This window comes from Hypanus sabinus, chromosome 12, assembly GCF_030144855.1.
Source record: "Hypanus sabinus isolate sHypSab1 chromosome 12, sHypSab1.hap1, whole genome shotgun sequence".
In the NCBI taxonomy this organism is placed as follows: Eukaryota; Metazoa; Chordata; class Chondrichthyes; order Myliobatiformes; family Dasyatidae; genus Hypanus; species Hypanus sabinus.
This window is the reverse complement of record NC_082717.1, coordinates 45325744-46479176: the sequence shown is the minus strand read 5'-3', so window position 1 is coordinate 46479176 and position 1153433 is coordinate 45325744. Positions and strand designations below refer to the sequence as shown.

Genomic DNA, 1153433 nt, shown 5'->3' with positions numbered 1-1153433 from the left:
CATAACAAGCCAATTTATGCTCTGTCCCTTTAATAGTAATTCCCCTGATATCTTCATTTTGTCTGATGTATTGAGCTAATGGTTCCAGATATAATGCGAAGTGTAGTTGTGAAATCCATTCTCAAGTCAGTAATAGGAGGATATATACAATATATTGTTTCCTAAATATAAGGCCACATTATCTGTATAAGTTGCTTATAAAACATGATTTAGGGAATACGAGGGGTGATTCGTAAGTTTGTGGCCTAAGGTAGAAGGAGTCAATTTTAGAAAACTAGCACATTTATTTTTCAACATAGTCCCCTCCTACATTTACACACTTAGTTCAGCGGTCGTGGAGCATACAGATCCCTTCTTTGTAGAAGTCGGAGTCTTGGACCTCCAGAAGTGGTCCACAGCAGAGGTGATCGATAAGTTCATGGCCTAAGGTAGAAGGAGATGAGTTATACAGCTCTCATTATGTTCAACTCTTTGAGTGATTATGCAGTAAGTTTGAAGTTAATAACTCATCGCCTTCTACCTTAGGCCACAAATTTATCAATGTTTGAATTGAATTGACTTTATTTCTTACATCCTTCACATACATAAGGAGTAAAAATCTTTACGTTAGGTATCCGTCTAAATGTGCAATGTGCAATCATAATAATTTATAATAAATAGAACAGTCAATGTAACATAGAAATACTCTCAAATCAGCGTGAGTTAATCAGTCTGATGGTCTGGTGGAAGAAGCTGTCCTGGAGCCTGTTTGTCCTGGCTTTTATGCTGCGATACCGTTTCCCAGATGGTAGCAGCTGGATTAGATTGTGGTTGGGATGGCTTGGGTTCCCAATGATCCTTTGGGCCCTTTTTACACACCTGTCTTTGTAAATGTCCCTTTTCTTGGTATAATAAATTGGCATAATTTGATTAAAATTTGGCTCTGAGCCTTCCATGTGCTTTTGGTGTTTTTTTATTGGATCAATCCAATCTGACCTTACCTCTAGTTATTTAGTTTGTAGCTTATCTTAATTTATGTCCTTGAACTGTGCTGCTGCAATAAATTTCTTGACTTCTCAGTCGGTGATGATAAACCTGCTTCTAATTCTGATTGTCTTGAGGCTTGCTAGTGACACATGATGATGCTGGGCAGTGCGTGCAGATCTAAATAGGGTGCTGGGCCAGGCCCAATTAGAACTGAATGTAAATGTTTGGTTGGAGAAAACATCTGATCTGGCCTTATCCTGTCACAAGTGGACTAAAAATATTGCTATTTGTAGTCGTTGAGAGGCTGTATTCTACTAGGCCTTATTTACGCTCTCAAGATCTGTACTCATTGGCAGGGCAAAGATTCTAATTTTAAATTTCATTAACAATGAAGGCTCTTTGGCCTGACCATAAATTTCAAACCACTGTTCAGGTCCAAGTGAGGTCTACAGGAACTGTAGCATGTTGTGAGCATGGCACCTTGTTGAAGGAGATACTGTTTAAGCTTTGTTGCTTCAGGCTGGTAGGGGTCAATGCGTTACAATGGCTTTGGAAAAGTGGATGGCTGCTTAGAGGATACTGAAGTTTTCTGAGGTAAAAAGTAAAAAACTCAGCTGTTGCTGCTGAGGGCCCAACAAGAGAAATAGAAAACTTTGTTTGTTCACTTAACCTGATTATTCAGAGATTAAGGGATCTAGGGCTTTACTCTTTGGAGAGAAGGAGGATGAGAAGAGACATGATTGAAATGTACAAGATATTAAGAGGAATAGATAGAGTGGACAGTCAGTGCCTCTTCCCCAGGGCACCGCTGCTCAGTACAAGAGGACATAGCTTTAAGGTAAGGGGAGGGAAGTTCAAGGGGGATATTAGAGGAAGGTTTTTCACTCAGAGAGTGGTTGGTGCGTGGAATGCATTGCCTGAGTCGGTGGTGGAGGCAGATACACTAGTGAAATTTAAAAGACTACTAGACAGGTATATGGAGGAATTTAAAGTGGGGGGATATATGGAGGCAGGGTTTAAGGGTCGGCACAATATTGTGGGCTGAAGGGCCTGTACTGTGCTGTACTATTCTATGTTCTATATTCTATGTTCTATATGATGCTCATAGGGTGAACATGAAAACTTCACATGGACTGCAACCAATGTCAGAACACTGGAGGTATACGACTGCAGCTCTTGTTGCAGCACCACTGTTCTATACTGCTATATGCCATCCATTGACAATTCCAGACATTGAAAACATGTAATGAGATCTAATACCACCTCATATAAAAATGATCTTTACCACTCCATCTGCTTATATATTGATAGACTACCTGTTTGACATAAGGGAAGCAGAAATTTCTTCTGGTTGAATATGATTTATTTATTTACTGAGCTACAGTGCAGAGTAGGCTCATCTGGAGTTTGGAGCCGGGCTGCCCAGCAACCCTTGATTTAACCATAGCTTTAATCATAGGACAATTTACACTGACCAATTAACCTACTAACACATATGTCTTTGGACTGAAACCAGAGCACCCAGAGGAAATCCACACAGATGCAGGGAGAACATAGAAACTTCTCACAGAGAAGGGTGTATCCCTGGCCCTTGTGTCAATGAAACCCGATTGTTCATAACCTCGTGGCTTTCAGATGAGCATTGATCCATCTATTTGTGGTATCAATAAGACCACCCGTATCCTCTTCTTTAATATTGGTTGTTACAAGATTAGGGATGGCTATGGATGTTCCATGGTTTAAATGTTTTAAAAAGGACATAGTGTGAGGTAAAACAGGTGGGGGAGAGACATTGCTAATCATGGATAGTATCACAGCTGCAGAAAGGGAGCACGCCATGGAAGGATAGTCAATTTAGTAAATGTGGGCAGAAATCAGAAACATGAAGAGAGAAATCTCTCTATTGTGAGTATTTTATAGGCCTCCAATAGCAACAGGGTCACTGAGGAACAGATTGGTTGGCAGATTTTGAAAAGGTGCAAAGATAGGAGGGTCATTGTCATGGGTGACTTGAACTTCCCTAATATTGACTGGCACTTTCTTAGTGCAAGAGGTTTATATGGGGCAGTATTTATTATGTGTGACTAGAAAGGCCTCCTGACACAATTTGAAGACAGACCATCAAGAGGACAGGCCATATTGGATCTACAAAGTAGTACTAGGGAATGAACCAGATCAGGTTGAGACAAAACAAAACGATAAAGGTTGGAAGGTGGATATGGTTTTTATGGATTTTAGTAAGACTCCCCATAGTAGGCTTATTCAGAAAATTAAGAGAAATGGGAAGTCTACCTGCATGGATTCGGAACTGACTTGCCCTCAGAAGGCAGAGAGTGACAGTAGATGGGTTGTATTCTGCCTGGAGGTCTGTGGTTAGTGGTGTTTTTATAAGGTTTTATTCTGGAACCTCTGCTCTTCATGATTTTTATAAATGACTTAGTTGAGGAAGTAGAAGTGGTGCATTATTAAGTTTTCAGATGATTGGTGATGTTCTGTATTGTGTAGAAGGTTTTCATAGATTACAATGGGATATAGAGAGATTCAGAGTTGTGCTGCGAGGTGGCTGCTGGAGTTCAATTTGGAGAAGTGTGAACTTTGGAATGTTGAACTTGTAGGTAGGATTCTGAGCAGAATGGAGGAATCTTGAGTCCCACTTCCATAGATCCACCAAAGTTGCTGGATTTCAGGAAGGGGAAGTCAAGAGGAAATGCACAGCAGTCCTCATTGAAATATCAGCAGTGGCAAGGGTGAACAGTTTCAAGTTCTTGGGTGTCAACATCTCTGAAGATCTGTCCTTGGCTCAATATATTGATGCAATTACTTGAGTTGGACAAGACTTAGTATGACACCAATGACTCTCTCAAATTTTTACAGATGTACCATGGAGATCATTCTAATCGGTTGCATTATCATCTGGTATTGGGGGATACTGCACAGGATTGGAAAAAGCTGAAGTAAATTGTAAACTCAGCCAGCTCCGTTATGGGCACTAGCCTCCCTCGCATCGAGGACACCCTCAAAAGGCAATACATCAAAAAGGTGGCATCCATCGTTAAGGACCTCCATCATCCAGGATATGCTCCTTTCATTGCAATCATCAACGAGGTGCTATTGGAGCCTGAAGGTACTCAACATTTCATAAACAGCTTTTTCCTTTCCACTGTCTGATTTCTGAATCGATTATATACTTCTGTACACCACCACACTATTTCTTTCCCTTTGTTGCTCTCTTTTTGCATGACTTATTTAGTTTATTTTTTATATTTATTTCTTATTTTTAAAAATATTTTGATTTACAATGTACAGTTGCTGTACAACAACACATTTCACAGCATATGCCAATGATATTAAACCTGATTCTGATTCAAGTTGATAGGGTATTTAAGAAGGCATAAGGTGTGTTGGCCTTCATTTGTTGGGGAAGCAAGTTCAAGAAACATGAGGCCATGGTGCAGTTCTATTAAACTTTGATTGGATCACACTTGGAGTATTGTGTTTGAATTTTGGTTGCCTGATCATACTGGACAACAAAGATTTTACTTCATGAATACTTTTGGGTGTATCTTTTGGATTTTTGATCATGAAAATCATCATGAAATTTCCCTATCATATATCCCATTCCCTATTTTATATCTGTTATTTCAATACATAGTTCATCAATTAAGATGTTGCCCACAATGTAAACTGAAAAGTTTTCTGTCTTGACCAGGCATACACAGGCAAGGTGGATGCTGCACAGCAGAACAGGTTTTAGAAAGATTATACATTTCCAAGGAGGATTTCAATATTTGAGATAGATGTTTCCCAAAATAACTGATGCCAAGATTAAAGAAGGCATTTTTATTGGTCCACAAATTAAGCAGTTCATCAATGACAGCCAATTTGAAAAACATCTAGTGGGATGGAGAAAAGTGCATGGAAGACATTCAAGGATATTGTTGAAAATTTTCTTGACAATTACAGAGCACTAGACTATGTGCCTCTGGCTGACAACATGCTTTGAGCATACAAAACCATGAAGTGCAACGTGTCACTAAAGACTCATTTATCTGCATTTCCATTTAGACTTCTTCCCTGCAAACCTTGGTGCTATCAGTGATGAGCAAGGTGAAAGGTTTCACCAAGTCATTGTCATTGCGGTGATGGGGAAATGGTATCAGGACAACTGGAATCCACAAATCCTAGCTGATTATTGTTGGACACTTAAGCTAGAAGCCTCAGACACTGAGTACAGATGGAAATCATCTACAAAACATTTTTAGCTTTATTGAACTACTGCAAAATGTCAGCACTGTTATGTAATTAAATGCATCATATTCAATAAAAGTTAATTTCTTGTTTCTCCAATTTCCTATGTGATGCAAATAGTCTGAAATTATATTTGTGTTCAGCTTCAAGTAGTCTATCATAAACTAGAAAAAAATCTTCTAAGGAAGCAACACTTTCGACACTTTCGAATAAATTTCTTGACAAGTGAGGATGTTTTTAATTTTAGAGACGGTGCTAAGGAAATTTATGAAGGTGCTGTCTTGATTAGAGAGCATCTTTTATGAGGCAAGTTTGAGCAAGCTAAGGCTTTTCTCTTTGTAGTGAAGGACGATGAGTGGTGACTTGATAGAGGTGTATGAGATGATAAGAGGCATAGTTAGGGTGCCAGATCATAAACACGAGATATTCTGCAGATGCTGGAAATTCAGAGTAACATGCATGAAATGCTGGAGGAACTCAGCAGGTCAGACAGTGTCTATGGGAAGGAATAAGGAGTCGATGTTTTGAACTGATTCTTCATCAGGACAGAGTGAACTGCCAGCACCATCTTTCCAGGGCAGCAGTGGCATAATTTTAAGGTGAATGGCAGAAAGTGGAGGGGAATATCAGAGGTAGCTTTATAATACAGAGAGTGGCAAGTGCATGGAACACTGCTGGGGGTGATGATAGAGCCAGATGTATTAGGGACATTTAAGAGCTGTTAGCTATACACATGGATAAAATAAAAATGGAGGGCTATCTGGGAGAGGAGAGCTAGATTGACCTGTGGGCCAAAGGGCCTGTATATTGCTGAACTGGTCAATGTTATACTGTATATTCTATGCTCCTACCCATTGCCCCTGCCTCAGCTCTCTCAATCATGCCTTTTGACTTGACACATCCATTGCTCTCCAGAGCAGCCTCCCTTATTTTAATTTCTGTAAACTTGGTCAAGTCCCAAAGATGTCTATTATCTACCTTGTTCTAAGTTGCATTCTCCTAATGCTCGTATGCTAGCTGGCTTAAAATTTTAAATTTTAACCTTTGGCAATATCCTCCAATCCCCTCTTTCTGTACTTTCCTTTGGCCCTGAAACCCTTTGTAATGTCAATGCTCTTCAACTCTGGCCTCTTTATGCTGAATTATTCTACTGTCTTCTTGATTGCCAATGCATTAAGCTCTATTAATCTTTCCATCTTTTTATCATTCTTTCCTTTGTTAAGAATTTCTATAAACCAGCTCTAATACCTTGTTTGATTTGGTGTTAAATTTTTTTTCCATGGCTGCTTCGTGTTGCCATTCTAAAGATGTTATATTAATGTAAGTTGTTTTTTCCTATTGCCAGATCAGTCAGACATTGCAAATACTTATTGTATTTCCATCTTAATGCAAACTTCTGAAAAATTGTTGTCAAAGATTTAGCACTTTGGAGATGTTGTGAAGATCTGAAATTATATTTCAGCTTATGCCTATTTTGTCCACTGATTCTCCATTTAGAACTTACTCTATAACACAAAAATTTTAATTTTACATTGGTTATTGATTTTTTTTCTAACCACTGGGACAAAACGATGATTATACATTGTTCAATGCGAAATGCTACTTACCTTTTACTATAAAGAAATAGATTTCCTAAAATTGCTTTTCATACTGTTGCACATCATTTAAAGGAAGTAACTGGCAGTGATGTGAATTTCTTGGGTACCTCAGTCATGATTGTCCCTAAGTGCTCATTTATTATTAGTAGTAATGGACACCATTTAGCCATTAACAGCTATTATACCATCCAGCGTGATGCTTTTGCTACATTATAGCCATTTGTGCCCTTTTGTAAACAAAAACCTGAAGAGTGAAAGACAGATATGATGCTGATGATGAATAAAACGAAAGCTTGGAGTGTCCAGTTCATTTTGACACCAAGTTTCTTAATCTGACACAGAGCGACACCAATTTCCACAGAAGTGGGTCCCTTTTTCCTGAACAGCTTTGAGTTTTTGGAATAATTTGCCTTTCTACAACTCATCCTGACACTTTACCAGTTTTGAGTATGTACTGACAGGTTAATAACTCCCAATTTTGACACACTTCACATCCATTAGTCATAATTACTTCTTTTCTCTTGTATTTTCAATAGTTTTAATATGACAGTCTTTTTATAAGAGGTAATTATAGTGATAATACATTTATCCAATGTTTAAGTCTTTTTCAGGCTCAGTGACTACTCACATTGCAATTCTGATTTTTTAAGTATTGTAACTTTCCTCAGTTTTGACTTCTATATTTCACAATAGTCCTTTCTCACACATACAGAAAGAATGCATTAATATATCTTATTATGCAAAGTACATACAGGGAATACTTAAGATATGCAAATAGCTATTAATCACAGACCACAGAAAAACAACCGATGGACATTGTTTTTATTTATTTAGTTTCCCCCTTTAATAAAAGAAAATTGGTTACTGCTGAGAGATTAACTTACTATAAAATGTAAATAGCTCGAGTCTACTCTCAGGGGATTTTCATTATTAATGAAGCAATTTTTTTATTCAGTAATCTAAATGGTTGCCAAATATTTAATGCACTGCCAAAAACTGTGAATAGCAACAGGACCTAATTGATTATTAATAAATTATTTAACCCTATTAGTGTCAGGGCCTATAGAACCCAGCGTTGATTGACATTAAAGAAGCTAAATAATCCGTGTGTAGCTAATTACACATATCTCTTATTTTACTGATAATGATTTGGGCAATAATTTAAAGTACTGCTTCTTTCACGCTTTAATATCCTTCAAATATAATTCTGTAAGATTTTGAAGAATTATTGAAAGGCTTAGCCTTGATAATTTATGTTATAATGCTCATTGATCAAAGACCAAATATGTTGAGTTGTAAATAGATCTAGTGGATAATTTAAAATAAACAGAATTGGTCAAAAGTAAATGAGACTAGAGGGTTAAACAAGACCATAAATTGGGTAGTCTGGCGATGTAAAAAGAGAAATTATTGGAAAATGTTTAAATTAACAAGCAAAATTGAAAGTTTTTTCTGGGAAGAAATGAATCATGTTTAATATTTACAAATATAATTCAAAAACAGAATAGACTGCATTGGAAGTCTAATGTCTTTCAGAAAATGAATCTATTTCCTCCCTCTCTAAATCAGTAGGATTTTTAAAAATCACTTACTCCTTTTTTTTTGTAGACAGTCAGACATGATGTCCATGGCTACATTTCAACACAGCGGGGGTTGTTCTTGAATTATTTCCCTCCCCACAGATGCTACCTAACATGCTTTCTGCTTCTGGAAATTTCTGCTTTTGTATTAGACTTCTAACATCTGTAGCTTTTTTTTTAGCTCCAGTTATACCAAAATTCATTTTTTCATCTTAAGCTATAAACAGTAACCAGCTATAAACTAGGGAGGATCTTTAGATTGTTTTGAGAATCAATCAACTATACTATTCTGAGGGTCTGTGATTCTTTGTGAAGAAAGTTTAATCCTCAGTCAAATTTTCCCTACACCCTATGACATGTTAAATACGATGATGCTCAGCAACAATGCTATCATTTCAATAATGCAGCTTTGTTTTCATCTGTACACATTAATTTCTCTTATAGGAACAATATAGATTATAAGTATGCACACTGTAGTTTGGACTAACCAAGGGTCTTTAGTATAGAAGCTATAACACTTAAGAAAATGGTGAGAGGTGGTCACATTTCTTGACAAAACGGAGGAAATGCTTCATCAATAGATGAAAGTATTTGCTTATTTATAAAAGTAGTATGTTATAAAAATTATTTTCAGATGCACAGTATTTAGGTGAGTTATAAAAATAACAGATATATGAAACACTGTATTGTCTGTTTTTTTTCATACATTATTTTAACAATGTTATGTTGCATATATGTAGTCTTAATTTAACAAACTAAATTTGTTTTTGTTTTCCTGATTATATTGGTAGAAATCTGAGATAACCTTCATGAAAATATCTTTCTTTATTACACCAAAAGCCACTCATCTCATACGACTTCCTCTGCTGCATTCAAATATCAAGAAATATTTCAGAACATCAAATCAACAAATCACTCTATCCTTCTATTTGTATTGGCACTTGCCATTATTTCCTACCAATCTTCTCCTTCTCTTTCATTCGTATATTCTGCAGTTCTGGGCATGTCCCTGTAGTACGGACTGCACAACTTTACAGAGACTTTACATTAGAGGCACATTACACAGACAGAAAAGCATAACTGTTCCTGAGTGACTGCACTATTCCACAGTATCACAGAAATGACTTTTGTTCTACCTCTTCTCCAGTCAAACTTGATTTCTCTCTTCCTCGGTTCTGATGTGGGGTCTTTGTATAGTATTTTCTATTTTTAATTAAGAAATATATCTGGACTTCTGGATCCTAAATTAGTTTCTGTCTGTCCTTTATGTCCATTCTATACATATGTCTCTAAAACTTTTGACAGTTCGTCACACCTTTTTCAATATTGCAAACTAAGCATTTAAGTCCATTGCAGGTTTAACCCTTGGGAATAAACATTACCCAAAATAAATTTTAGAGTACCATAGCACAACTACTGATAGTGAAATTAATTCTTCAGTTACAGTTTTTCAAATGGTGAAGTCCATTTCATTGTTGTTATTAATAACCACATAGTTGGTGGGAAGATATATTTAGGGACTGATATATTCTCAGAGATTCTAAGAGTGATTGCTAGTTTACAGTTAAAATGTGGATTTTCTTAATGCATGATCTCTGGACAAAAGTATGTTCTGATGATGATTTCTTAATCAAAATTAGAATCAGATTCAGAATCAGGTTTATTATCACCAGCATGAGTCATGAAATTTGTTAACTTAGCAGCAGCAGTTCAATGCAATTCATAATCTAAAAGAAACAAAATAAAATAATAATAATAATAAATAAGTAAATAAATTACAGCTTACTTATCTTGAATAGATTAAAAACTGTGCAAAAACAGAAATAATATATATTAAAAAGGTGTGGTAGTGTTTAAGGGTTCAATGTCCATTTAGGAATCAGTTGGCAGAGGGGAAGAAACTGTTTCTGAATCACTGAGTGTGTGCCTTCAGGCTTCTGTACCTCCTACCTGATGGTAACAGTGAGAAAAGGGCATGCCTTGGGTGCTGAAGGTCCTTAATAATGGACGCTGCCTTTCTGAGGCACTGCTCCTTGAAGAAGTCCTGGGTACTTTGTATGCTAGTATCCAGGATGGAGCCAATTAAATTTACAACCTTCTGCAGCTTCGATAATTTATATTAAAAAAAGAGTCAAAGTTTCATTTTCACTTTTATCAAGAAAGATATTTCAAAGTTGTTCTTCTGCTCTTGATATTCAAATGACTTAAATATAATGGAGTCAAAGAATAATTTTATTGTTGTCTATAATACAAACCTTGTCCAAACCAGTTTCCAGGTGTTTGCTGGTTAAATTCCTGCTGGTCTAGGGCAGGACAACAGCATTTAATGGAGATTTAGTGGTAAAAATCAACAGTTATAAGCAATGATTTACCCACTGCAGTGTGTTCCTGTGCCTGATCTATTAATAGAACAGCCGCATTATTGAAAAAGCCTAATAGAGCTTAATGGTGTTGGTGTTCATTGCTGAAGAGTAACAATGTCGTTAATGTGAAAAATAAACTTAATGGTTCCAGTCAGTTGAATTCTGTTCTATTCATTTCATGATATTGTGCTTATTAACTACTATCTGATAATAGGATGTGATTTTAATAAGACAGCTGTTGATTTGTGATTCTCTTATAGAGTATAATGATGACAATTAAACTTAGTATGATTTCTAGGTTGTAAAAGGGAAACCTGCGGTATGGTTGGTAAACAGAATGCACCAATTAGTTTTAATTCACTCCTTTACATAATGAGACAAGTTTTAAGAAATGTGCTTCAGTTTAATTCAAAAATAAGAAATTCATAATCATTACTGACCACTTGTAAAGTCGAACAATTATTAGCATGAGGGTAAATAAACAATATAAGATCATTTTGACAAAGACAGCATTTGGCTCCTTTGTGAAAAGGTAAATAGCATGTTCCTTTACATTACCAAATGATAATGCAACCCAGACCGTGGCTGGCAGACTTGACCTGTTTCCAGGGTGTTGTTCTGCATCACCCCAATTTAGAGTGATCAAAATGGTAGAAATTTGGATCTGAGTAATCTTCCTTAAACTCTTTCACTGCCAAAACAATGTCTGCAGCATGGAGGTAAAGTTTTAATGTAAATTGTACCACCAAATACCACTCCTGGAAGGCCATTAGCAAGAACAACGCTAATGGTATGCAGAATAGACAGATGATGGTGGTAATGACATACTGAGCTGACTTGACATGTGCAACAAAGTTAACTCCCTTAACTTTACAAGGCTAAACATTCATTAAGCAGCAGAAAGAACAACCTCACAGATCTGCTTAAGCTTTTCACCCACCAACAGGCTTATTCCTGATTTATTTCTATTAGTTACAGATAAAACAATATCTTTGTTGCTGATTTTAAAAGCTGTTGTAGAAGCCAACCTGTCCTACTGTGGTACTGAGCGGTGCTCTCACAGTACTTCTGTAAAGTTGATGACTTTCAGTGTCGGAAGCTACCAACTGGGCCACCCTGGCTCTATGAGATCCAGTAACCAAATGCTGTGTGTCAGCTTGATTGAACATCATTTGTGAAAATGCGGGTCGATAGGAATGGAACTCAGGCTGTTGTCATCAGAAGAGAGGGCAGCACATTGTGCTCCACCTGGGGGAAGCTACAGAAACCCTGGTAATCTCATTAGTCTGAAATATTCGTGCTGTTCTCTCCCCCATGGACACTGCCTGGCCTGCTGAGTGTTTCCATTTTAACTTCAGCTCTTCGGAATTTGTGGTATTTTGCTTTAGGCTCCGAGCACCCTCCTGGATGTTAGACTATAATCTATAGCCAGGACAAGGGAAGTTTGAGTTGCGCATCTTCAGCCAAAGCTTTCAAGTTCATGTTCAACTTTAATTGTCATTGAACCAAACATGAAATAGTGCTCCTCAGGAGCTAAGGCGCAAAACACAGTACCAACAGTCATGCACTGCACAAGGCACATTTAGCACACATAAGGTAGCAAAGAGACATATAGCTGCACACAAAGGAGTATACATTCAGGCCCTGCTGCGGTATAGGGCAGCTGATACTCATGCTGCAGTGGACAGACAGAAACTGCCACGTCAGCCATCCAACGTCGCATCACATCTGTGCCATATGTTGAAGGGAGTTCCAAGATCTACACAAAAGTTCCAGCAATATTCATACTCAACTCCACTGTGCTCGTTAAATTGAGCACAGACTTGCCAATGCTCCTGACATTTTGTTGAGCTTCTTCTGCTTGCTCCTTCTTAAGCCTACTCCATTGAAATCCTCATCTGATCCTGCCGCTGAATTTGTCTGTATCCTTACCTTCTGTAAAGCTGACCATGCTGCTATTTGGTGATGCTGCCCATGGACAGGCCATTTGAGTTTCATCACGTGTAATTTTCAGTCCCACGCCATCCTTTGTGTCTGAGAGTGTGTCACCGAGTGACGGCACATTCTCATTGCTGCCACCACATGTTCTTACTGCACTAGACTGCCAAGTTTGGTTATCTGATTTAATAAAGGGACCCAGTCATGCGGGGACGTGAGAGGTGCACACTTATATCATCTGGAGCTAATGAAATCAAAACTATTGTGGCTAGAAGTTCAGTGGGACGTGAGAGAAAGGATTACCTGCAAGATTAGCATTATCCTCAATGTGTCAGAAGCATCATTGGGCAGGGCCTTAGCAACAAGCATTTCAAGAAATGCTTCCTCAAAGGGGATCGGAAAATTAAAGCCTCCTTCTGTGTTTTTCTGTCCTTTAAGGCAGAGTCTGTTAATGAGTATTGTGAAAAATATTTGGGTGATTGGCTGTCATGGTGGAGTTGTTAGTATTCCACACTGTCTGTGAAATATTGGTGTGGGCATTCTAGTCTAGTGAAATAGGATGATGTGCAGTGTTTGTATAATAGCAATGAGCCCTGATTGATAGAGATTGCTGGAAGGTAAGTGTTTGGTGGATTGGGTATTGAACTTGTTATTGATTTCACAGATAGAACTGTTTATGCAAAGCCAGTAATCCTCCTACTCACTGCCTCCATATGAAGGATCTCAGCCTGAAGTGTCGACTGTCCACTTCCCTCCTCAGATGCTGCCTCACCCAATGAGTTCCTCCAGCACCTTGTTTTTCACTGGGGCTAACAGCTGAAGATATATTTCCTGGCTGCAGATGAGTCCAGTCAATGAATGTTGTCATTGATGCAGACTGGATGCTATAATGGAAATGCAGAGGCAACTAAAGTTTAGCGGCTTGTCTACCACTTATTCCACTCAACAAGTGCAGGCTAATCATACATTGTAATCTACCATCCACTTCTGGGGTTATTTAATTTAGGCTCCTACACATTTGAAAATGTCAATGGCTTCTAATAGCAAAGAGAGAAAGTTGTCCAATAAACTTTCAAATGCAGCTAATTTCAAGACCCATTTGATTTAAAATATGTTGAAATTTACTTTTTAGATAATAAAAATCATGCTGTTGTTTTGATATTTAGTAGTTTCATGTACTTTTTTCAACACTTAACAACAAATGTAACTCCTAAAGTTTAATTCTGAATGGCAGAAGTATATCACAAATAAAGATCGCATGCAAAAAATGTTTAATTGGTTGTGTATTTGATGTTAGCAAAATGAGCCCTGACACAGAAACCACTAAGTTATGATTCTTTTTACTGATCTTAATATACAGTGTAATACAGCTAACAAAATGTTCTGTGCAACGTGAGATACCAATCAAACTACATCCTCCTTTTCAGTGGGGTAGCTGAAAGGAATTGGATGGTTACATCAAACCAGCTATATTTTATAAAATACAAAATAATAAAATCTAAAAAAAATTCTGTATGGATTTGTTTCTGTGTGAAGCATAAGCCTGACCTTTGGGAGAGGAAACAACTGGCATTGTCACACATAATGAACACTAACAAAAACCGTGCCGTCTTCAGCACAAACTTGTAATGAGGATTTGTATTTCTTCCTATTTTGAATAAAGATGTTCACAGAGTAGCAAAATTTAAAAAAAATGACTGACATATTGAAGCAATATGCTCATCATTGCATATAAAACTGAGGGGTCAGGGTACTGTTACGTCTTGTTCCTAATCAAACATACTGTTCACCTGCTTCTATATTATCACCAAATTACTCTACACTTCTTGCACATAAGGGCTATTGGCCTCTCAACAGTGTCCCTTCATCAAACCTTTAATTCCACTGCTGCAGACAATCCTGATACTCAGTAAATTAATAATGTTTATCACTCAGGTATATTTATCATGATGAGGAATATGGATAATTTATACACAGCGTTGATTGCAAATTGCACTTACAAAAACACTTATCACACATTCAATTAATGGTATCATTTCAAGCTCTGTGCATTGTTAGGACACAGTTTTTGTAATTAAATTCAATACACCACTTTTAAGACTCGTGGTAAAACAGAATATTAATAAATGTTGGCCTTGTTTTCAATTTGTGAAAAGAAGCAAACAAACAAAATGTTTGATGATGCATGCAGCTCAAAGCTGCTTTTTACACATTTCGCTACACTGAACATACCTGTTTGATTATTAACAGTGTTAAAACAAAATATGATTCTAAGAACTGCTACCAAAAAGGCAATTAAGATTCAAATTTATGTACAATTAAAGAAAAGCTTATAAATCTTGCTGCAACAAAACTCAGTTATAAACTAAGTCAATAAACTGCTTTCTTGTATGCATTTTTGAAAAGGGAGAGCTGAATCTTCTATGATGAAGACATAATGTGTCATAATAATTAGGACAAGAGCTGGGCTTCAGACAAAAGACAGTCCTTTAATATGCAAATTTATGCAGTTGGGGCCATTCAGATGAGGCAGATTTCTACCTCTTCTGGTAGACTCGTCTTCACTGCTAATCATCTGAAGGCTGCCAAATGTTCCCTGACACTAATGTATTACAGGTCAACAGAGGCAGGTCTTCACCTATTACCCCACAACAATGTGCTCCCCTCCCCATTCCCTCTTCATCATTTGGAGCAATTACTGGCAGATGCAATCAGATGCCTTGAATAGAAGCAATTGGTGCTTGTTTGTGGCTTGGATTCATTAGTAAGGAGGAGAAAGAAAGGAATAAATTACATAATTGCAAAGAAACTGTGGCCGAAGCCATTTGATGCAAAGCTGATTGTGCATATGTGCATTTGGTCAGTCATGGAATGGAGGATGTTAGGATAGCTGAAGTATGCCTCTACAGCATAAGTTTTGGGTGTTCTCCAAAACAGATGGCTTTATATAACGCCCATTCTTCTCCTTGTCAACTGTTCTGTTCATTCATTCTTGTGTTTGATGTTTGCTTTTGTTACTTCCACACAGGGACCCTATCATTGCTTTCCTGCAACATTTTATGATCTAAAATTTTAATCATGCTTTTGATGGCTTTCCATCAGGGTTGATAGTACAGAAAATACAGTTTCTTTGATTTTTGTATCGGCTGGAATGAGTACAAAGCAACATGAAATTAGGAGAGATAATTTAGTTTTCCCACAAGCTAGTGTGTTGTTCTGAAAGTCTAATTTATGTATTTTACTTCATCTTATTACAGAGGTTTAACACCACTGCTTTAGGATTAAAAAACATCATAGGATAACATTACTATTGTAGACATAGAAATGCCAAAAGTAACTGATAATATAATTCATTTTCATTAGGACAATTGCTAGGAGTATTAGCTTTTAAGGTTTAGTACAAAGTAATTTATTATACCTTAAAGAAAATGTTTAAAAAGATGTAACAGAATTGATTAGGACCATTTAAACAAGTACTGCATATATTCATTTTGTATTTGGGATTGGCTTTCACTGCTGATTTTAGCAATTAGTGCAACTGAAAAGTTAAATTCCATTTACTATACCGAGTTAAAGGATCTTACAAGACCTTTCCTGGTGTGTGTGTTTTTTTTTGAACAGTAATCCATAATCTGTAACTTTTCTGTGCAACTCTTGAGTCAATGGCTCAGTGAGTAAATTGTTTGTAAGAACTGGAACAAGGCGATGCAAATACAAGGGGAATATCTGACTCAAATACTCGGAAGTGCAATTATTTGAAAGATTTTTCCAGTATTTCAGATCTCAAACTTAGGGAAGTTTTAGGTTTTCTTGGCAATTTTACTTCTTGTGGACATCTTTATTATATGGTTACATTTATCACTCCAACATTAGCCTGTGATTTTTTCCGATATTTCCTGTGTTAGTCCTATAGTTTCTAGCAGGAATCTAAAATTCAAGAGGATAGTTAGCATTCCAATTTGAGTCTTCAGTATGTTCCAAATGCTGTTGTATTTATTATAAGGGTGGTATGTAGATAATGTGTTAAATATTTGCTTGCTACACTTGATTTACTAGAATGTTCCACAAAGATTTCCTCGTGTTTTGTTCCTCAATCAGATGGTTGGAAGGATGATATGCTGAGTATCGATTAAGAGGACAATGAAGAATGGTCAATTATTCCTCTGCATTTGAATGTTCTTGTGGAGGCAAATGGGATTATTAATATTTTTTAATTTACATAGTTTACAGCAAGGGCAAATTTACCACATTGAAGTTGGAAGATTTCCTGCATGATTCCGGCATTGTTGTAAAAATCTATTATTATTCATATGTCTATAAAGGAAAATATTATCCACATTTCAGTTCATCCACATTGATATTCATTGCACGTGAGTATTGTTTCTTGATCATTAGAGGTAACAATTGAACAGTATTTTTTAATCTCCAGATTCTACTGTTCTTACTGGCTATTTTATCTGGACAGGAATATTCTGGAATAAAATGTGAAAGCATTTCCATAGCAACTGACTGGCCTGGATTATGCTGGTAAAGCTTGGCATCTCTAAATGAAATCATCACCCTTTTTAAATTGAAGCAAATCAGGGACTTCTGCATGTGCATGGTTAAACACGGAAATCCCAAGTCTACTGAATAAAATTGGGTATGAAGATGATCCACTGTTAAGCTCTCTTTGGAGTATCAGGACAGGCCTGTGACCTCATTGATATGAATGGGGATTATATGCTTGCAAACAAGATATTAAAGAGGAAGGTAAGTTCTGCCTTTACAGTTTTGTTTAATATTTTGAATTCTTTATGTTTTTATATTTTAGCTAATGATATTTTTACATGTTATTGTCTTTAATAGTGCAGACTTTCAACTATTATTTACTTCATTTTCAGCTCTATCAAATCTTAGAGTCATTCAATACCATCACAGCAAAGGGTGAGACCTTTTCAGATTGCAATGGAGTACCAGCTGTAGCTCAGGCCAGTGTGCTAAGAGTCAAGATGATTTTAAACTGGCACATTGGGCCCACTGACTCCAAATCAAATAACTACAGGTGTGGGGTGACGAGGGGTGGCAACTGCAGATAGAGGATCTATGCCTCTGTGATTTGGCGTGGACTTTAACACAGATGAGAATGGGGAATACTGAAGACTCTAGCATCCTATTAGGGAACCAGTTCCACTCCCCTCCCCATTTCCTCAGACCCACCACCAATTATATTTCTTGAAATATGAATGGATATTATTAACTTATAACTAGAAATATACATCAGTAAACAAATCTGCATTGCTAAATGGATATCAACTCATAGGACAGATCAGACTTATTTAGTAGCGTTTCATGTGACACCAACAAATTTATTGATCATTCAAGGGTTCTCTAATCAGAACAATTGTACTGCACCATCTAATTGTATTATTTTCTCAAAGCATATGTTTGGGCAATGCAAATAGGAGCACACAGAAGTCCTGAGGTAATGTAAATTTATATAAAAAAATGTCTTACAGTATAACACCCAGAATTATGCCTCAGCCAGACATTGGCTGTGAAGTTCCATTTTTGTTGATCTGGTGTAGCAGAAAGGCTCTTTGAGATATTAAGTATAGCTAGCAGTGGAAGTACATTTGGTGATTACAAGGACCTGGTAGTAAAATGGTCATTAACAGGTGTGGTGTCATCAAGATTAAAACAATTATGCAAAAAGCCTAGGCTCACTGCTGGGCCTCGTTTGATTTAGAGCAAAGTTACCATCCTGTTCAATTCAAGACAATCAACATCATTCAAATATAAGTGCATGTTAACGTTAGCAAACTTCAGAAGATTTTAGTCCTCATGGTAAGCATTTTACGTATTTTTGAAGAAAGCAGCAAAGAGACGGTAGGTGATGGTTTAGAAAAAACACAAAAGTAGGTGATGGTTTAGAAAACCCACTGTTTTTGGACATTGAACAGGCAGCACCAATGAAAGCTGTAGGCACACAAGCATTCTTGCTACTGGTGAACAAATTGGATAAATACCTACATAGCCAGTTTTTCTTGTCAGCCTTAAGAAGGTAATCTTAAAATAAGCAAACCTGACAAGTAACTAGCACAGACTATCATAATTCATAAATAATCAACAGAAGCCAACCAGAAAGCATGTCAAATACAACTGTAATAGTATTTTGTACATATTTTCTGAGTTTGATACTTGGATCCACCACTTGTGGTCCCAGCAATTAACTATTAACTGAATTAATCATTATTGAAGATTGCAAACATTATCGATAATGTAAAAACACAAGTTAATTGAAAGGTTGTATATTAGGAAGTTCTAAATTCTTGTTGTTGCAGGTTGATGGTTTTGCAGGAAATGACTAAACTACATTTCTCAGGTGGCAGAGCTCAGGACAATAGGAAAGATCATTCACATTTTCTGTTGCTCTTTCGCACTATTTTATACTGGTTTGAAATTGGAATGATGGACCTATACTGATCTCTTCAGAATTTTCATCAAAAGGCACCTCTGGTGTTGAATTCATTATAATTATTACAGATTCAAAGATATCCTGTCTGTTTGGAGGGCTGGTGGAGACAAAATCTTGTGAAGGTATTGGGTTTCTTGTTCTCAAAGCCCTAACTTCAAAAGAAGATTTTGAGCCCTATCCAATATAGAGATCTAAGGGTACCTTCAGTAAAGTGAGGTTGTACTCAATCCACCTACTCTTCAAGAACTAATTTACTTCCCTGTCTAGTTTCTATGGTGAGGTTTAGCAGCCAACAGCAATTGCTTGCGTGGTGAGCCCCCCTCCCTTCGAAGGAGGAGATACTTCCAGCTAATGAAGTAGTTTAAACACAGTTTATTTTATTTTTAATAATGCACGTTTTATAGTTCTTAACACACATTTAACACTCACAGGTAATTTCTAATTTATAAAAGATTTCTGAATTAAAAATAATTAATAAACTACAAAGGATTTCCAAACACAGATACAATTTTTACAAACTAAAAGAACATACCTACAAGTTGCAGATGAATGAGTTGTCCATCACAGAGATTGAAGGTTAAGGAATGAATTCTAGTTCTTCTTTCTGAAACTCCAACTTTCTGTCATTCAGCTTATCATTCCTAACAATCCCCAATGCTTTTCTTATTGATACTATTTTCTACTAGATGACAACATCTGCATGTAATGTTTTCCAGATAGCTTTGCTGGGACAAAGTAACTCGCACAGATATTCTTAAAAGCTTCTGGTGACAGAGATCTCAAACATCCACAACTAATACTGTGAGGGCTGACCCTCTGAGTACATAAACCTCCCATCTTGCTACGATGTGCTAAGTGACACAACCCCATTGTCTTGTATTTGGCTAATGCAGACAAGGAAACTCCTCATCACTTCACTTTTCAAAGCTGTGCCTCTAACTTCAAGCCGATTGCTACCTGTAATTACTTTAAAAACCGGAGACTGCTTCTTGTTCAAAATACAAAGCTGAGCAAAGAATATTATGTTAAAAGTTTAACCGTCACCAACAACTCTGACTCTTCGGAAAGGTCATGCCACTGTGCTAGAAAGCTGTTCAGCAATAAGTCTCTTGGGCTCAGGGAAGTGAATAAGGCTTTTTTTCTTCCAGAGGATCTGTTAAAAAATGAGTACTCCCCCTCCCACAATGAAATGAAGGCATTGGCTAATTGTGCCCACCAGAATACTCTGAAAATGCTGGTGTAGTATTTTAGAAGTTATGCTGTGTGGCTACCACAGCATTTTTGTGGGATATAATTCCTCTAATTTACATAAGCCTTTTACTTCTTTGAGCGTACTATAGGGCACCGCCTCCCTGTTTATTAACACCTCCATTTGTTTTAATCTTCGGTTGTGTGTGATGATAGAGACCACCAGTGAGAAATTAAATTTGGTAACAATCCAATTTTAAGCCATTTCTTGAGTCTGTTAATGTGCACACTGTGTACTGAAAGTATGGAGAGTAGGGAGCTGATGACACCAATCATCATTAGTTAATTTCCTGAAGTGTACTTTCTCTCTCAACTGAATGATAAGCCTAGAGGTTTTTACACAGTTCCAGCCCCACACGAAGGATGGACCCTAAACATTGGTTACCCTTATCAGGAGTTTATAGTAGTTGCATGAAGCCTCAGCATGTCACCCAGCCTATGCTCCTACATCTTGGAATGTACCAATCTGCAACATTCATGAAGTGTTCCTTGGTTTGGAAGGCCAGCAAATCTTGGGCAAAACAAAGGGTACCTTTCACTGTGTTGATAATCTTCCAGCAGCAGTTGACATTTGTCTCGGCTTGCATCTGTGTGAACAGTCCGTAGAGCACAGAGGCCTGTGTTACTCAGTTGGATGTGATGAACTCTGGCAAAGATGGCAGAATTTCTTTCCAGGGCTTCGTGGAAAATGTGCATTCCAGAAGGAGGTGAATGATGGTCCCTTCTCCAACACAGCTGCCTTAGGGATAGTAAATGCTGGTGCAGAAACTCTGGCTGTGAGAGAACTATCAGACAGGCAAGGTTATGATGCATGTTTGAAAGTTTCAGTGATGTGGCATGCTGCCAGTAACAATTCAATACTCCAGCTAAGATTTCCCTTAATCTTACTCAGCTACAGGTGTAGGGATTCATTTACATACTGCATTGATTTTTGTGTGCCATGCAGGTGAATTGGGATGTATTTTGTATGTGCAAACATGGTAAAACTAAGTAGTTAATGGTGATTTCTAGGTTCCTCTCTGATGCTATCAATGTGTATATAAACCATTCCCATCTGAAACAGGGTCACCCTTTTTTGTTTATTAAAGTTGTAATATCACACAGAAGAGAAAATGGCCATTCAGCCCAACTGGTCGATGCCAAGCAAAGTGTTCATCTAAGGTAGTCGCATTATTGTGGAGAACTCCTAGGACGTCAGCTTATCAATCAGAATCAGGTTTATTATCACTGGCATGTGATGTGAAATTTGTTAACTTAGCAGCAGCCCTTCAGTGCAATACATAAACTAACAGAGAGAAAAAATAATAAATAAAACAATAATAATAATAATAATAATAATAAATAAACAAGTAAATCAATTACATATATTGAATAGATAAAAAACGTGCAAAAACAGAAATCTGTATATTAAGAAAGATTCAATGTCCATTTAGGAATCGAATGGCAGAGGGGAAGAAGCTGTTCCTGAATCACTGAGTGTGTGTCTTCTGGCTTCTGTACCTCCTACCAGACAGTAACAGTGAGAAAAAGGCATGCCCTGGGTGCTGGAGGACCTTCGTAATGGACACTGCCTTTCTGAAGCAACACTCCCTAAAGATGTCCTAGGTACTTTGTAGGCTAGTACCCAAGATGGAGCTGACTAGATTTACAACCTTCTGCAGCTTCTTTTGGTCCTGAGCAGTAGCCCCTCCATACCAGACAGTGATGCAGCCTGTCAGAATGCTCTCCACGGTACAACTATAGAAGTTTTTGAGTGTATTTGTTGTCATGCCAAATCTCTTCAAACTCCTAAAAAAGTATAGCCACTGTCTTGCCTTGTTTATAACGACATCAATGTGTTGGGACCAGGTTAGATCCTCAGAGATGTTGACACCCAGGAACATGAAGGTGCTCACTCTCTCTACTTCAGATCAGATCAGATCAGATCAGATTCAGTTTATTGTCATTTAGAAACCACAAATGTCAGTTAAAAAATGAGACAACGTTCCTCCAGAATGATATCACAGAAACACATGACAAAACAGACTACTCCAGAAAATCCACATAACGTTTGGCAATCCCCAATCCAGAGTCCGGAGAGGCTGCTGCGTATTAATATTGCACTACCGTCTTAGAGCGTTCGCCGGAAAGGATCTCCAATCTCACCAGACAAACAAGACCAAAAACTAAAGCTACAAGACCTGCACAAAACCACATAGTTACAACAGTGCAAACAATACCATAATTTGATAAAAAACCAGACCATGGGCATAGTAAAAATAGTCCAAAGATGTTAAAAGACTGTAAGTTCGAAAGAAACCACGACACAGTTTCCACAAGTCCTCAGGGTCCCGATTGACTCGTCATCCCATGCGTGATCCGTCTATAAGGATTGGTATGTGTTCCTTCATCTAACCCCTCCTGAAGTCCACAATCAGTTCTTTCGTCTTACTGACATTGAGTGCCAGGTTGTTGCTGCGGCACCCCTCCGGTAGTTGGCATATCTCACTCCTGTACACCCTCCCGTCACCACCTGAGATTCTACTAACAGTGGTGGTATCGTCAGCAAATTTATAGATCGTATATGAGCTATGCCTAGACACACAGTCATGGGTATATAGAGAGTAGGGCAGTGGGCTAAGCACACACCATGAGGTGCGCCAGTGTTGATTGTCATCGAGGAGGATGTGTTATTATGAATTCTCAAAGATTGTGGTCTTCCGGTTAGGAAGTTGAGGATCCAATTGCAGAGGGAGGTTCAGAAACCCAGGTTCTGAAACTTCTCAATCAGGATTGTGGGAATGATGGTATTAAATGCTGAGCTATAGTGGATGAACAGCATCCTGATGTAGGTGTTTGTGTTGTCTAGGTGGTCTAAAGCCATGTGAAGAGCCATCGAGATTGCATCTGCCGTTGACCTATGTGGTGATAGGCAAATTGCAGTGGGTCCAGGTCCTTGCTGAGGCAGAAGTTCAGTCTAGTCATGACCAACCTCTCAAAGCATTTCATCACTGTAGATATGAGTGCTACTGGGCAATAGTCATTAAGTCACCCCACATTATTCTTCTTGGGCACTGGTATAATCGTTGTCTTTTTGAAGCAAGTGGGAACTTCTGCCCGTAGCAGTGAGAAGTTGAAAATCACCCTGTACACAGCAGCAGCGTTACCCAAGAGACCAATCAGCCTCTTTGCATGCAGTTGTACTGACCATTGAACTGCAGTTTGGATGTAGTCAGGGAACAAGAAAGTGAAGTCTGTGATGCTTCTGTAACATTGGATGAGGTTGCATCATTTCTCCGGTTACTGTCCCTTTTTGTGAGTTTCTGAGTGATGATCCTGAAGTCAAAGAGCAAATAGAACCAGTGAGTCATCAAGAGATTAAAGAATAGAAGTTGACTGTTTGGTCCACCGAGTCCATATGAAACAACAAACATCCATTTTTACATTAACCCTATCCTATCTCATTTTATTTTCCCCACATCCCATCAACACCTTCCACCTCCCTCCAACAGTCAATTTTATACAGACAAATGAACTTGCCAGTCTCCAAGTATCGGAGCCAGATAGCTCAAGATCAGAAACATTTTCTCACAAGAATGTACAAGAGACACATTCCTATTTCCTTGCACTCTAATTTGCAAAGTATTCTATCTGGAAGTTAAAGTTTTCTCAGTTGGAAGTGTTGGAGTCTGTAATTTTTTGCAGGCAGAGCTTGAACCATCCATTGTGCCTGTCTTATTCTATGTTTAGTGATGAAGATTACATTCATGAAGAAATTCCCAGTCTCCAGAGTCCTCCAAGCATTAATGGTTGATCCAAGTGTTATTTCCCAATCTATAGCATGTCACTGCCCAGGAAGGTCACTGACACTCACTACACAAGGAAAAGTTTTATCTGAAGTAGACTCTATCGATGAGAGAAACCACTTGGATTTGCGAGGACTGTACCTTTGTGAAGATTCAGTGAGAATCCAGGAGTAAATCAGAAAGAATTTCACTCCCTGAACACCCAACTCATCTCACAGTCAATGTCTCAATTCCAGGAGTTTGCGGGACTTGTATCCCAGTCAACAAATAACCTGCCTGAGGAACTCAGTGGGTTATGCAGCACCTGATATGGGTTAAGATCCAAAACATTAGTAATTCTTTTCCTCCGGCATCCGACAGATGCTGCCGGACCCCGTGAGTTCAGATGGCAGATTATTGCTCCAAATTCTAGCATCTGCAGTCCCTTGAATTTCCATTATATCTGGAAGGCTTCTGGCTTTCAGAGTAGGAAACAGAAGATGGCCTCAAACAAGCCTGGGCCTAAATGTTCTAACTGTCTGCAACATCATCTCAACATGACAAAACCCCAGCCTTCTGTTTAACAGACAATGGCAAAAGCATTGGAGCCCTTGAAGCACAGCGGCAGTGTTTTAAGGACAAAGTTGGTGTTTCTTGCAGCCACAACCATGTAGTCACATTGATACAATGGAGCTAGAAAGTATGTGAATCCTGTAGAATTTTCTCTATTTCTGCATAAATATGATCTAAAGTGTGATCAGATCTTCACATAAATCCTAAAACTAGATAAAGTGAACCCAATTAAATAAATAGCACAAAAACATTGACTTGTTCATCTATTTATTGAGAAAAATGATCCAATATTTCATGTATTTGTTGGAAAAAATATGTGACCCTCTAGGGTAACACCTTCTACAAATTTATTTGGAGTCAGATGGGATTGGAGGTGTGATTTGTAGTGGTGCCCTGTCCTATCCAAAAGTCACACAAAGTCAGGTTACTAACAGAGCCTGCTTTTCTCAAGAGAGATCTGTTTATGTGCACCATACCTCAACCAAAACAACTTTCAGAGGACATTAGAAGAATAATTGTAGAGATGTCTAGAAATTGCAAAAGGCTACAAAAGCAGTTCTAAAGACCTGAATGTTCATCAGTTCACAGTAAGAGAAATTGTCTACAAATGGAGGAAATTCAGTACTGTTGCTACTGTCGCTCAGAGTGGGCGCCCTGCAAGGATCACATCAAGAGCTCAATGTGCAATGCTGGACGAGGTGAAAAAGAACCCTAGGGTAACAGCAAAAGACTTGCAGAAATCTGTATAACTTGCTAAGGTTTCTGTTCATGTGTCCACTTTTAAAAAAAACACCGAACAAGAATGATGTTCATGGAAAGACACCATGGAGGAAACCACTGTTCTCCAAAAAAATACATTGCTGCACATCTCAAGTTTGCAAAAGACTACCTGGGTGATCTACAACAGTTATGGGACAACATTCTGTGGACAGGTTCAAAGGTCCAATTTAATGTTGGAGAAATGTATACAATATACATCCTGAAATGCTTTTTCTTCACAAACATCCATGAAAACAGAGTAGTGCTCCAAAGAATGAACAACAGTTAAACGTGAGAACCTCAAAGTACCCCCCCAGCTCCCCTCCTTCCCTCGCAAATCGGCAGTGAACAACAATCCCCTCTCTCCCCACCAGCAATAAAAAGCAAGCATCGACACCGCCACCGAGCACTCAGCATGAGCAAAGCAACAGCAAAGACACAGACTTGCAGTTACCCCAAAGACTTGGTGTTTCACCCAGTATACAACATACCACAGGTTCTCTCTTTCCCTAGTAAGGGAGAAGGAGGTGTCTCCGTTTTTCACCAGTGAGCGGGGAGACATAACAAACAACTCGCTGGTTTATGATGTTAAAAGTCCATTTCGTCACTTTTTTGAGCTCTGTTCCCAAAGGTCGCAATAATCCCGGGTCTTTGGACACATAGCAATAGATTTCCTGACTCCCCTGATGACACACGGGTCTCCTGCCATGACACCCACCCTCAATCCGCCCATCTCCAGAGCCCCGAGATCCAAATTCGAGCCAGGTTCTCAGGCCGAACCCTTGGCAAGCCGAGCAATGGCCAGTCCTGAAACTCTGAGTATGGGTCCCATTTCCACAATGAACCGAAGTCAATGTGTAACTCCAGGTCAGGGTCTTCAAAAGAACCCTGAAAGGGAAAAATAAAGATATTAAAGATGGAAATAGAGCTGTTTCTGAAGATGCAAGCAAAGGAGACACTGTTTAGCACCATTTTAACTTCACTCCACCTCCGGAGTTCAAATGAGACAAATGTTGGACTTTTTTGCAGAAATGCACATTGAGGTGTTGGAGGAATGTCAACACAAAAACTCATCCCAGCTGTGAAATATGGTGGCTGCAGCATCATGGTTTGGGGCTGCTTTGCTGCCTCAGAGCCTGGACAGCCTGCAATCATTGAGGGAACAATGAATTCAAAATTGTATCAAAACATTTCACAGAGGAATGTCAGGGTAGCAGTCCGTCACCTGAAGTTTAATAGAAGTGGGATAATGCAGCAAGACAGTGATCTGAAAGACAAGTGTAAATGTACATCAGAATTGTTTAAAAAAAGAAAATTTGTGGTTTGGAGTGGCTGAGTCAAAGTCCTAACCTTAATCCTATAGAGGTGTTTTGGAAGGACCTGAAGCAAGCAGTTCATGCAAGAAAGCCCACCAACATTACAGATTTGAAGCAGTTTTGTCAGGAGGAATGGGCTAAGATTCCTCCAAGGTGAAGTGCAGGACTTATTAACAGTTATCAGAAATGTCTGGTTGAAGTTATCGCTGTATGAATGGGTCACACCAGTTACTGAAGGCAAATGTTCACATACTTTTACCAACAGATACATCTAATATTGGATCATTTTTATCAATAGATAAATGAACAAGTATAATATTTTTGAGTTATTTATTTAATTGAATTCTCTTTGTCTAGTTTTAGGACTTACATGAAGATCTGGTCACAATTTAGGTCATATTTGTGCAGAAATAGAGACAATTGTACAGAGTTCACAAACTTTCTAGTGCCACTGTAAGCCTTATAATCTGCTGAAAGTCTGGTTGTCAGACTGCTGAGAAAATCAGGTATTGTGGCTGCAGTCAGTCCTTACATGTCAATATGGCAATCAGATGTAGGGTGGATGGGTGCTGCTTGTACTGGGATGAGCCATTGACTACCCATGATTATGCAAACAGAGTAGGTCACCACTATCAAGTTGTAAAGAATGATTACCAAGTTCTGAGCAAAACTCCTATGACAAAATGTGTTGAAGTGACTAAGTGCCTATGAGCTTTCAGAAGATCAGGCTTAGCTTTAACTGGAGCTGGCTACAGAATATTGGCCTCCTGCTGACGTGTCCTGCCAACCAGTAGAGTGGTTAGTGCTGGCTGGATACAGAAATCATTTTAATGAGCAGCAATATAAAGGTAGGATGCAATCACTGAGCACAGATTAATTACACAAGCAACCCTGCATCCATTTCCAAGGCACTAATCTCCAACCGTGCTCACCCCCCACCACTACCCCTGCTATCTCTCAGTAGGCTCACCCCATTTAGTGATTATACTGTGGCCAATTTAAACTTGATTAAAGAATCTATATGATTGGTTGAAAAGGAAACAAAAACCAAGCAGATTTGACTTTGGTTTTCCATTTAAGGTATTTCCTCTGTTCTTGCCAGTGGTAAACTTTCTTGTTCTTCCTAGTGACTCATGCTGGGGTACACTCTGAGTACCTCAGCCAAGTGGTCATTCTTCATGAATGAGCTTAGACAGTATGTTGGCAGGCTAGTTAACTGCGCAGGGCTTCACAGCTGAGCCCAGTACTGTCCTTGTGCAAATCCACAGCCACGTACATTCCAAGGTCACCATCTCTATATTCATCCTTAAACTGTCAACACCTGGAGTCAAAAGACTTCCAGGAGCTGGTAGTATTTTAAAGGGATTATAACATTGTGATGTTGAGGAAGACTGTATTATCAATAAGATAAAAGACTTAAGTTGGGCACAGCTATATCCCTATAATATTAATACTAACTAGCCATTTCTTACTACCTGAATGTTTAGATAGTCTTGATCAGGTTGCAGGTTCAATTAAGATCAACTATGTTGATTAAATACAAAATTGTCTGCTTAAAATTAGAATTGAAAGATAATCCATAAACATGTAAATGGAATTTGACAACACTTAGATAATTGTTGAAACAAAGTATATGCTTGTCAGGCCTGCACATACAGGCTCCTCCTAATCTCCACCCACCTGTTCCTTGTTTCCAGCTTATTACCTGCAGCCAATTTAAACCCAGACCTCATGCACAATCTTTGTTCACTCATACGACCCAGACAGCCTCAACCAGTTGCTCCTCACCTTCAGATACCTTGTTGCTTGTTGTGTTAAATATCTGTCCTCTTTGGTTTTGTGGCTTCTTGTGTCTTGCTATCTTGCAGCTTATTATTAAAGCTATGGCTCATTGTTGAATCATTTCTGCTGCTCTGGATCTTCCTCTGCATTTCCTGATAGGATGAGTGAAACAACGATTGGCTGGTGGAGATTTCTTGCCTCAAGGAAGTCGCCCATTGACATGACCACATGATCTAGGAGCAGCAGGAAACCATGGACCATCTGCTCACCCTTCTCTTCCAAATCTTTGTCTTAATAGAGCAACACTGCGACAATCAGCTTCCTCCCTTCTGGTGCCTGAATGCTTCAATAGATCCCCAAACCAATGCCTCAACTTCCTGTCCCAGTGTGTCCATCCATCCCTGTATGCTACTGAGTGAGGCTGGATTGCCTTCATTGCCTCTCTCTTGACTGGGTTACTAACTGGGACAACAAAGGCACTAGTTGCAATAAATATGAGGAATTCACTGCTGAGATGCGGTGGGTTCTGGCAATTTGGAAAGTGGAGTGGGGACGTGTGGACCAGATACTTTGCCTGGATCAAGGCTCACACTCGCTGCTGGATTATGGGACCCTCGTGGCTGAGTGCAGTTGGAATGTCAAAACACTGCTGGCCCATTAGCATCACAGCCTTTTGGAGTGCTTGAAAGATGGGTTGTCTAACTGGGTGATGCCCACCAACCTTGGATGCCTCATCACTCTGGCCCTCTGATTTGCTCACTTATGGAATGAAAATCCGGACCATCAGCCGGAATCCCAGATCTGTCCCACAACCATTTCAGGCTAGAGGTCCCTCATCATCAATGCCGTCAGGACCTTTGCAGTTAGGGAGAACTTCATTAACTCCACAAGAGCATGAGCACCTGTGCAGAAATGCGATTACTGTGGAGCCGTTGATCTTTGTATGGCCTCTGTCAGTCGTGGTCGACCATGGGTACTGCGCCTCTGGTAGTCTCTGGTTTGTCGAGCAGTGTCGACTGTGGCCATTGAGGCTGATCCTAGAATGGTAGGCTCTGCCACAGTTGCTGAGTGTGTAGGACGTCGTGGAATTGTTGTCCACTGTGCTCTCCGTTTAGCTCTCCGCTCCTCAAACTGACTCAGGATCACCCTTTCGCCTTGCTCTAGGTGTTGCTGAAAAGTACCTCACCATTTGTTGTGGTCATCTGCTGTATCCTCCCAGCAGTCTGTGTTGATTTTTAAGGCTTTCATGTCGCGCTTGCAGAGGTCCTTGAAGCAAAGCTGGGGTCTACCAACATTCCTCTTGCCTGTTGCTTGTTCTCCATAGAGGATGTCCTTCATACGACGGACGTGGCCCAGCCAACGCAATCTGCATTGTCTTAAAAGCATGAACATCGTGGCAAGTCCAGCACGGGAGAGGATCTCAGAGTTTGGGACTTTGTCTCTCCAGCTGATGCCGAGGATACGGCGAAGGCTGTTCAGGTGAAAACTACTGAGTTTCCTCTCCTGTTTGGAGTAGATGATCCAAGTCTCGCTACCATACAGGAGGGTGCTGATAACGTGTGCATTGTACAAGGCAGTCTTGGTCTTTGTAGCAAGTTTTGGATTCACCCAGACCCGCAAGGAGAGTCGAACAAGGATCGATGTTGCTTTGCTGATACGCCTATTGATTTCAGCATCGAGGGAGAGAGTGTCGCTAATGGTCGACCCCAAGTATGTGAACTCGTGGACCACTTCTAGTTCATAATTGTCGATGGTAATGACTGGTGTCTCCACTACGTTCTGGGTAAGGACAATTGTTTTCTTTAGGCTGATGTTAAGCCCGAAGTCCTTGCATGCCTTAGAGAAGTGGTCCATGAGAGTTTGTAGTTGCTGTTTGGTGTGCGAGGTTATAACAGTGTCATTGGCAAAGAGCATGTCACGTATTAAGATCTTTCACACCTTTGTTCTTGCTCTCAGGCGCGCAGGGTTGAACAGCTGCCCATCAGACCTGGTGTGCATGTAGATGCCTTCTGTCAACATCCCAAATGTGTGCTTCAATAACATAGAGAAGAAGATGCTGAATAATGTTGGGGCCAACACACATCCTTGTTTGACTCCACTATGAATAGTGAAGGGTTCTGATGAGCTGCCATCGTACTGAACAGTAGCCCTCATGTCATCATGGAATGACTTGATGATACTTTGGAGTTTCAGGAGACAGTGGATCTTGAGGAGAACCTGAAAGAGCCCATCCCTGCTGACAAGGTCGAATGCCTTGGTCAAATTGATGAAAGCGACATAGAGGGGTTTCTGCTGTTCCCCGCACTTCTCCTGGAGTTGACGGAGTCAAAAAAATCATTTCCACAGTTGACCTCTTGCGTGAAAACCACATTGGGACTCGGTAGATTCGTTCTGCCAGAGTTTGTAGACATTTCAGAGATACACGAGCAAAGACTTTGCCGACAATAATCAGGAGGGAGATACCACTGCAGTTGTTGCAGTTGCTCCTATCACCCTTGTTCTTGTACAAAGTGACGATTTTGGGGTCATGCATATCCTGTGGTACGGCTCTTTCCTTCCAGCACTGACGGAGGACCTTGTGTAAATCAGAATCAGAATCAGAATCAGACCTTAATCGCCAAGTACCTGTGCACATACAAGGAATTTACTTCCGGCAGATGTTGTCTCTCTGCTCATAACAATAATAATGATAAATATAAATGAAAATATAGATTATACATACAAGTAGTGCAATCCAAGTAATAGTTAGTCGACAGTTAACCGGCAGTTAACTGTTCAGCAAAGTGACTGCCGTAGGGAAAAAACTTCTCCAGTGCCTATTAGTCTTAGTCTGGAGGGATCTGAAGCGCCTACCAGACGGAAGCAGTTCAAACAGTCCATGCGCAGGATGGGAGGAGTCCTTTATGATGTTCCCCGCCATCTTCTTCAACCTGGAAGAGTACAGGTCCACAATAGAGGGCAGGGAGGTTGGAGGAATGAGCTCTTGCAGTGTTTGATCAGGTCTGGAGGAATCCCATCATTGCCAGGAGCTTTCCCTGGGGCCAGACTGTCAATTGCCTTGCTGAAATCCTCAATGGTTGGTTCGGAGTCGAGTTCATCCATGACTGGTAGACAATCGATGGCATCAATGACTGAGCTAGCAACAACATTTTCCCTCGAGTAGAGCTCAGAGTAGTGTTCTACCCAGCATTCCATCTGCTTGCTTTTATCGGTGATTATTTCACCGCTGGATGACATCAGGGGTACTGTCTTGCTCTGCGATGGGCCAAGGGCCTTCTTGATACCATCATACAACAACCTGATTTTGCCTGTCACAGCTGCTGTCTGAATGTCCTCACTGAGCTGGAGCCAGTACTCATTTGCACACTGCCTTGCAATCTGTTGCACTTTGCTGCTAGCAGCTTGAAATACCTGGTGTGTTTGGTCGGATGGTGAGCGCCTGTACTCTGTGAGAGCTGCACGCTTGGCTTCGATGACAGGAGACACGATGTTGGACTTTGCCTCAAACCAGTCACTGCTCTTTGTGGTCTTTCTTCCAAAGATAGAGAGTGCTGATTCGTGGATGGTGTCGCGAAGGTATGACCATTGTTCTGTTGCAGTATCTCCTCGTGAGGAGGTAGTCATGGCACCCTGTACTGACTTGGCAAACTGGTCAACCTTTTATAACTGTTTCATCTCTGTTGTGTTGATGTGAGGTTTTCCAGTTTGTTTGGAGTGGTGGATTTTCTTTGGATGTAATTTGATCTTGCAGCGTACTAAAGCATGATCCGTATCGCAGTCTGCACTGCGGTATGAGCGGGTGATTATTACAGAGTTGATGAAAGAGCGCCTGGTGATGATCATGTCTAGTTGGTGCCAGTGTTCAGACCGTGGATGTCGCCATGAGACCTTGTACTGCGACTTCACCTGAAAGTAGGAATTAGTTACACACAGGCCATGATATAGCAGAACTCCAGGAGACGTTGTCCATTGTCATTTATTTTGCTAATTCCAAAATGGCCAAGACAAGACGGCCAGGAATCGTTATCAGCTCCCACTCTGGCGTTGAAGTCACCAAGGAGTACGAGGTGCTCATCACTGGGAATATTCCTGACAGCAGCTTCTAATTCCTAAGGTAGTCATAGCCGAAGGGTGGTAGCGGGGACGAGCTCCCACTGCTAAACAAGTGCTCTTTATGGCGTGCGTCTCAAACAGCCTCTGACTACCAAGTCCAATCCCTGGCCTTCATGTGTGGCATAGTTCTTATGCCCATTGGAGCTGTTCTCACTGACAGGAGAAGGGGCAAAAGCAGGTCACTGGCGCCATAAAACCAGTTGCTCCGGGCAGATGGGCTCATTAACCACGGATGGTAGCTCATCTAGGAAAGGGAAACTCCGATTTCAAACCTCTGCTGCCTTGCAGCTATACCGGCTCACAGGAAAGGCTTTGGGGGTAAACCCCGAGGAAAAATCCGGAGTCGGAGTCCCGAAGGTGGCTGACTGCTGTACCCAGCACCGGCACGGCAACTCCTGCGACGCTGCTGGCACCAAACTGTACTGACTTCCGTCGTTCCTTTGGACCCGTCATCAGCATGAAGTGGGGGGGGGGTCCCACTGTATGAGAAACAGACAGATCTCCATTTCAACTCTGACCTGGCTTGCACCCTGGAGAGGCCACTCCAAATTCGCTTTATAGCAGCAGATAAACATGGGAAGCAGCAGTTACCGGTTATAAGTCATAATGCTTGATTGGTGTAGAGCATGTCGCCAGGGGTTGCTGCTGACGGTGGGAGAGACCATCGCGTTTCACTGGACAGCTGCTGCCCACCTCAAGCTGGGCAGCCCCCAGCCAATAAGATGCTGTCCCACCACAGTCAGTCTTCCTCATTGGGTGCATGGGGATAATGGATTATTCTATGAAGAGCTGACTGTAACTACTGCACCAGACAAGAAAGAAAACAAATTGAATAAGTGAACTCCCCTCAAGTTGGGATGTTGGAATGTCCGCACAATGATGACTGGACTTGACCGAAACCTCAAGGATATCGAAGATGCACGAAAAATGGCGGCCATTAAAGATGAGCTACTAAGGCTCAAGGTAGATACAGCTGTCCTACAAGAAACACGTTTGGAGGATTCAGGTACACTGAAGGAAAGGGACTACACATTTTTCTGGCAGGAAAAGAACCAAGATGAGCCCTGCGAGCATGGAGTGGGTTTTGCCATTAGGAACTCATTGTTGCAAATGGTGGAGCCACCAGAAAATGGATCAGAACGACTTATGACTCTTTGCCTACACACCAGTCATGGCTCAGTATCTCTCGTCACCAGTATGCCCCTACCTTGAACTCTACCTCTGAGCCGTTGATCACCCATGCATCAAATGCCCACCTCGTCTGGGAAAACAGAATCATCAGGGGGAGACGAGGGGCCTTCTATCTGATAAGCTCCTTTTGGCCTCGAATCCCAGCACCATAGCCTTCTCTCTGTCCTCCTCCACATTCTCACAGCTCTATGCACACAGGAGGCTCTAGTGGATTCCAGCAAGGCCAGCAATGATCTGGGCCAGACTCTGTGTGCAGCGTGGTCTCCCCACTGAGCCTACTCTCACCCCCTCTGCATCACGGCCATTGATAGATATTCCTTGGGGTCTGGGACGGTCAAAGTGCACACAAGCTTCAGAGAGCACTGTGAGTCCATCCAATTCCACCTTATCGACTTACCCAGTAGATCTTTCCTTGTGGCTTACCCCCGGCTCTCCACTCAAAACCCTCAGTTCAGCTGGTCCTCCGGTTCCCTGCTGAGTTGGAGGCCCACCTGCCTGCAAGGTCAACTGACTTCACTCTGTAAATCATTGGAGACAGAGGAAAGTCTCAACCTCACCAAACTCCCACAAGAGTACCACGACTTAGCCATCAGTAAAAGGGAAGCCAGCTCCTTGCCACCTCACAGACCAATCGACCTCCTCATGGGAACCTCTCTTCCCCGAGACTGTCTGTTCTCCCGCTCCCATCCTGAGACTCAGGCCATGAATGACTACATCGATGAAGTGCTACAGCATGGCTTCATTTGACCATCCCAGTATCCGGCTGGTGCAGGATTTTTCTTTGTTGAAAAGAAAGTTGGGGGGGGGGGTGGTGTGGTATTCATCCTTGCTTTGACTACCTTGGACTCACAAAATGACTATTAAGAACTTTTATCCTCTCCCCCTTATGGATGGTGCATTTAAAGCACTCTGCGGGGCCCAGATCTTAACCAAACTGGATTTACAGTGTGCATCCAACTTGATCTGCATCCGCCAGGGGGATAAGTGGAAGGCGACTTTCATAACGCTCACTGGCCACTACCAAAACCTGGTGATTCTTCTGGACTTTCCAATAGTCCAGCCGTTTTCCAAGCCTTCAACAATGGGATCCTCTGAGGCAGGCTACACAGGTATGTGTTGGTCTACCTCGACAACATCCTCATAAGACCAAAAGCTATAGGAGCTATTAGGACATTTGACCCATCAAGCCTGCTCTGTCATTTCATCATGACTGATCCAATTCTCCTCTCAGCCTCAATCTCCTGCCTTCACCCCGTATCCCTTCATGCCCTGACCATTCTAGAATCTATCAACCTCTGCTCTAAATATACATGAAGACTTGGCCATCTTTGCTGCCTGTGGCAAAGAATTCTACAGATTCACCACATTCTGGCTAAAGAAATTCCTCCTCTACTCCATTCTAAAAGGACACCCTCTATTCTGAGGCTGTGTCCTCTGGACTTAGACAGTCCCACCCTAGGAAGCACCCTCTCCACATTACTCTATTGGGGCCTTTTACCGTTCGATAGGTTTCAATGAAGTCACCCCTTATTCTTCTGAATTCTAGAGAATACAGGCCCAGAGCCATCAAATGCTCTTCATATGACAAGTCATCCAATCCTGGAATAATTTTCCTGAACCCACTTCGAACCATCTACAGTTTCAGCACATCCTTTCTAAGATAAGGGACCCAAAACTGTTCACAATACTCCAAGTGAGGATGCACCAGTGCTTTATGAAGTTTCAACGTTGCAACCATTACTTCTCTTCCATCATCCCTAACAGTTTTCTTTTCCCAGAGCACTAAGGTGTTCTGTCACCATAGTTCGACCCTGTTGAAACAGAAATTGACCCTCAGCCCACCATTTCATCCTCATAGATTTACACCCCGATCATCCAAGATCTTGAGAACCAAATCTGGCAGGCCCTATAGCACAAACCTGCTCCGGCCGCCATACCAGACAACTGTATGTACGTGCTGGCAGCTGTGTGCACTGAGGCACTCCAGTGTGCCCACTCCTTCCCCCTCTTTGGCCATCCACCTGCACGACGGACTCTGGAATTGCTGCAACACCAGTTCTTGTGGTTGCGGTTGTACATCAGTTCGTTGTTGCCTGCCCACAATGTGCCTGGTCCAATTCCTGCAACCAGCAGCCCTGTGACTTTCTGTGGCCCCTGATAGTCTCTTGCCAACTATGGTCCCATGTTGCCATGGATTTCATCATGGTTTGTCATCTTCCAATGTGGTCACAGTGATTGTGACAGTGGTGGACTAGTTTTCCAAGGCAGGCCATTTCATCTGTCAACCACTGAGATGGTGGATCTGGTTCTCCAACGTGTAGTTCACTTCCAGGGCTTGCCCTGGACCAATGCTCACAATTCATTGCCCATTTCTGGCAAGTCTTCTGCTCCCTCCTCCACACCTCAGTGAGTTCATCCTCTAACAAACTGACAGGCAGAAAAAGCCAACGAGTAAGTGGAGAGGTTTCTGCAATGCCTCACCACCTCTCTTCCAGGGCCCTGGTTTGCCACCACTAGAATGGTTGAAAGAGGGCATGCAAGGCCATTGTATTTGCCAACTGTGCCTTTTGCCGCCAAGCTAACCACTGTCAGCAGCCAGTCAGAGTACTTCAGCCTGGGGACATGCCTGGCAGTCCATCCAAGATCTGCTCCTGCACATTGACCCCTGCAACCTCTTGCCCTGGTTTATTGGTCTCTTTATGATTACCCATCACATCAATACATTCACTTACCATCTCCAGCTGCCACCACCCCTCACAATCGCACTTACATTCCACGTGTCCTGTCTCAAGCCTATTGTCCATGGATCACTCAACCCACCTGAGCCTACACCTCTGCAACCGAGGTTGGGAGAAGGTACATGGTTCACTGGTTGATCGATTCAAGTCATTGTTAATGGGGTGTGCAGTACCTGGTCAACAGGGACATCTACGTTCAGGAGTAGAGATTTTGGCAGCCATCCAGTTATATCTTCAATCCATTGCTTATCAAGGAATTCTACCAGACCTATTCAGATTGTGCTAGGCAATTGGAGGCCAGCTCAGGAGTCATCTGCCAGTCATTTCCAACTCATCACTTGCAATTTATTTAAATACAGCTCCCATCCACAAACATGAGAACTTCTGCAGAAGCTGGAAATCCAAAGCAAAACATACAGAATCCTGGAGGATCTCAACAGGCCAGGCAGCATCTATGGAAAAGAGCAAACAGTCGATGTTTCAGGCTGAGACCCTTCATTAGGACTGATAATACTCATCCACAATTGATGTTCACTTATACAAACCAGTTTGCCTCAACTAGTTGTTCCTAGCCTTCAGTTATCTTGTTGCCTTGTTGTGCTCAGTATCTATTCTCTCTTGTTTTGTATCTGGCTTGTTATTTCGCGGTTTATTAGAAAAGCTATTGCCTGCTGCTGAAGGGTCTTTGCTGCTCTGCATTTGAGCAAAGCCCCCTCTACGTCTCCTATCAATGCTATTGAGAGCAGGAGGAAGAATGAGGCGAGACCAGCTGGCTAAAGGTTTGGGTACAGATTTGATGGCATGAATGGCTGGTTTATTTATTACTATTTTCCAGGCATTGATGCTGGCATGATCTTATCAATAGGTCACTAGGTCCTTAGTTGGAAGTATTGATAAATGTAGACTGTTTGTAATGGAAGTTCTAGATTTAACCATGCAAAAGCATTGGATCTCAAATAGTTCAGCACATATGCTTTTTGTTCCAAGTATGATGCAATGGAACAATTTAGTTATTTAAAGCAATCTAATCATTTAATTTCAACTCATCATCAATTGTAAATAGCAAATTAGCTTCTGCATACAAATATACCCAAAGAATTGTTTGCTGCTGAGCATTTGTATAAAACGTCTAATTCAAAAGAAATTTATTCTTCTTTGTGTTAGTTTGTAGAAAATAAAGACTTGAGCAAGCAGGGAAATGACCTCTAACATTGGCAAGTAACTATTTATATCATGGCAGTTTATGAAAATCAATTCCTAAAATGAAATTCTTCCCAAACACTCCACCTGCCTCAGTAGGTGATCATAAGGTGATCTCCTTTGAGCTCTCACGTCACACCAGCACCACCAGCAATCACCTTCTCCTGAACCTCCTGAAACTGTTCCTTCCCCTCCCCCCCCTGCAGTTTGTGGCCAGCCTCTGCTCCTCTACTGGACTTATCGTGGTAGAGCTAATGGAGGAAGGGACTTGCTGTTCAGTGTTGTGAGACAGGAAGAAACCAAATGAAAAGGAAAAATTTATTTGCATGTACTATTTAAGAACAAAATGCAAATGAAATCTGGGAAAGTGAAACTAAGGTGGGGTGCTTATTTGCATTCATTAGATTTCTCAGGTTGGGTAATTAATGGAATAAAATCTTTGGCCTGTGTGCCTGCCACTGTGCATCCAAAATAACACCAGGTACCACCTCTTTGTGCCTGTGCTAGACTGGAAAATGCAGGGGTAAAGTTGTTGGTTATATTTTTTAAAACAAGTTGCCTCTACAAGGTGATGTTTTGTGCAGGATTTGTCATTGTGGATGCTTGGGAGGCCTTTATGTTCATTGTGCCTGACTACCTTAATCTAGCATCTAGAGAGAGAGAGAGACAGAGAGAGACCTCAGTTTCAGAAGTAAGCTCTCAACAGAATGCAGTCAGGTTCAACAATTACTAAGAATATCTTCTCACCTGACATCATTTTGGAGGGATTTAAAAGCCTGCCGCACCTTCTAAGTACACCAGTGTAGTGATTGCTGACTTTACCTGTGATTTCCAGATAATGAATAACAATGAAGAATAACTGGTGTTATCAGATAAAGTGGGGAATAATAGATAAAATCATTCAGCTTGTCATCCTGATGGAAGGTACTGAGATATCACACGAGTCATTGGAGCTCTCTGGATGCCATGCTTAGCTCAGTAACACAAGGTAACACACAATATTCAATTACTAAATCGTGTGTGTATGTCAGTGTGACTTATGATGTTCTGTATCTTTGGGAATCTGCTAGGACAAAGACTTCTTGCAAGTTGTGGCCATCACTCAGTTCCATTCATATCTATTGTGATGAAATGCTTTAAGAGGTTGGCCATGGCCAGAATCAACACCTGTCTAAGCAGGATCCTGGACCCACTGCAATTTGCCTATTACCACAGTGGATCTCACTGGCTGTCCACCCAGCCTTTGATCGCCTGTGCAGGAACAATACCTATGTCAGCATTCTGTTTGTTGATTACAACTCAGTGTTCAACACAATCATACCCTCAGTTCTAATCAACAAGCTCCAAAGCCTGGGCCTCTGTATCTTCCTCTTCTTCTGGATGCATGACGTCCTCATCAGGAGACCTCAGTCAGTGTGTATCGAAAATATCATCTCCTCCTCGCTGATAATCAACACTGGTGCATCTCAAGGCTGTGTGCTTAGCCCACTGCTCTACTTTCTCAACACCCACGGCTGTGTGGCTAGGCACAGCTCAAACGCCATCTATAAATTTGTTAATGACGCGACAATTGTTGCCAGAATTTCAGATGGAGACGAGGAGGCATACAGAAGTGAGACAGTTCAGCTGGTTGAGTAGTGTTGTGACAACAACTTGCACTTAGTAAGCCCAAGGAATTGATTATGGACTTCAGGAAGGGGAAGTCAAGGGAACACACACCAGTTCCCATCAAGGGATCAGCAGTGGAAAGGGTGAGCAGTGTCAAGTTTCGAAGCCCTATCCTGTGCCTAACGTATTGATGCAATTACAAAGAAGGCAAGATAGCCACTATATTTCATTTAGGAGTTTGAGGGGACTTAGTGGTGTCACCAAAGAATCTCACAAATGTATTGTGGAAAGCTTTCTAACTGACTGCATCACCATCTAGTATAGAGGGGCCACCGCACAGGATCAGAAAAAGCTTCAGAAAGAGGCAAACTCAGCCTGCTTCACCATAGGCACTAGCCTCCCCAGCATTGAGGACTTCTTCAAAAGGTGATGCCTCAAAAAGGCGGCATCCATCATTAAGGATCCCATTACCCATGACGTGCCCTCTTTCCATTTCTGCTATCAATGGGGAGATACAGGAGCCCGAAGAGACACACTCAATGCTTTGGGAATATTTTCTTCCCCTCCGCCGTTAGGTTTCTGAATGGACAATAAACCCATGGACACTACTTCAATATTTTTTCTATTTTTTTGCTCTTTTTTTGCACTACCTTACTTTGGTGTTTAAAATTATTATTTATCGCAACGTACTGCTGTCGCAAAACAACAAATTTCATGATATATGCCGGTGATATTAAACCTGCTTCTGATTCTGATTCCGAAGTTGGATCTTTGCTGCAGCGAATGGATGCCAAAATGCGCATTGGGAGGCCTTTGTTTTTGCCACTGCACACCCTCAGTGACCTTGTGGATGCATTGGAGCACAATAGACCAGCTAATTTGTGTCAAATTCCCCCGGCAGCTTTGAAGGAGCCAGAAGCATACAAAAAATAAGCCTGTGTTCACTTTGAGAGGCACAGAGTTGTGCTCACTGTGGACTGCTCCTGCAGTTCAGATGCTAACAGATGACAGGACTTAGTAAGCATCTCTCTGCATGCACTGGTTGACAGTTATGACCAGGTAATTGGTCCTGAGGCAGTAGTTGTGTTACCAAGGATGTCTAATGCCAGGATTGTGAGGGTTCTGTGCCTTCTATGTTTCCTTTCAGGTTTCTGTGATTACTCGCTGGAAACAATCAAACAACAGCAAAGCCACTCATGCTGAGAATTTGCCATACTCCCATTATTTTAACTGTTTCACAGACTGAGTGTCATACTTAAGTAGAAATTAGCAGAGGGTAATGGTGAGGAGAAAATGCTATTTGCATTGTAACTGCTATTAGCTTGCTTATAAAGTTATGTCTTTACATTTCCTTTGTTGTTGGTTTTAAGTTTTCCTGACCTCTCATGGATTTGGTGCCCACGGCACTGGGTGCTAATCAAAAAGTACAGTGATATTTTAGCTCTTTGGGCATCTGAGCACATTAAATCAGTGTGATAAGGAATAATCTGAAAAAAAAATCTGGTAAATTGCACATGGCAAAGTAGATTTTATTTTAGGTACAATATATGTGTGCTTACTACTTAACAGGATTGAGATATGTCTGAATAGTATAAGGTCAAAAGATTGTTATTTATTTGATCGACAGGACTATATCTCCATCTCAAAGACTTAGAACCTTTTAGCATTAACTATAATGTATTAAAGACTGAATTTGACATCAAAATCCGCTTTAAGTCCTTCAGCATTCAATAAATAAACCATTCTGTTGGATTTTAAATTACAACTTGTGATGAAACCAACACTTTGAAATTATTCTCATTTCTTGAATAAACAAGGCAGTTAGATATACTTTCTTTGAGCATTTACACTGGATCATGTTAACTACACATATCTGAATATTTATTATCATGGGGAAAATGGACAGTGATTTGAATAATGGGTTCAAAAGATTGAAAATAACAACTTAAAATGAATACTGAACAAATAGGATTCCAACATCTAAAGAGCGATGCATAGCAGTCAAATAAGGGTTGGTAAGTAGGTCCATTTCAAGAGTTTGATGAGCGCTGTTGGAGAGTGGGTAACAATGTATCAAATTTGTTTTCTGGAGAGGAACGAAAAGCTGTGGCCGCATTGTACCAGATGGTTCCCTCTCTGGAGCAGTATCATCATTTGTTTCGTACGGGAACAAGTTCAAGTAGGATATCTCTGCCATTCTGAAAGTTGGCTTTCCTGTGGATTTTGCTATTTCTAAAATGGAGTCCTTATGTCTGGAGTGGCTCTGTTAAAAGGTCATCAATCTGACCTTTATAGAGATGTTAACTCTCTCTATAAATGCTGCCTGACCTATTGAGTATTTACATTTCCGGATTTTATTTCAGAAAACTCCTGTTGCCCAAGAGACCATAGATTTCTGAGGCAAAAATTCTAAACATTTACTATCTTTTGTGCAAAAACTATTTTCTGTTTTATATTCAAATAGTCTGTGTTTAACCTGCACATTACTTTTTCTCATTCTCATTTCTTCTGTTAACGAAAATATAGTTTGTGTCAGTTTGTAACAATGTATTTTTGTCTAATATATCAGCTAAAAATTTATGAAATTATACAATTTAACATTTAAGCATGATTTTTCCTTCAAAAGCTTATTTGCTGTTTCTCATCTGGGTTAACAGGAGAGCAAGCTGCTTAATTTGGGTTCCTATTTTAAAAATAAATTGCAAGGAAGCACAAGAGTGACTGTAAGAGTGTTTAATAAGACATGTGCACAAAAGGAGTGGCATTAATGCATAATTAAGCAAATCTTGTATAAAGATGCAGCATAATTATATATTTGAAATAGTTAATTAGTAAGCTACTTTGCAATTTCAATGAATATGAAAGTAATTATAGATAAATACTGTAACCACTAGAAAAGTGACTATTATAAATCCAATAACTAATTACAAAACACCACACACATATTTTGCAGGACAAATGCCACAAACTTGTTTTTCTTTTATTGTAATGCTAACAACATGCTCTCCAGCATTTTAAATTCAATAATATACCTAAAATTGAAAAAAAATGCTGCTTCATTTCGTATGAAAAATACTTCATGTGTAAGATTTAACATCATTCATCTTTGCATCTGTAGCTTAAACTATTAAATCTATGTGAACAAAGTCCATAATTTACTCCACTAAGACCTTCTCCGAAGAGCTCTTCGAGTTTTCTGGCAGAAGTACTCTCGTCATACCTCAGACTTCCCTGGGTTGAATGTAAAGCTAGTATCAGAGATCAAAATATTCAACCTAACTTTAAAGAAATAAAAGTGTTGTGAGTACTCAGCAGGCCGAGCAGCACCAGTGGAGTGAGAAATAAATGATTCTTCACCTTTCAAATTGATTAGCGATTTGCCTTTTGGTTTGGATGAAATGCTATGTTTTTAAAAGTTGCACGGAAGTTCTGCGTCAAATACAAGGAATTACTTTATATATAAAATCTATATTTAATATAAGCCACAATAAAGATATTCCAGCAGCTATGCAACCAATTGCTACGTGCTGCAAATTCTCTGTACTGTAAATACTACACTACATTCTGCATTCATTTATTAGTTTTCTCTTCTACTATCATGACATCTTATGTTTTGAAATGATCTGTATGGATGGCTTTCAAAATTAAGATGTTCACTGTAACTTGATACATGTGACAATAATAAGCCAATTTTCCCATTTCAGTTCCAATTCCAATTCAATTCCAGTTCCATATATATGGTTGTCACCTTGGGAACTAGGCATTGCACAATTTTAGGAATGTGCCATTAGCCAGATCTAAGATCATGTTCTTGGGTAAAAGTAGAAATTCTGGAAGAACTCACTCAAGCAACATGCGTGAAGGGAAGCTAGCTAATGTTTCAGGTTAAAGACTCTTCATCAGTTCTGGCATTTTGATTCTAGTGTTACTTGTTTTTCATATTCCGGGACTGAGATGGCTGGTGAATGTCGGCCCAGGCAGAGCCTATGGATTATACCATCGGAGAGGGGGAAGAGGAAGAAGAACCATGCCATTAAGGACATGTCATGGTTAAGGACTCAATGGAACAGGGTCACAGAGGCAATGACATGATAATATTGGTGAGCTGGTTTGAGACCAAGATTGAAGGTGGTGGGCTTCAAGGTCAGATGGTAGGAGGCCAGAACCAACACAGACAGACAATTGGGGTCTGTGTTGTGATGGGAGGAGTTTTGTGGCAGAGTAGTTAAAGGTAAGCAAATGACTTAGTTGAAATAAGGTTAAAATGGATAATTGTCCTGCTCCATGAACAGAAAGTTTCTTTAGAAAATGATTGGTTTCACTGGATTTTGCCAGAGTGCCGTACATTATCCCTTCATTATGGAGCACAAGTTTTCATGATGTACTGCAATATAAATCTGTAGTCTTGCTCTCAGGAACTTTTGGCATTAGTCACGCCTTTATTTCCAGCCACTTATATCGCCATGATAATGGCAGATGATCTCATTCATAAACACTCTTTACACATCTTTAGGCCAACATTACCTGTATGAACTCAAACACACAAGCAACAGAATTCTTCAAAGAGTGGTTCTTTTCCAGCCATTTGTTCAACTGATCAAAATATCTAAGCCCTTTCAATCTGAGCATTCCCCAGGGTACCTTGCAATGGGAATCAGGGAACACTTAAAAGAAACTGTTAAAAGAACTAAATAAATTGTTCCCCCAGCTTTATGGGTCTATGGAGGCACTCAGGCCTGAGTGGTCGGTGACACATGGTCAGCCCAGGCAACACTACCCTTCTAGCCAATATTTCCAGTTATCCATCCGGCCACAGTAGCACATTACCTGGGTTCTATCCAATCTTTTCTTTGATCAATGGCCTTTGCTTTCTAGACAGATAATCGTGAATATAACCCCTTCACCGTTGATGATGACATCTTCACTGCCAAAACCATAAGTGTGAAATTCCTGTCCAAAACCATTACCTGAAAATCTTCATCTTGTTTCCCCTCTTTAAGACACACCTTAAAACCTACCCCTGTGATCAATCTTTTGATCATTCACCTTATTTAACATTAGTTTTTTTGTTCAATACATGCAGGACAAGCTTGAGAATATTTCGCAAAGATTTTGTAAAATTGGAGACTCAAGAGATTCCTCAAATGAAGAGTCTGAAATGCCAACTGTTTGTTTCCCACTATGACTGCAACCTGACCTATTGACTTCCTCCAGCATTTTGTGTATTGTTATTAAATTTTAAATTTTTATTGCAGAAACAGATTTGAAATTCAGGCACATGTATTTTGCTAGGTGTTAATTTAAGTGAAACATAGAAACATAGAAAACCTACGGCACAATACAGGCCCTTTGGACCACAAATTTGTGCCGAACATGTCCCCACCTAAGAAATTACTAGGGTTACCCAAGATGGGAAAATTTATTTATCCTGTTCCTCCCCAGCTTGAAATATTTATATATGAATGAACATTCAGTTGGATTTTCTGGCTGCTGAGGGTCACAAGCATCTTTTACCAAGTGGAAACTCAGTTTCTAGCTGCATCTCTGACTTGCAAACTTTTGGGTTACTAAAAGTTCACATGAATAGCACCTGTCATAACTTGTAATCTCTGCATGCTCAAGCTTTAGCTGAAGACTAACCAGAAACAATACTCATGACTGGTATTCTGAAAATTACCTTTACTATCTGATGTTGAAATGAGAGAATAGTTCTGGAATTGCAACAGAGTTTAATAGTATCATGGCAAATGGAAAGCACAGCTTTATTGAGGTAATACTTCACCTGCGAATCTGATGCAGCTGTCCATTGAGTCCGGTGCAGCTAATGTGGCTCCCTCTACATTTGTGAGACCCGTTGTAAATTGGGGAACCACTTCTTCAAGCACCTCTGCTTCACTCGTCAAAAAGCAGAATTTCCTGGTGGCCAAACATTTTAATTCCAATTACCATTCCCGTTCTGATATGTCAGTCCATGATCTCCTCTTATGCCAAGATGAGGCCACCCCCAGGGTGGAGGAGCAACATCTTATATTCTGACTGTCTACCCTCCAATCTGATGGCATGAAAATCGATTTCTCCTTCCAGCAAAAAATACTTTCCCTTCCCTTCTCCTCTTCTTCTATTTCCTATTTAGGCCTCTTACCTGTTCCCGCTGGCCAATCACCTCCCCTCCTCCTTTCCTTTCTCCTATGGTTCACTCTCCTCTCCTAGCAGATCCCTTCCTCTCCAGCCCTTTATCTTTCCTATTCACCTGGCTTCACCTTTCATCTTCTAGCTATCCTCCATTCTCCCTCATCTTCCTTTCCAGTCCTGAAGAAGGTTCTCAGCCAGAAACATTGACAGTTTATTAACTTCCGTAGATGCTGCACAGGTGCCATGCCTGCCCAGTCATTTCCTCTGTTACTACCATTCAGGGCCCCAAATAGTCCTCCCAGGTGAGGCGACACTTCACCTGTGAGTCTGCAGGGGTCATTATTGTAATTGATGCTCCATTTACGGCCTTCAGTATATCAGTGAGACCTGACACTATTGAGAGACTGCTTCATCAAGCACCTTCACTCTGTGCTCCACAAAAAGCAGGATCTCCTGGTGGCCACCCATTTCAATTCCAACATGACAGTCCATGGCCTCCTCTACTGCCAAGATGAGGTCACACTCACATTGGAGGAGCAACACCTTATATTCCATTCCAGCCTGATGGCATGAACATTGTTTTCTCTGACTTCTGGTAACTGCCCCCCCCCCACCCCACTTCACCACTCACCTTATCTCCTTACCTGCCCATTACCTGCTTCGGGTGCTCCTCCCTCTTCCCTTTCTTCCATGGTCTTCTGTCCTCTCCTGTCAGATTCCCCCACTCCAGCCCTTTCACCTACCACCTACCACCTTGTACTTCTTCCTCCCCTCCCCCATCCACCTTTTTACCCTTTCTCTCCAGTCCTGGTGAAATGGTCTTGGCCCATCAACTGTTTGCTCTTTTCCACAGGTGCTGCCTGGCCTGCTGAATCCCTCCGACTTTTTATGTGTGTTGCTCAGATTTCCAGCACCTGCAGACGTTCTCTTGTCGATGCTGTAACGTTCTCTGTTCTCTGATACAGGGAGAAGTGTTAACCAGGACGTTGAAGGACTTTATCATTTCTCCAGGGTCTTCAATGTAGATCAGAGCGGTTTATTCCTCCTGTGAACAGTGTCGAGAAATTTTCATCTTTTCTTCAACTGAAATTTGCAGAATTCATAGAATTACAATTTGACAACCACAAAATTGTTATAGCCTCTACTGTTTTGAAGAGATTAGGGTCCAGCTGTCACCAGTTTTAAAGCAGTCACTGTCTACCAATTTAATAAGGTCTTCTGTCAAACACCAGTGCTTGTTGAATGAGAACAATCTAAATTGTGTTTTTAGCATAGGTGCAATATGCCTAATATTCTTAATGAAAGTTAATCTGTAGAGCTATTTTCAAAGATTAACTGTTGATAGAGTCACATATACCAGAAGCTAAAAATGGCTATGGTAAGTATTCTATATTATAAAATTAAATAAATGAACCTGAAGTAATGACACACCAAGTGCTACATTGTGGCACACTTGCAGTTATATCCCAAAACTTGGTGTCAAACAAAAAAGATAAATTTAATTTCACATTTTATTTTAAAGGTTTGTAGGAAGATGAAATTGTGAGTCAATTAATGCTCACCGGAATCATGGAATAAATTGGACAGTAACAGCTGGTACCTGCAGAAATACTCATAACTCAGGAACTTACGCTGTGAATTTGCCTGTTTTTTTTTCACCTGCTTCCCATTACAGTGCAGGCCAAGTGATAACTTGTAATACATTGAGCTATGAGAAACTTATGAAGAGCTCTGGGAAAAGTTAGGGCATCCATTCAAATGGAAGTGAATTTTTAATAGTCTGATAAGCCTTAATTGCAGCCAAAAAAACCTCTTAGCTCTGACAAATACATCAAGTGCAGAGCTTCATTCCAACAAATTTAATTATTACTGGTGATTTTAATAATATACTTTTTTTCTCTCCCTTTTTAACAAGTGGTAGATGCCATGAATGCAAGCGGAGTTAGTAGCAGATTATTCATAGGTATGTGGCCACTCCAGCTTCCTTACACATCTGAAGTGGTTCCCAGTTCCTAGCTCCCCAGCCTATTCTCACCCACCAGAACCACATGGTCTTGCCCTTCTACAGTCACCACATACACTGCGCCCAAGCCCTTTACGCATTATCATTGTAGACTCTAAAGATCAAGATACATCTTTTATCGAATGATCACCCCCACAGAGGATGAAGAGGAAGAGTGTTTACCTGCTTTAATGGTAGGAGGAGAGTGAAGGAGGTGCTATTGCTTCATTTGCTACTGTTGTCATATGCATTAACTCAGAGATTAGTTAGCACCACCCTGAACCTACAGGCAGAGAGACTCCTAATGGAAGCCTGTAGAGGGCACCAAGCCCTAGTTCCTCCAATCCTTTCCTCACTCAAGTACACCATACTGCCTCGCCTATTGTAGTTGCCAAAAGACTTTTCCTGGGGGAAGAGTCACCATGAATGTCATTCTGCAAAGGGCAATAATTAAATGAAGGGAATACATGGGCACATTGCACCAAATAATGATTCTTGGACGAAGGGGAATTCCACTATTTTATCACATCCTAGAGCATTCTGCTTTAGGTCTTCTTTACATGAGAAGATGATGATTGATCTTTTCTCAGAGAGCACAGAGATTCAGCAATTTTACCTACATAGAGGATTTTGAATTGATTGCTAAAGCTGGTGGCAACTGTAAGGTTCCAGAAGCAAAAAAAAAGATTTAGAATTGCTGTGGCTTTAACTGTCACAGGTAGTGCTGTGATAGCTTTAAGTCTTTCACCCACAAGGTCACAGGTCTCGATGGTGACGTCTTTACACAGTGGCCTTGGGTGCGTGTGTTCTGAGATGAACCATCCTCACTTTTGGCTTCAGGAACCAGTGTGAATAGGATCTCCTGCTAGCTTTCTCTCCTGCTGCAAGTAACTGGTGCTTCTCTGCTGAAGCTCGTTGTCTGTTCTAGATCCCAACAGATTCAAGTTGCATCCCTGTGACAAAGTTTTTGTCTGCTTCTTTAAGGGTGTTTTGTAAGATGGAGTAGTGTAGCAACTCCAGCTTTCTTCCATTCTTTTAGGTAAAACACTCAGAGATTCCCCGATAAAAAATGTTCTAGTGAATTTTTTTATCGGAGAATTAGAAATGCTCCAAAGATGTCTCAAAATCATCTCTAAACACCTCCAAATCATCCAGTTTGAAACTTCTGATTGGTTGGAATAAATGATAGCTGCAAACTCCTTATTGAAGTAAAATCTTAAAGATGGCTGAAACACTCAGCAGATGAAGCAGCTTTTGTGGAAAAAGAAATTTCATGTTGAATAAACTCCTTACTGAATGCTAACAGCCCATTTAATTGTCAATGAAACTTAGTTTGCTGCATTTCTTGTGCCTGCTTTCGATGTTATTGTGATGTATGAATGGAAAATTCTGGAAACACTCACTAGCTTAGATGGCAACTTCGGAAAGAGAAGCACATTTAATATTTCAAATTGAAAAGTGTCTAATTCAGGGCTGGATTTTGAGAGAGAAAAAAATAAATTTAAGTTGCAGAGATGTGGGAGAGAATTGGTAAGGACAAAAATATATGATTAGTTCTTTAGAACTAAGTGTGGACTAAACCATCACTGGCTGATCCACGTACTAGACATCTTAAAGGAGTAGCCAGGAGAAGGGGAAGACTTAGCCATGGGGATTTTGCACTGACATCTTGTGGTCTGGAGGAGGAAATGAGCCTAAGCAGAATATGCATCTGGGAAATGTTGACCCCTGTACTTCTCAATCACGCTTCCTCAATGTGATTGGCTGAGAAGACATGTGATTATCTGACCGATTTGTTGTGGTTCCAAATTACCTGTAGAGGGCACTGTGCTGTATATTTCTTCCAACTCCCACCATTAGTCATCCAAAGCCCATAGAGCACGTTTAGGAATGTACAGTTGTGTTGACCATTTACCATAACAAAACTCTTAATTCTTGTCACATTTACTTATGAACAAAATATTGCTTTTGCCTTTTCAGTCAGCCAAATTCATCACTCACTAGTGGAGGGAAAGAAATAGGATCAATATTACAATAGCAGTAAAGGAAAAGTAAAATCATTGCAAAACAAGTCATGTTTGAGTTTGTAAGTTCAGTATGGTGAACTTCTCATGTGTAAGGATCTACATCTTGGTGCAACAAATGGCTGCTTCCTTTTTAACTTTTTAAAATAATCAGTGTTTATGCTATTCACATCCATTCTATTCTTCAATCTTAATGAACTGCTTGTAGGGCTGAGAATCTATGGCTGCCTAACAATCTCTCCCAAGCAGTCATCCACTATGATAGAAATAAGAAGCATTGGCAGGCTACAAAAAATGTGTGATAGTGCTGTAGGAATTATGTGATAGCATTGGTAAGGGTATGGCAGAGATTTACCAGGATGTTGCTTGGGGTAGGGAGGTTCAGGTCTAACAAGAGACTGAAGAGGATAGATCTGTTTTTCCTCAAGAGGAGAAGATTAAGAGGGGATATGAAAGAATTATATTTCAATTCTGCTCGTGAACCTATACCAAGAATCAGCAGTTCTAGGAGAGGGAAGGGAAATTTATATATAGAGAGGATTCTGTCTTCACAATCCTGCTCCATTAATAAAAAATAAAATTCCTTAAATCCCCTTTTGTGACAGAGACCAATTGATACCATGCACTCCTTACACATGCACGTTCACTCACCTCACACATACATTGTCTGGTCATTCTGTGGCGTGTCTATGCACTTCAATGTCTTCCCCAGTATAGTCTCATAATTTACCCATCGTCTCCCCTCCACATTGCTACATACATTCAGAGTCAGATGCCAGCATTTAGTTTAATTCCATTCTACATTTGTTGTTAATTGTATGCCAGTGTTGATCGTTCTGCTGTTTCACACTGTTATCCTCTAGCAGTCCCATGGCATCCGCCGGTAGCTAAACTAAGCTGATGCACTTGGGTTGGCTTTATGTGGCTTTCCCACCATACCTGATGAAATATTCCATTTCTTTAGCAATGGGGATATGTAAATGTGTATTTGTTGATTGTATGCTCTAGTTAAGGTAGAGACTGTACTTCTGTTTATTTTGTAGCATGGTTGTAATTGCCAGGAGTTCACAGTGGACAAGAATAAATACATAGCTATCATTGGGTTTTCTTGTAGATATCATTTTGTGAATATTGGCATTTTTCTTTTCACTATTTTCACAAATTTTCTCAAGTTTGTTTTTGACGTACAGATGTCCTCACCCCCCCCCTTACAAAGATAGAGCGTTCCTATGTAACCTTTCTTAACCGAAATGGCGTAAAGTGAAGCACCATTAAGTTATATGGGAAAAATTTCCGTAAAAGCAGAAATCTTCTTTGTAATGTGAAAACAGGTTACTAATGTAGGTCTTTTGTAAAAGTGAGGCGGTGTAAAGCGAACATTCGTAAAGCGGGGGGCACCTTACTAATAAACATCCTTGTACTAGAGTGCAAGCAACACCAGCCATTTTTTTCTCTGGTCACAACGTTTGTCCTTAACACCTGTGGAATCGGGTGGTCAAGTTCACATATCTAGTCACGAGAAATATGCAGCAGAAGACTGCAAGAAATTGTGAGAAAAGCGAAATAAAGCTTCATTGTAGGTGAATGTATAATTGAGGGTGAGTCACCATAGATAAGTAAATGATTTTCTGAGCACAATGTTCTTTGCATGTTTTGAAGTTACCCAGGGCATTTGATGTTGGTTTGACTCCATGGAACAAGTCATATTGTTATGCAGTACAGTAATGTAGTTTCTTTTAGACTGCATATACTAATGAAAATGTCATTTTGTCTTAAATAGATTGTTGCTGTCTTTGCTTTTCCTTTTAGCTTATCCCATTACTCACACTGATAACCTTATAGAAATCTGTGACAGATTAGTAATGACAAATGACCACATGCACAGGATTCCAGATGAAAGGTGGCGAAATTCAGAAAGTCTTTTAATTTATTTTGGGGAGGCAATAACTTGCGTTTATAAATGCTCTTCATGTCATTAAACATCCCAATCACTTCAGAATCAATATCAAGCAACTATTGGGACCAGGTCAAGGAATTATGGAGCATAGCTGTCTCTACAAACACTTTCTTGTTTTTTACACTCATGTATTTAGTTCAAAAGAGAAACTTACATTTATATCGAGCTTTTCGTGCACATTGCATAATGTCTCAAAACACTTTATAACCAATCAGCTGCTTTTGAAGAACAGACACTGGTGTAATCCACTACACGCAAAGCCATAATGACAAACTCACTTTAGTAACATTATAAGAGGAATAAATATTGTTAGAAATCATGGATACTTCCCCTGATTATTTTATGGTCATTCTATAGGACCTCTTATATCTACTTGACAGAACAGGTTGGGCCTTCACTTATCGACCCACTTCAGAGGAGGCACAGCAAAGATTGTAGAGCTCCCTTATACGACATGGTAATATTGACTTAGATTTTAATCTCTGAAGCAGGACTCCGAAATAGGACTAGGAGTAGGCTATCGGAATCAAAATCAAAATCAGTTTATTATCACTCTTTTATGTGACATGAACTTTCTTGTTTTGAGGCAGCATTCCAGTGCAAATACATAAAATTACTATCAATAGTGGGGAGAAAAGCATGATGGGGTAATGTTGACAGGTTAATGGATCATTCAGAAATTTGATGACAGAGTGGAAGAAGCTTTCCCTAAATCATAAAGTGTGTGTCTTCAGGCTTCTGTATCCTTGCCTTGCTGATGGCAATGACAAGAAGGCAGCAAGTCCCAGATAGCAGGGTCCTTCGAGTTAGATGGGAATTTCTTGAGGCACTGCCACTTGAAGATGTCCTCAATGGCGGGGCAGGATGTGCCATGATGGTACTGGCTGAATGTACATCCTGGTGATCCTGGTGCATTGGAGTTTCCATAACACAAGCAGTCAGAATGCTCTCCACCAGAGTCAAACTCCTAATGGAGTAGAACCATAGGCATGCCTTCTTCATCATTGTATCAATGTGTAGGACCCAAGACAGGTGACACCACTGTTGATGGTAAGATCTTAGATGCCAATGAGAAGGTGTATAGGAGAGAGATAAGCTAGATTGTTGAGTGGTATCACAACAAACTCACACTCAGCATCAGCAAGACCAAGGAACTAATTGTGGACAAACTCATGAAAATCTGCTCCAGGCATTATGGGGGATTTGTGGGGAAGGAGGGTTCTGCTGTTGAAACGGTGAGCGGTTTTAAACTCCTGGACGTCAATATCTTAGAGGATCTGTCCCGGGCAGTACTTCTACCCTGATTTACTATTCAACATGATCTAGCCCGTTTCATTGTAGAAGGACGTGTTTGCTCTTCTATTTAAACCCTCTTGCTATGGGGGGGGGGGGGGCAACATATATTTTGCCTTTTTAACTGCTTGTTTGTTTTCAGTGACCTGTGCATAAGAATATCCAAGTCTCCTTTTTCATCAATTTTATCAATCTGACACTATTTGAATAATGTAGAGCTTTTCCATTTACCCTGTCAAAGTCGACATCTTTACACTTGACCACAATATACTCAATTGCTTTTTTCTTCACCCTCTTCCAACAAACTCTTAGCCTTCAGAATCAAAAGTGAGAGTTGCACTCGGTGGCAGCAACCACTACATCAGCATCCAACCCACAAGCTGAACAGAAAATCACTGCTCCAGGCGCCTTCATAGCTAATGTAGCCTAATGGAAACAGGAATCTGAGATTAAATTGCAATCAAACTCCATTCTATGCTAAACTATTTTGATAATACTATTATGTGGAATAACTCTAATTCAGATTAATTGCATTTAATATTGTGTGAAAGGAAATTAATTATCATATTGTTCCTCTTCTTCGAACTGCATATATTTGTAACTGCATTTTTAAGTAGTGCTTATGTATTTCCCATAAATAAAGAGAAAATGAATCTCACACCACACTTAATACAATAAATTTTCTATACAAAGTTTTGTTGAAGTATTACTTTTAGAGTTATGTATCTCTAGTGAAATCAGGCACTGGGTGAAGCAAAGATCTAGACTGGAATATGTTTCATTGTATGCAACAGTTATCCAGCAGTTACCCCTTCGCCATCTGCCTTTTCCCTCTATCTAGTCAACGAGCTATAAAGCAGAAACTTTAATTTGCACCACAAATGTTAAATCCAGCAGGATACATTCCTTCAAGTGTCACACTGTAAAACTGTAACATTATCTGAAATGTTATTGATCTGAGGGGTTTTGCACTTCACATAGTTCAGGTGTTTCTGTGGCTGCATTCTCCATAGATGGAAACAGATGGAAGTAATAAGTGAGACAGATGTTAAATTTCTTAGAACATGTTAAAAAATCTATTTAAAGCAGGTCAGTGATGCTGTAGTTCAGATAATTCACCTTGGTTACCTACACTGCGGGGTCCCTCTTATTTGCAGTGTGGATTTGATCAGCATACTGTATTTGCATGTGAACAGGAAATCCTTTTGCATGCTTTATGTAACAACGTTGCAAGTTGGTTTATGAAAATTTCCATTTAGGCATTCCTTGAAAAACCATGCAACCCATTTTTTATATAATGGAACTACAATAAACATGGAAATCATTGTGCAAACTGTTGTATCAGTGATAGCCGGGAAGAAACAGCAGTAACAACAACAGAGCAGCAGGATTTTAAAAGGGAGATATTTGCAAATAGTTATGAAGCTCCGATTTTCTATTCCCAAAGAAAGACCATAGGATCATAAAACAGAATTAGGCCATTCAGCCCATGAAGTCTGCTCTGCATTTAGTATCACTCTCAACCCCATTCTTCTGCTTTATCCCTGTAACCTTTGATGACTTGACTGACCAAGAACTAACAAACTCTGCTTTAAATGTACTCAATGACTTAGCCTCCACAGCTGCCTATGGAGACGAATTCCATAGATTCTCTACCACTTTGTTAAAGGAATTACTCTTCATCTCTGTACTAAATCAACGTCCCCCTGGTCTGAAGCTGTGTCCTCTGGTCCTTGACTCACCCATTATGGGAAACATCCATCCTAATTCCATTCTATCCAGACCTTTCAGTATTCAATAGGCTTCAATGAGATCCCCATTCATTCATCTAAACTTCAGTGAGTACAAGCGCAATGACATCAAGCACTCCTCATATATTAACCCTTTCATTCCTCTCCTCTGAACCCACTCCAATGCCAGTGTATCGTTTCTCAGATAAGGGCTCAAAACTGCTCACAATTCTCTGTCAACATGAGTGAATCTGCAGACGCTGGAAATAAATAAAAACACAAAATGCTGGCAGAACTCAGCAGGCCAGACAGCATCTATGGGAGGAGGTAGTGACGATGTTTCGGGCCGAAACCCTTCAACAGCTGTCTGACAATTGCCTTTATAAAGCCTCAGCATTAAACCCTTGTTCTTATATTCTAATCCGCTCAAAATGAAAGCGAAAATTGCATTTGCCTTCCTTACTACTGACTCAACCTGCAAGTTAACCTTTAGGAAATTCTACACAAGAACTTCCCAACGCTGTACTCCATCTGCTACTTCTTTGCCCTTTATCCCAATTTGTCTAAGTCCTTCTGCAGACTTCATGCTTCCTCATCATGACCTACCCCTCTGCCAATTTTCATATGATCACAAACCTGGCCACAAAGCCATCAATTCCAACATCCAGATTATTCACATATAACGAGAAAAGACGCAGTCCCAATACTGACCCCTGTGAAATACTGCTAGTAACTGACAGCCAACCAGAATAGGCCCCCTTTATTTCCATCTTTGCTTTTATGTCAGTCAGCCAATCTTCTATCCAGGCTAGTATCTATCCTGTAATACCATCAGCTCTTATTTTGTTAAGCAATTTCATGAGTGGCACCTTGTCAAATGCTTTCTGAAAATTCAAGTAAACAACATCCACTGACTCTCCTTTGTCCATTCTGCCTGTTATTTCTTCAAAGAATTCAAACAGATTTGTCAAGCATGATTTCCCATTAAGGAAACCATGCTGACTTTGGCCTATTTTATCATGAGCTTCCAAGTACCCTGAAAGCTCACCTTTAATAATAGAGTCCAATATCTTCCCAACCACTGAGGTCCGGCTAACTGGCCTATAATTTCCTTTCTTCTGCCTCACTCTCTTCTTAAAGTTTGGAGTGACTTTTACAATTTTCCAGTCATCTACCACCCCTGAATCTTGTGATTCTTGAAAGATCATTACTAACGCCTCCATAATCTCTTCAGCCACCTCTTTCAGAACCCTGGGGTGTAGTCAATCTGGTCAAAGTGAGTTACCTAACTTCAGAACTTACAGCTTCTCAAGTGTCTTCTCCTTAGTAATAGCAACAGTACTCACTTTTGCCAATCATACTCTCGAATTTTGAAAACCAACGCAAAATACTTATTAAGTTTCTCTGCTAATTCTTTGTTCCCCGTTAATACCTCTCCACCGTCATGTCCCGCAGTCTGATATCCACTCTTGCCTCTCTTTTAACCTTTCTGTATTTGAAAAAAATCTTTTGATATCTATTTTTATACTATTGGCTAGCTTCCCTGCATATTTCATCTTTTCTCTTCTTCTGGCTTTCAGTTGCCTTCTGCTGGTTTTTGAAAGCTTCCCTATCATCTACCTTCCCATTAATGGTTGCTATATTATGTGCCCTCTCTTTTGCTTTTATGCTGTCTTTGACTTCCTTGTCAGCTGCGTTTGCCTCATCCTCCCTTTAGAATACTTCTTCAAGCTGAGTCTGCAATGCACCTGTGCATCAGCGAGAGAGAATGAGGCAGCCTGGTCCAATGAACTGGTTTAAGATTCCCTCATTAATTAATGGAGATGGAAAATGTATGCATGGAGTGAAGCCTGAAGGCTGCTTGGCTGCATTGAAAAATTGGGTTCGCCAGCTGCTGTAGGAGGGCTGCTGCACAATCGAATAAGGAAACAGAAATGAACGTTTCAGATTTGTGCAGTGATGGGATGGGCAGAAAAAAGAACTCACAGTGTTCAAGGCTTGAAGGCTCTGTTACACAGTGCAGAGAGAAGGAGACTCTTTGATTGCCTCCTCAAATTGATCACTAAGCTGTCTCGATCTTGCCAAGTCTGGGTGCAAATAAAGAAGTAATTTAAAATAGTCAAAAAAATGTTAGTAGGCTTTTATCAGCAGAACATGTCCCATTGTAAAGGTCCATGAGCTGCATCGTTGGGCAGACTACTCTCTTTTTGTAACACACCTTGGTTCCATAGAAGTTGTATAGCACTGGCAGTGAGGATAGCTAATCCAGATACAGTACTACTGGAAAGCAGATCACAGTAGAGTCATGCCTGGAAAACTTCTAAGTGAACCTATAGTAAGGCATCAGAGCCAAGGAAAGAAGTAATCAGGACTCAACAGTGCCACTCCTTCTGTCTCTGTTTAAAATCTTCAGAAATGTCTTAAGGCTCTCTGCTTCTTTCTCACCAAAAGACTCAGCCATTTCCCCTCCACTACCACCCTCCTCCATCTGGCAAAACTAGTCCTCACTCTCAACAATTTCTCCTTCGGCTGCTGCCACTTTCTTCAAACTCAAGGGGTGTCCATGGCACCCACATGGGTCCCTGCTTTGCCTGCCTTTGGCTGCGTAGAACAGTTCCAAGATTTCTCGGGTAATGTTTCCCAACTCTTCCAGCGTTACATTAATGACTGCATTGGTGCTGCTTCATGCAACCATGTTGAGCTTATCAATGTCATAGACTTTGCTCCAATTTGCACCCTGCCCTTAAATGATCTATTTCTGACACCTCCTTCCCCTTTCTCAATCTCTCTGTCTCCATCCCTGGAGGCAAACTGTTTGCCAACATCATTTATAACCCTACCAATTCCCATGATTATCTTGACTATACCTCTTCCCACCCTTTCTCCTGTAAAAATACTATTCCCTTTTCTCAGTTCCTTCATCTCCACTGCTTCTATCTCCGGATGAGGCTTTCCTTTCCAGGACATCAGAGATGTCCTACTTCTTCAAAGAACAGGGTTTCCTTTTTCCACCTTTGATGCTGCCCTCACCCACGTCTCTCCATTTCCTGACATTTGTGTTCACCCCATCTTTTTGCTTTCTTAACAAGAATAGAGTTCCTCTTGTCCTCACTACCACTTACTACTCCCATGATCCTCTCCAGCCATTCTCTGCAACTTCTGCCATATTCAATGGGATCCTACCACCAAACACATCTTTACCTCCCCCCCCCCAACTGTCAGCTTTTCGCTGGGATCGCTCCCCACATGATTCCCTTGTCCATTTGTCCCTCCCCACGAATCTTTCATCTGGCACCTATCTCTGCAAGCAACAAAAATGCTACATCTGCCATTCTCCTCCTCCCTTACCTCCATTCAGGGTCCCAAACAATCCTTAAAGGAGAGGCAACATTTTACCAGTGATCAGTTGGGGTTGTCTGTAGTATCCAGTGCTTCAAATGTGTCCTTCTCTACATTGGTGAGACCCAGGATAAATTGGGGGGGGGCACTTTGTTGAGCATCTCTGCACCATCTGTCATCAGCAGAAGTTCCTATCCCCATTCCTGTTCTGACATGTTGGTCCATGGCCTCCTTTTTTACCACGATGATGCCCAACTCAGGGTGAAGGAGCAACAGGACAAAGTAGAGACTGGAAGAAGCTACTCATCCTGGTATCGGTGGTAAGGAGTAAACTCTAACGTACCTGGCTGGAGAGACTAGTGAACACTGGAGGAGTTAGAAAAAGTAAATAAAATTAAATTCATGGTGGAGTCGGTCATTTAAGCTTGAAATTGCTCTGAGGCCCTGGGACATAAATACAGTTGACATATTCCTTGTTTAGTAGTCCATCCACCCTTTAAATGAGATCCAAGCGTCAAGGTTTGAGCCCCGCACTCAAATCCATCTTGACCTGCTCAGGTTGTAACGTGGAAAGGAAGTCTACAGGTTATATAAACTGTCCTGAACCTGGATTCCTGGATTTACCTGACCATTGCTACTTGGATCAATGGGTGTGCCACTAAACCTTAGATTGTTGAGAGATCCATAGATGTATGAAGCTACATATGGTTTTATTATGTAACACATAAGCTATGTGATTATCAGAAAATGTTTTAATAGTTCATTGTATTGTGGTATCATTGGTGTGTGTGTTTGGAAAAAAGGGAATGAAAGTACAGACATCAAAATAGGACATACTTGGTAAATGGTAGGGCATTGAGGAATGCAGTAGAACAGAGTGATCTTGGAATAATGGTGCATAGTTCCCTGAAGGTGGAATCTCATATGGATAGGATGGTGAAGAAAGATTTTGGTATGCTGGCCTTTATAAATCAGAGCATTGAATATAGGAGTTGGGATGTAATGTTAAAATTGTACAAGGCATTGGTAAGGCCAAATTTGGAGTATTGTGTATAGTTCTGGTCACCGAATTATAGGAAAGATGTCAACAAAATAGAGAGTGTACAGAGGAGATTTGCTAGAATGTTACCAGGGTTTCAGCAACTAAGTTACAGAGAAAGGTTGAACAAGTTAGGTCTTTATTCTTTGGAGCATAGAAGGTTGAGGGGGGGACTTGATAGAGGTATTTAAAATTATGAGGGAGATAGATAGAGTTGAAGTTGATAGGCTTTTTCCATTGAGAGTAGGGGAGATTCAAACAAGAGGACATGAGTTGAGAGTTAAGGGGCAAAAGTTTAGGGGTAACACGAGGGGGAACTACTTTACTCAGAGAGTGGTAGCTGTGTGGAACATGCTTCCAGTAGAAGTGGTAGAGGCAGGTTCGATATTGTCATTTAAAAAAAAATTGGATAGGTATATGGACAGGAAAGGAATGGAGGGTTATGGGCTGAGTGCAGATCGGTGGGACTAGGTGAGAGTAAACATTCAGCATGGACTAGAAGGGCCGAGATGGCCTGTTTCCATGCTGTAATTGTTATATGTTTATATGATTACAGACAAGTTGACTCCTGCCAGTTCATTAGACGTTGGTGCTGATGGGTTGACTAGAAACTCAGCTCTCAGCAAAGGTCAGCAGTGTTCTGTAAAAACTTCCAGTGATCCAGCAGTTTCTGATGCATATTATAGCTGGTGCTGATTACTGAAAAAGAGATTTTAGGCATTGGCATTGCAAGACAATTAAAATGGGGTGCAATGGGTGTCCTGCACAATTGGACACATAAATTAAGCATACTGTCGAAAAGGTCTTGATAAAAATCTGGAGACGTTTTGTAACTGGATTCAAAGTTCGAGAGAGAAGAAATAAAATTAAAGTGTACCTGGCAACATTCTGAAATGAATTGTTTGAACATTTTTACAGAAGTTGAATTAGAAAGCAGGAACAGAAAACGTGGTGGTTATTAACTGCCCAGTTTCAGTGCATTTTGTGGACACTGTTTCACTGAAACAGAAGCTTCACTGGTACATGATGAAAATCATCCAATTACTATGGAAACAGTTATGGATAAAGTTTCCAAGCAAAATGAGTTAGAATTCAAAATCTTATTCCCAATGGTATTTTCAATTGGGATCCAACACAACTAAGATTCAGAATCAGGATCATGTTTATTATTTTTGACATATGTTGTGACATTTGTTGTTTTGCAGCAGCAGTATTAAAATTACTATAAATTACTATGAGAATATCTATATTAAAAAACTACATAAATCATGCAAAAAGAGAGCAAAATAGTGAAGTAGTGTTTGTGGATTCATGGACTGTTCTGAAACCAGATTGCAGAGGGGAAGAAGCTTTCCTAAACCATTGAGAGTGCATCCTTAGGCTCTTGTACCTTCTCCTTGGTGGTAGTAATGAGATGAGGTCATGTCCTGGACAGTGAGAGCCCTTCATGATAGGTGCTGCCTTCTTGAGGCATTGCCTTTTGAGGATGCTCTTGATGGTGGAGAGACTAGTTGCTATGATGGACCAGGCTGAGTCTGTGACCCTTTTAGCTTTTTCCAATCCTGTGCATTGGCACACCCATACCAGATGATGATACAACCAGTCAGTAGACAAGTCCAAGAAACTGATTGTGGACTTCAGGAAGGGGAAGTCTGAGAACACACACCAATCCTCATTGAGGCGAAAAGAGAGAGCACTTTCAACTTTTTCAGAGGGTCTGTCCTGGGTCCACCATATTACTGCAATCATGAGGAAGGCATGCCAAAGACTATACTTCATTAGGAGATTGAGGTGAGTTGGTGTATCATCAAAGACTCTTGCAAACACTGTACTGTGGAAAGCATACTGATTGGTTGCATCACAGTCTGGTATGGAGGATTATTAGAGGGCTCAGAGGGCTGTAATCTCAGCCAGCTTCATTACATCCAAAGATGATGCCTCAGGAAGGTGGCATTCATCATTAAGGACCCTCATCATTGCAGGATATGCCCTTTTGTCACTACTTCCATCAGGGAGGAGGGACAAGAGCCTGAACATTTAGGAACAGCTTTTTTCACCTCTACCGTCAGACTTCTGAATGGTCCAGACCATGAACACTATCTCATTATTCCCCTTTTGCACAATTTATTTATTTTCTATTGTAACACAGTAATTCAATCTGTTTGTGACAATAGCCATGATTCCGATTCTGATTCCAAATTCAGAATCTGGGTGCTGGTTAAATTGCAGTCATTGAAGAAAGGAAAGGTAGTAGGGATGGAGGCATGAATGAATACGTTTCTTGGGAAGGGGTCATGCTTGGTGTTTGCCTCAACACTAGGGTGTTATTGACTGCAATTGAATTAGATGTGCCAGGAGATTGCAATCACTCTACTGTCTCATTACCTTATAATAAATAACAGAAAATAATATGTGAAAATGTTTATTAATTTTACAGATTTCATGTTAATTAATATCTAACAACATGTACATGTGTCAAATGGATTGCAAGTATTTTTCCATATGGAATTATGTTGGAAGTGGGCTGTTGTTAATTTCAGTAAAAGAAGATCAGAAAATTATTCAACCTTTATGTAAAATCGACAAATGAGCTAACTTCAAAAAAGAACAAATCAGCAGATCTAGTTCCCAGTTAAATGTGGCCATTTTATGTGCATATGAAAAAAGTTGTTGTCTCAAGCCGTCTGTCACATGACAGATTTCCAGCCTGCCCATAACCTGAAGATCATAAGAATCCTCCAGAGAATAGTGTCCAGTGACACTTTAATCTGACATTGAGACATTGATTGTTTTATGAAAGACCATTGATTCCCAGAGTTAATTAAATGTTCACACCCCTATAACCACTGGATTATATTGACTTCTACGTGATATGATTGGTTGCCCATCGTACCTGACAACGACGGATAGATTTGTGCAGTTCTGTTGCGTACTTGTGAGTGGCTGCTGAGCCCAAGTTGTGAGCGATGTAGACGTCCCACAATAAGGACGTGAAAACTGTGCTGCATCTGGAAGTGGACCCACTGCTATTGCTTTCCTTCTTTGTCAGGCAGTGATTAGTACTGCCCGGTGTCTCTCCTCCAGGTTGTTCTGTAGATGCTGCAAAGCCAAGCAGCTCATACAAAATGCTGGAGGAACTCAGCAGGCCAGGCAGCATCTATGGAAAAGAGAAAGCAGTCAACATTTCAGGGTGAGATCCTTCATCAGGACCAAGTCAGGCCATCTAACCAATGCTTGCCAGTCACTCCTGCTTTGTGCACTCTGTGCCAGCCGTTTTGTTACTAGCCCAGTGTGTGCAATGTTAGTGTAATGCCCTGGTTCATATTTTTACTGTTATGCTGTATGTTTTTCATTTTGGCAGTTCTGTAAGACCAGTCTGTTCTGGTTTCATGCCTGTTTGGGTTACTGCGGAAGATAAGAGGTAAGGAGGAATGTGTGCCATCCAGTTAGGATGGTCGGATTAAGGGGAGGTTTCTCAGGTGAGGGAGGCTAAGGTTGGTCTTGGGGCTTTTGTGCGAGAGGAGATGAAGAGAGAAGTTTCAGGGGAGAACTGGTCATAGCATACGATCTAGTGAGAGACCCATTTGTTCGAGATAGATTGTGAGCGATGTTCAAAGGGAAGTGTGTGCTTTTACGTTGACCGAGGGCCCGATACGTGAGTGACAGAGATGTTCAAGGTGAGGTCCGACGTGTGCACATTTGACTGTTTAATTAGAAACACCCTTTTCTTTTTGTTATTCTTTACCAACCTTTAAGATTCGTAAATATAATTCCTTTAATTGTATGCAGTGTACTGTCCGTTATTTTGTGGCATTAATTTGTGACAGGGTAGCAAATGACACAGCATCCACACAAACCGGGGTTTGGGGTGGGATCAAGCACGTCTCAATCTCACGAGTTTGGCGGGGCCGGAGGGCGTCTTCCCTAGACTTATGCAGCCAAGGAAACCAGGGTGTTTCATTAGTTTTCACACAGTCTTTGAATCTCTTACAGGACCCTCCTCGATCACTCTTGCCTAGTGAAAGCTCACCATAACTTAACTGCTTGGCGATTCGTGTGTATGACATGCCATCTCCACCAAAGCTGTGGTTTTACAATTATGGCCTCAACTCTTATGGTCCCTGCCCTGTTGAGGACTCTAGGTTTGTGACTCAGTCCTGCCAAGTATCGACCTCAGACTACACATATGGAATCTTTCTAGACATTTACACTGACGACTGTGCTGTGATAGCTCACACTGAGTCTGACCTTCAGCTAATTGTCAATAAATCTGACGAAGCCTAGTGTCTCATTGGTCTTACCATCAACCTAAGGAAGACAGAAGTCCTATTTCAATGTACTCTTAAATCAGCTACATGATATACAACAAAACACAGTAGCACAGTGGTTAGTACGCTTTGCAGTACAGGTGACCAGGATTCAATTCCCGCTTCATCCCGTAAGGAGTTTATATGTTCTCCCCATGAGTGAGTGGGTTTCCTCGGGGTGCTCGGGCTTTCCCCACAGTCCAAAGACCTACCGATTGGTAGGATAGATGATCTTTGTAAATTGTATGGTGATTAAGCTAGGGTTTAATTGGGGGATTGCTGGGCAGCAGGGCTCAAAGGGCTGGTAGAGCCTATTCTCTGTATCTCAATAAAAATAAATAAACAAACAAACGGACAAACAACCAAAAATAACTTGGTCCATTCAAGACTTCCACATCCTGTTCTTCATTCTAGTTTCATTTCAGTAATAGCAGGCTGTGTAATATTCATGTATAGACTATTTTAACATTTAAAGTATACTCATTGGCTGCTTTATTATGTAAATCTGTGCACCAGCTCATTAATGTAAATACCTAATCAGCTAATCATTTGGCAGCAAATCAATGCATAAAAGTATGCAGACATGATCGAGAGGTTCAGTTGTTGATCAGATCAAGTGTCAGAATGGGGAGGACATGCGATCTCAGTGAATTTCACCACTGAATGATTGTTGGTGCCAGACAGGATGGGCTGAGTTTCTCAGAAACTGCTGATCTCCTGGGATTTTCTGCACAACAGTCTCGAGAGTTTACAGGGAATATTATGAGTAACTATCCAGTGAGTGACAGTTCTGTGGGTGAAAACGCCTTGTTAACGAGAGAGCTTAGAGGAGGATGGCCAGATTGGTTCAAGCTGACAGGAAGGTGACAGTAACTCAAGTAACCACATGTTACAACAGTGGTGTGCTGAAGAGCATCTCTGAATGCACAACACTTTGAACTTTGAAGTGTATGGGTTACAGTAGCAGAATGCCACGCTGGGTTCCACTCCTATACCAAATAAAGTGGGCACTTGAGTATAGATGGGCAGAGAAAGTCTGTGATAATTTTAGCTGACCAATAATCACAAGCACAACTTCATTCAGCATTCAGGATACTGAGTCTAACGTAAAATCTTCTGAATTCCATTGGGAGATACTGTATATTGGTGTCAAATTTACCTCCAAACCGCTAACAGCAGTAATCCTACCAACAGGATGACTATCATGGAGAAAGTTCAAATCAGATGTGAACACCATACAGCATTTTAGAAAATAACATAGAAACATAGAAAACCCACAGCACAATGCAGGCCCTTCAGCCCACAAAGTTGTATCGAACACGTCCCTGCCTTAGAAATTACTAGGCTTACCCATAGCCCTCTATTTTTCTAAGCTCCATGTACCTATCCAAAAGTTTCTTAAAAGACCCTATCGTATCCGCTTCCACCACCGTTGCCGGCAGCTCATTCCATGCACTCAACACTCTCTGAGTAAAAAACTTACACCTGACATCTCCTCTGTATCTACTCCCCAACACCTTAAATCTGTTCCCTCTTGTGGCAGCCATTTCAGCCCTGAGAAAAAGCCTCTGACTATCCACACGATCAATGCCTCTCACCATCTTATACACTTCTATCAGGTCACCTCTCATCCTCAGTTGCTCCAAGGAGAAAAGGCTGAGTTCACTCAACCTGTCTTCTTAAGGCATGCTCCCCAATCCAGGAAACATCCTTGTAAATCTCCTTTGCACCCTTTCTATGGTTTCCACATCCCTCCTGTAGTGAGGCGACCAGAACTGAGAACAACTTTACCTGGCAGTGCTGGTTATGGGTCAAATATGGACCCATTTTCCATATTTGGAAACAAGTAGGACATCTTAAGCTGACTGACTGAGAAGTTTCCAGTAAATAGTGGATTATGGGTAAGATATTAATGGGGGAAAAGAAAGCTAAATTTTAAGTGATTAGTAGTTCTGGGTGCTGCAGATTAAATCTATTCAATTATTTCTTTTTTAAACTTTATTTTATCTGGCCTTGCTGAATTTGCTCTTCACCTGTGCATCAATAACGACAAGTGCCATCAGTCTTACAGTTATTTTGGTAAGCACCCATCCTTGAGGGGTGTCAGCATTGATCATCAGAAAGGTGGAGGTGTTATTACCAATCCGCACAGATTGCGGTGTTCTTCCGCTGAGGTAGGAAGTTGAGAATCCAGTTGCAGGGGGAGGTTCAGAGGCCTAGGTTCCATAGCTTTTCAACCAGGACAGTGGGAATGATGGTGTTAAACTCAAGCTGTAGTCAAGGAGCTGCATCTCGACATAGGTATTTGTATTGATCCATCTCATAGTGATCAACAAACGGCAGAGTGCTCATGAATCACATTGATCATGTGTGTGGGAGTTGCATTCATTCACATGACCCAAGCACAGATATGTACCACAGGGCACTAAACAATGGCTCAGCTAAGTCATTTGATCTGGTGCAAAGAAGCTCTCAATCTGACAGGTATCATGCAATTGTACTGTGGACAAGTAGCGACAATTTATTTATCTACAGGAACTTCTCTTTCTTCCAATTAAATCTAATTATTCTCTTACAATTAAAACTGATAAACAATGCACATGCAAGTGGAGGTTAACAGAAATCAGAAAGCGTAGCTACGAAGGAACCCATGACAGGAAGGGATGTTGTGCTCATTTTGTGCTTTTCCTCTGCCTTGCACTGATAATCCACAGTTTCAGTTTTGACAAAAAATACAAGATTTTGCTTTACATCACTGACACAGCTCACCACTCTTAAACCAACCAAAAATATAAGGCAGAATCTTAGAACATGTGATCCTACATCAGGTACAAATGCTGTGTGTTCGTATACCAACTTCAAGTTTTCTTTAATAGATTCAAGGTATTAATGTTTGGCCGATTTCTCCTCTCCTCTATTGGTGATGTTAGCAGTTGCTGCAAAAGTTGGTTTCCTTGGTGCTTTCTTCCGCCTGACATTTCTAATAAGTTGTCATTTTTTATGCAAGAGGCTGAATAATGCAATTCAACAGTTTATTCAACTGTGGGGGCATTGCAGCCAACTTAACCTTGTCCTGATGTGACATTTCATCAACTTAAAAGTTGGAAAGTGACAATTACAATGAACAATGTATAATTTCTTCAAATTGTGTGACACCCTTATTTCTGTGAGTAATGTGACAGAGTCAGCATGTTTTAAAAATTCATGTGCATTTTTCATCTGGTGTCATTGAATTGCAGCCTGTAACAAGGACATTGCTCATTTTTCCTCCTTATAATGCAGAGTGCTAAGAACGATTGCGGTGCACATACTTGTAACCTAGCTGAGACTGGAGAATAGAGTACAGCCCAGGAATTAAATCTGGGGCCATCACTGTCCACCGGGCTGACCTACAAGTTGCTTTTACTCCCTCAGCCACTCAAGCAGTTCATTAAGGAAATTTCAAGCCATTTTTCAGAACTGCTGTTGAAAGGCCATTGACCTGAATTGTCAACTCTCTTTCTCTCTCCGCACGTACTGTCCAAGCTGCTGAGCACTTCCAGTGCCAATGGCACACCCCCAGTGGCAGGTTCCGCACCTTGGAATTATCAATTCACATGATTTAAAGGAATCATTTTTTTTTCTTTTTGATCACATCGTCAAATATCATTTACCTATGAACTTGCAAAAAAACTCTATCATTTTAATTCAAATAGCAAAAGGCAATGCACACCAGGCAGACATTCATTAGGTGATTTCTCCTTGGTTAGAAATTATGCTGTTGCATTAAATAAACGAACCACTGTCAACGTTGCTGATGATGTGGAATCTATTTCCCACATCCATGCCGTTCAGAGAAAGTCATAGTAACTATCGCTGATAGAATCTATAGAATGGCACGAGTTCACGTGAAAATGCAAAAATGCACTGACTTCATACTACTTGCTACATCTCAGTGGTGAGGCAGTGCGATGCCACTTTCGTTATGCTAATTTTGGGTATTGGAGCCTGACCTCAGGTCTGGCCTTGCCTGAATTTGCTCTTCATTTGTGCATCAATAACAACAAGTGCCATCAGTCTCACAGTTATTTTGACAGGGAAATCTGGACCCATCCATGAATTATGAAAGTTGCTCTTCTATTTATTTTTTTTTACCAGTCTCCTATCAGTTTGTATTGGAGAAGGAGGACAGAATCCTTCATTTCCCTCTGACAGCTGCACTGAGATCTAATGTGAATTAAGGTAAAGAATGTCACAGCAGGCTCAGAGGTCATCCCCTATCAGATGAGGTGCCATCAGCATTAGGAGTTGACTTTGTATTTTTCAGAACATGTAAACTCCTTTGTCTGGCTTGGGAGATCACCTCAGATTTCTTTCTTATTTCCATACTCTATGCAAATTTCATCTGCATTCAGTATTGACGTTTGTCAGGTCTGAAGGGCTGCTTAGTTTCCTTGGTTTCTGAGGTGGCCAGCTCTTTTCCATTGGTCAGTTCTGATGGAAGTTTGCTGACCTGAGGAATCAGTTCCAATTCTCCCTCCATAGATTCTGCCTTACCAGTAGTATTTTCTATTTTTACTTCAGCTGTATAGCTTTTGCAGTGTTTTGCTTCTGTATTTGTTTCCCCAGTCCAGGAATTGTGAACTATTGCCATTTATCAATGTGGGGGAATGTTACGTGGAAAAAGTAAGAAGAAGGGAGGCATAAAAGGAGAATAATCCAGGAGGAAATGGGAGAAGTTACAGTGGAGAAAGAAGAGAATGGGTATTTTGAAACTTGGGCAAACAGTCTTGCGTTTTGTCAGCACATGGGGCTTGTATTTTGGGGTTCCACTTTGTGAGTTAAATTTTTCTGGGAGGGGCTTTGAGACCTTGTTTTATTGTGTATAAAGGCTTTCTCTTTTCATAAAGTTATCTCTTTGAACAGGAACTTGATAGCCTAAATGTGGCTTATCAGTTACCCATTGACTTCAGTGGCACTGAGTTTCAGAAGCAGTATAAGACTCGCCACTATAAAAGGTGTTCAACATAAGTGAAGGAAGATAAAACTCTTCCCTTGCCTCTGAGTCTGACATTGTGCAAGGTTTGCCAGGGGTTCTGTAGTGGTTTACACAGGCCTTCATGAGTTAAAGGAAATATCCAGCAACATCAGTCCACTTCTCAGACAACACACCTTAAAACTCACTATTGTCTGTTTTCTTTATTTCATGTCTGAAGCATCGCAAAAAAAAATTAACTCAATGAAAATCCTTTCTGGTTTAAAAAAATCTATCTTCTGCAGTGTGCTTCACTGTTCAGCCTTGTATTGTTCACGGGCTTGCAATCTGTCTCACTGTTTGTGCTCATAAAATCTCACTCTTGGTAAGAGCTGAGCCCTGATGCCTCTCATTATAGCACAGAAGTGTTACTGATACAACACTGTCAACAGTTAAGGCCCTATTAGATTTCAACACATGCAATAGTTGTTCTCAAAAGGGTAGAATTTAATATTTCACAAATATACAAAGATCATTTAAATTGTCTTATTTGGAAATGAAAGCTAGAAATATGAGTTTGGTGCACCAATCATTTCCAGTGCTCCAACGGTGCTTTGCCAAAATCCTCATACATAAAAGAGAGATTTGGTTGTGCTCTTGCCAGCAGGATTTTAAACAGGCTGTGCCATCTGGGAGGGGAGTTTATGAGTAAACACAGCTTCTGGAACAGCCAGGAACATCCTGTGCCTGGGGAAAGGTTTGTGCAGCAGCAGACTGGATCTGAAGCTCTGGGACCCTACTCTCACTGCAGACTTCCCAACATCTTGGCATTTAAAAGCTTCACTCTTTTTCATGGTGAATGGTGATATGCTCCATGTTTGTGTTATCCTGTACATCTGGTCTTCAAACAGTGCTTGCAGGATAACTTGATGATTGGTGCAATTTGGGCACACGACCTTAGATACCTGAAAGGTATTTTGAATTGGGGGTGGGGGGGAAGAGTGGCTGAAATGGATGTGTTCAAGCTCAACCTTCAATGAAAACTTGGCGGGGGGGGTAGACATGTAAAACCACACTTGTTTTGCAGAGCCTGAAGGTATTGACTGAGATAATGGTGTAGAAATAGGAAGAAACAATTTAGCCCTCTAAACTTATCTGCTCTTCCAACATGTCACAGCTAATTTGTACCCTAGTTCCAAAAAAAATCATTTGCTCCTTATGCCCTAACATCCACAACAAAGTCTCTCAGTTTTGTTATTGAAGTAAGCAACAAACTCAGCTTTTTCAGCCTTTTTGTCGTGGTTGTTTTCATATTTCCAGATACCTTTATGACATAGAAAAAAGGCTATTCAGCCCATTATATCAATGCTGGCTCTCAGAGCATTCACCCACTTATTTCCCTATGCCTCACTCTCTCTCATGTGTCCATTAACTCCCCTCCTATTCACCTATAATCCGCCTATGCTAAGGGGATCTTATAGTAGCCAATCAAACTATCTATCTTGGTGGTGGGGCAAGTGCTAGGGTGGGAGATGGCTTGTTCCACCTATCCATGACTATTTACATTAAAATGTGCCTTTTTGGTTTTAGCACTAAATGACCTAATTCTAATGTTAACATCACATTCCCTTAGCCATCAGTTCCTTAATCTCCCCGACTTGTTGCAGTGTGATTTTCAGTGAAGAGGTATTAAACCCAACATTCCTCACTCCGTATCATCACACCGGACTGCAGCTGCTTTACTCAGTTAACATCTGTTCACACTGTACCAACATGATTTCAGCTGTTTACAGGCCTATTAATTGCAGGCCACAGCTGATTTTGAGGATTATGTCTGCTTCATTTTCACAAGCTGACCCACTGTATAGAGGTAAAACCCACACTGTAGCCCACAAATTGACAGTAGTAAAATTATTTGTTAGAATTAGAATTCACTGTCCTCAAAATCTAAACTTAACCACTTAATGGCCCAAACGTATCGATATTTTTATTTCATTGTTTATGGGAAAAAAAGTAGAGATGTTAAGGGAAACTGTCTACAGTGAGGTAGACTTCTGAGTGTGGATTCTGGCACCCTGAAACACACATATTTTCAGTTGCTCTTAGTTAGTGTTCATATTCTGTACCTGCAAAAATAAAAACTTATTTCAAAGGCTATTTTGGTCATTTAAAACCTAGCTGACCTTCTGCAATCACTTCAGTTCCCTTACTCCTGATTATCACATTCAGCATCCCTCAGAATGACAGAGAGTTCTATGATACAAGTGACAATATGTCTGCTTCAAGTGCATGTGCTGAAGAATTAGATGTCTAGACAATATGGTATCCAACACAGTTCCAATAAGAGCAACATGTCATCACAAAAGAACAAAGGAATAATGTTGAGTTGATGCCTGGAAAAGAGGGCAAGCTCTGAATTAAATTTCTTTCTGGCATTTTGAGAGGAACATCTTTAGGTGTTTGTATTAATAGCTCTTTGAATGGTGTAAGATTGGAAAAAAAATAGAAGAGCAGAAATCTTAGCCATGAAAATTATTTGAAAAATTAGATTGTGTAAGTGGAGTAATTCCAATTTCAAATGGGGAAACTGAAAGGCAATTGAACTCCTGAAAACTAGTGACTGAATTGAGGGAATTATTGCTGGATAAGATTTCAGAGATTATCACAACCAAATAAGCTTCTGGCAGGGTGGAAGGACACTGTACTGATGTTGTTTCTGGATGAGTGAAGTGGCATTTAAATAGTGTAGCTTCACTCACAGTGTATTTTGTTTATACTTTGCTAGCTTTGCCTGAAATGTGAAATTATTTCTGCATGGATCTAGAAGAAGCAAAATTAATATCAATTCCATGCAAATGAATATAACCTTATCACTGTATTATTTGAGCAATTTTCCACATTTGCAATAAAACCAAATGAATTCAACATTAGGCTGGCTTTGTAGTTACTGCATAAGAAATAGAATAGCTCAGAAACAACATAAAATTAATGACATTGTTGGGGGAAAAAAATCAAAGTATCAAGATAATTGAAGAAAGATAAAGAAATACAACCTCAATAAAATGAGGTAAAGTGCGTAAAAGAAATATGAAGGACATAAAATATTCTATTATTTGAAGAGAGTAATTTACAGGAGAGTAGGGAAAGGGTAACGGAATGGGACTAAACGGACAGCCCCACCAGCTAACACTACAGACACAATGGGCTGAAAGACGTGTTTCTATATTTTATATCTCTGTGATACCTTAGGCCTTAATAAATGCTGTGGCCTCAGGAACTTTTTTAAGCAGTGATTTGGAAAGCGATGAACAGTTAGGATGTTTGTACAAAAACAGGAAAAGTAAGAGTCTCACATGTGTGTTCAGTTGAGCCACATTATAGGAAAAATGGTTGGAATAGTCAGCATTTTCAGATACTTTTCTATAAATTTTCATTGTTTGATTGCATGCTGATCATTGAAGATGTACAATGTACAATACATTGCAGTTCCAAATTTAAATGTACAGCATTACAAATAACCAGTAAAGCCTGAAAGGAAATGTAGTGAGAAATCATGTTTGAGGATTGTTGCGTGATTAACAGAACAAGTATGCTGAGTACAAACTGCTGGTAGTTGGGGCATAAACATAACCAGATCAGAGTCACAAGAATTAACTTCAAGTATGAATACTATAAGCATTTACATCAATAATCTTCAAATATTTGTGCTTAGAAGATGGATAAAAAATATTTACTGATTGACTTATAAATACACTTGACGGGTTGCATCCATATTACTGAAGGTGTATTAGTGTTCAGCTATAATTTTGGAAGCTCCACTGTTGTGCATGTATTTCCACTTTAGCTTCCCAGTCCTGATTACCTTGCTGGCTAATGTACAGTCTCTATACTCTATAAAAGCAACAAAGATGGCATAAAGTGGAGCAAAAATTAGTAGAAGTTTGAGGACTGGGAAACTTTTAAAAAACAACTGAAGGCAACTAGAAAAACCATATGAAGATAAGCTAGACAATAATGCCAAAGAAAATTTATAAGTTTTTTCAGATATATAAAGAGTAAAAGAGAGGAGACAGTGGATATTGGACCACTGGAAAATTACATTGGAGAGGTAGTATGGACGAGGAAATGGCAGACGAACTGAATAAGTATTTTGCCTCAACACTAGGGTGTTATAAACTGCAATTGAATTAGATGTGCCAGAAGATTGCTATCACTCTACTGTCTCATTACCTTATAATAAATAAAAGAAATATGTGAAAATGTTTATTAATTTTACAGATTTCATGTTAATTAATATCTAACAACATGTACATGTGTCAAATGGATTGCAAGTATTTTTCCATATGGAATTATGTTGGAAGTGGGTTGTTGTTAATTTCAGTAAAAGAAGATCAGAAAATTATTCAACCTTTATGTAAAATCGACAAATGAGCTAACTTCAAAAAAGAACAAATCAGCAGATCTAGTTCCCAGTTAAATGTGGCTATTTTATGTGCATATGTAAAAGTTGTTGTCTCAAGCCCTCTGTCACATGACAGATTTCCAGCCTGCCCATAACCTGAAGATCATAAGAATCCTCCAGAGAATAGTGTCCAGTGACACTTTGGCGGACGAACTGAATAAGTATTTTGCACCAGTCTTTACTGTGGAAGACTTTAAAAGTATGCTGGAAGTTTGAGAGTGTCAGAGGGCAGAAGTGAGTGCAGTTGCTATAACTTGGTAAAAGGTGCTTGGGAAGCTGAAAGTTCTGAAGGTAGATAGATGACCTGGACCAGATGGACTACACCTAAGGGTACTGAAAGAGGCAGCTTAAGGGATTGTAGAGACATTAATAATGATACATCAAGAATCACTAGGTTCTAGGAAGAGTGGAAAATTGCAAATGTCACTCCACTTTTCAAGAAGAGAGTGAGGCAGAAGAAAGGAAATTATAGGCCGGTTAGCCTGACCTCAGTGGTTGGGAAGAAGTTGGAGTCGATTGTTAAAGATGAGATTTTGGGGTACTTGGAGGCACATGATAAAATGGGCAAAAGTCAGCATGGTTTCTTTAAGGAAAAATCTTGCCTGACAAATCTGTTGGAATTCTTTGAAGAAATAACCAGCAGGATAGACAAAGGAGAATCAGTGGATGTTGTATACTTGGATTTTCAAAAGGCCTTTGACAAGATGCCACATATGAGGCTGCTTAGCAGACAAGAACCCTTGGTATTATAGGAAGACTCTAGCATAGTTAGAGGATTGACTGATTGCAGGAGGCGAAGTGTGGGAATAAGGTGAGCCTTTTCTGATTGGCTGCTGGTGACTAGTGGTGTTTGGACCGCTTCTTTTTCCATTGTATGTCACTGATTTGGGTGATGGAACTGAGTGCTTTGTGGCCAAGTTTTCAGACGAAATGAAGACAGGTGGAGGGGTAAATAGTGTTGAAGAAGCAGGGAGCCTGCAGAGGACATAGACAGATTGGGAGACTGGGTAAAGTGGCAGATAGAATACAGTGTTGGGAAGTGAATGCTTATGCACTTTGGTAGAAGGCATAAAGGTGTAAACTATTTTCTAAACGGGGAGAAAGTTTCAAAAATTGGAGGTGCAAAGGGGCTTAGGTGTCCTCATGTAGGATTTCCTCAAAGGTTAGTTTGCAGGTTGAGTCTGTGGTGAGGAAGGGAAATGTAATGTTAGCATTCATTTCAAGAGGAGTTGAATATAAAAGCAAGGATGTAATGCTGAAGATTTATAAGGCACTGGTGAGGCCTCACTTGGAGTATTGAGAGCAGTTTGGGCTCCTTATCTGAGAAATGACATGCAGACATGGAGAGTATTCAGAGAAGGTTCACAAAAATGATTCCGGGATTGAAAGGCTTATATGAGGAGCGTTTGATGGTTCTGGGCCTGTACTCGCTAGAATTTAGAAAAATGAGTAGGAATCTCATTGAAACATTTCGAGTGTTAAAAGACCTAGATAGAGTTGACGTTGAAGGATGTTTCCAATAGTGGGGAAATCTAGAACCTGAGGGCACAACCTCAGTACAGAGGTATATCCATTTAGGATGGAGATGAGGAGGAAATTGTGGAATTCATTGCCACAGTCTGCTTTGGAGGTCAGGTTATTCAGTGTATTTAAGGCAGAGGGCGATAGATTCTTGATACGTCAGGGTGTGAAAGGTTACATGGAGAAGGCAGGAGAATGGGGTTGAGTGGGAAATGGATCAGCCATGATGAAATGGGTGGGATGGCCTAATTCTGCTCCAATGTCTTATGGTCTTATAGTGCATGCAACGAATTTCATGACATATGCCTGTGATATTAAACCTGATTCTGATTCCATGAATCTGGCCTAATTGTGTACCAAAGATGCTAAATGATGCTGTCAGCACATTAACATTAGTGATAACATGGGACAGTTTTTTTTCTCAAGTGAATTATTTTTATTAACTCTAGTAAAGATTAAAATACAAAAATGCAAATAAAAATGAAGTTTTTCCCCATAACAGGCACAAGAAATCCAATGCAAACATTGTATAGCAAGGTTTTCTAGGTGTCGTTGATGTTCTAAAGCAGAGGTTCTCAGCCTGAGGTCCAGAGATCCCTTGGTTAATGTAGGGGTCCATGACATTGAAAAGGTTAGAACTCCTGTTCTAATGTGTCATTTAAATGGGAAAAATATACTGCACATGTACATGTGAATGAGAAGGTTCTCCATACATTCTCTAACACTGACATAGGGTGTCACTGTGTATTAATTAACAAGCACAGGCAAAGCAAATGAATTTAGTGAGAATTTTGTTACTTTGTCCCAATATAACAAAACTGGATTGTTGTGAAATAGCTCTGAAGTAGATATTTTTAAGTGCATTGACCCTTTATAAACTAAATATTATTATATCAGCATTGTTTTGAATAATGAAGAGTTCAGTTACCACCATATTTTATCCAAAGCTAACGGTATAAGTTGTTTATTCACAGATTGACTGATCGGAGGAAAGGTAAGATGTCTTTGAGTACATCCTATAATGTGAGCAGACATCTGTTTATCCATCATTGTATCCTCTGGTGCCAATGCTGTTTGACGAGTGGCTGATTTCTAAAATACTGCAGCAAATTTTGGCATGTTTCTATTCTGTGTAAACTTGTATTCAAGAAATGGGGGTAGGGCGGAAAAAAATTCCACTAAACTACAGGAAATGGTGTCTGAGGTCAGTGGATTCTGAAAATTGACTTGTTCAATTGTGCACAAATGTGAGTTATCTGTTAAAATTTGAAGATTGGTAATTGCAATTCATCTTAAACTTAGGGAGATAAAATCAATAATCTCTTGTAATCTCCAAAATACCAAAAATCCAGTGACATTTTGGATAATTTAAGTAGAGCTAAAATGATTTTAAAGGTGCTTGAAACATTGCAATATGCAAACTTACTTTGGAGTGTAACACATACTGCATGAATCCATTAGCATATACAAAATAGAATGCACATAGTCTTCCTGAATACAACCACTCAGTTCCAGAAGCATAGCTCGAAGTGAGGACTTATACTACTGAAAGGACTTCAGAGACTTTGTTCTCTTTACTTTAAATTTTGCAAGCAGTGACAGGACAGTAGACTGATTCACTAATGTAACACTAATTGGTATAGATGCAGTATTGCATTGAAAATGCACTACAAGTGGCAGTAATATTCTAGCTCCATTGCTGGTACTTGAAACAAAAGAGCAGAGACCAAATGCAATGAAAATTTAACTTTTTTTCTGTGGGACTTAGATCCCACTAAATCTGTAATGGGATTTAGAGCCGCACCTCGGCATTAGGGGAAACTCGAGGTTCAGTTGCTGTTCAGCCCAAATATCAGAATGGGAAGAAAGGTGATCTAAGTGACTTTTACTGTGAAATGATAGTTGGTGCCAGATGGGGTAGTTTGAGTATCTCAGAAACTGATGATTTCCTGTGATTTTCATGAAGATTAATCTCTAGAATTTACAGAGAATTTACATTATATACTTTACATTTACATTTATACTTTTCCATAAACTTTTTCTTAACTTATAACCTTTTATATTCTGTTTTGTAGTCATCATTCTTTTCATATTCTTGCCAAGCCACAATTTCCAGATCTTCCTCTGATCAAGGTTTTACAGTATGTGTCACCTTGTCAAAGGACTTCTGAAAGGGCAAGTTGAAACATAAAAGCTTCTGGTGATGCTGGAAATCCAGAACAAAGCAAACAAAATGCTGGAGGAACTCAGCAGGTCAGGGAGCTCGGCAGAAACACTGACTATTTATTAATTTCCATAGATGTTACCTGACCTGCTGAGTTCCTTTGGCATCCTGTGCAAGTTTAAAGATAAGTTTTGTAGAGCTGCTTATGCCAGTTGCATAGCTTTACTTCAAGCAGCAAAATCTAATTGAATTGATGTGTGGTAATGTTCATGTAGTTTTCTGTCTCTGCAGACTTCTACATTTTGTTTTTCGCATTTAATTATTCATGAAATTATCATACTTTAAACATCCATACATAATCAGCGTCCAACTAGTTAGAGTGTAAAGCCTCAATCAAACTACGAGAAGAATGATGAAATTGCTTAATGAAGGTATTTTCACTGACAAATGACTCTTATCTGCTTTTCTTGCACCTTACTGTGGGACTTCTGGTAAGACAGCACATAATTTTAACCAGTTCAAACTATAGCATTAAAATAATCTCTGTTCATCCGCAGCTATTTTATTAATGCACAAATCATTAAACAATACAATGGAAGCATGCAGTAATACTCTCAAAGCTCTCGGAAGCCTGAGGCCAGTGCGGATACTATCACATACTTTTCACTTTGCAAGACTGCATATTTATGGCAAACAAGTCAAGTAACAGCAATATGAAAGGAAATAGCAACAACATTCATTGCACTCCCATAAAGAAGAATGCAATTTGAAAAAATTACATTGTCCTTGATTAGTTTCCATGCATTTTGCTGTAATTGGTGTTGTAGGTTGACATATTATACATTGGATATTCTTGCCAGTCCTCCTCTCTTTTGTTTGAGTCCTATTTGCATTTTCGTGCTTTTGGTAATGAAGATTTAGCACTTTTATCCATTAGAAACCACAATAATCTCCTGCATCTCGGCACTTGTTTAAGGATCCTGACCCTTGAAATGCCACTTTGCTTCACACATTAGCTGCTTACAAAGAAAGAGCTAATGTATCATATAATTGGACAAACCACTGCATCTGATTTCTCTCAATCAGGCTATTAGCTTTGTAATTACACAGCTGCCTCCCATGGAAAATGGCAGGCGAACACCCAGCTAATAACATTCTCAAGGGCTCTCCAACACAAGATGAGTATGATGTTTGGGAAAAAAAAATACAGATTTAACTCTTTTGTTGCCAAACCACTAAGACTTTAAGTGATAGTAATAGAGTCTACCACATGAGCTGCTCTTCTTTTATATGTATTCTCATATACTTTTTACATATTGTATATTCCTATGTAAGTACTGCAACCTCATTTATCTTTATGTATATTACCAATGCAAAATCCATCAATAAGAGCTTCCAGTGTAATATAATGGGTTAAGTTGATGTTATTTCACCTCTGGGAGATTGGCTTACATTCCAGCTAAAACAGATGGGGTGATACTTTCCTCTCTTTGGTAGTTGCTAAGGCACCCATATGTCTTTTCCATTTCCCATGATGTCCACTATCCTAGCCTCTGTCTTAAAATGTTCATATAATGCCAATTGTGACAATTCATGAACATATGAAAATAGAGCTGTGGTTATAGAGTTCCACTTCTCAGATTAAGCTCAGTATCTCAATAATGGAGTGTAGCTTCTTGTTGCAGCTGACTGACAACTTGCCACAATATCACACGTATTGCTTGTGTCAGATGAAATTACCCACAATGTGTTATCCTGTACTACTCTTATATTGTATCACCCTGCCTGAAGGAAGCAGGTATCTATTAATACAGTTATCACATACAAGGAACTCTGTATCACTGGTTAATTTAACTAGAAGGAAATTAATTTGTATTATGGTGGTTATGAAACTGCTGCATCCTGTGTCTGGATTTCAACTCAAGCTGATAGAGGTATTGGCATTATTTTCCAAGGGATTTGTTCAATTACATCAATCTTGACTCAGCAATAATGGTTTTATTTTGGGTTTGTTAAACTTTGGAGAGTTAGGGACATATTCTAAGCGGTACTTGAGTGTAGTACTGAGGAGGTGCTGCTATTATGCAGATGTTACCTTCAGTCATAATGTTCATTTGAAGCCTGGTACATTTTCTCAAGGGCATGAAAACTCCCATGACACCATTAAAAAAAAATCAGTAAATGAGCTTTACTTTGTGTCACTTATCCTTCAATCGATATTGTTTACATAGACTGTCTGGTCAGAATTTCAATGGTGGGACATCACTGGCTACAAGTTGGTGTGATGTATTCTTCAGAAAACAACTATAATTCAACAGCACTGCCTTGACTGTAGTCTATGGTAGAACTTCTGAAGGCATAAAATGCACATCCTGTTTAAATACGTTCATTCTTTGAAATAAAGAGTGCTTCTAGATCAAATGGCAATGGACAGGATATTACTTAATGGAAAATGTTGGGTATAAGCTGGGTTGTGTTTGGTATGTTGGGTTGATTGGTTGGAAAATAACTTTTGCAGGATGTGAAAACCATAGCAAGTCCAAAGCAAGATAGAAGCTCAGTTTCAGGCCAAACAGCAAGCAAAATTTGAGAAGGTCAGGTTCATCCTGAGACATTTGCTGAATGTGAACAATTTAAATGCAAAATTAGCAATTTCTCTCAAAAAGAAATTATTTTATAGCATTTATTTATAAAGCTTTAGTAGGAGAGGGTTTTACATTTTATTATAGACAGTCATATGCTGACAATGCTCTTTTTGGTCAGTCTTCCTGCATTGAGTATGACTTGCTTCCACTGCTGTTCTGTGCATTCTGAGGTAACTAATGAATCCTGCGCATTCACCACACTGTCAAAAGCGGGGTAGGTGCTGATTGATGGGACCGGTAAATAGCTTGACTGGAAAGTTGTACATCCATACTGTTGATTGCACTTGGTGCCAATCAGAGCGACACAAAGTGCTCAGTGCTTTCCTGATTCTATTCCATGGGTTGAGCAATCTCAGGCTAGGGAACCCCAGTGGTGAGTGAGGATGTGGCAATTTTTAAAGGAAGTTTAAATACGTCCAAGAAGCAGTTTCTCTGTCCATCTGGCACTTTTGCCTTGATAATATTTGGAGTAGAGTGCTTGCTTGGATGTCTGGTATCAGGCACATGGATAATGTGGCTGAATAACCCAGAGGCCTGGTTGAGGACCATCAGAGCTTTGATGATGGCAATGTTGGTCTGGGAGGAGATGCTAAAGTTAGTTCATTTATTGATTTGGAAGACTTTGTAGAGACAGCACTGGTGCTACCTCCCTGCTGCTTTAAAGTACCTTCTGTAGATTGCCCACACTCTGATGCATCTGATGAGTATGGGCCAACACTGTTACTTGGTTTCAGATCTTGTGCTTCAAGTTCTCCTTTCCTTATTTGGTGAAGTCAATGTTGGCATGTTGGAGGTGGAGATGCACTTTGTCTTTATTGTCTGCCCTCGCTGAGGATGACTCCTGAGGTATGGGAGGCAATTTGCATTAATTGAAGTAAATTAAATTTAATGTGAAAAAGTATTCACCGATCTGCCTCTCCTCCATACAACCACACTCTGACAGTCAGGACCCATGAAGAGACCATGGTAATGTGACATATGCTGAACATAAGCTACTGCAGTGTTCATGGTGCAGCAGTTCATTTTTGTGAAACACAGCTCTATATAGATCCCAAACTTACTTCAATGCTTAACGGCACACATAAAATGCTGGAGGTACTCAACAGGTTAGTCAGCATCTATGGAGAAAAATGTACATTTGGCATTTCTATCTGAAACCCTTCATCCTGATAAGCTGCCATACCTGCTGAGTTTCTCTCGTGTTTTGTGTGTGTTGCTTGAGATTTGCAGTTTCTGCTGAAACTTTTGTATCCCAATAACATTTAATCCATCTCACAAGGAAATCTTATACTTCAACATGATATATTTATCAGCAGGAATTGCAGTGGGATAGTTGCAATAAAGTTAGGTGAGTTTGAGTTTGGTTGACTACTGTAAGAGAAATGGTATGCCACAGATGCAGCTACAGTGAATACCTTTCCAGTTCATTCACATCTGGATGAAACAAAAAAAAACACTGTTAGTGCCATCAATGATGTTGCATATTACCTATTTTGGGCTATTGTTCATGGGCCAATTGCCTTACCATGCTTGAAAAACAAGAAAAAAAATCATGAAATGAATTGCTTTTCTACATAGGGTAATTGCCATCTAATTTTATTAAATAACAAATTACTTGCAAAAGTAAGAATTTAAAGTAAAATGTAAAATGTTGAGACTTTTATAGAATATATTTTGCGGTATTGTTACAGATGTAATTTATCTTTTTTTTTATCAGTATGAACATTGTTGAAAAGGATGGCCAATTGTATTATTTTGCGATATTTCTGAGAGTGAGTTATTTATCATTCCCTTTTCTCCTCACTGTTGGGATATACTTGATCTCTATTAGGCACTTGTACTATCTTACTGCATTGGGATCTGCAAGTTTGTGATGTCTCTGATATAAGATATTAGATTCAAGATATTGCTATATTTTTATTACTGCAAATTTCATCTTCTGAATACAATGCTCTTTTTAAAAAATCATATTTAGAATTCATTTATATTATTTTGAATGTAACTTTCTCTGACAACACAATGAAATTTAGTAATTAAGTAACTGATTTTCTGGATACAAAACATAATTTTAAACTGAAGCAAAGAAGTCGCGTTTAATTTTGTATAATATTTTATTAACTGTTTAAGACAAAAGATGCCAACAACTTTCAAGATATAGCTGGGTCCTTGCAAGGCGCTGGCACCTAAAGTACATCCTGCAAATACTGTGAAATGGTTGAGGCCACACATGCAAAGCTTCTGTAATGGTCTGTCTCAGGAGGGTCTCTTCAATCACACTGAGATACTCAGCTGAGTGTGAAAGAATAGCATCAAATAATCAGGATGCAACATTTCATGGAGATGTGGCCACATTAAATGATAACAAGGACACAGGGGACTACTATAAGTTGTAAGTGAGAACCTATAGTTTCATTGAAGGAGGAGAACATAGACCTCATCCTTTTACAAACAGAAGTCAGTGAAGAGCCACAATCATTCATTACTGCCATTTGATTATGCATTTGGTCTGTTCAAAATGCTTAAGTAATTGTTTTGTAAACACCTGTGGTCTTCTTTGGGTGTCTCAGGAAGCATTGTGAAATGATGGTTTTATACATTTTAAAATTAAAGTGGATAATTGATTAATCATTTTCACCTGAAATATGAGTACTTCAGTTAAAGAATGAAATAGCTGAGGACTACTATTGTATTAATCATGATAGGAAGAGGACACTTGTCAAGATTCTCATGCCACAGAAGAGCAAGTAAAAGCAGGCAAAATTAATAAAGAATGCTGATTAGTCCAAGTAGTATATTGAGTTAATTTTATCACGATGTTAGTTTAAATGAGCTGGTTACATTGTCATTTCAAAGTTACAGCTTCTGATCGTTCAGCTCTTTCTGCTTGCTCCGAATGGTGGAGTTATTCAGATAAACTATTAAAACAGTGAAATAATCATGCATTTGGGTATGATGCAAAGAAACTATCTGGATTAGATGTTGACACCTGTTTTTGTTTAAAAAAGCAGATTTGCATATGCAGATTTACAGTCAGCCGAAGGAGGGGAGAGACCTGACATAGGATCTGCTAATACAATGGACGGATTACAAGTTTGAAAATTCAAATTTACTGAACTAGCAATTATGAAATAAGGTCATAATTATGAAAAATGTAAATAACAAAATTATGATAATAATAAATATACAGTATGGTGCAAAAGCCTTAGGCATGTGTGTGTGTGTATGTATGTGTGTATATGTGTGTGTGTATATATATATCTAGGGAGCCTAAGACTTTTGCATGGTACTGTAGTAATTTTATGCACTGTACTGCTGCCACACACACAAAAAAAATCACATTTCATAATATATTTGAGTGATGATAAATCTGATTCTGATATGGGTCTGTATTGTGGACTAAGAGGGGAACCATGTTTAGGAAAAGGGGAAGGGAAAGGGGAGGGAGCAGAAAGCACCAGTGGGACATTCTGTAATGATCAATCAACTAATTGTTTGGAATCAAGTGACTTTGCCTAGTGTATCAGGGCTGAGTGTGAATGCCCCCAAGCCAACTCCCCATACCCAAGGCACTCCTTCTCTGCCCCCTGTCCCACACCCATCCCATGGCACTTCACCCTCACCATTCCCAAAATCTTTTGCTGCCTCCAGATTTACAAACTCTCTCTGCCCCATGTTGACAAATATAGTACTGTGCCAAAGTCTTAGCCACTCTAGCTAATTATGCGTCCAACAATGCTAATTTAAAAGTTACAACATTTTCATGGTGAGGCGCTCTGGAACTATAAAGGCCTGCATTTGCACACCATAGTGACGGACAATCATGTCTGTTTCAACTATTTATAAAAGTAAGCCAAATTTCTTCTCAAAGTCCTCCCCTCTTAGTTCTACATCTCTTTTGCTTTAAATAGCTGTCTTTTAAAAGATGCAGCGGTCTTTATTACCACAACTCTCTAGCCAAGTGGTGAAAAGGAGTTCCAGTGTACAGTACTCAAAATACATCGCTAGTTTTACACCAACAATATTTACATTTCCTCTTCATGTACTTATGTCCCTCTTCCTCAACCCCCAAAATATAAGTGTAAGGATATTATTTGTACATCCTATTTAATTTTAAAGGCTGCTTAACTGCTTATTTTCAAATGCCACAGGCATAACCAAGAGGGTTCATGAGGAGTCAGCTAATTGTGGTTTTTTAGTAGCCTTTTGAAAGATGATAACTAACTTTTTTTTCCCTTACAATGGTGTGTCTAAAAACCGAACTAGTAGTTAACTGAAAGGCGGAAGAGTTTCATGAGTTACAAGGCCCCGGAGTGGCATTCAAAGTTCAAAGTAAATTTGTTATCAAAGTACACATATGTCACAATATACAACCCTGAGATTCATTTTCTTGTGGACATTCACAGTAAATACAAAGAAACAAACAAAAAAGCAAAATAATAATAATATATTAGTAAGAAATAAATATCAAGAGCATGAGATGAAGACTCCTGAGAGTGTATCCATAGGCTGTGGGAGCAATTCTGTAATGGGGCGAATTAAGCTATTCCCTCTGGTTCAAGAGCCTGATGGTTGAGGGGCAGTAACTGTTCCTGAACCTGGCTGTGCAGTCCTGAGGCTCCTGTACCTTCTTCCTGATGGGAGGAGTGAGAAGAGAGCACGGTCGAGAAGGTGGGGTTCTCTGATGATGGATGCTGCTTTCCTGTGACAGAACTTCTTGTAGATATGCTGAATGGTGGGAAGGGCTTTATTCGTGAGGGACTGGGCTGTATCCACTAGACTGGTCAGCCCAAAGTCCCTATATATTACTAAGCATCCTCTTAATATGAAAATAAATTAAAATCTTCTGTTTGCAGTAATATGTATTTTTTACACTTGGGAGAAAAGTTGTTTTGAAGTACAACAAATGTAATTCATTCCCAAATGGCAAATCTGAGAAAAAAAAGAGAAAGAATTAGGAAAAATAAACAGTTAATTGAACATTCTAAAATTGAAACTACATCAAATGAAATGTGAAAATTACAGCTCTCATGACAAGGATGCCTAACATTTGATTGCCCCATTTTGGGTTGTTTTAACATGGCTGTGGTTAGCACAAATATACCTGAACAACTAATGCTGAGATTCAGAGTTAGGGTGGATTACACGCAGAAGCAAGTTCTATGTGAAACTGGTATGACTACCAAAGGGAGCTCACCCAGTTTCTCCTTATTCTTAACTATACAACGTTTCAAGATAGCAGCCCTTAAAGGCACACTCCACTTGACAGCCACACTTGTTTGCCATGAAGGACATAGAGACTGCAGAGGAGAGGGAGACAACTCTTATATTAACATGAAAGGATAAAGCAAATCCTGGTCAGTGAGGACTATATCTGGTAAGAGGTTCTGTTTGGAAGTGGATGAATGAGAGCTGTCAGGAAAACAGTAAGAAGAACCTGGTCTGATGTGGTTACTATAGTCTCCTCAGGAGGGACAACCCCCACATATGTTCAGCACAATAGTGCAGCGGATTGTCTTACTACCTTATAGCCCTTGCAGCTTCGGCTCAATCCTGGCCTCTGGTGCTCTCTGCACAGAGTTTGCACGTTTTCTGTAGCCATATGAATTCCTGTTGAGTGCTCCTATTTCTTCCCATCTGTGCTGGTAGCTAGATTGCTGGTAGCAAAATAAAGGTGGGAGGTGAAGCAGAGGGAATTTGAGAGAGAATAAGCTGCAAGGAAATAGTGCAGGACTGGGATTGTTTTCATTCACTTGAGGAGTTATTTCCTTATGAAACCAATGTTTGCTGACTATCAAAGTTTAGGACAAACTGTGCCTGCTGGAGACACAGGAAAAAAGCTTGTGGCGAGGAAGTTTGGAGTCAGTGTGACCTTGATGTACATGGGGAGAACAAGGATATGTCCTATAGTGTTGAATAGAATAGCATGTCTTGCACATATCTTCAGAAAACTCCATCCCCTGAACATGTGCAGTTCACATATGCAGCATGTATTTTTGTGATTTTTTTTTACAAAGCAGATTGACTTGTTGATATCTTATAGAAGGTTTATCATCTGGGATGAGACTAACACCATCAGAGAGCTACAGGTAAGATGCAAAGACTCTGTGAGAGTTGAATCTTTTCTAGGCATCATGCCTTTGTCTTCTACTCAAGGTCTCTGAGCTAGTCTCTGTGGCCTGCCATGTCCCTAACAGTACTTCTTGTGAGAGGGTGCTGCTCCAAAGCAACTCTGATCTCAGCCTCTAGCTGCTGGAAAACAAAAAAACCTTCCCTGTTGGTTTACCACACCTTCTGGAGTTTGGCAGCAATCTAACAAGCCAGCAATGCATTCAGATGCCAAGGTCAAAGAACATATATATCACCACATACAACCCTGTTTTTCATTTTCTTGTAGGCATACCCAATAATAATAGAATAATAACCATAATAGAATCAATGAAAGACTGCACCAACTTGAGCATTCAATCAGTGTGGAAAAGACATAAGCTGTGCAAAGAAATAATAATATTAAATAAATAAACAAGAGCATGTGATGAAGAGTCCTTGGAAGTGAGCCCATTGGTTGTGGGAAGTGAAGTTATTCACTTTGGTTCAGGAGCCTGATGATTGAGGAGTAATAATGATTCTTGATCTTGGTGGTGTGACCCCTGAGGCTTCTGTACCACCTTCCTGGTGGCAGCAGTGAAAAGAGAACATGTCCTGGGTAGGAGGGGTCCCTGATGATGGATTCTGCTTTCCAGCGACAATGTTTTGTGTAGATGCGCTCAATAGTGGAGAAGGTGTTACCTGTGGTGGACTGAGCAGTATCCATTACTTTTTGTAGGATTTTCTATTCAAGTGCATTGGTGTTTCCATACCAAGCTGTGATGTAGTCAGTCAATATACTCTCCTCTACACATCTTTCGACATTTATCAAAGTTTTAGATGTTCTGCCAAATCTTTGCAAACTCCTAAGGAAGTAGAGGTGCTGCTGTGCTTTTTCATAATTGCACTTATGCGCTGGGCCCAGGACACATCCTCTGAAATGATAACACTTAAAGTTAGTGACCCTCTCCATCTCTAATCCTATGAAGAGGACTGGCTCATGGACTTCTGATTTCCTCCTCCTGAAGTCAATGATCAGCTCTTTGGTCTTGCTGACATTGACTACCACTCAAGAAGATTTTCTATTTCCCTTCGATATGCTGACTTGTCATCACTCTTAATTCAGCCTAAGATGGTGGTGTCGTCAGCAAATTTGAATATGGCATTGGAGCTGTGCTCAGCCACCCAGTCGTAAGTGTAAAGCAACTAGAGCAGGGAATTAGCATACAACTTTGTGGTATACCTGTGCTTATGGAGATGGTGGAGAGGTTGATGTTGCCAATCCAAACTAACTGGGGACTGCAAATGATAATCCAATTGCACTTAGAGGTATTGAGGTGAAGGTCCTGAAGATTTTTGTTTAGGTTTGAGGGAATGATGACATTGAATGCTGAGCTGTAGTTGATAGAGAGCATCTGAATGGAAGCATCTTTGCTGTCCAGATGTTCCAGGGCTGAGTGAAGAGCCAGTGAGATGGCATCTGCTGTAGATCTGTTGCTCCAGTAGGCAAATTGGAGTGGATCCAAGTGGCTTCTCAGGCAGGGGCTGATACGTTTCATCAACAACCTCTCAAAACACTTTATCACTGTGGATGTGAGTGCTACTAGACTGAGGCAGGTTACCATATTCTTCTTAGGCACTGGTATAATAGAAGCCTGCTTGAAGCAGTTGGGTACCTCAGACTGCTGAAGCGAGAGGTTAAAGATCTCAGTGAGCACTCCAGGCAGTTGATCAGCACAGGTCTTCAGTACTCAATCAGGAAATTGGTCTGGGCTGGATGAAGATGCCCATTCAGGGCTTTCTTTATCAGCTGTGTCTCCTCTTTGGTGGAAGGAATGACAAATTAGTGTAATGCAATTCTGTTCTACAATGATTGTATGCTTTATGTTCCAGTTAATGTTGCTACTGGTGGGAATGGGTGTCATGAATAATAACATAAGGGAAAACTTGTGTACATTAACATGGAAGTGCTCAGTCTAATTTAATTTCTGATGTAGTTTTAGCTGTAAATGATCTTTGAGTGCTCTACTCAAGGTGAAGTTGAAAATAGAACAAGCTATATCCTAGAAAACTGTTTTAAGCAATTGAGTTTCAGGAAAAGACAAATGCCTTGAGAACTTCCCTCCCAATCCATCCCATAAACCAGTCATTTATTCTATTGCCTTCACATAGTACTTAACAAATTTAGATAATTTATTTGAGGAAAGATGAAATGAGGCTGTAGTGGAACATAAATGCTGGCTTGGACTGACTGGGTTAAGTAGACTGTTCCTCTTTTCCACATTATCTTTGATAATATGTGATAAATTTATCTGCAGCATAAGTTACAAGCCTGAGGCCCACAGCATATTCAGGGCAATCTATGGTTTAGGACTTGATATATAACTGTATTCAGGACTGTTCTCAGTTGCTGGATCTATAACTTTCAATACTCTTTCTCACATTTTGTTAATTTCCTTTGCTTGTCAGATGTGGAAATGTTCAAAATTGTTGTTCAAGAGAAACCACAGGTCCAAATTCCACTCTCAATGTCCTTTAACATTAAAACTATGACTCCATATGTGGGTAAGTGGTACAAAATATGCTTGGAGGCAATGTAAACACTGTTTATTGCTGTTGGAATGTTATGGAGATTAATGTATGATTGTCTCTTCTTTCCCACCTGAGAAACATTTCAAGTTATTTCACATTCCAAAATGATAGGAAAGAAGCGGACATGTCTGTGTGATTTTTAAAGAGCAGATTGTTTAATTTGTTGATATCATACAAAATATAATATCTGATATGTGACTAGTATTTTCAGCTATCTATTTCAGCTTTGAATATATTCATCCATTCAGCAGTCACATATTTTTGTGGCAAGTAATTCTAAAGACCCACAACCTCTACGAGAAGAAATTCTTCCCCATCTTAATCTTAGAAACATAGAAAACCTACAGCACAATACAGGCCCTTTGGCCCACAAAGTTGTGCCGAACATGTCCCTACCTTAGAAATTACTAGGCTTACCTATAGCCCTCTATCTTACTAAGCTCCATGTACCTATCTAAAAGCCTTTTAAAAGACCCTATCGTATCTGCCTCCAGCACCGTTGCCGGCAGCCCATTTCACGCACTCACCACTCTCTGAGTAAAAAAAACTTAACCCTGACATCTCCTCTGTACCTACTCCCCAGCACCTTAAACCTGTGTCCTCTTGTGGCAACCACTTCAGCCCTGGGGAAAAGCCTCTGACTATCCACATGATCAATGCCTCTCATCATCTTATACACCTCTGTCAGGTCACCTCTCATCCTCTGTCGCTCTAAAGAGAAAAGGCTGAGTTCACTCAACCTATTCTCATAAGACATGCTCCTCAATCCAGGCAACATCCTTGTAAATCTCCTCTGCACCCTTTCTATGGCTTCCACATCCTTCCTGTAGTGAGGCGACCAGAACTGAGCACAGTACTCCAAGTGGGGTCTGACAAGAGTCTTATATAGCTGCAACATTACCTCTCAGTTCCTAAATTCAATTCCATGATTGATGAAGGCAAATACACCATATGTCTTCTTAACCACAGAGTCAACTGTGCAGCTGCTTTGAGCGTCCTATTGACTCAGACTCCAAGATCCCTCTGATTATCCGCACTGCTAAGAGTCTTGCCATTAATACTATATTCTGCCATCATATTTGACCTACCAAAATGAACCACCCCACACTTATCTGGGTTGAACTCCATCTACCACTTCTCAGCCCAGTTTTACATCCTATCAAAGTCCTGTTGTAATCTTAAATTGTTGTTGTTCCTTTCCACACCTAGTGGTGCATTGGGCAGCAACCTTGCCATTTCTTTAGCATTTGTCTGTTGCCTTTAAACGAGGCCGAATTGCTGCTCAACATTCAACCTAGCATGGATGGAAAACATGCAAGGAGCCAGCTGGATTCGAACCCAGGGCCAGTCATCTTGAAGTTTAGTGCAGATGCCACTACTCCACCGGCCAGCACGTTAACCTAGATAGGCTTCCCGAACTGAGTGAATTTTCTGGTTTTAGACTCACTCACAAAGGAAAACATCTTCCCAGCACTTATCCTGTCCAGCCCTCTTGTTGGACAAACTTTATCCAGAATATATTACATCCAACAACATGATCACTTATTTTCCATTTGTGCGATACCTGGTTGAATGCCCTTTGAAAGTCTTAATGTATTTTTCCTATTGGTTTTCCTCTACTGACTTTATTTGATTCTTCCCCAAATAAATTTGTCAGATTTTGTTTTGCCTCATAATGCCATGCTGAAACTGCTTGATTATGTTATATAACTTTTGCTGTTGCCTCCCTAATATGTTTTCAGTAATGAAGTTAAGTTAACTGAGCTGCCTGTTTTTGCCTCCTCTTCTCATTAATTTTTTCATGATAATTATGTGGGGATGCTGATGATATTTAATTCCTTTTTTTTTGAAGTATGTTCAAAGTAATTTCCACCCGAATTACTAATACAAAGTATCTGTTCACTCATCTGTCATTTCCAAGCCTCTTTATCTAAAGTGTTCACGTTGACCTCTCTTTTTTCCTTGTTGAGTAATTAAAGAAGCCCATGTTTGGTTAGCTTGATTAGTTCATCCTCCATGAGACGTAATACTGAATAGAACTGCCTCTAAATTTGAGGGCTAAAAATGTGGGATAAAGAGAAAAAAACTGTTAAAAGCAACTCTTATCCTCTCCCTAGAAACATGTCAGTTTATCATCTCATGTACCTCATGGTACAATAAAGACAACCATGATTGTTAGCTCCTCAAAGGATCTTTAAGGACCTTTAATTTTCATCCTTATTTTCAAAGTTGCCGCTGGCCTCCTCCCTTTATGTCGCTGCAACCTCTTGCTGTCCTATAAGCCTCCCAGATATTTGCATACCTCTAATGTTCATCCTCAAATTAAATTCTGCTTTCCCTAGCAATATCTTCAACTCACAATGCCTTAGGCCAGACCATCCCCTCTCCCAGTACCCCTCATTTTTCCTCCTTAAAGCTTCTGCTTCAGTTCCTCTTTCCTCTTGAATACAGTCCTTAAAAGCTACCTCTCTACCAAACTTTTAGGCACCTGGCTTAATATCTTCTTAAGTGGATTGGTGTTAATTTTTCTTTTGCAAATGCATTTTGAATAACTATTATTTGTTAAATATGCTATAAAAATACAGATGTTTGTTTTCAGTGATGCTGATTACTCTTTCTGTAATCTCTGCCTGTATCAGCTAACAATACAAACTTCACCTGAAGGCTGTGAGTTCTAATCCGAGCTATTTATTACAATAATACAAAAGATGTGTCCATCCGAATTGTCTGCTTTGCGCCTGCTCACTCAGTGAAGTAGGTTCAACATTAAGGATAATATAGAAATTCCATCAATATGGGAACTGCTTAGGCTACTCTAAAGCATTTCATAAATCATCCTGTCACACTCTATCCCACCCTCCCCAAACCACCACCCCCGCCTGTGAGATTACACTGGGCCTGTAAAAGTCACTGATTCAGGTTCATAAATTACAGGCACTTCACTTTATAATGGAGTCATCTACCAATCAAATCTTCTACTTGAGCTTTAAGTATGAAAAATATGGGTCACACTCGATACCATTTGCAACTATTCATGCATAAAACTATAAAAGAGAGGACATTCGACATTGTGCTTATTTACAAAACATCGTAATTAATCCAATTATGCAAGTTGAGAAGACACAAATTTGTGCCCCTGAGTGCATAATTTTCTTTGGAGCTTGAAATGCTGTTTCTAGCATATAATAACTTTGAAGCTGCATTTGCTAATTTATTAATATGAATAATCTAAATGAAGAAAAGTTGACTTGAACATTTTGGTTTCAATGTCTGCTTTCTGCCGATGCTTGACTTCGCTGTTAAAGCATGATTTCCGAAAGAAGGCCTCATTGCCATGTATGGGTTGTTTTCAGTTCTTGATCCAGCATGAACAGAAGTCTTTATAATTAGACTGGCAGGCAACAGTATCGTAAAAACTTCTGTCCAATTTCACAGTGGGAACTCTTTGTGACAATTAGTGGAGCTAGTTTTTATTTTTTCAGAAGATAGGAAAGCAGGGGAATAAAGTTATCTTAAATTCAAAATTATGATGGATTTATACCTGCCAATTACTTTCATGGTTAAATTAATATTGCACAATGTAAATTTTTATTGCTTCTTTTAATTGCACTGCTAAATTTGAATTGCCTCTCACATCTATGCTGCAATTTGTGTTTCACAATGTGGCAGTCAAAGCTTCATCCAGATCTCTATTTGTTTGAGGATCTTTGATTTATGATGAGGTTATTCAGCGACGAACTTTGAAGATGCTTTTCATTCCAGCCTTTTGATTTTTTAAATGCACTGAAAATAAATATTTACTGTTTTCAGTGAGTTGCAGCACGACAGTGTAACTACAATCTTATAGGCCTGTGGTTCCATCACATTTGTGAAGTTGTGCATTATGTAGCAGGACTCACAAATCCTGACCTTGACAGATCAGATGCTGCCATGCTCTTTCAGGATGGTTCAGTCGTGGAAGTTTAGCTTCACAGATTATGTAATAGCATGGCTTTTGTTATATGTGCATGGAGTGTGTATGAGGCTGAATCATTAGCCATATTTTAACTAGATTGCTCTTGTTCACCAGAAGCCACATCTGATTTGTTTGTTCTGTCCAAATGTTGGTGGTACATGTGGTTATATAGAGTGACGTCAGCACATGCATAAAAAGCCATTGGTAGCCATGGCAATACAGTTCTTGCTTGTTCTACGGTTGAACATGTAGCTGCAGCTATCTTCATTCATGATATGCTTGGTAAAATGCAGATGTTTTACATGTTACTGTTTGTTCAGAATCACAAAAAAGAATTATGCTCTGGAAATCAATTTTTATCGGTGGGTTCCTGTGGACAGCTCTGCTCCCACTATCCTCTGGAGTTCAGAACATGTCAAGCTCCTTCTTCCAGTCATGTTGTAATTACCTTTGTAGGCTTCCCTATCTGGGAGTAACTGGTTTATACAGAAGCCCTAACATCAGTGAAAAAAAAGCCCCTGCCAAGCCTGCCAAGTACCTGCCAAGCCTCTTATTATTTTGTGACAATAACATTCTACATGAAATACCAAACTCTTGTAGAATTGCGCCAATAGTGGAAACCAAGCAACAGTGAAACTAACAGGATGTAATGGCCCATTTAAATAGTCCTGTTGGAGATATTTCCCAATGATGAATGTTTAAAAGAATATTTACAGGATCAGGTAAGAATACTAGTCTAAGATGCATGTGGAGGTCCTTCCAGTGAATGTACTCCCTCAATGCTGTTGGATGGGGAGTTTTTCCAGTCAATGTACTCCCTCAATGCTGTTGGATGGGGAGTTTTTCCAGTCAATGTACTCCCTCAATGCTGTTGGATGGGGAGTTTTTCCAGTGAATGTACTCCCTCAATGCTGTTGGATGGGGAGTTCCAGTATTTTTATCTAACAACAGTGAAAAAACAAGTTTGTCTTGAAGGAGAATATGCATGAGAAAGCATTTCCATATACTCGCTGACTGTGACTTCTGACGCTGAAGGTTGTGGGTTTGGGAAGTGTTTTTGGAGTAACCTTGATGAATCGTCACTCCAAAGACATCTGCCAAAACCAGAGCCACTAACATCATAGTATACCCTGCCGCTATAGATACCCTGCCTCCAGATATTCAATTTGGAGGTGTAGATATTGAATATTTAGAGTGGTAGATGAGTAGGTATTCAAATGGGGACATGTAATCCAAATTGTCTGAAAAACCAACATCATAATTTAATTTCCTGTTACAAACAGCCACATAGGATTTGCTCCTAGTAATGCCACCATGAACAATGTAGGTTGGGAAAAGATTACAAATTTTTCAACATTAATCAACATTTATATCAATATCCACACAACACTTTCTGCAGTGAGCTGGAAGGTTATGCTATGTCAGGAAAACTGGACGACCCCTGACCTCCTTCTGTTAGGATGAGAGGTTTTCCTGGTTGGAGGGGGGAAGAGTGGTGCAGGGAGAGATGGATATGGATAGAAAGTGACTTCTGGCCCTAGCAGGGAACATCAAGTTTTATCTCTACTCCCTGGCATCTTATGATTTCCATTTTTCAGGTTGCTGAGCAAACTTTTCGAGTCTGAGCTATTGTGTTATTTGCACCTTAATCTGCACTTTAAGGACACCCCACCACCATTTTTAACAATGATACTTCATCACATATCAACATTTCTGAGTAAAAGTCATGGTCATGAGATCTGGGCTGCTCTCTAGCCTTGCAGTTTTATCTGTCTACCCAAATGGCTTCCAATGGGTAGGGCTCATATTGCCTCCAATGTGTAGTTGCAGTTTCAGCTCAATAGGTGATGCCATGGAGTAAGTTTACAGTCTCTTTCTCTCCCAAAGCTAAGATAATCTTGTATGTAAAATATTCATACCCTGAACTGACCATGGGCATTGCTACTGGCACTTTTCTAGGAATATAATAAATGGTAAAAGTAAAGCCCTAGTGATTCATCAACATCATCTTAAATACAAGATGTCAAAGCTCAACTCTCTACACCCACTGAGTCAGAGGTCAGGGTTTACCCTTATTTAGCTGGTTTGAACCATTTTTTGCTTATAGTGTTTGTCAGGCCAAAGCACAGAACTCAATAACTGGCTCTCCCATGTCCCACATTAATGGCTTATTGCACGAGCAAATTTTGAGTCATAGCGACATGATGTTTTATTCCTAAATATTTTAGAATGGCAAAGCGACTGATATAACTCAAAACATAATATTCTTGCAAACAATGTGATCAGTCAGTACAAAGGAAGTCTCAGAAAAGTCTTATGGACATTAGTGTAATGCACACACATACAGTACATGTTTCTGCAATCAGAAAGAAAATGCAGAAGTGTATCTTCCTGCAACGTTTAATATAATAAATTATATTTTTCCATATTACTTACATTGCTGTTTCTAGAATGTCCTGTAGGAGATAACAATGTTTTTTTATCATCTTGATTGAATACCTGTAGGTAGCCTTTTTTTGTTAACACTACCAAAAACAGAATATTTATATCTTCCCATCAATGTTGAACTTGCATCCACGTCTTACATATGCAATCTGATTAATGTAATGTACATAGACATCCACTGTACATATATAATGAGTGAATGTGGGTGGAGCTAATCAGTATGAGAGCATCATACCTTCACATATATCAGATTAGGCCTTATACTTATTCTCATGGATACATTCTGAAAGATAATAAATAACGTGCTTAGACATATTGAACTTCATTTGCTGGAGCAGATTAAATCTCGTACAGAGGATTCAACTAATTTACTAAAATTATGTTTTGCTAAATTTTCACATACACTATTTGACCTAGGTTTAATACTTAAATAAACCATTTGTCAAATAACATGCCATAAAAAAGACAACTATTTGTGAAATTCTCATACCAGTGTTGTTTTGTTTTAGAGTTATAATCAATTCTGTAGTCAACCTAGGAGGCAAATTTATCATCTACCTATGAGGGGTGATTGATAAGTTCATGGCCTAACATAGACGGAGTCAATTTTAGAAAACCTAGCACAACATAATGCATTTACACACTTTGTCCAGTGGTTGTGGAGCATATGGATCTTGGACCTCCAGAAAGTGTCCACAGAATGCATGATTGATAAATTCGTGGCCTAAGGTAGGCGATGAGCTATACAGCTTTCGTTACATGCACATGCAGGTAAACTCTTTGAGTGATTATGCAGAAAATTTGAAGTTCATAACTCATCTTCTGCCTTAGGCCATGAACTTATCAATCACCCTGATGAGTTATTAACTTCAAACTTTCTGTATAATCACTCAAAGAGTTCAACTGCATGTGCATGTAATGAGAGCGGTATAACTCATCTCCTATCTTAGGTCACAGACTTATCAATCACTCATGCTGTGGACATTCTGGAGGTCCAAGATCCGTATGCTCCACGACCACTGGACTAAGTGAGTAAATGTAGGAGGGGACTATGTTGAAAAATAAGTGTGCTGGGTTTTCTAAAATTGACTCCTTCTACCTTAGGCCATGAACTTATCAATCACCGCTTGTAGATGTCAATTTTGGAAAGCATTATAAAGAAAGCAAAAAAGAAATTATCTATTAATATCTTTCTTTTATTAAAAAGTCTTACTGTAATAACTTGAATATGGTGTAAGAGGGGCATTTTGGTTCAACCACATATTGCACAATGCCCCTTATTTTTAGTTATTTTATTTCAGTGAAATGAAAATCAAGAGATTACAGGCAATTGAATTGTTAGTACACATTTCCCTATAATTGAAATTGATACCAGTATCAGAGATTTAGCTGGTATTGTTTTAATTGAAAATTGCTCTTCAAAATTCTCTATGCTACCTACGATACATTTAAGAAGTAAAGAATTATTTTCATGAATATTGCTATATGTTAATAAAATATTGACCTGCTCAAAGTACCAAAAACGGGTGAATGGTCAATTCTGAAATATCTTTGGAAGAGCACCATTCAGAAAAGTGATACTGATGTTGAACACTTCGGAAACTCCCATCAGGATTAGAGACACATGGTTTTGTAAAAGGCGGATTGCATTTGTTCATACACCATTGAGTTCTTTAAGGAAATGACATTAAGCTTAAATAGGTAGGTGCAGCTTATTATTAAGCTTCTCTGTCACTGTAAAAACACGTGGTTAGGTACTGCATCAAAGGCACAGGGAAAAGTTCTGACGCAATGAATTAAGGGGGAAGTAGCTGTATAGCTGCAGGAACAGACATGGATAATTAAAGTCAATAATGGGCAGAAAGAGCAACTAGCTCTTTTAAAAGGAGAATAAAGGTCCAAAGGTGCTACTGTTAGGAGTTACACTTATTTACCATACACAATTCTCTAACTTAGAGAATTCTAATTCCCTAACTCTAGTCATTAGAACTTCCCAATAAAAATCAAACTGATATGTTTAGTAAATTCTGGGAAGAATGTACAGACTGTGGCAAAAAATTTGTTGACTGTCAAGTTGAGGAGAGAGCAGCTGGAGTTAAGTGTCAACTAATAATTTAACAATTGTGAATAGAATTAAAAATGGAGAAAGCAAATGCCATAAATAACATAATTAATAAAAAATCTAAAGAAGCCTTGATGTACAAACATATTGATTCTGAAGTTAGCTGAATAAATATACATAAAAATGTAAAAAAGACATACAGAGTTCTTGATTTATTACCACTTTCCCATTAGTGTAGATGACATGCCTCTAACTCGTATCAACCGTACAGTCTGCATCAATAATAATCATTTCATTTGTATCAGTCTGAAGTTTGTACATGTTGCCTGCTGTGACAATCTAACTTGATGTGTTTTAGATTAAAAAAGAGCTTGTTGCTCTTTCCCTGAAAAATAATATAAGAGTACACTCTTGAGATTAAATGGATTGTGTATAAAGTGTATTCTTCTGAGATTAACACTTGTGACTGATATAATGAGGTGGGACTAGCTCCTCCATTGTGCTGTTGCCCAATTATATCATCTTTAGAATAGTATTTGGAGTGAATTAGAAGCAGACTGTTTATGTAAATAGTATTCCATAGGCCTGGGCTAATGATGATGAAGCAGTGAGATCAAACACCATTGTGCTAGCTAAGGCACTAAATTAGCTAAGTTAATTACATAACCTGCAATAAAGTGTTACTGTCAGTTATGGTGAAACATGTAAGTATATAAACTATACGAGTTAGGAATGGGAATAGGCCACTTGTCCCTTGAGTCTACTCTGCCATTTATTAAACAAGACTAATCTAATAGTCATCTCAACTCTCCATTCCTGATAACCCATGGTGCTCTTTTATTTGTTTGGTTATCAAGAACTGTTGTCCCTCCAACTTAAAAAATATTCCAATACTCTTCTTCCACTATATGCTGTAGATGAGATCTGCAAAAACATGCCTTTTTACTGGGAAAAAAATAATTCCATACTTTGTTTAAATGTGTATTCCCTTATTTTTAAACAATGATCTCTTATTCTAAATTTTCCCACAAAAGGAAACATTCTCTCTGTGTACAGACTGCCAAGACCACTTAGGATCTTGTATATGTTTTAATCAAGTCCCTTCTCACTAATACCTAGCATCTCCAAACTTTTCCTCATTTTTATCCTATTCATTCCCACTGTTAATCCAGTAAACCAGCTCTGAACTGCTTCCAATTCATTAGCATCCTTCATTAAATGAGGAGACTAATCAAGAAGTAAAAGAAGAAGGAAAAATATGCAAAGCTTAGGAAGCTGGAATCAAACATAGTTCTTGAGTAATATAAAGAAGGCAGAAAGGAACTCAAGAGGAAAATTCGGAAAGGCGGGAGGGGCCATGGCTAGTAGGATTAAAGAGAATTCCAAGGCATTCCATGCATACATCAAAAGCAAAAGGTTAACTACAAAGACAGTAGGGGGAAATACTTGCTTGCGCGAGGTCCTTGAGTAAGGCAAGTTGTGTCTTACTAACTTGATTTTTTTTTTGACACAGTGATGAGGGTGATTGTTGAAAGTAGAGTTATAGAGCATGAAAGCATTCTGTTAGCTCTCTTCATTATGTGCTCTATCTGTATGTTGGCCTTTTGTGATAATAGATCCTTCTGTCTCACACCATTTAGGTAATTTATTTATTTTTCTTGGTAAAAAGGTCAGTTTCTCATTTTCCCATATTATACTCAATTTGCCATATTTTTACCACTCATTTAATCTAACCAAATCCCTCTTCATAACTTACTTTCTCACCTCACTTTGTGTTAAGAACGCTTCATTATTTACATAAATTCTAAAAAGCTGAGTCTCTAACATCATTTCATGTGGCATACTACTCTTTACAGCTTGTCTACCAAAATGAATCTTGCCCAAAAATATCCATTTATGCCTCATCTTTGGTTCATATTCAGGAGCCAATCCTTTATCAATGCCAATATCTTATCTTCTGCACCTTGAACTTTTATGTTCTAAACATCCAGATTGTCATGAAAAGACATATAGTGCCTATTAAAAATATTCACTCCCCCCCCCTCTGAAGTTTTCATGCTTTATTGTTTTATAGCATTGAATCAGTGTGGATTTAATTTGGCTTTCTTGACACTGATCGACAGAAAAGACTGTGAAGACAAATTTCTACAAATTGGTCTAAACTTAGTACAATTATTAAACACAAAATAATTGATTGCATAATTACTCACCTTCTTTCAATCAGAGTTTAGTAGCTGCACCTTTGGCAGCAATTACAACCTTGAGTCTGTGTGGATAGGTCTCTATCAGTTTTGCAAATCAGGACCCTACAATTTTTCCTCATTTTTATTTAGAAAATGTCTCAAGCTCTGTCAGATTGCATGGGGATTATGAGAGTACAGCCCTTTTCAAGTCCAGTCACAAATTCTCAATTGGATTGAGGTCTGAAGTCTGACTTGGCCACTCAAGGACGTCAACTCAGTTGTTTCTAAGCTATGCCTGTGTAGCCTTGGCTTTATGCTTGGAGTCATTGTCATGCTGGAAAACAATTCTTCTTCCAAGTTGCAGTACTCTTCTAGAGTGTGTCAGGTTTTCCTCCAGGATTTTCCTGTGTTTTGCTGCATTCATTTTACGCTCTACGTCACAGCCTTCCAGGGCCAGCTGCAGTGCAGCATCCCCACAAAATGATGCAGCCATCGTCATGCTTCACAGTGGGGATGGTGTATTTTTGATGATGGGCAGTGTTTGGCTTCCACTAAACATAGCAGTTCGTCTGATGGTCAAAAAGTTAAATTTTGGTTTCATCAGACCATAGAACCTTCTTCCAGTAGACTTCAGAGTTTCTCACATGCCTTCTGGTAAACTCTAGCTGAGATTGCATGTGAATTTTTTTCAAAAGTGACGTTCTCTTTGCTACTCTCCCATAAATCTGTGACTGGTGAAGCACCCAGGCAACAGTTGTATGTATAGTCTCTCCCATCTCAGCCACTGAAGCTTGTATCTCCTCCAGAGTTGTCACAGGTCTCTTGGTGCCCTCCCTCATTAGTCCCCTTCTTCCTTTGTCATTCATTTTTTGAGGATGGCCTGCTCTAGGCAGATTTATAGCATATTCTTCTAATTTCTTGATAATTGACAACTGTATTCCAAGGGATATTCAGTGATTTGGAAATTTTCTTGCATCCATCTCCTGACGTGCTTTTCAATAACCTTTTCACGGAGTTGCTTGGAGTGTTCTTTTGTCTTCATAGTGTAGTTTTTGCCAGGATACTGAATCACCAGCATTTGGACCTTCGAGATACAGGTGTATTTTTACTACAATCAATTGAAACGCCTTGGCTGCACATGGTGATCTCCATTTAATTAAATTTGTGATTTCTAAAACCAATTGGCTACATCAGTAATGAATGATTTGGTGTGTCATTTTAAAGGGAGTGAATGCACATGCAATCAATTATGTTGTGTTTCATATTTGTAGTTAATTGGGATCACTTTGTAGAGATCTGTTTTCACATTGACACGCAAAAGTCTTTTTCTGTTGATCGGTGTGCAAAAAAACCCAAATTAAATCCATTGTGATTCAATACTGTAAAACAATAAAACATGAGAACTTCCAGGGGGTGGTAAATACTTCTTATAGGCAGTGTATCTGTTTAATTGTTGCCTTTAGGGAAGGAAATTGCTTTGTTAGCTGATCTGGTCGATATATTACACCAGATCAAAACAAATGTAGACTCTGAAATGTCCTAGGAAGTTGCAAATTTGCCAAGAATAATGGTTGAATAGATGAAGCATAAAACTGGACAAAATACTTACAGCAACCAAAGTAATGGATCTAGTGGTGATAGAGACTACTTCGTTCAGATATTACTCCTATTGAATATTCTAGGACATGCCTAAATTAGGAGAGCTATCCCATAGACCCACTGAGCTGCAGGCCAGTAAAGATATATATGTTAAAGGAGTCTTATATAGGACCATTAATGATTCTGGAATAGTGGCATATAATCAAAAGCAGTACACTAGTTATCATAAATATTTACTTTGGACCCCACAATGTCCTCAGATCTAAGGTCAACCACAATTAAAATTACATCTTACTAAACCATGGGAGGAACTCATTGAATGTTTCAGGTCACAGATCCTTCATCAGATGAAGAGATTTCCATATGAATGTCTTTTGATTATCGTTTAGCCATGGAAGAACCTTCACTACATGTATTTGATTGTCCTTATCTGTACAATCAACAACTCATTACCTGATCCATGGAGCAGATCGACCTCAACCATAAGGGACTCCTGATGATGACAAACTCTGTCAGACATTCTGTAATATTCAAAAAGCAGCTTGCAAAATTTTTTCAAGGAAACTAAGGGCAGCCAGCAGCAGCACCCATAGTCCTTGAATGAAAGGTAGAAAATCGCCTTCTTTGTAATGTTATTGCCACAGATCTGTATTTTTTAATAAATTAAGCTCAGCTATGACATTCCTTTAAATATTCAATATGTGGAAATATAAGAAAGCAGAACAGTGCTTGGAACTGGGCCAAAGTCTTCTCTCAGTTGATTTTGCTGATTTGGGAATCATACACCTCATGACTGATATACTGAGTGATGACTGTCAGTACTGGGTTGATTTAATGAAAATAATACAATAGACAGGTATATATACTATAAATAAAACAAAACAAGTTGAAAATGTCCTAAAACTATGATAAAAAATATTGTTATTTGTGTTATGAGACAAAGAAGGTTATGACATTTTGGATACATTCTGATGCACAAATAAAAGTGTCACAATGGTTCCCTACACATGTTAAATGACCCATTGTGCATTTCTCTTTTAAACTCATATTGCTGTGTTCAAATATGGGTACTTTCCCACACCTACCTGTTGCAACAATTCAAGTTGAGGTAATTTGCCCTAACATAATTCATAAATCACTACCAAAAATCTGAAATACAGAATTTAAAAATCACCCACAAAATTTATGGGAAAAATAGCTACATTTTTTTATTTTTATGATGCTTGTTCAGATGATGTAGATGCACTTTATGGAAAATAGTGATATGGACATTTTTCTAGGATTACAATGCAACAACCTAATTTTTAAAAATTGAATAAATAAACCAAACAGTTATCCAGATAACTCACTTTTTCTCTTTGTATGATTACCGGTGAGTTTTGTTCTATGGTGATCCACCTATAACTCTTTTCCCACTGATTCTTCCTGATCTTCTGAGTATTTTCAGCATACTTTGGAGTCATAAAGTCAAAGAGTACTACAGCACAGAAAATGGCCTATTGGCCTAGTCTGTGCTGTCCTATTACTCTGTCTAATCCCATTGAAATATATCCGAACCATAGCCCTCCATATCCCTTCCATCCATGTATCCATGTACTTAACTGAATATCTTTTTAAATATTGAAATATAACCCATTTCCATCACTTCTGCTGGCAGCTTGTTCGACATTCTCGCTACCTTCTGATTGAAAAAGTTCCTCCTCATGTTAAACATTTCACGTTTCATCCTGAACTCATGATTTCTCACCCAACCTCAGTGGAAAAAGCCTACTTGCATGTACTTTATCGCTTCCCCTTACTACTTTGATTGCTTCTATCAAATCTTTCCTCATTCTCCTACACTGAAGGGAATGAAGTCCTAGCATATTGTACCTTTTCCTATAACCGGGTTCCTCAAGTCCTGGCAAAATCCTTGTAAATTTTCTCCGCACTGATTGATATTGTTCCTGTAGATAGGTGACCAGAGCCGGACACAATGCTCCAAATTAAGCCACACCAACATCTTATACAACTTCAACATAACATCCCAAATCCTGTACTCAATACTTTGATTAGTGAAGGTCAATTTGCCAAACACTCTTTTTATGACCCTATGTTCCTGTGATGCCACTTTCACAGACTTATGGACCTGCATTCCCAGATCCCTCTATTTTTTTTGCACTCCTCAGTGCCCTATCATTCACTGTGTAAGTTCTACCCTTGGGCTTCAGGTTTCAGCAATAGCTGTGATCTGAATTTCACAGCTTTAACACATCTTTTATTAGCGTTTCTTCTATCTATCTGCCCTCATTAATGTAGGCACCGTAAATATTAGAATTACCTGGGCATCTCGAGCTTCATTTTTACGGAAATATTTTCTTTGGTCTATTGCTCCCTTCTTTGCCTTTAGTGCAACTAAAGCCAACTTATTTTCTCATTATCCAGTTCTGATAAAAAGTCTTAAACTTGAAATGTTATCTTCATTTCTTGTACCATAGTTGTTGTTTGGAAGGCATTTTCTGTTTTCATTTCAAAAATTTATATTAATGGAAAAAGCAAAATTAGGATTTTAGAAATTCTTATCATTGACTTTTAATAAATATTCTGTATGATACAATATTTCAGTGAATTATTATGCTTGCTCTTTGATTATTGCATTCGCTGTTTATATATCAGCTGCAACAATGCCCATTACATTAAATTATGTTGTTCTGCAATGTTATTTATTCCAGAACATACTTGATAAAAATAGGAATTTTGTGTTTTCAACATATGAAATGATATTTGGAAAATTGTCCTTTATTTACATGAGATGCACAAGGGAAAACATGCATCTATTTAGTGCCTTTCACCACCTAGACATCCTTGAGCATTTACAGGAAAATTGAAGTGTTTTTTAAGCAGTCATGGCTGTTCAGAAGGAAGCTACTTTGCACATAACAGTATCCCAAAATAGTACATTGATAATGACTAGATAATCCATTGTTAGTGATGCTGAGTAAGGAATAAATATGGCCAGATCATCAGGGTACTCCCTTCTCTTCTCTTAAAAATACTGCTGTGGTATCCTCATGAGTGTACAGGCAGTTTACTGTCTGATCCAGAAGACATTATCAACATCTGCTGAAGTACAGAACTCGAATGAAGGGACAACATAATTTTTGTGTTTCAAGAGTCTGGAATGGGGTTCCAGTATTTTAATGACTTTTTCTTTAAAGGAAGGGTGTAGCAAACAAAACCACAACTGCTAGGTTATAGAAGTGCAAATATGTTTCATGTGGAATAAAAAAATAGGGGAGGACGTTTGTTGACTCTGTTGAAGGCTTGATATTATGACAGGTTCTTTTATTGCTCGATTATTGCTGGTTTACTTATTCAGTTCCTATTTAGCTGGTTTTAACCTGGAGGGAACGCCATTTTGCAGAGATTGTCATATACTTACATAGCAGACTCTTCAATGTATGTACAAATAATTGCAGTCATATCAGATTGTGCATTATTTTAACAGTTAAAATAAATTCATATTGCTGTTATTTTTTCAATAGTAATATACGGAAGCATTATAGAATAAGAACAGATACAAAGAAACCATTTTAATTGTATTTCATTTAACTATTAGTAAAAATAGTTCAACAAAATACATTTAAGAAGGATTTCTTTTTTTAAACTTTTTTTATTGAGTTTTCAAATAATTACAGAAAGAAAAAATAAGTAAAAAAATATATACCCTTCCCCTCCCCCTAACATCCCTGCAGAAAAGAAAGAAAGAAAAAAAAAGAATTTATATTTAATCCTGTCTTTTGTAAATAAGGGCGCCAAATTTTCAAAAATGTTTCATATTTATCTCTTAAATTATAAGTAATTTTTTCAAGTGGAATACAGCTGTAAATTTCATTCTTCCAACGATCTATACTTAAGTATGAATCTGATTTCCAAGTAACTGCAATAGCCTTTTTGGCTACTGCCAGTGCAATTTTTATAAATTCTTTCTGATATTTATTCAATTTGGGTTTCGATTTTATCCCTTCAATGTCACCTAATAAAAATAATATTGGATTATGTGGAAGTTGTGTCCCAATAATTTGTTCCTATAAAACTCTTAAATTTGTCCAAAAAGGTTGAATTTTAGAACAAGACCAAGTAGAATGTAAAAAAGTACCAATTTCTTGTTTACATCGGAAACACTGATTGGATAAATTTGGGTTTAATTAATTTATTTTTTGTGATGTAATATATAATTGATGTAAAAAATTATATTACACTAATCTTAACTGAACATTTATTGTATTTGTCATACTATCAAGACATAGTCTTGACCAATTTGTTTCTTCAATTTTAATATTCAAATCACTTTCCCATTTTTGTCTTGACTTATGGACTCCTTGTTTAATTGCCTGTTTTTGAATCAAACTATACATACAAGAAATAAATTTTTTAGTCTTTCCTTTTTGAATTAAAGTTTCTATTTCATTAGATTTCGGCAATAACATTTGCTTGACCTAATTTTTCTCTTAAATAAGCCCTTAATTGGAAGTAACAAAAAAGAGTGTTGTTTGATTAAGGATTTCTTAATCAGTTGCTTTGTTAAAGTTTGTCCTGTGGAGACTGTGTCGTTCAAGGGGCAATGCACGGAGAAAAAGTAGAGAGCAAACATAACTTACTTAAGGACAGAAGGAGGCTTCAGATAGAGATGGAGATCTGAATGAACTGATGGGCAGGCTTCAGTTAGACCTTAAAAATGACAATAGCTTCAATTGTATGGAGGGGTGAAGTCCTGTGACTTTCTCTCTAGATTATGTGCAAAGGTGAAGAGAATATACAAGAAGCTAAAAGATAAGATTTATAGAAAAATAGCCATTAATGTTTAACCATGTTAGGATATTCCACTACATTAAATGGACTTTACAAATATTGTTGACATTTATTTAAAAAATAGTCTTCCTATTAGCATGCACTGAAGCTAACAAGAAAATGAAGAAACTTGTAAGAAAGGATGAAAGACACTACGTCGAAGACCTTGCAGTGAAGGCTGAAGTAGAAACCAGTTGAGGTGATCAGGGAAATATGTACAAAATTTCAAAATTGGTATGTGGAAAGTTCCAGGCCAGATCCAGTGGTGCCGTGAAAGATAAGAGAGGTCTATTTCTGACAACTGAGAAAGAACAAGAAGCTCGATAGTCAGGGTATTCCAGAGAATTACTGATTAGACCACCACCAGAGGAAGAGACTGACAAACAAGGGGCAGCAAAGGACCGCGGCATCAGCAGAGATCTATGCAAGAAAGAAGAGTTTGTTGCTGCGATTAAAGCGTTAAAGAACAGCAAAGCTCCAGGACATGACAATTTGAACGCCAAACAGTTCAAAGCTTTACCAAAAGTTGCAGTAGCCATCCTGAAACCACTGTTTACTATAATCTTGGAATGGGGACAAGTACCAAAGAACTGGACAAAGGGAGTTATTGTTAGGATCCGTATGAAAGCAGTGCTAAGTGATTGCAACAACTGGCGTGGCCTCACACTTTAGTCGGTGCCCAGCAAGATTCTCGCCAAAGTCATTGTCCAATGGATTACAGATGCTGTCGATGTGTGCTTGAGGAAGGAGCAAGCTGGCTTCAGGAAGAACAGAGGCTGTGTCGACCAGATCTTCACGCTGCATAACATCACAGAGCAGTGTGAAGAGTGGCAGAGACAACTGTATGTAAATTTCATGGACTTTGAAAAGGCTTTTGATAGCATCCACAGGGAGAGCCTCTGGCAAATTCTCAGATCATACAGGATCCCTTCCAAAATTGTCCAGTTTATCCAGAGTTTCTGTGTTAATTTCATCTGCACAGTTGGGGACTGCAATTTGAGCTTTGAAGTCAAGACATAAGTCTGGCAAGGCTGTGTGATGTCAGCAATATTGTTTAACCTAATGGTTGACTGGGTTATGAGGCAAACAATGAAACATAGGCAGTGAGGCATGAGGTGGACTCTATTCTCTACTTTAGAAGAACTTGAATTTGTGGATGATCTTGCATTATGATCATATACCTATGTACTTTGATGGACAGGTTGAACTCAGAGTCAGCTAGAGAAAGACTGAGATAATGTCCCTGAATGTAGTGTCTCTCCCTCCTGTCAAGGCATATGGCATTGCCTTCCAGGTGCCAAGGTCTGGGATGTTTCTGATCCCGTCCACGATATCTTGAAGTGGGAAGATGAACACCCAGAGGTCATGGTATATATTGGTACCAACGACATAGGTTGGAAAAGGGAGGAGGTCCTGAAAGCAGACTACAGGGGTTAGGAAAGAAGCTGAAGAGCAGGACCTGAAAGGTAGTAATCTTGGGATTACGGCCTGTGCCAAGCGACACTGAGAATAGGAACAGAGTGAAGTGGATGACAAATGCACGGCTGAGGGGGCAGGGATTCAGATTTTTAAATCATTGGGTCCTCTTTTGGGGCAGATGTGACCAGTACAGAAAGAACTGGTTGTACTTGAATCCGAGGAGAACCAATATCCTGGCAGGAAGTTTTACTAAGGCTATTGGGGAGAGGTTAAACCAGAATTGCTTGTGGATGGAAACCAAACTGAAGAGATGGCTCACAAATAGAGGAAATTGTAGGCAGTGTGAGGGAGGATAGGCAGGTGATAGAGAAGGGATGCACTCAGACTGATGGTTTGGGATTTGTCTATTTTAATGCAACAAGTATCATGAGCAAAGCGGATGGGCTTAGAGCGTGGTTCAGCACTTGGAGCTATGATGTGGCCATTACAGAGACTTGGATGGCTCAAGGGCAGGAATGGTTACTTAGAATGCCAGATTTAGATTTCAGAAAGTACAGAGAGGTGGGGGCTTGGCACTGTTGATCGGAGATAGTGTCACGGCTGCAGAAAAGGAGGAAATCATGGAGGGATTGGCCACTGAGTCTCTGTGGGTGGAAGTTAGGAACAAGAAAGGGTCAATAACTCTACTGGGTGTTTTTTATAGACTTCCCAATAGTAACAGGGACATTGAGGAGCAGGTAGGGAGACAGATTCTGGAAAGGTGTAATAATAACAGGGTCGTGGTAGTGGGAGATTTTAATTTCTCAAATATTGATTGGTATCTTCCCAGAGCAAGGGGTTTAGATGTGGTGGAGTTTGTTAGGTGTGTTCAAGAAGGTTACCTGACACAATATGTAGATAAGCCTACAAGGGGAGAGGCTGTACTTAATCTGGTATTGGAAAATTAACCTGGTCAGGTGTCGGGTCTCTCAGTGGGAGCCCATTTTGGAGATAATGATCATAATTCTATCTCCTTTACCATAGCATTGGAGAGGAATAGGAACAGACAAGTTAGGAAAGCTTTTAACTGGAGTAAAGGGAAATATGAAGCTATCAGGCAGGAACTCGGAAGCATAAATTGGGAACTGATGTGCTCAAGGAAATGTACAGCAGAAATGTGACAAATGTTCAGGGGATATTTGTTTGACATTCTGCAAAGGTACGTTCCAAAGAGATAGGGAAAGGATGGTAGGGAACAGGAACCGTGATGTAAAAAAGGCTGTTGAAAATCTATTCAAGAAGATCAGAAAAGCTTATGGAGGTTCAAAAAACTAGGTAATGATAGAGATCTAGAAAATTATAAGGCTTGCAGGAAGGAGCTTAAGAATGAAATTAAGTGAGCTAGAAGGGGCCATGAGAAGGCCTTGGCAAGCAGGATTAAAGAAAACCCCAAGGCATTCTACCAGTTTGTGAAGAGCAAAAGATGTGAGAAAATAGGACCAATCAAGTGTGACAGTGGAAAAGTGTGTATGAAACCAGAGGAGATAGCGCAGGTACTTAATGAATACTTTCATTCAGTATTCACTATGGTAAAGGACCTTGGTGATGGTAGGAATGACTTACAGCGGACAGAAAAGCTTGAGCATTTAGGCATTAAGAAAGAGGATATGCTGAAGCTTTTGGAAAGCATCAAGTTGAATAAATTACCGGGCTGGATGATATATACCCCAGGCTACTGTAGGGAGGAGATTGTTGATCCTCTGGCAATGAACTTCGCATCATCAATGGGGATGGGAGAGGTTCTGGAGGAATAGAGGATTGCAGATGTTGTTCCCTTATTCAAGAAAGGGAGTAGAGGTAGCTCAGGAAATTATAGACCAGTGAGTCTTACTTCAGTGGTTGGTAAGTTGATGGAGAAGACCCTGAGAGGCAGGATTTATGAACATTTGGAGAGGCATAATATGATTAGGAATAGTCAACTTGGTTTTGTCAAAGGCAGGTCATCCCTTACAAGCCTGATTGAATTTTTTCAGGATATAACCAAACACATTGATGAAGGTAGAGCAGTAGATGTAGTGTATATGGATTTCAGCAAGGCATTTGATAAAGTACTCCAGGCAAGGCTTATTGAGAAAGTAAGGAGACATGGGATCCAAGGGGACCTTGCTTTGTGAATCCAGAGCTGCCTTGCCCACAGAAGGCAAAGAGTGGTTGTAGATGGGTCATATTCTGCATTGAGGTCGGCGACCAGTTGTGTGCCTCAGGGATCTGTTCTGGGACCCCTTCTCTTTGTGATTTTTATAAATGACTTGGATGAGGAAGTGGAGGGATGGGTTAGTAAATTTGCTGATGACACAAAGGTTGGAGGTGTTGTGGATAGTGTGGAGGACTGTCAGAGGTTACAGCTGGACATTGGTAGGATGTAAAACTGGGCTGAGAAGCGGCAGATGGAGTTCAACCCAGATAAGTGTGAGGTGGTTCACTTTGGTAAGTCAAATATGATGGTAGAATATAGTATTAATGGTAAGACTCTTGGCAGTGTGGAGGGTCAGAGGGATCTTGGGGTCCAAGTCCATAGGACACTCAAAGCTGCTGTGCAGTTTGACTCTGTGGTTAAGAAAGCATATGGTGCATTGGCCTTCATCAATTGAGGATTGAGTTTAAGAGCTGAGGAATAATGTTACAGCTATATAGGGCCTTGGTCAGACCCCACTTGGAGTACTGTGCTCAGTTCTGGTCATCTCACTACAGGAAGGATGTAGAAACTATAGAAAGGGTGCAGAGGGGATTTACAAGGACGTTGCCTGGATTGGGGAGCATGCCTTATGAGAATAGGTTGTGTGAACTCAGCCTTTTCTCCTTGGAGTGAAGGAGGATGAGAGGTGACCTGATAGAGGTGTATAAGATGATGAGAGGCATTGATCGTGTGGATAGTCAGAGGCTTTATTCCAGGGTTGAATTGGCTAACATGAGAGGACACAGGTTTAAGGTGCTTGGAAGTAGGAACAGAGGAAATGCCAGGGCAAGTTTTTAATGCAGACGGTGGTGAGTGGTAGAGGCGGATATGATAGGGTCTTTTAAGAGACTCCTGGATGGGTACATGGAGCTTAGAAAGTTAGAGGGCTATGGGTAATCCTAGGTAATTTTTAAAGCAAGTACATGTTCAGCACAGCATCCTGGGCCGGAAGGCTTGTATTGTGCTGTAAGTTTTCTATGTTTCTATTACTATGATTTTCCCAGCATCAGCAGATTCATCTACCAGGGCAGCATTGTGGGACTAAGGACATTCAGTGCACACTCAGTAAAGATGGAAACATCTTACTATCAATGAGCAATGTGTGGGGATCAGCCAAGTACAGCGTCCACAGCAAGGTGAAGCTGTACCAGAGCAGTGTCCTGTCCACACTCTTGTATGAGTCAGAATGCTGGTGCATGACAGCCATGATCTTGCCAAGCTGTCATCATTCCACACTATAAGCCTCTGGAAGACAATCCATATTTTCTGGCCAACAGATTTCTCTAGCCACGCCTTGCTCCTTCAGGACATGGCCACAATCATCATGAGGAAATGTTCACTGGACCCCTGAAAGGCTGAGGAAACAGGGGAGACCAAAGACATTTTTTGACATGGGTGGCATACCACAGAGGCAGAAATGAGGACCCTGAACCACCCCAGGGGTAGAATAGAGAAGATGGTCAAGGAAAAAGACATGGAGGGCCTTCATTGCTGCCCTAAACTCTAGTGGCATAATGGGCAGTAAGAAAGCCTTCCTACTCTTTTTCTCTTTGAGAAGGGAAGGCATGTTGCCATTCAAAATATAATAAGGTTCTAGAATCAGTGGTGGTTTGTTTATTCTGACGAGGCTGGTGCATTAAGTCCACTTCTATCCCAGAAACAAGACACCTGGGTCAAGTCAGAAGAGCATAGCATCAGAGCAGATAGTGCAGCCGTAGTGACTTGGGTTTGAGTCAGACCTTGGGTCTTGTCCATGCAGAGTTTGCATGGTCTGCCTTTGACCACATGATTTTCCCTTGTGCTTCAGCCTTTGCTCCCTCCTACTATGATGGAGATGAATATGAGAATGAGCGGTTCCTGGCACTCAGACCTTCCGTCAGGCCTCTGTTTCAGGATGCCCTCTCTAGACTGCATATCAACGAACTGGATATGAAAACAAGAAGTAATTTCAGAATACACTCAGCCACTTTACAGTGGGAAAAGCTGAAGCCAATCTGTGTATGAAAGATTCCCATTAATATCAAAGAAATAATGACAAAATAATTTTATAATTCATGGATCGTTACAGCCCTCTGGCTGACCTAATCTGATCTGGCCTGGTTTTCTGCCTAGTTCCTTTTATGTGCATCCTGACCATAGTCCTCCATACCTCTCTCATCCATGTAAATGTCCAAATTTCTCTTCAGTGTTACAATTGAATCCATGTCTACTATTTCCACTGGCAGCTCATTCCATTTTTGCACTGCCCTCTCAGTGAAGTAGTTCTCACTCATATTCCCCTTAAGTGTTTCAGCTTTCACCATAAACTTTTGGCCTCACATTCTAGTCTTACCCAACCTAAGGGGAAAAGCAAATTTTCTTTCTATTTTTAACCCTCATAATGTTTTTTAACCCTCATTCTCCTACACTGCTCTGAATAAAGTCCTAACCTATTCAACCTACCCCTGTAACTCAGATCTTCAGGTCCCGGCAAATCTTGTAAATTTTATTGATATCTTTCCTGTAGGTACAGTAGGTAACCAGAACTGCACACAATACTTCAAATTTGGCTTCACTAATGTCTTATACAACTTCAACATAACATCCTGTACTCAATGCTTAGAGTTATAAAGGTCAATGTGCCAAAAACTCACTATAGAACTCTACCTACCTTGCCACTTTCAAGAAATTATGGATCTGTATTCAACCACACTCCTCAGTACCTTTCACTGTATAGCTCCTAGCCTGGTTTGTCCTTCCAAAGTACAACACCTCACACTTCTGTGCATTAAGTTCCATCTGCCATTTTTCAGCCCATTTTCTCAGCTGGTTCGCATCACATTGCAAGCGTTGATAGCCTTTCTCACTGTCCTTGTTTTGGTGACATCCACAAATTTGCTGTCCTCATTTAGCACAGTATCATCTAAGTCATTAGTACTGATAATAAACAACAATGGACCTAGCACCAGTCCCTAAATCACTCCACTAGTCACAGACCTCATTTCAAAGAGACAACTATCTACTACTACTTTCTGGATTCTCCTACTAAGCCAGTGTTGGATTCAATTGAGTACTTCATCCTGAAAAAAGCAACTGGAGCTTCTCGACCAGCCTCCCACGTGGGACTTTATCAATGGCCTTGTTTAAGTCCATACAGGCAACATCCTCTGCCTTCCCTTCATTAACCTCTTGGTAACCTCCAAGAAAAACTCTATAAAAATGGTTAGACATGACCTGCCATGCATAAATCCATGTTGACTATCCTTAATCAGACCCTGTCTATCCGAACACTTGTATATCCTGTCCTTTATAATACCTTCCAATAGTTTAACCGCGACTGACATTAGGTTCACCAGCCTACAATTTCCTGTCTTAATCTTCGATACTTCTTAAACAATGGAAATCTATCCAACTGTCCACTGGCATCTCACCCATGGCTAAGGGCATTTTAAATATCCCTTTCAGGGCCTCTGCAGTATCTTCACTAGCCTCCCGCAAGGTCTGAAGAAAATCTCATCAAGGCTGCAAGCACCCCCTCTTCCATTATCTGGATATGGTCTATGAACATATAATTCTTTTTCCTAAGTTCTATTATCTCTGTGTCTGTCTCTCAAATAAATACAGATGCTAAAGATTAATTCAAGATCTTCCCCATCTCTTTTAGCTCCATGCGTTGATGACCATGCTGATCAAGAAGACTAATTTTGTCCCTTGCTATCTTTTTGGACTTAATGTAGCTCAAGAAGCCCTTGGGATTCTCCTTCATCTTGTTTTATAGAGCAATCTATATGCCCTCTTTTAGTACGTACTCCTGACTTCTCTCTTAAGTGTTCTCTTGCATTTCTTATACCCCTCAGCCCCTCATTTGATCCCAACAGCCTGTACCTGATATGCACCTTCTTTTTTTTCTTTACCAGTGCCTCAATAACAGTTGATAATCAATGTTCTCTAAACCTGTTAACCTTGCCTTTTATTGTAACAGGAACTTGAAAATTCTGTATTCTCAGTAGTTCGCTTTATAAATGTTGATTGAGTGTTCAAAAGGATAGTTAATTCCCAACTCCTCTCTAGAGTAGTCTATTGAGGTGTTTTTCATTATTGTGAACAAAAACAGATTATTCTGATTTTCATAGGCAGTCCCTCAGCAATAAAAGTGATTTGTTACCATTCCAGTTTCTTGGATTTTGAGATCTCTGAGATTGCCAATGAAACAAGTGTGGGAACAACCAGCTCTTCCACAGGTGCACCCTGACTTCTGTGGAGTGGAGTGCCCCCTGACCCCCAGTCCCTTATGCAGGGCTTCCGTTTGCTCTGAATTCGTGGATTGGAGGTCCTCAATACTATCCCAAGTTCTCCTACTCAGCGTTGAACAGTCAAGAGCCAGAGATTCAGAAAGCAGTGGAGATATTGCAATCCTTCAAAAAGGGAATCTAGCACATGCTTGAATTCTCTTCTCTTTCTGTCTGGTAATCTCCTCCCAGATCAGAACTTAGTAAAGAGGGTTCGTTTTAGGTGCTTGGCTTGGAATGTTGCGGAGTTTCCAACGGATCTGACTGTGTGTAATTAGGATCTCGATGCTAGGGATGGTGGAGATCACTGCTGGCCAGGAGACCATGAGCAGGCTGGGCCACATTTTAACCTTGTCATCCAAAAACAGCACCTACAACGCTGCAAGACACTATCAGAACTACACTGGTGTATCAAATAGACTTTTTAAAAGCTCACATTGCCAGAGTCAGGGATTTCTGCCTCACTTGTCAAGAGTACTGTATCTGAGTTCATAGACTTAATGTGTAATAGACCAGAGGAAAGGCTATCGACTGAAATTATTGAAGTAGGTATTGGAAACGATTCCAAAGAGTAGCTCAAATGAATATTAGGTAAATGAAATGTATCTGCCTTTTACTGCTCTGCTTCGTCTACTTGGAAAGTGACTGGAGATTTGTTTCAGAGGAACTGTGAGCTCCTCTTTTGTTCCACCATATTCTCTGCTCTTTCCTTGGCTGTCCCCCAGTCATGCAGCATTTTTAAGACTGTTACTTGGCGAATAAGGAAGGCATCAGAGCCATTACTCCAGGGACTGCTGCTCTCAGCTGTGAAGCTGCCACAATCAGAAGGCATTATATTGACAGCATTCTCCATCATCAGGTTTTCTATTGTATCATGTCGGAATATATTTCCGAAACATTAAGTTGCACTTTGAAAGTGACATGCCAGAATAGAATTTTACTCAATATAAATGTGTCTGATAATGTTGGTAAATTGCTTTAAACTAAATTTCAATTACATTTCTATTGTTTCACTAGTATTTAACCAGGTTTATTATTCAAATCAAAACAAAATATGCTTCTGTTATATAAACAGTGATTACAAGGCACATCTCTTTTAGATATACTTGCAAGTACTTATAACGTATCCACTTATATGTGAGTATGATAGGAATACAATACCCCAGGGAGAATTGTCACACTGCTTCTAGTGTTTCTCTGCAGTCCCTTTTCACTAAAGGAAAACCCTATTAATTTTCCTATTTATTCTCATTTATGTAGTTTTAACTAACGTGTCACCACTGCTTTTATGCACAAATACAGCGGTGCTCGCTTTTGTAAATGAAATGGACACATCCAGCTATTCTCTTAAAAATAGACGACATGCTTGCATTATTCACACTAATCAGATGTACTCTATCACAAAATATTCAGTACTGTTAACAATAAAAAATGTTTCATATATAACAAAAGACTTATTTATTTGGTTGGATGTAGCAGTAATGAAAAAAATTATCTCATTCTTCTTGTGTGTAATGATTCGTTGCTGTTCATTGAACAGTAGCAAATGGCCAAAAATCTGGTCAAGACTTCAGCTGCATAGCACACACTGGCCAAGTAACATTACACAACAAACCCAAAACTGGACACAACCTCTTAATAAAAATATTGCAGAATGTTATTGAAAAATTGAACAGATCTTTCAGGTGCCTGGGCACATGGGGCATTCAATTGTGTTGCCTTAACAATAAAATCATCGAGATGACAGAAACTCTACAGAATACAATGCCACACATACTTTTTATTCAATGTCTTTGAAACAATTTTGAGACTTAAAAAAACCCGAAGAAATAAATAACAATAAAAAGGACAGTACAATGTGACCGGAATATACTGGTGTTGTTCAATGAGGAAAGCATCTTCTGAAACCCAACCTTTATTGTAATTGTAGGGAACTGAAGGACCACCTGTGATAGCAGCCAATTTTTGTGTGTGTCTGTTTACTCAGTGCTGTAGTGTCAGAAATTGCCAGTTGGATAGAAACCATCTTTTTAACCACAAAGCCTTTTAAGTGTGTGTGTCTAAATTAACATGCATGTTGGTGGAAGTATATATGAGTGTAGAAGTAAATGTGTTTGAGGTGTGTGTAAAAGAGTGAGCGCAAATATGACTGAATTAGAAAGCCATCGTCGGTTTTGTAACTGGCAACTTCATCAGCATTTTCTGCTGTTCTGGGTAAGATTATCATCCCTTATTTTTGATTAAATCAGCCTTAGTTAAATAGTTGTAGTAATTTTAAAATGTGAAAAATCAATGAATAATAAAAAGGTGCAGCTGGATGAAATAAGAACTATAAAATGAAGCTTAATATTTGTTGAGAAAACAAAATCTCCAAATAATGTGACCAGTGACTACATTCATGACTGGATGATGTTAGTTCGGTAGGTCGTATTCGTTGATCGCCATTTGATCTATGCACTGTACCAGTTGCATAGGTAGAGACATTTTGGCCTCTGAGTCAGAGGCTGTGGGTTCATCTCAACCACTCAAGTGCAGTACTGCAGCTGTCCTACATGGCCAGTAGTGCTGTCTGTCATTAACCCCAGGCTCACTCCACACTCAAGTGAATGTAAAAAATTTTGTGCTATTATTTTAGATAATAGTAACAGAATTGTCTCCAGCATCCTGGTCACTATTGACATGTTTTTACTGGGACTGAAGGGATTGAGTTATGAGGATATACTAGATAGATTGGGCTATTTTTCCTGGAGTCTAAAGGCTGATCTTATAGAGGCTTATAAAGTGACAAGGAGTGTAGATAAGGTGGATGGTCACAGTTATTTTCCCAAGGTAGGGAAGTCTTGGTCTTCTTCCCAGGGTAGAGAATTCTAAACCTATGCCTTCAGTTGAAGTCTAAGGGCACCAATTTTAAAGTGAAAGGGGAAAGATTGAAGGGGCATCAGAGAGGCATTTTACCGTCAGAGGGTGGTGCATATATGGACTGAACTGCGAGAGGAAATGGAAGTAGTAGGTAGAATTTCAATGAATAAAAGCCATTTGGATAGACAGGCTTTGAGGGAAGGGCCTTTTTCCATGCCATCTATAACTTCATCAGTGTGATGCAACTGGCTGTTGCTCATGAAAGTGTTTTGTGTGCAAAGTTCTGCTGTGTCTCTTTCACCACTATGCTTACAGAGCAACATACACAAACTGCTGGAGTAACCCAGCAGATAAGGCAGCAGCTATAGAAGGAACAAAACAGTTGTCCTTTCGGGCCAGAACCCTACATCAGGATTAGAAAGAAATGGGAAAGAAGCCAGACTAAGAAGGGGAGGAGTGCAAGCTGGCAGACGATAGGTGAGACCAGACCAGGGTCTCACATAAAACACCGGCTATAGATATTAGCTCTGAGATTGTGAAAGGTGGTATATAAATTCATGTCTGTGTTTCCTTCTCAAATTCCAAGCAGCAGTGTTGTTTGGGAAAGATTTCAATCGGCTAGGAGCAATGGTGTGTGAAGCTTTGTTGTTGGCTTTCTATATTGGCTTTGAGACGGGAACAGAATGTTGTGCTGCAGCTGCAGTTCGCTGCTCTGTTCCTGGCACAACCCTGGATGCTGCTCTCAGAACTCAGAAATTCTCATTATTCGGGTGCAATCAGGATTCTGAAGAAGGTAGATAGGTTGGTCAACTCATCCCTGAGATACTGGGGGGGACTGCTCCCAGGCATTTTCTCTAGCTATGTAGCTTTAGTTTTTAGTAACAAAAGTATCATAGTGTTGTTTCACTGAGCAAACATCTTGCACAAAAGGTCCTTGGCTCTGATCTTCTGTGATGGGAAAATCTAATTTATATGTGCACAAACCAGGGAAGATGAGGAGAGTTGATGTGCCAGTGAGTAATTAAGTAGTTTCAACTGTGGTCACTCAGAACAAAGCAAACTCTTTTCACAGCTATGAAAGATATTTCAGCGATATAGAGTCAGATAAACTATTCCACTGTAAAGGCTGTTCTACACCTATATCAGCCATATGAATGAAGGAAACCAAGCAAGTATGTGTATCATGCAATACTAATGTCGGTGCTTATTAGAGCTGTGAAGCCTGTAAACATTTGCCGATCTGTCCATTAAGTATCTCTTGCTTGTTTAGATGTGTCTGCAGAGATGTTATTTTAAAAACCTTTATGTATTCTGTCCTTTTGACAAAGCTTCTCACCAAATGTTTTGAAATTTGTTAACACAACCCCATTCATCAGAATTAATTCATCCTTACCATTCATTGTGACAGATATTCACTTTGAAGCCTGGGCCTCTTTCTCATATTTGCCCAGCTCACTTTCTAAACACAACAGCTACCACTTGTAAGATAAAGCAGATGTAAGTAAACTTCCAATTAATGTTTCTTTGTTTAACTTCTAGTTGTAAAGATGGGAGCCAGTCTTCAGTTCTTAAAATGGAAATGGAAAGCAGTAATCAGCTTCAAGCTAAAAACACAGCTTTGTTAACAAGCACCGTATATAACCGATGCTCTATTTGTGGAAAGTAAGATGTTAGCTTACTGAACCTGGTTTATTGGTGCTCAAGAGTGCAATATAAGTCAATGGATTATTTAACTTGGCTTGCTTCAAACCAGACAAGCTGACTAAGTTGCTTAGTTCAAGGAAGCTTGCATTTAGATAGATAATATCACTTAATGTATAGAATAACTGATGTGTTTAGAGTTGCAAATTTTTTGTATTCAAGGAAGTTTGCTTTACAGCATTAGCTAAAAACCTTTGTCTCCAAGAGGATCTTAGACCACTTGTGTAAAAAGAGCATCTGAGGAAATATCAAATGCCTATTAATTCACCCGAGTGGCAAGGAATGTGTATAAATATAAAGATCAGTTCAGGCTTATTAGAAATGGTTAAAGAATATCAAGAATCATGGAAGAAACATGGGGTGGACTAAAATCCATTCCTTTGCTTCGATTTTTGCGATGGACAATCCGGTCGTCTGCATTGTTGGTAAGTATTTTTAGTTAATAGGAATTGCTCCTGTGCTTTGGAAGTCCCTTGTCATTTGTGCCTTGTAATTTAGAAGTGGTTTGTAATTTGGCAATGTTTAACTTTGAAATCATCTGCTAGTTTCAAGTGTACTTTGAGAATGCTGTTTAATTCTCATTAATATTTCTCAGTGAGAAAAGGCATGCCTGAAGGGACACACTCAGTGATTCAGGAACAGCTTCTTCCCCTCTGCTATCCGTACATATCACTGAAAATGAATGTACTGTGTTTTAAACTATATTGTTAGCTGGAAGTACATATCTTCTCTTTAATGGGGAAAGGGGACCAGATTTTTTTGTAACTCAAATTAAAAGAAAATGATGGGATTCCAGAATGCATGTACTTTAGTTATATTTTTACTTTAAGCAAGGCACATATTATGATGTGGCAGCATAATGACGTATGCCATTTACATACTTTTACAGATAGCCAGCAATGCATTATGTAAACAATAAAGAATGCTTAATCAAGCAAAATATTTAAAATATTATTCAAATATTACTGAAATATTAAATATGCAACACTCCTCCCTGCTTAGCTATAAACTCCAACTCAATATAGAATGCATCTCAACTTATATACAGTATACTATATAATGCATCTACCATACTATACACAGCATAGTAAATTTTAAATTTTCCCATTCAGTCTTAAAGATTTAATCACTGTGGAGGGTTTCTTACTCTTGCGGGATATCACCTTTCCTGACAAGGAGGGTCATCCTGCTTGGCAGGAGAGATTTGTGGCTGTGAAAGAGTCTCAGGTTCCGGGGCTTCTTCCGATATAGTTGTAAGAATTGACTCTGGCACTGCAGGTAGTGGTTCTGACATCTCTGGGCATCTTTCTTCTGGACGTTGGCATCCCAAACAGTGCACGGCAAGCTTTAGTGGATGATGTGGATCATAATGCGTGAGTACAGTGTCTGATGTCACCATCTCCTTTGCCTTTTGGTAAGCCACCTCACATTGCTTTGTCCATTGCTATTTCTTCCCAACCTGTAGTAATGAGTTCAAGGGGTGGAGCACAGTAGCCAGGTTTGGTAGCAACCTTTTACAGAATTGACAAATCCGGAAAGGGACTGTAACTATAACATGTTCTTTGGCCTTGGGGCATCTACCTTTGCTTGAATTTTCTCAGAACACTTGTGCAATCATTCTGTGCTGATGCTGTGATTACAGTAAGTTATGGTTTAAAGAATCACACTTGTTGCATCATGTTCTGAGCCTACAATCTATATTGTCAATACTGTCCTGGGATTTTGGAGATGTTCCTTGCCCAGTATCAATGATGTCATCCAGGTAACACTGGGTGCCTAGACAGCCTTGTAGCACCTGTCAAAAGCTTTCTGCCAGAGTACAGGTGCAGATGCTGCTCCAAAAATAAGTCTATTATAGCAATAAAGCCCTTTGTGAGTGTTGATGTTGAGAAAAACTTGGGACTCCTCTCATCCTTGGAAAAATTCCTTCAGCTTTCATGAGATCTCGCTCACTGGCTGCTTTATCAGAAATGGTACAAGGAGCCAAATGGCCTTTGTAAACCTTGGGTGTGGCATTTCATTTAAAAATATTTTACCCTTGATATGTTTGAGTCTTCTAATGCAATCCTTGAGTACTACCATGGCATCATCCAGTACCTTTCTTAATTTGAATGCAGTTGACTCTATTGCAGTGGATGCAGCATGCAAATGGTGGATGGATCCCAAATCAAGTTTTAGTTGTCACAGCCACTCATGTATGCATAATGCTGGACTTCTAGCACATACAAGGCCAATGTGGCTTGTTGGTTGTTGTATTTCACTGTTACAAATATCATTCCCACAGGAGTTATCCTTTCTCCAGTATAAGTTCTTAGCTGGATATCTGGAGGCTTCTGTTCAGTATCTTTGAAATAACATCAAAACTTATTTTATGGAATGACCGAAACAGCCAAGTCAGTGTCCAATTGTACTTTAATTAATTTGACCTTCATTTCTGGTGTAAGCCATAGTGCTTGTCTATCATTAGTTTTCACATTGTAAATCTTAAGCTGCTTAGTCCCGTGACACTCATCATTATCAGACTTTTCATCAACAACAGGGAGATTAATGCCCTTTATGATATTGTAACTTCTTATCTTTTTCTCTTCCTGTGCAGTCAATTTATTTTTGTCTGCCTGAAATGCTCTTTGTATATGTCTTACTTTTTTCCATTTTCTGCAAGTTTCTCCTTTAAATCTACATTGTTCTAGTCTATGTGAGCCTCTGCCAGAATGGTAACACAGTTTGTAAGGCCAGACTAGCCTCTGTTTAGATGTTGCAATTTTGTTCAACTCACTTTCATTCATGACTGCAATACAATTGTGTCTCTGTCTGTTGTTTCAATTAATACAGCTAATTCAACTGTTCTTTTAAATGTGTTGTGCTTCAGTTAGGAGTCATTTTTGAATGCTTTCATATAAGACTCCACAAACTAAACAATTTCTCAGTGTATCATTAAGCCAATTACTGAACTAACAATGCTAAGAAAACTTCTTTAATTCAGCCATGTATAAAGAAATGGACTCCTCTTCCTTTTGATTCTGCTTATGCAACCTAAAGAATTCTATAATCGACAATGATTTTGGTTCTAAATGTTTCTGCATTACTTTCATCCCATCAGTAAAGCTCATTTTGGCTGGTTTGGTTGGTGCCTTCAAACTTCTTAGCAAACTATATACCTTTAAACCTTTGCACTCAGCAAAAATGGTACTCATTTCTCGTTAGCTAAATAATTTGCTTCAAAACACTGCTCAATTTGTTCTGTATATAGCAGCCCATTATCATTTGTGCAAACAAACACATCTATCTTACTGGTGTTGTCAACCATTTCAGTTCTATAAAATTTATAATAATTATCACCCAGTACTCTCTGTTTATGAGCCTGTGAATCTGTTCACTTTCTGCCTTTTTTCTAAAACTCAAACACCTTGCTGCTTTTTTTTAAAACTTGGAACATTTTGCTACGTTTCAACAGGTAGGCAGTCATCTTGGGTTTGTTTAAAACTTTCTCATTGCTCCTGTTATATTTTGTACTCCAGAACTTAAAGGCAGTTAAAAATATAAGGCAGGAGTCTGGAATGTGTGTACATTAGTTTTGCAGTTACTTTAAGTGAGGCACGCTTGTATGAGATGGCGGCGTAATGTTGTATGCCATTTATGTACTTTCCTCAAACTGAACATGATGAGTATTTTATTCTTCAAGTAAAAGACTTGAAGGTATAGAAGATAGAGTATGATGCAGATTAGACAGACCAAACCCTGCAGAATGACCTGCTGGACTCGGACCATCACCATTTGTACCAGAGCTCAACAATGTAGGAATAATTCATGTCTAGAGGCAAATAATTGGCCCTTTTTTAGATAGAAACCAAACACCTGGGTGGGCACCACATGCTTATGTGATAGAACCTGGTGACCCTTATCTTAATCCCGATGCATGGAGATATTAGGTATTCCTTCCAGGCACACACAAGGTATTACACACACCAGTAAACCCAAGGGGTACTAATGAAGCCTGTAGAACAGATGCTTGAGAACATGCACTAGAGTTATGACCAAGAATAATACGGGGACAGATTCCTGTACAGGGAGCTGCTGCAGTTTCCCCCGTACAAAGGATTTTGAACCTTTGGCTATTCAGAATTTGCAAGCAGCATGCATTCGCTTCCAGCTGATGCTGAAGGAATTCTGAAGTGGTCCTTCTGATTCCTGGAAGGTTACTTGTCTTCTGGGCCAGTTATGCTCCCTAATGTATTCAGCAGTTCTTATTAACATGATTTCCCATAGCCTTGACATCACTTGCACATGACGTAGAAATCTATATCAAATATATGCGTGGATTTATAAACAAATTAATGTTGGAGGATTTAGTACTATATTGAGTAAAATATTTGAAAGCCAAGAACTGATAACAGTTTATAAGATCGGAGAACAAGCTGCAAGGGCATATCGAGACCTAGTTCATTCTATGATGTGACCCCTTTACCCTTGTGAAAACCTCTGCTACAAGGTCCTGACATGGGATCCTCTCCTTGTACTTCTAAAAGGAATGTGGGATCAAATCAACAAATCAAACCAGCCCTACTTCTCAGGTCAATTGCATTCACGGTGTTCTCCTGCACCAGCCCCTAGCAAGGAAAACAAAATCAATAAACCAAATAAGTTCCCTGGAGAATGCCTGCCTTCAGAAGGAATATCCATCCACAACCTTGAGGCAAAGTAGGCTACACTTGTCACTGAAGTGCCTCTGTCTGTAAACGAAGAGCCAATTGTGAAAATAGGAGTAAGCAAGAACATTACACCATTTTTCTTAGTGTTCAATGTCCAATTAAGTACACCCTTGATTGCTAACTTTGGGCCAACCATCACCTACACCTGTTACAATTCTCCTCAAAGAATTAAGAGGAAGCAAAAGAACCAGACAAAACAGTTTGTAGACAACAAAAGGGGAGTGGGTCCAAAAGTAGAAATTACATAAAAATGATTTCAATCCTAGTTTCTGCCCTAAATAGAAACTTCCTTGTCACGTTATGCAAGTTTTCAATGATAGGACTGTGGTAATCAAGACTGAGAGAGGAAACAAGACCAAGTACAAAAGTCTCCATTGATAACATCAAACCTGCCCCATCCAAGCAGGATTTATCCCCCCAGAATTAGTGGAATCCTTAAATTTAACCAGTACATGAGTCCAGCATGGAATCCCAACAACCCAATGGGTGGAGGTCAGGTGAGATGTATTGAAAAGATAAAACACGTGTTTCTGTTCACTTGAGCAAGATCCTATAGATTCATTGCCTAAGGATAATATATCCAGAATGTGTTGTTGCTTTCAGAGTAAGACAGAGGAGACTCAAACTCCAGGAAGAAATGTTGTTTTTGCTGTAGTTTACTTTTAATATTTGTGCTTATAATAATATTGTTCAGTGCTACCTTGTGTACCATTTGCTTTATTGCAGACAAAGTCGAATTTACTACAGAAATTGTCTCATCTGACTCAGACACCCCTAAAACTTAATGACTCAGAGAATATTAGATTAAGGGGATCTGCGAGTTATGATGATTCTAATTTAAATATCACTAAATGGCCCTTACCTCTTCATCATATGTGAACTAATACACTGGAACCCTTAAATCTTGCCCCTGGCAAAGTGATTGTTCCTATCCATTTAGACATTCACTCTGACCGCATTGCAGACAAAATGAACATAGATACATGGGAAGGCAAAGAATCCTTTGCAAAAATGATTAATAACACCTTAACAAAACTGAAAAAGTCCAGCCTAGATATTGAAGGTAAACTAATGGAGGAATCCCTTGACATGGATCACCCTATATTTGAAGAAAAATATTTATTTTGTATAATGTCATTGAATGGTCCCAGTGATTAGAACATGACATTGAAATCAATACACTAGAACATAGTGAAAAGCTATTTTTAATGAAAGCATCTACATTAGACAGATGTCTCAATGCATTTTTCCTTTATGACCAACACGTATATGAATGCAATTGCTACAAATATTTTAGATGCTTCGATTTCTCCAATTGTGTTCACTATTCCACTCCATTATTAAATGTCATGGTGACAGGACAGTTTTCTGCATTTCTGGGCAACAAAGCCCTTTATTCAGGTTTTGCATAGGAAAATGCTCTGATGTTGAAGCTAAGATAAAATGAAAATGTTTTCCTCCCTGGTCAAATGAAATTTATAAATCCAAGAAGCTTTTTAGAAATTTTGTCCCCGTAGTCTCTTGCATCTACCCAGATTTCATATTGTCATTAATCAAAAAGTTGTGAATAGTTCCTACTCTAGTGCAAATAACACCTTACAACGAGAATTCTTTTAGAATTATTGGTGTCCTTATAAATTCAATTATATTTCAGATAGGCTTCAACTACTAGTTGAACAACAAGGAAACAAACCTATGAGAATCCTTCTGATGGGGACCAATTGACAATGCAAAATTTGGGGTTATGTGATAAGATTACTCCACAAATAGACTATGTTACGTACACAGACAAACCTTCAATTATTGTTGTGTATTCAGTCACATAGTGTTATCATCAACAGCAAAGAAAAATAAAATGATTTGGCTCTAAACAGTGTTCGTGATTAAAAAAAATTAGAGTAAAACTACCTCTATGTATCATGGCTCGACAGTGCTCACTGTTATAACAGCAATGATGTGATCCTTTGGTTCACTCAGAAGGTAGAACTTCCTGATGACAAGGATTCTGCTATCAGAAGATCACCCACACTGTAACATTAACTTAATGATTTAATCTATGTTGTGTATCTCATGACAGAAATACGCTCAGTTTTAAGGAATGATTTATGATAGATTCAACAAAGAATGTTCTAGAAGGACTTGATATTCATCAACAATGGCTAGGAGAAATTCAGCTGAATTGAAGGAATATTTCTCTATACATTATGGGAGGTACTCATTGAACTGAGACCATCAAGTAAGCGAGGCACCTCATTCTGTAACACACACAAAATGCTGGAGGAACTCAGCTGGTCATGTAATTTTCCTTTGCATACTCATACTATTTCCCTATCTGGCTCTAGCTGAAACTTCAAACTCAGCTTCCACAGCCGTGAATATAGTTTCTGGATGGACTGGCGCCACTTTAAATTGGGTTACAAATTTTTATTTTGCAGTTTTCCAATAGATAATTCTCAGAACTGTCGGAATTATTCCTTTTGTAATGCTCTTTCTGTTGAGATGTTGAAGTCTGCAAAGATGGAAGTTTGGTGACATACATTTTTGTATAACGAGCCTCTGTTAACTCCCATATCTAACCTGCACTAATATGGATTATTACTCATATGACTACTTTGCTACACTGCCTTCTTGGCTCTTTACCCATTTCTCTGGCTTGTCTTCTACCCCAGAAGAGTGAAGAGCAGGGAATGCGCTCAAAATGTTATCCTTGTTCCTCTCCTTCTAGTCCTAATCACTAACAATACATATGGGCATGTGTATTTCTCACCTCATCTTGAGCAGGTTAGGATGTGTCGGTTGTGAATAATTGGTCTAATAACACAGTCCTGTGGAAAGATGAGTTGACAAACATCATTTTTCACTTACCTACTTGAATATTACATAATTTTTTAATATGTGTAACTTTTTATATGTGGTTCTTAAGACTTTATACTGTATAATATATTTTGTAAACATGTCAGTTATTATTAATGATATAATATGATCAGAATTTAAAACTTTGACTTTTATATGATAATAAAGGACTTACCAGGAGGAGAAAGATGGCTACTTGCCCCTGAGGAATGCTATGCACTTGATAACCCTTTTAGCTCTTTTGTTGCGATTTCCTCTGAAACAGAGTTATAGTCCTAGAGCCTTCAAAGTCTCAAAGCATTATAGTGTCACAAGGTAGAACTATTTCAATGTGCTTTACTTACTATTTTGGTATAAGCATATAATGAGTATGTGGCACTCCTACAATTTAACAAGTGGGACAACTAGGCCTATTAATTTTGCTATTTATGTTATATTTAATGTTACTAGAACAAATTGTATATTTGGTTGACAGATTCCCATGGTTTGATAGAGCAGACTGAGTAGACAAGTTCAGTTAAAGTTTTCTGGGAAGACACAAAAATTGGGAAGATGCGTGAATTCTTCTCGGTCAGATCCACTCCTTAACAAAGGGGGAAGACTTGAAAAAATATACCCGGAATCCAAAATCACCAAAATGGGAAGGAACTTATGCAGATGGCATGGCAGATGTCAGAACGTTAAGTTACAGCATTCCAATGAGTATTCCCATGACAAGGTTATAAACAGTTCCTATGTTCTGACATCTTTTTCTGGGAGGCAAGAATTAAAGGTACAGACAGAATCCTCAACAGGAGAACTGTACTCTTCCTTACTTTTGTAGATGTTTCATTTTTATGTATATTGTGAAATCATGTAGCTGACAGATACTTTTCTGAAACAAAAATATGAAATTCCTAATCCTTAAGCACAAGAAGCCAGCAATACCAAATTTGAAACTTGTTTACAAGACTTGTTTTCAGAAAACCTGAGTAAAGTTGTGCATTGCATTGAAAACAATGTGAAAACCCCTGTTACAGAGATGAACTATCAGCTTAGTGAGAGTCATTGTGACAAACTAATGGCAACAGAGACAGTGATTCAAACCTGCTTCAAGAAAATGGCAAGACCTGTTTGTGGGGAAGACGGTTTTCAAGATTGACTAATATGGACTTATTGTAGGACATTGATGCATCATTATTGTGTGTTTATGGAAAATTATAATGATGACATTCCTTTGAGGTTTGGGAAATGTGTGCAGCTGATGTTGAGGAACTGAATACTCTAAGGTGAAAAACACACAGAAGCTCATGCATGGGGAAGTACTCAATGAGTTATTTGAGGATTGAATTAAACAAAACCTTTCTAGCATTGGTAACTTACTGGAATGGATGGCAAACCAATAGTCTGTTACCAAGAGTGGGCTTGGTAGGAGTACTGATCTTGAAATTGATGTCCATATGAAGAAGGTGGGTTAGAATTCTTCGCTTTGCAAGAGGGTGTTGTGATGAATATTTACTTCGAAGGTCTAGGCCTTTTCCTCATGTTTGCTAAGCTCACTTTCTAAATGCAGCTGCTGCCACTTGTAAGGAAAAACAGGTGTAAGTAAACTTCCAACTAATGTTAAAGCAGTAATCAGCTTGAAGTTAAAAACACAGCTTTGCAAACACACTCTGTATATAACTGATGTTCTGTTTGTAGAAAGTAAGATACTCACTCACTGCACCTAGTTTATGCTGCTTGAGAGTACAGCATGATATTATGAATTATTTTGCTTTCTTGGCATGTTTGTAGAAAGTAAGATACTCACTCACTGCACCTAGTTTATGCTGCTTGAGAGTACAGCATGATATTATGAATTATTTTGCTTTCTTGGCATGTTTGTAGAAAGTAAGATACTCACTCACTGCACCTAGTTTATGCTGCTTGAGAGTACAGCATGATATTATGAATTATTTTGCTTTCTTGGCATGTTTGTAGAAAGTAAGATACTCACTCACTGCACCTAGTTTATGCTGCTTGAGAGTACAGCATGATATTATGAATTATTTTGCTTTCTTGGCATGTTTGTAGAAAGTAAGATACTCACTCACTGCACCTAGTTTATGCTGCTTGAGAGTACAGCATGATATTATGAATTATTTTGCTTTCTTGGCATGTTTGTAGAAAGTAAGATACTCACTCACTGCACCTAGTTTATGCTGCTTGAGAGTACAGCATGATATTATGAATTATTTTGCTTTCTTGGCATGTTTGTAGAAAGTAAGATACTCACTCACTGCACCTAGTTTATGCTGCTTGAGAGTACAGCATGATATTATGAATTATTTTGCTTTCTTGGCATGTTTGTAGAAAGTAAGATACTCACTCACTGCACCTAGTTTATGCTGCTTGAGAGTACAGCATGATATTATGAATTATTTTGCTTTCTTGGCATGTTTGTAGAAAGTAAGATACTCACTCACTGCACCTAGTTTATGCTGCTTGAGAGTACAGCATGATATTATGAATTATTTTGCTTTCTTGGCAGGAGGAGGAGCTAAGATGGCAGCAGAGGGTGACTTCGTCGAGCTCATCAGTAAAACAGCTTAAATTCTTCTTTATAATATCTTGCTTTATTTTCCTTTTCAAGGTGGCTGGGATCCTGTCAGAGTCCATGACCTACAGCTGCACTCAGACTGTGGATTGATGTGGCGGAGGGTTCCCACTTCCAGAGCTCGTTGACTGGCTGTTTTTCTCTATCTCCAGGAGTGCAGCCAGGAAGATTGTAGCTTTGGGGTGTAGCCTCAGCAACTCTTGTGGATGACTCGATTCTTCATCAGTATCGCTAACTGAAATGGTGTGGAGATTGGAACCTCGAGACAGCAGGTGTGGCTGTTGGAGCCCTTTGTACTCAAGCAATTGCTCTCTCTCTCTCTCTCCCTTTCTGGGGGTGCGGGGGAGGGGGTGAAGATTCTGCTGGTTCTCAGTTCAGGTGAGCCTGAATAAGTGTTGCTTCAGATTGTAACATTGAAACAGCAAACTATTGTTCATCCTCTTGCTGTTAAAAGAACAGTTCTTTGTTCCTTGTTAGTGAGAGAGGGATCCTGTAGCACGTTGAAGTGCTGGGTTATGAACGGAATTTGTTTGTAGTTCAGCAGATCATGCCCTCTCTGGGAGCTTTGCTATTGTTTGCTTGGTGTGTGGTGGGCGCTGATCCTTCCTGCTGGAACAAGTGGGGGCAGGGGGAGGAGGGAGGATTGATGCCTTGCTGCTGCTTGTGGGCGGGTTTGGGGTTCTAACATTTTTCTGTCATTCATTCTTTGGGGCTTTCTTCTGTTTCATGGATGTTGGCAGAGAGTAACCATTTCAGGTTGTTTTCTGTATACATTCTCTGATATTAGATGGAACCATTGAACCATTGATTTTGGCTTGCTTCAAAGTCACCAAACTGATTAAGTTGCATAGTTCAAGGAAACTTGCAGACTAGATTTAGCATAGCAGGTAACTAAAGTGTTTATAGTTGTGAGTTTTATGTACTCAAAGAAATTAGCTTTACAGCATTAGCTAAGAATTATGCGTCCAAGAGGCTTTTAGGCCATTTGTGTAAAAAGTCTATCTGAGGAAATATCCAATGCGTGTGAAGTCACTTGAATGGCAAAGAAAGGGAATTAGTGTAGAGAGGAGTTCAGGCCTATTAGGAGTGGTTAACGAACATCCAGAAGCAAGGAAGGACCATGGGATGAACAAAAATCCATTCCTCTGGCTACAATTTCTACATCGTTGGTATGCCTGTTTAGTTTATAGGAATTGTACTTGTGTTTTGACAATTCTTTGTCCTTTGTGTTTTTGGAATGCTTTGATTAGAAATGCTTAGTATTTTAGAAATGGTTTGTAATTGGACACATTTAAGATTAAAATCATCTGTGAGTTTTTAATGTTTATTGAGAATGTTGTTTGGATCTAAATGTGTATCACTGAAAAGAAATGAGCTGTGTTTTAAGCTTCTGGTAATGGGAAGTACCTTGTCCTTTGTAGAGAGAGGGGATCCATCACTCGAATAGTGGATATTGGCAGCTAAACTCACTGTGGAGAATAAAGAGGGGGAAAAACTAGTTATTGAAGAATGGGTAGTTAAAGTATAATCTCCCTTTAATGAGAGTATTCTTGGCTATTTACTATATCGGATAGGGCTTAAGGTCTTCGCTTGAGTTTAGAACTTTGCGGACAGCAAGCCTAATACCATCACAACATCACCTGATAAAAAATGACCAGACACTAATAAAAATGGTCAAGTAGACTAAGTGCTAATATGATTGACATTCATGAGGATCAAAATTTTCACAGACTCTCATTCTAACTTTGTTTTACACTGCCAAAGGAACACACCTATTCTGTTACTGTTCTGTTATTAACAGTTACTGTTTGCATCCTGCAGTGACGGCGTTAGAGTTTAGTTTGAGAGTTCTCATTAGTGGCCCTGCTGATCTAGCATTTAATATTTTGCCATGGTTTCGGCACAGATCTTATTAAAACTCAGTGAACTTTTCATCCAATGGCTGTCTCTCCCCCTCTGCACTTGACTATCACCAAACACTGTGTCAGCAAGACTCAATCACTGAAATGGACCTAGTGGAGAGAGAACCATTGATCTTGTCCCTGAACTTCATTGGCCAGGTAGGAGAGAAGTTAAAGCTAGTGGATGTTGGTTTGGCTGAAGTGCCTGATGCAATATGACAACCCTCAGAGTGGCAGGCCCAGAGCAAGCTGAAATTTGTTTGTCAGGTGGAGGAGAAGTTAAAATCCTTGGAGGCTAGGTGGACAGAAGTGGCTCATGCAATGCGACAATTACCTGCGGAGTGGCAAGCACAGCCCCAACCAAAGATCATTTGTCAGATAGAGGAGAAATTAAAATCAGTGGAATCTGGGTTGGCAGAAATAGCTCACACAGTGCAGCAATTACTTTCAAAGTGGCATGCACAGTCCAAGCAGGAAGAAAAGGTGTCAATGCTCACAGTGACAGTTCAGCAACATCCCGCAGACAGCCAGAATCATGTGGCAGCCATTACTGCTCTGACTGCCACAATTCAGCATCCTTCAGCCAGTTCATTCCCACTCCCAGCATCAGCACCTCGCACATCCTCCTCTATAACAGTCTCATCTGCCTCAGCCACTAATGCCTGACTCCCGTGACAGCATCTGGACCAGAACTGAGTATTTGTCTATCAGGCAGATATTCTGGTGACCCTAACAATTGCAGGAATTTTATTACCCAATGTAAGTTGACTTTCCAAGTTCAGCCGAGTTGGTTTAGTGGTGATGTGGCTAAACTGACTTACATGGCGAACCTCTTAGATGGACTCCCACTTAACCTGTTCAACACTCTACAAGAACAAGGATCCCCTGCATCCCAATCTTTCCAGCAACTTGTAGTCAAGGATGTGGAAACCATAAAAAGAGGGCAGAGGAAATTTACAAGGGTGTTGCCTGGATTGGGGAGCATGCCTTATGAGAATAGGTTGAGTGAACTTGGCCTTTTCTCCTTGGAGCGACGGAGGATGAGAGGTGACCTGTTAGAGATGTATAAGATGATAAGAGGCATTGATCATGTGGATAGTCAGATGCTTTTTCCCAGAGCCGAAATGGCTAGCATGAGAGGGCACAGTTTTAAGGTGCTTGGAATTAGGTACAAAGGGGCTGTCAGGGTAAGTTTTTTACGCAGAAAGTGGTCAGTGCGTGGAATGGGCTGCCAGCGATGGTGGTGGAGGAGGATACGATAGGGTCTTTTAAGAGACTTCTGGACTGGTACATGGAGCTCAGAAAGATATGGGTAACCCTAGGAAATTTCTAAGGTAAGGACATGTTCGGTACAGCTTTGTGGGTCGAAGGCCCTGTATTGTGCTGTAGGTTTTCTATGTTCCTATGTTTCTAAATTCAAGGGAGTGATGGATCTTCCAGTATGGCGTCAGGAGGCTGCCCACAGATTCCTGGACCTGCACCATGGAAAAGGGACTGTGAGGGATTATGCACCAAATTTCTACACGCTTGTGGTCGTGATGGTGTGGAATGAGAGGTCTGTCATCACTGCTTTTCAGCATGGGCTGAGCGCAGAGGTCCAGCATGAGATTGTAGTGTGTAATGAGCAGGACAGCCTGGATGAGATGATAAATCTGGTCATTCAAATTGACAACTGGACAATGGAGTGGAACAGACAGAGAAAGCTCTGAGCTTCTTATTCTTCAGATCACTGTCTGTCTTCACCTCTCTCTCATCACCCAGTACACAGTCTGTAGAAGGGCCTATGTAGGTGGACACATGAACCTGTCTCAGGAGGAATGAGATCTGTGAAAGAGAGCACGTTCCTGCCTCTACTCTGGTCCTCCAGGTCACTTCTTGGCATCATGACCTAAGCAGACAGTAAGAAAGGGAATTCTGTTGGGTCAATTCTCCCTGCAAGTATCTTCCCCTCAGCACATAATGCTTCCTGCTTCCTTGTCATGGGGTCCCAGACCCACGAGCTTCAGGCATTTATTGTCTCCATGGCAGCTGAGATCTGACCATCATCCCTGTCAGCAGTGGTGGGCTGCTTTTTTGTGACCAATAGGGATGGCGTGCTCCATCGCTGCATTGATTATCAGCCCAGTGATGAAATGCTACCCTCTTCCCTTGCTTGCCTCTGTGTTTGAACATCTTCAGGGAGCAACCATATTCTCCAAGATAGATAGATAGATCTGCGCAATACGTACAACCTGATCCGCATCTGAGGAGAGGACAAGAGGAAAACAGCTTTCAATGTCTCCACTGACCACCTCGTGATGCCTTTTTGTCAGGCCAACTCCCCTGCTGATTTTCAGACTTTGGTCAATGATGTGCTCAGGGGCATGTTGAATCAGTTTTGTTTTTATCTATTGGATGACATTCTTATCTGTTGCCAGGAGCACGTCTGGCATGTCCGGAGGGTTCTGAGATGGCTCCTTGAGAACAACCTTTATGCCAAGCCAGAGAAGTGTGATTTCCACAAAGAGAAGTGTTGTTCTTGGGCTGTATCCTCACTCTTCCAATGTTCAAATGGACTCATGTAAACCAGAAAAGGATTCTTTTATTCCCACTCACTGTCTCCTCCCCATCAGCCACTGCTCTAGCCATGCCAGTAATTTTCCTGTAACACCATGGACTCTTAACTTGGTAAGCAGCCTTGTTTGGCACCTTATCAAAGACCTTCTGAAAATCCAAATATACAACATCCACTGCATCCCCTTTATTTATCCTATTTGTAATCTCCTCAAAAAACTCCAGCAGGTTCGTCAGGCAAGATTTTCTCTTAAGGAAATCATACTGACTTTGTCCTATCTTGTCCTGTGTCACCATAACCTCATCTTTAACAATTGACTCCAACATCTTCCCAACCACTGAGGTCAGGCTAACTGGTCTGTAATTTCCTTTCTGCTGCCTTCCTCCATTATTGAAGAGTGGATTAACATTTGCAATTTTCCAGTCCTCTGGCATCATGCCAGTGTGCAATGATTTTTGTAAGATCAATACTAATGCCTCCACAATCTCTACTGCTACCTCTTTCAGAACCCTAGGGTGCAGTTCACCTGGCCCAGGTAACTAAGGTCTTTCAGCTTTTGAGCACCTTCTCCCTTGTAATAGTAACTGAACTCACTTCTCTTCCCTCGCACCCTTCAACACCTGGCACACTGCTAGTGTCTTCCACAGTGAAGACTAATGCAAAATATTCATATAGTTAATCTGCCATCTTCTTATTCCCTGTTATTATTTCTCCGGCCTCATCTTCTTGCGGTCCTATATCCACTCACATCTCTCCTTTATTTTTACATATTTGAAAGAAAAAGCTTTTATTATCCATTTTGATATTGTTTGCTAGCTTGCTTTCATATTCATGACTCTTCTAGTTGCTCTCTGTAGGTTTTTAAAAGCTTCCCACACCACTGTCTTCCCACGAATTTTTGCTTTGTTGTATGCCCTCTCAGTTGCTTTTACATTAGCTTTGACTTCCATTGTCAGCCACGGTTGTACTTCCTGCCATTTGAGTATTTCTTTGATTTTGGAATACAACTATCCTGCACCTTTCTCATTTTCCCAGAAACCCATGCCATTGCTGCTCTGTTGTCATCCCTGCTAGCATCTTCTTCCAATTTACTTTGGCCAACTCTTCTCTCATACCACAGTAATTTCCTTTACTCCACTGATATACTTTCTCCTATCAAATTTCAAGTTGAACTTAGTAATATTGTGATCACTGCCTCCTAAGGGTTCTTATACCTGAAGCTCCCTAATCACCTCTGGTTTTTTACATAACACCTAATCCAGCCGGGCTGATCCCCTAGTAGCTTCAATGACAAACTGCTCCAAAAAACTATCTCATAGGCATTCAACAAACTCTTTCTCTTGAGATTTATTACCAAACTGGTTTTCCCAATCAACCTGCATGTTGAAATCTCCCATGGCAATCATAACATTGCCTTTTGACATGCTTTCTCTATTTCCTGTTGTAATCTGTGGTCCACATCCCAGCTACTGTTGGGAGGCCTGTTTCATAGCTGCTGTCAGGGTCCTTTTACCCTTGCACTTTCTTAACTCAACCCACAAGGATTCAACATCTTCCGATCCATCTTTCTACTGATTTGATGCCATTCTTTACCAGCAGAGCCACGCCACCCCCTCTGCTTATTTTCCTATCCTTCCAATTTAATGTGTAGCCTTGGACCTTCAGATCCCAATTACAACCGTCCTTTTGCCATGATTCAGTGATGGCCACAGCATCATACCTGACAATCTGTAATAAGTGCAACAAAATCATCCACCTTATTTCCTATACTTCATGCATAAAATATAACACCTTGAGTACTGTATTTGCTACCCTTGTTGATTCTACATCCTTATTGCCTTGATACTCACCTGGTTGGCTGAAATTTTGTCTGATCATTTGTCTGCCCTTCCTGGCAGTCTGACTGATTATTAAAACTCAATGAACTTTTCATCCTCCAGCTGTGTCTCTCCCTCTGCACTTGGGCCATCACTAAACACCGTGTCACCTGGAATATCTGAGATGTTTGCAGCAGATGTTGAAGCTGAATGCTCAGATTCCTGCTCAGAATGCAGAAATGCTCCTTGTCAACTTTCACTGTGTTTTAGGCACCATGAGAGTTCCACCAATATTATCCCTTTCATGTCAGCTTCCTCTACATGTCATTGCTGGTGAAGAGCTGGTGAACTCTTTCTCATTAATCAATGCATTACAAAGCGATTCAGACTGTGGTTTCATAGTCTTAGTCTTTGGAAAAGCCCGAAAGTACTTGAGTGATTGTCATGTTTGCTGCTTTTGACGGGTTCCTCCTTGACAAATGCATTCATTCAAAGTATAGTACTTCAATATTAGCATTACTTGAAGCGGATTTCTCCAATGTTGTGTCTACCAGTACCTCGCTTAGAATTTGCTGCTCTTCCCAGTGCAATCTGTTTTCTGATGTCCTTTGTGGTTTCACTTTCATTTCCACAGAAGCTGGACAGTTCTATGCCTTCTGATAGTGTATCTCCATGGCTGGTCCTTTCTCCAGTAACTGCTATTGCTTTCTTGTGATATCTGACTCACCATGTGATGTTTCTGTCTCTGGACCCACCAGGTGTATCATATCCATGAGGTCTATGGTGGTACAGTTCAGAATGAGTAAATTCATGAAGAAAGAGTTCAAATTTTCTGTCTCCTGCGAGATATGTTGATGTTGCAGTAAATATTAAAATCTTGCATTGGAGTTGTCTAAACTTACGGTGGAATGTTTTAAGTCAGTGTTACACACGTGATTACATTTCACTCACACTTAAGCACATGTAAGGCACAAGGGCTGTGGGTCTGGTTGGCAGATGAGTCTTATTTCCATTGCAATGACCAAGGTCGCTGTGTATTTCCAGATCTCCGTCTATCACATGTCTTAACGTGATGTGGCTGAAGGGTGGGCTTTGGTTCTTGGCCTCTCTCCGTGTTCCTCTGCACTTTTATCCTGCAAGGTAGGAAATATATGACCCATGTGGTGAGTAATGGCATTAACTGAACAGATGGATATTTAGCCTTTCAACCCTTTAATTAATGGAGACTGGGTGAAACTGATGGCCTAGAAATATTTTGGCATTCTGCCTGTTTTACTGGCCTAAAACATATCCTCAATATACAGTGGGTTTCATCCAAAATCCCCACAGCCTTGAGTTTAATTAGTAATGATTTTTGAAGAGCAATTAGATAGAGTTTACCATACTTCAGCAAGGTTGTTATTTCCTCAAAGTTTTCGAGGAGTTGGGAGTGTACAAGGTACTTTCAGTCTGAAACCAAATTGATGCTTGCTATGTAGGTACTCCTCAGTTTTATTTCTGCAAGTTCATTATTTTAAGTGGAACTGCTGAAGGACTGAAGGATCTGTTATTGCCATGTCTATTTCAATGTTTGTAACTGAGTAGTTTCACCATAGTGCTCATTTATACTTTTATGATATTACTGGTTCACAAATCTTCATTCGTCTTTCTCAACACTTCAGTACCCTGTGAATTTATGTATTCATCCCTTTTTACCTTGACTAGGACTTCAATCTTAGTTGTACTGGAAGGTAGCTGAGTATATTTTAGACAAGAAAGCAATTAACATGTTCTTTGTTGAACACCACAAGAAGTTTTTCAGTTCACAATACTTAGTTGTACTTGTGCTCACCCTCACTTTACAGCCCATAGGTATCTTTTAATCATTTTACCCTTTCTTTTGCTCTAGTGGCAGCACAGATTTTGTGGTATTTTGCTTCTGAGGCAAGACACTTTCCAGGTCTCAGTTCTTCTCTGATCGACTTCTCAAGTGTGCCGTAGAGCACAGAAACAAGCCCTTCAGCCTTCTGAGTCCACGTCAATCATCAGCCTCCTAGTTATATTGATCTTATGTTATTCTCATTTTACTTCCATATTTCCCGATCATCTTCCCTCACACCAGGGACAACTTACAGTTCTGAAGTAACCTACAAACTACATATATTTATGATACAGGAGGCAGCCAGAGCCACTGAGGAAACCCATGCCGTCACAGGAAGAACATGCAAACTGATGTTATTCTCTTGCACTTTGAGTTAGAGCACTAGAGGTGGAGCAGTGTAACGATGGCACTAAACAGTGACTCCTTAGCTTGCACCTTCGGAAACAGCTCTATTTCTATCTTTAATATCTCTATTTTTTTCCCTTTCAGGGTTCTTTTGAAGACCCTGATCTGGAGTTACATGCTGACTTCGGTTCTTTGCAGGAATGGGACCAGCTCTCGGGTTTCATGACTGGCTGTTGTTGTTCGGCATGCCAAGACCTCGGCCTAAAGTCTGGCTCAGATTCAGAAGCCCAAGATCTCAGGGCTCTAGAGACAGGCAGATCGAGGTTCGGAGTCATGGCCGGAGACCCGTGTGTCATCAGAGGAGTCAAAATATCTACAGCTTTGTGCCCAGAGACATGAGATCTTTTAGATCGTCAGGCACAGAGCTTGAAAAAAGCAATGTAACGGTCTTTTAACTTCATAAACTAGCGAGCTGTTTGTTATGTCTCCCCACTCGTTGGGAAAATGGTGACATCTCCTTCTCCCTTATTAGGGAGAGAGAGAGCCTGTGGTATATTGTATACCGGGTGAAACGTGAAGCCTTTGGGGTAACAGCAAGTCTGTGTCTTTGCTATTGCTTTGCTCACGCTTGAATGCTCAGTGGCGGGTGCTGATGCTTTTTTTGCTGGTGCGGGGAGAGGGGACTGTTGCTTGCTGCCACTTATGTGCGGGAGGGAGGGAAGCTGGGGGCAACTTTGGGGTTCTAACATTTAACTGTTGTTCATTCTTTGGGGCACTCCTCTGTTTTCGTGGATGGTTGCTAAGAAAAAGCATTGGACCTTTGAACCTTTGAGATTTAATAACTGCAACATGGGCCTGATCATCCAGTCCAGTGAGCCCCTCCTCCTCACAGGTTTCATTTGAGTTTGTCAATCTTTGCCTATTTTTTCCTGCATGTCTAGTATTCATTTGGAGTTGTTCCATTTCTCATTTATAGGAATATTGACAAACATATTATTTCAATTTATTTTCCTTTTCCCTTTCAATTATTACTTAGATGACTGAGATCAGATGAACCCAGGGGTTTGATCGTTTATGACCAATTAAAGACTAGGCCAAGCTACCGACACAGTTTTTCAGCAATTCAGACGACATCATGTCAGTTGAATCCAGCCAAGGTTGAACTGACATAATGAACATGGGATTAAATGGTTCCTGGACTGCAAAAGCCTAGAATGAATTTGCTAAGCCCGCAAAAAATGTCTGAAGGCCTCCAGCACTACAGGGTTATGGTCATCCTTAAAGACATTCTGATGGGCTGAAAGGAGAATATTGCTTTGTTGTCTGAAGATCTGTGTGCTTCCTATAGGACTGTCTGATGTTGTTGCCCACCATAGTGTAAGTATAGGTCTAAGAATTGAATGTACTATGTGATGTAACTTTTAGTACAGCCTCTTCACTAGAATTTCTAAGATGGTGCCTCTTCCTCTGATCTAGGTCAAACTCCTTTTCAAGATATTGTATGAACTTCAGAATGTGAAGTCACCACTGCTGGTCTGATATGTGATTCATTCTCATGGTATCTCCAGTTGTTTGTGATGTCAGGTCTTTGTAGCATCAATGAGCCTACTTTCTTTCAGCCACCTTTAACTGTTTCCCCTCACTTCTTTCTCCATGTTTACTTCTGTCAACCTTTCTGTTGTTAGCAGTAAAAGTTCATTTATGTCTATTCTCTATGCAGGGCCATTCACAATTCCTTGAGTTTGGCTGCTAAAGGAGCCTAGAATAAACAAGTACAGTCTGACCGTGGCAATTTGTCCTTCTTCAAAGGTTATTTGGCTACGCATGTCTTGACATTTGCTGTTCAATGACTATGGAAAGTTGAGTGATGTCCTCTGCTAATTCTTTGAGAACATCATCTGTTTGCTGTGAATTATATCTGTGATCAGCCCTTGTTTTTCTTCTTCCTGAACTGTAGCTGTTCTTTCAACCACAAAGAAATGGGTAATGTCAGGCTGCTGTTTATTGATAAAGCTCAGTGTTCAATATTATCATATCTTCAGTGCTAATCATCAAGCTCCAAAACTTGGGCCTCTGTAACTGAATCCTTGACTTCCTTATCAGGAGACCATAGTCAGTGATTGGAAATAACACCTCTTCACTGACAATCAACACTTGCGCACCTTAAGGAATTTTGCTTAGCCAACTGCTCTACTCTCTCTTCACCCACAACTATGTAGCTAGGCACAGCTCAAACGTTATCTATAAATTTGCCAATGACAAAAATATTACTGGCAGAATTTCAGATGGTGACAAGAATGCATACAGGAGTGAAATAGATCAACTGGGTGGGGGGTGTCTCAGCAACAATCTTGCACTTAAGACCAAGCAATTGATTGTGGATTTCAGAAGGGAAAGTCCAACGAACGCACACCAGTCCTCATCAAGGGATTTTTTTTGCTCTAATTTTGCACTACTTATTTAATTTTTAATAAATATTTCTTATTGTAATTTATAGTTTCATTATTATTATGTATTGCAATCTACTGCTGTCACAAAACAACACATTTCACAACATATTCCAGTGATATAAACCTGATTCTGATTCTGAATCACCACCTCTATTTCCCAGACATTTGCTCTCACCCCAGTTCTCTCAACAGATCAAGGGCAGATTTACACTCCTCCTCACTGTCCTTCCCATTAGATTTCATATCAATCATTATTCCATGCAATTTCCATCTGCTTCATCAAAATCCCACCACACTCAGCTTTCAGCATTTCAGAGAGATCAATTTCTTTGCAGTTCACTGGTGTACACTTCCATTCCTACTTATCACACACCTTCCCATGCAACCAGAGGAAACATCACACCTGCTTTTTATTTCTTCTCTTGGCTTGGATTTCTTCTTCCTGGCAAGACACCATTGTCTCATCCAATCCTGCTTACCGTGTTTGGTTTCACAATGTGGTCTTCCCTACGTTGGAAAATCAGATGCAGATTGTGTGACTGCTTTGAGGAGTGCCTGTGTCCAATTCACAGGAATAACCTCATGAGCGAATGTGTGATGCTTGATTTTCTATCAGGGAATGAGGCAGGGCAGGTGACAGAAGTTAGTGTAGGGGAACAATTTAATCTGGTGATCATAATGCCATTAGTTTCAAAGTAAATATGGAAAAATATAGGAACGGTCTGTGGGATGAGGATCTAAATTCAGTCATGGCTGATTTAGTTTCCCTCTCAACCTCATTCTCCTGCCTTCACCCCATAACCATTGACATACTTACTAATCAAGAACAATCAATGTCTGCTTTCAATATACCAAATAACTTGGCCTCCACAGCCATCTGTGATAATGAATTCCACCATGATCTGGCTAAAGATATTCCTCCTAATCTCATTGTAGATGGATGTCCCTCTATTTTGAGGTTGTGCCCTCTGGTCCTAGACTCTTGCACTATTGGAAGCATCCTTTCTACATCCACTCTATCTAGGTCTCTCATATTTGATAGGCTACCATGTACACTCTATCCAGAGGTTGCCAGATTTGTTCGTTTTCAAAGAGATTACCACCCCCCCCCCATTCTACTAAACTGCAGTGAGTACAGGCCCAGAGCAGGCAAACACTCTCCATAAGTTAACCTCGTTATTCCTGGAATGATTGTCGCAAACCTCCCTTGGACCATTTCCAATGTCAACAATCCTTTCTTAGAAATTGGGACCCAGAAAGAGTCTATGCCTTTGTTCCTGCTGCCAATGTACATGACCACATACCTTCCTACACTGTACCTTCACCCATTGTCGTATCACCCACAGTCTTGGCCTCTAAGCCATCAATTCTGTCATCCAGATCATTAAAATATAACATTAAAATTAGCAGACCCAACACTAACCCCTGAGGAATGTCAGCAGTCACTGGCAGCCAACTGGAAAAGGCACTCTTTATTCCCACTCTTTTCCTTCTGCCAGTCAGCCAAACTTCTGTCCATGCTAGTTTCTTTCCTGTAATACCATATGCTTTTAGCTTGTTTAGTAGCCCCATGTGCAGCAGCATGATAAAAGTGGTGAAGACTGACACAAAATACTTAATCGGTACAGCTATAAGGAAGGTACAACACAGGCTGTATTTCATTAGGTGTTTTGGGAGATTTAGTATGTCACCAAAGGCAATCGGAAATTTCTACAGATATACTATAGAGGGCATTCTAACTGGCTGCATCACTGTCTGGGGCAGCTGGGTCAGGGCAGGGCTAGTCACAGGATGAAAATAAGTTGCAGAGTCTTGAAATCTTAGTCAGCTCCATCATGGCCTCATGGTAGTCAGGAAGTCTTCAAGGAATGATGCCTCAGAAAGGACCCCCATCACCCAGGTCATGGCTTGTTCTCATTGCTACCATCAGGAAGGAGGTACAAAAGCCTGCAGACACACGCTCAACCATCCAGTTTCTGAATGGACATTGAACCCATGAATACTACCTCACTACTTTTTCATTTCTATTTTCGCACAACTTATTTAATTTAATTATTTAATATATACTGCTTTAATTCATGTTTTTTGCCAATTATTGTGTATTGCCTTGTACTGGCACTGCAAAGACAACAAAGTTCATGGCATATACCGGTGATATTAAACCCAATTCTTATTTTGATTCAATTCAGCTGCTATTTCTTTGTTCCATATTACTATCTTTCCCGTATCATTTTTCAGCAGTTTGATATCCACTGTCACCTCTCCTTTTATTTTTTTATATCTCTGAAAAAACTTTTGGTATACTCTATAATATTTTTGGTTAGCTTACCTTTATATTTCATCTTTTTTCTCCTTATTGATTTTTTTCTTACTGTCTGTTTTTTAAAGCTTACCACTAATGTTTGCTATATTGTATACCACCTCATTTGCTTTTCTGCTGTCTTTCACTTCCCTAGTTAGCAAAGGTTAACTCATCCTCCCTTTAGAATACTTTTTCTACTTTGGAGTGAACCAATCCTGCATCTTTCAAATTGCTCCCAGAATCTCCACCAATTGCTGCTCTACCATCATTCCTTCTAGTGTCCCATTCACACAGGTAATTCTCTTCATTCTACTGTAATACTGCTGCATCTGATTTTACCTTCTCCCTCTCAAACTGCAGGGTGGATTTGATCATAGTATAACTGCTGTTTCCAGAGGATTCCTTTACCTTGGGCTCCCAAATCAAATCTGGTTCATTACTCACCACTCAGTCCAGAATTGCCTTTCATTAAGTGGGCTTGACCACAAGCTATTCTTTTCTTGGGATGCAGCACCAACCTGGTTTTCCCAGTCTACCTGCATACTGAAATCTCCTATGGCCATTGTAACATTTCTGTTTTTACACACCTTTTCTATTTCCCATTTTATAATTTGTAGCCCACATCCTGGCTACTGTTCAGAGGCCTGTATATAACTCTCATCAGGGTCTTTTTACCCTTTTTTACCCTTATTAACTCTACCCACAAGGATTCTACATCTTCTGATCCTACACATGTCATCTCTTTCTAATGGTTTTGTTACAAACGCAACTCTGAGGGGCCGAAGGGTACAAAGTCACCCCCTCCTTTTTGAGAATCGCAAAATCGCTATTAATTCGGGTCTGGGACCCAGGAAATGAGAGAGAGATGTCCAGAATACACAAGGTTTGGAATGTGTCCTGACCTCAGCGAAACGGAACCCTTGATAATGGCCAATGTCTCTTGGAGACAGAATTGTGTATTGAGTACTGTACTATTCATTGAAACCCCTCAGGGGACAACCAGGGTGGGCTGGTTGAGGGATTGCATCATCCCAACCTGATTGACATCTGAGACCCCGTGAGTAAGGATAAAAGAGGGTTTGGGGAACAACCCCTTCAGACGCACCAGGAGAAACACGAGAGACCCCGTGACAGCGTTTTATAGTGAAAGCCGGTGGGGGACTCGTGTGCGTCCTCCCTTGCCTGGGTGGCGGGCTCACCATGGAAGAACAGTTTAGCTAAAGGAGAGGTCACAATTGAACGGCCACGACAAAAGAGACACCTGATGGATCGAAATCATAAAAGGAAAAGCCGGCAAGTTTTTCTCCAAATCTCACTCTCTCTCCAACCATTGCCACACAGCGGTCCCCAAAGGCTGCAGCCTGCATGAACTGAGTGAACTTTATATTTCCATCGGACAATATATTATCCCCTAGACAACGATAGAGCTTATTTCTTATTGATTATTATTATACCTGCACTTTTAGATTTAGTATTGACGACATATGTTATCTGTATATTTGCATTGATATTATTTTTGTGTATTTTTACTAATAAATACTGTTAAAAATAGTATCATCAGACTTCAACGGACGTCTCTGTCTTTGCTGGTAAGTGACCCAGTTACGGGGTTCGTAACAATTTAATTTCACTTTTAACAATAAAGCCACCGCAGCCCCTCTGCTTACCTGCCTGTCCTTTTGATATGATGTGTATCCTTGGATGTCAAAATCCCAGTTTACAGCCACAACTCAGTGATGCGCACAACATCATACCTGCCAATTTCTAACTGTGCTCCAAGATCATCCACCTTATCACATATACTGCATGCATTGAAATATGATACCTTTGGTCCTGCATTCACCATTTTGTCTCCACGTTAGTGGAAGTTAAATTCTTATCCCTTTCTAAATTTTTTGTCTTAATGTTTCATCCTATTACCACAGTGGATCATGCCTTAGCTTGTAATATCTCCTTGACACACCACGGTTACTCATGAGGTATAACAGAAGTACGCTGTGATAAAGACAAGGGGAAGCAGAAACATGGGAACACATTCACTTCAAATACTCCTTCTTATGTTATGCATATCCTAACGTAAAATATATTATTGTTCATTCTGCATCATGTGTCCTATGTAATATAGATTTGTGGATGATAATTATTTAAAGGATTGTTTAAAGTATGTGCAGAAAGGAGGTAATTTGTGTAGAAAATATTCACATTAGGAATGCAGCCGTCTTTATCTTCTTATTAATGCAGTAAAATTGATGGGTTGATCGTTTGAATTTCTAACTATTTTCATTGGAACAGCCAGACAGAGATATGAAATCAGAAATGTCAATTGATGAAGCAATGAAAGTTAAGTGCCGTTGTTAAATTACAATACAGGATGCTGGGCACAATCCCACCCAGCTGAGGTAAGGCATGGGTGTGATCAAGAGATACTGAACTGCATGTTTCAAATCAGTAGGCATAGATGGATCAAATAAAGCCACTCAAGCTGCTGGAATTTCAGGCAATTGACCTGTCAAAAGAACGGAGTGCATAGTAAGAAGAGCTTGCAACATGTATTGAGATGTTTGTGGCAAGTAACCAGAGCAAATGAAAGTGAAAGTTGTGATTATATCTCACTGAACACAGTGGTAGTGAATTTTACTATATCATAAAGCTTTCAAATGGAGAATTCATTAAATGCTTTGCAAGCTCATTAGAACTGTCTAAATATGAAATGGTTGACCAGTCTTCAACCAAAATCATTTAATGCTTTCATTTTAGAGATAATATTGTTAGCAGATAATCATAGTTTTGCTGATATGAAGGACTCAATAATTAAGAATTGGATTATTTGTGGAGTTTGGAAGGGCAACTGAAGGAAACATGATAAAACCCTAGAAACTTGTATCCTAACATAGTTAACTTTATTGCTAGCTGATGTCAGGCGAGAAACATAGGGTGGTCCACAGAATGATATACATACAGAGAAGTATGAGATAAAAGGCAGGAAAGGATAAGTATTGGCAAGGCAGCTTAGATGTGTCAAGTTTGGAGCTGCTGAAAAATCAATGCTCTGCAATTGGGAAGAGCATTTCATTTTTGCGTGTCATAATTCCTGAGAAGACATTGGATTGCGTAGAGGGAGAGAGATTTTAAAAGAAGTGAACGGGGGCAGTCAGCACCACACCACCGTTTCCAAGGAGACATTGGATTGTGCATAATGAGGCATAGGCAAGTGTGGTGTTTGTTATTAGGGGAAAGTACAGAGCACACCAGAATGGCAGCATGCAGGATACTCAATTCAACTTTACTGACAACCCTGCTTGTGCAGGACGTGAACTCCTCCCATGTGGGATGGGATAGCTAAGGGGCATAGGAATACTATTATTAACTTCCAAAACATCTCCTTTCTTGGGAAAAAAGAAAAACTAGGTTTGTACTTCTTGTCCATAGAGAAGCACTGGAAATTATATTCACTGACATTGAGTATTTCAGTTCCCCTTACCCATAGCACGTAACTTATGTTCCTTACATAAACATAAAAAAGAACTGCGAAAATTATAACTGCTTTTCTCTTTGTTTTTAATTATCTCTATCTTTGTTTTCCTCCTTTCTCACCAATTCCTTTTTTTAAGAACAGTCGTATTTTGTGAACTGTTTTCAACTAGAATTCTTTTTAAAAAATCACTATGTCTAATTGAGGTCAGGGTCTGGTGAAGTGAGAGCGTTATTCCGTCTCTTTAGTCACTTTCCCTAAGCTGTTCGGCTATGGGGTATATCGTTGTGGTGGGACAGATAAGCGACCATATCAGGTTTAGGTTCCTGGAAGTGTTGGAGTAGATGGAGATTCTTGAGCAGGTGCATCCACCTCAGGTAAGTGGTCCTCATCATAAGGATCAGGCCACTCTATTTATTTCTCTGTCTCCTGTGGAATTTGAAGGTGCATGAGCACACACCTGTTCCGCTGATTTCACTTTGTGATGCTCTGACCATGGTGCATGCTGCTGGACTACTATTCCTTTGTGAATTGATCTGAAACCCAAACAGCTTCACCAGCTGTGACAAAGATTTTGTTCTGTGTCTGAGATCATGCATGCTCTTCATTTTCTCAAGCTTGTCTCAACATTTCGCGCTTTGTCTAGGTCTGGTATGTGAGGTTGGAGAAGGGAAAGAAGAACGGGCTTGCTTGTTCTCAGTATTCAGCCTATTGACAGGTCTGACAGGCTTCAGCCATTCACACGAGGGGTGGAGCGATAAGCTAGCAGTGCTTTGTAGGGGTCTTTTGCCTTCAGTATGAGACTCTTAACAGTTTGCACTGCTCTTTCCACTTCTCCAGTTGCCTATGGGTGCTGTGGACAGCTTGTCGGGTGTTTGAACTCATAGTCCCTGGCAAAGGCTTTGAATGCTGAGCAACAGAATTGTGGATTGCTGTCTGACACACGTGTCTTTGGCGAGTGAATACAGCTTTCAGGCGCTGTATAATATGTCGAGGACAGAATGGACACCTCAACGTTCCATGAGTAGTAATCCACAGTGAGAAGATACTTGTCTTTTTTTCAGTTCAAAAATATCTGTGCCTGCAATTTGCCGTGGAAAGTCTGGAAATTCTGTGGAACAGAGAGGACAGCATGATATTTGTGCAGGTTTCCAAATGCTTCACATTGATGTACATGATCTCCCAGCTATGTGCTCAGACCAGGGCAACACACAGATTGTCTTGCACTTAGGTAAAATTTTTCGATGTCTTGATGTCCTTAGTCCATTTGGCTAATGATTTTTGGCATGCATAGACAGAGAAATGAAGAGTCTTGAGCTTGTTAGCAGCAAACCATTAAGAACGGTGAGTGTGTCCCTTTCAAGCCAGTAAGGGTTGAGTTCATGAACTCCTTTTGAAACAGCTGGCCATCTACGCTCACAGTATTGCATGACCTTATTGCAGATTTGGTCTGTTTCAACTCAGTGCAAATTTCATCCAGTTTACTCTGTGATGCAGGAAAACTTTCATGTATCTGGGCCAAGTAAATGTTATCTCCCATGAGGGCAGGGTTAACTTCCAGACACTCACTTTTGCATGGCATCCTGGACAGAGTGTTTGGAGTTGTAAAAGATTTTCCAGAACATGTTCAATGTCATAACAGTATCACATGACTCTCATTCTGGATCTTTGCAGACATGGAGATAAGTCATCCCAGTGTTTCGCGCTGAGGAGGCTGACAGGTGGCTTGTGGTCTGTTTCAAGTAGGAATTTAGTGCCTGTCAAGCAGCAGCTGAAGCTTTCAGCAGCCCACACGAGAACCAATATCTCCTTTTCAATTTGGGTGTAATGCGGTTCAGTAGGAGTCAGTGCTCATGATGCATATGCCACTGGTTTCCATTTACCACTGCAGTATTGCATGAACACTCTCCCTAGGCCAAAAGAAGAGATATCTGCTGAGACCTCAGTTGTTTTGTTTGGATCAAAGAACGCCAACGTTGGCGGAGAGATAAGCTCTGCCTTAATTGATGAGAATGACTTCTCCTGTGGTGTGTCCCAGGTCCAAATGTTTCTCTGAGAGAGGAGGTCATGTAGTGGCTTTGTTTTCTCTGCCAAATCTAGAATAAACTTTTCCAGCTGGCTTACCATGCCAAGGAAGCTGCGTATCTCTGATATATTCATAGGTTGTTCCATGTTCTGAACGCCTGCCTGTTTGTTTGGATCTGGTTGCACTCCCTCTGAGGACAGTCTGTGGCCTAAGAACTTCACCTCCAACCTTGCAAATTTGAATTTGTTTTTGTTCAGCGAGACTCCAGTCTCTTTCAGTTTCTGCAAAGCAGCTTCCACTCTTTGTCATGTTTTACACTTGAGCCTCCGAAGATGTGTATATCGTCCATGTGGCAGACTACTCCTTCCAGTCCTCCAAAATTTGGTTCATCCTCATCTGAAAGAGTTCAGGGGCTGATGGGATGCCAAAAGGAAGAATCCTGGAGGTATCACCTCCATAAGGTGTGATGAAGGTTGTGAAATCCTGTGACTCAGGAGCTAAACAGATCTGCTAGAACAATGGGTTTGCTTCTAGTTAGGTGAAGAACTTTGCTCCACCCAGCAGACACAATGTGTGTTCAACAAAGGACAGAATAAACTTCTCCCACCTCATTGCATTATTCAATTAGATCAACACAAATCTTCTCTGTGCAACTGGCTTGGGAGCAGCAACAATGCCTGCACACCAGTCAGTTGGTCCATTCACTCTAGTTATGTTGTCAAGTGCCTCCATCCTTTCAAGTTCAGTTTTGACTCTGTTCATTAATAATATAAGCCTCGCTATGGTCAGAGAATAGTGTATCACTCCTGGTCTCAGCTGGATAAGGTACTCCTCTTTCAGTAACCCCAGGCCTGTGAACAACTCCAGGTCCTTATCCTGCCACTGAATGTTGTTCAGTGAATCCAACCTTGCAATGATGTTCAGCTTCTCGATGACATGTCGTCCCAGTAGAGGTGAGGAGAGATTCTGAACAACATAGGCATCCTCTTTTAACTGTTCCTCATTTTTGTGGATGGAAGTAGTAAACATTTCTTTCACACTGAGCTCACATTTCCCTGGCCGCATGACCACTTTCTTTGTTGGGTTTGGCATACTGCCTGTTTTCTTTGCCAGTTTGGTGAACAGACATTTGAAGATGGTTGTGACATCTGCCCCAGAGTCCACTTTGAAGATCACTGCCTCAGTCTGCAACTGGACCCTAGTTCACCAGCCTTGTCCATTATAATCTAGAGCCCCAAGGAGAGCTCTCTTCACCTGAGTCATGGTCTTCTTTGATCTCCTGAGGAACTGTTTTTGAGTGACACTGGCTTTTATAAGGCCAACTCTCTTGCACTGGTGGTATTTCATTTCGTTTACTGGCCAGAGCTCTTTGATGTGGAAAGGAGACTAGCCATATCTCTTACAGTCGGACATTTTTACATACTCTTTGTTCTGCTTGAGCTGAGTTCTACTGTCATCTCTTTCTGTAGTTTTCCTGACTGCACGTCGTTTGTACCCTTCCTTTTGTACAGCTTCTAGCTTTGCCTCAGCATCATTTTGTGCCCGCGTTCTGCCTGTTGCTGATAAAAATTCCCTCTCTGCCTGAAGTGAAGTCTGACTGAAGTCTGTCTGACAATTTGATGTCTAGTAGCCTGTCAACAATCCTGTCTCTAATGAGCTCATCTCTCAGATTTCCATATACACAGTTGCCTGACAGGGCATACATTGCTGTGACAAAGTCATTTACATTTTCACCTGGCTCTTGTTTTCTGGAGTTGAACTTTGCTTTCTCATTTATCACATTTTGGGTTCCTATGAAATACTCTTTGAATTTGTCCTGCACTGTTTGTACTTCTGGTCAAGACGGCAGCCCTGAACATCTATTCCTCGGGTGACACCTTCCAGATAGTCAATTATTTCACCTTTTCTACACCTTTTACTTTTTGTTTTTATTGTAATTGTAATTGTAATTTGGAAACTGTTGGAGCCTGTGACTTACAGTTTGGTGTTCGGTCAAGTGATCTAAAGCTCTGCTGTTCCCAAGAAAATTCCAGCAGAGGACCACGACTGCAAGCCGTCCTGAATAGGAGACTAGAGTCAGGCTGCAGGGCCATGATTGAACACGTCTCACCAATCGAAGCAAAGCAAGATTGAAACATTGAGGCGAATGAGGAGGACAACAAGTCAGCAGTCATTCTTAAAAGCTTATGCTGAAGGTTAAAAGGCTATGTTGCACTGGAGATCACTCCCTGCAGGAAGCCGTGTTGGGCTAGAGGTCACACTCCACAGGAAGCCGTGTTGGGCTGGAGGTCACACTCCACAGGAAGCCGTGTTGGGCTGGAGGTCACACTCCACAGTAGGCCGTGTTGGGCTGGAGGTCACACTCCACAGTAGGCCGTGTTGGGCTGGAGATCGCTCCCCACAGTAGGCCGTGTTGGGCTGGAGGCCACACTCCACAGTAGGCCGTGTTGGGCTGGAGATCGCTCCCCACAGTAGGCCGTGTTGGGCTGGAGGTCACACTCCACAGTAGGCCGCGTTGGGCTGGAGATCACTCCCCACAGTAGGCCGTGTTGAGCTGGAGATCGCTCCCCACAGTAGGCCATGTTGGGCTGTAAGTCACACCACACAGGAGGTCATGTGGGGCTGCAGGTTGGGAGACTGCTTCTCTGCAGGTGAAGGCCCCATGGAAGGATTGAGTTTGAGCTGTTGCTCTCCTCGATAATTAAGGAAGATGCGTTCAGACTTTCGAGACATATGTGAATATTGTTGTGGATTGTAGTCTATATTGGTCTCCACCATTTTCTGCATTTTCTTTCATGTTGCCGATTTATGGGTGGACGATATGTAGCTATTTTGGGTGAGGGAGGAGTTGGGTTTTTGATGTTATTCTCGTTTTTTTTTGTGTGGGAGGAACTTGGAGGTTAGGGGTTTGATGTTTTAGCTGTCATATCCGGGTGGGTGATCTGTTAGTTTTTGTGCAAGGGAGAAGTAGGAGATATTTGGGGTTTGCGAGTTTTGTTTCCTTTTCTTTTTCATGTGGAAGGGGTCGTTGTTTTCTTTTGTATTTTATGGCTATCTGGAGAAGGTGAATCTTAGAGTTTTATTTTGCATACATATTTTGATAATAAAATTGAACCTATGAATCTTCTTCAGAGCATCTGTCCATCTTAATCCACCCATGATGTCATCTGCTTTGTCACCCGTGCAGTACATCTATGTGCTCACTTGAAGTGAGATTACTTGCAAGCCTAAATCTCTCAAAGCGTCTGAGCAGTCTCTCAAAGTCCCCTGGTTTAGAGAAGCCAAACATCCCAGGGGGCTTTATTAGGTAAGTAGATGTAGGTACTGCATTTCTTTGCTTCATTTTCCTGTTTTTTTTTGTTTATTTTATTATTTTATGTGTTTGGACTATAAAAGTCTCCTTTTCTCTCTCTGAGAGTCTGACTGACTTCTCCGTTGTATCTGTGTCTCTGTGCACTTTCCCTGGCTAGTAGCCCACAGATTATTACAATATATCCACTTCTGGGTGCAGCTTTGAAGGCATTGCCTAGCAACCATGGCCCATTCTCAGCTCGTCCCTCATGCTGCATACAACTAGCAAACTAGCATAGGTAGTTTAGGTTGTTAAGTCTCTGGTTATTTTTCATAGATATGTGAGAACAAGAACAGTCTTTCTGTAGTTTTGTTGGAGATCTCACTTGGTCTGTAGCACCAATTCATTGATGGTCCATCATTTCTGACACTATGTTGGGTGCATTACAGAGGGATAGTGCAGACAACATCAGGCAGCCAGCATGCAGGATACTCAACCGAACTTTATCGACAACTCTGCTTGCACTTCATGTGAACTCCTCCCATGTGGGATAACTGAATAACACTATTAAGTACCACCACAGCAAGACCCAACAAAAAGAATTTAGGTTTAAATGGGGTGGTCATTGTGTGAGTGGGCCACTGTTAGAATGGTGAGTTAAGGCTTTGGTTCACTGAAGCTTCAGTGAGGAGAGGAGTAGGCTGAAGGTAGATCATTTTCATTATTTATTCTTTCTTTCTTTTTATTGCACATTCAGAGCAGTGGGGATGTCAGGCAGGATAATATAATGGAATGGTGCCCTTGTGGGATGTGAAAAGGCAGGGAGACCTCCAATGTCCCTGACGACTACACATGCAGGAAGAGCATTCGGTTGTAGCTTCTAACAGACTGTGTTCATGTGTTCGAGCTGGAAATGGGCAAATTCTGGATCAGTCCAGAGGCTGAGGGGTTGATAGACAGGACATACAGGGAGGTACTTACACCCAAGGTACAAGACACAGGTAACTGGGTGACCATCAGGAGGGGGAAAGGGGAAAGGCAGCCAGTGCAGAGTACCCCTGTGGCCATTCCCCTCAACAACAGGCATATCGTTTCGAATACCGTTGCGGGCAGGGAAGATCTAGCAGAGGAAAGCCACAGTGGTCACATCACTGACACTGAGTCTGGCTCTGTGGCTCAGAAGGAAAGTGGGAAGCGGGAAAGGAGGTGAGCTGTAGTGACAGGGGATTCATTGGTTTGGGGAACAGAAAGGAGGTCATGCGGATGAGAACAAGATTCCTGGATGTATGTTGCCTCCCAATTACCAGGATCAGGTCGAGTCCATGGCATTTTTAAGTAAGGGTCAGTAGCCAGAGGCTGTGGTCCACATTGGTAGCAAGGACATGGGTAGGAGGGGTGCCGAGGTCCTGCAAAGTGAGCTCAGGGTGTTAGAGGCTAAGTTAAAGGACATGATTACCAGGGTTATGATCTCAAGATTGTTACTTATGGCACATTCTAGTGAGGACAGAAATACTGTAGAGGATACCAGAGTTTAATATGTGGCTAAGGAGATGGTACAGGAGGGAGTGCTTCAGACTTTTGAATCATTAGGCTCTCTTCCAAAGTTCAAAGTAAATTTATTATCAAAGAACATCTATGTCACCATATGTAACCCTGAGATTTGTTTTTGTGTGAGAATACACAGTAAATCCCAGAAATATAATAGAATCAATGAAAAACTGCACCCAACAAGATGAAAAACAACCGATGTACAAAAGACAACAAACTTGTGCAAATACAAAAGAAAAAAAGAAATAATAAAAAATAAACAATTTATATAAAGAAAGTAATATGAAGAGTCATTGAAAGTGAGTATATAGATTGTGGGAACAGTTCAATGCTGGGCAAGTGAAGTTGAGTGAAGTTATCCCCTCTGACTCTAGAGCCTGTAAGTTGAGGAGTACTAACTGTTCCTGAACCGGGTGGTGTGGGTACTGAGGCTTCTATTCCTTCTTCCTAATGCCACCAGTGAGAAGAAAACATGGCTTGGATGGTGGGGGATATTGATGATGGATGGTGCCTTCCTGTGATGGTGCTTTATGTAGATGTGCTCAGTTGTGGGGAAGGTTTTACCTATTATAGATTGAACCATCTCCATAACTTTTTGTAAGATTTTCATTCAAGGGCTTTTGGTGTTTGCATACCAGGTTGTGATGCAACCAGCCAATGTAATCTTCATCACACATCTATAGAAGTTTGTCAGAATTTTAGATGTCAAACTTCTAAGGAAGTAGAGGAACTGCTGTACCTTCTTCATGATTGCACTTATGTTCTGAGCCCAGGATGAATCCTCTGAAATGATAACACCGAGGAATTTAATTTGCTGACCCTCTCCACCTCTGATGAGGACTAGGTCATGAACCTCTTGTTTTCTCCTCCTGATGTCAATAATCAGCTTCATTGTCTTGATGACATTGAGTGAGAGGTTGTTGTTGTGGCACAACTCAACCAGTTTTTCAATCTCCCTCCTATGTGCTGATTTATCTCCACAGTATTAGTGTCATCAGTAAACTTAACTATGGCATTGGAGCTGTGCTTAGCCTCTGTCGCAAGTATAAAGTGCATAGAGCAGGAGGCTAAGCACATAACATCGTGGTGCACTTGTGCTGATGGAGATTCTGGAGGAGATGTTGTTGCCAGTCTGATCTGACTGGGGTCTGCAAATGAGGAAATCATGAATCCAATTGCTCAAGGAGGTATTGAGGCCAAGGTCTTGAAGCTTACTGATTAGTTTTGAGGGGATGATGGTATTAAAAGCTGTAGTTGATAAAGAGCATCCTGATATATCCAGCTTTGTTGTCCTGATGTTCTAGGTTTGAGTGAAGACCCAATGAAATTACATCTGCTGTTGTGATGGTAGGCAAATTGAAACAGAAACAAGTCAATTCTCAGGCAGGAGTTGATATGTTTCATCACCAACCTCTAAAAACACATCATCGTAGTGGATGTAAGTTCAATTGGACAATAGTCATTGAGGCAGGTTACCACATCCTTCCTAGGCACTGGTATAATTGAAACAGGTGGGTACCTCAGACTACTGAAGCAGGAGGTTAAAGATATCAGTGAACACTGCAGTCAGTTCAACAACACAGGTCTTTAGTACCTAGCTAGGTACCTCATCTGGGCTGGATGCTTTCCATGGGTTCACCTTCCTGAAATATGCTCATTCATTGGCCTCAGACTGAAATAACAGGATCATTGGGGGCTATGGGAGTCTGTGATGGTTCCTCCATTTTTTTGACAGTCAAAGCAAGCATAAAAGGCATTTTATCTAGGGGCAAAGCCTTGGTTTCAGCTCTATCGCTTGGTTTCACTTTGTAACAGGTAATACTATTCTGTCCTTCTACAGCTGTCTAGTATCCTTCAGAGATTAGGTTTCGTCCATAATTGCCATTTCACGCATAAGATTTCTGGGGATTGTACCTGGAGCTCTTCTACCTTACTTGTTCGCCAGACCTAAATGCCACTGATCTGGCCCTCAGGGGGTTGTGGATCTCATGGTTCATCCAGGGCTTCTGATTGGTGAAGACGCTGAATGATTTTGTGGGGACACACTCATCTACAGCTGGTTTTATAAAGTCGATGTCAACCGTAGCGTTTTCATTTAGATCTTCTGATGAGTCCTTGAACATGGTCCAATCCATCGACTTGAAGCAAACCTGTAGTTGTTCCTGTGCCATCCTTGAATACCTCTTTGTTGTCCTAATCACTGGAGCCTTGCTCTTTATCCTCTGCCTGTATGTAGTTGAGGAGAAAGACAGGCAAGTGATCAGATATAGTCAGCTCTCCTGAAATCCAGTCTAGGCATGAAATGGTAAGCATTCCTTATTGTAGTATAGCAGTGGTTGAATGTGTCTGGACCTCTGGTGCTGCAGGTCATATTCGGATGATAATTGGGCAGAGATTTCTTCAAACAAACCTGAATGAAGTCATCAACTATGATTTGAAATGCATCAGGGTGGGCTGTTTATTGTTTGGTGATGTGAGCATTGAATGTCTTGAGTGCCTGAATAACAGTTTTTGTCAGTCTGTAAACTCTGGTCAGGATCATGGAAGAGAACTCTTTCGGTAAGTAGAAAAGTCAGCATTTAAAATTTAGATTTTCCAGGGCAGGGAACAAGAGTATGACAAAACTGCCATGTCCGAGCACCACAAAGAGCTTATCATGAAACACAGATCCCCACCTTTTGCTTTCTCCGAATCTGCAGTTCGGTCAATTCTGTGTATGGAGAACTCGGGTCTTAGCAATGCATCTGGCATGTCCAGAGTGAACATCTCCATGAAACAATTCCCTCCGGTACAGCAATCTTGCCTGTAGGGTCTCAATCTTGTTCTCCAGTGACTGTACATTTGCACACAAATGCTGTGTAGAGGGACTTTCATTCCTTTGTGTCTCAGTCTGATTGGAGGGCAGGGAAGGTGGGACCTGTACAGAAAGGATGGTTTGCACCTGAACTGGAGGGGGACTAACATCCTAGCAGGAAGGTTTGCTTGTGCTGCACGGGAGGGTGTAAACTAGAGTTGCAGGGGGATGGGAACCAGAGCACCAGATAAGATAGTAGAGTGGTTGTGGAGTAAGATGTTAAGCCTACATGCAAAGTAAGGAATCAAAACTTTGAGTATGGTGGGACTAATGTTCTGGGTTGCATATATTTCAGTTCAGCTTAGTGCATGGATCAGCATGTGAAATTATGACATGTGAAATAATGAGACTTGGTTGAAGGAGGGTCAGGACTGGCAGCTCAGTGTTCTGGGGTTCCATTGTTTTAGACGAGATAGAGTTGGGGAATTAAAGGAGGAAGGGTAGCAATACTAGTCAGGGGAAATGTCATGGCAGTACTCAGACAGAACAGACAGGAGAGCTCGTCTAGTGAAGTTTTATGGGTAGAACTGAGGAAGAAGAAAGGTATGACCACGGTATTGAGATTATATTATATATTATCCAGCAATCAACAGGATTTAGAGGAGCAAGTCTGTAGGGAGATCAGACTGTTGCAAGAAACATAAGGTTGTGATAGTAGATGATTTTAACTGTCCATAGATTGACTGGGACTCCCATGCTGTAAAAGAGCTGGATGGGAAAGAGGTGTTCAGGAAAGTTTATTTAATCAGTACATGAAAGTCCCAACTAGAGGGAGTGAGATACTAGATCTCCTATTAGGGAATGAGACAGGGCAGGAGACAAAAGTTTGAGTTGAGGAACACTCTGCATCAAGTGATTATAGTGCCATCAGTTTCAAAGTAAATATGGAAAAAGATAGGTCCAGTCCTCAGGTTGAGATTCTAAGTTAGAGAAAGGCCTCCTTTGATGTATCAGAAAGGATCTGGCAAGTGTGGATTGGGACATGTAGTTTTTTGGCAAAGGTGTAATTGGTAAGTACGAGACCTTCAAAAGTGAAATTTTGAAAGAACAGAATTTGTGTGTTCCTGTCAGAATTAAATGCAAGGATAACAGGTTTAGGGGACTTTGATTTTCTAGAGATACTGAGGCCCTGGTGAAGAAAACGAAGAAGGTGAGGAGCAAGTGAGGAACAAATGAGACAGCTGAGGACTATGTTCTGGGAGTAGGTCACTGGAACCGAAGAGCCTGGTTCTTTTGCTGTAGTATTCTATGACTGTATGTGGATTGAAAACACATTTTTACAGAAAGTGTAGATAAGGGAATACAGAAATTCTATTCTGCGGACAAGATGAAACAAAGAGAACATAGACAAGATCACAATCACAATACCAGTGAACAGGAAGTACATGATGCCAAATAAGATCAATTCAATGAAAGAAACACCTCTTAGATTTATCTATGTACCTATGCCAAGATGCAACTGTGACATTTCAGCTTGATTCTGGAGAAACGTATAATGTTCTCCTGCAGCAAACTATTCGCCTCACAATGGTAGACTTTAAACTTACTAGTCATGTACTTCTGTGGAGGAGGACTAAACTTGCTGGAAGATGCTCTTTGAGAGTGTTGAACTCAAAATGGCAAGAGAGATATGTGAATTTCATTGTAGTAGACTGGAAAGATATCATGCACATACTTGGACACAATGCAATAGGCCACATAATACATGTAACTAACCCCAATAATGTCATGTGTAAGTTAATTCAGCACGTATTCAATTCAACAGATGGATGAATATCCAGAGAAAGGAAACAAAATGTCAATTTGTATTTATTCCTAGGTCAGGGAACGCACTCCAAGGTATGTTCCAATGGCTCTGAAGGAGAAGCTAGAAGTTGAACCGGGGAGACTGCCTCAGATGATGATTGTAGATCTGGAGTTAGGTGGGATTCTGACATAATCCAATGAATGGTAGTGATTGGCTATTCAGTCAAGTACAAACTGCAAACATCTAAGCCTACTCTTCCTCTCTGACTATTGCAATGGCACATTTTGGTAGAGTAAAACTTATCCATCTCTCAGTAGACTTACCCAGCTCACAAACAAGTGAATATCTGCTGGAATTTCAAGCAACTCACAGAAAATGCTGGAGGAACTCAGCAGGCCAGGCATCATCTATGGAAAAGAGTACAATTGAAGTTTCAGGCCGAGACCCTTTGGTGGGTATCTAGCTTGATGTGTATTGAGAATTCAAATGGAAAGCTAAAAATTAGTCTGACCTAGGAGGTTTAAGTAGATCATTAAAGAGGAGTAAGTAGGCTATAAAAATAATAGGACATGGTTTATCAAAGGAAGACCAAGTACTTTCAGTGTGCTGAATGCTAAGAATGACTTTTGGGATCAATAGTTTGATGAGGAGAGCTCATATTGAGCCTTTTTTTTAAACACACCATGTAATGGATAATACTGGAGAATGGCACTATTTGCAATCAATGCAGCAGCAGGAGAATTTATTGACAGTAGGATGCTGCACTTGGAGATTACAACAGTGTGACATTTTCCAAAACTTCCATCCTTGAAAATGAAGATTCAGGTTTGTTTAATTGTCATTCAACAGTACATGAACACACATGTGTATAAGATGATGAGAGGCTTTGATCACGTGGTTAGTCAGAGGCTTTTTCCCAGATCTGAAATGGCTAGCACGAGAGGGAACAGTTTTAAGGTGCTTGGAAGTAGGTACAAAGGAGATGTCAGAGCTAAGTTTTTTTACACAGAGAGTGGTGAATGCGTGGAATGGGCTGCTGGCAACAGGTACATGGAGCTTAGAAAAATAGAGGGCTATGGGTAACCCTAGGTAATTTCTAAGGTAAGGACACGTTCGGCACAGCTTTGTGGGCTGAAGGGCCTGTATTGTGCTGTAGGTTTTCTATGTTTCTATATTTCTATGAATATCCATAAATATAATCAAACAAAATGTTACTCTGGGGACAAGGTGCAAAAAACACAGTACCAAAATCATACACAACAGAAGACACATATGGCACATATAAGATAGCAGTAAAATAGAGTCACACAAAAAGTGATAGTCCAAGTTCCGGAGGCCATGAATATTGCAACAGTTTACACTCAAACTCATTCCAGCTTGTCTTCCGCTGAGTGAACACTGGGGGCAGCACTGCCGTGCCATATCACCTCCAGCACTCCAGTGGAGTGACTGATTTATCGTCTGCCCTGGCACGGCTGCAGACAGATGACACCATGGTTTGAGGACTAGTCCTTGCTATGACACAGGCCACTCAGCTGCCCTGCTATCCATCCCAGATGTTTGTCAATAAACCAATGTATTGATTTGCAACACTCCACACTGCCAATATCCAACAGGGTCTTGCAATCACAAGAAAAACAATTAAGGCATTCAGTCACTGTTAGACTGCACACTTCCTTTGCACGCTGACACCTCTCTGACAGGGTAGTAACATAGTCTGCACCAAGTCCAGCTCCTTCACTTTCTCTGCCAACGAGCAACTCACTGATGGGGTAGACCTGCAGTACTTTAAGTTCTTATTGTCCAGCAGAGCCTTGCGATTGTAAAAAAAAATGCTTAAAAAGGACAATAACAAGGATGCTGCCATCGTACTGGAAGGTAACAAACAAGGCACTATACCCTTTGAGACAGGAATGAGACGCAGCTTGAGGCTGACCTTGATCTCCCACTGTAATTCTATTTGACAGACAAAATAGAGGCTCAAGGTAACTGATCTTCAGAGGTAAGTAAGTTATTGTTCCTAAGTTAGGAAGGAAGAACAGGTTAAAAAGCATTTGTTCTTCACACATCTTGGAGTGAATGGTTGTCATTGTGGAGAAAGTGAAACTATTTACTGGCCAGGGATGAATAGGGAGAACAGAGGTGATGTGCAGAACTGTGAGACCTACAGATGTACAGAGCGGGAACAATCAAAGGCTAACGGGCCATTCCCAGACACAGCTTGGGCCATAGTTGGATCAGACCTGTTACATTCAGATGGCAAAATATATCTGGTGATGGCTGAATATTTTCCAAAATGTTGAGAGATTGACACAGAAAACACACACTCATCAACTGTAATTCACCCTCCCTGAGGTGCAGATGATAAATATCAGGCCATTTTACATGTCAGACAACTTTTGATGTTCTCAGTGGACTGCCAGATTGATCATTGGACAACATCACTTAACTTTACACAAAATAATGGGTAGGCAAAGAACACTGTAAACATGGCCAAGGAACCACTCCTGAAACATAAATCATCACAGACCTGCTGTGTGTTCTTGTTTCCACACTACTCAATTCAAAAGATGCCAAGCTGTTCACCAGAGTGTTGTGCAGTTGACCTAGAACTTTACACTAACAACAGAAAGGCTGATAGAACTAGAGAAGTAGTAAGACAGATGATGGCAGCTAAAATAAGAAAAGTGCACCATCATCACTGGAGATGTAATGAGGATGAAGTCTCATCAGACCAGCTCCAGATGCGGCCGAAGTCAGTGCTCACTTGTGTTGGATAAGGCATTAATGTTGTCCTGAAGGTTCTTCGAAAGTCAAGAATGAAGCACAAATCTTCTTGTTACTTTTTCATTAGATGTTCAAAATAAAGAAATAACAATAAAGCTCTGTAAGCAAGTAACACAGCACCAGGCTACGAACTCCAACTGCAACCCACTCATTCTAACAAAAAACCTGCCTTGCAGCCTTCCTTTGCATTGAAAACTAGTTCAAACTGGGCAGATAAGGGTATCTTCTCTAATGAACAGCCTATGAGACAAGAACAGCCTTGATTCACACAACTGCCATGAGTTCTCAAGCTTACAGACAAAGAAATGACAGAACCAGCTATACTACAAATTATTGAAAATCCACTGAACATTTACAAACAGATGATCATACAAACATATGAGAAAGCATAAAGAAAGTTAAACTACAAGCAAAGTAACAATTTAGATCCTAGTCCAACTCTCGACACATACCACAGTCCGAATCATGCATTCATGATGGACGAGGGCAACTCATTCAGACTTTTTGGGAAGCCTACTGAAGAGGGACCCTTGATGCAAATACTGGAAGAAGTATTACTATCCTTTCAGAAAACACGATAATTCAGCAATAGGAACCAGAATATCTGCAGCCAGTTAGTAACAGATTTGGGAAGAGAGTCTGTAGACTCAGCATCTGGTGTTTTTTGTCATAGTTTAGTTGAATGTTTTTTGTTGTACTTCCAGCTTTAAAGAGAGGATATAACAAATATGTGGTCATTTGTTCTGTAGCCTGCTACTTTAATCGACTAAAGTGACCTTAATCATGGAACATAAAATACAAAATGTGTTAATAGCCTGTGAATAAAGTGTGCCGTTTTACTTCACTGGCACACATAGGCCTAGTGTCATATAAACCATTCAGTTTTAAAACAAATTTGATATTGTTCTATCTAATAGCCCAGTTAGGCTAGGTTAAAGTCACTTTTATTTTGTAGCACATTGATGGGCAGTGCTACTTTAGGCTTAAGTCACAGGTCAGTTATCAGTAACCCCTTAAAACCTGGCCTATGAAACGCAGGTTAATTTTGTTTGTACCTACAAGGCAAATACATCAGTGGAGTTACAAGGAAATACATTCTTGGATTTACAATTAACAAGGAGTCAAGTCCTCATAGTGCACAGTGGAGTCCAAAAATTGTCACTCTACAAGTGACCTTTGTATTTAGAAACAAGTGATATAGGTAGGTAGGATCAGATTGATTTTGACTCCAAGGCAATTTGTCCAATCAGTTGTCATAGTGACAGCATAATGAGATCATATAAAGGTGAAGCCAGGTTGCTACTTCCATTCATTTACATTTAATAAGATAATATTTGGTACCGCTGTACAGGGGAATAGTTGATGGAACCAAGTACTCAATTGTTGCCAGGCTCAGCTTATATTTCTGTCTATGCAATCCAAATATTGTGTTAGTCTTCTGAGGTAAAAATAGAATATAATCATCCAATCTATGCATCATAAATTTTAAGCATTTCAGCTATGTGGGGCATGATAATATTTTATTAGTATATGCTAGGAAATTAGCCATGACAGTGGTTATGCTATGAGTTTGCTAGTACTCACCAATGGAGCATAAATCTCATCGCTCAGTTTGATATCATATGATTTAATAAGGTGAGCGTTTAAGGAACTGCAGCAGCAGAAATTTGCCGAGGATACAGATGCAATAAACCAAAGTCAGTGGTCATTGAAACCAGAGCCTCCCTCAATGCCATATCTTCACATACTAGTTAAATCCTCAGAACGGATTTGGTTTTGCACAAGCAATATGGCCAGTGTGAGGTTTCTGTTCAGCTGTCAGTTGTACTGAAACTGTCCCGTGCTTTTCTCCACTAAATGAATACATCCATATTCTACCATCGCTGCAACAAATGCAGCACAGGCCAAGCAGCGTTTCTTGTATTTAGTGCATAAGTGCAGAGGCAGATTTCAGAAAGAGTGCACAGCTTGCAAAGCAACTAGATGGCCTTCATAAATGTTCCGTGCTCAATGGAACAGCAGTGCCTAAATTCATGATCAATGGGCAATATTCCAGGTAGATTCCATGCACACATTTGCAAGTGTGTTCAGCCTACTGTAAAATTGCCTTTAAGTATGGGTTGGAGTACCAATTTTTATAGGGTAGCATTCCAGAATATCCCTGTCAGAAGTGCAACAGAAAAACTGTTTCTATCTTCATATTTATATTTAACATGAACTCGGCTTCATTGAAGTTTTGGCTGAACTAAAGGAAATAGGAGAGACAATTAGAGAGCAGATTTAGAGAGCAGATCTACAGACAAATTTCTGAATAGGGTGAAAACACAAGCACAAGGATTGCAATGGCAGGGATTTTAATTACTCAATTATTAATTAGTATGCAGTCAATGTAAAAGACAGGTCATAGAATTGCTAAGCTGCACTAAAAATGCGGAACTTTTTTTTTAAGCCAATCTGCAGCAAGCTTATCAAGATTTAGTTTCAGAGACATGAGCAAGTCTGCAAATGCTGGAAATCCAAAGCAACGCACACACAAAATGCTGGAGGAACTCATCAGGTCAGGCAGCATCTATGGAAATGAAAGGGTAATCGATGCTTTGGGCCGAGGTCCTCCTTCAGGACTGAGAAGGAAGGGGAAAGATGCCAGAATAAAAAGGTTGGGGGAAAGGGAAGGAGGCTAGCTGGAAGATGAGAGGTGAAGCCAGGTGGGTGGGAAAGGTCAAGGGCTGGAGAAGTTTCAGGGTTAAGTAAAAAGAGTATCAGTAAGAGAGCACTTTGGTGGTAGTGATCATCGTTCAGTTAGATTTAGCAATGTTATTGAAACGAACAAACATAAACTGGAATTAAGAGCTCTGGATTCAGATTTTTTGTTAAGTGGACTGGAACTAGCTGCTTGACAGTAAGTCAGTCTCAGAGCCGTTGGCTGTCAAGAAGGAAATTCCAGGTGTTATGCGTAATTGTGTTCTCACGAGAGAAAGGATGGGTCTGCAAAACCTAGTCCCTCTGGATGATCAAGGAGTAGGCAGAAAAGGAAAGTTTATGTAAGCTACTGAAAAGTAAACTCTCTAGAAATTGTGGGAGATTATAGAAAACATTAGAGTGAAATTAAAAGGGAAATCAGGAAAACAAACAGAGGGCATAAAAATATAGTGGCAGGTAAAATCTAAAGATTTTTTAAAGTACAGTACATAAAATCCATAACGATATCTAGGGAAATTATAGAGTCTACTAGAACTGAATTTGTGAACTGAGTGTGGACTTACAGGATGTGGGTACACAGTAGAATATTTTGTGTCTCCCTTTACAAAAGGTGAGGATGTTGTCATTAAATTGGAAGTGGAATTACGGCATGGAACAAACATAGTTACAGAGGAACTATTAAGGCATTCAGCATCTTTGCAAAATGGTCACATTGCCAAGCCCAAATTAAATATACCTAAAACTAATAATTTAAAGAACAAAGATGACGACTGTTAATTTTGTACTTTTTAGAAAGGGAGGAAGGAATAATCTGAGTAATTATAAGTAAGCTGGTTTAGAGCAGGGGCTCCCAACCTTTTATGCCATGGACTAATATAATTAACCAAGGGTTTTGTGGACTCCAGTTTGGGAACCACTGGGTATTTTAGGGATCATTCTAGAATTACGAAATTTTCGGATAGCATAATTATGAAATAATTGTGATAATTCAATAATAATAATAAAAATGAGAATTGGACTTCAGGAAGTAAAGCCCACACACAATATAACTTCCAACTGATACTTTGAGACCAGTGAAACCAATCATTGGATGTGGGGCATTTCTGGATTCTGTCCCATTGAAGCTACATGGGGGTAGAAAATTGATGAATTTTCCTGCTATTAGGACCTTGTTAAAGGTGTATCCCTGCCACTTAAAGCATTGTTTAGGACAGACCTGTTTTGTCACTTAACCTTTACAGTTAGTTGCATATTCATGGCCACATCCTTTAATAATGAAACTAAAGGTATATTTTGGGTAACCGGTATTTGTACTGAGGCTTTTAGAACAGAATTGTTCAAAGGAGTCCTGCTAGTTGGGATGTGCTGCCACTGTAAATATGCAATTCTGTAAATTTACCCAACTATATTCCAAATAGTAAAGGAGAGTAGGTGATTGTAGCAATTGAAAATGTAGATAATCAGTTATTATCTTTGTTTTGTAGTATAAGATATTGTGTAAAGAGATTGAGATTCTCTTGGATTCTCCTGGTCTCTCTCTCTCTCTGTACCAGGAAAATTATTGGAATCCAATCTACTGAACAGCTTAAACCTCTATTTGGAATGATAAAGATTAATCAAGGCAGGCAGCATGGATTTATTAAAAGGTCACGTTTAACTGACTTGATTGAATATTTTTTGTGCAAGTAGCAAGGAACACTGATGAGATCAGTGCATTAAAAGTTGTCTACTTGGGATTCTAGAAAGATCTTAGACGAGATACTGTCCCAGCATGCTATTCAGAAAAGAAAATCTTCATGGACTCCATGACAAGAATTAGCAATTACTTACTGAGAATTGAAAAGTTGCTACTATTCCATTCCCAAAACAGAAAACTGGGCTGAAAAAATGACCGATGGAATGTAATGCAGGCAAATGCACCATGGGAGGACAAACCTGGGTTCGACTGACGCACTAAATGGAGGGCTCCCAGCTGTGCTGCCTAACAAAGGCACCTGGGAAGTTGTACAAGATGTTGGTGCGGCCACATTTAAAGTATTGTGTGCAATTCTGCTCACCTACTCACAGGAAAGATATCCATAAGGTTGAAAGAATGCTCCCAGGACTTGAGGGCCTGAGTTATAGGGAAAGGTGGAATACATTAGGACTTTTCTCTCTGTAATGCAGTAGAACGAAGGAAGATCTCATAGAGATGTACAACATTTTGAGGGATATAGATAGTCTGCATGCTAGCCAATTTTTTCTCCTCAGGTTCCCTTTATGTGAAGGGTTTAGAGGGATTAGAATCAGTATCAGGTATTTTATCATTACTATATTTCATGGAATATTTGATGGATGGGTTCCTTAAGGCTGTTGTAGCCGGGGATAGTAATGGGGACAAGCTCCCTCTACCTATTAAATGCTCCCAACTGTGTGCGTCTCAAATACCCTCTGACAATCACGACCAGCACATGTGGCTTAGCTTCTAAGCCTGACAGAACAGTTTCTACTGACAGGAGAAGGGGCAAAGGCGGGTTACTGGCACCTTAAAACCGGTTGCTTTAGGCAGATGGGGCTCATCAGCCATGGTTGTCAGCTCATCTAGGAGAAGGAAAACACTGATCCCAAATCTTCGCTGTCTTGCAGCTATTCCCAGTCATGGTGAAGGCCTCAGTAGTAAACCCTGAGGGAAAAATCCAGAGCTGGAGTCCTTAAGCCAGTCCTATGTTGAGTTCAAAGCTGACTGGCAAGTCTGCTGGTACCAAGCTGTGTCGGTCTCTGCCGTTCCTTTGGATTCATCAGATGCATGGAGAGGAGGAGCTTTCTACATGGGCAACAGTTTGCTGTCCATATCGTACTGCCCAGGCTTGCGTATCTAGACAGCTAGGACCCAGCATCCATGGTCGGCCCTGACTGGAAGAGGCCTCACTCACTCAAACTCACTTTATAGATGAGCATATGTAAACAGGAGCAACTGCTTTGGACCACATGTGGTGGCGGTCTTTCAACTTGAAGGGCCAAATAACCTGCATGGTTGTAAATTTCTAGTTGAACATTTCTCTGGTGTATTGTCATCAGTCCTTTGTTAGCTAATTCAATCAATTAAAATGCTTAGGCAATTATTGTCTGTTAGTTGAATAGAACACTGTAGCTACATTTTCCCACAAATCATCACAACATTCCAACACATTGTTCACAGGATTCTAACATACTTTGCAAATATTATAAGTGAAGTTTTGTTCAAAAGTTGTACCAATTTTTACAGGAGCACTGTCAAGGATGTCTTGACTGCCTGCATCATTGTCTGGTACAGGAATTTCAAGGCTTTTGATCACAAGTCCCTACAGTGCTGAAAGGGATTCCACCCATCAGAGATATTTATCAGGAGCACTGCATACACAGGACCCTTAGCATTGTCAATGATTCCTTACATTTGTCTGAGCCCCTACTATCAGGCAGAAGGTACCAATGCATTAAGAGAGGAACTGTTAGGATGGGAAACAGCTTGTTTCCCCAGGCTGTAAGACTACTGAACTTCCTTCCACCAGCCCTGTTCCATCATGTACAAAGTGCCAGTGGCATTTCATTGTTTACTTTTTAACTTGTATATGCACCTCATTTTTAAAAAATTTATTTGCAGTAATATTACTTTATGTATTACGTGTGTGAATTATATGTGCTGTGTTGTGCACCTCGGTCCGGAGGAACATGGTTTCGTTTGGCGGTGTACATGTGAACAGTTGAACAGCAACAAATAGAACTTAATCTTGAACTTGAAAACAGTAATATTTTACGTGAAAGCTTTTACAATACAAAATTGTATTCACAAACACAAGAGGTTCTGCAGTTGATGAAAATCCATAGTAACACACACAAAATGCTGGAGGAACTCTGCAGACCTGGGAGTGTTTATGGGCAGGAATGAACAGGCAACATTTCAGGCCAAGACCAGTACAAATGAAGGGTCTTGGCTCGAAATGATGACTGTTGAATAATTCTGCCCGCTGATTGATGAAAATCCATTAAGGATACTAGCACATCATCAAAAAGAACAAAAACAAAAGTCCTGTGAGTATTTAAGTATTTATGTTTACTTAGGATGTAAGAATCATGCTTCTGGGGACTAGAAGATCGGAGAATTCTAAACTAGTAGCAAGCTATTTTCACTCCTGTGTCAGCTGTGAGTCCAGCTCTGGACACGGTGTCATGAACAGAGCTGTGCTCCCGCTCTTTCCTCAGGTGCTATCTTCAAATTCGAAATTTCTAAAAGCCCATTTAGGAAATTCTAGTTCATGCACACATTTAAATAGAAGTAAATGGGTGACTGTTGGAAAAACAGAGTTTGAGGAACAAGGCGGAGGACACCGTTACTCAGAGCTAATCAACAGTTTTACAAAAAGTAAGACAATTGCTAACATTACTTGTAGTAATGTCAGAACACAATACTGCTACAATATCTTGTGTAAATCAAAATGGGAAACAGATGCTTCTTCAAGCATGAATTTTAGTGATGACAAGACGGCAGTGGTGCATCACACATCTTGTTAGTCACATAGCAGCTGTTTCCTGATTCCTGTGCTGTACGGAATTGTAAATGAAATAAAATGAGATAAATTAAAACTCCAGCACAGAGGGACTAAATAGCTACATTAAAGGTCAAAATTGAGGCCTCTTGCACGTGCAGAGTAGAGTTTAAATCAGCAATGAAGCAGATATTATGTTCACTTTCACCAAACAGTATATAAAAAAATCACAAGGGAGCAAGTAACTTAGTTGATGTAGTCTTTTCTTTTAGCCCTGAGTAAATATGTGTCCACAGTATAGGATTGGCCCAATCAATCAGTTGCAATGTTGTGTGGTCCAACTGGAATATGTAGGAAATAAAACTGTCAGAATGTGTGCAGTAGAAGATACTTATCTGAGGTAACAGGGAAGGCCACACTCAGACATTTATCATAGGACAGAACACAGATAATACTAAAGAAAAAGAGCCTTAAAATTATGCGGATACCCACTCCAGACAAAACGTCAAAGAAAAGTGAAGATGTTGTGTGGTCATGCTGAAAATTTGTTCCAGATATGTTTAGTATTTTGTTTGAAATTTTGCTTGAGGACAATAATTGATGGAAAGCATTACCCCCCATTCCTCTTTTCAAGTACTCTTATCAATAGTAGACTATAAATGTTATATCTACACTCACTTCCTGTCTGCATCATCTGTCTTCCTGTTGTCACATTTTAGCACCATTTCCCCTTCATTGTAGACTGCAAGAATGCCCATTTCCACATGAATGTGAATGCCATGCTGCAGAATTGAAGGTGCCCATGACATTTCACAGATGTCTGTGGCAGCTGACATTCAAGTTGGAATTCCTTGAGACATTTGTCTCATTAAGAGGCTATTTTTGTCATTGTCTTATTTTGAAGTTAAATTTTGTGCACACTTTTCTACCCATTTTTGTGCTTGTAAACCAATGACCATCATTTGTTGACGGACCTCCAGCTCTGGTATGCACTCTGTCCATTTAATTGAGTACAATGCCCATTCTGTGCCTCTTTTGGTTTCTAATGGACACTTGGACATTCAGCGTAGGTGCTCTCTTTTACACCTCTTGTTGGGCTTTGCACATCATAGTGCACAACCTGTCACTGCAGTACCCAGTGAGTGTGTTTTCCTCCTTCCCTTTCCAACTGAGGCATTACGTGGGCTCCTAAAAGAATGACCAAGGACTCAATTCCACGAATCTATTGTGTTCACACTTCCTTTCTGCTTCTGCCTGTGAAATAAATAACATTATGCAGTTCAAATCTCCTTTGTTCTGTTGAACTCTTTAAACTTTCCTCCCTTTCTTTCCATCATCATTTTTCTCCCTGTTTTCCATCCTCACCTTGTTCACTTGTCTGGCATCCACCTTTGGGTACCAATTCTTCTTTGACCTTTTTACTGTGAATAAGCGTCATCTCTTCTGTCCTCTCCTAATGTTATTGTTATATCTATCCACCTCGTCTCCAACACAATTTTGTTTTCCTCCTCCATGTTCCTACTCTTAACCTTCCTTTCCTCTCAGCTTCTCACCCTTGTCTGTCTTCCCCACTCATGTTCACTATCTTCCCCATTACTCTATTTAGAATCAGAAATATAATCAAGCTTATTCTTACTGGCTTGAAATATTAACCATGAACATTTCTATTTAAAACCTGTCATGTCACTTCTATCAATTAGAAACAGGTTTGCTTGGGCAAAGTTATCTCCTCAAGGCAAGAGAGATTGTTCTCAGTTTGAATAGTCATAGCTCCAACAACATTAAGTAGCACCATTAAGGACAATATAGCCAGCTTGGTCAGCATCCCATCTGTCATATCATATCTCTCCAACAATGGCACACCAGGGCTGCAGTTAGCATCATTTACAAAAAACACTGCTTTTACTTGCTCTTGTTGCTCTGACAGAACCTCCAAAACTAACTTCTTCTACCGCCTTAGCTTCCCCTCCAAGTTACACACCAAACAGCTTTGGAAATATATTGCTGGCCCTTTTTCATTACTGGGTTAAATCCTGGAAATCATGCTCAGCAAAACTGTAGACTCCCTTCACCTGAAGGACTACAGGGAATCAATAATGCAGCTCACTACCATTTTCTCAAGGGCAGGTAGGAAAGGACAGTAAATAGTGACCTTGCCATACATATGCACATCCATCCCCCCCAGCCCGTAAAACACACTCTCTAGCATAGCTGCTTGAGTTTACACTGCAAAGAAGAGCCACTGTGTTGGCCACAAAACAACACACTAAATCAAATTATCTGAGTATCAGCTTTATGCTGTTTTGGGGATCATGCTAAATACAAAATGGCTGCTGCATCTTCTGGTATGGTGACTACATTTCCAAGTACACTACTGTATGTAAAGCACCTTAGGGCATTCTGAGATCGTGATAAATTCTTCCACAGCTCAGCATGCATTTCAAATGCAGCAGGAATTTTAGGAAGTATATTTTCTGTTTTGTACTGAATGTATTTGTCTAGCTATGTATCTTTAAGAAGTCCAGTCAAAGAGATTCATTTAAAAATTGGAAAGGGAGCCCAGTTTGATTTTCCAGTAACTTGGAAAAGTGGCCTGTGTCACTCTGCACATTCAGTTTGCGTAGGTCTACGATAGGTTTAATGAGTGATTCTATTCTTAAAGTATAAGAGCCAATGAAGGTAATATTATATTTTACAAGACTGTGCCACTAATATAATTTGACTAGTCTCTCTCAAAGTGAAATCACAGACGTGCTAACTGTAATAGTTGGAATTTATATTGCGGGTATGAATCTTCACTCACTGGTTGGATGCATGTGGATTCTGTAAACACTGTACTCAGTCTACGAAGTATTTCCCTTATTGTCATTGAGCAAACTAAAATATCACAGGATTAAATGAAAATCCTATAAAATAGTAACCAGGGTAATAAGATCCCATAAGATGAATTCAGTGATCTATGGAATTGCTGATAACTGTTTAAACTTACACTGCTTTGAACCTATCAAGTTTCCTATAGCCCACATTAAAAGATATCCCCACAGTGTGTCCTTCTCTCAAAATACTTATCCCCTTTGTATTAAAATGACCTTGGCATGCCTAAACTCAGCTTGACAGTAGTCAAAGTCAAATCACTGCACCTCAGAAGCATCTGACATTGCATTACAAAGGAAACTAAACCTCACAGATGACAAATGCCTCTGTTTTGAGCATGTGCTCTAACAATGGACTAAAATGGGATTCAAATTAGCAACACATAGATTAGAGGAACTTGTTCAAACGTAGCCACAGCCACACAAGGACTCTAGGAATATCAGTCACATGAAAGCAGTTAAGTATCAGACTGAAATAAATCAAAAGCCTTATAAGAAAAAAAACTGTCAGCAGGTGGGGAAGTTTATGAACTCATTTACCATCATGCTATAAATCATTTGAATAAGAACCAAATGCGGAAATAGACCTTCCTTTTTACATATTTCACTGTTGGGATTGTGGAACAAAATTGAGATGCAGGCTTAATTTCTTTATATTGGAACAATGACTTCTCATAAATGAGAATGAAGTGTGACTTATGCTGCCTTTAGCTAGTGTTGTCTATTGTCCTATTAAACTTGAATAGAGAGAGTGCAGAAATAGGTTGTTTTATTTGCTTGCCTCCAAGCTCTGTGTGATCTTAATATGGACTAGAATTTGCTCACAGATTCAGGCAGAGATACTAATCCAAGGAATACAATATGTCATGAAAGCTGCACGCAGAGAATTGATATTAATAAATAACTCAGTGCTTTAAGGTCATGTCATATATCCAAGTGGCTTCAGTATTCTTGTTTAGATCTTTCAGAATTGAAAAACAACACATAAAATTATTTTCATTTTGTCTGTGATTTTAATTGTAGCTCAAAATTAAAAAGTAAATTTAAATTTATTCCAGATCTTGTGATAATGAACGACACCATGATTAGTGAAATATTCTGACAATTGTTTAGTTTCATTAGCACACAGCTGGACGGGCAAGAGACTGTCTCATGTGGATCCTGAATCTTAACAGGAAAAGACTGCAGTAATAAGAGAAGCCAGAAGGGTGGAGTGTCCTCGAGTTTTAGTGTCTGTGCTGGGCTTTGAGAATCACTATTTCCTGTGCCAAGTCATTAATGGGTCTTTAGGGTCCACCTGGTTGAGCAGCTCCTGCTCCCTGCTTCCATCCTCTGAGAAGGCCTGGAAATTCTGGAGAAACAATAAGGGCTCCGTTAAAGAAAACTTGTTCCCTGACAACTTCTGCCTGATGTTTACATAAAGGAAAAAGACGTTTCCTCCGGAAAGAAAAATTAAGAAAACTGCATAGTGCACTTGAATTTCAATACCAAGTTTTAAAAGGTGTGTAAAGATTAATCTTTTAGTATCCTGATACATAAATTGTGTTTTCCTGTTTGACGTTAATGAGGCATGATCTCTTATTGTTTAAGCAAGATTTAGGTTTGGCAGCTCTAATTGGAGGGTTTCCTGGAATCTTTATCAAGTGATATCAAGCTGAATGACATCTGGACATGTAAATCTGATCAGATCTTCACAAATATTCTCTTATCTTACAAATATTCAGTTACTGATGGAACCAGGAAGTCCCTCTCTAGTACCCCTCGCTGCTCACACTATTGTCCCTCTCCTATCAAACAAAGGATGAGAAAGGACAAAAGAAGATATAAAAGAAAGATTGGGCTGTTATGGAGATAGGGAATCTGGGGATCAGAGGAAAACCGACTTATGTTCCCTACTTTTCTCAAACTAGCTTTATCCCCACGTTTCAAGCTAAGCAAAAAGAAGAAGGTGTTCAATAAAACTGTATTATATAAGCATACATAACTAAGATTTAAACCACAATGGTAGAGGTTATACCCAACACCCCCTTCTCTGACATTTACTCTTGCCCCCCGCCCAGACTCAATTAGCATTTAATAAACACAAGAAATTCTGCAGATGCTGAAAATCTAAAGCAACACACATAAAATGCTGGAAGAACTCAGCAGGTCAGGCAGCATCCAGGGAAATGAATAAACAGTCGATCCTTCTTCACGACTGAAAAGGTGGGGGATAGGACGCCAGAATGAAATGGTGGGGATGAGGGGAAGATGGATAGCAAGAAGGTGATAGGTGAAGCCAGGTGGGTGGGAAAGGTGAAGTGCTGGAGTGGAAGGAATCTGATAGGAAAGGAGAGTAGACCATGAGGGAAAGGGAAGGAGGAGCCAAGGCAGGGGGAGGCGAGAGCCAGGGGAGAAGAGGTAAGATGCCAGTGTGTAGAATAGAAGAAGGGGGAAGGGAAGGGAAAACACTTTTTATGACAAGGAGAAACCAATGTTCATACCATCACGTTGGAAGCTACCCAGACAGAGTACGGGGTGTTACCCCTTCACCCTGAGAGTGGGATCATCATGACTTAGCAGGAAGCCATGGACCTACATGTTGAAATGAGAATGGGAATTGGAATTCAAACATTTGGCCACCGGGAAATTCTGGGAAATTGGTGCATGGAGCGGAAGTGCTCGACAAAGCAGTCCCCAATTTATGATGGGTCTGACCAATGTAGAGGAGGCCACATTGCAAGCACCGGATAAAATAGAATTGCATTAAAGTGTTGCCTCACCTGGAAGGGCTACCTGCGGCCCTGAATGGAGGTGAAGGATGAGGTGAGTGGGCAGATGTAGCACTTTGGCCACTTGTAGGGGTAAGTGCCAGGAGGGAGATTAGTGGTGAAGGATGAATGAACAAGGAACATGGAGGGAACAATCCTTTCAGAAAGCAGAGCATGGGTGGAGGTAAAGATGCTTTTGGTGGTAAGATCCCTAATGAAATGATGGAGAATGATATATTGAATCTGGCGGTTCATGGGGTGGTAGGTTAGGGCAAGAATAACACTATCCCTATTAAGGAGGCAGTAAGATGAGGAGAGTGGTAGGCTGTTTGTTTCCAGAGATGGAGATAGAAAGATCAAAAAAAGGGGAGGGAGGTGTCAAGTGAATTTAAGGACAGGGTGGAAGTTGGAGGCAAAGTTGATTAAGTTGACGAGCTCAGCATCAGTGTATAAAGCAGCAGCAATGCAATTGTCAATGTAGTGAATGAAGAGTTGGGGAGCATCACCAAGGAAGGCTTGGAACATGGTCTGTTCTACATAGTCAAGGAATAGGCAAGCATAGCTGGGTCCCATGTGGATGCTTATGGCTACCCCTCAATTCTGGAGAAAGTGGGAGGAGCTGAAGGAGAAATTGTGGACCAGTTTTGCCAGGCAAAAGGGAGTGATGGTGAAAGGGAACTGGTTGGTTCTTCTGTTAAGAAAGAAGAGGAGAGCTTTGATGGGGGATATAAATGTATATGGACTAGAAATCAAAGGTGAACACGAGGCAGTCAAGGCTAGGGAATTAAAGGTTGTTGGGAAGATCGAGAGCATGAGAAATGTTGCAGATGTAGGTGGGAAGGAACTGAACAAAGGGGGATGGAATAGAATCAAGGTATGAAGACATGAGTTCAGAGCAGCAAGAGCAGGCAGAGACAATGTGCCTACCAGGAGAGTTAGGCTTGGGCATCTTGGGTAGGAGGTAGGTGAGCAGTGTGCAGTAAGTGAACTATGAGTTTTGGTGGCAGTGGGTGGGAGTTTTTCTAGAGTTGAAGAGGTGAGTGATGGTCTCAGAGACAGTTTTCTGATGGTCTGGAGTGAGGTCCTCTTCAAGGTGTAGGTAGGAAGAAGTGTCTGACAGTTGTTGCCTGCCCTCAACAAGGTAGAGGTCAGTCTGCCACGCTACAACAGCCTTCTATTAGCACTTGTTGTAACTTTAACAGGATGCATAAAAAAGCCTTCTGCTATAGTCACATTTATGGAGTGAGAAAAAGATTTCAAGATGTTTTTGAATAACATTAGTCATAATTCTAGATAATTTGTTAGAAATTGTTGATTCTTTGAATTATTAGCAAATGACAGGAAGGAAGGATAGGGCTCTTACTTAACAATGAAGTTCTTGTTGCAGTTTCATGATCAGATATAGGCAGCAGTATTAATGCAACAATGCGAGTAATTATTGTTGCTCTTGCCCATGTCAACTGAAGACATGGGGCAATAGATGTATTAGAAATATATAATTACATAATTACATCATGTGGCGAAGAGTATATACAGCATCTCTGGATGGAGTATAACAATATTCCATCACCTGTCTCATGATCTCTTAATATCAAAAGAACAATAACAGGACCTTTGGCACTTGCCCTTTCAAAGTATACAGGAAATCTCAGTTATTGTGGCCAAAGCTTTTAAACCAACAGAACCACGTACAAGTTATGTGCCATATGAAGTAGGCTGAAAGATATGTTAGCTGTTAGCCAACCTGGAGAGAAAGTGCCAGGGATTTCTCAAACTAACATTTATCTGTGCAATTACCCTCCATTTTTATAATGGGATAAAATAAAATCAGATTAAAGTATGTTTAAAGTTAGGAAATCCTGTTTAGAGTTTCCAGGTAAGGTCCACACAAAGCAGTAAATTTGTACTTGTTATTCCACTCAGCATAATAGCCAAGGCCACAGAGCAGGAAATGATTGACTTGAACTGGTACTGATACTGCAGATCAATGAAGGGTAGGTATATATAGGAGGGACTGAGTCACAATCACACTACAGTAATAGTTGCCTTATGTGCAGGACAGACTGGCCTCTTGGACTTGGGTGTATAAAGTGTAATTTTCAAAGTTGCTGATGACAATACTTTGAGGACAACTAAAAGAAGGCTAACAATAAACTTCACTAGGATATAGATAAGCTGATGGAATGGGTGCATGAAAAACATGATCCAGAAGAAAGAGTAAGGAAATGCAATACAAACTAGTGGGTACAATCCAAAAGCAGATACAAGAATAGACAGAGGGTGTTATACGTATGAATCATTGAAAATGACAGGCCAGTTTGTGCAGCACAGTGCACAGCTAATAGACCTGTTTCTTCACAGCTCCAGTGTTGCCAGTTCAATCCTCACTCTGCTGCTGTCTGTATGGACTTTGTTCTTGCTGCAACTGTATGTGTTTCTACCAGGTTGTCTGGTTTCAGACTAAGTCCCAGAGGGGTATGAGTTGGTAAGTTAATCACTTGCTATGAATTACTCCTTGTGTGCAGTGGTAGAACCTGTGGGTGGAGCTTTGATGGAAACATAGGGAGAATAAAATAAGATTAGTGTAGATTTAGTGCAAGTGGGTGATTGATAATCAGTGCAGACATGATAGGACAAACGTAATATTTCCATGCTGTATGATTATATGAATTTGGGATCCTAGGTCTTCTTTTAAAGGTAAATTCATAGAAAGCAAGAACAAGAAAATTATGACAAAAGCTTATAAAATAATGATAGGCAAACACGAGGAAATCTACAGATGCTGGAAATTCCAGCAAAACACACAAAATGCTGGTGGAACGCAGCTGGCCAGGCAGCAACTATAGGGAGAAGCACTGTCGATGTTTCGGACTGAGACCCTTCATCAGGACGGAGAGTCTCAGCCCGATACGTCGACAGTGCTTCTTCCTATAGATGCTGCCTGGCCTGCTGCGTTCCACCAAAATAATGATAGGGCATGTTTGGAGAATTGTTTTCAGTTCTGGGCAACAAATATTATAAATATGTTAAAACCTAAGACAGAGAGCAGGATTTCCAGGAATTTCCAGGGATCAAAGACTTTGATTATCTGAGTACTATAGCAAAACATATCAAGGAAGTGCAGATGCTGGAAATCCAGAGCAACACTTAAAATGCTGGAGCAACTCATTGGGTTAGACAACGTCCACCGAAGGAAATGAAGAGTTGAAGTTTTGGGTTGAGATCCTTCATCCGGACTGGAAAGAAAAGAGAGGAGCAGTAGTTTAAAAGGGAGTGGACCAAGAACTGGCAGGTGATTGGTGGATCTGGGTGAGAGAGGGAAGAAATGCAAACCAGAGAGTGGAAGAGTAAGAATGAGGAAAGAAGCTGAGAGGTGGCACATGGAAGTGACAGAGGCTACAGAAGATGTAATCCAATAGAATCAAAAAGATGTATCCAATGGAATAAAGGAAAGAATGGGAAGAGGGGAACAAGTGGGAGGAATATCTGGTTGATGGGCATAATGCGATGGTAAAGGAAGGAAAACAGAAGGGTTGATGGGGCTAGTGCAATAAGGGACAACAAGGGGAGGGTTATCAGAAGTTAGAGATTTTGAATTTTGCGAGAAATAACTTTTATTGACTTGCATTAGAGTGAAACTGCATGGACATCTGCCAAAAATATTTCACATCATGGAAGGATAAGAGAAAACTGTTCTAATTAATGGAGTCAAGTAGACGATGCAGAATAAAGATGCTTTGCCCAAGAGCCAAAAGTGATGAGAGGAAAAACATCTTAAACAACGTGTGGTTAGAACCTGAAATGAACTTCCAGGGACAGCAGTAAAGGCTTTTTTATGATGGCTTCCATAAGGGAAATGAAAGAAAAGTGGCGAGGGTAGAAGGCAGTACATGGGACTGGTTGGATCGCTGTTATAGAGAGCCAGCAGGAACTGATATAAAAAAGTATACCTAATTTCTGAAAGAAATGGAATTAGAATCAGAATCACGTTTATTATCACTGACACATGTCAGGAAATATATTGTGGCAGTAGTACAAGCACAAGATATTAAAATGATTATAAGTTAAATATAAATAAATAGTGCAAAAGACAGACAGGGAGGTAGTGTTCGTGGACCATTCAAAAATCGATGGTGAAGAGAGCACTTTTAGGTCAGGCAGCATTCTGAGTGGTAATGGACATCTTATCTTCCGTCCACCTGGTAATTTCATGCCGTGATGGACATTGGGATTGTTTACCGTTTTGGAAATCTGGTGTTGGGTTTGTGAGTAATGTAATTTGCCCAACTTAGCTGGCTGTGTGTAATTAGATTTCACTTCTGAGACAGCTGGTCTGGAAGAGGATGACAATCCGCTTTCTTGCCAGTCAGTTTGGACGTTTTTTTCAATGAGGAACCATTTTTATGTGATCTGTGTCTCAGAGGGCAGGGATTCCTGTTGCCCAATAAACCATGAGCTTTGTGCTGGGTTAAACTCCTGATCTTTTAAACAATACTTTTCTCAGATGGCCAAATACCGTGATGAGTCACTGAATTTAATGATATTGTCTATCTCCACAAGTTTGCTTTTGAGGTAAGGGAAGAGTTTTACACTTTCCAAAATCTTCTTGTAGATCTTTACTGTTGGAGGGCAATGGCAGTGAACCTTGGACTAGCACATATTGAGTGTAAGGCCCATCCTTTCTTTTGCCTCAATGAGTCAGTCCATAATCAATTGGCACTTGACCTCCAAATATATGGGCCACAAATGTCTGTGCACTGCAATTCCATGGCTGGCATTGGAGTGATCTTGGTTTTGGAGTGAAGGCAAAGGCATTTGGGCAATTTCTCAATACTCCTGTAGGAAGCTTGTTGGAGATGGTGGGCAGCACTGCTGTACGAAAGATTGCAAGAAGGGTTGGGGTGATGGCATAGTCTTGCTTGACAATGGTCAGCACTGGGATTGAATCATTTTGGATTTAGAGGCTAAGATTACAGATTGCATGCTTTTATGAAGCAGTCAGGGGATGGAGATGTATTTTGTACATACAGTGAGTTTGAGGAATAGATTCCACCCTTCCTTTCAGTTGATAGATTCAAAAGATTTTGAATGGTCAAAAATGTTCCCCTTTCTTGGTTGAATCAATTCTCTTCATCTCTTTTAGAGATGTTACACAGTAAATATCATGTTTGTTGCATTTCAGATAGATGATTTAGGTCACAGATCTTCAGCCACTGAGAGGAGGTAGTGAGGAGGATCCTGGCAATGATTTTTCCTGTGATGGCTGCAGGGAGACCCCTTGTTTGTTTGCTTCAACTGATTTGTTTCTTTCTTGATGGCATGATTATTGTGTTCGTGATTTGCCCCAGCACACCTGATGTTTCCCTGCAACAGGAGATGACTTCACAAATTTGTGATGGAATTCCCTCTCTACCAGGTTTCAGTTGAGCAGTGATACAGTCTGCTCCTGAGGTGCTTCAGTTGGTAACGAGGTCATTTCAACATTTTGATATTGCAGTCCAGAGACTGAGAATACATAGTTTTTCCTGTTGGTTGGTAGGTCAGAAGGATCATTACCTGGTCTTTTCCTTGCCTCAAAAGTAAACACACTCAGGTAGACAATATAGAGATGAACAACCATCTTTGCAGGGTTCATGATTCCTTTAACATTGTTTTTCTTTACACAAGAAAGAATGGGAGAATTAATAATGAGATTAGATCCCACAGCCTGATCTGAAAAATAGTCAACTTCCTGGAGAATATTTGATAGTTTCTTTTCTGTGCAAACACATATGATATCACTATAATTTGAATTTGGAATGGCATTAAATCACAAGTGTGATTCAAAAATGAACTATTGTCTGCAGTTTCTTTGATTCTTCGTGCCACCAAAACTGTTTGGAAAAGGATTTTTTTAAACAAAGACTGAGTCCCTCTAACTGAAGCACTACCTTATACACATTTGGAGTTCTGGACTTGTAGAACAGACTGCCACCTAGTGCAGTAACCACTGACTCTTGTGAAGCATTGAAAGAGAGTTTAATCAATTTGTACAATAGCATTGTAATTATAGATTTTGGGAAAAATTACTTCAAAAATATGAATAGATGCAGTGCTAAAAAGGGATTGTAGTGATAGGCCAGAAGGCCATTTCATGTGCATGCATAATTCTGAGGAGTTGTGCAAACCCAACTTTATGTCTAACCTCATGAAAAGCCCTGTAATTCTTCCTGGCTTTCAGATAATTAATTAAATACAACTGAAATCTAGACTTAATTCTTAGATATCGGCAGATCTAATTAATACGTGTTATTTAACAGTACTTATAAGGACAATATTCAGAAAGTGCAGCCAAATATCAAATAAACTATTGGTTTTGCATGTTTGACATTGCCTTTAGTTAAGTGCCTGCAGGAATCACTAAAGATATTTGGAAAAGGAACCTGAGCAGTAGTACAATATGTGATTGTGAACCAGGAAGCCATTTTACACTTACCTATTTTCCTTTCCCTGACCTGAAAAGAAAGGTGTGCTAAACAAAATTTTAATTCACTTTTGCTTGTTTTGCTTTATAGCTCTGTGCCAATATTGTCCCATTCTTGTTGAAGACCTTTGCAGGGAAGATTTTATCAAAGGCTCTGAATCTGGTTTCTGGAAAAGAATCTCACCAATCTGCTTAAATAATCTTAAAGTGGTTAATGAAAGTGCAGGCACAATAAAATGGTTGACATCGTGCATTGACATTTTCAGTGTTTAGGGCAAGGTATTGCTTTGATTTCAAACCCTCATAATTTCCTTTATTTAATTTTAAAATATTAATCTTGACTCCAGGTTTTTCTCTTTCAGATGGCATCAATGTGTACTTGAACTTTTAGAAGGCCTTTGACAAAGTGCCGCATATGAGACTGCTTAATAAGGTATTACAGGAAAGATTCGAGCATAGCTAAAGCATTGGCTGATTGGCAGGAGGCAAAGAGTGGGAATAAAGGGAGCCTTTTTTGGTTGGCTGCCTGTGACGTGGTGTTCCACAGGGGTCTGTGTTGGAACTGATTCTTTTTACGTTATATGTTAATGATTTGGATGATGGAATCAATGGCTTTGATGCAAAGTTCACGGATGATATGAAGATAGGTGAAGCAGCAGGTAGTGTTGAGGAAGTAGAGGGGTGAAAGAAGGACTTAGACAGATTAGGAGAATGAGCAAATAAATGACAGATGGAATGCAATGTAGGGAAGTGTTTGGTGATGCTCTTCAGTAGAAGAAGTGAACGGTTGACTATTTCCTAAGTGGGAGAAAATACACAAAAACTGAGGTGCAAAGGGACTTGTGAGTTCTTGTACAGGATTTCCTCAAGGTTAATTTGCATGCCGAGTCTGTGGTGAGGAAGGGAAATGCAATGTTAGCATTCATTTCAAGAGGGTTAGAATATAAAACAAGGATGTAATGTGGAGACTCTGTAAAGTACTGGTGTGGCCTCATTTGGAGTAGTGTGAGCAGTTTTAGGCCCCCTAACTTAGAAAGGATGAGCTTAAACTAACAAGGATTCAAAGGAGGTTCACGAAAATGATTCAGGATTGAATGACATGCCATCTGAAGAGTGTTTGATGGCTTTGGGCCTGTATTCACTAGAATTCAGAAGAATGAGGGGTGACCTCATTGAAACCTATCAAATGGTGAAAGGCCTTGACAGAGTGGATATGGAGAAGATGTTTCCTGTGGTGCTAGAGTCTAAGACCAGAGTACACTGTCTCAGAAAAGAGGGACATCCTTTTAGAATGGAGATGAGGAGGAATTTCTTTAGCCAGAGAGTGGTGAATCTGTGGAGTTCTTTGCCACATACAGCTGTGGAGGCCAAGTCTTTATGTACTTTTAAGGCAGAAGTTGACAGATTCTTTATTGGTCAGGGCATGAAGGAATATGGCGAGATGGCACGAGAATAGGACTGAGAGTAAAATTGGATCAACCATGGTGAAATGGTGGAACAGCCAAAAGACAATCTTAGCTACTTGTGGGGCACCTTCACTATAAGATATTTAATTAACAGGAGGGCTACTTGCAAGTTCATCGATGATGCAAAAAACTGAGCCATTGCTGGAATCTTAGCTGAGAAAAAAAAGTAGCAAGCATGTTAAAGTATGTCTGAGGCTTGTGCTCTGTTTTTTACATTCCGTATAAGGCCAGGCCAAATGCATGCATTATATACATGGCTGAGAATGCAAAGAAAGCAAAGTATCATTGCTGTGAAGTCTTGAACACCAATGGCATTAAATTACAAGGATAAAGAAGAGTTTGTATTAAAACAAAACAATAGAAACTGAAAATGCTTTACTGCCCTTGGTTTATTTAGAATACTGCATTCCGTGTTGGTCCTGTCACTGCTTCGGAAGAGTTTCTGAGGAAAACCACTAAGCTAACCTGGGCTGGGACATTCTTCTATCCAGAAATGCTCAGGCATAGAAGAAGTTTGATTGGGGTCTTTAAAATACTGAAAAATAAAGGTACAGTGCATGTAATAGGCCACATCAGTGGTAAGATAAAGAGAACCAGGAGACACCTGTACAATTTACATGCACATGGGACCAGGTTAAGAAACGTCAGCATGTATTTCTATTCATAGAGGTTGGCTGATTTTTGGATAAGTTCCTGGCTAAAGGAGCGAGTGTGAGGTCTATTCAATCATTTTGAAGAGAACTGGATGAGTTTCAAACATTGTCATGCACCGCACAAGCAAAAAGCAGTGGGATACCAGCATTCTGTTTCTGGTTTGCTGATCTCCTGCAACCGGCTTGATCGTCTTTGTAAGCTGGATGGAAATGGGATTTATTTCCCTCACAAAATTAGCTAAGGATGATTATGTGGCTTGTGATGCACAAAGGATAATGAAGGGTCCAATGCAAGAAGAGCATAAAGTGATGGACTATTTGTCTTCTCCTGTCAGCAACTTTCCTGTCAGTAGATGTAAGGGAGTTTAATTATTTTTCTCTTTATTGCTGTCTTCTAGTCCCAACAAATATAGGTATTGAATTGTTCAGATCAATATTTGAACTAGTTCCTCAGAGCAATTTCTCTTGTTCTGAGCTATTTTGTGGATTTTCTTTGAATAGTTTCTGGTTGTGACATCAGAGGAGAAAATTGCTTTGGATGAATGAGTGCGTGGACAATACTTCATTAACTAAATTACTCAGTTGAATTCTCAAGATCACTCAAATACCCTGGAATAATCATTGCATCTATTGATCATTAATTTCCTTCCCTATACTGCTGAATTCAATACCTCCTTTATATAAACTGAATTATTTGTATCTCTGAAGTATATTTTTAAATTGTTCGCAATTACAAAGGTGAAACAAAAGCAAAAGAATAATTAAAAGTGAGTTGCTATTCTTTGAACGTTGTCAGCTGATTTCTCATAATCTTACTGGCAACATTCATGTCAAGTTGGGTTACGTAGCACAGAGATATCAGGAGCTCTGACATAGCTGATCTCCTGCAACCGGCTTGATCGTCTTTGTAAGCTGGATGGAAATGGGATTTATTTCCCTGCTCTGATTTTTATTTCCTGACTGTCCAATGTATTCATGCCCACCCCACTTACTGCTTATGTTTCACTTTGCAAAAACCCTATCGATTAATCTATATGATCCACCTCACTTGTGCATTTCCTTCTCCTTCTTCCCAATTTATATCCCTTCATTCTCTGACTCGTTGCACATTTCATTCCCGAAATCCTTCTGCTTTATCACTTCATAAGACATACAGGATTCATGGACTTCCATTCTGTTACCAACCACACCCTGCCACCCCAATACTTCCTCTTTGCTATCTTTCAATGTTTCTGAAGACTTGTCAAATTCTAACGCCTCACTTAATTACTTTACTTCAATTATCTCCCATTTCACCTCTGAATCAATGGTCTAGAACCCTGGCTGCTGGTTGAATACTAGTGCATGAACACTCAGACATACCAAGGTCCATCCTGTCTTTGTCTACAAACTGTGCTGGAGTGTGCAGTCTTCCTGTGATGATGCACAGCAATTTCCTTGGAATTCTTCTCAGGGACAGTTGCTATGGTTTCCTAGCACTGAACTTGTGTGGACAAATTCCATAGAATATCAGCAGGCTACTTTGGAATTTCATGAAAGGATTTCAATTTTTTTCATGAATACCCTGACGTTAGGGTTATTTAGGCTCTTGATTCTGACTTGTATAGTTGTGCTGACTGCTGCTATGATCTAGTGCACCATTCACATCGCCCCAATTCCAGGTAAATATTAAGACCTATTCCTGTTGAACTTCTTGTAAGTTATTGAAAATATCTCTAAGCATCTGTATTATTTTGCAGAAGTCACATTAAAATAACCTATCATTTTGGACATATTAAACTCATAAATTCTAATTTGTCAATTAATGGTGCAGGGAAACTTGAGAAAAATAAAGATCAGGAGTAGTCCATTCGGCCTTTTGACCTTATTCTGTCAATGAGCATGATCATAGATGATCCTTTGTCTGCTCTACTGAACACAAGTGTATACAATCTCTTCTCGTCTGACAACCCAAACATCCCTGGAATCATTCATTACATCCCTATGTATGGCAAACATATCCATTCCTAGCAAGGAGTTCTAAAAGTGCATATGTTGCTGTGGGTCCTAGTCTCACTAAGACCCTGTAACATTGTAATAGTACATCATTACTTCTGTACTCAAAAATTCTAGTGTGATGGCCAACATATTTTTTGTCTTCTTAACTGTTTACTGCAATTGGATGTTTGCTTGCATACTATTATACCAGTGTGGTGAACTACATATACCTGTCTGGACACGCCCCCTGCTGACTGCTCTTGTGGCTCCTCCCACAGACCCCAGTATAAAGGCGATCGAGGCCTGAACCCAGCCTCTCAGTCTCCAGGATGTAGTATGGTGGTCACTCACTGCTTGTTCCTTCTTCCAGTCTATAAAAGCCGATATCTCGCCTTACGTCTCAGAGTGAGTTGTTGGTGGGGCATCAACCAGGACACCCAGTCTCCTTTGAACAAAATATTTCCCAGTCTATTAACAATTAGATAGAAGTACCTCTTTCTGTTTTTATTACCAACCATTTCTACTTCTCTTTGCAAGAAAGTGGTTTCTGATCCCACTGTTGAGTGGCCCAGTCTTAATTCTTTGATTGTGTCTCTTTGTAGTCTGTTACTTTATTTAGCAATACAGTGCAGAATAGGCTTTACAGCCTCTAGTGTTGCGCCACCCAGCAACTCCTGATGACCCTGTTTTTACCCTAACCTAATCATGGGACACTTTGCAATGACCAATTAACCTGCCTGGTATGTCTATGCTCTGTGGGAGAAAGCTGGAGCACCCAGAGAAGACTGCTGCACTCCACGGGGAGGATGTGGAGATTCCTTACAGAGGACACTGGGATTGAACTCTGAACTCCAGCGCTCCCAGCTGCAATAGTATTGCCCTAACCACTATGCTACCCTGGCATCCATCTAATCAACTGATTAAACAGTTGAATTGGATTGCCCAGTAATGTGCAAGATACAAACCACTATAGAGCATGTTGATGAAACCTATCTTTATGACTTAGCCATTTCAGAGTTTATATTATTCTAGTGAATTTATGTTACATCCCTTCCTAGGCCTATACATCTTTACTGCGATATGGTGTTGTATAACTAGGCATACAAATCTCTTTACTCCTCTCCTAGTGTATGGTCACAAAGAAAACATTCTGGTTTGGCCTCAAATTCCTTAGCTGGAGACTTCACACACTGAAGTAAACCTGCCACAGTTTGATCTTATTATTCTTCCAGAATTTATTTCTCTCTTTCTCTTCAAAATTTAAAGCATGTCCTAATATAGTGTCAGTGTTAGCAGGGATATGAGAATCTGTATTCTTAATTGCAATTCGTTGAAGTACATTCACCAAAAAAGAAGTCCTGAGTGTCGGTCCCTGGGGAAAACCCAGCTATCACATCCCACATTGCCCTTAACCATGCACTCAGTATTTCACTTCCCGGCTAACTGTCAACCCTTCTCACAAGATCTCTTTTTTAGTTTTGCATATAAGAGCTTGTGTGCAAACATATCTGCTGGTTTCTGGAAGTCACTAGGAACTTCCATCCTCTATTTCAACAAATTTAATAAGTTTAGATGAACAGTATCTGCCTTTTCTGACTCTCTGTATTCACCTCACAATTACTCAAATGGTTGGTCACTTTGTCCGCTTTGATGGGTTTCAGTAATTTCCCCATTACCAATATTAAATTAATTGGATTGCCATTTCCTAGTTTTCTATTTTCCTCAGTCTAACCTACTTGAAAAATACTGGAAATTTTCCTATCAAATGGCAAAATCCCCAAACCTGAAGAAAGTTAGCCTAATACAGTAGCAACTGTTATATCGGTTTATTTTATTACGACTGGATGGAAGCCAGGAGCTTCTGGAAAGATATCTGTCTCAATATTTTTTTTCATTACCATCATTTGTATTAAGTAATGTAAATTCTTCTCCTGATTTAACAAAGGAAGTTCCAGTTATGTTTTACTATTTTACCTTGTTGCTGTGCAGTCATATGAGAAAGGGAAGTCTAATCTCATTGTGGTTCATACTTATTATCCTTACGCATGTATTGAAATCTAATAAAAATACCGCCTTTCCAGACAAAAGCATCATTTACGAAAGAATGTCAGTGAAAGAGGAACTGCTCCCTTTTGCAAGTTAAGGGTACCCTCCCATTTCCTTTCTCATCATGAGTTTTACTTAAAGGTGAGCTAGCTTTAAAGGGGCAGATCCAACTTTAAAAAAATGAGACATAGGAGCAAAACTAGGTCATTTAGCACATTGAGTCTTTTGTTCCATCATTTATTATCCCTCTCAATCCCATTTTTTGGCCTTCTCCCTGTAACCTATGATGCCCTGATTAATCAAGAACTGATCAAACCTTCTCTTTAAATATACCCAATGACTTGGCATCCACAGCAGTCTGTGACAATGAATTCCACAGATACACTATCCTCTTGGCTGAATAAATACCTCCTCATCTCCGCTCTCAATGGACATCCCGCTATTCTGAAGCTGTACCCTTTGGTCCTAGAAGCCCACACTAAAGTTAGCATCTTCTCCACATCCACTCTATCTAGCCTTTCAATATTCAATAGGTTTCAATAAGATCCACCCCCCCCCCATTCTCCTAACTCCAGTGAGTACAGGCCCAGAGCCATCAAACATGCCTCCCATGTTAACCCTTTCATTCCTGGAATCATTCTTGTGAACCTCCTGTGGACCGTCTCCAATGCTTTCTTAAATAAGCGACCCAAAACTACTCACAATATTCCACGTGGTCAGACCAATGCCTTATAAAGCCTCAGCATTAGATCCTTGCCTTTATATTCTCATCCTGTTGCAATGAATGCTAGCATTGCATTTGCCTTCCCTACAATCGACTCATCCTGTAAGTTAAACTTTTAAGGAATCTTGCACGATGACTCCCAAGTCCCTTTGCACCTCTGATTTTTGAACTTTTTCCTGTATAGAAAATAGTCCATGCCTTTATTCCTTACACCAATGTGCATGACCATAAACTTCCCCACACTAGATTCCATCTGCCACTTCCTTGCCTATTCTTCCTTCTGCAGACTCCCTGCTTCTTCAAAACTACTTGCTCCTCCACTTATCTTTGTATCATCTGCAAACTTGGCCACAAAGCTATCAATTTCATCATTGAAATCATTAGCATATAAGGTAAAAAGAAGCACTCCCAACACTGACCCATGTAGAGCACCAAAAGAAACTGGCACCCAATCAGAAAAGGCTCCCTTTGTTCCTACTCTTTTTTCCTGACTGTCATGCAATCTTCTATCCATGCTTGTATCTTTCCTGTAATACAATGGGCTCTTACCTTGTTAAGCAGCCTTATGTGTGGCATCTTGTCAAAGGCCTTCTGAAAATCCAAGTAAACAACATTCACTGACTCTCCTTTGTTCATCCTGCCTGTTATTTCCTCAAATAATTCCAACAGACTTGTCAGGCAAGATGTCCCCTTTAGGAAACTGTGTTGACTTTGGCCTGTTTTATCTTGTGCCTCCAAGAACCCTGAAACCTTATCTTGGATAATGGACTCCAACATCTCCTAGTCTCTGAAGCCAGGCTGATTGACTCCCTCCCTTTTTAAAGAGTGGAGTGACATTTGCAATTTTCCAGTCCTCCAGAACCATTCCAGAATCTAATGATTCTTGAAATTAATAATTCCTCTACAATCTCTTCAGCTACCTCTTTCAGAACCTTGGGGTGTAGTCCATCTGGTCCAAGTGATTTCAGACCTTTCAGCTTTCCAAGGTCTTTTGTCTTAGTAAAAACAACCGCACTCACTTCTGCCACCTGCCACATTAGTGTCTTCCCGAGTGAAGAATGATGCAAAATGCTTATTAAGATCATCCGCCATTTCTTTGTCCCCAATTACTGGAAGTACTTTTGGTTTCAGATGCCACTGGAAAAGTTCTGCAGCTAAGGGCCTGTGAAAAACAAAACAAAGAAGAGTACTAGCTGCTTTTTTTCAGAAATGATCACTACAGTCAATAGCCTGTAACTTCCCTTTCAGAGTTAAGCTTTTGAACCTCCGGTACGACCTGGCAATTTTGTGGTCTGAACTGAAGTATTGAAGTTGCGGGACAGTCGCAGTGTGGCGTGTACAGGCCGAGTCAAGGTAGCTTAGCTCGGGCTTGAGAGTGGGGAATGAGCCAAAGCTTAGCAATTGCTGAACTGGTCTTGGAGGCGATTCGATGTGGCTGTACCGAGGTGAGTCAAGCGAAGGCAAAGCAGAGACAAGGTGGAACCTGGGCCCGTGAGCAAGGAAATATGCAAGGTTTGATTGATCTAAATGCCAGGCAGAATTGGAAAGGTCGGGTCAGGGCGGCGGGACTCGGGCCTGAGAGCATTCTGAAGCAGCAGGGCTTGGGTCTGAAAGCGAGGAATGACCCAAGGTTTGCATAAGTATATTGCTAGGGTGCCTAAGACTTTTGAACAGTATTGTATTTGCCAATGTGGAGCAGAGAGCAAGTTTGTAAATCTGACGGCAGCAAAGGATGTTGGCAATGAGGAGGGTGGAGTACCGCAGGTGGCAGAGAAGGAGCAGGGATGGCAGGGGTGCAGATACACTTCGCCCTGAAACACCAGGGAAAGTCACTTGATTCCAAACAATTGATTTATAGATCAATGAAGCATGTCTCTCTGGAGCTTCCGGCTGCCTCCCCTCTCCTTTCCCCTTTGCCTAACCATGACTCCCGTCTCCCTGACACTTCCCACACTCAGTCTACAATCAAGGGCCATATCAGAATCAGGTTTATCATCACTCACATATGTCAGGAAATTAGTTTTTTTTTGCAGTAGCAGTACAGTGCAATGCATAAAATCTCTGTGCAAAAGTCTTTGGCACGCTAGCTATAATACCATGCCTAAAGCCTGAACAGTACTCTACCTTATTCTGTTATAAATATTCAACTATGACACTTTCAGTTCTGCGTTCTTCACCCTTTTCAATTTTGCTCCCATGTTACATTTCAACTCATTCCCTTGACTGCAGTTTTGCCCTATCATCTGCCTGTCCTTCCTCAGAATTTCACTACACACTGCCTTTATTTGTATACCAACTGCCCCATCCTCAGCTCTATCACTCCAGGATCCATTCCCTGTTAAATAAATTTAAACCCTTCTAACAGCTCCAGAAAACCTCCCTGCAAGGATATCGGTCCCCTTAAGGTTCACTCATCTTATATGTACAGGTCATACCTTCTCCAGAAATGATCCCGATGATCCAGAAATCTGAAACCCGACAGCCTGTACCAATTCCTCAGCCACACTCTCATCTGCCAAATCATCATATTCTGATCCACACTGGTGTGTAGCATAGGCAGCAAACCAGAGATGAATATCCTGGAAAACCTACTTTTCAGCTTTCTACCTAACTCCCTACGTTCTCTCTTCAGGACCTCCTCACTTCTCCTCCCTATATTGTTGGTGCCAATACGTACCATGGTTTCTGGCTGATCCCTCTCTCTCTTTAGAATGCTGTAGACCTTATCCAAGACATCCTTGACACTGACACCTGGGAGGCAACATACCATCTGGGTGTCTCACAGAATCTCCTGTTTGCTCCTCTAACTATGGAATCCTTGATTACTACTACAGTCCTATTCTTCCCCTTCTCCATCTGAGCCATGGAGCCAGTCTCAGTGCCAAAGACATGACCACAGGGGTTTTCCAACAGTATCCAAAGCGGTAGACCCATTGTTGAGGGGAATGGCCACAAGGGTACTCTGCACTGACTGCCTATCCCCTTTGCCTCTTCTGATGGTCAGCCATTTAACTGGATCCTGCACTGTGTGTCTATCCACCTCGCTGTACGTCCTGTCGATCAACTCCTCAGCCTCATGAATAAACTGAAGTTCATCCAGTTCCAGCTCAAATTCCATAAAAATGGTCTGAAAGAAGTTGCAGCTGGATGCACTTCTTGCAGGTGTAATCATCAAGGACACTGGAGATCTCACTGCCTTCCTACATCACACAATAGGAGCATCCCACTATCCTGCCTGGCATCCCTACTGCTCTAACCATGCTATAAGAAAGAGAGAAAGAAAGGAAATGAAAAATATCTTCCAGTAGCCTTTGCCTCTCCTTCCAAAGCCTCTATTTTATGAATCTTCTTGTATCTATGCTTGCTTTATAAACATATTGAAACACTAAATAAAAATTATATAATAACAAAGAAAGTAGTTAGATTTGAGTCTTCTGGTTCCTTCTTATTACTTTTCTAGCCAGTACAGTATTGGGGTTTCTCATGTAATTTGGGGCCTGAGACAATATTGTATCTTCTGTCCCTCATCTTCCCAACTGGCACATCCATTTACGGCTGTCACTGAATGAAAAACGTAGCAGACATACGAAACTCTATAGCAATGAATTAATTATTAATTAAAATCAACAGTTTCCAAGTGCTGGTAGTTTTCATTCACTTCTGCAATCCCTTCCACTTTTCTGCTCTAGTTTGTGACAACCCACTTTTATAAATATATATTATTTATAATAACTCTTGAGAGGGATATATATATATATACACATACATATTACCAATCCCTTTCAATAGTTTGTTTTTTCCCGCTTTATACAGATATTTTGCCCTAAATATGACAACAGTGGTCAGTAAATCTGACTGAATTATTCTCCCATGAAAATTACTTTTTGTCGATGGAACTGAACTACAGATAAGAATGGACAACTGCCAAGATATATAGAGATATTGTCATAAAAACTGAATTTTCACACATCTGACAGACATCTGGTCCAAGCAGATGAAAAAAAATCTACTATCATAGTTTTAAAAGACCAAACTGAGTATGTTGTTTCATTAAAAGGAAGTTCTGATAATTATTATAACCACTGAAGATTAAAAGCTGTCTTCACCTTTCAGTTTATTTAAGGATTATGTGTTAGTATGTTTATCCGGATGAAAGCTACTTTTTCCAAACAGATGTGGCTTGGTTTCTGTGGCGTTTGATTAATGGGATACAACGGCTAAAGTCAAAGTGTCAGCAAGAGTCTTACATGCTTGTGTCATACTTGAGCTGAACAATAAGCCTGGCTAAGAACAGAACAAAGCTGTGCCAAGTTAGCTTGACAATGGCAGGTCATCTGCCACTTCTGCAAACAAACTGATATATATAAGGACACGGGGAAGTTTGAGTTTAGGGTTGGAGGGCTCAGTGTACTATTAATAGCTAATCACATGAAAACTAAGCATAATAGACAATGCCTTGTTTATGGAGGTGAATCAAACTAGGAATTAAAGACATCTCCTCAGCTATCCTGTGATACTTAAAAATAGGCAGAGAGTTGCACATGTGACATGAAGAGATCGACAGTTTGGCCTCTGACCCTGAAAGAACCTTTGTACTCTGATACAAGTAATTCCAATTTGCCCCACTTCTCTCCATTCTTTTTGTTTGATTTGACCTTGCTCATTGATGACAAGGCCACTTTCTTGGCAAACCAATCAATAATCCAAACAGACAGAAGATGATTATTAGAATATGGGAAGCTAAACTCAAACAGAGATATGTTATCAGCCTTGCCCAGAGCTGTCTTCTGAGCAAATATTTCATCAACATTTTCATGGCAACTCACATGTCATTAGGATTCTGGAGAAGTAAAAAGATCAGTAAAGGGATAAAGTAGACGGACTGCTGCGGAGCCGTGTGGCTTAGCTGCTGCATTGCTCTCTCTATGGCTACAAGGACCTCCCATAACACACATTCTCAGGGGAATACTAACAGGCGAGGCTGAAGATAAAGGACAAATGGAGTTTTCACATGCAGCTATGAAAAAAAAAGACTTGCGCAGTGCTTGGCAGCTCTGGTTCTCACAAGCGTGCTGTATGTTTGATAAGTAACAAGCTGACCAGGCAAGCTGAGCAGACCACTCTCTATCTATCAGCTCTGATGAATTTGTGCCAAGAATCTGAACGAAGGGGCACTGTCTGCTGTGTGTATCCCAGAAAGGCTGACCTCTAAATGACTTCCCAATCATTTTCTACGTGCAGTCCGTGAGGCTGTTTGTGAAATGCACTTGGATTAGAGAGGTTTTGGTGTTGGCATTTATTACAAAAAAACTATTAATTATTTCCAGAATTAATTCTTAAAGCTGTTTACCCTTCAAGCTTTCAATAAATTAACATCTTTGGTTGATATTGCTGTTGTATTCCATCTCCAAAAGCACATTCCCTGTGTCATTTTAAAAACAATTTTTGTTTTATTTTTCCATTAGCTCTGCTGTTCATTCTCTGCTAATTAAAGTTATTTTTTCCTACTTAACATGCATATTTTCTGTGATCTGAAAGATGACCTATTAATTTTCAAGCTTTTTAAAGCTGTTTTATGTCAGACTTTGTAAAAGTACACCTTTCCGACCAGTCAATTTGTAATTCTACATTTATTGAGTATCTTCTGCTTAGCACCACTGTCAGAACATGCTGCAAACCCCTCAACATATGGAGTTATTGCTTTCAAGACGCTTGGTCATCTAGGCAAACATCTGTTGCATCCTGTTGAATGAGCATCAACAACTCAGACACATTACTAAATGTACCATCACCTACACTGAAAACTTCCCTGTGACTTTAGCCACTTAAACAGGACAAATATATACAACACAAATATTACAATATATGGTATAGATTCTTGTGAAATGCTTCTTCTTCCTGTCCCTGTTTTTTTCAGAGAGGAATCAGCCTGAACTAGTGGATTATTAAGTCATCTTATCTCAGGCCTACATCTCTGTGCAAATACTGTAAGGTTTACAGTCATCTTTTGCAAGTCATGGAAAGGTTTATTTAAGCTGATAGAAGACACGCTCATTGTGGTGCTTCACTAAGACAGAAAAATTGTGTTAGGATAATGATGTGAATTATCTGTTCAAGACAAAACCAGAAGGTGGAATCAAGTTCTTAGCTTCCTTAATTTTCATGAGTCTTTTGTGGCCAAGACAAAAGGGAAAAAAAATTGCTTTCCTCCTTTTAAAACATTGCAGCCCTTATGAGCAGCTAAATTTTAGGTAAACTTAAAACACCTGCTCCTTCTTTTGTTTAGATGCCTGTGTTAAGTACACACAGTATTTAATGCAGAACAATAATGAAGGAAGCAGCCGCATTCAGTAGAAGGATTTGATAAAGCAGATCTGCCTGCTTATGAAAACCCAGCTGGAACAAACATTTACACATAAGATCCACATACAATAATGATATTAAAATTTATTGTGTTTTTTGACTCCAATTTGGATTGTGATAATAGTTTGATGAAGTAACAAACAAGGTTGCATAAGACAGACAGCCTGTTTTCTATTTTACACAGGTCTGGCTAACTTTATAATTGAAGTAAACAAACAAGGATTGTTTAGCATTCGACAATGCAATGACCAGCATGCAATGCTGCATGGAATACAGCAGAACGAGAATTATTTAATGATGCTAACTGAATTGTGCCAAAATCACCAAAGGATTATTAGACAATTTATTTATTCTGAATGGAGGTGCCAACAAGAAATTTCATAAACTTTTACAAATGTAAAATAACTTGATATACATCAGATTGACCTTGAGATACATGTGCTACAAAGTCACTGTATAATGATCTGCTCATTGCTTTATTATTTCAGCATTGGTATGCGATTTTATTGATATGAATTGTATTCTAATACCTTCTGGTTTATAGTCATCGCAGTTCAAATCCGGTTGAGAGCATTTTCTACTCATTCATAGATGAACCAGATCTACAATCTGAATCTTTCATATAACACACCACAGCAAATTCTTAATACATGCAATATATAGGGTGAATAAAGTTAATCCTTGATCCTAGGTGTACTAGTTATTCTAGTAATAAATCATAAAAAAATCATCACCTTAAGTTCCACTGTGTGCAAATTAATACATCACAATGAAAGTGATGAATCCCAAATCCACGGAGTTGCCTGATTCACCCTATGGGGTAAACTCTATGGGTATCTTGACTGTTCAAGTACCTATTGTTTAGTTGGACCAACAAAATTATCTTCACATTCTTCATATCATTCTGTTTCCAGTTGCAAGGGAGATCTCACCATCTTCTTCATGGGCAGTGTCTCAGAGTTGAATATGAATTGCTTCCATTCCAGCTTTGAGCAGTGGAAGAAGCCTGTGTGTGTGAATTCTTTCAATGCTGGATGGTCCAAAGTCAAAATTAATTGTCGACATTGTTTAAAAGTTTTGTGGGAGATACAGGTCCCCTGAGTTTAAGAAGACCATGGAAGGCCAAAGTCCACTGAGTTTATGAGGTTGTCATATGTGGTATGTTGGGGTTGGGGGGTTGTGCTGGTGGGAAACTGGTGGATACAGCCTAGTCCATGAGATAAAAGCCTCCCCACCATAGAGCTCTGTCATAAGAAAGCAGCATATTTCATCAAGGACCTCCACCATCTAGGCCAGGATTAGGCAGGAGGTACAGAGCTTTAGTTCTGATGACACCAAGTTCAGGACTTGTTATTACCCTATAACCATTAGTCACCTGAATTGGCATGGATAACTTCAATCACCACAGCTCTGAAATTATTCCACAACCTACAGACTCACTTCCAAGGACATGACAACTCAAAGTTCTCAGTATCATTCCTTTCTTTATTTGCACTATTTGTCTTCTTTTGCACATTGGTCGTTTGTCAGTCTTTGTTTATGTGTAGTTTTGCGTAAATTCTATTGTATTTCTTCATTTTCCTGTAAATGATGGCAAAAAATGAATTTCAATAAATTAGACTTTGAAATGGTTGCCTTTTTATCTGTTTTAACCACGATTCTGTAGCCTTTGTGCTGGGTTTATTTGTTCTGTATTTAAAGGTGCCAATTGAGATAGAGCTCTTAGAAGATAGACAAAAACTCTGAAATGCCAAATTTATCTAGTTTATTATTCCTTGGATGGTGATTTCTATTTGCCTTGAGAAGCTCCACATGTATGCTGACAATTTCTCATTGTGCTGTACATGGAGTATCATAATCATATGCCAAGGGTCAGAAATTCCACACAAACTGTCAAACACCATTTAAGCCAATCCTGTACTGATTCTTTTTTTATTCTTCCCACTACTCAGCCCAGATTGTACAACTTGCCTACATACGAGGAGCAAGTTAAGTGGTCAATTAACCTACCAGTCCCACATCTTTGAGATGTATGGTAGACCAGAGTAACAATGGGGAAGTTATGGTGTATGATCTTGTGAGCTGGAGGGAATTCTCACCGACTTTTTCTTCTAAGACAGGTTCTATTGAAGAAGATTCAGTGATTTGCTTCTACATAGCCTCTATAGCTGCCTCACTGCAAATGTGGTAAGATTAAAACAGATTCCTTTGTCTTGAATGGTGTTGAAGTTGTTCAGTGTTACTGAAGCTGCACTAATTAAGACAGGTGCAAAGCATATCACCAGACTTCTTACTTGTGCCTTATAGATGCTTAGATAGTTCTGGGGAGCCAGGAAGAGAGTAACTCCATCCACTCAGCTGCTGGGCTTCAGCTACAGTATTATGTAGATGGCACTGTCTAGTGACTGTTCAACATGGTGTGTTAATGGTGAGATATTTGATGCTGATGCTATAGAATGTCATGGGGATGGTCACTGTTCATCACCCAGCAAATGCTATATACACTTCTCAGCCCAAATATGGAAATAGCCAACATCTTGCTGCAGGAAGAATGTTCTACTTTATTATCTGGAAGACTGCAAATGCAATGGAGTCGTCAGAAAACTATGTTTATACTCAGGAAACTGTATTTGTAAATCAAACATTAGAAAATTTCAGCAGGTCAGGCAGCATCTACAGTAGGAGAAAAAGACTGTTTCAAAAGTCATAATGTCATAATCTTATAAACCTCACAATGTCATAATCTTATAAACCTCTATCAGATCTCCCCTCAGCCTCAGCCACTCCAGAGGAAATAATCCAAGTTTGTCCAACCTTTCATTATAGTACATGCCTCTAATCCTGGTAAACCTTTTCTGCACCCTCTCCAAAGCCTCAACATTCATCCTATAATGGGGTGACCAGAACTGTACACAATACTGTACTCCATATGCAGCCTAACTAGAGTTTATTAAGCTGCAACATCCTGACTTTTGACTATAAAAGCAAGCATGCCAAATGTCTCTTTGCATTTTAACCTACCAAGATTTGGCCGGGTTAAATTCTATCTGCCATTTCTCCGCTCATATCTGCAAATGATCTATGTCCGTTGTATTCTTTGCCCGTCTTCTACGCTACCACAACACCACCAGTCTTCATATCATCCTCAAACTTACTAACCCACCACTCTACATTTTCATCCAGGCCACTTATATATCGTTAATGACAACAGCAGAGGTCCCAGTCCAGATCCCTGCAGAATACCGTGAATCACAGACCTCCAGCTAGAATAAGTCCCCTTAACCACTACACTCTGTATCCTATGGACAAGAATTTTAGAATCCAAATGGCCAATTCACCACAGATCCCATGCAACTTAATCTTCTAGATGAGCCTCCAATGAGTGATCTTGTCCATGTGGACAACATCCACAATTCTACCTTCATCAATCACCCTCATCATCTCATCAAAAAAATAATCAAGTTAGTAAGATATGATATTTCCTGTATAAAGCCATCTCATTTGGCCATAATTAGAACATTTTCAAATGTTCATAAATTATATCCTAAGAATTCTCTCTTAGGAATTCTCTCAGGAACTTCCCTATCACTGACGTGAGACTAACCAGTCTATAGTTTCCATGATTATCCCTAGTTCCCCTCTTGAGCAATGGACAACATTAGGTATTCACCAGTCCTCCAGGGCCTTGCCTGTGGCTAGAGAGGACATGAGAACATTGATCAATTCCCAGCAATCTCTTCTGTTACCTCTCTCAATATCCTGGGATATATCCCATCAGGCCGTAGAGTTGTATTCACCTTAATGCTCTTTAAGAGACCTAGCACTGCCCCCTCTTTTACCTCAAAGTGCCCTAGCATATTAATAGGCTCAGCATTGATCCCCTTATCTTCCACACCCTTCTCCTTAGTAAATACTGATGTAAAATACTCATTAAGCACCTCTCCCATGTCCTTCTCATCCAAGCAAATTTCCCCACCTTCACCATTGAATGGGCTTCCCTCTCCTCACTTATCCTCTTGTTCTTGGTATATATATAGAATGCCTTGGGATTCTCTTTGATCCTACTTGTCAAGGACTTTTCATGGCCTTCCGGGTTTTCCTAATTCCCTTCTTCTTTTCTGGCTTTTTTTATAATCTCCAAGGACTCTACTTGATTCTAGCTTCTTAAGCTTTACATATTTTTCCTTCTTCATCTTGACTAAGTTTGACATCTTTCTCAACATCCAAGGTTCTTTTACCTTGCCATCGTTGTCCTTCCTTCTGACTGGAACATACCTGTCCTGTACTCTGTGCAGTTGATCTTTAAACAGCCTCCACATGTCGGATGTGGACTTGCCCAAAAACTGCTGTTCCTATTGAAATTTTTCTAGAGAGTCCAACCCAATATTCATGCAATTTGCCCTGCTCCAATTTACCACACTGTGACATGGACCATACTTATCCTTTTCTGTAGCTGTTTTAATACCTAAGGAGTTGTGGTCACTTTTCCTTAACTGTTCACCTCCTGAAAGCTCGGTCATTTGGCTAGGCTCATTATGCAACACCAGATCCAGAACACCCCTCCTCTTGTTGGAGTATCTATACATTGATTTAAGAGAACCCTCCTGGATGCACCTAACAAATTTTGTCCCATGGAAACTTCTTGCACTCAGATGGTCCCAGTTTCCCATGACAAGAACTTTATTGTTTTTGCACCCTTCCTTAATCTGCCAGCAAAATTGTTCCTCAATATCCTAGTGCCTATTGGGTGGGGGGTTCTCTAGTACAATCCCATCAGAGTAACGTAGCCTTCCATTTTTGAGCTCTACCCATATAGACTCCACTATGTGCCCTCTGAGATATTGTCCCTGATTCGTAGTGCAATTCCTCCACCTCTTTGACCTGTCTGTCTTTTCTAAAACACCAAAAACCTGGGATATTAAGCACCCATTACTGTTCTTCTCTCAACCAAGTCTCAGTAATGTCCACAACATAATATTTCCATGCTCTAAGTTTATCATCTTTACCCATAATACTCTGAACATTAAAATGCACATATTTCAAACTATCCATCCCATCATATCTATTACTTTGCTTATACTGGTCCTGACATCTACCTTGCTCTGTATCCCTACACTTTATGACCTGGTGCTATGTTTCCCACCACACCCCCCCCCCCCACCAAACTAATTTAAACCTTCCCAAGTTGCACCAGTGAACCTCCTAGCCAGGATATTGGTTCTGCTCCAGTTTGGATACATGCTTTTGCACAGGTCACCCCTGCCCAAGAGGGGATTCCAATGGTTCAAGAACCTAAAACACTGCCCCTTGCACCAGTTTCTCAGTCACTCATTCATCTGTACTATCATCCTATTCCTACTCTGGCTAGCACATGCAACTAGGACTAATCCAGAAATTGCTTCCTTGGAGGACTTGTTCTTCAGCCTCTTTTCTAACTCCCTGTACTCACTGCACAGGTCTTCTTCAGCTCTTCTACCAATATCATTGATGTCAACTTGCACCTTGACCTCTGGCTGCTCACCCACCCTTTTAAGAACATTCTGCACCTGTTCTGAGACATGATGGACTCCAGTACCTGGGAGGCACCACACCATCCTGGAGTATCCTTTGCAGCCACAGAATCCCTAACTATCGAATCACCTATCTGAATCACTCTGCCTGACTTTACTCTTCCTTGCTGAACCTCAGAACATCAGAACCGGCCACTGTGCCACTGGCCTGGCTGTTGCTGCTGTGCCCTGACAGGTAATCCCCCAGGGGTATAGTTGTTATTGAGGGAAGTCACCACAGGGGACCCTGCCCTATTTGCTTACTCCCCTTACCTCTGCTGGTAGTCACCCATCTACTATGTGAAGCCTGCACTTTTGGTGTGATCACGTTAGTAAAAGTTTAATCAGCAAAATCGTCATTCTCCTGGATGGTCTAAGTAAATCCAGCTCCAGCCACAGTTACTTGACCTTGTCAGACAAGAGCTGAATTTAGGTGCATTTCTGCAGATGTGGTTATTAGTGAGACTGTTCGGTGTGTTGCAATCCTACATCTCACAAGAGGAGCATTCCAGTGCTTTAACTACCATCCTGCCTACACATGTCATACAATTCGCTTTAACTTCTCAAGCTGTCCAATCTATTAAATGATTCCAAAAGACTCAGCCCCTCCTTAGCCTTCGCCTATTCTCACTGAAGTCTGTTGAGCCAAAGCCTGAAAAGACTAATCCTGGATCAGTCCAATAATGGCCACTCCACTTGCACCTACTGTAGCTTCCTTTTATTGGTCCTTGCTAAATTGCTAATCTCTCACTCCACGAATAAGTCCCAACAGGCCCAGCTGGCTTTTTAGGACTGGCTTGTAAAGTCCATAATGAACTGTCTCCAACTCACTCTGTGAACTCCTGCTCCGCAGCAAGTCAAATTGATGAAGGGACATTTGATCTGGAATGTGAAATCTATTACTCTTCTTGCAGATTCTGCTTGAATTGCTGAGTGTTCCTAGCATTTTATGATTTTTGAACATGTCTTTCTGAGGGAGCTTTAAACCTATTGGCAGGTTTGAATCCACATCAGTTTGCACAATAGTCAACAATCGATGGCCAGGCTTACATCCATGAATATGTTCAGGAATTTCAACATGCTGGCTTTTCAAAGATTCGCCTACACCCTTGCTGTAAGTTGATGATTGTGTGCAAACGCATTTCCATAACCTTATCATGTACATTTCCTTTGGATAATTATGATGGAGGGCATCACCCTTCTGTCCTTGTATAAGTTTAGTTACACTTGAGTCACCAAGATTGGCTTGAAAGGCTGGGAAAACATTTCTTTTTCCTCCTGATCCACAAGAAATGCAATAAAAGCAGCACCACGTGTCCATATTGCACTGCCAGTTTCCCTGATAACAGCAAAAGAGAAATTTGAATATAAATACACTCTGAGAGGATATTTTGAATATGATAATGATGTGCCCCACCTCTTCAAGACAAGACATTTGCAGGAAATGCAATTTCCAGCTATAAAAACATCAAAGGTCACATGGATGTTGGGTTAAGGGTGTATTCAACTGATCTTTGTGTTTGACTTAGCATTCCTAAGCAGTTCTGCAATCAAGACAGATTTTCCTATAATAAATGTGAGTTATTGCAAGGCATGTTGTGAAAGCACTTTTACAGTAACAGATCTGCTGCACTATGGTGATTTGACAGTCGAAAGGGTGATACCAGGATTAAACCTATCAGGCACAGGTTGCAGTTTTTATATACACCTTTATATATGGAAGCGAAGGTGTTCTACTGGCAGAGCTGAGGTCTTGAAAGGAAACAACAACACACACGCAAAAGATTAAAAGTTAATATTTTGAGCTATACAGAAACATAGATGTATAGAGCCTGTTTGTCCACTGTGCCCATACTGGTCCAAACTGAGTGACACAACTAAGTGCCATCTTACATCATTTGGTCTTCATACCTGCAGGTTATGACTTTTCTAGTACATGTATATAGTTTTTAAATGTGATAAAGATGTCTACCTTTATCAGGTTGTGCTTTCCAGACCTCTACCATTCACTGGGAATAAGAAGTCATAGAAAAGTACAGCACAGAAACTGGCCCTTCAGTCCATCTAGGCCATGCTAAACATTCTAAACTGCCTACTCTCTTTGCCTTGCCCTGGAACCAACGCCCTACTATCCATGTACCTATACAAACTCCTCTTAAACGTTGAAATCGAGCTTGAGAAATTGAGAAATGTTCCCTTATTTTCCCTCTAGTCTTTCTACAATTAATTTTAAGCTAATTGCCCTTCTACATCAATCAGATTTCCAAATGATCCTGACCAGACACACTTTTCTTCCTACAGGTAAAGAGTACACCATCAGGGCAGGTTTCCATGTCTCCCCAGCCTTTTTGGAGTGCTAATGTGCAGTCCCAATATGCACCTTCGTTCTTCAGCCATTGGATTTGACTTCTAGATGCCTTTCCCACAAGGTACGTTTCTGACTTAAGTAGTTATTTTGGGTCTTTTAACAGTCAGTTGGAGGTTTTTAACAGTCAATGTGATACCATTGCGGCTGCTATTCGACTACTACTCCACAGCTACTGATCTTTAGGTAAAATTTCAAATCCTCCATTATAGCTGGGGAAACTAAATTCAAATACACACATTTGGAATGAAACTCCACGTAGTTCGAGAAGGATCTGTTATCCTGACACAGTCTGCCCTACATGAGAATTAGACTCTCCAGTGTGGTAACTGCTAACTGTGTTTTCAGAAGGCTTCACAATCCACTAAAGGGAATTGGAGATAGGCAATAAATGCGGGGCTTGCCAGTGATATCATATGAAAAACAGAAAGATATTTTGCAATGCCCAGAGCTTTGCAAATGTTGATAAAAATTCAATTTTTTTTCTCAATTTGAAACCACTTACCTTTTGCATCCTGATGCCTGTAGGGGAAACTTGCCGATGCTATTCTAACTGCAGTATAGGGGTAACTTCCTCTGATATATCAAGACAGCTGGTAGCCGACAGTACCTCTCACTGGTCTGTGATTTCTAAAATGTCCTTAGCTGCCTCTGGTGGGTATGTATCCTTTCTTTCCTGAATGTGTTCTTCCACCGAACTCACTAGCTCTTCAATTTGTTTACAGTCATCATGCTGTGTTTAAGACAGCCCTTCTGGTTTGACTGGTTGATTAGCTTCACCCAGAATCTGGCCTTTGACTAAACTTTTGTGTTTCTGGGCTGAAGTGCATTTCTCCACTGCTTCTGAATATTATAGTGAACTCTGACTTCCCTCTAGTTTCCCGTCATTGCCCATCGAGCAATTCCACACTCCACCAGATCTTTAGAAGCCTGGTAGTCACTCCACCAGTGGATTCATTCTTACTCAGTCTTTTAAATAATAGCAGAGCTTCATTTGTCTGCCATGCTTAATTCTGAACTTGGGCTGCAGTTTACCGATGTTTCATGATTTCACAATGAGACTTCTTTTGACTTTGATTCCAGACCACCATCTATTTTTCACCTTCATCCCAAGGAATGCCTTAATCTCTAGGCATGTTGCAGCCTTCAGGACACAATACCAAATGCAATGATTTCAGATGAACAGGTTTTCCTATTGTGTCAGATATAATGTTAATCTCTCACGCTAACTCCATTTTCTACTCTCCACAGATGCGGACGAATGAGCGGATATTTCCAGCATTTCTCTTTGTACAGATTTTCAGCAGCAGCCTCTCGGCTTCAGAATGTTCTTTTGATTTTTATTCTTTCTCTGCTTGCCCTCATTCATTCCACCAAAAGCACTGGGTCACCTGGATCTCCTAATGGAGATTTTACCTCCAGTCTCTGCACCCTATCCCTCTCCGCTAACTCATTTTTTGTACATCTGGCGAAAGGTGGTTGAGCTGAAATGTTTCTTCTCTCTCTTCAAAAGCATTCTGACTTACTATGCTTCCAGAATTTTCTGCTTTTATTTCAGATTTTTGGTGCATGTCGTATTTGATTTCCTATTCCCATCACATTTTCATTCCCCAAACCCCCCATTCATCTCAGAAAATATAAACACAAATAGTCCTACATGATTTAGCTTCCATGACTTCAGATTTTTATGTCTTTGTTAACCTAGCTCTTCTAGCTCTCATCCTAGGCTTGAAACTATTACTTATTCTGATTGGAGTACTGCTCTGAAGCAGGAGAAGTGTTCTCATGCAAGTCTGGCAAAGAGCTTTAAAAACCCTGTCTCCATTAAAGAGGGATTTTGTCTAGTGGAACTGTCATCATGGGAGTGGGCTGAGTCAGCGTGGTAAGGCTTTGGCTCAACAGGGCAGAGACAAATTCAGTAGGTAAGTTCATTCCTTATTTCTTATTTCTTATTTAACTCTTGAGAGAATAGGGGGTATGCCTACAGGGTTAGTGTTCTGCTCTGGGTGTCAGATGTGGGATTTCTGGGAGACCACCAGCCTCCTCGATGGCCATATCTGCACCAGGTGCATTAAGATGCAGCTCCTTAGAGACTGTGTTAGGGAACTGGAGGTCCAGCTGGGTGACCTTTGGAAGTGAACTTCAGGAAAGTGAAGAGGTGGTAGACAGGAGTTACAGGGAGGTAGTCGCCCCAAGGCTACAGGAGACAGATAAATGGATGACTATCAGGAGAGGGAAGGGAGAAGGTCAGATAGTGGAGAACACCCTTGTGGCCTTACCCCTCAACAATAATACTCCATTTTGAGTACTGTTGGGGGAGATAACCTACCTGGGGAAGGAACAGCAGCTCTGCCTCTGGCACTGAGTCTGGCCCTGTAGCTCAGAAGGGTAGGGAACTGAAGAGGATAGCAGCAGTAATAGAGGACTCTATTGTTAGGGGGAGAGATTGGCAACTCTGTGGATGCAAAAAAGAAACATAGGTGGTAGCTTGCCTCCCAAGTGCCAGGGTTCACAATATTTCTGAACGGTTCCAAGTATCCTGAAAAGGGATGGTGAATAGCCAGAAGTTGTGGTCCATATTAGTCTCAATAACACAGGTAGAAAAAGGGAGGAGGCCCTGAAAACAGAATACAGGGAAATGAATGGCCTAAGAATTGGAGCAGGGGGTAGGAATTCAGATTTCTGGTCAATAGGGACTTCTTCTGGGGCAGGTGTGACCAGAACAAAAGGAACAGGGTGCACTTGAATCTGAGGGGGACCAATATTCTTGCAGGCAGGTTTACTAGAGCTGTTGGGAGTGGTTTAAACGAATATGGCAGGGGGGTGGGAACCAGTATGATAGAGCTGAGGATGAGCCAGCAGGTTTACAAGTAAGTGATGGATATAACATGAATGTAAGAAAGGACAAGCCAATGACTGGGTACAAATGCAGGCAGAGCAAGGAGGTCAATTGTACCACAGAGGCAGAATTCAAAAGGCCAAAGACCAAAGGCAGGACTGAAAGTGTTGCATTGAAATGCACGTAGCATTCTGCATAAGGTGGACGAGCTTGTGGTGAAATTAGAGATTGGTTGGTATGACGTTGAGTCTTGGGCGAAAGAAGACCATAGTTGGGAGCTTAACATCAACTTTGAAATTGTATTGAAAGGATAGGCAGGACGGCAGAGATGATGGTGTAGCTCCATTGGTAAGAGATGAAATTACATCTTTAGAAAGATGTGACATCAGGTCAGAAAATATTGAATCTTTGTGGGTGGAGTTAAGAATCTGCAAGGGTGAAAAAAACCACTAGGGTAATCACATATAGACCTCAAAATAGTAGCCAAGATGTGGAGTTGAGTTGCAAAGGGAGGTGGAAAAGGCATGCAATAAGTGTAATGTCACAATTGTAATGCAGGACTTCAATATGCAAGGGGATTGGGAAAATCAGGTTGGCAAGAGAGGGAATTTGTTGAATGCTTAAGAGATGGCTTTTTAGAATAGCTCGTGCTTGAACCTGCAAGGGGAAAGACTAACTTAGATTGGGTGTTGTGTAATAACCCAGATATTATTAGGGAGCTTAATGTAAAGGGACCCTTAGGAGGCAGTGATCATAATATGATTGATTTCATACTGCATTTTGAGAGGGAGAAGCATAACTTACATGCATCAGTATCACAATGGAATAAAGGGACTTACAGAGGCATGAGAGAGGAGCTTGCCCAGGTGGATTGGAGAAGTATACTGGTGGGGATGACAGAAAAGTAGAGATGGCTGAAGTTTCTGGGAATTGTTCACAAGGCGCAGGATAGATAAGTTCTACAGAAAAAGAAGTTGTCAAATGGCAGGGGTAGGTTACCAAGGCAGCCAAGGGAAGTGTAGGACTGCATGAAAGCCAATGAAATGGCATATAAATGTGGTATGAAGAGAAAACAGGTACAGAGTTCTGAGTTGGATGATCAGCCATGATCATACTGAATGGCGGTGCAGGCTCGAAGGGCTGAATGGCCTACTCCTGCACCTATTTTCTATGTTTCTATAAGGTAGCAAAAGTGATTGAGAAGTTGGATGATTGGAAGGATTTTAAAATCCAATGAAAGACAACAAAAAATGCTATAAGAAGGGAAAAGATGAACTATGATGGCAAATGAGCCAATAATATCAAGCAGAATACTAAAAGTTTTTTTCGTTTATATAAAGAGTAAAAGGGAGGGGAGAGTTGATATTGGACCACCTGAAAATGGTGCTGGTGAGTTAGTAATGGGGGATAATGAAATGCTAGATGAACCTAATGCATATTTTGCATCAGTTTTCACTATGGAAGACAGATGTCTGTGACTGTCAGGGAGCAGGAATGAGTGGCATTACTATTACAAAGGAAAAATTGCGAGACAAACTCAAGGGTCTTAAGGTGAATAAGATACCTGGGTCAGATGGACTACATTCCAGAGTCCAGAGAGAGGTTGCTGAAGAGATAATGGATGCATTGGTCATGATCTTTCAAGAATCACTTGATTCTGACATGGTCCTGCAGGACTGGAAAATTGCACATGTCACTCCACTCTTTAAGAAGGGAGGAAGGCAAAGGAAAGGAAATTATAGGCCAGCTAGTTTAACCTCAGTGGTTGGGAAAGTGTTGGAGTCTATTATTAAGGATGAGGTTTTGGAGTACTTGACTAATGATAAAATAAGTCAAAGACAGCATGGTTTCTGTAAAGAGAAATCATGCCTGACAATTCCTTTAGAGTTCTTTCAGAAATTAACAAGCAAGGTGGACAAAGGAGAAGCAGTGCATGTCACTTACTTGGATTTTCAGAAGTTATTTGATAAGAGGCCGCACACAAGGCTGCTTAGCAGGATAAAATCCTACGGCATTCCAGGAAGGATACTGGCATGAATAGCAGCATGGCTGACAGGCAGGAGGCAGCGAGTGGGAATAAAAGAGACCTTCTCTGGTTAGCTGTTGTTGACTAGTGGTGTTCCTCAGGGGTCAGTATTGGGACAGCTACTTTTCACATTGTTTGTCAATGATTTGGATAATGGAATTGATGCATTTGTGGCAAAGCTTTTTGATGATACAAAGATAGCTGGAGGGGTGGGTACTGCTGAGGAAGCAACGTGTTTGCAGGAGGACTTAGACAAATCGGAAGAATGGGAAAAGATGTGGCAGATGAAATACAGTGTTGCGAAACGTATGATCCAGTCAGTCCTCCTTATCCGCGAATTCAACCAACCGTGAATCGCGGAAACCCAGAAGTGCTCTTCCAGCACTTGTTATTCGAGCATGTACAGACTTTTTTTCTTGTCATTATTCCCTAAACAATGCAGTATAACAACTATTTTACAGACAGACAGACATATTTTATTGATCTCGAGGGAAATTGGGTTTCGTTACAGTTGCACCAACCAAGAATAGTACAGAAATATAGCAATATTAAACCATAAATAATTAAATAATAATAAGTAAATTATGCCAAGTGGAAATTAGTCCTGGACCAGCCTATTGACTCAGGGTGTCTGACACTCCGAGGGAGGAGTTGTAAAGTTTGATGGCCACAGGCAGGAATGACTTCCTATGACGCTCAGTGTTGCATCTCGGTGGAATGAGTCTCTGGCTGAATGTACTCCTGTGCCTAACCAGTACATTATGGAGTGGATGGGAGTCATTGTCCAAGATGGCATGCAACTTGGACAGCATCCTCTTTTCAGACACCACCGTCAGAGAGTCCAGTTCCACCCCACAACATCACTGGCCTTACGAATGAGTTTATTGATTCTGTTGGTGTCTACTACCCTCAGCCTGCTGCCCCAGCACACAACAGCAAACATGATAGCACTGGCCACCACAGACTCGTAGAACATCCTCAGCATCGTCTGGCAGATGTTAGAGGACCTCAGTCTCCTCAGGAAGTAGAGATGGCTCTGACCCTTTTTGTAGACTGCCTCAATGTTCTTGCATTTACATTGTATTAGGCATTATAAGTAATATAGAGATGATTTAATGTACTATATACGGGAGGATTGCGTGGGTTATCGTGGATCAGGATCAAAATTAAAATCGGAGGTTCTCTTACTCAGTAAGTCGGGACAGGTACATCCGGTATTATTTAGTGTCAGTTAGTCAAACGTTTGTCTTAGTATATAGTATATATTTTACCTTTCCATGCATATAAAACACTTAAGAACGTATCTTTCAGCGCCGTGCTCAGAAACTTCTTCCCGAGTTCGATCCAGTGACAGACTGCTATCGAGTGGATCAAAAACCCAAAACCCCAAAACCCAATAATTAAACCACTGCGTTCCTTAGTAATAATTGTAGCTTTCATCGGGCACAGCCTTTCCACTTTATCCATTAAAATTGTTCCGATCATTTACCGACTGTAGCCTAACGCTTTTCCAATGACTGATGGTGTTTCACCTCTTTCCGATCGCTTTATTATTTCCACTTTATTTTCAATCGCGATCGTGATTATTTTCGTGAACAGTAACACTGCAGATTCAGATCTCTGCCACTGGGTCCTAATTTCCACCGCACTGAAACAGGTTAAATAAGGTCTGGGGTTCCGCTGGGTCCTAAGATCTACCGCATTGAGACAGGTTTAATAAGTGACTTGAGCATCCGTGAATTTTGGTATCTGCGAGGGGTCCCGGAACCAATCCCTCGCGGATAAGGAGGGCCAACAGTAACGCATTTTGGTAAAAGGAACAATAGTGCAGACCATTATCTAAATGGAGAGACAATTCAAATATCAGAGGAGCAGAGGGATTTAGGAGTCCTTGTGCAAGACTCCCAGTGAGTTAATTTACAGGTTGAGTCTGTGGTAAAGAAGCCAAATGCAATGATGGCACTTATTTCAGGGGAAATAAAATATAAAAGCATGGAGAAAATGCTGAAACTCTAAAAGACACTAGTCAGGCTGCACTTGGAGTATTGTCAACAGTTTTGGGCCCCATATCTCAGAAAGGATGTGTTGTCATTGGAGAGAGTCCAGAGGAGGATCACAAAGATGATTCCAGGACTGAAGGGGTTAACATATGAGGAGTGTTTGGCAGCTTTGGGCCTGTACTCACCGGAATTTAGAAGAATGCGAGGGGATCTTAATCAAACCTACCAAATGTTGAAAGGATGTGGAGAGGATGTTTCCTCTGGTGGGGGTATCTATAACTAAAGGGAACAGCCTCAGAAAAGGGTGACCCTTTCAAATAGAGGTAAGGAGGAATATTTTTAGCTAGGGAGTAGTGAACCTGTGGAATGCTCTGCCACAGACTGCGGTGGTGGTTAATTCCATGGGCATATTTAAGGTGGAAATTGATAGTTTCCTGATCAGAGAGAACATCAAAAGATATGGTGAGAAGGCAGGTGTATGGGGTTAAGTGAGATCCAGGATCAACCGTGATGGAACGGCAGAGCAGGCTCGATGAACTGAACAACCTAATTCTACTCCTATGTCTCATGGTCTTATTTTCTCTTAAGAGAAATGAATTAAAGAAAGCATGTTGATACTAAGGAACCTCTTCGATCTCGACAGCTTCGCTCTTCTGTTATCCCAGATCTGATACCCCCTAGGAGGAATCAACTGCTCTCTTAGTATTTTATCAGAGGTTCTTCAAATCACTTGTTGCTGCCTCCTATCCACCAGAAGCTTTCAGCAGATCAGATAGCACCTATGGAATGAGAAACACAGATGCCATTAGTCAGGCCCTTGCTGCGCAGCTCCAGTACTGCACGGGCAGGAAGTTTACCTTTCTGGATCCAGGTGAGATGAGTTCATGGACAACGAGGAGTTTGCAGGGTGAGTGGAGGGGTTGCCATGGAAGTAGGCACTATTTGCCACTCAGAAAAGTCACTACGGACTTGCAGGCGACTGTCAGAAACTGAACCTGACTCTCTGCAGCCTTGGTTAACCGTGAGACGGAGCTCAGAGTACAAATCCACACCATCACTCGGTCAGTTTATTCCCACTTCTATGACATTACCTGAATCTGCTTTGGTTGCTTTTGAACTCTCAACGTCCAGCTCTGCAATCTCCAGGCCTTACTGCAGAACCCAGCTACCTGAACTGAATCTGATGGGACACAACTTCCTGGGTCAGGCTGGGCTGACCCTGTGATGTTGTTGGGTTTCTGCTCAGGTGAGGTTCAGCTGAGGCATCCTGGTGCAGGCTCCTGCAGCATGATTTACTTCACGTTTTAAATGCACATGAAGATCATACTTAAGTTGGATATATTTGCAGAGCTGGTCAGGTCAGACTGAGTGTGAGAATAATTTCGGTAAAATATATAAAAAAAAATCAATCAGGCTGGATGCATATTGGCTGTCTTTAGGTCCGATTTTGTTTGGGTTTTAATTTTATAATTGACAGAACCCTACCTGACTATTCTGATGCACTTATGGCTGGTCTCCCACATTCTACCCTCCGTAATCTGGAAATCATCCAAAACTCTGTTGTTCATATCCTATGAAAACTACCTACTGCATTCACAATACTATTTAGAGCCCACTTTTGATTCAGATGCAAATAACATTGTTTTGTCCTTCCCTCCCACCAAATTGCTTCTCATTTATGCACAATATAATTTTCCAGCTTTGCTTCTTCCCATAGATCCATGGTTTTTACTTACAATGCAAATATACTTCATTTGTTTATTTTTATTCTCTTATGTGATGATAAGAAATATGTTTTTCCTGTTCTTCAGTTTGCACTGCAGATCTGTAGTTCCTGAAGTTGGCATAGTGTTGCAGCAGAGATGTTTTTCTTACTGATGAATATCCAATGACCAGCACCTTGAACAGATGGTCATTTACCATTTTTTGGGCTTGATTGATTCTAGATGCAATGTTCAAACTCATAAGCATTTCCCTCCAGCCCTAGTGCAATCATCAGTACTCTTCAGTGATGCAAAAAGAAAAATTCTTTCCAAACAATATTATTAGTTCAGTCTCTTACATAATGACCTAAGCTATATAAAAGAGTAACAAAGGAGAACTGCTATATTTTCCATTGTTTTTTTTTCTGTTGTTGGCGTCTCATAATTACAACTTGTCAATTATCTGGTTGGTTGTCATGGGACACTTGTTGCCATGGTGCATTATGAATATTGCTGATTTCTTACATGCACAGAACGTGTCAACAGGACATGGAACTCCTTGCACCCTATTGAAGATTCAGGTGAAATAACTAGGGCTGATGCAGAGAATCAAGTATCACGTACAGATACTTACATGATACTTTAGAAACATTAATTATTTAAATGGGTTACTTTCAATCTTGTACACCTGCAATGGTATCTATATAATAGAAATGCAGCCCAATACAACAGCCTTGCAACAATCAGGTGACATGGGATCAAAGAGGTCAAGACTACATGCAACAGTGTGTGATTGGTTGAATAACTAACATGTGCTTCATCTTAAGGTTATTCATACGTTTTTAAAATTGTGCAATTTTATAGTACACATCTTCTTTTACACTGCACCTACTGATGTTTTGAGTAAAGCAATAACAGCTAAAAGTAGAAGTTTGAATATATGAAATATAGCATTGCTGAAATGTCTGAGGTATTCTATGGCACTCTGTTTTTCCTCACCTGTTGATTGAAAGGAGATGGATATTATTCACTTCACAGAGGAATAGTTTAGTCATTTAACTGATCACTGTTTTTAGGAGAACATTAAGGTTTGGGAGTAATCACTTACTCTGTACACAAGATCCTTACAGGTAGATAAAATTAAATCAAAGATCAACTAATATATTGATTCTACACCTAAGGACCTGATATTCTAATCCTAGCTAAACTAGTCCTGTGATAGCAAAACTATTAGATGCATCTGAGTCACTGACATGTGTGGCAGAGATGGGAGGAGGGAAGAGGATTGCACTCGATTTTCCAATATTAACTCTGCCTGCTATTTTAACTAGGCAATGGGGAAACTTGGCTCACAGTCCACTTGGCTAGGGATTAGAAGATTCTGCAGAGGCACAGATTTTTAACAGTTGCGGATCACCATAAAAGGGTAAGTTCAGAGACATCTGGACAACACAGCTCCCTTTGATACTAAAGGTTTGCTGCTCCTGATGTAGATGTTGCACTGCAGGAGAGTGGTTTAATTTTGAGCTATAGATCCAGCTATAGATCTAAGTTAACGCATATGCACAAGTCTCCCATAAATGACTGCAACTGAAGAATATTTGTTCTGCTCTCAAGAAAATGATGAGATTGAGTGTTCACATTTTTAAAAAATCTATGTGTTTTTTCTTAATTCCCATCGTATCTGTGACAAGCCTAGTTTACAAACTTGGCACTGCTCAAGAAGCAACCACTCTACAAGCATTGCCCTTTCTTTCACAACTATTGGCCAATGGACAGGTACTTTTAGATCTTAATCTATAACCTGTGAGTCAATGATCCCCCCTGCTGTGACTTTGTACAGCAATGGCTTGACTTCTCCTGGAATTGTTCATCCTGTTTCTTCTTTTCAGCAGAGTGTGAGCTGCTCTTTGTTTCTTCTCCCAAAGATATTCTTCTCCCATTGCTATCTGGGAGTGCTTCTAAAGACAGATACTGGTCAAAGCATCGCTGTGTATATGCCCCCTTTCTCTTTGTGAAGGCCATTTTAACCATGAAGAGTGAAGGCGGGCACTTGGGTTCCATCTGTGAGTCTTTGCACTCAAGTGCACTTTGCCATCTGCTGAGAGCTGGAATTCCTGTTCAGGTGTTGTCTCCTTTCCAGAGGAAAGGTGGTGAAGCTGCAGCCTTCTGCCAACAGAACAGTTGTCATGCTCTAATACAAAAGCACACTGGAGACTGCCTGATGTGAAGGATGTCTCCTGGATTGGCTTGGAGGAATGTGGTGGCATGAAAACTGCTCAAAATGGCAAGCTATATTTCGAGGGAGGCACTATCCCTGATCATAATATCTTTGGGCAGCAGATGGTACAACTCTGTGCCACCCTGCCTCCTGAAACAGAGGCAACAAAGTCAGAGTGCCTGCAACACGTTTAAGAAAAGGCTTTCTCTAGGCCAGGTGAGTTTGGGAAATAAATACTAGCCTCACCAGTATTGATCACATCTCAAGATTGAGTTTGAAAAAAAGGCAGCAGATATCCAGGTACTGCTGTGGGGACATGATCAACTTGGTGGGCTTTTGAACTTCGGCCTCCCACAGCCTCAGCTTCCTCACTCCAGTTCTGTAGCATGCCTTAAGCCATCGTGGTTTAATTCCACAGAATAAAAATGAATTTTCAGATAATGAGCCAGGGTATTATGTGCAGTTATAGATGGGGTAGGGAATGGAAGTTGTAGAAGAAGGAAGAAAGTGATGAAAATATCCAGAAGGTTAGATAGCCTCGCTGATGACACCACTGTTCTGGGCTGTGTCAAAAGTGGTGATGAATCAGCACACTGGAAGGACAATGAAAATTTGGCTGAGTGGTGTAATAACAACAAGCTCTCACTCAATGTCAGCAAGACCAAGAAACCGATTGTAGACTTCAGGAGAGGGAAACCAGAGGTTGATGAGCTACCGCTCATCTGAGGATCAGAGGTGGAAAGGGTCAGTAACTTCAAATTCCTGGGTGACACTATCGCAGACAACTTGTCCTGGACACATCATATAAGCATAATTGCAAAGAAAACATGACAGTGGCTCTACTTCCTTAGGAGCCTGCGGAGATTTGGAATGTCATCAAAATCTTTGACAAACATCTATAGATGTATGGAGGGAAGTTTATTGACTAACTGCATTACAGCCTTTAATGGGAACACCAATGTCTTTGAGCGGAATATCCTACAAGAGGCTGTGGATTCACCCCAGTACATCATGGGTAAAGCCCTCCCAACCATTAAGCACATCTACATGAAATGTTGCCGTAGAAAAGCAGCATCCATCATCAAAGATCCTCACCATCCAGACCACGCTCTTTTATCACTGCTGCCATCAGGAAAATGTACAAGTGCCTCAGGACTTGAACCACCAGGTTCAAGAACAGTTACTACCCATCAACCACCAGGCTCTTGAACAAAAGAGGCTAACTGCACTCATTCTATTTCTGGTGTTCCCACAACCAGTGATCTCACTCTAAGAACTCTATATCTTGTTATTTCACGCTCGTTATTTATTGCTATTTAGTTACATTTGCATTTGCACAGTTTATTGTTCATTAATCCTATTTACAGTTACTGTTCTATAGATTTGCTAGGTATGTCCCCAGGAAAGAGAATCTCAGAGTTGTATATGGTGACATGTATGTGCTGTGATAATAATTTTACTTTGAACTTTGAAGAGAGAAACATTGGAAGGTTAAAAATATTTCTTAGAATATTTACAACTAATTAGGGGCCCAAATGGACCCAATTTAAATAATTATTAAATCTCCTTACCTACAGTAAAAGCGTTATTATTTGGCATCCATGGGGAATGGATTTCGTGGGGGGGGGGTGGAGGTGTTCATTAGTTAAGAATTTCATATAATTAATAATACTAAAGGTTATGGAAACTGACAAGGAGAAAGAATAAGTGATGGGAAGTGGCAGGGGACACCCTAATGTTGGTCTTTGAGCTCCCCAGTGCAGCCCCGATATCAGACCAGGTACTTCCTCAGTTCTCACCTGATATCAGCCTGGGTCTTTACTCAGTGCTGCCAGGATAACAGCCCAGGAGCTCCTGACACAGTATTGGCTATGGCAGTCTTGGCCTTGCTCAGATTTTGTCTTAGGCTTTACCTCTTGAGAGTCAGTTATTGGAAAGCATTGGCTGGTCAATAGCTGACTGAATTTCTACTGTGACACCATTGCAGATATGCCATCCGCAGTGACTGGGGATCAAGGGAAAGACCCTCCATTATCTTCTCAGGGCAACAATGACTGGCTAAAAATAAAGGTTATTTCTGTCCCTCTGAGAACAAATAAAAAGGCTGACTTATTCTGTTTAACTATTTGGTTTGAAGTATATAAAGCATAACATGTAGGATTTATTGTATTCATAGAACAACAACTTTTATTTAATCTCACTCCACTCTCACTTCATATTTCAGAGTCCTGAGGAACGGTCTCAGCCCGAAACATTGACTGTTTACTCTTTTCCATTGGTGCTGCCTGAGCTGCTAAATTCCTCCAGCATTTTGTGTGTGTTGCTCTGGATTTCCAGCATCAGCAGATTTTCTTGTATTTAACTATTTTAGTTTAGAATTTTGCTTTTGCACTTGCTAGCATTTCACCCGTGACTCTGCCTTTATTTGACAACAAAACATGCAGTGTGTTTTCTCAGGGCAGTTCTGAGAAAGTGTTGCAATTTCAGATGAGATTGACGAAGTAACTGTCATCACTGATAATGAAGTAAATTAACAAAAATAACTGGGCCCATTTTTATGACTCGAGCATTCTTCTTACCTTAATTGTGCACAGGGAGAACAGTCTGGGCCCCTGTCATCCACACAGATTGAAACTCTGAAATGAAAACTGCTATGTTTAGACAGAATTGGCTTATCAGTTACGGATATTGATAATCGTAAATTGTATATGTTTGAATTCCTCATTGACAAGATCAATCACCATTCACAATACAGGTGTTAGAGTTATTAGAACCCTCACATTCTTTCGTAGTTCTTATTTCATCTGTCTCTGGCACCCCACCCCCCTATTATGTAAAGGGAAGCTATGTTTTAGGAAGTCCTTTCTGGGAAAGTCTCGCTACAGAGGCCTCACTCATTTGGCTTGAGTACGCACTGCGACAACAGAGGTGTCTTCGGCAGTTTCACTTCAAAGGCCTTGCTTGACTACAACTGCCCCAGGCTATCTTTGCCTTACTGTAACTTCCACAAGACACTAAGATGCTCTCTTGGATTTCATGGTACTATTTTAAAGAAGAACAGAATTTATCCTGTCCAATGTTTGTTCTTAGCTCAACAGTGCTGAAGTGGTATTTACTTCAATTATACCGCTGCCCCAGAAGACCGTGGTGATTTCCTTAATGACTATTGCCTAGCAGCACATACATCCACATGAAGTGATGAAGTGTTTTGAGAGTTAAGAGATGAAATATATCGACTCCTGCGTGAGAAGTGACTTAAATCTGCTCCAATTTGCCTCTGGAGCAACAGGACACAGCAGATGCCGACTCATTGGCTCTTCATTCCACCATAGAACATCTAGACACCAAAGATGAATACATCAGGAAGCTTATTATAGACTACAGCTCAGCATTCAATATCATAATCCCCTCAAAACTAATCAATAAGCTCCAAGAGCTTGGCCTCAATACCCCCTTGTGCAATTGGATCCTGGATTTCCTCACTTGTAGACCTCACTTGTAAACATCTCCTCCATGGTGCACCAAAAAGCTGTGTGCTTAGTTCCCTCTCCACTCACTTCACACCTGTGACTGTGAGGCTAAGCACAGCTCCAATGCCATATTCAAGTTTTCTGATGATGTCACTGTCGTAGGCCACATCAAAGCTGGTAATGATTCAGCATATATTCAAAGTCAAGGCAAAGTACATTTATTATCAAAGTATGCTTGCAGTTCACAACCTTGAGATCTGTCTTCCCCAGACAGCCATGAAGCAAAGGAACACCATGGAACCTGATCAAAGAAACATCAAATACCCAATGCACCAAAAAAGAATAAATTGTGCAAACAGCAAAATCAAGCAAAAAACAGAATATAAAACATCAAAACACTAAGTCATTGAAACAGTCTAGGAATGTTCAGTTTAACTCAGTTCAGTTCAGTTTAGCACTGTGTCATACATTGACTGCAGGCCACAGAGCAGTAATGATAAACCAGAAACACATCATAACATGAAGCACAGAGTCCAACCCACAAGCTGCACCAATCAAACCTTGGCCACCATCCTCCCGCAGTAGTGAGCAAGAGGGAGAGAGGAACCGGTCAAATGCAGGCAGACAGTGCTGGAAATCTGCTCGCCTTCCACCCTTGTCCTTATTGATTTCAATCCTGTTTGATGCTTTAATCAGCGCGATTGGTGAGAAGTGAAGTTGATCATGGGCTTGCTCCCCATCATGCTCCACTCAAAACTCCTTTGGAGATGCCTAAGGACCAGTTTGCTCAAACAGCCCAAAAACACAACATCAAATGTAAATCACAGGTTCCAACAGAAGCAACATCATATTTGAAAGAAGAAGAACTAAAAGGAGTGGTTTTGTGAACTGTGTGAAGGGTTTTTGAAAATCCGGCTGAGAGGCGTCATAACAATCACTTCTTATGAAATGTCAGCTAGAATAAGGAGCTGATTTCAGGATAAGGAAACCAGGGGTCTATTAGGCAGTCCTCATTTGAGGATCAGATGTGGAGAGGGTTCAAAATTTTGAATTCCTAGGTGTTATTTTTTTGGAGGACCTTTTCTGGGCCCAGCGTGTAAGTGTAATCCAAAGAAAGCATGGCAGTGCCTTTACTTCCTTAGGAGTTTGCAGAAATTCAGCATGACATCTAAAACTTTGACAAACTACCGTAGGTGTGTCGAGGAGAATATATTGACTGGTATGGAAACACCAATGCACAAAAAGTAGAGAATACAGCTCAGTCCATCATAGGCAAAGCCCTCCTAACCATTGAGTACATCAACATGAAACCCTGTTTCAGGAAAGCATCAGGGATCCCACCACCAAGGAAATGCTCTCTTCTCGCTGCTGTCATCAGGAAGAAGGTACAGAAGCCACAGGACTCACGCCACCAGGTTCAGGAATAGTTACTACCCCTCAACAAATCAGGTTCTTCAATCTTACTATCATACTATTATTTCTTTTTGTACTTGCACAGTTTGTTGTCTTCTGCACTCTGGTTAAACACTCTAGTTGGGCGAGCTTTCATTGATTCCATTATGGTCAGTACTCTATAGATTTATTGAGTATGCCCACAAGAAAATGAATTTCAGCGTTGTATGTAGTGACATATATGTACTTCGATAATAAACCTTGAATTTGTTTTCACAATTTGGAAATTGTATAAATTGAAGCTAAATTTCTTACCCAGCAATTACTTGTACATAAAACTGCATAATTGCTTAGAAATCTCTTTGAAATCTTTGGAAAGAATATAAAAACATTATATAAATTCTTTTTTTCAGTGTTTTCTCTCACAACTAGACAATTTATGTATACATTTGTGCTATATAAATTGTTATAATGACAATCACCTACAGATGCTTTCTGCAAACAGCTGCAAATGTCCCAGTTTAACTGGTGATTTTTAAACACAATGTCATTTCTGTTTACATGGACCACTGGACAGCAGATTTTGTCAGATGGTTAGTGCAATAGACCATAAGGACCTGCTAATAGCTGTTAGGTTGGCCCTCTGGAGTGTTCTCCAGGAAGAACAGAAGTAAAGGTTAATGCAGTCACATAGGAGTAAAAATCCCAGCTGTACAGTTTGCAACCTTTCTCATTTTAAACTATTGATCAATGTATTTTGCTATTTATTTTGTCAAATTATTAAAAATGTCTAATAAATATTTTTGAAGTTATTGGTGTAGTAGAGTGAAATATTAAAAAAAAAACAGAAAATGCTGATGATGCGAAATGATGACCAGTTGGAGGAGAATTGAAGTTATATGGAAAGTATTTGCTGGGATTACAGCATACAATTTTCCTCAAATTATTGACATGAAGTATATCACATATAAAGCTTCCACCCAACTGTGATAATTGTACGTCAGGCTGCTTATTTTTGTAGCATTTACATTTGGCATGTATCTATGGATCCAGTTTTGTGAGTGGAAAGCAGCACAATAATCTCTGGTGGCACTCACTACAAATGTTTGAAAGGATTGATGGAAATTTCCTCAGCCCTCCAGAATAAAAAAATCCAAAATTCACCATTTTTTGAGTGAAGAAATTTATCTTCATTTCAATCTAAATGACTCCCATCTTACTTTGAGACTCTGTCCTGATGTTCTAGACTTCTCAGCCAGGGGAAACATCCACCTCATATCTACCGTGTCAACCCCCTTTAAGAATTTTGTTAATGACACCCAATAGCAAAAAAACTTTGGCTATGTACTGTGAAATGGTGGCCAACATTAAAGTCATGTTATCTGTAATTTTCCCAGTTCTGATAGAAGGACTTTGGCCTGAAACATTAAAACTGTTCTCGGATGCTGAGTATTTCCAGCATTTTCTGTTTGATTTCCTCATTCAGAGTTGTGTGTTGGCTTCAATCAACACCATCAAGCTTCAGCTGGTGCTAGTCACTCACAATGATTGACCCTGTGCCTGTTTGCCAAGGTCAACAAATGGAATATGGTAAGCGCTGAGATGGTGGGAATAAGGTTCTACCACAATTCTTTGTGAGAGCTGCACCCAGCAAACACACACAAAACTGAGATTCCAATACCCAGGCTCCAATAATAATTCAGTTCCTATTGTATCTTTAAGTTATAATTATTCCTGGAAAATAATCCTTTATTCACACTGCAGAAGTCATTGTGCTTACCAAGAATGTTACTCTTACGTCAGCATTTTTGAAATCTCCAGGCAGAAATACCCATTTTGTAAAGCTTTATAGTACCATTGATGTAATCATTCATTAAGCAATCTGATGTGAACTAAAGATGAAAACATTCCTACTAAACAAGTGATTAAATTTCTAAAATACAATGATGACCCTAGGTTAAACTTTGCAATAGACTGCCGGATTACTGAACATAAGAACTCAGAAAGACTGGAGAACATTGATGGTTCATATGAAGAATTAGATGATATTCCTTAAAAGAACGTCTCGGCCTCGCCATTGCCTTCCCTAGGGCTGTGAGCATTGGAAGTCGGTCTCCAACCATGCAGGAAGATTGTGATAGGGAGAGCTGCCCTCACTTCCAGCCAAGTCTGGCCTTGGTGCGTGTTACTGAGCTCTTGTGATGGGATGTTCTGGCAGAGTCAATGCATTTTCACTCCCAACCATCAGGTTCTTGAACAAGAGGGACAAATTCACTCAACTTCACGTTTCCACAACCTATGCACTCACTTTCAAGGACTCTTTATCTCATGTTCTCAATATTTTTTGTTTATTATTTCTTTTATCTTTTGTATTTGCACAGTTTGTGGTCTTTTGCCCAAAAGAAAATGTATATGGATCCTCAAGGTTGTTCTAGGTGGGGGTGGTAATGGGGACAAGCTCCCACTACCTATTAAATGCTCCCAATGGCATATACCTCAAATAGCCTCTGACAACCAAGTCCAGCTCCTGGCTTTCACGTGTGACTTAGCTACTAAGTCTGGTGGAACCGGACAGGAGAAGGAGCAAAGGCGGATTATTGGCATCTTAAAACCAGTTGCTTCAGGCAGATGGGGCTCATCAGCTGCAGTTGGCAGCTCATCTAGGAGAAGGAAAACACTGATCTCAAACCTCTGCTGCCTTGTGGCTATTCCCATTCATGGGGAAAGCTTTGGGAGTAAACCTTGAGGGAAAAATGCAGAGTTGGAGTCCCTAAGGCAGTCCTACATTGTGTTCAAAGTTGACTGGCAACTCCTGCGATGTTGCTGGTACTGAACTTCATTGGTCTCAGCCATTCCTTTGGGTTCATTAGATGCGTGGGGGGGAGGAGCATGCTACATGGGCAAAGGCTTGTTCGCCATATCGTACTGCCCAAGCTTGCATATCTAGACAGCTAGGGTACAATTTCCATAGTCAACTCTGATCGACGGAGGCCCTCAACCATATGGTGACATACATGTACTTTGATAATAAGTTTAGTTTGAACTTTGTGGTCAATGTGCTATTTTTGGAAGAACTTTTTCATGGAAGACACTATATTGTGGCAATGTTCAAGTGAATAGAACACTGGCAATGATGTTGGGCCCATCCTCAGTACATAGACACTAGTCACACGTTAGTTCTATGCACAGCTTAATGTAGCCACATGCAAAGTTGACTGTCAGGACAAGGTCAATGTTGGGTTCCATTTTACCCTATTGTCAGGGGACTTGTGCATTGTGACCTGTCAGACACATTCCAGCTTTGATCCCCACTCTAACGGAAATGAGTCAAGTGACCATAATGTGGAGGAACAGGTATGGACACATCTACCATCAGCAGAGCAAGACTAAGAGCACTCGACACCTGATAACCAAGCTTTTGTTAGTCATTGACAAGGTCAGTGGTTCCCACAGTCTCAGTTTTCCTTTTACTTTGCCTACCATCTCTGACTAATTTTCCTTAGACAATTTAGTCCCTCTGAATCAGATCTCCCAACACCTTTAGTGAATCAGACTTGATGGTTAAGTAGACAGTGAACCAGTTAGGTCAGTTGCTGCGGAGCATGACCTGCTGTTGACTATGGCCCCTGGAGCTTACAAATTGCTTGAAAATGCTGATCAATCAGAGAACTGACCTTGGATCTGAGCAGATGACAGTGACAGGGAGACTGCTCCTGGAGGCTTTCATATCAATGTTCCCAGTGTCTGGCATTGTCAGCCATCTTATGCCTGAGTGCTTCCTGATGGATTTGGGAAAGGGGTCTTTGCAGAACACAAACAAGACGAGATGAGATTGGGCAGCCCCGCCTTACTCCAGATTGATGGGGAAGCTGTCTGTTTCCCACCTACGGTATTGATTTGGACTGTACAATAAATATCTGTGTAGAGAAGTTGGATCCAGTTCTAGATTCCATCTCCAAATGATATTTTGGAGAGCAGAGATGCATGTGTGATATCCAGTTATGGGCCTCCTTCTTGTCCAACCTGACCAGAAAACGTGTCTACCCCACTGATCTTTACATTGACAATGGTATGCCTAAGCAACACAAAACTATCAGAGGCATTTCTGTCCATGTATCACAGGTTTGGTACCTGTTCCAGAACAGGTTGAATTACCGCTAAAGCAATCCTTTTTCCTGCAAACCTAGACCCACTGTGGCAAATGATCTATCAAATGGCAGATGAAGGCCAAGAAATATCTACCTGGATCCAGGCTGAGTATGGAGCAACCTCCTTCCTTATGGTTTCTCATGTTTAAACCATAGGAATGGTTTTAATATTTAAAACTTGTCAGTTTGTCTCAGAGATCTTTTGATGCCACAACAGAATATAATTTAAGATCCCACAGGAGTTCCAAGTCAATGAATGAATTCACATTTTAATTCACTATTTTTAACATATACATTTTATAAACAAGTCCTCAGTTTCTATGATAAAAGTACATCATGTGTGCAATATATGGAGACATAGCACAATCATTTCAACCAAAAAATCTTGCTGCTATATTTAGCTTACTGGATCTATCAGATCCTGTACTTCATACCATGATAGACAGAATATCATGTTAACAGACCACAGATGCAAAGTAAATGACAGATTCACCTGATGCCAACAGCTATCACAAGCATGGGTACTACAAATGGCCATGATAAATTACAAATCCTTCTCAAAAAAAAGTGGTGACCATGTCTTGGAGGTGCACCACCAAAACTATGAAAATGATGTAAAATGTATAAGATGGCTGCTGCCTCTATGGAATCTGGTTTAAAAATTCTGCAGGTTGTCACAAGCAAACACATTGAAATTTCAGATGGCTGAATGAATGCTTATTCTGTTTAGAACCCAAGTCATGTCCATTGGCAACTATCGCACAGAAAATCGCAGCATCCTACAGCAGTTCAAGGTTTCAAAGGTACATTTAATATCAGAGAAGTGTATACAATATACATCCTGAAATGCTTTTTCTTTGCAACCATCCCCAAAGAACGAATGATAGACAATTGTGGGAACCTAAGGTCCACACCACCCCTGGTTCCCCTTCCTCCTGCGTGTAAGCGGCAGCAAGCAATAATCCCCCCAACAGCAAAAAAAAACATTGGCACTCGCCACCGAGCATTCAAGTGTGAGCAAAGCAACAGCAAAGACACAGACTTGCAGTTATCCCAAAGACTACTTGTTCACCCGGTATTCGACAAACCACAGGATCTCTCTCTCCCTAATGAGGGAGAAAGAAGTGTCTCTGTTTCACAGCAAGAGGGGAGACATAACAAACAACTCGCTTGTTTATGATGTTAGAAATCCACTGTGTCACTTTTTCTGAGCTCTGTGCCCAAAGGTCTCGGGTCTCTGGGCACACAGCAAGAGATCGTCTGTTTCCAATGACACACCGATCTCCTGCAGAAGCACCAACTTCCAATCCCCACATTTCCAGAGCCACAAAATCTTGGTCTTTCGAAGGTGAGCGAAACTCTTAGGCCAAGCCCTTTGCGTGAAGAACAACCGCCATTCGTGAAACCCTAAGAGCGGGTTCCATTCCTGCAAAGAACCATAGTCAGCATGTAACTCCAGGTCAGGGTTTTCAAAAGAACCCTGAAAGGGAAAAATAGAGGTATTAAGGATGGAAATAGAGCTGTTTCTGAAGATGACTCAAAGGAGTCGTCGTTAGGTGCCATTAACCCTCCTAAGCTTCTCCTCCTCTTTTAAGGGAGACTCATCAGTTCATCATCTAAGTGCCTAATTTCTTAAAAGAGTAGATCAATTTTTGCATTTGCATCACTCCCTTAATGTTAAATCTTTCCTTTCCAAGTTTATAATCATTTTCCTTTCAACAGCAGAACATAGAGTAATTATATTTTTCTTCTACTTGTTATTGACAAGTAGGCTGGGTGTACTGTATAGGATGAGCAACTGCTGGACAGGAAGCCAGAAGCAAGGCACCAGCTGGAGACTGTCGACAAAGATCACAAGCTGAGGGAGGAAGGGATTAAACCCACAACTGGACAGGAGAAAAAAGATGATGAGGCAGCAGGAAGTGGGTGTCTGACTTGGGTCAGGAACTGCAGTAACCTTTGTTCAATTGTGGGGATTCATTCAGACCCAAGTATGAATCTTTCACAACTACCTGTCAGGGGGTTAGTGGTGGGTGGTTAGAACCAACTTCTGCGTCCATTTCAGTAAATTGCAATTTTCTTATACTGTTTGTACCCAATGTAAAACAATTGTGTTAACCCATATGAAATACTGCCAGTTTAGTCATTTTGATCTGCAGGATGCAGTATAATATTTTTGGCATGGTGCCAAATCACAGCAATGCTTTTCAATTGCTCTCTTTCAAATGAAATTGCTGTGCTACATTTGTACTCCTACTTTCTTTTGTGCAAATAATGTTGTGGATTTTGGTCTTGGGGACCACACGTCTTAAGTAGAACATTCGTCTGCATGTTTAATGGTTCTCTGCAGGTAGGAGAATAAATAAACTAACCGATTCACTGTTTAGATGCTGGCTGAAGATTGACTCGGGCAAAACCTCAGAGTTCTATGGCTCTACTTCTCCCATGTCTGCAGATTGGGGTATTATCTGATACAGGATTTTGAGCATAAATAAAATTAATAAAGGAGGAAGATGAATGAACATTATAAGAAAGAGTTAGATCTAGCAAGATTATTTCGTAAATCGCTTTACTTTATAATCTACTGGAAGACTATATTACTGTAAACATTTGATTGCATTTGGATTTTTTAAGGGAACATGAAAGATGTAACTTTGAAAAAAGTGAGCAGGAACAATCTATTGTTTTAAGCAATCTTTAAGCATCTTAAGTGTATATTAAATTGATTTGAGACTTAGCATTTATTTTTAAAAGATAAAATACAAATGTGAGGGCTTTTGGCTGATTGCTGGAAGACTAATCAAGACTAATATTATATTGAAACTTGCTCATCCTTGTGGATTTGATGCAATTGGTATTTTGAAATGAATGATGCAGAAGCAGCACTTTAAAAGGAACATAACAAGGCCTAAGGTGCAAAGAAATATAATGCACAATTGTACACTTGCTTACTAAGCATGAACTTGCTTCAAGGGGCATATACTTGAATGATAAGTGTATAGAATCGCTAATAGGATACGTTTTTATTACCATTACTGCTTCAGCATTATTGGAAATGATATTTCCTTTTCAGGTTAATTCAGACAGGACTGCTGTCTGCATCTCTAAACAGAGACCTGACTGCAATTCTTTTTGTTAATAACATTTTACACTCAGCACTTGGAGCAATTAAATGTGTTCCAGAATCACTAATTACTTACACTTTCAGTGACACTATTTTGAATGTGAGAGAAGATTAACAGCACAATGCTTATTTTGAAAATGCAGTGATAATCGATTGGAAAAGAAGAATGGAAATGGAAATGGCTGGTGGCAAAATGGTTCAAAAACAACTTAAATAAAAAAGATATATTGACCAATCAATTTCAGGTCACACAATATTGATTTCACTCTAAGACCAAAATGAAGAGGTTGACAGTATGACATAACATGAAAATCAAAGAATGTGAACCACAACCTTACAATGTTCAAAATAAACCTAACAGAGCATAGTCAAAAATAATATATTTACCAGCAATTATGTGTCATGTTATAGACGCTTCTGCATAATAAAGATATAATTTAGTAATTTCAAGTTGAATGTATTTAAAGAATAATAAATAATAAAGAATAATAAAGAATAATAAACGTGGATGGGCTTTCAAGTTGCGAGTCCATCGTTCATGATAGCTAAGCCGCAAAAAGAGTTTTATTTCTGTTTAATCCCCTGGCATCTCCCTTACAAGTAACATAAAAAGGTGAGAAAACTTGTTTCAAACTATGCTGTAAAGTTCTCTGTTTTTACTTTCTGACTTCATCACATGAGTCATAACAAATAAGAAGTAGAAGATGGAGTTTGGTGGGGCTGGAAAGGATTTTCAGGATAAATTAGAGAATGTTTTTAGTTCAGCATCAAGTGTACTTAAATTGCAATTTCACTGATTCCTTGAAGAGATCTTTGTACCTTGAAGAAATCTTCCTCAATGGCATCACCTGAAATGTGTTATCACCTGAAATTAAGAGCATTCACGCCCTCAGTCTAGAGTTATTAGCCCTCACACTGTGTGGTGAACTACATATATCTGTCTGGACACACCCCCTGCTGACTGCTCCTGTGGCTCCTCCCACACACCCCTGTATAAAGGTGATGGAAGTCTGAGCCCTCACTGCTTGTTCCTTCTTCCAGTCAATAAAAGCCGATACCTCGCTTTTATGTCTCAGAGTGAGTTATTGATGGTGCATCAAACTGTTAACTCCCAACATCAAATCTATCCCTCAACTTAAAGCTTGATTGGCATGAACATTGTTTTCTCCAAATGCTGATAGATTTCCCCTCTTTTAAATCAGGTAGAGGCAGCAGAGAGATGTTGAAGATGCTGTTGAACCTTTCACCTGGTTGGTTTGCTCAGGATTTCAGTGCCCTTCTAGACACAACACTGGGGCCTGACACCTTGCGAGTGTTCACGCTCTTGAAGGATGTTCTAATGTCGGCCTCTGAGACAGGCATCACAGGGTCACCAAAGGCAGTAGGATTCACACAGGTATAGTTTTATTCTCCCTTTCAAAGTGTTGCAGATTTCCTCCCCTGATCATCATTAGAGAACCAAACGGATTTTATGACAACTGACAATTCTTCATTATCACTGTAACTAATACAAGTTGGTATATCCTTTCTACCAGATTCCAATCTTTTAATAGAATTAAAACTCCACAGCCACAGTAGTGGGATTTGAATCTGGGTCTCTAGATGATTAGTCCGGGTCACTGAATTACTTGCTTTATGACTTAACAGCTGCACTGCCACTGTAGAGAATGATTCCACCACTGTTGAGAATGATAAGGATGGTATGTAGACTTATCTGGATATTAGGAAAGATACAGAATATTATCAATTACTGCATAAAGAATGGAATACAGAAGTCATGCTTCTGTTTTACAACACAATGGTGAGACCAAATCTGACATGTTGGGTACAGTAATGCTCCTGCTCCTAATTCCTAATTTATAATTGAGACAAGAATATAGTGGTTTTTAAATAACTGACACCCTTCCCTATCACTTGACCAGACTTTTTAATTTCTTCACGTGTGCTGTGTGCCCTATGAACATTGCCAGCATTTTCTGTTTTTATTGTAAATATTTTTCACCTTTGCCAGTGGATATCTCTCCATAGTGCATAAATATTCAATGTTTCTGATACTTCATTGCATTAACATATACTTATCCAATTTTAGTCTCATTGGTAATACTTAGCCTCCTTTTCTAAATTAATCCTCCTGTACTTGTCACAAGGCAAAAATTTTTGAAGTTATTAGAAAAGTTATCCACATCCATAAAAAAAGTAAGAATAGTCATTACCATAAGATCAACCTATGAAATGCAACATACACTCTTTCCAGTAATCCTAGAATCCCAATATGAATTATCATAAAAGGAAATTGTAGAGTGCATTGTTTCGTGCCATTTCTTTGACTGAGATATAGTATCTCATTAGTCCCAATCTCTCTCTCATTCCTTGTAGCCAGTACATTACTTATGTTCAAATATTTATCTGATTCCTTTGTGAAAGTTATGATTGAATTTGTTTTTACCAGCCCTTCAGGCAGAGAATTCCAGATCACAACAACTCATTTTGCTTAACATTTTCTTTTCTAGCTGCCTCAGGTTCTTTTAACAATCAACTTAAATCTATGTGCTCTAGTTACTGACCCTTCTGCCATTGGAAGTGATTTCTCAGTATTTCCACTCATGATGGCTTTAAATATTTCTATAAAATCTCTCCTTATCCTTCACTGTTTTCAGGAGAACAACTATTGTTTTCCCAGTGCAGTTAAATAACCAATTTCACTTACAGTGAAAGTCTGGTGCCCAGAACTGGACACCATATTCTAGATAGGGTTGATTTAGTGTTCTATGTGGTTTTAACATAACATAACATAACATAACATAACATAACATAACATAACATAACATAACATAACATAACATAACATAACATAACATAACATAACATAACATAACATAACACAACACGCTATGTTCTGTATGTCTTTGTGTATCATTTGTTTTATTAACTGTTATGTTAATCTGTCTTTTCACTTTCTAAGATTGGAATACATATTGTACATCCCAGGTCACTCTGTTCTTGCATACACAATTTTACTGTGCCATTTATAGTGGGCTGTCTTTGCTCATTCTTTCCAACAAACAGAAGTACTTTCTTCTGCTTAGTCAAGCATACCCCTTCATGATTTGATTTCTTAATAAAATATTCCTCATTTTCTCTTCTTGGTTTGTTTACTATATCCCAATCCTGACCCGATATCACTCTACATCCCTCATCTTCCGCATTACTGAAGGGCTTCTTCCAGGGCATTATTTTGGCAAAATTTCCTTTGTAACTGATATGAAGTCTTAACATCATTCATGAAGTGTGGGGTTTAGAACTGCATACGCTTAAGGATAACTGTAATTTGCTTACTTTGTACTCAGTACTGTAAAGGCCAAAAGTTGAGGGCATTTAAAGACAATTGAAATATTGAAAAAGTTGCTGGAAGAGTAAATATGATTAAAATGTCTTAAAAGTGAACTTTGAAATATGCAAAATGCAATAATTCAAAAAGCTTACCAACAGTTACTTTTTTCCACATATTGGTGAATTCCATCCAAATGAATAATGTTGGTTGTCTCTATGCCAACCCATTCTGAAGATGACCTGCTGGTGGTATTGTCAATGTTTCATCATTGGAGCCCCTACTGTATTTTGTGATGGAGTAGAAGGGTAGATGCAACTTGCTGACTCTAAGTAGTTCCCCATTGAACCAGTGATTGTGAGTCAACTTAAGGCAGTCTGTTATTCTAACATAAATCCAAATTTCCTAAATATTTTTCTTAACAAAGTTCTAAACATGTTTGGAATCATTAAAGGCCTGTTATGTACAGACACTCGAGGCTCTCTGTTCCTGCATTTCTTTCAAAATTATGTCATTTAATTTGTGTTCTCATATTTCTGCAGGAGAAATTTTTGGTGAACTTAGTCAGATACTTTATCTTGCAACATTGTCTTTGACTCCAGCATAATTTTTATTTGGTTTGTTGAAGTGCCTATCTGAATCAGGCCAGAATCTCATTAATCTTTAACCAATATTGGCGTTTTATGTCAAATTCCCTGCTACATTATCTGTTACAAAATATTTGTTACAATATTTGTAACAAATATTTTACAAAATAATGATGGTCCTGAGGCATAAAAATGTCCAAAATATTATAAAGGCTCTTCAAGTAAGATGACATCTGCAAACTACGGATAAAGAATGTAAAACAGCATTCTGGTCTGAATATACATGGAATGAATGTTTGGTTGAGAGGACCTCACGTTGTTGAATCAATGCTGTTAGTGTGTTTACCCTATATACTGTTTTGGTGATCCATGATCAAATTAGATTGGAATTTTAAATTACTATTAACCAACATCAGCTCTGCAGAATTCCAAGCTAATTTAAACAGAGTTTTTGCTGTGACAGTTTCCTTTGCAACCAGACCAACGAAGTGATGGTTCCACTGATGTAAGGTATAGAAAAATAAATGTCAATTGTTTACATTCAAATATGAAAAATGACAGTCTAAATAATGCAAAATGAGATTAATTAAAATCACAAAGCATTAAATGAAACAGTGAACTTGTCTTTCTAAAATTTCATTTTTGGTCTGAGATTTCTAGAATTTATATATTTAAAATTTGAGGGCTAGAGTTTTTCTACAGTTGCTCTTGTCTTCCATAATAACTTTGTTGGATGTATTAACCTCATGACAATGTTGTTGGATTTGCTGAATAAACTAGGCTATCACCATGATAGTTTGAGAAACTCCACTTCAGATTTTAAAAAGGCTGGATATTAAATAATAAACTGATACTACTAAAGCATTCATGGAATTGAAGGCTTGGCACAAAAACTCGAGTGACACTCAATGTCTGCCCTCATTTGGTCAAGTCTGCAAGTTAATGCAGTTGACATATAACTGCCCTCTGGAGTGGCCCAGCAAGTCACTCTGTTGCAATAACCAGTAATCAAAAACTGCCCGTCTCTCCAGGAATGACAACAACGAGAAAAGGACAGTGGATATCGAGAAATGTTAAGTCGATGGAGATGATGCTGCTTTGTGTAATTCTTGAGCCTGAAATTATTTCCAAGTTATTCTTCAGAAACCTTCAATCATTGTTTCACTAGTTGACTCTAGTATATGTAAATTTATATCCCACTATGGGATTTTGTGAAATTGTCTTCAATAAATCTAGTTACTTGTGAACTGGTACCAGAACATTGACCATGAAATCTGCCGGGCTATCATAAAACCCCCTCTGGTTCACTAAACCCTTCAGGGAAAGGAATCTGTCGCCCTACCTAGTCTGGCCTACAGATGACTCCAGCCCCACAGTATGTGGCTAATGATAAATGCCCTAAGGGTAATCAGGGCTAAGCAATAAAATGCAGCCTTGTCCATATCAAACACTTCCCAACAACAAGCTTAATTTTTTTTTACCCTTATGACTATGTATCAAACTTTGAATGAAAACCATTTTCAACTATTGGACACAGCTCAGGATAATCCTTTTTCAGTAATTTTGAAGTGACCTGCTGTACCATAAATATTAATCCAAAATATTAGTATATGATAAACAAAGTCACATTTCACGATAAACGAATAGTGAATGTTTGGTTCCACATATGATATCTCAGAACCAAACAGAGGGTTAGCAACGGAGTGTAAAGTTCACATTGTTAACTGCTATAGCAAGTTGTTTCTTTCTAGTGCCCCCTTGTTCTCAAATAGTCTATCGAGGCACCCACGTTCTCTTTATCAGGCTGCAGACACTGCCTTATGACAGCAAACCCAAGGAGCATCAGTTCTGCCTGAATTGCTCTACAAGCAACCTTGCCAAAGGCCCTTTTTGCACAAAGCTCACTCTATCTTTGTATATTGAATGAGTTAAATCGATGTTAAATGCTGGCTTTTCACAGGACAATGGTCAGGGCTATGCTGTGTCCTCTTGCTGATTGACACTTGAAACAGCACGCTGGAATCAGCCAGAGGCAGTGTATGCGCTTGAAGCCTCTGCTGGGGATAACAACTGGTGACATCTGCAGAAAGGCCAACAAAAGCCAGTTGAAAGCTGTGTTTGTTGCCTTCTCCTCTCAGATCTTGTCGCTTTAATGGAGATCTTCTTGCTTTAATATTATGATTCAGCACCTGGCTCTTTTGAACTTGCTTTAAACTTCAAAGATGAAGTGGTATTAACAAACATGAAACGAAAAGTGGCAGTAGTTTGATTTACCACTGCCGACTTATCAAGGGCTTTTTCCTGTCACCAGCTGCCACTTTCTGTCATCTTTGGAACTATTATAATTTCTTTAGAATCCAAAAGATTTGGCTTAATGGTGGCTTTGAATCTGCCCAGGATCAATAACATGCTGCCTAGATAATGGGCAAAAAGACCATGAAAAAAATTATTAGTAGAAGTTTAAAGCTACAGTATTCTTTTTAGATGGCCTTGATTTCTGAACTATCAAATCAAATCAAATCAAGTCAAATCTATTCAACATCCTTTTTCATCACATCTAAAACACTTCATTTTTTGAGATGATTTTTATAAATATGAAATTTCTGTAATTAGAATTTTCCTACATTGTTTGGTATGTGGATACTATGCAAATTAAAAAAGCTTCTCTATTTGAATTTGTGAAAGCTTTTTAAAACTTTTATTGTACTTGAGAAAGTATACCAAAAGTTTGAAAGGTCATTTCAATACAGCATTTAATATTTATGAGATTTGGTTCTATGTCTCCATTCCACTAAATATACAGTAATATATTAATCTCTCTCGACTCTTTCCTTCTTGTGTATTTTTCCCATTGTCTTTTTACCACCGAATCATAGGTGGTAAACTATTGATCCTGCTTTTATTTGTTAAGTGAGGTGCTGCGCTAATATTTGAAGGAAGGTGAGAGGGCCAGTCAGGATCAGTGATGTTAATTCCATTTGTTTGCCAGTGCCCTCTTGTTTACTTTCTTCAGTCAGCAATAACAGTAATTTTATAGGGGTCAAGTTAGACAGCAGAGCTAAGAAAGAGGCACCAGGTTATTTTCATTTTCTATTTTTTTTGTGTTCAAACTTAATCCAATGCTTCAGTTCAAGCTGATAATCCTCACTATGATGATAACCTTCTACTGTGAAGATACTGAGCCAAACAGATGCTGCTATCATCAAAAGGGATGAATGAGGCAGAGGTGAGAAGAGCAATGTATTGTCAGCAGGACAATGCCCCCCCCCCACTCCAGTAATCATTCAGCATGTTAAAGACCCATGCATCTGGTTTTATGGACATAAATAGAACCTGTTTAAAATGCCCCCCACCCCAAAGCAAGTTCTTTCCATGGACCTGGTTATCAATAGATAGCATGAGCTACCTTGTCTGCATTACATCCCTTCATTAGCCCATTTCTTGTGTTTCCTCATACTTCCAATGGGGAGTTCTGGGAAACATAAGGATATCAGAGGCACTAAAATAAGTGAACACTTTACATCAATTACCATGAATATTCAAGAGAGTCAGATGTAAAGAACTAAAGTAGAAAGTATCTGGAAGTACTTTAACAGTCCTCTTTCAATAAATGTCTGATGAAGAAGCATTTTAAAACACATCACTGTGAGGAAGAACAGCAGGGAATCTGTTCAGCATTCCTGCAGTTTCTCAGTTCACATGCTAAACACCAACAGCCTTGATATGAAAAGCACCTTCAACAACCAGTACCTCTCTGGTTCTTTTTCAGTTACACTTCCATAGCTTGAGCTTTCAATTGCATTCACATTGAGTCGAGCCATAATGATCATTCCAGTTGGGAACACTTGTTTTTGGTCCTGTCTGCCCTCTATACCTCATTTTGGACTGACTTGCACCCCAATTCCTGAATTATAGTGGAAATCATTCTCAGCCATAATTAATCAAAGTTCAAAGTTCAAAGTAAATTTATTATCAAAATACATAAATGTCACCTTATTGAACCAGGAGATTCATTTTCTTGCAGGAATACTCAATAAATTCATAATAGAATAATAACCATTATAGAATCGATGAAAGACTGAACCAACTTGCGCATACAACCAGTTTGCAAAAGTCAACAAACTATGCAAATACAAAAAGAAACAAACAATAATAAGAGATAAATATTGGGAACATGAGATGAAGAGTTCTTGAAAGAGAACATTTCAACAATGGGGCAAATGGGGCAAATGAAATTGAGTGAGGTTTTCCCCTTTGATTCAAGAGCCTGATGATTGAATGGTAATAACTGTTCTTGAACCTGGTGGTGTGAGTCCTGTGGCTCCTGTACCTTCTTGCTGATGGCAGCAGCAAGATGAGAGCATGTCCTGGGTGGTTGGAGTCTCTGATGTTGGATGCTGCTTTCCTGCAGCAATGCTTCATGTAGATGTGCTCAATGGGTTTTACCTGTGATGGACTGGGCTGTATCCACTATTTTTTGTAGGATCTTCCATTCAAGGGTTTGGTGTTTCTATACCAAATTGTGATGCAGCCAGTCAACATACTGTCGACCACATGGCTATAGAAGTTTGTCAAAGTTTTAGGTATCATACTGAAATCTTTACAACTCCTCAGAAAGTAGAGGCACTGCCATGCTTTCTTCGTAATTGCACTTACTGTACATGCTGGGCCCAGAACAGGTCTTCCAAAATGATAACACTGAGGAATTTAAAGTTGCTGACCCTCTCCACCTCTCCATCTCTCATCCTCCAATGAGGACTGGCTCATGAATTTCCGGTTTCCTCCTCCTGAAATCAATCAGAATCCAAATGCAAAATCCATCTCACTTGGAGCAATAGTGGAGAAATGGAGTCTACCTGGTTCAGAAAATCAAGATCCTGAATTCAGAGCAGAGAGTTTGGCCTGTGTTTGCAGCTAACAAGATCCTCTGCTTTATGCAGAGTCTCATAGAATTATTTTCACCATCCCTAATTTGAACTGGTAACTACTTCAACACCAAGAATGCCTTTTCGTGATTTCATCTTGCAGCTTGTCCCGGAGAAGGATTTATCTGCCTATCCTCTGTGTGAGGCTGCATAACTGAAAAGAATTCTGCAGTTCACACACAGTTAACATGACCCCAGATATCTATGCTCTTTCTATTGCCAACTCTTGGCTATGCATCTGACACTCTATTTTATTATAGATTTTGTTCCTTTTCTTATATTACTCCATTGCTGCTCAAACTTGTTCAATGTAAGGACAAAAATGTCCTTGATTTTATAGATCGTCAAAGATGCAGTACTTAAGAAGAGCATGATTTTTTGTTACTGACAATACGCTGACAATGACATTGTTACAATTACTCTGTTGTGGAAGATTGTCTGGAATCAAATAATGTCTTGTTATTCTTTCCAACTGTAGAAAACCATGTCCCAGAATTACCTTCAAATTACAGTATTACAAGTACAATATGCTTTTGTTCAGCTTTTCGTAACTCTGTATTGAAATCTTAAATAAATATTGATGACTCTCCCTTTTCGTCATATTAATTTAAAAATGGTTATGATGCTATTGAACATGTCTGCTTCTTCTTCACTCTGAGTGCACAGAGATCACTAGCTCATTGATTTAGAATGAACAAAGTAAATCTGAAAAGAAATAAACTGCAGTCTATTTGTGTGTTTGTATTTTTAAAATTAGTACTACACTGAATAGCCAGTGATCCTAGCTCAATGATAAAAAAAAGAGGCAGACAATAATAGTAAAGGTGTATCTAAAGAGAGATCGCAAATATAAAAAAAATCAAAAATAAGAACAGTAGTGTTGAAAGTGCTCAAGCAAGAAATAGCTTAGCAGAAGCAAAAGAAGAGAACCATAGAAGATAAATCCCAGAACATTTACGACACAATGGAAAGCCATTCAGCCCATCATATGCAACAGTTAAAAAAGGCCTCCTTTCAGCACCAAATTTGCACCCTTCAGATGACGAGGGTTTCTGCCCGTACTATGTTTTCAGGTGGACAATTCTAGATTCTTGTTCCATGAGTGAAAGTAAAATTTCACATCTCCCCTCTACCAATGATTTCGAGTCGAGAACCAGTTAGGAAAATGGAGAGGAGGCTTGAACCAAAAGCAGAGTAGTGGAAATGATAAGGCGGTGAGCGATAACTTTAATAATAGACTACAAAATAACAAGCCACAAAACAAGAGAGACTAAATTTTGAACACATCAAGACAACAAGATACCTGAAGGCTATGAGCAATTGGTTAAGGCTGTTTGTTGAACAAGGGCTGCGTAACTGAGCTGAGTTTGAATAGGCTGCAGGTGATGAATTGAAAATGAGTGCAGGTGCCTCCTTTTAGCTGTGTGGAGATTGGGAGGTGCCTTCCTGTGCAGGCCTGACAGGAACTGCCCTTCCCCACCTACGGCTAGCACCTGATAGCCTAGGATGAAGGGATGCGTCTGCTGGAACTCCCTGATGAGCGATCGATCCAAGATAAAACTGGAAGGCACCAAAGACCTCTCCCCCAGGCCATATCCTTCCCTGCTGACCAGGAACTGCACACCCAATCCACTATCAACCGGCAAACTGTGTATACTGGAGCACCTTCCACCATCCTGGGTTCCAGAGGTGTAAGCTCAGGGGGGGTGATTAGTCCCTGGACAACGAGCTTCAGGCAGGACACATGGAAGGTAGGTGTGATCCTGAGGGACAGTCGCAGTTGGAGGTGGTCTGTGACTGGATTGATGTAATGGGTGATCATGAAGGGGCTAGTGAACTGGGGCGAGAGCTTGTGGGAGTTGAGGAGCAGGGGCAGATCTCGGGTTGGTGAGTACCTGCAGCACCCAGCCAGACATGGACCCCAGGTCAGAAGAGTCTGGTTGGGTGCCGCAGCTGTTTCTTTTGGTGCCAGTGAGTGCTCTAGCAGCATTGTGAAGTATTACTTTACAGCATGGAGACTGGATGCACAGATTTGTAATGATTTTGGGGAGTGGCAGGAGGTCCAGAGGCTGGGGGCTAACCTGTACCAGAATGGGGTTTGAATAGTACCTCTGCACCCTCCTCTCATCTGCCTCACTTTCCTGGTCCTTTCTTCTGCCTGATTTCTAGCCTCTCTTCCTCCTCCAGCTCCTCTCCATATCTGTACTAGTTGTTCACGTACCTCTGACCTTCTCCGTTCCTCCCCCAGACCGAGCGCTGCCTTTGTTTTTATTGTTACTGTCTTTAAGATGTCACTAAAGATGAAGAATCATGACAATTGCTCTTCTCTTTTGATAATTTCTGGAACACATGTAGCTGGAGTGTTGGCGGAGTCACAATATACAGTTTATTTTGTTTCAGAGATGCTCCTCAGATCTCTAAATGTAACAAGGAGAAATAGTACTAAATCCCTTGATTTAGTACTTGTAACTGACTTCAGTCGTTGTTAACTCCCAAACAGCTTGCTGCTGAGGAGAAGTTGCCAACTGATGCACTAGACCCACAAGATATTATACAGCCTTTATAAAGAGTTTAAGCAACCATCTTCAATGATAAGCCTAAGGTTGACTATTCCATGGTTCATAAAATTCAGTGTTGATTGATATGGAGGCTTTAGATCAAAGCTTCACCAGCTTTTTAATTTTCTATAAGTGTTAAAAATTAAAATCTTTTAAAATGCAAACATGGAAGAGAGGAGTTACAGGCAGGTGGTCACTTCGGGGCCACGGGAGGTAGATAGGTGGGTCACGGTCAGGAAGGGGAAGAGGCAGGTACTAGAGAGTACCCCAGTGGCTGTACCCCTTGACAATAAGTACTCATGTTTGAGTACTGTTGGGGGGGACAGCCTACCTGGTGGAAGTGACAGTGGCCGGGCCTCCGGCACAAAGGACGGCCCTGTAGCTCAGGAGGGTAGGGATAGAAGAAAGAGGACCATAGTAATAGGGGACTCAATAGTCAGGGGTTCAGACAGGCAGTTCTGTGGAGGTGATCGGGAGTCCCGGATGGTAATTTGCCTCCCTGGTGCCAGGGTTCGAGACGTTTCTGATCGTGTCCAAGATATCCTGGAGTGGGAGGGTGAGGAGCCAGAGGTCGTGGTACATGTAGGTACCAATGACATAGGTAGGAAAGGGGAAGAGGTCCTGAAACGAGAGTATAGGGAGTTAGGAAGGCAGTTAAGAAGAAGCACCGCAAAGGTAGTAATCTCGGGATTACTGCCTATGCCACGCGACAGTGAGAGTAGGAATAGAATTAGGTGGAGGATGAATGCGTGGCTGTGGGATTGGAGCAGGGGGCAGGGATTCAAGTTTCTGGATCATTGGGACCTCTTCTGGGGCAGGCGTGACCTGTTCAAGAAGGACAGGTTACACTTGAATCCTGGGGGGACCAATATCCTAGCGGGGAGGTTTGCTAGGGCTACAGGGCAGACTTTAAACTAGTGAGATGGGGGGGGGGCGGGAATCAATTTGAGGAAACTATGGGAGAGGAGGTTAGTTCACCAGTAGAGCAAGTAAATCGACAGTGTGTGAGGGAAGAAAGGCAGGTGATGGAGAAGGGATGCGCTCAGCCCGAAGATGTAGGGGAGAAGAAAGAAAAGGATAATAAATTTTAATGCTTTGTTAGGGATGAAAAGAGAGGAGGAGGTGGAGAGTATCTTAAATGTATCTATTTTAATGCTAGGAGCATTGTAAGAAAGGTGGATGAGCTTAAAGTGTGGATTGATACCTGGAATTATGATGTTGTAGCTATTAGTGAAACATGGTTGCAGGAAGGGTGTGATTGGCAACTAAATATTCCTGGATTTAGTTGCTTCAGGTGTGATAGAGTAGGAGGGGCCAGAGGAGGAGGTGTTGCATTGCTTGTCCAAGAAAATCTATGGCGGTGTTTTGGAAGGATAGATTAGAGAGCTCCTCTAGGGAGACTATTTGGGTGGAATTGAGGAATGGGAAAGGTGTAGTAACACTGATAGGAGAGTATTATAGGCCACCTAATGGGGAGCGTGAGTTGGAAGAGCAAATGTGTAAGGAGATAGCAGATATTTGTAGTAAACACAAGGTGGTGATTGTGGGAGATTTTAATTTTCCACACGTAGACTGGGAAGCTCATTCTGTAAAAGGGCTGGATGGTTTAGAGTTTGTGAAATGTGTGCAGGATAGTTTTTTGCAACAATACATAGAAGTACCGACTAGAGATGGGGCAGTGTTGGATCTCCTGTTAGGGAATGCGATAGGTCAGCTGACAGATGTATGTGTTGGGGAGCACTTCGGGTCCAGTGATCACAATAGCATTAGCTTCAATATAATTATGGAGAAGGACAGGACAGGACCTAGAGTTGAGATTTTTGATTGGAGAAAGGTTAACTTTGAGGAGATGCGAAGGGATTTAGAGAGATTGGATTGGGTCAAGTTGTTTTATGGGAAGGATGTAATAGAGAAATGGAGGTCATTTAAGGGCGAAATTATGAGGGTACAGAATCTTTATGTTCCTGTTAGGTTGAAAGGAAAGGTTAAAGGTTTGAAAGCACCATGGTTTTCAAGGGATATTAGAAATTTGGTTCGGAAAAAGATGGATGTCTACAATAGATATAGGCAGCGTGGAGTAAAGGAATTGCTCGAGGAATATAAAGAATGTAAAAGGAATCTTAAGAAAGAGATTAGAAAAGCTAAAAGAAGATACGAGGTTGGTTTGGCAAATAAGGTGAAAGTAAATCCGAAAGGTTTCTACAGTTATATTAAAAGCAAGAGGATAGTGAGGGATAAAATTGGCCCCTTAGAGAATCAGAGTGGTCAGCTATGTGTGGAGCCGAGGGAGATGGGAGAGAGTTTGAACGATTTCTTCTCTTCGGTATTCACTAAGGAGAAGGATATTGAATTGTGTAAGGTGTGGGAAACAAGTAAGGAAGTTATGGAACCTATGACAATTAAAGAGGTGGAAGTACTGGCGCTTTTAAGAAATTTAAAAGTGGATAAATCTCTGGGTCCTGACAGGATATTCCCCAGGACCTTGAGGGAAGTTTGTGTAGAAATAGCAGGAGCTCTGACGGAGATCTTTAAGATGTCATTAGAAACGGGGATTGTGCCGGAGGATTGGCATATTGCTCATGTGGTTCCATTGTTTAAAAAGGGTTCTAGAAGTAAGCCTAGCAATTATAGACCTGTCAGTTTGACATCAGTGGTGGGTAAGTTAATGGAAAATATTCTTAGAGATAGTATTAATAATTATCTGGATAGACAGGATCTGATTAGGAGTAGCCAGCATGGATTTGTGCGTGGAAGGTCATGTTTGACAAACCTTATTGAATTTTTTGAAGAAGTTACGAGGAATGTTGATGAGGGTAAGGCAGTGAATGTAGTCTATATGGACTTCAGCAAAGCCTTTGACAAAGTTCCACATGGAAGGTTAGTTAAGAAGGTTCAGTCGTTAGGTATTAATGCTGGAGTAATAAAATGGATTCAACAGTGGCTAGGTGGGAGTTGCCAGAGAGTAGTGGTGGATAATTGTTTATCGGGATGAAGGCCGGTGACTAGCGGGGTGCCTCAGGGATCTGTTTTGGGCCCAATGTTGTTTGTAATATACATAAATGATCTGGATGATGGGGTGGTAAATTGGATTAGTAAGTATGCCGATGATACTAAGGTAGGAGGTGTTGTGGATAATGAGGTGGGTTTGCAAAGCTTGCAGGGAGATTTATGCCGGTTAGAAGAATGGGCTGAACGTTGGCAGATGGAGTTTAATGCTGAGAAGTGTGAGGTTCTACATTTTGGCAGGAATAATCCAAATAGAACATACAGGGTAAATGGTAGGGCATTGAGGAATGCAGAGGAACAGAGAGATCTAGGAATAACAGTGCATAGTTCCCTGAAGGTGGAGTCTCATGTGGATAGGGTAGTGAAGAAGGCTTTTGGAACACTGGCCTTTATAAATCAAAGCATTGAGTACAGAAGTTGGGATGTAATATTAAAATTGTACAAGGCATTGGTAAGGCTGAATTTGGAATATTGCGTGCAGTTCTGGTCACCGAATTATAGGAAAGATAACAATAAATTAGAGAGAGTGCAGAGACGATTTACTAAGATGTTACCTGAGTTTCAGCACTTAAGTTACAGAGAAAGGTTGAACAAGTTAGATCTCTATTCATTGGAGCGTAGAAGGTTGAGGGGGGATTTGATCGAGGTATTTAAAATTTTGAGAGGGATAGATAGAGTTGACGTGAATAGGCTGTTTCCATTGAGAGTAGGGGAGATTCAAACGAGAGGACATGATTTGAGAGTTAGGGGGCAGAAGTTTAAGGGAAACACGAGGGGGTATTTCTTTACTCAGAGAGTGATAGCTGTGTGGAATGAGCTTCCTGTAGAAGTAGTAGAGGCCAGTTCAGTTGTGTCATTTAAGGTAAAATTGGATAGGTATATGGACAGGAAAGGAATGCGTGTAGGTGGGACTAGGTGAGATTAAGAGTTCGGCACGGACTAGGAGGGCTGAGATGGCCTGTTTCCGTGCTGTGATTGTTATATGGTTATATGGAAGCACATTTTAAGATTGAGGAATTAAGGTTGGGACGGGGCTGGTTTTGACAGGTGAAGTTACATTGTCTTCTAAACGCTTCACATGATCTTTTCAACAGATTTAGTGGACTCATCATAAGAAGACCAATAGTCTTCAAAGGGCCGATGCAAACCAGCTACCATCATTTCCAATCTCTCACTCTTCCTGAATATCTAGGTGCCATGTAAATGCTTTTCTATAAATCTTATTAATTATTTGACAGATGTAAAGACAGCCTGGTAGAAAGAATACAATTGAACAATGTCAAACATCATATCAATTCATTATGTACTTGCAGCACTGTCCAGGATGGGTTTCCAGTTACCAATTATTCTCCTCCACAGGTAAGAACTTGTACTTTGCAAGAGCAGAAATTACCATCCTGAAGTCAATTTCCCATGACCCAAATCCTGGTGTCCTAGATTTCTTACATGTAAAATAGTTAAAATCCAAGAAAATGCAGTCAATTTCACTGAGTAAACTGAGAGGGAAATGGCTTTCATTAGGATTAAATATAGATTAATAAATAATATCCTAGATTAGTGTAACCATGTACTGATATTGAGAAGGATCTTTGAAGAATTGAATTGTGCACAGAATAGGCAGAATGCTTTTTGCCTCTTGAATGAGACAATTTAGTTTGGGAGTGTTGGAAGCTTTGAGGCATCGTTTCGTGATTGGTACAGTTACTTTGTTTAAAAGCAGTTACAAAGTCTACAGATACCATCACTGTGACTTGTACAAAATGCAGTTACTGCTGTCAGCTTTAGTTGACAACAGATCACATCACATGGTAGCTCTACGATACAGAAAAGTGCAAAACAGGTGTTGATCCTTTGGTGTAGCATTAAAGGAATCCTTTTTGCTTTGGCTGAGGTAATCCTCTATATTATCCAAAGTCTGAGCTGTACTCCATGATCAATTTAACCTTTTAAAAAAAAATTCTATTTTTCCTAAGGCCTTTTAATCTTGGTGGCTCAATAGTTCACAAATAGGAGTGACCTCTTGGTACATTATCCAAGTAGACACTCTTCATATAATATAGTGAATATACACTTGGTAGTGATTTGCTATTCCACGCCACTAGGAATCACAACTATAACCAAATAACTTCTCACCTAACCTAAGTGCACTGAAATTTGCCCATCAGCTTTTTTCCCTTCTTCCTACTCAAGGGGCAAGTTGGGAAATATAGACTTCACCCTCAAACTTGAGATCAATGATTAATTCCAGAATTAATAGTTCTTCTAGACTTAGTTACAACCATTATCAGTTTATATCTGATCAAAGGAGATTGATTTAGTTCTTTAACATCACAGCTTAGAAAGTGAGAGGTGTTTAATTTATCCCATTTGCTTTAGACAGATAGATACTTTATTGATCCCCAAGGAAATGACAGTGTCACAGTAGCATTACAAGTGCACAGATATACAAATATTAGAACAGAAGCTAAAGAATTAAAATTGTTACCTTAAACAGTCTAACAGCAGAGGTCAACTCTTCCTCAGCTACAGGTTGACTCATTATAGAGCCTAATGGCCAAGGGTAAAAATGATCTCATATAGCGCTCTTTGGAGCAGTGCAGTTGTGTTCATAAACAACTTTATATCAGACACGCAAACACGAGGAAATCTGCAGATGCTGGAAATACAAGCAACACACATAAAATGCTGGTAGAATAAAGTGCTCTTCATGGACACCCCGCTCTGGTCTTCTGCCTGCTCTGGATCTCTTTATTACTAATTGCCGACGAGACATCAATCGTCTTGACTTCACCACACCTTGTTCCAATTCCAACCTCACTTCTTCCGAACGCTCTGCTCTCTGCTCCCTCCGCACCAATCCCAACCTCACTATAAAACCCGCTGATGGGGGGGGGGGGGGGCGCTGTTGTAGTCTGGCATACTGACTTCTACCTGGCCGAGGCACAGCGACAACTTGCTGATACCTCCTCTTATTTACCCCATGATCATGACCCTACCAAGGAGCACCAGGTCATTGTCTCCCACACCATCACCAACCTTATCAGCTCTGGGGATCTCCCATCCACTGCCACCAACCTCATAGTTCCCACACCCCACACTTCCCGTTTCTACCTCCTACCCAAGATCCACAAACCTGCCTGTCCAGGTAGACCTATTGTCTCACCTTGCTTGTGCCCCACCAAACTCATTTCTGCATACCTAAACACTGTTTTATTCCCCCTTGTTCAATCCCTTCTCACCCATGTTCGTGACACTTCTCACGCTTTGAATTTTTGCTATGATTTTAAGTTCCCTGGCTCCCATCGCCTTATTATCACCATGGATGTCCAGTCCCTATATACCTCCATCCCCCACCAGGAAGGTCTCAAAGCTCTCCACTTCTTTTTGGATTCTGACCTAACCAGTTCCCCTCTACCACCACTCTCCTCTGTCTAGTGGAATTAATCCTTACTCTTAATATTTTATCCTTTGGCTCCTCCCACTTCCTACAAACCAAAGGTGTAGCCATGGGCACCCGTATAGGTCCCAGCTATGCCTGCCTTTTTGTTGGCTTTGTGGGACAGTTCATGTTCCAAGTCTATATGGGTATCCATTCCCCTCTTTTCCTTCGCTATATTGATGACTCCATTGGCGCTGCCTCTTGCACGCATGCTGAGCTCGTTGACTTCATTAACTTTGTCTCCAATTTTCACCCTGCCCTCAAATTTACCTGGTCCATTTCTGACGCCTCCCTCCCCTTTCTTGAACTTTCTGTCTCAATCTCTGGAGGCGGCTTATCTACTGATATCTACTATAGGCCTACAGACTCTCACAGCTACCTGGACTATTCCTCTTCCCACCCTGTCTCTTGCAAAAAATGCCATCCCCTTCTCTCAATTCCTCTGACTCTGCCGCATCTACTCTCAGGATGAGGCTTTTTATTCCAGGATGAAGGAGATTTCTTCCTTTTTAAAACAAAGGGGCTTCACTTCTTCCACCATCAACTCTGCTCTCAAATACATCTCTCCCATTTCACGCACTTCTGCTCTCACCCCATCCTCCTGCCACCCCACTCGGGATAGGGTTCCCCTTGTCCTCACCTACCACCCCACCAGCCTCCGGGTCCAACATATAATTCTCTGTAAGTTCCGCCACCTCCAACGGGATCCCACCACCAAGCACATCTTTCCCTCCCCCCTCTCTGCTTTCCATAGGGATCACTCCCTATGTGACTCCCTTGTCCATTCGTCCCCCCCATCCCTTAGCACCGATCTCCCTCCCGGCACTTATCCTTACGCTTCCTCCCTCACCTCCATTCAGGGCCCCAGACAGTCCTTCCAGGTGAGGTGACACTTCACCTGTGAGTCGACTGGTGTGGTATACTGCGTCCGATGCTCCTGGTGTGGCCTTTTATATATAGGTGAGACCCGACGCAGACTGGGAGACTGTTTCGCTGAACACGTACACTCTGTCTGCCAGAGAAAGCAGGATCTCCCAGTGGCCACACATTTTAATTCCACGTCCCATTCCCATTCTGATATGACTATCCATGGCCTCCTCTACTGTCAAGATGAAGCCACACTCAGGTTGGAGGAACAACACCTTATATTCCATCTGGGTAGCCTCCAACCTGAAGGCATGAATATTGTTTTCTCTAACTTCCATTAATGCCCCTCCTCCCCTTCTTACCCCATCCCTAATTTTTAATTTTTTTTCTCTCTTTCTCACTCACAATCACTCCTTGCCTGTTCTTCATCTTCCTCTGGTGCTCCCCTCCCCTTTCTTTCTTCCAAGGCCTTCCATCCTATGATATTCCCCCTTCTCCAGCCTTGTATCCCTTTTGCCAATCAACTTCCTAGCACTTAGCTTCATCCCTCCCCCTCCTGTCTTCTCCTATCATTTTGGGTCTCCCCCTCCTCCTCCCACTTTCAAATCTCTTACTGTCTTTTCTTTCATTTAGTCCTGACGAAGGGTCTCGGCCGAAAACGTCGACTGTACTTCTTCCTATAGATGCTGCCTGGCCTGCTGCGTTCCACCAGCATTTTGTGTGTGTTGCTTTTATATCAGACAATTTAGTAGACAACTTTATATCAGAACTCTTCACTCTAATCACCTTCTTTCTACATATCCCATAATATTTTTCTTCCTTGAGTATTTATGTAATACCTTCTTAAATATCCTGATTGACTAATCGCTAATTGCCACTTAAGCTAATATATTTTATCCTTCCATACTTTTGTGTTGGAAACATCTTTCTTTTTAGAAATAGTCATTAATGTGTGAAGATGTATTTATGAAGGACAATAATAATTAAATTCATGACAATCTGAATTGGTTGTGCTGCATAGTTCAGAGAGGAATGCAGCAAAGTTATCTCAATAATATTTTATACAACTTTAAGGTCTGTGGATGGAGCTATCTGTTTGAGTGAAAGATTAGCTAACCACTGGAGTGAAGTCATATCTGAATGACTTCCTTTGGTTGTTTCTTCATTTGGGATAGTTTCTTCTTGTCATTATTTAGATTAAAATTATAAATGTGGGTATTACAAATAACAAATTTTTGTTGAAAATTAAAGAAGTGCTGCTACTGGTGTGGGCAAATCACATTGCAGCTCATGGAGCAGAATCATTCTAGGTCAAAGTCAAGTTCATTACCATATGCACAAGTACATGTACGGATTGGTGCAAAGGGAAACTTACTTGTATCACAGACGTAGCATCCTTGACTTCCATATCAGGAGACCACGGTCATTTCAGATTGGAAATAGCATCTCCTTGCTGACAATCAGCACTGGTGCACCTCAAGGATGTTTGCTAAGCTCATTGCTCTACTGTCTCTGCATTCATGACTGTGTGCCTAGTTACAACTCAAATGCCATCTATAAAGTGCCAATGACACACCTATTGTTTGCAACGATGAGGAGGCATTCAGGAGTGAGACAGATCAGCTGGCTGAGTGGTGTCACAGCAGCAGCCTTGCACTCAACATCAGTAACTTTGGAGCCGTCTCATTTGTGGGTACTGGTTTTTATTTCTCTTATGGCTAGGAGTGTGATCTTGCTTAAATGGAAGGAGGTTGCCCCCCCCCTACACATGCTCAATGGTTATGCGATATTATGTCATGTTTGAGTCTAGAGAAGATCCGTTGTTCGCTTTCTGATTCTAACCAAGATTTTCAAAGGTTATGGGGACCCTTTCTGAATTATTTAAAAAATCTTTGAATTGTTATTAAAATATAGATCTGGGCTATTATTATAAAACACTATATGGTAAAGTACTCTTATTTTTCTCTTGTTTTTTTTTTACCAACCAGCTTTGTCTTGGTAGGGGGTGTATTTTAATAATATAATTAACCATATTATTGTATTTCATGATTCAATTTATTTTATTTGATTGATTATCGATATGGGATACAGTGATTTTATCAGTGTGATTTACATATAGTGCATCTTGTGCTATCTTATTTTGATTTGTAATAAGTATCCTTATGAATTCTGCATTTGTGTATATGAAACTTAATAGAAATATTGGAAAAAGAAAGACCTAGGAATTGATTGTGGACTTCAGAAAAGGGAAGTCAAGAGAAAACACACCAGTCCTCATCGACAGAAAGGGTGTGTAGTTTATCCTGGGCCTAACATATCGATGCAATTGCAAAGAAGGCACAGTAGTGGCTATATTTCATTAGGAGTTTGAGGAGATTTGGTATGTCACCAAAGACTCTCACAAACAGGGGTGCAGTGCTAATTTTTTAAGTGCTGAAGCAGACAAAATGCTTGCCGTTTCCTATATCCTCTCTCTCTATATATGTCATACCCAATTTGTGTACCTGCTCATTCATGTATTGGGCTACTTCCAGGTACACAAATTGGGTGTGACAGGGCTTCTTATAATGTCAAGCACTAAGCCAAAATGAAAGAAATATATGCATTCCAGAGCTCCACAGAAATATAGTGATAGTTAAGACATTAACAAGATTATGGCCTATCACTCCATTTCAGTGTATAACTAGTACAATCAAACATATAATACTTAATTTAATAATATGACAAAGTATTGAATGGTTGCACTCACTAATTATCATAAAATATAATTATCAAGCAAGTAAAGAAAAAGACAGTAATCATGTATTTTACCAATTTAAAAGTAATTACCTACTTACCAAATGCCACCAATGAGAAGTTTCACAATAATTTCCACAAAGGGTCAGGCGTAATATGTGTTCGGGGGTCTGAAGCAACTCTTGTCCTGGTGTCATCTGCTGATCTGTGGTACCGCATCCATGATGTGATATATGGCTCAGGATTCCACTGAACTAGAGGAGGTCTGTGTAGTTTAACAAGCATAAGTTATGATACATGATTTATGAGAATTCTTGAGTGTGTTGTTGTTATTGTCAAGTTCATGTGACTGAATCCTCTCTCACATTCAGCAGTACTAACAGGAATAACTTGTGAACAGCTCAGTAATGGGCGTAAATCTTGGGGGATGCAGTGCCTGCGATCCTCCACGTAATCTCTGAAGGCATTTATTACAGAGGAGGAAGAAAGCTTAAACCTCTTACAGAGAGATGATATTGCAGCTTCCCCATAATTAGGCGGTATTTCAGCAGGCCAGTTATCTTTATCAAGGACACACATTTCATTTAATGGGGATTTATACATACTTGGAGGTTTAGAAGTTTGCGAACCTTTCAAGGATGTTACCGTGAACACACAGTGCTGCAAATTATTTATAAGACTAGTAAGAAACTGTAAATAATTAATAGAGACAATTTTGTTGTTGCTTGTTAAGGTAATTTCTCCAAACGTCCCCTTTTCAACTGCCTCTTGAGCTTCTAGAGTTTTTGTACCAGGTTGCTCTTTCAGTCCATGCGGTGATCTTCTGCTCCATTGGATCAGTTTGTCTACATATACAATCATAGTAGTGTGTTTCTGTAAACACTCTGACAGTAACACGTCAAGGTGTCATACCACGACAAGTTCACGCAAGGTGTCATACGTTAGAGCTAAGTCCAATAGAAACTGTTCTGAAGAGAGTTTTTTCAACAGACCTTCATAGGTTTTTCTGTCAGCCCCAGAGCTTGTTTCACCCTTCATTGCTTTTTCAAAATGAAAACGCAGTGCTTCATAATTTTGCCACACTGCTGAAGCTGTTTGAAATGAGCTAGCTACCCACCTGGTGACCAGAACAGGGCCTATTTTGCAAATTTGTTGTTCTAGTTGAGAGGCACATTCAGACAGTTCCTTTTGATTTAACGGTGATCTACTGTAAACAGAGTGCAATTCGTCCATAAATGATTGAAAATGATTTATTCCATGAACTTCTCTCACAGAATCACCTATTGCAAGTTCTAATCTGTGATTAAGACAGTGCCAGATTATCACATCAGGGTAATGTTCCTTGAGAATTGTAGCAACACCAGATTTGACACCAAGCATTACACTTGCCCCATCACTAGCAAATGCTACAGTGTTCTGTTTCAAGTAAGAGTCATCAAACCCATGGTTATTGAGACAGTTCAATAGACGCTTAGCAATAGTTACATCTTTCTGACCAGGCAGTTCAATTAGACCTAAAAACATAAAATGGGGATCACCTTCCTTATCACTTTCACATTTCAAATAAGCTATTAGGGCAGTCTTAATGCTCATTGATTCATTAATGAGAACAGAAAATTTGCCATTTATCTGCTTAATATGCTGGCAAATTTTCATTTTCATATTAAGGGCTATGTGATTAATTATCTCTGTAGCACTACTGTGGGAATGCAGTCCCATTACAATGTCAATACCATTTTTTTTTGAAGTTCCAATAAGCCAATGATCAGAGTATTGTCTGTCATTCTGAGCTAAATAATATATAGAACGAAAAAATAAACAAGTTGCCTTTAGATGTGAAGCATTCATGGTATCACATAATTTTCCAAGAGCATCTTCTCTAGCAATATTTTCAACACTTAGAGCAGCAGTGTGAGCTTTTGATAGTTTGTGATGAACAATTTTTTTTCTGAGAGACTTCAAGCGTGTACTTCAATTGGCTCCATAATAGGATACTTGGTATATCTGTCATGCCGATTCTCCTGTGATCTTTAAGTTCTTGAGGCTGTAGCGCTTTACATAGCTAGCCAGCCATCCCTTACTAGCCTTAAACTCCTTCCTCTCCCTCTCCTCAACCCCCTCACAGTAGTGCTCATAGAGGCTGTGCTTTCTCACGCATAGTTTTGCCATCAACAGGGATATGCTTCTGTGTCATGTCATCTAGCCACACTCTTAATGCTTTCTCAGTCTTTGCAAGCATGAACCAGAGAGACCATTTTTTCCTTTGTAGCGGTAGCACTAACACTTCCACGAATTTCAGCATCTTTCTGCTTTATTGTGTGAATGCTCAATTCGTTCTTACCGACCTTACGGCCCACTTCGGCAAGCGACGTGCCACTTTTCAAAAGATCTCAGATTTTTATTTTCCCGGCAAACAATGCTCAAACAACGAGTGCTAGAGAGCTACTGAGGATCAGTGAAATGGCGGGAGGCTACAGCAGGGTATGCTGGGACAAGGGGTTGAGCGAGGAGGAATTTCACAAAACAGTCACTGCTCTAGGATTTCACCGAAAACGATCAAATATCCTAATGTTATTAGTGGTATTTTCCCCACCAGCCCCCACCCCCTCTCCCCAACCCCTGTAAAATTCCCTCTATTTAATATGCGTCCACTGTTAAATTCCCCTCTTGTTTATTTTGACTATTTTTTTACAGAGGTGCCGGAGCAGTGCTCCAGTGAGATCCGGCAGCACTGCACCCCTGCTCACAGATTTCTACAAATGTGTCATGAAAAGAATTCTAACTGCTGGCATTATTGTCTGATATGGAAGGGCCACTGCAGAGGATCAGAGAAAACTGCAGACAGTTATAAACTTAACCATCTCCATCATGGGCATTTGCTTCCCCAGCATAGAGAATATCTTCCAAAAGAGGAGGCATCCATCATTAAGGACCCTCATCACCCAGGACATGCCATCTTCTCATTGCTACCATCAAGGAGGAGGTACAGGAGCCTGAAGACACACACTCAAAGTTTTAGTAAATACTCCTTCCATTCTGAAATCAGACTTCTAAATGGTAATTCATTGAATGGTAATGGTCCATGTACACTACCTACTTCACTATATATATTTTTTTTGTTCTCTTTTTTCACTACTTATTTAATTTAATTGTTTATATATATATGTCTTATTGTAATTTATGACTTTCATTAGAATGTATGACAATGTACTGCTGCTGCTAAAAAAACAAATTTCACAACATATGCCAGTGATATTAATCATGGTTCAGATAAGCAGCATTCACAAGAAAAGCACAAATTAAAGATAAATTGCACTTTTAATATAAAAAGCACACAAATAAAAACAAAACAATGGAACACCATTTTAGTGCAAAGCGATCAAAGTGATCTGAGTGTTGCTATACCGAGGTGGTGGTTGATTAGGGTTGTGCAAGTGGTTTAAGAACCAAATGGTTGACGGAAGTGGTATACTTGAACTAGTGTGTGGGTCTTCAGGGTATCGTACTTTCTGCCTAAGAAGATGGCATAGCCTGGATGGTGCAGATATTTAATGACAAATGTTGTCTTCTTAAGGTCGCACCTCCTGTAGGAATGACTAATTGGAGAGGAGTGATATGCACTTGAGGTACTGAGCAGAGTTCATTCCTCTCTGCAGCTTCTTTCATTCCTGTACACCAGGACTTCCCATCCTGGGTGTCCATGGACCCCTTGGTTAATGGTAGTGGTCTGTGTCATAAAAAAAGGTTGGGAAGACCTGCTCTACACCAAGAATCCAATTGCTTTATTTGTTCTTTTCTGCATAAATGTATTTCAAGTACTTTCATGGAAGTTTCAACTAACCAGCAAGCAAAATGATTAAGACGGTTAACAGCAAGCACTCAGCGGATCAAACAACAGCAATGAGGGAGAGGAATTGAAACCCTGGATTTGTACTGATGCTGCCCGACCCTCTGAGTTCCTCCTGCAGATTTGTTTTCTGCTACAGAAACAGAAATAGTTGATAATTTCCTGCACCAGAATGGTGAGACCCAAATGAGTGGCGGAAAGCGAGCCACACAGATCTTTAGCAGCAAAGAACTATAGGTAAAGTTTAAAGAAAGGCTGCCACTTTAGGGTATGAGGCTGTTTATCAGAATTTATAGCTTCTCTCTGCACAAAACTTTAACCAGTTCCGATGAAGGGTCTCAGCCTAAAATGTTGACTGATTATTCCCCTCCATAGTTACAGCCTTACTTGCCGAGTTTGTCCAGCTTTTTGAGCATGTTGCTTGAGACTTCAAGCATCTGCAGAATCTCTTCTGTCTGACTTAAACTATTTTATACATTTTCAAAAGACTTTTCAAGTAAAAGCATAGGCAGATAAAAGCTGCAGGAAGAAAAGAAGTACAAAGACTGGAAGTCATGTCTATGGGCAAGTGTTGTTCTGCAGCAACACTGAACTCCTGTATTTGACGGCTGGGAACCAAAGATGCCCCGAGAATAGATGCCCCATTTGATCTTCTCTTGAGGAACTCTGAGATCTCTCCCAATTATTCCAAAATTATTTTATGCATAAAGTCCTTCAAATATGCAAATTTTTCCCAATGGAAAGCAATATTTTCTGCCTGTTACAAGTTGGAGGGAATGTTCATTCAAGTGTAAATTGCATAGTTGACCTTGGAAGACTTAAGAAAAAGGATGAAGTCTTCCGGAATCATCCAGGACCAGTCTACCCAGTAATTCCATTATACAGCTACATTTCATAAGCAAGCATTACACTTAATGAGGGTGACATTGGTGTCTGGCAGACATTCAAAAGAGAGTCAAAAATGAGCACCCTCTTTAATACTCCTTTAAATATCCTTTTTCTCCAAGGTTACGATTATCATTTGATTGGCTGATCTCTTCATCATTTATACAAACAAGATCAGACTGGATAAAATGATGCATTTATAAATTATGCAGATCCAGCAAATCCTATTTCTGATCAACAGTCACCATCATCAGCCTGTTTAGGAACAAAGAGGACGAAAGCACAAGACACGAGGAAATCTGCAGATGCTGGAAATTCAAACAACAACACACACAAAATGCTGGTGGAACACAGCAGGCCAGGCAGCATCTATAGGGAGAAGTGCTGTCGATGTTTCGGGCCAAGACCCTTCGTCAGGACTAACCAAAAGGAAAGATAGTAAGAGATTTGAAAGTAGTGGGGGGAGGGGGAAATGCGAAATGATAGGAGAAGACCGGAGGGGGTGGGATGAAGCTAAGAGCTGGAAAGGTGATTGGTGAAAGTGATACAGAGCTGGAGAAAGGAAAGGATCATGGGACGGGAGGCCTCGGGAGAAAGAAGGTGGGGGAGAACAGGCAAACAACTAAATATGTCAGGGATGGGGTAAGAAGGGAAGGAGGAGCATTAACAGAAGTTAGAGAAGTCAATGTTCATGCCATCAGGTTGGAGGCTACCTAGCCGGTATATAAGGTGTTGTTCCTCCAACCTGAGTTTGGATTCATTTTGACAATAGAGGAGGCCATGGATAGACATATCAGAATGGAAATGGGATGTGGAATTAAAATGTATGGCCACTGGGAGATCCTGCTTTTTCTGGCGGACCGAGCGGAGGTGTTCAGCGAAATGGTCTCCCAGTCTGCGTCAGGTCTCACCAATATATAAAAGGCCACACCGGGAGCACTGAGCACAGTATACCACACCAGCCGACTCACAGGTGAAGTGTCGCCTCACCTGGAAGGACTGTCTGGGGCCCTGAATGGCGGTGAGGGAGGAAGTGTAAGGGCAGATGTAGCACTTGTTCCATTTACAAGGATAAGTGCCAGGAGGAAGATCGGTGGGAAGGGATGGGGGGGATGAGTGGACAAGGGAGTCACATAGGGAGCGATCCCTGCGAAAAGCAGAAAGGGGGGGGAGGGAAAAATGTGCTTGGTAGTGGGATCCCATTGGAGGTGGTGGAAGTTACGGAGAATTATATGTTGGATCTGGAGGCTGGTGGGGTGGTAGGTAAGGACAAGGGGAACCCTATCCCGAGTGGGGTGGTGGGTGGATGGGGTGAGAGCAGATGTACAGGAAATGGGACAGATGCGTTTGAGAGCAGAGTTGATGGTGGACAAAGGGAAGCCCCTTTGTTTAAAAAAGGAAGACATCTCCTTTGTCCTGGAATGAAAAGCCTCATCCTGAGAGCAGATGCGGCAGAGACGGAGGAATTGTGAGAAGGGGATAGCATTTTTGCAAGAGACAGGATGGGAAGAGGAATAGTCCAGGTAACTGTGAGAGTCTGTAGGCTTACAGTAGATATCAGTAGATAGGCCGTCTCCAGAGATGGAGACAGAAAGATTAAGAATGGGGAGGGAGGTGTTGGAAATGGACCAGGTAAATTTGAGGGCAGGGTGAAAGTTGGAGGCAAAGTTAATGAAGTCGATGAGCTCAGCATGCGTGCAAGAGGCAGCGCCAATGCAGTCGTCGATGTAGCGAAGGAAAAGAGGGGGATGGATACCTGTATAGACTTGGAACATGGACTGTTCCACAAAGCCAACAAAAAGGCAGGCAAAAATGGGACCCATATGGGTGCCCATGGCTACACCCTTGGTTTGGAGGAAGTGGGAGGAGCCAAAGGAGAAATTATTGAGAGTGAGAACTAATTCGGCTAGACGGAGGAGAGTGGTGGTAGAGGGGAATTGGTTAGGTCTGGAATCCAAAAAAAAAAGGGAAGAGCTTCGAGACCATCTCGGTGGGGGATGGAGGAATATAGGGACTGGACATCCATGGTGAAAATAAGACGGTGAGGGCCAGGGAACTTAAAATCATTGAAAAAATTCAAAGCATGAGAAGTGTCACAAACATAGGTGGGAAGAGATTGAACAAGGGGGATAAGACAGTGTCAAGGTATGCAGAAATGAGTTCAGTGGGGCAGGAGCAAGCTGAGACAATAGTTCTACCTGGACAGGCAGGTTTGTGGATCTTGGGTAGGAGGTAGAAACAGGAAGTGTGGGGTGTGGGAACTATGAGGTTGGTGACAGTGGAGGGGAGATCCCCAGAGCTGATAAGATTGGTGATGGAATAGGAGACAATAGCCTGGTGCTCCTTTGTGGGGTCATGATCAAGGGGTAAATAAGAGGAGGTATCAGAGAGTTGTCGCAGTGCCTCGGCCAGTTAGAGGTCAGTATGCCAGACTGCAACAGCTCCTCCCTTATCAGCAGGTTTTATAGTGAGGTTGGGATTGGTGCGGAGGGAGCGGAGAGCAGAGCGTTCGGAAGGTGTGAGGTTGGAATTGGAACAGGGTGTGGTGAAGTCAAGACAGTTGATGTCCCATCGGCATTTAGCAATAAAGAGATCCAGAGCAGGCAGGAGACCAGAGCGGGGTGTCCATGAAGAGGAGGAGGGCTGAAGATGGGAGAAAGGGTCATCGGTGGGGGTAGAAGAGTCCTTGTCAAAGAAGTAAGCTCGGAGACGGAGCCGGCAGAAGGAGTTCAGCGTCATGGCGTACACAGAACTCACTGAGGTGTGGGCGAAGGGGGACAAAGCTGAGGCCTTTACTGAGGACAGAGCGCTCTGCCTCAGAGAGTTGAAGGTCAGAGGTAATGGTGAAGACCTGGCATGGACGAGAGATGGGATCAGAGGGGGGAGGGAGGCTGGTAGTATCAGTGGAGAGGGGAGGGTTGGGGTGAGAGGAAGATGGAGCCTCTGAGGGTCCAGGAGCTGACAATGGGATCTGAGGGAGAGGGGATTGCAGAGTGGTGTTGGGGGAGGGGGAGACGGGAGTCACAATCGCAGCATGTGAAGACCCGGCCTGGAGTCGCAGTCGGTGGTTGCACAATCACTTTGAAGCTGTACTTGGAACCCGTGTTGATGGCGCTGGAGTCCGGATTTTCAATATGCCTTGGGTTGCTGGGACAGGCAAGATCGACGGCCGGGGCGAATCCATGTCTGTTGGAACACACGGTGATGGCGCTGGAGTCCAAGAATCTGGAGACAGCACAAGAAGTACCTTGTAATTTAACAAACAGCCACAAGGCCATGGGGAATAAGAACTGCAATAGGTCATTCAGCTTCTTATATGTTGCATTATGATTCCTTTTTCCACATTAGAAACAGGAGGACGTCTTCCTCTCAGGATAATGCTGAATTTACTATTAATTCCAATAGCACCCAAATCGGTGGCTGCAGAACATTGGAGCTGTGGAGCATTGTGTGCATTTCTAGTCAGCTTGTCGCAGGAAAATGTGGCGGCTTTAAAGCGGGTGCACAGAAGTTTCACCAGAATTTTGAACAAGAGAAAATCTGCAGACGCTGGAAATCCAAGGAACACACACAAAATGCTGAAGGAGCTCAGCAGGCCAGGCAGCATCAATGGAAAAAAGCACAGTCAACGTTTTGGGCCAAAACCCTTCAGCAGGATTGAAGAGAAAAAGCTAAGGAGTAGATTTAAAGGTGGGGGCGCTTGGCAAAACTTGGATTATTTTCTCTGGAGCATCAGTAGCTCAACAGAAACGTCACAGAAGAGCATAAAATTAGGAGAGGCAAAAAGAAGGTGCATAGACAGGGTCTCTTTCCCAAAGTGGATACAGCAAATATTAGAGGTCATAGCTTAAAGGTCAGAGGGTTTAGTTTAAAGGTGATTTCTGAGGGAAGTTTTTTTTCAAGAGAGTGGTACATGCCTGGAACCCACTGCCAGGTGAAATGGTGGAAGCAGATAATCTAGCAACATTTAAGAGTCATTTAGACAAATGCACAGACAGGCAGGGAATGAAGGAATACAGACCATGTATTGTTAGATATGAACATGCTATGTTGGTGCCACAAAATGTTGCAGGCTGCCCCAGCACATCCTTAGGTGTGCTGGTTTTTAATGCAAATGACACATTTCACTTGTACATTTCAATGTTAAATGCATAAATAAAGATAAATCTGAAATCTGAGTTGTGTAGTTTGGAATGGCATTATGGTCAGCACATGCACTGTGAGCCTAAGGACCTGATCCTGTGGTGTATTGTTTTATGTTCTAAATATACTGTATCTGTAGCAACACTTTGAATTAGATTTTATCTTTAATGTGGGGAAAAAAGATCCATAAGACTTCAATTACACACAAAAAGAAGTAAAGCTCAACAAAAAAATAAGATGGAGGAGAGTTTATTAAAAGCATTGCCAAGGCAAAGTAGTGTAGGGTCATAAGCTTAGCCTTTGGGTAATTGAAGGCACGTCTGTCAATAGAGCATTGAAGTTCCAGGTAACAGAGAATTTGGAATGGACGGTAGGGCTCAAGGTGTGTAGGACTGGAGGAGGGCACGTAGATGGGGAGCTGTGAAGTCATGGTGGGATTTTAACATTTGCTAAGAAATTTTAAATTTGAAATCTTAATTTTTTCATGGCAAGAGTACATGAAGCTAAAATATTGGTAAGCCATGATTTAAGTGAAAGGAGAAACCATCTTTAGGGCTGAAAGACCCTAATACTTTCTTCTTATTTCCTGTGTTTAGGAGCCAAATATGTGGAGCAAGATCAAGATGGGAATATGGAAGGCCAATCAGAAGAACATTAGTGTACTTAAAAGGATAGAAACAAACAGTGATAATACTCAAAGTTCACATCATAAAGGATGTCACTTATATATGTGGTTGGGACGACTATAGTAAATCATAGCACGTAGAAGAGTACAGCAGAAGAACAGGCCCTTCGGCCCATGATGTTGTGTCAGAATGATTAAACTAGTAATTAAATGCATAATAAATTAATACTTTTTGCCTCTGTATATACCCTGTATATTCTCTGTACGTATCAAAGAGCCTCTGGCATACTTGACTCAATTACCACATCTGGACTTACCCCTTCTCACTTCGAATGCATCTCTAGTATTGGATATTTCAACCTTAGGAAGAAGATAATGTCTAAAGCTCTCATAATCTCATAAACTTCTATCCGGACTTTCCTCAGCCTCTAGCATGTCAGAGAAAATGACACAAGTTTTTTCCAACTGCTCTTAATAGTTTATACCCTGAAATCCAGGCAGTTCTGGTAAAGGTTCAAGACTTAGCTTGAAAGCAGCAAATTTGAGTAATTTGATGTTGTTGGATAGTATTGGAGGTAAAGTCACATTGACTTCTCTGGAGATAAAGTGACACGTGAAGAATACTGGAAGGTTTGTTTACAATGATAAAGGTGCTAACAGTGCCCTTTATGAAAAAGAAGATTAAAAATTAGAAATGGAGTAAGTATAGGCCCCGAAATGATATTTTGTCTTACACTCTGAGCCAACATGGAAGTATGAAGGTGATTAGTGAAATGGAGGTTAGAGCATAAAGAAGTGAGTTTTAGTGAATCTGAACTTGGAAATGAAAAGGAATCTGGGATCTGCATGGCATTTACATCCAGCATGAACAAACTGCTGGAAGAACTCAGCAGTCGAGCAGCATCAGTGGAGACAAGGGAAAGGAGGATCTCTCTCAACAGGTGAGAGCAACAAGGGAGGGAGATGAGACTTCTGTTGTTACACGCAGGTTGTTAAGAGAGTTTCAGTCTGTAGACTTAAGGAAATCAAGCCATGTATATTGATTGAACAAATATCAGAGGATTATTCATCTCAAAAGATACGGAGAAGTTTGGCAGCTGTAGGGATCCTTACCTTTTCCCTTCACCAACACCAAACACCCATGTTCAACCTCTCCATAGTCTCTGACTCCACCAATTGCTTTTCCTGACAGGAATTGCAAAACAATCAAGAGACAATGAAAAATATCGGTATTGTTGATCCTGAGAATTTAGGTACAGCCATGGACTACCACAATCCAGCATAGCTGTTAGTGAAAATTCTCAGATGATTTAGAATCATCTGGTTTTAGACCGCAAATACAGTATTTGTAATTTCTTAAATTTTCCAATGTAAGCTGTACCTATTCATATGCAATCCCAGAATGACTGTAGGAGATGTAATAAAATTGTTTAGAATTCATTCTTTTTTCCCTAAATCAGCAGCATGAGATATTCAGATAGAAAGGAGACATGTTATTGGTATATAAATAACTTTATTAGAATTATATATATTCCACTCAGTAACTACTATAACAAAATACAGAATATAGAAGGGAAAAAGAAACACTAACTATCAACCAATCAATGAATCGATTTTTATAATGCAGGAAGAAACCACAAATGTCTGACAGCCTTTTCTAAAGCCTTCTCTTTGTCTCTTAGCACTACTCAAGACCATGCCTAAGGGAAGGTTTTGATTTGCATAAAGAAGTTGCCCTTTTTTTTATAACCTTCAGAAACCCAACATAATTTTTATTCCAGTCCTTTTCCATCCCCTCATGGTACCAGACTGTCTTAGATACTGTCTTATCTCTTGTGACCCTTGGCCTCGGAATCAATTGGAGATTTCCTTAAAAAGCAAAGAACAGAATTCTCTGAGGAATTTCAACATCTGAATGTTAAGTTGGACACAATTCAACAAACTTTAATCGAACATGAAAAGCGAATTAAGGAGAATAAAGAAACTTTGTCCATACTGGAAGTGGACTTAGAAGACATGAGTAAGCTCTGCAAAAAATTATCATTATCTAAAGAAAAATTAACAAAGAAGATTACCAACATGGAAAGCAGAAGCAGAAGGAACAATCTATGTATTCTGGGTCCTGAAGAATCAATTGAAGGTGCCCTCCCCACGCAGTTCTTTGCAAGCTTTTTGAAGAAGCTATTCCCTGATTTATCACCATCTGTGCCTAAGTTGGACCATGCGCACTGGTCACTGGCCCCAAACCAAAGTTGGGAGAGCATCCTAGGTCGGTTATTTTGTTTTCACGAATTTCATACTAAGGAGCTTTTAATCCGTCATACCCATCAAGTAGGAATGATCGATTACAATGGGAAGAGGAACAGATCTGTGGAAGATTATACACCGGAGGTTATGGCTGAACATGCTAAGTACAAGCAGGTCATGTTGCTGCTTTATAATAAAGTGTTTAAGCCCTCCCTTTGCTTCCCCTCACGTCTTAGAATCGTTCTGAAAAATGGTGTGCAGAAATGGCTGGGATCAGTTGAACGCGCACAGAAGTTTTTGAAAGCATAAGATGAATTGCGTTATATCTCTTACAAGAGCAATTATCTTTTTAATGTTGGATAGAATAAGATTTTAATAAACCTATGTTCTGACCATTTATATATCTTGTTTTTTGATATTTTCTTTGATATTTCTTTTACCACTTTTTCTTTTTTTTGAGGTTTTTCTATATATATATTGAAATTGTTAAAATGAATCCTCTTATGTTTTGTATTTTTGATCTAAGTTTTTTTCTCTGTTTTGTCTTGGTAGGAACATAATAACCTTGGATGATTAGAGTTTTGACAGCAGGGGTCTCAATTTTTATAGATAATACAATTTCTTTTGTTCAACATAAAGTTGTCTCTGACCCTAATGGGCAATTTATCATAGTGTCAGGGAAACTAGATAATAAATTAATTGTATTTGCTAATGTGTATGCTCCCAAAGTGGATGACCCAGGATTTTTTGAGCGTTTCTTTTCATTCCTGCCAGATTTGAGTTTTTATTCTTTAGTGATGGGAGGAGATTTTAATTGTTGTCCAGACCGAGTATTAGATCGTTTTTGTCTTAAATCAACCACCCCTAATAAATCAGCTTTATTTATTCAATCCTTTCTAACGAAGTGTGATGTTGATATCTGGCATTTTTTTTCATCCAGCAGAAAGGGAGTATTCATTTTTCTCTCATGTCCATCATTCCTATACCAGGATTGATTATTTTTTTCATTGATAGTCAATTGATTCCATTAGTTTGATCCATTGAATATAAAGAAATAGCTGTATCCAACCATTCTCCTGTATTTCTATCTTTAAATCTTCCTGGTTTCACTCATATGAACAGATCCTGGAGTTTTAACTTAACTTTGTTATCTGATAAGGACTTACTAAGATTTCTGGAGAATCAAATTACTCTTTTTTTAAAAGAAAATGCATTGGAAGAGATGTCTAGACTTATCATTTGGGATGCTCTTAAGGCATATATTAGAGGACAAATTATCTCCTATACTGCATATATTAAGAAGTGCTAATAAAGCGAGAACTGACTTAGTTAATCAATTAAAACAATTAGGCCAGAAATATGCTTTGGCACTAAACCCTGAACTATACAAAAGGCATATTGAAATTAAAACTAAATATGATCTTCTTATAACGTATCCAATTGAAAGCCAACTTTTAAAAGATAGAAGCCAGTTCTATATACACAGAGAAAATATTGATAAACTATTAGCTAATCAATTGAAGACCTTTATAGCTAAATGGCAAATTAAAGAAATTTACATAACCAATGGTGATATGCCAATTGACCATTTTGAAATAAATAACACTTTTAGAGAATTTTATTCTAAATTGTATGGTTCTGATTCTGTTAAAGATAATACTGCAATGAACAATTTTTAGATCAATTAAATATTCCTAGACTTTCAGTTGATGATCAAAAGCAGTTGGATCAACCTATTTCTCAGGAGGAAATCACTGAAGCTATACATTCATTGCATTCTGGGAAATCTCCAGGACCTGACAGATTCTCTGGAGAATTTTTTAAGGCTTTTTCTTCATTGCTTATACCTTATTTATGTTCTAACCTTACTGATTCCTTCAAGGTGGGTAGGTTGCCACAGTCTTTTTATGAACCTTCCATTTCTCTTATTCTTAAAAAGAATAAAAATCCCACTGAATACTTTTCATATAGACCAACCACTTTACTCAATGTTGATGCTAAGATCCTATCTAAAGTTTTGGCCTGTAGACTCGAACTATTATACCTTCTACAATATCTGATGATCAGATAGCATTTATTAATTATTGATGTTTCATTTTAATATACGGCAACTGTTAAATGTTATGCGTTCTCCATCCAAGGAAATAGCGGAACGTGTGATTTCTCAGGATGCAGAGAAGATTTTTGATCGAGTTGAATGGAATTACCTATTTAAAACTTCAGAAAAATTTAATTTTGGCCCAATTTTATTCATTGACTTAAATTACTTTACTTATCTCCCTCTGCTCGGGTCTTTACTAATTTTCAGATTTCTAACCAATTAACTTCCAACATGGAACCAGACAAGAATGTCCATTGAGCTCTTTGCTTTTTGATTTGGTATTAGAACCTTTAGCAATTGCCTTTCGAGAGTCTAAAGATATCACCGGTATCAGAAGGAAAGGTACTATTCATAAAGTCTTGCTTTATGCTGATGACCTGTTGCTTTTTATATCTAATTTTACAACATCTTTACCCTCTATGGTTCTTTTACTGACTAATTCTAGTCAGTTTTCAGGATATAAATTGAATTTACATAAGAGTGAATTGTTTCCTTTAAATAATTTGATACCAACCAATATTAACCTTCCTTTTAAAATTGTAAGAAATCAATTTACATATTTGGCTGTAACAATCACTAAGAATTATAAAGATTTATACAAAGAAAATTTTCTATAATTAATGAATTATGTGAAAAAGACGCTTTCTAATTGGTCACCTCTCTCTTTATCATTAATTGGTTGAACCAATTCTATTAAAACTAATATTTACCTAAATTTAAATTTTTCAAGCCGTACCTGTTTTTATTCCTGTCTTTTTTTGATTCTTTAGATTCGAAGAGCAGAAAACCCCGATTAAATAAAGCCCACCTTCAAAAAAATTAGAAGGAATGGCGGCCTTACTCTACCCAATTTTAGGTTATATTATTGGGCAATTAACATACGAAATCTTATGTTCTGGTTATATTATATTAATCATGAGGATTGTCCAATATGGGTCTTTTTGGAAGCCAACTCTGTTACAAAATTTTCTATCATTTCTCTTCTTGGATCCTTTATCTTCCTTTATCTTTAAATAAATTAACTAATAGTTTGGTTGTTAAACACACGTTGAAGATCTGGCTACAGTTTAGAAAACATTTCAGTTTATTGTGATTTTCCCTTTCTCATCCTATTTTTTCCAATTTTTTTAAACCATCTATGACCGATCTGTTTTTTTAGAGAATGGGATATTCAGGATCTGTTTGTTGGAGGGAATCTTTCTTCTTTTGAGCAGCTGTCAGTGAAATATAACCTATCAAATACCCACTTTTTTGATATCTACAGATTAGAGATATTTAAGTTGTAAACTACATAGATTTCCTACCAGCCCAGAAAAGAACATAATAGATGTAATTTTTAATTTGAAACCTTTTGATAATGGCTCAATATCTTATATTTATGGTCTGTTGTTGGGATTGAGAACGGTTCCTTTAGACAAAATTAAAAAAAGATTGGGAAATGGATTTACAGACTTCATTATCTGATGAGACCTGGAGGGCTGTTTTCAAAATGGTTCATTCTTCATCATTATGTGCTCATTATTCTCTCCTACAATTTAAAGTGGTACATAGGGCTCATATGTCTCAAGACTAGCTCTCTCATTTTTTTGCAGATATATCTCCTTATTGCGACAGATGTAATAATGGAGAGGCTTCATTAATTCATATGTGTTGGTCATGTTGGAGCCTTGAAAAATACTGGAAAGATGTATTCTGAACTTTTTCTGTACTTTTTAAAGTTAATTTTAAGCCCAATCCTTTGACTGCCTTATTTGGTATTGTTGATGAAAGAGCTTTAACTTTGGAGCCTTCTCATTTGCGGGTACTGACTTTTATTTCTCTGATGGCTAGGAGGGCAATCTTGCTTAAATGGAAGGAGGTTCCTCCCCCCCCCCCCCCCACACATATGGTTATGCAATGTTATGCTTAAATTTAGAGAAGATTCTTTGTTCAATTTATGATTCTAACCAAGATTTTCAAACACTATGGGGACCCTTTCTGAACTATTTAAAAAATCTTTGATTTGTTATTATTATTAAAATATAGATCTGGGCTATTATTATAAAACACTATATGGAAAAGTACTCTTTTTTTCACTTGTTTTTTTTTACCTACCAGCTTTGTCTTGGTAGGGGGTGTAGATTTTTTTTATAATATAATTAACCATATTATTGTATTTCATAATTCAAATTATTTTATCTGATTGATCATGAAAATGGGATACAGTGATTGTATCAGTGTGATTTATATATAGTGCATTTTGTGCTATCTTATTTTGATTTATAATAAGTATCCTTATGAATTCTGTATTTGTGTATATGAAATTTAATAAAAATATTGGAAAAAGAAAGAAAACTCAGATGATTTAGAATCATCTGGGTTTAGACAGCAAATACAGTATTTATAATTCCTTAAATTCCCAATGTAAGCTGTACCTATTTGTATGCAATCCCAGAACTGTAGGAGATGTAACAAAATTGCTTAGTATTCATTCTTTTTCCCCTAAATCAGCAGCATGAGATATTCGCAAAGAAAGGAAACGTGTGTTATCGGTATATAAATAACTTTATTAGAATTATATATAGTCCACTCAGTAACTACTATAACAAAATACAGAATATAGAAGAGAAAAAGAAACACTAACTATCAACCAGTCAATGAATCGATTTTTATAATGCAGGAAGAAACCACAAATGTCTGACAGCCTTTCCTACAGCCTTCTCTTTGTCTCTTAGCACTACTCAAGACCATGCCTAAGGGAAGGTTTTGATTTGCATAAAGAAGTTGCCCCTTTTTATAACCTTCAGAAACCCAACATAATTTTTATTCCAGTCCTTTTGCATCCTTTCATGGTACCAGACTGTCTTAGATACTGTCTTAACTCTTGTGACCCTTGGCCTAGGTACTTATCTTAGAAACAGAGACGGCAGGTCTGCAAAAAGCCATTCTTCACTGGTATCTAATCTCAAGAATGTGCATCCAAGCACATCTTCAAGGTGCTACTGCATTCCATGCTGACACCATTTTGTCTTATAGCCACCATTTTTTGTTACATACTTTGTGCATACCAAGGAGGAAACAGATATGAATTCTTAAATTTTTCTCCTCATAGAAGAGAAGTTATATACCGTTGTGTATGACTTTCAAGGAACTGTGTACACACAGAATAAGGCAAACTGCAATGAAAAAATAATCTTTTGGAAATAAGTTGGAAATTTAGCATAGAAACCAGATTTTCCCCATATTTCTATGATTAAGGGACATGTTACATAGATGCTGTTCCTTATGATTTTCCCAATAATGAAAGAAATTACAACATCCTGTGATAGAATATGCCATTTGTGGCTTTTGAATTATTTATTTTCCATGCAACATCCTGCTGAATTGGGTAAGAAATTGTAAGATACTGTAAGCTTAATAAAGACTTAAGTTTTGAAATATATTTAATGAAAAAGTCTTAGAGATATATGATGTAGTGACTGTATTTCTCTAGCTACATAATGTAATTACTGCATGTATCAAAATCTATGCACAGATTAACTTCGGCATGGGCTAAATTTCTATGTGTAACTCTGATCATGTGCAAATGTTAAGAGGTTCAGAGCAAGGCCTATTGTACAAGTTACACTCTTCAGAAATTTAACTCAACTTCAATAAAATAAAAAATGTGTAAGATGTGAAAATACTTTGCCAATTCACTATTATTTTAAAATATCTCACAAAGACAGATTCTTAACATGTTATTTTTCTTATTCTCTGAATAGTCTCTATTCTTTCACTTCAATTTATCAAAGCTAACAAATTTTTCCTTCTGTCTGACAGACAGATATTATTTTTTAAAAAATCTCACTATTCGTTACCCAGGAGGTAAGATGTTTATACCTGTTTTGTTACGAACCGACACTATCTAATTAGAGGCAGAATTATTTTTATACTAATGTCTTAATCAAAGACATTTCAACCTTGGTTTTATTTTCTTTCTCCCTTTAAAGTTGTGTTTCCTTGACACGGCACTTGCCTGCACACTCCTTCAGCAGCTCTGTTAGCAGAATAATAATTAACAACCTTTCATTAATTTGGGATGAAACAATACTTCATAATGAAGTATGGAATAGCCAAAGTGATCTACTAAAATGAGGCGTATGCTTTTCTTACACCTCATGGCACATAATGTGCAGCAGACGTTTGCATCGACCCAACCATAAAGGCCTTTATAACATTGAGTCAAGGACAGTTAATGGATGCTCAAGCACAAACAGAATGCTCAAAGCATGTCAGTAAAGACTAACCTGGGGGCGAAACATCAAAATGCAGGTTGGAGATTTGACATTCCTGCAGGCTCTGTTTGCCTCAGCAGTGATTTTGAAGTCAATATCCTTCTGTTTTCTGGATGGTATATCTGATGTGTGCATACAATGTGTATCTGATTGAATTTGAAAAAAAGGGTACTGCATAAAAAACAGCTTTTAAATGCCTTTTGTTGTGTCCTACTCAGTGATAATGGGAACAGTTGTAAAGATGATCATAGCAAGGCAATTGTTTCATACTTCAAGGTTAAAGGAACAGAAGAATAGTTTTTGTAAGTGTAAAGAAATGTATAACAGCCAATTAGCCAGCTGAATTAAATGCAGTATTATTCAGTAAGCCAGGACATTTAATACTAGGACTCATATGGAAGATATGTTACTGTTGTATTATAGAAACAATATAATAGAAATGGTCATATTTTGATTTTTGTTGTCAAAACATTTAGCTTCATTATTTTCCTTAATGCCTATGAATTTATAATTTACAGTCAGATTAACTTACTGTTGCATAATTATAGGATGCAATACTCTGCATTGTGGGTGAAAAGCAGAACACATCTACCAATGTTGTATAGGAGTGAGGATAGGTTTACTCAAAATGTTATTTTGGAAGGTTATATGAAAGGCATCTTAGACTAGGCCCTGTCTTTAAGCCAGCCTGCACAGTTAGGACAATATCTTGGTTGTTATTCTTTGAAGCAGCTGATTTTTCTATATACTAGTACTGGTGCACACAAACACTCAAGTACTATAACCTGAACTCAAATTTGGAGCTTCAATCATTTCTCCTACCATTCCTCCATGAACTTAATTTACATCAATTTTCTGTTCTGCCTCAAATTGCTTCCATTTTTGTAGGCCACTTCACTGGTATGGCTGTCTTGCATGCCTACGCAAATATTAGCTGTATTATGTCTATTAACTTTGACTGGAATTGCTCATCGTTCAGTTCAAACAAACTTACCCCCACAGTACATGATCCAAGACCTCACCAAAGTTACAATGTCACAACAGGTTATTTTTGGATATCTAGATGATACTTATTATCTCTCAATCTCTGTTTGTAGATTCTATACTTAAAGTGATGATAAAGAAGACAAAAGAGACAGCAGGTGCTGCAATAAAGACCAAAATCAGAATGCTGGAAGAACTCAGTAGATCAACCATGTTTCTTTCTTATCACTCTCCCTTGGTTTCACTCAGCCTTTATTTGATGATGCTAGGATAGATCTTCAGAGATGTTGACACCCAGGAACTTGAAGCTGCAAACCTCACTAATACAGCCATTTTGAGTGGCCCATATAATAGGTGGCCTCTGATTGCATTTGTTCTACGATGATCCTGGTGGTTCTCCATCTGCCTCTCCCTGCTGCAGTTGCTCAGGTAAGCTCGTTCCATACTCAATGAAGTGTGGAAGCGTTATCCTTTGTAAGTGGAAAAATGGAAGCTGGAATGACAATAACAGAGTAAAGGCGCCAGGGTCTCTGAAACCAAACCAGCACATGCTGTAATATCCTTGACAGGTTGGACATTGATGGAGTGAAAGTCCTTCAAGTTCACATAGGCTACTGGCTCATCGGCTGGCGTTCTGATATCTGTATCAGTGTACTCTGTTAATCTGTCTTTCCTATAGTTAAACACTCCCCCACATGAAAGTCCATCTGTTATAGTTTTAGTTAATCTTTGTCTCCTCTCTGATCTCTGATACTTACTTTACATCCAAGTTCGGTAAACTTAATACGTCCTCATACTAGCTACTAATATGAAGTAAAATGCATTCAAAATATGACCAGTTAAATTCATATTAAGACTCAAATGACTTTATTGTGCCCGCATTTGAATTTATTCATGAGACATCATCCCCTTTCAGGGCTTTGCAAATAAGATTTTCTTCTCAATGCCTTTCCCCTGATGGTGATGAATGCTGGGTAATTGGATATATTTAACGTAGAGATAGATAGTATTTGAGAGGCAGGAATAGAGAATTGTGGGAAGCTGATATAGAGAAATAAATGAAGCCAGCATAAATTAGGCATAATCAAACAGAATGGCAGGGTATGCTTGAGCCAATCACACCTATTCCTATTTTTCTATCTTCTTGTGCTCTAATCTGCAATGTACTGCATTTAATATCAGAGTTATGCTATAAGTAAATATTACCATTTATGAAAAAAATAGCTCTTATTTGCTGCTGCAGATTTGAACAATCCAGGTAGCACCTTTAAATTAGATGATCACACCTTGATTCAGCTGTTTGTATCTCACATGCATTTATCTGTACACTTTGTGACTGACTTTGTTAGAAGTCATAAATTCATTTGGTACATGAATAACAATGATGGAATAGCAATCATTGCCTCAGTAATGGCAAAGTTATCAAGTGCATTCAGTAACCACATAAATGTGTTGATAAAATGGAAGACTACACAAGTGGCAAATCTGTCCCATTCTGGTTGTTCTCAAAGTCTCAGTGGTCACAACAGAGTTTTGTGGCAACTTGATTCATATATTAAGCAACGGGAGATGTTTCTCAGTATTAATAATATCAAAGAAATAGAAGCTTGGTTTGAGAATTTTGCTCTGAGGCCAAACACATGGAAATGATTGTATTTGTAGAGATGAGTCTAGGTACACATGCAACATTTGTGACTTCTGATCGTACATATAGGACAGAGCAGTCAATAGCCATATTTACTAATTCTTCTAATTTTTAAATCAGCATCTTTATACCGTTTAGCATTGAGGATGGTTGTATAATCATTTCAGCCTGAATCATTATAGGACAGTACTCCTGATTGACAGTCTTCAACTTAAACCTTGTGTCTCAATGGATGCTGATTGTCCTACTGAAATAAAACTAAAGTTCTATGATTATGAAATTGAGGTTGATTCCAGTTTGTAGATGTTATTAAAGTATAAGGTATAGTAGATAGAGGATCTAGGAGAAGGAAATGACAAGGAGACAAAGATGGACGAAAAATCTAACAGATGGGGTTTCATGTAGGGAAGTATGAGATCACATACTTTGGCCAAGGGAAAGACAAATTAGAATGCACTGATGTAGCAATCAGGGCACCAGAGTATGAGCCAGCAGCCTGTGTGAGCTAGAAGGACTTTCACTTCATCAATGTCCAGCTTGTCAAAGATATCGCAGAATGTGCCAGTTTGGCTTGAGAGACCTTGGTACATGTTGTACTCAGTCTACTTCGACTTCCCCATGCATCCATAAAGAGGGCATTGTAACAAAGGATAAACCTTCCACTTTTAGTTGATGACACCATTGAGGAGTTCAATCTTACTTGGACAACACCAGCAGAGAGAGAGCTGCCGAGCCACCATGATCATCATAGATTAGATAGGATTAGAGAGCACCTATTGTGTGGAGAAAGTCCTACCTCATTATTCTGAATGTGTTTTTTGAGGAGGCACCTAAGAAGATAAGTAAAGGCAGAGCAGGATCCCCATGGAGGTTTGATCCAGAATGTGAGGATATATTCTGACAGTCATTTAAATAGAATTAATGTAGATGGGCAAAAATGTAGTGGGATGAATGTCCTATTTCTGTGATGTACAACTGTGAGACTCTACAGCTTTTAAGTCTTCATTGTCAGACTTTCATTGACATTCAATGGTCTTTAATTTATATTCACTCACAGAATGTGAGTATTGTTGGCAAGGACAGATTTTAATGGTCATTGCTAATTAGCTGTGAACAAAGCAATTTCAATAGCCAATCACAATGCTATGGATCTAAAGCCATGTACAAGGTAGAGCAGGTAGGACAGCAGATTTCTTTCCTAAAAGAAGCATTGGTGTTCAAATTGTACTCTTATGACAATCCAATAGTTTTGCCAAGAGCCAGACTTGTCAGAACATGAACATGAATACAAATTAAAGAGAGGCAAAACCATTAGACAAGCTCAATGTCTTGTAAGTTCTAACAATGCAGACATAAAAATCTGGAATTTATTTGTAATTAATTGCAATTACAAATAAATAAAAGTGCTATTTTAGATCTAGAGATACAAGACAGTGATACCATGTTACCCATTCATTGACCAGAAATGTTTCAAATAATAGTTCACAGATATGTAAACAAATCTAGATATACAGTACTTCTCCTTATTCTAAGTACTAAAGGACAAGTAATATACACCACACATGGTATGTTTGAATGCCCTCAGTATCATTTATCTTGTAAAATAATTTAGTTATTCTTAAGTAAGAAACTCTGATAACATGGTGACATTAAGATATCAAGAACATTAATAGAATCATAGTGTCATAGAACAATACAACATGGAAAAACAATGCCTATAAAAAGTATTCACACCTTTTGGAAGTTTTCATGTTTTATAGTTTTACAACATTAAATCACAGTGGATCTAATTTGGCTTTTTTGACTCTGATCAACAGTAAAAGTGAAGACCAATTTCTACAAAGTGATATAAATTAATTACAAATATAAAACACAAAATAATCTTTAACAGTGGCTTTCTCTTTGCTCCTTTCTCATAACGCTGTAACTGGTGAAGCACCTGGTCAACAGTTGCAGTACGTGCAATCTCTCCCATCTCAGCCACTGACGCTTGTAACTCCTCCAGAGTAGTCACCGGTCTTTTGGTGGCCTTCCTCGTCAGTCCCTTTCTTCTGGAATGTTCTTTTGTCCTCATGGTGTAGTTTTTGCCGGGACACTGACTCACCAGCAGTTAGACCTTTTAGATACAGGTGTATTTTTACCACAATCAATTGAAACACCTTGACTGCACACACAGGTCTTCAAAAATGTCTCCATTTAATCAGTTATGTGATTTTGAAAACCAGTCAGCTGCACCAGTAATTATTTAGTGTGTTATATTAAGGGGGTGAATACTTTATGCAATCAATTATTTTGTGTTTTGTATTTGTAATTAATTTAAATCAGATTTTTGACTTCTGTTTTTACTTGGACATGAAAGAGTCTTTTTCTGTTGATCAATGTCAAAAAAAGACAAATTAAATCCACTGTCATTCAGTGTTGTAGAGCAATAAAACATGAAATCTTCTGGGGGGGATTGAGTACTTTTTATAGGTACTGCATGCCCTTCCTCCTAACAAGCCCATTACATCCACAGTGTTCATCCATTCAGTCTTAATTTCCTGTGTTTGGCTCATGTCCTTATAAGCTCCACCTCTCCATACCCACCCATCCAAGTGCTTTGTAAATGATATTAGTAATTGCTTCAATCACTTCTTCTGTAGCTTGTTCCACACACACACACACATTGTGTGAAAACGTTGCCCTTTAAATCCCATTTAAATCTTTCTCCTTTCACCCTAAATCTATGCCCCTTAGGTTTGGACTTTCCTATCCTGGGGAAAAGACTGCTAGCATCTATCTTATCTATGCCGTCATGATTTTATAGACCTCTCCATATATCCAGGCCCCCTGGTCCTGGCAACATCCTTGTAAACCCTTTCTGCACTGTCCAGTTTAATCTGTGTGCCACAATCATTTTGCGCACCACAGGTCCTGAGGAGACATGGATTTCCTCAGAGGGAGAGAGAGTTCAAAAGAAATGAATGGGGCCAGTTGGCTCATTTTGTTCACCACAGTTCCCAAGGACATATTGGATTGTATGGAGGAAGATGGAGTTTGAAAGAAGCAATGGGGGCAGTCAGCACCCTTTGAGTGCCACAGTTCCCAAGGAGACATTGGATTGCGCATAATTGGGCACTTGGCAAGATCCAATAAAACAAGTTTGGTTTAAGCAGAGCAGCCATTGTAGGAGTGGCCATTCTGTGAGTGAGCCAGTGCCAGAGGGGAGTTAAGGCTTTGGCTCATCCAAACTTCAGTGAGGAGAGGCGTAGAGCATAGCTAGATTTTTTATTTCAGCTTTTATGCATTCCTCCTTTTTCTTGCACTTTTATAGCAGTAAGGATGCCAGAGAAAGCAAAGGAAGATTTTTCTTCCCCCCTTCCCTTCTTTTTATCTGCTCAGCTGGGACAGAAGGGATACTAGGCAGGATAATGAAATGCTCCTCTTGTGGGATATGGGAAGGCAGGGAGACCTTCAGTGTCTCTGACACTACAACTGCAAGAAGTGTAACTAGCTGCAGTTTCTAACAGACTGTGTTAAGGAACTGGAAATGGATGAACTCCAGATTATTTGGGAAGCTGAGGCAGTGATAGATAGGATATATAGGGAGATAAATACACCCAAGATGCAGGACATTGGTAACTGAGAGACTGTCAGAATGGGGAAATGGGATAGGCAATCAGTGCAGGGTACTCCTGTGGCCGATCCCCTCAACATGTACAGTATGTCACTTTGGTTGCTGATGGGGTGGGGGGGGGGTGACATAATAGAGGAAAGACACAGTGGTCAGATCTCTGGCAGTGAGTCTGGCTCTGTGGCTCAGAAGGGAAGGGCAGAGAAGAGGCCAGCTTTAGTGATAGGAGATTCATTGGCTGGGGAAACAGAAAGGAGGTTCTGCAATGAGAACGAGATTCCTGAATTGGGTACTCTTCCAGGGAAGGTGGAATTTGTATAGAAAGGATTGCTTGCATCTTAACTGGATAGGGAGTAATATCCTAGTGGGAAGGTTTGCTAGTTCTGCACATGGTGCTTAAACTTGAGTTGCGGGGGTGGGGGGGGGGAAACTAATGTTTTGACTGCTTTTATTTCAATGCAAGGAATATTGTAGGAAAGACGGATGAGCTTAGAGTTCAGCATGTGGAATTATGACATTATAGACATTAGTGAGACTTGGTTACAGGAGGGGCAGGACTGGCAGCTCAGTGTTTCAGGGTTCCGCTATTTTAGATGAGATAGAGCTGGAGGGATTAAAGGGGGATGAGTGGCATTACTAGTCAGGAAAATTGTCACAGCAGTTCTTGGACTGGAGAGGCTGGAGAGCTTGTCTAGTGAGGCTTTATGGGCAGAACTGAGGAATAAGTAAGTTATGACCATATTAAAGGGATTATATTATAGACGACCCAACAGACTGCGTAATTTAGAGGAGCAAATTTGTAGTTATATCAGAGAAACAAGGTCGTGATAGCAGGTGATTTTAACTTTCCTTGCATTGACTGGGACCCCCATATTGTTAAAATGCTGAATAGGCAAGAGCTTGTCAAATGTGTTCAGGAACGTTTCCATAATCAGTACATAGAAGTCCCAATGAGATAATGTGAAATATTATGTCTCTGATTAGGGAATGTGACAGAGCAGATGACAGGAATTTGTATGAGTGCATCAAGTGATCAAAATGCCATTAGTTTCAAGGTACTTACAGTCTGGAAGGGGTAGGTCTTGTACTGAGGTTGAGATTCTAAGTTGAAGAAAGGCCAATTTTGCTAGTATCAGAAAGGATCTGACAAGTGTGGGTTGGGACAAGTTGTTTTCTGTCAAAGGTGTACTTCATAAGTGGGAGGTCTTCAAAAGTGAAATTTTGAGAACAGAGTGTTTGTATGTTCTTGCCAGAATAAAAGGCAAGGATAAAAAGTTTAGGGAATATTGGTTTACAAAAGATATTGAGACCCTGGTTAAGAAAAAGAAGGGGATGCATAGCAGGTACAGGCAGACAGGAACAAATGAGGTACTTAAAGAGTATAAGAAATGCAAAAGAAGGAAAGGCTAAAATAATGTATGAGGTTGCTCTAGCAAACAGGGTGAAGGAAAATTCTAAGGGTTTCTATAGATATATTAAGAGGAATAGGATAGCAAGGGACAAAACTGGGCCTCTGGAAGATCAGTGGTAATCTATGTGTGAAGCCAAAGGCGCTGGGGGAGATCTTAGATGGATTTTTTGCATTTGCGTTCACTTGTGATGCAAAGCAGTAGCGAAGTCATGGATACCAAACAGATTATAGAGGAGGAGGTGTTTGCTGTCTTGAGGCAAATTAGGATGGATAAATCTCCAGGGCCTGACAAGGTGTTCCCTCGGTTCCTGTGGAGATTAATGCAGAAATTTCAGAGGACCTGTCTGAGGTACTTAAAACATTCTTCGCCTTAGGGATTAGCAAGTGGTGCTGTGTTGTTTAAGAAAGGCTCTAAGAAAAAACAAGGAAATTATGGGCCAGTCAGCCTGACATCAGTCGTGGGAAAGGTATATTGAAAGGTATTCTAAGGGACTGGATATATAAGTATTTGAATAGACAGGGACAGAAAAGCTTTGTGTGTGGTAGGTTATTTCTAACCAATATTATAAAGTATTTTGAGGAAGTTACCAGGAAAGTGGATGAAGGCAAGGCAGAAGATGTTGTCTACATGGACTTTAGCAAGGCCTTTGAAGAAGGTCCACATGGGAGATTGGTCAAGAAGGTTCAGATGCTTGACATTCAAAATAAGGCAGTAAATTGGATTAGACTTCAGCTTTGCAGAAGAAGCCAAAGAGTGGTAGCAGATGGTTGCTTCTCTAACTGGAGGTCTGTGATTAGTCATATGCTGTAGGCATCATTGATGGATGTGAAGTTGTTTTTCATCTCTATCAACAATCTAGATAATAATGTGATAAACTGGACAAGCAATTTGTAGATGACACCAAGACTGGGGGTGTAGTGGACAGAGAGGAAAACTATCAAAGCTCTCAGTGGGATCAGCTGGGAAAATGGGCTTGAAAATGGCAGATGAAATTTAATGCAGGCATGTGTGAGATGTTGCAGTTTCGGAGGACCAACCAGGGTAAGTCTTATATGGTGAGCAGTAGGGCACTGAGGAGTGCAGTAGAACTGAGGGATCTGGGAATACCTATCCATAGTTCCTTGAAAGTAGCGTCACAGGTTGATAGGGTTGTGAAGAAAGCTTTTGGCAAGTTGGCCTTCATAAATCAATGCATTGAGTACAGGAGTTAGGATGCTTTGTTGACATTGGATAAGAGATTGGTGATGTCTAATCCAGAGTATTTTGTGCAATTTTGGTCACCTACCTACAGAAAAGATATAATTAAGTTTGAAATAGTGCAGAGAAAATTTACAAGTATGTTGCCAGTTCTTGAGGACCTGAGCTATAGATTAAGTTTGAATTGGTTAGGACGTTATTCCCTAGAATTTAGAAAATTGAGGGGAGATTTGATAGAAGTATACAAATTTATGAGGGTTATAGGTAAGATAAATGCAAGCAAGCTTTTTCCAGTTTTAGTGAGACTGCAAGTAGAGGTCATGGGTTACTGGTGAAAGATGAAATGTTTAAGGGGAAAATGAGGTGGAACTTTTTAACTCGGAAGGTGGTGAGAGTGCGGAATGAGCTGCCAGTGCAAGTGGTGGGGTCGATTTCAACATCTAAGAGAAATTTGAATAGGTACATGGATGGGAATGGTATAGACGGCTATGGTCCAGCAGCTGGTCTATGTGATCGGACAGATTAATGGTTCAGCATGGATTAATGACCTTTTTCTGTGCAGTACTGTTCTATAACTCTATGGCCTTCCTATAACAGAGTGACTAAAACTGTATACGATACTCCAGTTGTGGTGTCACCAATGGGTTATACAACTCGAACATAATGTGCCAGCTCCATTACTCAGTGCCATGATTGATAAAGGCCAGCATCCTAAGTGCCTGCTTTTTTTACTATCTTGTCTACCTGTGACATCATTTTCAAAGAACTATACTCTTGTACTCCAAGTCTCCTCTGTTCCCTTACATTCAATAGTGCCCTAACATTCATAGTATAAGTCCTATGCTAAGCTAGCTTTCCAAAGTGCATCACCTCCCATTTATCCACATTGACCTCTATTTGTCACTCCTTAGCCCAATTCTCAAACTCTCAAGATCGCCTTGTAATCTATGATAAGCTCTTCACAATCAACAACATCTCTTAATTTCCTGATCTTACAAGATACCTAATTTCTGTTCTAAAGGGATGTCTTTCTATTCTGAGGCTGGTGTGTTCTGCTCTCAAACTCTTCCACTATTTGAAACATTCCCTCCAAATCCACTCTGTCTTCTTTTTCTTTTGTCCATCACACTGCTGGCTTCCTCTCAGTGCACTGTCAGTCATGTAAGTCCCGGGTGGAGACTCAGGAATACCGTTGCACACAGATGTAGAAGGATTCTTTATTGCTGTTCCATAACAATTTTGTTTGGCCAATCAGAATTGTTAGCTCAGAGCTGAACCTAGGGGACCAGTGGACCACTCTCTGGACATTACCCTTTGACCAATTTGGCATAGGTGATAGGTCATCCAAAGCATAAATCCTTGACTCCAGCCAACATAGCTGTCTGGGTCATTGAGGCACACAAGCTTCCAAACCAATCTGTCTAGGCCTTTTAACATCCATTAACCTTCAATGAGATCTACCCTCTTTCTTCTAAACTCCAGTGAGTATAGGCCCAGAGCCATCAACTGCTCCTCATACATTAAGACCTTCATTCTCAGAATCATTATTGTATACCTCCTCTGGACAATCTCCAATGCCAGTACATCCTTTTTTTAGATATGGAACCCAAATCTGTTCACAATATTCCAAACATGGTCTGACCAATACCTTATAAAGCTTCAGAATTATACTTTTGCTTTTATATTGTAGTTTTCTTGAAATTAATACTAACATTGCATTTGTCTTCCTTACTTCCGACTCAACCTGCAGGCTAACGTCCATGGAATCCTGAAATAGGATTCCCAATTCCCTTTCTACTTCCAATCTCTAAATGCATTCCCTTTTAGAAAATAGCCCTTGCCTTTATTCTTTCTACGAAAGTGCACACCCATGCATTTCCCTATACTGTATTCATCTGCCACTTTGTCTATTTTCCTAATGATCCAATTCCTTCTGCAGACTCTCTGATCCCTCAACACTACCTGACTCTCCACATATCTTTATATTACCTGCAAACTTGGCTGTAGAACCATCCATCTATTCCATCATCCAAATCATTCACATATAACACAAATGGGTCCTGACATTGCTAGTCACTGGCAGCCAGCCAGAAAAGGCGCCTTCATTCCCATTCTTTGCCTTCTACCAGTTAGTATCCATGCTATTATCTTTCCTCTAATATCATCAGCTTTGATCTTGTTAAGCAGTCTCATGTGCAGCACCTTGTCAAAGGCTTTCTGAAAATCCAAGTAAACCACATCCTCTGATTCTCCTTTGTCCCTCCTGCTTGCTATTTCCTCAAAGATTGACAACAGATACAGAGATTGTTCCTGTTCTCAGAGATGTTATGAAAATGAAAGGTAATCTGGAGAAAGCTGACCAAATTCCAAAGGAGGTTTACAGGCTAAAGGTGTTTAGGTGTTCCTGGAACAGAAGATTAAATTTAGTCATAGGATAAGGATGGTTATTAAGTGTAAGGAAAGGAAAAATTAATTTGGAACATACAACATTCAATATTGCAGCACAGTACAGGCCCTTTGGCTCATGATGCTATGCTGACCTAAGTAAACCTGCACCATGATGAAGCTCACCCTTTCCTCCTACACAGCCTATAACCCTCCATTCTTCTTTAACTCGTCAGCCACTACCACCACCCCACTGGCGCACTGGTAGCGCATTCCAGGCACCTACCACTCCATGTAAAAACCTACCTCTGCTATCTCCCCTAAGCTTACCTTGATAGGATTTTTCTACAAGAATCCCAAAACTCTGTGTTTTAATAGCCTATGGGTGCCCAGTCATTGAGTATATTCAGGGCTAAGATAGACTGATTTTTGGAAAGGATGAGATGTTGGGGAGGAAAGTGAACTTTTAAGATATAAGTTTAATGGTAACACTGAATAACACTGATTTTTTATGTTGCATCAGATCAGGAGTAAGAATCATTTTGTTCTCCTTTATACTAGTGTACTGAAGAATGACAATAAACTGTCTTGAATTTTGAATAGTAGAATTGCTTATTTCTATTTCTTTTTTTGTGTTTTCTGTTGATTTGAGGTAATGTGGGTTGATGGATAACTAATTAACTAGAAATTCAATGCTCTTTATTTAAGAGGATGCCAAGTGATCTTTTACATGCACCTGAAAAGCTGTTTTAGTCTCATTGGAAGAGCAGAACCTCCTATAGTGTAGCGCTGCTTCAGCTTGTGAGTGCTGGTGTACATTTTGTCCTCTGATGTCTGTGGTGTGACCTGAACCATTAGTTTTCTGACTGTGAGGTCAAAATGGAGTCACAGATTCAGCCTGGTCCACAGTACCTCCTGAGACATGGGCATCCTTCCAACAAAAAGCCAAGAGCTGAGAAATCCACTGCTGCCCTTAAATTACTTGAAGCAGAGCTCCAACCCCTGCAAATCTGAAACCAGAAATAAGATGTCACTGACATCATTTGTAAATTATTTCTTCAGAATTGGTACAATTTGAATGGAACAAATGAGGTCAGAAAGGATTATTTAAAATAAAATAAGTATTTACAGCCAAATAATTGTAGGGCACAGCAGCATTAATCATGCTTAATCCTATATGAAAGGAGAAAGCAGATCAAATTTTCCTTGTATATTTTTGCTGAACATCTAACAATGGAGCATTGCCAACTCTTTTGATTTCATTAACAGTTTATTAATTTAGTGCTATTGTTTTAATATGAGTAGTTCCCTGGGATGGAAAGAAGAGATCATTTCTTTCTGTTTTCCCCTTCTATTCTAGGGAATCTTATGAATACAAACAGAATTGCAGATCAATATATTGTGAACTGAATTGTGAGTGCTGGCAATGTTGAAATAACAAGCCATCCTTTAGCAAAAGCTTTATGGAAAATGAGGATCAGTCGGTGCCTGGGGTGTCGGAACTGATGCCTTATGGTAGACAGACTCATGAAGGAATAAAAATAGTTGAAGCCATTTTTCAAGTGAAATTTCATCATTTATGTAGAAAATGTGAATATACAATAACTAGAAGATTGGAGGAAAGCTAATATTGTTCTGTTGTTTACGAAAGTTTATTAGAATAAGCTGGGAAATTACAGATCAACAAGCCAGATATTGGTCCCATGTAAACTATCGGATGATAATTTAAGTGACAGAATATATTAGTATTTGGATAGACAGGGCATAATTAAGGATAGTCAATATAGTTTTGTGTATGGCAGGTTATGTCTAACCAACTTTATAGTTTTTCATGGAGGCTATCAAGATGGTTGATGAAAAAAAGCTGGTTGACATTATCTACAAGGACTTGATCAAAGCCTTTAACAGTTGACCCAGCAGTGTCAGTCATTTGGCATTAAAGATGATAGACAATAGGTGCAGGAGTAGGCCATTCAGCCCTTTGAGCCAGCACTGCCATTCAATGTGATCATGGCTGATCATCCACAATCAGTACTCTGTTCCTGCCTTCTCCCCATATCCCTCGACTCCACTATCTATAAGAGCTCTATCTAACTCTTTCTTGAAAGCATCCAGAGAATTGGCCTCCACTGCCTTCTGAGGCAGAGCATTCCATAGATCCACAACTCTCTGGGTGAAAAAGTTTTTCCTGAACTTTGTTCTAATTAATTAAAATAAGATTAGCTTTATTATCTTTATTTGTCACATATACATTGAAACATAGAGTGAAATGAGCCTTTTGTATCAATGACCAATACAGCCCGAGGTTTCTGGTGCCAACATAGCAACTTACTCGCCCTAACCCTAACCTGTACCTCTTTGGAATGTGAAGGAAACTAGAGCACTTGTGGGAAACCCACGTGGTTTCAGGAAGAATGTACAAACTCCTTAAAGACGACAGTAGGAATTAAACCCTGACCACTCTCACTGTGAAGCATTGTGCTGACCGTGCTGCTACCATACCACCATTTAAATTGCTCAATTGGATCCCACATTGCCCTATCAGGACAAGACAGAGAGACAAGTTGTCTCTCTGACTGGAGACCTGTGACTAGTGGAGTGCTGCAGGGAACGGCGCTGGGTCTGTTGTGGTTTCTCATCTGTACCAATGATCTGGATGGTAAACTGGATAAGCAAATTTATGGATGACAACAAGATTGTGGATGTATTGGACAGCAAGGAAATTTATTAAAGCTTGTCAAGTGATCTGAGATATTGGGCTGAAAGATGGCAGAAGGAATTTACTACAGATAGGTATGAGGTGTTTCATTTTGGGAGGACCAACCAGGGTAGGTCTTATGTGGTGAACAGTAGGGCACCAAGATGTGCGGTGGAACAAAGGGACCTGGGAGCACTGATCCATAATTCCTTGAAAGTGGCATCACAGATAGACAGATCACAAAGCGAGCTTCTGGCACTCTAGCCTTCAATACTCCATCATGGTTTCACATGAGAATTAAGGAGAGGATAATCCCCCTTTTATGAGATAATGATTAAAATATAGCCATTGCTGTCTTCAACGTGATTCTTGGCTCTTGGAAAATGGTTGAGCGTTATTTAGAATTTACATGACCATTTTGTGGTATGCAATCAATATTCATTTAAAGATCTGGATGTCAGGCTACAATGCAGTAACTTTTAGGAAAGTGGTTGAAAAGGAACTGGAGACAGACTGGTCAAGGGCCCACAGCATGTGCGTATACAAGAAATAGGGTGCATATGGCAAATGCGAGTATGAGATTGAGCAGATAATAAAGGGAAATAAGAAAATGGTGGGCAATTTAATTATTTGTATTATTCTATATAGTGGAATATACAGTAAATATCTCTATGTTTACAGATAGACTATTTTCAAAGAGGAGGGAAGAGGTTGGAACAATCTCAAACACAAGGATGAGGTATTGGTGAGACTCCTGGAACTGGCTCTGGAAAAGTCATCTGAATCTGATGGCCTGAATCCCAGGGTTCTGAACAACGTGGCTGCATAAATATTAGAATACTTGGTTGAGGTTAGACAAAAATCAGTGAGTTCCAGGAAAATCTCAAATGTAATACCCTTACTTCAAGAAGGAAGAGAGACAAAAAGGAGGAAATTATTGGCTAGTCAGATCAACATTTGTTGAAGAGAAGATGCTGCAGGCTTTAGTCTATGAAGACAGAGTGAGTCATTGGCAAAAGCTTAGTGGAACCAAACCAAGTTAAGAAAAATCAGATCTGACAATTTTCTGAACTTTTCATTGATGCTTTAAGCAGGATGATAGAGTCTAACCTCTAGATGTTGTGCATTAGCATTCCTAGAAGATGTTTGATAAAATGCCACATTGAATGCATTGGAGGATAAGAGCTCATGGTATTGTGGCAAGTGGAGATAACTTGAATTGAAGAGTGGTCATCTGTTAGAAAAAGTTATTTTCTAATCAGTCTGGAAGTATGTATCTAGTGGAGTGTCACAAGGGTCATTTCTAGGCCCTCAATTATGTACTATGTATGTTAATAGCCAGAGAAGAGAGCAGAATATAACACAATCAAGTTTGCTGATGATACAAATGAGCTAAGAGAGCATTGCTGAACTGAGTGAATGGGTAAAAACTTGACAAATAACATTTGGATTCAGGCATACAGGTACGACTGAAACACGGAGGCCTTAGACATCCACTCACCACTATCCTGCTGGTGAATGTACTGTCTCTTGGAAATAAAACTGAAGACAGCAGAGCAAGTTGCAATACCAGAGGGACTTCACAAACTGCTGTGTACTTTGCTTCACGGAAACATGGCTCAGCTCCGCCAGTTTGGATACAGTGCTGCAACCTGATGGCTTCATCATTCTCTGCAAAGCTTGTTTTTTTGTTCTCTTCTTTATATCTTCTTAGATAGGACACTAGGGATGACAGAGGATAGTGATGCACCTCTTGTAGGATGTGGGAAAGTAGAGAGATCTCCAGTCTCCCTGACAGCTACAACTTCAAGAAGCGCATGCAGCTGCAACTTCTAACAAACTACATTAAGGAGTTGGAGCTGGAACTGGATGAACTCCAGATAATTTAGGAGGCTGAGGGAGTGATAGATAGGACACATAGAGAGGTAGCTACACCCAAGGTACAGGACATAGGAAATAGTGTGACAGTCAGAAAGGGGAATGGGGTTAAGGAGACAGTGCAGAGTACCCCTGTGGCCATCTCCCTAAACAACAGGTACATCACTACTGGGGGAGAATGACCTAACAGACGACAGTTGCTTTTGTTGAGTCTCTGGCGCTAAGTTTGTCTCTGTGACTCAGAAAGGAAGGTGGGAAAAGAGGCATGCTGTGGTGATAGAGGGTTCTGTGGGTCAGAATGAGATTCCCAGATGGTACGTTGCCTCCCGAGTGCCAGGGTCTGGGATATCTCAGATTGAGTCCTCAGCATTCCTAAGTGGGAGGGTGAACAGCCAGAAGTCATGGTCCATGTAGGTATCGATAACATGGGTAGGATGAGTGATGAGGTTCTGTATAGGGAGTTCAGCGAGTTAGGTGCTAAGTTCAAGGGAAGGAACTTCAGGGTTGTGATCTCAGGACTGCTAAACATGCCACATGCTAGAGAGATCAGAATTAGGAAGATTACACAGTTTAATACGTGGCTTAGGAGTTGGTGTAGAAGGGAAAGCATAAGATTTTTGGATCATTGGGCTCTCTTCCAGGGACAGTGGGACCGGTACAAAAGGGACAGCTTGCAGCTGAACTGGAGGGGGACTAATGTCCTAGTCGGAAAGTTTGTTAATGCTGCATGGTGGGGTTTAAACTCGATTTGCAGGGGATTGGAACCTAAGTTCCAGAATGGTTAGTGGAGAGGTTGTGGAGGTAGATGTTGGGAAGACTTCAGACATAGTTAGGAATCAAAAGGTTGAGCATGGTGTGACTAGTGTCCTGAGCTGCCTGTGTTTCAGTGTGAGAAGTATCATAGAAAAGGCGGATAACAGTGCTGAAGATGAGGTTGCTGGTTTACAAACAGAGGCAATGTGTAGTGAGGAGAGGCTGTTGATAGGGCAAAGTTGCAGTCAACGGATGAGCTGCAATGTAAAAGGTGCACAAAATCAAAAAGGGTGAATACAGAACTGAAGTGTTATATTTGAACGTGTTCAGTATACAGATTAAGGTAGATGAACTTGCAGCACAGTTACAGGTTGGAAGGTATAATGCTGGAGGCATCACTGAAACATGGCTGAAAGAAGATTACAGCTGGGAGCTTAATGTCCAAGGATACATATTGTATCAAAAGGACAGGCAGGAAGGCAGAGAGTAAGGTATTGCTCTGTTGGTAAAAGTAGAAATCAAATCATTAGAAAGAGGCGGCATGGGGTCAGAAGGTGCTGAGTCATGTGGATAGAGGTAAGGAACTGCAAGGGCAAAAGGGCCCTGATGGGAGTTGTATACAGATCCACAAACAGTAGAAAGGATGTGGCCTACTTGAGAGTCGCTGTGCAGGATTCCATAAAGGTTAATTTGCAGGTCTGTGGTGAGAAAGGCAAATGCAATGTTAGCATTCATTTCAAGAGGACTAGAATATAAAAGCAAGGGAGATGGAGAGAAGCCAGGAGACTGGGGCTGAGAGGAAAACTGGATCAGCCATGATGAAATGACGGAGCAGTCTCAATGGGGCAAATGGCCTAATTCTGCTTCTGTATCTTATGATTTTATGGTCTTAAAGGCAGGTTAGTTGAGTCTTTTAAAGGTCGAGAGGGTGCTTCAGGATTAACTTGTTATGGTGGACAGATGTGACAGTTCTGTCTCTATCCTGTTCACCCAATTTAGAACAGTTGGCTTTCAAGAGTCATTGATTTTATTTGCAGAAGAGTTTTCCACCATCATCCTGATAATGGTCTATTTTCCTCAAGCACAGGAAGAGCTGAGCACTGTGATCAGCAGTCACAAAGCAGTGCACTCTGATGCCTCCCCGATCATTGCAGGGATTTCCCTCCCACCTTATCACCTGTGGAACCAGAGAAGGCAACACACTCGACCACTACTATACCACCATCAAGAACGCTTACCATGCAATCCCTTGCAAACACTTTGGAAAGTCCAATTACCTGGCTGCACATCTGCTCCCGGTGTATAAGCAGAGATTAAAAACCTCAGCACCAGTGGTGGGGACAAGAAGATATGGTCAAGGCAGATGGAGGAATGCCTTGAGTCAATGGACTGGACCATATTCAGCAATTCACTGTCGAATCTGAGTAAATACGTGACAGTTGTCACCAACTTCATCAAGACCTGAGTGGATGAGTGTGTGCCTTCAAGAAAATACCAAACATAACCAAACCAAAAGCCAAGGATGAATCAGGAGGCGCATAGTCCACTGAGGACTAGACCTATGGCATTCAAGACTGGTGATCCGGAACTGTACGAAAAGTTGAGCTATGACCCATGGATGGCTATTTTAAGAGTGGAAAAACAATTCTGATTAAAGTTAGAGATGGTATCAGATGCATCTCTGCTCTTGCAGGATTGTTGCAAGGTGAAACCTAACATTATGAATGGTTGTGATTCTTCACTCCCAGATGAGCTCAACGCCTATTATATACACTTTGAAAGGGAGAATAAAACTATACACATGTGAATTCTTACTACCTCTCCACTCAGCTTGTAATCACTATCTTAGAGGCCAATATCATGACGTCTATCATGAGGGTGAAACTTGCAAAGTGTGAGGCCCTGGTGGTGTACCAGTAGGGCATGAAAAAACCTGTGCAAACCAGCTGGTGGGAGTGTTCAAGGACATCTTCAATCTCTCACTGCTGCAGATAGAGGCTTCCAATTGCTTCAAAAGGGTGACAATCACACCAGTGCCCAGGAGGAGCAGGGTGAGCTGCCTCAATGATTATTGACCAATTGCACTCACACCCATTGTGATGAACTGCTTTGAGAGGTTGGTCTTGGCTAGAATCAACTCCTGCCTAAGCAAGACATAGACTTGTTGTAATTTTCCATAATAGGTATACAGCGGATGCAAACTCAGTGGCTCTCCACTTGGCCTTGGATCACCCGGACAATAACAATACCTACCTGGCTGCAGGATGTTGATTACAATTGAGTGTTCGACACCATCATACCCACAGTTCAAATCAACAAGCTCCAAATCCTGGCCCTTGGTACCTGCCTCTGCAATTAGATCCCTGCCTTCCTCATCAGGAGACCACAGTCAACACAGATGAGAAATAACAACTCCTGCTTGCTGGCAATCAACGTCGGCACACCTCAAGGACGCATGCTTAATCCAATACTATACTCTCTTTACACCCACAACTGTGTGGCTAGGCATTTATAAATGGTGATGAGGCAGTGTATAGGAGTGAGATAGGTCAGCTGGCTGAGAGCTGTTGAAACAACAAGCTTGCACCCAAAGTCAGTAAGACCAAGGAATTGATTGTGAACTTCAGGAAGGGGAAGTCCTCATCAATGGCAAGGTTGGAAAGCTCCTGGGTGCCAATATCTCTGAAGATCTATCCTGGGCCCAACTTATTGATGCAATTAAAAGAAGGCACAAAAACAGCTGTATTTCTTTAGAAGTTTGAGGAGACTTGATATGTTACCAGAGGCTCTTGCAAATTTCTACAGAAGAACCGTGGAGAGTATTCTAACTGGTTGCATCACTGTCTGACATTAAGGGGCACTGCACAGAAATGGAAAAAGCTGCAGAAAGCTGTGAACTCAGCCAGCTCCATCGTGGGCACTAGCCTCCCCAGCATCGAGGATTCAAGTTAAATCTGTTTCAAATAATACTTAGAACAGAGATGTATTGTTAAAAGTGTTCTAGGGGCTGGTAAAGTTGCACTTAATAATTGATTAATATGTACCATTCTGGTCCATTTATTTAGGAAAGGATATCCTAGCATTTAAGGCAGTCTAAAAGAAATTCACAAGATGAATATATAGGGTGAGAGGATTCAAGATTCAAGATTCAAGATTCAAAGTACATTTATTATCAAAGAAAATATAAATTATACACCTGGAGATTTGCTTGCTTGCAGTCAGCCACAAAGTAAGAAACCTGAAGAAATTTTAAAAAAGAAAGAGTATAACCACAGCACTGAGAAAGAGGGAAAAAACACACACATCATGAAATTAATAAAAACAAACAGCATCATTCTGAACCAGACTGAGTCATTGGATCTGCTCCCCGAAGCAGTCAGAGCAGGCCCCAACCTTGATCTCAGTTCATCATATCAGCAGGCCAAAAATGCAGTGAAACAGAGACAACTCCCTCTGGAGCTGTTCAGTCTCAACGCTGCAGAGAGAGGAATGAAGAGAGGGGAGAGCAATCAAAGTCAGCCCAACCCTCTCCTCAGTCCCAAGGATAGAATTGTCTTATAATGAAGTTAGTTCTATATTTTTCGAAGTTGACCAGAATAGGAGGAGATCTTATTGAAATCTATGAAGCCATACGTGGTTTCTGATCCTAATCTGCAGCAACAGTAGTTCAAGAGATGAGAGGAGCTCCTAGATCCACCTCCAGATAATTTTCAAAGTGAACTACTTAAACAAAGTCTGAGCATGTTGGAGGTATCTTGACTTAAGATGACCTCAGGTGCTACCTGTCTAATCTCTAATGTCCACTAGTTCTCCTTGAGTACATGTGCTCTTTCCCCAACCACGCCCATGCTCCAGTTTCCTCCCAATTCCCAAATTGGGGTGGGGGGGGAACACGTACAGAAACTAATTACAGAACAGTGCCAATGTTGAACTCTGAACTCAAGAATGCCTTGAGCTGTAACAATGTCACGCTAATCACTACAACACCATAGCGCCCAAATGTTGCAACCATAAAGAGTTGGGGAGCTGGTTTAGCACAAGTACAGCTGTAGCCATGGACTACTTTTGACAGGGTAACTCCTGGCTTAGCCCACCAAAGGAGAGCAACCTTAACCAGAAGAAAGGGCTGGGAATTCTATCTTGCATAAGGCACTGGGGGAACAGAATCTTCCTTTATTACGATAGAGAAAAGGAAGGACATGATTTGGTTCGGGTAGTGAAGCAGAGAAGAATCCATGTAGATGGAGTCAGGGGTGAATCTGAATGGAAGATCTTTGCACAGGACATTGAGAAGATGGTTGTTGGGGTGATGTAAAGAGGAGTGTAGGGTTTACAGGGCAGCATCACATGTGGATCAGAGAAGAGACTGGTGCATCTTGTTGGAAAATGATTGGAGGGGCAGTTTTTATTTGTTCTCAACATATTGTCTATAATGTGGTGCTTATTAGAAGTCTCCAGTGAAGAATATTAAGATATCTAGCTAGAGATAGAAAGGTGACCTGGGCTCCCTGCCACATGCCTGATGTCAGGCCTTATACTTTACATCATATATGAGCAACCATAGAGTTAACACTGTGTCAAGTGCCTCTCTGGAGATTGAAGCTTCAGAGCTCTGCTGTGCGATAGTTTGAAAAATCACACTAAATGTGCATTGTATGAACTCCTTCATTCAGTTTATTTTTTAGTTATTACCTTTCTGCAGCATTGTATAGTAAACTGTTCAAAATATCATTCACAGATCTTCTTTGTAAAGGCTTAGTTCTGAATTAGGATTGGACCCCAGCTTTCTCATCACCTTACTGCACAATTAGTGACAACTTTGTTCTTGCATTAAGCGCAACTTGTTGCAGTATCTAACATAATGAAACACATAATCAGAACAGCAGGAATGGAGCTCTGAATTTGAGCAATGTGGATCAGTTCTAATGTTGAGGATGATATTATTCCACCATAGTTCATAATCATTGGGGAGCAAAATATACTTCCTCCTATCTTCTTAAAATATCATATGTCCCCCTCTTACATTGCAACCTGTGTAATCAGAATCAAAGACAAATTAGAGTTTAAATCAAACAGGAAAAAAGCAAGTAATTATGTGTTGTCTATGTTTTGTCCACTTGCTTTTTACTGTGTGCACAATTTGTTCTTTTTTTGCACGCTAGGTGTTTGATGTGTTTTTGAATGGTTTCCAAGGGGTTTCATTGTCTCATGGCGCTTGGAGGAGGATGTATTTGATGATAAATGTACTTTGAATCTTTGAAAATATCTTTCTGAAAGGGTTGAAGTTCAATGGGGTCTATCTGATTTGCAGAGTTTAGCAAGCAGGGGCACCTCCGCCCTGTGGGAGACTGGTGCTGAGACGTACACGTGATCCCTGGCAAACTAGTGTGATATTTTTGATCTCTGGTAAATTGGTGATTCTTGGAGGGCTATTGATTAGTGGCCTTCCAATCATCAGAGTTCTAGTACTGAAGAAAATATCACTGATACCTAGCAGTCAAGCTCTCAAAAGGATAATGAAAATACTTTGTCTTCCTAAACATTGAATAAGCATGGGTATTTACCTTTACTAACTAATTTTTTATTTGTTGGGATTATCTTTTTCACGGATCAGGCAGGTGGAATCTGCTTGAACTCACAACCTGAAGCAACAGCTGCTTCTCTGGAAACGGAGTATTATAGTGTTCATGTTAAATATGAGAAAACACTTAATCTGCTGTAACATGTTAAATTAAACCTTAACACATGACCACAGGACAATTAGTTCATGACCTCGATATAACCACTGCAAATAAAACTACTTTAGTCTCATGCTTTTAGTTAAATTAATCCAATTAATAACAGTTAATATAAAACAAATGGTTGATTTTATTCTCCCTTAAATATTCAACATGGTAGTCATTTATTCTTTGTTTATAAATATATGCTATTTTAAGAAGTGTTTTTATGTTGACTATGTTATCAATTTTGTTTGGATAATTTGTAAATAGGCTGCATTTCTATTTCTGGGTGACAGCATGTAATTAAGTGTAAAAGGTCCTCTCATTCCTATTTCATTCAGGGGAAGGTTGTTTCTAAAGGAGATGACACAATACTATTTATTTTTTTAGATCATCAAGCATATGATTAACAGCTCTAAATTAGGCTAACCAGATTGAAAAATTGTTGATCAGGTGCATCTGTGAGGCAGAGGAACTAACAATATGAAAAGCACAACTGAAGTAGATTGAAGCCTCTTTAAAACATTGTTGTGATTGTCTTGTTTGCAGTCTGTAAAGTTAATACAAGCAGTTTAATTAAACTATTTAGCTTTCTGTAGGTCAGAGAGTTTTTAGCATTCTCTGTGGGCTAGGGCAGTGGAAGTGTTTCCTCCTGCTCGCTGGGGAGCTTGTACCTGCCAGAAAGTACAAAATGTAAAGGAGACAGGCTTTCTGCAACTGCATCCCTCAGCAGGACGATTATGGAGGTGATGTTGCAGAGTATAATTTTATTTTTAATACTGAAGCTTTGCAGGTGCTACACTATATATTAGTGTAGCCAAAGACCCCATGTGAAGTTCACAATATCTTTAGGACTCTTTCAGAAATATATGGAGTCAAGGAAGTGACAACAGTTTGGTCATATATATTGTAACATTGTGCTTTACTGATGGGTTAATTATGTGTCTCAGTTTTTATGAAAAAGAGAAATTGTGATGCAGTTGTGTTACATATTTTCAGCATGTTTTACCACGGTCATGGCAGTTCCATTAATGCTGAAGATAAGCAATATTTTTAATTTTGACCAATTAAGAGTTTTCCAGCTTCTTCCTGGGAGCGCTTCCCTCGCCCGTCAATCCTTCGTCCAAAAACATGCACCTCAAAGGGATAAACAACTATTTGGACTGGTACATCTCAGTTCATTTTGTCTGAAGATGCAGCATAGACTTTCTGTACAAAAACATCACTCACTCATTTATTCTGTGTGTGCTTGTGTTAAACTTATTCATGCATTTCACTTCACCAAAACCATGTGACTTATGTGGTCTTGCACCAAATCTAATCTTTACAAAGATCAGTGTGCTAGCTGTGTGTTGGATTTCCTATGGAATCTCTATGATTAAGGTAACTATGTCATCAAGTAAGTATATGATAAGATCCAGTTGTCATATCCAAAATATTCAGGCCTTGGATCTGGCCTTCAAAATTTTAAGTTCATATTCTTTTTCATCAGTCTGCCAAAAAATTGGGAAAGGTTTCCAAAAATCAAACACAAACCTCTCTTCATTTGGAATGGCAGGGGACTCCAAACCAGCTCTATTTTTAAAAAAATACAAATCTACTCGTTACTATTTTTGAGCTGTAATCAGGCAAGACCAACCTGCCACAGACACCAGAAACACAATGAAGAAGGACAATTTCTTATGCCAGTTGGATAATGCTTTCACATATGCACAAAAGTGAAAGAAACCAACAATTGAGTATCCAGGTTCAGTTTCTCCGGTGGGTTTAGAAATTCATAGAAATGTGGATTTGGTCAAATTTATAGTTTGTCAATTTGCTTTAACTTGGAAATTTAATTTACTCTGTTATTTCCTGCACTACACTCTTAGCCTTCTGTTATTTATTCTACCCTTCTATCTGAATAAAAAATATAATTAAGAAAGTGTTACAGTTCCAACAAAAAAATATTACCGAAAAGTCAACTTGAAATTATTTTGAGCAATGTTATTTTAGAATCATTCAATGACTTACTATATTATTTATATAATGACATTAGTACATCTATTTTGTTGCTTTATCTGAAGGAACTTTGATTTTGTGAGGCAAATTTGCAGTCGGAGGAAATGTTAGAAAGAATATTTTTTTTAGATTGCAACATAAATTTGTGCTTTTTAATTTACACATTTATGGCCTGATGCATAATTCCTTAATCTGAATGCAGAAGCTAAAAATGCCATGGCACATGATTTTGCAAAAGGAATGATTTTTTTACTCCACCATGTGTCTTGCTCCTGAACAAGAAAGGGGGAATACTTACCAGAAACCATCTGGTCTCCTCCTTTCCAAATGCAGATTAGGCTCCAGTGATGACCAACGCACCCACATACAGAATTCATTACGTTGAAGACTTTGTCCTACTTTGAAGGTTGTTGTTGTGGAGGAAACCACAGCTGAATTTAAAAAAAAAATGCCAATAGTCTGATCAGACAAGCTGCAGGAACTATACTTCTTAAAAGCTCACTGGCTCTTATCCCGCCGCATCACAGACATCAACTAAATCACCAGGGAGAGGGTAACCTAACTAACCCCTCCTCATTGTTAAAGTAATATAAACTGTAGAAAGAAGGATAATTTCAATGCACCCAAAATATGTCTTTGATACCAAAATCAAGAGTATTGAACTACTTTCAGGTGTGAACTTCATAAGCAGAAATTACGGAGATATGTTTGCTCCTTGTTCGTGCCCCTCAAACACCTCATCACCATGGTACCCTTGCATCTTTACTGGTGGGGGGGGGCCTGTAACCTTCTAATTTATTTTAAAAAGTAAGAAGACATTTTCAGAGGATAATTTACCACATTTCCCCTATAGATTAAACTCAGTACATTAGAAAAGTATGTAAAATTAGTGAAAGAAATGGAAGCTGTAAATAGCTCTATGTTATACCAATTTGCCAATTTAACACTTTAAATGTTTAGATCAATGCTTAACGAAGAATCAAATTGCCTTAGAAATGAAAGGAATAAGGAGCAGCCACTGCACAGGTAGAGTGGGTTCATGTTCACCCCAATTGAGTCGTAGCCTGACATGTCTTCACTGATAAGCTTTTGTGTCAGACTGTTGCCATTGGAGCGAAACACAAAATTGCCAGGAGAGTCAAAAACCTACAAGTGTCGATATTGCAAGTCCGCTGGAAGATTTCTATCCCTATCCTGAGTCAATACATAAAAACTACAGCCACCTGGACTACAGACAAAAGTCCTCCCCATGGAGAAAGATATCCAAATATCTATTCATAGGCTTTGCATTTCTAGAGAAAAAAAACCTTTAAAAGATAGGCTCTATGACTTGTTGATGGAGCAAAACTGAATGATGGCTTACAATTTTTAAACAAAAAACATGAAGGAGTCTTTTCTGTATTATAAAAGACATCAGGGATGATAACCCAGTCAGCATCAGTCTTACCGAGAGTGATATTGCAACACTTAAATAGTCCGTGTGTCTGCTTCACCCACTGCATGCACCTTTCAAGGTCTATTCTAACATTATGGGTGAGCTCCAAGCAGGAAAACACCTGTGAGGGGTAAATTGTTCACTGATGTAAAGAAAGTATGTATTTCTATCGCATCATCTAAAGAAAGCTTTTTACTTCAGCTAATTTAGTGAACATGTAAGCCCCTCTCTGAAAGACATAATACTGTGAATATTATAAATCTAATAAAAATAGAAAATATGGGATCTTCTCAGGCAGAATCAATGGGGAGAGGAATAAATTTTCACCAGAAAAGTGTAGAAAAGCAAGTTTTTAGATGCAGTGGAAATGGGGAGGGAAGAAGTATAGAAAAGAGGAAGCTATGCTACAGGATGAAATATGGAATAGATTGAAGATCATGAGGGAGAGATAGTATAGGTGAAAGATAATGAGAGGTCATAGAACAAAAGATTACCCTGGTGATGGTCTGACATGATTTAGGTTGGCATGGTAATTTGTGCTACAGCTTAAGGGACCGATGCTCAATCTCGACCTTGGCTGTTGTCAGTATAAGAGTTGGCATATTCTTCTTGGCAACTACATGGGCATCCCCCAGGTAGTCTAGGAGTTTAATTGGCTACTGTGGAAAAATTAACCAGAGAAAAGTTCATGGGTATGTGTGAGAGAATAAGTTGCAGAACTGTAGGCAAATAAGAAGAAGGGCAATGATAGAATTTCTCTGTTGGGGACTGCCTTGGACCCATAGGGATGAATGGTCTCTGTCTTTGTCACAGTAAGTAAATAGGAGAAACAAAATTGTTGATTGAAACCGTAAAAGGAATACTTAGAAGATAAGGGAAAGGTGATACAAAAGCAAGCAAGTTTGAAGTCATTACTTGAAGGGCTGAACTCAGTATTGAGATCAAAGGCTATAATGTAGCAAGTGTTTTCCTGTGAGCTGTGTTGGTATGTTGCAGGACAAAGAGGCCTGGGTACAATAGAAATAAAGTGATATTTAACCAGTGGCCTTGCAGATTGTGTGGAATTTTTCTGGAGATCATTCAACTAATTTGTGTTTCGTCTCCCTCAATTGATTATGAGGTGCAGTATACCAAATTAGAAGATGTATAAGAACCTGCCGCTTTATGTGAAAAGAGATTTATGGAAACCTGGATAGTGACAAAGAGGCAGGTACTACATTCCCAGTGGTTGTATGGAGAAAGGGTGGGTATCCTTGGAGATGGACAAGTAAAACAGAATGGTCCAAGGGAAACAGTTCCCCGAGAAGGGAGGTACTGTTCAGGGAAGGAGGGGAAGAAAATGGGGGAATCATGACAGAGTGTAAAAAGTAGTGGAGGACAATCTGTTGAATGCAAAGGCTGGTGGGGTGCAAAGTAAGGGTGAAGAAAGGCCTTATTCCTGTTCTGAAGAGGAGGGAAAGGGCCAAGAAATGGAACATAGTGAAGGAACAGCTGAGATATTAGAACCAGTTGCATGGAAAGCGCATTGGTAGAAGAACAGTGATGAAGCTGTAAACACTGAGAGAATGGAATGAAATCCTTACAGGAACATTGGTGGTAGAAAGTGTAGATAATATACCTATGTATAGTAAGTCAGGTGATATGGGTGGAATGGTAGCATAGTGATTAGTGTAACAATGTTAACAGCACCAGACATTACTGATCAGGGTTTAGTTCATGCTGCTGAATGTAAGGAGTTTGTAGATTTTCTCGTACCATGTGAGTTTCCATCGGGTGCTGTGGTCACCTCCCACATTCCACTTGTGACACGTCGGCTGCCCAGCATATTCCTCGCTGATTTGATTTGGCACAAGCAACACATTTCACTGTATGTTTTGATATTTCAATGTACATGTGACAGATAAAGCTAATCTTTAAAAGAAATCTTTAGAAGTCTTTAGGTAAGGTCATCCCCTGAAATGGAGATACAGAAATTATGGATGAAAAGGGGAAAACTAGGAATTTAAATCATGCTGTCTTTTGGAAGGATGAGGACATGTACTTGAATTTTTTGGAAATGTGTATATACACAAACATAATCTTAATAAATATGTAATACTGGGAAGGAGGCACCTGTGTCCTTTTCTTAATTCTCCCACCCACACATCCTTCTCCCCACACCATACACTCTCATTCACATATGCGCCATCACTGCAACTTGTCCACATCACTGTTCAATGGTTTTTCTTTGGGGTTAAGGTTCCCATGGGATGTTTCAAAGGCTCTCATGTGTACGGACCTAAACTCTTATGCTCTTTTTCCAAGAATCATAATGGATAAAGTCTGTATGTGAGTCCTGCACTTACTGGCAATAATATTTGGTTACAGTTTTGTTTTCACATTTAAACTGTTTTTTTGAAGGATAAAGGGAAATGGAAAATAAAAGCAGTGCTGAGAAGTCCGTCCAAACAAAACAAGCAGGTTCTATTCAAGCCCATTAATTTTTTTTTGGTTTAATTTTTCAAAGTCAGCCACATGCTGTGTGGGCATACAATGTACTTATCCCATGTTTGTCTCTCCTACACTTTAACAGCCAGCACAGCCATCACCAGGAAACTCTTCAATCCAGATCACATTATGTGTTCAGCAGTACTGTTTTCAACTCAGCTCTGAGTCATGGCTTTGGCCTAGTATTTCCTGCACACATGTTGATGCTCTTTCAGTGACTTCAGAACTGTACTTCAAGTCTACATTTCTAATCAATTATGTGGTGAAAACCTATGAGACTATAACCTACTATCTGTAACTTTTTAACCACTGGTAATTTAAAATAAAACATTTTCCTTGCCTATTTGCTCTATTTATGAAAATCTGTCTTTCTGTATTGAGCGTCTCTAGTCCATTTTATATTTAATTATAGAAGTTTGTTACCTCTCTTCCCTGTCAGTGTTTTCAAAATAATCCTCAGAATACTCAATTGCAATTTGCATCAAGTTTTATTGGACTCAATAAAACACGTGTTTGTACTTCATTTTGCTGCGACGCATTGTGATGCACCATCAATAACTCACTCTGAGACATAAAGGCGACATATCGGCTTTCATTGACTGGAAGAAGGAACAAGCAGCAGTTGACCACCATACTACATCCTGGAGACTGAGAGGTCGGGCTCAGGCCTCAATCGCCTTTATACAGGGGTCAGTGGGAGGAGCCACAGGAGCAGTCAGCAGGGGGCGTGTCCAGACAGGTATATGTAGTTCACCACACATTGTTAAAATGATTTTGAGACGTAAAAAAATAATCAAGAAACAAGTTACTATTTTGAGCCATCTATAGCATACAACAAATATTGATCGAGTACAAGAAGATGGAAGTTGTACAGAGAAATTATCATGAGAATGTTATTGGTGCTAATAGGTCAAATTAGGAAGACAAGTTGCACAAATTTGCATACATTTTATACATGAATATGTGGTTGATCTAACAGAAATATCAATATTTCCAATGTCTTGAAATGGATTTGTGCACTGAATCATTTACTTGAATTACCCTTTGTGCCTCATGAAGTCAGTGTGCTAACACTCTTTGCAAGTTACCACTGTAATTCCAGAGGAAGAAGCAGACACATTCCATTCAACCCTGTTTTTCTTTTCAAAGGTGTTGCTTGAAGTGTTGAGTACTTGCAGCATTTTCTGTGGTTGTTCTGCTCTGGGGCTGATAGAGAGGTAGTTTTGCTTTTGCCTCAGTTTCATCAAGGAGTTCGAAGAAGATAAAAACCAAAGAAACAGAAGTAAGAGTACACCATACTGGGATCTACTAAAACCAACTGCATGATCTACTAAAGACAACTCTGATACTCAATTAGATCATAAAGGATCTATTGTCTCATTTCATGTTTTCTCCAAATCCTTATATCTTCTTTTCTTTTGTGTCAAAACATTTATTGTCGCCAGTCTTGAATATTATCTGAGTATCCACAGCCCTGAGAAAGAGAATTCTAAAGGCTTACAGCCCTTGGCAAAAGAAATTTCTCCTGATAGAACGATCCCTAAATTCTCCAGATGGTAATACCAGCTGCAGAGCATTTGCCTTGCCATTCCCTCCCATGGTGTTGTATGTGGAAATAATATGCAGTTTTCTAAATTTCAGAGCAAATGCCAGTCTTACTTATTTCTTTTCCTCAGAAGAAGCCCCTATCCCAAGTGAAACCTTCTCCATACATTATCCTGAAAGAATATTCACCAGAGCCATGTACAATCTGAGCATGACTTCCCTACTTCTGGACATTAAGCCTGTTGCAATAAAGGCCAACAGACCACTTGCCTTTCTTGCTGCTCTTTGCTTTGTATCTTGTGAATTGGCACACAGAAAAAGCTCTGTACATTGCCTTTCACATTTAAAAAAAAATTTGATTTTTCCACTCTTGCCAAAATACATGACACCACCTTTCCCACATTACATTGTATCAGGCATCCTTGTTTAAGTTATCTACAGCCATGTGCACTGCACACTCTTGATGATGAAATATGCAATGGCAAGAATCATTCACTTTCTCCACTGATGCTGCTTGGCCTGCTCTTTTTTATTATTACTTCATTATCAATTAACTTCGTGTCATCAACAAACCTCACCTTTTCATTAAAATAATTGAATTTGGTTTATTATTATCACGTCTGAAAAAAATCACTGAACAAGTACCATCAACCGATCACTCGCAATACTAGAGGAAACAAAACACTGGGCACTGTTACATCAAGAATGCCTACTGTGCTATTCCACGCCCTCACTTCGGGAAGTCTGATCACCTGGCTGTACTTCTACTCCCTGAGTATAGGCAGAGACTGAAAACTGCAGCACCAGGAGTGAGGACCAAGAAGGTTTGGACAAGGGAAGCACAGGAACGCCTACAGGACTGCTTTGATTCGGTGAACTGGACTATATTCAGGGATTCATCTTCGAACCTGGATGAGTATACTGCAGTTGTTACCGACTTCATTAAAAACCTGTGTGGATGAGTGGGTGCTTACAAAGACTTTCTGCACATTCCCAAACCAAAAGCCATGGATGAACCAGGAGGTACTTTGTCTGCTGAAGGCTAGATCTGTGACGTTCAAGTCTGGTGACCCAGGTCTGTACCAGAAAACCAGGTATGATTTGCAGACAGCTGTTTCAAGGGCAAAAAGACAATTTCGAATGAGGCTGGTGATAACATCAGATGTACGACAATTCTGGCAGTGTTTGCAATTTCTCCCTACAAAGTGAAACCTAATAGCATGAATGGCAGCGATGCTTCACTACCAGATGAACTCAACACCTTCTATGCTGACTTTGAAAGGGAGAATACAACTACAGCTGTGAAGATCCCTGCTGCACCTGATGACCCTGTGTTCTCTGTCTTAGAGGCCGATGTTTGGCTGCCTATATAGAGAGTGAACCCTCACAAGGCAGTAGGTCCCGATGGAGTACCTGGTAAGGCTCTGAAAACCTGTGCCAACCAACTGGCAGGAATATTCAAGGACATTTTTAACCTCCTACTGCTACGGGCATAAGTTCCTATTTGCTTCAAAAAGACAACAATTATACCAGTGCCTAAGAAGGATAATGTGAGCTGCCTTAATGACTATCGCCTGGTAGCACTCACATCTGCAGTGATGAAATGCTTTGAGAGGTTGATCATGACTAGACTGAACTCCTGCCTCAGCAAGGACCTGGACCCATTGCAATTCTCCTATTGCCACAATAGGTCAATGGCAGATGCAATCATAATGGCTCTTCACATGGCCTTATACCACCTGGACAACACAAACACCTATGTCAGGGTGCTATTCACCGACTATAGCTCAGCGTTTAATACTATCATTCCCACAATCCTGATTGAGAAGCTGCAGGACCTGGGCCTCTGTACCTCCCTCTGCAATTGGATCCTTGACTTCCTAATTAGAAGACCACAATTTGTGCAGATTTGTGATAACGTCTCCTCCTCGCTGACGATCAACACTGGTACTCCTCAGGGGTGTGAGCTTAGCCCACTGCTCTACTCTCTATATACCCATGGCTATGTGGCTAGGCATAGCTCAAATACCATCTATATATTTGCTGATGATACAACGATTGTTAGTAGAATCTCAGATGGTGACGAGAGGGATTACAGGAACAAGATACGCCAACTAATGTTACTAGAATCTTAGATGGAGTTGAGAGGGTATACAGGAGCAAGATATACCAGCTAGTTGAGAGATGTTGCATCAATAACCTTACAGTCAATGTCAATAAGATGAAAGAGCTGATTGTTGTCTTCAGGAAGGGTAAGATTGGGGAATACATACCAATCCTCATAGAGGGATCAGAGTGGAGAGAATGAGCAGTTTCAAGTTCCTGGGTGTCAAGATCTCTGATGCAGCTATAAACAAGGCAAGGCAGTGGCCATACTTCATGCACTTTGGTATTAGAAATAATTCTAAATGGGGAGAAAATGCAGGAATCTGAGATGCAGATGGACTTGGGAGTCCTTGTGCAGAACATCTTGAAGGTTAACTTGCAGGTTGAGTCAGTGGTGAGGAAGGCAAATGCCACATCAGCATTCATTTCAAGAGGTCTAGAATACCAGAGCAAGGATGTGATGCCGAGGCTTTAAAATGCACTGGTGAGGGCTCACCTTGAGTACTAGGAACAGTTTTGGGCCCCTTATCTTAGAAAAGATGTGCTGGCATTGGAGAGGGTCCAGAGGATGCTCACAAGGATGATCCCAGGAAAGAAAGGGTTATCATACAAGGAACATTTGACGGCTCTGGGTCTGTACTTGCTGGAATTCAGAAGGATGGGGGGGGGGGGGGGGGACCTTCAAGGAGCGGTGTCTCAGAAAGGCAGCGACCATTATTAAGGACCTCCAGTACCCAAGGCATGCTCTTCCCTCACTGTTACCATCAGGTAGGAGGTGCAGAAGCCTGAAGGCACACACTCAGTGATTCAGGAACAGCTTCTTCCTCTCCACCATCCGATTCCTAAATGGGCATTGAACCCTTGGACACTACCTCACTTTTTAAAATATATTATTTCTGTTTTTTTGCATGATTTTCAATCTATTCAATATTCTTATACTGTAATTGATTTACTTATTAACTTATTATTATTTTATTTTGTTTTCTTTTCTTCTATATTATGTTTTACATAGAACTGCTGCTGCTAAGTTAACAAATTTCACGACACATGCCGGTGATAATAAACCTGATTCTGATTCTGTACTCTGGTACAATGAAATACTTGTCTTGCCTATATAAGATCAAATCATTGCTCAATATATTAACAAAATACAAGGTAAAACAATAACAGAATGCAGAATTAGGTGTAACAACTACAGAAAAAGTGCAGTGCAGGTAAACTATAGGATCAATGTCACAACAAGGTAGACTGAGTCTACATTATCATACAAAAGGACCTTTCAATAATCTTATAACAGCAGGGTAGAAGCTGTTCTTGAGCCTGGTAGTATGTGCTTTCAGGCTTTAATATCTCCTGCCCAATTGAAGAGGGGAGAAGAGAGAGTGTCTGAGGTGAGTGGGGTATTTCATGATGGCCACTTTCATTGAGGGGAGGCTGATTTCTAATATGCACAGAGCTCCATCCACAACTCTGCAGTGTTTTTGTTGTCACGTGCAGTGTAGCTGCCATAAAAAACTATTAAGCATCCAGACAAGATGCTTTTTATGGTGTATCAATAAGAATTGGTAAGGGACTATGTGGCAAGATAAGTGTTAACTGTCCCAGGATTGATTTCCCCCTTGGAATGGTCTGCCAACCCAAAAACCTAAGCAACTCCATTCTACGCCTTTTGTCTTTAACCAATGTTTTAACCATGACCACCTCTGTGGCCTGTGACTGTTGACACCTCTTGGAATTCCATGCACACAAAGTCAAAAACGGATAGACTTAACTTATTCATGAAGACTCTCGCTGCATCTTCCAAAGTAGGTACTGGATTCCTCGTGGAGCATACCAACAAGCTGGACCCCGGCATTCACAAAGATGAATGAGCTATCCGCTTGGACACAGTGAAGAATCTGCAGTCACAGTGTGGCCACATGGAAGGACCTTAAGCATACTAAGTTAGACTAATTCAATGAAAAATTACTTGTTTACTTAATGCTTACAATTAGTGGTTTAGTTGATTTTGTTTATATATTTTAAGATCTTTTAAAACAAAATAATTTCTTGCTTTTTTAATGATCTTTATGGTTTTGAATGTTAAAGCCAGCTGTCAGAGAGATAAGGGGAATCTCAAAGCCAGGGTTTCTCCATTGCATTTTTTGCTGATCATGGTACACATGAACTCCTGCCTCTCAGACAACCTCAATTGACTGCAATATGTCTACTGCTGAAACAGGTCAGTGGCAAATGCTACCTACCTGGCCTTAAATTCATCTCTGGAGCACCTGTGTGTTTTGCTTGGCTATTCTCCATTGATTACATCTTAACCTGCAATAAAATATTTACACTTAAACACTTGCGGGCTGCCCCCTTGGGTGTGTTGGTTGTGAACACAAATGGTGCATTTCACTGTAAGTTTCAATATTCATGTGATAAGTGAATCTGAATCTCATCTCCAAATTTCCAAACCTGGGACTCAACATGTCCCTTTGCAACTGGTTCCTTGACTTTCTAACTTTCTGGTCTCTCTCATGGTGCCAGAGGACTGGAAAATTACAAATGTCACTCCACTCTTTAAGAAAGGCAGCAGAAAGGAAATTACAGACTAGTTATGCTGACATCAGTGGTTGAGAAGATGTTGGAGACAATTGTTAAGGATGAGGTGATGGAGTACTTGGTGACACAGGACAAGATAGTACAAAGTCAGCATGGTTTCCTTATGGGAAAATCCTTCCTGAAATATATGTTGCAATTATTTGAGGAGATTATAAGTGGGATAGATAAAAGGGATGTAGTGGATGTTGTATATTTGGACTTTCAGAAGGCCTTTGACAAGGTGCCACATATGAGGCTGCTTACCAAGTTATGAGCCTGTGGTATTACAGGAAAGTTACTAACATGGTTAGAGCATTGGCTGATTGGTAGGAGGCAGTGAGTGGGAATAAAAGGATCTGTTTCTGGTTGGCTGCCAGTGACTTGTGGTGCTCCGCAGGGGTTGGTGTTGGAATCACTTTTTATGCTGTATATTTACATATTTACATATATATTTATGCTGTATAGTTACAGAGAAAGGTTGAACAAGTTAGGTCTCTATTCATTGGAGCTTAGAAGGTTGAGGGGGGATTTGATTGAGGTATTTAAAATTTTGAGAGGGATAGATAGAGTTGACGTGAATAGGCTGTTTCCATTGAGAGTAGGGGAGATTCAAACGAGAGGACATGATTTGAGAGTTAGGGGGCAGAAGTTTAAGGGAAACACAAGGGGGTATTTCTTTACTCAGAGAGTGATAGCTGTGTGGAATGAGCTTCCTGTAGAAGTAGTAGAGGCCAGTTCAGTTGTGTCATTTAAGGTAAAATTGGATAGGTATATGGACAGGAAAGGAGTGGAGGGTTATGGGCTGAGTGCGGGTAGGTGGGACTAGGTGAGATTAAGAGTTCGGCACGGACTAGGAGGGCCGAGATGGCCTGTTTCCGTGCTGTGATTGTTATATGTTATATGGGTATATAAATGATTTAGATGATGGAATAGATGGCTTTGTTGCCAAGTTTGCAGATGATACGAAGATAGGTGGAGGGGCAGGTAGTGTTGAGGAAATAAGTAGAATACAGAAGGACTTAGAAAGATTAGCAGAATGGGCAAGAAAGTGGCAATTGAAATACAATGTTGGAAAATGCATGGGATTGCACTTTGGTAATCGAAATAAACATGCAGACTATTTTCTGAGTGGGTAGAAAATCCAGGAAACTGAGATGCAGAGGGATTTGGGAGTCTTTGTGCCGATCAACTTGAAGGTTAACTTGCAGATTGAGTCGGTGGTGAGGAAGGCAAATGCCATGTTAGCATTCATTTCAAGAGGTCTTGAATACAAGAGCAAGGATGTGATGCTGAGGCCTCACCTTGAGTATTGTGAACACTTTTGGGCCTCTCATCTTAGGAAAAGTGTGCTGGCATTGAAGAGGGTCTAGAGGAGGTTCAGAAGGATGATTCCAGGAATGAAACGGTTATCATACGAGGAACATTTGATGGCTCTGGGTCTGTACTCACTGGAATTCAGAAGGATGAGGAAGGATCTCAATGGTGAAAAGCCTAGTCAGAGTAGATGTGGTAAGGATTTTCCCATGGCGGGAGAGTCCGGGACTAGAGAGCACAGCCTCAGTACAGAAGAGCACCCTTTCAAAACAGATGCGGAGAGACTTCTTTAGCCAAAGGGTGGTGAACTTGTGGAATTTGTTGCCACATGTAGCTGTGGAGGCCAGGTCATTGGCTGTATTTAAGGCAGAGATTGATAGGTTCCTGATTGGACACAGCATCAAAGGTTATGGGGAGAAGGCCGGGAAATGGGGTTGAGGAGGAGATGGGAAAAAGAATCAGCTATAACTGAATGGCAGAGCAGACTTGATGGGCTAGATGGCCTAATTCTGCTCCTATGTCTTATGGTCTTATGGTCTAATAACTCACAAACAGTAGGAATAGGGAGGAACATCTCCATGATGATTATTCTAAACACTTGTGTCCCACAAGTCTGCCTCTTCAGTCCTCTATACTCTACTCCTAATACACTCATGACTGTGTGGCCAAATTATGCTCTAACTTTATCTACAAGCCTGCATATGATCCCACCACAGTTGGCCATATCTCATGTAATACGTGTATAGAAAGGAGACAAAGAGCCAAGAAACTTCATGTTATTCATGACACTTTCTCCCTGAATATCAGCAAACTGAAAGAGTTTGTTATTGACTTCAGGATGGTAACCAATTCACCTGCTGCTGTCCGCATCAATGGTGTTGAGAGTATGAGGGTTAGTCGCTTCAAGTTCACAGAAATGAACATCACCTGTCCTGGTCCATTCACACATAAAAAAACAACAACCAAGAATGTTCACCAGTGCCTCTACTTCCTCAGAGGCTAAAATATTTGGCACGTTCGCTTTGATCCTCACCAATTTTATCTTAGAAAGCATCCTATCCAGAGGCATCATGGTTTGATACGGCAATAGCTCTGTGAACTGTGCTCTGTACTCTGTGATCTCAAGAAACTGCTGAGAGTTGTGGATACAGCTCAGCTCATCACGGAAACCAATCTCCCTCCACGGACTCTGTCTGTACTTCTTGTGCTCTGTGTAAAGCAGCCAATAAAATCAAGGGGCCCACCCACCCACCCACCCCAGTCATTATGCCCTCTCCCACCAGACAGAAAATACAAAAGCCTGAAAGCATGCATCATCAGTGCTTAAGGACAGCTTCCACCCCACTGTTACAATCCATTAAGTGCCTCCCTGGTACGATAACATGGGCTCTTGACCTCAGAGCCAACCTTGTTATGACCTGGCATCTTGCTATCAAGCAGCAGTACACTTTCTCTGTAACTCTGACACTTTATTCTGCACTCTGTTCTTGTTTTACCTTGTGCTACCTCAGTACACTATTGTGATGAATTGATCTGTTTTTCATTACACTTCAGTACATGTGACAATAATGAATACATTTGCCAGTTTACTGGTTTATCAATTTGAGGTCAGGTTGATGCTCAAGGCTTTGTTGCTAAACTTTGGGATACTTCAGGCAAGTAAGATAGACCTTATAAGCTTTATTTAAACTTAGAGCAGTGTTTGTGGATACCAGGCATGCTCAGTGTTAGCCCAACCCTGTAAGCCCTAATTTATGTAACCTTCTTTTGTATAGTATCTTATCTTTACTTTGAAGGTAGATTAAATTCCTAAAGATGTGTGAACATGAACGGACACTATCTCAAGCACAGCATTGGCCAGAATCTTCCCTTGCATGGATCCTAGATGAAGTGCATCCGATTTTGCTGAGCAGCCAAGTGGTTATGAACTTTCCTAAGGCCACTGTAGGTGACTTCTTTAATGACTGTTAATCTGTTAAACTGTAGACAGCAAGCCATCACTAATAGCAGCCAAACCAACAGCCAGAATTGAATATGGTCCAGCTCCTATCTGAGTGAAACCAAAGTATAGTGCAGATTTTGTTTCAGTTCCTCTGCCACCAAAACCAACAGTGAAAGCAGATTGTAGCACAGCTCTTGTTGGTTGCATTAACCTGTTTAGCTGCCTGCCAAGTTCAAACTACATTACACATTGAATTCTTGCCAGCAGGAATCTAATATGTCCATGCATGTTTATTTAGAAGCTTTCAAGTCTTGTCTATTTGTTACAATAAAATTAAATAACAATTATTAAATTGTAACACTATAGAGTTAGAGAAACTATTCTTCAAACCACAAATGTATTCTGTTCAGTACTTCCAAAGTTGCCAGTTTTCCTCCAAGACTTTGACCTTTAATCCACATCCTCATCTGATTGAACTTTACTGGAATTTCAATCACTCATGTCGTATCTGTGGAGCCAGCGTCATAACCCTGAGCTCATTGACCATGTCAATATGCCACTTGTAATATGGTACGTCAGTTGTTAAACTCAACTTCATGGACTTATTCTGGTGATTTAGCTCTCTTATAAAAACAACAGATTTATTTATCCAAGTGTGTTTTGAAAAAAAAATGAAGACAAAGTACATATCTTTTAAAAAAGCTTGTGTTTCATGGAATAATTGATAAATTGTCAGAATCAAGTTTATTATCACTGGCAGGTGCCGTGAAAGTTGTTAACTTAGCAGCAGCAGTTCAATGCAATACATGATATTATAGAAAGAAAAAATATAAATGAATAACTAAATCATTTCAGTAAGTGTGTGTGTGTGTGTGTGTGTGTGTGTGTATTAAATAGATTGAAAATAGTTTAAAAACAGAAGTAATAAAAGTGAGGTAGTGTTCACGAGTTCAATGTCCATTTAGGAGTCATATAGCAGAGGAGAAGAAGCTGTTCCTGAATCAGAGTGTGTGCCTTTAGGCTTCTGTACCTCCTTTCTCAAGGTAACAATGAGAAGAGGGCATGTCCTTGGTGGGGGGTGTTCTTAATAATGATGTTGCCTTCCTGAGGCACTGCTTCTTGAAGATGTCTTGGGTATTACAGAGGCTAGTACCCAAGATGGAGCTGGCTAATTTTACAACCTTCTGCAGCTTCTTTCAGTCCTGTGCAGTAGCCCTCCCCTGCCCCCCAACCAGCCTGTCAGAATGCTCTCACCTGTACATCTTTAGAACGCTGTACATCTCTTCAAACTCCTAATGAAACATAGCCAATGTCCTTTCTTCTTTATAGCTGCATCGATATGTTGGGACCAGGTTAGATCCACAGAGATCTTGACACCCAGGAACTTGAAGCTGCTCACTCTCTCTGCTTCTGATCCCTCTGAGGATTGGTATGTGTTCCCTCATCTTACCCTAACTGAAGTCCACAATTAGTTCTTTCATCTTACTAACATTGAGTCCAAGGTTATTGCTGCAACACCACTCAACTAGCTGGCATATATTGCCCTCTCAACTCCATCTAACAATGTTTGTATCATCAATAAATTTTTAGATGGTATTTGAGCCATACCTAGCTACACAATCATGGGTATAGAGAGAGTAGAGCAGTGGGCTAAGCATACACCCCTGAGGTGCCCCAGTGTTGATCATCAGTAAGGAGGAGATATTATCACTAATCTGCACAAATTGTGATCTTCTGGTTAGGAAGATGAGGATCCATTTGCAGAGGGAGGTACAGAAGCCCAGGTTCTGGAGCTTGTCGGTCAGGACTGTGAGAATGATGGTGTTAAATGCTGAGCTATAGTCAATGTACAGCATCCTGACAGAGGTGTTTGTGTTGCCCAGGTGATCTAAGGCTGTGTGAGGAGCCATTGAAATTGCATCTGCCATAAACCTATTATGGTGATAGGCAAATTACAATGGGTCCACGTCCTTGCTGAGGCAGGAGTTCATTCTAGCCACAACTAACCTCTCAAAGCCTTTCATCACCGTAGAAGTGGGTGCTACTATGCAATAGTCATTATGGCAGCTCACACTACTCTTCTTAGGCACTGGTATAATTGTTGCCTTTTTGAAGCAGGTGGAAACTTCTGATCACAGCAGTGAGAGATTGAAAAAGTCCTTGAATACTCCCACTAATTGGTTGGCATAAGTTGTGCACACAGTTTGAGAAATGTGTTGCTAGGCAGAAGTTGAATGGTGAAGTTTTTGGCTTTGGTGGGAAGTAGAATGGACACCAGAACTGGGAGAAATAGTAAGCAGCTCATCCACCACTTTGCAATCTGTGAAAGCTGTCACTCCAAAAGTAGTAATAAATGGAAAGACTTCCTCCTCCTAAATATATTCAGTCAGTTTCCTCATTAACGTTTTCCAATATCTCTGGATATGTTTGTATGCTTGTAATATAGTATTATTAAATGTGATCACAATACGTACTTGGATGACAGGAAAATAATGACTGACTGGAGGGAAACTGAAAACAATACAACTCCAGGGATACGGCAGTGCTGTAAGTAAACATATGAGAACAAGTTAAGTCAACATGTACACAACATGAAATGGTCTTATCGGAAGGCGCTAGATAGGAAAATGAATTGTGAATGATTATTGGACATGTTCTAAATGGATTTGGTTTGAAAAAAGGCAAGTTTTTGAGAGCATTCAATTATCAATCAGAACAAGTTGCAGTGGAAAATTCAGATTATTTTTAAGGCAGCTCATGATTTCACTTTATGGTTTTGTTGAGGAAGCTAATAATGAGTTGTATAGTAATAAGAGAAGTCAAGTCACCAGGGTGGTTCCAGGCCACAGATTCATGTGATTAAATTTATTTTTAATAACAAAAGATTCCATAATTATAAATATTGATAAGTTTGGATGAGGCGAGTAAGTGCATCATTTCAAAGTGAAAGTCAACGTTGAGTTTATTGTCATATGCACGAATACACCTATGCACAGGTGCAATGAAAAGCTCGCTTTGAAATATGCAGGTAACATGAATTGAGTGTCGGATGGATGCAGAAACGTGAGCTGTAAGAGGAAACAAAAAAAGTTTAAGACAATTTGTAACAAGTTGTGTGCGTAAGTAGATGCACTCTGAAAACAGAAAGACAATTTATTTCCTGTGGGGGAATGCAACACTCGACCCTGTCACATCCTCCTTTCCCACTTTCCGAGGATCCGAACAATCTTTCCAGGTGCAGTAGTTATTCCCGTGTACAACTTCTAACCTGATGTACTGCATCAAGAGATCTGTCATACAATGTGGAATCCAAATGCAGACTGGCCAACCATATCGAGGAGCATCTGCGGCCTGCTCCTATTGCCCTAGCACCTCGATTCAGTATTTCACTCAGAGGCTGACCTGTCTGTCTGTGGTTTTCTGAATTGTTACAACAAAGCCAAATGTCATCTTGAGGAACAGCACTTCATCTTCCTTCTGGAAACATTAGAACATTCTGAGATCAGTATCAGATACAACAAGTTTTCTTTGTCTGTATCAGAACAGACCAGGTTATCCACCTGCAATGTCAGCTCAGTTTTCCATAAGATCATAAGACCATAAGACATAGGAGCAGAATTAGGCCATTCAGTCCATCGAGTCTTCTTTGCCATTCCATCATGGCTGATCCCAGATCCCACTCAACCCCACACACCTCACCATATCCTTCAATGCCCTGACCAATCAGAAAACTATCAAATTTTGCTTTAAATACACCCAAAAACTTGGTCTCCACCACAGACTGTAGCAGAGCATTCCACAGAATCACTACTCTCTGGCTAAAAAAAAAATTCCTCTTTATCTCTGTTCTAAGAGGGCAGTCCTTACTTTTGAGGCTGTGGCCTCTAGTTCTTGATACTCCCACCATAGGAAACATCCTCTCCGCATCCACCTTATCTAGTCCTTTGAACATTTAGTGGGCTTCAATGAGACCCCCATGTTTTCCCCTTTCCATTAGCTATAACTAACCTACTGAGCATATCCTACGCTCTTGCATTTTGTCACTTTTACATTCACATGCTATATTTTCATTCTATAACTTCCCTCAGTTTGGAGCTTTATGAATAAAAGAACATATTTTCTTTCCCTACCTGCCCACTTAACCACATGATGACATGACCTTGTTTGTAACTTATCATTAGGGCAAGAGGAAAAACGCAGATGCTGGAAATATGAAATAATAAGAGTGCTAGAAACACTTAGCAGGTTATGCAGTCTCTGTGGTAAGTGAAGGTTAACATTTTAGAAATGGACTGTTCATCGGAACTGGGAAAGAACGAAAAAGATAGTGTAGGAAGGGAAGGGCGTGTGGTAGAAAGGGAAAATCTTCAATTGGGTGAGATCAGAATGTGTCAATTAAGGAGCAGTTAAAGTTGGATTAGCGGTTTTTTAATGAAATGCATTGTGTTTGAAAAGGCTGTTGGACATGCCCATCAAGCCAGGCTACACGAAAAAAGATAAAATAAACAGTTATGGGCTGCACTTGATTTTACTATATTTACTTATGACTTGATCTATAATAGAAGTATTCAATCTGTCAGCTTTTAACCAAAAATATTTTTGCCACATTTTTGCATTTTTCTCATAATTAATTTCTATGACCATACTGTGTCATAGGCTGTAATCATGTCCTCCCTTCAATGGTGATGGGGCATCACATCAGGCTTGCAGATCTAAGCTACTCAGTATATACAACAAATAAATAGGTGCACTCTGTCCATCTACACGGATGCAAATCTCTTAACTTCACAAAATTTGCCATTTAACTAAAATAACAACAGCATGTAACATGTAATGATTGAATCATCTCACCATGCTGTTGTCTATTTGATCACTGCCTCCTTTTCCTGTTTCACTCAAGAATTACATTTGCTCTTGATTCCCATTGCATTAGCTCACCTGTGATCATGTCATTTTTTTTTCTGTGGGACCTTTTATTGCTTGTTTTCCTTACCACGGCAACAGGCACATGCTAAGTACTCAGCAGTATGTCATCATAATAGGTGGAAGACAACAAACTGCATGTTTAATATATGGACGTATCTCATTACCCTGAAGGAAATGATGCATTTTCCTGAGCCCACTGCTCTCTCTCATATTTGCATTCTCCTCAGCCCTGAATCTGGCCAGCAAGTTCCTGAATCCAAGGGGTAAGGATAATGTTGACGGACCAGAAAACAACCCTACCCACAAAATGTTGACAGATGCTAAAGCACTGGCATCAGCTTTCCAATCTGTCAGTACTAAGTTACTGAAAATGCCTGAAGTTCAGAAACATTTTAAAATTGTTAAATAAAATACATGATCAAAATATTTAACAGTTATTAATATTTAAAAATAAATCAACAAATACATCTTAATAATTTTAAAATAATTCACATATTGGAATGACTTTGTTCAGCACAGCCCAGGAATCATTATTCAAGCGAAAGGGCTGGTGAATTGAGGCAGGATCCCAGTACTGGGACGCTCAACAACTCCTGTAACACTATTGCATAACAAAGTACAGCCAAGAGTTTGCCAGCACAATTTCTTGGTTGTATTCTGGTATTCTGTTATCTGATTGTAGAACATAACTCCCCTTCTTACAGGAAATGGTAACTTGCCAAAACTTACATGGAAAGTTCCAGCAGATTTATGTGGAACACTTAGAATTTACCAACATGTTTTTAGCCACTATATGGGCATTAATGCTGCTAGCATGTCTTTAGTGCGTGTATAATATTATGTGTTTTATGCTATGTTTGGTTTAGATAATGGAAATATAAAATTTCTTATTTAAGGATAGCACTACATCTTGAACAGCACAGAACTGAAACCTATGATGATGCAATGTACTTGCACACTGAATATGCTCAACGTGAAGTCTGTATGCACAGAGCTGCAGTTATTGCCGCTACAATGAACATGCCTTGCAATGGTCCATCATTAGTCCATCGTGTTTATGCTTGTTAACTTAAGTACTTGTTGTCCAACAGCTGCTCTTTAGAAACACATTAACTGCGTTAATGAGACTTGGCTGCATCATCAACTTGACCAATTTAAAACCCCAGCTTTTGTATTAATCTTATCAGTGGATTTCTTTTCATTACATTGAACAGGTATGTAACCTTTATGAACTCATCATAGATAAAAAATACTTACATTAATTGTGCTTGATCAATGTATAAAAAAAATCACGCAGCTTTTAAAATATAGTACTTTTGCAATGCACTAACAGTTCAGAAAGTTTTGTGTCATTTTTCCAATCAATTCAAAATGAATGCTTTCATGTCCTTTTTTAAAATGCTGATTGCCTCTAACATTGGTAATTACTCCTACTGGCTATGTTTTCACTGGGCAGGTACATATGCAGAGATGCAATAAAAGAGCAATTACAATATAATCAGCTTCCCTTCAGCAGTCATGAGGGGTTTTGTATTCCATTGAAACTCACTCCTCATTAAAGTGCTCTGGTATAAAGGTGTGATGAAAGAAGTCATCTTAGGAAAAGTTCACATTACCATCCTGAGTAGCATAGAAAATCTACTGTGTCGACATCTTCATCTTCTACCTAATTATTCTTAGACTAAATATTATTCGTAAGTAAAGGATATGTTTTCAAAACATCAAAACCAAATAAAATTAGTTATTGTGTTTATACAAAACCTTATTTCCTGATAATCCTTGAGTTCATCCTTATTCACTGATTATTTCCACAGCACTGAAAACAATGCCCCCTGATGCTGTACGTTTCAATTCTCTTTTAACTAGTGTCTGTTTTCCTTTGATTCTCCTGGTACCGCACAAAGAAACCAAAGTAGATCGCCTTGTCTTCCTCTAAGCTTCGATGTCTTTTGTTTGAGAGCTGTTTTACATTTGTCAGTCAATAATAGACTTAACCGGAAGAAACTAAGGTGGTGAGCACATAGATCTCTAACGACAGAGGGAAGCTATATCCTTTAAAATATTCATTGTGATAGGCATCTGAAACTCCTTTACCTTTTGACCTCTTTAACCTGAAAACAGTGTTGCTATGAATAGAATTTTACAGTAGCTGTTTTGGGTCATCACCCTGGCCCCAAAACAGTGAGAGCATCAAAAATATTGTTTAACGAAAATCAGTGCTGAAGGTCTATTCCAGAGGTCATGGACCCCTTGCTTAACAGTATTGGTCCATGGCATAAAAAAGCTGGGAACCCCTGCTCTAAAATGATCCCACAGAGAAAGCTCTCCTCAGAGAGTGCTTCACAAATAGCCTAACAACTCCCAACAAGCTAGAGATGCAAAATGTCCACAGAGTTGTTGAAGAGATTTTTGGTTTCTCTATCAGAAAACACCAAAACTGCTTTGATGAAAATGAGCAGGAGATACAGCAGCTAATTTACCACAAATTTCTTGGAGTATTATGTGTCAAAGGGAAGGAAATGGTTTTTTTTAGACACTTGAGAGTTGAGGTCCAACAGAAAGTCAGTAAGCTAAAGAACAGATGGTTGATGGAAAGACAGCAGGTATCCAGAAACTGAGATGTGCTCAAATTCTTCAGCTATATCAAGACAATTCATAGGGCAAATAATTAAGGCCCAGCTCTCTGACAAAAATAAGAATGTAAGTGATGCTATCAAAGGCAGTTACTTCCTTTTGGAATGAACACTTCAAAGAACATTTTCTTTGATATGAATATCCTTGACTCCATCACTCCAATTTTGCCACTACTCCACAGCAATGAGAAGCTGATAAGACCAATTGACCACCAAAAATATAAAACTAAATATTGCCCCAGTGGAAAAAGAAAAAAAAATAATTTTTCATATCTTTCATCAGATTTGAGAAAAAGGGAAATGAGTTAGACTATGGATGAGTGAAGATGGGGAAAGGCAAAAGATGGAGCCAAAGAGAATTTCTCTGATAGTTTGAATTAAGGTGCCGGGTGGCCTGTTTTACTCCATGTAACACATTGCTAATACTTTAGACAAATGTGTAATGATTGTACAGTCTGGCCTATTAAAAAAGGGAGTTAGAAGGGATGGCAGGGGGAAAGAGTTACTTCTGATACAATATAAAGAGGAAGAACAGGTTATTTAAAGATGGAGAAGTCAGTATCAAGTATTTTAAGCGACAATGTTCCCAGGCAGAGGATGATTGTTCTTGATTTGGGCCTCAGTGTAACTGCTGGAGTAACATGGCAGAGAGGTCAGAGTGGGAAAGGTTTAATTCATGTGGCAGGCAACTGTAAACTCAGGGTCATTTCTGTGGACTGAGCGCAAGTGCTCTACAGAACAATCAACTGATTTGTAGCTGTATTTCTCTGCTGTAAAGGAGCCCACCTTGTGAACACTGAACTCAGTACAATAAATAACAGGAAGTGTAAGCTTAGCTGGAAAGACTGGGTTACTGGATGGTGGGAAGGGAAGAGGTGAAAGAATAGGTGCTTCACCTCCTCTAGTTGCATGGAAGATGCTATAAAAAGGGAAGTAGGGAAGGTAGCCAAAAAGTCAATCAGTGAGTCACAAAGGGAGCAAACCTTTCAAAATGCTGAAAGGGGTGTGGAGGAGAAAGACATCGGGTGGCAAAATCTTGAGAAGCCTTATGGCAAGTAATATCCTTGCAAATATTCTCAAGCTTGGCAGAAAAGAGAATCAGACATAAAATAATAATTTCACCCCCTTGATTTGGGAAATAGGGGTGATGGGAGTCTCTCAGGCCATCTCACAGATCTGATAATCATGTCCCTCTTCCAGAAAGAGGAATAATGGACAGAATCTTAACTGAACATTAACAAATGCACGGAACATATCAATTACTACATGTAGCTTTTTTTTGTCTCATGGAAACCTTTGGATTTACAGTATTAATCAAGAGAAAACGTGGAACATCTTCACGTGTCTGCAGAAATTTGTCTGCATCCCTACAACTGCTACATAATTAGCTCAAACAGAACTAATCTCAGTGAGAAGGATATCAAACAAGATATCCCAACACCTTTCTCCGTCTATCTCACCTTAAGAATGCATCTCATCTCCAAAGAAATTCCCAATGGAATTTTGAGGACAAATAGGAAGCTGATGAACCTATGTGACCTCATTCACCAAGCCGCAGTATGCAGACATATCTCGCTTGAACACATGCTCAGAGGTCATGTTCAAAGACATGACTGATTTGTTGACTGAGACATAAAGCAGAATGGGCCTTACACTTAATCACAAGCTAAATGTTCCCATATAGGTGCTGGTGGAAGACAGACCTAGGAACAAGCAAAGAAACCAGTCTCTTCGGAATGTCGAAGTGAGATTGGAGGGGATCATAAACCAGGTATTGGAAACGTTTTGAAACTGCATACACACAATGCTGGATGATCTATTGTATCCATGCACTGGTGGGATAGAAGGTGAAGCTGAGAACCAGAGGTACAGGGAGAGCGGATGAGAGCAAAAATGTGATCAAAGGTTTGTATGTGTGTTGGCATACATATACTGAAAATGCACATGTATATGTATGGGTGTGCAGCATGTGCACAAATTCATGTTTGTATACATGTTTATGCATGTAAGATTCTTGAAATCCTGTCACACCTGGAAGGACTGTTTGAGGCCCCGAATGGAGGTGAGGGAAGAGGTGTATGGACAGATGTAGCTCTTCAGCAGGGGTAAGTGCCAGGAGGGATGAATGGACAAGGGAATCGTGGAGGGAGTGAATTAGTGTTTAGCAGTTGGATCCCTTTGGAGATGGTGCAAGTTGCAGAGGGTGATGTATTGGATGCAGAGGTTGATGGGATGGTAGGAAAGAACAAATGGAACTCTATCACTATTAAGGCGACATGAAGGTAGGGTGACTGTGGATGTTCAGGGAATGGAGGAGATGTGGGTTTAGGGCAGCATCAATAGTGGATGGAGGAAAACTCAACAACTGCTTATATGTGACTCTCTGTCTCTGTTCTCACACCTTGTACATTCACAAATATCATAGTTCTCACATGGCACGCTGGGACTTTAAAACTTTGGTCGGTTTCTGGAATTATGCACACAATGCGCGCACGCACACACAGTCTCTACTGTACAGCCACCCAGTTCTGTTACTGTCGGTGCAGCTTCCCTCTCTTTGTGAGGCGTGATTACATACAGCATGAAAATAGGGATTTCATTCTGTATGGGATGGTATAGGGTGTTGTCAGATGATTCTCCAGTTTTTTTTACTCATTTCTGATGAGATGAACACAGAGCCGCTCCTCTTTTTGCAGGAAATCTTCTGGAAGACCACCAGGCAGTGTAGTGACTGGGATGTCAGCTTAGGTCAGGCTATGAGTTTAGATTGGCAGGGTTGTGCAGCACTATGGCTATGAGCGAAAGAGAGATTAGTCAGACACTTGGACTAAAGCTGAGTCTGAGCTCTCAACATTATTAAAAACTAGTCTATCTGTAAGGGAACAGTGCCAGTTCTCATTCAGCTTAATGTTAAATAAATTTTGGGTTTTGCACAAACATTGGGGTGAGCCGGATACCAAGGTAACAATGCTGTGTTCATAGAATACAGAACAAAAAATTCCATGCTTAACTCATTCAGAAATGAGTCAATATATTGATTAACCCATTTTTCACCTTATGATAATTGTAGTATTGTGAGTGGATGAATTTCTGGGCCAAAGAACATAGATTTCTCAAGAGAAAGCAGGCAGCTTTTTTTTATATCATGTACACATCAGTGCACAGGGTCAAAAAAGGTTGCCGAGGGTTGTAGATTCAGCCAGCTCCGTTCAGCCACCTTCTCATCATCAAGGACAACTTCAAAAGGCGGTTCCCCAAATAGGTGGCATCCATCATTAAGGAGCCTCACCATTCAGGGCTTTCTTCTCATGACTACCATCAGGGAGGAGGTACAGGAGCCTAAGGACACACTATCAAAGTTTTAGGAGCAGCTTCAGATTGCTGAATGGTCCATGAACACTACCTCACTATTTTGCTCTCTTTTTGCACTACGTATTTAATTTTTAACACCACAATGGACAGCCCCAAGCCCAGTTGCAAAAGGAAGAGGGTTGGGCATGAGGTTAGCAACCTCAACCTGTAAAAACCCAGAGCAACAGAAATACCAACAGAAACTCCAAATACCTCATCCCTGGGAGAGGAAGGATCTTCAAAGGGGACAACTTGAAAGACTGGCTCAGGATAAAGGACTCTGATGAGCTGTTATCAGTGGTCTATGCCCCAGTAGGGGCAATGGGCTAAGGTAGGAAAGTACAGTGGATTCTGATTAATTTGGACACATCGGGACCAGTACGTTTTGGCCTAATTAAGTGCTTGTCCCAATTAGCCTGTTTCATTGAAATAGTTAAAGTATAAGAAAGAAACAAATTTTAATTGAGTAACATTATATATTTAAGTGAAATACAGAGCAAATTAGAACACTACCAATACTACTACAGTACTATAAAACTGCACTAGAATCAGAATCAGGTTTAATATCACTGGCGCGTGTCATGAAATTTGTTAACTTAGTGGCAGCAGTACAATGCAATTCATGATAATATAGAAGAAAAATTAAATAAGTAAATCAAGTACAAGAAGTATATATGTATATTAAGCAGTTAAAATAAAAGTAGCGGAAAAACAGAAAAAATATTTTTTTAAAAAAGTGAGGTAGTGTTCATGGGTTCAATGTCCATTTAGGAATCGGATAGTAGAGGGGAAGAATCTGTTCCTGAATCATTGAACGTCTGCCTTCATACTCCTGTATCTCCTCCCTGATGGTAACAACGAAAAGTGGGCATGTCCTGGGTGATTGGGGGGGGTCTTAATAACGGATATTGCCTTTCTGGGGCACTGTTCCTTGAAGATGTCTTGGATACTATGGAGGCTAGTACCCAAGATGGAGCTGACTAATCTTACAAATTTCTGTAGCTTCTTTAGATCCTGTGCAGTAGGCTCCCCATACCAGACAACGATGGAGCCTGTCAAAATGCTCTCCACAGTACATCTGTAGAAGTTTTCAAGTGTTTTAAGTGACAAACCAAATCTCTTCAAACTCCTAATGAAATATAACCACTGTATTTTTTATATACAGTAGCTGCATCCATATATCGGGAACAGGTGAGATCCTCAGAGATCTTGACATCTAGGAACCTGAACTTGTTCACTCACTCCGCTTCTGATCTCTCTATGAGGATTTGTTTGTGTTCCTTTGTCTTATCCTTCCTGAAGTCCACTATCAGCTCTTTGGTCTTATTGACACTGACTGCAAGGTTTCACTGTGACACCATTCAACTAACTGGTATATCTTGCTCCTGTATCCTTGTCTCCATCTGAGATTCTACCAACAATGGTTGTATCATCAGAAAATTAATAGATGGCATTTGAACTATACCTAGCCATATATTTCCTAATAGTTACTGATGGGGGATATGCTGTACTAATTAACTGTAAATGAACAAAATTAGCCCAGACACCTAGTGCAGATAATGGACAATTCCTTTGATGATTGCATCCTCCAAATCTGCATTTCAAGATGATTGTTGATACTTTCAAATTCTTTGTAGTTATTAACTCACTGAAGGAGCGCAATTGTTTCATTTTCACCCCCGACCGTTTATCGCACCCCAAGTCTAAATAGTTGAAACTGCAGTGAACAAAACAGTTCTGAATTGCCTTAATGCTTATTTCACACCAACTATTAGTGACAAAAATCACTGCTTTTAGAACATAAACATGTGCAGCTGACACTAGTTAAAAACTGCTGTCTCTAAACACAGTGCAGTGTCTAATGGTCACACAAGTGCACACAATTTACACTAGTTAGAAACTGTTCAGCAAGTTTCCTGTCCCAATTAAGCAGTATAATATCCCAAATAAATGAAGGGAATCTTGGCTATTTTCCCAGAGTTTTTATTCTTTAAGAGTAGTACCAATTAAGCGGCAACCCCAATTAACCGATGGCTCAATTAGCCAGAATCCACTGCATTTACTCTTTATATATTTTTTACATAAATTATAGAAATTTTTTAATGTATTGTATTATTCTGCTGCTGTAAAATGAGACATCTCACATCACATGTCAGTCATAATAAACCTGATTCTTCTAGCAAGCTAGCCATGGAGAGTTGATTTGAAGAGCTTGGAGATTATATTCCAGGGTAAGGAAGAGAAAGTATTGAACAAGAAGATGGGGATTGGGACTTTCTACTTGACAGACCCATTTTATCCATGCAGCCACTTGTACTGGGAGAGGCTCTGCCTGGTGTGAGTGGTCCAGGAGACACACTGGGTCCAGAGCACAATCGTCTCGTGGTTATGATCCATCCCGTTCTATAGGATTATATTCCCACAGAATCTTCGGTTGTCTCCAAACAGTAAAGCATGATACTTATATTCTCCAGACAGTGCTCCAAAACAACAATATGTTATCACGTGTTCCATGAATGACCTCCAAGTGAATACTTTGCAAATAAAACAGCCAGTCAGGCAGCATCAATGGAAAGAGAAGCACACTCACTCTTTCAGCTTGAAGATCCTTTGAGCCAAGTGGGCTATTAAATAACAAGTGCATTTTAAACTGGATAATTTTATTGACAAGGAAACTTATTGTGAAAGATTCTTATTTCTACTTGGTGTGCTTAGCTCCTTGAACAACTCAAGGAAGCAGCTAAAAAGAAGTTTCTGAGAACATTTTGAGGATTTGATTAGTTTTTTTTTAAGGTAGCTGCTTCTTATTTTTCATTGAAGCAGATGCAAGTGTTACATGGAAATTTGCAATTGACTGACAAAGCACAGTGACAACTAACAAAAGGCCTGGAACTGGGATTCACTCATGGATCTAAACTGGTTCTGAGAAAACATTTTTATTAATCAGAATAACTGCACTCTTCTTCATCTTTCTTCTCCATGTGTCAGTTTACTGATTTAAATTAATCAAACTTTGAGTATTAAGGAAAGGAGCACAAAATGTATTTTAATTCATGTGTTCCATAACTAGATACCTCTTTCAAAGAGAAGCACAAGACACAAAGACAAATTATCCTTCTCCTGAGCTATGCCATTTTAGGTGTTGGATTAGCATGGAGAACCTAGCATGAGTCAGTGCTGGATTGGATCTGGATAGGAGTTAATTTGAGTCTATTGCGAATCTGAATCCAAATGGCTGCTTCAAGGTTTATTCAAACTAAGGAGAAGGTCAAAGCCACTGGCAGGAGGCAGGTTGGTATTTTAAATGTGTTGATGGGGCAGTAGGCCTCTGACTTAACCAGCTTTCCTTTCATGATTGGCTGAGTTTCTTGGAGACCAGACTGCTACAGTGAGGCGAACAAAGCTGCAGGGGAATAAAAGCAACTTCCAGTGGAACAAAAGGACTTTCCTTCAGCATCCAAGCACTTCCATCATCAGATTTCCTCCACACTTCCCCCAGGGTAAACCACCCGCCTCCACCACCCCCCGGGATCTAAGAATACTATTAAAGCTAGGAACCAGGCAGTAAATTTCAGGTCCATAGAGTTATTAGAAATAACACCTGATCCAAATCTCACTTGATTTTGGGCTAACTATCATAACTTTCATGAAGACCATGAAAACTTTGATCTTCAGTGCATGAAACCGCCCAGCTAAATAACCTGCTGAAGGGTCAAAGCCCAAAACTTCAACTGTACTCCTTTCCATAGACATTACTTGACCTGCTGAGTTGCTCCAGCAGCTTGTATGTGTTGCTTTGAATTTCCCGCATCTGCAAGTTTTCTCTTGCTAGTAAATAACCAGTCCTTTTTATTAAGAAAAAGATATACAGTATTATCTGTTAAGAACTGAATAATTCGTATTAAGTTACCACCCAGTAGGTTGCCTGCAGCAAAAAAAGCAAATTATGTTTTGCTGACAGGAAGTAACCTGGAATAATGTACCAGCATACGTTCTGGTCAGCAAAATACAAGAAGAACATAATTGCATCAGAATGGCTGCAGAGGAGATTTATGAAGATATTGCTAGGGACGGAGAATGTTAATCTAAAGGAGAGATTTGTTGGGCTGGGTAGTTAGAAGAAACTGAAAAATAAGATTTAATTATGATATTCAAATTTATATGAAGCCCAGACGGCGGAAGTAATTCACAAAGGGTCATAAGTTTGAGCTAACTGCCAGAGATTTTGGAGTGGTTGTTAGAGAGACAGGAAGTGAGGAATACACTCAGTAGATTTTAGATAAATGCCTGGGTGAACAAAATGTTCTGCTGTGACTTTTTAAACTGCAGACCTAAAGCTAGGAAGGGGGATTAGTCTAACTAGATTGTTGTTTCATTTTAGCTATCATGCCACTTAATGTTAGATGGCCTCCTCTCTTTGCTACTGTTTCATACACTAAGAGCATGTTCCTTCTCATTAAGTTTATAGTGATATACATGGGAGAATATGACTTAAGTTGGATAAAAGCAGAACCTAGTTTCCTCAAGTTTTATAATGTGTCATTCTATTCATCTATGGGATTCTGTGTGCAGTCATTGTTGATTACATTATTACAATGATATACTTTCATTTCATGAAATGAATTGGTAATGTGGTGGAAATATGAACACAGGCAAGCTCTATCTATTAGCACCTCCTACAGAGACTTTTATTGTTTCTGTAGTATCTTCAGGAGATTGATACTTCCAGCCTCTGAAGACGGCATAAAATATCAGTTCTTCAATGAACCCATCCATGTCCTGAACATTATTGAAATATTACACATTGGTCCTTATTAAAGCAGCCTGTTCCAGTATCATCCATTACTTTTTCTGAGTAAGCCTGTTCTGTTGTCTGTTCAGCATGACTCTTGTAGATTAGTCCACTTAAAAAGAGTTTGCTACAGAAATTAGACTTTCCTAAATCAGGTAACGAAAAAGATCAGCACCTAATTACACTACACAAAAAAACCTTCTGGTGTCATGGAGGAAACAGGCCCGTCAGCCCACCAAGTCTGAGTGACTATCAACCACTTATCTTCACTGATCCTCTGTTAATCCCATTTCATATTCCCATCAATACTCCCACCCCACAGATTCTCCCAGTCAAATATATAATATAGGTAATCTACAATGGCAAATATACCTACTAATCAATATGTCTTTGGGGTTTGGGAGGAAACTGGAGTCCCTGGAAGAAACCCATGCAGCAAACACCACACAAAGAGCACCAAAGGCCTGGAGTGAACCTGCATCTCTGGTGTTGTGACACAGCTGCTTTAACACAGACCTCATCTGAATTTTTAAAAGTTTGATCATTTCTGCTATGATATAAGTTTCCTGGACTGATGTAGAACCCTCCAGCTATGAATTTTTGATAACTGAACATAAACATTTTTTTCTTGCTCAAGTTCAGTTTGGGAACCTACAATCCCTGAAAATGTTGTCCCATCAGACCTATGATGGGCTGGTGGCTGGTTCCTGCCAGGGATCACTAGCTGTCAGTGTTTTCTGAACTTCCATGCCTGTGCACTGCAGTACAGAAACACAGAGCAAGTTATAGGTCAGACATTCTCACATTTAAAGCATTCCTATGTCCTGGACTGAGGGCTGAGTGCTAGGCAGGTTCCATAACTCGCTGAATGGAAAGGTTGGACCTTCTTTGGATCTGGTCCAACAGCTTCACAACAGCCATAGCACCTAGTGCAGCCTTGTTCTTTGAAACAATTGATCAATCTTCCTATGGTAGGTGATTTGTTCACTTTAGTTGACATTTATATTTTGACTAATTTTTAAGAGCTAAATGTTCTTAAATAAATTTGATTATTTTCTATTTTTTCAATTATTAAATTCTTTTCATTTATTTCTAAATGTCTCTGAACATTAGAAACTGTTAAACCATATAACCATATAACAATCACAGCACAGAAACAGGCCATCTCGGCCCTCCTAGTCCGTGCCGAACTCTTACTCTCACCTAGTCCCACCTACCCGCACTCAGCCCATAACCCTCCACTCCTTTCCTGTCCATATATCTATCAAACTATAAAACTGACTTTGTTTTCTAAAAGTCATTAGAAAGTTAATGAGTGAGGAATTAACTTCCACTATCCTTTGTCCAGTTGCCAGTCTTAGCTTGCCTCAGCCTATGCAGTCTAATAGAACTGAACACAAGGCATGGCTAGGCCAAGAACACACTGCCCTTTATCAATATCTGTGCATCATGCAAAGGACTGTTAGAACCTAAATAAATGCAGTACTTTCATTACCTTTCTCAGTAGTATGCCGGAAAAACGAGATCCAGTGTTTACTTATTACTATGCAGTTCTCCGCAACAATCACCTTACACGTTCTAGAACTAAGAGTGGCAAGCAATGTCAGAGTAGAGCACTATCAACTCATACTCAGAAAAAAAACTGAATGGCACTGCGTAAACTCATTTCAATTTGAATGTTTATCGAGAGAATACTTAATGAGATTTTCCTCTGATCTGGAACTAAAAGGAAGCTCTCAGATGTTAATGCTTCAGTATGTCACCCCATCACTCTGATTATTGTAAAGTTTAGTCAACATAAAATTGAAAATTTTGTATTATTTTTTCTTAAAGAACATGAATCACAATGAAGGAAAAGTTCCTCTTGTGGATAGCGACTGTAAGAGTAGTGGAAAGATTTTCACTAATTTCCACTTTCAAATTGTATACATTTAATTTTAGAAAGTCTTCACCATTTCACTAGAAAGAGTGAAGATAGGGAGCCCTTTGTCCATGGTTAATGTTTATCAAGTTGACCAATGAAGTATTCTATGGCTGTAGAACAGCTTGAGGTTTCTTTTACACTAAAACTTGACTTCTGTTTATTCTTCATAAGTATGTACATATTACTAATATGGTTTTATTAATAATTATGTTAAATTTAGAACTGATTGAAGCCCTGGATAAAATGTGGAATATGTCCAGTTCAGTACAATTCATACCTCAACTGATTGTCCAGGAAGTCAGTTTTCATTTTGCTATCTACCGCTGTACATTTCTAAAGTGTGTACAGCAAGGTGCAATACTGTCAGCTGGCTAAGTTGCAATGGATTCTAACCTGTATGATGAGAATAAAATCATTATTTCAAGGTGAATTGCAGAAATATTTTGTTTTGCTGTAATTGAGATATAGGAAGCAACTGTACACATTGCAACTAGCACATTAATAAATATAAAGGTGCTTATTATGATGACAGCTTTGGAAGTGCAAAGGAATAACATTTATCACTTGGCAGATACAGATCTCACCCCATCTGCTGAGACTTTGCATATATTTTCAGCTTACTGAGCAATGATTAGGGCTGTCAGAACCTCTTTAACCTCCTAACTGCTGGTCCCAACTGGCCCTAATTAAGGATTAATGAATTCAGAAGGCGCTAGCTGCAAAGTCAACCGCCTCAGCATTTTGTGTATAATTAAAAGAATGAATTATATCACAAATACTTCACTGAAACAGTGTGAACAGTGCTGAATGAACAATGCTAATGTACACCTGATCTAATTAGTAATAACAATGGATCATTATTATATTATTGGTAGCAAATTATAACAGCAGGAGAATTCATTTATGTAAACAGATGGCAAAAATGACGTAAGATTTGTATGCAACTATTATATTTTAATTGCTGATTTTTTTTTACGGGACAAGGGTCTCCAGTGCCTTAAGGAAAACATTTAGCCACTTAATCTATTTGTAATTTCTACAGTGATGTTTTTCTTCAAGTTAGAACAGGGACAGGTTATTAGCATAATAGCAATCGATAAGATAGGGTGCATGTATCCTTCAGTACATCAATAATCAGGATGAAATGTAGACCTTGTTAACATGAAGGAAAATAAGCACTTTGAGGATCAACTACACCAAGTGCAGGAACCAGATAAGACAAATTCCATTAGACTTTGCAATGGAACACTTAGAAATTCAAATAAGACGTTCAGTACTCAGATTATTTTGTAGATTGCAGATAATATTTAATGATCATACCAATACCTCTATTATATTGTCTATAATTAATAATACAAATATATTGAAATTTCAATTAATCCTTTGATTTTTCTACTGCAGATTTCATTAGACATATTATATTTTCTTGTGGTGCCTGGAAACTATGGTGTAGATCAGAAATATAGAAATCTAAAACCAAACAAATATTTCTTTAATAGGTTCTTTAAAATATTTTCTTCACATTATTATAAAACAATACTTTGTAGGCCTGGTATTGCATGTTGAACTCCGGACGTATCAATGAACATTTGAACATATCACTGCAGGTTTCAAGATGAACTGGTTATGGTGGCTCAGCACTCTTCCAGCTAAATTACTCTAGGCAATATCTGGCTTTCTGTGTCATAGGCATGCAGACAATTTCTGTACAAAACACGCTTTCAGATTGTACTACAGCATGAAGATATCTGTAGCACAGTACATATGCACACATTCATGTATTAGAATAGCGTTAATTGCTGATAATAAAAAGCAATACAAATACTAAGCTGACTGGCTGCAGGCAGAACCAAACTTTATAAATGGTCTGGTTTCAAAACTGAATTCAACTCAACACTGGAAAAAAGGTATCTCTGTAGAATTTCTTTCTGAGCAGAAATTATTTCTGTAATGAATGGTAAGTGCGTTATCAACTCAGCCCTGTTATCTGGAATAAAGTCTTAATGCTGCAGCTCATAACTTCCACCTGGGTATTCCTCAATTCACCCAACCATCACATCATAAGTCCTTGTTGTACTAGCACAACATGAATTTAGCAAAACCTCTAGGCTCATTACCAGTTACTCTGCAGACTATCTTAATACCCCAAAGATTCAACACAAACCAAAACTGACTCTCTCCAAACTGTACATGGCTGACATCATCTTATTGATTTAGTTTAATAAGCTCAGAGTAAGTTTTACTAAGAAAAAGACTGTGTAATAATTACTTGGAATGAAACATTTTGTGAGCAGAGTGCTTCATGGGCCTCAGATGTGGTCTTGTCATTCTTCTTGCTTACTTACTTACTGCTCATTATTCTGTTGGCAGTTAGGGCAGCAATGAAGGTCCTCCATCCCCAGTGGCATTCAATGCTTCCTTCCTTGTGCCAGGAGGTTCCTCTTGACCTTCACTCCTGTCAGCGATGCAAGTCTTGGCTGGAGACTCAGGAATACTGTTCCACTTAGATGAAGGAAAATTCTTCATTGCTTGTTTCCATAACAATTTTGTTTTACCAGTCAGGGTTGTTAGCTTTGAGCTGAACCCCTGAACCTAGAGGATCAGTGGACCACTCCTAGTCTGGCCTCTACCCCTAAACCTGTTTGGCATGGGTGGCCCTACCAAGAGCCAAAGCATAAAACACTGACTCCAGCCAACATAGCTCTCTAGGCCATTGAGATATGCAAGCCTCCAAACCACAACAAGGTTGTGGTCTTCTTAGAGGATCTATTAGATGAATGAGAATATTATCCCATCTGAGCTTCTACAACATCTTCACTATTAATTCACTTGTGATCATCTATATGTGGATTCTATTTAATATATGTTCTATTGTACATAATATATTGATGTGCTGGTAATAAATGGTTTACATGGTGTTATTGCATTACATGAAGTTGCTCTCTAATGATTCTAGCTACTCAGTTCTATTTCTACTCTTTTTCATCTTCAGCACCCTCCTCCTGCTGCCTTCCTGCTCTCCAGCTGGTGACAAGACAGCAAAGTAATGTAGCAAACAGCCACAAATCTGGATACTTACCCCTTAACTGCAAAACTCATCCAAATAATCCATGCAGCAAAGCATTGTCTGAGCTTGCAAGTCATCAGTGCAACAATACATCTCATTGTAGGCCATTTCTGCAGCTGTGTCCATGTTCTTGTCAGGAGTTATGAGCCAAGTTTGGAGCAGGAATCACTCCTTACACCATGTGGCCATCTAGGCTGTCAGGTGAGTTGAAATAAAGGAATTACAGGAATCATGCACAGGAAACGGAATCATCATTTTGCCCAAATGAAATGTTGATTCAGGTCACAAATCAGCAACATATAGAGAAATCCTTTCTATTGATTATGATAAACAGACTAAAAGAATTAGCTCTTTCTGGTGTATCCATTCTGTAACCTGATGGTTCAGTTGGAATGATGATGATGTGAGATATGGATGGGGATTAAATAAACAAATCAGCCACAAGGACAGGAGTGATGCACCATCCATAACTCACTCTGAGACGTAAAGGTGAGATATCGGCTTTTATTGACTGGAAGAAGGAACAAGCAGTGAGTGACCACCATACTACATCCTGGAGACTGAGAGGCCGGGCTCAGGCCTTGATCGCCTTTATACAGGGGTCTGTGGGAGGAGCCACAGGAGCAGTCAGCAGGGAGCGTGTCCAGACAGGTATATGTAGTTCACCACAAGGAGACAAGGCACAGATGAGCAGACAGTGATAGAGAACAGAAATGGCCCACAATGGCTGTGTTAGTTCCTTGCAAATTACTTCCAATTACAATGATTTCTCAGCTTACAGAAGGAATGTGTTTCCAGAAAGCATTCCATTGTGCAAAATTTAATAAATCAAGAGCATCGACGCAGTTTATGGGGGCAAGTTGGAGAACTATTCGTTGTAGTGAAAGTTTGATGCATAAATGAAAGACATCATTCTAATGTCAATGATATTATAACAAAAATTCATAAATGGAATATTCATAAATTAGTGAATATCTGTGGCAATATTTCCTGCGCTTCCCTGTGGACCAGCAAACACTTCCACCAAGCATTTATTTAAACCCCTTCTGAAAGTCAATATTGAATCTTCCTCCAGAACCCCAGTTTTATTTCCAATTTTTCATTATTAGGACTTCTTGCATTGCCAAAGACAATTAATCTTTGCTTATACCGCCAAGATTTTCTATGATTTTGAACTTCTTTATCACATCTCCAGAAAGCTTATTATGAATGACCCACATTTCCCTAGTATCTCTACATAACTAGTTTGTGAAGAGGCCAAGTGATGGTGGTGTAGGGAGAAGGAAGATAGGCTGCTGGAGGAATTGAGCAGGTTGGGTAGTATTTGTCAAGGGAAAATTTTGTGACAGTCGAAAATTTGGATTGAACCACTTCATATGGACATATGGATCATGTTTAAGGATACAGGCAATGCCAATAAGACTGAAAACAAATTTTAGAGATGGGGTCCTGGAATAGCTTATTTAATCTAAAACTTTGAAGAATTGTTGAGAGAATTCTTCCACTTAGAGAAATTCTTCCAATTTCTTCCAATACACTTTTAACACAAAGTGTATTAACTCAGTAGACTAATGCTTAAGGGAGCAGGAGCTGACCACTAGAAAACATGTGGCAGCTTTGGTCTGCACATGATTTACTGGTCCAGAATAAATCAAGTCTATGGAGTCAAATTTATCAAGTTTGTCACATGGACATAGTAGGTGATCTCTGCAGGAGTGCAGGCCAGTTAAGTTTGGAAGGTCTTGCTATGGATATCACAGGAGATAAGCAGTCTTGGAACACTCATTCAAAATACCCTAGTGTTACAATATTTCATGTGGTTAAGAAACTGCAGAGAAGTTATGGTTTAAAAGCACAGAGACAGGTTAATGGTATAAAATCACCAGGATTCTGAGCATAACACATCATCAAAGAATGAAGAGGTGGGAAAAAGTGGAATTCAGTAGCTAAAAATTATGCTACCATGTTGATAAGAGGAACCACATTAAAAAAGCATATAAGTAAAAAGCTGAGTCATTCTGTGATACCACAGGATTTTTAACTGCAAGATTTCTGGTACCCTACCCTGAACTAGTTCAAGGTCTACTCAGGAAAAATCCTCAGAGTCATGGGAAATGAAACTCCTCAGCATAGAACCTGAAGAAAAAAAGGAGTAACTTGTAGAGTTGCATCTCAATACGTGGACAGCATATTTCAAAAACTACAGGAAATATGGAGGTAAGATCAAGAAAGGAGAAGTTGGAAGGCTTGCAAAGATGGAAAGCTGATCATCTGGAGATGCTGGAGATACAGTATAATAAGCTAAATGGAAAGCAAAGCAGAAGGCTTCATGAAGGTTTCAGTATGCCCAGCATCATGGGGTGTGCTACAAGGTCTCAGAGAAGAAAAAGTTGTCATAAACTTCCCTAGAATTTGGAGAGGCAATGAGAAAAAGAAACTGCTCAAGATGCCTCAAGCAGCATGCACATCAAAGAGAAATTAATTCTGCTTAGCCTGAATGTTATTACCTGCAACAATACCAAAGAAACTCCTGACACTACTAACAGCTTTTCCCTATTTAAGCTATTTATACCCTCATTAATCTTGTTTTCTATCAAACCTCCTTCCATCTTATTTACTCCAAGGAGCAATGGTTGCACCTGCCAACTTTCATGCAAGATAATGTGACAGGAAGGACTAATGTATGTTCATCTGCACTGGAAATACAGAACTGATCTATTCACAAGAGTGTATGCCCTAGATAAATTTGAAAGCTCCATTGCAATATTATAAGAAAGATTTTATCCCAATGATTTATTTGATTGTTTATCTGACACTTTAAATTTAACAATACATCAACAAAATAAATCAAATTGAATCATCTTACACATTTTCAAGGAATCCAAATTGAGTGATTTTATACATTTTCAAGGCACTCCAAAGCAACCTGCGGATTTACAAAATCTACCAATCTATATAGTAAATCTGCAGGGATTGAATCACACAAAGACGTAGGAAATTATAACAAAGAGGAACAATGATGCATTAGAAAATCAAAATGTTGGATATAAAAGGTCCTTCTGGATAACTGAGATAGGCATATGATCATCCACCCACCAATCTTCACATTCAACAGTAAATTCGAAATTTACTGCTTTTTCAAGTAGACGTCACCATTAACACATCTTTCCTTCCTTTCCTCTTTCAGAATGGATCATTCACTTCATAACTTTCTGGCCTTCTCTACATTCACCACAGCTATAGCCTTTCTCTCAGCACTTAGCCTTGCAACCACAGGAATTGCAAGACGTATCCTTTTCCTCCTTCCTCCCCGCCATCCTAGGATGCAGAGAGTTTTGCCTTGTGAAGCAGCAATTCACCTGCACTTCTTCCAATCTAGTGTGTTCAGCTCAGTGTTCATGCTGTGGTTTCCTTTATATTAGAGGAAGCATACACAGATCATGTGACCATTTTGTAGGCCAATTCTTCGACCACAAGGAGAATCTCCTCCCCGTCTCTCTGCCAATGATCTGATCAGAATGTTGCACACCACAATGAGATATAGCCTCATCCTTCAAAATTCCAATGATTATACAACCACAAATACACTAATGGAAAACTAAAAATATTCAAGTTCCTATATCTTTGCATCCTTTCTGGACTCCAATGTGATTGCAAACTTCTCTCTGAGTCACACACACAATAAGATAGCAAGTCTGAGCAATTGGACTTATCATGCATAGAATTCAGCCTACTGGAGAGAAATATTTTCAGAGATTATAAATAGAAACTTGGATTGGATTACATCTATATTTGTGTCCTTATTTCTGTGGTAAAAAAAAAACACCCTCAGCTTTTTCATCATTTTAACAATGACTCAATGAAATAAAATTACACTCTGTTGAAGAAGCAAATATTTTTTCACTCATAAGTCGTGTACTGTCATTGTAACACTGAAGTATCACGTTGCAATCAGTACTCTATCTGCATTTTGGCTATTCAAGAATTAATTTTGAATAATATGCACAATCTGAATACAGGAAATTCATGCACAAAGTGTCATTATCGTGATAAAATAATGTTCAGTGCTTTGAAGGACACCAGTGGCCATCTGCTACTTCTGGAGTCCTGATTTGCAGCTTCAGCACATTAGAACATAAACAAAAAGACAAGGATGACTGAACCAGCTGATATTTGATTTGGAATTTACTTCTGGTCTCATTGCAGTGAGCCTATTAAACTCAAATAAAAGTACAAGGCCCTAAAAATTGTCAACTGCTCACTATATGAAATCTGGATTTGAGCTCAGAAATATGAAAAACCAAATACTAAAGTTGAAGTTGGAAAGTAAAAAAAAATGTGAAATACAAGCTAATCAGTGATCAGCCCCATTATTGAGGTGATTTTAAGGAATTGTTCCTTCTTTATAAAGAATTAATAAAGTCTGGAAAATGGGGCATTTTTATTAGGTTTGCATTATTCTGATATGATGAAGCATTTTTTGCAAGGAAAGATTGCGCTACATTAGCAATCAACCAAAACTAAAATGTACCAAAAGCACACTGTAAATAATTACATTTATGTCCCATTTTCACTTCAGAACATTTTCACATTCCCCCCTCGACCATTACATTCATGTTTCTCCAAGCCTACTATTGGGAAAATGCAACAACCCCTCTGATTAAAGTTGGAAACCTCTACTATGCTAATTGGAACCTCATGATGTAAATGGATGTACTATGCTTCATATTAGAGTGGCTCGCAGTAGCAGGAATGGTAGAAATGGAAAAAATGTGTTAAAATACTGGAAAAGAGAATCCTCTTGAAATTGAGCCTAAACTAAATTCTTGTGATTCAATACAGGAAGCATTAGAAGAAGTTGAATTCCTCAGCATTAAGATCTACATCTTGATAGTGGATGTAGACTTGGTTTTAGGTCGGACAAGACAGAATCAAATATTATCAGAGAGAGCTGGAGAAAGAAAAAGCAATAACTAAAGATACAATAATAAGAATAGGGAAATAGCCTTGAAATTCATTCTCAGCCTCTAATGCTGAAAGCACAATATATTTTTATTAATACATTGTACTGAGTCAGAAATACATTTTTTTCTTAAACAGTGATTGCATACTGTTTATGCTGGATTTAGAAATAGTTTGTAAAATCATAGTATTGCACAGGGATTGTCAGACAACCCATGTTGCTAATGTTACATCTTTGAAAGATGTATCCCATTGGAAGGATTTTCAAAAGACCAGGCAGTAATTAACTGAATGTATGTCACTCCATGTGCTTCCACATAGAAGGTTGTGCACCACAGGAAGTTTAAAGATTCCGCTCAACCAGCTCAGCTTGTCTGTAATCACATACATATGGTAATATGACATCTCCAACAGCTGGCTTGATGTCTCTATTTTAGATTAATTCACCATTTCTCCATTTAGTTACTTTGAACCAGAAAGTAAATTCTTCAATCCTAGGAGACCAGAATACCTGTTAACAGCTCTGGATCACATCAAAGTGGGCATGGATATGACAAGTTCCACCCCACTCCCAAAGCAGTCATCAAATGTACAAGTTGCATAATTAAGTAATGAAAGACTCTGATGATATCACAAGCAGTACAAGCCTAATATCAAGGCACAATACATACCTATTGAAAAGAAAGAAGTAAGATCAAGTATTGTGCATGAAAAGAGCTGGTCGTGGAGTTTACAGTTTTGAGAGACAATGAGACAATGCAGGAAGAGGAATTCAGGCCACTTTATCAAAGTTCAAAAGTTCAGTTTCAAAGTTGCCACACTTTACCAAAGCTCAAAATGTAATTTGCTACCCTACTACAAAGAGAGGTTACTAAACCTTTTCTGGCACTGAGTCCTGCTTTATTGCTTGTGTTTCTGCTACTGACTTAATCAAATACCTTGACAGTACCCTTTGCCTTTACTGAAGTTTCTCAGGAAAATAAACTGGACTGCATTTGCTGCAAAGTTTCTAATCATTTTCTGCATCATCTCCTCAAAAACTGGAATTAAATAAAAAGATACTTTAAATCATTGGTGGTTGTCCTCTTAAAGCTAGTATATTGGTCCATAAGTGATTTCAGCAGATCTCACATTGGACATAATTAAACTTTACCCCATCCAAAGGATAAAAGACCAAATAGAGATATATAAATATAAAAATAAAGTACAGTCATAATTAGTTGGCAACTTTACCTATTTTACCCTTAAATCACTTTTTTTTAAAATTAAGTGTTAGAATTTTGTCAATGGCTGTTCTATCTATGGAAGCTGAATCCTGCATACTCTGTGAACCATGTAACTGTACGTATATTAAGCAAGTTCCTATAGTTTCAATACACTGCTGCTTTAGCCTATTTACTTTAAGAAGATGGATGCCTCTGATCAAACTACAGAAAGATGAACTTGATATGATTATTTTTAAATATGTGTTAATGTCACAATGGAATGTCCAAATATGATGGTTTTCATTATTTGTACCCTTGGTAATATTCAATAATTTACTGATCAATAAGCAATAAGTAGATGAAGATCAATAAAAACAAAAGTTAAATATGCAGAACAAATAATAGCTGAAAGCAAGTGCCACCAGGATGTTTTGTACAACTTAACACAAAAGTGCAAGAACTTTTTATAATCCTACAATCTCAGGTATTCCTTGAATAAAGAAATGCTTCCATTCAATCGCCAAATAAAATCATTTGGAACAGTTCATATAGTCTGCTTATAGTCGAATGGGTGGCTGCCTGAATTGCATTACTAATTCTGATTGACATTATGGTTATATTACCAGCTGAAGTGACCCAACTTTAAATTTGAGTAAAAAGTTAGTGGAGCAATCCTAATACTTTACCAGAGTCACATTCATTAATATGGAAGGGCTAAGTAAACTGCAGCTGTATGTTTCCACTCATCTGCTGCCTGACCTGTTTTTTTTCAGACAGCACATGGTGAAATGACAGATGTGTTTCCTCCTGAGAAACAAGGGTACATTAAACTCACATTAAGTGAAAAACTCACTTACAATTAACAACTGCCTTCAACCAATTAATTTTGATAATGATTGTTTAGAAACTTTATCATATATTAAAATTATTTTGATACAGCATCATAAAAGTATGACCTTATAAATCTTTGCAAAAGTGATTCAAATGAAAGGCATCTGTAATAACCCCACTGAAGTAGGCTTCCCTTATGATGGACAAAAGTTGTTTGATCTTTCTAACTTTTTTTGCCAAAAATGTCAAAAAGGTTTTAAATTTCCCTTATTTCTCACTATTTTCCTTTATGCTCAAAAGAGCTCTCTGAAATTACACTGGGCATCTACAGAACAAGAGGCTCAGTAATAACTATTCTAAAACCCTCCAAGATCTGATGATCTACACATATGAAGTAAACCTTTGAAGCAATTCAGCTCAAGGAAACTTCAAAGGAAGAAAGACTTTCTTAGCTCCACTACGAAACACTTAACTTTCTGGTATGTTGCAGTGTTTGATGCTCATACATATTTTCCAGACTGATGGCACCATGTGTTTGAACAATGTTCTTTGACCTTGGAAGCTGGAAGCAAACCTAACTCAGACTGATAAGAGATTCATTTCCTTTCTGATATCCTTGTAATAGAATCAAAGTGAGTTTGGATTGGTTTGTGGGTCATCACTTGGTCTGTACCAACAAAGTGGAATTGCTCAGAATACATTGAAACAATATTTAGGCTGGCACTTTGGTGTGGCATTTAGAGAGGGCCTCACTATTAGGAATGATTCCTCTTGGAAACAAAGCATTAACCTAAGGTCCAGGTTGCCTTTTCAAGTGGATGAATGTGAATCCTATGTTTCTATTGGAAGAATTGGTGATTTCTCTTGTAAGCATGCCTGATATTCCTCCATTGACGGACTCCTTACCACCTTGTTGTTTATGAGGTCTTGCTTCTGTGTGAGTTATTTTATACTGAGTAGAAGCAGGTCATTCAGGTGGCCTGTGTGCAGGTAGGCCACTCTCCTACCTGCATACAGGAAGAGGCTAAAGAGCAAGGCTCCAGAGATTAGGACAATAAAGCAGTAGTCGAGGGAGACAGGGAAGCATTAGGGTAGGCCCTATCCCCTATCGTAGGCCTTATCAAAGGTGGCGTTGAATTAACATATAGGAGGGAGATTGAAAATCTGGCTGAACCATGCCACAACAACCTTTTACTCAATATAAGCAAGATGAAGGGGCAGATATTGACTTCAGGAGGAGGAAACCAGAGGTCCATGAGCCAGTCTTCAATAGAGGATCAGAGGTGGAGAGGGTCAGCAACTTTAAATTCTTTAGTGTTATGATCTGGGAGGACCTATCCTGGGCCCAGCAATTAAGTCTGATTATGAAGAAAGCATGGCAGTGCCTTTACTTCTTTGAGAGTTTGCAAAGATTTGGCATGATGTCTAAAATTTGACAAATTTCCATAGAAGTGTGGTGGAGAGTATATTGACTGGCTGCATCACAACCTGTTATGGAAACACCAATGCCCTTGAATGGAAAATCCTACAAAAAGTAGTGGATACGTCCCAGTCCATCATGGGTAGAGCTTTCCCCACCATTGAACACATCTGCAGGGAGCACTGTTGCAGGAAACAGCATCCAGTTTCAAGGACCCCAACCACCCTGGTCATGCTCTCTTCTCACTGCTGCCATCAAGAAGGTACAGGAGCCTCAGGACCCACACCACCAGGTTCAGGGACCCCTCAACCATCAAGCTCTTGAACTGGAGGGGATAAAGTCACTCAGCTTCACTTGCCCCATCACCAAACTGTTCCCACAACCTATAGTCTCACTTACAAAGACTCTTCATTTCATGATCTTGATATTTATTGCTTATTTATTTGTAATTATTATTATTTCTTTCTTTTTGTGTTCACACAGTTTGTTGTCTCTTGCAAACTGTTTGCATGCCTAGTTGGTGCAATTTTAATTGATTCTATTATGGTTATTATTATATTATGGATTTTCTAAAAATAATAATAAATTAACTTGGAGCTTTTAAACTCATCAGTCTGTGTTGCTCCAAGCCAAACAGTCCTACCATTCTACTTCTGCCTCTTCTTATTTTCTGTACCCCTGCAATGGCAGAGAGGACTTGATGAGCTAAATGGCTTAATTCTGCTGCTTTGTATTATGATCTTGAGATCTTATACCAGAGAAGTGAAATAATTTTTGAACTCTATTCAGGAGACCTTCTTGGTTAGCTTGTGATCACAATTGTGAAATGATCGGAGGTATTTTCAAAAGCAGTCACCTAATCTGAGTTTGGCTTCTCCAATGTAAAGGATACCATGTCAGGAGCACAGAATGTAGTACATTTAAATTGCCAGAACAACAACTAATTTGCTGTTTCACTTTGAAGAGGCCCTAGGTAGATGAATAGGAAGAGCTAGAAAGGGATATTTTGTATTTCCTGAAAGTTGCATGGGACGATAACATGATTAAAATGGACAGAAGGAGTGATATGTAAAAAAGAAAAAAACAGTATATCTGAATGTGTTTAGGAGAGCTTTTTAAAATCTTTTTCTGCTCAATGGGAATACAAGAGTTATCAAGCCTTGTTCTGAGGTAATGGAGAACATTACAGTACATTGGGGAAACATAACAGGAATAGAGATCATAATTAGATGATCATAATTAGTTTTCAATGTCATAGCCGGGCTGGATCTCAGGGATAGTGATCAGCTTTAGCTGAGAAAGAGAAATGGTTTTCTATTCTTCATTGTCTCCCTCTCCTATTAAGCTGACATTATCATTCCTTGCTTCAACAGTCCAACACTTAAGCCAATTGTCCTCAAAGAGCTCTTCCTCATCTCCAATGTTCCCTTCCACACCAAGATTCTTGTATATATTAATGGCTCACTAATTTGTTCCCACCTCACCAAGACTATTTGTATTAATTTAATGACCATGGAAGAAAGTAATGTATTTCTTGTTGATTTTTATAGCATGTCTATACCTTCTGATACGGTTGGACACACATCTTCTTCCAGCATCTGTTGACCATCATCCATCTGGGAGGAGTTACTTTCATCTAAATAGGTTCTTACATTTCCATTCATAGCCAGAGAATCACCTGTAATGATATCTCTTCCTAAACCTGTAGCCATTCATCTGGTGTTCCACAGAGACCTATCCTATTCCCATTCTTGTTTTATTTCAACATCTATTGTCCCTTAACAGTATCATTGGAAAATACTGCACCAATGCTGATGATATCAAACCTCCTCCGTGTCATTTCTTTTTGCTAACTTTCCAACATATTTACTCATTATCTGATATTCCATTAGTAGAAATGTCGTTCAACCAAATATTGGAGTCACATTATGGTCCCATCACCCCTATTGCTCCTCAAGTTCAAATCTCTAGGGGTAATGAACCTATGAAAGATGGCACATGCAAAATTTTGTTGAAACATGGCATCAGTGCTGCCCCTTAATTATTTAAACTCCACCCTTAATAAAAAGATGCATAATGATTATCCTTACTGCTAAATGAAACAGCAGATGATTTTTTACCATCAGATTTCTTATCATTAGATTCTGCCAGGCAGTTAAAAGCAATAAATGCCAGCAAATAAATAAGCATTACACTAATAAATCATTCTTCGCTGAAGATGGAACAAAAGCATAAGGGAAGGCCAATACCTGTCAATTCCATAGCAAGTAAATGCAATTTACTGATAAAAATCTATTTAAAGAGCTCGGGGAAGGGAATTTATGACAGAAACCAAAATAGCCTCATTCTATACATTTTTCTGGATAAACTGCTGTAGTGGATGTAAGCAAAATTAATCTGAGTTATTTGTAACAGTATGGTTATCAAGAGTTTTGCCAATCATCTCCAACCTAACTGGGAATAATTATGTTACTTTATATAGCATTACTTGGTACTTAATTAGTTCAAAGGAACTGTAACCTTTTTTGTGGATACAGAAGAGATTTAAAAGTTATATACGTATGTATAACTTTCTGAGTTGTGTGAACACACTGCAGAAGTAGTCCAGTTCTCTTAAGAATGGAGAAGGTTAAGAAGAGGTTATGGAGGTGTGTAAACTTATGAAGAACTTGACTGAAGTAAATGAAGTAAAGCTGTTTCTATTTGTTGATAGCTAATATTCAGAGGGTACAAATTCACGGCGATTGGCAAAGGTACCAGAGAAGTGACAAGAACAAAAAAGTATAAATAATCATGTTTAAGATTTGGAATGATTGAATATTCTGTACAGAGTTAGTTGTAATCTTCACAAGGAATTTGGATATTATGTGAAGGAGAATTGAAAGGGCTTGTTTTCATGCTATATCTCTCTATGACCAAAAAAATAGCAAACATATTATGGAAATATGTGGTTAGCTCTCGAAATGACAATATTTTGTGCTGTGTAATTTGTCTTTTATTTAATAATAAATGCATTTCATTACTTAACTGGACTATATACTCATGTTATAAGGATTAAAATCTCAAAAAAACATTCTCTTTGTTTTTGGACATCATAAAGACTGTAGGCTAGATAACTAACACAGGTTATACATTTTGAAAGATAACAGTGTTGAGCCTAAACAAACAGTCATGGTTTTATAATAATTATTGCCAGCAGAACAAAGATTTCAATGACAATAAGTATCTGCTTACTATTCTCTTCAATGTAACTGCATGTCCCAAGGCATTTTGCAGGAGCACTGAAGAAAAATTGATTTCAGTTAAAGAGAAATTTGGACAGGCAAGAAATAGATTTTCAGCTGTACTGTAAAGGTGAAGATTGAAATGAAATGACATTGAAGCTAAGAAGGGTGACAATTCTTAGGACTCAGGAAGCTAATAATGGAGTGATCAAAATTGGGGAGGCTGGAGGCCAAATTAAGCACAGTGCAGAGATCTCAGAGTTACAGTTTTCAGGAGGTTATGGATGGAGAAAGGAATGGAATCATGGAAGGATATGAAAGTAAAGCTGAGAATGTTTTAATTATGCCATTGCTATACCAGCAGCTAATGTAAATAACTATACTCAAGGTTATTGGATGAATGGTATCCTGTGAGTTAGGACAGCAACAGCAGAGATTTGTGAAAGGAAATGTAAGACCAGTTAGGAGAAAATGGAAATGGCCAAATCTTGAATGGAGGTTACAGAAGCAAGTCTGCTAAGGCAGGAGTGGAAGTAAATGAGTTTGTGGAGAGAAAAATGTACAGAATCTGTGAGTTGATGAAATCAAGGTTATGTGTGGTTAGGGAGTGAAACCTGAACACAGAAGTTCAATACATCTTAATATGTCTTATTGTCCAAGTATTCCATTCTAAGCAAACTATCATAATGATAAGTTATCAGTTATGTAGAAAGGGCTTTCAAATTCTCAGATAATGTTCTGACAGTAAACATAATTAGCTACTGTCATCATGTTCACCTTGAAAAAACAGAATACATTTTGTATCTAATTCATTTTGTTTTAGATGCATTTTTTTCTTAAGCTGTATCTCTGAGTTAGAGACTTATTTTTAATATAATGAGCCATTATATTTATAAAAGGCTCTTTTACCTATAGGAACATTAATGTGTGTAAGATTTTATAACAAATTTGTTATGCCTTCAGCTGTTTTCTCCTATATCATGATTGTATTTGTTTCTGAGTTCCTAAATTATTTTTTTCCATTTTCATTAGAAGACAAAAAATATCTCTGCCAAAGGCAGGTTATGTTAGGTGATATCACAATGACTATGCAACTAAAGTTATCTGATACACTTGATATCTCCAGTAAAGAAGGTGCCTCACAAAGCTTCTGTCCTCTTAGTGGACCCCAGAAGGACATTGCGTTAAAGATCATTCTGCAGAGGTTGTAATTTTTTTAAAGTGCAATGGTATTTCAAAATGAAATGAATCATGTACAGAGAGCCTGATTGCACTCTAAACAAATTAACTCTAGTAAATGTGGCAAGAATCCACGCAGCTGATTTCTGGAACGTTGTCCCATACGTATTAAATATGTGGTTAGAAACTGCACCTATGCATTCAAACCCATCACAGATCAAGTATATTTTTTGAAGTCCAACACCCAGTTCTGTGTTTGAGCTCAACAATCAGGATTATGGCATTAATGATCCCTACTGCACACATTCTTTATGGACTTTCACTTAATACTGTAAGCCTGCTGTGGAGCGGAATAAAAGTGAAAGCATACCGTCTGGAGTTAAGCTGCATGCAACATGGTTGTGATCCAATTTAAAGTGACACAAAATTTAAAAATGCTCCAAAGAAAGGTTTCATAAAATTTAATCCTCACCATTTTCATTTCTCTAACACTGGATTTAGCCGATTATATTAGCACTGTCAGCTTGAGGGATTGTAAATCAGGCTTTTATTGAGATTATTTTTTTTGTAAAAAGGAGGGTGATTCTAAGCAGCAGAAAAATTTGTAAATATCTTTAACTCTAAAAGCAGAGACACAATGCAGTGCTTCTTTATCACAGACTTCCTGTCAAAATAGTTCACACCTACAAGACTGCTCACTTAGTGTCAATTTATTAAATATGGAATTTCTCAAAGAGGTAAAGAATTATTGACATATTTTATTGTTGTGAAAATCTAATATAGGCAACTGCTAAAACTCAAGATACTAGATGGCAGCTGAATATGAGAACTAAGGCTTTTTGTGCAGTTTTCCAGAAGTAAGGGACTTCAATATGCAGATACCCTAATTAGTTAAATACCTAAACAAATAAGAAATGAGGCATTTGACCTCATAATTACTCAGCATGAATTGCACTACAGAAGCGAATGGATCACGTTAACCACTGTACATCAAAACAGACAAGCCGACCTTACCTATCAGGACATATTCCCCATTGTTTTCCATGGCTACGAGCATATAAAATTTATAACTGGAATTTTACCTTCAATTCACAGACCAGAAGGGAGGACTGGAGGACACAATTTTGAATGATTAAACTTTGTGGAATTAAAGTCCTATAGTGAGAATACAAATGCAATTTTCAAACAGTTGTTCCGAAGAACAGACCAAGTAAATTGATTGTAGTTGAAAGATTTGTGTTACAAGCAGGACACATTAACTGACTCCATTAAGAATCACACCTTCCCTGCTTTATCCTCAAAATTACACAGCAGCACCAAAACATTGAGTATCAGATCAGCAACTGTACATCTACAGATATTGACCATGAAGATAGTAGGTAAAACAACTTCAAGTAGATGAACTATCCTCATCACGTACTAGAGCATGTACTCCTGACAACATCAGCAATATAAGAATAATCATTGAATGATATTGAGTTTATGTCATGGAAACAAGCCATTCGGCCCAAACAGCCCATTCTGGCATTTGTCTTCCAGTAGTGACTCCTCCCATCTTTACTCTGCTAAAACTTTGTATAGCCCTCAATCCCTGCTGCTTATATGCTTGCCCTGCCTTCCTTAAATTAGTGTTACATACTGCAACTTCTCCTTTGTTAGCAAGTTCCACATTCTCGCCACTCTATAGATTTCTCCTAAATTCTCTGTTGGATTTTTTATAATGGTTTATGATCATGTTCTTCCCCATGGGTCTAAGCCTCATTTCTGTATCCACTTTGTCAAGACATTTCATCATTTTAATGACTTCTATTAGCCGCCCCCCCACCCTTAGGTTTATTTTTTCTAAAGCAGTGTGTTCATCACTTCTGTCTATGTACACCCCATATGTGTAAACATTCTCTTTACCTTCTTCAGTAACTTCTATTCCTTTTCATTGTTTGGAGACTAGAGCTGTGCATAGTTCACTTCATGTAGTCTAGCAAAGGCTTGTTAAAGTTTAAGCCTGCATCCCTACTTTTCATTCTCAATATCATTGTTCGGAGAAGAACCATGTTCATGCCTAGAAGCTGTTTACTGCTCCCATCAGGTCAAATCACGTACACTCCACATCAACCCAGGAAATAATTTTGAAAATATTACAAGGGCGATATATTTGATATAATACGAATCAGGCAACTTGGAAAGAGGGTTGCTAATTAAAGAATACACATTCTTTTTTCCCTTCCAAATGAAGTTCCACCCCAGTGTTTGCAGGGTAATATTAAAATGATCTATATGCTATATTTGGTTGGAATTTATAGATTTCAAAGCATTTCCTCTCAGGTAATCCATGAGATTCTGTTATAAGATGAAGCAACTAAATCGTGTTCTCTTCCTTGCTCCTTCTATTTACATATTTATGTAGCTGTAATGGATTGTCAACTGTATATAGTGATCTGACAAGGACAGAAGAAGTGGATGCCCATAATCACATCGAAATACCCATAACTGAATTTGAAAATTGTAACTCTCCCCTGCCAGTATTAACTCACTGTTTGTTAGTACAGGCTGTTGGAGTTATTTTCTATCCCTAGCAATACCTCAGTGCTATTTCCCATTTATTTCAAAATCAGCAGTTCTGATTGCTAAATCTTTGGAGTATGCAGCATGCCAAAATAAAGCTGCACTCTTTGATGTCTCATATTTGAAAGTCTATCTGAGCAATAACATTTAAAAATGAATTCTGCAATGAAGATTATAGAATCAGCTTACTAATAAGATTCTATAATGAATTGCATTGCTTTGTGTCCTGCTGACATTTGTTGGTTGTGCTTTGGGGTTATAAGCCTTGGTCGCAAACCTAGTAGTGATTTCCTGAAATATAGATTTGCAATGAAGTAGTACATTTAACTCCAAGCTGCATTAAACTGTGTCCCTCTGAAATCTGAGACCTTCTGCAACCTGATGTACAACCTTGCAGGTAAATCTTGACTGCTCTGCCCATGGAAGTCAAAGTCACCATCTTAGCCATGGGATTTTTGCAGGCTAGTGGTTTCATCAGCACCTGTTCACAGCTGCATGAGAAAGATAACCCAAAGTATATTCTGGAGACAAGAAATCATTTGCTTTTCCTTCAGCTCATAAGAGCTGGCAGAGTTCCGACAGATGAATTGCAGAAATTTGTTGACTGCATTCATGCCTTTATAAAGAAGACTCTGGCAAACTCTAGCCATGGGCCCCAGTACATTTATAATGTGTCTCCTATGGGCATTGGGTTTTATTGCATTATATTGCCTCCAATAAGTATCTTTCTCTGAACAAAGTATTCTCACATTGAACTTCTGGCCACATATTTTATAAGATTATTTGTGAGCTACACACAAGACTGCAATATGGACATCATCCATCTTGTTAAACATCTTAGACTTAGAAGTACTTGAGCCTCATAATTTTATTACCATAAGAAGGCACTTTGCAGAGCATCTTCATTCAGTCTAATTATTTTTTAATTATATTTTATTTCTCTTTTCCATTCCTGCTCTGTTATCTCTGTCCTTAACTTCTTACACTGTTCCAATGAAACTTGAAGAACAGGTTCTTCTAGCATTGAATCCAACAAAATATTGGAGTGAGCAAACACGAGGAAATCTGCAGATGCTGGAAATTCAGACAACACACACAAAATGCTGGTGGAACACAGCAGGCCAGGCAACATCTATAAGGAGAAGCACTGTCGACGTTTCAGGCCGAGACCCTTCATCAGGACTCCTTCATCAGGATATTGGAACCATAGAACAGTATGGAAAGAAGCCAAATAACCCATGTTGTATGTGCCAGGTCTCCACCAGAACTAATCACCAGTTCCATCTGATTGGCCCTTTCCTCATTGCCTTGTAAATTTTTTGACCATGTATTTATTCAGTTCTCTCGATAGCCGCACAGGAACCTTTGTGCACTTCATCTGCAGGATTTCATTCCAGATTTCAATCATGCCATAAAAAATAGTTAAGCATCACTCTTAATTCTCCTCCTCTAAATTTTATACCAATGACCTTTAGTCCTCTATTTCTCCATCAAAAGGAACAGCCTCCTCTATTCGCTCTACCCAGACCCCTCTTCATTTTATATAGCTTTTTCAAATCTCCCTCAACTTCTCTTATAATCACCCTTTGCAGCATGAACAAGAACTGGTCTGTTCTGGTGACAGCTCATTAACCTGAATCACAATCTCTGCTTTTCTTTCTCCATAGACTTCCAGAACAGCTGGGTATTTTTGGCTTTCTCTTTTATTCTAAATTTCAATCAGCCTGTTCTGCTTATTCTGGTATTATTTATCGTTTTCTTGCCCCTCTGTCTTTATTCATATCCCTCTTTTCTTTATACCTCATGAAAGCAGACCAGCCTTCCCCATCTTCTCTCACTCAATAGCACCATCTCCTGAGTCATTCAATCACTCTTGTGCTCCACCCCGCCATGGATATTGTCTTTGTTCATTCCACACTTCTTTCTGTTTGGCAAGTTAAAGCATGTTCCATTTCTAAATTATCTCCAATCTGAGGAAAGGTCATTGATTTGAAAAGTTAACTCTGCTGTTTCACTATGGAGTTTATTGAACATTTTCTGTTTTTATTCACATTTCCATAGTTGCCGTTTTTTTTTCATTTCCTCTAGTTTCTGAATGTCGCATTTCATCTAGTCCTCTCTGCATTTATTTAGTATAGTTTGTTTCCTTCTGTCATGATTTGCTTCAGTCTCTCCAACAGTTCGCTTTTCTCTGAAGACAAGAATATCAAGAATATCCTCTATGATCTTTATACCAGCAAGTTCTTGAAGAGCCTGACCTAATTTCCACTGAATTTTAATGTTGGTCCCAAAAGAGATCTTCAGCCATTGATATTCTAAAAGGTGTGTGGAAGATCATTGTAAATGAACCTTTTCTTTGTGCCAAAATCCATTCTTAGCATCCAGCATTCTGAAAATGTTTACTCTGCTGAGATCTGGCACAATATCTTCATCGACAAATGGTTCCTCTCCAGGGCCTTATTCAAATCATATGGCTCCAACAGATCCTCAGCTTGTCTGTCTTACGTGCACACATCATGCTGGATACCCAAGGGATGGCACAGTGATCACTGCTTCCACTATCCTTTCAGCTTTCACTTTCTCTCTGGCAGCTACTGGAATAGTTATTGGCTGGTGTGCCACCACTGCTTCCTCCTAGTCAGCTTTGGATAGTATTTTCCCTCTTGGTTTTCCATTTCCTTTGAAAACATCTGCAAACTCAGTTCCAGCTGAGTGAGGTACTTGCAGTTCTTCTATCAAGTTCTCTGTTTATACAATCAACATTATTGTTCACCAGGTTGCCCAGTTATCTTTCAGGACACCAAATTCTGCATTGTGCTTATTTCAACTCTTCGGATTTTTCCTCCTCATCTTGTATTCGTTTAGAGGTTTAGTGGCTGTACAGTTGTGTATTGTTCGTACTTGCCCCTCTAAGCTTGTGTTCAATGTCTTAGGAGTGATGCACACTCAGTAGCCACTTTATTAGATGCACCTGTGCACCTGCTTGTTAATGCAAATATCTAATCAGCCAATCATGTGGCAGCAACTCAATGTAAGCAGACATGGTCAAGAGTTTCAGTTGTCCTTCAGGCCAAACAACAGAATGGGGAGGAAATGAAATCCAAGTAACATTAACTGTTGGTGCCAGACAGGGAGGTTTGAGTATCTCAAAAACTCTGATCTCCTGGGATTTTCACACACTGCAGTCTCTAGAGCTTATAAAAAAAAAATCTGGTGAGCAGCAGCTCTGTGGGGGGAAATGCCTTGTTAATGAGAGAGGTCAGAGGAAAATAGCTACACTGGTTTGAGCTGAGAGTAAGGTGACAATATCTCAGATAACGAAATGTTACAACAGTTGGGTGCAGAATAGCATCTTTGAATGCACTGCATATCAAACACCAAAGGGGATAGGGTACAGCAACAGAAGACCATGAACATAAACTCAATGGCAACGTTTTTAGGTACAGGACATGCCCGATAAAGTGACTACTGAGTGTATGTTGCTGCACTGCTTACTGGGAAATATTCCTTTCTTTCTTTTATTTCAATAAAAGGAAAGATTATTGATGAGCACCTAGTTTCCCCATCTGTTCAGTTTCCCCATTTCCACTGCCTAAATCCATATCATGACTTTGAACTCAAAATATTATCTCTCAGCCAACTCAACTGTGGTCATTGTTTGTCCTTAGGCCTTTACCAATATTTTGGGTCTCCTCCCTCTTTACCATTGAAAAGTGGCCCACCTCTATACATTTGTGACATTCCTTCTGATGAGCGGAAAATTTATCTACTTCTTCCAGTCATGTTGTTTACCACAATGCTTTAAATGGTGGTTGTTCCTTTCTTCTGTGTTTCTGTTCAATTCTGTTCAGAATTGTGTTGATTGCTATCCAGCTTATCCTCTCTGGCTCTGGGTAGCTCCGAGGCACACACACTGCCAGGTCGAGTTCTGTTTGTCTCAGCAGTTGTTCAGATGATACTTCTCATTCATTTAAACTCCACTATATATATTCCACATCTACTTACCTTCTGCAAACATGGAAAACCTGCCAGTCGAGTGAATGTTTATTGTATGGCCTTTATACCTCTATGCCAAAAACGACACCTCTCAGGTAAAGACATCAGTTTGTTCACAAGACTTCAGTGTTGCTAAGGCCCCTGCAATTGAAATAAAACTTCTGTATTCCTACAGTTAAACCTTGTAATAAATGCTAACATATTTGGCCACCTATTTACAGGAAAGGTGTAAAGAAAATTTACAAGGATGTTGCTGGGACTTGAGGACCTGATTTATAAGGAACAGTTGAATAGGTTAGGACTTCATTCCATGGAACATAGAAGATTTAGAGGAGATTTGATAGAAGTATACAAAATTGTGAGGGGTATAGACAAGATCAATGCAAGCAAGCTTTGTCCACTGAGGTTGGATGAGACTGGAACTTGAGGTCATGGGATAAGGATGAAAGGTGGAATATTTAAGGGAAACATGAGGGGATCTTCTTCACTCAGAGGGTGGTGATAGTGTGGAATGAGCTGACAGGGCAAATGGTAGATGCTGGTTTGATTTCAACATTTAGTAAATGGATGGGGGTGGAAGGGCAATGCACCAGGTACAGGTTGCTAGGGCTAGGCAGATTAATGGCTCAGCGTGGATTAGATGGGCTGAAGGGCCTGTTTCTATGCTGCAGTGTTCTATGACTCTATGACTATATCACGTGTACATTTAATCACTTGAGTCACCAATTGGTTCCCTTGGCTGACTTGAGTACAAGCACACCTCAGTCCCTTTCCACGACAACAGTTCTCATCATGTGACAAAGACAACTCTGCAGATATCAGTATCAAAATAGAATCTTCACATTTTTCCTCCTGGCATGTTCTCTTCACTTCCCCTTGAAGCATTTTTATATTGCCTTCTGCACTCATAATCCTAACTAGTTTAGTATCATCAGAAAAACTTGAAAATATGACTTTCAGCCAACTGTTGATACAAATGAAAAGCTGGAACACAAGTGCTGCCTGCCATCCTGACGATGATTTGCTTATTCCCATTCTTTGATTTCTGTCCAATTAACAATATTCAATCCACTGCCAGTATACTCCTCCACTATTCCAAGTGCTCTAACTTTACTGATCAACATTCTGTGCAAGAAGCTTTTCCCATTATGTTATATGTTCTTCATGTTCCTCCTGGAAAATATGAGTTCATCATGCAGGAAGCATATGTTGCCCTAAGCACTAAGGTTAAATAAAAAACCAGGGAGCATAACTTTGAAGTAATTTATCAGAAAGTTGGAGGGGACATAAGGAATATTGTGGTAAAGGTAGAAACATTCATCACTTTTTAAAAAGAACTTTGATTTGTACTCAAAGAACAGTAACCTGTAGGCCTCTGGACCACGTGCTGGAATGCGGTTGCCTGTTTTGCAACAGCCACAGACATAAGGAGAAGGTGAAGAGGAAGAATGGAACTGCTCACTTGAAGGTCAGCACATACAAAATGGCCTTCTTCTGTGTTGCTAGAAGGATAGGACAGTAGAACAAATTTGCAGCAGCCTTCATAATAATTATAGTTTTATGATTTTGGGTGTTTCTATAACATCATTTCTTGTTTATCAACATTTGTGAAAGTATAGGTATCAGCTTAATCTTAATGGTTGCATAAAAGACAATATATTTCATACTAATCTGAAGTATTCTTGAGCAGTTACTCCTGTGATTATATAAACTGAGAAAGACCTATAACACTATAGTACAATTCACAGTCAGAGAATGTCAGAACCAGAATCAGTTTTAAAATCACTGGCATACAGTATGTCGTGAAAAAAAGATATGTATAAAATTAAATAAGTAGTGCAGAAAGAGAGGGGAAAATACTGAGACAGTGTTCATGGGCTGATTTCCCATTCAGAAATCTGATAGCAGAGGGGAAGAAGCTGTTCCTGAAATGTTGAATGTATGTCTTCAAGCTCCTGTACCTTCTCCTCAGTTGTTGCAATGAGAAGAGGGTGATGGAGATCCTTAATGATGAGTGCCACCATTTTGAGGCATTGCTTTTGATTAAGGAGTCCTGAATATTAGGGAGGCTCGTGTCCATGATGGAGCTGGTCCAATTTTCAACTTTCTTCAGCTTTTTCCAATCCTGTGCATTGGCACTCCTTAGTGCAGGGTGATGTAACCAGTTAGAATGCTCTCCATGGCATTCCCGCAGAAATTTTCAAGTATCTTTCATGACATACCAATTATCCTCACACTCATAAAATATAGACACTGTCATGCCTGTTGTGTAATTGGATCAGCATGTTGGGCCCAGGAGAAGATCCTCAGAGATATTGACACCCAAGAACTTGAAACTGGTCACCCTTTCCACTCCTGATCCCTCGGTGAGAACTGGTATGTGTTTCCTTGACTTTCCTGAGGTCCACAATCAATTCCTTGGTCTTACTGTCATTGAGTGCAAGGTTGTTGTTGCAACGCCACTCAAACAACTGACCTATCTCATTCCTGTACGCCTCCTTGTCACCATCTAAAATTCTGCCAATGATAGTTCTGTCATCAGCAAATTTATAGATGGCGTTTGAGCTGTGCCTAGCCACACAGTCGTGGATGTAGTGAATGTAGAGCAGTGGGCTAACCACACATCCTCAAGCTAAGTCGGTGTTGGAGAGGAGGAGGAAATGTTATTTTTGATCCCCACAGGCTGTGGTCTCCTAGTAAAAAAGACAAGGATCCATTTGCCGAGGAAAGTACAGGGGCTCAGGTATTGGAACTTGTTGATTAGAACTGAGGGTATGATTGTGTGGAATGCTGAGCTGTAATTAATAAACAGTAGGCTGATGTGTAGGTATTACTATTGTCCAGGTGATTGAAGGCTGAGTGAAGAACTAGTGGGATTACATCTACTGTAGGCATATTGTTGTGATAGGCAAATTGCAATGGGTCCAGTTCCTTGCTCAGGTAGGAGTTTATAATCGGGTATGATTATTGCCTTTTGAGTCAGGTGGCAGCCTCTGATTGCAGCAATGAGAGGTTGAACATATTCTTGAACACTGCCATCAGATGGATGGCACAGATTTTCAGAGCCCTACCAGGTACACCGTCAGAGCCTGAAGCCTTGCAAAGGTTCACCCCTTTGAAAGGTATTTTGATGTCAGCCTCCAAGACAAAGATCACAGGGTCAACAGGTGCTGCAGGGTTGCGCGCAGGTGTGGTTTGACTCTCACTCTCAAAGTGCGCGTAAGGGATGGAGCTCATCTGGGTGTGAAGTTTCACAGCCAGTCATGATGTTAGGTTTCGCTTCAATGTCCTGCCAGAGCTGATGTGCATCCAGTTCCACCTTGACTGGAATTGTTTTTTCACCCTTAAAATAGAATTCTGTCGGTTCTACCTGGACTTCTGGATACCAGTCTGGAAAGCCACAGATCTAGCCCTCAGAAGAGTATGAATCCCCTGTTTCATCTATGGTTTTTGGTTGGGTATGTCTGGAATGTTCTTGAAGTCACAGACTCATCCATACAGGTCTTGATGAAGCTGGTGACAGCTGTGGCATATTCATTCAGACTCAAAAATGAATCGCTGAATGTTGTCCAGTCAACCAACTCAAAACAGTCCTGTGAGTGCTCCTCCGTCTCCCTTGCCCATACATATCACATTGGTCCTCACCACAGGTGCTACAGTCTTTAGTCTCTACTTTTATACTGAGAGTAGAGGTATGGCCAGGTGATCGGACTTACCATAGTGTGGGTGTGGGATGGCACAGTATGCATTCTAGATGGTGGTATAACAGTGGTCAAGTGTGCTGGCTCCTCTGGTTCCACAGGTGATATGTTACTGGTGGTCATTGTTCAGAGACTTCTTCAAGCTGGCCTGGTTGAATGTCCCCACAATTATAGGAAAGGCATCGGGGTGCATAGTTTCATGCCTGCCTGCTGAGTATAGTGCTCAGCTCTTCCAGTGCCTGCCTGATGTGAAATGTGCCCTGCTACATTATGAGCGAGTTCACTTTGAAATTTGAGAAAGAAAAACTAAATTTCAATATGTTGGTATTTCAGTGGAATAAAGGAGATTACAATGACATGAGAAGGGAACTGGCCAAAGTTGACTGGAAAGGGACAGTAGCAGGAAGGACAGCAGAGCAGCAATGGCTGGAGTTTCTGCAAAAAATGAGGAAAGTGCAAGACAGATATATTCCAAATAACAAGAAATTTTCGAATGGAAGAAGGACACTATCGTGGCTGACAAGTGAAGTCAGAGCCAAAGTAAGAGCAATGGAGAGGGCATACAAGGAGACCAAAGCTAGTGGCAAGATGGAGGACTTTCTGCAAGTTTTAAAAACTTTCAGAAAGAAACTAAGAGGCTCATTAGGAAGAAAAAGATGAATTATGAAAGGAAGCTGGTGACTAATATTAAAGAAGATACTAAAAGCTTTTTTATATAAAGAGTAAAAGAGAGTTGAGGGTAGATATAGGACCATCAGAAAATGATGTTGGAGATAAAGTAATGAGAGACACAGAAATGGCAGAGGAACTGAATGTGTATTTTGCATCAGTCTTCACAGTGAAAGACACCTACAGTATACCGGACATTCAAGAGCGTCAGGGAAGTGAAGTAGGTGCAGTGAAAATTACAACTGAGAAGGTGCTCAGGAAGCTTAATGGTCTGAGGGTGGATAAAGTTCCTGGACCTGATGGAATGCACCCTCAAGTTCTGAAGGAAGTAGCTGGAGAGTTTGCGGAGGCATTAACAATGATCTTTCAAGAATCGATAGATTCTGGCATTGTACCGGATGACTGGAAAACTGCAAATGTTACTCTGCTACTTAAGAAGGGTGGGAGGTAACAAAAAGGAAAGTATAGACCTGTTAGCCTGACATCATGGTTGGGAAGTTGTTGGAACTGATTGTTAGGGTTGAGATTACGGAATACCTGGAGGCACATGACAAGATAGGCCAAAGCCAACATGGTTTCCTGGAAAATCTTGCCTGACAAACCAACTGCAATTTTTTGAGGAAATTGCAAGCAGGGTAGACAAAGGAGATGCAGTAGATGTGTTGTACTTGTTATTTAGAAGGCCTTTGACAAGGTGCTGCACATGAGGCTGCTTAGCAAGATAAGAGCCCATGGAATTACAGGGAAGTTACTAACATGGATGGAGCATTGGTTGATCAGTAGAAAACATAGAGTGGGAATAAAGAGATCCTAGTATGGCTGCTGCCAGATACCAATGGAGTTCGACAGGAGTCAGTGTTGTGACCACTGCTTTTCATGATGTATGTCAATGATTTGGACCATGGGATTAATGGATTTGTGGTGAAATTTGCTGATGATACCAAGATAGATGGAGGAGCGGGTAGTATTGAGGAAACAGAGAGCCTACAGAGTGACTTAGATAGTTTAGGGGAATTGGGCAAAGAAGTGGCAAATGAAATATAATGTTGGAAAGTGTATGCACTTTAGTGGAAGAAATAAATGGCAGATAATTATTTAGATGGGGAGAGAATTCAAAATGCAGAGATACAAAGGGACTTGGGAGTCCTTGTGCAGAATACCCTCAAGGTTAACCTCCAAGTTGATTCAGTGGTGAAGAAGGCAAATGCAATATTGGCATTCATTTCTAGAGGTTTAGAATATAAGAGCAGGGATGTGATGGTGAGGCTCTATAAGGCACTTGTGAGACCACACTTAGAGTATTGTGTGCAGTTTTGGGCTCCTTGTTTTAGAAAGGATATACTGACATGGGAGAGGGTTCAGAGAAAATTCATGAGAATGATTCCAGGAATGAAAGGGTTCCCCTATGAGGAATGTCTGGCAGCTCTTGGGCTGTATTCCCTGGAGTTCAGGAGAAGGAGTGGGGATCTCATAGAAACATTCTGAATGTTAAAAGGCCAGAACAGATTAGATATGGCAAAATAAGTTCCCATGGTAGGGGAGTCCAGGACAAGGGGGCACGACTTCAGGATTGAAGGACATCCATTTAGAACAGAGATGCAGAGAAATTACTTTAGTCAGAGGGTGGTAAATCTGTGGAATTTGTTGCCTCGAGTGGCTGTGGAGGCCAAATCATTGGGTGAATTTAAGGCAGTAATAGATAGGTTCTCAATTAGCCAGGGCATCAAAGGGTATGGGGAGAAGGCAGGGGAGTGGGGATGACTGGAAGAATTAGATCAGTCATGACTGAAAATCAGAGCAGACTCAATGGGCCAAATGGCCCACTTCTGCTCCTATATCTTTTGGATTTGTGCTGCCTGGATGATGTTGGAAAACTCCCAGGGATAAAATGGATGATATTTGAGCACTAGATGGCCCAGGTCAGGAGAGCAGGACTGAGACAGAACTACCACGTTTGTGCACCATGATGAGCCAATCATTAAGCATACTCCACCCCTCTGCCTTTAAAAAACTGAGCTGCCCTGTCCTTGCAGAGAACGGTGAAGCCTTTGGGCTGTAGCGATGCGTCCAAAATGGCGGAGGTGAGTGATGTTTCCATAAAGCAGGGTACCCAGCAGGTACAGGAAATCTGCTCAGAGGTTTTCCATCCTACTGTGATCTATAGCCTTTGAAATTTCTTTGAGGCTTAATCACAGTTGTGAAAGGGAAAAAAGATATATTAGCTTGAATTGAAATTTTGAATAAGAGGAGTGGCATTAGGAGATATCTAATCCATTACCCGATGACTGGCCAAGGCATGAGGTGCCCTCTTTTTGCCACTTCCATCAGGCAGGACACAGAAACCTTCAGTTCCTCACCACCAGATTCAGGAACAGTTATTAGCCTACAATAATCAGGGTTCTCGAACCAATGAGGATAACTTCAATCACCACTACTCTGAACTGATCCTATGGCCTACAGACTCATTTCAAGGACTCTACTACATTCCATTTTCTCAGTATTACTTTTATTGCACAGGTTGTCTTACTTTGCACTTTAGTTTCTGTCAGTCTTTGTTCATATATAGTTTTACATAAAATTCTATTGTACTTCTTTTCTTCAGTAAATGCCTACAAAAATTAATTTCAAGATGGTACATATTATGTCCTTTCATAATATACTTACTTTGATTTTTGAACTAAAATAGTATTTTGGGATCAGCAGCTCAGTTTGCATCAATGGAAGTTAATGTTTCACATTGGTGACCATAAGACCATCTGACGTAGGAGCACATTTAGCCCATTCAGGCCAGTGATTCTGCTTTGCCATTCCATCATGGCTGATCTATTATCCCTCTCAACCCCATTTTCCTGCTTTCTCTCCATAACCTTTGACACTTACTACTGAAGAACCGATCAATCTCTGCTTTAAACATACCCATTGATTTGGCCTCACAGGCATCTGTGACAATGAATTTCACAGATTCATCAACCTCTAACAAAAGAAATCCCTCCATATCGCTGTTCTAAAGGGATGTTTTATTCTAAAACTTTGCCATCTGGTCCTAGGCTCCCTGACTAAAGGAAACATCCTCTCTACATCCACTCTATCTAGGCCTTTCAATATTCGATAGGTTTCAAAGAGCTCCCCCTGTTCACCAACTTTAACTTGCATCCCTCGTTTTCTCAATGTAACTTTCCTCATTCTTCAGTACTACTAAAATATACAGAGATTTTAACAAGGCCAAGAGATACCACATGGCAGGGTTGGTCAAAGAGGTAACAGCCCTGAGGATCCAACGAAGAGTAGAGTACTGGGTCCAGAATTGGTTGAGGTCCAGGAAGTAAAGGATATTAGTTGATGGGAGTTACTTTCTCTGAAAAAATGTTATCAGTTGCATAGGCACAGTGTTCAGTCCCTCGTTGTGTTGCATTAAATATATATTTATGACTTAGACTGAAACATTGGGGGAGGGGGGAAGCACATGTTAAAGAAGTTAGCCTTTTTTACAGAAAATGATTGCAGTAGATAGTGGAAAGATAATCCTTGAATATTATAATAGGGAATGCACAATATGGGGGAATTTTGAGAACTAAGTTGAAACAAAAGAACTTCGGAGTGCATTTTTGGAAATTTTTAAAGGTCACAAGACAGGTTAATAAGACAGGATGCTTTTCTTTCTATACTGGAGCATAGGCGACAAGAGCAGGCAGGCTATGCTAGAACTGTATACACTGGTGGTTAAGCCACTGCAAGTGTACTACATTCATTTCTGGTCATCACGTTACAGGAAGGCTGTGATTGCTCTAGGGAAGTTTCAGGGAAGATTTATGAGATTGTTGCCAGGACTGGAAAATTGTAGTTGTGAGGAAAGATTACAAGCTAGAATTGTTTTTGTTGGAACAGAGGAGGATGAAGAGACACCTAACTGAGGTGGGGCAGGCTTGAGGGACCTGGTGGTCTCCTCCTGCTCCTATTTTCTTGTGTTTGAATAAAATTATGAGACAACTAAACAAAGTTGATAGGAGAGACTAATTCCCTCTTCAGAAGGTCTATTAACAGGGGGAATAGATTTCAGTTTTTTTGGTTGAAACACTGGCGGATAGATGAGAAGAGAAAAGTTTTGTCCTGAGGACAGGTAGTGATCTGGTCATCATTGTCTGAAAGGATGCAGAAGCAGAAACCCTCATCATATTAAAAACAAAACGCCTGGGTGTTCAACATACAAAATGCTGGAGGAACTCAGCATGTCAGGCAACGGCTATGGAGTGGAAGAAGCAGTCAATGTTTTGCGCGAGACCCTTCATCGGGATCCAGCATTTGCAGATGGCAACTGGACAATGGCCCTCTCTGGGTATCACTGTGCTTATGACTTGTGTGTTTACTTGACAAACTACCACCGACAGGATTACATACTAAGTGCCACAATATCTCATCAGGTGGGCTAGTTCTTTTTCAACTGGCACAGCTGCAATGGGCTGTATGGCCTCCTACTGTGTCATAAATTTTCTATGACATTTTCAATTTGCACTTTCAGCAATTTAGGCTGTAAAGTATTACAGCCTAAATGTTTAAGGGCATGTTTAACTAGAGGCAAATGCTCGAGATGTCTTACTGCGGGAATATTTGTCCCAGTGCACCAGTAAAAGTGCAGAAAGAGCAAAAAAAAATCCACATTTCTAAAAAAGATTAACATGACACACAGTTTTAGAAAAATGTGCCTGCAGGCTAATACATCACCACTCAGCTGAATATGTTTCAAATGGGACAGCAGAATTGCCATTGCAAAACATTGAGAAAGCTGTATGATCCAGCACGGGATCCATGTCAATGAAATTTGGAAGTATAATGAAGCTTGCAACACTGCCTTGATATTCCTATTTTTGTTAATGCAAAATATGGTGCAACCAGTTTTCTGATCCATGGTTGCTCCCAGTGATGCCCTACATTGCCAACAAAGTTCTTGGAGGATCATGATTCATTAGACGGATACTGGAATGTTTAAGAATTGTTCTTTACTCCTCCTTCATCCAACTGCTGCTTCTGTGACTCTCATCTTTTTTATCTGTGTCAGTGAAAATAACTAACAGAATTCTAACTGGCATAGAAGGTTTCATATTTCATCTTCCCCTTCTGTTAGATCTGGCACTGCTTCTCCGTTCAATCATGTCTCTTGTTCTGTAGTCTTTTTTAAAAAATCCGCCTATTGCACCTGGCATCACAGACCAGTTTTATTTCTAGTCCTAACCTTTTTAGATCCAATATTGTAGCTGCCAGATGCAACATTACTGAAAAGATGTATTGACTGCTATCTTCCTGAACCTACAGAAACTAGTCCTTCTGCTCCCTTGCGAAAGTTTTCTGTTATACCTTGTATGAATCATCCTTTCTATCTCTCGTGGCACAGTTGGAGGCTGTCCAAAGAAAAGGCTGACCTTTATCAATTATTTTATAAATTCAATTTAATTCCAATAAGTTTGATAAAGAATAACCTTCACATACTCTATTCCACTTAACAATTATAACATTTGTTTTTACCAAATCTGTAAAAATCCTTATTCTGTGGAATCCAATATTTTGATGGTTATCCCTCAAAGTATATAGCTGAAACAACTCTTCTATTTCTTCAATGTCAGACAATTCCAGCTCAATTCCTCTTATGTTTATAATTGTGTTTCTGTTTGCACAGTTTCAAAAAATAAAGTGATTTCCTTAAACTTGCAATTCCTTGATTTTTGCTCTTGTAACTTTCAATTTCAAAAATCAGCCTTTCTATATAAAAAATAATAAATGTGCTACTTGCTCACTATTGTCTTTAACAATGCTTCAGACAGTTGATCACTTTTATAAGTCACTGATCTAAGTCTCAAGGCTATGTAATGAAAATGATTGGAACAATAGAACATTGCATTAAATTTCAGATTCCAGGAACCACCCAGCAAACAAGCAATTTTCCCTGATATAAAGTTATCTGTAAGTATGTAATAATCTTTACTATACAGATAATTGCCCTTGAAAAAGTGCTGATGGGTCATCTTCCTCTAGCTCTACCATCTTCTGGTGAAGGTATTCCTACTGCGCTGTTAGGAAGGGAATTCCAAGGTTTGGACTAAGTAATATAAAAAAAAATGGCAGTTTGTTTCCAAGTTAGGATGATGTATGGTTGGAGATACACATACTGTTTGTGTGTTCCCTTTCATCCGCTATCCTTGTCTTTCTTGGTGGTAAAGGTCATGTACTTTTGAGGTTCTGTTGGAATAGCCTAAGTAAGTAACTACAATGACTTGATAAATGGGACACACTGCAATCACAGTGCCGGTCATACAGAAGATGAATACGTATTGTCATAGAGTTACAGTGTGGAAATAAGTAACTTGGCCCATTATGTCCACACCAACCAATGAGATCCCATCTGCATCAATCCCATCTTCCACCACTTGGTCCACAACCTTCTATGTCTAGGCAATTCTAGACACAACTCTCTGAATGGAAGAGGTCCCACTTAGATCCTTTCTCCTTACCCTAACATATCTCCATTTTCAGCCTAACTTCTTATTATCCCTCATAATGGTATACACCACAGTTTTTGTCCACTTTAACTCCTCTGCTCCTGGGAAAACACATTCACCAGTCTCTCCTCATATCTGAAATGCTCCATCCCAGACAATGTCCTGGAGAATACCTTCTGCACTCTCTCCAAAATGATCAGATTTTTCCAATAATGCGCTGACCAGAGCTGCATGCCACACTCCAGCTAAGATCTGGCTAATGTTTTATAAAGATAGAGCATAACTTCCTTGCTCTCATATCCAATGACCCATGGCCTACATCCCATATGCCTTTTTAACCATGTTATCTACCTGAGTTGTTACCTACTGTACTGCTCTCATTAATAGACTTTATTGCCTCTTCAAATATTTTCATCAGTTTGGTCAGACACCTTTTATCAAAGCCCCACTGACCACCTCTGATTAGTCCCTACTTCTCAAGTTAGGATCATTAATCCTAAGAATCATTTCTGATAACTCCCTGCTCTGATACTGTGCTCACAGCTCTGTAATTGCTGTGCTTTTCCCTGCTTCTCTTCCTGACAAGGCAAATCACAGTTGCTGTCCTTCAGTCGTCATTTATGGCCAGCAAAGATTTAAAAATCTCAGTCAGAGCCCCAACAATCTCATCCTTTCCCTCACACGGCAGTCGGAAAAAAAACCTAGAGGTTTAAGCCAGCTAAGGTATCGGGTACCTCCTCTTTATTTATTGAGACTTGCACTACAATTTCAGCTTCCTTTTTGCTGAAATTCTGTTTCCTTTGTGAATACCAATAAAATGTACTTATTTAGCTGAGCACCAACTCCTTTCAGCCCTCCGCATAAATCCCAAACATGAGAAGGTCTGCAGATGCCGGAAATCCAAAGCTACACACGTAGAACCCTGGAGGAACTCGGCAGCTCAGGCGGTATCTGCGGAAAAGAGTAAACTGTTGACATTCCGGGCCAAGACCCTTCTTCAGGATTCAGATCTTCAATCTCTGCATAGATTGTCCTGTTGTCACTAATGGACCTTACTTTTGTGGTGGTTGGAATACCAACGAAGAGGGCTGCTTTATCCTGGATGGTACCAAGCTTCATGACAGTTGTTGGATCTACAGCAAACCCAGCCTCTGAGCTGCTCTATTTCTGGTCACAGACTCGATGACAACTTAGCAATGTTACTGCTATTGAACTGCAAGGGTAAGTGACTGGGTTTTGTTTTGTTGAAGATGGTCAGTGCCGGATATGTTCCTTGCCATTTATTAATTAATGACTGGATGTTATCTAGTTCTTGCTGCTTGCAGTATTGACTGGGCCATTTGCTGAGGGGTGGCAAATGGAATTAAAACTGATGTGGTCTTGGCAAACTTCTACTGTTGCAATAAAGCACCTGAAGACAGTCAGGACACGGTAGCTGGGGCGGCATGGTGCGTAGTAGTTAGCACAACACTTTACAGTACCAGCAACACAGGGGTCAATTCCCGCTGAAATCTGTAAGGAGTTTATACATTCTCCACGTGATTGCATGGGTTTCCTCTGAGTACTCCAGCCTCCTCCCATGGTCCAAAGATGTTCCTTTTGGTAGGTTGGTTGGTCATTGTAAATTGTCCCATGATGAAGCGAAGGTTTAATCAGGATTGCTGGCCGATGTGACATGAATAGCTGAATTGCATTGCAATAAATAAATAAAAATCTCTGCTCTGAGGACCTCCTGCAGTGATAACCTGGGCTGAGATCCTTGACCTCCAACAATCACAACCATCCTCTTTTGTCCAAGGTGTATCTCCAACTATTGTACAATTATTTCATTGATGCTGTTGATCTACACTAAGTTTTATCAGAGATTCTTAGTGGCTCACTTGGTCAAGTCTGACTCAGTGACAAAGGCAGTCATTCTCTTATTACCTCTGCAATTTAGTTCTTTAGTCAATGTTTGAACCAAGGCTGTGAGGAAGTGCAGAGCTGAGTAGCCCTGGCAACTCAGGTTATTGGTGAGTAAGTGCTGCTTGATATACTGTCAGTGACACCTTCTATCCATTTAATGATTATTGAAAATGAACTGTTTTGTGGTAATTAGCTGGATTAGATTTATCTTGCTTTTTGTGAGCAGCACAAACCTGGGCAATTGTCCTTATTTTCAGATAGATTCCAGTGCTGTTGTCATACTAGAACAGATTGACTGGGGTACAGCTTGTTCTGGAGTGTAGGTCTTCAGTAATACAGCTGGGATGTACTCTGGTCCCAAAACATTTGTTAAATTAGCCCTTTCTTGAATTCAAATTGAGTAAATTGAATTGGTTTTTATGATGGTAGGGATCTCAAGAGGAAGTCAAAGTAATTCATTTATTTGGCTAAACATACTAACCATATAATTCAACACTGAGGTTTGCACGTTGTCAGCAATTACTTGCTGTTTGATGCCTTTCCAGTGTTTTAATTCATCAGAAAAATCTCTGTCATCTTTGGTAAGATTTGTGAAGATCCTCTACCAGACTTGATTCAAATGAGCCAATGAGCAGAATTTTATACTCTTCACAATCACCAACCACCCTCCACCTTAACCCCACACTGGAAGAAGTCAGGATGAAGTAAGGAGACAACTTGATTTAAGTAAGTGCAAAAGTAAAACCCAGCTCTGACCTCTCACATAACGGCATAATTTCAGTTTATTTGGGGCATTGGAAGGTGCCTTGAAGAGGAAGGTCAATGATTTTAATATATTAATAAAGCTACTTTTACCTGATTTTAACAGCTATTTGATAGCAATTAAGCAGATTTCCACGCCTCAATAATGAAAGGATGGAGGGAGCAGCTATGCAGAGCACAGCTTATGAAGCAGGGAGTGGCAGCAGACCTTCCCCTCAGTCACCAAAGCAAGCTTACCCCAAACTATTGTGATTTCTCTCTCTTTCCTCACAATCATTCTCCAATTTCTCCTCCCACTGATTCATTTTATTTACTTGTATGATTTAAATATCTGTGCAAGACAGAGAATAGGATTAAAGGTAGTACATTTTTAAGGTGAAAGGAAGATAACTGGAAGACATTAACACAGACATCAAATGGTTAGAGCACAATAGCCCATTTCTGTTTTGTAAGTTCAGTGTGGATGGTATCTGCTTTAAATATATGTAGCTAAATATATGTGAGAGAATTGGTGATAAGCTAAACCTCAGATTCAGTTCCATTTACTTTACAGCCAGTAACTAAAGATGAATTACTCTCTCAATATTATTAAGAGTAAGATGCTATTTTAGAATTATATTCATATCTGAATCACTAGGTTTCAATGGTACTATTTTAAGAGTGTCTATTTTAACTGCACTGAACTTAATTGGAACTTAGCTGTGTGCATTCTGGTTGTTTTATTGAAAGAAGTTTTACCCAGAATCACATGTTGAAGAAATCCTCAATTATAGTTTTATTACATGATTTATTATTTTATTCATCTAAAAGTAAGCCTTCTACTTCTATTTTATTTGATTAAAATATGCAAAAAAGGTCCAGTTTATCTTAATGAACAGTGGTAAATCACCAAATTGTTCTTCAAAATATGCTTTTACAATAAGATGTCTAAACTAAAAATGTAGTTTTGTAGTATTCTAGTATAACATGTTTGGCAACAAATCAATGGAAGTACATATAACCAGATGAGATAAAATGTATTGTTCATTTTCAGACAATGGAGATCAGTGATTTACATTTTATAAACCTCATGAAGGGTCTCATCCCAAAATGCTAATTTCCCTCCAGAGATGCTGCCTGACATGCTGAGTTCCTCCAGTATTTTGTGTGTCTTGAATATGATCAATAATCATTCACTTCCAGCTCTTGAACCTGGACAGCCACATTACCAAAGTCATTCCTTGACATCCTTCCTTCTGTCTGGCTGGGCAAGGTTGTATAATACCGGAAGCAGCAGGAGCTAACAAGTAGAAACAGCTTAAGTAAATATCCTAGCTGATGCAAACAAAGAGCGATTGACATTGTTGGCACATCCATAGCTGAAGCCATAGCCAAGAACAGGCCTGATATCAAACCTATTTTTCCTATCTATATTCTATATTCCCCTCAACCCAAAAAAGAAAACTGCTTTAATTATCAATGTATAATCCCTCCCTATCCTACATACATGTTACATCTTTAGTTTAGACATCTTATTATTGAAGGGTGAGAAACTTGGCATAATTATTCTGCAGCTGGAGCAAGAGTAAGAATAGATAGGGTAAGAACACACGTAAGATGCGCTGCAATGGAGTAAGAAGAACTTAATGGGACAGATTGGAGCAGAATGTGTACACTGAACTGCCTGGTTCACATAAAACCCTCCCAGCAGGTCTGATTTCAATGTTATCAACAATTAAGCTCAGAGTTTAGCACAAAGTTGGGGTCTATCCTTCCATCTTGAATATAGTGTCTCAATCTATTCACATACAAACAAATCAAACCATGATACAATGCCATTTATAGATTAATTTATTTGTTTATTTTAGTTGACAGGCCCTACCAGCCCAACAAGCCTGCACTGCTCAATTACACCATATTAGAATCAGGTTTATTATCATCGGCATGTGACTTAAAATTTGTTAACTTAGTAGCTGCAGTTCAATAAAAAAATTAATAACATTTCAAAATAAATAAGTAAATCAATTACAGAATATGTATATTGAATAGATTAAAAAGTGTACAAAAATCAGAAACACTGTATATTGAAAATAGTGAGGTAGTGTCCAAGGGTTCAACGTCCATTTAGGAATCAGATGGCAGAAGGGAAAAAGCTGTTCCTGAATCACTGAGTGTGTGTTTTCAGGCTTCTGTACCTCCTATCTGATGGTAACAGTGAGAAAGGGGCATGCCGTGGGTGCTGGAGGTCCTTAATAAAGGAAGCTGCCTTTCTGAGACACCGCTCCCTGAAGATGTCCTGGGTACTTTGTAGGCTAGTATCCAAGATGAAGCTGACTAGATTTACAACCTTCTGCAGCTTCTTTTGGTCCTGTTCAGTAGCCCCCCCCCCCCCGCCCCCCCCCATACCAGACGGTGATGCAGCCTGTCAGAACGCTCTCCACAGTACATCTGTAGAAGTTTTTGAGTGTATTTGTTGACATGCCGAATCTCTTCAAACTCCTATGACCAATTAACATATACCTTTGGGACGTGGGAAGAAACAGGAGCACCCAGAGGAAAGCCATGTGGTCATGGGGAGAACTCCTTCTAGAGAGGGGCAGGATACACTAGCACCATCATAGTGGCATGCTAAATACTATGTTTCTATTTCATATGGAGTGCCAGACAGACATGGTAGCAGACAGAAGACAAGGAGTTGTGGTTGCATTTCCAGCTTCCACACTTCTTCTTGGGAAATTGGTGTAAGAAGCAATTGGTAATGCTGCTTGTGGTCATCTTGCTCCACATAACCAAAGGCAACACCTATTCCTTTGTAATAAAGTTCAGTATCATGTGACTCACTACTTTCATCATTGTTCAGTCAACAAAGTGACAGAAGTTGTAATGAAACACCAATTCTCCAATAATTTAATTATCGATGACCACTTCCAGTTTTACCAGATCCTCTCAGCTCCAGATCTTGCCACTACATTGGTCCAAACATAGAGAGATAACTGAATTCAACAGATGAGATGTGGGTGATTTGTCTGGATATCAAGGCAACATTTGACCAAGTGCTCTATCAAAACTGAATGAAGTCAATGGGTATCAATGGGAAAACACTCCTGTGGTTGGAGACAAAGGAAGATAGATGCTTTATTAGATGCTGGCCTCAGGATATCAGTGCTTCATCAGTGAAGTTCCTACCATCACAAATTAAAAGTGGTGATATTTAATGATGATTGCACAATGTTAAATTCTATTCACTGTCTTTCAGCATATGATGTCCATGCCTACATACAATAAGAGCTAGACTATTATTAGTCAAGGGCTGATACAGTAGATAACAATCACACAAGAAAATGACAGCAAATATACATCTCCAACAAAATAGTCTAACTAACTATCCTAGACATTCAAAAACATTACCATTACTTTGTCTCCACTACCAATATCCTGGGGGCTACCACTGACTGGAACATCACTGGGTCAGTCATATAGAAACTGTGTTCATAAGAAGAGGTCCAAGGCTAAGTATCCTGCAGCAAGTGTCTCATTGTCTGTTATCACAAAGGCTTTTCATCATCTACAAGGAATAATCTGGACACATAATAGAAAACTCCATTGGACTGGATGAGTGTGGGCGCAATGTATCAAGGTAATCAACAGTATCTAGTCCTGCTTGATGGTTATCTCATTCACCTCTCAAAACATCCATTCCATCTACCATAGAGCCCAGTCTGCAGTCAGTTCCATTTAAAACATTAACTGCAGTTACTTGCTCAGGTTTCTCCAACAACCCCACAAGCCTGAAACATCTACCATCAAATTGCATGTGAATACCACCATTGACACATTCCCTTCAAGCTGCATGCCATTTCTATTTTGGAAATACTGTGATAAGAGTCTTTGACGAGAATGGCTTGCACCCAAATGCTGGAATATCTGAGGCTAGGATCGAGATGCCGTTTCAAACCAGATCAAGAATCTGAGCACAAAGCAAACACTAGACAAAATCATGAAGTAGTCTTACAATTGAGCACTGAACCTCAAAACATGATTGCCAATTAGCAGGGCTTCCTGAATCTTTAAAGGGACCATGCTACTTATCCGTACTCCGGGGAGTTAGAGCATCTAAACCTCAGAAGCTGGAGCAGATGGGTTATAACAGGGCCTCCTCCCCTATGGCCAACTCCTGATGGCCCTGGCCACATGGCTAGATGATAATTGTAGTCATGGATGACAGCTGGATTCAAGATGACTCTTTCAGGCACCTAGCACCTCACATCCGGTCTGAATCCTTCCCAGCCCGTGAGTTATTGCTGAACACCTCGAACAGTGCCCAAGTCTAAAATTCTTTTCACAGTGAAATCCTGCTCCCCATCAACAAACCTAGGTGGCAGTGGGTTTGATGGTGGTGGGGTTAATGTGCTGGTGTTCACAGCCTTTAACTTGTAAAAGTGGGAAGTGGGATTAATCTTGAATATTTTGGAGAGCTGCAAAGTGTAGGTCACTGGGTTTACTTTCCTGAAAATCCTGAAGGGTCCAGTGAACTTGGGTGCCAATTTCCTAGACTCCACTTGGAGAGGCAAATACTGAGTCAACAGTCAGACCTGTTGCCTAGGCAGCAAAACTGGTCCCTGTCTTCTCTTGTGGTTAGCCTTTACTTCAGCCTTCCGGGTAGAAGTGGTCTCCATCCCCAATGTCGTAATTCACCTCTGCCAGGGGTAGCTATCTGGAAAAGGTGTCTATTGAGACAACACTGCACCCATTCTGATGTTGAGGTGTACTTATGGAGAGCATCCAGGAGCATGTTGTTTATACACCCCTGGAAAACTGCTGGCACATTCACATAGCCATTGGGCATGACCAGATACTCATTGTTGCCCTGTCAGTGTGTTGAATACTGTCTTCCACTTGCCTTCCTCTCTTATGTGAACCACGTTGTATGCACTCTGCAAGTCGAGCTTTGAGAATACTTAGAGCAGTGTTCATGAGAGAAAGAGGGCAATGATTCCATCCAGGCTCGACAGGAATCTCAGAGACCTCAGTCTTGACACTGCCTTGTGTAGCTGGATCCTGGACTTCCTGTTAGGTGGTAAGAGTGGGCTCCCTCACCTCCACCTCTCTGACTCTCAACACAGGAGTCCCTCAGGACTGTGTACTAAGCCCTCTTCTTTACCCATACCCATGTATACCCATGACTGTGTGACCACCCTCAGCTCTAATCTGCTAATTAAATTTTCCAGCGACACTACATTGATTGGCCTAACCTCAAACAATAATGAGGTGGCCTACAGGGAAGAAGTCATCTCTCTGACACAGTGGTGTCAAGAAAACAACCTCTCCCTCAATCTTGCAAGAACAAACAAGCTGGTTGTGGATTACAGGAGGAATAGAAACAGGCTAACCCCTATTGACATCAATAGATCTGGGGTTGAGAGGGTCAACAGCTTCAAGTTCCTCGCCATCTACATCACTGAGGACCTCAAGTGGTCTGTACACACCAGCTGTGTGGTGTAAAAGGCACAACGGCACCTCTTTCACCTCAGACAGTTGACAAAGCTTGGTATGGGCCCACAGATCCTAACAACTTTCCACAGGGAGCATTCTGACTGGCTGCATCACTGTCTGGCATGGGAACTGTATCTCCCTTTATCGCTGGACTCTGCAGAAAGTGGTGCGGACAGCTCAGTGCATCTGTAGATTTGAACTTCCCATGATTCAGGACATTTACAAAGACAGGTGTGAAAAATGTGCCCGAAGGATCACTGGGGACCCGAGTCACCCCAACCACAAACTGTTCCAGCTGCTACCATCCAGGAAACAGCACCGCAGCATAAAAGCCAGGACTAACAGGCTCTGGGAGAACTTCTTCCAACAGGCCGTCAGGCTGATGAACTCACTCTGATTTGAGTTTATTTCTCTGTTATGTTGACTGTTCAATTATTATAAATTACTATGATTGTGCATTGCACATTTAGATGGAGATGTAACGTAAAGATTTTTACTCCTCACATATGTGAAGGATGTAAGAAATTAAGTCAATTTAATTCAATTCTTGACCATTACACGATTCAGCCCTCTATAGTCAATGCAGGGCTGTGGACTCCCATCTGTCTTATGTACAAAGAAGAAACCAATGCCAACTAGAGAGCTGGAGGGCCAGATGAGACCCAGGGCAAGAGCCTTCTTAATATACTCCTCCATTGTACTTCTCTCCAGGCCTGAGAGCAGGTATAATTGAACTTGCAGAGGACATGAACCTGGCACAGTTGTGTGGTCTATGCAGTGGAAGAGTCAAGGCCTTTCCCTTACTGAAGACCTCTTCCAAACCTTTGTAGATGGAATGGATTTCTACCTGCTTGTGTGCTGCAATTAGCCCCAAACCTTCCTCTGACGAAGACTTCTGAGACTCCGTCAGTAGTGGGGCTGCTTTGGCAGTCGCAGAGTCTCCCCCATAGGTCCATAAGAAAACAGAAGCCAAATTAAAGTCCAAATTCTCCTCCAGCTCCTCAAACATCAGCACTGAGGTGCGACAAATGGTCCTTGTTCTCCTGGAACGAGGTTTCAAGGATCTCCATCTTGGAGCCTTCCCCTTAGATGGGACCAGGCAACTGGAACCCTTTGGCTTAGCTGCTCGAGTTTCATACTGCTTGGGCACCTCCTTGGCTTGCATCTGAACTAGAGATCTTGTTCCAAGCACCCCTGACTTGACTAGGTCAGGACTCAGACAGGCCTATTGGGAGTAGCCGGCTTGTCTTCCCTTGAAGGTAGGACTGGGTCTCCTCAAGGCTCCGGATTATCCTGAGTAGAACACTGTCCCCTTATTGGCTGCTGGCGTCAGGAGAGCCTAGAGGCCTGAACACCAAGCCGAAAAGCAAACCCCCTTACAATGATTGGACCAAGCTGTGATTCTCCCCTCCCTCCAGTCCATGGATGAGTTATGCTGAGACAGCCAAGGCTTCCCAAGGATCAGGGGTATGAGTGGAGAGTCACTAATGTAGAAACTAATGTCTTCCACATGATCGCCAATCATTATCTGCAAAGCCACAGACTGTTGCTGGATCTGCCTGGAACCTAGCGGGCAGATAAGACAGTTGTGGGCAAGGACTGATTCAACTCTCGCAGTGGTACATTGAACTGATGGGCAGTTCCTCTATCCAAAAAGTTACCTCTCTGCCGCAGAGTACACAAAAGCCTTCACCTGCCTCAGGTTTGTGTTCCAGGTAAACTACACCTTCAGCACAAAACCAGAATCCATGGGGTCGGGCATATTGGCTGCATTTGTCACAGTTCTCCCAACATTGGATGGTCTTAGCAATTTCCCAGGTGGCTGCAGTATCAGACATTTGGCCTGCTTCCCCGCAGTAAAAGCAGCGACCTTGAATTGAACCTCTCATTGGCGGAGAGTCTAGAACAACCGACCTGCATGGGTTCGACTGGATCTTGAGCAGGTGACAGTCATGCTCCAACGTTGGAAGGATCTCGGCCTGAATGTCGTCTGTATTTTTTTCCATGGCCTGCTGAGTTCCTCCAGCATTTTGTGAGTGTTGAATGCAACACTTTTTGCCCTCCCACATCCTGCATATGTTCACGGAGTACATGGAGCTTCCTTACCAATATAAGAGAAGTGATAGGTGGTGCAATTTACTTTAAAAATGTGCAAGCATGCCACAGAATCAATTTTAGGGATCTAAGTGCTCTCACAATTCCCAAAAACAAGGTGCCTATAATCCTGCTTTCTTGACGATTAGCCTACTTGGTGCATGAGTAAGTTAGTCAAGCGCAATTGACTTCTATCGTTTGAGGATCATCATCATATTATTATAGTAGAACAGGTCATATCTAAGGCAATGCATTTCATTGGTTTTCACTTGTAACAACTGATATTCAAAATTTTTATGATTTGGTTTTCGCAGTTTGTAAAAGCAGACGTTTCCAACAGAAAGTGTTCATACATAATTGGAAATTAGTATTGAAGTTTTTCTCTTAAAATTATTTCTGCCTAAATTTCTATGGTACATATTTTTCACAAAGTATTTATAAAAATATTAAGCATGAATGTGCTTTATTTAGTACTAATGCCTTACAGTTATCAAAATAATAGGTCATATTTGTTCAGAAACCAAACAGTTCAATACCCAATAAATATCTCAAATAAAATAATGTTGTGTCTGCAAACAATTGCTGCCCAGATGAAAGCCTTGCTTACCACTCTTGTGGTGCATTTTTACAGTGGATAGGATGCTTTTGCCCACCAATTACACCAAACAGTTCAGTATAATATTCATTGCATGTAACAGCTGATTTGGTCAGATGCTTTATTGACTGTGCTAATGGAAACATTATCACAAAAATTACTGAAAATAGCAGTTTTGTTTAATTGTGCAAATAATTAGCTATTTAAAATATGCTGGGGGCATTTTTGGTGTGTGGTTTAAAGTGAGCCCTTCTCACCATTATCTTTATAAAATCCATTTTACTGAACTGAAATAAAATAGCAATGGTGTACTCAATAGAACTACAGGTAAAATATACATATATAATCATATGATGTATGCCTCACAGCATTCCAATATAAATAAATACGTAAAACCAATACACGGGAAGAAGAGGCTCAGGATATGGTTATGATTTCTAACAAATAAAATTACATATCCTGTTTTCTGCTGGTATCTCTGAGTTAATATAAACACAACTCCTTGTGTGACTTGTAGTTCACATGCCAACGAAGAGGCCAAATGAAGTCTGACACATAAAACCAATAGCAATGAAGATTTAAAGATCAATATGTATCAGAAAACTCCCCTACTTTAATTTATTTTTGGAAACAAAGAAGGAAATGTCATTTTTTCTTCTATTTAGAAATTTACATAGAATGGAGTGCAGGCAAGTGGCTGTATAATAACTTGCCTTATATACATTTACGAAACATAGGCTTTTGATAAGTTAATTGCAGAGAGAGGTAAGTAAGGATTATGACTCAGGAGAGTTCCAATGGAATTAGGAAGTCACTTCCTTCTGCTGTTAACCTCCTATCCCCTCCCTGCATATTTGTGTTGAGAATATTGGAATTTCATAAGAATTGAAGAGAACAGAAGACAATACAGCCCTTTGGGGTTCTATCGTTCAGTAAGATCATAGTGATATTGATGGATCACGCTTTTGTCATTTCTAATGGAAATTCCACTAAATGTTTATATAATTTTGAGAATAATGAGGACTTCTGAACATAAATTATAAAGCAGGTAAAATTGCATCAAAATGAGCATTCATTGTTCTATTACTTAGATCTACTTTTAGAGTAGTGCATTTTATTATCATTATAATATCTGATTTTATGATGAAAGGAAGCTTGATGAAGTAGAAGAAGATGTCTGCCCAACAACGGTACCCTGGACTGAAATGGTTGATCTTCTATGAGCATAGTCATCTCTGATTGTTCTAAATGTAACCACATCCAATGAAGACTCTTTCTTTGGTTTCCATGGACATTGTTTTACCACATACACTAGATATTAAAGTTAGTAACCAACCTCAATTAACCTCTGAAACTCAGCTCCATTCTCCATATCTAGCCTGTCTGGTCTACAGCTAAGTGGTAGAATAAAAACTGAGCCTAGGTGAGTGGATTGCTTGGTAAGTACCCTTTGATAACATTGACAACAATATCTTTTTCAGTTTTTTTAATGATTGAGAATAGTTGTTAATTAAGTGCATTGGATTTGTGAATAGGCTATGCTTGAGCAATTTTCTATAGTTCAAGCTTGAATGCCCGCAGTGCAGCTGTGCTTGAATAGCTTGACTAAGGCAGCATAAAAAGCACAAGCCTTTAACACAACACTTTGGATGTTGTTGGACTGCTGGCCTTTGCTGTATCCAATGTGGTCAGTCATTCCTTGATATCATTCAGAGTGTTTCACACTAACTGGAAGTTAGCTACAGTGATGTGGATCTTTATGGGAATGTCAAAACGTATTATCCAGTCAACAATTCAAACTAATGATGTTTGTCTATATTTTAACAGTGTCTCTTACAGTAACTAGAAGGATGAGTGGTGTCTTTATTCAAACATAGATGATTCTGAAAGGGCTTGACAATACGGATTTTGGAATGATTTTCCCAGTGGAAGTCTAAAACAAGGGGACATAACTCCTTGTCGCCTTGATAAAGGATCAGTCATTTAATACTGAGGCACATAGAAGTTTTTTTCTTGAAAAGGGTGGTGAATCTCTGGATCCTTCATTCCTATGGGTGGAGAAAGTGAGATCAATAGAAAGATTTCACATGGAAGTAGATAAGTATTAGTTTGGCACTACACTTCCAGCTTTGCTTGGTACAAAAATGCATTAGATTGCTAATTCAGAAAGAAGATAGGAACAAAATAAAATACTTAGCAGATATATGAAAATAATGTTTAAAAGGATGAAGTGTATCAACCTGCAGATAAGAAGAAAAGTTCAATAGGCCTATGGTTAGAACAGTTAAATACAATATACAATCACTCCATGCATAAAATTATGAAGAACACGAGAGCTTAACTTGATGATCCCTACATGCCAGTTAAAGTCATTTTATCACAAAATGACAGTAATGACAACATAATACTGCAGGTAATGAGTATGTGGAAGGCTATGAAAAAAACCTCACTGCACAAAACACTAACATCGTAGAATGAAAAAAGTTGAACACACTTACAAAAAAAAACCCTGTGCTTCGGTCAGAGTTTACTTTGTATTCAGTTTTGGTCACCAACGCACAAAGGCAATCAGTTAAGGGCCTGGCAACAGTTCAAAGATGTCACAAGGCTGATCTCTAGTATCAAAGGTTTAAGTTCTGTTGAATGACTGAGGAAATTTGAGCTCTTCTTCTTTGAAAGAAGGTAACTTAGACAGCCCTTATAGCATTTGGAAGATATTAAACAGCATGGATAAAGTTGATCCAAAGAACTGCTTCAAGGTGCTCAGGATGGGTAAAAGGGAGCATTGTTTCAAATTGGATGTATGACAGATGTCAGGAAAAACTTTGTCAAGCACTTTATCATCAACCTTTGGAATGGTCTTACAAAAGAGACATTGGAGGTGAAAACCTGAGACTCATTCTCAGGGCACAGAGAAATAAAAAACAGAATGCCATTAAGCCTCTGCAGTCTGTTAAGGCAACAGATGAATGGCAAATGGTGGGATAAAGTGAGTTCATCTTCATCTATATATTTCCAATGATCCATAACAAATTTAAATCAAATGGAAGACAATTCACAAACTGACAAACATAATTATTTTTGGAGATGTAAGGTTATTTATTGCTAACAACTTGTAGTTATTATACCCACGTCAGTCAGAGATTCCTACCTTGACTCCAGTTGTTGTTGAGTGCCATCGAGTTGCCGTCTACTCACATGTCATAGCATAAATCAGAAAACATTAATGAACAAAAATAGTAGGACAATGGTTCACATTTTCTTTAAATAGATTAATATATTCTCTAGGAAGATGTTAGTGTATTTCTCCCATTATTGTATCATTAATTTTGAAGGGGAACTTTAAACAATGAAAGACAAATTGGATATTGTGGTTTTGTTGTACCAGAGAAGCTGAGCAAATTTTTACATCAGATTTATTGAAAACTGGCCAGAAAAACTAATCAAAGCATAACAGCTATAACACATAGCAGCTATAAACACAAGAGATTCAGATGCTGGAAATCCAGAGCAATGCACACAAAATGCTGGAGGAACTCAGCAGGTCAGGCAGCATCTATGGAAATGAATAAACAGTCGATGTTGTGGCCCAATACCCTTCTTCAAGATTGGAAAGGAAGGGGAAAGATGCCAGAATAAAATGGTGGGGTGATGGGAAGGAGGACTAGATAGAAGGAGATAGGTGAAGCTAGCTGGGTGAGAAAGGTGAAGTGCTGGAGAAGAAGGAATCTAATTGGAGAGTGGAAAGAAGAGGGGCATCAATGGGAAATGATATGCGAGGGAAGAGGCCAAAGTGGGGAATAGAAGAAGAGGGAAGGGGGAGGAAATGTAGAGAGAATCTCACCAATGAAGAGGAGGCATCAATGGGAGTATAGGATACAATAGATGACTCCAACAGATTTACAGGTGAAGTGTTGCCTCGCCTGCAAGTACTGTTTGGGGCTCTTACTGGAGTTAAGGGAGGAAGTGAGTGGGCAGGTATATCATTTCTGTCATTTGCAAGGCTTCATGCCAGGAGGGAGATTAGTAAGGAGGGACAAATGGACAAGGCAATCACAGAGGGAGTGACCCCTGTGGAAAGAGAAGAGCGGGTGGGGGGAAGGTAAAGATGTGCTTAGTGGTAGGATCCTGTTGAAGATGCCAGACATTGTGGAGAATGATGTGCTAGATGTGGAGGCTATGGGGTGGTAGGTGAGGACAGGAGGAATTCTATTGCTGTTATGGTGGTGGGAAGGTGAGGTGAGCATGACTGTCCAGGAAATGTAGGAGACGTGGTTGAGGACAGCATTCTTCTTTGAAGAAGGAAGAGGACATCTCTGATGCCCTAGAAAGGGAAGTCTCATGCTGAGAACAGATGCAGTAGACACAGAGGAATTCAGAAAAGGAACAGCATTTTTATTGAGATAGGGTGGGAAGAAGTATAGTCAAGATAGCCACAGGAATTTGTAGGTTTATAAAAGATATCGGTAGACAGTTTGCCTCCAGAGAAAAGGCAAAGATAAAGAAAGAGTAAAGAGCTGTCAGAAATGGACTAAGTAAATTTAAGGGCAAATTGTTTCATAAGACATGTGTCCACATGTTTCCAGAGTAACAGCAGCAATGAGCAACTCCAAGAATAGGGAGTTATGGATCATGAGAATCAAAACTGAAATAAACTTATTTCTGACAAAGTTACTTTTGTGAGATGTGATCTTCTAAAATAGCCAATGCACTTGGTTTGGGATGCGGCTAATCATTTGTTTTATCAAAATATTTATTTTTTTCTTATTTTATTTCTATATCATACTGTTTAAGTAATAACAATTCTAATGGCACATGGTTAAATACTATTGCTTTACTTTTTTAATGGACTATAGTGGAAAACCCTTAATTGTTCAAAATATATTTATGTTAAATACCCTTCACTTAAGAAACATCTCAGAGAAATTTAAGAGCTGCTAGTAAAACCAAGGGGAATATGACACAGGCAATGGCAGCAAAGCAAAATGAGTTTAGAAGCAAATTCTGGAGAGCAAATATAATTAATGAAGGGTCATCTTCTAATGGCAAGCAATGATCTAATATTACACAAATAAGTTATGGCGAGGAACTGAATGGATGGGGAGTGAGATTTGTGGGAGTTAAAGACATGGCTCAAGATTCTGAGATTGAATGTCTGTGCTAGAAGATGCTGGTTTCGCAGGCTCGACTTGAGGTAGATGTCATTTTTAGCAGGTGTAAGTAGGCTGAAAATAATGTTTCACCGAGGTGGGAAAAGTACAGAGAAGTAAGTTTGCAAGAAAGGCATAAGTGGTTAATGTTTTAGAGGTAGAAAAGGATGTAAATATTCAGGTCTGCTGTGGTTGTAAATCTAATTAAGGAATAAGCTGTGATAAATGCCAGCAGAGTGAAAAAGAGTTAGTTTAAGTGTGATTATATAAGAATTGATTGACTGACATGCTGACAGAAGTGATAAATACAAGAATGCGAAAGCACGTAAGTGTACTTATTACAATCAAATCCACTCTATTCCCCATAAGTTCTGAACTCTTATGAACTCTTCAGTTTATTTATATCCTCATGATATGATTCATGTTGGAGGCAGTATACCAATTTTCATGACTCATGTTTTGGAACAGGTCCTTTTGCAGCTGTATATTTTACAAATCTACTTTTTAAAAGTGGAGTAACTTTAAGTGAGAACCACATCCACACAGATGAGAGATGATCCTAAGGTAGCACAGGGACTGAGACATGGCACTGGAGTAGTGGCAGGAAAGGAATGATGAAGAGCCTGATTGTTTATCACTGCAAATGGCACTTACAATTCTAGATCCACCGCAGTCACTTGCATACCGAGACACTCTAAGAACAATTCCTTTGTACGAATATAAATAAAACAAAATATTGCAGTCCACTGGACATACCTATAAGTGTTGATAAATCAGAAAGTACTTCAAGGTCAAGTTTAAAAATAATACTTGAAGTGGAGGAAAAGGGAGATAATAGAAAGGAGAGAATGAAGGAAACAACTCGAAGGAATACATTCATGTATATTAAATAATGTGTTGTTTAAAGCTCAGTTTTTGTAGTGAGATTGGGGGAAGACAATAGGCAATGAATAATACTTAACTGTATGAAGCACTCCTCTGCTAATCACTTCATCCTTATGGTTAGACATTGTCCCGGGCCCATCATACTCCCTGGACTCCCTGCCCGAACTCCTGCCCAAAGTCATTGTGATTACATTTGCAGGTTCCAAGGACTGAACAAGTTGACCACTTACCTTCAACATCCAACAGTGGCAATTCAGCTGCAGTCAGCATCTCCTGATGCTCCACTCCAAGATGCCCTGATGGTCTTTCACAAATCCAGACTCAAAGACTCTGAACTTAATGTCACTTAGAAACTAGTCAAATAGACTTAAACAACAAGACTTACTGCTAATTTCAGCTTTTCAGCACAGCAGCATGAACTTTAAATGCCAGAGTTGTTTGTGACAAAGTTTAACTTCTAACCTATATTCCTTGCTCAGTTTCTAGTTGTAAACAAGAACCAGTTTTCAGTTCTTAATGTAAATTGTAAGCAATAATCAGTCTGAAGTCAAAAGGACAGCTTTGCAAACAGAGAACACTGTCTTCAGAGCACAGACTCCAGGCCTTCAGCAGGGTGACTGGCTGCTCAAGTTATATGGTTTGCAAAACTGAAGTGACCATGAGACATTCTCATCTGCATCAGCCAAATGTAAAACTATGGGATTATGTTAATTGGTCTGCATTAAACCAGACAACACTAGGTAAATTATTTTAGCCTGTCTAAAAAAAGGCTGGTCATTTTCGGCTATTAAAATGCAAAACATGTATATTTGGCATTTCTACATCCAAATTACATTACAATTTTCTGTTGTATCTTTCATGTACATTTAAAAATTGATTATTTTATAAGTTATGTTGTCTCTTGCTCTGTGTTGCTCATGAAACATACAGTAAAAGATTACCCAGTGAACAGAGGAAGTAATTTAAATTTGTTCTTGGATTCAGAATGGGAAGTGACAAAAGCTTCTCTCCAGCTTTGAAAGATCAGAACTTGTAAACTCAAAAGTTCCAATGTCACAATTCTTGTAATTTCACTTGATGTTCAATATATTATATAAATAGCAGTTGTTTCTATTTCAGCTTCTATTGGTCCACCCAGGATCTTTCTCCCTTTGTCCGCCTTTTCTGTTTACCATTACCATTACCAAGATCCATTACCCTCTCCCATCCGTCCCCATCAGCCCTGCTTCAACAGGTTGCAATTATTACCTTCCAGTCTCTGCCTCTATCTCCCCATCCCCTCCCCACTTGGCTCCACCTGCCTACACCACCAGGTTCCATCTGCCACCAGCAGACCCCATCTCACTCCTTCCTCTCACTTCTTTATACACTCACCGCCCTGACCCTAATATTAGCTGAATGCTAATTTTAACCATACCATTCCTAGCCCAGCAATCAAAAACTGATAGCTGGAATCGATTGTTTTAATTCAGACAAATACTTGTTTCCATATGGCCTGAATAAAAACATTGAGAATAACAATAATTGTTATCCAATTAATTTATTGTTTGTGCATCAAGACCTTTAATGCTGTGTATGAACTTAAATGGAGCCTATAGTTTGAGGTAGATATAGGAATAAGATGCTTGACTTTAATTTTGCAGTAGTATTTATATATGCTCCAGCCATCAAGCTATCTGATTGGTGGAACCCATTTTCATGAAATAGTCTCATTTAAAATAAGTGATCAACTTCCAGAATTAATTAAGTTTTGTGCAGATAGTTGAAGAAATGGGAGGGTATGGGATATGTTAGGTTAGCTACTCTGAAACCCTTTAGCCTATATTTTCCAAACTTGGACAATGGAGAGTGACTGAAGTAGAAGCTGATAGAATGATTTTTGGGCTTAGATCATTTACAGTTAGCAAATGGCTTTGGCTACGAGTCTTCTGTTCCTTGATAATGTTTTGTAGATTTAATTTGGAACAATGGATTCCTAAAGGTTGTGAATCCCAGTCCAGACGATGCTGGTGCCTATGGGATGGATGTGAATCAGAATTTGTGAAGTTTGTATGTAGTTTCAAAAAATGCATTGTCTATACTTTGTAAATATGGAATTGTCCTTTGTGCTTAGCACATAAATATCGAGCCCCACATTGGGCTAACAGACCTTTCCACCAAAAGCATCGCCATATGATGCCTGCTGTACCTTGTTTTTGTTGAATAAAAAAGCTGCTTTGTATCTACCAGTAATTTTCTCCGGTGATTTCATTCACGCAACAACAAGAGCCAACATATTAAACAGATACCCAACATTTTTCAATGTGGCACAGGGCATGTAAGCAAGCCCTTGCCTATCATTGAGCAATAGGCATCCAGACAGATTATTGTGGACCAATGCAGATGGGTGGATAAGTTAGCCAACATTGTTCTGAGGACCTGGATGGAATGCACAAGAAGTTTAGCAATCTAACCAGACAACTTGAACTTCCCTTTCGTTTACTCTTAATCACTCATCTGGTTTCCAATTTAATCTAGTGATGTTGTTTCTTCTTCCATTTGCCACGCCCCTCTTCCAATCACTACTGTTTTCTGAAGAAAGACCTTCAAATCTTAGGTAAGCGAGCACTGAGGACAGACATCATGACCAATTATACAGGGACTAGATCTTTAAAAAATGAACAGTTGTATAACCAAATATATTCTGAAATTACTTTTGTATAACTAGTAGAGGATATTATTTGAGAACATTATCATTGCTTTTATGCAATGCATTAATAAGAGTTAAAGTGCCATTAATTTCTCTCTCTCCAAAATATACATAGATTCTATTGAAATTAACACAAATTTCCAAAACTGCAAGGGAAGTAATGAAGAAAACTTGTTGACTATTAAGCAATTTGCTAAACCCCATCAGTATCCCACAGTTGTCAATCTGTACACCATACTTTACCCAGAATCTCAATGACTCCGAAACTGCAGCCTGCTGCAAAAATGCTTAAGTTCATCTGATCTTGAAGGGTTCCAACATCATTAACTACTCTAATGTTATTCTGAAGAAAAATATTTACACAAATTATGGCCTATTTTGGGAATTCAGTATATTCATATGATTTCTGCTAAGATGACATATTGACAGCTTTCAAGCTATGCATGTTGGTATATAATTCCAACTGATTCATCCTTTTAAAGGAGGAAATGGGAAAATCATGAAAGCAAGTGGAATCAATGCTGAGACAAGAAAGATGTAGGAGGCTTAATACTAATAAATGATGCTACATGATGTGATCCAATCCTTTGGCTGCAATGAAACATAAATAATGGCAATGACACATCATTTGTTCAAAGTAATGAGTTGATCAAAAGCAGTAGCTGTGGATAAAAGATTAAAGATTAAATATCCATCTTCTGATGAATATCAATAATAAACTTCAACCTTTATTTTCCTTCTGAAAGGCATACTTCTTAGAATAATTGCTATAAACGTTAGACCAAATAAGTGAAACGGAATGTTGTCCAATTATTCTTGAGAAATCATGCTGAATAAAAAGGGGGATGGACTAGGAAGCTATTGATTTATACAGTGGACAAAGGGTCCCTTAAGTTTTACAAAGACAATAATAAATCAATGTTAGCATTTCATTATTCATTTATCAACAAGATTCAGCACAACATTTCCATTAAGCGTGATGGAAAAAGTCACAAAATCTGTCATCTGAGGACAAAGCATTTGCCTTTTAATCTTTAGAGTTTTAAAATGATGAAAGTACTTAAAATGAATTTTATTTTTCAAAAGGGAAAACATAGTGGTCCCTACATTTATTCAATTTGCCATACAATTTTCAAAATAGTACTACGATACTACTTCCCTTCTTAATAATTGGATTTTCAGGCTATTTTAATGTTGTTATACATTGTTGATGTGTTTGCTATTCTGAAACTATTGGGAATTTTTCCAAACATTTTAATCATTTTAAATATTGGACATTATTGTTATTAGCTTTCTGCAGTATAATACCAGGAAGTGAGGGAAAGGATCCATTAACTGGATGCATAGACTTCTTAAGATGTCTTATCGTAGGGCAAATATATTTTGTGGCTAATAATTGCGATGAATGTTTAGGAAGTTAGGTTATGTGGAAGCCATCAGTCCAGAAAGCCTTATGACAGAAACACTAAGCAATATAAAAACTTGGCATTATGGATCATTTTTCATTTTTCCTTTGTGCCTGGAGTAGACATTCACCATCAAAGGTAGTTTTCCATTTGTTAATAATGTTTTGACATTGTACATCAAGTGAGCTGTTTTAGAATTTGTTTAAACATTTACAGCTTATAATATCAGAAATTACTTTGCTTTAAAATAGCAATTTACCTTGCAGTAGCAGAGAAAAAAACAGCACAGTGGAAAAGAGTTGAAGGAAAAGGATATCAAGCAGAAAACCACATGCATGTAAAGACACATCCATTTGACTAAAATACCATTCTGGTGACTATTGAAGAGATTTCTAAGGAGATTGAAACTCTCCAGTCATATCAAATGGTGCATATACGAGCAGGCAGCAGTACAATCTACACGAGAACCCATCATTATACCAGAAACCATCTCAACAAACATATCTGGTCAAAGATTTGAAAGCCCACTAAATCTAGTTGTAAATGTTGGTGGACAATTAAACAATTTAAAGGGTGACTCCATTCTAATAATGGTAAAGCAAAGCATCCAGATGCAAAATACCAGAATGTAACACCATGTCACAGGAACATAGGGACAGGAAAAGGCTACTCAACAACTTAACCACGTTCCACAGTTCAATTAGATCATAGCTGGCTCTGTCTTAATCTATATGTGTGCTTTTCCTTTGTTTCCCTGAAAATATTTAGTTAGTAAAAATCTTCCTTAGAATTAAAATTACAGATTAACTTACCGAGATGAGTAGGCAGCTGTACAAGATAAATTGGTTGCATCTTCTGCATGGAGAAAGCAGTATTAACAATTATGAATGGTTAAGATCACAGCAAAGTTCCTTATAAGACACCGTTAGCCATCTTTCAGTTTCATTAAACACCCATTATCCTACATCAACAAGTTGCTTTCAATTCCAAGTGCTTAACTTATGCTAATGACCTCTTATATAGAACTATATAAACTATATGCACAGATAGTCCATTTTACAAATTTAGTTACATTGTCCAAAAGTTATGGATATTATCTTCCTTTTACAAATCTTGCTCTCCAGCTCAAAATTATCCAAGTGCTTCATTACTCTGTTTTAATTACATGTTCTAATAATTTCCCTAAAATGTGTGTTAGGACAGGACTATAATTTCACAGTTTCTTTCTCTCTTGTTTTTTTATAATAGAGATATACTTGAAAGTTTTTAATCTAACAGTACATCAAGAGGACCTTGCACACGTATAGTTAAAGCATCTGTAATTTCCTTGCCTACTTCCTTTAAAGCCAGGGGTGGAAAACACCAGCCCCTGGGGATCTGTCAATCTTCAGTGCCATTAGTTTGTCCAATGTTGATTTCTTGCTTACGTTAACTGTGGTGAGCTTCAGCCCTGGAATTTCAAGCATATTATCCTCTTCCTCTTTTGCGATGACTGACACAAAGTAATTATTCAACAAGTCTTCCATTTCCTTATTTTCATTGGCAATGTTACCTACAATATTCCTACATCTAAAGGGCCCACATTAACCTTGACCACCTTTTCAGTTGTAAAATAATTGTAAAATATTTTCATGTTATTTCTGATAAACTTGCAAGTTTCTTTTCATTTGTTACTTTTCAGCATGTTTGTCTTCCTTTCATTTCTTTCTATCTGTTCCAGACTCTTGGATCTACACTATTCTTTGGACTTTTGATACTCTTTCCTTTGTTTAACTCTCAGAGTTTTATTGATCATGTTTGTTTAATTGGAATGTCACTTTTGCCCCTTAGAGACTGATCTTTTACTCAGCTAAATTCAGTTTTAAACACCTTCCTCTGTTTTCATTAATTTTTTTACTAGATTGATGTGAATAGTTTTGCCTCATCTTATTAATGTTAATCTTAAGAAAATCCTGAATTTTAATTACTATGTTTAAGTTTGTTTTCTCTCTTTTCAAGGAATTTTGCTTTTCTGTTAGATCATTAACCAAGTCTGCTTCATTACTCATTCCTAAATCTACTATGATCGGTCATGTTAGCATTTAGTATTTGCTCCTGACATTTGACTGCAAGGCCATTTTATGCAGATTTGTACTCTGGCTTTTGATCCCGCTTTACATTCCATAGTAATAAGTAGACCAGAGATACTGCCAGGCACACGAGATAAAGTGATCTCATTTAGCAAGTGATCAGTGTCCTTAGGAATGACTCCTGATCTCACAACCCATGACAGTCTGAGGGTAGTATTCTGTGTATGATCTATTTAAGGTATATTTAAGTATACTTACTTTAAAGTAGGTGTAAACCTTGCTACTGAAAAAAAAAACTTCTATTTAATGAAATGGTCACAGATCTCAACAGCCTGCAGATGATTGCACTGTGGGCATTTCCAATTATCACCCATTGGTTGGGGTAAACAGCAATAAAATTATTGACGTCCTAAACATAAAAGATGCACATGCAAATTTTAATTGAAGCTTTAAAAAAGTATACAACAGCTGTGGAAAAAAGTGAAATCCGGGATTGTAAGGGGGATTGCTTACTTGTCAAATTAAAATACTAATTTTCAAAATCTGAATGTTTCATCAGAAGCACATGTGATAAAATGGACAAAGATATTAATTTTAGTTCATTTATCATCAGCCAAAAGAATGGCTAATACATTTATTTTACTTTATAATAAATTTTGACTGTTTCATTAATGTCTCTTTAAAACACATTTGTTTTCATAAAAGTCTCTGTACAAGAGAGGTATTGCCTAGTGGAGTGTTCAGGGTGGGACTGGTCAGCATTGGAGTAGTCTGAGGCAGAATAGTAAGGCTCATGCTCAACAAGGCTTCGGTGAGAAAAGGTGGAAGCAAGTTAAGTAGGTAAGTTCATTCCTTATTTCTTATTTAAATCTTGAGAGAATAGGGGGTACGTCCACAGAGCCAGTGTTCTGTTCTGGTTGCCAGATGAGGGATTTCCAGGAGACCCCCAAGCCACCCTGATGGCCACATCTGCACCAGGTGCATTGAGATGCAGCTCCTTAGAGACTGTATTAGGGAAAAGGAGCTGCAGCTGGATGGTCTTCGGCTTGTTAGGGAAAATGAAGCAGTGACAGACAGGAGCTACGGGGAGGTAGTCACCCCATGGATGACTGTGTGGAGAGGAAAGGGAGAGCACCACATAGTGGAGAGCAGCCTGTGGCTGTCCCCCTCAACAATAAGTACTCCATTTTGAGTATGGTTGGGGGAACGACTGACCTGGAGGAAGCAACAGCAGCCATGCCTCTGGCCCTGTGGCTCAGAAGTGCGGGGAATTGAAGAGGCTGGTGGCAGTAATAGGAGACTCTATAGTCAGGGGACAGCTAGGCAATTCTGTGGATGCAAAATGGAAATACAGGTGGTAATTTGCCTCCCAGGTGTCAGGGCCCACAATGCTTCTGAATGTATCCATAACATGCTGAAAAAGGAGGGTGAGTAGTCAGAAGTCGTGGTATATGTTGGCACCAATGACATAGGTAGAAAAAGGGAGGAACTCCTGACTACAGGGAGATAGGAAAGAAACTGAGAAGCAGGACTTCAAGGGTAGTAATCTTGGTAGTTCTGCCTGTGCCATGCGACAGTGAGGAAAGGAATAGAATGAGGTGGCAGATAAATGTGTGGCTGAAGAATTGTAGCAGGGGGTAGGGATTCAGAATTCTGGATGATTGGGACCTCTCCTGGGGCAGGTGGCACCTGTACAAAAATGACAGGCTGCACCTGAATCCGAGGGGGACCAATTTTCTTGTGGGCAGGTTTACTAGAGCTGTTGGGAGTGGTTTAAACTACTATGGCAGGGTGATGGGAACCAGTATGGTCCAGCTGAGGATGAGCCAGCAGGTTTTCAAGTAGATAATGGATGTAACATGAATGTAAGGAAGGACAAGTCAATGATTGGGTACAAATGCAGACAGAGCACAGAATTCAGTTGTACCACAGAGGCAAAATTCAAAAGGGCGAAGAATACAGGATTGAAGGTGCTACATTGAAATGTGTGTAACATTCAAAATAAGGTGGATGAACTCATGGTGTAATTAGAGATTGGTCGGTATGACATTATGGGCATCACAGAGTCATGGCTGAAAGAAGGCCATAGTTGGGAGCTTAACATCAAAGGATCTACTTGGTATCAAAAGGACAGGCAGGAAGGCAGAGATGGTGGTGAGGTTATATTGCTAAGAGATCAAATTACATCTTTAGAAAGAGATGGCATAGGGTCAGAAAATGTTGAATCTTTGTGAGTGGAGTTAAGGAACTGCAAGGGTGAAAAAACGATTGTGGGACTCATATATAGGCCTCCAAATAGTAGCCAATATGTGAGGCTGAGATTGCCAAGGGAGAAAATGTCAGGAGAAAATCAGGTTGGTGTCGGATTGCAAGAAAGGGAATTTTTTTGAATGCCTACAAGTTGGCTTTTTAGAGCAACTTGTGCTTGAGCCTGTTCAGAGAAACCGATCTTAGGTCGGAAGATCCCAGATCTTAATAACCCAGATCTTATTATGGAGTTTAATGTAAAAGAACCTTTATGAGACAAAGTTCATATTATGATTGAATACATACTGGAATTTTAGAGGGAGAAGCATAAGTCAGATGCATCAGTATTGCAATGGAATAAGGGAATCTTGGAGGCATGAGAGAGGAGCTTGCCCAGGTGGAGTGGAAGAGGATACTGGTACGGATGATGGGAGAGTAGAGATGGCTGAGGTTTCTGGGAATTGTTCATGAGGCACAGGATATATATGTCCCACAGAAGAAGAAGTTGTCAAGTGGCAGGAGTAGGCAACCATGGCTGACAATGGAAGGTAAGGACAAAATAAAAGTCAAGGAAAGGGCATATAAGGTAGCAAAAGTGAGTGAGAAGTTAGATGATTGGGAAACTAAGAGGCAACTAAAAAAGCTATAAGAAGGGAAAAGATTAAATTTGAGGCAAACTCGCCGTTAACATAAAGCAGGATACTAAAAATGTTTTTCAGTTATATAAAGAGTAAAACGAGATGGAAATTGATTTTGGACCACTGGAAAATGATCCTGGTGAGGTAGTAATGGGGATCAAAGAAATGGCTGATGAACTTAATGGGTACTTTGTATCTGTCTTCACTATGGAAGACACCAGTAGTGTGCCAGAAGTCCTTGGGTGTCAGAGCAGGAATAACTGCTATTGTGATTACAAAGGAAAATATATGAGGCAAACTCAAAGGTCTTAAGGTGGATAAGTCACCTGCACTAGATGAACTACATCTCAGAGAGGTTACTGAAGAGATAACGGTTGCATTAGTCATGATCTTTCAAGAATCACTAGGTTCTGGCACGGTCTCAAAGGACTGGAAGATTGCAAATGTCACTCCAATCTTTAAGAAGGGAAGAAGGCAAAGGAAAGGAAATTCTAAGCCAGTTAGCATAACCTGAGTGATTGGGAAAGGTTGAAGTCTATTATTAAGGATAAGGTTCTGGGGTAGTTGGAGACTAATGATAAAATAAGTCAAAGGCAATTGTTTCTGCAAAGGCAAATCTTGCCTATCAAATCTGTTAGAGTTCTTCAAAGAAGTAACAAGTAGGGTGGACAAAGGAGATTTTCAGAAGGCATTTGATAAGGTGCCTCACATGAGGCTGCTTAGCAAGATAAAATCCTATGGCGTTACAGGAAAGATACTGGCATGGACAGAGGACTGGCTGACAGGCAAGAGGCAGCAAGTGGGAATTAAAGGGGCCTTCTCTGGTTGGCTGCCAGTGACTAGTGATGTTCCTCAGGGGTCAGTATTAGGACCGCAACTTTTCACATTGTCCGTCAATGATATGGATAACGGAATTGATACTTCGTGGTAAAGTTTGCAGGTGATAGGAAGATAGGTGGAGGGGTAGGTAGTGCTGAGGAAGCAATGCGTTTGCAGGAGGACTTAGACAAATTGGAAGAAAGGGCAAAACAGTGGCAGATGGAATACAGTGTTGGGAAATGTATGATAATGCATTTTGGTAAAAAGAACAACAGTGCAGACTACTATCTAAATGGAAAGAAGTTTCAATCATCAGAGATGCAGAGGAACTCGTGCAAGACTCCTAGAAGGTCAATTTACAAGCTGATTCTCTGGTAAAGAAGGTAAATGCAACGTTGGCATTTACTTCAAGGGGAGTAGTATATAAAAACAAGGAGATAATGCTGAGCCTTTATAAAATACTAATCAGGCTGCACTTGAAGCATTGTCAACAGTTTTGGGCCGATATCTCAGAAAGGAAGTTTTATCATTGGAGAGGGCTCAGAGGTGGTTCATGAGTATGATTCCTGGAATGAAGGGGTTAACATATGAGGAGCATTTGGCAACTTCCGGCCTACGTGCATGAAGATTTAGAAGAATGTATGTGGATCTCATTAAAACCTACTGAATGTTGAAAGGAATAGATAGGGTGGATGTGGAGAGGATGGTCCATATGGTGATGATATCCAGAACTAGAGGGCACAGCCTCAAAACTGAGGGGTGACCTTTTAGAACAGAGTTAAGGAGGAAATTTTTAAGCTACAGAGTAGTGAATCTGTGGAATGTTCTGCCATAGACTGCAGTGGAGGTGAAGTTCATGTATATCTTTAAGGTGGAAGTTGATTGTTTCCTAATTGGTTAGGGTATCAAAAGATATGGCGAGAAGGCCAGTGTATAGGGTTGAGTGGGATCTGGGATCAGCCATGATGGAATGGCAGAGCAGACTCAATGGGCTGACTGGACTAATTCTGTTCCTAGTCTTGTGGTCTACAAATTACAACAGGAGGTAGAAAATGCATGCCAAAAGGACAATTTCAGAATAATCATGGGGATTTCAATATGCAGATAGATTGGAAAAATCAGGATGGTGCTGGATTCCAAGAGGGGGAAATTTCTAGAATGCCTATAAGATGGATTTTCAGAGCAGCTCATGGTTGAGCCCACTAGGGGATCAGCTATTCCAGAATTGGGTGTTATACAATGAACCAGGTTTGATTAGAGAGCTTAAGGTAAAAGAACCCTTGGGACAAGTGATTATAATATGATTGAATTCACCCTGATATTTTATAAGGAGAAGCTAAATTCAGATGTATCAGTATTACGATGGAGTAAAGGGAATTACAGAAGCATGAGAAATTAATTAGCCACACTTAATTGGAAAAGGACACAGGCAAGGATGTTGGCAGAGTAGCAATGGCTGAAATTTCTGGAGGCAATTTGGAAGGCACAGGATATATACATCCCAAAGAGGAAGAAGTATTTTAAATACTTAGGGCTTGTGCTTGTATTCACTAGAATTCAGAGGAATGAGGGGTGACCTCAGTGAGCAGACTCGATGGGCTAAATGACTTGATTCTGCTCCTATATCTTACAGTCTTGTGTTTGTTTCATTGTATTTACTTCTCACTCACAACATGGCAGTTTTTCTTTACATTCTGCCTGGATCTACAATTAATGGATTTTGACCTCATAGAAATAGAATTTATGTCAAATTAATGTAAGGTAAATGGGTTTAACCAGTAAATTATAGATCAAGTATTTTCATATCAGTGTTAAATAAACCATTGTGAAGATTGACAAAGGATAATGCCAATCTTTATTTTCTTCTCCTAAAGCAGTCCCTTACCTTTGAATTACCTTTACTCTAGATCTGTGAATGAGGCTACTGTGGGAACTGTAGGTGGGTCAGAAGGTGGCTAATAAGGTGCAGATGAGATCATTTTGCTTCTTCTGATGTTCCTCCAGTGCATGGTCTTGAGATTCTCAATACCATCTCAAATGCTACTTCTCTATTTTGAATTATCATGGGCCGTAGATTTCCATAACACAATGGGAATGTTGTATTTATTTTGGAAACTTGAGCACGTCCTTGAATCATTTCCTCTGTTTGCCTTGTAATATCTCCCCTTGGAAAAAATTAGGCCAATTGTTAAAGACAGGCCACATTTAAATAATTCAACCAGACTCTGAGCCTTATAACAATTTTGAAGTACCAGAAGATATAGGACACAGTTAAAGTACTCCATGTAATTTTAGGCAATCTACCATAGCATTTCAGAAAAGTTACATGGATTAAATTAATAGAGTAAGTACCCAAGATGAAAAGCCTGATTATGATGGATGAATCTAAATGTTGGGGCTGCAGTTACTAAAGAAAAATAAGTCATGGATACAAACACTAGAAAAACTAAAGGTGTGAAGAAGTATTTGAAAGATTTATTTTTGCTTTTTTTACTCTGCATTAATTTCCACCCTTTGTCTTCCCACTAAATCAACTGTGGAGAGATGTGGTTGCATTACCACAGCCATCAATCCTTTTCAATCCTTGTTCTTCCCAAGTGATTCCTGACCATGTCAATTGATAAGCTGTCCTAGTTTCCACTTTGGCTTGATGATCAACAATAACAAGTGAAAAGCCTTGCTTATTTTCTCCTTCATAATCTAAGGTATTTGTTGCATCCCTGCTGATGCCCAGAAAATATTAATGTTCATAACAAACCTAAGACTGTGCTACCAACTCAAGTGTATGAGGAAGAGTAAAATAATTTAATGTATTTGATTCATTTTTGTCCATATAAACTGAAAAGAGAACACCTAGAACAAAAATACTAGATACAGTAACATCCTTCTTTTAGATCTAATTAAGTATACTAATTACAGAACAGAATGTTTGTGAAGTTCATTTTAAATTGCTTGTACTGGTCTTAAATGCAATCATTTTGTACTGAGTACTTTAGCAGCAGGGATTCATGCTGGGAAGAAAACATGCCTATGCTGACTCCATCAAACAAGATTTAGCACGTTTAAACTAAATTAATTGCTTGTAATTACAAAATTAATTAAAAGGAGAATATTGTCTGTAACTTACACAGCAGGCATTCTGATACTTCACAGTCACTAGTATCATCCATTGCACACTACAGATGCCTCCAGAGGCCTGTGATACATCTGAAAATTAGAGCATTTGGGTAGGGAAGCAGGTGAGGCCACATAAACTAAATGGGTAATTTATAATGGCTTGTAATTTTATGAATCATAAAATAGAAACATTTGCTCTTGATTTACTTGTTGAAGTGCATTGTATGTAAACTATGAAATGGGCTTAATATCCTTCAGACATTAATTATGGTGACATAAACATAGAAGATTATTTCTATTGAAAATCCCAAAAAGAATGGACCAGTTTAAAGTCTAAGTTCTCCTCCCTATTTTCTAGTATTTGAAAAGAAACAGAGAAAAAAAAGAGGAACAAAGTTTATAATTGGTCATGCTAGATTTTGGACGTAAATTCCGGATATGATGCACTTGAACTTTAAATATTTATTCATTCACTGGAGCTGGAGATCTCTGGCAATCTAACACTTAGTACCCATCCCTCTTAACTTAGTGAGTTGATTTACTAGGCCATATTAGAAGCTGAGTAACAGTCAAACAAACGGCTGTAATCTGGTGGGTGAGGATAACAGATTTACTTTCATGAAGATGGATTTTTAAACAACAATCGATCATTTTTGTGCATCTTTAGGCATGCTATCACCATTCCAGATTTACTGAATTTCTTGAATTTGCATTGATGGGATTCAAATGCCTTTGGAACAATAGCTTAGCTTTTAAATACCAGTCCTTTAGCTCATTCTACTCCACAAAGAGATCCATGAGGAGCGAATCATTACATGCTTAAGTCAAGAGATTGTGTCTTTTGACTTATATATGTTGCTGGGTGGTTGAGAATGTAAATTCTTGCAATTACAAATGGTTTACATTTAGTCACAGAGTAAATAATAGCATTAATCTACCACCTTTATTTATATATGTATTAATCTGGCTTCCTATTTAAAAGTTGAGGAAGAGACTTCTAAGTTTAAACGTTACCCGGACATGCAACTTTCTTTCATCTTTCTTACATCCATCCTAGAAACTCAATAGATGATGTAGACACATTGAGTTATCACTTTTCAACTTTCTTTATTTTTATACTGTGTCAACAATTAAGACACATATTTCGTTTAACATAGGAGGCCATTCAGTCTATCAAGTCTATGCCAGCTTTCAAAGCAATCCCAACAGTCCCATTCTGCTCTTATTTCCCTGAAACATAATATGCCCAACAACTTACACCACTTCTCCTTAAGTCTATTACACTTCAAGGAATTTACAGTTACCAATTAACCTTGTAGCATGTGGGAAAAATCAAGAGCTTCTAGAAAAATCCACATGATCATGGGGAAATGTGTAAACTTCACAGACTGTTTCCGGGATCAGGATGAAACCTGGGCTGCTGGAGTGAAACAGCGGTAGTTTGATTGCCACGCCATTGTACAGTGCAACTTCCTCGCTATTTTTCTGAATATTTTATGATGATTTCACGAGCACGGAGGGGAGGTTATAGGCTGGTGAGGAGCATGACGTGCATTTTCTGAGCATCAAATTGTCACACCCATTTTTATATTTTATTAACCCCTGTGTTCTACAGGAATATCTGACAGTCAAATGTAGTGATTTTTGAATTACGATCTTCCGAGTCATTTCACTGCTCTAGTGCAACAACGGACACAAAATAGTCTGTCTTTACAATGAAAGCTATTTATCGATGGGTTTTACATGGACTGGGGATCCAAGGTATTCCTGGTCCGTGGCAAGCAACTTACACATGCCACAATGACCGCAATAAAATTGAAAAGACACTTAACTACAAATCACAGCCATTTGATTCATAAAAGTGCTGATTATTTTACACGGCTGTTGGAATCTCAAAACAAACAGAGTAAACCTTGTGTTAATAAAGTCACAGTCATTGAAAGATAACAGGAAGCGAGTCTTTTGGTAGCAGAAGTTATTACCCAGAAAAGAAAACGTCACACAGTTCGTGAGAACCTAATAATGGCAGGATGTAAAATTGTAGTGTGTTAAATGCTAGGACAAGATGCAGAAATAGAAAAGGTTACATGCTCAGTGATGATGATGATGGCTGGTTCTTTGCTTGTGAAGATCAGGAGGGAAGAGGAGTCCTCAGGAGCAACGGCACGATTGTTGGTGACTGTACAGACCAATTCAGGATCTGCAGACCCCAGAGCAGTAGGGACACAGGAACAGTCAGGACGCGGGTACTTGGGTAGTAGGATCCTTCCTGCATCTTCTCTTCTCTTCAGCGATCGCTCTTCTGGATTCTCCAGAATTCTTGGCTGCTCCTTGGGTCAGCGTTCTCCAGCGGTCCATGTCACAAGCCAGCTGCTGCCGCTCATTGATTGCGATATTTACCTGGGAGAGCTGCTGCTTAAGTTGATCTTTGTACTTCCTGCATAGGGAGCACGATCTCTCTTGTGCTGAGAGATTTCTCCCTAGAGTACAGCTTTTGGTAGTCTGGAGTTGTCCGTGCGGGACATGTGGCCTGGCCAGTGGAGCTGCCTGAGCAGCAAGCTGGCTTCAATGCTCAGAAGTTGAGCCTTCTCCAGGACCTCGTTGTTGGAGACACGATCCTGCCAGCTGATACCTAGAATGGAGCAGAGGCAATGATGATGGAAAGCTTCGGAGCCATATAGCACTGTTGTGACAATGGTAGCCCTGTACTCCTACGTTTGTGTCCGCTGGTAGTTCTTCCACACACATTTTTGGGAGCACCTGAAGGCACTGCTGGTTTTGATGAGTCGATTGTCAATGTCCCTTAATACTGTAGTGTCGGTGGAGATGATGCTACCCAGGTAGGTAAACTGCTCAATTGTGGTGAGAGCATGGTTGTCAATGGTGATCCAAGGTGGGTTGTAAATGCAACAAGGGAGCTTGTGATGGAGGATCATTGTTTCCTTCAGACTGACTGTTAACCCGAGAGCCCTTGCAATCTTGGCGAACTGTGACTGCAGTTTGTGTGCATGAGTAGAGCACAGTTATCTGCACGTAATAACTCAAGATGGGGTCTTACATGATTTTTGTTCGGATGAGAAGGCAGCCACTCTCAAACAAAGCAATAAGTCGATAAGTCAATGTATTGATGACATGTCACATGATGCTAAAGAGGTTTCATGTGACAAACTGAAAACACCACAGCTTCTTCATCCAGCTCGATAAGTCAATGGATTTCACCAATAAATGTCATGTTGTAGCATTTGTAAGATTTGTAAATGATAGAACACTACAACATAGAAAATCTAGAGCACATTACAGGCACTGGCCCACGATGTTGTGCCAACCATGTAACCTACTCCATAAGCTGCCTAGAATTTCCTTATCACATTCCTTCTATTTTTCTAAGTTCCCTGTACCTATCCAAGAGTCTCTTAAAAGACCCAATTGTATCTGCCTCGCTGGCAGTGCATTCCACACACCCACCACTCTCTGTGTGAAAATGGCAAACTTCAAGAAAACTTTTTCTGTTGTAAAGAGCTGCCCAAATTACAAACAGACAATATACAAAAGTTCTGTCTTGGAGGAACTGTGTTGGCATCTGTTCTAATGGTGTTCCATCAATGGTTGGCTCCATGAGAGGTTTCGTTCCTCTCATAAAATTTGAAAAATCCTGATGATGTCACAACACAATGCTTTCCTCACAGAGAGGTGCTGATGTCAAGAACCCTTGGAGATGAAATGAAAAAAATTCTGAAACATGCTACAAAAATGGTTAACTTTATTGAACAAAGATGAGCTAACTCGAGAATGTTCAAAAAACTCTGTGTGAAAATCCTGGATAAAGCACCCCATCTTCTGCTCCATGGAGAAATCCAGTGGCTTAACAGAGAATGAGTTCTCAATAGGGTGTTTGTGCTGAAAAAATGAATTGCAGAAGTACTTCCAAGAAAATATTAGGACAAATTTTGCTGAGTGCTTTGAAGATGAAAAATGGCTGCTGAAACTTGTCTACTTAGCAGACATTTTTCATCATATGAGCTAATTGAACAGGTCTCTGCAAGGCCCTGGCAAAAATATTTTGACTTCAAGTGACAAAATTCTTGGATTTAAAAGGAAACTGAATCTTTGGAAATATTATGATGCAAAAGGCAATTTAAAAATGTTTCCACTACTGCTTGGGCTTGAGAGTGAGGAAGGATCAGGAAATCTGGAGCCTTATTGAAAACCACCTGGAAAAACTGTAGAACAAAACTGAACAGCATTTTTCCTCTATTTCAACACAAGTGTATGACTGGGTGAAGGACCCTTTCTCTGAATCTTCTGTTCGGCCTGAGAACTTGACTTTGAGATAAGAGCAAGAACTTTGTGAACTGCAGCCTGATCGTGCATTCGAGATGAGTTTTACTGACCTGCCCCTGGACAAGTTCTGGATTTCAGTGAAAGAAGAGTATCCTGCCATTCACAGGAAAGCAATGAACATGTTGCTGCAGTTTCAACTTCTTGCATGTGCGGGGAAACTTTTCCTTGTTTAAGAAGCATTGAGAGCAAGGATAGAGATTGTCTCATTTCTTTTTTTCTTGTAATTTTTTTTAATTGAAGTTCATTATCAAACATTTCCATAGTGAAATCCGTGCATGTTCGACCCAGAACTGAATATTTGTGTGGCAAAAAACAAGCACAGGTTTCATATTCTAGGCCTATATTTGTTCCTGATCATGTAACTTAGTAAGAAAATGTTGTTTCAAAGCCTTGTATAAAATTGCGTCTTGGGCTGTATTTTCATTCATATTGCTTTGACTTATGGTTTTTAGTAATTTTACAATTCAACAGTCTTTAAATTTTTGTGTTGTAAATAGCGTTAATTAAAAAATCAATGTAGAACCTTTTTATAAATTAAATCTACCAAGCCTACCTTCAGAAAAATTAAATCCCATTTTGGCTTAAGCCAGTTATTTAACAGAAATTTATTATGTTTGCCTCATGAGTTTTTAATATTTATGAAAGGGAAAGAAAGAGATTAATTTCAAGAAAGGTAAGCTAAGCTTAACAATCTTTTTTTTCAAGAAAGGCTGGCTAAAAATTTGTTCTCTACTCAAAAGAGCATTGATAATTATTTTTGGATTATTATATTTACAGCTTACTGATCACACTAATATACCATGATCTGTAGATTTAATAATTTTTACGTAGGGGTTCCCCAACACCTGAAAATTATTTCAAGGGTTCCTTGAAGTTTGAGCAACATAATATTTTGATCAGAACTGAATAGAGTGATTGTTGTACTGCCCACCAAACTTGCAAACAAAATTTCCAATAACTGTTAGTTATGACTTTCTTTATCCTGGTATAATTGTGCATACGTGTACAGATAGTTTCAATTTACAATAAATCTTTGGTTTTGTAAGTCAGCAGATACTGTATGTTTGCAACATTGGCAATAACTTTGTTTATTATCAACAATTCACATAAGGGGTTACCTTGTGAAAAACATTCAGAGCCTAATGGTTTTGTCTGATTGGACACCACAACGATGATTCTATTCAGTTTTGCTCAATTAATCACCTTGATCAAGATTATTCAAATTCTCTACATGATATTGATTTGGTTCCATCGAAGATGCTTATGTTCCTTTAATATCTCTGACATGGAAGTACTGCTGTAGATAATACCGCAGGTCTTACCTGCCCAATGTTGGTCTTCAGATTTTCAACAGAACTCAAACTGGTAGTAATACTGTGTATTCTCTTTAGCTCTCTGTGGGTTTAGCTCAACGCTGCATGGACTCTTCAAAAAGAGTCTGATGCTGGCATGGCCAGATAAACTGGAACCTGTCTTTATCCTCAGAGAAATCTCAAAAAAAGTGTAAAAGAAGAGTGGTTCCAATAATGCACTCAAGATCGGACTTAAAAGCTAACTTAACATGGAAGGAGGGACTTGGCACAAATTCCCTATTAGTACACTACCTTCAACTGGATAGCTTCTCTAGTTTAAAAGTGGATGAGGTATTTGTTTCAAAAGGATATTAAAAGGTTAAAAGAGTACAGATGATGAACAAGAGAATGGGATGAGTGGCACATCATTGTGGAATTCATGCTGGATATACCTACACTACACAGTTTAATTCTTGAGCTAGCATTGTCCAATGGTTGTTTCTCAGGTCAGAATTGTCTTCAGATTCTCCATTACAGGATAAGACATTCTGTATGTGCTCAGTGATTACCACATCAGCACAAACAGAAATGCGGGATTGAGGTCATTTGCTGAAACAGATTATCTCAACTTTTGCAATGTTATCAGAAAGTTAATGCCTCAGAAGACCGAAATGTAATTTGGTAAACATAGTTTTTTAGCCCATCAGCCCCTTGTTTACTGCTCACTGTTTTCAAATTCATGCAGGTTGTCTGCAACCTTGGCATTCCACTTGACCTTTAGTTGTGTTTCCAACTCAACAAGTATTGCTTCTTCTCTTCTATTTCTACCTCCCTATCTCCCTAATATGTCTGATCTCCATTTGTGTCATATACCTAAAACCTCCATCTGTGAGATAGTTGCTCTAGATCTGTTGATTCTGATTTTCAGTTGACTAGCTTCACACCTTCAGCTTACCTAATTCCTTCCACTACAACTCAAAGTTGGGAGCATTTATTATCACATAATTATTTTGCTCACTGACACTTTAACTTTGTTCAGTCTTCTACTCAAATCTCTTTAAAAATTCATCCATGCCTACCCATGTGATACACTCTAACCCCTTAACTCACTAAGAGCCTCTGTTTCTCTGACATTCATCTTTCACGTCCTTCAACAAAAGTGGTAGTTCTGCCTTCATGCATTTAGGCCCCAGACCTGGAAATATCTTGCCAAACTTCATTGCCTCCCTATCGCTACACATATATTAAATCCTCCTTCTTCAACCAACTTTGTGTTCACTTTCTTAAGTACCATGGGTTTTATAGATAATGCTCCTGGGAAGCATATTCACTAAAAATGTTTTGCAAGTTGTACATAGCAGATTGATTCACATTAATGTGTCTACTTTTATCTTTGCTAGAGTTAACTTGATCATAATAAAGTGTAAAATTAGTCTGCTTTCTCTTAAATGAAGAAAGGAAGTTAGAAATGAAAACAATGTTTTTATGCATTTCCTTAATAAAATTTATTTTGCCTAAGAAAATTTCACCCGATAAGGAATGATTCTGTACAGAATAGCTGTCAAAAATATTCAAAATATAATTATGAGCATCTACTTGGCTTAATGAAACATGAAAGAGGTTGAATGGTTCAAAGAGTTGAATGGCATATACAACCCATTCATTTGTTAATTTCCTATTCCTCTGCCCTTTCCACATTAGCAGGGAGTAGTCAAAATGGAAAACATTATCCTTAAAGACCTCATTTATCAAAAGTCTAGAGTTGTTACTTGTTATAAACAAAAACTTGGAAGCAAGACACACTTGCAATTTGGCGAGCATTTGGAATTACTTATTCATCCTTAACATCATTACTATTAACAGGATGTTATGATTTATTTAACAGTTAAAGCGGGTGGGAAGACAAGGTGGATGGTGCCCTAATGGTGGTCCTCCCCTGATTTATTACAGTAGTGCTTTAATTTTCCCCCTGGGATATATGAAAAGAAAATCTGGAATGTACAGCATGCAAAGTATAAAGTGGAATACCATAACTTTTGAAAAGCTTCTCAGTTCCTTCCAAAACAGTTTGGTATTAGTGAAAAGTTCCTATAAGTTCTGAGTTCTTAAGCAGCTGTGATATCACTGTGTCAAAATAAGAGCACCAAAACTAAGAGTAATGTCCTTTTTCATGCTTAATCACATCATTGTGTTCTGCCGGAATCAATGAAAGATATTTTATTATCATAAATTAAATGCATGAGAGCATTTTTGTTCCAAGCTTGATTCTAAGCCAACACAAGCTCTCTAAAGGTGAGTGTATCATAGGTGCCAGATCACTAATGGGCAAGGTAACATTTTCTGTGGCGGAGTCAAACCCTCCCTCAACCACTATTTACCCACACTATACACACACAACAAACCCTACAAATCCACACACAAAAATGTTTTCAAACCACAATCCTTTGATTTAAGTATTAGTTTAGTTTTTTTTTGCTGTATCCCTCCAGTGTTTTAGGCGCCAATTTTGCTTCCCTTTCAGGGTATGAAAAATAGAATCCCAGATCAACCTGTAATATTACAGTCTGTTAGATGCAGCTGTCACTGATAATGTAAAATTCACTGTAATTATTCTCAATCATAAGACATGATACACTCAAAATAAGTTTTGTGTTCATTTACCTTTCATAATTTCTGCATACCTCAAAATATCCATATCAGTAAATTGTTTTTAAGTGTAGAAACTTAAGTGATATAAGAAATGGAGCAGATGATTTTTTCTCAGCAAACTTCTGCAATCTCCCATTGATTGAAGAATAAATTTTGCTTTGAGCACAAGAATAATCCTCTATGTTTCTTTGAACTAAAGCCATATGATGAATTTCATCTACCTAGATGACTTTCATTTTAATGTCTAATCTGAAATGTAGCACCTTCACAATGCAGCACCCTCTCAGTAGTGAACTGGCTCAACTCTTGTGCTCAGGTCTCCGCAGTCGACCTTCATTCACAATGTTGCTTTTGTTGCTTGAATATACAGTACATATTTGTCACTTCAGACATTCTACCTGAAAGGACACATGCATGAAATAAACAAAACACATTTCCATTTGTTTCTTATAAAATTTCATTAAACTTAGTTGAACTAAGTGCAGCATTAAAAACTTACCTTGAAAATACTAATATAGAGAACTTAAGACTAGATTTGAAGTTTACATTACTACTAATATCAATTCATATCATTAATGCACCTAAGGAATACTTTTCTTATAAAGTACCAGATATATGAAAGCCCATGGTGATACGTATTGTGTAAAAAATAGCTAAATATAACTGTGGATCATTGTGGGTGTGAATGGAAAACAAAGAAGTTATTAGCTATGCTTCTGCTACTGCGTCATTTTATTGCCCATAATTGTTATTATGCGTGCTGCCCACTTAAGCTATATGTGGAAACCCCTCAGAAAGACAGTGTATGATTAATGACATGTCATATCTAAATTGCACAAAAAGATGAAAACAAGCAACTTTCCAGCAAGTGCTCCAAGAATCTATAAAGTGTGTATTTAACAAAAATTATAAGAAGCAATCAAGTAAACAGAGGTGAAAGAAACATCTGTATGCTGAGTTAAATACTTAGATAAATAAAGCTAATTGTAATACTGAATATTCCTTATTACAAAATAATAAATAACAAGGTCAAAATATTTCCACAGCTTGATTCCTCAGGAGCCCAGATGACTAACTGTTAAACAGAAATAACATTTATTTTTCACAAATATATAAATTTTCTATTGTGTTTTTATTCCTAGGCTATACTAAGATAACTTGATCAGCAATTAGTAGTAAAATGAAAAAATATTGACAAATTTAAACTAATTGTAAAGTAATTCCACAAATATGGACTAGGGCAATGCCTTCACACCTGCGTCTAATTTAAAAACCAACGTCAAAATGATGCACTGCAAAATGCTACCTTAATGGCTAATAATGATCTTAAATCACATGAGTGCCAGTAAACCTTACTGCATTTCCAATACATAGATGTGAATTCACAATACAAAACTGCTTGGTTAGAGTTTGTTATTGAAGAGTTTTATTGTATTCAGTTTTACAAAAGTGCAACTGAGTAAGATCAATTTTCACTAGTCTACTCTTTTTGTTCACTAGGTGTTTAAGTGTACTTCCGTGTACAAAATGATACCTAAATAACTATTTGAATACTGACTATATTTTAATATTAGTATAGACTGAATCATCACATTACATCTTTAAAAAGTGATTCTGCAGTTCAAATCACAGATGAGCGAGATCCATGTGCCAACTCCCTTCACTTGCACTATTAAAACTGGTTCCTATATTACAACTGCCAAACTGTAGATCCACACTTTTATCGGTCTGTAATTATGCAATCAGGATAAGGGAGCCAGTTTTAGCAATGTAAATTCGACCAGCTGGCGCACAGATACTGCTCTTTTGTAAGCCAACCTACAGAAGCACCAAATGTAAAAGGGCTGACTGAGAGTCTGAGTGATGCATTTTAGGGATGGGTGTTAGAGCCCCTAAACCTCCAATTTTATTAAAGCAAGGTATGTTCGCATAAGACATCAAGATAGCAGGCAGCCATGTCTGAATGATCCACCAAAGGTCTTCAAAAGGTAGTGGGTGAATAATCAGACTAAGACTAAGATTTATGAGCATAAAGCTTTGGATGTAAAAAAAATACATAGAACACACACAAAGTGTTTATGATATTTGAGAGGTAATCCACTTGCTTGAGTAAGCTGCTGTCATTTAGAACCCCAGACTTCATTTAAGTAGAACTAGTAAGCTGCCTACTGCTACAACTGGGTGGAAATGAAATTTTGCAATATTGTCTAGCCTGAGGCATGACTATTTGGCAGTAAAGTGGGAGAGAAGAGGGTGCAAGAGTGAGGTGGAATCAAAATCTCAAGACCAGTTGCCCAGGCAGTAGATCATTCATTGAGCTGAAATTTAGAAAGTACAGCATTGAAAATTAAGGCACAGAAACAGGTCCTTTGGCCAACCAAGTTTACACTGACCATGATGCCAGTCTATTAAGTCTGTCTACACGTGTTCTATATCCCTCTAGTCCTGGCCCTGTACTGATCACTGCAAAATATCATCAGTCGCAAACCCACAGTCAGCGATAAAAAACACCACCATGACTTATTGGTCAAGCTAATTTTGTGTCCGATTCAATGTGGATCCCACATGACTTAATTTCTTGCAACACGTACAATAATTTTTTGTACCCGCCTACCATGAGGGATCTTGTCAAATGCTTTACTAATATCCATATAGATAAAATTCACTGCACAACCCTCATCAATCCTCTTTATTACTTCCTCAAAAATCTCAATTCATGAGGTAGGACATCCCCCACACACAACAATGTTGACTTACCCTAGTATGTCCATGCTTTTCCAAACATGAGTAGATCTGGTCCAATAATTTCCCTACCACGGATGTAAGGCTCACCCGCCTAGAATATCCTTGAGTCCCAGTTGTCTTTCTTGAATATTGTCTATTCTGCAGTCTTCTGGGACCCTACCTCTGGCAAATCAGATCTTGAATATCCCTCTTCAACTAGCTTTCCTTAATCTTACCAGCCTTGCCTCTTTATTCTAACAGGAATATTCTGGCCCTGATATTTTCTTATCTCACATGTAAAAGCCTTCTTGCCAGACATCCCTTTACTTAGTTTCCTCCAGTCATCTTTTGAAAGTTTCTGTCTGATGCCATCAGGATAAGGACTTTAACTTAAGAACTCATCCTACCTTTTTTTCATGACTATCTTGAAACTAGTAGCATTATGGTCACTGGAGCCACAATGCTCCCCCACCAACATGAGATGGGGATGCTTTGGTACACTAACAACAATATTTTCTGTGAAATCAACAAAAAACAATAAAATGCAGCAGTCTATGTTAACAGACGTCAAAGGAATCCACACTAAAATTAGACAACTCTGTGGTCAGACGGCAATCGCTTACCTTTGTTTGCTTTTGATTATCAAAATATGTGCAGATATTTCAAACTATTGGAATGACGAGGAAAACAGTTAATGAGTTAATCTTGAACATCAAACTACAGGTTGCCACTGGGCTAAACTTGATTCAAATGAAATACAACTTAAGATTCTTTCTTGAATTTATATTGGATTAATGATTACAAAGGGAACCTTTGTCATATGTAACACACACAGAAAATGCTGGTGAATTCAGCAGACCAGGCAGCATCTGCAGGAAGAGGTACCGTCGACGCATTGGGCCAAGACCCTTCGTCAGGACTAACTGAAGGAAGAGATAGTAATAGATTTGAAAGTGAGAGGGGGAGGGGAAGATCTGAAATGGTAGGAGAAGACAGGAGGGGGAGGGATGGAGCAAAGAGCTGGAAAGTTGATTGGCAAGAGGGATACGAAGCTGGAAAAGGGAGAGGATCATGGAACAGGAGGACTAGGGAGAAAGAAAGGGGCAGGGGAGCCCAACGGATGGGCAAGGAGTTATAGTGAGAGGGACAGAGGACGAAAAAAGAGAGAGAGGGAAAAAAGGGGGGGGGGCGTGAGGAATAATAAATAAATAAATACATACATGCACATATATAAATACATAAATAAACAAACAAACAAATAAATAAATAAGGGATGGGGTACGAAGGGGAGGTGGGGCATTAACGGATGTTAGAGAAGTCAAGTTCATGCCATCAGGGTGGAGGCTACCCAGACGGAATATAAGGTGTTGTTCCTCCAAACTGAGTGTGGCTTCATCTTGAGAGTAGAGGAGGCCTCATGCTTGTGCTTTGTCATGTGTATGTTGAAACCCCAAAACATGCAGTGAAATGTATCATTTGCTTCAAAAATGTGCTGAGGACAGTCCACAAATGTCACCATGCTTCCAGTGCCAACATAGCATGCCAACAAGTTACCAACCCTAACCCTAACATCTTTGGAATGTGGGAGGAAACTGGTTATCCTGAGGAAACCCACATGGTCACAGGGAGAATGTACAAACTCCTTACAGGCAGCAGGAATTGAACACCAAATTGGTGCTGTATAACATTACCATGGTGGTGCTGTGCTGATCTGTCTGATAAGAGTTCTTTGATGTAAAATGTACACTCAGTTTCTCATTCTATAGCTTCTGTCTGATTTACTGAGTGTTTCTAGTATTTTCCATTTTGTTTCCTTTATGCCTCTTCACCAACATCCTCTCCAGCCCCATTACCCTGTCCCATATTTCCATCCTTCCTTTTAAAAACTTGCTTTAACTTTACTGAGTTCTGCAAGGACCTATCATGCAAGATGATTAAATTTATTTCTCTCTCCATGGATGCTGATTGACAGCTGATTATTTTCATCTTTTTCTCATTTATTTTTCACCATCAAATGGCTGTTGTGCAGGATCAGACAGGCCCTAAAAAGTTACAAGGTGGCCAGGAAGAAGTTAATAATGGAGATAAAAGAGCTAGAAGGGGACTTCAAGGCGAAGGCCTTGGTGGGAAGGATTAAGGAAAACAAATCGTTTACATGTACATAAATAACAGGAGGATGATTAGAGTGAGGGTAGGACCAACCAGAGATAAAAGAGGATATGTGTGCCTGGAGTTAAATGAGGTAGGAAAGGTACTTTACTTCGGTATTCACTATAAGAGGAACCTTGATGAATGTGAGAACAGCATGAAGCATACTGAAGCATATCAATGTTAAGAAAGAAGGTGTGCTGGAATCTTTGAAAACCATTAGGGTAGATGATTTGGCATTACATCTGCCTATGATGTGACACATTGATGCAAAGTAACTGTTATCACAGTTACTAACTGAACAATTCCTATGCTGAAATGATTTCCAGGTCCATTTCTGGGTATGCTCACTTCTGTGATGTTCTCCCTCCGGAAATGTAATCACTGGTGCACGTTTCTCCAGTTATATCTGGCCACGCTTGTCTGCTTCAATAAACAAGAATTACAGAATATGGACAAATCATAATTGCATGCACAAAGAGCAAAAGCGATTCCTCCAGACTTTCAAATGTGAAACAGTACTCAGAAAACTATCATTGGTTCTTAAATCAACAGAGAAATTTTAACTTTCTGGATTATTAAAGATTTGAAATAAGCTTCAATTATAAACCCATTCTGACAGTACATTGATGTACAGGAATCACAAACTTTACAGGACCATTTTTGTCGAGTATATACTTCCCCTTAACACATAACTCTGTCTTACACTAAATTACTTTTAATTACAGGTAATGTGCAAGTATAATTGCTGTCTTCTCTAGATCAAGGATGACATTTCACTCAAGCTTTTCAGGTATTAATATGGTTAATGAGGCCAATGTGGGAACTGCAGACTCTGGGTAGTTTATGAGCTTCTGTGCTCCTTCCATCACTTACACTGAGTTTCTGTGTGCTCCCAATGCATGGCCTCAAGATTCTCTTTGAGATTTCTAAGTATATTTACCATGTCACTACACATAATAGCCAGAGCAATCCTTTTCACAGAGCATTAGGTTTATTGGACTCTAATAGAGACATCTCATTTACTGCTGCAATTTCTACACAGATTCATAACAGTGGCAATTGTACTGAAAGGTTTAGATATTCATCGGATTGATGGTAATAATCAGCAAAGTGAAAGCAGTTCCAATCACGCCATTACACTGCAATAAAATAAGATCACATGGTTGTCCTTATCTGCTTTATCTCAAAAATTAGATCTTCATTCATTAAATTTAGACATGTTATCTGAGGTATTTAATTATGTGAAATAAAATGTAATCACATTCATTCATTCTCATTTCCACCTTATTTTTGAATTAGAGTCAATGACTGAGTGGGGTTAGGCTTGTAAATTGTTTCAGGGATTATGTACTGAGGTAAACTGGGAAAATGCAAGGATTATAAAGATATAGTCAACCGAGATTCAAATAAATTAATATTGAAGTGCATTATGAGAACAGTCCCTCAATTAATGACTGTATTGCATGATGGAGTGCAATACACATACGTATCATTCTGTAATATTATTTGGAGCTAGGATGATTGTTTATCCTACAGTTCACTGCTAATATCACTTCCACCAGTTTTTGTTGTTTAAAGGCTTACTCTGGACATTATGTCTCTACAAAGTGACATCCAGGTGCCAAATAGGGCAAGCATCAGTCAACTCCACATTAGATTTGAATCCAGAGTTTATTTCTTGAGCTTGAACTTTCTTGAGCTGCTGCATTTATGACTAAAAGCCTAAATACTGACCACTGCACATTTTGAGAGGTACCATTTCAAACATTATCCACCGTCGCTGTCAACTCCTTTTGATGACGGAAATGATCGACAAGGAATAACTTCATTTAGCTGAGATGCTTTTCAAGAGTTTGAGGATTGGTTGGCAGTCCTAGATAGGTATGTTGTCAATGATGGAGGTAAAATGCATTGGAAGTAATCAAGACTGGTTCTAGAAAAATAGCCATTGCTGTGCCTAATGATGGTTCTGTGAGGAGACACCACTTGAATGGGTAAATGAAAGAAAGTCTTCCCTCTCATAAGTACCACTTCTGGTCTGCAGGGAGCTGACAGTGCTCACTATCATCCTTGAACAAAGCAGTCCACAAAGATCTAGCAAACTCTAGGCATGGACTTTCATTTTTCTGATGCAGATTACAATTAGGTATCAGGTTCTAGCTATCAACAAAATGGCTGTGCAGTCAATTTGCAGAGCTTTACTGTCCATTGTAATGTGAAATATCTGAAAGCATTATAATCCATAGTTTAGGGTCAGAGAAATTGAAATTAATAATGATTAGACATTTAAAAATCAATTTTCACCTCTTGCAACAAAACATACCACTTACAATATAAATGGTTGTGAGAATAATTTGTAAATAGCAAAATTATGTAAATATCGAGGTCTTGCTCAGATCACAACTATCTCAAAATAACACTGTGACTGCAAAACAGTGTACCTCATGAAGAAGCAAAAAATCACTAACAGACTTTTAGAGGTTTTCACATGTACTTATCAAATGTTACCTGCTAGTTGGTGTAATAGAGGTGAACAACTAGCAACGTTACCATCATTGAAGCCATCAGATCTAGGTTACTTGTTAATAGAAAGAATTCATTTCGTCTTGCGCATCCCCCTTATTTTCCATCAATATTATCATTTATGGATGCTGAGATTATACTTCCCTTCAAAGGGACTTCTACAACTAAATGGCATGGTTTCAGAGTAATTGAATATCCTTTAAAATGGGAATGAAGAGGAATCTCTGATACGATTTTCCGACCTAAGTTAAAAGTTCAGTTCAATTTTCAGAATACACATTAGCATATTCTCATAGAATGGCCTATTCCTGCTTCCTTTGTTATATTTTTATGACTTCTCCACTCTTCTTGACATTGCAAACTTTCAGGAAGATTTACCAATGCACGCATGCATTCCATTGTGCATGATCATCAATGGCGGGCCTCAACAGAGACCTCTGCAGCAGAATTCATGTGCAACCTCACCATATGGAAAACTGTCACTTGAACTAGCCTTTCTCACAACACTGGCTATCAGACATTCATACTCCGTTATTCACTGCATGTAGTTCTCTCCTTTAGGCTAACTCCTACAGTATTCTTTCAATGTTCTCTCATGACACAGAAACAGGCCATTCAACTCATTGAGTCTATGTCAGTTCTCAAAACAATTCAATCAATCCTATCCCCTACTTATTTCCCTGTAAGCTATTCCCTTCCACCAAGTTTCAATATTTGGACTGTTGCCCAAAAGTGTTAGATTGAGAGAACGTGTGTCTAGTTGTTTGACCACTTCTAGACAGCTTGAGCCCCTGAAAGGCACAAAACAGGTTAGGGCATGCAAGATGTATATCCTTACACAACCTGCAGTGTGCAAATCAAAGTTGAATGTGACAGGAGCAGAAGGTGGGAAGTTAGAAAGAAAATTTGGCACGAGCAAGCAAGCTATGTCAGGTTGAGTTTATTGTCATACGCACAAGTATGTGTTTGCACAGGTGCAATGAAGAACTTACTTGCAGCTGCAGTACAGACACATAGCTTTAGATGTACAACATTTAGAAGGAAAATATGCACATAAATTATACATATTTTATACAAGAATTATACAAGGAAGGACACAATTGGAACCAAAAAAACTGAACAATATTTATTGTGGTGATAGTTTTACTATACTGAGGTAGTGATTACAGTTGTGCAAGAACCAAGTGGTTGAAGGGAATAAGCCTTTCTTGAACCTGGTGGTTCTGGACCAGGCTTCTGTACCTCCTACCTGATGGTAGCTGCAAGAAGATGGCATGACCAGATGGTGGTGGCCATTTTGATGGTGGGGAGGGAGGTGTCTGTGATATATTAGGCTGAGTTCCCTACTTTCTGGTCTGCTTCTTATGTTCCTATGCATTTGAATTGCCCTACCAAACTGTGATTCAATTAGTCAGAATACTTTCAACACTACATCTGTACAAGTTGTTAGCATGTCCCTGCTGAACCTCCTTAACCTTCTAATGAAGTAAAGATGCTGGCATGCCTTCCTTTTGATGTATGATACATGTATTTGTACACATGACTTTGACTTTCACATTAACCTTGTGATTACATCTATGCAATAGGTGCAAGACAGATAATCTGATTTGTTAACACTGAGGAATTTAAATCTGCTGACACTCTCCATCACCAATCTCCAAATGTAGTAATGATTGCTCCTTTGCTTGAATTCAATGGTCAGTTCTTTAGTTATACTGGTGTTGAGCAAGAGGTTGTGTTGTGGTACCCCTGAACCAGATGTCCTATCTTGCTCCTGTATGCCGATTCATCACCAGCCGTGATTTACTTAAGAACAGTGGTGCAGTTGACAAATTTGTAAATGACATCAGAGTTGTGCTAAGCCACACGGTCATGTTTATACAGAGACTAAGCACACAATATCAAAGTGCACCTATTATACCACATTATCTTCATTATACCATTATAACCTACTGCATTATATCAACATTACACATTTCAATGGCCACAGACCTGCTACTGTCCAAGGTCTTTGATTACTTCAGGCTGTGGTGGTCTTGCTGCTGTGGGGCTGGTTTTCTAGCATTTTGGCCTGAAGAGGGAAGAGAGTTGATGTAGTGTATGTGTCTGTTCTGGATGAATCATAGGCAATGCATGGAAGCTGTGAAAAGTAGATGTAGGTTCTAGAGCAATTGTAATTGAGAGTGGAACAGTCAGTGAGTTGTGAATCCTGACTAATAGAAGTTGTCATTGGTGACTTGTGGGAATGTGGTCTAATGAAGAGTATGTAAGGCTAGTAGGACACAGAAGTTAACGATTTGGACAATCAACGACCACTTACATAAGGTGATTGAATATGTCTTTCCAGTCTGTGTCTGGAGGACTTCATAGCCCTCTATAGGTTTAGAATATTCTTAAGCCTCTGCTCTTCACCAAGACCAGTATCCCAACAAAGGTAGTTCCCACTCAATGTTTTCACCTTCAGTTCTTTGCTGCTTAATTTCTACTGGTGTTGCTTGTAAAATTTCCTTCTTGTCTTCACATCTTCACTTATATCTACTAGGAAGATAGCACCTGAACTTTAGGCACTTCCTATACTAAGATAAATGGACACCTGAGGTTAACCTCAGTGATTATTTTCTGACACTTTCCACTTTAGTACAGGTCCATATTTAAACTCTGGATCCTTATCTTTGTCTCTATTCCCTGCTATTTTGTTTTGATTTGGTTTTACTATGTTCACCAGTTAAATGTGGAAATACTGGTATCGCTACTCTTAAGCAAATAGCTATTCATATAGTTATCATGAAATGTGGTTTAATTCAATTTGATTCCACACCTTTCTAGAATATTACTTATGTGATTATGATTTTAGGATTATATCCTATTTGGGTCAAAGATCATTTGTTATCAGTAGAAGGATGGCTGCACAAATAATGCATAAAAATTCAAATTTTCCACTGTTTCTGTCCAAGTTTAAACTCACGTTGTGTTTGGTACACAGTCAGAGCCCTCTGGTATAATAATCACTTCCTGTAATAATCACATGATTGATGTCACCATACAGAGAACTCATTTAACATGTACATACTGTATAAGAGATTTTAAAACATCACTAATTTCATTCCCACTGCATGTCTTCCATTTGTAATCTATTAATGTTGATATTGTATATTCCGTAAGGCTTCAAACATCCAAGTATTTGAAAAAAAAGTCTGGTTAAACAGAAAAAAATAAAATATTTTTACTTTTTTTATTAGGTATTTAACATATTGACTAGATCAGGTAACAGGTCAAGACATGCTTTCAATTTGCAGTTATCTGTTGATAACATTTTATTGAAGAACTGTAAAATTGAAAAAATGATTAAACAAATAATTTGCAATTTATCACATAGTTGTGGAAAAGAATACTTAAAGTAATCAACATGCATATGGACATATTTTGGAAGTCTTAATACTTAAATGTTTAATTTGTAAAGATATTAAATAATAGATAGTTGATGTTATAGAAGCACAGAGAAAATACAATTTTTTCTATAGTTCAATAGTTACATTTAATAGAATTTTATGCATCATTTCAGCTACTATTATGAATGTGACTTGTGCTGAGTTTTTTATTGTTCACAAGCTTTAACTTTGGAATTACTAGGTATTATTCCATTTGACACATTCAGTGTGGTGGAAAGCAGGTAGCATGGGTAATCCTTGCCTGAGATGTGCTGCTGCTGAGCTGGGAAAGACAAAGGAAGAGGCAAGTAAAGTGGCAGCTGGGCCCACGTCATGTTAGGATAGACAATCAAGAACCTCAGTACCCTTGTTGCAGAAAAGACCCGCATCATTGTATTTAATAGGGCTTATAGATAACCACTATCCAAATAAAGGGAATGGGGCTACCTTCTTGTGAATTCCCACTTGATCCCTCTCAATCATTTAATGTTTTGCAGGATCGGCTGGAGACATGCTACTGGCAGTGCGGCTTTACTGAACTAATGCCAATTAAATGGTGGGTGGAGGCAGGCACGAAGTTTCTACTGATCATTGGCTTTATTTCCACTAGGGTTGAAACCATATGCTACAATTTCCTTAGGCCTACCTGTTTCAATGTGGTGGCTCCTGCCCCTGCCTAGTTCACACTGAATAAAGTCTGGGCCATTCCGTCTGTCCATCAGTATCTATATTTCCTTTTGGTCAGATTGTGTTGCATCTCGACCACAACACTATACACCCACTTGTAACAATCTAGTGATGATAGGCAAATCTTACTGATTCTCTGCATCCTCAGGTCAGGTAGCAAAGTCCCACTGGAGTTTAAACCAGGATGAGGCAGAAATCTCACCTTCAAAATCCCCAGACATGTTTTGAGAGAAGGCAAAATAGAGGGCTGGGCTACTGCTTTTAACAGTTTACAAATGTCTTAAAAACTAATCATATAAAAAGGTCAATAAAATAACAAAGAAATAAGTGTAAGCTATAATATTTTTAAAAATACTTACTTTGACTCCTAATCCGCAGACCTTCAATCCTCATTGGGCTTTCACATTCTGGACTGAACTGATAAGGATGCAAGTGGTGAATCCACACTGTAATGCAGAGCAATCCAAGAAAAACTGGGCTTCACCATTAGATCCATGTGATGTCCAGCAATTGAACAAAGTGACAGAAGCATCACCATCTGTCATGCAGTAAATTTTGCATTTATCATGTAAGAATGCAAATCCGGGACCTGCTTTCATTGTAATGTCTAAACATCAGTGGTTCCCGTCAGAACAACCACTCACTGTCAGCGAAACTCTTTTCATTGTCTGTCATTACATAGATCAGATGAGCAGGCCAACAATTTGTTAATCTGGAATCAAAGGCCTTGTTTCTGTAGAGTAAGCTATCAGACATCACCATCATTATCCCAAATAATTGTCTGCAGTTTTGTCCATATATATAAAAATACAGGAGTATGGAAGATGTTGAGCTCCAGTACTGGGTTCTTCACAAGTTCAGCTTGGAAGACAAGCTTAGACCAAATGACCACAGTGATGTTAAAAACTTACCAAAGAAATCCGTGCTGTATTTGAAAAGCAGAAAGGGACTGGAATTGAATGGTTATAATGTCCTAAAATAATTTTGGTAATTTGAAAGGACTTTTGGAAAGGCAATTAGATTACAGATAAACTTTCAACAATCTCCACAAATGGTTCGTGAATTTCTAATGGTTAGTTTATGTAAATTTTTAAAATTATTTTGAAATGGTTTAGACTTACTTAAATTACTTTTAAAATGTTTTTAAAAGAGTGTGAGAAACAGAGCTCCAGTTAATTCCAGAGACATGTCTGTTCATTCCCATAATATCCAGAAACTTAGCAATTCTGATTTTGCATGAAACTAATGACTGCACCTCCACAGCCCTCCATAGTAGAGAATTCCAAAGGATCAGTGCCTTCTGGGTGAAGATCTTTTTTCTCATCTCAATCCTAAATGGGATCAATCCCAGTTTATTGAAAGAGACAGAAGACAAGACTGCTGGGGCTTTAATAATGATCTTTGTATCCTCTCTAGCCAAAGTTCTGGAGGACTGGATATTGAGCAATGCAGTTCCTCTTTATAAGAAGAGATATAGGAATAATTCAGGAAATTATAAATAGATGAGTCTCACATCAGTGATAGGGAGCTATTGGAGAAGATCCCTTAGTACAAATTATTTTCATTTGGAAGAAAATGGCTATTTAGGGACAATAAATTTAGGAATGGAAAAGCCTAGAAAATGTAATGGATGCAGTCAGTCCATCACAGGTAAAGCCCTCCTCACCACTGAGCACATCTAAATGGATTGCTGTCGCAGGAAAGCTGCATCCATCATTCAGGATCCACACCACCCAGGCCACGATCTCTTCTCACCACTGCCATTGGGAAGAAGGTACAAGAGCCTCATCACCCACACTACCAGGTTCAGGACAAGTTATTACCCTCAACCATCATGTGCTTGAACCAGAGGAGATTGCTTCATTCAACTGGACTCACTTTCAAGGACTTTTCATCACAGGTTCTCGATATTTATTGTTTGTTTGTTTGTTTATTTATTTATTACTATTATTTATTTATTTTTCTCCTTTTTATATTTGCACAATTTGTTGTTTTTTTGCACATTGGTTGTTGCCTGCCCTGGTGGGGTGTGGTCTTACATTGATAATGTTGTATATAGTGATATATGTTGATATGTACTTTGATAATAAATTTACTTTGAACTTTGAACTTTGATAGGCATGACTTTATGCAGGGCAGGCCATGTATTATAAAGTTGATTAAATAATGAAGCTAGGGCAGTGAATGTTACCTACATAGACTTCAGTTAGATCTTTAACAAGATCCCTCATGGCAGGTTGATCAGAAAGATTAAGGTGCATGGTTTGGTTTCAGATTTGGCTTGGCAATAAGAAGCAGAGAGTAGCAGTGGAAAGGCAATATTCCCACTGGAGCTGTATAACTTTTGCTGTACCACAAGGAGTAATACTCTATTGTTTGTGGATATACAGTTCTGTGTAGAAGTATTAGGCTCACTTGCCATAAATATGTGCCAAATACTTTTGCACAGTACTCTACACCTTGACAAAACATCAGAGCATCTGCTCAAAGTGAGATATTTAGTAGTGTCCATGCACAAAGTGATGTGGGTGTATTTGTATTCATGTGCAGCAAACAATTAGAAAAGCAAATGAGACCACATTTGTGAATATTTTCTTTGTATACTTACTCAACAAAGGATCTATTTGCCATAGACAGAAAACAGCAAAGATTCTTCAGCCTGGTTCCAGGGAGGTCTGGTTTGGCAATGAGGTGAGATTAGCTAGACTGGTATTCAATAGAATTTAGTAGAATGAGAGGAGATCTTTTCAAATCTTACAGGTTTTTAAAAGAGATTGACAGGCTAGATGGAAGGTAGAGCTTCAGCCTGGGGAAGCTGAGATTAAAGGATAGGGTGTCTACATTGAACCTAAATCATAGAACAGTACAGCACGGCACGGGTGCAGGCTTTCAGACCAGTGTCAATGCTGAGTGCTTTCTCCACCATTTCCAAAGCCTCCTGACTGCACACAAATGCACACAATGTGATTGAACCATAGTTTTACACAACAGCATTGTAACTTAGCATCACAGAGTCACAGGGTCATAGAAAAGTACAGCACAATGACAGGCCCCTTCGGCCCATCTAGTCCATGCCAAACCACTTAAACTGCCGACTTACAACTTCCTTACTCTTACACTCTCTGCTTCTAATGATAAAGGTAAGCACTTCAAATGCCTTCTTTATCATTCTATCTACTTGCAATACCACTTTCAGAGAGGTATGCACTTGGACCCCTAGACCCCTCTGTGTATCAATGCTTTTAACAGTCCTGCCATTTGCTGCATACTTCTGACTTACATGTGACCTCCAAAAATGCAACTCCTCACCCTTGTCCAGATTAATATCCATCTGCCTTTACTCCACCAAGAACTGTAATTGGTCACATCCTGCTGTATCATTTAACCATTTTCTTCTCTGTCCACGGCTCAACTGATTTAGGTGTTGTCTACAAACTCATTTGCCGTACCATCTACATTTTTGTCCAAGCCATTTAAGTGTATGGTAATGTACAAAAGCTTTAGGCACTTTGCTCTCTATATCTGCTGAAGACTTTTGCACAGTCCTGTAGAACTGCATCTTTTTTCTTCATTGTGAATGTTAGGTAAATAATATTGGTGAAAACAATGACCATGAAGCTACTCATCTGACCATTGCTATTTATGCCACATATTTATGCCAGCTGTATGTTAGTATGTGAAAAAAATAGTGTTGTAGAGTTTCTTCTCAAAACTCTGCTGTTCAATTTCTTTGTTTCTTTACGTTACTCGACATGATACATGATGTGCAGGAAATTGTAACCTTTAATTGCTCCCATTTGATGGCAAGATACTGGAAATAAGAGTTGATAGACAGAAGTGTTCTATAGTAACCCAAAACAGTTGCAAACATGATTGGAAATGTTTAGAAGTACTAACACTTGTAACGACTAGTAGGTAAACATTAAGCTCCCTCCTATCAAGTTTATGTTACAAACTAATCTTCAGCTGGCAGATTGCAATTATATTTTGGTGCCTTTGTACAATTACACCAGTTTATGAAATGAACTTCTAATCTCAATTTCACACATTTTTTTCTTTCTCAGTGGAACCTTGTTTATCACTGAACAACGGTAATCAATTCTACAGAATGGGGTTGAAAGTACAAAGACAGGAAACCCAATGTACTTTCAAAGACCTATCAACAATTGGTTCAAGAATGACTGTGCCAGTGGCCTAAAATATGTCTGTTTACATACCTATCAATTTTAGAAGTAGCAAAGGTCTTTTATGCATAGTACAAAATGAAGAAGAGAAAGAAACATATATTTGTCAGAAATGAGAATTTTCTGGTTATGATCTTTTGATAAGATTGGACATATCTTAATTTTACTAGAAAATAAAACTATATGTCACAGCTTTACTACCACTAAATGACATTTTGCTTTTCATAGAATAAATGATCATGGAAGAGTCAGTCACAAAATATTACATCTTCCATGGTGATACTGTCAAAGGATTTATTCTCAGTGAACTTGCTGGAGCTCCTCTAATGAATCACCAGATAACAGCTGTGGGTTGATGATCTTTCGTGTCTTACAAAATAGAACAGTCTCAGGGTGAATATTTGACTTTGCTCTTAGCTGATTTCATTGGGGGAATAAATATCATTGCTATTATATTAATAGTAACAATTCCTCACACATTCCAAAGACATATGAGTTAGGGTTAGTAAGTTGTGGGCATGCTGTGTTGGCACCAGAAGCATTGTCCCAAGTACATCCTTGATACAAATGATGCATCTGACTGTATGTTTAGATGTTATGATGTACTTATGACAAATAAAGCTAGGCTTTATCTTTATAGTATAATGTTTTGTGGGAACTGATAATATCATTATTATTATTCCGTTTCCACAGAGGAAAATTTAAGAAATACAAGCTGAACAAATTGATACTGTTCATCCATAGTACTTGAGAAAAAGGGAATCCACCCACTTTCCACTGTGATCCCCAAACCTTTGATTCCCTTAAATCTTTAAAATCTAATGATTTCACCATTGATTACACTTAAAGTCTAAGAATTCACTGCTCTGTTGGGTCACTAATTCTTCTGTAAAGATTCCCCCCCTCCACCAATTTCACAATCATTAATGCTTAACTACTTACCCTGAGCCACTTCCCTTAGACTTATCAATTTCAAACACAGGAAGAAAACTTCTCAGAATCCTCTCTTGCCAACACTCAGAAATCAACTCCGATTCTCCTAGACTTTCATGAGTATGCACTGGAATCAGAATCATGCTTATTAGCATTGTCTTACATGACGTGAAATTTGTTTTGCAGCCGCAGTACAATGCAAAAACATAATTGAATTCAATTACAATTCTCTTTGTAGACCAGCCTCTTGCCCAGAAGCAGTTAGATGATCTATGCTGCACCATCTCCAAGGCAAATCAAAAACTCGTATTAGGACTCATTAAAGCCCAATACATTTGCAACATCACTTTTCCTCTTGTATTCTAGCCCCTTGCAATAAATGTCAATGCGCAATTTGCCTTCGTGATTGCTTCTAAATCTGCAAGTTATCCTTCATATCTTATAAGTTTGCATATGCAGATCCTTTTGCATTAATACATTTGCATGTTTCCTTAAAAATCTGCTGCTATTATCAGAGTAATTAATCTCAGAATTTCTAACATTGTACTCCACTTGTGAACTTCTTGATATTAAATTTTATGATGTCGTATCACATGACTTCCATCTATCTTAACAGCTTTACCCAATGAAGACTGAAGTTCAGTATCTTTATTACAGTGTTACACCCCCTGTTGAATGAGAAGATCCTTGCAAAAGGGTACAAAGATTGAACCCAGGGCAGTGTAGATGGGTAAATGGTGTTTTATCTCTGCCCATTAATTTCTTATCCATTGTTTCCATTTCATTCTAAATCTATCACCCCACTTGCCTGCCCATTTAACTTCATTTTGACACTAGACAACCAGTTAACAGCATCATTATTTAGGGTATCTCTTATAATTGTCTTCTCTCATTTAAAGTTTCTTTAATTAGTTCACCTCGCTGGGTAGGTGGAGATTCCACGCACCGATAGAAAGCCCAAATCTAGGAAGTTGCTCATCATTCTAGTAGATTCAGGAGCTAATTCTATACTTACACATAAGAAACAGCCCAGTGTTCAAGATTCCTGATTATTCCCATAAACAATGGAACATACTCCAGCCGAAATTCCAATTCCAATGCAAGAACTGGAAAAAAGAGAAAAGACATCACAATCAAAACTATCATGCGCATTACTCCTTCTACATCTGACTCATTTGGCAAAGTAGTGCAATTCAGCTCACATGAACCTTCAATAATCCATTTTAAAAGAATATGTTATGCTGTTTATATTTTCATATGTTTATTTAGATGTAAATTTTAAGATACTTGGGTGGATGCAATTTTATTTTTGCGTATTATTTTCATTGCTGGTTGTCAAATTCTTTCCATGGGGAATAGTGTGAAATATTGGAAGGATTCACAGATTGATTAACAGCCTAACAGACTGCAATGTAAATGCTCCTTCCATAGCCGACTTGTGCTGGTGAGGCTGACCTTTCAACTGACTCAACAGCTGTCACTTGTGAGTTAAGTAATCAGTTTTGTTTGCAGAAAAGAACTGTTTCATCTATTTACAATACACAGTTTTCTACTTCTCACAGATCAATCTGTGAAATCTTCCCTTCTTCTCCTCTTAAATCATCAACACGTAACTGGAATGAGCCTGGACATTTTTATTAAGACACTTCCTGTTCTGTTCATTCATTAATCACAAATCCCAATTAAACTCTGGGCATGAATTATATGCATACACCAACAAAATTTTGGCAAATGAGAAAAATGTACAGGTGGAAACAAAATATCAAAGATATACACCATTATACACTATCTCCAACAATCTATTCTGATTATGCTTATGTCATTATTAGCTACAAGGGTGTGGCAAGAGATGAATATTAAAATTTGAATTTGAACCTATTTCTGTTGTGTATTTACATCAATGGTCAGATATGTGACATAATGCAGCATATTGCTGAACCTGTTTCCCTCTGTATCAAAAATCAGGAATAATTTCAATAAGTCAAAGTAAATAGATATTTCAGCATTAGACTGCCATTGCTGTACTTATCAGCAAGTTAAAACTGGAATCTGGTAGGGATAATGGTTGCCAAACTTTAAACTTCGCTGAGTTGTCTAAAAATAAACACTATGTAAGCCACAGACTTGAGTACTAAAGTACAACTCAGAAATGCCTCCAGGAATATTGTAACAATAACAAAGCTATTCTTAGCTCTATAAGACGATAAGACATAGGAGCAGATTTAGGCCATTCGGCTCATCGAGTCTGCTCCTCCTTTTGATCATAGCTGATTCATTTTCCTCTCAACTCCATTCTCCTGCCTTCTCCCCATAACCTTTCACACCCTGATTTAACAAGAACCTATCAAGCTCTGCTTTAATTGCACTTAATGACCTGGCCACAGCTGCCTGTGGCAACAAATTCCACAGATTCACCATCCTCTGGCTAAAGAAATTCCTCCTAATCACTATTCTAAATGGACATCCCTCTATTCTGAGTTTGTGCCCTCTGGTTCTAGACTCTCCCACTATAGGATATCCTCTCTGCATCAACTATATCTGGGGCTTTCAACATTCAATAGGTTTCAATGAGATCCCCTCTCCCAATTCTTCTAAATTCTATTAAGTACAAGCCCAGAGCAATTAAACACTCCCCATATGATAAGACCTATGTTCCCAGAATCATTTTTGTGAACTTCCTTTGAACCCTCTCCATTGTCAGCGCATCTTTTCTTTCATAAGGGGCCCAGAACTGCTCACAAAACTCCAAGTGAGACCTCATCAGTGCCTTATAAATGCTCAGCATTACATTCTTGATTTTATATTCTTACTCTGGCCTATTTTATCAAGTACCCTGAGACCTCAACAATCGACTGCAACATCTTCCCAACCACTTATATCAAGCTAGCTGGCCTATAATGTTCTTTCATTTGCAGTTTTTCAGTCCTCCAGAGCCATGCCAGAATCTAGTGATTCTTGGAAGATCATTACTAATGCTCTCATAATCTCTTCAGCCACCTCTTTCAGTGCCCTCAGCTGCAGTCCATCTGGTCCAGGTGACTTCAGACCTTTCAGCTTCCCAAGCACTTTCTCTCTGCACTCATTTTTGCCCTGCTGACATGCTCAACACACTGCTAGTGTCTTCCACAGTGAAGACTGATGCAACATACTTATTCAGTTTAGCCACCATTTCCTTGTCCTCATAACTACCTCCTCAGCAACATTGTCCAGTGATCAGATATTGCTTTTACGTTGGCTTTGACTTCCCTTGTCAGCTAAAGTTGTGTCATCCTGCCTTTAGAATACTTCTTCTTTGGGATATATCTTTCCTGTGCCTTTTGATTTGCTCCCAGAAACTCCAGACATTGCTGCTCTGCTATCATCCCTTGCTAGTGTCCCCTTCCAATCAACTTTGGTCAGCTCCTCTCTCTTCCTCTATAATTTCCTTTACTCTACTGTAAAACTGATACACCTGACTTTAGCTTCATCTCCAATTCCAGGGTAAATTGTATTATGATTACTGTCTCCCATGGGTTCCTTTACATTAAACTCCCTAATCAGATCCAGTTCATTACACAACACCCAATCCAGGATAGATGATCCCTGTTGGGCTCAACCACAAGCTTCTCTAAAAAGTCATCTCATGGGCATTCTACAAATGCTCTCTCTCTAGAGCCCAAGTCAGCATCAACCTGATTTTCCTAATCTACCTGCATTTTGAAATCCCACATGACTATCATTTCATTGTACTTTTGACATGCATTTTCTATCTCCATTTATAATCTGTAGCCCACATACTTGCTACTGTTCGGAGGCCTGTATATAATTTCCATCAGGACCTTTTAACCCTTGCAGTTCCTTAACTCCACCCACAATGATGTTACGTCTTCTGATCTTATGTCACCTCTTTCTAAGGATTTGATTTCATTTTTTATCAACAGAGCCACACCACCCCTTATGCCTATCTGCTTCTTCTTTGATACAATGTGTATACTTGGATGTTAAGTTCCCAACCATAATCTTCTTTCAAACTCAACTCAGTGAAGCCCACAACATCATACATGCCGATCTTTAACTGGGCTACAAGATCAGCTGCCTTATTTCATATACTGCATGCATTCAAATATAATTCCTTATGTCCTGTATTCATAACCCTTTTTTATTTTGTTCCCCTTTTTTCATCCCACTGACTGCAATTTTGCCCTATCATCTGCTTGCACATTCTCACTACACACTGCATCTACTTGTATACCAATTGAGTTGAATTGAATTGACCTTATCACTTCACATACATGAGGAGTGAAAATCTTTACATTACTTCTCCGTCTAAGAGTGCAATATGCAATTTATAGTAATTTATAATAAATAGTATGTACAACAGGACAGTCACTGTAGCATAGAAATACAATTGCATCAGAATGAGTTAATCAGGCTGATGGCCTGGTGGAAGAAGCTGTCCCGGAGCTTGTTCATCTTGGCTTTTATGCTGCAGTACTGCTTCCCAGATGGTAGCAGCTGGAACAGTTTGTGGTTGGGGTGACTTGGATCCCCAATAATCCTTCGGGCCGTTTTTACACACCTGTCTTTGTAAATGTCCTGAATATTGGGAAGTTCACACCTGCAGATGCTCTGGGGTCTCTGCACCACTCTCTGCAGATTTCTGTGTTTGAGGGAGGTACAGCTCCCATACCAGGCAGTGATGCAGCCAGTCAGGATGCTCTCAATTATGCCCCTGTAGAAAATTCTTAGGACTTGGGGGCCCATACCAAACTTCTTCAACCGTCTGAGGTGAAAGAAGTGCTGTTGTATTTTTTTTTACACCGCACAGCCAGTACATACAGACCACATGAGATCCTTGGTGATGTTTAAGCCGAGGAACTTAAAGCTGTTCGCCCTCTCAACCCGAGATCCATTGATGTCAATAGGGGTGAGCTTGTCTCCATTCCTCCTTAGTCCACAACCAGCTCCTTTGTTTTTGTGATATTGAGGGAGAGGTTGTTTTCTTGACACCACTTGTTTCAGGGTGATGACTTCTTCTCTATAGGCTGCCTCATTATTATTTGAGATTAGGCCAATCAATGTAGTGTCATCAACAAATTTAATTAGCAGATTGGAGTTATGGGTGGTGACACAGTCATGGGCATACAGAGAGTAAAGGAGGGGGCTTAGTACACAGCCCTGAGGGCACTTGTGTTGAGAGTCAGAGGGATAGAGGTGAGGGAGTCCACTCTTTCCATCTGCCGGCGATGTGACAGGAAGTCCAGGATCCAGCTACACAAGCTAGGGTGAAGGCCAAGGTCTCTGGGCTTCTTATCAAGCCTGGAGGGATTTATGGTGTTGAATGTTGAACAGAATTCTCACATAAGCATCATTCTTCTCCAGATATGCCCCATCCTCAGCTCTATCACTAAGTTTTCCATTCCCCTACCAAATTAGTTTGAGGATTGATCAATAAAAATATTATTAGAAAAGCAGACTTTTTCCTTATGTAGCATTTTATTAGAAACTTGAAATGTAATAAAATCAAAGAATGCGCACTCTTACAAAATTATTCTAACATGAACTCACTAAAAACTTTGTGAGTATTTTATCTACAAAAATTGTTGTCTACTCTTTTCCAACTAAGCAGCTTGTATTCAAATGAAAATCCCTTACATAAGAAATAGGAACAGCAGTAGGCCATCTGGCCCGTCGAGTATGATTCAATAAAACTCAACTCTACTTACCTGCCTTTTCCCAAAACCCATAATTTCCATACTATCCAAAAATCTATCCAATCTTATCTTAAATATATTTTCTGAGGTAGCCTTTACTGCTTCATTGGGCAGAGAATTCCACAGATTCACCACTCTCTGAGAAAAGCAGTTCCTCATCATCTCCATCGGAAATCTACTCCCCCGAATCTTGAGGCTATGTCCCCTAGTTCTAGTCTCACCTATCTATGGAAACAACTTCTCTGCTTCTATTTTATCTATCCTTTTCATAATTTTATATGTTTCTAAAAGAATTCCTCTAATTCTTCTAAATTCCAGCGAGTACAGTCCCAGGCAGCTCAATCTCTCCTCCTAGTTTAACCATTTCCCACCCCACCCCCCCCCCACCATCTCTGGAAGCAACCAAGTGAACCTCTGCACCGCCTCCAAAGCCAGTATATCCTTCCTCAAGTAAGGAGACCAAATCTGCAGGCAGTACTCAGGATGCAGCCTCAACGGTACCCTGTACATTTACAGCATAACCTTACTCTTAAATTCAATCCCTCTAGCAATGAAGGCCAACTTGCCTTCTCAATAGACTGCTGCTCCTAAATATCAAGCTTTTGTGATTCATGCACATGCTTTCCCAAGTCTCCCTGCACAGCAGCATGCTGCAATTTTTTACCATTTAAATAATAACCTGCTCTTCCATTTTTCCTTCCAAAGTGGATGATCTCACATTTACCAACATTGTATTCCATCTGTCAGAACCTTGCCCACTCACTTAACCTATCTATATCTCTCTGCAGACTTTACTCCATCTCTGGTAATCTTTCACAGTGGTTGGAAATTGCAATACAAAACTACCACTGAATCTTCTGCAGAAAGACAGGTTTAAGGATGAGATTTAGTATGTGGAACTATTCTATGAGAATATTAGAGACAAAACTATATGCTTTTTCTTGCCTTGAATGGACTGGAGTAACAACCATTTCTGGATGTTTTATATTATTCAGGAAATCCAATAGGCATTCTGGATATAAGCTGCCCAGGCACCCTATCACAGATTCTAGATCTGGAATACAATGGATAACAGTATTCTCCGTGCAGCACCACTTTTAGAGATCTGCAGAGGAACTTGGACTATTTGGCCTAAAAATACATACTCGGTATTACCAAGAGAATTGGGTCTTTCTAGCACAATATACAATTGAAGTTCTATGAGGTAAATCAATACTCAGCTTTCATTAGTAGACTACCACTCTTGCCATTCCACACTTCTCTCCAAACTTCATGAAAGCCACACTGTTCTCAGAGACCCAGGCATTGATTGGTCACTTCACTGATTTGCCACTGTCCCATGTCACCAAATTACCATTATTCAGTTCCTGGTTTCCTCTTGATTGTTTTCTCCCGTTCCCATTAACAGCACTAGACTTGGTGATTTTCCCTCCAAAACTTGCTATATTATAGGCTTATATGAGACAGCAGCCACCAGTTACCTGACAAGCCTAATATCCCCTACCACTCCAACTTCCAATCCCACAGTCCTCACATCCTGACCTGCCTTGTAGCAGAGTGCAAGACTGCAAAAATGAGCAATGCCTACCCAGTTGCCTCTGGACTTTGCATCTCAAATGTAAACTTCAAATGTAAATTAAAGGCTATGTACTGATTTCACTCATTCTGCCGCGATCTCCATCTCCAGGGTACTCAGGCTATGAAGACTGCCCTACCTACCGTGCCCTGTGCCCGCTAATATGATGAACTGATAAGCGAGGCTTTGGGCCTGCTCCAGGCCTGCTCCAGGGTTTGGATCTATGGACTCAGTTTTGGTTTGGAATGTTGTTGTTCGCTTCAATTGTTTGCATGATTTTTCTTTCTTTTTTCTTTCTTTTGCACATCAAGTGTTGCTCTTCCATTTTTCTTATATATTTTTTTCTCTTTTAGTTGGGTTCCTCCAGTTTTCTTGCTTTGTGGATACCTGTGAGCAAGCAAATCTGAAGGTTGTATAATTTATACATTCTTTGATATTAAATGTACTTGAATCTTGAATCTTGAGACACATCAGGCATGTGAGGACTGTGAGAAGCACAGTTCAAGTGCAAGAGTTGCTTTGGCGGGTAAGTTCTGTTTTTAATTGACTGTAATGTGGTGAAGCTTCAGCTAATATTTGCTCCTGTTGAATCAATGAAATTAACAATTAAAAACACAGAGAAACCAGGTTTTATGCTGTTGAGGAGTACCAGGAAAAACTGGCAGATTGAATTAGAGGCATTGTAATGAGTAAATCAAAGCCTCAAATTATGTAATAGCAGCAATATTCTACATTATAATATTGATTGCAATTCAAGAATTTCATTGGTTATGGCCACTTTGGAATATCATGACTTAGAAATTGCTTTACTATCTTTAAAAGGCATTGCAGCAATATTGTGGACCACGCTATGAAACACTGTTGTGAGTTACCCTAATGTTATTTCTGATCTTCAGTTGCCATTGGTGTAAAACAACATTGCAGAATTCCCTTTTGATCCCTTACAAACTCTTCAGAGGTTGGCAATTAATCTCGTAGGTGCAATCTCAGCAGCTATTTCTTAAAGGGAAATACCCGTACTTACGACAGTGTATTGATGATCGGCTGCTGACAGAGGATGGGATCGCAGGACCTGACTAACAGGTAAAGCATGGTTTCCACTGAATAGATGTTGCATATGACAAGGTTATAGTCAGGTGCTATTGGAAGGAAGTTGCCAAACAGACTCCTGCAAGAACATGAATGAAACTTATGAATGTTTGCATTTGGAAAAAAAAAACATGAAATGCAAGTAAATCTTTTATCAGCTGAAATTGTTCTCTCCTCTTGGTGACCTCCATATGCAACAGTGAGCGGCATTCTGAGAGACCTGGTAGAGATAAGCAACAGGTGAGTGATCCTGAGGCTAGGAAGGCAAGTTCTGACCATGACCTCCACGAACAACACAGTCAGGCATATGCAAAGTTGTATTTGAGTTCACAGGAGGCTGCAGTGCAGGCAAAGATTACAATTTCAGAGGGGATAAGGGTCAGTAAAATCCAGGTGCTCTGTGAATAAATATGAATTGTGACTTTTCTTACCAGTGAGATTGAAAATCACATTGATTCCAATAACTCTCTGGGTGAAAAATATTCTTCCTCAGATTTCCTTCTAAAACTAAACTTATACCCTCATAATTTTAGACACTTCTGTGAGGAGGAAGTTTCCTCTGATCAACCCTATCTTCTCCCCTCATGATTTTGCACACCTCTATCAGGACCCCATCAACATCTTCCACTCCAAGGCAAATAAATGCAGACAACCCATTGATGCACCATCAATAACTCACTCTGAGACGTAAAGGCAAGATATCGGCTTTTATTGACTGGAAGAAGGAACCAGCAGTGAGTGACCACCATACTACATCCTGGAGACTGAGAGGCCTGGCCCAGGCTAAGATCGCCTTTATACAGGGGTCTGTGGGAGGAGCCACAGGAGCAGTCAGCAGTGGGTGTGTCCAGACAGGCACACGTAGTTCACCACACCCATTCTCTTGCCCTATCTGAAGTGCTCCCTCCCAGGCAGTCCACTGGTGAATCTCTTCTCACCCTCTCTAGTGCACTCACCTGCCTATAGAGTAGGAATGCATGGGCATTAAGTTTGTGTAAACATGCTGACCTCTAAGAAGTTGTACACCTTCTCAGTTAGTCTGCTGGCATCGAGCAAGTTGAAGGCTTAGCTCTGTCCATATGCCCAAGTCAGAACACCAGGCTTCTGGATAGACATGCCTGGACTGAAGGCAGTGCTGGTATAACTGATTACCTGGCTTAGGAAAATCCAACTATCTTTTTATTAATCTTTAAAGGAGCAGAGTGTGGAAATTCTGTTTCCAGGTAGAATGGGAATGATTAGGTTATCTGCTGTCATTCAAGCCTATTGACCACGTTGATGACTGAAAATGATTTTAAACACAAAACTCGTATATAACTTTCCTCCACTCACTACAGCCTTCTGAAGAAATTACTTGCTGTATTCAGTAGAAGTTGTAGTTTCTATCAATTATTTTATCTGCCCTCCTTTGCACTCTTTCTCTCTCTCACACCCACACAAATGGGGGGAGAGACAGAACATAGCTTTCTTCTATGTACACAGACATAGGGAGAAAGAACACTCGCACACTGATCTTGACCAAATACACAGGTACACATATACACACACAAGCACATACGCACACAGAGCAAAGCTTCTCTGCACTGTTTCAATGTTTCAATTTAAGTTCAAACTTATAATGAAATATACTAATGGTTGCTAATGGACTTGGAAACTACCTTTCAGAATTCTGTTGCAGAAGTTACCTTGGGGGTGCAATAATGCCAGCATTGTATGCAAAATATTAGGAATTTCTGTGATCTCCAGTATAAATATTTACCACAGTAGGTGGAAAATACTATTCATTAAAATACTTATACACTGGGAAAGTACATTTTGCATTCGGTTCAACTGAATGCAAATATTGTTTTGGAGAGACTGTTAGGATTAACTGCAAAAAAATCAAAATGAATTAATTTTGAATAACTTGTCAATAAAACAGTTTTGTATTGTAAAGAGTTTAGCTTACAGTTGTAAAACGCCATGATTTTGTGAACAGAACACAGTTTTAAGACCTGAGTCATCACCTTTCCACCACCAATGTGCTTCTTCATCATATTCTTGTGCTTTCGCAAATGAAAAAAACACGCACATACCAGACTATGACAGAATAAGTTATTGAAAAAACAAACCTTTCTTCCAAAAAGTTGCTTAATACTGTATATTTTAAAATCTTAACCTTTTAATGTAACACATAAAACTACTTCCTATCTGCTATAGCACAAATTTAACAACAATATCCACATCGACACTGACAAAGAAAGAATACACATGCCCAGATTTTGAGGCACAATTTCATCCTCAGGTCATCCCCAAGTACAATACAAATTAAAAGAAATGTCAGCCACACACCTTCATCTGTGTTTCATTTTCTTTGGACAAATCATTCCTATTCTCTTCCCGTTACACTCATCAGCCCATCATCGCATCTTTATCTGGTTCCACTCGTAACCTCCCAGCCTCCGTCTAAAAATTCCACCCTTCCTCTGACTTCATCTGCCCATCATTCCTACCTCATGTCATTCTACCTATTACCTACCAGCCCTTATCTCACAACTCATTCACATCTCTTTATATTGGTTATCTTCCCTCTACACTCTCAGGCCTGTTACAAAGTCTTGACTGGAAATACCAAACTTCCCTCTGCCTCTATAGATGCTGCTTGGCCCACTGAATTCATTCATAAGGTTCTTTGCTCTAGATTCCAGCATCCTCCAGTCTCTTGAGGCACCACAGCAGATTAAGTCTTTTTGAACCAAGCCAACTTGAACAGAAATAACCATTCCCCTCACCTCTTCCCTCAAGTACTCGCAACATCAAATGAGAAAAATGTGACCCAATAATCTCAGAACAGCTGGAAACTTTCAACAGGTCGGGGTGCGTCTGTAAAGAGAAAATCAGACTTAATGTTTTCCATTTCCAGGAAGGGTCATTGAACTGAAATGTGAATCCTGTAACATTTTCCACAGATACTGCCTCACCAGCTGAGTATTTCTAGTATCTTTTGCTTTTATTTCTGATACCCAGCTTCAGAAGTTTTGAACCATTAATCTTCTTTGGTTGGTTCATTTGAGGGATTTATTCTAGCATATCATAAATTCTTTGAAAAGTGTGGTGAACTACATATACCTGCCCCCTGCTGACTGCTCCTGTAGCTCCTCCCACAGACCCCTGTATAAAGGCGATTGAGGCCTGAGCCCGGTCTCTCTGTCTCCAGGATGTAGTATGGTGGTCAACCACTGCTTGTTCCTTCTTCCAGTCAATAAAAGCCGATATCTCGCCTTTATGTCTCAGAGAGAGTTATTGATGGTGCATCAAAAAGTGCCAAAGAACTTTTACCTCTACACAGACCTGAGATGAGATTATTCATACAGAAAAATACTTTCTCTGAAAGTCCAGCACTCTGACTGTACTGCCCTAAGGAATTGATTTAGATAGGTTCAAAACCAATCAAAGTTCAAAATACATTTATTATCAAAGTGTTGCATGATTGGATTCACCTGAGAGAAGTACTGGGAAGTACAGGTGGATATGAAGCAATCTTTATATTCAAAAAAATATCACAAATACACTGACAGCCTTTAGAGTCATCAGAGACAGAAAAAGAGTGAGAGAGAGAAAGAGAGAGGGAGAAGAGGGAGCCCGAGAACCCCTTTAGGAGCAAGAGGTCTGCTTGACCCAGCACTAAATAACATTTTATGTGCTAACGATCAAAGAAAAATTCAGGACAATTCAAACAAATCCACATTTACAATGTTTCCTTGGAACTACATGTAACAGTTTCTAAATGCCTGGATTGTCCCATCATCACACCCAAAATCTGAAGGCTAGTAGCTAAAGTCAATTAATGTTAATGATAAAAAAATAATAAATTATACAGACAGCCACAATACAAGAAACCCAATTTAGAAAAGAAAGACCAACACCCAATATTCAGAGAGCAAGAGAAAAAAAATAAATCAACCTAACAGTAAAAGCAAGCAACAACATTCAGAACAACCTGGAGTACGTAAACTTGAAGTCCGGTTCATTTGATTCAATTGAGTCCATTCTACAAATTCCCTGCCTTGAGATCCCATGATGATGCTGCAGAAATACCATCTATAAATTTGCTGATGATACAGCCATTGTTGGTAGAATCTCAGCTGGTGACGAGAGGGTGTACAGGAGTGAGATATGCCAACTAATGGAGTGATGTCACAGCAACAAAATATCATTCAACGTCAGTAAGATGAAAAAGCTAATTGTCAAGTTCAGGAAGGGCACAACAAAGGAACACATACCAATCCTCATGGAGGGATTAGAAGTGGAGAGAGTGAGCAGGTTCAAGTTCCTGGGTGTCGAGATCTCTGAGGATCTAACCTGGTCCCAACATATCGATGCAGTTATGAAGAAGGCAAGACTTCATTAGGATTTGAAGAGATTTGGTATGCCAACAAATACAGTCAAAAACTTCAACAGACGTACCGTGGAGAGCATTCTGACAGGCTGCATCACTATCTGGCATGAAGGGGCTACTGCACAGGACTGAAAGAAGCTGCAGAGGGTTGTAAATTTAGTCAGCTCCATCTTTGGTACTAGCCTACAAAGTACCCAGGAGTGGTGTCTCAGAAAGGCAGCACCTATCATTAAGGACCTCCAGCACCCAGGACATGCCCTTTTCTCACTGTTACCATCAGGTAGGAGGTACAGAAGCCTGAAGGCACACACTGAGCAATTCAGGAACAACTTCTTCCCCTCTGCCACCCGATTCCTAAATGGACATTGAACCCTTGGACACTATCACACTTTATAAAAATATATAGTATTTCTGTTTTTTTTGCACAATTTTTAATCTATTCAATATACATATAGTGTAATTGATATATTTTTTATTATTATTATTTTTCTTCTATATTATGTATTGCATTGAACTGCTGCTGCTAAGCTAACAAATTTTATGTCACATGCCTGTGATAATGAACCTGAATCTGATTCTGATTCCAAGTGACTGCTTACTGGTGGTTTTCAAAGTAAGAAATGCGACTAAATATTCTATTAGTAACACTTTTTCTGTGGAAAATTGTGGTGATCATCACAAACAATAAAGAGGCGAGTGAAGGCAAGGCTGATGTGAGGGTTGAGCTGTGCAGGTTCAAAGGTTCAAAGGTCCAATTTAATGTCAGAGGAATGTATACAATATACATCCTAAAATGCTTTTTCTTCACAACCATCCACAAAAACAGAGAAGTGCCCCAAAGAATGAACGACAGTTAAACGTGAGAACCCCAAGGTCCTTCCCCAGCTCCCCCCTCCCACATGTAAGTGGCAGCAAGCAACAACCCCTCCTCCCCCCCAGCAAAAAAAGTGCATCATTGCGGTTACTGAGCCGAAGCGTGTGCTAAACAATAGCAAAGACACAGACCAAAGTTACCCCAAAGGCTTTGTATTTCATCCAACATTTGACAAACCACAAGTTCTCTCTCTCCCTAATAAGGGAGAGGGAGGTGTCTCCCCATTTTCACAGCGAGTGGGAGACATCACAACAACCCGCTGGTTTATGACGTTAAAAGTCTGTTTTGTCGCTTTTTCTGAGCTCTGTGTGTGAAGCAGAGTCAGAGCAAGGTCGAAGCACGTGAACACAATGAAGTCCAAGAAGTGGATGTTTGTAGTTGGGCTTGACAACATTACAGCACTTAACTGATTGTGTCATTGAATAATGGATGTATAATTAAAGTTATTACAGCTCAAAAAATAAGAGACCATGGCAAAAGTCATTCATGACACAAAGGAAGATGGCTGAAATTATCGAAGACCAATTAATGTGTAACTGCGGGAGTCCCTAAGGAAGGAGACTGAACCAGACATACTCAGATGTTTCGTCATTTCTGTCACAGATTAAGAATGGGCTGCACACAACATTAATTTCCATTCACACTTTTCAATAATACAACAGATTTAGGGAATGTGAAACAGCCCTCAGATAACACAATAATGAGTCACATGCACAATGCTTTACTTACCTAGGCCAAAGAATGTATCGCTGGGTTTCAACAGCACTGAGTCCACTACATTCAAAGTCTTAGAAGTGATTACAGTCCAGAAGCTCAAGTATACTAGCTTTTATAAACATTGTGTACAAAAAGATATTGCAGCTACAGGAAATCTGAGTCTATCTATTATCAAATCGTTATTCTTGGGATTGTAGATTTGTTATATTGTGATGGATGTCATTTCTTGGCTAGTAGGCCTCTTTCTCTTTATTGGCTGTTTGCTAATCTTGCGTTCTAAACACAGTGCCTGCCACTTGTAAGATCACAAAGCGACGTAAGTAAACATCCAACTAATAATTGACTTCCAGTCATAAAGGGAAGTCAGTCTTCAGTTCTAGAAATGTAAATGGAGAGCACTAATCACCTTGAGGTTTATGCAGGTATTGTTTAAAGATTAGCTTTGCAAACAAGCTTCTCCCAAATGTTCTGTCTGGGAGAAGTAAGGTTCAGCTCACTACACCTGTTTTATTACTGTTCACGATGCAGTATAAGACAATGGGTTGTTTAATCCAGGTTGTTTCAAACAGACAAGCTGACTCTTAAATTGCTTAGTTCACAGAGGCGTGCAGAACAGAGGGACAAAATTTTTTAGCATTTCAATAACTGTGATGTGTTTACAGATTTTATGTGCTCAAGGAAGTTAGCTTCACTGCTTTACTGCATTAAAGGTAGGTAGCTGAAGAACTATGTCTCCAAAATGCTCTTGGACCATTTGTGTTGAAACAACATTGGAGAATATATCATATGTGTATGAAATCACCCAAGTGGTAGAAAAAGGGAATAAATGTAGAGACGAGGAAATCTGCAGATGCTGGAAATTCACGCAACACACACAAAATTCTGGTGGAACGCAGCAGGCCAGCAGCATCTATAGGAAGAAGTACAGTCGACGTTTCAGGCCAAGACCCTTCGTCAGGACTAACTGAAAGAAGAGACAGTAAGAGATTTGAAAGTGGGTGGGGGAGGGGAGATCCAAACTGATGGGAGAAGGCAGGAAGGGGAGGGATGAAGCTAAGAGCTGGAAAGTTGTTTGGCATAAGGGATTCAGAGCTGGTGAAGGGAGAGGATCATGGGATGGGAGACATGGGGAGAAAGAAAGGGGGAGAGGGGAGCACCAGAGGAAGATGGAGAGCAGGCATAGGGTTATTGTGAGAGGGACAGAGAGAGAGAGAAAAAAAGGGAAGATAGATAGGTAGGCAGGTAAATAAATAAACAAACAAACAAACAAACAAACAAACAAACAAACAAACAAACAAACAAATAAATAAATAAATAAATAAATAGATAAATAAATAAATAAATAGATAGATAGATAAATAGATAGATAAATAAATAAGGGATGGGGGTAAGAAGGGGAGGAGGGCATTAACGGAAGTTAATGAAATCAATGTTCATGCCATCAGGTTGGAGGCTACCCAGACAGAATATAAGGTGTTGTTCCTCCAACCTGAGTGTGGCTTCATCTTCACAGTAGAGGAGGCCATGGATAGACATATCAGAATGAAAACGGGACATGGAATTAAAATGCGTGGCCACTTGGAGATCCTGCTTTCTCTGACGGACAGAGCGTAGGTGTTCAGTGAAGATGTCACCTAGTCTGTATCGGGTCTCACCAATACATGGAAGGCCACATTGGAAACACCAGACGCAGTATACCACACCAACTGACTCACAGCTGAAGTGTCGCCTCACCTGGAAGGACTGTCTGGGGCCCTGAATGGTGGTGAGGGAGGAATTGTAAGGGCAGGTGTAGCGCTTGTTCTGCTTACAAGGGTAAGTGCCAGGAGGGAGATTGGTGAGAAGGGATGGGGGGGGGGGGGGAAATGAATGGACAAGGGAGTCACGTAGGAAGCAATCCCTGTGGAAAACAGAAAAGGGTGGGGGGAAGATGTGCTTGGTAGTGGGATCCCGTTGGAGGTGGTGGAAGTAAAGAGAGTTAGATGTTGGACCTGGAGGCTGGTGGGGTGGTCGGGGCCCCAGACGGTCCTTCCAGGTGAGGCGACACTTCACCTGTGAGTCAGCTGGTTTGGTATACTGCATCCAGTGCTCTCGGTGTGGCCTTTTATATATTGATGAGACCGGATGCAAACTGGGAGACCATTTCACCAAATACCGTTTCACTGAATACCTATGCTCTGTCCGCCAGAGAAAGCAAGATCTCCCAGTGGCACACGTTTTAATTCCATGCCCCATTCCCATTCTGATATGTCTATCCATGGTCTCCTCTACTGTCAAGATGAAACCACACTCAGGTTGGAGGAACAACACCTTATATTCCTTCTGGGTAGCCTCCAACCTGATGGCAGAACATTGATTTCTCTAACTTCCATTAATGCCCCTCCTCTCCTTCTTACCCCATCCCTTATTTATTTATCAATTTATCTAATATCTATCTATCTATCAATCTATTTATTTATTTATTGATTGATTCGTATTTCCTTTCTCTCTCTTTTTTCTCTCTCTGACCCTCTCACAATCACTCCTTGCCTGCTCTCCATCTCCCTCTGGTGCTCCCTTCCCCCTTTCTTTCTCCCTAGGCCTCCTGTCCCATGATCCTTTCCCTTCTCCAGCTCTGTTTCCTTTTTGCCAATCAACTTTCCAGCTCTTACCTTCATCCCTCCCCCTCCCACTTTCAAATCATCTTACTATCTCTTCTTCCAGTTAGTCTTGACAAAGGGTTTCAGCCCGAAATGTTGACTGTACTTCTACCTATAGATGCTGCCTGGCCTGCTGCATTCCACCAGCATTTTGAATAAATGTTGAAAGCAGTTCAGGCTTATTCGGAGTGGTTGAAAAACATGAAGAAGAATTTTTGGAAAACAGTGCGAATAGAATCTGTTCCTCTAGCTTCAGGTTCTGCAACGCATGATATATTCATCCACATCATGATAAATCTCATTATTTTATAGGAGTTGCATCTGTGCTTTGGAAATCTTTGGAATTTAAGAAAATAACGTTTGTTATCGCAAAATAAGCATTTAAGATAAATATTCTATGTAATTTTTAAATATGTTTTAAGAATGTGTGGATTATCACTGTAAATAAATGAACTGTGCTCTAAACTACTTTGTATCTTCTCCTTGGAATGTTGGGTATGGGCATCTAGAACTCGCTGCAGAAAATGAACAGGGAAGTAAACTAGTCTTTGAAGATTGGGTAGTTACAGCCCTTTAGTGAGAGTATTTGAGGTTATTCATATCTGATATGGCTTAAGACCTTTATTGAGTTTAGAATCTTGTGAGTTGTCTAACCCCATACCATTGCAATATGAAGAGAGATTAAGCAGGGCAAGTGTGTAATGTCTGAAAGAATGAGAGGTGAATCTGAAGGGGTTTGACAGAATGGATATAGGGTTGCAGTTTCTCTGAGCTGTGGTACTTAGAATCAAGAGTCAAAGACTCATGGTATGGAGATAGCTATTCAGGAGAGAGCTTAGAAAAATTTCTTCACTCAGTGATTGTAAAATGTTTGGAATCCAATATTCAAGAGGTCTATAGGGGAGCTCAGTTGCTTACTATATTAAACAGAGGTCAATAGACATTCAGATACCAAGGTAACCAAATGATCTAACAGTAGTTCAAGAAAAATGCATCGAGATGAAAGGCCAGCCATAATTTTAACAAATGATGAAAAAGGACAGGGATACAATAGACTACTTCTGTTTCTATTTCTAAAGTAAGTCTTGAAAAAGAGAGTGAAGTATGTTAATGAGTGTTGCACATCGTAAAGATGAAGGTGACTGTCTTTGACTATGTGTAGCATCAAGGTAACACTGGTAAAATTTGTCAATGGGCTTCAAGGATAAAATCCTCTCATGTTTAGTGTCTTACCTCATAAAAATTAAGATGACTATGGTTAATGGAAGTCAATCTTTCCAGACTGGGGCATCATGGTAGAAATTTCTCAGTAGTGTCTGATGCCTGTCTACTTTTAGCTGCTTCATCAGTGAATAGCCAATTGAATAGCCAATGGTGCTTAGAATTTGTGAAATGTGTATGTGAAGTATTTGTTAATGGTATGAGGATGAAGAAAAGCATGTCATTATTAGACACTGATAGCTATTTTCTTACTGCTATATATTGCTGATATCAATGTCTCTTCTTCTTCTTCGGCTGTCCATCGATTTCGATGTTGACTGTGCTGAGAGTTTAGTCTCTGCAGGCACATTTATGGGCCCAGAAACTCTACTCCAACATGCCTTGCACAGTAATAAGACAGACGGTGCCGTGCCCCCACCATACAGTCTCTCTGGGCTTCCAAGTCTGATGCTAAGTGGTACACAGGAGTGTAACAGACTTAGCGAATAAGGAAGCTTCCCCGCAGCGACAACTAACTAGTCTCGTGATGCCATCCGTTGACCAGCACTCTGGTTCATCCGCATGCCACCAAGGTGGCTGTTCCATTGACCCTTTTGGATTCATCTGCCACAGACACCACCAGATGCCCTGCTGCTGGCGTCCTTGTTGGGTGCAGCCTTTGCCTGAAGAGACATAACCTACAAAGTAGCAAAGGCATGCTTACCTCCTTGACTTAGCTAGCCACGATCCCACTACTAGATCTAGCCTGGTAGTCTACCAATGGAACATCACCTTCACAGCTAGGTTAGACCTGCCAGAGAACGAATCTCCACCATACTTGCTGATGTTCGGCCAGTGTCACTCCTACGTCACGGTGAGGTGCCAAGGTAGGATTTTGTAGGAGTATCAATGTATTGTGCATATGGTGGATTGAATTGTGTTTTAACTAGAGGTGCAATTGTTGAGATATTGTTTTGAATTATGTAATCAGTAATATTTAAAACAAACGCAGTTGTGAACACTCTCAATTTAATCCATGACACTGACAGCCATAGCTATTTCCTTCAATTGTCTTTGCAAAGTGTTTCTGTATGGCTTCCGGGCCCTAGAATATAATAAGCCTCACTTTCTCCTATCTTAAGCCAATCTTCTGGGGCACAGAAATCCACTATAAGTAATCAGTCCCAATGAAGGACCTCAGCCCTAAATGCCAACTGTTTACTCTTTTCCATAATTTTTCCCTGGCCTTCTGAGTTCCTCCTGCATTTTGTGTGTATTACCACAATAAGTCTGATAGATAGGTAGATAACGGGACAAAAGGAACTTTTAAACTGGTTTAGATAAACTATTATCTGAAAATGTGTCAGTGTTGTAGCTGACAATCTACACTCAGTGGCCATTTTATTAGGATACCCGTACACCAATTCGTTAATGCAAATATCTAATCACCCAATCATGTGCCAGCAACTCAATACATAAAAACATACAGACATGGTCAAATGGTTCAGTTGATGTTCAGACCAAATGACCTTGACCATGCAATGGTTGTTGGTGCCAGACGAAGTGATCTGAATATCTCAGAAACTGCTGATCCCCTGGGATTTTCATGCACAGCAGTCTGTAGAGTTTACAGAGAAAGGTGCAATAAGCAAAAAATATCCACTGAATGTCATTTCATTGGGTAAAAATGTCTTGCTAATGACAGAAGTCAGAGGAGAATGGCCAGACTGGTTCAAACTGACAGGACGGTGACAGTAATTCAAATAACAATGTGTTACAACTGTGGATGCATAACATTATAAATCTTATGAAGGATAAGCTATGGCAGCAGAAGACTACAAACATGTACTCAGTGGCCACTTGATTAGGTATAGGAGGTGTGTCTAATCAACAATTTAGATACTATACCTTGACCTGCTCTGACTTCATTGAGGCAATACATCAGGTGAAAAACAGAAAGTATAGTGTGAGAACAGATCAGAGAAAAAAGTGATAAACTACTGAAACTTCAAGGTTGTACATGGAGAATTAGTGAAAGAGTTTGTAAAGCAACCTCTTAGTTGTATTTGTTCTCTCACTTGTAGCTGAGACCTAACTTATATATGAATGTAATAAATAAGAGCTCTTTAAAATATTCAACAATATGTTGGCTGTTCTTCCATCTCAAACTGATTTTCCTGCCTTATCGCTCCAAGTTTAGAAAAAAAATATTGACCTCTTTTTTGAATGAAATCAATGACTTGTCCTCCAGAACCCTCTGGAATAGAGAATTCCAAAGACTCACCACCATCTCACTGGAGAAATCTATCCTCATTTTTGGATCCATAATGACCTACCTCCAATTATCAACAGTGACAATGTTTACTAAAATTGTAAAATTTCAGAGACACCACGATGGTAGAGAAGAGAGCAACTTCTGTGCTTGCACTGCAGGCCATCATAGGAAGACAAGGGCATGTAAGTATAATTAAGGAGTGAACATTGGGCCAGGGTAAGAAAGATGCCTGGTGGAGTATTGTAAAAGAAGAGGCAGGGAAGGTATAGTTGATGGTGGAGATGATGGCATTGATCCAGTTAATCAGCAGGGGAATGGGACAAGATAACTCAATCACACTTTTAGCAGAGGAAGGGGTGAAAGCAGGAAATGGAATAGACAACCAGTGACAGAGGAAAAAATAAATTTACCAGAATCATAGAATGAAAGGTGGCAATGTTAGACAGAGTAGTTGGAATGGTAGATAGACGCCTTACAGGATGCAGAATGAAAGGATGTGTAGCTAAGCTAGCTGTGGGAGGCCATTGTTAAGCCCAGTATTTTCAGTTTTTATATAAACATTGTGAGTACAACAAGAGAGCTGCTGGGTACACCGAGAATGATTTTTACTTCCTGTCCTCTTGGTAACTTTTCATCAACAGAGAGATTGATGGAACACTTAGTACTCACCTAGTAAACCAAACTTTAGAGCATGGCAATACATGAGACTGATCTTATTAGACTCAAGGCTTACTAGGAAGGATTCAAAGTAGATTGGCAGAGAGGTGGGATCTAAAGAATGAGGAAGATGGAAGATTGAAAGATGATTCAAAATTCAATGTCATTTAGGTCGGTAGACAAGGTAGGCGGTAGTATGGCAGGGAACAAGGACCGACTATTGGATTAAGTTGCATTTATTTCAAACTAGAGGTCTGACAAGTAAGGTGGATGAACTCATACTACATTGGGCTGGGATATCATTGCTATAACAAAACATGGCTAAGGTGGGGACAGGTCTGGCAGCTAAATGATTCCGTTTACCTTTGCTATCTGTGGTATAGAGATGAAGGATTTAGAGGAGGGGAGATGAATTTCTGATTAAGGTGACCATCACACAGGAGTCTGAGATGAAAATACTGAATAAGCATCCAGTGAAGCTTAATAAATGGAACTCAGACATATGGTGGAAATAATCAAAGAAGATTAAGGAGAATCCAAAGTATATATGAGTTTCTGAAGGGAAAAAGGGTAAGCACAGAGAAAATAGACCAAAGTAGATATCTTTTTGTGCAACCACAGGAGGTATGCAAAGTAGAGGTCCAGGGAGAGATAGCTTAGTGGATACACAATTGCCTTCATGATAGAATGAACAGGATGATGGTCAAGGGTTGCCTTTTGAATTAGAGGCCCATGACTGGTGGTGTTCTCCAGGGGCTGGTGCTAAATGACTATTTTAAGAATTATATTGATAATTTTGAAGAGAATGTAGAAGGCATGGATAGTAAATTTGCAAATGGCACCAAAATAGGTGGTGTTATTGACATTGATGATGGTCTTTTGGATTTACCAAGGGATCTTGATCAGTAAAGGTAAGTGAGTCAAGAAATGAAGAGATTCATGGTCTGCTGTGGGCCAGATCTGTGGCATTAAAGAATAATGATCCAGAGGTATACAAAAAGATCAGGTACAATCTTTAGAAGACCATTTTAAGGGTAAAAAAAAAGCAATTCCAATCAAGGTTAAGAATGGAATCGGATGCACGTCAGTTCTGGCATGACATCCAGGCCATTACTTCCTACAAAGCAAAACCTAACATCATGAATGGCCATGATGCATTACTCCCGGTTGAACACAACACCTTTCATGCATGCTTTGAAAGGGAGAATAAAACTACACCTGTGCGAATCCCTGCAGTATCTGGTGACCCTTTGATCTCTGTCTCAGAGATAAATGTCAGAGTATCTCTCAAGAGGGAGAAACTCACAAGGCACCTGGGCTTGATGGTGGACCTGCTGGGGCTCTGAAAACCTGTTCTAACCAACCATGGGCGTGTTCAAAGACATCATCAATCTCTCACTGCTGCAGTCAGAGATTCAAAAGAGTGACAATCATATTAGTGCCCAAGAGGAGTAGGGTGAGCTGCCTCAATGTCTACTGACCAGTTGCATTCACATCTACTGTGATGAAGTGCTTTGAGTGGTTGGTCACGGCCAGAATCAACTCCTGCCTAAGCAAGGACCTTGGACCTGCTGTAATTTTCCAGTCACCACAATAGGTCTACAGCAGGTGCAATCCCATTGGCTCTCCACTCAGCCTTAGATCAGCTGAGCAATAGAAATAGCTCTTACCATCTTTCCTTTCAGTTAGTCCTGACGAAGGGTCTCGGCCTGAAACGTCGACAGCGTTTCTCCCTATAAATGTTGCCTGGCCTGCTGCGTTCCACCAGCATTTTGTGTGTGTTGCTTGAATTTCCAGCATCTGTAGATTTCCTCGTGTTTGCCTATGTAAGCCTGCTATTTATTGATTACAGCTCAGCATTCAACACCACCATACCCTCAGTTCTAATCAACAAGCTCCAAAACATGGGCCTCTGTACCTCCCTCCACACCAGGAGACCAGTCTGTGCGTATCTGATAAAACATCTCCTTCTCACTGACAATCAACTTCATGACGCATTTAGCCCTCTGCTCCACTCTCTCTACACTCAAAATTGTGAGGCTAGGCATAGCTCAAACGGCATCCATAAATCTGTCAACAACTTAACTATTGCTGGCAGAATTTCAGATGGTGATGAGGATGTGTACAGGAGCTGGTTGATCAGAACAACCTGGCAGTTAGTCTCAGTAAGACCAAGGAATTGATCATTGACTTCAGAAAGGAAAGTCGAGGAAACACACATCATCCTCATTGAGGGATCAGTAGTAGAAGGGGTAAGCAATTTCAACTTCCTGGGTGCCAACATCTCTCAGAATCTATCCTGAGTCTTACATATTGATGTAGTTACAAAGAAGGCTATATTTTGTTAGGAGTTTGAGAAGAATAGGTGAGTCACTCAACAACACCTGCAAATTTCTACAGACGTACTATGGAGAGCATTCTAACTGGTTGCATCACCATCTGGTATGGAGAGGCTACTACACAGGATCGGAAAAAGCTGTAGAAAGTTGTAAGTTCAGGCAGCTCTATCATGGGCACTAATCTCCCCAGCATCCAGGACACCTTCAAAAGGCAATTCCTCAAAAAGGTGGCATCCATTATTAAGCACCCCCATCACCTAGGACAGGCCTTCTTCTCATTGCTACCATCAAGGAGGAGTTACAGGGGCCTGAAGACTCCACTCCACATTTTAGAATCTGCTTCTTCCCCTCCTCCATTTCTGAATGGCCATTGATCCCATGATCAGTACCTCACTATTTTTTCCTCTATTTTTGCACTACTTATTTAATCATATTTTCTTTTTTTACATATACTTCTTATTGTAATTTATGGTTTTCATTATTATGTATTGCACTGTACTCCTAGTGCAAAATAAATTTCATGATATATGCCAGTGATATTAAACCTGAGCCTGATTCTGAATGACAATTGGAGCTTAATGCATATGTGTAAGGTGTTGCATTTTGGGAGGACAAATGAGTACAAGATATTCACAGAGAATAACAGGGCCTTGGGAGTATTGTACAGCAAAGGGATTTAGGAGTACAATTACCTAGTTTTCTGAAAGCGATGCTTCCCATCAACAGGGTGGTGAAGGAGGCTTTTAGCATGCTGGTCTTCAGTTGGGACATTGACTGTAGAAGTCGGGATAAAATGTTACAGCTGTACAAGACAATAAGGCCACCTTTGGGAATATTTGTTCTGTTTTATTAACCATGCTGTAAGAAAGTTGCCATTAAGTCAGAAAAAATGCAGAGGAGACTTAAGAGATTGCTGGGACTTGTAGGACTGAGTTTTGGAGGGTGGTTGAATAGCTATGGACTGTTTTCACCGGAGCGTAAAAGAGGGAGATGTGAGCCTATGGACGGTATAAAATTGAGAGTCATAGATAGGATGAACATGCACTTTCATTTTCGTACCATGGAGAATCAAGAACTAGAGGACATAAGCTTGGGGTGAGAGAGGTTGGTCAGTATATGGAATGAGCTACCAGAAGAAGTAGTTGAGGCTGGTGCATTAATAACCTTTAAAAATGGACTCGGATGGGTACATGGACAGGAAAGGTTTAGAGGGATATGGGCCAAACGCAGGCAAGTGGGTCCAGCTTAGATAGGAATATTGAGCAGATGACTGATTGGTCTGAACTGCAATTTCCCATGCTGTATGACGCTATTGCTTTCTGACTTACCTACTTGACCCATCACAGTCTGGCTTAGGTATTTAAGGTCTATGGGATGTATCAATAAAGTTATTTCAACATCATCATCTACATACAGGTTAAGAAAACCAGTATCACAAGAATACTATTTTGACTTGAACATATATTACTGTTCCTTCTTCATTAATTAAATCCCTAACCAACAGAGTCATAGTCAAACCATGACCAGAAACAATTCATGCTCACATTCACAGGACAGTTAAGTGTAAATGTACATCTCTGTATAACAAATAAAATGCCCTTCATATCAAGTGTAATGTCACTTAACAAAGCTGAGTTTTCATTTTAAATTAAATTGTAGACTTCACTGAAAGTTTCCAAATTGACTGTTAACAACTACGTTTAGAGTCCATATCCAGACTATAATAAATGTGGAAATGGTTTCAGTGCAGCAATTCTAAAAGCCCAATGGATAACTGCATTGCATCGTTTTCTGCTAAAACCAAATAGAATAGGAAGGTTCTAGTTTTGATGTGAAGTCTGTGCTGAGTTGGGTGGTTTCAACCAGGATAATTCACTGAGCTTCAGTGACCCCAAGCAAGAGAGTACAAAGGAGGAACAACTGGAAATTGTGGGCAATTTTCATCTTTGGAGTAATACAAACATTCTCAGATGTAAGGTTGAGAGTGGTGGGTGGAGACTGGATGGTGTGGGAAATCAGATCAGGAAGAAGTAAGTCAGAAGCAATGGGAAGACAAGAATACAAAATCAAACAAATGGGGACAGGTAGTTATTCTAGGTAATCAGGGACTGCACTAATAGGTGGGTAGAATACCAGTAAGTTAGGATATGCAGGGGAGTTTGGGTTGACTTTAATTTTAGGCAGCATGAAAGATGAGACACGGGCCAAAAGGAAAGGGAATAATTAAGTTTAGGGGTAGCAAAAGCAGGAAAGAGGATTTATAATGGGAGCAGAGACGGATTATATTAAAGAAGTGAACACTCATTCTGTGAGATGGAAAATTTGACACCACATTGATTGAAGCCTACTTTTTTGTATAATCATGAACAGTGTCTTTTAAGGAATGCTGTGGATTCCTTGCAAGAAATCAGAGAGTGGCACAAGTGCTGTGTATCCTGAATGATTGACATTGATTGCTGAGCTGGAGAATTGAGGTACATTTTATATTTTCTCATTGTTTCTGGAGAAATATTTAAATCTTTTTGCTGTGATTTTATTAAAGCTGAACTTTTTTTTTTCTTAACTCTCTCATTACAAAGACGTAAGGACATGTTGAAGTAAGAGATGGTAAAGTTCAGTACACATACATTCAAACTAAGAAAAAGAATGGAATTTACAAATCTAGATTGTCCAGTTATTGAGCAGCAGATGAAGTATAATGAAGTAAATAAAAAGAGGAATTCATAGCATAAAGAGAGTGCTGAGTGAATTTAAGAAAGAAATAGGAAGGTAAAGGGACTGCACAAAATGCTATTTGTGGGAAAAATCTGGGAAAATATGTAACGTGAAAAGGGTTTATGAAGGCAAGATAGGATGTACTAGATACCAAAAAAGTAATCTGCGTATAGGTATAAAAGACATAAATATGGTTCATAATGAATACACTGTGTACAACTTTAGAGCAATTGAGAAGTACAGCATAGCAATAATCCCTTCAGCCCATCTAGTCCATGCTGAAACCATTTAAACTGCCTACACCCATCAACCTGCATCAGGCCCACAACCCTCCATATCCCTACTATCCATGTACCTATCCAAACTTCTCAAACATTGAAATTGAGCTTGCATACACCACTTGTGCCAACAGCTCATTCCACACTCTCATGACTCTGAGTGAAGAAGTTTCCCCTTGTGTTCTCCTTAAACATCTCACCTTTCTCCCTCAACCTATAACCTCTGGTTGTAGTCCCACCCAAACTCTGTGGAAAAAGCCTGCCTGCATTTATCCTATCTATACCCCTCATAATTTTGTATACCTCTGTCAAATCTCCTCTCAATCTTCTACATTATAAAGAATACAGTCCTAACCTATTCAAGCTTTCCTAATAAACCAGGTCCTTGAGACCCGGCAACATCCTTGTAAATTCTCACTCTTTCTGCACTCCTTCAACCCTATATTCATCTTTCCTGTAGGTAAATGACCAAAACTACACACAATACTCCAAATTAGACCTCACCGATGTCTTATACATCTTCAACAGAACATCCCATCTCCTGTAACATGAGTGAATCTGCAGATGCTGGAAATAAATAAAAACACAAAATGCTGGCAGAACTCAGCAGGCCGGACAGCATCTATGAGAGAAGGTAGTGATGATGTTTCGGGCCGAAACCCTTCATCAGGAGTCACTACCTCCCCCCATAGATGCTGTCTGGCCTGCTGAGTTCTGCCAGCATTTTGTGTTTTTATCCCATCTCCTGTACTCAGTACATTGATTTATGAATACCAATGTGCCAAAAGCTTTCTTTCTGATCCTATCTAACTGTGACACCACTTTCAATGAATTATGGACCGATATTCCCAGATCCCTTTGTTCTACCACACTCCTCAGTGCCCTACCGTTCACTGTGTAAGACCTACCCTCGTAGTCCTACCAGAAGGCAACACCACACTTATCTGCATTAAGTTCCATCTGCTATTTTTCAGCCCAGTTTTCCAGATGATGCAGATCCCTCTGCAAGACATGATAGCCTTCCTCACTGTTTCCTAACTTAATGTCATTTGCAAACCTGCTGATCCAGCTAACCACATCATCAACCAGATCATTGATTATAGATGACAAACAACAAAGGACCCAGCACTGATCCCTGCAGTGCACCACTAGACACAGGCCTCCAGCTAGAGGGGCACTCCTCTACCACCACTCTCGGGCTTCTCCCACAAAGCCAATGCCTAACCCAAATTACTACCTCATCCTGAATGTCGAGCGACTGAATCTTCTTCACCAACTTACCAAGCAGGACCTTGTCAAATGCCTCACTCAAGTCCATGTAGACAACATCCACTACCTTGCCTTCATCCACTTTCCTGGTAATTTCCTCGAAAAACTCTTTAAGTTTGGTTAGACATGATCTACCACACACAAATCCATGCTGACTATCCTTTATCAGTCCATGTCTATCCAACTAGTTTGGTATCCAGTCCCTTAGAATACCTTCCAATAACTTTTCCACACCCGATGTCAGACTCAGTGGCCTATAATTTCCTGGTTTATCTTTAGAGCCTTTTCTAAACAGTGGAACAACATTGGCTATCCTCCAGTCTACTGGTACTTCTCCTGTAAGTATCTCTGCCAGGGCACTAACTATTTCTGCACTTGCCTCCCGTAGGGTCTGAGGGAACACTTTGTCAGGCCCTGGGGATTTATCCAGCTTGATTTACCTCAGGGTAGCAAACAATTCCTCCTCTGTAATCTGAACAGGGTGCATGATTCAGTTTATGTTCTCCCTTTTTATCAAATCAAAGGAGTATACTGACATCAATGTTCATAAAAATTGAATTAGATCATTTAATATGATAAGCATAGAGGGGAAATATTAAGTGACCTAATATGTTCAAAAATAGACATGTCGTTAGGTTTAGGTGAAGTAAGTTCCACATGTTAAGTAAAATGAATGAGGAAATAGTGGAGGTTCTGTCGACTATTTTTAAATTCTTTTTTGGGAACAAACTGGACACTTTAGGGGTTGAAGAATGCTAATACGGAAATGTGCTTCAAACAGAGGAATGAATAAGATCAAGCAGTTATAAGCAAATCAGCCTAATTTTTGTAGGGAGAATCAGAATCAGGTTTAGTATCACTGGCATATGCTGTGAAATATGTTGCTTTGTGGCAGCAGTACATTGTAATACATAATAAAAGAGCAAAAAATTGGGAGTTACAGTGAGTGCAAAATTAAAAATAAAAACAAGTAGTGAGGTAGTGTTAATGGGTTCAACATCCATTCAGAAATCAGATGGCAGAGGGAAAGAAGCTGTTCTGGAATCATTGACTGATGGTAGCAATGAGAAGAAGATATGTCCTGGGTGATGGGGGTATTTAATGATCGATGCTGCCTTTTTGAGGCATCAGTCCTTGAAGATGTCTTGGATACTATGGAGGTTAATGCCCACTATGGAGCTAAGCTTATAACTCTGCAACTTATTTCAATCTTGTGCAGTACCTTGCATCCCCACCCATAGCAGATGATGATGCAACCAGTTAGAATGCTCTCCATGATACATCTGTAGAAATTTGCAAGTGGCTTTGGTGACATACCAAATCTGCTCAAACTCTTAATGAAATATAGCCGCTTTGCTACCTTCTTTGTAGCTGTATCAATACGTTGGGCCCAGGAAAGTTCCTCAGAGATGTTGGAACTTGAAACTGCTCACTGTCTCCACTTCTGACCCCTCTATGAGGACTAGTGTGTGTTCCCTTGTCTTACCCATTCTGAAGTCCACAATCAGTGCTTTGGTCTTACTGGCATTGAATGCAAGATGTTGCAGTGACGCCACTCAACTAGCTAATGTATGTCACTCGTACGCCCTCAAGTCACCATCTGAAATTCTGCCAACAATTGTGTCATCTGCAAATTTATAAATGGCATTTGAGCTGTGCCTAGCCACACAGTCATGGGTGTAGAGAGAGTGGAGAAATGGGCTAAGCACGCATCCTTGAGGTGCCAGCGGTGATTGTCAGTGACGTGGAGATATTATTGATCTGCACAGATTGTGGTCTCCCAGCGAGAAAGTTAAGGATCCAGTTGCACAGGAAGGTACAGAGGTCCATGTTTTGAAGCTTTACAATCAGAAATGTAGGAATGATGGAGTTAAACACTGAGTTGTAGTCAGTAAACAGCATACTGACATAGATATTAGTACATGTCAGCTGAATATAGGCAAACTTCTTAAGGCTGTAGCTAACATCACTCGGGAAAGCAGAGTTTAATCAACAGTAGATGGTATGGATGTGCCAATGGACATGCATTCCACAAACAAATGGCTTTCTTTGAGAAGGTAACGGAACTGATAAGGACAACAGCTTGTATATGGTCTGAATGCAGTTTAACAATAAGTTTAATAAGGAGCAGCAAGGCGATGGATCAAAAATCTAAAATAGTGGAAGACCAATGAATGGTGGGAAATTAGATGCAAAATTGGCACAGTAGAAGGAAGCAAAGGGTAATAATTGGGGAGAAAATGACTGGAAGACCAGATGCAGTGAAGAGTAATGCAGAGCCTGCTAACAGATCTTGAACCAAAATATTCAGAATTCCTTTCATCCCACAAATGCTGTTCAAACTGCTAAGATTCTCCAGGAGTCTGTTTTCCCCTTAGTCTTACTATGAATTATGTGAAACCACAAAAATGTCACAACATCTTTTCCATTCTTTCTCATTCAATGCTACACTTCATCACTAACAAGCTTTCCATTCAAGTGGAGTTAATTTCTCTCCATCGCCTCCAGTCCAGAACAATATCATCTCAACTTCAGTCTTCCAACGAAAAGTCATCATCAGCTCCTGCACTGAATCATTATTCAACACTCAAATAAAAACAGAAATGGGTAAGAGCGAAATTAGTTTTCAATAGGAGAGACAAAGGTGGGAGGAATGTATTAATAAATGCAGTTCCATGCACATGAAGTTAATGGCAAGGCTCAGCATGATAGACTATGCAAACAGAATAACCAAAAGTTAAATGACTAGATCTGATACAGACAGATAAAGTTCCTTTAAGTCAGAGAATTTAATATTGAATATAATGGTTGCAATATGTCCAAGCTCAATTGGTCCTCATTGCACAATTCAGTAAAATTCCACAAAAAGATCCTAGAAAAGATAGACTACAACCAAATGTTCTCAATTAAGAAAGATATTGACGATAAAATTGACTGTTGTCCCAGTGCATCAAAAGAGCTTTTGCTGCTCTTAGGAGGAGAAACTTTGAAGATGAAGATTTCACACGTAAACACACATGATGGACTGAACAGCAGATTCCTCTTCTATTGTACAATGAACTCTTATAACTTCAAGTATCAATGGAGAAATATCACTGTCGATCTTTACAAAAAACCCCAAAAAATCCTGTGACAGGGTGTGAGAGTAAATGTGAATGCCCTCTCCCGGACAACAGTCCTAACATTGAGACTTTACCTGGAGCCAGTTCACTCCAGGGGACTGGTACGACGTTCACAGGTCAACATCAGATTCCAGATTCCTATACTCTTCCAGGTTGCGTCAGGTACAGGGATTACTAGGTACATAGCGGGAAAGTTTCTAGGATGTTCTCAAAACCCCCTTGAAGAAAGGTAACATAATCAGAGACTCGTGAGAGTCCCTGGCCAATGACCTCTCAGAATTCAGAATGCCTCAGGAACCTTGAATCCATGAGTCAGTAGCACATGGAGCCGAATGCTAACAAAGAGAGGGGTGTAGAATGTCTCGAGCTACCTATCTGCCCACTCCTTCCTTCTTGTTGGCCTCATCTCCTGAGAACCCACAGACCCGGAATGGAAAGAAGTTATCCTACATCTCCAGGGACGCCTTCAGAGAAGAAAGAGAGAAGAGCAAATATTACGGTATCCCTTCCTATTAGGGCCATTTTCTAGATAACAAATTCGATTGAAATAACACATTCATTAATAAAGCAGTTCAAGCACTGTATATCCCTATTATAACATGTTCAATTGTCATTAGAGCGGTAAGATTTAAATACAGATTTCAAGGTATCAAGTACAAGATCAACATATTTCAACAAGCTACTTATAAGCCGGCGGAGAATAAATCATGCCATCCTATTACGATGCAGAAATAAGGAAATGAGCAACTAGTGGATTTAGCGATGTGCAACAGCGGATTAAAACAAAAAAAAAAACTGTCTGGACTCTTAAAAATGTGTTTATATGTCCGATTAACACTTTGGCATAAAAAGTAGTCTAATCTTGAAGATGAAAAACGTCTGAGTCCAAATTGCTTTTATAACTCGCTCCAACACAAAGCAACACGTGTTTTCCAATTCCCTTCGGAGTTTCAAATAAAGCAGCGATCTAATTTATTTTTCAGTCTTTCAGATTGCAGCACAGGGAAACAACAAACGTAATCTGTTACCTCAGAATCGTGGTGCTCGTAATCTGAAATCCACATGAACGGGTGGCACTACACAATATTGTTGTAAAAATAAAAATTATTCTGCGGGTGATCCATCTGGAACGTCCTGTGTGCAGTGTGTGATAAGAGATGTCCAAAGTTAATAAACAGGTTTCCTCTACACCTCATCAGCGCCTTCCTTTTCTAAGCAATTGTTCCTTTAATGTTTTCGCGTGTTTTTCCATTTATTCACAAATACGCCTCTGGGGTAGATGCGAGATTATTCGTCGCGTTTCAAAAATAAATGCCAAGAATGGAGACACCTGTTTTGGAAAGACACTGGCGCTAAAAATGATTATAAAATTATCGTTATAGGCCAGAGTGACCTCTGAGAGGATCGTTATTTACTTCTATGTTGGAAACTGTTGCAATCGCCTTCCAATCAACATTATATTTACTTTGGCAATTTATAACTCAATAGGAAAATCCAGGTAGAGAACTTTTGCACAAGAAAACAAGATCACGTCAGAACAATAAAGCACTGAAAACTACAGTTTATTTCAAGCAGTGAAGAAAAGAAGATGTTAGAGAATTAAAACTAGGAAATAAAAATAAATCATTCTGTTAGAGAAGAAAAATGAATAGTCCCCTATGTAATTAATTATTTTGTGAAACAAACTAAAGATTTAATTATGCTTCTTCTTTTTAGCATTGCTGTGCACAGTATACTTATTCAAACCGTAAACACATTACAGGAGTTAACTGGATTCTATTACTTAATTGATCTACAGTATTCCGCCACACATTTCTCGGGCACAACTGGGATTTTTAATTGAAGTCCCCTGAAGTAACATGTCTTACAATCTATTAACTATAAATACTCTTGATTTGCAATAAAAGAGATGCTATATTCCCTGAGAGAATGTTATTATCCACTCTATAATGATTTTCAAAAGAATGCCAGGTGTTATATTATTTTGGATGATCTTGACCACATTTGAAACAACTGGATTTAGACTTTCAAAACATGATTACTTTATAAAGGACTATTCTGATTATATTAATATAACAATTTTAGGTTATTTGAATAAGTATCGATTGACCCAATTGTGATAGAAATAGGACTTGATGGACATATTCTTCAAATGTTGAAATTAACTGTTGTTACAGTTAAGTGAAAGTTCATGTTAGCAACGCGTGTCTCCTTTTTAAGAAATATCCAATTTAAAGACAAATAAGCCACTTCATTATTGTGTTATTCAAAATTACTTTCACTAGAATAACTTCAACTTAGTTCTTAAGTTTTTCTAATCTACAAATGGGCCAAACCTGTCAGAATTATGGTAACATTCAAATAAATTATTCACAGTCCTAGCTAGAGAAGCAAGTCAAAATGTCCTCTTCTCATTGCTAAAGGATTTTTTATTATTAATTAAAACCAAGTCTGTTCAAATTCATGTGGATGAGTAATGTATGAAATAGAATAATTTCAACCAAATTAAATATTCTTTAAGCATTTTCAGTCCTCCTCTGACTTTTTTAAAGAGATCAATATTTAAGCAAGCATTAAATCCAGGTCTTTAAGGCATGACATCAGGAAGCATCTCTTCACTAAAAATAAATTGGGTAAATTTGGAGCTCTCTGAACCCAACAAACACTGTTGAGGAGAGTTGAAATGAAATGCTCAAATCAGAGATCAATGAATTTTGTTAGGCAAGGGTGTAAAGAGTTATGTAAAGAATGTGAGTGGTTGGAGTTAGAAAGAGAACTGCTGTGGTCTAATTAAGTGATAGAAGTAGCTCATCCAGGTTTCCGTGTTTACAGAGTTGTGGCTGGCCATGCTGATAGGTGTAGTGAGACTCATCTAAACCCATTGATTTTAGAGACTTATTTAATTATCAATGAGACCCAAATTAATGATTTGCCAACTACCTAGAGGGTTTACTGAATGTTCTCAACTCTAATACAGAAGATATTAGTTTAAGAATTGTCTGTTATTTTTAAATAATTAGATTTTGATTACTAGATGATGAGTTTTACCCATCCATGATTAGAACTTATGCAGTGTCCTGCACAGGGGTAATGAATATCCTGTGAGGCAGTGCTAGCAAAAATACTTTCCAAGTGGAATTAATTGTGTGCCCATCAGCCCAAGTTTGAAAACTGTCTGCAGCATAAAGGAAAAGGACTAGAGAGTTAAAATACAATTGGAATATAGAATAGTGCAAACAGAAGGAGACCATTCATTCCAGCAAGTCAGCACCAGCACTTTCAAAGAGCAATCCAGTTCATTCTAGTTTCCTTTTGTTTTACCATGTCCCTTTCTGGTTCAAACATTTATAGAGTTCAGTTTTCAAGGCTACTATTGAAACTGCCCACTTGGACAGAACACTCTAAATCTTAACTATTTGTTTCCTAAATGAAGTTTTCACTCACTGACATTGCAACAATACTTGAGCTACTTAAGCGTAAACAGTTCCATCAGATCTTTTCATTGCCTTTTGTCCTCTGACAAAGTGGACAAAGCCAAAAATATGTTCATAATTAACAATAAGAAAATAAAGCAAATGAATAACATAGGAAATAGATATATGGTGAATTCCATAATTAGACAAAAACTATGTTTCCACTTTATTTCCATGTTCTTGCTTTTGTTCAATATCACTTGGTGCCCATTCTTAACATACGTGTGGTCTTGAAAGCTGCTTATTTCTAAAATGTATATCCTACGATGGGAGAACTTCATATTTCTACTATGTTTAATGTGAAAAATGTATTTTAACTATCAGTTTAGAAATGTCACACAGCACATTAAATATACCCTGATCAGTAGCAACAGATTTTTCTATATCAAACATTAGACATCTTTTTAAACATCATAAAAGTGATCCTTTACTTTTAAAAGATTTATAAGAAAGTCTTTCACAACATTTGGATTCCAAAAATCACTTTGCAGTCAACAGATCTTCCATATGAAACATTAACTTTTCTGTATTTAATTTTAAATTTTCCCTATTACATCCAATAGGAAGCCAAAAAGGGTCATGATCTAAGATATCGGTGAAAAGACAACAACATCAGAAATGTGGTTGTCCCTCAGTTCGTCAGTGAAAAGTTAACACCATTAGTTATGTGGCTGCCTCTCAGAACTTCAGTGTAAAGACAACAACATCAGTTAACTAAGTGGTTGTCCCTCAGTTCTGCACTGAGTGTTGGGTTCAGTATTATGCAACTAACTTGATTATTTAACTAAGCCCAGATGTTGATTTGGTGAATCCATGGTGCCATCTCTGAAGGTCAACATACCCACCCGATGAACAGTTTCCAAACCAAGTTTGCAAAGTAACAAATAAAACAGATAGAATACTGGACCAATTGCAAATGGAATATAACTTTAGCACAAATAGTATTAATTATGTTGATAATGCATAAAACATGGAAGTACTGTGTACATTTCTAGACTATCAAAGGAGACTGCTGAAATCCAAGTTACAATGTCTCAGACATGCTAAGCATTAGTTAGCCAGAATGAAACAGTCTTTAAAGCAAGACAAGTTAACTGTCCAGATTGTTGTTGATGTTGCTCTGGCATGTGATAAGGACTACTTTCCTCGATGCCTCATCAGGTTGGACTCATCACAACAATAGCAGAACCACCCTTCACTGTACTGGACTACCTGATGATGGAAACAGCCTGCCACTGAAATGGGTACGTCTGTGTGAGTGTGGGGGGTTATCGGTGAAATCAAGATGGACACTAGATTCCACATACTGCATATTATTATATAGATACTGTTAAGAATCCCCATGCACTGAATAAGTGAGGACCAGGAGTGAAAACTCCATTTAATTATCTATCCGGAACGGTAGATCTATTATTAGTTTTAAAAATGCAAACCTAATAATGATGATATATTTAAAAGTGTACTACCCTTCTATATCCACTTCGAAAATGTATTAGAATTTTTAATCTTTATTGTTTATAAGTTGAAAAATTGTTAGATTCATTGATTTATCTTGGGGCCTTTTCATTAACCTCCCATTAACTTCATCCATTCCTAAACTTGGACACTTGGTGTCTAAGAGGATTTTTTCTCGCCTTCGTCTTGAGGCATAGTTTTTGGAGAGTGGTGACATTGGAGATGCATCCTGGGTAACTATGGAATTAAATGGGTTTTCCAATTTCAGAAAAATCTTCCCCGTTTCCTCAATCACACTTTCATTTGTTTATTGAGCGTTCTTAGTCGCTTGAAACATTATGATAGGGTGTGCCCAACTTTGGCCAGAAAAGGTAGCGTAGTAATGCACCGAGAAAGAAGTGTAAGACCAATAAGCGATATAACATTCAAAAGTTAATATACTAAGTTGTTTGAGTTGAGTACATTTTACTGGAATGCGTCCATCTCAACCCCGCTTCGATTAAGAGTATAGGAACACTGACAGCTAAAATACCTTCTTGTTTTTTGAAGATGCTGTTGAAAGGAAATAAACATGTCTTTACACAGGAAACAGCAACGGATCGCCTTGCATTTAGGTAGCTCAGTAAGAAATGGATCTGCAATAAAGGATCAGTTTGTTTTCAGTCACAGGTTATGATTCTTGAGGCTAAACAAGACAACGCGACGTACAATTGTAAAATACCCTTCACCAAGTCTGCTTTACCCCTGCAATGAGTGTGTGTTTCCCCCTAATATGGTGAGTAGTTATTCTGTTTATTTTATTATTCTATAATATAATATTCAGATTTGCCAACCCAAAGCTATGAAATGCATAGCTTGGAAGCTGCTTAATTTCTCGAACTCAATGTGCCATTTGAGAAATGGCAAGTGAAGAACAGTATGACGCTGATGAAAATCTCATTAGGTGTACGGCTTCATTTTAAAGCACCTACCGAGAGGAAATAAAAAAAAACAAAGGTTAAGAAATATAGGGTGTGAGTTTCGACTTTCACCTGTGGTGTATTAACTAAAATCTTGAGTAGAAAAAAAAACTGAAATCAAATTTAAATTACTATTATAAAGCAATGCAGACAACATGCAGAAAACCAAGGCTCAGAGTAGACGACTATGAAAGTGTTCGAACATTCTAAATACTTCATCGCTGATGGTTAACTGCGAAACTATTGCAACTTAAGTTTTCAGTGATCCGTCAACGACAGAGTCTATCCCAATAGCCAAGTACACTATAAAACCTATCTTTTAAGGTGACCCAAACCGCACCAGGGAATATTGAGGTTATTTTGTACTTAAACTATGCACCTCTTTCCTCTCAATATACATTTTACGCGCTATTGTAAAGACTATCACGATTAGCGCTACTCGCGTTATAACAAATCCAAGGACGCGCATTAGTAATTTAGCAACTGGTGTATGAACTTTACCTTAAAATCGTTCCCCTCTAAATCTTCCGCTAGAAATTAGACTGCGGCCAGGGTGGAGTTCCCGCTTTAAGTTTCGATCCATCAGCTGCCATTTCCTCATAGTTTATCTGAGCGATTGTCCTGTATTCTGCAGTAAAAAGGTATAACCGCGACCTGAGTATCAAATCAAAACCAGTTCTTTCATAAGTTTGAGCACTACATGTAACTTGTGCCTAGCTAAACCTGAAATACATTAATCACTAATATTTTTGTCTAATTGACAAAATTGCAATGAGATGATCTCTATGGTCATATGATACAGAAATATAAATCTTACGGTCTGAAACTGGCATCCCAATAATGTTTTATTATAAAGTCAACAATTTTAAGTGATTGGTGCTGCAATAACCCTACCGTATTCAAATACCCACCCATTCAGCATGACAATTACTTCCAAGCAAGCAGGTCTTATTAATCCTTATTTCATTTTCCTTTATTGATGATCTCAATTATGTAAAGTTATTCGATCAGATTAATTAGTGCTTTTGGATGGCATGGCAGAATAAATGGAGCCAGCTCGATCTGAAGAAACATCGCTTCTCTGACATCCAAATGTTGGGATGACATCTCGAACTGATTCCTGTTTTCTTACGTTTAAAATAGATTAAATTATGAATTTGGGGTTGTGACGATAACCCGATAAACCGAACACCTTACAGCTTTCAGGGGAATCTGGTGAAGTTAGCTTCTACCACTTCATATGGAGTTTTAACTTGCAAGAGCTCAAAGAAGATGTCTACATTTTAATAAGAAGTAATTCTGATAATTGTCATTCATTTTTTCACAATACTTCAAACCAGCATTAGGGTGATCGACAAAAGAATAAAGCTTCGTTCTGTACTTTAAAATAGACCATTAGTTGTGGGCAGATACAGCCTACTCATTACAGTTGAGCATTGTCCCTGTGTTGTGAGTATGTATTTGCAACATAGGAACAATGCGATTGGCGCGCATCGAAAACTGTTTGAACACACAGAGCTCCATTCCTTTTTAATAGCGGCATACACCAGAACAGAGTGTGCACGGTCAAGTCCTAAACTTTGATATCTGGCAAATCCAATTTGTAAGTGGCAGAAATTTTCATCCTATTTATGTAAAGAAAGGCTGTATTTGAATATATTTCTTAGTTTGATACTCAACAGCGTTAATTATTTCAGTTGCATTATAAAGCCAGATTCCATAAAAAACACGAGATCCTTCGGCAATTTCAACCCAATATCTTGTTGATTCAGCACGCAATACCTAAGATTTTTATGAGTTTAAAACATGATACACAAATCACTAGACTTAACTTCATTAGTTACTGAATCTAGTTCGATTTTGTTTCTCCATCACAACACTGTATTGAATTCATGAGCGAAATGGATATCGTATGGTCGAAACTGGCGAAGTCTTTGATTTGTTGTCAGAAGATACATCGCAGTTTATACTCGCAACGGTTAATGTTATCAAATTACACTGTGAATAACAAATCTGCAACTTAAACACAGCAATGGCTAATATGTTGCAGGCAGAAAGTTACTTGTGATCACTAAGGTTAACTGTCACTCAGTATCATAAGAGAATTAAAAACTCGCGATTAGAAAATTGCCATGGCGTTTTGATAAACAACAATGTCAACATTTTTGTATTCTTAGCGAGCTTTTCAAAGGAAATAATTATATCAGGACTAACATTGGTTTAACTGGAGTTTATAATTATAATCCACAACTCTGTGTTTGTACTGATTTCATTACGTACACCGCAAGAAGTTCCCTCATTCTGTTATTTTCGCTGCATTCCTCCACTTTCGATGTATTAAGCTCATATGAAGCTATAACCACTTAATTTGGATTTCAAGGGTTTGAAGAAAAAAAAGTGTCATGTCCTAAATAGTCAACGTTAACTCCTTCCAACACGTTATCTTTACTTTCAGCTTTCCCTACCAGAGATTAGGGTTCCCCCAGAGGTCCGGATGCGATCCCAATATTGATTGCGCATCTTTTTTTTCCATCGCTACACTGGCTTGTCCGTCATCAATCCTCCCTAATGCCCATTGTCGACACACAAATAGATTTTTGTTTTGTTGCTCTGGTGTAATAGTAGTGAGCAGATCTTTCTCTCAAATATTAACTATATTTTGTTGGAAGTAAAACAGCTCCAGTGTTCTTTACTTCTGAAATCAAATAACACGAGTCGAGTCCGGGGAAAATATGACAATGGTAAAACATTTTTATGGAAATAATTCAGTTTATTGTAATATGCGGCTCAGCGGCTCCAGTCAAAGTTGGCATTGGTGAACAAGATGAGAAAAGCGCGGGGGGGTGGGGGGGAGAGAAAAAATATCCTCAGCCCTGGAGCACGTGACGCATCTAAACCGGTCCTCACGCCGATTGGTTGGAAGGCAACATTTTGAAGCCGACCGCCAAGCTTTGTCTTATTGGACAGCAGCGATCGCAATTGCGATTGGTTTGAGTGGATGATGTCACAAAGACTATGACGCGCGTTCTTCCTGTTTCCTTCCTCGCGTCTTGAAGTGTATCTTCAGCGGCTTGCGCAGAATTAACAATCAGAGAGGAACGCGGCGCGAAGCCCTGCCTCCTGGAGGTATACAACCCTCACCATCTCTAACCCCTCTCTCTGTCTCTCCCTCCCTCCTGTAAGCAGCAAGCTTTCCTCTTCGCTGGCCACTAATACTACAGCACAGTAAGTAACCTTGTTCCCTGCTTACCTTTCACCATGTCCTTCAGAAACTTTAAACGCCTGCTTGCAGCTGGCTCCCATACCTTCAAAGGGTTTCTTTTTAAAATCCCATATGTATTTTGGAAAGAGTAGAGAAGTATTTCTAACCCCTTTGTGTTTTGTATACAATACGCTGCTTGTTTTCCAAATATTGCTTTGTACTCTTTTGTCCCATCATCTGCTGCCTCTTTGTCTTTTGTCAAGTATACTATCCTAGGTATTTCGTGTCTCGTCATGCAACGGATTTGTTTTTTGATGTGCATGGATACTTTTTTTCCTGATCTAGTGAAGATTTGTTAGTTTCGGTTTGCTTTCCTTTGGGTTATAATTTAGTTAATAAATGTGCTATTGTGTAGTTAGATTCGTCTTGCATTGTGCTCACGCTTGTGATTTCGTGAAACTTAATAGTAACAGTGATTAAATTAAGGGTATTTTAAAGTGGATGGAGGGTCATAGTGGCTGTAGCCTTTGCTACCATGTCTTTTCCCCCACCCCCTCTCCCTACCCCCCCCCCCCCCCACACACACCCTCCTCACACACAGACAACATACACGCTCACAAGGCGGCTGTATTGATAGTCAGATATGGACAAAGAAGTTGTCGTCACAAGGTGTCCTTTGTCAAAATTTCCCCCCTTGTACCCACTTGCATTTCTGCTCCGAATAGTCGCTGAATCTCGGGGCATTAGTCTTGGCGTTCGTAGCATTAACGCGTGAAACTCCGACCTCGCTCTTGGTTGTACTTAATGTGGAGGTGCGCTGTCAGATCGGATGGTCGGATTTGCATTGACAAGGATTGATTAGCAGTAAACAGTATTTACAGGAAGCTACGTTTGAACAGTTGGAATGATAATATGTGCGGAAAAGATGCATTTTGTTTTAGTGCAAACAGGTTGTAGATTATTTGACGAGGAGGAAGAGAAAAACATTGGCCTTACCAGGAAAGTGAAATCAACTTTCTGAAAGTGAATTTTGCTGCATCGCAGATCTTGGAAGCGTAGTTTTGTGGTTTGATTAAAATAATTCAAACATTTGTTGATGCTGCCCTTCATTATTTGCACATTGCCTTCTTTAGTTTGAGCTCGGTGGAGATCTGGGTTTGTTCTCCTGTGACTGTGACCTTTGTAGAATTGCCTTTAATTGTTTACAGACAATTCAAAGTCGCTGGCATCCCCGCGTGTCTTGTACATTGTTCCTGAAATTGATGTTTACCCAGCCAGCTGCTGGATGCTTGTAACACAGGCGCAACAGCGGAAGGATCGCCTTGCTAATGTTTTCCTGAAGGTTCCCCTCCACCCCCATCCCAACCCCCTTCAAACGCCAGGCCCGTTTGAAAGTGAACTGGTAAGCACTGAAAGACAGTTTTTTTTAAGAGGCGACGGTTCAGGATGGTGAAAGGTGTTGAATGGTATGGCACTTGATAGAAACTGCGCATGGGCGCTGGCAGACAGGTGCGCGGTGTCTAAAAAGGCAGGTGCAGCTTCGTCTTATAAAGGCTCAGCAGTGTCTGGCTGCGATCAGATCCTTAATGAAAATCGCGATATATCACAATTAACGCCGATCCGCCCTCCAAAGAGCACATAATTTTGTTAAAAAAGAGGTATCGTCAGCTGCAGGTACGCGGATTATAAGAAAATTATAATCGGGTGCATTATACAGTCCGCAAATGCTTGTTTCCGATCACTTATACACGTCGTCTTTAAAAGAAATGAAATGATCTAAGAATTATTCAGAGTTGTGTGAGAGACAAGTCCAGTCTAACCGCAGCAGCCCAGAGAGGTGTTTTGTTTTTCCACTTGCTGAAAATCCCCATTTAAAACTCCAGGAAAATTTGGAGCTTGGAAGGAATTTGAAGTATCAGTTTGCCTCCTGAATGACAGAGCTGTAATTCGTTGATTTTGTTAACATCTTTACTAACATCCGTAAGTCTCTGTAAAGTTTAATTAACTGCTGTGCTTCGTTGTTTCAATTACGGACAAATGATAAGTTAAATAAAACTTCCCTAATACACTAGTCCTGCATCTATCAGCCAAAACACCATCAGTTACTTGGTAAACCAGAAGAAGCAACATTTATGGTAGTTACAAAGTTTTAAAGTCGAGTACTGTGATTATTCAAGTTTTTTTTTAAATTAAGAGCAGAAACAGAATTCCACAATAACTCGTTTAGGTACCTTGCACCTTTACAGGTGAGCAGACTGTGTACTGGACTGGGCTGTCCAGAGGACAACTCGCTTGCAAAGATTCTGCTTCAGTCACTGTTTTAATTAATTTTGGACGAGAGAGTCAGAAAAGACTTGAGAATTATTAGATGGTAAAAGTTCAAGTTATGAACTAGATGTATTTCATAATTATAACAGGTGATATTTTTCTAACTCGGAGTGATTTTTTTTAATGCACAGCTGTGTTTTGAGCAATTTAAAATGGGGCCTGTTAGCATCATGAGAATATTGTTTCTTTAAAATTCTTTCCATACACAGTCTCTTTTGGAGTTAGGGACATTCACTCGGACCATGTTAACTACTCTTCCCCTTTTCATTCTTCCTGAACCCCGAACTAGAAGGCTAAATGACAACTGTTGTCCCTATTATTCTGTTTTACAGCATAATAAACAATTGAATTAACACAAGTATGCTGCAGATCTTGGTAGATGAATGAGTACAGAGAGGAATGTTGCCTTTGCTTCAGGTAACCAGGCCAGCTTTTTCCCAAGGAAATAACTGTTGAGAATGTATTCTCCCAGTTGACTGAGCTAAAGATTGTCCACTGTCAAGGCAATAATTATAGATAATTCATGTTTAAATGCATTTAACATAATCTGATTTCATTCCTGTCCATCCCACACTCTACATATGGAGTGTCAATGCACTTATTTAAAAATAATATAAATAGATATATAATTGGGTGATATTTGTTAATTATCACAATCCTATCAAACATACTTGTTGATGGGGCTTTAAATGATCTTCAATTAGTAAAGGATTTTTAGTATATGGATAGAATCTAAAAATCTATTTTGAAAGCTTTGCTGCTGTGATCTTTAGAATTACATTTCAAAATCTCCAAGTAGTTTAGAAATTAAAATTAATATCAAAATTAACAATTTTGACATTGCAAGTTTGAAACCGTGCACAGCTATCATAAATGTTTATACCTTAAGTAGTCATCATCTTGCATTAAATGCAAATTAACCGAGAAGAATAAATTCTGAAAACTTATCACAAGGATTATATTTTGCTCCAGTTTTATATTAGCTACAAACAACACATTCAGGGACTAAGTATATTGCAAGCCTAAATATCAGATCTCTCTAAAGGTATTGCTTAATCATTATGAACCATTTACAAATATTTGCAGGTTGGAAGCTGGTTAGATAAAGCTTGTTTCTGTACAGATAGTCACTCACAGCTGTGGTGTTGTGGAATATGTGCATGTTTTTACAGGTGAGTTGAAAGGGATGGGAGCAATTCCAAACTGTCTGCATGCTGCCTTTGGCAAGCAGTCATGCTATTGTGGAGATGAGTATTGTACAGTTGATGTAAAAGTTTCACATGGGTATATCTACCATGAAAAATATTTTGTGACTTGCTGTTTAAGTAAGTTAAAGATTTAAACCATTTGATCGATAGTCTAATGCTTATAACCTGTATGGAATTTGGTCTGTTAGTTAATCAAGCATGGATCACCTGTAAATTGGCTTTTTGTGAGAACTGATACATTTCTGCCTTTCTGATCTTGGGAAATTAAGTTCTGGCATGAATGAAAGTGCATGCCCTTCCTTTCTCGTGCTTATGCTTGCTGTTTTCTTGCTTTGTCACTAATTTCAAATGGTGATTTTTTTTTGAGACAATAAAGACAATCTCACATGCACAGCATCCAAATTTTATATAACAAAAATTCCTTTTGATTTATATTTTTCATTATTATATGAAATATTTTAACCACTGGCCTTTTATTAGTTAAATATTACCATAATATTTTAAAAAAATATGTAAATATTTAGTAGTCTTATTGTCAGTTAGGTTTTTTGTATTGTATGAAACAGGAAGCAATTTCTTAACACCAAAAGCATTAGATAACCTTTTGTCAGCAATTTCCTATGTGTTTTGTTTTAAAGAATAAATAGATAGCTTAAATCTATATTTAGGTTTGCACTGTCTTTCATTTTGTGCAGTTAGTAGTGCCATATCTTGTTGCATTCTTGGAATGAAGTGCAGAAGAAACAGATGTAATTTAGAAAGTTCATTAGTTAACACACAGAAGAAGGCAATGGTAAACTACTTCTGTGGGAAGTTTTTCCAAGAGCAATCATGGTCATGGAAAGACCATGATCACCTATAACATACGTCATGGCACATAGCAAATGAATTAGTTAACAGTGCATAGAAAAATATTGATAAAGTTAATTCTCACAAATTGTTTGCAAATTTTTTTCAGTAAAGTATGTTTATATTAATCTGTGGTATTGAAAAATAGGAATATATTAAAATGCTATTCTTTTATAATGAATTTGATTTTGACCTAAAAGTCTGATAATAAAATCAGACTTAATTATGTGCATGTTGGTTACTTTTCTACTCTATTCCAAATCATTGGAATAGAAATATTATTAAAGAACTATTTAATTCCAAACCAAATGCATATTGAACTACGATAAGTGTATTGTTTCATTAAACCTTAGTACTGGCACGTTCCTATTTTATACAGAATTGAAGTCAGGAAATTTGGAGAAAATTAAAGAAAATGATTCATCGGTCCTTTTGTTCTGTTGGCTAGGGTCCCGGGATTCTCGAGCTGTGCCCAGCTGACAAGCCTTTGAAGATGGCACAATAACAGTCCAGTGATGCCTGACCATGACAGCATAGCCCTCTTAACCAGACATACTAAAAGACGAAGAGTCGATATTGGAGTGAAGAGAACTGTAGGGACATCTACAGTGTTAACTAAAGCAAAAGGGAAGCTATTCAGTGCCATGAATCCCCAAAGCTCAGATCAGGACATTGAGTGCTCAGTGGTTCAACATACGGATGGGGACAAATCAAATGTGCTCCGCAAGCTGTTGAAGAGAGCAAACTCATATGAAGATGCCATGATGCCTTTTCCTGGAGCTACCATAATTTCCCAACTGCTGAAAAACAATGCAACCAAGAATGGAAGCACAGAGCACAATTTGCAAACTAGTGGTCTCTCTAGTACAGGCTCAGAGGCAAATCAGGAAGATGCCTGTAGTAATTCTTCAAGGGAAAGTGCCCAAGAATGCACATCACCATTTAGCAGACCCAACATGAGCCAGTTTGATGTAGATCGGCTTTGTGATGAACATTTGCGGGCGAAACGTGCACGCGTTGAAAACATAATTCGAGGCATGAGTCATTCACCGAATGTGGCACTACGGGGTGGGGAGAATGATCGAGATGGGGTACAGCAGCCTGTAAGTCCCAGAGAGAGTTACAGGGAAAACAAACGTAAGCAGAAGCTTCCCCAACAACAGCAACAGAGTTTTCAGCAACTGGTTACAGCCCGGAAGGAGCAAAAGAGAGAAGAACGACGGCAATTGAAGCAACAGTTGGAAGACATGCAGAAGCAACTGCGCCAGCTCCAGGAAAAGTTCTACCAAATATACGACAGCACAGATTCTGAAAATGAAGAAGATGGCAACCTGTCCGAAGATAGCATGCAATCAGAAACTGCTGATACCAGAGCACATGACAGATCTGATAATGAGATATCAGAATTAGATCCAGGGCATTTCCTTGATCGTGCCCGTGCTCTTATAAGGGAACAGGAAATGGCAGCAGAAAACGAAAAACTGAAGAGAGATGGCCACTCAAGGAAAAACCAGGGCTTGACCACCTTGCATGCTGAAGGGAAACAGCTAGCTGAGACTCTTAAACAGGAACTCAATTCCACCATGTCACAAGTAGTGGACTCTGTTGTCAAAATGTTCTCTAAATCCTCCCACCAGCTTCCTCAGGTCTTCCCCCCTATCCAGATTCCACAAGCAAGATTTGCCATGAATGGTGAAAACCACAACTTTCATACAACAAATCAACGACTTCAGTGCTTTGGTGATGTTATCATTTCTAACCCCTTGAATACTTTTGCCAACATGCATGTGTCTAATTCCTCAGACCAGACGGAAGCACTGCCTTTAGTAGTACGCAAAAACTCATCAGAGCAGTCTGCCTCCACCCCCTCGATGGGAGGCCACCACACTTCTCATCATCAGTCCCCGCTCTCAGCTGCCGCAGGATTTTCATCCCCTGCTTTTCGCCATCCGCTGCCTCTTCCCCTCATGGCCTATTCCTTTCAGAGCTCAATAGGTAATGCCTCCAACACAGTATCTGGAAAAGACAGGTCATCTCCCGAGTCCTTGGACTTGACCAGGGAAACTGCCTGTCTGCGGACCAAAGTGTCATCGCACCACATGAACCATCATCCGTGCTCACCAATCCATCCATCCAGCACAGCTGAAGGTCTCTCTTTGTCTCTCATTAAGTCTGAGTGCAGTGACTTGCAAGATATGGCAGACATTTCACCATATTCTGGAAATACAATATCCTTTTCTGATTATTCTTTAAGGTCTAAAACAGATATGTGCAACTAGAGAGAATTCTGAGGTTTCATCTATGTAGCCCCCCCCCTTGATATCATTAGAATTTTGAGTTGAACTTTAAAGGGTATGGGTATTAATTTTATTTCCCATCATTACCTGTTTTTTGGATAGCCCAGACAGTGAAGATGCAACAAGTGTGTCACCCCCACGCTCTAATGTTCTGCAAGTTCAGTGCAGCTGTCTGCTATGCATGATTAACCTCTGTTCAGCTGTACACAGAAATCTTTTGTCCTTGTATATACAAAGCAAATGATTTTAAAAGCTTGTGAGCACAATCAGAGTGGGCTCAGCAGAACCAAACTTCTTTCACAAGATTTACTGTACTTTTTCCATATTTTAGGTAAACAGATGCAGTTTTCAAAAATATTGTTATGAACTATCAAATTGGTGTATCAGTTGCAAATTGTCTTCTTTCAGAGAGCCACTTCTCTGTACAGTTTTTCCTTTTGTCTTATCCTATCACTTTGTCGAAGTAATAGAGCTTCTATTTTTATTCTTAAAAGATTTGTTGACAGTAGTCAGTAACATACGGCACCATTTGTTGTTGCTTAGCAGCACTCTGTGGTATTTTGTGATTTTAATGACCAGCTACATATTTCACAGGTAACAAAAAAGCACTTTTAAAATTGCAGTTATGAGTTTATTACCTTACATTAACACCTGGATTTAAAATTCATATTGCAAGGCCTTTAGTGTGATGTACCCTAGTCACAAATTTTAGAAATGAATATGTCACAAGGATTTTGATATATTTGGTGTAATTAATATGGAAGATGTTGGGCCTTCTTTCTTTTCCATAGTTATAATTTAATATCTTCAAGGAAAAAAATACTTATTATATGTGCTATTTTGTACTTATTAAAAAAGAGCAAATATGACTGGATTAAAGATACACTGTGTGCAACTGTGCTCAGTTGTATCTCAATAACTTCAATTTTGTAGTATGGTTAGCAACAGATTATTTGGACGCAAGTTGCAATCCCAACCCCTTTATGATAAAGGAAACAGTTGAATGGCTGTTCTCAAGATTCCACCCTTGTTCCACCATGTCACAAACTTCCTTTGCATCTCAAGAAAATAGCCTGGTAGAATATGAAAATTATTTGCATACAGCAATATGGAGCAGATCTACAGCCTTGCGCGAGGCTAACGTGTACAGCTGGTCTCCATGGGTTGAGCAGAAAATAAGATGGCTTGTAAACTAAAATAAAATAAATGGTTCTAAAGCTGTCCAGTTTTTAGTTTATTTAACTGGGAATAATCTGGTAACTAAGACTACATTACATAAGGCATGAAGTAATGTAAAAGACTATAATCAGAGCAAACAGGGATTTAGAAATTCAAATTCTGCAATTACCTGCTCAATCCTAAATTTTGTATTTTTTTTTAGTTGCAGGAATAACAGTAGATGTAGTGAAATTTTAGAGCAAATGTCGCTTTGATTATGATTTTTAAATGATTGTATGATTAAAGCATGATTTTAGAAAGCTGAATTGGCAATAGTAATTAATGTTTCAGTTACACTGTTGCCGGCTTTGATCCAATTGTGCAATTTTATGTTGTACCACACTGACATAACTCATTTGACTCTCAGGTAATTCTACATATTTGCCTTGTAAAAACTCTATGCAGACTACACACAAACTCGTGTGGTGGTTGAATACTGCTTTAGGTTCAGCTGCAGTGCAGTATTTCTCTGATCTTTTATTTTCATGAGCAGATGTCTTTCATTAATTTATGGATTTATCATCTTTTCTTTTTCTTTTACACCTGGCAGCTGGCTCAAGTTTCAGCAGTTATTGTCTATTTTGCATGACATGTAGAATTGAATGTCATCTGTCTTAACAAAGCTGAAGCTAAAAGAATGAGGTGAGCCACATGAGCTACTGGGACAGAGCTGTACGTTTTCTTACCTTCTTAATATTTATTTGTGCTCATTTCTTCTGGCCTTGAATGGGCTGTGCTCACATTCTGTGCAGCTGTATGTTTACAAAATCTATTCCAACATGAGTCATTGTGCATGTGTAAGTATCCTAGAAACAGCTAGAGCTTTCTTGGGAGAACAGTCGCTTTTAGCGTAAGCACTTAAAAGGGAAAATGGTCAGTTCTGCTTTACATTATTTGGTGTTACATGAATTTCAGCTGCTTTTTGTAGTTGATGTTCAAAATAAGTTGTGCAAAGTAACAATTAACTAACATTGTTTAAAAACAAGTTCCTCATTAATGTACTTATTAATAAGTTTTTATTAAGAACTTTTGTAAAAGATACTGTGATTTAAATTTTCAGTTTGCTTTTAGCATTGTAATTGTATAGATATGTAGTAGCATTTAAAATTTGATCCTTTAAGTTTGCTTTTGTTTTATAAATTGTCTTTTTAAGCATTTCAAAAAATCTGCTCTGTAGATTCTCAATCCTTTAAACAACAAAGCAAGTTAAACCTAAACAGCATATCTCAGTCAGTTAAGCCTCTTTCTCTTTGTTCTGTACCATTTACCAGTTTTTTTTCTTGCTTATTCCATCCCCTTCTAAATATAATGATTCATTCTGAGGTACTCCACAAATGCTGACAGTGTGATAGGAAAAGTCCATTCTTTTTGAATAAATTTGAGAGGCTTGCACAGGCATGCAACTCCATAATCTCTGCAGAACCCTATTCTGTCTGCAGTTTTTGGGCAGGAAATGTGTTTTGATTTGTTTTCATCCTTGATATTATTTCCACTGCCAACATAACTAAATGGGAATAATTTCAGAAGGTAAGGACGAAATTTGGAGTATAGATGGATGGTTCAATATGACACCTCAGAGCGATTGCTAACTCAATTATTGGGGATCCTTTAGGCATTATTTATGAAAGTGAGATTTGCAAAGAAGTACAGATTTTGAAAAATATTCTGGGGGCCCTACATTGATGCTGCTCTTTAATGTTGGTGTTAATGCTTTATATTGTGGTGCAAGGTCTTTATGTAAATTTCTACTGTGATATTCTGTGGAGTATAAGACATAAATGATAGTATAACCTATTTTTCTCTTAAGAAGAAGTCAAAGTATACCTAAAATGAAACAAGGTAGAAATGAACAATTTACCTCAACAGCAGATTTTATTGAAGTATGCATTTTTGAAAACAATTTTATGACATAGTAAAAGTATGGAATAAGCCAAAGTTATCAATGTTTATAATTAGAGTTATGTGATTTATTAGTGCAAGGTTGAAAAAAATTGCTGCCTCTTTTCTCAAATTGGGCTACGTTTTAAAGCGTAAAATTTTAAGAGATTGCTAAATGGGTTTGCACCACATTGTGATTCTGTATATCCATCAAGTGTCGGTACTCCCAAGAAACGCGGGTGTAAACTGAGCTCTGCTCGCTCTTTAACGTTTCAGCAAGCAGAGCTCTCCACGTAGAATGACCTCTGAACTATTCGGCACAAAAAAATAAAAGCTCAAGTGTTGTTAACATTTTCTTTTAAATGATGCTGTTGTTTTGATTTTATTTTGAAAAAGGAGGTCCAACAATAAAATTATAATCCTTTAAGCATCATGAAATGTCTTGCAGTGGATCTGTTATAGTATGTTGAGATGTTAGTGTGAGGCAAAGGTTCACCTCTTCTCTTAATTTCTCTGAAAGGAGTTGTAAGGGGTCTGTTCAGAAATGCTAAATATGCAATTTATTTTTTGGAATTCCCAAAATGATATTTTCCAACTTTCTTTGGCTCCTGGAGGCAATTAAAAAAAATATTCCTATTAAGCTCATGGGATATTTAAAGAGCGAGAATAACTTCTTCTTACAATAAAAATTGACATGGCGACACTTTGAAGTAGTTAAGAGTAAAACTTAAAGGATCAAATTAATTTTGAATCTTTCCAATTTTGTTAAATATAAGTACAGGCAAAGGAGACTGCAGATGCTGGAATCTGGAACAACTTACATAAATGAATGTATTTTATTTGATAGATAATATTTAAATAAACATTTAGCTTGATTGCTTTATTGAAAACTGTTCTTCCAAAGTATAATACTGCAGATATGTCTTTGCTGTAGAACTGAGGAACAAAGAAAACATATCAGCTGTTCCAACAAATCATCCGCAAAAATTGAACCATGACAAACTTCTTAAATTGAGTTACTTTGCTTTCTCAGCTTTCATTATTGCTATAAATGTTCAATACTCTTGAAAAGAATAAGAGTTTATATAATCTCCAATAAAACCTTAAATCACATTTAACCAAATCAAATAAAGCAATATTTCTATGAATGGTTAATTTCCTTTGGAAATATACTTCAATTGCCATGAGCCAGCCTCCACCCCACTGGACAGTAAAGAAGAATGGGTCCACTCTAAACAGCATTTTCTATTGCAGAAACACAGTTCACTGGTTTAGTTCCTATTAAGAATGTAAGCATTCTTAAGCACAAGAATGCAATGTATATCTTTCTCAGATTTGTGCAGGTATTTAGCATTGTTAGAAATATGAAGTCCTGGTGTATAGATAAATTAATAAAAATAACACATATATGATTAATTTAAAACCTGGGTGTTTGACAAATATGAGATCAGAACTGGTAAGTGGGAGCAAAAATGCCGTTAGAAGGCTGAGGATTGTAGGAACAATCTCCAGCTTAAGATTTCTTGGGGCTGGAGAAGCAAGCCAAGGTTAGGGCAGGTTGGCTTAAATTCTTAATGGGGTTCGTATGAACATATTTTCTCCACCTCTTTTCAAAGTATTCCACTGAAGTATCTTTTTTGTTTACCTCAGACTTGTTGCAAGTCCATGATTCCCATTCTTTTCTGTTGTCACAGTTAACTTTTTGCAGGTGTTGTTAATGGAATTATGGCTGTCATCATAGAGTTCCCCTGCCTGTGTGAAGATAAATAAAGATAATGTGGTGGTGGAGGTGTTTGGTGAGACATGTTATCTGCATATCTGCCACCATATTACTCCTCTATACTTTTCCCAGTCAGTGATGGGTGGGAGTAATCTGCAGTATTGGTTCTTATACAAGTAAGAATGTAAGATGTTAAATCAAAAGATTTTCAGAAAAATATTTGGAGCAACTTCTTTTACCCATACTTGTGCTCTCTTTGTTCTCGATCACCTTAGCAGTAATCTTCAGTTGAGTTCAGAACGTGGTAATAAAGAGAATGGAGTTACTTGATTTCTTCTTGTTCTCAAACAATATGGGAATTCTTTGTGTGTTAGCAAACTGACGTAGATTAACTAAACATTCTTAAGAGTAAAATTTACTAAAATAGAACCAATCTTCTTACCAAGATGTAATTTAGAACCACTGTATAATTTAAACTTTTCCATAATATATTCATCAAGCAATGAGTTAAAGCCAATTTTAGCTCAATGAATAGCAATTTTATTTGACATTGCTTTTTTGCAAATTATGCTTCACACATTACATTATCATTTGTAGACAAATCCATAGAGCCCATTTCTGGAATGCAATCTGTGTGTCAAGTTGGTTAATATGTTCTTCTGCTAATCAAAAAATTAATTTTCATATTAATTTTATTTAGTCAATAACAGATTAGTAACTAAATATATGGATTATTTGCATCTCACTATTTATTAATGAATATTTCTTCATCTCAGTATTTTAAAAGGTTTAAATCTAATAAAGCATGCTTTATGAGCAATAAATATTGTATCACTGCATCCCAAGAGCAAATTAGAGTAAAATTATATACACCTGGAAAATTTTGGGGTAATCTAACGTTTTTAGGAAGTAAAAATAGGGTCAAATCTGAATGATTATAATTTTTGTGCGAACTGTTTTTAATGATTTATGTTGAACTACTTAAATAATTGTTTGAGTAAGTAACTTACATAATGATAATTAATATAGAAATAAGGTATTAAAATACCTGGACCAGTCATAGTCATTTAGCACAGAAGCAGGATCTCCATCTCACCTTGTCTACGTGACTGAGTGCCCGTTAAGCTAATCTCATTTACCTGCACTTTCCCATAGCCTTCCATGCCTTGGTGATCAGGTGCTTGACTACATACGTTATAAATGTCGTGTGAATGTCTGCCTCCTTCATTCTCTAAAGCAGCAGATTCCAGATTCTAAATGCCTAGGTGGATAAAATTCTTGCTCAGATCCCCTCCTAACTTCTTGTGCCTCATCTTAAACCTTTGCCCTTTAGCATTTTGGAAAAAAATTATTACATTCTATCCTATCTATGCCACTCATAATTTTTAAGTCATCAGATCCATTTCTCCAAGGAAAACCAGCACAACCTCTGGGAGTTTTTACTAATAACTGAAAAGTACCATCTGGGCAAATTCCTGATGATTCTCTAGAAATGAAGGGGTTAGACTATGAGGAGAAATTGAGTTGCTGGGACTGTACTCGCTGGAATTCAGAATAATGAGAGGAGAGCTCATAGAAACATAAAATTATGAATGGAATAGATAAGGTAGAGGCAGGAAAGTGTTCCACTGGTAGGTGAAACTAGAACTAGGGACATAACTCAAGATTAGGGGATCTAAATTTAGGACTGAGATGAAGAGGAACTACTTTTACCAGAGGGTGGTGAATCTGTGGAATTCTCTACCCAGTATAGCAGTAGAGGCTTCCTCAGTAAATATATTTAAGACAAGGTTAGATAGATTTTTGCATAATAGGGGAATTGAGGGTTATGGGGAAAAGGAAGTAGTTGAAGATGAGTCAATGGTCAGATCAGCCATGATCTTATTGAATGGTGGAGCAGGCACAATGGGCCAGATGGCCCACTCCTGCTCCTATTTCTCATGTTCTTAAGCAAGGGGAGTTTCATACAAAAATTATATGCTCTTGTAATCTCCTGACCACCTCTCCAAAGCAAGCACATTCTTTCCATAGGGGGCTGACAAGATCGGTACACAGTACTCCAGCTGTAGCCTAATCAATGTTTTATAAAGTTAAACCATATTTTGTAAACACTTCCTTGATGAAAACTCTTCAATGAAAATAAAAAATACTTTGAAAGATGCTCCAATATTTGTAGGTTGCCTTCCAATTGTATTTCAATTTGGCAGGTAAAGACCCATTTAAAATTTTACTTTAATAATTGTAGAATCCCATTCAGAAGAGTGAAGGCTGTAATTATTTAGTAGGTGGTTATTTTCAATTTTCTGATACTTCATCTGAGATATTTTTAGTAGTTATGTTAATTGGGTAGCTATCAACTTTTATAAATTTCATTAATGGAGTAATTAAGACTGTTTCGATGGAAGAAAATATTTATAACAATTATATCTTCAAGGAGTTGTTATCCTTCTAAATGCAAAATTTTCTTAGAGTGTCACTGGCATAACAACTGTAAGCCTGTAAAATTGCATTGCTCAACTCTTAATCTTATGGGATTTTTCTTGTGGCAAATCTGTAGTAATAATTTTGGTGTTAATGATGAACTTATACCTGTATATTTTGTTTAGCAATTTTTCAGATCCATAGTACATTATCTGGAAATTAATGTAACAAGAAATACTAGGAAGCAAAGTTTACCAGTTTACAAAAAGATATCAAATGAAGCCCAGTGCCTGCAATATAGAGAGCTGAATGAGAATATAATTGAAAGTGAGGTTAAAGATCCTGTGAATAGAGTAGGCTCATTCTTCCATACCAAAATGAGCGAGACAAATTACAGTTATTTGTATGCTTTAACTAAGTGGGCTCTATATAAACCATTATTATTTTATCAAGTTAGGTCCATGCTAAATGTTCATTAAAGACAAATTGTGTACTATGTTCGATTTCTTAATTTATTTTTAAAATGTAAAATTTGAAAATATCCAGTGATGGTGCTAGCTTGCATACTCTATCTATAACTAGCACAACTGTGCTGGAATCACATTCAAGCTGATTCTCAAGGCTTAAAGTAAAATTTAAAATGTATATCAATTGTTTAGGATTCCACTATTAATATGATAATATTGTCAATTCATGCAACCCTAATCTCCCTTTCCCAGTGGGCCTCCTTCAGACCTCGGGATTGAACACAGTAGAAATCACCAGTTGGTTTTTAAATTTATGTAGTTGAACTGAAACTAACAAATGATTTCTAAAATAATGCACTCCTGAATAGAAATTTAAATTGGGATATAGTTCAAAAGATGATATCCTTGCAAGTCTGCAGTTTTCCATATGGCAGTGTCTACCTTGCAGAATTTAGTTCACATCTTTCAAGCATTTTGAAGGTTCTGTCTGTTTCTGGTCATTCCATTATTTCTTTCAATGCAGACAGCCATTGATTCTTTTAGTTCTCAGCACTCCAAGTACCACTGTGGAACAGCTTGCTATACTTCCTTCCATTTGCCGATGTTATTTCACTTATGCATTATGACAGATGGCAGTGGAGAGTGTAATGCTCTTTTAGTCTTCCCTATCAGTCTAATGGAGGTCACATAAGGTTTTTCAACTCTTCCCAAGGTACAAGAAGCATGTCAATCATGAGTTATCTCAGCCATCATTAAGCTTTTGAAATACAAAGTATCGGCTTGATCCAGTTCCTTAAGAGTTTGTTCACTTTGACCTGATCTCCTCTTACAATGATTTCACCTCTGTAATAAATTTGTAGATCTCTTCAAAATCACTTGCGTAGTCATGGAAGTTGCAGCATTTTTGCTGTTAAATGTAATCTTCAATAAAATGCCCTTTGAAATAACTTCTGGAAGGCACCCCTTAATTGACCTTCCAGGGCCCACATTGATTTTCTCCACATGCATCTTCATTTCTGATAAATTATAAAGCCATTAATTTGTGGAGGAAATGGTGGGCGAACTGCAGCACAGATGTGCCAAAGCCCTTCTAATGCACAAAGCACAAAAGAGTGCCAAGGATGCTGTTTGAAAAGCAGAATTGCTAGATTGTTACGATTAGCGTTGCATTAAACTTTCTCCTGGGAACTATTTTAGGAAGCTTCTGTCTTCAGAGCTGAAGGATAATAATATTTGCAGATAAATAGGTTTCTTTATCAATGTAAGAAAAAAAATATTGATCAGTTGGCCCCTGGGGGCTTTTTGACTGTCAGAAAACTAACCTTTCGTACTTCTTGGTTCAGTAGTCTTGCATAGGTCAGATATCACTAGATCTACCCGGTAACCTCTGTGTAAGGTTTCTAGGCATACTGTGTTCTCTGCTATGAGTAAAGATGTTTAATTTTTAACTTTATAATAATACCCTTTTTGTTTTGCGAATTTCTTTTGCATCTCTAGCTAACTTGTTAAATTTTAATGCCTGTTGTGAATTATTCTGGCACAATATAATAGTTGTTTTATTTCTTCTTGGAATTAATGAATACTGTAGCTTTATCAGTGGAGTAACAATGCTGTAAGACTTGTGTTTGTAAATGCTGTTGTATCCATTATTAATCTATAGACAGTACAATATTTCTGTTCTGTCCTAGCTAATATCTTGGGGGTGGGGGGCGGGGAGAGAACTGCACCTTGAAAGAATTAAGTTTTATGCTTTTAGTTAACATCGAAAAAGTCAATATTATGTGATTGTTAAACTATTGGTAGTTTTTGATTTATTCATTCAGTTTGGCTTTTCATTAAAACATCGCTCAGAAGACTCGTGCTGTACAGTTTTTTTTTCCTATAAATGTTCTGTATATTTTCCTTGACACCTAGCATCGTACATACAGGAGGGACTGTCACCCAATCACCTGAAAAAAGCAAAGCTGATGTTCTTCTACACCCGGTACCCCAGTTCAAATATGCTGAAGATGTTCTTCTCTGACGTGAAGGTAGGTGCGAGGAGGATATTTTGCTCTGTCATGGCTATTACAGCAGCAAAACAATGGCAATTACAGTCTTCTATTTACTATTTAATTTGATTTTAATGTAGTGTAGACTGAGCATAAGGATGGTGAATAAACTGACAGATTCAGGCCACATTATTCAAATGAGAATATGAAGTCTGTCTGGTCACAGCTGCACCCTTACTCTGCTTCCAGTGTATTTAACCCCAATTTATATTTTTACTTCCCTAATTTGAACTATTTGTTCTTCCTCCACCTCAACATCAAAATAGCTACTAAATTTATTCTAATACTTAAAATTGAATTTTTATTTGTTTGTAATTATCATCAAAATAGTCAAAGACAGTTTTACTATTTTGATAATTTGATAATTTTGATATGTTCCCCCTCCTTCAGAGTTAGGAATTGCTTTCAGTTCTTGTCAGTGATCACACATTCAACAAGTCACACAGTTCTGCAGTTTCTTCTCATCAAATAATTAACAAAATCACAAGTACATTGAATATTGGTTTGTCTGATGTGAGGCTCCATATTTAATTTTAAGAATATTTTATAGATAATAGGCAAGTATTATTGAATTGCTTCACTTATTAATGAGTACTTGTAAAGCTTCAAATCGTTCCCATTTGTTGCAGACATTTCATGAAAGGTTTTAAAGCCTATTTGGAGAAAATGAGTAATCAAGGTCAGAGTTATTGCGCTGAATTTAGTTTTTGAGAGAAGTTATGATCGTAATGAGGAAGGACTCCGTGTCAAATGGAGTTCTTTACTGCACCTTCCTTGACTGTGAGCTTTGCTTTCCGTCTCTTTAATTTTGAAGTATCAACAATAAACAAAAGACCAGATGTTAATATTTAAATATAAAGATTTTACATATTGCCATCTTTGAAGTAATACATATCTGCAGTATTGTTAACCAAATATTCCCTATTGCTCTGGGTTTGCAAGCTTAAGCACCAGCGAAACCTTGTTATCTCTTTCTAAGGGAGGAAATAGGAGCTGAATTGAATCATTAGTCCAGCTTAAGTTTGTTCTTTTAAGTTGGGTAAGTTTTTAGCCTTCAGCTTTGAAGGTGCATAACAAAGTCCTGCCTTTAGATTGATGCCAAGGTAAACTTGCACACATTTGAACAATGGACAGATAAAAATTCCTGTGGTCTTCAATAATTGAAATGGATGCAATTCTTGATCATTTCCCATTCTGACTAATGAAATAGTTCCACCATTAGCTGTTCATCACACATGAGGATGATTCAGCCCAAAGAGAATTAAAACTTTGCATGAACTATTTTTTAACTGCTCCTGGAAAGTTTTATCCACAAGTTAGAGGCAGCAATGCTTTTTGCAGTTTTTCTTCATTATCAAAACCAGTCAACACTGGAAATGATTTTAATAGATGGGTGAAAATTGGAAGTTGCCAACTGAAGCTGATCTGTATTACTAGCTAATTTTTTAAGCAATACTTTATCAATTGAAAAAATTAGGGGTAGTTCAAAAGAATACTGCTCTTATGAAGATCAGTAGATTCTAATCATTGGCCTTCTAACTTTGCTGGGAATGCACTGCTTAGAGGGCAAAAAGAACATATGTTTGTTTTCTATCCTTCCGATAGGCACACTTGAGACCTATAGAAGTGTGACATTCAAAGTTCATTTATATTCTGATGCACCATCAGTGGTGACAGGCACACAGGCCTACCAGCAATGGCATATTGTTAATATAAAACTGCCATCTGATAGCATGGTTTAAGATCCTTTAAATGTGCCTGAAGTCATTTTTTTTTTACTGAAAGTAAGTTTTTAGGTTGAAATATATGAGTAAGATCTATTTATGGAGGCTTTTAATAGCATTTTGTCCTTTAATAATTGTAAGAAAATGTGCCTTAAGTTTCAAAGGAATACTTAAAATTTTTATCACCTTAACGCGCCAAGCACTTATCACTGAATAGTAACTACTTGTAATAGTAAGAGTCTGACAATAATTAAAAAGAGTAGTAAACAAGATTCAATATAAGGCGAAGTTGTGTTTAAAATATATTTTATTCATATTTTCCTGTTAAATCTAAACAAATTTGAATTGTCTTCCTTCTACAAGAACATTTGCTGTGTAGAATTTAGTTTAGCTTCTTAGTTCAGCCACAGTTTGCCCCCATAATTGGATAGTTAGAGCCTTGAAGATGTAAGACAGCATCCTGTCTGTAGATTGACATCAATGTAAACTTCCACACAGTTGAATGGTAGCCAGACAAAAACCCGGAGGCCTTCATTTCAAATGGGTTGAATCTTAGCAATGAATTCTGGAACAGATATAGAATAATGGATAGATGTCAGACTTAGTTATATTCAGTAGTTTCCAGAAGGCATTTGAAATATTTCTGACAGGTCCATTTTTGCACATTTTTCCCCTGTTCCCAGAATTAAAACGATTTTATCTTTGCGCGTAATTGTGTGCCCTTTAATGTAGAAGTGGGATAAGATGGTATAAATTTACATCCATGACCAAAAGTAATTCTCCAGATACTGCACTTTGCATGATATGATCACCATACTACATAGCACATTGCATAAAAATAGATTTTTTTTAATAATTAAAAAATATAACACTTCAAACCAGGTAGTTTAACATATTGGTGTACTTATTTATTAGTGAGAGCTTGCTATTACATTACATTGATGTAATGCCAGACTTAGATTAGTGTGCTGATAAAGAGAAATATGCTTCTGGAGTAATAAATCCCATAAATTTGCTGGCTTCCTAGAAATGTATTGCTTGCAGCGCCCAATATCAAGTAGTTTGCCTTTATCACCAATTAATAAACAAGAATGTTTAAAGGTTCGCTGATATTAATGCCCAGAAACCCATCATAGGTTTGAAGGATAAATTGAGATATAATGTAGAGGCTATGCACTTTATTTTGCTTGTAAAACTATTTCTTTTAAATTCAGATGAATTTCTAGGCAGTAATATATAATATTAACACATCAAAACGTATACTCCTGGAAGAACTCGGAGGGTGAGGGAGTTGGAAACTGGAGTGACAGGGCTGAGGACAGGGCAGTTGATATACAGACTGTTCAGTGAGACTGTCAGGAAGGATGAGTAAAATTGCAGTCAGTGAGATGAGTTGCAGTGTCACATGGGTGACATAAACAAGACTGAAGGTGTTGTGTTTGAATGCAGGCAGTATATGGAATAAAGTAGAAGATCTTGTAGGGCAGTTAGAGATTGGCCACCCTGAGATTGTGGGCATCATGACTGAGTCATGGCTGAAAGAAATTTATAGCTGAGGGCTTAACATCCAAGGATATACATTATATCATAGGACAGGCATAGGTGACATAGGATGGGAAGATGTAGAGTCTTTGTCGGTAGAGTTAAGAATCTACAAAGGTAAAAAGACCCTGATGGGAGTTATAAACCGGCTTCCGAACAGTAGCCGGGATGTGGGCTACAAATTACAGTGGGAGACAGATAGTCATGGGGCATTTCACTATGAAGTTAGATTGGGAGAATTAGGTTGGTGCTGGATCCCAGGAGATAATTTGTAGAATGAGGTGGCTTTTTAGAGCAGATTGGGGTTGAGCCCACTAGCAGAAAGGCTACTCTGGGATTGGGTGTTATCTAATGAACTGGATTTGATTAGGGAGCTTAAGGTAAAGAAACCCTGAGGAAGCAGTGATTATGATATGATAGAGTTCACCTGGGAGGGAGAAGCTAGAGTCAGATGCATCATTATTACAGTGGAGTAATGGGAATTATGGAGTCATGAGAGAGGAGCTGATCAAAGTTGATAGAGACCTCCTGAAGAATAAGCAGTAATCTAAAGGGAGGTTGGCACAAATGTGGCTGACAAGGGAAGTCGAAGACAGCATAAGCAATAGAGAGAGCATATAATATAGCGAAAACTAGTGGGAAATTTTAGGATTGTGGAGCTTTTAACAACCAACAGAATGCATCTAAAGAGCCATTAGGAGAGAAAAGATTAAATACGAATGTAAGCTAACCAATAATATCAAAGAGGATCCCAAAAGATTTTTCAGATATACAAAGAGTAGAAGAGAGGTGAAAGTGGATATCAGAATGCTGGAAAATGGCATTGGTGAGGTAGTAATGGGGGACAATGAAATGGCAGATGAACTATGATGGCAGAAAATAGTATTAATGATAAGACTCTTGGCAGTGTGGAGGATCAGAGGGACCTTGGGGTCCAAGTCCATAGGACATTCAAAGCTGCTATGTAGGTTGACTGTGTGGTTAAGAAGGCATACAGTGTATTGGCCTTCATCAACCGCGGGATTGAGTTCAAGAGGCGAGAGGTAATGTTACAGCTGTATAGGTCAGAGCCCACTTTGAGTACTATGGTTGATTCTGGTCATCTCACTACAGGAAGGATGTGGAAGGTGCTGCGGAGTAGGTACAGAGGAGATGTCAGGGGTAAGTTTTTTTACTCAGAGAGTGGTGAGTGGAATGGGTTGCCGGCAACGGTGGTGGAGGTACATACAATAGAGTCTTTTAAGAGATTCTTGAATAGGTACATGGAAGGTAGAGGGCTGTGGGTAACCATAGATAATTTCTAAAGTAAGTACTTTTTACGGCTCAGCATTGTGGGCCAAATGGCCTGTATTATGCTGTAGGTTTCCCATGTTTCAATGTTTTAAAATTAGTATTTTGATCATTCTTCACTGTGGAAGACACTACCAGTATACCGGAAGTTCAAGAGCATCAGTTACTATTACTAGGGAGTAGATGCTTGGGAAACTGAAAGTCTGAAGGTTGATAAATCACCTGATATATAGATGATATACACCCCAGGGTTCTGAAAGAGAGAGCTGAAGCAATTGTGGTGGCATTAGTAATTATCTTTCAGGAATCACTAGATTCTGGCATGGTTCCAGAGATTAGGAGAATGGGCAAACAAGTGGCATATGGGATACAGCATCAGGAGGTGTACAGTCATGCACTTTTGTAGGAGGAATGAAAAGACCGTTTTCTAAGCAGGGAAAAGATTCAAAAATCTGATGTTTAAACAGACTTGGGAGTCATCGTGTAGGATTCCCTAACGGTTAACTTGTAGGTTGAGTTTGTGGTGAGGAAGATAATTGCAATGTTAGCATTCATTTAGAGAGGACTAGAATGTAAAAGCAGGGCTGTTATGCTGAGGCCTTATAAGGCACTGGTGAGGACTCACTTGGAGTATTGTGAGCAATTTTAGGCCCCTTTTTTAAGAAAGGATTTGTTGACATTGGAGAAGGTTAAGAAGAGATTCACAGGAATGACTCCGGAAATGAAAGGGTTATCATTTGTGGAGCGCTTGATGGCTCTGAAATTTTGAAGGATGAGGGGGGATCTTGTTGAAATCTATTGAATGTTGAAAGGCCTAGATAGAGTGGATGTGGAGAGGATGTTTTCCATAATGGGCAAGTCTTGTATCAGAGGGCACAGCCTCTGAATAGAGGGATGTTCATTTGGAATAGAGATAACAAGGAAATTCTTTAGCCAGAGGGTAGTGAATATATGGAATTTGTTGTCACAGGCGGCTGTGCAGGCAAGATCATTGGCTGTATTTAAGGTGGAGGTTAATAGATTCTTGATTAGTTGGGGTGTCAAAGGTTAAGGGGAGAATGGAGCTGATAATAAATCAGCCATGATGAAATGGCAGAGCAGACATGATGGCCTGAATGGACTAATTCTGCTCCTATGTGTTATGATCAAGATTTGTCTGTGGAGTGGATAAAAAAGTAGGTCTTTCAGGTCAATATCAGCATCAGGATGGATGGTTGCGTCCAGATGCAGGGTTTAGATCCAAAATGTCAGCCACCCCTTTTTACTTATTTACAGTACGGAGTAGGTCCCTACAAGCAGCACTATCCCAGCAACCATGACAACCCTGATTTAACTGTAATCTAATCACTGTACAATATACTTTGACCACTTAACCTATCCAGTACTTCTTTGGACTGTGGGAGAAAACCTGACCAGCTGGGGAAAAACCCATGCATTCCACGGGGGGGGGACGTACAGACTCCCTACAGAGGAAGCTGGGATTGAATTCTGATGCCCTATGCTGCAGTAGCATCATGCTAACATTCCTGACCTCCGAGTTCTTCCAGCAGTTTGCATTTTTGCTCCAGACTCCAGCATCTGCAGTCTTTTAACTCCATGTTGCTAGCAATCTTCTGAACCTTAGTCATATTTCAGTAATCTGCTTGATTCTGTACCTCATTTAATTTCCCTGTCTGAGCTCCTTTATCCTCTGTCCTTTTAGTGTCTTGAATCATAAATTATATTGAATAATTTCCATAAATTCAGCCATTTTCTGCCCCTGTATATAAAAAAGAAAGTCTATCCTTCAATACTAATTAATCCCTTATTCTGAGTTATTCTTCTTAGTTTTGGATTCTCCTGTCTGGGGAATTTAATTCTTTGCACCTGCACTATATCCTTTTTCAGAATGTGTGTATTTTGGAAGGTGTACCTGTTCATCTCCAGTGAGTGTATGCCAGCTTTTCTCAATTGCTCAGCCCAAGATCACCTCCACATTGCATATCAGTATCTCACAAGCGGAAATGGCATATTGGTGTTTAGAATGTTTAATATTACATATGATTGCTACATATGTTGATGCCTTGCAAAAATGCTTTTAAATTTGAAAATATTATTTACAAGGGAATGGACATAACATTTAATAGTAAGAAAATTTTAAAAGGACCGTTTGTTACTATAGCTTCTGGTTATATGATTAATATTATACTTGTGGAATAACCAGAATACTCATAATCACACATGATCACTGAGAATAGAGAGTTCACCTATAAAAAGTATCTAATTTTCTCCTCTGTCCACTTCCCTGCAAACAGCTCCAATCTCAACCATTACCCCTCCCCACCATCACCATTGGCAAGTCGATCGCTGCCTAACTAGATTAAGGTGTCAAATTGATTTGTTTTATGGGTCCTTTGACTGTGCTCATTGAATATTTAGGAAGTTTCTTCAGCAAACACTGGGATTGGACATGTCCCATGGGAAGCATTAATCCGTCACAGGAACAATTAAGTTGCAGAAAGAAGAGATCTTCTCTTGTACTGGTCACTTATTTGTGATGCACCAGTGAGAACCTAAAGATCAAGATTACTATGTTTGTTTAGAAAAAAACTAATTCAGGAACTGCTAATGTTTGATAAGCAAAAAGTGACACAAGTCTTAAATGCTGAGCCCTCATGTTTGAGTGGCTCTGTTGTTTAGGCCAGTGCATCTCTGGTATTTCAATTCTGTAACAATAGGTTTTAAATCTCCCTTTACTCCCTTCTGCCAAACACTGTCATGTGGACTTACTTTTATTTTGTAGTCCCATTAGGTCATCTACAGGCCATTCTAGAAAAAATACCCTTTCTTTTTTCTCTATTCTTGCATGTAGGAGACAATATCTTGTAACAATACTGAAGCTTAATCTCCATGTCAAAGCAATTTTCATTCCCGGGTGCGCAGGCTGCTATCGTTTTGTTATGTTTTGTTTCTTATACTAAAAGAATTAAAAAGGAACAGTAGTCGTCATGGGGCCTGTAGTTCTTATCACAGTGTCTGGAAATTTGGACAGTGTATTTTGCTGCAGAGATAACACGGAAAGAACTCACGAGTTCAGCAAATAGTAATGGGTTTAAGTTCTATTGAAATCAACAGCAAATCAGATAATGGGGTCCTTCAGTTGTCTTTTTAATCAGGTCCCCGCAAGGCTGAATAGAGACCGAGCAGACACACAGAGTGAAAATATAATTCTTGGATAGGTTAAGTACATGTTTGAACTCTAGCAGTCAGAGTGATTTGATGATGACTTAATCATTTTCTGGTCAATTATCTGTGAGGACCCTTGCAACTGGAAGGCAATTATGATGCAAGCTGGCCTTTAGGAACTGCAACAGCTTCCACTTCTGTTTCTGTGTTACTTAGCCTTCACTGCCATGAATTTTCATTCACTTCATTATCTTAAATTCACTGGAATAGAAACAACTTTCTGCATTGTAATTACACACCCATTAACTGTCAGCTTGATAGAAGCAGGCAGCCCTCTTCATGGCCAGAGCAAATGCTTGATAAGTACTCACTGTGATTTTTGATTAATGAACACTTTGTGCCATAAAGGGGAAAAATGATAGATGCCTATATTGAGAAAAGTCTTCCTGATATACAGGCAGTTTAAAGTTACAGGTTTTAACTTGACTAACAGGGATTTAACAAACCTTGAATATGCACAAGACCCCGTAGGGGATGTCATTTCTTGTAATAGATCCCCATAAAAGTACTAAGAACTGCTCTGAACAATTAAACATCTAATAATTTGGCAATAAGTATCTGGATCATTGTCCATAATCTTAACACTTTTATGGAGAGAGAGTGGTTAAAATGATTAGTTTGAAAACCATTCACTTTGGTCACTTCAGTTGCCAGATGTGGTTAATGTGCATTATAACCCTGGAGCATCGATCTTTAAATTTTTCACTAGCTCCTGAAATACTCACGGTGCTTTATGCGGGCAAAAAGAAAGGCATAAGTTCTTGCATACAATAGCTGTTTTACTAGATATCCAGTTAGAAATTAATGGTTTAAATATATAAACTTTTAATTTTATTCATGAAATAGGTAAACTAGAAAAGCCTATATGATTGTGTCCTTTAGTGCAGGGCTGCAAAGATGCTGGCAATAGGCAAGATGGGGTCGTTACCATTACAGACCCTTTTTGATTGGTTTCCAGTTGTTTTGGGTGGCAGGAGTAGCATTATACTCTAGATCGGTTATGTCTGTGCCCCCTTGCCACTGCCTTTTAATATTCCAATGTTGGGGACCAGTCCAATCTTGTGACCTAATTCCCCTAGGGGTCTACTCATGCTTTATGGAAAGCCAGTATACTTCATTTAAGTGAGGTTGAAGTGGGAGGTTTCCAGCGTATGGTTTCATTGCTCCTTAAGAGACAGAGGACCTTTGGTACGATCACAGTTTCTGCCCCAGACAGGACCCAATATTTACTCAGCTTCTTTTCCACACTGAAATTGGAACACCAGCGAAATTTTTGAGTTCATAAGGGAGAAATCTGCCTTCAAAGTAGCACTAAATATGTAAATAAGTAGCAGGTGTGCATTCTTCTTTGCTTCCAAAAGTAGAGTGTAATATGCAGAAATTATTTTAATGAACATTTGGTGCTAGGGTCTCTGACACTTCATTTCAATCTCAATTATGCATACTAGAGCCTGATCCAGATTCCTAAAGAATTCCTCAAAGTACATACAATGTTAGTATATTCTGTTTAACTATAACACCCCAAACTAAAGGATCATATTCAATAGGAATACTGAAGCTCAAGCTGTATTAAAATGGGATGTCCAAAGTATTAATTTACCAATATTATTCATTAAGCTGAAATAAGGTTTCCTAGTTTATTCATTTATATGCAATTATTTTGTGATCATGATAGTTGATGTTATTATTAAGCCATGCTGTCTCTATACGTTTTTGTTCTTGCCTCTGGTGTCATGCTTTATCATGCACCTCCCAAGTGTTGAAAAGGCAATTTACTTCCAGACCATTTCCTATTTGGTCTGGTGGAGTCCCATGGAGTCCCAGCATCCCATGTGTATTCCCAGGAAGAAAGCACATTATTTTCTCAAGATGCTGTGCTGTGCTTTTCCACAAACAGATAATTGGGTGGAAGGAAGGAAAATTAAATACAAAAGTGATATTTTATTGACTGACTTAAGCTATTTCTTCAGAGGAATGTAAAAAGCTGAAGTGTTAAAAAGGCCACAGTATCGGTCCGTTGAAAGCTGAAAATCTGGTGTATCAATTTGAGACCAATTATTTTAAATTACTATTTGTTTGGGTTCAGTTCTGTTGGAATTAGGTGAAATAATGGTTACATCTTGCAAATGCAAATATAGTAGAAAAAGATTCAGTTTTGCAGTGACATGTTTTCCAAAATGGATTGAGTTTATGGACAAAATATGACCTTAGTGAACCAGGAGACTACATCACCTAAAGAGATTATCCAAAGTATTTAAAATGTTGTTTACAGGGATCTAATAACCATTATGTGTTTTGTTTCATGACTTTAATGCAATTATTTTTCATTAGCTGAGAGAAGAATACTGTTCCTATTATACAATGCCCCTACTCCATGTCCAATTACTTGAACTAGTTATTTGGATTTATTATGGAATATAGTATCAGTTTATTACACTTAAAATGTTATTAACTTAGGGAATAATGACAATTGAAACTGAATCTGCTCATCCTGTCGTACTTTCCTATTGGCAGTTTAATAGGTGCATCACCTCACAGCTTATAAAGTGGTTCAGCAATTTCCGAGAATTTTACTACATCCAGATGGAAAAGTTTGCTCGTCAGTCTATTAACGATGGAGTAACAAGTACCGAAGAGCTGACTGTCTCCCGTGATTCTGAACTGTTCAGAGCCTTGAACATGCACTACAACAAAGCAAATGATTTTGAGGTACGGGATTTGTTTCTATGTGAGCACTTAACAATGCGTGTGAAGGCAGATGGTAATGTTGTTTGTGAAGCAACACGAGACCATTATTTTTCCTTTGAAAATTATTTTTTAAACTTGGTATACAATGCAATCTTTGGCTTGGTTTTTGTTTTAATGCTTCCAGATTATGAGCTACTGCAAGTTTGATGAAAGATTAGTTACAGTAATGCTATTGAAAGTACTATTGGAAAACTAAGCAATGTAGCCTGACAATTTGCCTGCTAAAACAATGTTGTAATCCCAAGCAAATAAAATTAAATTCGTAGCTTGAGGTCCTAGTGCTGAAAGATTGTGGATCGCTCTTTGTTGTCTGCTAATGTTGTGCTTTGACCTTGGGTGTTCTCAGCAGTTCGTCTTTGATGTCAGTGAAATTTAAATTCCATTGTGTCACCAAACTCTTGGTGTGACGCAGTCTTTTTAGGGGTCACCCAAAAATGAAGTATTTAAACATGCCTATAGTGTGAAAGGAGTTAAAACTAAATTTTAAAATTACATCATATGCACAAATATTTTATAGTAGGTTATATTTTCTTGCCCGTAGCACATTTACTAAATTATTTAGCATATTTATAAAAGGGCTATATGTTGGTGTTACTTCCATATCTAATTTTCAAATGCACACTTGAATGAAGTACAAAGTGTGAAGAGATGAGAATGAATCTCATTCAGCTGGTTTTAAAGAAAACATGTCGGGAGAGGGAACACAGTGTTTATTTCTGAAAGAAAAATATTAATGCTAAAAGATTAGCCCCATTGGGGAGAAATCTAGGAAGCAAGTACTTATGACAGCAATAATTCAGTATAGTGATGGGCAAATAGGATGTGAAAATGTAATTGATTATTTGCACCAGTAAATTAAAAGTTGCATTAGGAAAATATTAAAATAGATTGACAATGCATTCAACTAAAATGGAATTGGGAATGAGGCATCCAATCGGAGTTACAAAACCTACTCAAACAACACCATTTTCTGTTGAATTTTCTTGCTGTCCATTTATTTTGGATGAACATATGAAATTGAGGCAAAGGTAACACAAAATCTAGTTTTAACCTTACAGATAAGATGGAGAATCAATCATTTCTAGGTTTCTTTATCAATGTGGGAATGTTGGCTTCTGATTTTTATCATTGGCTTTTACTCCACTTACTTTTAACTGGTGATAATATTACCCTCACCTTATCATCCCTGAGGACAGTGGGAGGGATGATATTGAGAAGAGTAGGAGACCAGGCAACAAGGCTAAATTGGAGAATTATTCTACTCATCCGCTTCTATGATTCACTGCTGTACCAGCGGCTGCTAAGGTCACAGTGTGGCTTAAACAGAAGTAGTTCTTCCTTAGTCCATACTTCTGAATAGCTGTTAAGTAATGACTTTCCATTAGTGGATTATTGGGGTAGTCGTGAATTATGCCATTAAGTTGAGGGGTCAACTGATGGAAATCTTGAAAGCAGTGGAGGGGGGGAGGTGCAATCAGTTATCTGTAGGGAGTGATTGGAAAAGACTGCAGATTGTGTTTTTGAATTTGAGAGAGTCTGCAGTGTTAGAGATTGCACATTAGAACAGAAGAGGAATTTGTGAGTGGAAACTTGGGAAGTGTTTAGAAATCGCTATAGTTTTGAAATGTATGGAAGCTATAGAAAAGCTATTGAAATATTTAAAGATATACTGCAATAGGCTTCCTGTTCCAGCATGGTTGTGAATGTCTGCTTTAAACCCCACACCCAATCTTCACAGACATTCAAAATTCTGCCTCTGCGCAAGTAACTTCTGATCCTCATGGACATACCCAAAATGGTATCCAGATATACTTTGCATGTCATGGAATATCCCATTGCACATAAAAGTATAAGATGTAAGAGCAGAATTAGGCCATTTGGCCCATCGAGACTGCTCCACCATTCCATTATGGCTAATTCTTCTTCTTTCTCCCTGTAACTTTTGACACCATGACTAATCAAGAGCCTATCAACCAACATTTTAATTATACCCAATGACTTGGCTTCCACAACTGTCTATGGCAATTCCACAAATTTACTACCCTCTGTCTGGCTAAAGAAATTCATCCTCATCTCTTCTAAATGGACATCCTTCTATTCTGAGACAGTGCCCTCTGCTCCAAGACTCACCCACTGTAGGAATCATCCTCTCCACATCCACTATCTAAACCTTTCAATATTTGGTAGGTTTCAATGAGATTCTCATTCCCTCCCATTCTTCTAAATTCAGCGAGTATAAGCCCAGAGCTATTAAATGTTCCTTACTACAGGACTCTTTCTTTCCCAGAATCATTCTCAAGAACCTCCTGTGGACCATCTCCAATGTCAGCACATCTTTTCTTAGATAAGCAGACCAAAACTGCTCACAATACTCCAAATGCACTCTGACCAATGCCATACCAAGCCTTATCATTATATTTTTGCTTTTGTAGTTCTCTTGAAAAGAATGCTAACATTGCACTTGCTTACTTTACCTCTGAATCAACTTGCCGGGAATCCTGCACAAGGAGTCCTTTTGTACCTCTGAGTTTTCTTCCCCTTTAGAATATAGTCTACACCTTTACTCCTACCAGAGTGCATGACCATACTTTTAGATGTGCTATATTTCTCATGCCAGTTCTTTGCCCATTCTCCCAAACTGTCAGTCCTTCTGCAGAATCCCTGCTTCCTCAATACTACCTTCCCCTCCAGCTATCTTTGTATTGTCCACAAACCTGGCCACAATGCCATCAATCCTGTTATCCAAATCATGAATGTACAATATAATGTGAAAAGGAATGATCCCAATACTGACGCCAGTGGAACACCACTAGTCACTGACAGCCAACCAGGAAAAGCCCCCTTTATCTTCACTGCCAGTCAGCCTATCTTCTATGTATGCCAGTCTTTTTCCTGTAATGCCATGGGCTCTTGTTAAGCAGTCTCATGTGCGGCACCATGGCAAAAGGCCTTCTAAAAATCCAAGTAAGCAACATCTACAGGCTCTCCTTTGCCTACCCTGCCTCAAAGAATTCCAGAAGATTTCCCTTTAAGGAAACCATGCTAACTTTGGACTACTAAATTTTGTGCCTCCAAGTACACCAAAGCTTCATCCTTAGTAATGGACTCAAACATCTTCCCAACCACTGAGGTAAGGTTAACTAGCCTATAATTTTCTTCTACCTCCCTCCTTCCCTTAGGGAAATTACATTTGCAATTTTCCAGTTCTCCAGCAATATTCCAGAATCTATTGATTCTCAATGGGCCAGATGGCTTATCCTGCTCCTATTTCTTGAAATGTCATTACTAATGCCTTAAAAATCTCTTCTGCTGTCTCGTTCAAAGCCCTGCGGTGTAGTCCATTTTGTCTAGGTGACTTATCTACCTTCAGAACTCTCAGCCTCCCAGGCATCTTTTCCTTAGCAATAACAACTACACTACTTCTGCCACTTGACGCTCTTGAATTTCTAGTATACTACCGCTGTCTTACATAGTGAAGACTGATACAAAACACTAATTCAGTTTTTCTGCTATTTCTTTCTCTCCCAATACTACCTCTCCAGTGTCAATTACTAATTATCTGAAATTCACTTTCTCCTCTCTTTTACCCTTTATATACCCGAAGATACTTTTTGTACTCTTATGTTACTGGCTAGCCCCTAGCTTATGACATCTTTTCTCTCCTTGTTGATTTTTCAGATGCCTTCTGTTGGTTTTTAAGTTTCCCAACCCTCTAGCTTCCTGCTAATTTTTACTATATTATATGCCCTCCCTTTTGCTTTTATGCTGTCTTAGACTTCCCTTGTCAGCCATAGTTGCATCATGCCCCCCCCCCCCTTTAGACTGCTACTTCCTGTATCTATCCTGTAGCTTTCAAATTGCTCCCAGAAATTACTGTTCTGCCATCATCCCTGCTGGTATGCCCTTCCAATCAACTTTGAACAGTTCCTCTCATGGTTTTCCCTAGAGGAATCATCCACAAGCTGCGCTGAAAAGCCATCTTGTAGACATTCTACAAATTCTCTCTTTTGGGATCCAGCACTAATCTCATTTTCCCAATCCTTGGATGTTAAGCTCCCAACTAAAATCTTCTTTCAGCCATGACTTGGTGATGCCCACAACGTCATACCTATAAATCTCTAACTCGTTGCAAGATCACTTACCCTGTCCGATATTGTGTGCATTCAAGTATAGCACTTTTAGTCCTGTATTCATCAGCATTTTTGATTTTGACCCCATGTTACACTTCAACCCATTCCACTGACTACCATTTTGCCTCATTGCCTGTCCTTCGTCACGGCTTTGCTAAATATTGCATCTAACTGTACACCAACTGCTGCAACATTAGCCCTGACACTCTGGTTCCCATCACTCTGCCAAATTAGATTCAACCCTCACCAACAGCTCTAGCAAACCTGCCAACAAGGATGTTAGTTCCCTTTGAGTTCAGGTGTAACCTGTTCTTTTTTGTCCAGGTCTTACCTTCCCAAGAAGAGATCCTAATGACCCAGAAATCTGAAAACTTGCCCCCTGCACCAATTACTCAGCCATGCGCTCATTTGCCAAATCACTTTATTCTTACCCTCCCTGGCACAAGGCACAGGCAGCAATCCAAATACTACCTACTACCCTTGAGGTCCTACTTTTCAGCTTTCTACCTAGCTCCTATAGCCTCTCCTCAAGACCACATCCCTTTTTTAAGGGTCTGCTGTGTGATTCAATCTCCAGGCATACCATTTAATTTCATCCATCTTGGGGTACTTCTTGAACATTGACTAAGCAGTTATGTGAAAATAAATCAAGCACATTAGAGATTAATTATTTTGTAAAGCTGTCAATTATATATAACAATAAGAATCAAGCAAGAAGGTGAGAGAGAGAGAAGGACAATTGTGGCTATATTTATTTATGAAAATCATACCTGTGGTGTACTTCAAGGCCAACTTTATAAGCTACCTATGCTATGGTATCACCATACCTGTGCTTGAAATTTTTCTGGCACATTAAACAGCAGCAGAACTAGATTTACATTAATGGTGAACCATGACTACTCAAGCCTTTTCCAATACATATTTTGCAAGTTCTGGGGTAGGAATGGAGGTTGTGCCAACTTGACATCCGTATAAGGAAATCTTTAGGTCTATTCTGATTTTGCAGGGCTTCCATGGGTATTTGCCAATAGTTTGCTCAAAATACTGTGGGTGCCAAACATGCCAAATTAAGTACAGAATGAAAAATGGAGAAAGAGAAAAAGCAAGGCATCTGCTTTACTTCTTTAACTTCTGTACCAATGATCGTAGTGTTAAGGAATGAGATATTTTTCTAGAATGGAAATAATTATGACACTAAATGGATAGATTGAATGAGAATCAGAGTCAGGTTTATTATCACTGAGATGTGTTATGAAATTTATTGTTTTGTGGTGCAGTACAGTGCAAGACAAAAAAATGCTAAAATTACTGTAAGTTACAGAAGTGGAATAGCGAGGTATTAGTTATGGGGTCTTGAGCTGTTCGGAGATCTGATAGTAGAGGGGAAGAAGCTGTTTCTAAAACATCAACTGTGGTTCTTCAGACTCCTGTACCTCCTCCCTAGTGGTACTAATGAGAAAACGGCTTAATGATAAATGCTACCTTCTTGAGACGCCACCTCTTAAAGATGTCCTCGTTGGTGGGAAGCTTGTGGCCATGATGGAGCTGCTGAGTCTACACTCCTCTGCAGCCTTGATGTCTTGAGATTGGGATCCTTGAACATCCAACATCCACATGTTGCTTCTGTAAAGCATGATTTCAATTACTTAATAGTCATATTGCATGGATACAGGCCATCTGGCCCACTATCCATGCAGACCAATGGAGCCCACCCTTATTAATCCCATCTTCCACCCTTCTTTATGCAGGAGATCCAAATGATTGTTTAGACAATTATTAGAATTCTGACCACAGATCTGCTTCCATCATTTTCTCAGGCAGTGTATTCCAGATGCTCATCACTTTCCGGGTGAAAAAGCTTTCCTCAGTACTTCAGTTATTGATGATGAAAATTATCATGTTGGCTGTTATTTTTTCATTAGAAGACAGGAGAATACGGTTGAGAGGGAAACTAAACTAGCTATGATCGAATGGTAGAGTAGACCCGATGGGCCAAATGGCCTAAATCTGTTCTGTCTTATGATCATATCAATCAAATGACACAACTAAGCAAATTCACAATGGTTTAATCAGATCCAGTTGTGCAGTGTTGTTTATGATGGAGGAAAACTGATTATTTGCTCAAGGAATATGGTGAGTGGTAATTGGGAAGGGGTGGCCTTTTATTCTGGAGTCATCTGTTTTTGTGACTGTTTAGACCAGAAGTACTTGGCCAGATTAACCTATTTTATATCTGAGCCAAACTAGAGATATTCTGTTTCCAACTTAATGTATGCTTATGTATAAATATCTTCTGGAGCTGATAGCAGCCATGCATTTTTATAACTGGAAGTTTTGTTTTGTACTGTATTATTGAAGAGGCTGTTCAGAATCTGAAGTGGGGGGGTAAACAAAAGAGAGATTATTTTGAAATATTCTTTCGCTTCAGTTTTATTGTTTCTTGTTTAAGATATAAAGGAATGGCAAAAACTACTGAAAAGCTTTTTCTTGATTTCTACGGAATTGCTTAGAACATTATTACTTCTTTTGAAGCACACAGAAGTTAAGTATAATTCTCAAAGTAAATGTTCTTTCCTCCTTTTAAAGACATTGGACTTGATGTCAGCAATACAGTGTCTAATTTGGTAACAGGATTTTGAATATTCAATCCAAAAGTTTTTTTATTCAAATGTACTGCCTGATATTATGAAAATTACATTAATTCATCACAGGCCTCTCTGTAGAAAAGTCTGGTGATGTACTGTTTAAATTAAAGCAATATACAAATTGGAACACCAATACCTTGGAATGTTGACATTCAACTTAGCACAGGCTGATTTGAACAGAAGGTAGAAATTTGGCTCTTACTCTATTGGATGAAAGAAAATGAATGAGAATAAATCTATGGTTTGCTATTGTGTACAGTTTCTGAACTGTTTAATGTCAGCCTTAGCAGGTAATCTACCTCCTCTGTCTTGTCATCTATAATATTATAATGGAGCAGGGCAGTGGGAGGAAGGAATTTTTTTTTAAAAAAAGGGGGTTTGCACCTTCCCATAAGTGATTATGAATATTATGGGCTTCCCTCACCTAGCCCTATACTTTGTAGTATGATCTCTAGGGAAAGAATAAGTGGCCAGGTGAACTGTAGTGGGCATCCCATTGTTTAATGTATGCTATGATTATCATTCCCTTCACTTTAAAGTCAGTACTTTCAATTAGATTTTAATGCTGGTTGCAACATCTTACAGAGAAGTGGCCTTATTATAAACCTTGTGTATTGTTTTCACAAAGGTTCGTGGGAAGCTAAAATACATGTCAGATACTTGACTAATATGGGCAATCCACATGACTTTATCACCTTGCTGAACATGATTCATACCAGTGAGCATTTGGAACCATTGATGTGTTAAGTTAAAGTTAGGCAAGGCAGTTCTGCAAAACATGATATTATGCTAACTTGTTTGCATTTTTTTCCTTCTGAATGCAGAAACAGTATTTGAATATTCTCCCGATAAGGTGCACAAGACCTTGTCCTGTGCAGGTATCAAGTTGCAACTTCTCAGTTTGCCCTACACAGCCTATCTGTTTCTCTGTGTGTGCACTTTCACTGACCCAATATTTACAACTTTTGCTTTTGGCTTTGGCTAAATTTAAGGAAGGCGATATTCATCAATTAACTTTGCCATAAATTTGCCCAGTAGAAGGTTCATAGAAACATAGAAAACCTACAGCACAATACTGGCCCTTCGGCCCACAAAGTTGTGCCAAACACATCCCTACCTTAGAAATTACTAGGCTTACCCATAGCCCTCTATTTTTCTAAGCTCCATGTACATATCCAAAAGTCTCTTAAAAGACCCTATCGTATCCGCCTCCACCACTGTTGCCGGCAGTCCATTCCATGCACTCGCCACTCTCTGCGTTTTAAACAAAACACACTTGCCCTATACATCTCCTCTGTACCTACTCCCCAGCACCTTAAACCTGTGTCCTCTTGTCCTAGCCACTTCAGCCCTGGAAAAGAGCCTCCGACTATCCACATGATCAATGCCTCTCATCATCTTATACACCTCTATCAGGTCCCCTCTCATCCTCTGTCGCTCCAAGGAGAAAAGGTCGAGTTCACTCAAACTATTCTCATAAGGCATGCTCCCCAATCCATGCAACATCCTTGTAAATCTCCTCTGTGCCCTTTCAATGGCTTCCACATCTGTCCTGTAGTGAGGCGACTAGAACTGAGCACAATACTCCACGTGGGGTCTGACCAGGGTCCTATATAGCTGCAACATTACCTCTCGGCTCCTAAATTCAATTCCATGATTGATGAAGGCCAGTACGCTGTACACCTTCTTAACCACAGAGTCAACCTGCACAGCTGCTTTGAGTGTTCTGTAGACTCAGACCCCAAGATCCCTCTGATCCTCCACACTGCCAAGAGTCTTACCATTAATACTATATTCTGCCATCATATTTGACCTACCAAAATGAACCACTTCACACTTATCTGAGTTGAACTCCATCTGCTACTTCTCAGCCCAGTTTTGCATGCTATCAATGTCCTGCTGTAACCTCTGGCAGCCCTCCACACTATCCACAACACCTCCAACCTTTGTATCATCAGCAAACTTGCTAACCCATCCCTCCACTTCCTCATCCAGTTCATTTATAAAAATCACAAAGAGTAAGGGTCTCAGAACAGATCCCTGAGGCACTCCCCTGGTGACTGAGCTCCAAGCAGAATATGACCCGTCTACAACAATTTGCCTTCTGTGGGCAAGCCAGTTCTGCATCCACAAAGCAATGTCCCCTTAGATCCCATGTCTCCTTACTTTCTCAATAAGCCTTGCATGGGCTACATTATCAAAAGCCTTGCAGAAATCCATATACTGCTACTATCCGTATACTACTCTTCCTTCATCAATGTGCTTAGTCACATCCTCAAAAAATACAATCAGGCTCATAAGGCACAACCTGCCTTTGACAAAGCCATGCTGACTATTCCTAATCACATTATACCTCTCCCAATGTTCATAAATCTTGCTTTCAGGATCTTCTCCATCAACTTAAAAACCACTGAGGTAAAACTCACTGGTCTATAATTTCCTGGGCTATCTCTACTCCTTTTCTTGAATAAAGGAACAACATCCACAACCCTCCAATCCTCCGGAACCTGTCCCGTCCCCATTGATGATGCAAAGATCATCACCAGAGTCTCAGCAATCTCCTCCTTCACCTCCCACAGTAGTTTGGGGTACATCCCGTCCGGTCCAAGTGACTTATCCATCTTTATTCATGGAATTTCTTTTATCCCCGTAATCTGGAATAATAAAAACATTGTTAAATAAGTTTGATTGGAGATGTTCATAGAAAATAAATTTAACCTTAAATGAAAGTTTCCATTTTCTAATTGAGCCATAGTGTAATATGGGAAATAACACTATATATTTATATGCACTAATCTTTCATATTTGGGTTTTATTAATGCAAATATGATCTAGAAAATGATAATCAAAACAGAAACTGATCAAGCTTGAAATTCCAAATTATGGATCAAAGGCAGCAGACAACAGTTGCCACATTTAGTACTGTGCAAAATATGTATGATTTTATTTTGAACAAGATTTTTTATTTCTATATTTGTTGAAACCTTACAGCTGGAGTTATGATCAGTAACATGACTCTTTTACAAGAAGTAAAATCAGAAACATTGGAAATAATTTGCAGCAACGGTGGTGGAACATCAATGAACTAAGATTTTATTTGGACCTTTACATTTAACCACTTTCTAGTATTTGTTTAGGATTATTTACTGCATTTGTCCTCCACCTCGCACTAATTTACAAATTTTTGAATGTTAGCTTAATTACCAGGCTACAGTTCATGGTCCGCACTTTAACCTGCAGTATTAAAATAGTCTAAAGGTTGGTAGGAAGTTGTTTATGAATCAAAATCTGTGAAATGCTTTGTGAAATTTTTCACAAGGGAAAAATTGTGAAGATCAAAAATCTCTAGTTTGGGTCTAAATATTTTTATGTATAAAACAGTAAAATATCTCACCTATTGAAACTTTGAATGCAACATAGGGCCTTTTTCTCACTGGCTCCTCTGCCAACATAACTACAATAACAAATCACACTTTTATACAGTCTCAACAGAAAACTCCCCAGATAGCAAGGAAAATTACAGACTTAAAATGAATAAGGATTGCTATGACAAAGCTTTAAAATAATGAACTTTTGTGAAGACCTTTTCCCACAATGCAGAAAGCATTCACAAAAGTGTGGTTTAATGAATGACAAATGGAGAGTAATTTTTTTAAAAGTCATTCAAGTTAGGGTTGCAAAACGAGAGAATTGGAAGCTACATATACCAGGGTACCACATTTCTGAAAGATGAGTAAGAGAAAAATTGAGGTTAGCAAATTTAACAGTGTGGGGTGGTTCATCTTAGGGTATCATCTGTGAAGGTAAGTCCTTTTTGTGTGGTTATAAAGGATAAATTTCAATGGAAAATGGTCTCTTACCAAACTGCACAATCATACACTTCCAAGCACTGTATTCCATCTACCACTTAGTAGTCCATTCTTTTAATCTGCCTAAGTTTTTCTCAAGCCTCTCTACTTCATTCAAAACTATCTGCCCTTCCACCTATCTTTGTATTGCCTGCAAACCTGGCCACAAAACCATCAATTCCATCATCCAAACCATTGACATATAGCGTAAAAAGCAGTTGCAACCCAGACCCCTTGTTGTGAGCATCACTAGTCACCAGCAGCCAGCCAGAAAAGGCTCCCTTTATCTTTGTTCCCGCCAATCAGCCAATAATCTGTCCATGCTATTATCTTTCTTGTAATGCCATGTGCTCTATCTTATCACATGTGGCATCTTGTCAAAGGCCTCCTGAAAATCCAAGTTCACAACATCTACCGATTCTTCTTTTACTATCCTGCTTGTTATTTCTTCAAATAATTCCAACAGATTTGTCAGGCAATATTGTCCTTGAAGGAAACCATGCTGACTACATCTAATTTTATGTGCCTCTAAGTACCCAGAAACCACATCCTTACCAATTGACTGCAACTCTTCTTAACCACAAACTAACTAGCTTATTCTGCCGTTCTCCCTCTTGAAGAGTAGAGTGACATTTGCAATTTTTCATTCCTCTGGAACCATGTCAGAATCAAATGATTTTTGAAATATCATTACTAATGCCTTCATGATCATTTTAGCCACCACTTTCAGAATCCTGGAGTGTATACCATCTGGTCCAGGTGACTTGTCTACCTTGAGACCTTCCAGTTTCCCAAGAACCTTCTTCCTAGTAATAGCAGCTTCACGTGCTTCTGCCCCAACGCACTCGAACGTCCGACTTCTGCTAGTGTCTCCACAGTAACACTAGGTTTTGAGATAATGGGGTTGTAGCAAATTATTCAATAAATTGTAGAAAGACTAGGCATTAAATTGTTAAAGATGTGGTTTTTTTTTCTGAATGAATTCATAGCATGCACTTGACAATGACATGATGTGTTTATATATTCAGATCAGAATAGTTGATTTCATATATATAGTCGTATATAGATAGGGAAACAATTAGTTATCTTATTTTAAAAAATCCTCTGGGAAAGAGTGATCATAATATGAAATTTTGTGTGTGTGTGTGTGTGCCCTTAACTCCTGGTGGAGTTGTTGGGGTGCTGTCATGACAAGCTTTTTTTTTTGCATTGAAATTTTTGGTGATTACTCATCGTATGGTACGTCTTGGGCATCTGAAACCTGACTGAGCCCATCCCTCTCCAGGCTTTTTTTTCCACGAGGTCGAGTTGCTAGCTCGACACTCAACCCAAGCATGGATGGAGAGCGTGCAAGGGAGTCATCCGGATTCGAACTCAGGACCTCTTGCCCCAAAGTCCAGCGCTGATGCCACTATGCCACCAGTCAGATATTATGAAATTTTATTTTTATTTAGGAAATTATTACATGATATTTTGTCTTGCTGGTAGAGCTTTTATTATTGGATGTGGTGCTGTAATTGTTAACTTACTGAACTTACTACCAGAGTTCTGAATCACTAATGCAGAGATGTTTGAATTTGTAGTGCCTGGAGAATTTAAATTCAAGTAATGACACTGATCTCAGTCATGATAAACATGAAACTGGATGATTTATTTTGTTTCTGTTGCTCTGGATATTTGTTTTTTTTTAAAACTGATTCGTTGATAGCATTCATAGATGGAATTTGGTCATCCTTGGGTGACCTAAATTATTCAAGAGTCAATAACTAAGTTTGAGTCAAATGCCTTGGCTGTTTATGGTGATGGTGGAATAAATATTGGGATTATCAGCAATGATTGAATAGCTCTGAATTTTCTAATTTAATGCCACTTATGTACTTCTTCCTGTTTTACTGTGCTTGTGTTTTATTCACCCTGGCCTTTTTTCTAAAAAACCTCTTTCCATGTTATGGTCTGTAATCTCTATTCTGCCAACTTTGGTACTGACCAAAGACCCAATTTCCAGCATTTGTTTTTGTTGCTTTTAAGAAGTATTTCAGACTTTTGCCATCTACATTTTTTCAGGATATTGTTAAGCTGTAGCTTTATGTTACGTTTCATGAAATTGCCCTGAGAAGCTAAAAAAAATTCCAGAAACTAAAAGAAAATAAGTTTTTCAACTGGAATTAATTATAATTTTTAAAATCATTAGATATTATTGATGATACTGAAAAATTTGAGCTGTAATCATTTAGCAATGTTACTGAAGTTAGACAGAAGGTATTCTTGCTTTAAATTTTAAATGAGTTCTCTCTGTACTTCTACCCCTATGTAACCATGGTAGGCCCAAACTAGTTACATGAACTTTGTGTACCTAAGTACAAAGCAGGCCATAGTACTCTAATCTTTTCCACTTCTGCATCAACTTCCTGTTAAGCCGCTGATACTTCCAGCTCAGAAGTATAATTGGAATACAATCATAATTATGAAGGGAGAGGGGATGGCTTTCATGCAGGATTGTTCTACCTTTTTAATTATCAGTTTTAGTTATTTTAAAACATTTGTCATGTGAAAATCAGCACCATAATAGTTTTATTGTCAAAAAGCTTCCTTGGCAGAAGTCAAAATGTAAATTATAAAATTCTTTGGGCTAGTTATAATTTTCACTGTACACTCATTTTCATCTATTTTAAATTCAGGCTGTGAGATTAGGAGGTTACAAACAGAGCATTTTGACTCAAACTTCCAGCCTTTACCTAAGTATCAAAGGAACTACATAACAATAATTAATCCCTTAGATTCATTAACACTGAGTGCATTGACAGTTGGTACTGGCATGAACAAGCACTGCCATCAGAAAATATCATAAAGCTCCACTTAAAATTAAAACTGTATATATTTTAAAAAGTGATTACTGGCCTGTAATCTAATCCAGTGATTCAGATGTCTGCTATAAACCACTCAGACATTTTTTTCAGAGTTTATGTTGCCATGTCAAGGCTTCGAACAAATAACGGCTTTGTAATCATTGCCAGGTATCCATTATTCTCTACACGAAAATACAGAATTGTCTGGTTTATATAATCTAGTTACAGAATATTAAGTTTACAAAATAAGTGGTCTGAGGAACAAGGCAATCAGTTATTTGGCCATTATTTTCATCAGTAGTAGGGGGTTCAGAATGGAAGAACATTGGTTATATTTAAAATTAACTTATTGTCATAGTTACAGCTGTCAGTACAGGTTGTGAACTTTAAAGAGAATGAATGATATCAGGGCAACAAGATCACAAAGTCCTTGAAGGAAATCAAGGATTCTAAATTAAATAGCAGTTTTTAACAAGGGTCAAGATGAGTACATAGAAGAATAAAGAAACATAAGGAAAAAATATCCAAACCTAGCACATATCCTGTATTTAATATTTCGAGGTGCTCTATATAAAAAAAATGTAGCTCTACCATTTGCATTATTTTATTTGCTACTGTTTAAAGACAGTTTTTTTTAAGATTAAAGATTAGCTTTGTCACATGTACATTGAAATATCAAAACGTGCAGTGAAATGCATTGTTTGCATTAATGACAAACACAGTCTGGGGATCTGCTGTGACCAGCCCATAAGTACTGCCCTGTTTCTGTGCCAACCTAGCATGCTCACAACATACTAACCCTGATACCTTTTGGAATGTGGGAAGAGGAAACTCATGCAGTCATGGGGAGAACATACATATAAACCTCTTACAGATGGTGGTAGGAATTGAACTCTGGTGGCTGCTGATGTAAAGCATTTTGCTAACCACTACACTGCTGTGCTGGCCTGCTTGCACTAGCTGCTTCAGATACAGTATGAGAGGTCCAGGAGCCCTGAATCTGCCCCAGAGCTAACTCAGTCTCTTAAAAACAGACAAGCCAGAGTGAGAACTGAATGACACTGAGATATATATGACTAGTTAAGCCAATTTGACCCTAGAGTAGCCTGCCTTTGCTTACTTCTTGCAGTGCTACTGAAAGAGTGACATTGAATAATTAATGCATTTGCAAGACTTAATGCATTGAGCATGACTATTTTTTTTGGAGCTCCTGCCTCTTAGTGTTTGAAGATTCTACTACTCTTTACCTTGTTGGAGAGCAGATCCTCCTGAACTGATAATATTTCACCTTCAAGGTGCAAGCTTGCAAGTTGACACACATTCATCTAGATATCTGGAATCTCCCTGTGCCTTTCTCCTCTGAGAACAGCGGATAGCAGTAGCTCAATGGTGCCTGGAATGATGAAGCAAGAGTAATTGACAGTGATGTCTCTTAATAAGCTGGATGCCAGCTAAGAAATCTCCAGTACTGTACCTAACAAAGATGCCTAAAATGAACCTTACATTTAATATAACGCACACAAAATGCTGGAGAAACTCAGCAGGTCAGGCAGCATCTATGGAAATGAGTAAGCCGTGGACACTTTGGGTGGAGGCCCTTCTTTAGGATGAAACAGGAAGGGGGAAGATGCCAGAATAAAAAAAGAGTGGGGGGAGTGATGGGAAGGATGATCGCTAGAAGCCAGGTGAAGCCAGGTGGGCAGGAAAGGTAAAGGGCAGGAGAAGGAGGAATCTGATAGGAGACGAGAGAGGACCATCAGAGAAAGGGAAGGGGGAGGGGACCCAGGGAGAAGTGATAGGCAGGTGAGAAGAGGTAATAGGCCAGAGTGGGTAATAAAAGAAGAGGGGAGGAGGAGATTTTCTTTACTGGAAGGAGAAATGGATATTCATGCCATCAGTTTGGTGGCTACCCTGACAGGATATAAAGTGTTGCTCCTTCATCCTGAGGGTGCCCTCATCTCGGCACAAGAGGAGATGACAAACCAACATGGCCTCCTTTAATTACATTTATATGCTTGTCCCAAGGCTTCTGTCTTATTTACAGCTATAAAGCAACGGTGAGTGCCATTGCTAGCTGCACTTTATAATGAAGACCAATGGTATATGTACACAAATTGAAGTTTAGATTAGTATTGGGCTGACTTTAATTTGTGTACTTCCAACTAGCAATCATGTTCTATGGTGTATACATGAACCATGGTCTAAACATGTTTAAGAGGTGCTGCAGGACTTTCACCAGCTTATGTTACCTGGAAATTCTATTTGGCCAAACTTGGACTCACTACAAGTATTAAGTGGGCTTAAAAATTTATTTTTCTCTACTGAGTTAATTAAGCAGTTTATTGTGGATATTTACCACTTTGTAAATGAGCTGCTTCTTGTTGATGTGTCACCTGACAACTTTAAACTATTTTGTTTCCATTAAGCAGTTTTAAAGACTTCCTTCCATATCGTCATTCTTTCTGAGAAAGCTAGAAGACAATTGCATGATTAAGTATAGTTAGATTGGGCTCACTGCAATCAATCGCTTAGGATTCTTGTCTCTGTTCTTGTCAGAATGAAAATGGAACATGCTTCATTCAATGAAATGAAGAAATACCTTTTTTTAGAGCTGAGACGTTGCATTTAACTCCTAGAACTGTTCAAATTATGCCTTCCAGGGTTTGTTTTTTATCAACATGAACGTCATTTACTTAAAAGTTAGTAGTAGACAGCCGTCGATCCAAGAGGATCATGGGTTTGTGCCTCTGGTGGACTGTGTCCTCTCCAGGGCGCAAGCCTGGGCAGGAAGATTTGAAGAACTGGCTATTGCCCATGCAGTGGGAACCCCCCTCAATGCCACTGATGTAGTCCAAGGGAAGGGCAAGCGCCGATACAGCCTGGCACCAGTGTCGATGCAGAGGTTGCCAGAGTGAAGTTGTAAGCAACATCAAACTGCCTTAGGGACCCCAGCTCTGGATTTTTTCCTCGGGGTTTACTCCCGAAGCCTTTCCCATGGGTGAGTTTGGCCGCATGGTAGTAGAGGTTTAAAATCAGAGTTTTCCTTCTCCTAGGGGGAGAAGCTCCACTTGCATAGAAGACTGGGAAAGAATACATCGAGGTATAGATCTGGATAGAGAAAAGGCAGATGGAGTTTAACCCAGCCAGATGTGAAGTGTTGCACCTTGGTAGTTCAAATCTAAATAGACAGTACATTGTTAAAGGTGAGACCCTTAGCAGTGTTGATAAGCAAAGGGATCTTGGAGCTCAAGTTCATAGCCCCCTGAAAGTGACTACACAGGTGAAGGCTTGCTAAGAAAGCTTATGGCATGCTTTCCTTTATTAGTTGAGGCATTGAGTTCAAAGGTCAGGAAGTTACTTTGCGGTTTTAGAAAACTCAGGTCAGGTCACATTTGGAGCATAGCATGCAGTTCTGGTCACCCCAGTATTGGAAGGACGTTGAGGCTTTGAGAGGTTGTTGGAGAGGTTTACCGGGATTATGCCTTGATTAGAAGGTTGTGCTAAAATGAGAGGCTAGACAAACTTGGAATGTTTTCTCTGGAGGCTGAGGGGAGATCTGATAGAGGTTTATCAGATTAAATTGAATTGACTTTATTGTTTGCATCCTTCATATACATAAGCAGAAGTCTGTATGTCTGTCTAAATGTGCAATTTATAGTAATTTATAATAAATAATATGTACAACAGGACAGTCAATATAACACAGAAATACAGTTGTGTCAGCATGAATTAATCAGTCTGATGGCCTGGTGGAAGAAGCTGGCCTGGTGGAAGAAGCTGTTCTGGAGCCTGTTGGTCCTGGCTTTTATGCTGTGGTACCGCTTCCCAGATGGTAGCACCTGGAACAGTTCGTGGTTGGGATGATTCGGGTCTCCAATGATCCTTCGGTCCCTTTTTACACACCTGTCTTTGTAAATGTCCTGAATAGTGGGAAGTTCACATCTACAGATGCACTGGGCTGTCCGCACCACTTTCTGCAGAGTCCTGCGATTGAGGGAAGTGCATTTCCCAGACCAGGCAGTGATGTAGCCAGTTAGGCTGCTCTCAATTGTGCCACTGTAGAAAGTTCTTAGGATTTGGGGGTCCATACCAAACTTCTTAACTGTCTGAGGTGAAAGAGGCGCTGTTGTGCCTTTTTCACCATACAGTTGGTATGTACAGACCACGTGAGATCCTTGGTGATGTTTAAGCCGAGGAATTTAAAGCTGTTCGCCCTCTCAACCCCAGACCCTTTGATGTCTATAGGGATTAGCTTGTCTCCATTCCTCCTGTAGTCCACAACCAGCTCCTTTGTTTTTGTGATATTGAGGGAGAGGTTGTTTTCTTGACACTACTGTGTCAGGGTGATGACTTCTTCTCCATAGGCTGCCTCATTATTATTAGAGATTAGGCCAATCAGTGTAGTGTGGTCAGCAAATTTAATTAGCAGATTAGAGCTGTGGGTGGTGACACAGTCATGGGTATACAGAGAGTAAAGGAGGGGACTTAGTACACAGCCCTGAGGGGCACCTGTGTTGAGAGTCAGAGGGATAGAGGTGAGGGAGCTCACTCTTTCCACCTGTTGGTGATATGACAGGAAGACCAGGATCCAGCTGCACAAGGCAAGGTGAAGGCCGAGGTCTCTGAGCTTCTTGCTGAGCCTGGAGGGAATTATGGTGTTGAATGCTGAACTGTAGTCCAAGTACAGCATTCTCACATAAGCAGCCTTCTTCTCCAGATGTGTAAGGACGGTGTGTAGAGCTGTCCCTCTATGTGTATAGAGACGATGTATTGTGTCATCTGTTGATCAGTTGTTTTGGTAGGTGAACTGTAGGGGGTCCAGTGTGGGTGGTGGCATGCTGCAGATGTAGTCCTTGACCTGCCTCTTGAAGCATTTGCTTATTATTGAGGTGAGTGTGACAGGACGCCAGTTGTTCAGACATGTTACCTTGGTCTTTTTAGGTACAGGAACAATGGTAGATGTTTTGAAGCAGGAGGGCATGGTACACTGGGAGAGGGAGAGATTAAAAGTGTCTGTAAACACACCTGCCAGTTGTGCCACGCACATCCTGATACCCGCCCTGGGATGCCGTCTGGTCCCGCAGCCTGGTGACTGTCCACTCATTGGAAACACCTGCATACTTCTCCCCTCAGATCTATAGATTTATAAGATTGAGAGGCATAGGTTTAGCAGACACACAGTATCTTTTTGTCAGTGTTGAAATGTCTAATACCAGAAACCATGAAGTTAAGGTAAGAAGGGAAGTTTTTTTTTACACAAGGGTAGTGGGTGCCTGGAATGCGGTACGTGGGAGGTAGTAGAAGCAGAGTTCAGCAGTTACTGGCACTGTAGTTGCTTTAAATTTACCGTTTTTAGAATTGATGCTATTAGATTTTAAAATGATATGCTGTGCAAACCAACTTGATGAGCAAGCCGAAGAACTAGGTTATTCAATTATCATGACAGTTGCAAAACACATGTTAAACTAATCAGGCACAGGATCTATGTAAGTACAATATTAACGGACTGGTTCAAACTGCTGCCGGCATTGTATCTGTGTGTCTTCTATGCCCCCATCTTCTAAGAGCTCTGTTTCTGTAATCCAGGTCTACAGTTGGAGAGTTACCCACCACCACTCAGAGAAGATACAGTTTTAAGGCTGAAATATTTATGCACTTTAAAGAGACAGTTTTGTTACCTGGTGCTATCTTGCATCTATCTGTTTCCTATCTTTTAATTATGAAGTGACAGAATATTAGCCATTCAAAGCCTTGAAATTCATCCCTGCATCAATATCACATTATCAATTCTCCCTCCCTTTAACATCTGCTTTCTTTGCATTCCAGCTCATATTGCAAAATGTCTTAAAACTCTGTTGTAAGCAGGATGCCTTGAGAATATCTAAACAAATCCTCCTGATATCTTTTATTGCCTCAGTTTCATAATCTCTTTACCCTTTGTGGTAAAATTTTCCATACTTGGCCGACTTAATTTGGCTAACTTGGACTACAGAGAAGGTGTCAGGGGTAAGTTTTTTTTACTCAGAGCATGGTGAGTGCATGGACTGGGCTGCCGGCAACGGTGGTGGAGGCAGATACAATAGGGTCTTTTAAGAGACTTTTGGATAGGTACATGGAGCTTAGAAAAATGGAGGGCTATGGGGAAGTCTAGTAATTTCTAAGGTAGGGACATGTTTGGCACAACTTTGTGGGCTGAAGGGCCTGTATTGTGCTGAAAGTTTTCTATGTTTCTATGTTAATTTCTCTTACTCCTTTCATTTGGATATCTGGTAGATTTCTCAGTAGGGCATGCATGATTACTTTATAGAATATTGAACAGTACAGTACAGTACAGTAAGTCCCTTTGTCCCTGGATGTTGAGCCAACCTTTTAAGCTTCTCCAACATCAATCTAACCCTTACCTCCCACGTCGCCCTCCACTCTTCTTTCATCCATGTCAGTGGAAGCTCAAGCATCTTCTGATTTTGCTGACAGTATCATTCCTGGGCTAATATGTTATTCTAAAAATCTTTTCTTTTAAACCTTTAAAAGTCTGAAGCCTCTTGTCTCAGTAACTTAAAAGCAAACTTGACTTATAAAAAAGTGCATAAGTAATAATTGGAGGGGAAGGACATCCATCCTACTCCACTATACATCAAGAGCTTGTTTGATCTTCCACCTCAGCACCATTTTCTTGCAGCACCTATTTTTACCTGCTTCACTTGACACGCATAACTGTGTTTTGAATCAACAGTATAAACTAAGCCTTTAGTTCAAATTCAAGTTAATTGTCATTCAACTGTACACATCTATACAACTAAATGAAGCGTGTTCCTCTGGGGCCAAGCTGCAAAACACAGTACATATAGTCCACACAGCACATAGTTATGATCCAACCCATAGTCACAAAATAATATTAGCACAAGTCCCTGAGTGTCATGGCCTGAAGATTGACAGGTTGACAAAAAGTGGGAGGTGTATGTTTATGTAAGACAGTATAATGGTATAATAGCAATATGTGAAACAGTGGTGATAAATAAAAAATGAGAAGTGACCAGTGCAGGGAGAGACAGTGTTTAAGAGTTGGGGAGTGGAGGTACGATAGGAAGATTCAGACAGGGTACATAATTATCCAAAGGATTACTGCCCTCTGCATAAAGACCTTTTTCCTCATCCCAGACTTTGACAGCTTAGCCTTTATTCTAAGTCTCCACCTCTTGGTTCCAGATTTCCCAGCTGTGTCTAGCTCATGCTTCTCACAATCTATATCAATAATTTGACTGAGCTAACCAAATGTAATATTTCCAAGTTTGTTGATGATACTAAACTAGAAGGTTTATGAGTTCTGAAGATGATGTAAAGAGGCTGCAAGAGATTAATAACAAAAAGATTGAGTATAATGTGGGAATAAAGATGATCAGTACTGATGCACATAGTATTTGTTTAAGTAACATACATAATAGTAGTTTTTTAACTAGCAAGTGATTGGGTGGTGGTCATATTCAAGGAGATATCAGGATTCTTGTAGACAAGCCATTGAAAGTCAACATGCAGGAGTAATAAATGATTATGTAGGTAAATTATACATTGTCCTTTATTATGAAAGAATTTGTGTGCAGGAGTAAGGAAGCCTAAATGGAATAGTGCTGACGATATGTCATTCACACTTGGTCTGGATGCTCATCCTTCAGTTGCTCATTCCCATCGAACCCCAGCTTCTCTGATGCTTTTGGTAGTTTCTTTTTGTGCATCTTTCATGAACCCAGCAAAAGGTTAGCTCAAAGTTCAAAATACAAAGTAGATTTATTATTAAAGTACATGTATGTCACCATAGACAACTCTGAGATTCATTCTATGAGGTGCATATTCAATAAATCTATAATAGAATAATTGGAATTAATGAAAGACCACACCAACTAGGCATTCAATCAGTGTGCAAAAGACAACACGTTGTGGAAATACAAAAAGAAAAAACCATAAATAAGCAATAAATATCGAGAACATAAGATGAAAAGTCTTTAACAGCTGCTTAATTCTTCTGCCATTCCTTGCTTTCATGAAGAATTCTCCTGCTTTTGTATGTGTGGGGGCCATATTTTGCCAAGCATCTTACTCTTAGGGTGGTTATGGGGATTGATCCAACTATGTCTTAAATAAAATGAATCCTTAATTGCTGATATTCTGTACAAACACAAGTTCTGATGGTTCATTTCTCAGTTGTGTTATGACCATGAATATTTGTTAACCATGTGTTCAGCATATGGAGAATCTCTACAAGCATAGGCCATTAGCCTAGTTTTAGGAAGAGGAAGGTCTCTACTGTCTTATATGTCTCTAAATGTCTAGTGTCCACCTGCCCAATCCTGGTTATGATCAGCTTTAAGCATTTTCAAAGACAGCTAATATATCTGGGTTCTAAGGATTTAACAAGGCCGCAAAAACAATTGTTACATTTTAATTTGGTTCAAAGCTGACCAGTTCTGGAAAAATATCTTGTGTATGGATTTGAGGTCTGCATAATGAAAGTGATCATTGTATATGTCATTGGATGTACAATGGAGATTAACTTCCAGACCTCTATTAGCACTATTGTAGGTCAGTTATTAGAGAATCATTGTATGCCCTGCTTTCTACCCCTACTACCACAAGCAACAGTCACTGGCCATCATATTTCCTTATTAATTAACTTACTATACATTTCCTTATTTACAACAATGTCAAAATATGTGCATATGCATGCGTATGTGATGGCCTTTATATTATAGCAGTCGCTATTCTAGGAATAATGTGGTACGCATTTTCAATGGTATGCCAATTTCCAGCCTTTATCCTGTCCCATCTCTGTCAAAAAAAAGGCCTACCATTCCTTCCCTGTGCATTTGTAGGTGAGAATCCACCGTTTCTTGTTTTTCCTGTCACATAAAACTTCTTGCCGTTAATAGTAAAAATGACAAGATTTGATTTGCACAGTGCTTACCATTGTAGTTCCCTACTGAAATTCATATTGTCTCCATAGAACACGTTTTTTCTGCATTGTCATTTCAATGGCTGTGCTACCTAGTTGGGATTTCTACATCTGTAGTATGCTGTTAGATTTATCTTTAACTTTTACTTGTCTTGGTATTTTCTTTTCCACATTCTTGTACAATTTGTATCTTAAATATGTAATGATTTTGTTCTTCCATATCTCCGCTTACAGAAGACTGTTATCTCTGCTGATAACATATTGCTGTGCTCATTGGGTTCCTGGCTACTAATTAAAGGAGAATAAAATGTAGTCCACCCAAGCTCCCCATGCTTGTAAAAACCTCTAACCTCAGCCAAGCTGTACTACTTGGTATTTGATTTTTACTTTTGTTAGCCATTTTCTTAGCTACATACCTTCTTGTTAGCCAGACTTTCAGTCCATTTGGGTGGGAGGAAGGAGTGGGATCAAGCAAGTTCCTCAGTAAGTGCTAAAGAAACATGACAAGTATTGTTACGTGATGGTGACTGGTTATTGCGACCACAATACCAGTCAATCACTTCACCCACACTCTCTCTCATATTCAACATAAGGAGATAGCAGTTTCATTTGTAGATTCAATGACTGAATCAATAAAATGTATGCATCTCTAATAAATTATATAGCAAAAATAAACTAATAATCTGAATATGCTAACTATACTATACATACCTCTACAAAGCAGTTGATACCTGCTAGAGATTGGAAAGTTCAAATTGAAAGTAGTTTATTATCTTTGAATATAACAAATCTTTTATTCGCATCCGTTTTCTTTTCATTCAAATTGGCTTTGAGTTTGAGCCCCTTAGATCAGAAGGACAGTTCCTTTCATCTCAGTGTAAAATCGAGAGTTTCTGTTCATATAGGTGTACTTAGGTCCCTGCTACAAATGTGCTTTGCCTTGAAGACATAACAAACTTTTTTTTGTAATTAAAAAACATCCCTATGTAACACTTACACGAAAAGTAGAATGTACCACCGGGAAAATTTGAACCCAAATTAAATCACTCTTCCATTTTTTGACCTTCCCCAAAATCCAGTTCTTGAACATGCCGATGGTCTCCCACATAGCCTGTGCATCATACACAATTGCTAAATGCCTTCACCTACTTAAGCTCAATTTTCACACTTAAGGTTTTTAAAGCCATGATGTAAATATGCATCAAAAATGTGTTCTTTCTCTAATCGTCTTCCTCTCACTTAGGATTCCTCATAAAATGCTATTCCTATTTGAAGGAGCTTGAGAACTAGTTAATCTGAACTCCGTGAACCACTCCTTTGTATGTGAGTTAGATACTCTTGAGTGGGTGATACTCTAGGGGTACAGAAACTTAGAAGCTCTGTTAAGTATTTATGTCAAGTTTTCTTGGTCGTAAAATGTTGAAGGTGTTCTGATTTCAGTGCAAGTAACAAGAAATAAATGCTGAGAAATAATGAGATGAGTGTATGTAGATTAGAATTGACGTGATAAGGCATTTGTTCCTGTTTAGATTCCTCTAGTGGGTGAATCCCAGACAAGGAGACACAGTTATAATATTAGGGATAGTCATTTAAAACTGAAGTGCATATAAAAGCTGCTTCTTTCAGAGGCTGGTAAATCACTGAAAGTTTTCTACCTCAGAGAATTGTGGAGGCTGGTGTATTGGTGTCACTTAGATGAATTCTTGAAATATAGGAGAATTGAGAGCTTTGGAGATACGGCACAAAAGGAAAGATGAGGCCTAGGGCAGATAAACTATGATGATATAGAATGGTGGGGCAGGCTGGAATAGAGCCAAGAAGAGCACAGCTATTATCCTTATGTAATAAATATAAGTTGTTTTAAAAACTTATAAGATAGAAACTTGCAAATGAAAAATAAGCTTTAAAAGTAGCAAATGCATTTCACTTGTTTATGCAACCTTGCTGCACTTTTGCTATTTATATAATAAATGGAAATGTGTTTAGGATTATATCTATGAATTTATGTTTTGTTATCTTTGGTCTTTGTCCAGGTGAGCCCAGAGCTTTCACCTTCTTTTTCTTTCAGGAGCTTTCCTGCAGAGTGCTTGCGCAACACTAGCAAAAGATTCTGCACCTTTCCCCTTCCTGCAGTTACATAATAATAACAGTCTTTATCAAATGAGTGGACTTTGTCACTATTCATAGCTATTCTCATTTTCTTTGCTGTTAGTCTCAGTCATTTTGCAATTTGCATGACGTTTACATACAACTGTCTCTGTATAACTCGTTTTCCTTGGTATTGGACACAGTCTCCAGCACAAGTGGGGCTGATGCACTGCATGCACAGTTCACATCTCTATGCTTCTGTGCTGGGTTGCTGTTTATCAGAAGCAAGTATTGAAAACTCAAAACTACCATGTCTGCACAAATTCGCTCAGGGCTCACTGTGGCTCAGTGAGCAGTTTATGATTGAAGACGGAGCCAACCCGTTGGAAGCTTATTCAAACCATGGACGCTTCCCCTCAGAATGATGTGTGGGGTTCAGTCAGATGTCTCTCACTTCGAGCAGCAATGCTCCCTCTTCCTCTTCAAAACTGGACTCGAAGATCTTACATTCTTCAGGGAAAACTTGATTGGAGAAGGAGAAAAATGGGCTGGGAATAGAAAGCACACATGTTGCAAACCTACTAAGAACCTGTAAGAAATATTTTCTGCTCTTTATTTTGGGGTCATTAACCAGGGATAAATATTTAGTATAAAGGCACTTCCAAGCAATTAAGTATGTAAAATCCTCTTAAGTTCTCCAGTATTGTCGTTCCTCACTGCTGTATCACTTCCCTCCTGTGCCGCAGCCATTTGGTAGTACAAGTACATGCAGAGTGCATACCTGAATCATCCTAATGAGGTCCCTGCATGAATTTAGCTGCTGCCCAAGTCTAAAGGAACATGTGGATGCATTCTTCGCTCTATCTCTTGTATGTCTGCTCTAAGACATAATCTAATTTCTGGACTTACAATATCTGTCATTTAATATTTAAAATAAAGATAGGTTAACTCATTTCGAGCTTGCAATTGTTCCCTAATTCAAAGCTGAGCAAGTATGCTTTCTGACTCTGAAAAGGTTAAAGTGAGGATTGATTCTAATCCTAACTGTACTTCAGTCATTTTAAATTGGTGTGTCTCATTCGCTTCCAGTGGTTCTACCACCTCAAAGCCAGCTGGGTGCTGAGCATAATCGGTATTGTTTTTAAAGAACACTATGAATAAAAATTGGTTCACTTTTTTATGTCCCAGAACAAAGTGAATGGTTGTTCTAACCCTGATTGTATCTCCCAGATATTATGCAAAATACCCAAATGCAGTGGTTACTTCAGGTTACATCTAAAAGATTTTTCTAACAGTGATCTCCAATGCTTTCCTGTGTTGATGATAAACAATATTTCAACTTAGTATCTCTCATTAAGATGGACTGCCACCTTTCAAAGGAACAAAAACTCACTTAATCATTAGCATTCTTAGTTCATCTTTGAGACAACTTTGTGGTGTGTTTTATATACTCTCTCTTCATATTTATTGGTGTACATCCACAATTAAAGGAGAAGTGAATGTTCAATGGAGAAACTGGATGAGGGACATTGTGGTTTTGGTTTGGACAGTTTTATGCACTATATTATTGAGTTTTTTTTCTCGATGTATACTTAACTCTTTATTCACTCCATTATGAATTACTGCACAAGTTATGTATATTTGCTACAATCTTTCTGTAAACACATTATTGTGTTATTTTATAGAGGTGTGAAGGATTACTTCAACTTATTCCCAGATTTTAATAAATTGACATCATTGTGCTACTCGTTATTTGCTCACCACTGCATTCTCAAGGTCCTTCAGGATCTTGCTGGATTGGAATTGTTAACTCCGTGAGTTCGTAAACATGGTGAGGGCCTGCATCGTCTCATGAAATCTTGAAAGAGGAAGTGGGGTGGGGGCTGTGGTGCTATCAGGGTGCAGTGCAGTGTGGAGGGGATTCTGGAACTTGTGATGCCCCAAGCCCCTACTACCATGACCTTCCTAGCAGTAGGTTTGCAGGCTGTGAAGAGCCTGGTGAATACCTGCATTGGATTATGTAGATGATATTCACTGCAGCTATTGCCATTGCTGGTAGACGGAATGAATGGAAAAGAGCTCAATCATGTGGATTGATTTGTTATGAATGGTGTCCAGTGTCTTGAGTCTTGTTGAAGTTGTACTTATCAAGCAAGTGGAGAATATTCCACCGTGCTTCTGAATAGGATGATGGCAAGAAAGGCTTTGGACTGTAAGGAGGTGAGTCACTCTCTCCATGATACAGAGCCACTGAACTTTCATGATATCCACTATATTTATTTAGCGGGCCCATTTGAGTTTCTGGTCAGTGGTGAAGCTTGGCATATTGATGGTAAGGATCTTGGCAAAGATAATGTGAAGTTTCCAAAGGACAGACATTATGCAGCAGATCAGTGTGCGAATGGTGTTTGCCACATATCAGCCTTTACCTGACCGTTTCACGTTACTACTTGCAGGATTGGGTCGCTACTTTAACTGATGGGTAGCCAATGGGATTGAAAATTGTGGAATTATCATAGAGGAAAGGGGGTAGGTGCATTGCATGTTGTCATCATGCTGGAAAAGAGGGCTGAATCTCAGGAATGGGCGAGAATCAGACCTGGTGATGAAATGCCAGTGCAGGAATGGGAAGATGGGGAGATTTGGGAGTTAATAGTCATCATCTAGAGATCTGGTTCACAAGCACCGGGGTCTCCACGTGCCAGTAGGCCTACATGCTGCTTGTGCAGGGGCCAGACCTCCTCCCCGTCCGCAGTAGTTCAGCCTGCGTCTGGAAGGATTTCAGTTTCTGTGTGTCGCCAGCGAGGAGCCACTATATAAGGCTTGCTGCTGGGGAGGCTGTGTACTGGCAGGGAGAGGCTTACACATTCAGCTCTCTTTTTCCCAAGACTACTAGCCAGTGGTGGAAGCTGAAAGCGAGAACGACAAGCACTACCCACTACACTACCACACTAGGCTTGTCACGACAACTATTTGACACACTACTTGAAGAAAGGATCAGTTAAATTCCATAAGTTCTCTTCATTATTTCTACTGAACTGCATCAAGTTGCAGCTGTCTTATACCTGTCTTTTCAATCTACTCTGCTAATGCCTGTTGCTATCATCCTTGTCACTGTTATGTTATATATTATCTGCCAACTTAATTTGTCTATTCCAAGAAAAGTAAATATCTTAGTAACAGTTTCCAGGACATGCCACTGCATCCTTCTCATTAAAACATTAGTTCAACTTTCTCCTTCAAGCTATTTTCAATGTGTTATTTTGGCTTTTATAACTTTCACTCAGTATTGGCCTTGTATTCGATGCTGATGAAGTTTTTTTCATGTAACATATTTATATTTAATAATATTTGAATATTCAGTTAAATTAAATTGCATAGCTCTTGATAGTTTTTACAGTGGCAGACTAATCTAGGATCTAGAGGCAAAGTTCAATTGCCTTGTACCTTTTTTAAATGTTGCCCTACTGTTTTGCAGAAGAAATTTGTTTCCAGGCTAAATAGGGGATCTCCTAGCACGTTGAATACCTTGGCCTGGCAATGATCAAAACATAAAGAATATGTAGACTGTGGACAGGTAACGACATTCCTTGCAGCTGGAGATTTTCTGTGAAAATTATTCATAGGCATGTTAGTAACACTGTGTGGGACACTTGCAAGAAAGCAGGTGATGCCTGTCCGTTCTGTGCTATACAAGAAAGCAGGTGATGCCTGTCCGTTCTGTGCTATACAAGAAAGCAGGTGATGCCTGTCCGTTCTGTGCTATACAAGAAAGCAGGTGATGCCTGTCCGTTCTGTGCTATACAAGACGGATCATAAGCCACCCTTCGGGTTACTCAGTAAAATTACCTGGACGTCAGTAGACTTCATTCAAGGGACAATAACACACTTATGGAGTTGGAGTGGATGTTTTATGCACTTCACATAGTTCTTTGGGATTGCATCAAAACCATGGGCTGAAAAGAGGACCCAAAGGAAGCCGATAATTGGACAAGACCACTCTGTGAGTTTTCTAGTAGAAGTAGAGCTTCTAATTCTAGCTGTCCAGGTGGGCAATGTTTCCAGAGACTAAGGTTTTCTAAATCAATGCTGATAGAATTCCAAAAGCAATGGAGGTTAGTAACCCTTTCAGAGCAAGGATCCTGCTATGGTTTTCTCAAGAGCAATCCACTCAGATCGACACTCGTACATTTGCCACATACATCTGTGATATTCTTTTCTGTTCCTCAAGTGTCTATCTAATTCCCTTTAGAAAGTGGCAATTAAATTTATATTTACCACTTTTCAAACCAAAGCAGGGAAAATATTTCTTTTTTTTAACCAGTCACCTTAGCTCTGTGTCCTTGGATCCTCCCATCAAAAGCGACTGGTATCCTTTTATTCACTTTGTCTAGGCAGTTAACTGAACACTTTTATTGCTTTATTGTTACACCTTCTCAATTAGAAGGAGAACTGTTCCTGTCTATTCATAAAACTGAATCTCTCAACCTTAGACCATTCTGCCAAATCTTTTTTGCACCCTCTCTGGCGCCTTCTCATTTTTCTTATGGTGCAGTAACCAGAATTGTACACAATAGTCTAGTTACAGCATAATCTGTATTTTGTTTCAAAATAACCACCCTGCTTTTATATTCTATGTCCAATCCCTGAATCTTTCTTGGTTCTAATCACTTTCTCAATCTGTTCAGCCTCCTACAAAGATTTATACTCATTGCTAGAAATAAACATATTTGGAGTGCAAATCAACCTAGTGAGAGAAAACTTCAGAATCAGTTTATGCACTACCATGACAATGATATATCAATGTTAAACAAAGCAGACAGAAAATCCAAACAAGTACATCTACAGACCAGAACAAACCACACAGCTGGTAGCAGTACATCTGTACATCTTTTGTGATGACCTTTGATCACCCTGCATTCTTCTCACCTGCTGATTGATTCTCCTCTTTTTAGCAGAAACACAGGTCATATGCTGAAATACTGTATTTATACCCCTTAACAGTATTGGTCTGCAGCTCCTTTTTAATCATTCTGTATCCTGTGATAAATATGGAGTTCCAGACTATCACAAGTCTTAAAATTCTTAAGTGGCTGAATAACAGGTTGCTAGCCTTTCTTAAGCAACACACACAATACTGGAAGATCTCAGCAGGTCAGGCAGCATCTGTGGAAATGAGTAAACATTCAACAGTCTTGATGAAGGATCTCAGTCCGAAAAATCGACTGTTTATTCTTTTCCATAGATGCTGCCTGACCTGGTGTGTTCCTCCTGAGTTTTTTGTGTGTTGCTTTGGATTTCCAGCATCTACAGATTTTCTCGTGTTTACTAGCCTTTCTTTTTGCTTTTAACACCTGCATCCTTTGCATTCCAACTTTCATTGTAAAACTCTTATAAATAGAGTACCTTGAGAATGTCCAATGAAATCGCTCTATTTGATATCTTTTACAATCTCTATTTTGTGGTCCAATAATTTTCTTTTCATGTAAAATATTTCTTGTTTGCCCTGACTTCCTGTTTCTATTCACTGACATTTGTTTGCTGGTAGATTTATTTACACTTGCGATCATGCATGCATAATTACCTTGATGGCAGGGAAGTAATTTACATCTTGTAGGTCATATTTTCTCATCTGAACAACCGGTGATTCTTTCCTAGACTGGGGTATAATGTAAAGATGTCATAGTTCAAAAGCTAGAAAATTTTAGTTGCTACATTTTAAAAGCAGGAACAGAAGATTCAGTGATTAAAGTATGTTAGGGTTTAAGTTTAAAAAAATACTTGTTAGAAATATTCAGCAGGTTAGAAAGTATCTGTAGAGAGAGAAATGGAGAAAGCACATCTCAGATGGACAAATGTTCATGAATTTTTTTGAGACAGAATGTTTGTTATGATCTTCAATCTCTCATTGCTGCATTCAGGGATTTCCACCTGCTTCAAAAGGGTGACAATCATACCAGGGCCCAAGAAAAGCAGGGTGAGTTGCCTCAATTGCCCAGTGGGCACACAGTGGCTACTGTGATGAAGTGCTTTGAAAGGTCAGTCATGGCTAGAATCAACTCCTGCCTAAACAAGGACCTGGACCACTGCAATTTTCATATTGCCACAGTAGATCTGCAGTGACTGGCTCTCCACTTGGCCTTGGATCACCTGGACCATAGTAATATCTACCTCATGCTGCTGTATTGATTACCACTCAGTATTTAACACAATTGTATCCTCATTTCTAATCAACAAACTCCAAAACCTGGGCCTCTATACCTCCCTCTGCAACAGGATCCTTGACTTCCCTATCAGGAAACCACAGTTTGTGCAGATTGGAAATAACATCTCCTCCTTGCTGACAGTCAACGCTGTCACACCTCAGGGATCCGTGCTTAGCCCACTGCTCTACCCGCTCTACACCCACAACTATATGGCTAGGCACAGCTCAAATGCCATCTCTAGATTTGTAGATGACAACCGTTGTTGGAAGAATGGGATGAGAGATCAGCTGGTTGAGTGGTGTCGCAACAACAACCTTGCATTCAGTGTCAGTAAGACCAAGGAACTGACTGTGAACTCAAGGGATCGGGAGTGTAAAGGGTAAGCAGTTCCAAGTTCCTGGGAGTCAGTATCTCTGAAGATCCATCCTGGGCTTAATTTATTGATACAATTACAAAGAAGGCATGACAGCGGCTATACAGTATTTCCAGTAGGATTTTGAGGAGAATTAATATGTCACCAAAGGCACTTACCAATTTCCACAGATATACCATTGAGAGCATTGTAGCTGGTTACGTTACCATCTGATGTGGCAGGACCACTGCACAGGTCTGGAAAAATCTGCAGTAAGTTATAAACTCAGCCGGATCCATCATGGGCAGTAGCTTCCCCAGCATTGAGGACACCTTCAACAGGCGATGCTTCATTCATTAAACATCTCCATCACTCAGCTCATGCTGATTTGTCATTGAGGAGGATGTACAGAAGCCTGAAGATACATACTCAACTTTTCAGGAACAGCTTCCTCCCCTCCATCATCAGACTTTCAAATAGTCGATGAACTCTTGAATGCTACCTCACTATTTTTCCTCTGTTTGTATTACTTATTTGATATATATATGTACTGTATGTGTATCTATTTACTTATTGTAATTTATAGCTTTTATTACTATGTATTGCAATGTACTGCTGCTGCAAAGCAACAAATTTCATGACATATGCCTGTGATACTAAATCTGATTCTGATGGAGATAAATGAGGATTATATTTTAAATTGAAGATTTATTACAATGAATACTATAACTGCTTTTAGTGTGTATTTGGGAGGGAATAAAGAGTAGCAACAAGATGCTTGGGAAATAGTGCAATAAACCACATACAGTTATATGAATATGAATTTAAACCATAAAACTGCTAAAATAGAAAAGAAGGGAATGATAATTAAAAGTTAATTTCCTGAAGTCACCTCTTCTATTTAGCCAATCACCATATATTTGTATAACCTCTCCAGTGCACTGTTTATACTTTGTTATATTGTATCTTTCCCTCATTCTTTTTCTCAAAGTATCACAGCGTACTCTTATATTAACTTCCTTCAGCACATTTTGCCTTTTCTACCAACTGAGCTGTATTATTTTTCTTTGTTCACCGCATTCTTCATCACACTTTCAAATTTAATGTCATCTGCACATATTTTTAAGATTATTTCTTTCTTTCAACTTATTAATTGAAATCAAAAGCAATAGCCCAATCGCTGATCTTGACGTATTCATATGCCTTGATCCAACCGAAAATTCTTGATTAGCCAGGGCATCAAAGGGTATGGGGAGAAGACAGGGGAGTGGGGATGACTGGAAGTATTGGATTGGTCATGATTGAACAGCAGAGCAGACTTGATGGGCCAAATGGCCTATTTCTGCTCCAACATTTTATGGTCTTATGGAAACAATCAAACTCCAGATTGATTAATTCTTGTCCCTAAAGCAACTTCCTATCCCTGTTAACACTTCATCTTTTATTTGGTGGACTTCAGTTTTGTCCTCGTTAACTCTGCTACTTCATTGAAAAGTTCAATAATGTTAGTTAAGCATTTTTGATTTGAAAAAATTCATATTGGTTTTCCTTTTTTTAAATTCATTTTTTATTAAAATGATATTCCTTCTGTCCATGCTGGAAATACTCCACTGGTCTGACAGCGTCTGGAGAGCAAGAAAGAGTATGTTTCAAGCTGCTGACGATTTGTCAGTATCTCTGATCCACATGACTAATGCTCTTCATCCCTGGAATAATTTTGCCAATCTCTTTTGCATCCTGTCCAGAGCCTCCGCTTATGTTCAGGAGTCTGGTAACCAGAGCTAAACACTGTAGTCAAGTATTTTATAAACACTCTGTAATGCCTTTGTTGTTTTTTTTTTCATGACTAATGTACAGTTAAAATTAAAAGTCTGACTGTCTGCCAATAGCACTGCTCCATACAGGAGCAGCACACTCCCACTTTCTATGGACACTATTAGCAATAACCCTATACCTTTTCCTAGTAGCAGCTGAGACTCATCACAGAATTAGCCAAAAATTTAGGTTTATTAAGAGCCACTTATTTGTTGGACCCAGAATTTGCCTTTTATAATAATTTGATATTTTCATTTCAATTATCAGTAAGCACAGTCCAGTGAAATGTGTTTAACAATTAGATTAAATATTCAAGGACTTAATTTGTTCTGCTATTTTTCTCATAGTTGTTTTGTGTAACAATAAATGTAAGTATATTTGATGGAAATGATTGAAATTATTCAGTATTTCAGTTTGATATTAAGTAAATGATAGGTTATGTTTCTAAGTTATAACTCTTTTGAGTTATAAAGTTATAACTCTGCTTGTGTGCTTCAAATGCATTTCACTTGGAGAGGGAAGAATGTACAAAAACAAGGATAGCTTCTATGACTATTGTTTCTTGGCTATGTAAGTAATGCTGCTTGTAGAAACAGGAGATGGTTCCTGTGGCTCGGTGGCTCATTTTGAGTTGTCAGCTTTTCAGAAGCTGCTGTCTAAGTCTTGCTAGCTCTGTAAGTTGGTGTGGTATATTGACCTAATCAGGCCATCATGACCATATCAAGGATTGGGATTTGCAGGGTCTGCTGCAGTGAAGCATCCCCACAGCATGATGCAGTCACCACCATGCTCAATGGGAGGGATGGTGTGTTTTTGATGACGTGCGGCATTTGGCTTATGCCAAACATAGCATTTAGCCTGATGGCCAAAATATTCAATTTTGGTTTCATCAGACCATAGGACCTTCTTCCAGCTGAATTCAGTCTCCTATATGCCTTCTGGAAAACTAACCATGATTTCATGTGAATATTTTTTTCCAACAGTGACTTTCTCTTTGCACTCTTCCATAAAGCTGTGACTGGTGAAGTACCCATGCAACAGTTGTATGTATAGTCTCTCTCATCTCAGCCACTGAAGCTTGTAACTCCTCCAGAGTTGTCATAGGTCTCTTAATGGCCTCCCTCTCTAGTACCCTTCTTGCACATCACAGTTTTTGAGGATGGACTGCTCTCGGCAGATTTACAGCTGTGCCATATTCTTTCCATTTCTTGATAATTGACAACTGTGCTCCAAGGGATAGTCAGTGACTTGGAAATTTTCTCAGTGATGATTTAATGTATCATAGTACTGGGGTGAATACCTATGCAATCAATTATTTCATGTTTTATGCTTGTATTTAATTTAGATCACTTTTATAGAGATATGTTTTCACTGTGACATGAAAGAACCTTCTTCTGTTGATCAGTGTCAAAAAGGCCGAATTAAATCCGCTGTTATGCAATGTTGTAAAACAATAAAACATGTAAAGTTCCGGGGGGAGGGGGTGAATAATTTTTATAGGCACTGTATGTACTCGAACTCTTAAGTATAACCCCCCCCCCCCGTTCTGCAATACCTACCCTCAGCGACTCTTCAGTATGAAAGTCCTATTTCGACTTCCAAAAATGCAGCTGCTCTCACTTGTCCGAATTGAATGCCATTTGTCATTCCCAATCCCACTTACTGAGTTTATCAAAATCCCTGTCAATTTTAGATAACTTTCTTCACTATCTAATAAACTTATTCACTGTCCAGGTTGTTGAAGTATGTTATAGGCAGCTAATTATCCATAGTGTTACTGGAGAGGGTAGTACTTACTCTGTTTAAATGAGGTAAAGACTTGTTTGCCCAATAAAATATGCTAAACTTGTAGTCATCCCTCTGCTAACACTATCATTAACTTTATTTTTAGATCCTACCTTTACTGTCTCTATCCTCCAATTTGCTTTACCTCTAAATTTTTGAGCGTGATCAGCGTCACATTGATCTTGCCAATCATGGCTAGATCATCTAATTTGTTTCTGTTGTGCACACTGAAATTCCCCTAACCAAAGTCATGAGAGGAAAACTCTTCAGTTAAAATATGAATACATTATTTAATTCTCTCCAAGCAACTGCAGGCCAGTCCACCTTGCTCTAAAATCATCTTCATTCCACCACCTTTGAGAGACTCTTATTTGGCTTTGATTTTTTTTTGTATTTGTCCTCAGGCAAGGGATTACACATATGGGGTCAAGTTCAAAATATGGTCTGATGACTATGCTTCACCCTTCCATTTCTGTAATTCACAGACATCCTACCTGACAATCTATCTTCAAGTTCTCCTAGTATGGATTGGGATAACCAAAGCCACCAGTGTAAAGTTACGCAATTTTAGTTTTAGCTGAGATTGGGCCTAAAATTATTCTTTGCTTCATTGGTCACTGTCTTCTAGTAATTGGACTTTCTGGTGGGAGCGGATGGTCTCTATGTGCATAATCATATATTGCCTGTATAGTCTGTTCTGTGTGCAAACTAAAGCTAATTAATTGCATCTTGCTTTTAATCATTTACATAGCAATGGAGATGTAGTGATTTTAATTGACTATTTGGAATCTCTCTTTGTGATTCTGACATTTTAAGAAATTGCTGATGCCATGGAAATTAACTCTGTGTCTGTAACAAAATGTGCTTCTGTGATTGGCAAGTAATATTTATGAGAACTGTATATGAAATATTAAACCTGGCAGATTCAGCAAATTATAAGTTTTCTAATTTTAGAATCATCAGATGTTTTAGCATTTGTTCTATACTCTGGAAATAAATAAGTATTCTTTGGTGTTCACTATGCCAATTTTTACTGCTAAAACATTGACTAGTTCTCTTGCTCATCCCCTTGGTGTTCTTCCTGCTGACTCTCTACTTCACTAGTCCCCACTTATCCCATCGCCAGCCTCCTTTTCAGTCTCTCTCCCCTGCAACCCTCAATCAGCCACTCCCTCGCTCTCTTCACCTCCATGATTGCTTGTATGCACTCACTAGCATTGATATTTGGTAGTAGATGATAGATGAAACCGGGAGAGGGGAAGTTGATTGGTGAAAGAGAAAAAGGGCTGGAGAAGGAGGAATCTGATAGGAGAGGACAGAAAGCCAAGGAAGAAAGGGAATGGGTAGGAGCTCCAAAGGAGGCAGGTAAGAAGATAAGGTGAAAGAGGGAAATGGGAATGGTGGTGGATGGGATGGGGGGGCTTTTACTGGAAGTTCAAGAAATCAAAGTTCATTGATATTGATTATTTGGAGCTTTACTGCGCAAATGAACAATTTCATTCTGAGTCAGAATCAGGTTTAATAGAACTGGCATACATCGTGAAATGTATTGTTTTGCAGCAGCTGTACATTGCAAAACACAATAAAAACTATAAATTACAATAATTATTTTTATATATATTTCTGCAACATTTGTTTTTTGGTTGGGGTTATATATATAGTGTGTGTGTTGGCTGCTGTTGTGCCTTGTTTGTAATTGCATCGATATGTTGGACCCAGGATGGAACTTCAGAGAAGTTGACACCCAGTACTTGAAATTCCTCTGCTGATCCCTTGATGAAGGCTGGCATTTATTCCCTCAACTTCCTCTTCCTGAAGTCGACAATCAATTTGTTGGTCTTACTGGTGTTGAGTGTGAGGTTTTTGTTGCGACACCACTCGACTAGCTGATCTGTCTCCCTCTTATATGCCTCCTTGTCACCATCTGAATTTCTGCCAACAATAGTTGTGTCCTCGGCAAATATATAGATGGTGTTTGAGCTGTGCCTAGCCACACAGTAGTGCATGCAGAGAGAGTAGAGCAGTGGGCTAAGCATGCATCCTTGAGGTACACCAGTGTTGATTCAGCAAGGAGGAGATGTTATTTCCAATTTGCACAAACTATGGTCTGCCGGTGAGGTTACATAGGCAAGTAGAGGCCCCCATTTTGGAGATTATCTTAATTTATCACAGGATGCTTTACATATTTGTGTCTGTGCATAGTTTGTTGATCATTTTTTATCTTTGTGTATGAAACTTGCTAATTTGCAATGATTCATAGTTAGGATAAAAAAATGAAGTTTTTTTTGTCTTTGTTTGTTGCAATGAATTTAGCTTTATTTATTTCCAGTGGTGTAAGCTGCCATTACTTTCAATGGTTGTGTCTTGAGGTATAAGAGTTCAGCAGAATTTTTTGTTGAGTGCGGTGGATGTTATCTTTTGTTCAGGAAAGCTGAAGGCTCTTATGCCATGCTTTGATACTTGCTGTAATTTTTCTACTGCCTCGAAGTTTGAAAGGCTTGTTTGGAATGCTGTGATCTTTGAAAGATGTTTCTGTACAATATTAACATAGAAGCTTTCTTTGAATTATATGCTTGGGATTTGAATCTTCAGATATCACGTGTCTTTTCTCAGTTACTCCGTTTATTGTTTGAGAAGAAACCTCAAACCTGTGTGATTGAAATTTTGCCTCTCTCCGTTGCTAAAGTGGGAAAATTGTCCCTACAATGTCATCTTGAACTCTGATCAATCCTATAGCTCTTGTAAAAGTTGCTTTTGATTAAGTGGATGATCTTACTGAGAATGGAATTCCACAGTGATAGTCATAATACATAAAAAAAATACCTTTCACTCCTTTTCAAATGATATATTGGTTATTTTGGTTGTTGCTTCTGCTGTTCCCCAAAAGAAGCAGCTACTTAACAAAACTGAACACTGGCAAGAGAGCTGGGCCAGCAGTAGCTTCTCCCTTGCTGTGACCTACCCCTAGGCCTTCATAATTAATTGTCCTTCAGAGATGGGGAGAAGTTCAAAGAATGGATGTGATGATGCCTATTGTATGACATTCAGTTCTCCTTACCACAGCTCTGTTAGCTTCGTTCTTTCTTCATTCGGGAGAGGGTTATCAATTGGAGCAAAGACTAGACTCTTCAAACATCTGCTGGAGGTCAAAGCCTATGGTGAAGCATCTATTCCCACTAACAATAACGTTAAAACGCAGAAGCCAATAGATCAAAAGCAAAGGTGTGAGGGACTTCAGTGAGCAAGCTGAGAAAAAAAGAAACCTACACTGACAAAGCACAAATTATTCTGTGAATAACCTTTTGGGTTTTTGTACCTACTTGTAATAGACCTTTCAAATTCTACATGACATAGATTATTACTTTCTAAATGTCACACAAATAATCAATCAAAGTGAACTTCATAAGGTATTTTTCAATATGCTTTCAAATCTTTTGCGTTAAGGTTACTAGAATTACTTGGAAGCTGCAGTTATATCGCAGCTTCTAATCTCAGACAGCAAATGGTGTTCTACAGTGAACACCTCAAAGGAACTTCAGTGTATTGTTCTGAAGGCAGGAATAACACTCGTCTATGAGCACCATACTTTGCTATATTTTGGCAAAAGTTGTTAATTTTGAGATACTAGAAGATCTGTCTCTCTGCTTCTACCCCACTGTGACCCACACTGCACTCCACATAGTCTCTCCTTCCCCTAACTCACCTTCCTCCCCCTCTCCTCCTCCCCACTCCCCCTCTCCATCCCCCACCCCCTTCTCTCTCACCCACTCTGCTCTATATCTGAATCATTTGCCAAGAAATTATCACAACTTAAAAAAAACTAGAAAACCAAGCAACTTGTATTGTATGATATACTTGAAAATGATTATTGCTTAAAAACCCTTGTTAGAATCCATCATTTTGTACCCAAGGTTACAGGTATTTGACCCTACTCTGTGCCACATTCAAATAGCACATTTTTCCAATTGTATTGGTTTATAGAAATATATCAATCATCATGAAACATTTCCATGGTCAGATTCAATGTGAAGCTGTCATTATCCTTCTTCACCCTGCCTCCTCCCAATACCAGCAACATTCGATGCAAGGGAACTTTGTGGGCCAGCATGGCATGCTTGGAAAATGTAGTAGTGTGCTCGATGGGAGTTAAGTTACAGCTGGTGTAAAGATTGAGTGGTCTGTAATGGTTTCTTGGAAATCTTTACAGCGCTTGCTTTATTGTGAGTTTGTATTGTCTTTGGATACATTCTCTTAGATGTGTTCCAGCCTTTTACAGTGATACATATGCAAAGCCATGTTGAACCAACAAAGAAGCCAGGTCGAAGCCACCATATTGGAAATTCCCTGTGTTTTATTATATGAAAAAGAAACACTTATTTCAATATATTTAATGTCCAAAAAGAACACAAGTTATAGCTGTCTATCAAAATGTGCTACCTAAAATAACTTGTGGGAGTATGTATGGAAAATAATTTAATAATGAGCATTCTGATAGCTTAACTGCAAAATCAAGGACTGTTAAGTCTTCATCGCCTCAAATAATATCAAGCCCCCAATGTGTAATGTTGCAATACATTGTACATAAAACATCACTTCAGTCATCTGTTTTAATAAAATTGGAGAGTGTTCCGTAATGAACAATAATTCATTTTTAGAGTAATAACTATATTAAAAACAGGATCCAAGTAAATGATATTTGAAAATTTCCACCCATCATATCACAGTTAGCGTAGTACAATTCTGTTGGGAATCCTTGTTTTTACTGAAACTTTATTCTTCTCTCTATAGAAGAAGACACAGCTGGTAAATGCAATATTTCATTTGGGTCAATAAAAAAACACTTGTTGTGTTACATTTCCGGAGGCATTCTAAACAGAATTGAGGCAAAGTTATCAATCAAATGATGTGCTTTTCACTATGTACTTCCTTCATATATTGATAGATACACTATAAAATGTGCGTATTTAATATAAGAGTGCATAGACATGAAACTTTGTGAAAATAGAAGTAGCTGCTGTCGATTTGGTAATGTAAAAAGACTCATGAAAAATTGAAACTGTTCTTATGAATCTTTAATTAGAAGCAATGAAAAGGGAACTACAGGAGCCAAATGCTTTGTTACAATCTCTCCTCATTGGATACTTGCTATTATTCTTCCACCTTCACAAGCAGACAATCACTTAAAGCTGACAAAAGTCACTTGAAGCTCAGACAGCTGTAGTGACACAAACACCTCTGCTGCACAGAAAGCCTGTTGGCAAGTAATTAGCGCTACTTAAAAGGAGTTCCTTTTCAGTTTTTATTTGTGTTTTATCCACCGCTTAACTCTTGAAAGTGAACCTTAGTCTTACTTTCTCTTGTACATAAGGTCTTTGATTCAGCCTCTCTGTTCAACACTGTCCCACTAGATACCAATCTTGCAATATGTATTCAGAACCTCTGAAGGATTCGCTTTCTTTTTTTTGTCTCCCATGTCACCTTGTATGCAGTCTGGTCTGTGACACTGATGGTGATTATGTCATTATTTTGCTCTAGGGGGCTTTGACACATCTGCAAAGCTGCTGCACATCTTCTTCCAGCACTGGCATACAGCCCACATCCCCAATGCTTCATTAGTCATCACTGCCTGGCCCTCGCCAGACAAAGCGCCCAGCTCTGAGCAGCCTCCCCACTGCATTGTCCATGCTGTGCCCCTTGTCAGTGTCTGTGATTGGTTTATTCATGTACCTCCTTTTCTTGTTCTCACTCCATGCTCCAGATGTCCTGATTTCTGCCTGTATAAGCAGAATGTTACACAATAAAAACAAGGTGACTCTTTAACCCTTTGATTTCACTCTGACCAAATGCGACCTTGGCATTTTTTTTGAATTAGGATTTTAAAATGTTCAGAATTTTAATGACTGCTTGTGTTTTGCACAGATCTTTTGGATTATCCTGGTGAATATGGCATGACCTGTTCCATATTTTAGATAGAAAAAATTGTGTGTGTGTGTGTGTGTGTGTGTGTGTGTTACATTAGCCAAAGCGACTTCATAATGAATCTTTCCATAAAAATATTGTTTTCACAATGAAAAGACATAGAGACAAGGATACACAGCACTGTATTAAAGTAAGTGGGACATTATGCCAAAGCCGGCAGGGATCGTTTTAGGAAAGGTGTGGATATGTGGGGTGTGAATAATTGCCACTGGTGTGAATAAGTTTGTGTATGTTTGTGTGTAGTTGCTGTGTTGGGGACAATATCTGCCTGCAGCCAAACATTTGACCACGTGACTCATCAGCACATTAATGACTTTGAATTCAAAGCAAAACAGGGTTCTGTGACATTATAAAATGTCTCTGTGCCCCTTCCACCACACACACAAAAACATAAATCCATTAAGGGAACATTCATCATTCAAGTAATGTATTGAAATTTTGCTGTTATTTGTCTTTAAAAGTTCAGTTCAATAATTTTGAACATATCCAAGGTAAATGCATTTATACTAATATTTGGGAAGTATCCCCTTCTTAAGTATTCCTCTTGCATGCACAATGATCATGAGAATTATTAGATTTAAAAGAAGAGCATATACCATAGACACTTTCCTTTATGTTCAGTGTTCGACTGGAAACTGCCAAGCAAGTTGCAAGAGCATCAAATTTCAAATATGGTCTATTTAGAGTTACAATGATTTTATATAAACATTTTCCTTTTGGGTTGTTTTCCACTATCTTGTTATACAATATACTTAATTTCATAAGCTACCAAAATGCACAGTGACCAGAATAGGTTGGATTCACACTTAATTCTTTGTCGAGTATTGATTCCAACAAGCCGCTTTTGACAGAAATTTCAAAGAAATGTTATTTTGTTTTAAAAAAACCTGACATCATTACAGTTCTTTAAAAGCTTACAAAAATAAAGGATAATTTTTTTAAATATATGCACTTTATTTTTCCTGAGCAAAATATATATGAGGCTCAATAGGTATTGTAAACATTTATTTTTGTTTTAATCATTATGTGTGGGAAAGAACATTAATTTTTTCTTCTGGTTTATTATCACTGACATGTGTATGTCATGAAGTGTAGTACAAGGCATAAATATGTTACAATTAAAAATAAAATAATTAGTACAAAAAAGGTGGTGTTCATGCACTGTTCAGAATTGGATGGAGGGAAAGAGACTGTTCCTAAAATGTTGAATGTGCATCTTCAAGCTGCTGTACCTCCTGTTCAGAAGTTGACTGCCGGAACAACGGTCTCGCATCTAAAAATCAGATCTGTATAGTTAATGAAATTTGGATGTGCTATGATGTCATTGAAATAATACTTCATAAATTTTCAACAAAAATTTCCCTTAATGAATGGAATAAAAAGTAATATTGAAGAGCTAGACTTGTACTGATAGTAAATTGATCAATATATCTGTGATTACTTTAGTGATATAAATTATACTACTACTTCCTGGAAAAGTATTTACCTTCCTCTGAAGATAGATGTCACACAATGGAAGACCATAATTATATTGTGGACAAAAGTATTCAATGGTCTTCATTACTTGAAAAATTCTTTCCAATTAAAAATCATCAAAAATGGCTGCTTTTCATTTGGGGTTTAAAAAGATTCTGTGTCAAAGATTCATTTCAGTTTCATCAGATTCAGGACCAACAAAAACCTAATTGTTTTATCTTTTAGTGAGCATAATCTTTTATCATAAAGATAGTCGTAATGCCATTTAAATAAAATGCTTTAAAAAGCATGATGCCTATTGTTGTAGATACCTTGATGATGGGAATCAAGTAAGAACTTGTTCGATTTGTATTTGAGCTTTTTTTTTACGCCCTTGAAAGCAAATCATTCCTTTTTATGTAGTGCAAACTCATCTCTAAAATTGAATGAAAATTCCACAATTTGGCTAAGTAATACAAACAATAGGATTCTTCTGTGGATAAAAAATACTATTTAACTAAAATTGCAATTGCAAGATATTTGTGCATTTTAATGGGCTATGTTTAATATTTCTAGGAATATGTACTACATAACAGGTATTGAACAGGTCTCTGTTCACTCATGCTAGCATTTTGGAATTGAGGCAGATAGCTTGAGTTTATTAATAAACTGGACTGTTACACTTTAAATTGCCTCATTAGATAAAGTTAAAGCTATGGAATGCAAATAATATGTATTTTAACTTCTTTAGCATCTTATGTAGTAATGATCTTAAATATTTAGAGGGAACAAAGAAGATCTAGAAAATTCTACATTAAAAATCCTCTCTTCTCCAAATTATAAGAAATCAATTGAGAACCAGATGACTTTTCTGTCAATTGTTGCATATAGCTGTTTTCATAATATAATTTTCATCAAATCCCTATGGGATTTCCACTCCTGAAAAATACCCACATAATTGCACATCAACAGTTCCAGAGGCACCAATGCTATTAAGCAGATTAGGCAATTAAGAAGTCCCACATGATGATTTTTTAGTAGAAACATTTTGAACAAGTTGTTTTGAAGCTTAGCTGACTTTAATAATCTTTTGGCAATATTCTTTATTGTCTACTATCCCATCTGTATCACTAAGTATTTTATTTTGTGATGATCAGACCAAGAAACAGAGCTGTAATTAAAAGACATGTCTTCATTAAAAGCCAAAAATTCTAGGCAATAAATGATATACTGTATGCTGTACTGAGTCTCAGTGTGTTAAAATCATTGTGGAAAGCCAAGTTTCTTTTTGCAGATCATACCAGTAGCGTAGAGTAATAATACATACCATGTTTAAAGAAAATCTGTTTGGCAGAGAGTCAAGTGGTTTCATATTGCCAAGTTAATCTTCGTTAGCTACTTTTTAATGTCCTTTTACATTGCAGTGGTAGAAATGCATCTGTGCAACAGGAAGGAAATGGTTTCCCTTGGCACAGGAAGTTTAAGCAGTTATTTCCTCTTTAGTTCCAAAGTAATTGCAGTAAGGCTGTTGGGAACTCCCAACTTCACAAAGTGGTGTCACACAACATTTAATGCAGCAATGTAGAAATGAAAGTTTTTAACTATCAAAAAGTGCAAACAAAAAGATTGCAGAAATTGGCATACAAGGACAGTGTATTATCATTTATAAGTAGACACAGACAGAAACATAGAAACACAGAAAACCTACAGCACAATACAGGCCCTTCGGCCCACAAAGTTGTGCCAAACATGTCCCTACCTTAGAAATTACTTGGCTTACCTATAGCCCTCTATTTTACTAAGCTCCATGTACCTATCCAGAAGTCTCTTTAAAGCCCCTATTGTATCCGCCTCCACCATCATTGCCGGCAGCCCATTCCACGCACTCACCACTCTCTGAGTAAAAAAACTTACCCCTGGCATCTCCTCTGTACCTACTCCCCAGACTGCTGAATGTATTCCTGCACTAATGGCAAATAAATTGTTTATGTGGCACAAATTTATACTCATGATATTGTCCCCATGATGAATAGTAGTGTCATATCTGGAGGTGCCTGGGTTATTAATTACTTGTAAGTTTTCTACTCTCTTTGTCTTCTCCCCATCCATAATACAAATTCAATTTGTAGCTTTGCATTCCGAGACTATGTAATGCCATAACCTATTGTCCTGCTTGTATACTTAATATGATAAGAACACTTAAACTAAGTTGAAAAAGCGTGCTCCCCAGCAAAGCAGGTGTGAAGCTGGGCTCTGCTATGGGTGCTGCTTACAGATTCTGCCAGGCATGCTTGTGCCACAGATGCACCAGACAACATAATGATGAAGACAATAGCACACCTACGCCATCTAGAAATATGCAGAGCAAGCAGATTGAGATGTCAGCCAGAATCTAGTGCTGATTTGTCACCAGTGTCATCATTTTGGAGCTTGGCATTTCAAATATTTTCTTTCTTTGACTAAGGCAAGCAACAGCTAATATCTCCCAACACTGTTTAAAGTGATCATCAACTACTTACAGTTTAGTTGCTGAATTTTGTTCCCCTGTTATTTGCTGAGGTCATTCTACAAGAATTCTGTAGTTCAGCATCCAAAGATTTTCACTGTAGATTCAAGCTGAAAAGATTTGCAGGAATTGGTACAGCAGGTGCTGACTTCCTTACAAATCTGTGGCCTGTGGACATGATTGCATCCGACAGCATTCTCCCTCGAGAATGAAGTGGCAGCTGGGGAAATGTCCTGCTTTTACACTCCGCCAGCCGTAGTTGCACAGGCATGAACGTTGGGGTATTTAAAGAGATCTCATTCGTTTTACTAGCCACCAGCAGGCAGAAAGAGCATTCGGGGTTGCAAGGATTGAAGGTATCCCCATGGTTCAGGGTGGCATTTGACCACAAGCAGAATATACTATGGACATAGAATCTTGCCCATGCCATTCACTAAAATGAAAAGTGGATACACTGCCTCATTTGGTGTCCAAACAGTTTATTTACTGCCAGATATTGAGCCCCCATTCTACTGCAGCTGTTGAACAATGAGGATGATCAGCTGGTGCAGATATTTACTATGGAAGTGCATATGGGCAGTATCATAGTGAATCATGATAGAGTAATGCTTGGGCCACTATGATGGAATCCAAGTAACTAGGGTTGTCAAGATGTGTAGTTGCCTATGATATACATAATTTTGATATTCTGAAGTGACAGTACTTGGAAGTAGCTGAGGAGGACATAGGAGGAAGAAGAGGAAGGACCTAACCACCATTCTGCCAAGGTTGCCTCTGCGGAAACAATGGACACGTGATACTAGAAAACGCAAGTGCCCTCAGCAATGGTCCCACACTTTACCTACCCTCAAATTACAATGTTTGTTGTGCCTTGATGCAAAGGCAAATACCATCTAATTGCTTGATTGTCAAGGTTCCATGCAGAAGCCTAATGCTAAATCAGAGTTAGCCACAGCTGTGCCTCTTGACATTACAATCTGCTTTCTGTATAGTCCATTTCTTTGAAATCCTCATTTGGGGCTACTTGCTGTATTTGTGCCCACCTTTCAAGAAGAATCTATTATGTCATCTACATCCATAATGCATCTTTTGCTCTGTTATCCTCAAAGCTGCATTTAATGTAGAATCCAAAATGAAGATTGCAAGTGAGAAATCTTCCACCTTCTCTTTTATCCCCTCTTCTTCCACTCCATGGCTTGGTTTAACTCCTTTGAAAGGAGTCATCTCAGGATCTCTGACTTGGCAAACCCAATTTGGGCCATGAGCCTAACTGCAGGGAATTCCATTTTTTTTAATATATAAGTAAGAATTCACCCTTCTTAGCTTCTCAATTCAATAGAGATTTTGCTCTAATTTTTCAAATGAATAAAATTATGGAAAATAATTATGTTTGAACCATTACATGTAAAGCCTATTCCTTATTTATGGATGTCCATACTTTAATTGTAAGAGTTTAGAATGATCAATTTGTATTTATAAAGTATCTTTCGTATCCTTGGTCATTTCTTAACTCAGCTTATTGAAAACACTTGTACCATAGTTAACTCTTGTTTTCTTACAAAATATAGCTAACAAATTACACAAGCAGTAAAATGAAAATCTGGACTTTGCCCATTTCCGGTATACTGTTGAGGAATAAATCTCACTGGTATTGGGCAGACTTGAACAAAAAATTAGAGATGCCTGAAATCTGAAATAAAACAGAAAATTCTGGAATAGCATGGCAAGTTGGGCATCATCTGTGGAACGGAGCTAACATTCCAGATCTGAGATGCTTTATCTGAACTGGTGGGGGGGGGGGGGAGGGGGGGAAGAGAACAAGCAATTTAGCTTCAGATACAGAGGGCATGGAGAATGGACTGATGGCTAGTGGATGATCAATTTTCAGGATATCATGCAAATGTGCCTTGTGAAAACCAGTCTTCTGTGCAGTTATGTGCAGCTGTTCAGAATTACTTCTCAAGTCTTGTAAGAATCCCAAAGTTTGAAGTGTGATTGCTCACCATAATGGAAGCTCCTATAGTATCAGTTCTAAATAGGAGGCATAGTAATGTAGTATGGACAATACAGTATCGCTGTCTCACAGCTCCAGCTTGTGAATGTGGAACTGAGCCACAAACTATGCAACATCTCCTGCAATACCCATCACTAGAGGAATCCCTGTACTGTTGCAGATCTTGCGGAATTCAACAACAAGGTGCAAAAATGTGTCCAGTTCTGGCTGGGCCGTGTATCGACTGTCCGTGGACATAAGAAGAAGCTCCAGCAAGTTCAAATCTGACCTCTGGTGTTGTCTGTTTGGACTTTGCATGTTCTTTCTGTGACCATATGAGTTTTGCCCTGCATCTCAAAAGCTGGCTGGTTGTTAGGTTAATTAGTTACTGTAAATTATGCACCCCTATGCACCGGTGGCTGGTAGGAGAATTGAGGTTGAGTTTATGGGCATATGTGAGGAAAAGGGGGAACAGGGAAATAAGTGGGAGTAATGGTATTGATGGTTTTCCTTTGGCTTAACATAGATAGGGCTGGAAAGAGCCTCTGCCTTAATTAGCAGATTAAAGTTGGGAGCAGTCACTGAATGTCTACACATACATGTAACCATAACACTGTTAATGTGCTCAAGAAGGTTATTTAGACTTGCAGTAGAGCTTTACCTTTATTAAAATCATGGCTTATCAAATTGTAATTCAACTTAACATTCCTATTTTACTTGCAGTAATATTTCACCTCTGTTTATCAAGTATTTTTCCATATCATCATTAAAAATAGTGGACGACTCTGCTTCCGTACTCCTTGAAGAAGAAATATCCAAAATCTGAGAGGAACAAATCTTATCTCTGTCTTACATAGATGACCCTTTATTTTTTAAAATCTCAGTTTCTCCCTCACGAGGAGAGAACCTCTCTATATCAATCATGTCATGACTCCGTAGGATCTGATGTTTTGATCAAGTCCCTCTTGCCATTCAAAATACTGCTATTAATTTATTTGGAGGACGCCGATATAATTTGCTTGTGCATGCTATGCAATTATGCAATAGAATGTCTGCCACGTCACTTCCAACAGTGCAGCAATCTTTCAGTTCAAGATGACCCAAGGTGGACTTTGGAATCAGGTTTGACTTTGGCTTTGCAGTGAAATGAGGCTGATGGTAACGACTGGTGTCCAAGCAGTATGGTTATCTTTCAACATTGGTCAATTTTACTCTGCAAATTTAGTGAAGAGGAGTCAAGAGTGATGGCACGTTATTACTTTGGCAATGTTTTCTTAAATTCATCTTCGAGTCTGAAAATGATCTCGGGTCAATTCATATAACCAGCCTAATCTTTAACCTGTACCAGATCACATTTATCAACTATCAATCATTTCAGATTGTCTTCATTTGTCACTGCATAAGTTTGTCATTTAGCTCACCCAATCCATGTTTCCATGATCACATTAAGTTCGAACTTGCTGTCCTATTCTGCAAATGTCAGTTCCATTTCCAGAAGAATGAAGGCTGTTCTTGTGCTGCGTGGAAATCGGACTAAAGGAAGGCTGCTGCCGAAGTGATATCTCACTAGTTGCAGTAAGAGATTGGCCTTGACTAGCTGGAATCTATTACATCATAAAGCTATGATTGAATTCATATAGATGACCTTTGAGACACATGGCAGGCACTTGAATAAAGTTTGCTGGATTATTTGCCTGCTATATATTACATAGTGAGGAGGCTTTCACCATGATTTTTGCAGTCCATGAATAGTACTACTTGTGAGATCAAAATGATATTCAGAAATGTGCCAAAAAGAGGAAAGTGATTATTTACTATTATGTGCTCAAATCAAAATAACTTTTCCTGCGCTTGTGTTTCCAACTGTCAGAGCCTAGATGAAGTCATTCATTCTCTCAAGCCTATTCCATTTTCTGTTCAATCGTCATGAACCCAAACATCAAAATCTATCAGTTTCATTATTGGAAGTTTTTTATGTAACCCAGCAGTCATACCTTTATGGAAAGAGTCCATTCCTGAATGTATCAGATATGCTGCTGGTTTCCCTTTTCAATAGTTTAACTCTAATTTTAGGATTATGTCTCAGCATTGTGGATTTTCCCCACCAGGCACAATCGTTTATATGTATCTACTTCATAGAATCTCTATATTTTTAAGCACCTACATCAGAACACCTCTCAAAGTTTTAAATGCTAGGCAAGGTCTGGCAAGTTTATGTAGTTTTGGTGAATACTCTAAGACCCATAACATTCATGAGATAAAATGGACAAAATAAAATGATGCAGGCTAGCTGTGGGGTTTATTTCTGATTAAGAATATATTTCAGGTTGTCCCTTAGTTTCAAAGTGGAAGACATCATATTTTCCCACTTTGAAGTCCATCTGACATAGTTTGTGCCGATCTCCTGCTTATGCCATGTTGCAACTTCCTCTGCCCACCTGCAAACTCATTATGTTTCTTCACCAAATAGCATATGCAAGTTTGAATATTAACTTTCCACAGCTTTCAAAATATAGTCCTGATTATAACACCAATCCTCAGGAAGCATGCATTTGCCACATCTACCAATCAGAAAATCATCTTTAACACAGGAAAATCTGCAGATACTGGAAATCCAAAGCAACACACTCAAAGTGCTGGAGGAACTCAGCAGGGCAGGCAGCATCTATAGAAAAGAGTAAACATTCAACATTTTGGGCTGAGACCCTTCATCAGGACTGGAAAGAAAGATGAGGTCAGGGAAAGAAGGTGAGGTGAAGGGAGGAAGAAGTATTAGGTGATAGGTGAAACTGGGAGAGGGGAGGGGTTGAAGCAAGGAGCTGGGAAGTTGATTGGTGAGAGGGATAAAGGACTGGGGGAAGGGGATACTCTTAGGAAAGGGTAGAAGACCATGGAAGAAAGGGAAGGAGGAAGGAACTCCTCCTTCAGCATTCCCCATTCCTGTTTCCCTTGCTCACTTCATCTCCTTACCTGCCCATCACCTCCCTCTGGTGCTCCTCCTCCTTCCCTTTCTTTCATGGTCTTCTATCCTCTCGTATCCAGCCCTTTATCTCTTTTACCAATCGACTTCCCAGTTCTTTACTTTACCCCCTACCCCTCAAAACATTTCTGCACCTAGAGATCTTTGTAAAATTATAACTAACTGATTTGTAGTTTCCTCACCCGATTTTAACATTCAGGGTGGTCTGTTTCCATGGAAACCAGTATGAGTAAGACTTTGCAGATTGCTAACGGTTATTGGCTTATTGAGATTGATACTTTACAAACATGTTTCTCTCACATTGGCAGGGTAGAAATGAGTTTCTTTAGTGAGATGCTTACATACTTTGCAGTTACCAATATCTCTGAAGTCTGATGTAACTGCTTGATTTAGTAGGTCCATATTGCTTAATCTGTGGATGGGGGTCAGACTCCATTGGAAGAAATGTGGATTATCCCCCTTAGGAAAGATAAAAACTAAGGGGATAATCCATCTTTCTTGTGGTTTACCAAATGATAAAATGTGCAAGGAGAGGAGATAAAATATAGCACAAGATATAATCATAATTTATTATAGAGACAACACTTTATTAGTTTATTTTCTTTTTGTTGCTGTTACAACTTAAACATATCCACAAGGCTCACTGTTCCTTTAACCTGTCTATTGGGTGATTAACTTAAAAGCTTATGAATCAAATTTTGTTTTAAAAGTGCTAGAAAGGGATCAATACATGAGCTATCTTATCATTTTTAAGTGTGTTTATCCAGCTTTGTGCTCGAAGACTGGTGGTTGCTTCAAGGCCAAATAACATTTGAACCTTGGTTGCAACACGTCAGCCCATTTTGAAACCATCTTTATCTAACTGAGAAACCTGAAATCTGTTTGACAAAATGACACTAGAGCCAGCTTATCTTGGAACAGAGTTGTATCTCACACAGGTCATTGATTCTGTGAAATTAATGTTTACAAGTTGGCCTGCTTTTGTAGGCAATTTTTGCTTTGAGATTGTTATATTGGTTGTAGGAAACAAGACTAAAATATAGCTTTTTTCCCCCCATAGCTTAACCCCTCTTTTTTTATTCTTGAGTGAAAATAATTATTTGCCTTTCGGGGAATTAAACAGCTAATGAACAAGAAGTAAACATTTTTGCTAGTAAAGATTAGCCAGCCGTCTACAATAGTCTTTTGGTCATCTTCAATAATGTGTAAAGAATTATCCCTTTTTCCTGGATCCTTTTGATTTTATTTGACACCTACAGCAACATGTAAACTTGCATTCTAATTTCGGCAAAACAATAATTGACAGCTAAGTCATTTTGAGTTGTGGAAAATCAAAGCATTAAAATGTCAATATTCAGAATGTATTCTAATTTCTCTTACATTATTTAAGAATTAAAAATTAGTTAGGTCATGTGCGTTATATCAAATAAACCAATAGTTAGCGTCTAACCTGACTTTCCAATATATATAATAAACTTCCTGCTCTGTTGTCATTAAAGCCATGCCTCAAATGCAGTATTGCTGATTCTGCAATACCAAGCTGTTGTCATAATGAGCCAGATTTTTGATCCTGGGATCTCTAGCCTCCATCTTAGACACCCCAGTGGTTTCTAACTGCACTTCTGCCACTGTCAGGCTCTCTTGCCTCCTTTTCAGTCTCCTCTAGAGCTTCTCTTTTAGCACTCAATCCCAAACTCAGCACATGCTTTCTGAAGAGAGATTGCAAACCAAGCTATTCATACCCCTTGACTTTATCAATGAACTGGTCATCCAAGAGAGTGTTGTAACTGGGGTGGGGGGGGGGGAGGGAAGAAAAAATGTATAAGTATTGAAAGAGTAAGACAAATTCTGCAAACACAATCAAATAGCATGATTAATTGTTTTAAAGGTTATAAGTAGTCTTTTGTGCTTAAAGCAGTGTCTCCCTCTTGAAACTAATGTAGTTACTGACCTGTGCAAATTGCTGTTGCTGTGTTATGTTTGTAAATAGTTTGGTTCAGTCAATGGGGCATCTGGGGAGGTTAATGATGAGTTTTATCTTCCTAATGTTCAACTGAAACAAAATATAGCGATTCATCCAAAAAAGTAATCTGACAACATGGGATTTGGTGGTGTCAGAGAGGATATTTGAAGGTGATTCAAGAACCTTACGTTTACTACATTGAGGAATGGGGAGGATGTCAGTGAGGACAGAATGACAAGTGGAACAGGACTTGTGCCTCCAAACCTTATAAACAATGAACAGCAAAACACCGAGCAATTTCCAGCAGTTGTGCCTTATGAAAGCACAAAAGGGGATAAAGATGGAATGAGGACAGGCAATATTGCTGAGACAAAAGTGAATATGAAAGCATCTATTTTTATTCTCCTTGGAGCAGACTGGTTATCTAAGGGTTATAAATATAATTTAAATTCAAATAATATTTGTATATATCAGTCAGACAAAAGGTTATTGTGTTTAATCCAAGCTGTAAGTTCCTGACACACAGAAATGGAAAATTATTGTGAAGTTGCCACCAAGTCATTCTTCAGCAGATCTAGAGAACAAACAGTAATAAATGTCTAGATAGCTGATGTCCTACTCTGCAGCTGGCTTCTTGAATTTGCAAGTCACCCTCCCCAACCCCCACAGTAACTATTAATTTTCTCTCTCGTGAAATGCAAAAGGTCCTCGAACCAACATTATCCCTATCTGACCAACTACATTTCCATGTGTATTAGTGAAAATATGAGAGTCCATATTCTATTCAATGCATATCTGTTCAGTATGGCCTAATTAGTGGTGTTGTTTGGATCAAAAGCTCTGTGAAATTCACCGAGAATCATTACTTACCGTCCAAACCCCAGTCATAGTCACATCTAGAAACTGAAGTAAAAGTTGTTTGTGTAACTTGAAAAGGTTGAATAGCGTGGTTTGACAATGGTGAAGCCTACATTTTCTGGGGTAGATTCATTTATTAAAGTGTGATTATTATAATTTAAAGTTGAGCCTCAAGTGTTGTAATATGTATCAGAATCACTGGGGAGCATGTTATTTAACAAATATTGTGTTGGGACGTGGTTTGGAAAGCAAAGGTTTGATAAGTTTTATTTTGAAATACTACTGCAATAGGATTGTCTTTGAAGGTACATAATCATATATAAAGAAAAAAATCCCCAATTTAGTATAATGTATGTATGACATAATCCTGTCATTTTCTTTAGAAATGTAACCTTTGGGATAATTAAAGCTAGGTAATGGTAGTTTTAATCTGGTTTTCTATTTATCTTCAATATACTGTACTGGTTTATAATTGTATAAAATAGAGTTATGCTTAATACCTTGGGATACCTAACTACATTGAGCTCATTTATCATATTTACTGCAAAAACATAAATTACTGAATTTCATGCAGTGTTTTAAATAAATTGAGATACAACCAAACAATCACTTTGAAATATTTATATATGACATATGTCTCTTATTAAATAACAGGAAATTATTTGAGCTATTTGATAAAGCTCTTCTTTCCAATGATAATTGATACTTACACTTCTAAACTGTACTTAAAAAGAAAATTTCATCTCCTTTTAAAATTCATTTTCCAATATATTGCTTCAGAGCAGAAGGAGGTATTTTGGAACGGCATCTCTTTGGTAAGCATAAGTGTTGCCTCTTCCCCCCACCCCCAGCTGCTCCCTATCATTCTCCAATTTTTTAAGTGTTAGAATTATGAAAAGGGTCCACTGAAATCTGCCTATAAATCACTTTAGAAATTTGCTTGACAGAATATAAATGAAGGTGGAAGTGTTGTCGGCGTAGCTGTAAAGTTTATTGAGGTTGATATTGTGTTCGTGCAATGACCTGTGGAAATGCTGATTAAATAATTTTGTTTAATGCACTGGACCCTTGCGGTTTGCATAAATGGTCATCTTGCAGTTTTGTTCTGTGTTCGTCTCATTCTGCTCGTTAGAGGAAGTCCAAAATGTAAATATGGCAGCAGTAAAGTTTGCAAATTCAGGAGAAGCAAGACTTGTGTTATGATGGGTTTACAAGCTATTCGTGCTGTATGTTTTAATTTACTATGAGTTCCAGTGGTTTGTTTGGATAAAGAATTCCTCTGTTACTCATAATGTGCTATAAAAATCCCAATTTTCCTGCATGGACATCTAACCTTTTAAGTCTGATATGTATTGACCAGTATATTCTGCACCCACTTTTACCCTAAATTTAATAGTACAGTATGTGTATAACTGTTCAGATCATGGCTGTTCCTAATAGGAGCTGGGAGTTAGTGAGTTAAGTGTGGCATAGGTAGTTAGGATCTTTGGCAGTTCACTTAAAATATATTCCAAAGAACTGCCACAGATATATAGTGAAAATTCCATTGTACCCCATGTCTCTGTGCATTAATTTCACTAATTTGTTTTTCATCCCCCAAATTTAAACAAGGAATCTTGCTTATTTATTAGACACTTCATATAGCAACGAGATTGCAAGGATTTCTCAGCTGTTTTCTTTAACAACTGGCCAGATGACACCATTTTAATTCAAAGGAACAAATCAGGGGAAATAAAAGGAAGAAATGGTACATAATTTACCATCTTATGAGTTTTCAGTGATTTAGTTCCATTATTTTAAATAAAAACACACTTTAAAGGTTTCAAATTACACACACAAGCTGCTGTATCAAGTATTCAGTTCGCTTGACTGAGGATAAATTTATACTCTTTGTAGTAGTAGTGCGATCACTCAAGTCGAGTGTGATGTTCTCCTGAGGAGTTGTCTGTTGTGTGACTGTAGAGGCTGGTTTGGGATACATGTATGCTGGTGCAGTATAGGCAAGAGTAAGTTGTGGCTGTGTTTAATGGTTGGGTCTTCTGGTTTTTCAGTCTATCCTTTCCCAGCTCTCATTTGTTCTCTGCGGCGTAGCGGTGTTTGTTCTCATGTGCTCTAATCTAATAAAATCACTCCTCTACCAAAAGTGATCTTAAGACTCGGTGAGCATAATACTCACTGGGTCAATTGTGTTTGCATCCCAAAGGTATCTTGACTTGTCCATTTAATTTCATAGTTACTGTTTTTAAAATTTTTAAACAAAATCCTTTTTTAAATTTATGACCTTTTCCTTAATATTTATATTTTTGGAATGAATGATATTTTATGAACCTCTCCACCTGCAGAACTATTTAGCAAGTAATCACTCTAATCATCCCTTGTTTAAAGCTGTGCAAGGTGAATACACTGTTCTTAGGTTTATGTGTGGAATTAACTCAACAGAACAAGTCCCCAGCTTATGTCACTGCTATCAGGAGATGCAACTCTCCTTGATCAATATTTGCTTAACAAACAGCAGGGATTGGAGAGTTTGTTCAGAGAAATCATGTGCATGCAAGGGTGAATGAATGTTCGGTGAAGTACTTTGACTATTTGCCTCTTGCTGTTTTTTTAGCCCCCTCTTGAGTTGTGCTTTGTTCCTAACCAGGGGGACATGCACCTGCACAAATCCCTAAACAAAATAACAATTGGAATGTCTGCAGAAAAAGGTTCTGATGACAAATAAGTGTCAATCTGGTTCCTTTATTAGAATCAGCAATTCCTAGAAATGACACACTCCATTTCCTCAGCATCAGGTGGCAACAGTCAATCAAGTCATCGTGAGCTTGTCAGAACAAAAGAGCGCGCATAGTTTGCACAATGTAAATGCAGTGACTTTGTGCCAAAGAACCACCCCATCTCTGAGTTGCTTTCCCTTCAGGGGTCATTTGTTTGATCTTCTAACTGTCCCCAGACTCGGCAGCATATAATAAAACCCTGACATAGCAGCCTGCCTGCCTTCTGTGTCCTGCGGATACTCATCATAAGTGTCAGGACATACCAAGGTTAGCGGTCACTGAAACAATGCACATTTGCAAGCCTTTGCAAAATTCAAGTGAACCAATGTTGCTTGTAACGGGAGAATTTTATGAAGGTGAAAGAAATAGGAGCTCAGCTTTATTTATTTTGCAAACATCTCATTTGCAAAAGCAAGACAAATTAATTCCACCCCAAAGCACTACTTTAGACATTGTAGTTTCTCGGATAGTTCATTTTGTCATTTAATTGTTTTAATGGTTAAAAATGCTGCTGTGTTACTGGCTCATTTTTTGACTGTAAAAGGGAATCATCCACTTACTATTATAAGAAGATAACCATGGGGAGGGCAAGGAGAAAGGGTTATTGGCATTTTGGATTCTCTTGACTCTTCGCCTTGGAGAGAGGGTTATTCTTGTCACTGCCTTTTGTCTACATCTGCTGACTGCTTGCCTGCAGCCAGCAGCATGCTTTAACTGTTCGGTCACCTCCTAACATCACATGCATCAGCTGTTGTGCTTTTGTTGGAGGTTTTGTACGTCTAATCCAGTGTGACCATATTGCTGCACAGTAAATCAAATGTAGATTGTTCCTGGAATGACTTCCTCATAAATATTTTAGACAACCTTTACTGCCTTTATTCTTAAAAATTGAAAACCAGATTAAACTTAAATGCTTGTCTGCTGGGTGTATGGATGATCTCTGGATAGTTCCTGCTGTTAATTGTAATTTAGAGAGTGTGAGGACGTGGCCTTAACCTTTTGACTATGAGACCTTTTTGTGGATCTTAACATTTTCTCATTTAACCTTGACATCTTTGAAATTGATGAAGCAAAATTTGGGAAACAGCTCCCAATGCAGTTAGAATTTATACCAGTACTTATTTAGCATATTCATTAGATAGCTTATTCTAAATCACAAAATGCCATTTATTGCAAATAGACAGGCGTATCATTATAATAGTATATACAGAACAGTGGTAGAACTCAACAAAATTAGAATCTAAATTTTAAATACTCTTGAAACAAAAATTGAAACCTGTGTACTGATAACAAATGTATGTCTTTAGCTAAGAATATGGAGCCTAATACCTCCAAGGTAAGCTTATTGTGAGTGGTAAAAGAGCAACTGTGGGCAAATTATATTTCAACTCCCTGTAAAAGACCCAAAGCCATGGACGATTTAGTGCACAGTTAGGAAGGTGATGTATGTCACTGCAGTTTATGCTAAAATTACAGAAAATACAGAGGAGGCACTTTAGAGGAGCAGAGGTGAAGAACAGTAAAGCAGTGAAGCATAAACTAAACCCACATTCATGTTAATGCACATTGTGTGCTGCTTCTGAAATTTAGATCCATTGAAGTGAATGGAGCTGAATTTCACAAGGGGAGTACAAGAGTCAGCTGCTGCTGCACTTCACCTTTAACAGATGTGACGGAGGACAAAATTCTATCCCACTGTTTTTAGTTGGAAGCCAATTATCCTTCTAGTTCAAACAAACTGCAGCAAATAATGATTCAGGAAGTGCCTTGTATAACTTTTAAGGCTATGGGTAACACTGTTGTTTGGGTTAGAAAGAAGAAAAAGTTCAACTTTGAAACCTTTGTTTCTAAAGAAATATTTTGTAAAGAGAACACTTTCAACCAAGAGGGATCTTGCAAAATGATGAATTCATAAGAGCATATAACATAGGAGCAGAAGCCATTTGGCCCATCGAGACTGGTCCACCATTCCATCATGGCTGATTTATTATCCCTTTGAACCCCATTCTCATTCCTTCCCCCTGTAATGTTTGATGCCCTGACCAATCAAGAACCTATCAACCTTCACTTTAAATATACCCAATGACTTGACCGCCATGCCATCTACCGCAATGAATTCCACAGATTCACCACCCTCTGGTGAAAGAAACCTCTCATCTCTGTTCTAACTGGATGTCCCTCTGTTCTGAGGCTGTGTTCTCTGGTCCTAGACACACCCACTATAGGAAGCATCTTCTCCTCATCCTCTCTATTTAGGCCCTTCAATATTCAATAGGTTTCAGTAAGATTCCCCCCCCCCCCCCCCCATTCTTCTGAGCAGGCTCAGAACCATCAAGTGCTGCTGGTTTGTTAACCCTTTCATTCCCAGAATCATTCTCGTTAACCTCCTCTGGACCCTCTCCAATGCCAGCTTATCTTTCCTGAGATCAGGGACCCAAAACTGTTCACAACCCTCTGAGTGTAGTCTTACCAATGCCTTATAAAGTCTTGGTATTACATTCTTACTTTTGTATTCTAGTCCTCTTGAAATGAATGCTAATGTTGCATTTCCTTCCTTATCACCAACTTGGCCTGCAAATTAGCCTTTATGAGACTCCCAAGTTCTTGTACACCTCAGCTTTTTGATTTTTTTCCCATTTAGAAAATAGTCTGTACCTTTATTCCTTCTACCAAAGTGCATAACATACATTTCTCTACACTATATTCCATCTTCATTTCTTTCCCATTCCCCCAATCTAAGTCCTTCTGCAGACTCTCTGTTTCCTCAACTCTACCTGCCCCTCCACCTATCTTTTTATTGTCCATAAACCCGGCCATAAAGCTATCAAATTTGTCATCCAAATCATTGATATATAATCATTGAAAAGAAGCAGTTCCAACACCAACCCTTGCGGAACACCCCTAGTCATTGGCAGCTTCTGTGAAAAGGCTTCTTTTATATCCACTTTTTGCCTCCTGTCAATCAGCCAATCTTCTATCCATGCTTGTTTCTTTCCTACAATACCATGGGCTCTTGTTAAGCAGCCTCATGTGCAGCAACTTGTCAAAGGCTTTCTAAAGATCTAAATAAAGAATATCTACTGCGTCTCCTTTGTCTATGTCCTGATGTTATATCCTCAAATTCATCAAGCAAGATTTCCCCTTAAGGAAACCATGCTGACTTTAGTCGATTTTATCATGCCTCTCCAAGTACCCTGAAACCCCATCCTCAGTGATGGACTTCAACATCTTCCCAACCACTGAAGTCACGCTAACTGGCCTATAATATCTTTTTATCTGCCTCCCTCCCTTCTTTGAGTGGAATGACGTTTGCAATTTTCCAGTCCTTCGGAACCATTCCAGAATCTTGTGATTCTTGAAAGATCATTACTTATGCTTCCACAATCTCTTTAGCCACCTCTTTCAGAACCCTGAGATAAGTCAAATGTACCAGGTGATTTATCTACCTTCAGACCTTTCAGTTTCCCAAGCACCTTCTCCTTAGTAATTAGCAATTTATGGCATACTGCTAGTGTCCTCCACAGTTAAGGCTGACACAAAATACTTATTAAGTTTGTCTGCCATGGTGAGCTGGGAGCCTTGGGTTGATTTAAACTCTGTTATTTTGCTGTTTATTGATAAAGAATTTGTTATGTATATATGCGAATAACTTGTATCATGCTTTGTTCATAAATTTTCAGATATAATATTACATGTGATGATTGCACAAGCTGCAAAGTGATTCTGATGACATCTTTTAATTTTCTCACCATACCATCTATTCAGATGGAAATTATACAGAGACAATGTTTTCATCTAGTAGAACCTTCTCACTTAGTAAAGTTAAATGGAATTGCCTTCAATAACCTTTTATTTCTCTAATTTGTAAACCAATACATAATTATATTTGAATCTAATCTGGATGTCATTTTGTCATTAATCTGGCTATTTTGAGATTATTGATTTTCAATGATGAGTTATATTGAATTGACTGGAAAATTTCTTTGTTGCAACAATTGCAATACCCCCACCCCTACCCCTTCATAATTGCTGATTTTTCTCTATTTCTCCTCAAGTCAAAATACCATTTTCTATAGCTAACCATATCATATCTCCCTACATACACTTGCTATAACCTACTTGATCAAATATTCACCCAACACTACCCATAACTCATGAAGTATATACTACGTCCAGTCATTAATGCACACCACAGAATTTTTTATTACTTACTAATATTTCTATCTTGAAAAATGCTTTAAAAATTATGGGTAAAATTTGTGTAAAGTTAATTTCTGTAAGTTAAGTCATTTGTAACCCAGGACGCCCCTGCATTAGTGAAATGCTACTTTAGGTTTTCACACTGCTTTAAGGTGCCACATAATATTTCATAGATGTAAATGTCATCATTTTCCTTAAGAAAAATATGTGAAACAAGAACCTTTGATATACTCAGCTGTTCTGTAAAAGAGTTGTAATCCTTGATGAGTAACCTTTTTTTTCTAGGAGTGGCAGCTGTGCATGCAAATAGCTGTCTAGATATAGTTAACAGTCAAATTCAGGGAAATCTGGCAGTTGTAAGAAGTCCCTTATTTTGTCAGGCAGCACACAAGCTTATTATGGTTGGAACAAAGCGGAACTTTGAAACAGTAGATTTAATGGCCAATTTTTCTGCTTATGTGCTCACTAGCTACAATTTTTGTACCCATTAAAGTTAATAGGGGACACTGCAGGCTGGTAGGCATGCAAGCAGAACGCCCCAGCTACTCTGCCACAGCATTTTACAAGTACTTGCGAAATTGTACATGTACATTTCCACAGCTCCTTAACACAAAGCTGACTGAAAAATTATAAATGAGTATTTGCAGGTTATTTTGTGTTGTTGCACACTAGAGCAGCATACTGATAAACCAATTTTATTATGCTCTACCGTGATCTACACTAGCATAAAGATCTTCAGAAGGAAGAACTTGGGTCATTCATGCATTTCTTTGTATGCATGGGCTTGCATATATGTATCACGGTTAAATTGCTGTTGGGTATTCCTTATTAGTAAAGATAATTCCAGTGGATTAAGACATGGAAGCCTGCCTCCTGGGTTCTTAAAAGCAGTTGTTGCAGAGAAAGTGAATACGTCATTTAAAACCTACCAAAATTCGCTGGGATTTGGAGAGGCCCAGCAAATCTGAAACTCCAAGCCAGAAGGCCAGGCATCAGATAACTGGGAAAACACAGGAATCCATTTTTAAAGAGGTTACTGAGGAACACTTAGAAAATTAAAACTTCCTCAGGCATTGTCAACATGATATTATGAGAAGGAAATAGTATGATAAATTTGCTAGATTTCTTTGAGAATGCACTAAACAGGGTGGATAAAGGGGATTCAGTCAATGAAGTATATTTGGATTTTTGATAATGTGCTGTGTTACAGGTCATTCCAGAAGATAAGGGCATGGGGGCTTTGGGAATAGAATGGATAGGAGGATAGCTAGCTCACAGAAAACAGATTTGGGATAAATGGGTCATGGCAGTCATCATTTATTGGGGATCAGTACAGCTATTTATATTCTGTGTTAGTGATTTGGATGAGGGAACCAGTGTACTGTAGTCAAATTTGCTGATGAAAGAGGGAAGTTAGCAGGTTGAGAAGGACATACGAGGGATTGATAAGTTCGTGGCCTAAGGTAGAAAGAGTCAATTTTAGAAAACCTAGCACATTTATTTTTCCTACATTTACACACAGTCCGACAGTCATGGAGATGAGTTATACAGCTCTCGTTACATGCACATGCAGGTCAACTCTGAGTGAAAATGCAGAAAGTTTGACTCAACTCCTTCTACCTTAGGCCATGAACTTATCAATCACCCCTACTGTGGACCACTTCTGGAGGTCCAAGATGCTGACTTCTACAAAGAAAGGATCCTTATGCTCCATGACCGCTGGACTAAGTGTGTAAATTTAGGAGTGGACTATGCTGAAAAATAAATGTGCTAAGTTTTCTAAAATTGACGCCAACCTTAGGCCACGAACTTATCAATCACCCCTCGTAAAGCCTGCAAATGAATTTGGATAGGTTAAGTAAGTGGGCAAGTGGTTGGCTGATGGAGTATAATGTAGGGAAATGTGAAGTAACCAAATTTTCCCACAGGAAGGAAGAATAAAAAAACAAATAATTATTTAAATAGAGTGGGGCTAAAACCTGTAAGACAAAGGGATCTGGGTGTTCAAGTACACAAAATATAAAACAGCATGCAGGTACTTCAAGTAATTCAAAGGCAAGAGGCCCTTATTCCAAAGGATATAGAGTATAAACGTAGATATCTTTTGGTGTAACTGTACAGGGCGGAGGACAGAGGGCAGAATCTAGGTTGAAGGAATTGTGGGATGAGGCAGAACTAGATGGAAGTTAGAGTATTATAGATGGTTGAGAATCCAGGAGACTCCACTAATGGTGGAGAGAACAAGATAGTTAGAGGTAGCAGAGGAATACAGTCAGCTTTCTTAAGGGAAGAGTAATGTAAGGGCAAGTGCTGATAGAGTGAAAAGCATTGGTTACAATTTCAGTGAGTTTCAGCCCAAAGTTTTGATCATGTGTTTTGGTCCATTTACGTTACATTGATTGGAACTTAGCCTGAATTGCTGAACATATATTTTATCAAGAAATTCATTAAGACTGGCTGATTTCTGTCCTTGGAAGTTATGCTGATTTCAATATACTACAAGTATATTAAAGTACAATCTTGGGTACTAGCCTACAAAGTACCCAGAACATCTTCAGAGAGTGGTGTTTCAGAAATGCAGCATCCATAATGAAGGACCTCCAGCACCCAGGACATGCCCTTTTCTCACTGTCACCATCAGGTAGGAGGTACAGAAGCCTGAAGGCACACACTCAGCGATTCAGGAACAGCTTCTTCCCTCTGCCATCCAATTCCTAAACGGACATTGAACCCTTGAACACTAACTCACTTTTTTAATGTATATTATTTCTGTTCTTGCACGATTTTTAATCTATTCAATATATGTACACTGCAATTGATTTATTATATTTTATTCTCTTCTATATTACGTATTGCATTGGACTGCTGCTGCTAAGTTGACAAATTTCATGACACATGCAAGTGATAATAAACCTGACTCTGTTTCTGAAAAGTACACTGAAATTAAATCATTAATATTTGTCTTAAGATATAATCGTACCTTCAAACTTATTAGGTAAAGTAATACCTCAAGGCACAAACTAAAGGCAATGTAAAATTCCAAACAAAGTCAACTGCTTTTCAAAACATTGAGTTGTCTGAAGCTGCCATATCCACTAAGAAGTGAAATGCAGGGTGTTATTTTCTAACATATTTATAAATATTATCCATTTATTTGTTGAGACACAGCACAGTAGGCCCTTCTGGCCTTTCAAGCCATGCCACCCAGCAAACCCTGATTTAATCCTAGCTTAATCACGGGACAATTTACAAAGACCAACTAACTGACCTACTGGTACGTCTTTGGACTGTGGGAGGAAACTGATGCAACCGGAGAGAACCCACACCATCACAGGAAGAATGCACAAACCCCTTACAGTCAGTGGCAAGAATTGAACCCAGGTCATTGGTACTGTAATGCATTGTGCTAACCGTAATACTACCATGTTAAATATCTGGAAAGTATTTCCAACAAATAGAAGCTGCCGTTGGATTTTTCAGTTCTAACTTTAACTGTTATGTTTTAGATTAAACAATTAATTTAGCACTCTTTTGTCTGTTGTAAGTTGCAACTACTAAACTAAATATCAGAATAAAATTAAGAAAATGTCAATAGCTTGAAAACTGCACCTGTGTCTTTGAGTGTAGAGGTAGATAAGTCTGGTTGTTGCAAAGATAAATAAAGATCATCTTTCCAGAAATAGCCTTCCTGAAATAAACTGGGAACTGCAAACTTTTCCATATTTAGGGTCTGTGTGTACAGAAGCGCTGAAAGCTTTGGTAAGAATGATGAAAGCTTAGCCTCCACCCCTCCCCATTTTAATAAATCAGAGACTTTGGATTGAAATTGAAAACTCGACTAATGTCATTGTCTCCTTCTGTATCAGCAGGTTCCGGAGAGGTTCTTGGAAGTGGCTCAGATCACATTACGAGAGTTTTTCAATGCCATTGTTGCAGGCAAAGACGTTGATCCTTCCTGGAAGAAGGCCATCTACAAGGTCATTTGTAAGCTGGACAGTGAAGTCCCGGAGGTTTTCAAATCTCCAAACTGCCTGCAAGAGCTGCTGCACGAGTAAAGATGCCCAGAGCCGTCAGACGTAATATACCCTTTTCCGATCTGATGCCCAATCATTGTATTGTTGCTTTACATAGCTCTAATTTGTTAATTTTCCATGATGTTTTACCCTTTTACATTTGACCTTGTCAGTAGGTTGTTCTCCACAGCCTTGAACCTACTAATGCTGAAACCTGAATCCTTCTGTCTTGAAGGTTATTTGATTTGATTTACTGAAAGAAAAATGAAGTGTGAGTGTGTACTTTTATTTTTGATATTTTATGGAATTACACCTGAGGAGATCTGCTCTGTCAGACAATAGGGTTTATTAATGATTAGTTGTGGCAAATGGCAAATAACTATGACATCATTGGAACAGTAAAGTGACTGTCATGGGATACAACACTACACACTAGGAGGTTTGGCCCAGTTGTATCATTACCAGAGATGTTTAAGCTTGCTATTGTTTTGATTTCGGGCTGATACCAATTGATCTTTCCACCTTCCGCCCCCAAATAGCGTACACCATATAGCTTGACTATACCTATGATGTCATTTATATAGCTAAATAATCACTACCTGGAAGTGGCATGTGTTTATTCTTTGGTCTCTCTAGCTGATGTCAGTCCATGTTGCCTTGATTCCCATCTTACAATCTTCCACCAAAAGAGATTTTTCTATTAGCATTCTGTAATTTCACTAAAATGACTCCTTCATTATAGCCTCTCCACGGCAGAGTAATTCTTCTTACACACAATAAGGTTCCTGTGCTCTTCTAATGATCCCAGATGATTCAGGAAAGGTTTATAACAGGCCAAATCAGCAGACAGGTTTAATTATCCAGAGAGGAAAGATTGCTAAAAAAATAAAAAAAAAATCCCCTGTTAATTTGTTAGTATTCAGCAAAATTTGACAAACTAAACATATTTATTTAAAATGAGGCTATCCTGCCTGCTGGATGTTCATTAGCTATTATGTACCCCAATAAAACTTTAAATCTTTAGAATAATGTATTTATTCAGTCCAAATATTCTGTAAACTGACAGATTTTCAAACATGGAAATGTGCTGTGAACTTTATTTGAGATTTTTTTCCTGGCTCTGCTCCTTAAAGTAACAGTTTGCATTAACTAAAGAAAATTAACTTGAATATTAAATGATTGAGAATGTGTCAGTTTACCACATTTCAAACCATGAGAGGACATCAGGTTGTTATTATTTAAGTTGGGGGGAATCTGTTCAGGTACAAAGGGAAAAAAATGAATACAAAAACAAATGTGCTTTAAAGTGCAAATCATTATAAGAGAACTGCTGAGTGCAATGAGCACATAATTGTAATTAGAATACAGGTTCTTTGTGAAAATGGTTACTTGTACATAGTGTGCAAATGTTCTATTGACACTGAAAGTCATTTGTGCGTAAACATGCCATGCTGTTAGAATCTGTTTTAAACTAAGATGCTCACCACAGGGAATTTGAAATTGTCCAGATTTAATCTGATTTATTTTTAACTGCAACTATATGAAACAAATTACAAACTGTTTTACACTATTTGTGCAAATACATCAAAAATATTAAGCTTGATTTGATACCAGTTCTTAAGCAGCAAATTTTTTCTTCCTTGCCCCATTCTCCTTTTTTAGCAGTTTGGTTTTTAGTGTTGGCACTGACTACTGAAAGCATCCCGAGTAATTAGATGAAGGGAACATGCTGAACCATGTATAATTTTTAAAGTTTATATATAATATATATATTTATGCAGTTATACTGAAAATACCTTCATTAGCCTGATTTAATTGTTATTAGAGTGTGACTTTTGGTAGTAGTGTATTTATTTTATTTACCAACATAATTACTACTGAGAACAAACCTCTGTGTTATGACTGATGTAGAGTTCTATCTATGTCAGTTTATTTGAGACAAAATTGGCTTTAAACCAATCCAGTTTGATGACCATACACATTTTCAGTCAATCAGACCCACCAGCCAGCATATGCATAATATATTTTAAAATGACTAAACTGAGAAATAATGAAGTGTTAGAACTGGGTTTGAATATAGCCACTCTGTCTTAACAGCAGTTTCTGACAAAATGAAGCAGCAAAGTGTGCACTTTCAGAATACACGATTTATGAAATACTATTACAAAAGGATTGGCATAATTTTTGCACCTTTTTGAAATTTATCTTGAGTGACTTTTCAACATGGTAGTTCACCAGAATCCAGTGGCTCTGTACAGAAGGATGCCAATGCTCATAATTTGGTATAAAGCTAAATTCATGTAACCACAGACTGAAAATGGATCTATTACTGTTTCTGCCCTATTTAAAACTAAATTGTGTTAAACTTATTGGTTTATGGTATGTTACACATTTCATTTTGCCTAATTGGTTTGTAATTTAAGCCCTTGTATAAAATCAAACCTACCAGTTAGATGCTAAATAGGTTGTGTCATCAGGAATTCCTGTTGTTCAGGCCAGAAATTCCAGATTGCAAGCTGCGATTCACTCAATTTCCAGGCTGCAGAAAGGCTGATACTGCATTAGAAGTTTGATCGGTAAGGATTATTGGAAAATTTTCCATTGGATTTACTGTCGACTACCTTAGATAATATCAAAGAGAAGTATAGCTTGTTAGGGTAACTGGTCTTAAAACTATGAAATGCTCACCATTAGACTCTTAACAGAAAAGTGACTGTCACTTTAGGATGAACTTAAAAGTTTTTTAAAAAATTTGTTCACCATATTCAGGTTAAAGTGAAATGACTTAAAGATAATACAAATTTAAATTTAGGACCCGTTATTTTCTTTTTTTAATATTTAACACAATAGTAATTCATCTTTGGTTGCAAGCACTGAACTTGCAGTGTAGAAGCATTTGCTTGTTGAACTCCTCCTCTGAAATTTGTTTCCATTGACCTCCAATGAGCTACATCTCAAGTGGAGTATAATGTGCAGGAACTACTACCACGCTACTGATCTACAAGCAAAGAAAAATTTCTTCCCTGACACACACTCATTTTGCCATTCAACAATATTGAATCTAATTTCAGTTTATAAATACATCGGCTAAATAGTGTCTGCAAAACAATTTTTCTAAACATATCCTGCACTGAGTATTCCAGATTAGAATTTTTCTGCGTATAGATGTTCCAGGTTCAACTGTGACCATATTCTGAGAAAATTAAGACTGAGATGGATACAAAAGGGGTCCGGGCTGATGAAACTATCTGTGTTGGATATCAGCATTACAGACCTAGATGCTGTGCAGGATGTACCACCAATACATCAACATTTTTTGGAGCATGTGGATAGATTGGAACAAAATTACATTGTGTTTTCAAGCTTTGAAACCAAAGTAATTTTAAAAATGGTATTTTTATTATTTCTAATGGGTAAAGACGAACAATGTTTTGAAAACATTTTCAGTGAATGAATCACTTTAAAAGTCCTGATTTATGTAAAATGTTGCATTTAAGTTAATGAATTAAACATTCGTATTGATATAGGTCTGAAGCTATCATTACAATTCATTATTTTTTATTCTGTTGTCAGAAATGCTGATGATTGAATTGTAATTAGTCACAAACCAGAACAAAATGTTGGCTTTGCAGTAGCAGAAATAGAGTGAATCATTGAACGATGAGCATTTTAAAATATTGTGTTTTATTACATTTTACTTATTTGGATTTTTTTCTCTTAAGATGATCAGAGCACTTGAACTCTCAATCATACAAAATTTAATATTTTGTACATTTACAATTTTTTAAATTATGAGGAATTGAGTGTTATAACAATGTGAGTGACCCTAATGTTGCAGTGTAACTTATTTTAAGTTCAACTGATGGAATGAAATGCAGGGAGCAATTAATGTCAACACATAGCCTTAAAAACCTGCTGACATCAAATTAGCAGCACAATGCCTGAAATACCCAATCACAATTCGAGAGCACTTGCAGTGTCTGTACATTTTCAGGAAATGCAGACAATAAAATAAAGTGTCATTGTATTCACTATGCATCTAAACCAAGTTTGCCAACTTAACTTTGGTGTGCCCCCTTACTGCCGAGTCCTTCATTTGAGTTTGTGTTGTACTGACTACTTAGCTTTGCCTGGAAAAATTATGTACCAGTCACTCAGTCTCAATTAGTACTGACATATTGTTACTACAAAATTTGAAAACAAACTTGTCTAATGAAATCAGTTATCAGTATTGGTGATCCTATTATAGGACTGACCTTGAAGAATACCAGATAACAGTTTGTCATTACAATATGGTCTCAATTAGAGGTGCGATGATTATCATAAACAGAGTTAAGGGCTTTACTTTCCTGCTTCCTTGTTTAAAGAATAAGTGTAAGATTTATCAAATAATTAAATTGTGCACAAAATTGCGAAGAGTACCATACGTACTAACATTTTGTAAAGAATCAAAATGAATGGGTTCTAAATCATCTCAATATTTTATTCTGTAATAATGGCACAACTAGTTGAACAGGATAGTTTTGTAATATGATTTTAATAAAAATTGCATTCAACGGTCTAATTGTAATTCCATTTAACCTAATTCACTTTGTCCAGTATATAAAGAATGTTCTGGAAATTTCATTTGAACTGGAATGCTTTTATGAGAGCCATAATGCCTTTGTGCCTCCAGCTACTTTTTTTTCTTATAAACCTGAGATTATCTTGATTGCTTCACAAGGTTTGCTGTCATTATACTGGCATACACTTTACGTATTCATGATGTAACAGCTAAAAGAGGCAGGAGGTCAGATGCTTCAGACTGGAAATTTATATAGTTTAATATGAGCTCATGACGGATGATATATCTGTAAATTATTACCCATTTCTGTATTCTTATTGCTAATAGAAATTTAACATTGCATATAAACTTGAGGTGATATCCTGTGCCTAGACCTTAAATGCACCAGCTTGAAGGATACAGACACCTTCAATTTCCCAATTTCCCACATATACAATTGTTCTTGTGCCTTGTGTGGCTGAACATTTTTTTAATTTGGGATTCTTGAGGATTTCCTTTTTATTCATAACCAACTGCAATAAATGCCAGATTTACTGAGTGATAGCTATGCATATATTGTATCTTTATAAAAATAAAACAGCTGGAAAAAAATTTTTGAAGAGAATTTTTAGAACAGTTTGATAAAGCAAATTATTTTTTCCTCTTCAACTGTTTGCTCAGCATTCAAGTATGGGAAATCTTGTAGAAGCCAATTTTTTGTAACTGTGGTGCAGATTTTGTGTTTTCATAGATTATAAAAGTAGTATATAGAAGCAATATTTCATATGATGTGATTATACGTGTGAAGTGAAAGCTGACTTTTCCCCTTTAGATGGACAACTTTTCTATTTTAGACATGCTGAAAATATGTTTTGTGAAGAGAATGTTTTGCTGTGACTTCTGCGACAATTATATTTATGACTATTGCAGAATATGCCGCAGAGAGCATTCACAATACTGAAAAAATTACATGGCAGACATTAAGTTCAAGTATTTAAATAGTACGAGGTATTTACTCGCATATTTTGTTGCAGTTAGGTTGTGCCTCAGAGTATCAAAGCTGGTAATCTGCTTTAAGTTTCTGATTTAATACTTTTGATTTTTGTAAAGTAATTGCATTAAAAATATGTGGGTAAATATTCCACTAAAGTTTAAAAAGGGAGCCCTCGAGAAATGCTAACTTTAAATTACCATTTTTTAAAAATTTAATTAGTTTTTCATACTAATGCTTTCCTTTTCCTTTAAAATAAACATCTTTCATATCTAATTTGTTGCTGTGTTTAATGCTGTCACAGGAAATATAATGCATGATGTGAATTTGATCATTAAGTATGTATTGAATTTCCTATGGGGGGGGGAACTGCCAATTTTCCCACATGTAAGTTTGTTAGCCCTTGGAATTCTAATTAGATTTATAAAAATTCTTTGAAGTTCACTTCATTGTTTATTGTATTCAGAATCCACAAATTCTGCATTCATTATTCATTATGAATTCTGTATCATGTAAAATATTTACAGAATGTATATTGCATCTACCCAGTAAATAAATGAGAGTAAATGGATGAATCCTAAGACCTTCCTTGTGGTGATGTCAGTGGCATAGAAATCAGCAGCTACATCAAAAGCACATGCACTTGTAAACTCTGTAATTTACCTAAACCCTATCCACACCATTTTATTTAAGTGGTAGTTTAATGTTGACTTATTTTTTGAGAACTCCCTTAAAATTAAATGACAAGGGAGAAGGCTATTTTGGAAATGGTTACTACATATTGCACTTCTGTTGCAGAATGTGAAGTTGAATGAAACACACTCATCTTGTCATAGAGAACTATGGGGTATGAACTACCTGCGATGAAAACGCTTGTGTGTATATAGTTGCAGAAAAGTGACAAAAACACTGCCTTTATATTATTTAGCAATATGTTGTACATAGCATTATGCTCCTTTTTGTATTAAATACTTGTTAATTTGAAAATAGTGCAGTAATTATAACTGACATAGTCAGTGTTTTGATTTTCTTTTCTAGCTAGAGACAATTTTGATTGTGGAATTTTGTTGTTGTTGTTAATTGTTCTGAAGACTTTGCATAATTTATTGGTTTAATTTATCCTAATTTATTCAAAGGTGTACAATTTTGTATTCCCAGGGATGTACTGTAATAATTGATCATTTAATGAAATGATGATCCCTATACATTTTATGGGGTGCAGTAGCCAACTGACTTAAGCAATGGTTATTAAATACTGCTTGGCAGCTACTAAATTTTGAAGATAAAACCGTTTGCTGAATAACCGATTTTATTTTGTGTGTTTTAAGCTTTTTTGTATGGTATCCAGACTTTTACCTTTGCTTTGTACCACCTACAGACTACAGTAGTTCAATTGCCTTGTGTGCCTTCCATTCTTCTCTAAACTGAATGTATGTGCAGTATATATGCAAGCTTGTGCAGAATAAATATAATTCCAAATACATTGTTTGCACTTATTTTGTGTTTGCTTTTCACATTTTTGATTTGTGTGGCTTTCATTACACACGTAGAGGGCAAATGAAATGAATTGATGGAGAAGAAATAAGCATGCTAATTTCTTTATGTACTACCTGTGCTTCTACTTTTATTTTCTCTCTGTGTATAGGTTTGCTTTAATGTGGATAAGATCATCAGGAAATAAATTTATGATAGTAAGTTATAGAGATGGATTCAATACAGCTTGGAAAAGAATTCCTGCCACTTTGCTGTAAATTCATTTGATTTACCCTCTGAGCACCAGACATTAACAGCCAATGTGTGCAAACACTTGACTAAACCATCATATCTCTCAGTGTATTGTTCAGAAGAAAATGGAGGAACATTGTATGCCGTGGTATTGGACTGTCACTAGTTCCATTTAAAGTGGTATGATATGTAAATCCAAAATCAAATTGTTTTACATAAGTTTATCTCGATGGAGGATATTGATGTTACTTTTTTTTATAAAAATATGCTATAAAATGAACATCCTGAGGTCAGTGGAGACTAATTGCATTTGGTAATTTTTATATGTAGTAGATTCCAGTTAATTGGGACCAATACATTTCGGCTAATTAAGTGGTTGCCCCAATTAGTTGAAGTTTCATGGAAATAGTTAAAAGGTATAAAAAAAGACAACCTGAGTAATAATGTGTATTTAAATAAAATACAAAGCAAGTAAGAACATTGCCAACGTAACTACAGTACTATAAAACTATGTATTAGTTCCTAATAGTTATCGACAGAGGAATTTATCCAGTGTATGCAATGAACAAAATCAAAAAAGACACATAGTGCAGATAATGGACTGCCTTACTACAATGCTATCGATGATGGAATGCTCCAAATCTTCATTTTCATTGTAACATTCAAGTGGAGTGTCAATAACTTAAAATTCTTCATAGTTCCTAATTCGTTAAAGTAGATAAGTAATTTCATTTTCACTCCCAGCTGTTTCTGGCGTCTCCAAGCCTGAATGCTTGAAACCACAGTGAGCAAAACAGTTCCAAATTTTCTTATTGTTTATTTCTTGCCAACTGTCAGTTGCAAAAATCACTTTCTTGAACACAAACACATGCAGCTGATGGTATTTAAAAACTGTTTGCTCAAAGCATGGTGTAGCATCTATTGACCATACAAGTATGCATGACTGACGCTAGTTAGAATCTGTTTGGCAACATTCTCCTGCCCCAATAAAGCAACATAATGTCCCAAATAAATGAAGGGAACCCCAACAATTTTTTTCAATTAATTTTTGTTCTATAATTGGTTTCTCAAATAAGTGGCTGCCCTGATTAACTGATGGCCAAATTAACAGAAATCCTTTGTATTTTTAAGTGCTTCATTTGGATTCCTTGAATTTGAGGTTCTTTGCCTAATGTAATTGGAAGCAGTCAGGTTCAAATATCATTTACCCTTTGAAGTGTAACATTTAAAATATAACTTTTTTTTAATATGACATTTTGAGCTATGCCAGACATTTATTCAGTTCAAAGCTTTTCACATAAACAAAATACAGAAAAATCCAGGGCAAGTGTTAGGTAAAAGTTCCATTTAACCAGTGAGTTAACACAGACTGGAAAAAAAATGTTTGAATATACTGCAGCAGCTGAAAATGGAGTTTGTTAATGAACCCGACTAAAAATGCTTTTAAGTAATACAAGGGGTGATTGATAAGTTCGTGGCCTAAGGTGGAAGGAGTCAATTTTAGAAAACCTAGCACATTTATTTTTCAATGTTGTCCCCTCCTACATGTACACACTTAGTCCAGCGGTCGTGGAGAATACGGATCCCTTCTTTGTAGAAGTGATCCACAGCAGGGGTGATTGATAAGTTTGTGGCCTTAGGTAGAAGGAGATGAGTTATACATGCATGTGCAGATCAACTCTTTGAGTGAAAATGCAGACAGTTTGAAGTTAATAACTCAACTTCTACGTTAGGCTACGAACTTATCGATCACCCAATGCTGTGGACTAAGACACCGACTTCTACAAAGAAGGGATCCGTGTGCTCCACAACCGCTGGACTAACTGTGTAAATGTAGGAAAAATAAACGTGCTAGGTTTTCTAAAATTGACTCCTTCTACCTTAGGCCACAAACTTATCAATCGTCCCTCGTAACTAGGCTTTATAGTTATTTCATTTCACAGCGGGGAACAATATCTACTTCTGTTGTCACTTAACATTTTGAAAAACAGTTGGAGTGCCAATTATGGATCTACACATAAGAGTTAAAGTGAAAAGTTTTGATGATTGGGGAAAACCTGGTGTGGGTGAGAGTGCAGAATTTCCTGTGGTCAGAAATAATGGGAAGAAAAGTTGGCTTATCTGTGTAAGGAAGGTTTGCTCACCTAACAAATAAGGTATATTTGAGTTTAGAGACAACCAAAACCAGGTAGGAAGGATAGAATGTAATTATTTTACATATTCATTAGGAAGGGTTTGAAGTTAGAAGCAAGAAAGTTTTGATTACAAATGTTATATAATGTATAAAATCTATGAAGCTATTCTAAATTCAGTTCGTCTATTGGAAGATCAGAGGAGCAGGTCAATGAGGTATGACTGAACGAAGCAACCTACAGATCTGTTGTTCTTGGCCACAAATCTCAAACTACTGAAAACCAAACTTCATACACTGGTATACAACAAATATAAGAAAGCAAAATTTCCTGGTTTAACTTGGTTTTATCTGAGTTCTAAGATCCATCTCCTAAGAATTATGGACAATCTATCCCTGGGCCATTGTCTTATTCTGTGGTCCAATGTTCCATTCATTTGGTGATGAAATCAAGGGAGTAATGAGAGCCCTTACACATTATGGCCTTTTCCATAATTAGGAAAGGTCAGCTGAAACCTTATTAAATGAACATGCAATAAGAAGTAGCAACAAATGATGTGAGCATACACTAACATATCTTCTCTATGTGGACAGTTGTTCTTTCTATTCTCAACAACAGATTACGTTTGTATTATGATCATAGGAAATTGAAGTGAGAATGAATGCAAGCCAGAGGGAATGACAGAAAGCCATGGGATAGCAGTAGAAACAATCAATGATAATTTTGTTTGATCAGTGTTCTACCTATGATGTGTTCAAAGATGGAGAAGGGTATTTCAAAAACCCACACTGAATATTTGAATAAAGGCTTAAATTCGCAACAGCAGAGATAATGTGAAGTGTTGCCTGGCCTTGGAGATATTTGCAGAAAAGAGACAGAATTTTAAATGTGATATCCCAGGATATTCTAGAATAGGGTAGCTACAAGTTGGTTTTTCATTCCCTTTAAGCTTTGATCACTTTTCTGTTGCAACATGCTGGAAATATAGTTCAAAATCTTGTAGTGGAGTTGGTCATTCATTTGTAGCCTTGGTGAACAAGTGGACTGGAACTTTACCCATACATTTTATTAATTAAATAACAAATGTTTTAATATTAAGTTAGGTGCAATTGGAATGATACGCTAAAAATACAAAGGTGTAAAATTTGTACTGCTTTGAAAATATTTTTCGATTTACAAATATGAAATTCCACAGTTTGGGGTTTCTTTTGAAGCCTCCAGAGTTGAGTAGCATGATGAGAAAATTAATCCCTAATCGTGAACTGATTAGTGGATGCATGGCTGCAGTGCTCATATTTGTCATGTGGTATGTCTCCAGTACCCTGTTATTTATCTGAGGCCAAAGCTGGTAACAAAGACAGTCTGGTCATCACTGATATTTTGTCAGTTGATCTAAAATTCAAGGTTTAAGCAATTTTGTTTAGAACTATTGAACATAATTGGAAGAAACAGGATGTTCAGTTTGTGGAGATTCTACTCTAGTTATACAGAAGGTAGAAGAAGAAAATATCACTGTAATCAAAAATGGCTCTTAAAATTCAATAACTGGACAATCATTTTTTTCATGCTGAAAAAGTGATAATTTTAACTTAAAAGAAAGAAGACATTTAACTATCCAAACAATAAACTCAAAGATATTGCATGTATTGAAAGGTTCATTAGGAATTTCATAAAATATGCAATTTAAGGCTTTTGAAAATATTGGCAAAGCTAAATGCTAGTTCAAGATTGTTGGTGACACTAAAATGTTAATGTATAGGTTACATACCATTACAAGCAAGAACATGAAGAGCATTAACATTAGAAGAATAAGCAAAATATTTGATAATGTCTCTGACCTTAGATATGTGAAGGGCAACTAAATGACCTCATTTCAGCAACAACAGAAAATGCTGATAACAGATCGAAGGTCAACTAGTGTCCAAAGGAGGAGCTTCCAGCAGAATTCATCAATGTAATCTGGCACTTGGCAGATTTCATTTAAACAGTTCTTCAAATAGATAATATTCCTGGATATCATACTTTCTCCTGGATAGTGACCCAGCATATGTGTGATGCTGTTGATATAATTATCACCACAGAGAAAAAAATCTTCTTACTTAATAAATAACTCCCTCCAAGGTTCAGTTTAAACTGATATTTTAATTCTATATGTACCAATTTTAAAATAATTTAAATAACTCAAGAAGATCAGTTATTAGTCAAAATAATAAAAATAGTTTTGACATACTTTGTTCTGCACCATGCTTTAAAAAATAATCTGTGGGAAAATAGACAATGTTGCCCAACAACTAAACTATATTTATCTCAGAGTTATGAGATGGAAAATGTACTTATCAAACAATAAAAGAGTGATAAAAGTTTCCAGGCCATTTCACATCTCTCATGAACATCTCTCATGAAAATTGACCAGGGCACATCATGGTAGGAATCACAGACATGCATCTGATGTGGTATCAGTGCCACAAGAACATCAAATTATGTAATTCCCTGCTTAAAGCTCCATTTGAAGCAATGGGTGTGAAACTGATCCATATTGTAATGGGAGTAACCCATGTTTTCATAGCATAGCTCTAAATTGGGATTACACAAAATTAAGTCACTTATTTGCATTTTATCCTTCAAGCCCAGTCCCTAGAGTATTCATCTGCCTGTTCTTCCATCCATTTTCATCTCCACTGGCACCCATATCAATAATCTCTCTCCAACCTGCCATCCCTGAGACTTTGTGATCATCCACGAATCCACCCAATCCATCAATCTCCTTTCCCAACTCGATGATTACCCACAGGTCACTTATCTGAACTTTGACCCTCCTGCAGATACTGTCTTAATTCCACAAAACAAAGCACCAACCTGGGCATATGTACAAGCACACCCTAAATGCCATCACCTGTACCTTCCTCCCCTCCCAACTCTGGCAATACCTGATCACCAGACAACATACTCTACAATTTGAATTAAAACTAAAAACACAATTTTACACCAAGTGTGAAATAAATCAGTTGTCATACGCACTCTAAACAAATTTGAGAGGGAAGATTAAAAAGTACCTTGCCTGTTGAAACAACTTCCATTTGCAACTGTAGAATTTGTGAATGGACTTAAAATATCAAAGGACAGCAAATATTGCCAACCACAGAGATGAAAATTTGGTTTTAGAAATACTCTAACTTTGGCTTATTTTTCAAGGTGATGGCCATGAAATAATTTTGACCAATTGTCAGGCAGAAGAACAAGCAAGATGTGGACAATGAGTTATATTAATCATCATATGCACGATTCCATACAAAGAAATCTATCAATAAGCATGCTTTCAGAAATTATTTTCTTTAGCAATTCTTTTGGAGACAGAACATGTTAAATTTCCAAACTATTGCAATTTTGAGCACATTTAATAATTTCTTCTGAAGTTTTATCAGAAGGAAGTTTTTAACCTGCTATTTTTCAGAAGACCTGTGTACAGATTTTTTTAAATCTCAAATGGAAATCACAGCAAAAAAAAGATTAGATGACAAATATGCTAAAAATGGCAGTGACAGGCAGCAGCAATGTGAGAAAGGTACAAAATATGATTCATTGTATAATCTTTTCTACACAGTCATGTGATAATTATGTTGTAATTCAGTAACGTACCAGTTATTGCACGTAGTGCAGTAATATAGGACTATTCCTCCTGTTTCATTTGTCTGCCAATATAGCATCAGTTACATAAATCAGGCTGACATAAAAAGAGGCATGCATTAATTATTTTGTTGAAACTCACGAATATATAATGCAGTGGAATATGCAATTTTAGAGGTGCTGAAGTTGAAGAAATAGGAAGATGTAATTTTAATATAATGAGCACAGTCTAAAACTCACTTCAATTAAAACTTTAATCTGCTGCTATAATAACCTCAGTGCAATTAAGGTAATATTTGAATCTAGTCCAATTCTGTTATTCAAGGATTATTGGTTACCAGCATTCCCGGAAGAAGTCTAACATCCAGTTGCTGTATAACCAGTAAAAGAAATATATAATAGATATGTACATGTATGAATACACATTGTGATAATATATGATTAAAATCTGAAGAAAAGCAATCCTATCTATCCTGCTACCATCTAAATTATCAGTAGAGCTCTAGACTCCAAACTCAAATTTAAATCTAAATTGGAAAAGAACCTTGTAAACAGGGCTATCGGGTGAATTTAGTGTCACTGTCTGACACAACATCAGAAGCAGACAGTTTGAAATGACACCACCACTGGAACCACCTGCTTTCTAAATTTTCCTGAAATCTTTTCCACCACCGCTCTCTGCAGTGCCTCATGTATGGCTGAAGCGGCATCTTTGTATTATACGAACAGTCTGCTCCATAATCAAATACCATCTGTCGCTACATCTGAACCTAGTTTTAACATCTGTGCTTTCTGGTTTTAACAAAGCTTTAAAAACCAATTGACAAGTTTCACAGTCCACTGCCCAGATACAAAATTACAAACTCAAATGTGTGTTTTCAAAAATTTGTCAATGTATTCTTACACCAGAGTTTGCAAATCGTTGAGATGTTCCCTCTCTGAGGTATTTGTGAGATTAAATACTATTCACCTCAGCTTGGGCAGCCAAGTGTAAAGGAACAACACTTGTTCCTGGGAGCTGCAGCAACCTTTTCGTGTGCCAATAGATTCTGCACATGCCAATTGAGAAACAGCACATTGATCGGCACTGTAACCCCTTTACTCTGAATGAGTATAGATACATGATGCTCGAGGCAGGGGAATGAGGCTGTGGGCTGGTGATGGAAACTAATCACTGTTACTATTTTATCAGACTGTATAGGAGAATAGATTGTAACATAAATACAGTAAATTCTCTGGAGTGTATTGCAATTAAAAACCATGGTGACTGGCAGCTGGAAATACCTTGTTTGCTTGATACTCCCGATCAAGAATATCTGATCGATAAACCATTGGGCAGTCTCCTGAAGATTTGTCTGGTTGTCAACTCACCAACAGGAGGCAGGAAAGACTAAATTAGGAAATTTTTAAAAAGCTTAATATGCAGTAGCACATTCTGAGATTAAAAGTCAACTACCACTAGATGTGAGGTGAAGCAAGTTCATCTGTTTCTGTGGTCACAGCTAAGAAAAACTTCAGTCATCTGTTTTAGCCAGCCTCTTTCTAGTTATTTCCATCCGTCATATACTCTGAAACCTGCCCTTGATTTCAGGTCACATTGATTAAATAGAAGCAGAAGGATTTCTAATTTGATTAAATAAAACCTATACATGGATTAAACAGCCATATGCTAATATAAGGACAGACATTGTTAAAATTTAGAGGTCATATGTAAATGGATGTGTAACTAAATTTAAGTTTCTCTTTGTAAATGAGGTTAAGATCTTTATTTAATTTAACATCATTATATTTAATCCCTAATTTCATTTTTTTTTTAGTTTTGATGGAACAAAAACTTGTTTGAATGTACTAGCTCTATTCGATTCAAGAAGCAGAATCCTAGGTCTAGTCATGGGATACAGATTGACAACGTAGACTGAAATAGCAGTGCTCTTTTTTTCCTTTTAGTTGTCAGCTTGCTTGATTTCAATTCTACCATATTTCAGTTACTGACGTTTAAGTGCATCCAGCTCCCTGATCGCAATATCATTTATTAAATAATCTTTTCCAATCTCTAATCCTTTTCTGTGTAAAAAAAATACTTCTTAACATCTGTCCTAAACTTCATTCGTTTACCCTATGGAAATGTCTAAGTCCACCAATAAGACTGTGACTAAGACATCTAGTTTTGAGGCTGAAGATCCAATTATATCCCCAGGCAATTCCCTTTCAACAAATTCCATTGTTTTCATTCTGATCCTGGGCAAAATATGGTCTAATTTATGATGATCATAGTTGAAACAGTATTCCAAGCACAGCCTTAGAATGACTTGAAAGGATTTGAACTCAATCCATTTGGCAATATAACCTATGATCTTCTTAGCTTTATTGAGTATTTCTGTAGACAAATAAATTAACAGCCCTTTCTTTGGTAATTTCCATCCCACCATGCAGAATTCTGTGTTAATTTCCATAGTGCAGCACCTTCTATTTCCCCATATTGAATTGAACGTTGCACTGATTGTCTCATGTGCTTACCTTATAAATGTCCATTTTGTGAGAGGGGGGAAAAATGATCCTGAGACGATTCTTGCTATGCGACAATGCTGCTGGAAAGTAGATGCAGATAGACATCATTTATGGGATATTGGAAGGTAGCCTGGAGCTGATTGCTGGCAGGATTTGGCGTGCTACAGTACGTTGCAATCAGGCTCAGTCCTTTTCTCTACAGTGGCCAAATGTGCACTTTTAAATAGAGGTCACTGGATGGGGATCAGAAGTAAAAGTTGCTTACTTATTTAGGTCCAGGAACAGCTCTTATTTATTGCACCATCCAACCAGGTGTAGTACCTCAGACCTAGTAACTTGGTGGTGACTGGCAACATCTAATCTGCAAGACATCAATCAATGGCTGGCTTATGCAGACATTCAATATTTATATGACCACTGGAAGGACAGGATTTGATTCTTCATAGTCTTCATTGCCCAGGAATGTAAACCCTGATGAGGAATCACTGAAGGGATGAAAATTGGTGAACCAAAAGGAGGAAAAAGGGTTTTCATTGTACTTATCCATCTCTGATTCTAGTGATGGAATTGCAATTAATATCCAAACACTAGCTTAGTTTCAATTATTGTGCAAATTTATCACTAGAGGGGAGACTAAGTTGTAGCAAAAGCTAATATATGATACAAGATCTAACAACTACCCTAATGGTTACAATCATGTAAATAGAATTGCCCACTTCATAAAAGAAGAAAATGAGGAAATAAATGTTCAAACACATATCAAATGCATGTTGTCTGAGGTCTAGACCTTTCCTTTAGTTTCATAGCATATGGCTTTATAAGATGCAACAGCTGCTTTGGAATTGAGTCAACATGTGGATATCCATTGAGTGAATGAGGCTGCAGAAGGCAGGAGAAAATTCATGTGGAAAAATCTTTTTTAAAAAGAAACATACTTCAAAACTGACAGCTGGCAGTCTGTTAGGGAAAAGGTGTTTGAGAAGGAAAGAAAGGGAAGAGCTAAAGAAAATAATAATGAGAGATTTGCTAAAGCTTTGGAAGTCATTAAATTAAGGCTAATGTAGAAGTTTGACTGCAATTAGACTGCACAGAACAAATAGCTAGGTTGAAATAAATTTGTTAAAAGTATTTATTCCCTCATTCCAGAAGTTTTACTTTCATTGTTGCTTCTCTAATTACACTAAAGCAAGCAATATCAGCAAATTAGCTTTCATTAGTTCCAGTTATCATAATTGATTTTATTTGCAATATCACGTGCAGATAAATGGAACACCCACTTTAGAACTTAAGCTCACTTGCTACTTTTGACGATGCACAAGAGACTATATATAATGTGGCCCCTAAGGATTTCAACAGTTTAATTTATATCTACAAGCGCCATTCTTAATTGTCTTGTTAATCCTTTATTTACCTTCCTTGACTCTGGAGTGTTTAAGGTCTCATTTTAATCTAAACAAAATATTTGCAGGCTACTCTGGTATATTTTTGTCTTCACTGGGGAGGCGTGATATGAGAATGCAAGAGTGGTATTTTATGTGCAATGATCCTTGAAGCTGTCCTTGATTTCTGTTTAAAGTACAAGTATCATTTTCCTTGTATTCTTGAAATGATACCATAAACATATCATTTATGGCAGTGTAGAATTTGTGATTGTCCATAACTGCAGTGATTTAAAATGCTCTGTGGCCTCTGATTTCAGTCTTAGTCTGTGAACAAGACACATACATATATTGCAAAAACTTTAAATAAATTGGCTGTGGTCTCCATTAATATTATGCAAATGTAAATACCATTTAGAACACATTATAGATCTGAGGATTATTATCTCAAAATTATTATAATGATGAAATAATATGTTGGCAATCATCACAGACATGCTATGGTTTGCTCTTTGTCATGGAACCATAGAGTGTGTTTCAAAATTTAGTATTTAATAGTGCATGGATATTCTTTGCATTGATACAATTATCTTTATTTTCTTATTTTCAATGAGCCAGATCAATGGTAAAAACTAAATTTGACTTTAATGAATTCAAACTATCAATCAAGGCTTGGAACCAAAATAATATAATTTCTTGAGCTCTATCTTTACATCCTGCAATAAATTATTATATTTATCTAACTGGAATAAAAAAATCAAATTAATCAAATTATTTTAGGGTTTTTAATACTGAAACAAAATGTAATTATTTGTATCAAAGTCCAGATCTAAAACAAAATTATCAAGTCCATAAAAATAAAAGTAAAACTAGGTAGAACTGAGGGGAATTTGTTTTTAAATGATAAAGCTGTGTTGCTTTCTCAAATGTAGCATGGCTGTTAGGAAATTAAAAAGGAAATGACAGAAAGACAAGGCTAAAGTTGGTCATCCCAAAACAAGAAATTAACTTGTAGGGTTTCACCTCAGTGAGTTACAGCAGAGGCTGAAATCAGCTGACAGGAAGTAATAGACAACATTCCAACCTCTATTGTTCAGCTATGGAAAAATTTCACATGTTATATCAGACAATTTCACAATAAATCATGCAACACTAATATCGCTACCATCTAAAGAAAAGATTATATTGTGAAAAAAAAGTTAGCCACGGGCCGCTGTTTTGATGAGAACATTTTCAGTTTCCTGTCGTTCATTTTCCAGTGTAATATTGAAGACATGACAGATTCCAATCTACTGTGTTGGTGGATCCACATGAATGTGGAAAGCCACCTTTTTAGGTTTTATAGGTCAGGAAACATAGGAAGCACTAGGCCTTGCACGAACTGCAATTAGAAACAGATGCTGCCTGCTTAAAGGTATATAGGTGACAATGTGACAGTACTGGAAGAGTGAACATGCTATTTGCCAGACAACAGATGTTTTCTCGTTTTTGTGCCAGAGTCATAAACCTGATTTTGTCACAACCTTATGTGTGGATTAAAGACTACTGTTAAATTCCAGCCTACTTTCACTTCATGAAAATTTAAAGGGAGAAGGTAATACAGAAATTCCCGTAATTTATTTAAAGTACGTGTTCCTATATATTTATCCTTGTTTGCTAATGAGAGAAAGACTTTCATAATGTCAGAACTAACTACTGAAAGAGCTATGGCAGATCTCTCATACAAAGTTAATCAGTCCTGGTGGCTTAAACATAGGCAGATATACAGTTACATTATTCTGATTTACTGATGATTTTTCAACATCTTTCACTTATATATTTTCCCCTCTGTTACAGTAGTGATTTAAAGTGTCTTTTGGTTGTGAATAGCTTTGGGATTTCTTCAACTAATGAAAGCCTTAATGTTTCAGATCCCGTTTCATTGTCAGTATTTTCCAATTCTCTGGGTAAAAGTGAAGTCAATTTTGAGCACTAGCTTCTGCTTAATTGTTTTTTAAACAGTCTAAAAGCAGAAAAAGTTGAGAACATTCAGCAGGTCAGCCAAGGTGTATAGAAAGGCAAACAGATGCTAATATTTCAGTTCTGGTTCATTAGAACCTGGATAAAACAAGTTTTGATTAAGTGTCTCTGATCTGAAATAGTAACACTTTTCAGAGAAGCTGTCTGACCTGCAAAATATTTCAAATATTTTCAGTTTGTATTTAAGATTTCCTACACTTGTATATTGTTTTAAATTTTACATTACTGGTCTAAACTGAGTTTAAGTCTGAATCTTTACTCCTCTAAAGGAAACTGCAACTTCAAATAACATTTAGGAATTGGGAATTCCCAGGTCAATGTTCTACACATACTAAAGCACAAACTATATAAATATTATTCAGATTTAAATGATAAATAGTCCAGTTGAGGAAGTGAAAATTGACATATACATATAGAAAATCACCATATGATCTGAAGGATTGTTTGTAATTATGTAACTATATCAAGCCTTGTCTTGGTTCTTATTTGGCTTCATGAACAGACAGTACCGCACAGTCCTTTCAGGTTTTAGTCTTATACAACATTCACTGTAACTTGTGAAATTGGGAGATAAAGCACAGGCATGGGCAAAAGACTTGAAGAAGTATAGACAGTAAAGTTTAATCCAAGTTATTACACCAGAACCAAATTTCCTTGATTCCTCATACCTGTTTAAATCTCACTGATTTATATCTCATCTCTTTAAAATAACTCCATACCAGGACTAATGAAGTATATATATATATATATATGAATTTCCTGTAACTGCATAGACTTAAAATAGTTATCAAATTAACCAAAATTTTAGGTAAAACATGAAATAAAAATATTTATCGATGTTATATTGTGTATTTTACAACCATTTTAGACCAGTCTCAATGGGAACTTCACTACGATTTTTATCTCTCTGAAGGTGTTTTATGTAGCCTCTGTACAAATCGTGTTAAAGATGATACATTTCTCTTTTTAAAACTTCCTTAGCCTGCTGAGCTTAATGTTCACGAATGATGGAAAGTGCCTTATATTTTCCATACTGAATGAAAGAATTTTAATGTGAGTTCCATACTTCCTTTAGCTCTGGTTTGTTTGCATTAATTTCAGTTAGTTTACAATTGATTTTATATTCTGATGTTCATTAGTGAGTTAAGAAAGTCATTTAAGCAAAGGTGAACACCCAAAGCTACAATATCTGCTAGAATTTCTCAAAAGAAATTCTACCTCTGGAGTTATCTCCACAGACAGTATCCTCTGTTGTCTTGCAGTAATGTATAGGGGATCAAATATGCCAATGGGAATGGTTATAATGACAATTATATCTTGTACTACAACACTCTAAATTCTGGAGCTGATAGTGATGGATATAAGCGGGTGTTAATTGTATTTCAGGATATTGTGGCATGGCAGGGCACTGGTTCACAGTGATATTTCACAGACATTGAATTCTTGATCTCAGCTGTACTGTCAAGGAAAACACCTCCTCATGGGGAGAAGAATGAATCTCTTGGGGATAAGATCCCCCAGCTGCTGCCTCAAAACCAGCGTCAATGGAAGCCTGGGAAATATCACCTATCCAACAGCTTAAACTAAAGATGAGAGGTTCCCAGGCAGGAGAATTAGCAAAATACTTTCTCTATTTTTTTCATTGTCTCAAGTTGTGCAAGATGCTTTAACTTGTGAACTAGCAGCTCCACGTTCAGACATCCGTTCACTGAAAAGCACTGGGTTGCCTCGCACAAAGTTCTTGGCTTAGTTCATACACCTCTTCAAAATAAAAGAAAATTGCTGAGAGGCAGAAAGCCCCCTTGAAAAGATTATGGGAAACTGAAGCATGAAACATCATCTCCATTAATACATCAAAAGGTAAACAAAAGAGCAAACATTCCAACTTACCTATTCTTTCATTGAACATTCTTTATGCCTTTATTAGTTTTAAATGTACATTTTATGTGAACCCCATAAAGCCTCCAGTTTTGGTGACTATTTTCTACTGAGGATCACAAGCAACCTTTCTTCCTTTCCATACTGCATCAAACAAAACACACTCCTAACTTTTTGCTGCCATCATGTGGTTTGTTGTGGAATTATGATGATCTTATCAAACAGTATTTAAATTGTTATGCTTCTTGTTTCCCATCTCCGAAAGTCGGTTGTTTTCCAAATGATCCATGCACCTATCTTTATTTGCATTAACAAGACTTTGGATTGCTATGGATGTTTCAGGAGCAACCTCTTCACATCTTTGCAACTTATTATAAGAGATGCTTTTAGAATCCTATCAATCATCCCAGGCAAGAACGAGAGTAAAGAAGATAATCCTAATTGGATTAGACTGTTCTATCATCCAGTATAATATACACTCAGAGTGTCAAGGGCAATCAGAAAAGTTATCCGTAAATTCTCAAGAGTGATTGAGAAATCATATCACAAGATCTTTTTAAGAAGGCACCACCTTGAAGAGATGAGTGAGGAGACCTGTAATTCCATCCAGTAGTCCACCATTACACCAAATATCATTTTCCTATAAAAGATGATTTGAAGTAGAAAATGTCTTTCAGCTTCTATCTTTAATAGTTCCAAAATAAAAAGTCTGAGTCCTAGAAGGAGTTTGAATGATTGTATGATGGTAATCATTGGTAAATGCTCATAAATCTCCCTTAGTACTGTTCATGTTGGGTTAGAAGTCATACTAATTCATAGCACCGACTTACTTAATTCCTAGAGACGTCTCCGGCTTTTATTCCCGATGGATGTTCCAGAAGCAGAAAAGGCAATTTCACACTGTCTTCAGTGTGTGTGTGTGTGTGTGTGTGTGTGTGTGTGTGTGTGTGTGTTATGCCACTCAATATCTTCCTCCACAGCTTATCTCTCTCACCTTCTCCTTTGAGAGAATTCAGTGAGTTCCTGAAGACTCACAAAGATTTAAGTGATTTCTGTTTAGATCACTTCTAGTGTTCCTTGTTGCTCCTCTGCCTGATACTAGTTCTTGAGCTTTTGCCCTCCATATGGCCAGAATTTTAATGTCATTAGATAATACTCTGCTGAGTTCAAATTCATGAGTGAATCTCTGGCTGCTCCCCCCACAAAGATGTTAACAGTATCAACTGCTCTCAAAGTGTTGACATCCTTTGCTGAAGAAATGCTTGTGGTACTGTGTGCTCAGGACCCAAGTAACCCCTTCCTCCAGAGCAGTAATATTTTCAGGCAGTATCCACTGGAGGCTTTTTGGAAAGCACTTCAGCACAGTTGGTGCTGAGCATAAATTGCTGCTGCTTAAGAGTTTGCAAGCTGTTGGTGGCATTTTGCTCCCTTCTAACAGTTCCTCCTTCTGCTTTCAAGCTGCTGTCCTCCTCAGCTGGCATATTAGAATCTATATTTTCAGTTGGTGAAGGGTTGGGGGAGTCAATAGAGAAAATATAAATTTTCTGATCAAATGTTCATATCGTGTCAGGATTAAGATACAATAAAAAATCTTTTCTATTGCATTAGAATGGTGCAGTAAAATCGCCACAAAACAAGCTCTTTAATGTGTGTCACAGATTTGGCAGAAATTGTGCCTAAGTGCGGCATCAGGGTTTAAAAGTTAATGAGTACAAATAACTTAGGGATCACAGTTGTCAGCCATGTGAGGGTTTACGAGAAGCAAGCGGTGATCTGGCTGGCTTCTGCTGCTAAGCTGGTGCAGTAGGTGCTCTCGGCGTGAGGAGTTTTGAAAATATGATCATAGTAAAATGTCAAAATTTCATTCCCCTGTGTTTGCTCATCAGAAAATTTACTGCCCTGAGAGTCATATTTAAAACAATCTAAACAAAAGATTAGTAGTTAATGCACCTTGGAACTCTGAAGTTAAATTTGACCTCTCCCTCACACGAACTGAAAATTGGTGGTTAAAATTGCCCCTTCAAACTTTCCGAGTGGAGCTAAGATGAACAGGAGCACTTTTGGTTTCAGGTTCTGGCAAGCTTGCTCCCCACATCACCCCTCCCCCATTCCCTCATGAAGCAAGCTTGCCCCTGCTCCTGATTCCAAGATCCCTATAAGACCCCCATGAGGCAGTCCTGGCAACTGTCCCTGCTGGCAGCCACGATAGGCTTGATGTGCACAACAGAGGGAAATAATAAAAGCTCATGATAAATCTCATGCTGATATCACTTTGAAGAAGGGAAATAAGGGCAATGGTTTCATTTCCCTTTTTCAGTATTTCATTTATTTCTGTAAATGATATTTGGGTGTTACCTGTTTGACTGCAGAGATATCAAAATAATTTCAAAATTCTATCACATTGAATATATCTAAACATTTAAGTGATCACTCTATACTTAAATAATCGAGAGCGTGAATAACGTCAGTGAGAAATGTTTCGTGCAGAAATGAGCTGAAGACCAGCCTTATGAGAGCTTGTTTTGAACCATGTCAGTAAATATTTTGGCAAGACACGAGCCTCTATGTTAAAGCAACAGCAATGCGGTACAAGATCTAAACAATTTGTTTTTTATCATTTCCTAAATAATAATTCTTTTATTTCAAATACAGAACTAATTATATAAGGTATTTGAGAAAGTTAAATCTACTATGTAAGTAGAAATACTGTTAATTTTATTCTTTATTATAGGCTGTTTATTTACATTTTGTTGTAAAACCTGATTACTATTTCATAACCAGAAGGGTTTTCAAACATGTTTTAACCCAGTGGCTCCCTATATCAGCCAACAATAAAACTGTTGATCAGATCTTTGTATAAAAGGTGGAATCATAAACAATTTTTTACTATAATTCATTTTCTTACCTTCTCATTTTCCTCTTGGATTGGCCTTATCAGCTGGTTTATCAGCTGAGAAAACTGACGAGCTGGAACTCACTCATCTGCAGATTCTGGCAATCTGAAACTAAAAGAAAAACTGCTGGAAATACTCAACAGGTCTGACAGCATCTGTGCAGACATTACAGGTCAATAATCTTTTATCTAACTGAGAAAAAGTTAAAAGAGAAATATGCTTTACAGTGCAGAAGAGAGGCATCAGTGTGTAAGGAAGTGTCTGTGACAGTGTGCACATCAAGAGAGCAAATGATGCTAATGGGCTGGGTGCTATTTGAGAGAAGTCATTGACAGGTCCTCTTCCATCTCCTCTATTTACACATCCCATATAGCCGACATGTCTGAAGGAGCTGTAAACAGAAGAAATGGGGACTAAGGAGAGAGGAAAAATACTGCAGTTGCTAAAAATCAGAAACAAACTGAAATGCTGGAAGTACTTAGATCAGGTAGCGTTAGTTGAGAGAGAGAAAAACTGAGTTAATGTTACAGGTTGATAACCTTTCTCTCACTTTATTTCATCATGAGATTGACACTGTCTCGAAGGGGTTCATGACAGAGGTGATGAGGGTGACTATCTCACCTAATTATTTCTCCCTCCTTTAGCTCAATGATTCACAGTAAGGGCTACAGAGTGAGAAGCAAATGTGGAACATGGCACAGATCCTTTCTTGCATTATGATACCACGTCATTATAGACAAATGGTTTGATTTCCTGCTGAAGGCACCATGTGGCCACAGTGAAAATTGAAGATACATTCAAGGAGAACATAATGGAGCATAATATTTCTTCCCAAACAAAGTTATTGCCCAGGAATTAATGTGATCAAGCAATAAAAATAAATATTTATAAAATATTTTGAAAGGAATATTCCAAGTTAGTATGTGTTTTTTCAAGAATAGCTACCTGCAGCTATTTTGGCATTTTTTTTTTGTGTGGGGAGGGGGTTGATGTTTTTCTTTGAATGACTTCCATGCTTTTCTTTGTTTCCCAGCTATCTGGAGAAAATGGATCTCAGAGTTGTGTGCTGCATACATACTTTGATAATAGATGAACATTTGAACCTTTCAACCTCTAAAAGCATCTTAGACTTCATTAAAGATAGCATTACACACTGACCTCCAGAGTCACTAGCAATATAAGCACCAATGTCTTCACAACAATCATCCAGAGCAACTTGATATTGATGTAGATATTGATGGCCATTCTGCAGCAATAATCAGTAACTGGGACCCAATATTGTGATAAATCTAAAGTTGTAAACAGGCTAAAATTTAATATTTAATTTAAGTAATCCATCCCTTCATTAGAATAGCCCCAATTCCACATCAGTAGGAATCTTAATAAGTAAGACCTCTGATTAAATAACACACCTTTAGGCTAAATCAGAGTTTAATATTCCAGCTATTATCCAATTTACATCAAGAAGCTGGACACTCGATTAGCATTCTTAGAAGATATATCAGCTGTGTGTGGGTTGCTTGCTAAATGGGTTCTATAATTCTTTATCCTTTAAGAATGTGTGTTCTTAACATTAAATACCACCTGAATATATGTGCCTGGTTTGTTTCAGAGAATAGGATACACTAGCTCGTTTGTGTAGTATGCTGTCATTGCTACGATCAAAAGTGGCCCTTTCAACATAGAGCCTCCATTTTATGTTCTACTGGGTAACCAGTGTTAATATCATCTTAATGTCTCAAGTTCATTTTAATAAAATGTTTTGCCTACCTTAATTCTCCAAGAGTTCAATTGATTATGAATCAGCCACTTATTGTTTGTTTAAATCTAAAATGGGGAATGAACTGCTGCATCTCTGTAACACGGAGGTTGAGGGGAAGAATTTTGCATGGGCTAGAACAGAGTGCTTGTGCTTGCCAATGGTCACTGAGTGGTACTTGCTGCCGAGTGCAGGTGGAAACTCTTAACACACCTGAAAGAAAAGTACCTTCAGAGTGCAGTCACAGCTGCGACAGTGTCACGTCCAAAGTGAGCCTGAACACAGCATAACAGAACACATAAGCAGATGCAAAATTTGTTGCAAATCTAGAAGGATCAGTTCTGTGCTATTAAAGAAAATGGCTGCAAGTTCTGAGGGATCCAATAATAGATCTTAAAAAGGTCAACTAAGAATATTCACTTAATAAATAAGTATGGTTTGTGGCAACATAATATCAATTTCAAAGAATACAGCTCCATCTAAAAAAAAGTCTGACCCTAAAACATCACTAGAGCACACTCTAATCACAGGAGATGTACTCTGTTAATCCCACCCCTCATCAGCTGCACTGGCCCATTGTAATGAATATGAAAATTAAATCCTTTTTAGCTTTGAGACCAAGAATATTTTCTTCTTTGCCCTGAAGGGAAAGCTTCATACAGTTGCAGGATTACAAGGTGAACCCACAGGTCACGAGGAGACCTTTCCTTTTCTCATCAAAGAATTCAATTTCAGAGTCCAAGTCTTTTAAAATAATACATTCTTGCAACTCATGAACAGCTTTTATTCATATCTAGTATGGAAAAAATAAGCTTGCAGAAGACATAAAGAGGATCAGAGGTGGGGATAGAATATTATTATAATCTGCCACACTCACACATCAGCCTTTTACTGAGTAATCACAGATAAATTGAGGATTTACATATTTAAGAGGGGGAGAAAACCTCTGTATGAAAATTTTAATTCAAAGATCAGTTTCCAGGACTTTAACTCTTGCAATCCTGGGCATCTCAAATTCTCTTCAGTGATGCGGCAGTTCTCTCCTCCTGTTCCACGATGAAGTATAACTTTATTGCAGAAAAAAATTGCATGTGTATTTTTCTTAATTGTGTGGACCGTTTAACCTTTCATTGTTTATGAATGATTACAGGTTAGATTTTGTCATGGATAATACCCTAAATATTGGAATCAGCTTGCCATCAATTGAGAATCATATGATAAGTAGCTTCTGCTCTTTTAGATTTTGTGTGGAACAATAGGATGTGGATTGAGGAGACAAAGAGATATACAGAGCCAATGAGCACTAATGCAGCAGTTGATTCAAGGCCCAACACATTGTCAACTGTGAATATTAAGACCATGATACACGGAACAGAGTTGATATTAAGGTATGAACTAATAGTTTTATCTCACTGTTGATTAGTGATATTTTTTGAATGCACCTTTATTATTCTACTGCCATCAAATGTTCACCATGGCAACTTGTGTGTATATTCCTTGAAAACTTCATACTTGGTCAAGAAGCAGATCATAAGTACATAATCTTACTTTTTTAAGTCCTTCCTATTGTGGTTATGAAAATGAAAATCAGAAGATGTTAAGCCTTCATTTATGCATATTAATCACAGTATGCTTTGTAAAATACAAAATCTACAAGCTCATGACAAGTTCTTAATATTTTCTATAAAGCCTGAAACCTTTTTGAATCATGTGTCCTGCTCTTAGTAAGGATAATTTATCACTATAAAATGCTGGGAATTTTGACTTCAGATCCTACTGTTTATAAAATAGAGGGCACTGATTTACTGTAGCAACATGGAATAGCAAGTGGTTTTTTCACAGGTGCTTTTTCAATATTTTAAATTATCTTTGCAGTTCCAGCAGCAGAACTGATCATTTCATCGCTCTCTCCTGTTTCCTACTCTGGAAAATAAAGAGCAAGACTGAAGGAAACAGAGAACGGAAGTCTGCTCTGGCTATTCCTGACTTAAACTGCTGCTTGGACGTTCTTCGTGGTACCCTTGTCATTGCCAGAGTAGAAGAGACCATTGTAGCATGAGCCTGAAACACAGAGCTCTTTGCGTGGGTACTGCATACTGAATTTAAAAAACACACACCATTTACAAAACTAATTCGACAGCAAGTTTGCCCCCAATAGCACGTTTATGGAAAAGTAATTTCTGAGTGTAAAGCTTAGTTTATTTTATGTAGAATTGTAAATGTCTAGTTAGGTTTGCTCATTAAGCTTTATCCCTGGCTTAGAATGCTGAGACTTAATGTCCTGTGATATGCATTGCTCATGTACCCTTGTAACCACAAATTTTCTCTCTTGCCAATGATCCTTACAATGGTTAGTTCTGCGGCCAGGCATTCTTTTAGTGGTGTTCTTTGTGTCTTCCCTCAATATCTTTTCCCTTCTCCAGCCTTTCCAGAGCTCAGGCGTTCATGTTTATACCCCGAAATCTTCACACAATCTGGCCATGGTGCTCTCCCACACTAATGGGAGACCAGGCCGACTCAGGATTTCCCAGTTCCATTCTCAGTCTTCCAAAACCTCAGCTCTCCTCTGGATCACCCTTCTGCCCACTTCTCCCAGCTGCCAAGGCTGCCACACCAGCAGAATACAAGTGCCCAGTGTTGTTACCTGAATGCATGAAGGCATTTGCTTTGGTGTCTGACCTTGGAAAATGGCTTCTTGGGTTATCTCAAGATGTCTTTCACCTCTCTCCTATTCCTACCTTCTCCAGAGGTTTAAATCCTCATTTGAATTCTCAGAAATATCTGGGTAATTTTTATTTTATTATTTAATTGCCTCCCTTTAGTAGCCACTAGAGCTACTACAGATTCTTGAGCAAGTCTAGATTAGAAGTTTGTTCGATCATTATGTGACATGTCATAAGATGTAGGTGATCATGGTGTTTCCATGACCACTTGGCAAATTTTTCTGCCGAAGTGGTTTGCCATTGGCTTCTTCTGGACAGAGTCTTTACAAGACATATGACCCCAGCCATTATCACTACTCTTCAGGGACTGCCTGGCATCTGTAGTTGCATAACCAGGACTTGTGATATGCACCAGCGGCTCATAAGATCATCCAACAACTGCTCCCATGACTTCATGTGACCCTGATGGGTGGTGTGGGGGGGGGGGGGGTGTTCACTAAGTAGGTGCTACACCTTGCTTAAGGGTGACCTGCAGGCTCATTGAGGAAAGAAGCATTTTACACCTCTTTTGGTAGAGACGTATCTCCACCCTATCACCACAAAGATTAGAAGAGTAACTTCTAAAAGGCGATCCCGTTCACTATTAATTTCCCCAAAGCCCTTACCTCCCACATTAACATATTTGAGATGGCTAATAAGTGGGCTGCACAAGTGTAATCATGGAACTAATGCCTGTATAGCTTAGTAGTAGAAACTCCTGCTGTTAAATCTGTCAAAGCAGATATGCTGTTTTCTAAGTCTCTCTACTTATTTGGGGGGGGAAATGACAAATAGCGAAGAACTCTAAAAATTCAATATCCAGGTGACACAGCCATAATAAGAAGTTTCTGAAGGAAACATAAATGATATGCATGCCACACAAATGAAACTTGCATCTGACAAGACAGCATGAATTTTACATCAAGCCCCTGCACCAGTATGTAGGAGGCTTATTAGTCTCGTGTTTTAGAGTGGGAACGGGAGCCCCAAAAGAGAGCACATTGGGAGAGAATTACTGGGAGCATATTCTTCCTTGATGAAATGTATATAACCCTTCAGTTAAAGGGCGTTAGTTCACTTTCATTGGAATTACCAAATCTACTCAGACCTTCATTATATTAAACAAGATTTAATAAGTGAAAGTGGCTTGTAGTGATGATCATGAGAATTAATCAGGCGAGCTTCTATCGTTCTTGCTGTAGCATGTTCACTGGATTTCTATAAAACTCTTTCATGTTAGCATTCCTTGAAGTGATTTTTTTTTGAAAGATCTGACCAAAAGGTAGTTACATTTTTTTTGAAAAGCAAAGTTCATCTGCTTTCTCTTTATTTCAAGCATTTTAAAAGAGTTCTTTTCCTGACATGGCATACTCTTTTTAATGTACTGGGGTCTAAATACCACACAGCTGCACTTGTTTCTCAGCCAAGAAGCAGGCACAACAATAAGGAAAGTGAGCAATAGTTTAGCCTGGAGTTAAGGTGCTCTTGCCAAGGCCAATGCTAAATAACTTGTCCTCTGATGGTTATTCTGGGTGGCCTTGTTGTCTGCCTGTGGGGATTGCAGCATTAATTTAAATATTAACATGATAGTTGTTGCTGAATAAGGGCTGTTGGCTAAATTTAGGTGTCTAGCTTGTCCCACTGGCTGCTGCAATGTCACTTTTGCCCTGAGTAGTAGCTTGAGGACCTTCTAACATTGAGATTTTCACCCCTGATACTAATAACCTGAGCAAGAAATTGGGTACCAGAAGTGAACTGGAGGTTAATCTTACTTTGCAAGGCTCCTTAAGATATGTTGATGTGTTTTTGTGCCTACTTCTGTGTTTTGCATCTGGCTGATTATCACCTGGTTTGAGGTTATATTAGTAGAGAGTTTTCTGAGTACCAAACAAGATACCCTATAAAGATGTAAAGTACTTTTTTATCCATTCATTCATTTTGCAGGCAAGAACAACATTTATACCCTTGTGAAAATGGCTTTAAGGTGCTACCTTGATGCACCATCAATAACTCACTCTGAGACGTAAGGTGAGATATCGGCTTTTATTGACTGGAAGAAGGAACCAGAAGTGAGTGACCACCATACTACGTCCTGGAGACTGAGGCCGAGCATAGGCCTTGATCGCCTTTATACAGGGGTCTGTAGGAGGAGCCACAGGAGCAGTCAGCAGGGGGTGTGTCCAGACAGGTATATGTAGTTCACTACATATCTTGAACTGCTGCAGCCCTTCTGATGAAAGCATTCCCACAGTGCATTTGGAGAAGAAAATCCAGGAGGCAGATCTAGCAGCAATGAAGGCCTGGTAGTAGGGATGGCAACCGATTTTCAGTCGCTGCCCCATGGAAAGCATTCCATCTGGATGTATAACAGCTTGGTATGGCAACTGTTCTGCATGTGACCACAAGAAACTGCAGGGAGTTGTCAACATAGTGCATCTCATCACAGGAACCAACCTCCCTTCTGTGGACTCTGTCTACACTTCTCACTGCCTCAGTAAAACAACCAGCATATTCAAAGAACTCACCCTCTAGGCATTCTTTCATCTCCCCTCTCTCATCAAACAGAAGATACAAAAATCTGAAACACAAACCTTCAGGTTCAAGGACAACTTCTCTCCAACTGTTATAAAACTATCAAGTTCAAAGATCAAAGTACATTTATTATCAAAGTATGTATAAATTATACAACCTTCAGATTTGTCTCCTTACAGGCAGCCACAAAGCAAGAAACTGAAAGAGCCCATTTTAAAAAATGACCAACACCCAATGCACAGAGAGAGAGAGAGAATCTGAATTCATGCAAACAATAAAAGCAAGCAGCAGCATTCAGAATGAAAGAGTCCGTAGACACAAAGCCCGGAGCAGGCCCGCAGCCTAGGCTTCAGTTCATCACACAGTGGAGCAACTCATTACGGAGCTTGCAGACATGAAGCCCAGAGCAGATTACAGCCTTGCGGAGAGCAGAATAACCATTGTGGACCAGTGAGTGGAACTGGACCGACCCTGGCCTCCAGTTAAATGGTTCCTTAGTACAGTAAGATGAACCCTTGACCTCACAACCTACCTCATTATGATATTGCACTTTATTGTTTACCTGCACTGCACCTTCTCTGCAGGTTTTACAGTAATATTCTGCATTGTTATTGTTTACCCTTCACCTCAATGCACTGTGTAATGTTTTGAACTGAATGAACAGTATAATCAACCAATACCAAAACCTGCTGGTGGCAGTCTTCACATGCATCCACTACCCCTGTTGTTCTTGACTGCGGGGGCTGCAGGCTTGGGACATGCTCCTGGAGAAGCCAGGTGAATGAAAGAAGTGCAATTTTTATATGCAATAGTCAATCTGCCCCATGGTGGAGGGAATGAAGATGTAGGCTTATGGATGGAGTACCTTGACAGTGCTGAACTTCTTGATGATGTTTGGAGCTGTGTACAAGCAAGCACGTCTAGGGTGTTCCTTACCATCCTGATTTGAGTCTTGTCGATCATGGAAAGGCCTTGGGGTGTCAGAGGTCGAGTCTTTTGCCGCATGATTCCTAGCCACAGCATTTATGGCTTGTGTGTTTAAGTGGAGAATCCGGCATGGAATGGGTAATGATAATGTTGCTCAGCGTCAGGGCAGCTGGCTTAGCTATCTCTTGTTGGAATGGATCACTGTCTGGCATTAAGCAGCATGATTGTTACCAGCCTAGTTCGAACCCCTGAATGAAGCTGGGGGTTGCTAATTCACTTGTTGGGGAGTAAGGAATTATGCTATTATCAGCAAACATCCCCAGTGCTGATCCTGTAATGAAACAATGGGAATTGCTGAAGATGGCTCCTGATGGTTTTTTGTTTCAAGCTATATCTAAAGTTAATGAAACCTAACCTAGTTCTCATCCACAAATGCCTGCACCATTTGTACTTTGATGCATAGTCCTTCGTCCAATTTGGACTTTTAATCTCCTTGGCTTAACGTGTGTTTTTATTGATAGCCTGTCTTTTCTTGCGTGAGGGCAAGTATATTGGGCATTGCTAATGTCAGTTGAGGTCATCCAGTATCTGCAATAAATCCTGGAGCTGAGTGTTTGACTTCCAACAACACCACCATCTGTCTTTGTGCAAAGCGCCTCTCCTTGTGTCCGCAGAAAATGCTGTATAACTTTCCATTTGATATTTCTCTGTTACATCTCTTCCTTCTCTCCAGGCTGGTAAATTATCAAAGTCCTTTGATGAATTTTTCCAAAGGTTCTCAGAATCCTCACACCCTTAGCTGGCCAATTAATTTTAAGTCCCTTCTTCTCTTTAAAATATGCTTATAAATTTTCATTCAGTTAATTCACTGCATGATAAAAAATCAGAACAGCAAAACAAATGTATAAGGGAATAGACAAAAAAAACTCTGTGACTTCTTTGTACTGCTATTTGGATTAACTTGTGTTTGGTTTATTCTGAAAATTCCTCGTGCCTCATTACTTGACATGGTCACATAGTTACGGGAATTATTAACTAAATGCTTAGAATCATCATTTTATCACAAGAAAAATACAATTTCATAATGGCATTTGTGTTGAACGTGATCTTATGAAATTAGATTTTCCCTGAAATTGTGATTCAACCACTATACCACAGCCTATTACTAGCTTGATCCTTGTGATATTGACATGATATAATTGTAATTTCTTCAAATAATTTTGCATGTCATGATGTATGTGCAACATAGTTTTAAAATGGATCAATCAATCCTATGACAGATGCAAGACATGTTGGCTTCCACAGCTTTACCTCTGGCAGCCCCCTAGTTAAAGCATTTAATATAATGTTTATGAACGTCTGAATGTTTTGGCAATTTCTTATCGAAGGTCAAATAGTGATAACATCTCTGTCAACTGCATTGTAAGGTTACATGAGAAAGTGTGGCACAATTTAGAACAGTAAAACACAACAAAGGCCCTTCAGCCCAGGATGTTGTACTGACCTTCAACGTTCCCTAAGATCAATCTTCCTTCTATTTTTCTATTATCCATATCCCTGTCTAAGAGTTTCTTAAATGCCCTTAATGTATCTGTTTCCACACTACCTCCAGCAGGGCATTCTGTGCACTCACCACTCCTTAATTTCATCAACTTTGCCTCCAACTTCCACCCTGTCCTTAAATTCACTTGGTCCATTTCTGACACCTCCCTCCCCTTTCTCAATCTCTCTGTCTACCTACAGATTCGCAGGGCTATCTTGACTATACCTCTTCCCACCCTGCCTCCTGTAAAAATAACATTCCCTTTTCTCAGTTCCTTCACCTCCATCACACCGGTTACTAGGATGGGGCTTTCCATTCCACCACATCAGAAAAGTCCTTCTTCAAAGAATGGGATTTCCCTTCCTCCTCCTTTGATGTTGCTCACATCTGAATCGCCTCCATCTCCCGTACATTCGCGCTCACCCCATCTTCCCGCTGCCTTAGAGTTTCTCTTGTCCTCACCTCCCACCCCATGAGACTCCGCATTCAACACATCATTTTCTGCATCTTCCACCATCTCCAAAAGGATCCTGTCACCTCACACATCTTTACCTCTTCCCACTCTCTGCTTTCCACAGGGATTGCTCCCTCTGTGATTCCCTTGTCCATTCATCCTTCCCCATTGACCTCCCTTCCGGCATTTGACCCTGCAAGTGGCAGAAGTTCTACACCTTCCCATTCACCTCCTTCCTGACATCCATTAAAGGCCTGAAACAGTCCTTCCAGGTGAGACAACACTTCACCTTTGAATCTTTTTGGGACAACTACTATATCCAGTGCTCCTGATGCAGCCTCCTCTACATTGCTGAGATCCAACATAGATTGGGGGGGGGGGGCTACTTTATCAAGCTACTTTACCTTCACCCCATCTGCAAAAAGCAGGATTTCCCGGTGGCTAACCATTTTAATCCCTATCCCCATTCCCATTTCCAACATGTCAGTCCATGGCCTCCTCCACTGGCACAATGAGGCCACTCTCAGGCTGGAGGAGCAACACCTCATATTCCATCCTGTAGCCTCCACCCTGATGGTATTAACATCAATTTCTCTGATTTCCAGTGATTTCTCCCCCTTCCCTTTCTCTCTTTTCCATTCCCAATTCTGGCTCCCTTCTCAGCCCTTCCTTTCTCCACACCTGCCTGTCACCTCCCTTTGGTGCTCCTCCTCCCTCCCTTTCTCCCATGGTCCCCTGTCCTCTCCTATCAGATACTTTCTTCTTCAGCTCTTCACATCTTCCAGCTATCATATCCCAGCTTCATTCTTCATTCCCCCTCCCATCCACCTTCCCCCTCTCCTGGATTCACCTATCACACACCAGCTTGTACCTCTTCCCCTCCCCCCCACCTTCTTATTTTCTTTTTCTCCCCCTTCCTTTCCAGTCTTGATAGAGGGTCCCCATTGACTGTTTATTCCTCTCCATTAACGCCAGCAGACATGCTGAGCTCCTCCAGCATTCTCCGTGTGATCCTCAAGATTTCCAGCATCTGTTAGATTTCTTGTGTTTAACATTTCAAGCAGAGGAGACGAAGAACTCAGGATGCACAAATGGTCTTCTGCACCTACCCATTTATACTAATGACAAGGATCTAAACTGGAATGTGAGGTTTGATGAGGATATATAGAGAAATCAATCAACTGAGTAAGTGGAAATCAACATGAATGGTGCAGTTCAGTGCGGAAAATGTCAGATTATACTTCTGCGTGTTAAAAATAGAAATGCTGAATTTCCTTAAATTGAGAGTTGTGGAAGTATTGTGATTCAATAGGACATTTTACATCAGCCTCTGACAGCTAACATAAAGGTGCAGCAGGCAACTAGAAAGGCAGACAGATGGCATGTTAGCTGCTTTGCAAGCAGATTTGACTACAGGAGTAGGCATATCTTCAACAATTATATAAGGCCTTGAAGGAGCCATGCAGGAATAATTGGTGCAATTTTGATCTCTTTGTGTGGGGGATAAAAAGATTTGCTTGCTCTAGTGAGGGTGCATTAGTCTTGTTGCTGAAAGGTCATATTAAAAGAATAGACTAGGCCTTATTCTCTAGCATTTCAAAGAATGAGAAGTGACCTTGTTGATGCATTCAAATGTCTTAAAAGCTTCATGGATATGTTAGGAATATTGCTTCTGTCTGAGGAGCCTAGAGCCAGAGTTCACAGTCTCAACTAAGGTGTAAAGTGAAACAAAGATTTCTGCACTTGAAAGGAGGTAAACTTTTTTGAAATCCTAGCCTGGAAGTTCTAGAAGTTCAGTCACTGATTATTCAAGATGGGAATCTATGGATTTTTGGATAATAGAATTGAGGGATATGAAGCTATGACAAGAACGTGATGTAAAGGTAGAAGAGCAGCCATGATCTTGTGAAGGTGAACCAGACTCAAAGAGCTGAGTAACCCACTCCTACTCCTTCTTCCGATGTTCTTTCATGTGGACAGTTTCACATAGAATTGATGAACACAGAATCAGCAGCTGGTTGGTCATTATTATTGTAGTTATTATTATTGTATATTATATTATTGTAGTTACAACCAACCCTGATGCTGGGTTTTGCTGTATTGACTTTCAGCAGTTCAACTTGAGGAAGAGCTGGGGGGGAGCGGGTGGAATCAACATCCCATTTGGTCTGACATGCTGTAATCAGAGAGATGCTGGTAGCTTTGTCCACAGTCATTCTCTTACATTATTTGGTGTCATCTGTATGGAAGTGACTTAACAATTTTCCAAGACAATAGAGAAGCAGGTGCAAAGCTCTGTTAGCTGTTGCAAGGATACCTGCAGCATAATAAGTGGTAACAGTCATGTACTACTTCCACTCCCTACCATGGCTGCTGCAATGCTAAGTCATAGGAAGGTGATGTGGGGTGGGGGGGGGGGGGTGTAGTGTATGGGAATAGCTCGAATTTCTTCACAAGGACATCCTGAAATACGACCACTGCCACCGCTCCAACTATGAGACAAGGCGTTCCGTGTCAGATTGCTCTGCCACTTAGCTACAAATCACGCCTGCACACAGATTTCTTTTCTTTCTTTTTTTGCCTGTCGTTTCTTTCTCTTTTCAGTCTCCACAAAGGCTGCCAGTGTGTTGAGATACCTTTTTGAGCTTTTCCAAAGACTGTACAAATTTACATCCCTCTATTCTATAATTTCCTTTAATTATCCATATCCCTTTAAAATGCAGCTGCTCGCAATTTTCTGCCCCCGCCACAACTGTGCTCCTTCACCCATCCAAATCTGAACATGGAGCTGTGCATAATTTTGAATCTGTATTGACCCATGTAAATTAAGTTCTTTTAGCACATCATCATTCTGCCAAGATTTGTGCCAGCTCTCGGCTGCAGCAGATAAAATCAGCCTCATTATGATCCATGGAGTTTTCACCATCTTTTAGTCTAGTTATCTGGAAAGTGCCCTTTGCAGAAAGGAGTTAATTTACAGCATGAACTGTTCTAGGTGAAGTTTTTTTTAATTGTTTCACCGCTTGTAATTAGTATCAGAAGTAATCTTTTTTTGTTTTCACAAGTGAGATGTCGTATGAATTGTAGCAGATTCTATCCAATTACCATTTATTTTGATAAGAGACAGTAAGACTTGTGATCAAAGTAACTTTCAGGCAGATGTTTTATGATGCTGATTCATGAGCCTGATACTCACAGCTGGAGGGCCAACTTTTGATCCCAGTTTCATTCCAGAGAGAAAACTTCTGACAGGGCTTATATTTTGCCCTACCTCTGGACTGAAAGCTTACAATATGTGAACTCTGTGGCAGTTTAATTCATGAACTTATTAGACAACACAGATCATACCCAGCATGCCACTGAGCTCACCCAACGACTTGGAAGTACACTTGACTTAGTAATGACAGGAGAGTTAAGTATCATTAATGTCTTTCTGTCCAATACCACTACCTCCGATCATTTTTGTGTACCTTTTGAAGCCCTCCTGGAAAGAAATTTCTTACAAAATAATTTCTTGATGTTTCAACACAACTTAAATTCTCTGAGCTGGCTGGTTTGTCTAACCCATCTAAACTAATCTAAACAGCTCAGTAAGTTAAATGGATGAGTTTTTCACCAATAACTTGGCAAATACACTAAACACCATTGCTCCTCTTATGGTTAAAAAGTTGCCATGGTTAAACAATTCTGACCACAAACTCAAGATATCATGCAGTAAAGTGTGAGAAAATGGAGAAAACTGGGCTCGAAGTCTTCTATAATGTTTTCAAGGAAAAACTAGCCACCTTTAATGCTGCTATACACTCTGCAAGAAGAACCCATTTCCCAGGATTTTTACAGAGAATAGTAGTGATTCAAAATTATTGCTCTCAACTGTAAACTGACTGCTAAACACTGCCTCAACTTAAATGTCCTCAGTCAACCATCTGCTACAAAATTTGAGGAATTCACAAAATTTTTTAACAACAAAATTACTTCCATTAGGGAGAGCATTGCTACAGATACCAGTAACTTTTATAGACAAACTCATGAAAAGTGGTAACCATGTCCAAATTTACAAGTATTTCCGATTTGGAACTCTCTAAGAATGTAACAGAGTAACTGTCCCTACCATACTTTTTAAGCACTCTTTTAATAGTGCTTTCAATTTTGTTAGAAAAATTATTAACACATCCCTTGAAACTGGAGTTTTTCCAGATGTCTTCAAAATTGTGGTTGTCAAACCCCTACTTAAAAAGCTATTAAGGTTTGGCAAGGTACTAGCTAACTATAGGCTTATATCAGATTTTCCTTTTCTGGGCAAGATTCTTGAGAAAGTCATTTTCAACCAACTCAACAACTTTCTGAAGAGAACAATATTCTAGAAAAAGTTTCAGTCAGGTTTTAGAGCAAACCACAGCACGGAGACAGCCCTTACCAAAATTGTCAGTGACTTCACTCAGCTCTGATGTGAACAAGATCTCAGTTCTAATTATCCTAAGTCTACTGCCTTCAACATAATTGACTGCAACATTTTCATAGATTGCCTTGAGAACATGGTTGGCCTCTCTGGTAACACCCTTAATTTTTTTCACTCATATATTTGAGAAAAATTTTTGTTTGTCTTTGAGATTATTTTTCTAAGAGATGCGGTGTACATTTTGGTATTGCTCAGTGAATCTGACTTGGTTCCCTGGTCTCCTTATGAATGCTCCCTTTAGGAGACCTCATTAGAGAGCATAAACTTGATTTCTACGGTTATGCAGATAATGCACAATTGTATATCTCAGTTGAGCATTATAATGATAACAGCTTATCTTCTCTGATTTATGATATGGCTGCAATTATTTTCTGAAACTAAATGAAGATATAACTGAAATACTTTTAGTTAGTCCCAAAGCCAAAGGAGGTAAACTTCTTGATAAACTTGAGAATTTGCCTCCCCTTTTAAAATAATAATTAACACACCTGGATGTACCTTGATTAAAATTTGAATTTTAAATCCCACATAAAGAAAGTAACCAGAGCAGCATTTCTACACAAATATTGTAAAGGTATTTCTGTTTCTGTCCAATAATGATGCTGAAAAAATAATTCATGCCTTTATATGGAATAGACTAAATTACTACAATGCACTTTTTGCTGGCCTACTCATTCAGAATGCTGCTGCTAGATTTTTAATTCAATCCAGGATAAGGAAGCATATCATTCCCATCCTAGCTACTACATTGGCTTTCAATGTCTTTTAGAATTTATATCAAAGATCTCCTACGTGTTTATAGAGTGATCAATGGTCTGGGACCAGAGCACTTCACAGAATCGCTTTCATTTTATAATCCTGCTCAAGCTCTCAGGCCTTCTTCCACTGGTCTCCTAAAGTTAAACAAATGCCCTCAAAAGATAACTGGCAAGTCAACTTCTTTGAACTAAACCGTAAATTGTGGAACTCAATAACTAAGGGATACAGATTCACTTCATACTTGTTTTATTAATTTTTTATAAGTTTCTACAATACAACTGTAGTGGCACACAAAGCACTACGAAAGGAACACACAGAGGCAGAGAGAGCTGAACTCGGAATGCTTTACTGATTCAAACCCACGCGCTTACATGCCCCCTCCCATGAGTCCCTGCAACCAGCAGGGTGGATGTGACGTCAGACCATCCCCGGAAGGTCCGCTCCGAGCGGGCCGTGCGTCTGCCTGCGGCACCCGATGGTGGTTTGAGTTCCGTGTGTGCGGACCGCCACACAACTACAAAAAAAACATCAACAAAATGGAGAGTTATACAGTGCAAAACAAAAGTGTCTAATATATAATTCATAACAAAAAGGAAAAAGCACCCTAAACAAAATCATATAATGTTGTGTCCTCCTCCCTACCCTCCCACTACAAAACTCCAGGCCAACCATTTTAGTGTGTAAAAGAAAAATTAATCGGAGCATTCAACCCCACAGAGCTGTAACTATATATATATATATATATATATATATAAAAAAAAAGAAAATATATACTTCCTACTACCAAAACTATAATGTAATTCACATAAAAAAACGTAAAACTTACAGGAATAAAAAGCTGAAAGTAAGGGATTATAGTACAAAAAAAATTAATCTAAAGAGGAGTTATGAAAGTATTCAAGAAAAGGTTCCCACACCTTATGAAACTTATTGTCCAAATTGAGAAGTGAGTAATGAATCTTTTCAAGGTCTAAACAGGACATAATATCACTAAGCCATTGAGCATTAGTGGGTGGGGCAACATCTCTCCACCTGAGAAGAACTAACCATCTAGCCAAAAGAGAGGCAAAAGATAATGTTCAACATTTAGTCAGACTCAAGTGCATGTCTACTTCACCCAAGGTGCCAAAAAGAGCAATCTGGGCTTAGTTCAGAAAATATAATGGCCTTCATGGTTGCTCTCTCTCTAGTCCTATTTTACACAATCATCTTTTTCTATCTTCTATGCCAGACTCAACATTTCATGACTGGTACAGAAAGGGCAATAGGCACTTTGAAGATCTTTTCATAGATAATCACATTGCAACTTTTCAACAACTGTCTGTAAAGTTTAACCTAATACTCAATTCTTTAGATATCTTCAAATTAGACATTTCATTAACCCTTTAATATCAAATTTTCCTGAGATGCCTGAGAAAAACTTTGTGGACCTGTTTCTTTGTATTAATCCATTGGGTAAAGATTTAATATCTACTATTCATGATAAGTTAGTGATCTTGAGGCGTGCCCACTTCGGTAAAATTAGAACTGCATGGGAGCATGATTTTAATATTTCTTTATCTGATGTGGTATGGGATTCAATTCTTAAGTCAATTAACAACCTCTTTTTGTGCTTGCCACTGCCTTTTGCAGGTTAAGGTTGTACATAGGGCTCATATGTCTAAAACTAAATTATCGCAGTTTTATCCTGACATTAGTCCTGTTTGTGACAAGTGTAAAGGGGGTAAGGCTTCTCTTATTAATATGTACTGGGCTTGTCCTAGTCTAGAGAAATTCTGGAGAGAAGTTTTTTATCTTTATCCCATATTCTTAATTGCCACTTAGAACCTAACCCTCAGATTCATTTGATACTTTTAAACATCAGTTCAAAACCTATTTATTTAACCTTGCTGTTAACATAATTCTGTCTTTGTTATTCGTATATACACTTTATCCCATTGAAATGCATGTTAAATTACATTGTTCGTGTGATAAATGCTCTGTAAATAAGTTATGTTGGCTTTGTTGACCAATGAATAAGATGTACAGTATACTAATTGTCATCTTGTAATACTCATGGATCGATACTGGAGTTAATGAAAAAAGTTTGATCTTCTTTCTTAACAGTGAGCAAGCAATAGTGAATTGTTACTTATAGCACACTACTTTATAAAGAAAAATCCCAACAAAGCAAAGCCTTGTCCTTCTTCAAGTTTATTCCCATGCATTATAGACAATAGAGAATAGACAATAGGTGCAGAAGTAGACCATTCGGCCCTTCAAGCCTGCACCGCCATTCTGAGATCATGGCTGATCATCTACTGTCAATACTCGGTTCCTGCCTTGTCCCCATATCCCTTGATTCCCCTATCCATAAGATACCTATCTAGCTCCTTCTTGAAAGCATCCAGAGAATTGGCCTTCACTGCCTTCCGAGGCAGTGCATTCCAGACCCCCACAACTCTCTGGGAGAAGAAGTTTTTCCTTAACTCTGTCCTAAATGACCTACCCCTTATTCTCAAACCATGCCCTCTGGTACTGGATTCTCCCAGCATTTGGAACATATCTCCTACCTCTATCTTGTCCAATCCCTTAATAATCTTATATGTTGCAATCAGATCCCCTCTCAATCTCCTTAATTCCAGCGTGTACAAGCCCAGTCTCTCACACCTCTCTGCGTAAGACAGTACGGACATCCCAGGAATTAACCTCATGAATATACGCTGCACTTCCTCTACAGCCAGGATGTCCTTCCTTAACCCTGGAGACCAAAACTGTACACAATACTCCAGGTGTGGTCTCACCAGGGCCCTGTACAAATGCAAAAGGATTTCCTTGCTCTTGTACTCAATCCCCTTTGTAATAAAGGCCAACATTCCATTAGCCTTTTTCACTGCCTGCTTGCACTTGCTCATTCACCTTCAGTGACTGATGAACAAGGACTCCTAGATCTCTTTGTATTTCTCCCTTACCTAACTCTACACCGTTCAGATAATAATCTGCCTTCCTGTTCTTACTCCCAAAGTGGATTACCTCACACTTATTCACATTAAATGTCATCTGCCAAGTATCTGCCCACTCACCCAGCCTATCGAAGACACCCTGAATTCTCCTAATATCCTCATCACATGTCACACTGCCACCCAGTTTAGTATCATCAGCAAACTTGCTGATGTTATTCTCAATGCCTTCATCTAAATCGTTGATGTAAATCGTTATAAGCTGTGGTCCCAATACCGAGCCCTGTGGCACCCCACTAGTCACCACCTGCCATTCCGAGAAACACCCATTCACCGTTACCCTTTGCTTCCTATCTGCCAACCAGTTTTCTATCCATGTCAATATCCTACCCCCAATGCCATGAGCTCTGATTTTACCCACCAATCTCCTATGTGGGACCTTATCAAATGCCTTCTGAAAATCAAGGTAAACTACATCCACTGGATCTCCCTTGTCTAACTTCCTGGTTACATCCTCGAAAAACTCCAATAGATTAGTCAAGCATGATTTGCCCTTGGTAAATCCATGCTGGCTCAGCCCAATCCTATCACTGCTATCTAGATATGCCACTATTTCATCTTTAATAATGGACTCTAGCATCTTCCCCACTACTGATGTTAGGCTGACAGGACGATAGTTCTCTGTTTTCTCCCTCCCTCCTTTCTTAAAAAGTGGGATAACATTAGCCACTCTCCAATCCTCAGGAACTGAACCTGAATCTAAGGAACATTGGAAAATGATTACCAATGCAGCCGCAATTTCCAGGGCCTCCTGCTTTAGTACCCTAGGATGCAGACCATCTGGACCTGGGGATTTGTCAGCCTTCAGTCCCATCAGTCTGCTCATCACTGTTTCCTTCCTAATGTCAGTCTGTTTCATTTCCTCTGTTACCCTATGTCCTTGGCCCATCCATACATCTGGGAGATTGCTTGTGTCTTCCCTAGTGAAGACAGATCTAAAGTACTTATTAAATTCTTCTGCCATTTTTCTGTTTTCCATAACAATTTCACCCAATTCATTTTTCAAGGGCCCAACGTTGTTCTTAACTATCTTCTTTCTCTTCACATACCTAAAAAAGCTTTTGCTATCCTCCTTTATGTTCCTGTCTAGATTGCGTTCGTACCTCATTTTTTTCTCCCCATATTGCCTTTTTAGTTAAGTTCTGTTGTTCCTTAAAAATTTCCCAATCATCTGTCCTCCCACTCACCTTAGCTCTGTCATACTTCCTTTTTTTTAATGCTATGCAATCTCTGACTTCCTTTGTCAACCACTGTGGCCCCTTTCCCCCGTTTGAATCCTTCCTTCTCCGGGGGATGAGCTGATTTTGTACCTTATGCATTATTCCCAAGAATACCTGCCATTGCTGTTCCACTGACCTTTCTGCTAAGATATCCATCCAGTTAACTTTGGCCAGCTCCTCCCTCATGGCTCCATAGTCTCCTTTGTTCAATTGCAACACTGACACCTCCAATCTGCCCTTATCTTTCTCAAATTGCAGATAAAAACTTATCATATTATGATCACTACCTCCTAATGGCTCCTTTACTTCAAGATCGCTTATCAAATCCTGTTCGTTACACATCACTAAATCCAGAATAGCCTTGTCCCTGGTCGGCTCTCGTACAAGCTGTTCCAAGAATGCATCCCGTAGGCACTCTGCAACTCCCTATCCTGGGGTCCAGCACCAACCTGATTCTCCCAGTTCACCTGCATGTTGAAATCCCCCATAACTACTGCGACATTACCTTTGCCACATGCCAGTGTTAATTCCCTATTCAACTTGCATCCAATATCCATGCTACTGTTTGGTGGCCTGTAGACAACACCCATTAGGGTCTTTTTGCCCTTACTGTTCCTCAGTTCTATCCACACAGATTCTACTTCTCCTGATCCTATGTCCCCCCTTGCAAAGGACTGAACCTCATTCCTCACCAACAGGGCCACCCCACCCACTCTGCCCACATTTCTGTCCCTACAATACCACGTATACCCTTGTACATTTATTTCCCAGGTCTGATCTCCCTGCAGCCATGTCTCCGTTATCCCAACAACATCATAGTTACCCATTCGCACCTGGGCTTCAAGCTCATCCGCCTTATTTCTGACACTTCGTGCATTTGGATATAGAATTTTTAGCCCATTTCTCCTCTCTCTATTTAAATCGCTGCCTATTGTGCTTAACCCAGCTCCCCGAACTCCCATCGGGCTATATGAATTTTTCCACATTCCACATCATTTATTTTTTCAACCCAAATGGAAATTTCCACATAGAACTTGAGGCATTTGCCCCTCTGCCCACCATTTTTCCTGTACCAAAAAAGGCCAGGGTAACATGTCTGAACGACTGGCATCCTGTCTCACTCACCTCAATAATAAGCAAATTCTTTGAGAGGCTGGTCAAGAATTACATCTGCTGCTTACTACCTCCCAAACTGGACCCCCTACGATTTGCCTACCCGACACAGCCAATCGACAGACGACGCAATAGCCACTGCTCTACATACCTTCCTTACACATATGGAGGGAAAGGATGCTTAAGTGAGAATGCTGTTCTTGGACTACAGTTCAGCATTCAACACCATATTTCCATCCAGGCTCGACAAGAAGCACAGAGACCTTGGTCTTGAACCTGCCTTGTGCAGCTCGATCCTACACTTCCTGTCAGATTGCCGGCAGGTGGTAAGGGTGGGCTCCCTCACCTCTACCCCTCTGACTCTCAATACAGGAGCCCCTCAGGGCTGTGTGCTAAGCCCCGTACTTTACTCTCTGTATACCTATGAATGTGTTGCCGCCCACAGCTCTAATCTGCTAATTAAATTTGCCAACGACATTACGTTGATTGCCCTTATCTCAAACAATAATGAGGTGGCCTACAGGGAAGAAGGCATCTCTCTGACACAGTGGTGTCAAGAAAACAATCTTTCCCTCAATGACACAAAAACAAAGAAGCTGGTTGTGGATTACAAGAGGAATGGAGACGGACTAACCCCTATTAACATCAATAGATCTGGGTTTGAGAGGGTAAACAGGTTCAAGTTCCTTGGCATCCACATCATCGAGGACCTCATGTGATCTGTACACACCAGCTGTGTGGCGAAAAAGGCACAACAGCACCTTTTTCACCTCAGACGGTTAAGGAAGTTTGGTATGGGCCCTCAAATCCTAAGAACTTTCTAAGGGGCACAATTGAGAGCATCCTGACTGGCTGCATCACTACCTGGTATGGGAACTGTACCTCTCTTAATCACAAGACTCTGTAGAGAGTGGTGTGGATGGGCCAACACATCTGTAGTTGTGAACATCCCATGATTCAGGACATTTACAAAGACAGGTGTGTTAAAAAGGCCTGAAGGATCATTTGGGACCTGAGTCACTGCAACCACAATCTATTCCAGCTGCTACCATCCGGAAAATGGTACTGCAGCATAAAAGCCAGGATCAGGACAGCTTCTTCCAGCAGGCCATCAGACTGATTAACTCAGCTGATTTGAGTGTATTCTATGCTACATTGGCTGTTCTGTATATTATAAATTACTATGATTGCACATTTAAATGGAGACGTTACATAAAGATTTTGACTCCTCGTGTGTGTGAAGGATGTAAGAAAAAGTCAATTCAATTCAATTCAATCATTCTGTGGAAACACAGAAGCTCCAGGCTCTCTGCCTGGTATCTGCTGAGGCTTTGCATCTTGCTCTCCGATCCTGCATACCTCGTGGAGACTAATTCAGGTAAACAAGTCTTCCAGTAAGTCCACCTTACTTTACAGTGGGTGACTGGTCTAATGTTGCCTATGTACGGTATATGTTGTGACGTATTGAGCAGAGCATTAAAACACGATCGGGGTCACAATCGGGTTAATGAGTTCACAGACCATTCAGAAATCCGATGGTGGAAGAGAGGAAGCTATTCCTACAATGTTGAGTATGCATTCTCAGGCTCCTGTACCTCCTCCTGATGGTAGCAGTGAGAAAGGCCCTATCCCAGATGACGAAGGCCTGCAATGATAGATACTGACTTTTTGAGGTGCCGCCTTTTGAAGATGTCCTCAGTGATGGGAAGGCTAGCGCCCATGATGCAGCTGGCTGAGTCTACAACTCTCTACAGACTTTTTCAGTCCTATGCACTGGACCCTCCAAACTAGGTGGTGATGCAACCAGTCAAAATGCTCTCCACAGTAGAATTTGCAAGCATCTTTGGAGACATACCAAATCTCCTCAAAACTTTAATGAAGTATAGCTGCTGGCATGCCTTCTTCGTGATTACATCAATATGTTGGGCCCAGGATAGATCCTCTGTAAGTCAATTCCTTGATCTTACTGATGTTGAGTGCAAGTTTGTTGATGCAACACTACTGAATTCGGCAATCTGTCTCACTCCAGTACACCTCCTCCTCATCTGATAATCTGTCTACAACAGTTATGCTATTGTAGAATTTGGAAATGATATTTGAGTTCCAACTAGCTACATGGATGGATTTGAAATTAAACATTGACCCAAAATCCCTTAGCCCAAGTCCCATCCAAAGAAATATCAAAGAAAACTTTATCAGTCTAAAAAATCAGGTTCCCTAGCCAAGTCAGCTGTCAAAACTATCAAAAGCTTCGCATGTTTATGAACATCTCAATCTACAAATGTTGTATTAGAAATAAATGAATCTATAAAAAATAAAAACCTTTATTTTTAAACAAATTTAAAATAAAAACACTTGAAACACATCAAAATAATTTTAAAAATGTGTGTCTTTAGTAAACCCAATTAATTCAAAGATGTTAATTATGTAACACTCACCTTTTCTTCCTCCCTTAAAATGGTTATACGTAAATGGACAGCGTAAAGAATGTTCTCTGCCACCAAATTATATGAAGAGAGTGGTAATGAACCGGAATTAACAAAACCCCAGTAAATACCTTTGTAGGAGGTCTGGGCCTTCTTTGTTTGCAAGGGGATCCTGTACTTCCAAATGCATATTGGGGAAAATCCCAGAAAAATTAAGGCCTTTGAAACATTTGTAAATCCAAGAACTCTCCTTGTTCATTCTGCTGATTGCCATTAGATGGCAGTGTCAGAATATAAATCTTATAAATATTTAAAATGAAGTTTGCTGACAAATTCAACCAGCCAGGAGTTACCATTCGCAAAAATAAAACTTTTGCATAAAAAATTAAATATTAAATTGGTAAATGGAACATCCTGTTCAGCAAAGTGTGATGAAGGCTTTGTCCTGGTTCTAATTTTTGCAATTTTGCTCTCTATTCACTTGCAGAAGCCCACACTTACAACATTGCACATCACCATATGATCATGTAATGGATCATGTCATTCTGGACTGACATCCTGTTTGAACTTTGCCGCAGTCATGAATGATGTTTAAAAATTAAGATTGCAATCTGGATGAATAAATAAATTGGCGTAAGTCACTTTTTTGAAGAAATAATATACTTGCTGTTCTTTCAGGATCTTGAATTGGATTGCATAGGACGATGCATAGCCCAGAAACTGGCCATTTTGCCCAATCAGTCCATGTTTGCTTTGTCCTCTGCTCGAATCTCTTCTGTCTTTCTCTCATTGAAATCCATCAGAGTAAATCTCCAGTTTTTTCTTGCTCATTTATTTGTCCACCTTTCCTGCATTATTCTCTTCAGTGACTGCATTCTCCCCACTGCTTCTATGAAGGTGTTTTTTTTTGTTCATTCCCCATTGAATGACTCGTATTAATGTCCTCTGGTCACATACTTCCCCACTAGTTTCTTCTGCAGTTTTTTCATGATTTATTAATATAGTACATATCCTTGCTTCTTTAGTTTTAATTCTGCCATTCTTCACTGCACCCACTCCACTGCAGGAGGTGACGTGATGTCACCTTCAGCTGTTGCAATGGAGACTCCCACAATGCTGTTGAGCAGGGAATGGCAGTGTTTAAACCCAGTAATGCTGAAGGATTCAAAATGTATTTCTAGGTGGGATGGTGTGGAAATTGGAGGGGAATCCTAATGTTGCCATGCACCAGCTGCTTTTGCTGTTCTTGGTGGCAGAAGTTGATGGGAAGGGTGTTAGAGTAGGCAAGTAACCACAGTGGACTTTGAAGATGTGGTGTTTTTTTTTCAGTTTTGACATATAACCTAGAATCAAGGGAGCAGTGAGCAACATTATGATGTTCACGAGTGACTCAAAACTTTATAGAATTAGTAGTCAGCCTCAGGGTAATCAACAGTATGAGAAAATTGTCAGAAGTATGTTTAGTGGAGCAGTGTGTTAAAGTTTGTCCTAAAATGGATAAACAGTATATATAAATAGTTCAACTTCATTAAATATAGATCAGCAATGCTGCTTTCATGTCCACTGACACATTGTTAACAGTGGCAGTATTAAGGATTAACATGCTTAAAATACAAATGCTCTGAAATCACATGACATCATAAGTCATAGGTTAGGCTCAACCAAAGGTTTCTGGAAAATATCTTCAAAAACAAAATATGTTTATTCTGTATTTTTATAAAGAAGCTGCCTTTGATCGTAAAACAGAGTATATTTTAAATGCTGAGCACGGCAGCAGTGGTTAGCACAGCACTTTACAAGTTCAGCTCCCACCACTGCTTATAAGAAATTCGTACGTTCTCCCCGTAACAGACTGGGTTTCTTCCAGGTGCTCCGGCTTTCTCCCACAGTCCAAAGACATACTGGTAGATAGGTTTTGTAATTGGTCATCGTAAATTGTCCTGTTTAGGCGAGGATTAGGTCAACGGACTCCTGGGTGGTGTGCCTCAGAGGGTCGGAAGGGCCTTTCCATCTCAATAAATAAATCTTTGACTCAAATAAAGGATGAGATTTAGTAATAAGGAAAAGGAAACTGGAACAAACTTTAAAATTAGAATAACTTCATGATCACTGACATTTATGTCGTGAAATTGGTGCTTTACAGCAACAGTACAGTGAAAAGACAAAAGAAAATTCTCTACATTAAAAAATAATTAAATGGTGCAAAATAGATATAAAACTGAAGCTGGTCCCTTACAGACAGAGACAGGAGAAATTATGCCAGGAAATAATATTTTGTGTTCATCTTCATGAAAGTAGGCGCAAAGAAAACTCTCAGCAATAACAACAGGAAAAGGATGATTGAAGTGTTAATGCATTTACTGTTCTTAGAAACCGTAATTATTCACTTTTCCTCAGGATCAAATGGATACAAATGAAGATAACGTAGAATTGACAGGATATGTACAGCATTCCTACTACAAGAAAACAACTTTCAGGAAGAGAAGAATTGCTCAATCTATTTAATAGCAATGAAATTCTTCAGAAACATTAACGTAATGAGGCTAGACAGTCAAACACAATGGGAAGTTTAAAATTAAGAAGTACGGAATATATATATGTGGAAATTGCTTTAGCAGATAAACTGGAAAAAGAATATTTTTCACATGGTGAGCAACTGAATGATGTTGGTGCTCTGGTAAAGCTAATTTGCAAGTAAAACAAACAATTGGGAAGGAAATTTTTAAGTTAGCCTTAAAGCTCTCCACTTCTTTCTCAATAACCAGTTACATTCCACCACCACCTTCCTCCATCTGGCAGAACTGGTCCTCACCCTCAACGATTTTTCCTTCAGCTCTTCTGTTGGTTGCGTAGAACAATCCAAACCTTCCCTGGTAATGCTCCCATTCTTCCTTCGCTACACTGACGACTGCATTAGTGCTGTTTCATGCACCCACAATGAGTTATCAATTTCATCAATTTTGCCTCCAACTTCCACCTTGGCGTTAAATTTACTTGGTCAGTTTCTATCACCTCCCTTCCAATGTTCCCTCTAATTTATAATGACCAGTGAGTGCAAAAGTCTTGTGCTAGGCAATTTTTTACCCAGTGACAACAACATGTACGCACTGAATACTTTCTTCAATAAAGACAGTGGAAATAAGCCAGTTCTAAAATCTGCACACAAACCATCGCAAGCTCCACATTACCAACACCATCCGCATCAGAAAACTGAAAAGGAAATGTGATTGTGTACGATCGTGAAATATGCTTAACATGCCAACAAGGTAGATGGTGATAACCTTTTGTTCGCAGTTTAAATTCCTTTGTGTGCTAGTAGCAGAAGATGTGTGTGCATCTAAGGGGGAACATTGCTTCCTCCCCTTTATCGACCTCTGTCTCCACCTCTGCAGACAAACTGCTGACTGACATCTCTTATAAACCTACCAATTCCCACAGTTACCTTCACTAAACCTCTTCCCACCCAGGGTCCTGTAAAAATGCTATTTCCTTTCCTCAGTTCCTTCGCCAGGATGCTGATTTCCTTTCCAGGACATCAGGGATGTCCTCCTTTTTAAATAATGGAATTTCCCTTTCTTCATCATTGATGCTGCCCTGACTTGCATTTCCTCCATTTGCCAGTCATCCACACTCACCCCATCTTCCTGCTGTCTTAACAGTGATAGTGTTCCTCACCTACCACCCCACAAGCCTCCACATCCAACATATCATTCTCCACAACTTCTGACAACTCCAAAGGGATCCTACCACCAAACATATCTTTACCACCCCCCACCCTCTCTTTCCACAGGGATCGTTCCCTACCTGCTTCCCCTGGCTATTCATCCCACCCTACTTATCTCCCTCCCAGTACTTTAACCCTGCAAGTGGCCTAAGTGCTACACCTGGCAACTCACCTCCTCCCTCATCTTTATTCAGGCAATCCTTCCAGGTGAGGACAGACTTCACTTGTGAATCTGCTGGACTCGCCTATTGTGTGTGGTGCTTCCAAAGTAGCCTTCTTTACATTGGCAAGACCTGTCGTGAATTAGGGGACCACCTTGTCAAACACCTCTGTTCCATCTGCCAGAACCAGAAATTCGCAGTGGCCAAACATTTTAATTCTGATTCCCATTCCTATTCCAACATGTCGGTCTTTGGCCTCCTCTTGTACCACCCTCATGGTGGAGATACAACACTTTGTATTCCACCTGGTAGCCTCTAACCCAATGGCAAAAAATATTGATTTCTCCTTCTAGTAAAAATAAATCTTTCCTCCTTCTTCTATTCCCCTCTTTTGAGGAATCTTCTTCTCACTTTCTTGATATTTATTGATTATTTATTTATGATTTTTTTTTTGTATTTGCACAGTGTGTTGTCTTTTGCAAACTATTGAATGTCCAAGTTGGTGCAGACTTCCACTAATTCTGTTATGGTTATTATTCTATAGATCTATTGTCTGTGCCCCCAAAAAAATGAATCTCAGGATTGTATGTAGTGACATATATGTTTTAACAATATTTTCACTTATTTTCCTTATACTCTGGCCTCTTACCTATACTCACCTGCCTATCACCTCCCCTGGATTGCCTCTTCCTTCCCATTCCCCTGTGATCCACTGTCCTCTCCTATTCAATTCCTTTCTCTCTAGCCCTTCACATTTCCCACCTACCTGGCTTTACCTTTCATCTTCTAGCTATCCTCCTCTCCACCATGCCCCCCACCCCCTGCTCTCATCTTTTTATTTTACTGTCTTCCACCTTCCTGTCTAGTCCAGATGAAGGGTTCATTCATTTCTATAGACGCTGTCTGACCTGTTGAGTTCCTCCAGCATTTTATGTGTGCTGTTTTGAACTTACAGCATCTGCAGAATTTTTTATGTTTATGTACATTTGAAAAGGATTTGAATGAAAGGAAAAAAGGATGAATTGTATGACCCTTGTGGGATTGCACTTGGGATATTATTTACAGTTCACTTGGAATAACATACCTAGGAGAGCAGGAATGCCACAACTCTATACCAGAATAATTATGGGGATGACCAGTGTGTCCTGTAAGGAGAGCTTAACAGGCTGGCCTACATTATCCAGAATTTAGAAGAATAAGATTTGGCATGATACGAGGAAGCCATTGCCTCGTGCTAAGGTGTTGAACTGAGATGAGAAGGAATTCCTTCTCCTGGAGGGTAATGAAACTTGGAATACTCCTGTGGTGAACTACATATACCTGTCTGGACACGCCCCCCCCCACCCCCGCTGACTGCTCCTGTGGCTCCTCCCACTGATCATGGCTCCTCCCACGGACCCCGGTATAAAGGCGATTTGAGCCTGAGCCCTGGTCTCAGTCTCCAGGATGTAGTGTGGTGGTCAATTGCTGCTTGTTCTTTTTCTTCCAGCCAATAAAAGCCTATATTTCGCCTCACGTCTCGGAGAGTTATTGATGGTGCATCAACTCCACCCCCCCACCGCCCCATGAGGGCTGTGGTAGTTTAGTGGTTAAGTCTATTTTCAAGATGTGAATCAAGGTTTTTGGATACTGAGGGAATCAAGGCATATAGGTTTAATAGCAGGAAGTGGCGCTGTAAATTATCAGGAATTTATTTTACTAAATGGTACGTCAAAAGTACGGCTTATTGATCTCCTCCTTTGTATTCCTACGTTCTCATTTCCATTGCCATAGAAACATACAGACAGAATATAAACAATAGCCATGTTTACTATAAAATAAATGTTTCTTTCTTTGTAAAAAGGGGAAATTGTCTAATGCTGAAATCCCTTTGATGTTGGAAAGGGAATATGTGCACTTTAATCCTACTCTTAATTTTTCCTGTGTCATTGGATAATATGGAGTGTTCCTAAAGAGAGGGTAAAATAGCAGCAGCATACAGTGCTCCATTAGAGAATGCCTGTAGGAGCATTTGAGGCTGATGTACACTGTGACTGTGTCTCCATGCCACTGTGGTCAGCAGGCCACAGGATGATGCCTCCTGGTTGGCAAGTCTTGGGGTCAAAGGTCTATGTTCGCATCAGGTATAAGGCTGGGGACCCATCAGGTTAGCAAGTCTAAGTTTCCATGATCAGCAAGTCCTGGGTCTATTGTCAGTGAAGTTTGGAGGTCAGTAAGTCCAGAAGTCGCAGCCCAAAGGTCAAAAAACAAAATCAGTAAATCTGGATGTTGAGGCCTGAAGTTCAAGGCCTAAGTTTGGCTTGCTTGGAGGTTGGAGGCCAGATATCTACGAATCTGGGAGTCCAGGACCAAGAATTGAAGGTTGGAAGCCTGACGGCATCTGTCCTGGTTTGGAGACCTGTCTGTGTTAGTGGCTGGTTGGTGAGAAAGTGGCTTGTTTAGCAATTATTGTTGCTTGTGTTATGCTGAACATTGTGGACGTGCTAGGATGGTAGACAAGTATGTGGCAACACCCGAATCGGAATCGGAATCTGTTCCAAGTCTGCCTAGATTAACTAGCAGCAGTTATAAAGACATGGATATAATGGGGAAAAGTTGTATACTTTTATTATGATTATAATTTAAAATGTCCTCATCAAAGGGTATTTTGAGATCAAGGTAACAATCCAAACTGTTAAAATAAGCAGTGAGTGGTTGTGAAATTGAATTCTGCAGTATTATTTAAGTAAGGGTTGAATATAACACTATCAGCATAAAATCACCTTGCCAGCTGGAATAATGGGAGAATGATTTTGTTTCCGCAAGAAAAGATTTGATGAATGTGGTTTCTTTGGAAAAACCTGAGTCATAGCCTAATAATTCCATAATGTTGCAACTGCTGGTGAGTGACTGTTTGGATAAATTTGGATAAATAAATGCCCCATTATAAAATACAAAGATCTTATTATAAAAATGTTTCCATTTTGCCATATCAAATTAAGATTGATGTGTTTTGAAATATTAAATATGCTGTTTTAGGTTACAAATGGAAACCAAGAAAGAAGATTTGCCAATCACATACGAAATGCTGGAGGACCTCGGCAGGTTCAGGCAGCATCTATACTTACTTACTGCCTGTTACACTGCTGGCTTTTCGGGCAGCAATGATGGTCCTCCATCTCTGGAGATGTTCAGAGCTTCTTTCATTGTGTCAGTAGCTTCCTCTTGGTTTTCACTACCGTCAGTCATACAAGTCCCAGGTAAACACACAGGAATATTGTCGCACTCAGATGTAGAAGCATTCCTCATTCCTGTTTCCAGCAATTGTGTTTTACCAGTCAGGGTTGTTAGCCCTGAGCTGAACCCTGGAACCTCGAGGGCCAGTAGACCACTCTTAGTCTGGCCTCTACTCTATGACCTGTTTGGCAAGGGTGACCCTAGCAAGAGCCAAAGCATAAAACCCTTTCTCCAGCCAACATAGCTCTCTGCATTATTGTGGAATGCAAACTTCCAAACCACGGCAAGGTAATGAATCTCTGGGAGGAGGCATAAACAAATCTATGGAGGGGAATAAACAAACAACATTTTGGGCTGAGATCCTTCATCCAAACCCACCCTGATAAAGGTCCCAGCCCAAAATGTCAGCTCTTTATGCCCGACCATAGATGCTGTCTAGCATTTACATATGTTGCTTAGGACATCCAGCACCCGCAGAATCTTTTCCATCTAAGAAAAAAACTGAACACTTGGGAACTTGGTTAGGAATTCTGTGAATTTCTATGGTGATAATAATGATTTATTCTTTCTTTAAAAATTCCAGCCTTGAATGCTAATGATTCACTATTTTTCTTTTGTTCTGTACCTAACCTCCACTGTCCCAGAAAGTCTCGATTCCCAAAAGGCACAAGGAGTCTATATGAAATTCCCACACAGCTCAAGACCCCTAATACCTTTTGCTGGTTATGGATTAATGAACTGGAATACCCATTCTAGGAAGGCAGATTGATATATTTTTGCTTCATTGTCATCACTAGAAAAAGAGCAAAGACCAAATGCTGGAAGCATTCAGCAAGTCAAGCATTCGCTCTACCATAGATTCCTGCCTTCTGCTTTTGTTCTAGAATCCAGCTTCTGTGGTCCCTTTTGTCATCAATGGAAATGTAATCTATAATTATATTTTCACCCAGGAAAGCATCTGGCCAATTCAGTCGTTCAGGTGTTGCAAGGAGGGAATACCAGTTTAAACATTCCTTCGTGTTTGCAGCAGCAAGTGCAACAATCTATTGCCACTTTCAGAACTGACTGCATATTTCCAATGTTCTACGTCCCAATTACTTGCTTTTGGACTCTCATTGAGTAATCACAATAGGATGAAATTATTTGAGTTAGAGTAACTCTAAACTTATTCAGGACCACCTTAATCAATGTTGCCCCAATCATGGGACAAATATGTTGAAAGGAGACATTGTGGCGACCCATTTCCTGGCACATCCGAACCGACTCACAATTAGATAGCCTACGGGGGTTTGCGAGCACAGAGCTTTGGAGCCTCTGCGCCATGGGGGGCCGGTTGAGGGAGGCTTAAAAGTGAGGCTGAAGTTATCGAATAAAGTTTTTTCCTTCGACTGCAGTTACCGACTCCGTGTCGTAATTTTAGCGCTGCGTGTAGCACACGGCTACAATTGGTGACCCCGACGGTCCAAACGATTTTTGGACCAGAAATGACCGACGCCGCCTCTGTTCATGCGGTTTCGTTGAAACTGCCGGATTTCTGGACACAGCGACCGAACCTATGGTTCCAGCAAGCCAAAGCCCAATTCCACGTTCGCCAGATCACCTCAGAAGACACCCGCTACTACTACGTGGTGAGCTCCCTCGACCAGGACACAGCGGCCCAGGTCGCGGAGTTCGTACAGTCGCCCCCGGCAGACGGCAAGTACACGGAATTCAAAGCCCTGCTCCTCAGGACTTTTGGACTCTCACGGCGTGAGCGGGCTGCCCGTTTACTGCACCTGGATGGCTTGGGCGACAGACCTCCTTCGGCTTTAATGAATGAGATGTTGTCTCTGGCCGACGGACACACACCCTGCCTCATGTTTGAGCAGGCATTCCTGGAGCAGCTGCCCGAGGACATACGCCTGCTGCTGTCCGACGCGGATTTCAGTGACCCCCGGAAGGTGGCAGCCCGGGCAGACTTGCTGTGGAACGCCAAAAAGGTGAGCGGGGCGTCCATCGCACGGATCTCCCAGCCATGCTCCCGGCAGCAAACCAGTCCAGGCCCGGACACAGAGCCCGCCAACCCCCGGCCCAATGAACACTGGTGCTTCTACCACCAGCGGTGGGGCGCAGAAGCCCGCCGTTGTCGCCCGCCCTGCAAGTTCCTGGGGCGGCTGGCCATCGGGATAGCCTCCTGTATGTGTGGGATAGAAGGTCGGGACACCGGTTTTTGGCCGATACTGGGGCTGAGATCAGCATTTTACCTCCAACGAGTTACGACACCCGCAGCAGGGCACCGGGTCCCCCCCTGAGGCCCGTGAACGGCAGCACAGTAAGGACCTATGGCACCTGTCAGGTGCAGCTACAGTTCGGCTCCAGCCAGTTCACGTGGGACTTCACACTGGCCGCCGTAGCCCAACCGCTTCTGGGTGCGGATTTTTTGCGGGCTCACAGCCTACTGGTCAACCTGCCCAGGAAGAGACTGGTACACACCGAGACCTTTCAGACGTTCTCCCTGGGTGCAGCCCAGTTGCCAGCCCCTCACCTCGGCTCCATCACGCTGTCCGACAACGACTTCACCAGGGTCCTGGCGGAGTTCCCATCGGTTCTGGCACCGCAGTTCACAGCGGCCATGCCCAGGCACGGCGTACAGCACCACATCCCGACCCAGGGACCACCCCTCCACGCCTGCGCTCAGCGGCTTCCCCCGGACAAGCTCCGACTGGCGAAGGAGGAGTTCCAGAGGATGGAGGAATTGGGGATCATCCGGCGGTCCGACAGCCCATGGGCCTCCCCCCTGCACATGGTGCCCAAAGCGACGGGGGGCTGGAGACCGTGCGGCGACTACCGTAGGCTGAACGAGGCTACCACACCGGACCGCTATCCTGTGCCGCACATTCAGGACTTTGCAGCAAACCTGCACGGCGCGCGGATCTTCTCCAAGGTAGATCTCGTCCGAGGGTACCATCAAATCCCGATGCATCCTGACGACGTCCCCAAAACGGCTCTCATCACCCCTTTCGGCCTTTTCGAGTTCCTCCGCATGCCGTTCGGCCTGAAGAATGCCGCACAGACGTTCCAGCGGTTAATGGACGCGGTGGGACGGGACCTGGACTTTGCGTTCATCTATTTGGATGACATCCTCATAGCCAGCAGCAGTCGTCAGGAGCATCTGTCCCACCTCCGTCAACTCTGCGCCCGACTGAGTGAGTACGGTCTTACAATCAACCCCGCCAAATGCCAGTTCGGACTCGATACCATTGACTTCCTGGGCCACAGGATTACTAAAGACGGGGCAACCCCTCTGCCCGCTAAGGTAGATGCGGTCCGCCTCTTTCCCCGACCCACCATGATCAAAGGCCTTCAGGAATTCGTAGGTAAGGTCAATTTCTACCGCCGCTTCCTCCCTTCAGCTGCCCGGATCATGCGCCCCCTGTACGCCCTGATGTCGGGTCCGAGCAAGGACATTACCTGGGACGAGGAGTCCGCCGCCACTTTCGTTCAAACGAAGGAAGCTTTGGCGGACGCCGCAATGCTAGTACATCCCAGAATGGACGCCCCTCCCGCCCTCACAGTGGACGCATCAAACACGGCAGTCGGTGGGGTGCTGGAGCAACTCATCGCAGGTCGCTGGCAACCCCTGGCGTTTTTCAGCAAACACCTGTGACCACCCGAGCTTAAGTACAGTGCTTTCGACCGGGAACTGTTGGCGCTCTACCTGGCAATCCGGCATTTCAGGTACTTCCTAGAAGGTCGGCCCTTCACCACGTTCACGGACCACAAACCGCTTACCTTTGCGTTTACGAAAGCGTCCGACCCCTGGTCGTCCCGCCAGCAACGCCACCTCTCTGAATACACGACGGATGTCTGGCACGTCTCAGGTAAGGACAATGTCGTGGCGGATGCGCTCTCTCGCCCTACCGTTCATGCCCTTTCCCAAGGGGTAGACTTTGAGGCACTGGCAGAGGCGCAGCAGGCGGATGAGGAGATTCCGAGTTACAGAACCGCAGTCTCCGGTTTGCAGCTCCAGGACCTCCCTGTGGGCCCAGGTGAGAGGACCCTACTCTGTGACGTCGCCACCGGCCAGCCCCGTCCAGTCGTCCCGACAGCATGGCGGCGCCGCGTTTTCGACTCCATTCATAACTTGGCGCATCCCTCCATCCGAACAACTGTCCGGACGGTTTCCAGCAGGTTCGTTTGGCACGGACTCCGCAAACAGGTCAGTGAATGGGCCAAAACGTGCATGCACTGCCAGACGGCCAAGGTGCAGCGGCACACCAAAGCCCCACCGCAGCAGTTCCATCCCGCCCACCGGCGTTTCGACCACATTCATGTGGATATCGTGGGCCCCCTGCCAGTGTCGCGCGGAGTGCGGCACCTCCTGACTATCGTGGACCGGTTCACAAGATGGCCAGAGGCGGTCCCGCTCACCGACACCACCTCCGAATCTTGCACCCGAGCCCTGATCGCCACCTGGATATCTCGCTTTGGTGTACCAGCCCACATTACCTCCGACAGAGGCGCCCAGTTCACCTCCAGCCTGTGGTCAGCTATGGCCAGCCTTTTGGGGACTCAGCTGCACCACACAACTGCCTACCACCCACAGTCGAACGGGCTAGTGGAACGTTTCCACCGTCACCTGAAGTCGGCCCTCATGGCCCGCCTGCGAGGAGCCAACTGGGCGGACGAGCTTCCCTGGGTCCTACTCGGCATCCGCACAGCGCCCAAGGACGACCTGCACGCCTCGTCGGCCGAGTTGGTATACGGCGCACCCCTGGTCGTCCCCGGGGAGTTCCTACCAGCCCCAAGGGGGCAAGAGAAAGAACCCGCAGCAGTCCTGGGCAGACTACGCGAGAAGCTCGGTAACCTGGCCCCCATACCCACTTCACAGCACGGGCGGCACCCGACCTGCGTACCCAAAGACCTACAGAACTGTAAGTTTGTGTTTGTACGAAGGGGCGGGCATCGGCCGCCGCTGCAGCAGCCATACGAGGGGCCGTTTATTGTGCTCCGGAACAACGGGTCCTCGTTCGTGCTGGACGTTGGGGGGAAAGAGGAGGTTTTCACGGTGGACCGCCTCAAACCGGCCCATGTGGACCTGGCGCAACCGGCCGAGTTTCCGGCACCTCGGCGCAGAGGCCGACCTCCCAAGCAGGTTCTGGCCCAGACTGTGGACATTGGGGGGTGTATCGCCGGTTCTGGGGGGGGGGTTATGTGGCGACCCATTTCCTGGCGCATCCGAACCGACTCACAATTAGATAGCCTTACGGGGTTTGCGAGCACAGAGCTTTGGAGCCTCTGCGCCATGGGGGGGGGGGGGGCGGTTGAGGGAGGCTTAAAAGTGAGGCTGAAGTTTTCGAATAAAGTTTTTTCCTTCGACTGCAGTTACCGACTCAGTGTCGTAATTTTAGCGCTGCGTGTAGCACACCGCTACAACATCATGTATTTTGCAATATATTGGTAGGAAGTTTAACAATTAGGAAGTAGTTCATATAACAGTATCCTAAAAATTAATGACTGCAGCCCATTACCACTTCAAACGATAGTGTTGAAAAGCATTCCAAACTTTAGAATGCTTGAAAGAATACAAGATTTAACTTACTTAAACTGTGTAACTTAAAGTTGGACAGGAAAGCCTGTTCTAAAGTATTTACAAGTGAACTTGTTTCTCTGTAAATTGTAATGAAAGAAATGATCATAAATGCAAAAGCAAAATAATACCAACACTGAAAATTTTACATTAAAAAACACAGACAATACCTGAAATAAAACTGCAATATAGAGAGACCCAGTGATTGGACTTTGTTCAGAGATGCTGCCTGAACTGCTGAGTACTTCCTACACATTTTATTTTTATAACCATAGATAATCCTGCAGTGACATCATAAACATTTCTGAAAATGCCTAAAACATGATGCTGGAGGAACTCAGCAGGTCAGACAGGATCTGTGGAAATGAAGAAACAGTCAACATTTCAGGATGTTACCCTTCTTCAGGACTGGAGAGAATGTAGGAAGATGCCAGAATAAAAAGGTGGAGGGAGGGGCAGGAGGATTAGCTAGAAGGTGATAGATGAAGCTAGGTGGGTAAGAAGAGTAAAAGGCTAGAAAAGAAGGAATCTGATAGGAGAGGAGAGTGCACCACGAGAGGAAAGGAAGATGGAGAGGCACCAGAGAGAGGTGGTAGGCAAGTGAGGAGAAGAGATTAGAGGCCAGAGTAGAGAACAAAGGGAGGAAGGGGGCAGGGAAGTAAAGAATATATATGTTCTTGGAATGAAATTTCCAATTGACATGGAGAAACCTTTTAAATAAGCAAATGGATAATAGAAAAATGGGAAGGTATATAGGACAGAAGGGTTAGATTGATCTTACAGTAGGTTAAACATTGTGGGCTGAAGGGCCTGTACTTTGCTGCAATGTTTTGTGTTCTATGCTTGATTTTCTGTTCTAAGCCCAAATAGACGAGCAAGGCTTGCTAGCCTGTAAACCTGCTACTGAATAAGATCTTAAATCAATGAAAACAAACACCTGCTTTGATTCCTGGGAGTTTGAGACGTATTAAATTACTTCTTTAAATATAACTAATGAACATGAGGATTGCCTAATTAACACTAGTGATAAAATTAGACAACATATGAAACTTATTGTATTGAGTAATGCAGATATAAATATTGCAAGTATGCACAGTACAATTTGAGAGGGACTTCTCCAGCAGCGTCTGAACAGAACAGCAAAGGTACTGCTCACTGCTGCCTTTGGCTACAGGCTGGTCACAAAAAGAACATCAAGCTCACTTTCAGCTGAAAATACATTTTGAATTAACTCAGAAATCATAGGACAGATTTCACCCTGTTCGTAAACTGTAAAATTAGAGGAAAATAGCTCTGAAGGTAAAAATCAGGAAATGAATCATGAAATCGGGAAAAGAATCATGAATTATAGACATGCTTATTAGATAAATAACATTAGTGAAGAAAACAGCAAGTTAACATTTTGGGGGCTGAAATAAAAATTGATTAGACAGAGGTGGGGAAAAATGCAAGAGAGGAATGAAAGAAAGGAAGGTGTTGAGGCAAGTCAGAAGAAGGCGCATTAAAAGATAGAAATTAAAGGAAAATTAAAGAATATTAAAGGATAATAATTCAAGGGAAAGGCAGGAGGTTATGGGACAAGAATTAAAATCCTAACACAAATGAGAGTCCCTGTCTCAAAGGCCAATGTCGGAACATCCTTAAAGAGGGTGAAGCTTCACAAGGCATCATGCCTTAATGGTGTACTAGGCAAGGTGCTGACTAACTAGCTGGAGTGTTCAAAAACATCTTCTACCTCTCACTGCGGCAATTGGAGGTTCCCATCTGCTTCAAAGTTCAAAATTTGAAGGAAATTTATTATCAAGGTACATAGATGTCACCATATACCACTCTGAGATAAATTTTCCTGTGGGCAAACTCAATAAATCCATAACAGAATAATAACCAAAATAGAATCAAAAAGACCACTTGAGTGTTCAATCGGTATGCAAAAGACAACAAAATGTGCAAGTACAAAAAGCAAGAAATAATAATAATAATAATAGTAATAATAATAATAAAGATGATAATAATAATAATAATAATAATAATAATAATAATAATAATAATAATAATAATAATAATAATAATAATAATAATAATAATAATAATAATAATAATAATAATAATAAATTTGGGACAAGTATCGAGAACATGAGATAAAGAGTCCTTGAAAGTGAGTCCAGAGGTTGTGGGAACATTTCAATGATTGGGGCAAATGAAGTTGAGTAACATTATCCCCTCGAGTTAAAGGGCCTGATGGCGGAAGGGGAATCAGAATCGGAACCAGGTTTATTATCACTGGCATGTGATGTAAAATTTGTTAACTTAGCAGCAGCAGTTCAATGCAATACATATGTAATATAGAAGAGAAAAAAAATAATATTTAAGTAAATCAATTACAATAGTTTTTTAAAAGTGCAAAAAACAGAAATATTGTATATTTTAAAAAGTGAGGTAGAGTCCAAGGGTTCAATGTCCATTTAGGAATCAGATGGCAGAGGGGAAGGAGCTGTTTCTGAATCACTGAGTGTGTACCTTCAGGCTTCTGTACCTCCTACCTGATGGTAACAGTGAGAAAAGGGCGTGCCCTGGGTGCTGGAGGTCCTTAATAATGGACGCTGTCTTTCTGAGACACCGCTCCCTGATGATGTCCTGGGTGCTTTGTAGGCTGATGGAACTGACTAGATTTACAACCCTCTGCAGCTTCTTTCAGTCCCGTGCATTAGCCCCTCCATACCAGACAGTGATGCAGCCTGTCAGAATGATCTCCATAGTACATCTATAGAAGGTTTTGAGTGTATGTTTGCGACATGCTAAATCTCTTCACTCTTCTAATGAAGTATAGCTGCTGTCTTGCCTTCTTCATCGATATGTTGGGACCAGGTTAGATCCTCAGAGATCTTGACACCCAGGAACTTAAAGCTGCTCACCACCTCTGATCCCTCTATGAGGATTGGTATGTGTTCCTTCGTCTTACCCTTCCTGAAGTCCACAATCAGCTCTTTCATCTTACTGACATTGAGTGCCAGGTTGTTGCTGCAGCACCACTCAACTCATTGGCATATCTCATCCTTGTACGGTCTCTCATTACCACCTGAGATTCTACCAACAATGGTTGTATCGTCAGCAAATTTATAGATGGTATTTGAGCTACATCTAGCCACACAGTCATGTGTATACAGAGAGTAGATAACTGTTCCTGAACCTGGTAGTGTGAGTTCCTGATGGTAGCAGCAGGAAGAGAGCATAACCTGGTTCGTGGGGGTCCCTGATGATGGATGCTACTTCTCTGTGACAATACCTCGCTTAGATGAGCTCAGTGGTGGGGGGGGGGGCTTTACCTATGATGGAGTGGCATGTATCCACTACATTTTGGAGGGTTTTCCATTCAAGGGCATTGGTATTTCCATAACAGGCTGTGATGCAACCAGTCAATATACTCTCCATCACACATCCATAGAAGTTTGTCAAAGTTTTAGATGTCATGCCAAATCTTTGCAAACTCCGAAGGAAGTAAACACACCGTGGTGCTTTTTTCATAATTGCTCTACATGCTCTGCCCAGGGCAGGTCCTCCAAAATGATAACAGCTAGGAATTTAAAGTTGTTGATCCTCCGATAAAGACTGGCTCACAGACCTCTGGTTTTCTCCTCCTGAAGTCAATAATGAGCTTCTCGGCATTGTTACAGCACCACTCAGCCAGATTTTCAATTTCCTTCATGTATTCATGTATGCTGATTTATCCTCTGAGAGTGGTGTCATCAGCAACTTGAATATGGCATTGGAGGTGACTTAGCCTCAGAGTCACAAGTGTAAAGCGAGGAGAGCAGGGGGATAAGCACACAGCCTGTGCTGATGAAGATTGTGAAAGAGATGTTGCTGCCAATTTGAACTGACTGGGGTCTGCATGTAAAGATCTAAATCTGCGAGGAGTTATAGAGTCCAAGGTCTTGAAGCTTATTGATTAGTCTGAGAGGATGATGGTATTGAATGCTGAACTGTAGTCTATAAAGAGCATCCTGATTTAAGCATCTTTATTGTCCAGCTGTTCCAGGGTGGACTAAAGCTCCAATGAGATGGTATCCGCTGGGGACCTGTTGCACTGGTAATTTCACCACCAACCTCTCAAAGCACTTCATCACTGTGGATGTAAGTGTGACTGCATGACAGTCATTTTGTGCGTGCCATACTCCCCAGAGCCTCAGCGCCTTTTTTTTCAAGTGGTTTTCTTGCAGGAAAGATTCTGTGCGTGGTCCCCCACGTCCTTCTCACAGCGCAGTGTTTTTTTCACGAGGCTGAGTTGTGAGCCTGACACTCAACCCAGCACAGATGGAAAGCGTGTCCGGGAGTGGCCTCGAACTCGGGAACCTTCGCTCCGGAGTCCGGCGCTGATGTCACTGCGCCACCAGCCAGCCCACATTCTTTTTAGGCATGGTATAAGTGAAATCTGCTTGAAGCAGGTGAGTGCCTCAGACTGCCAAAGCGAGAGGTTAAAGATCTCAGTGAACACACCAGCCAGTTGATCAGCACTGGCCATGCACCCTGTCTGGGCTGGATGCCTTGTGTGGGTTCACCTTCCTGAAGGCTGCTTGCATGTTAGCCTCAGAGACTGCAATCACAGGATCAGTGGGGACTGTGGGATTTTGTGATGATTCCTCCATGTTTTGGCAATCAAATTGAACAAAGGAGGCTTTGAGCTCATCTGGAAATGAAGCCCTGTTGTCGCCTTATGTTACCTGATTTTACTTTATAAGAGGAGATATCATTCAAACCCTCACACAACTATCAAGCACCCCTCATTGATTCAGGTTTAGTCCAGAATCGCAACTTTGCCCATGAGGTGGCTTTCTGGAGATTGTTCCTGAACCTCTTGTACCTTTCTTGGTCACTGGACTTGAATGCCTCTGACCTGGCCCTCAGCAGAGTGTGGATTTCATGGTTCATCCAGGGCTTCTGGTTGGCAAAGACTCTGAATGATTAGTTGGGACATAATCATCTACAACTGTTTTAATAAAGTCTGTGACTATCATGGTGTATTCATTCAGATCCACAGATGAGTCCTCGAACAAGGCCCAGTCCACCAACTTGAAGCAATCCTGCATCTGTTCCTCTGCCTCCCATGACCACCTCTTTGTTGTCCTAATTTCTACAGCTTTGCTCTTCAGCCTTTGCCTGGATGCAGGTAGGAGAAGGACAGATAAGTGATCAGGTTTACCAAAGTGCGGTCTAGGCATGGAAGGGTAGGCATTCCTTATCTTAGTATAAACGTGATCTATGGTGTTGAGACTTCTGATGCTAAGGTTATATGCTGATGATAATTGGGCTTGGTTTTCTTCAAACAAGACTAGTTGAAATCCTCAACTATGATTTGAAATGTATCAGGATGGACTGTTCCTTGTTTGGAGACAATATCATGCAGTATGTCAAACACCTGATTATAGTTGGCTGCTGTTGGTATGTAAACTGTGGTCAGGATTTACAGAGGAAAACTCCCTATGCTTTGAGGGGTTAGTGATGGTTAGAATTAACTCGTGTTTGATCAAGAACCTAAACCTGCTGCCACAACAGGTCTACAGCAGGTGCAATTTCACTGGCTCTCCACTGGGACTTGGGCCACCTGGACAACAGCAATAGCTACATCAGGCTGCTGTTTATTGATAATTGGCCATAAGACCATAAGATATAGGAGCAGAATTTGGCCATTTGGCCTATTTAGTCTGCTCCGCCATTCAATCATGGCTGATCCTATTTTTTTCTCCTCCTCAACCGCATTTCCCAGCCTTCTCCCCGTAACCTTTGACGCCATGTCCAATCAGGAACCTATCAATCTCTGCCTTAAATACACCCAATGACCTGGCCTCCGCAGCTGAACGTGGCAACTAATTCCACACATTCACCTCCCTATGGCTAAAAAAGTTTCTCCACATCTGTATTTTGAAAGGGTGGTCCTGAGGCTGTGTCCTCTTCTCCTAGGCTCTCCCATCATGGGAAGCATCCTTTCCACATCTACTCCATCTAGGCCTTTCAAACATTCGAAAGGTTTGAATGAGATCCCCTCTCATCCTTCTGAATTCCAGCAGGTTCTGACCCAGAGGCATCAAACCTTCCTTATATGATAACCCTTTCGTTCCTGGAATCATCCTTGTGAACCTCCTTTGGACACTCCACAATGCCAGCACATCTTTTCTAAGATGAGGGGCCGAAAACTGTACACAATACTCAAGGTGAGGCTTTACCAATGACTTATAAAGCCTCAGCATTACATCCTTGCTCTTGCATTCTAGACTTCTTGAAATGAATGCTAACATGGCATTTGCCTTCCTCACCACAGACTTAACCTGCAAGTTAACCTTCAGGGTGTTCTGCACAAGCACAAATCTCAGATTTTTGGATATTCTCCCCATTTAGAAAATAGTCCACACAGTTATTTCTACTACCAAAGTGCATGCCCATGCACTTTCCAACATTGTATTTCATTTGCCACTTTCTTGCCCATTCCCCTAACCTATCTAAGTCCTTCTGCATCCTACCTATTTCCTCAACACTACCTGTCCCTCCACTAATCTTCATATCATCTGCAGACTTGGCAACAAAGCCATCTGTCCCATCATCTAAATCATTTATATACAGCATTAAAAGAAGTGGTCCCAACACCGACCCCTGCGTAACACCACTAGTCATTGGTGGCCAACCAGAAAAGGATCCTTTTATTTCCACTCGCTGCCTCCTACCAATCAGCCAATGCTCTAACCATGTTAGTAACTTTCCTGTAATACCATGGGCTTTTGTGAAATTTGTTGCCACATGTAGCTGTGGAGGCCAGGTCGCTGGATGTGTTTAAGGCAGAGAATGATAGGTTTTTGATTGAACATGGTTGCAGGGAAAGGCCGGGAACTGGGGTTAAGGAGGAGATAAAAAAAGGATCAGCTATGATTGAATGGCAGAGCAGACTCAATGGGCCAGATGCCCTAATTCTGCTCCTATGTCTTATGGTCTTAACTTGGTAAGCAGCCTCATGTGTGGCATCTTGTCAAAGGCCTTCTGAAAGTCCAAATATACAACCTCCACTGCATCCCGTTTATCTATCCCATTTGTAATCTCCTCAAAGAACTCCAACAGGTTTGTCTGGCAGAATTTTCCCTGAAGGAAGCCATGCTGACTTTGTGCTATCTTGTCCTGTGTTACCAAGTACTCCATCACCTCATCCTTAACAATTGACTCTAACATCTTCCCAACCACTGTAGTCAGCCTAACTGGTCTATAAATGCTTGCATGTAACACCTTCATCCTCTCAGTACTGATCAACAAGCTTCAAAGACTGGGCCTCTTTACCTCCCCCTGCAGCTGGATAGTTGACCTCCTCATCAAGACCACAGTCAATACGGACTTGTTTTCACTGACAATCAACATAGACTCATACCTAGAATGTATGTTTACCACACTGCTCCACTCTCTCTACACTCACAATTGTGTGACTAGGCACAGCTCAAATGCCATCTATAAATTCACTAATGACAGCACTATTGTCAAAATCTCGGGTGGCGATGAGGAGACGTACAGGAGTGTCAAATGGTGTCTCCATTTGGTCAAATGGTGTCACAACAATAACATTGCAGCCAGCATCAGCAAGGCCAAGGAATTGATTTTAGACTTCAGGAAGGGCGAGGTCAGAAGACACACAGCAATCCTCATTGAGGAGTCAGCTGTGGAAAGGGTGAGCAGCTTCAAATTCCTGGGCATCAACGTTTCACAGCATCTATCCTCGGCCCACTCTACCAATGCAAACATGACGAAAGCATGCCAGCAACTTCACTTCATTTGGAGTTTGAGGGGATTTAATATTTCACCAAAGACTCTCACAGACTTCTACAGGTGTACTGTGGGAGCATTCTGACTGGTTGCATCACTGTCTGATATGGAGGCACCAATACACAAGATTGTAAGAGGGTTCAGAGTCTTGTAGACTCAGCCAGCTCCATCACAACCACAACCCTCCCCACATTGAGGACACCTTCCAAAGGCAATGCCTGAAGAAGGTGCATTCATCATTAAGGACCATATCCAACAAGGACATGCCCTCTTCTCATTACTACCATCAAGCTATAAGTTTTGAGCACTTCCCAGAGTGTTTCTCTGTCCACCGTATCAAATGCTTGTGAGAAATCAACAAAGACAATGTGCAATGGTTGCTGCTGTTCTACCACCTTCTCCTGGAGTTGCCTCAAAATAAAAATCATGTCAGTGGTTGCTCTTCCAGCCCTAAAGCCACATTGGCTTTCAGGAAGCACATCTTTTGAGATGACCTTGAGCCGGTTGAGCTGTACCTTCACCATAACCTTGCCAGCTGTGGACACTGGCATGAATATCAACACTTGGGAGAAAGATGCTTTGGGCTGAAGAAGTTGGCACTACATTGTCAAGAAGTCAATCCCAGCTATCGCGGAGAAAAGGCAGAAGAAATATGAAGCAGGTCATGAACACAGACAATCGGTGCTAGACCAGTCAAATCAAAAGTGCAACCGATGTGGGAGACAGTGCCGATCCAATGCTGGTCTTGTGGCCCATAACTGTGCCTACAGAGACTAAACTCTCAGCACAGTCAACATCAAAATCGATGGAATGCCGAAGAAAACTACCATCAAGTAGAACATACAAGAGCCTGCAAACCCACACTCAGCATTTTATGAACAGCTTCTTCCCTCTGCCATCAGATTTTTGAACAGTCCATGAACATAACCTCGCTATTCCTCGTTTACACAATGTATCTATGTATAGTATTTATTATTGTAACTAATAGCAATTTGCTTTGCTTGCAATGTACTGCTGCCATAAAGCAACACATATCATGACTTATGTCAGTGCTAATAAACTTGATTATGATTCTGAATAACAACACACACAAAATGCTGGTGGAACGCAGCAGGCCAGGCAGCACCTGTAGGGAGAAGCACTGTTGACGTTTCGGGCCAAGACCCTTCGTCAGGACTAACCGAAATGAAAGATAGTAAAGACTTCCTTTTGGTTAGTCCTGACAAAGGGTCTCGGCCCGAAACGTCGACAGCGCTTCTCCCTATAGATGCTGCCTGGCCTCCTGTGTTTCACCAGCATTTTGTGTGTGTTGTTGTTTGAATTTCCAGCATCTGCAGATTTCCTCGTGTTATGATTCTGAATTTCAGTTTTAGGTCAGTCTAGTAAATGATATTTTTTTAAATGCAGATGCTGGAAATCTTAAATAAGAACAGAAAATGCTGGAAATACTCAACAAGCTGGGCCTTACCTGTGTGAAGGAGTGGGCTTTTCTTTTTGTGGGACAGATGGAGCAGTTTATGTGTCTGTGTAGCTGGGCCCACTCCCTCAACTCCTTTCTCAGTACATTGACAATGGCATTGCTACTGCCTTTTGCACTCATCCAATACTCAATACTTCTGCTGCTGAGTTCTTTCCTGCTCTAATGGTCAAGGGAAATCTTCCTTTCCTTTACTCTGTCACTTCTGGAGGTAAGTTAGCTATGAATATCCTACCATCCTATGAACAAGCCTATCATCCCCCGCAATTATCTCAACTACCTACCATTCTACTATCCACTGTGCTTCCTGACATAATTCAGTTCTGTTCTCTCAGCTCCTCCATTGTATCAGATTTGCTCTGATGATTAGACTTTCCATACAGGTGCCTCTGAAATGTCTCACGGCTTCCTAAAGGACACTTTTTCCTCCACCATTTTTAACAGAGCTCTTAACAATAGTAGAAGCACTCAGACTGTATCTCATCCATTTTTACTAGCCTCTGCTCTCATCCTCTCCTCTCTGGGTCAGAACAAGAATGGAGATGGCCTCCTCCTCACCTTCCACCTCATTAGCCTCTGCATCTTCCACAATGTTTACCATGTTCAAAATGATTCCACCACTATAAGACATAGGAGCAGAATTAAGCCATTAAGCCCATTGAATCTGCTCTCCCATTCCAACATTCCAACTAACCCACTCAACTCCATTCTCCTGCCTCCTCCCTGTAACCTTTGATGCCTAGATTAATCAAGAGCGTATAACTATACCCAATGACTTAGCCTGCGCAGCCATCTGTGGCAATGAATTCCATAGATTCACCACCCTCTAGCTAAAGAAATTTCTCCATATCTCTGTTCCAAATTGACTTCCCTCAATTCTGAGGCTATGCCTTCTGGTTCTAGGCTACCCCACTGCACAGAACATCCTCTCCACATCCATTCTAGGCCTTTCAATATTCGATAGGTTTCAATGAAAGCCTCCATCAATCTTCTAAACTCTAGTGAGTTCAGGCTCCGAGACATCAAATGCTCCTCATATGTTAACCCTTTAATTCCTGGCATCATTCTCGTGAACCTCCTCTGGACCCTCATCAATGCCAGCACATCTTTTCTTAGATAAAGTGCCCAAAACTACTCACAATACTCCTTGCGATCTGACCAATGCCTTATAAAGCCTCAGCAATACAAATTTGCTTTTGTATTCTAGTCAACATGAAATGAATGCTAACATTGCAGTTGCTTTCCTTACCACCAACTCAACCTGCAGGCTAACCTTTAAGGAATCTTGCCCCTTGCACCTCTGATTTTCGGTCCTGTTTAGAAAATAGTCTATGACTTTATTCTTTACACCAAAGTGCATGACCATACACTTCACAAACACTACATTCAACCTGCCACATCTTTACCCATTCCCACAATCTGTCTGCAGACACCCTGCTTTCTTAACACTACCTGCACCCACATATACTTTTGATTCATCCACAAACTTGACCACAAGACCATCAATTCCTTCATTAAAATCTGATATGTAACATGCTGTAAGGTTTCACTGCCAACGTAGTGGCTTCTCTTTAGGCACCAATGTTTGGGTTATGACTAGAGATAACGGGGTTTGGAATGCTGGGGCTATCCAATGAGAGTAATGTTGTGCTTTCTTGTGAGCCTGGAAGAGAGATTGTCATGGTCTTTTGCCAGGGAGAGATGAGGAGAGAAGACACAAATGGAGAAAGTTGGTAGACTGCCAGATGGAGTGGACTTAGAGCGAGGGTCCGAAGGTCAGCAATGATTGGAAGAGGTCGATGGTGGACAACCAGCTTATCAGTGAGCTCCAATGTTGCTCATGTTGTATGAGGGGTGTGTGGGGTCCTTCATAATGCTGTTTGCTTTGCGGATGCAGCATGTAGTGTAAATGTCTGTAATGGTGGGCAGAGAGACCCTGATGATCTTCTCAGCTGACCTCACTATCCGCTGCAGGGTCTTGCAATCTGAGATGGTGCATGAGAATGGGCCCCTTTTCTTTTTTTTTGTTTTCTTTACTAACCATACAGTGAAAATAAGAATTATAAAACTCAATCGTTTAATCGCAATTTGTGCACTGTTTGTTATTTCAAGGTACAGATTTGTAACAGGGACACCTCATGCAACATTCACCCAAACAAGATTTCTTAAGTTTGGCTGGGCCGGGTGCTATCACCCATATATTAAGCTGCTAGCCAAAGCAAGAGTTACAGATATATCAAGTCAAGTCAAGTCACTTTTTATTGTCATTTCGACTGTAACTGCTGGTACATTACATAGTAAAAATGAGACAACATTTTTCAGGACCATGGTGTTACATGACACAATACAAAAACTAGACTGAACTACGTGAAAAACAACACACAGAGAAAAAAAACTACACTGGACTACAGTCCTACCCAGGACAGCATAAAGTGCACAAAACAGTGCAGGCATTACAATAAATAATAAACAAGACAATAGGGCAGTAAGGTGTCAGTCCAGGCTCTGGGTATTGAGGATTCTGATAATTTGGGGGAAGAAACTGTTACATAGTCTGGTCATGAGAACCGGAATGCTTCAGAGCCTTTTCTCAGATGGCAGGAGGGAGAAGAGTTTGTATGAGGGGTGCATGGAGTCCTTCATAATGCTGTTTGCTTTGCGGATGCAGCGTGTAGTGTAAATGTCCGTGATGGCGGGAAGAGAGACCCTGATGATCTTCTCAGCTGACCTCACTATCCACTGCAGGTTCTTGCAATCTGAGATGGTGCAATTTCCGAACCAGGCAGTGATGCAGCTGCTCAGGATGCTCTCAATACAACCCCTGTAGAATGTGATGAGGATGGGGGGTGGGAGATGGACTCTCCTCAGCTTTCGCAGAAAGTAGAGATGCTGCTGGGCTTCCTTTGCTATGGAGCTGGAGTTGAGGGACCAGGCGAGATTCTCCGTCAGGTGAACACCAAGAAATTTGGTGCTCTTAATGATCTCTACCGAGGAGCCATCGATGTTCAGTGGGGAGTGGTCGCTCTGTGCCCTCCTGAAGTCAACAACCATCTCTTTTGTTTTGTTCACATTCAGAGACAGGCTGTTGGCTCTGCACCAGCCCGTTAGCCGCTGTACCTCCTCTCTGTATGGTGACTCATCATTCTTGCTGATGAGACCCACCACGGTCGTGTCATCAGCGAACTTGATGATATGGTTCGAGCTGTGTGTTGCAGCACAGTTGTGAGTCAGCAGAGTGAACAGCAGTGGACTGAGCACACAGCTCTGGGGGGCCCCCGTGCTCAGTGTGATGGTGTTGGAGATGCTGCTCCTGATCTGGACTGACTGAGGTCTCCCAGTCAGGAAGTCTAGGATCCAATTGCAGAGAAAGGTGTTCAGGCCCAGTAGGCTCAGCTTTCCAATCAGTTTCTGAGGGATGATTGGGTTGAATGCTGAACTGAAGTCTATGAACAGCATTCGAATGTATGAGTCTTTTTTGTCCAGGTAGGTTAGGGCCAGGTGGAGGGTGGTGGCAATGGTGTCGTCTGTTGAACGGTTGGGACAGTACGCAAACTACGGGAGTCCAGTGAGGGGGGCAGCAGGGTCTTGATATGCCTCATGACGAGCCTCTCGAAACACTTCATGATGATGGATGTGAGTGCAACGGGACGGTAGTCATTTAGGCCGACACTGAAGACTTCTTCAGCACGGGGACAATGGTGACAGCCTTGAAGCACGTTGGAACAGTGGTGCTGCTCAGGGAGATGTTGAAGATGTCAGTGAAATTGTAGTATATTTCCTATAATACCTTGGGTTGTTAAGCAGCCTGATGTGTGGCATGTTGTTAAAGGACTTCTGAAAATCCAAATAATGTCCTTTGCCTATCCTGCCTGTTATTTCCTCAAAGAATTGCCAACAGATTTGTCAGTCAAGATTTCCCCTTTAGGAAACCATGCTGATTTTGGCCTATATTATCATGTGTCTCTAAGTACTCCGACACTTGTCTCCATCCAACCACTGAAGTCAGGCTATCTGGCCTATGATTTCCTTTCCGCCTCCCTGTCTTCTTAAATAGTGAAGTGACATTTGCAATTTTCCAGTCCTCCACAGCCATTCCAGAACCTAGTGATTCTTGAAAGATCATTACTGATGCCTCCACAATCCCTTCAGCTACCCCTTTCAGAATCTTGGGGTGTCATCTATCTGGTCCAGGTCACTTACCGAACTTCAGACTTTTTAGCTTCTCAAGCACCTTCTCCTTAGTAATAGCAAAGCCACTCACTTTTGGCATACTGCTAGTTTCTTCCACAGTGAAGACTGATGTAAAATACTTATTCAGTTCCTCCATCATTTCTTTGTTCCCCATTACAACCTCTCAAGTGTTATTTTCCAGTCACTCTTGTCTCTCTTTTACTCTTTAAATAGAAAAAACTTTTTATTTTCCCTTTTATATTATTGGTTAGCTTATCCTCATATTTCATCTGTAGGATCCATGTATTCTGTGCTGTGTGTTTATTATGTATTCTGGTAACTAGTCACATTAGTGGGAGCGTGGTAAAAGTGAAGGGGATAAGCTACATATTCATGCTTATTTTGTGGCAGTTTTTAGCTTGGGTCCCGGAGAGGTCATATCTTTGCTGACCACTGAGATAACGCTCAATAATGCTTATCTGTATGTTTGCTAATTGCTAATAAAGGATCAGAATAAGAAGTTTGACTCTTTGGAGCAATCAGAGGATGTGTTGCTCTCTGTGGGAGAGCAATCTGGCAGTAATGTTTTGTTTCGATTTTGGATCAATTTTTGCCACTATATTTTGTCAGCAAAGTTTACAACAGTTATACCAAATGAACATCAGCACTTGAATCTGCCCAAAAAATTGGAAGCACCAGTCTAGAGCAGCCTGTGGCAAGCAATGACCTGTTTTGTTGTTCACGCTGTGTGTTTGGTTTGAAATACAGTTTTGAAGTGATGAAATGTTGGATCAGAAAGCTGTAGTAGTGGTTGCCTGAAGTGCTCAACCCTTGCTGTGTTGAATACTTAAAAACTGAAATAATTGAATTGCTTCTCTTGTTGCGATGCCGAATTGAAACTGCCATTGTTTTGTTTTGTCTCGTTTGCGCCCTTGGAAGACAAAATGATTTCAGCTGGAAGCAGCGACCTTGAAGTTGAAGGAGCGATTAAACAAAGAGGTCCCCTGAGGGAAATGGAAATATTTATGAAGCTGTGACTACATACAAACGTGACAAGCTACAGGATGTGTCTAACATGCATGGAGCACGTTCTGTTGCTAGCAGATTGACGCCTCATACATTAGAATGGAGGCCGATTTAGCTGAGTTATACGCATATTGAGAGATAAGCATACCTTGGAGGAAAAGACGGAAAAGCTTCGAAGAGACCAGGAACAGCTTCAGAGAAATCAGGAAGAACAGGCAGAACAATTTAGAAGGCAGAGCAGCTGAAGTTGTAAGAAGCAATTGCAAACAAAATGGCTAGAGTTAAAGTTCTAAATGTTAAAGAGTTAAAGTAAGTGCCGTGGGTGCAAAGAGTACTTCAGCAGAACAGTTCTTTAGTGAAAGTTCCTATGTTGACATGGAATAGAGAAAAACCAGCATATTCGCTGTCAAGGTTTTGAGAATTTGAGAATCAAAAGTCTATAAGTCATGCGTTTGAACTTCAAGGGGTAGTTCATTCTTAGCCTGTACCCAAGAGGTACTCTGAACCTAAGCCATATCCAATAGCACAGGGTGCTTTGATTTACAGTATGATGACACTTGAGTTTCAGAATGTAGGGTCTAAATGCTGCGCTGGAGATGATAAAGAAGCAAAAGGAAATAACAAGCATAGTGATGCAAGAACAATGCATTACATCTCTGCCTAAAGAGAGATTAAAGTCTTCGATGGCAATCCATTGCAGTATCATTTATTCATGAGAGCTTTCAAAAATAGCATTGAAAGTAAGACTGATAATTATGATGACCGTCTCTATTTTCTCGAACAGTACACATAAGGTTACCCTAACAAGCTTGTCAAAAATTGTCAGTGGGCCGGACCAGAGCAAGATATCTCAAGGCCCATGCCCATATTTTGGTGAAGAGCAGATAATCACTGTGGCCTACCTGAAAAAGGCTCTTTTTTGGCCACATTAAATCAGAAGATGTGTAAGCTCTTCAAAACTATGGATTTTTTAAAAAGGTTTTTGCAACACCATGGAAGACGTTTGGGCCATGCATGAGTTGAACATGCCTGCTAAAATGAGGATTGTCATAAATAAATTTCCCAATGAGCTTTGGAAAGAATGGAGATTGGCAGTGTATGAACTGCAAGAGAGGCACGACTATCACTGATATTGTTGATTTTACTGAAAGGCAAATGAAGATTGTTACATACCCAATGTTTTGGAAAATATACAAAGCCACATTGCTAGCATTAAGTAAAGGTGTGAACAAAATTGGATCTCAAATTCATTCTCAAATGAAAGGAAGTAGCTTTGCCACCACTGTGGCTACTGTGCAAAGAGAAAATAAGCCTGAGGCTGATGAAAAGAGAGCATATTCAGAAGAAGACATAAATGAAGCAAACACAGTCGTGAGTACTGCCCCGGTATCTAATGGTCTTACAATGGTTGGTGATCATAATTGTAAACTTCCTATATTTCCAGTTCAAGTGAATTCTAAGAAGAATAACAAGACAGTTGTTACTTATGCTATCCTAGACCAAGAGAGTACAGCAAAGTTCTACACAGAGCATCACAAACAGGAAAAGGAACACACATTCTCTTACTCACCCTGGGTCAAGAAAACATTGTGAGTAGCTATGTTATTTCAGGACTGGGAGTGGCTGGCTTGGATAGTGAAAGCTATTGTGAACTGCCTAGCATGTATATACAGGAACATATACCTGTCCACAAAGGGATCATTCCTCATCAGAGAGATCTTCAGGAATGATCTCACCCAAAGCATATTTATTTGCCGGAAATTGGGTCAGAAATAGAGCTGTTGATAGGAATGAATGTGCCTAAGACATTTGAGCTGTTGCAAGAGATTTGCAGTGTTAATACGTACAAAAAAGCTGGATGAACTCAGCAGGTCGGGCATCATCCGTTGAAAGAAGCAGTCTACGTTTCGGGTCGAGACCCTTCATCAGGAGTAAAGAAGGAGGGGGTAGGGGCCCTATAAAGAAGGTGGGGGGAGGGTTCAAAACCAATCAGAGGAAAGATCAAGAGGTGCTCCTGGTGCAGCCTCCTCTACATTCACGAGACCCAACGCAGATTGAGGGACTGCTTCGTCGAGCACCTACAACAGACAGGATCTCCCGGTTGCCACTCACTTCAACTCTCCTTCACATTCCCATTCGGATATGCTCCTCTGCTGCCATGATGAGGCCAAACTTCGGTCGGAGGAAGAACATTTCATATACCGTCTGGGTAGTCTGCAGCCCCTTGGTATGAACATTAAATTCTCCAACTTCCGGTAATTACCTCCCTCTCCCTTCCCCCATCCCACCTTCACTCTGTCTCCTCTTCTAGCTGCCTATCGCCTCTCATGACTCTATCTTCTTCTACTACCCATAGTGCTTTCCCCTTAGATTCCTTCTTCACCTCTCCTGCCTATCCCCTCCCCCACCCCTTGATCTTTCCTCTGATTGGTTTTCCATCCTCCCCCCCCCACCTTCTGTATAGGGTTCCTGCCCGCTCCTTCTTTAGTCCTGACGAAGAGTCTCGACCCAAAACGTTGACTGCTTCTTTCAACAGATGCTGCCCGACCTGCTGAGTTCATCCAGCTTTTTTGTACGTCTTGATTTGACCACAGCATCTGCAGTGTACTTTGTGTTTGCAGTGTTAATGGTGGACCCTGTGCAATCAGAACAATGCTAGGTTGGATTGTTAGTGGACCTTTGAAAGGGGACCATGATGGTGGAAGAGACAATGCTCAGCCAGACCTCACAGTTAATGGGACCTCAGTTTTGTGCTTGGGTGAGCTTTGCAGGCAGTGTTTCAAGACAGATTTTCCAGAATGCAGTCAAGAAGGAAAACTTGGCTTGGCAGGAGAAGAGCACAATCTAGGATAGACTGCTTACCCAAAAGAGGACATTTGTTTAAATGCTGAGATTTCATGTCTCCTCTATCTTAGTTGCGTGTGGTTGTAGTTATTATAGTTTAATAATTAGAGGGTTGGAATGTAGGAGCCATGCAATCTGTGCTGTGTGTTTATTATATCTATTATTATATAACTAGTCACATGAGTTGGAATGAGGTAAAAGTGAAGGAGATAAGTTATGCTTATTTTGGGGTAGTTTGTAGCTTGGGACTGCAGAGTTCATATCCTTGCTGACTGCTGAGATAGCACTCAATAATGCTTAATTGTAAGTTTGCTAATTACTAATGAAGCATCAGAATAAGGAATTTAACTCTCTTGAGCAATCAGTGGAGCTGCATACGTATCACGCAAGTATAACAACTCTGGGGTCGCAGGCTGGCAACAACTGTTTTCTTTTGATTTTGGACAACTTTTGAAGCTATATCATCTTTTCTCTATTTATGGCTTTTTTAGTTGGCTTCCATTGGTTTTGAAAAGCTTCCAAATCCTCTACCTTCCCACTGCTATTTGCTATATGTCCCCTCTTTAGCTTTTTTGAGTTCCCTTGTCAGCCATGGTTTCATCGTCCTCCCTTTAGAATACTTATTCATCTTTGGGATGTATCTTTCCTACACCTTCCAAATTTCCCCCAGAAACACCAGCCAATGCTGTTCTGCCGTCCTCCTTGCTAGTGTCCCTTTCCAATCAACTTTGGCCAGCTACTCTCTCATGCCTCTGTAATTCCCTTTACTCTACTGTTAGACTATTACAAATGATTTTAGCTTCTTCTCAAATTGCAGGGTGAATTCTAACATTTTTTTATCACTGTCTCCAAATGATTCCTTTACCTTGAACTCTCTAATCAAATCTAGGTCATTACATAACACCCAATCCAGAACTGCCGTTCCCCGGTGGACTCAACAACAAGCTGCTCTAAAAAGCCATCTCGTATGCATTTGACAAGTTCCTCTCTTGGGATCCAGCAACAACCTGTTTTCCCAAACTACTTGCATCTTGAATTCCCCCATGGGGATTGCAACATTGCCCTTTTGACATGCCTTTTCTACCTCCTGTTGTAATTTGGAGCCTGCATCCTGGCTACTGTTTGGAGACCTGAATATTATTCTCATCAGGGTCTCTTTACCCCTGCAGTTTCTTAACTCTACCCATAAGGATTCAATATCTTCCGATCATATGTTACCTCATTGAAAAAAAATTGATCTCACTTTTTACCAAGAGAGCTTACCCCCCCCCCCCTCTACCAGCCTGTCTTTTTGATACAATGTGTATCCCTGGATGTTAAGCTCCCAACTATGATCTTCTTTCAGCAATGACCCAGGGATGTCCACAACATCGTGCCTGATAATGTCTAACTGGATTGGAAGATCATCGACCTTTGCCCATTATCTGCGTGCATTCAAATATTACACTGGGTATTTGTCACGTTTTTTGATTTTGGCTCCCTGTTGCACTTTAACTCACCCCACTGACTGCAATTCTGTCCTGTCATTTGCCTGTCCTTCCTCACAGTCTCACTATACACTGCATCTAGCTGTATACCATCCGTAGCCCTATCAGTTTGCTTCCCATTCACCTGCCAAATTAGTTTAAGCCCTCCCCAACAGCTCGAGCAATCCTCTCCACAAGGATATTGATCCCCTTTGGGTTCAGCTATAACCTGTCAGTTTTGTACAGGTCATACCTTCCCCAGAAGAGATCCCAATGATGCAGAAATCTGAAACTCTGATCGCTGCAGCAATTCTTCAGCCACACATTCATCTGCTAAATCATCCTATTCTTACCCTTACTGGTGCATGGCATAGGTGGCGAACCAGAACTTACTAACTTGCAGGTCCTGCTTTTTAGCTTACTGTCTATATTCTCTCTTCAGGACCTCCTCCCTTGTCCTACCTATGTCATTGGTGCCATTATGTACCTCAACTTCCGGTTCATCATCCTTCCCCTTTAGAATGCTGTGGACCTGATCCGAGATGTCCCTGACCCTGGCATCTCAGAGGCATCATACCATTTGAGTGCATCTTTCAAATCCAGCAAATCTTCTATCTGGTTCTATAACTATGGAATCCCCTATCATTACTGCACTTTTCATCCCCCCCTTCATCTGAGCCACAGAGCCAAACTTAGTGCTGGAGACCTGGTCGTTGGTGCTTCCCCCTGATAGTTTGTCTCCACCCCACCCTACCCCCACCCCCCGAACAGTATCCAAAATAATATACTTATTATTGAGGGGAATGGCCACAGAAGTGCTGTGCACTGGCTGCCCATTTCCATTCCTTCTCCTAACAGTTAGCCAGGTACCTGCCACTCCTGCAGCTTAGGGGTGACTACCTCCCTGTAGCTCCTATCTGTCACCTCCTCAGTTTTCTGTATGAGCTAAAGGTCATTGAGGTGCAGATCCAATTCCTTAACATGGTCTCTAAGGAGCTTCAGTTTGATTAACTTTGTGCAAATGGAGTTATCATGGAGACTGGGTGTCTCCCAGCGTTCCTCCATCTCATTCAAAGAACATACAGTACTATCATCTCTGGACATATTCTCAGCACAATATGTACTAACAAGAAAAATAATCTTACAAGAAACTTATTTAGAACTACCAGACATCTCCTTCATTTTCAGCATTGAAGACTGGTTCTATTGCTAACTTCTGGACTACTCTTCTGATTGCACCAACCACCCCCCTTACAAGTGACGAAACGCATGTCCTTTTACCTCTTCCCTTTTCACTATTCAGAGACCCAAACTGCTTCTCCAGGTGAAGCAAACACGAGGAAACCTGCAGATACTAGAAATTCAAGCAACACACACAAAATGCTGGTTCTCTAACTAATGGTCCCGAGGAAGGGTCTCGGCCCGAAACGTCGACTGCGCTTCTTCCTATAGATGCTGCGTTCCACCAGCATTTTGTGTGTGTTGCTCCGGGTGAAGCGCCTCCCTTCAATCCAGTGTACTACATCCGGCATTCACTTTGCGCTCTGCTCTACCTTGAAACCGAATGCAGAGCGGGTGTCTGGCCCGCATACTGAAGGGCCTCTCTAACAGTGTCTGAACCGAACAGTAGCAGGTGCCTTTGGCCGCGAATAAAAAAATGTCAAATTCATTTTCAGTGGAGGGAGGGAGAGAAAAAGAGTTGACAATTTCACTTTAAGGCCTCTGGTTAATTTAGGGGTGTTACAATGCATTCAGTCTGTAGGGGCAGCCCTGAATTCCTCTCACTTCAATTCTCCATCCCACTCCGATCGGCCTGTAAAGCCCCTGAATCCTATCTATATATATCTATATCTGTGTGAGGATAACGCCAGAGTGCTTTCGAATGAGCGCTTAAGGATTTCAGTGAGACTGCGAGGGCCGGTGGGCGCACACGACAGGCGGGCCCCGCCGCGGGAGCGAGCTGTGCGCGGGCGCGGGCGCGGAGTGACGCAGTTCGGGGATTGGGTCGGTCGTCGGAGAACAAAGTGAAAGGAGGCAGGGAGAGTGAGCCCGAGCTTTCTCGCCACGGTGCAGGGCGGAGGGACCGGAGCGGCGGATCTGGCCGGCGAGCGCGGCTGCAGGATGCCCGTGGCCACGGAGAGGTTCCTCAGCGAGGGCAAGGGCAGGGGACTGCAGGCTCGCCAGCACTTTCAGATTGGAGACCTAATCTTCTGCTGTCCAGCCTACACCCACGTCCTGACCGTCAATGAGCGGGGCAATCATTGTGAATTCTGCTTCGCTCGGTACGTGCAGCATCTTCGCTGCAAGTTGCTCACCAAAATTGTTTTGTAGAGTAATTTTAAGATCCCGTGACAGCAGCGTTCGCTGGCTGGTCCTAGTGTATGTTTGAATCTAGGGGTGCCAGAAAAAGTGGATATAAGTGGCATTTTTAATGTTTTCTGAAGGCAAGTAAAGGTGCAGTTGAAGGTCTAAAACACCGTATTTGAATCACTTATTATCATTTCTTTTGGTGTGTCAATATCTGTTAAAGGCCAAGTGTTCTACCCACGGTCCTTGTACCTTAGAATTACAGGTACTTATAGGGTTATGTTCTTGTTTGGAATTGGATAGCCACCAGAGAATTCTGTGTAGTTTATAGAAGGTTCTATTTTAAAGAGCATCGAACTGTACAACACAGGACGGCCTTTTTGGACCACCATGTTTGTACTGTTTATGATTTTAAACTAATCGCTTCTATTCCATTCCCTGTCTGTTTATGTGTCTAAATGCCTATTAAGCGTTGCTTGAATCACTTCCTGTGGCAGTATGTTACAGGCATTCTCTATGTATAAAAGAATCTTTTGGTATCTACTTCTACCACTTTAGTGTGGTTAAGAAGGTATATGGCGTGTTGCCTTCATTCGTCGGGGGGTTGAATTAATGTTGCAACTCTGTACAACATTAATGACGGTCATGTTGCAGCTGTATAAAACCCTGGTTAGACCACACGTGGAGTATTGTGTTCAGTTCTGGTCGCCTCATAGGAAGGATGTGGAAGCTTTAGAGGGTGCAGAGGAGATTTATCAGTATGCTTCATGGATTGGACAGCGTGTCTTATGAACATAGATTGAGTTAGGGCTTTTCTTTTTGAAGATGAGAGGAGACTTGGCAGAAGTGTAGAGGATAAGAGGCATATAAGAGGATGATAGCCCGTGACTATCATCCCAGGGTGGAAGTGACTGCAATGAGGGGGCATAATCTTAAAGTGATTGGAGGAAAGTATGGGGGGGGGGAGTGTAACGTATTTTACATAGAGACCTGGCTTTGTCTGTATTCTTGTGCCTACTGAAAAAAGTCAGTCAAACTAGTGAGAGAGCTATCACCCACACAGCTGTGCTGACTATTCCTGATTATCACTGCCTTTCAAAGTGTAGATAAATCTTGATCCTCAGGATTTTCACCATTAACTTCTTTGCTATTGATGTGAAGCTCACCAGTCTTCAGTTGTCTGACATCACTGCTTTCCTTTGTAAATAAAAAGGTGACATTAGCTTCTCCTAGTCTACTGGTTTCTTTACTTGTAATGAATATGCAAAAATTCTGTCAGAGCCACAGATCTTTATCAACTCTTGCAGATCCCACAATATCAAATACCTCCACCTTCTCCTCAATATTGACCACCAGGTTATTCAAGAATCCCCCCTCCCCCCCCCACTGAACTGACCACTTTCTATGCTCTTTTACTTGCCGAATACAGATGAAAAGTATTAGGACCTTGCCCCCATTCCTTGTCTCTGTCGATAACCCTCTGGTCATTAAAGGGGCTCACTGCTTCCCTAACTACCTCTTACTGCTGATATTGTAGAATTTCTTGGGATTCTCCTTAATCTTGATTGCTAAGTATATTTCAAAGCTCCCCATGCTTTCCTAATGTCTCAAGTTCTCTCCTACACATTGTTTCTTCCTTCAGATTCCCTTGATCCTAGTTGCTTAAACTTGTTTTTCTTTCTTTTCCCCGATCAAACATTCACTATCCTTTGTTATCCTAGGCCTTCTAATCTTGTCAGTTTTGCCTTTTCATCCTTGCTGTAATTTGCTAATCCCGAACTCTCGTTGCTCTTTTAAAAGACTCCTACTTGTCAGCTGTTATTTTATCCACGCGCATCTGTTCCCAGTTTACATTTGCCAGATCCTCTCGTACTCTATTTAAAATTAGCTTTTCCCTTATCCTTTTCTATAACCTCTCTAATGTACAGAATTGTGGTCAGTGTTTTTCATCACCAGCACTTCCACCTGCCCAATTTCATTTACTAAGATAAAGTCAATTATCATGCCTTGTCCCTCATAGGATTTACTGCCTATTTTATAAAAAAAATACTTTTTTAGATATACTTAACAAACTCTGCAATCTAATCCCCTTGCACAAATGCAATTCCAATCAGCAGTGCGAAAGTTAAAAATCCCTCACTTACCGTGATTCTTTCCTTTTCCACTTTTCTGTGATCTACTTGCACTTAATGTTCCTCAAATTCCTGCTGCTCTGCTTCCAGCCAGTTACCTTTATAAATCTGCGTTCTCTGCTTACTATGTACTTTGCCCTGTCAAAACCTGTCATGATTTGGAATGCATTTGAATCATTCTTTTTAATTCTGTTCTCCAGTCATTCTCTGTTATTGCGGTTTCTCATCTTTGGTACCAGTCTAACATGTCTCCCTTGTACCCTTTCTGACCCTTTGACATCCTTCCTTTTTTAAAGTCTGGTGCCAAAAATGGTTTAGCATGTTCAAGGTAGCGATTAACTAATGAGTGTGTTTTTTTGTTTAATTAGTTCAATGTTATCTGCTAATTTTTGTACTTTTAGGCAACTTTATATAAATAATCTTTTCAATTTGGCCTGGTTCCTTGAATGATTTGTGTGTCCCAAGTCTGTCGTCATGTGTTCTATTTAATATACTAATTTATTGATCTCATTCCTTCTGTCAAAATGTATTTTTCTAAAGTTCACCCCCAGCTGCATCGAATTGAATCTTACTTATTCTCGTTAAATCTGTCGAAGGTCTTTGAGAAGTCCATATTAGACCTCCAACCTCATCAAATACCTCATGAAAAATTCACACTAGTTACTTAAACAAAATTTGCCTTGTGAAATTGTTAATGGCCCTGAGTATGTTATAGCCATTGAAACAGCACAATTGATCCCTAAATTGTGATTGTTCAGATTAACAAAAATCCTCCCCTGTAGAAATCAGATCACTACCTGAAAACATCTTGCACAGAATAAAATTTGCTTTATGGAATTGATGTTGGGGGTGGGTGATTAAATAAAAGAACATAATAAATGTAGCTTTTTTTTGATGTGTGTGCAGATAATGCAGTCTTGGTTTATTTACAATTGTGATATTTGACCATTTCTAGGAACACTGCCCGCTGTTCTCTTTTCCTTCCTCTTCCCTCCACTCCCCCCCCCCCTTAGTGTGGGGATACTTGTATAGATGCCATTCTAAACAAAGAGAAACAAAGATTATGCACTAGAATGATACCAGAGAAGGAAAGCTTGGTTTCGCATTATCTGTTACTTCAGAATCCGTAAATGATCTTACAACTTCCTGAAAATTAACTGCTCATTTAATCCAGGATTGACTTACCGCCCCTCCATTCTTCTATCTATAGTCACCCTGCTGCCATGACTCCTGCTCGCATTCCTTAAATTTTACTCTGCTAGCAGTGTCCAAAATTCATTTATGACCTTTCTCCTTGACTCCTCACGCTCTACCCTATAACAGCACTGGGCTTTTCCAACTGGTGTCTACCACGTACGACCAAAGTTTCTTTATCCTACTACTGGAACTATCTGTAAAGACATTTCGGGCTCCAACCTTGTCTTCTACCTTGGCTCTCTGGAGGAACTTTTGATCATTTAGTAGCTCCTATGGGTCATTTTTTTGCTTAACTGTTTATCAGAAACGCTTAGAGGTTTTGCTATATTGTGCATATTGTATAAGAACATAGTGCAGGAACAGGTCTTTCAGCCTATGCTGTCTGCTGATCATGAAGGCATTTAAACTAATGTTTTCTGCTTGTGTCTGATCTATATTTTTCTGTTCCTTGTCTCTGTACCTTCCTAAATGCCATGATCCAGGTACCTCCCACTTTATATATTTATAAATCTCTTTTGTACCTTGTTCCTCTCACTTTAAACTTTTGCCTTCTTTTAATTAACATTAACACCCTGGAAAGTACTTTGATTACTTGCCCTATCTATCTCAAAATTTTATATTTTTTATCAATTTGCCGCTCAGCTTCCAATGCTCCAGAGAAAACAGCCTGATGACAAAAAAAAATTGGGGTTGTAAAGCTTAATGTCACAACATGCCAATTTATAGATGCTGCCTGACCTGCTGAGTTCCTCCAGCATCTTGTGTGTGAATTTATATAATCAGATGTAATGTGGAGGAAAAAACTATAAAACAATCAACACGTACAAACAAGCTGGATGAACTCAGCGGGTCAGGCAGCATCCGTTGAAATGAACAGTCAACGTTTCGGGCCGAGACCCTTCGGCAGCACTCGACCTGCTGAGTTCATCCAGCTTGTTTGTACGTGTTGATTTGACCACAGCATCTGCAGTGCACTTTGTGTTTACTATAAAACAATCAGTATTTCAAAAATATAATGAATGTTATCAAATATGCTGTAATTGTTTGCTTGTTTGCATGGCAGATACAACCCTTTTTTTTAAAAAAAAGTGTGTTTTTGTTGCAATATAAAGTAAATCTGATGCTTGATTGTGTCACTACAAACATTTCAAAAGTAATATCTTAATTTCCCATTTCTGCTAAATGTATACTTTCTGATATAGTTTATGTCCACAATACCGCAGGGTGTTTGTTCATCAGATATGTCTTGTGAGAAAATTTCTGTGTTAATTATTGTATGGGGAATTAATACGATTTCCTTGTACTTGCACTGTTTTCAAAGGAAAACAAAGTTTGTTTTTAAAAAAAGAGCAATTTGGAAAAACAGCATTGCAGTAATATATTACCACCCACTGCAGCATGACCCAATTTTCAAATCACTGCAGGTGCACCGATGCAGTCATCTCTAAATAAAACAAAGCACAACTTGCCAAGCTGAGACTATATTAGGTTAAAATAGAAAAGTGGCAATGAAACACATACACTTCACTGCTAGAAAGCCAGATTGTAGGCAAAACAAGATAGGTTTTACCCAGGTTCTTCACAATTGAAGATCGACACATTAAACAATACAAATGATCAATGGAGAGAAAATATTTTGAAAGCATGCCAGGCAAATTGCCGTGAGTATAGGATGACAAATGTCAGACTCCTAATGCTGTAGGGAATCAAAATGAATATGGAAAGTACAGAAAAGAATTACAAGTTAGGGGCAAGAGTTTGACACTGGTCCTTAGTGTAATAAAATGGTCCTCAATCCACTTAGTAACATCATGGCTTTACATATGTGCATATTTATTTTTTATATATATTAAAAATATATAGAAGTTGCTATCCCATAATTGGCTGATTAGATATTTGCATAAATGAGCAGGTGTAATTAATAATGTGCAGTGTGTGTGTGCGTACGTGCCTCTGCTAAAGTCCTGAGTCTTGTCCTCATCAATGTACTACAGTATATGACTGAAACATAACTTTTCTATTTTTGTATTTCATAACACCATTGAGTCTACTCCACCATTCGATGAAGGCTGATTTATTACTATCTCAACCCCATTCTTGTGCCTTCACCCCATAACCTTGGTTGCACTTACTAATTAAGAATTGACCAACGTCTGCTTTAAATATAACTAATGACTTGGCCTCCACAGCCATCTGTGGCAATAAATTCTGCAGATTTGTCAGCACTGGCTTAAGTCGTTCCTCTTCCACACTTATAAAAGTTGTGCCCTATGCCAGTAAAACAGTTTGAATATCAGGCACTGTATCTGAGCTGAAAGAATGCAGCTGAAGGCCAGGGCAGGGTGGTGAGCAGAATTGAAAAGCCAAAATAAGCATTTTTTTTATAATGTAGCAGATATGGGGGCAGAAACTTATCTTGGCGTCAAAAAGGGCAAATGGGTTGCAAAAGTTGTTTCACATGGCTAAGGCTGTAAAGTCAAAGGCGATAAGGGAATGGAGTTTGCGGTGAGGGCTGACCGGTGTTTCATTGTAGAAATTTTTTCAGATGCAGATTTGAAGAAAAATCTTCATATTTTTAAGATGCAGATTTGATTCTTAGCAATATGAGATATGGCAGTCAAAATGGTATTAAGGTCCTTTTGAGGGTCATTAGTACTTTTGTGGAACCTAACAGCACTGCTGTCACAGACCTTTGGGTAGTCCAACAGTAACTGTGTGGCTATTGCATGCGAACTGAAAGTCTCTCTTGGTGACAAGTAACGTAAGGCAGAAATGACTAGTTTGTTAGAAGAATTATCTTAATATTGTGCTTTCACTTGTTTCTCAATTTTACTTGACATGCTAGATAAATTTTATGATTGACATTTGAGGCCAGAGGTAATTTTATATATTATTGTAAGTTTTGAATAAGAATCAGGGTTATTTGTCTTGAGCTTGACGGTTTTGACCATGGAACAATAATCACTAATGTTTATTGCATGAAATTTGGATTTTGATTTTTTTGGTTTTGGTGACAATTCTTGTTATGCTGGAACAAACAGATAATGGGTATGAAGTTGCAGTTCATTTCAGCTGTTGAGCAGGAGGAGGTACAGATTAGACACCCGTTAAAATGCTTTGCAACCCTAGTGACGGGAAGTGTTAGCACTGCTTCTAAAGCACGAAAAGATGAACTATTGTGACAGAAATTACAACATCCTTACCTTGAGTCAGAAAATTGTAGGTTCGGGTACTTTTCTGTCGATTAGAGTAGAAATTCAGTCTGCCTCTTCAGTTCATCTAAAGATGGGTGCAGTGTTGGAAATATATTTTTGAAATAAGATCCCTTCCAATGATTTTTTAATGGATCTTATTTTTCTGTTGTTCTGAAGAGTAGGGCAATTCTCTCACCAATATGGCTAAAAAGTATCCAGAAACAAGTATCTATCTTGCCTGTTTATTCATTCCATTGATCTGGGGTACACAGACCCTTTGCTTAATGGAATTCATCCAAGGCATAAAAAGGGTTGGGAACCCCTACCATGGATGCTGCCTGAACTGCATTTTGTTTGTGTTATTCCTGTCAGTTGTCATCTCTCTCGCATATCTCATTTCCTTTAACATGGCAGCAGACATTAAGATATTTGGGCTTTTTGCAACTAGAATTTAGTTTGTTTCCATGAAATTTAACTTGAAATGTGGTCATTTATTTCTTTTTGCTTCTGTAATAGAATAATAGAAAAAAAGTGCAGAAACAGGCCCTTTGGCCCATCTAGTCCATGCCAAACCATTTAAACTGCCTACTCCCATAGACCTGCACTGGGACCAGAGCCCTCTGTATCCCTACCATCCATGTACCTATTCTAACTTCTCTTAAACATTGAAATCAAGCTCATATGCACTACTTAGAAACATAGAAAACCTACAGCACAATACAGGCCCTTCAGCCCACAAAGTTGTGCCGAACATGTCCCTACCTCAGACATTACTAGGCTTAGCTATAGCCCTCTATTTTACTAAGCTTCATGTACCTATCTAAAAGCCTCTTAAAAGACCCTATCGAACCTGCCTCCACCACCGTGGTCGGCAGCCCATTCCGCACACTCACCACTCTGAGTAAAAAAAAAACACTTACCCCTGACATCTCCTCTGTACCTACTCCCCAACACCCAAAACCTGTTTCCTCTTGTGGCAACCATTTCAGCCCTAGGAGAAAGCCTCTGACTAACCACATGATTAGTGCCTGTCATCATCTTATACACCTCTATCAGGTCACCTCTCATCCTCCGTCGCTCCAAGGAGAAAAGGCCGAGTTCACTCAACCTATTCTTATAAGGCATGCTCCCCAATCCAGGCAACATCCTTGTAAATCACCTCTGCACCCTTTTTATGGCTTCCACAGCCTTCCTGAGGTGAGGCGACCAGAACTGAGCACAGTACTCCAAGTGGGGTCTGTGTACACTGTTAAGATTTATGCTTGCTCACTTTTGCAATACGTTAAACTATCCAGGCTGTTCTTGTAAAAAAAAAAATTTGGTTTAGTATTTGCAGATGTTCTGAGATTTAGTAGTTAAAGAGTTGTTTACGAAACCTTTTTTTTATATTTGTGTTGTATTTGAGAGCACCCGAGACCTTGCTGATGAGTTAGCTAACTCAAAAGTCAAAACTTGTCTTTACTTTCTTTTATTTTGCTGTTGTCAGCTGTGTGCCTGTGCTATGCCTGGTAAAATGGCTGCAATCTGGATTGACTGGCTCTGAATGCTCACTACTCTGCTCTGTCAGATTTCACAAGAGTAAATGACTTGCTTCAGTCTGGCTGCTTCCCGGACTGTTAATCCCGGAGCTCTATATTGTAAGTAATTGGAAAACATTCATTGGAATGGTGATTTTAAAATGTTTTAAAAATACCATTATTAATATGCTGAGTTTATATTACACAGTTTATGATTCCCTTTTTAGAAATTGATTATTAATCCTATCAAAATTAATTTAACAGTGGGAATAATAGTGTTTTGGTACTGTGATATATGGATTTTAGTTACCTGCTGCCTCAGCACTTTAACCACCATGGCTGGGCAACCTGTATTTTATTTTCAAAACTTTATTTTTATTTTCCATAGATCTTCACCTTTCCCCATGCTTTTGAGGCATAATTTTATTTCTATTATTTAACCATGTATCTATTATATGTCTGCACCTTGCCAGGTGGCTTGGACTCGAGCCTTTCAATTCTAGTCTTTTTTTTAGTATTTTCCATGATTTTTGTTGATAAACCAGAATCCTTCCCTATTCTGCTTTCCTACCATCCTCCTTTTGTGTATTGATGCAACTTCTGTCTTGCCTAGTGAAGAGTAAGCCTTCTGGTAGCCAGCAAATCCAATTTCCGGATACTATTTTCTTTTCTCCCTACTCCCCCCCCCCCCCCCCCACTTGGGGAGGTGGCAAGAAGACATAACTAAGTGCAGATGCTGGAATTTGGTGCATAAAAACTTCCTCTAGCCATTTTGTTTTTTTTTATTCTATCGAGGAGATGGAACCTGCCAACCACCTTTGCAATTGACACAGAGTCCCAATTAGAAACATCAATCATCCATTTGACTCTACAGATGCTGCTTGATCTGCTCTGTTTTTTCCAGCAGTTTATTTTGTGTTCCAGATTCCAGCATCAGTAGTTGCTGGTGCCTCCTGTAACTAATGGGACTCTGCAATTGGGCTTGTCTCTTTATGTTTCACTCAGGATGGAACTGTCACTTATGAACAAGACCCATTTCATCCAGGAGCTTGTTACAAATGAATGTATTGACATTGTAGCCTTGATTTAGGGAATCAACGGAAGAGTGATTATAGTTTTTAGTTAAATCAGTCTACATGTGCTGCACAGTTTGAGGTGGTATAGTTAATACAGCTAACTAATGCCTTCATCTGTCTTTCTACTTCTGGAGACTCTAGCAGGAACTTGCTTCTTCTCAAGCACAAGAAAATCTGCAGATGCTGGAAATCCAAAGCAGCCAAGTCCTGATGAGTGGTCTCTGCTGGAAACATTGATTGTTTACTCTTTCCCGTAGATGCTGCCTGGCCTGCCGAGTCCCTCTGGCATTTTGTGTATCTTGTGTGTATTGCTTCTTCTGGCTTTTTTGTATTCTATTGAAGACATTTGTGTTTTGAAATAATCCAGTCAAGTATCATGTGTCTAAAAGGCAGTTATTTGCTTACTTCAACCCTAGTCCCTAATTCTGAACTTTATTAAATGATTCTTGTAACTCTTTGTCTTTGGAATTCACAGTCCTCTGTTTGAGGTTACCTGCATACAGGTCCTCCTACCAATAGTCACGGTCAGTGCTTCAGGTTTGCCATTTCACATGATCCTTCCAAGCTGGTCAGTGGTATGGCATCCGCACTGGACTTTAAGGTGAGTGGTCCCAGGTTCAGTTCCAGCCAGTTGCTTGCTTTCCATTCATGCTGTGCTGAGCATTGAGCTAGTAACTCAGCCTCATTTAAAAAGCACAGACCAAAAATGGTAATGAAAAGGAAAGGTTGCTGCCTGATACACCACAAGGTGCAGAAAGGAAGAATACCGTGACCTTTCTGCCATGTTTGTAACAATCGCCAAGAAGGCTGTCTCTGATCAATTTCTTATTTCTCTTTTCAATCCAAGTTTAACTTCTCACTCTTTCAAGGGTATATCTCTGGGCAGAAGCTTCAACTCAAATCCTTTATCACTGTGCTTTCAACTTTTCATCTACTTTCTTCATCATCACATTTCACTCTTCTCTGATGTAAAGGGTTGTCAATAGCTTTAATGCTGGAGGCCCCATTAGAGCTACTTGTCCCACCCTAATTAATGTTCAGTTTTGTCATATCCAGGAAATTCTGGTTTGACCACCTTTTGAAATTGTCAAATTGATTTGATGTAGCCATTTCATGGAATGTCAGGATGCTTCTTAGGATAATTTCTAGTAAGCTTTTTCTGTTAGTACATCGCTATTGTGCGGAAAGTGGATGCGGAGGTAGTGATATGTTCATTGAGGGAGATGTGGGAAATTTTACAAATGTATTGAAGTGCATCAAGCTGCAGCTCGATGATCTTCAGCTCATATGGGAGATTGAAGAGGTGAGAGATAGGAGCTACAGGAGGTAATCATGCCTAAATTGCAAGATGCAGATAACTGGCTAATTGTCAGGAGAGGGAAAGTGAATAGACAGCCAATATAGAGTACTCCTATGGCAGTTCCCGTCAATAGTAAGTATACTGCTTTAGATACTGTTCAGGGAGATGACCTACCGGGGGAAGCTGAAGTAACTAGGTCTCTGGCACTCAGGAGCTCTGTGCCTCGGAAGGGAAGTGGGGAGAAAAGGAATGTGGTAGTTTTGGGGATTCCATAATTAGAGGAGCAGAAAGCAGATTCTGTGAACTTGAGATACCTGAATAATATGTTGACTCCCAGGTGCCAGGGTCAGGAATGTCTTGGACTGGGTCCACAGCATTCTAAAGGGGAGTGGTGAGGAATGAACAGCCGGAAGTTGTATATATTGGTACCAATGACATAGGTCGTCAAGGGGAATGGTCCTGAAAAGGTGAAAAGCAGAACCTCTATGGTGGTAATCTCTGGATTGCTGCCTGTGCAAATGCCAGTGATGGTAAGAATAGGATAATGAGGCAGATGAATGTATGGCTGGAGAATTGTTTCAGGGAGCAAGGTTTCAGATTTCTGGATCTGGGGAAGGTATGACCTGTACAAAAAGCGTAAGTTACCCGAGGGAGACCAATATGCATCTGGATACCCAATACCCACCTGGTTCAAGCAAGCATCAATTATACCGGTGCCCAAGAAGAATGTGGGCGACCTGCCTCAGAGACTATCATCCAGTAGCACTTGCATCCACAGTGATGAAGTATTTTCAGAAGTTGATAATGAGATTGTATATTCTGCCTGAGAAGTGACTTAGATCCACTCCAATTTGCCTACCGGAGCAACAGGTCCACAGCAGATGCCATCTCACTGGCTCTTCACTCAACCCTGGAACATCTGGACAGCTAAGGTGCATACATCAGGATGCTCTGTATTGACTACAGCTCAGCTTTTAATATCATCATCCCTTTAAAATTAATCAGTAAACTCCTAGACCCTGGCTTCAATGCCTCCTTGTGCAATTGAATCCTTGATTTCCTTACTTGCAGACCCCAGTCAGTTCAAACTGGCAACAACATTTGCTCCGTGAACTCCACCAGCACAGGTGCATCACAAGGCTGTGTGCTTAGCCCCCCCCCCCCCCCCCCCGTTCTACTCACTTTACACTTACACTGTGTAGCTATGCACAACTCCAATGCCATACCTGAGTTTGCTGACAACACCATTGTCATATGCTGAATCAAAGATGGTGATGAATCAGCATTTCAGAGGGAGATTGAATTGAAAATCTTGCTGAGTGGTGTCATAACAACAATCTCTTACTCAATGTCAGCAGGACCAAGGAACTGATTATTGACTTCCGGAGGAGGAAACGAGAAGTCCATGAGCCATTCCTCATTGGAGAATCAGAGGTGGAGAGGGTCAGCAACTTTAAATTCCTTGGAGGTGTTATTATTTTGGAGGGCCTGTCCTGGGCCCAGCATATAAGTAGAGTTACGAAGAAAGCATGGCAGCATCTATACTTCATTTGGATTTGTGACGATTTGATGTGACATCTCATGCTTTGACAAACTTCAATAGATGTGTAATGAAGAGTATATTGACTGACTACATCACAACCCGTTATGGAAACACCAATACCCTTGAACAGAAAATCTTATAAAAAGTAGTGGATACAGCCCAGTCTGTCACAGGTATAGCCTTCCCCACCATTGAGCACATCTACATGAAACACTGTTGCAGGAAAGCAGCATCCATCATCAGGGACCCCACCATCCAAGGCGTGCTCTCTTCTCGCTGCTACCATCAGCAAGATGGTACAGGAGCCTCGGAGCACTCACCACCAGGTTCAGGAACAGTTACTACCCCTCAGCGAGCACACTGTTGAACCAAAGGGGATAATTTCACTCAATTTCACTTATTTAAATGTTCCTACAACCAATGGGTTCACTTTCAAGAATTCTTCAACTCATGTTCTCAATATTTATTGCTTATTTATTTGTTATTATTTTGTTCTTTTTGTATTTGCATAATTTGTTGTCCCTTTTACACTGAAAGACCAGGTCTTTCAGTGTAAAAAGTGCTGGCCTGGTCTTTCATTGATATGTTATGGTTAATATTAATATTCTACAGATTATTGAGTATACCTGCAAGGGAATAAGTCTCAGGGTTATAAATGGTATCATACATGTACTTTGATTTAAAAAAAACTTTTAACTTTGTGTTCTTGCCTTTTTGGGACTATGTAAGTGTAAGCTCCCACTACTGTCTGTACATCCTCCCTGTGACCAGGTGGGTTTCATTCATGCGGGTTAGTAGGTTAATTAGTCATGGGTGTACGTAATTATATGTCACAGGTTCGTTGGGTTGGAAGGGCCTGTTACCATGCTGTATCTCTAAGGAAAGTAAAATAAGTTAGTGTTCTTATTTCCAGCTGGTTTTCTATCAAGTGTTTGGTGTTATCTGATTTGTTTTTGTGTTACCTCTGTTACTATGTTGCTGTCCCACCTGTATATTAAGGCTCTCAGCTTTCATTCTATGTTCTAAGTGCTGCAGAATTTCTGTCTTTTTAAAGAATGTATGCTGCTTGTCTTGGGTCATAAGCCCACTCCTCATCCAGTTTATCTGCATGCATTTGAATAGATCTTTCCTCTTCTCTCCATTCTCATTTCTCTTCAACCCACACCTTGTGTAAATGCCATTTTAGAGAAGTTTAACTCATAAGCTTTACCCTTGCTTGGTAATATGTCTATTTTTAATGGTACAGAGCTTTCAGTTTATCAGCTGCTTTGAGAATTGTTGTTCTTGGATTTCGTGAAATGTCAAATCAATGGCTATTCGGTAAAATTCCCTTAAGTTTTAAAAGTTTATCCCAGTCTTTAACTAGTTTTTTTTGCCTAAGAGAGCTTTCAGCGCCTGAGGTGCTTACTGACTCCCAGCAGAACAATCTCATTGGAGATAAGAAAACAAAAAAATACAATATCATTCATCACACACAAAATGCTGGTAAAATGCAGCAGGCCAAGCAGCATCTATAGGAAGAAGTACAGTCGATGTTTCGGGTCGAGACCCTTCGTCAGGACTAACAGAAAAAAGAGATATGAAAGTGGGAGGGGGAGGGATGATTCTAAGAGCTGGGAAGTTGATTGGCAAAAGGGATACAAGGCTGGAGAAGGGGGCGTATTATAGTACGGAAGGCCTTGGAAGAAAGAAAGGTGGAGGGGAGCACCAGAGGAAGATGGAGAACAGGCAAGGATTTATTGTGAGAGAGAAAGAGAGAGAAAAAAGAACTTAAAATTAAAAATTGGGGATAAGGTAAGAAGGAGAGGAGGGGCATTAACGGAAGTTAGAGAAATCAATGTTTATGCCATCAGGTTAGAGGCTACCCAGACAGAATATAAGGTGTTGTTCCTCCAACCTGAATGTGGCTTCATCTTGAGAGTAGAGGTGGCCATGGATTGACAGATCCCTCCTCCTCCTGTCGTCTCCTATCATATCGGGCCTCCCCCTCCCCTTCCCACTTTCAAATCTCTATCTCTTTTTTCCGTTAGTCCTGACGAAGGGTCTCGACCCAAAACATTGACTCTACTTCTTCCTATAGATGCTGCCTGGCCTGCTGCATTCCACCAGCATTTTGTGTGTGTTGCTTGAATTTCCAGCATCTGCAGATTTTCTCGTGTTTACGACAATATTATTCACTTGCTTAGTAGTAAATTTTCAATACTTTTTTTCTTGCCACCTATCTACACTAGGCATATGTTTTAAAAACCAACTGTTAATTAACCTAGCAGCATATCTTTGAGATGAGGGAGGAACCTAAAGTACCATGTGGAAAATTTGCAGTGTAGTGGTTAGCACAATGGCTAGTACCAGCGACTTAGATTTAATTCCTGCCGCTGTCACTGTACCTTCTCCCAGTGATCACGTGAGTTTCCTCTGGGTGCTCCATTTCCTTCCACAGTCCAAAGACTTGCTCTTTGGTAGGTTAATTAGTCGTTGTAAATTGTCCTGTGATTAGGCTAGAGATAGATCTTGAGTTGCTGAGTGGCGGGGATGGGGGGTGTCTTAAAGGGCCAGAAGGGCCTATTCTCCATAAATAAATGCCAGTTGAACACAGAAGATCAAGTTTGAATCCAACTAAGGGATCTGTGTGGCACATGGCTAAGATAAATTTGAAGTGAAGCACTACTGTTGTTGGGGAATACAGCAACCAAATTTGATGTTACAACCTTTCAGATGTTAGAAAAACAAATTGGCATTATCGATGAAACAGTAAATATGACTTCTTGGTGAGGCCCAATGTAACAATGATTTAATTAAGCTTTTCTTTTGTTCAAAATGTCATCCATATAAAACCGAGTTGAAGTACAATAATTTTCTCTGAGGCTTGTGATTCATTGAAACTTTTTGGTAAAAGCGAACAGTCTTTGAATGTTGTTCAGGCAGCACTATATTTTTGTTGAGCAAGGCAAGAAAGATTACTGGAACTCAAGTCACAAGCCTTTTAAGTTAATGTTGTACTAATGTCTCTTCTAAACATACCTGCTGAGGAAAGGATTGTTCTGATTAAATTGGTCAGTTTTGCTCTTTCCAGATGTAGGAGGGAGCTGTTATCTGTAGTTTATTTTCTTTTAAATGACCTGGCAAAAGGATTGTTTCCAAGAGAATGTAGTTTAATTATTTGTCCAAATCGTATGGTACGTTAGGAAATAACTGACCTTTATTAAGGAAGTAAGCCCGTTAAGTTAGGAAATAGGTGCATGTGATCTTGAAACTGATTATTGTGCTGCTCCTACAATAGCTGTGGTGTAGTGAATATGTTTGACTATCCAATAATTTCTTCTCATTTTTTGTTCTTGCAGTAAAGATGATTTAGCAAAGTGTGGACGATGTAAACTAGCATTCTACTGCAATGTAACCTGCCAGGTAAGATCCAAGTCTGTGATCAGCAAAATTTGCAAAAGCATCAATGTTAAGTGGTCTCCTGACCTCACGATCTACCTTGTTATGGCTTGCACCTTATTGTTTCCCTGCTCTAAAACTCTAACTTTGTTCTTCATTCTTATGAATTTACTTTTCGCAATAGCGGAAAGTAAGCTTGTTACAATGAAATCCATTTTCTGTGTTGTTTTCATATCAATTAAAATATTAGAACACTCATTTCACCTTGCATTCCGGGCAAAAGAATTAACTGCATGATGAGGGCTTATTGAGATTCCAACTCACTGACCTCCGCACCCCACTCTTACCCCCATCCCTATCTATTATTTTAGTTTGGTTCTCTTTCTCTGTCTTTTTTCCCCCCTCACTATAATCTCTCTCCCCAACCCTACCTTTCTTTCTCTTTTATTTCCCATAATTCTCCACCTTCCCCCTAGCCCATTTCCCTTCAGCCTATCACTTCCCAGCTCTCTACTTTATCCCTCCCCTCACTTCTTATCCCCCCTCGACCATCCCATGTTACTCCTGATGAAGGGTTTTGGCCCAAAACGTTGTTATTACCCCCTCCCATAGATGCTGTCTGGCCTGCTGAGCTCTGCCAGCATTTCGTGTTTTTTGAGATTTCTTTGTTAGTTTGATCTCTTTTTGTTGGATTTCACTGTTTCTTTCAGTGTATAATGTTTGCCTATAGAATGTTGAACTGTGTCTGTGCTGACCATGGTGCCAGCCTAACTCATCCCAACTGCCTGCTCCTGGCCCTCTGTTCCCTGTCTGAATGCCTCTTAAATGTTGCTGCACTTATGTTTCTCCCACCTTCTCAGAAGCATGTCCAACGCACCTTCCACTCTGTTTTAAATTTTTTTTTAAATTGTCTTTAAAACTTCTCCCTTTCATCTGAAATCTGTGCCCTCCAGTATTTGACATTTCCACCCCTGGAAAAAAGACCATCTATTCCATCTCTGCATCTTATAGTTTTATATACCTGAGGTTGCCAGCACACCAGAGAAAACAATCAAGTTTGCCCTTGTAGATAATGCCCACCAGCCCATGCAACAATGTGGTTATCCTCTTCTGCATCTCCTCTAAAGCCTCCACATCCTTTCTGTGTGGCAGTCAGAACTGCACCTGGTATTGTAAATGTAGCGTAACCAAAGTTTCATACAGATGCAAAGCAATTTGCAGAGTTTTATACTCATTGCCCTGACCATACCTTGCAGTATGCTTTAACAACCTTCCTCACTGTCCATAACTCCACCAATTTTATTGTCATCTACAGATTTACAAATCTCATCTCCCAGTATCATCCAAAGTATGGTCCCAGCACTAATGCTTGTGGCACCCCACTGATCACAAAGCTGCAGTCGGGGTAACATATACTTCTCCAACACTACCCTTCATCTTCTGTGACCAAGCCATTTGTTTTCTTTCCAACTTGCCAATTCACTGTGGATTTCATGCGGCTTAATCTTCTGGAATGGCCCATCATAACTAACCTTATGTAATGCTTTACTAAAAAACATGCAGTTATATTGACTGGACCATTAATTATCCTTGTTGCCTCCTTTTTTAAAAAAAAATTAAAATCATATTTATGAGATAGCACTGCCCCCACACAAAGCAATGTTATTTTCTCTAGTAAGTCTTTGCTTTCGCAAATGCGAATTTTGACCCTATGACTCTTCAGTAATTTCCCTACTACTGATGTAAGGCTCACCAGCCTATATTTTCCTGCATTATTCCTGTTGCCTTTCTTAAAGGAAGAAGGTAAAAGAAATTTACCATAGCGGTTTTTAGGTACAAACATTTTCTATCTGGTCTTTCATTGAATCAATAAGAATGGAAAAAGTAAAACATGGAATTCTACTTTGTCATCTCTGTATTCTCATAATGTCTGTATATTGAATCTCAGATCTGAGCATGCTTAAGGACAGTTGCCTCTTGAATAGATTTCCAAAGATACAACCCTCCTTTATTCAGTCTCAAATGGCTGACTCCTTTATGCTTGAGTGAACAGCTTCTGGATACAACCAGTCAGCACCTATACCCTGTTCCAGGGTAAAGGCTAAATGTCAAATTTGAGTTTGTGTTATATGCAGAAGTACATGTATGCACAGGTGCAATGAAAAACTTACTTGCAGCAAGATCACAAGTATATAGCATTTTTTAAGTAGCATTCATAAGAAAAATCACATTATACATGATATTTACAAGAAAACTCTATTAGAATAAAAAAAAACACAAACACGAGAATATCTGCAGATGCTGGAGATCCAAAGCAACTCTCAAAGTGTTGGAGGAACTCAGCAGGTAGTGCCTCCTGTGGATGCTACCAGTAATGGGGAGGGCTGTGCCCATGTCTATTAATCTCTACAGCAGCTTGTGTTCCTGCACATTCAAATTCTCTACCAGACAGTGAAGCAGCCAGTCAGGATAGTTGCAAATTGTTCTGGTAATTTCTTTATATGCACTGTTTTTTTTAGAGTTACCTTCATCTTCCTGAAATAGGATATTCAGTGGGCAGGAGGAGCCCAAATGTATGAGCTTGTCAGAAGTGTAGCAGTGTATGCGGGTCAAAGTCAATATTGTTGGATTTTTCAGACTTTACTAGTGTCTTGGGTATATGAACAGTGACCTTCTAAATGCTGGCAATTTTAGACTAGTTACAAATAACATTTCATTCTTTCAATGTACAAAGGTAACAAAAATGCTATTGATCTAGAGAGGTGGATTGGATACTCTGTGATAGAAGGAGACTTTTGCAGGTGAATCATATCCAACCCAGTAATGCATAAGAGGATGGCCTCTATCCTTGCTATTTTTCTCCTTTCACATTTCTCCAATATTTCTACTCTTCTTATTCCCAACATTGTTAAGTTAGGTTTAAGTATATTGTCCGTCAAGTGCTTTAGATCAGAACCGATCTTGTATGATGTGGTGGGGATGTGAGATGGTTCAGTTCTGGAAACAGCAATAATAAAAGCATTGTCTGATCAAGTTTGTAAAAGGGAACATAATAAATTTTGTCTTGGTAGATAATTTTTGCTTTGAAATCACATACTAGAGAAAATTGAAGAGGGGTGGGTGAGAGTGAGGAAAGAACTAAGTGCACAACCGAGAAGTGGAATCATCTGTGGCTCTCCTAGACTTGAGTTCTAGCTGTTTGTAATTCTGTACTTCAAATTTGCTTTTCCTTTGATGCATTTGGATATCGCTGAATCTGAGCAGCATAATATGATCTCTTCTGGCTTCTCTGTAGAATGTGGGAATAGGATTGAGTATTTCCACTGCATTTGTTCTAGCGATATGTGTAAAAAGGTTCAGTGCACATGTGTGTACATATTAGATTGGGAGGACTTTGTTAATTTTTTTTGTTGAGTTACTGCTTTTCTGCTGAACCCATTAACGCTACATGTAAAAGATTAACAAAGTTTCAGTATTAATTATAATCTCGCCACATTTGTATAATTAAAATACTACATTTTACAACTTGTCTTGCAGAGAGCTGACTGGCCAATGCACAAACTGGAATGCTCTTCACTGAGTAAATTTGGGCAGAACTGGAACCCCTCGGAGACAGTCAGGCTGGTGGCAAGAATCCTGGTTAAGCAGGTAAGGTGACTGACTGATGGGTAAACTAACAAATTATCTTATTGATATAGGTTAGGGCAGGGGTCGGCAACGTTTACCACTGAAAGAGCCAATATGGACCCATTTCCCACAGAAAAGAAAACACTGGGAGCCACAAAACCCGTTTGATATTTAAAATGAAATAACACTGCATACAACGGTTTTTTTTTTGCCTTTATGCTATGTATAAACAAACTATAATGTGTTGCATTTATGAAATTGATGAACTCCTGCAGAGAAAACGAAATTACATTTCTGCATGCAACAAAAACATTTTGAACTCTGAAAAAAAGAAGTTGGGTTGAAGGTTACTCCATAGTTAGCCTACCTTGGATCGAAGAATTAAAAGAAAGCGCGCACTGGCGGGTGTCAGGCATTGGCAGTGGTGATGTATATTAATAGCGATAAAAAACACGTTGTAGCGGTGTGCTACACGCAGCGCTAAAATAAAGACACTGCAGTCAAAGGTAACTTTATTCGAACTAAACAGCCTTGCTTTAAAGCCTCCCTCAACCCACCCCCCGTGGGCGCGGATGCTCCAAAAGACACATACTCACAAACCCCCATAGGCTATCTCCCTTAGCCGGAACGGTGGCTAATTGTGAGCTGGTTCGGATGTGCCAGGAAATGGGTCGCCACAACATTTTTAGATTGTACAAGATCACCATAATCTTCAAATTTCGAATTACATTTCAAAAACTAACAAACCACGGGGAGCCGCAGCACAGAGATGAAAGAGCCGCATGCTGCCGATCCCTGGGTTAGGGGGATGATGCCCACTGGAATAACAATAATTGAAGATTGCACTGGATTATTTACTATTTGTGTTGAGTTAACAACAAGGCATTGCTTGACAGCTGTTGCCAGTTTGAAATTTGCTGGTTATTAGTTGTAGTAGAAGTGTATATGTGTCAATATCTATCGAGTGAGAGTAAAATTCTTGTTCAAAACCAGGCCTTCTCTTTCCCTTCCATTATAATAAAAGTTAATAAGTTCAGTTCTTTTCCTCGAGAAAAGTTCTGCTATTATGAATGGGATTCTGAAGCACTGGCAGAGTTCCAGAACTAAATCAGAAACTAATCGGCTGGTGTCACCCTCTTGCCCAATGCACGTGTGTAGGTGTACTTTCTCTGACAGAAAGTGCCTGCGTGGTAACCTCATTGAGGCCATTTAAGATTTAAGTAGCAAAAAAAATTCTATTTGCGATTGAAGGGATAAGCGTGAAATGGTCACTCAGAAATTCAGTTGGAAATTAAAGAGAACGCACCATTGAACATACAGAAGTACAACACAGTACTAGCTCTTTGGCCCATGATGTTGTTCTTACCTATATAAAAACATACCACAAACAATTTAACCTTTCCCCCTCTCACAGCATACAACCCTCCATTTTTCATGTATCCATATCCCGAAGAGTCTTTTAAATGCCCTTCACTAAATAGGGAACGTCTGGAATGTGCAATTATCTGTCACTAACTTTGTTCAGAGAAAGTTTATTTTACTGAAGGGGCTGGATTAAAATGGGTTAGAAAGGCAAGGCTTATTGAGGATGATGGGCCATTTGCATGATTTCGGAGCAATTCTCATCTGAGTAGACTTGTGTCTCACTCTGGGATGCTGGATATACTCAGCATGTCAGGCTACATGTATAGAGAATGAAGCAAATAAAAAGAAATTCAGAGTTAGATTTCTGGTGAAATAGTGAATGGTAGGATGCTAAAGAATATTTATGAACAGAGGGTCAAGTACATTGTTCCTAATAGTGGCAACATATAGTATGTTTGCCTTCATAGGTCGTAGAATAGAGCACAGAAGTTGGGATGTTATATTGCAATTTCACAAAACACTGGTTGGACTGCACTTGGAGTAATGTGTGCTATCCTGGTCACCACACTAAGAAGGATGTGGTTATTTTGGAGACTGCAGAGCAGATTCATCAGGATGTTGTCTGTATTGGAGGACTTTGCTTCTTAAGAGAGATTGGATAGGATGCATTTTTTCCCCAGAATGAAGGAGTCTGATGTGTAACTTAACTTAAGAGAGCTATATTAAAAAAATTATATGAGGCATTGACAGCAGACTGAATCATTTTTCACCACTGAAGGGATATCCAAATGTGAGATCATATATTTAAGATGAAAGGAAGGGGTTTTAAAGGGGATTTGATGGGATTGCCACAACCTTTAAAAGATATTTAGGCAGACACTTAATTAGGCAAGGCGTTGTAGGAGCTAATCTGGGTAAATACAAAAGCATAGATGGGCAAGACAGGTAGCGTTGATCTGGTGGGATAAAGGGCATGTTCTTGTTCACTGCAACACTTATGATTCAGTAGTGTTACCTTTTCTCATTGACCTAGAAATGTAATGATGAATAGTTTTCCTTGAAGACACTTCATAACACCGCCCCCCCATCCCGCCTGTTTGTTTATTTCCCTCGCTGCTGTCCCAGTCTGTATTTGGACAGTCACAAGCTTCTGCATTTTGCACATCTGTGATTTCCCTGAAGACTTGCTTCTTAATACATGACAGCCTGTTTAAGAGTTTGATCAGTGTAATCACACCTCCTGTTGATTCTACACATATTTTATCCTTGATCATTGTGAGATTCCTTTCTATATTTTTTTAACTGCACTGCAGCAGTCTCCTTTGTCAATGTTGCTACACAAACCATCCACCCCCATGCACACTCAACTTTCTTCCCTTCCCTTTATTTTCTGCAGCCTCTGTACTAAGGAATATTTGGAACATATTCTTGCCCTGTTTTTTATGCAGTTCATAAAACTTCATTTGGTTAATTACTCCCACAGAGTTCCTATCTTATTCAATGTATCTGGACCCAAATTTGAGTCTGGTTATTCAAAAACTTGTTCTGTGCCTTTCTCTTTCTCGCTTTATACTGCTTTCTTGTGCCCGCCGCACTGCCAAGTCAGTTTAAAACCCCTGGTCCCATAAAAAGCTTTCCTTTTCACCAAGATAGTGCACCCTTGTTCCCAATACTGAGGTGCTTGTTCAAGTTCATCAGGCTTGTTCAAGTTCCATATCTGCCCATATTGGGCACAATGCCCCACGACCTTCAAACCTCCCCCCATGCGTCATTTCTTGAGGCACTTGAGTGCTCTCTTTCTATTTCTACAATGATTGATGTGTGATAAAAGGACAATCTTTCAGAGAGCTTCCTACATACCATTCTTTCCTATCTCCTTTTTTTTAAAAAAAAAACTTGCAACTCCTCATCCTTGTTTTCTACCTGTAACTGGCATTGACATAAAAGTTGCTAGAGCTTCTCCATCTGAGAATACTTTATCTATTGATTGACCAACTATCTTGCATTTTCCACATGGTGCAGAATTCCACAGTTCTGAGGTGCCCCAAAATGCCTCTTTTAAATTAACATTCAAGAGAGATAATATTCTTAAAGGGGTATTAGATTTCTTCCAGGTCAAACAAAACAGCAAAAAGACTACATTTCTGGCATTGTTATTTCAAGTTGCTATTGCCTCCATTTCCCATGCCCTCAGAAGCTCTCTGATCTCCATAAATGTGATAGCTTTGTAAATGCAAGGAATGTGGAATATCACAAGGTAGCAAGGATACTATTTTGCTCTGTGCTCAAACATTCTCTTCTATGGGATGATTAATTCCTTTTGGGAATTAATATGGACAACAGGAGCATGGCTTTTACTTTCTGACTAATCACTCTATTGAATCTATTTGGCAGCAGCTATAGTTTTAAATTCTTTTATATGTTCTTTTAATTACAGAAAATGCATCCAGAGAAAACTCCTTCAGAGGAATTATTAGCTGTTAATGAGTTTGAGTCACGTAAGTATGCATTCACTATAAAGTCTGAAATCAATCAAGTTTCTATATTCTGCAACATTTTAAGTTTCCAAGTAAAGGATGTGCCTCCTGTGACATTCCATTCATCATGATGGAATTAATACTTTGCTTTTCGACTCTGCATACAGTACCTCAAAGTGTTTGACAGGTTTGCTATGTTATTTTGACTAAAGCTTCAGCCTGCCCTTAATGATTGGATAAATATTTGCTGCACTAGAATACCTCATCTGTGATTTTTCTGAATCTCTGTACCATTTGAGGTAGTATAAGGTTCATGTTGGCTGTTACCTCAAATTTGTTCTAATACTTTTTCCAAAGTGACTACTTTGACTTCTGTTTTGGCCTGTTAGGGGGGACTCCTGTGTACTTTTGTGTGGCCCACAAGGATGCACTGGTACTGTAAGATTTTTTTCCCAGCCTCCAGTTTTAATAGATAGTGGATCTATGTCGGTAGTAGAGGCAGCTGCAAGAATCTATTGAAGAGGTCATTTTGAGGCACACTGAATGTTGCTATTACTTGTCGCCCCTTCATGCTTCTAGTCAATAGTTACTTGGCTTGTGGATATTTTTTACTTCATGATGTTTTAAGTACTTTGCACAGAAAATATTAATTTGTCAAATGCTTTTAGTGGAAGTGAGGATATTGAAGTGATTAGCGTTGAACTAGTATAGACGTTTACAAAAGACCTTGTATGCCGATCCTCTTCTCTGGGTCTGCACAAACCATGGTCTCCTATATGAACTTCACTGAACATAAAACAGCACAGCACAGGAACACCATTTGCACAAACATGTTGTGCCAAAATAATTAAAATTAGTATTGTATAGGCTGTGCTTACACTAGGAAGCTACTGGGGAAATGATCGACCACTGGGAAAGCAAGTGGGTAATTTTCTCCTTAATTGTGTTGACTTGAAACACACACAATTTGATGTAACTTGCTCTCACTAATAAAAGAATAATTGGTCTGATAGGACATTTTAATCAAGGTTGAAATCTGTACAATAACACTGCCTTCCCTGTTAGGCCAATACTGGCAATAGCTGGAATTAGGGCTGCATTTCCTTTAGCAGATCAGAAGTGCAGTGAAAGCCTGCTCCTTCCATGTCTTTGGGCATGCTCATTCTGCTGCAAGAGTTGAATATCCTTTGTTTTTGTATCATCTGAGAGAATATTTATTCGAGGACTTTGACAAGGTAATGCCAACAATAGGATCAAACCAACAGTGTGGGCCATGTTGTTCCTGGCACTTGACCTACTGACTTCTCTGATGGATTGAAACCAATATTAAGATTTCTGAATAACTATTGTTTAAATCCATTCTTTTCAAATGGTTTTGTTTTTGGTTTGTTTTAGACCTTGATAAATTGGATAATGAAAAGAGAGAGCTAATTGAGAGTGACATTGCTGCCCTTCATCACTTTTATTCTAAACACTTGGACTTCCCTGACCAGGCAGCTTTGATTGAGCTCTTTGCTAAGGTTTGTAGCAACTTTGAAATCTTGCGTTCTTGTGGGGGTGGGGTGGGGGTAAGAGAACATAGTTATTTATTCTATGGGTGATTACATGAAACAAATTCATGATCTTTCACATTAACGTCAGCATGACTTTGATGCCATATTTGAAAGCTTTAACCCAGGATATCTGAAAGAAATCTGAAAATTGCTGATAGTAACAGAAGAACCATTTCTTTATATCACATCTGGGATGGCTGTGAAGGGTTGGGAAGAAGGAAATGCACTTTACAAAGTACAACAAAGCAAAAAATGCTGGAGATATTCAGCAGGTCAGGCAGGAGAAATAGCTAAAATTTCAGCAGTGGCAAAAAGTTGTAAGAAGGGAAGCTTATGGACACGAGTGATTCATTTTATGAAACTAGTGATTTGAAATAGTGGGAAGGGATTGAAGATTGGTCGGAAGTGAAATCTTATAGAAGGTGCTGTAAATTGTGAAGGATTGTCGAATGCAGAACGTGTAGAATTAGAATAAGTGGAGTGTTATGCTTGTTCTGTCCAAGAGGGGAAGTTGTAAGAGTAGAGTTGTGAGAAATGGACTCAATCAGCAAAGGTAGAGGTGAAAACATTGTTCAGAAAGAATTACAACATCTTGGAAGCATGAATGTAGAAAGTCTTATAAGAGCAAACACAATGATGGAAGAACTGGGAGAGTGGAATGTTTACAGGATGTGAGTTGGAGTCACTGTTTCTGACACCATTTCTGTACTGGCCACATTCTTAACTGTTGTAGGATCAGAGACCCTCTATATTAGGTCTGCATAGAGGCCTAAAATGTACTTGTTCTGAATGATCACTGGTGGCTGCTTTATGTCTGGTTTTCTTGATCATGAAAGGCAAAAGTATGGTTTGATACTCCAACTGTTATGTTTTCCCATTTTAGAATGATCATTTCAGCTTATTGATTACAGTGATGTACAGGAATTTTCATAATGAGACTTGAGAATATCTCTGCATCTGATTTGTGGCTTGCTTTGTTTAGAATTAACTATTTCAGTAGAAGAATGCTATTTTCTGCTCTTTTCAGTTGAAGTAATGTTTTTCAAGTTGAGCCCACTTCTTGTTAACCTCCAAACTAATCAGTGCTATACTCATTGCATCATTTACCCCTATCTTGTATCTTAAAGAAGCAACTTCCATACAGAAACTCACTCATTTTGAAAATGAAAGGAAATTGTATACTATTGTGTATAACAAACAGCAAAGTAACTTGTACTCTTACCACTGTCTGCACATACTTTTAGCGAATTACATTGTAAACATAATTGAACCTAACAGATTTTCTAGCTTGCCTTGCTTAATTTCCATAAGGAGTCCAACTATATAGTGCAAAGATAGCTGGAATGGCAAGAGACAGGATAGCACAAGAAAGCAGGGCTTCTATGTGGAAACATGGTCAAATCTTTCCATTGCCTCCACCATGGGATTAGAATATCCAGGCTGTTGTTTAGTTTTCACTGTGCAACATACAGTTTTAGCATTCATGTTGGTCCTAGCACCACTGGATTTTGAGTTCAAAACAGAAATCAAGAGCTATATACCAGTCTGCCACTGCTTCAGTGGTTTGTCCTTACAGTGCAGGAATGCACACACGTGACTGATGGGTTAATGGATAAAAAGTATGGTTTTGTAGGTGTGGCTGTATCTGCCATGAAAGGCAAGGTCTTCCTAATTTTCGTAGCAGCATTTGGTGATAATGAGGGGGATTTTGCAGAGCTGATGGGGCTGAGTGTGCCGTTGTCTTAAATTAACAACTTTTATCTTATTAATTGGCCTTAAGCTTCCCAGCTGTGAAGTCTGAATTGGACTTCTCTCTGAATCATTGGTCCTGGCTTCTGGATTATTGATTGTGAACTGTAATTGCAGTGCTGTTGAACACTGAACTCTGTTCGTCTAATACAGTATTACTGATGGGAAACAAGGATCTTTTCTGAGAAGTTGAGGTATACTCATCAATAACTTAGTGTAGAGATCAATGTAGGACATGGGCATTCGTGTAAAGTTGTTAATTTTTCTTCCTTCCTCAAGGTTAATTGCAATGGATTCACAATTGAAGATGAAGAACTTTCCCATTTGGGCTCTGCCATCTTTCCAAGGTTAGGATTGCAATGTGAAGTACAGTCTGATATAGCTACCAATACAGTTATTTATTCTTGTCAGTTAACCAGAAATTTTCATAACGCTGTGATGGCGTAGTGGTTAGCGTGATGCTTGAGGCATCGGAGTTCATTTCTGGCGCCATCTGTGAGGAGTTTGGGCATTATCCCCGTGACTGTGTGGGATTTCTCTGGGGGTCCTGGTTTCCTCACTCTGTCCAAAGACTATCTGGTTGGTAGGTTAATTGGTCATTGTAAATTTTCCAGCTTGTTGTGTTGGAAGGGCCAATATTCACTGTGAGAGGTCATTAGTGATTTTTGATAAAATAATTGTGGTTAAATTTCATCATTTTTCTCCCAATCATTATGGAATTCACGATGCTATCAACTTTTGCAGTAAAGAGCATTTCATAAACAAATCTGAGTGAGTCAGAACCATTTTATCATAGCCATAGAGTCTGAGCATTGAAGAAGCAAATTTAATCTGCCCTCTTTGAGATGCGTGATGGGAGAGTAGTTTAGTGGCATAAATGTTAAAGTGACATCAGACTTATCTCTATATAGACAGTAATCTGATAATGGGGCCGGATGATTTGATCCTGTCCCTATATTGTGCCATTTGTCTTTTCAGGCAATTGTTGTTTTTCCTTTTTCAAGTTGTGTGCCCAAATCCAAGAAAACCTGGAGACAAACCTATCCTGCTGCAAATGGGTAAGCTGGAAGGTTGTCTGATTTTTGCCAGTGTCGCAAGAGGATGGCTGGAATGGAACAGTACCCAAATAAAACACCTCCTTTAATTGGCATGCTTAGGACTTGGCTGCTGGACTAGCAGATAATATCCTTTTCACTGGACCATCATGATTTCAAATGGTTAATAGTTGATTATGGGAGATTTTAATGTTACCTTGGAATAGTAACGAGGAATTCAGGGTGAAATTTGAGAGTGCCCAAATCCAATGAGCCTGATATGATTTCTGTAAATTAGAACTACAAGAATTGATTGGGAATTTTCTGTGTAGAGTATTGGGCAGAAAACACTGCCAACCTGCTCTCCCCACTGACATTAACAATTATGGACTTGATTTTTGCAGATCTGCTGCCTTAGGTCACCTCAGTCCAAAATAGCTTGACGATATTCAATGTAATGCAAGCATATGGTGATCTGAACAGGCCTAGAGAAGGGCTGGCTTGTCCCTGTGAAGTGTCAGAGTGCCAGCTGTCAAAGATTCAAGCAGTTTGTTACTCGAACAATTCACAAGATGGAAATGCAGCCTCTCAGCAATACATTTAAATATAGACCATTCAAGGGCAATGTGTAGTTAAACCAGGGCATTTTACTCAACTATTCAGACTTCTCTGCAGGATGTAATGATGATTCCACAAACCAAGTTCATATATGACAGAAGATGACTGCACCCCCACAGTCGGTAGCAAACCATCTTGCAGATCTTCCAAACGCTTATTCATAATGTCTAAATGGTACAGAAATAAGGCTTTCACAATTTTTTATGCTTCTAACTCACTGGAAAATTCAACTATTTACAATACAAAACAATTACTTTTTTAACAAGTGCACTAAAATATTTTAAACTTCTATGATAAATTTCATTAAACAAATTAGTATAATTAATTGAAAAAACATAGAGAACATAGAATCATAGAAAACCTACAGTACAATACAGGCCCTTTGGCCCGCAGTGTTGTGCCAAACATGTCCTTACTTTAGAAATTACCTAGGGTTACCCATAACACTCTTTTTCTAAGCTCCATGTACCTATCCAACAGTCTTTTCAAAGACCCTATTGTATCCGCCTCCACCACCGTCGCCGGCAGCCCATTCCACACACTCACCATTCTCTGCATATAAAAACTTACCCTGATATCTCCTCTCTACCTACTCCCCAGCACCTTAAACCTGTGTCCTCTTGTGTTAGTCATTTTAGACGTGGGAAAAAGCCTCTGACTATCTATGCGATCAATGCCTCACATCATCTTATACACCTCTATCAGGTCACCTCTCATCCTCTGTCACTCCAAGAAGAAAAGGCCGAGTTCACTCAACCTATTCTTATAAGGCATGCTCTCCAATCCAGGCAACATCCTTGTAAATCTCCACTGCACCCTTTCTATAGTTTCCACATCCTTCCTGTAGTGAGGTGACCAGAACTGAGCACAGTACTCCAAGTGGGGTGTGACCAAGGTCCTATATAGCTGTAACATTACCTCTCGGCTCTTGAACTCAATCCCATAATTGAAGGCCAGTACACGGTATGCCTTCTTAACCACACAATCAGCCTGTGCGGCAGCATTGAGAGTCTTATGGACTCGAACCCCAAGATCCATCTGATCCTCCACACTGCTAAGAGTCTTGCCATTAATACTATATTCTGCCATCATATTTGACCTACCAAAATGAACCACCTTAACACTAATCTGGGTTGAACTCCATCTGCCACTTCTCAGCCCAGTTTTGTATCCTATTGATGTCCTGCAGTAACCTCTGACAGCTCTCTACACTATCTCTACACAAGACCCCAAACTTTGTGTCATCTGCAAATTTACTAATTCATCCCTCCACTTCCTCATCCAGGTCATTTATAAAAATCGCGAAGAGAAGGGATCCCTGAGGCACCCCACTGGTCACCGACCTCCATGCATAATGTGACCCATCTACAACCACTCTTTGTCTTCTGTGGGCAAGCCAATTCTGGATCCACAAAACAAGGATCCCCTTGGTTCCCATACCTCCTTACTTTCTCAATAAGCCCTGCATGGGGTACCTTATCAAATGCCTTTCTGAAATCCATATACATTACATCTACTGCTCTACCTGAATGTGTTTAGTCACATCATCAAAAAATTCCATCAGGCTCATACAGCACGACCTGCCTTTGACAAAGCCATACTGACTATTCCTAATGATAGGAATCATCAACATCTGCAACCCTCCAATCCCTTGGAACCTCTCCCGTCCCCATTGTTGTCAAGATCATTGCCAGAGGCTCTGCAAGCTCCTCCCTCACCTCCCACAGTATCCTGGGGTATATCTCGTCCGATCCCAGTGACTTATCCAACTTGATGCTTTCCAAAAGTTCCAGCATGTCCTCTTTCTTAATGTCTATATGCTCAAGCTTTTCAGTGCACAATCATTCATCCCTACAATCGCCAAGGACCTTTTCTGTAGTGAATACTGAAGCAAAGATTCATTAAGTACCTCCACTACCTCATTCGGTTCCATACACAGTTTTCCACTGTAACACTTGATAGGTCCTATTCTTTTACTATTTATCCTCTTGCTCTTCACATACTTGTAGAATGCCTTGGGATTTTCCTTAATCCTGCTTGCCAAAGCCTTCTCATGGCCCCTTCTGGCTCTCCTAATTTCATTCTTAAGCTTATTATTTTCTAGATCTCTATCATTAACCAGTTTTTTGAACTTTTCATAAGCTCTTCTTTTCATCTTGACTAGATTTTCAACAGCTTTTGTGTACCATGATTCCTGCACTCTACCACCCTTTCTCATTGGAATGTACCTGTGCTGAATGCCACGCAAAAATCCTGGACATTTGTCACATTTCTGCCGTACATTTCACGGAGACCATCTGCCCCCAATTATGCTTCCCAGTTTCACTATCACAGCTGCCATCCTCTTCCTTTCCTTACCCATCTGAGCCACAGGACCAGACTCTGTGCCAGAAGTGTGGCCATTGTTGCTTCCCCTAGGTAGGTACCCCCCCCCCCCCCCCAACAGTACTCAAACCCCTTATTGTAAAGGGGGACAGCCACAGGGGTACCCTCTAGTATCTGATTTTTGCCTTTCCCTCTCCTGACTGTTACCCCTGTTACCCACTGTTACCCGTGTGGCCAAGTGGTTAAGGCGTTGGTCTAGTGATCTGAAGGCCGTTAGTTCAAGCCTTGGCTGAGGCTGTGTATGTGTCCTTGAGCAAGGCACTTAACCACACATTGCTCTGCGACGACACCAGTGCCAAGCTGTATCAGCCTAGTGCCCTTCCCTTGGACAACATCGGTGGCATGGAGAGGGGATATTTGCAGCTTGGGCAACTGCAGGTCTTCCATTTAAAAAAACAACTTTCCAAGGCGCAAATCCATGGTCTATCGAGAGTAACGGAGGCCTACACTACACCCACTTATCTGTCTCCCAAGGCCCTGGTGTGACTACTTGCCTATAGCTCCTATCTATCACCTTCTCACTTACACCGACCAGACGAGGGTCGTTGAGCTGCATCTCCAGGTCCCTTACCTGGTCCCTAAGAAGCTGCAGCTCGTCGCACCTGGCGCAGATGTGGCTGTCCGGGAGGCTTCCCACATCCGACACCCAGTACAGAACACCAGCCTCACAGACATCCTTCCTATTCCTATTCTTCACAATTAACATACCTCCCCTCGACCCGTTATTGCCAAATCCCCATTGTGCGAAAGCCCTCTTACTCTGACTCCCTCTACTCAGTGGCCACTCTATAAAGCAGTCTTCTTTTTAAATTCTTCTCATCAGTTTAACTCGCTGATGTCCACGTGCCTGCACAGCCTGGATTAAAAAATGGACAGATGCTGAAAATCTTGAAGTTCTTTAAAAAAAAGGAGAAAAAAACAATTGAATTGACTTTATTACTAACATTATTCATATACATGAGGAGTAAAAATCTTTACGTTACGTCTCAGTTCAAATGTGCAATGTGCAATTATAGTAATTTATAATAAATATTATGTACAACAGCATAGGCAATATAACAGGAATACAGTTATGTCAGCATGAATTAATCAGTCTGATGGCCTGGTGAAAGAAGCTGTCCCTGAGCCTGTTGGCCCTGGCTTTTATGCTGCGGTACCATTTCCTGGATGGTAGCAGCTGGAACAGTTTGTGGTTCGGGTGACTTGGGTCCCCAATGATCCTTCAGGCCTTTTTTACACACCTGTCTTTGTAAATGTCCTGAATAGTGGGAGTTCACATCTACAGATGCACTGGGCTGTCCGCACCACTCTCTGCAGAGTCCTGCAATTGAGGGAAGTACAGTTCCCATACCAGGTAGTGATGCAGCCAGTCAGGATGCTCTCTGTTGTGTCCCTGTAGGAAGTTCTTAGGATTTGGGGGTCCATACCAAACTTCTTCAACTGTCTGAGGTGAAAGAGGCGCTGTTGTGCCCTTTTCACCACACAGCCGGTATGTACAGACCACGTGAGATCCTCAGTGATGTTTATGCTCACCCTCTCAACACCAGATCCATTGATGTCTATAGGGGTTAGCCTGTCTCCATTCCTCCTGCAGTCCACAACCAGCTCCTTTGTGTTTGTGACATTGAGGGAGATGTTGATTTCTTGACACCACTCTGTCAGGGTGACTGCTATACCTGCTCTAGAGATACTCAGCATCTGCAGAAAGAAACAATGTTCTTTTGAAAATACATCAATTTGAATTGACACTATTCTCATTCCAAAGATGTCATATGACTTACTGATCTTTTTTTTGTGTTTTCTCCTCAGATCATCAATGTTTTGCTTCCCCTTTCAGTAACAAAATAAATGCCACTGTGGTGTGTAGATGGCGAATATACAATTGATTGGCATAGCCCAGATAATCTGCTTCCATGCCTCCCAAACCCAATCAGTTGTATAAATAATATCTTGCATGATCTTGTGACAAAGCTTCAAACCTGTTCAGCAGTGGTGACTGTTCCTGTGACATACAGGAATAAAACGTTATTTCTATTGTTCTGATCTGTGCTGAGTGGAGATGATTGCTGATGCCACCAGGTGGTAGCAAAAATGTGATGAGAAGATTATTTTTCCTTGATTCAAATATTGCCTCTTTTAAGAAAGCAGTTTGCTGAGCATGTCACCTGCCTTGGGTGTTAGCAAGTCTGACGATGCAGGGACTGTAATTACATGCACAGTTGGAGCGATCTAAATGCTTAAGCTTACTGTGTTAATGTCTGATGAGTATTCTTTTAGTTATTATCCTGTCTGCTTTAGTAACTCCTCCAGGGTGTTTTTGCATTGATGTTAGATGCACTTGGTACTTACAAAAATATCTCAAGTTTATTTTATGTGTGCTACTTTCAACTCATTGTAACTTGCATGACATTAAATTGCTGGCAGTGAGACATCTTGAAATGCTCTGCTAGAGCATTGATTTTTGGCTACTGGTGCTATTAGCATTTAAAACTCACATCTAATTAGTGTTGAAGATTTAAATTAGTGGAGTGAAAGCAATGTTGAAAATGTTCAGGAGTCTCTAGACAAAGGAGCAGAATGTTTTGGGTAAATGGCCTGTCAAATCACTTCTTTAAAAAAAATCATGGAACAGCTTTTTAAAAAAAAAGAATTCCAAACATGAGCAGTTTCTGGAAACTCTACTGCCACATAAATTGTGAACCAGTTCAGTGATTTAAGATGTGTTTGCTATATTAATATGATTGAGTTATAGGACTGTTTAGTAGCAGTGAAAGACATGATTTTCACTCATTAGACACTGAGTGCAAGCAGTATGTATTTTATCATTTGGTTGCTTTAATGGGCTACCTGTAACTCTGGATTTTATACATGAACACCTTGTATCCTTGGCATCCTTTGTAACAGCTGCATATGTTCTGTTGCCCAACAATCAACATTTATCATCTTCATTTGCCTGGTAGAAAACAGTTTTTGTTTTAACAAATATTAGCTGTTTTTTTTTCTCCTTGCGTTATCCAATATGTTTATTTTCAACGTAATCAGAAGGTTATTTCCGCTTAAATTGCACAATTTAAAAAAATGTAACCACTGATTTTTGAAATGCCTGGCACATTAATGTTCTTTGTTTGTTTCTAATCTAGTGTCGCTTTGATGAATCACAGTTGTTGCCCAAATGTGATTGTAACATACAGGGGGACGACTGCAGAGGTCAGAGCCGTGAAGCAGATTTGCTCTGGTGAAGAGGTTAGAAAACTTATTTTTGCTTTTACTTTTAACAAAAATGTTAAAATGGACATTTTGATGAAATGTGTGTATTACTAATAGTAAGAAACCTTGTTACTGCGTCATCTTTATTTAGTTTAAGATTAAGAAGTTTGTATAAAAAAATGAAGATAAACAAACCATGTGATACCATTGTTAAGGCAAATGTGCTAAGAAGTTGCTGAATATACCATCCTTCATGGGCATTGCTTTTATACAGATGATGTACTGAGAAAATGAGAAACCTGCCCATCACATGTGAAGAGATTGAGTGTTGAGCTTCAGAGTACAATATACCCCTACCATATGGCAATTTGGAGAATGAAAGTTCAATTGAAATTTTTTTCTGTACAGTACATCCATGGAGACATTACTTTTGAGAGAAGAACTTTCTCTAGCATTGCACCTCCCCACATGGGATTTAGTGGGGTGAGGGGGAAGAGGAGAGTTTACGAACATTGAAAACCCTTCATAACACTCTTTTTGATTAAGTGCTACATTAAATAATTGTAATTGCATATCATCTGCAGGCCAAATTTAATTCAGATTTGATGCTAAGTTTGAATTGAAAATCTTACTTGTCTTGTTTATTATGTTGTAGATTTTCACAAGTTACATCGATCTGCTGTATCCAACCGAAGACAGGCAAGACAGATTGAGGGATTCTTATTTCTTTACATGTGACTGCAGAGAATGTGCAACAAAAGCAAGGGTAATTTTTTTTAAACTTCATGCTAAATTTGATGTTGTCATCTTCTTGACCACAGTCAACCCTTTGCTTTGGTCAAGATTTTTTTTGAGATTGTCGAAGGATCTGAGTTTTATCTTTTGGGAGATAAAGTTGGAAAACTGGAAAGGATGGAAGATTTTTGGAATTTGTATGTCAAGGCAATTGATGCTTGAACTATTACCAATCTAAATTTGAGTGGCACATTTTTTCATTAACTAACTGTGCCAGGAGTTATGAGATGAGAACAGATGTCTCACTGATAGGTGATAGGAGCTCAGTAACCCAAAATGGTTTGCCTCTATTTCTGTCTTATTGCCAACGCTGGGTATTGGAGGAAGAAGAGGTTGAAATGTATTTTCATAAATTTTTACTTCATCTTTAGTTAAAACCAAATCATGCCCAGATAGTCAATTTACACCCCAGGTTGAACTTGGAGTTTAGAGTATCTGAATGTAGTTTTATTAATCCCATCTATCAATTTCTGTGAATTGATGGGACCTATAAGAGGCTCTTTATGACAGAAGGATTCAAGATGTCAGGTGAAACTGTAGCCTTGCATTGCCATGTTACAGCTTTGCCATATTTTGATGTTGCTTATGTTCATCTTTTCTCTGCAGGATAAGGAAAAGTTGGAAGTCACAAACTATGGTGAGCCACCAAAGCCTGAGATTGTCAAGGACATGATCAAATATGCAAGGAATATAATTGAAGAGTTCAGGAGAGCCAAGCACTACAAAAATATCCTTTTTTTCCAGTGGATGGTCATAGGGTTGGCATCTGTTTGATACCAAACTGCTACATGCGTGCTATTCATCTTGATTCTAGAAGACTTCTTTTTGCTCTGTGTTCAGCAGAGCAATGGAGAGAGAGCGAGTGTAGAACCCACCAAGCTTGCACCAACTACCACCCATTACACTAAATCCACATTTTTTTTTATTCTTTCCATATTCCCATCAACACAGTGCAATGTTGAGACTTTATAAAGCACTGGTGAGGCCTCACTTGGACTGTTGTGAGCAGTTCTGGGCCCCTTATCTAAGAAAGGATTGCTGAAACTGGAGTGGGTTCAAATGAGGTTCACAGAAATTATTCCAGGATTGAATGGCTTGTCATATGAAGAACATTTAATAACTTTAGGCCTCTATTCAATAGAATTCAGAAGAATGAGGGATGATCCAATTGAAATCTATTGAACTGTGAAAGGCATTGATAGAGTGGATGTTTCCCATGGTGGGAGAGTCTAAAGACCAGAAGACATCCCTTCAGAATAGAGGGTGTTCTTTTAGAATTAAGTCGAGGAATTTTTTTAGCCAGAGACTAGTGGAATTCTTTGCCACAGAGATACATAAAGATGGCCTCTGTTGCTGCCTAAGGCAAAGGTTGATAGATTCTTGATTGGTCAAGGCATGAAGGGATACGGGGGGGGGGGGGGGGGGTGCTGGAGATTGAGGCTGAGAGGAAAATTGGATCAGCCATGATAAAATGGCAGAGCAGGCTTAATGAGCCAAATGGGCCAATTCTGCTCCTATATCTTAGTCTTATGGTCTAATAACTTCACCCATATTCTGCCACTCTAGCGCCAATTTACGAAGGCTAATTAACCTACCATCCCACTTGTCTTTGGGACATGGGTGGAAACCGTAGCAACTGGAAACTCGCATAGAGGAAAGAAGTTACACATGATATAGGAGATCAGGTTTGAACCTATTTTATCATTGTCACATTTACTGAAAAACGGTGAAAAGCTTGCATGTCATCCAAACAGATCCTTCCATAGTACAAAAGGAAAAACAGAATGCAGAATATAGTGTTACGGAGAAAGTACAGAGCAGCTAAATGGCCACCTGCCATCAAAGAATTACAGTTGGCCCTCCTTATCTGTGAGGGATTGATTCCGGGACCCCTCGTGGATACCAAAAAATGCGGATGCTCAAGTCCCTTATTTAGCCTGTCTCAATGCGGTGGACCTTGGGACCCAGCAGAAACCCAGACCTTATTTAACCTGTCTCAGTGCAGTGGACATTAGGACCCGGTGGCAGAGCTCTGAATCTGCAGTGTTTCTGTTCATGAAAATAATCATGATCATGATTGAAAATAAAGTGGAAATAATAAAGCGATTGGAAAGAGGTGAAACACCATCGGTCATTGGAAAAGCGTTAGGCTACGTCAGTCAACAATCGGAACAATTTTAAAAGATAAAGTGAGAAAGGTCCTGCCCCAGTGAAAGCAACACTAAGCAACACAGTGGTTTAATTATTGGGTTTTTGATTCTCCACATCACCCGGCACGGTGGAGAGCACACTCGGGAGCGATCTGTCACTGGATCGAACTTGGTGCTGAAACATATGTTCTTAAGTGTTTTATATGAATAGAAAGGGAAAATATATACTATATACTAAGACAAATATTTGACTAACTGACGCAAATTAATACCAGATGTACCTGTTCCGACTTACTTAGTAAGAGAACTTCCGATTTTTTTCGATCCCGATCCACGATAACCCATACACGTCCTCCCGTATGCTTTAAATCATCACTAGATTAATTATGATACCTAATACAATATAAATGCTATGTAAAATAGTTGTTATACTGCATTGTTTAGGGAATAATGACAAGAGAAAAAAGTCTGTACATGCTCCAACAAGTTCTGGAAGAGCAGTTCTGGGTTTTCACAATTCGCGCATGTGGAATTCACGGATAAGGAGGTATATCTGTATGTCTGTTAATGGCATTAAGTAGATGGGGACTGGGGAATTTGACAGATGGGGTTTGGCTTTGGATTTGGGTATTTGATCCTCCACGATATTCTGCGTGGGAATTTAAACTGGAGGTGGCATTTTTTTTACGAGGTCGAGTTGCGAGCTCGACATCGACCCGACATGGTCTGAGAACACGCTCGGGAGTGGTCTGTCACTGGATTGAACTCAGGAACCTCTGTACTCGAGCACGGCGCTGATCTTACTGCGCCACCAGCCTACCTTCACTTTTGAACATGCAGACCATTGAATAGATGTGGACAAAATAACATTGGAAAGTTAAGCTGCAGATGGAATTTGATGTGGTAAAATGTAAATGCTAATATAGACTGGAGAGAAAGGCACTTTAGGATATAGAGCAACAGATTTTGGTGCATAATTCAAACATCTTTATTGTTTTATAAGTCACAATTCTTCTTGTTTGCAATCATTTTGTTACAATTTATTTGATTAACCGAATTTCATTAGTCCAATGGCTTTGGTGGGATTTGAATTCATGTTTCTAAATCAACTGTCCAGGACTCCAGGTTGCTAGCCCAATAATAAACTGATTGTGCCACCATGTTTTTTACCATTAGAACTGCAAAGATAAGACTGTAAGTGTAACCCTCAGGATCTGTCAGCTGTGTAAGTGCAGGGAAGACCATCTCTGGCTCCATCAAACATAGGAGATTGAGGTGCAAAACCTGTTTCTGTGGATGCTGCGTGATGTGTCACCCTGTTATAAATTGGTACCATGGGATAAGACAGTACACCATATGCAATTAAACAATTTAGCTTTATAATTCTTAATTTGATTAAAGGGTTAGTAAAGTAAAACAAAAAGAAAAGGCCCATTTTAATTCTCTCATCCCAAGAGCAGATGGAGGAATTTAGAGTAGGAGATGGCATTTTTGCAAGTAACGGTGGGAAGAGGTATAGTCCAGGTAGCTGTGTGAAGCCATGGGTTCATTTTATCATTTTAATGTGAGTATCATTTTATGTTTATTTTTCCATGGTAAGCTGTTTTTATATTACAATTCTTAACAACCTAGCACCCCCTAGTGAGTTGCTGGAGATCTGCGAGTTAAGTCTGGACAAGATGGGATCAGTTTTTGAGGATAACAATGTTTACATGTTGCACATGATGTACCAAGCCATGGGGGTCTGCTTGTACATGCAGGACTGGGATGGAGCTCTTCGCTATGGTCAAAAAATTATCAAGCCTTACAGGTAATAAATTCTATTCTATTCTCAACTTTTTAATACAGTAATTTTTTTTAAAGGTGATTTGTGCTTTTGGCTATATTAATGCACTTTAAAAAAAATGGAAGTCACACCAGTGTTTTTACTTAAGAACTATGAACAGTGCACTTCAAGCCATCTGTAACTCACAGTGGTACCCAGTTACAGCTATCTTTCTTTATGCCATTTAAAAATTTGTGGTACATATTTCTGTCACATCGTGCATTCTAAGATAATTGTCTTATTACTTTGGTAATTATTAATTTCTTATTTCAGTGGCTTTCACTTTTACTGAGTGGGGCCTAATGTCTCTGCCAATAAAGGAGGCCTCTGAGCCATGAGCTTCACAGGCTAAAACCGATGTCCGTTTATGTTTTGAAGTTTGAAACTTGAAGCTTGTCAGCAAATACAGATAAATGATTTCAGATCAAACATGGGTGAATCCTGTGTAGAGAAATGTGAAATAAATGTTTGGAATGCACAAAAAGATTCATGAAATCGATGTGGGAAAAGAGCAAGGGCTTTAAAAAAGAAGTGACAGAACTGAGGCCCATCTGTGTTGCAGAGTGCCAAGGCGGTTGTGTTTGCAATCATCCTAACAGCAATTTTCCAATATTTACTCCACAGCCAAGATTCTTAATTTTTTGAACTTCATTTAACTGACATGGTTCTTTGTTTATTTCCATTCTTTATATTATTCTCCCTCTGGGCAACATTAATGTTGGTTGTGTGTTGTATCAACTGCAATTATTTCATAGTGCAGGAATCTTGAAAATCAAGTACAAATTATGGTTGAATATGGAATTAACTTGATACTCATAATTGGAATATTGTTTCTTTTTTGTCTTCTGCAGAGAATTGTGTGCCCTCCCCCAAAACATAAGGCACAGGAGTCCGATCACTACTGAATATTACTGATTTTTAACCATTTATAACTTCTTGTCTGTTGTTACCCTGTGGAGTCAGAAACACCACAATAGCTGAAATTTCTTGGAGAGACATTAAGATTCATGCATACTGAAGACAACATTCAATAGGGACTGAAGTAGAAAGTGGCTTGAGCAGATTGCGAATGGGAAGATTCCACCAAGAAAGCATTTTAATTCTGAGGATTGTGTAGCTATTTGGGATTCTGTATTGCCACATTTTTCTTGGATCCAGTTCCTATGGGGTATTAGACCCTGTAGAAAATTAGGACTTTGCTTGGGTTGTGAAGGTTTTTGTTCTGGCTTCCTTATGTGCTTAACAACAGAAAATGTTGAAGAAATAGAACTGTCTTGCAGCACGTTTGCAGAACATCACAGGCACAGGTATTGAAGTGGTGTAAGAAGACTGCTTCTGTGCCGTTTAAAGGCACCTCCTCGAGCAGGTCTCATGCCCAAATAAGGTACCTGTGTCTGTAGATTACCAAAAGTCTGTGGTTGTCCTGGCTTCATTTCACAGCTCTGTGTTTGTATATGTTGCTACTATTTGAGGTAGTCGGGTGCTTAATCCTCACAACCAAATTCCCGCTCACCAGCTAATGCTCCAAACCCAAACATGCCTGATTTATTGACAACTCTGCCATCCTGAAATGAACATTCGAATCACATAAACAAAAGAACCTTATCAACTGTTGGGGTATCACTAGCTGGAAATTGGATTTGCTGTCATTTCTCCTCAAGAACAATTATTCTGATTGAGTTCCCATTAAAAGGGTTGGGTAATATGCATGACCATGATTTTTATTGGTGGATGAACATCCTGACCAGTAGATTTCATAAAACTGGCTCCCTTGAGTCTGGTTTAACACAAGAGATTAAAACCTGTCTTCTATGATCTCACAATATTCAAACTTGGATTTGGAAGATAAAATGAGAATAGATTTTGCAGGATAAAATGCATACCTAATCTGTTTTAAAAAAAAATCCATTATGATAAATGTTGGCAGCAGTAATTTGCATCTTTAACTTTTAAAACAATGAATGTCTAAGAATAACTTATAGGTGTGCAATTTTGTTGCTGATATAGAAATATGTGGGAAATTGATTTGAGGAAGAAGGGATTTAGAATGGACAAGATGGTGACAGTATAATTTGGGAATGAGTGATTGGAAACCAGTAAATGTCACTACAGTGAGGGATCCAGATGTCCTTGTGCCTTTATAACAAAAGGTGCTATAAAAAACAATTACTGGAATGTGCAGAGTTGTACTTGCCCTGGAGGCAGTGCAACTCTAATTTCTGATGTGCTGTTGTCTTGAGTGGAGATTCTGGATTGGATCTACCTAATCTTGCATGAGCATTTATTTTTTAAGTCTGACTGATGGTAAATTAAGCTCTAAGTAATGTTGAAAGATTTTGGTTAAGGTATATATTGTTCTTCTGTTGTAGAATCTAGAAATAAGGAAAATAGATTCATTGCCATTTAAGATTGCTAGAAAATTCTTCATTTGGAGGATAGTATATTTTTGATTTTCTTTAAAACCTCCTGCTGCTAATGCTTCGTAGTTGAATATATTCAAGTTTGCAAGGAATGGTTGTTTCAGCTCCTGAAGTGAAGTTCTAGGGACTGTTAATCACATCACTGGGAGTTGGCATCGTTTAGTCTTAAGTCTTAAATACTGTATCTTGTATTTGCTGACATAAGATTCTCTGAGCTGGTGGCAAGTCATTGGTGTGTAGATCAAATAAGATTGGATCTACACTGCAGAGCTTCACAGGAATTCTCTTTCCAGCAACTCTTCCATGTCAAGATGCCAGACAAAATCTATACCAACCCAAACTTTTTTGAAACCACCAACTGCATATTTTTTTTATCACCACATCAACTGCTGAGACTGCAAAACCAGAAAATATGAAGGATTGAGTGTACTGTATCATTGCCAAACAGTTTCTTGAACTGGTCTATGTGCTTGCATTTTGTCATTCTCAACCAATTTGGGACTAGTCTTAAGGCCATTGGGGTCTTCCAAACTAATCCAGACTACATCCCAGGGCTGGAAGAAGTTAGTTTTAAATGTATAGTTTTAAGAGTTTTTTGAATACAGATACAAATTTTGAGTTTGTGATTAAGGGTGGGAGGTGGGATGAGTGAGGAAAGGTTACAGATTCACACAATGAAAAAGTACTGGATTGGACACGGAATTAGAATTTGACTGCACAGTTTTGGATTTGCTAATGCTTATAAAGGATGGGAGCTGGTCAGGGAACAAAAGAACATTTATAACTAGTACATCAATGAATGAAGGCTTTGGAAACATTGGGGATGGAAGGGGATGTTATTGTAAAAGTTGGAAATCTTGTTCAAAGCAGGTGGGATATCAAAACAGGAAAAATATGATGCTTGATATTTTTCACTCAATGATTTGTACATTTTTTTTGGAAATTGAACTCTAGTAACTTGTGTAGGAAACAGCCATGCTTTGGTGTTCTAGAACTTTGTTACTTTCCAGCTGTGAGATTTGTCTGTAGAGGTTAAAATTGAATTTCAAATGTAGCAAAAGAATATTAAAGACAGTTTTATTTTTTTTTTATTTTTAAAAGCACCAAACACTACCCGGCATATTCTCTGAATGTTGCTTCAATGTGGCTGAAGCTGGGTCGGTTGCATATGGGTCTAGAACACCACTCTGCTGGAGCAAAGGCACTAAGGAAGGTAATAAATACTCTGAATTTCTCTGTAGTTGATATATAGCTTATACTAAAGATGTAATTATTTCAATTAAGTTAAATATTCCAAATATTCCAAAGTTAAATATTCCATGAGATACTTCATCAGTGTTCTTACCTGCATAAAACCTACTACTTCATGTCAAATTAGATTACTTGTCTTGAGCTTGTTACAGGCAGTAGTCTTTGATCCTGTGGTCGGTGGAAGGGATAATGATCCATTGTGCGTGTATTGTCATTTAAAGCCACAAGCTCTCTTACCACTCTTTTTACATATACTTCAACCTATCCAAAGAATAGTTCCTTTTCTGAATTTCCATTATCACTATTTCATTTAACTCTGAATTTGGAGCCTGAGATCCCTCTGCTCATCTACACTTGCCCTTAACAGTGCACTGTCAATTTTGCAGTGACTTACTAAGGTGTAGCACTTCACATCTGTTATATCTGCCCTTAGCTGCAACTGATCTATATCCCACTGTATTCTTTGCCAGATATGTACGCTATCCACAACTCCATCAATCTTAGTATCAACTGCAAACTTACTAACCAACCCATCTACGTACATTTTCATCCAGGTCATTTATATACATTGCAAACAGCAGAAGTCCCAGTACTGCTCCATGCAGAACACCAGTCATCAGACCTCCAGCTAGAATAAGTCCCTTTGGCAATTACCCTCTGTCTTCTCTGGGAAAGCCAGTTCTGAATCCAAGTGGCCAATTCACCATTCATCTAATGCATCTTAATCTTCTGGATGAGCTTCCCATGAGGGAAGGCATTGTCAAATGCCTTATTAAAATCCATGTAGACAACATCCACAGCTCTACCTTCATCGGTCACCTCTTCAAAAAAAAAATCAATCAAGTTAGTGAGACATGACTTACCTTGCACAAAGCCATGCTGGCTCTCTCTAATCAGGCCAAGATGTTCCAAATGCTCAAATATCCTCTCCCTAAGAATTCTCTTCAGTAAGTTCCCTACCACTGACGTGAAATTCACTGTTCTGTAGTTTCCAGCATTATCCCTGGTTCTCTTCTTGAATAATGGAACGACATTTGCCTTTTGGTTAGAGAGGACACAAAGATATCCACGTCTCTCTTGGTAAATACTTATGTCGAATACTCATTAAGGATCTCACCCATGTCCTTCGTATTCAAACAAATACCTCTCCCTTTCTTTCTCAGTGGCCCAGACTCTCCCTGGTTATACTCTTGTTTCTGATGTTTGTGTGCAATGCCTTGGGATTCTCTTTAATCCTACTTGCCAGTGACTTTTCATGGCCCCTTCTGGCTTTCCTGATTCCCTCCTTGAGATTTATGTTGGCTTCCCTTGGACTCTATTTGCATCTAGCTTCTTAAGCTTTACATATTTTTCCTTTTTCTTCTTGAATAAACTCATCACTTCCCTTGACATTCAATGATCTCTTACCTTGCCATCTTTCTGACTGGAATATACCTGTCCTGCATTCTGCAGTTTTTTAAACAGCCTCCACTTGCTAGATGTCGACCTACCTGAAACAGCTGATCCCAATTAACTCGAGTTCCTGCCTAATACTTCCATAACTTGCCCTGCTCCAGTTTAATACTCGCCTGTGAGGTCATTATCTTTAGCTATCTTAAAACATATGGAAGAGAAAATTTGCAAATGCTGGAAATCAAAGTAATACACGCAAAATACTGGAAATCAAAGTAATACATGCAAAATGCTGGAGGAACTTGGCAGAGTAGGCAGCATCTATGGAAAACAGGTGAGGTTTTGGGCCAAAACCCTTCATCAGGACTGGAAAAAGACACATCAGGGTAAGAAGTTGGGAGCACAAGGTAGTAGATGATAGGTCAAACTAGGAGGAGAGCGGGATGAGGTAAAGAGCTGGGAAGTCAATTGGTGAAAGAGGTAAAGGGCTGGAAAAGGGGGAATCTGATGGGAGAGGACAGAAGGCCATGGAAGATGGGGAAGGGGAGGAGCACCAGGGGAGGTGATAGGCAGGTAAGGAAACAAGGTGAGAGAGGGGAATGGGAATGTGGAACGGTGACTGAAGGTGGCAATTACCGGAAGTTTGAGAAATCAATGTTTATGCCATCAAGTTGCAGGCTACCCAGATGGAATGCAAGGTGTGGCTCCTCCAACTTGAATGTGGCCTCATCGCTGCAGTAGAGCATGAGAATGGGAGGTTGAATTGAAATGGGTGGCCACCTGGAGATCCCTCTTTTTCTGGTGGATGGAGAGTAGGTGCTTGGTGAAGTGGTCTCTCAATCTGCAATGGGTCTCACCGACAGACAGGAGGCCACACCAGGAGCACCTGACATTGTAGATGACCCCAACAGTCTCTCAGGTTGCCTCACCTGGAAGGACTGTTTGGGGCCTAGAATGGTAGTGAGAGAGGAGGTGTAGGGCAGATGTGGCACTTGTTCTGCTTGCAAGGGTAAGTGCCAGGAGGGAGATCAGTAAAGAGGGTTGAATGGACAGGGGAGTCCTGCAGAGAGCGATCCCTGCAGAAAGTGATGGGGTGGTTGGGGAGGGGGGGGGGGAGAGAAAGATGCGCTAGGTGATGGGATCCCGCTGGAGATGGTGGAAGTTACAGAGATTTATGTGCTGGACACAGAAGCTAATGGAATGGAAGATGAGGAGAAGAGTAACTATCCCTTCTGGGTTGGTGGGAGGATGGGGTGAGGGCAGATGTGTGCAAAATAAGATGCGGGTATGGGCAGCATTGATGGTGGAGGAAGGAAAGCCCCTTTCTTTGAAGGAGGAGGATATTTCATTAGTTCTGGAATAAAAACCCTTATCCTGAGAGCAGATGTTGTGAAGACAGAGGAATTGAGAGAAGGGAATAGCATCATTACAAGTGACAGAGTGGGAAGAGGTATAGTCCAGGTAGCTGTGAGAATCACAAACGAGAAAATCTGTAGATGCTGGAAATCCCAGCAATAAACACAAAATACTGGAGGAACTCAGCAGGCCAGGCACCATCTATGGAAAAAAGATTCCAAACATCGATGGTATTTTTTTCCAGAGATGCTGCTTGGCCTGCTGAGTTCCTCCAGCATTTTCTGTCTGCAACTGTGAGAATCATTCGGTTTATAAAAATATATCAGTAGGTAAACTGTCTCCAGATTGAGAAAGGGGAGGGAGATGTTGGAAATGGACAGGTAAATTTGAGTGCAGGGTGGAAGTTGGAGGCAATGTTGATGAAGTCGATGAGCTTGGCATGGGTAAGCTCATCCTTCAGCATTTTGTGTGTATTAAAACTTCAGGAGCTGTGATCAGTGTTCCCTAACTGCTCACCCACTGAAAGGCCAGGTTCTTTACCCAACACCAGTTCTTATACAGACAGTCCCACCTCTTTTGGGCTGACTACATGCTGTTTTAAGAAATCCTAATGCATTCACCTTACAACTTCTGCCCCATCCAAACCTCTTACATGAAGAAGGTCCCAGTTTTTATCTGGAAAGTTGAATTCCACTGTTTTCACAACTTATCCTTGATCTGCCTGCATATCTGCTCCTTGTTCCTCAGGGTCCCAGTGACTGTTGGGGTTGGGGGGGGGGGGGTGTCCCAGTGACTATTGGGGTGGGGGTGTGTGTGTCACAGTGATGATTACACCCTTCCTATTTCAGAGTTCTACCCATATAAACTCAGTGGACGAGCCTTCAATCATGCCCCCCAAGTGTAGCTGATATTGTCCCTGATATCTTCTCCATCCCCTACTTTTATCTCCATCTCTATCTTTTGTAAAACATGAAAACCCTGGGACATTAAGTACCCATTCCTGTCCCTCTCTCAAACAAATCTCCATAAAGGCCACAACATCATAGTTCCAGGTTCAAGTTCATCAACTTTACTCGTAGTAATTCTAGCATTAAAATATACACACTTCAAATTATCTATCCTACTGTATCTACTACTTTGCTCCTGTCTGTTTTTACTGGCCTTGATGCCTACCTTCCTCTGTACCTCTCCACTTTCTGACCTGGTGCTCTGCTTCCCATCCCCCTGCCAAACTACTTTAAACCTTCCCGAGTAGCACCAGTGAACCTCCCAGCCATCATCTCTTACCTATACATTTAAATGTTGTCAATGAATCTGTTTCCACCATTCTCTCAAGCAGTTTATTTCCACATGCTCGTTGCTCTTTGGATGATAAAAATCAGATCCTCTAAATCTTCGGTCCTTGCCTTGAATCTACTTCCTCCAGTTTCATCCACCTCTGATATTGGAAGCAGTTTTCTCTGCTACCCTGTAATTTTATCTACCTCACACATGCCCTTTCTTAACTCCTTCCCTCAAGGGAAAGCAGACCTGGTCTGTCTCATTACATCCTGTCAAATCTCTTCCAGTCACCCTCTCCAGTACGCTTGCACCTTCCCTATCGTGAGGTGACCAGCATTGGTTGCAGTACTGTGTCTGAGACCTGAAGTTGGAGCACAGCCTCAACACCTTGAACAATAAATGTCTACCTTAACAACATGTGCTTCAATCTTCAAGGATTTCTTGAATTTTTTTTTGTCACTGAGGGACTTGGGCCATATTATACTCTTTGTGTGAATGTATGTTTACTCCTGTCTTGTATGTGCTATATGTGTCTTGTGCTATGTATGATTGTTGGTACTGTTTTGCACCTTGCCTCGAAGGAATGCTGTTTTGCTTGGCCACATGTATGGGTATTCATGTATATTTGAATGATAATTGAACTTGAACTTCAACTAATCTCTACTTAAGAATATTCTCCCACAGTATTCTCCTTTACTAACAGCGTTTTGTCATCACTACTTTTACGTCTCTCTGCAACACACAAAATGCTGGATGAACTGAGCAGGTCCGGCAGCATCTATGGGAACGAGTCAAAAGTTTACGTTTCAGGCTGAGACTCTTTATCAGGACAGGAGTAGAAGGGGGAAGATGCCAGAATAAAAAAGATGGAGCTGGGGGAATGAGGGATAGCTGCAATATAATAAGTGAAGCCAGGCGGTTGGGAAAGGTAAAGGGCTAGAGAAGGCGGAATCTGGTGGGGGAGGTGGTAGGCAGGTGTGGAGAAGAGGTTTGAGACACTCTTGCAATTGTGACTTATTGGAGTAATTGATGAGATTGTTAATTCACCAGAACAGCTCTTCCTGTATCAGAGCTCTACCTGGATTGTACCAGATTTCCATAATGGAGTTCTGCATTTGCTGCGGTAGTTACTTTCAATCTGACTGTGACTTGTTTTCCCCCATTTTGTCTTAAGTTGCTACTGTCACTATACTTAAGTACTTTGGTGAGTTGCTTGCAGCATTGGTCACTGAGCAATGAGCTGGAAAGCGCAGTAGACACTTGCACACTTCATGCTGGATTTAACACTTAATGATGGTGAAAGTACACCTGTATGTGAAGTGCGAAATAAATAACAAAATCATACAATCTACAAATGCTTCTATTATTCACTCACAAATCAGAACTGATAATTCCACATCTGCATTTTTAATTGCCACCTTACTGGTTGTAGCCTTTGGTATTTGAAACAAGGAAATACAGTGAATCACTCGCGTGAATATGACTAAAATTTGAGGTTTCTATATGGATGCAGCAATGAGAAATGTTATGTCCATTGGACATTACAGATAGAATTTTAGCCCTTAATCCTTATCAAAAGGGTTTAGTAGTCATCATTTATAAGATGATCATGAATTTACAGTTAGATGTATCAGAAAAAATTAAGAAGGAATGGCAAGAAGAGTTGCATTGTCCTATATCTACTGAGCAATGGGAAAAAAATTTATTATTGGTAAATTCATCCTCTATTTGTGCTAAACATGCCCTAATACAATTTAAGGTTGTACATAGAGCTCATATGTCTAAGGATAAACTGGCTCGATTTTATTCTCATCTTAACTCAACCTGCGATAGATGTCATTCTGATGTTGCTTCATTGATTCATATGTTCTGGTCTTGTCCTTGTTTACAAAATTATTGGAAAGATATTTTCAGTATTATTTCAAGAGTCTTAAATATTAATTTTCAACCGCATCCTCTTACTGCAATTTTCAGTTTACCAATGACGGATAATAATTGTTTATCCACTTCATCTCAACGAATGATTGCATTTGTTACATTAATGGCTAGAAGATCTTATTTTATTGAATTGGAAAGAAATTAATCCTCCAACTGTATTTCAGTGGTTTTCTCAAACTATTTCTTGTTTGAGTTTGAGAAAAAAATTAGAAGTGTGGTTTTTGATCCTTCTGTTAAATTTCAAGAAACTTGGAGATCTTTTATTCAACATTTTCACATGAGTCTAATTGTCTTTTCCTAAACCTTACTTATACTATCCTTAATTAATTGGATGGAGGTTCAGAGTTATTGGCACTACTGTCTATGTACTTAATATTATTCAATGGCCCATGTTGGTTAGTGTTTTTTTTTTGCTCTTTTTTTTTTCTCTCTTTTTTTTTTGGGGTTTTTCTTTTTTTTCTCTTTTTACTTTGTTCGTTAATGTTCTGAGTTTGAGAGGTTATATATTTTTATTATTACATATCTGAATGTCTATTTAAACTATTAATTATGTACTCTCAAACATTTTGTATTCATGTTTCATTTATGTTTGTTTAAAACTAATAAAAAGATTTAAAAAGAAAAGAGAAATGTTATTTATACATGAAGTATCACTTGTTTTAAAATGTATTTTCATTTCTTACTGGTGATACTACATCATCCTATATTCATTTTAATTACCTCAGATAAGCTGTGACATATGAATTTCATTAAAGAAAAAATTATTGGCAGTTCAGTATCGAGGAAGACAGCTGAACTTAAGAACATAAGAAATAGGAGCAGGAGTAGGCCATCCGGCCTATCGAACCTGCCCCACCATTCAATAAGGTCGTGGCTGATCTGTCTGTAAACTCAGCTCCATCTACCTGCCTTTTCTGTGTAACCCTTAATTCCCTTACTATGTAAAAACCTAACTTTCTTAAATATATTTAGTGAAGAAGCCTCAACTACTCCCCTGAGCAGAGAATTCCACAGATTCACCACTCTCTGGGAAAAACAATTCCTCCTTAGCTGCATCCTAAATTTTCTCCCCTGAATCTTGCTGAAATAACTTGTGATTTTCCTATCAAATTGGTAAGGTGTGTGCAAATGTCTGAAATTGTTGGAATATTTGACACTCTATGGACAACTGCCCTGGTGTTTCGGACATGGCTGAGGAGAAATAACTTCAATACTCGGTGATATTTTTCATAATTTGAGTTGTTCTCCAAGAATTATTAATTGCATCAATGTGATGTGCCACTTTGGAAAAATCTGCATCTTAATTTGAGAAGAGTACAATTTAGAGGAATGCTGACTGAAATTGGACATTTTTCTTTCACAGGCTTTGGCTATTATGGAAGTGGTGCATGGGAAGGATCATCCATACATTTTTGAAATTGAAAAGGAACTGGAGGGGAAATGAATGATTTTATCATCTATCTCTGTTTCTTAAAATGTGAGATCATCCTGGTCTCTAGTAACAGAACATTTGTAACAGAGGGTATGAAAATAATGGCATGAATATCAAAGAAATACTGTTTTTATTTTTGTTTTTAATATTTAAGTGAGTATGATAATAAATGGTTAAAATGGATTATCTTGGATTTAATCAATTTGTTTGAACTGTGTTAAGAATTCTTTATATCTTTAAGCTGATGGCAAACTTTTGAATATATGATGGGACTGGGTATATAACAATATTAGAAATAAAAGCAGTTGGCTGTGATTTGACCCCAGATGCTTGCCCTGCCATTCATTAAGATGTCTAATCTTTCGGCCACTTCCACTTTCCTGCCTGACCCCATATCCATACATACCTAGAAATATATTGATCTGTCTTGAATGTATTTAGTGATGATGCATATATAGCCATCTTTTGTTTTAAATAAAAGATTTCAAATTTTTATAACCCTCAAATTGAAGACATTTTTTATCATCTCAGTCCTGTGTGGCCAGTCCCTTATTTTGAGATCACTTCTGAAATTCTGTTGAATCTTTCTTATACAATCAAACCCCCAATCCAAGGAAATAATCTGGGAAAGTTTCACTACATTTTCTTTAATATATAACCTTGGGTAAGACTATCAATATTTCATTAAGCATTCCAGATTTCATTAATTCTTCCAACCAATCTTAAGGAATTGCATTCCTAATGGCAGAGCACTTACCATTTTATCTTTCTCTTTGAAGTATTCTAGAATATTTAATTCCCAACCTTTGCCACATTATAGCCATTTCTTTGGATGTTAACTTTGTTCTACTTGCTGCATAGAACTCAGTTATCTTCTTGTGAACACTATGGGGGTATGAAAGATGGGAAGTAGGGGTGGGGAGGAGAGGGAAATTTTTATTTAAATCTATTGCTGTTTCTTAGATCTTTGTTCTAAAGATCCTATTCTACACTTTTGAATTGAGTTCTACTGGTTATTCTGATTTGTGTAATGTCAGATATTGCCAAAATGGTTCAAATATTAATGTTTTAACACTATGCCATGCAATTCATTTGCAGTTTTAAGAATTTCAGCATCAAGTATCTGTCATGCTCCATTATGATTAGAGGAGTATTACATAACACAGCTATATAGCTCACTGGATATTTTCCTCTGGGCTACCTAGTTCCTCTAGAATCTAGTAATTCCTTGATGGATGTATGTGAAAGCACAATTTTGCTTGGATCACTACACCCTGCAGCTGCAATGAAACATTTGTTGGGCACATTGTAGAAGAATACACAGGAGATCAACATTCTGCACCAAGGAGGAGTGCTGGAGTCCAATTTTGATGAAGAAACATCAGTGGGCTTGGCAAGAAACAGCAAATTACCAAAGACGGCAAAGTCAGTGAGACCGTGTGCCAGAAGCTGGAAAATTGTGTGTCAAGTAAAGTTGGAAGGTGCTGCGGTCTTTGAGGAAGTGCTGGAGACTAAGCAAGGGCCCAGAAACATCAGAGGTCTGGGTCAATAAAAATGCCCGAACACCAAAGTGGGAAAGAATATCGGAGTTGAAGAGGGTGAGATAGCAAGGCAAGTAAAGAGAAAATTTAAATTTTGTTCTCCTCTTCTTTCAACTAAGGAAATGCTATTAAATGTGTGCAAAATGTAATGTTTGTAACTTGCTCGAAGTCACAAAGTTGTTTTAAATCTATCTTTGCTGCCTGTGTGGTAGGTAGTGATCTTTTTCCATTGGTTGAAACTTGTGTACATAACCCCTATTTGTTTTCATAAACTTTAAAGATGTGTCACAAATGTTGCATAAAGGATAGATGTAATCAATTCTGTCTTGATTATGACCAAGCAGAATACTTTTACCAAGTTTCTCTTGTGTCATCCTTCTGAAAGTTTAGTTATTCTTGGGTTTTGATCTGAATTACATGAAGATAAGGAATAGATCATGTAGTCCCTCAAGCCCATTCTGCAATTCAGCACTATAACTCCCATCTGCTGATATTTGTTCTGCAACCCATTGGTAACAATTGTGCTGCGATTTCTGCAGTCTACAAACCAGCCTTTCAAAAGTATTTCCTAACTTCATGATTGAAATCAGTGTAAATGAGGAGACCCACACATAGAAAATGCTGGACAGTCTCAGCACCATTGAACAGCATCTACAGAAGAAAATAAACTGTTGACATTTCAGGCCCAGATCATCATTTCCCTCAGTAGATTTTGCCTGACCTGTTGAGTTCCACCAGCAATTTTTTTTATCAAGATCTCCAGCATCTGTAGAATCTTCTGTGTCAGTAGAAATGTAGGTCTTTATCTCACCTACCAATGTTATCTTAAATTTTAACCAATCACCCAACTGTAATTTCCTGTGAATAATAGAACTGGTTTTCATTCTTCTTGTTCTCTAGGAGTAAGGGATTGTGGAAGGTGGAGATGGGGTTTGAAAATCACAGCATTTTATAAATCTCTCTGATTACACTTTCCTGCCATGGTTTAATGTCTCATGCCCTCCAATGTTCTTGTTCTAGCTTTATAGCTCTCAGATGGTGGACTCTGTTTCAAATTCATTTTGCTTTTTTTTTCCCCATTCGCTTAGGGTGTTCAGGTAGCTGTGACATTGAAGACGACTTGGATTGCAGGTTGTTTTAGTCTGACAGTAGAGTGTCAACTTTGGAGATCTACCTGCGAAACTTGTGCCAGATTAACCTGTCAGGTAGAAAAGGCTCTTTTGCTTTAATGGAAGCAACATCCGTGGACTTAATGGCATGTTAAAGGTAATTTGATACATTATAACCTTGTACAACTTGATACCACAGTGTATTGAGATATTGTTAATTTAGCATTTGGATAGATCAGAGTTTTGGGTTGGATTGTTTTGAATGGCCTGTTGTGCAGGCTAACCTTTAACCGACTGCACATCTTAACAGAGTGACAAGATTTTTTATTAAGAGCTGCCACAGATATCCTATGGAAATTAATTAATTAGCCTTGCTTTTCTATTTCCTCATTAGATACCCTAGTTTTGGTAGTGATATTTTTCTTTCATAAACAACATGGAGTGAAGATTTCATTTTCAGTTACTCATAGGGCTTGTAGCAATTCTTACACAAGTCTGGGGGGTGGGGAATAAGGCTCACTGTAGAACTAAGCTTCTTAATGTAAATTAGATCTCCACTACACAGAAATAATTAACTATGATGCAGTTTATTTGGCAACTTACCTCTTGTTCAATTGAAATGGCTGAGTTTATTTTATCTACAGTATATCTGACACCAATGGGTAATCTCAGTGAATAGATGTGCACATTTAACAAGTTAAACATTTATACAAAATGCTAATTAAATTGTCTGGCAATGGCACATCTAATGGTCACTGTAATTACTAAATTACAAGAGATTTTCTCTATTGGTTCAGTTTATTTAAAAACTGTATTAGATAACCCTGATTTGTTGAACCAGAGAATATTAACTGAGACATAAATTTCCAGAGCTGATGAAGAGTCTGGGCCTAAAACGTCGACTGTACTCTTTTCCATAGATGCTACGTGGCCTGCTGAGTTCCTCCAGTATTTTGTTTTTGCTTAGATTTCTAGCATTTGCAGATTTTCTCTTCTTTGGGTATGACTATCAGGTTTTATGGAACAGTACATTTTCAACTGCAGCAAATGTGTTGCGTGAGTTATGGTGAATGTTATTCCTTACTTAAGGATTTGATTCATAAAATGTTAGCTTGCTCTATTGCAGAGTGAAGATCAAAACCACACACAGAAACAGATTTTATTACACTATGCCTGTTGTAGATAAACTGAAGAATGAGTTATCACCAATATGGATTATCAAATGAAGGTTGTCAAAGCAAAGGAGACCATTATTTTACTTGTTTCCACATCACTTTATATTTTTTAAAAAAGGGACAGATTCTTGCAAAAATGCTTTATTGTGTATATATGACTGATAGACAATTATCTTTTACAAAATGTTTGGTACATTCGTGAATGAGGGAAGTCACAAAGCATATACAAAATTATTTACACTTCAGAAAACTCTTTTGTTTATCTCATGGAAGTGAGATAAATGCTGAATGGTTCAATATCCACAGAAAGAGGCAGCAATATTTAATGTAAAATACTGTCATGTAGTATCACAGTTTTGTACCAGAGAAATGATAAGTAAAGCTTACAGAGTATATATAAACCTGATGTTAAAAAAGCATGCGCTGTTTGTTAGTTTGAGGGGATGAAAGGATGACCAGAACATAAGACTCTTTTTCACTTAATGTATTAAGACCATTAGGTTATGTTGAAGGTCATTGGGGTCTTAAGTCCACACATTTACATTTAATGGATCAAAACACTTTCACTGAATTAGTATAACATACACTTTGTACACTTGTTTTCCAAAACAAAAGCCAGTCTATTGTACTACAGTCTAGCTGTGCAGAGGTTTGCTTAGTACGTTTCACCTCTAATACACAATGCATCTTTTAACAGATGACAAGTTGTGTTAGGTAGGATTTGTGCTGCAGCTGGAAAAACTTCGAACTAATAAAACAGGGCAGTTCAACTGTCACTTCACCTGTCGTTTACCTCTGCACTTTTCTGAATATTGAAGTTTATTTGAATAGAGGAGTGACAATAAATTACAGAAGGTAGAATTATCAGCTATATAAATTGAATGAGCCTTTTGCCCTAAGGCACTTCTAGATTGTCCAGGGCATAAAAGGCCAAGTCATAATGCATTCAATAAATCGGCAAATCAGAGATTTTGTATCAACCGAGGTTAGAGCAAATGCTTGAAAATAATGACTTCATCTTCGTTATTTTAAAAAGCCAAGCGGTTTTGAACCACTGCCAGTATCAATTAGATTCTGTATCAACACTGATGAGCTTTAAAATAGTTGCATGTCATGGACTGAACTGAAACAATCCAGTTAGAGCCTGAGGAGCATAGATCACCAAATAAAATCACCACTGATTGAACATACTAAAAATTCAAAACCTAAAGCTTTTGATGAGATTTAAGACCAGAGTAAACTCATTTGTACTGCACTTTTGTCCAGTATTAAAAGCCAAGGACAAAATAGTATAAATTTTTGATACAACTTACTGTATTAACATTATGTACAGTGCCTTAAAGTGTTCAGCTCCCACATTTTCACGTTTTAATGTCTCACTTTCTGAATTTTTTTGTTCTTAGCTACGAAACGTGCATAACATCAAAAATTCCAAAACCTGTCAGCTAAAATTGAGAGACTGAAAAAGTATTCACCCCTTTTGTAAATACTGTGCTAACTTTCCTCAGGTGCAATATTCTTATTACCTCATCAACTCACCCAATTTATTGATGTAGAAAATTGGAGGATCACCTGTTTTTAATGAATTCATAAGAATAAATTCTCTCTCTCTGTGTGTCTCTCTCTCATATCCAGTTGTTCAGCAGCTTTTCAACAGCCCAAACCAAAATGAAGACAAAAGGGCATTCAAGCCAAGTCAGGGAATGGATGATGTAGAAGCAGAAATCGTGGGAAGGGTACAAGACCACATCAAAGGCACTGAACATGCATCTGAGTTCAGTGCAGTCCATCATGGGAAAAATATGAAATCACAGCCACACTCAATAGGTCAAGCCTCCTCTAAATTTTAGTTGCCAGAGAAGAATGGCACTTGTCAGAGAGTCTAATGTGATACCAACATTCACTCTGGCTGAGAGCAGAAGTCAGCGGTTGCAACTGGAGATGACGTTCATGGCTCTACAATCTCTAAGGCTGGCACAAAAAGATTATTTATGGAAGAGGGGCAAAGAAGCAGCCCTGGCTTTAAAAAAAAGCTTTTACTTTCCTGAAAAGATTTTGCAAAGGGTCACTTTTAAGATCCTGTAAAGATGTGGAAGAAGGTTTTGTGGTCGGATGAGACTAAAATGGAACTTTTTAGTCTCAGCATTAAGTTGTACGTGAACACTACGTGAAGTGCAAACCTAATACTGAACGTCAGCCAGGTAACGCCATTTCTAATGTAAAGTATGGTGGAGGTAGGATTGCGCTATGGAAATGCTTTTCAGCAGCAGGGACTGGAAATCTGGTCAGGATTGATGAGAAAATGAATGCTGCTAAATACAGAGGTTCTGGGTAAACACCTTTTGGCCCTTGCCAGAGCAACTATAGAGAGGCGTCAAATGAAGAAAACTGATGTCCTTGGGTGGCCCCGTTAGAGTCCTGACCTTAACCCGGTTAAACATCTCTGGTAACACCTGAAGTCTGCTGTTCACTGTCGCTCCTCAAATAACTTGGCACAGCCTGAGCAATTTTACAAGGAGAAATAGGCAAATCTTGCTCCATCATATTTGTGCAAAACTGACAGAAACTCGTCCAAAATACCACTGGATGTAATAAAGGTGGTTCAGCTAAGCACTCAGCAAAGGGGAATGAATAATTTTGAACTGACATTTCAGTTTCTAAAGTTTTAATTTCTCATGTTTTACAATTTTCCTGGTTTTTGGGGCTCCACTGAAAAAAGAGCATGTGTTAAAAATTCTCAATTAAATAGATCAAAATCCCTGCTTGTAATACTCATTTATTTGAACAACGGATTGGGGGCTGAATACTTTTACAAGACATTGTATCCAAAGTTGTGATCTCGCTGGCTCTAACTGGATTGACTTGCATTCAGAATTTAAACCGCAGTGAGCCTGAGACATTAGTGCATCGCCCTGACTTGCTAAAAGATGGATCAATTCTTTATTGTTCTAGAATCTTGTACTGGGTTATTAACAGGATCCAAGACTTCACTGACTTTGAATTGCATAGCTATGTTCTGCAAGGCAGAGAGAAGGTAAGTTACTTCTGCTAATGTTTTTAATTTATATATATGCCAGTTATTTTTAATTTTGTTAAAATATCTCTGAAGTGTCAGCATTTGCAGTCTGGGTTAGTTTAGATCAATGTAATTTAAGATTAGCCTGATGAATACTGACTGGGTACATGTAGGGGAGATGGGAGTGAAGTGCGAAGTTCCTTTAGGAAGATCTTGCCCATTAATGGTGGTGGTCTTTTATAAGTAATATGTATTTTGCTTTCTAGTCTGGAAGATTATTTTTCTAATAAAACCAGTCCAGACTGAAGTGATATTTAAATAGTGCAGAAAGTTGATTTTGAACTCTTATCTCCACCACAAATTTGTTCCATTTTTGGGATGTTCATTGGTAAGGATATACAAAAAAATGCAAACAAAGGCTAAGTTTCAGCAGGTAGTTCACCATTACTTTCCCATGGAATGGAACCATCTTGAACTTTTTCCATGAATGTGGAAAACTGCTATTGTGCCTTGCAATTTTATTTACTGAGTCATTGAAAGATTTAGAGCTATGTATATTACAACCTTGTTCCAAAGGAAACTAATGAGATTAAGTCTATTTTTCAGATGAAGATTGTCATTTTTGGCAGGACATGTTTTTCTGTTTGGTTGAAATAACCTTGAAAATGGTCAGCTTGCTGAAATTCTAGCCAATTATTTGTTGAATTAATCAAGTTTTAACAATCATTCAGCATTTCTAAACAATAAGATGTAAGAGGTGCTGCAGCAATTTCTGTTCTGGAAAACATTTTATAATGTGGATCATTATTTGACAGTGTGCGAGCTGCAAAATTGACTTCAGCAACATTGAATTAAGTTGAAAAAATACTGTGACACTATAGATATTAGCATATTTAAAACTTTTTTGGGGCTTTATCCCAATCTGTTAAATTATAAATACACAGATTAAGATCAGTCAATACTATTAGTCAGTGGAAAGAGCTTGCAAAGACACAACAGGTCAGTCATTTAAACAGGATGTCAAAAAAGTACTTGATCTAAGTTTAGAATTGGGGAATGGTGAAATTTGTTTTGTTTTTCTAACGGCTGTACACTCCTTAAGACACTTAGACCATTTACGTTTTGACAATTCCCCAAATACTTTCAGTGCTACATAACATAAAAAGAACAATGCCAGTAGTAGTGATGATGCCCATCAAACATTGATTGGATTCCTGGCAATTTCCACCCCCCCCCCCCCCCCCCCCAATTCCTGGAAAGAGAACTAATGGTACACAGCATCAAGGAATGTTGGTCCTACACAGTAACATGCAATACCAAAGGGCAGTCTAGAATTCCAGCTTGGTAACTATCCTACTATGGTTTTAGCTTAAACTTGTTTAGTCTGTGAAGAGAATGTGGAGCCTTAACTTCCTTTTCATTTCACCTTTTGTGAAGTTATTGTAATCTTAAAAACCCAGCTGCTTTTTCTTGCTACTTGACCAAAATAATTTTAATTTTCCATTCTCCAGTATAACTGCTGTATAGTTTCCCATACTTGCATATCTTGCCAGCTATTTACCAAGGTCTTTTCTTGCACTTGGCTATTATAATGGCTGCTCTTTACATTGGTTGTTTACGAGTAAATATTACCACTTTGTGTATTCATTGCTGTTTAAATCGTTATTCTTGAATTACAATCACTGTTTTGATAAAAACAAAAGGGCCACAGTTTTGACACAACTATACTTTAAGGTTAACGGCCAAGTGAAATAATGAAGTAGGATTTGCAGATTTCTAATGCTGTTGGAAAGTTGGTTTTCTTTTGTTGTTTAGAAAGTAAAAGCAAATCACTAAAATTGTCTTCGTGCTAAACATTAAGTAAATAAATAGTGGATGGTATATCATGCTGAAGGAATGCTCTTCCCCTGCCTAGTAACCAATGAAAACCTTTTTCTCCAGGGGAAAATAATGATTTGGTCACTTGTACCATTAAAAAGGGCACATTAATAGTGCACAGAATTATTTTCTCTGATTATTCAGTTCCTATTTTTTGCTACCATTATCTTTAACTCCTTGAGGACTAGTACAATAATTTGTACCACAAAAGATCAAAAGTAACTGAGTGTTAAACCGTCAATACTTAAATCCATTCCTTTAAGTGTACCTCTTTACATTCAACACTAATTTGCTTAACTGTTATTCTGTGAGGAAAATAGGTATACAAGTTCTTGTGTGGTGTATTATAAACATAAAACCTATTTCCATTTTTGCCTCTCAAGTAGTATTAAAAGCCTGTTCAGGGAAATTTACCCCAATATTTTGTTGGGGGCCAAGTTCAATTTAAATATAAAATGAAGAGCAACCACCAGCTATTTAAATGTTATTTTTCTTTGCAGTTGCCAATTTTCACTTTGCTCGTAAATAGAACCAATCGAGCTTAAACAGAATGAACTGGTGTCTCATTTTTCTACAAAGGTGAGTAACAAATAATTAAAAATTGAACTTTGCTTTCATGATCCCAGATTATTTAACTGGACAAAGCCTTTATGACACATTTATGATTACACACTTAACAGGGATTTTGTTTTTATTTGGAACATAAATCTCATATACACCCAGTTCTCTCTTGCACTATAAACTGGTGCAAATATTTAAAAAATAAATAATTATTACAAAAATTCTGATACAAAAATTCTGAAACAATTGCTGGAGATACTACAAATCAAACAGCATCCATAAAGGAAGCATTTGAAAGAATGTAGGCAGTAGCAGTTCTCAGGATAATGGCATATAACACAGCATTTAGTGTAGAACTGACAAAATCTACAGTTCAGTTTAGTAATAAATCTTGAACAAACATGAAAATACTGCCATTTTAATTAGTGACCAGATGTCTACTTATATATAATTAACCTTAAGTTTTTTTGTTTCAACAGTCTATGAAACTTTATTTGATCATTAGCTTAAGTAGAGAATAGAGCAAAATTTTGGGCTGCTGTGCTTTTGGGCATATAAATGTATCAAAAGATACTTGTATTTTTTTAAAATCACATCCAGTTTCTCAGACATGAAAGAATGTTAACATTTGAAGTTCCAAGGGAATAAATCCCATATATTCTCTTTTGGTTTTGAAATTTGCCCTGCCCCACAATTGAAGTACTAATGAATTTCCAGATTCTTACTATAGACTTACTTTAAAATAAATGCTTGTTATTGTGTTTCCTTGTAATTAGTCCAACCCTAAGTCACTTAAGCAATGTTGAACCCATTCACCCTCCATGAAGAAAATGTCATTGGGCATACAGAGCTTACTGTTACATGCCATAGTTTTGAGTTAGATAGCAGAGAGCTTGGTTGATTATAAAGACAAATAATACTAATGTGAGCCAGACTTGCTCTGAAAGAAACACTTTCCACAAATTACCCATGATTGCTGTGCTACATGTATAGATAAAATCCTGCAGACAAGTTTGAAAGCCTTGAGAGAAATGGAATTCAAAATATAAAAGATTGAATTGTCATAAAATTAATAGATATAATTAAAATATTAAATGATTAAGAGTGCAGCATTTCCAACATTCACTCAAGACAGTGTTCCATTTCTTTTGGTTGGAAATTATCTTTGTGTTAAAGAAATTCCACCATCTTCCCCTGGCAAGTCTGTGTATTAAATGTTCTTTCTTGCTACTTCAGTAATTCAGAATTCACGGCAAGCTCCCACTGAATCTTATTTGAAACTAGCAAGATTTGCTACAGAATCACTTCCAAAAGTCAAAGTACCAAAAGACACAGTACTTGCCATACTGACTTGATATTTTTTGAAAGAGCTAGCTCCATTTCCACGGCTAAATGGTAAGATGGTTCAAATTCAAAATATAAATTTGTAGCTAAATCAGTCGAGAGTTCTTCAGGAACTGTATGAGGACCTGGTAGACAAACCTGTATTGGGCTATAGTCTGTACCATTAACATCCGCTGTTGACGGAGAAATCCCAGCATAACTGGCACTTCCAGCTTCTGAAATGGAAATGCAGAGAAAATGTTTTGTTGCACAAACTGAAAAGATTCAGATATCGATAGCCAATTGACCAACACAGAACTGGGTTTCAGCACTACACTAGTGAAAAATTCAGCTAAAATACCGACATAACATTTTGTTAAACAAAAACAATCCAGCTTTACAGAATATATGGTCTCTCGATGGAAACTTTGTTCACAGTATTTTTAGTAAAGCTTTGACATTGGACAATTATCATCTTTCATTATAGATGATGGCTTCTAACAGGTTAAATATCTGAAATTGGCTGTATTTACTACCATATTACAAGCTGGATGAACATGTAACCTGAGTGAAGAGAATGAAAAGAGGCATTACCTACCTCAAACACAAGTTTAATTATAATTCAACCATACACAAATACCCATGAATACAGCCAAATGAAACGGCATTGCTCTGGGCCAAGTTGCAAAACACAGTACCGGTAGTCACGTTGTAACAAGTAAACATACAGTCACACTAAGTAAATAAATATTTATATTTTGTTGAAGTCCCTGAGTAACATATCCTGTAAATTGATGGTGCTTGTGCGTTTTCGACAAGAACGAGCAGCTCTGAGCAGTCTGCAGACAAACTTATACAGGCAGTCCAGCTTGTCATTCTACTAGTCAATAATCAATCTTCATCTGCAGGAGTAAAAACGTTAGCCCAAGCAAAAGCAATAAATATCTCCCTGAAACTCCTGCCACATCAATTATTTGTTTACTGACTGAGCAGACTAGCCTTTGCTAAATTTGTCAACTATCAATAGTAAAATATCCTTTTTGCCTAAAAGATCTTTGCAAGTTTCTAATCCTGGAGCACACAATAATTCAAAAGCATGAACTAACAAATTGAGTTGAAAGAATATAAAAGTGATGATTTTAATATTAATACACTGTACCTGTATTGTACTTCATTACTGTAACACCATACTCTGTATTTTTCCCCTCTTACCCTATTCAATGCAGCTATGTATGGAATTATTTGTCTGGATGCCATGCATACAAAACTTTGTGACTGTATGTTGGCATCTTTGGCCATAATAAATAAATCAATTAACAAATTACCCTCAGAATACCACTTTGTGAATGATAAACTGGAATGGTAGAAATTCATTCACTTTGTGCTTTAGATGGGGAAAAAAAAACATTGATCTTTGTAACAGTCTGTTATCTGGCATCTGTGACTCCAGAAACACAAATGCACAGAACATGACAACAACACGGGACTACAATATAAGTGTCTGCCATGATGCCAGTTTTAATTGCACATTGGGCTGCGAGTGGTCTAAATCCCGTAAATCTTTGCTTGTTCATATGACTGTAACTTTTTTATATCTTCTTCAGCAGTTTGAATGGGGCACGGCTGTGCAAGTGCGTGAAGGTCGGTCTGTGAGACAGCGGGAGAGTCTTAAACGCTCCCACCTGTAAAAGGTGCATCCATCTGCAGCTCCGGACAAACCGAGCTAGGGAACTAGAGCTGGATGAACCTCGGATCATTTGTGAGGGACAGCCAGAAATAGACAGGAGTTTCAGGGAGATGGTCACCCCTAAAAGTCAGGAGAGGGAAGGGGAACAGACAGGAACAACAGAGCACCCCTGTGGCCATTCCTATCAAAAATAAGTATACTGTTTTGGATACTGTTGGTGGGGATGACCAGCCAGGGACAAGTTGCAGTGGTTGTGTCTCTGGCACCGAGACTGGACTCTCAGCTCAGAAGGGAAGGAGCGAAAAGAGGAGAGCAGTAGTGATAGGGGATTTGGTAGTTAGGGTGACAGATAAGAGGTTCTGTGGGAGAGATCGAGAATCCCGGATGGTCTGTTGCCTCCCTGGTGCCAGGATCTGCGATATCGTGGATCGAGTTCTCAGTATTCTCAAGAGGGAGGGTGAGCAGCCAGATGTCATGGTCCATTTCGGGACCAATGATGTGGATAGGAAGGAGGAGGAGGTGCTGCAAACAGAGTTTAGGGAGTTAGGTGCAAAGCTGAAGGACAGGACCTCCAGGATTGCAATCTCAGGATTGCTACCTGTGCCAGTGAAGCTAGAAATAGGAAGAAAATGCAGGTAAATACATGGCTAAGAGTTGGTGCAGGAGGGAGGGCTTCATGTTTCTGGACAATTGGGCCTTTTTCCAGGGAAGGTGGGACCTGTTCTGACGGGACGGATTGCACCTGAACTGGAGCGGGACTAATATCCTTACGGGAAGGTTTGCTAGTACTGCTCCAGGGAGTTTAAACTAGATTTGCAGCGGGAGGGGAACCAGAGTGTTAGAGCAGATAGTGAAGTGGAGGAGGATAAAGGTCATGCGAGAGCTGCAAGTATAGTACATGGAGTAAAGCCAGATCTAACAAATAAAGAGACATTGAGGAAAGAGAAGCAGAATAAAGGGTGTAAAGGTAGTGAGGTAGAAGGGCTAAAGTATGTGTACTTCAATGCAAGAACCATCAGGAGCAAAGGAGATGAACTGAGAGCTGGGTTACATATATGGAATTATGATGTTGTGGCCATTCCAGAGATTTGGCTGGCACCAGGGCAGGAATGGATTCTCAATATTCCTGGATTTCAGTATTTTAAGAGGGATCAAGAGGGAGGAGAAAGGGGTGGCATTACTGGTCAGGGATACTATTACAGCTGCAGAAAGGGTGGGTAATACAGTAGGATCCTCTTTTGAGTCAGTATGGGTGGAAGTCAGGAACAGGAAGGGAGCAGTTACTCTATTGGGAGTATTCTATAGGCCCCCTGGTAGCAGCAGGGATACCAAAAAGCAGATTGGGAGGCAGATTTTGGAAAGGTGCAAAAATAACAGGGTTGTTATCATGGGTGACTTTAACTTTCCTAATATTGACTGGCACCTGATTAGTTCCAATGGTTCAGACGGGGCAGAGTTAGTTAAGTGTGTCCAGGACGGATTCCTGTCACAGTATGTTGACAGGCTGACTAGGGGAATGCCATACTAGATCTAATATTAAGAAACAAACTGGGTCAGATCACAGATTTCTCAGTGGGTGAGCATCTAGGGGACAGAGACCACCGCTCCCTGGCCTTTAGCATTACTATGGAAAAGGATTAGAATCAGAGAAGACAGGAAAATTTTTAATTGGGGAAGGGCGAATTATGAGGCTATAAAGGCTAGCACTTGCAGGTGTGAACTGAGATGATATTTTTGCAGGGAAATGTACTATTGACATGTGGTTGATGTTTAGGGATCTCTTGCAGGATGTTAAGATAAATTTGTCCTGGTGAGGAAGATAAAAATTGGTAGGGTGAAGGAACCATGGGTGACAAGTGAGGTGAAAAATCTAGTCAGGTGGAAGAAGGCAGCATACATGAGGTTTAGGAAGCAAAGATCAGATGGGTCTATTGAGGAATATAGGGTAGCAAGAAGGGGGGCATGAGAAGGCCTTGGTGAGTAGGGTATAGGAAAACCCCAAGGCATTCTTCAATTATGTGAAGAACAAGAGGTTGACAGGTGGGAAGATGTGCCTGGAGGCTGTGGAAGTGAGTGAGGTCCTCAATGAATACTTCTCTTCATTATTCACCAATGAGAGGGAACTTGATGACTGTGAGGACAACATGAGTGAGGTTGAAGTTCTGGAGCATGTTGATATTAAGGGAGAGGAGGTGTTGGAGTTGCTAAAATACATTGTAACAGATAAGTCCCCGGGGCCTGATGGAATATTCCCCAGGTGGAGAGAGTACATTCCGATTGGAGGGTTGTGACTAGTGGTGTCCCACGAGGATTGGTTCTGGGACCCCTACTTTTCGTGATTTTTATTAATGGCCTGGATGTGGGGGTAGAAGGGTGGGTTGGCAAGTTTGCAGACGACACGAAAGTTAGTGGTGTTGTGGATAGTGTAGAGGATTGTTGAAGGTTGCAGAGAGACACTGATAGGATGCAGGAATGGGCTGACAAGTGGCAAATGGAGTTCAACCCGGAGAAGTGTGAGGTGGTACACTTTGGAAGGACAAACTCCAAAGCAAAGTACACAGTAAATGGCAGGATACTTAGTAGTGTGGCGGAGCAGAGGGATCTGGGGGTACGTGTCCACAGATCCCTGAAAGTTGCCTCACAAGTTGAAAGGGTAGTTAAGAAAGCTTATGGGGTGTTAGCTTTCATAGGTCGAGGGATAGAGTTTAAGAGACGCAATGTAATGATGCAGCTCTATAAAACTCTGGTTAGGCCACACTTGGAGTACTCTATCCAGTTCTGGTCGCCTCACTATAGGAAGGATGTGGAAGCATTGGAAAGGGTACAGAGGAGATTTACCAGGATGCTGCCTGGTTTAGAGAGTATGGATTATGATCAGAGATAAGGGAGCTAGGGCTTTACTCTTTGGAGAGGAGGAGGATGAGAGGAGACATGATAGAGGTGTACAAGATATCAAGTGGACAGCCAGCACCTCTTCCCCAGGGCACCACTGCTCAATGCAAGAGGACGTGGGTGGGTGGGAAGTTCAAGGGGGATATTAGAGGAAGGTTTTTTACTCAAAGAGTGGTTGGTGCGTGGAATGCACTGCCTGAGTCAGTGATGGAGGGCGATACTCTAGTTAAATGTAAGAGGCTACTAGACAGGTATATGGAGGAATTTAAGGTGCCGGATTATATGGGAGGCAGGGGTTTAGGGTTGGCACAACATTGTGAGCTGAAGGGTCTGTACTGTGCTGTACTATTCTATATAAAATCTACCTCCAGCACTCCCCTGGCAGTGCATTCCAGGCATCTACCTGCTGTCAGTATTTCAGGTAAAAAAACATGCCACATAGATCTTCTTTACCTTAAAGCTGTGTTCTAGTTCTTAACGTTTCGACCCAAGCAAAAGACTACCTACCTTTCTACAGCTCACATTATAGTACTATTAGGGCACCCTTCAGCCTCTTGTTGATAGGTCACATCTGTAATTTCCATTTGGCGGATGATTTCCCTCCATGCCGCTCTGACATATTGGGAAATTATCCGCCAAATGGAAATTACAGTTTGCCTTTGCCTTCTGCCGGGTGAGTGTTTTGTTTTTAAAGAGATCACCAGCTCTTAACCCAGCACGGATGGAGAGCGCGCAAGGGAGCTGGGTGGATTCGAACTCCGGACCTCTCGCCCCGAAGTCCAGCACTGATGCCACTACGCCACCAGCCGGCCTCTTCAGCCTCCACTGCTTCAGAATTTAAAAAAAAATCCATGCTTGTCTAAACCCTTCTAATGGCTTATAGCCTTTAATCCAGGCAATGTTGATGAACCTCCTCTGAGTTCTCTCCAAAGCTTCCACACCCTTCCTATAATTTCTGCAATAAAGGATGGCTAAAACGTGCCAGCAATTTCCACATCCTATGAATAAATAACAACTATTAAATTGTCTTCAGATAGACCATTTTGGATTTATCTTTCATACCTTCATGTTCTCATTACTTACAAGTGGATCATAAAAGAACAACTCACCTCATTGTGCTCCAAGCAACCAACCATAACTTCTGTTAGAATCACCACCCCTGTTCTTCCAGCTCCTGCACTGCAGTGCACAACTATTGGTGGATTACAGCTCCTGTTGGAGTCCAGCATGCTGTTGGTGTGCCGCCGAACTGACTGAATTTCTTCAAGGTAAGCTGAAAGATTCAAGGAAAATGTAGTTAGCAATTAAACTAAGCCTTTACACAGCAAGTATATTTTAATAATTTTCTTAGTGCTTTCCACCAAATAACACATCATGCTTTGCTTGATAAACAAATTCACTTGGATGTGTTTTATGACTAGTTATAAAACTCAACAGTGCTGAAGAATTAAAACCTGATTTTTTTTTCTCTCTTTCATCCACATCCTTCTCTTCCCTTTTTGCTTCCCCCCCCCAATCATCAAAAGTTCCATATTGCTTTGGCAAATGAAAAATAAGATTAGTGTCAGCACCAGCAAGTAAAAACAACTTTTGAGTTCAGGTGACTGTAATCCAACAATACTTTTCACTATAGTATTCTGATCTATAGTCACACAAAGGAAGCCACAAATGGTGCATAAGGCAATTCTAGAAACGAGCCTTGGGGTGTATCTAGTCTCAGTTGAAGACCTGTTTATATCATAAAATTATTCTGAATTGCCCTAAAAGATCACTGATCTTTGAAATGAATTTGGGTTTTCTTTCTTTTCAAATCTTTTTTTATTATTATTATCCAAAATAACAAGAGTACATCGAAGTAGGTAATTCAATGTCTCAAAGGGAAAAAAATGTTTTAAAGATTGAAAAATATGGTGACGCGAAAAAAAAATCCCATTGGGTGTTCAATCCCGGAGCCATGTGCCATACAAAAAGCTTCTAAAGATAATCATCAAACCAGCAGCAAAAAAAATTATACCATTATAAAATTATACAATTAGATCGTGGAGGAAATCTATCAATTAACTCAAATGGTAGTAACGAACAAATGAACCCCATCTTTTCTCAAAATCAAACATAGGTTCAAAGGTTCGACTTTTAATTTTGTCCAGACTAAGACATAACACCACTTGAGAGAACCATTGTGACAGAGTGGGAGCCAACGTATCCTTCCACTTCAACAGAATGGCCCTCCCAGCTATCAATGTAACAAACACAATAACATGTTGGTCAGACAAAGAAATACCATGGATATTTTGAGGAATTATTCCAAAGAGCATTCACTGATTCACTTTAAAATTGTATATCGTTACTATTTGTTAGGTTGTAAATTAACTTTAAGTGCTTTAGAAATTGTAGAAAAAACTTACTTCCAAAACTGTTCCAGCATAGAACAAGACCAAAACGTGTGTCAGTGTAGCTGTCTCAGTTTTACATCTATCACAATTACTATCAACATTAGGGAAGATTTTAGACAACCTCTCCTTCATCAAATAGTAACGATATACAATTTTAAAGTGAATCAGTGAATGACTAGCACAAATTGAAGAGTTAACCAACTTCAGAATCTGCATTCAGTCCTCCATCATAAAAGTCAAATTAAATTTCTTTTCCCAATCTTCTTTAATCTTAAATAAAGGATGCTTATCCCATTGTAATAATAAGTTATAAATTCTTCGAGTGGAACCCTTCATCAAAGGGTTCATGCTCATAATAGCATCTAACAGGTCAGCATCCAATATCTAAGGAAAATTACTTAAATATTTTTGTAAGAAATGTCTAACTTGAAGGTATTGTAAAAAGTGTGAGTATGAAAGAGAATATTTATCAACTAATTGTTCAAAAGGCATCAGTCTATTTTCTTTAAATAGATCCAAAAAAAATTAATACCTCTATTTTTCCAAAATAAAAAAATTAGATCACTCAAAGAAGGCTTAAAGATAATTTCGATAAACTACAGAGTTTAAATTTTTTTAAGATTAAAAGAATTACAGAACTGGAGCCAAATTTGTAAAGAATACTTAATCACGGGGTATAAATTTAAATTAGCAACTTTAGCTAATTGTATAGGTAGAGCAGCTCCCAACAACGAGGTTAAATAGAACTGTTTCGCAGCTTTCAATTCCAAATCTACCCAAATTGGCCGTTCGTTCTTATCAACCCAGTGTAACCAAAAGGACATATATCACACATTAATAGCCCAGTAATACATTCTTAAATTAGGCATAGCAAGACCTCCATCCTTTTTCAATTTTTGTAAGTGACATTTACTAATTCTTGGTCTTTTATCATTCCAAATAGAAGATGAGATAATAGAATCAATTCAATAAATTTGGGTTTTAATTTTTCCACAAATAGTGTCTGCAGCCAGTTACATTTATGTCCAACATAACTAATACTTCAGATTATAAACTTGCATTTTAGCTCAGCTTTTAGATTTAAGAGTAAACCTGAAGGAAAGGATTAACTATTGCCCTTATAAATGCAACTGTTTAGTTCTACACGCCACAATCTATCTTTTAACTCAATTGCCTACACTTGGTAACCATAGCAGTAGAGAAGACATGTCCCAAAGGATGCTTTTCAATAAGTAATGTTGGCAAACATAATCTCATTATAAAGCTGAGTTTATTTAAAAAAAAATTCTAGTGTGTTATATCACGGCTATCTGTTCCACTGTTTGTAGCAAATATAAATTCAACTCTGAAGAAACAGGTGTTTGCATACTGAAAAGCCTACTGTTAACACTGAAGTTGGTTTCAAATATGAAAAGAATTGAGGACAGAAGGTTTGACAATTTGGAGATGCTAAGAAAGAATAAAGTAGAATAAATAGCAGCTCAATGACACTTGATTTCACTGATGTTAACACAAGGCACGTGGAACAATATACTTGAATGATTGAAGACATTTCATGTGTTAGCAAAGCAAATATATTGGAGAAAACTAATGAAGAGAACACTTACTGGTTGTTTGTTCTTGGGAGAAAGGATTGAGAAGAAATTATTCTGCCAGTCTCCATTTGGCTTAAGTGTATTAAAAATACTTGTACTATGTTCAGAAAATAAATTTTGCTAACCATAATTAAAAAATAAAAGTGTACTTTATTACTGTTTGTATTTCCATGTGGTCTAAATAGACTACACAAATGCCCAAGCAATAGTATTGATCTCCAATAACTGTTTTGCAGTTTTAGCATAAAATGTGCTAGAACATAACTTGTAGCCACTGTTTCTGCAGTTCCAGAATGTAATTCCTTTGCGTAAGGAATTGCTATGTTTAAGAAAAGGTGATAATGGCATTTTTATTTTTTAATTAAAGTCATTGTGGCTACATATTCACTCAATGGCCACTTTATTAGATACACCTGTATAATGTAAATATCTGATTAGCCCATCATGTAACAGCAACACAATGCATAAAAGCATGCAAATACAGTCAACAGGTTTGATGCTATTAAGACCAAACAACAGAATGGGTAAGAAATGTGATCCAAGTGATGTTGACTGTGGAATGATTGTTGGTGCCAGACAGGGTGGTTTGAGTATTTCAGAAGCTGCTGATCTCTTGGGATTTTCATGTACAACAGTCTCTGGAGTTTACAGAATGTGTGAGAAACCAGTGAGCAGCAGTTCTGTGGTCAAAAATGCCTTGTTAATGCGAGAGGACAGAGAGAATGGCCAGACTGGTTCAAGCTGGCAGCTACTCAAACGACCACGTGATAACAATAGTGGTGTCTCTAGGTGCACCACACATCACACCTTGAAGTAGAAGGGCTGCAGCATCAGAATACCATGAACATGTTCTCAATGGCCACTTTGTTAGGTTAAGAGATACCTAATAAAGTGGCTACTGAGTGTATATTACACTTCAGCAGTGATAAGTTCAGACATCAAATTATATGAAAATATTTGACTTCCACCTTCATCAGATTCAAAGGCTAGTAAGATAAAAGCAGTGCATGTGATTAAAAATCAAAGAAGCACTATCATCTGATACAGGCACCAAGATTTCTATCTGTAAAGAACTGAAAATTATGCAAAATTCCTCAAGATGTCTCTGATCACATGCATAGCATTCTGAAATGGGAGGGTGAGCAGCCAGAAGTCATGGTTTACATCGGTACCAATGACGTAGGAAGAAAGAATGAGGAGGTCCTGAAGACTGAGTATAGGGAGCTTGGTAGGAAGTTAAAAAGCAGGACCCCTAGGGTGGTAATCTCAGGATTGCTACCTGAGCCACGTGCCAGTGAGGGTAAGTGTAGGATGCTCTGGAGGATGAACATGTGACTGAGGAACTGGTGTAAGGGGCAGGGTTTCAAATTTTTGGCTCTTTGGGACATCTTCTGGGGCAGGTGGGACCTGTACAAGACAGATGGGTTACACCTCAACTACAGGGGAACCAATATCCTTGCAGGGAGGTTTGCTAGTGCTACTGGGGAGGGTTTAAATTAGATTTGCAGGGGGATGGGAACCGGAGTGCCAGAGCAGATAGTGGAGTGGGGGTGAAAATAAATGATGTTAAAAGTTAATGCAAAGTCAGAAATAGGGTTGTGTGTGGTGGTAATAATCTTCTGAGGTGTGTCTATTTCAATGTGAGGAGTATTGTTGGGAAGGCAGATGAGCTGAGTGTGTGGATTGACACATGGAGTTATGTATGACATTATAGCCATTAGTGAAACTTGGCTACAGGAGGGGCAGGACTGGCAGCTTAATGTTCCGGGGTTCAGATGTTTCAGAGGTGATAGAGGCAGAGGGATGAAGGGTGTGGTGGGGGGGGGGGGTGGGTGGCATTGCTAGTTAGGGAAAATGTTACAGCAGTGCTTAGGCAGGATAGATTTACAGGGCTTATCTACAGAGGCCATATGGGTGGAGCCGAGAAACAGGAAAGGTACGACCACATTAATGGGGTTGTATTATAGACCACACAATAGTCAGTGAGAACTGGAGGAGCAAATCTGCAGAGAGATAGCAGACAACTGCAAGAACATAAAGTTGTGACAGTAGGGGATTTTAGTTTTCCACATTGATTGGGACTGCCATACTATTAAAGGTCTAGTCGGGTTAGAGTTTATATAATGTGTTCAGGAAAAGTTTTCAAAATCAATATATAGAGGTACCAACTAGAGAGGATGCAATATTAGATCTCCTACTAGGAAACGAGTTAGGACAAATGACAGAAGTGTGTGTATGGGAACACTTTGGGTCTAGTGATCATAACGCCATTAGTTTCAACTTGGTCATGGATAAAGATAGATCTGGTCCTCGGTTTGAGGTTCTAAACTGGAAAAAGGGCAAATTTGAAGAAACGAGGTAGAAACTAAAAAGCGTGGATTGGGACAGGTTGTTCTCTGGCAAGGATGTGATTGGTAAGTGGGAGGCCTTCAAAGGAGAAATTTTGAGACTGCAGAGTTTGAATTTTCCTGTCAGGATTAAAGGCAAAGTGAATAAGAATAAGGAACCTTGGTTTTCAAGGGATATTGGAAATCTGATAAAGAAGAAGAGAGAGATGTATGACAGGTATAGGCAACAAGGAACAAATAAGGTGCTTGAGGAGTATAAAAATTGCAAGAAAATACTTAAAGAAATCAGGAGGGCTAAAAGAAGACATGAGGTTGCTTTGGCAGTCAAGGTGAAGGATAACCTTAAGAGCTTCTAGGGGTATATTAAGAGCAAAAGGATAGCAAGGGATAAAATTGGTTCTCTTGAAGATCAGAGTGGTTGGCTATGTATGGAACCAAAAGAAATGGGGGGGGGGATCTTAAATGGTTTTTTTGCATCCGTATTTACTAAGGAAACTGGCAAGGAGTCCACTGGAATAAGGCAAACAAGTAGTGAGGTCATGGAACCTATACCGATTAAAGATGAGGAGGTGCTTGCTGTCTTGAGGCAAATCAGAGTAGATAAATCCCCAGGACCTGACAGGGTATTCCCTCGGACCTTGAAGGAGACTAGTGTTGAAATTGCAGGTGCCCTGGCAGATTTATTTAAAATGTCGGTATCCACGGGTGAGGTGCCAGAGGATTAGAGGATAGCTCATGTTGTTCCATTGTTTAAAAAAGGCTCTAAAAGTAATCTGGTAAATTACAGGCTGGTAAGTTTGACGTTGATAGTAGGTAAGTTATTGGAGGGATAGGATCTACAAGTATTTGGATAGATAGGGACTTATTAGGGAGAGTCAACATGGTTTTGTGCATGGTAGGTCATGTTTAACCAATCTATTAGAGTTTTTCAAGGTGGTTACCAGGAAAGTGGATGAAGGGAATGCAGTGGATGTTGTCTACATGAACCTCAGTAAGGCCTTTGACAAGGTCCCGCATGGGAGGTTAGTTAGGAAGATTCATTCACTAGGTATACATGGAGAGGTAGTAAATTGGATTAGACATTGGCTCAACGGGAGGAGCCGGAGAGTGGTAGTGGAGGATTGCTTCTCTGAGTGGAGGCCTGTGACTAGTGGTGTGCCACAGGGATTAGTGCTGGGTCCATTGTTATTTGTCATCTATATCAATGATCTGCATGGTAATGGTAAATTGGATCAACAAATTTGCTGAAGATACAAAGATTGGAGGTGTAGTGAACAGTGAGGAAGGTTTTCAAAGCTTGCAGAGGGATTTGGACCAGAGGGCTGAAAAATGGCAGATGGAGTTTAATGCAGACAAGTGTGAGGTATTGCACTTTGGAAGGACAAACCAAGGTAGAACATACAAGGTAAATGGTAGGACACTGAGGAGTGTAGTAGAACAGAGGGATCTGGGAATACTGATACATAATTCCCTAAAAGTGGCGTCACAGGTAGATAAAATCGTAAAGAGAGCTTTTGGCACATTGGCCTTTATAAATCAAAGTATTAAGTATAAGAGTTGGAATGTTATGGTGAGGTTGTATAAGACATTGGTGATGCCAAATGTGGAGTATTGTGTGCAGTTTTGGTCACCAAATTACAGGAAGGATATTAATAAGGTTGAAAGAATGCAGAGAAGGTTTACGTTGCTGTGACTTGAGAAACTGAGTTACAGAGAAATGTTGAATGGGTTAGGACTTTATTCCGTGGAGTGTAGAAGAATGAGGAGAGATTTGATAGAGGTGTATAAAATTATGATGGGTATAGATAGAGTGAATGCAAGCAGGCTTTTTCCACTGAGGCTAGGGGAGGAAAAAAAAGAGGATGTGGGTTAAAGGTGAAAAGGGAAAAGTTTAAAGGGAACATTGGGGGAGCTTCTTTACACAGAGAGTAGTGGGAGTGTGGAATGAGCTGCCAGTTGAAGTGGTAAATGCGGGCTCACTTTTAACATTTAAGAAAAACTTGGACAGGTACATGGATGAGAGGAGTATTAAGGGAATATGGTCTAGGTGCAGGTCAGTGGGATTAGGCAGAAAGATGGTTTGGCACAGCCAAGAAAGGCCAAAAGATCTGTTTCTGTGCTGTCATGTTCTATGGTTCTATGATTAACAGGATTTGTCATTAAAGAATAATTGATGCTGATCCCAATGGGGTAAGCAGTGAATGAAAGAGCATCTCAGGTGAAATAGGAAATGGAGAGACAGACAGTTTTAGAGAGGTCTTGCAGAACTAAGGGTTTTGTTAACTAAACCATAAGCACCAATGATTAAGTATAAATTTTGAGAAATGTAAAGGCAGAACAGTGTACGTTCTGTGTAGGGTGGTTTTGAATAATATTTGCAAAGTGTGATCAGGTATCTGCTGGAATAGTCAACATCGGGGACATGGGTGAGGGTATTGGCTGCAGATGTGCTCAGGCAGATCAGAGTCAGACAACAGTACAGAGGAGGAGATGTCAAATGATGGCACAGATATCTGATACTGGGTTGAGCTACAGACGTCACAGAGGATGTAAATTGTCAGTCTCCATTATAAACTATACCTGTGTGGAAGAAATTTCTGTTCATGTGGGACAGACATATAGTGGCAGGCTCAAGATGCTTAGGAGTGAAGTGTTGAGACATTGTCAAGTGTCTTAAAGTAAACAGGATAAGCTGACTATGTTTTTGGATAAAATTGCTGAAAGCGGCACATGGTTGAGAACTAGCATAGGAATGCATAAAGAATAATGTAAGTAATAGTATAAGCACAAGGGAAGCCACTGCTGGCAACTCTGTGGATAGATGATAATAAAGGCACCCACCTGAAAAACAATGGAGTCATAAAATATTTTGGAGAACAATTAGTACAGTTACAATCCAGGCTGACTGCTGAACTTGACCTTAAATTGTTTTTTTAAGTCAGGTGCATATTTACCCTGGAGTCTTGAGTGTCACATACCAAACTTACACATGTTTCTTTTCATTTACATGCGTAAGTTATTTCAACTGTACAATAATTGGTACAGTGATTTCAGATTCATTCAACAATTAATATAGAACAATTCAGCCCATAAGGAAGTTGGGGGAAAAAAGTTGTGAAAATTCTTCTTCTGGATACCATTGCTCTCAGGCACACACTATGTTTGCTTGATGGTGTGTTTCTTCATACTGAATTATCAATCAATAGTAAATGATAAAGTGAACATTTCATTCCATTGGACTGCATGCATAAGGTACTACAATAGGTATCTTAGTACTTACACAAGAAACCCTGAACATCTTCTGGACAGCCATGATCTGGCCAGTCTGTGTACTGCAAATGCCATACGGTCCTCTCCTGCCCAGACAACAGGTGCTTGACTTTTAAACCTGTAGTTGCATAGCAACCAGAATCTGTGCGGAATTTTGTTGTCACCTTAAATTTTCCATAAGTTGCTGAGCTGTGTTTTGAGCCCAGTTTGGGCCAGTATCGATGGGTCTTTGGTTTTCCTCCCTCCTGCGTGATAATAAAATCTCTTTGATTTAAGAAATTAAAAAGATGCTTCTATCAGTTCCTTGGTCATAAATTATGCACTACATTGCAAGAATAGGTAAATGGAAATAATAATAGGCATTTCCCAATTCCACTGCATATTCACCAAGGCACCAAAAACAACCACTACATGTTCAGCCACATTTTTTTTATTTCTTCTTTCACAGTCCTATACATTTGACTTGAACTACAGGAACCACATGACACTTAAGTTACTAAATGATAAAAGGAAACTGATTACAGCTCAAAAGCAACATTTGTTATGACAGTTCAACACATTAAATGACAACATGATTATATTAAAAAGGTCTGTTCAGGCCTAGTGATAAACAAGAAAACAAAAGTGGCATTGTGGGTAGTTTAATGATTATTCCAATGAAAGATTAAGGAACTAAGAAACATTATCAATATTTAAAGAGAGTATTTATTTACATCTTCTACACCCAGGTCCTGTACCTATCCTTCATTATCACGTGACTAGAAATTAAGTGACAATGTATTTTCCTCATGCGATATGAAAACACTTTTCACAACAGAATGTGGCAATGATGGTCTCTGGATATTTATGATTGGCAATTGTGCACTGATCTACTAGTGACATTCCCCGTGCAGCATTGAAAGCATTAGAGTGATGCAGCACAGAACAGGCCCTTCTCCCCAGCAAGTCCATGCTGGCCATTAAATATCAACACAAATTCCATTAATTGTCACCTGGGTTGTAGCTGTCTTGATGATTCATGTGCTTGTTTGAATAATTTTATGAGAGTCTAAACCACTGCCCCTCTTCCCCCCCCCCCCCAACACAGAATACTGCATATTCTAACTACCTTCTGGCTGCAAATATTCTTCCTGGGATCCCCAGTAAGCTTCCTTAATTTATATCCAAACCGTTATTTTATGTAGCAAACAGAATGAGTCACAACACTACTCCCTGGGATACATTCTGCTTGTAGGGTTCCAAGCACAAAATTAATATTTGACCGTCACCGTCTGTTTCCTATAACCAAGTCAATTTTAATACCAAATTGCAAATTTTCTTTGGATCCCATGGGTTCTACACTTTTTGAACCAGTTTCAGAATCAGGTTTATTATCACTGAATATACGATGTGTAATTTAGTTATTAAGTGCAAATTCAAAAAAAAAATCTATGACAAAAAGAGTGCAAACAAAGAGCTACTGAGATAATGTTCATGGGTTGATGGACTGTTCAGAAATATGATGGCAGAGGCAAAGAAGCTGTACCTTAATCATTGAGTGTGGGTCTTAAGGCTCCTGTACCACCTCCCTGATGGAAGCAATGAGGAGAGCATGCCCTGGGTGATGGGGGTCCTTAATGATAGATGCCGTCTTTTTGAGGCATCATTTTCATTCCTCCGACGATGTGCTGGAGATGTCCTAGTGCCCATGATGGAGCTGACTGAGTTTACAACTTTCTGCAATTATTTCAATTATGTGCAGTGGACACCCCCTCCCCCATTCCAGATGTTGATGTAGCCTCCCACATTACATCTGTAGAAATTTGGGAGTGTCTTTGGTGACATACCAAATGTCCTCAAACTCCTAATGAAATATAGCCACTGCCATGTCTTTTTGTGTAACTGCATCAATATGTTGGACCCAGGACAGATATTCAGAGATGTTGACACCAGGAACTTGAAATTGCTCACCTTTTCCACTTATTTTTGTAATTACTTAAGTGGTTCTAAGGCAAATTATCAGCGTGGACATAATGGCTTGAAGAGCCTACTTCCATGTTATATGACTCCATGTCCATGTCATTGCACAGATCTAGCACCAATTGCTCTGTAGCAATGCACTTTAAAAACGACCTCCCTGATAGGGTCCAGGCTTGGAAGGTCCCTGCCTTCCTTAGGCTTACACTCCAAGCTCACGGCCTTTAATCAATCTTTCCATCTCTCACCACTAGCTGTGACTCACTATTTCCAGACCAATCAAATGACCCTTGGTGATCCCCAGATTATCTTATGAACTCCACTCAAACGCCAGATACCGATCACCATCCTCACTCTAGGCAACAACAACTTAGTGACCCAAGGACCAATGACATAACTGCTGGCAGTCAGGCCTCTGCCCAGGTATTGCGGTCGGGCCCCTACTCTCTCTGCTCAGATTCTATTCCCCAACCTGGTACTTTTGTTCATGTGACACTCTCGGGTCTACAATAAGAAACTGAGAAATAATCATTTATTTACATTCCATAAACACAAATTATGGAATTTGTAAACAAATAAAAGACAATTCAAGGCCAATAGTAGCTTCATTTGGTACTATTTTTCTTCCTTAAAGGAAATCATATTCTTTGTATTTATCCTACATTTGAACATAGATTGACAATATGGTCCCACTTAACTTTGTTAATGTGAGCATAAGTAATCCATTAGTAATGGTGATTGTTGGATTATAAATTTATTTCCTGTTCTTGAGAGCAGAAATACTTGCTTGTGAAGCATCAAAAGGTGAAAAAGTTTAAACTACTGTGTGCTTTGAAATCAGAGATTGTGTTAAGTATCTGCTATAAATAGAACTTAATGTTTAACAAAGCTAGTATACTTAAGGCTTTAAACAGAGAAATGCAATACTACATTTTTACTGTAAGGTAACACCACTTTAACCAAATTAGCTACGGAAAGACTGTGATATGTAACCAGAGGCTTTTGTTACTATATAACCTTGCAAAACAACAGGAAGTGTATTGATCTTAAGAGCATAATAAACATTTGATTCAGTAATCTCACTCTCACTACTCCCCCCACCCATCTACGGAACATCCTTAAGTAACTGTAAGAACATAGAACTCACCTCTTCCGCTGTAACCATGACAATAACATTCACTCCTTGCTCCCACACCATTTGCCAGAAGTCATGGCACGTATGAGGCAGGGGTCCCTGTGTAGCAATATAGTGCCAGTCTTCTCCAGCCACAGTAACCTGTTAATTAGAAGCAATATGAAATATTGTCACATACTCCAAAATGTTGATGTAATTGAATATGTTGACATGAGGTTCTGCAGATGCTAGAGATCTTGAGCAACACACACAAAATGCTGGAGTTACTCAGCAAGTTTGGCAGCATCTATGTAAGGGAATAAACGCTGACATTCAAAGACAAGGCAAGGGTCCTTGCCTGACATGTTGACTGTTTATTCCTCTCCATTGAACTGGATTTGGTAGCACTAGCCCCCTCTAGCAGTCACTAAACTGCTCTCCATCACATGTGTAGAAACAGCACAGGATCTTTCATAAAAGTCTATCTAGAAAGGCTGGCAGGGGCAACAGATCATGATGGTAGAGAGAGTGGAATATTGTGATTTGTAGTGTCAGGTCTGCATATCAGTGAAAGGTGGGCATTGGGGTGCAATGGTTCCTTCGGGGTTTGGACACTAGCATCGAATTCGCAACTCTGAGAGGACATAATGACGTCTGGTACTGCTGACTTCAGTGGGCCTGAGGTGGTGGTGCTGCTGCCTCTGGTCACAGGCCACTTCGCCTGCAGATCAAGTCTGTCACTGAGACCGATGCTTTGGATGATGTGGCTGTATTCAAAGGTCCGGGAAGTGGGTGTTTGGCTTGGAAAAGTTTAAAATGTGCTAGATTGTCCAAGGAGCAGGAATGATTAATAGAAATTGTTGGTGAGGGAGTGGAGGGGCTGCAGTTCCTGGAAGCTCTTGATAGGACGTGACATCCAAAGATGCTGTCATCAACCTCAGCTACGTAAATGAAGTCACCAGCGTTTGGCAGCACAGCATCCAGACCCGAGTTTGACTCCTGCCACTGACAAGAGGTATTTTTTGTGTCTTCTAGGCCTCTGTGGAAACTCACGCTCCAAAGCCTCAAGACACAGACCTTACTGTACCACTGTGTCGCTTGCAAAGCCTTCATTGTCAGAATGAATTCTTGAATCAGAATGCTGTGAAGTGCATGAACTAGTCTTAAACAGTCATTAAAACTGGAGCCCTTGCTCAAGCTCTCGGCAATGAACAGCACAGTTGGTGGGGAAACTGAAGGAGCTGGATTTGCTGCAGATCGCGCTGCTGCCTATGTCAAAGGGGCATCGTTAGACAGTGTGCAATCAACAGCGAGTGATTGTCTTAGTTGCTTTTCTTGTCACTGCAAGAACCTGTTGGACATCATTAATGTGGAATGCTCCAAGTCTGGGTCAGTGATTCATTGACAGATGGCAGGGGAGCTGCAAGGCACCGATCGTGGCAAGGACGCGGCCTCAAGCCGTGATGTCACCTGTTTACAGCCGCCCAGGAGAGCGGTGTCAGAGTGGTGCGCTCCACCAGAGAGCCAGGGTGGCGTGGCGTGGCGTGGTGTCCAAGCTGGGATCAGTGCTGCTGCCTTGTTCACTCAGCGGAAGAAAAGCTGTATTGTGCTCAATTGCTGACTTCTGCACCATTCAATGACACAAGGTCTTGGATTTTTTTTTATGTGGATGTATTTTACTGATATATGTGTCATATCTGCCTTTTACTGTGTTTGACTGTTGCTTCTGTATTTTTCACCTTGACCCTATTTTGTTTGGCTGTATCCATGTATGATTGAATGGCAATTAAAACTGAATTTGATGCTATGTGCAAAAAAAAAGTTAGACTCACTGATCAATGCATCCTGTTATTAAAGGAGGCCCAGAAAGAGCTGATATCCAACTGATATACACAGGTAGGATTTTTCACATTGTAAAAGGTTGATTTCAGCATTTTGGCAACAGATTTGGTTACTCACTTGTTAGGCAATGACTATTTAAACTAAATACTTGATCACCTCATTATGGGTGAGATGTGGAGACGTTGAAAAGCATGCAAAAGAGGTTTACCCACATTCTGTTTAGATTAGAGGGTGTGAGTTTGAGTAGAGGTTGGACAAACTTGAGGATGTTTTTTCTGGAGCACTGGAGGCTAAAGGGAGAGCTGGTGGAAAAGGCAGAGACAGTCAGAATCCTTCTCTCCAGCGTAGAAATCTCAAATGCTAGAAGATTTGCATTTAAGGTGAGAGGGAATGATTAAGTGAAGAATGTAAAGCAATTTTTTTGTTTACACAGAGTTGTAATTCCTGGAATGGGCTGTTGGCGGGAGTGGTGGAAGCAGATGGAATAGCAGTGTTTACGAGGCTGTTAAGTACATGAATACACAGGCAACAGAGGAATGGGCAGAAGAGAATTAATTTTAGTTGGCAATCGTGTTCAGTGAAGACATTGTGGGTTGAAGGGCTTACTCCTGTGCTGTACTGTTTTTTTTAAATACTTATATTGGAAGGAAGGCAAAAATTCTGTGAATACATTGCATCTCCCATCTTTTAAATTATCAAATTACATCCGAAACATTCATTACTAATATTTAAACAATTCCATTCAGAAATGGAGTTAAACCTTCACAAATATTCAGTATGTTTTGTGTTCTAAAATTTATGACAATGCATGGAGCAGCTAGTGTATCCATGATTATGTATCAGATGGTTACACTCACCTTTATATGAGAGGCATTTATGTAGCCAGTGTTGTTTTCTTTGGTTGGCACAAGTTCCACCCTGTTCTCCTCATATGGAACAACATCCCTGAAACGATTCCGTTCTACGTTTTCTGGAAGAGTTGCCGTGGTGAAAACACCATCTACCATTTTCTTTGGGATCTGCTCATATTCTGTAAACACCATATCTTCCTCCAGCTTTCTTTCAAGCATCTTACACTGCATTTCCAGAAAGGGAGAGGGAAATAAGTCAAGTTTCCCCCAGTACCTCAGAACAAAATAGCAAATGTACACTCATAACCTCAAAGAGAAGAGATGATCATTTTTGCTGCAGTTGACATGATAGGAAAACAGCAGAACACATACACTAATCTTGTGTGACAGACAAAATGCTGGAGCCAGGCAGCATCTGTGGAGGGAAATAGACAGTCAACATTTCAGGTCAAGATCCTTCATTGGGACTGGAAAGAAAAAACAGGAGAGTTCCAGTAATAATGGGGGGGGGGGGGGAGCAAGAGCTGGCACATGATAGGTGGATCCATGTGATAGAGGGTTGATAGGTATGTGGGGGCGTTTGGGAATGACATGAGAAGCTGAGAGGTGACAAAGGGCTGAAGACAGAATCTGATAAGAGAGGACAGTGGACCACGGTGGTGCGAAGAGGATCTGGAAGGAGAATGTGCGAGTGAGAGATTGATTGAGAGGGCCGGGGAGGAAAATAGATGGGGTCATAGGGCTGGTGAGATCAGGGAAAAAGGAGACAGAGGGGAATGAATAGTGGAAGGCCATCAAGTTGGAGATTACCATGGTGAGATATGAGGTGCTGTTTCTCTAATCTATATCTAGCTTCTGCTTGACTGTAGAGAAGGCAAGCTGCAAATGGCCCTGCACACATCATGTTATGGCACTTTGGTATGATATGTTATATTTGACAAGGACTACCAACGATGCTCCGTGAAAGTTGTTCCACTTCTTGTTGACAATTACGATATCAATATGGAGACATGCCTACATTGTAGAAGCTTAACTGATTATTGACAAAAATGGGATAGAATAGAAAATGTTCTCAAACCCCAATATGTCCAATGTAGGAAAAGAAACAGCGACTAGGTCAAAAACCCTTCTTCAGAACTGGGACACTGATACGGTGAGGCTAGCATTGCTGTGGGAATAATTGGCAAGCTATAGTGAAAGAATAAACAAAGGAACATAAAAATTATGAAGAGGGAGACTAAGAACACAAAGGAAACCCAAATCTTCAAAATGTAGAGTTGTAGGAACACACACAAAACGTTGGAGGAATTTCAACAGGCCAGGCAGCATCTATGGAAAAGAGTATAATCAACAATTCGAGCTGGGACCCTTCATCAGGACTGGGGAGAAAAGATGAGGAGCCAGAGTAAGAAAGTGGGTGGAAGGGGACGAGGGGAAGAACCACATGGTGATAAGTAAAACCAGGAGGGGAAGGGGGGGTGAAGTAAAGTGCTGAGAAGTTGGTACCCCCAGTTCACCATTCCCCATTCCTATATCCATCTCACCTTGTCTCCTTACCAGCCATTCACCTCCCTCCCTCTATTTTTCATGGCCTTCTGTCTTCTTATATCACATCTCATCTCCCCTTCTCCAGCCCGGTATCTCAACACAGATTGTGATGGGCCGGCCACATCATCTGTTGCCTAACTCCCGCCTCCCTGAACAACTCCCATTTGGCCAACTTAAGGATGTAAAGTGCACTCCTGGAGGGCAGAAAAAGCAGTTCAAGAACAGAATCTGAGGAAGTACCACACCAACTTGAATGGGTGGGAGAAATTAGCACAGGATAGGGAAAGCTGGAGAAGGACTGTCATTGAGCAGACTGCACAGCTCGAAGAATACCTCCACCGTGCTGCTGAGACTATGAGGCTTCAACATAAGGAGAGACTGGGAAAGGCCCAACCATCTATGTCCACCACCACTTCAATGACCTACATCTGCCAACACTGCAAAAGGACTTGAGGATCATGGATCGGCCTCGTCAGTCATCTCAAGACCCATAAGTGACCATATCAACCACCAGGAGATGAATCATACTCAACTATGAGTAATCACTGATGATGATCTCTTTCAGCTCCCAACTTCCCAGCTCTTTGCTTCACCCTCCTTCCTCTCCCAATTTCACCTATCACCTTGTGATTCTTCCTGCCCTCCCCCACCACCCCACTTTCTTACTCTGATTCCTCATCCTTTTCCCCAGTCCTGATGAAGGATCCTGGCCCGAAATGTCAAATATACTCTTTTTCACAGATGCTGCCTGGCCTGTGAGTTCCTCCAGCATTTTGTGTGTGTTGCTTGGATTTCCAGCATCTGCAGATTTTCTCTTGCTTGTGTAGAATTGTGGGAAATACCCAACAAGTTAGACACTGCTAGTGAAGAAAGAAAAGCAGAATCACAGTTAAACCAGGCAGTCCTTCAGGAAAACTTGTAAGCTGAAGTTGTAGAATTTCAACCTGGTCTTCAGAACGGGGCCAGACAAAAACTGAGGTGCTATTCCATGTCTTTATGTTAGGCTGTTTCATATCTGTGCGGGAGACCACAGACAGATCACAGTGCAAGTGGGATGGATAATTATAGTGGCAAGTAACAGGGTGGGAAGAGAAGAGTTTGTATGAGTAGCTCACAAGGAAACTTCAGATCACAGGGAGGAGAAGGAAGGCCAAGATATGTCTGGTGGGATCAACTGACTGTTCCAGTTAAGTTCAATTAGGATACAAGTCTCCAAGTCTTTGTATATATTGTTATATTTACTTCAGATTAAGTTGAATAAGCTTTGCATTCTTTTTTTAAAAGGGAATTCATCAACATATTCAAGTATGTTCAAGAATAAAATGACAGTTGGTCTTGTGGTAAAATTTACACTACCAGGTGGTGCATTTGATAGGTTTATTCGATTACTTTTTTTCATTCAAGGGATATGGACACCGCTGGCAAAGCCAACAATAACTGCCTCTGATTGCTCCTCGAACTAAAGAGGAAGAATGAATCAAGCACCTTGGTTGATGAGAACTGCTTGTAGTTCAGAACAGGCATGGGTGCCAGACGGTAGTGAACCAGACAGGTTTTATGAAAAGGTTCTGAAGAAGGGTAATTAACCTGAAATATTTAAAATTCCTCTTTCCACAGATGTTGCCTGGGCTGCTGAGCCAGAATGATTTTCATAATTTCTTTTTTGGTTGGGTTTCATGACAATCCTGTATATTCATGGTACCAATCCTTTTTTCCTTTCCAATATTTTTATTAGTTTCTATGTAGAATACAGAGTACAAGAAAGTGTATATAAAAGGGCAAAAAATATTTTTTTAAAACTACCAATCACATTATATCTGTTCATAATAACTATCTCATTACCCCGTATACAATAGTTATATTGAACTATACTAATTTATTACAAAAAAAATCCAACCCCTACCAAGACCGAAGCTGTACATTAAGGAGAAAAAAAGGTAAGATACCTTCTCATATAATAAAAATTAATAATAGCCAACATCTGAGCTTAAACAATGAATTGGTTTTGAAAATAATTCAGAAAAGGTCCCCACAATGTTTGAAAGTCTTGACGAGATTCAGAAATTGAACAACGAATCTTCTCTAACTCTAAACATGATGTAACATCACATAACCATTGAGCATGAGTAGGAGGAAAAACATCTTTCCACTTAAACAAAAGCATCCTCCCAGCTATAAGAGAGCTAAAGGCCAAAATATGTAAATCAGATGCCTTCAGCTTAATATCTTCTGCAACAATACTGAATAGGGCCTTCAGAGGGTTAGGCTTAAAATTATCTTTAAAAAGTATGGAAAAAGTTTGAAAAACTTCCTTCCAATATTTCTCAAGATTTGGACATTTCCTATAAGCTCAGATAAGAACTTACTCGACCTAATTTTTAGTTTGACACCTTTTCATAATGGCTCAATATCTAATATTTATGGTATGTTACTGGAGATGAGAAATGTTCCTTTAGACAGAATTAAGTATCTCTGGGAACAAGATTTATACACATCAATCTCTGAGGAAACTTGGAATGCAATTTTTAAATTGGTTAAAACTTCATCGCTATGTGCTTGTCATTCCCTCATACAATTTAAGGTGGTACATAGAGCTCATATGACTAAGGATAAGCTACCTCTTTTTTATTCAGATATATCTCCCTACTGTGAGAGATGTAATAATGGAGAAGCTTCATTAATTCATATGTTTTGGACCAATCCTTTTCTTAAATAAAAGGATTATTTAAATAAATTCCTCAGTTACCTCGATGGGAATCTAACTACCTCTTTAGATCATAGACCAAAACTCTTGTTTGTCCAATGCCTTTATTATTTTCAATTATTACTGTAATTTCAGCACGAAAGCTCCTTTAAAAAAATTCCAGTAACAAAGGTCAATATCAAATGTTTACTGAGATTGTTGGCCATACTAATACTCTAGACTCTGCAGAGTAAAACCAGTTGGACAATTCTCCCATTACCAACACTACCATTGCAAATCATTTTATAACATAGCTTTAATGCACAAACTTTGTATAAAGGCACCCCTGCATATTTCTTGAAGAATTATCCTCCTGTAATTGGCTTTCATTATATGTCTTGTTTCCTTTGTTCCTTAACAGACCACTTTTGTATATATGGATTTTGTTTGCTGTATGGTAGACAGCTCTCATATTAGCCACTGCCCCCCTGAAAAAAGATGCTAACCACATACTCTATCTTTGCCTCTTATCATCTTATGCACCTCTATAAAATCACCTCTCATCCTCAAAAGAGAAAAGCCCCAGCTCATCAACCTTTCTTCATAAGACAATAGAGGTGGAGCCTAGGAGGGACGAAAGCGCCTAACGGCGACTCTTTAGCTTACATCTTCGGAAACAGCCCTATTTCTACCTTTAGCATCTTTATTTTTCCCTTTCAGGGTTCGTTTGAAGACTCTAACCTGGTGTTACACACAGGCTTCAGTTCTTTGCGGGAAGGGACCCATTCTCGGGGTTCCACAACTGGCCGCTATTCGACATGCCAAAGATTTGGCCTGAGAGTCTTGATCGTGTTCAGAAGCCTAAGATCTCGGGGCTCTGGAGACGGGTGGATCAAGGGTCGGTGTCGTGGCAGGAGACCCGTTTGTTGTCGGGGAGGCTGGAAAATCTTTCGCTGTGGGCCTGAATACCCCAGGTCTTCATGATCTTCAGACACAGAGCTCAAAAAAAGTGACGAAATGGATTTTTAACATCGTAAGCCAGCGGGTTTTTGTTATGTCTCCCGCTCGCTGTGAAAATGGAGGACACCTCCCTCTCCCTTGCCAGGGAGAGAGAGAACCTGTGGTTTGTCGAATTTTGAGGAAATGCGAAGCTTTTGTGGTAACTTTGTTCTGCGTCTTTGCTATTGCTTAGCACACACTTGGGCTCGGTGATGGTACTGATGCGCGTTTATTTTTGCTGGAGGGGGAGGGGTGATCGTTGCTCGCTGCTGCTTACGTGTGGGAGGGGGGAGCTGGGGGTGACTTTGGGGTTCTCATGTTTAACTGTTGTTCATTCTTTGGTGCATTTCTCTGTTTTCATGTATGTTTGCAAAGAAAAAGCATTTCAGGACGTATATTGTATATATTTCTCTGACATTAAATTTGGCCTTTGAAACTCTCTAATCTAGGCAGGATCTTGGCAAATCTACTCTGCACCTTCTCTAAAGCTTCCAAACCCTTCCTAATGTGAGGTGATCAGAACTGAGCACAATACTCCAAGTGTGACCTAACCAGAATTTTACTGACCTCATGGCTGTTGAATCTCATCTCCTGACTAATGAAAGCCAACACAATATGCATGGCAACTTCGAGAGGCCTATAGATGTAGACCCCAAAATCCCTCTGCTCCTCCACACTGCGAGGAATCCAGATGTTCACCCTGTGCTCTGCCTTCAATTTCAACCTTCCACAGTGGATCACTTCAGGTTTTTCTGCATTTAACTCCATCTGCCACTTCTCAGCCCATTCTGCATTCGATCAATATCCTGTTATAACCTATGACAACCTTCCACCCTATCCGTAGGGTATAACAACACTAACCTTTATGTCATCTGTAAACCGACCATTCCACTTCCTCATCTAAATCTTGATAAAAATCACAAAGGGCAGAGGCCACAGAACAGATCTCTGCAGAATATCACAGCTCATGGACCTCCAGGCAGAATACAATCTGTCTATTATCTGTATGGCATGCCTTGCCCTGCTTCCAGCCCACCTGACACTCTCAGAATGCCTGTTTCATTCAAGAAGATAATGAGTAATCACCTTGTGATGGCTCAGTCCCAAATTTTTATCCATTCTATAGCCCCATGAAAAAGAAACCCAACTTATATTTTTCGCGTCCAGCTTAATAAGTCTGAACACAAACAAGAGAAAATTTGCAAATGCTGGAGGAACTCAGCAGGCCAGGCAGCATCGATGGAAAGAAGTACAGTCGACGTTTTGCACCGAGACCCTTCAGTAGGACTGGAGAAAAAAAAGATGGGAAAGGGGAGAGAGAACCACAAGGTGATAGGTGAAACCGGGATGGGGGGGGGGGGGGGGGAGAAGGGTGAAGTAAACAATAGACAATAGGTGCAGGAGTAGGCCATTCGGCCCTTTGAGCCTGCACTGCCATTCAATCTGATCATGGCTGATCATCCACAATCTGTACCCCGTTCTTGCCTTCTCCCCATATCCCTTGACTCCGCTATCTTTAAGAGCTCTATCTCTTTCTTGAAAGCATCCAGAGAATTGGCCTCCATTGCCTTCTGAGGCACAGCATTCCATGGATCCACAACTCTCTGGGTGAAAAAGCTTTTCCTCAGCTCCATTCTAAATGGCCTACCGCTTATTCTTAAACTGTCGCCTCTGGTTCTGGACTCCCCCAACATCGGGAACATGCTTCCTGCCTCTAGCGTGTCCAATCCCTTAATAATCTTTCATTCAGATCCCCTCTCAGCCCTCTAAGTAAAGAGTCGGGAAGTTGATTGGTGGAAAGATATACAGGGCTGGAGAAGGCAGCATCTGATAGGAGAGGACAGAAGGCCATAGAGAAAAAGGGGGGAGGAGCACCAGAGGCAGGTGATAGGCAGGCAAGGAGGTAAGGTGAGAGCAGGAAAAGGGGATAGGGAATGGTGAAGGAGTGAAGTGGAGGCATTACCAAAAGTTCAAGAAATCAAATAAATCTGAATGTTTTTGTAAACTAAGCTACTCGTTTTTTGTTTAGTTAACAAGCTAGGAATTTGCTGTTCACTTTATCCTTATTTTCTGCATAATTAATAGTTTAAAACATATACAGAAGGACAATCTTGTTCTGCACAATGCTGATTAAGAGATGGCAATGTGAGAAGTCATCAAACACCCAGAGTGACAGCACAGCCGCACGCGACTAGATGTGATAGAGTTCACTGGGCAAAGAACGGAAATGCCTGGCCTATTGTAACATTACCATAGCTATGCCTCCTGTTTGTTAAACACAGTGTACAGTACAGAAATAGGAATGCATTCCTCAGAATAAAGCAGGAAATTTTTTTACCACCTAATTACAAGTTATCAAATGTAAAGCCATCTGAATAAGGAAGCTTTCAATATACTTTGTCATGGCTCACACTCTAAGCTCTGCTACACTTGGCACATTAAAGTGTCCACTTTCAATAATACTGATAGGTGCTTTCAACTGAAATCTTATCAATGATTTGATTCTAAAAATGATGCAAGTGTAATGCATGATGGTGTTGGGACTATGAACTGAATCCGGTTCGCTGAACTGACATAATAACAGAAAGTGACCCCATTGTACAGCAATATTGTCACATCTCCTCATCGCATCCTCCATTTTTTGTTTAAGTCAAGTTCACTTCCAGTGCAGAGAGAAACGCTCTACATGGGTAACTGAAGCATTTTTATGGTAGCAGAAAAGTTGCTAACCACGTAAATAGTGAGTTAGATTGTGGAACGTAAGAAAAAAGGTTGTTGAATGGAGTTTTTCAGTGTTTAGATGCACTAACTGTCCAATGGTATTAGCTAGAGAGACTAGAAGGGAGATGCAGAGCAAAGAAGAACCAGACTGACAAAAGATATGTGGGCAAAATATAGAAATGACAATGGTTTTAAGATAAATATCTCGCACAGTGTGCAGCTAATGAAAACTGGTGAGAGTAAAATTGATCAAAGAAACATAAATGTTTTGGATCTTTTGTGGTTGATCTTGTTAAAAGATTGAGATTAAGAACAGGTGAAAGGAATAATCTGGAGAAAATAAATATACTAGAGGTTTAGGATTTCCACAGAGTTCAAAGATAGAGGCAGACAGTACTGTGATTTGAAATAATGATGATGGCTTAATTGCTGACTGATGCCGAGCTCAGGAACAAATAAAACAGGAATCTGCAGTTAATAGGACATCGTCCAGGTGAGTTAATAGGCAGCCAGAGTAAGGTTTAGGGACTAGCATACCGGTGTTACTGTGAAATGTCCACAGAAAGTCTAATCACAAACTTAATATTGGCCAAAGTCCTGAATAATGGAGAGATGGTAAAGGAGTTAGGAGAGATTTTAAATTGTCATCAATTTACCTATCAAAGCAAATATACATATGCATGACTGACTTAACTTATAGATAACAAAAATGGAGGGGGGGGGATTCAAAAGATAGCTACGGATCATCTTAGATGTATGGTTTAGCTGGAACAGGATAAGAGTGACAAGCGTCTCAGAGGCAGAGTACAGAGAGGCTAAAGGCCTCACAGCTGGAGTATTATGTTAAGCAGTCATTTTAAAAAATTCTACAATCAGAGCAATATTGCACAAAAACAAGTTCCTTGACCTACCTAGTCTTGATCTTCTGTTCCGTCCCATCTACCTGCACCCGGGCAATAGCCTTCTATACCTCTCTCATCTATATACCTATCCAAACTTCTTTTAAACATTGCACTTGAACCTGCACCCACCCTCTCGAGTGAAGAATTTCCCCCTCAGATTCCCCTTAAATATTTCACCTTTCACCCTAAACCCGTGACTTCTAATTCTAATTCGACCTACACCTAACCTCAGCGAAAGACCGTTTATAGTTACCTTATCTATACCCCTCATAATTCTTATAGCTCTAAGATCTCCCCTCATTATTCTATGCTCCAGATAATATAAATATAAATAAAAACAGAATTACAGATTAAAAATGTAATTATGAATAGGCAAACCTAAATTCAAGTTCTTTCTGTTATGGTCAATAATAAAGATATGTAATTTGGTTTGAATTGATAATGCTGATTGTAGCATTAAATATATGTTGTGAAGAGTTGTTTGACCAGAGTAAAATATTATTTTTTCCATTCTGCCATTCTTATGTTTTACCCTTGAACGAAACTTCCCAAATTGAAACATTAGGACTGAAAATAGAAATAAAATTGTGCCCTGCTTAGCACACAGGATGCATTACTAAGTATGTGAAGAGATCTCTATAGCATTATACGTCGAGAGGTATATTACTGACAAAGTTGCTATGTTTGGAAGTCGGCAGGAATCCCACTTCTCCCTGTTGTTCGGGGCTGTTGTGCTAGGAAACCGACACAAATCCAGTAAAACATTGCCTTATAGATTTGTGCAGAGGTGCTGTCTGTATAGCTTGGTGTTTGGTGGGACTTGGGATCTCGCCCATGCCAGAACCGTGGCTGTGACTATTGTAGCTGACCTTTGTGATGACAGCTTGCCTGAGCTCTCTGGTCTCTCTTATCACCTCTTGTTGCTGGAGCTTGCTGCCTCCTCCTCTCTCTGTTCGCTTCTCCATTAGTAAGCAAATCTATGACTGAGGAAAGCAGGGCAGCCAAACTAGGAAAGGAACCAGCAGTGACCATCACATCGACCCATGTGATCTGTCAACAGATGGAGCAGGTGCTGCTGGGCCCCATTGTTCTACCCACTGTACAAACCTGAGCCCTGTAGGCTCACTGCTGAGTGTAACTATTCACCCCACCTCTTCAAACAGGCCACTGCAGCCTGAACAGATGTATTCTTGAAGCCCAGATGGTGAGTAAGCAGTGTGTTCAGCCTGGAGGACCGAGTGCAGAGTAATGAATTATGACTGGGGAGAGTGCTAGGTTATCAATGGCCTGGTCAAAAGGAAAGATCCCTGAAATGTTGCTAACAATCCCATAAACAAGAAAGTATCTATCTGGAGAATTCATCTCAAGGCAGTGACTTTCAGAATGAGACTGAAAAACAGTAATATATAGTACTGATACAATGCGTGCTCCTAGCTATCTAAAAAAACCAAAGCAAATGCCGATACCATGAATAGAAGCTACACTCAAGCTGCAGAAATATCAACGTATTACTGCAGGAAATTAGAAATCATCACACATACCGATTTGTTTTTAAATATCACCAAGTAAAAGCTCATCAGGACTACATGAGAGAAAATTGCTCTACAATCCTCAATGAAATAAAATTGATAATCATCATCTTCAGCAGCAACAACAACAACAACATTACTAAAATAGAACATGCATGACTAACTCCTTCGTGAAAAATTGCCCACAGTTACTCTTGTAGGGAGCACCTGCATTCATACCATTTAGTAGACTAAATATTTATCATAGTACACAGCAGTAAACATTAATTTGTATGTATTTCCTAAAAACATCATTTTAAAATTTAATTCTGTGGATCATTAGTTAATGCAGAAAGTGTACTATTTGTAGAGTAAGTAACAGGGATAATTACAAAGCAGTGATCTTATTTAAAGCTTCACATTATGTGTAAAATGTGATTATAGCAATTTGATCGCCTTTCTATCACTTATCTGTTATTCTACACGGACAAGCAAAAGTTACAAAATGGAAACAGGCTATTTGAAATAACCAATTCACATGCCGTTTTTATCACCAATTTTCCTTCCAACCATCTCTTTGCAGTTGTCACCTTAAAATAAAAGTTATTGATAAGTCCGAAGTTTTCTTCTTTTTACAAACGTACTTTTAATGCTGTTAGTATGCAATATTCTACACTGCTGAAATTTTGTTACTGTGAACTCCCTCAAGTTCAGCAAGCTGATTTCCATGTTAATGTTTATGATTACGCTGTATAATTTTTTTTAAATCCTGTTAGGTAACATGAAGTCCACCCTTGAGTCAATGAATTACCAAATGATTTGAACAAAACAAACAACATCACAGGGAAGTGTACACACCATCTATTATAGAATGCTTCAAACATTGCTCACCCTTTCATCCATCAGGACCTTTGAAGTGTCATCTTGGCTGTCCTCGAGCACTGGAACTCTAGCCATCGACAGACCATTGAGGGCAGCCCACTTGAGTGGTCCTATCTTCTGAGCTTCTGCTGCTGCCAATTTCTGCTTTTCTAAATTCTTGGGACAGAGAAAGACCCACTTACGTCATTGGAGCTTAATTTTAAAGAGAAACACTTGTCTGATAACTTGCCTTCTTACAATTTTAGCTGGAAAATTGTAAATGTCACTTCACGCTTTCAGAAGGGAGGAAGGCAGAAGAAAGGAAATATAGGCCCGTGAGCCTGACTTCAGGCTCGAATATAGAAGCAAAGATGTAAGGCTGAGGCTTTATAAGGTTTTGGTCAGACTGCACTTGGAGTACTGTGAGCGGTTTTGGGCTCCTTATCTAAGGAATGATGTGTTGGCATTGGAGAACATCCAGAGGACGTTCAAGAGAATGATCCCAGAAATGAACAGATTAACATATGAGGAGCAGTTGATGGCTCTGGGCCTGCACTTGCTGGAGTTTAGAAGAATGATGGAGGATTTCATTGAAACCTTTTGAATACTGAAGGGTCTAGATAGAGTGGATGTAGAGAGGATGTTTCCTGTAGTGGGGGAATCTAGGACCAGAGGGCACATCCTCAGGATGCCTACTCAAAACAGAGATGAGGAAAAATTTCTTTAGCTAGAGGATGGTGAATCGGTGGAATTCATTGCCACAGATGGCGATGTACACCAAGTCATTGGGTATATTTAAGGTTGATAAGTTATTGATTAACCGGGGTGTCAAAGTTTACAGGGAGAAGGGAGGAGAATAGGGGTTGAGAGGGATAATAAATTAGCCATTATGGAATGGTGGAGCAGACTCAATGGGCCATATGGCCTAATTCTGCACCTATGTCTTCATGGTTTCTTACAATGTTTGATGAAATTCAGAAAATTAGACATTGATATGCTTGTTCAACAAATTAAATGAAATAATCAGCAACTGCACAGGTTCTGAATCAGGTATCGCCTGCTGCATCTTAATGGAATAAGTAGTTGAGCTAAATAAATGAACATTTTGCAATAAATATTGACTGAAATCAACGAGGAGAAAGAGAAAAACTACTTTCAAGCCCAAAACTGCAACTGTCACTGGACTGGAATGAACGTAGATTTGATTCTCATTTAAACTATGGATTGCAAACTTTTAAAAGAATTATAACTTGATTGCCCTTGTGGTTATGTTGCTGTTGATATCCAAGATTTGATTTTAATAATAATTTTGTTTACCAAATTTTTAAAGAATAATTTCTTTAGCAATGCAATGATGATTCAAAGCACAACTGACTGTCCATAAGTTCAAGCATGCAGTTTATATATTAGCTTTCCAGCGAGTAAGTTGATTTCAATGATACCTAAAAAGAAAAACAAGATTACCCTCAACATGATTTCCCTTTCCACAATACTGTCTTCAGTAGAAAAAAGTTCAGACACAGGTCTTTCTTTGACAGGCTCCTTTTTGATACGCTCTTTCACGCTAGTCAGGTCAGGCTCAGAAATAGATGGCCCAAGTGACGACCCATTGAGCATCATCTGTTCATTTCTCGAGAAGGTATCAAGTTCAGGACCAGGCAACTTGGTCCTGACAATGAGTTCAGCACTTTTATCCTCTTCGTGCCTCAAGGCTCCATTGCTTACACTCTTTTTGTTTCCTGGATATTCAGGAGGGGGCTTGTTTGGTATTTTTGCCAATGCTGCCTGCAGCTGTGCTCTGTAGCCCATTGTGTCATTAAATGCCGGAATCTGAACATCGTAATCGGGACTGTCTTCTTCATCTTCACTCTCACTGCTGTGAATAAGCATGGTGGCATCTGACAGCGTCTTTTTGTGATGATATGGAGGCTGCTGTTGAACCTCCTGCACCTGATCCTCGTGGCGACGTTGATCACGCATGGTGTTCCTGCGCTGAGGGGCAGAAGCACTTAAAGTCTTCAGCGCCATGGCCTCCATACCACGTACCATGCTGCTGATCACCTCCAGGCTGTGACGCTTGTTAACGGCTGCATGATGCTTGGCTGTTGTGAGGGGCTCGCTGACCTCCTGCAAGGACTGGTGAACCACAGGCGAACTATCCTCTTGAAATGTCTTGACAAAGAGTTGCACTCTCCGACTAACCAAATCCGGACTGCTGCCACTCACGTACTTATGGCGGTGACTGGCAAGGTCTGGCGTACTGGTGGCAGGCCGAGGACGGGGGTACGGAGGGGGTGGTCTGCAGAAATGGTTTCTCAACATGTGGGTGGTACTGGCATTCTGCGTATTCTGTAGCTGCATATTGGCAAGTTCGGGGGTGCTCACTGTGTGGGAGATTGCACTGTTTGCAGTCCTGCTGGGCGCAGGTTGGTTGGCATTTGGTTGGGCAGTTGTGGGCACAGGTTTTTTGTAACTGTGCTTTGACCCATAGCGAGTGGGGTACTGGTCCCTGATCTCTGGTTGACTGTAAACCATAGCTTCTGGCTGGTTGTACGCATGAGTGTTTCCAATATTGAGGTTCCTCAGTGATTGGCTTTGACTATCCATATGAATGACACCACGTTTCATTTGCCGCATCACAGTCTCGTAGTCAGGCGTAGGCCTATACGAAGGCACAATGATAGCACTGTGCCTGTGGCTGGGGATGTAATCTGCACGCATGATGTCACTTCCAGGAATGCTGAGATTGGAGGATACGGGAGATGCCTGGATGAAGTTTTGTGAATGATTTAATGAGTTCATACTCGGCGCACTATAGACACTGCCATTTGGCACAGTTCCATTCATGTAATTGTATTCCATCGGACACCTGTCCAAGCTACTCTGAGACCTGCAGTAGAACCCTTCCTCATTGCCATGGTAAATACTATCTGTATAAAACAAAATTAAAAACATTAAGTAATGGAGGTTTCTGAAGGTGACAGAATTACAAGATTGATACACTCAACCATGTCACATTAGAGCACTAATTTCTGCTGCTGCAATTGACTTATTGAAAGATTGAATATACAGTTTATGAAATGAAGTTACACAATGTACACATTTCATAATTTCATTAAGCAATTAAAACCAACTCAAATATGTCGTCTATCAGGTATCATTGAGATTCAGCAATACTAGATGGCAGCAACACACACAAAATGCTGGAGGAACTCAGCAGGCCAGGCAGCATCTATGGAAAAGAACAGACTGTCGACATTTTGGATGGAGACCCTGCATCATGAAGTCCTGTCTACTCTTTTCCATAGATGCTGCCTGACCTCCTGAGTTCCTCCGACATATTGTGTGTGTTGCTTGGATTTCCAGCATCTGCAGATTCTCTCTTGTTGGTAACAGCTTCCCTGTTGATTCAGTTTCCTTCCACTTTTTCTCACTCATCTTACGTCAGTATACTCTAAGCACCTCATCAGTTCCCCACACGAATGGTCATGATTCATGGCAGAAGCTTGGACATTGGAATGATAGGTTATTTATTTACAGTAAGTATCAGAAACCACATTTACAGAACCACCTTTCCAGCAAACACTGCCATTACATATAATAAAACACAAAATAGGAGGAATACCTTGTGAGGTGTTTGTTTCAGGATAATCTCCATATTGGACGTGCATAGGTGGCAGTATAAAAGGCTGCTGTCTTGACTAATAGAAATACATGAAAAGGAGAGAACCACTCGTTATACTTAAGAACCTTTGCATTGGTCGTGGCATCTTGTAACATCAGTATCAACAGAATCATAACATGAATGTTTATATTACTGGTAAAGTCTTCAAAGATTAAATCCATTATTTTACAACATCAGAGCTCACTACTTTGCCCTGAAGGATAGTTAATAGTGAGATGACAGGTTGGCATTGGTTCTAAGCTATTAGCATAGTAAGGGTTATTCTTGTTCATTGGACATTAAAAAAAACTTGTGTTCAATTTTTCCCTCCATAGTTTCCTATTCTGAGAATGCTTATTTTAAAAAAAGTTAGCAATTAAAAAGGGCAAAGAGGCAGATAATTCAATCTAATATGCATTTCTTTAGCTATAAATTTGATGGGAATCTGATAACCAATTACAGACAGTTTACACCAAGCATGTGCCAAAACTACGGGTGTGGAGTGAGAAAGGTCTGAGCAATACAGATCTAATGTGAGCAAATGAGATTTGTGTACAATCATCCTCATTATTATGTGCCATGCTGTACGACATTGTGATCATGGTTTCATGACCATGATTTTCTTGGCAAATTTTTCCACAGAAGTGACCCCAGCCATTGTCAGTACTCTTCAGAGACTGTCTGCCTGATGTCAGTGGCCACATAACCAGGACTTGTGACAGGCACCAACTGCTCATATGACCATCCTTCATCTGCTCCCACGGCTTCACGTGACCTTGATCAGGTGGGAGGACTAAGCAGGATTTACACCTTTCCCAAGGGTGACCTCAGGTTAGCAAAGAGAAGGAGCGTCTTACACCTCGTTTGCTTAAGATGTATCTCCACCCCTCCACCCAAGTGTACAGGAGATGGGCAAAAAGGCTGACATGGACCCAGTGAGCCAGTTGGTTCCTTTCTGTGCTGTACTAATTAACTACAATTACAACTTGAAGGTTTAAAATAAGAATCACTTTTCTAAATAAAATTTGCATCAGCAAGTGCAAATATTAATGAATTTAACTGGTCAGTGAAATGGCATTTATAACTAGAGAAGTACTAATATAAAATACTGATGTAATATTAAAGAGGTTACTAATGATAGGGTCATGAACAACTTAGTACTTTGTTAATTCTACTATTTTGAGGTGTCAATATCTTATTAGCACATAATGCATCATGTTATAACAAGGCAAAGTTCTGATTTCCATTTATAAAATTACCAAAACATCCCTATTTTACCTCTAAATGATGTATGAATTCCGGGAAGGGTAGGACAGTCCAGGAAACAAACTACAAAATAATATAATTTTATCTTTCTACTATTTATGTTTTCTTACAGAATTTTTAAAAATATTATGACACAGCTTTATAATTACTTGTCCTGGCAAAAAACAAAGAAAGGAGATCAATGAATGCCTAGGTTCTTGTTACACATAAATGACAGATGAGTACAGAATTGCTTTGATTCTTAAAAAAAAACTACATCTTATAAAAGATGCAATGAAGATTACTGCAAATCTGATCAAACAATTAAAAAAAGACTAGATCCAATGTGTAAAGTTGCACATGCAACAGCAAACATACCAAAGATGATCTGCTCCATGTAGGTTGTCTGCGTACAGGCGTTGGGGAACATGACTGCGTTTGTCTACGAGAAAAATAGCAGCAGGTCAAAATGTACTCAACATAGTCATAAAAATGGAGAATGACTACATGAAATTCCCTTTTAATATGGTTGTGTTTAAAAAAGTTCCACTTGGTAGACAAGCAGCTTACAAACATTTTGTTCATAAGAAATCAAGGAAATCAAGCAAGTCCAGTTATCCACATATTAAATGCAGGACAATTGATTATTTTCCCTTAAAAAGTCGTAAATTCTCGCAAAAGTTATCTTTTTGTATTTACCATGTAAAACTCAATTATAGGTATAACTATGAAACACTCTTCAAGGGCAAATCTTAAATTAACACACAAAACATTTTTATCAACAAGACATCAAACAGACAAATTTGCATTGTTCCTTTTCCCAAACCTTTTTATTGTTGTAAATCTGTGGGAAATTCCTATAAAAGGCATTTGAAAATGCTGTAAATACAAATTTAAAGTACAAAATAAATTTATTGTCAAAGTAGATACCATATACAACCCTGACATTTGTTTTCTTGTGGGCATACACAGTAAATCCAAGAAACACAATAGAAAGAACGAACCAACGGGATGAACAACCAATATGCAATGGACTACAAACTGTGTAAGTACAGAAGAGAAAAGAAATGAACAAACAAATAAGCAAGCAATAAATATAGAGAAAGTGAGATGAAGAGTCCTTGAAAGTGAGTCCATAGGTTGTAGGAACATTTCAGTGATGGGGTGAGTGAAGTTATCCCACCTGGTTCAAGAGCGTTACGTCTGAGGGATAACAATTGTTCCTGAACCTGGTGTGTGGGGCCTGAGGCTTCTAAACCTTCTTCCTGATAGCAGCAGTAAGAAGAGAACATGGCCTGGACGGTGGGGGTCTTTGATGATGGATGCTGCTTTCCTGCAATAAGCTCTCTGTGTAGGTGTGCTCAGTGGTGGGGAGGGCTTTATCCATGATGGACCGGGCTGTATCCACTACTTCTTGTAGGATTTTCCATACAAGGGCATTGATGTTTTCATACCAGGTTGTGATGCAACCAGTCAATATACTTTCCACCACACATCCACAGAAGTCTGTCAAAGTTTTAGACATCATGTTAAATCTTCGCAAACTTCTAAGAAAGTAGAGGTACTGTTGTGTGTTCTTCGTAATTGCACTGGCCCAAGACAGATCCTCTGATATGATAACACGGAAGAATTTAAAGTTCCTGACCCTCTCTGCCTTTGATTTCCACCAACGAGGATTGGCTTGTGGACCTCTGGTTTCCTCCTCCTGTAGTCAATAATCAGCTCCTTGGGCTTGTTGACATTGACTGAGAGGTGGTTGTTGTGGTACCACTCAACCAGATTTTCAATCTCCCTCCTATAAGCTGATTCATCACCCACCTTTGATTTGGTCAGCAACAGTAAACCTAAATGTGGCATCGCATCTGAGCTAAGCCTCACAGTTATAAATATAATGCGAGGAAAGCACACAGCCTTGTGCACCTGTGCTGATGGAGATTGTGGGGATGTTACTGCCAATCCAAACTGGCAGGGTCTGCAAGTGAGGAAATTGCACAAGGAGGTATTGAGGCCAAAATCTTGAAGCTTAGTGATTAGTTTTGAGGGGATGATAATGTTGAATGCTGAACTGTAGTTCATAAAGAGCACCCTGACGTATGCAGCTTTGCTGTCCAGATATTCCAGGGTTGGGTGAGTCATACAGCACTCAAAACACTAGAAAACTGACTGAACAGATTTTAGTCAACATGAAGAAAATACCACTTTGACTCCATCAACTTTATAAAAAGCTGATTCCAAAGATGGCTGGAAAAGACATTAAGGAGGCTGTAGTGAACTTGCACAACACCAAAATATTGAATCAGTATTACTTATCAATAAATGAATTCAAATCCTTAAAGTATTGCATTAGAGTCAGGAATGTAGCAGTAAAGAACTGCATTGATAAACTAACAAGTTCCTGCATAATGCCAAAAACTGCTTTTACAGATGGATTCTAAAAAGTCGAAAGTGCTAAAAGATCAACTGAAATGATCTTTAATCAAAATCATCCGGTAAGAACATGCACAACACGCTGGAGGAACTCAGCAGGTCGGGCAGCATCCGTGGAAACAGTCAATGTTTTGGGCCAAGACCCTTCGTCAGGACTGAAGAGGGAGGGGGCAGAAGCCCTATAAAGAAGGTGGGGGAGAGGGTGGGAAGGAGAAGGCTGGTAGGTGCCAGGTGAAAAAACAGTAAAGGGAAAGATCAAGGGGTGGGGGAGGGGAAGCAAGCAGGAGATAGTCAAGAAAGGTGAGGAAGAAATGCAAGGGGAAAGCACTATGGGTAGAAGGAGGCGGAACCATGAGGGAAGTGACAGGCAGCTGGAGGAGGAGGTAGAGTGAAACTGGGATGGGGAGGGAATTACCGGAAGTTGGAGAATCGAATGTTCATGCCAAGGGGCTGGAGACTACCCAGATGGTATATGAGGTGTTGCTCCTCCAACCTGAGTTTGGCCTCATCATGGCAGTAGAGGAGGCCATGTATGGACGTATCCGAATGGGAATGTGAAGGAGAGTTGAAGTGGGTGACAACCGGGAGATCCTGTCTGTCGTGGCAGACGGAGCAGAGGTGCTCAATGAAGCGGTCCCCCAATCTCACTGATGTAGAGGAGGCTGCACCAGGAGCACCGGATGCAATAGATGACTCCAGCAGACTCACAAGTGAAGTGTTGCCTCACCTGGAAGGACTGTTTGGGGCCCTGAATGGTGGTAAGAGAGGAGGTGTAGGGACGGGTGTAGCACTTATGCTTGCAGGGTTAAGTGCAAGGCGGGAGATCTGTGGGGAGCGATGTGTGGACCAGGCAGTTGCGGAGGGAACGATCCCTGTGGAAAGTGGAGGGGGTAGAGAGGGAAAGATGTCCTTAGTGGTGGGGTCCTGTTGAAGGTGGTGGAAGTTGCGGAGGATAATATGCTAGATCCGGAGGCTGGTGGGGTGATAGGTGAGGATAGGGGAACTCGGTCACTGTTGTGGTGTTGGGAGGATGGGGTGAGGGCTGAAGCATGGGAAATGGAGGAGCTGCAGGTGATAGCATCATTGATGACGGCAGAAGGGAAATTACGATCCTTAAAGAAAGAGGACATTTGGTATGTCCTAGAATGGAAAGCCTCATCCTGGGAGCAGATGCGGCAGAGATGGAGGAACTGGGAATAGGGAATGGCATTTTTGCATGTGGCAGGGTGGGAAGAGGTATAATCAAGGTAGTTATGGGAGTCAGTGAGTTTACAGAAGATGTCAGATACAGACTATCTCCAGAGATGGAGACTGAGAGATCGAGAAAGGGGAAAGAAGCATCCGAGATGGACCAAGTGAATTTGAGGGCTGGGTGGAAGTTAAAGCAAAGTTGATGAAATTGACAAGCTCAATTCTCCATTCAATTGTACACCGAGTTCTCCAACTTCCGGTAATTCCCTCCCCCTTCCTAACCCCATCCCAGTTTCACTCTGCCTCCTCCTCTAGCTGCCTATCACCTCCCTCATGGTTCCACCTCCTTCATGGTTCCCCTTACATTCTTTCTTCACCTTTCCTGCCTATCCCCTCCCCCACCCCTTCATCTTTGCCTTTACTCATTTTTCACCTGGCACCTACCAGCCTTCTCCTTCCCACCTTCTTTATAGGGACCCTGCCCCCTTCCTCTTCAGTCCTGACAAAAGTCTTGGTCCGAAACGTTGACTGTACATTTCCACGGATGCTGCCTGACCTGCTGAGTTCCTCCAGCGTGTTATGTATGTTGCTTTGACCCCAGCATCTGCAGAGTATTTTGTGTTTATCATCCAGTAAGAATCTGTTCAGGTGGGAAACGTTTTTTTTGCTGATTTCAAACTCTTTGGTTAAATCCACTTCTATAAGCCCTTTTAATTATAAATATAATACATAAAATATAAATGTAATGTAAAGGCCGGAAAGTGGATAACATCAGGTATGCGGACAACACGGCATTATTAGCTGACAGCGAACGCCAACTGCAAATTATGCTGAATAAAGTGAGTGAGAAAAGCCTTGAATACGGACTTCTGTTTTCAATCCTAAGAAAACAAAATCGATGGTGGTAAAAAAAACACAAACAGTAAAGACTCATTCATGTGGTATTGTTACAAGTAATGGACAAGACATTGAACAGGTGCAAAAGTTTGAATTTCTTGGCAGTTGTCTGACAGATGACGGGAGATGTGAAGTTGAGATCAGAAGGAGAATAGGTATGGCTCAGACCCAGTTCATGAAGCTAAAAGATCTACTATGCAATCGGAAGGTAGACATCCAAAGTAGGATCCGCTTCCTTGAGTGTTACGTATGGTCAGTACTGAGGTATGGATCAGAAACATGGACCCTGAAGAAGGATGACATGAAACGAATTAATGCTTTGAAATGTGGTGCTATTGATGAATTATGGAAGATCAACTGGGTAGAGAAAGTTTCAAATGAGAGGGTTTTGTCCGAAGTTGATAGACCATGGATATCGCTGGAGAAGAACATGAAGTTAAAAGTTGCTTATTGTGGACACGTTACGCAGTGAGATAACATCTTGTCGGACTTGCTATACGGAAAGGTGGAGGGAAAGAAAGGAAGAGGAAGGCAAAGAACAACGTGGCTGGATAATATCAAGGATTGGACCAAGCTGGACAAGACTAGGGATGTTGTGGACAAGTGTTGGGACAGAGTGGCGTGGAGAGAAATCACCCGCAACTGGAAATTCCAGATGCGCCCTAACGACGACGACGTAATGTTTCACTGCTAAGGCTAAGGTAATGCTTTCTCTGTAGCAGCAATGTTTGTGTTATGACTATAGATAATGGGGCAAGGTAGCCAGTGAACAGGATGTTCCTCTTTCTTGTGGGTCTGGGAGAGGGATTTTGCAGTCTTTTGTTAGGGAGCAATGAAGAGAGAGGACGCAAAAGGAGAGAGTTGGTAGACCACTGGATGGAGTAGACTGAGGAGTGAGGGTCCGAGTGTCGGCTACGCTCAGAGGAGAACGACGGGAACAAAAGAACGACACCGTGTGCTCCAATGTTTGCACATTAGACTGTTACATGAGAATGTACCCTTCTCTTTTTTTTGTTTCTTTACTAACCATAAAGAATTATAGAGCTCAATCACTTAATCGCAAATTGTGTACTGTTTGTTATTTTGTGGTACTGATTTGTAAGTGGGGACACATCGCACACCATCCACCTAAACGAGATTTCTTAAGTCTGGCCGGGCTGGGGGCTACCATCCCTATATTAAGTTGCTAGCCTAACCGACGGTTACATAAAATTAAACACATTTTTAAACAATATTAAACAATTTAAACAAACAGAAAAATCTGCTCAGAGTAATGCTGGGTCAGAACACCGAGGAGGCAACCTAGGACATCTACTGATCTCACTTTTGGATTCCAACATGATTGAGGAATAGATGGGCCTCAAGCATCAGAGCAAACTTTTGGTTGAGCAACTGCAGCTGAAGTGGATGACTTCAGATTGCCCATCGTAAGTGAATGGGTCACTTTTGCTGCACTGCCCCAGCCTCCATGATCATGTCAGCTGTTGAAAACAAGTGCAAATGTGCTTTTGACAGGCCCCACAACACCCACTCATGCTAGCTCAGGGCATATTCTCTTTAAAGCCTAAATTGATGTAATGGTTCCTGCCCCTGCCTTCAATTACACACACACACACACACACTCACTCACTCACTGCAGTAAACCTTATTCAGTGCTGACCTTAATCGAAACACCCTGCTTTTCAACTCCATCATCTTTCAAAACTTCTAGACTCCCACTGCCCTGTTAAATTGGCATAAATGTTCTGAAGTTTGCAGTAGAAAAGTACTGAACAACTCATCCTATCAAGTACAGTTTTCCCATTAACCACTCCTTATTGGGAACTACAATGTTTCAACGTTAGGGTATTAATTTTTGTGTTATACTTCCCTCAGGCCTTGCCCCTCCCTATCTTTATATCCTTCAATCTGACAAACCTTCTCGCCGAATTTCTTGTACTTTTCTAACCTTTTCCCTCACCATCAGGATGTCCTTCCTCATAAGATCCACCCCGCTTCTTAAAACACATTTCTGTGCCAAGGTTTCTGTCATCTACCATGTATTCTCTTTTTAACTTGGCAACTATATTTGGTTATATCTCTATCAACTATGTTCAATGTTAAAGGTCTGACACAAACTCGCACACAAATTTTAAATGGTTGCATGCCCGGGTTCCAATGTAAAGGAGTTTGTGAGCCAAAATGCAAGGAGTGAAACATTATATGCATCATTAAATTACTTCAGTTAGGTCAGCTCAATGTTGCTGCTGTCAGGTGGAGTACTAACATAACAGAAATCAAGTTGGAACACCTGCATTCCTGAACCGACACAAGAGATGAGAAAATATGTGGAGGAATCTGCCAACTTGTGTTCATACATCTCTCGATGGTGTGCGATCTGGGGCATAACCATCTGCTGACACTTGTTAATCAAAGGGTCCAAACATCAGAATCTGCTCTTGAGTTAAACACAAGACTTCACTGGACTTGCAAGCCTACAAAATCAACTGTCTATTTTTCATCATCTCACAAATGAAGATCAGGACTCTAATCCTAGTGCAAATGCTGGGGTGATTTCACTGAGAAGATATCATATGCAACAGCAGTTCTCAACCTTTTCTTGCTCATGGTCCACTTGTGACTTTCACTTACCTCTGTGACCCCCATCGTCCGTAGTCTCTGTTAGTTGCTAAAGTTTTTTTTTGCACAATGTTACTAGTTATTCAAAGTACAGTCAATATTTATATTTTAACAGGATATAGGTTTTCTATGTGTTAAAGATATTACAGGTGTATATGAAAAATAAAACTATCTCAAAGCTCTAAATCACACACACACACACACACATACACTAGTGGCATGAAAAAGTTTGGGCACCCCTGGTCAAAATTTCGGTTACTGCAAATAGCTAAGCGAGTTAACGATGACCTGATTTTTCAAAAGGCATCAAGTTAAAGATGACACATTTCTTTAATGCTTTAAGCAAGATTACTTTTTAATTTCCATCTTTTACAATTTCAAAGTAACAAAAAAGGAAAAGGGCCCGAAGCAGAAGTTTGGGCACCCTGTATGGTCAGTTTTAGTAACACCCACTTCAGTAAGTATCACAGCTTGTAAACGCTTTCTGTAGCCAGCTGAGTGTCTTTCAGTTCTTGTTTGGGGGATTTTTGCCCACTCTTCCTTGCAAAAGGCTTCTAGTTCTGTGAGATTCTTGGGCCGTCTTGCATGCACTGCTCTTTTGAGATTTATCCACAGATTTTTGAAGATGTTTAGGGCGGGTGACTGTGAAGGTCACGGCAAAACCTTCAGCTTGCGCCTCTTGGGGTTGTCCATTGTGGATTTTGAGCTGTGTTTAGGACCATAATCCTGTTGTAGAAGCCATCCTCTTTTCATCTTCAGCTTTTTTACAGACAGTGTGATGTTTGCTTCCAGAATTTGCTGGTACCTAATTGAATTTATTCTTCCCCCTACCAGTGAAATGTTCCCTGTGCCACTGGCTGTAATATAAGACCAAAGCATGATCGATCCACCCCCGTGCTTAACAGTTGGAGAGGTGCTCTCTTCATGAAATTCTGCACCCTTTTTTCTCCAAACATACCTTTGCTCATTGCAGCCAAAAAGTCCTATTTTAACTTCATCAGACCACAGGACTTGTTTCCAAAATGCATCAGGCTTGTTTAGATGTTCCTTTGCAAACTTCTGACGCTGAATTTTGTGGTTAGGACGCAGGAAGGGTTTTCTTCTGACGACTCTTCCATGAAGATCATACTTGTTCAGGTGTAGAACAGTGCACCACCACTCCAGAGTCTGCTAAATCTTCCTGAAGGTCTTTTTGCAGTCAAACTGGTTTTGATTTGCCTTTCTAGCAATCTTACGAACAGACCTCAACTTGACCTCCACCATTCCTGTTAACTGACATTTCTTAATTATATAACAAACTGAGGAAACGGCTACCTGAAAACACTTTGCTATCTTCTTATAGCCTTCTCCTGCTTTGTGGGCATCATTTATCTTAATTTTCAGAGTGCTGGGCAGCTGTTTAGAGAGCCCATGGCTGCTGACTGTTGGGACAAGGTTTGAGGAGTCAGGGTATTTATAAAGCTTTGAAATTTGCATCACCTGGCCTTTCCTAACAATGACTATGAACAAGCCATAGCCCGAACAAACTAATGAAGGTCTAAGACCTTGGTAAAAGTTATCTGAGAGCTCAAATCTCTTTGGGTGCTCAAACTTTTGAATCCCTGAGTGTGTGAGAGAGGGAGAGAGAGCGGGCGAGAGAGAGGGAGTGAGGGAGGGGGAGGGGGAAGGGGGAGAGAGAGAGACAGAGAGGCAAAATAGGTAAATTTCTGAATATCTGGTTGCAAATTGGTTAAAGATAATTGAAGATCGCTTCTTTTTGCAACATCAAGACAGCTACGAGCTTTTGATAACAGGGGAAGAGCTTGACTAAAAACACATTCAACTTGAGAAGAAGTGGAAATCCAATTAAAAACAACTTTGCTTTCTCCCAGAGCTGTGGAAAATTATTTAGAATGTCACTAGTTTGCAGAAATTTTGCTTGCTTCTTTTGAATTTTGCTTGAGCTGTTATATCACTTTGCAGCTCAGTAAGACATTCTTGGTGTGTGGTGTCAACATCATTCACATACACCCCAAATGGATCCACCAGCCAATCTGGAATATGCACCTCCAGCAGGTCTCTGAACCAAAATTCCATTATCAGTGAGCAGTTGTTTTAAATGATCAAGATGTGCAATCAGATCATCTTGAAATTCTATTTTAAGAGTGGCCAGTGACCCTTCACAAACTTGCAACACCCAATATTGCTGCTGAAAAGCTTGCGTTTTCCAAGGAAAGTGGTAATAGCCTCTTTGCACAATATGAGACTGCTGCAATTTATTCCTTGTTTCTTTAACAAATTCCATATTCAAATATATCTGAAGATAAAATATGTCAGGCTTAATTTGTTCTCCAAGTTGCTTATCATTTAGAAATGCCACAATGCCTGAAAAACAAACTGAATTTCCTTTCAAAATATGCTAAGTGTCAGGGATTTAATGGTAGTCGTAGTGGTAGACAGTGATGCAGTGGTAGATTTCACACCTTCTTGCCTGCCTGCTGTTCAACTGTTTCTGGCAGGTAACCCTACTGCAGCCTTTAAGTCATGTTTTGTAAGTATTATAACACACACGAGTCAGTGGAAGGTACTGAATTGGTCTCCTGCTGCAGAAAAGCCCTACCTAATCTGCAAACTGTGATTTGGGGGCGGTCGTGGAGCGAATCCATGCAAAATGTGAATGGTGTTATGTGTGTGGTCAAGCAGGAGCAGAGATAACGACTGACGTGCTGCATCTCCAACCTCCCCACACTCAACACACACACACACACACACACACACACACACACACACACACAAAAGCTGTTTTGCTGCTTCATTTGCATCATCTAGCATATTTTCCTATTCATGTCATTCAGGATTCCAATTAAATTACGTATATTTATTTCTTTTTTATTTATATATTTTAGTAACATTTCATTAAAACAGTAAACTTTCATTCAGAACACTTGTGACCCCATGTTTTTTTTAGTTGCGGCCCCTGTAAAATCCAGCATGGCCTATACTGAAAACCACTGATTTACATGTCCAGCTCTTTTTGGAAACAGTGGGGACTATCAATTCCTTTGTTATGTCAAAATCCAGAAGGCCATATTGCAACTACTATATTCTGAAATATTATTTCAACAATAAGCAAACAATAAGAATGTATAAAAATGTTAATTGTGATCTATTTTAATTGTTTGACTATGGGAGAGCTTGAAGAAAACAAAAGTTGATTCACAGTGGTAGTGACTATAATATTTCCTTAACATGAAAGCTAAAATACAATTACAAAATATTTCTGTAATTCAAAATTATATTTAATAATTACTTAAACATAATTCTGCTTTATTTTAATGCACATTAAATATTAGGAAATCCAGAAATGTGAAATCCTCTGCTATGTGATATATGTCATGAAACTTTTTATTCAGAAATACTGTTTTTCTTGCTAATACTTACAGGCTATACAGAACAGTGTTGGCAGAGGCAAAAAGAAACAGACAGGCAAGTCTGATTCTGACCACTGAGAGGTATAAAATTGTGGAGATTATTAATTAGAAATTTCTATTATCTAAGGCCACAAGCTATGGACTTCATCCAGAATCGCATAATGTGATCCTCAACTGAAGGCAACAAGACCATTGAAACAATGATGCCAGGGCATAAGCTCTTGCCTAATAAAAAAAAACGAATGTGACTGATTCATTTCTGTTGATCCATGGACAATCCCAATAGTCAAACTATCTGACTTTAAGACCACTGGTTTATCAAAGGCTCATAAGAAAAACATAATTAGTGCATTCAATACTGTATGACAACAAACAACTGTTGAAGTTCCATTGCAAAAAGAACACATTATCTCCTCAGTAGCTCTTTGATTAACTTCTGTCAATTCAAGAATGTCTATGAATGGAATTGAAATTTTTCTAATAGGCCCTCTAGGGTAAATTACAAAGGATGGCTACAGGCGAAAACTGCCATCTCCTATGAAAGGTAGCTTGGCCCACAGAGTATTTCCAATGATTTCTGTTTCATTTTAATCAGTCTGATTGAAAGTAACAATGTGATCAGGCAAGTAACCTGCTTCAAATATGCTGTATATAGAATTGAAATGTGATGCTCAGAATACTCACTCTGTGCAAATTTTGTTCTGTTTGTAAAATTTGTGCCTTGCTGTGAACAACCGTGAGATGTATTTTGCCATTTCAATGTCATCCTGAGGGGTAAAGAGAAATAAATTAATGTTGCAATTACAATTATCACTTCTCTCAATCTGTAGGTTTAAAAATACTTTGTATATGCTCTGTCAGGAATATATTTAGCATCATTAAGTTTGAAATATTAACAATCCAGTGAATCTCACAACAGAAGTAATAAATATATTAATAACTTTTCATGTTAAAAAATGTCAGGTCGAGTTGTTGTAGGGAGATTCTCCAGGGTACATTGTTTTAAATTAACACCATGGAAAAGTGAGAAGATAGACTGCAGGCCTTTAGAGGAAACATCTGAAATTTTCCTCTTTTCTAACACCTCGCAGCAGCTAACCAACCAATAAACTATACCTGTGGAACATATACATTTCTTTAGCTGCCTGGTACACCCAAGGAGTGATGCTCCTAACCATTCAGCAAAAGGGCTGAATTATAAAGTGGAATCTCAGTGCTGCTCCTGTTAAATTCGCAGTGTCTTTCTTGCTCCAAATCCCACAGCTGCACCAATGATATCATCGAGTGTTTTTTTTAAACTAGCATTGCCACTGAGAAGTGAAAAAGGGTTATAAAGAGGAGAGCTGGGCATGGAAATCATGCCTGATGCCTAAGGATTACTCAAAGAGGATAGGGTCTTGTCAAATTTCTGAAGTAATGTGAAATAGCTTAGAGATAATCATCACATTTCTCTTCAGATTATCAATTTTCAATTGCAAAATGCTGGAAAAAAGGTATTATGTAATTGAATTACTGGGCTACAGTGCTGGAAGCTAGGATAAGAGGTCAGAAAAGATCAGAAGTATTATAGATAATTCTTTTTAGTTGACTACCAGACCCAGAAGGCAGTGCTGAAGTATTACTGAAAATCGCAGTACTGCAAAGAGGTCTGAAGTGCACAGCAATAATAGCTCCAGATACTTACTGTGTGAAACAAAACAGTTTCTTCTTTGCTTGTTAATTCTACATTAATTGAAGACTTATTGTGTGTAATATTTCCAACCTCATTCCATCTGTGGGGTTAAAAATATCTTGCATTATTCCACGCCTGAATTTTAGTTTCAGAGTTTGTCAGTTCAGACAATACTATCTATTTGACCAATAAGCACCCAAGTCTTATTGGACCATGCACTGAAATGATGGGTCCAAAGAAAATCACTCAATCTGAAAACTGACTAATAGGAACAGGAACCGTGCCAAAGATAACAGAAGGAAAAGTTATGCAAAGACTCAGCATATATAGTCCTGGCACGTACTTCTGTGCTCTCAGAAGAGACTGTTGATGAGTCACTTGACCCTCCTCCTGACTTATAAATGACACTGTGTAGGGCGCTATATAAAGCAAAAACATCTACTGAGGAGAAACTGAATAGAACAAACATTCCCAACAACAATTCAAAGTTCAGCTCAGAAGTACACTTGAATGTCTACGCTTTTATATCTGTGCTTACCTATATGTTGTAGTTGGACGTCCATTCCTGAGCTTTACAAATATTCCCATAAAGGAAATGCCAATAAAAGCATCATTTCCAATGCTGTCCTGTTAAAAGAAAGCAAGTATTCATGATGAAGCAACATGGCATGTCGGCATTCATCCTGCAGTAATGCTGAGATCAGCATACCTCAACTTTCCAGCCCCTCTTTTAATATCTCCTTACTGAAGGAGAAAAATCAGTATGGTTTAGGCATGAAACTGGCACAAATCGTGCTTGAGGAGCAACTTGGATCGGCTCCAGTTTGGCTACCGTCACAACAGGTCAATAGGAGATGCCATTTCATTGGCTCTTCACTCAGTTCTGGAACGTCTGGACAGTGAAGGTGCTTACGTCAGGATGCTCTTCACTGTCTACAGCTCTGCATTCAACATCATCATCCCCTCAGAACTAATCAATAAGCTCCAAGGCCAAGACCTCCATACCTCCTTGTGCAACTGGATCCTCGATTTCCTCACTTGTAGATCCCAGTCAGTTCAGATTGGCAACATCATTGCCTGCACAATCTCCGCAAGGGCACGTGTGCTTACTCCTCCCCCCCACCCCCCACTCTACTCGTTTTATACTTACGACTGTGAGGTGAAGCACAGCTCTAATGCCATATTCAGGTTTGCTGCATATAGGAGGGAGATTGGCTGAGTAGTACCACAACAACTTCTCACTCAATATCAGCAAGACAAGTTAGCACTGACAACAGGAGAAGGAAACCGGAGGTCTATGGCACACTGCTGATTGTGGAATTAGATGTGGAGAGGATCAACAACGTTAAACTCTTCATTGTTACCATTTCAGAGGGTAGGTCCTGGGTCCAGCATGCAAGTGTCATTACAAGAAAGCACAGTGGCATCACTACTTCCTAAGGGGTCTGCCAAGATTCAGCATGACTTCTAAAACTCTTAACAAATTTCTACAGATATGAGGTGGAGGATATATTGACTGGTTGCATCATAGCCTGGTATGGAAACACCGACGCCAGACAATCCTACAAAAAGAAACGGGTACAGCCCAGTCGCAGTAAAGCAGCATCCATCAACAAGGACCCCCACCAACCAGCTGATGCTCTCTTCTTGCCGCTACCTTTGGGAAGGAGGTACAGGAGCCTCAGGACTCACACCACCAGGTTCAGGAACAGTTATTACCTCTTAACCATTAGGCTCCTGAACCAGAGGTGATAACCACTTTCCCAACACTGAACTGGTCCCACAGTCTAGGGACTCACATTCAAGGACTCATCATTTCATGTTCTTGGCATTTATTGCTTACAGTCGGTCCTCCTTATCTGCGGGGGATTGGTTCCGGGGCCCCTTCAGATACCAAAAAACGCGGATGCGCAAGTCGTTGGGCTTTAGGACCTGGCAGAGCTCCAGAACTTATTTAACCTGTCTCAGTGTGGTGGACTTTAGGACCTGGAGGAGCTTGGGACTTGCTGCCCGGAGTGTTTCTGTTCCGGAAAAGAATCACGATTGAAAATAAAGTGGAAATAATAAAGAGATTGGAAAGAAGTCATTGGAAAAGCATTAGGCTACAGTCAGTCAACGATCGGAACAATTTTAAAGGATAAAGTGAGAATAATAGAGCATGAGAAAGCCCTGCCCCAATGAAAGTTACAATTATTACTAAGCAACGCAGTGGTTTAATTATTGAATACATACATTTCTTAAGTGTTTTATATACATAGGAAGGTAAAATATATACTATATACTAAGACAAATGTTTGACTAACTGATGCTAAATAATACCAGATGTACCTGTTCCGACTTAGAGAACTTCCATGTTTTTTTTGTTTCCCGATGTGCGGTAACATATACACATCCTCCCGTATACTTTAAATCATCTCTAGATTAATTATAATACCTAATACAATGTAAAAGCTATGGAATTAGTTGTTATACTGTATTGTTTAAGGATAATGACAAGAAAAAAAATTCTGTACATGCTCAAACAAGTGTTGGAGAGAGAACTTCCAGGTTTTCCCAATCTGTGATTGGTTGAGTCCGTGCATGTGGAACCCGCGGATAAGGAGGGTACTTACATACTTAATTTATTTATTATTGTTATCTTGTTTGGGTTTTCTTTTGTATCTTTCTAGTCACTGTAAATGCCTCCAAGAAAATTAATCTGAAGGTTGTATATGGTGACATATGTATTTTTGTAATAAATTTACTTTGAACTTCAAGGGCCTCACAGAATTCCCAACATCTGGCAGGTGCCCTCTGGAAAGTATCCTGTTCTTAATCTAAAACACCATCAAGATCGCAAATACATTACTGGATCCAAGTTTTAATGAATCCTTCACCCAACACCAGTCTTAAAAGCAGGAGTGCTTGAATGGGAAAATCAACAAAGATGGAACAGGAAAGGGATGGTCTACATTTTAACTTTACATACCTGCTAATCAGGTTGAATTTAAATTTCCCCAATAATTAAATAAGAAGCATTATGAAAATGTTCTTGAATCTGAAGATGAACTACGCCATATGTGATTCACCACTACTGAAATATAGAATTAGCAATAGAGCAAGTACAGCCTACAGCAGCTTGAAAACACTTAACTAAACTTTTGGATATTATGCAGGTCCAACTAATTAATTTTTTTGGAATCCTAGAAGGAATGCTGCTGGACGGTACTTAACATTTCAAAAGACATACTTAGCATTCTTGAACTGCTAAAGCACTTAACAATTGTTCAAGTAACTGTTAGAATGATAATAATGCTAACGGTAACATAGAACATAGAATAGTACAGCTCATTACAGGCCCTTCGGCCCACAATGTTGTGCCGACCCTCAAACCCTGTCTCCCATATAACCCGGCACCTGAAATTCCTCCATATACCTTTCTAGTAGTCTCTTAAACTTCACTAGTGTATCTGCCTCTACCACTGACTCAGGCAGTGCATTCCACGCACCAACCACTCTCTGAGTGAAAAACCTTCCTCTAATATCCCCCTTGAACTTCCCTCCCCTTAACTTAAAGCCATGTCCTCTTGTACTGAGCAGTGGTGCCCTGGGGAAGAGGCACTGGCTGTCCACTCTATCTATTCCTCTTAATATCTTGTACACCTCTATCGTGTCTCCTCTCATCCTTCTCCTCTCCAAAGAGTAAAGGCCTAGCACCTTTAATCTCTGATTATAATCCATACTCTCTAAATCAGGCAGCATCCTGGTAAATCTCCTCTGTACCCTTTCCAATGCTTCCACATCCTTCCTATAGTGAGGCGACCAGAACTGGACAGAGTACTCCAAGTGTGGCCTAACCAGAGTTTTATAGAGCTGCATCATTACATCGCATCTCTTAAACTTTATCCCTCGACTTATGAAAGCTAACACCCCATAAGCTTTCTTAACTACCCTATCTACCTGTGAGGCAACTTTCAGGGATCTGTGGACATGTAACCCCAGATCCCTCTGCTCCTCCACACTACCAAGTATCCTGCCATTTACTGTGTACTCTGCCTTGGAGTTTGTCCTTCCAAAGTGTACCACCTCACACTTCTCTGGGTTGAACTCCATCTGCCACTTCTCAGCCCATTTCTGCATCCTGTAAATTCTCTCTGCAATCTTCGACTATCCTCTACACTATCTACGACACCACCAACCTTTGTGTCGTCTGCAAACTTGCCAACTCACCCACATCCAGGTCGTTAATAAAAATCACTAAATGTAGAGGTCCCAGAACAGATCCTTGTGGGAACACCACTAGTCACAACTCTCCAATCTGAATGTACTCCCTCCACCACGATCCTCTGCCTTCTGCAGACAAGTCAATTCTGAATCCATCTGGCCAAACATCCCTGGATCCCATGCCTTCTGCAGACAAGTCAATTCTGAATCCATCTGGCCAAACATCCCTGGATCCCATGCCTTCTGACTTTCTGAATAAGCCTACCGTGTGGAACCTTGTCAAATGCCTTACTAAAATCCAAGTAGATCACATCCACTGCACTACCCTCATTAACGTGCTTGGTCACCTCCTCAAAGAACTCTATCAGGCTTGTTAGTCACGATCTGCCCTTCACAAAACCATGCTGACTGTCCCTGATCAGACCACGATTCTCTAAATCCCACAGATCCTATCTCTAAGAATCCTTTCCAACAGCTTTCCCACCACAGACGGAAGGCTCACTGGTCTATAATTACCTGGACTATCCCTACTACCTTTTTTGAACAAGGAGACAACATTTGCCTCCTTCCAATCCTCCGGTACCGCTCCTGTGGACAACAAGGACATAAAGATCCTATCCAGAGGCTCAGCAATCTCATCCCCCGCCTCGCGAAGCAGCCTGGGGAATATTCCGTCAGGTCCTGGGGCCTTATCTGTCCTAACGTATTTTAATAACTCCAACACCTCTTCTCCCTGAATATCAACATGCTCCAGAACTTTAACCTCACTCATATTATCCTCACCGTCATCAAGTTCCCTCTCATTGGTGAATACTGAAGAGAAGTATTCATTGAGGACCTCGCTCACTTCCACAGCCTCCAGGCACATCTTTCCACTTTTATCTCTAATCGGTCCTACCTTCACACCTGTCATCCTTTTGTTCTTCACATAATTGAAGAATGTCTCGGGGTTTTCTTTTACCCTACTCGCCAAAGCCTTCTCATGCCCCCTTCTTGCTCTTCTCAGCCCCTTCCTAAGCTCTTTTCCTAAGCTCTTTTCTTGCTTCCTAAACCTCATGTATGCTGCCTTCCACCTGACTGGATTTTCCACCTCACTTGTCACTCATGGTTCCTTCATCCTACCATTCTTTATCTTCCACACTAGGACAAATTTATCCTGCAACATCCTGCAAAAACATCCTGCAAGAGATCCCTAAATATCATCCACATGTGCATAGTACATTTCCCTGCAAAAACATCATCCCAATTCACACACGCAAGTTCTGGCCTTCTAACCTCATAATTCGCCCTTCCCCAATTAAAAATTTTCCTGTCCTCTCTGATTCTATCCTTTTCCATTATAATTCTAAAGGTCAGGGAGCGGTGATCACTGTCCCCCAGATGCTCACCCACTGACAGATCTGTGACCTGACCCGGTTTGTTACCTAATGCTAGATCTAGTATGGCATTCCCCCTTGTCGGCCTGTTAACATACTGTGACAGGAATCCATCCTGGACACACTTAACAAACTCTGCCCCATCTAAACCCTTGGAACTAATCAAGTGCCGATCAATATTAGGGAAGTTAAAGTCACCCATGATAACAACCCTGTTATTTTTGCACCTTTCCAAAATCTGCCTCCCAATCTGCTCCTCGGTATCTCTGCTGCTACCAGGGGGCCTATAGAATACCCCCAGTAGAGTAACTGCTCCCTTCCTGTTCCTGACACCCACCCACACTGACTCAAAAGAGGATCACGCTGCATTACCCACCCTTCCTGTAGCTGTAATAGTATCCCTGACCAGTAATGCCACCCCTCCTCCCCTTCTGCCCTCTCTATCCCTTTTAAAGCACTGAAATCCAGGAATATTGAGAATCTATTCCTGCCCTGGTGCCAGCCAAGTCTCTGTAATGGCCACTACATCATAATTCCAGGTATGTATCCAAGCTCTCAGTTCATCACCTTTGTTCCTGATGCTTCTTGCATTGAAGTACTCACACTTTAGCCCTTCTACCTTACTGCCTTTATACCCTTTATTCTGCTGCTCTTTCCTCAAAGCCTCTCTATATGTTAGATCTGGCTTTACTCTTTCACTTCTTTCACTGCTCTATTGCTCCGGGTCCCATCCCCGTTGCAAATTAGTTTAAGTCCTCCTGAACCATGCTAGCAAACCTACCTGCAAGGATATTGCTCCCCCTCGAGTTCAGGTGCAACCCGTCCAATCTGTACAAATCCCACCTTCCCCAGAAGAGATCCCACTGATCCAAAAATCTAAAACCCTGCCCCCTGCACCAACTCCTCAGCCACGCATTCAACTGCCATCTCCTCCAATTCTTACCATCACTATCACGTAGCACTGACAGCAATCCTGAGAACGCCACCCTTGAGGTCCTGTTCTTCAGCCTTCTGCCCAGTTCCTGAAACTCAAACTTCAGGACCTCACCTTCACTTCCCCCCTCGGACTGTCACGCAACAACCTGCTTCCGGCAGCCTAGGTGTGACTACCTCCCTGTAGCTCTCAACTCTGACTGCCTCATTTTCCCTTATGAGTTGAAGGTCATCCAGCTGCTGCTCCAGATTCCTCACACGGTCTTCCAGACTGCCCAGCCACAAGCACTTCTGGCAGATGTGACTCTGTGGGAGAGGGGAGTTCCCCCAAGACTGTCACATCTCACAGGAGAGGCACATTGTATTCTCAGGAGGCATTGTAAAGACTAACTGGGAACAAACTCGTCCTCCGCCTCTTCTCGTCGAAGTCTCTCGAGTTAAAGCCTCAAATCTCCACTCCTTCACTGGCCCACTCTGCTTTCACCTAACCTCGATTGCCCAATCAGCTGCTTTCTGCTGAGTCTGAGCTATTCAAACCTTGACTGTCTAATCAACAACTTTTACAATATAATTTACAACCGTAAAGTATACCCTATACTTTACAATCATAACAACCTTTACAATATACTTCGGTGATACCAGATTCAAGTTACTTCTGTCTGCTTGGTATAGACCATTTTTTTTTTGCAGAAGTAGGTATTTTTCTCTCCTTTCTCCCACCCCCCCCCCCCCCACCCACCACCCAAAAGCAAGATTGAGCAGTTCGGAAATACATTTGGAAACAAAACCAAATAATTGAATGGCATGCTATAATCATTTAAATCTTAAAGCTATTAATAGCAGACCATAGCATGGTTCATTATGGAAATGAACCCCTTCTGAAATCTTCTGGTTTTCCCCTCTGCAGCACTGAAAGTGCTTTCTTTACAATGTGTCTTCATTATCATTTGTTGAAAATTGTACAAAAGAGGAACAGAAAATGCTAGAATCTCTCAGTGGGTCAGGCAGCATCTGTGGAAAGAGGAACATGTAACATTCCAGATCTGAGATCCTTTGCTAAAATTAAAATAAAAAGCAGCAAACCACTTTCTCTGATGAAGGGACCGCAATCTGAAACATTAACTCTGCTTTTCTTTGCAGAATCAGGTTTATTATCACTGGCATGTGTTGTGAAATTTGTTAACTTAGCAGTAACAATTCAATGCAATGCATAATATAGAAAGAAAAATAAAACAATCATTAAGAGTAAGCACATGTATGTTTATTGAATAGACTAGTAGTAGTGCAAAAACAGAACTACAGGTGTCCCGTTTTTCGAACGTTCGCTTTACGATACCTCACTGTTACAAAAGACCTACATTAGTTATCTGTTTTCGCTAACAGAAGGTGTTTTCACTGTTATGAAAAAAGGCAGCGTGCGCAATGAGCAGCCAACCTCCTCCCCCAGAACTGCACTCTAGCCAGCATTGCTTAAACATGTGCCTGTGAGCATCTGTGCTTTATGTCGATTTATTTTGTGCATCCGTTAGCAAGATGAGTTCTAAGGTATCAGAGAAGCGTAAAAAAGCACGTAATGGTGTTACACTTAGCGTAAAACTAGACATAATAAAGCGTTTCGATCGTGGTGAACAAAGTAAGGATATAGAGAGTTTGGCTCAGGGTTTGTGGAAGTTGACGAAGATGATGGTGAAAAGGTTTTGGAATCCCATGACCAAGAATTGACAGATGAAGAGCCGATGAAGAGGAAAGGATAACAATTGAAACCGAACGCAGTAGCAAACGGCCTGAAGTCGTCCAGGAACTAACATGAAGCAATTGCGTGAGATTTTCGCTGCGATGGACAATGCTGCAATGACTGCAGAAAAATATGACTTTAATTTTGAAAGGGTACAGAGGTTTAGGGCATATTTGCAGGATGGTTTGAGTGCTTACAAAGAACTGTATGACAGAAAAATGTGCGAGGCTAAGCAGTCAAGCATACTGTCATTTTTCAAGCCTTCCACATCAGCCACAGCAGACGACGAAACTCGACTTTCGACATCGAGACAGGCAGACATAGAAGACGACCTGCCTGCCCTGATGGAAGCAGACGACAATGAGATGACACCCCAGTCTCCCACCATCCCAACCTCCGAAGACTGAGCCTAACACATAACCAACAGTGTTCTCACTGTCTTCCCGATTCTGGTAAGTGAAACTACACTGGACTAACATTATTTCTACTTTATATAGGCTGTGTATTTTTATGTGTTATTTGGTATGATTTGGCAGCTTCATAGCTTAAAGGTTACTGGAAAGAGTGTTTCTGCCGAGAGCGCTTGCACCATGTGTTTCTGCCAAGAGCACTTGCGCTAAGTGTTTCTGCCAAGAATGCTTGCGCCGAGTGCTTTTGCTGCGAGTGCTACCGAAAGCGCTTGCGCTGAGTCTTTCTGCCGTGAGTGCTTGCGTGAGATTTTCACTACAGTTGGCAATGCCGCAATAATTGCAGAGAAGTATTCCTACTTTATATAGGCTGTGTATTTATCAGATTATTCCTGCTTTTACTTTATTTTAGCTTTTATGTGTTATTTGGCATGATTTGGTAGGTTATTTTTTGGGTCTGTGAACGCTCAAAAATTTTTGCCATATAAATAAATGGTAATTGCTTCTTCACTTTATGACATTCTGGCTTACGAACCATTTCACAGGAATGCTCTACCTTCGAATAGCGGGGAGACCTGTAATATGTATTTAAAAGAAGAGGTAGTGTTCATGGGTTCAATGTCCATTTAGGAATCCGATGGCAGAGGGGAAGAAGCTGTTCCTGAATCATTTGAGTGTGTGCCTTCAGGCTTCTGTACCTCCTTCCTGACAGTAACAATGAGAAGAGGGCATGCCCTGGGTGGTGGTGGTCCTTAATAACAGACTTCACCTTTCTGAGGCACTGCTCCTTGAAGGTGTCTTAGGTACTATGGAGGCTAGTACCCAAGATTGAGCTGACTCATTTTACAAATTTTTATAGCTTCTTCCACAGACACTGTCTGGTCTGCTGAGGGTTTCTAACGTTTATTCTGTTTTTATATCACTCTGAAAATGGACATCAATCCTCACTGATACAGAATATTAAATTCTATTACACATTCTCTTTTACATTGCATCAGTCCCATGAGAAGAGTATTTTGAATACAATGGCAAATACATTTACAACGCACAGGTAAAATGCTTAACCGTAAGCAAAACTTTGTCTGAAATTAAGTTAGCTTCTGATTACCTTAGCCGGAAAACTTTCTTGCCCAAAGCCTTCAAGTTGTTCCACCTCCTTGATATATAGCAACTCTGCCTCTGCAGGTGGCATCCCACTAGAGAGACAACAAACCCTTAATAACAATGCTGTTCGGAATTCAAAGTATAAGATATCAGAGATCAATATAAGAGTGAAGAAGAAGGAATTCTCAAAGAGAGAGGTTCAAAGAGAGATGTTCTTATCTACATCTGTTTTTACATCATCAACACAGCCAAGTGAGTGTTAAAACAATGATTCACAGCTGGGGGTAAAACTGCAGGTGCTGAAATATGAAATAATAACTTAAAATACAGGAAACAGTAAACAGGTCAGATGGCATTTGTGGAACAAGAAAAAGAATTAATGTTTCAGGTTCAGAATCTTTTAACTTAAATGTGAAAGGTAACTCAACACATTTTGCACAAATGCTGGCTGACCTGTTGACTAATTCTAGCATTTTCTGTTTTTATTTCAACTGTGCATCTGAGTTTCCATCCAATATTAGCTTTTCAAAGGTATTCACTCCAAGAAAATAGCATAGAATTATACATACCTTGTCAACGCTCAAGGTTAGGATATTTTACAATGCAGTAATTTTGATACATTGATAGTAAGGTAGTTAAAAAAAAATAAAATGAAAGCTGGGATCTGTCCAAAGCAGTCTCATGAATAAGCACAAGTGTGCTAACAAATACTTATAGTGGTATCAGACTATAACATGGCATCTATTCTTAGTATTCTGATGTGACAGCCAATTGAAACTGAGGTCTTATAAATCATTGTACCTGGTTATCTGGCCTAAATTCTGCTGTGCTGAAGACCTTCTTACCTGTAGGCCTGGTGTTGCATTGCTACCCTCATTGTCATTTCCTCCAACATCCGTTCATCCTGAGTCCAGTCCTGTAAATATAATCACAGAAAAATAAATCTTCCACCTTATCATACTTATTACTACAATTCGGCATACATAGTACAAAATATTGAAATTTAGTGTCGTTATTGTTGCTTGGGTATCCTTGGGCAAGACTGCATTTAACTTTTTGCTTACATCAAGTGAGGCTCTGACATTGATGAGTTCTACTTACAACAAAACTTGGCATTCCTTTGGACAGGGGGAGGAGTTATATTAAACCATGCTTCCCACTTCCACTCATGGGTGCTGTAGGAAATTTAGGTAAGGTTACAACTGGATTTCACCAGCAGGCATTGCTTCATCTTTTGTTCCGCCAAAGATATCCCAACATTTTTCCCCAGAGATTCCGCTGCCTTTCCAAGATCTCAGAGAAAGATCACCAGGGCCAATTAGAATTTCTATTCTGCCAACATTCTTGAGGTTTGCAAACTTGCACAACAAAACCAATGAAAAGCAGCATATTCTAGGATTCCAAGAAGCTATTAGAAGAGAAAATAAAATTTGACTTATTAAAGCCATGCTCAATCCAAATACCAAACGCACATGCAAATTTGCCAACTGTTTCCCAACAACAAAGCACATATTAGGAACAGGACAAACCACTAAAGACATACCATCAGTTTCTCCAAGGCAGCAAATTGAACAGATACGTTGCAAAAATTATTTTCTAAAGAGCTACCTTCAAACCATGCCCACGGTTAGACATTGTATTGCCTTAAACAATGACAAAAAGGTTGCAACTGTGCCTGGCTGATTAATTAACACAATGAATTCACAGCTCAATCTTTGCAGCACTCTATTTTTTGGGTTATCGGGTCAACTGATTTATTTGATAAATCTGATAAATTTAGAAAGGTTTAACTATTCTCAAGTGAATTTGACATCACTGCTATGTACCTAAGTGATGCCTGCAACTACCTTTCAAACTCATCCTCAAACGTTAAAAAAATAATAACAGCTCTTCCAGCAAAAAGTTGTGGTGTAATGGTTGCAGATGAGAAATTATCCAATGGGCTTAATTTGAGACATGGCTTCAGAACGCTTAGATCAACCGCACCTGCAAAGTTAAAAAGATTTTCTTCCAATTTAAAGAGAAGAAGAAAAAAACACCCTGAAAGAAATCAAAAGTGTTTGATGTTCATACAAAAAATAACTTCAGATGTGCGGTCATGCCTTGGCATGGAAATCAGAAACAAAAGATAGCACCCTTCAGGTGTAGAGCTGCCTGCAGGCATGAAGTGCTGCCTTTGTATTATTTTGAATCAGGTTTTAGCATATTTCACTGACAGGAACGAGCTTCAAAGGCAGCTCCAGAGCACAAGGCATGGGAGATCAGCTGGGGTGTTTGCTCTCCTGGCCTAGAACATTGCACCGGTGAAAAACAATATGGAGCTTTTAACATTGCACTGATTTTGCATGTTGTGCTGTTTCTCATACTGATAAACCTTCCATTTGCAATACTTGTACATATGCAAGTTTTCGTAAGAGTTGTTCAGATGTGAGGAGAAAGAATGGCAATATCAAAAGTTCATGCGGTGGAATGTTCAAGAGAGCACAAGTAAATGACTAAAGCCTAACTAGCGGGCTAGTGGAAGTACCAGAAAGGACAACTGTTTATTGTTGAAACCACATACATTTATTTGTAAACTACATAGTTTCCTATTGAAATTTTTAAAAAACTTTTTAAAAACTCTATCGCAGTAAACAATGTTCAAATTTGTTTTTCCTGTTGAACATTTAGCATGTATTTTTGTTCACAAGGTTCTGATAATGGGCATGAACTAATGGGTTTCTCGCCAGAATTGGGAAAATGTGCTTAGTATATATTGCATATAACCAAATCTTACAACAGTAAAGAACAGGAAAAGCTAGTTGGCATGGCATGACTAGACTGGCTCTTTGAGACTAGTTCCAGCCACTTGCTCTTCCCCCATTGCTTTAAGTTCTTCTTTGACTTGGCTCCTACAACAAATTTATGGTGTTACTATATGTAATGCAGAGATTACATATCTTGCATAGGAGTTAAATAATAACTCCCAATTTGGTTTCAATCAAAGCCTAAAGTTGGGCTCAGTAACTGCTTTTAATAGATAAACTACTTTTAATTTGCATCCTTCCTCATCAGCCTAATTCCAATACCTCTACCACATGTTTGCAATGTCAAGCACCCTTTTAATTTGGTTGCCTCCATTTTCAATTTTGAGATTCGGTGCTATAAAACAGAACTTATCTTAAACACAATGATTTTTTTTCTGATTTTGGACACTTCAGTAAGAAGATTTCCAATTCAATCAAGAATCAATGCCCCACATCAAAATGGGGAACCGCTTGCATGACATCTAAAAATGCATTGCAAATCACAAAAATGTATTCTCGACTGATAAAACAGAACATGCAAGAGAGTTGTATGACTGAATGGACAACAGCTAGTTAGGGAATATCCAATAATTTATACATTTCCACCTGAGTTCAAATCCTTTGAAAATAAATTCAAAGAATTGTTGACAAGACAGGAGCTCATTTAGCACATTGATTTGATGCCATTTCTACATAGCGCAATCCTATAAATTTGTTATCCTACTCTTCCTTTGAAGCTCTATAAATTATTCTCTCCCCTGCATCCTTATAAACAATGAATTCCTGATCTCAACTACCCTTTGATAAACATATATTTGACATGGTGGATGAGGTAGCAATCAAATGGCCTGCTTTCCTGAACAACATCATTCATTCTAGCAAGTGGACAGTATTACATCACATCCATGACTTGTGCATTGTAAATGGGGAGAAGGCTTGTGGTGTCAGGAGGTTGGTCTCATAGGGTATCAACCATCTTAATCTCTTCTTGCAGCCACTGTATTTATGTGGCTGGTCCAGTCATATTCCTGGTCAATTAGTGGTCTAAAGGAAGGACATTGATGCTGGGCAATTCACTGATAGCAATGCCTTTGAATATCTTCAGGAGTTAGTGTGAGTTAGTATAAGTGAGTGTGTGCTCCCACACTATGTACACAGGCAGTTCTGCCAGAGCAATGCAAGTGCTTAATGGTTAGTGCCCCTATGGCAGGAATGTGTACGTTATGTATATCTATATGTATGCCGCTGGACATCACCAGTTGATTCCTGATGTCCGATATCAATACAAGGACAGATCCTTCCAAGTAGCAATCAACTACTTGAGCTTTATCATTAAGACAACTTGCCAGCCCTGTAACATGATATGTCTTTGAGGCAATGTTTGCATTCTGTTGTACATTGTAGAATTTAGTTACCTATTCAAGACATCTAGAGTCAACACAGCATGGCTTTGAATGCAATATGCTTTTACAGTCTTGGAAGTTACTGATCAACCATTTGGCTGTGAGCAGGCTCATGTGCTAAAGTCTTGAATGCACACAATGGTGATACTAAAACGAATAGTAATATTAAACCAGTGAAGATACTTCAAAGTCAAGCAAAGCTTTATTGCTCAGCTTTACAACACAGAAACAGGTATCTTAACCTCACGTACCCAGGCTAACCTTGTCACCCACCTACATAAATTCCATTTGCCTGCATTAAGTTGATATCCATCTTTGCTTTGCCTATTTATACACCTAAATAGTTCTTGAACTGAGTCATCGTGCCTAACTCCAACAATTCCTCCACCTAAGTGCAGGCAGGCACTCTTACCCATTTGCTCCTGAGATCCTTACAAAATCTATGTACATAATATTCATCCTATTACACGTTCCAAGGTTGTCAAGCCGAGGAGTGGTAGCGGGGACAAGCTCCCACTATCTAAAAGTGCTCCTCATGGCATGCGCCTCAAATAGCTTCTGGCAACCAAGTCTGACTCCTGGCCTTCTCGTGTGGCTTAGCCTCTAATCCTAGTGGAACTGTTTCTACTGACAGGAGAAGGGGTGAAGGCAGGTCCTGGCGCCTTAAAACCAGTGCTTTGGGTAGAGGAAGCTCATCAGCCTGGGAAGGCAGTCCATCTAAGAGAGGGAAAACTCTGATTTCAAATCTCCGCTGCCTTGCAGCCATACCCACTCATGGGAGAGCCTTCGGGAGTAAACCCCGAGGACAAATCCGGAGCTGGAGTCCCTAAGGTAGTCCGCCGTTGCCTTCAACCTTGCTCCCTGCAACGACACTAGTGCCAAGCTGTATCAGCCCTTGCCCTTCCCTTGGACAACATTGGTGGCCTGGAGAGGGGAGACGTGCTGCTGAGGCAACTGACAGTCTTCCATACAACCTTGCCCAGGCCTGCACCCTGGAAACCATTCCAGGCGCAGATCCATGGTCTCGCGAGACTAATGAATGCCATCATATTACACGATATTTCTGAACAATTCTCAAAAATTTGGCTTAACTTTCTTAGTTCTCTTTCCCTTTTCTATTGTTTTCACAATATTATTTGACTATCAAGTGTGAGGTGTTGCTCTTTGGGAGGTCACAAACCAGGGTAGGACTTGTACAGTGAACTGTAAGGTCCTGAGGAATGTGGTAGGACAGAAGGATATGGGAATACAGATCCATTATTCATTGAAAGTGGTATCACAGGTAGATAGTGTTGTAAAAAGAGCTTTTGGCACCTTCCCCTTCGTAAAACAAAGTATTGAGTACAGGAGTTGGGATGTTAGGCTGAAGTTGTATACAACACTGGTGAGGCCTAATTTGGAGTATTGTGTGCAGCTTCGGTCATCTCCCTAAGCATATCAATAAGGTTGAAAGAATACAGAAAAAATTTACAGAAGTTGGTGGTACTTAAGCACCTGAGTTATAGGGAAAGGCTGAAAAGGTTAGAACAATTCCCTGGAGTGTAAAAGAATGAGGGGAGATTTGTGCCTATCTAAGACTCTCCTAAATGTCCCTGATATATCTGCATCTACCACCAACCCCACCCCAGCAGTGCGTTCCATGCACTTGTATGCAAAGACCTATGTCTGACATCCCCCCCTATATTTCCCTCCAATCACCTTCAAGGTCTTCTCACATTAACCATTGCGACCTTGGTGCTGGTTGTCCACTCTATCTCTGCCTCTTAGCATTTTGTACACCTGTATAAGGTCACCTCATCCTCCCTCACTCTAAAGGGAAAAGCCCTAGTTCACTCAATGTGTCTTCATAGATCGCACTCTGTCATCTAGGCAGCATCCCGGGAAATCTCTTCAGCACTTCCTCATCCTCCCTAAAATGAGGCGGCCAAAACACAATTCTCCAAGGGCGGTTCAAGCTGTAACTGTACTTCATGATACAGGAACTCAGTCCCCACTGACTACCAAAGGCCAATACACCATATGCCTTCTTAACCGCTCTATCAAACTGCATGGCAATTTTGAGAGAGCTATGGACTCACACTGCTAAGAATTCTGCCATTAACTTTATATTCTGCCATCAAGCTTGATCTTCCTAAGTGAATCATTTCACTTTCTTCTGGATTGAACCACACCTGCCACTTACCAGCCCAGCATTTCACCTTGTCAATATCCTGCTGTAACCTGCAACAACCTTCTACACTGTCCATAAAACTGGCAACTTTCATGTCACGTGTAAAACTAGTGACTTACTTTTTCATTGAATTTATATAAAAATCACAAAGAGCAGGAGTTCCAGAACAGATCGCTGTGGAACACCAAGGGTCACGGGCCTCCAGGCAGAATACTCTCCATCTACTACCACCCTCTGCCTTCTTCCGGCAAGCCAATTCCGAATCCATGCAGCCAAGTTTCTCTGGATCCCATGCCTCTTAGGTTTCTGAATGAGCCTAGCAGGAGGAATTTCGTTGATGCTGAAAGTTCAAGTGTGCATCCAATTGGAGTTGATATTTCTTTGTAAAGTGGGCTGAACCATTTACAAAGATGTACATATCCTCTAAATTTAAAAAGCTATGCTGGGAGGGGTCATCAAAATACATCTTGCAAAATTCACATTTCCAGAATTTTTGATCAATATAATTTTTCTCCAGACTGGTTTATAGGGTGATTTTTCCACTATACTTACCATTGGGAACAAGACATATTCCCTGAGGAAATCCTGAGACTCATACTGCCCATAATCTCCAAAATCAGCTGCAATGAGAGAGAAGAGATTGATTAGCTGGTGGTTCTGTTGAATAATGTTGTAGATTTAAAGGTAAAATGAATGATAACCACACCACAAATATTGCTGGAAGACTAAATGTATCACTGGGGCTGAATGTGCAAACAATATTATAGCTAGCAAGGTAAGAGCTAAAGTCAGAAAGTGAGGACTTTCTGAAACCATGAACAACTGAGAGTGAACTCTCCCAATTAGTTATGATAGTGAAAGGCCAGTTAATAGCAGCTTGGACAAATGTTCTGAACAAGGCAGTGGAATACTTAAACTCAGTTAATTACATAATTTGATGATTTAAGATACTGAATTCTGTTAAGAAGCAGCTGCTTCACAAATGTCCATAGAAGGAAATTTGGCCCCCAAACCAGTTTGGTTCATCTGTGAGAACAGAGTGGGTAACTCTTAACTGTTATAAGTCACCCAGCTGCATATAACCACATACATAAACACATGAAGAATGTATGAAAACTGGACAGACTGGGTGGTCTTTTGTACTTTTGACAATCCCCTTGTTGCTACAGATGTTACTTGACCTGCTGAGCTCCTCTAGCAGACTGTTTGTTGCACCAGGATCCAGCATCTGATTCTTTCCATGTTGCCTTCATTTCCCATTGTCCTGCTGTCCAGCTCAATAATACATGGAAGCACATACAGTTGTATAGTCATTGATAATTTCCATCCATTGTATCAGACCCTATCATCATCTCTGGCCAACAATATCCCAATGATATAGAGGATCATTGGACCTCAGACCCTAAACCTGACTTTCATAGCATTAAGTCAAATACAGGCAAGAAAATCTGCTTTTTATTTCAATCCACACTCCTTCAAAAAATGATTTTATCTGAAAAAAATATGTTGCTATACTAAGAAAACTGAAGAAATAGAATATACTCTCAGTGGGTGACTTCAAAATACATCAGCAAAGCACCATCATTGGCTGAACTGGCACAGTCATGGAGAACAACATTTATTGAACTCAGCCTGCAATAGACAATGACAGAGAGTGATCTTGCTGCCAAGTGGAGGTAGCTAAGTCTTCATAGATAGGAACACAATCCACGACAGTTGGGTTAAAGGAAATAACTTCAGAATAGGTCTTGCAGCTCAAAACCAGTCATCTTTGAAGTACTGAGAGACATCAGCAGCAGCAGAATTATACCTCATTTTATTTTATACCTTCAAGGCCAAGGGAATGTATTAGGGTCCAACTCAACAAAGCTAAAGTACACAATACACCATGCACAAGACAATGAAATCAGCATGGAATAAAGAGATGCTATACCTCACTTACAGTAGTCATGGTCCATCCTGGTGGCTACAACTAAACAGCAAAGAGGAGTAGATCTTGGGGTATGGTGCTCACAAGATGTGGGCTTTGGTGATGAAGGTCTATAGTATTTTCTCAGCCCTGGCCTTTGTTAACCATTTGGCATGTTATGTAAGCAGCTGGTGGATATTTTTAATTTATTTTAAATGGTCCATGTGAAGTGTGGGAATAGGTTAAATTATACTTCCTAACATTAACAAGTATAGCAGGAGAAACGAGTCACAATCGTTTTAGAGGTTGACGCATATGGAAGGTACAAGATGTTCCTTGCAGACTGACTACATCTCCAGGAAGTGATTCTGGCACTTAACTGCTGACACTACAATACATCCACCAGACTGAAAGTTGCATGGATTGCATACATTCTTCAATTTTTTTTTAAAAAAAAGAGGTTGACACCCAGCATCTTAAAGGAAAGCAGCCTAAGAAAGAATGGGAAACCACCACACAAGGGAAAGACAGGCAGAGAGCTGGGGAGACTTCAAAGTGCATTTCTCTCCATAAAAGAGTCCCTGTGTTGGAAAATGGCAGTGGTGTAGTAATGTCTGAGGATTATAGTCAGTGCTAAAATTGAACACCATAGGTAGGCTCTGCTGTACAAGGGAGGTAGAGAAAGAGTTCAAGGGCATAGTGGTAGGAGATGTGAATCATATATTATGTTTCCTCCCTGTTGTTTGGATCAAGAATATTACAGAACAGTCCTAAGTGGGGATGGTAAGCAGCCTGACATCAAGGTACACACTGGAACTAAAGATAAAGGCTAAAAGAAACACGGGGCTCTGCCACATATATTACAAGACCTCTACGGTTGCTTATCTCTGGCTTACTTCAAGTTCCATTTGCACTGGAATAGAATGATAGGTTAGGTGAATATGCAGCTAAAGGGAGGATGTAGGAAGGAAGACTTTTGATTTCTGCGTCATTAGAACCATTTCTGGGGAAGGTAAGACTTATATAAGCTGGAAAGTTTGCATGTGTACTGCGACAGGTCCAACCTCCTAAGATTTACAAGTGCTGTTGGAAAGGAATTAAACTAAGAACAGGGCACAGAGTAAATACACAATTGTTTGGGGGGGGGGGAGGGGTACACTCAAATCTAGAAGGTAAACTAAGCCAGTATACAGAGCAGACATGAGAGTGATTAAACACTGGTAGAAAAGTAAAGCTTAATTGCATCTACTTTACTGCAAGAAGTCAGCCTAGTAAGGCAAATGATGTTAGATCTCCATGTGGAAATGTGATATCATCATTATCATAGAGACAAGCTTGAATAAAGGGCAGAACAGACAACTCAACATTCCAGGGTAGAGAAATTTCAGGCATGACAGGGCTGGATGAAAAGATGTAGCTAGCTTTCTACTGTTGCTTAAGGAATGCTTTATGGTGGTAATGAGGGAGAATATCCTCAAAAGCTCTACAAATGAGGCTACAAGTGAAGAACTTAAACAAAAAAAGGGGTGATCACTTTATTGTGGATATATGGAAGACTTCTTAACCATCAGCAGCAGATACAGGAAATACATAGAAACATCAGAGATATGCAAGAGTATTAAGGTTATAGAATCAGATTTATTACCGCTGAAAATATGTCCAAGAAATTTGTTGTTTTTCCAACAGCAGCACAAAGCAAGATATAGAAATTACTACAAGTTACAAAATAAATAAATAGTGCAAGAGAGTAATAATAAGGCAATGGACTGTTCATGGGCTGTTCAGAAATCTGATGGTAGAGGGGAAGAAGCTGTTTTTAAAGTGAATCTGAAATAAAATCTTGGTCCTTGGCAAATGTGAGGTGAGTGTAGAATAGGCTGATATGCTGGAACATGTTGACATTAAGAAAGAGAAAGTGCTGGAACTTTTAAAAATCAATAGGATGGATAAATTTCCAGGGCTGGATGGGATATACCCCAGGTTCCTATGCCTTTGGCGATGATCTTAGTGTCCTCACTGGCAGCAGGAGTACCAGAAGTTTGTTGCTGAGTGCCGTTGACTCATGGAGACCCTATGAATAGTGTAGTTGTCTATGTGGCAAGACACTGAAGTAGATTGCCAAGCCTTACTTCCATGCGAGTAATACTGCTGCTCAGGTTGGGACCTGGCTGGATTCGAACTCAGCACCATCTGCCTCAAAGTCCAGCGTTAATGCCACTACACCACCAGCCAGAAGATTAGAGAGTGAGAAATGTTATACTTCTGTTCAAGAAAGGTAACAGGGAAATTATAGACCAGAAAGCCTTACACCAGTGGTGGGCTAACAATTGGAGAAGATTCTTAAAGAACAGGATTTACAAGCATTTGAAGAAGCATTGTCTGATTAGGGAGTGAACATGGCTTTGTAAGTGCTAGGTCATGCTGGAGCATGATTGAATTCTTAAAGGAAATGACACAACAAATTGATGAAGGCAGATCAGTGGGTATGGTGTATATAGATTATAGGAAGGCATTTGATAAGGATCACTACAGTAGGCTCATTCAGAAAGGGGCATGGGATCCAGGGAAACTGGGCAGCATGGATTCAGAATTGGTTTACCCACAGAAGGCAGAAGGTGGTAGTGGATGGAATGTATTCTGCCTGGAGGTAGGTGACCAGTGGTGTCCTGCAGAGATCTGTTCTAGGAACTCTACTCTTTGTGATTTTTATAATGATTTGGATGAAGAAGAGGAATGTAGGATTAGTATATTTGCAGATGACATGAAGGTGGTTGGAGATGTGGATAGTGTAGAAGATTGTCATAAGTTAAAATGGGACATTGTTAGGATACAAAGCTGATTCGAGAAGTTCAAACTTGAAGATAAAATACAGTGCTAATGGTAAGATTCTTTACAACATGGGAGAACAGAGGAATCTTGGGGGTCACTTTTATACATCCAAAGTTACAGTGCAGTTTAGTCAAGAGGTGTATGATGTAGGTGCTGGTGTGTTTGTTGGCCTCCATTAGTTGGGAGATTCAGTTGAAAACTCCAGTTAGACCACACTTGGAATACTGTGTTCAATTCCGGTCCGCATCATTATAGGAAGAATATGAAACCTTTATTAACCTGGATGCTCCCTGGATTAGAGCATGTCTTATGAGGACAGGCTGAGTAAACTAGGGCTTTAACACCATCCAGCCCAGGATCTTAAGGCACAAACTAACAGAGATGGGAGTAGACTCACACATGGTGGCTTGGATAACGGACTACTTGACAGACAGACCTCAGCATGTGCGGTTGGGAGACTGTAGGTCTGACACTTTGGTCAGCAGCACAGGAGCGCCGCAGGGGACCGTGCTCTCTCTGGTCCTGTTCACCCTGTACACATCAGACTTCCAATATAACTCGGAGTCCTGCCATGTGCAGAAGTTCGCTGATGACACGGCCATAGTGGGGTGTGTCAGGAATGGTCAGGAGGAAGAGTATAGGAAACTGATACAGGACTTTGTGATATGGTGCAACTCAAACTACCTGTGTCTCAATATCACCAAGACCAAGGAGGTGGTGGTGGACTTTAGGAGACCTAGGCCTCATATGGAGCCAGTGATCATTAATGGAGAATGTGTGGAGCAGGTTAAGACCTACACGTATCTGGGAGTGCAGTTAGATGAGAAGCTAGACTGGACTGCCAACACAGATGCCCTGTGCAGGAAAGCACAGAGTCGACTGTACTTCCTTAGAAGGCTGGCGTCATTCAATGTTTGTAGTGAGATGCTGAAGATGTTCTATCGGTCAGTTGTGGAGAGCGCCCTCTTCTTTGTGGTGGCGTGCTGGGGAGGCAGCATTAAGAAGAGGGACGCCTCACATCTTAATAAGCTGGTAAGGAAGGCGGGCTCTGTCGTGGGCACAGAACTGGAGAGTATGACATCGGTGGCAGAGCGGAGGGCGCTGAGTAGTCTACGGTCAATCATGGAAAACCCTGAATGTCCTCTGTACAGCACCATCCAGAGACAGAGAAGCAGCTTTAGCGGCAGGTTGCTGTCAATGCAATGCTCCTCAGACAGGATGAAGAGATCATTACTCCCCAACGCCATTCGGCTCTACAATTCAACCACCAGGGGCAAGACATGTTAAAGTGCCGGGGTTAAGACTGAGCTTAAGTTACCACTCAATGCACTTTAGTAAACTATTTAAGAACTTTTTAAAAGCTATTTATTAATGCTTTTTGGGAGGGTGATTTTAGATGCATATCATATTTATACTGAGTTAAATACTGTATGTAATTAGTTTTGCTACAATAAGTGTATGGGACACTGGAAACATGTTGAATGTTGAATTTCCCCTTGGGGATGAAAAAAATATCTATCTATCTATCTATCTTTTCCCTTTGGAGAGGAGGGAGATGAGAGGCGACTTGATAGAAGTGCACAAGATGATAAGAGGCATAGAGTAGACAGCTAGGAACTTTGTTCCCAGAGCAGAAACGGCTAATAAGAGGGGACATAACTTTAAGGTGCTTGAAGAAAGTATTGGAGGGGGTGGATTCAAATGTAGCTACTTTTACACAGAGAGACGTAAGTATGCCGAATGCAATGCCAGGGGTGGTGGCAGAGGCTGAAACATTAAGGGCATTCAAAAGACTCTTAGATAGGATGAAAAAATGGAGGGCAATGTGGGAGGGAATGGTTAAATTGATTTTAAAGTAGGTTAAAGGGTCAGTACAAAAGGTCGAAGTCCCTGTACTGTGCTGTACTCTCCTTTGTGTTCTCAGTTTAGTATAATTTGCTAAAATAATGTCACCATTGTCACCCTACTGCTATCTATTGGACACTCCTGTAAACTTTATACGTTTAAGCACATTGTTCATAAAATGGCTTTACTACTGCTGTCAACATTGCATTTTAACACAAATTCAAATCCGTCCTTTTACAGAGACTCGCATAAACAATCTCTACAAATACAGCTCTTGTTACATACCAATGAACTAGATCCTGAGATTTCTCTTAAGACTCAGAACAGCTGCACTGCATTCCTGTGTTCCTTTACACCTACATGACAATTTCACACTCAGTAGGTGCCAGGAATTCAATTCACCCTAATGCCATTTCACCTGACAAAATGGAGAGCAGTTATAAATAAGGAATTCCAAATTATTCATTGCAGTCAACATGTGTAAAGAAAGAGGATCAACATTTTCTTTTACTTCCTATGTCCCTTTTGAGACAATCCAAAATTCTTTACAGCAATGGAATCCTTAAAGTTTAGTCATTGCTCTAATAATGTAGGAAGGCAGCAGCTAATTTAGAATCACCAGGCCCCCACATGCTGCACTTTCAGAACCAGATACTCTGTTAGTAATATTGGCAAAGATACCAAGAATACCTAAACAGTGGCCTCTGGTCTTCTAATATCATTTCAGAGAGCAGATGAACATGTTTTTAACAACTCATTTGAATAGCTAGTCCTTTGTTCATGCAGACAGGAGATTCTGTGGATGTGAAAGATGGCACGTTGCTGGCCAAGTGTCAGCGTCAGGGGTGACTCGAATCGGGCCCACAAAGTGGGAGAGTGAACAGTCAGAATTCTTGGTACATATTGGTACTGATGACGTAAGTAGCAAAAGGGATGAGGTACTTAAGAGAGCATAGAGGAAGTTAGGTAGAAAGCTGGAACCAGGATCTTCAGGGTAGTAATCTCTGGATTGCTACCGGTGCCATTCACCAGTGAAGAACAATATGATTTGGCGGATAAATGCATGGCTGAGGAATGGGTGCTGGGAGCACGGTTTCAAATTTCTGGATCGCTGGGATCTCTTCTGTGGAAGGTATGACCGGTACAAAAAAGACAGGTAACACCTGAAACTGAGGGGGTTCAATATCCTTGCAGGCAGGTTTGGGGGGGGGGGGGGGGGGGTTTAAACTGATTTGACAGGGGGATGGGAACTGCAGTGATAGGGCTGAGAACAGGGCAGTTGGTGTACAAATTGATGAAGTGTGTAGTGAGACTGTGAGGAAGGACAGGAAGATGGTAGGACAAAATTGAAAAGGGATACAAGACTGAAGGTGTGATATTTGAATGCACACTATACAGAATATGGCTGATGATCTTGAAGCGTAGTTTTGGCCGGTGTGATGTGTGGACTTCCCTGAGCTGTGGCTGAAAGAGAATCATCGTTGGAAGCTTAACATCCAATGATACAGGTAGGCAGAGTGGTTGTGGTGGCTCAGTTGGTTAAAAAAATGTAATCATATCCTTAGGAAGATGTGACATAGGATCTGAAGACCCAGAATCTTGTGGATAAAGTTAAGAAACTGCAAGAGTAAAAATACACTAATGGGAGTAATATACAGGCTGCCAAACAATAGCCAGGATGTGGGCTTCAAATTACAGGGGGAGATAGGACAGGCATGTAAATAGATTAAAGTAATGTTGCAATAGTCATAGGGGATTTCAATATGCAGATAGGTTGGAAAAATCAGGTTGATGCTGCAACCCGAGAGAGGGAATTTGTAGAATGCCTACAAAATAGTTTTTTAAGAGAAACTTGTGTTTGAGCCCTTTAGTGAAAAGGCAATTCTGGTTAGGGTATTGTGTAATGAACCAGATTTGATTTGAGAACTTAAGGTACAAGAACCTTTAAGAGACAGTGATAATATGATAGAATAAACCTTGAAGCTTGAGAGGGAAAAGCTGAAGTCCGATGTGCCATTATTACAATTACGTACAGAGGCATGAGAGACAAGCGAACCAAACTTGAATGGAAAAGGACACTTATCTAGGATGATGACAGAACAGCAAAGGCGAGAGCTTCTGGGGGCAATTCAGAAAGTGCTAGGTAGATAAATACTAAAGGTAAAGAAGTATTTTAAAGGGAGGATGAGGCAATCATGGCTGACAAGGAAAGTCACAGCATAAAAGGAAATCTGAGGATACATATAATATAGCAAAAACTAGTGGGAAGTTAGAGAATTAGAAGGATTTTTAAAACCAATGGAGGACAACTAAAAAAAGCCATAAAATGAGTAAAGATAACATATGAAGGTACACTAGCCAATAATATAAAAGATGATACCAAATTTTTTTCAGATATGTAGAAGCGAGGATGGATATTTTCAGCTGGAGAGGTAGTAATGGGGGACAAGGAAATGGCAGACAAATTTAATCAGTATTTTGCATCAGCCTTCACTCTGGAAGACACAAAATTCGAGTGTGGCAAGGGGCAGAAGTGAGTGTTGTTGTTATTATTAGGGAAGCTGGAAGGTCTGGAGGAAGTTAACTCACCTGCTCCAGACTGACTGTACACCAGGGTTCTGAAAGAGTTAGCTGAAGAGATTGTGGAGGCATTGATACTGATTTTTCAGGAATCACAATACATGCGATGGACAGGAAAATTGCAAATGTCACTCCACTCTTTAAGAAGGAAGGGAGGCAGAAGAAAGGAAATTATAGGCCAGTTCGTCTGCCTTCAGTAGTGGGGAAGATGTTGTAGTCCATCATTAAGGATGAACTTTCGGGGTACCTGCAGGTACATAAATAAAATAGGCCGAAGTCAGCATGGTTTGCTTCAGAGGAAACCTGTTGGAATTCTTCAACAAAATAGCAGGTAGGATAGGCAAAGGAGAGTCAATGGATGTTGCTTACTTCGACTGCCAAGCTGCTGCACATGAAGCTGCTTAAGAAGATACGGGCCAAAGGTATTACAGGAAAAATATTAGCACGGATAGAAAATTGGCTGACGGGCAGGATGCAAAGAGTGGGAATAAAGGGGATCTTTTCTGGTTGCCTGCCAGTGACTTCTGGTGTTTTGCAGGGGGTCAGTATTGGGAACACTTCTTTCACGTTATATGTCAATGACTTGGATGATGAAATTGATGACATTGTGGCCAAGTTTGAGGATGATGCAAAGACAGGAGAAGAGGCAGGTAGTGTCGAGGAAGCAGGGAGTTTGCCAAAGGACTTAGACAGATGAGGAGAATGGGCAAAGGAGTGGCAGATGGAATATAGTGTTGGTAAGTGCCTGGTCATGAAATTTAGGTCAAGACTTTTTTTTAAACAGAGAGAAAGTTCAAAAATCAGATGTAAAAATGAACTTGAGAGTCTTTGTGCAGGATTCCCTAAAAGTTAACTTGCAGGTTGAGTCAATGGTGAGGAAGACAAATGCAAAGTTAGCATTCGAGAAGACTAGAATATAAAAGCAATGTAATGCTGAGGCTTTATAAGACATTGGTCAAAGTCAAGGTACATTTTATTATAGAAGTATGTGTAAATTAATCAACCTTGAGATTCGTCTGCTTACAGGCAGCAGCCAGAAAAGAAGATACTGAAAAGATCCCAGTTTTAAAAAAGACCAACACCCAAATCATACCAAGGAAAAAAATCAAATCGTGCCAACAATAAAGCAAGCATCTGAGTCCATAGACCCGAAGCTGTGAGCAGCAGAAACAGGCCCATAGTTTCAGTCCATTACACGGAGGCAAATTGCAGTGAAGGTCGCAGACACCCCAATCTGAGCAGACCGCACTTGGAGTATTTTGAGAAATTTTGGTCTCCTTATCTAAGAAAAGATTTGCTCGTGTTGGAGTTGGTCTAGAGTAGGTTCACGAGAATGAATCAGGGAATGAAGGGGTTAACATATGAGGAGCATTTTTTAGGCTCTGACACTGTACTCACAGGAGTTGAGAAGAATGAGAGGGGATCTCATCCAAACCTATCAAATATAGAACGGCCTACATAGAGTGGATGTGCAGAGGATGACTGTAGTGGGTACATCTAAGACCAGAGGACACAGCCTCAGAATAGAGGGATGAACAGAGATGAGGAGGAATTTCTTTAGCCAGAGGGAAGTTAGTCTATGGATTCCATTGCCACAGACTGCTGTGGAGGCCGTCCCTTTGCATACTTACAGCAGTGGCTGATAGATTCTTGATTATTAAGGGTGTCAAAGTTACAGGAAGAAGGCAGGAGAATGGAGTTGAGAGGGAAATGGATCAGCCATGATGGAATTACGGAACAGAATCGGGGGGCCAGAATCACCTAATTCTGCTATAACGTCGTATAGTTATTCCCTCAGGACTCCATCAAAATGTCAGTCTGGATTGTGAAGATAACTTGTACTTCAGTGTTTTTAACATAGGAAAAAATTCCAAGACACTTCACACAGGAAAATTATGAAACAAGGAACCTGAGGGATCTTGATTAGGTGAATGTTGAGTAGATATTTCCTCCTGTGGTTGAATCTAGAACTAGTCATCACTGTCTAAAAGTAAGGAGTCACCCATTTAATAAGATTAAGTGAATGTTTTTCTCTCAGAATATCATGACTCTTTGGAACTCTTCCTCAAAAGGTGTTGAAAAGAATCTTTAAAAGTCGTAGGTAGATAGAGTCTTTGTAATCATGGGTGTGGACTGTGGTGTACAAGAGAGAAATGTGTAGTTTAGGTTGCAAACTGAGCAGTAATACATTGTATAGTACCAGAACAGGCTTGAGGAACTGAGTGAGTCATACATTTGTCCCCAAATCCATAAGAAGTGAATCATAGAAAGTTTAGTCAAAGACCTAGATTTTGAGATACCTTGAACATAACAAGAGGTGCAAAAAAGTTTAAAAAGGATATTACAGAGCTTTGCACAGTTGTACATAGCCTGCAGCCCTGTGAGTGTTTTGGTCCATTTGGTAAAATCCAGTTCAGTGAGTGTACTCATCACTTTCATACCTGCATCTATTACTTAGCCAGAAGTGACTTCTGCTTATATATGATAGAGTAGATGGTTCAAGAGTAGTAATGGCAGTGGTGGACTGGAGCTAAATTTCATCACCATGTGTGAAAGCAGACATGATGTTCAGATGATAATTTTGGGAGACGCTATGCAGCTGGGAAAATGAGGGAGCCCAAATTAGGTTCCTATGGGGCATTAAAGGTAATAATGTGCATATGCAGTGGTAATCAAGGTGATCCTTTCTGTGTAACTGGATATATAAGAATTGAACCATGGAGTTAAATATATACACAGATGTAACACTGCTCAAGCTATCAACTGCACGTCTTATCTCACCAGTGTGATGCAACAGGCACTTCATTAGACCAATTAATTGGCTTCTGAGCTTTAAGCACCCAATCATTAGACACACATTTGCTGGGCTTCATCGTTCACTTTGCAAGGTACTGCTATCAATGGAAAGTAAGGCTAAACTCGTATGCTCAATTCTCCAAACCACTTTCACTGTTAGAGATACTCTACCAGCAGCAGAGTTTTGTTTATAGCTTCAGCTTCTCTAATGATTAATGAATTGCCATTAGCATTGGAAAATGTAGAACTTACGTTCTCAAAGTATTATCTATTTAATCCTTTGCCTATAAAATCTATTTCCTGGAAAATGCTGCAAATAAGATTTAAACTGTAAATTATCTCTGAAAAAGATGACCAAGTCCCAGTTATGATCAGTTTTACTTCATTGAAATGGCTTTTCTATATCTGTGATCGTCATTGGACGGTGGCATTAAGGATAATAATATACACTGGTTTCTGGTGAATTGGGACTCATCTGGACCAGTACACTTTCACCCAATTAAGTGGCTGCACCAATTAGCCCAAAGTTTCATGGAAATAGTTTAAAAAGTATATAAAAAAGATAAACTGAGTAGCAAATTATGTATTTAAATGAAATACTGAACAAATTAAACACTACCAATAGTACTACAATACTACAAAGCTGTGCATTAGTTCCAAAGAGTTATCAATGGAAGGATTCACCCAGTGTGTACACATGAACAAAATCAACACAGACACCTCTTGCAGAAAATGAACTGCCTTCATTCAATGCAATCAATGATTGAATGCTTTAATTCTTCATTTTCATTGTACCATTCAAGATGACTGTCAATAGATTCTTCCAAATTCTTCGTATTCCTAACGTCTTGAAGTATTGAAATCATTTCATTTTCACTCTAAGCCTGAATGCTTGAAGCTTCAGTAAGCAAAATGGTTTTGAATTATAATTATTTATTCAGCAGGAATAATTATCGAGAGCAATCAATAACAAAAATCACTGCTTTTTGAACACAAATCACATAGCTGAAGCTATTTTAAAAAAGCTCACTCTAGGCAGGATGTAGCATCTGCCAGCCACACAGCTGCACGTGACTGACGCTAGTTAGAAACTGTTCCGCAAGTCTCCTCTCCGAATTAAGTGGCATAAGGTCCTGAAGAAACGATGGGAGTCCTGGCTTTTGTCTCAATTAGATTTGTTCCTTAAGAACGGTCCCACATAAGTGACTGCCCCATTTGATCAATGGGCCAAGTAACCGGAATCCACTATATAACTAAAATTGCCCAATCAAACTCATGCAGGACTAGAAAGTCAGCAGCAGTGCATTCCTTCATTCAAAAATTCTACTCCAATCCAGACTCAGATCAATGGTTTTGTAATAATATTCAAATAAATGGAAGAACAGTATTTGAAAACCAAATCCAGCTTATGTTAATTCATATTCAAAACTGATTATGCTGTGATCATAACTATTATTTTGCTTATCTGCCAATAAAGGGAAGACAAAGCAAAATTCCAAATATCATTAACATTAAGGACGATACGGATTTAGTTTGCTTTTTGAGAAATTCATGCTTCAAGTGGTTGTAATATTATTAAACTTGCTTCCTGATATTCCAGAATTTCCTGTGCATTTCACTGTACAGAGTGAGAACACCACATGCTAATTGCAATCCCATGAAAGTTAGTCTCCAGCCCTCATCTAAACAAGGCAGCAATGGATCACAGGGTTGCTCAGGTTTGTTGGATGGTCAGTTTATAAATGCTTATGGACTACTGAGACTAGAGACCAGAAAGCAGAAAAATCAGTACTCATGGAAATAAGCAGTGCTGGAAGTATTCAAAAACTCAAGAAGCATCTGTGGAATGAAGTTAACATTTCTAGTTTGCAACCCTTTATCCAAACTGGGAATGCTGAGTGCTTCCAGTATTTTCTAATTTTTTTTTTCAGATTTCCATTTCGATTTTGTTACCTGGCGGCTAAATTTAAAAAGTGGTCCTCAGCAATTGAAATAAGAAGAAAGATAACAAGAAGTCAACACTGGTTTCCTGTTTTACAAAGTTACTTGAAAGAAAGATAGAGGGAAAAAAGAAAATGAGTGCAGGAGCATGAATGTAACTGCAAGTACACAGGTAGGTACAGCAAGCATCTTTATGATCAAAAGGTCACACACACTCTGTAGGTTCAAAAAGAAACTGTACTGTTCATAAAGAAGGCAAAATGTATTAGAGGCAACACACACAAAATGCTGGAGGAACTCAGCAGGTCAGGCAGTATCCAGGAAAATGAACAATCAGTTGACATTTCGGGACAAGACCCTTCTTCAGGACTGGAAAGGAAGGGGGAAAGGTGCCTGAATATAAAGGTGGGGGAAGGGGAAGGAGTATAGCTAGAAAGTGATAGGTGAAGCCAGATGGGATGGAAAGGTCAGGAAAGGAAAGAATCTGACAGGAGAGGAGATGTATTAGAATGTGTTAGATTTCCAGTTGTTAGCATTCTGCCTATATACACATCTGATTGCTGTTGGTTGAGAACAACGGGTTGATTTCATACCAATGACAAGCTTAAATATGATGTTTGGAACCTGTAGTATTGACCTAGAATTTGTAACCACAAGAGATTCTGTAGATGCTGGAAATCTAAAGCACAACACACAAGTTGCTGGAGGAACTTGGGTCAGGCAGCACCAACAGAAATGAATATTAAACACATCGGTCTAGAATTTAGCCTGGAGATAGGCTACATTATGGTTTCTTAAATTTCATTCAGATAATTCAACTGTAGAGCATTTTTCAGTGGGTTTTCTGGATTAAGGGACCTTTTAAATGTGTGGCTTAATTCAAATGGCCGAAGCTGGCATGAGTAGGTATATGTCATGGTGGATGAAGAGTTTTGGATTGCTGGAGAAGCAGAGCCTTGGACTGTGGTGTACAATAGTTGTTTGCAAGGATAGGCCTACCATCAAGCAGATCCTAGTTAAATGGCAGAAGGCATGCTGGGTGGGGTAAAGTTGGAACAGAGCAAGAAAAACAGATGATTAAGTAGACAGCTGTCAAACCAAGAGGGTCATTTGCAGGTCAGCATGAGGTACCAATTCTTCCAGCCTCCAGAAATGATGCAAATATATATTTACATCATGAATTCACCTCAACCTTTCCCCTTGAAGCCAACCCATTTCAAAGCCAGAGAAATGCACCTAGCAGTAGCTAAACATAGAACAACAGCTGAATTAAAACTAGGCAGCCTTATTATAATAACTTAAGAGCAACATGCTTCTCATGAGTGGAGCAGCCACAACCCCAGGGCAACCTGATGGAAGAAGGCTTGGCACAGCTTCCACTCCCTTTCCAAACTGTGAAGATTTTACCTTCTGCCACAACATCAACTCAAACACTTTGGGATTTAAAATTCAGCCAGAAGTGTCAGCTTCAGTCTTCACTAATACTTATCCACGGTCAAATCTCCAACTCCGTTGCCATCAGAGATGATGCAAATGAACGGGAAGGGAATTTGGTGACTACATTGTAAAATAGTTGAATTAAAATTCAGTTTATGGTATTCATTTCAGAGAACAAAACAGTTCTGCCACCATGAATAATGGAAGGCAGCAATTCTGCAATTAGACACTGACCTTGCACGGCTAAACCAGCTAGCCTGATGCCTTGCTCCAACGTACAAGGAAGTCGCCCGTCAAGCACATCTTTCTTTACTTGAAGGTAATACTGATACCTGAAATTATGAAAACACAATATCACTGTCAAGTGCTGATTGTCCTTTGAGAAACTAAAAATAACTCAATAACTGTTTTTATTTTGGTTTTTCTCGGCTAGTTCTTTAATACAAATCATCACATTAGAGCAATTATTAGCATGAGGCAAGAAAGTACAGGAGGAGGAAACAGTTGAGTCAGTGTTCTCCCTGTGGAACTATTCGAAGAGTATGACAAGAAGTCTTCAAGATGTATTACCTAAAGAAGTGGCAAATATTTTGAGGACAAACACGAGGAAATCTGTAGATGCTGGAAATTCAAGCAACACATACAAAATGCTGGTGGAACGCAGCAGGCCAGGCAGCACCTATAGGAAGACATACAGTCAATATTTCAGGCTGAGACCCTTCGTCAGGACTAACTGAAAGAAGAGATAGTAAAAGATTTGAAAGTGGGAGGGGGGGGGGATCCGAAATGATAGGAGAAGCCAGGAGGGGGAGGGATGAAGCGAAGAGCTGGAAAGTTGATTGGCAAAAGGAATACGAGGCTAGAGAAGGGAGAAGATCACGGGATGGGAGGCCTAGGGAGAAAGAAGGGGGGAGGGGAACACCAGAGGGAGATGGAGAACAGGCATTTTGAGGGTTAATTTTCATTCCCTAACCATCTTAATCTATCTGTCTACCCACAAAGCTAAACAGTAAGTCTTATTTTGGAAGAAAGCCTGAAGAATTGGTTGCTGCCCTCAATATAGATCATAACACAAAGGAAACAGCCAGTGATGCTTGTGCTTAATGTGCACGCTGCCCAGGGATACTGGCTGACAAGAGTTCTAATTTTAAGTTATATTTACTAGTAAGGAGATCTTCATACAATATTGACGGAATCTCTTTTCCACAAAGAGCTATGTAGAAATTTGCATCAGCTGTTGTTTTACTGTGAACCATTAGTACATTTATGGTTATGTTGATGGTAACATGCCAAGATCATATAATGAGCTACCATGTTGCTATAACACATTTACCAGGTTGTCGCTGAACAATGCTGTCAATATGGAAAGCTGCTTTCACTGATTGTTGCTACCAAGAGTGATTACATGTACTACAGACTGACACTTGAACATCAACTGTTTTCCAACCACACAACACTAACACTATAAATACTGCATATCTCCAGAATTTTCACGACACGACTACTTTCTATTAATTGAAACCCACACAGGCAGAGATTCTTCCTAGCTAATGAAAATAAAGTATATTTCTACATACTTAATGGATATTATCGACTGCGTATTAATCCACCTGGAAATGCGGTGAAAATAAGCACCACCACCCTCATTTTCACCTAACAGCTGACTCTTATGAAAAGATAGGGAATTTAATGTATTAGTAAACTTCCAAATTCATTTAAAAAATTAGGCAACTCAGTGAGTATAACTCAAAAATAATGGTGCTGTGCCTATTAAAACAGAATTAATGAGAACGGGCTTGTCCAGCGTCATCGTCAGGGATAGAGGACTGCATTGACTAATCCGTCAGTGCATATAAGCAAGCATGGAAATGGGCTCACCTTGTAGATCACCCCAAAGTTCAGGCATCCATAGACAGGACTCCTTACAGTGACCTCACTGCAACTTACTGCAAGGTAGACCCAACTGCATCCTGGTAGTGTCTTGATCAAAAAGCATACCTCCTGTTCTCAGCAGCCTGTTAAAGTCCCTTTGACCCCTAATTCTTGCAGCAGCACAAGTCCTCAAGAGCTGACTGAATGCTGATTGTATTCCATGTTCGTCCCTGCAAGAGCCACGTGTACAGGCTATGACTGTGAGGCCAGGTGATGGATTATTGGAATAAGAGTGTAGCATTAGACAGAGATTAGGCTTTGCAAATCTTGCAACTAATGGTCTCAATCTTCATGGATTAGAATGACAAAGAATACTACGTTAGCACCATTAAAACGCAGTGAAGCAAATTCTGAACCATAGGTTCCATTACCTTAAGGGCTCCGTGGAAATAGTAGGATCTAGGGCGGCATTAACTTGGGTGATGCAGCAAAATAAAAGTGACGAGGGAGCAAGATTTAGAAAGTGAGGAGGTGATCGTTGAACTTACTCCGATAGTCAAAATTAGAGTGAATGAAAGGATGACAATGACGGATTTCAGGATGAGAAAAAGAATTCTTAAGTGAATAATCTGATGGATATTGAAATGGTCTTTTCAAATTGCATCTCTATAGCAAATTTCAGAAAGTTTATGTTTCATTCAGCTGTAAAATATAGTTCAAAATACACAGAAATACCACTTTCTTTTCCTCAAAGAACGTTAGGAAATTCAATGACTATAAAGAGTAAGTTTGGAAGTAGCCAGAATTTAAGTCAGTGTACATAAGGCAAATGCTCACCAAAACATAACCGTGAATGATTCTGTTGTTGAGATAGGACATGATTTGGAGTTTCTCGCCTTAAATGGATATGTTTGCACTTGGAGTTGTTTATTCAATACTATGTAAATATTGCACATTTGGTTAAATTGCCTTCTTGAAACTTGCATTAATAATACATTTCCACAAGCATTATTGGTATTTTTTTAAAAGAAGAAAATATCCCTTCCATATCTCAGAATGAATAACCTTACAATAGTTTTAAAAATAAGTGCAGCAAAAGTCCTGTGTTCAGACTTAAAGATTTGGAGGCAGTGACAGTCTGATGCAAAGAAGTGAGTTGCCAAGTTCCATCTCACACAACACCAATGCAATAAAATGACTCTACAATAGCGCCCAAAGATCTTCTCTCCATGAGCTTCCGCCTGGGTGAAGTTTGTAAATTGTATTGTGTGTGGTGATTAGCAGACAGAGGGTTAGGATTGGGGATATCCAACAGCAAGTGGGGAGAATGCTGCAGCATGGATGGCTCCAGTGAGCAGAGTTCAATCTTAACTTCACCGGCTGACTGAATAAAGCTGGCATGTTCTCACTGTGAAGGGTAACTCCCCCTCCATTTTCCTCTCACATTCCAAAAAGGTGCTGGAAAATCAACTGGCCACTGTCAATTACCCTTCAGTGTAGCTGGGCAGTGGAAAAATCAAGGGGTAGCTGAAGTACATGAGAGAGAAAATAGATTATGGAGGTGAGGGATGGGACCTGTACCAGAGAATCAATGGGTACAATTGTCAAATTATTCTAACTCCTTCCATGTTTTAAGGAAATATAATAAACTGATAATAGTACACAGATATCCATACATTCACACATCATATGTGTGCAAAAAAGGTAACTAGTTTGCAGGAAAACCTTTTTGAATAGACAAAAGCAATCTCAACTTTTGAAGACAATCTAGACCACAAATTTCAAAAGAATTGGATTTATATAACCTCTTTTAGCAAAGAATAAACCTCAAACCGTATAGAAAGCATCCTACCCAGATGCATCATAGCTTAGTTTTGCAATTGTTCTGTCCGAGACCACAGGGAACTGCAGAGTTGTGAATGTAGCCCAGTTTATCACACAAATCAACACCCCTCCCCCAACCTACATTAACAGTGTCTACACTTGCTGCTGCTGTGTGGAAAGAAGCTAACGTGTTCAAAGACCCTCTCTCACCCGGTCATTTTCTCTTCTCCCCAGTTCAATCAGATAGAAGATACAAAACCATGAGAATACATGACCAGGCCCAAGGACAACTTCTATCCCACTATTATCAGATTATTGAGTGGATCTCTTCCACGCTAAAGAACTCTCAGTCTGCCCATCGTGTCCACCTGCACAGCACTTTCTTTTGTAATTAAAACACTATATTCTGCATTCTAGCCCCCCCATTCTTTTTTACAACCTCAAAGTAATTATGTAAGAGCCTACTCTGGATCTTTCCATTGCAACCTGCTGATGGGACATCAGCCACCTTGACTTCACCATCCCTCTCTCCATTTCCAACCTCACTCCTCTCAAACACATTGCTCTCCACTCTCTCAGCACTAATCCTAGCCTCACCATCAAACCTGTAGATAAGGGGTGTGTTGTAGTAGTCTGGCAGACTGACCTCTACTTTGCTGAGGCTCGGGAACAACTGTCACACACCTCCTCTTTATTACCCTGCAAACAGGACCCCACTAAGGAGCACCAGGCCATTATCATCCACAGCAACATCAACCTCATTAACTCTGGGATCTCCCAACCAATGCCACCAGTCTCATAGTTCCCTTATCCCACACCTCCCATTTCTACCTCCTTCCCATAATCCCCAAACCTGCCTGACCAGGTAAATCCATTGTTTCTTCTTGCTCCTGCCCCACTGAACTTATATCTGCATACCTCGAATCTGTTTTGTCTCCCTGGTTCAGTTCCTTCCTAGCCACATCCGTGACATTTCACATGCTCTAGATCGTTTTAATGATTCAAATTCCCTAACCCTGATCACCTTATTTTCACAATGGACGTCCAGTCCCTAGGCTCCTTCATCCTCACCAGGAGGTCTCAAAGCTCTCTGTTTCTTTCTGGACACCAGACCCAACCAGTTCCACTCCACCATCACTCTGCTCCATCTGGTGGAATTTGTCCTCACTCTCAATAATTTCTCCTTCAGCTCCTCCCACTTCCTTCAAACAAAAGGTGTAGCCACTGGGCACTCACATGGGTCCCAGCTATGCCTGCCTGTTTGTTGGCCAGGTGGAACAGTCTATCACTCCCCAACTTTTCCTACGCTACATAGACAACTGCACTGGTGTTGCTTCCTGCCAAACTTGTCGACTTTATCAACCTGTCTCCAACTCCCACCTTACCCTCAAATTTACCTGGCCCATTTCTGACAACAGCCTCCCCTTTCTGGATCACACCGTCTCTGCCTCTGGAGATGTCTCTTATAAACTCACTGACTCTCACAGCTACCTAGACTACACCTCTTCCTACCCTGTTACTTGTAAAAATGCCATCCTCTTCTCTCAATTCCTCTGTTTCCACTGCATCCGTTCTCAGGATAAGGCTTTTCATTCCATAACTGAGGAGTTGTCCTCTTCCTTCGAAGTAAGGGGCTTCCCTTCCTCCACCAACAACGCTGCCCTCAATTGCATCTCCTTCATTATGCACACATCTGCCCTCACCCCATCCTCCCGCCACCCAGCAGGGACAGAGTTCCTCTTGTCCTCACCGACCACCCCCCCAGCCTCTGTGTCCAGCACTTAATTCTCCATAACTTCCACCATCCCTAGCGAGATCCCTCCACCAAGCACATCTTTCCCTCCCCCCACTTTCTGATTTCCACAGGGACGCAACTCCCTTGTCTATTTGTCCTTCCCCACTGACCTCCCTCCCAGCATTTATCCTTGCGAGTGGAACAAGTGCTACTTCCGCCCCTGCACCTCCTCACTCACTCACTACCATTCAGGGCCCCAAGCAGACCTTCCAGGTGAGGTGACACTTCACCTGTGACTCCATTGGGGTCATCTACTGTATCCGGTGCTTCTGGCGTGTCCTCCTGCATGTCAGTGAGACCTGATGCAGATTGGGAAACTGCTTTGCCAAGCATATATGCTGCGTCCGGCAGAAAAAGCAGGATCTCCCAGTGGCCACCCATTTTAATTCCACTTCCCACTCTGATATGTCCATCCATGGCCCCTTGTACTGTTGTGATGAGGCCACACTCAGATTGGAGGAACACCTTATATTCCATCTGAGTATCCTCCAACCTGATGGCATGAGCATCGATTTCCTGAACTTCCACTAATACCCCTGCCCCTCTCCTTCACCATTCCCCATCCCCTTTCCCCTCTGACCGTATCTCCTTGCCTGCCCATCGCCTCCTTCTGGTGCTCCTCCCCCTTTTCTTTCTTCCATGGCCTTCCGTTCTCTCCTATCAGACTCCCCCTTCTCCAGCCCTGTATCTCTTTCACTAATCAAATTCCCAGCTCTTTAATTCACCCTCCCTCCTCCCAGTTTCACCTCTCACCTACTCCCCCTTTCTTACTCCGACTCCCCATTCCCCCCCCCCCCCAAGTCCTGATGAAGGGTCACGGCCCGTCGACTGTACTCTTTTCCATCGATGCTGCCTGGACTGCTGAGTTTCTCCAGCATTCTGCGTATGTTGCTTGTAAATATGTAAAGGTTGATTTGACCGGATGGCATGCAACGAAAACTTTTCACTATATTTTGCTGCATGTAACTATAATAAACAGCTACCAATTACAGAAGAGTCAATATGAAAAAGTGGGACATACCAAAGGTATGGGCGAATACATAGGATGCACTAGGGTTAAGGAATTCAGGGTAAGGGAAGAAATTTACAAGAGATTTGGTATGATGAAACCATGGATGAGGTACAGTGTATTTAATCAATGAGTTCGATGTATCTTGGAAGTGAATGAGTGAGAGAGTTGGTGTTATGGGTACAGAATTTTGACAGCAGGTTTGTCTTTCCATTGTCACAGTGGAGGTAAATTTTAGCTCAATGTGACATAACACTTGATGGCCATTCCATTGTACAAATCAAAATTCTTTGATTTAACTCAAAATTCACTGGCCATCTTTTTCAAGTTTAGTTTAATATATGAAATACTGATTATTGTAACTGATTCCTAAATCCCTAATTATAAAACTAATATCCCTCTGCAGTCTTTTGAAGCAGATTGAAATTTGTTAAGTTATTATTCCCTTTAAAACCAAGTCAAAAGTATTCATAAAAGTCATCATAAGTGACAGTAAGCAAAGTATTTAAAATGTACAACAAGCATTCCCCCAAACAATGCCCTGGTGTTAGAACTGTTAATCAGAATCTTGGTTTAAGGAAGATGTCCTTGGCTAATGTTTACATACATGACGGACAGAGATTGCGATAACATGCCTGAACCCAGCCGTAATTACAAAGCTCTCTTTAAACTCCTCATATGGCAAACAGATGAAGAGTCAATAGCTGGGAGGATCCTCATTCTTGTGCTACACGGTAAAGTGCCCTTCGACTTTATTAATCTGCAGCTATCAGCTCTTTAATCTTGTACTTCTAATATAATTTAAATTGTTCATTGGACATAAACCAATATTCAAAATAATATAACCTTATAAGGTTATACCAGTGTTTCCTTTAACTGAATACACTTATTTTTAAAACTGACTTTCGACAGTGTCACTAAGTACTTCTTTAAACCATTAAGCTCTGTTAGAGGAAAGAATGATCCTATCATAGATTGTTCTTAAGGATTTCGAAGCAACTGGCTTATGCAGAAATAACAGGTAGCACCCCAGGTGGTTTGGAACAGTTTAGCTTCAAATGATAAGTGTCACAGAGACAGAGGAGTATAACACAGAACTAGGCCCTTCGACCCATCTAGTCCATGCTAAAATCTTTTAAACTGCCTACTCCCAATGACCTGCATAGGGACCTTGGTCCTCCATAATCCTACAATCTATGTACATCCAAACTTCTCTTAACGTTGAAATCGAGCTTGAATCCACCACTTGTGTATTTAAATATTCAAATCCGAATCCAGAAAAACTAACAGCAGCTGAACCTCCTGCTGTCAACAAAAGGAGTGCAATCTGACAGAACCAATTTGCCGTATTTTAAAATATAATATTCCTGTGCCTTCTGTCAAAGGACCAGTTAACTATTTTTCCAATCATCTCTAGATAGAAGGAGGAAGATTTTAAATCCCTCTACAAAATTTTCACTCCAATACAAAACTGTCAACAGTCACTGCTTCAAATTTTAAGTTTAAAATATTCTAAGACTCAGTGTGATTATAATGCATCAACAAGTACTGGCAGCTAATTTAGGATGTTAATTCAATGCTAGATTCCTCCTACACTTTCTGAACTGTTACAGTGTCTTCTGGAACCATGGCTGAATAATACCAATCTACACTATTTACTAAAATTAATATGACACAAATATTTTAAACAGGACGGAATGCATTTTATATTATACATTGTACTATTTGGAACTTGAAAAGATATCACTATTTATTTCAAAATTATTTACTTTAAATATGCTTGTTATATCAGTTTATTTAATTAGAACTTAAAGATTTCTGCATTTCATGGACTCAAACTTCAAAAGTTAATTTATCATTATATTTTTGCAACGAGTTTTCTATTCCCTCAGAAAATGCAAATTTCTGCCCATGCAATTTATGTTAAAATTATAATCTTTCAGCATGAATATGAGAGATTGAATGCTGTACAATACATGTTTTACACAGCAACTGTGCACAATAATTGTGTCCTGAGCAAAGCTTCCTCGGGATAAGACCATAAGACATAGGAGTAGAATTAAGTCATTTGGCCCATCGAGTTAGAGTTGCCATTTCATCATGGCTTATTTATACATCCCTCTATACCCCACTTTAAGATGGTAATGCACATTGGAAAATTAGGTTTACTGTCCACTGCCCTGAAGATATAGTTAACGGCAAGATGGCACTGGTGAAACTCAGCGACACTATTACAGCTTGGGGTATCAGAGGTCGGAGTTCAATTCCGACACTATCTGACACATCATCCCCATGGAATGCATGGGTTTTCTCCAGGTGATCCCAGATTCCTCCCATAGCCCAAAGATGCACTGTTTAGTAGGTTAATTACTCATTGTAAATTGTGCTGTAAACAGGCTAGGGTTAATAGGGCATTTCTGGGCGGTGTGGTTCGAAATATTCCATGCTCCATCTCAATCAATCTACTAATAAATAAATAATGCCCCACTCAGTCACGAGAATCACTGACTGCTGAAAATGAAGCAGCATTTCTGGATGGTATTGAGAATGCAGAGAACATGCATTGAGAGCACGCAGAAGCTCTGTATAATCGATCGGTGTGCACCACTTGACAGACTGCTGTCTGCTCCTTTCTTCCTTATCTGTGGTTCCCACTGGCCACCTCAGCACATACAAAACTACAGGTTATCAAATCCTTGCTCCTGAGACTTCCTGAGAACACAATTTATAACAATAAAATGGTGCTTCACAAGAAGTATGACTGTTTTTGCACACTTATGCAGCACTAATGTGCACGCAAGGGACTTGCAGAATTGTCCAGCCTGTGCACTCGCTGAAACTATGTTTGTCAGAAATATCATGAAAGTATGATCATACTAGATTTATTTAGATCAGTTAAAGAGTGTACATGGTCACAGGTCCTAGCTATTAAGGCAGTAAACAGCAGGGAACACTAGTATTTTCCAAAGAGATAGTAAGCCACAAAAATAGTCCCTTGGTTTTGTGGCGGGTACAGGTCTCCTGCATTCCTGAATTCCTGTGTAACTGGGGGTGACTTAAAGCAGACAAAGCTTCAGCAGAACCTGGTGCAATGTAAATCATGGCTAATGCTGCAAATTTGTTCCATTTGTCTAAGGGAAGAACAGAAATTTATTGATACCTGGTTGACAGTGGGCACAGGTTAGCTTAAGGGCTCAGTAATATCTTTCCTTTTGTATTAAGTCCCTCACTTTGCTTCAGTGGAGATCAAAGTGCTCAAAAACATATCCCTATCCTGAAGAATGTGCTATTTCATAGGATGCAAATTCTGTAGAAAAGACATGTCTTTGCATAAGTGTAGAGTCTTTGAATTCACAACCAAGTGGAAAACTGTGGTGAAAATTCCTACCTACTTCATACCTGTACCCACGAAGAGCAGGGTGGGCTGCTCAAGTGACTATTGCCTGGAAGCACTCCCACCAACTGTAAGGAAGTGCTTCCACAGGTCGGTTATGGCTAAAATTAACACCTGTCTGAGCAAGGACCAGGAACTGCTACAACAAATCTAGCCAGTAGACACAATCTCACTAGCAGTTCACGATGCTTCGGAGCACATAAACAACAGCAGAACATTGATTAGGCTGGGTAACACAGCGTATGAACAACAAACCTGTGGTGGATAAACACTATCCAGGGCTTGGAAATGTTTTACTTTTTGCCAAGCTCAGCTTTGTAAACATACCAGTTGACACTTCTAGTAAGTTACACTTCCATCCAGTATTCTTTGATTAGCTGCTTGTTGTAAACGGGTGCCAGTCTTCAGTGCTTAATGTAAATGGCAAGCAATAATCAGTGTGCAGTTAAAAGGGTAACTTTGCAAACAAACACACAATGTCTATAGAACACAGAATGCTGGTCCACTGTGCCTGGGCTTATTGTTCAAGAAGTGCAGTATATAACAATGGGTTATTTAACTTGCCTTGCTTGAACACTGGCTAAGTTGTTTAGTTCAAGAAAGCTTGTAAATCAGATGGATATCACCACTGAGCATATTCAATAGTTGATCTGTTAATAGTTGGAAGTTTTTATGTACTAAGATATTCCACTTCACAGCATTGTGGGCATCTGGAATCTTTGCTTCAAGAAACATTTAGACTCTGTTAAAAAGTGTCTGAAAAAGTTTCACGTGTGAGAAATAAACCAAGTTGCAAAGAAACAGTACAAATGTAGAAAGGAGTCTAGGCCTTTTAAAGAACTGTCCAAGAATATCAAGAAGAATGACAGAAACAGTGGATTAGACTTCATTCCTCTGCCTTTGATTTCTGCCATGGAGGATTTGCTCATTTGCAACTCATGGGTATGTCTTTTTTAGCTAATAGGAATTGTACCTGTGTTTTGGAAATCCTTCATATTTTTGAAATGGTTTGTAATTCGGAATATTTTTTATAAAGACATAAATCATCTGAGAGTTATAATTGTGTTTTAAGAATGTTGCCTGGATTTGAATGTGTATCGCTGAAAATAAATGTACTATGTTTAAGGTACTTAGTTAGCTGGCAGCATCTCCTCCTTGGTAGGGAGAGGAGACACACCACTCCGACACTGGGTATTGGCAGCTAAATTTGCCCCGGAGGATTAACAAGGAAGTGAGCTAGTCCTTTGAAGACTGGGTATTTACAGTGTAACCTCCCTTTAGTGATATCTATATATCCACACAAACTATCTAATAATTGGATAGGGTTTAAGGCTTTCATTTGAGCTTACAACTTTGCGGTCAGCAAATCCAATACCATCATAAACCAAACAGCTACAATTCGAAAGCATGTCAAGAAAAAATTTTAAGATCACATCAATTCAGTCAGAGTACTAGAAGCTACCACATACAGGCAAGAGAGAAGGAGAGGAAAGCTGTTCCAGACTGCAGCTCTCACCCACCTACCATACTACATACTACTTCAGCTCAATTATGGATTGTTTCATAGAAATGATATGTCAGAAACTAGCCCACCATTGCAAAAGTGCACATTTTGTTTGATAATTGAATAAATGCTGGATACCTTTGGTAAGATCTTTAGTCAAATCTTTTTGGGCTTATTTAAGTATTTTCAGAGTTTATTTCCAAGTGTACTTGTTGGCCTTTTGCATCTGGATTGAACTAAGGATTGGTAAAATTCAATCTAATAAAGAAAAAAGTACTGAAATCTTTGATAGTTACAAAGTTCATAAGGGAAGAACATAGATGGTGCAAAGTAATTTCATATGGCTCCTGTTTTATCACCCTCCGCTCTTGTAAACTGTGTGGAATTTCAACAAAGAATCCAACCCATTATATGTAGGGCTTTGTAAAATTACAAAGTGTCGATGATATTTTTAGCTTTTAGAACACATATTTTTTGGCTCAGGGGATAGAATTACATCACAAAAACATTAGAATTATTATTTTTGTTGGGAAACTAAATTCGCCAGACCTCCTGAAGTACTTTCTGACATGAATCACCATGATCAATTCCATCAGAAATTTCAAGAAGCACCTTGTTTTTCCAGTAATACCAATGATAATCATTCTGCTATACACTGGAAACACACTTAGCATAACCACCATACCAATGCTGATTCATAACAATGCTCTAGATCCTCCAGGGCAAACATTAATGGGCATGAATACCACCCCCATACTTTAGAAAAAACATCTGCTAAGGCAGCATGTTGCCAAGCCAGGCACCTGGCAGGAATCCAATGCCACTGTGCAAGGAACATGCCAGCTGGGATTCGTGCGATTCTCCCAGCACTGCAGGATGAAAGGCATGAAATCTCCCCAGAGTTTGCTGTGGAGGGGCTGTCTGCGAAGACCAGTGTTGGGTGGGCTTGGTCAAGGGTCGCAAATGAAACTTGAAACTTGGGGCTGCACACTGATGCTGAGAGTGTAGCCACTGACACAGGAGTTACCTCACACATTGGTAAGAACTGTTCAGCTCTGAACGCTTCCTACTGGATATGACGGAAGCTGCACAGCTCTCCCCGGCTTTCACATTTCTCAATGGCGAGTACAGAGTAGAAACAATACTGCAATAAAGTATATACTACAATCTATATACTAGCTTTTTGTTTGTGATATTGCTAGTTCCTTTAGAAGGAACAGTACTGTTTTATTTGAATCTATTTTAAAAATGTTACGTACATTCTACCTTGGTACTAGAAGAGGCATAGATTGAGTGGGTAACCAGATACCTTTTCCCAGGGCAGAAAAGTCTAATATGAGGGGGCACAATTTTCAAGTGATTGGAGGAAAGTATAGAGGGGATGTCAGAGGCAAGTTTTTTAAAAAATACAGAGTGTGGTGAGCACATTGAGCACTAAGACAGGGATGATGGTAGAGGCAAGTACAGGTATGAAACTCTTGAGCACATGAATGATAGAAAAATGGAAGGCTATGTAGAAAGGAAGGATTAGATTTCTCTTAGACTGGGTTAAGTGGGAGGAACAACATTGGGGCTTGCACTGTGCTGTAATGTTCTATGTTCTAAAGCCGTTGTTAGCCACCAGCCCCCTATCTGTCACTAAAAGTTCAGCTGTGTAACTTTAAACTGCCATAGACTCCATTAAACAGTCAGAGAAACGAGGTCATTATCTGTTTCTAGAAATAGGTTTTATATTGTTCCCGTTACCCCAATTTGTTGTAGCAGGAGGTTTCTCCACTTAAGTGCAATGACTCTGACTTCCCACCACTGACAATAACAATGGTTCTACATTTGCGTTGCACTGCAGTAAGTCCAAAATAAACTTTACATACTTTCAAATGCCTTTTCAGTGTATTTCTCAAACTTGCTTTAAACATCATTGGCTCTGGGAATGCCTGAGCAAGTTTTCAATAATCATAGGTTTTAATTAACAGAGTGCAGCAGGTTAAATACTTTTCTTGTTTGATGGATTGGGCCATGCTGCTTTGATAACATGATTCATAAGTAAATTGAAAAAGTATTTTAACCTCAAATCTAAAGAGATGAAAAAAATGCAAACAAAGTGGTCCTTTCTGTGTGAGAAACCCCTGACCATGTGTCTCTGCGCACCTGTTTCTCCCTTCGTCCCCTGCAAGCTAATACAAGTGTCAGACCCTTGCTGAGGCCTGTCTAAAACACCACATTCCTTCCACACAAGGGATTCTATCTTCACTTCCCCATCAGTCACTGCACATAAAGGAACCCCTTGTATTCAACAGAGAACATCTGCTGCCTTCTCACTTGCTCTCTAACAAACAGAGCACACAACATGCAAGAGACCAACTTACTAAATGAAAGGAAACACTTTTCCTTAAACTATTACAATTGTTGTGCACCTCTTCAATAAAGGGTTCTGAGTACCAGCAGCAGCACATTCAGTGGGTCAGGTTGACGGCATGCTCTACCTTGAGGATCTGTGTTAGCTTTCGATAAGATCAACTTACACTTACTGAAGTACTCAGAATAATGTTAACTTTAGTGTTGGTGACTGATCGGACTTTTTACTGTCACCCTTGTGGACAAGTGTACCTTCTTACATTCTGCCTTTTTTAAACATATTTTTATGATCGAAAGACCCAGTTAGACATCAAGAACTTAAAGTAGTGCAGGTCTACCCGATTAGCGAGTAGCTCATTGGCAGGGAAACTGAAGGTGCTGGACTTGGCCCGCATCGGAGAGCGTTGCAGGAGTTGGTGTGTGAAGGTGGTGTACAGTCTGACAGCAAGTGATCATCTTAAGTCACTTTTCCTGCTATCGTAAGACCCTGTTGGACACAGTTAATGTGGAATATTGCCAGTCTGGTTCACTGATTTATTGGTGGACAGAAGGGGCAGATGGTGGTGAAGCTGCATGGTCACAGCGAGGAGTAGGTCTCAAGTGGCAGTGTCACCCACCTACAGCTGCCCAGGAGAGAGGCGTTGGACGTGCTCTACCAGAGATGGTGTGGCTGGAGTCAGTGCTGCCCCCCAGTATTCGCTCAGTGGAAAATAAGCTGTATTGTGTTTGACTCCAGATGTCTGCAACATTTATGGACTCAGGGTCTTGGACTATATATTTTTGTGTGACTGTATTTTCCTGATATCTTATATGTGTTTGCTATCTAATGTGTGCCCTGTGATGTGTGTGACTGTAGGTACTGCATGTTGTACCTTGGCCCTACAGTAACGCTGCTTCATTTGGCTGCATTCACAGGGATTCGTGTATGGTTGAATGACAATTAAACTTGAATGAGAATGTGAACTATTCTTTGGTGCAACAAGAAAAAATAAAATGTATTTCAGTAGCAGTCTGGGATGTTATCAAAACGGTAACAGCCAAAACATGAACATATTTTCAGCAGTAATTCTATTGCTAACTTCCAAAGACAAAGGACAAAGAACGATCACTGCACACTTATTGCTAGGCTAGTCCAAATATTTGGTTACAGGTGAAATGAGACAAACAAAGCATCCGATTGCACAGCAATTCATAACTACCTCTTTCACTCCTTCAAAGACTCATTTTCTTAACCTTATATTAATGCATAACTGCATTTGTTATACATTCATAGTGAATTTGCATAATGTGCAAAAATACAATGTTCTCTACTCCTGTTGATGTCTCTCGGTTTTACTGGGCTGATAGAGAGGCAGGTGAAAAAGATTTAAAGAAAGCCACTCCACTTCAAATGTAACAATCCTGCCTACCTAAAGTGCAGGAGGAGCTAGTCTAATTCACAGACTGCAGCACAGTGACTGCTTCAGTAGCCTGCACTCAATCCTGATTTCCAACACTATCTGCATGGTGTCACTTGTGCCCATGTGATTTCCTGTCAGTTCTTGGTTTGGTCCAATATCCCAAAGATGGGTCTGATAGGTTAATTGGCCACTGTAAACTATCTCTGCAAATAGTAGAAAGGGGACAGAGGAGGTTCATGAGAATGATCCTGGAAATGAAGATGGCTCTGGGCCTGTACTCACTGCAGTTCAGACTGAGGCAGCATTTCATTGAATCTATTCAATATTGAAAGGCTTAGATAGAATCGACATGGAGAGGATATTTCCTGTAGTAGGGGAATCTAGGACCAGAGGGCAAAGGCTCAAAATACAAGGATGTCTCTTTTGAACAGAAGAGGATATTTTTTAATTAATCAGAGGTTGGTGAATCCATGGAATTCATTGCCAAAGATGGCTGGAGAGGCAAGTAATTGGGTATATTTAAAGTGGAGTTTGATAAGAGTATCAAACTGCTGTTGGCAGCATCTCAGACAGTGACAAGGATCTGTACAGGCGTGAGATAGATTGGCTGGTTGAGTGGTGTCACAAGAACGACCTTGCACTCAATGTCAGTAAGACCAAGGAATTGGTGATGTACTTCAGGAAGGGGAAGTCAAGAGAACAGACACCAATCCCCATTGAGCAGTCAGCAGTGGAAAGGGTGAACAGGTATTCAAGTTTCTTTGGGGATCTATCCTGGGCCTGCATATTGATGCAATCGTGAAGAAGTCACACCAACAGCTAAACTTCATTAGGAGCTTGAGGAGATTTGCTACATCACCAAAGACATTTCTACAGATGTACCATGAAGAGCATCACTGTTTGGTATGGGGGTAGCTGGGGGTGGGGAAAGAGGGAATTGCACAGGATCACAAAAAGCCACAAAGGATTGTACATTCAGCCAGCTCCATCATGGGCACTGGCCTCCCTACCATTGACGACATCTTCAAAAGGAGCTGCCTCAAGGAGGTGGCATCCATCATTCAGGACACGCTGTCTTCTCATTATCACAATTAGGCAGCATGTACAGGACCTTGACGACCCACATTCAACTTTCTAGGAACAGTTCCCTAGATCCCCTCCATCATCAAATTTCTGAATGGTCCATGGATACCATTTCAACTTCCCTCATATTGTCTGGCACCTCCTGAGTGCAAGGTGGATAGATGGGGCTGAACTTGTCAGGTGTGTTCAAGAAGAATTCCTGACACAGTAGGTGGACCAGCTGACGAGAGGAGAGGCTATACTGGATCTAGTTCTGGATAATGAACCTGGTCAGGTTACAGACCCTTTGGTAGGGGAGCATGTTGGTGAGAGTGACCACAACTCCCTTAGCTTCAGCATAGCTATGGAAAGGGATAAAATCAGACAAAATGGTAAAGTGCTTAACTGGGGAAGGGCTAACTTTGAAGGAATGAGGCAGGAACTAGTGGGGGTAACTTGGAAACAGATGTTCAAAGGGGAAAACACAGAAGTAAAGTGGGAGAAGTTTAGGGACCACTTGAGTTGGGTTCAGGATAGGTTTGTCCCACTGAGGCAAGGAAAAAATGGTAGGAAAAGGGAACCATGGCTGACGAAACACGTAAGGTAACTTGTCAAGAGGAAAAAGGAAGCATATGCTAGATATAAGAAGCAGGAAGTAGGAGGGGCTCATGAGAAATATAGGGTAGCCAGGAAGGAGCTATGCGGGCTCAAAGGGGGCATGATAAGGCCTTGGCATGTAGGATTAAGGAGAACCACAAGACGTTCTATGTGTATGTGAAGAACAGGAGGATGATGAGAACAAAGATGGGACTGCTAAAGGTTAAAGAAGGTGGAGGAGGTTGGGGAGGTCCTAAATGAATACTTTGCTTCAGTATTCACAAGTGAAAAGGATCTTGATCAGGGTGAAGTCGAAATAGAGCAGGCCTGTGTGCTGGACAATGTGGAGATATGGAAGAAGTGCTGGATCTTCTTAAAAACATCAAGATTGATAAATCCCTAGGGCCAGATATGATACACCCCAGGTTGTTGTGGGAATTGAGAGAGGAGATCACTGGAGCATTAGCTATGATCTTTGAATCCTCTTTGGCTACAGAGGAAGTGCCAGAGGACTGGAGAATGGTAAATGTAGTTCCCTTGTTTAAAAAAGGTAATAGGAAGAAACCTGGGAACTATAGACCGGTGAGTCTTACGTCAGTGGTCTGCAAACTACTGGAAAGGATTCTTAAAGATAGGATCTATGAGCACTTGGAGAAGTACAGTCTACTCATGGATAGTCAACATGGCTTTGTGAAGGGAAGATCGTGCCACACGAGCCTGATTGAGTTTTTTGAAGAGGTAACAAAAAGAAATTGATGAGGGTAGGGCAGTGAATGTGGTCTACATGGACTTTAGCAAGGCATTTGACAAGGTCCCTCACAAGAGAGTCACCCAGAAAGTCATGAGTCATGGGATAAGTGGAACCTTGGCTGTTTGAATTTAAAAAAATGGCTTAAAGGAAGAAAGCAGAGGGTAGTTGTGGAAAGTATTTTGCCTGGAGGTTGGTGACTAGTGGAGTGTCGCAGGGATCTGTCCTGGGACCCCTGCTATTTGTGATTTTTATAAATGACCTGGATGTAGAGGCAGAAGGATGGGTGAGTAAGTTTGTGGATGACACGAAGATTGGAGGAGTTGTGGATGGAGCTGCAGGTTGTCGAAGTTTACAAGAGGATATAGACAGGCTGCAGAGTTGGGCAGAAAAATGGCAGATGGGAGTTCAATCCGGATAAGTGTGAGGTGATGCATTTTGGAAGGACAAACCAGAAGACTGAGTATAGCAGTAATGTTCAGTAACTTAAGAGTGTGGATAAACAAAAGGACCTTTGGGTTCAAATCCACACATCCCTCAAGGTCGTTACGCAGGTTGATAGGGTAGTTAAGAAGGCCTATGGGATGCTAGGCTTCGCTAACTGGGGATTGAGTTCAAGAGTAGAGAGGTCATGTTGCAACTCTACAAATTTCTGGTGAGACCACACTTAAGAGTATTGTGTTCAATTCTGGTCACCTCATTATAGGAAGGATGTGGAAGCTATGGAGAGGGTGCAGAGGAGATTTACCAGGATGTTGCCTGGTTTGGAGAACAAGTCATATGAAGCAAGGTTAGCAGAGCTGGGACTTTCCTCTTTGGAGCGTAGAAGAATGAGAGGGGACTTGATGGAGGTGTACAAGATTATGAGAGGCATGGATAGGGTGGATAGTCAGTACCTGTTTCCCAGGGCGCCAATAGCAAACACCAGAGGGCATATGTACAAAATTAAGGGGGAAGTTTAGGGGAGACATCAGGGGTAAGTTTTGTTACAGAGGGTTGTGAGTGCCTGGAATGACTTGCCAGGGATGGTGATGAAGGCTGAAACATTAGGGGTATTTAAGAGTCTCTTGGACAGGCACATGGATGAACAAAAAATAGATGGCTATGGGGTAGTGTGGGTTTAGTACTTTTTTAAGGATTATATGGGTCGGCACAACATGGAGGGCCGAAGGGCCTGTACTGTGCTGTAATGTTCTATGGTTCTATGGATACAACCTCACTATTTTGCTCTGTGTTTGCAGTATGTCTTTATTTTTATACATCTTATTGTAACCTTATAGTAATTTTTTTTAAAGTATTGCACTGTACTGTTGCCACAAAACAACAAATTCCACAGTAAAACTGATTCTGATTCTGAATAAGGCGAGATTAGTGTAAGATTAATGTAAACCTTGCTTGATGGTCAGCACAGACTGAAGAACTTGCTTCCATTCTGATTAATTATAACTCTCAACAGCTGGTTCAGGAGCAGGATTGATGCTGATCCGTTCTAATGGCTGCAAAGCACTGTGAACATCTCCTTTAAAACCAGCTCTACAGAAGGTAACTAACTCATTTGAATATTCTGTTAGCCAGATAACATGCCAAAGGCACTTCCACTGAGTGAGAATGTATACTTTACTCTATCATTTAGATTTAGAACCAAAAATATGTTCTTTCCTATCTGCTCACCTTTCCACTCTACCCACTGTGGCAGAAATACCCCAAATGTAGCCAGATAGCTTCTTGCATCTTTAAAGTATCCAAATACTGCACCTAGAGTACTGCACTTATCTGCACAACATGTAAATAAAGCAGTGAGGGAAGGAACCGGTTCTGAATAGCACTACTCTCTAAACAGGTTCCACTCAAGTAGGTGTCTTTACTTATCGCCATCACTTCAAGTCCACCACTATGAAAAGGCCCATCACGATGTGCCTCACATGTTGTTACCCAAAATGACCTCCAGTGCTGGCAGCTTGACTCATCTGGGTCTGCTGGCCCAGACCCTATTTCTGATCCAGAATCTCTCTCTCTATCTTCACCTCAACTCCAGCTTAGTCTCTCCCAAACCTCCAATTTGATTCCAGCTTCCCATGCATGCCTTTACTCTGGTATGGATACCCCCAACAGCACATTTAAACTACTTTCCTCTTTTTCCAACTACCATTCTTGTCTCTGGCTCCAACGCCTTAAGCAGCTCCTTTGTTTACTTATCTCATCCCAATTTTGGCTTCTGATCTGGACCCTGATCCAGCCACTAACTCAAGACTTTGGCCCAATGCATTTAACACCATCATTCCTACAGTCCTAATTGAAAAGCTACAGAACCTAGGCTTCTGTACCTCTCTCTGCATGCAACTGGATCCTTAACTTCCTAACCAGAAGACTACAATCGGTGCATATTGGTGATAATATCTCCACCTCGCTGACAATCAACACTGGCACATCTCAGGGACATGTGCTTAGCTCACTGTGCTACTCTCTCTATACTCAGGACTGTGTGACTAGGCAGAGCTCATATGCCATCTGTAAATTTGATGCTGGTTGGCAGAATCTCAGATGGTTATGAGAGGGCATAACGAGCAAGATATATCATCTAATTAAGTGGTGTTGCAATGACAAGCTTTCACTCAATGTCAGCAAAGCTGACTGAGGACTTCAGGAAGGGTAAGACGAAGTGACACAAACCATTCCTCATAAGGGAATCAAAAGTGGAGAGAGTGAGCAATTTCAAGTTGCTGGGTGTCAATATTTTTGATGATCTAACCTGGTCCCAACATATCAATGCAGCTATAAAGAAGGCAAGACAGTGGCTATATTTCATTAGAAGTTTGAGCAGGTTTGGTTTGTCATGTATTGCATTGTATTGCTGCCGCAGAGTTAACAAATCTCATGACATATTAAACCAGATTCGGATTAGCGATCGGGGTTCATCCTCTGCCACTGATTGTAAGGTGTTAGTATGGTCTCCCTATGACTACACGGGTTGCCTCTGAGTGCTCCAGTTTCCTTTCACATTCCAAAAAAAGACATACGGTGAGGATTCATGAGTTACGGGTACACTGTTTTGGTGCCAGAAACAGAGTAGCACTTGAGGGCTGCCGAGGCCAATCTTCACTAATTTGCTTTGACTCAACCGACGCATTTCTCAGTGTGTTTTGATGTACGTGTGACAAACCAAGTTAATCTTTATTGTCTGATAAGGCCCAGCCAGTGGCCCTCTCTCCCTTTTGCTTGCAAGAGGTGCTGTTCTCATGCACCGCAGTCCTTAGTTTCTAAGCAGCAGGACTGACTGAACTGGAAAGTGTCGAAATAGCAGCCTGAATGAAAAATGGTGGGCTAGTGATAGGCAAAGTGAATCTTTAGGGTTGTGGATGATGAGTGAATCAAATGGACTTATTTGCCCTAAGTTGTGGCAAGGACTTTGACTGCTGATGAAGTGGTTCTTTGCCAAACAAGTTGAGAGCATTCATTATATCCCTCAACACAGCCTTACAAATAGTGAAAAGGCTCTGAGGTGTTGGGAAACAAATCACTCAGTTTAGGTATATAAAGCACAGTATTTATTGTGCTTGGTTGATCAAGTTGTTTGTAACAAGGCGGACGAAATCGCAGTCTGCTTCAATTACTCAGATACTTTGTTGTTAGGAATGGTTATTGTTTACAATTCTATGTTTTTTTTCAGAATCAGCATAACCAAGAATATTGTTCCACTGCATTATCTAAGGAGCTATGAGCGGAATTGAATGTTTTGTGCTCAGTGATCGTCCTGAAGGAGGTATAGAAGCCTAAAGGCTGCCCACCAAGTTCAAGCCAACTACTTTTCTTCAATCATTCGGTTCCTGAAGCAGCCTAATCTATCACCACTTTGATCACGTTTCCTAAAATGGACTTTGTTTTATTTTTGTTCTAATTGTGTTCTTTCTTGCAAAATTTGTGTAAAATTTATGTTTGCTTATATGATGGCATATGTCTGAGACACTGCTGCGATTTTTCATTGCCCTTGTGCATATGATGAAAAACTCAACTTTCGACTATCAGTGAATGTTTCCTCCTCTGATGGATGGAATATCAGCACTAGATCAGCTGACAAGATTGCACCTAGGATACTTTCTCAAGCAATCTTTGCAGATAGTGTTGAATAGTGAATACAGGCCTTACCAGCAGGATGCATACCCGATAGATAGATAGATAAATAAATAAATAAAAATGCCTCCAATAACCTGAACTGTCTTTCTCACTCAAGTTCAACACCTGCCAATGGAATATTCCAAAAATTCCCACTAACTACAGATTTTTATTAACGATCTTTGATACTACACTTAGTCCAACATTGTATTGAAGTCAGTTTTGCTACTCACTTGTCTCTTGTAAACTTGTCTTTAGAAGCTATTACAATTTATTTTATTTAATTATTGCTACTTTCATATTCGATAATATCCTCATTAGTCTTTATCAATTCAAAAATCGTTCCAATCTGCCAACTTTCTGAATCTATAGTCACTTTAATACTAACCTCCATTTCTATGATTTTAACAAATTTTGAATGGAGTTTTATTGTTCAAGGGAAGTGTACATCAACACAATCAACCATAAAATGCTACGTATAAAGGCAATCCTGGCACGAGGGCAAATGAGATTCAAATCAAAATTATAATATTAAAATGCAAACAAGAGAACAAGGTGTCTAAGAGTTACTGTCTTGACTCAGCAAGGTAAAGGTAAGTCCAACAGACTACTACTGCACCCCCTTTATCTGCGGGTTTGATGGCGAGGTTAGGATTAGTATGGAGGGAGTGGAGAGCAGTGTGTTTGGAAGGAGTAAGGTTGGAATTGGAGGGAGGAGTGTTGAAGTCAAGATGGTCGATGTCCCGGCGGCAGATGACAAAGGTCCAGAGCAGGCAGAAGACCAGGGCGGGGTGTCCAGGAAGAGGAGGATAGTTGAAGACAGAAGAAAGGGTCATTGGAATGACACAACCATTTGTAGAACACGTATCAAACAAAATATGATCCCTTTTCCCTCTCTTACCTTATCTCCTTGCCTGCCCATCACCTCCCCCCGGTAGTTCTCCCCCCTTTTTTCCTTCCATGGCCTTCTGTTCTTTCCTACTGGACTCACCCTTCTCCAGCCATATCTTCCTCTCACCAATTAACGTCCCAGCTCTTTACTTCATCCATACCCCGTCTCCCCAGTTTCACCTATCACCTTGTATTTCTCACTCCCTTTCCCCTACCTTTTAAATCTACTCATCCTTTTTTCTCCAGTCCTGCTGAAGGTTCTCGGCCTGAAACGTCGACTATACTCTTTTCCATAGATGCTGCCTGGATTGCTGAGTTCCTCCAGAATTTTGCATACATTTCTTACAATATTGAAACAAATCATTTGGAAATAGCTATTTGCATCAATCTAGCAAGACCAACGCAACATTTTGTAGAGCAATTATCAAAAAAAATGACAAATGACATTGCTCACATTAAGAGACTGTGACTTAAACCTAATACGTTGTTAAGTCTTACACAGCACTACAAAAGGAGAGAACAGTAGGGACAGACGTTTTTAGGAAATAATTCCAAAATTCAGGTAATACCACCAAGTGTGGTATGAAGTAAGTCAAAGAGAGAGATAGATAGATGCTTTATAGACCCCAAAGGAAATTACAGTGTTACAGTAGTATTACAAGTACACAACTATACAAATACAATTATAAGAGAAGCAAGAAAGAATAAATAAAAAGTTATCTCAAACAGTCTAACAAGAAGGGGTCATCACTTTCCCAGCTACAGATCGACTCATTACAGAGCCTAATGGCCGAGGGTAAGACTGACCTCATCTCGCGCTCTTTGGAGCAGCGCAGCTGTCTTAGTCTATTCCTATAAGCGCTCTTTTGCTCAGCCAAGGTGGCATGCAGAGGGTGAGAAACATTTCCCAGAATACAAACAAATCAAAAGATATGTTGCTTTTAGGGATGGAGATCATTATAAAGATAGAGGTTTCACAGGTTGAAGGAGGAACAAGAATACAAGAAAGATAAATTTGAAGTGCTGTCAGATTGAAAATTAATGTAGACCAGCCAGCACAGCAGGATATGAAATTGTTTAGGTTGTGAGGAGATATTGTTCGCTCTTAACTATTTTTCAACAGATGGTTGCTTGTGACTTGATGAGCGGAGCAATGGGTTTTGAATGATCTCAAGGTTTTATTGATGTCCATACAAGATCACTGGCCTTCTTGCCAATTGTCTAGACCACTGAACTACAAAAGGCAGTTAGTGTAAATTAAATTGTCCTATCTAGATTACATGCAGTCAAAACTGTGCAAATTTTCTCTCTCTTTTTACAAAGCAGTCCAGGAGATTTACAGTTAACTGTTACCAGTTATTTTTAAATTCCAGATTTACAAAACTACTTAAATTTCACCAACTGTCATGGTGGTAGTTAAATTTACAAATCTTTATCAATTGCCCAAAACTCTAGCTGCTAATCCAGAAAATCTAACCACTGCATGACTGAACCCTTAACAAGGTTGTAACAAGAGAGGCCAAGCAGGAAAGCATTTTACAGCTAAGCCAGAGTTGAACACTTCTGCAGATGACATGCTCAGCTAAGGCAAAGATCAACAATATTTGTACTGATTGAAACTGGATGACGATCACTGCTGAATATTTCAGTAATATTTGAGTAATGTTGTAAATATATAGTTTGATTAAACATTTTTTGTTGTTTATAAATTCATTATGGGTTATATGTAAAAGTACGTGAATGGCAAACGTCATTACACCACCATGTCATAAGTGGGTGCCTTGCTTAAGTAAAAACAAAGTGACACTTGCTATCCTTGGCTCCATGGTTTTCTTTAGATTAGTTTTTCTGCTTTGGAGTTACAAAACATAACAGTGGCGATGAATAACTTTTAAAATGAACCCTAGATGACTACCTACCTGCTGAAGCACAGTGACACGTCTAACTTTAAAATAAAACACAGCATACTTTTTTCCTCTTCGGAGGAGCGTGTGTTCTTCACAAGAGGAGTAAGACATACTGGGTGATAATAATCATAAGTAAGAGAGCAGAAATGGCTAGATAGATTGGAAAGAAAGGCTCATTCAATTGCACAATGGATAACTGGCTGATGTACACTGAAAGAATTGAGCAGCATCCAGAATGAACTGAAACAGCCAATGAGAATCGAGTTCCAGTTCTGCTGACTGTATTTGGTGGAAGAGCATACATTTTGCTTAGAAGTTAAACTACTCCAACCAAACCAGCTGAAATTAGCTTTGGTGATATTGTGGAAATAAATGCAGGAACCTTTAGAACAGAAACCACTGTTGATTGCAGGGCACTTCAGGTTTTCTAAGTGGAATTAGCAGGAAGGGGAATCCAATTCAGATTATGCAGCTAAGCTAAACTGAAGAGGTTGTATGAGTATTGTCAGTTCAGTGATGGGCTTAATCATGCACTGAGAGATTGTTTAGTTTATGGAATCTTACAATAAAAACTTTCAGCAAAGACTCCTAATTGAAGCCTAACTCACATTTAAGAGAGCAGTTGAAATCACCATATCGATGGAAACTGCAGAGAGAGAGGCAAGAGAGTTGCAGGCAGGAATGAAAGTGAGAGTGACAAAACTGCAATGTCTAAACTGAAATCTACCTGGCCAAACAAACTGTACTACCATGTGGCAGGAGCTCACAGCTCTCACACACACTAAACCAATGCAGGTTTAAAGGTGAAAATTGCAGAGAATGTACCAAAGTAGGATACATACAAAGAACATGTCAGGCAGACAAAATAAGTCTTCACAGTGAAGAGAAAAAGGTAAAAGGTTTGTTATATTGTCAAAAAGAGCACTATATATTCAGGGATTCATCTTCAAACCTGGATGAGTGTGCTGCAATTGTTACCAACTTCATTAAAACCTGTGTGGATGACTATGTGCCTACAAAGACTTACTGCACATTCCCAAATCAAAACCCGTGGATGAACCAGGAGGTACGTCATCTAGCTGAAGGCTAGATCTGAGGCATTCAAGTCTGGCGATCCAGGCCTGCACCAGAAAACCAGGTATGAGCTGCGGAGGGCTATTTCAAGGTCAAAGAGAAAATTTTGAACAAAGTTGAAGGCGACTTTGGATGCACAACAACTCTGACAACTCTGGCAGGGCTTGCAAGACATTAGTTCCTACAAAGTGAAATCCAATAGCATGAATGGTAGTGATACTTCACTACCAGATGAACTCAATGCCTACTATGCCTGCTTTGAAAGGGAGAATACAATCACAGCTGTGAAGATCCCTGCTGCACCTGATGACCCTGTGATCTCTGTCTCAGAGGCTGATGTTTAGCTATCTTTAAAGAGAGTAAACGTTCGCAAGACGGAAGGTCCATATGGAGTACCTGGTAAAATTCTGAAAACCTGTGCCAACCAACTGGTGGGAGTATTCAAGGACATTTTCAACCTCTCATTGCTATAGGCAGAAGTTCCCACTTGCTTCAAAAAGGCAACAATTATACCAGTGCCTAAGAAGAAGAATGTGGGCTGCCTTAATGACTATCGTCTGGTAGCGTTCACATCTACAGTGATTAAATGCTTTCAGAGGTTGGTCATGACTAGACTGAATTCCTGCCTCAACAAGGATCAGGGCCTGTTGCAATTTGCCTATTGCCACAATAGGTCAATGGCAGATGCAATCTCAATGGCTCTCCACATGGCTTTAGACCACCTGGACAACACAAACACCTACATCAGGATGCTGTTCATCAACTACAGCTCAGCATTTAATACTATCGTTCCCACAATCCTGATTGAAAAGTTGCAGAACCTGGGCCTCTGTACATCCCTCTGCAATTGATTCTCAACTTCCTAACCAGAAAACCACAATCTGTGCAGATTGGTTATAACACCTCCTCCTCACTGACGATCAACACTGGCTCACCTCAGGGGTGTGTGCTTAGCCCACTGCTCTACTCTCTATAGACCCATGACTAATGTAGCTCAAAAACCATCTATAAATTTGCTGATGATACAACCATTGCTGGTAGAATCTCAGGTGGTGACAAGAGTGAGATAGTGGTGCTGCAGCCACAACATTGTACTCAACATCAGTAAGATGAAAGTGAGCAGTTTCAAGTTCCTGGGTGTCAAGATCTCTAAGTTTCTAACCTGGTCCCAACATATTGATGCTGTTATAAAAAAGGCAAGACTTGACTTTTTTAGGAATTTGAAGAGATTTGCTATGTCAACAAATATACTCAAAAACTTTTATAGTTGTACCATGGAGAGCATTCTGACAGGCTGCATCACTGTCTGGTATGGGGGTGGGGTTGAGGGAGAAAGATACTGCACAGGACCAAAAGAAGTTGCAGAAGGTTGTAAATTTAGTCAGCTCCATCTTGGGCACTAGCCTACAAAGTACCTAAGACATCTTTAGGGAGTGGTGTCTCAGAATGGCAGCGTCCATTATTAGCACCCAGGACATGCCCTTTTCTCACTGTTATCATGAGGTAGGAGGCACAGAAGCCTGAAAGCACACACTCAGCAACAGGTTCAGAAACACATTCAGAAACAGGTTTTACCCCTCTGCCATCTGATTCCTAAATAGATATTGAACCCTTGGACACTACCTCACTTTTTTTTTAAAAATACAGTATTTCTGGGGTTTTTTGGCATGATTTTTAATCTATTCAATATATGTATACTGTATAAAGTATACTGAATAAGATTTACTTATTTATTATTATTTTATTTTTTCTCCTATATTATGTATTGTATTGAACTGCTGCTACTAAGTTAACAAATTTCACGTCACATGCTGGTGATAATAAACCCGATTCTGATTCTGATTTGCACGCTGTTGCTGAAAAATCTAATAATGATGAGAGTGACATAATCAGGAATGACATTCGTAAGTGAAATACAATAATATAGCATTGTATTTGTGAAATACAGTAACCAACAAGCACAATGGGCTTGGTAAAAACAGGAGGGAGGAGTGTTGTCTATTTAATATTTTGATAATATCTAAGTAATATTGGAAATATATTGTTTCAACAAGCATTCATTGTTGTTTACATAATTCATTATGGGTTACATGTAAAAGTACGTGAATGGCAAACGTCTTTATTCCCCCACAATACAAGTGCATGCCTCGCTAATGCATGAACAGAACTGGATACATTATCCCCGGCTCCATGTTTTTCTTTCAATTAGTTATGTTTGAGAGTTAGAAAACACAGCAAGTTCACTTGAACTTCTTAATACCTAAAATTACCAGATGGAATTTTTATTAATGAAAAAAGTGATACATCATTTGTGCCAAAGCTAAGTGTTACATCAGATTACATCAGTTATATCAGTTTATTAGGTCTTTTTATGGTTTGTTAGCTATCCAACTTGCACAAAATACCACTGAATTTTAAACATTCTATTTCAAGCTGTTGAAGAATGTTGTGTAGTATCTACAGAGTGTAGTGTCTGCCCAAAATGAAATGAACATTAAAGGGACAACTACTTGCCTAGATCTCTTCAGCATTAAGGATCAGCCATGATTGAATTGCACTGCAGACTTGATGGGCCAAATGGCCTAATTCTGATTCTATGTCTTATGATCTCAAGTCAACTGAAGGGTTGCCAGCAGTTGGGATACTGCTTCTACTTGAGATACTTTGCTCATAAGAATGTATAAAAATTATTATAGTGTTTGATAGGATATAAATACTTTTGTAAGATCCACTATCAAATGATAACAAAGCACCATAAATTATATATTACAGTATAATAGCACAACTGATAAATAACTAGTACTACTGCTTGTCATCTACATAGAGCTGAGACCAAACCAATAATTTGTCACCACATTCTTACAAACACTTCTGCAAACTGCAGCAAAAAAAAAACTTATTTTAGTTGGATTTTTATGCTTTAGAATACAACTTGCCATTATGTCAATATACAATTTGACAATTAGAAGAAACAAAATTCATTCTGTAGAAAGTTGTAGATCAGATATAGGTGGAGCAGTAACACCTTAAAACCTAAGAATTTCATAATCTCCAACACTGAACTCTCTGCCAAATCCCTTTAAGATTTTCAACCACATAACAACTGCTTTTTTGACGTTTTTGCACAAGACTCATGATTGTGCTGACATCAGCTAAAGCTTTGAAGTTCATAGATGGAAGAAGATGAAATTTTCATGATACTGAACCAAAACCCACCACATTTTTCTGTCATCATGATCAAAACAGTACCTTGGTCTAACAAAGAGACTGAGAAAACACAGCACAATGTTCCTAAGCAATTAAGCCTCTTATTAAGCAGATCAATATCAAGCACAAGGTTAAACTGCTAGTAATAATGGGAACAGATTTTAAACACAATATCCATAAGAGCCTGTGTACTTCCTTAAAAATTCAGAATTGATCTCTTACCCAAACCTGAAATGCATAAAAGTTTGTTAGTATTCCTAATAAATATTTTATTGATCTTTGAAATCCCGCTGACCATTGTAAAACACAAGAGGTTATGCAGATGCTGGAAATCCAGAGAAACACACACAAAATGTTGAAGGAACTCAAAACGGGTCAGGCAGTGTCTATGAGTTACGAAACAATGGTGAAAAGTTCAGCCAATCTTCAGCATTTTATTTTCAACAACCCTCTTAGCTTACCAGTGTACTGGTTCACCCAAAGGGGATTTCAATGGCTTAATGTTGAAAAGGAATTGCTGTGTTCAACTATGACAGTGTTCTAATCCAGATATAGTGGGCAGATTAACAGAGTACATCTTCTTCAACAACTCAGTTACCTACAGAGGCAGGCTAATGATAATTACAAGGCTTCAAAATAATGCAGAGCTGAAATTATTCATAATAAAGTTCCCTGAGTTATTGTACTTTTTAAGAAAGTATAACAGTTGTGCTTTCAGTGATTCAGTTTATAATTCCAGTTCTGTCACTACAGTTACGTTATGTTAGGGTGGCATAGCACTGCTTTACAGCGCTAGTGATTACTGATTAGGGTTCAAATCCTGCTGCTGCCCGCAAGAAGTATCTACATCCTCCCCGTGACTGCGTGGGCTTCCTCCAACTGCTCCGGTTTCCTCTCACATTATGCGATTAGGTTAGTGAGCTGCAGGCATTCTATGTTGGCACTGGAAGCCTGGCAACGCAAGCGACTATCCAGCACAATCCTCACTGGCTTGATTTGATGCACACAACTCATTTCCCTGCTGAATGATTTGATGCTTCAATGTACATGTGACAAGCAAAGCTAAACTTTTAAATGTTTACCTTACATGCAACATTACTCAATGGGTGGAATAAAAAAATCTGTCCTACCTTCAAAATGGAACAAGGAAGCTAAAGGATTCCTTCCAATTCCTTGTGAATAATTCTCTTCAGTTCGTCAAATTTGTTATCATGCCGACCTTCTCCCAAGGTTGTTCATGCCATGGGCCAATACCATTAAGCAAGGACTCTGGGGAGCCCAGGTTGGGAACCACGGATCTAGAGCCAAATCCTACTAAATTCTGATGCTTCCTAGCATACTTGACCTGCTTGTTCCCCCATATTCTTTATGCCGTTGGTACTACAGTAACTGGATACCAATCATCTATAACATTAAACTGAATAAATGGAGATTATCAACAATTACGATAACTATACTTCTTGGTTTGAAAGGTTAATATAGATATCACTAAATTGTTGCCTTTGACAAGAGCTTTCAGCCTTTTTCTCCACGTTTTGTTCAAAGCTATCCTGTTAATAACAAATTCCTAATGCCAGACATGATTGCTGCCAGGAAAGATTCCATTATTCCCTTCTGCAATGGTCAGAAATGGGGTGAGACAACTTCAATGTAATAACTCATTTTAAGTTATGATTGGGCCTCATACCCATCCCATCAAAATGCCACCCAAATATTGATCCACTCTGCACCAGCCTCAAATAACCTGTCATTAAAATATTAATCTAAATCTTTACCTTTATTACCTCTAGTGTTGACCACCCCAAAGCTCTCTTACTCTGTAAAATTTAGGTCATCCAAATTCTGCATTCAATGTTCTAATATGCCAAATCTAATAAATTCATTGCCCTTTAATTGCCCACTGAACTTGGCTCCTCATAGAAACAACAGCTTCCATTTTTGCTTTCCAATCTCCTTGTGTCTTACTCCTCCAGAACTCTATACATTCCTTCGGCTCTACAACACGTAAATATTTGCTCTCTTCCAGTTCTGGCCTCTAACAGCTTTACGTTTAATCATCGCACATATGAACACTTTGAATTGTTGTGCATCATTTGAAGCACCATATTAAAATGTAAGTTAAATTTTAAAATAAACAGAGATACACAAAAGGTAGGGGATGATTTTAAGGTGTTAGTAGGAACTCTTTAAATATACATTCAATGCAAATTATTCCCATTGGTAACTTAAATTAAATCTGCCCAAGCAGGTCTATTTGCCAAAGAGACAAATTCTCAGATACAGCCAATGCAATACCATCTCTGGGATTCCACATTTAAAAGGATTGAATGGCATTCAATTTTATGGTGTGGATTAATCCTTGAACAGAGTAACATGAAACCTTTTAGTGTTTACTACAATATTATGGCCAACAGGAAGGGATTATATCCTTGTCAAAAATAACAGCCACTCTACTATTTGTTTCAGAAATACAATTACACACAATTTGACCATTTTTATACTTTGAACTAAATTTTGCATGTACATAGGGAGAAAGGCAATAGAAGAAAAATGACCTTGCTATTTAAAACTGCAGTAGGTAACTTCAGAGCCAAGACAAGAGCCCTGTCTCCAAGTGACTGTACAGAGTAATAATCAGCTAGAAGAACTGAGTACAATAACGCAGAATATTCACATGGAAATTCAAAAACACAAATATAGATTCTTGATGAAGGGTTTCGGCCCAAAACGTCGTTATTACCTCCTCCCATAGATGCTGTCTGGCCTGCTGAGTTCTGCCAGCATTTTGTGTTTTTTAATATAGATTCAAGCTTCACTGCAGTGCTGACAGAACATTGCGTTGTCAATGATAAGCCTTGTAGGTGAGCCAATAAATTACAACTCTTCTTTACACCACAACTCACACAAGTTTACCTTGGAAAGCTCTGAATCCCGATTCCTCATCTGTCTTCAGATGAGAGGGACTCTCTGAGTAAATGTCAATGACTGGTTATAGAATCAGACCAATGGGATGATCGCTGCCCTTCCATGTTTCTCCTTCATGGTAGTAAAGGGAAAAGTCACAAGAAATGGACAGCTTTGTTGGAACAAAAACACATGCAAGTCAAAATTAACAGCCACACTTGAAAGAACGTCCAATATGTATTTGAATACACTACAAGTCTGACTGCTTAACCCAGAACATAGAATAGTTCAGCCTATGACATTTTGCCTACTTACATAACCTACTCCTCGATCACTCTAATCCTCTTACATAGCCCATGACCCTCCATTTTTCTTTCATCCATGTGCCTAAATAATGTCTCTTAAATGTCCCTATTTTATCAGTGTAAACTCTATTTTGGCAGTGTATTTGAGACACCTACCACTCTATGTGCAAAAATACTACCTCCGACATCTCCCCCTCAACTTTCCTCCACTCACCTTAAAGGTGTGTCCTCTGGTATTGGCTGCTGTTGTCATGTCTGCTCATGGTCTTATAAACTTCCATCAAGTTACCCAAAGAGAAAAGCTCTAGCTCACTCTACCTTTCCTCAAACAGAATATTTAACAAAACTTTACCTAAATTCTGCTACCAGTGCTATCACTTATCTGCACCTTGTAACACTATTTATTGTGCACTGTATTACCTTTGAGAGAAAAATACAGTGTTGCAGATTAGACACTAATAACACTACTGTCTGCATATTAGGCACATGCTTACATCAAGTGCTGCAGGACTCTAGTTAGCAAATCCAGTGAAATCAAGAAATTCCTCATTGAACTACAGAAGCCGGGGAGCTTCAAAGCAGCTGTGCTTTTATAGACTGACGATGGCAATTCTTAAGTTTTGCTGCCTATTCCATTTCCTGTAAAATCCGATGCCACTGAATCAGTGAAGTAATAATTTAGGAAAGCAAATGCTGAACAAAAAATGGATGTGGCACTATATTCATTATTAGGCAAGTGACCTGACTGATGAAACCTATGTAACATGGTTATAGCTGTTCGTACTAATTTTGGAAAAAAACTATCTTCTTATGCTGAAAAGCAAATCTTTTGACATGAACAGAACATCTTGGGTCTTTTATTGGAAGACAAAATAAAGCATGCTCTGATAGGGTTGGAATTTAAATAAAGTTGTCCCCTCTTCTAAGAAAAACATTCATACAACATTACCAGGAATTCACATAAACTATAAAATGTACATCAGATGTTTTCTTAGACCAAATTTATCATTGAGATGAGAGAAACTGATTTTTTAAATCATTTTTTCAGGCAACCTGACATATATTTTGCACATTTCTCTCTAAAATAATTACTTTTTAAAAAATACATGTTCCACTGAAAAATTTGACACTAAATTAGTTTGACACTAAATTCAAATCTACTTCATTAAAAAAAACATTTAACTAGAGGATTCTATTGTATAAAAACATGATAATCCATTACATGACTTACTTATTTATAAGTGTCTCACATGATGTAAATATTTTAATAAAATTCTTCTGGAGCAGGCAGAGGAATCCAAATCAGAATCAGGTTTATTATCACTGTCAAGGAAGTCCTACATAGTAAAATATCACATGGAAAGTAATGTCCTTTTCAAACCACTTCAATTTCTCACAATTGGAGCTCTCCTTTGTCAGGAAGCTGGGCTTTCAAACAGTGAACTGCTGCATACCTGTCATTGATGGTTATTTTACAAATTTGGCTATAATGCAATTCCAAACACTAGTACTATACTTACTGAAAATATCTAGATTATTTTACATTAAAATTCCATAAATTTTCTCAGTAAGATTTTGGCATAAAGCAATCAAGCTATTTATGATATAGACATTACAGAGTCACTGAGCAGCCTTCTACAGAGATGTTAGCACTAAGAACAAATTTCACTGACTTGCTCTTAATTCATTGCTTTCACTTCCATTGATGTTTTTGACCTCTGACAAAAAGAGCCAAGTTGAATGGTCAGGATAGTGTTTCATGCAATGTGCTAATATATCTCAATTATCCACATTGCAGAAACAACTTTCCCGCTTGGGCTCAAATGGCAAAGAGGAAAATATCACAATTTCCAGTTGCAAATTGAAGTAGGAAAGCAATCAACCTAGCAGGAAATCTGGCTGCATCCAAAGAGACACACATTTGGTACATTAGATCAAACTAATACCTCCCTCAATGGCTCTGTATTAACATATGCCTCTGTAAAACCACCTGTCCCTTTGGGAGGCCAAGGCTGATTAATTTAATTCTTGGATTGGTTCAACAGAACAAAATGTCTTTAATAATCTTGTTACATCTTAATTAATTAGCAAAGACTGAAATTGCTCCAAGACAAGCATTACAGAAGCAGAGTTTCAAATGGATATAAAAATTCAGTACAGGATGAAATAACCTACTTCCTCGAAGCTATTTGTGCATGACCTACTCATATGTGGTTTACAAAGACAAGCAGGGTCCTCTTACAGATCTAGGATGTGGTCGACTAAGCATTTTCCCCAACAATTACAAGCTTGTTGATATGCAGAGATGATCCAATCTGATAGATGAAAGAAAAATTCACCCATACTAGAATCACTGGTTGCATGAGCAGTACAAATTTACTCAGATAGTTTTCACTCCACTCCCTTCAATCTGCCACATTCTTTTGAATGAAAGAATTGGAGAAAAGCTGCCCCTTAAAGCTCATTATTATCATTCAACAGATGGTATTTCCGTGAACAAAGCCCTTGCTCTCAGTATGGAGAACAGTTAATGAAAACAATCAGAATCCGGTTTATTATCACTAACACATGTCCCAAGATTTGTTGCTTTTGTGGCAGCAGTACATTGCAAGATGTAAGATAGTTACTGTAAGTTACAATAAAAAGTAAAAATAGTGAAATGAGGAATAGTGAGTTAGTGCTCATGGGTTCAGGAATGTACAGAAATCTGACAGCCGAGAAATTGGCCCTGAAACATTTAGTGTGGGTCATCAGGCTCCTGTACATCCTCCCTGATGGTAGCAATGAGAAGATGGCATATTCCAGCTGGTGAGTGTCCATAATGATGAACACCAGCTTCCTGAAGCATTGGCTTTGGAAGATGTCCTCAATGGTGGGGAGGGTTGTGTCCGCTAAGGAGTTGGTTAAGTCTGCAATCCTCAATAGTCTCTTGGGATCCTGGGCATTGAAGGCTACATAACAGACTGTAATGCAACCAACTAGAATGCTCTCCATACTTAATCTGTAGAAATTTGCTGGAGTCATTGGTGAAATACTGTAACTCCTCAAAATCCTAATAAAACCTAGCCACTAACACCTCTTATTTGTGACGATATCAATATGTAGGGCCCAGGATAAACCCACTGAGATGTTAACACCCAGGTTGTGAAGCTGCTCAGCTTTCCACTGCTGACTCTCAATGAAGACTGTTACATATTCCTCTGACTTCCTCCTCCTGAAATCCATGAGCAATTGCTTTGTCTTGGTGACATCGGGTGCAAAGTTGCTGATGTGACACCACTCAACCTCCATCTCTCTCCTGTACATATCTGCAATGGATGTCAAAAATCTTTGCATTGGAATGTTCAAAAAGTACAACTATAATTTGAAAAGAAATTTATTTTTCATCTGTTGGGAACTAAGATATTGCACAACCATGCACAATGGAGAAGGGAAGTGTGTCTGAAGCTACAAACGATTATCATGTGAGATAGATGCAAATTCGATCCTAATTTCTTTGATGGGCAATTATTGATCCCACAGACCAGCTTGTCCATCAGACTGGCAAACCTCCAACCCAAAGCAGCATTTGAGATTATTGGCACAGATCAACACATGGCATCTACAGAGGCCAGTTGAAAATCAAATCTCCACAATGTCAGGCATTTAATTGATTTTTCTCTCATTGCTGCACCTGGTCAAGGCATTCAGTAAAATCTGTGGGAACTGCCTGAAGTACCAATCATAATATTAGTGAAGGCTAGTAATTAAGAGATAATCAAAGGATAATAAAATTATTACAACACTGAAGAAAATGGGCTTCTCTGACCCATGCCAGCTTGTCCAAGTGTGATCCAGTTAGGCTCATTCTCTGGCTTCTTCCTCCACAGCCATGAAAATATGTTCCTTGACAAAGTTCTGTGTTTTTTATTCCACAATTCACACCCGGTATAGTTGCTAGATTCAATCTTAAAATCGTTGACTATTTATTTATTTCGAAATAGAGCAGAGAATTTGTATTCCGAGATACAACACGGTCAGGACTGAATAGCTTGCCATTCAGTGTAAGGCTCTGGGCCTGTGTTCACTAGAATTCAGAAGAATAAGGAGCAGCCTAATTGAAACCTATCAAATGGTGAAAGGCCTCGACAGAATGGATCTGGAGAGGATGCATCCTATAGTGGGAGAATCTAAGACCAGAGGACACAGCCTCAGAATAGAGGGGCGTCCTTTTCAAACAGAGATGAGAAGGAATTTTTTAAGCCAAAGAGTGGTGAATCTGTGGAATGTGTTGCCACAGGCAGATATGGAGGTCACGTCTTTATGTATATTTAAGGCAGAGGTTGGTAGATTTCTGATTGGTCAGTCCATGAAGAGATATGGAAAGAAGGCAGGAGATTGAGGCTGAGGAAAAATGGATCAGCCATGATTAAATGACAGAGCAGACTTGATGGGCCAAATGGTCTAATTCTGTTCCTATATCTTATGGTCTTAATAAGCCCTTCTGGCCCTATGAGCCACGCTGCCCAACAATTCCTGATAATTCCAACTTAACCCTAATCTATTCACAGAACAACTCACAATGACCAATTAAGACCATAAGACATAGGGGCAGAATTAGGCCATTTGGCCAATTGAATCTGCTCCGCCATTCAATCATGGCTGATCCCTCTTCCCCTCCTCAGCCTCACTCCCTGGTGTTCTCTCAGTAAACATTGGTACTTTGCCCAATCAAGAACCCATTAAGCTCTGCCTTAAATACACCCAGCAACCAATCCTCCAGCCTGTGGTTACAAATTCCAGAAATTCAACACCATCTGGCTAAAGAAATGTCTCTACATCTGTTTTAAATGAATGCCGCTCTATCCTGAGGCTGTGCCCTCCTGACTTTCCCCCTCCCCCCTCCCCCATGGAAAACATCCCTTTCACATCTACTCTGTCCACGCCTTTCAACATTAGAAAGGTTTCAATGAGATCCCTCCCCTTCATCCTTCTAAACTAAAGCAAGTACAGACCCAGAGCCATCAAACATTCCTTGTTTGACAACCCTTTCATTTCTGGAATCATTCTTATGAACCTCCTCTGGACCCTCTCCAATGTCAGCACATCTTTTCTAAGATGAGGGGCCCAAAACTGTTCATAATACTCAAGGTGAGGCCTCACCAGTGACCTATAGAGCCTCAGCATCACATCCCTGCTCTTGTATCCCAGACCTCTTGAAATTAATGCTAGCATTGCATTTGCCTTCCTCACCACTGACTCTGCCTGCAAGTTAACCCTTAGGGTGTTCTGCACAAGGACTCCCAAGTCCCTTTGCATCTCAGAGTTTTGGATTTTCTCCCCACTTAGAAAATAGTCTACATTTATTTGTACTACCAAAGTACATGACCACATATTTTCCAACATGGTATTTCATTTGCCATTTTCTTGTCCACTCTCCTAATTTAAGTCCCTCTGTAGCCTACCTGTTTCCTCAACAGTAACAGCCCCTCCACCAGTCTTCATATCATCTGCAAACATGGCAACAAAGTCATCTATTCCATCATCTAAATCATTGATATACAGCATAAAAAGAAGCGGTCCCAACACCAACCCCTGCAGAACACCACTAGTCACTGATAGCCAACCAGAAAAGGATCCTTTTATTCCCACTCACTGCCTCCTACTGATCAGCCAACCATGCCAGTAACTTTCCTGTAATACCATGGGCTATTAACTTGCTAAGCCGTCACATGTGTAGCACTTTGTCAAAGGCCTTCTGAAGTTCAAATATACAACATTCACTGCATCCCCTTTATCTATCCTACTTGTAATCTCCTCAAAGAATATCAACAGGTTCGGCAGGCAAGATTTTCCCTGAAGGAAACCATGCTGACTTTGTCCTATCTTGTCCTGTGTCACCAAGTACTCCATTACCACATATTTAACAATTGACTCAAACATCTTCCCAACCACTGAGGTCAGACTAACTGGTCTAAAATTTCCTTCTGCTGCCTTCCTCCTTTCTTAAAGAGTGGAGTGACATTTGCAATTTTCCAGTCCTCTGGCACCATGCCAGAGTCCAATTAGTTTTGAAAGATCATTACTAATGTCTCCACAATCTCTACCGCAACCTCTTTCAGAACCCTAGGGTGCAGTTCATCTGGCCTGGATGATTTATGTCATTCAGATTTTTGAGCACCTTCTCCCTTGTAATAGTAATTGCATTCCCTTCTGTTCCCTAACAGCCTTCAACAACTGGCATACTGCTTGTGTCTTCCGCAGTGAAGACTGATTCAAAATACTCATTTAGTTCAACTGCCATCTCCTTGAACCCATTATTATTTCTCTGGCTTTATTTTTCAGCAGTCCTAGATCCACTTTTATCTCTCTTATATTTTTTTTAAACATACTTGAGAAAGCTTTTACTGGCTACTTTGATAATGTCTGCTAGCTTGCTTTCATATTTCCTCTTTCCACTCCTAATGATTCTTTTAGTTGCTCTCTGTAGGGTTTTAAAAGCTTCCCAATCCTCTGCCTTCACAGTAACTTTTGCTTTGTTGTTATGCCCTCTTTTTTGCTTTTACATTAGCTCTGACTTCCCTTGATAGACACAGTTGTACATTTTTCCATCTGAGTATTATTTCATTTTTGCAATACATCTATCCTGCACCTTCCTCATTTTTCCCAGAACCTCACACCATTGCTGCTCTGCCCCCATCCCTGCCAGCATCTTCTTCCAATTTACTTTGGCCAACTAGTCTTTCATACCACTGTAATTTCCTTTACTCCACTGAAATACTGCTACATCAGACTTTAATTTTTCCCTATCAAATTTCAAATTGTACTCTATCATATCATGATCACTGCCTACTAAGGGTTCTGTAACCACAAGCTCTTTAATCAGCCCCGGTTCATTACACAACACCCAGAACAGTATAGCTGACCCCCTAATAGGCTCAACAACAAACTACTCTTAAAAGCCATCTCATAAGCATCTTGCTCTCGAGATCCATTACCAACCTGATTTTCCCAATCAACCTGCATATTGAAATCTCCCATGACTATCATAACATTGTCCTACTGAAATGCGTTTTTTATTTTCCGCTGTAACCTGTGGTCCATGCCCCAGCTATTGTTGGGAGGCCATAACTGCCGTCATGGTCCTTTTACCTTTGCAGTTTCTTAACTCAACCCACAAGGATTCAACTTTTTCTGCATCTATGTCTGATCTTTCTACTGATCTGATGCCATTCTTTACCAGCCAGTTGCTCTGCCTACCTTTCTCTCCCTCTGACACAACACATAACCTTGGACAATTTGCTCCCAACTATAAGCATCCTTCAGCCATGATTCAGTGATGGCCACAACATCATACTTACAATCTGCAATAGTGCAAACAAGATCATCCACCTCATTTCTTATACTCTGCGCATTGAGATATAATTGTATTTGCTATCCTTTTTGATTCTGCATCTCTAACGCACTGATACTCATTCTGCTGGCAATGATTTTGACCTATCATCTGCTTGCCTTTCCTGACATTCTGACTGCACGCTATCGTTGCTTTTTTTTTTAAACTATTCATCTATCATGAGTCCCTTCACTCCAGCTCCCACCACCTCCCCAACCCCCAGCCAAATTAGTTTAAACCTTCCCCAACAACAGACCTGCTCATGAGAATTAACCTACCCTGTACATCTTGGACTGTGGGAGGAAACTGGAGATCCTGGAGAAAACCCATGCGTTCCACAGGGAGGACGTACAGACAGTCCTCAAGAATACTGGCTTGTTTTACTTTGCTCCAGCTCAATCCACTGTGTAATGAATTAATCTACATGAATAGCGTACAAGACAAGCTTTTCACAGTATGTCGGTACATGTGACAGTAAACCAATCCCAGTGGGAGAGCATTAAAAGAAGCCAGTCACAGATAAAACAGAAAGGAAGTCAGGAGATTTTCTTTATCCTACCACAGAGAACAACTGACTGAAATGTATAGAAGCATTTAAGATGAAGAAAATTATCATTCATGGAAAAAAGGGATAGAAGATAGAAAAAGCTCAGGTAAATTAAAAATCCCTGAAATCGTCTCGGCAAAATCATATGCCTCTATTCTATAAAAATAGACATCTCTATGTTATGTGGCGGGTTGGGAGTTGGGGGGGGGGGGGTGTTGTGTTCCAGAAACAATCCATATTAGAAATTTCGCAATGGAAAGTCATGTCATCTGCACATGCATCAAGAAACAAAGTGCAATTTTAAGTATTTTCTTGAGAGCAAATTTAATTCCATATTCAATGTTTTGGATAGCAAATTGTAAATTCTGTAAGGGCAAATTTCTGAATAGCCATAACACTAATGTCACCTGTATTATGTAATTCTAAACAACTGATTGATATTACTTAAACCATTAGAACTGAACGCAGCTTTACAAAAAAACTTAATGTATATGTGGAGATAAAATGAAAAGATCACACACTAAAAACTTCAAACTGTATGTGTAATTTTATGATAAATAAAACTTTAACTTTGCTTCTCATTCCATGGATGCTGCCTGTCTTGTTGAGTGTTTCCAGCCTTTTTTATTCTATGAATTATTTCAAATGTTTTGCATTTAAGAAAGCAGTAACACTACAGAGAGAACTGAATAGTGAGTCCATGAACTGGGGCCCTGCTGAGGTTTAAGGCAACACTTGAACTGTGGTTCCAGTTAAGCTAAAGAGAGGTTGGGAACAGGGCTCTACTGGATTAAAAGGGAGCACAAGGAAAGGCCTCTCTCCACGTGTTATCAGATGCGTGGGAGTGAGCAACTGATGAGTCAGATGCCAGTCCATAGGGGTTTCTTTCAGCATTGCTCTGTTCTGTGGGGATTCAGATTGCTCTAAGAGACCACTGGAGCTACTTCACGTCACATTCAATGGGTTTCTGCACTCTTCGCCCCTGTGGATGGACATATGGAAGTGTACACACACACACACACACACAATCCCAAATCCAGAAAAGTAAATGCTCCCATCTTTCCTGTATGTGAGGATTTAACAGTCCCTTTGAGTGAATGTGAAAATAATTTCAATCTCTTACAGCTGCTGAATAGGTTTAATGGAGGTTTGGTATAACGGGTGCCTGATGGCCAATGCTGATCCAGTTGGCTGAAAGGCTTGCTTTAGCACTGTATCTCTCCACGAGATGACACATCCTTCTTAGCAGATGAAGTGTGCATCAACCACCAAACTGGTTCGTGGCCTGCTGTGCTTTACTGAATCTTCTACTGCAAAGTGTACGGTTATGCACAAAACCGGGCAAGGCTCTGCTAGAATTAAACTGGTAATGTTTCAGCACCTATTTCTAGATATGAGTTACTTTTATTCCATTTCAAATTGGATTTTGATCAACATGGACTAACTGGATCAAACTGACTATTTGGGTTGTGTAGCTCTACGACTCTATTGAAAGGACTCAGAAATTCAGAGAAACTTCAGGAAAAAAACTTGCATCAGAACCAATGCAAAATTTTCACCCAACATATCAACCATTCCTTCTCAGTACATTTGAAGCAATTCCAAGTTTTGATGACCATTCTCCAAGAGAAATGAATAGCCTTTGAATTGTGTATTGTTACTTAACAAGAACCTTGGCTGGAGGTCAGAATTCTTTCCCTGAACACAATCTACAAGGCAGTAAATGAAAGTGAACTTCTTGGCTTTCTGTACCTTGTGACCTCTTGCTGTAGTCTTGACACACTGGGTACGTAGAACATCACTCCGAAGAAGAGGAGAGGTTCATTGGCAAATTTGTCCAGTTGTTTTTTCAGAGCTTTTTCTAACTCCACCCATCGTCCCTGCTGAGTCTTACTAAGGAACCAAAGTCCGAAATAATGAGTCTGGTAAAAGAAACAGAGAGAATTATATGATAATGAAATATACTTTAATCCTGGGATTTCAAGAATACACAAATTAGGAATTAGAAGAGGCATTACAGTCTGTTCCTTTTATTAAATGAATCATCTTAATGTAAAACTAGATGGTAATTTGCTGCTGAAAAAATAAACATGATCATCTCTGAATTAAGAGTAAATTCCATTCAAGGTTCCCTTTGTTCCCTGCCATAATGGAATGATTTCCAAGACATGGCCCAGAGATTGTTCCTTATGGAGCAAATTATTCAAACATCAGTAACTCTAAAAATAGAAAGTGATTTCCTTCAGAAATGTACAATTCACAAAACCTTGCACTTCATTTCATATATGTGCATCATTTACTATTTTTTGAACTGTTAAACAAAATTCAAAGAAGCAAGCACAGTTTTGCAGTTTTCCATCTGAATTTTCCCCCTCCCTCTGTAATAGCTATTATTGATGAACCAAATCTTGATATATTTGGTCAAGAATGGATTTAGTTCCCAAACAACCCACCCGACTACCCTATCAAGCATCTCATTTGGGAGAGACCACACATCTCTTCACAGGTCTCAATAGTTAGCTCAGACCCAACAGAATGGAAATGTGTTATTCTTGTCCCTGAGAACCTGCTTAACACACCTGTTCAATCTATAGAACATCTTCCACAATTGGTATTTCAACTTCAGACTTTCAGCATTTACAGTACTCTATTGGTAATTTTCATTCATATGGGCAATATGGCAAAATGCAGCTGTGCCACTGTTAGTAGAGAGTGCTGGGGAGGGGCACAGAGTAGTATTGCAAAAAGTAATATAATTAATCTCCTGCAACCGATGACATATTTCAAATAGCTGACTATTTTAAAAACTAGTTTACTTTCTACAACAAAGAACTGGCAACAGGACAACTTGATTATTTGCAAACACTTGCAGAAACAGTAAGTCTCACTAATTTGTTTTTATTAAATAAATAGAAGTTGCTGGCCAGGCCATATAGCAAACGGATTGGCAAGTATCAACAGTTCAAGTCTGAAGATGGCCAGACTCATTTCTTTGGACTTTCCTATATTTCCAAACCCTGCTCCTACTCTCTCTTCCTGAGGGAAAGGCAGACCTGCTTGGCAACTTGGTATTCACTCGCCGAATTCCACACCCCCGTCTTCATCTCATTCAGGTTGCCCTCACTGGTCCAAAAGCGAGTGCAGCTTTTTACACATACTCTTGCAACACCATTCTGTTGTCTCTTGTTCGTTTTCTGGCTACCAGATCTTCCTGTTTATTTCCTGTGCCACCTCCACAGGGTTTCTATACAAAATGTTCCACATTACTCTTATGGTTTCAGGCCATACTTTGAAAAGTGTTGCCTCCAGGATATAGAATCTTTATTTATTTCTCAACTTTTCCCAGCAGAGAAAAGCTAGATAATTGGAAAGATACTTGTCTGATAGTTTGACACAAAAGCTTGGTTTGAACTCAACCAAGTCAGGATAAGTGAGTCACCAAAAATTTGCTATTCATTTTATAACACATTGTTTGGTTTGAGACAGCACAACTTCTATTTGATGGTATTTAAGAACAGTTAATTGACAACATTTGTTTCTTAAAGATATCCTGTTGATACTCTGGTAGAAATAGCTAGCTCTGATACAGACAGAAAGAACAAATTACCCAAGTTGGAGGTATTTAATCCAGTTATTGCACTCAGATGGAAAATGAGGTTTTGTTCTTCAAACCTACTACCTAGTGGAAGATCTGATGGTGATATGGTCCAGAAGATTCTGAGGTGAAAAATGAGATGAAAATATTACGGCTATAGATGTTTCATTGGATGTTATCATAGCACAGGTCAGACTGCACCAGCAAACATGGCAAGTAATGAAGTAACAAAGGAACTTGGGTACATGCTTTCCTTTTGCATTGCAGACTAGTCTGAACTGGTTTAGATTTAAAAAAAAACCTGAACAGATATTAAAAGAGTCATCGGTTTGCAGACAAATAAACTACAGAAGTATAGAACCAAGCATGGTGCACAGAAAAACAGGCGATTATACAAGCATAAGATTAAAGAAAGCTAGAACTGCAAGGGAAAACACAAAACATCAATCCAGACCCTAATCCTAAAATTGGCCCATGGTTTTAAGAGTGCAGGGGTCACATACGGAGAGGTCAGAGCAAGAGAGGAAGAAGCTTACTGCCGCACATCATCGAGCTGTGACTTCTGCTCAATTTTTCTTTTTTACTTCACTGATCATGTTACGCAGCTCTGTTATTAGCAACATAGGACACAAAGAAACTCTACTTACCCGTTTGATGCAGTCTCCCGCTATCAAGGATATTCCTCATCTTATTCATTCCCTCCCACCACATTCTTTACAACTCCCTTTTGTCTCTTTTTCCCAGTTCTGACAGAGGATCTTCAACCTGATACATCAGCTCAGTTTCTTTTTCCAGGGATGCTGTCTGACCTGCTGAGCCTTTCTAACATCTTGCATTTTGATTTTATTCCTTTGTTCTTTAAACACAGTAGTGTCGGTAAAACAGATAAACTTGATAGGGCTCTTCATAGGATATTGTAAGACGCAATCACATAGATTGGACATGGAGTTATAACTAGATCAGATTTCTTGTGCTTTTCATTACTAACATGTTGGCATTTATTTCAGCAAATTCCAGATAATTAACCAAATTAAAATTCCATATTTCACCACAGCAGCTTGAACTCAGGTGCCTAGAACTTGTTAAGTAATCCATGGCCTGCCTTTTCCCAAAATTATAAATCCCAATATATAATCTTTCAACACCACTTGATACAGGTTTCCCCCGCTACCCGAAGGTAGAGCATCCTATGAAGCTGTTTGTAACCTGAAACGTCGTAATTCCCATTAACTTATATGGGAAAAATTGTTGAGCGTTCTCAGACCCAAAAAATTACCTACCAAATCATACCAAATAACACATAAAACCTAAAATAATACAAGCATATAGTAAAAGCAGGAATGATGTGATAAATACACAGCCTATTGTATGTAGAAATATTGTATGTACGGTGTAGTTTCACTTACTAAAATCAGGAAAACAGCGAGCCAAAATCGATTTGGAGAAAAAAAAACAGCATGTATACGCATGCGCACATACACGCCTACGCACTTACACGCACGTGCACACAACTGCCTGCACAAGGCTTCACAGTCATGATACTCTTTCTCGGGGTAAGCACACGTATAAAGCAGGTGTCTTTTTTTTGAAAAAGCGAAAATCCTCTTTGGTTGGCGAAAACAGGTACTAATTGTAGGTCTTTCGTAACAGCGAGCTGTCGTAAAGCAAACGTTCGAAAAACAGGGGCCGCCTGTATTCCCAATTTCAAGTACTGGCTGTTTATCCTTTTGTGAACTGATATGAGTCAGTGCCTTTGGAACAACTAAATGTGGACAAGTAGAAATTCCTTTCAATTCCAGATTTAAAAAAGCATGTTTCATAATCGCTCACACTGATAAAGTCAAAGAATTTGGTGAAGTCAAAGGAAGTTGTGTCTGGAGGTTGATACTGCTCTCCACATCTCTCGTGGTGCTAACATTGTGCCTTTTAATAGCTTGCTCTCCATATCGCACTGCCCAGGCTTGCGTAACCAGACAGTGAGGACACAACATCCATGACTGTCCTTGACCGACTGAGGCTTCACTGTGCCTTATGAAAATGGAATCCATAATAAGATTTCACTTGTCTGAGGAGGACCCTGTGACCACATATGGTAGAGGGATCCCTTACTGCAATCACACAGTCTCATTCCTTGCAGATAGTGCTAAACTTTGCTTTAATATCTTCGTTAAATCCTTTCTTAAGAAGTTTACCATGAGTAAGTCTGCTGGCTGTTACCTTGCCCATCTCGGGGCATTTCACTTACTATAACGGTAGATAAATTGCTGTTCCTATTTTAGCCCAACTCTTGTTTTTTTTTATCTCTCATCCACTAGTTTAACTCCAACTTCCATTATTTGAATTTCACTCCTTTCCTTAATTGAAATTTCTGTTCTTGTGCTCCATTTATCCTTTTTTCTTTTCCAAATAAAAAATTCCAAGCTTCCTCGAATTCGCTCCATATTTTCACAAATATGCAATGTTTTAGTCTGTACTCTCTGCAGTTCTATTTGCCGCAGCTCCACTTTTCATACCGATAACTTTTCCGTACAGCAAAAAAAACCCCTGTAATCATTATTCATCCTGCCAATACTCAATTCTTCTCTATAACTACTCTGCATTACCATTTACCACAACCTGCTTCACCTACTCATTACCAACAATTCCTCCAAGGGCTTAATTGTTTCCTCTCTTAATGACTCATTCCCTCCATTACTCATGTGTTACTTCTCAACTTATCCCTGCAAATCACAGCAATATTCAGCTCCACTCAATAAAGAACCTAAAACTTTTATGTTTAGCCCTACTGTATATTTATAAATTGCAACAGCCCTTTTTATATTCTATACTTATCTATAAATTAATTTGCACACCTACAAAATAACAACTTACAGTAAATATCACATTTAATGTTCTTTTCCTAAAGTCCCTCGTAGTGCTTTTTGTCTTATGTTTAATGAAATGATGCCATTGATTATAGTTGTATTTTTCTCTATTGTTACTTATTCCCCACTTTCCTGCATCTGAAAGAATCTTTTGAACAGCCTTCCACTCTTATTATATATTTTAATCAACTGTACACAAACTGCCTCACAATTCGCCATAATCAGCAATTTGGACACTCTTCCAATGACCTGAATTTTTTTGGTGGTGTTCACGGTGATGTAAAAATGACTGCAATTCCCAAATTCAGAGATGCTTAACTTCATTTATTTCAAGCCAGCTCTCAGGTATGCTTTCCAAAGAGGGACCTAAATGAACTTTATGCTGCATTCAGTTGAAAAGTAATTGCTTGTAAATGCTTGGATCCTGCCTTCAGGGAAGGGCGATGTTATCATGATCACTGTGAAGTGCACGATCTGAAGTGTAACAGACACACACAGTACAAACATGATGCAGTTACAGAGGACAAAGTTTGTCCAAATGTAGAGAGTGTCAAAACAATTCAGCATAAATACAGGCTGTTAGGCCCAACCAGTCTATGCCTACCATGGTACCCACCCAATTAGTCCCAACATCCTCTGTTCAGCCTAAATCCTTCTAAACCCCACACTCCATGTATCTATTTAAGTGCTTCTCAAGTTATGCTATTATGCTTGCCTCAACCATTTCTTCTTGCAGCTATTTCCATCCTTTATGTCAAAATGATGCCTGTCAGATCCCTTTTAAAACATTCCCATCTCACACTAAATCCATGCCCCTGTGTTTGGGCTCCCCTACTGTGAGGAAAAGACTACAAACTTATTCATGTCTCTCAAAATATTCTAAACTTTCGAGGTGACTTTCCACACAAAGACATGCTGACTCCTCCTAAATAGACTCTGCCTATCCAACTACTGTTAAATTCTGTCCTTCAGAATTCCATCCTGTAACTTCCCTACCCCTGATCTCAGGCTGACTGGCTTGCAGTTCCCTAGCTACCCTTTTTAAACGACTGAAATTGGCCATCTACCATTCTTTAGGAATTTCACCAGTAAGCTAATGATGAAGCAAATATATCTGCAAGAGCCTCTGTAATTTATTCTCTAGCCTTCTACAAAGTCCAAAGATGTACTTTGTCATGCTCTGGATATTTATCCAACTTAATGTACTGCGAGGTTGAAAATGCCTCTTGCCTACATGAATGTTCTCCAAATCATCTTCACTTGTTTTTCCTCTATCTCTTGAGCAACCATGATTTTCTCCTCTGTAAACACTGAGGAGAAATATTCATTAAAAATCCCACATATCTGATCTCTAGCAGGCTCTGCTCTCTCCCCATTATCCTTTTACTCTTAACATATTAACAAATCTTCAGATTTTCCTTAACCTTGCCTGTGTGACCCACCTCATCTTCTCTTTGCCCTCCTGATTTAAGAGTATCTTAACCTTTTTACAGTCATTAATGGACATATAATTGACCCCATTGCATTGGGTCAATTGGAAAAACAAATACTTAATTGTACCTTAACCTTGATTGATCAAGCTTTTCAAAAAATATTTCATGCTATATGGAATCCTCATAAGTAGTAAACAAATAGAGGTTCTGAATGATCAAAAATCCCATTATCCAGAACAGTGGCTTGCTTATACCTTAGTAATATGTAATCAAAGAAACCTTACTCACAAGGTTGGTGCATACAAAGAATGGAGTTTGGGACTGGTTTTAATCACAAACTGTTGAAGCTCATCAACATACAAAGTCCTGAATTCAGTTGATTGTCTGCATCGAGTTGGTGCAAAGGTAAAAGCACTACAATGAACCTGAAATCACATGTGCCTAGAAACGTATGTGCTGGCACAGGTGTGAATGGGACCTTAGTGTGGTGTGCCAGCTCAAATGGCATTCACAGCTGAGTTACTTTAATTGATTACTTTTAAGATGTACCATCTGCAACCAAAAGCAACAACAAAGGGAAGGAAAATGGTGTCAGAGGAGATATTGGGTTTGGAAATAGAAGTGTGTGAGAGAAGAGAGTTTATTTCCGTATCTTTGACAGTTGTCTTGCTTATGAGCATAGTTGGAGATGATGAGGGAAGGAACAAGATGAGCTAAATATGTTGGATATTCCCCAAAAGACAGAAATTACAGAAATCCAATTAGTAAGGTCCCAGCACTCTACAAATAAACCTAATCCAAGCAAGTCCAAACGTGGTCATTCCTCAGATATTGCAGAATAACTTCCTCTACAGGGCTCAGTATTGCTTGAGGAATTATGTCCTTTGAATGTTTGCCTGACAGAAATAGTTTCAGCATCACGAAAATGGCCCGTGCCAAGGCATGTCCAGTGAAATTTTTGTACCAATGTGAAAGAACATAGAATTGGTTTGTACATTTTACTTTGTCCAAGTTGTGTCACATAATTGAATTTCCAGGCAAGCATCTGTGCAACGGGCAAACAAGAACCCGGCCCAGAATTCTACCCCCTCAGTGATTGTTCAAAGGTTTGTGCTGGAATATCTTCCCTTTTAATATTCACTGGCACTGTAAGAGCTTCTTAATTATATCTCTTTAATTCACTTGGCTTAGTATATACTTGCAGCATGATCATCTGGATGAGATACCAAGTTGAGTCAGCACATGGAGAAGGATGAAAATCTTTCCAAATAACAAAAACTAAGGTACTTATGACAATATTTTGATACAAAAGGTGCCAGCTGCCAAGAACTACAAATGAAACAGTTGTGTAACATCTGCATTTTGAAACTGCTGACACACTGCATCATTGTAGAGGATATCATATGGACAGTATCACTATAGTTACAATTTAAATGACTGTCAACACCGACAAACATTGTGTCACCCTCCCTTGCCCTAAGTTCTCCAAGGATAAATATACAAGAGGAATAGATCACATTTGATCTATCCAGTTTTCTTCAGCGGCAGAAGTTCAACCATAAATAATAAAAGATTTTGGCGTAAGTTCAAAGAAGAATTGAAATATTATACTGACAGGTTGTTCATTAGATTAACGGGAAGGTCAGCTTTAGACAGGAATGTGTTGATGATAGGTTGTCTGCCTTGAAAGAACCTGCACAATCTCTGCCATGAAGAAGCACAACTTACAAGTGATTAATTAATAACATTTCAGACATGTTGTTTACATCTTTTCAGGAGAAGCAAAATGACTTGCACGTTGTGACTTGTATTTGTTACGCTGCACTGTGTGGAATGCAAAGATATGGCAAAAGCACAACTTGAAAAATGTGTTGAAATAGGCATCAGGGAAATCAGCAGTTAACATCCATGGTATGCAAAGGCACTTTTATTTCACTGATGTCCGAATGTTTCCATAAACTCGATGAAGAGACAGCATTTGAACTATGGATCCTCATTCAGTGTTGGCCTTTATGCAAACTAATGCTGTAATTCAGGATTTAAATTGAGCAACACCTACGGATTTTGATGTTATTCAGCAATCAAAACATTTTTGATTAGTCTTCAAAGAGCATCAAAAGAAAATCTGGCATGTCCGCTTTAACCCTTGCCAATTTTTCTAGATGCACGATTGAAAGCATCTTATCCAGATGTATCACAACTTGGCATGGAAACCGCTCTCTCCAAGACAAGAAACTCCAGACACGGCTCAGCACATTATGGAAACTAACCTCCCCTTCAATGGATACTTCTCACTGCTCCAATAAAGCAACCAGCATAATCAAAGTCCATGCCCACCTCAGACATTCTCTTTTCTTCTCTTCCTCCCATCAGGGAGAAAATACAAGCCTGAAAGCTATAAACACCAAGGCTCAAGGACAGCCTCCATCCAACCATTATAAGACTATTGTACGGTCCCGTAGTACAATAACATGGATACTTGACCTTAATTTCTATCTTATTATGGCCTTTCACCTCATTGTCTGCCTACACTGCATGTTCCCTGTAATGTCAGTATTTGGTTTTGCACTGTTATTGTTTTTGCTCATTGATTTACCTCAGTGATTTTATTGTGAGGTAATGTTCCGTATGTATGGCATGCAAAGTTTTTCATTATACCTCTGTACATGATACAACAGTAAACTAATCTACTAACCTTTAGATGCATTAGGAAATCATTACAGTGCCCAGGGTCATGCAGCAGCAAAAAAAGCAGGGCAAGAGAAAAGTGATTATGAGAGCAAACTGAGAAGAAGTATCAGAACAAGCAATAGGATCTATAAAAAGAGAGTAGCTAGGGTGAGAAGAGGACCACAGGAAGTGAAATCAGGGAATTAATAACAGAAATAAGGAAATGGCAGTTATTTTACATCCACCTTCATAGTAGAAGATATTGTGAACATCCAAGCATTCTTATTGCAAATGGGAAAGAACAACTGGCAACAATCCCAAGGATGAGGAATAAAATTTTAAGAACTATACGAGGCTGAAGGCAGTCTAGTTGCCAGGACCCAATGGCCTGCATCCAAAGATTTTCAAGGAGGCAGCTACTGAGATGGTGAGCCACTGGCTGAAATTTTTCAAAATTCACCAAGTTCTTCAAGGGTACCAATGGATTGAAACAATGAAGGTAATACCAAGGGTGAAGAATCTTTGGAATTCACAGGTGCCTGTGGAGACCAATTCATTAGGGGTAATAAAGAGTAGGCAGATAACATCTCCTATGTTATGTTGGAAATAAGATCTCCTCCTCGCTGACAATCAACACTGTTGTACCTCAAGGATGTGTGCTTAGCCCACTGCTCTATACTCTCAACACCCACAACTGTAGGGTTAAGCACAGTTAAAAAGCCATTTATAAATTTGCTGATGACACAACTATCTTTGGCAGAATTTCAGATGGTAACAAAGAGGTGTACAGGAGCAAGATAGATCGGCTGGTTGAATAAACTTGCATTCCACATCAGTAAGACCATGGAATTGACTGTGGACTTCAGGAAGGGGAAGTCGAAGGAACACACACCAGTCCTCATTGAAGGATCAGAAGTGGAAAGGGCGAGCAGTTTCAAGTTCCTGGGTGACAACATCTTTAAGGATCTATCATGGGATGGACATATTGATGCAATTACAAAGAAGGCAAATGAGTGGCTATATTTTATTAGGAGTTTGAAGAGAATTGGTATGTCACCAAAGACACTCACAACGTTCTTCAAATGGATCATGAAGAGCATTCTAATTGATTGCATCATACCGTCTGGTATGCTGGGGCCACTGCACAGGATCAGAAAAAACTACAGAAAGATGTAAACTCACCCAGTTCCATCATGGGCACTAACCTCCAGGCATCCAGGACATTTTCAAAAGATGATGCCTCAAAAAGGCAGCACCCATCATGAAGGGCCCCATTACGAAGGACTTGCCCTCTTCTTATTGTTACTACTAAGGAGGAGCTACAGGAGCCTAAAATACACACTTAACATTTCAGGAACAGGTTCTTTACTGCCGCTGTCAGATTTCTGAATGGACAATGAACCCATCAACACTTCCTCAGTATTATTTCCCCTCTCTTTTTGCACCTCTAATTTATTTTTATATATAATTCTTATTGCAATTTATATTTTATTAATTATGTATTGCAATGTACTGCTGCCACAAACTTCACAACATACGCCAGAGATATTTGCCTGATTCTGATCCTTTTTGAAGTCTCAAGGATTTGAGGATTTTGTGTAACTGACATAGAGGAGGAGCTGGGGCCTGGGACAATTAGCTATATTGAAATGAGTGGAGTCTTAAGGGACCAGGTGACTATTTAAAAAAAAAGAGATTATTCTTGTGTGTAGTCTATCAAGGCCATACTGGTTCTTCTGTTGTGCAGCTCGGTCAGTCCCATTTCCCTAATCCATCCCCATAGTCATCCAAGTGCTTGTCTGATTTGTTTTTCAACACGCTGTTGATCTCCATTCATTTATTACTATCATTCACCATGTTCACTTCTACTGACACTGTGTCATGAGCCTTTCCTTTGATGAACATCAGTACAAAGAATTCATTGGATATTCTACATAACTCTGTATAACTCAACACTAGTCACCTTCATTATCCCTAAAAGATCTCACATGGCCTTTTATTATTCATTTATGATTTACATTTATTTGCCTCCCATTTACATTAACAGCTGCCTATTATTCTATTTCACTCTTATTTTTTCTGTACTTTTCTCAATTTATTGTATTTAGACTTCTGGTTTCTTGCAGAATTTACCTGACATGAACCATATAACTCCTCCCTTTTTGTTTCATTATACTCTGTTTTTCTTGTCAACTAAGAAATGTTGATTCCAATATTTTCCTTCTTATGGAAAGAAGGACTGTACCTAAGAAATCTCCTCACAAAAATCATCTTTTACTCCAATGTAGCTTTCTTCTGGCAAACACTTTACTCTGGCTAGACCTCCTCTCATCCAATTATGTTTGTCCTCTGCCAGTTTAGAAATTTAATTTTAGATTATTCCTCATCTTTTACCATTACAGATCAATACCTTGATGATATGATGATAACCAAAAGAATCCTGCAGATACTGAAATACTGAAATTTAAAATGAACAGAAGTATGTTGAAAACACTCAGCAGGTCAGGTGGCATATGTGGGTCCAAAGGAAAGAGAGAAAAGTAGTTAACTTCTCCACCTGTGAAAAAGGGTTGTGGACATGAAACAAAATAACACACACAAAATAGTGGACTTTAGGAAGACTAAGCTTGCACTGATCCCTGTTACTACTGATGGTGAGGACGTGGATGTGTGAGGAGCTAGGGGTGCACCTGGACAAAAGACCTGAGTGGAGCACCAACTCATGAGCTTTGTACAAAAAGGGCCAGAGTTGCCTCTACTTCCTGAGGAGACTGAGATCCTTTGGAGTACGCAGGCCTCTCCTTCACATGTTCTACCAGTCTGTTGTTGCCAGTGCAATCTTCTTTGCAGTGGTGTGATGGGGCAATGGCATCAATACGGGGGATGCCAACAAGCTCATTAAACTGATTAGAAAGGCTGGCTCAGTGATAAGATTCAAACTGGACACACTGAAGGATGTAAAGGAACAAAGTACCCTCTGAAAATTCCTAGCAATTCTAGACAATGTTTCTCACCCTCTGCACAATGCCCTGACTGAACAGAGGAACACCTTCAATAATAGACTGAGACAACTACACTGTTCCACAGAGCACTACATGAGGTCATTCTTACCCTCGCCCATAAGGCAATCTATAGCTGGGGAAGTGACGATCCTGACTGCTTATGGCAACATTTATTTATTTTTTATCATTCTTACTTCTCCTCAAATATTGTATGTCTGTGTCCTTGTAATGCTACTGTGACAGTGTAATTTCCTCTGGGATCAATGAAGTATCTATCTATCTTTAACTGCCTCCAGGTGTCACATCATTGAAATAGTGAGGTCATGGTATAACAGTGAGGAAAAAGGCCTCCCTGTCAGACCACTAATCATCCTCCCACTCTCCCCATTCTAATGCCACACTGTCTGAGGCCTGCAGCTTGGACGTGGTCCATGGATTTCTGTAGCACTGCAGCTACCTGCCTGATACTAACAATGTTCAATCGCTCAACGCATTGTGGGCAGGTTGCTGGATTTTAAAACACACTTCAAGTCAGTTTGTGGAACTGGATGCAGCTAAGATAGGAATGAATGGGTGGAATAACCACAACCGTGACTGGAACCCAACCGAGACAACTCAACGTAAACATTGAGGGTAAGACTCAGATCTTCCTGGTCAGTACTGCTCTCTGCCCTATCAAACAGCAGCTACAGTACAAATAGCCATTACACACACCAGCAACAAACAGACCACTTACAGGACCCACAGTAATCCAATGGAATTAAACACTTGAGCTATATATAAATACCTCTTCTTCTTTCAGTGGCAGAGGCACATTGTAACCTGCAATGTATGATAGACTGGATTTGAGTTGAAATTTAGGAAACAGTTCCATTTATGCTTTCTTGGCCATACCTATATGGTTAGGTTATTAAAAGCCAAGTGATTTTGACCAGGGGAAATTATTCCTATTTTTAACACAAGAAAAATGTAATGATGTACATTCAATATTTTAGTGTTTAACAGCATTATTAAATGTTGTTCAAAGATATTCAGCATGTCATGGTATAATTTAGTCAAAATAAAGTAACTTATATTTTAGTCCCCAATTCCTGGCAAGATATACAAAATGATTATCTCACGTAGTGAAACAGAAGTTTAAAGGTAGACAGAAATGACTTCAAATGATAAAGATTCAGCAAGCAACTTACCTTTTGGAGAAAGGAGATAACATGAGAGAGGGACAAGGCAAAGGGATATGGTGAAGGGGGGGGGGTGGGGGAAATGGAGACCACTACTGCAAACTTGAGTAGATGTTCTCCTTCTTCAATGAAAGGGGCTTCCCTTCCTCCACCATCAAAGCTGCCCTCAACCGCATCTCTTCTATTTCACACACGTCTGCTCCCATCCTCCCCCCATGCCTCCAGGGATAGGGTTCCTCGTGTCCTCACCCTCCACCCCACCAACCTCCGTGTCCAACACATAATTCTCCAAAACTTCCGCTACCTCCAACTGGATCCCACCACCAAACACATCTTTCCCTCCCCCTCCACTTTCTGTTTTCCACAAGGAATTCTCCCCCCGTGACTCCCTTGTCCATTCGTCCCTCCCCCCTGATCTCCCTCCTGGCACTTATCCTTGCAAGTGGAACAAGTGCTTCACCTGCCCCTACACCTCCTCCCTCAATACCATTCAGGGCTCCAAACAGTCCTTCCAGGTGAGGTGACACTTCACCTGTGAGTCTGTTGGGGTCATATACTGTGTCTGCTGCTCCCAGACTGACCTCCTGTATATCAGTGAGACTCGACATAGTCTGGGAGACCGCTTCACTGAGCATCTACATCCACCAGAATATGCGAGATCTCCCAGTGGCTACAAATTTTAATTCCACTTCCCATTCCCAATCTGATATGTCCATCCATGGCCTCCTCTACTGTCAGGATAAGTTGGAGGGACAGCACCTTATATTCCGCTTGGGTAACTTCCAACCGGATGGCATGAACATTGATTTCTCAAACTTCCAGTAATGTCCCCACCCCCACTTCACCATTTCCCATCTCTTGTCCTTCTCTCATGTTATCACCCATCGCCACCCTCTGGTGCTCCTCCCACCCCCTTTCTTCCATGGCCTTCTGTCTCTTTCACCAGTCAACTTTCTAGCTCTTTGCTTCATCCTCCCCCTCCAAGTTTCACCTATTGCCTGGAACTTCTCTCTCCTCCCCCCCCCCCCCTTTCAAATCTACTCCTCAGCTTTTTTTTTCTCCAGTCTTGCCGAAGGGTTTTGGCCTGAAACGTCAATTGTACTTTTTTTCCATAGATGCTTCCTGGCCTGCTGAGTTCCTCCAGCATTTTCTGTGTGTTGCTCAAAAGTATCACAACTCAGTCTCCTTCAAATAACAAGGAAAAAATAATGGAAAATGCAGGAAATTCAAAGTAAGAGAAAATAATGGAAATACTCAGTGGTCCGGCAACTGCTGTTTAACATTCAGCAACTTAAAACAGACATTCTAATTCTCTTTTCGCAGATGCTGCCCTGAACTGATATTTCTAGCATTTTGTAATTTCAAATTTCCAGCATCAGCCTATTTTCATTTTCAGGATTTGAAAGCATCTCTTCTGAAATTGGTGTTGATGGAAACCATCCCATCATCTCGACAAACCATTCACTGGCAAGCAGTAGCAAGTTACCCCCAAGAAAAGAAAGCTGAAATGTGCAAAATGAATATGTCTGGCTGTGGGCTTATCTAAGCATTTCTTTTAGACACTCAAAGGAGTGTACAGCCCTGCAGAGGACTGGGAAGAATCCAGCCTTTATACTCTAGACATCCAGACTGTGTGACAAGCCTGATAGACAAACTAGTCTATTTCTCCCCAACATTGTTTGTGTGTTCATGTGAGGGTTGTTTTATTTCACGCCTTTACAAAAAACAGAAGTGTTGGCATGCTATGCAATATTCATAAGCAAATTCCTTCTGCCACAAACTAGAACCTGTTTCTTTATGCATTACCACATGAGCAGAAACACGGTGTGGAATCAACAATTATCTTTCTGTAATGCATTGAACTGATAAGCATCTCACAGCTGATTTGTCATCGTGCTTTGAAAAGGAAAAGGAAGGGAATCAAGTTAGCTTTCAGCTTCACTTTAGCTCTTTGAAGACAATTATATTCCAGAATGCAACAAGGATCAGAGTCAGACACAGTGTAAAACTACAAATAACAATGCGCAGTTAAGTAAAGAAATATTTTGATCTTTTCATAACTTATCACTGAAGGGTTTTTTGTCAAATAACCACTGTCGACATTACTCCCAACAGAATCCCTTAGTTAATTTTGTCTATAGAATGTATGCTGTATTTGCTAAATACCATAGAAAAAAATCATTGAATGCTTGAACAAATAGAGATCAATATTTCTCAGAACTTTCACCTCCTTTAGGACTCTTCTCCCTATAGCATAGGAGACTGAGGGAAGATTTGATAGTGGCATACAAAATTTTAAGGGATGCAGTGTAGAGTGTAAATGCAAGCAGGCTTTTTCCACTGTGGTTGGTTGAGACTACAATTAGAGGTCATAAATTAAGGGTAAAAGGAAAACTATTTACAGGGTACTTGAGGGAGAACATTTTCATTCAGAGGGTAGTGTAAGTGCGGAACGAGGTGCCAGGTTGATTCAACATTTTACTTTATTTATTAAAAGAAATTCAGTTAAGTACATGGATGAGAGGGGTATGGAGGGTAAGGTCCTGGTGCGGGTTGATGGAACTCGGCAGACTAACGGTTTGGCGTGGACTAAATGGCCTGAAGTGTTGTAATGCTCTATGACTCTACACTACAAGTTACCAACTGCATCACGTTACCCCTTAATCAGGAATGGCAAGGTCACTATGAACACTGAATGTCAGAGAAGGTGGGGGGGGGGGGGGCAGATGACAGCTGGAATTTTTTTGTTGGATACTGTTTATTCTGGCTTATGTGTTGCACAAATGCCACCTACCACCTATCAGCCCAAACCTGGATATTACCCAGGTCTTGCTGCATCTGCTTGTGAACTGCATCAGTATCTGAGGAGTGACAAATATGTAATCATCAGCAAACATACCTGCTTCTGATCTTATGACTGATGGAAGGTCATTCGTGAAATAACTGAAGGGCCTATGGCACTACCCTGAGGAACTCCTGTCCCGTGGCTGAGATAATTGATCTCAATCACCATAACCATCTTCCTTTGTAGCAAGTATGATTCTAACCAGTTGAAGGATTTTTTTCCTGATTCCAGCTTAGCCAGGGCTCCTTGATTCTTGATCAGATGCTGCCTTCATGTCAAGGGCTGTTACTTTCACTCCACCTCTGGAGTTTAGCTTTTTTGTCCATGTTTGGGTCAAGACTAATAAGGTCAAGAACTGAGTGACTTTGGAAGAACCAAAACTCAAGTTTCTTCTGTGAGCAGTTTGTTGCCAAGCAAATACCACTTGACTACATAATTGACTATCCTTTCAATCACTCTGCTGATGACTGAGAGAAGAGTAGGGGGTAGGATTTTGTTGGGTTGGATTTGCCATATGTTTTGTGGACAGAACAGATGAGCGGTGCTAAACATTGTGTAATCAGCAAACATTCCAACTTCTGATCTACTTTTTATAAACTTGAAAGGTCACTCCCTCGCCCACATTAGTTCCCAATATCAGTCATACTCTTCCTTGTTTCTCTTTGTTCAAACCTCAACATCTCTTGACGTCCAGGGACCCCCAGGGATCACCTGGCCTGTACAATAACATGCAGACCTTAAAATCCTGCTACTTTCCCTTGAATGCTGCTCACTCTGCCTTTGCCACATCTTCCCTTGTCTTAATGTAAGTGGCCTTCCTCTAATTTATTTCTTTATTACAGGTCCACCCCAATCCTTTTCTATAATCACTTTATAAGATATGGATTGAAGGTCACTCTTTAAAATGATCCCCCAATAAGACTCCCTCAACTCAATCTGACCAGCTTCATTCCCTAAGATAAGATTCAGTGATGCTCCTTCCCTGTTGATCTACCTACATACTACGTCAAAGGCTCTCTTGGACACACCTCAAAAACTCTGTCCCCTCTGGGCCTTGAACCCTAGACCTGTTGTTGTGGTTATCTGGACTTTGAGATCCAAGTACTATTATTCAAAATATATTTAAATTAATGAAGTAGCATTAGTTTTAATCAGAAAATTACAGAGACGTAATGATAATTTTATGGTTATACTTTCTTCTCTCCGTTCTCTTCCAGAAGTTACAGAACCATGCTGTGCATGTTTCTCTGGATGCCAGAGTCTCCACTCACTTATCTCTTCTATTTTACATATATGAGTTGTTGAGGTATTTTTGACTAATATGCACACCAATCAGATTTTCACTATTATCTAAACTATTTCCAGCGCATGCTTTCAGTAGAGAGAATAATCTTATCTCATTTTCCAAATACTTAGCTCAAGGCAGGAAACCAAACTGTATGGCACCCAGCCCAGCCCAGCACAACCCAGGATCAAACATGGGAATTTTCCAGTCAGGAATAGATATCCAAAACCACATTTCTTTGATCAATAACCCACTGAAGTATCTCTTGGCTGAAATTGGATGGGAAGTTTCCCAAGATGCATGCCATACCTCCTGTAAAACATAAATAAAATCATAGAGACATGGAATTATAGGCATCCGTTAGTCTCGAGAGAACATGGATTTGCATCTTGGAAAGTTTCCAGGGTGCAGGCCCGGGCTAGGTTGAATGGGAGACTGGCAGTTGCCCATGCTGCAAGTCTCCCCTCTCCACACCACCGATGTTGCCCAAGGGAAGGGCAAGGGCTGATACAGCTTGGCACCGGTGTCATCGCACAGCAATGTATGGTTAAGTGCCTTGCTCAAGGACACGACACACTGCCTTGGCTTAGGCTCGAACTAGCAACCTTCAGATCACTAGACCACTGCCTTAACCACTTGGCCACATGGCAACATGAAGTCACTGAATAAAAACAGGCCTCAGGCCCACCACGTTCACACCAACCTATCTGCCCATCAATGCTAATCTCACTTGCTTCTATTAGGGGATACTCGCAATACAACCCCTGTAGAATATGATGAGGATGGGGGTTTGGGAGATGGACTTTCCTCAGCCTTTGCAGAAAGTAGAGACGCTGCTGGGCATTCTTTGCTATGGAGGTGGTATTGAGGATGCATCACTGTCTGATTCGGAAATTGCACCATCTCAGATCGCAAGATCCCACAGCGGCTAATGTGGTCAGCTGAGAAGAGCATCAAGGTCTCTCTTCCCGCCTTAATGGACATTTACAGTACTGCATCTGTAAAGCAAACAGCATTATGAAGGACCCCACGCACCCCTCATACAAACTCTTCTCCCTCCTGCCATCTGGGAAAAGGCATTCAAGCTCTCATGACCAGACCAAGTAACAGTTTCTTCCCCCAAGCTATCAGACTCCTCAATACCCAGAGCCTGGACTGACACCTTACTGCCCAATTGTCTTGTTTATTATTTGTTGTAATGCCTGCACTGTTTTGTGCACTTTATGCAGTCCTGGGTAGGTCTGTAGTCTAGTGCAGTTTTTTTTCTGCGTTGTTTTTTTTTGTGTAGTTCAGTCTAGTTTTTGGACTGTGTCATGTAACACCATGGTCCTGAAAAAAACACTGTCTCATTTTTACTATGTTATGGTCAAAATGACAATAAAAGTGACTTGACTTGACTTGACTCCTGTGCTTTGCCTATTAAGTGTTTGTCTAAATATTTCTTCAATGTGGTAATGGTATCTCATTCCAACATCTTCTCTGGCAGCAAGTTCCATATGTCAACCTCTTCATATGTATATTTAAAAAAACTACCCCTCAAATCCTGCATAGAACTTCTACTTCTTACCTTACATCTATGCCTATTTGTATCTGACAACCTCAAAATGGAGAAAAGATATGCACCATTGGCCATTCATATCCTATACACTCTTATCAAGAAGATTCCTGCCCAAATATGGAGTCAACACACATAATGGGATTTTTATTTCTTTGAATTGTTTGTTTAGGTGAACTGCGAATAAAGTACATTTATCTCACTTAAATGAGGTTCAAATACAAGTGCTTATTCAAATATTAGCTCTTATAATTTTCTTAGTTTAATACTGAGGATTTTGCTGCCCAAGGATAAACTGAACAATATCCATTAATTACAAGCACACAGTTAAATGTGGAACTCAAAGATATTGCTGCTTCAGAAGCTATTCTATTTTGTCATTGCATTAATATGAAATTGTGGTAGATAAAAACGGAATAAAGTTCATGAAAAAAATATGGAATTGTCCAAAGAATCAGAATGAGGTTTAATATCACCGGCATATAGAAACACAGAAAACCTACAGCACAATACAAGCCCTTTGGCCTACAAAGCTGTGTTGAACATGTCCTTACTTTAGAAATTTCTTGGGGTTACCCATAGCCCTCTACTTTTCTAAGCTCCATGTATCAATCCAGTAGACTCTATCATATCCACCTCCACCACTGTCGCCGACAGCCCATTCCACACACTCATCACCCACCCTCTGCATAAAAAAACTAACCCCTGACATCTCCTCTGTACTTACTTCCAATCACCTTAAAACTGTGCCCTCTTGTGCTAGCCATTTCAGCCCTGGGAAAAAGCCTCTGACTATCCGCACCATCAATGCCTCTCATCATCTTATGCACCTCTATCAGGTCACTTCTCATCCTCCATCGCACCAAGGAGAAAAGGCCGAGTTCACTCAACCATGCTCCCCAATCCAGGCAACATCCTTGTAAATCTCCTCTGCACCTCTATATCTCCTCTATGGTTTCAGCATCCTTCCTGTAGTGAGGCGACCAGAACAGAGCACAGTACTCCAAGTGGGATCTGACCAGGGTCCTATATAGCTGCAACATTACCTCTCGGCTCCTAAACTTAATCCATGATCTATGAAGGCCAATGCACCATATCCCTTCTTAACCAGAGTCAACCTGCGCAGCAGCTTTGAGTGTCCTATGGACTCGGACTCCAGGATCCCTCTGATCCTCCACACTGCCAAGAGTCTTACCATTAATACTATATTCTGCCATCATATTTGACCTTCCAAAATGAACCACCTCACACTTATCTGGGTTGAACTCCATCTCCATCTGTCATGAACTTTGTCAATTTTGCAGAAGCAGTACATACTAATAGAGAGAAAAAATTTAACTTTGGTAATATATATATGTTTGTTAATTTAAATAAGTAGTGAAAAAAACTGAATTTTTAAAAAAAAGTAATTGAGTGTTCATGGGTTCAACGTCCTTTCACAAATCGGATGGCAGAGGAGAAGAAGCTGTTCCTGAATCACTGAGTGTGTCTTCAGGCTTTTGTACCTCCTACCTGATGGTAGCAATGAGGAGAGGGCATGTCCTGGGGTGATGGGGGTCCTAATGACAGATGCCACTTTTTTGAGGCACACCACACCTTGAAGATGCCCTGGATACTATGGTGGCCAGTGTTGGTGGAGCTTACTAATTTATAACTCTCTGCAGCTTACTTCAATCCGGTGGGACTCACCACGTCCCCACCACCACTCTCCCATACCAGACAGTGATAGTCAGTTACAATGCTCTCCGTGGTACATCTGTAGAAATTGAATCTGGTGACATACTCCTAATGAAATATAGCCATTATCCTGCTTTCTTTATACCTGCATCATGCATTGTGTCCAGGTTAGGTCCTCAGAGATACTAACACTCAGGAACATGAAATTGATCACTCACTCCACTTCTGATCCCTCTGTGAGGACTGGTGTATGTTCCAACAACCTATGCTTTCTGAAGTCCACAATCATTTCCTTGGTTTTACTGACTTTGAGTGCAAGGTCGTTGCTGCAAACCACTCAACTAGCTGGTATATCTCACTCCTGTATGCCCTCTTGTAACTATCAGAGATTTTGCCAACAATGGTTGTATCATCAGCAAATTTAAAGGTGGCACTTGAGCTATGCCTAGCCACACAGTCACGTGTGCAGAGAGAGTAGAGCAGTGGGTTAGGCACACATCCCTGAGGTGCACCAGTGTTGATCGTCAGTGAGGTGGAGATGTTATTTCCAATGCATACAGATTGTGGTCTTCCGCTCAGGAAGTCAAAGATCCAGCTGCAGAGGGAGGTACTGAGGCCCAGGTTCTGGAGCTTTTTGATCAGAACTGCATGAACGATGCTGTTAAACATTGAGCTGTAGTCAATAAACAGCATCCTGACATGGGTATTTACATTGTCCAGGTGATCCAAGGCTGCATGGAGAGCCAATGAAATTGCATCCACCGTAGGCCTATTGTGGTGACAGGCAAATTGCTGTGGGTCCAGGTCCTTGCTGAGGCAGGAGTTGATTCTAGCCATAAATAACCTCTCAAAGCATGTCATCAGCAAGATGTGAGTGCTACTGGATGACAGTCATTAAGGCAGCTCACCCTGCTCTTCTTGTTCCCCTTTTGAAGCAGGTGGGAACTTACAACTGTAGCAATGAGATTGAAAATGTCTTTGAACAACCATTATGATAATGAAAGGCATCTTTAAATAGAGTGAAATGTCTGTCCTTCAAACTTTGATTATTTCAAGATTTCAAAATATCTTTGGTGAATAGTCTTTTTTTAAATCACTTCTTCTTCACAAAACCAGTTTTGTGACTGCCATTGACTTAAATATTTAAGATAAACATCTACTGGTTTACTACCTTTCTCTCCAAGGATTCTATCTAGTCAGTCTAGTTGATCAGGCACACATCGAGAAATGCCAATGAGTCAGTAGCACTAAACACACTGAAACTGCTGCTTTACGGTGCATGTAGTGTTACCAAACAAGACAAATTTGCAGCTAACAGTTATTTGTCCTGTTCACAGCTCCAATGCTATATTAAGTTTGCTGATGACACCATGTTGTTGGTGAATTAAAGGTGGTGATGAATCACGGTGCAGGAGGTAGACTGAAAATCTCGAATGGTGCCACAACAACCTCTCACTCAACATCAGCAAATGAGTGGGACTCCCACCCCCACCCCACCACTTCACCATTCCCCATCCCTTTTCCCCTTCTCACCTTATCTCCTTACCTGCCCATCACCTTCCTCTGGTGCTCCTCCCTCCCCATTTCTCTTTCTTCCATGGTCTTCTATCCTCTCCTATCAGATTCCCCCTTCATCAGCTCGTTATCTTTTTCACCAATCAACTTCCCAGCTCCCCTCCCAGTTTCACCCATCACCAACTACCTTGTATTTCAGCTGGTATTTGTCATCTCTGATATTTTTATTTAGGGTTTCGATTTTGTTTGTGGGTGCATTATTGTACATAAATATAGAAAATTAATCTTAAGTAAGACTGCAATATTAAATATGTACTTAAAAAGCTACAGCAGATCGTGATTCCACCAAATACCAGAATTCAGTGCAAACAAGGAGAAAACATCTTTAATATCTGTACTTTGTGATATCAAAGGCTTGAACTACCAGAAATGCTACTTCCAATGGATTGAACTTCAGTTGGTCAAATACTACACAGTCTTTCTTTAAGACTGGCTTATCGGCCACAATATCTCAACACTTGATTGTTGAAGTGACAGTGTTTGAGATGTAAAAAAGCACAGCAGGTGATCCCCATGTTGCAGAAATTCTCCCTTATGGAATTCACAGATCACCACCCAACCATCTGAGAAACTGAATAAAATGCACTCAAGGAATTTTATGAAAAAAAAACTAAATTTATTTTTATCATCTCATTTTCCTTGATGCAAGTGCAGATGGCATAGACTTGTGTTATGGAAAATCTAGGAACACAACCCTCCTGTAACACGAGTCGCTTGTAAATCAGAAAGAATTTGAAGAATCCTGACAGCAATAGCTGCTAAGTATTACAACATGGTGACAGTCAACAGTTTTTGTAGGGCAGATGTTCACAGATTTATTAGTAACTTTGACACTTGCGTAATGTCAACTGGCTAGATTATGCTCACTTCTGCAAGCAGTTTGCTACAGAACAGTCAGGTATCGTCCCCTCACTCTCCAAGCTGTTTCAGACTTTGATCCCATGGCATGGAAATCAGGGACAAGCTGGGGCGTGGGAGGGGGTGGCAGATGAGAGCATAAGTGAACTGAACCACTGCTGGATTCATATGGAGAACAGTGGCAAAGCAGAACCCAGAGCCAGATGTGTGATACCATTCCTATGCATCATGTCAGTGAATCCCAGCAGAAGTTTGCCTACTTTCCTTTAACATAGACATGAACTTCAAGCAGGACCAAGCCCTTCAGCCCATCAGGAGAACAGCAACCACGATACAGATATAAACTAATCCTTCTGCCTGAATATGCTCAGTATCCATTTATTTCTTGCCTGTATATGTCTATCTAAAAGCCTCTTAAATATTGTGATCATATCTGCCTCCAACACTAAAGGTGTGTTCTAATCACTTACCACTATCCGTGTAAAAAGAAGCTTGCCCTGCACACCTCCTTTAAACAATCTCCCCTCTCACATCAAACCTATGCCTTCTGGTATGCTTTTAACATCTCTATGCTTTCTCATAACTCAACAGGTTTCAGTAAGTACATTTAAGGTCAGAGAAAAGTATACAATATACATCCTGAGATTCATTTTCTTCACAAACATTAGGGTTAGGGTTCATTTTATAAACTTCAGTCAGCTCACCCCTCAACCTCCAACACTACAAAAAAAATAAGCCATGTAAATTATATATATATATATAAAACAAACAATCCTTGTTAACACCACTGTTCAAAGACATCCAAGGAGAAATAAATGTGTTTATAGAACTACACTGTTCTATGACCAAGCAGATTTTATATTTATCATACTAACTTACTGTGGATCCCATTGACTGAATCTTCCACACCAGTATACCATGAAGACAACCTCCTCTGCCCGACCCTTAATCATCTTTGTCACCTCCTCAAAAGTCAATCAAATTTGCGAGATAGGACCTCCCCCCTCGCAAAGCCATGCTGTTTATCACTCATATCTGTGCTTTTCCAAAGGCAAGCTTTAATGAAGCAACGTTTAAAGAAGAAATGGTGAGGCATCTGGAAAGAAATAGATCCATCTGGCAGACGCAGCATGGATTCAGCAAAGGCAGGTCTTGTTTGACAAACTTACTGGAGCTCTTTGAGGATGTAACAAGCTTAGTGGATAGAGAGGAACAGATGGACATTATTTACTTGCATTTCCAGAAGGGATTTGATAAGGTGCCACACAAAAGACTTATCCATAAGATAAGGATGCATAGAGTTGGAGGTGATGTATTAGCATGGGTAGAGGATTGGTTAACTAATAGAAAGCAGACAGTTGGGATACATGGGAGTTACATGGGAGTTGGTAATCAGTGTGCCGTAGGGATCGATGCTGGGTCCGCAACTGTTCACAATATACATTAACAATCTGGAAGAGAGGACCAAGTGTAGCGTATCTAAGTTTGTTGATGATACTAAATTCAGTGGAAAAACAAATTGTGCAGAAGATATGGAGAGTCTGCAGAGAGATATAGATAGGCTAAGTGAGTGGGTAAGGGTCTGGCAGATGGAGAACAATGTTGGTAAATGCGAGGTCATCCACTTTGGAAGTAAAAATAGAAGATCAAATAATTATTTAAATGGTAAAAGATTGCAGCAAGCTGCTGTGCAGGGGACTTGAGAGTGCTTGTGTATGTATCACAAAAGATTAGTTTGCAGGTGCAGTAGGCTATCAAGAAGGCAAATGGAATGCTGCCCTTCACTGCTATAGGGATTGAATTTAAGAACAAGGAGGTTAAGCTGCAACTGTACAGGGTACTGATTAAGCTGCACCAGGAGTACTGCATGCAGTTCTGGTTTCCTTACTTGAGGAAGGATCTACTGGCTTTGGAGATGGTGCAGAGGAGGTTCACCAGGTTGATTCCAGAGATGAGGGGGTTAGACTATGAAGAGAGATTGAGTCACCTGGGGCTGTACTTGCTGGAATTCAGAAGAATAAGAGGAAATCTTATCGAAACATGAAAATTTGAAAGGGATAGATGAAGTAGAGGCCGCAAAGTGTTTCCACTGATAGGTGAGACTAGAACTAGGGGACACAGACTCAAGATTCAGGGGGGTAAATTTAGGATGGAGATGAGAAGGAACTGCTTTTCCCAGAGAGTGGTAAATCTCTGGAATCTCTGCCCAATGAAGCAGTGAAGGCTATCTCAGAAAACAACCTCTCCCTCAAAGTCACAAAAACAAAGGAGCTGGTTGTGGAATAGAGGACGAATGGACACAGGCTAACCCTCATTGACATCAATGGATCTGGGGTTCAGATGGTTAAGGAAGTTTGATACAGGCCCCCAAATCCTAAGAACTTTCTACAAGAGCACAACTGAGAGCAGCCTGACTGGCTGCATCACTGCCTGGTATGGGAACTGTATCTCCCTTAATCGCAGGACACTGCAGAGAGTGGTGCGGATAGCCCATCGCATCTACAGTTATGAACTTCCCGTGATTCAGGACATTTACAGAGACAGGTGGGTAAAAAAAAGCCCGTAGGATAATTTGGGACCCGAGTCACCTCAACCACAATCTATTCCAGCTGCTACCATCCGGGAAAAGGTCCCGCAGCATAAAAGCCAGTACCAGGACAGCTTCTTCCACTAGGCCATCAGACTGACTAACTCAGCCGATTTGAGTGTATTCTATGCTACAGTGACTGTTCTATTTATTATAAATTACTACGATTGCACATTTAGATGGAGAAGTAATGTAAAGATTTTTACTCCTCATGTATGTGAAGGATGCAAGAAATAAAGTCAATTCAATTCAATTCAAATATATTTAAGACAAGTTCGACAGATTTTTGCATAGTAGGGGAATTAAGGGGAAAAGGCAGGTAGGTGGAGATGAGTCCACGGCCAAATCAGCCGTGATCTTATTGAATGGCGGGACAGGCTCGACAAACCAGATGGCCTCCACCTGCTCCTATTTCTTATATTCTTATGTTAAGTGAACCCCTTTCCTAAGAATTTTCTCTATAATTTCCTAGGCACTATAACCATATAACAATCACAGCACGGAAACAGGCCATCTCAGCCCTCCTAGTCCGTGCCGAACTCTTAATCTCACCTAGTCCCACCTACCCGCACTCCTATCCAATTTTACCTTAAATGACACAACTGAACTGGCCTCTACTACTTCTACAGGAAGCTCATTCCACACAGCTATCACTCTCTGAGTAAAGAAATACCTCCTCGTGTTTCCCTTAAACTTCTGCCCCCTAACTCTCAAATCATGTCCTCTCGTTTGAATCTCCCCTACTCTCAATGGAAACAGCCTGTTCACGTCAACTCTATCTATCCCTCTCAAAATTTTAAATACTTCGATCAAATCCCCCCTCAACCTTCTAAGCTCCAATGAATAGAGACCTAACTTGTTCAACCTTTCTCTGTAACTTAAGTGCTGAAACCCAGGTAACATCCTAGTAAATCGTCTCTGCACTCTCTCTAATTTATTGATATCTTTCCTATAAATCGGTGACCAGAACTGCACGCAATATTCCAAATTTGGCCTTACCAATGCCTTGTACAATTTTAACAGTACATCCCAACTTCTGTACTTAATGCTTTGATTTATAAAGGCCAGCGTTCCAAAAGCCTTCTTCACCACCCTATCTACATGAGACTCCACCTTCAGGGAACTATGCACTGTTATTCCTAGATCTCTCTGTTCCTCTGCATTCCTCAATGCCCTACCATTTACCTTGTATGTTCTATTTGGATTATTCCTGCCAAAATGTAGAACCTCACACTTCTCAGCATTAAACTCCATCTGCCAACGTTCAGCCCATTCTTCTAACCGGCATAAATCTCCCTGCAAGCTTTGAAAACCCACCTCATTATCCACAACATCTCCTACCTTAGTATCATCGGCATACTTACTAATCCAATTTACCACCCCATCATCCAGATCATTTATGTATATTACAAACAACATTGGGCCCAAAACAGATCCCTGAGGTACCCTGCTAGTCACTGGCCTCCATCCCGATAAACAATTATCCACCACTACTCTCTGGCATCTCCCATCTAGCCACTGTTGAATCCATTTTATTACTCCAGCATTAATACCTAACGACTGAACCTTCTTAACTAACCTTCCATGTGGAACTTTGTCAAAGGCTTTGTTGAAGTCCATATAGACTACATCCACTGCCTTACCCTCGTCAACATTCCTCATAACTTCTTCAAAAAATTCAATAAGGTTTGTCAAACATGACCTTCCACGCACAAATCCATGCTGGCTACTCCTAATCAGATCCTGTCTATCCAGATAATTATTAATACTATCTCTAAGAATACTTTCCATTAATTTACCCACCACTGATGTCAAACTGACAGGTCTATAATTGCTAGGCTTACTTCTAGAACCCTTTTTAAACAATGGAACCACATGAGCAATACGCCAATCCTCCGGCACAATCCCCATTTCTAATGACATCTTAAAGATCTCCGTCAGAGCTCCTGAAATTTCTACACAAACTTCCCTCAAGGTCCTGGGGAATATCCTGTCAGGATCCGGAGATTTATCCACTTTTAAATTTCTTAAAAGCGCCAGTACTTTCACCTCTTTAATTGTCATAGGTTCCATAACTTCCTTATTTGTTTCCCACACCTTACACAATTCAATATCCTTCTCCTTAGCGAATACCGAAGAGAAGAAATCGTTCCAAAATCTCTCCCATCTCCCTCGGCTCCACACATAGCTGACCACTCTGATTCTCTAAGGGGCCAATTTTATCCCTCACTATCCTCTTACTTTTAATATAACTGTAGAAACCTTTTGGATTTATTTTCACCTTATTTGCCAAACCAACCTCGTATCTTCTTTTAGCTTTTCTAATCTCTTTCTTAAGATTCCTTTTACATTCTTTATATTCCTTGAGCACCTCATTTACTCCATGCTGCCTATATTTATTGTAGATATCTCTCTTTTTCCGAACCAAGTTTCCAATATCCCTTGAAAACCATGGTGCTTTCAAACCTTTAACCTTTCCTTTCAACCTAACAGGAACATAAAGATTCTGTACCCTCATAATTTCACCTTAAATGACCTCCATTTCTCTATTACATCCTTCCCATAAAACAACTTGACCCAATCCACTTTCTCTAAATCCCTTCGCATCTCCTCAAAGTTAGCCTTTCTCCAATCAAAAATCTCAACTCTAGGTCCTGTCCTGTCCTTCTCCATAATTATATTGAAGCTAATGCTATTGTGATCACTGGACCCGAAGTGCTCCCCAACACATACATCTGTCAGCTGACCTATCGCATTCCCTAACAGGAGATCCAACACTGCCCCATCTCTAGTCGGTACTTCTATGTATTGTTGCAAAAAACTATCCTGCACACATTTCACAAACTCTAAACCATCCAGCCCTTTTACAGAATGAGCTTCCCAGTCTACGTGTGGAAAATTAAAATCTCCCACAATCACCACCTTGTGTTTACTACAAATATCTGCTATCTCCTTACACATTTGCTCTTCCAACTCATGCTCCCCATTAGGTGGCCTATAATACACTCCTATCAGTGTTACTACACCCTTCCCGTTCCTCAATTCCACCCAAATAGCCTCCCTAGAGGAGCTCTCTAATCTATCCTTCCAAAGCACCGCCATAAGATTTTCTCAGACAAGCAATGCAACACCTCCTCCTCTGGCCCCTCCTACTCTATCACACCTGAAGCAACTAAATCCAGGAATATTTAGTTGCCAATCACACCCTTCCTGCAACCATGTTTCACTAATAGCTACAACATCATAATTCCAGGTATCAATCCACGCTTTAAGCTCATCCACCTTTCTTACAATGCTCCTAGCAGTAAAATAGATACATTTAAGATACTCTCCACCCCTTCCTCTCTTTTCATCCCTAACAATGCATTCAAATTTATTATCCTTTTCTTTCTTCTCCCCTACATCTTCGGGCTGAGCGCATCCCTTCTCCATCACCTGCCTTTCCTCCCTCACACACTGTCTACTTACTTGCTCTACTGGTGAACTAACCTCCTCTCCCATAGTTTCCTCAAATTGATTCCCGCCCCCCCATCTCACTAGTTTAAAGTCTGCCCTGTAGCCCTAGCAAACCTCCCCGCTAGGATATTGGTCCCCCCAGGATTCAAGTGTAACCCGTCCTTCTTGAACAGGTCACTCCTGCCCCAGAAGAGGTCCCAATGATCCAGAATCTTGAATCTCTGCCCCCTGCTCCAATCCCACAGCCACACATTCATCCTCCACCTACTTCTATTCCTACTCTCACTGTCGCGTGGCACAGGCAGTAATCCTAAGATTACTACCTTTGCGGTGCTTCTTCTTAACTGCCTTCCGAACTCCCTATACTCTCGTTTCAGGACCTCTTCCCCTTTCCTACCTATGTCATTGATACCTACATGTACCACGACCTCTGGCTCCTCACCCTCCCACTCCAGGATATCTTGGACGCGATCAGAAATGTCCCGAACCCTGGCACCAGGGAGGCAAATTACCATCCAGGACTCCCGATCACCTCCACAGAACTGCCTCTCTGAACCCGACTATCGAGTCCCCTATTACTATGGTCCTCTTTCTTCTATCCCTACCCTCCTGAGCTACAGGGCCGTCCTTTGTGCCGGAGGCCCGGCCACTGTCACTTCCACCAGGTAGGCTGTCCCCCCCAACAGTACTCAAACATGAGTACTTATTGTCAAGGGGTACAGCCACTGGGGTACTCTCTAGTACCTGCCTCTTCCCCTTCCTGACCGTGACCCACCTATCTGCCTCCCGTGGCCCCGGAGTGACCACCTGCCTGTAACTCCTCTCTAACACCTCCTCACTCTCCCTGACCAGGCGAAGGTCATCGAGCTGCAGCTCCAGTTCCCTAACTCGGTCCCTCAGGAGCTGCAGTTCGGCGCACCTGGTGCAGATGTGGACGTCCGGGAGGCTCGGAGACTCCAGGATCTCCCACATCCGACACTGAGACAACAAGCTGCCCTCACACTCATACTTCCTGAATAACTGAAAATAACAAGAACTAAAAGATAAGCCTACTGTGCCCTCTTCCGCCTAAGCCCCCTGAGCCCAAGCCCTGCACTCTGCTCCCGGCGCACTCCGCTGCCCGCAAACGAAGCTGCCCGCTTCTTTAAGGCTGCGTTCTTCTTATATCTTCCCTCCTTCCCAGGCCTCCTCACGCGCCTGTGCAGTCCCGCCTCTCAGATCTCCGATCTGAGACGCAATTGGACAATTTGAAAATGGCCGCCGCCGCACTTCCTCTTAAAGTCTTCTAGAGGATTCATCAGCCTATAAATTCTTGGTTTATTCTGTTGCCTTTCTTATACAAAGGAACGTCACTTTATCTTAATATTTTAATTATTCTAACACTTTAAAAAATGAATATATTCAAAAATTCAGCAGATTTCTGGTTAATTGGGCTCTCAGTTAATCAGTGTAGACGCTCATTTGGGACGACTTTTATAGATTAAAAACAAACAGAGAAAATAGCCAGGATTCCCTTGTTCGGGACAACAGGCAGCTTAATTGAGACAGGAGACTGTTGCCAAACAATTTCTAAATAGTGTAGGTCATGTACACTTGCGTGGGCCATTAGCCACTACACCATGGTTTGAGTGAACAGTTTTTAAAATAGTGTCAGTTGCGTATGCTTTAATTCAGAAGGCAGCAAGTTTTTGTCATGGATATGTGGCAAGAATTCAGAACGGTCTTGCTCACTGCGGTTTCAAGCACTCAGGCTTGGAGATACCAGAAATGCAGAGAGTGAAAATTAAATTATTTCACTGCTTCAACAAGTTAGGGACTATGAAGAATTTGAAGGGATCAACAATCATCTTGAATGTTACCATGGAAGTAAAGACTTGAAGGACAGAATCGTCAACAGCATTGTATGAAGGCAGCACACTTCAGCACTAAAGTGTTTGTGCTGATTTTGCTGATTTACAGTCAAGAGAATGCAACACAGATGAATTCCTCCATCTTTAAGTATTTAGAACTAATACAGTTTTAAAGTACTGTAGTAGTATCGGTAGTGTTATAATTTGTTATGTTTTTCATTTAAAAACATAATTTGTTACTCAGTCTTTTTTAAATACCTTTTTAAACTATTTCCATGAAAGTTCAGCTAATTGGGACAGCTACTTAACTGAGCCAAAGTGAACTGGTCTCAATTAATCTGAATCCACTGTAATTGAAAACATTGTAAAATTATTTGGCCCATTTGAATGGATTCCAAATGCCACTGATATCAGATCCAAAAGCAGTCAAAAGCCCTTTAAACAACAAACTGTTAAGTAGCTCTCAGAGCAGAGTCTTGGAATTCATCACCTGAGGCCAAGTCATTGTTCACAACCTGCTCGACTTCATGTGGGACTCATAAATGAAGAACCATGGCAACAGATCAGGTTACTCTGGGTGGGCGGGCAATGTGGTCATCAGGTTGTAGTCAGTACAGTTAGACTTAATATAACAGCAGTGCAAATATCCAAGAGAGAAAAACATGCTCTTAGTTATTTTGCATGTGCTCTCTTTTTTTTAAAACTTATTTCAATTTAGAGAAATTATTCAAAAACATACAGTGCATTTAAGGCATGTCATTAACCAGTGTATTTAGTTTGTTGAAAAAGAGACATGGTATAACTAAAACTAGAGGACATATCACAAAATACAAATCCAAGAAAATATATTATTGGAAAATATATTTACACTTCTAATTTTTCCCCAAATTAACCTTTATGCTGCCTTAATTTGCCAATGACATCCTAATTAACGATGGACATATGCCACTCTCCATTCTTAATCTTGAAAACATCTTCCATGTAAACCACCCACATCAAATATTTCTCTTCCACTGACCACCTTTTTGCCACTGCCCTGTCAATGTCTCCAAAAAATCTGAATCAGATTAATATTAACCAGCATATGTCGGGAAATTTGTCAACTTTGTTTTAGCAGTAAAATGCAATATATAATAGAAAAATTTTAAAAACTGAATTACAGTAAAAATATATATCTATACACACACTCATAATAGTTAAATAAGTAGTTCAAAAATAGAAATAAAAATAAGAGTGGAAATAAGAATAGAAAGGGGAAAAAAAAGGCAGTGAGGTAGTGTTCATGGGTTCAATGTCCATTCAGAAATCGGATGGTAGAGGGGAAGAATCTGTCCCTGAATCTTCAACTGTGTGCCTTCAGGCTTCCGTAACTCTTTCCTGATGGCAGCAATGAGAAAGGGCATGTCCTGGATTTGCACTATTGCGCCTGTAAGAACAACCTAGAATTTCATTCAGTGATCCTCTTCATGATTGATATATCATCCTTTGATTACATCAAAAATCATAGAACCAATTTCTAGCTTGTATACCAATTTACCACCTAACCCCAAAACTCTTAAGAGAGAATGAAGGTTAACTTTTCTCAATTTGATATGCTGGTTCATGGCAATGTTATTGATATGCCATGCTCATTGTACGACTGATGTCCATCCTCAAGAGCAGAGGTTCCCAACCTCTTTTATGCCATGGACCCTTACTATTAACTGAGTGGTCTGGTTGGCAACACCTGCTCTAGAAGTAACCTTCAGTCACTTGAGCCCAGTACTTTGCAATATTCTGTCTTAGCATCGCAGCATCATTGTTTCATTTTTATTTACAAATTACTACCTTTTCAACTTCTCCCCAGCTTATCCTCACCAATCTTTTCCTATTTCCTGTCGACTGCCTTATATTTCACATTAAGATGGTTCTTTAGAAGTGAGAATATAGAAATGAAAAGTATTGCACATGTTTGTTAACTGTTTTACAACCTTGCCCACGGGGAAAAAGCAGTGGAAATGCTGGATTATGTTAATAAACCAGTGTTCAATACAAATTACATAATTTAGACAAGATAAATCTTAAGATCTGATAAAATTCCTATAATTAATATTTATCCTATATGAACTAATGGATAAAAGATGGAAATGCAGTAGATAACCATGGCATGTCTCCTGAATACTACTGCTGTCTCAAATACTTACTCCTTGGAAGAAAAAAAATCTTCAAGTGAATATTTGCCACATTATCACTTTAAATGGACAACTAAATGTACTATGATTCGTTATGTCCAGCTGACATTTTGGCTCATATAGCAGCTGAGCTATTCCAGGATTTTCTTTTCCTTGTGAGAAACAGTTATGTGATAAACCCACGTTTTCCCATTATTGTCGTTTAGCATACCCATAAATGGGGTTCACCTACCTCACGCAATTCCAATCGCTGAGCTACAGCTTCCAGGCATTCCTGCCCTGTGCTCTCCACAGACAGCGTGCACTCTATGACGTTGCTGTCCAGCAATCGAATGCGTGTTACAAAGCAATTCTTGCTCAGGACATTGTAACGCCTGGTCCTCCTCAGCTTCAGCCTGAAAGGCATGGCTCACTTGCCTTGGAAGCAGTGTTTCTCAGAAATTAATCCCTTAAGCAGCTCGCCAGTTATCTCACAGCTCCTTTTCTGCCAAGGGTGTAAACAGCCGTGCCTTTCCTGGTGACATTTAAGAATCTGAAGCTTCCTGTGGAAAATAAGGTTGGAATCAGTCAGAACCAATGAGGGAAAAAAAACTGCATCAAAGTGTTAAACAAGTTTAAACTAGAGGCACAGTTCACTCACACATCTAAAACCTATTTTTAAAAGAGGAAATCATAATTAAGTATCTGTTTCAAAAATTTCTAGTCCTTGTTAACAGATAACTTATTTTCCACCTTGTGAAAAAATATGGTCCTTATCGAGTATTGCTGAATATTTTCAAAACTATCCCCAGTTCCAAAATGTAGGCAAACATTTTGAATGACATAAATAAAAGCAATTTTATGACATTTGACATTTATCTCAAATTAACTTATAATATTCACAAAAGAAGGAGGCATAAAAAGTGACTTGACTTGTCTTGACTAATGAAAGAACAGCAGATCAAGAGACAGACAGACATACTTTATTGATCCTGAGGGAAACTGGGTTTTGTTACAGCTGCACCAACCAAGAGCAGTGTAGAAATATAGCTATATAAAACCATAAATACTTAAATAATAGTAAGTTAATCATGCCAAGTGGAAATAAGTCCAGGACCAGCCTATTGGCCAATTCATTCCATGTTCTTATATAATATGGCAAGAATACAACCACAGCACAGGCAAAGAGAGATGTGCATCAAACTATTCAGCACTGACACTAAAACTATCAGTATCTTTTATCAGTCTCCATCCGTCAAAAGCAGAATTTCCCAAAGGCAACCATTTTACTTCTTGTTCTAACATGTGGGTCCATTGCCTCTTCTTTTGTCATGTTGAGGCCACTCTCAGAGTGGAGGAGCAACACCTCTTATTCCATTTAGGTGGCCTCCAACCTGACTGCATGAATATTGATTCCTCCTTCCTGGTAATTATATTTTCTTCTCCCCCTACTCCCTTCCCTCTTCTAGTTCCCACTCTGGCCTCTTGTCTCTCCTTCTCACCTGCCTATCACTCCCCCAGTGCCCCTCCTTCTTTCTCCCATTGCCCAGTCTCTTCTATCAGATTGCATATTCTCCAGCCCTTTACATTTCCCACCCACCTGGCTTCACCCATCATTTTCTAACCTGTCTTCCTTCCCCTCCCTCCACCTTCTTATTCTGGCATCTTCCCCCTTCCTTTCCAGCCCCGATGAATGGTCTCAACCCAAATCCCCCTCTATAGATGCTGTCTAACCTGCTGAGTTCCTCCAGCACATTCATTTTGAATGTGTTGCTCTGGATTTCCAGCATCTTCAGACTATCTTGTACTCATGAAACTAAAACTAGATGTTCACCTGCAGCTACCCCTTTCCCCAGCCAACATCCTGTTACCTTGCTGTAAACTGCCGCGTTACAGGAAGTCCCATCACTAGGTTGAGATGGTAAGCCAAGGTTGGATCTGCTCCCTGAGCTAAATGTACAATGGCCATTCCTTTTTGTTGGTCAACATCACAAACGTCAGATTATTATTCATAATGATGATCAACTTTCTATGGATATTCTGGCCACCATATTTTCCACCATGACAGAGACTAATTTTTTAAAGATGTTTCACTGCTCTAAAGAACTTGAGATGATGCATCAAGTCAAACCTCAATATCAACAAGTCAGTTTTTCTGATCACAAAGATATATCATCTGCTTATCACAATGTTAAAAATTCAGTTTGGAAACCACTCTTTCAGTTTTTTTTGTGTCAAACAATCCACTGATAGCTTTCAAATTTACTGTTGAGTACTTTATATATTTCAGACAGGTTAGACTCAGTAAATGATTTACTGGAAAGTCATTCCTCTATCTAAACGACTGATGTAGGGCATGCTGGTTAGCTGCCGATTAACAATGAATAACAAATTACTCCTCCAAAGAGTTCAATAAAAGCACAGGAAGCAAGACAACTAAAAGAAAAATTATTTTTCAAACATTTTGGATTAATGATGAAAGCTGTGGTCTTCCAGATTCAGGTGAACATCATATTTATCAAAGTGAGAAAAAGTGTGACTATAAATTAACCAATAGACCACTAAATATGTTTCTACTCCAATCAAAATCTGCTTAAACTTCCACATGCAGTAAGCTGGCATTGTTTGTATAAATTACTCGAGGAAAATGTGCAATTGATTCTTGAAAACTGTAAAATGCTGAAGGACTAGTCACTTAACAGCTCCCAGTCTGAAGCCTTTCATTTTGATCTCCAGTCATTGTTATGTACTTAACAAATCACTACAAGCACGGTGTGTCAACTAAAACAGGCTTAATAAATGAAAAGAAACTGTTTTGAAACATAATCCTATTTGATCAAAAAGCCTTTGTTGTAGACTTTGAGATGATTCCCCCCCCCCTTAATTTACTGCTAGTTGAAAAATGTGAAAAGCCATATGAAGAGAAACAAAGGCATTATGGCACTAGAGTATCGCTTGCCCCAATCAAGATAGAAAGACAAACAATTCACTGGAATTTATGCCTCAGATCCTGCAATGACAAACAGATATACAAGCCCTGTTCTCCAATCCAACCAATTTGCCATCTTCTATGAGAGGAATGTTGCAAACGTGAAACAGTGTTTATTTCATTGACACCAATTCGTAATAAAGAAAATAAACTTTTTAAGACAACAGAAATTAAGAGTATTGTGGTGAGATATAAAATGCAATTACATGGAAAAAATGAAAAATTGGGCAAAATTTTTAAACATATCACAATGTTCACACACACACACACAAAATGGTCCATTGTCCATTGAGAAATCTGAACCATTGAGCGCATCTTTAAGTTCCTGTATCTCCTTCATGTATCAATAAGAGGACAAATCCTGGCTGATGGGGTCCTTGCTGACAGATGCCGCCTTTTTGAGGCATTGCCTTTTGCAGATATCCTCTTGCGCCCTCCCCCCCCCCCCCCCCCATTATCATCAGCCCACTGCTGTACACTCACACACAAAAAGACACTACAATGGTGGGGCTTATCACCATCAATGTTGAGATGACCTATAGAGAGGAGCTGGAAGACCTCAAGGCCTGGTTCCAAGTAAGTATCCTCTTCCTTAATGTCAATAAGAAAAAGGAAATGATTAACGACTTCAGAAGAACTCACACTATTTTTTACATTTTTCAAACTGCTGGGATGATTTTTCAAACATCTCGTACAATCTCTCATGGTACTAAAGCACATTCTACACATTCAAGACAGCTCAGCAATGCCCCTGCTTTCAGAGGAGACTGGACTGAGTTGGACTATGCACATTCATACTGTCAATCTTCTGCACAGATGTGCAGTAGAGAGAATCCTCATATTCTGCATCATTGTCTGGTATGGAAACTACACTCTGTTTTAGGTTCTACAACAGCTAGTCAAAACTGCCCAGTGAATCACCTGCACCAGCCTATCCGCCATCAAGGACATATATGCAGAAAGGCGCCAGAAACAAGTAATCAATATCATAAAGGATCCCACCCACTCTGTTCATGGACTCTTTGTCCCACTTCAATCAGGGAGAAAGCTACATAGCATCCATGCCAGAACCACCAGACTCAAAAACAGTTATTTTTCCCCAAGCAGTAAGGCTGATCAACACCTCCACCACACCATCATCCCCCAATCACCACTACTTTATTAATGTCCTGGCAGAGTCACCGGACTTACAGACACTCCTGTACCTAGCAACAGGTTACATACACATTTTCTGTGTGCTGAAAGTAACATTAAACAATCTTGACATGTAGATACAATTTCAAAGCACTTAAGTTAATCAACGTGATGTTATTAATCTATCTCAAATCTTTGCCACATTCACCAAAAGATACATTTGTAAGTGCTAATACTTCACTTTGGTGTTGAACAGTTCAGTAAGGAGGACAGAATCAATAAATTGCCATTTAATAATATCATCAGAAAATACTCTGCTAAAAAAAATGCACCTAATATTGGAATTTTCTGATTTGCAATTACAGTATCTTTGTAAAGTGGCTTTGTGGTCATGTCTGAAGCACAATTAACTTCATAACAGATTCAAGAAGATATTGAAGCCAGACAATGAAAGATGCCTTCCAGGGATTGATCTCACAATATTTGATCTTCAAAGCATAAATGCATCACCAGTACAATGCGGGAGTCAAAATTTAAGATAATATCTACTGATTAAATGCACATTACCTTTCCTTAATCTTAACAAAAAGATCAGTAAAAACCTCTTGGGCTTCTTGTAAAGAAAATATTTAATATTTTTAATGTAATTGAAGTATTAAGATCCTCCAACAACTTTTGACCTTGGATCTAAATCCTCGAAGTCCATTTCCAATAGGATTAAGTCACTTTCTCCAAAACAGTTGGAATGGCTCAGGGAGGAAATTCGCCACCGCCTTTTCAAAGGTAAGTAACCATGGGTCTTGCTTGCAGCACCCAGATCCCAAGAAATGAGTGATAAAAATGTATACATTACCAAAAAAAAAGTCAATAAAATCTTCATCCTTTATACTTTGGTAGAGATGCAAGATTGCTCCTTTACTATTTGACCAAACAAGTAATTAGCTAAGATCAGGCCAAGCTTTCTTCCAGTAATGTAGATTAGAACCTGAGAAGGACAAGGGGATTCGTAAACACTGCCTTAGATGGGTGGCATCCTGAAATGCAGATTGTACTGCTGCTACAATAATAAAACAGTACATGATTCAAATTACCATGAGCAACATGATAGAAAATGCTATGTTGGTATGTAAACATTTTGTCATATATATTTCTTCATACATCTGCGTTACTTTTCTTGTTTCCCCCGCCCCCCCCCCCCCCCACAGAAAACTTAAAAAGCTGTTTTCATAGAATAGCAACAAATCCTAAGCAGATAACCTCTTTTTGTCAGGATGAAATGAGCCATCCCACCACACCAATTCGAACAAATGAACAGCAGATAATGCCTTGGAAAGATAACAATCTGAGCAATAAGTTAAAAGTATCTCATTCTTCAGTTTGGCATTGAATACATTTGTTAACAACATATACACTTTACTAACTCTTTTAACCATTTCATAAAAAGTCTGGGCAACAAAATTCACCGAGTTTTGCAATAAATCCTTTACACCACTATGTGCTGTCACTGCCCTCCCTCTTAGAAATGCAAACATCTTCAAAACAGCTGCAATTGTCATAGGACACCACACAAAAAAAAACACTTTTAAAAGACATCATGAGCAGAATGGCCATCAGGTGGAATGTAACTGTACATTGCAAATTGAGCTCTAGCATATATATATGTGCTATATATATATATAGCTATATATATGTGATATAGCAGTCACATTTAAAAAGTAAGTGAAGGGACAAATGCTTTAGCTTAAACTGCAATCCCTTTTGCTGAGGCTCTCAGATCTCTATCCAGACAACAAGATATTTCATTCACTCTTCTCAATGCATATATTAATCTTTAATAATTCACATGTATAATACTGTGCAAAAGTCTGCAGCACATGTAAAATAAATCTACGTAAAGTGAAGATGCTTTCAAAATAATAAAATGAAAAGTTTCTAAATTTCAATGTATTTACTATTCACTGCACTTCAGCTAAAAAAAAAGTCAAATTTGGGTGACCGACCACACATTGCCTTTAAAACTGCACCAATTCTCTTAGATAGACTATCATGCAGTTTTATAAGAAAGTTGGCTGGTAGATTGTTCCAAGCATTTTGGAGAACTTGTCACAGTTATGCCGAGTTTGGCTTTCTTGTTTGCATCTGGAAGCAGGGCAAAGGTTAAGATGGCGCTAAATGGCGACTCCTTTGCTTGCACCTTCGGAAACAGCTCTATTTCCATCTTTATTTTTCCCTTTCAGGGTTCTTTTGAAGACTCTGACCTGGAGTTATGCGCTGACTTCGGTTCTTTATGGGAATGGGACCCGCTCCTGGGGTTCCGTAACTAGCCGTTGTTCAGCACGCCAATGGTTCAGCCCGAGAGTCCGGCTTGAATTCGGAAGTCTAAGACTTTGGGGCTCTGGAGACGGGCGGATTGAGGGGCGGTGTCACGGCAGGAGACCCGTGTGTTGTCAGGGGAGTCAGTATATCTGCTGTGGGCCCAAAGACCTGAGATCATTGCGATGTTTGGGCACAGAGCTCGTAAAAAGTCACGTAATGGACTTTTAACATCATAAACCAGCGAGTTGTTTGTTATGTCTCCCTACTCACTGGTGAAAAACAGAGACACCTTTTTCTCTCTTATTACGGAGAGAGAGAATCTGCAGTATGTTGTATGCCCGATGCTGTTTGTAACGCAAAGTCTTTGGAGTAACTGCAAGTCTATGTCTTTGCTATTGCTTTGCTCACACTGAGTGCTCGGTGGCGGTACCTGTGCGTGCTTATTTTTTAAACCTGTGGGGGGGAGGGGGGGGGAGGGGGGATGTTGCTTGCTGCTGCTTATGTGCAGGAGGGAGGGGAGCTGGGGTGACTTTGGGGTTCTTGCATGTATCTGGCGTTCATTCTTTGGGGCGTTTCTCTGTTTTTGTGGATGTTTGCAAAGAAAAAGCATTTCAGGATGTATATTGTATACATTTCTCTGACATTAAATTTGACATTTGAACCTTTGATCTGCCTCTCCAGGTTATCCCTGGCAGACTCGATGTTACTGAGATCAGGGCTCTCTGGAGGCTATGCCATATGTTGTAGAACTCCTTCCTTTTCTTTTTGCTGAATACAGTTCTGAACTACCTTGACCATGTGTTCGGGTTCACTGTCCTGCTGCAGAATGAAGTTAGGACCGATGAGACACTTCCTGGATGGTATTGTGTGATGGATGAGAACTTGCTTGTACTTCTCATCATTAAGGATTCCATTAATTCGGACCAGATCACCAATTCAATTTGCAGAAATGCAATCTCAAACTTACAGGGAACCTCTGACGTGCTTCACCTTTGGGTGCAGACACTCATCTATGTAGCACTCTCCGCCTCTTTCTTGGACAGACTGCCTCCTGTTTAAAATTTTGACCCATCCAGTCCAGAGCACTTGCTGCTGTTGTTCAGCACCCCAGTCCTTGTGTTTTTTGTGCAAGGGTGAGTCTCTTGGCTTTGTGTCCACTTGTTGGCAGCAACTCTTCCACAAACACCGCTTTTGACAAAACTTCTCCAGACTGTAGAGGGGTGTACTTGGGTTATAGTGATTACTGCGTGTTCACAGCTAACAACAGTATTGGACCCCTTCCGATTCAGAAGGGGTGTCAGCTTGATGTATCTCTCGTCTGCTACACTCAGGTTCTGTGGCTGACCACTGTGTTTCCTGTCGTTAAACTTGCCTGTTTCTTCGTGCTTCTCCAGAGGGGCTTGGACAGCACATCCTGGAACTCCTGTCTGCTGCAAAATTTCTTGCTGATGCCTGATGACAACCTTGTCTCTTGTTGCTATACTCGTTCTTGCCATGGTACAAGAATTGATGACTTGAAAGTCACACTGTCACACCCTCACCTTTAGTTTGGTTGTCCTTCACCCAGTTTGATTCCTTTTACATCCATTTCTGTTTCAGTTATTCAGTTTAGTTCATTCACCTCATTATGTCATTGATCATTAGCACCTGTTTGGTAACTCTGTTTAATCACGTATGAGGCTATATTCAAAGTAATCCAGTTTCTACTTGGAAAGTGGTCTATTACTTACTTGGTTTAACAAAATACAAGTTTCCCTGTAACATTTTTTTTAAGAAAAAGAATATTTGGAAACCTAAATTTTGCTCTTTTCTACTGACACACTAATGAAGAAGACAAAAAAAAACTAAATCAAAATTTATATTTAAAAAATCTAGGGTAACTAAGACTTTTGCACAGTACCGTACTTGTGTGACTCCTGTTCAAATACAAGGCAAGGTTTGGTTTTTACATGTCTAAGACTTATTTTCTATTTCATTGCCATTGTCAGGTTCAACCCAAAGGAATTTCAAACCTGGAACCAAACACTTTGATGCATTACACATTCTAATGCTGTCAATATTTAAGTATTTAGGTACCATCAACATAAGCACCTGCACTGGTCATTAATAATTAACTGGGGAAGATATTGCATGTACAACGAGACCAGATTTAAGAAATGACACCAATCACGTTCTTCAAGAAAATGTTGCAAGGAAAATCACAAACTCAATTGGTCCCTCTACATTGGAGAAAGAGATGCAGATTGAATGATTGAATTGCAGAGCATCTCCAGGCAACCTTGAGCTTTACATCGCTGCCATGTTAACGTCCCATCCTGCTCTCACTCCCATTCAGACCTATTGGTCTGCACCTTCATGCGCTGTTAGACTGAGGCCCAAAGCAAGCACCATATCTTCCATTTAAGCAGATTACAACCTTGATTTCTCTCTGTATTAAGTGTCTGTCTTTGATACTAATTTTTTTTCCCTCCCTCACCCTTTATTCTCTCTCTGGGAGCCTGACATCCTGGGCATGTCGCCCTGCTCTCCATTATATATTTTCTACCTTCTGCTGCCTAGTTCGCACTCTCAAACTGCTCTTATTTACTTAGCAATCTTTAAACAAGATTATCTGGTGATCCCCATTGTCATCTTTGTTTTACCCTATCAGAAGCATACCACTACCCTCATCTAGGCAGTTTAGAAAGCTTCTTTTCTCTCATTCCCTGTTCTGAAACTGCAGCATGTTTAAAGAGTCTGCAACTGAACTGTTGCCTGTTTTTATTCTCAGAGATGTAGAGCATTTCTTACATTTTTTGATTTTAAAATACAAGTTAACCTCCGTCCTCTTATATATCATCGACCACTGGGCAAAACTACCTTCTTTTACAACCTCAGAAAAAGATGGCAGCCCTGCCCACCTGTTGGCAAGCAGATGGATAACACAGGTGTGAAAATGTTGACTTCACTATATAACATCCGAATAATTGCTAAAGAAAGAATTAAATGTATCCCACAAAACTTCATTGGGGAACAGGTTATCGAGCCACTTCACAGCAAAATTCTATCCAATTTGCCTGTGGCATATTTAAATTAGGAGTGCTCCAATGCTCCATTTGAGATGCAGCTACGTTCGCTGACACCATTCTCTTCTTGAACCTGCTTGGCGGGAGTAAATCACTGGGCTTTTGGGAAATAATTTGACATAGGAGGAGATCATTCAGTGCATCAGATCCATGTTGATTCCCAACACATCAATCTTATCAGTCTAAATACCCACAACTGCGGAGCTTAATCACTCTCACATTTTGCATTGACAGGGAAAATAAATCAGGCATGAAAGAATGGCACTGTAGAGTCGATGCGCCAAATAGCCTAATTCTGCTCCATATTGTCTTACATAATCTCCTTTGACCTTTTGCTACTTCCCTACCCTATAGGGCAATTTACTGGAGCCACTAACCAACTAAGTGCGCCTATTGAGTATGGGAAGAAACTGGAACACCCTGCATTCACCAAGAGTACATGTAAACTCCACAAAAAACAGCATTCAAGGTCAGGGTCAATGCTGGGTGCCACTAACTGGCCTTCTAAACCTCCTCCTAGAAGTCGTGAACACAATGTACATATATGAAAATGCAGCATGTTTAAACAGAGGTGTCCACAACATACATTTCCCAAATGAGATTTTTACAACAGGAGATTCAATTAACCTACAAGATTTCATTGATTTTGTTGCTTTAAACTCACATTTTGCCACTTTAATCCAGATCAGCTACATGGGCTCCAGAAGAAAAAATTCTATAACAGGCTTTAAGGCTTTATGGAATATAAACTGGAACAATTGATCAAACCAGGTCACCATTCAAATTCACTCAGATAAGAATCATAAAACGACATTTATCCAACTCCTGGTCTAGTTATCCAGAGATCTGGAGAGAATACAAATTCAAGCATCACATTGTCAATTTGGAAATAAGTATTTGTTACAACTAATCAAGTAGTATTCTTCAAGAAATCATCAGTTGCCATCAATCATCATACTAGTGCCATGGCCCTCACAACCATGAGACCGACAAGAAACAAGCTACAATAGATTTCAAGAACTTTGATAATCCAGCACATTGCATCATCAATATCAGTCAAGTACCAGAACTAAGTCAATTGAATACCCATTGCTACAGGAAGACTTTTGCAGAGCCTGAAGAGAAGATTCCAAGATAGACTGTGACGAAGAAGTAGTAGCTTGAATTTCAGATTTCTGAATATGTTCAGTAAGGATGCCATTGTTGTCGAAGTTTCAAAAAAATTCCAAGTCAAAAGCAAACAGAATCCCCACAATATCTAATAGGAATATTCACCTTAGCATCTGTTGTACCACTGCAATACTACTCTACATAGTAGAGATATGATTGGCATCCCTTAACAGGATTTAATAGCAGATGTAATATTAATAATTATGTAACCCTCAGGTTCAGCCAGCACACATTCGTCTAGGGCAGAGGTCGGCAACCTGCGGCTCCAGAGCCACATGCGGCTCTTTGATCTCTGTGATGCGGCTCCCCGTGGTTTGTTAGCTTTTGAAATGTAATTCGAAATTTGAAGATTATGGTGATCTTGTACAATATGAAAACTTTGCGGAGACACCGTTTCCTGGCACATCCGAACCGGCTCACAATTAGCCACCGTTCCGACTAAGGGAGATAGCCTACGGGGGTTTGTGAGTACTTGTCTTTTGGAGCATCCGCGCCCACGGGGACGGGTTGAGCGAGGCTTTAAAGCAAGGCTGTTTAGTTCGAATAAAGTTACCTTTGACTGCAGTCTTTATTTTAGCGCTGCGTGTAGCACACCGCTACAACGTGTTTTTTATCGCTATTAATATACATTACCACTGCCAATGCCTGACACCCGCCAGTGCGCGCATTCTTTTAATTCTTCGATCCAAGGTAGGCTAACTATGGAGTAACCTTCAACCCAACGTCTTTTTTTCGGAGTTCAAAATGTTTTTGTTGCATGCAGAAATATAATTTCGTTTTCTCTGCAGGAGTTCATCAATTTCAAAAATGCAACACATTATAGTTTGTTTATACATAGCTTAAAGGCAAAAAAAAAAACCCGTTGTATGCAGTGTTATTTCATTTTGTGGCTCCCAGTGTTTTCTTTTCTGTGGGAAATGGGTCCATATTGGCTCTTTTAGTGGTAAACGTTGCCGACCCCTGGTCTAGGGGAAGGGAGCCTCTGGCCCAGCCAAGCTGAGAAATCTCGTTTGTGTGGATACTGCGTGATGTGGTCCCAGTTACAAATCCAAACCACAAAATATCAGACAGTGCACCATATGCAATTAAACAATTGAACTTTACAAAATCTTAATCTGACTACAGGGATAGTAGGGAAAATAAAAAGGGTCCATTTTAATGAAGCAGTCTAATGCGCACGTTGGAGCTCACGGAATCATCCATACGTTCCCCATTGACCTCCTCTGAGCATCACTGACCTTTGGACCCTCACTCCAAGTCCACTCCATCTGGTGGTCTACCAACTCTCCCCCCTCACGTCTTTTCTCTTCATCTCTCACCAACAAGAGACTGTGAGTCCCTTCTGTCAGACACACAAGAAAGAAACAACGTGCCTCTCTTTGGATGGCACACAACCCAAAGCCTCTGTTATCTCTGGTCATAACCCAGGCATTGGTGCTACAGAGAAACCATTACATTAGCAGTGAAAGATTACAGAGAGGCCATTACATTAGCAGTGAAACCTTACAGCACGTTACACTTAGAACATGAGTTTCTCTAGTAAGAATAGTCTTGATTAACCACAGGAAGTTGCCTGGCGTCACGTGCAGGTTTTACAAAGGCTTTACACCTAACCAACACCTCCTCAAACAGAAAATCTATATGCATGTGTAGGTTAACATAATTTATAATACCCCCCATTCATTTTCTTGCAGTCTTTACCTACTGACCAAATCATTTGTGCAGTTACTTTAAAAAGAAACTCTACTCATATACACAATTTAACTAGGAAGTAAAACGATTTTCGGGCCAATTAAGTCAATGATTTAAATTTGTGTACAAGGATTTTGGAAGGTTGTAGCAGATGAGATGCACTAGTGACCTGTTGCCAAGGCTAAGAAACTCTGTAACAATGTTAATACCTCTTTAGGGGTGTGGACCAGCTCCCTCCTGATTTCCTGAACTACAAAATCATATTATTCCAGATCTGATGGATCCTCAGAAGGCTGCAGCATGGTCAGATGTTTAAACCTAAATATCAGTGTAGCAGCAGTTCAGGTATGTCAGCGAAAAATGAGAGTGTCACCGAATAATACCAGTCCCTAACTTTCTCGGCCTTGATTGATGGCAGTTTAGCCTCTACTTGTCACCACAAGCTGCAATTTTACTATTTCTCTTTCCTTGGGGGAAAAACAACTCCATTTCAGATATCATGTCTGTTCTTGTTATACCTTCTGCTAATGGAATGCTGCTCTGGACGCAATCCTGCATTCCATTTCGGGCAAAACAAACAAAACAGCAACTGAAGGTAATATGTAATCCTAAACCAGACAATTTAGAAAGGCAACTGTGGACTAAGTCTAAACAGTCAGATATTTGTGTTGTGTGCACTGCAGCCTCCAGCCATTTTCACTCCAAAGACACCACAGTAAGCATGTACCCAACGGAACTTGAGACCATATTCAAGATCCTGACGATCCAACGACTTTAAAAGATTTGGCAAGATGGAAGGCATTACAATTTCTGCCTCTTCCAATATATTCCCAAAGATACCTGCTCTCAAAGTTATTTCATAACCCAAAAAACAATCGGCACAATTTACCTTCTACATTCAGGTTATATCTTTTTCGCCCTTATCACAAAGATATTGCCAGCATGTTGCAATGATTAGTCGACTACTACATATTAATGATAGCCTGTAAAATTACAGTTCTCCTCTCCGACATCACTTTCTTTATGAAGCCGTCAAGTACGTAACAGATTATCAGCCAGCTTTATTTGATGGAGACAAAGCCTGGGATCTTTTCCCCATGCAACTGATGAAATCTCTTACTGCACAGCACCTACATGACAAAGCAAGTGACGATAAGCGGTTGACTGGATTGTTTATGGGGGAGGGGAAGTACAACCTTATAGAATTGCTCTGAAACAGGATTTCTATCAAATTCGCCAATTTCAGCAGATGGTAGGAAAAACAACCCATATTTGAAGTAAAGATGGCTGGGAAGCCCTCAGCTTAAGGCCCACCTGGAGGCTTGATTTTAATCACTTTCTGACTCCATGCTTCCAGTTGAGTAACATCTACAAATGTGAAATTCTGGCACATCACATAAAACTTAACTACCAACTTCACCACCCCCACCGTCCCATCCCAACAACCTCCAGTGGTTGACTATCATTGAGAATCAGAATCAGGTTTATTAACACTGACATATGCTGTGAAATTTTTTGTTCTGTGGCAGTATGGTCGAAGACGTAAAAATGACCGCAAGTTACAAAAATAAATCAATAGTACAAAAAGGTGCTCAAACCTAGTAGTATTGTGTGAGAAATCTCAAGTCCTCAGAAGCAGATTCATCTGCGGATAGTTGGAATATGCAGGCACAGGCTTGGGGGGGCGGGGGGAGAGAGGAAGGATCAGAGGAAGAGAACAAATTGAAAAGATAATCAATTCTATGAATTTGATTCACTGAAGCTGTACTGATAGTCACAGAGCAATAGAGCATGGATACAGGCCCCTCCGTCCAGCCACGCAACCACAGTGAAAGCCATCTTGTCCCAATTTCCTGTATTTCACCCAAATGCCCCTCATTTCTGCATTTCCATGCTCCTATCCGAGTACTTCTTAAATGATACCACTGCACCTGCCTCCCTCCCATCATTTCTTCTATGAGCTCATGCCACATACACTACCCTCTGCATGAAAATTTGACTCTCAGGTAGGTGCCATTTAAATCTTTCCCCTCACACCCAAAATCGATGCTCCTTAGTTTTGGTCTCCTCTCCCTTGGGAAAAAGACTCATCTTCCACCTTATCTATGCTTCTCATAATCTTAAACATTTCTATAAAGTTCCAGTCCTTCCACGTGAGGCAACACTGCACCTGTGAATCTGCTGGGATTGTCTGCTTCATCCAGCAGCTCCTTGTGTGCATTCTTCTAGATTTCCAGCATCCGCAGAACTTCTCGTGCTGAAGATTTCTATAAGGATACCCTTCATGTGCATAAATAGAAACATAGAAAATAGGTGGAGTAAGCCATTCGGCCCTTCGAGCCTGCACCGCCATTCAGTATGATCATGGCTGATCATCCAACTCAGAACCCTGTACCTGCTTTCTCTCCATACCCCTGATCCCTTTAGCCACAAGGGCCATATCTAACTTCCTCTTAAATATAGCCAATGAACCAGCCTCAACTGTTTCCTGTGGCAGAGAATTCCACAGATTCACCACTCTCTGTGTGAAGAAGTTTTTCCTCATCTCGGTCCTAAAAGGCTTCCCCTTTATCCTTAAACTGTCACCCCTCATTCTGAACTTCCCCAACATCGGAAACAATCTTCCTGCATCTAGCCTGTCCAATCCCTTTAGAATTTTATACGTTTCAATAAGATCCCCCCTCAATCTTCTAAATTCCAGTGAGAATAAGCCTAGTCGATCCAGTCTTTCTTCATGTGAAAGTCCGGCCATCCCAGGAATCAATCTGGTGAACCTTCTCTGTACTCCCTCTATGGCAAGAATGTCTTTCCTCAGATTAGGGGACCAAAACTGCACACAATATTCTAGGTGTGGTCTCACCAAGGCCTTGTACAACTACAGTAGAACCTCTCTGCTCCTGTACTCAAATCCTTTTGCTAAGAATGCCAACATACCATTTGCCTTTTTCACCGCCTGCTGTACCTGCATGCCCACCTTCAATGACTGGTGTACAATGACACCCAGGTCTTGTTGCACCTCTCCTTTTCCTAATTGGCCACCGTTCAGATAATAATTTGTTTTCCTGTTCTTGCAGCCAAAGTGGATAACCTCACATTTATCCACATTAAATTGCATCTGCCAAGAATTTACCCACTCACCTAACCTATCCAAGTCACCCTGCATCCTCTTAGAATCCTCCTCACAGCTAACACCGCCGCCCAGCTTCTTGTCATCTGCAAACTTGGAGATGCTGCATTTAATTCCCTCGTCTAAATCACTAATATCTATTGTAAACAACTGGGGTCCCAGCACTGAATCTTGTGGTACCCCACTAGTCACTGCCTGCCATTCTGAAAAGGTCCCATTTACTCCCACTCTTTGCTTCCTGTCTGCCAACCAATTCTCTATCCACATCCCAAATACCGCGTGCTTTAAGTTTGCACACTAATCTCCCATGTGGGACCTTGTCAAAAGCCTTTTGAAAATCTAAATATTCCACATCCACTGGCTCTCCCCTATCCACTCTACTAGTTACATCTTCAAAAAATTCTGTAAGATTCGTCAGACATGATTTTCCTTTCACAAATCCATGCTGACTTTGTCCGATGATTTCACCTCTTTCCAAATGTGCTGTTATCACATCTTTGATAACTGACTTTAGCATTTTCCCCACCACCGATGTCAGACTAACCGGTCTATAATTCCCCGGTTTCTCTCTCCCTCCTTTTTTAAAAAGTAGGGTTACATTAGCCACCCTCCAATCCTCAGGAACTAATCCAGAACCTAAGGAGTTTTGAAAAATTATCACTTAATGCATCCACTATTTCTAGGGCTACATCCTTAAGCACTCTGGGATGCAGACCATCTGGCCCTGGGGACTTATCTGCCTTTAATCCCTTCAATTTACCTAACACCACTTCCCTACTAACATGTATTTCCCTCAGTTCCTCCATCTCACTAGACCCTCGGTCCCTTAATATTTCCGGAAGATTATTTATGTCCTCCTTCGTGAAGACAGAACCAAAGTAGTTATTCAATTGTTCTGCCATGTCTTTGTTCCCCATGATCAATTCACCTGTTTCTGACTGTAAAGAACCTACATTTGTCTTGAGCAATCTTTTTCTTTTCACATATCTATAAAAGCTTTTAGAATCAGTTTTTATGTTCACTGCTAGCTTTCTCTCATAATCTTTTTCCCTTTCCTAATTAAGTCCTTTGTCCTCCTCTGCTGTTCTCTGAATTTCTCCCAGTCCTCAGGTGTGCCGCTTTTTTTTGCTAATTTATATGTTTCTTCTTTGGACTTGATACTATCCCTAATTTCCCTTGTCAGCCTCGGGTGCACTCCCTTCCCTGGTTTATTCTTTTGCCAAACTTTAAATGCTTGCCATTGCATATCCACCATCAACCCTTTAAGTATCATTTGCCAGTCTATCTTAGCTAATTCACGTCTCATACCTTCAAAGTTACCCTTCTTTAAGTTCAGAACCTTTGTTTCTGAATTATCTATATCACTCTCCATCTTAATGAAGAATTCCACCATATTATGGTCATTCTTACCCAAGGGGCCTCGCACGACAAGATTGCTAACTAACCCTTCCTCATTGCTCAATACACAATTTAGAATGGCCTGCTCTATAGTTGGTTCCTCGACATGTTGGTTCAGAAAACCATCCCACATACATTCCAAGAAATCCTCTTCCTCAGCACCCTTACCAATTTGGTTCACCCAATCTATATGTAGATTGAAGTCACTCATTATAACTACTGTTCCTTTATTGCACAAATTTCTAATTTCCTGTTTAATGCCATCCCCAACCTTACTACTACTGTTAGGTGGCCCGTACATAACTCCCACCAGCGTTTTCTGCCCCTTATTGTTATTCAGCTCGACCCATATCGATTCCACATCCTCCAGGCTAATGTCCTTCCTTTCTATTGCGTTAATCTCCTCTCTAACCAGCAATGCTACCCCACCTCCTTTTCTTTCCTGTCTATCCCTCCTGAATATTGAATATCCCTGGATGTTGAGCTCCTATCCTATCCTGGAGCCATATCTCTGTGATCCCAACTATATCATATTCATTAATTACTATCTGCACATTCAATTCATCCACCTTGTTACGAATGCTCCTCGCATTGACACACAAAGCCTTCAGGCTTGTTTTTACAACACTCTTAGCCCTTATACAATTATGTTGAAAAGTGGCCCTTTTTGATTTTTGCCCTGGATTTGCCTGCCTGCCAGCCACTTTTACTTTTCACCTTACTACTTTTTGCTTCTACCCTCATTTTACACCCCTCTGTCTCTCTGCACTTGTTCCCATACCCCTGCCACATTAGTTTAAAGCCTCCTGAAAAGCAGTAGCAAACACTCCCCCAAGGACATTGGTTCCAGTCCAGCCCAGGTGCAGACCACCCTGTTTATACTGGTCCCACCTCCCCCAGATCTAGTTCCAATGCCCCAGAAATTTGAATCCCTCCCCCTTGCACCATTTCTCAAGCCACTTATTCATCTGAAATATCCTCCTATTTCTACTCTGACTAATTCTCAAGGAATAAGGCCAACCTCTACCTATGACTCAGGCACTCTATTCTTGGCAACATCCTCTTAAATCTTTTCTGAACACTTGCCAGTTGAATCATGTCTTTCCTATAACAGAGTGACCAAAACTATACACCATACCCCAAGAGCAGCATCACTAATGACTTAAACAATTGCAAGGTATGTTCCAACTCCTATACTTAATGACCTGATTAATAAAGCCCAAAATGCTAAGTGCCTATTTCACTGCCATGTCTCCCTGTGATACTGCTTTCAACAAATTATCCACTTTGTACTCCAAAGTCGCTCCATTGCATTATGCTCCCTTTAGTATCCTACACTTCACAGTACAAGCCAAACATTGACTTGGCTTTCCAAAATGCTTTGTTTCACTTTTATCTGTATTGAAATCCATTTGCTACTCCTCAGCCCAATTCCCTAACACATCTAGATCCCCGTAATCTGCGTTATCCTTCTTAACTATAAACAATACCTTATTTCTCTCTTCTGCAAACTTACTGATCAAGCCTCATGCATTCACGTCTAAATCATCAAGAAGGGTATGACCAGAGTGGCTCATCAGTAGTCACTGTCCTCCTCCATTCCAAGAAACAACCTTAAATCACCAACCACTGCTTCCTACTGCTGAGCTAATTTTGAATCCACCTAATAAGCTTCTCATAGCATTCCATGGGACCTAACCTTCAAGACCAGCCTACCATGCAAGGCCTTATCAAAAAACTCACTTAAGTCCAACTGCACAACATCTGTTTCCCTCCTCTCACTTACCCTTTTGGTTATTTCTTCAAAAAACTAATTTTTTTTCTCAAGCATAACTTCTCACACAAAAAGCCATGTTGATGCCTTCTAATCAGACTTCGTCTATACAAACGCTGATAGGTCCTGTCCATACTCATATCAGGTTGACTGGCCTGTAGTTCACAACAAAATGATATTAGCCACCTTCTTTGGCTTTGGGTATTTTACCAGTGGCTACCAATAAAGCAAATAACACTGCAAGGGCCTCTGCAGCCTCCCACAAAGTCCAAGAATGCACTCGGTCAAGCCCAGGAAGTTGGCCACCTTAATGCCCTGTAAGGCCACAAATACCTCAGATACCTTCTCCCTGACAGTATGAATTTCCTCCAAAACATCTCTTGAGCAACTAACATGACAAACTCTATACCAGGAAGATTTCGATTTCTCTCATAATAAACTCAGTGATATGATACCAGGTACCTATTTCTAATCGCTATCACCATAAATCATAGATAAATATATAATGTAAATAATAGATAAACTTATAGCATAAATGGGCAGGCATTTAAAGCTAGCTCATCTGTGTCAGATGGCAGAGGGGAAGAATCAGTTCCTGAATCACTGAGTGTGTGCCTTCTAGCTCCTGTATCTCCTCCCTGATGGTAACACAGAGGGCGTGTCCTAGGTGTTGGGGATTCTTAATGATGGATGCCCCCTTTTTGAGGCATCGCTCCTTGAAGGTATCCTGGATGTTGGGGAGGCTAGTCCCCATGATGAAGCTGACTGGGTTCACACCCTTCTGCAGCAGATTTTGATCCTGTGCAGCGGCCATCCCCTTACCAGACAGTGACACAGCCAGTTAGATTACGCTCCACAGTACATCTGCAGAAATTTGAGAGTGTCTTTGGTGTTGAAAAAGTTGAAATAAACTCTTTCAACAGTAATTCAAATTAGGGCACTGCTCTTCTAAACAGTTGAAACATATTCTATCGTTTCACCAATTAAGCCAGCAGGAGGGGAATGTGGGACTTTAGAAAGACTAGAAGTTCTGGAAACAATACCAATTGGCAGCCAGGTGTCAGTTCACCAGTGCAGCTCTGCACTGGATGTATTCGTATTCTATTATGACTAAAATGTAAGGAATACTTACATTTACTTTTTGTACTTTAGTGTACTTTTACTCTTTCCCATAGCAAGCTCAATAACAGCAAAGATGCAGACTTCAGAAAAGAGCATCTAGCCATGCTTTTCTTAAATAGATGGTGAAAACAGAAAAAGTCAAAATAAAAGAATATGGATTCAGGTTAATTGGGACACGTTGTGATCAGTACATTTTGGCCCAATTAAGCATCTGCTCCAGTTAGCCAAAGTTTCAAGGAAGTAGTTAAAATGTATAAAAGAGAAAAAAACTACCATTTAACTGGGTAAAAATTATGCATTTAAATGAAATACAGAACAAATCAGAACGCTATCAATACCACTATAGTACTTTAATACTGTGTATTAGTTCCTAATAGTTAACATAGAAATTCATCCAGTGTACCTGCCATGTTCTTTTGATTGACTGTAAATTAATAAAATCAGCACCTAGTGCAGATAATGGACTGCCTTCATATGACTGCATCCTTCAAATGTTCATTTTCTTTTTAATATTCAAGATGATTGTCGATTCCTTCAAATTCTTCATTGCTCCAAACTTGTTGACATAGTGAAGTTGTTTTATTTTCACTGCAGGCCATTTTTGGCATCCCCAATCCCGAATACTTGAAACCATACTGAATTGTCTTACTGCTTTACATTTTACGAACTATCAGTGACAACGACATGTAACTGAAGTTACTTAAAAACTGTTCACTCTTAAGTTCAGTGGAATGTTTAACTGCCCCACAAGTGCACATGACTAATGCTAGTTCGAAACTTTAAGCAACAACCTTTATCCCAATTATGTGGCACAGTGCCCCAAGTAAACAAGGGAATCCCGGCTATTTTTCAGTTAGTTTTTGTTCTTTAAGGGTTGGCCCAAATACACTGCTGCCTCAAATAACCAATGGCCCAATTAACCAGAATCCACTGTATTAACACTTTAAATAACAGCCTCACAACAGGGACAGCTTATTTTAAAAAAAAGCTTAATGAAAGGGTTCTACTTTTAAAGGCCTCCCATACAAAACATTCTGCACTCTTGACATTGGAATACCCTAGATATAATTCAAGTCAATCAATGGTACAAATGACTCATACTATGAGGAGAAAGCATGAAGTAAACAAAACTTTCTTAAATAAAGGTAACAAGATTAAAATATTGCTCATTTCTCAGTAGAAACATGTCATTATTTAACACCAGATACGTAACCACATTATAACGGCAGCTTAGTTTTAATACCTGAGGAGTTGAAAATAGCCACATAGTTAGGACAATGAAATTCTTTCATAGTATGCAACCTCCAATGACTGCAACCAGTTAATGAAAGGGATCTTTAGGGCGACAGTTTTACAACAAAAGCAACTTATTTTCTTTAAACAGTAGCTTTTAAAGTACTAAAAGGGATATTATGAAATAAATTAAAAGCTTGTGCTATAACTGATCAGTGCACATGACTAAAGTCCTGTACAAAGTGGTAGGTTAAAGGATCACTTGAAAGGGAGAAAATCAGGCAGATAGGCAGAAAAGTTTAAGACAGGAATTCCAGTATGCTTATGGCCTTGGCAGCCGATGGCATGAATGCCAACAATGGAATGATTTAGAGGCATTTGAATTCCAAGACTGTTTTTGTTGAGGGATGAAGAGGCGGGACTTCAGTGGAATAAAAAAGATACACAGAGCTGCAGGACTGTGACATTAAAAAATTTGAAGGCCTTGAAGTTAATACATGAAGTATTCCATAATAACTCATGTGTGCATGGTTTTGTGGTAGGAGGACAGCCTTTGAGCTGTGTGCAAAGTTATGGAATAACTTTCATGTTTCAATAGAAGAGTTAAAGAGTTAGCTTTTTTAAAATTGATTACAAGACTTCCACAGAAAAATTGAACCTATGAAGGAGCAAACCATTAAACTGGAGATTTTATTACAAAAATATGGCAAACGTTCTGCCCTTCCTCAGCTGGATAACAAAGTTTTATACTCCATGGTCCACTGTCCTCTCCTATCAGATGTCTTCGTTTTCAGCCCTTTATCTCTTCCACCTCTGCCCTCAGCTTCTCACTTCATTTTTTACTCCCCCACCCACCTCCCACTCACGTGGTTTCACCCATCACCTGTCACCCTTCCCCTCCCCCCCACTATATTATTTTGACGTCTGCTCCCTTCCTTACCAATCCTGAAAGATCTCTGCCAAAGACGTTGACTGCTTTTTTTCTCTCTCCATAGATGCTGTTTGACTTGCTGAGCTCCTCCAGCATTTTATGTGCGTTGCTCAAGTTTTACCATACAACTAAGACACAGAAGCAGAATTAGTCCAATCAGCCCATTGAGTCTGCTCCACCATTTCATCAATTTTCCTTCTCAATCCCATTCTCCTGCTTTCTGCCCGTAACCTTTCAAGCCCTGACTAAATTCAGAACCTATCAACCTCTGCCTTAAACATACCCAATATCTTGGCCTCTTATAGCAATGAATTCCACAGACTGACCACCCTCTAGCTAAAGCAATTCCTCCTAATCTCAGTTCTAAATGGACATCCCTCTATTTTGAGGCTATCCCCTCAGGTCCTGGACTCCCTCACTATAGGAAACATCCTCTCTATCTCGACTCTATTAAGGACTTTCAACATTTGATAGGTTTCCCTGAAATTCTCTCACATTTTTCTAAATTTCAGCAAGTACAGGCCTACAGCCATCTAACATTCATACGATAAACCTTTCACTTCCAAAATCACTCCCTGGAACCTCTTCTGAATCCTCTTCAGTATCAGTGATTCTTATTTTCAGAAATTTTCTTCATCTATATATTATTCCCACTGCTTTCTCATGTCTGTAATCAACAGATTTCATCCTTAATTTCTCCTGCATGTTCCCTGTACATAATAATTATGAATATACTGTTGCAAATCTTGTGAACACTTTGCAATGTCTTGGTTTTCTGCATTATCATAAAATATGATCTGATCTTCAAAGTCACAATAATACATAAACACAATCTGCCTCAACTAATAACACACAATTGTTCTTTTCATATATTTATTAAACAATATGTTTAATCATTCACAATCCAAGCTGGAAAAGTATGTGAACTCTTGTATTTAAAAACCTCCTTTATCAGCAATAACCTCTACCAAACATTCCCTGTAGCTGCTGATCGGACTTGCACAATGGTGAGGAGGAAATTTGGACCATTCCTCCACACAGTTCAGTTTCAGTTCATCAATATTTATGGCATACCTTGCATGAACAGCCCTCTTCAGGTCATGCCACAGTATCTCAATTTGGTAAGGTCTGGATCCTGACCTGGCCATTCCAAAACTTTTTTTTCCTTTTTAAACCATCCTGTTGTTGATTTGCTCTAGTGTTTCGAATCATTGTCTTGTCACATCATCTAATTCCATTGTTTCCTCAACAATTGCAGACTGTCCAGGCCCAGAAGCAGTACAGCAGCCCCAACCCATGATGCTCCTTCCACGATGCTTCACAGTTGAGACGATGTTTTGGCGTTGGTGTGCAGTGCCTTTTTACCTCCAAACAAAACTTTGTGCATTTCTGCTAACAATTTAAATTTCTGTCTCATCTGCCCACAGAACAGTCCCAGAAGCACATTGTTCCAGGTGGTCTTTTGCAAAATTGAGATGTGCAGCAATCTCTTCTTTTATTCGGCGAGCATTTTTTTCCTCTATGGCATAATTCATGAATACCATTCTTACTCAGTGCTTTTGTTAGAGTGGACAGATGAACAAAGACATTGAGATACTTCTGCAGGTATTTTGCTGTTACCCATGGGTTCTTTTTCACCTTCAGCAGTCATTCATTGCAACATCTACCTCCAAATGGCTCTTGCAGAAGGCATTAGCCCAGAGGGTCACATTTTTTTGAACCTAGACTGTAATTGTTTAAATGGTGTACTCAGTATTGATGAGATAAGTATAATTGTTTGTGTTACACACACAAAATGCTGCAGGAACCCAGCAGGCCAGACAGCATCTATGGAAAAAAGTGCAGTTGAAGTTTTGAGCCGAGACCCTTCGGCAGGACTGAAGAAAAAAGATGAGGAATAGATTTAAAAGGTGGGATGAGGGAAGGGAGAAGCACAAGATGATAGGTGAAACTGGGAGGGGAGGGATGAAGTAATTAGCCGGGAAGTTCAGTGGTGAAAGAGATACAGGGCTAGAGAAGGGGGTGTCTAATAGGTGGGGATAGAAGGCACTGGAAGAAAGGGGGGGAGGAGCATCAGAGGGAGGCGTTAGGCAGGCAAGGAGATAAGGTGAGAGAAGGAAAAGGGGATGATGAGAGGGCGAGAGTCATTATCAAAAGTTCGAGAAATCGACGTTTATGCCATCAGATTGGAGGCTATCCAGATGGAATACTAGGTGTTGCTCCTCCAGTCCAAGTGTGACCTCATCACAACAGTAGAGGAGGCCATGAATTGACATATCGGAATTGGAATTAAAATGACCATTGGGAGATCCTGCTTCTTCCGGCAGTTGGAACATAGGCGCTCAGCAAAACAGTCTTCCAATCTACATCGGGTCTCACCAACATACAGGAGGCCACACTGAGAGCACCGGACACAGTACATGACCCCAACAGACTCAAAGGTGAAGTGCTGCCCCACTTGGATGGGGCCTTGATTGATAGTGAGGGAGTAGGGGTAGGGACAGGTGTAGCAGTTGTTCTGCTTGCAAGGATCATTGCCAAGGGGAGGCAGAAAGCGGGGGGGAGGTAGTTAAGATGTGCTTGGTGATGGGATCCCATTGATGATGCTGGAAGTTCCAGGGAATTATGTGCTGGATGCGAAAGCTGGTGGGGTGGGAGGTGAGGACAAGAGGAACCCTATCCCTAGTAGGGGAGAGGGAGGATTGGGTAAAAGCAGACATGCGTGAAATGGAAGAGACATGGTTGAGAGCAGCATTGATGGTGGAGGAATGGAAGCCTCTTTTCCTTCATTCATCTCCTTCATTCTAGAATGAAAAGCCTTATCCTGAGAGCAGAAGCAGCAGAGATGACACTGCCCTCAACCACATCTCTTTCATTTCACGCATGTTCACTCTTACCTCATCCTCTCGCCACCCTACCAGGGATAGGGTCCCTTTTGTCCTCACCTACCACCCCACCAGCCTCTGCATCCAGCATCCAACTTCCACCATCTCCAACCAGAACCCCCCACCCCACTTTCTGTTTTCCACAGAGATCGCTTCCTACACGACTCCCTTGTCCATTCATCCCTCCCCACTGATCTCCCTCCTGGTACATATCCTTGCAAGCAGAACAAGTGCTACATCTCCCCCTACACCTACCCCCTCACCACCATTCAGGACCCCAAACAGTCCTTCCAGGTGAGGTGACACTTCACCTGTGAGTCTGTTGGGGTCATATCCTGTGTCCAGTGTGGCCTCCTGTATATTGATGAGACCCAACATAGATTGGGAGACCGTTTCACCGAGGACCTACTCTCCATCCACCAGAGCTGTGATCTTCTGGTGGCTACCCATTTTAACTCCTCTTCTCATTCCCAAATATCAATCCATGGCCTGCTCTACAATTATGATGAAGCCACACACAGGTTGGAGGAACACCACCTTATATTCCATCTTGGGAGCCTCCAAACCCATTGACATGAACACTGATTTCTCAAACTTCCTGCAATGCCCCCCCACTTCATCATTTCCCAATCCACTTAGCCCTCTCTCACCTTATCTCCTCGCCTGCCCATCGCCTCTCTCTGGTGCTCCTCCCTCCTTTTCTTTCTTCCATGGCCTTCTGTCTCTACCTTTCTCCAGGCCTGCATCTCTTTCACCAATCAACATCCCAGTACTTTACTTCATCCCTTCCCCTCCCAGTTTTGCCTATATTATCTGGTGTTTCTCTTTCCCCTCCCCCACCTTTTAAAGCTACAGGCAGTCCCCAGGTTACGTACGAGTTCCGTTCCTGAGTCTGTCTTTAAGTCGGATTTGTACGCAAGTCTGAACAAGTACATCCGGTGTTATTTAGCGTCAGTTAGTCAAACCTTTGTCTTAGTATATATTTTACCTTTCTATGCATATAAAACACTTATGAAGTGTATATGTTCCAATGATTAAACTACTGCGTTGCTTAATAATAATTGTAGCTTTCATCAGGGCAGGGCCTTTCACATTCTCCATTATTCTCACTTTATCCTTTAAAATTGTTCCGATCATTGACCAACTGTAGCCTAACACTTTTCCAATGACCGATGGCGTTTCAACTCTTTCCAAACGCTTTATATTTCCACTTTATTTTCAATCGCGATCGCTTCCCATCAACAGAACAGAAACACTGTGGGCGGCAAGTCCCGACCTCCACCAGCTCCCATGGTCCTCTGGGTCCTAAGGACCACTGCACTGAATTCCCTGGGTCTGAAAGTCCGCTGCACTGAGACATGTTAAATGGGACAAGTGCAGGCTGTGCTGTATTTGATCCTCCACAATAATCCGCATGGGAATTTAAACTGGAGGTGACAGTGTTTTTTTACAAGGTTGAGTTGCAAGCTCGAAATGAACCCGGCACAGATGGTACGTGAGTCACTGGATCAACATCAACCCAGCACGGGAGTGGTCTGTCACTGGATCAAACTCGGGAAACTCTGTTCTCCAGCCCGGTGCTGATCTCATTGTACCACCAGCCAACTGGAACGGGGGGAGGGGGGGGTGTCAGTGTGAATCTTACTAAGAAAAATTTAAGCCAAATACAAAGTTACACACTCAGCACAGTGTCAACAGCAATGACTTAAAATAGCGGATGGCATTGCAATCTGACTTAAAATGGCAGACGGCGTTCTCCTTCCTTGGTTCATAAGTACGATTTGTCCATAAGTTGGACGTTTGTAACTCGGGAACTACCTGTACTCATCTTTGTTTCTCCAGTTCTGCTGAAGGATTATGGCCTGAAGTGTTGACTGTACTCTTTTCCATGGCTGCTGCCTGGCCTGCTGCGTTCCTCCAGCATTTTGTGTGTGTTTCTCAGACTTTCAGCATCTGCAGATTCTCTCATTATGTTATTAGCTTAGGCAGACTGTGTTTGTCTATTATTGTAACTTAGATGAAGATCAGACTACATTTTATGTGTAGTTAATGCAGAAAACTAAGTAATTGCAAAAGGTTCACAAACTTTTTCTTGCAACTGTATAACAGCTTGCGGTAAGCACTGTAAATCCTCCCTGTTATCGCAAAGTCTATGGTTTCACAGAGGATATACAAAAAAGGTAGCAAATTATTCCAGTTCAGGATGGGCTGGAAGAGGTACAGTACCCAAATGTGTTGGGGCGGTGGCAAATGAGATTCAGTGGCTGGAGAGTGTTCAAAGGAAATTGATAGTAAAGACACTGAGAGTAGTAGGCAACAGGAAAGACATTTGTTTCAAAATAATGTTTATTATAAAAATATACCATATAAAAATACAAAAAAACTGTGCATGGCTTTCCTTACACTCTGTCATTCAGTTTAAACATTTAGTGTGATAGCTTCTATACATTTGTAGTATGACTGCAGTCTGTGCACACAGCACCACTGGCACTCTTTGGGTGATAGAAAAAGGCTCCTACACAGTGCCAAGCCCCTCACTTCCTCCTCACAAGACCTTTGCACTGGCTGCACCACACTTCTGTGCATCTGTTGGGGCACGTCCCTACAGTTGGGGATGTGCCATTCAGCGGCATTCCCTCTTTTCATTGGAGGACCAACAAGTTTCAGCAATCTGTACCTTTCATTGACTTGATCATCTTCAGCAGCATTTGATGTTGGGGGACGTATTCCTGGGATTCACCTGAGAGCCCTCTGTTACGTAGCTGCTTGGAATGACCCTTGACAAGGAGTCTTCATCCTCGTTTAGGCTGCTTCGTAAACGCCCTGTTCACAAAGTAGTGGCTGAGTACCTCATTCTCAGCACAGCCATCTCCAGGGTAGCATACACTGGGAGAGAAAATATCGAGAGATATGACAGGGAGGCCCCTCCCATTGCAGAAAGGCAAGCTCTTGGTTCTTGCTAGTGAGCTCCGATGCCAAGACATTCTGCCAAATGATACTGATAGTCTGTTCAAGAAAATACCCCACAGGATCCTTCTCCTGCAGGATGGACAGTGCTGACTGCAGCTTGATGGGATTCCCGTTAAAGGTAGTTCCCTGAAAGAGTCTAAAACCAGAGCCACAGCCTCTGAATAGAGGGACATCCTTTTAGAACAGAGATGAATAATTGCTTTAACTAGAGTGGTGAATCTGTGGAATTCATTGCTACAGGCAGCAGTGGAGGCCATGTCGTTGGGTAAGTTAAAGACAGAGGTTGATAGATTCTTGATTACTCACGGCATGAAGAGATATGGTGATAAGACAGGACAGCGAGGCCAAGAGGGAAAACGGATTTGCCATGATGAAATGGTGGAGCAGACTCGATGGACTCAATGATCTAACTCTGCTCCTATATCTTAAGGTCTTACAGAAAGAGCTTTTCCAGAAAGGACAGGCAGTGTTCAGCTGAATGGCACATTTTGTGCAACAAATCTGGAACCTCGGCACGTGGTGACACTTGGGCCAGCGTGCTTTGGTTCTGCACATAGCCTGATGCAACCACATACGAAAAGGGCCATCAGGACAAGGGCAACGTTGGGCTCATTCTACACCCGCCCCCCCCACACACACACACACACACACTAATTGTCAGAGAAGTGTGCATCATGACCTGTCCAGTCAGATGCCCAGATGAAATGTAATCAGAATGAGGATAAGGTTGATTGCATATGTTGTGAAATTTGTTATTTTGTTGTAGCAGTACAGTGTAATACATACAAGAACTTTCGAAAAGTTACAAAAAAAAATAATAAATAGTGCAAAGGAAGTGTAGTGGGTAGTGTTCATGAGTTTATGAAAATGAGTTGGGTGACTGCCACGTAGAGTATGGGTCACCCTGCATGAAATACAGCAACACCAAGAATACCCGTCATTTGATCACGAGCTTCTTGTCAGGCAAGTGGGAGAGTCACTCCCAGTGTCCCAGATTTACCTAACCACTACAACACATTTTGTTGTAAAATCTTGCAAACAAGATCAGCAGCACCTTCAGGTAATCAGGCCTGGAAGCAAAGGGGACCTGTTAGACCAATTGTTAAAGAGCATGGCATCACTCTTCCTGTGGTTGACTTTTGCCCCAATGCCAAGACCAACTGTCACAGATGCTAATCAATGTGTGAACTGACCTGATATGTGAGCAGGAGACAGTTATGGATGCCTCCTCTTGTGCCATGATGAGGTCACCCTCAGGTTGGAGGAGCAACACTTTACTCTGTCTGGGTAGCCTTCAAACTGATGGCATGAATATCCATTTCTCCTTCTCATAAAAGATCATTCCTTTCCCTTCTCTCTTCTTCAATTACCCACACTGGCCTCTTACCTTTTCTTTCCAACTATCCCTCCCCCAGTGCCTCTCCTCCTTCCCTTTCTCCTATGGGTCCACTCTCCAACCCTTACTTTCCCCATACACCTGGCTTCACCTATCACCTTCCAGATACCTCTCAGCCCCTCACCCCTTCCTTTCCAGTCCTGAAGAAGGAGCTCAGCCTGAAGTGTCCACTGTGTTAATTTCCATGAATGCTGTCTGACCTGTTGAGTTCCTCCAACATTTTGTGCACGTTGCTTTGGATTTCCAGCACCTGCAGAATTGTTTGTGTAGCCAAGAATGATGTTGGCCATATACAGGGAGGTTCTGTTCTGAGTGCCTGGTACTGCCAGCCTGTGTCCTTCTCAATGGATTCAGAAAAGGGTTCTATGCAGCACACAAACAAGACAAGAGAGTGGGTAACTTTGTCTTACTCTAGCATGGATAAGGAAGCTGCTTCAAATCCATTGACTTGGACTGCATTACTAATATGCTTGCAAAGAAGTTGGATCGAATTCCTGATTCACTCCTAAAGCCCAGTTTGGAGATCATATCCATCATGTACATGTGATAATCCAGTCTAGGCTCCTCCTGGTTCAATCTGACCAAAGATGTACAGATCAGAAAAAGGAAACTACCTACTGGAGGGCACCAGGTCAGTTGAGTCCCTCTTTAAATCATGCTCAATCCACTATTACTTGCCTTGTAAAGGTCTGCAATTCTCTGACTGGCTTGTGCTATGATGAACCACAAATCTGCCAATTTCATGTGCATGATATTATTGCACGTTACTGCCACGAACAAGGAAATCCTGCACAAAGGTGACCCAGAATAAAAAACAGCGTTCCAGAAAATGGGTAGCATGGCAGTTAGCACAACCCTTTACAGAGCCAGTGAGCTGGGTTCAATTCCCACCATGATCTTGTACGTTCTCCCCACAACTTGTGGGATTCCACAAGGTGCTCCAGCTTCCCCCAACGTTGTAGGTTAATTGGTCATTGCAAACTGTCCTGTGTACAGGCTAGGGTTAAACAGATGGATTGCTGGGCAGTGCAGTTCAATGGGCCAGAAGGGCCTGTTTGACATTGTATCTTTACGAGATATCTCTTTTATTTTGGAATAAATTCCTTGATGTACCACACAAAATAATGTTAAGCCTACTTAAGAGTTTTCAAGCCTCATGTTATGTCTCCTGCAGAATCCTTCTGGAACAAGTGCAATGGTGTACATCTTGAATCTTCTCACAGTCGCTTCAAATATTTGAATTGAAGTGACTTTATTTATTAAATACTTCACATATGAGTGAAAAGCTTTACGTTATGCAGTAATGTTTAGCATAACATTGCATCAATTACATAAACCTCTTTCACAATTTGCATTATTCAACATTTTTAATTCTTCATTTTTGATCATCAACTTTATTTGCCATATACATTTACATGCATTAGGAATTTGCTGTCATGTGTTGGTCAAGGCTTGACATGCAACAAAAGCAGTAACAATTATAAGGAAGAATTATATGTTAAATAAAGTTAGATGTTAAAGTACGGCTACGAAATTAAATGTGCATAGATACTTAAATATCAGCATATATTCACATTGCAAATAGCATTGTAAAAAGTGGTTTATGCAGCGCAGTAATTGGGGTAATAGATGAAAGGGGTGTGAGACTAACTAGAATGGCCTATGAAATTAACTGCATCGGGGAAGAAATTTTTAAGATGGCGTGGTTCTATATTTTAATAGCCCTTATAGCACTTTCAAGAACAAAGATTTCGGAAAAAGCAGTTTGCTGGTTGGATGTTGTTCACAATGATTTTTCCTGACTCTCCTTTGTCCTGGAGACATACAAGTCCTACAGCGAAGGCAGACTGCAGCCAATGACCTTTTCTGCTGACCTGCCAGTTTGCTGTAGATTTCATACATCATGAGAGGATGTTGTAGCAAATCCAACGTAAAGACTGATGCGAGGGTTCTCTTTTAAGAATTGCACTAATATGTTCCGGGGAACATGGAAAGTGATCCAACCAAAAGCAAATCATATTCCTGTACCACTCTGTCAAAATTCATCATTAATTTAAACATCTCTTTCAAAATGTCTGGTTCACTGGAAAACGTCCAAGCATTTTAAATTGTTCCCTTTGACGGTTCTGGCAGAATCCTGCTGGATGTATGTTGTTCACTGACTTTCATTTGCCCTTTTGGCAGATGTTTAAAACTGCACATGGTACAGAGACTATGGAATACATCTTAATACAGTCAGCCTTCCTTATCCATGGGTTCCGCATGCGCGGATTCAACCCAACCGCGGATCGGGAAAACCCAGAAGTTCTCTCTTCAGCACTCGTTGTTTGAGCATGTACAGACTTTTTTTCCTTGTCATTATTCCCTAAACAATACAGTATAACAACTATTTACATAGCATTTACATTGTATTAGGTACTATAAGTAATCTAGAAATGATTTAAAGTACATGAAGTCTTTAAGTCAGATTTGTACGTAAGTTGGAACAGTTACTAGTGGTGATAGATAAGTTTGTGGCATAAGGTCGAAGGAGTCAATTTTAGCAAACCTAGTACACTTATTTTTCCAACATAGTCCCCTCCTACATTTACACACTTAGTCCAGCGGTCATGGAGCATACTGATCTTGGACCTTCAGAAAGAGTCCACAGAATGTGTGATTGATAAGTTAATGGCCCAAGGTAGAAGGAGATGAGTTATACAGCTCTCGTTACATGCACATGCAGTGAAGCTCTTTGCGTGATTGTGCAGAAAGTTTGAAGTTAATAATTCATCTCCTTCTACCTGAGGCCACAAACTTATCAATCACCTCTGTTGAGTTATCAACTTCAAACTTTCTGCATAATCACTGGAAGAGTTGAACTGTATGTGCATGTAATGACAGCTGTATAACTCACCTCCTTCTACCTTAGGTCACGAACTTATCAATCACCCCTACTGTGGACACTTCCTGGAGGTCCAAGATCCGTATGCTCCATGACCGCTGAACTAACTGTGTAAATGTAGGAGGGAACTATGTTGAAAAATAAATGTGCTAGGTTTTCTAAAATTGACTCCTTCTACCTTAGGCCATGAACTTGTCAATCACCCCTCGTATATCCGGTATTATTTAGCGTTAGTTAGTCAAACATTTGTCTTAGTATTTAGCATATATTTTACCTTTCTATGCATATAAAACACTTAAGAAACATATGTCTTTCAATAATTAAACCGCTGTGTTGCTTAGTAATAATTGGAGCTTTGATCAGGGCAGGGCCCTTCACATGCTCCATTATTCTCACTTTATCCTTTAAAATTGTTCCAATCGTTGACCGACTGTAGCCTAACGCTTTTCCAATGACCGATGGCATTTCACCTCTTTCTGATCGCTTTATTATTTCCACTGTATTTTCAATCGTGATCGTTTTCCGTCAACGGAATAGAAACACTGTGGCTTCAGCAGCAGCCGCGGGCAGCAGGTCTGGAGCTCCCCCGGGTCCTAAAGTCCACCCACACTGAGACAGGTTAAATAAGGGACTTGAGCATCTGCGTTTTTTTGGTATCTGCGGGGAGTCCCGGAACCAATCTCCCGTGGATAAGGAGGGCCGACTGTATATTCTTCATCATCATTTCTTCATTCTATTACTCTAAACATTCCAATTTTAAAAAAATCAAAACACTGCTGGCATCTTTGTGCATCTTTTCTACTAATACAAATCTTCAGTGAATAATATTGGTTTGAATTTTTTTTAAAGAAAGCAGATACTGGAAATATGGAGAAAAAATGCTGGAAAAATGCCAGAAAAACTCAGCAGGTTGGGCAACATCTGTGGAAAGGGAAACTGTCAACATTTCTGGTCAATCCAAAACAACACACACAAAATGCTGGAGGAACTCAGCTGGTCAGGTAACATCTATGGAAATAAACAAACAATTGACTTTTCAGGCCAAGACCCTTCTCCAGGACCAGAAAGGAAGGGGGAAGATGCCAGAATTAAAGGTGTGGGGTGAAGAATGTTAGTTGGTAGGTGGTAGGTGATGCCAGGTGAGTTGGAAAGATAAAGGGTAAAGGAATCTGATAGGAGACAAGAGAGGAAAAGGAGAAAGGGAGCAAGGAGGGGACCCAAGAGATGTGAAAGATAGGTAAGAGGTTAGAGTGGGGTATAGCAGAGGGGAGGGGGAGGGAATTTTTTTGCCAGAAGGAGAAATCAATATTCATGCCTTCAGGTTGGAGGCTACCCAGACAGTGGCCTCATCGTGACACAAGAGGAGACCTTGGACTGACATGCCAGAATGGGAATTAGAACTAGAATTAAAATGTTTGGCACCATCCGCTTTATGTTCAGCTTAAGTTAAGCTGCCTAAACTAATATCTGAACATATTTAAAACAAGTGAAATGTCACAATTGCCAAAATACCATTTAACAACTGATGAGCTTCATGCTGGCAAGCTTAGATCATCTCCAGCTTGGTGCAAAGAAGTATTTTATATACATTGAATGCTCTGTAAAATTATGATTTGAAATCCTGTGAAACAAGTCTGCTCTTTGTTGGTCATACTGTTCATTCTCATCATCATCTTGTATCGTTTTTATATTTATGTGAAGAGACCAGGTAGCATATTTTGTAAATAACAGTCTACGCACCAACTCAGATGTGATATCCCACATTACAACTTACATAGATATAGGAACTGGATAATCCTGTGAATCTTAGACACTAATTCACAGCCAGCAAGTCCTGATCAAAAATAACTCATCACCTTAAGTCGCTTGAACTAAGACATGGAGCCTTGTTCAATTTCAGCACCTGTGGTTATATTATTGGCCAGGTACAATGAAACACAAACAACAAGGTCCACTGCATATTAATGTTTGCTGGATATTTCAGGGGAATATTCATGAAAACTAAAAATCTACTGATTTGGCAATGCATAAACTTTCACATCAGATTAAACAGATTTTCTGCCGAGGCTTGTTGCTGCTATAATCTGCATTTTTTCCATTTTAATAAAATTCCACCTCTGAAGTGATGCTGAATGGGTCCAAATGTTCCCAAAAAATGCTCTTTATAAAGCTAGTACAAATTTAAAATTGGAGATTCAAAAATATTTGAGGAATAAATATCTATTTCAACAAAGTGTACAAGGAATCACCAAAAAGTGCAACAAAAAAAGACTGCTACTGAAGTACACACACTCAAACCTGTCATGCATCATTCAGGTTCGTAAAGATTTCATTTTTCATTTTGATTTCAAAGTTCAGTCTACCCTGAAAATAAAATGAACCGTCATTGTATTCTAATTTTTGAATGTTAGTGTATTACTTGCTTCCTTGTTTACTCAAACTGCATTTCCTACAGTATAATTATCATGATTTGACTGGTCATTTGCCCTTGGGTTTCTTAACAGAATTTAGCTGAATTTTTCCCCAGCCAGACAGTGCAAGAGACCAAAACATACCATGACTTAACAATGTTTTCATTCATGCTCATTTGTGCCAAATACTTTTAGTGAAAAGAGTTACCCGTCTGGAGAACAATTAATTTTACCATTTGGTTACATTATTCTGCACTAATTTTTTTAAAACAAACATTTTGCCCAAGTTAATGAGCTGATGTCTGAAAGTAACATGTGTGGACTGAGCATTCGTACATGCCTTTATTCTCACTAGCAGCAATTAAAGAAAGGTACTGTGATCCGAAGGCACTCAGTACATGTGGAATTACTTTCTCCTGCACCTTGAAGTGAGCTAAACGTTTGGCTTCGGGCAATTTCCAACAGGGTTAACTTCGCTGATGTATAAATGGAAGCATTGTATTCCCTCCCCCACACAGAAACTGTCCCTCAGCACATGTTTTCTGAGCCATTATCATTCCATTTTGACAAACCAACAAGTTATGAAACATGGAATAAGACTGGAGCATCCCAGGAAGCTACAGTATTCAATTTCCAGGAGACATCTTTTCCATTTTGAGCTACGACCCAAAAATTCCCAATAAAATCTTATAAACATTCCACAACCTCTCAAGATACACAGATTGCCAAGCTCAAAACAATGTTTGAGTACGTCAAGAAAATAAGAAAACCTCAATGGTATCCTGCCAAATCAGATGTTGCAATGTTTTCTGGTGCTGCTACAAATTCATAAGGGTGCTTGGCCCAATTCATCCATGCTGACTGAGATGTCTTCCTGTGTTAGTCTCAATTGCCTTGTTTGACCCTTATCCCTCTATATCTTTCCAATCCATATATTCTACATGTCAACATATGTATTAAATGTTATAATTGTACTCCCTCTACCACTCTCTCTGGCAGCTTGTTTCATATACATGTCACCATTTGTGCAATCAATGCGTCTCCAAACCGCCTTTAAGTTTCTTTCCGCTCTCACCTTTAAGGAGCACCCTCTAGGTTTTCACTCCCCTACCTGGGAGAAAGGCAGCAACGATCCACCACTGATGCTCCTCATAACTTTACGAACTTCATGAATCATGAGGATGACATGGTAGCATAATTGCTTTACAGCACCAGATGGATGATCGGGTTTGTTTCCCACTGTTGTCTGCAAGGAGTTTGCATATTTTCCCTGTGACCATGTGGGATTCCTCCCACATTCCAAAGAAAGTACAGGTTAGGGTTAATAAGTTGTGGGCATGCTATTTCAGCGCCGGAAGAATAGCAACATTTGTGGACTATCCGCTGCACATTCTCGATGTAAATAATGCACTTTACTGCATACTTCAATGTACGTGCAACAAAGGCAGCTAATTTAATCTATATTGTTACCCTTCAGCTTCCCAAAATCCTACACCTTGATAATAAATTTACTGTGAAATATCCTTAGATTGTTCTCATCTACAACAGTCTGCAGGGCCCTGTCATCCATTGTGCATGACCTGCCCTGGTTCAACTTCTCAAACTACATCACTTTGCACTTGTCTGTTAAATTCCACCTGCTATTCCTTTGCTCCTTTCCCAGTTAGTATAGATCCTATTGTAACCTTAGACAACCTTCTTCATTGTACACCACTCCACCAATTTCAGTGTCGTCCACAAACTTACTAATGACATCATATACATTCTCATCCAAATCATTACTGTACATGAGAAGCAACAGAGAACCCAGTACGAATGCCTACAGCACATCACTAGTCACAAGTCTCCAATCTGAAAATTCACTACCATCCTGATCCTGTCCATCAAGTCCATTTTGTGTTCAATTAGTTAGTTCAACTAATCTAACTTCCAAAGTAGAACCCCATGTGGAACCTTTCCAAATCTTGTTTGTTGAAGTCTATGTTAACAACTTTTACTGCCTGCAGTTATCAATCCTCTTGGTCATTAATTATATGTCCACAAAGACTAACGAAACATTTTGTTCAAAGTCAACAAAACTAAAATGATTGCTGATTTGAGGAAGGGGAAGGATGTTCAACATGAACCATTCTACTTTGGTGATGAGATGGTATGCAGCTTTAAATCGCTGGGTGTTAACATATCAGATGACCTCTTCTGGGCCCAGCATATAGATGCAATAAGGAAAGCGTACCAATATCCTTAATTTGTTTTCAAGGAGGTTAAGGTGGTTCAACTTGTCACCAAGTATGCTGACAAGCTTCTACAGAAGTACTTTTGAAAGTACCCTAACTGGTTGCCTTATGGTATGGCATGGTGATCTGAATGTGGAAGAATGCAAGAAGCTGCAGAAAGGACTGGACTCTGCCTGGTATGCCATGGACACAACCCTCACTACCATCAGAAGTATCTACAGGAGGAGAGCTGGATCAAACTAATGGCTAGGCAGTTGACGTGCAGTAAACTTCTTATTAGCTGCAGGCACATCTGAGCAACTGCTGTGCCCTGGACTCACCTTCAAGATAACAATATGGTTCTGGACCTGATTCAACCCAAGGGGCTTGACAGAACAACGGCATCTCACCTACACCCATTCCTCCCCGTGTGCACACCATTTAAAAAAAAATAAAACTCTTAATTGTAAATGTTTTAAATTAATTTTTCAGTTTAATTGCTTTCAAGCAAATCAAAACTGAAGAATATTTTAATAATTTAAGTAGTGAGTGACGCGCCATGTTTTGAAAAGCAACCATAACACAGGTGCCTGTGGTGCGTTGAAAGGCATACACCCATTGTCCAGGACAGAGTGGCAACTTGGGCAGTTGAAGTACATTACCCGAGTTAGGAAAACACTGCTTAAGACCCCATCCCTAGTCTTCAGTGCATTTCTAAGACTAAAAATTAAAACTGAGCAGCAATGTTGAAAGGAAGCCCTGTCTACTGGTAGAGACAATAATTACAATATCTAAGAAAGAGCCCATAGTGTTTTTTTCTGTTCTCCAGGCTGACATCTATTTGTCCAAAACCAGAATCATATTTATTATCATTGACATGTCATGGAATTTGTTTTGTAGCGGTAGTAGAGTGCAAGACGTAAAAATGATAATATTACCAAAAAAAAGTACAAATGAGTTCTGCTGAGTTCATGGCCAGTTCAGGAATCGGATGTACAGATAGATATATGAATAATCAGAAAACTCAGATTATATCTGTTCCCACTGCCATCATTTATTGCCCCTCTCTCGTGTACCCAAAAATGAGGAAGCAAGAGCTAACCAATCCTGTACTCGTATACAGGCTAGATTAAGCAAACTGGCACCTTTTCTTTCCTGAAGGAAATCAGCAAAATAGAGCCTTTGTGATGATCTGATAGTTTTATGGTTACAATTCTCAACAAACACTGCCTGGTCTGTTAGGTGTTTCAGTTCATTTGAAATGGATACAGAACAGAGAACAATACAGCCTAGGAACTGAGGAGAGGAAATCCGCACATGCTGAAATCCAAGCAACACACTCAAAATCCTGGAGGAACTCAGCAGGCCAGACATCGATTTCTCAAATTTCCAATAACTGCTCCCCCTTCACCATTCCCGTTTCTCTTTCACCTCATCTGCTTAACTACCCATCACCACCCTCTGATGCTCACCCACCTTCCCTGGTCTTCAACCTTTTCCTTTTAGATTTCCCCTTCTCCAGCCCTTCATCTCTTTCACTAATCAACTTCCCAGCTCTTCACCACCCCTCCCCTTCTCCTGGTTTCCCCCATCACCTACCACCTTGTACTTCATTCCTCCCCTCAACTCCTTGCTCGAATTTCACATCATTTTTCCCCCCAGTCCTGATGAACGGCCTTGGCCTGAAACGTCATCTGTTTACTCTTTTCCATAGATGCTGCCTGGCCTCCTGAGTTCTCCCAACATTTTGTGTCCTAGGTTTCAGCCGAATGTGCGGCTAATCAAAACTAACCCCATTTTCCTGCACAGTTTTTCCATTCCCATGTTTCCTGCTGTTCCACCTGCCGATCTAAGTGCCTCTTAAATGTTGCCATCAGATCTGCTTTCCCCACCTCCCTTGATACCTGCCATTCTCTGTGCAGAAATACTTGCTTCACACATTGGCATTAAAACATTCCCCCCTCACCTTAAAGCTATGGCCTCCAGCCTAACTTAGTGTTCCTGTTTTCAAATCCTGTAGTTTAACTAATAAACAATATCATTTGATCCAATTTATTGAACAGTCTCAAATTTTCTGTTGAAACATACTTCGATACACCGCTGCTTCGTGTCTGTGTGTGCTCTGATGTGCAAATGCATGCCTTGTTCACCTCCCTAGGGGCACTACCTGCAAAATCAAGCTCTATTTGTCAATTTTCTGTCAACCTACCACATTATCGATATCCTCTTCCCAGTTATCTGCAGAATTAAATTACCGTATGTAACATAGGCAAATTTCTTTATCATACCCCTACTTTGGAGCCTTGATCATTAGCATAAACAAGTACGTACCAAACGCTATGGAGTTCCAACAACAGGTTTTTAATCACCAGCTTCCCTGCCATTGGAAGTGATTTTTTTTCCCCACATTTTATCAATCTTCATTGGGTCCCCTGTGCCTGCCACGTGAGATCTTACTAAAATGTATCACTATTGTTAAAGGTCATTACCTTTATTACTAGTGGAATCCCACATACAAAGAATAACAGTATGCCACCGGTAATAAAGGTGTATTTGTTGACACAACCATCACCGGTCGACAAAAATAATACATGGCTATGATCAGCACACACAAAGTGCTGGAGGAACTCAGCAAGTCAGGCAGCATCTATAAGAAAGGAATAAACAGTCAAAATTTTGGGCCGACACCATTCATCAGGACACATTCCCCCCAAGGGAAAGATACCGTTCCTCTTATTCACACTGCCAACTATGACACACACAAAAAAACACTCTAGGCAAACTCAAAGCATGAAGCGTTGTCCTATAACCTGGCAATAGACTGCATAGTTATGCCAGTCACAATAATAGTACAATGCAGTGTGTTCCAAGTTCACAAGTATTCACTGAAGAGTATAAATAGGAACTATCTGTCAAATGTCACAACAACAAAATCAAATGTGCACTACCTCACAGTAAGGCAATAATTATACAACAATAAATAATTTGAAACAAGAATTATATATTCATATTATTCTAGGGATTATGCAGTAGATTGTTAAACCATATAAAGGTTAGAAAAGCTGCGTAAAAATCTTAAATATAGCTTGTGTGGCTGACTACTTATACGTTAGTTACGTTTGCTGGAACTAATTCGTTTCAAGAAGAATTGCAATTGAGTTACAAAAAAAACCAACAATTTAATTAAATATTGAAGCAGTTGTAAGGAATGATCCATTGATAATCTTGATACAAAGAATCACACTGGTTCCAGGATTAGAGATCTACACCTAACTTTTTAAATACAGTTAAAATATATTGTGAGATGAATGTACATGACATGCTGACTGACGATATACCAAGCATGCCTCCAGGCAAACATAGTATTCAAGTAGGCCAGGATCGAATTTCCCAAAGGATAATATTCACTGACAGTGCACATAATAGGTTAAGCTACCCTGCGCAATTTCTAGCCTCATATGCTTTGGTATCATTTTCGTTTTTAGTTAAAATTCTTTTCTTAGGAGTGAGAATTAATGCCATTAACATGCTTCACTATATCGATTCCAAATCCAATTTCAAGAGTGCAAACTGCATCATTAAAGATGTGGAAAAAAATAATTCATTGTATCTGTATTAGCGTCTGCATTGCACAATCAGCATGGAATTCAATACCCAACTCATCACTGGGACGTGGCATCCTGCATACATTTAGTCGTTGTGAGATCATTTAACGGCTTTTATACATCTGTGAAAGATTGCTTTCACTGCTAGGGGTGGAGGGGTGCAAGGGTTTGAGTAGCAAAGGATGGGAAATCAGGAAGGAATGTGGGGAGTTATGAGAGAGCATTCGTCACTGTGTCACATGATGTTATATATTGTGCACGATCAAACTGTATCCAAAAGCACATACATGCATACTCCCTTTGTGCATTCCAAACAACACTGTGTGATGTTTCTCCCCTGAAGAGAATGTCTCATCCTGTAGTACTTCGATTGACCATGGAACCCTAGATAGCTTGAATGATTCAATCATGAAATTCTCAGCCACAAACAAACTAAACTGCTTTCTGGCTCAACAATGAAGTTCTAAACTCCTTAGAATAAATCACTGGACAGATCAAGTGAATACATTCTGCTAGGTTTTCACTTCTAAAATAAAGCAGAGGGCAAATATACCGAACTCTTAACTGGCCAGGCTATTCGCTGCGTACACTGAGGACACTGATAGGTTTAATGCACAACATTTTAAAAATATATTAGACCATAAGACATAGAAACAGAATTAGCCCATCGAGTCTGCTCTGCCATTCAATCATACCGGATCCTTTTTCTCCTCCTCAGCCTCACTCCCCGGCCGTCTCCCCATTAACTTTTGATGCCATGTGTGATCAAGAACATATTAAGCACTGCTTTAAATACACCCAATGACACAGCCTCCACAGCTGCCTGTGGTAACAAATTCCACAAATTCACCACCCTCTGGCTAAAGAAATTTCTCTGCATCTCCATTTTTAATGGATGCCCTTCCCAGAACATACATCCAGAAAAGTCAAAGGAACAGATTTTATTCATAAGCTTTGGGCAATGTGACATGCCAATGCATTTTAGAAAGCTTAAGGAATAATTGGAAAGTACACTGCTTGGTTTGGTGTGTGCTGTGCTAGAAAATCTCCACAAGGTAGCTCGCTGTGATCATACCAGGGAATTAAAAAAAGAGAGACAAAGAAAATGCAACATGAAAACTGGAAATCGAGAGAAAAGAGGAGTAAATGGAAACGGAGGAGTGAAGCTGAAAAAACAAATTAAACCTTAACATCTTAAAGGGAACACTAAGTACAGTAGAACAAGGCTTTCAAAAATGTACTAAGTGAAATTCATTTGCAAGAATAGCATTTACTGAGGTCTGAGTTATGTTCAAGTTAGTAATAGGAGCAAAAATAGAAAAGACTAAAACTGAAAGACTAATGTCCAAAGAGTTTTGGCAGGGTTGATATTATGGATCAATAACTTGTAATTTAAATAAAAGCCTTTCTTGAAATACATATAATTAATAACATTGTTTTGCCATTATCCTTATTTTTCCCACTCATTATGAGCCCAGTAGATGAATTCAAAATAGTTCTGTCATGCACCAAAAAGATGCATTTAATATCAGGTTCAGTTCAAATCACAGAAAAAATAACTTGCAATTCAGCTCCTTGCATGTCTCATCCAACAACAAAAAATTTAATTCTTTGTAATTATAACCCAAATGAAAGAAAGTTGAGATAAAGCCAACCTCCATCACATGGTCCCATCTCTAATGAAAGCTGATTTGTAATCCATTCTTAGTTAAATTAATAATAAATAATTAATTCTCATTGTTAACACTGCAGCCCAGCACACCATTTTAAGAGCTTTTCTTTCCTGCATTTCCCATAGAATGGTTAAAAAGGCACTGGCCAGTACATACCACATTACTAACATGGAACTGGTTACCAACTAAGAAAGCTCTTTTCTTGTTCAAGACACCAGCAAGTTCTAGCATGCCCCTGTACTTTCTTCAGATTCTTGTCTCCTGTTATGCACCAAGTAACACCCGTCTAGTTCCTGAAAAAGAATGCATGTCTTATATTTAACCTACATTAGAATAATCAGGAAATTTTGACTTCTGGCTGGGACTATTACAGTCAACAACTTTCAACTGAACGATTATCCTAACAGGTGTTCTGCAATGTGTGTGGTTCAACAAGCTAATGGTTTTTACAACCCTCAGCAAATTCCAATATGCAATTGGCAATGGTTAGTATAGGTTTCAAGAAAGACAAAAACTTATTAAGCTTACAATGGACATGATGGGAATCACTTGTATTGTACAGATCTGAAAGAAAAGCTGCTTCCTTGGTCCATTGGTGGGATGCATAAAATTGACCAACTGGAAAGCGTCCTTTCTCCAGTCAAGCTCAACGTCTGCCTTCTTTCTCTCTCTTGAAATGGTGCTGACATGCTCAGTACTTTCATCGTTCCTGTTAATATTTCAGATTTCCATCATCTGCAGTAGTTGATACTTCGGGTGAACTTTACACCTTTTTGAATACTGTACATCCTGAACTTTAAATAGTCTCTCTAAAAACACTTCCTCCATCCTGCTCCTTTCTTACAATTAGTTATCACAATTTCAAATTGAACTCTAAGAGATCAAAATTAACAATTTAACTCCCTCAAATATCAACTGCTCCTGCTATAATATAGATATACCAAAACAAACTGACAGTATTTCTTGATTTGTCAACTAAGTCCCGCCGCAAACTCTACTTCCAAATCTGAACCAGTGATGTTTCCTGACTTTTAGCCAATTTTCTCAAAAGCAATGCAATTTTCTTCAGTACTTCAGCTGTATTTGTATCATACATCTCCCAAAGCAAAAAGTGATCAATTTAAAATTTCTTCCAATATTCCGGCACATTTGTGTGGAGAATGATTACCATAATCCCAACAATTTAGAAATGCTACCACAATCTATAAAAGGGTTAAATCAATGCTTTTGTTGAACTGCAAAATCCAAATCAAAAATTCTACAAAAACCACAAGCATCGGCATTTCTGTTGGCTTCAGTTTTTTTCATAAAGTTAAAATAACACAGAAATTCCACAAGAGCAGCCACAATTGTAGGGATGGGTGAACAGCTTGGGTCTGGATTGCAATCCTTTTGATGCTGTTCCTTTGATGAATTTGCCCCCTTTACAGAAAAAAAGTGAACAGTAACTTTACTGAGACACCACCATTTTCAGTTTTCAAAACAGAACTCTTTAAACATCAAACATGAAAGCATCAAAAGAACAGCGTCCTTGAAGGAGAAGTGTACCTTAAGCCTGAGGGAAGATTTGAAGGCAATAGAGTTGCCACTTTGTGTTGCCTGTTAGAAATCTGCTTATTATGCTGGCTAAAATGTTAATGAAAAACAATCAAAGATTCCCACTACTCTATCAAAGACACCATTTTACAGTGATATTTGCCAGCAGCTACAGATTCCTATGGTTTGTTGTTCAGATTCTCTCTCCAAACCTCTTAATCCATTTAACAGAACAGTTTGATGTAAACTACTGAAAAACCGGTGCCATACATGAGTGAACTGGGAACACTTTTGCTGACAATCCAGTGGTTACCACTGTTACCATTATCAAGTTTAACTATAAATTCAATATATCCAAAATTAAAATCTCCCTAGTTTCTACAACTGCTCTACAAAAATAATTCTTTGACTATAAGCAGCATACACAAAATTCATTTTTTATTGAGATACAGTGCAGAATAGTCCCTTATGGCCCTTCAAACTGTGCCGCCTAGCAAGCCCCCTATTTAACCTAGCCTAACTGTGGGGCAATTTACAATGACCAATTAGGCCACCAACTGGTACGTCTTTGGACTATGGAAGGAAACCTGAGCAGATGGAGGAAATCCACACGATCACTGGGAAAGTGTACAAATTCCTTATAGGCATGCTGGAGGAACTCAGTAAGTCAGGCAGCATCCAAGAAGAACAAGCAGTCAACATGTCAGGCCAAGACCCTTCATCAGGACTGGAAAGGAAGAGGGAAGATGCCAGAATAAAAAAGGTGGGGGGGGGGGGGGAAGGTAAGGGGTAAGGAGTACAAGTGGGCAAGTGATAAATGAAACCAGGTACCGCGGAAAGTGAGCGGGGTAAGAAGCATGAAGTAAACTGTGAGGTGATAAGTAGAAGAGGGGAAAGGACTGAAAAAGGAGGAATCTGATAGGAGTGGCCCATGGAAGAAAGGAGGAGGGGAATTGAGAAGGGGTGAGAGGAGAACCAGAACAGTAAATGGAAGGGGGAGAAATTAACAGAAGTTAAAGAAATTGACATGAGGTCCTACGAGAACCAGTAGGTTTGTAAAAGGTATCAATAGATTGTCTATCTCTGATACCATTCTCAACCTCCGGTGACAGACCAAGTAATTTTGAGGGCAAGGTGGAAGTTGGAAGCAACGTTGATGAAACTGATGAGCTCTTCGTGGGTGTAACCAGTAGCACCAATGCAGTTGTCGATGTAGCATAGACAGAGTTGGGGAACATTACCAGTGTCAGCCTGGAACATGAACTGTTCCACATGGCTGACAAAGAGGCAGACGTAACTAGGACCCATGTGGGTGTCTATGGCTACTCCTCAGTTTGGAGAAGGTAGGAGTTCAAAGAGAAATTGTTGAGGGCGAAGACCAGTTCTGTGAGTCGGAGGAGAGTTATTGAGGAGGGGAACTGGTTAGGTCTGTTGTCCAGATAGCAGATGGATGGTAGTTAGAAGAGTATAGATACTGGATGTCGATAGTGAAATGGCCAGGGAAGTGAAGGTGACTGAATTGATCGAGAACGTGTGAGGTATCACATATGTAGGTAGGAAAGGACTGAAACAGGGGGACAAAATGGAGTCAACATGGGTTCAGAGGGGCAGGAGAAGGCAGATACAATAGACTTACCAGGACAGTCATCTGTATCGATCTTGGGGAGCAGGTAGAAATGAGAAGTGCAGGGTATGGGAATTATGAGGTTGGTGGTAGTGGACGGGAGATCTTTAAAAGAGAGAGGTTGAGGAGTAATTTACAGGACTATACAAGCAGTTAATATTCTTGGGTTAAGCAATTACAGCAGTCTTCCCCGTATCTCAATATTAAAAGACTATATTTTTATTATTAGAAAACTGCACTCTTGGAAACCCCTGAAATTAAGTCCTAACTCTAGCAGCTAGGAAGTATGCAGTGAAAGGTTGACTTATCATATTTTGCCTGATCTAGAAAAAAAAATAGAAAAATCTATAATCTTCTATAATTCACATTGTCATGTTAACAGTTGAACCAGCAAAAGTTTTACCATACTTTAATTCAGAAAAATCCATGGGTGTATTTGGTTCATTAATTTTACAGGGACAGTGAAAAACTTTTGTTTTGCATGCTATCCGTATGGATCATTTCACAACAGTACACCAATATAGTACAAGGGAAAACCAGTAACAGAATGCAGAATATAGGTGTTAGCAAAAGACAAACTGCAGTAGAGATAAACTATCAGGCGCAAGGCAGATTGTGAGGCTCAAAGTCAATCATATCGTACATGAGGTTCATTCAATAATCTTAAAATTGCAAGAAAGCTGCTGTCCTTGAGCCTTGTGGTATGTGATATCTGTCTTCTGTACCTTCTGCCCCATGGGAGGGGGAGAAGATAGAATAAGACAACAAGATATAGGAGCACAATTAGGCCATTTGGCCCATCAAGTCTGCTCCGCCATTTCATCATGGCTGATCCAATTTTCTTCTTAGCCCCAATCTCCTGCCTTCTCACTGTATCCCTTCACAGCCTGACCAATCAAAAATTTATCAACCCCGGCTTAAATATACATAAAAGACTTGGCCCCCACAGCTGCCTGTGGCAAAGATGTCCAGGGTTGGAGGGGTCATTGATTAAGTTAGCTGCTTTTCTGAGGCAGTGAGAAGCGTAGAGAGAGTAGTGTACTACTGATTAAAGTGATCAGAGACGGGTGTTTGGCAGCACTTGTACTAACAAACAAAAGAAACAACACCTGTGGGCCATGGATGGGAGGTATCTGTACAATTTAAATATGAAAGGCGACTTTGAATACAACACAGCCCCAATGGACCACAGCATAGGGCAAATGTAGGAGAAGCAGGATCTGTGGACACAAGTGTACACACACACACAAACACACACACTGAACTTACATCTTCTAAAATGGAAAAGGTCCCCTTTGATGTGACAGAGCTGCCTTTCATTATACCAGTGAGACGCTGGTTCAAAGAGCTCTCATCTGTCAACTCCTCTTTTATTTCCTTTCTGTTTTCAAACATATATGGTTTGAAGACTGAACAAAGTATCTTTTATCAGAAAGAGATTAACATTTTAAGGTAGAAGAGTTGGCTGCAAGCACACACTATAACTACCTTCCTCCTCCTAAATATAGAGCCAATAAATTCCAAAGGGACTGAGGCCCAGAGTAAACTACCAGAAGTAGTTGGACTTTGAAAACCCTTAGCATTCAAAATCTCACTGACATGGTGATGATAACGGCACTGAGAAAAGGTGGTCATTTCTCTCACGCATTGAAGTTGGTCATACTGAGTATCTCTGTGCTACAAATTACTTGTGAATCTCTGCCTGAATGTTGACTAGAACTTACTACTGTAATCACAGTTTGCCTCATTTTCCACATTGTGAATGCAGTTGAACACTGTACAATCATCATTGCATATCCTTAATTCTGGCCTGATGATGGAAGATCATCGATGAAGCAGGTGAAGTTGGATGGGCCTTGAGGAACGTTTGTTGTGGGGTCCTGGGCTGGGTTAATTGACAGTTAATAACATTCACCTTCCTCTGTTTGAGGCAGGACTCCAATCAATGGAGTGTTTTTCCTTAATGCCAATCACATTATGGCTCCTTGTTGCCATCAAATGCTGCCTTTATGTCAAGAAGACAGAGTGCAAGATCATGTAAAACCTCCAAATACTGAGAAAAGCAAACACCTTCATATAGAAAGGGCCAGAGACTTCACTGTGTCATCAAACACTGTCCAAATTTTATCCTGCAAGATAGTTACCCAAGACCTGGAGGGCATAGCTCAAGGCCTGAAGTAGTTGGTAAGTAAAAGGAACAAGGACAAGTGAGTGGAGAGTGAAAGAATATCCTTGCTAGCTAATCTTTTGGAGACAGAGTCTACAAGAGAGATCTTACAAAGATAAGTAGTATAGCACTATATTCACAAGACCAGCACACAAATCTCAAAACCCAAAAACCGCTAATCATAAGACAACATAGATCATTGGGAGGAAATGAATAGCATGTCATGAAAACCTCTGACCTCATGGCCTTCAATACCTCATTTCTCCAATGCCATCCAGGGGGAAGACAATCACAAGTTCTCGAAGTCAGTCATCGTACCACTAAAGTTCATTGCATAAGATAGGTAGAGAAGTCTCTGCACAAGTTCAGTTGGAAGGGATTAGGATTGGGCAAGGGGTTGCAGAAGAGGGCAGGTTGTATTCTATCATCTGTCTACTTGCACTCAGAGCTCAAACGGTCTTAAGAACTGAAAAGGCAACCAGCCCCTTTCACAACTGTGTTAACACTTGCTCAAAACTTCATACAATTTATGGTAGCCAAGTATCAGCCGGCTCCCTTGCATGCTTTCCATCCGTGCTGGGTTGAGCATCAAGCCAGCAACTCAGCCTCGTAAAGACAAGAAAGCCTGCAAAAAAAAAAACGCCGTCATGACAATGACCCGATGACTCCACTCACAGTTTCTTCTTCTTTGAGTACCAGGTGGGGAGGGTGAATGATGCGACCAGGCCAGAGTACAGTGACAAAGTCCCAGAGATCCAGTGAAGAACCTGAGAGAGATAAGGCAGTTTATAGAGGCCTTACCCAGTTGTAGGTCAATATGCTAGATTCCAGTCTCAGAATTGCTAAAGCAGGTCTTCACATTTGCTGTTAGATCAAATTGTAGAGTAGCCTCCAGACAATAAGCCAAAAACAGAGGTAGCAGCAAAAGAAAGCTCACTGCATGCTACTGCATGTATCTGAATGCACCCATGCACAAGTACCCATGCACAGAGACAACTGCAACCAACTTTACCATCTATAATGCCAAAAACGACAACATATCTAAATGCCGAAAAACAATTGCCTTCTGTCAAACTATTCAGTAGCACACAAACATCGCATAATGGAATAGAAATTCTAGGCCAGCAAAATTCTTTTTGAAGTTATATAATTGCAAATTAGATTGAATTAAATGCATGCATACACTGCAGAGCATTATGATTTCAGTTTTACAATTGTTGATTACTGTGATGAAAAGCTGCACTTTACAACCAAAAGTCATCAAGGAAAAAGTGGACTAAATGCAATGCAAACCTGACAATACAGAAACAACAACACTGATAAACTAACAAGGATCTCTAAAATCTACATGAATCCATACACACAGAGCTGTAGCCCAGCTTTTGGAGGAGGGATTGGGCAGACAGTATGGCAATAATTCAGCAATATTATTTTTCCTGGAAGCAAGCTAATTTTAGAGAGAGAAAAAAATGAGGTCCTGATACATTGTTCTTCCTTCCCCCCCCCCCCCCCCCCACTAGAGATATGTGATCAAGTGGCAGGAATATAGAATATTCTACATTTGGAGATCCTGTATTTGATGGAAATGAAGGGTTCACTAATTTAATACCTCCTTAAAAAAAAGGATCACATTTTTTCTAGGCATATAATATTTATAATTCCTCTATAATTATTTAGTTCTGCAGAAACACGTCATATTAGTTATAATTTACAAAGTTGGCTGTAGGGTTGGATGGGAGAGCTTCCCTTAGGCTGAAAACATGCTGACGAGGTCATCTTAAGTAGAGCCAACTACTGAAAGCCAGACAAAACCACTTGCTGATGAAATACAAAAGAAACATGGAATCTGCTAAGAACATCAAAACAACTTGGCAAACTTCAAGCTGCACTCAGAGAAGGCGAATAGAAAGCGAAATCCAGAAGGGCTGTCTGGTTTGGACTGAGTGGGATCAGGATTTCTGCAGCTGCTGTTGAAAATAGCCTGCAAAAGTAGGCAGTAAAAGCACCATGCCTCAACAAATAATGCAAAAATTTCCAAGAGGGGGTGGAGGGGGGTGGGGAGCTAATTGCTGAAGAGACACTCTTAAGAGCTCCTCAAGCAACATTTAGGCAGAAAAAAGGACACCCCTACAGCTGGGAAAAATACAATATAAATGAATTACCTAGTCTTCTTGGACTGATCAGTAACACATTTACTGACAGTAACTATGATATATAACTTCTCAATTTTCAGAAGTTCAGACTGAAAGAGATAAAGAGAATTGCAGGCATTTTGCTCCAATACATCACATAATAATTGTACAATACTATAGATCAAAATGAATTGGTTCCCAACATTAATATCTTGAGACATTCTAACAAAAAAACATTAAATTTATTCTTTCAAAACTCAGAATGATATGGGAAGAAATGGACAATTCCATCCAACAAATCTAAAGCCCATACCTTAGTTTCATACATTTTTTTGCTTACTCCCCATACTCCCTAAATGTTGTTTTCATCAAGCAGTAATCTTACTCACATTTCATCGCAGGCTCATTTAACATGTTAGTGGAAAATCAGTTCTAGACCAAAACAACCCACCGTGCAAAGAATGTTGCTGAGCTTCCTTGAATTCCTTTGTGTTTTGCCAACTAATCGGAGCAATTTATCACAATTTAGTTCTCTGTAACCTTCCTTATTAGTCCTGAAAGCAAACAGATTTCCATCCCCAACCCAGAGAGATAAAAAAAAGCTCTAAATAAACCTGTGTTGCTGTAACTGCTAATTCCCATTAATAGAAAAATAAACACATGCTTCATCTTTCCCACTGCTTTTATTTCCTTCCAAAGAACAGGATGCTTCAAACCAAACAATATTCTAGCAGCGGTGCAAGTTCAACATTATCATCTCGTTGTGTCTCTGGTCATCTCTTAAATTACTACTAACATAAAACTTTACATGGCAAGACAACTTTTCTAATAAGAGAGCAGTCATTTGGCATGCCCACATTACAAATTTTCCTGCATCTGCACTTGCATCAGAACAAGTGAGGTGCAAAATAATTACCTTTTCTCCCCATATGTCAGTTTTGTGAGAGTGAACTTTATTCTGTACCTCAAATTTTTGGGTAGTGATTTGTGAGTTCTACAAGGTCAAATCTCCATAACCCAAACAGCTGTAACACAGGGGTCAGCTGTTCTTTTCCAACCTTGTCCAATTCTTTAAAGCAAAACAACCACTAGGCAAAAGCAAGGTAGTCAATAATGTGTATGCCTCTGGGAAAGCACACAGGAGGTCAGCTAGTATAATGGACACTGAAGGCCACAGTGAACTGTAGCCACAGTAAACAGGCTAAACAGGAGAGAAAGCAGCACTTCCAGTAGGTCCATCTACCAGTTTGATTCAGGAATCAAAAGCGGACAAATTTGGTCTTTCATACTTGATAAAACTTGATAAAAGGGGGCATTAATAAACTTGATTAAACATGAGTAACAATATTGTTGTGTGAAACATAGCACTCTGAAAGAAAAAAGAGCAATGCTCTGATTGGGAAAGGAAGGAATTAAATGAGATAGCAAAGCCGTATGTGTATAGGAACATATAGTCAATCACCAGATATAGTGAGAGGCGTGGAATTAAAAAAAAACATTTTTAAATGTTAAATGAATGAACACTGGTTATACAACACTTGGACGAGAGTAGATGGTCTTGGTTTTGTCCCTATTTCAGGGATTTGGACATTGACATAATTCTGCCATTGATTGTCCATACCCAATTGCCTCTGAACTGAGACTAAACCATATTGATGATTTGGTGTCATTAATAGGCATTTTGCAAAGCTAGAGAGGCACTGGGAAAAAGAGTGCAGGAAATATTTCAAATAAAGGAACAAAATTACACTCATTGGAAAAGCAAGACAACCACTTTGGAAGAGAGGCTGAAGAATGATCTAATAATATCTTTAAAATTATGAAAGAGTTGATTGTTAAGCACAATAAAAATGTTTCCGTTTATGGGAAGTCCAAATGAAATATTATGAACACAAGAAAGTCACCATAAATACAGTAAATATTTAAGTTTCTATACCCCTAGAGAAAGGCAAGAAAGTGAAACTCATTATCCAATGGAACAATGATATAGAAATATTTAGAAGGCAAGTAATTAAACATCAGAAAGAAATGAATACAAGCTAGATTCTCAGCTTACACTTCAATTACACTATACTTTCATAATGTCTGCACAATTAACTAAAAGCAGCTCCAGCTTATATCTCCAGAGAGTAGCACTCAGCAATGCTTTCAGTTCAATCAGCTTCTTTTCACTTTTACTTATTACAACTAACCACTAACATTCAGTCTGTGCGCCCACCTTCCCCTTTCATTTACTGTTTATAAATTTTAAAGCTCCATAGAAATATACACCAAATTTCATTTATTACACTTTAAAATCTAGACACTGGGCTATGTGTTACTTTACTTTCCAAGAAAAGAAAATCTGCAGATGCTGGAGATCCAAAGCAACACACACAAAATACTGGAGGAACTCAGCAGGCCAGGCAGTATCTATGGGAAAGAGTAAACAGTTGACATTTCGGCCAGAGAACCTTCATTAGGACTGGAATAAAAGATGAGAAGTCATAAAGGTGGGAGAGCGGGGAGGAAATAGTACAAGGTGAAACCGTGAGGGGGAAGGTGGATGAATTAAAGAGCCGGGAAGTTCACAGGTGGAACAGATAAAGGGCTGAAGAAGGGGGAAATCTAATTGGAGAGGGTGGAAGATCATGGAAGAAAGGGAAGGAGGAGCACCAGAGGGAGGTGATGCGCAGGTAAGGAGGCAAGATGGGAGTGGGAAAGAGGAATGGGGAATGTGTCTAAAATGTTGTTTTCAGATTTGATCCCATTACATGTTGGACAGTAGAGTAGCTTTGAGAAAGGTCCAAGAGTAGTTGCTTAATAGATCTACATCCTGGTTTCATAGACAATGCTACTTTTGAGAATGTATGTACAGGACACATAAAAAGCTGAAAAGCAACCCTACAAATTGACGACCAAGTTCCAAGCTTTGAGTAGGCCCAGGAAACTATATGAATGAGCTATAAAGACTGATTATTAGGTGGTGGTTCTTTCCTGATCGAATATTGATCCCGGGAATTCATTGCCAGCTAATGCAATATACGTTTATTCTCCATGCACCTTTGAGAAAATTGGTCTGGGTCATGATCAGTGGCAGAGATTGAAACACAATGTTATTTTTTAGTAATCTTCTGGATTAAACATGATCCCCAGGAGTAGCTCACAAGGGAATTTAAAGAATTTTTACTCTTATTGGCCCCAGAATTTGTTTCAAGCTGTTTTTGCAGCTCTAGGGAGATAAAACGACTGATGGAAAATTTGAACCCTGGCAAGGATAAACTTCACCATGATTAATCTGTCAACATGGTTTAGGTCAGGCTCAAAGGCTCAGTTGATCACCTGATTGAAATTTTTGTACAGTCACAAAACATTTTGACTGATCCAAATGGCTTTTTAATGTTGCCATTATACCCAACTCAACCACTACATCTAGTAGCTGTTTCTAGGTACCCTAGGTGTAAAGAAGTTGCCTCTCAGCTTGCTTTTAATTCTCTCTGCTTTTACCTCATGCCCTCAAGTTTTAGACTCCCCATTGCAGGGGAAAAGACTATGACTATTCGCTTATCCATATCCATGATGATTTCTCATCTCCCATTTTCCTGCAGCCAGGAAATAATGATCCAGCATGACCAACTTCTCCCTATAACTCAGGCCCTCAACTCTAGGCAGTAACCTCACAAATCTCTCCTGCACCCTCTTCAATTTGATGATTCCAAATGATGCTTTAAAAAGTCAAGTTTCCAAATAATTTTTCCCCACTTGGAAATTCTCCTGGAACTTTTGCATCACATCAATACATGTGAGTAACACCAGTTTCTGTATTGTACATATATATTCCTGGTAGCTGCACATTTCTGACTCATGACCTTTCAGTGTAGCAGTTTCTACTGTTTCATTAAGCCATTCTGCTTTAAATTAACTTGCAATTCTTCTGCGCTTCATGCACTTTGCTTTTTTGGAATTCGACGTAGTGAATCAATAATTTCTTCAACAAAAACAGCATAAGCCAGTTCTAAAATCTGCAAACAACTCATCACAAACTCCATGTTGACAGCACCGTCCACATCAGAAAATAGAAAAGGAAATTTGATTGGGCACGATCATGAAATAAACTTAATAAAGAGGTACAGTTGACAACCTTTTGGGTACTGGCAGCAAAAGATGTGTGCGCGCACACACTCCTTACAGGGAACATTTTTATACTCCCAGGTCCCTCTATTCCACAACATTTGTCAGTGCCTTGCCATTCATTGTATTAGTCCTACCCTGGCATGTTGTCCAAAATGCATCACATCACTCATATCTGTGTTATCCATTTGCCATTTCTCAGTCTGTCTCTCACAAACATAATATCTCTTTGCAATTCTTTGTAACCTGTTTCACTATCAACAAGGCCCCCTAATTTTGTAATACCAGCAAACTTGCCATGAACATTGGAGTTTACAGAAGCAATGGAGCTCTAGGTAAGCAACAGTCCCTGCCATTAGGAATTATTAATAAAATAATTTCTCAACTTTTTGGGTCAGCTAAAGGCTGCCTTAGGATTACAGTGGATAGAGGGGAACAGGTGGATATTGCGTACTTGGATTTCCAGAAGGCATCCAATAAGTACCGCATAAAGATTTATCTATAAGCATGCATGGAGTGGGGGAAAATGTATCGGTATGAATTGACAATTGACTAATGAGTAGAAGGCAGAAAGTTAAGTGTGTGTTTTTTTGTTTAGCAGTCGGTAGGAGCAGAGTGATGCAGGGATCGGTGCAACTGTTCACAATATACATTAATGACTTGAAAGAGGGGCTGAGCGTTAGTGTACCCAGGTTTGCTGAGGACACTAAATTAAGTGGAAAAGCAAACTGTAAACAGCATGTGGAGAGTTAGCAGAGATATAGATAAGTTAAGGGGATGAATGTTACTGGGCAAGGTAGTCAGATGGAGTACTTTACTGGTAAATGCAAAGTCATCCACCTTGGAAGGAAGAATAGAACATCAGATTATTTAAACAGTGAAAGATTGCAGCATCTCATTGTGCAAAGGGACTTGGGAGTGCTTATGCATGAATCACAAAATGTTGGGTTGCAGACACAACAGGTTATCAAGACAGCAAACGCAATGTTGGCCTTCTTTGCTACAGGGATTGAATTTAAGAGCAGGGAGGTTATATTGCAATGTACAGGATAGTGATGAGGCCACACCTGGAGTACTACGTGTAGTTCTGGTCTCCTTACTTAAGAAAAGATGTATGGCTTTGGAGGCAGTTCAGATGAGGTTCACAAGGTTGAATCTAGACATATGGCAGCTAGCCTATGAGAAGTTGAGTCACCTGGGACTATACTTGCTGCAATTCAGCAGATTGAGAGGTGATCTTATAGAAACAAACACTTATGAAAGGAATAGATAGGTTTGAGGCAGGAAATTTGTTCCCACAGATAAAGTGATACTAGAACTAGGCAGCATAGCCTCAAGATTAAGGTTAATATTGTTGATCTAGAATGGAGATGAGGAGATACTGATTTTCCCCAGAGAGTAGTGAATCTGTGGAATGCTTGGCCCATGGAAATGGTAGATGTTACTTCGTTAAATGTATTTAGACACAATTAGATACGATTTTTCATAGAAGAGGTTATAAGGGTTATGGGAAAAAGTTAGGTAGGTGAAGCTGAGCCAATTGCCAGATTAATCATGATGATACTGAATGATGGAGCAGGCTCAAGTGGACCATATGGCCTGCTACTTTTCCTATTTATTATGCTCTTTTGTTAATTCTAATACTGAAGGCAGAAGTAATAGCAGAGCACCGTACACAACACAGCAACTCACCAAATCTGTTCCAGACACCAGAATAATGGCTCATTTAACGAGACTGTGGCCAAGTGAATTGCAATGTAGCTGAACTGATCTTGCATTTCTTCTTGTAGATTTATGGGGTTTCAGAGTGTTGAAGTACGCACACATTACTTTCACTCTCGATACAAGGTTTACAATTTCCTCTAAAGCAAAACAAGTTCATGTAACCTATTCTCAGAAGGTTTTACACCAATAGATCAGAGATTTTTAAATAATTAGTATGCAACTGCAACAAGCACAATGCCAACCAGAATTTGAAAGTGCACTGCAAGAAAATCTTAAAATAGCTACACTAGTTTAAACAGAATCAAGAATGTTACTGGGTAAATTCATATTACAGTCTAGATTGGAATCTAGACATTTGTTCCACGTAGATTACTATTACTATGTTCACCATGTGATCCAGGACAAAGGTCAGCAGTCTGAATATTATATGGATTTCTGAAAATGACCTGCTGGGTAGTAGAAATTTCCCAGCTGAAGGTTTACGAACCCCTGTATTATAACCACGTCTTTAATTGTTCATGTCTAGTCAGTTACATAAACTAGACATGGATTTTATTTTTGTTCAATTGGTAGGCATCACCTAAATACACAATACAAGGTCCTCAGTCTGCGAACACACACGATTTTTAAAGTACTCAGGTAAAGCAGCCCATTATTCCTTCTAGAGTAAGTTGTTGATAATTATCATACGAATAAGAGCATAAGAATAAGAACTGGCACAACTTATTTTGCCATCTGATGAGAGAGAACCTACTTTTCAAAGGTATGCTTGCTATCTCAAGTTTAAAGCCAATAACAATATTGAAGATGAGCTGCAAATAGAGAAATGGGAATTATTTTCCTCATCAACAAACTAAAGTCCCTTCCACTTAACTATGTAGTTTTAAAATAACTTTTACCACTGTCCCGTCATCCAAAACATTCCAGTACATCCATTAATGCCATGGAAGAAACGAAATTTTTTAAACCGTTACTTTTATTCTCTTTTTTGTATTAGCTCAATTTGTTGTATTTTGCACACTGGTTGGTTATCTGCCTTGGATCCTATTGTGTTTCTTTGTATTTACTGGGAATGCCTGCAAGAAAATGACATTTATACTTTGATAATACATTTACTTTGAACTTTGATTGGGTTCAAGTCCTGCAAGGTAATGTTGCAGTTCTACAAAACCCTCATTAGACCCTTCTTGGAGTATTATGTTCCATTCTGGTTGTTTCATTATGGAAAGGATGTGGAAGCGTTAGAGAGGGTGCAGATGAAATTACCTGGATGCTGCCTGGATTAAAGAGCCTGTTTTATGAGGAAAGACAGAGTGAGCTAGAGCTTTTCTCTTTGTAGAGGAGGAGGATGAAAGGTGACTTGGTAGAGTGGTACAAGATGATAAGAGGCATAGATAAAGTGGACAGAGACCAGGTGGAAATAGATAACACAAAGGGGCATAACTTTAAGGTGTTTGGAGGAAAGTATGGGGGTTGTGAAGAATACCAAAAGTAAGTATTCTTACACAGGTGTGTGGAATGCACTGTCAGAGGTTGTGATAGAACCAGATACATTAGGGATATTTAAGAGACTCAGATTGTCACAAGGATTTAAAAAAAAATCAATAGGTACATTTAATGTCAGAGAAATGTATACAATATACATCCTTGAAATTCCTTTTCTTCGCAAACATCCATAAAAACAGGAGTGCCCTAAACAATGAGAGTTAAACATTAGAACCCCAAAGCATCCCCTAGAACCCCCTCCCATGCACAAGCAACAGCAAGGCAACAAGCCCCCTCCCCCAGCAGCAAAACAAGCATTCGCACCCCCCACAGAGCACTCAAGGGTGCAGCAAAACATCAATAAAGACACAGACTTGCAGTACCCGAAAGACTACTCGTTCATCCAGTAATTTGACATACCACAGGCTCTCTTTTCCTCACTATTAAGGGAAAAAGAGATGCCACCATTTCACAGCAAGAGGGGAAACATAACAAACAACTTGCTGATTTATGGTGTTAAAAGTTTGTGGCATTGCTTTTTCCAAGCTCTGTGCCCAAAGAACTTGGGTCTCTAGACACAACAGCCCACGGCAACTAGCCCGCTGTTTCCGATCCCCTGCGTTCTCCAGCAACACCTCACTTGGCAGCACCAGCCTTGCATAAGCCAGTCTCCAGAGCCATGAAAATCTGGCATCCTGAATGCACTCTAGTCTTCCAGGCTGCACCCTTGGGATATCAAAAAGCAGCCGGTCAGGAGGCCCTGAGAGTGGGTCTCATTCCCGCAAAGAACCAAAGTCAGAGTGCAACTCAAGTCAGGGTCTTCGTGAAGGGTTATGTGGGCACGAAGGGTTAGATTGATCTTAGAATAAGTTAAGGGTTGGCACAACATCATGGGCCAAAGAGCCTACACTGTTCTATGCTCTAATTTAGCTTTTCAAGGAGGTGACACAAAGCAATTGATGAAGGTAGAGCTGTGTATGTCATCTGGATAGATTTTTAGTAGAATTTAGTTTGACAAGGTTCATCATGGGAGTCTCATCTTGAAGATTAACATGTATGGAATCCACAGCTGTTTGGATTCAGAATTGGCTTACCCAAGAAAGACAGAGTGTAGTGAAACGTTGACTGCTGAGTTCCTCCAGCTTGTTTGTACGTGTTGAGAGTGTAGTGATTGATGGGAGTTCTCCTGGCTGTGACTAGATGTATTCCACAGGAATCCATATTGGGAAATCTGCTGCTTATGTACATATATATCAGATAAAACCAGGATTAAATTGTAGATGCGTGGGCTTGTAAATTTGTAGATGATAACGAATATTGGTGGGTTGGGGAAAGCAGAGAAAAAACCACAAAGGATGCAATGGGATATCTGCAACTGATCTATATGGGTGGGAAAATGTCAGATGGAGTTTGAACAGGCCAAGTGTAAAGCAACAGTACACTTTTAATGGAAGAACCTTCAACAACATTGATATGCAGAGAGATCTTGGGATCCAAGTCCATATCTATTTGAAAATGGCTTCAAAAATGGACAGGATGGTTAACAAAAATGCATAGCATGTTTGCCTTATTAGTCAAGGCATGAAGTTAAATTGTCAGGAAGTAACATCACAGTTTTATAAACTCCAATTCTATTGCATCCGGAAATTGCCTTCAGTTCAAGTCACCCCATTATACGAAGGTTGTCAAGACTTCGGCAAGGGTGCAAAAAAGGTGTACCAGGATTTTAAAAGATTCAAAAGTTAAAAGAACATTTATTATCAAAGTATACAACTCTGAGATTCATCTTCCTGCAGGCAGCCACAAAACAACGAAACACCATGGAACCCAGTCAAAGAAAACATCAAACACCCAACATGTGGGGAAAAATCAGAAATCACGCAAATGACAAAAAATGAGCCAATCACACAGAATATTAGACATCAAACTGCAGAGTCTTTGAAATGGTCTAGGAATGGTCAGTTTAGTTTAGTTTAGTTCAGTTCATCTCTGTGTCTTCATTGACTGCAGGCCACAGAGTCAGTCCACGAAGCACCCCAATCAAAATTGTGCAAAATAGCAATTTTTAAAAAAGTGTAACCAGAAACACATGCAACATGAACCGCAGAGTCCTCTAAAGACAAGTGCAATCCATGAGCCGCCAATGCTCAAACCTTGCTCAAGACCCGACTCCTGCACCTGCCTCTGGAAGCAGCAAGCGAGAGGAAGAGGATGCTGGTCAAATGCAGGCCATCAGCACAGAAGGCCTGCTCACCTTCCGGTCTTGTCCACATCAATTTCAATCTTGCTCCACGCTGGATTGGTGAGATTGATGAGTAATGGAACTGATCGTGGATTCGTGCTCCACTATTAGGCCACACATTCCGTTCTCAACCTCACTCTCAACCATGCCAAACTACCCCCACAGAAAACAAAAGCACCAGATTGTTCAGTTGCCCAAAAAGTCATCATCAAAATCTAAATTACAAGCTCCAATCACATGTAGTTTAGTAGTAGAAACAATAGGAGGAGAGGTATTAGTTTTGTGACAAATCTGCATAACGTCACCATTGGAAATCCATAGCAAAACACACAAAACGCTGGAGGAGCTCAGCAGGTCAGGCAGCTTCTATGAAAAAGGAATACACAGTTGATGTTTTGGGCTGAGAGCCTTCATCAGGAATGAAATGGAAGGGGGAAAATGCCAGAATAAAAAGATGGGATGGGGGAGTGGAAAAGGACAGATGCTAGATGGAAGGTGATAGGTGAAGCCAGGTGGATGGGGGTAAAGGGCCGGAAAAGAAGAATCTGCTAGGAGAGGAGGGTGGAATATAGGAGAAAGGGGAGAAGGAGGAGTCATCTCCGGGGGAGGTGATAGGCAGCTAACAGGAGGCAAGAGGAAGAGAGGAGGGGAGGGAGAAGTATTTTTTTTTAAAAACCAGATGAAATCTATATTCATGCCATTAGGCCAGAGGTTACCCAGATAGAATTCAAGGTGTTGTTCCTCCACCAAGGGTGGCCTCGTCTTTGTACAAGAGGTGGACCGACAGGTTGGAATAGGAATCGGAATTAAAATGTTTGGCCACTGGGATGTTCTACTTTTGGGGGATGGACCAGAGGGGCATCTCATCAGCTCTATTCCATAGCAGAGATCCATCAAATCAGGATCCACAGAAGCGACTTAAAAGGCCCCTAGGCTATACTTTTAAGAGCATGAAACACTGCAATTTGAAGATACCAGTGACTGGGATGGTGATCATTAAAAATCATAGTCCCACACAGAGAGGGAGATTGGTGGGTGGTGCGGTGGAAGGGAGGGGAAAGGAAAGAAACAAAACAAATTGAAGAAGGGAATGAAAGAATGAAAGATATATTGAAAGAGAATACAGCAAAAAAGAGAGACTCATTCTATCATGCATCAACTATATAAAATCCTCTATAGAACATTTTAACCAAACTTTTTAAAATATTATTCCATATATCCAGTTTTCTTAAAGTCAAACATTTTAATTGTTACCTATAGTATAGTTAAAAATCCTACTTCCCTCACTTGTCACAACAGTTCCTTCTTGATTGTTTCATTAGTCCCTTGTGGACCACTTTGGGCAATTAGACCACAACTAAAGACAACAAATAAACCCAACTATTGCTTTTGTTTGTTCATCACCAGTAGGCCACGAAAACCGTACAACACATGGAATCACCCAGCAGAGATTTTAAACTGTCTTATGCAATGCCTTATTCAACTGCATTTGGCAAGATAATTCATCACTGACACATTATATATATAAAAAATCAAACACCTGCATGTCAGGAAGCCGAAATGCAAATACATTTAGCCGTCCATTTAAATGCTTAGTGTTAAAATGTGTTTTAACGTCTCTAATTGGCACGATACAAGTAAAAACATAGGTGTGCTCTGTTGATTCTTTTCATGGTGAAATGTTATTTCACTGAGGAATCAGAAACTTCACTCGTGCTCCAGGGCAGCTGAACACAGATTGCCTCAGGCTGAAACGCATCTCATCTGGCAATTCTTAGAATAGGAGAACAGTTCTTTGTGCCTCTGCTCCCATTTCCCCACTCCTTGTTCAATACAAGCATATTTTCTACAAATCTTTTCAATTAAGAATACCATGGATCACTCAAAATCGCTTTAAAATCATAGCTTGTACATCCGTTTATTCCCAGGGCACTAATCAAAATGTGCATTTCTGACATTCAGGATCACAAATCAGAAATCAAAATAAGTTGGCTGCAGAAGCTTAGAAATAAACTGTAACCCAACCAGATACTCCATTGAAGTACTAAACAAATCCTGATGCATTATCTCCAGCGAAAGCCTCAAATTTGCTAATTTTTTTAAACACAAACTTCCAATTTTCTTGCTGGGGGGGGGGGGGAGAAGTGAAAATATTATTTCAATAGACAATAGACAGTAGGTGCAGGAGTAGGCCATTCAGCCCTTCTAGCCAGCACCGCCATTCACTGTGATCATACATAATCAGTACCCCGTTCCTGCCCTCTCCCCATATCCCTTGACCCCGCTATCTATAAGAGCTCTATCTAACTCTCTCTTGAATGCATCCAGAGACTAGGCCTCCACTGCCTTCTGGGGCAGAGCATTCCCCATATCCACCACTCTCTGGGTGAAAAAGTTTTTCCGCATCTCTGTTCTAAATGGCCTACCCCTTATTCTTAAACTGTGGCCTCTAGTTCTGGATTCACCCATCAGCGGGAACATGCTTCCTGCCTCTAGTGTGTCCAACCAATCTCTTAATAATCTTATATGTTTCAATCAGATCCCCTCTCATCCTTCTAAATTCCAGTGTATACAAGCCCAGTCGCTCCAATCTTTCAACATATGACAGTCCTGCCATTCCGGGAATTAACCTTGTGAGCCTACGCTGCACTCCCTCAATAGCAAGAAAGTCCTTCCTCAAATCTGGAGACCAAAACTCCAGGTGGGGTCTCACCAGGGCCCTGTACAGCTGCAGAAGGACCTCTTTACTCCTATACTCAATTCCTCTTGTTATAAAAGCCAGCATACTTTCTTTAAAGAGTTAGTAGTGTGCAGCACAATACTTATTTTCTTGCTGGCTTCTGATGTTCCTATTGAAAAGGCATGGTACTGGTGAAGCGAATACGAAGTGTGGTGCAGGAATTATGACATTGATACAATTAGGCTAATGCAGATATTTAACCATTAAAGTGTGCTCGGAAACTGTGTGCCACACATTCTAACATGAAAAACTAGTTTGCTACATATTCACTGCATGGTTTAAATTAATAATGCAAGTCAGAAACAAAGGTAAACTTTGAATAAAAGAATCCAAACAACACACAAGCAGTCCTAGATGTCTTAATGTATGCATCTCACGTGGGTTTGAGGGCGAGCCTCGAAATTCTTCCAATACTGAGAAAGGCATGTAAAACCTCTGATATGCTGCAGGCCAGCACTTGAATTGTACGCGGGCCAGCCCAGCAAAAGCTTCATTGTAGTACTGCAGGTATGGACGAATTTAACTGAATGCAAAGACAAGAGATTGAAGCAGGAATCAGTCTTTCAGCCCCAGTCTCTGTTCTGGCATTCATGAAGATGGGATAATCTCAGTGCATTTTCCTGCAAGAGCCCCACTAACTTCAATTCCCTTGATTTTCAATAATTTACTGATCTGTCTTGAACACACTCAACCCTCCACTGCCTTAGGGAACTCAAAACATTCATAACCTCTCAGAAGGGAAATTTCTTCTCATCTTTCTTCTGAATAGCTAATCCCTTACTTTGTGATCCAGGCTTCAAGCTACCTGATCTAGGGAGGCATTCCCCACCCCCACCCCCATCCATCCTGCCAAGCTCTAAGAGTATCTTGTGCACTTCAGTAAGATCACTCTTGTCAATGCAAAAGGGCACAGATCTAGTCTGAATCTCCATTATAACAAACCAACAATCAGTCCAGTAAATAATCACTACATGTGAGATAAAGTGAGTGTACATTCATCCACAGGTTAGGTGAAACAAATTATCTGGGTGTATTCTTGCCAGGGCTCCCTACATAATACGGAAACACATCTTTTGTACTCTAATCCTTTTTCAATAAATGTAAATGCACCATGACAAGTGGTACCTCTATACGCATGACACATCTGACACCATGAGCACATGTCCACATACTGACATGTGGCCTACCAATTACAATGGGAGATAGAAAATGCATGCCAAAAGATCATGCACAACGGGGGTCTTCAATATTCTGGTACAGGGGGAAAAACATCAGGTTGGTGCTGGATTACAGGAGGGTGAATTTCTAGAGTGCCTACATGGTTGAGCCCACTAGAGGATCAGCTATTCTGGATTGGGTGTTGTGCAATGGACCAGAATTGATTAGAGAGCTTAAGGTAAAAGAACCCTTAGGGGAAAGTAATCATAATATCAAATTCACCCTGAAATTTGAGAAGAAAGTCAGATATATCAGTATCACACTGCAGTAAAAGGGAATTACAGAGGCGAAAAGAAGTTTGCCAGAGTTGATTGGAAAAGTACGCTGGCAGGGATGATGGCAGAGCAGCAATGGCTGGAATTTTTGGAAGCAATTCAGAAGGCACGGGATATATACGTCCCCAAGAGGAGGTAGCATTCTAAAGGAAAGACGACACAACCATGGCCAACAAGAGAAATCAAAGCCAATGAGAGGGCAGATAATAGAGGAAAAATTAGTGAGAAGTTAGAAGATTGGGAGGCTTTTAAAAACCAACAGAAGGCATCTAAAAAAAAGTCATTAAGGTAAAGATGGAATATGGCCTCAGACTGAAATCTCCACTGTTCACTCTTTTCCATAGCTGCTGCCTGACCTGCTGAGTTCCTCCAGCACTTTGTGCGCGCTGTCTGTGGTTTACTAGTGTCATGCAATGATATATTATTTCTATGCCAAAGTACCTTGTATTAATTAATAATTTTACTTGAAACATTGCTGCAGGAGAAAAATAAAATTGGCATAAAAACCGCAGGAGTGGGAACATTACAGATTTTCCAAAAAAGCTTTTGGAAACATCTTTGATTTGTTTCCTTTGGCAGCTGGTAATCTGTGGCCATGACAGAGCACAGAGCCTGTTTCAGGAGTCTGGGGACAAGCATACAAGAAGAATTGAAGATGACTGAGTGTACTTTACAACCACAGTACTGGCAATGCTGGTCTAGAGTACAGCAACTCACAAGAAAATGCTCCACAAATACCAATTATGGGAGATTCAAGCACTCCAGTGCATGTGAGAAAGTAGAGGTGTTTGCAAGAATCTTCAGCCAAGAGTGCTGAATGGATGATTCATCTCTGCCTCTATCAGCATCCCGAGCACAAAAACTGTTCAATTCATTTCCTGTGGTTTCAAGAAATGGTTAAAGGAATTGGATCTAGCAAAGGCTATGGGCCCCAACAACAAATCAGGCAAAGGTAGTAAAGATTTGCACCTTTGCTATATCTTGACAGTGGGGAAAACTGCCTATGAACTGTATGCCCAGTTCACAAGAAGCAAGACAAATCTAACCTGGCCAATAGCTGCTCCATGAGTCTATTCCTGAACATTAGCAAAGTGATGGAAGAGACAATGGATGGTGCTATTAAGTGGCACTTGCTGCTCTCAGAGGTGCAGTTTGGGTTCAAGAACTCAGCTTGTAACACCATTACAATCATGGCCCAAGTGTGGACAAAAGAGCAGCACTTCAGAGGTAGTGCAGCAGTTAATACAATGCTTTACAGTACCAGTGATGGGTTCAGTTCCCATCGCTGTCTGTAAGGAGTTTGCGCATTTTTGCTGTGACCATGTGGATTTCCTCCAGGTGCTCTAGTTTCCTCCCAAAGTCCAGAGACATACCAGTCAGTAGGTTAATTGGTCATTATAAACTGTCCTATGATTAGGCTAGGGTTAAATCAGGGGTTGCTGGGCAATGTGTCTTCAAGGGCCAGATGGGCCTATTCCATGCTATATATATGGAAATTAACTGCCTTTAACATCATGCTAACTGTTGATCAAGTATGGCATCAAGGAGATCTGGCTAAACTGGAGTCAATGGGAATCAGTACAAAAATCCCTCGGCTGGCTAGAATTATACTTATTTCAACCAACACAACCATCTTCCTTTGTAATCATTCATCTGAGCCACAGGACATCTCTGCAGGAGTTCCTCAAGGTAGCATGCTAGGTCCAACCATCTTCAGCTGTTTCATGAATGATCTTCCTTCATTCACAGGGTCACTCACTGTTGACTGCAGAATGGACAGCACTATTCACAATTCCTCAGACAGTAAAACAGTCCACAAACGAATGCAGCTAAACCTTGACAATACCCAGACCTTAGCTGATAAGTGGCAGGTAACAGTCATGCCACACATGCCAGGAAGTGACTGTATCCCAGAAGAGAAAAATTTAACGATCACCCTGACGTTCAATAACATTACTGTCACAGAATCGCACGCTGTCAATATCCTGCAGTTTGCCATTGGCAAGCAACTGAACTGGAATAGCTGTATACAAAATGTGGCTGCAAGAGTGGGTCAGAGGTTAGGGGACCCTCTGGTGAGTAACTCACCTCCTCATTTCCCAAAACTTATTTACAAGGCTCTAGTCAGGAATGTGATGGAATACTCACCACCTATCTAATTGTGTGTGGCTTCATTAACGCTCCAGAAACTCTAAAGGACATAGCAGTGCACCTGATGAGCACACCATCCACAACAGTTCTCTCGCTCCACCATCTACACATGGTAGCATCAGTTTATACCAACAACTGCTTAGAGTTTCTGTACCCATAACCTCTGCCAGTCGAAAAGAGAAGGATGGCAAAAGAATGGAAACACAACCACTGGAAGTTGCTTTCAAAGCCACACATCACCCTGACTCACTATTCCTAGAACCCTCTCCCTAATGGCGTTATAGTTATGCCCACACCTGCAGGACTGGAGTAGTTCAAAAAGGCAAGTAGGGATAGACAATTAAATTTTGGGCTCAGTCTGCAACAGCCACCTCCCATTAATGAATATTAAAAAAGGAGACATCTATAATACTTTGCTCTTCACATGGAAGATCCCTGATTTTCATTTACATTTGAATTCTTAGAAAATGGATCGTGTAATGCACTAAGGAAATTAAAATCCTTTCATGACAAGAACATCCCCTTCTTTAAATGCTACAAATACTACTGAAAAGTTTTAAAATAATGACTACCAAGCAACATGGAATTACCAACAACTCTAAAAAACGCTTTGTTCCTATTGTACTCTTCGTGTGCTGGAGATTTTAGGATGCACACTTACACACGCACTGCTATCTTCCAAACATCTTACTCAAATACTACTCCTTTATATGGCAGCCCAGATTTGACAAACTGAATGTTAGGGTCATCACAGCTTGAACAGTTTGCGTCTTCACTAAACAGTTGTACACAAGTGATTTTCAGCAGGATGTTCTCATCAATCAGTAATAAAACCCTGATTCAAATTTTCCTTTTCCACTACTCAAGGAAATTAGGATGTGGTTTTAACAGCAAGTCAAAACAACCTGAAATTCTAAATAACTTGGATATATACATATTCAGTTTAGTTCCAGAATTATGATTGCAAAAGTTGTTTTTTGTACGTTAATGGTAATAGGACCAATATTTACAGGAGTAATGGGTAGAACAGAAGATTTAATGTGGAAACATACAAAGTCTAGAAATGGCAAAATAGACCAGCATAGATAGCTATTAGTTTTCAGACAGTTTTAAAAAAAAAGCACAGAACTGAGCCAAATACAAAGTAACTGGCATTATTTTTGAGGTGTTTGCTTACAACTTCAACAACAGAGTAAATCCTTTTCTAATTTACAATAATGTACAATTATTTCTACATTAACAGAGTAAAATCCTTGGGCAATCCACAGAAGTGCAAGGAAGAGAAAAAAGGGAAAGTAAAATTTGAGTTTAACTTTTAAACATCTAGTTATTTTTACTTGGCAAAAACAAAGTGAATAAGCCCCACATGACAGGGATTCCACCAAATGAAAAGCACTAATAACGATTACTTGACACCAAGTTTAAGAAATTTTAGAAATTCTACAGTTCTGATGTGCTGTAATAAAACTTCATGGTAGAATATTGTGCAAGGAATCATAACTTTTACACAGAGGAAATAAGCACAGAGTAGAATAAAGTTTAGAAAATGTGACTAAATTTTTTAAAGGAATGCTGGCAACAGTAGCAAAAACAAATGGGAGTTTCAAGTTCGAAGTGAGAAAAACTTAGCATCATGCCTGTAACTTGCTTGAGTGCCCAAAGAGGTGTTTAAGAGCTTGAAGATTACTTGAAATAAATCTCATGTTACATCAGTGATAAGTGCTATTGCAGCAATGCACTCGAAAGCCAAGGAACACACATGAAAATTCAAAGCAGGTTGTTCACGATCAAGACAATTAGCATCTTTTTTTTAAAGTTCAACAAAGAGAAGAGTGGTGTGTATATTCAACAAAGGGATTTGTGAATGGTGGCCACAGAGATCAAAGTTGGGGAAAATTGCTTTGTAGATCTCAGGCACAAGTTGTAAACTAATTCTTATGCTAATAGTTTTAACCTTCAGGTAAAGTATCATTTGGCTATTCTTATTTAGATATTCATTTGCACCCAGTATGCAAGAGACTGCAAATCCACACAGGAACACTCAGTTGCCACTTTACCTTCTATACCTCATGAAGTAGCCACTGACTGTACGTTCACAGCTTTCTGCTGCTACAGCCAATCCACTTCAAAGTTTCCTGTGTTATGCATTCAGAGACGTTCTTCTGCACACCACTGTCGTGATGCATGGTTACTTAAGTTCATCGTATCTTTCTGTCAGCTTGAAGTATTCTGGCTATTCTACTGACCCCTCTCATTAACACGGCGTTTTTGCCTACAGAACTGCCGCCCATTGATTGTTGTTTGTTTTTGGCACCATTCTCTGTAAACTCTAAAGACACTGGAGAGTGTAAAAATCCCTGGAGATCAGCAGTTTGAGATAATGAAAACACCCTCTTCTCTAACCAACAATCACTCCATGGTCAAAGTCACTTAGATCACATTTCTTTCCCATTCTGATTTTGGTCTGAACGACAACGGAACCACTTGACGAGATCTACACACTCTTATGCATTGAGTTGCTGATACGACTGTCCGATTAGATATTTGCATTAACAAACAGGCGTACAAGCGTACCTAATAAACCTGGTTGGTAAATGATTTACTCTTCCAAGATAAGGCAGCAGAAACCAGTAAAATGCTGGGTGAACAGTATGAATGATGACCAAAGGAATCCAAATCCTATTGTGGATTATGTCCATAAGTCTCCCAGCTAGGGAGATGCCTGAAGTTATAAGACTATTAAGCAAATATCACCACCCTTTGAGAACCTAGCTGCACCGCTACAGTCAAAACATAGAAACCAAGCAGAAACAATGGAAGGAGGCAATAATACCGTGCTTTCTTTTCTCTCCCTCCCCCCATGGTAGTCTTGCATTTGGTCTGTGTGCGGGAGACACAGAACTGAAAAATTCATAATCTAAAATTCTGAAATGTGAAGTAGTGCCAGGGAAAACAATAATACCAAAATGTTTATCTCTCTACAATTCAGGTGGCTTGTGATTTCTTTAGATCTTCTGTTCTTAAAAGCAAATGAGAGAAAGGGAATGTGAAAGTTTCAGTTAAAAGAGATGAAAGGAAATACAAAGATTCTGAGAGTGATTTGTAATACAGGGATTAAAGAACAAAAGAAATATGGAAAGCAACTGTAACAAATGACATGATGCGATGCCTCCATGTTCAAAATTATTTATAATATAACAAGTTATACAGATATAGCACTATTCAACTAAAAGATTGCCGCTTGATTACATAAGGATTTCAGTACAGGTAAACGCACCAAGGTCCAATTATAAAGGATGACAAGAAATAAGTGTGGTTCTAGTCTTCCTACTTAATGGAATTTACACCTGAGATAGTCAGAACACAGCCTACGCTTGTTCTATTGAATCCTGGGAATAACAAATGTCATATTGTACAGAAAAGAGTCTGGGCTTTTTTACAGAGGAGATTTTACTGAAAAGTACAAAATTCTTACAGCTTTGAGAAAACAGACTGCGATGACGACACCATAGTCATACATAACATAGTAAGAGGATAGCCATTCAAGGGCTAAGAATAGGAAAACAATTCTCCCTCTAGAATACAATATACCTAAGTGTTGTACAGGTTCAGTCACTGAAGGTAACCAGGAGATAGGTTGATTTTTATATGTTAGGGAACCAAAGAATATGTGATTAGTGTAGCAAAGCGTTGCTTTTTGTTTTCAGCACACTAGTTGAATGCCCATGTTGGTGTGGTCTTTCATTAATTCTGTTCCAGTTATTCTTCTATAGATTTATTGAGTATGCCCACAAGAAAATGAACCTCAGGGTTATACTTTGATAATGAGTTTACTTTACACTTTGAACTTGTGACACTGAGCTAATAGACCCACTACGATCATATTGAGTAGGTATAGGGAGTTGAATGGATGAATGCTATTTCTTCAGCAAGACAAACCACTTCAGAGGCACGTCAAAATCAAATTTGCAGCAGATTAAACAGAAATAATAATAAAGTAACAGGACCAGAACCCAAAACAAAATTACATTATTTCAACAGTTCCAGAGCCTTCACATTTGGGATTATTTTAATATATTCTTTTCTTCTTGCAGAATATAAAAGCTCAATTCCATTAGAAGGTTCCAATAAATCCTTGTTTTAAGCAAATCTTCCCTATGCTTCTTCACTAACAAAAAAAGTTTGCATATTTTGATTAAAAAGTCTAAAAGATGTCAACTGCAGCCCACATACTGAAAGCCAATTCTCTTGCTTCCAGCACACTTAACATTTTCCTGTGCTTTGAAAAATGTCTATTTTAATCTTAGAAATGTTAAATACTACAAACTATGATTACAGTTGTAAATGAAATGCCAACAAACTAATGCACATAATCCAAAATGAGCTAAAGAAGACGGTCTTTTATGCCAATATTGGCAATATGCCAAGAAATTGTGAACAGGGCTAATAAAATTAGATGCTGCTAATGGACCTTTTAATTAAACACAATTTAACTAAACTGGTCAAGAAAGCATCTACTTGAATCATTTATATTGAAACACTTTTAAAAAAATTAAGAAAGATTTTCAAAAATAATACAAACACAAAGAATATCAAAAAAATCAGGATTAAAGTGGTAGACCAAATACAGTAACTAGGAAATTTATTTCAGTTACCAGTACTTCAATTCCTATGTTCAAATATAATTGAAGGGATCAAGTTTCAGAAGAGGTGCTATTTAAAATCAGAAGTTTATACGTTTATATAATCTGAGCAATTGCAAAGTGAAAGAAAAAATAGAAACTCACGAGGATTTAAAGAGAAACTGACCTGACATGATTACTGTAAAATGCAATTCTGTTAAATGAACACTTCATTTAACAACACATGACAATACTCATAACAGAACTGCATCTTGAACAACAACATTACTTGCCTTACCAATAGATGAGAATGAAGTCCAGAAACTGGAATTACTCATTTAATTGTTCTAATTTTTAAACTTTATACAACTTCAATTCTGTTCATAATTACAAAGTATTTCAAAGATCCGACACCACTTAAGAGAACTGTTCTGCCCAGCCAGTCTAAACCCCAAATAACTTGCCATTTTCTGTCATTTTGTATTCTCACTGTGGCCTCTGTTCCTCTATCCTCCTTCATTGATGCTCAGAACAGAGCTTACATCTATGTATTATTTTCTTCAGTGTATAAAGAAATAGTTCTCAAAAGTATTTGAAAGTTAATGATTCATTGACTGTTAACATTTCCTATTCTATACTCTCTCACAATTGGAAACAGCCATTTTGCAGGTCATATTGAGAAAACTGACGTGATTCCCTTTGTTTATTTGGAACACTATGCCACTTAATTGGGGCAGGAGAAATAATTGCAGAACAGGTTCTAACAACTGTCAGTTGATCAAAGTTGTGTGACCTTTAAAAGCTACACCATGCTTAGAACGAGCAGTTATTAAATAGCATCAGTTGTGTGTGCTTATGTTCAAAAAACTACCAGAGACAATTCAGAATTGTTTTGCTTACTGCAGTTTCGAGCATTCAAGCTTAGAGATCACAGAAATGGCTGGGGGTGAAAATAAAATGATTTCACTACTTCAAGTTAGGAACTACAAAGAATTTGTAAGTATCTATCAACAATTATCTTGAATATTACAAAGAAAATGAATGCAGTCATGGATAGCATTGTACCAGGTGTCTATGCTGATCTTGTTCATTGCAGACACGAGGTGAATTCCTCCATCGACAACTATTCGGAACTAATGCAGTACTATTGGTAGCGTTCTAATTTGTTCTGCATTTCACTTAAATACATAATTTGTTATTGTCTTTTTTAAAATACCTTTTTTGAACTATTTCCATGAAAGTTTGGTTAATTGGGGCAGCCACTTATTTGGGCCAAAATGTACTAATCCCAATTGTCACAATTTGGATTAGTATCCACTGCATTAGCATTCAGGATAGATGCAAGTTGGAGAAAAACCCGCAGGGGCTGGTGATCCAGCACGCCTGCCACCCTTTCCTTCTGGGATGGGAAAGTTTCCAAACCCCTGTCTCTCTGATAGTGTAAAGAACATTAGGTACCTAACCTGCCCCCAATACTTTTATCTTCTTCTTTCTTGCAATATCCTTGAAAATCAATCCTTCTCCCATGCTTTTTAATGGCAGATACCAGAACTGCGCAATGAACTAAAATGCAGTCTACCCAAAGCTTGAAAGTGTTAGAAAATCCAATGAAGTCGGCAATTATCAGGCCAATCAACTTCACCTGGATCCTGATTAAACAGCAAATTTCACATCATCTAAGTCAATGATAGTAAATTGGATTCTGAAAACATCCCTGTGAAACTTGACGCCAAATACCAATTGCTGAGCTACTCTGCATTCCTCTACAGGTACAATATCACTAATTTATTAATATATAATTAAAAACATTGTACTGAACCAATTTCGAACAATACAGATTGAGGATATAATACATCCCTACTTTTTCTTAGTAGCAAAGACACTCACTGAAATGCAATTCCATGGATCCAATATTCAAACTATTACCTTGGTCAACATCCTATTCTTCAAATCTGAACCTGTTTAATGATCATCCTCATGGGCTTTGCTTTCTAGGTCTAGTATTATAGCAGGCATTACAGCAGTTCTCACACCCAACATCTAAATATGCATGTTTTCCCCAGAAGGAGCCATTAGATAACTAATTTGGGATTGGGAAGTACGGTGGACTTACTCACAGTCTCACTTGGAAAGACTGACAGCTGACCATGACAAAATTAATAAATCTTTTCAAAAATTTTATACCTCTTTATACCAATCAGAATTTCCTGATGATTCTACCATAATGCATGAATTTTTAAGGAAATCGAATATTCCGAAATTACCACTTAATGAACGTTTAGCATTAGATGCACCCATTATGGAAGAAGAAATAAAGAAAGCAACTTCTTTGATGAATTCTGGTAAAGCTCCTGGTCTGAATGGGTACACAGTAGAATTCTTAAAAATCTTTTTTTTAAATCTACTTTCTCCTTGGTTATGTAGAATCTTTAAGGATGCCTTATCTGTAGGTAAATTACCCACAATCCTTTTATGCAGTATCTATTTCTTTAATTCTTAAAAGAGATAACGACCCCACTGAATGTGCATCATATAGACCTATATCCTTGTTGAATGTGGACTTCAAAATCTTTTCCAAAATATTGGCAATTAGATTGGAAAATGTATTTTCACAAATTGTTACTGACGACTAGACAGGACTTATTAAAAATCGTTATTCATATTTTAATGTTGGGAGGTTAATGAACATTATATATACTTCATCTAAAACTCCAGAATGTGTTATTTCACTTGACGCTGAGAAGGCGTTTGTTAGAGTTGAATGGGAATATTTATTTAACACGCCTGAGAAATTTAATTGTAGCCCAAAATTCATATCTTGGAGTAAATTGATATATCATACACCTTTGGCTTTTATATTTACCAATAATCAGAGATCCTCCTTTTCAGGCTTTTTTGAGGTACTAGACAGGCTGTCCTTTAAGCCCTTTACTATTTGATATTGGAGCCCTTGGCAATAGCTCTTCGTGATTCACCCAATATATTTGGCATTATTTGTGGGAATGGGATGCACAAGGTATCACTATATGCAGATGGCCTGTTACTAAATTTCTCTAACCCAGAGAAATCCATCCCTGCAGAAATATCACTACTTGCTCAGTTTAGTAGTTTTTCTGGTTATAAATTGAACCTTAATAAAAAGTGAGCTTTTCCCATCAAATATGCAAGTTCCAATCCATAGACAATCACCATTCAGACCTGGTTACTGATTATTTTACTTATTTGGGTGTTAAAATTACTAAGAAGCATAAGGATCTATTTAAAGTTAACTTTTTACCCTTAATTGATCATGTTAAACAACGGCTTACTAATGGTCCCCACTGTCCTTATCATTGATTTGTCAAATGAATGCTATTAAGATGATTATTTTACCTAAATTTCTGTATCTATTTCAGGCGGTACCAATATTCATCTCAAAATCCTTTTTTTTTATATTACTGATCCTAAAATTCCTTCATATATATGGCAGAATAAAAATCCTAGGTTAAAGTAAGAAATATTTACAGAAATCAAAAAAGGTTGGCAGTTTGGCATTGCCGAACTTAAGATTCTATTATTGGGCAATTAATATTCGATATTTAACTTTCTGGACACAAGATTTAGATGAAATTCAATTTCCACAATGGGTGAACCTCGAACGTGAGTCTGTATAGGGGTTCTCAATGGCTTCTGTTTTAGGGGCCTTGGTTCACTTGCACTTACTAAACTGAATAAAAAAATGACTAATCCAATAACTAAACATACAATACGAATATGGTTTCAATTTCATAAATTTTTTGAATTGAATGAATTTCCCCTTTCAAGTCCTATTATATCCAATCTTTTTCTTTTTCACATTCAGTTATTAAAAGATTGGGAGGCTTAGATTACATGTTACTCAGAGTCTGTGTCTGTATATGTTAACCGTTATTAATGTAATCTCTTTGTATCATTATTGTTATGTTTATCAATTCGAAACAATAAAAAAGACTGAGAAAGAAAGGAAAGATTGATACCAGGGGTGAATTAGCTAATAACAGAAACATTGAGTCACTTTTCAGTTCAACAGCTCAGTTTTGCACTGCACAACACAATATCCAGTTGAGCAATAAAATGGGAAACCCCAAGGACAACTCCTGGTAGGTAGTATTTTATTTTAGAACAACTTCCAATAAGTTGTGTTTTATTCACAGTACCTCTTTAAATCAAATTGCATTTTAGTTTGTACCCTACTGATGTTGGAGATGCACCACCTAATAAAACTAAAATCCTTACAAAAAAATTAAACTACATCTGTCTCAACCAATTAACAGATTTTACATTGTTTTTTTTGGCATGAGAAAAATCATTAGTGTAATTATAACCAATTACAAAACAAATTCAAATTATTGGCGTTTAAATGCTTAGCCTCCAACAATATATTTGAATTTCCAATGATCAGTACAGTACATAAAGTATGCTGCAAAGATCTTATCGCATTTGCCATGCAATGTTAAATGATGTATAGTACAGCTGTCATTTTTTGATGTTTTAACTGTTTGTTCAAAGTAGCAAGTTTCAAGCCTGACTGTTATTCTTGTTATGGGGGATCTCCCAACAATGTCTTCTTTCAAGAGGACAAATCTGGAAAAACCAATGCCTCTGCAGAATTTCTGGGGATCTCCAGCTTGAAAACTACTGACAAAGGGGAAAGTTTCTCCAGTAAATCAGTGGAAATTTTCTGGCCAAGCAGATTTCCAGTCTTTGGAACCTGATTTACATAGTAAGTGGAACACAATCAGAAATATTCAATTCTCACCACCTCTCCCCACACCAGCCTCCAGCATCTGACAAAGATTCTTCAAACCTGAAATGGTAGTTCTGGTCTCTTGCCGCAGATGCAGTCTGACCTGCTGGGCGTTTCCAGTGATTTCTGTTCCTTTTTAAATTTTAGGATAATCAGCTCCGGTGCTGATTATCTGTTATTTAAGAAGCGGGGTGCCGTGCGCAATCATAATCGGTTGAAAACGGACATGGGAGCACAGAGGAACATCTGGAAATCTCCATGAAGACCTTCTCCGTTGCTGCTGCTGGTGTGAGGTCTGGGTCTCTGCTGGGAAGAACAGGCCCCCAGTCCTCGGGGTCGCGTTGCCGATGGCCGTTGGCAGGGGCGTCTTAATACCTTCGGCAGAGGATGGTCTCAGAGAAGCTGTGCCGGAGGGGATGGTTGGAGGCTCAGAGGTTCAACGGACTCAGAGTCCACTGTGGTCAGGTCGCTTTCAGTGTGTGCTGCGTCTGTGAGGCTGGGTTCGATGGAGCTTTCATTGTGTGCTGCATCTGTGAGGCTGAGTCGGGCGGCACTGTGGAAGTCCATAGCAGGGGTATTCCCTTCTACTGCCGGTGTGGGATGACGAGTCAAATCAGGACCCTGAAGACTTGTGGAATCTGTGTGGTGGTTTCTTTCGAACTTATAGTCTTTTAACATCTTTGGACTATTTTTTACTGTGCCCATGGTCTGTTTTTTTTAATCAATTATGCTATTGTTTGCACTGTTGTAACTATGTGGTTTTGTGCAGGTCTTGTACCTTTAGTTTTTGGTCTTGTTTGTCTGGTGGGATTGGAGCTCCTTTCCGGGGAACGTGCTAAGATGGTAGCGCGATATTAATACGCAGCAGCCTCTCCGGACTCTGGACTGGGGATTGCCAAACGTTATGTGGGTTTTCTGGTGTAGCCTGTTTTGTCATATGCTTTTGTGATATCATTCTGGAGGAATGTTGTCTCATTTTTTAACTGCATTGCATTTGTGGTTTCCAAATGACAATAAACTGAATCTGAATATTTACCTGTTTCTTATTTCTCCAGATAGTGTTTATTGTGAGACAAACTGTCATGCAAAAAGCTGTCTCTTCAGATGAACTTGACAAAGTTAAAAGTGAATTAGAATCAACAAAGCAAACTTTACAACAAACAAAATTTGAGGGGCTGAATACCAAGCCCCACTGCAACGTGTGTCCTGATGAAGAGTCGGCCCAAAATGTCAACTCTTTCCCTCATGCTGCCTGACCTGCCGAGTTTCTCCTGCATTCTGGCGTGTGACTCTGGGTTTCCAGCATCTGCAGAAGCTCTTGTGCTTAAGGCGTGTTCATATATTAACCATTCAAAGGTTCATAAAACCAGAATTATATTTCTGATATTTACCATATTTTTTTAAAATCAAATAAGCATGCACAAAGACCATCACATTTAAGATATGGAGCCAAATTCTTAAACAATGCATGATAAAGTGCAGTTCCAATGGAAAAGAGCACACCTGCTTAGGACGAACCCTGCAAGTGAAAGAGCCAAGACTTAGGGGTCATTTTTATTGTGAGAAGGGCAATGCTGAAATTTAGTACCATACATTTTAGAAGTATTGAAACATTCATAACCTCCACACAGCCCATTCACAGGCTATTGAAGGATAGCCTTTCTAATATTTGGCCAGTTGCTTCCAGGGTTACTGGATAGCAAATGGAGGAATTTCAGTCCTTACAGTAGTCCAGAATAATGGCTCAAGACATTAACCTAGTGTTTTGAATTTGTCTATTTAGGTATCAAATTACAATGTCCATCACAGATGTTTAAATTAACCTTGAATTGAAACTTACAAGCAAACCATTTTGGAGCTTAAGCCTTGTTATTTGACTCAACCCCCACAGGATTCAACCTAAGTGGCAAGCTTGGATCAAGTATCAAAAAAATTTAAGCCCTTGAATTGAGGTCAGATCATGCCAGGCTGATCCTTTAAAGAGAAGATGCATAGTGGGTCAGTGCTGTGGGATGTGATTAGTTTGACTATCTGACTATAGCACATCGGAGTGGTTTCCATTTCCTGCACAAAGCTTCTGTCTAGAGCACAGCTACCTGATCCATATCCAATTAGATCCAAATGCATATCAGAAAAAGCATTAAAAACACAACAGTTCCCTGGGCTCAGGTCAGATCCAGGTTTGCTGCAGTCAAATTGGGTTCTGTCAGGCTTTATCTTTATAGCCATGCAAACCTCTACCTGAACCCCCTTCCCCACGAACCAAAGAACCACAGCTGTAGCATTCGGTGAGATGATGCGATGGTCAGATGGCGAGGATCTCTGATGATAGATGTTGCTTTGAGGCAGCACTTCAAGTAAATGTAAGGCGGGGGGGGGGGGGGGAGAGGAGAAGAAGAAGATCAGATGTTCCTGTGATGCCCTCTCTGCAGCTTCTTGCATGCTCGTCCATTCAAATTGCTGTGCCATGCCCAAAAAAAAAGTGCTCACGAGCAGTGAGTGAGCCGTATCATTGTTTCCACAAGAAATCCGTGGTGTTAAAATTCTCAGTTTCACTCCAAGGCCACATTACTCTGTTGCATTATGTTATGCGAATGGACTGGGACTCAGAAATGCTATAGCTACTCAAAATTAAACAACTACGACTGCTGTGAGACACTAGGAACAGCAAAATGACAGTTCACCTAAATTTATGTCCTTAGCTTCCAACAAACTCCATTTGTTTCCATAACCATCAAACAAGCATTCAAATTCTAGTTCTGTCAAAAAGCATCTCAGGAACTAAAAATGTGTTGTTGAAACTTAACAAAGCTGCAGTAGAGGAATACATGATTGATAATATAGCCAATAGAAAGAGATAGACTCTAGCATCTCCAAGGATTCAAAACTCCTGACACACCTAGCCATGACGAGAAGTGGGCAATTAGACAGTCAACAAAAGTTGAAAATGAAAGAACATCTCCACCTAACATAATGGATACGAGTAAACAAATGCCAAGGACAAGGCTGATGCTCTTTCACCTGTATTTGAGTAGGGTAGCCAACGAAATGAACCATTTTGGCTTCCTCCCAAGGTTCCACCATCAAAGAAGCCAGTCCTTAGCAAATTCTATTCAGTGTATATGATGTCAATCATGCTATTTATTATTTCATCTCTTTAGTCTCAGTCAGTGATTCAGATGGTGTTGATATCACTGAAAAACAGTACTCACTCAGCTCTGCATCAACGCTCAGTCTGGCTACTGGCCAGGGCAACTTGGCTCCAGACCTCTTTACAACCTCGTCCAAAGATGGATAAAAGAAATGAGCACTAGTGTTGAAATGAAAATAATTCCCTTTGACAAAGACATCATCCAAGCATTTGTGCCATGAAAGATTCTGAGAACATTTAACTTAGTGAAAATGAAGAAAATCCCATGTTGGTTTGAGTCAAACTTTTCACAAAGGAATATCATGCTGGATAGAGAACAGTCTTCCCAATCCCAGAATTATGCTGCAACAATTTCTCAATGAGGTATCCCAAGCCCAGTTACGTGCAGCTGCTTGAAGCAGCCACGTCAATACTAATGAAGAGCTTGGAGATCAGTGACTCAACGTCTAACACCCCAAAGCTTTTCCACGATTTACTGTGATGGAATACTTCCCTCTTGCTTGGATGAGTACATCTCTAATACAGAGGTAGCTCCGTACCATCCAGAGCAATGTGGTCACTTGATTAGCACCCCACTTACCATTCTAAATGCACATTTCTTCCACCACAGCACGCAATGATTGTTGTGGGTAATATCTACGAAATCCATTGCAGTTATTCCAACAACACTACTGATATTCCAAACTTCTAACCACAAAACGAACTAGGCAGTATATTAGTCAGACTCGAGAACAATTCCTTCATCAACTAAAATCTTGGAACTCCATACCCAATAACACAATGGAAGTACCATCACCAGCACGACCACAAGAGGTTTATGAAAGCTACCCATAGGCAATTTCATCAATTAGAGATAGTCAATAAATATTGATTCATCGCCAACATGTAAATCTGGAGGTGAAGAAATTGTTGTAAAAATGGCCTATATTGCTATATGCAGTATATTAGGATAAATGCATCAATATTGCTAAGTAGCTAATACAAATTGACAATGCGAGTCCATCTATGCACTACATTTCAATCTCCATTTCATTATAAATCCCATATTTCTTAAGTGCCTGAAGTTGTCTAATCCCGCTCAATCCTTTTTAAACAGCAATTTCAAATCAGATTAACCTTCAAATTAGTGATAGGGCTGAACAGTGCTACTCTCCTAATGTTATTTCGGTTATCACCATCTTGAGCACACAGTAAACGGAACACTTTTCATATGAATTGCAACTCTTCACGTAATTATACCAACACCAGATAAAAGGTCATTATTATAATCCAGCAAATGAACCTTCCCACCAAAATGCTCTATGAAGTAAGAGTAACTAATCAAGAAAAGGAATTCATCCAATTGACTTCTACAGAACTCTTCTAGTAATGAAGGGAAATGGATATAAAATGAAATATTAATACAGAGTGCACTGCTGAGATGTAGCACAAACTAACATGTACATTCATTTTGCAGGCTGCTCAATAGAACAAAAGAAAATCCAGGATAGCTCAATCAATTTTTGCTTGTGAACACATCAGGCTATTCACTTAAAGATACAGCACAGTAACAGGCCCTTCTGACCAAATGAGCCTGCGCCACCCAATTAAACCCACGTAACCATTTAACCTACCAACCCATACGTCGCTGAAACGTGGGAGGTAACAAAAGTTCCTGGAGGAACCCCACGTAGACATGGGGAGAAGGTACAAACTCCCTAGAGAGCGGAATTGAACACAGGTCGCTTGAGCTGTGATACTGTTACATTAACCACTACGTTACCATGCCACTTGATAAATAATAAATCTCATAAAGCACCATGTCAAAATATTGCTGTGCTCTGTATTTTGATTTTATTCTTCAGAAGCCACAAGTGAGATTTTTTTACCTGGCTGCTATGAAAGAAAACTGGAGCATGTATGATGCAATTCCCAGACTCTCAGTGCAATTACGAACAGTAATCACACTTAATTCTACAGACAACTGAAAGCCTCAAATTGTGCCTTTGCGGAAATACTTAAAGCAACTGACAACAGGAATTGTTTCTGCAATAAGCAGGACTAAATCCAATGACCCGCTGCCTGGTGCGCCCAAGATGGACACACATTAGGTATTTCACTTCTTCAATGAGACATCAGTCATTGCAGAGTCGGAGAACAGCAAGGGCAGAGTCAGAATTGTAAGAGATCCGATCGAAGAAAGGCACCTGCCTTCTCGGGAACACACAGTAATTTAGTCCATCCAAGAAGGTTCTATGGTTTCATTTACAATCAAACTAGTTCACGTGTAGGACCTTTAGCTCCTGCTCCAACCTCCTTCAATTCTTCTGGCAAAACTGTTTTTGCCCTCTGTGTGACATCCATGCTGTTCTTGTAACCTTTATGCAGACTTTAATGTTACATCAGCAAGCCTGCAAAAGTCACCCACTTAAGTCTTAAAGTTCAAAGTTAATTGTCAATATCAATACATACTACCGAGATTCATTTTTGTAGGCATTCACACCAAACAGAAAAACACAATAGAATGAAAAACTGCACACAGATAGAAAAACAATCAATATGCAAAAACATAAAAATAATAACAATAAATAATCAATAAATATTGAGAACAGGAGTTGAAGAATCCTTGATAGGGAGTCCATAGGTTGTGAGCATGTGAGTTGTCCCACAGGTTCAAGAGCCTGATGGTTGATGGGTAATAACTGTCCTTGAATCCAGTGGCAGCAACGCAAAGAACACATGGCCTGGGTTATGGAGGTCCTTGATAGCACTCCTTATAGATGTGCTCAATGGTGGGGTCTGTTTATCCATGATTGACTGGACTTTTTCTAGGCATTTCTGTTCAAGGGGACTGGCATTTCCATACTAGGCCATGGTGCAGCCAGTGAACAGACTCTCCACTGTGCATCTATTGAAGTTTGTCACAGTTTTAAATAACATGCAGAACCTTTGCAAACTTCTAAGTAGAGGCATAATCATGCATTCTTCATGTTTGCATTTATGTACACCCAGCACACATTTGCTGAAATGATAACTCTGATGCACAATAGTGCTTTCTGTCCACAGATGTATTATAGTCAAGTCAATTTTATTGTCATTTCGACCATAACTGCTGGTACAGTACACAGTAAAAATGAGACAATGTTTTTTCAGGACCATGGTGTTACATGACACAGTACAAAAACTAGACTGAACTACATAAAAAACAACACAAAAAAAAAACTATAGACCTACCCGAGACTGTATAAAATGCCCAAAACTGTGCAGGCATTACAATAAATAATAAACAGGACAATAGGGCAGTAAGGTGCAGTCCAGGTTCTGGGTATTGAGGAGTCTGATAGCTTGGGGGAAGAAACTGTTACATAGTCTGGCCATGAGAGCCGGAATGCTTCGGTGCCTTTTCCCAGATGGCAGGAGGCAGAAGAGTTTGTATGAGGGGTGTGTGAGGTCCTTCACAATACTGTTTGCCTTGCGGATGCAGCATGTAATGTAAATGTCCATAATGGCGGGAAGAGAGACCCTGATGATCTTCTCAGCTGACCTCACTATGCACTGCAGAGTCTTATGATCCGAGATGGTGCAATTTTCGAGCCAGGCAGTGATGCAGCTGCTCAGGATGCTCTTTATACAACCCCTGTAGAATGTGATGAGGATGGGGAGGGTGGGTGCATGATGGACTTCCCCAGCCTTAAAAATACAATTAAAAGTAAATAACTCAATCTCAAATTCTGTATTTACCAATGAAGTTTGCATTCATTCTTATAATGCATTAAAAAAATTAAAGCATTAACCATTAAATTACCTTCATACCATCCAAAGTACTTTAGAAGCCACAACCAACATCAAAGCAAAGAAAAACACAACATGAAATAGAAACACAGAAAACCTACAGCACAATACAGGCCCTTCGGCCCACAATGCTGTGCTGAACATATCCCCACTTTAGAAATAACCTAGGGTTACCCAATAGCACTCTATTTTTCTAAGCTCCATGTAACTATCCAGGAATCTCTTAAAAAGACCCTATCGTATCCGACTCCATCACTGTTGTTGGCAGCCCATTCCACATACTCACCACTCTCTGCGTAAAAAACTTACCCCTGAACCAAGTGCCTTAAAACTGTGCCCTCTCATGCTAGCCATTTCAGCACTGCTACCCACACTATCAATGCTCCTCATCTTAAACAACTCTATCAGGTCACCTCTCATCCTCCGTCGCACCAAGAAGAAAAGGCCGAGTTCACAACCTATTCTCATAAGGCATGCTCCCCAATCTAATCAACATCCTTGTAAATCAGGGGAAATAAATAAATATACATATTAAAGTTATTACGAATTCCATGGAGCATGTGGAGATCTTCCAACAACCAGGCATTCTTTCTTTCTTTCTTTCTTTCTTTTTTTTTCTATAGGGCAGTTAGGGGGGAGGGGTTAAGGGGAGGGGGTAAGGGTTATATACATTGTTTTTTCATACTTTGTAATCATTTAAAAATGCAATAAAAAAAGTTTTTAAAAAAACATCCTTGTAAATCTCCTCTGCTCCCTTTCTATGGTTTCCACATCTTTCCTGTAGTGAGGCAACCAGAACTGAGCACAGTAGTCCAAGTGGGGTCAGACCAGGGTCTTGTATAGCTGCAACATTACCTCTCGGCTCCTAAACTCAATCTCACGGTTGATGAAGGCCAATATACCGTATGCCTCCTATGGACTCAGACCCCAAGATCACTCTGATCCTCCACATTGCCAAGAGTCTTACCATTAATACTATGTTCTGCCATCATATTTGACCTACCAAAATGAACTACCTCACACTTATCTGGGTTGAACTCCATTTGCCACTTCTCAACCCAGATTTGCATTCTATCAATGTCCCGCTGTAACCTCTGACAGCCCTCCACACTATCCACAACACCCCCAACCCATGTGCCATCAACAAACTAACCCATCCCTCCACTTCCTTATCCAGGTCATTTATAAAAATCACAAAGAGAAGGGGTCCCAGAACAGATCCTTGAGGCACACCACTGGTCACCGACCTCCATGCAAAATATGACCCATCTACAACCACTCTTGCCTTCTGTGGGAAAGCCAGTTCTGGATCCACAAAGCAAGGTCCCCTTGGATCCCATGCCTCTCTACTTTCTCAATAAGCCTTGTATGGGGTACCTTATCAAATGCCTTGATGAAATCCATATACACTACATCTACTACTCTACCTTCATCAATGTGTTTAGTCACATCCTCAAAAAATTCAATCAGGCTCGTAAGGCATGACTTGCCCTTGACAAAGTCATACTGACTACTCCTAATCACATGCCTCTCCAAATGTTCATAAATCCTACCTCTCAGGATCTTCTCCATCAACTTACCAATCACTTAAGTAAGACTCACTGGTCGATAATTTCCTGGGCTATCTCTACTCCCTTTCTTGAATAAGGGAACAACAGCCGCAACGCTCCAATCCTCCAGAACCTCTCCCATCCCCATTGATGATGCAAAGATCATCACCAGAGGGTCAGCAATTTCCTCCCTCGCCTCCTGCAGTAGCCTGGGGTACATCTCATCCGGTCCAAGTGTCTTACCCACCTTGATGCTTTCCAAAAGCTTCAGCGCATCCTCTTTCTTAATATCTATAAGCTCAGGCTTTTCAGTCTGCTGCAAGTCATCCCTACAATCACCAAGATCCTTTTCCGTAGTGAATACTGAAGCAGAGTATTCACTAAGTACCTCTGCTACCTCCTCCAGTTCCATACACACTCTTCCACTGTTACACTTGATTGGTCCTATTCTCTCACATCTTATCCTCTTGTTCTTCACATACTTGTAGAATGCCTTGGGGTTTTCCTTAATCCTGTCTGCCAAGGCCTTCTCATGACTCCTCCTGACTCTCCAAATTTCATTTTTAAGCTCATTCCTGCTAGCCTTATAATCTTCTAGATCTCTATCATTACCTAGTTTTTTTTTAATCTTTCATAAACTTTTCTTCTTGACTAGATTTACAACAGCTTTTGTACACCATGGTTCCTGTACCCTACCATCCTTTTCATTTCATTGGAATGTACCAATGCAGGACTCCACACAAATATCCCCTGAATATTTGCCACATTTCTGCCTTACATTTTCCTGAGAACATCTGTTCCCAATTTATGCTTCCAAGTTCCTGCCTGATAGCTTCGTATTTCCCCTTACCCTAATTAAGTGCTTTCCTAACTTGTCTGTTCCTATTCCTCTCGAATGCTATGGTATAGAACTGTGATCACTATCTCCAAAGTGCTCTTCCACTGAGAGATCTGACACCTGACCAGGTTCATTTCCCAGTATCAGATCAAGTACATTCTGTCCCCTTGTAGGCTTATCTACATATGACCATGCAGTCAATGCTAAAACTGGAAAAATGTTAACATTAAAGAAAATGTAAAGTATGATGAAAAATTTAATCAATAACCACAGTACTGTTTAAAATATGTAATAATGTAAGGTTTTACTTAAACAGAAAAAGTTACTTCCATTCTCTTAATCAAAGAGCCAATTTAAAATTTCCCATAATTTTCTTCTCTGAAAAGGATTACCACTTGTTTAAAAACTGTAGTCTTTTGGCAATTACTTTTTTTAAGCCCTGTTGCAAAATATTTCCTGCTGAAAAGCTATGACAATGTAGTTTGCAACTCACTCTCAAACTTCAAAAAGTTTTGTAGGTTTTAAATCACTTTTACTGTCACCCAGTATTTCAGTTGCCTCTACTTAGGTTTTCACAAAATGCTTCATCATTAAAACAATCATTTGTACTGTAACTATTTAAGTTCACATATAGTGGGTACCTCTATTATTCAATGTATTGAAAGGTGGAAAATTTAAACACCTAAGATCATCCACATCACACCGCTGAAAGTACTGATAATTTTAAGAAGGTGGGCTCTTCCTCCTCAAGTCTCTTCAGTTTAAGTTTCTTTCATTGTTTTGATCCTATTTCAAATTCAGCAAGCACTCAAATAACTGAAATACAAATTGATCTGGTGGTTCAAAGCTCCTTCATGAAAATAGGCAATCCCAACTGGTAGACTCCCCAGATGAGCCACAACCTCAGCACTAACCACAATCTCTTATCTTCAGGCATGGTAGTGAGAACATATGCTCATCTCTAGAAGAGGTTGCAGCTTAAATATCAATTCAGAACTAGTTTTGTTATAGGCCCTCTTGTGCTGGTGAACAAAGCATGCATTGAATGTAGCACCAGCTGGTGTTTATATCTGTTAAAACAAACAGGCTCCATATTAATTTCAAATTCAACAATCTGCTGAGATTAACATTGCAGATGCCATTAATAGGATAAAGCATGATGCTTTATATGCCTTACAGTGAAACAAGTCTGAGTTGCTGTAGAGAGTTCTTTGACCATCCTTGACCTGTTCATATTTGGCCTGGCCTCGGAAGGTGTACGTGGGTGTGTGGAACACGAAAGAAATGCTGATTTAACAGATATTCATGAAATTACCAATGCAGCTGCCAAAAGCAGGGCTGGAGCAAATAAAGAAAAATAAATCTCAACTCATATCCTCACCAAATTCTTATTATGCTCAAAAGGTTACTTTAATAAAGATTGTTATAAATAATTGATTAGTGAAGCAAATTCATTTGCTTTAAATCAGTGTTTTAAATCCACTGAGCAAGAGTCCTATTGACTTCAAAGTCGATGGCATTAAACATGCTGACAGAAGTTGAATCAGAATCAGATTTATTATCACCGGCATGTGTTGTGAAATTGTTAACTTAGCAGCAGCAGCTCAATGCAACTCAGTAATAACAAGAAATAATAAGTATATCAATTTACAGAATACATGTATTGAGTAGATTTAAATCATGCAAAAAACAGAAATAATTGTATTTTTAAAAAGTGAGGTAGTATTAGAAAAAAGTGAGCCGAAGAGACAATTTCGAACAAGGTTGTAGGCGACACTGGATGTATGACAACTCTGGCAGGGTTTGCAAGACATTAATTCCTACAAAGTGAAACCCAATAGCATGAATGGCAGTGATACTTCACTACCAGATGAACTCAATGCCTTCTATGCCTGCTTTGAAAGCGAGAAAATAACTTTGAAAGGGTGAAGATCCCTGCTGCACCTGGTAACCCTGTGATCTCCGTCTCAGAGGCCGATTTTAGGCTGTCTTTAAAGAGAGCGAACCCTTGCAAGGTGGAAGGTCCCAATGGAATACCCGGTAAGGCTCTGAAAACTTGTGCCAACCAACTGGCGGGTGTATTCAAGGACATTTTCAAACTCTCACTGCTACAGGTAGGGAGAAATTCCCACTTGCTTCAAAAAGGCAACAATTATACCAATGCCTAAGAAGATGAATGCAAGCTGCCTTAGTGACTATTGCCTGTGACTATTGTTCTCACATCTACAGTGATGAATGCTTTGAGAGGTTGGTCATGACAAGACTGAACTCCTGCCGCCTCTGCAAGGACCTGGACCAATTGCAATTTGGCAATCACCACAACAGATCAAGGCAGATGCAATCTCAATGGCTCTTCACACAGCCTTAGACCACCTGGACAATACAAACACTTATGTCAGGATGCTATTCATCGAGTATAGCTCAGCATTTAACACCATCATTCCCACAATCCTGATTGAGAAGAAACTGAACCTGGGCCTCTGTATGTCCCTCTGTAATTGGATCCTTGACTTCCTAACTGGAAGACCACAATATGTGCAGATTGGTTATAATATCTCCTCCTTACTGACGGTCACCACTGGTGCACCTCAGGAGAACCAATTTTCTAAAAATGCAAGTTGAGAATGCAGATGGGGATGAATTTCCATTCATATCTTCATCATTTCTCTGAAATAATTTATTGCACACATGTACTGTATAGGGCCATTTTCCTTCCTAATCATATTGAACTGGAGGAAGGTCAGAAGTATAGGTTTCCCTGTGACTATCAAATTTAAATGGCAGGACCTGAGAAGCAATCATTTCTACCTGAAGGCAGCAGAAAATGGAAGGCTGTTTGGCTGAGCTGTCAGACCTAGGTCACGACCAAAGGCTGGAGCAATCGGGAAACAGGGAGGGTTGCGGAGTCTAAATAAAACTGTTAGCTTATGAAGTGAGGGTGGTTGATTTCCCACACTACAGTGGCCAATTAACAACCAATTCTCATGACTTTGAGATGTGGGATACCTACAGGCAGACAGCACTAGAGGTCAGGAATGAACTAAGATCACTGGAGTTGTAAAAGCAGCAGCACCAGTCTTCCAAACTATCAAATGAAACCAAACTACTATGAGGACAACAAAGACAATATTGCCTTCTTTATGCAACAATGTGATTTCCATTTTCTGTGTCCAATCTGATCCCTTCTCTGGAACCAGTCTGAGCCTATGGGGCACATTTGTAGTTTGAGAAATTATCTATATCCACGTCGAGCTCTGCATAATCTTATAAGAGAGCCAAGTTTTAACTATAATCAACTAACAACACAATCGCCTGGAAAACTGAGCAACAGGCCAAGCAATTTTGTTGCCAAAATAAAACTGACACCTGCAAGCCTAACCTACATATTTTTTAAAAATCTGATTATTTATAATAATACTTCAGGGAGAGTGCAGAGGACATTTATCAGGATTCTTTCTGGATTAGAGAACATGTCTTGTGAGGAAAAGGCTTTTTCTTTTGAGTGAAGGATTACAAGACTAGACTTGATAAAGGCATACAAGAGAAAAAAGGCAGCGATAGACTGGACAGCCAATGCTCTTTTCCTATGGTGGCAATGGCTAATATCAAATAGCATATTTTTAAGATGATCAGAGGAAAGTGTAGAGAATTGCCAGAGGGGGTAGTTGTTTTTTTTTTAAAAACTGAGAGTGGGCGGTGCTTAGAACATGCTTCCAGGTTGGTGATAGAGGAAGGTGTATTTGGGACATTTAAGAAACTCTTAGGTAGGCCAATGGATGAAGAAAAAATGGAGGGCTATGTGGGAGGGAAGGGTTAAATTGATCTTGGAGTAGTTTAAGAGTCTGCAATAACATTGTGGGCCAAAGGGCCTGCACTGTGCTGTGTGGTTCTATATTCTAAGTTCCATAATGACCATAGAAAACAGCACAAATCAACAGATAATATAGTGCATGGCTTCAATACAAATGACAATTTAGAGAAGTATTGGCCTATGTCCACACTTTATTCACTCTTTTCCAAACTGAGCAGTAATTGGAGGCATTTGATTAGCGAGAGGCCAGTTATCCCTTGATCAGCTGGCGCTTTGCAGAACGTTGCACCCTACTTTCACCAATACTACCAGTCACTTTAATACAAAGCCGAACCTCTGCCCAAGACACTTTTGAATTTGCTATTGGTTCATTTCTCATGGCGGTTTTATCTGCTTGCTATCACACTACTGTTTGTGGAACAATGTCACACACAAACTGCCTCCCACACTTCCTGTACTACAACAATGACTACACTTCAGAAGTACTTTGTAGGCCATGTAGTTCTCTGGGACGTCTCGAGGTCACAAAGGAGGTTGCATAAAGGCTCTTTCTTTAAAAGCTGCTGTGGGTCTGTTCCGGCTGATGTGGACAAAACAAGCCTGATGCTATTACAGTTTCAAAGTAAAATGTTGAATGTAAACTGTTTGATTTAAAGTAGTTCTCAAAACAGTTTCCTTCTGTGCTTTAAACCAAACTTTAGATTTAAACAAAACTCAAATATATACAGTTGTCAGAGTACCTTTTCCACAAGGAGTGTCATAGTTCACCATATGGTATCCTAGAAGAGAGCTAGCTTTACACAAGTCCCTTGAGCAAGAACTTACAATCATATTGTACTTTGCACAATTTATACATCCTAATGCAACACTACCAAATTTTTTACACCTGCAAGGAAGGATAGACAGAGTATCAGTTTGACATCTAATAAAAAGGGAATCCAGATTCTGAAGCTACATATGAGGCTCGAATTCTGATCCGCATCGACTAGGGAGGTGATGAGGTTATTTCCTATCAGTGTGAGAGGGGAACAACCTGACAGGAGACTCCCAAATAGAGATCTCCAAAGCTATTGACAACTGATTACAAAGACATTAGTAATGGCCTTGGCACAAATTGTACATTTATAAGGTTAGGTTGAAGAAAATAAAAGCCAATTAAAAATCTGAACAAAATAGGAAATATCTAAATAGACTATCCAGATGTAATTACACTGCTGTTTGGATGGGACTGAAGTATATGCATTTACTGTGCTTACTACGTAACAGTGGGAACATAGAATTTAGTTAAAGCACTTCAAGACAACCCAAGACCATGAAAAGCTATCAAAACAAGCATTTCTTTCATTCAAATACATGCCAGATTGAAGAAAATTCACATACAATTACATTTGTAAAGGCAAAGCCACACAATTGTAATATTCATTTGTTGTCTTGAATAAGTAATTAAATTTTACAAGCTAGCCAAGAAGAACTGAAGAGATTCCAATGCACTTTTGAAACCAGCGAACACTAATTTTCATATGTACGTGCGGGGCTAACACAGATAAAGCCTGGTGCCCAGCCTTATAAGACCTTGTGGTGTCTGTCAGTTACTGCCTTGAACTGCTGCAGTCCCCCTGGTATACCCACAGTATTGTTAGATGAGATTTATGCATGGTAACAATGAAATTATGATACAACTCCACACTGAAACTTTTGCTGCTGCTTCCTTAGTGATGGAGGGAATTAATGGTTCTAGTGATAAATGGTTCAGCAACCAAAGCTGAAGTCCTGAAGTTTGCGAGCCTGAGAAAGCCCGTCTGGGTGAGTGGGAAAATAGGAAAGGATTTTGCTTTGCTGTTGGCATCTTGTTTTACTTTTGCGGCTTATGTTGCTCTGTGGAACACTGTGGACCTGCTATGTTAGCTGCCAGAATGTGTGGTGACACTTGCAGGGCATCTCCAGCACATCCTTCAGTGTACTGGCTGTTAATGGAAATGACACATCTCACCATCAGTTTCGATGCATATGCGATAAATAAATCGGAATCAGCTGAATTGTGTTGAGCTTCAGAGGATTTTTGCTGATGCATACCCCTGGCCCTGACTTTATTTCGTTTAAAGCAAATAGCAGGCATCACTAACAAGGTCAGCATTTATTGACCATCCCAGTTGCACAAGGGAGCCATAGCTAAACCACTTGGCATTGTCACTCCCCAAGTGCTGAGTGCTGGTGTCATGTGATGCTATCTGGTAAGGAATTCCAGGATTCAGACACGGTGCATGAATAGCAATACAAAGTTGAACTCCAGTAATGCAAAATCCAATCGTTCATACATTTTGATGGTTCAGCAACTGGCTGACACACAAGTCCGGAACGTGAGCACAAAACGAGTGCAAGCAGGGAATGTGACTAAAAGCAGGGTCTACACTATGGGCTGATAGTACAGGTGGAATGAGGGCAAGCATCAAAATTGTGCGTATGGATGTAGCTGGAGCCAAAATAAGGACCGTTTGTTGATTTCTTGCTCCTTTTAAATTCACCCTGCTCAATATTGTGTAATATGTAAGAAAAGTGAAATAAAGATGTGTTCGTATTAACAGGGATAACCCCCAATAGTCAAAAGAAAACCCTGCTAATGCAGTACAACTAAAGCCTGAAGAGTGCCAGATTAGCATTTTGTTTTAAGGGTGTGTTATTTCAAGGGATACATCTGTTTGATGGTGTTCCCAATTCAGATACGATGCTTGCACTTCTCATTTGATGTCAAGCACTTGAAAGAGCAGCTGAGGCAAATATTTCCCACACCCTGGCCAGAGTATGGTGATGGTAGGACTTCTTAAGTGTTGCTGAAGCGGTACTTATTGACAGCCCGAAATGTGCTTACAATATGGTGAAGAACCGACTTGAAGTATCCAGAGGTGCATCACTTTCCACAAGATTCCAAACCTCTGACCTGCTCCTGTAGTAACAGCATTTATTTCACCATTCTATTGAGTACTTGGTCAATGTTACACACGGATTGTCTCTATCCCGTCGGTGGTGGTCTTGTGCTGACAGTTATCACACAGCTGAATGCTGACCAGATCTCACCAGCTCATTTCCTAATGTACTGTTAATGGGTTTGAAGATTGCAATATCTACAAGGCACAAGGATTTTACCAAGACTTGTGGAAATTAGGAGATGTCTCTTGCTTCAAGAGTCACAGCCTTTTACTTACTTTTGTGGTTGGAGGACCAACAGTGATCCCATGATGTTGACTTAGCTAATAGGAAAATGAAGATGATTCAATTTCAGATAGATAGCAAAAACTAACAAACTCACAAGGATATTGGAAATGCCCTATTACACAAATTTTATTAATTATCTATGATGACTCTGACAATGCATAAAATACTATTCTGGTATGTAACCAACAACTAGATTGTGCATTGTGTTTACTATTATTTCTTTCAAATTCCAACGTTTTTCAAAGCAAAGCATGTACAATTTTCCAAGCCAATGACTTCTGCAACCAGTGGACCACCTTTGAAAAAGTGACAGCATTAACCCAAGGTTAATTTAATCTGGAGCTTGTAAGGCACATTTCCTCAGAATCTGAACTCAGACGTGCCCACAGGTCATATGTTTCAAATTGCATTTCCATTACAGTTAATTACTACATAGAGCGGATCAGAGCTCAAGTAGAAATTCAGATCAGATTGCCTACACTGTGACTGAATATAATGAATGCCACATAATATTTTAAATATTTTAGCTTGCCTGAGTTTATGAAATTCTCAAGTGTTAAAAGGCAGGTACAGAGCGACAATTCTGTACAACCATAGAAGGAAGTTTTATTCCGAATATGTATAATTTGCTGTGATAGCTTTACGAAGTTGTAATATTGTAATAATTCAGGATCCATCGCAAGAGGAATTTACCCCAAGTGCTAGCTCAGAGTCAACAATATCCTTTGTTTCAGTATTTCTATAGGGAAAAACACGCAGTCAAGTTTTAAACATTTCAAACTATTATTTCTTTAGTGAAACAAACTCCATTTGTAGAGTTCGCATAACTGATTTGAACGACATTGTTGTTTAAAGTTTTGCGTTCAAGGTTTGTGAGAGCAATCTCCTTCGACAAGCTCAATCCTCCGATTGTTCATTCACTCAAGTCTTGCGCAGTCTTTATCTCTATTTTTAAAATAGAAAATGTTCATTTGCTTAGCATTTTTAGTAAACATCTTTGCCACTAACCCAACGATTAAAAGTAATTTGTTTCAGAAAGCACGGCATCCACTCGTTTGATCTGCTACCTGGGTCGCCCAGCGAAACGCAAGACGGTCTCTTTAAACGTGCTACAACAAAGCAAGGGCCGAAATTAGTTTTGTGCAGGGATGCAATAATTGTTCTCGGTGCAAAAGCCCTGTAGAAAGTTGAACAGACACACGTTGGAATGGAAGGCTACCGCGTCTTCATCCGCAAGCCCCCATCTCGGAAGCCCTGGAGTAAGGGACGTGCAGAAAGATCAGGCTGCCGGGACCGTTGGTAGTGCAGCCGCATAGGGAAGCACGTCCGACTGTGGATCTATCAAAGGGAGAACTGAGAGCCGGGCTCGATCAAAAGGGCCACTTCTCACCTTTCCATTTTATCTATTCTCTATGCCCTCACATCTCCGATTAATCAGACAGGCTATGAGAATGAAGAAACTCACGTTCTCTTACCTGTTTACATGTCTTTTGTATCTAGAGATGGTGCCTGGTTAGTCCATTAAATCCATAAACAGCGCGCGCTTCTTCCAAATACTTCCCAAATGTGTTTCCTTTCTTTGAAAAAAATAGAGTTTCCAGAAGTGGGCAGTGGTCCGGTGTTGTTCCGGGTGAGGAATCCACGTCGTTCCCTGCTGCGGGGCTGCACCGAGAGCGGGGCTCAGCCCACTCGGGAACTACTTTCGTACGGTGGCGTTAGGTCGCCGTGGCTGCTCCCCCCCTTCACTCCCCCTGCCAGGCCAGCCGCCTACGGTGCTCGTCCGGTCGGTGATCCCGTCCCCGTCCCACCTTCTCTCTCCCCCCACCCCCCTCCACTCACTGCCCTTCCGAACCAGACTCGAGTTTGAGGGGAAAAAATCAGCTCCTCGTGACATCAGAAATGTGGAATGTCAGGAATGTGAGCTGCTGTGGGGCTGAGATGTCGTTCCTTCTTAATAGGCACTCGGCGAAAACACGCCCAGCCAGCGCTGATTTAAAGCAGGCCTGCAACAATTTAACCTTTAATACGATTACTTTTATGCACACACAGTTTCAGAGTAATCGACAGGGTGTTCGTTCAACTAACAAAAAGAGCCGACGCGATTGGGTACATTAGCGTAAAAAAAGAAACATTATTCCAACTTTATTGATATATTTAGACTGAACGCCTCTAAAATATTCGGAAATGAATATACTTTATTAAGGAATGCGTGTCGTCTCTAAATCGTCTTATGCTTCGTGATTGTAGTGAAGAGCGAAGTCACTAGCTCATGGGTGACACCGTGTGGCGGATTTTGGGTTTTAAATAATGTATGTCGGCTGGTCCATGCGTTCAATTTGGTTCAAATTCATCTGCAGCGATCCCAACATATAAACCCAGCAAAGTTGTTTAGATTGTCTGCTTCCACCTGCACTCTCTTGACAGCACGCTTTTTTCTGAGAGCCCATATAACATTACCAGAGTTCTGCTTTACATTCCCTTGAGTTTATCTCAAAAATTTAGATAAGAAATGCTCAGCCTGAAATATTAATATGACTCGCGGAGTTGTCATTATCTAAATATGGATGAAGATTTAAATTTTAAAGATGGAAAAAGAGGAAAGAATTATGGACAGTGTTTAGTTGTCTTTAAAAAGTATGAATGCCCTAGAGAAATACCTTCAAATATTCTAGGACTGGGGTGTTAACAGAAATAGGGAGAATCATCTCTGGCAGATTAGAAAATAAGAACGAGCACTCTCATGCAATAATTTCCAGGCCACAAGCCAATGCTGGCTACTGAGTGCACAGGTGATGGGAATCAAGACTTGCTGAAAGTCAGGATTTTGACAAGCAAGTTTAGGATGAGTGCAGAATGGACTGCTGGCCAGGAAAACGTTAGAATTGTGAAGTCTCATATTAGCCAAGGCAGAGTTAAGGGTTTCAGCAGTAGATCACTGATACTGTAAAGATGGATGGAAGCTGTCCTATTGAATCAGAACCAGGTTTATTATCACCAGTGTGAAATGACGTTTATTATATAGGACATGAAATCTGTTGTTTTTCAGCAGCAGCAAAGTGTAAATGACTATAAATTACAAAATAAATGGTGTAAAAAATAATGAGGTGGTGATCATAGTTTCATGTCATGTTCAGAATTCTGATGGCAGAGAGGAATAAGTTGTTCTTAAAAGTTTGAGTGTGGCCTTAAGGTTCCTGTCCCTGATGGTAATAACACAAAGAGTGGGTGTCCCTGATAGGAAGGGTCCTTAATGACGGATGCTGTCTTCTTGAAGCACCACCACGTGAAGATGTCATTGATGATGGGGAGTCAACAACCCTCTGCAGCCTCTTTTGATCCTCTACATTGGAGCCTCCATACCAGGCTGTAAACAACCAGACATAATGCCTTGCATCATACATCGGTAGAAATTTGCAAGGGCCTTTGGCAACATACCAAATCTGCCCAAACTCCAAATGAAGTAGAGCCACTGTCATCCATTCTTTGTGGTTGCATCAATGAGTTGGGCCTAGGACAGATATTCTGAGCTGTTGATACCCAGGAACTAAAAGCTTCTCACTCTTTCCACTACCGATCCTTCTGTGCGGACTGTCGTGTGTTCTCCTGACTTCCCCTGCATCGAGTCCTGGTACAGCAAACAAAACAACCAATCCCAGGATGACTTCCACTGACTGGTCATTGTTTCTAACAACATCTCAAATGTTCTCGGGGAAACCTTTTAAATAGTATTGCTTTGGGATGCACTGCTGAGGCTGTTGTAGCTGTGTGGTTTTACTGAATAAATGTTACTATGCTCTGTCTTTGTTCTATTGGCTACTTTCAGAACTCAGTGGCAGTTATAGGTGAACAAACACAAGTGGTGACAAGGTGCTATATTATATCAATTTCAGCAGAAGACTTGCAGCAAGCTCTTCAGTAAATTGGTCTGCTCGGCTACATGCATACTGGGAGAGACTGAAGAGAAAAACTCCAGAGATTAGGACAACAAAGAGATGATCACAGGAGGCAGAGGAGAGGCTACAGGATTTCTTTGAGTCAGTGGACTGGGCCCTGTTCAAGAACTCATCTGTGGATCTGAACAAATATACCACAGTTGTCATGGACTTCATTAAAACCCAAGTGTGTCCCCACAAAATCATTCAGCGTCTAACCCAGCCAGAAGCCCTGGATGAACCATGAGATCCTGAATCTGCTAAGGGCCAGTTTGGAGACATTCAAGTCCAGTGGCCAAGAAAGTTACAAGAGCTCCAGGTATAATCTCCAGAATGCCATCGCATTGGTGAAGTGGCAATTCCAGACCAAACATGAGTCAACCAAGGATGCTTGACAGTTGTGGTAGGCCTTGAATGCTATCACCTCGTATGAAGTAAATTCAATGACATAGGCGAAAACAGGGCTTCGCTTCCAGATGAGCTCAATGCCTTCTTAGCTCACTTTGACTGTCAAAACATGGAGAAACCATCACAAACTCCCAGAGCCCCTGATGATCCTGTGATTTCAGTCTCTGAGGCCGATATGTGAGCAGCCTTCAGGAAGGTGACCCCATGAAAATCAACTGGCCCTGATGGTGTAACTGGTCAAGTACTGATCAGTACCTGTGCTGATCAATTGACTGGCGTGTTCAATGAGAACTTTAACCTCTCGCATTGACAGTCTGAGGTACCCATCTGCTTCAAGCTGGCTTCAATTGTACTGGTGCCTAGGAAGAATGTGGTACCTTGCCTCAGTAACTATTGACCAGTACCACTTATATCCACAATAATGAAGTGTTTTGAGAGGTCGGTGATTAAACTTGTCTACTAGAGCAGTAGGTCCACAGCAAATGCCATTTTACTGGCTCTTCACTCAACCCTGGAAAATCTAGACAGCAACGATGTATACGTCAGGATGCTCTTTATTGATTAGAGCTCAGCATTCAATAGCATCATCCACTTAAGACTCATCAATTTGCCCAAGTCCTTGTGCAATTGAATCCTTGATTTCCTCTCTTGCAGAGCGCAGTTAGTCTGGATTGGCAACAACATCTCTTCTGCAGTCTCCATCAGCACAGCTGCACCACAAGGCTGTGGTTGGCCCCTGCTCTAATCGCTTTACACTTATGACTGCGTGGCTAATCACAGCTCCAATCCCATATTCAAGTTTTCTGATGACACCACTGTCATAGGCTGAATCAAAGGTCGTAATGAATCAGCATATAGGAGGAAGATTGAAAATCCAGCTGAGTGGTGCCATAACAACCAGCTCTTCCTCAATGTTAGACAGAACAAGAAACTGATTATTGACTTCAGCAGGAGGAAACCAAAGGTCCATCAGCCAGTCCTCTTTGAAGGATCAGAGGTGGAGAGGATCAGCAACTTTAAATTTCTCGGTGTTATTATTTCAGAGGACCTACCCTGGTCAATTACAAAGCACATACGTGCAATTACAAAGAAAGCATGGCAGTATCTCAACTTCTTTAGGAGTTAGCAAAGATTCAGCATGACATCTGAAAATGACAAACTTCTACAGATGTCTGGTGGAGAGTATATTGTCTGGCTGCATCATAGCCTGGTAAGGAAAAATCAAAACCCTTGAACAGAAATTCCCTCAAAATGCAGTGGATATGGCCAGTCCATCACGAGTAAAGCCCTCCCAACCATTGAGCACATCTACATGAAACATAGTCGCATGAAAGCAGCATCCATTATCAGGGAACCCCACCACCCCGGACATGCACTCTTCTCGCTGCTGCCGTCAAGAAGAAGGTATAGGTGCATCACGACTCACACCACCTGATTCAGCAATAGTTATGATGTCTCAACCATCAGGCTCTTGAATCAAAGGGGATAACTTCACTCAACTTCACTTCATCAGTGAAATGTTCCCACAACCTATGAACTCACTTTTAAAGACTCTTGATCTCATGATTCTCAATATTCATTGTTTGTTTGTTTGTTTGTTTATTTATTTATTTATTATTATTTTTTTTTCCTTTATACGTGCACAGTTCATGTCTTCTGCAAACTTGTTGGATACTCAAGCTGGTGTGGTCTTCCCTTGTTGTTATTCTATTATGGATTATTGAGCATGACATCAAAAAAATGGATATCAGGGTTGTCCCACTAGGAGCACCAGATGTAATAGATGACTCCAATAGATTTGCAAATGAAGTGCTGCCTTTCCTGGAAGGACTGTTTGGGGCCCTGAATATAGGTGAAGGAAGAGGTGAATGGCAGGTGTAGTACTTCTGCTAGTTGAAAGGATAAGTGCCAGGAGGGACAGTAATGGGGTGGGACAAATGGACAAGGGAATCACAGAGAGAGTGATCCCTGCAAAAGGTGGAGATGGTGGGGGGGGGGGGGGAAAGGGTCCTGTTCAACAGGAGAAAGTTGTGGAGAATGACATGTCGGATGTGGAGGCTCATGGGATTGTTGGTGAGGACAAGAGGAACTCTATCTCTATTAAGACGGTAGGAAGATGGGGTGACTACAGATGTCTAGGAAATGGAGGAGATGAGGGTGAGGGCAGACTCAATGGTGGAGGAAGGGAAACCTCATTCTTTAGGGAACGACATCTCTAATGGCCTGGAAAGGAAAGCATCTTGGAGCAGATGTGTTGGAGATGAGGGAACAGAGAAAAGAGAGTGCCATTTTTTCAAGAGACAGAGTGGGAAGAGACGTAGTCAAGATAGCCATGGGAATTGGTAGGTTAATAAAAGATGTCAGTTGACATTTTGTCTTCAGAGATGGAGACAGGGGGATTGAAAGAGGAGAAGGAGGTGTCAGAAATGGACCAAGTTAAGGGCAGGTTAAAAGATGGAGGCAAGGTTGACAAAATTGCCAGGCTCAGCATGAGTGCATAAAGCAGCACCAATGCAGTCGTCAATGTAGAGCAGTTAGGGAGTATTACCAGGGAAGGCTTGGAACATGGATTGTTCCATGTAGCCATTGAAAAGTCAGGCATAGCTGGGTCCCATGTGGGTGCCCACGGCTGCTCCTCGAATTCAAAGAAAGTGGGAGGAGCTGAAGGAGAAATTCTTGAGGTTGAGGACCAATTCCATCAGACGGAGGAGGGTAGTGGTGGAAGGGCACTGGTCAGGTCTGTTTTAAAGAAGTAAGTAGAGACCTTTAAGTCCTTCTTAATAGCGGGTAGATGTGTACAAGGACTGCACACTCGAGGTGAAAATGAGGCAATCCAGGCCAGGGAATTGAAAGTTGCCGAGGAGATCAAGCACAGCACAGGCCCTTTGGTGCATGATGGTGTGACAACCTTTTAACCTACAACAAGATCAATTTAACCCTTTGGAATCATATATTTTTCTTTCATCTATGTACCTTTCTAAGAGTCTCTTAAATCTCCCAAATGTATCTGCCTCTACCACCATCTACAGCAGTCGTTTCTCTGTAAAAAGAAACACCCTCTTATACCCCCTACATTTTGCTCCAACCACCTTAAAATTATGCCCTCTCATTATTAGGCATTTCCACCCTGGAAAAAAGATGCTGGCTGCCCATTTTTATCTATATCTCTTATCATCTTACACAGCTCTATCAAGTTACCTCCCAACCTCCTCCTTTCCAAAGAGAAAGGCCCTGGCTCGCTCAACCTTTCCTCAAAATAAATGCTCTCTGATTCAGGCAGCATCCTGGTAGATGTTCTCTGCAACCTCTCTAAATTTTCCACATCCTTCCTATAATGAGGAAACCAGAAATGAACACAATACTTCAAGCGTGGTCTCATCAGAGTTGTAGAGCTACAACATTTACTTGGGTTCTTGAGCTCAATCTGCTGAATAATGAACGCCAACACACCATGCATCTTCTTAAACACACCTTCAACTTTCATCACAACTTTGAAAGATCTCTAATCTACCAGTATACCTCCTGCCCACCCACATGATGTTGTGGAATTAATTCAGAAATATCTATCCAATATATAGAATTTAAATCCTTGACTTAAAATTCCTAGATGATTTTTATTGTTCGGCACCATACCTTGCTATACATCCATCACTTTGCAACTTCTAATTCACAGAATGTTGTTGTCTTTTAATTTTTAGCAACTGTAACCTTAGAAATTCCCTTTCCAAAGTAATTCAGATACTACTTTTCACATTTTCTTCAACATTCTTTCCATAAACTTTCCTTTTATTTAAATCATCCGCTGTAAATTTAGATTTCATTCATCAGCAATGTTCACTTGTCTCCTTATAAAATATTACAAAGCAGTAGATGTGGCAGATTGAATTTCATTAATGACAATGGACTGATTGTGATATATGATTTATGAGGAAAACATCCATACATTTGGGATTTCTATTTGTTGATGTTTCTCATCCTAGTCCTTGAATCAATTTACCATTTAAAGGTATACAAAAACAAGACATTCATTCCATTGAATCCATGCTAACCTTGACTCATTTACACTCAATGACATTAATTATATTTTATTTTCCCCACATTCCCATTAAATCCCGCAGATACTACCACTTGCCTCACTCTTAGAAGCAATTCACATTGATCAATGAACCTCAGCTGCATATCAGAGGAAACCCTTGCAGTCACAGGAAGAAAGTGCAAACTCCACACTGTCAAAGATGGAGGCTGGGACTGAACAGGATGGCCTGGAGTTGTTGAGGTAGCAGCTCTACTAACTGCATCACCAGCCCAACCAGCAATCTCTGTAATCACTGCTCACAGCTCACCTTTTGCTAATTGTGGAGAATGACACATAATACAGGAATCAACAGAGTGAATGAAGAATTTGCATTTAAGTCAAGTCTTCTCAAATCTTCAGGTGGTGAAAAGCACTGCATTTTTAATGAATTCTGAGCCCTTGTTTGTTATCTAGAAAAACACAAAAGTTACAATTTTATACAGTGAAATGATACAGAGATGAAAGGTCAATTAAGGTGAATTTTGGTGGTGTTAATTACCAGAAGTATATCAGCTGGAACAATATTATTCAAAATAGATTTTCGGCATCCTTTTGTTTGCAGGAAACAATGCATTTACCAGTGAGATAGACGCCCTTTGTGTGAGAAAAAAATCCAACATTCAAATTACAGCAGCACAAAATAGCAGAGAAATAAGGAAATCAACTAATAATAGTCTATTTTGTTTTCCACAGAACTGTGGTTACAGATATAAAAGGGAGTCGAATTTTTGCTGTTGCCTGACCAACTGTAGTAACTTTAGCAAAATATTTGTAGAAGTTCCAGAATAAATTGGTAAATCCAAACTTTGAGTATTGTTTCTATAGACATTCCATAGAATGGACATTCCATCAGTTACAACAGATGACTGGAAAAACAACAGTAAAAAATATAACTTCAGTAAACCCACACAAAATGCTGGAGGAATTCAGTGGGTCAGGCTGAACCTATGGAGGGAAATAACAGTCAACGTCAGGATTGGAAAGATAGGGGGCAGTGGAATTGGTAGTGGAAAGAGTTGTGGAACTGGAAGCAGCATGAGTTGCTTGGTGACTAATAGGCGAGTCCAGATGAGGAGAGAGGGAGAAAAGGAGTGATGTAAGAAGCTGGGAGGTGGTAGGTAGAAGAGGCAAATGGCTGAAGAAGAAGGACCTGACAGGAGAGGACTGTTGACTATGCAATAAAGGGACAGAGGTGGGGAATCAGTGGAAGGTGAAAGTGATGGGAAGGACTTGTGAGGGCAAGGGAGGGGAAGAAGAAGGGGTAAAGAAGCCAGAAAGAAGGGGAATGGGGGTAGAGGGGAGCAGAGAGGAGTGGTTAGTGGGAAGTTAGAGAAATTGATGCTGATGCCATTTACTAAGTCATTCCATTAAGCTGTTATACTGGTGGTCTCTTTGTCAACATACATTATATAAAATTCATTTTCAGTTTACCTATTATTAGTCATGGACTTCTTGTAGGAGCACAGATAATCATTTAAACTATTTATTTTCTTAAGGAAAATATAAGAGATTGAATAGGAGTAGATAAGTTTAAGATGGTGCTGGTGAATCTCAGTGACTTCCAGCTGGTGGCCAATGAAACAAGGAAAACAACTAAATACTTTGTTAGTCTCTCTTTTTCTGGTAAACAATCATTGCAGGAGAGAATTCGATGTAGCAGAACTGAGGCAAGACAAGGCAGCAGGTCTGTCATTAAGAATGATTTAAGTACTGGGCTGAATTGGAAAGGTTGGGTACAGGCCCCAGAATGTATTGAAGCTCTAATGTATGAATGTATCTCTTTCAGCGCAATGACTCCCCCTTAGTACTAAATATAAACTGATAACTTACACATACGCATTGATTTGTTACTCTCTTTGCAAAGTGAATATACACATTAACTTCTACTCCGAGTGTGTGTCTTTATTTATTTGATATGTAGTTGTACAGACACAACAAATTGGTGCTGAGTATAAACCTGAATGTCAGCAAATATCACCAGCTACACGGACAGTTATGAGACGACGGAATTCAGAGGAAAGGAGAGAGACAGTGGAAGGGAAAAGTGAATGGTATGGAGAAGATGGTCACGGATGCTAGAAAAAGGATGCATGAGTAACAGTGACAGATGCACAACTAGCAAAGCTAAAATAAAATTAATATGACAATGGCCTTGGTTGGGAAAGTTGACGAATTTGATAGTGCTACTGAGGACTGGGAATCGGATATCAAGAGGGATGAAGTGAGAGGGATGAGGGAAAGAAAGTCTCCACACTTCTTAGCTTAATAGATGCTAGGACATAGTGTCTCTCATGCAACTTAGTAACTCCAGAAAAACCAGCAAGCAAGACATTTGACGAAGGCTACTGTCAGAAAGAGACCGAACATTAGAACAGGTATTGACCATTGCAATATCATTAAACACTGCAGCAAAAAATGTGGCAGAACTACAGAAAAAGAATTTAGAATGTGAAATGCACAAAATATCCCTGAATGGTGCAAAAAGACAAAACTGTTATTGATGTGGCAGATCCTCCCATGACTGTTGGTTCAAAGAGAAAGATTGCAGGAAGTGTCACAAACAAGGTCATGTAGAGAGTGTGTGTAAGTCAGACAAAAAGCACAACCAAAGAGAACGACCACACAGAGTGAAAAGTTTTAAATACAACACTAAACAAATACATAAAGTGACTGAACGTGAAACTGAATCAGACAACACAGAGTCTGACAAAGGTAAGCTGTCATGCCCAGAACTGTATATCATTTCTGAAGCATATCGCAAAATCATATGGATCACAACAGATGTGTCTGGTGTAAAATTGAAAATGGAGCTGGAACAGGGTCAGCTTTGTCTATAATTTCAGAGGCTGACTACAACAGACTATTTTCTAAGCTACCATTAGAAAAAACGTTGGTGATGCTTAAGACCTACACAGGTGAAAAGTGTCCCTGAAAGACAAACTGAAAGTGAATATGATGTACGGAGGCAAAACACAGCAGTTCGAGCTTTATGTGTTGAAAAGTGGAGGGTCAACACTTTTCAGACATGAATGGTTGAGAAAAATTCAACTAGATTGGCACACAATCAAAGCTCTCAATGTGTCATCAACAGGCAACAGCAGCTCAAATAGTAGCATTAATCAGAGACTGTCGCAGCTGCTTAATGCCAATGAAAAGGTGTTTGAGAAGTGCAGTGGTAAACTCAAAGTCATGAAGGCCTGAAATGAACTGGATGAAGCAGCAACACCAAGATTCCATAAAATGTTTCCAGTGCCTTACGCACCACATCCTAAATTAGATGCTGATCTGCAGAGCTTGGAGGTGTCTGGCATTCTCTCCAAGGTTGCGTGGAGCGATTGGACCATGCCTATTGAACCGGTGATCAAGAAAAGGAAGGCAGGAGCTGTTCGCATATGTGGGGATTTCAAAGTGAACATCAACCTTGCACTGTGTACTGTGCAGTATACCCTGCCATGAACAGCAGGCATTGGCAGGTGGGGAGAGGTTTCCAAAGGTTGACTTGTCACAAGTCTAACTGCAAATGGAGACTGAGGAGACAAGCAGGAAGTTCCTCACAACTAACACTCACAAAAAACTGTTCCAGTATCATCATCTCAACTTTGGTGTCACATCAGCTCCAGCAATTTGGCAAAGAGCAATGGACTAAGTGCTCCAAGATATCCCAGGAACTCAATGTTACACATCATTGTGACTGGCATGAATGATGAAGAGCACTCCGGAACCTTGGTAAAGTGCTTATCAGGCTGAGTCAATATTGTTTGCACACAGAGAGAGACAAGTATTAATTTTTCAAGAATGGACTCTCATATTGTGGACATGTCATTGATAAATATGGCTTACAAAAGTCACAAGAGAAGATTGAAGCAGTGCTGCAGGCACCCAAACCAGAAAATGTGTCACAATTCAGTCATACTTTGGCCTTGTAAACTACTACCACCGGTTTCTCCCAAACATTGCTACAGTGCTGGACCCATCGAACACACTGTTACAGACAAGAGTAAAGTGTAAGTGGTCAGAAAGATATGAAAGAGAATTCACCAAAACAGAGACTAATAATATCAGATGAACTGCTCACCCATAATGATTCAATTCTGCTCATCAGACTAGGGTGCAATGTGTACCCTTATGGCATTGGGGCCTTTTGTCAAAGATGGATCTGAACATCCAATTGCATTTGCTTCAAGATCACTAATGAGCACAGAACACAACTAAGCACAGATTGAACAAGAGGCCCATAGCCTAGTATGGGGAGTAAAGAAGTTCCACCACTATGTCTACGAACAAAAGTTTACTTTAGTGTCAGACCACCAGCCCCTGGTGTCCATTTGCAATCCCAGGAAGGGAATTCCAGTGATGACTGCTACCTGTTTGCAATGTTGGGCACTTTTTCTAGGAGCCCACTCTTATGACATAGAATTCAAACAATACAGAAACACCGACAGCTTGTCCTCTCTTCCACCATTGACAACTAAGGAAGAGAAGTCTTCATTCTGTGACACAGGAGAGTTGTTCCACACAGCATTGGTGGACCAGCTACCAGTAACAAATTCTGAAATACAAAGAGAACGAAGGAATGACAAAGTCTATGACATCACCATGCAAGGATGACCAGCTCATCGTAATTCTATGTTTCTAGAGTTCTCAGTGAGATGAAACCAACTGCTGGTATGTCAAAGAATGCTGATATATGGATCTTGTGTTGAGATTCCCTCTAAACTGTGCAACAGAGTGTTAGAGAATCTGCATGAAGGACATTTGGGTACAGTAATGATGAAGAGTCTTGCCTGGAGCTACATGTGGTGGCCAGGAATACGTAGATAGATTTAAGACTTGACCAAAAGCTGTTCAGGATGCCACAAATTCAAAGTACACCCCACAGGCTCTGTTACAGCCATGGTAGTGGCCATCTTCAGCATGGCAAAGAGTGCTTATTGACTTTGCTGGGCCATTCCTGAACTTCATGTTTTTGAATGCTGTGGATGCTCATTTGAAGTGGCCTGAGCTCATACCAATGAAGTCAACTTCATCAGAAAAGACTGTTTCTGCCCTGAGGTCCACCTTCTCCAAAAATGGCTTACCAGAACAAATTGTGAATGACAACGGACCACAGTACACATCAAAAGACTTCATACTAGTCATGAAAAAAAATGGCATCAGACATTTCAGTCAGCTGCTCACCACCCAGCAACAAATGGGTTAGCTGAAAGGTTTATCTAAACCTTCTGAAGGATTTATTTAAACCTTCAAGGTCCATTAAATCTATGGATAATGGAAGACATTTCCCTACAGCACAAGGCATATAACTTCCTTTATGAACTCTGTCATGCAATGACAAATCAAACACCTGCAATGCTGATCATGAGCAGGAATTTGAGATCTTGCAAAACCTCCTGGAAACAGACCTCTGGAAGGAAGTGCAAAATAAACAGTTTAGCCAGTTGCCAAGTAAATTAGCAAGGAGTTTTGAGGTTGAACAGGAAGTCCTAACGTGTGATTACCAAGAAGACAGGCGGACACCCGGTAGGATAGCGGTAAGAACTGGATCACTGATATACGCAGTGGATGTTGGAGATCAGACAAAGAGACATCACGTGAACCAGATACTGGATGCTCAGCCGAAGTACATACCTGAGTCGACTGCATCCAACTAGACGGACACGTTACAGCAACTGGAATTACCTCTCAGAGATTATCATGCCACTACCAGCAAAGTGACACCTGCAACAGATAAAATTGCTTTTGACAAACCACTTGCCAAACCTGATGCCACTCCACAGGTCTAGAGGTGCTATCCTGAAAGAAACAGTTTGCCAACAAAAGACAGGATCCTTTGTTATAGTGGTTAGTTATGGACTGTTATTGTGAAAGCATGTTTATTTGAATATAGTCTGCTAAAAGGAAATTTAATGTATTGTTACATATACAGTTATATGTTACATTAATCTGGGGAGTAAGTGTAATGTACAGATCTTTTTTTTTTTGCACAATGACTCCCTTAGCATTATTATTGATTGATAACTTACGCATGTACATTGTTTTGTTGCACTCTCTGCAAAGTGAATATACATGTTAGCTTCTGCGCAGAGTGCGTGCCTTTACTTGTAGTTGTACAGACACAACAGAAGCGACTGCACCTTATGATTGGACAATGATTTAGGCACCAGGCCAGATTGAAAAGATCAGGCTGTCAGGGTCCAAGGCGAGGGATGGGCTGGTTCAGCTTGCTGCTCCACTCTTTGCTGAACTAAGGGTCTGTGAATGGACTCTCTTTGTGGACTTCAGTTCAAAACACTATTTGCTTGCGTTTATTGTTTTTTCCCCACCCTGGATATTGTTGTCTGATGGTCTTTTTTTAAAGGGTTCTTTGTTTCGTGGTTGTCTGTTAGGAGGTGAATCTCAAGGTTGTTATAATGTATACATACAGTAGTATGGAGGCTGGTGAGGTGGTAGATGAGGTCAAGAGGAACCCTATCCCTGATAGGGTGGCGGGAGGATGAGGTAAGAGTAGATGTGCATGAAATGGAAGAGATGTGGTTGAGGGCAGCATTGATGGTGGAGGAAGAGAAGCCCCTTTCTTTGAAAAAGGAGGACACCTCCTTCATTCTAGAATGAAAAGTCTCATCCTGGGAGCAGATATCCGGCGGAGACAGGGGAATTTAGAAATGGGGGTGGCGTTTTTACAAGTAGCAGGATGGGACAATGTATAGTCCAGGTAGCTGTGAGAGTCTGTGGGTTTGTGATAAACATCAGTGGATAAGCGGTCTCCAGAGGCAGAGACAGTGAGATCAAGAAAGGTAAGGCAGGTGTCGGAAATGGACCAGATGAATGTGAGGGCAGGGTGGAAGTTGGAAGCAAAGTGGATGAAATTGACGAGTTCAGCATGAGTATGAAATACATACTGCTTTATGACCCTTAATTTCTATTTCAGGGAATTATAGGTAATTTCACCATAAGTATAAGCAAAAGCTTTGCAGCCCAACTTAATTAACATAATTCATACTAGGTAAGAATACACTCAGTCAAAGTAACAGTGCTTGCATTCAGACTTGGTAGTAGTATTAACAGTGAGGAGGATCGACTTGAGCTGCAGAGTGATACCGATGAATTGGTAAAAAGGGCAAAACAAAGGTAGATGGAAGCTAATCCAGAACAATATTAATTGATGCATTTTGGGAGGATTAATAAGGCTATGATATACACAATGAATGGTAGAACTCTCTGAGTTGGAGACCTTGATGTACATGTCCAAGGATAACTGAAACAACAGCACAGGTAGATTAAATGGTTAAAAGGTTGTTTCATACTGCAGTAACATTTTAACAAATAACTCTTATTGGTACTTTTTTTTAACCACAAGGTTTATATTTGTGCTTGATCTTTGCCTCCATGCAGACAGGAAATAGTAAGAAAAATAAAAAAGAACAATGTGACAGGAGAACAAAATCTGCAGGAAACATATGAACAGGATATGGAACGTAGATGCCTGCCAAAGTATTCATACTATCCCATCCACCCCCACCCCATGAACACCAGACATGTAAACATTGTTTATTATATTTTAGGAATTAGTCCCCTTTAAGCTCCAAATATTTTCCTTCATTCTACCTAACAGAATATCTAGTTTTTAATTTTCATCTTTTAAAGCACACTTTGAATTAATCACTTACCTCAACTCATTACATCTTGCTTCTTCTTTAGTTTGCACCCATGCATTCTAACCGAATAGTGTGCACTTCTAAATTTAACTTATTACAGTAGAATCTTTAATATTTTTTCTCCACTAACACTTGCCTGATGTTCCGACCAATGGCAGAAAGCCATCTAATTCAGCTTCAGAACATAATTAGGACTTCAGAGTGTACAGTTCACAGCATGTGGATAACACGTTGTTTAGGAGGATCGGAGAGTTTTATGTATACCAGAGGATATTATTGACCATATAGGTTTTCTAGCAGGAGTTTCCTGTGTGTGTCTGGGAAAACCTCACAAGGCATAGTCATACCTTATAGTAAACACGAGAGATTCTGCAGATGCTGGAAATCCAAAGCAACACACACAAAATGCTGGGAGAACTCAGCAGGTCAGACAGCATCTATGAAATGAATATAAATTTGATGTTTCAGGATGAGACCCTTCTTCAGGAGTTGAAAGATGCTTGAATTTCCTCTTCGGTCAGATTCCTTCTTCTCTAGCCTTTTATCTTTCCAATCCACTAGGCTTCACTGGTCACCTCCTAGCTATCCTCCTTCCCCTCCCCCCCCCCCCATCTTTTTATTCTGGCATCTTCCCCTTTCCTCTTCAGTCCTGAGGAAGGGTCCTGGCCAAAATGTCAACTGTTTATCCATTTCATAAATGCTGCCTGACCTGCTGAGTTCCTCCGTCATTTTGTGTGTCTTATCTTAATATGTAGCTGTTTAGTGTAAACCTGGACAATTATCTCGAGTCAGAAGCAAACAGCATAGATATGGGCTTTTTGCCTCACCAAGTCAATGCCTAAAGAGAGGATGAGGCAACTGTGGCTGACAAAGACTACATAAATGCAGAAGGAAGAACATACTTTAAAAAAAATTAGTGGGAAGCTGGAGGATAAGGAATCTTTTAAGAAACCAATGGAAGGCAACAAAAGAAGCAATAAGGGCAGAAAAAATGAAATATGAAGGTAGACTAATCAATAGTATAAAAAGGAAACTAAAAGTTTATGTTCCTTACATATAAAATGAGTAAAGGACAGGCATTGGACTGCTGGAAAGTAACACAGCAGAAGTAGTAACAGAGAATTAAAAATAACAGACAAATTGAAGAAGTATTCTGCATCAGGCTTCACTGTGGAAGATACTAGCAACATGCTAGAAATTTGAGTTACGAAGGAGAAGGTGCTTGGGGATCTGAAAGGTTTGAAGGGGCTAAGGCTACATCCACACTAGACCGGATAATTTTGAAAAAGCCAGTTTTGTGTAAAAATGGTAGGCATCCACACCAAGCATTTTTGAAAATACCTCCGTCCACATTAAAACGGGTATATGGGCGAATCTCCTCCTACTGGGCACATGCAGGACACATCTACAGAAAACAAGCGACATGTTTAGTGTTGAATCTTGCTGTGAAAGTGTGCGTTTGTGCATTTACAGACTAGAAAAACTTAAAAGGAAATTGCCAAATGACAGACAGCTGTTGGCTCTCGCACAGGAGGACTTAAAACTAAAAAAAAACAAATACAGGCACGTATGCAGGTAACTGATAGGGAGTACATGGACAGTATGACCCAGCTGATGATGAACATTGAAAAACTGACTAACTGTTGCATTAATAAAGCATTTTGTTAAATGTATAAAACATGTCTGCATCAGTGTTATCTTGTATTTCCATACAATGTTACAGTAGGCTGTTACACATCTATTGTCAGAAAAGTATTTGCATAAATAGGTAAACCACCTTCATACAAGCAAGGGCAGAAAACAAGGCAAAGTGAGTATACTTATTTATTCAGTAAGTTATGGGTCGAAGTATTTGGGGAGTACATTTCTAACTCTTCTGGCTTCAGTCTCGTTGCTGTCTGTTCTGAAATTGTTAGGTTGTGCGGGGGTTGCGTTCAAGAAAACAATGAAATGCCGCACTGCTGCCACTATCTGTTCCGGCACGACAGACAGCGTTTCTAGAAATCTCTGGTTACCCTGTCCACACGACTCTGCCCAATCAGTGTTTTCAAATTTACACACTCTGGAGGACGTTTTAGAAAAGCTCCATTTTCAGGGGAGGAAAACGCTGGTTCAGTGTGGACAGAGGGTCAAAATGAAGAAAAAAAGCTTTGGTTACGGATTTATCCGATCTAGTGTAGATGTCACCTGGACAGGAAGGACCACACCCCAGGAAGAGGTAACATTAGTAGCAATCTTTCAAGAATTATTTGAGTCAGGAATTGTTCCACAGGACTGAAAATTATAAAATGTCTTTCTACTTTTTAAGAAGGGAGGGAGACAAAAGAATCCTGCACCAGGGATTTGGGAGCCTTAGTGCAAGATTTCCTAAAGGTTAACTTGGAGATAAGTTGTAGTAAGGAACGCAAATGCAATGTTGGCGTTCATTTTGAGAGGACTAGAATATGAAAGCTAAGATGTAATGCTAAGAATGATCTTGGGAATGAAATAAGTTAAAGTACGAGGAATGATTGATGACTTGGTCTGTACCCGCTGAAGAGTAGAAGGAGGAGAGGGAATCTCCTTGAAACTACTGAGTATTGAAAGACCTAGACAGAATGAAAGTGGAGAGGATTTGTCCGTTAGTGGGAGAATACCAGAGGGCACAGCCTCAGAATAAAAGGACATTCCTTTAGTACAGAGATACGGAGGAATTTTTGGAGAATTGGTGGAATTCATTGCCACAGACAGCTGTGAAGGACAAGTCATCGAGTATATTTAAAATGGAGAATGATAGGTTCTTGGTTTGTAAGGCTGTCAAAAGTTATGAGAGAAGGTAGAAGAATGGGGTTGAGAAAGAATAATAAATCAGCCAACTTGAATGGTGGAGCAGTTAGGATGGACTGAATGACCCAATTCTGCTTTTAAGTCTTATGATCTGAAAGACTATCAACACATTATTTACTCTGCGTCAATCCCATATTTCATCCCCGCCAAACAACTCTCCTAAATTCTACCACTCGCCCACAGTAAGTACAATTAACTGCATCTTTTCCCTGACCTTACTCTTGCACATTCCAGGATACAGGCAACTTTCTCATCTCCAAAGCAACTTAATTAAGCAGTAGCCTGCAAACATAAAGCTAAAACCATAAGACCATATGACATTGGAGCAGAATGAGGCCAGTTGGCTCATCGAGTTTGCTCCACCATTCCATCACGGCTGATTTATTATGCCTCACAACCCCATTCTCATGCCTTCTCCCCATAACCTTTGATGCCCTGACTAACCCAGAACCTATCTCTCTCCACTTTAAATATAGCCAGTGACCTGGCCTTCAAGCCATCTGTGGCAAAGAATTCTACACATTCACAATCCTCTGGTTAAAGAAATTCCTCCTCATCCCTGCGAAGCACCACTAGTTATCTCGCTTAATGTAAAAATAACAAAATGTACAGGAGTTATTCCCAGCTCCATGTTTACCTTTCAATTAGTTTTATGTTTTGGAGTTAAAAAACATAACAGCGGTGATGAGGAAGTTTTAAGATAAACCCGAGATGACTACCTATCTGCTGAAGCACAGAGAGACATTGCAGTTTTAAAAAAATGGAGCACTTTTTTTTCTTTGCAAGAGGAGAAAGACATTTGAGTCAAAAAAAGGCAGAATGTGGACACATTCCTGGGTTCATAAACAGTGAATATTGGGTGATAATAATTATAAATAATTTTTAAATATAGATAGGGCTGGCTACATCAGAAAGATTGATGTGTTCAATTGCACTACAGGTAATTGGATTTGATACACTGAGTGAATTGAGTGAATTTTTCACACAAATAAAATAACCAATGAAAAACAACCACTAACTGCTGAACGCATTGCATTTAAAGGCATACAGTTTGCTTAGAAGTTTAACTGATCCAACCATACCAGCTGAAATGAGCTTTGCTGATATTGTGAAAGTAATGAAGGAAAATTTACAACAGAAACCATTGTTGATTGCAAAACACTTTAGGTTTCATAAGCAGAATTGAAGAGATTGTCTGAGCATTGGCAGTTTGGTAACAGGCTAAATGATGCAGTGAGAGAACATAATTTGTGGAATCTTGCAAAAGAGCATTCAAAAATGTCTCCTAATTAAAGTACAACTCACATTTAAAAGAGCAGTTGAAATCACTGTATCAATGGAAACAGCAGACAGAGACATGATTCAGAAATAAAAGTGAGCATGAACAAATTTGCAACATCTAAACAGAAACTTGTCTGGGCGAACAAATTGTGTTACCATTATGGCAGGGGCTCACATACACCAGACCAACAAAGGTTTAAAGGCGAAACTTGCAGAAAATGCAACAAAGTGGAACACCATTTATTTTTGTTGCATATTGGGCAGAAAGAGAAAAAGATAAAAAAAGTCAAGTTGTAGTTTCAAAAAGAGCACAAATCTGCATGCTATTGATGAAAATTTGATAATGATGACATAACGATAACAGGACTGAGAACTTGAGATTTACAATGTGAAAACTAACATGAGACAAGCAATATGGGTTATACCAGAAGTGAGTAACAAATTAACTAAAATGGAATTAGACACTGGTTCAGCTGTTTCAGTCATTCCACAAAATGAGTTTGAACAGCATTTCAAAGATACTGAACTGGAGCCTGCAGGTATCCAACTAAGAACTTACACTGGAGAAAAGATAACTCAAACATAGCAAGGGTAAAATAGTGTTAAATGAAAATACCACACCCAATTTTATGGTCACAGTGTCTTCCACATACTTCTTAAAATTTGTGTTATTTTTTATTCCCTATTACTACTTCTCCTGTGCTATTTTCCAGCAGTCCGATGCTAAATCCTGCCTGCCTTTTACTCTTTTTCTACTGATACATGTGACTTAAGCTTCTCCCTCTCAAACCGCAGCATGAATTCAATCATATTATGATCACTGCCTCCTCAGTGTTCCTTTACATTAAGCTCCCTAATAAGACTACACAACACCCAATCTAAGATAGCCTTTTCTCAAGTAGGCTCAAGCACAAGCTGCTCTAAAAACCCATCTCAGAGGCATTCAACAAATTCCCTTGCTTGCAGCCCAACACCACTTGATTTCCCCAATCCCCTTGCAAATTGAAGTTCCTATTACAATTGTGTTATTACCCTTATTACTTGCCCTTTCCAGCTACCTTTGCAATCTCAACCCCATATCTTGGCTATGATTTGCAGGCCTAGATATGATTCCCTTAATGGTTTTTTTCACCCTTGTAAGCACGTTGGTCAGACAAAAATAAATGGACTGTACAGGGAAGAGTAAAAGATAAAATGTCAAATTGCAATTTCAAAAAGATCTGCAAGCTGTTACTGGAAATTCCGATAATGATGAGGACAGAGTAGCCTTGAGATTTACAATGTGAAAACTAACACTAGACAAGTAACATGGCTTACACCAGAAGTGAATGGCAAATTAATTAAAATGGAATGGACACTGGGGCTCAGCTGTTTCAGTCATTACACAAAATAAGTCTGAACAGATACTGAACTGAAGCCCTCTGATATCCAACTAAGAACTTATCCTGGAGAAGAGCTAATACATGTGGGAAAGACATTCATAATACTGAAATACAACAACCAACAAACTATATTGGACTTATTCGTAGAAAAAACAGGAGGGTCAGCATTTTGGGTCGTGATTGGCTGAGACAACCACAAGTTGATTGGAGATCTATCCGCCATTTGCATTCCACACCCCCTTGCAATGGAGTCAACTGAAAGCAAATTAGGAAAGGTACCAGATGAAGCCAAAGCAGTGTTCAAGGATGGTATTGGAAAACTGAGACATATCAAAGATAAAATAGTGTTAAATTAAAATGCCACACCCAAATTTTACAAAGCCTGTCTGTTTAATTATACTATGTTAAAGTTGTCAGTAAGCTAGATGGAAGGAATTCTTTCAAAAGGCTGAGCAAAGCCCATGGGCAACACCAGTGGTCCCAATAGCCACAAAAAAAAGGGTCTGTATTGAGTCTGTGGTGATTTTAAACTCACCATCGGCCCGGTACTGAAAGAAGATCCGTACCCTCTGCCCAGAATAGAGGATAATTCTACAAACCTTTCTGGAGGGAAACACTTCAGCCTATCTACAGATGGAGGTGGAAGAGTCCAAAGTGTTTCTCACCATAAACACTCACGGAGGGCTTTATCACTATATTAGGCTTGTTTTTGGAGTAGGACCTGCACTTACACTCTAGTAGAAAGCAACGGTGCTGCAAGGCTGCCCAGGCACTCATTGCTATCTGCATGACATCATTGTCAGACACAAGGAACATCTCCAAAATCTGAAGACAGTGTTAAAAGATTAGACAATTATGGGCTCAGGACGTGATGCAACAAGTGTGAATTCTTTAAACCAAGCATCACTTACTGTAGTCACAGAGTACAAATATCCATTGACACACAGGGATCACCCAGGGGTGCTGAGAAAATTCAAGCAGTGGTGGCTGCTCCAAGGCCACAGCTCGTGTCATAGTTGTGGTCCTTTTAATGATTTGTAAATTCATGTATTTACCAAACCTGGCTACTGTGCTCCACCCCTTGAACACATTACTACAGATCGGGAAGAAATGGCAATGGACAAGGCAGTGTGAGGTGGCTTTCCAAAAGGCAAAGGAAATGGTGACGACAGACACTGTACTCACACATTATGATGCACATCATCCAGTGAAAGTTGCCATGCACTGTTCAGGTTTCCAACACCTCACAAGGTGACTAGAGCTGTCAAACCACTTCCTGCAGTCCCAGAGTCAACTCCTACAACTACGGCAGAGGAGGCCCCTCAACTTGAGATTGTTTCAGAGTCATACATCTCTCCTGCCAAGCAGAGTGAACCCCCCCTTGTCTGGAAAAACCTTTTCCCACAAGGGTAAGAAATCTTCCACAGAGATAAAATATTTAGGCCTGAGTGTAACAATTTATAATTTACTATGCTGTGGATGTCTATATAGTAGTTGTATTATACAGTAGATTGTATATACAGTATATATGTATACAAGTTGAGATGAATTCTATATTGAATTGGAGTTTATAGCTAAGCTGGGAGGTGTATTGTGTATTTAATGTTTCAGTAATATTTGAGTAATATTGTAAATGTTGTGGCGACCCACTTTCTGCGCAGGCGAACCGGCTCACAGATAGCCAGCACGTGGAGAGAGACTTTGGTAATGCACCTCTGACATCATTTCCACCTGGAGAGGGTGGGCGCTAGGGATTAAATGCCAGCGCCGCCAAGTTCGAATAAACTAGTCTCGAAACGACTTACCGACTGCATGTTGTTGTCTCTAGCTCTGTATGTAGTACATCGCTACATTGGTGACCCCGACGGTCCAAACGGGATTTGGACCAAAGATGACTGATTCTTCATCTGTTCACTCAGTTTTGCTAAAACTGCCAACTTTCTGGATGCTGCGACCACGCGTGTGGTTTAGCCAAGCAGAAGCCCAGTTCCAGATTCGGCAGATATCCTCTGATTCCACGCTTTACTATCACGTGGTAAGCGCCCTCGACCAGGAGACGGCCGCCCAGGTTGCGGATTTCATACAGTCGCCCCCGGAAGAAGGCAAATATGAAGCATTCAAAGCGCTGCTCATTGGGACCTTTGGCCTCTCACGGCATGAGCGGGGTGCCCACCTGCTTCACCAGGATGGTTTGGGAGACAGGCTGCTGTCAGCATTGATGAACGAGATGCTGGCCCTGGCTGACGGACACAAGCACTGCCTCATTTTCGAGCAAGCGTTCCTAGAGCAACTGCCCGAGCACATATATCTGCTGCTGGCTGATGCAGATTTCAGCGACCCCCAGAAGGTAGCGGCCCGGGCAGACGTGCTGTGGAAAGCCAAGAGGGAGAGCGTGGTGTCCGTTGGTCAGATTACCAGGCCACGCGCCCAACAACAGACCAGACCAGGCCTGGCAGGGGGGTGCACACAACACAGAGGCAGGAGTGAGGAGGACAGTGAACAATGGTGTTTCTACCACCAGTGGTGGGGCACAGAAGCCCGCCGTTGTCATCTGCCCTGCGAGGGCCAGGGCCAGGGCCAGCTGCTGCTAATGACTATGGCGGCTGGCCACCAGGACAGCCTCTTGTACGTCTGGGACAAACAGTCAGGACGCTGCTTCTTGGTCGACACCGGAGCGGAAATCAGCGTCTTGCCCCCGACGGGGTACGACACCCGCAACAGGAAGCCTGGACCCACTCTGAGGGCCGCTACAGCACCCGCACAGTGCAGCTGCAGTTCGGAACCAGCCGGTTCAGGTGGGACTTCACACTGGCCAGGGTGGCCCAACCACTCCTGGGGGTGGACTTCTTGCGAGCTCACAGCCTGCTGGTCAACTTGCAAGGGAAAAGACTGGTACATGCCGAGACTTTCCAGACATTCTCCCTGAGTGAAGCCAAGTTGCCGGCCCCACACCTGGACTCCATCATGCTGTCGGACAATGAATTCACCTGAATCCTGGCAGACTTTCCATCGATTCTGGCACTGCAGTTCACAGCAGCCATGCCCAGACCCAGGGACCACCCCTCCATGCCCGCGCACGAAGGCTTCCCCCCGGAGAAGCTCCGCCTGGCGAAGGAGGAGTTCAAGTGGATGGAGGAATTAGGGATCGTACAGAGGTCCGACAGCCCATGGGCCTCCCCACTGCACATGGTGCCCAAAGCAGCTGAGGGTTGGAGACCATGCGGCGACTACCGCAGACTGAACGAGGCTACAACTCAAGACTGCTACCCCGTGCCGCACATACAGGACTTTGCAGCAAACCTGCACGGGGCAAGAATCTTTTCCAAAGTAGACCTCGTCCGGGGATACCATCAAATGCCGGTACACCCTGAAGACATCCCCAAAGCAGCACTCATCACCCCGTTTGGCTTGTTCGAGTTCCTCCGAATGCCGTTTGGCCTGAAGAATGCCGCACAGATGTTCCAGCGGCTAATGGACGTGGTGCGACGCGGCCTGGACTTTGTGTTCATCTATTTGGACGACATCCTTATAGCCAGCAGTTGTCGTCAGGAGCATCTGTCCTGCCTCCGCCAGCTCTACTCCCGCCTGAGTGATTTCGGCCTCACGATCAACCTGGCCAAATGCCAGTTCAGTCTCGACACTATCGACTTCCTGGGCCACAGGATTACCAAAGACGGGGCAACATCTCTGCCCGCCAAGGTAGACGTGATCCGCCCAACATGGTCAAAGGCCTGCAGGAGTTCGTTGGTATGGTGAACTTCTACCACCGCTTCCTCCCCTCAGCAGCCCGTATCATGCGCCCTTTGTACACCCTGATGTCGGGTAAAGGCAAGGGCATTACTTGGGACGAGGAGGCCGTGGCCGCTTTCATTACAGCCAAGGAAGCCTTGGCAGATGCCGCGATGCTGGTGCACCCCAGAACAGACGTTCCGACAGCCCTCACAGTGGATGCATCTGACACAGCAGTCGGTGGGGTGCTGGAGCAACTCATTGAGGGGCGCTGGCAACCCCTGGCGTTCTTCAGCAAGCACCTACGACCACCTGACCTCAAGTACAGTGCTTTCGACCGGGAGCTGTTGGCACTGTATCTGGCAATCTGGCATTTCAGGTACTTCTTAGAAGGCAGGCCATTCACTGCGTTCATGGACCACAAACCGTTGACCTTTGCGTTCACGAAGGTGTCCGATCCCTGGTCAGCTCGCCAGCAGCGACATCTGTCCTGCGTCTCCGAGAACATGACGGATATCCAGCATGTCTCAGGAAAGGACAACGTCGTGGCGGACACACTCTCCAGACCAGCTGTCCAGGCCCTGTCCCTGGGGGTGGACTATGCAGCACTGGCAGAGGCGCAGCAGGCAGATGACGAGATGCCCAGCTACAGGACTGCAGTCTCCAGTTTGCAGCTGCAGGACTTTCTCGTAGGCCCAGATGAGAGGACCCTCCTGTGCGACATGGCTACCGGCCAACCTCACCCCATCGTCCCGGCAGGCGGCAAGTTTTCGACTCCATACACAGTTTGACGCACCCATCTATCGGGACAACTGTCTGGCTGGTCTCCAGCAAGTTCGCATGGCACGGACTTCACAAGCAGGTCAGTGAATGGGCCAGAACGTGTGCGCAGTGCCAAACAGCCAAGGTGCAGCGGCACACTAAAGCCCCACCGCAGCAGTTCAAACCCACCCACCGGAGGTTCGACCACATTCATGTGGATATCGTGGGCCCCCTACCAGTGTCCCGAGGAGTGCGGTACCTCCTAACTATGGTAGACCAGTTCACGAGGTGGCCAGAGGCGGTCCCGCTCACCGACACATCTGCTGATTCCTGCGCCCGAGCACTGATTGCAACCTGGGTAGCACGCTTTGGGGTACCGGCCCACATTACCTCTGACAGAGGTGCCCAGTTAACCCCCAGCCTGTGGTTGGCTGTGGCCAGCCTTTTGGGAATGCAGCTACACCACACAATTGCCGATTACCCACAGTCGAACAGACTAGTGGGGCGTTTCCACCGTCACTTGAAGTCGGCTCTCATGGCCCGCCTGAGAGGACCTAACTGGGTGGACGAGATTCCCTGGGTCCTGCTTGGAATTCGCACAGTGCCCAAAGAGGATCTGCACACCTTGTCGGCCGAGTTGGTGTACGGCGCACCCCTGGCTGTCCCAGGAGAGTTCATACCAGCCCCAGAGGGCAAGAGGAAGAACCCGGAGCAGCCCTGGACAGACTATGCAAGAGGCTCAGCAACCTGGCCACCGTACCAACTTCACAGCACGGATGGACCCTGACTCATGTACCCAAAGACCTACAGAACTGTAAGATTGTGTTGTTATGCCTGTGCCCCAACTTTGAGGGGTCGAAGGGTACAAAGTAGCCCCCTCCTTTTTGAGAATCACAAGATCGCTATTAATTCGGGTCTGGGACCCAGGAAATGAGAGAGAGACACGCAGGATCCTCAAGGTTTGGAATGTGTCCTGGGCCTCCGAGAGACAAAGCCACGGATAACGGCCATTATCTCTTGGAGACGGAATTGTGCATTGAGTACTGTACTATTCATCGAAGCCCGCAGGCAATGAACAGAGGGGGTTGGTGGAGGGATTGCATCATCCCAACCTGATTGACATCTGAGATCCTGTGAGTCAGGATAAAAGAGGGTCTGGGGAACAGCCCCTTTAGACGCACCAGGAGAAATGCTAGAAATCTCGAGACAGCGTAATAGCCACAGCCGGTGGAAAGCCCACGTGCGTCCTTTTCCATTTGCCTCAGAGTTGGTGGGCCTGACCACAGAAGACGGCTCAGCTAAATAGCAAAAGGAGCTAGTCACCTGTGACCAGCTACACCAACGGAACTCTCGAAGGATCGACATCATAAAGAGGAAAACGGGCAAGTTCTAAGAAAAATCCATCTCTCTCTCTCCAACAAAAAGCTGCAGCCTGCATGAACTTGAGTGACTTTTATATTTCCATCGGACAATACATTATCCCCTAGACAACGACAGAGCTATTTCTTAGTGATTATTATTATACCCGCGCTTTTAGATTTAGTATTGACGATGTATATTATCTGTATGTTTGCATTGATATTATTTTTGTGTATTTTTATCAATAAATATTGTTAAAAATAGTACCATCAGACTTCAACAGACCTCTCTATCTTTGCTGGTAAGTGACCCAGTTACGGGGTACGTAACAGTTTGTACGAAGGGGTGGACACCGCGCACTGCTACAGCGGCCGTACGAGGGGCTGTTCAAGGTGATCAACAACAACGGGTCCACGTACGTTCTGGACATTGGGGGGAAAGAGGAGGTTTTCACGGTGGACCGACTCAAACCAGCCCATGTGGACTTGGCGCAGCCGGTCGAGGTTCAGGTACCGCGGCACAGAGGCAGACCTCCCAAACAGAGGCTGATCCAGACCGTGGACATTGGAGGATGTATCGCCGGTTCTGGGGGGAGGGTTTATGTGGCGACTCACTTTCTGCGCAGGTGAACTGGCTCACAAATAGCCAGCGCGCGGGGAGAGACTTCGGTAATGCACCTCTGACGTCATTTCCGCCCGGAGAGGGTGGGTGCTAGGGATTAAATGCCAGCGCTGCGAAGTTTGAATAATCTATCGTCTCGAAACGACTTACCGACTGCGTGTTGTCTCTAGCTCTGTATGTAGTACATCGCTACAATGTATTGTTTAATTAAGCATTCCTTGTTTACATCACTAACTTGGTCTCTATATAAAAGTATGCAAATTGTATATGTCACCGTGCCAACGTGTCATATGTGCACATCTCACTTAAAGAGAGAATCACAAAACTAAGTGTACACAAGCTATTTCTGGCTCCATGGTTTTCTTTGAATTAGCTTGATGTTTCAGAGTGACAAAGGTCAAAAGTCTTCTGAAAATCCAAGTTAACAACATTCACTGGCTCTATCTTACCTATTCTTTCATCAAAGAATTTCAACTGGTTTGTCAGGCAAGATTCCCCTTATGGTAACTAAGACTTATGCCTATTTTGTCATGTGCCTCCAACTACCCCAAATCCTCACTGTCACAGATGGCTGTGAAAGGCAAGACATCAGGTATATTTAAGCAGACATTGAAGGGTCAAAGGTTATGGAAAGATAGCAGGAAAATAGTGTTGAACCATGGTCGATTCTATCTAACAATTTCCCTACCGGAGTTCAAATTATCAGCAAGTCCTGTTAGATCACAAAGCTGATACAAGAGCCTAAAGTTCCTCACTCAATGATTCAGCTTCTACCCTCTGTCATTATATTTCTGTATTGTCTATGAACCCATAAACAGTATTCCATTATTCATAAACATGAGAAATTCTGCAGATGCTGGAAATCCAAAGCAACACACAAACAATGTTGGAGGGAGCCAGCATCTATGGAAATATGTAAACAGTTGATGTTTTGGACCAAGGCCCCTCATCAGGACTGGAAAGGAAGGGGAGAAGTCAGAATTAAGTAGATAGTGGGAGTGGAGGAAAAAGTACAAGGTGATAGGGACAGGTGAAACTGGAAGGGGGGAGGGGGTGAAGTAAAGAACTATGAAGTTGATTGGTGCAAGAGGTAAAGGGCTGGAGAAGGAGAAATCTGATAGGAGAGGACAGAAAACTATGGAAGAAAGGGAAGGGGAGGAGCACCAGAGGGAGATGATGGACAGGTAGGAAGAGAAGGTGTGAGAGGGAATGAAGAATGGGGAATGGTGAAGGAGAGGAGTGTGGGGCAATTACTGGAAGTTCAAGAAATTGGTATTCATGCCATCATGTTGGAGGTAACCTAGATGGTATATAAAGTTTTGCTCCTCCAAGCAACACTTGTGGCCTCATTGTGGCAGTACAGGAGGCCATGGACTGACATGTTGGTATGGGAATGGGAAGTAGAATTGAAATGGGTAGCCATCAGGAAATCCCACTTTTTGTGGCAGTAAAGGAGCCCGGTGAAGGGGTTTCCGTATCTACATCGGGTCTCACCGATACACATGAGGCCACACCGGATACAGTAGATAATCCCAACAGACTTGCAGGTGAAGTTTCACCTCACCTGGAAGGACTGTATGAGGCCCTGAATGGTAGTGAGGGAGGAGGTGCAGGGGCAGATGCTCCACTTGCAAGGGCAAGAGCCTGGAGGGAGATCAGTGGGGACTGATGAGTGGACAAGGGAGTTGTGGAGGGAGTAATCTCTGCCAAAAGTGGAAAGCTGGGGGGAGGGATAGATGTACTTGGTGGTGGGATGCCATTGGGGAAGGCAGTAGTTACAAAGAATCACTGTTTATGCTGGATGCGGAGGCCTGCTTGGTGGTAGGTGAAGACAAGAGGAACCTTATCCCTGCTGTTGTGGCAGGAGGATAGGGTGAGGGTAGATGTGCGTGAAATGGAAGAGATGAGTGTGAGGGCTGCGCTAATGGCGGAGGAAGAGAAGCCCCTTTCTTTTAAGGGGGGGTATCTCAATTATTCTGGAATGAAAAGCCTTATCCTGGGAGCAGATGCGGTGGAGACGGAGGAACGTTTTTACAAGTGATAGGGTGGAAGGAGGTATAGTCCAGATAGCTGTGAGAGTCAGTGGATTCATAGAAATAGATCTCTATTATTCATTTTATTTGTACCGTTTACTTATTTATGCAATTTTATGTCTTTGCACAGTAGTGCCGCCGCAAAACACAAGATGGTGATAATAAACCTGATTCTGATCAGGTATATGAAACGAATAATAGACCGCACTGCATTTTTGTGAGGATGGGGCGATTAATACAAAGCGAGCTTTCATCGTGTATTTGCATTGCTCGTTTTTATTCCCGCACAGACTTCTCGCTATGTCTGCAGGAAAGTATTACCAAAATATTGGCTCAGTTTCCTAGCTTCGTAATTTCCAAAATGTTAACCTTTCCTTGCCATTACGACATTTTGCTTTACCTTCAAAATCACAGTACTGGATTTTGCCTCAACCGCAATAAAACCCCGGAACTTCTCTGCAGCGAGGGTGCCGCCCTGTGTTCGATGCCGTCCAATCAGAGGGCGGCCCCAAGGCTACGGTCAAAGCTTCTATCGAAGTAGCCAATCGCTGGAGGGCCGAGTGTTTGAATTTAGAGACTGACGAATCAAGCATTCTCTTTCCGCCCGAGACTTTTGAAACGGGCCAATTAAAGATCAGGGCGGTTCAGGAGAAGCGGGCGCTTTCTGAAGTTGACCAATGGGAATCCTCGATGGGTTGGCGTCTTTCGCGGTTGGTGACCCCCGGGTTTTAAACTGGAGGCGCAGGAATTTGAAAATCGGGCTGTTGGTGCTGGCGGAGCTGCGGGCTCAGGTGTGCGCTCGTCTTTGCCTCTGTGCGGGTAAACGGGGCTTGGTCTGAGGGTGGTGCCAGGGGCGGGTGGGTTTTCCAGGGATCGCGGCGCAGGCTCCTCTCGGGACCAGGGATCGTGCGTAAACCTGCAGGTCGATCGCAAGTTCCTCCTTCACTGATCAGTAAACCTGCGGGTGCATTTCTGCGTTTCTTCAGTGATCACGGATTAACTTCCCGGTGTTTTCCTCCAGGGATCAGTGATCACGGATTAACTTCCCGGTGTTTTCCTCCAGGGATCAGTGATCAGGAGTAAATTTGGGATGAACGTGCAGTGTAAACCCACCGAGTCAGGGTTAAAAGAATTAATCTTGGGCTCATTTACTGCAAACCAAGTATGCTGAAGAGTACTGAATACAATGCAAACCGTTGTAATCACAGTCGGTATTGATCAGTATGTAATTCGCGTGGAGTAAAAGAGGCTGGAAGTACCAAACAGTCAAAACTCCATAGATACAAACAACGGAGGATCGTTTTTAAGTACCGTAGTTAGATGAGTGGATAATTTCTCTTGCTAAACATTAGATCTTCTGCTGTTAACTGCATCCCATTGGCCTAAATTGTCTGTACCTATTTACAGCAACATCCACCGATTGTACCCAGTGGGTAGTGCACGTGTCGGACATTATTTTCAGTCATAACTGAAACAATTACGAACATTTTTGGCTGTATGAATGAATAGATATGTCATTGATTCTACAATACACAATGCACTGTCATTTAGAAATTTCTACATTCTTTCCTGAAGGCTGTGATATATTTTTAAAGATACATTTTAAGGAAAATGAGTTGGGCTGTGGAAGAGTGGAAAGAAGGTCTTCCAACAAAGGCACTTCAGAAAATCCAAGAAATTGAAATTCAGCTAGATAAACTCAAAAAAGAACGTCAACAGCGACAATTCCAGGTTGAAACCTTGGAAGCTGCACTGCTGAAACAAAAACAAAAGGTGACTGTTTTTTCACTTATTAGTGTTTTAGTTGCTTTTGAGGTTTGGGATTGTTTATTAGATGATAGTTTGCTAAAATGAGTTCTGAGAAGCTGGAAAGTGACTTTGCACATTGTTAAAGTTGCTATTCAAAGAGAATAATGTGTATTAATATTTTGATATTCATTTTATCTGATTATGTGATGATAAGCATCAATAAAAGTTTATTTTTGTTCATTTACTGACACCCACCTTTTAGTTTTAAAAGTGACACTTGCCTGCATAGCCGCAGCGACAGCAGCGTTTTATCTCGAAAGTGTTTCTGGATTTTATGAAGTCTGTTTTCCCGTTACAATACATAAAATCGTGGTGCACTCTGTTGTGGGCATATGGATGTAATTGGGTGGCGTGGGCCTGTTGATCCAGAGGGGCCTTTACTGTGATGTATCAACAAATAAATGACATTTCCCGTGCCCCGCCTCCTATACGCAGTGCCCTGATTGAAAGCGAACATGCTGAATGTATTCATCACTTAGCCTATGATACCTCTTTCAGCAAACAATGTGTGGTGAACTACATATACCTGTCTGGACACGCCCCCGCTGACTGCCCCTGTGGCTCCTCCCACAGACCCCTGTATAAAGGCGATCAAGGCCTGAGCCTGGCCTCTCAGTCTCCAGGATGTAGTATGGTGGTCACTCACTGCTTGTTCCTTCTTCCAGTCAATAAAAGTTGATATCTCGCCTTTACCTCTCAGAGAGAGTTATTGATGGTGCATCACAAGGTACTTGTACTCCTGTTCCAACCATTCACTGTGTAAATCCTATTCCGATTTGACTTCCCAAAGTGCACCTTAGAGTCATAGAACACTACAGCATAGAAACAGGCCCTTTGGCTCACCCACTCCACGCCGATCCGTTAATCTGCCTAGTCCCATCGACCTGCACCCAGAAAATAGCCCTCCATACCCCTTCCATCCATGTCCAAACTTCTCATAAATGTTGAAATCCACATCTTCCGATGGCAGCTCGTTCCATATGCTCTCCACAGTCAGAGTGAAGAAGGGTCCTTCATGTTCCCCTTAAACATTTCTCCTTTCACCCTTAACCTCTAGTTCTAGTCTTTGCCAATCTATGGGGAAAAAAGCCTGCTTGCATTTACCCTATCTATATCTCTTTGTATACCTCCATCAAATCTCCCTTCATTCTCCTAAAATACAGGAAATAAAGTCCTAATCTATTCAACCTTTTCCTAGAACTCAGGTCCTCAAATCCCAGAGAAATCCTTGTAAATTTTCACTGCATTCTTTCAATCGTACTTGTGTCTTTTCTGTAGGTAGGTGACCAAAGCTGGACATAATATTCCTAATTAGACTTCAGTAACATCTTGTACAATTTCATTGTGACATCCCAATTCCTGTACTGAATACATTGATTTATGAAGGCCAATATGCAAAAGATTTCCTTACAATCCTGTCTATCCTGTCTATCATTGATGCTACTTTCAAGGAATTATGGATCCACCACACTCCTCAGTGCCCTACTGTTCACCATGTAAGACCTACCCTGGTTGATCGTATCGAAGTGCAACACCTCACATGCACTAAATTTCATCTGCCATTTTGCAGCCCATTTTACCAGCTGATTCAGATCCCACTGCAAGCTTCGCTGTCCACTACACCTCCAATCTTGATGTCCCCTGTAAATTTGCTGATCCAGTTCACCACACGTAGATTGTTGATGTAGATGACGAACAGCAATAGATCCAGTACCAGTCCTTGTGGCACACCACTAGTCACAGGCCTTGAGTCAGAGGCCACCATCTACAACCACTCTTGGGCTTCTGCAAAGCTAATATTTAATCCAATTTACTACCTCGTCTTGAACGCCAAGCAACTGAGCCTTCTTGTCTCACCTCCCTTGTGGGACATTTTCAAAAGCCTTGCTAAAGTCCATGTAAACACCACCCACTGCCCTGTAGACACAACCCATTAACTTGTCTTCATGAATATTTCTGGTAACTTTCTCAAAAAAAACACTATAAAATTGGTTAAACATGACCCATTATACATAAAGCTATGTTGCCTAACCCTAATCATCCAAATCCAAGTCTATCCAAATACTTATATATCTGGACCCTTAGAATACCTTACAATAACTTTCCCACTATGATGTCAGGCTCACTAGTTTATAATTTCCTGGCTTATTCTTAGAGGCTTTCTTAAACAGTGGAACAACATTAGCTATCTTCCAGTTCTCCAGCATCTCACCCCTGGCTAAGGATATTTTAAATATCTACCAGGGGCCCTGCAGTTTCTGCACTAACCTCCCACATCGTCCAAAGAAACACCTTGTCAGGCCCTGGGGATATATCCATCTTAATTTGCCTCGCTTCTTTTGACTCTTTGTCTGTCTCCTGAGTTAATACAGATTCAAAAAAAATCCATTTAAGATCTCTTTTGGCTCCATGCTTAGATTACCACTCTGATCTTCCAGAGGACCAATTTTGTCCCCTGCTATCCTTTTGCTCATATATCTATAGAAGTCCTGAGGATTCTCCTTCAGCTTGCCCTGCTAAACCAACCTCATCTCTTATCTTAGCTGCCCTTGGTGTTCTCTTGCATTTCTTGTTCTCATCAAGTACCTCAGTTGTTCCGGCCTATACCCGTATGTACCTCCTTCCTTTTCTTAACCAGGACCTGTTATCCCTGCCTTTTATTCTGACAGGAACATACAAACTCTTTACTCTCAAAATTTCACCTTTTGAAGGCTTCCCACTTAACAATTATACATTTGCCAGAAAACAATCTGTTCCAATCCACACTTGACAGATCCTTTTATCAAAATCCTTTCTCCAATTTATAATCTCATCTAGAGGGTCAGACCTATCCTTTTCTATAATTACTTTTAAACTAATGGCATTATAATCCCCAGATTCATCTTTTATCACCTGCTCTGTTTTATTCCCTAATATGAGATCTAGTACCACACTCCATGTACTCTATTGAATGGGACTTCTACATACTGATTCAGGAAACTTTCCTTAACACATTTAACAAACTCTATCCCATTCAGCATTTTTACTATTGGATGGTCTATAATATAATCCTATTAACATGGTCAACTCTATCTTATTCCTCATTTCCACCCATATAATCTTAGTAGACAAGCTCTGCATTGACATTTTCCCTGTTAAGTAATGCCACCCTTCCTCCTTTTATCAAGTCTAAATCAATGGAACCCCAGGACATTGAACAGCCAGCCCTGCCCCTCCTGGAACTTAGTCTCACTAACGGCTACAATGCCACACTGTCATAATTCCACATGCTGATCTGTGCCCTAAGTTCATCAGCTTTTCCTGCATTACTCCTCGCATTGAAATATTCACAACGCAGAACATTTGTCCCACTGTGGTTGACCTTTAGATTCCTGACTTTGTATGTGGGTTTAACAACATCTTTCTCCACAACCACTCCACTGTCTGTTCTGGTGCATTGGTTCCTATCGCCCTGCAACTCTAGTTTAGCCCTCCCTGCGCAGCACTAGCAAACCTTTCTGAAAGGTTATTAGTCCCTTCCAATTCAGGTGTAAACCATCCCATTTATACTGGAACCATCTTCCCTGGAAGAGAGCCCAACGATCCAAAGATCAAGCCCCTCCTCTTGCACCATCTCCTGAGCCACATGTTCAACTGTATGATCTTCCTATTCCTGGCCTCACTAGTACATGGCACAGGTAGTAATCCTGAGATCACAGCCTTGGAGGTCCTGTCCTTTAACTTAGCACCTAACTCCCTGAACTCACTTTGCAGGACCTCGTCACCCATCCTACCTATGTCATTGGTACTGATGTGGATCACAACTCTGGCTGCTCACCCTGCTGTGGACTTGATCAAGATGTCCCTGACCCCAGCATCTCGGAGGCATCTGAGAATCTTGTTCTCGTCCATGGAACTTCCTTCCTGTTCTTCTAACCGATGAAGCCCTATCACTACAGCTTGCCTCTTCTCCCCTCTTCCCTTCTGAGCCACAAAGCCAGAGACCTGACCTCTGCTATGTCATTCCACCCACCCCACCCCGCCACCAGCAACAGTATTCAAAGTTGTATACATGTACCTGTTGTTGAGCAGAACAGCTACAGGGCTATTCTGCACTGGCTACCTATCCCTTTTCCATCTCCTGACAGTTGCCGTTTCCTGTGTGCCTCACCTTGGGAATAACTACTTCTCTGTATGTTGTGTCTATCAATGTCTTGGCCAACCAGATGATCCGGAATTCATCCAGTTCCAGCTCCTTAACATGGTCTTTTAGAAGCCGCAGCTGAATGTATTTCTCTCGGTGTTGTCCTTAGGGATACTGGAGGTCTTCTTGCCTTCTGATGTCGCACCGGAGGAGCATTCCACTGTCCTGCCTGGCATCCCTGCTGCTCTAGATGTGCGATAAGAAAGAAAGTATTAAAATGGGAAAAAAAATTACCCATGGCCTATGCTTCTCGCTGTAGCCTCTATGAGCCAAAGCCTTAATTCCCCACTCTGTAAAACTGGCCCACTCCCACAATGGCCACTCTGCTTAAAGATAACTTCTTTTTATTGATCATTGTCAAGTGCTTAATACTACTTCATACCTGTCTGAATTGCCAGTCGTTTGCTAACCCTCAGCCCAATATCCTCTTGTAATTTTCATAACCACTTATAATTTGTTTTCATAACTTATTCCTACTTTTTTCTGTATTTGATTATTCCAGTACATATCTGGTCAACCTCCTTATCGCAACAAGTATCAGGTCACACACACCCATTAACTCTGTACTTGCAGTCAACATTGGTTTCCAGTTAAACGAGTTTTATTTTTGCTTTTAATTCTTGTAATCTGCTTAAACTCTTCAGGATATCAATTATGGCCTGTAGATCAAATACAAATTGAATAGCTTTGGACAGCTATGTATTAGCCTATTAGATTACTCATTCTGGAATTCTCAGTATTAATCTCAACCCCTCATTTTTTCCGTTATTTATTAAAACATACTGTATCTATGAAAGCTTTTGGTAATCTGCTCAATTATTGTATTGTATGATTAAACTTTGCTTAAAATGACTAATTTATAAGTACCTGAATTGGTTGATTTATGCGTGAATCCACAAAAAATAATTCAAAGAATTAACCATATAACAATCACAGCACGGAAACAGGCCATCTCGGCCCTCCTAGTCCGTGCTGAACTCTTAATCTCACCTAGTCCCACCTACCCGCACTCAGCCCATAACCCTCCACTCCTTTCCTGTCCATATACCTATCCAATTTTACCTTAAATGACGTAACTGAACTGGCCTCTACTACTTCTACAGGAAGCTCATTCCACACAGCTATCACTCTCTGAGTAAAGAAATACCCCCCGTGTTCCCCTTAAACTTTTGCCCCCTAACTCTCAAATCATGCCCTCTCGTTTGAATCTCCCCTACTCTCATTGGAAACAGCCTATTCACATCAACTCTATCTATCCCTCTCAAAATTTTAAATACCTCGATCAAATCCCCCCTCAACCTTCTACGCTCCAATGAATAGAGACCTAACTTGTTCAACCTTTCTCTGTAACTTAAGTGCTGAAACCCAGGTAACATCCTAGTAAATCATCTCTGCATTCTCTCTAATTTATTGATATCTTTCCTATAATTCGGTGACCAGAACTGCACACAATATTCCAAATTTGGCCTTACCAATGCCTTGTACAATTGTAACATTACATCCCAACTTCTGTACTCAATGCTTTGATTTATAAAGGCCAGCGTTCCAAAAGCCGCCTTCACCACCCTATCTACATGAGACTCCACCTTCAGGGAACTCTGCACTGTTATTCCTAGATCTCTCTGTTCCACTGCATTCCTCAATGCCCTACCATTTACCCTGTATGTTCTATTTGGATTATTCCTGCCAAAATGTAGAACCTCACACCTCTCAGCATTAAACTCCATCTACCAATATTCAGCCCATTCTTCTAACCGGCATAAATCTCCCTGCAAGCTTTGAAAACCCACCTCATTATCCACAACACCTCCTACCTTAGTATCATCGGCATACTTACTAATGCAATTTACCACCCCATCATCCAGATCATTTACCGTAAATTCCAGACTATAAGCCGCTACTTTTTTTTCCCACGCTTTGAACACTGCAGCAACACTGCGGCCTATACTACGGTGCGGCTAATGCATGTTTTTTTTTCATGCTGCCAAAAACATTTTGCCTCGTAACAGTAGACTGTTACATATCCCGTAACTGGAGAACTTACCAGCAAAGATAGAGAGGTCCGTTGAAGTCTGATGTCACTATTTTCAAACGTTTTATTTATAAAGGGGCACAAAAGTAGGGTTAATACATACATTCAGATAGTGCCCATCGGCAACACTCAATCTAAAGCGCGGGTATAGTAATACTCATCATTAAGTGAGCTCTGCTGTTGTCTAGGGGTTAACAGATTGTCCGTTGGAAATATAAAAGTCACTCAAAGTCTGCAGGCCTCAGCCCTTTGAAAATCGCTGGGTTTCACGTGGGGCGACCGAGAGAGAGAGATTGGGGGAGAAGAGAAAGAACTTGCCGAGTCTTGATGAATCTTCCGTGAAATCGGGGGAGCGTTGGTTTCCTCTCCCCGATGTTAGTTAAAAGCGGTTTTCTGTGATTCCAGCCACAAATTCCAATCCCGGAATCTTAACGCACGTGGCTTCCTTCAGAATGGCTTCCCGCTGCTGCGGGAACACTCTCGTGTCTTCTTGGTGCGTCTGAGGGAGCTGTCCCCCAAGACTCTCCTTTATACTTCCTCACGGGGTCGCAGGAGTCAATCAGGTTGGGATGATGCAATCTCTCTCTCAACCAGCCCACCTTGCCCGAGGGCTTTTCACGTGGTCTCCATGAGACAATAGTCGCTGTCGTCCTGGGTGGGATGCGAAATTTGGCACGTTTCTCTCTCTCTCTCGTACTGGGTCTACTGACCCCCCCCCCCCCCCTCGACAGGTGCTCTTGCGATTCTCACAAAGGAGGGGGCTGGGATCATAGCAAGACCAATAAAATTGATGAGTAGTTCACAGAGGTCCAATGAAATTGTACGATAAATTAAGCGCACTTTCACAATTAAATTATTGTAAATCAGTCATTTGTACTCACCCTCATCAACATGGAAAACACTCGAAGAAAAGCATATGATGCAGCTTTTAAGTTAAAGGCGATCAATAACTTTTCCTGGTAGGCTGCAGTATATATATTTTTTTTACCAGTCGTTAGCAGATATTGGAATGTTGTTCGTGCACTGTTCAGTAAAAAAGTATACACAACGTAATTTGTGTGTTACCGATACATATGTATATTTAAAAGTAGCTGTGTTACAGGCACTGTTCGAAAAAAAGCATTTGCAATATGTATTTGTTTATGTTACCATACGGATTTAATTAAAAGTTAAAAAATATCTTTCTGTGTAAATATCTCATATTACAACGTGGGACACCTGCGGCTTAAAATCCGGTGCGGCTTGTACAAGTACAAAATTGATTTTCTTTCTAAAGTTAGAGCGTGCGGCTTTTAATCAGGTGCGCTCTGTAGTCCGGAATCTACGCTATGTATATTACAAACAACATTGGGCCCAACACAGATCCCTGAGGCACCCCGCTAGTCACCGGCCTCCATCCTGATAAACAATTATCCACCACTACTCTCTGGCATCTCTCATCTAGCCACTGTTGAATCCATTTTATTACTCCAGCATTAATACCTAATGACTGAACCTTCTTAACTAACCTTCCATGTGGAACTTTGTCAAAGGCCTTGCTGAAGTCCATATAGACTACATCCACTGCCTTACCCTCGTCAACATTCCTCGTAACTTCTTCAAAAAATTCAATAAGGTTTGTCAAACATGACCTTCCACGCACAAATCCATGCTGGCTACTCCTAATCAGATCCTGTCTATCCAGATAATTATAAATATTATCTCTAAGAATACTTTCCATTAATTTACCCACCACTGATGTCAAACTGACAGGTCTATAATTGCTAGGCTTACTTCTAGAACCTTTTTAAACAATGGAACCACATGAGCAATATGCCAATATGAGCATAATCCCCGTTTCTAATGACACCCGAAAGATCTCCGTCAGAGCTCCTGCTATCTCTACACAAAATTAAAGATTAGTTTTGTTGACTGAAGGAGTAATATTGCCTTCTGGAACTTCTTACTCCCTTTTTGTTCCATAAAATTTTGTACATTTACCTAAAACTTAAAAGAAAAATATAAAGGATAGATCACTTGCAATGGAATGGTATTTCAATAATGCTTGTGTTACTCCAAGTAGATTAACCACAACAGAGCTTCTCTCAACTTATTGAATATAACTGCTTTTCTGGCAACTTCAACAATGCATCCTCCAAAGAGCACCAGTATTGTTTAAGTTCTGAAGTTTACTTATTCAAATGTGAGTTCCATCAAACATTATCCTAGAAATTCATGGTAGAAAGCTGGGAATTGACTTTCTTGGAATAACGATTTCAAAGTTTATTTTAGCTCTCCTTATGAAAGAGCCTGTTCACATTCCCTAAATAAAAATTAATCATAAGTCACTTTAAAAGTGATCATGGAATTAAAGTTCTTCAAAAAAGGGAATTGTGTGGTTGCAAGGTTTTACAATTATGGTGTAGCAAGCTATATAACATTTTAATGGCAGCAAGTTTATGATTATTAACTGCTTTTTTTTCAACTCCTGAATAACAGGTAGAAAATGAAAAAACTGAAAGCAGTGCCCTAAAGCGGGAGCATCAGACTCTAATTGACTCATGTGAAAACCTTGAGAAAACCAAGCAGAAGATTTCTCATGATCTGCAGGTGAAGGAATCACAAGTTAATTACCTAGAGGGACAACTTGCATCAAGCAAGAAACTTGTTGAGAAGCTTGAACAAGAGAACAAAAGGTAAAACTGTCTTCTGTGCTGTGCAAATTAAATTTGATTTGAGTACGTTGTGCCCTTTGGCAGAAAAGTAAAAACATGTCATGGTAGAACTGCTTGCTATCATGAATGTATCCTTCAACAAGGACATCATTTGTTTGGTTAAGAAGGTTCAAGTATTAATTGGACAATAGCAGTGTGCTCTGTCATTGTAACTTTAGCAATGACCAGTGTTCAATTCTGTTACAACTCCGAAGCATTATAGGATTCAGTCATTTGTGATAAGTAGCAAGTAGCTTGCACAACACAAAATTTCCAGGCACTGTCCACCTCTGACAAGAGTGAGAAAAAAAACTAAGTGCCCATCACAAACATTCTGAGGATTACAAATGACCACGGACTCAGTTGAAGCAGTCACATACATACTACGGCTGCAAGAGCATATTAGACACTGTGCACTCTAAGTGAGTGGCTTCCATTTGACATCTCAAAGTCTTTTACCAGCTACTAGGTACGTCAGCAATGTGATGGAATATTTTTCAGTTCCCTAATAAGTGCACATCCAACTCCTCACAAGAACCTCAACGCTATCCATCTTATTTATTTGATACCTTCTTTTAAAAGATGCAAGGTTGCAGTGACCATAACCTACTATATGACAGCACCAATGAAACCTTTGACGTCTAGGGTCAAGAAGAACTCACTTTTTAGTGGACTGAATTTTTATTGTTTGTAGACTTGCACAACCCACCCATGAGTATGATGGTATTACTGGGACTGTGGGCCACTGGAGACGGGGTAAGGGTTAGGAACACTGGGGATTTGAGTCAGAAACACAAGCAGAAATTTACAGACTTAAAGTACATGAGCCCTGTTTCCTGCACCCATTAACCCAATGAGTTCGTTGGAAAATGCTTTGTACTAATGTGAGGAAGAAAGGTGTTGAGATATTTGGTGTAATGCCCAGCAATTCAGAAGAGCTGTTTGACTGAAATACTGTCATAAAAATAAAGAAGAATTTCAGCCTACCACCAGATGGTGCTATTTGGATTCACTCTGTAAGAATGTTACAATATCATTGCTACTGGAATCTTTTTCAGGATTGATAGTATATTATTTTACTGCAGTCATTGAGTTGTACAGCAGTGGAAAAGGCCCTTTGCTCCTTAAGTCCCTGCTGACTATCTGTTACATATTTATATTAATCTTGTTTACGTACTTTGTTCATAACCTATAGTGTCTTGATAATTCAAAAACTCATCCAGTTGCTTTTTAAATGTTGTGATGTGAGAGAAACTGCCTTGAGGCAATATTGCAGCCGCCCTTTGGGTGAAAGAAAAATTTTCAGATCTCTTCTAAATCTGTTACCACTCATCTATGATTGGGAAAAGGTCTTGGTATCAATCATGTTTCTACCCCTCTATGTTTTCCACTCGAAGGAAAATGACTATTCCATATGTTTGAATGTTTATGATCACATTTTATTATTCCTTGAATATAAAGTAGCAAAAAGGCTAAACTGGTTCAGTTAGTGATCTGTTTAAATAAATAGTAAGGAGGGTATCACAAAAAGCTTCATCTGTAATAGGGAGAGGAAAATTCATCAGGTTTTCATTGCTAATCAGTATCACATGGAATTTATGTTTAACATACATTTATTGTCAAAGTATGTATATGTCACCATATACAACCTTGAGATTCATTTTGTTGCAGTTATTTACAGGAAAATAAAGAAATGCAATCCACTTTATAAAAAATCTTGATCAGAAGGGGCCAACTGGACTCTTCTGTGCTCTATGAATCTCTGCGTCAATGATAATTCAGCATAGTCTGTTCTGGCATTGGAGTAGTAGTCATACAGCAGACTGATCCTGGGAGTGCAAGTGTTAATGTATGAGGAACTTTTGATGTCTCTGGGCTTGCACTCACTGGAGTTTAGAGAAACAAAAGTTCAAAGTAAATTTATTATCAAAGTACAATGTATACAACCCTGAGATTCATGCCTTGTGGGCATACTCAATAATAACCATAACATAATCAATGAAAACCTGCACCAACTTGGGCACTCAACCAGTGTGCAAAAGACAACAAACCTGTGCAAATACAAAAATAGAAGTAATAATAATGGATAAATAGAAATAAATACTATATCGAGAACCTGAGATGAAGAGTCCTTAAAAGTGAGTCCATAGATTGTGGGATCATTTCAGTGATGGGGCAAGTGAAGTTATCCCCTTTGGTCCAAGAACCTGATGGTAGAGGCGTAATAGCTCTTCTTGAACAGATGGTGTGAGTCCTGAGGCTCTTCTACCACCTTCCTGATGACAGCGGCAAGAAGAGAGCGTGCCCTGGGTGGTGGAGGTCTCTGATGCTGCTTTCCTGTGACAGCATGTTGTAAACGTTTTGTCAGTGGTGGGGGGGACTTTACCTGTGTTGGACTGGGTTGTATCCACTGCTGGAGTGGCTCAGCAGGTCAGGCAGCATCCATGGAAATGAATAAATAATCAGTCTTTTGGGCCAAGAACCTTCTTCGGGACTTAGTAGGAAGGGGGAAGATGTCAGAATAAAAAGATGAGGGAGGGAAAAGAGGCTGGTAGAAGGTGATGGATGAAGCCAGGTGGGTGCGTTACGTGACCACGAGTTTCGTTCACTGTGGGCGTCACTTTAAACACTTGGACGAGGCGGGAGTATGACGTCGGTGTAACAGAATGCCGATAGACTGCTGGGACATTCAGAGAGAAAGAGAGTTAAGACACAGGACTGAACAGGAGCTCGCGACAGTAATGGGTGAAGTTTGGCACTTTCCCATGCCCAAAGGATTGGGTTAATTAGTGGCACACGGTGCATATTGGATACGCGACTGTTACTTCGTACGATCCATACATGGATTGCTGGAGTACTCTGTGGCGACCACCTTTTGTTAACCCTTACATGGATTTGGGTGTTATGTGGTGATCACTCATGCTAAGGAGTATTCCGTGACTGTCATCTTGTGATAACTCTACTTGGATTTTAGAACACTACTCGTCAGCTGAGATCTTCTGTGACTGTTATCTTGTTTTCCCAGCGTGGAACCTTTGAATTTCTTCGTGAATGCCTTCTCGTTACATTTTAATGTGGATTTTCAAGTTTCTCCTCTCACCTATTACTTGAACTTTTCAGCTTGCCGTCTTAAGAACTGTCCCTAACTCTTGAACAAATTGGAGCTTATTGAGTGATTGATTATCGATTTAATTGATTACTTCCCTTTTGATTGACTTGTGTGTGGAAACCAGCACTAATGGATATTGATGAATTCCTGGCATCGCCAACCTCTGAGGAGGAAGCTTAAAAGGCAGAGTTGTTGGTCATTGCTAAGGGGGTAAAGCTTCTTACGGTTAAGCCAGCTATGAAAAAGGAAGAGATTCAGAGGAGAATAGTTGAGCGCTATATATCTACAGGTGTGTTTGAAACTAAGGTGTTAGAAATGTTTCCTGAAAGTAAATCAGATGACCATCAGTACTAGGCGGAACAACTGAAGTCAGAGAGACTTAAACTGGAGGCTGAGGAAAGAGAAAGCCAGTCAGTTTGAAGCTGAGGAAAGAGAGAAACAAAGGCTGCCAGAAGCGGAGGAAAGAGAAAAATGAAGGCTGTTTGAGCTAGAGAAGCTAAGGCTCATGGGTCAAACTTCTGGCTCTAGTGATATGATTGTTGCCAGTCGGGAGGTTAGGTTGGTTCCTCCATTTGATGAGGCCAAGGTTGCTACATACTTTCAGCATTTTGAGAAAGTGTTGCTCAGAGCCTGCGGTGGCCAAGAGAGTGTTGGCCTCATATTGCAGAGTGTAAGTAAAGGTAAGGCTCAGCAGGCTTATTCTGCCCTATCAGTTAAAGATGCAGCTAACTATGAGACTGTGAAGCAGGCTGTGCTTAAAGCCTATGAACTGGTTCCAGAAGCGTATAGGCAAAAGTTCAGGAATTTGGGGAAATCTGTGAGCCAGACTCATGTGGAATTTGCTTATGAGAAGTTTGTGTGTTTTGAATGATGGTGCACATCTAAAAATGTGAATGATGATTACGACAAATTGAAAGAGTTGCTTTTAATTGAAGAGTTTAAAAGGTGCATCCACTATGATGTAAAGACATATTTGGATGAAAAGGATGCTGCAGCTTTACAAGAATCTGCTAAATTAGCTGATGAGTTTGCTGTAACCCATAAGTTTAAGTTTGCCCCAGGTAAGACCTTCCAAAAGAATAGCATGGATGGTCAGGGTAAACCGGAAATCAGATCAGGGAATAGTGACAAAGCAGAGAATGAAGGAAAGCAACCAGAGGAGAGACATTGTGGTCCTACTTGTCACTATTGCAAGAAACCTGGTCATGTTATGGCTAATTGTTTCCTGAAGAGGGAGGAAAAGGAGGCAGTGCCAGATGCCTGTGTTCAACACTTTGAAACACCTTTAAACCCACAGGGCTCTGGACATTCTGAAGAAGCTCTGTCAAAGGCTGAGACATTTGACTTAGTTAGGAAAGAATTCATTCCTTTTGTGTCAGAGGGGTTTGTTTCAGTAAATGAAAGGTCACCCTCAGTGCCAGTGAGAATTCTTTGAGATACTGGGGCTTCTCAGTCACTCTTGTTAGACAATATTCCAGAGTTTTGTGATGAGACTGCCACTGGTGAGGTAAATCTTATTCAAGGCATTGGGGGTGACATTGTTTCTGTACCTCTGCAAGCTAATTTTGAAGTCTGAGTTAGTTTCAGGACTGCTAAGATAGGACTATGGCCCAATTTACCAGTGAAAGGTATTTTTGGTGTTAGGTGATGACCTAGCAGGTGGCAAAGTTGTCCCTGCAGTGCAGCTGACGACTAAGCCGATCACTGATGATCCAAAGATGGAATCTAACATTTATCCAACATTGCTCGAGCAATGGCCAAGAAGCTTGCCAATGCAGATGGTGCTGTGCAGCATGGTTCTGCTATCCATGATAGCCTAAATCGGGACTCAAAAACTGACAGGTTTTGATGACCTGTCAGTGACTTTCCTTCCTTTATTGTTGGACCAAGATCCTTGTATTAGGACTGACGATAAAGATTTGTCTCTGTTCAGGAAGGAGTTTATAGAGATCCTGAGATATATAGAGGACCAGAGACGTTGAGATTGCTGCATTGAGAGAAAGAGTTCTCTCAGGTGAGGAGATTGAAAAAGTGCCAGTAAGGTACTATTCAAGGATGAAGTGTTAATGAGGAAGTGGAAACCACCCGATATCCCTGCAAGAGAGGAATGGGCAATCGTTCACCAGGTTGTAGTTCCTAAGATCTGTGGTGGTGGCATTCATCAGTCTCGCGAGACCATGGATCTGCGCCTGGAGTTTCCAGGGCGCAGGCCTGGGCAGGGTTGTATGGGAGACCTGCAGTTGCCCAAGCCGCAGGTCTTCCCCTCTCCACATCACCGATGTTCTCCAAGGGAAGGGCACTAGGACCCATGCAGCTTGGCACCGGTGACATCGCAGAGCAATGTGTTGTTAAGTGCCTTGCTCAAGGACACAAACCTGCTGTCTCAGCTGAGGCTCGAACCAGTGACCTTCAGGTTACTAGTCTGATGCCTTGCCCACTAGGCCATGCCCCTACACGTTTCCTAAGATCTGTAGGAATGAGATTTTAACCTTGGCCCATAGTATGCCCTTGGGTGGCCATGTTGGCGTAAATAAAACTGCCAATAGGTGGGAAAGGTCTAGGGCTGGAGAAGAAAGAACCTGATAGGAGAGGAGAGTGAACCATAGGAGAAAGTGACCTGGGGGAGTAATAGGCAGGTTAGAAGTAAAACGTCAAAATGGGGAATAGAGGAACTGGGGTAGGGGGGATGTAATTTGTTTGCTGGAAGAAGAAATCAATATTCATGCCATTGGGTTGGAGGCTACCCAGATGGAAATTAAGGTGTTGCTCCTCCACCCGGAGGGTGGCCTCATCTTGCACAAGATGAGTGCCATGGACCGACACGTCGTAATGGGAATTAAAATGTTTGGCCATTGCAAAGTCTTGCTTGTGGTAGATGGTGCACAGGTGCTTGACAAAGCGATCCTTCAATCCACTAGAGGTCTCACCAATACAGAGAAGGGAGCACCGGAAACAAAAGATGGTCCCAGCAGATTTGCAGGTGAAAAGTTGCCTCACCTGCAAGGCATCTGTTTGGAGCCTGAATGAAGGAGAGGGAGGAAGTGTATGAGTAAATGTGGCACTTAGGCCACTTGCAGGGATAAGTGCCTGGAAGAAGATTAGCGGGGGGGGGGGGGGGGAATGAATGAACAAGGGAATCTCAGAGGGAGTGATACCTACAGAAAGTGGAGTGAGGGTGATACTTCTTGTAGGATTGTTGAATCTTCGTAAACTCCTAGGAAGCAGAGGCTTTTTTCGTAATTGTATTTACGTGATGGGCTGAGGACAAATCCTTCAAAATTATAACCCCTAGGAATTTAAAGTTGCTGACCCTCTCCACCACTGACCCTTTGATGAGGACTGGCTCATGGACCTCTGGTTTCCTTCTCTTGAAGTCAATAATCAGCTCCTTGGTTTTGCTGACATTGAATAAGAGGTTGTTGTTGTGGCACCACTCAGCCAGATTTTCAATCTCCCTCCTATATGCTGATTCATCACTACCTTTGATTTGGCCTATGACAGTGGTGTTGACAGCAAACTTGAATCTGGTATTGGCCACACAGTCATATATGTAAAGTGAATAGAGCAAGCGTTAAGCGCACAGGTTGTGGTGCACCTCTGCAGATGGAAATCATGAAGGAGATGTTGTTGCCAATCCAAACTAACTGGGCTCTGAAAGTGAAGGAAATTGAGGATCCAATTGCACAAGGAGGTATTGAGGTCAAGGTCTTGGAATTTATTAATTAGTTTTGAGAGGATGACGGTAACGAATACCAAGCTATAGTCGATAAGGAGCAACCGATTTATGCATCTTTGTTGTCCAGATGTTCTAGGGTTGAGTGAAGAGCTAATGAGATGGCATCTGCTGTGGACCTGTTGCTTCAGTAGTGAATTGGAGCAGATCTAAGTCACTTCACAGGCAGGAGCTGTTATATTTCATCACTAACCTTTCAAAGCCGTTCATCACTGTAGATGTAAGTGCTACTGGATGAATCATTGAGGCAGGTCATGATGTTCTTCTTCGGTACTGGTATAATTGAAGCAGGTGGGTACCTCAGACTACCAATGCTAGAGGCGAAAGATCTCAGTGAATGGTCCAGCCAGTTGATCAGCTCAGGTCAATAGTATTCGGCCAGGTACCCTGTCTGAGTTACGTGCTTCTCGCGGGTTCACCTTCCTGAAGGATGCTTGCACGTCAGCCTCAGAGACTGTGGGAATTTGTGACAGTTCCTTCAAGTTTTTATGGTCAAAGCCAGCATAGAAGACATTGAGCTCATCTGGAAGTGAGCCCTGTAGTCACCTGTGTTACTTGAACAAAGGAGATCTCATTGAAGCCTATCGAATATTGAAAGGCTTGGATAGAGATGCTGTGATGAGGATGGTTCCATTGTGGGGGAAGTCTAGGACCAGAGGTCACAGCCTCAGAGCAAAAGGATGTCTCCTAGAACAGACACCCTTGCCACCCCCACCCCAAAGGCACACTGTGATGAATCTGCGGAACTCACCGCCACAGTTGGCTGTGGAGGCACACCCAAAGCACATCATGTGAATGCTTCAATGACCTCTGCTGCAATGATCCATGTGGTAAAGAAACCTATTTAAATAGATTGCAACTGTATCACAGGAAGGAGTTGATGTATTCAGGTTAAAAATAACTGAAGAAGAAAAGAGCTATTCATGATGTCCTTTTGCTGTTTCCTCATTTATTTATTCTGTTATTGTGATAGAATACCAATGTAAGGGTCCTTAGGAGCAACTTCTAGATAATGAGATGCTACATTAGCTGCCTTAAGATAAAATTAGTAGCCACATGTTTTACATTGACTTTCTTTGAGTGCAAGGGAGTAGAGGCGCAGGAAGTGAATAATAACATTCAGCAAAAAAGAGCTCATCTTTATGTAAATCGCTGTTATACATCCTGAAGTTGAGCTGTAGTTGGAGTTTTCTCCTTTTGTTGTGAAATGAAGCTAAACATTACTGGTTCTGCAAATGGAAAGACAATGGGACCTGTATTTTTCTGCTTCTAGATGGAAGTCGGAACTTGAGCGATGCCAAGCCATTGGAATGCCTGCAGATGGTTCGTCTGGAACGCCGAAAACAAATTGCTCAAGGTCCATCACACCAAATAAAAATGTTGTTGGTAAGCTTGTTTACATCTTAGTAATGTAAAGATTTTAACACAGAAAATTGTATTGAGTCACTGGTCAAAATGTAGAATAGAATAAAGCCAGTAAGGTAATAAATCTGTAGGCAATGTGGTGGGGAAGCTTTTGAAAACTCTAATTTAGGACAAAAATGACAGTGAGTGTATAAAGAGCAATTCATGTTTAAGGATTTCATTTGCAATTTTTTAAAATTGTGACTGGACTTCCGAAATCTCTGTGCTTCTTGTCAAAAATCTTGGAAATAAGAGACAAATATGAGACACAAAGAAGATTTTTGGTGAAAAATGGTGTCGTACATCAAAGCTCTCTCTGGGGCTTAGTGCTGGAATGCAGTTAATAAATGGCTGATTCAAAACTTTATGAGGAAATATCGAAGATCTACAGACTACACAAAACTAGAAAGTGGAATGAAATGAGAAAAATAATACTAGACTTCAGAAGGACACAGGACTGAAAACAAAAATAGGCATATACTTTTCAGATGAAATTTAATACAGAGAAGTGTGAATTAGTACATTTTAATAGAAATCGTAAGAAGAGGCAATGTATATAGACTATAATTTAATTTAAAGAGTATAAAATGCAGATTAGAAGTATAGACATGGAGAGTCAAATATTACCTATCTTTAAATATAAGCAACATGCACAAAATGGTGAAGGAACTCAGCAGGCCAGGCAACATCTACGGAAAAGAGTAAACAATTAATGTTTTGGGTTGAGACCCTTCATTAGGAGCTTTTCAGTTCTGAAGGGTTTTGGACTGAAACGTCGACCGTTCTGATGAAGGGTCTTGACCTGAAATATCGACAGTTTACTCTTTGCTATAGATGTTGTCTGGCTTGCTGAGTTGCTCCAGCATTTCTGTGTGTTGCTTTGGATTTCCAGCATCTGCAGACTTTCTTGCGTTTAAATACAAGTGTTTGTATTGGGTTATAAGAAGCACATTGGCTTCTGAGATGGTTAGTTATTGAACATGTGTTCCATTCTGCTGATTGCAAGGTAATTGTAATGCCGGTGTTGCTCTGGGTAATATCTCCCATTCTGTGTTTTATTGGGAGAGTGAGTGGTACATTTTTAAACAAAAAAATCCACAATAAGTTGATTATTGCTTATCTTGCACATTACACCAAAAGCTTTACTACCTTTCTCTGCATTTGAGAAGGAAAGTTGGAACAGACTGTTTGACAATTGATTTGTTAATTATTTTCCAGACTCTAAACTAGAGGAAATGCAGGAAAAATATAACAAAGAAGTGGAAGAAAGGTGTCGACTGGAAACTGAATTAAAAATAATTCAGGCCAAGGTGAGGTGAATTTTTGTCCGTTAAAGACAATATGCTGCCAGTAAGTGGTGGGGAGGTTCTACATGTAACATGAATCATTCCACATTACACACTCGGATTCTTTTTTTCCCGTTCACTTAAGCGGAAATGCGCAAAAGAATTTCCTCCACAAAAGCCACAATTGAATCTGCCTTCACTACCCTGACAGACAGTGCATTCTAGATGATTTGTCAAATGTGTGCAGTTCAAGCTGCTCTTAAAGACAAATTGCAACAACAACAATTTGCATTTATGGAGTTGCTTTAACATTGCAAATTGTCCCAACGTGCTTATTATGAACATCATTATTAAGAATGCCAGAGATTGATTGCACTTGGTACCAGGTTACACTTACTCTCAGCTTCACCTGTTTCACCTTGACTCCTCCCTTTTCTATCTCCTTCTCAGAGGACGGGTTAACAATTAGTGTCCATTCCAAGTCAATGTACACTGTTAAGCACCTTCTCTATACTTTCTTCCAACCTAATTCCTATAAAGGACTCCAAGTTTCTCCACCTCTGTCAGATCAGTTCTGACAATGCCACCCTTCCTCCCAGCAGTATGATGTGTCTTAATGCTCCATTGGATGTGGTTTCCCATCTACCAGTGTTGACGTGGCTCTCAGTGGCATCTGCTCCATTCACTATATAAGACCTACACCAGCTTGCCCAGAATTAGGATGTTTTTTTCTTTTCACACTCAGACAACATTTGTATTCAGATGATCGTCTGCTACAGTTTCCAATGTGATGGAGCGGCCAGTGTTTTCAAAGTTTTCTACTTTTATATTAACCCACACAAGGCATTGTCAGAATTGATCACGAACCTTGTTGGACTAGGTTTGAAGGAGCAGCTTTATAAGATTGACAGGTTTAGAGAGATGATCAGGGTTAAGAAACAGCCATCAGTGGTGGAATCAGAAGCATTTAGATCCACTGTGATGAGGTGCTTTGTGATGTCAGACAGGAAGTCTATCAACTCCTGCATGAGGAACATCCTGGATCCATTTCAATTTGCCCGACATCAGAACAAACAACAGCAGATGCTATTTTGTTGGCTCTACACCCAGCTCTTAGACGCCTGGACAAAGAAATTGCATAAATCAGGATATTGTTCATTGACTACAGCCCAGCATTCAACATTATCATCCTCTCAACTTATCACAAAGTTCCAAGACCTGGGCCTTGCTTCTTGTCTATGCAACTGGACACTCTGTTTCCTCACTGGTAGACTCTTCCTAGCCTGGATTGGAAATATCTGTTCCATACTTACTGTCAGCACCTGTGCACCATCAGGCTTTGTGCTTAGCCCTGCTCTACTCACTTTATAATTTTGATTGTGTGGCTAAATACAGCTCAATTGCAGACAACGCCACTGTTGTAGGCTGAATCAAAGGTGGTGATGAATCAGCATATAGGACGCAAATTGATCTTCATAGCTACTTTCGCTTATCTGTTTTGTGCTTCCTGTTGACATCATCTATAGACGCAAGGTCAGGTACACTTAAAAAGAGAAAACTGATATTACCTTTTCCTAAACAATAATAGCTAAGTAAGTGAATGGCTGCAGATATATTATGGAATATCAAATGTTAGGCATTCAGGCAGTTGTATGCTCTTTGGTTTTGAGATGCACCACGTACAGATAATTAAAGAAGTGAGGCTTGCGGTGATGGGGAGTGGTAAGAGGAAATAATGAGAAGTGTATTCACGATTGATAGTATAGGAATAGAGAGATCAGCGGTGATAACGGGGTTGTCAGTAAGAATTTATGTAGAGGGTAAAATTTAGTTTTTAAGAGTATTGAAATTGAAGTTTTATTGGCACATATACCAAGGTACAATAGGAAAACTTTATTTTACATGCTTTCCAAACATCAATACTTTGAGCTAATACAAAAGGAGAAAACAGAACAGAATATAGTGTTAAAGTTGCAGAAAAGTGCAGTGCAGGTAAGTAAATAAGGTGTAAAGTGCAAGAGTTTATCCTTAAGCTTATCCTTATCCTTAGAGGTTGTCCTTAAGCCTGATGGTGAGTGTTTTCAAGCTTTTGTATCTTCTGACTCATAGAAGGGGGGATAAAGAGATGAGCTTTGGATATGAAGGCTTCTTCAGGAAATGGGTGTAGACAGGATTCAACTGAGAGCAGGCTGGTTTCAATGTACAAAGTAAATTTATTATCAAAGTGCATGTGTATATGTCATCATATACAACTCTGAGGTTCATTTTCTTGCGAGCATACTCAGTAAATCCATAGATTAATAACCACAACATCAATGAAAGACCACCCAACTTGGATGTTCAGCTGGAGTGCAAAGCACAGCACACTGTGCAAATACAAAATGGAAGAAATAATAATCATAATAATAAATAAGTAATAAATATTAAGAACATGAGATGAAGAGTCCGAGTCCATTGGTTGTGGGAACATCTCAATGATGGGGCAAGTGAAGTCGAGTGAAATTATCCCCTTTGATTCAGGTGTCTAATGGTTGAGGGGTAATAACTATTTCTGAACCTGGTGGCTCCTGTACCACCACCTTAAAGTTTCTCTTTAAAGGGTTAGAGCTGGTGGTTGACAATTTTTAAGAAGCAAATTGTTTGAAAGAGAAATGTTTGTTCATGGCTTGATCTTGCACATCTTGTGTCCTTCAGTTCCTATTCTGCCTTTACATAATCTCCCTTTTTTTTCAAAGATGTTTTTAGATCACTATAAGTCACACTACAGACTAAGGTAGTATTTAATCCATGGTCTCATACTTCTGGTAACCAAGATTTGGCAATGGTTATCAGGTTATCCTGCTCATGGGATCTATGTTTGTATCACCTTTGGACGATAGGTGCCTCCACATACTATAAGTTTCAAAAATTGGTTCCAAATGAGGCCCTATTCCAAATTCTTAAAAGATAAGTTATGGAACTGATAACATTATTTTGTAGAAACAAAAGTTCCTATATGGAAAGGGCATTCTCAATTTAGGCTTAATGCACTAAGTTGTTGTGAAAGATTAAAAAGAAAACTCCTTATTTTTAAAAAAATCTTTTCTTGTATTTTGTAGTTTAATCAAACGCAACATCAAAATACCATTAGCCAGCGGAATATTGCACGGCAGCGATCGGCTTCATCTGTGTTTCCATGGCAACAAGATCAAACTCCAAGTCAGCATGCCTCTCATTCACTGGAGACCCCATTAAGGGGTGTTGCTATGAATCTTCAATGGGAACAGGAAGAAACTCCCTTCAAGCACTATCCCAAGTCTTTGCAAAGGGGAAACTGTTCCACAGGATGGCTTAATAACAACACAGATAGCTCCAAGCTGGAGGAACAGCTGAAACTACAAAATCAAGGTAATGTAGCGATCACGGAATAACAATTTCTCATAATGAATCATTAGGAAATTCCTATTGTGAAAGAGGAACAGCTTCCTGGATCTTTATGAATATCTAGTGAAGTACAGCAAAATTCTATTAACTTGCTATTCATTTTTTCAGAATTCTCAAAGCAATCTTGATACTCATTAATTCAGGGTAGCCAGAGCTGGGGTTGGATGTCAGGAGCACTGGGGAGTTGAGGGTATGGCTTGCTTTGCGGCCAAAGCTAGGGTTGGGAGTACTTGTATGTTTTGGCTTACTTTGATAAGCTGAACGTACAAGCTGAAACCCAACTGTTACTTCCCGGTCTTTTTTTTTTAAGCACACCAGATAAGTGAAAAATATATCACAATATAGAATGTGAAAAAATCAAAATACATGCTCTGGGGAATTCATTAGGAGTAACATTCAATGGTAAAGAGAATCTAATCCAGCACTACCAAAGGTTGCTGGATTCTCAGTTTTACTGTTGCTTGGAGAAGATGCACAGTGAACAAATTGCAAATTGGAATTGTGATATTTTGCAGAATTTCCAAATTCATCAAGTTCTATTGCTTCAATCATTGGTAACATAGCAAGCTAAAAGTTAGAATTGTTTTATCCTGATGCACCAACGTATGCTGAGTCCAGGTTTATAAAAAACACTGTATAAAACCAATGTAAGTATTTTTAGCATTTGTTGCATTAATAAATTGCTAATTGGTAAATTTTGTCTAGTAACCCCACATCTTCTTGGATGTCAGTTGAAAATAGGATTTTCAGCAGTGTGGATGAGCAAGAGGACCTTGAGGTACGAATTGAGGTGGAGGAACTTGTTGATCCACAAGTTGATAGGCTGGTTAAGAAGGTGCATGGTGTGCTGCTCTGTTCAAGAGCCATGGGGTAATATTGCAGCTCATTCAGTTCTGGTCACCTCATTATAGGAAGGATGTGGAAGCTTTAGAGATGGTGCAGAGAAGGTTTATTAGGATAATGCTGGGATCATGTCTTATGAGGAAAGGATGAGGTATTTTCTCTGTTGCACTGGAGGATGGGGCATAGTGGACAGCCAGTATCTTTGTACCAGGGCAGCAACAGCCAATACTTGAGGACATCCATTGAAGATGGGTGGAGATAAGTTTAAGGGAGATGTCAGAGGTAAACTTTTGTTTTTACCCGGAGAGGTGGGTGTGTGGAATACACTGCTGGACATATGGGAGAGGCTGATACAATAGAGTCATTTAAAAGACTTGGGCACATAAATGTAATAAAAATTATTCTTCTGCGCTTCTGTTAAGCATGGTATAAAGCAAAGTAAAGCAAATTAAGAATTCTTGTTAATGGATTAAGGTGGAAGTATAGCGTTACTTTCTCTTCAGTTAAATATTTTGCATTCTTTAACAATGTTAGCCATTTTCTTTTTTTTTGCGATGGTAGTATCTAATGTACAATTGTGATGAGAGGGTCTTGTTTTTAATTGAAGAACTGCAAACCAAAGTTTTGGATCTGGAACATCGACTTGAAGCTCAGGAGAAAGAAGTGAAAAATCATATGAACAAGCTTCATGAAATTCAATTCCAGTTTGAGAAAGCAAAAACGGAGCTTTCAGAGAAAGAACGGAAACTGACTAAAAACCGTGAAGAATTGACCAAAATGACTACACAGTGTGAACAAAGCAATGCCAAGGTATGATGGGACAAAGTAATTTACATTATTTGCTTAAGTTCCTAATTTGTCAGCATTTTGGGTTTGGATACAAATATTCTCTATTCTATGACATGACTGTCTCTTGTTGGTTTATTTTTATTCAATCTTTAAAGTTTACCTTCAATGTACATTTTTGGAATAACTAATTTTAATTTAATTTTGGCCATATATCTTTGGAATGTGGGAGGAACCCACGTGGTTATGTGAAGAATGTACTAGCTCCTTACCGACAACAGTGGAAATTGAACCCTGGTCACTAGCATTGTAAAACAATGTACTAACCACTACGCTACCATACTGCCCCAGTGATTTACTATACTTCGCTGTAATATACTTTGTTAAATAATTTTGATGTCTAGGGTTTATATTTGTAAGATCTATATCCAATCCAAATGGCAGATAGAAACATGTTTCATTTCATTAACATAAACTTATGTCTCGAGGTGATCCAGAAACTATACTAATTGTCTCAGATACTCTGAGCTCAGACTCTACTCCATTTGACTGTTCTTTCCATTTATTATGTAAATGGTATTTTTTCTGAAATCTTCATCAAATGTATTAGAAACTATCTTGTATTTCTGGCCTCTAATTTGAAATCCTTGGCCCAAGTCCATCCAGCCTTTGCCAAGTGAAAACACTTTTCTACCTATAAAAATCCTTTATTGCCTCATTAACCAGTTACCTCTTAGCATTATCTTGATGACCCATCTTTTGCATGCTTGAAGTACTCTGAACCCTTGAGGGACAGAGAATTGGGATGGAATGTTGAGCTTAACACGTTTAATCCATCCATGGATGTTCATGAACTTTTAGACATTTTAAAAACAGAAATTGGGATGTAAAATATTTTCACTTCTTATCTACTTTGTGAGAGAGGCTAGTAATCATTTTCTATTTCACTGGAGTCATTTAGACTATGGTGGGATATAGCTTTGCAATTCTGAGTTTTCCAGTTGATTTTCTTTAAATGTTAGCTGAGCATCCAAGAACATGAGGTAAATTAATTGGCAAACACATTGTTTTCCATGGGGTGAAGTAAATTCAGTAGTAAATTGTTCTTTACACATCTTGTGGTACTACAGCCAAATAATATAATCCTGAAGCAAATTGGTTAGCTGTGATTTAAAAAAAAAGTGACAGCTTGAAAGTAGTTACAGGACAGAGTTGTGAAGTTATATTAATGTTAACATTTTCTACCACTGTCAAAAATTTTTAAAGCAATTTTAAAGAAACATAATGGATGTCATTTATGAATTTAAATTACTTTGTGGTTTGCTCTCTCTTGCATTACAAACAATGTTAATGACAGAATAAATTACAAAATAATATAAAAATCTATGTCTCTCTACTCTTTCTAGTGTGTGATGGTTGAGCAAAAGCTAAAGCAGGTGTCAGACGAACTGAATTGCTGCAGGCAAAATGCTGAGAGTACACGGCGCAATGTTGAGCAGAAGTTGAAAGACAAGGAAAAGGAATTTCAAGAGGTGATCATAATTATAAAACTGTTGCATTAATTTAATTACAGACAAAAGCTGCACAAATAAAAACATGTTCTTATTTGATATGAAGGTTGTTGCCATAAATTGAGCAATTTCAGTAAGTTATACTGGCACACGACTTAGGACCAGACCCTGTGATGAATTTCATTCAGCTTTCTTGTGTGTTATCATAATGGTGTTATTTCTGTTAAAGTTTGGATGTCAAAGGGGCCCTTGTGTCATGTCATCTACCAGTAGTGATCATAAATGATAAAAGTGATCAAATGTTGGCCGTTTTGAGATCTCTCAATTGACATTAAAGTGATGTGACCTCCAAATGTTGCATGCTTCCTGAGCCAGAGTTGATTACATAAATCACTGGGCTCATGCCACCAATCAGCACAGAGCTTGAAAGGTGCAATTAGCAGGCATGAAAATGAGAATCAACTTGATTGACATTCTGCCTCCAGTGTGGTTAGGAGGCATGAGTTAATGACACATCATTATCCCTGTTCCGTTTCTTGAGAGATAACTAAACTCCTGTGGTATTGGTAAACGTCTCCTGTTTGGGCTGTGTTAATAAATGACATTTCATTTGTGCTATTCATATGTGGCCTACAGTGATGTGATGTTAGCTATTTACATGAATTTTACTACGAAAAGCTTACACTATGATTGATAATACGGTGTGAATGTTCAGATAATATGTCTAACTATGAGGTCTAGTATTTTCAATTATGAGTTTTATTGTCATTCAACCATACATCTATGCATGAGTTCAGCCAAGTGGACAGTGTTATTCCAGGGCCAAAGTGCAAAACATAGTACCAACAGTGACATACAGCATAAGGCACAAATAAAATATCAGTAAAATAGTGTCACACAAAAAATAGTCCAAGATCCTGAGTCCATGAATGTTGAAGAAATCTGCTGTCGCCCACGATACAGCTTGTCTTCTGCAGAGTGAACACTAGGGGCGGCAGCAAGTGCAGCTTGGAGGCCACGCCACAGCACAGCACCTCTGCTGGAGCTTATCCACTCTGGTGCTTTTCTCCCGGTGACTGTAAACAGGTGATACTGCAGCTTGAGGTCTAGTCCTTGCTATGACCGAGGCCGGGCACCTCCCCAGTTCCACCCCACCTTTGAAGCCTCAAAGCTATCTGAAGGGGAGAAAGGTGAAAATGGTGTATGCGTGTATTTGTTTGTGTGTGTGGTGCAAAAATGGTTCTGCAGCATTACATAAAAGATCTGATGAACAGATTGGGTGATAACTCTTCCCACTTAATTTTGAGCCACTGTCATGCCATTATTGTTGATTGTGGTGCAGAATTTATGTTCCTACTTTAGTCTTTTGAATATGTTAAATTCCTGTCTGCGATAAGTAGAGTGGAGTATCTCTCAGTATCTCACTGCACGTGAAAAAGAGGCTTTTGTGAAGACTGAGTCAGTATAAAGTGGGAAAATTCAGAATTTTGAATGTAAATTTTTACAGCTTGTTTAATTTATCTGCATGCAAGCACTGTGAATCCCTTTGATATTTAGTATTTGAAATTGCAAGTGTTATTTCTTACTCTGCAGGAAATTTCTCATCATCAGCACTCTCTAAGAAGCCTAGATCAACAATTCATCCAGACAAAAAATAAACTGAACCAGGAATTGCAACAAGCTAAAAAAGACTACAATGTTCTGCAGTTAGATGTTGATAAAGTATGTAGTTTTGGATTCAAAGTTATTGGTTCAAGTGTCGTTAATGGATACAATTGCAATTTTTGAATTAATTACTGATTTGAACTCTTCAGCCCAGTTGTGACCTACTAAGCTTACTTACAGTATGTTTGATAAATTGTTCCCGTTACACAATAAAGCCAATATTTACTCCTATTCACACAACAGATAAACTTCAGTCCTGAAAGGCATGACACACTAGAATCTGTCAACATTTCTTGCTGCCTCAGTAAAGTACTGCAGCAAACATAATTAAAGACCCCATCCACCTCAGACTCTGTCATTTACCCCCTCCACCGGGCAGAAGATGCAAAACATAAAAGTACATACTACTGGGATCAATGACAGCTAATAAGACGATTAAATGGTCCCTAGTACAATGAAATAGACTCCTGACCTCACAATCTATCTCATTATGAGCATGCACTTTGTTTGCCTACACTGTACTTTCTCCGTAGCTGTTAACTTTACTTTGCAATGGTATTGTTTGATCTTCTCCCTCAATGCACCGTGTAATGGGATGATCCATATGGGTGTAATGCAAAACAGTTTTTCACTGTAGGTCAATACATACAACAATGATAAACCAATTTACCATTTTAATTTGAATGCATCTATTTCCATTTGGATAAACTATACTACAAGTCTCTGTTTACTTTTGGACAGCATGAGATCAAAGGATATCGAACATTTTAATATGTTTTTTTATTACAGTTAACAGCAGGCAAACAGAAACTGGAAAAAGAATTGGACGATATCAAGCAGCAATTACGCCAATCAAATCAAATTCAAAAGGCAAATCAGTCAAAGGAAAACGATCTGAAGAAAAAGCTTGAAGTGAGATTTAGTAAATAATTTTAAATATATTTTGGAAGTTCTGCTTTGTAATTTTTATTTTTCTTAAAAACTCAAATTCTCTAAGCACCAAATGGTTTTCCCTGATTGAATAGCCATTTATATAGAGATATAAAACCATATTTGAAAAGCAAGAAAGGCCAAATCACTGACATTTAATAAATCTTGTATACCAATTTTTAATGTGGGCAACATGCTTTAGTAATGTGTAAAAGAGAAAATAATGAGTGAAAGTAAATTATGAAGGACAAAGCCATCAATGGATTTAGGCAACTTGAAACAAGGCAGGAAGCTGGTTAGGTTCAGGAAGGGAATTCTAAAGTAGCAGAGATCAGTAGTGGAGGACAAGAGCTCTGACACTTGAGAGCTCATCTGAACTGTGTTTGCAAAGACAATTGGGAGTGATAGGGAGAAGGGTTCAGATTTTAGAGAGAAAGTGACTCTGAAAGATTCTTAAGTTTTGTATAAGGGGTTGTGACAATTAGTTGGTGTTACAGAGGACATAGCTGAAGGTTGAATTTAATATGAACAATGGATAATTTTGCAGAAAAGGGAACCAGTACACTTTGGCCCAATTAAGTTGCTGCTCCAATTATATGGAAATAGTTAAAAGGTATAAAACAAAAGTCAAACTATTGTTTAACTGAGTAATAAATTATGTAGTTAAATGAAATACAAAATAAATTAGAACATCACTAATAATACTACTCCAGTACTATGAAACTCTATTAGTTCTTAATATTTATTGATAGAGGAATTCGTCCAGTGAACACTGCTATATTCTTTTGATAGACCAAATTGACAAGATCAGCACAGACACCCAGTGCAGATAATGGACTGCCTTCATATCATACAATGCTTTTGGCGATTGTATCTTCCAAATGTTCATTTTCATTGTAACATTCAAGATGATTGGTGATACCTTCAAATTTTTCACAGTTCCTAACTTGTTGGAGTAGTAAAATAGTTTCATTTTCACTCCCGGCTATTTCTGGCATCTCCAAGCTTGAATGCTTGAAGCATGCATTGAACAAAAACAGTTCTGAATTCTTTATTTCTTGCCAAGTAGCAGTAATGAAAATCACTAATTTTTGAACACAAACGCATGCAACTTTTGCATTTAAAAACTTTGTTCTAAGCACAGTGTAGTGTCTAATGGCCATACAGGTGCACGTGACTGATTACTAGTTAGAAACTGTTTGGCAGCAGTCTCCCATCCCAGTTAAGCATCATTGTGCCTCAGATAAATAAAGGGGATCCTGGCTATGTTTTCGATTAGCTTTTGTTCTTTAAGGATTGCCCCAGATAAGCAGCTGCACTAATTAACCCATGGCCCAATTAACCGGAATCCACTGTAATCTGAAGCTGTTCATGAAAAAATGGATGTAACTATGAAAATGGACAAGGGAGAGCCAGTGGATGTAGAGTACCTGGACTTCCAGAAAGCTTTTGATAAAGTCCCACATAGGATATTAGTGGGCAAAATTAGGGCACATGGTATTGGGGGCAGAGTACTGACATGGATTGAAAATTGGCTGGCTGACAGGAAACAAAGAGTAGCGATTAATGGGTCCCTTTTGGAATGGCAGGCTGTGACCAGTGGGGTACCGCAAGGTTCGGTGCTGGGACCGCAGCTGTTTACAATATACATTAATGATTTAGATGACGGGATTAAAAGTAACATTAGCAAATTTGCTGATGACACAAAGCTGGGTGGCAGTGTGAAATGTCAGGAAGATGTTATGAGAATGCAGGGTGACTTGGACGGGTTGAGTGAGTGGGCAAATGTATGGCAGGTGCAGTTTAATGTGGATAAATGTGAGGTTATCCACTTTGGTGGGAAGAACAGGAAGGCAGATTACTATCTAAATGGAGTCAAGTTAGGAAAAGGGGAAGTACAACGAGATCTAGGTGTTCTTGTACATCAGTCAATGAAAGCAAGCATGCAGGTGCAGCAGGCAGTGAAGAAAGCTAATGGCATGCTGGCCTTTATAACTAGAGGAATTGAGTATAGGAGTAAAGAGGTCCTTCTGCAGCTGAACAGGGCCCTGGTGAGACCCCACCTGGAGTATTGTGTGCAGTTTTGGTCTCCAAATTTGAGGAAGGACATTCTTGCTATTGAGGGAGTGCAGTGTAGGTTCACAAGATTAATTCCCGGAATGGCAGGACTGTCATATGTTGAAAGACTGGAGCGACTGGGCTTGTATACACTGGAATTTAGAAGGATGAGAGGGGATCTGATTGAAACATAAGATCATTAAAGGATTGGACATGCTGAAGGCAGGAAGCATGTTCCTGCTGATGGGTGAGTCCAGAACTAGAGGCCACAGTTTAAGAATAAGGGGTAGGCCATTTAGAACAGAGATGCGGAAAAACTTTTTCACCCAGAGTGGTGGATCTGTGGAATGCTCTGCCCCAGAAGGCAGTGGAGGCCAAGTCTCTCGATGCATTCAAGAGAGAGTTAGATAGAGCTCTTTTATAGATAGCGGGGTCAAGGGATATGGGGAGAAGACAGGAACGGGGTACTGATTGTGTATGATCAGCCATGATCACAGTGAATGGTGGTGCTGGCTAGAAGGGCCGAATGGCCTACTCCTGCACCTATTGTCTATTGAATGCATTTAAATAATTAAAAGCAAAATGCTGGAAGCATACATCAAGAAGCATCACTGGGAAGAGAAACAGAGCCACTTTCAGTGAAGGGACTTCATCAGAGCAGGGGAAAAAGTAAAGCAAGCTTTCTACCTTCTCCTCCCACCACCAGCTCCTGAACGGATTCAGCCAAGACACACACTCGGCAGTTTAATATACATATAATTACCCAGCTCTGATGAATGGGGTCTTCACTTGAAACATTGACTGTCTTTTTTGCCTTATTGATGCTGTCTGGCCTGCTGGCATTTTGCTTTTTGTTTGGATTTCCAGTATCTTTGTACTTTAAATAAATTAATCAAGCATGCAGGTGGCAGGGGTGAAGCTTTTAAAGGGGGGAATGGACTGATGCAGAGCAGTGATTGGCTGCATCTGGAATTTTTCAATTTCCATTTTTTTAGACTTTATCAGCAATGAGGTGTACAATTCAAAATGATTCTATTCCATTTTATTCAGTCTTTTTTTATTATAAATTTGATATAGAAATGAGCTTTAACCATTTTCTTCTATCAGGATCTTCAGGAAGAAAGAGATGGTCTTAGAAGTCAGCTTCAGCAGAATTTTACACAAATTCATAAACTGGAAAATGAATTACAGAAGACCAAACAAGATTTTAACCGTGCCAGTACTTATGGTGAAGACTTGAAAAGTAAACCTTTTATTTTTTAAATATTAACTCAGCAATATACACCAAGGTCAAGAAAAAATATTAACTTAATCCATTCCAATTCTGGTTTATTTTTTGAACAAATGTTTTAAGAATTTGTTTTTGTAAGAGATCTTTCAATCCACTGCCTTTGAAAACAACTGCCATGAAATTCCACAAAGAAGATGTCCAGCTGAGGGACTATGATTGCATAATTATTTAAATGATGACCAGTCTTTCCTTGCATTGTTGGAATTTGATTAGTTTCCATGACAGTGAATATTTTACAGTGATTCCCCATAGAGCTGACTGTCATAATTTCATGGCTAACAGCTGTACCTTCTGACATATAGAAATCTAAAATGGTAGACTTCTTCTGATGGTGGGCATAAAATTAGAAATAAAAATCACCAGCAGAGAAACAGATTATTTAGATGTGATTTTTGACTGTCCAAGTGTTTCTTAGGGCTTTATACGTGCCTCCTCATTGAGTTAAAATTCAAAAAGCTTTCATATTTAACCAATTGATTGCAATACAGTGGTGGTATGATTAAAATTGAAACATTAGTAATTAAAATAATATGGGAGGACCACAAAGTTTAAAAAAAATTGGTTAAATTACTTTGTATTTTCAAATGGTTCTATTTAATATCAGCGAATTTATACATTATACAACCTGAAATTCTTGTTCTTTGCAGACATCCACTGAAAAGCTAAGAGTATCCCAAAGAATGTATCAGTACAAAGGGTGGAACCACAAAGCCCCCTTCTCCCACTCCCACACAACAGCAAAGTATCAACCCTCCCCTACTTATTTCATCAGAAAAAAATCAGCACCCAGCACTCACAAAGCAAACAGTAGCAAAGCTCACAAAGAGAGACCGTAATCTACAGTATAACAAAAATGAACCATTCACCCCGACAAATTCAACATGCAACATTCTTGATCCTTATAATGGCAGCATTATGTCAACAGCATTTATTTTTGTACCTAAACAAAGAATCTTCTAGATTTCCTACTATGAAAGAATGTAATGGCAAACTTTAGTACAATGCCTGCAGTTCATCCTGTTATCCTTTGCTGAGCTTCATGACATTGGAAGCCAATCATTTCCTAAAAGAAGGGAGGAAAATTCATGTAATTAATCCTTCATTTCCTAAAAGGCATGATAATGAACAGTAATGGGGGATACTTGGTAGTTGGTCTTTAGAGCTATACAATATCAAACACATAATAAATTGCTGGTTCTTAATGAACTATTTGCCACTATAATTTATAATAATTGAATTATTTTTCTCAATTTTTAACCATAGAAATGTGTTTAAATTCTAAATGTAATGATACAAGCTTGCAGCTGACTTCAAATGAGCTCACAAAGATCCATCCACATCTGTGTCCCCTTCTTCTGATGTTGACTTCTGTTGGATATCACTTCTGTCCAATAAATGTGTTGACATAGTGCTGGCTGAACATCTGATCATATTAAACTATCCTCACAACAGAGGCTCTGGGGGGGGTGGGAGAGCTTGTTTTTCAAACCTTTTTTACTAGAAATTTACTAAAATTAAACAAAAAATCCTTCATATTTAAAAATATTTGAGAAAATGATTACCCATAACTTTCTATTTAATCTTTGGAGAACTGGACTGTAAAGTAGCTTCATGAGCAATTTTAAGTTAATTGGATTTCTTGCCACAAACTCTAATATTTCAGAGTATTTTACAGTTTATTAGTACCTTAGCTGTTTGATTCAAATGATTTCCTTTGATTACCGAGCAGAAGGCTATAAAATAGTACAACCCTGAGGAGAATTGAATCACTAATAGTTACTTGGGGATATCGATGTTAAATTGCAGGAGCACAGAAATTACAAAATTGCTTTTGGCTTCCTAGTGCGGTGATAACAAAATTGGTCAATTTGCTGTCATTTGAACTAAATCTGTATCAAAATGTTAGCTATGGGTGGTTCTGATGATGCTATTAAATTGCTTTACATCAGGATGCCATAAACAATTAAGCAGATATTGGTCAATAATAGCCCAAAATAAGGCATGTCTGAAATAACAAGTACTGATAGGTGTAAAAAAAAAACCTTTTTAAAATGGATATATTAGATTTTTAATTTGGGGGAGTATCCTCATTGAAGCAGTTTAGAAAGTGCAGTTTGTTTACATTTAATGCATGCAAGATTATCTCCTTCCTTGAAGTATTTGAATGTTTACCTTGCCATTTACAAGACCAATCAAACTTCATTATTTTCTAAATTTAATTTGCAGAGAGATTTCTTTTGATCTCTGTACTGCGTCATTCATATTTTTATATTATGTCTTTCATATTTCTAGGTAAGATCAATGAGCTGGACTTTGAGTTAAAAAATCTTCAACAACAACTGGATGATCAAAATAGATCATCAGGTATAACTGTGGAAAACCTTAAACAGCAAATTTCAAAGATGAAAATGGAGCAAGATGCTGTTCGAAAGGACATGAAAGAGAAGGAAAGGAGTATTGAGCAGTTGAATGACCAGATTGCTAAAATGGAAAATAAGAATGAAGGACTGCAAAACGAAGTGCAGCTAAAGGAAAAGACATGTCAGAACCTGGAGGAGGAGAACAGTTCCCTGGCTCAGTGGAAAGCTGAAAATACCCAAGCTTTAGATATCTTTAAGCATGAAAAAGAAGGGCTGCAGAACAAAATTAAAGAATTGGATCAGAATCTTGAGTTTTTCAAGAATAAAAATCAAGAGCAAGAGCAGAATCTAGAGATTTATCAAAACAAAACTGAAAAACAATCTGAAACACTGAAGTTACTTGATGATGAAAAGCAGAGTTTGCAAAGACAGTTTGAAGATGTCAAACAAATGCTAGACAACAAAGCACTGGAGTTACAGAAAGAAAAACAAGCCTTTGAAGAATTCATGATAAAATCAAAGCAAGATAAACATGATGTAGAAAACCTTAACCTAACCATCTCTCAACTTACGTCGCAGATAGCTGAACTGGAGAAAAGTCTGCAACAAGAAACTAACAAGGTTTTAAAACTTGAAGAGTCTCAACGTGTATTTAGTGCTGAATATGAAAATGTCAGTAATATGGCCAAATCAAAAGACGACCAGATAAATCTAAAAGAAACTGAAATTTTGAAATTAAAAGACAGCATATCACAGGTCACACAGGATTTTGAAATGCAACTTGCCCGGGTTGAAACCGAGAAAAAGCATTTAATGCAAGAACATGAAAAGAGCATGCTTGACAAAGTTGAAGTTGAGGTGGCAAGAGCAGCACTAGAAAATGATATTATTGTCCTCAAGGGAGAGATAACTTCACAAGATTCCTTGCTGAAGCTTGAACAGCATCTTCGTTCTGAGTTGCAGAGTAAATATGAAACAGTATTAAAAGAGAGGGAAGAATTGGAAGAAAACATTGAGGAGGCTGGAAAGAAATGTGAGAACTTAAAAGTGGAGCTGGGGGAAGAAATTAATAAACTAAAGATGCAGCATGCAGTATTGCAAGCTACTATAGATGAGAAAGATAAATCTATCCAAAATTTTACACAAGAACTTGAGAGCAACATGAATAATTTGAAATGTTTGCAAATGATGAACAAAGAGTTGGAAACAAAGCTGGAAGCTCACTTTCTATCAGAGAAGTGCATTCAGGAAAAAGAAGAGTTAATTAATTTGAAAGAAAAGACATTAGGTCAGCTTTCTGAGGAAAATGAGGAATTGAAGGCTTCTGTTCATAATTTAATGCAGGAGAACATGGAGCTAAACAAAAAGAATTCTACTTTTGTTGATATGATGAAGAAAGAAGAAGAAATGCACGAAGCGCTTGCAAAATATAAAGAAGAATCTGCAACTAAGGACATCATAATTAATGATCTTAAAACTCTGTGTGAAGAACTAACAGCGAAACATGGGTTGCTGGAAAGTACAGTAGAAGCCAAAGAAAATGCTATTACACAATTAATGGAAAAGATGAATGAGGGGGAAAGTAGGCAAAGTGAACTGATGCACGAGTGTACTGTGCTAGAAGAACAAATAAAGAATCTCCAAGACAAATGTACTGCTGAAAAAGAAAATAACAATTTCTTGGAAAAACAATTATGTGAGCGAGCAAATGCATTATTAATGAAAAATGCAGAAGTAGAGGAGTTAGAAAGAAAGTGCACAGATGCTTCTGTTGATTATAATTCCAAAATTGCAGGTTATGAGGCAAAAGTTAAAGCATTAGTTGAAGAAATGGGAGACCTGCAGGGACAAATGGAGAAAATAAAAGAAATTGATCACTTACAAAAAGAACTTGCAGAGTCTAATGCAAGACAAAACAAAATACTAGAGGATTACAATCAATTACTTCAGGACAAAGACCAATTGACACAACTGATACAAACTCAAGCTGTAAAAGAAAATATTTTTGAAGCAAAAATAGAGAAACTTGAAAGTGATTTAGCAACAGTAGAATCTGAAAATATTAAAAGTAGTAAACTAATTACAGAAAACAATATAATTTCAGACCAGTTACGAGATACAATTATAACTAAAGAAAATGAACTTCAGAGGCTTCAAGTCCAACTTCAGATTCTTCAGATGGACCTTGAAGATAAAGAGGCTTCATTAGAATCTTGCTTATGTCAATTAAAACAATTACAGACTGATGATAAAATTTTGGAGAGCAAGTTGCAGCACAGTGAGGAAAATAGGGTTGTTCTGGAAAAGAAAGTGAGTACAATGCAGGAAGAGATGGAAGTTGTGCATTTAAGAATTAGAGAAAGCAAGAATAATGAAGAATCATTGCTGGAAGAAATATCTTGGCAGAAGCAAACAATTGACCGACTGAAAATTGAACTTGAAAAGAAAGAAAAGGATTTTTGTTCCTTGGGAAACCAGCTTAATGCAAGCCAAGCCAAAGAGAAGCAATACCACCAAAAAGAAACAGAGATTTTGGATCTTCAGGATAAACTGTCTAAGTCTGAAACCGACGTTATTGAATTAAGGAGTCAAAAGAGTAATTTGGAATTTCAATTGGATTCATTACAGCAGGAGTTAAATGCACAAATGCAATCTACTTTGAACAATATCAAGAACACATTGCAACTAAATGAGGAGCAAAGAGTTCTTTTGCAACAGGACTTGAGTAAGATGCAGTCTGAACTCCAACAGAGTGAGGAGCAAAGAATTTCTTTGCAAGAGGATTTAAGTAAGATGGAGTCTGAGATGCAACAGAGTGACAAGCAAAGAGCTCTTTTGCAACAGGACTTAAGTAAGATGCAGTCTGAGCTCCAACAGAGTGAGGATCAAAGAGCTCTTTTGCAAAAGGACTTGAGTAAGATGCAGTCTGAGCTCCAACAGAGTGAGGATCAAAGAGTTCTTTTGCAACAGGACTTGAGTAAGATGCAGTCTGAGCTCCAACAGAGTGAGAAGCAAAGAGCTCTTTTGCAACAGGACTTGAGTAAGATACAGTCTGAACTGTTACAGAGTGAGGAGCAAAGAGCTCTTTTGCAACAGGACTTGAGTAAGATACAGTCTGAACTGTTACAGAGTGAGGAGCAAAGAGCTCTTTTGCAACAGGACTTGAGTAAGATACAGTCTGAACTGTTACAGAGTGAGGAGCAAAGAGCTCTTTTGCAACAGGACTTGAGTAAGATGCAGTCTGAGCTCCAACAGAGTGAGAAGCAAAGAATTTGTGTGCAACAGAATTTGAGTGAGGTGCAGTCCAAACTATCACCCAAAATTCTGCATTTGACTGAATATTTGCCACATAAGTTAATTGGTGAATGTGAAAACAATATTCAGTATGAAAATGAGGATATGACAGCAGATATGCATACTGACCTGTTGAATAAAGTGAATTTAACTAAACAGAGTACTGGTGCGGATGCTTCAGATTACACTAAGTTAAATGAAATTGTGATTATGCCCCAAGAAATAAGGCATCAAAACATACTGGAAGAGGAAGCGACTTGCAGTGTTGTTAATAATAATTCATTATGTGGAAATAAAAACATTTTGAGCATAAATGAGAAACATAATGATGCTGTAGAAGAAATGAAGGCAGAGTTATCCTTGTTACAGAGTAACTTGATTGAAGCTCAAAGTGCCTTATCTGGAGCAAAGATAGAAAAGGAAACACTCCAGGCTCAGTTGAGAATGCTTGAATCCTCATTAGAAAGTGCTCATCTTCATGTGTCTGAACAAAAAGATTCTTTGCAGCAGTCAGAGATGATGATTCAGGAACAAGCTAATGAACTAATTTTATTGCGTCAGCAGTTAAAGGAGCAACCTGCCAACTTGAATGACCAAGCTGCTCCTTCTGATGAAGATACTGACTTGAAGGTGAAAAGTTTGGAACTGGAAATTTGTTCTGAGTCTACCGAGCAGTCTGTTGCACTGCTCCAGGAACAACTGTTCAAGCAGCAAGCTGATGCAGATGCAAAAATTCAAGCTTTGCAACATACAATAACTACAACAAGACAAGCACTTGAATCTCTAAAGCAACAACATTCATCTGAAAGAGATGAATGGCAATTGAAGTTAACCAATCTAACAACAGAGATGGAAAATAAGTTGGCTGCACAGAAACAACAGACAGAATTGTTATCTGCGGAGCTAGAAGGCGCAAGGATCCAGCTCCAGTCTCTAGACCTCAGTTCCCAATCACTGCTAAATGCTAGCTACTTTTCAAAAGAGGATACACCACAAAAGGTGAGTAATAAAGTAAGTAACCCATGATAAGCATTTTTTTTTCCAGTTATGTTTGGAAGCAGGGTATCTTTATGCCTGGTTCTGAATTTGACCATAGGAACAAAGCATTTCTTTTCTGGAGTGATGGTCGGAAACAGCGATTAAATTTTTAAAGCTAACCCTATTAACTACCAGGGCCAAATCCAGTGCTCCACCTGTTCTGTCTGACATTACTGAGAAAGAATTTGAGCCTATGATCTTTGCAACAATGAGGAAAGCTGAAATTCTTGTGTTTATTTATGGGATGTTGTGGGAACATTGGCAGGAATAAAAGTATTATCAACTTACATTCGCTCTCGGCATTGTGCATCTGGAAGAAATGAACCTTGAGAAGGGATTTCAAATCTGATAGCTAAACTTGCTGACAATACAAAACTAAGTGGTTTTACAAATTCTGAGGAGAACACAAATAAACTGTTCAGGGATAGACCTATTTTACATGAATGGGCAAGAAGTCTGTACATGGGGGGAAAATGTGCTAAAATGAGATATCCACTTTGAATGAAGAAAATGAGATATTATCCACTTGGAATGTTAAATGTGTGTGAGCCTACAAAATTGTGATGCTGAGGGATTTGAAGTTCTTAGTATATGAAACACAAAATTCAGGTACAAGCAATTCAAAAGATCTTTAGGGATATAGAGGTGAGAAAGAAGTTTTGATGGAACTTTGCAGTTTGCTAGTGTGACCACACCTGTGCTGTGGTGTACTATGTGCTATTTAGGTCTCCATATCTAAGGAAGGATTTGCTTACATTGGAAGTAGAGCAGGAAAAGTGGTTCCTGGAATATGGGATTAACGTCTGGAGAAATATTAGTAGGCTTGGACCTAAACACAGCAGAGGAATGAGAAGTGATTCCATTAAAATCTAAAAGTATCTGTAAGGGATTGCCAAATTATATCTTGAATGTTTTCTTAAATGGGATTATTTTGAGTGAGGGAGTTTCGGAGTACGTGTCTTCCATTTCAGGCAGGGATGAAAATTTTCTTCTTAGGTGAAGACTACACCCTGACATATTTGGAGGCAGGGTGTTGTAATATATTCATGGTGAAGATGTGAAGCATTTAAGTGGTGTTAAGGATGAAAGGAAAGAGTGGACAAGTGTTGAGGCCAAGATTGGATTAGCCTCATTCTTACTGAGGGCACACAGGGTCATATACGGCCGCTCATATTTTTTGCATTCTAGTTGGTAAATTAGTTTGAGAATTTAGTTTTGTGCATGAATGATTTTTTTGCTCAATGAGTTCTGGTATTAAAAGTACCACTGGTAAGCATGTGAAAGAAAGATCAAACTTGTATTTATGGACACTTTTCATAATTAAAGTCTTACACAGTCTTTTTAAGCTGAATAGAAACTCCATTTGGTAATTTTAAGAAAATACCAAAATGATCTGGAATATGGTTTGTGCTTTTATTGGATTGCCACATATTGTGGTGTGCAAGTACGACATTTAAGTTTATGTAAACAGCCAGTTATGTACACCTGGTCTGAAGAGATGGAGATTTACTACTGTATTTGTATTTTACTAATTGCAACTACTTTTGTTTTTCAGCTGAGCCATACTAGTTTGAAAAAACAAGATGAAAGCAATATATTTGCAGATAAACTGGATGTTGTTAACATGCTAACTATGACCCCTGACAGTAAAGTACAAAGTTCCTCAGAAGAAAAGCATGTGTTGTCCTCTGACCATACCAACTCTTTTGATGACAATGGAAAGCTTAGCATGGTTACTAATGATCTGAATGAAGATGGTGGAAACCACCAGTATATTGTTAAACAGATATATTTAAAAGAAGAGGAATTGAATGACCCAGGGAACCTTCATCATGAGGCATCAATTAACACACAAGTACAAACAGAGCAGGAGAAGATAAAAACTACGGAAGTGTTACTCAGTGAGATGGAGGGTTTACATTCCAATCTTCAAAAAGAGCTATTTTCCAAAGCTGCTGATACGGACTTAGAAACAAAAGTGATGATTCTTGAGAAGGAGAAAAACTGTTTATCTAATGAACTGAAGTCCTCCGCTCTTGAAAATCAGGACCTTTCTAACAAAGCAAAAAATTTGGAAGAAGAACTCAATGATATGAAAACGCAGTTGCAGGTGGACGAAAGTAAAATTTCTGAAATGGCCAAGATCTTAGAGAGCCTTGAGAAAGATAAAAGGGACAAAAATGAACAGTTCCTTGAACTTGAAATGGAACTGAAATGTACAAAATCAAATAAAGCTAATTTAGAAAATCATATCCTGGACATGGAAGATGACCTGGATAAGCTTAAGACCAAGGAGCATGCTTTGGAAAAGGAACTTGAATCAGCTCAACAAGTGTTTCATGTGCAGGCGGAGAAGCTGACTGAGCTCGAAGCAAAAAATACCAAGATTCTTCAGGATCTTGACACCTTAGCTGAAACAAATGAGAAACTAGAGAAAGCCAATAACAGTTTGAAGATCAAGGTACAAGAGTTTGAGGCCGAGAAGATATACAATGCTAATACGAACAGCTTGCTTGAAGCTGAAATAAGAGAGCTAACTAGCCAGTTACAAACAGTTGCAAATCGAATGGAGCAAGTTTTGAAAGAAAAAGAAGACTTGACCAAACAACTCCAACATCTTGAAAATAATGCTAAGCTTGGCATCAAAGAAAAGGAGGAATTCCAAAAGCAATTGAATCAATTGAAAGAGGAAAGCTTATCCATGCATGAGCAGACTGAAGATTTGCAAAATAAGATTAGTATGATAGAGCTTGAAAATGTGAAACTACTCCAATCATTGGAATCCTCTTTGTTGGAAAAAGATGAAGTTGTATCAAAGTTGAACTCCACCAAAACAGAGGTAGCTGAAATGAGGCATGCTATCGAGAGGCTGAAAGTACGTATTGAAGCAGATCAGAAGAAAAGCCTGGACATGGCTGCAAAACTCAAAGCAAGTGACCGAAAAGCAGACTCTCTTCAGGATAAGATTGAGGCTCTTGAAAGAGAGCTTCAGGCCTCGGAGGAAAATACAGAGGATTTGGTAATGCAAGCTGAAACTGCAAAGGAACAAGTTGAAGTATTGGAGGAAGAGAAGAAGGCTATTGCTGAGAAACTAGAGCTTTTGGTTGTAGAGCTCAATACCTTGTCCTCTGACAAACAAGATCTAGAAAAGCAACTACTGCAAAATCAAGAGAAGTTAGAGGATCATTGTTCAAATTTGTTAAGAAACTCAGAAGCAGCTGAAAATGAAAAACTCAAAATGACAGAAGCCTATGAAAGTTCTATTAATGAGCTAGAGACCCAAATTAGCCATTTAAATGAAAAGTTGAAAAACAGTCATGAGGAATTAGAAGGACTTAAAGAAAATGAGAAGAATCATATTGATCGAAATTCGTGTTTGGAATGTGAAAAGGTGCAGCTATCTAATCAACTTCAGGAAGTTGCTGGCTTAAATGTGAGTCTCCAATCAGCAAACACAATGTTAAATAAAGATCTTCAAATACTTCAGCAGAAGTTAAATGATCACATGGAAGAGAAGGAGAAACTTCAGCAACAAGTCACAGATCTGGAGAACCTGAGGCAAAAGAACTTAACGGATTTGTATCATTTGCAGACTGAGATGGAAAAGTTAATGAAGGAATGCCAGAACTTACAAAAGACAGCAGCTGAATCTCAGCAGGCAGCACATGATCTATCAGCTAAGCATAACGCAATGCTAATCACTATGGAAGCTTCTGAGAAGCAACTAAAGGAAGAACTAAACACTGCTCAGTTGAAGGCTTCTGCACATCTCGATCAGGTATAATAACTTCACCAAGACTGGTTAGACAATTGATCTATTCAGAAAATTAATGTTTAATCCTAACTAAATTCATTTTAAAATACTTGATAAAGAATAAGGCCTGTATTTATTTTAACCGTAGTTAAAATATTTTTGTCTTCCCTATTTCTTGTAATTGAGTTTTTGAAAGGCAGATGATATGGCTCAGTATAATTGTTCCCTGTTGGTCTACCCAGTCATTACTCCTTTAAACTTTAAAAAAAATAGAATATTGAAAGCCACTGTGTATCTTTTAATGTTAAAGTTTTATTTATTATTGATTTGTTGAATCCTGTAAAGGTATGACAGAGAGTTGAAACACAAATACTTCTTTCTGTTTTTCTTTTGACTGGTACTTACTTTGTAGAATTGCTGAAGGTAGGACTATTCCTTGTTTATTTGGGGAATTCTGTAGTTACAATTTTTTTTAATAAAGATTAAGGAATTACATGTTCACATGAAAGAAATTACCCATTAACTGTACAAATGCTGTTTCTAACATTACTACAATATCATAGTGTATGTAGTGCATAATAATTTTACTGTAGGAAAAAAATTATCCTTCAAAAGTATAAAAAAGTCAATGCTTTAGAGTGATAGATGCAATGAAACATTCGTAGATTCAATCCATTATATTTTCAGAACAGTTAATGCTGAGCCTCGAAGTTTTAAATTTAATTGACAAAATGAATCTTACTTTTAGATAAATATCAAATGTGTTATCGATATTTTTTAAAAGCTAGTTACCAGAGGGTATTACTCTTTGTTGCTTGTTTATCTTGCAGTTTCTTCTAAATTACTTGGATGAGATTAAGAAATTGTCTCTACTAGCATGCTAGTTTTTAAACATGAGGACGAATGTGTTGTATTACATCATAAATGGACTTGTATAAATACAAGTGAATCTTTTGTGATATGAGAATATGTGGGGAAGCAACCAAATAGTATAGCATTTCACTTTAATTTTAACCATAAATGTTCTCTCTCTTAGATAAATGAACTGACTGAGAACAATAATAAACTGCAGAGTGATTTGACCATTGCCAATGAAAAGATTCTGCAAATACAACAAGACTTTGATAAGGAAAAGAATTCAATTTCAGCACAACTTGAGGAGTTCAGAAGCCAGACTGAAAGTTTTAAGGTCAGGTTTAATAAAATTTCAACAATTTTGTCATTTCATATAAATCTTTAACTTTATAATTGAATTTACAAGACATTATGAACAGTCTTGATATATTTTACTGATATATTTTGATATACTTTAACAATGTACACAAACCTTCCTTCGATTGGGGAGAAAATAAAAGTGAAAATAGATATACTGGTTATAAGTGGAAGAGATAAATAGTCATTGATTTGCAATGGTGCTAGAATGTTTGTGAACTCTTCAGAATTTTATCTTTCTGTAAAAGTATGACCTAAAATGAGATCAGATCAACTTGATAAAGAGAATCAATTAAATAATTAAACACAAAAAAAATTATACATGTTCATTTATTTATTGAGAAAAATGATCCAATATGACATGTATTGGACAAAGTATGTGAACTTTTGCTTTCAGTAACTGGTGTGACCCCCTTGTACAGAAATAACTTCAACCAAACATTTCCGATAACTGTTGAACAGTCCTGTACATTAGCTTGGAGGAATTTAGGCCATTCCTCCTCACAAAACTGCTTCAACTCTGGGATGTTGGTGGACTTCCTCGCATGAACTGCTTGCTTCAGGTCCTTCCACAACATTTCTCTAGGAGTAAGGTCAGGACTTTGACTTGGCCATTTCAAAATGTAAAATTTCTTCTGCTTTAACTATTCTTTGGTCGACTGACTTGTGTGTTGTAAGTTTGTTGCCTTGCTGCTTGAGCCACTTTCTTTTGAGCTTCAGTTCATGGATACCGTGATATTTTCCTGTAGAATTTGCCAGTACAATTCAAAATTCTTTCTTCCACCAATGATGGTAAGCCATCCTGGTCCCGAGGTAGCAAAGCAGGCCCAGACCTTGACACTGGCCCTCAACCATGTTTCACAGACGGCCTGAGGTTCTTAAGCTGGAATACAGTGTTTGCTTTTTGCCAAACAACACTTCTCATTTAAGCCAAAAAGTTCTAATTTGGACTCATCCATCCATAGAACATTGTTCCAATAGCCTTCTGGCTTATCCATGTGGTCTTTAACAAACCTTGGATGGGTAGCAATGTTCTTCTTGGAGTGTAGTGGCTTTCTCCTTCCAATCCCGCCATGCACACCATTGTTGTTCAGTGTTTGCCTGATGGCAGACTCATGAACACTGACATTAACCAATGTAACAGAGGCCAGCAGCTCCTTGGATGTTACTCGGGTTCTTTGTGGCCTCCTGAATATTACACACCTTGCTCTTGGAGTGATTTTTGTTGGTTGACCACTCCTGGGGAGAGGAACAACTGTGTTGCGTTTCCTCCATTTATACTATACTATCTACCTGACTGTGGATTGGTGGAGCCCAAACTCTTTAGAAATTGTTTAGTATCCTTTTCCAGCCTGGTAAGCATCAACAACCTTTTTTCTCCTGAGATCCTCAGAGATCTCCCTTGATCGGGGGATGTCAAACTTCCAAAAACTTGTGTGGTGAACTTTGATAGTGAAGACCTAGGTTTATGTTCTTTAAATAGGGCAAGGTCTCCCTCACTTACACCTGATTGTCATCCCATTGATTGAAACACCTGACTTTAATTTCCCCTTTAATTGAGCTGATTATCCTAGAGGTTCACATACTTTTTCCAATAAATACATGTAATATTGGTATTTTTTCTCAATAAATGAATGAACAAGTATAATGTTTATTTGTTTATTTATTTAATTGGGTTCTCTTTATCTAGTTTTAGGACTTGGGTGAAGATCTGATTAAATTTTAGGTCATAATTATTAGAAATAGAGAAAATTCTAAAGGGTTCACAAACTTTCCAGCACCACTGTAGATAGTTCAAATATAATACTTTTGTAGTAAGTTAGTAAAGTTATGTTTTTCAGTAATATAAAATTAATTATGACTACTATCCTGAAAAGAACAAAAATAATGTTGCAATTTTTGCAATAATGATAGATATGGGAATAAAAATATTGAATGTGAATTAGTATGAATATGAATTATCGAATAATGGAAACCATCCAATGATTGTTATTGAAATAGCATTTCAGATATTTCAAATCTCTTGTGTTTAATATTTCAAATATGATTATTCCCATTCTAAAAGCTGATTTCATATTCTAGTTGCAGCTAGAATTCTCTCAATCAGAAAAATGCAAGTTGGAAAAGGACCTTGTATACTTACAGAATGAATTGCAAGTCACTGATATTCTGAAGAAACAAGTAGAAGATTATAAACAAAGCATAAGTTGTATCCAGGAGGATCACCAAGTTGTGCTTAAAAATGTACAGGAAAAGGTACGTTATTTCACTGTATCAGAGACCACTGTACCTGAACATAAAAAACACAAACTGATAAGATTTGCTTATAGAATGCAGGAAATACTCAAAGTCAAATCTCATTATATTAGCACATGAGGATGAATAATTTTCAGACTAAATTAACTTATTTAGATAAAACATTAACAGCCAACACCCAACTCTCAATTACCAACACTCTCAAATTTGGAATATTTGTGTAACAAGTTTAAAATCTTATACAGAAGATGACCCAACTCCTTCCTATCCAAAATATAAATAAATTCAACATCACACAAGCCTTTTGTTCTTGTGTTTCATGAATGCACTTCTTAGAGAATAATATGCTTTCTGTCAATCCACGGTGGCTCTTTTATCTGATCACATTTACAATTTGAAAAATTTTGTCTTGAAATTTGCTGAACTTTTTTTTGTAATTAAGTGCTGATCTAACATAAATTCTGCTCTTGCTTTGTTTTTATCAAACATCACTTGTTTCCTGACAAACCCTTTGTATATATTCACCTAGCTAAAATTTTGATCAGTTTCCTGTCATTTATAAATACTGCGTTTATTTTGTTAGCACAAAGCTGAGTTGCAGACATACCAAGAGGAAATCGTTGGAATGAAACAACAGCTTACTGCAAAAGAGGTGGAAATCAACAATCTGAAGAGTGCTAAAGAAGCAGCAAATACTGTCTTAAAAGATGACAACTGCAAGGTAACATTTCTCAACAATGGCTTTTGTGCTTGTTCCCATGTTAACACTTGTCTTGCTATAACTTAATGACTGTTTGGACGTGTCATATGGGCAAGAAATTTTATATTGCACCTAGCTGGTGTGTTGATACTGACTGTCAAGAAATTTCTGCAGTCAAATGCTCAATGGCTGCAAGTGGACTGGGAGGACTGATCAGCCAAACAAAAGTGGGCACAAAACAGCTTCCATCACATCCAGTAGATAGTGATAAGAAGTTTCAAGCCTATAAATGGGAAACAGAATTCAACTCAGAATATTAGCCCATAAGAAGTAGAGGCAGAATTAGACCAATTGGACCATCAAGTCTGCTCTGCCATTCCATCATGGCTGATTTATTGTCCCTCCTAAGCCCAATCCCCTGCTTTTTCCCTGTAACTTTTGAAATATTGCGATTAATAAAAGCCAATCCAGGCAGGGGAATGCACGATAAATGTAGAGCAGAGAACTGGGGATTGCGGAGTGCAAGCCTACGAGTTGCTGATTATAGACCAAGTCACAGGTTGTAAGAGCAGAGAGGTCACTATAGCACTGTACAGTTTGTTCTGGGCATGGCTCGAGTACAATTTCAATCATCACATTACGGAAGATTGTAATTTGTGTGAGATAGGGATGCAGAAGAGAGTTATAAGGTTGTTGCAAGGGCTGAAGACTTACAGTTAACAGGAAAGACTATCCAGGTGAAGAAAAGAAATAACAAGAATAGTCAATTTGTGCCTCCAAACCTGCTCCACTGTTTGTAGAATCGTAGAGTTGCGCAGTTTAGAAACGGGCCATTCACCCCTATAAGAATTTTTTTAAAGCTACAATGAGATCTCTTTTCATTCTATCAACCCTGAGAACACAGTTCCATTCTACTCCATCTCCCAGATGGTACATTAGCCATCGCAGGAAGCAATCAAGTGAATTTTCATTGCAATCCCTCTGTGACCAGTGCTTCCTTTCTTAGGTAAGGAGGTCAAAACTATTCATGGTACTCCGGGAGTAGTCTCCCCAGACGCAATATCACTTCTTTACTCCTGCATCCAATCCTATAGTAATTGGTCTAACATACTGTATATCTTCTCATTCTCTGTGCATGTTGGCCTTCAATGACATGTAACATCACATCTGGATCTGTTTGAATATCAGTGTTATCTAGTCTTTCAGCATTAAATGAATATTCCACTTCTCTAGTATAGGCTGAAGTTCTTTGTTTTAGAACAAAGGAGACTGAGCAGTGATTCAATTAATGTATGTAAAATGTACGAGAGGCCTTGACGTGATCAATAGATGGATTAAGCAGTACTTTGGGGTCAATGTGTCAGTTGATTAATAGAAGGACAAGGGGGTTGAGAAAAATAATATTTAACTCATCAAGTGCTGGGAAATCTAGAAACCACTACCTAAAAATGGTGCTGGATACAGAAATGCTTACATACTTAAAAGACACTTAGATAACCAGTCAAAGTCATAATCTTTAGACCAATGAACCAAGGGGTGGAAACTGGGATTAATCTAAATTTAGTCCTGACCAGTATGGACATAATGAGCTGAAGAATTACCTTCTGTGCCATAACTTCCTATCATTCTGTGAATGAAAAGCTCTGCGTATCTCATCTAGTAGCCTGCTTTCTATCTTCTTCGTGATGTTGCTTCTCTTTGTCCTGATTCGCCTATATGAAGTATCTTTAGGTATTGATTGTAGAAATTGTGTTTACAGGGTAAGTTCAACGATCACAATGCAGCATCTTGCTCTTTTTTTGTTTGCATAGTCAGTTCTGGGGATGTTCTTCCTTAGTGATAAATATTTTCATTAGCTTTGTGCTTAGAAAATTATTTCCAGATTGTACTATTTCTTTTTTAGGAAATGTTAATTTTCCACTTTGAATAGGAAAATTAATTTTTCCCTCTTGTCCTTCTATTAATCAACTGACACATTGACCCCAAAGTACTGCTTAATCCATCTATTGATCACATCAAGGCCTCTCGTACATTTTATATACCGTAGATTCCGGACTACAGAGCGCACCTGATTAAAAGCCGCACGCTCTAATTTTAGAAAGAAAATCAATTTTGTATTTGTACAGGCCGCACCGGATTTTAAGCTGCAGGTGTTCCACGTTGTAATATGAGATATTTACACAGAAAGATATTACACGTGAGGATTTTTTAACTTTTAATTAAATCCGTATGGTAACATAAACAAATACATATTGCAAATGCTTTTTTTCGAACAGTGCCTGTAACACCGCTACTTTTAAATATACATACGTATCGGTAACACACAAATTACGTTGCGTATACTTTTTTACTGAACAGTGCACGAACAACATTCCAATATCTCCTAACGACTGGTAAAAAAAATATATATACTGCAGCCTACCAGGAAATGTTATTGATCGCCTTCTTCATCTTCCTCCTGCGCACTAAAACCATCAAAGTCCTTCAGTGTCCGAATTGAACAACCTCAGGATCTCGTCACTCACTTCAGTCTCTTCGTTGTCGCTCTCACTTGAGCGCACGCGGTCCTCTTCATCACGCAGCAGTCCAGCCTTTCGAAACCCGCTGGTGATGGTGGATGTTGTGACACGGCTCCACGCATTTAGGATCCACTGGCAGACTTGAGTTAAAGATGCTCTTCGCATGCGTCCTGTTTTGGTAAAGGATTTCTTGCCGCTCGTCATCCAAGCCTCCCACTCAACGCGCAACGCCACTTTAAATGCCCGGTTCACGCTGATGTCCAGTGGCTGCAAATACTTTGTGGTGCCCCCAAGAATCACAGCTGGAATTGAGTTTGTACTCTTGATGGCAGCTTTCACTGAACTTTCATTGTCAGCCGCTTAAAAAATCACCATCGGTGGAAGCTTTAGTCCGGATGCTGTGCAGCTCAGAACACAAGTAAAATGCGTTCTCTCATGGCCACTTGTTTTCAGTGTGATGGACGAGTCACCTTTTTTATTAACAGTCCGAGTGAGAGGCAGGTCAAACATCAAAGGTACTTCATCCATATTTATGATATCATCTGGCCCAATGGAATTCTCCGCTATCTTTGTTTGAGTGAATGTGCGGAAGTTAGCAAGCTTTTCCTCGTGGTCGGGAGGGAGCTGCTGACACAGAGTCATGCGTACCCTGACGGACAGGCCTTTTCGTCTCATAAATCTAAAACACTACGATGGCCCACCTCTAAAATCTTCGATTTTCATTTTGGTGGCGATTGCTTTAGCCTTCAGTCTGACCTGCACGGTGGAAACACCGCGGCCGCCTGCTCTCTGTGTGTTAACCCAGTCTTCAAGAAAATTTTCAAGTTCGGGCCATCTGCTATGATTACCTCTGAAAGCTTTTGTCATCTTTTTGCATTGACTCAGTTCTTCACGCTGGCGTCTCCACCGTCTCACCATCGATTCATTTATGCCAAGATTATGTGCAGCAGCTCGATTTCCTTCTTCAACCGCCAGATTGATCGCCTTTAACTTAAAAGCTGCATCATATGCTTTTCTTCGAGTGTTTTCTATGTTGATGAGGGTGAGTACAAATGACTGATTTACAATAATTTAATTGTGAAAGTGCGCTTGATTTATCGTACAATTTCATTGGACCTCTGTGAACTACTCATCAATTTTATTGGTCTACAGTTACGAGGCAAAATGTTTTTGGCGGCATGAAAAAAAAACATGCATTAGCCGCACTGTAGTATAGGCCACAGTGTTCAAAGTGTGGGAAAAAAGTAGCGGCTTATAGTCCGGAATTTACGGTACATTAATTGAATCCCTGCTCAGTCTCCTTTGTTCTAAAACAAAGAACTTCAGCCTATACTAGAGAAGTGGAATATTTGTAGGAAAATTGATAGGAATGTTAATTTTACATGCAAATAATACATGAAATTACTTCAGTCTTATTAATTTTAATGCTAATGTCTGATTGAAGACCATTAGACCTTCCTTATTCCAACCTTCCCATTTTTATCATCTGGCTATCAACAACAGATCTGGCCTCTTCAAAAGAAATCTTTCAGTGATCAGATATCTCCTGGTCTTGTTCTGAGAGCATGTGAATACTGACTGCCTAACTGGCACTGAATTCTACATAGAGCACACAGTTTAGAACAGGCATGTTATATTGAACTATCATGCCATCTTCGTGGGTATCATTGTGAGGTCTAGTGTGGAGCTTGTCTAAAGTGATCTATTAAGATTGTGTAAATGGTTAGTAAATCTTTTGGAAAAATGTAAGTTTCTGAAATTAATATTATAGTTTACTGATGACAATTTCCTTAGGTGGAAGAACTGGAAAAATCTGTGGCAAAGCTGAGAAGAGACAAGGATTGTGCTCAGAGTAAACTACTGCTCTGGATGAAAAGCTGCAAACAGCTTGAGCATGAGAAAGAATCACTGAAGAAGCACATTCAACAACAAGAAGAACTGCTCACCAAGCTCCAGAAAAGCCAGAACTCAGGTAAAGGGGTGCAGCTGAACGCTATATTTGAATTTGAGAGGAAAAGTAATTCAAGTTCAACACATCTATGTTCTTTAAATGATGCATTTACAAGTGCTAGATTTTATTTTGTCCCCATTGACATTTAAATCCTTTGGTTTGGTGAGCAATGCCATTAATGTTTTTGAAAATAAAGTTCCAGTGATGAACATTGAGTGCTAGGTTGAGCTACAGTTGAATACTTTTCATCAGTATTTCCCAAGGAAGAGAATTGAGCCAAATTTATTGTAAATGATGAAGCAGGTTTGTAATGATGATGTCATAGTAGTTAAAGGACATGATAGAATAACTGTATTGCAATATTTTTCTGATCTGAGGAAGATCAGAATTGTGATACTCCAGGCTTCCTTTAATCAGGGGACAGGAGGGCAGAACCTAGGACTTCCTTCATCAACAATAGGTAGCAGGATAGATGTAACAATTATAGTTCACCTCTAACATTGGCAGTGGGGAAATAGTGAGTCATAGCGGTAAGGTTGATCAAATGTGGCTTAGTTTTCTGTAAATCTAATTGAACTAAGTTGATTTAAGTTTTTAGATGAGATCATAGAGTGTAGATGAGAAATGTGCTGCTCATGTATACACAAATGTACAAAGAGATATGTTACGTATGCATGATGGCAAGATTGAAAATTATGGAATATGGGCAAAGAGTGGTAAATTAGTTTAAATTTCAGTTCCTTCAAAGAACTGTTACAAATTTCATAGATTAATTTATCAATACTAATCTGAATAAAAATATTTTTTCAGCACAAAGAATTGCAAAGTGATAAATTATATAAACCGTTTAGATGTTTCTCTTATCTATTCACATTTGATCTGTGTCATTTTTGTGCCAGTACACTTCCCCAAACAATTCTTAAAGCCAAGTTTCCAAATGTAATTATTTGTGCATTATCATAAATAGAATTTTATTCAGCATAATGTGCATAGTGCCTATACTACTTACTGAATGATAAAATGCAAAAGAATAACATAAAAGGATTAGTAAAATAGAAATCACTTGTTGTTAAGCTGAATTAGCCTAGTCTATGCAAAGATTTCACTGGTTCATTTTAATGCCTTAATCTGTACTATATTATTAGATACAAATTCACAGGTAGAAGAATTAAATGCTGAGCTAGAGGAATTAAAAGAATCGTTAGAGGAAAAAACAAAACAAGCTGATGAAAATATGGAGAAATATTGGAACCTGATCAAAAGCACTCACAAACTGGAGGAAGAAAATGAATTGTTGAAGGGCAGGGTTGCCTTGCTGAACAATAAATTGCAACAGCCATATTCTGCGAATGAGGAAAGTGTGGCAGAACAGCCAGCGGTAGCTACATCAGAAGCAGATGTTCATGAAGAGTCTGAAAAGATGTCCCCTGGTCAGTCCAACAATCAGCAAACACATCTGAAATCTCCAGAAGTAAGCAGTGTATCAGGACTTGGCAGGGATGCCACTATGAAATTGGGTGTGAGCAAAAGTCATAAAAGGTCTCCAGATGGACAATTTAAACATACGACTAAAAGATTTAGAGGAGCTGAGTCCAAGAAAGAGGAAAATGAAATGAAACCAGAAGCTGCTCAGAATATTTTAAAGAAGAGCGGATGTGGTGAAGCACAAGATGCAACTTCATGTGACCCTGATAAAGTTATGATGGGTGAGTTTTGTGCATTTATGTATAAATGTGTACTAAGGGATAAAATTTTTTTTTAAATCTGCCTTAAAAAATGGCAACCTTTAGGACAGAGGTTCTCCAGAACACTGAAAAATTTTGTACTATTTAATTAACTATTTTTGCATCAGAATATTTATTTATGCTTAAAGAACACAATTTAATTAACAGAACTGGACAGATGAAACGTGTGCAGATATTCATACAGCACAGAAACAGGACTTTTAGCCCAACTGATCCATGCTAATCAAGGCTCCTACCTAAGCTAGTCCCATTTGCCTGCATTTGGCACATAACCCTGTAAACCTTTCCTATCCATGCACCTGATAAAGCATGTTATAAATGTTCTTGCCTCAACCTCTTCCTTTGGCAGGTAGTTCAATATACTGACCATTCTCCGGACAAAAATGTTGTCCTTCAGGTTTCTGTTAAATTTCTCCTCTCACCTTTCCTCTTCATTCTTTCCAACTGAAGGAGTACTAAACCGGGGTGACCAATACTAAACTCAATATACCAAATCCAGCCTTACCAGTGCCTTGTGTGACTGCAACATAACATTTCAACTACTGTACTCATTGCCATGACTTGATAGCCAGCGTGCCAAGCCCACTTGTGACTCCACTTTCAGGGAACCATATACTTATACTCCTAGGTTCCCCTATTTGTTGACCCTCCCCACAGACCTACCATTGACTGTGAAAACTCCACCCTCATTGTCTTTCCAAACTGCAATGCCATTTGCCCTTTCTCAGCCCACTTACCCAGCTAATCACGATCCACCTGTTATTCCCAATAACTGTCTTCACTGTCAACAACACCATCTATTTTTTGAGCAAACACGAGGAAACCTGCAGATGCTGGAAATTCAAACAACACACACAAAATGCTGGTGGGACACAGCAGGCCAGACAGCATCTATAAGGAGAAGCTCTGTTGACGTTTCGGGCTGAGACCCTTCATCAGAACTTTATCAAAGGCCTAACTGGTGTCCCTATAGAACACATCTACCTCCCTACTCTAACAGGAAAATGCAGATCTTGAACTCCTGAATTCTTGCTTTTAAAAACCTTCCACTAGGCAAGGTTGAACTACTCCAATCAACTTCCACAAGTTCTGTCTAATATCATAAAAATTTGACTTGCCACATTTTAGATAATAGAACTTTAGCTTGTAGACTAGTTCTGCACTTTTATATAATTTAAAACTAATAATGTTGTGGTCACTGGTCCAAAAGTGCTTCCTCACCGACTGCCCCATTTCCCACGGGTAGGTCATGGTTTGTCTTCCTTAGTAGGGCTTTCAGTATATTGTATGAGGAAATATTGATGAACACACTTAACAAATGTTACCCCATCTAAGCCCTTACCTTTATTGCAGAGCCAGTCTATATTAGGAAAGCTAAATCCCCTACTCTGACAACCCTATTATACTTGCAACTTTTTACAATATCCCTGCAAAATTTGTTCATCTAATTTCCTTTAACTATTGAGGCTCTTGTAGTACAATTCCAACTAACTGGTCATTCCCTTATTTCTCAGCTCAACTCGTAAAGCTGCAATGCACTATCCCTCAGTAATTTAATCTTGGTTCACTGTTACAGTGTCCTTTTTAATCAGAAATGCAACTCTCTTTTTCCCTTTCTTCCACCTCAATCTCCCCTATAGTACCTGTACCCTGGAACATTTAGCTGCCAGTCCTGTAGCTATATTTCTGTAATGCCTATGATATCCCAGTCCAGTGTAACTATCTATGCCCTTGAGTTTTATCCATCTCACCTGAGAGGCTTCTTGTTCTGTAATTCTCTCTCACACTATGCAATTGAAATTCAATTTCACCATCTGAGTAAAATGATATACATGCACATGCAACTCTCCTGGAACATTCCAGGAAGACATAAACCATTTCCATTTTGGAGAATCCGTTATTAGGGATTCACAAGACAGCACGTTAGACTGGGACGCCTGCCAATCACACCTCCATCCTCCTTGCTGTAATGATTCCATCTCAATCATGAATACCATTATCTCTTTAAAATACTCTTCTCTTCTTCCACCCAGCCTTTGCCACCGCACAGCTCCACTCAGCTGATCACTGTGGGTCATCATGAATGCAGACTTTGAATTCAAAGTTGTAATCCTAAAGTATGCAAAGCAGTCTCAAGAGTGAACATTTGTTTGTCCACTTAATGCACCCAGTCTGTGTACTAGAATTTTTTGGCAAATATCTTTTTGGGGAGGGATTGGCTGCAAATTTCAAAAATAAAATTAGTTTTTCGCAGAATTGGGCCCAAAAAAGTTTTTGTGACTCAGCGTCTCAGCATGGATGGTCCAGAATACTGAAGGACACCACTGGATCCCAGTTATCGTGCAGATCAATGCCTTGATGGGTATATTAGTCTGACTGGACAAAATCAACAAAACATGCATCCAGAAGAACATTTTGTGTATTTAGAGTTGTTGGTTTTGTCCAACTTTAATGAATATTGGCAATAGAAGAATAGAAAAGGTAGGTAATAGCATGTAGTGAGGGAAAGAGTTATTGCTTCAATTCAGTGATCTTTTATTGGAACTGGAAAAAGCTATAAAATTAACATGTTCATGAGAGGATGGAGGACAGGAGAGAGTAAATGAAAAATAGATGATGATGATGAAAGGAAAAGGGGATTGGTAATGGGATATAATGTTTGGGTCAAGAAGGAAAATAAAGAAGAATATCAGAATTGAATTTCAGATTTTCTGAAATTACTGATTTTGCCATTCAGTACAGATGACAGAATGTGACTATTCAACTGACCAGTTGTCTTTCTTTGAGGTAAAATTTGTTTGGAACAATGTGGGAGTGAAGTGAAGTCAAAGGAAAGCTTTTTCTGGATAATGGGAGCTCTATTATATTTGCATCAATATTCTGCCTGCTGATGGTCATGTCTTCTTTCAGGTTTTGTCGAGGTTCCTGCTGCATCACCTAGCCCTTACACATTGCGTAGAACTACCTTATTCAACAGGGCTAATTCCATTCTTGCAGCTCAGAGCAGGGTATCTCCAAGTGGACGTAAAGGAGTTACACAAACAAGCAAGAAGTCAGAGACAACAGCAGAAGGCAGCCATATACACCAGGTAGTATTTATCAATCAAGGGGTAATTTATTTAGAGATACTGTATGGAACAGGCCTTGAGTTACACTACCCAGCAACCAACTTTTTTAACCCTAGCCTAATCACAGAACAATTTACAATGACTAATTAACCTACCAACTGCTACGTCTTTGGAATGTGGGAAGAAACCAGCGCACCAAGGAAACCCATGCATTCACGGGGAGGCCTTACAAACTTCTTACAGATGATGCCAAAGATGACCTCTGAATTTCAACACCCCAAGCTATAATAGCATTACACTAACCACTATGCTACTGGGCCATAACATTCCCTTATGATTGTGTGATTGATGAAGAAATAATTAATCCATTGATATATATGAATGTAACAAAGTCAAATGGTGTTACTTTTAATTTTGTTGTATTCTAGTTCTGTCAGTTAAGTTTGGAAATCAAAATGAATTGTTGGTTGTACTTTTATTTTTTCATCAAAAAACAATGAATTAGTCATCATTCACGGGTTAATTATTATATATCCTACAAAAAGAATATCATTAATAACTTGAAACAGATGATGTTTTTCCTAAAAGTAAATTTGTAAATTATTATATTCTTTGCAGTGGAATACAACCTATAATTATAATTGCAAATATGGGACCAGTATACTTTCTAGTCATTGCTCAGCCCCTTAACATGTTAATGTTCTTTGTCCATTTTTTGCCAAATAGCCAGTGTATTTAGAAATACTTGTTTACAGAATGGGAGTCAAACCAATGCATTAATATTAATTATTTTTGTTCTCTTCAGCATCCATCTGAGTCCAGGTGTTCGCCTCCAGCATTATTTCCTGGTCTGGTACCAGCTGTGGCACAGTCTCCTCTATCATCTTTAACAAATAGTCTAAAGAAGAAGAGCTTCGTAGGTCTTGATGGGAAACATTTACAAAGTAGACGCTCACCGAATGTCAACAAATCTATAGAGTCAAAGAAACAACACAAGGAACAAATTGCACAGACAGAAGGAAATGATAACTGCAAAGTGCAATGAATGATAAGAGTAGAAATTGAATACTACTTGCAAGTGTTATAAAGTTTCAGCAGCAGGACTGTACATTTTCTAGACGGACAAAACTGACTGAAAAAAATGTGCACTCAGTACGGCCGGGTGGCTTAGAATACACAGGAACGACTAGCATGTATATATTGCAACTTTATTATGAAGAAACATCAAGTATATTAACTGATCAAAATGGTTGCAACAAAACTATTAGCATAGTGATTAGCATATGATGAATATAACTTCTGTACATCATGACATAGAAATTGGATTGCCTGTCACAATGGTTTTTGTACACAACATTATTCAACTTCAATTTTAAAAATTTGTAAAGAAAATCATGTTTCTTTCGTGAGCTCTATGAAGTCTGAGAAACTCTTTATGGATCCACCATGCATAAGATGCATTGACCTGAAAAAACATAACTGACGACATGCAGTGCCATCCTAGGCATCAATTCCTTGATTTTGATCAGCTTCATAACCTTTTACGCAAAGTAGTTATTCAGCTCACCAGACCGAATTCTGTTAAGACCTCCACTCACCAACTTCCAGACTGCACACCCACCTATCCTGACCCCCGGTGAACTGGACTCCACATTCTCCATTCGTCGTTGCTAAATTGCACATAGAAAAGGAACTTGAACCAATGCGGAGTGAAAATGCTTGATCTGTAATGTGTGACTTTGAACATTCTACAGCAAAATTTTGATGATGTGGACGGCAATTAGAATGTTGATTAACCTGCAATACACCATTCATTTGTGGTCTGGTTCCTTACTAGATGCTATGGTACTTCTAATCCTACTTTTATAATATCTTCTTGGAACTATATTTGTATGTTTATAAAATATTGTAAATTTATTGTTGTCTCTTTTTTTCTGATGGTGGCGAAATAGGAGCCTTTCATAGGAAACTGTTCAAAAAAGATCATTTAGGATACTATCCTGCTGAAGTAGACTGACTTCTACTTTGCTGTGATCAGGTGGCACATCTCATACACCTCCTTGTACTCAAAAAGGTCCCACTCAGGAGCATCAGGCCTCCAATCCTCTTCCCCTCCCTATTGATGATGCAAAGATCATTGTCAAAGACTCAGCAATCTCCTCCCTCACTTCCCACATTAGCTTGGGGTATACTTCGGCCAGTCCAGGCAACTTATCTAACTTAATACTTGTCAAAAGCTCCAGCACATCCTCTTTCTTAATGTCTATATGCTCAAGTGTTCCAGTCCACTGTAAGTCATCCCCACAATTGCCAAGGACCTTTTCCCTGGTGAATCCTGAAGCGAAGTATCTATCTCCTCCGACTCCATGCATGTTTCCACTATTGTACAGGTCCTATTTTCACTCAGCTCATCCACTTGCTATCCACGTACTTGTAGAATGCCTTGTGGTTTTCCTTAATTCTGCTCGCCATGGCCTCTTCGAGTTCTCCTAATTTCATTCTTAAACTCCTTCCTGGGAACCTTGTAATTTTTTAGAGCTGTAACAGTACCTAGTTTCTTGAACCTTTTGTAAGCTTTTCTTCTTAATTAGATTTTCTTCATCCTTTCTACATCATGGTTCCTGCTACCCTAATTAAATGTTTTCTCAAATTGTCTGCTCCTATCCCTCTTCAGTGTTAACGTAAAGGATATAGAGTTGTGATGACTATTTCCAAAATGCTCTCACCAAGAGATTTGACATGTGACCAAGTTCATTTTCCAATACCAAATCAAGTACAACCTCTCTGGTTGGCTTACCTACATGTTGCATCAGGAAACCTTCCTGAACACACCTAACAAACTCCACCCCATCTAAACACCTTGCTCTAAGGAGATGCCAATCAATATTAGGAAAGTTTAATTCACCCATCACAACAACCCTATTATTAGTGCACTGTTCCAGAATCTGCTCCTTGATGTCCCTGTTACTAAGGGGGGGTCGGGGTAGGAAGGGTCTACAAAAAAAACACCCAGTAGTTATTGCCCCCATCCTGTTTCGGACTTCCACCTACACTGACTCAGTAGACAATCATCCTTTTCTGCAGCTGTGATACTACCCCTGATTAGCAATGCCATGCCCCCACCTCTTTTGCCTCCTTCCCTGTCCTTTTTGAAACATCTGAAGCATGGCACACTTAGCATCCATTTCTGTCCCTGAGCCATCCAAGAGTCTGTAATGGCCACAACATCATAGATCCATGCTCTAAGTTCATCGGCCTTGTTTATGACACTCCTTGCATTGAAACATCTCAAACCCTCAAGTTGATTGCATCTTTGTTCTATCATCTGCCTATCCTTCCTCACAAACTCCCTCAATCTGTCTCTACTTGACAGATTGAGCCACCCAATCCTCTGCCGCTTCACTTGGGTTCCCACCCCCTGGCAAATCTAGTTTAAACCCTCCTCAATAGCATTAGCAAACCTTCCTCCTAGGATATTGGTTCCCCTGCAGTCCAAGTGTAACCCATCCCACTTGTACAGGTCACCCCTTCTGCAGAAAAGGTTCCAATGATCCAAGAACATGAAACTCAAGTGCAGGAGGCAATCTCCTCAGCCACTCATTCATCTGCGCTTTCTTTCTGTTCTGACTTTCACTAGCTCATGGCACTGGGAATAATACGGAGATTACCACCATGGACATCCTGCTCTTCAGCCTCCTTTCTAACTCCCTAAACCCCTCTACCCCTCTCCTACCCATGTCATTGGTACCAATATGTACCACGACCTCCAGCTGCTCAACCTCTTCAAGAATATTCTGCAACAACTCGGAGACATCCTGGACCCTAGCACCCGGGAGGCAACACACTATCCTGGTGTCTCTTCTGCTGCTGCAGACTCTCCCATCGGTCCCCCTAACTACTGAGTCCCCTAAGACTATTGCTCTGCCAGACTTCACCCTACCCTTCTAAGGCTCAGAGCCAACCACGGTACTATTGGTCTGGCTGCTGCTGACTTTCTCAGATAGATAACCCCCCCCCCTCAGTTTCCAAAGGGGTATACCTGTTGCCAAGGGGAATAGATGCAGGAGGACCCAGCACTGACTTCTTTCACCCTTTACCTCTCTCAGTGTTCACCATCTACTTTTGCACTCTGGTTGTAACCATCTGCTCAAAAGCCTCATCTATCAATTGCTCTGCCGCCTGAATGATCTTTAGTTCATCCAGCTCCTTAACGTGGTCTTTCAGGAGCTGGAGCTGGCTGCACCTCCCGTAGGTATAGTCATTAGGGAGGTCATGAGGTTCCATGAATTCTCACATCCTACAGGAGGAGCATTCCTCAGCCATTTCTAACATCCTGCCTGCACTGTACAATGGGCAACCAAGACCAAATCAGCAAAATGAAAAGAAAAACCTACCCTTCTTACCTGTTTCTTTGGCCTCAGCCTGTTCGCGTCGAAGCCTCTTTATGTTCCCACTCCGCTTGACCCCATCTCTTTTATGCTTCAAAAAATAAGAAAAAAAATCCACGCAAGAGAAAGAACTCACCATGTTTGGTGGCGCCTGTCTGCCTTCTACTGCCGCTTCCCATGCCTGTGCACTGGCTTCTGTTTTTAAGACCTAGTCTATAGAGCCCAGTTTGTAGCATCACATGTTATACCGCTCTACCAGGTGGAATTTGAAAATGCTTATCAATTAAAGGTTAAAAGGAAGGAGGTATACACTCTAAATGAGTAACTTCAAGTTTAAGGAGTCGAGTCTAGACTGCTGTGGGATCAGATGTACGACTCACCAGAATTTCTACAGAAGAGGAGGTTGCTCATGTGTCAAAGTGACAGCGAGTTTTGAACTCCCAAGTATTGTGGGGATTGAGTTGAACCCTCTCTGTACTGCACAATTAATGGAGTGGTTAGTGCTGTTCCTTCATCTATGGAAACCAATTGGGAGAAATCTGGTTTTTGCACATTGTTGTATTGTAGATTCGTGAATGCATCTGAGTTCTAATTTCTCTGGAAAAAATAAAACTGCTGTTTTCTTCAAAACAGCCTAGATTATGGGCTAGATTTTGTGTGATAACGATAGCAAACTCAGCATCCATCTTCAGTACCTCACCTACTGCAATTGATAGCAGGTATGGAATTTTGATGCATGTCAATGTGGAAATCTTGAAGTTGCTGTGAAAGTGGACAGTGTTTTGACACTGGAGTTCAGGGGGTAAGTATTAATTTTGAGTGATTCCCTACCATTCACTGCCTAGTTCACTCAAAAGTCACATGACATGTCAGATGAGCCACTGACATTGCTCATTATTTTGTATGGGTATGATTATGGAGAAATTTGAATTTGTTTTTCTAGGGCTGTTAAAATATACTTAAGGCTGTACCTAAATTATGGAATGAATTTCAAAGCATTATGGCTGAGTTACTGGCATGACACAAAATTTCAGTAAAATAACATGTTCTTTCAATTAGTTGTAGTTTTTGAAAGCTATTACAGAAATAGGTACACATAGGATTAGGCAGACATACAACAACTCTGAGTGGTTGAGGAGGGCAGAATTGTGAAAAGTACAAAATAGTTTTAAAAGGTTTGTGTTTTTACATTTGTAATTCTTGAAAAACATGAGGCAAACAATTCCATCAAAAGATGTGCAAAACTTCCAGGTTTTAACTACTTGTGCTAAATTTGGGTCAATGACTTAACCTGTTGTTAGATTCTTCCTTTCTAGAACAGGGTTAATATTAAGTATTGAAGTAAGAGTCTACTTCCATCCTAAGGACTAATGCATCAATGATCCTAACTGTTTTTCCTTTATAAGTTCTCTCAGCAAAGATTACTTAAGGTAAACCCATTTTATCGAAGTCAGCAATGAGGATGGATTGCCTTATTGCTGACTACAAAATCTTTCATTATGTTTTTACCTCCTTGGTGAACAGTTGATATGGATAAAAGCTTGTAACAATAGTTCATCTGGATGTTGGTGGGATTATTTGGTAGTTATATGTTAAAAGCCAAACTGCAGGTTACCAATTCATATTTGACCTTGTTTCTCAAAAGCATTACATATCTTTTTACTATGGGGGATGAAAACATACTAAAAGCAATATTTGTTTTTATCTTCTCAGCAGATTCTGCATTTAATTCATGAGTTACACAGCATTATAGCTTTAGATACTGAGCAGCATACTATCAACATCCTGGGGGGGGTTACCATTCACAGGACCTGAACTAGTCTAGCCATATAAACACGGTGGCTACCAGAGAAGGCCAAAGGATAGGAATTCCCTGGTGTGTAACTCACCTCCTGGCTCCCCAAAGCCTGTCCACCATCTACAAGGCTCAGGTCAGGAGTGTAATGGAATAATCGCCACTCACCTGGATGAGTGCAGCTCCATCAACACTCATGAAGCTTGACACCATCCAGTACAAGGCAGCCCACTTGATTGATATGCCTTCCATAAGCTTCCAATCCCCCCACCATCGATGAACAGTTACATCAGTGTGTACTATCTACAAGATGCACTGCAACAACACACTGAAGTTCCTAAGGCAGCACCTTCCAGACCACGATCACCACCATCTAGAAGGACAAGAAAAGCAGATACCTGGGAACACCACCACTTGGAAATCCCCCTCTAAGTCACTCATTGTCCTGACTTGGAAACATATCACCGTTCCTTCATTGTCACTGGGTCAAAATCATGGAATTCCTCCCTAACAGCACTGTGAGTGTACCTCCACCTCAGGGACTGCAGCAGTTCAAGAAGGCAGCTCATCACCACCTTCTCAAGGGCAATTAGGGCAATAACTGCTGGCTCCCAAATCCATAAATGAATAAATAAAAAGCATGAATGCCAGGCAAAATTACCAATTGCTACTGCAACTAACGTTGCTGTTAAAAAGAAAATATTGATGGGCTTGAGATTTGGCCAACTCTAAGTTTGGTAATTGTGGCATGCTTGCAAGAATTTGTTCAAACCTACACAATAACCTGCATTGTTGCTGCAGTGCGTTGGCAGAATATAAAGCTGCTGATTTTCCAGCAACTGCACTGGGTTTCAACCATAAGAACTTAAGTACAGTTACAGCAACCCCATTCATTTGAATGGACAGGGATAGTTAAGGTGTTAGAATAAATAATAAGTAATTTGGTTCTTTGAATAAATATTGTTCAGTTGAATGCATTGTTGATTGTATTTTCATGTCAGAAATAATTTCTTAAAATGCGTTGCTTTCATTATCAACTAAGTCCACATTATCATTCTAATCACTTTTTACTATCGTCCGTAGAGGATTGAATCTCTGCTTAAGATGGCAAGGCTTCTGTACTGCTGCACCTTATTCTGAGGAACTGATGATTGGATCTGTTTGTAGTTCATCTCTCAGGTTTTGAAGAATGTTTTTCAGCTTATCCTACAAAAATTAAAAAAAAAATGTTTGGTTTAGTTTCCACACTTCCCACACAATTTTTCATACCATACAACTGCATGTGACTAATAATATAGCATGCTTATTCTATATAAAAAAATCTTGACATGGTGTTCAGGTAGAAAGATATCCCCTGATTCAGCCAATAAATATAATATTGCAAATCTAAGTCCAGTAGTAATAGAGTTAAAGGAAAAGTACAGGTAGAGTTCTCTAGTGTTGAGATCATTTGTTAGAGTTATTGCATTCTGTGTGAGCTTTGAATCCTGAAGCTAATTGGAAGAACGTCATATTTGGGCAGTCTCAATTCATCAGCGGATAACTTGGATGGAATGATACAAAAAGGAAACAAAGGTTACCTGCCATGACAAATGTTAAAATATCTCACTGGCACAATTAAGTTGTCTTTAATGTTGAAAGAAAGACATAACAGGGCAAGTTTAATGAGCTAACGCACCTAGCTGAATCAGTATACACAGTCTTGATGCTAACGTTTACCTGGTAAAAATCGTGGTGGAAGGGAACAATGGGTAAAAGTTCCCATTCCATTCAGAATGGAATCCAGTGGCACCACCTGCTGAAGATAACTAGTCATCTTTGGGTAAAAATAATTCACTACTTATGGAATAATATTTCTGTTATTTTGAGAGACATTTCAGTTAGGCAATACTTCTTAATATCATTTTAATTTTATTTAGCATACAGCAAGGTAACAGGTTCTTCTGACCCAACAAGCCCACACCACCCAATGATCTAATCTTTACATCTTGGGAATTTAGGAGAAAACCAGAGCACCCGGGGAAACCTATGTGGTCACAGGGAGAATGTACAAACTTCTTACAGGCAGCATCAGAACTGACCTCACGTTCATTAACATCTTTGTAAACAGATTCTTAATAAGGGAGATGATGTATGCAAATTTTGATTTAGTTTCTACATGTTTTAAAAAAACTTTTTTACATGATTTACAGGGTGCCTTTCACAGTCACTTCAATGATCCTGGTATAAATGATTTTTGACAGTTTTCCAATAGCCCTCAGCAGGTATTCACAAAAGCCTTGTATTTTGAGGTCAATAGTTGACAAACCCAATCAAGTTACTGTGTAACAGTCAGTAGATATACCTCCAGAATGCTTTCCTTTCTCTCATATTTGTGCCAAAAAGTTCTTTAAAGAGCACTGTAACTGACAGCAACTTCAGTTAGTGAAGGTTTATGATTTAATTGTTTCTAAAAGCAATCAATGACTCAGAGGAAGAGGCCAGTTATTTCAAATCTTTATCATTTTCCTTTATTTCCCCAAAAGTCGGGCACAAACTATCTTTGTAGGAAATATAATTTTTATTTAATGCTTTACAGTAAACAATTGTTCATTATTTTAAATTGAGAAAACTGGTAGATTGTTTGCAAGCTGCCTCAATTTAGCCTTCAAGAGTTTTGGTTGCCTGGCATTATAATTCACATTACTTTACATCCTTTCTGACCTCTGCCCATGGCTTCCCGTACTAATTCAATTAACATTGTCAGGGGAACAGAGTCTGTATTTTGATTAGTTATCTGACTGATTCTGGAGTCAATAGTAAGATTCAGCTCACTATCATCGTTTCCTTTTTTTGACAAGAGATGCTGGTGTGAAATTGACTGTTGGTTCAATCATACTACAAAATTTTTATTCTTAAATTTCTAAACTCACCCTATCCTTTCCAAGCACCACCCAATTTTTCAGTCACACCAGTATCACTGCCTTATTTCTGGACATGCTCAACACTTGTTACACCTGTATAATTCTCTCCAGTTCTGATGAAAGTTCAGCCTGAAACATTTCTATCTCCACAAATACTGCCTGACTTGATGCATATTTTTAGCATTTTATACCAGTATTTCAGACTTTGAGCAACCATTGTATTGGGCACTGAATGTAAGACTTTAAAAAATCCCTCAACCCAAAGTTTCTAAGGAAATTATCTTATTAACAATCTTGGCAACTGGCAAACAACATTTTCTGCTTTGAAGGAACCCGCTAGTGTTTATATCAATACAGAAATAACATTGAGTAATTTCATTTACTAATAGTAATGCTTGTCAAAGGACGGATCATTGTGTTGGAATATTTATCTCCAATGAAAATCACTGAACAAAGAATAAGATACCAAGAACTTCAAGAAGTAAATCTAACTACCTAAAATATTGCTACTGGACAATCTGATCTTTGCTATGACTGTAATGTTCAACAATTAGTATAGAAATGCCTATCAATACGAGTACAAGGTTTCAAAGGTACATTTAATGTCAGAGCTATGTATACAATATACATCCTGAAATGCTTTTTTTTTTGCAACCATCCATGAAAACAGAGGAGTGCCCCAAAGAATGAGCAATAGTTAAATGTTAGATCCTCAAAGTTAAGCAGCAGCAAGCAATGATCTCCCCTCCCCCCACTGGCAAAAAAAAAAGCATCGGCACCTACCACTGAGCGTTCAAGCTTGCAGCAAGGCAACAGCAAAGACAGACTTGCAGTACGCCAAAGACTACTTGTTCACCCGGTATAACCTACCACAGGCTCGCTCACTTCCTAATAAGTGTTTGCCACTCAACTGCAGATTGTCAAGATGTGTTCTAAACATGGATACTGTGATATAAATGTTATGTTGAACACTGTTCTTCAGGTAAGTTCTCCTGTGACCGTCTACAAATATTAACCCCAGAAGAAAACTAAAACTAACTTTTGTAGCTCTTCTGAATAGTTATCTGTCATATCCCCTCCAAAGCACAGCCAGTTATGTTGGGCTGGCTATACTATTTACATGCTCACTCAAGGCTCTTGAAGCAGGTAATATTTCCCAGTATTATTATGGGACAAGATTCTTAAAGAAGTGTAAAGTTGTTGACTGTTAGGAAACTGACCCAAGTTAGACAACTCGCCAACAAATCTTAATTAATTCAAATCTTGCACTTCATTGTCTCTACACAAATGTAAATTTAAATAATGTTGACCCCCCAGGTCAATAACTTAAATCATCAATGATAAGTGTTCCTTTTGTACTAATACTCACTTAGACCACCAGTCCAACATATAACACTGAAATATGGCCAAACAATTTATCCTTCTTCTCCCCGCTCCTGAGATGGGGACCTTCATTGCCATCTTTAAACTCCAGCATTCTCACTTTGCATCTGAGGTACATCATTCTTATTCTCTTTCTTTATCAATTCAAACAGGTGTGTTTTGATTTATCTGACTAGCGTATGTCAGTTTTTCCATTGGCAGAAATGGAACAACACTTTATTGCCTTTCTCCCAAGCAACAAGGATCAGACCAGTTCAAACCAGTTTAACCACAGTAACCAGTTGTTAGAACCAGCATACTTCAAGTCAATGACATAGACTGCCCTATTTATAAACTTGCATGTTCTAAAAAATTCTCATATCCAGCTTCTTATTTGGAAATGATCTCTAAATCAGCTGATTATCAGTAAGGGCTTTATTGTGTCCACTTTTAACCTCTTTGATCCAGCTACTCCTGAGCAAAATCAGTTCACAAAATTGAGGTTGCACAACAGTTTCACAAAAGACAGTCTCCATTCCTTTCACTGCATGGCCAAAACAAAGACATTTGGTTTGTAATTTTGTTTCATTTAAATACCGGCTAATATACTTTAATTCATACTTTCCTTTCCTATACTCTCCTGCTGATGCTAGCCCGTTACAACACAAAATGGGGAACACGAAGAAATCTGCAGATGCTGGAAATTCAAGCAACGCACACAAAATGCTTGTGGAATGCAACAGGCCAGGCAGCATCAATAGGGAGAAGCACTGTCAACGTTTCGGGCTGAGACCCTTTGTCAGGACTAACTGAAAGGAAAGTTAGTAAGAGATTTGAAAGTAGGAAGGGGAGGGGAAAATGTGAAATGATAGGAGAAGACCGGAGGGGGTGGGATGAAGCTAAGAGCTGGAAAGGTGATTGGCAAAAGGGATACAGAGCTAGAGAAGGGAAAGGATCATGGGATGGGAGGCCTAGGGAGAAAGAAAGGGGGAGTGGGAGCACCAGAGGGAGATGGAGAACAGGCAGAGTGATGGGCAGAGAGAGAAAGAAACAAAAGGGAGGGGGGGGAAAACAAAGAAAACCTAAATATATCAGGGATGGGGTAAGAAGGGGAGGGGCATTAACAGAAGTTAGAGAAGTCAACGTTCATGCCATCAGGTTGGAGGCTACCCAGCCAGTATACAAGGTGTTGTTCCCCCTGACTGTTTTGATTGATATTGAGATTCTGGAATAGGGTGCAAATAAGAGCCCTGTGTAAGGATTGCACCATCTCACAATCTAACCACCAAACTATACCATCAGGCATCTCCTGCCCTTTCTCTGAAAGAGTCTGTGGATCCCACATTGGCTTCAATAGTCAACAAGAACCCAAAATACAGATTAAGGTGGTTTGTGTTAATCAAATGAATATGACTTACTTTAGTCACAAACAATAGAAAATCTGCAGAAACTGGAAATCCAAGCAACACACACAAAATACTGGAGTTTTGGGCCAAAACCTCGACTGTACTTTTTTCCATAGATGCTGCCTGGCCTGCTGAGTACCTCCAGCATTTTGTGTGTGTTGCCATTGTTGGCCAGAAAAAACTACAGTCCGATCAAGGACAGGGGAAGCAGACAAGCCAGTTGTCTTTGTTTCCCCATTTTGGATAAACTAATCAGAGCAACTGAATGTGGACACAGGAAGCTTCGGGTAATGATCTGCTAAACCTGAGACCATTCTCAAACAAATGTCCACTTAGAACGGAGATGAGGAGAAATTTCTTTAGCCAGAGAGCAGTGACTCTGTAGAATGCACTGCCACAGGCAACTGTGAAACTCAGGTCATTGGGTATATTTAAAGCAGAGGTTCATAAATTCTTGATTATCAATGCATGAAGATGGAAAAGGGGAGAATGCAGGAGACTGAGGCTGAGAGGGAAATGGATCAGCCTTGATGAAATGGCAGAGCAGACTTGATGAGCCAAATTACCTAATACTGCTCCTATGTCTTATGGTCTTATAGAGCAACACACACAAAATACTGGAGGAACTCAGAAGGTCAGGCAGCATTTATGGAGAGGAATAAACATTTATTTCAAGTCAAGGCCCTTTATCAGGATTGGAAAGAAAAGGTGAAGAAGCCAGAAAAGAAGATGGGGAGAGGGGAAGGAGTAAAGCTGGCAGGTGATCGGTGAAACCAGCTGAGGAGGAAGGTGGGTGTGTTGATGGGGGAGGGCGGGGGATGAAGTGAGAAACTGGGAGGCGATGGGTGTAAGATGTAAAGGGCAACAGAGGGAAATGCTGGGCAGGTGAGGAGAAGAGAAAAAGGTAAGAGGACAGCCAGAATGGGAATGAAGAAGTTTAGGGGAGGGAGGAGGGAGAAATTACTAGAAGTTAGAGAAATTGATGTTCATGCCATCAGCTTGGAAACAATGTAAAGAAATTTACATTAACTAATCTTTCATTATTTGTTCTGCTAATTCTGTCCCAATCATTAATATTACATCTTTTACTGTGTTTCTGCTCATGGCAAATCCTTAATGCACTGAATATTTTATTTTATTCAGAATATTTTTTTCTGGAACACTGTCAAAATTTACTATTCAAGATTCTTTAACATATTCTCCATCACCAAGTTGTTTCCCGTGTTAAGCAACAATCTTTGAAACCTGAAGTTGGGACTACCTGAAATAAATGTCATCAAAATATTTGACTGCATTTTTTTGGTTGCTGATATCTCACGAAATATGTTCCTTTTGTTCTTGCTCACTTGTATCACACAGCCACTATTCAGGAATTGATCGGCTTTCTGGAGGGAGCCCTGCACACTACTGTTTTTGGAACATAAGATGCATAATGCTTTAATACCCTTTTTAATTATGGAAAATCTTTCACTCCACTGCTCTTAAAAATCTCTCTGCTGCTGAACAAGCTGAAAAGGGCACCTGCAATTTAAAAATGTCTTACTGATGAACATAGTTTTGCTCTTATCAATAGAATGTTCATTACAAAAAATATTCATGGAGGTACTAAACTACATACAGTATTTATGTTATTATCACTGAATATCCAGTGTTAATTCATAAATGACAGAAGAAAAAAAATTAAGGAGAGCAAAGCCAGCACCAACTGGCCCGACCATTTACTATCCAAATAATGATGTGTTCACCAGCTCTGTGATTTCAATATATCATCCAACATTGTGCGTTCTCACAACTGTCCAGTTTGCAGATGATGCCACTGTTATCAGACGCATTTCAACTGATGAGTCAGAGAACAGGAAGGAGGTAGAGGGTTGAGAGACATGACTTCATGACAACCACCTTTCTTTTAATGTCAGCAAAATAAAAGAGCTGGTCATTGATTTACAGAAGTGGGATAGTGCACGTTTCTGTGTGTGTGAACCATGTTGAGGGTGGCAGGATTCAGAACTCTGTTATTCAAAACTATGTTATTTAAGTTCCTCAGTCAACATCACCTGTAGCCCATCCTGGTCCAACCACACTGAAACCACAGTCAGGAAAGCCCACTAGCTTTAATTCCTCGGGAGGCTAAAGAAATCTGCTATACTATAATCAATGTAATCAATGGAGGAACTCAGCATTTATGGAAGGAAACAGATGAATTTACGGGCCCAGACCCTTCACAGGGACTGGAAAGGAAGGGGGCAGAAGCCAGAATAAGATGGAGGAGGGAATAAGTTGGCAAGTGCTGGCTGAGACTAGGTGAGGGGGAAGGTGGATGGGTTGTAGGTATAATGTAAGAATCTGGAAGGTTTAGGTGGAAGTGATAAATGGCTAAAGAAAGTATCTAATAGGAGAGGCCTGTTGACCAAGGAATAAAGGGAAGGATGTGAAGAATCAGAAGGTGGTGATGGGCTGGTCATAAATGTGGCGGAGAAGAAATGGGGTGAGCAGGTAACCAGAATGGTGAATGAAGAAAGAGAGCGTGGGGGTGGAAACAGAGGGGAGTGATGACTGGACATTAGAGAAATCAATGTTCATTCCATTACGTTGGAGGCTACCCAGATGTCTGTCATCTACCACCCCCTCACTCATCACCCACCTTCCCTTTCACCTGGTTTCATATATCACCTGCCAGCTTGTTGCCCCCTTGGTAAGGCAGCCTGCATATTGAAAGACCCTACCCACTCTCAAGATTCTGTCATCTAGCCCATCTCATGCAGAAGATACAAAAACCTGCATGCTCAATGACATCTTCTGTTCAGCTGTTGTAAGACTATTGAATTATTCCCTTGGAAGATAATATATACCACATTATAACCGTTCACTTTAAAGTCTGCCTACACTGCACTTTCTCTGTAACATTTTGTTCTGTACTGATATTGTTTTATCTTGGACTACCTCAATGCCTCTTTGTAATGAATTGATCTGTATGAACGTATGCAGGTCAAATTTTTCACTGTACCTCAGTTCATGAGACAATAATTAACTAATTTATCAAATTGCATAAGGAATAAGTAGTGATAGTAAGTGTTCAGTCTAGTTTTCTGATGGCCAAGTATTAAAATGAGTGGGAAAATTAGGTAAGTGCATTAACAATGAAAATATTAACATGAATTCAACACTTTTGCAGAAATGCAGTCCTGTTCCATTGTCAATTGGCATCCAGTGTTCAAATGAATATCTATCCATTAAGAGGTGTTCAAATGAATGACTGTCTGCCTCATTTATTCAGCTCAAGTGCTCTGTCCCCATCACACTGTGAATATTACTTTTCTTGGAAAAAAAAATGTTATTAATCTGTGTTCAGGTGCATTTTGTCACACCAGTACTCATGGTATGGTGAAGAAGATTGTCAAAAGCTAAAACAGGATCCAAGTCAACTGGGAATGTGGGCACAATATCTGACTGGTTATTTTATCATGCCAACCATGCTGCTTATTTCAGTTCCAGGGTAAAGTGCTTGTCAGAAAGATTTATTACATTAAAAAACAAATTTAGTTCAGAAAGAAAATTAATTTGGCTCAGGAATCTCAAATGCTATCTGGGAGTTACATTAACAATTGCTAATTTGTCTCCAGGAATCAAAACCGGTTTATTATGAAGTTCAACTGGTTTTGTGAGTACGATTTACCATGAGGTATTTTGAGCATGGACAACACAGCACAGTACATAATTTTTAAAAAAAATGTTATTTTATGCAGATATTTATGTGGAAGTCACTGAATAATTATTACTTAAAATGCTCAAGGAAACAGATGGATTATTTTGTTTCAAATAAAATTATTTATTTTCTATACTGTTTTTTCATTTTACTTTTCACTCTGTGTGAAGTACAGGATTTACTTTCAAGACTAAGGTGTAGTCACTGGTGATGTTTTCACTGTAACTATCTTTACAGTGAACTTTATATTTGTGATCTGTGCTTAATACTATTCAGCCCCTTTTTTGATTATCATCTGGATTTCTTTTTATATTTCATCATTTCTTCCCTCCATCCTTTCAGAATTTTTTTTCCCTTTGGTCTTTGTTACCTCTTTAAGCCTAATCCTGCACATTCTTAAAAACTGTGTTGATTTTCCAACAACCTCTGTTCCCAAAACAATGTGGAAAAATTGAACCCAATATTCACAGTGTGATAGCGACAATCACTTGAGCTGAATCATTTCAGCTTGAAAGAGGGAGAAGGAATCAGAATTTCTGGAACTATCCAAAACCTAAACCACACAAACCCTGCAGAATTATTGTTGATATCTCATGCATTTTATTGTAGTAATTCAATACATTGTTCTCGGACCAACCTATTCACTATGCTATTTAATTAATTCCAGTTGCTTACTCTGCCCCCACAATCTTGCCAAATCTTCAAGTATTTTTCTGAGTCTGTTCCGACCATCAAACACCCATTTACTCAAATCCCATACTAATCTGATTGTAATTCCCATCACATTCTACTGTTCACTTACACATTAGAGGCAATTTTCAGTGGACAATGAACATACAAACCCACACACCTTTGGAATGTACGAGAAAAGTGGAGAAAACCCCAGGAAAAACCACATCAATTTTGATTCTTTCTTTGCATCAGCTGGTTATAGATTCTTCTACTGCTGGAAACAGTTTCTCCAGACATACTTATTTCTACTAAAAAAAAATCAGGTATTTGACTACATCAAACCGATCATTTTAAACCATTTCTATCTCAACATAAGGATTGCCAGTTGCTTTAGTTTCTCTATATAACTGCAATCTCTCATCCATAGTTCCAGTTTAGGAAATCTTATTTGCATCTTCACTCCATTCTTGACATTTTCCTAAATTGTGTTATTTAGAAATGACCACCGGCAATCTCTCATTCACAGTTCCAAAGTTCAAAGTAAACATTATTACAAAAGTACACGTACTTCACCATATACAACCATTGAACATTACAGCACAGAAACAGGTCTTTTGACCCTTCTTGGCTGTGCCAAACCATTTTTCTGCCTAGTCCCACTGACCTGCACCTGGACCATATCCCTCCACACACCTCTCATCCATGTACCTGTCCAAGTTTTTCTTAAATTTTAAAAGTGAGCCTGCACTTACCACTTCATCTGGCAGCTCATTCCACACTCCCACCACTCTGTGTGAAGAAAACCCCCTGATGTTCCCTTTAAACTTTTCCCCTTCACCCTTAACCCATGTCCTCTGTTTTTTTTCTCCCCTAGCCTCATTGGAAAAAGCCTGCTTGTATTTACTCTATCTATACCCATTATAATTTTATATACCTCTATCAAATCTCCCCTCATTCTTGTACGCTCCAGGGAATAAAGTCCTAAACTATTTAACCTTTCTCTGTAACTCAGTTTCTCAAGTCCTGGCAACATCCTTGTAAACCGTCTTTGCACTCTTTCAACTTTATTAATATCCTTTCTGTAATTCAGTGACCAAAACTGCACACAACCCTGAGAATCATTTTCCTGTGAGCATACTCAGCGAATCTATAGAACAGTTGCTGTAACAGGATTAATGAAAGATCAACTAGAGTGCAGAAGACAACAAATTGTGCAAATGCAAATATAAATAAATAGCAATAAATAATGAAAACATGAGATAACAAGAGTCCGTAAGCTGAGATAATTTGTTGTGGGAACATCTCAATGGATGGGCAAGTGAGTGTAGTTTTCCACTTTTGTTCAAGAGCCTGATAGTTGTCGGGTATTAACTATTCTTGAACCTAGTGGTGTGGGTCTTGAGGCTCTTGTACCTTCTATTTGATGACAGCAGTGAGGAAAGAGCATGGCATAGGGTGGTGGGGATCTCTGATGATGGATGCTGCGTTCCTATAACAGTGTTTTTTGTAGATATGCTCAGTGGTTGGGAGGGATTTACCCATGATGTACTGGGTTGAATTACAATCTTCTGTTCAGAAAATCTCATTTGCATCTTCACTATGTTCTTGACATTTTCCTAAATTGTATCATTTAGAAATGACTACCTGGTTCAGCTCATTCAATAAAAACCCATTAGTTCTGCTCAAAGCCACCCATTTTCACAGTGTAGCTGTTAGGACTCTTGATTGAAGTTGGATTTGTGGACTGTCACTCAGCTGATCATTGCTCCCAGAACAATCATGCTCCACTGTTTGAATCCTTATGAACTTAGAATAGGAGATTTTTATTGGGGAAAAAGCAAATTGGACAGAAGTATAACAGTTTAATTATCATTATTAAGTTGAGCTGAATTAATGATAATTATTTCCCAGTGTTGTGTTTTGTTTTTAATTAGTTCAATAATGTTGAAAGTTCATGAGTTCCAAGAAATCCAAACACCTTGACAGCTTTGACATCACTGACAGCCAATAAACGTTGGGGGCCAGGTCTCAATGCATTTGCAGAGGGGGAGCCTATCATCTCCTCTGCATTGGGCACTGGGCCTCACTGATCAGCTGGCAGCAAGCTTCCAGGATGTGGCTGTGCCCAAGGACCAGGCCCAGATAACTGCAGGGGCTGAAGGCAGTTAACTAGCAAGCTCAGGCTGCTTACTGACAACTGGATGGTCTGGCTTTCTTTCCATTTCAGTGCTAAATGTTACTTCGTACAGGCTTATTATTATTTTCTTTGTTTTGTGCATTATTCTACTAAAAATAAAGGCAATCATCCTGTAATCTAGTTTGTTGCCTTTTCAATTTGTCCTGCCTTCAAAAATTTAGTGTACTTTCACCATGCATCTCTCTCCATTCATGCACATCATTTGAAATGTTACTTTTACTTCCATCATTTCTCCTACTAAAGCATATTACTTCTTCATTTGCTGTGTGCCTTCCCATCTTACAGGCCTCTTAATGTGCTCCTGGAATTTCAACACAAGTTATAAAAAAATTATCTTCTGTTTTTTTTATCCCCACAAATTCAGTATCGCAATCTTTTTTTTTGTATAGTGGTTTGTGAATTCTGTAAGGTTGAAGTTTTGCACCCCAAATGGCTGTAAAACAGAGATGACTTTTCATTGTTACATCCTCAAGTTTTGTATAGGATCTGCAAATATTATACTGCTAGACACAACCAAATCATGATCCATCAAAAGGATCAGCACTCCTAACATCAATGAACGCCACAACATACTTTATAAACCGAGCAGACTGAAGGTCAGACCAGCTGCTGAACAGGGAAGTCAGTGAATGTTTAGCTGATTGCAGGACAGACTAATTGCCGAAGTTTGTCTGAAGGCTGTTAGAGCAGTTTTCCTCCCCTTGGCTTATCTAAATGATATGACTATTGCAAAGACACAGCTCATGTGACTAACCAGCAGGAATTTAAATCAGGCTCATAACTGCACTGTGGGAGCTTGATTCAAATATTATGATGCAATGCTTCTCTGAAGTTGCAGAGGCATACCAGACAATCCAAACCTAAAGATGTTCGTAGGTTTTTACGCAACCTGATGGAGCTGTAATTTGAGGTATAAATCTCCCTTCACTTGTGCTCAATCATAATTTTATTTGCAATGATGGGAGCTTGGTTTAGGGAGGGAAGATGGAGTTTTGATCAATTCCGATAATTCTGCATGTTTCCTGATAGAAACATAGAAAACCTACAGCACATTACAGGCCCTTCAGCCCACAAAGCTGTGTTGAACATGCCCCTACCTTAGAAATTACCTTGGTTACCCATAGCCCTCTATTTTTCTGAGTGTTGCCTACATTTTCTGTTAAAATAATATGATGGGTTGCAGAAACCCAACACCAATGCTGCAAGGGAATCTAGATGTACCAAAACGACGAACCTGATAAATTTTAAAATAACCAAAAAAAAACCTTGAGAAAATGATAACATGTACTTTCTTGAATTTATGGCTCCACTATTAATTATTTAAAGTGTTCTGAGAAAATTACAGATTCATTTATAATAACTATAGATCTGGAAATTACTCTTCTATTTGAAAAATAGAATAACTTTTTTATTTCAGACAAGATGGCAGTATTAACTAGGAAGCCATGTACTAGCTGATTTAATGTCAATCAAATAAAACAGTGGAGTCTGTTATCAACAACAAAACTGATCAAGAAGATTCAATTTGGGTTCTAGAAGTTATTAACATCGACTAATCTAGTCAAAATATTCTTTAAAATCCAAATGTACAGTATTTTCAGCATACACTTTATAAAGTACAGTGATTATTAGCAAATTTGAGAGTGGGTGGAATTAGAAACAGCCTTAGGGAACAACTTGAAGCTAGAATGTATAGAGTAAGAAAGCAAGCTGTTTTCCACATGATTTACGAGAGGTGATTGATAAGTTCAGGGCCTAAGGTAGAAGGAGTCAATTTTAGAAAGCCTAGCACATTTATTTTTCAACATAGTCCCCTCCTACACTTACGCACAGTCCAGAGGTCCTGAAGCATACAGATCTTGGACCTCCAGAAAGTGTCCACAGATGGGTGATTGATAAGTTCGTGGCCTAGGGTAGAAGGAGATGAGTTATACCGCTCTCATTACATGCACATGCAGGTCAACTCTTTGAGTGATTATGCAGAAAGTTTGAAGTTAATAACTCATCTCCTTAGGCCACGAACTTATCAATCACCCAGATAAATTATTTTCGAACTTTCTGCATCATTACTCAAAGAGTTTCACCGCATGTACATGTAACGAGAGCTGTATAACATCTCCTTCTACTGTAGGCCACAAACTTATCAATCACCCTTTGTATATTGGTGCTCAATTTTTATCTACTTAGATCAACTAATCAAATTAGTGAATGAATACTCAGCTGCATATCCAAATGTGCAGATTACACTAAAATAGGAGAAATATCATTTCATATAGAGGAAAGTAAAAAAGTATTGAGAGGACAGATTTCAATGTGTGCAGAAGTGAAATCAGCTATTTTGAATCCCAGTGAAACAGATGGGTTTATTTTCTATTTGTTGATAGTTTGGAAATGACAGAGAATCAAAAGAATGTGTGTGTCCAATAAGGAATATTTATATCCAAAACACAAATATTTGGAGCTAATGACATTGCACAGAAATAATCAAAGGCTAATTACATTTTTGGCTTTTCCTTGAGAGACCAGGAATAAAAAGCGGAGTGAGTTATGTTTCGGTAGTAAGGAGCTCTAATTGGAACCTGTCTGAAGCAGCATTTTTAATTCTGGAACTGCTAAGCAAGAGTATAGCATGGTCCAGATTTACCAAAACTGTACTTAAGATTATAGAATATGAATAAAAAAAACAAGCTGAAAATATTTACATTGCTTTCCTTTCAAATTACAAAGTAGATGTTGGTCTAATGAAACATATTAAATAATATTATTTAATAGAGTAGAAGCAGAGATGTTATTTCTTCTGGAAAAGGTATCAAGATTTAAAACCGTTATATTAAAGCTGGCCAATTAAGGAGCAATTTCAAAAAGCACTTTTTCAACTAATGCATACTCATACTCCTCACTTAACTAAGTCAAGAATATACAATGAAGTCCAGGACATCACACAGTCACCTAACTGTATGTCTCTTGCATTTTTCATTTCCAGTAATGTCAGGAATTTCTGAATTCTCAGATATATGTCTCAATAGTCTGTAGTATGTAGGCCTCCATTAGTCTCGATAGACCATGGCTTTGCACCTTGGAAATGTTCCAGGGCGCAAACCTGGGCAAGGCTGTATGGAAGACCAGCAGGTGCCCATGCTGCAAGTCTCCCCTCTTCACAATAGTCTACTGCTGCACTGAAAGCACATCCACTCTGTGACCACTTTATTAGGTACGCATCTACATCTGCTTGTTAATGCAAATATCTAATCAGCCAATCATGTGGCAGCAACTCAATGCATGAAAGCATGCAGACATTTTTAAGAGGTTCAGTTATTATTCAGACCAAACATCAGAATGGGGATGATATGTGATATAAACAACTTTGACCACAAAATAATTATTGGTTTCAGATGGAGTGTCTCTGAAACTGCTGATCTTTTAGGATTTACCAAGACAATAGTCTCTAGAGTTTATAGGGAATGGTGCAAAACACACAAAAAACACCCAGTGAGCAGCAGTTCGGTGGGTGAAAATGCCTTGTTAATGAGAGAGGTCAGACAGGTTCATATTGACATGAATATGACAATAACTCATATAACCACATGTTACAACAATGGTGTACGGAAGCGTATCTCTGAATGCACAGCACATCGAGCCTTAAAGTTGATGGGCTACAGCAGCAGAAGAGCAGCACTTGTATGCAGTAGTTATTTTAATAGGGGTACAGGAGGAATGTAACAAAGTGCAGAAAAGTGTTGTAGTTACTGGAATTCTTCCAGCACCACTGGGTAAGGGTTTCCCCTCTCCGCCCACCATACATTAACTGCATCATCAGTCCCCTCTTCTCTCTTTTCCCTTTTCCTTCAGTTTTATCTGAAGAACTGAGAAATTTGAATGTAGTTTGGAATGTTGCTTGGTTTTGGTTAGGCAATTCTGTTAAGCAAATGCCATGGTGTTCAGTTATCAAAAGAAAACATGAATTCATGTAAACTTGAAAATTGGAATAGAGTTCACTGAAAATGTGGGCTGCTGAGTTGTTCCGTTTGTTCATGGAGATGCTCCATATATTGCCTTCTCTCTTGCTCCTCCATGCTTTGCAAAGACAGTCTGAGTCTAAAAGACTGAGAGTCTGCAGCATGAGGACACCATATTATATACTGAAAGACTCTGCTGTGTACTGCAAGGGCCCATCACTTCTGCACAAACATCAGAAATATTGCTTAAGGAATTCTTGCCAGCTATCTTGTTGTGAGTTGCATTATATACACCAGCATGCACACACCTTGTTCTTATCCTTATGAGAACTCCCACCACAGTTACAAAAACATAGTTCTCCACTCTATACAACCCTTGATTTGGGCATGAATACCTGTAATATGGAGAGTCTGGCAGACACCGACAGAATAAATGGATGAATCATTTATTGAGATACAGCACAGAATAGACCCTTCTGGCCCTTCAGCCATGCCACCCAGCCTTCCCCTGATTTAATCTGAGCCTAATCATCGGAATTTACAATGACCAATTAACCTGCCAACTGGTACTCTTTGAATTGTAAGAGGAAACCGGAGCACATGGTGGAAACCCACACAGTCATGGGGAGAATATACAAACTCCTTTCAGACTGCGGTGGCAACTGAACTCAGGTTGCCTGTACTGTAAAGCGTTGTGCTGAACACTGGACTATTGTGCTGTCCCAGCATCATGACTGGTTCTTGGACAAAAGGCAATGTCTTAATGAAGTGGTTCACACATTATCCATATATTCAGGAAGTAAACTCCTATGTGATTTTATTGAAGTGAATTAACAAGTGGTACCCTCAAAGCAATGCAAGTCCAGTCAATATTACATTACACCACATGAAGGCCCATAATCCTTATGAAACCGTACGTCTATGCTACCTTAACTGCAAAAATAAATGGTGTAAAAAGCTGGATCAGGCAGCATCTTGTGGAAAGAGTAACAGTTAGCAGTTCAAGTCAAAATCCCATCATCAGAACAGAGGCAGAGAGCAAATAGGTAGTAGAGAAGATGGATGAGAATACTAAGTAAATGGACTTCATGTGGTCAGATTAAGTAACAGAGCCACTAAGGAAGTTCAGCTTCTTTGTGTAACATGTCACTAATGTTGTAAGTACAGATATTATTGGATAGTCTGACATTTGGACAAGCTGAAATGGCCATTCCTGAGGCAAATCTCTTTGGTAAATCTTTGATTTTTCTCTTTTTCAGCAGAAATATCCTTTCCAAATTCTGTAGGGCCACATTTCTCTTTCTATCTGCAATTTTTATTATATAACATTTGAAATTCAATCATTAGGAGGTTGCTTTTCAGTGCTGCTCTGAAGCACTCTAAAAACAGAATATAGACTCTAGTTACACACACAATATGCTGGAGGAACTCAGCAGGCCAGGCAGCAGCTATGGCAGGGATGGGCAAACTTTTTGACTCTTGGGCCACAAAGGGTTCTAAAATTTGACAGGGGGAGATGGACGGAGTGTTTTGGTAATACACCTCATAAGACAAAATAAAATATCATGGGATATGTAGAAAACATGTGCTTTAATTTCAATTGAAAATGAACAAATGCATTACAACAAAATATCTGTCTTTGAAGTCCCATGGTATTTAGCTATTTATTGAAATTACTTTTAAAACACTGAAAATTAAATGAATAAAATACAGCTTTTTTAATAGTAACAGTTATTATTTTAAAGCACTGAAAATTCTGTTATCTTTCAAGATATTATCATCATCACTCTCCTCCTGACTGTCTTTATTTCAAAAATGGTAGGAGATGCAGGTCTACTTGTCCTGCTCCTTCTTATTCAATTGTCCCCTGTGCCAAACTCAACAACGACCAGCACAAGGACAGAACAGTGACAGCGCGCCAGTATGCGGAGCGCGTTATTTGATCTGGAGCGCATTTTTTATTTTGCGCATTACTCATGTCCATTACTTCACAGAAATGACATGTAACATGTAAGGCTTATTGAAAAAAATATTTTCAAATGCATTTTTTTACATAACACAATGAAGAAACTTATTTTTAATTTCAGTGGGAACAGTGTTGCTGGTCTCCCTTTTTAGCCAGCGCATCAAAGTCTGGATTTAGTTTTGTTGTGGCGATTCTCAGGATGGATCTGAGGTGTTGGTCAGTTAACTTGGATCTGTGGCTGGCTTTGTTGATGTTCATGACGCTGAACGCCTGTTCACACAAATAGGTCGAGCCGAACAAAGAGTAAAGCGCAAATGTGGAGTAATACGCTGCACCTCAACAAAGGTCAATGTATATAGAGTGCGTCATCTATTGGGAAAATGCCAGAATTGCGGGGAAAAACGTTAACAAGGTTTATTAATATAATTTCATCAAGTTCTGCGGGCCGGATTAAAAAGCTTAACGAGCCGCATATGGCCCCCGGGCCGTAGTTTGCCCATGCCTGATCTATGGAAAAGAGTATAGTTGACGTTTCTGGCTGAGACCCTTCACCAGGAGTGGAGACAAAAAGATGAGACAGAGTAAGAACTACCCTTCTTACTTATTTTTGATTATTTTGACTATTCTCTTGATTAGTTTATGTTCCTTGTTCCAAACAAGCAGCAGTCCTGATTAACCAATGGCCTAATTAACCAAATCCACAGTCTATATTACTGATTTAATTTAAATGTAAGGGACATGATAAAGAAGTTGGCAGATGATATGTTAAGAAAATTAGTTGCGTTGTTGGTAGTGAGGAAGAATTTGTTAGAATTTGTTAGAATTTGTTGCAGGTGGTCAGGGCAGAAACAGCAAAATGAATGTAATCCAGAGATGTGCATTTGAAGAGGTGCAGCATGAGAAGGGAACATTCAACAGAGCCTTAAAGGTGGCAGGAAACATCAATAAGATAATTGAAAATATGGGATCTTTCCAAAGACCAGAGGCACAGAATGTAAGAGCAGGAACAGAGAGATTATGCTAAAACAGTGTGAGCAATGTGTACAGTTCTGGTGGGCAAATTAGAAGAAATATGTAACTGCATTTCAAAGGGAATTTATGAGAATGTTGCCAGCTCTGCAAAATTGCGAGACTGAGTAAAGCCTGGATAATCTTATTTTTGAAACAGATGAGACTGAGGTGAAACTTAATTTAGGGGGACAGGTATACAGGAAGCACCTATTCCCTGTAGAATAATTTAATTGTAAGAAAAAGATTTTTTGATTTCTGGCAAATGACTGGTAATTTTCATTTAATTCATTCTGTATTGCTCAAGCTCCTGATCAAACGTTTCACATTCTATATTGATAATAAATGTACCTTCTGCCTAGACATGTTTCCATTGTTCAAGTAGCTTAACACGCTCTACATTATCTGTACCTCACTGTACAGTGGGGCACACATCATGACTTTAATTAAAAGTAACATGGCTCTTTTTCAATTTTTACTGGTTTTCCACATTCATTTCCCTAAAAACTTTTATCAGGATGCCATTGGACTACAATATGGCATTACTAGCAAAATTGGTAACAGATGAAAAATGATTTCCAAGAATATGGGTGTCTTTTGCCTGTGGAAAATTATGCCATGTATCAAAGCTGAGAAAGGTAATTGAATTGCAACAACCATCATTGTTATACACTTTTCAAATTAACATATTTTAGTTGTATTTTACATTATCACTAAATACATGACTTGCTTATTCCTTCAAACAAAATTACATGTTATCTACACAGCTTGAGTTAGCTGGGCATAAAGCATTATGTTAAGCTTTGCTAAACTGGGCATTAACAAAGCTCTCATTCACATTTCTTGAATATTGTGTCAGTTCTGGTCGCCTCGTTATAGGAAGGAGGTGGAAGCTTCAGGGAGGGTGCAAAGGAGATTTACCAGGATCCTGCCTGGATGAGAGAACAGATGAAGACAGGTTGATCAAGCTACGGCCTTTCTCTTTGGGGTAAAACAGAATGAGAGGTGATTTGATAGAGATGTACAAGATAATAAGCAGCAATAGATTGAGTGGATGGACAAAGACACTTTCCCAGGCTGGAAATGACCAATACTGGGAAGTATAATTTTGAGGTGATTTGGGGAAGTACAGGGAGGATGTCAGAGGTAAGTTTCTTTTTAAACACAGAATGTCCTGAGTGTGTAGAACACTCTGCCAAGGGTGGTGGGAAAGGCAAATACATTTGGGGCATTAAGCCACTCTTAGGTAGACACATGGATGATACAAAAAATGGAAGGCTATGTAGGAGGGAAGGATAAGATGGGAGAGTACGTTAAAATTTGACATAATAACATGGACCTAAGACCCTGTATTATGTTGTGTTCTATATCCTTAATTTGCAGAAATGGAAAGGTTTATTTTAATTTCCCAACTGACAGACCACTGTATGATTATTATCCATTAGAAAAGCTAATGGAAGGAACACTATCATGCATTGCCTGGGCAACTAAATTAAAAATAGAGAATTACATTCATTTATATAGGCCATTTATGAGGTCATATTTTGACTACCGTGCATAGAATTGGTCTTCTTATTTGAGATTGGACATTCATGAAAGCAGTTATTAGTCCCATAAGACTGTACGACATAGGTGTAGAATTAGGTCATTCAACGCATTGAGTATGCTACGCAATTTCATCAAGGCAGATTTAATATCCCTCTCAACTCCATTCTCCTGCCTTCTCCCCGTAAAGCAGGTGTTCTCAATCTTTTTTTATGCCGTCCCATGGATCCCAGGTTGGGAAACCTTGCCATAAAATCTAGAACTAATATTATGCCTCCCAACTCCTCTCTCCTGCCTTCTCTCCATAAAGTCCAGTACTAGTCTAGAACAGGGGTTCCCAATGTCTTTATGCCATGAACCAATATCATTAAGCAAGGGGTCTGTGGGCCCCAGGTTGGGAACCCATGGTCTAGAACTAATATCTAACAAGGGTGGGTTGTCTCGTGAAGAAAAATTGACAGGTTAGGCTTTTATCTGCTGAAGCTTAGAAGAACGAAAGGAGATTTGATTGAAGCATACAAGATCCCAAGGGTGAATATGGCAAGTATGTTTCCTCCTCTGGAGGAATTGAGAAATAGGGAACACTTGATAACTAAGAAATCACACAGTTAAAAAAGAGATTTGGAAAAATGTTTACTCTGAGGCTTTTGGAGCATTCCTTTAAAGGGAAGGAAGGGAAAAAGCCGGGTTTTAGTATCACACAAGCAGGTAGGTAATTGATAAGGGGGTGAAAGGTTACCATATAGATAAGCATGCAGAGTTGAGGTTGCAATGATAGCCTCAGAGCAGGCTTGAGGGATGCAATGACCTAATCCTGCTCCTAATCCATATATTAATATGTAAAATTTATGGATGTGGCTACTTACATATATTGTAGCTAACAACAGAAGAAAATGAAGGCTGCAAATTAAGTCAAACTCCACGCACTAGGCATACTTCTCATTTCCTTGTAATATTTCCTTAGTGTACTTGAAACAATTTTCAGTGTCTCTTCTGAAGTAATTCTTCCTCAGAACCAATGAGGTAGAAAGTGGACAGCCAGCAAGGCACCCATTGACATTATTTAAATCACAGTCACTTTGGTTAATAGCCACACATGCCAATCTTGAGGTGGTAATGAGTAGTTGGAGTTCAAAAGGTAATGAAGGTAAAGAAGTAGCAGAAACCAGGAACAAAAGAAATAGGAACTCAGAAATTACATTTCTGAGCCACATGCATCACTTAATGACAACTCTCCAACAAGAGACATGAGGCTGCTGAAGGGGTCAGTCACGCAGGGTCATGTTTATGAATGCCTGTGCACTGACTCTGAACTTCAAGACAAACTCCAGGCTAACAAGTTTTGGAAGCTTTAATGAACAGCACACAATGGAAAGCTGATGTTTAAAAGCTCTAAGCCATTTAATATCTTGTGCTAATGAACAATAGGTGCATAGCAAGCACTGATAATATAGACAGCCTGATCCCAAGGTTCACAGCAATGGACAGTTGAACTAAAAACTTCCGACACTGAACACCAACAATATTTGGATCATTGCATACCTGCGTCTATTAAAACTTAAATATGTAACAATAAAATGCATGAAAAGCCTTTGTAGTTTGCTTACAACCTGCATTTCTAAAGGAATACATGAATGAAAATGCTTCATAATGGCAGCTGATTTTCTAATCTAATTTTCTAATCTGAATCCTAGAAATTCATGTCCAACAAAAAATACTTTTCAAATCACTCTGCTCAAAATTCAGAGGTAGAATACAAAACACTGGTCATATTGCAGATGGAGTTTAATGCTGATAAATGTGAGGTGCTACATTTTGGTAGGAATAATCCAAATAGGTCATACATCGTAAATGGTAGGGCATTGAAGAATGCAATAGAACAGAGTGATCTAGGAATAATGGTGCATAGTTCCCTGAACGTGGAATCTCATGTGGATAGGGTGGTGAAGAAAGCTTTTGGTATGTTGGCCTTTATAAATCAGAGCACTGAGTATAGGAGTTGGGATGTAATGTTAAAATTGTACAAGGCATTGGTAAGGCCGAATTTGGAGTATTGTGTACAGTTCTGGTCACCAAATTATAGGAAAGATATCAACAAAATAGAGAGAGAACAGAGAAGATTTACCAGAATGTTACCTGGGTTTCAGCACCTACGTTACAGGGAAAGGCTGAACAAGTTAGGTCTTTATTCTTTGGAGCGTAGAAGGTTGAGGGGTGACTTGATAGAGATATTTAAAATAATGAGGGGGATAGATAGAGTTGACATGGATAGGCTTTGGAGTAGGGGAGAGTAGGGGAGATTCAAACAAGAGGACATGAGTTGAGAGTTAGGGGGCAAAAGTTTAAGGGCAGCACGAGGGGGAATTTCTTTAACTCAGAGAGTGGTAGCTGTGCGAAATGAGCTTCCAGTAGGAGTGGTAGAGGCAGGTTCGGTATTGTCATTTGAAGTAAAATTGGATAGGTATATGGACAGGAAAGGAATGGAGGGTTATGGGCTGAGTGCGGGCCACTGGGAGTAGGTGAGCGTAAGTGTCGGCACGGACTAGAAGGACCGAGATGGCCTGTTTCCATGCTGTAATTGTTATATAGTTATATTGTATAGCAGATGTAATGTTACCTTCAAGGGATGTATTTCTTAGTGTAAACACTTAACTGTTATCATTGCCTCCCTGTGTTCAGCTGATCATTTCTGGGACAGTCGTACGGAAAGGACAGTTGATTAGGAATGTATAGCAGTTCTGAAATACTACTGCCTAAAGAAGGTCTCTGTTTTAACTATCTGGTGGAACTTCAGATGCTAGAAAATCACCACTCCACTGCACCAATCTCCTCCACTGCTACCTCCTCCGAATGCTGACCAAAATTGTTTTAGACTTCTTCTTGAAATTCCTTCACCATTTGTGCTCCTGAAATTTGGAGGGTTGGGCAATTTTATTTGTACAACATTGATTAATGTTGAAAACAACAAGCATTATATAATACCACAAAGTTGATAACATATAAAAACTTGCAACTTATCAGCAGGAGTGGGCACGTGACCTCTCAGATATTTCAATAATTGTTGAGACCAAAAATTGAGGTCACAAATTGAGTAGAATGGTGCTTTAAAATGACAGGGACCACAAAGTCACCTCAGCATATTGAAGTGATTTTTCCAAATTGGTCACTCAAACGGTCTTTGGTTTCCTCAATGCACCAAAGGCCATTTGATTAACATCAATGGCAGAATGCTAAATTGGAAGAACATCAGCAATTTGCTGTCTTGTCTTGATACCGAGTTTTGAATAATGGAGAAGGTAAAAGGGTAGGAGTTGTATCTGTCCAAAAGGAAGATTCCATGAAAATTGTAAAGCATTCTAAAGGGAGGATGAAGCAACCATGACTGACAAGGGAAGTCAAAGACAAGGAAGAGGGCATACAATATAGCAAAAATTAGTGGGAAACAAGAGGATTGGAAAGCTTTTATAAACCAACAGAGGTTAACTAAAAAATGCAACACACACAAAATGCTGGAGGAACTCAGCAGGCCAGGCAACATCTATGAAAAAGAGTAAACTGTAGATGTTTCAGGCCAAGACCCTTCATCAGGACTGGAAAGAAAGGAGTAATCAGAGGAAGAAGGTAGGGGAAGGGAAGAAGCTGTACAGGGTGGTAGGTGATAGGTGAAACCGGGAGGGGGAGGGGTGAAGTAAAAAGCTAGGAATTTGATTGGTGAAAGAGATAAAGGGCTGGAGAAGGTAGAATCTGATAGAAGAGGGCAGAGGACCATGGAAGAAAGGGAAGGAGGAGAAGCACTGGAGGGAGGTGATGGTCAGGTAAGGTGATAAGGGGAGAGGGGGGAACAGGAATTGAGAAACTTGAGGGGGGACAATTACTGGAAGTTGGAGAAATCAATGTTCATGCCATCAGGTTGGAGGCTACCCTGGTGGAAGACAAGGTGTTGTTCCTCCAACCTAAGTGTGGCTTCATTGCAGCAGTAGAGCAGGCCATGGACTGACATGCCAGAATGGGAATGGGAAGTGGAATTAAAATGGATGGCCTCTGGGAGATCCCAATATATCTGGCAGATGGAGTGTAGGTGCTCAGCAAAGCTGTCTTCCAATCTATATCAGTTCTCACCGATATACAGGAGGACACACCAGGAGCACCGGATACAGTAGATGACCGCAACAGACTCCTAAGAGAAGTGTCGCCTCACTTGGAAGGCCCTGAATGGTAGTGAAGGAGGAGGTGTAGGGGCAGGCATGGCACTTGTTCTGCTTGCAAGGATAAATGTCAGGAGGGAGATTAGTGGGAAGAAACAAGTGGGCAAGGGAGTTAAGCAGGGAGTGCTACCTGCAGAAATCGGAAAGTGGGGGTGAGGGAAAGATATGCTTAATGGTGGGATCCTATTTGAGATGCTGGACGTGGAAGCTAGTGGGGTGGTAGGTCAAGACATGAGTAACCCTGTCCTTGTTGTGACTTTGGGGGTATGAGATGAGGGCAGATGGATGCGAAATGGAAGAGATGCAGGTGAGGGCAGCATGATGGTAAAGAAAGGGAAGAAAAAGGAGGACATAGCAGTAGTTGTAATGAAAATCCTTATTCTGAGAGTAGATGCAGTGGAGATTCAGAACTGAGAAAAGGGCAGGACATTTTTATAAGTGACAGACTGAGAAGAGATACAGTCAAGGTAGCTGTGAGAATCAGTGGGTTTACAAATGCTATCAGTAGACAGACTGTCTCCAAAGATAGAGACAGGGAGATTGAGAAAAAGGGGGGGAGGTGTCAGAAATGGACCAAGTGAAAAAAGCAATAAGGAGAGAAAAGATGAATAATGAAACTAAGCTAGCTAATAAAGAGGATATCTAAGGTTTGTTTTTCAGATGCATAAAGAGATTCTTTCAAGAATCATTAGGTTCTGGAGGACAGAAAATTCACAAATACTACTCCATTCTTTAAAAAAAGGAAGAAGGTAAAAGTAAGGAAATTATTGGCCAATTAACCTGACTTCAGTGGATGGTAAGATGTTTGTCCATTTTTAAGGATGAGGTTTCAGGGTATATAGAGGCACATGAAGTAAATATGGTTTCCTTAATGGGAAATCTTGCCTGCAAGTATATTGGAATTCTTCTACAATCGATGAGGGAGAGTCAGTGGACATTGCTTACTTGTATTTTCTGAAGGTCTTTGACCAGATGCCACACATGGGGCTGCTAAACAAGAGCCCATGGTAAAAAACCAGTCGACCCATGGAGAAAGCATCATTGTATGGCCTAATAAGACAACCTCTATGCTCTTTGAATGTTTTGAATGGACTAACTGGCAGATGTTCAAGGAGGCTGCCAGAAACGGAGAAGATAAAGACCTTAAGGACTATGCAATATCCATCATCGGCTACATCAGTAAGTGAGCAGGCTCAGAATAGAAGAACGTCCCTTTAAAGCAGAAATGAAGAGGGATTTCTTTTGTCAGAGGCTGGTGAAATCACAAATGGCTATGAAGGCCAAGTGATTGGTTATATTTAAAGTGGAGGTTGATAGGTTCTTGATTAGTAACGTTACAAGAAGAATGCAGGCAAATGGGGTTGAGAAGGAAAATAAATTTGCCATGACCGAATGGTGGAGCGGACTTGATTGCTAAATGGCCTAACTCTACTCATGTCTCATGATCTAAAATTTCACCCATCCACCTCCCCTATCTTGTTCATTGCCATTCACCTCTCCCCACCCTTCCTTACTTATCACATTCAGCACTGGCAAACTTCATGAGCTTGTGTATCACCCTTCTAGCAATCTCCAACTTTAACCTCCTCCTCCTCACCCCCACCTGGTTCCACTTGCCAAGGTGTATCATTTTCCTGCCTGTTCCCAATCTCTACATCTCCTTCACCTTGCCTCTGCCTACCAAATGCATGTGTGCTTATTCTACCATTTTACCTCTCATCTTTCTATTGGCTAATGCCCACCCCCACCTCTTCCCTCAGCAGGAACTCAACCTGCTGAATTCCTCCAAGAGATTGTCAGTTGCTCCAGGTTCCAGCATCTTCAGTTTCATATGTCAACATGAGAATATGAGTCAGTGTTGGTGAAGTCAGAAGAGTACACAAAACCTCATGGAGGGAATAGTCCTCACAGAATATTGAAAGAAAAATGGAAGGGTCAGTGCTTCTGGTAGGGGCATCACACTGGAGACATTGAAATTTCTGTTGAATATGAAGATTAATGGGGAAGAAGAGAAGAACAGAGAGGATCATACTTTCCTTTCTGGCAAAGCAGTCTGCTTGAATGGCACCTCTCACCAACTCAAAACATTCATTCCCTTCAGCCCTGGCACATCATGACCACAGTTTATTCCAGCTACAAAATTCACGTTAGCCCTTCCCAGAGACAGCACAGAAACTGGCATCCATTTACAATCATCATTATCCTACATGAATATTTCCCAAAATGTATGACTTCTTTCACCCAGAATGACAAGTGCAATGGGTAGAGAGAGGTTACATGCTTCAAATTGCATGCTTACCCAGTTCCTATATCTACACTGGATCAAGACCCTGGAACAGAGCTGAGTATGTGATCTACAACCACGTTCTCGAGGACAATTAAGTGTGAGGCAAGGAATGCTGGCTTTTCCAGTTACATCTATAGTATTTACCGTGTTGATTCTGGTTAATTGGACCATCAGTTAATCAGGGCAGCCATTTATTTGGGACAACTCTTAAAGAACAAAAATTAATGAACTAAATAGCTGGGATTCCTTTTGTTTATTTGGGACACCGTGTTGTCTAACTGGGAGAAGAGACTATTGCCAAACAGTTTCTAACTAGTGTCACTCATATGCACTTGTGCGGCCATTAGACACTCCACCATGCTGAAAGCGAACTGTTTCTAAACAGCATCAGTTGCGTGGATTTGCGTTCAAAAAGTAATAATTTTTGACATAGATACTTGGTGAGCGTAAGCAGCAAGACAATACAGAACCGCTTTGTACACTGTGGTTTCAAGCATTCAGGACTGGAGATGCCAGAAGCAGCCAGGAGTGAAAATGAAACAATTTCACTACGTCAACATGTTAGGAACTATGAATAATTTGAAGGTATTGACAATCATCTTGAATATTACAGTAAAAATGAAGATTTGGAGGATGCAGTCATCAAAAGCAGTGTATGAAAGCAGTCTGTTATCTGCACCAGCTCTATGTACTGATTTTGTTCATTTACAGTCAATCAAACTGACACAGCAGTATACACTGCATGAATTCAACTATGAGGAACTAATACACAGTTTTGTAGTACTGTATAGGTATTGGTAGTGTTCTAATTTGCTCTGTATTTCATTTAAACACTTACTTTGTTAACTCAGTTAAAAAGTAGTTTGCCTTCTTTACACCATTTTAACAATTTCCACGAAACTTCAGCTAATTAGGACAGCCACTTAACTGGGCCAAAATATACTAGTCCCAACGTCTCCCAATTAACTGAAATCTACTGTAATTAATGATAATACTATTTGGTCTTAGAGTTGCATAAACAGAAATGTGTTCTGCTAAAAGCGAAGGTAAGGATTTGCAGTCGGTTTTGCACAAATTCACTAGACAGAGTAAATATCTATTTCCAGGGCAGCTAATTATATAAAATTGCCTCTGATGTGGTTAAATGGAATGAAAGGGCAATTGGATATGCAGCTCTGATTGACTCACACAAGGTAAATTGTCATTAACTGCATGAATGTGGAAATCAAAGCACCCTAGATCACCTATGTACTCATCACTAGAAGAATTTATCCTCCATCAGTGAAGATTAGTGCTATTTGTCACATCTACATTGAAACGCACAGTGAAATGCACCATTTGTGTCAACTCAAATCAGCAAGGATTGTGCTGGGCAGTCCAGAAGTGTTGCAATGCTTCCTGCAAAAAAATAGCATGCCCACAACTCACAAGCCCTAACCATACATCTTTGGAATGCGGGAGGAAACCAGAGCACTCAGAAGAAAACTATACAATGAAGTTGGGGCAAGGAATGCTGGCTTTTCCAGTAACTTCTATTTGCTGTGTGGAAATAATATTCTTGGCCCCACATATTCTTGTCACAAGGCTCTTCATACACAATTTTTGTAGGTATGCTATTGGTTTCCATAGAGTTGCCATGGTGTGACAGTCAACACTGTGGACACACCATTTATCAACTCAGATGCACACCTTAGATATCTTTATGTCAGGGTGCTACGGAGTGAACACCACTGTCTTACAGCTCCATCAATTGACCTATTGATGCACCGTCAATAACTCTAGGAGACTGGAAGTGAACAATAGGCCTTAATTAACAGTGAAAAGGGAGCACAACCATGTCGAAGACCGAGGGAGGAGCAAGGCCTCCAATCACCTTTATACAGGGGTCTGTGGGAGGAGCCACAGGAGCAGTCAGCAGAGGGGCGTGTCCAGACAGGTATACATAGTTTACCACATCTATGATCTTCACTTTAGGTGCTGTCTGCATGGAATTTGCACACTTTCTCTGTGACAGTGGGTGCTCCTTCTCCTCATCCCCCACCCAAGTGCTCCAGTTTCTTCCCACAAGTACACTGACAGTTTAAATGGCTACTGTAAATTACTGCTTATTGTAGCATAATGAAAAAAATTAAAGAAAGATTTTTGGTTATCTGCAAGATATAGCAAGTTCCAAGACAAAAGGAAATAAACAGAGGAGGAATGGGAATAACAAAATTGCCCCATGAAAGTCAGCGTGCATTGATGAGACAAATTACCAACTTCTCTATCATTTTATGCAGGTATACCAAAATCCACATTAACTTACCTGATAGAGTAATCTATCTATTGAAGTCAAAACATGCACCTTAACTGAAGGTTACCTGTTGGTGATAACATTCCAAGCAGGTTCTCAAGAATCTACACCATTCTTAAATTCTGCACAGATAATATCATGGGCATAAGCCAAACAGGACAGAAAATCTTTGGACAAAGAGAAGAAAGAGGAGAAAAATGTAGACATTTAAAAGGAGTATCACAAATTACTACATACAAGATTCATTTCTGCATTGTGCATTTCATCCAAGTAATATCCAGTTGTCCAAATATATTATCCTTCCAATTTCTGACTCAGTCCAGTTCAGTAAACAGGAATGAATGCATTCCCCACCTATTGCATTGTGTGTATGTCTAACATATAATTTAGGGCAGCACTTGCCAGTCATTAACCAGAACTGACCAAGACCAGAAAGTGGATATACAGCAATGTATGCATTTACACTACTAGAAGAAAAACATAAATGATAATGTTATACATGTAACAAACTGTTTAAAGCATATACAGTACCTTGTGAAAGTATTCAGCCCCTGATCCTTTGTTTGCATAAATGAGTATTACAAATGAGTATTTTGATCAATTTAATTGAGAATTCTTATTCGTGAATTGCATACTCTTTTTTCACAGCAAAACCCCAAAAACAGGGAAAATAGTAAAGCATGAAAAACTAAAAATTCAAAATCTGAAATGTCAGCAGTTCAAAATTATTCATTCTCCCTTATTTAGTACTTAGTTGAAGCACCTCTCACAGTTATTAATGCCAATAGTCTTTTTGGATACAGGTATGTCTTTATTAGCTTTACACAACATGATGGAATAAGATTTGCCCATTTCTCCTTGCAAAATTACTCATGCTGTGCCAGGTTAGTTGGGAAGCGGTGGTGGACAGCAATCTTGAGGTCTTGCCAGAGATGTTCGATTGGGTTAAGGCCAGGATTCTGTCTGTGCTGCCAAGGACATCAGTTTTCTTCATTTGAAGTCATTCCATGGCTACTCTGGCAGAGTGTCTTGAGTCGTCGTCCTGCTGAAAGATGAACTTCCTCCCAAGTTTAAGCTGTCTGGCAGAGGCTACCAGTTTTTTTATCCAGGATATCTCTGTATTTTGCAACATTCAGCCTCTGATCAATCTTGACCAGATTTCCAGTCCCTTCTGCTGAAAAACATCCCCATTACATGATCAAGACGTACAAAAAGGCTGGATGAACTCTGCAGGTCGGGCAGCATCTGTTGAAATGAGCAGTCAATGTTTCAGGCTGAGACCCTTCATCAGGACCCATTACATGATGCTCTTTCCACCATGCCTTACAGCAGGAATGTTATTACCTGGCTAATGCACAGTCTTAGATTTACGCCAAGTACCACTGTAAAAAAAACATACTCCTGCCCTTAAACACTTTGCAAAGGGTCACGTAGAAGATACTGTAAAGATGTGGGAGAAGGTCTTGTGCTCGGATGAGACTAAAGTGGAACCATTTTAGACTCAACACTAAGCAGTATGTGTGGTATAAATCTAATATGTGCAATGACAAATCTTGATGTTTCATTTTTTTTATAACTTCTACACATACAATTTTTTATCTTCACCAGAAGTTGAGGCAGATTACTAAAAGCACTGATGATAGCCAAGATGTTGTTGGCCATGTTCTTTCATTTCGCAGTCCAGGTGGCTATGTACTTGTACTCAGTTACTAGGACATGAGGCAACTGGCAGGTTACAGGCAAATAAAGAAAGGCAAGTGGTATGAAATGGAGGTCCTGTGAACAAATACAGTTTATCAGCATTCATTCCCCTGATGGCTCACATTTGCCTACCACCTATAAGTTACTAAACACCTTGCTGTAGACCTGTGGAACACTGAATGACCAAGTCTAAGCTATCATAGCTGGAAGAACTCAGCAGGTCGGGCAGTATCCATGGAAACAAGCAGTCAACGTTTCGGGCCGAGACCCTTCGTTGACTGAGTTCCTCCAGCATGTTTATATGTGTTGATTTGATCACAGCATCTGCAGTGTACTTTGTGTTTACTAGGCTATCATATATTTTCAGTGAGAATCAATCTGTATTCATATTGTTGCAATCTTTATTAGCCAGCTACTTTTCTCAATGGACAGAGACATCTCGCTGTTTGTGTATTGTTTTTTGATTTTACATATCGGCATCAGACACCACATCAATTATAAATTTCCTCTATAATTTCACCCCTGAACCTTTGTCCTATTGGAAATAGTTTGAGTGCTATCCCAGAAGACTTGCTGAGTGAAAATCAATAATTGTATTTTATCTTACTCAAGATTAAGTTACATCATCAAGCCAGAACAGTCAGTGTGGGCGTTCACATCACAAATTCACATCATAGCATGGTGTATATACTAGATATTTTACATCGCATTACACACAAGCAGTTCAATTATGGCTTACCTCATTAAGATAATGCTTGTTTCTTTCAATGTGCTTTTGGAAAACATTTTCCAGGATCCTGAAAAAATATGGAAAAATAATGTTAATTTTCATTACAATTATATCCCCTACATTGCTGTAGGTATGAGACAAATGTTACAGAGGCAATTTTATTGGTAAAATAGTTTGAAAAAGTTCTTAATAATGTGTACATATAAGCCTATGCATATCCAGCTTCCCTAAAGACCTGGAGCAGCTTCAGTGCCTTGGGTAGCATTTAATCACAAAGAACACACAGTTTCTGTCCATCTGTTCTGTTCTACTACTCATTTTAGTTGTAGTATGAATTTAGCTCTGGGTATTCTCAACACTCATTTTAGACTAAATGAATTTCAGATCAATTACAAACATTAATTCACCACCATCCCAAGCTGATATCTACCCATATCATCCGACACCTATGAAGTAATACTTTCTGCTGAACACATTACTTAAAAAATAACACTTAAGGACACCAAGAGCACAGAATGTACTCTTGATCCTCAGTGTCCATTACTGAGTGTGACTTGTCCAATTACTGAATGAGTCAGAGAATCATAAGCAAATAAACAGGCCCTTTGGTCTACTGAGTCCATGCACCATTAGCACTAATATGTATTTCCATTCTTCCCACATTCCCTTCAGCTCCATTCTGACTTTATTACTATGACTACACTCACTTACCTTAATAGTTCTGTAAATACAAGGAGAACATGCTCCCGGTATTATTTTCAAATTCTCCAAAGCCTTTCCGCAGTTCGTTATGTGCAAGGTAGGTGCAATATTCACTTACTTGAATAGTTGTAGGTCCACCAATACAAGAAACACAATATCATTCAAGACAATTTTCCCCTCCAGCACTGGTACATTGTAATTGCAGTGCATACTATCCTCAGGATGAATTGTAGCTATTTACCTTGGTGTCTTTGCAGGGTGTCACAAACCTAAAACTCTTATCAGGACCATAAAGCCATAAGATATAGGAGCAGAATCAGGCCATTTGGCCTTCGAGTCTGCTCTGCCATTTCATCATGGCTGATCCATTTTTCCTCTCAACCTCAAATCTCCTGCCTTCTCTCCATTTCCCTTCATGCCCTGATTACTCAAGAATCTATCAGTCTCTGTCTTAAATATACCCAAATGACCTGGCCTCCAAAGCCACCTGTGGCAACAAATTCCAAAGATTCACCACTCTTTGGGTAAAGAAATTCCTCCCCAACTCTGTTCTAAATGGATGTCCTTTGATTCTAAGGCTGCGTCCTCTGGTCCTAGACTCCCTCATCATAGAAAACAGCTTCTCCATATCCACTCTATTGAGGTTGTTTCACATTTAATAGGTTTCAATGAGGTCACTCTGCGTTTTTCTGTATACTAGTCACTACAGGCCCAACGCCATCAAAACCTCCTCATATGACATGCCTTTCAATCCCAGAATCATTTTTCTGAACCTCCTTTGAACCCTTTCCAATGTCAGCACATCCTTTCATAAATAAGGGGCCCAAAACCTCTCCCAATATTCTTTGAGGCCTCACCAGTGCTTTATAAAGCCTCAAGATTACATCCGTGCATTTATATTTTAGTCCTTTTGAAATGAATGCCAACATTGCATTTGCCTTCCCCGCCACCGACTCAACCTACAAATTAACCTTTAGGGAATCCTGCACAAAGACTCCCAAGTGCCTTTGCACATCAGATTTTTGAATTTTCTCTCCATTTAGAAAATAGTCGCTCCTTTCCACATCTTGTGGAACATTGGGGGGCAACCTTATCCTTTCTTTAGCATTCTTGTCTGTTTTTTAACAAGGCTGAGTTGTTCGCTCAATGCTCAACCTAGCACCACCAGCCAGCAATAGAAAATAATCTACCCTTTTATTTCTTTTACCAAAGTGCATGACCATACACTACTCAAAGCTGTATTCTATCTGCCACTTCTTTGCCTATTCTCCTAATCTGTCCAAGTCTTTCCTCAGCCTCTCTATTTCCTCAGAACACCTATCTTCGTATCATCCGCAAACTTGGCCACAAAACCGTCAATACCGTCATCTAAGTCACTGACATATTATGTAAAAAGTGGTCCCAACACAGACCCCTGTAGAACACCACTAGTCATCGTCAGCCAACCAGAAAAAGGGTCCCTTTATTCCCACTCTTTGCCTCTTGGCAATCAGCCACTGCTTTATCCATGCCAGTATCCTTCCTGTAATAAGATGGGCTCATAACACGTTAAGCAGCCTCATGTGTGGCACCTTGTCAAAGGCCTCTGAAAATCCAAGAACACAACAGTCACCAATTCTCCTTTGTCTATCCTGCTTGTACTGCTGCTCTTCCATCATCTCTGCCAGTGTTCTTTTCCAATCAGTTTTGGCTAGCTCCTCTTTCATGCCTCTGTGATTCCCTTTATTCCATGTAATACTGATACATTTACATATTGGGAATACGGTCAAAGACAAAAGACATATTGAGAAACCATTACTTCCAACTAGCATTCTCCACCACAAACTATTCCCAACTGGAAGTAATGATAGGAAAAGAACAAAACTTCAATCTAAATTCTCAAACTCTCTACCTGACAGTACCATGGGCTACCTTCACTGATGTGACTACAGGCAAGGAGAAAGGAGTTGGCTCAAGGGAAGTATAGGAATGGGTAATAAATACTGGACTCTCTCAAGGCAGTAAAATCACACAATAAGTCAATCAATAAGACGTTCACTGAGTCCAGTTCTATTAATAGTCAGTATTATATGATAAGTAAATGGTTATCTGTGAAATACTGAAGGGTCTGTAATGTGCCTCCCCCTACATTCAAATTAGTAGAATTAAAACTAAATAGATATACATTATATAGTGTTCTTCACCTAAACTCAAAATTAGTACCCATCATGAAATGCAGATTGATAAAAATAGACAATTTTTAAAATAAACACAAGTGATTCTGATGATGCTGGAAATATTGATTAATACACACAAAACTGAAGGAACTCACCTAGTCAGGCAGCAACTGATGAAGGGTTTTGGCCCAAAGCATCAACTGTTTATTCCTTTCCATAGATGCTCACTGACCCAATGAAATATATTTAAAAAAAATTGCTGTCCCACAAAGGATATTGTGAGCATAGTAAACATTCATTTGTGTGTTTGGATCAAGCATTGTCATATTTACATGTGCAATTCTATTCCTTTAGCACAAAACTTTTTCGAGTTACTCTTGTAGCTAATACCTACAACTGTAAAATTGTAACTGGAGTGAAATATTATCTACTTACTTGTTTGAATGATAACCTCTGAACAAAATATCATCTGTTACATCTTTGAGAAACTGCAAATATTCCAGTTCATTATCCCTGAATAAAAGCATGACATAAAAATATCATTAATCTGTACAATAATTAACTAAACCGATAAAACTTTGGTCAGATCCTGTTTAAGTGCTATATCTTAAGCAGGAGCAACTTGCAGATTTGCCAACCATATTACCATGGTTAAAAATCTCAAAGTATGAGAATGGTTTTAAATTCCTCAAGTATAGAAGATTAAGAGTTGATTCAGTTGGTCTGGTTGCTTTGATGCTGCATGGGTTAGAAACCCAAGTAAAACTCAAAATTGAGAATTACTCATAGAAGTTGGGATATGTATGAGTCATGATCAAATTGAATGGTGAGCACTCTGGTGGTGGATGTTGGGAGTGGTTAAGTTACTAAATCATTTACTCAGGCAAGTTGAGAAGAACTGAATCTCGTTCTCTTTATAGCATCTTGCCACCCACGTTTAATAAGTGCAACAGTTCATACGAAATTATACAATTAGATAAATATCTCTATGCTGTTCTATATACAATTAAACTACATCATGGCCTGCTATGGAAATACCAATGTCCACAAATGGAAAGTCCTAGAAAAAATAGTGGATACAACCCAGTCCATCACAGGAAAAGGCCTCCCCACCACTGAGCACACCTATAAGGTGTGCTGCCACAAGAAAGCAACATCAATCGTCAAGGACTCCCACCATCCAGGCCATGCTTTCTTCTCTCTGCTGTCATCAGGAAAAAGGAACAGAAGCCTCACCTCCAGATTCAGGAACAGTTATTATCCTTCAATTTTCAAGCTCCTGAACCAGCTCAACACTGAACTGATTCCACATTTTATGGACTCACTTTAAAGGATTCTACAACTCATGTTCGCAGTATTACTTTTTATTTAAGTATTTATTATTAGTACTATCTTGTGTATTTTCACATTGGCTATTTTCTGTCTTTGTCTGTAATTTTTCATTAATTCTATTGTGTTTCTTTGTATCTACTTTAGAAGCCTGCAAGTAAATGAATCTTATGGTGACATATATGTACTTTGATAATAAATTTACTTTGAATATTAATACTTGTACATTTATAGTCTATATGATGGTGAAAAACATCCTAAATATTCATGACTTTGAAATTGCATATTTTATTTTTCTTTGGCAGAAACTGGAAAGAAATATGAATAGCCTTTTAAGTTTATAGGGCACAATCTTTAATGAATTGTGTTTGAACTAACTATTTAATATGTTTATAATAAGAACATTATTATACAAATATTAATAGCAGCAGATTTCACTTTTCTTGTATAGGACTCAGAAGCTAAGTGAACATTAAAGGAAACAGACTCAAGGAAAATTGAAGAACCAAAGTAGAATATTTTTTGGAAGCATATAATATCCTGTCATACATTCAATGTTGAAACACAATATAAAATTAATTTTATTTATTTTCTAATTGAGTTTATAATTACTTCCCTGAAATCTTTGTATGTGGAATAATCCAAAAGCAAAATGCTGCGGATGGCAAAAATTTGAAATGAATCAGAAAGTGTTGGAAAAACTCACCACCAATGAAGAGCAGGACAAAATTAACAGTACGAGATTGGAAAACACGAGGAAATCTGCAGATGCTGGAAATTCAAGCAACACACACAAAATGCTAGTGGAACGCAGCAGGCCAGGTAGCACCTATAGGGAGAAGCACTGTCGATGTTTCGGGCCGAGACATTGCTTCTCCCTGTAGATGCTGCCTGGCCTGCTGCGTTCCACCAGAATTTTGTGAGTATTCGATTGGTGACCTTTTGAAAGGAAGTCATTTAACTTACAAATGTTAAATTCATTTCCAATAGGTGAACTAAAATGATTAAAATTACACCTCAATCTTAGCAGAGCTTGTAGGGAAGACAGGTTAAGAAATGATCGGGCTGACATGCCTGGTTTCTCCATTATTTTAAATGGCCAACTGGAAGTCTGTTTCATTCATATTTTATTTGTTGTACAAGTTTCAGACAAAAGACCTGTTTTACCATGCCAATCTTGAATTTGCTGAATATATATTCTGCGTTTTCTTAGTCAATCTTGTAGATCTAAGTTCCTGCATTCAAACAAAAGATCACCAGTAAATACAATCCATTTCATAAATCGAAATATACTGCAGAAATTTAAAGAACTTTTTCAGTAAGCAGTTTAAAAAGAGCCTAATTCAATAATTATAGAAGTTACCTCATGGGAGAATCATGCCAATCATTTAAATAATGTTTCATTCATACATTGTAGATGATAATGGTGTACATAGTCCCCTGCTTTAGCATTGCATATACTCCTTGCTCCACTGATAATGAAAAACTCTGCCAGGTAGAATTCTACATTTCACATCTCCACTCACAGCAAAGAACATACCAAAGTAATACAAGAAATGTCAAGCCCTTTCTAAGAGCTGTTAACAACACTTATCAATTGGAAAGCAAAGGCATTGTGATGTTCTTTAGCTAAATCTAGAAAGTGATTTGTTAAATGTCTGAGCATTGTTCTGAATGCTGAACAATTAAAATGGTTTAGATAAGGCACTCAGAATTAAACCAACAATTGTGGTTTTTTTTAAACTGTAGGTTCAAAGCACTGAATGGCATGACATGAAAAGTGGACAGTTGCACATTAGGAATGTGATGGCTTTTTCAGGGAATGATTTCCTTAGTCCCAGTCCTCTGTTCTTTGTCCAGATCCCTATAAAAAGGGTCCTTAGTTGATGGAATTCTATTCCAATGAGAAAGCAATCAGCTCAACTTCAGCCCTCCTCACACCTCCTTGAACCTTAGCCCCTCTGAACACACTGCCTTCCACTCTCTGTGCGCCAATCCCAGTCTTACCATCAAGCCCACACAGACAAAGGGAGTGCTGTTGCAGTGTGGCAAATTGACCTCTACCTTGCTGAGGCCAGGTGGCACCTCTCAGACACCTACTTGTCCCTACCCCTAGAAAAGGCCCCCACTCTGGCCCATCAAAATGCTGTCTCTGATCCCACCACTGACCTTATTAACTTTGGAGAACTGCCATCCACTGCTGCCAAACTCATAGCTTCCTTACCCCGCACCGCTTGCTTCTACAACTTTCCCGAGATCCAGCCTGAGTACCTGGGTAGGCCCATTGTCTCTGCCTGTTCCAGACTCACTGACCTCATGTCCTTGTACATTTTACTCCATTTTATCCACCTTGGTTTAGTCCCTTCCCACCTACATCCACAGCACTTCTCATGCTCTCCACCTCACTAACTTTCAATTCCCAAGCACCCCCTGTCCACCTCATTTCCACCAAGGATGTCCAGTTCCTATACACTTCTAGATCCCATCTCCACTTCCTTGTCAATAAAAGAATCAAGCAGTTCCCCTCCAACACTACCCTCCTCTGTCTTGTAGAACTGGTCCTTACCCTCAACAATTTTTCCTTTGGTGCCTCTCACTTTCTCCAGATTCAATGGGAAGTTATGGGCTCTCACGTGGGCCTCAGCTATGCCTGCCTTTTCATTGGCTAAGTATAACAGCTCATGCTCCCCCGTGATTCTCCCCAATTCTTCCTTTACTACGTCGACGACTGCATTGGTGCTGAGTGCAACCATTTCATCAACTTGGTCCATTTCTGACACTTACTTCCCCCCTCTCAATCTCTCTGTCTCCAACTCTGAAGACAAAAATGGCGACCGACATTTTTATAAGCCTACCAATTCCCATGGCTATCCTGACTTTATCTTTTCCCACCCAGTCTCCTGAAAAAATGCTACTCCCTTTTCTCAGTTCCTCTGCCTCTGTTCTCAGAATAATGCTTTCCTTGCCAGGCCATCAGTGATACCTTTCTTCTTCAAAGAACATCGTTTCCCTTCCTCCACCATTGATGTTGCCCTCACTCACATCTCCTCCATTTCCCTGACACCCACACTCACCCCATCTTCCCTCTTGCTGCCTTAGCTAGAGATTCTCTTGTGCTAACCTACCACCTCATGAGCCTCTGCATCCAACACATCATCATCTGCAATTTCCTCCATCTCCAAAGGGATCCTACCAACAAAAGCATCTTTCCCTCTCTCCACCACTCTCAGCTTTCTGCAGGGATTGCTCCCTCCGTGATTTCCTTGTCCATTCACCCCGCCCACTAATCTCCCTCTCGGTACTTATCTCTGCAGGTGGCCAAGTGCGACCTCCACCTGCCTCGCTTCCTCCTTTACCTCCATTCAGTACTTCCAGATGAGGCAACACTTCACCTGCGAATCTGCTGGGTCATCTATTGTATTCAGTGAAAAATTCTCACCTCATCTTCTTCAATACCCCACTCTGACCTTCTATCTCATTTTATCTGCAAACCACCTCACCCATGCCCCTCTTTCTTGCTTTTTTCCAATGGTCTACTCTCCTCTCCTATCAGAGTCCGTCCTCTCCAGCCCTTTATCTTTCTCACCTATCTGGCTTCAACTATCACCTTTCGCTCGTCTTCCTTCTCCTCCATCCACCTTCGAACACCGACATCTTCCCCCTTCCTTTCCAGTCCTGAAGAATGGTCTTGACCCAAAACATATGTTCACTTACACAGATGCTGCCTGACCTGCTGAGTTTGTTCAATATTTTGTGTGTGTTGCTTCTCTTTAGTTAAAAAGAATTTCCTCACTGCATTCTCAGCAGTTGCTATTTCTAGGTCAGATGTCTCTTAAAATAGCAATTCAAGTAAATCCTTCATTTTCTACAGTGGTACAAGATGCAATGACCCATACATTTGATTATTTGTTGCTGACTGATTTGCTGCAGATCATTGCAACCATGGGAAATAAATTACTGTGGAGATTGTCTAAATTAGTTTATGCCATGGACATATGAGAAGAATTTTCTTAGGGGGTTTATGTTCTTGGATCAGTTCTCACAGATTCTCAGGGCTGCAATATTAACATAAGATTAAAAATACAGGCCATAACATTAAATAGACAACAATAAATTCAGAGCTTATTTGTTGTTAATTAGCCAAATCTTCCCTTGTCTTCTACCAATGCCTCCATCCTCTCATTAAATGTACTCATCTCAAAGTGATTAGACCATTAAGTCAATATTCTTAACACTTTATTTCTTCTTATTATTATTGATATATTGCTTAGCTTTGTTAATCAGTTATTTGCTAATTTAATTCTATATTGTACATAATGACATATTGATTTAATGTAACTTTTCTTGTTAATCTTCAATAATAGTTAATAAAAAGATTTAAAAATGAAAATAGAAGTCAATACCAACTATCAGAAAAAGCCCGTCAATCCCTTTCCCCACTTATTTCCCAGTAACTAACTAACACACACACACATATTAAGTGCATTATGTTCCTCCTATCTACATTAGGGGTAATTTACAATAATTTGGATTTGAAAGGGAAGTAAGGGGAAGTCTTTCAAACACGAGAAGATCTGCAGATGTTGGAAATCCAAGCAACACACAGAAAATGCTGGAGGAACTCAGCAGGCCAGGAGCTCCACAGTCGAACCTTGGCCTGAGGACCTTTATCAGCAGGTCAGGCAGCATCTATGGAAATGTGTAAAAAGCCGTTGCTTCGGGCTAAGACCCTTGAAATGCCGACTGTTTATTCTTTCCCATAGATGCTGCCTGGCCTGCTGAATTCCTCAAGCATTTTGTGTGTGAAAGTCCTTCAATCTAGAGAAGAATGAGTATTTTCTCCACAGTCTCACCAGAGGTCAGGGGTGAAGCTTGGATTGCAAAAGCTCTGATGCAGCAGCACCACCTGCTTGCACTACTGTGCTGGAAGCTAACATTAATCTTTCATTAGTTTTTCAAAAATGTTCAGCTCTTTGACTTTTTTCCACGTGACATATAAAATTATTGCAAGTTAAACATATGTATTGCTGTTTATCGGTCAGAAATTTGCCACCTGTCCCATGGTAGACGTACAATTTGATGCTATGTGGACATTATACATGTAAATTCTGTAGGTTTCATTGGCTTCAATAATACCAAATTTTGGAAATTGAGTACATCGAGTATATGCAACCAAGAATGCATTCTACAATCATGCAACAATTAGAATTAGAATGCCAGTACCTGTGTTGGATACTGCTTGGTATCATCTGCATCCAGATTTACCTGAACAACAGGTATATTTGTTAACCTGCGGAGCAAAACCTGAGTAATTAAAAAGAAGGATTTTCAAATTAGCATATTAGAACAAAAATTCTTGAAGCTTTGCTCCAGTAGTAGCAATGTGATAAACTGATGACCTGGCCACAGGTCTTCCCCAGTCCCAAATGTAGGATCACTAAATTTCTTTCACCCTATCTTTTTTTTAAACTTGTGTTTCCTTGCTTTGACATCATCCACAAAACTTCCATGATCTGATCACATGAGCCTTCCCTCGTCCTGTTTTTGCCTCATTAGACTTCGCAGGCTCCATCAGGGCCCTCCTGGACCCTGACTTGTTTTATTTAATATCTTGACTCTGGCACTCACTCTTGTCTTCCCTAGAAACAACCTGCCCTATCAGTCTTCCTAGGCCCTTGATCTAGCCCAACAGCCTTTGCTGGCCATGATGCCTCACTACCATTTTCTTGCCCTTATTTATCCCAATAGCCTTCTCTGGTCTTGAGTTCACCTCATTAGTCTTTTGTAGCTCTGATCTGACCGTGAGAATATTGCAGGGGCTTTGACAATGATCTTTGTATCTTCACTAGCAAGATGCGAGTTCTTGGAGGACTGGGGAATAGCAAATGTTATGCCTTTATTCAAGAAGTAAATAGGAATAATCATGTAACTATAAGCTAGTGAACCTCACAGCAATGGTAGACAAGCTACTGGAGAGGATCTTGAAGGTTATGATTTATATGCATTTGGAAAGGTATGGCCTGCTCAGTGGCAATCAGCACAGCTTTGTGCAGGGTAAGTCATGCCTTATAAACTTGATAGAATTTTTGAGGAGAAAAGAAAGGAGCTTGATGTTATGACATAAAGGCAATGGATGTTATGGCATTTGATAAAGTCCCTCATGGCAAGTTGTCTCAAAAGATTAAGATGTATGACATTCAGGGTGAATGACAAGATTGTATTTGGCAATTGCTTGCTCATAGAAAACAGAGAATAGAACTAGAAGTCTGTGATGTGACCAGTAGTGTTCTCCAAGGTTTGGTGTTGCTTGTGATATATATCATTATCAGATAGATGGGCAGATTAGTAAGTTTACTGATGAAGCCAATGTCCTAGGGGGAGCGTTTGCTACTGCTGTTCAGGAGGCTTTAGACTAATGTGGCTGGGGGATGGAAACAAGTGTAGAGAGACAGAGGGGTGTAAAATGAGGGTAGAAGCAAAAAATAGTAAGGTGAAAAGTAAAAGTGGCAGGCAGGCAAATCCAGGGCAAAAAGAGCCACTTTTCAACATAACTGTATAAGGGCTACGAGTGTTGTAAAAACAAGCCTGAAGGCTTTGTGTGTCAATGCGAGGAGCATTCGTAACAAGGTGGATGAATTGAATGTGCAGATAGTAATTAATTAATATGATATAGTTGGGATCACAGAGACATGGCTCCAGGGTGACCAAGGATGGGAGCTCAACATCCAGGGATATTCAATATTCAGGAGAGATAGACAGGAAAGAAAAGGAGGTGGGGTAGCATTGCTGGTTAGAGAGGAGATTAACGCAATAGAAAGGAAGGACATTAGCCTGGAGGATGTGGAATCGATATGGGTAGAGCTGCATAACACTAAGGGGCATAAAACGCTGGTGGGAGTTGTGTACAGGCCACCTAACAGTAGTAGTGAGGTTGGGGATGGGATTAAACAGAAAATTAGAAATGTGTGCAATAAAGGAACAGTAGTTATAATGGGTGAGTTCAATCTACATATAGATTGGGTGAACCAAATTGGTAAGGGTGCTGAGGAAGAGGATTTCTTGGAATGTATGCGGGATGGTTTTCTGAACCAAAATGTCGAGGAACCAACTAGAGAGCAGGCCATTCTAGATTGGGTATTGAGCAATGAGGAAGGGTTAGTTAGCAATCTTGTTGTGCAAGGCCCCTTGGGTAAGAGTGACCATAATATGGTGGAATTCTTCATTAAGATGGAGAGTGACATAGTTAATTCAGAAACAAAGGTTCTGAACTTAAAGAAGGGTAACTTTGAAGGTATGAGATGTGAATCAGCTAAGATAGACTGGCAAATGATACTTCAAGGGTTGACAGTGGATATGCAATGACAAGCAGTTAAAGATCACATGGATGAACTACAACAATTGTTCATCCCAGTTTGGCAAAAGAATAAACCAGGGAAGGTAGTGCACCTATGGCTAACAAGGGAAATTAGGGATAGTATCAAGTCCAAAGAAGAAACATATAAATTAGCAAAAAAAAAAAGTGGCATACCTGAGGACTGGGAGAAATTCAGAGACCAGAAGAGGAGGACAAAGGGCTTAATTAGGAAAGGGAAAAAAGATTATGAGAGAAAGCTGGCAGGGAACATAAAAACTGACAGTAAAAGCTTTTATAGATACGTTAAAAGAAAAAGATTGGTCAAGACAAATGTAGGTCCTTTACAGTCAGAAACAGGTGAATTGATCATTGGGAATGAAGACATGGCAGACCAATTGAATAACTACTTTGGTTCTGTCTTCACTAAGGAGGACATAAATAATCTTCTGGAAATAGTAGGGGGCCGAGGGTCTAGTGAGATGGAGGAACTAAGGGAAATACATGTTAGTAGGGAAGTGGTGTTAGGTAAATTGAAGGGATTAAAAGCAGAAAATTCCCCAGGGCCAGATGGGCTGCATCCCAGAGTGCTTAAGGAAGTAGCCCAAGAAATAGTAGATGCATTAGTGATAATTTTTCAAAACCCCTTAGATTCAGGATTCGTTCCTGAGGATTGGAGGGTGGCTAATGTAACCCCACTTTTTAAAAAAGGAGGGAGAAAGAAACCAAGGAATTATAGACCAGTTAGTCTGACATCAGTGGTGGGGAAAATGCTAGAGTAGTTATCAAAGATGTGATAACAGCGCATTTGAAAAGAGGTGAAATTATCGGACAAAGTCAGCATGGATGTGTGAAAGGAAAATCATGTCTGACGAATCTTATAGAATTTTTTGAAGATGTCACTATTAGAGTGGATAGGGGAGAGCCAGTGGAAGTGGTATATTTAGATTTTCAAAAGGCTTTTGACAAGGTCCCACACAGGAGATTAGTGGGCAAACTTAAAGCACACGGTATTGGGGGTATGGTATTGATGTGGATAGAGAATTGGTTGGCAGACAGGAAGCAAAGAGTGGAAGTAAACAGGACCTTTTCAGAATGGCAGGCAGTGACTAGTGGAGTACCGCAAGGCTCAGTGCTGGGACCCCAGTTGTTTACAATATATATATATGATTTAGATGAGGGAATTAAATGCAGCATCTCCAAGTTTGCGGATGACACGAAACTGGGCGGTGGTGTTAGCTGTGAGGAGGATGCTAAGAGGGTGCAGGGTGACTTGGATAGGTTAGGTGAGTGGGCAAATTCATGGCAGATGCAATTTAATGTGGATAAATGTGAGGTTATCCACTTTGCTTGCAAGAACAGGAAAACAGATTATTATCTGAACGGTGGCCGATTAGGAAAAGTGGAGATGCAACGAGAACTGGATGTCATTGTACACCAGTCATTGAAGGTGGGCATGCAGGTATAGCAGGCGGTGGAAAAGGCAAATGGTATGTTGGCATTCATTGCAAAAGGATTTGAGTACAGGAGCAGGGAGGTTCTACTGCCATTGTACGAGGCCTTGGTGAGACCGCACCTAGAATATTGTGTGCAGTTTTGGTCCCCTAATCTGAGGGAAGACATTCTTGCCATAGAGGGAGTACAGAGAAGGTTCATTCACCAGATTGATTCCTGGGATGGCAGGACTTTCATATGAAGAAAGACTGGATTGACTAGGCTTATACTCAATGGACTTTAGAAGATTAAGGGGGGATCTTATTGAAACGTATAAAATTCTAAAGGGATTGGACAGGCTCGATGCAGGAAGATTGTTTCCGATGTTGGGGAAGTCCAGGACAAGGGGTCACAGTTTAAGGATAAAGGGGAAGCCTTTTAGGACCAAGATGAGGAGAAACTTCTTCACACAGAGAGTGGTGAATCTGTGGAATTCTCTGCCACAGGAAACAGTTGAGGCTGGTTCACTGGCTATATTTAAGAGGAAGTTAGATATGGCCCTTGTGGCTAAAGGGATCAGGGGGTATGGAGAGAAAGCAGGTACAGGGTTCTGAGTTGGATGATCAGCCATGATCATACTGAATGGCGGTGCAGGCTCGAAGTGCCGAATGGCCTACTCCTGAACCTATTTTCTATGTTTCTATGCTTCTATGATGGAGTTGTAGAGCAGTGCAAAGGGCTATCAAAGAATGCAAGTGGGATATAGAACAATTATAGATAGGAAGAGGCATATGATGTTTAATCTGGGCAAGTGTGAGTTACTGCACTTTAGGAGGTCTAGTAAAAGGAAAATGTATACAGCTAATGGTAGATTCTTAACAGCTTTGAGGAAAAGAGATATCTTGCGGTTCAAGTTTATAGTTCACTGAAGTGTATAAGATGATTAAAAAAAAGTATGGCAAGTTTACCTTATTGGTGTAGATGTTGTCTACAAGAATAAGGATGTCATGCTGCAGCTATATAAAATTTTAGTCAGATCATGGAGTACTGCGTGCTGTCCTGGTTGCATACTATAGGAGGAATGTGGAGTTTGTGGAAAGAGGTTTGCCTGGGTTAGAGGCTATAAGGAAAGGCTGACCAAACTTGGGTTGTTCTCCCAAGAGTGTTGGGAGCTGAGAGGAGACCTGATCGAGGCTTTTTTAAATCAGGAGAGGCACAGATAGGGTAAATGGAATCTTTTCCCCAGGGTATTAATATCAAAAACCCGAGGACATGCTTTTAAGATGGGGGGTGGGTAGATGAGGGAATTTAAGGATGATGTGATGGGCAAGTTTTTTGTTTACAGTGTAAACTTGATACAAAGTTGAGGTGTCTGGAATGGATTACCAGGGATAGCAGTGAAAGCAGCTAGGTTTTTTTTAAAAAAAAAGAGTATGAGGCTTTTAGATAGATGTGATCAGAAGGGAATTTGAAGATACACAACAAAAGGGCATTTATTATCAGTTTGTATCAAGAATAACATTGGCCGAATGAGCTGTCCAGTGCAGCCAAGATTGATCTTGTTCATTTTTCCTGGTTTCAACTTGGCTTCATCATCCTACCCTGACCCTGACTTACTCTACTGGCCAACCCTAGCCTTAATTTGAGGTCATATTCCAGGAACAATTTATATAAAAGTGGGATACCCTCCACTGTTTATGAAACACAATTACTATTTTAAGACATAACATGTCAAGAAATTTGGAAGGCTTCTTGTTACTGAACTGAAAAGAGTCTGCTGTTTTAAGGATTCCTACGTGTTTTACATAAAATTACCCTTATTGGAAAAGGCATTAGTGAAATAAATTCACTTAACTTCTTTACAGAAGGGCAAGTCAATGAAATCACCCCAAAATACTTACCGAAAGTGTTCACTGTCTTCAAATCTTCTTTTCCTCTATCTTAGGACACACAGAATTATTCCAAACGTGCATCACCTGTGTCATCCCCTGATGCTTCAAACATTTTTGGATGTAGTGAAGCACCGCAGACAAAACCCCAGAAGCTGACTGATAACATAAGTATCTCTGAGTGATAGCAGTGGCAGGCTGACAATGGATATCCTGTGGTAGATTACTCCACCATTATTAATAATGATACAGATACAAACATCTACACAAACTCAAATTTAAAAAAATAATTAAGCCAATTTATTATTTCTTGCTGACTGAGATTTAAGTATTGTTCAAGGTTTAGCTCACATCATGCCTTTGATTGTGGTGGGCAGTTTGCATGCCTAAGGGAATGCTTTAGAAACTGTACATTCAGTAGATTAGCTTCAGATTCCTTTATACCATCTGAAACGTTAAAGCAGCTCTTAATGCCACCTTTAGTAGTGCTCAAGTAGTCATATTTGGATAAACTTGCCTCTTTTTGGGTGCTGTGTAATATCGGTATTTTGAAAGAAATGACTTTGCAGTTTTCTTCAAGATTCTTGGAGTAAAACACTGATTTTCTTCTGTAAAACAATTGGAATGCTTAATAAAAATGTCTCCACTGAAAGTTTTCTTTTGGGGGTCCTGGAAAGATCTGTTCATCAAGTGTCTGTTGTTGAATTCGACTGACTGGTTGCAAGGAAATACAAATCTTCTGAAATTATTCATGCTGTAGCCTATAGGAAGTGATGAACCAGAAGTGATAACACCTTCAATGGGTTCTTTTGGCTGTGCATTAACAGGAGAAACTAGCTTGGGGATTTTTGAAGGAAATACACTTGAGAAATTTATTTCCTGTGACAACAGGTTATTATGGAAGATACTTGTACATTTTTCTGGATTGCATTTAGTTATTTTCATTGAAGTCAATTCTTTTGCGGAAGGAATCTGACCAAAGAAAAACAAATGGAAATAAATTAGAGGAGAAAACACTTAATCTAAGCAACATTTTGATTAAACATTACCAAGAAGCTCACTATGTTTCAGTAAGTTTTTCAAATGCTTTGTTTAAAATCCTTTTAAGGCTCTGATTACTGATATCCTCTGATTACTGCATTACCATTGCAACAAGTACATTTGCTTTTTTAAAAAAATTTCCCCTCCCCACCTTTCCACTAATATTTTGGGGCTTCGGGACAACACACATCATTTTTTTTTGCCAGTTTTTGTTTCTTAGCTCCTCCCAAACTGATTTTCCCTTTTGATTTTCTGAATGGAGATACTCCCTCTCTCATGCTTTTAGCCTATTTCCCATCATCCAGGCAATTTCTCCTCCTTTACAATTTGACTGTCTTTAAACAAAATAGGAATATTTATTTTCTTCCTACATCTCTGTAACTGTTATTAGTTCATAAAATGATACATGCTGTATGCATCCAGAAAGAATCCTCAGTTTTGCCTTTAAACCATTTCTTCTAGATTTGACTCTACATTAAGATACACTGTTAAATTAACATGTTCTGTTCCTTCGGAAGTGTGTGGTTATTACGACTCATTTTTTTAAAAAAAACATTGCACTATTACCTTGCCTTGTCGCTTCAACTTTCTAAATTCCCTAATCCAGAACTGTCCTTCCCATTACTTGGTAAAAGCCTTATTTATTATGCCAGTTATTCAATTAGCTCAGGCACTGGTTTCTGCCTGATTCAGTGATCCGTTCCCAGTCTGCTGCTAATGCGTCATGAAATTATGTGAATCCCACTTCTTCCTTACCAAGTTATGAGGCAATTAATTATTCAATGTTGATCTGAATAACCTTCTTCACATGTACATATGGGCCAGTTGCTCATACTTTTACAGGTACTTCTGCTGTAAAACCATGAGCAACTGCAATCTGAAGTTTAAAATGTGGTATCACAAAAGTAACAATCCACAGAGCAACACACGTTATTAGTTTTGTGACACAGCTTTTTAAACCTAGATTGCAGTTGCTCGTACTTTTACATCATCGACTTATCCAAGTCATTGACTAATATACAGCATGGCAGTAAGTCCCTGTCCAGCTTAACCCTGGCCCTAAGCAGTAAACAGTCTTTGGGACTCTTGCTTGTGGCTGCAGAAAAGAGTACATTTGCCCTCAATGATCTGTCCTCTAACATCAGATTTCATCTCTTAGGATCGAGAATAACTTGCTCATTGCAGATCTGCAGGTTCTGAGATGGCTGATATATCAATGCGAGATCCGTTTACTTTGCCAGAGGTTGGTCAGGTTGTGTTCTTTACACAGGACAGGAGCAGTATTTCCTGTAAGCTGTGCGAGCATACATCTTTTGCTACTAGTGCACAAAGGAATTTAAACTGCACACAAAAGATTGTCACCCTAAACCATGTTGGCATGTTAAGTACAATTTTAAGATCATACACAATCACATTTCCCTTTCCATTTTCTGATGCAGGTGGTGTTGACAACAGAGTTTGCGATATGATGCAGAACTGGGGCTGAGAAGTGGCAGATTGAGTTCAAAACAGATAAGTGTGAAAAGGTTCATTTCAAATTTGAAGACAGAATATAACATTAATGGCAAGACTCTTGGCAATGTGGAGGATCAGGAGATCTTGGGGTCCATGTCCATTGGATACTCAAAGCTGCTGCGTAGGTTGACAGTGTTGTTACGAAGGTGTATGGTGTGATGGTCTTCATCAACCATGCAATTGAGTTTAAGAGCTGTGAGGTAATTTTGAAAGGTATACAAGACCTTAGTTAGACCCCACTTGGAGTACTGTACTCAGTCCTTCTCTCTTCACTACAGAAAGGATGTGGATACTATAGACAGAGTGCAAAGGAGATTTACAAGAATGTTGCCTGGATTGGAGAATCATGAGAATCATGCGAATAGGTGGAGTGAACTTGGCATTTTCTCCTTGAAGTGAGAGGTGACCTGATAGAAGTGTATAAGATGGTGAGAGGCATTGATCGTGTGGAAAGCCAGTGGCTTTATTTTCCCCAGGGCAAAAGTGGCTAACGCAAGGGGGCACAGTTTTAAGGTGTTTGGAAGTAGGTACAGAGAGGATGTCAGGGGTAGGTTTTCCCACACAGAGAGTGGTGGGTGTGCGGAATGCATTGCCGGCAACAGTGGTGGAGGCGGATACAATAAGGTCTTTTAAGGGACTCTTAACACATGGAGCTTAGAAAAACAGAGGGCTCTGTGGTAGGGAAATTCTAGGTTGTTTCTAGAGTAGGTTACATAGTCGGCACAATATGAAGGGCCTGTAATGTGCTATAGATTTTTATGTTCTAGCATTGACATTTTGAGCAGTCATAAGCCAGTTATGTTACATTTTCACAAAGAGAAACTTGGAAGAGTCTTTGTTAGTTTTCCTTTGTCCACCTGGTAATCTGTTTAGTCGTGGTGAGTGACTGGATGTTTCAGAGCCTGGTGTCAGTCCTGTGAACAATACAGTCAGCGGAATGTTACAGCCTTTTGGCTGTATCTCTCCTGTGCTTTGAGGTCTGCGACTTGGAAGTTTCAGGCATATCATGAGCACTACTCTCTGAGAGGCCGTGTATGTGGAGTTGAGTTTGAAGACTTGATTTTCAAATACTCTATTTCTGAATGGCCAAAGCTTGAGCTACTGCACTGAATTAATTTCATTATCAATGTCTGCCTTAAATTATAACTGGCTACCAAGATATGGGAGACAGTCTACACTTAGAGGACAATTAATTAACTACACCTGCTCATTAATACAAATACCTAATTAGCTAGTCATATGGCAGCAAGTTGGTGCATAAAAATACACAGACATGGTGAAGAAACATGATCTAAGTAATTTTGACCGTGGACTGATTGTTGGTTACAGATGAGTTGGTTTGAGTATATCAGGAACTAGAGATCTCCTGGAATTTTCAAACACATCATTCTCTAGAGTTCACAGAGAAAGGTGCAAAAGACAAAAAAATCAGGGAGCTGAAGTTCTGTGGCTGAAAATGCCTTGTTAATGAGTGAGGTCAGAGCAGAGTGGTCAGACTGGTTCAAGCTGACAGTAACTCAAATAACAAGAGGAGCACCCAATAAAGAGGTCACTAAGCGCACATTTTTTAGGGTCTCATTGTGGATCATCATTGTCAGTGGTATTGTATAGTACAAACAGATCCACAGGGGATCAAATGTAAACAGACTAGAAAAGGGAGCAAGGAGTGAGATGCAAAATATATAGCCATTACAGAACATTCAAGAGGAAAGAAAGATTTAAGATAGGGATGTAATTGGGAGAAAATGTTAATTTTGAGGCTGGGATTTTATAGAAATATAAAAGTTTGTGCGACTGTTACAGATCAAAGATATAGCCAGCAATGGAAAGTTTGGAAAATGGAATTAGCATAGCTGAGATAACAGATATGAAGCAGCTGGCAGATCATGGCCAGAAAAATAAGTTTTCATACTTTTATCTTTATTATATTCTACATACAGCCACAGATAGTATATGGGACTGAAAAATTTTTACCCTTCAACTTTTATGACAACATGTAGCAACCAATTTTATGACTGTGAAGGGGAACTGACAAAACTGATCTTGAATAATTATTCACTCTGGTGAATGATGGATGATTGAGGGGATACAACAGTATTGGATATGCCATCTTAAGAATGAACCAGTAGGTTTTGCTTTGGGCAAGTACCAAAAGAGATTTCATGGTACTATTCTAAAGGGCAAGGTAGTATTCTATACTACCTTTGTGAACAATCATAACCGATGAAACTAATTATCTGGACATCATCACATCTTTGTTCACCCTGTCTGTACATGCTGTAAATTGGTCGCCATATTTCTCTACATTACAACATTGACATCATTTAGTGAATACTGTCCTCAAAGAAGTTTGTTATCTCCTGGGGTTATTAACAGTGCATGCATTTCTCTTTATCAATGTATACATAAAAGTTATGTGTACATGACATTGGAAAATACTCAGATTCAGCATTCTTTGATATGGACTATAAATTACTTCATTTGACAAGACCTAATGGTTCTCATCTGGCGCCGAGTTGATAAATACAGCAGATGTTCCTGAGCAAGGGAGTGAAGAGGAAGCAAATAGATAATGATGGATGTCTTCTGGTTGGTTGATCAAATGTGTTAAAGTACATCAATTTCAGGAAAAAATGTATTGTCTTGTGGCAAATCTGAGCCAGATATGAAAATGAAACAGATTTTAATGATCTAGACAAATGGTGATTTATATTATATTCACAATATGTAAGGCACAAAAAAGAAACCAAGAGCATCAGACCTGAAACATTAATTGTTTCTCCTTCCAAAGATGCTGCCTGGCCTGCAGAATTTTCTTCAGTATTTTATTTAATATTACATAGGGAATACATGATCCAGGGTCAACTCTAGGACGGCTGAAGACTTTTTTTCAGGACTCTCAGTTACTGCAAAACTCTTCTAAATGTTATATATCCACAGCTTGTGAGTACTGCTGAGAATGCTTTGTGTAGAGGTAATAAATTAAATGAATCAGCTTTCAGAAGCAGATGAGCTGAGAGAGGGACAGAGTCAAGCAATGTTAGAGGAGAAAATTAATGATAGTTTGGGAATATAGTTCAAAGTTTATCTATCTGCTCTCAGGTTAGCCTGGAGATTGTTGAAAGTGTAACCAGGATCGAGCGAGTAACCAATCCTTTGCATCGGAGGGCCATTTTCATTTTCTTCTAAGCTGAAAGAAATTACTGGATCACTGCATTTTGTGAAGTGCAGAGTAATCTGAGCAAAGCATCAATAATGTGGTAATTTGGAAAGATACAAAGCAACAATGGTAATGGCTCCACACACAAAATGCTGGAGGAATTTAGCAAGCCAGACAGCATCTATGGAAAAGAGTACAGTTGACATTTCGGGCCAAGTTGGAGTCCTGCTGAAGGGTCTCGGCCCGAAATATCGACTGTTTACTCTTTTCCATAGATGCTGTCTGACTGGCTGAGTTCCTCCATCATGTTGTGCATGTTGCTTGGATTTCCAGCATCTGCAGATTTTCTCTTAAGGCTGAAAACATACACAGACACATGTATAAACCATAATAAACACATTCAAATGACATGACACTGGACTTACTCTGCATGCTGATGATGAGACAGATCTGGTGTTCACTTGAGGTGATGGATGGAGGTGCACAATTTTCTTCTGATATTTTTGAACTGCTTTCTTAAGTCTCTCTCTTTTCTGTTGATCTTTAACTATAAAAGCAGAATAGTTTCATTCTAATATTCTTCCTCACCAAACAATGATAGCGGCTCAGTTGAACAAATTAAATAAATTGTTGCATTTTACAAAGTGCAGATTATACTTGATGCCATCTTGAAAAACCTAATAAGCAGTAGATACTGGAAATCTGAAGTTAAACCAGAAAACAATTGCAACTCTAAGTAGGTTAGGCAGAATCTGAGGAAAGAGAAAATCTGCACTGAAACTTTGGAAATCAATTCAATCCATCCAATTCCTTTCTGAGCAGTGAATACCATTTCTCAAAGATTGATCTGAGTCCATAAAGCCGTAGCATTAATATAACCTTAGGAACAGGATATACTGAAATCATGGTGACCATGATATGAAATGAACGTGTACTCTACTGATCTGGCATTGTTGCACCATGAGAAAGGGAGGAAGGGAGGAAGGGAGGAAGGGAGGAAGGGAGGAAGGGAGGAAGGGAGGAAGGGAGGAAGGGAGGAAGGGAGGAAGGGAGGAAGGGAGGAAGGGAGGAAGGGAGGAAGGGAGGGAGATAGATAGATAGAATTGCTTGCATGACCTTAGGACATCTCTCAGTATAGATTTGAAACGAGGTTTGTAGTTCTGACTATAATGACCACAAAGAGCAAAGTTTAGTCAATCTATTCAAAGGCAAAGTGGTAGAAGTTGATACAAAATAGGCTTTTTGGTTAAACCCTTTTCTTAAAACCACTGCCACCACACTTTCAAAATGGAGAACTGGTATGATTAATGTGACTTGATGTGGGTTAGTAAGTACCAAAGAGAAAAGCAGATTGCTGGGCAACACAGACAAAACACTCTTCACAGTACTTCATATGCAGCCTTATCATGTCTTGTACATCTGTAACATGATGTCCTGTCTCTTGTACTTAATATGCATGCCAAATGCCTTCCTGATCACCCAGTTGACCTATGTCATCACTTTCATCTACCTGTACACCTTGGTCTCTGATCCACAACAAACCTGAGGCCTTACTATTATGGCTCAAGTCCTGTCCAGTTTCGTCTTCCCAAAATGGAATTCAGAACAAAATATCAAACGATTGGGAGGAAAAGTAATGGGTGAAGGTTAAATAAAAATATTTAGTGCACATAGCAAACAAACCATTACGGTTAGAAATGAGAGCTAATGGTATGGATTTGACTCAACTACACCAACCTCCCTGAAATGATGCCCAAAATCTCTGCCTGCCTGCCTGCCTTTATTGATCTGGTCTCAAAGTGGAGGCCCAAACTTGCTGATCAGTATGAATTAAGCTGTGCCCAACAGGCTTTGACAGAAAGCAAAGCTAAAGACAGACCACCTTCTTGCTATCAAACCTTGTAAAGGTTTTGTTCTTAAAGTTTAAAAATCTGTCTTGCATCTACAGATGTTCAAAACTATTGAAAATATAGCTAAAAGTTATTAACAGTAAAAAAAAGTTAAACACAAAACTCAATTCAACAAAACATAAATGTCAAAACACCTTTCAAGAGGGTGAACAAGGCATCGGGCTCTGATGATATACTTGGCTAGGTACTGAAAACCTGTGCCAGCCAACAGGCTGGAACATTTGCATCTTCATCCTCACAATTCTGAGGTTATTGACCATAACAAAGCTCAAGAAGAGTAGGGTGAGCTTCTTCAATGACTGGTAGAGCTCATATCTAACATAATGAAGTGCTTCAAGAGGTTGGTTGTGACTAGAATTAATGCCTGGCTGAGCAACGATCTGGTCTGGACCCACTGCAATTCACCCACCACCATAACATTTCGACAACAACTTCATCCTTACTGATTCTACACTCTGCTTTGGAGCACGTAGACAGCTACCAAACAAGCATCAGTTTATTGTTTACAACCCAGCACTCAATACCATCATCCCCTTAACACTGACCATCATGCTTCAAAAACTGGGTGTCAGCATCTCAAGGGATCACATTGATATGTTTCACATTACAAAAATGCGCAACATATTGATGCCACCAGAAGAAGGCATGCCAGTGCTCACCATCATGAGTGTGAGTAGATTTGATATGTCACCAAAGACTTTCATAAATTCCTACTGATGTACAATATAGAGCATCTGACTGTTCCATCACAGACTGATATGGAGGCTCCAATGCACAGGATCACAAAAAGACGTAGGTTATGGACTCAGCCATATCTATTACAGACACAACCCTCCCACCATTGAGGACATCTTCAGGAGGTGGTGTCTGAAGAAGGCAACATCCATTGCTAAGGACCTTCATCATCCAGGACATGCCTTCTTCTCATTAATAATATTGGGGTAAAGGTGCAGGAGGCTAAAGACACACACACCATGATTCAGGGCAGTTTCATCTCCTCCACCATTTGATTTCTGAACAGTTTGGAATTTTCTGTCTTGCATTGTACTTTTAATACACTTAACTTCCCACTACTTCAGGTGGAATCACCCCCTTTAAAGTGAATGGCATCTGAGGTTCCTTGCTATTTCTGACCATGTGGAATTCAGTGATTGAGCAAAGTGATGGATGCAATGACATAATTTATTAAGTCTAGCAGCTACTAGTGTGGGAAGTTGTGAATACCATTAATTTCCTTCTGAAACACTAGTTACAGAGACCACATTTCTGACCATTATGTTTATAGCATTAAGTAAAATTACTTTTAGAATTTCATCCACATTAACCTGTTGCGCAGAAGTCACAAATAATAGTTGCAAACAGCAACAGAGAAAAACTGCTTTTTAAAAAACCCATTTAAGAAAGAGAATCTATATTTCATTAAACCATTATGACAAAAATTGATTACAGATTCTCTGAATAATATGTGGCAAGAAAGTCTAGTATTTGTGATTTATGTATAATTGAAAAAGTAAGTTGATTCTGTTAGTGAACCAAATGCTCTGGCTGGAACTGAATAAACAACACGAACTTGTTAACAGACACTATGGTTACACAACAATTTGCACTTATAAACAGAAAGGAACTGTTTCAGCATCTGCAACAGCAGAACTCAACCATGACACCTTTGAACATTTCCAGATACCAATTTGTTACAACACTGCTGTAGCATTTTTGCTGGCTAAACAATGCTTTGTAACTCTTCATTTAGTTATAAATACCTCGAACATACAAATAAAGGGAATACTCAATCTTGGAAATAAAATGTGATACTAGGAAATTGTTATGAATAGTTGGTGCTTCCCTTTCCCCTCGTCACTTTTTCTGAAGATTTCTTCCTCTTCTGCAGAAAATTATTTTCAAGTTATCAAGATCAACCCTGTACCTGGCTGGGTGAATGTGAAAGGATGCAAAGGTGCTAGAGAGGAACTAATGATGCAGTCCAAATGTAACTAGACTCTCACAGCAAGGAAATGGGCCCTTTGGCGCAAACAGTCCATGATTCCCTTCTAAGCTAGTGTCATCTTTGAATTGAATTGACTTTATTTCTTACATCCTTCATATACATGAGGAGTAAAATACTTCACGCTATGTCTCTGTCTAAATGTGCAATCATAGTAATTTATATTAAACAGAACAGTCAATGTAACATAGAAATACACTCAAATCAGCGTGAGTTAATTAGTCTGATGGCCTGGTGGAAGAAGCTGTCCCAGAGCCTTTTGGTCCTGGTTTTTATGCTGTGGTACCTTTTCCAGGATGGTAGCAGCTGGAACAGTTTGTGGTTGGGGTGACTCAGGTCCCCAATGATCCTTCAGGCCCTTTTTCCACACCTGTCTTTGTAAATGTTCTGAATCATGAGAAGTTCACAACTACAGATGCGCTGGGCTGTCTGCACCATTCTCTGTAGAGTCCTGCAATTGAGGGAAGTACAGTTCCCATACCAGGCAGTGATGCAGCCAGTCAGGATGCTCTCAATTGTGCCCCTGTAGAAAGTTCTTAGGATGTGGGACCTATACCAAACTTACTCAACCATCTGAGATGAAAGAGGCGCTGTTGTGCCTTTTTCACCACACAGCTGGTGTGTACGGACCATGCGAGATCCTCGGTGATGTGGATACTAAGGAACTTAAAGCTGTTTACCCTCTCAAACCCAGATCCATTGATGTCAATAAGGGTTAGCCAGTCTCTGTTCCTCATGTAATCCACAACCAGCTCATTTGTTTTTGTGACATTGTTTTCTGGACACCACCGTGTTGGAGAGATGACTTCTTCCCTGTATGCCACCTCTTTATTGTTTAAGATTAGGCCAATCAATGTAGTGTCATCGGCAAATTGAATTAGCAGATTAGAGCTGTGGGCGGCGACACAGTCATGGGTATACAGGGAGTAAAGGAGGGGACTTAGTACACAGCCCTGAAGGGGTGGAGGTGAGGGAATGCACTCTTACTACCTGCTGGTCATCTGACAGGAAGTCCAGGATCCAGCTGCACAAGGCAGGGTCAAGGCCAAGGTCTCTGAGCTTCCTGTTGAGCTTGGATGGAATTATGGTGTTGAATGCTGAAATGTAGGCCAAGAACAGCATTCTCACTTAAGCATCCTTCTCCAGATGTGCAAGGACGGTACGTAGAGCAGTGGTCTGTCGATCGGTTGTGTCGGTAGGTCCAGTTTGGGTTTGTAGTATGCTGCAGATGTAGTCCTTGACCAGCCGCTCAAAGCATTTGCATTTTATTGAGCTGAGCGCAACAGGACACCAGTCATTCTGGCATGTTTCCTTGGTCTTTTTTGGTACAGGGACAACGGTGGATAATTTAAAGCAGGAGGGCACTCTACAATGGGAGAGGGAGAGATTAAAAATGTCTGTAAACATACCTGCCAATTGTGCTGCACAAATCCTGAGTGCTCATGGACGACTAGCCCATAGCACTCTTAAACTTTCCTATCCAGAAATTGATCCATCTACCTTTTACATTTTTGTGATGTTCCTCCCTCAACCACTTGCTCTGGCAGCTCATTTTACATACTTATCATCCTCTAGGTGAAAATAATGCACCTCAGATTCCTATTAAAGCTCTCCTCTCTCATTTTAAACCTATGTCCACTAGTTCTTGATTTCTCAACCCTGGGAAAAAGACTACACATTAACCCTTTCTATGTCCCTCATTCTTTTATACACTTCCATTAAATTACCCTACATTCTCCTATGCTCCAATGAAAATGGATCCAAACTACTGAGCAATATCCTTACAAATCTCTGCACTCTTTCCAGCTTAATTCTATCCTAACAGTAGGGTGACCAAAATTGAATACAATATTCCAAATAAGGCCTCACTAACATCTTATACAACTGCAACATAGCATAGAACATAGAAATCTACAGCACATTACAGGCCCTTCTGCCCACAATGTTGTGCTGACCATGTAACTTACTCTAGAAACTGCCTAGAATTTCCCTTCTGCAGAGCCCTTCATTTTTCTAAGCTCCACGTACCTACCCAAGAGGCTCTTAAAAGGCCCTATTGTATCTGCTTCCACCGCTGCCACTAGCAGTGCATTCCACACGCCCACCACTCTCTGTGTGAAAAACTTACCCAACTCCTCGGTACCTATTTCCAAGCACCTTAAAACAATGCCCCCCTCGTATTAGACATTTCCGCCCTGGAAAAAGCCTCTAGCTATCCACAAAATCAATGCCCCTCAACATCTTATAGACACTCTATCAGGTCACCTCTCATCCTCCATCGCTCCAAGGAGAAAAGGCCAAGTTCATTCAACCTATTCTCATAAGGTACTTCCTCCAACCCAGGCAACACCCTTGTAAGTCTCCTCCGCACTCCATAAGAGTTTCCTTATAATCCGGAAGTCAAATTTGTCAAGCAATGTTGCAACATCTTCAAAGGTTACAAGGGATATTCTCAGGTAGATTTCATATCACTTCCTCTTAATGCTATGAATTTGGAATCCACATGAGGAGACAAACACCTGAAGACTTCCATGTCAGTGTGCAGCAGAGAATGTGATGTCCTCCGTCAGTCATGGATATTGCATTCTAGCTGTCTAGATACATCTCAGCTTCTTTATTCACTGATCTGACTGATGAAGGCCAGCATGCCAAAAATATTCTTCTCTACTCTGTCTGAGACACCTGTAACTGATGCTGCTGACTCACTGGAGGACATTCTGTTACCTTTTTTCATAGATATAAGTCGATAATTGTGTTATATCAGCAAGAAAGATAACATATACAGACTTACATCCATCTACACAAAGAGCAATAAAGCATTCTATGACAGTTCATTCATAGAATATGTTGAAATGAGTTTTGTGTAATCTCAACTTTTTCCAATAGGAATTTTGAATTTCCTTGGGAAATAGCCAGGAATGCATAAAATAATAATAGGATTTGTAACAGGGCTTTAGTGCATTCAATATGGCTAAAATTCCCTTTAATTATGTTATTACTTAAGATTCAAAAAATCACCTAAATTCATAGATGCTGTAGCAGTTTCTGAAAATTCTCAAATATTATATGAACCTGCCAAACTGAAATCTGTAAAGATATTGGAGTGAACAAGAGAGCTCCCATGACAACAGCAGTTAAAGCCGCTGATTCTCATTCACAACTTGAAAAAAATTACAGTGCTCTAGAGAAAAGGTACGTCTTGCAGACAGAAGGATTGGAATCAAAGACCGAATGGCTTTCTTTTGTGCAGCTACTATTTCCTTCTGTGGTTCACAAAAGGGGAAAGTGAACTGCCCAGGGAATATTGGTTTCATTTTTCTTAAAGGAGTTCGGAAGCAGGTGGTATGAACAGGAATGGTCTATGCTTTTCCCAGTAAGTTGATTTAATAGATGACGATAAACATCTGGCAGGAAAGGAAAAGGTTTAGCCAGATCAACAAATTCTGTCTGTCATTGACCTTCTGCCATCATCTTCAATAGTAACATTATCTAATCACAAAATTAGAGTCAATATATTCAGGATTAAAATTAGGAATTTCATACAAAGAACACTGAATATTTGGAATTCTCATCAAAATGCTTTGGATGTTGTTTTTCAATTGGTTAAAAAAAAGATATATTTTAATGCCAATTTCAGTCAGATCCCTCGTTAGTCCCATCCCATTCTTTTGTATTTATTTGTATTTCTTTTGCACGCATTAATATTTCTGTTTAACATGATAAACATTTAGATTTTTTTTGCTGGGTTAGGCTTGTTAGATTAATTGCAGCATTTGAAAGATTAGAAGTGTTTACTTTTGATGCCGATATAGAGCAGGGTTTCCGAGCCTGGGGTCCACCAACCCCTTGCTTACCAGTATTGGTTCATGGCATAAAATCATTGGGAATCCCTGAGACAGAGGATTAGTGGAATTCAACTTAGATCATAAGATACAGCAGCAGAGGTAGGTCATTCACCCCATTGAATCTGCTCTGCCATTCAATTCCGGGCTGATCCAATTTTTCTTGTCATCCCCACTCCTCTGCTTTTACCCCATGCCCTTTGATGTCCTGGCTAATCAAGAACCTGTCTATCTCTGCCTTAAATGCACCCAGTGACTTGGCCTCCACAGCCACATGTGGTACCAAATTCCATAGATTTACCACCTTCTGACTAAAGTAATTTCTCTGCATCTCAGTTCTAAAAGGACATCCTTTAATCCTGAAGTTGTGCCCTCTTGTCCTAGAATCCCCTACCATGGGAAATAACTTTGCATATCTAATCTGTTCAGGCCTTTTAACAATCAGAATGTTTCAATGAGATTCCCCCCCCCCCATTCTCCTGAACTCCAGGGAATACAGTCCAAGAGCTGCCAGATGTTCCTCATACAGTAACCCTGTCATTCCTGGAATCATTCTTGTGAACCTTCTCTGAACCCTCTCCAATGTCAGAATATCCTTTCTAAAATAAGGAGCCCAAAACTGCACACAATAGTCCAAGTGTGGTCTAACGAGCGCCTTATAGAGCCACAACATCACATCCTTGCTCTTATATTCTATACCTCTAGAAATAAATGCCAACATTGCATTCGCCTTTTTCACAACCAACTCAACCTGGAGGTTAACCTTTAGGATATCTTGCACGAGGACTCCCAAGTCCCTTTGCATCTCTGTATTTTGAATTCTCTCCCCATCTAAGTAATAGTCTGCCTGTTTATTTCTTCCACCAAAGTGCATGACCATACAATTTCCAACATTGTATTTCATTTGCCACTTCTTTGCCCATTCCCCTAAACTATCTAAGTCTCTCTGCAGGCTCTCTGTTTCCTCAACACTACTCACCCCTCCTCCACCTATCTTTGTATCATTGGCAAATTTAGCCACTAATCCATTAATCCAATAGTCCAAATCATTGACATACATCGTAAAAGCAGCAGTCCCAACACAGACCCCTGTGGAACTCCACTGGTAACCAGCAGCCACCCAGGATAGGATCCCTTTATTCTCACTCTCTGTTTTCTGCCAATCAGTTAATGCTCCACCCATGCTAGTAACTTCCCTGTAATTCCATGGACTCTTATCTTGCTAAGCAGCCTCATGTGTGGCACTTAGTCAAAGGCCTTCTGAAATTCCAAGTACACCACGCCTACTGCATCTCCTTTGTCTACCCTGCTTGTAATTTCCTCAAAGAATTGCAGTAGGTTTGTCAGGCAGGATTTTCCTATTAGGAAACCATGCTGACTTTGGCCTATCTTGTCATGTGCCTCCAGGTACTCCATAACCTCATCCCTAACAATCAATTCTAACAACTTCCCAACCACTGATGTCAGGCTAACAGGTCTATAAGTTTCCTTTCTGCTGCCTCCCACCCTTCTTAAATAGTGGAGTGATACTTGCAATTTTCCAGTCATCCAGTACAATGCCAGAATCTATTGATTCTTGAAAGATCATTGTCAATGCCTTCGCAATCTCTCCAGCTACTTCCTTCAGAAGCCAAGGGTGCATTCCATCAGGTCCAGAAGATTTATCCACCTTCAGACCATTAAGTTTACTGAGCACCTTCTCAGTCGTAATTTTCACCGCACAAACTTCACTTCCTTGGCACTCTTGTATATGTCTGGTATACTGTAGATGTTTTTCACTGTGAAGACTGATGCAAAATATGCATTCTGTTCCTCTGCCATTTCTGCATCTCTCATTACAGTATCTCCAGTATCATTTTGTATTGGTCATATATCTACCCTCTACTCATATTTACCCTCTATATACTTCCAAAAGCTTTGAGTATCTTCTTTGATATCAGTTGCCAGCTTCCTTTGATAATTCATCTTTTCCTTCCAAATGACCTTCTTAGTTGCCTCCTGCAAGTTTTTAAAAAGTTCCCCAATCCACTATCTTCCCACTAGCTCTGGCTTCCTTGTATGCCCTCTGTTTTGCTTTTACTTTGGATCTGACTTCACTTGTCAGCCACAGTAGTGTCCTTCTTCCATTTGAAAATTTCTTCTAGGAATATATCTGTCTTGCACTTCCCTCATTGTTCACTGAAGCTCCAGCCATTGCTGCTCTGCTATCTTTCCTGCTAATGTCCCTTTCCAGTCAACTTTGGCCAGTTCCTCTCCCATGCCATTATAATTTCCTTTATTCCACTGAAATACCAACACATTGGATTTTTTTTCCTGTCAAGTTTCAATGTGAACTCGATCATATTGTGATCACTGTTCCCTAACAGTTCCTTTACCTTAAGCTCTCTTATCACCTCCAGATCATTGCACAACACCCAATACAGCACAGCCGATCCCCGAGTCCGCTCAACAACAAGCTGATCTAAAAAGCCATCCCTTAGACATTCTACAAATTTTCCCTCGAGGTCCAGTACTGACCTGGTTTCCCTAATCTCCTTTCATGTTAAAATCCCCAAATCATGACTTCACCTTTCTGACACACCTTTCCTATCTCCTGCTGTAATTTGTAATTCACATCCCAGCTGTTGTTTGGAGGCCTGTATACAACTTCCATTAGGGTCCTTTTACCCTTGCTATTTCTCAAATCAACCCATAGAGACTCTACACCTACCAATCCTATGCCATCTCTTTCCAATGATTTAATATTATTTCTTATACACAGAGCCACACCACCCCCTCTGTCTACTAACCTATCTTTCTGATACAATGTATATCCTCGGACATTCAGCCATACTTCAGCCAAGTTTCAGAGATGGCCACAACTTCATATTTGCCAATCTGTATTTCAAGATCGTCCATTTTATTCCTTATGCTGCGTGCATTCAAATACACTATCCTCAGTCCAGTATTTGTTGCTTTATGCTTTAATTGCATCATGCCGTTATTGCCTTGTAACTCATGCCATTGGCTTTGATTAAGCCTCATCTCCTGCCTGTTCTTCCTATAATTTCTATTGCACACTATGAGGTGATAGGCAGAAGAGCAAATGGACTAAAAAGGATGAAAATTCAGTACTTTCTCTCCCTTAGAAATATACCTGATGAGCTGATGGTGCATATTAAGAGGAAATTAATATCTAGATATTAAGAGGAAATTATGTCACACGCACAGCACTCAGTATTATGTGTCTTCTTCTTAAGCCCATCACCCCGACAGGGACATAGGCTGCCAACTGCATCTCCCCAGATTCCTTCTGTCCCGGGCCAGTTTTCAACTGGATGAGATGAGGTCCTGTGCCTTCCATGGACTTGTACCTTTCACCAAATGACTTCATGCCTCTTTTAGGTGAAGATCTCTCCAGGGGATGAGGTCTTTGGAGCTTCTGTTGGCATATCTGTAGCTCTGGGTTTTTACGGAATGGGGTTGCTAGCCTCACACCTAATCCTCCTGTTTTCACAGCTGGGCTTGGTGGAGTTTTTATTAGTGTGCAAATTGTTTAATGTATTCAGATAATTAGAGACATAAATCTCCAATCCTTCTAGTCTGTTTGTCCCACTCCATGGTTTGTGTTGTGCAAACAACATCGCACTCTGAATCTCCTTGGTATTTCCAGTAGATGTGGACATTATAGGCTTTGTATGGCAACACACACACACACAAAATGCTGGAGGAACTCAGCAAGTCAGCTGACCTTCAAGATTTGTTAAATCTTCGCTTGTAAACGTGTCATAACCAGCTGTTTCTCAGTCTCTCTTCCCCTGGTCTAAAACCATCTCTCTTCCCAGCGAGAGCAACACAGAAGGCAGGCAGTAACTTCTTCTTAGAGAAATTGCACACTGACGAACAGGTACTCAGGCACTTATGAACCATCTGACTCCCTCTCCCCTATATCTTTCTGTTCCTGTCTCTATAAGACATAGGAGCAGAATTAGGCCATTCAGCCCATTGGGCCTGGTCTCCATCATTCCCCATGACTGACCTATTATCCCCCACACCCCCATTCTCTGTCCTTATTATCTTTGATGCCCTTACTAATCAAGAACGTGTCAATCTCTGCTTTAAGTATACCCAATGACTTGGTCTCACAGCTGCCTGTGGCAATGAATTGCACAGATTCACCACCCTCTGGCAAAAGAGACTCCTCATCGCTGATTTAAAGGGACACCCCTCTTTATTGCAGATTCACCACCCTCTGGCAAAAGAGAATCCTCCTCATCAAAGGGACACCCCTCTTTTCTGAGGCTGTGCCCTCACTTGCTTACCCAATTTCCATACTGGGATGAGCTTAAAATCCCTATTTATATTATTAGCAAGTTACAGTTTCTTATGAACTTATTTGTAGACTGTATTTATAGTATTGTACTGTATGCACACACACAGTGTGGCTGACTGAGGCCTCTGTCGGTCACAGTCCACCATGGATGTTGTATCCTAGCTGTTGTGTGAATTTTTAGAAGAAAGAAGAATCCTATCGATACAACACAGGATTAAAAAAAATTGCACCCTTGGGTTGTGCATTTTTGGAAATGTCATGCTCTGGACATATAGGAAAAGGAGATACATTTAAATGTTTTCTAAAATAGACCTCCTGATAAATTTTGGTCTTGCAGCTAGGTTCGTTGAAGTGCAAACTTTCCTGTTGGATACAGGAAAATAGATCAGGCCCAATAAACATTTTCCCTTTTTTTAATTTCTAATAGAGGTAGTTTTGATTAAGTGTATTATGTTTATAGGTGTATTATACTTTACAGTTTGTGAAGGTACAATAAGATAACAGCTTGACTATGGATAAGTACCATTTTAGTGTTATCTTCCTTATGATTGACTAGAATCCCAGCAATCCAACGAGCAAGTCAATGACCTTCATTTCTTGCCTCTTACGGCAAATGAGTGTCATTTCAGTTTTTTGACTCCTGTACCCAATGTTGCATTATCTTAGCCAATTCAATGTGGATTCTGAGAGTGTTTTTTTTTATATATACAGGTGTGATCTGACTGCAGAGCCTATGGGCTTTACATAGCAGACAGAAGATTGATGGTTGCAGAAGCATTGCCATCTGCAAAATCACATGCCTAAGCATCATATGATGTAGAACACAGGACTGTACAGCTTAGAATAAGCCCTTCAGCAAGGATGTGGAGGGCTGAAGGACACATTTATGTATTGTGCAACTCTATGACTAAACAGCTAACAACCGTGATAAACAATAAAAACAGAATAATTTGCCATTGCTACTCAATGATTTTCTGATTAAATGTACTTCATGATTTTTTGTTTTTTAAATTAATCTAATTCCTGTTTCTTATTAAATATCAATAATATTCTACTCTTGTAATGTTGCTAGGAGCAGATTTAATTGTGACCAATGCTCTTTACTATCCTCCTAATTGAATCCTGCAGGAAGTGTTGCTCACTGAATAGGAATTAGCATGCATCAATTTCACATTTGAAGCTAACATCGTTGCTCTGGACTTTTTATTACTTTTCTTTCAGGGATTTATTTAGTTGAACATCTACATTTTTTGGATCTTTCATTTTAATACCAGAAAGATGGGTTTTCATGTCCATTTAATTAAAATTCAGATTATTTGGAAATCATTTTACATAGCAATCCAGCCATTTTTTTTTCACTCAAGAGTGCAAAAAAGTACATCATGAAGCAAATCACTACTTCAACAAGAATAAAGCCAACAACTACAACAATGGAAATATGGAAATACAGGAGATTAGTATTTCAATGTTTAATGATAGTTTACATCATGTAGCATCAGTATGTATTCCATCACTGTGCATTAATATTCCAAAGCTAAAATAATAAGGATATTAGGAAGAGTGATCAAAAATACAGATTGAAGGAATGGGTTTAGAATATATTTTACAGGGAAATGGATGACAGCAGTAACATAGAGTCCAAGGACTCCCTGCAGAGCTAAATACTGACTTTACCCGATGAAAGGCCATCCAGAGATTGAGGAAAGGAAACTCTGTGGGAAAACTCAAATTATTGAAGACAGTTTTTGTCTCATATTTCTTGTATATCTTTATGACAGTGAAAGGTGATAAAGGTCACTGGATCTTATCATTTCTCTTAGCAGTACATAGAACATAGAAATCTACAGCACATTATAGGCCCTTCAGCACACCAGGTTGTGCCGACCATGTAACCTACTCCAGAGACTGCCTAGAATCTCCCTGGTGCATTGCCCTCTATTTTTCTAAGCTTCTTGTACCTATCTAAGAGGCCCTTAAAAGTCCCTATTGTATCCGCTTCCACCGCTGCCACTGACAGTGCATTCCATGCACCCACCACTCTCTGTGTGAAAAACTTACCCCTGACATCCCTTCGGTACCCATTTCCAAGCACCATAAAACTATGCCCCCTCGAGTTAGCCACTTCAGCCCAGGGAAAAACCCTCTGCCTAACCATACGATCAATGCCTCATCATCTTATACACCTCTATCAGGTCACCTCTCATGTCTGTTGCTCCAAGCAGAAAAGGCCATGTACACACAACCTATTCTCATAGGGTACACTCTCCAATCCAGGCAACATCCTTGTAAATCTCCTCTGTGCTTTCTCTATATTATCCACATCCTTCCCATAGTGAGGTGACCAAAACTGAACACAGTACTCCAAATGGGGTCTGACCAAGGTCTTATGTAGTCGTAACATTACCTCACAGCTCTTGAACTCAATCCCACAGTTGATGAATACCAGCACACTATATGCTTTAACAACACTGTCAACCTGTGCAGCAGTTTTGAGTGTCCTACTGACACCACCCCAAATCTCTCAGATCTTCCACACTGCCATTTATATTATATTCTGTCTTCAAATTGGACATTCCAAACTGAACCACTTCAAACTTATCTGGGTTGAAGACCATCTGTCACTTCTCTGTGGGATCGGTGTCCTCTGACAACCCTCCAGACTAGCCACAACAACCCCAACCTTTGTGCCATCAGCAAACTTACTAATTCACCCTTCTACTTCTTCATTAAGGTCATTTGTAAAAATCACAAATAGTAGGGGACCCAGAACAGATCCCTGCAGAACACCACTGGTCACCAACCTCCATGCAGAATACGAACCATCTACAACCACCATTTGCCTTCTGTAGGCAAGCCAATTCTGGATCCACAAAGCAAGGACTCCTTGGATCCCATGCCTCCTTACTTTCTGAATGGACATTGCATGAGGAACCCTATCAAATGCCTTACTGAAATCCATATACATTACATCCACTGCTCTTCCTTCATCAATGTGTTTTGTTACTTCCTCAAAGAATTCAATCAGGCTCTTAACTCATGACCTGCCCTTGACAAAGCCATGCTGACTATCCCTAATCAGATTATGCCTTTCCAAATGCTCATTAATCCTGTCTCTCAGGATCTTTTCCAACAACTTGCCCAGCACTGAAGTCAGACTCACTGGTTTATAATTTCCTGGGTTATCTCTACCCCCTTCCTTGAACAAGGGAACAACACTTGCAACCCTCCAAACCTCTGATACTCCTCCCATCCCTACTGATGATGCAAAGATCATCGCAAGAGGTTTGGCAATTTCCTCTCCTGCTTCCTGCAGTAGCCTGGGTGATATCTCATCTGGTCCTGGTGACTTATCTAACAATGTTTTTCAAAAGCTCCATCACATCCTCTTTCTTAATGTCTATATGCTCAAGCATTTCTGTCTGCTATAAGTCAACCCCACAATTGCCAAGGTCTTTTTCCCTGGTGCATACTGAAGCAAAGTATTCATTAAGTACCTCTGTTACCTCTCTGACTCCATGCACACGTTTCCATTATTGCACCTGATTGGTCTTCTTCTCACATGGCTCATCCTTTTGCTCTTCACATACTTGTAGAATGCCTTGGGGTTTTCCTTAATCCTACTCACCAAGGCCTTCTCATGGCCCCTTCTGGCCATTCTTAAACTCCTTCCTAGCAATCTTGTAATTTTCTAGAGCTCTAACAGTACGTAGTTTCTTGAACCTTTTGTAAGCTTTTTTCTTCTTAACTAGATTTTCTACATACTTTGTAAACTATGGCTCTTTAACTCTACCATCTTTTCCCTGCCTCAATGGAACATACCTATGCAGAACTCTATGCAAATGTTCCCTGAACATTTCTGCCGTGCATTTCCCTGAGAACATCTGCTGCCAATTTATGCTCTCAAGTTCCTGCCTAATAGCATCAAATTTCTCCCTACCCCAATTAAAAGTTTTCCCAAATTGCTCCTATCCCTCTCCAGCACTGTGATTCTATTTATGGGCTTTCAAGTGGTGAAGGAGATAGGGTTGTGGCCACTACGTCCAAAATACTCTCCCACCGAGAGATCTGACACCTGACCAGGTTCATTTCCCAATTCCAGACCAAGTACAGCTTCTCCTCCAGTTGCCTTATCTACATATTGCATCAGGAAACCTTCCTGAACACACCTAACAAACTCCACCCCATCTAAACACCTTGTGCTAAGGAGATGCCAATCAATATTAGGAAAGTTAAAGTCTCCCATCACAAGAACCCTATTATTATTATTACACCATTCCAGAATCTGCCTCCCTATCAGCTCCTCGATATCCCTGTTACTATTGGGGGAAGGGGGTCTATAAAAACACCCCTTTCCTCTTTCTAACTTCCACCCATACTAACTCAGTAGAAAATCCCTCCATGACTTCCTCCTTTTCTGCAACTGTGACACTATCTCTAATTAGCTGTGCCGTGCCGCCACCTATTTTGCTTCCCTCTTTATTCTTTTTGAATCATCTAAAGCCTGGCACACTCAGCAGCCATTCCTGCTCCTGAGACATCCTAGTCTCTGTCATGGCCACAACATCACAGTTTCATGTTATTGATCCATGCTCCAAGTTCATCTGCCTTGTTTATGATACTCCTTGCATTAAAATAGACACATCAGAAACCCTCAGGCTGAGTGCATCTTTGCTCTAACATCTGCCTATCCTTCCTCACAAACACCCTACAAGTTGTCTCTACTTGTGTGCCAACCGCCCCATCTTCTGCCTCTTCACTTCAGTTCCCACCCCCTGCAAATCTAGCTTAAGCACTCCTCAACAGCATTAGCAAACCTCCCCGCCAGGGTATTGGACCCCCTCGGATTCAAGTGAAATCCATCCTTTTTGTACAGATTACAGCTGCCCCAGAAGAGGTCCAAATGATCTAAAAATCTGAATCCCCGCTCCCTGCTCCAATCCCTCAGCCACACATTTAACCTCCAGCTCATTCTATTCCTATACTTACTGTCACGTGACACAGACAGCAATACTGAGATTACTACCTTTGAGGTCCTACTTCTCAACTTCCTTCCTAACTCCCTGTACTTTGCTTTCAGGACTTACACCCTTTTTCTACCTATGTCACCATTACCAATATGTACCACAATCACATGCTGCTCACTCTAAGTGGTAGTCTGGGGAAAAACAAAGAAAATCCCTTTGGATGAATAGATATACTTCACAAGGGTCAAACACAGGCCCCTTTGGATGAACAGAGATACTTCACAAGGGTCAAACACAGATTGCTAAAGCTGTACAGCAGCAGCATTTTGCTATTATAAGAGCTAACTTTTGAGGACCCAGGCAACCACAAAAGGATAATGGCATATAACAGTGCCATTCAAAAATCCTCCAATGAATAAACAATGTAATGAAATTCCTAACATTATCAAAAAGATGCAGTTCATCTAATTGAAGCAAGTGCAGTGGAGAAATGTGAAGAAGTATTAGTGAAAGTGTAGTTTGCAGTTTGGATTCATGGAGAATGCCTTTACTGACAATAGTTTTAGTAGTTTGCACTGTTACCTTCAAATTGGAAGGCAGCACTTGGTCCTGGAACCTTGTAATGACACGAGTTTTCAGGAGATCTTACACTCTGGTTTCCTATGAAGCTTGGAAGTAGTGCAGTGCAATCAAAAAAGAATTCCCTGGTTCCATTTGCTAATCCCTTTCAAGTACATGTCCCACCAGAGTCTTAGCCCCAAATGAAACTGGGCAATCCCTCCCAAGATGCTAGAATTTGCAGCTGGGTCATGAAGGCTCACAGGTAATCAGAGTCACCAGGATGTAACATCTCTGATGGAAGATCTTTGGCTTTACATTTCCTGTGTTAAAGTCACTGGACTTCCACCCCAGAAGAAAACAAGACAGATATACAAACACTCAAGGTAATTACTAAGTGGTTACATAAGAGTATCCCCTGGTGCTGCAGTTATATTTATGGCCATGAAGACAAAGCCCATGAGAGTAGGTTTAAGGAAACTAAAGGGATACAAATAGAATGGGCAATCCTTTCCGACACTTTTAAATTAGGTAAGTTGCCACAATCTTTTTATGAAGCCTCTATTTCACTTATTCTTAAAAAGAGTAAGGGCCTATTTGAATGCTCTTCTTATAGACCTATTTACTTACTTAACATTGATACTAAAATTTTATCAAAGCTTTTGGCTTGTAGGATTGAAAATATTTTGCCTTCTATTATCTCTGATGATCAGACTGGAATTATCAAAAATCAATACCCCCACTTTAATATTGGTCATTTATTGAATGCTATTTATTCTCCTTCTAAAGAGATTTCGGAATGTGTGATATCCTTAGATGCTGAGAAAGCTTTTGATCGGGTTGAATGGAATTATCTATTTAAAAATTTAGGAAAATTTAACTTTGGGCCTGATTTTATTCAATGGATTAAATTACTTTATTTATCTCCTTCCACTCAGGTTCTTACTAACTCTCAGTACTCTAAACCATTTAAACTTCATCATGGAACTAGACAAGGTTGTCCTTTGCGTCCTTTGCTTTTTGATTTGGTTTTAGAACCTTTAGCTATTGCTTTCCGGGAATCTAATGATATCACTGGTATTTTAAGGTGGGGATAAAGTATCGCTTTATGCTGATGACCTTTTGCTCTACATTTCTAATGTGGAGTTTTCTTTGCCTTCTCTACTTTCTTTTCTCTCTTGCTTTAGTTAGTTTATAAACTAATTAGGATATAAACTTAACTTTCATAAGAGTGAACTTCTTCCTTTGAATAACTTGGTACCAGTTAATACTAACCTTCCTTTTAAAAATTCTAAGAAATCATTTTACTTACTTGGAATTACTAGGAATTATAAATTCCTTTTTAAAGAATTTTTCTTTACACTTCTGAATTACGTTAAGAAGGCACTATCAAGTTGGTCACCCCTCTCTTTATCATTGATTGGGTGAATCAATTCAATTAAAATTATTATTTTGCCTAAATTTTTATATTTATTTCAGGCCATACTTGTTTTTATTCCTTAATCTTTTTTTGATTCTTTGGATTCAATTATATTTTCTAATATATGGAATAATAAAATTTCTCGATTAAATAAAGCTCATCTTCAAAAATCTAAAAATAATGGAGGTTTAGCCTTACCCAGTTTTAGGTTTTATTACTGGGCAGTCAATATACAGAATCTTACATTTTGGTTATATTATATTCATCGAGAGGACTGTCCGGTCTGGGTTTCTTTAGAAGCTAACACTGTTAATAAATTTTCTACCATTTCTCTTCTCAGATCCTCAATTCCTTTATCTTTAAGTAATTAACTGATAATTTTGTAGTTAAACACACTTTGAGGATTTGGGTACTATTTAGAATATATTGAGTTTATTGAGTTTTCACTTTCCAGTCCCATTTTTCTATTTTTTTTAAACCTTCTATGTTTGATGTACTTTTTAAAGAGTGGAATAGATTGGGTATTAAATGTTTTCATGATTTGTTTGTTGGAGATAGTCTCTCTTCATTTGAACAACTGTCAGTTAGGTATAGTCTACCAAGAACTCACTTCTTTCGGTGTTTACAAATTAAATACTTTTTGCGTTCTCAAATACACACATTTCCTAAAAGTCCAGATAAAAATTTACTTGATATAATTTTTAATTTGAAACCCTTCTATAATGCATCTATATCTAATATTTAAGCTATGTTGATGGGAATGAGAAAAATTCCTTTAGATAAAATTAAAATAAAAAACTTTGGGAACAAGATGTACAGATTTCAATTTCTGAGGAATGAAATTTTTAAATTGGTTAATACCTCATTGTTATGTGCCTGTCATTCCCAATTCAAAATGGTTCATAGAGCCCATATGTCTAAAGATAAGCTGTCTCATTCTTATTCAGATATATCTCCTATTGTGATAGATGTAATGATGGAGAAGCTTCACTAATCTATATGTTTTGGACTTGTCCGAGTCTGGAAAAATATTGGAAGGAAGTATTTCAAACTTTTTCAGTGCTCTTTAAAGTAAATTTTAAACCTGATCCTTTGACTGCCTTATTTGGTATTGTTGGAGGAACTGATATAATTTTGGAGACACATAATTTGCATATTTTGGCCTTTATTTCTACTTCTGCACCCATTGTCTATTTCTCTTATAGCCAGGTGGGCACTGTTGCTTAGGTGAAAGGATGCCACTCCACCTACTTATACTCATTGGTTACATGATGTTATGTCTTGATTAAATTTAGAGAAGATTTGCTGTTCAATTTCTGAACCTAGACAAGATTTTTTTTTAACTGTGGGGACCTTTTTTGAATTACTTTCAAAATCTTTAATTTGCTATTAAGCACAGATGTTGGCTAATAATATGTTTTACTATATGTTAAGGATTTTTTCCTTTTTTTTAAACCAAACAGCGGTTTTGTTTTACTGGTAGTCAGTTTAGATTTTTTTAATATAATAAAATCATTCCTTTTTGATTTTATGTTTAAATTTAATTTATATGGATATGGGGTAATTGCACTTCAACTGTGATTTCAATATATTATAATCATTATATTATATATCTCACTGTATTCTTTTATGTAAGAAATTAATAAAAATATTGAAAAAGAAGAAAGAATGGGCAGTGGTGTGAAATATTGCATTAACACTAGTTATTGCAAATGGAAAGATGGTTTTGATGAGGCTGAATGAAAGCTCTTGCAGGTAGTCAATGTAGCTCATGGCCTTTCTTTATGCATTTTCGTCTGCACCTGTCTCTGCTGCACTTGTTTCTTGATGAATGACCTACTTTGTTCATAAAGATTACTTTAAGATAATGAAGAGTATGAAACAGCAAGGAGAATGTGCCAATGCTGGCTTGAAGAAGGGGAGTCTCATGCAAATCATTCATTGTATTTTAAGGAGAGCTCCAACACCAGCTCAGGCTGACTGATCTCACGTAACGTGATTACCAGCAGGATCAAGCAGAAGGGCTGTTACTCCCCCAAAGGCTGATGAAATCTCTTTTGAGACCAATTAAATTTTGATTGTGATAGCTAATAAACAAGTACTTACATTTAATGCTCGTAGACAAGGTTTTTGGCATAGATGTATCAACAGCAGCTGAAATGTACACAGGAAGGAAAAAAATGAACATTATTGCATCTAGTCTATGATGGCAACCAATTTCAATGATTATGTACATTTATGGAAACAGAAAACACCCATATATATTCTATTTGTCCAAACTGTTTTAACTACCGCATCCTATATGTAGCACTAAATGCTTTACTATTGACTCATGAAAGATTCTTCATTCTACGAAATGAAGTTTCAAGTTTTCTCTATCTTTCAAACATACATTTTAAATTGGTAATGGGGAAATTATTGTCACATGTACTGAAATACGGTGAACAGGTTTGTTTTGCAAGTCATCTAGACAGATCATTCCAACATAAGTACATCAAGGCAAAAACAATAACAGAATGCAAAATATGGTGTCATAGTCATGGAGTAAATACTAATAGACAAACAAGGTGCAAGTCCATGACAAAGTAAATTGAGAGATCTGGAGTTTATCATTATCTCAACAAGTGTTCTGCTCAAGGGTCTTTTAGCAGTGGAATATAAGGTGCCCTTGAAGAAAGGAAACTGAGAATACATAATCAACAATGTATTGAAATAGTACACTGAGAGGATTTGCATCCCTATAACTGAATAACCATCACAATCTCCAAGTAATAACATATGCCTCAATATTCTAAGCATAAATCATTGCACCTAATCTTATTGCCTCCATTCAGATCATTTCAAAGAACTTGACTAACATTGCAGAAATTCTGTCAGATACAGTAAGAGGACAGGACAGCATGAACCCAGTTCAAACTCATTGCACATTAGCTCTGGCAATTACTAGAGCATCAATCATAGAAAATGTAATAATGTAGAATGATTAAAACTAATTTTGATTTTAACTTAATCTCCTTTCCATTTTCCACTTCCCCTCAGCCCACATACTGTTCTGATGTGCAAAATGTAGTTTCCATATTCCCTCATGTATCCTTATGCTATTCTGTCTTCAGCTAGCTCACTCCCATCTTCTGAGGGATAATTGGAAATGGACAATAACTACTAGCCTTGTTAGCAATGTCCACATTCTGAAAGATTAACTAAAATATACAATACATAGCTGATGCTGAGCAAAAACAGAGCAGTGAAAAAGACACCCTATCATTTCAAGTTTGATTAAGAGCTCAAGAATGCTGCATTATAGGATTAGCATCACAATGGGAGCAGCATGCTATAGGTAACTGCGCTTGAATGTTCTGCAAACAAGCACAATCATAACGGAGAAGACAATCTCTCAGAAGACAAGCTTACATAAGTTCTGCTTTAAGGAGGAGCTCTGATGTAGACTGATACGCATGCATGTTGAGATACAGTGCATTAGGAGGCTTGCCTAAAAAATCTGTTGAAATATTGAAAAATTGTACACATGTATCCATGAGCCTGTAGCATATCCTAGATAGAAGAAATGGCAAGGCTGCTTTCAACATTGGTGTATCCGCAAACATCACTCAGCTCCCACTGGAACAGCAGCCTCTCAGAATGTGTGCAGCAATGAAATTTCAGAATCAATCAGGTTTACTCTCACTTGATGTGAAAGCAATGTGGAATTTTTTGTTTTGCAACAACAGTACAGTGAAAGTCATAAGATTACAATATATTACAATTTGAATAGTGCAAAAAATAAGGATATATGAATTCATGGACCATTCAGAAATCTGATGGTGGAGGAGAAGAAGCTGTTCCTGATTCATTCACTTATGGGTCTTCAGGCATCTATATCTCCTCCCTGACACTGGTAACAGGAAGATGGCATGTCCCAAATGCTGAGGGTTCTTAATGACAATGGTGTCTTCTTGAAGGTCACCTCTTGAAGACGTCACCTGATGATGGGAAGAATTTTGCTAATGATGGAGCAGGCTGATTCTACCACCCGAGTCTCAGCCTATTGTGATTCTGTGCATTGGAGTCTCTGTACCGAGGTGTGATACAAACAGCTAGTGAGCTCCACTGTCCAGCCACAGAAACCTACGAGAGCCTAAACAAAATTCCCTCAAACTCATAATGAAATAGAACTGCTGACATGCCTTCTTCATGATTGCATCAGTCTGTTGGGTCCAGAACAGATCCTGTAAAATGTTGTTGCTTAGGAACTTGAAGCTGCTCACTCTTTCCATCACTGACTTTTCAATGAGGAGAGGTGCATGATCTCCTGACTTTGCCTCTTTATGTCCACAACCAATTCCTTGGTTTTGCTGTCATTAAGTGCAATTTATTGTTGCATCACCACTTGACTAGCCGATCTATGTTACTGCAGTATGCTCCTTATCGCCATCTGAGACTTTACCAATAACACCGGTGCTATTGGAGAATTTATAAATGGCATTTGAGCTGCGCTTAGCCACATGGTCAAGAGTATAGAGAGGCAGGAGAGCAGTGGGCTAAGCATGCATCCTTGAGGTGTATGGGTATTAATTGTCAGTGAGGAAGAGAAATTATCACCGATCAGTACTGACTGTGGTGTCCCAAAGAGAACATCAGGGTTGCAGAGACAGAGGACCAGATTTAGAAGCTTAGTGATTAAAACAGAAGGAACGATGGTATTGAATGTCATGCTTTAACCGATAAACAACAGTCAGACAGTCAGTATGTTTTGTTGTCCAGGTTCTCCAAAGCAAGTGGTAAACCAATGAGATTGTATCTGCTATAGCCCCATTGCAGTGGTAGGCAAGTTGCAGAGGGTTTAGGTCCTTGTTCAGTCAGGAGTTAATTCTAGTTATTACCAAGCTCTCAAAGTACTTCCATCACTGCAGATGTGAGTATTACTAAGTTATATTGAAAGCTAGCCAAACATATTAAAGAGGATACCAGAAGTTTCTTCAGATACATAAAATGTAAAAGAGAGGTGGATATCAGACTAACAATACACACAAAATGCTGGAGGAAGTCAGCTCAGCAAGCCAAGCAGCATCTATGAAAAAGAGTACAGTCAACATTTCAGGCTGAGACCTCTGAGCAGGATCGACCTAAACATTGACTATACTCTTTTCCACAGATGCTGCCCGACAGGCCGAGCTATTTCACCGTATTGTGTGTGTTGCTTGGATTTCCAGCATCTGCAGATTTCCTCTTGTTTGAGATTGGATATCAGGCTGCTCGTAAACAACGCTGGAGAGGCAGTAACAGGGACAAGGAAATGGTAGACAAACTGAATAAGTATTTTGTACCGGTCTTCACTGTGGTAGACACTAGCAGGATGGTGGAAATCCCAGGTGACAGGGGTCATGAAGTGTGTGAAGCTACCATTACTAGGGAGAAGGTTCTTAGGAAACTGAAAGGTCTGAAGTTAGGAAAGCCACCTGGACCAGATGGAGTACAGCCCAGGGATCTGAAAGAGGTGGCTGAGGAGGTTGTGGAAGCATTAGTAATGATCTTTCAAGAATCACTAGATTCTGGAATGGTTCCCCAAGACTGGAAAATGGCAAATGTCACTCCACTCTTCAAGAAGGGAGGAGGCAGAAGAGAAGAAATTATAGGCCAGTTAGTCTGACATCAGTGGTTGGGAAGATGGGAGTCAATTATTAAGGGTATTTGGAAGCACTTGATAAAATAGGCTGTAGTCAGCATGGTTTCCTCAATGGATAATCTTGCCTGTCAAATCTGTTGAAACTCTTTGAAGAAATAACAAGCAATATAGATAAAGAAGCATTGATTGATGTTGTCAATTTGGATTTTCAGAAGGTCTTTGACAAGGTGCCACACAAGGTTACTTAACAAGCTATGAGCCCACGGTATTACAGGGAAGATCCTAGCATGGGTAAAGCAGTAACTGATTGGCAGGAGGCCTAGAGTGGGAAAAAAGGGAGACTTTTTTTACTGGTTTCTGGTGACTACTGGTATTCCACAGGGGTCTGTGTTAGAAAACCTACAGCACAATACAGGCCCTTTGGCCCACAAAGTTCTGCCGAACATGTCCCTACCTTAGAAATTACTAGGCTTACCCATAGCCCTCTATATTTCTAAGCTCTATGTATCCTATCCAAAAGTCTCTTAAAAGACTCTATTGTATCCGTCTCCACCACCGTTGCAGGCAGCCCATTCCACGCACTCACCACTCTCTGCATAAAAAACTTACCCCTGACATCTCCTCTGCATTTACTCCCCACCACCTTTAACGTGTTCCCTCTTGTGGCAACCATATCAGCCCTGGGAAAAAGCCTCTGACTATCCAAACGATCAATGCCTCTCATCATCTTATACACTTCTATCAGCTCACCTCTCATCCTCTGTCACTCCAAGGAGAAAAGGCCAAGTTCACTCAACCTGTTTTCCTAAGGCATGCTCCCCAATCCAGGCAACATCCTTGTAAATCTCCTCCACACCCTTTCTATGGTTTCCACATCCTTCCTGTAGTGAGGCAACGAGAACTATGCACAATACTCCAAGTGGGGTCTGACCAGGGTCCTATATAGCTGCAACATCACCTCTCGGCTCTTAAACTCAATTTGCGACTTCTCAGCCCAATTTTGAAGACTATCAATGTCCCGCTGTAACCTCTGACAACCCTCCACACTATCCACAACACCTCCAACCTTTGTGTCATCAGCAAACTTACTAACCCATTCCTCTACTTCCTCATCCCGGTCATTTATAAAAATCACGAAGAGTAGGGTACCCAGAATAGATCCGTGAGGGACACCACTGGTCACCAACCTCCATGCAGAATAGAACCCATCTACAACCACTCTTTGCCTTCTGTGGGCAAGCAGTTCTGGATCCACAAAGCAATATCCCCTTAGATCCCATGCCTCCTTACTTTCTAAATAAGCCTTGCATGGGGTATCTTATCAAATGCCTTGCTGAAATCCATATACACTACATCTACTGCTCTTCCTTCATCAATGTGTTTAGTCACATCCTCAAAGAAGTCATTCTGGCTTGTAAGGCACACCTGCCCTTGACAAAGCCATGCTGACTATTCCTAATCAAATTACACCTCTCCAAATGTTCATAAATCCTGCCTTTCAGGATCTTCTCCATCAACTTACCAACCACTGAAGTAGGACTCACTGGTCTATAATTTCCTGGGCTATCTCCACAATATCCACAACCCTCTAATCCCCCAGACCCTCTCCCGTCCCCATTGATGATATAAATATCATCGCCTGAGGCTCAGCAATCTCCTCCCTCGCCTCCCACAGTAGCCTGGGGTACATCTCATCCTGTCCCGGCGACTTATCCAACTTGATGCTTTGATGCTTTCCAAAAGCTCCAGCACATCCTCTTTCTTAATATCTACATGCTCAAGCTTTTCAGTCCGCTGCAAGTCATCTCTACAATCACCAAGTTCCTTTTCCATAGTGAATACTGAAGTAAAGTACTTATTAAGTACCTCTGCTATTTCCTCCGGTTCCATACACACTTTCCTACTCTCACACTTGATACGTCCTTTTTTCACGTCTTATCCTCTTGCTCTTCACATACCTGTAGAATATTTTCCTTAATCCTGCCTGCCAAGGGCTTCTCATGGCCCCTTCTGGCTCTCCTAATTTCCTTTTTAAGCTCCTTCCTTTAGCCTTATAATCTTCTGGATCTCTAACATTACCTAGCTCTCTGAACCTTTTGTAAGCTTTTCTTTTCTTCTTGACTAGATTTACTACAGCCTTTGTACACCATGGTTCCTGTACCCTACCATAACTTCCCTGTCTCACTGGAACGTACCGATGCAGAACTCCACACAAATATCCCCTGAATATTTGTTACATTTCTTCCGTAATTTTCCCTGGGAACATCTGTTCCCAATTTAAGCTTCCAATTTTCTGCCTGATAGCCTCATAATTCCCCCTACTCCAAATAAACGCTTTTCTAACTTGTCTGTTCTTACCTCTCTCCAATACTATTGTAAAGGAGATAGAATTATGATCACCATCTCCAAAATGCTCTCCCACTGAGAGATCTGACAACTGACTAGGTTCATTTCCTAATATCAAATCAAGTACAGCCTCTCCTCTTGTAGGCTTTTCTGCATATTGTGTAAAGAAACCTTCCTGAACACACCTAATAAATTCCACCCCTACTAAAGCCCTTGCTCTAGGGAGATTCCTATCTATATTTGGGAAACAACTATTATTATTATTATACCTTTCCATGATCTGTTTCCCTATCTGCTCCACGATATCCCTATTTCTATTGGGCGGCTTATAAAAAATACCCAGTAAAGTTATTGACCCCTTACTATTCCTAACTTCCACCCACAGAGACTCTGTAGACAATCCCTCCATGGCGTCCACCTTTTCTGCAGCCGTGACACTACCTCTGATCAACAGTGCCAAGCCCCCACCTCTTTTGCCTCCCTCCTTGTCCTTTCTGAAACATCTAAAACCTGGCAGTTAAAGTAACTATTCCTGTCCCTAAGCCATCCAAGTCTCTGTAATGGCCACCACATGGTATCTCCAAGTATTGATCCACGCTCTAAGCTCATTCGCTTTGTTCACAATACTCCTTGCATTAAAACAGACACATCTCAAACCTTCGGTCTATCACCTGTCTATCCTCCCTCTCGCACTGTCTACAAGCTTTCTCTATTTGTGAGCCAACCTCCTCTTCCCCAGTCTCTTCAGTTCGGTTTCCACTGCCCAACAATTCTAGTTTAAACTCTCCGCAGTAGCCTTAGCAAATCTCCCTGCCAGGATAGTGGTCCCCCTGGGATTCAAGTGCAACCCATCCTTTTTGTACAGGTCACACCTGCCCCAAAAGAGACCCCAATGATCCAGAAGTCTGAATCCCTGCCCCCTGCTCCAATCCCTCGGTCACACATTTATCCCCCATCTCATTCTATTCGTATACCCACTGTCACGTGGCACAGGCAGTAATCCTGAGATTAGAACTTCCTTCCAAACTCCCTGTAGTCTTTTTTCAGGACCTCTTTTCTTTTCCTACCTATGTCATTGGTACCAATATGTAGCATGACCTCTGGCTGTTCTCCCTCCCACTGCAGGATATTGTGGACACAATCTGAAACATCCTGGACCCTGGCACCTGGCAGGCAGACTACCATCCGAGTTTCTTTCCTGCGTCCACAGAATTGCCTGTCTGACCCCCTGAGTCCCCTATCACTACTGCCTTCCTCTTCCTTTCCCTACCCTTCTGAGCCACAGGGCCAGACTCTGTGCCAGAGGCATGGCCACTGTTGCATCTCCCAGGTAGGGTGTCCCACCCAACAGTACTCAAACAGGAGCTCTTGTTGTCAAGGGGTACAGCTGCAGGAGTACTCTCTAGTACCTGACTCTTCCCCTTCCCTCTCCTGACTGTTACCCACTTGTCTATCTCCCGTGGCCCCGGTGTGACCTCCTGCCTATAACTCCTTTCTATCACCTCCTTGCTCTCCCTGACCAGACAAAGGTCATCGAGCTGCATCTCCAGTTCCCCAACACGGTCCCTTAGGAGATGCAGCTCGACACAACGGGCGCAGATATGGCTGTCTGGGAGGCTGGAAGACTCCAAGACTTCCCACTTCTGAGACCAAGCACAGAACACCAGCCTCACACACATACTTCCTTTCCACAATTAACACAGGTAGACTTACCTCGCCTCATTATCACCTAAGCCTGTTGAGCCAAATCCCTATCACTCTGCTACCCGCTGGATTTGGTGGTCTTCTGTTTAAATTTTGCCCACTCTACTGGCTGACGTGATGCGCCTGCACAGTCTTGCCTCTCTTTTACCTTGATTAATAAAATGCCTTCACTCCGGAAATCCTTAGCCATTCCACTCACAGCCTTCTTGCTCCGAATGTGTTGTTACCGATTCTTTTTACATTATATGTTAAATGTGGATGAGGGAATCAATGGCTTTGTTGCAAAGTGTGCAGAGAATACGAAGATAGGTGGAAGGGCGGGTAGTTTTGAGGAAGTAGTGAGGTTACAGAAGGACTATGACAGATTAGGAGAATGGGCAGAGAAGTGGCACTTGGAATACAATGTCTGGAAGTGTATGGTCATGCACTTTGGTAGAAGAAATTAAAGCGTTGACTATTTTCTAAATGGAGAGAAAATACAAGAAAAGCTGAGGTGCAAAGGGACTTTGCGAGACCCCTTGGGAGACCTTGTGCAGGATTCTCTAAAGGTTAACTTACAGGTTGAGTCTGTGGTGAAGGCGGCAAATGTGATGTTAGCATTCATTTCAAGAGAACTAGAATATGAGAGCAAGGAGTAATGTTGAGACAAAAATCCCACTGGTTTGGCCTCACTTGGAGTATTGAGAGCAGTTTTGGGACCCTTATCTTAGAAAGGATATGTTGAAACTAGAGAGGGTTCAAAGGAGGTTCACAACAATTATTCCAGATTTTAACATATGAAGAACTTTTGATAGCTCTGGACCCTTATTCACTGGAATTCAGAAGAATGAGAGGTGACCTCATTGAAACCTATCGAAGGGTGAAAGGGCTTGATAGAGTGGATGTGGACAATATGTTTCCTTTGGTGGGACAGTCTAAGACCAGAGGACACAGCCTCAGAATAGAGGATCATCCTTTTAGAATGGAGACGAGGAGGAATTTCTTTCACCAAAGAGTGGTGAATCTATGGAATTTGTTGCCACAGGCAGCTATGGAGGCCAAGTCTATATGTATATTTAAGGCAGAGGTTGACAGATTCTTTATTGATCAAGGCACAAAGGGATACAGGGAGAAGGTGGGAGATTGGGGCTAAGAGGAAAATTGGATCAGCCGTGATAAAATGGCATAGCTGATGGGCTGAGTGGCCTAATTTTGCTCCTATATCTTATGGCCTTATATTCATTGAATCAGCTCATCCTGCTTGTCTTGGGCAGCTGCATGATTGCTGCCCTTTTGAAGCATGAGAGCAGAACAGAGACCACAGCAGTGAGAGGCTGGCAGTCTCCTTAAACACTCCAGCCATATAACAATTACAGTAGAGAAACAGGCCATCTTGGCCCTTCTAGTCCGTGCCAAACGCTTACTCTCACCTAGTCCCAACTACCTGCACTCAGCCCATAACCCTCCATTCCTTCCCTGTCCATATACCTATCCATTTTTTAATATAAATGACAATCGAACCTGCCTCTACCACTTCTACTGGAAGCTCGTTCCACACAGCTACCACTCTCTGAGTAAAGAAGTTCCCCCTCATGTTACCCCTAAGCTTTTGCCCCTTAACTCTCAACTCATGTCCAATTGTTTGAATTTCCTCTACTCTAAATGGAAAAAGCCTATCCATGTCAACTCTATCTATCCTCCTCATAATTTTAAATACCTTTATCAAGTCTCTCCTCAACCTCTAAGCTCCAAAGAATGTTCAGAGTGCTGGGGATGTCCCTGTGAAGCAGAATACACATTCCTTCTGATACTGCAGTCTTGCTCTGATGAGGTCTTCAAGTTTATTTTCCACAGATTACATTAGCCAGGAGGATGGTAAAGAGCGGTGGCGTTAGTGTTTCAATTTTACCTGGAGCCCTCCCCAGCAGCCATGTTTTCTGAGACAATAAGAACTCTGCTGAGCCTCCAGCTGCTGCACTCACTCCCTGGGTGATCTGGATTCCCTCATCTGTCAGTTCTGAAGGTCTTTCTCCTTTTAAATGATTTGAAATGTTGTTACTTAACAGTCTACAGTCTAATGCAGTCTACATAACTGCAAATTTCAGCTGTAGCAGTTCCAAAGGGGGATATTAGAATCTTCCCTTGGAACATTGTATTTGATGACACCTGTTATGAAACTCAAAAATATTTCCTAACCTATGGTACCGTTGCTTATAATGGAAATTACGTTGTTGAAATTAAGTTAAAAAAACTCATTTAAATGGCATGGGTATTGCCAATCAGCCAATATTCACTGGCCATGCTTAATTGTTTTTGAGAACCTTCTGGAACAACTGCAGTGTTAGGTATCCCCAGAATGTGGTTTGAGAGTTGTAGAATTTCAACTTAGAGGGATTGGAGGGAACCTTCTTGAGATGACTGCTGTATTAGGTACCCCAAAATGTTGTTTGAATGCTTTAGAGTTTCAATATGGAGGGAGATAGGTTTCCACGTCATTGTGGTGCACATCCTGTCGTGAACTTGCACAGGATGGTGCTCTTTTTGTTTCTGCTTCTTGCATTTGTCCTCCCTGGATCTGGCATATGCTTTCAAAGAAATCTCACCAAGCTGCTGCAGTAAACTGCAGTTGGTAAACTCTGTAGTCATAGTGCGCTGTTAGTGGATGGACCATTTTTTAAATTATCTGTGTCAATCAAGTAGATTCTTTGTTCTGAGGTCATCCATTTTGAGGACTATCAGAATATACTCATTAAAGAAATTGGTGAGAATTACATGTACATCACACCTTAATGACTTGTGGTTGTAAGAATTCATCATAGAATTGGCAACCTCTTGTAAATATATAATGTTTATTAAAAAGAAAATAAAGACATGTCAGTAAGAAAGGAAGAAGATGATTAAGTTGAAAGTTTTGAAAATTGGTCCAGGCATGTTGAATGGTTCCTGTGTGGTGAAATAACATGATTAATCAAAAATGACAGCTCATTTTCACCCCTGCTCCTACTTTCTTGTTAATACTGTACGTCTTTATGTCAGCAACTCATTTTAACGTTGTTAAAAATTTCAGAATAACTGTCGCTGAGATGACCAGTACACAGTATTGGCAAGATTAAAAATACAATGTTGCTATGCCATAACATTATGCTTTATTTATTGTGTGACATTTCTAACAACAATATGAAATCTATATTTAATATAGGTTACCTTTGGTTGAAAGTAGGTTGTTGTAATGTATAGCCATACGATCTTGGATGATAAACTGGGTAGACAATTTGCAGGATGATCCTAAACAAAGTGCTGGAAGTAAAGCAGAATTGTTGAATATCCAACAGATGAAACTGACTCTTTGAAAGTGATCTACCTGAGTTGAATAAAAGTTAAAGCAAACTCTTACTTTCTTTTTAGTTCAGTAAGCTCTTGTTTCACGGCTAATGATGAATAAATCATTCATGTTAGTTCACAGCATGAATAAATATCACTTAATTTTTCACTAAAATGGAAAAACTACGAACTAGCAAAATCCACTCCTCTGGAGATAATTCCATAAACATAAGAGCAGAATTAGGACATTCGGCCCATTAATCTGCTCCACAATTCAATCATGGCTCATTTATTTTCTCTCTCAGCCCCAATCTACTTGTAATCTTTCATGCCCTTACTAATCAATAAACATATCGATCTCTGTTTTAAATATACCCAAAGATTTGGCCTCCAAAGCTGTCCGTGGCAATGAATTCCACAGATTCACCATCCTCTGGATAAAGATATTCCTCTCTTCACCTCTGTTTAAAGGAACCTCCTTCTGTTCTGAGCTTCTGGTCCTAGACACCCTCAATCTTGAGAACATCCTCTCCATGTTCACTCTATTCTGGACTTTCAATATTTGGTAGGTTTCCATGGGATTCCACCGCCCCCCCCCCCCACAGAACCCTAACTCTTCTAAATTTCCCTGAGTACAGGTCAAGAGCCATTAAGTGCTCCTTTCATTATGGATATCATTCTTCTTAACCTCCTCTGGACCCTCTCCAAGGCCAGCACATCCTTCCTCAGACATAGGCCAAAACTGCTCACAGTTCTCCAGATATCATCTGACCAGTGCTTTATAAAGCCTCAACATTACATCCTTGCTCTTATATTCTACTTCTCCTGAAATGAATGCTAACATTGGATTTGTCTTCCTTACTACCGACTCAACCTGCAAGTTAACCTTTAGGGAATCCTGCTGCAGGGAATTCAGCACTTTGACTCCAAACACCCTTTACACATCTGATTTCTGAATTAAGCTCCCTTTATCTCCATAAAACTCCACAAAGCTTGAAAAATTTATACGTAATATCAGTCGACAAATAAAATTCCTTCTGTAACTGATTGTCTCCATTAACGAATCTCTGGAGTGAACATAATGAAAATCAAAACTTCAACACTAGAGTCTCAATAGAAAAATTCCTTTTGAAGACATAAGTTCATGACATTACAGTGCACTGTACATCAAGAGCAAGAGGATAACTAGAGAGAGGGGAGGATCACTCAGGATTGGAGGGGGTGGAATTTGCTTCACGCAGAAGATATGGGTGTGGTCCTTAATGAGTACTTTACACCAGTATTTACAGAAGAGAAGGACATGGAGGATAGTGAGATTAGTTACTGAAGGTAATTCTTAGGTTTACGATTTATGAGCATTTGGAAGACAATGGCATAATTAGGACGAGCCAGCATGGCTTTGAGCGGGACAAGTCTCACTAATTTGATTGAGTTTTTTGACAAGGGTGATTGATGAAGGTAGACTTGTGGATGTTGCTGACATAGATTTTAGTAAGGCACTTGACAAGGTCCCTCCTGGGAGGCTAATACAGAAGATTAAACACAAGAGATTTTGCAGATGCCAGAAATCCAGACCAACACTCTCAAAATGCTGGAGGAACTCAGCTGGTCAGGCAGCTCCTATGGAAATGAATAAATATTTGATGTTACAGCTGAGACCCTTCTTCAGGACTGGAAGGGAAGTGGGGGGGGGGGGGAGACACCAGAATAAAAAGTTGGGAGGAGGGGAAGAAGCACTAGCTAGAAGGTGACAGGTGAAGCCAGGTGGATGGGAAAGGTCAAGGGCTGGAGAGAAGGAATCTGATAGAAGAGGAGAGTGAACCATGGGAGAAAGGGAAGAAAAAGCGGCACCAGGGGAAGGTGACAGGCAGGTGAAGAGGAGAGGTAAGAGGCCAGAGTGGGGAATAGGAGGAGGAGGAATGGAGATGAAAAAAATTATCATAAGGAGAAATTGATGTTCATGTCACCTAGGCAGAATATGAGGTGTTGCTCCTCTAATCTGAGAGTGGCCTCATCATGGCAGAAGTGGAGGCTATGGACTGACACATCAGAATAGGAATGGGAATAGGAATTGAAGTTGTTAGCCACTGGGAAATTCCACTTTAGGTGAATGGAGTGGAGGTGCTCAACAAAGCAGTCCCCCAATTTACATCAAGTTTCATCAGTGCAGAGGAGGCTGCATTGGGAGCACTGGATACAATGGATTGCCCCAAAGACTCACATGTGGAAGAAATGGGGCCTTGAATGGAGGTAATGGTGGAGGTGAATGGGCAAATATAGCATTTCTGTCACTTGTAAGGGATATGTGCCAGGAGGAAGATTAATGTGGAGGGAGAAATATACATAGGAATCACAGAGGAATTATCACTGCAGAAAGCGGAGAGTTGGTGGGGGGGGGGGCAGAGAGTTAAAGATGTGTTTGCAGTAGGATCCTGCTGAAGATGGCAGAAGTTGTGGAGAATGATGTGTTAGATGTGGAAGCTCATGGTGAGGACAAGAGGAACTCTATCCCTGTTAAGGCAGCATGAAGATGGGATGAGTCCAGATGTCTGGGAAATGAAGGTGATATGACAGAGGGCAGCATCAATGGTGGAGAAAGAGAAATCCCATTCTTTGAAGGATGACGACGACTAATATTCTGGAAAGAAAGCCTCATGCTGGGAACAGATGTGATGGAGATGAAGGAACTGAGCAAATGGAATAGAATTGTCATTGTACATAAATGTCAAATGTTTATCCATTTCCATAGATGCTTCCTGACCTGCTGAGTTCCTCCAGGATTTCTGTGTATTTCTTCAGGACATTATGTTGCATGGGATCCATGATGAATTCTTCATTTGGATTAACAACTGGCTTGCCCATATAAAGCACAGTGTAATGGTAGAAGAGACCTATTTCAGCTGGAGGTCTGTGGTTTGTGATGTTCCGCAAGAATCTGTTCTGTTCTGGGAGCTCTGCTGTTTGTGATGTATATAAATGACCTGGATGAAAAGTAAGTATGTAGATGATATGAAGATTGGAGATGTTGTGGGCAGTGTAGAATATTAGCAAAGGACACATCAGGATATAGGTCATTTGCAGATATGGGCAGAAAAATGGAAGATGGAGTTTAATTTGGCTAAATGTGAAGTGTTGCACATTGGTAGGTCAAATGTAAAGAGACAGTACACTGTTAAGCACAAACCCCTCAATAGTGTTGATGAGCAGAGGAATCTTGAGGTGCAAGTTCACAGCTCCCTGCAAGTGGTTGCACAGGTTGGTAGGGTGGTAAAGAATGCATTTGGCATGCTGGACTTTATTTTTCAAGGCACTGAGTTTCATAGTCAGGAAATTATGTTGCAGCTATATAAAACTTCAGTTAGGCAGTTTCTGCAGTACTGGCATATACAGTTCTGGCTGCCCCATTGTAGGAAGGATGTTGACGCTTTGGAAAGAGTGCAGAGGGGTTCACAAGGGCACTGTTGGATGAGAGGCCATGTGCTGTAACAAGAGGTGGGACTAACTTACGTTGCTTTCTCTGGTTCAGCAGAGGCTGAGGCGCAATCTGATAGAGGTTTACAAGATTATGAGATTATGAGAGGCATAGATAGACAGAGGCATATTTCATAAGGCATATTTCAGAGGCATATTTCCTAAGGTTGAAATATCTAATACCATAGGATTTAAGGTGAGAGGGGATAATTTCAAAGGAGAAGAGAGGAGCAGGTGTTTTTTTTTTAAACACAGAGTGGTGGGTGGAATGTTGCCTAGAGTAGTGGGAAAGGCAGATACATTAGACACATTTTAAGAGATGTACATGAATGTGAGGAAAATGGAAGAATATGGACATTGCATAGGAAGACGGGATTAGTTTAGTTGGGCATTTGATTATTAATTTAACTAGCTGGGCACAACATTATGGGCTGAAGGTTCTGTTCCTGTGTTGTACTGTTGTGTGTTTTATGTTCTGTCATCTTGGTGATGTAGCACTACTGCACCGTATACACAGGAGTGCTCTGTGAATGGTTGCAGCAGTGCCAGGAGAGAGGAGTCTTTGTACTCCAGGATTCACTGAGAGGGATCTAGAAAAGTTGGCAGAACAGCTAATCCACAGGGAAGCGGAATAGTATGTCTTGCATATGCTCCAGACAGTGAATGTCAGGTCAATTGCTTTCTTGGCAGCTGCCCTTGAGAAAATCACTGGAGTGATGAAAAGTGAGGAGAACATGAAATGATGTTAATTATGGTTGGTGGGAGCCTCTGAAGTGCTCTTGAGCCAGGTAAAGGGCATCTTTTTGTTCCACATCAAGCTTAACAGTACATATTACTTCCTAGATACACAAGAGGCTGCGAAGGTAAAATCTGAAAAAAAGATAAAGTGCTGGAGGAGCGCAGCAAAACAAGCATCATCTGGAGGTAAGAAAGGTTTTGTCAATGTTTTGGGATGTGTTCCTCCAGCAGTTTTTTTCCCCTATTTTTACTATTTTGTTGATTGTTACTGGTTAGCAGCAGAAATGGCTAAAAAATCACTCCATACAAGCAGAACAAGGATGAATTATATTTCTGATTTATTTAAAGAATATAGAAATACAAGGCCTACTGAAAGGTAAGCTACCTATGTGTAAACTTGGTTTTCTGGTCCCATTACTAAATCAAGCTTTACATCTTGTAAATAATTTATTTTGATACTTACGGCTACTCTTTGTGCACATGTGTCCCTTGAAAGGGCCCATTAGGGAATACTTCGGGATCATGGCTAATTGAATTCCTAAGGAGTAGAGAAAGCAGTGACGATTAAGTACAAACTGTGCCAAGCAACATTATTACATTCAAGCTGAGCACTTCCAGCATCTGTTAAAAATACTCGAGTCATTAGCAGGATTCCTCACATTGGAAATTCTTAAGCTGTCAAGTTACCTGAAGCATCTCATCATCTTTTGGGAATAAAGAGTTCTTCCAATAGAGAGCATAGGATGAACTCTCCTAAGAATGCAAAATTTTAACTGATTGATTATGGACAATGACTATTCCTTTGATTTATTCATTTCATGTCATTTATCTGACACTTAGCTGTGGCCATGAAGTTATCAGTAAAAATTGCACTACATTTGGCAATATTACGGCTTCAAAAACATTTTCTTCATCAGGAACTCTATACTGTCAAAGCTACTTTTCTGATGCAATAGCAATATATTGACAATGCTTGGATAAAGATTCTGTGATCCTTTTGCACTTCTAGTGATGATTTTTCTGTGAACAAAATACTCTGTACTGAAAGTGTATGGAATAGTACACACACTGCTGCAGGGAGTCACAGTGACCCATCCTTGCCAATCAAGATGCCTAACTGAGCTTGTCTAATTTATCTGCATTTGGCTCATTTCCCACAAACCCCTTGCTTAACGGTATTTGTCCATGGCATAAAAAAGATTGGTACAATCCATGTACCTATCCAAACGTCCTTTAAGTGTTGTTATTATATCTATCTCTACCATTTCCTTTGGCAGTCATTCCAGATGCCAATCACCCTTTATATAAAAAAACTTTCTCTTCATATCACCTTTTAATCTTTCCCTTCTCTTGTTACAGTTTCAGACTAGTACCTTGATGATCACCTTATATATGCCCTTCATTATTTTATAAATCTCTGCAAGGTAACCGCTTTATCTTCAGGGAAAACAAGTCCACAACTTCAGCTCCTGAGACCTTGAGAGATACGGAACTGTCCATAACATCTTCAAGATCACCACAGTCCACATAGTGTAGTGGTTAGCATGATGCTACTGCAGCTCAGAGTCCAATTCTGATGTCATCTGTAAGGAGTCTGTACATCCTCCCTGTGAAAGTGTGGGTTTCCTTTTGGTTCTACAGTTTCTTCCTCAGCCAAGGAACTATTGGTTAGTAGGTTACTTGGTCATTATAAATTGTCTCATGATTAGGCTGGAGTTAAATTGCCTAGTGGTTGGTCTGAAGTAGAAGGGCCCATCTGTGTTGTATAGTTATGTTCAGACCTGACTATCGCTATACCAATAAAATGATGAAATCTAGAAATAAATATTCACCCCCATAGCAAAAATATTTTGTATTTATATAGTACTTTAAAAGAAAATAAATCATTCCAAGACATTTTTATAAGGGCACATCCAAAGAAAATTTGACATTAGTTCACAAGAAGAGATACCAAACTTCAAGTCACACCAAGTCCAGTAGATTTAAGGAATGAAAGAGCTTAAAAACCCAGGAAATTTAAGGTACAGCTATTAAAGTTATAGTGATTACAATCAGGGACACCAAGAGATCAAAACTGAAGGTGCACAAAAGTACCTGAGTGACTTAGGGCTTACAAATACAGGGTGCAATAAAATCATGGAGATATGTGAAAATTATTATAATATAATCTTAAGGAGCCAACATGATCAGGTGAGCACATGGATGGTTAAAGAATAGGACCAGGTGCAGGTTAGGTTGTGGAAGTTGAAACTTGGGTAAGTTAATGGAGAGCTGAAAGCAGGAGATTGGTTAAGAAAGGTGGGAATATCAAATGTAGAGGTAAGAAAGGTACTGATAAGGATAGCAGTATGAGAATAATGAATTTATTTTTTTCCTTAGCAATTATTAAGAAAGAATTTTTGACAATTCAACTTATCAGCTCCAAAAACCTCTATGACTTTTGGGCAGTTTAGAAGGTTCAATAACCCTCCCCCAACCTCAATCCAGCTGGTATTAACATAATATTACATTATGAGTTATTCTTTATACAGAAGGACCTGGCACACACACTCTCTCTGAAGGTATTGCTGCCCATTAGGCAGCAGTGAGTTCATTCCCCTCTGATAGGTGTTCTAAATGGGTGTTCTCTATCAAGTTAACAGAAGGAACACCAGTCCAGTTGCTGACAACTGGAAAATGCAATAACATGCTGGTTATGTCAACATGTGAAATAGAATTTGAAAAGAAATAATACAGCTCACATGGTAACACAAATGAAAGATGCAGAGCTCTTTGTACTGCAAGGATCATGGTTTTGGACAGTGTCACAAGCGTTGTTAATTGCTTAGAAAACTGCTACATATTCTAATAAGTCATCATTAAACTATTTAGTATCTGTAACCAGAAGATACACATTTAAGGTAATTGACAAAGAGGGTAAATGAATTTGTTTTTATACACACCTTGTTAAGATTTGCAAAATGCAACCTGAATATATAGAAAATGAACTTACAAAACGAAAGCAGAAATATAATTTTTAAAGAAATTGTAATGCAAGAAATAACAGGTGGTGGAGCAAATTAGAAATCTCTTTCAAAGAGCCTGCATGTCCTTGATGTCAAATGGCCGTCTCCTGTGCTGTAGAGTTCTATAATTACACCCAATGTTCTTCAGTTCAATGACTAACACTTTGAAAATCTATTTTTAAAACGTGTTGACAGAATTTAGTTGAAATGTTGTATTAATAATGAATATGTAAATATGGGTCAGCTTTCTATTTCAATTAATTATTCAAATGTTTCAAAAGCATTATTATTCTGAATTCTGATTAATTTCAAGAGACTATGTTAGATTTTGTCATCATTTTTTTTGATGTTTTGGCTAACAGTCAAATCAGGAGAAACATTATGGAATTACTCTATCACTATTGTGAAGTTCAATAACATTATCAAGCACAGTCCTTAGTTCATAATGTTTCATGAAACCAAATCAGTTTAGCACTCACTGCTTAAACAAATACTCAAAAATCAATCAAACATATAATGGTGTGACCAATAGCTGTCATACAAATTAATCAAGGGACAACGCCAAAGGTGTTTAAGACCTTGAATTTAGGATCATACGCTTAAAAATAATGTTAATAGAATTAGGAATACACAGCAGTGTTGATTAAATTCACTGCCACACCATTGAATGGATGAATAGTTGGGTCAGGAATTCAGTGCATACCTGTTCCTCAGAGAGTTTTAAAATTAACAAGATAAAAATGTAATAAAAGATGAGGGAGGTCTTAAGATGGAGGCTTCAGCAGAAAGATTTAAAAACCCATACTATGAACTTAACTATCTCTGGTCTTCAAAAGTTGATGTTTTGTTTTATTTTTCTACAATTGTCTAATGGCCTACAGAAAATTCATGGACGTATTATAACTATAGTAACTTATCTCTATCCATATTTGGCATTCCTTTCAAAATCATAATTTTTTTGAGGAAGCAAAAGGAATACTTAATTCACAATATTCCGTGCTTAATATCCCAATGCATGAATGATGATGCAGAGTAACAACCAGTCATTATGTTGCATCTTTTAAAATGATGGCATCTATTGCTGAAAGTCTTTGACTAGTACTTGTATATTACGATGCCAAACTTGGTAAAAATGACCACCACATATTTCTTGTGAAGACAAAGTTCTGCCAAAGACACTTCCATTCTGTTATCTAGGATTACAACTAGGCTAAATGAGACAGATTCAGAATAGATCTGCCAGCTCAAACCTGGTCATCAAGGTGGCACTGTGCATGGTCAGTTGCAACAGAAGTGGAGCATACCACAATCTATGAGCTGATAACCTGGCATTTCTCTCATTCTCATGGTACTGTCCTGTTTGGGATCAACTTTAATTTAACAAGGAGTGCGGAAAGGCATGCTGGGAGTAGCACCAGGCATACCTGAAAAGACAAGGATCCAGCCAGGTGAAGCTGCAATACCGAACGACTTCAAGATTCAAACTTATTAAGTGTACATTAAAACATACAGTGAAATGCATTGTTTGTTTTAACAACCACCACAGCCGAAGATGTGCTGGGGGCAGCCCTCAAGTATTGGTACATTCCTGTACCAAAATAGCATGCCCATGATGCTCAGCAGAACAACACAAAGCACAACAAAGAGAACATGGACAAGCAGCAAAGCAACAACAGCAAGACAAGCCCTGTTCCTTCTTCCCTCATACCCAGTCTATCATCAGGACAGGCTGTTTTCCGAACTAAGCATACAACAAAACCTGAATGAAATCAGTCAATGGATCAAATCAACCCTGCAGTCCTACAATGTTGCAATGGACAATTCAATATTTATTGGGAAAAGGAGGCTCCAAGAACATTCCCATTCTCAACGATCATGGGCCCAGTGTGTGAGTGCCAAAGACAAGTCTAAAAGGTTCACAAAGTTCTGAATAGATGTTCCATTTCGGTTTACTCTCAATATTGCTAACTTCACAAGCCAGTGTCCAACCAATTCACATGATGACAAGAAACGACCAAAAGCTACAGGATCAGCCATTTCAGCTTGATAATGAAAATCTGTATTCCAGTACTAGTGGTGCCTTGAGAAATCTGTTCTGGTAAAATTACAAAACTGATGTTCACCTAACAACGTGGAAGACTGCCGTTTTCAAAGGAGGACAAGTCTGGTTTATTGTTCTCATTCTCCCAGTACAGGAGAATGACAGTGCTGTTAGGCAAGATTTTCTCATCAGCATCTAATCTGGATTTCATCAGGTCCAGGCTGGGTTTCTCCTGACCTTAATTCATCCTTTGTCCACTAATCAAAGAAACAGATTCCAGGGTGAGGACAGAGAAACCACTTTGACCTCAAGGCATCATATGACTAAGTGTGGAACTATATGCCCTGATAAAACTGAAGCCATGGGGCATGATATGAAAAACATTCTAGTTTGGTAAAGTTACACCTTCCATAAAGGAAGATGATTATATCTGTTAAAAGTTAAATGTCCTGGAAAAGTAGCAATTCCATAGGGCATCTTCTGCCACTTCATTAATGACCATTTTTACATCATTATCTTCAGAAGAGAAGGTGCTTACTAATGGTCATACAACATCCAATTCCATTTGCAAAACCTCAGCAAATGAGACAACCCATGCCTGCTGACAGCAAGACCTGGACCACAGTCAGCTATGAAGTAATATGTGGCAATTATCACTCAGCCCACCATCATGGGTTATCATCTGTTAGGCGATAAAGATCTCCTAAATAAGCAAATCTAATCACATATGTTTGAGGTTAAATAGCATTGCCATCACTAAGTTCCCCACCTGCAATACCCTAGAAGTCTACAAGGGTATGTCAGTGACTGGATATCGAATGATATGCAACCTACTTTCTGATATTCCAAAGCCTATCCAGTATATAGAAGGCATGAGTCTGCAGAATGATGGAATACTCTTCATTTATTGAACATAAAGCATAGGAATGATCTCTTCGGCCCACAAGGTTGTGCCAAACTAATTAAACTAGTGATTAAAAGCTTAACTAATCTCTTCTGCGTATACAAGTTGGTAGCGGTTAGAGCGACACTATAAAAGCTCAGAGCATCGGTGTTCAGAGTTCAATTCCAACATCATCTGTTAGCCTTCCCCATGGAATGTGTGTTTTTTGCCCCAGGTGCTCCAGTTTTCTCACACAGTCCAAAGACTACCAGTTAGTAGGTTAATTGGTCATTATAAATTGTTGAACGATAGGGTTAAATCAGGGGCTGCTCTGCGGCATGGCTCAAAGAGCTGGAAGGGCCTATTCCATGCCTATTCTCCATAAATAAATACCTCTTTTCCCTGAACATTTACGTACCTAGGCGTCTCTTAAGCACCTCTACCCTATTTGCACCCACCATCATCCCTCTGGATAAAGAAACCTGTCCCACACATCTCCTTTGAACTTACCCCTAATCACCGTCAACACATGCAGTGATCCAAGAAAATGACTCACCACCAGCTTCTCAACAGCAACTAAGACTAGATAATGAATGTTGGTTTTGCCAGTGATGCCCAGATCCCAAAAGTGATTTGAGAGAGATATTGGGGCAAGCACATTTTATAGTTTCACCATTAAGATGGCAAAAGTTACTGCCGTCACACTATATACTTAAAGAATACAAGCAAGAATGAACAAAATTAGCAGAACAGTGTATCCTAGTTTGAGGCTAAAAGTAGCTGCATCAGTTACGAGAGAAGAGAGAATCAGTGTTGAAGTAGAAGGAGAGGAAAGAGGAGAATATGAGCGACAATCATGCAGCCACAACTATAGATAGTAGGTCCAGGAGAGCAACATATTTGAATGAGGAAAAAACATTCAGTATTTGCTTTTATTTCAGCAAATTTCTGTGATTTTAGTTTAATGCACTATTCAGTTACAAATCTCTTGAAACAGTCAGCAGAAATCATTAATAAATATTTGCCAATAGTGTCTCAACACGCATGCGCCATTACTTTCTTTTCATTCTTTATTCATTGCTGCTCTAACTTGTCAAATGCCTTACAAATTTATCATGGTAAGAGAATACAAAAACAAAATTTGAATCAATGGTAGACTAATCTGATGTTTGAAATAAACTTTCTTGTTCACTTTTACATGTTTGATTTCCATTTTCTATTCCATGACTCTTCTGTCAGAAGGATAGAGATGAGACATTTGTGAATGGGAAAAATAGCTGCTTTATGCAAAGGATTGACTATGTAATATATTGACAAAGCATTCATAAGAGTCACAGGACCCTATAGCACAGAAATAAGCTCTTCAGCCCACCTAGTCCATGCTGAAATGTTAATCTCCCTAGTCCCATCAATCTGCACCTGGACCATAGCCCTCCATATCCTTCCCATCCATTAACCTATCCAAAATTCTCGTAAATGTTGAAATCGAACTAGCATCCACCGGCAGCTTGTTCCACACTCTCATCACCCTCTGAGTGAAAAAATTCCTCCTCGTGTTTCCCTTAAACATTTCACCTTTTACCCTTAATCCATTACCTCTAGTTCTCATCTCACCCAGCCTCAGTGGAAAATGCCTGCATGCATTTACCCTATCTGTACCCTCATAATTTTGTACATCTCCATCAAATCTCCTCTTTCTTCCATGCTCTGGAGAATAAAGTCCTAACCTATTCAACCTTTCCCTATAGCTCAGGTCCTCAAGTCCTGGCAACATCCTTGCAAATTTTCTCTGCACATTTCTAATCTTATTGACATCTTTCCTACAGGTAGATGACCGAAATGGCAAACAATACTCCCAATTCGACCTCATCAATGTCTTATACAGCTTCAACGTAACATCCCAACTCCCAATACTTTTATTTATGAATGCTAATGTTCAAAAAGGTTTCTTTACGATCCTAATTACTTGTGATCCTACTTGTGAGGAATTATGAACCTGTATTCCCAGATCCCACTATTCTACCACACTCAACAGTTTCTTCCCCCAAGCTATCAGACTCCTCAATACACAGAGCCTGGACTGACACCAACTTACTGTCCTACTGTCCTATTGATCTAGATGATGGGGTGGTAAATTGGATTAGTAAGTATGCCGATGATACTAAGATAGGAGGTGTTGTGGATAATGAGGTGGATTTTCAAAGCTTGCAGGGAGATTTATGCCGGTTAGAAGAATGGGCTGAACGTTGGCAGATGGAGTTTAATGCTGAGAAGTGTGAGGTTCTACATTTTGGCAGGAATAATCCAAATAGAACATACAGAGTAAATGGTAGGGCATTGAGGAATGCAGAGGAACAGAGAGATCTAGGAATAACTGTGCATAGTTCCCTGAAAGTGGAGTCTCATGTAGATAGGGTGGTGAAGAGGGCTTTTGGAACACTGGCCTTTATAAATCAAAGCATTGAGTTCAGAAGTTGGGATGTAATGCTAAAGTTGTACAAGGCATTGGTAAGGCCAAATTTGGAATATTGTGTGCAGTTCTGGTCACCGAATTATAGGAAAGATATCAATAAATTAGAGAGAGTGCAGAGACGATTTACTAGGATGTTACCTGGGTTTCAGCAATTAAGTTACAGAGAAAGGTTGAACAAGTTAGGTCTCTATTCATTGGAGCGTAGAAGGTTGAGGGGGGATTTGATCGAGGTATTTAAAATTTTGAGAGGGATAGATAGAGTTGACGTGAACAGGCTGTTTCCATTGAGAGTAGGGGAGATTCAAACTAGAGGACATGATTTGAGAGTTAGGGGGCAAAAGTTTAAGGGAAACACGAGAGTGATAGCTGTGTGGAATGAGCTTCGTGTAGAAGTAGTAAAGGCCAGTTAAGTTGTGTCACTTAAGGTAAAATTGGATAGGTATATGGACAGGAAAGGAGTGGAGGGTTATGGGCTGAGTGCAGGTAGGTGGGACTAGGTGAGATTAAGGGTTCGGCACGGACTAGGAGGGCCAAGATGGCCTGTTTCCGTGCTGTGATTGTTATATGGTTATATGGTTATTGTCCTGTTTATTATTTATTGCAATGCCTGCACCATTTTGTGCACTTCATGCAGTCCTGGGTAGGTCTGTAGTCGAGTGTAGTTTTTTTCTGATTTTTTTACATAATTCAGTCTAGTTTTTGTACTGTTTCATGTAACACCATGGTCCTGAAAAACATTGTCTCATTTTACTGTGTACTGTGCCAGCAGTTATGGTCGAAATAACAATAAAAAAAGACGACTTGATTACTGCTCACCATGTGCAAATCCTACTCTTGACTTGTCCTCTTAAAGTGCAACAATTCACACATGTCTGTATTAAATACCATCTGATAGTTATCCTGCTACAAGCTTTGATAGCATTCCACTCTGTCCACTACACCCCCAATCTAGGTGTGATGGCATTATCATGCAGATCGTTGATATAGATGACGAACAACAACAGACCCAGCACCAATCCCTGCAGCCACTAGTTACAGGCCTCTAGTCAGAGATGGAACCATCTACTACCACTCTCTGGCTTCCCCTGCAAAGCCAATATCTAATCCTATTCACCACAATCATATGTACATGTGTAAAATAAAATATAAAATGCACTATCTTATGAGATAATTACAGAACTGGCTGCTGTATTAATACTTGAAGTGCACTGGAGATAAAACCCCAAAAAATTAAACTGCAAGGAAAATTATGGTGAAACCAACCACAGGTTAAATTTCTGTATGATTTCAGTATTGACTAACCAACTATGCAGAAAGGAACAGGTGGTTTTGTCAGATGGTAGTACCTTTCAGTCAAACTAGGGGACTTAAATATAGATTAAAAAGGATTAATTCTATGAAGAAGCACTACTATAGAAAGCTGGTCTTGTGTATTAAGCTTCATACAATATTATATTTATTATTTTGTGGTAAAATCCCAACAAGAACATATGTAGATGTTTAGAAAGTGGCTATAAATCTGGAAGTGTGGTCAGTTTATTTGGGATTTCCACAGCTCTTCCTGTGATGGATGATCATGAGCAAATGAATGGAAATTCTCTGTTGTGTGATTATCAATGATATTTTTCTATATTGCCTGCATTCATGTAGCATGAGTACAAGAGTTAGAAGATTGCATGGTGACACAGCAGCTACCTCACAGTTCCATGGATAAGAATTCAATCCTGACCTCAGATGCTGTCTGCGTGGAGTTTGCATGGTGTCCCCATGAAAATTTCCATTGGGTGCTCTGGTTTCTTCCCAAATGACAAAGATGTGCTGGGTAGTTATTTGGTTAATATCAACTATTCCTTAGCAAGGCAAATGTCAATAGAATCAAAGGGGACATGTTGAGCGAGTGAGAAAGAATAAGGAACAGGGACTTTAGATGCAACTCCATAGATCCCTCAAAGCTGCCACGCAAGTTGAAAGGGTGTATATAAAGGTGTATGGCCTTCATCAATCAGGGATTGAGTTCAAGAGCTGCAACATAATGTTGCAGTTCTTTAAAGCTTTGGTGAGACCTGGAGCATTGTATTCAGTTCTGGTCACCGCATTATAAGAAATATGTGGAAGCTTTAGAGAAAGTGCAGAGGAGATTTACCAGGATGCTGCCTGGATTGGAGAACACGTCTTGTTTGTATGAGCTAGGGCTTTTCTTGTTGGAGCAAAAGCAGATGAAAGATGATGTGATAGAGGTGTATTAGATTATGAGACACATAGATAGTGTGGACAGCCAGGGCTTTTCCTTAGGGTGGCAATGGTTAATACCAGAGGTCATTCTTGTTTGGTGAGTTGAGGAAAGTTTATGGGAAAGATCAGAGGTAGATTTTTTAAAAAATATGACACAGAGTGGTAAATGCCTGTAATGCATTGCCTGGGATGGTGTTTAAGGGTGATTACGGGTGTTTTAGAGACTCTTAGATAGGTACATGGAGGAAGGAAATGTGGACTCACTTAAGATGGTGCCAATAATGTTGTTAGATAGCACCAATAACTGGCAGTGCCACAGTATATCATCAAACATTCTTGTCTTGAATACTACAGCTGAGATCCACAGCCATGGCCATCAGTACTGTAGTAAGCAACATTACTTAAAATGCTTTTAAAAAATCTATTTATTCCCAAAATTGGTTACCCCAGATGGCAAACTAGTCACAAGTGCAGTTTCCCTTTATAAAACGGAAGCACAGAATGCATGCTGGACTACACTATGATTGAAATGCAGAGGCCTTAGACTCTCACCCCTAACTAAACTTGCTGTTGAATGTACAGTCTCTGGAAAACAAAACCGAACACCTCACAGCAAGACTGCAGCTCCAGAGGATTGCTATGCACTCTGCACCTCAGAGCAAGACTGCAGCTCCAGAGGATTGCTATGCACTCTGCACCTCAGAGCAAGACTGCAGCTCCAGAGGATTGCTATGCACTCTGCTTCATGCAAACATGTTGCACCTCCACTATCTTGGATGCAGCACTGCAGCCCGAAGGCTTTGCCACCCACCGAAAAGAAAGCAAAGCTGACTCGTTTAAAGGTAGAGCAGGAGGAGCACATTTCCTGATTAACTCATTGTGGTGGCTGAACCCTGCTCACCCAAATGGCAACATCTAATGGTCAAGTGAGGTCCATTTCATCTGACAAGGGAGTTATCTGCCATCATCCTGTAGGGGTATACATTCCACCTCAGGCCAACATCAGGCAGGCACTGGAGGAGCGGATTAGTAATTACAAAACATAACATCCTGAAGCCTTCGCAATCATTACAGGGGATTTCAACCAGATGAACTTGAAGAAATCTCTGAACAAATACAACCAACGAATCACCTGTGGAACTGGAGGAACCACCATCAAGAACGCTTACTGAGTCATTCCACACCCACATTTCCGAAGGTCCAATCATCTGACTGTACTTCCAGTCCCTCGCGTACAGGCAGACTAATGACCACAGCACCAGCGGCGAGGACCAAGAAGGTATGATCAAGGGAGGAGGAGGAATATTTACAGGATTGCTTTGAGTTGGTGGACTGGATAATATTCAGGGATACATCTTTGAATCTGAATGAATAAGTCACTAACTCCATCGAGACCTGTGTGAATGAGTGTATACTTTTGAGAATGTACTGGACATAACCAAACCAGAAGTCATGGATGAACCAGGAGATTCACGGTTTGTTAGGTCTGTGGCAGACATATACAAGGAGTCCAGGTGCATCCTACAGAAGGCTATTTCAAATCTGATTGAGGTTAGAGACAGAATCAGATGTACATCAGCTCTGGCAGGGTTTGCTGGCCATTACTTCCTACAAAGCAAAACCTAACATCATGAATGACTGTTGCTGTGCTCCCAGATAAACTCAATGATTTTTATGCACATTTTTGAATGGTAGCTGCAAATCCCTGCAGTATCTAGTGACCCTGTAATCTCTGTCACAGAGGCTGACGTCAGAATACCTTTTGAGAAGGTGAACCCTCATCAGGCGCCAAGCCTCAATGGTGTACCCGATGGGACACTGAAAACCTGTGCCAACCAACTGGCAGGAGTGTTCAAGAACAGCATTGATCTCTCCCTGCGGCAGTCAGAGGTTCCCACCTCACTGACTATCAACACTGGTGCAACTCAAGGATGTCTGCTTAGCTCTCTGCTTTACTCTCTCTACACCCACAATAGCGTGGCTAGGCACAACTCAAATGGCAACTATAAATTTCCTGATGACACTATTGCTGGCAGAATTTCAGATGGTAACAAGGAGGCATACAGGAGTTTGATAGATCAGCTGGTTGAGTGATGTTATCAAACCAAACCTGCCCTCAATGTCAGCAAGGTCAAGGGATTGATTGTGGATGTCAAGAAGGGGAAGTCAAGGGCATACACATTAGACTTCATCAAGGGATTGGTAGTAGAAAGGATGCGCAGTTTCAAGTTCCTGGGTAGGTATCTACATCTCTGAAGATCAATCTAGGGCTCAAAATATTGATGCAATTGTAAAGAAGGCATGACAGTGGCTATATTTCATTAGGAGTTTGAAGAGACTTGGTATGACACCAAACATTCTCACACATTTCTTCGGATGTACCATGAAGAGCAATCTAATTGGTTGCATTACCACTTGGTATGCAGGGACAACCACACAGGATTGGAAAAAGCTGCACAAAGGTGCAAACTCAGCCAGCTCCATCATGGGTATTAACCTCCCTAGCATCATAGACATCTTTGAAAGGTGATACTTCAAACATGCCCCCACTTATCACCTAGGACATGCCCTCTTCTCATTGCTATTATCAAATACGAGGTACAAGAGTCTAAAGCCATACACTCAATGCTTTCGGAGTAGCTCCTTTGTCACTGCCATCTGATTTCTGAATGGACAACGAGCCCATGTACAATACCTTAATTATTTTCTCTTTTTGCACTACTTTAATTTAATTTTTAAAAATATTTTTCTCATTGGAATTTATAGATTTCTTTATTCTGTATTGCACTGTACTGCTGCTACAAAATAGCGAATTTTATGACATATGCCAGTGATATTAAACCTGATTCTGAGTGCTGGTAAGTAGGAAGGTTGGTTGAGCCCGATTGTGGAGTAGGCCAAAAGGCTAGTACAACATTGTGGGCGGAAAGGCCTGTACTGCGTTGTGTTCTACGTTCTAAATTGCAGGGCTAAGGGGGAATGGGACTGATTGCACCGCTTTAGGCTGCCATAGACAGGTCAGGCCTGAGGAAAGCAAAACTATGAAGGATTTGCAGAGAAGGATCATCACCTTCTAACGGTCAATGATAGAACGAGAGTAACAGGAGAGTTTTGTCTTAACTTTAGTCTTGGTGGAACATGAATAAGTTACCAAGCAAATATACGGGTAGCGTGCTGATAAATAAATCCTTACAATTTCTCCTGACGTAAGTACTTAAAACACTGAAAACAATTCTTACTTGCTTTGATATAAATTTATTTTAGAACACTGTTTAGGAAATATATTTGAAACAGCAGGTCACCAGAACGTGCTTGATATATCCTTGCATAAAGGTGACAAAAATATAATAAAATTACCGAATCGTGCAGCCAATATAATGACAATATGAAACAAACTTGTTTAAATGAAACAATGCCTGCCCGCCAAAGAAAGTCAGTCTTTTACGAAACGGGATTGAATCCTTTAATGCATCCCCGAGGTGTGGAAGTCTGAACTTTTATTAGCAAAAAATGTAACACCAATCAATACCAGTCAGTTATTGGACTTTCTTTTCTAAAGAAGATGAGGTAAATAATATCACCAGATACTTTTGATGGATTTCTTCCTTACCCTTTTTAGTAGATTTCATTTTCTTCAAGCCCGTTGACTTTCACAGCTGCGGCCATCACTTTGCTGGAAGAGTGATGATTAACAGCAGGAATAGCCAACCAATACAGGGATTAAATCAAAATCTTGACGTAAGGGAAATATCACCAATCATCACAGACTCGGGCGGGGAGTCCTCTGTTTGAGATGTTCCGCATCAGAGCTCGTTATTACTATGCCAACAGTAGGTTGCTATTTGTCGAGTTTGAACGCAGTATGCGTGTGGTAAAATTATTTGTACTAGTAGATAATTTTCTGATTTTGTTTTGGTTCCTGCTGAAACGATAAACAGAAATCTGCAATTCGGCGTATCGATTATTTACATTAGAATGATCACCTTGAAGTTGTACGGCTCTACGTTTTGTTATAAAATATATGAGCTAGAATAATTGGCAGCGGCAGAGAATGGGGAGAGGTTCTCCTTAAAGTCTTAAAAATATTACCAGCAATACTTTAGTTCAAATGGTGACAGATTTATGGTAGTTTCGTAACGCCTTGTGAGGAGATTGTAGGTTCAGGTCACTTTCCAGACATGAGACACCAAAAATCCCATCTAATATTCCAATATTCCACTGAGAGGGCTGGAACACTTTTTGAATGAAGTGCTAGTTCGTGTCCATGGCACAATTTCAAATTAGTGCAGTAGAGTTACCCCTGGCGTTCCGGGCAAAATGTTTCAGCAAACAGACCAATTGCAAGCTGCAGACATTGCATCCAGCCGGCGCTTTTCTTGTCGCTGGGGACTTCGGTCATTGTAACCCACGTACCGTGCTTCCAAGGTTTTATGCACCACTAGGGGAAATAAAACGTTCGATCATGTCTACACAAATGTGGGGTTTGATGCTTACAAAGCCACTACCCTCCCCCACCTGGGACAGTCCGACCAACTTACATTGTTTCTGCTTCCCAGGGATAGCCCGGTCATTACCCACAATGAAGATTATTGAGACCTGGCTGGACGGCACTGACTCTTCTTCAGCACCAATTCCAGCACACAGACTGGAGCGCGTTTGCTGCCCATGCCACCACAGACTCTCAGATTAACATTGACAATATACCAACTCAGTCCTTGAGCACATCAACAAGTGTGTAGATAGAGTGTCATCACAAAACCAAATAAAAGTTTTCCCCAACCAGAGACCATGGATGAACAGAGAGCTTCGACTCCTGCTCAAAGCCTTCAGGTCTGGAGACAGGGAGGCTTACAGCTCAGCCAGGGCCAACCTTCTACCGTGTTGGTTTTAATACTAAGAGATGGGTTTCCAGTTTCTTCACAAAATGTCTTCAGCATGTGTGCGTGAATGGAAAAAGCTCTGAATGGCATCCAGTATTAAGTGGTACACCCCAGGGCACAGGGCTGGGCCCACATTTGTTTTTACTTTACATTAATGACATCCACAAAAAAGTCACAAGCAACACTAGACTTTTTGCTGATGACTGTTTGATATACCATCCAATTAAGTCAGCTGATGATGAAGATGCTCTCCAAAAAGATCTTGATAGTATGGTTGAGTGGTCACAACAATGGGGGATGCAGTTCAATCCTTCCAAATGTGAAACCATGCATGTCACCAGGAAGAGAAAACCAGGTAAAACATCATATAAAATCCTGGGTGTCACCGTTGAAGAAAGCAAACAGATCAGGTATCTTGGTATCAAAATACAGAATGATCTGTGGTCATTCTGTATGGAATGGTCAGATGCATCATGCAACAGTGAATGCAACTGGAGTCCTAAATTTTCTGAGACACAATTTTCATCTTTGTTTGACTTCTGTCAAGGAGGAGTTTACCTCCCCCTTGTTAGACCACATCTGGAATATGAGGCAGCTGCTGCATGGGACCCATACACAAACAAAAACACTACTTCCATCGAGCAAGTCCAAAGACAGGCAGCCCAGTTTGTCACAAATGCTTATGAGAGAGAAGCGAGTGTTACCCAACTTTTGAATTCATTAAAGTGAATCTCTTTCCAAGATAGACGTGAAGCACACCATCTGACCTGTTTTTACAGATGCTAAATGGTCAGTTTGACGTAGACTACTAATCCTACACCACACACAAACCTATTAGGAGCAGATGAGGGCACTCATTTCAATTTGGAATACAAACTACAAAGTCAGATGTGTACAGTAATTCATTCTTCCCCCGCACAATTAAAGCATGGACTAATCTTCATCCTACCTCAGTCACACAATCAAACCCAATTAAGTTTAAGATGGCTCTGCTTCTTCAAAAATTTCCTTCTTAAGTCCACCCTCCGCCACCTCCAGTTTAAATTCCATGCGGAATATTTTGGAAGACCAAGAACCAAAAACCAACCAAGAACTAAGAACCTGAGAAGGGGAATCTCTCAGGCTAAACACATATACAAACAGAGGATCAAAGAGCATTTCAACTCATCAGACCCCCGATGCATGTGGCATGGCATACAGGTCATTACAGACTTCAAACCACCGAATACTGTGCCGCATTGCAGCTCTGCTTCCCTCCTTGAAGAGCTCAGTTACTTCTACACTCGCTTTGATTAAGAGAACAAGGAGGTCACCCTCAAAGCAGATCTCCCACCTGCTGAACTGCCTCTCTCACTTTCCACCTCCAATGTTTGCACCACCCTGAGCAGGGTGAATGTACGGAAGGCAGCTGGTCCAGATGGAATACCTGGCTGTGTGCTCAGAGTCTGTGCAGGGCAGTTGGCCGGGGTCTTCATGGACATTTTCAATCTGTCCCTGGCCCAGGCAGTTATCCCCACAAGCTTCAAGATCGCCACCATCGTGCCAGTGCCAAAGCATTCCACTGCCACGGTCCTGAATGACTTCCGCCCAGTTGCACTCACCCCTATCATTGCCAAGTGCTTTGAGAGACTGGTTCTATCACATCTGAAATCCTGTCTGCCCACTACCCTGAACCCCCATCAATTTGCCTATTGCACCAACAGGTCAACAGAGGACGCCATCTCCACGGCACTTCACTCTGCCCTGACCCACCTGGGCAGCCCCAACTCTTACATCAGAATGCTGTTCATTGACTTTAGTTCGGCATTCAATACTGTGATCCCCTCTAAGCTGATCGCGAAACTTTGCCAGCTTGGTATCAGCTCATCCCTTGCAATTGGACCTTGGACTTTCTGACTAACAGACCTCAATCTGTTAAGCTGGACAACCTCTCCTCCTCCACTCTCACTCTGAACACCGGTGTGCCTCAAGGCTGTGTTCTGAGCCCTCTTCTGTACTCCCTTTTCACCTATGACTGCGTTCCTGTACATGGTTCATAATCAAGTTCGCAGACGACACCATGGTGGTTGGCCTGATCAGGGGGGATGACGAGACGGCCTACAGGGATGAGGTCCAGCACCTGGCCGCATGGTGTGCTGACAACAACCTGTCCCTTAACACCCAGAAGACCACGGAGATCATTGTGGACTTAAGGCATGCCAGGAGCCACACTCACATCCCCATCTACATCAGTGGAGCTGTAGTGGAACGTGTATCAATCTTCATATTCCTTAGTGTCCACATTTCCGAGGATCTCACCTGGTCCCTAAACTCCTCTATCCTGATCAAAAAGGCACAACAGCGCCTTTATTTCCTGTGGAACATCAAGAAAGCTCTCCCCTGTCCCAGGATACTGACTGACCTATACTGCTGTACCATTGAGAGCATACTCACCAACTGCATCTCAGTGTAGAATGGTAATTGTGCTGTATCGGACCGCAAAGCACTCCTCTGTGTAGTGAAAACTGCCCAGTGGAATATCGGCACCCAATTGCCCACCATTGAGAACATCTACCATAAACGCTGCCTGGGCAGGGCAAAAAGCATTATCAAGGTTGTATCTCACCCTAACTGTGGTCTTTTTACTCTCCTCCCATCTGGTAGGTGCTACTCTGATCCCGCACCAGCAGGCACAGGAAGAGCTTCTTCCCTGAGGTTGTGACCCTGCTGAACCTCACATCACAGTGCTAAGCAGTATTTCACCGTATTGTACTGTCTCAGTACTTTCATATTTGTGTCTGTAGCATCTACTTTTTATTCGCAGTTATGTTGTAAATAACACTGTTCTTTGCATTTCTAGTTAGATGCTAACTACATTTCACTTGGCTTTGTATCTGTACTCGGCACAATGACAATAAAGTTGAATCTAATCTGAATCTAATCTAATCCAATCTGAAAACATAACATTGCCATGAGAGAGGAGAGTGTACAAATCAGTTGAGAAAGCTTGCTGTTGGCTCAGGGTACAAATCAATTGCTGAGTTTCCTACAAAAATGACAGAACAATAGTGAACTTAAAAAAACTGAAATATTCTTAATGCGCCGTAAAACTGGAAGTCTTGGAATTATTGTAGAAGATTCCATTTGTAAATGAAAAGGAACATTTATTGCTCTTTCAGTTAAGTTAGTTTAAGAAAATGCAAAGACAATACCATGTTTCTTATAAAAAAGATGCTTGAAATATTTCATGGATTTAATTACATGGACCCACTTGCTTAGCATTTTCTTTTGAGGAAATGAAACAGCTAAGTAGACATAGTATACTGAACAATCATTCCGTCTTGGCAGTTCTCCTGTGAACAAATTGTCCAAATCATAATTAGTGACTTTTCCAAATCACTACTTGAATGTTTCTGCTTCAACCACTAATCCTGTAACTCAATTCCACAGCATCACAACACTTTGTACAAGAAAGTTATTGACCTACTCACTTCACAATACTTAATCTTGTATCTGTGGGATATTCATTCTTGGTGGGATTGCTAAACAATCTTCTGTCATTTACTATAACTTCATAATTTAAATGTTTCTGGTATATTGTTTCATGACTTACATAATTATAATAAGAATAATTTTTTACTTTCTTTTCATATTTGTATTTTGTCATTTTAGAAAGACACTGGCTACTACAATCTGTTTTATATATTTTTTCTAATAACCTGGAACTTAATACTGCAACTTGTGGGATTATGGTATTTATTAGCTTTTATATTCTGCCTATTGTATTTTAATCTAGAATTCCATTAGATAACAGTATGGCCTTATCAATGTAAGGAGCTGCCTTATTTTCCTGTGATTTATACCTTGACATACTTTTGTGATTTCACAGTAGCAAAGTTAAAGCTGTGTATATTGTCACATGCCAGTACATGTATGTATAATTGCAATGAAAAACATGCAGCAGCATCCCAGGAACATACAGTGTCTTGAAAAAGTATTCTGCCCTGCTTAAAAAAGTACCCGTATATCGTTATTGGTAAAGACTTTCAAAGTGTCTTTACTTTGATACTTTGACAGTATCTTGATGACGATACTGTAAAGATGTGGAAGAAGGTCTTGTGGTTGGATAAAATTAAAGTAGAACCTTTTAGCTTTAACACTGTGTGGCATAACTCTCATGCTGCACATTACCAGGTAGTGCCATCCCTACTGTAAAGTATGGTGAAGGCAGAATTATGCTATGGGATGCTTTTCAGCAGTGGGACTAGAAATATGGTTAGCGAGTGGAAATCTGATCAGGATCAATGGGAAGATGAATGCTGCAAAATACAGAGAGATCGTGGATAGAAGCCTACTAGTCTCTGCCAGAAAGCTTAAACTGGAGAAGAAGTTTGTCTTTCAGATGGACAGCAACTCAAAGCACACTCCCAGAACAACCATGGAGTGGTTTCAAATGAAGAAAATTTATGTCCTTGAGTGGTCCAGTCAGAGTCCTGAATTTAACCCAATCGAACATCTCTGGCAAGACCTCAAGATTGCTGTCCGCTGCCGTTCTCCAACTAACCTAGCACAGCTTGTGCCATTTTGCAAGGTTGAACAAGCAAATCTTGTTGAGCAAAGCTAATAGAGACATATTTATATATTGGTTGTAAAAGTGGTGAGAGATGGTTCAACTATGTACTGAGCAAAGGGGGAATGAATACTTTTGAACTGCTGACATGTTAGTTTTGGAAATTTTAGTTTTCATGCTTTAAAATTTTCCCTGTTTTATGGGCTGTACTGTGAAAAATGAGCATGTGATTCACACATAAGTATCCTTAGTTAAATTGATCAAAATCCCTGGTTGTAATTCTCATTTATGTAAACAAAGGTTTGGGAGCTGAATACTTCTCCAGGGCACTGTAGCATCATATAAGCAGCATTCACAAGAAAACATATGCTAAACTTTATTTTATAAGAAAGAGCATGATAATAACAAAAAATTGTCTATTTTAGTGCACTGTGATCAAAGTGGTCATAGTATTGCGAAGCTCCAATGATTAGGGTTGTGTGGGTTATTTTAAGTAATGAATGGTTGAAGGTAAGTGGCTGTTCTTGAACGTGGTGATGAGGAACTTCAGGCTGATGGTGGTACCTCCTGCCCAGTGGTTGCTGAGAGAAGATGATATGGCCTGGATAGTGGGGACTGGGGATCTTTGATGATGCCCTCTTGAAGTAGTGCCTCCTGTAGATACAATTGATTGTATTACTCACACAAGCTTATATTGACTTAAATTTAACAACATTAAATTCCATCTACCACTTTTTTTGATTTTTTTCTCCCTCATACTTTATTAATATTCTTTTTCATCTTTCCTCTGGAATTTTATACATATGAATATATGAAATGGAAGTTGAGAACATCATTCTGTCCCCGGAGCCTGTTCTACTATTAATTAAGATCATGATTGATCTTCTACCTCAAAAGGCTTAATATAATTACACTTTCCCTTGTTTAAGTACTCTTTGTAAATGTTAACTTGTCAGGTATATCAAAATTATTGATAAATTTCAAAATAAATTTATGACCAAATCACATACGCATGTGTCATCATATATAACCCTGAGATTCGTTCTCTTGTGGGCATTCTCAGTAAGTTCAAGAACCTTAATAGAATCAGTGAAAGACTCCACCCAACAGCGCAGATAAACAACCAATGCACAAAAGACAACAAACTCTGCAAGTACAACAGAAAAAAATAATAATAAATAAATAGGCAATAAATATTGAAAACATGAGATGAAGAGCCCTTGAAAGTGAATCTGGAGGTTGTGGGAACAGTTCAATGATAGAGCAAGTTGAGTGGAGATATCCCCATTAGTTTGAGTGCCTGATGGATATTCCTGAACCATTAAGAATGGTGAACTAATATGGTCCTGGAAATGAAATTTATTGGGACAGCATTATCGAATTCCAAATTATTTTGGAAAAAATAACATTAAACACTTATGCCTGTTTTTTCCCTTCCAATCTAAATCCTTATCACTTAATCTTCTGGCATAATGTCCCTGGTGGTACCTTGACAAAAGCTTTTTCCAGATTCCATTTGAAACATATCAGCAAATGTCCTTATATTCATTCTTAGATTCCTTTAATACACTCTTATTTTATAATTTTTCTGGTTAAAAATATATCATATAAACTAGTTTATCAGCAGTTTTTTTCTCTAACTCCCTGAGGATCTAAGATATACTTAACAAGGGTTTGGTATGTTGCTTTACTTTAGTGTAATATCTCATTAAAAATTTCCTTGCCCCAATTATAATAATAGTCTGTCATTCTGAAATCCTTTATAGTAAAGACAGATGTAAAATATTGGAAGTTTTTTAATCAATTCTCCTTTTAATCAATTTTCTCTTTTGTGTCCCAGTTCATATTTAGCAGCTCGATTATGTAACTTGTAAAATAATGTATTGATGCTTTTTTTGTTTCTACCACATTCTCCTTGAGCTTTGCTTGTATTTTTCAATTGTATCTTCTTTTAAGATTTGACACACGCCTTTAGATTTTACGAGATATAAAAAATCAGTTTTTATCTGTTCATTTACTTGTTTGGTTTTAATTGGGTTATACCCTCTATTTATTTATATTACCATAAGTTTTAAACAATTTCATTTTGCAGAGGAAGGTATTTATTAAATAAAATTGCAATCATATCTTTAAAGCATTCCATCACCATGTGTTCCTGTGTCTTTCATCTTTGACCTCACCTTGGGTCACTTGTTCTTCATATTCTTATAACCTTCATAATTCAACTTGGTAATATATATTTTGTGCTGCTTTCTTCCTGTCCAGTTGGAAAATAAACCACTTCATATAAATGTCACTATGCCTAAATGCAGCTCAAACAAATTTTTTTTGTTACTTTAAACAAACTTAACAATGCATATGTCCAATTTGACATTATTTGAGAATGTAATAATTTTTGACAACTTTAGTTTCCTTTCTTGGTTCACTCTCTCATGTAATCAAAGATAATTAACATATTTCTGAACAACAGCATGACAAGCTTTTCACTGTATGTTAGTATGTGTGACAATAACAAACTAATACCAATAAATCTGTCATCCTGTCGCATATGCTTTAATCAAGCTATTGCTTTCAGAATGAAAATCAGGCTTATTATCACTGACAGATGTCATGAAATTTATTGTTTTTCAGCAGCAGTATGGTGCAAATACATGAAAAATACGTTTAAGTGCAAAAAGAGAAAAATATAGTAAGGGAGTGTTTAGGGGTTCAAGGATTGATCAGAAATATGATATCGGAGGGGAACATGCTGTTCCTAAAATGAAGCTTCCTTAAAAGAAGCTTTCATTCCCTATATCCTTCTCAAAATTGAAGGTCTGTGATAAAGTCCTGGTAGGGCTACAGACCTTTTTATCTTAATCTTTGTGCACCAATCATTTAGGCTCTTTCTATACCCCTTCTTTATCTACATCAATTTTCTCCATTGGTTGTATTCCCTCTTTAATCATGATTTAATTCAACTCATTTCTTTCCAGTTGCTCCTAAAAATATGGTAAGAGGGAGAAAATTTGAAGAATTAAAATCAGAATCATGTTTAATATTATAGGCATAGGTTGCAAACTTTGTTGTTCTGCAGTAACCATAATAATAAAGAAAGCTACAAATTACAAAAATAAATATATAAATCAACATTAAATTAAATACAGTAAGAAGTCCAAAAAGAGAGGAAAACAAAAGAAAAAGACAGTGAGGTAGTGTGCATGGGATCATTGTCCACTCAGAAATCTGATAGTGCTGTAGCTGAAATATTGAGTGTGACTTCAGGCTCTGTACCTCGTCCTTGATGGTGGCAATGAGAAGAGGGCATGTCCTGAGTGATGGAGGTCCTTACAGGTGAATGCCACCATTTTGAGGTATCGCCTTTTTAAGGTGTCCTTGATGCTTGGGAGCATCCTTGACTCATCATTTCCAAAGCACATTCAACATCTATTGGACCTGTTTCCATGTACAACGCATAAATGTCTTGTTTTTGAATCTCTCCTGGTGGTAAGGATGGTGAGGTCTTTAGAAACAACAGATGGTTGGGTGTTTGTGCTTACAAATCATTGGGATTGGAAGATGCTTTTGTAATTGGACGGCCATTGATACCAGCTGCTACTGTGGAGATCCTCTTCTTCAAAATGTTGTGCCTTCATGGTGGGATTGAGGACCTATTTGTCAAGAGAAGACCACAAGCTGGTTTCAAATTCTGTGAAGCTATCAGATTAGTTTACCTTTGAGAAAGAAGGAGAACATGCCAAATAGTAGGAAGAGTGCTGAACAGCATGCACTAAATCTAAGGAAGAGTATTTGTCATTTCTCACTGGCTATGTAGTTTTCATGAAAGATGTCATAGAACAGCCACAGAAAACTACAGCACAGAAACAGACCTTTCGCCCTATCTAGTCCATGCAAACCCATCGACCTGCACCAGGACAATAGACCTTCACATCTCTGCCATCCATGTACCTATCCAAAGCCATGACATGTTAATCTCCTTCTTCCTCAAAGGTAAACTAATCTGACCAGTTCTATGATCATATGCTCTGGTTCTGACAAACCAGGTTGTTTGTCCTGACTGCATTCAGAGAAGTTTGCCTTGAAACTGCTGCTGTTAGAGCTCATCCAAGTTCAAGACTGAGATCCTGTTAACTGTCAGCTCTGGCTGTGCAAAGTCTCTTTCATCACAATGGTCTCCTTTCAGTGGTCCATTCCCAACATTGTTCAAAATGCATAGGGTCTATCATTAACGTTGCAAACCACTTGCAACAGCTCCAATGTTTCAAGCACAATGGTCCCTATCAGCAGCTCAATTTCTGAATCAATGGACATGTTTCAGGTGAGACCATCCCTGGAAGTCCCTCTGCCATGGAATATTCCTCTTGTGGACAGGCATATTTTCCTGCATATGGATGTTAGGTAGTTCACAATAGTTTTCACTTCTAAGCCAGTCACTTCCAATTGTGAAATGACGTAGCTCCTCATGATCTTCTCTTGTTACCCTTCTTAGACTTCACTTGTCCTGGAATTATGGGAAGTTTACAATCATGATTGCCAGCCCCTGTAATGGCCATTAGGTACCAGAGCACGACTCACTGCTGCCTCTGATTCTTTCACAGCTTGTTTTGATTCTGTACCCTTTTCATTTGAGTGAATATGAAGTCTGCTGCGATGCTTGCCACAGCTTATCCTGCATGAAAGATGCTTCCTGTGATACATGGTGATTGGTCCTGTACAAAAATAGTCAAAGCAGACACCATTTTCCTTTAGGAAGACAATCTTCTCACTATGAGCCAAGTTTTCCAGCTGAGCTGAATCCAATGTATGTTTACCCTTGCAGAACAGACAAAACGTTTTAGCTAATGGGACAATTTCCCTTTCACTAGTTCCACGTTCTGTTTTGGCTTTTCTTCTCATGGTGCCATAGTAGTGGCAAAGCTGCTTCCTTTAGCCTTAGAATGAAATTGTGACTTAGTTTTGTTTACATTTTTGCTTGTTGCCCGTGGTGGAGTATCCTGTATATTCCCAAACAATGGGTGTGTAGCAATCTTTACTTCCCTTTCAATAAAATCACCAATGTTAATGAAAATAATCTTATGGTTATGCCTTTCTTGCCTTTCACAGACCACTATTCTCTATTTATCCCTAAACGTGTAGGGCAATTTCTTTATGACAATCGACATTTTAGCAGGTAAGCCCAGCTCACACATGAACTACATTTCATCCATGGCATTGCAACAGCCTCAAAGAAAAAGAAACTGTTGTCTTGAAGAGCTTTCACTTCTTCAGATTTCATAGGTACCCAAAAAAGAGCATTTTGCAAGTAGGAGGATGCAATTTTCTGTTCAATACTGAAGTGTTCCTGCAGTGAACCCTTAGCTTTTACATATCCTTTCTTAGGGTCAACATACTGGCAACTTCTGACAAATTCCCCAGTGTACTGATCAAGGAAATAGAGGCAGTCACTGTCCTTGTCAGTTGCCTTCAACACTATTTTCAAAAGCCCTCATGAATGCATGATACTACAATGGACCTCCATCAAAGATTTGAATCTCTCTTTTAGGCAAAGATGAAATGCACTGCTATGTACCAATAAGATTGTTTTCTCGTTTTCCTTCTTTATACTATCTGCAATACTATTCTGATATCTGTTAACTGAAACACAAGTGTTTCCATGCTGTGAGTGAGTGTCCCCATGAGCCCATTGAGCTGTAAGATCTGACAGATTCAGAGTGCTTCACTGGTGCAAGCTGAGAGTAAACACCCTGAACTACCCCATGTTTCACAGACAATTGAGGAACAAACTAATCAACATTAACATTGAATGTTTTTGTTTTATTCTGTGTCCTATCTATATAGGAACCCATACCACAGGACTGTCCTGGTGGAGCTCTTTCAGCACTTGCCACATGTGAGGCCCTTAACACATTAACTTTGGTCACCTGTGCTGCAATTTCCTCCTCCAACTTAAGCTGTTCCTTCTTTTTCTGTAGCCATTCCTCTTGTTCTTCCAGCACATTTGTCCTTCAATAATCACTGATGTGGAATGAATGCAGCTAGATTAATGTGTGATTGAGTTCTGGTTTCATATGTGCAGAGGAGCTAGTAGATGCAGATGACTTTCTTCCTACAACAGAACTTCAACTGCTGACAGTTGACACATGGCCGCTTGCTTTTATCTTATCCTGTGGGTCACCTGCTCTATGCATAGTAAAAACATGGTTAGACTTTGAGAAATATTGTCAAATGGAAGCTGAGACACATAGTCACTTATTGCAGCAACATGACCTTCAATGGATCATGTTTGGTTCAACCATTGTTTCATGTCTTCTTTCAATGTACTACTGTAGCCATTGAAGCTTGAACACCATTTATTTTGTCTTTCCTGCTCGACCTTGGAAAGTAATGATATCAGCATGTGATGTTGTTTAGCAACAGCTTCACAGAGATTAACCAAGACCCCAAGATGAGACTGATACTTTCGACAGATGTACCATGGAGAGCGTTGTAACTGGCTGCATCACTCTCTGGTATGGTGGAGGGACGGTGGGGGTGCATTTGCACAGAATTGAAATAACCTGCAGAGACTTGTAAACTTAGTCAGCTCCAGCATGGGCACTAGCCTCCGTAGTATCCAGGACATCTTCAAAGAGTGATGCCTCAAAAAGACAGCATCCATTATTAAGCCCCTCACCAGGGACATGCTCTCTTCTCCATCAGGAAGGAGATACAGGAGCCTGAAGGCACACACTCAATGATTTAGGAACAGCTTCTTCCCTTCTGCCATCCAATTTCTGAATGAACGTTGAACCCATAAACACTACCTCACTATTGAAAAAAATTATTTTTGCACTGCTTATTTAATTTAACAGTTTAATATATATATATATTTGCTGTAATTCACCTTTTTGTTTCTCTATTATTATGTATTGCAGTGTACTGCTGGCACAAAGACAACAAATTTCACAACGTGTATCTGATCCTGATTCTCGTTTTGAAAACAAGCCAAAACCGCTGAGAAACTAAGCCAGCGTAATCAACACTGTATGAAGCGCTTCCAAAGAACTAATTTCCAAATCGAAAAATGTACGTTTGATCCTTTATTATGAAGCCAGCAAAGATGAATGATCTTCTAATGGTACAAAATGAATAAAACTAAATTAGTGATATAACAGTCTAATTAGCAGTCTAATAGTGATATTATCGATACCAAGCTGTATAAGGCAGAATTAACGTTATAGTGAAATAAGCAAAAAAACAAAGTTAGCAGTCAACAAAAATGTAATTGCTCATGACTCACCCCCTCTTCAGTAGACTAAACTCAACAACTAACTAAAACCAAGCATGAAGACATAACAATACTGATTCGCTCCTAACATGCCCAAACCCATGTGATCAATTACCATAATAAACATGCTACAAAATACAATACAGACAAAAAAAAGATACATGGTTCCTACATTGACATTGTGTGCAAATTGCAATGCCACTCAACTGGTTGATCTATCTTGTTCCTGTACACCTCCTTGTCACCATCAGAAATTCTGCCAACCATAGTTGAGTTCTTGGCAAATTTATAGATAGTGGTTGAACTGTGCCTAGCCACACAGTCATTGTTGTAGGGAGAGCTGAGCAGTAGGCTAAGCATGGATCCTTGAGGTGCGCTGGTGTTGATTGCCAGCGAGGAGCAGACATTATTTCTGATCTGTACAGAATGTGGTCTTCTGTTGAGGAGGTCAAGGATCCAGTTACAGAGGGAGGTATAGAGGCCCAGGTTTTTGCAACTGCTTGATTATAACTGAGAGTATCACTGTGTTAAATGCTGTGCCGTATCAATGAACAGCAGGCTTACATGGGGAGGAATTGCTATCTTGTGTTAGGTCTTGCTGTTGTCCAGGTGATCCAAGGCCAAGCAGAGAGTACATCTGCTGTGGACCTAGTGTGGTGATAGGACAATCACAGCGGCGCAAGTTCCTTGCTTAGGCAGGAGATGAATTTTGCTATGACTAATCTCTCAAAGCACTTCTTCACAGTACATATGAGTACAACTGGTCAATTGATGCTGAGGCAGCTAACCCTGCTCTTCTTGGGCACTGGAATGATTATTGCCCATTTGAAGCAGATGGGAACCTCTGAATGTGGCAGTGAAAAGTTGAAGATGTCCTTAAGCACTCCTGCCAGTTGTTTAGCACAAGTTTTTAGTGCCCTATCAGGTACCTATTGGTGCCTTGTGAGGATTCAGCCTCTCAAAAGATGTTCTGATGTCAGCCTCTGAGACAGAGTTTCCAGGGTCTCCAGATGCTGCAGGGTTTCACACAGATGAAGGTTTATTCTCCCTTTCAATGTGTACATAAAAGGCGTTGAGTTCATCTGTGGCTGAAGTATCTTGCCAGCCAGGTGATCAGACTTTCTAAAGTGTGTGCGTGGGATGGCAGGGCAGGTGTTCTTGATGGTGGTATAACAGTGATTTAGTGTGTTGGCTTCTCTGGTTCTGCAGATATATATATATATATATATATATATATATATATATATATATACAGAGGGGTAATTGATAAGTTAGTGACCTAAGGTAGAAGAAGTCAATTTTAGAAAACCTAGCACATTTATTTTTCAACATAGTCCCCTCCTATAGTTACACACTTAGTCCAGTAGTCATGGAGCATACGGATCTTGGACCTCCAGAAAGTGTCCACAGATAGGTGATTGATAAGTTTGTGGCCTAAGGTAGAAAATGAGTTATACAGCTCTCGTTACATGCACATGCAGTTCAACTCTTTGAGTGATTATGCAGAAAGTTTGAACTTAATAACTCATCATCTTCTACCTTAGGCCACTCAAACCTGTAACATCTGGACAGCAAAGATACATACATCAGGATGCCCTTTATTGACTACAGCTTGGCATACAATAGCATCATTCCCTCAAAACTAATCAATAAGCTTCAAGACCTAGGCCTCAATACCTCCCTGTGCAATTGGGTTCTCAATTTCTGCACTTGCAGAGCCCATTTAGTTTGGATTGGTAGCAACATCTCCTTCACAAACTCCATCAGCACTGCCAGCACTGCCATACAGCTCCATCAGCAATGCCAGCATGACCAAGGAGCTAATTATTGACTTTAAGCAGTGGAAACCAGAGGTCCATGAGCTTGTCTTCAGCAGAGGATCAGAGGTTGAGAGTGTCAGTAACTTCAAACTCTTTAGTGTTATTGTTTTGGAGGACCTGTACTGGGCTCAACACATAAGTACAATCACAAAGAAAGCATGACAGAGCCTTTACCTCCTTAGGAGTTTGCGAATGTTTGGCATGTCTTCTAAAACATTGACAAACTTCTATAGACGTGTGATGGACAATATATTGACTGTCTGCATAACAGTCTGGTATGGAAACACCAATACATTTGAATGGAAAATTGTACAAAATGTAGTGGATACAGCCCAGTCCATCACAGGTAAAGAAAGCCCTCCCCACCACTGAGTACATCTACACGGAGCATTGTCACATGAAAGTAACATCCATTATCAAGGACCCCTACCACCCAGATTATGCTCTCTTCTCATAACTGCCATTAAGAAGAAGATACAATAGCCTCAGTGCTCACAGAATCGGCTTCAGGAGCAGTTATTACCCCTCAACCATCAGGCTCTTGAACCAAAGTGGATAACTGTATTCAACTTCATTTGCCCCTTGACCAAAATGTTTCCATAACCTATGGACTCACTTTCAAGGACTCTTCATGTCATGCTCTTGTTATTTATTGCTTACTTATTATTATTTTTTTTCTTTTTTATTTGTATAATATGATCTCTTTTGCACACTGAGTACCCAATTTTGGTGTGGTCTTTCATTGATTCTATTATGGTTATTATTCTGTTATGGATTTATTAACTTTGTACTCAAGGAAATGAAAAAGTACATTGATAATAAATTTCCTTTACACTTTGTATGAGTATTGTCAATTTGACTCCACTTACTTCAATGAAGTCAAGTTACTGAGTATGATACTGCAAAGTGTGATCATTTAGCACGAGTAAAAGAATCTTGATTTACTCTCATTCTCCTAATTTTTTTGCTGGACTCAATCATTCTGAAATATCCATCTCCAGATTTCTGCACTATTTGTACGTCCACTTATATTTCCGTTTTCTATGTATTTTTAAGCAGAGGTGGTGCTTTTTATTGAAATATGAGCTAATATTGTGAGATATATGAGTTGAAATATGTTAATAAATTGCATTGGTTTGTAAAAGAGAAGCTTTTAGCTGAATAAGATCAGAAAGTCAAATCCTCAAACTGGGATCTGAATTTATGATTTCATAATTATTAATGCTAATTCCACACTAATCTTTTGGATTGCTTGTCCAGTCTATTTCGTCCATTAAATGGGCACAGGCCATCACAGTTGCTTGCTCTCCTTTTCCTCGCAGTGTTTTAAAGTCTGTATGATAGAAAGGCTCCAGTCCAATTCCTTTTTCAAAACCTTTCGATGCCATAGAGCAATTCATAACACCAATATTTTAGTATTGTAGACGAAAGTACAGAGGATATTTAGGTTTAACAAAAGATAATAAGTAAGTGATGAGATAATTTATCCTACCAATGTTAATTAGGGATAAATGTTGCCAGTGTCTGTATAATTCTTGTTCCTTTATCAAACTTTAATAGAACATTTTACATCTGTTTGAGGGCACACAAGTAATCAGTTTAACACCTCATCAAACAGATCAAACTTCCTTATTACTGGAAAGCATGCCTGCGAAATATACTTGAGTCACTGAAGAGGGGCATGGACTTCCCATCAGAAGGGGCACATTGCCATATGTGCCTAATTTTAAAACTTTGCTGTTACTGTTGGCCTGGATTCTAAAAATAATCTTCTGAGCCACGTAGGCTACTGAAATTCTTGTCACTGTTCAATTTCTGATCTTTTGTTGTTTGTTGGTGTCATTTATATTTATTTGTCAACTCTGCATGATGATCCAGATTTTCCTTAGGGAAGGTAGCACTTAAAGATTTGTTGATATGCTGTTTGTCATTATAAAAATATATGGAGAGTAATGATCCTTTGATCAGCTGAAAAATCTCAAAGAACAAACCAAAGTCTTTAATGGTGGCAATTGAATTTGGACAATTATGTCTGACTGATTTTATTATGTTTGTTCTGCTTTTTTCTTTTTGTCATCACAAAGGTAATAAAGGATCCTTCAGTATGCAGTACTGTGGTTACACCAGTTGTGAAATTGCAACAAATAAGCCCCTGTGATGCTTTTGTCTAGCAAAATTTTTTCTGTTGGCTTTGCAGTGTCAGTGATGGCAGGTAGTGAAAGTAGATTAAAAATCACAGTTTAAAGTGTTGCCGTAGCAACTGAGTCGATGTAATCATAGTACAGTAACAACTGCAGTATTTTGTACATCTGCTTACACCACTCTCTACTCTTCTGCCATTATGGAAAAGCTTTGTTATTTCTGTTGTGTAAGACCATGCATTCCATTATTAAAAAAATAAACAACTTGAACTGTAACAATATGTACCTTCACAACACCACATCAGTCTTCTATTCACAAGGTACAGGATAGATATGTCCCACAGAGAAAGAAGTTCTCAAATGGCAGGGTAGGCTACCATGGCTGACAAGGGAAGTTAGGAACTGTATAAAAGCCAACATAAGGGCATATAAGACAGCAAAAGTGAGTGGGAAGTTGGATGATTGAGAAGCTTTTAAAACCCAACAAAAGGCAACTGAATAAAAACACAAAATGCTGGCAGAACTCAGCAGGCCAGACAGCATCTATGGGAGGAGGTAGTGATGATGTTTCGGGCTGAAACCCTTCATCAGGAGTGACAACTGAATAAGTATAAGAAGGGAAAAGATGAAATATGAGGACAGACTGGCCAATAAAGCAGGATACCAAATTTTTTTTTAGTTATGAAGAATAAAAGGGAGGTGAGAGTTGATATTGTACCACTAGAAAATGATGTTGGTGAGGTAGTAATGGGGGACAAATAAATGGCAGATAAACCTAATGGCTACTTTGCATCTGTCTTCTCTGTGGAAGACACTAACAGTGTGCCAGAGGTCCATGAGTATCAGGGAGCAGAAGTGAGCGCCATTGTGAGGACAAAGGAAACAGTGTTAGGTGAACTCAAAGTTCTTAAGGTGGATAAGTCACCTGGGCCCGATGAACTACATCCCAGAATCCTGAGAGAGGTTGCTGAAGAGCTAATGGATGAATTGGTCATGATCTTTGAAGAATCACTTGATTCCAGCATGGTCCCGGAAGACTGGAAGATTGCAAACGTCAGTCCACTCTGTGAGAAAGGAAAAGGGCAAAAGAAAGGAATTATAACCTAACCTCAGTGGTTGGGAAAGTGTCGGAGTCTATTACTAAGCATGAGGTTTCGAGGTACTTGGAGACTAATGACAAAGTATGTCAAAATCAGCATGGTTTCTGTAAAGGGAAATCTTGCCTGACAAATCTGTTCAAATTATTTGAGGAAGTAACAAGCAGGGTGGACAAAGGAGAGGCAGTGGATGTCACTTACTTGGATTTTCGGAAGGCGCTTGATAAGGTGCCACACATAAGGTTGCATAACAAGAGAGAATCCTATGATGTTACAGAAAAGATAATGACATGAATAATGGAATAGCTAATAGGCAGGATGCAGTAAGTTCGAATAAATGGGGCCTTTTCTGTTTGGCTGTCAGTGACTTGTGGGGTTCCTCAGGGGACAGTATTGGGACCACTGCTTTTCCCATTGTCAGTGATTTAGATAATGGAATTGATGGTTTTGCGGCAGTTTGCAGGTGATATGAAGATAAGTGGAGGGGTAAGCAGTGCTGAGGAAGCAATACAATTGCAACAGGACTTAGATAAATTGGCAAAAAAGTGACAGATGGAATGCAGTGTTAGGAAATGTATAATAATGCATTTTCATAAAAGGAACTATAGTGCAGACTATTATCTAAATGGGGAGAAAGTTCAAACATCAGAGGTGCAGAGGGACTTAGGAGTCCTCGTGTAAGATTCCCAGAAGGTTAATTTATTGGCTGAGTCTGTGGTAAAGAAGGCCAATGCAAAGTTGGCATGTATTTCAAAGGGAATAGAATATAAAGGCTCGGAGGTAATACTGAGCCTTCATAAGACACTAGTCAGGCCACACAAGAGTATTGTCAACAGTTTTGGACCCCATATCTCAGAAAGGATATGTTGTCATGGGAGAGAATCCAGAGGAGGTTCACGAGGATGATTCCGAGAATATTTGGCAGCTTTGAGCCTGTACCCACTGGAATTTTGAAGAATGGGGTTGGGGTGGGGGAGATCTCTTTGAATCCTACCGAATGTTGAAAGGACTAGATAGGGTGGATGTGAAGAGAATGTTTCCTATGGTGTGGGTATCCAGAACTAGAGGGCATGGGGGCAACCCTTTTTAGAACAGAAAGTTTAGCTAGAAAGTAGTAAATCTGTGAAACGCTCTGCCACCAACTGTGGTGGAGGCCAAATCCGTGCGAATGTTTAAGGCAGAAGTTGATCATTTCCTGATCAGTCAGGGCATCAAAGGATATGGCAAGTAGGCAGGTGTATGGGGATGAGTGGGATCTGGGATCAGCCATGATGGAATGGTGGAGCAGACTCGATGGACTGAATGGCCTAATTCTGCTCGTCTGTCTTATGGTCCTATGTCTTATGGTCTTATGTTCTTATGGTCTATTCAAACTATGTGCAGTAGCTGTTTACAAGTACTAATATGGTGACATTCGGTCTTTATACAGAAAGAGGTCAAAATAATATAACAGACCACACCAAGCAGAGCCAATGACTCTCGTTCATAAGTAAAGTGATGGGAAGCTGTCACTGACAGAGCAATCAACAGCACTCACTTGCCAGTAACCTACTCACCAGTGTCCTGCTTGGGTTTATACAGGCTTTATTGCAATGACTGAAACAAAATAATTGTTGAGGTGATGTAAGAGTGAGTAACTTTTTAAAAATTTTTTTTGTACGAACAAACAAGAAAAAAACCCAGCACATCCACAAAAACAATGACCATAACAAAATCAAATTAAATATTGAGCAGCAAAAGGGAGAATAATATAAAGGCAATAGTAAACATAAATAGCAGAGGTGCACTGCACCAAAAAACCTCAGTCCTCACCCCATAAGAAAGACCAATACAGGGCCCCATATCCTTTCAAAGATGACCCCTCTGTCCTCATTACATAGTCTCAGTCTCTCCAAATATAAAGTATTTGTCAGTTCTCTCAGCCACAGGTCGTACGTAGGCACAGAGTCCATCTTCCACATTTGCAGGATTAACTTCTTAGCAATCACCATTCCAAACACTACAACCATTTTTCATACTTATTGGCTGAAGATAGAGAGCTTGTTGCTCCAAGGATGGCTAAGAGTGAGTATCTTTGACATCGAGATGGTATTTGACTGAGGGTGGCATTAGTGCACCTTGTATTGTTGAAGTTAAAGTGCAGCAAAGGGAAATTGCAGTAGATTTTGGAGTCATACCAACACAAAGATCATGCTTGTTGGAGGTCAGTTATCCTAGCCCCACAACGTTACTGCAGGATTTCCTCAAAGCACTACCCTAGACCCATTCATCTTTGTCTACTTCCTTCCATCACAATGACCAAAGTGAAATGTTCACTTGTAATTTAACAAATTTTAAGCCTTTTTATTGCTGCACTGTAAAGGAAACAGGCCATGCTTGTATGCAGCAAAAGTTGACAGGCATGGGCTGACAGGTGGCATTCACGCCATAAGCACGCCAGGTAATGACTGTCTTAATTAAGAGAGAGTTATACAATTCTCACTGTATGCCACTCATAATTTTATGTTTCTGTCTATCTCTCTGCAAACCCCAATGCTCCAGAGAAAACATCTCAAGTTTATCCAAACTCTCCTCATAACTCATACTCTCTGATCCAGTCAGCATCCTGGTAAACCTTTCCAAAGGCTTCAATCCTTCCTTGCTAGAGCGACCATAATTGCATACAATGCTCCACATGCAGCCTAACCAAAGCTTTGTATAGTTGCAACACAAGGATAGACAAAGGAAAATCAGTGGATGTTGTATACTTGAATTTTCAGAAGGCCTTTGACAATGCGCTGCACATGAGGCTACTTAACCAGTTAAGAGCTCATGGTATTACAGGAATGATAATAGCATCGAAAGAGCATTGGCTGATCAGCAGGAGGCACAGAGTGGGAATAAAGGGAGCCCTTTCTGGTTGGCTGCTGATGACTAGTGATACTCCACACAGGTCTGTGATGGGACAGATTCTTTTTACGTTATAGGTCAGTGATTTGGATGATGGAATTGATGACTTTGTGGCCAAGTTTGCACATGATATGGAGATAGCTGGAGGGGCATGTAGTTTTGAGGAAGCAGAGAGGCTACAGAAGGACTTAGACAAATCAGGAGAATGGTCATAGTGGCAGATGTATGGTCATGTACTTTGGTGGAAGAAATAAAAGGGTAGACTAAATTGAGAGAAAATTTTTAAAAATCTGAGGTGCAAAGGGATTTGGGAGTCCTTGTGCAGGATTTCCTAAAGGTTAATTTGCAGGTTGAGTCAGTGGTAAGGAAGGCAAATGCAATGTTAGCATTCATTTCATGAGGACTGGAACATAAAAGCAAGGATGTAGTGTTGAGACTTTATAAAGCACCAGATAGGCCTCACTTGGAGCAATGTGAGCAGTTTTGGGCCTCCTGTCGAAGAAAGGATGTGCTGACTTTGGAGAACTTTCAAATGGGGTTCTGGAATTGAAAAGCTTACCATATTAAGTGTTTGATGGATGCCTCTGTGCCTCTACTCACTGGAATTCAGAAGAATGAGGGGTGACATCATTGAAACCTATTGAATGGTGAATGTAGGGAGGATATTTTCTATGGTGGGAGAGTCTAAGACGAGAGAACAGTTTCAGAATAGAGGAATTTCCTTTTAGAACAGAGATAAGGAAGAATTTCTTTAACTGGAGAGTGGTAAGTATGTGGAATTTATTGCCCCAGGTAGCTCTGCAGGCAAAGTTATTTTGTATTTTTAAGGTAGAGATGGATAGATTCTTGATTAGTTAGGGCACGAAGGTACACAGGAGAAGGCAGGAAACTGGGGCTGAGAGGGGCAAATAGATCAGTCATGACAGAATGGTGAAGTAGATTCGATGGACCAAACAGCATAATTTGCTCCTATATCTTGTGGTCTTAAACTTATGCCCTCTATTTTGTGGCATTTCTACCTCCAGGAAAGGACGTTTTTATGTCTGTCATAATTTTATACACTCAGTAGTCCTTTTATTAGGTACCTCATGTTCCTACTTAAGTGACCACTGAGTGTACGTTTGTGGTCCTTTGTTGTACCTCACCCACTTCAATGTTTGATGTGTCGCGCATTCAGTGATCTCTTCTGCACAGTACTGTTGTAAAGCATGTTTATCTGAGTTACTGTTTTGCTCCTATCAGCTTGAATCAGCCTGGCCATTTTTCTCTGACCTCTCGGACACCCACAGAAGTGCTGCTCTCGGATATGCTTTTTTTCGCACCATTCTCTGTAAACTCAAAAGACTGTTGTGCATGAAAATCCTAGCAGATTAGCTGTTTCTGAGATACTCAAACCACCCTGTCTGGCACCAACAATAATTCCACAGGCAGTCACTTAGATCACATTTCATCCCCATTCTGATGCTTGTTCAGAACAAAAACTGAACCTCTTTACCACTTCTGCATGCTTTTTTGCATTGAGATGCTGCCACGTGATTGGCTGATTTGATATTTGCATTAATAAGTAGATGTACAGATGTACCTCATGAATTGGCTACTGAGTGTATATCCTAATCATTCTTTGACAACCTTCCTCACTGTCCACAACTCCACCAATTTTGTCATGTACAGTCTTATTAATTAGACTATCTGCTTGTCCAACCAAATTATTTATACATGTTACAAGTGATAGAAGTTTCACCACTAATCACAGATCTCCGGTCTGCATTTTCACCTTTAACTTTTTGGTTCTGATGAATGATTATTGTCCAGAAACCCTAACTCTGTTTCTTACTTCACAGATGAGTATTTCTATGTTTTTTTACATATAAAATATTTGTTAGTTGGCTAATTTTTCTGCTTATTATGCTAGTTTAATTTTACATGTACACTAATTCTTTTAAATGAAGAAGCCAGTAGTAAATGGTGTAGGTTTAAGATGAGGGGGTCACATTTAAACGAGATCTGAGGGTGAAGTTTTTCACATAGCAGGTGAAGGTTATAAGGAATATGTTATTAGAAGAGGTGGTCAGATAGATACAACTGCAGCATTGGAAAGACATTCCAATGGATAGTTGGTTAGGAAAGAAGTGGAGAGGTACTTGCCCGGACTGGGCAAATGGGGTTATCATGGATGGATATCATGCCTTGGCTGCATTGGGCTGAAGGACTTTTTTTAAAATTCTGTTGCACTTTGCAACTTGATGACTTCATTTATTATAACATAGTGTAAGTCACTCAGACCACTCAATCTATGCTGGGCAGATGCAGATCAATTCCATTTGACCAATTCTTCTTTAACACTGCAACTTACTCTCTCTCACATGCCCCCAAATTTCCATTTTCATTTTGTTTTGCCATTTACTTACACTAAGAGGTAATTTACAATAGACAATTAATCTGTTAGTACATTTTCAGTGTGTGGGGGCTGGAGAGAACCACATGCTTATGGGGAAATGTGCAAACTTCATACAGGCTTCTAAATATGAATTTAGATTATTCAATCCTAATCTAAGTTCTACACAGCAGCACTAATTGTTGTGCCTCTGTGAATCTGGCTTTAATATTTGTGGTTTACAATTTGAATTAATTTGAAGTAGCGTGCTTGAAAAGAAAGTATAGAATAGTTTGTTAGAGCAGTTAAATAAATATAGTACATACCACAATGGGACTTAGAGGAACAAATATGCAGGGATTTGGTGGAGATTTGGAAGCATAATATGGTTGTCATATTAGTGGATTTTAACTTTCCTAACAAAGGCTGAAATTTCTATACTGTTAAGGGTTTTGATGAGATGGAATTTGTTAAGTGCATTCAGGGAAGTTTCTCTGGGCAAAGCTCAACCTGCACTTGGGTACTGAGGCAGATCAAGGGGCTGAGGGTGCAGTGGAAAGCAAGTTGGGACCAGTGACCATAGTTCTATCAGTTTTAAACTAGTTATGGACAGGGACAGAACTGGTCTACAGGTTCAAGTTTAAAATTGGAAGAAGATGAATTTTGATGCTATGTGACAGGATGTCACAATGTGTGCTGGCAATGTCAAAGCCCAAGGACTCAGCAATTAGCACTAATACTTTAATAATGTACTTTCATAATTTTAATAATCCACTTTAATAATGCAAGTAACACAGAATTCCCAAGCCTATCAAAATAAACTTAAGTTTAAACAGAAGGCACCAGGAAACTGCATTAAAAAGAGTGAATCACTCAAGAAGAAATACAAGGAATTTGTAAATGATTCATAATTTTCGTTTATTCAGATGCTCTAAAAACCTTGGACCCCAATTCTCTCTGACTCCAAAAAGTTCATTACAGTACCCCACCCCTCTTTGGCTGGCACCTGACACCCCAGAGAGACTTGAAGCGAGAGAGACCGGGGAACTCAAGAGAGACCTGGGGAATGTAGGAGAGACCTGGGGCATGTGTGAGAGAGCTGGGGAATGCAGGAGAGAGCTGGGGTATGCAGGAGAGACCTGGGGAATGTGGGAGAGACCTGGGGAATGTGGGGAGAGTCTTGGGGAATGTGGGAGAGACCTGGGGAATGTGGGAGAGACCTGGGGAATGCAGGAGAGAGCTGGGGTATGCAGGAGAGACCTGGGGAATGTGGGAGAGACCTGGGGAATGTGTGAGAGAGCTGGGGAATGTGGGAGAGACCTGGGGAATGTGGGAGAGACCTGGGGAATGTGTGAGAGAGCTGGGGTATGTGGGAGAGACCTGGGGAATGCAGGAGAGAGCTGGGGTATGTGGGAGAGACCTGGGGAATGCAGGAGAGACCTGGGGAATGTGTGAGAGAGGTGGGGAATGTGGGAGAGACCTGGGGAATGTGGGAGAGACCTGGGGCATGTGGGAGAGACCTGGGGAATGTGGGAGAGACCTGGGGAATGTGGGAGAAACCTGGGGAATGTGGGAGAAACCTGGGGAATGCAGGAGAGAGCTAGGGAATGTGGGAGAGACCTGGGGAATGTGGGAAAGAGCTGGGGAATGTGGGAGAGAGCTGGGTAATGCAGGGAAGAGCTGGGGAATGTGGGAGAGAGGTGGGGAATGCAGGAGAGAGCTGGGGTATGTGGGAGAGACCTGGGGAATGCAGGAGAGACCTGGGGAATGTGTGAGAGAGGTGGGGAATGTGGGAGAGACCTGGGGAATGTGGGAGAGACCTGGGGAATGTGGGAGAAACCTGGGGAATGTGGGAGAAACCTGGGGAATGCAGGAGAGAGCTAGGGAATGTGGGAGAGACCTGGGGAATGTGGGAGAGAGCTGGGGAATGTTGGAGAGAGCTGGGTAATGCAGGGAAGAGCTGGGGAATGTGGGAGAGAGCTGGGGAATGCGGGAGAGACCTTGGGAATGCGGGAGAGAGCTGGGGAATGTGGGAGAGAGGTGGGGAATGTGGGAGAGAGGTGGGGAATGTGGGAGAGAGGTGGGGAATGTGGGAGAGATCTGGGGAATGTGGGAGAGAGGTGGGGAATGTGGGAGAGAGCTGGGAAATGTGGGAGAGAGCTGGGAAATGTGGGAGAGAGCTGGGGAACAAGAGGGACCTGGGAAACCTTGAGAAGGACTTTGGAATGTTAGGAGAGACTGGGAAACCTCAGGTCTGGAAGAACATTGAATAAAATTTGAAAACATTGGATAAACCTTGGAAACATTAAATAAACCTGGAAAACATAGAAGGCCATGAGAAACCTAGAAAAGCCTGTTGAGCTTGAGAATCTTAACAACCTTGATGACCTTGACGACCTTGTCAACATAGAAAACTTTGAGAACTGTGGATGTTTAGTTTAGGGACACTTAGACTGGGCATGTTGAGAGCCAGAAAACAGCCTTGAATGTAGGGATGTTCAGAATGTGGACTCAGATCACAGACTTGAGAAACTCGGAACATAGGTGAGAATAGATGGCATTCTCATCTAAAGTGAACTGATGTCAAAACGGTGCTGTTCAGCCCTCTACTGGGTCCATTACTTGGCGGGGTCCTTCTGTCACAAAGTGCGCTAGCGATGTAAGATCCCAAGTGGTGAGGAAAGACAAACTCCAATGTAGAGACAGCAACCAGAGTTTATTCATAAGAATTCCAACAGAAAACCAGTGGCTTGGCTGATCAACACCTTGATACATAACATTCTAAATAACTAGGACCCCAAGATGAGTGCTAATTGGACATCTGCTTAAATAATACAAGGAGCATAGAATCCCTGAGCCTATCAAAATAAATTTAACAAATTTAAACAGAAAGGACAAGGTAGTAAAGGAAAATCTGGGAGCTATAGACCAATAAGTCTAACATCTGTGGTAGGTAAGTTACTGGAGACTATTGCGAGAGATAAGATGTTCATACATCTGCAAACATGGGTTGTTTGGGATAATGAGCATGGTTTTGTGATTGAGAGATATTGTCATATGAACATGTTGAAATTTTTAGATGATGTGACTGAGAATATTGATATGGGCATGGTGGTAGACATGTTTTGGAGCTCAGTAAGTCCTTTGTAAGGTTCCATATAGCAGGTTACTCGAGAAGGTTAGATTGCAAAGAATCCAGGAAAAACTAACTAATGGGATTCATAATTGGCTTAATGGTAAAAATCAGAGGGTGATGGTAGAAGGAATGATGTTCATCAGACTGCAAGCCTGTAACTAGAATCAGTACTGGCTTGATTGTCATTTGTCATCTATAGTATATCAACAATTTGGATAAGAATATACAATGGTTAGCAAGTTTGTAGAAGACAGTAAAGTAGTGATATATCAAAAACTACAAGGGGATCCTGATTAGCTGAGTAAGTGGCCCAAGGAATGATAAATGAGCTTAATTCAGATATGTGTGTGGTGTGGCAATTTGGAAAGTCAGATACAGGTAGGACAGCGAATGGCAGGGCCCTGGAGGTCGTTGTAGAATGGAGGGACCTTGGAGTATAAATCCTTAGTTCAGGTGGTCCAGGTGGTGAAGAAGGATTTTGGCACACTGGCATTCATAAGCCAGGGCATTGCGTATAAACACTGGGAGGTCATGGTATGTTCGTCAGGACACTGGTGAGGCTGCACTTGAAGTATTATTCAATTTTGGTCACTATGCTAAAGGAAATATATTATTAAGCTGGAAGGAGTGCAGAAATTTACAAGGAAGTTGCCAGGACTTGAAGGACTAAGCTATAGGGAGAATTTCAATAGGCTAGGACTTCATTCCAGAAGCATAGGGTAATCTTATTGAAGGTTATGGGGCAAATACTGGCGTATGGGATTAGGTTGGATTGAATATCTTGGAATGTATGGACCAGTTGGGCAGAATGGCCTGTTTCCATGCTGTATAATTTTATGACTTTTTACTTCCTAGGGAGCATTACTAAATGAAAGGTAAAAAGAATAATCTCTATTAAGGTGAAAGTTATTATGTAAAGGAGGTATTTCCATCAAATAATGTTCTTTTTACAACCAAGCAAAAATCAGTGGGAAGATAGAGGATTGGGAAGTTTTTAAAAACCTACAAAGAGCAATGAAAATAATCGATAGAAGGGAAAAGATGAAATATGAAAGCAAGCTAGTAAGTAATATTAAAGTAGACAGTAAACGTTTTTTCAAGTGTGTTAAAATATAAAAGAGAGATGAGAGTGGATATAGGGTCTCTAGAAAAAAGAGGCAGGAGAAATAATGACAGGGGACACGGAGATGGCAGATGAACTAAATTAGTATTTTCCATCAGTCTTCACTATGGAAGAAACTAGCAGAGTCCCAGATGTCGTAGAGTGTGAAGGAAGAGAAGTGGGTGCAGTTACTATTACAAAGGAGAAGGTGCTGAAAAGCTGAAAGACCTAAAAGTACATAAGTCATGTGGACCAGATAATCTGCACCTTAGGGTACTGAAGTGGTAGTGTTCGAGATTGTGGCAGCATTAGAAATGATCTTGCAAAAATCATTGAACTCTGGCATGGTGCCAGAGGACTGGAAAATTGCAAATGTCACTTCACTCTTTAAGAAAGGAGGAAGACAACAGAAAGTAAATTATAGACCAGTTAGCCTGACCTCAGTGGCTGGGAAGATGTTAGAGTCAATTGTTAAGGATGAGGTGACGGAGTACTTGGTGACACAGGACAAGATAGGACAAAGCCAGCATGGTTTCCTTCAGGGAAAATCCTGCCTGACAAAACTGTTGGAATTCTTTGAGGAAATTACAAGTAGGATAGATAAAAAGGATGCAGTGGATGTTGTATATTTGGATTTTCAGAAGGCCTTTCACAAGGTGCCACTGATGAGGCTGCCTACCAAATTAAGAGCCCATGGTATTACAGGAAAGTTACTAACATGGTTAGAGCATTGGCTGATTGGAAGAAGGCAGTGAGTGGGAATAAAGGGATCCTTTTCTGGTTGGCTGCTAGTAACTATTGGTGTTCCACAGGGGTCAATTTTGGGACCACTTCTTTTTAAGCTGTATAAAAATGATTTAGATGATTAAACAGATGGCTTTGTTGCCAAGTTTGCAGGTGATACAAAGATTGGTGGAGAAGCAGGTAGTGTTGTGGAAACAGGTTGGAAGCAGAAGGGCTTAGACAGATTAGGAGACTGGTCAAGGAAGTGGCAAATGAAATATGATGTTGGAAAACGTTGCACTTCAGTAGTAGAAATGACAGTGCGGACTATTTTCTAAACGGGGAGAAAATCCAAAAATCTGAGATGTAAAGGAACTTGGGAGTCCCTGTGCAGAACACCCAAAAGGTTAGCTTGCAGGTTGAATCAGTGGTGAGGAAGGCAAATGCAATGTGAGCATTCATTTCAAGAGGTCTAGAATACAAGAGCAGAGATGTGATGCTGAGGCTTTATAAGGCAACTACTGAGGCCTCACCTTGAGTATTGTGAACAGTTTTGGGCTCCTCATCTTAGAAGAGATGTGCTGGCACTGAAGCATTGGAGTCCAGAGGAGGTTCACAAGGATGATTCCAGGAATGAAAGGATTTTCATACAAGGAACGTTTGATGGCTCTGGGTCTGTACTCACTGGAATTTAGAAGGATGAGGGAGATCTCATTGAAACCTTTCATATGTTGAAAGGCCTAGACAGAGCAGATGTGGAAAGGATATTTCCCATGGTGGGACATCTCGGACAGGGATGGCCAACATATGGCTCATGTGCCAAAAGTGGCGCATTGGATGATTAGAAGTGGTGCATTGCACCCCAGTGATAATAATAAAAAAGTAAGTCTACTCATGCAAAAAGTATTAACCAAAAAACCAAGTTGTAGAAAAGAAATCTATAACAGGAATTCAAGTAGCTTAGAGCTAGAAATGGGTTTTACTGAAACTAAATCTAAAAATTAGCAATTATTTTTAGCGATTTTCTTATTTCATGCACATCTTTTGGTGAATGTTATCTTTTTTCACATTAATCTGTTTTCAATTAAAAAAAGTGTTCAATGAGTCAAACTAGGAAAGAAGGACTTTTGTTCTGCAGTCGTTCCATAACTGTTCAGTACGTGTTTGATACTTGTTTGATCCTGAGGCACCAGGCGTCTGCACCAGCGGTGCGTCACAGGTTACAATTACAGGTTACAGGTGCCAGTCAGTTTACAATTGATACTCATGCGCTACAGAGTTGTGCTTCTTCTGAAAATTAAGCCTTGTTTTTACATTCAGTTACCCACCACAGTGCAAAAGAAAAGCAGAAGGTGATAATCTCTCTCTCTCACTCTCTCTCTCTCGCTCTCTCTCTCCATCCCATAGGATGATGATGGTTCATTTCAGTCAGTTAGTGGGGTTTGATATGAGTGTCCTGGACTGGCTGTACAGGCTGATCCGTGACAGCCTCTGCTTGCCACATACATGGCAGGTGAGGGCAGGAGGGGCAGCAGGGGCAGAAGCTCTGTGGTGGCGCTTCCTGTGCCTTTCCTCTGTTGCCTCTATCAGCTTGTTCTCAGCAGCATCCACACCTTTTCTGATGGCATCCCTCCACTGTGAGCGATCTTGAGCCAGATCCTCCCATGTTGATGGGGCAATGTCAGCTTTCTTGAGGATCCTGTGCAGAGAATCTTTGTACCGTAGTCGCTGGCCTCCTCGTTTTCGGGTACCACTGGATAGTTGGCTGTACAAGGTGTCCTTGGGCAGTCTTCTGTCAGGCATTCTGAGAACATGTCCTGCCCAGCACAGTTGGGCTGACATCACCAAGGTTGAAACTGTTGGCATTCCGGCCAGGGGCATATCTACGGAAAATAGCGCCTATGGCAAGCACTGAAATTATGCCCCTGTCCAAACACCTGACACCCATCTTTTAGATAACTTTACCATTATATCAACTCGAAAATACAAGTCAAGCTCGTTAATCTTTTAATTAACAAATTATGGCACTACATGAAAATTTTAACTGCACCTTCCTTGCTTTCACTGATGCAAATTGGTCTATGATGTGATCAAAGTCAGTTTTTTCAGTTCCTTCTCTTTCTACACTCAGCAGAGCAAGATCACAGAGTCTGCCTTGACCCATGAAGGCTCTCAAATATGAAAGTATTAGTTGTAACTTGCTGAATGATCTCTCACAGCTGGCAATGGAAACTCCGATGGTTAGCATTATCTGAATGGAAATGTGAACATTGAGGAAGACGCTCTCGTCTCCATACTGAACAATAAATTCAAGAAGCTCTTCAGGTCTTGATATTTTCATGTTGACCTGCCTTAATAGCAACATTCTGCAATCCAAAATTTCTTCATATAACTGCTGTCCATCAACATCAGAGGTGTACAATTTGCTGAAATTTTCGCACTTCTTCTTTAGGTCATTACTGTCGGCACCGTAACACAGTCCCCTGACATCGAGAAGGAACCCTAACTTGGCGTCAGTGTTGTGCAAACGAGTAAACCTTTCATCCATTTCTCTGTGAAGATGGTCGAGTGTTCCCTTCATGACTCTTTCCATTTCCTCTTTAGCTGTTGTACAGCTGCCTTGTGTCTCTTCTTATTTCACTGGTCTTGTTTTCATTGTCTATCATGTCCTAGAGAACTTGAAGTATCTCCTCAAGGTACTTGTTGACAGGCTTCACTGCTTCTGTTCTTGCACTCCAGCTGGTTTCGGACGCCTACTTAACAACCACAGGCACAGCGTTTTTGAGTTTTTCCCAACGCTGTGTTGAATGAGAGAAAAACACGTAGAGAGCTTCAATGGTTCCAAAAAACGTGACCATCATTGTATCCTGCTTGGCTGCATGTACACTCACCAAGTTGAGTGAGTGATTGTCGCAATTCACAAACACTGTCAGGTTGTTTTTCTCAGTTGTTCTTTGATGAACACCACTTCTGTGTCCAGCCATCACAGCAGTGTTGTCATAGCACTGTGACTGACAACCTTGTAGCTTCATTTCGTCCTTCTCTAGTTGTTTCAAGATGTCTTCAACCAAGCTCTCAGCATCCTTCTGGCTTATCTGGATGAAACCAAGGAAGGACTCTCTAACACGAACTGTTTTGCTCTCAAAATCAACTTCCACATACCTCACTACTTCTGACATCTGCTCATGGTATGCCTGATCAGGAGTCAAGTCAAACATGAGACCATAGTACTTGGCTTTACGAATGCTTCTCAGTAAACTGTGGTGAACAGTGGATGCTAACATGTGAATGAATTTATTTTGGACACCCGATGAAAGATATGATGTGGATCCAGGATGACTTTTCAAATGAGTAAGGTGTTCTTTTATGACAGCGTCAAAGATGGCCAGTAGTTTCAGTAAGCCAAGGAAATTTCCGATGCTGGAATCATCGTCTAGCTGAAGTGGCTCCCTGTGTCTTCGCAAAGCCAAGTTTTGAGTCGTAAGGAATTTTATGCAGCGAAGGATTCTCGTCAAGATATCACGCCACTTCTGCTTTTCCTTCTCAATCTGTGACTGAAATACCACGTCAATAACTCCTCTGTTTCCAGCTAAATTTCTTTCCACTGTGTGAAGCATTCCCGATGATTCTTGGCATTTTTCATGAACACTAATCCTTTCAGGTGCTTTCCACTGGTTTAATCCACTTTCCTGCTCCAATGAGGATTGATGGTCTGACCAGGAATAGAGAAGACAACAGATACAAAATGCAGACTTTTTAGAAGGGGAATAGACCAGCCATGAGCAAGTCACTTTCTCACCACGACCATTTCCCAGTTTCCTCTTGAAACAAGTTTTGTTCATTGAACGGTTATTTGTTGGTAGGAAAGGCCCCTCACTGTTCTGAAAATACTTCGAACCCAGCTTTATTATTTCTCTTCTTAATGCATCAGGCAGAATTGCTTTTCCAGTATACTTGTCGAACTTCAGAAGTCCAATGTCATGCTGTTCAATCACTTTGGGTCTGACAGTTCGAGGATCTTTGACACCATCCGGTTCACTAGGTTCAATGTCATCAGGTTCAATCTCGTCAATAAACTCAACATCACCACCACCACCATCGTCTTTCCCTCCTGTCATGTCCACATTCTCTGTGGCAGCCTCAATCTTAATCTCGACATACTTGGATTTAACTGACCTGACTTCCTCCTCGGCTTGTGGCGCATTTGTACTTGATCCACCTTCGGGTTCTAACAAACTTGTAGCAGGTGCAGGCAACTCCATGGAATGTGTCAAACTATTTGTTCCGGGCTTTACAAAGAAGGGCATGAAGAACTTGCTCGATTTCTTGGCTTCCTCCACCTCCAACTTCCGTCTCTTCCACCCTTCAGCTCCACTTTTTTTTCTTCGTGAGAAACGTTTCATGGTTTTCTTACTCAATGCTCTGAAATAAGGCCATCCTAGTTCTTCTCACCCATGATAATCAAAGACAGATTAAACATCTGAAGAAAATTCTTTTTTCACTATCACTATCACTTTTTTCACTATCCGAGGATGGCTTGATCTTACTAGAAACTACTCAGTGGCGCCCCCCTTCAAGTGGCGCCAAGGGCACATGCCATTCTCGCCATATCTTAGATACGCCACTGATTCCGGCTCGAGAGAGGACCTCGGTATTGGAGACCTTGTCTCGCCAGGTGATCTTCATCAGAGAACGTAGGTGACGCTGCTGCAGTTGGTCAAGCTGGTGTTGGTGACTCTGATATGGGCACCACTTTTCACATCCGTATAGCAAGGCTGATATGACAATGGCCCTGTTCTTATTTATAGTGGGTCCATCAGGAAAACCGTTGTGCATTGTTTGTGAAAACACTCTCTCACTTAATAGAAGAGATGATTTTAATAGACACTATAAAACATCAGACTGAAGTAGAAGGAAAACTGAAGCTCTGGCTTGGGTCTGAGTTATGGAAAGTATATGTGATTAAGAAAAAGGAAGAAATCAAATGCAGACAAAATATATTTGTTAGAAGTCTCATTAAAGTAAGCAATGTTTATCTTATTTTTATATTAAATGAATTTATCATGTAAAAATGTAAAATATGTCTATATTAACATATTTTTAGAAGAATTGAACGGGGGTACAAGAGTTGCATGGTGCATCTGAACTCGTGCGTGAAAAGATTGACTCATGGAATGTAAAAGGTTGGCCACCCCTGGTCTAGGACAAGAGGGCACAGCCTCAGGATAGAGGGGCGTCCATTCAAAACAGAAATATGGAGAAATCTCTTTAGCCAGAGGGTGGTGAATATGTGGAATTTGTGGAGGCCGGGTCGTTGGGTGTATTTAAGATAGAGATTGATAGGTTCTTGATTAGATATGGTAATAAAGGTAATAGGGTGAAGGTAGGGAAATGGGATTGAGGAGGAGGAGAAAAAAAAATGATCAGCCATGATTGAATGGCGGAGCAGACTTGATGGGCCAACTAGCCTAATTCTGCTGCTATGTCTTATGGTGTTACCGTCTTTTAGCTTATAATCACCTTTGATGATAATAAGCTCTATAATACTACTTTGGCAAATAAGTAAAATTTTATTAAATTATGCTTATTGTTATCAATGGTATTATATGGATCTGCATTATTTTTCCAAGAGATTACTTATTTTTAGGTCAAGTCAATTGTACAAAACACATCCAGCTTCTGGCTTTGGCATGTAATCCACATATGGGATGCCTGAGGGATATACTTTGTAATTCAAAATGTTACATCCAATTGATGCTAAATAACTGTCAAAAATAAGTACCTGAAAATACAAAACCCAGATGATGGTTCTAAATATACAACAATAAAATGTTTCCCAAATTCTAAAATTAGATTTAACTTTAGTCAAGCTGTTTGTTTGCGTTGAGTTTGATAATCTCTTTCAGATTGTTGAATAACATTTGCCAGCTGGAGGTACTGACAGATAAACGGATATGAAGTGGTTTTGACTGTCTTGCTCTGTGTCCTTTAGGTGCTTTAATTAAGTATTTTTGCCCGCTCTCCATTTCATTTTCTTAACCCAATTTATCACTGGCAAGTTACACTCCTCCCCAGACCTGTCATTGTTTTTTTTCTATAAAATCCTTAATGAATTGCTGCTCTGTTCACTTAGGTTTCAGGTGTCCTGTATATCTCACCTTAATGTTATCAATTTCTGCTTGCACTGGTAAGTGTAACGTTAAGACCAGCATATGATTGACTGAAATGTGCCATTTGCTCTTCTAAATACTAGCAAAAATATTGCATCATAATTATGACTCTATTCTTCTCTCTGATATGCAGCTCTTTATTATGGCCCTGCTGAATTAACTTACAATGTAGGACTTTCCTCTTCCTTCCGGTAATGATCAATTGTTAGAGCTGAATGAAATGGGCAAACTGAGAAAACTGATCAGCAAATGGAAAGCCCACCAAATCTGTGCTGTTGAAAGAAGGCAACCTGTGACTTTTGATAGTGCATTTAAAGAGGGAAGAATAATGTATAAAGCACAAACGTTTGACTTGGGAGAAGATTTTTGTCCTCTTACTGAAAGACTTGACTTATTTAGTACCAAAAGATCAGTAAAATGAGAAAGCTACCATGTTTTTATTACAAACCAGAGTTTCGGCCCAAAATGTTGACAGTACTTTTTTCATAGATGCTGCCTGGCCTCCAGCATTGTGTGTGTGTTGCTCAGATTTTCACTATTTTGATTCATTAGCCAGGCTTTCCTGTGCTGGTCTAAACACTGAATTTTGATGGAACCAAGGCCTGTCCCATTGATGAAAAGGTCTAGGTCTTTTATGGAAAGTTTTCAGGCAGAGCCATGAGGCCAATGTTTCTCTGCATTCACAGAAAGCCAAAAAAATCCCACCATCTAAGACATCAACTGTTCCTCACTGAGACTAAAGCAAATGAAGTATTTCCTTTGCTGATAGTGCCTGAGTGACCTCTTGGCGGTAACAACAGATTGGGAAACATGGCAGAAAACTGAAATGGCTGTCTAGAAAATTAGTGTGGCAAGATATTTGAAAATCAACATAACCCTGAACACAGTGAGAGTAGACCTGATCAAGTGTCTCCCTGCAGAAAATCACATAGCTCAGTAAAAACCCCATACTTGTATGCACATTATTCATCATAGCAGTTTAGTTGACGGCCTAGGGGATGGGGGGGGGGGGCGGGGAACAGATTCTTTGCTGATGGACATATTTTTGTCTGTTGTCTGAAGTCCCTGATCCTCCCTGAGTACTAGGAAAGTCAGAAAAATGCCTCAAGTAACGAGATACAGGCAGTGGAGTTACTCCAGCACACACAATCAATATCTCAAAAGATTAATAGAGTAATAGAGGCATAGAGCACTCGAGCACAGAAACAGGCACTTCGATGCGTTGGGTCCATACTGAAGTGTTATTCTGCCTAGTCCCATTGAACCGAACCTGGTCCATACTCCTTTATCTCCCTCCCATCCATTACTTCTCCAAACTTTTCTTAAATTTTACAATTGAACCCACATCCACCTCTTCCAGCTCTTTCCATCTCCGCAACACCCTGTGTAAAGAATTTCTGCTTTAAATATTTTACCTTTCATACTTAGGACCTCTAGATCTAGTCTCATCCAACCTCAGTGGTAAATCCTGCATGCATTGCCCTGTCTATACTCTCATAATTTTACATACCTCTTTCCAATCTCCCCTCATTCCCCTACGAACCAGAGAAAAAAGTCCTAACATAGTCAACTCAGGTCCACAAGTCCAAGCAAATTCATTATCAATTTTCTCTGTACTTTTTCATCTTATTGATATCTTTCCTGTAGGTAGGTACACAATGCTCTGAATTTGGCCACAGTAATGTCTTAGACAAATTCAACATAACCTCCTTGTACTTAATACTGATTTATGAAGGCCAATGTGCCAAAAGCTCTCTTCCTGATCCTATCCTATCTACCTGTGATAGCACTTTCAAGGAATTATGGATCGATATTCCCAGATCCCTGTTTTACTGGACTCCTCAGTGCCCTTCTGCTCACCATGGACAGGTTGGACATGGCCTCTCACACTCAAAGCCATGTTAGCTATTCCTAATCAAGCCCTATCTATCCAATAGTTACATATCCTGTTCCTTAGAATACCTTCCAATAATTTACCCACTTCTGACATCAGGTTTTCCTGACTATAATTTCTCAGGTTATTCTAAGAGCCTTTTTTGAACAACAGAGGAGCATTAGCTATATGCCAGACCTCCAGCACCTCATCCAAGATTAAGGATGTTTTTAACACCTCTGCCAGGGCTCTTATAATTTCAGCACTAGCCTTTCGCAAGTTCTGAAGAGACACCTTGTCAGGGCCTGGGGACTTATCCAGCCTAATTTGCCTCAAAATACCACTTCTGTAATCCAGATATAGTCCATGATGTCACTATTGTTTTGCCTCAGTTCTACAGACTCTGTATTCATCTCTTGAATAAATATGGATGCAAAAACCCACTTTAGGTTTCCCTCACCTCTTTTGACCTGGATGACCACTCTGATCTTCAAGAGGACCAGTTTTGTCCCTTGCTTTCCTTTTGCTCTTAATGTCTGTGTAGAATTCCTTGAGATTCTCCTTCACCTTGTCTGCTAGAGCAATCTCATGTTTTCTTTTAGCCCTCCTGATTTCTCTCTTAAGGGATCTCTTACATTTCTAATACTCTTCAAGTACCTCATTTGTTCCTTGCTGCTTGTAGCTGCAATGCATCTCTTTCAACTTGCCTCAATAGCCCTTGAAAACTAAAGTTCCCTAAACCTGTTAGCCTTGTCTTTTATTCTAACAGGAATAACAGACTAACAGACTCAGTGCTCTCAATATTTCCCTTTTGAAGGCACCCCACTTATCAAGCACCCCTTTGTCATAAAGCAGACTATCC

The 1153433-nt window shown here is 39.8% G+C and overlaps 5 protein-coding genes and 2 long non-coding RNA genes across 17 annotated transcripts; 4 read left to right on the top strand and 3 right to left on the bottom strand.

Moving 5' to 3' along the window:
- Nucleotides 1–404682: 404682 nt before the first annotated feature.
- LOC132402839 (uncharacterized) lies at nt 404683–453182 on the bottom strand. The gene is made up of 6 exons (XR_009515104.1): nt 453102–453182; nt 441815–441941; nt 440887–440989; nt 412899–413042; nt 405621–405711; nt 404683–404732 (listed from the first exon to the last, which is right to left on the bottom strand). It is a non-coding gene; the product is annotated as an uncharacterized LOC132402839 (long non-coding RNA).
- Nucleotides 444375–541849, top strand: prox1a (prospero homeobox 1a). The gene is made up of 5 exons (XM_059985856.1): nt 444375–444538; nt 449349–451125; nt 460815–460931; nt 471248–471442; nt 534718–541849. The coding sequence occupies exons 2-5, from the start codon at nt 449416–449418 to the stop codon at nt 534901–534903; spliced, it is 2208 nt and encodes a 735-aa protein (XP_059841839.1). The 5' UTR covers nt 444375–444538; nt 449349–449415; the 3' UTR covers nt 534904–541849.
- Nucleotides 541850–611705: 69856 nt separating this feature from the next.
- On the top strand, nt 611706–664576 carry LOC132402835 (N-lysine methyltransferase SMYD2-like). 3 transcript variants are annotated; one of them, XM_059985855.1, is made up of 12 exons: nt 611706–611728; nt 630499–630562; nt 634076–634186; nt 637968–638028; nt 639403–639527; nt 641589–641656; nt 648487–648589; nt 649209–649319; nt 649955–650075; nt 653134–653308; nt 656845–656956; nt 664325–664576. In XM_059985855.1, the coding sequence occupies exons 3-12, from the start codon at nt 634091–634093 to the stop codon at nt 664403–664405; spliced, it is 1053 nt and encodes a 350-aa protein (XP_059841838.1). In that variant the 5' UTR covers nt 611706–611728; nt 630499–630562; nt 634076–634090; the 3' UTR covers nt 664406–664576. The 3 variants fall into 3 exon arrangements, with proteins under 3 accessions (XP_059841838.1, XP_059841836.1, XP_059841837.1); XM_059985853.1 differs by lacking the exon at nt 611706–611728 and adding an exon at nt 614819–615173; XM_059985854.1 differs by lacking the exon at nt 611706–611728 and adding an exon at nt 626830–627057.
- Nucleotides 664577–668260: 3684 nt separating this feature from the next.
- On the top strand, nt 668261–710655 carry LOC132402838 (uncharacterized). Of its 6 annotated transcripts, none has more exons than XR_009515099.1 (4): nt 668261–673691; nt 676604–676687; nt 680747–680843; nt 693287–694091. It is a non-coding gene; the product is annotated as an uncharacterized LOC132402838 (long non-coding RNA). The 6 variants fall into 6 exon arrangements; XR_009515100.1 differs by having other exon boundaries at nt 676601–676687; XR_009515102.1 differs by lacking the exon at nt 693287–694091 and adding an exon at nt 683297–689185.
- On the bottom strand, nt 673786–922123 carry LOC132402834 (tyrosine-protein phosphatase non-receptor type 14-like). The gene is made up of 19 exons (XM_059985852.1): nt 921792–922123; nt 829459–829768; nt 796375–796544; nt 754980–755077; nt 739961–740028; nt 733895–733965; nt 733054–733141; nt 723830–723918; nt 723304–723391; nt 722304–722386; nt 711454–711517; nt 709792–709867; nt 707631–709096; nt 706197–706343; nt 694951–695169; nt 692285–692413; nt 689192–689426; nt 680685–680848; nt 673786–675232 (listed from the first exon to the last, which is right to left on the bottom strand). Exons 2-19 carry the CDS (start codon nt 829630–829632, stop codon nt 675104–675106), a joined length of 3558 nt encoding a protein of 1185 aa, XP_059841835.1. The 5' UTR covers nt 829633–829768; nt 921792–922123; the 3' UTR covers nt 673786–675103.
- A 29867-nt stretch (nt 922124–951990) lies between these two features.
- On the top strand, nt 951991–1008077 carry cenpf (centromere protein F). Its single transcript, XM_059985848.1, has 19 exons — nt 951991–952152; nt 960882–961078; nt 969212–969324; nt 970561–970652; nt 973727–974015; nt 975502–975704; nt 977087–977212; nt 978785–978913; nt 979646–979768; nt 982952–983087; nt 985428–989788; nt 991383–993605; nt 994618–994770; nt 996876–997049; nt 997633–997770; nt 1002063–1002240; nt 1003365–1003925; nt 1006875–1007053; nt 1007838–1008077. Exons 1-19 carry the CDS (start codon nt 951991–951993, stop codon nt 1008075–1008077), a joined length of 9777 nt encoding a protein of 3258 aa, XP_059841831.1.
- Nucleotides 1008078–1008221: 144 nt separating this feature from the next.
- Nucleotides 1008222–1116234, bottom strand: LOC132402833 (spermatogenesis-associated protein 7-like). Of its 4 annotated transcripts, none has more exons than XM_059985850.1 (11): nt 1116161–1116234; nt 1102380–1102454; nt 1097591–1097683; nt 1086841–1086888; nt 1066152–1066273; nt 1060528–1060982; nt 1054560–1054626; nt 1050504–1050571; nt 1048443–1048520; nt 1045159–1045216; nt 1008222–1014421 (listed from the first exon to the last, which is right to left on the bottom strand). In XM_059985850.1, exons 1-11 carry the CDS (start codon nt 1116177–1116179, stop codon nt 1014347–1014349), a joined length of 1158 nt encoding a protein of 385 aa, XP_059841833.1. In that variant the 5' UTR covers nt 1116180–1116234; the 3' UTR covers nt 1008222–1014346. The 4 variants fall into 4 exon arrangements, 3 of the variants coding, with proteins under 3 accessions (XP_059841833.1, XP_059841832.1, XP_059841834.1); XM_059985849.1 differs by lacking the exon at nt 1008222–1014421 and adding an exon at nt 1043461–1043963; XM_059985851.1 differs by lacking the exons at nt 1008222–1014421; nt 1102380–1102454; nt 1116161–1116234 and adding exons at nt 1043461–1043963; nt 1100469–1100644.
- Between the last annotated feature and the right edge of the window lie 37199 nt (nt 1116235–1153433).

Bases quoted from the DNA above. Each gene is read 5' to 3' on its own strand.
- prox1a (XM_059985856.1), top strand. From the start codon at position 449,416: ATGCCTGACCATGACAGCATAGCCCTCTTAACCAGACATACTAAAAGA. The intron at 451,126-460,814 runs ACAATATCCTTT...CCTTGACACCTA, and splicing joins TTTCACCATATTCTGGAAAT to GCATCGTACATACAGGAGGG. The intron at 471,443-534,717 runs GTACGGGATTTG...CTGTATCAGCAG, and splicing joins ACAAAGCAAATGATTTTGAG to GTTCCGGAGAGGTTCTTGGA.
- LOC132402835 (XM_059985853.1), top strand. From the start codon at position 615,013: ATGCCCGTGGCCACGGAGAGGTTCCTCAGCGAGGGCAAGGGCAGGGGA. The intron at 638,029-639,402 runs GTAAGTATGCAT...GGTTTGTTTTAG, and splicing joins TGTTAATGAGTTTGAGTCAC to ACCTTGATAAATTGGATAAT. The intron at 639,528-641,588 runs GTTTGTAGCAAC...TCCTTCCTCAAG, and splicing joins TGATTGAGCTCTTTGCTAAG to GTTAATTGCAATGGATTCAC.
- LOC132402833 (XM_059985849.1), bottom strand. The intron at 1,048,521-1,050,503 runs GTAAAACAGGTC...GCTTTTATTCAG, and splicing joins GCAAATTCAAGATTGGCATG to GGATAATGAACTGGAATATT. The intron at 1,045,217-1,048,442 runs GTAAGTAGATAA...ATATTTTTTCAG, and splicing joins AGAGGTTATCATTCAAACAA to GATCCTGGAAAATGTTTTCC.
- cenpf (XM_059985848.1), top strand. From the start codon at position 951,991: ATGAGTTGGGCTGTGGAAGAGTGGAAAGAAGGTCTTCCAACAAAGGCA. The intron at 970,653-973,726 runs GTGAGGTGAATT...TGTATTTTGTAG, and splicing joins TAAAAATAATTCAGGCCAAG to TTTAATCAAACGCAACATCA. The intron at 974,016-975,501 runs GTAATGTAGCGA...TTTTAATTGAAG, and splicing joins GCTGAAACTACAAAATCAAG to AACTGCAAACCAAAGTTTTG.
- LOC132402834 (XM_059985852.1), bottom strand. From the start codon at position 829,632: ATGCCTTTCAGGCTGAAGCTGAGGAGGACCAGGCGTTACAATGTCCTG. The intron at 796,545-829,458 runs GTAGGTGAACCC...TTCTTTTACCAG, and splicing joins AGCGATTGGAATTGCGTGAG to ACTCATTATTTCGGACTTTG. The intron at 711,518-722,303 runs GTGAGTATTCTG...TTTTTCTCGTAG, and splicing joins CAGAACAAAATTTGCACAGA to ACAAACGCAGTCATGTTCCC.